At 43.9% G+C, this 896,348-nt stretch overlaps 13 protein-coding genes, 3 long non-coding RNA genes and 3 pseudogenes across 45 annotated transcripts; 12 read left to right on the top strand and 7 right to left on the bottom strand.

The window, feature by feature from the left end:
- The first annotated feature begins 76,358 nt into the window (after window positions 1-76,358).
- On the top strand, window positions 76,359-110,373 carry LOC113926518. Its single transcript, XR_003521338.1, has 4 exons — window positions 76,359-76,482; window positions 107,146-107,261; window positions 109,644-109,739; window positions 110,147-110,373. It is a non-coding gene; the product is annotated as an uncharacterized LOC113926518 (long non-coding RNA).
- Window positions 110,374-146,633: 36,260 nt separating this feature from the next.
- On the bottom strand, window positions 146,634-147,831 carry LOC113926519. The gene is made up of 3 exons (XR_003521339.1): window positions 147,672-147,831; window positions 147,495-147,581; window positions 146,634-146,924 (listed from the first exon to the last, which is right to left on the bottom strand). It is a non-coding gene; the product is annotated as an uncharacterized LOC113926519 (long non-coding RNA).
- On the top strand, window positions 147,272-368,878 carry RIPOR2 (RHO family interacting cell polarization regulator 2). 10 transcript variants are annotated; one of them, XM_027601515.2, is made up of 23 exons: window positions 147,272-147,415; window positions 315,640-315,766; window positions 317,106-317,261; window positions 318,001-318,079; window positions 319,533-319,556; window positions 320,679-320,732; window positions 324,952-325,101; window positions 328,911-328,974; window positions 336,749-336,792; window positions 337,955-338,080; window positions 338,321-338,469; window positions 339,722-339,851; window positions 340,247-340,396; window positions 343,413-344,090; window positions 347,049-347,233; window positions 349,526-349,697; window positions 352,597-352,732; window positions 354,130-354,291; window positions 355,288-355,446; window positions 356,002-356,204; window positions 360,343-360,426; window positions 362,767-362,857; window positions 367,029-368,878. In XM_027601515.2, the coding sequence occupies exons 1-23, from the start codon at window positions 147,340-147,342 to the stop codon at window positions 367,124-367,126; spliced, it is 3,297 nt and encodes a 1,098-aa protein (XP_027457316.1). In that variant the 5' UTR covers window positions 147,272-147,339; the 3' UTR covers window positions 367,127-368,878. The 10 variants fall into 10 exon arrangements, with proteins under 10 accessions (XP_027457316.1, XP_027457315.1, XP_027457309.1 ...); XM_027601507.2 differs by lacking the exons at window positions 147,272-147,415; window positions 340,247-340,396 and adding exons at window positions 282,137-282,253; window positions 294,509-294,630 and having other exon boundaries at window positions 315,640-315,837; XM_027601511.2 differs by lacking the exons at window positions 147,272-147,415; window positions 340,247-340,396 and adding exons at window positions 282,139-282,253; window positions 294,509-294,630.
- A 3,307-nt stretch (window positions 368,879-372,185) lies between these two features.
- ARMH2 (armadillo like helical domain containing 2) lies at window positions 372,186-375,180 on the top strand. The gene is made up of 2 exons (XM_027602025.2): window positions 372,186-372,485; window positions 374,681-375,180. The coding sequence occupies exons 1-2, from the start codon at window positions 372,221-372,223 to the stop codon at window positions 375,106-375,108; spliced, it is 693 nt and encodes a 230-aa protein (XP_027457826.2). The 5' UTR covers window positions 372,186-372,220; the 3' UTR covers window positions 375,109-375,180.
- Window positions 375,181-383,181: 8,001 nt separating this feature from the next.
- Window positions 383,182-391,948, bottom strand: GMNN (geminin DNA replication inhibitor). 4 transcript variants are annotated; one of them, XM_035728513.1, is made up of 8 exons: window positions 391,301-391,384; window positions 390,717-390,807; window positions 389,776-389,833; window positions 386,745-386,822; window positions 386,002-386,149; window positions 385,298-385,380; window positions 384,887-384,997; window positions 383,182-383,596 (listed from the first exon to the last, which is right to left on the bottom strand). In XM_035728513.1, the coding sequence occupies exons 3-8, from the start codon at window positions 389,824-389,826 to the stop codon at window positions 383,435-383,437; spliced, it is 633 nt and encodes a 210-aa protein (XP_035584406.1). In that variant the 5' UTR covers window positions 389,827-389,833; window positions 390,717-390,807; window positions 391,301-391,384; the 3' UTR covers window positions 383,182-383,434. The 4 variants fall into 4 exon arrangements, with proteins under 4 accessions (XP_035584406.1, XP_027457830.1, XP_027457829.1 ...); XM_027602029.2 differs by lacking the exons at window positions 390,717-390,807; window positions 391,301-391,384 and adding an exon at window positions 391,714-391,948; XM_027602028.2 differs by lacking the exon at window positions 390,717-390,807 and having other exon boundaries at window positions 391,301-391,430.
- On the top strand, window positions 384,359-437,458 carry LOC118357185 (keratin-associated protein 10-9-like). 10 transcript variants are annotated; one of them, XR_004820197.1, is made up of 4 exons: window positions 392,149-392,449; window positions 402,665-403,139; window positions 434,441-434,625; window positions 436,877-437,458. XR_004820197.1 is itself a non-coding variant. In XM_035728514.1 (3 exons), the coding sequence occupies exons 1-3, from the start codon at window positions 392,415-392,417 to the stop codon at window positions 434,561-434,563; spliced, it is 633 nt and encodes a 210-aa protein (XP_035584407.1). In that variant the 5' UTR covers window positions 392,149-392,414; the 3' UTR covers window positions 434,564-437,458. The 10 variants fall into 10 exon arrangements, 3 of the variants coding, with proteins under 3 accessions (XP_035584409.1, XP_035584407.1, XP_035584408.1); XR_004820198.1 differs by adding an exon at window positions 410,405-410,571 and having other exon boundaries at window positions 434,441-437,458; XR_004820199.1 differs by adding an exon at window positions 410,405-410,571 and having other exon boundaries at window positions 433,849-437,458.
- Window positions 418,860-420,476, top strand: LOC113926723 (annotated as a pseudogene).
- Window positions 437,459-439,732: 2,274 nt separating the features above from the next.
- LOC113928017 lies at window positions 439,733-445,894 on the top strand (annotated as a pseudogene). The gene is made up of 2 exons (XR_003521762.2): window positions 439,733-439,784; window positions 440,209-445,894. The product of XR_003521762.2 is annotated as a protein numb homolog (transcript).
- On the bottom strand, window positions 444,676-445,486 carry LOC113926800. Its single transcript, XM_027602127.2, has one exon. The coding sequence runs from the start codon at window positions 445,403-445,405 to the stop codon at window positions 444,689-444,691; it is 717 nt and encodes a 238-aa protein (XP_027457928.1). The 5' UTR covers window positions 445,406-445,486; the 3' UTR covers window positions 444,676-444,688.
- On the top strand, window positions 444,905-460,117 carry C7H6orf62 (chromosome 7 C6orf62 homolog). The gene is made up of 5 exons (XM_027602128.2): window positions 444,905-447,260; window positions 449,497-449,673; window positions 450,643-450,765; window positions 455,000-455,134; window positions 458,708-460,117. The coding sequence occupies exons 1-5, from the start codon at window positions 447,132-447,134 to the stop codon at window positions 458,831-458,833; spliced, it is 690 nt and encodes a 229-aa protein (XP_027457929.1). The 5' UTR covers window positions 444,905-447,131; the 3' UTR covers window positions 458,834-460,117.
- ACOT13 (acyl-CoA thioesterase 13) lies at window positions 458,976-472,105 on the bottom strand. Its single transcript, XM_027602129.2, has 3 exons — window positions 471,996-472,105; window positions 464,925-465,109; window positions 458,976-462,712 (listed from the first exon to the last, which is right to left on the bottom strand). The coding sequence occupies exons 1-3, from the start codon at window positions 472,074-472,076 to the stop codon at window positions 462,523-462,525; spliced, it is 456 nt and encodes a 151-aa protein (XP_027457930.1). The 5' UTR covers window positions 472,077-472,105; the 3' UTR covers window positions 458,976-462,522.
- Window positions 472,106-472,177: 72 nt separating this feature from the next.
- TDP2 (tyrosyl-DNA phosphodiesterase 2) lies at window positions 472,178-486,505 on the top strand. 2 transcript variants are annotated; one of them, XM_027602125.2, is made up of 7 exons: window positions 472,212-472,620; window positions 472,701-472,786; window positions 476,287-476,460; window positions 477,172-477,263; window positions 478,709-478,827; window positions 480,292-480,462; window positions 485,377-486,505. In XM_027602125.2, the coding sequence occupies exons 1-7, from the start codon at window positions 472,468-472,470 to the stop codon at window positions 485,656-485,658; spliced, it is 1,077 nt and encodes a 358-aa protein (XP_027457926.1). In that variant the 5' UTR covers window positions 472,212-472,467; the 3' UTR covers window positions 485,659-486,505. The 2 variants fall into 2 exon arrangements, with proteins under 2 accessions (XP_027457927.1, XP_027457926.1); XM_027602126.2 differs by lacking the exon at window positions 480,292-480,462 and having other exon boundaries at window positions 472,178-472,620.
- Window positions 486,506-489,636: 3,131 nt separating this feature from the next.
- KIAA0319 (KIAA0319 ortholog) lies at window positions 489,637-586,019 on the top strand. Of its 2 annotated transcripts, XM_027603663.2 has the most exons (22): window positions 489,637-489,769; window positions 524,114-524,270; window positions 527,997-528,721; window positions 539,932-540,124; window positions 542,877-542,975; window positions 544,136-544,233; window positions 545,324-545,411; window positions 546,755-546,847; window positions 548,586-548,715; window positions 560,695-560,923; window positions 564,528-564,651; window positions 566,674-566,806; window positions 567,764-567,912; window positions 570,114-570,265; window positions 572,064-572,202; window positions 572,759-572,918; window positions 576,269-576,411; window positions 578,168-578,290; window positions 579,446-579,536; window positions 580,116-580,244; window positions 581,484-581,575; window positions 582,803-586,019. In XM_027603663.2, the coding sequence occupies exons 2-22, from the start codon at window positions 524,216-524,218 to the stop codon at window positions 582,979-582,981; spliced, it is 3,324 nt and encodes a 1,107-aa protein (XP_027459464.1). In that variant the 5' UTR covers window positions 489,637-489,769; window positions 524,114-524,215; the 3' UTR covers window positions 582,982-586,019. The 2 variants fall into 2 exon arrangements, with proteins under 2 accessions (XP_027459464.1, XP_027459465.1); XM_027603664.2 differs by lacking the exon at window positions 580,116-580,244.
- Window positions 511,623-511,713, top strand: LOC113928146 (annotated as a pseudogene).
- Window positions 547,346-570,349, bottom strand: LOC113927663. The gene is made up of 3 exons (XR_003521699.1): window positions 570,230-570,349; window positions 562,248-562,413; window positions 547,346-547,499 (listed from the first exon to the last, which is right to left on the bottom strand). It is a non-coding gene; the product is annotated as an uncharacterized LOC113927663 (long non-coding RNA).
- Window positions 586,020-589,118: 3,099 nt separating the features above from the next.
- Window positions 589,119-614,263, bottom strand: ALDH5A1 (aldehyde dehydrogenase 5 family member A1). The gene is made up of 10 exons (XM_027602966.2): window positions 613,733-614,263; window positions 610,150-610,233; window positions 608,961-609,131; window positions 607,399-607,515; window positions 603,996-604,139; window positions 602,385-602,528; window positions 600,221-600,379; window positions 597,150-597,319; window positions 593,823-593,881; window positions 589,119-592,516 (listed from the first exon to the last, which is right to left on the bottom strand). The coding sequence occupies exons 1-10, from the start codon at window positions 614,048-614,050 to the stop codon at window positions 592,311-592,313; spliced, it is 1,572 nt and encodes a 523-aa protein (XP_027458767.1). The 5' UTR covers window positions 614,051-614,263; the 3' UTR covers window positions 589,119-592,310.
- Window positions 614,264-616,465: 2,202 nt separating this feature from the next.
- Window positions 616,466-670,713, top strand: GPLD1 (glycosylphosphatidylinositol specific phospholipase D1). Of its 2 annotated transcripts, XM_027601598.2 has the most exons (27): window positions 616,466-616,538; window positions 616,611-616,923; window positions 617,324-617,406; window positions 620,338-620,393; window positions 632,643-632,721; window positions 635,313-635,410; window positions 635,826-635,936; window positions 636,872-636,920; window positions 637,820-637,874; window positions 649,444-649,551; window positions 649,775-649,802; window positions 649,896-650,035; window positions 652,460-652,525; window positions 654,369-654,489; window positions 656,597-656,736; window positions 658,188-658,374; window positions 660,593-660,703; window positions 661,913-661,987; window positions 662,076-662,232; window positions 662,951-663,092; window positions 663,795-663,900; window positions 663,985-664,078; window positions 666,809-666,985; window positions 667,296-667,456; window positions 668,670-668,696; window positions 668,816-668,866; window positions 670,579-670,713. In XM_027601598.2, the coding sequence occupies exons 2-27, from the start codon at window positions 616,901-616,903 to the stop codon at window positions 670,663-670,665; spliced, it is 2,532 nt and encodes an 843-aa protein (XP_027457399.1). In that variant the 5' UTR covers window positions 616,466-616,538; window positions 616,611-616,900; the 3' UTR covers window positions 670,666-670,713. The 2 variants fall into 2 exon arrangements, with proteins under 2 accessions (XP_027457399.1, XP_027457400.1); XM_027601599.2 differs by lacking the exons at window positions 616,466-616,538; window positions 616,611-616,923 and having other exon boundaries at window positions 617,231-617,406.
- A 3,488-nt stretch (window positions 670,714-674,201) lies between these two features.
- On the bottom strand, window positions 674,202-704,501 carry MRS2 (magnesium transporter MRS2). The gene is made up of 11 exons (XM_027601600.2): window positions 704,213-704,501; window positions 702,419-702,492; window positions 699,843-699,879; window positions 698,570-698,682; window positions 690,039-690,212; window positions 688,273-688,403; window positions 687,709-687,825; window positions 686,696-686,848; window positions 686,348-686,465; window positions 674,917-675,030; window positions 674,202-674,378 (listed from the first exon to the last, which is right to left on the bottom strand). The coding sequence occupies exons 1-11, from the start codon at window positions 704,400-704,402 to the stop codon at window positions 674,268-674,270; spliced, it is 1,332 nt and encodes a 443-aa protein (XP_027457401.1). The 5' UTR covers window positions 704,403-704,501; the 3' UTR covers window positions 674,202-674,267.
- Window positions 704,502-741,690: 37,189 nt separating this feature from the next.
- DCDC2 (doublecortin domain containing 2) lies at window positions 741,691-895,553 on the top strand. Of its 5 annotated transcripts, none has more exons than XM_027603635.2 (12): window positions 741,691-741,860; window positions 742,547-742,930; window positions 747,147-747,201; window positions 785,689-785,765; window positions 785,896-786,027; window positions 790,488-790,634; window positions 791,234-791,323; window positions 792,372-792,426; window positions 800,944-801,106; window positions 868,782-868,882; window positions 886,779-887,081; window positions 890,688-895,553. In XM_027603635.2, exons 2-12 carry the CDS (start codon window positions 742,638-742,640, stop codon window positions 890,790-890,792), a joined length of 1,521 nt encoding a protein of 506 aa, XP_027459436.1. In that variant the 5' UTR covers window positions 741,691-741,860; window positions 742,547-742,637; the 3' UTR covers window positions 890,793-895,553. The 5 variants fall into 5 exon arrangements, with proteins under 5 accessions (XP_027459436.1, XP_027459437.1, XP_027459434.1 ...); XM_027603633.2 differs by lacking the exon at window positions 741,691-741,860 and adding an exon at window positions 742,029-742,050; XM_027603636.1 differs by lacking the exons at window positions 741,691-741,860; window positions 868,782-868,882; window positions 886,779-887,081; window positions 890,688-895,553 and adding exons at window positions 741,918-742,050; window positions 821,485-821,525; window positions 822,160-822,242.
- The last annotated feature ends 795 nt before the right edge of the window (window positions 895,554-896,348 follow it).

Below are 896,348 nucleotides of genomic sequence, written 5' to 3'. Positions count from 1 at the left end.
ACTTGCTGCTTTCTTTCCTGGCGGCTGGGAAGGGCTCTGTCGAATCAGGTTCTGTTTTTAAAGGACAGAAAGAGGGGAGGGAGGAAAAGGAAGGGAATCCCCTAGTTCTAAACATTGCTGTTGACCTTGGATGGGCAAAAGTAATCTTCAGCCTCTCTGCCTGGTGTTACCATTAAGGCATGTCCCGATGTGGTCCTTGCTACACTTCTAACCTCTCCCACTCCCCCCTCTGACAACCTGACTCTTTCCAAGACTATTTGCTTTTCCCAACCCATTAAGACTATTTGGTTCTTACCTGTGTTTTCAATCCAGCCCAATGTGTACCTTCTCTGTGAAGATTTTCAGGGGTTTTCAGGGTACTGTGCTCGCTGTATTCAAAATCAGCAGAGTATATTGCCTGAAACATTTGTAAGCCCAAACCATACAGTGCCTTCTTACACTGCTTATATATTTATCTGGTTTTACTGCTTAACTTGCTTTGTTCCCTGAGTTTGGATTTGTCTGCCCAACTACCTAGGCTCTGGGCAATTTGAGGGCAGGACTTTATCTCAGACTTAGAAACCTCCTCAACAGGCTTGTGCAAAATAGGTGTTCAATTAACATTTGTTAACTGATTGGTTTTAAAGCTTGTGGCCTCAGGCTCCCTGATGTTTTTCTCAAAAATTGGAAGTTGCTTTAAGTTAGACGTTTCTTTTGTGCATTAAATATCTTTTTTGTGCAATAAATGGAAATTAACATCTCAAAACTATCTTCCATTCAACTGTGTGTGTTAAAGAGGATTTTTCTGGCACACACCAATGGAGTTTCAGAAGTAGCCCTGAAGGTTCCAAACCATGTGGTAACTTGTGAAAATAAGGACAAAAGATTTTTTTTTCCTGTGGCCCTGGGTGATGGAAAGAATAAAGGAAAGGCTGTATGGCAGTCCTGTAATTCAGTGCTCCTTGGCATCTTGTAGAGAAAGCTGGGATTTCAATAAAATTCCATTTTTTTTCCACTGCAAGAAGGGTCTTGATTGGTTCCAGCATCTCTGAAGGCACGGATTCAAATAAACCTCCTATCTCGATGCCGAAAAAGGACTGGCTGATTTTGGGTGCAAAACTCAAATATGTTTCAGAACAGCAAGGAGCACTGTTCATAATGCTGCCTAACCCAGCCCGTGGTAAACGTCCACCTGCACAACAGAATCAGTGATGCCAGCTTAGAGAATGCATTTCGAATTCTGAAACGAGTGCTTATTCACTGAAATCTACCCACCGCTCCAATGCCACAAACTTTTCCTCAGTGAAACTGCCCTTTAACTTCCAGAATTGTAAAGTCATCCCTGCCTATACTGTCTTAATTCATGTTAAACCACCACATGAAACTGATTGTCACTATAAATGAGATGAACTATGGCTTTATCTAAGTAAATATTTTTTATAAAGATTTTTTTATTTATCCATTCGAGACACAGAGAGAGAGAGAGAGAACGTGAGCAGGGGGAGAAGCAGAGGGAGGGGGAGAAGCAGGCTCCCCGCCAAGCAGGGAGCCCGATGCGGGACTCGATCCCAGGACCCTGGGATCATGACCTGAGCAGAAGGCAGACGCTTAACCATCTGAGCCACCCAGGTGCCCCTGTCTAAGTAAATATTTATATATATAGCCATGTTTGGGCATTACCACTAGCACTGATAGACTGAAATGTATTAGAAAGAAAGAGAAAACTGGTTTTTCAGAGCATCCCTATTGCACCTGAACACAGTTGCAAAATGTAATATATATGGAGTAACAAAATTATTTTAGAAAATTATGCATAGACTTTTATCTTTGGTTCATAGGCACACATTCATATCCATATAGTAGATTTTGTAGTGCATTCTGGAGAGAAAGTACACTCTGAATTTAAAAACCCCACTCAGTGAGGAGTCTGCTTCTTCCTCTCCCTCTGCCCCTTCCCCTGGTTATGCTCTCTCTCACGCTTTCTTTCTCAAATAAATAAATAAGATATTTTTTAAAAAATAAATAAAATAAAACTGGCAGATATTCAGATATATAGGAACAAAAAAATTTCCATCTCCCACCCTTAGCAACTATCATTGGCTAGAGGCCTTCTTAAGGAGATGTCTGTTTCTCAACTGGGTTAATATAAACCTTTCTGGAAAAATATACAATGCACACTAAGCTTGCAAACACCTCCAGGAAAAAAATATTGTATCTCTGATTAGAAGACAGTGCAAGGTAAATGACCATTAGATAATATTCCTTTAAAGTATTCACAAATGCTATTATATGGGGAACTGCATAGGAATAACGATGAAACAAGAGCTCTTGTATTGATTTTTGTTGCATCTGGATAATGGGTACATGAGAGCTCATTGCTCTCACTTTTATGTATGTTTGAAATTGTCAATAATAATCAGAGCAAATCCTTCACAGATGAGACTGAGCAAGAAGGAAAAAGTCAACTCAGCTATTAACTCAGAAACTCTATTTGAGCGTGCCATCATCGGAAATCACAGTTACCCGGTGGTTTTCCATATTCAGAACACCTGAACACTTCCAAAGACATCATATTGCCTTGATTCAAAGAGGCACTTTTGCTCATTTTCATGTTAATGAAATCAGAACACATTTTATAATTGGCGTAGGCAATTAACATCATGCTTCTCACACCCCACACCCAACACAAGTACAATATCTGTTCTGGAATCAATGGTGCATCTGACAACTGATAGCCTCTGACAGGTTAGAAACCGTAATTCCTCTGTCTTTATATCACAATGAGGAAATAAGTTCAGATTTGAGGAGTGACTTACTCAAAGTCACAGAGCTTGTAAGAGTCAATGGTTGAACCCAGAATTTGAGATTTGCAGGCCAAGCATTTTACTACGCCCCTTTTCCAGGCTCTTGGGCTATGTTCTGTGGGAAGTTTGCAGATGGCCAGGGCTTGGCCCCCACCCGCCCACAAGATGCTCCCTCTCTAGGAGGAAGATTAAGGTGATCTTCGATTGCCCTGCAATTAAGTCAGTCCAGTGTCAGCCCCGTGGCAGGTGTGAATTCATTAAATCTAACCAAATTGAACATTTTTAGAAAATCATAAAAGTAAATGCAAAACGTTTCGTTAGGGGCCAAATAATGAGTTCGGTAAGTGCCATAGAACTTCATAGAAGTGAAGGGGAAGAAAGCGCTACGCGGAGAGATGCCTTTACAAACTTACTCAACAAATGTGAGTTGAGCACTTACTATTTGCCAGAGGATATAAAGGGTGAATTATGCGGATTTTTCATGGAACCCTGATGAAGCAGTCGAGGGGGGGCGGGAAGAGAGAGAAGCAGGCAATTGCTCCCAATGCCGAGGTGCGGAATGAAGGATGGGGAGGTGGGAGTGAAAATGTGTACAGGCCAGAAAACAAGATAAAACATGGAGAAATTGAAATAAATTGAGTTTTAATCAGTGGAGATGGAGGGGGACTAGAAGGTCCTGCAAGACCTTAGGAACTACCAAATGAATTTGGATTTATGCAAAGAGCAAAGGGGAAGTTTTTGAGAGATTTTAAGTAAGGTAGCAGCACAATCTGATTTTCTTATTTAGAAGGATTACCTGCTTGGAATAATAGAAAAGACGGGAAGGTAGGCAAGACTGCTAAAAGCAGAAAGAGAAATTAGGAAGCTGTTGCAATAAATGAGAGGGGGAAAAACCAACAAAAACAATAGTAGCCTGAGCCAAGGTAAATGCAAAGGGCTGGTCAGATCGGAGAACAGTGGATGGAGGGAGGAAGGGAGAGGAGGTGAGGCCCTGGGTTCTAGGTTGGTGAGTGGGGAGGAGCGGGCTGTCACTGACTGGAAAAGCAAGCACTGAGGAGGGCATATGTGGTGAATCAAGATGAGGGGTTTAGGTTTGATCTGAAGAGCATGAGGTGCCCACAGAGCCTCCAAGGCAAGATGGTCATTAGGTGGCTGGATAGGGAAGTCTGAAGTTCAGGAGAAGGTCTGACGTGTAGATTCAAGATTCATCAACATATGGTATCTGAAGTCATAGAATTTTGTATGAAAATCTAACTTATCTGATTAGATGACTGTGGTTATCATAGAGCAAATTCATCTCAGGAAGTGAGTGAGATCTAACAAGGAAAGTTGGACTGTGAGGAGGAAAGAACTTGAACTCTGAAGAATTATAGGCCACCAGAAAAAGTAGAGCTGCAAGGGAGACTGTATAAGTTATCTATTGCTGTGTAACAAACCACCCCAAGACCTGGAGGCTCAGACATTTACTACATCGAAGATTCTGTGTGTCAGGAATTTGGGAGCAGCTTAGCTGGGTGGTTCTGGCTCAGAGTCTCTCATGCGCTTGAGGTCCGCGGCCAGGTGTAGCTGAAGGTCCACTGAAGCCTTCATTGGGCTTCACAGAGTGTTGGCAGATCTCGGATCCTCACTGGTTTTTGGCTGAAGCCTTAGTTCCTTAGGACACTCAGGGCTGCTTAGGCATCCTCAGGAGGAGCACCTGGCTTTCTCCAGCGTGAGTGATGGGGGGTGGGGGGCCCGGGGGTGGGAAGACAAGCTGAGACAGAAAATGCAGTGCCTTTGATAACTTATTCTTGGAATGACATGTCTCACTCCTGCTGTATTCTGCTGGTCACAGGGATCAGTGGATCAACCCAGGTCGGTGAGGGAGGTGACTGCACAATGTGAATATCAAGGGCAGGGATCAGTGGGAACATCTTAGAAAAGGTCCTACTACAGAACCAGTGAAGTACCAACCAGCACAGAGAAACAGCCAGAAACCAGAGAAAGAGGACGTCAAGTTGGGAAGACATGACAAAATAATACTTCAAGAAAGGGGAAGGTGTTCCCAGTGTCCTGTGCTGCTGAAAAGTCAAATGTGATGAGGAATAATGGGTATTGCCTGAAGTGAGCAGTAAGGAAAGAATTGTTTTCTTTGGAGAGATCAATTTCAGTAGACTGATGAGGGAATAAGATAAATTGCAGTGGGCTGAAGAGTGAATAGGAATTGGAAAAAGGGGGTAAGCGGAATGCAGATAACTCCAGAATGGGAGTAGCCAAAAGGCTATCCAGCGGACTTTCTGTTGAACACAACGGATTTAATATTTACATTTATATAATGCTGTTCTTCCCAATAGAGTGGAAGAGAGAGAGAGAGGAAAAAAGCCATGGAGTCCCTAATGTAAACTATGGACTTCAATTAATCGTATTGTATCAATATTGTCTCATCAATTGTAACAAATGTACCAAACTCATGTGAGATGTTAACAAGAAGGGAAATTATGGTGGGTGGAGGCTGAGGGGGGGTGAGATAATAGAAAATATGTACATTGGTCTCTGCCCCCAGCTCTTGGCACAGAACTCCTAAAACCCTTGTAATTTCCTAAGTGATAACACCGGGAGCATCTATTGTTCTAATACTTAGTCTTTGACCCTGTCCCTCACATGGAGCTCCTAAAACCCTTACAAATTCCTAAGTGTTAACAGCACTAGGAGCATCTTTTGTTCTAATGAGGCGACTCTGGGCGGGTTCCTGGTGGCTCCTGCGTGGGGCTGGTCACCTAAAGACCCACCATGCTTAGAAGCTTGGAATTTTCAGCCCCACCCCCATCCTCCAGAAAGGGAAGAGGGACTGGAAATGGAGTTAATAATTGATCGTGCCTACGTGAGGAAGCTGCCATAAAATCCCCATAGTATGGAGTTTAGAAAGCTTCCACATTGGTGAACACATCCACACCAGGAGAGTGACCCAACCCAACCACATAAGGACAGAAGCTCCTGCTCTTAGGAGCCTCGCAGACTTCACCCCATGTATCTCTTCACCTGGATGTTCCTCTGTGCCCTTTATCACATCCTTTAATAAACTAGTTCATGTGTTTCTGGGAGAGTTCTGTGAGATGCTCCAGCAAATTAATGGAACCTGAGAAGGGGATCATGGGAACCTCTGATTTGTAGCCAAATCGGACAGAAGTTGTGGGTGACCTAGAGACTTCCTAGTGATTGGCTTCTTAAGTGGGATGGGAACAGTCCAATGGGACTGAGCCCTTAACCTGTGGCATATCCAAACTATCTCCAGGTAGATAGGTCAGAATGAAACTACCCTGTGGGACACCCAGCCGATGTCACAGAGAATTGCTCGTTGTGGGGAAAACTTCCATACATTCAGTGACCGGAAATGTCAGAAGTGAAATGTTCTCTGTAAAAATAAAAAAGAAACACAGGAAAGAAAGACGCAGGAGAGAAGAACTGGGTTTTTCCCATACAGAAAGAGGAACGGGGTGCCTGGGTGGTGCAATCGGTTAAGCTTAAGAGTATGACTCATGGTTTCAGCTCAGGTCCTGATCTCAGGGTCATGAGATCGAGCCCCATGTGAGGCTCCACCCTCAGCCCTGAGTCTGCTTGAGATTCTCTCTCCTCTCCCTCTGCCCCTCCCACTCATGCTCTCTCTCTCTCTCTCTCAAAGAAATGTATAGAGAGAGAGAGAGAGAGAGAGTGTGTGTGTGTGTGTGTGTGTGTGTGTGTGCGCGCGCGCGCACAAGTGGGGGGAGGGGCAGAGAAAGAAGGAGAAGCAGACTCCCTGCTGAGCAGGGAATCTGACTCGGGGCTCGAACCCAAGATCTGGGGATCGTGACCTGAGCTGAAGGCAGACACTTAACCGACAGAGCCACCCAGGCGCCCCTAAATAAATAAATCCTTAATAAAAAGGAGGAAAGCCATTTTTCTCCTTTGCAGGGGGTATATGGAAACTCTGTACTTTCTGCTCCCTTTTGCTGTAAATCTGAAACTGCTCTTAAAAATAGTCTACAAATTTACATCAAAATGCATAAAACCACAAGGGCCAAAAAATAGGAGGTGGTAGCAAGTAAGAAAAGTCAACATTTTGGAAACTGGAGAAGCCGGTGGAGGAATGGTAACTGACTTAACAGATCAAAGAAAGACAAATTCTAAACCAGCAGAGAGAAAGCAAGTAAAAAGTAAGCTAATTTCTATAGCAGAACCCAGGAAAAATCTCAGGAACCAGAGACAAATTATCTCTGAATGCAGAAGTGCAGAATGAGAGAGCAAGAAAACCCAGGAGGGGTGATAAACACTTTAAAAAGGAAGCGTTTGACGCTCAGATTCCCACCTCCACCTTACACAGCTGATCACCTACCACCCCCAAAAGCCACCCCCAAAAGCCACTCCCCCCACCCACCCAAGCTGCCCAAGACTGGAGGTTTACTCTTTGGAGAGATTGAATCAAAAGGACTGAGTCTTGGAACAGCAGAGGGTAAAAGTCAGAAGTCATACCACACTGAGAAGAGGGACATTTAGAGACAATCTGCCTCCTAAGTGTAACCCCCCACCCCACAACTTCTTTCTCGGCTTGCTTCTCGAAAGTCTAACAGCAAGGCTTATAATTTCAGATAGAGGACTAGAGAATCTGTCTCCCAGGTTATCGAGTAACTTTAAAAGAAAACCCTGTGGGGGCGCCAGGGTGGCGCAGTCAGTTACGCATCAGACTCTTGGCTTCGGCTCAGCTCATGAGCTCAGGGTCGTGAGATCGAGCCCCACGTTGGGCTCCATGCTCAGCACTAAGTCAGCTTGAGATTCTCCCTCTCCCTCTGGCCCTTCTGCTCTTTCTCTCTCTCTAAAATAAATAAATAAATGTTTTAAAAAAGAAAGAAAACCTGGATTACTGATACATGGGGCTTTGGCACTGAAAAAGTCAGATCCCCATCTATCACCCTAAATTGAGCCCCGTCAGTAGATCAGCCCTGCCCATTCACATAGAGCTTCAGATCAGCTTTGTTATGCCTCCTTGTTAAATGTGGACACCTAAGGAACCCTGATATTTGAGGAAAGCCTCTACCGTAAAAGCGAGAGACCCTAACAAGGAACGCAGGAGAGCTCGGAAGACTCTGTAGTGAGGACAGTTCTGCTTCTGGTCGGGACGGAAGAAGAATTAGACATTCTTTCCCATCAAAAAGTAGAAAATTGTACAAAATACAAGAAACTACTATTTTTCGGATATTGGACATGAGCTAGGACAGGAGTGGGATCCTGGAGAGAAAGGAAACAAGGAAAGAGGCCGCTATGATGGCCCATCGTCTGCCTGGGAAGAGCTGGATCATGGGTGCAAAGGGGGGGGTCCTGCATGAAGTCCAGCCAAGGTAAAGTTTAGAGAGGCAGAGACAGCTGGGTGTTGCAAGGTAGAATTCGAAGGAGAGGGAAGCTGGGCTGAAGAAGGCTCCAGATATCAGCAGAGGAAATCCCTCAAGTCTTGGCTGAGTACTAGGTCAGACACAAATAGGGTGAAACTCTGCAAGGGCAGGCAACAGACAACTGGGGTATTGTAAACCCACCTAGCTATTCCTACAACTCATGAAGGGCAAAGAGATATTGAGCTTCCAGACCAGTTCAAGCAGGGATTTGAGTGTTCTCATCCTGGGCATTTAGTGAAGACTTTAAGAAGCTATAAAAGAAAGTGGTGCCTGGCTAGCTCATCAGCAGAGCACGCAAGTCTTGATTTTGGGTCTTGAGTTTGAGCCCCACATTGGGCTTAGAGCCTACTTAAAAAGAAGAAGAAAAAGAAGAAGAAAAAGAAGAAGAAGAAGAAGAAGAAGAAGAAGAAGAAGAAGAAGAAGAAGCTGTAGAAAAGAAAAAAAGAGAGAAAATGAAGTCCAAAGTAAGTAGAAAATAATACAGATCAGAGCAGAAATCAATGAAATTGAAAATGGACAAATAATTTTTCAAAGATTTATTTACTTACTTGAGAGAGAGAGAGCGGGAGTGGAGAGAGGGAGAGTCTCAGGCAGACTCTGTGCTGAGTGCAGAGCCTGATGCGAGGCTCAAGCTCATGATGTTATCAAGGCCTGAGCCGAAACCAAGAGTCAGACGCCCGACCCACTGCACCATCCAGGCACCCCAGACAAATAATTTTTAAAAGTCAATGAAACCTGACCATCATAGAAATGGTAATTAAAACCATATTGAGAACCTTCACATCCACTAATTTCAATAAAAAACGTTGAAAATACTAAGTGTTGGTGAAGACAAAGTAACTTAAATGCTCATACATTGTTAGTAGGAATGGAAAATTATACAATTACTTTGGAAAATACTTTGGCAGTTCCTTACAAAGCTAACCATATGCTGGGAATACAACCTTGCAACTCACTCCTATATGTTTACCTAAGGGAAATAAAAATATATGTCCCCACAAAGATTTACACAAGAATGTCTATAGTGTCTTTATTCATAACATCCCAAAACTGAAATAAAACAAAATGTATACAATAGAAGAAAAAACAAATGTAGCATGTTCATACTGTGGAATAGTACTCAGCAGCACAAAGCAATGAAATAATGGTACATGCAACAATACGGATGAATCTCAGAAACCTGTTGAGCAGCAGAATTAACACAGGACTATATACTGACTGATACCCTTTGCCTAAAACTCTAGGAAAGACAAACCTGATCCATAGTGACAAAAAGCAGATCAGCTGTTACCTGGGAACTGGAGCTGGGAGGTGTTTGGGAAGAGGCACATGGAACAATTTGGAGTGATGGAAATGTTTGATATCTTGGCTATGGCTGGAGGAACAGAGTGCACACACTCGTCAAACTTCACTGAACTGTGCGCCTGAAATGGATGCATATGGTTTATTGTCCGTAGGTTATGCCACAATAAGATTGATGAAAAAAATCTACAATTACATCATGAGACAGATTTTAAAAAATCATAGCATCCACGAAAACTAAAGAATCCCTGGGGATTCTATTTTAGAAATCAAAGAAGACGAAAGAGTTACCAGAATTTTAAAATATATTACCAGGAATTTTCATTTCTGGAGGTTCTTGGGAAGAATCTGCTTCCAAGCACTGAGGATGCTGACAGAATTTAGTTCCTTATAGGACTAAGGTCTCTGTTTCTGGAAAAATAGCTGTCAGCCAGGCCCCATCCTCAGCTTCTAGTGGCTGTTCTCATTCCTTGGCACATGGCCCTTCTCCATTTCAGTGCCAGCAAAAGCCTCTCTTCCATCAAATCCCTCTTGTGTTTCAAGTCTCCTTTGCCTGTAAGGGTTCCCCCAATTAGGTCAGGCCCACCCAATATAGGGGTCCCTTTCTTAAAGTTAACTATGCTACATAACATAATCTGATCATGGTAGTGATGTCCCATCTGATTCACAGGTCCTTCCACGTACTACAGGAGGGAGTAGTCAAGGCAGGGGTTATGGGGGCTGATTTTAGAATTCTGCTACCATAATAAAGTTGGCATAAAACTTAGAAAAAAACAATTAAGAGGAAATTTCAGCAAATTATTGTGTCATGGTTGCTGACTGATGGGGCTATACTTGTTTTTGTTTTGTTTTGTTTTGCTTTGCTCCCTTGAACTTTAGGGTGTGTGTGTGTGTGTGTGTGTGTGTGTGTGTGTGCATGTTGTGTGTGTGTGTATTTTTAACATATTGATACATCACAAAACCAAGTAAGGATAGCAAATACTTTATTAGTGAATGTAAGTATTTTTCACACTTTTTCTTCTTGACTAATATCTATGTACACAAAATTAACCTTTATTTTGCTTATCACTTCTGGAACCTGATATCAGAAACAGTTTCTAGAAGGTGGCTTTGACGTGGGAGTAAGGAATAAGCCAAGATAAAAGAGAAGGTAGCAGTTCTTGTTATTTTTTCAAACTCTCTAAATAAAAAATCTACCAACCAAGATGTTCTTCAGACATGATTGGAGAAATAAACTGTGGTCCATCCAGTCAATGGAATATTATTCAGTGCTAAAAAGAAATGAGCTATCAAACCATGAAAAGACATGGAAGAAACCTCAAATGCATATTACAAAGTGAGAGAAGCCAATCTGAAAAGGCTCCCTGCTGTATGATTCCAACTGTATGACATTCTGGAAAAGTAAAACTATGCAGACAGTAAAAGGATCGGTGGTTTCAGGGACCGAGGGGAGGGGGGAGCACAGAGGATTTTTAGGCCAGTCAGACTACTCTGTGGGATATTATAATGGCAGATACATTATAGGACCAAGGTCTCTGTTTCTGGAAAAATAGCTGCCAGCCAGGCGCCATCCTCAGCTCCTAGTGGCTGTTCATGCAAACCTTCGGAATGTAAAATGCCAAGGGTGAACTCTGTGGCAAACTGCGGACGTTGGGTGACAATGATGTGTCCAGGTAGGTCCATCCGTTGTAACAGAGGTACCCCTCTGGTGACGGATATTGGTAACAGGAGAGGCTCTGCTGATGTGGGGCAGGAAGGGTACAGGAAATCTCTGGACCTTCCACTTGATTTTGCAGCGAACCAAAAACTACTCTGAAAAATCAAGTCTGCTTCAAAAACATCTAGTTAGATGAGAAGTCACAACAACAGTAATAGCTACCATTTACAGATGCTGAGCCCTTGACGTCTTATCAGCAGTGAGGCTCATCTAGTAGGTTCTTGCTCCTTTGTTCAATCTCATCACATGGTTTCATAAAAATGAGCATAGTGTTGCTCAGTTGCTTGTCAGTTCAGGCTGTGGGGCTCTCCCCAAAGGATAAGATTTCTTGTGAGACATCACTATTTGTTACTAGAGAAAAGTGTGGATGTTTTGGACTGCAAATGGAAACACAGTTGGCCTCTTTACCTGAACTCTTGAGATTGTACTGGAATCATCTATGCCCCAAAGCATCTTAATCATTCCCATATGGATGAATTTATTCAGTAAATACCTATATTTCCATATCCAGATTATCTCGAGAAATAGCTGTCTGTTTCTGGGAATCTGTTTGAGCCCATTCTCGAAGCCCTATGAGAGAACCCTAGTCCTCCTACTCACCCCTCAGCCCCCAACTCTGTTCCCCGGTTTTGCTCTGCCGTATCTTTTCTAGAAGCGAGGTAAGCTGACACTGAGGCTTTTGAACCTGAAATCTGGCTCACTTGAACAGAGGCAGTCTGGAGGTCTTGGAACAACCATCTCCTTTCTCCAAGAAACAATAAGCTTATTAGAAACTGTTCACTGTCTTCTAGCCCTCTGCTTCCCTTGGCTATATAGCGAGGAACTCCATGAGCCAGCCAACTGAACTTCTGATAGACAGGAAATTGACCAGTAATTCACACTGACTTTGAGTTAGTACAACTAGGTAGCCATCAGGCAGCCAAGATATTCTAAAAATGAGAAAAAACAGTAATTTAAAACTCTGCCCAATTTCCTGCTTTCTTTCAGATGATCACCTAAGGTTGTATTCAATCCTTTGTTACACTTTCAGTTATGTACACCCCCTCCTCCTCTGTTAATATCATTGTTGCTCTACGAAGAAATACTGCCTTTAGCCATCTGATTTTACTCCTACTTTGGCAAGGTGACGTGTTGTGTCAAAAGGCACGAGAACACTATCAACCATACCGCATGCCAACGTTCACCAGACCTTCCTTCATATTTAGCTCTTTAAATGCCTTTTCTCATTTAATCCTCAAGACAACTTATGAACTAGGTGCTTTCATTATCTCCCTTATTCGGGCTCTCCAGAGGGGTGGAATGCCTGTCCCAAGGTCGCACATCAGCGCCAGACTATTTCCGATTGCAGGTTGAGTTAAAGAGCTGCCCTCGGATTTATTCCTAAAGCTATTATGTTGCTTAAGAAATGGTTACTACTGCCACCTGCTGGTGGCTAGCAGAGTCAGGAGGCACCAAGAGTGGGACTCATTGGGGGACCACGTGCCTTGCTAGTGTCTAGAACAGAGCCTGACACGTAGTGGGCGCTCAGAATTTGTGACACGAACGAATGGGAGCTCCCAGGAGAACGTTTCTCGGTGAAAGTCCGCAAGTAGTTCTTTAAGTCCACAAAGAATCAGATCCAGAAATAACGCGGGGGCTACCTCCACACGAGGCGCTGATTAACTGTTTCTGACCGTTTCCACCATTAACCGGGCCCCCTTTGCCAAGCATATGACTGTCGTATTTCACACCACGATTGAATAAACGAACACTCTTGCTTGAACAACCGCCTCTGCTGGATTGGCAGGTGAGAGTCTGTCCCGAGAGGCGTATCTGGCTGATTTTCCAGGTGTCCGCCGCATTGGTCTTTTTTCATTTTCTAGAAAGTTATGCTATTTCCTGTCCTACACTCTCCATATGTGTTGTGTTCTTTTTTACTCCTCCCATTTTACTCCCTTTGCCCTGAGTTCAAATGCAGAGAATTAGGATAATGATAACCTTTGGTTGGTGACAGTCATCATCATTGGTCCATTCACGGCGTCCTTTACTTATTTTAATCATACAACGAACATCATCCAACCCAAGGGCCAGAATACAAGTAACTTATATTTACCTACATGTTCCTTCCTCATCCCATCCTGCTGCATCTCCCTCAGAGGATATCTTGATTCTAAATATTAGATTCATCTTTTGCTTGCTATTTTTGTTTTGTTTTTTGTTTGCCTAAACACCTACACACACGTTTCTTTTGATTGCTTGTTTTTCTGGTTTTGTTTTGGGGTTACATTTTCTGGCTTCTTTGCCTCAGAATCTTTGATTAGATACCTGACATTGTGAAAGCTATATTATTTAGTGTCTGGATTTTGTGTTTTCTTTTAAAGATAACAGTATTTGAGTTTTGTTCCAGCAGGCTTATTGATCAACTTTCAGTACTTTTTGTCTTCTTCAGGGTTGGCCTGGAATACTCTTTTCTTTTTTTTTAAGATTTTATTTATTTATTTGAGAGAGAAAGTGAGAAAAAAACATCAGGAGAGGGGAGAGGGTCAGAGGGTCAGAGGGAGAAGCAGGCCTCCCGCCGAGCCAGGAGCCCAATGTGGGACTCGATCCCGGGACTCCAGGATCATGACCTGAGCCGAAGGCAGTCGCTTAACCAACTGAGCCACCCAGGCACCCGGCCTGGAATAATCTTCACTTTAGGCTGCTTTAGCCTTACCTAACCTGTGGTTCTTTGGGATTCTCTAGTGAATACCTGGCATGTTCAGCAAGATCCTTCTATTCTGCTTGGTCAGAAAATGAACATCACTCAGTACTCTGGGGGTTACCCAGCTTCAGGTTCCAGGTAATTATTCTTACTAGGATTCGTTCATGTTATTACAGATAGTTTGTATTAATTCACTGTGCTATGTCCTTCACATGATTTTTCTTTTTTTTTTAAGATTTTATTTATTTATTTGAGAGAGAGAACACTAGCGAGAGAGCACAAGCAAGGGGAGCAGCAGGGGGAGAGGGAGAAGCAGGCTCCCCGCTGAGCAGGGAGCCTGATGCGGGGCTCCATCCCAGAACCCTGGGATCATGACCTGAGCCAAAGGCAACCGCTTAACAGACTGAGCCACCCAGGCGCCCCCACATAATTCTTCTTGAGACAATAATATTATCACTCATTGTGTAGAAGGACAAACTAAAGTGCAAAGAGGTAAAGGAAATTATTCAAGATCAGGATTTCGGTCTGCTTCTGCATCTGTCATTATAGTATGCAGGCTCTGGGTAGCACGAGCCAACTTTTCACATACCTCGCTCTGTATGATATTTACATAGTGCCAAGAACAAGATGCATACTCAATAAATGCTGGTCATTGTAGATAAAAATGGGTGAAGATTTTAAAAAGAAAAGGAAATCATTTGAAAGCAGAGAAAACTTGATTGGGAACTAGTCAGGAAGGTACTATTGAATTGAGAGTCAGTAAGTAGGTTCTAGGCCTCACCCTGTTGATAATTAGTAATGTTACTTTTAGATAAGGCCTTCCTATACTTGTCCTCATTTGCTCCTCAAAAACCCTGCTGAGCTTCCCTTGGCAGAATTTTACAGAAAGTTCAGAAAACTTCCCCAAGGTCACGGGGCAAAAAATGGTAAAGGCAGTACTTAAAATCTGGTCTGTTGGATGTGGATTTTTTTCTGATCCCAGCTATGGATAAGTGTATTAACCTCTTTGAGTCTCAATTTCCCCATCTTGTTGAAGCCTAAAATAAGTCTAAATTAATGATGACATTTCACATTTTAAATTTGGAAGCACTGTGAAAGTCTATTAAATACTCTAAATGATATATTCAAAATTTGTTAAACATTACATTGCCTCAGGAACCACATTAGTCACAGTTTATTCCCAAATATAAACGTAAAATATTAGCACTGGTTTTATGCCTTAAAAAAAAACCAAAAAACTTCCCTACTTAATTCTAAGTCTTCTCGATATCACACTGGAGATTTTGGTAGAGAGCTCAAGCACATAGGGCAGGTGGCAGACCTCAAGCCCATTCCCTCCACAAGGGGTCCACTCCCAGCCCAAGTCCCCCAAGACCAAGGGACCTACTCCATAGCTGTTAAGGCTGGTATAGTTTGGCAATTTCTTCTAGATTTTTAAGTTTTTTGGTTAGATTAAAATAATCTATTTAAGGTTTCATTTTGTTCTGAAAATTTTCCACATTCCCTAAATGAGATCTGGGTGGGTTCCATTTTTCCCCCCTGTCTGGTCTAGCTCTAGCACAGTGGTAAGGTTATTTAATGACACCTCTGAGCAGATAGAGACATTGCCAGGAACCTCGCTGCTCGTTAACAGATGCTCTAGTCCCTGGACGTCCCACATTTATCCCGGTGTCTGTGGAAAAAGCATAAATAATTTAAAGCAATAAAAGACAAACAGCTAGAAAGAAAGCCAATGAAAAGCCAAGACAAGTCTAAGAAGTATGTAACTTAAATGTACAAGTGATCCACAATGACAGCAGTGTCTATCACGAGGCTTTCCAACCCCTTTCCTGGCATGCACAGGTAGAAGAGGATTCTACTTGTTCAGCCCACTGGCGTAAACAGATAAGGCAGCTCTCAACTGGACTGGGTCTTTCTAGGGACTCCAATACATCGCAGGCCCTCCTGGGCTTCCCTAAGGGCGGAGAGGAATCACAATGTCAACACACCTGGTATTTATTCACTGTGTGGTAGTTGAGATGCTCTAGGCTAAGGATTCCTGCATAAATGCTATTCAAGAAAGGAATGCGATAAAGAATCTACAATTTATCTGACCCCATGGACTCAAAGTCAGCAGTTGCTGAGATGTTTATGATGGGGGGCGGGGGTGCTGGCTCACAGTGAGGCTGAACAAGCGGATTTCTTTGACAAGCAATTTGTATAACCATCATTTCATTATTAATGTCTTGGATCCACACACGCTAATATATACATACAATCACATGTACATTTTACACCATTAGAGCCCTTCAGAATTTACATCAGGGAGCACTTTGGGGGGAGAAACACCACAACCCATGATTACATTTTAAAAAATGCATCCTCATTAGGATTCTTATCCACTTTTACTCATACGTACAAAGAAATGAGGGTTTCTTGTTTTATTTTGTGACGGGTACACATCTAGTAAGTGAAAGAGCAAGTACTTGGACCCAGCTTCTTAACTATACAATATTAGTGCCACATATTATGCTTGGGGCATACATCTTTAACCCTCTTAGTAGGTAAGTGTTTTGAGCTAAAGAGACATCCTCATGCAGCACAACAACCCACCACCATCAGAATGGGTCCCCAAAGAATCAGACCTTGGATATTTTATTTTTGCTCAAACACAGCTCAAATTTTCACAACTCAAAAGGAAAGCCGGAATTTGGTGCAGTTCCCGTGGGCAACCATAAAGATTTGAGTTTCTTTCGGGGCACCTGGGTGGCTCAGTCAGTTAAGTGTCTGCCTTCGGCTCAGGTCATGATCCCAGGGTCCTGGGATCAAGTCCCACATCGGCTACTTGCTCAGTGGGGAGCCTGCTTCTCCCTCTGCCTGCCCCTCCCCCTGCTTGTGCTCTCTCTCTCTCTCTCTCTCTCTCTCTAACAAATAAATACTTAAGTTATTTAAAAGAAAAAGGTTTGAGTTTCTTTCAATCACATGAGGCAAGCTGAGTAACACCAGTTTACTCAGCTTGGAACAGAGAAGGGCCCTGGAAGACAAGAAAGGCGATGGCCCTGGTTTAATCCTACATGGGAATGTTTTTGTGCTTTCATTTTTAAAATGATAAGCCCCAGAAGGAGGCTAGCTAACAAGCATAGAATTGTAGAATTAAAGTACACCTCCATCAGATGGCCATGTAACAGCCGACGGTCAAACAAGCCTTACTGGGTTAAGTGCATCGTATTTAGAGTTTAAATGCATGTTAAATACATGCATGCAACCCCAGGGGGAAAAAGGACTGAAAAACTCTAATACGGAGTTATAGGACCCTTGGCCGAAAGAACAGATCCAGAGAATGGAAATGATAATTTTTACAGGAGAGCAAGAGAAATTATACTTAAGCCACAGCATGAGAAATGCAGGTTGGATTTAAGGAAGACTTTACTCACCGTTAAGTTTATGACTCACTGGAGGAAGAAATAGGAAAAGATTCTTGCTTTCTTTCTCTGAAGGTCTTATTTCCCATTTTTTACTTATTAAATATGACCACAATATAGAATATTTGGGAAACAAAATGTTTTTAAACTACCTATCCTCTACAGTGCTCTATTTCTAACAAAGGTGCTGTCATCATTGTGGGTGTCTCTTTGGTTACCCCTTTTTTTTTTTCTAAATAAGATTTTACTTACTTATTTGACAGAGAGAGAGAGCACAAGCAGGGGCAGGGGAGAGAGGGAGAAGCAGGCTCCCTGCTGAACAAGGAGCCCGATGCGGGACTCGATCCCGGGACCCAGGGATCATGACCTGAGCTGAAGGCGGACGCTTAACGACCGAGCCACCCAGCCGCCTTTAGTTACTCTAGTTACTCTTTTTGAATTACATGCATTAATTACATAACTGTTGCTGTAACACAATAGCAACTTTATATTTTACAATTTTTGTTTCTTAGGTCTACACTCTTCACGCATTTTTCCATATGCTAGGATTTTATAGTCATTCTTGACATGAACAGTCCCTAGAGCAGGGACACTGTACTTCTGTAAGCATTGCAGTGTAGATGCTTCTCTCTTCCACTAGGATGGACCATCCTGCCATTGACATGTTTTCGTGCGTATAGCTTTTGTTCATATTTGCACAAGTCTCTCAGGATAAAATCCCAGAAGTTGGATCAGAGCCTAGGAACTTTTTGTGGTTTCCCAAACTGCTTTCCAGAAAGGTATCATTCTTGCTGCTGTCAGCAGTGCCTGAGAGCACCAGATTCATTGAAGCCCATTGGCATCAAATATAGCTTTTTACAGTTTTGCCAAGTCAATAGGCAGTGACAGGTCCCTTACTCTTGGCTTTTGTTTTCAGCCACAGTACAACACAGCAATTTAGCATTGTGTCTAATTTGCCACTCAACTGGTTTACGGAATGGGACGTTTGGCTAAGTACTTAAAGCGATCTTTACAACAGGTGATGTGTCCCCTTTGGAATGTTATTCAATCATCCCATTATTTTGGTGCATAAATGGAGAAGGCTGTCTTTTCCAAATGCCAGTATATAGTTTACATTTTGCAGCTTGGTTTAAACCCTGTTTATATTTTAAACGCTTGAAACCGAAGAAGACCGAATTTGGGTGAGAAATATTCAGAGGGGAGAATGTTTTGGAGGAATTTGATTTTAAATAGGCACAACTATATCCAAACCTCCACACGTAATTACCATGCTTTTATAACTGGTGGAAATCATCCCAGCCTTGAAAGAAATCAGCTTATGCTGGGGAGTGGCTCTCAGCTGTAAGAAGACCATGAGAATGACTTTTTAAGTCAAAATATGAACACTGAGGTATTTCTTTTTTCTGCCCTCCAACAGACCAGCACTGATCAGTTCAATGCAACTCACAGTTACTCAGCGCTTACTGAATTCACAGTGTATCCTCTGATCTACAAAGGCTGCTGAGCTGAATGAAGTATGATCTTTCCCGCAAGTCACACAGAGCTTTATATTATAGATCAGTGAACATTTTTCACTTGACAGATATTTCAGAAATTGCCTCCAAGACAGCAAAATAACATGTTGCATCTGGAAGACAACGAGACTCAGGGGGCTGTTTGCTCTAAGGCATATTTGTCTTGGATCTGTTCCAAGAGAGCATCAGACATTTTTCTCTGGTGTAGCCTCATCTAGGAATGGGCCCCGCAGCCTGGTCCTGTAGGGGAGCCTGGGCCTCCTGTGTTTACAAATCAAAAATCAATAGCCTTTCTTAAATGACCCTTTGCCTTAGAGTGGATACTTTCTAATGATGTTGCACGGCGTGTATTGATTCGAACGGTTTAAAGCTCTGTTTTTATGGGATATTGGAAAACACTTTGCTAGAGCTAAGAAGTGTAATAGCCACCACCACGTTTTCTGACCAGAGTGTTTCAATCACTGATTGATAGTGATAAGCACTGGCCTAGCCATATACCTCAATTACTCCTGGTTGAAAGGTTGGCTAGCCAAGGACATTGGTTATTGCCTGTCGCTGATGCTCAGGCTTACATGCTCTTTATCAAAGATTGGGCATCGTCTTCACCTCCAGTGAGCATGGAGTCTCCTGGAGGACAGTGTACTATCTAGAGTGAACCACCATCATGATACTACTAGGTGGCAGGCAGGAGTGTGTTGGGGGTAATGGGAATGGTAACCAGATATGGGTGTGAACTAACTAACATTAGTTAAGTGCCTTCCCTGTATTAAGCACTGGGTCAGTCACTTGATACCTATTCACGCTGGAAGTTTTCCTGAGAAGCACATGGGAAGAGTTCTTTCCCAACTTTGAAAATATAGAAACTAAGGCCCAGAATAACTAAACAACAGCATCAAGCTCACATGACCAAGAAACAGTAGCATCAGCATTCGAACCCAGAACAGCCTGACTCCAGAGCTGATGTTCTCTCTTTCATACCATCCTGTTGAAGGAAAGATGCCAGGAAGACAGTGTGTCAAATGGGGTCAGAGGGAAGGCCAACTGATGGAGGGAGCTGGCTTGAGCATTTGGGACTTTTGAGCAAGTAAACCAGCCCTGTCTTGGAGGTGATTTGGGCTTCCTATATGCTTTTCTTAAGTTTTTTGTGGTTACTAACCATTAAATAAAGCAAACCAGCAAGTATGGTAAATTGTAATTGTATTTGGTTTTGTCTAAGGGGAACTTGAGGGAGGTGATAAAGAACAAAGTCCAGAAGAGATTAGAATGGTCTTATTTTAAACTGAAAATTTTTCCTTTAATCCAAGATACATATTACTGAAATGTAGATGTATAACACTGGCCTAAAATATACAGGAAAAGAGGGTGGGGTTCCAAGGGCTCACTTATTTTTTAAAAACTTGATTGATATACTATTTTTAAATGATGAAATCTACAGGGGCGTCTGGGTGGCGCAGTTGGTTAAGCATCCAACTCTTGATTTTGGCTCAGGTCGTGATCTCATGGTTCATGAGATCAAGCCCAGCGTCAGGCTCCGCACTCAGTGGGGAGTCTGCTTGAGACCCTCTCTCCCTCTCCCTCTGCCCCTCCCCCTGCACACTCATGCTCTCTCTCTCTCTCTCTCTCTCAAATAAATACAAAAAACCTTTCCAAAAAATGATGAATTTACTTATTAGAGCTGACATATCTAAATGATATCTCTCTCTTGCCTGACTCTCTCTGGCTCCTGTAAGGTTTGCCACTTAGATAACCCTTTTCTTTTTGTTGTTGGCCATCTACTGCTGCAGCTGTCAACTCACGGGAGCCGACAGGAACCTTACTGTGTTTTTAGCACACAGTGACAATGCTCTGGCCCAGCCACATTTGCAAAGGAGTCTGGGTGGGTTTCTAATGTCTCGTTGGGTCTTTATTAGGGAGTGGCAGCGAGCATTCTTCAGTAGAAAGTCTAGACAATTCCTCTAATGAAGCTATTTGTGTAGCTTTGCATAGTGAAGAACCTATGGTCATCCAAGGACAAGCAACAGGAGGTGGGTCTTGGGCAGAAGTGGCATCTGAAAAGCTTTGAGTAGAACATGCAACTCTTAATCTCAGGGTTGTGGGTTCAAGCCCCATGTTGGGCGTGGAGCCTACTTAGAAAAAAATATATTAAAAAAAGCTTGGAAAAGTTATCAGTTCTTCACAAGAGTAAAAAAGAGAAACAAGAAAGATTAAGAGCTGCTAGACACACAAAGGAAAATTACCCTGTGCCCAACGACCTTCTTTTCCTTACCACAGAAGGTGAGCTTAGGAGTGAGGTAGTGGCTTTGGCTCACACAGTATTATCAGCAAGTCACCTCACCTCTCTGGGCCTCCGTCTGCCCATCTGTAAAAGAAAGATGACCTATCAACCCTGCAGGGTAGGTCATGGGATTGAATGGGATAAAAAAAAAAAAGCACAAATATATGGTGGAGACTCAGACTGTTAGCTCTTTCTCCAGCTCACTCATGCTCCTCAGCCATCAGAACGACACCACATATGTTTCCCATCCCCGTCCCCATGTATGTTAGTTACCTCCAGTCCTTGCTGAACTGATGCAAGGTCAGGTTTCACTGAAAACCTCTATTTCCTTCTTTCCTCTTTGTTTTTTCCTCGCCCATCCCTCCCTCCCTCCTCCCTTCTTTCCTTCCGATTTTTATTGCCTTTCAAAAGTTACATACATTCGCTTACATGTTGATTGTATAAAATATACATGTTTATTGCAGACAACACAGATAAGCAGAAAGAAGAATATAAAAATTTCCCATAATCCATGTCACAGGTGGATCTACACATAGACCTACTGTAGGTGTGAGTGTGTGTGCATGCCCGTGAGAGAATGAGCGAGAGAGCACAGCTGTGCGTGTGTGTATTTTTAAACCAGTAGTTCTCAATCTTGACTGTACATTGGAATCACCTGAGGAGCTCTTTTTTTTTTTTTTTTTTTTTTTAAGTAGCTCCATGCCCAGCATGGAGCCCAGTGCAGGGCCCAAAGTTACAAACCCAAGATCAAGACCTGAGCTGAGATCACAGTGGGGTGCTTAACTGACTGGGGGGCTTTTGAAGTAAATGCCTGGGATCCCAAAGCAGAGATTCTGATTTAGTGGAACCGAGGTCGCGTCTGGTCATTGGATTTTTAAAATCTCCTCCCCTACTGTGCAACTAGTATCTGTTCCAGACTCCTTTTCTGGCTTACATACTATATTTCACAAAAAATAAGCTCATGAAGATCTTCCTGCGAGTAGATAAATGTACTTCCACAGTTATTTTTTTAAAAAAGCAGAAGTTAGAAATAGTGAATTTATTCAAATAAAAGAAATTTAAATTGCACAGAACTAAAGATATTAGAAATCTGCCCACAATAAAAAAGTGAGTATAAATTAGCTAATTCCATAAACATATCAAGTTAGGCACCTGCAAAGTAATACCCATCTCTTTTTTTTCATGTAGATACACACATTCATGACATGCTGATTCCAGCAAATATCAGAAATACCAACAATGAGCTTTATAAACTGTGTGAAACTAGTTTCGACAACAACATTCTCTCTGAATATAAAATCTTGATTTCATAGATATATTTCATCATGTCAAAAGCATGATGGTTTTTATTTTTTCACGGTTATTGGTATCATAACATATTAATAATTATGATATTTTCCTTACCTAGTGCCTCAGTGTGAACAAAATATTAATATTGATTTTTTATTAAAAACATTTTAAACACTTGTAAGTGTAAGAAAATAGCTATATATACTTAAATGTTTTCTTGTAAAATACAACCACAAATTAATGGTGCTTGCTTTTTGTCATTTCTGGTAATAAATGTCGTTCATTTTTCTTTATACAAGTATCAATTATATTCTTGTGCCATATGAAGATTTGCTTTATTTACTTATTTATTTATTTTTTTTAAGCTTCATTTTTTTTTAAAGATTTTATTTATTTATTTGACAGAGAGAGACACAACGAGAGAGGGAACACAAGCAGAGGGAGTGTGAGAGGGAGAAGCAGGCTTCCCGCCAAGCAGGGAGCCCGATGTGGGGCTCCGTCCCAGGACCCTGGGATCATGACCCGAGCTGAAAGCAGATGCTTAACGACTGAGTCACCCAGGTGCCCCATAAAGTTTCATTTTTTTTTAAGTAATCTCTACACCCAGTGTGGGGCTCAAGCTCACTACGCAAGATCAAGAGTTGCATGCTCCATTGACTTCTTGAAAATGTTTCTTTCACATATTTTTCAACTTTGCTTTACCTTTCATTGGTGGTTTCAATTATATGGCTTAAAAAAAAGGTTTTGATTCCCTCCACGATCCATAGTTCTCAGAATACATGTCTTTCTGAAAACCATGTATTTCAAGATATTTTGGATAATCAAGCATTCCTTAATAGGCACAGCCTCTCAATGCAACTGCAATACATATGCATCTACATGCTTAGCCATATTACCAGTATGTTCTGGAATGAAAGTAAGGTGACCTTTTCCCATTCCCACAGTCCTTTCAATTGTTTTGAAATCTTAACATTCCCATCACATTCAGTTTCTGTATTCTGATAGGTTTGACCTTTTTTGAACAATTGTTTGAAGTCAGTTGAAATCAATTATTGCCTATTCTTCAAAGTGAATTTTGAGGAATGACTTTATAAGAGGAACAATTAGTACAGAACCCAAGTCAGATGTATTCTTTTTCTTTCTATAAACTATTGGTGAGCAGCAGCAGACAACCCAACACTACTCCAAGAAGATTAGATGTGCAAAGACACTTTTCTTCCTCAGAAGTGAAAGCCACATTTAAAGGCAAATTCCTGTTGAACAGAACTTGTGTTGTTTCATGGTTCCAAGAAACTTGAGAAAAATATGCACTGTATTTTTATTATGGGCATTTATCTGCTTTAACCAGAACCACTGGACTTAAGCAAATATGTTCAACTACCATTGGATAATTTCCCAGCCAAGGGCATAATTTTAAATCATGTAATTTTCTTTATTTGCCAGGGCATAGCCACAATTTCTAGAGGCTTTTTTCCCCTCTAATAAAGATTTGGAAAAGGATGAGAAACTTTCTGTGATTCCTGTGCTAAGCTTGGTCACTTAAAATCTACTGCTCCCAGGACCTGGGTCCACAATCCTGTTATTCACTCATGACTACTTAGTCAGACAGGTAACTCTCACTTCAAGTGGCACCTCTTGGGCCTCTACTAATCATTTTATTTTATTTCTTCAAAGATTTTATTTATTTATTTGGGAGAGAGAGAGAGCACATGCAAGCGACAGAGCAGAAGCCAGGGGGAGCAGCAGAGGGAGAGGGAGAAGCAGGCTCCCCGCTGAGCAGGGAGTCCGATGCAGGGCTCAGTCCCAGGACTCTGAGATCATGACCTGAGCTGAAGGCAGCCACTTAACTGACTGAGCCACCCAGGCGCCCCTCCACTAATCATTTTAAATGATGGAATATTATTTATACCCATATTTATTTAACCCAATAACCTAATATTAAGGATATAAATTACTTTCAATTCTGAAATATATAAATTATAACCTAACAACTCTAAATGCATTCCCATATTCTGAAAAATAATTCATTAAAATGAATGCCTAGAAGTGAATTGCTAAGAGATATATATATTACATATATAATCATATCCATTATATATAATGAAATCAGTTGATAAGCAAGCAGGCATCTTATTTTTATCTGTAGTTTTTTTTAAAAAGATTTCATTTATTTATTTGACAGATAGAGAGAGAGCACAGGTAGGCAGAGTGGCAGGCAGAGGGAGAAGCAGGCTCTCCGCAGAGCAGGGAGCCAGACGTGGGGCTCGATCCCAGGACCCCAGGATCATGACCTGAGCCGAAGGCAGCTGCTTAACCAACTGAGCCACCCAGGCGCCTCTATCTGTAGTTTCTTAATTGCTAGTAAGTTTGGATTTTTCTTTCCATATGTTTATTGGCCATCTACATTTCTTCCTTCATAAATTGCCTCTTCATGACTTTTGCCCATTTTCTATTTGGCTTATCATTTTCTTATTGGTTTTTAGAAGTATTTCTTCATGGCAGTTGGGTATGGTGCAGCTTAGATAGAATAACAAAAAGGTTCTAAAATAAAAGGGCTTAAAGAAAACAGCTCCTTTTTCCCTCACGTGAGTTTTGAGGTGAGCACTCCAAGTTAGTGGGATGGGTAGGTTGCCCATGATCATTCAAGGACCTGGACTCCTTATATCCTGCTGCTCGGCCTTCTCCTAGGTTGCTGTCCTTGTCTGTGTGGCTAAGTTGGGTGTAGAATGCCTATGCCCTGGCTCTCAGAGAGAGGGAAGAAGCATGGGGCATATTATATGCAAGATTTTAAGGCTAAGAGGCACACATGAAAATTGTTATTTATTTTCATCTCAGTGAGAACTTCAACACAGTCATATCATACCTAGGTGCAAAGGAGGCTGAGATTGTGTTCTCCAGGTGTGTAGCTATTTGTCCAATGATGACTCTTTTCTGTGGAACAGATGGAGAATGGATTTAGGTGGACAGCTGGCAGTCTCTTTCACTTGTAAGTCACTCACTTTGTCAGAGAAATCTTCCATAACTTACCTACCCTATCAAAGGAATTACTTATTCCTTTCTCTATGCCATTTTATCTTATACTTATATCATAATTGTATAGTATATTTCTCTTATTTATTCTTCTTCCCCACTAGAATTGTGAGCTCCTTGTGAGATCATGCCTCCAAGTCTCATTCATTCATTTTTTCCCACCCAGCTTCTAGCAAAGTGTCTGGAATATATTAAGTATTCAACTAATGTCTTTGAATGAATAAATAAATGAATAAAAAAGAGACTGCCTTTTATTTAAAACACTTTATACCTTGAAAGTTCTCCATATAAGAACTCAAGGAAGTAGCCATTATTCTCCCAAGAGATGTTAAGTGAATTTTCCATGGTCAAATAGCTAGTAAGGTAGAATTTTGAGACTACTTCTTGAGCCACCACACTAAATGCTAGTTTAATTAAGAGGTTACCCACAAGTGGCATTCCACTTTTGAGTAGAATAAAATAGATCACAGCCACACAGTGTTCCTGTGCAGCAATCAGAAAAATTGGAGAAATTACAGCAGCACATTTTTAAGACATCAGAGAGCTGTGAGAGCAGTGCAGACCAGGTGCCCGGAATTCCAGAAAAGGAGGAGCCCTTCTGGAGTCCACTGATAATCACTTGCTGTTTTCTTCCTGAAGGTGTTTGCTGAATCTAGGCACAGAGGGAGGATCAGGCTTAGCCTATACAGTGGGACGCTGCTGGAGGAAAGAGAAACAAGTAAAATTTTGTGCATGGCTGGCGTGACAGATTGAAAATTTGAGGAACTACAAATGTGGCTAGTTTTACCATGAGACATTTGGTGAGTTCTGGTTATGTAAAAGCAGCTGAGAGGTTGCATTCTGCAATGCTGAGGGGGGAAAGTTCCTGCTAGAAGGAGGGAGTCTGTCTCAAATATGTAGTTGGTCTTCCCTCAAGGCATCTGCCATATTTGAGTGTACAGAGTGGGAGGCTAAATAGAGGGAGGCTAACAGCTCAGAATCTTCAAAGAACAGAGTAAAATGCATCCTCTTGGGCTAAGGAGACGAAGACTGCCGGGTTCTCAATTAAAAGCCTTGGAGGACTATGTCCAAGAGATAAGGATGAACCAGAGCAGATCTAGTTTAGTGAACTTACAATGAGGTCTAGCCCAGCTCAGTCCCTGGTTGGATTGAGATAATCAATCTCTCGCCCAATCTACCGAAGAAAAGGGAAACTCCCTGGAGGATGATGTCATCTGGAGCCTCTATGATTCTTTTATACACATCATCCAGAATACAACAAATATTACTGGATATGTGAAAAGGCAGGAGAATGTGACTTAAAAATCAAGAGAAAAATAAACAATAGAAGTAGACCCATATGTAAGTCTCATGTTGGAGTTAGCAGACATTGATCTTTTTGAACAACCATAATTAATGTTTAAAAATGGATGAAAATGGATAAAAAGAATAAAAAGATGGAGACTGTTAGAACTGGAATTGATAGTAAAAGAATCAAAGAGAAATTCTAGAAGAAAAGAATATAATATATAAAATTAAGAACTCATTGGATGGGTTTACCATCTATATTATGCATGCCTGGAGGAGACATAGAGAACATAGTGGAAAAGCAGCCAGAAACTGCTTTAGGTGTATAGAATAACATCATCATCTATATAATCTTTTCCAGAAACACATGCACAGACACATCTGGAAATAATGTTTTACCATCCACCTGGGTATTCCTTAGCCCAATTAAGTTGTCACATGAAATTAACCATGACAGTGGGGTTGACTTCTTCTCTCTCATGCCTCCCATTCATCTCTCCTTTAACTAATGGGCACTGATCTAGAGAAGAACATTCTAGAGAAGAACTGAGGAAGGCCAGAACCATGTGGCTTCCTCCATGCTTCCCAGGACCGTAACCACTTCTGAGATTCTGCATCAGTTATGATACTTTCAATTGCAAGTAACAGAAAGTTTAAATCAAACCACATTACAAACAACAAAGGGAACTTATTTTTCCAGGTGTGGATCAATCAAGGTTAAATTTCTCTTTAATTTTCTGTGTTTCCTTCTTTGTGCATTGGATTCATTCTGAGGTTAGCATCCTACATGGTGGCAAAGTAACAATAATAGTTCTAACTTTACATTCCATACCACATGGAAAAAAAGAAAAGTGTTCCAGAAGTGCCAGCAAAAGTCCTGAAATTCATTGTTGGCTTGGACCACAGGCTCAGCTCTGACCTAAGCACTGTGGTAGTGCAATAGAATGTCTTCTCTGCCTTAATATGTGCCATTTGTTCCATTCCTGAAGTGGGATAGTTGGAGATAGGGTAGCTGTGGATCTCCAAGTGGAAATGGGGACTATTAGAAAAGGTTAAGTCGGGCATAGATATTGAGGATCAACCAATGGGTGACCATTATACTGCTCAACATAGATTCTCACACACACACACACACACACACACACACACACACACACACACACACCAACCAGTGGCAACAAAAGCTGAACCAGGCCAGTGAACAGAAATCATTTACACAGTATGTTAGAGCAATAGACTCATATAGACAACAAGAATCTCGTTAAATTATAAAACTATAGTTCAGTGAATTAGAGAGAGTAAATAATATATAACATTGTGACGGTTTTTTTCCCCCATCTTTCTGTAGAAGGTTTTGTGCAAAAAAAAAAAAAAAAAAGAGCACTGTATTTCCTTTGCGCTTTAAGGCTTATGTATTTGAGAATTTTCTTCTACTCTCAAGTATAATCATATTACATCAGATTTTAAACCAAGACTTTAAAGTTTTTGTTAATACTCTAAGAATGTGCTATGCCAATGACTGCCTAAGCATTACTGAACTTGGCATTGTACTCCTTTGTCTCCTTCATTGCTAAAGTAACGTTCATGTAAAAACACTGCCATAATTACAACAATGGAAGGTTGGCAGACACCCTCTGTGACTATAAAAGGAAAATTAAAGCACAAAGAAAATGTGTGGTAAAGAAGAAAGGGCTTAGTGGAGCAGTGGGTGATAAAGTTCTCCAAGTTAAAGCTCATTGAATATAAAAGTTGGAATTGCTCAGCTGAAACAAGTTCAGGAGGTCATCTGATCCAGTCTGCTGGATCCAGGCAACAGCACACAAAAAATTATTTAAGACTTAAGATTTAATTGTTCTCTGTGTAGCACTTTTTTTTTTCTCTTAAAAAATTGATCAAACAGTAGGGAAGAGAAAAGTTCAATTAATACTTAATTCAAAGCTTATTGTATTGTGTGGTTCTGAAATGTTTTTTAAAAGATTTTAAAATTCCAAATCCTCTCCAGATAGAAAGCACATATTCCAAAGTAAACATTTCACTGTTTGCTCTGCCAGTGTGAGATGAGGCAATAATTTCTTTATTACCACAAAAGCCAAGGGAAGTCCTTGGAACTAGGATCAAACTAGCAATCCTACTTTTTTGAGACTATTGGGAGAGAGTTTGTTCTTTGATTTTTCTAGGGATTATTAAGCACGGAGTCCAACCAAAATGCTAAATCGTATATCAATTATATTTATAAACAACTGTCACATACTTCAGGAAAGTATATTACTCCTTTTTACATATCCTATTGACTTACATATAATTAAAATCATGATAGTAACACAATTTTTTACAACACTATTTGCTCCAGAGACTCAAATTCCACTTGTAAAAGTTTATGCTGAAGAAATCATCATAGATATGAGCAAACACTTATTTACAAACGTTGATTACAACACCATTTCTAACAGCCCAGGTATGAAACCGTGAAAATACCCAAAACCAGAAAAATGATTAATTAAATTATGATGCATCTCTACAACAAAATATTACCTAGCCACTAAAATTATGAGGTCATAGAGTATCTAATATCATGGGCAAATATTTGTGACATGTATCATTGAGAAAAGCTCAAGATCCCATTTTTTAATTTTAATTTTATTTTTAAAAAAGATTTTATTTAGTTATTTGAGAGAGAGAGAGAAAGCACGAGCAGGGGGAGTAGCAGAAGGAGAGGGAGAAGCAGACTCCCCACTGAGCAGGGACCCCAATGAGAGACTCGATCCCAGGACCCTGAGATCATGACCTGAGCTGAAGTAAGATGCTTGACTGTCTGGTGGCTCTACAGTGTTTTTCTATTAGAGATAGTGTTCCTTCACCTTGCAATTCATTCTGGAGAAAGGATACTTACTACCCAAATGCTCCTTCACAATGTTATAGGCATATAGATTCATCCATTCTGACTTTGATTTTAACTCATAGGTCATTTTAGGATATGTCATTGAATAAACAACTACCTTAGGTACTAAATATCCTGTTGACTTCAATAAACAGAGAAGATCTCTTTTTACAAGACCGTATATCATTGAAAATAAATATGCTGCTTCATAGTGACACTCTCAATGAAGGCCTCCTCTTGTAAATTAGAAGTATATCCTTGTACACCAAGAGCAAGCACCCTCTTACTAAGCTACTTACCTAAGATACTCACCTGACTCTACTATAGGTAGACAGGATGAGACTGTGAAGAACCATTTAGGTTGTCCTAGAAAGTATAAAACATGTTTGCTTGTGCTCCAAATTGTCTCAAAGACATTTTAATTGATTCATGCCTGCCTGCTTGCCTGACTTCCTGAATGCAGTCCAAAGCCATTACAAAGTGCAGCATAAGGTGGGCCTTTGTGCAGGGGCGGAGTGAGGAAAACCTCCCTGTCTGGGTAGTGGTGTCAGCAGCAACTCAGCGTGGGATATCAGAGCGAGTGAAGAATAAGGAGAACACCCACATGGGGGGCTGTGGCAATGGCCTGAAATAGGGTTTTGGAACCCAGGTGGGTTTAGGAGGTTGCTCACATGAGACTGGGGGATTGCAGTGGTAGCAGCAATGGGAGATTGGTAGTGTATTGGGTCGGTGGTGGTGATGAGCCAGGGAGTGACTATTTTGAGGATAATGGGAAACAAGTTTCTCACTGTGGGAGAATGGAGTTACCAATATGAAAAAGGAAAAAAACTAGAACCAATCCGTGCTATGGGATTGGAATTGTAGTGTGAATATAAGGTTTTCAAAAGATATCTAGCATCTAGATATAGAAATAAAGATATGCACTCATGTATTATGCAGATACATATATTCCTTAGCTTTGTCTACTGAGAGGGCCAAGGGCAGCAGCAACACCCCAACAGCCCTGGGCACACCCAGTGCCCACATCTTGGTAGTTAAATACCACTCTTCACCAAGATGAACCGGGGCTTTATACAGATATGGCTGCATCCATGGCTAGGGCAGGAAAAGTACAAGATGATCCTGGGACATCTTTTGCCAGGAAGTAAGGAAATTCTCAAAGAATGATGGGGACATATCAAAAAAGACACCAGAGTTAGTTTAAGTGGGACTTTTACTGGTGAAATCTGGGATAATTTGATCTTCGAAATAAATGATAAGTAACGAATTGTAACCCATTGAATAAACTAGCAATCCATGAGTCCACACTGCTATAAATAAATAAATAAGAATAAAAGGTTTTTCTTACAGCAAAATTCCAAATAATAAATAGAAGGAATGTTGAAGTTTGAAAAGCACTATTTGGCAACCGTGGAAGAAATAATGAATTGAGCCAAGAAACATCAATGAATGCTAAAACTGGTAGGTAAAAAATTTTATATTTACATAGCCTCAAGGTATTTCCCTATAAAATATTTGGGCTTCTGCCCATTATGTGTCAGGGTATTCCTTGTATGCAAGTCAGTAGGGAAGAGTCAGGCACCACCAAGGAGACGAGTTGCATCCTTGGCTGAAGATTCTAGTCTCGATCTATATATTCCGCCACTGAGAGGGAATTGCTGGGGCCCAACTTGGCTAACAATAAGAGTCTATTGAATGTCACCAGTGATTGCTACTCACCAACATCACGGGGTTTATGGTCATAGCAAGAGCACTAGTAATTCTCATTGTTTTAGTCTATTTGGGTCGCCATAACAAAAATGCTATAATCTGAGTGGCTTATAGAAAACAGAAATTTATTTCTCATAGTTCTAGAGGCTGGGAAGTGCAGGATCAAGGCACTGGCAGATTGGGTGTCAGGTGAGAGCCTACTTCCTTATAGACAACTGTCTTTTTACTGTCTCTTCACATGGTGGAAGAGGCTAGGGAGTTCTGTGGGTTCTGCTTTACAAGAGTATGAATCCCTTTGGTGAGGGCTCTACCCTCATGACCTAAGCACCTCTCAAAGGCCTAACCTCCTAATACCATCACACTGGGCATTAGGTTTCAACATATGAATTTTGGTGGGACACAAATATTCCATCTATAGTACTCATTACAAGACCATGTACTAGCCAATTAAAAGTATATTCCATAGTGCCTGGGTGGCTCAGTTGGTTAAGCATCTGACTTCCACTCAGGTCATGATCTCAGGGTCCTGGGATGGAGCCCCGTGTTGAGCTCCCCACTCAGCGGGGAGTCTGCTTCTTCTTCTTCTGCCCCTCTCCCTGCTTGTGCTCTCTCTTTCTCAAATGTACAAATAAAATCTTTAAGAATAAAAAAATTAAAAATTAAAAGTATATTCCAGATCTCAGAGCCTTTGCCTAATCTAAGAAAGTTCCAGCTATCTGGGCTGGTTCTTCAGTAGGAGGTACCAGCCCTTCAGCAGGTCACATACATTTGATAGAAAAGGAATCTCCACAGGGGTTAAGGGGATACTCCATGAGATTCTAAAGCAACACAGTCTGATAGAAATACACTGCAGGCCCAAATCGGAGGAATGTGTGTAATATGAATCTTCTCAGTAGCCACATGGAAAAAGTAAAAAGAAATAGGTGAAATTAACATCAATAGTATATTTTATTTACCCTAATATATCCCGAAAATCATCGTTGCCACATGTAATCAATATAAAAATCATTAATGAAATATTCATATTCCTTATTTATGTCAAGTATTCAGAATCTGGTGGTATTTTCCACTGGTGGCACGTCTCAGTTTGGACTGGCCACATTTCAAGCGCTCAATAGCACATGCAGCTACCTTATTGAGCTGCGTAGACCTAGGGTCTTCCGGCCGTATTCGCAGCGGCAAAGCAGTCCTTGGCACCTCTCTTCTGGGGAGAGTCAGACCATTTCTCGTGCACCCTGCTGGCTTATAGCAGACTTCCCTAGTGGTCTTTCCTAAGCTCCTTCCAATCAGGATCTTCTCCCTAAGGACCTCAGGGACACATTTCACTGGCTGTTCCCTTAGCTGAAGGGAACCCACCAGAAACATTCTAATATTGAGAGAAAGTGGTGATAGCCCATCCTGGCAGGTCAGAGTAACTGCTCTGACAGGTGGATTTTGGCAAGACCATGAGATTAACTAAAATAATTTGGGCGAAGCCGCAGTAGAAAAATAAAACATAATTCCATAACAGAAAAAAAAACAAGAGACAGATGAGGGCGTCGCACAAGAGAGAAAGAACTTCTTAGCTTTGAAAACACAGCCGGGTCAGGTTCACGGGGATCAGGTAGATCCAGCAAAAGATTTTGTTGCTTAGGAAAATCTGGGGCAGAAATTTCCAATCTGGGATCCATGTGCCCTTAGAGGGGTCCAGAGAAGGGCTTCGGGGAGCCCCTGAGATTATAAGCAAATCGTTGCATTTACACGCATGTTGGGGGAGACAGATATTCACGGGAGCGCATTCACCCCAGAAGGCTGAGAAGCGTGTTTTGGTGGGCACAGGTCACCAGACAGACATTTAGAGCGAGAACTGTCACTTATTCAAATCCAGGAGGAAATTTAGGGCTTCTGCATTCTACCTGTCCCTTTCCAGCAAAGACAAGAGAGACACAGAGATGCTGAGTTAATGTGGCCAAGCAAGGATTTTCACCAGCTACTTATTGACTGAAATATAGCAATACGGTACTTAGGGACTCTAGATGATCTGTAAGACTCAGGAAAAAAATGAGGAACCGTGGACCACAGAAAAGCCCGCTTGAAAGGTCGTTGAAATCTCCAATTATCCCAAGTGGGTGTGATCACTCCTTTGCTCTTCTGATGCACCTGACATATCACACATTGAGCACTATACCAATTACCCTATAATTTACATTATACTGTTTTCTCAACCCTGAATGAACTTCAGAGAGTTGCTCTTGAATCCTTGGGATTATTGACATTTCAGGTTGGATGCCTCTTGTTGGATTTTCCTTGTTGTTGGGCTATCCGGTGCATTGTAGGATGATTAGCAGCGTCCCTGGCCTCTACCCACTAGACACCTGTGCTGTCATCCCCATCCCTGCCCCCGCCCCCACCCGCCGTTGTGACAACCAAAATTGCTGCCAGACACTGCAAAATCGCCCCTGTTGAGAAACACTGCCTCATAACAAAGGCATTCTAACATCTGTCACAATTCTACATTGAAGGTTGCTTAGGCGGGGGCTACGCCTTGAACAGCGTGAGGCAAGCTCTGTGCACTGAGTGTATCAGCTCAATGAAAGGTCAGTTTTTGCGTTCCTGGAATCCGCATGCCACATCCAGTGATTCCGAGTCAACAACGGGTTTTTGAAAGAGAAGAAAATCAAAAGGGAACATTTCATTCCACTTGTTCTCTCAGGCACTCCTGAGTTCTGCACTAGGAACAAGTTAAGCCTTTTGTTATTATTTTTTGAGCGGTAAAATATAGGTTGTCAGCTTCTCCAGCATGATAAGGAAGAATACAATTAGAATCTTACCCAAATGAGGTTTTCCTTTGGCCGCACACAATGCACTCTACTCAGAGTTCTGCACAAAGAGAACATGTCCCCCTACTTCCTTCATATTCTTTTAACTGGGAGTTTGGAAAGGGCCCAACACTCCCCGTAAAAATTTTTTTTAAATTGTCCCTCTTAATAGTTACCTCTTAAAATAAGCGTGGTGGGACACAACTTTAATACTCTAAAATAAACTGTACCCTCATGAAGGATTCCACGTAGAGCTGATAAGCCCCCATTTTTTACTCTTTCTCACTCCCACCGCTGTGCCTTGCGTGATTCTCAGAGTAGCTACATATGCAAAGAATATAAATAGTGAGGAAATACATTTCAAGCCAGATCTTAGAGGTAGGCAAATTCATTCCCACCCTTTCGATCATACGGCCTTAACAAGATGGCAATAGCGACGGGGCTGGGGTGGGCAGGGGCTGGAAGAAGCAGCGGTGGGCTGTAGCTCAGATGGGTTGGCGCAAAGGATTAAGTAGAGGTTACAGATAAAAAAAAGTTTCACCCCACCAGGAAGGGAAAACCAGGGCTAAGACACCACCCTCAGGGATGTTGGAAGGAGAAAATCTCTGAGTCATGGGAGCCAAAATTCTGCCAGAAAGGCCAGAGCCTGGAGGAAGGTAGGGTCTGAGATCTACCCACCTGTGCTCCCCCAGCCCCACCCCCACCCCACCCCCAGGTTCCAGCAGGTGGCGTTCTTGTGTTTATTTACTTTTAATAAGCTTTGTTTTAAAATAATGTCAGGCTTAAAATTGCAAGAAGAGGACAGTTTGCATATAACCTCCCACCCGTTTCCCCTCATTGTTAACATCTTACATTACAGGGAGGATTTGTCAAAACTAAGAAACTGACATCAATATATTATTTATTTTTAACGAAAAGGTTTATTTCCTTTAACATAAAAACATTCACACACATTTGCTTGAGGGCTCAGCTGTTAGGGGTGCAGGCTCGTGGTTCCCTTGAGGGCACGGGAAAGGCCAACCCTCATTTCCATGTAATAATTAGATGCTCCTGTTATATCCATGCTAAAGAACAGACCCCAGGGACCCCTGGGGGGCTCTGTCCTTAGGCTTCTGCCTTCGGCTCAGGTCATGATCCCAGGGTCCTGGGATCGAGCCCCGCATCTGGCTCCCTGCTCAGCGGGGAGTCTGCTTCTCCCTGTCCCTCTGCTTGCCCCTCCCCCTGCTTATACTCGCGCTCTCTCTCTGTCAAAGAAATAAATAAAATCTTTAAGAAAGAAAGAACAAACCCCAGAACAAGCCTTATTCTCCAGCATTTGAAGCATTCCTTCCCTACCCAGACATTGTCAGTTATACACCTGTAGGGGTGTTTGGGGTCCCAGAGGGAGTTCTCATCCTGCACGATGGTGGGCAGTCAGGGCAATTTCCCCTGCACTCTGCCCATGGGGTTCCTTGGGGGGATGGGGTTAAAAATCTCAAGAATGGAGCTCCTGGGGCCTCCATCTGGTCATCCCACAGGTACTGGTGGAAGCCCTTTCTTCTACCTACTTGAGAAAATCCCGGGTCTGGCTCAAGAGCATAGGCATCAACTGGTCCTCAAAGGCCAGTTCTGGGGCTCTTGGATGTCCCAGGGGCAGGATCCAGGACAGAGGCTCCTGCCCCACGCCTTTTAGAAAGGTCAGAAGTCTCAGATCTTCTTAGTGGGGAAGTCCTCATTTACTCGTTTTGAAATATAAGCTCTGCTCATGGTTTGTTTGACGGTCTCACAACTGCCTAGGTAATAAGTGGCTGACAGGCAGATCCTTAAGCCCCGATTCAGTGGATCTGGGATGGGTGCTAAAGATTTGTGTTTCTAGCAAGCACGCCAAGATGATTCTGATTCAATAGCTGGTACTTAAGTCAGGCTACACCGTTTAACTAGCCTGCCCATTCTAAGTACAACAGTTTGGATTGCTGATAGCTGAAGGTATCATTTTTAGCATTCCCCAGAGGGATTCCTTAATTCAAGACTTTATAAATTTTATTTTACTGTCATTCATCGACATACAACTAGGTTCTGTTTGCTAAACGCTCGATTCAAGCGTGAATGCATATATCACAAGTTATATGCACCATTGTTCCAGTGATAAATACCCATTCACTAGATGTGGCCAAGGGAATTGTTCTGCTCTGGGTCCTGGCTCCTGGCTTTCTGTTGATCGTCCAGGATCTGTGTTGGCGATTTATCCTCTCACATGCTGCGGATATGTCTGTCCTAGAATGATTCTTACTCTGTCTTTGGGATTTCTAATAATAAATTGTACGTGTCATCTAAGTCCCTATGGTTTCAAACCACTCTCAGGAAGCCAGGATCCAGGTGCCCATTCTGAGTGACAAGTAGTTGTACAAATTCTCCAGGAATGTACGTTCATTCTCACTTCACATGCCTGCACCCAGCTTCTCCTTCGCTCTCCTTCTGGATATACAGAAAGGATGGACTCTATTCTAAGGGGCCTTAGCAATACTTAGAGCAATCTTTAACTTCCGCTTAACAAGTATCTTTGAACTTAGGAAAATTTCCATAAGTGAACTTTTTTTTTTAAGATTTTTTATTTTTAAGTAATCTCTACACCCAACATGGGGCTTGAATTCACAACCCCAAGATCAAGAGTCGCATGCTCTACTGAAGGAGCCGGCCAGGCGCCCCTCCATAAGTGAATTCTAGATCATGCCATGTGTGTCCTATCTTATCAAGTCTTCCTGTAATCACCTTTATCCAGCTGCATTTTATCTAACATAGGTCATTGTTTCCTCTGACATTGATTCACTTAAGTTCAGAAATACAATTTAAATGTCCTAAATAACCGTCTCATTATTTGACTGACTTTTCTTGTGTTTCCTCTTTAATATAAAGGCTCAACTGGAAGAACGTCATCCAGTCTTTCAGTCACTCTTAACATGCTGGCCTGTGGAAGCTGAGGAACTGTTAAATATGCTCCCATCGCCATCATTCTGACATCTGATGTTTCTGAGGCCGTGCGCTTGGGCATTTAGAATATGATTTTGGATACCAGCTATTTGATCCGATTCAGTGTGGCAAATCCCAGCCATTTATTTCTTCTTCTGTCTCTTTGGCCCTCCTCTTCCTTCACTCCAGAGCTTGGCTGAGCCGCTTGTCTAAGACCACGGCTGTGCGGTTCTGCCTTCAGATCTGGCTCCTGGTCTCTGCATGAGCTCGGGGGCCGGCGGACTTGAAATGCGCATCAAAGGCACCGGAGCAGGGAGCTCAGGCCTGCGACAGGTAGCACCCAGGTATTTTGCTTCCTTTCCGTTCACATCTTCCCTGACTACTGCAGCTTTCCCCAGGCCAGTGTGTCCCTCTTTCGGTCACTAGCTCCTCTCTTCACCCCAAAGAGTCACTGTAGGATTTAACATACTGTACTGAAGACTTGGGAGTACGGCTACCGCACTGCACTGCAGAAAGGAAAACCCGCGCGCTGGGCTGGCTCTCGCGCACGCCGCCTCATCAGAGCTATATCTCCGTCATCCCCCCCCCGCCCCCCCCCCCCCCGCTCCCTCGCGGGTCCCCCCGCTCCCGGCTCCGCTCTCCCGCGGCCCCGACCCGAGTCCCCTCTGCTCTCCCCTGGGTCCTACGGCCCGCCGCTCCCGCCGCGCGAGAAGCGGACTAACCCTCGCGAGACCATCTTCCAGCCGCAGGGCGGGCGTAAGGGAGAGGCGGCGAAGTGCGCGCTGAGGCGCACCTTGTCTTGGAGCGTCGGAAACCTCAGCGATCAGGATGCATACTATTTTAATGCAACGTTCAAAGAATCAAAAGTGATGCAAAAATCCATGATGAACAAAACCCGAAAGTCCCAATAAAGACAGGCTGTTTGTTTGACGACGCTGCGTTCTTGTGCCACAGGAACGGCAGGTGCCAATCAGCCGGTGGGTCCTGGCCCGGCGGGCGGGGTGGGTTCTTGAGGGGTGGCCACGCGTGTGGACAGATGGGTTAGTGCAGGCTCGTGCATAGTCATCTTTGAAGACTGTGATGCTTTTATGAACTCTTTCCAGTGGTTCCCGATTCAGGAGGTGCACCGTGTGTGCCGGGGCGCGCGTGTTTCCTTTGGCCTGAGGCTCCCACTGCGCGCTGCTCAGCAGTGTCCATCCGCAGTGAAAGGGGGCCTCTGTGTCATCCCCAGAGCAGGACTGGGGCTCTGACGTGCCTAATTACAGCCTTTGAAATGCCCCCTCCTCCTGAAAAGAAAAGAGCAGCTTCCTCCTGAGGTGAAGTCGGCCACTCTAGAGTAATAAGTATAAATCACAGGCGGCTGCTTTATAAAATCACAAAATCGTATTCTCACAAAATGCACTGCACTAACGATTATTTTTGTGAATCGGTTCTCTGCTCTGCCCTTTTGGCAGGAAGAGGTGGGATTTTCTGCAGGCCTCTGGTTCTTTGGTGGGAAAAGCAATTCCTAGATTGAGGTACAGAAGTCGTTAAAATCTTTAACGCCCACTGACTTGCCATCGTAGATGGTTACTGTTGACCATTCCTTGCTCATGTCTGTGAAGTCTGTGCATCTCCATGCACTATCTCATTTCATCTTTACCAAAAATCTCTTATAATTCTCTTTGTACAGCTTCAGAAACTGAGCCTCAGAGCAGTTAAATTACTTAAGTACTCACAGCACAGTTGGGACCCGACATACAAGGATCTGGTCAGTGCAGATACGCTAGCACTGGGTTTATAGATTGTAAGTTTTGTTAAATGTATCAGTCTTTTCATCTGAACCAAATACATGCCCGAATTCGTAGTATGTCCGTCCTTCCAGGAGGGGCAGTATCCAAATTATTTTTTACTTAAAGATATGTTATAACGTCTTTTGGTAACTGAATCAGGGATTGACAGGTGAGGGGGGAAAATCTTAATGGCGTATATTAATTTAATAAGAAAACCTGATAATGAAATTAATTAAAACAAGGGGAACAGAGACCAAAGTTTAGTGTGTAGCATAGAAACTTTAATTCTATTACCATGGTCCTTGACTGATGACTGTGGGGTGTGTGTGTGTGTGTGTGTGTGTGTGTGTGTCTAAGGCAATGCTGCCCAGTAGAATTTTATGCAGTGATGGAAATGCTCTATATCTGTAATCTCCAGTGAAGTAGACGTGTAACAACTGAACACTTGAAGAGTGGCTGGTGCGACTGGGAAATTGAATTTTTAATTTTATTTAACTTAATGAATTTACATTTAAACAGCCACAGGTGGCGATGGCCACTATATTGGACAGGATGCGGCTATGGAACAGGTGTGTCAGTGCTGTAATTCAGGCCGTCTGACAGTTCCTCTGATTCATTTTCCTTCTTTCCCCTTCCAGCACTGCTTTATTTTTAAGTTTGTATTATTTTTTTTATTGAAGTACAATGGACATACACTATCCTTCTTAGTTTCAGACGTGTATCATGTGTGATTCAGTAGACTTATCTAGTTACCACACAAAGTTATTACAATATTATTGACTGTATTTCCTACATGGTACACTGTACGTCTCCATGACTTATTTATTTTAAGATCCGAAGCTTGTACGTCTTATTCCTCCTCACCTCTCCCTCCTACTCCTTCATCCTCTCCCTCCGGTAGACAACAGTTTGCTCTTTCTATGAGTCTGTTTCTGTTTTGTTTTGTTTGTTTCGTTTTTAAGATTGAGTCAATCTTTTAAGATTCAAATACAATTGAAATCATATGGTATTTTTCTTCCTTTGTCTTATTTCACTTAGCATAATACCTTCTACGTCCATCTATGTTGTCACAAATGGCAAGATTTCATTCTTGGTTATGGCTGAGTAATATTCCAGTGTGTGTGTGTGTGTGTGTGTGTGTGTGTGTGTGTGTGTGTGTGTGTACCACATCTTGTATATCCATTCAACTACGGATGGGTACTTAGGATGCTTCCATACCTTGGATTTTGTAAATAATGCTGCAGTGAACGTGGGCGGGACATATATTTCTTTGAATTAGTGTTTTCGTTTTCTTGAGATTAAGCACCCAGGAGTGGAATTGCTGGACTGCATGGGAGTTCCATTTTTTTTAAGTTTTTGAAGACCCTCCGTAATGTTTCTCATGGTGGCTGCAACAATTCACATTCCCACCAGCAGTGGAACTCCCTTTTCTCTACCTCCTCAACAATGTTTAATTATTTTTTGTCTTTTTGATAATTGCCCATCTGACCGGTGTAAAGTGATATCTCCTTGTGGTTTTGATTTGCGTTTCCCTGATGATGAGTGAGGTTGAGCATTTTTCATGTGCCTGTTGGACATCTGCATGTCTTGTTTGGGAAAAAATGTCTTTTCAAGGCTTCTGCCCATTTTTAATCAAATTATTTGTTTTTTATATTAAATTGTGTATGTTCTTTAGATACTTTGGACATAACCCTTATTGGATGTATGATTTGCAAATAGCTTCTCATTCAGTAAGTTGCCTTTTTGTTTTTTGATGGTTTCCTTTGCTGTGCAAAGGCTTTTTAGTTTGATGTCATCCATTGGTTTATCTCAGCTTTTGTTGCCCTTGCCTAAGGAGACTGGCCCCCAAAAATATCACTAAGACTGGTGCCCAAAAGTTTACTGCCGATGCTTTCTTCTAGGAGTTTTATGCTTTCAGGTCTTAGATTTAGGTCTTTAATACACTTTGAGTTTATTTTTGTGTATGGTGTAAGAAAGTGGTCCAGTTATATACATTTTATATTTGTGCAGTTTAATAGAATACCTTCTATTCTAATAGTCCCTTAACATGAAAAAATAATGGGAAACACTGTCTACATAACTTCTACTTGAAATATGTTATGCAGCCGTTTATCATAACCCATCTGGATCAGTGAAATATAAATGGTGTTCTTTTTATTAGCTGTGGTGGTCTTCATTGTCAAAAACCTCTCAGATTATATCTGCATTACATTCTAATAGGAAAATCAATCAGCACTAGATGGACATTAGCAGTAGAACACAATAAAGCCTTCCAGTGTACTATTTACCTGGTTGGTTGGACCAGATTTTCCTCCCTTGTAGACATATGTCCCTTCTTTGGAAAGGTTTGTTCTTATTCAGATTTCATTCACATGACTATGCTAGAGTTTCACTGTAATCCTACCTGTCCCGATTCAGAATTTAGGGTAACAAAGTTTCATTTTGGAATCTATTCAAGAAAATGAATCACATTTCTTTTTTTAACAGGAATAAGAAATTTCATGCAATCCAGCAATTTCACTTCTGGGTATTTATCCAAAGAAAATAAGAACACTAATTTAAAGTGTTTAAACACCCCGTGTTTACTGCAGCATTATTTACAATAGCCAAGATATGGAAGCAACCTAAGTGCCCACTGATAGATGAGTGGATAAAGAAGATGTGGTGTGTACACCATATACACACACACACCCCCACACCCCCACATATACATATACACGTATGTGAGAGATATATACACCATATATATGTATATATATATACACTCGGCCATAAAAAGAATGAAATGTTGACATTTGTGACAACCTGTATGAACCTAGAGGGAGGCTATCATGCTAAATAAATCACATGGAAGAATTAATATCGTTAAAATGTCCAACCACCCAAAGCAATCTACAGATTCAATGTAAGCCTCATCAAAATAGCAATGGCATTTTCACGGAACTAGAGCAAAGAATCCTAAAATTTGTATGGAACCACAAAAGACCCTGAATAGCCGAAGCAATCTTGAGAAAGAAGAACAAAGCTGGAGGTATCATACTCCCTGATTTCAAACTCCACAAGAAAGCCAGAGTAATGGAATAGAATAGAGAACCCAGGAATAAACGCTCACTTACGTGGTCAATTAATTTACCACACAGGAGGCAAGAATATACAACAGGGTAAAGACAACCTTTTCAGGAGGTGGGGTTGGGGCTACTGGACAGCTCCATGCCGGGGAATGAGGCTGGACCACGTTCTTACACCACACACACAAATAAACTCAAAATGGGTTACAGACTTGAATGTAAGACCTGAAATGCTAAAACTCCAGGAGAGATACCAGGAAAATTATGCATGGTGCCTCATGTGGAAGAGACGTCCTGTACACTAAGGCCTGAGGATGCTCCTCATGAGGTCATTACCTATGACCTTGGTGAGAGTAATCACCAGATGGCAGGTGCTGGAGCTGCCACCAAAAATGCAGACCATACTTTCAAGGAGACCATGAAAAGGAGCGTCCAAGGGCTGACGAGGCTTTTGTTTAGGATGAGAGGAACTTGAGCAAGTTAATGTCAGCTGGGACCTCCCTGCCTCTGAGACACATGGGTAGACTTGGTCCAAAGCCACGGCCAGCGCTCCCGGAGCTGACTTCAGTGACTCCTGAGAGCTTGCTCACTCATGCTTCTGTCCACTGTCACATCCACACCTGTGTCTCAGGCCCAGCTCATGTCAGCTTAGTGCGAATCTCAGCCTCTTCACTGGTTTCTACACAAATGCACGTACTCGTGGGAACAGTAAGCCAAGCATCAAAAATGTCAGAAGAAACTGTCAGGACGTCTGGAGGTGTTCCTGGCGAGGGGTTTACACGGCTGCCTTAGTTCTTCCAACTGGTGGGCAGGAGATAAGAATGGATGAGAAGGAAGATGAGACAGGGGCGGCAGGGTGGTTCATGGACTCAGTATTCTCTTTGTGGGCCGCAGACATTCAGCTCCCCAGAGCACCCTGTTACTTTGGTGTTAATAATAATTGTACCAATTTTGTTTAAGCACTTTGGGCAATTTTTTCAAACTTGTGATGATCCCGCCGTTTCTTCAGACTCTTGCCATGGCTTCTTTCACCTGCTTTGGTTGAAAATGGGTGATCTTTGATGACTTTGTATTACCTCCTTCAACATTTTGTCCTCACCCTCCAGTTTGCTCCTTTCCTATGGCTCAGCACTGACACCTGGTGGCCTGTTAGTATAAAGCCGCAGACCCGCTGTGTTTTCTCCAGCTCAGCCCGGGAGAGACCGCAGGGGGGCATGGGCTTGGTGGGGAAAAGAAAAGCAGAGACTCAGGCTCCTAAGCAGTCAAGCCAGGAATACATCCTCTTAGGAGCTTAGGGGACCCTCGGAAAAATAAGAAAGGCTTTGACCTCGGAAATAGATATGCTTCTTTGAGAGCTAAGTGAATTTAGCCAGCAACTAAACTGGGAATGAAAGCTGATCAGGATTTTGAAGAAAAAGAAAAACAAAGAAAAGCCCTCTAGATTAGGGAGAATTAGGCAAAAGAGAATCCGAATGTAAAGGCTTTTGGGAAGATGTGGGCTCTTGGGTAAATCTTTTTTTTTTTTTCCGGCAAATATGTATTGAGGACCTACTATTGCTGGTTTATTAAGTAGTCTTCCTTCAGTGGGGAATTAAGTGTGAAGAAATTTTATTTTTTTCCCCATCATTGCTTTCAGTCATGCTCTGTGAAATATCCCTTTCCCAATCCTTGATGAAATCTTGGCCAGATTTAGTAACTTTTGGTTACTAAAAGTCCATTGTGTTTAAAACGTCAATAATACCCAATTCAAATCTCAAATATTACCATACCCTCTCCCACTCTAGGCACTAGGTCATAAAGAAAGTCTTCACTTTAAAGAAGTCATAATTTTTATTTATTTTTTTACAGAATTTATTTATTCATTTGAGACACAGAGATACAGAGAGAGAAAGAGAGAGGAGCAGGAGCAATGGGGAGAGGCAGAGGCAGAGGCAGAGGGAGAAGCAGACTCCCCGCTGAGCAGGGAGCCAGACATGGGGCTCGATCCCACGACCTGGAGATCATGACCTGAGCCAAAGGCAGACGCTTAACCATCTGAGCCACCCAGGTGCCTCAAGAAGTCATAATTTTTAAAACTGGGATATAATTGACACACAGTGTGTTAGTTTTAGGTGTAGAATATAATCATTTGATATATGCATTCTTGTGGAGCAAGACTTTCCTGTCCCCTTCAAGGTCCTTCTAGCTGGACTAAGAATCAAATTGACATGAAACAAGCAGAGAAAATCAAATTTAATCACATACCTATGGGGAATCCATATATGTACAAATCCAAAGGCAAACGAGGCATATATGTCATCCTGAACTAAAGAGAAGGGGCTAAGTGTCTGGGATTTGGAAGGAAGGAGTGCAATTGACAGAGGAACAGGAGGAAGGGCAGATGTTTGGTAATCAGACGTTTGCCCTGCCATACAGATGGGTCACTCAGGTAACATTTATCTCTAGTAATAACCCTTATTCTGGGAAAGACTCCCAATTTAGATTCTTCTATGTAGCTAAGGGAGGAACAAAAGTTTCTCTTGATCCTGCAGGGTCTCAATTGGCTTCAGCTCAAAATAATCTTCATGCCGAAGAGGGCCATCTTGGGGCAGCCTGCCCTCGGCTCCTAGAGTATATATTGCAAGATGATTATCACAAAAGTTTAGTTAACACCCATCACCACACAGTTACGCCTTTTTTTCCCCTTGGGATGGTAACTTTCAGGATTTACTCTCTTAACTTTCAAATTTACAACACAGTATTATCAACCATAGTCACCATGCCATACATTATATCCTCGGGGCTTATTTATGTTATAACAAAGAAGTCATCATTTTTAAGAATCGAAGTTACATAAACCATATTATCTGACCATATTGTAATAATCACATCAGAAAGAAATGATAAAAGGACAGAAAAGAATCTAAATGTTTGGAAACTTACAAAGACATTTCCCAATAGTTGTGGGTTAAAGAGTAACCACAGTAGAAGTGACAGAGTATGTCCCCGAAGGGCTGAGAAGGTTCTACAGATCTGAACTTGTGAGATTAAGTCAAAGGAACATTTATAACCTTATATTCATTTATTAAAAAAATAACTTAAAATCTGGAAATAAAGAAATGAAGCTCTTTACTCCTGAAGCTATTGAAGCACGAAAGGGTAAAGAATGTAGAAAGAAGGTGGGCACCTGGCTGGCTCAGTCGGCGGTGCCTGCGACTCTTGATCTCGGGGTTGTGAGTTCGAGCCCTATGTTGGGTGTAGAGATTACTTAAAAATAAAATCTTTACAAAAGAAAAAAGTAGAAGGAGGTCATAAAAAGATACAATAAAAAAAAGGGAGGTTAAAAAAAAGCAAAAAATTATTAGAAAGCAAACCAAACAATAAAGACAATCAAAAAACGAAAATCTTCTTTGTAAGAAGGAAATGCTAAAACAAGCCATCTTCTAAGGAGGTGGATAAAGGATAGAGGCCTAAATAAACAATATTAGGAATGAAAAATGGGTATAACTACAGAGACAGGAGAGACTTTTAAAAGCAGGAGACTACTATCCATAATTTTGTCAATAAATTTGAACACTTGCACAAAAGGCAGTATTTTTTAGAAAAAAATATAAAACCAGTTCATATTAATTAGTTTAACTAATATTAATTAATATTAAACCAAATCGAGAAGAATTAGACAACCTAAAAAGAACCACAGTTGATATTCAGAACTTCCTTCTTCTGCAAAGTGTTCGTGTGTTTTCTTTGACTTTCAGCCGTGACCTCAGCTCGCCAGAATTCTCCACCCACCAGGGTGACTCAAACCTTTATTTCTGAAGGGTCGCAGCCTCAGCAATCTGGCTTTTTCTTGTTTGATGCAGTTTTTCTATCAACCTTTTTGTCTCCTGATTGCAGCTGAGTAATGATTGCGTTTAGCAGCAGAGTTTTCACACATTGCAAACATTTTAAACTATGTCCAATTATCTGTACAGAGGTCTTCCTAAAGGAAAAGGTTCTCCTGAAGACACTTCTGAAGGTTAAGTGCTATGGTCTCCATATTTATGTAAATATTAAGAAATAATTAGGAAAGATGATCTTTGTCCTTCCAAAAATGTTTTTCATTCTAAGGCATATAATATTAAAATCTAGAAGACGTTAGGCTAAGTAATACTTCTCTTTTCAATAATTACTTGCCTTTCACGTTGTATTACCTGAATAAAGCAGGTGAGTAGTATGGTTATAACACATCAGAACTGATCAAAATGACTGGATTTATGAAGTAACATATTTGTGTGCAGAAAAGAGCTTATTAATTTAATGAGGAAAATGGCATACTTCATAAAAACTATAAATCCTGTGCTGTTATAGGCTAAAAAAAATTGTGAAGGAGAAAAGCACTGAGATTTTCATTTTATAAAAACACTATTTTAACATCTGACATAAAAACAGCTAAAAGAACACAGGGCAATAGCTTTAGTTTTTTAAATTTTGTGTTTGATTTACTAGTGACAGTCCAGAAATGCAAATCCTCTGTGTTTCATTTTTATTCCAAAACAACAAATTTAAACCGAGAATATTCTAATTCAAAAGCATCTGAAATCCTCATTTCTGCTCTCAAATAAGTATTTCATATAAAACGATGCTCAGAATAAAGTGAAGAGCAGCATATTACTATTTGTTGTGGCACAGTTTCTATTTTCATACTGACGAATGCATATTTCAATTTTATTTTTTAAGTTGTCTTCTAAGATCAACTTGGAGTGGAATGACAGTGCAATGTGTCTTCAGACCTCCACCTGAACTTGCTGGCACTGGACATTCCCAGCTTTACCCTTCTGTAATCTTACCTTAAGCAAAATCCAAAACCAAGGTGAAAATTGGGTATGGAATTAGAGGCATTCACTGGATGTCTTCTTTTTTTTAAGATTCCATTTTTAAGTAATCTCTATACCCAACATGGGGCTGAGAACTCACATCCCCCAAGATCAAGAATCACACGCTCTGCCGACTGAGCCGGCCAGGGGCTTCCCAATGTCATTCTGCAAAAGGTCTGGTTTCTGTCGGGTAAGGAAGAGGCCCAAGGCTGTGATAGTCTGAGCGTTATTTATGCCATTTAATTCAGCTGAATAGGTTTCGTTGAAAACTCCTCCGTTCTGAAACTTGTTTTAAAATGTCTGTGAGCCTGGAGTGGAGTTTCTGGCTGACACCGATGTAAAGACACATCCCCGGCGTGACATGCCTGAGAATGTACAATAGGCTGTGCATTTCCTCATGTTGTTGGTTTTCAGAAACTTCCAGAGACAGCCGACCACATCTTGGAAGTTATAAATCAGGTGTGGTGATGTCTCCAAACTTCCTAGAGCCAAGTCCAGCTGAATAAACTCAATGCTGCGGCGGAGGGCAGAATCCTGACGTGCCGGGAAATTCTGAGAAGAGCTCACACTGGTAGGTCTCGCTGCAGACAACGGAGAGGCACAACTGGGTCGCAACTGCGATCAGCAAGCGTGCGGGGAGCCTGCACTAGCCTCCTCCTCCGACGCTGATTCTGCTGCGGCTGACCCACCCCGTGCCTCTGTTGGCACCGCAGCTGCTGCTGTGGTTAGGACACCGACCCTGCAGCTTGCGTGGGGAGCCCGAGATTGTTGCTGCTGCTGATCTGAAATCATGAAGGTGCACTCAGAGAGAGAATCTTGGACATAAGTCAGGATTTCATCTGATATGCCAACAGAGAAAATCCTCATCGAAGGTTAGATCTGAAAATTTCTCACTCTGCTGCATTTGTCGAGTATTTCCAAAATTAGTGTCTAAGTTTTTCCTAGTCCTATATAAGTCACTATGAATGTCATATGGAAAGAACCTTACAGGATATCCAGAAAGCATCAGGTTTATTTCCTGAGATGAACAAATTGGCTCATGGTTTACGTCACTGTCATTTCCTATTTGGCACAATATTATCTTGTCAGTTACTGCCTTCATGCCTAGATTTATTTAAAAAGCTTCTTTCAAAGGCTGCAGTCTTTGAAACAAGGTAGAGAAACCCAAACTCGTTCTGTTGCATCATGGCATCAAGAGGGGAACTAAGATTGAGGGATCCTTATTTAAAGTTAATTTGGCAGCAGGTGTTTTCCATTGTGCTACCTTTAGTCCTCATTAGTAAAGGATTCTTTATGGCTGGGGAAGAACATAGGTCATCCAACACAGCTGCACCAGTGGTCAGCATTAAAGGGAGCTTCCATTTTGTTCTTGCAAGTGCTCTGTTCCCTCTTCGTTTGGGAGAGTTCTTGAGTTTCCAGTGGTAATAACCTAGCTGCCGTTTTTAAAAACGAAGAGTGCCCTCGATCAAGCCCAGGTCCACTGCCTTTCTTTGGTGAGAAGTCTGTACACCATCCTGCCCTTGTCTTCAGGCTTAATCGTCTGAACATGGTTCTTGGCCCAACGAAGCATCTTAGCAGCCTGATCCTGCCACGCACAATTCTGCTTTGATATGTTCTAGAACATGTTTTCCTTTGACACCCCATACAGTAGGTGTTAAGTCTAGTTTGTGGTTCGTTCTAAAGATACATTTTTTTGTTGTTGTTGAGATTTCAACTATGAAATGGAGGTGGGAGTAAAGATTCAGCTTTCCCTTTCTTGTTCTGCTCAAGATACTTTAACGCCCCCCCCCCCTTGGAAATCAGTGCCGGGAATCCGGAAGAATAATCTGGGAGATTTCTTCATTGGCGGATGAACCACATCTCCGTACAAGAAGAATCTCTAGGGGAAGGTGGTGTGGGTTAGGGCAGATTTTGGCAGTTAGGAGGCCATCAGCCCCATCAACTCTTTTGGGACACGGTGCCCATGCGGAGTTTAAATACCCTGATGGGTTGCTGCTGAAGATCAGTCCCTGTGGCGGGGGCATCTCCTGCACTGATTTGCCTGAGTCTGGACCATCTGAACCAATCAAGACGGCAGGGGAATGGGATTATCCTGATTGGCTGAGCGGGTTGTCAGTCTCAGGAAACCCCACAGCTGTTACCCATGGCAAGAGGTGGAATGAATATCCGGAGCCAGTGATTACGCACATAGGCATGGATTGTTTTTTATATATGCATTCGAGACCACACTGTACAGCTAAACTATGGTTAGCAATTTTGTTGTTGTTTATTTATTTTGTTGTCGTTGTTTAGAGTAGCATTATTTATATTAATAAAAATACGTGACACAAGCCAAATACTCAGCAAAAGGGAACAACGAAATGGGACACCCATTTGGGGATGAATGGTAGCCTTAACTTTCCCAAAACTTGGAAATGACTGGGCGTGAAACCAGCGGTAAGAAGTCATGTTTATATGGTGTTGTTTTCTAATTCAAAGCCATCTCTGGTTATGTCTTCCTGACGAAGAGGATGTGGACCTTGGGCGAGGAAAGGTATTCTCCGAAACAACATTCAGCACCGCTTACTGGACGGTCAGTCAGGTCTAACAACAACTTCATTATTCCCCTTCACTTTTCAACACGATGAATGTGCGAGCGAAGGGCTTTCTTGTATTCCTGGTAAGTCGTGTTTTGGGCTTTCTTGTATTCCTGGTAAGTCGTGTTTTATTTGTCCTCTTAGTCATATTATTTTTCCTCCACAAGAGCATTAGAATACACTAGAAGCCACACACTGTACTGGGAAGTAGCCTCAATAGGGTGAAATAAAAGTGGAAAAGTCACCTGCCAATGATCCGGGGAGGGAGTTAACTCGGTAGTGTTCAAGGTCCCATTCCTGTTTTTAAAAAATTGTGGTAAAATATACATAAGACAGGGTTCATCACGTTAACCTTTTTTGAGCGTACAATTCAGTGGCATAAAATACATTCACACTGTTGTGTCACCGTCACCACGAATCGACAGAACTTTTTCGTCATCTCAAACTGAAGCCCTGTACCCACTAAACACTAACTCCACATTCTCCCCTCCTTTCAGCCCCTGCTAATCGCTATTGAACTCGCCTCTTCTAGAAACCCCTTATAAGTGGAGCCCTACAGTGTTTGTCTTCTCGTGTCAGGCCTATTTCACTTTGCATAACGAGTTCAAGGTTCATCCGTGATCAGAATTCACGGGTTCAGCATGTATCAGAATTCCAAATCTTTTTAAAGGCTGTGTTGTCATATTCCATTATATGGGTGTACCCCATTTTGTTTATCCATTGATTCCTTGATGGACATTTGGGTTGTTTCTACCTTTTGGCTATTGTGAATAATGCTGCTGTGGACCTTGGCGTATATATAGCTGTTTGGGTCTCTGCTTTCAGTTCTTTTGGGTCTATACCTAGGAGCAGAATTGCTGGGTCATGAGGTAATTCTATGTTTTGGAGGAACCACCCATGCTCTTTTCCACACTTGGTCGAACCAACCATTTTATATTTCCAACAGCAATACACAATGGTTGAAATTTCTCCACATCTTCCCAACACTTGTTATTTTCTGGGTTTTTTGGGGGGTGGGGGGGATTGTAGTAGCCACCCTAATGGTTGATAAGGAGAATCTGTGTCCTAAGATGGCCCAGGGAGCCAGCAGGAGAGCCCCAGTCCTTGCCTCGCGGCTCTTCCGGGTTCTTCTCCTGCGCTGCTTCCCGCCCACCCGCCCCAGTCCCGGGTCCTCTCCCGGCCCTGTGCATGCGCCAAAAGGGCCACGTATGCTGAGGGAGAAGTGTATAAATTGCCCCCTTTGTTTGTGCTCGGGGCTCAGACCTTTGGAGATCACGCTCCTCTGAGCCCCCGCAGGGGTTAAATAAACCTCCTGTCCTCCAAGATCTCCGGGTGCTGCTTGTTCTTCCGTGGGTGATGCAGTCCAGGTTCTGTAACAATGTGAAGTGGTATCTATCTCACTGTGGTTTTGATTTGCATTTCCCTAATGATCAGTGATGGTATGTAGTCTTCAGTGGAAGGTTTCTTTCACTTAACAAGTGGAATCTTGGGACTCGTCCACATTGTTACAAGCATTGGCGTTTCCTTCCTCGTTGCTGAGTGGTATTCTATTGTGTGAGCAAGGACTGTTTAACTCTTCTCTTATGGATGGCCCCCTGAGCTATTTGCTCTTTGAGGCTATCATGAATAGAGATATTAATGGAGCAGTTTGGTATGTTCTTTTCTGTGGATATATGCTTTCATTTCCCTCGGATAAATATCTAGGAGCAGAACATCTGTTTAGGTTTGTTTATAAGAAACTGCCACACCTTTTAGAAAGTGGCATTAAATTGTGCTCCCCCCAGTAATGTACGGGAATTGTGGCTGAACCACATCCTTGCCAGCATTTGGTGTTATAGTCTTTAAATTTAACCATTCTGATGGGTGGTAGTGGTATCTTATTGTGATTTTCATTTGTGTTTTTTTCCTGCGACTGTGATCATTAATCCTTGATGATTAATGATGTTGAACATCTTTTTGTGTATTTGCCATTGATAAAACTTCCTTTGTAAAACATGTGTTCAGATATTTTGCCTGTTAATTATTTGGATTGTTTGACCTTTTTTTTATTGAGTTGTAGGAATTCCTTATCTATTCTAATTATCAGTCTTATGTAAAATATTAGCTTGGTTTGTGGCTGTCTATTCATTTTTTTAATACTTTATTTTGATGAACACAGTTTTAAATTTTGGTAAAGTGTAATTTATCAATTTTTCCTTTATAGTTAAGGCTTTCTTTGTCATTTCTAAGAAACTTGGCCTGTTCCCAAGCCAACAAAGGTATTGTTCCGTTTTATTTCATAAGCTTTAGAGTTTTATCCTCTATGCTTAGACTTATGGTCTAGTTCATACTAACTTTTGTGCAGATATGAGGTAAAGATCGATATTTCTTTTTTTCCCATATGGATGTTCTGTTGATCGAGTACCATTTTTTGAAAGATTTTTCCCATCGGACTGCTTTGCCTGGTATTAGCATTGGCAGTTGGAGTGACCTTCCTCAGTGGTCTGCAGATCTAGTTCCATAATGGAAAAGGGGAGTGTTGGCTGTTGACTTCTTCTTTTTTTTTTTACAGGTTTAAAAAATTTTTTTAATTTAAATTCAACTTAATTAACATATACCGTATTATTGTTTCAGAGGTAGAATTCAGTGATTCATCAGTTGCATGTAACACCCAGTGCTCATCACTTCAAGTGTCTTCTTAATGCCCATCACCCAGTTACCCCATCTCCCCACCCCCCTTAGTTAAGTGGGCAGGGGCATGCTCACACACAAACTGTTCCTTAGCGAGAGGAGCAGGAACCAGAGCTGGGTGCACCCCTGCTGGCTGAAGCAAGGAAGTCTTTGCTTTGTAGAGGCATTGTGGAGTAATTGTGTTGGGCACAGAGCTGTTCCTTTTTGTTGCCTCTGTGTTGGTGGAGAAAGTCCTGAGATGATTCAGGCTTTCCTCCCACTGTCTCTGCAGCCCCCTCAGTTCCTTTTCAAATATACTATATAAGGGCTCCCCTTTGCATACAAAGTAACTTCCAAACAACTGGGTTTTTCATAATATCGTTCCTGCCCTCTTCAAACTTCAGTGGGTTATTGTTTCCAGATTCAGTGAGATACTACATATCGAATACCTAGTGGGAGGTAGATGTATCAATGAAGGAATTTAGTAACAAAAACAAAAAAAGCAAACCTCCTTTAGTTCGCACAAGCGGTAAAGAAATTTGTTAACGGACATTGGAGGTTAAAAATACGAGAGGGTAAGGATCCAGGACCAGTGCCAAAGTACAATACTGAACGCCCCAGTGCCTGGACAGAGGCCTGGAGCGGGGACGGAGCTGCCAGGCTGGCCGGAGCTGCAGCTACAGGCTGAAGCCTCACCGCCGCCCTCTCTGGAAACAGTGCTCCCTGGTGCCTCCTATCCTTGGGACTCCTCTCAACTGATGATGGACCTGAGTACCTCCGGTGGACAGGTTCCAGGTCCCATATCTGTACCCCAGCCACACAAAGGAGGTTGGAGGGTGACTTTCTGGCTTCTGTGTTGGGAAGGCAGGGACTCAGTGGGGAATTCCCCAGATATAAATGGTATTAAAAGGTTGCCAGAGACGTTGGCTATGGTAGGTAATCAATCCGTAGTGCCTCTTTTCCGCAGAGAAAACAACATACTGGAAGAGGCGTGTAAACAAACATCCGTGCTCAGCTAGACACTCTTATCTCTTGTGAAATGCACTCTGAAAACTTTCACACATACAGTAAGCTTCAACTTGATCCGCTTCACGGTTCACCCTGTTTTAGCTGTGCTTGTCCTTGTTTCTCCATCTCCCCCTCCCCACTCATTATTTTGAAGCAAATCCCAGACATGAAATCTTTTCATTCATATCTTGGCATGTATCTTTAAGAGATGAATGGCTTGTGAAGTTTTGATTATGGAGAAGCAACATAGCGTAGCCACCTTTCCGGTGTTTGCATGAGTACTCAGATTGTCCTTCGGGAAAACAAATATTTATCTAGTAAAGATCTTGGAAGAGAAAGCTTACATTCTTCAGGAGCTGACAACCTATTCATTCACTCATCTTCTGTTCATCCATTCAGCGAAAGATTAGTAGGTACCAGTGACTTTTCCCACACTTGGCTTGATGCAAAGGTGAACAAAAATATAGTCATTGCTTTTATGGAGCTTTGAGAGACCAGACAAAGGCCTGAAGTGTTAAATAACAAAGCACATGTGAACTATTAGTCAATAAACAATAAAGAGAGGGCGCCTGGGTGGCTCAGTTGGTTAAGCGACTGCCTTCGGCTCAGGTCATGATCCTGGAGTCCCGGGATCGAGTCCCGCATTGGGCTCCCTGCTCGGCGGGGAGTCTGCTTCTCCCTCTGACCCTCTCCCCTCTCATGCTCTCTCTCTGTCTCATTCTCTCTCTCAAATAAATAAATAAAATCTTTTAAAAAAATAAATAAACAATAAAGAGATATCATAAGGCAGTAGGCAATTGATCACAAAATGAGTCAAGAAAACAGTAGACAAAATCCTCTTATTTTTTTTTAAGATTTTATTTATTTATTTGAGAGAGAGAAGGAGAGAATAAGCAAGAGAGCACCAGCAGGGGGAGCAGCAGAAGGAGAGGGAGAAGCAGGCTCCCCGCTGAGCAGGGAGCCCAACACAGGGCTCCATCCCAGGACCCTGGGATCATGACCTGAGCTGAAGGCTGATGCTTAACTGACTGAGCCACTCAAGGTGCCCCCAAATCCTCTAAGTTTTAATGGAAGATTTTTTGATATGCCAATCCACAGTGACTCATAGGTAGAAATCACATACCCATTTAAGGTAATCAAATGTCTTTGACTGTGGATTATTTGATCCAAGCACCGAAATTTGAAACAAATTTTAAAACAGAGAAAAAGAACACTGCCCAACATATTCGCTAAAATTTCCTCTCAGGGGAAATCATAAAAGCACAAAAGCCCCCAAACATATCATTTATTTGTATGCAGATTTTATATGTTGTTGAGAGTTCTATCACTCCATAGGGATACGCTTACAGATGTGTAACTTCAGTGACTTCCAAACCCAAAGTGGCAGCTACCTGACTCATGGCTATAACAAGTTGGTGTGGCTGTGGGGAAGGAAATAACAAGCCTTCCGCTCTATAAGTAAAACATATAAATAATCCCAGAACTGAGCTGAGTGTTCAGATTTTGTAAGTGCAGCAAGTGACCTCCAAGCTCTCCACTTCTATCATTTTTCAGTAGAGATTGAATTGCAAACAGTGAAAGAACTCCGTGCGGACCAGACAAGACAAGATGGTCTCGTGCTTTGGACAATCCTCAAATTGCTGAACTCTGAATCTAAACATATTATGACATACATCAGATAACATGTCCTAAATCAACACTGTCCAAGATATCTTGAGTGTAGATGCTTGGACATATAAATTATGATATTTTACATAGAAAGAAAGGGCAAAAGTTATCACCCCGAAAGTAAGGGTAGAGTCACCCAAGTATGGCCACCTGGGCTGGGCTGGGCAGAACCTGCTGAGGGATCAGGTACTTGGCTAGGTTCTTTTTTTGTCCAAGTCCTGTGATTTGGAAAGGACTATCAAAGACTGTGGGAGTGACCAAGAAGCTCAAAATCAAATCTCCATTTTAAAGACCTTAGACCAGGGCATCCAAACCCTTCCTTAAAGACAGCAGTTGAATGAGAACTGCTGTAGTGACCGGGAAAACTCTTTCTATGGATTGTTTTGGGTTGGCCCTAAATTCTCTTGGAAGATGCTGTGAAAAGTGAAGAAAGGGACAAGAAATGCAGTGCCTTTGTCCACAGAAGGGGGCCGTCTTGCCAGAAGTGTGACACTAGGGCTCCGCACTATATCCCCAGGTCTCTGGAGGGAAGATGTGATTTCCTGAAAAGAGATACGGTTGACTGGCTTCACCATTTTCACCATGAAAACAAACTGGAGGCTGCTGATGTAATTTTTATTTTTATTGTACACTTGACTCCTTCTAATTGTTTGCTGGCTGTGTTGAAAAGATTTAACTTGGTGGGAAGGAATGGTATCCTCTGACAGGCCTGCTTATGAGGTTGTCCCTGGACTAGGAACTGAGAACCTAGATTTTGGGAGGGTGCCCTTGATTAACTGGTAAGAGGGGCTCACTGTGCTGAAACCATTTGTGCAAACAGTATACTTTTTTTGAAAATTTTATTTATTTGAGAGAGTGAGAATGAGAGAGAGAGAGAGAGAGAGAGCATATGAGAGGGGGGAGGGTCAGAGGGAGAAGCAGACTCCCTGCTGAGCAGGGAGGCCCGATGCAGGATTTGCTCCCGGGACTCCAGGATCATGACCTGAGCCGAAGGCAGTCGCTTGACCAACTGAGCCACCCAGGCGCCCCGTGCAAACAGTATGTTTTATGCTGAACACCTGATTGTCTTCCGGGAGTCTAAAATTTGGGTATGTGCCAAATGGCTTATTCTTTCAGATTTCTTTATATGTATATAGAAATGCATAATTTTTAGGCAAAAATGGATCATATTATGCATATAGTTATGTTCATTCACCAATGTATCTTGGCACTTGGTATTTCCATGTCATTACACATAGAGCAATCTCATTATTTTGGGCATTTATAGGTATCTCCTTAAAAATTTGGCTGAAATGTATGAACCAGGTTTGGATCCTGATTTGTTCCAGAATATACATAAGATGACTAGGGGAATTTGACTTCTGACTGGATATTTGATAATATGAAGGAATTTTTAATAAATGTATTAGATTTAGTGATGGGGTTGTAGTTACATTTATTAGAATCCTTATATTTTAGAGATACATACTGAAATATGAGAAGATGAAATCATGATGTCTGGGGTTGGCTTTAGAATCATCCCACTGGGAAGGACAGTATGTGTGAGTTTGAGTGTGTAGGTGTGTGAGGAGGGTGTGTGTGAGTGTAGGTGTTCATGTGGCGTGTGCGTGTGGGTGTGAGCTGGTGTGTGTGTGTGCAAGAGTTTGTATGAGTGTGAGAGTGCATGAGTGTGTGGGTGAGGGAGTATGAGAGTGTGTGGGCATCAGGGTAGGTGTGAGTGTGTGAGGGGTGTGAATGTATGTAACTGTAAAGGTGTGTGTGAGGGTGTGTAGCTGTGTGGGTATGTGTGAAAGAGTGTATGAGGGTGTGTGAAGGGGTATGAGGGTATGAGGGGGTGGTGTGAGTGTGTGAAAGAGTGTGTATGAGAGTATGTGAAGGTGTGTGAGGATATGAGTGGAGGTAGAGATGAGTTGTTGAGTTTGGGTCATGGAAGTTGACTATATCGTTCTTTCTAGCATTGCCCAGGGTATATACAATTTTGTATTTTGCATATTATGTATATTATGGTAATAAGTTGGAAAAACACCTAGGCTTTGATGACTGGTTATTTCTGAGGGGGTTGAGGGAAGTTGTGAAAGAACCTGGGGGTGGGAAGAGGGACCCTAAACAGGGTTGGCTGATTTTAATAAAGGAATTTTTCCTCCTGGCCTTAGTCCAGGGGTGAGGAGCTTTTTGTTGTTAAAGTTGCTAACTCATGGGAGGAAAAGAAACCAAACCAAGACATAAGCTTTTAATTTAAAAGTTTTTTTTTAATAAAACAAAATGTTTACTTTAAAAATTCAAGAATGATCATGAAATTTGGATCACTAAGTAACTGTGATGATCGTAATGAGTGAGAAAGAAACATGCCCAGATCAATATTGCAAAATATGATAAATAAAGTGGTGTCAAAAGTGATGTTAGAAGTTGAAGGAGAGAGAAATTAATCTAATTGGGGGGATGAGAGGCAGCATGGGACGATGGTCTGTTTGAAGTCACTTGTCCTGGATTCAGATCCCACCTCTGCCATAATTAGCTATGACCTTGTACTTTGACCACCCTGAGCATCAGTTACAGATAAAACATCATGTCAAACTTACAGCTTTGCTGTACGAACTGGAAACACTATGAATAACATACCTCTTGACATATGACTAAAGCAATACATAGTGTGGTTATGATATTTATTAGCACTGTGTTTTCATGTTCATGTATTCATTTCTCAGAGAAATACTATTAAGAAGTAATGTCTTTGAGTAAAAAAAACCCAAAAAACCAAAAAAAAAAAAAAAAAAACCAACCAAAAACCCAACCCCTTTCTTGGCTGACTAGCATTCATTCCCTCTTTGTGACAGCACTGCCAATTTCAAACACTTCTCCCCGTCACATGTAGTCTCGGTGGGAGTGGAAATCCAGTGGGCTGCCTTCCATTCCAGAAGCCCCTTCCTTAGGACCTTGGCGGAGCAAGCTCTTTTTGGAGATTCTGACAAATGGCTGGCTGATCCCAATGGCAACACCTTGGACAAGACCGTTCCTGCCAGGAATGGGTTCTTTCACTCCTGCTGATCTCACCCTAAAGCTACCCTGGGTCCTGCCAATTTCCACGGCTGGTTCTCGAAACATGCCTACTGGTTTTCAGAGCTGTCGGTTTCCTCACAACTCATTGTGCTGGGGGCAACCAGAGTTGGGTTTTCCCCATTAGCAAGCAAAAATCCTCATTGTCTTTTCCACATTATGGCCAGTTAAGGCTCCTGGAGAGAGGCTGCTGGCGAGAAAGACGAACACAAGGGAGTATAAGCCAGCAGATGCTCCAAGAGCAGGATGGGCTTGCATCCAGCCACGGTCGGCGGAAACTTAGATGCAGACATCAGGGGGAGACAGAGGAAGAGAGGTCTATTTTTACACCCATCCATTCCCTGCCCCCCACAACCAGCAGATCCACCTCTATCACCTTATCCAGCTTCCTAATAGGGCCTATGCTTCAGGTCCTACCCTCCCCTTTGAAAGGCTCTAAACTGTCCAAGGCCGATCTGCAGCATGGACCACAGGCGTGGTCCTTCCATGTGCTTCCCCATCCACTAAGAAGTCCTAGCTCTCAACCAGCCTGCCACCTCCACCCGACCCTGCACTGCCAACACCCTTCCACAATGGGGTGGGGGGGGTGTCCGTTACTTTCAGCCCTACTGGACACACCAGCTGTGAGCTCAGACCTGCCTTCCCACGATCGTCTCTATTATATAATTGTCTTAGGTTGAACAGCTCAAGTCAGGATGACCTGAAGTAGGAAATTAAGACTTGTATCTTTTCATGGAAGTGCTCTTTTTAAAACAGTCCGTACTTTTTAATACAAATATATGTGGACTTAACCATCCGAGCAAATGTTGGGCCTAATTCAAATCATTGAGTTATTCTAATTATGCTGTCATTTCTCCTCATATTTCTGAAACTCATTTTTGGTAGTTTCTTTTAAGCATCTAAAGCCTGATTTTTCTCATTTGGTGAATTTGTTCTGAGTATCTAGCATGCTGCAAGCTTTGGACCAGGTATCAGTGAAGAAGAGGTGACGGTTCTCAAACTCCTGGCCTCAGAAAGGACACAGGTATGTAAGCAATTAAGAAGAAGAGATCCAGATAATCCATTCTTAAATAATCAAGTCTTTTAGGATTGTATATGATTTGCAAAAACTTCTTTACAAACTATCCCTAAACTGTGAGCACATCGATGTCTTGTAAGAGTGGCCATTTCTGTAGCTCCTCGACTATTATTTCCAGACACTATTTCCAACAAAAGGAACCAGAGCTTTTTTTAGGAGAAATAGCTGATTTGAAGTCTAGAGCAGGGAACAGCAAGATGAGGTCCTTGATGGGATTTAAGGTGGCAGCGTCAGGCCTGCTCGCTCTCTCTTCCCCTCCTCGTCTGCCAGAGTCCTTGCCATTGCTACCACTGTAGCCTCTCCTGTGTGGACAAATCCCGATCCCAGGAAACTCCAATTCCTATGACCTAGTGCATGGGGGGAGGATGGGTTTCGGAGAGGGAAAATGGGGAACAGCAGGGGGTAAAAACTCTTTCTTTGTAGTGTATCACACATGGGCACAGATTGGGGTGCGAGAAGGCTGGAGGCCATTTTGAGAAGCAGAGAGCCCGAGGCCGAAGGAATGGGATGCAAGGCAGGATTGACAGGAAGGAGCAGGGAGGGAAAAGTCCCAGAGCTTGGGGATGGCGGGCCAGGAGGAGCACCCCGGACGCCAGTGTGGGTGGGATGGGGCGAGGTTGTGTATGTGGTGGGGGGCAGTGGTGGTCATGGTGGTGAGTGTTGGAAGCATACAGAGAGGTGTCCACACTTAAAAGAGACTTCTCCTAAATCGGGCTTTGTCTTAGGCTGGTCAGGGTCAGCAAGGGCTCCAAGTGCCTGGCACACAATTGACTGCATGGCTAAGAGTTAGCAGTGGAATCTGAGACATTTTCGGAGTGCTCTCTAAGGGCTGAGGTTTGGGGTACATGCTGCCCTCACGATGCAGGACATTCCGAGGAGTCAGATGCAGAGAGTCACACTATTCCCCAGGGCTACGGGAGTGGCCGGTGACTGTTGCCCCCAGTCTTTTCAGGGGGTTCTTCCCCTGGCCTTAGGCATTCTCCTTGCACAAGGCCCCACACACCATGAATGTTCAGCTGAACGCGCCCGAGGGGGGCCTCCGTGCAGATCTCCAGTTTCTTCCCGGTGCGTCGCTCTTGTCCTCCGTGCCCCCCAAACCGGGGTGGGAGTGTATAAAACCTCTGGACGCGAGGGACTGCGTTTTCCTTTCCAACTAACGAGCTCCTGAACTGGCCAGAAGCAGCAACTGATGACAAATTGTTGCTCCTAACATTTCAACAGAGCCACACGCATGTGGGTCAGAGGACAGTAAAGTTAGTTAATACGTAGCAGGGGCGGTTCCGTTTGATGGGGCTGCTGATCCTGAAGGTGGTCATCAGAAGCGGTGCAGCTGGTCAGCACCAATACCGCAGGGGTTTTTCTTCTCTTCGTCATCTAAATCCTATAATTCCCTCTTCCTCCTTTCTCATAAAAACCCCTCACTTTCCCTGCATGAGCGGCACACTTTTCTGGTTACTCCAGAATCTGTGTTCCCCCAAATTGCAATTCTGAGACCCCAAATAAGACCTTTGTTCCTTTCCAGTTTTGCTTCCTAAATAGTGTCAGAAGTGAGATCCAGGGACGCCTGGGTGGCTCAGTCGGTGAGGCACCTGCCTTTGGCTCAGGTCATGTTCCCGGGGTCCTGGGATGGAGCCCCACATCGGGCTCCCTGCTCAGCGGGGAGCCTGCATAGATTTGAGCCATTGCGCTCTGATAGTACCCCCCCCCAATGGCTCTGAGTTCCAGTGGTGAGTCCTCTCAGTTCTGGACCTTCCTCTTTTTGGTTGAGATTCAGCTTAATTTTATTTGGGTATCTTTCTGGGGACAGCTTCTGTCTGTCTGTCTGCCTGAACTACAGAGCTATGTTCTTCTGTCTGGTGAATACTCAACAGGGTCTTTGTTTTGGAAAATCGCTGCTGGAGAGAGCCCTTGCCTGGAGCCCCAGCTGGGTTATATGTTGTGAATCCATTTTATGTCAGTTTTAGTCTTACTGGACCCAGCTGAGCTGTTGTTGGAGTGGTCACTCTAGCCATCTTTTGAGATCCCCAAATTAGTTTATTTGCATGCACAATTGGAAAAAGAAAAGGAAACCAAGCAATTTGAATAGGAAGCATATTTCAATTGGTGTTTGGAAGTCTCCAAGAAATGAAATGATTCTCAGCTTGCTTCCTTATAAGAGAATAACCCTAAACCTTCTAGAGCTGAGTCTGACCTCTCTCAGAGACTATCTAAAAAGCTCACTGAGAAACCACTACAGCTCCTCCTCCTCTGTCTCTCTCTCCTGCCCTCTACCTAGGTATCCTGGTTTGGCTGCACTTCATTCTGTAATAATTAGACAACCTGGAGGTTCCTCTAGAGCCTCCAGCCACCCAGGCTTCATTTCATTTCATTTCATTTATTTTATTTTTTATTTTATTTATTTATTTAATTTTAATTTAATTTTATTTTATTCTGGTGTAGTTAACATTACAGTGTAGTATCAGTTTCAGGTGTACAATATAGCGATTCAACACTTCATACATGACCCGGTGCTCATTACAAGTGCACCCCTTCATCCCCATCACCTGTTTCCCCATCCCTCCCACCTGCCTCCCTTCTGATAACCATCAGTTTGTTCTCTGTAGTTAAGAGTCTGTTTCTTGGTTTGTCTCTCTCTTCTTTACCCCCTTTGCTCATTTATTTTGTTTCTTAAATTCCACAGATGAGTGAGATCATCTGGCATTTGTCTTTCTCTGACTGACTTATTTTGCTTAGCCTTATACTCTCTAGCTCCATCCATGTCATTGCAAATGGCAAGATTTCATTCTTTTTTTTGTGGCTGAATAACATTCCATTGTGTGTGTGTGTGCGTGCACACGTGTGTGTGTGCTTACACACCACCTCTTCTTTATTTTTTAATTTTTAATTTTTTTTCTCAATTTTTTCTTTAAATTCTAGCTAGTTCACTTATAATGCAGTATTGGTTTCAGTAGAATTTGGTGATTCATCACTTAGTGCTCATCATAACAAGTGCCCTCCTTAATACCCATCACCCATCTAGCCCATCCCCCACCCACCTCCCTCCATCAACCCTGTTTGTTCTCTATAGTGAAGAGTCTCTTACAGTTTGCTTCCCTCTCTCTTCTTCCCTCCCCTTCCTATATGTTCTTCTGTTTTGTTTCCTAAATTCCACATGTGACTGAAATCATATGGTATTTGTCTTTCTCTGACTGATTTATTTTGCTTAGCATAATACAGGTTTGCTCCATCCATGTTGCTGCAAATGGCAAGATTTCATGTTTTGATGGCTGAATAGTATTCCATTGTACATATATACCACATCTTTATCCATTCATCTGTTGATGGACATCTGGGTTCTTTCCATATTTTGGCTTTTGTGGACATTGCTGCTATAAACAATGGGGTGCATGTACCCCTTTGAATCTGTATTTTTTTTAAAGATTTTATTTATTTATTTGACACTGAAAGAGAGAGAGAGAAAGAAAGTGAGTGCACAAGTAGGGAGAATGGCAGAGAAAGAGGGAGAAGCAGACTCCCTGCAGAGCAGGGAGCCTGATGCAGGACTCCATCCCAGGACCCTGAGATCATGACCTGATCCGAAGGCAGTTGCTGAACTGACTGAGCCACCCAGGCGCCCCTGAATCTGTATTTTTATATCCTTTGAGTAAATACCTTGTAGTGCTATTGCTGGATCATAGGGCAGTTCTATTTTTAGAACTTTAAAAAAATTTTTTAACTTTTAGAGGAAGCTTCATACTGTTCTCCATATAGTTTACGTTCCCACCAACAGTGCGAGAGTGTTTCCCTTTCTTCGCATGCTCTCCAACACCTGTTGTTTCTTGTGTTGTTAATTTTAGCCATTCTGACAGGTATGAAGTGGTCTCTCATTGTGGTTTTGATTTGTGTTTCCCTGATGATGAGTGATGTTAAGCATCTTTTCATGTGTCTGTTGGCCATCTGGATGTCTTTGGAAAAATGTCTATTCATGTCTTTCTAAACTGGATTATTTATTTTTTGGGTGTTGAGTTTGATAAGTTTTTTATAGATTTTAGATACTATCCCTTTATCAGATATGGCATTTGCAAATATTTTCCCCCATTCTGTAAGCTGCTTTTTAGTTTTGTTGATTGTTTCCTTTGCTGTGCAGAAGCTTTTTATCTTGATGAGGTCCCAATAGTTCATTTTTGCTTTTGTTCCCCTTGCCTCTGGAGATGTGTCTAGTAGGAAGTTGCTATGGTTGAGGTCAAAGAGGTTGCTGCCTGTGTTCTCCTCTAGGATTTTGATGGTTTCCTGTTTCATATTTAGGTCTTTCATCCATTTTGAATTTATTTTTGTGTGTGGTGTAACAAGTGGTTCAGCTTCATTCTTCTGCATGTGGCTGTCCAGTTTTCTCAACACCATTTATTGAAGAGACTGTCTTTTTTCCATTGGATATTCTTTCCTGCCTTGTCGAAGATTAGTTGACCATAGAGTTGAGAGTCCGTTTCTGGGTTCTTTATTCTGATCCATTGATCTGCGTGTCTGTTTTTGTGCCAGTACCATACTGTCTTGATGGTTACATCTTTGTAATAGAGCTTGAAGTCCGGAATCATGATGCCTCTCGCTTTGCTTTTCTTTTTCAATAGTCCTTTAACTATTTGGGGTCTTTAGTGGTTCTATACAAATTTCAGGATCCATTTATTCTAGCTCTGTGAAAAATGCTGGGGGTATTTTGGTAGGGATTACATTAAATGTGTAGATTGCTTTGGGTAGTGTAGACATTTTAACAATGTTTGTTTTTCCAATCCATGAGCTTGGAATTTCTTCCCATTTCTTTGTGTCCTCTTCAATTTCTTTCATAAGTGTTCTATAGTTTTCAGAGTACAGATCTTTTACCTCTTTGTTTAGATTTATTCCTAGGTATCTTATTATTTTTGCTGCAATTGTAAATAGGATCAATTACTTGAATTTTTCTTTATGCTCCTTCATTGTTTGTGTATAGAAGTGCAACAGACTTCTGTGCATTGATTTTATATCCTGCAACTTTGCTGAATTCCTGTACCAGTTCTAGCAATTTTTTGGTGGAGTTTTTTGGGTTTTCTACATAGAGTATCATGTCATCTGCAAAGAGTGAAAGTTTGACTTCTTCCTTGCTGATTTGGATGCCTTTTATTTCTTTTTGTTGTCTGGTTGCTGAGGCTAAGACTTCCAGTACTATGTTAAATAGTCATAGTGAGAGTGGACATCCCTGTTGTGCTCCTGACCTTAGGGGAAAAGCTCTCAGTTTTTCCCAATTGAGGATATTAGCTCTGAGTCTTTTGTATATGGCCTTTATGATGTTGAGCTATGTTCCCTCTATCCCTAGTTTGTTGAGGCTCTTTATCAAGAATGGGTGCTGTATTTGTCACATGCTTGTTTTTCTTGTTTGAGAGGATCATGGGTTCTTATCCTTTCTTTTATTAACATGGTATATATCACATTGGTGGATTTGTGATATTGAACCAGCCCTGCAGCCCAGGAATAAATCCCACTTGATTGTGGTGAATAATTCTTTTAATGTATTGCTGAATTCAATTTGCTGGTATCTTGTTGAGAATTTTCACATCCATGTTCATCAGGGATATTGGCCTGTAATTCTCCTTTTTAGTGGGGTCTTTGGTTTTAGAATCAAGGTAATGCTGGCCTTGTAGAATGAGTTTGGAAGTTTTGCTTCCATTTCTATTTTTTGAAACAGTTTGAGAAGAATATGTATTAACTCTTCTTTAAATGACTGTACACCACCTCTTCTTTATTCAATGATCAGTCGATGGACACTTGGACTGCTTCCATAATTTGGCTCTTGTAGATAATGCTGCAGTAAACATAGGGATGCACCTATATCTCTTTATTACCATTTTTGTATTCTTTTTGTATTCTCTACCCAGTAGTGCAGTTGCTGTATTGTAGGGTAGCTCTATTTTTAATTTTCTGAAGAACCTCCATACTGTTTTCCAGAGCGACTGTACCAGTTTGCATTCCCACCAACAGTGCACGAGTGCACATTCTCACCAACACTTGTTTCTTGTGTTTTTGATTTTAGCCATTCTCAGAGGTGTGAAGTGATAGCTCATTGTAGTTTTGATTTGCATTTCCCTGATGATGAATGATGTTGAACATCTTTTCATGTGTCTGTTGGCCATTTGTTATGTCTCCTTTGGAGAAATGTCTGGTTATTTCTTCTGCCTATTTTAATCAGATTGTTTTTTGGGTGTTGGTTTGTATAAGTTCTTTATATATTTTGGACACTGTCCCTTTATCAGATATGTCATTTGCAAATGTCTCCTCCCGTTCTGTCGGTTGTCTTTTAGTCTTGTTGATTGTTTACTTGGCTGTGCAGAAGATTTTTGTTTTGTTATGGTCCTAATAGTTTGTTTTTGTTTTTATTTCTCTTGCCTCAGGAGACATCTCTAGAAAAATGTTGCTAAAGCTGATGTCAGAGAAATTACTGCCTTTGTTCTCTTCTAGGATTTTTATGATTTCAGGTCTTACATTTAGATCCTTAATCCATTTTGAGTTTATTTTTGTGTATGCTGTAAGAAAGTGGTTCAGTTTCATTCTTTTGCATGCTTCTGTCCAGTTTTCCCAACACCATTTGTTGAAGAGAGTGTTTTTTTCTACCTCCCGATGGTATTGGTAAAATTAATTTCTAAAAGAGCTCCATTGAATTGGCGTCAAGAAAATAAGGTGCTTATATAAATTAAATTTGCAAAAATATAATAGAAATGAACCCAAATAAGTCTCAAGTTTACATAAGCTAGGATTAATCTTCAATAAATAAAAACTCAGGTGCATCCCTGCAGCTTTCCTGTCTTAGGGAAAAGAACGATGCCCGAGGGATTTTTTTTTTTTTGCTCCAAGACTCCGGAGGATGAAAGTCATTATTTGTGAAATAGCCTGGTGTAAGAAGGAGCTCGTGTCCAGCCTGGACATCCAGCACGGCACAGCCGGGAGGATCCACAGACTGGCGTCTGCAGGTGCGAACATCGCTGTTAGGATCTGGAAGGCGGAAAAAGGACCCAATGGAATTGTTAAATTTTGTCCACTCTTGCTCATCATACCAAAGCTGTCAGGATCATGCATTTTTCTCCAAATGGGGAAATTTTAGCATCAGGAGGAGATGGTGCTGTCAGTCTGTTGTGGACAGTAAATGATAACAAGGTGCCAAAATAGATTGCTTTTCAGGACGAGGAGGAGGCTCAGCTGAATGAAGAGAATTGGACTGTTATAAATCCTGGGGGAATACTTAGAAGATGTGTATGATATTTGCTGGGCTACCGATGGGAATTTAATGCCTCTGCCTCTGTGGAGAACCATCCCATGGGATGTCAGTAAAGGCCAAAAGATCTCCATTTTTAGTGAACATAAAAGGTATGTCCAGGGATAGGAATATAAATAAAAGGAATAATGTGAGACCCTTGGGTCAGCATGTTGCTGCTCTGAGCTGGGACAGGAACCTGAGGGCATACAGCATCCAGAAGACGTGTGACTTCTAATGCCTTGAAAATGCTCTCTGGAAGAGGGGCTGAAGGAGAGGGAAGAAGTTACCAGATGTTTCATGATGACAGCATGAAGTCGTTCATCCCTAGACTTGTTTCACTCCTGATGGATCTTTGCTCCTCACGCCAGGTGGGATTAACAAGCTTCTGATTTCAGGGCATCATGGCAGCTCCTGATTTTGTGATGCTGCTTTTCAGCTCAATGAATTCTGATTAAAAGAGCGATCCTCAGCTTGCTCAGGCACTGCAACCTCCAGGCTGGGCAGAGGAGGCCCGAGACGGTGAGTTGTACACGCGTATGTATGATGCATATGGGCTATGCTTCAAAGCATCGTGGGCTGTGCTTTAAGGACATTGGGGAACATGTGGGAATGACATTGACTTGGTTGGGGAGTGGGGGTCTCAGAACCAAGAATAAGTGGTTGCTAAGTATATTAAAACTTATTTACTAAACTCAGTGACAAAGCTTTGCTAAATAGCAGCTCTAAAAATATTGCCAGTTAAAATCAGGTACCAGATGGGTGTCTGCTATCACCATCATTATTCTTTGTGGTGTTAATACGTGCAGGAAAACGAGGAAATGGAATTACAGAGATTGGAAAAGAAGAGAGAAAACTTTGCAATGGGATTATGTTTCTAGAAAATCCAAGAGATTTAAAAATGGAATAAAAAAATTTGATCAGGTGGCTGGATATTGTGAAATGCAGAAAAATCTTCTATAGTGGAATAAGTACTTAGTGATATAAAAAGGAAAATTTTCCATTCATGATAACGCAAAACCCACAAACCATGGGAAAAAATTTAATAAAGGCACAAAGCCTTTGTGAAGACTAGAAGGTCTTATTGAAGACTGTAAAGCAAGTTCTGAACTAATAGAGATCTCCTGCTCTGAAAATGAAAATATGAATGAATTTGCACTTAGGATCCTTTAGGGTTTTTTTTTTTTTTAATTGGATGACATCTCAGCTTTGTTAGGAGAATAAATGCTGAAGAATAGTTTTAAATATGAAAAACAGGGATGCCTGGGTGGCTTAGCTGGTTAAGTGTCTGCCTTTGGCTCAGATCATGATCTCAGGGTTCTGGGATCAAGCCCCGGGTAGGGCTCCCTGCTCAGCGGGGAGTCTCCTTCTCCCTCTCCCTCTGCTCCTCCCCCTACATGTGCTCTCTCTCTCTCTCTCTCTCTCTCTCAAATAAATAAATAAAATATTTTTTAAAAAAAGGGTGAAGAATAAGAGTAATACTTGAGCACACATTTTTCTGACAAAATATCAGCAGATACTCTGGCGCTACCATTATCAAATCAATAGGGTATTAGTGCAGGAATAAACAGATTAGTGGACCAGAAGACAAATAGATTCTGAGATAAAAGGGAATTTAATAGCTGACCTGGGCAGGATTTCAATGGGAAGAATGAATTATTGAGTCAATGGTGCTGGAATGTCCAACTGTCTGGAAGAAAAAGATATTGGACCCTTAACTTACGCATATAAATAAATTCTAGGGGAATTCAATATTTAATATAAAGGTACAGATGTAAAACTCTCGCAAGAAAATGTAGGACATCCTAGCAACGGGAAGCTGGAAACTCCGAAGCTCTAAGTGAGAGACCTGTCTGACTGTGTTTGACTAGGGAACCTTTGTACGCAAAGATCTAGTAAGCGGAGTCAGTCAGCAAAGAACAGAACTGGAAAATACTGTTTACAGTACAGGAAAGAGAGAGCCTATGTATATCATATACAATGGCTCTTCCAACTTGATGAGAAGAAAGAAGAGCCCAGAAGAAAAAAAAATGAGTGAAAGATGCAGAAAGGCAGTTTGTAGAAGAGCAGATCCATGTGTTCAGCACCCACAGGAAAAGATTTGGAAACTCAATAATAGAGAAATACAAATTAAAGTGACATACAATTAGGTATCTCTTTATTCTTTTCAGACTGGAAAGAGTGAAAATATCTACTGCTGATGAGCAAGCAGAATGTGGGTATTGCTGGTGGGAATGTGAATGGTTACAGCTTTTTTAGAAAACGGTCTGGTCACTGTTAAATGCCTGTACCCTTCAGCCAATCAACCCCTCATCTTAGACTCAGTCTTCAAGAAATGAAAACATAGTACATAAAAGTATATCTTTAGTGATGTTTATTGCAAGTATGGTTCATAGTTGTAAAAAAACAATACTGATTAACAAGATGGGTGAATAAAGTATGGAATTTTCATAGCAGTGAATATTAGGCAGCTGGTAAAAAGATGCATTAGTGCAATCCAAGTTAGCTTTCATGAGGGGTCGACTGAGCAGAGCAACGTAAGGAAAGGTTTAAACAAGACCCTGTGAAATTGACTAAAACCCCCACCGCATGAATATATATATGCGATTGAGTTGACACTGGTTGTGATGGTTGGGTGAGCATGGAGGAAAGACAGAAGTGGTACAATGGTTTGTTCAAATGGGTTACATGTGGATGGAAGCGTGGGCTGGGGTAGGGGAGGGTAGAAAGAGGGCTGACAGGGTGTCTGCCCTCCCCGGTGGAGATGAGATGGTCCCATGTGAGATTAACGTGTGTATGTATCAAGAAAGGGTGTCCAAGGGCAGCTGTGGTTGGCAGTCATTCCCTGGCCGGGTCTGGCCTGGTTTTCAGGACATCCGGCTGTGAGTGTGGAAGAGCACCAGCATGGGCTCTCCCCAGAGCAAGGTCAGCTGCTGCAGGGGGCTGGGGGGTAGCAGAAGCCTGGGTCTCCCTGGCTCCATCGGGCAGGTGGGAAAGGCCAGGAGCAGGCTCTGGCCGGCAGCCAAGCTCAGAACCCAGGGGACAGAGTGCGGGGATCTAGTGACGGTGCTTCTCCAGCAGGAAGTGCTGACCTCCCAGGCAGGGAGAGGTCTTCCGCAGCAGGGCGGACCCTCAAAAAAAAAAAAAAAAAAAAAAAAGCCAAAAGGGAAAGAAAAACCCAAAACAAATTGAAGATGGTTTAATTAAAACTGGTATGTCTTTAAAGTGGTCAGCATTAAATATAATACTTATATTCTACTCAGGTTTACTAAAAGTCAAATAAACTCATATTATCCCTGTTCTAGAATTTGTCAGCAAGAAAGAGAACTCAGAGATGATGGTTAATGTCTCATGAAATTTTCATGTCTCTGTCTGATGTCTCATGGAATTTTCATGACTGATCTAAACATAATTATTAAGAGCAAGTGAATTGATTAAATGTAAGATAAAAGTTTATAAATGAACTTTTCAATAATATTTATGTCTACTTAATAGTTTCCCCCAATTTTTGGGGGGGTAACTTAGAACCTTAGTTTTGCTAAGTTAAATTACATGATGGAGAGCATTAAATATCTAGATCATTTCCAAGTATGATAAAGTACGGAAACATTAATGATTAACCATAGGTGTATCTACTTTTGACTTTCTCTTAGAGAGAGACTAAAGATTTTGGGTATGTTAGTAAACATGTTTTGTGCCATGCTGAGAAATTTGCTATGCAGAGGCATATGTTTCTAAAAATTATTAAATGTATTCATAAATTTTACATAAAGAATGCTGGTGTAACAATTTATAGTTGTTTACTTCTTAGTTTTCACTAGAAATTAAGGCTTCTAAGGGTTAAGAATTCTAATAAATATGATGAAACGACTAGAAATAATAAGGGAACCGTGTCTGTATGCAGAGAGAATGAGATGTGTGTTTTTGGTGAGAAAAGGGATGAGGAATGGAGATGCATTTTTTTGTTGAGGGAAAAGAAACTAGTTTTTCCTAAAGTGAGGTTGGTTGTTTAAGGAGGAAAAATATAGACAAAATCCGAATGTAAAAGAAGAAAGCTGTAGAAAGTCTGTGAAAAAGGAATCTTAGGGAAGGAATTTTGTGTGGTCAGGGCTAAGAGTGGAATGCATGAGTGTTAATACCACAATACACTGGTGCAAGATGGAATTTGGTTTTTCTCTCTGTTAAAGTGATCAAGTTTTCTTAACATTATTGGTGTGTTCTTAGTAAGAAATTGTAAGCAAAGTTTTTCTTTATCTTTAATGTAGTCTGCATAGAAAAACAGTCTCTGTTTTGTCTTTATCAGGTCTTTGATTACTTAAGAAAATGGAATGTTCTTATAAGAGCAAATTTTGCTAACAACAATGTCTGTATTTGCCTTTAGAATCTTATATTGTCACTTCAGTTCAGTAGATCATTATTCAGTTTTATAATGATCTGTGATCCTCTTCAGGCATGTGCTTTTAAAACCTTCTGATATTTTTGACAGACTTCCCCAAATTCAAATTCTATATGAAGTCTTTTTGACTAATTAGACTCATTTATTTGGTATGTTCAGTTACAAGAGAAGCATTGTCAGGTAAGTGATAATAAGCCTTCTTAGGTTATAGTGTATGAGGGAATGCTGTTAATACAACTATTCCAGAAATTGTATGACGTTCCTAAAGTTTTGATATGTCCTGGCATAATGTTATCGCTTGTATTTCTAGTATGGAACTCTTTGTTGTGAGTCACAGAAATAACCCAATTTCCTTGTGAATTGCATTTTAATGAACTCTCATCAGATCTTTAAGCATTGGCTATTTTTGAGTCTTTGTCATTTAGGGTTGTTATTTTACTCTGACACCCTTGCAAATGTCTTTCTTCTTCAAGGAGATTCATGGAAAGAACTTTTGACAAATACGGGTTTCTGATTCCCTTAATATTATAAAACTAAACTCCCAGTACTAGTAAGAACTCCCAGAACGGGTGGGAAGTCTGGATTCCAACAGAACAAGAATTAATTAACGCAGGACCGAATGGATCGAGGAAGATGATAGTAGTTGTTATGACTCTTGTTTGAAACATTCCATTCCCTAATGTTTGTTCTCCCAGATTTAGGAAAATGTTTTCTTTTAAGGTATCTACAACTTACAGAAATTTGGTAAAATATTTCTTTATAAACAAATATGAAGCATTTGTCTTTTTCTCCCTACCCGATCCCTCCAGAATTTGGAAACTCTCAGTGAGTGTTTTTATTTTCACGGCAATTATAGTCATTTCCATAAGTGCAATAAAAATCTCTTCTGCTTGGAACAGGACACAATTGGAAACAATGGTTATATTACCAAGGCTTTGACTGAAATGTCATCTTTGAGAGGTAAAGACTCAGATATGAACAGGCAGCTTTAAGGAACTGAGGTTGGAGCCAATAAAGGCCCTTGGAAAAAATCAGCCTGGTACCTTACTTACAGGGTTCCCAGCAACCTTACCAGGTGAGCAAGGAAGGTCACTTCCTGGCAGGCTCAGGAACCTCAGGATATTTTGGGGACCTTGAGAAGAGAGGAGGAATTCACCCAAATCTACGGGTATTGTAGGTCAAGTCTGATGGCAAGGATTTGGCTTGGCTTCTGGCCTTGATAGGCTATTAAAAGTTCAGTCAGGAACTTCCTTATGAAAAGTTCCAGCGAAGCAGGTTTTAAAGAGTCGACATGGTCAACTCCTATTCTTGCCGCACTTATGTAAATAATTAGAGCAAATTTTGTGAAAACTGGACTTATTTTACAAACAAATTTATCTTAATTTAGCTATCCTTGATGGAAATTAGGGGGATTTTAGAGAAAAACATTGTTTCACTAATACATTTTTGTTAGCTTCTTGTTCTGATGGTCTTTGTGTGCTGTTTTCTGATGAAACTGGGCTGGATCCTGAGTTCTTCTGGTTTCCTTGAGTATCTGACCGTGACTCTCCAAACAAAGGTTTTCCGTTTTGTCCCATTTTTTTCTCACTTGGCAGTCTTTGGGAACTGAAGCTGCCCTTTCCCCCTGAAGGCCTACAGACTGAAGCTAGACAACTTGAGGTAAACTTCAGAGAAATTACCGCAACAGCCCATGTTGAGAGAAGATCAGGAGATACTCAAAGGGCAGAGCAGGAACACCCGTGGGACGGCCCCTGCCTGCCCCCACCGCATCGAGGTGCCTTGGGCCTGGCTTCCAGAAACCTCGGTGGCAGCATGGGGCTGATCATTTGCTCCAACCATTAACCTGTGTTTTTCTTTTGTTGCCATAGAAATGCCTCTTATTAAGTAGCTGGTTGCTAACACAGTCCAGGCCTGACTTTGGGAGCCCACCTTTAGGAGCACCCCTGGAAAAGAGGCAACCGTTTAACTGAACAAAACTCGGGCTGGTTCATAAAGTATGGAGTGGAGTTTCTATCTGAGGTCCAGAACATAGTGTTTCAACTCCAGCCATGAGGGAACAATGCTGATCTGGGATGTGTTTCTAAGAACAAAAATCATGATCGGAAGGGGGAATTATGGGATTGCCTGAAACCTGTGGACATGAGGGACTCCATTTTTCATTCCAACTAACGAACTCCTAAACTGGAGTTCAGCAGCCACTGATGACAAAAGGTTGAGTTGCGGGCATTCGGGTCAGAGAACGACAGTAAAGTTAATGAATACATAGCAGGGGCAGTTCCGTTTGATGGGACCTCAAATCACTAAGATGGTCATCACGAGCAGTTCAACTGATCAGCCCCAATGGGGGAGGGTTTTTCCCCCTCTCTCTTTTATGTAATCCTGTAATTCCCCCTTCCTTCCTTCTCATAAAAGCCCTTGCTTTCCCTGCGCGAGTGGGACACTTTTCTGGTTATTCTGGACTCTGTGCTCCCCCGAATTGCAATTCTGAGACCCCGAGTCAAGACCCTTGTTCCTTTTCAGTTTTGCCTCCTTTTCTCAGTGGACAAACTCTGACAGCCTCCAACTCTCCAGCCCCTCAGCAGTTTCCGCAAATCAGGGAGACTTCTGGAAAGGTGTCTCTTCCCCATTCTGCGCCCTGGAAACTCTCCAAACAGTCAGCTGGGGCAATCATTCTGCTCACCTCACTGGTTCACTTGTCTCTTAGAGATCACTGTTTTTTATTGTCTGGTTTGTTCTGAGCACCGTTCTTTCAGCTATTTGGTCCCCCCTGCACCCTTTTATATTTGGTTGTTTCAAACAGGAGGGTAAATCTGGTCCCTCCTCTCCTGCATCTTAGCCAGCCGTGGAAACACATGGGTCATTTTCGATGCTTTTGTTTCCTACTTATTTTTGGTTTTAATTTACATTTCTCTCATCTAATGCTGATGTGGGGCACTTTTTCATGTGCTCATTGGTCAGTAGTTCATCTTTTTTGATGAAATGTCTGTTTAAAACTTGTGCCTTTTTTTTTTAATTGGGTTGCTTATTTTTTTGTTCTTGAGTTGTAGGAATTCTTGTGTTGTATATCGTGAGCATGAGTTTTTCATCAGATGTGTGTTTTGCACATATTTTCTTCCTGTCTATAGCTTACCTATTCATTTTTCTTAACATCTTTTGTTAAGCAGAAGTTTAAAAAGTTTTTGGTGAAGCCTAATTTATTAGTGTCTCTTTTATGGTAATGCTTTCTGTGTCATTTTTAAGAAATCTTTGTGTACCTCCAAATCATGAAGTTATTCTTTATTACTTCTTCCAAAAACTTTATAGTTGCATGTTTATCTCAGATTAATTTTTGTATATGGTGTGAGCTAGGGATAAAGATTAATTTTTTTCCCCATATGAACATCCAGCTATTCTAGCACCATTTGCTGAAAAACAACAAAGGACTCCTAGTCTTTGTTTTGTTTTTATTATTCCACTTTTGAAATATTTTAATTTTTTATTATTAATTTTTTAATAATTCTAGCATAGGTAGCATACCTTAGTTTCAGAAGTACAATGTGGTGATTCAGCAATTCTATACACTACTCAGTGCTCTCCATGATAAGTGTGCTCTTAATCCCCTTCCCCTGTGACCCCCATCCCCCACCCACCACCCCTCTGGTGACCATCAGTTTGTTCTCTAGAGTTAGGAGTCTGTTTTTTGGTTTGTCTTTTTTTTTTTTTTTTCTTTGTTTGTTTTGTTTCTTAAATTCCACATATGAGTGAAATCATACGGTATTTGTCTTTCTTTGCCTGATTTATTTTGCTTGGTGTAATACCCTCTAGCTCCATCCACGTCATTGAAAATGGCAAGATTTCATTCTTTTCTATGGCTGAATAATATTGCATTGTGTAGGTATATACCACATCTTCTTTATCCATTCATCAGTCAATAGGTGCTTCCATAATTTGGCTATCGTAAATATGCTGCTATAAACATTTGGGTGCATGTATGCCTTTGGATTAGTGTTTTTGTGTTCTTTGGGTAAATACCCAGTAGTGCGATTACTGGATCATAGGGTAGTTCTGTTTTTAACTTTGTGAGGAACCTCCATACAGTTTGCATTCCCACCAACTGCACGAGGGTTCCTTTTTCTCCACATCCTCTCCAACACTTGTTTCTTGAGTTCTTGATTTTAGCCATTGCTGACGGGTGTGAGGTGATATCTTGTTGTGGTTTATGATTTCAAATGGGTTCTATCCCAATCTAATTTTTCAATCCTTTGCTAGTATCACACTGTCTTCACTCTCTAGTTTTATAATAAGTTTTGAAGTCAGGTAGTATAAGTCTTCCAACTTTATTCTTTTTCAAGATTGCTTTGGCTATTTAGGTCCTTTGTATTTCTGTGAGTCTTAGAGTAAACTTGTCAATTTCTACAAAAAAAATCTTAGTGAGATTATGATTGGAAATGCACTGAATCTATTGAATCAAGAGATCAATTTGGGGAGAATTGACATGTTAACAACAGAGTCTTCTGATCCTTGATACTTTAGGGTTGCTATTTTTTTAGGGTTTTAATTGATATATAATGGAATTTTGATGGAATATCCTGGGTTTGATACTCTTCTAGGCTTTTATCCCTTTCATCTACATATTTATGTTTATTGGCACAAAGATTTTTATACTATTATTTTATCTTTTTAATGTCTGCAACACCTATAGTATAATCTCTTCTCCCTGATAATGGTGACTTGTGTCTTTTCCCTATTTTGTCCTTGACCAGTGAAATTACTAGAGACTTTTTGATTTTGTTTTGATCTTTTCAAAGAACTTTTAAGTAGATTATTTTGAATAGATCTCTGTTGTATATTTTCTAGCTTATAAAATTCCACTCTTTATTATTTCCTTTTTCTTTATTTTGCAGTTCTTTTTCTAAGTACTTTGACTCAATATTTAGCTCATTAAATTTCAGACTTTCTTTTTTCTAATGTCAGTGTTTCCCTCTACATCCTGCTTCAGATGAATCCCTCAAGTTTGATATGTATGTTTTTATTAGTATTTAGTTCTAAATAATTTCTGATCTATTATGATTTATTTTTGACCAATATATTACATTAAAATGTCTCTTACTTTCCAACCATGAATTTTACTAGTTATTTTGTTTTTGATTCTGAGCTTAGTTGCATTATGATATATGCAATCTTGTATCTCTATATGATATTATTCCTTGGAAATTTGTGGAGATGAAGCCTGTGTATGATCAGTTATTATAACTCTTACATGTGTGCAGGAAGATCATTCTGCAGTTGTTGAGTGGTGTGTTGTATATACCTTTATCTATCTCTCGATGCCCTTTTGTTGTTGTTGTTATTTCAAACAGGAGGGTAACTTTGGTCCCTGTTACTCCACCTTGACCAGAAGTAGAAACACATGAAGTCATTCTTAATGCTTTTGTTTCCTATTCATTTTTGGTTTTAATTTACATTTCTTTGATGCCTAATGATAATGTTGGGCACTTTTTCATGCACCCATTGCCCATTTGTGTGCCTGTGTGTGCGCGCCCGTGTAGAATCTTCATTAGGTCAGGTGTGGTAGTTGTGATATTCAAACCGTCTTCATCATTACTCATTTTTTTTCTCTTGACACGTTCCAACATTTATTCGTACCTTTGGGGGCTATTAATTCTCTGACAATGGCTCATTCTGGAAGCGGGACACAACTCAATACAACATTCTCTCTAAGGCCACTTACGGCTCCGGGGAAGGTACTGCCCTCTCTCGGGGGCCGAGTGGGGCCGAGTTAGGGCCGAGGACAGGGGACGGGGGCGACGGCGCGGGGGACGAGGGCGCGCGGGGGCGAAGGCGCGCGGGGAGCGAGCGCGCGGGGGCGAGGGCGCGCGGAGAGCGCGCGCGCGCGGGGGAGGGGCGGTGAGGGTGCGGGGGTCGAGCGCGCGTGGGGGTCGAGGGCGCGCGGGGGGGCGAGCACAGCGCCTGCGCGCGGGGCGGCGGGGGACCCACAGAGTAGCGCGCCCTCCTTCGCGCGCGGCGCTAGAGCCCAGCCAGGGATGGCCGGCCTTGGCGAGGGGGTGGCAGGCGAGGTCACAGCTATCTCCAAGTCGGCTGCGGTGTGTGACGCGGCGGGGAGGAGCCTTTCCGAGGTAATGGGACAGGGAGGCGCCTTCCCGAGTCTCCATCCTCACGCCCGAGCTGCGCGGGCCGGTGACTCCTTTCCCCACGCGGTTCCCCGCCTGTCTCCTCTGGTGGATGCTGTTTTCTGTCTCCTTGACTTTGGTGCCTTTCCCTCGCGCCCCTGGGTCTGCAGCCTCCCTCCTGCGGCGCCTACTCCTCCGGGAGGAGTTTGGGTGCCCCTCGCCTCCAGAAGGCCTCCCGTGGTGCCCACAGAGGAGAGGGCCTCCCTTGGTGGCGTACCTGCTGCGCCTGCGCCCTCCGGAGACGAATTAAAACACATTTTTATCCGATGCTTCTATCGGTTACTGAGAGGAGTGTTTAAAAATCTGTGATTTTGAATTCACCTGTGACTCCTCATAGTTTTGTATAGTATGTCTTGAGGCTGTTATTAGTGTATGTAAATTTAAAATTATGATAGTTTCTGGGGCGCCTCGGTGGCTCAGTCGGTTAAGCGTCTGTTTTCAGCTCAGGGCTCAGGTCGTGATCCCAGGGTCCTGGGATTGAGCCCCCGGTAGGGCTCCCTGCTCAACGGAGAGTCCTCTCCTATTTCTCGCTCTGTCCCCACCCCAGCTCATGGTCTGTCTCCGGCTTGTTCGCTGGCGCTCTCTCAAATAAATAAAATCTTTTAAAAAAATAAAATTGTGATGGTCTCTGATGAATTGATCCTTTTATCTTTATGAAATGCCTCTCTGGCAATATGTATTGCTTAAAATATGCTTTCTTTATTGTTAATATGGCTCTATCAGAGTTCTCTGCTTAGAATTTGTTTGATAACTCCTTTATTACATACATTGTGTATATATAAGTAATGTAAACACGTATTTCAGGCCTCAGGCACATAGAATTGGTTTAACTGTAACACTGTGGACCTTGTCATGCAGTCTGTTGTTTTTGTTTTGTTTTGTTTTGTTTTGCTGGTCCTTTCTTATGGGGCTTTAATAATTGAGCACTATCAATTGCTTGATGCTTTGGAACTTTGCCTGCAGAAATTATCACTAGCTGAGTTAGAGGTGGAACCCTCCAGACGGGATCAGCATTTGCTTCTTCCAGGTTTATGGGAGCTACTAGTCTAGGGTTGCTCTCAACTAAATGTTCCCCAAGAGGTTTGCCCAGTTCCCCCAGCTGGTGTGAATTCAGGCTGAAAACACTCATGAAGGCTAGCTTCTATTTTTTTCTTTCTCCTACTTATTAGCACTAAAATTTCAGCTAGTAATTTTCTTGCCTATCTTCTGGAGCTGGGGTTGAGATGGGAGAAGTGGGGGATTGAGGAGCAAAACCAGTTTATGTCTACATTCATTCTTAAATTGATGGTTTTACCCACTGGGATTGCTTTTGCGGGGGGAGATGTCTTGTTAGACTCCCCAACTGGCTTCTAGAATTGTGAGGGGGTACATCATTTCTGTGATTTTAAGCCACCTGGTTTGTGAGAACTTGTCTCTGCAGCCCTAGGAAACTAATAACTAGCTTTATACCCTCTCTCTGCTCCAAGAAGTTTTAAAAGCCTGCAGTCTAGTTTCCCATCAGTTACCATCAAGAAATGACAATGAGCTGAGAGAACTGGAAGGGGACTTCTGTGGGGGCCACTCCCAGCTTCAAGAGTTTCCTGGTAGTGAAATTAAATGCCTAGAGCTTTCAGCAAGTAGAAAGCTTTTCCTAAGTTTCGACATTGCTTTAATATGCATCGCATTCAGGTTTGGCCCTTGACGTCAGCTCCCTCTCCTTCCTCGTCTATAATAGTATTTTTAATGTTTGTCCCTTCCTCCTGCCCCCTCCTTCACGCCTCTCCCCTCTCCCTCCATAGTCATTGAAAAAAACCTCTTTGAAACGTCCACAGTGACTCTGAACTTGGCAGAAAAGTCATTTTTATCCAGTGAAGACCAAAAAAAAAAAAAAAAGTTGCTAGATTTTGTATAGCTTCATTTACCACGGCAGCTCTCTGAGGTAGGTATCGTCGGGACCATTTTCAAAAAAGACAGTTTTTCTGTTTTTCCCCAGTTAGAATCAAAGAAGAACCAGAAGGAGACTCGGAGCTGCTGGCCTGTTTTATTAATTTGTTAAACAGTTATGAGTGACTATGATGTACTAGATTCTAAGATGCTCAGGGGATTCAGATGTAATCGGTCTATTCCAGGCTTTACCTGCTGGTGAGCAACTAACTATCTATTGCTATTAGCAATAGTGTAGTAATTTTGTAGCATTAAGAAATGTGATGTTAATTTTAAACCAAGGTAATTTTAAGTAGGCATTTTTTACACATTCCAAAAAAATGTAAATGGACAAAAGTGTGTTGTAGAGTCCTATTTCTGTTGGTACCTATAAATCTATTTTTTACAAATATTTATTTATTTGAGAGAGCGAGAATGAGAGAGAGAGAGAGAGTACATGAGAGGGAGGAGGGTCAGAGGGAGAAGCAGGCTCCTCACTGAGCAGGGAGCCTGATGCGGGATTCAACCCCGGGACTCCAGGATCATGACCTGAGCCGAAAGCAGTCGCTTAACCAACTGAGCCACCCAGGCGCCCCCCTATAAATCTACTTTATTCATAACTGCTATGTAGTATTTCATGGAAGAATGTGCCATAAAATTTCTTATTCCTCTGTTGGTATTTTGTTGCAATAGACATCTTTTTGTACCAGTGCTAAAGTATGTCTTTAAAAAGCATATATAGAAGTAGAGTTGCTAAGTCAGAGGATACTTATACTTTGATTTAATAGATACTGTCAAATTTCCTGGTAGCCAAGCTACCAGTTTATACTCCTGTGATTATTATGAGCATACACCTTTCCCAGTGTGCTCACCAACACTGCATAATACTCATCTAAAATTCTGCCAATCTGAAGGGTGAAAATGACAATTTGTTTCGATGGGAGGAGGGCAGAAGAGAACGTTAAGGAAGATTTTCATTTTCTTCTCTTTGTATCTGTTGGGAGGCAAATCTGGATGGGGTAGGCACCTCTGCCCTTCTGCCAGGCTGAGGTGGCCTGAGCTAGTCTGCAGAGGAGCAGTAAGGCTTCTGGCTCATGTTAGCATTCCGGGTATGCAGAGGCTCTCCTAGATTGTTCCAGGGCCCTCTGTATGCAGACTTTGACCTTCATTGTAGACGTGGGCCCTCCCTATGCATTTTCCCTACTCTCCTCTCTGGGCCTAGAGATCCCATCTTTCATTTCTCATGACGCAGAGAACCAAAGTATTCCATAGGCCAACATAAGTTTTTAACAGCCTCGATGTGTAATGTGGTGTGAGGTCACATCCTTTCTCTTGTGTATCCAGATTACTGTACGAGGCTGGCCATCCTCTGCTGGACTTTGGCCTTGGTGTATGTAGACCATCTATGCGTGGCTCATGCTGTGGGGAAATGAGTTTGGGGGATTCCATGTGCTCCATTACTTTCCTCTAATAGACCCCATGTCACGCTGTGTAAGTACTGTTGGTATTAGGGCTGTGTGTCTGTGACTCCCCAAGCATGACAATATTTGTAATGCTCTCATTTTATACTAATGGGAAACTTAATTTAAGTGTCACTTGAGCAATTTTTTTTTCAGTAATGAAAGCAATCATTTGTTATGCTCACGGAGTCTGTGGGTCAGGCATTCTCAGACAGGGCACACCGGGGACAGCTTGCTTCTGCCATGTGCTGTTGGAGCCTCAGCTGGAAGACAGGTGCAGCTGGGGATGGAAATATTGCAAAGCTTGCTCCTTCACATGTCTGGGAGCGATGGAGGCTTAGCCCTTAGCTGGATTGCCACACACCTCCGTGTGGTTCCTTCGTGTGGCCCAGGTCCCTCATAATGGGGGGACTGGCTTCCAAGGGTAGGCCCACAAGAGAAGGCCAGGTAGAAGCTGCGGTATTTGACACCGAGCTTCAGAAGCCATGCAGTGTCACTTTCCTCACAGTCTGTTGCGTGGGGCAGTCACAGGATCCCACCCGGATGGGAGGGGGGAACGCAGATACCACACAGCCCAGTGGGAGGGAATCAGGCACACTATAAGAATAGCCTGTGGGAAGTTGTGGTCATCTCTGGAAAATAAAATCTGCCACCTCCCCCTCATTCCTATGAAAGCATTCTCTTAATTTCCAGACTGGAAGACATTGGGTCAGATATTTCCCACCAGACAAATGTAAGATTGAAATTGCTGGAATGATAGGGGATAACATATTTATCTCTGCAAACGAGTCTAATTCTAGCAACTCCTTGATTATATATTGTTTGTTTATTGTAGCTTCCCCGAAATAAATATCCTAAGAACAATCATTTTCTTTATATTTATTATTGACCTTCAAAATTGCTGATCCTTGATCAACCCCACACACAGTTATTATATTCTTCTTAATGTTTTCTCATTACTTAGCAAGATCACCAAGAAGATGAGTGGCTAGAGATGCCTTTAGTGCACCATAGGTTCTAACCCCTGGATGTATAACCTGGACGTAAAACCTGCCCATCTGAACAGGAGATCTACATTCCTTATAGGTGGTACTCGTTAAGTATTAGTCAGTACCATCTATTCTTTTTTTTTTTTAAAGATTTTATTTATTTTATTTGAGAGAGAGAATGAGAGAGAGAGAGAGAGCACATGGGGGTGAGGGTCAGAGGGAGAAGCAGACTCCCTGCCGAGCAGGGAGCCCGATGCGGGACTCGATCCCGGGACTCCAGTATCATGACCTGAGCCGAAAGCAGTCGCTTAACCAACTGAGCCACCCAGGCGCCCTATACCATCTATTCTTTATTGAGTTTAGCTCTGGAAGGATACATTGCATTGGGCTTACTTTTTTTCTCATAATTTTACATTTAGTTTCCGATCCTGGAAATTATATTCACTCTTACACTGACCATATTTACCCCGTGGAAATGAAAAAAAAATCCTGCCTCTCTATGTTCACGTAATTAAGTTCTAATAATTAGGTTCTTGGTAGTTTGGGAACTAGGAATGGAACAGTCCTCATAAGGAAAGAAGATACTGGCCAGTGCCACAGTCTTTAAATCATGAATGAGGAGGGGGTGAAAAAGTTCTCAGACCTGAGAAACACTTCTCTCATTCAAATGCTGGATGGTTCCGTGTTTTATGCATCAGATCAGGGAGTCAGTTCAAGAAAATCTGTTCTTGAATTCGAACAGATGGAGAAGAGGAACCAAAAGAACAAGCTTTTTTTTTTTTTTTAAGATTTATTTACTTATTTCAGAGAGAGCGGGGGGAGGGGCAGAGGGAGAGAGAGTATCCTGAAGTGGACTCCCCACTAAGTGGGGAGCCCAACACGGGGCTTGATTCCAGGACCCTGAGATCATGACTTGAGCCGAAATCAAAAGTCCGCCACTTAACCGACTGAGCCACCCAGGCACCCCCGGAGAACTGGCTTTTAATGCTGCTTCTTGGGGCTGCAGTTATACATATTAATTAAAATTCCTCTCCTCCCGCCACCCCCACTTCCTTTAGTCCATACAAAGCAGGTCAGGTCTGTACTGTGACTGAAGTCCCGGCCTGGCTCCATTCCCCAGTGCACAGGAGAACGGACTCCATCCTAGATTGACCGCAGCTACCAATACAGGCTGTCCTTGACGAGCAGAGGTGCGCAGGGCATTCGACATCACGTGGCCAAGCGCCACAACAGAGGAAGAGAGTGTGTGTCTGTTCTTACCCAAGAGTATTTCAGGCTTTATCTCTCACAGGAGGATGACACTGGTGTTTTGGTAAGAGGGAAACCGAGTAAGGTAATATGCTTTATTGATGTTGGCTTGTTTGGAAAATTGTAATGTGAATCCAGTTAGCTTTAAATATTGGCTTTTTTATTCCATGGGTTAAATTTTTAAAGTATGCCTAAAATTTAATGATGACTGATATATTTTTTAAGATTTTATTTATTTGTCAGAGGGGGAGAGAGGGAGAGCACAAACAGGGGGAGTGGGAGAGGGAGAAGCAGACTCCCCATTGAGCAGGGAGCCAGACGCGGGGCTCGATCCCAGGACCCTGAGATCATGACCTGAGCCGAAGGTAGACACTTAACTGACTGAGCCACCAGGTGTCCTTTTTTATTTTGTAAATATTTTATTTATTTAATGATGACTGATTAAATGGATATTAATATAGTCAAATCCTGTTTCTGCTTAATGTGTGCATGGGATATCTTTTTCTGTTTTTTTAATCTTCAACCAACCCGTGTCACATCTGAGATGAATTTTTATAGTAAGCATATTCTTGGATCATGCTTTTTTTTATTCTTGCTGCCCATTTCTGTCATTTAATTGGTGCGCTAAGACTACTTACATTTAAGATCGTTAACAATATGCTAGAGCTTATAGCGACTGTTTTGGTTTTCTCTTTTGTTTCCCGTTTCTTGTTTGTTTCTCTTTTTTGCCCCTTCTTGTGGGTTTACTTGGACATGTGTTAGGATCCCATTGTGGCTGGAACTGGAAGCTGTTGAATACTTTTTCTAATTGTGGCCAAACATGTATAACATAAAATTCAGCATCTTCATCATTTTTAAGCATGCAATCAGTGGCATTAAGTATATTTACAAAGTTATGTAACCACCACCACTCTCTGCTTCTAGAACTTTTTCATCATCCCAAACGGAAACTGTACCCATTAAGCGGGGACCCCCTTCCTCCCTCCAGCGCTGGGAACCAATTTACCTTCTGTCTCAATTTGCCTATTCTAAGTATCTCCCCTGTGCGGAAAGGAATAATGTGTGTCCTTTTGAGTCAGAGCGATTGCACTTAGCAGACTATTTCCCACTTGTATTCATGTTGTGGCACCTATCAGAATTTCATTCACTTTTTATGGCCAAATAATATTCCACGGTGTGTATATACACACCACATTTTGTTATCAGCTCATGTCTTGATGGACACCTGGGCCATTTCCCCCTTTTGGCTGTTGTGAATAATGCTGCTCTGGACATTGATAGACAAGTATCTGTTTGAATCCCTCCCTGCTTTAAATTCTTTTAGAATTTAGGAGTGGAATTGTTGGATCATCTTGAGTAATGTTTTAAAACAAAAGTTTCCCAAATATTCCATGACAGCAGGGAGACTGATTTCCCCAGGACTCAGAACGGACAGAAGGGGACGATGTTGCATAAAGCCACAGAACAGAATATTACGTCAGGGTGTTACTCAAAGTTCTCCAGCCACTACTCTTAGTGCCTCCTAATGCATTCAACAGTGTGAGTGGTAAGGGGAAGGTGTAATTGGGGTTAGCGGCACCTAAAGGCTTTGTTTTATTCGGGGTGTGCTATTTGGTGAATCAGGATTAGAGACTGGAGGAAGGTATGAGTTTCCAGACAACCATTTTTCAGGCCATGGTTTGGAGAAGGCTTATAAATTCCATAAAACTGGAGTTTACAGAATCAAGAATCAGAAAGAATTAAGTTCCACTGGCATAGAAATCTGGTTTCTATTAACCAGTTTGCCACTAACCAGACATGTAGCCTTAGGGAAGTGACTTAACCTGCTACAGGCCGCCACTTCCTGTGTTACGCACCACTGGTGGAGGAAGGGTTTGGAGGGGCGGGGGGGGTGGGGGTAGGGATGGGCTGGATAATTTCATGTCTATCTCCCTCCACCCTAAATATCTATGACTTTAAAAAGTTGCATTGTTTTCTTATCTAGGTCAAATTTTCATTTGTAGAAAGCCTTGACTCCTAGGTCTCGGCAATGTCGATTTGTGAGGTCAGCTCATTTCAAATGCCTCATCACAGAAGCTATTGTTTGTACCTCTTCTGCCACGCCTTTACTCAGCTGAAAATGTGCAACATGAATTTAATATAACAAATATTTCCTCGGAGTGTGAAATGTATTGCTGGCCAGAGTTATTGGACAGTGTCACGCCTTCGATCTTGTATTTTTTGTTATAAAACTTTAGAATAACAGTGGTTCTCTTAAAAGCCAGTTAGGTTCTCAACCGTTTTCTGTAAATATACCCACCCTTTACAAACATCTGTCTCTTTCTATACACTTGTCCTCAGGTTTCCACTAAATTTCCCATAGAAATTGTAGTAGTATAGATTTGGAAAAGACCTGACCCTCATTTTCCTGTGATGACTGCTTAGGTGTCCGTCTTAATTATTTTTTATAGCATTTAGTGCATTTATTGTTCATTCATTCATTCATTCAGAAATATGCACTAAGCTAGGGGTTGGAGATACAGCAATGAACAAGACAGGCAGCCCTCTGCTCTCACTTAGCTTAATGTTTAGGGCTGAAGACAGACATTGAATAAGTAATAACAGGTGTGCAGGATATTAAGAAGACCCCTACATGCTATAGAAGCTTATATTGGGATTTAACCAAACCTTTGGGTATCAGATTTCTAGGTGAAGTGGCATTTAAGGTAAAATTTGAGTAGTGAGGAGGAGTTAGCCAGGCAAAGATGGGAAGGGGGACTGTTCCAGCAGGGGGAACAGCTGAAGTGAGAAAGTCCACGAAACATCAGGAAAACTCTAAGAACGTCCCACTGGCCAGAGTGGGCGGAGGGCTGGGGAGAGCAGTTGGAGATAAGACTAGAGACGGAGGCGCACATCTCACCGGGATGTGCATTATAAGCCATGCTAAGGATTTTGGACGTTATCCTCAAGGAAGTGGGGAATCACCGGGAGCGGTAAGCAGGGAAGACACATGATTACATCTGGCATTTTTAAAGCTCATTTAGCTGTAACGCGCTAAGGAGGTTGGAGGTGGGTTGGCAGGAGGAGAGCAGGAGGCTCTGTTAGGCGGTTCCTCCTGAAGTCCAGGTGAGAATGCTGTGGATATGGCTGAGGCCCTGTGTTCCCCTGGAGGGCCAGCCTTGCTGTTTGGTAGGAGCTGGGGGATGCAGGTGGACAGAGACTCAAGAAGGCTTCCACGGAGTCCACAGGGAAAGAGTTTCAGAAGGGGGACCATCGTCCAGGGTGCTGGGAGAGCGGAGATGTCCAGTAAGTGGACGACTGAGGGGCATCATTTGGATCTCACTGACTTAGAAAGAACACTTCCGCTGGAATGATGAGGGTAAAACTTATATTGAGTGGTTTGAGGGGTCAATGGAAAGTAAGAAGAGAGGAGAAAGAGAGAGAGACAAACAGTGAGTGGACACTACTCTCTCGGAAGTAAGGAGAAAGGACCATTGCTGGGGGGCAATGGTGAATTAGGAAAGAATTAGTTTTAAAAACTGGAGAGGCTTGGGGCGCCTGGGTGGCTCATTTGGTTAAACGTCTGACTCGGTTTTGGCTCATGTCATGATCTCAGGGTCCTGAGATCAAGCCCCACATCAGGCTCTGCACTCAGCGTGGGTTCTGCTGGAGATCTCTGCCCCTCTCTTCTGCCTCTCTGCCCCCCTCCCTACTAGCTCTCTCTAAAATAAATAAATAATAAAATCTTAAAACAATAACAACAACAACAACTGGAGAGGCTTGCACATGTTTAAATGCCAAAGGGAAGGAGCCAGGTAGAGAAGAGAGATTGAAGAATTAGGAGAGAAAGGGACAATAGCCTGAGGCTCCTGAGACAATGGGCCAAAAGAGGAAGTCTAGAACCAAGGTGGGGGAATTGGTCACCTGTCACATTTCACTGACATTTTCCAACTAGATGTCTGTCTTTCTCACTGGACTGTAAGCTCCTGTATCCTATTGGATTTGATATCCCCAGCACTTAGTCTAAGACCTAACACCGAAAGGTGCCCTGTGAGCGTTCAGCTGAATGGCTGTGTCCTTCGTGCAGGGAAGACACAGCGGAAGTCCCCCCCTGAGCATGCAGACCAAATGCCTTGACACACAGTGGGCTTCTGGCATAGATTTTAAAAACGAGAGCTGTGCGTGGCAGAGTTGCTGGCCAGTGGTTAGGCTAGGACCTTTGGTCATTTATATTTGATGGGAAGGTACCGGCTGAAATTAGTCACAGTGGAGATGGAGAGCAACCCATGGTATGCAAGTCGAGGGCAAATAAAGAAGTATCTCCCTCCCTCTTGCCCTCTTGGCTTTCCTCTCGGTACAGAAAGGAAGAGGAACAGTGTTCGCTCCTGTGGGGCCCACTTCCTGTCAGATGGGAGGCAGCTGCCCACAGGATATAAATCTCATATAAATATAAAAACTAAACTGACTCAGTGAAACAATTACATTGTTGTTTTTTTTTTTTTCTGTACTGGCAAAGGACACTGTCCATCTTGGTCAGCAAGCGTTATTCCATATTTGTTTCCCTGAAATTTCAAAAGACTCAAAATACTGACACTTACCTGTGAGATTCTTCCAGGAATGAGGGAATGAGACAGAAATGGCCTTTGGGGTTGGTGGGAAGGGAAGATGGAAGCAGGGTTAGAAGGCTGTGTGCTGGTTACAGAAGCAGACTAGTTAATGCTGCCAAGAAAGGAACATGCTGCAGATCTGCTCGTTGAGCCAATATTTATTAACCACCTACTGTGTGCCTCGGGTCCAGGCTCTTTGCCAGATAGAGGCAAGGAAAAGAAAAGACAGTAGAGTGCTTGTCTTTCGGAGCTCATAATTGAGCACGGTCCTAGAATGAGTTCAGCTTCTACTAATGCTGCTTAGGGAAAGAGTCCTCTAGGTTCTGGTACATTGGGCATACACACGAAGACCCACTTGCAGATGCATGGAAATCATGATTTTATCCATCAGTGCAGTGACCTAGAAGTCCCAGTGCAGACTTCTTTGATAAAAGCCATGTTTTTATCCATGTTTGGAACATGACTGAAGACGGAGGCTTACATGAGTCCTCCAATCTCCTGTCGTGGATTTGTATTAGAGGATTTGCATGTTCTGTTGTGCCTACAGAGATATGACTAGGCTTGCTGGGGAAATTCTGAGTCCAGCCAGTAGCCTAAAAAAGAACCCAGGCCTGCCCCCTTCACTGCCTCCACTCCTGTGGCCCTACCCACAGATGCACTTGACCCTGTGAACGTGTGTCTGGCCATTCAGATTAGTCATTGTTTCTGTTGCCACATGCAATGGAAACACAAGGGGGGGGATGAGGGTTTTCCCTGTAATGACAAAAAGTAAGAGGTTCTAGGCATGCATGGGACCTTGGATTCTTTGAGATATCCCTGGATCCTTCTTGCAGATCTCGCTTTTTACTTGAGGATGGTCTGATTTCTGGAAACAAAAGAGTGAGACAGACACAGTCTCTGAAAAGAGCAATGTGGGAAGGAAGCCCGGGGGACAGGAGCATCTAAGGTCAGGCAGAAAAGGAGAAAACTGAACCAAACCCAGCAAACGGAACCAACAGCTCTGCAGACCCAGGAGCAAATGTATTTCCTTCTGTGATTTCTAGAGAGTGGGGAGTTTCCAGGAGAAGATGGGCCGCAGTACTGAGTGTAACGGTGAGTCCAGTAAGGTGAAGATTGGTAGATGCTTATCGCCCACCTCTGGATGGCCTTCGTTCCGGGCATTGGCGGGAGAAGCCAGATGGCCACCGGGGAGCGAAAGTTAGGACGTGGAGAGGAGCAATAAGAGTAACAGAAAACTTGGCCAGTGGAAAAGAAACAGGATAGTTGCCAGAAGAGACTATCATCTCGGGGAGGTTTTTAATGGGACAGTGTTTAGAGGTCTAGAGAATAGGGGTACGGTGTGGGCGAGAGTGGGCAGAAGACAGGTCTCCCATGGGAGGAGCGTTCTGTTACAGGGGGTTTTCACCAGAGTTTGAGACTGAGGGAATGAGGGACTTTCAGGGGGCGCAGTTGAAATGTGTGTATTCCCAGTCCCTGCAGGTCTGAAGGGGTGTTCCTTTTATGGCCGTGCTGGAGTCATCATCAGGCTGTACAATGCCCCCTCATTCCCTTGTCACCCCCAAGTATTTCATTTGCAAATGAGGGGGCTGACATACCACAGTAGGTGTCTTTTCCCAGGGCAGAAGCTGCTTTAGGGGAAGGCTTTTGGTGGAGGGACTAGGGTGGGTAGAAGAGTGGTTGGGAAGCTTGTAGGATTTCTTGTTGGATTTTTTTGTCCCTTGTAAAAGTCATCAGATTATCTGTGGTATGTCTTTTTTCAGTATTCCTGCCCAACAACCATTAGATCCTTCCAGTATGAAATCAAGTTTTTCTTCAGCTGAAAAAAAAGTTCTCTTATTATTTCCTTGATCATTCCTTCTCGATTCATTCTCTTTTCTCCTTCCAAAGATAAATTCCTATTTATTCTCATGTGTTATTCCTGTTTATTTTGAGTTTCAAAATTTCTCTCTCTCCCTTTGTTTTTTTTTGGGGGGGGGAGATTCAGTAAATTAATTTTTTAGTTCACAGAGTACTCCCTGTTCCATCTCTGTAATGGGTCACTTTGAACTTTGAGACTTAAATAAAATGTCTAACTCCCAATCCCATACCTGATGGGAAATTTGATGCCTCCCCTAGGTTGTTGGTTTTTTTTTTCTTTTTAATTCCAATGGGTTTTGTACATATGGTCCCTTAGAGGGTCCGATTTTCTTTGGCCAATGATCCCCTGACCTCGCTGTTCCTTATAGCCCATCCTGGCCCAGACAGACAACACGTCTTTCCCTGTGTTTCCCAAGCGCCATTCACCTTGTGTGGGGCTCTCTTTGCAGGAGGTGTAAGCAGGGGGCGGTACCACAGCCTGCCGGACAGTACACGCTGTCCTTGAAAGTCCTGCAGCCGCCCCATCTCAGGAGCTCTCACACACCCCCTTCCTCAGCAGGGCCCATCCTGCCCTGATGCTTTGTCTCTCCTCCAACCTCCCTTCCTTCCAGAACTTCCTTCCCCAGAGTCCTGGTTTCTTTCTCTGTCAATATTTAAACAAGTAGAAAAGCTATCACCAGATCTGTTTTCTCTTTAAGAGAATTCAGGGTCCTCCCATTAAAATGATGATGTTTATACATCAATGCACTAATGAAAAAGATTAAAGTTCTCTGTCTGTTGTACTAAGTCCATCTTGGGGAGAGACATCCTGGCTCTGATCGCTCAACTTGCTATTATTTCTGATACCCAATTTCCCTTACATGTGTAGTGATTCTTGTACCCCCTTTGATTTCTCCTATTTCTCAACAGAGGTCTGGGTTCCTCAGTGTTGGCAGGTGATGCGGGCCCCTTGGCAATTGTGCGTTTCTCCTGGCAGTTTCCTGCCTCCTCTCCCTAAGTGAGGCTTACATAAAATTTATGAAACACGTAATAAATGTACGGTCTCCAGCAGTAAAGCCCATACCCTAGAGAGGGTGCCTCTGGTAGGCACCCACTGTTGCTCCTCTCTCAGATGCTCGAATCACCATTAGCCAGGAATGAATAACAGACTCCACTGTTCATTCTGTTCTCCTTTGTCTACCCGATTTAGAGCCATTTTTGTGATGCATCTGGTCCTCACGCCATACCTTCGGGTGCCCGTTCACTGGAGCTGTCCTTATGCTCGCATTAGGGCTGGTAAGCCAGTCACCAGAGTTCACAGCTGCTCAGTGTGCAATTGGCGATGTGTCCCATTGGCTTCTTGCACACTGACAAACACCGCAAGCATGTCCGGTGCGAAAAGCTGTGATACTGCAACAGGAACGTCTCTGGAAAACTGGTTGACAGTCCCTACCAAAGTTTAATGTTTATATACCATTTGACCCAGAAATGCCATTCCTGGGTATATTCCTCACAGAAATGAGGGCTTATGTCCACCAAAAGTTATGCATCAGAATTTTCATTAGCATATTTAATCATAACAGGCAAAAACAAGGAACAGTGCAAATATCTAATGATATTGGATAAAGAAAACGTAGCATATTTACACAATGGAAGAGTGTGCAGCAGTTAAAAGGAACCCACCACTGCTGTGTATAATCCTGTGGATAAATCCCATAGTCATAATGGCAGATAGGAAAGAGAGGCCGGATATATGGCTGTACGATTCCATTTATATAACATTCAAGGGTGTGCATAACTACCCTGTAGTGACAGAGGTCAGAAGAGTGGCTGCTACTTGTGTGGGGATTGGCCGGGGAGGAGCTGCTTGGGGGACCCCTGATGCCCTGTACCTCAGTGTGGAGGCGGTTACCTGAGCGCAACTCTGTGTACAAAGTTAGAAAGATTAGTGTACGCCTTACTGTATGTTGTACTTCAGTTTAAAAAATACTATATGATATGTTGTAGGGCTAGGGAAGGAAGAATTTGAGACTCTCTCGATTTGCGAAGGAGAACACTTTCAGGGCAGGTATTACCTAGAAGAATTGCCTCATGCAGAAATCCTTTCTTCCTTTATCCTATTAACAGACATTTCTCCAACTAGAACAGGTTAAAACTACCTTGCTCTTTGACTGATGATTTGCTATTGAGTTGTTCCCTTCATGCCATTGTAAACATCCTGGTTGATACAGGTCCTAAGTCACATTCTCTGTGCTCCAGAAGCTACAGTCTTACAAAGAGACATGATGAACATAAACAACATATTTAGAGAATTTAATATTACCCCTTTTTCTTCAAGTGCCATTTGTTTGGTGCAGAATTCTCCAGGAATTCAGGAGAAAGAAAAATCAGTTATAAATGGAGTGAGTGGGGCGCCTGGGTGGCTCAGTCGGTTACGTGTCTGCCTTCAGCTCAGGTCATGATCAGGGTCCTGGGATTGAGCCCCAAGTCAGGCTCCCTGCTCGGTGGGGAGCCTGCTTCTTCCTCTCCCTCTGCCCCCCTCATTGTGCACACTCTCTTTCTCTCTCCCCCTCTCTCTCAAATAAATAAATAAAATCTTAAAAAAAAAAAAAGAAATGGAGTGATTTCAGTGGAGGAAGGACTGGAGGTGAGTTTTTAAAAAACTGATGGGCCGACCAACTCTCTGATAGTCCTTTATGGCTTATTGTATTTGTATGGTTGTTGTTTAAAGAACCACAGAAGAGCTGCTTGCAAGAGCTGGAATAGTGACCAGCCAAGGGACAGGGAGTTTGTCAAATAGGGGGAAATAAACCAAGAAGAGGATCCCAGACTTGCCAGGAGATCTGGGTTTGGATCTGCCTGAGCTGACACTGTTCTGGGCTCCAGGGACTGGGAAGACAGAAGCACAGTCAGAAGAGTGTAGGAATCAGGCATGAGCTGGGGCCAGAACGAAACTCTACACCCCAGTGGAAAATAGTCTACAGATACCCTTTCTTCTCTAATAAAGCAGTTATTCTTATTGCATTAAAAAAAAAAAAAAACAGTGTGTGTATGTGTATGTAACAAGCTGACTCACTTTTAGGAGCGTACACAAAGTTAAGGGGTTTATTAATTCCTCCTTGATGCTTTCTCCTCTCTCACCCCATTCATGTGCCTGGGCACACACATCCCCACACGCACTCCCACACCCAGCCACCCCACACACACCCATACACCCCCCGCCCAGTCCCCACACCCGGCCACCCCCCCACACACATCCAGCCACAACTCTGGTGCTGGCAGGGAATTAGAAGTTTATCTAAACTCAACCTCCACTTGCTGGGCTCTAAGGGGTGGAGCTGTGTGGGTAAAGGTTGGCTGGTATCTGAAGACAACTGAAATTCACCTCAGCTGTCTGCATGTTTGTGCTTCCGGAAGTCTCACCCACCATGCTCTCATAATTGCTTTTGAAAAGGTTTTCTGGCTTCAAAGAACTCAAATTTGTTACTGAGCAAATTGAAATTTCCAGGCTGCAGTCATTCTAGAAGCTCAAAATATCTTTTAAAAAGAAGATTTCAGTCTCCCTCTAAATTGCCTCTTTTTTTTACAACTCTTATATTTTAAAATTTCTTTTTCTTGCCTTAATGTCCTGGGTCGGTCTTCCAGTACAACATTGAATAAAAGTGGTAATTGGAGGCATCCATATTTTATTTCCAGGATCAAAGGAAAGTGTTCAGTGTTTTACCATTATGGATATTTGCTGTAAGACTTGGTTTGGTTTGGTTGGTTTGGTTTACATGTTCTTTCTCAATAAGAAATTTTCCTATTTTGCTATGAGTTTTTGTCATGAATGGATGTAATTTTCTTAAATGTGTCTATTGAGATGATTATATGATTTTCCTCATTGAATCTGTTTTTGTGGAGAGTTCTCTTAATTTTTTTAATGTTAAATTAACCTCAAATTTCTGGAATAAAGCCTAGTTGGTTATGATGTTTTATCTTTTTCATATATTGCTGGTCTGGGTTTATGAATATTTTTATTAGAATTTTTGCATCCATGTTTATGAGTAAAATTGGCCTCTAAATGATTTTTCTCATACTGTCCCAAAGATTAAGGTAGCCTTGGGGCACCTGGTTGGCTCAGTCGAAAGAACATGCAACTTTTGATCTTGTTTGAGCCCCATGTTGGGTGTAGAGATTACCTTAAAAAAAAGATTAAAAGAGCCTTATACAATGAGTTGGGGGAATTGTTTATGCCACTTCAATTATCTGAAAATTTTTCTAAGTTTGAAATGATTTCTACATTGAGTTTAGTAGAACTTGTGTGAAGCCACTGGGCTTGGAGTTTTTTTTGTGGGAAAAATTTAGACCACCAATCATGATCTTTAGCGGTGGATATTCAGGTTTGCTATTTCTTCTTAAATTCATTTGGTGTATTATATTTTCCTAGGAATTTATCCATTTCATCTGAATTTTCAAATATTGAAATAGTTAATATTGTCTACTTATTATATTTTTAATGGTCTGTAGAATCTGTAATTTTCTTTTCATTCCTAATTTTGGCATTCGTATTTTTGCTCCTAGTTTACTTAACAATTACATTAGAAATTTTTCAGCGTTATTAGTCTTATCAAAGAAATACCTTTGTGTTTGTTGATCCTATATAATATATGTAGAGTTTCTATTTTATTAATATCTGTTCTTATATTCTTTCTACTTTCTTTGAATTATTTTATTATTCTTCAGTGTTCTTGAGTTTGATGCTAAACTTATTATTTTTAGCCTTTTTGAAATATTCATATCTAAGTCTAAATATTTCTCTCTAAGCACTGCTTACCTTCATACTACACATTTTGATATCTTAGTTCTCATAATATTCAATGTGAAATATTACTTAGTTTCCCTTATGATTTATTTTTGACCCAAGTATATAGATTGTATACATTTTTTTTATTTCTGACTTAATTGCATTGGTGTCAGATAACATGTTCATGATTTCAGTACTTTGAAACTTGATAAGATTTACCTTATGGCTCAGTATACATAGTCAAATTTTGTAAAGGTTTTGTGTGCTCTTGAAAAGAACGTGCATTCTGTGGTTGTTGGGCAGATGGTTTTATACATATGGTTATACATATATGGTGCAGCTTGTTAATTGTGTGGTTCAAATCTTTGATGTTAATTACTGTTTTGTCTGTTATTGTCATTTATTATTTTATCTTTACTTTCTTGTAAAAAGGCCATTTATTTTTGTAAAGATAGTTTCCTCATGGGTTTATGTTGATGTTTGGTGAGATTCTGATTAAATAAGACTTGGAAAACCATAAGGTTCTGTGTGAATGTAGCGTGTGCCCTAATAGACAAATGAAGGAGCTCATTTTTTGTTTGTTTATAAGATGTTAAGAATAGGAACACTGGCTCTGTATAATAGATTAAACTGAAACTGAAACTGCCATTTTTTGCAAAAACTGTCAACTCTTGACAATCTGTTATTATTCAACACAACACTTTGAAGACAGAAAATGTCTTATACAATTGCCATAATAATAACAATACGTTTTATATGTTTAGGTGATTAAATGAATATTTTGTTCTGTTCTCAAAGCATCAGGCTTTAAAACCCGGAAGGGAGAAGAGTATGGCTCCTTGTGACCAGAGAGCGCAGTTTACTTCCTCACAACATTCATCTCAGAATTCTCCCTCACAGTTTCCACCTTCTTCCCCCCTCCTCCCTGACTGTCTTTGTATATCTTGTTTCTGTTTTCCTGTAATTCCTGTAAGTAGCTCACTCTTCTACTTTTTTTTTCTCAGATGAACAAAAGTTGCCTGGCAAGGCTCTAAGTGCTTCTTTTAACACCTGTGGTGAAATATGTATAACATGAAATATGCCATCTGAACTATTTTTAAGCTTTCAGTTCAGTGGCATTAATTACATTCCCAAGTTGTGCACCCATCACTACCATCCATCTCCAAAACTCTTCATCCTGCAAAACTGAAACTATACCACTAATCAGTAACTCCCCATTCTCTCTCCCTCCAGCCCCGGCAGCCACCATTTCCTCTTTCTGTCTTCTTTGAATTTGACTGCTCTTGGTGCTGCAGATAAGTGGCATCATGCAGCACTGAGTGCTTTTCTGCTATTCCATTTAATCCTCCCAATAAGCCAACGGAGGAGGATTATCCGTTAAAAAATTGTCTGAATTGAAGCATAGTTGACACACAATGTTAACATTGCTTTCAGGCATATAGCGTAGTGACTCAGCATCTCTGTACTTTATGCTGTGCTCACCGCGAGTGTAGCCCCTGGCTGTCACCATCTAGCACTATTACAATACCCCATTGCCTGTATTCCCGATGCTGTACCGTTTATTTCTGTGACTTATTCATTCCAAACCCGGAAACCTGTACCCCCCCCTTCCCTCTTATCCATTTCGCCCATTGCCTTCCCAGCCTCTTTCTTCTGGCAACCATCAGTTTGTTCTCTGTATTTATGGGTCTGTTTTTGCTTTTGTTTTGTTCCGTGTTTTAGATTCCAAGTGAAATCATATGGTATTTGTCTTTCTTTGACTTATTTTACTTAGCATAATTCCCTCTAGGTCCACCATGTTGTCACAAATGGCAAGATCGTACTCTTTTTTATGGCTAAGTAACATTCCACTGTTATATGTGTGTGTGTGTGTGTACACACCACCTCTTCTTTATCCATTCATCCATCAGTGAACACTTTGGTTGCTTCCATATCTTGGCTATTGTAAATAATGCTGCAATAAACATAGGGGTGCCTATGTCTTGAAAAGTAGTGCTTTCATTTCTTTGGGTAAATACCCATTAGTGGAATTCCTGGATTGTATGGTATTGCTATTTTTAATTTACTGTTCTCCACAGGGGCTGCACCAATTTACATTCCCACCAGCAGTGCACGAGGGTTCCTTGTTTGTCTACATCCTCCCCAACACTGTTATTTCTTGTCTTTTTGATCTTAACCATTCTGACAGGTGTAAGGGGGTAGCTCACTGTGGTTTTGATTTGCATTTCCCTGATGATGTGTGTGATGTTGCGTGTCTTTTCATGTGTCTGTTAGCCATCTGTACATCTTCTTTGGAAAAAATGTCTATTCAGGTTCTCTGCCCGTTTTCAAATTAGACTGGGGTTTCTTTGGATGTTGAGTTGTATAAGTTCTTTACATACTTTGGACACTAACCCCTTATGGGATTTATCATTTACAAATATCTTCCCCTATTCCGTAGGTTGCCTTTTCATTTTGTCGATAGTTTCCTTTGCTGTGCAAAAGCTTATTTTGGTGTAGTCCCGATGCTTATTTTTGCTTTTGTTTCTCTCGCCTGAGGAGACATATCTAGAAAAATGTTGCTAAGGCCAATATCAATGAGATTACTGCCTATGGTTTCTTCTAGGTCACTCTTTTATTTTGAATGTACTCTATTCTTTGCCTCATTTATCAGGCCATATTTTAAAACATTAAATTTTATGGGTTTTGGTTTTATTAAATAAAATAACTATTACAAATTTTGAAGCAAGATAACATTTACTTTTTTTAAAATTTTTTAAGGATTTTATTTATTCATTTGAGACACAGAGATACAGAGAGAGAGAAGAGAAAGCATGAGCAGGGAGAGAGGCAGAGGGAGAGGGAGAAGCAGGCTGCTTGCTGAGCCAGGAGCCCGATGTGGGGCTCGATCCCAGGACCCTGGGATCATGACCTGAGCGGAAGGCAGACGCTTAACCATCTGAGCCACCCAGGCGCCCCAGCATTTACTTTTTAAGTAAACTTCTTTGTTTGGAAAAGTTTTATATTTACAGAAAAATTGAGAGGCTAGTAAATAGTTTTCACATATACCACACCCAGTTTCTTCTACTAGCATTTGCACTAGCATGACATGTTTGTTACAATTAATGAACTAGTGTTGATACATTATTCTTAACTAGTTTATTCACATCTTCTTAGTTTTACCTAAGGCCTTTTTCTGTCCCAGGATCACATCTAAGATACCACATTACATTTAATCATCATGTCTTCTTGGGCACCTCTTAGCTGGGACAGTTTCTCAGGCTTTCCTTGTTTTTGATGATCTTGATAATTTCAAGGAATACTGATCAAATATATTGTAGGGCATCTCTTTATTGGAACTTGATGTTTTTCTCAAGATTAGACTAAGGTTATGGGTTTTGGGGAGGAATCACAGAGGTAAAGTGCCATTTCATTATATCACATCAAGGTCACATAGTAACATAATTTATCACTGTTGATATTGACCTTGAGCACCTGAATGAGGTAGTGTTTGTCACATTTCTCCACTGTAAAGTTGTTTTCTCTTTCTCTCTCCTTCCCAAAGGTGTTCTTTGACAGAAAATCACACACATTTAAGGGGTAAGAATTTGTGTGCCCCCCTCCTTGAGTCAGGCTGAGTATATACATTCTTTCTTAGGATCCCTCCACCTTCTAAATGATTTTTTAAAAATTTGCCTACATTGAGGCTCACCCTGTTCTATAAAGTTGTGTGGCTTTTCACAAATGTGTATGTCATTCCCACTGTTACAGTTTCACCCACCCTAAAATTCTCCTGTGCTTTATCTGTTTGACCCTCACCCCACTCCCTGAGCCCCTGGTAATCATTGATCTTTTTACTGTCTCTGTAGTTTTGCCTTTTCCAGAATGCCATGTAAATAGAATCACATAGTATGTAGCCTAATCAGACTGGATTATTCACTTAGTAATATGCATTTAAGGTTCAGCCATGTCTTTTTATGGATTGATAGCTCATTTCTTTTTTTCTTTCTTTTTTTTTTTACATAGACTTTATATTTTAGAGAAGTTTTAGGTTCTTGGCAAAGTTGTGCAGAAAGTACACAGTTTCCATATATATTGTTGCCCCATATATACAGAGCCTCCCCCATTGTGAATGTACCACACCAGAGTGGTACATTTATTACAGTTGATGAACCTATATTGGCACATCATCATCACCCCAAATCTGTAGTTTACATTAGTGTTCGTTTTTGGTGGTGGTGTGTCAATTTGTATAAATTCTACGGGTTTGGTTAAATATATAACGATATGTGTCTACCATTATATCATACAGAATAGTTTCATTCACTTCTGTGTTCTGCCTATTCATTTGTCCCTCACCCCTAAACCCTGGGAACCACTGTCTCTTTAGGTTTTGCCTTTTTCTAGAATGTCGTATAGTTGGAATTATACTGTATATAGGCATTTCATTTAGTCTTCTTTCATTTAGTAATATGCATTTAAGTTTTCCCTACGTTTTTCTGTGGCTTGATAGCACATTTATTTTTAGCACTAAGTATTATTCCATTGTCTGGATGGACCACAGTTTATTTGTCCAATCACCTACTGAAGCACATCTTGGTTGCTTCCAGATTTGGACAGTTATGAATAAAGCTTTTGTAAACATCCATGTGCAGGATTTTGTGTGGACATAGTTTTCAACTCATTTGGGTAAATACCAAGGAGTATGATTGCTGGATTGTATAGTAAGAGTATGTTTAGTTTTTTTCTTTTTAATTTTATTTATTTATTTATTTATTTATTTATTTATTTATTTATTTATTTTAGAGAGAGTGTGTGTGAGAATGAGCAAGGGGGGGAGCAGAGGAAGACGGAGAGAGAGAATCTCAAGCAGACTCCATGCTGAGCTCGAAGCCCGATGTGGGGCTCAATCTCACAACCCTGACTGAGATCATGACCTGAGCTGAAACTAAGAGTATGACACTTAACCAGATGAGCCACCCAGGCACCCTGAGTATTTAGTTTTATAAGAAACCACCAAATTATCTTCCAAAGTGGCTACCATTTTGCATTCCCACCAGAAATAAATGGATGTTCCTGTTGCTCCATATCCTCACCAGCATTTGATACTTTCAGTGTTCTGGATTTGGGCTGTTCTAATAGGTGTGTAATGGTATCCAGTTGTTATTTTAATTTGCAATTCCCTAATGACATTTGATGTTGAGTGGCTTTTCATATGATTATTTGCCACCAGTATGTTTTTTGTGAGATGTCTCTTCAGATCTTTGGCCCATTTTTTGATGGGATTCTATGTTTTCTTATTGTTAAGTTTTAAGAGTTCTTTGTTTGTTTATTTTTTTTTTTTGCAAATATTTTCTCCCCATCTATGGCTTGTGTTCTCATTCTCTTGACACTGTCTTTCATAGAACAGAAGTTTTTGCTTTTAATGGCACCCAGCTTATCAATAATTCTTTCATGGATGAAGTCTTACATGCTGTATCTAAAAAGTCATGACCCAAGGTCATCTAGATTTTCTATGTAATCTTCTAGGAGTTTTATAGTTTTGCGTTTTGCATTTAGGTATCTGAGCCATTTTGAATGGATTTTTGTAAGAAGAGTATGGTCTAGGTTTATTCTTTTGGATGTGAATGTCCAGTTGTTCCAACACCATTTGTTGAGAAGACTATCTTTGCTCCTTTGTGAAAGATCAGTGGACTGTATTTGTGTAGGTCTATTTTGGGGCTCTCTACTCTGTTCCATTGACCTATTTGTGTATTCTTTTGCAACTCGGTCTTGATTTGTAGATTTTTGTAGCTTTATAGTAAGTGCTGAAGTCTGGTAGTTTCAATCTTCTGACTTCGTTCTCCTTCACTATTGTATTGGTTATTCTGGGTCTTTTGCCTCTTCATATCAGTTGGTATCCACAAAATAACATGCTAGGATTCTGACTGAAATTGTGTTGATTCTATGGATCAAGTTGGGAAGAATTGACATCCTGACAATGTTGTCTTCCCATCCGTGAACATGGAATCTTTCATTTATTTAGTTCTTTGATTTTTTTTCACCATTATGTAGATCTGATATATATTTTGTTAGATTTACACCTGAGTATTTCATCTTTTTAGCTGTTAATGTAAATAGTATTGTGTTTTTTATCTCAAACTCTCCTTGTTTATTGTTGATATATAGGGAAGTGATTGACTTTTGTATATTAACCCTGGATCCTGTAACCTTGCTATAATTGCTTGTTAGTTCCAAGGTTTTTGTTGTTGTTGATTCTCAGGTTTTTTCCATAGACGATCATGTCATCTGCAAACAAAGATGGTTTTATTTCTCCTTTCTCAATCTATATATGTTTATTTCTTTTTCTTGTCTTAATGTCTTAGCTAGGACTTCCAGCACAATGTTGAGTCCTAGCACAATGTTGAAAAGAAGTAGTGAGAGGGAACATTTTTCTTTGTTCCTGATATTAGCAGGAAAGCTTCTAGTTTCTCACCATTAAGTTTGATATTAGCTTTTGGTTTTTTGAAGATGTTGTTTATCAAGTTGAGGACGTTCCCCCTCAATTCCTAGTTTATGGTGTTTTTATCATGCATGGGCATTAGATTTTGTCAAATGCTTTTTCTTTTTTATTTTTTTTTAAGAATTTATTTATTTAGAAAGAGAGGGTGAGTACAAGTTGAGGGGGGGAGTGGGCAAGGGAGAGGGAGAGAGAATATCTCCAGGAGATTCTGCACTGAGTGTGGAGCCCAGTGTGGGGCTTGATCCTATGACACTGAGATCATGACCTGAGCTGAAACCAAGAGTTGGATGCTTAACTGACTGAGCCACCCATGTTCCCCAAATGCTTTTTCTGTATCTATTATATGATCATGTGATTTTTCTTCTTTAGGTGGTTGACTTGATGGATTACATTAATTGATTTTTTAATGTTGAACCAGTGTTTCATTACCTGGAATAAATCCTACCTATTTGTGGTGTATCATTCTTCTTACATAATGTTGAATTCGATTTGCTATTATTTTCCTAAGGATATTTGCATCTATGTTCATGGGAGATATTGGTCTATAGTTTTCTTGGAACATCTTTGTCTGGTTTTGATATTAGTGTAATGATGGGCTCATAGAATGAATTAGGAAGTATACCCTCTGCCTCTATATTCTGAGTGAAATTGTAGAGAATTGGTATAATTTTTTTCCTTAAATGTTTGGTAGATTTCACCAGTCAACTCATCTGAGCCTGATGTTTTTTTGTTTTGGAATGTTATTTGTTACTGATTCAATCTATTTAGTAGACATCGACCTATTCAGATTGTCTGTTTCTTCTTGTGTGTGTTTTGGCAGGTTTTTTTCAAGGAATTGGTCTGTTTCATCTAGCTTATCAAATTTGTGAGCATAGAATTATTCATAGTATTCCTTTCTTCTTCTTTTAATGTTCATGGGATCTGTAGTGTTGTCCCCTTTGCCATTTCTGATATAAGTAATTTGTGTTTTCTCTCTTTTCTTAGTTGACCTGTCTAGAAACTTAACAATTTAAGTGATCCATTCAAAGAACCAGCTTTTAGTTTTGTTCATTTTCTTTAAAGATTCTCTTTTTACAATTTCATTGATTTCTGCTCTAATTTTTATTATTTCTTTTTGCTTACTTTGGATTTAATTTGCTCTGCTTTTTCTAGTTTCCTGAGGTAGAAGCTTATATTATTAATTTTAGATATTTCTTTTCTAATATATGCATTCAACACCATAAATTTCCCCATAAACACTGCTTTCACTGCATTTCACAAATTTTGATAACTCAAATTTTCATTTAGTTTAAAATATGAGAAATTTTTTTTTTGAGATTTCTTCTTTGACACATGTTTTATTTTGAGTTGTGTTGTTTAATCATTAAGCATTTGGGGATTTTCCAGCAATTTTTTTGTTATTGACTTCTGGTTTAATTCTTTTGTGCTCTTAGAGAATAAATTGTATGATTTCTATTCCTTTAAATTTATTAAGGTCTGTTTTATGGCTCCAAATGTGGTCTGTATTAGTGAATGTTCCATAAAAACTTGAAGAGAAAACTTGAAACTAATGTAACATTGTGTGTCAACTATACTCAAATTAAAAAAAAGCTGGTTTCTTACAGACAGCCTATAGCTAGATCTTGCTTTTTTATCTAGTCTGACAGTCTGTCTTTTAATTGGTATATTTAGAGCTTTGATGCTTAAAGTATTATAGTTGGATTTATAACTACCATATTTGTTCCTCTTTTCTATTCATTGCTCTTGTTATTTGTTTCTATTTTTTTCTTCCACTCTTCTTTTTTTTGCCTTTGTGTTTTTAATTGAGTATTCTATATGATTCCATTTTCTCTCCTTTCTTAGCATGTCAATAATAGTATTTTTAAAAACTTTTTTAATGGTTTCCCTACAGTATGCAATATAGGTTTATAGCTAGTCCAAGTCCACTTTCAAATAACATGATAACACTTCACAAGTAGTACAGATACCTTATAATAATTTCCTCCCTTCCCTTGTATAATTGTCATTAATTTCAATTACATATAAGCTAAAATAGTTGGATACATTTTTGCTATTATTATTTTAAACCAACTGTTATCTGTTATATCAACTAAGAAAAAAATTTGACTTTGACTTATTCCTTCTTTAATGCTCCTTCTTTCTTTATATAGATCTAAGTTTCTAACCTATACCATTTCCTTTTCTGCGAAGAACTTCTTTTTACTTTTCTTGTAGGGTGGGTCTACTGGTGACACATTCCTCCAGTTTTTGTTTGTCTAAGAAAGTCTTTATTTCTCCTTTACTTTTGAAGGATAATTTTGCAGGATACAGAATATTAGATTGGTGGGCCTTTTTCTTTCAACACTTTAAACGTTTCACTCCACTCTTTTCTTGTTAGCACAGTTTCCAAGAATTAGTGTGTAATTTTTATCTTAGCTCCTCTATAGGTAAGATTTTTTTCCTCCTTCTTTCAAGATTTTTTCTTTATTGTTGATATTCTGCAGTTTGAATATGATATGCCTAGGTGTAAATTTATTTATGTATTTTATTTTATTTTATTTTATTTTGCATTTATCCTGTTTGGTGTTCTGTGAACTTCCTGGACCTATGGTTTGATGTCTGACATTAATTTGGGAGAAATTCTCAGTCATTTTTATTTCAAATATTTTTTTTCCGTTCCTTTCTCTCTTTATTCTCTTCCTAGTATTCTGATTATATGTATGTTATTTATACCTTTTGTACTTCTCCCACAGGTCTTGGACATTCCATTCCATTTCTTTTCCAGTCTTTTTTCTTTGCTTTTCAGTTTTGGAAGTTTTTTTTGTCATAGTGTCAAGCTCAGAAATTCTTTCCTTAGCCATGTCCAGGCTACTAATGAGCTCATCAAAGGCATTCTTCATTTCTTTTTTTTTTTAAGATTTTATTTCTTTGATAGAGAGAAAGATAGCGAGAGCAAGAACGACAAGCAGGGGAAGTGGGAGAAGGAAAAGCAAGCTTCCTGCTGAGCAGGGAGCCCAATGCGGGGCTTGATCCCAGGACCCCAGGATCACGACCTGAGCCGAAGGCAGATGCTTAACAACTGAGCCACCCAGGCGCCCCTAGATCAGATACGTTCTTAAGCTACATTTTAATCATTTGACTTGTATTTTGGTATTTAGCAAAGTACTTGCCATTGAAGAGAATCCTAGGCCAAAACTTCAGAAAACCAATAACCTACTGCCTGCTTGCTGGGTTTTAAAAAACTGGGTTTTCACATATAGGAAAACCCTATGCAAAGCACCCATTTTAAGCAAGATGGATCTATTAAATATATTGCTTTATTTAACAAACGCTTACATAGCTCGAAGCACTTTATAAAATTATAAGTCATTTATTCGACAACAACCTTATGGACGAGATATCACTATAGTACCCACCTGTGGATGAGGACATCGCCATGATGTCCAGGAGCTTGCCTGAGGCTGTCCAGCTCAAAAGCGATGGTGCGGAGGACTGACCTCAGGGGTCTAGCTCCAGAGTCTACGTATTAGCCACTGTGTTGCTTCTCAAATCTGAATTCACCAAGTCTATACATTAAGGTATCTGCTAGCCTTAAAGGAGATTCATCTTTGGACATTTTTGATTCACAGGTTCATGTAAAATATTTAACTGAAAGTCACCTTTTCACAGCTTTTCACAATGCATCTGTTGGGTGATGCAAACAGCAGCTCTGTTGCAGACTTAAATGTACTGTGGGCTGAATCATCACGCCTGCTGCATACTTGGCCCTGTGTAATGTGGCTTTTGGTGCTTTTATCTGTCAGGATTTTTTATTTTTAAGATTTTATTTATTTGAGAGAAAGTGAGAGCGTGCACGAGAGCACAAGCAGGGGGAACAGGAGAGGGACAAGCAGACTCCCTGCTGAGCAGGGAGCCCGATGTGGGGTTCGATCCCAGGACCCTGGGATCATGACCTGAGCTGAAGGCAGACACTTAACCGACTGAGCCACCAGGGCACCCCTATATGTCAGGATTTTAGTGAGATTTCTTGTCTGAAGTTTGCTTATGCCTGTCCTTGGAAGAGCTCTTCTGCTTGCAACCCGGAGCCCTCTCATGTTACCTTTTCTTAACCATGAGTTTTTCAAACTCGTAAGTATATTTTCCGTTTCACCAACTCTCCCTCTCTCCTAGATGCATGGCTCCGGTAGTCGACCTCCTCCTCCTGCTCCAGTCTGGATGGGCTCCTTGAGGTCTGCTGCAGATCTGTCACCCTGCACCACCCTTATCTGCTTCCAGACCCCAGCCAGGTCTAAGCCGCCTTGGCTTTGGACTCTCTGCTTGTAACTGCCAAAGAAAGGGTGCATGGGAGCTAAGCTTTAAATACTTTTCTGCCTCCTGCTGCAGGACAGGTTAGCTGAGCACAGGATGCTGGTGGGCAAGTCACTCCCCCTGGACACCCGAAGGCATTGCTCCTTTGGCTTCTCATATGCAATGTTGCTTACTGCAGGCTGATCTTTCTTCATTTGTAAGCGACTTTCAAGAAGTAAGGGATTCATCTCTATTTACCAATAAAAAGACTTTTCAAGCTTAGGACTTGGTCTAGGTCCTTGACTTAGGGCTCTCAGTATATGTACTGCACTTGTCACCCAGCAGGCTCTCCTTAGAGGCAGGGACTACCTGCTTCAGCGCTCACAGCTGACCCAAGGCAGGTCCTGTACTCAGGAGACCTGGGTGTGGATGTGGAAAGGACGTGCTGGGTTGGCAGGGGGCCGCCCCTGAGGAGCTCCAGCTGGTCTGAATTTTCCAGAGAACTTGGAAGTCTGGATCTTTACATGAAATACGCAGCTTGACAACTTAGCAGAAAGCTAATTCAGTTTTTAAAAAGGGACTGTGAAACAAGGTTCGGCTGTCTTCGGTCAGGAGGTCACCAGTTTGAGGTATGGAAGTGAGGAGCTGGCTGTGAGGCTGGGGGTCTCCCAGGTACCGAGGTACGGCCCTCCTTGCTTCGAGACACCACACAGATCCCACTTGCCCTCGTTCTCCCCCCGAAATCGATTCCATTTGCTCAGAGAACTATCTGAAGGTCCTTGGTGAGAGCAGAGCACAGGCATAGGAAGGGGTCAGCTGTTTGATGTACGTTGTGCTGTGTGTCCTCACAGTCATCCTTGGGAACCCACCTCTACTCCCTGCACGTCCGGACACCCTTCCTCTCACGCTCCGGGATCCTGTGACTCTGTCTTTGGTTGCCACTCCTCAGCCTGCTTTCCAGACTCAAGTTAGCTGAAATCTCCTGCTTGTCAATGACTCGCTTTGCTTCCTGGTCTCTGGCAGCTTATACCTGTGAACATTTTGGTTGGGCCTGGAAGTACGCAGAAGACACATTTATGCATGTGATCTGTCCATCTTTTTTTTTTTTTTTTTTAAGATTTACTTATTTATTTGGGAGAGAGAGAGAAAGAATGTGGTGCGGGGTGGGGAGATGGACAAGGGGAGAGGGAGAGAGAGTTCTCAAGCAGGCTCTGTGCTGAGCACAGGGCCCGACACAGGGCTCGATCCCACAATCCTGAGATCCTGACCTGAGCCAAGATCCAGAGCTGGATGCCTAACCGACTGAGCCCCCCGTCCGTTCTTTCGACCTGGAGTCCTTTCTCCATTGCTATGACACTGCCCCTTGTTTTTTTTCACTTCCTGACTATCCTTCTGCATTATTTTGGGGTCTCTCTTTCTCCAGGCATCACTAAAAGCTTGTGTCCCTCTAGGGCTCTCTGTTCAACTCACTCTTCCTCTCGAGTCTCTTCCTGGGTGACCTTGTCTGCTGGAGCCACTAATCTGCTAATGACTCCGAAACCCGCACGTCCCGCCCGACAACATGGTCATTGTTGCGATTCTTTACCGTCCACGGCCCGCTAGATATATCATCACCCAGATTCCCAAGTCCTTGGTACCTCCTTTTCAACCTGTTTGAAATTCAACATATCTTTTTCCTTCTCTAGAACTGCTCTTTCTCCTTTTCTGGATTCTTGGCAATGTTGTCCCCTGACCAGGAGCCATACTAGACACAGGGGAGTAACCCTCCATCCTTCCCGTCCCCTCAGCCCCAGAGCTAATCAGTTATCTAGACCTTCCCATTTTCTACCCTAAATATTTCTCGGTCCTGTCCCCCAGTCTCCTGTTGGGGGAGACTCCCATCCTCCGGAACGGAAGGTCAGAAAGGCCATCTCCCCTCCACTGTGAGGAACTAGACCTGGATCCCACATCTTATGAGAGGCAGCCGCCTCCTGACCAAACTGTGCCGTCAAGTTTCTAAATCTGCTGGTAAAAGAACAGGGTCTCTGAGCTGTGTTTCAGAGCACAATGCATATAGTGTTACAGGGACGGTGCAGGCAGAGAAGTAAATCCAAGGTGCACATCTTCGAATCCTTCTGTGTCACTGAAGAGCCTGCCATTTATGACAGTTGGCCTCGGCTGGCACTCGTGTGCTATTTTTGGGGGGAAGAAAGCTGATGCCCGACCCTGGAAAAGCTCCTGGGAAACTTGAACACAGGTACTAATGAAATGTCAAAGCCACGTCTGATCTTAGCGTCCTGCCCCTGCATGCTGCCCCAAGCTCCTTTTTATAAGAGATACCGTTTTTGTATCACAACAGCCCAGTAAGAGAGGCTTAGCAAGGTGAAGGTCGCCTGATTGGTAAGCGCAAGGCTAACACTCGACACCAACTCCACTCGTCTTCTAATCCTGTGCTCCTTTGACTGTTCAAAAGCTTCTGTGTCAGGAGTGGGGATTCTTGAAAGGTAAGGGCTTGGCCACCTAATTAAGGGACCCCTGCTCCGTGGCAGGCCTGAAACACACAGATCGCTGTAAACTTGCAGTCTTTGCTTTGCCACTGAATGTTCTGGAAGGAGAATAAACGCTTCGCCTGCAGAGTAACCCTGCAGTGCACACATTCACAGAGAGCTTACTGTGTGCCAGGCCTCCTTGTAAGTCTTGACTCTGTTAATCCACATGACAGCCTCTGAGGAAGGTTCCATTATCTTCATGTTATAGGTAAGAAAACCAGGGTGCAGAATGGTTGCCAATTTCCCCCAGCCAGAGGCTGGATTTGAACCCAGCGATGGCACTCTGTGCTCTCAGTCGCTATACCTGCTCCCCTGCTCCTGAGCCTGTTCCTGTTCTCCTTCCCTGGGTTTCTGAAGCCCTCATGGTCCCTTCCCTCCCTGAGCCTGTGACATCTACTCCATTTGACTTTTCTCCAGGACTGTCCAAGCCCCTGCCATCACAGGCAGCTGCTTCTCCCAGGGACATGAGGGGTCGATACTCTGTGCTGGCTGGGTCACCTCTGCTAGCTGTCCCGTATCTGTTTCAGATCTGGAGCCGGGTTGACGTCATCAGACATATGGTGAAGAATGGTCTTCGCTGGGATGACTTGTATATAGGATTCCAAACCTGGCTGCAGCAGGATCCTGACATAGACCATCATCTGTAAGTCTGAAAATGCCTGCTACATGCGAGGCCACTGCAGAGGAGGTCATGGGCATTTATAAGCAGAGTCAGGGCCTGACTATGCCCCCAAATTCTGATGGATATGTGAGATTCCACCATTAGAGCTTCATTCCTTTGTTAACCTGTGAAAAGCAAATCTTAGGAAAGTAATATTTTAAAGAGTCATCATTTATACATTCATACAAATGTGTTTCAGTCCCTTCTGCAAGTAGTTTTTGGTATAGGAGATGAAGGGACATTATTAGAGGGAAGGTGTGTATTTGGCAAGATGAGAATGAGGGGTGGTGTTTATGTGACAAGGACATGGTCATTGAAGACAGTGCTTTCCTATGTCACATTTTAGCCTGTGCCCAGTCCCTTGTGAATTTGGTGGACTGGTTGGTTAAGCGGAATGACCCACTGAGTTTCTTCCTGCCTCCAGTTCAAAACCATATAAGTGTCTCCTTACAAAACTGTGTACATCTTTAAGATTATATCTGGAACATTTGAGCTGAAATGTCAGAAAGGCCAATTTGCCATTTTTATATTTGCAAAAGAATCACCAGGAGGGAGAATCATTTCTTATCTTTACTACTGACCCTCTGAAAAATGCAGGAATTTAATTGTAAATAAGCAGAACCTACCATCTGGCTCTGCCTTGGCTTGCAAACACAGGCATGTCTTAAAATTTCCTTCCTTCCTTCCTTCCTTCCTTCCTTCCTTCCTTCCTTCCTTCCTTCCTTCCTCCCTCCCTCCCTCCCTCCCTCCCTTCCTTCCTTCCTTCCTTTTTTCTTCTACTTATTTCCTTTTGAATGTTTTCAAAAAACTTACATTTAGAAAATGTAAAGAATGTTGAAGCCTGTAAAATAAAAAGTAAATAATCTACCCCACCCTTCCCACAAAACCCTGTTTCCTGCCTTTCCTCCACCCACTCTCCAGGGCAAACTCTTAATAACTCTTGATAAGCTCAGTGGATAGTGTCCCAGGCCAGTTACTGAGTGTATCAACATTCATCTAAATAGAGTTGTTCTCAATAAAATGTCCCATATAGTTGGAGGGAAAAGTTTGTTATTGCTGTTTTAATGTTCTCCTAGTACATATGCTCTGTAACTTATATTTTTTTTACTCATCAGTGTATCTTTGGTATCCCTTGTGTTGAGACACACAGATTAGCCTTAGAAAATTTTTTTTAAGGTTTTATATTTAAGTAATCTCTATACCCAACGTGGGGTTTGAACTCATGACTGCAAGATCAAGAGTCACAGGCTCCATCCGCTGAGCCAGTCAGGCGCCTCAAACCTCAAACTTTGTAATGGTTGTAAAGCATTCTAGCTTTTGTTCATTTTCAACAGAACATATACCTGACTTCTTCTAAAAAAAAAAAAAAAGGAAGGAAGCAGGTTTTGTGGGGACTTGAGAGGTTATTTTTCCTAAGAAAATAGTTTCCTCTTGGAAGCTTCTAGAATATTGACGCTAAAGACTGTTTTGTTCTATTGTTTTGATGATGCAGGTCATAAATGTAAGAGTATCCCCTAAGGAATCTTGGGAAACAGTCACAGCCTAGTTTATCTTTGTCTCTTTTCAAATGGGATTTATGAGTTTATTTACTATTTTTCTGGTTATAAAAATAATATATCTCTACTATAGAAAATTTGAGAAAAGGCATTTAAAAAATTTTTTTGAAAGTTAAATTCAAAAAAAATTCCAAGAAAAGAGTTAAAACCACAAATAAACCCACCACCCCAAGAGAGCCCTTTAGATCTTGATGTCTGGTTAATCTTTCCTTTTCGTTTGCAAGCACGTCCACATGCACTTTTTGTAAAAATAGAATCATATCATACAGACTTTTGTACCTGCCTGTTTACTGAACCATCTGTGATCTACCTATAAGCCATTTCTAACTTTTCACTATTTGAAACAGTGATTCGGCAAATGAACATGTAGGTGCGTCTTGCACACTCTCATAGTGATTTCCTCAGGACGCGTTCCGAGGGCTGGAGTGGTGGCATCCGGTGTGCTCTGCCTGGTTGTTCCAGCAAGCCAGTGTCCTCCCCAGGTACACATAGGAGAGGGCTCATTCACCTGTACCCTTACTGGTACCAGGGTGGAATGCTTTTGTGTACAGAATATAAATCTCTATTTTCACATAGGAGAATTCCTTAAAGCAAGGCCCGTCATGGTAGAATAAAAATAAGGCACAGTTGTCCCGTTGGAAGGGACTGCATTCAACACACTGAAAATGCTAGTCTACACAAAGAGCTGAAACAGTATGGAAGCGCCATCTCTTAGGGCGGGCTGAGTACCAGGTACCGAACAGATCCCGGCGAAACAATGGTCATGGAAGTTTCCAAAACATATTTCTCTGCTTTATCTCTTTTACAGGTTTTGGAACCATTTTCAAATAAAACTACCTTTAACACCACCCAACTGGAGGTCCTTCCTGATGCACTGTGGGTAGAGCAGACCTGAGCTTCCGAGGTAAGGCATCCTGGAGGTCTGGGAGACACCCTCGTCGTAAACCTCATCACACTCTTTCTGGCATCTAAATTAAGTAGGCACCATACCTGCTAGAAAACCTGACTTCCGGGGGAGTGAGAAGAGCTAACATTACAAGAAGAACATTCAAGTTTAAAAATAAGTAAATAAAATGAATAGTGGGTGATCCAGTCCAAGTCCATAGAATCTTCAGTCTGCTTGAGGTGAACACACAGCCAGTTAATAAACACGACAGAAATTATCCCAGGTAGTGAGTGTTCAGAGCTAAATCCTGAACACATGCAAAGCAGCAACAAGAACCAAAGGGAGCAAAACTAGAGACAGAGTATGATGGAAAACCTCACCTCTCCATTTGCAATAGATTCTCTCTCTCTTTTTTTTTTTTTCAGGCTGATGGAGATCAGCCTGTCTGGCTCAAATTAGATTGACATTTCTTCCTACCACTTGGGATGTAATTTTACTAAATGAATTAAAAGTTATGTTTCCTCACACTTACTGTTAGAAAGATCACGTAATATTACTACAAAGATAGTGTATTCTTTGACTCATGTGTTGATTTATATGTTTATTTATTCCACAGACAGCTATCCCATCACATGGTGTCATAATAATCTGTTTTCTTTTCTGGTCAGTAGACTCTGAATTTCTTAAAAGTAAATACTCTTGCCTGTGGCTTAGCACAGAGCCCAGAGCACACGCGATTTTATTCATGGTAGGCAATAAGGAAGGAAGGAACTGTGCATTTCTGTCTCCCACTGTCAGTATGACTTGCCCCTTAAACTGGGCATCAGTGTCCTTACCAGTAAAATTAAGGATCAAAGTAGAACATTTTTTTCAGTTGTGAAGTTCTTTGTTCTATACTCCAGTTCTTTGTTCTGTTCTCCAGTCTAGCACAAGGCATTGGGCTAGATCTTCTAAATTACGGTATAAGCTAGAGGGGATGCTAAGGGAATTCACATATAACTGGATTATCAGGTAGACTATATTTGTGTTACAAACACTGAGGAGAGAGAGATTATATCTGACCTTTTGAAATGACCAGGAAGAGCATTCTGGAAAAGGTAGTCTTTGGGTGGGGAGGGGAGGTGGTGTTCAGAGAGTGGCTCAGAGTTTGGGTAAAGTTCTTCGTAAAGCAGAAATGGAGGGGCGGAGTGGTAGAAAGAATATTCCAGACAGCAAGAGTGGGGGAAGTCGAAAGGAAGAAAAATGCAAGGTGGATTAGAGCCTTGGCAAGTCCTCCCAGGGTGACAGAGGAACGAGGGAGGCAGAGAAGAGGCAGGAGCAGCGCGGGGAGAGTAGAGTCAGGGGGGCGCAGTGCAGATGCCGAGCGTGTTCACTGGTTAGGAAAGCCAGGAAGCACGGAAGGATGGAGAAAGCACAGAGGTCAAGGTCTTGGAGCTGGAGCAGTCCCGAGATGGTCCAAGGTGCCTCTGTGTAAGTGGGTGGATGAACTGGAGCAGAGATGAGGGTACGTCAGGAGGTCAGCGTGTGCATTTTGCAGTTGTTGTGTCGGGGAAGCAGTAAAGTACGGTGGTCAGCACCTCAGACTTGGAATCTGACTTCTCCAGTTAAAATCTTGGCTCTGTCATCTACCGTGTGACCTTGGGCAAATTAGCGAGCCTCCTGTGTGTCCGGTTTTCATCTGTAAAGTGGATCTAATAATGACACCTGCCTCACAGGGCTGGGTCACGTGTCAGGCACTTCTCAAAGAGTGAGTAGCACATGGTAAGTGAGTAATAAACACGGACCCTCTCCACCTGATGAAATCAACAGGAGCATCCTGTGACCTACAGTGTCACTTGGCGAATCCGGCAAAAGTTGGGAGAAGAGTCATAGTCCAGCTCACATTCCAGTTTCAGTTTCCTGCTGACCTCGAAGCCTCAAAGGCTATGTAACTCCAGCTGAAAAATAAGATTAAAAATTTGTCCCAGGGGCGCCTGGGTGGCTCAGTAGGTTGAGCGTCTGACTGTTGATTTCAGTTCAGGCCATGATCTCAGGATTGTGAGATTGAGCCCCACATGGGGCTCTGTGCTCAGTGTGGAGCCTGAGAAAGAGTCTCTCTCCCTCGCCTTCTGCCCCTCCCCCCACTTGTACGCACGCTTTCTCTAAAATAAATAAATCTTTTAAAAATTTGTCCCAATGCAATAAAAAATGAAAGTATTAAAGTGAGATTTCTACTTAGTTATCTTTAGTTCACAGAGATGCTAAACAAACATAGAAAATTCAAGAATTTACTGATGCTACATCTTGAACACAGGAAGCTTATACCAAAGAGACTTACGCCTTATTGACATCAAGAATGGATAATTACATGTTGCACTTGTGAGATGTTCACGTATCTTATGTTTGTGGGTCACTACATAGCCAGATAATTTATGTTTTACTTATTCCATACCCAATTCTCTGAAAAAGAACCGATGCCCATGCAGGAACAGATCGTCTATGGGAAACAAGGCATAATGGAAGGAGATTGAATCCAAGCATTGAAGAAATAGGATAAGAGGAGACACAATTCTCTAGGGGACAACGAGGAAACCAGAAAGGGGTGGGGGAGCAAAGTTGGGTTCGAGAAAGAGAAGAAAGAAGAGAAATAGGTAAATGAATGACCATAAGAAGGAAACAGGAAGGAGGAAAAACTTAAAATAGAATTGGAAAAGGAGAATGTACTAATAGACATTTTGTTCCTTAATAGATTGATTCCGCAAATAGGGTGCACTCACAGAATCAGGTAAGAGGGCTCATGAGCTGTTTTCAGTTTTTCAGAAAGCTTTGTTGAAGTCATACATTTGTCAAAACAAGGCTGCAGAAGCTTCCCTCAATGCTAAAATTTCACTGAGACTGAAATGATACTGATTCAGGGACAAAATTAGTCATTTCATGCTTATAAATTCTAACAAATGGAAAGTTCTTTGATTGATAAAAAATATGAATACTAACTAGTAATAAAGTAAGTTTTATAGACAAAAGTCTTTTAAAATCGATAGAAAAATCAATAATAAAAATCCATACCTTGAAAAAATTGGGAAATTCTCTTCTGAACATGTGAAAACATTGTTTCAGTGGTGAAGACAGGCAACTAATTTATCTGTTTCTGCTACTGACTGTGTAGTTTTTTTAAAATTTTTTATTGTTGTGTTAATCACCATACATTACATCATTAGTTTTTGATGCAGTGTTCCATGATTCATTGTTTATGCATAACACCCAGTGCTCCACGCAGAATGTGCCCTCTTTAATACCCATCACCAGGCTAACCCATCCCTCCAGCCCCCTCCCCTCTAGAACCCTCAGTTTGTTTTTCAGAGTCCATCGTCTCTCATGGTTCGTCTCCCCCTCCGACTTACTCCCTTTCATTCTTCCCCTCATGCTATCTTCTTCTTTTTCTTTTTTCTTAACATATGTTGCATTATTTGTTTCAGAAGTACAGATCTGTGATTCAACAGTCTTGCCCAATTCACAGCACTCACCATAGCACATCCCCTCCCCAATGTCTATCACCCAGCCACCCCATCCCTCCCACCCCCCACCACTCCAGCAACACTCAGTTTGTTTCCTGAGATTAAGAATTCCTCATATCAGTGAGGTCATATGACACATGTCTTTCTCTGATTGACTTATTTCACTCAGCATAACACCCTCCAGTTATATCCACGTCATTGCAAATGGCAAGATCTCATTCCTTTTGATGGCTGCATAATATTCCATTGTGTATATATACCACCTCTTCTTTATCCATTCATCTGTTGATGGACATCTTAGCTCTTTCCATAGTTTGGCTACTGTAGACATTGCTGCTATAAACATTGGGGTGCACGTACCCCTTCGGATCACTATATTTGTATCTTTGTGGTAAATACCCAGTGGTGCAGTTGCGGGATCGTATGGTAGCTCTATTTTCAACTGTTTGAGGAACCTCCATACTGTTTTCCAGAGTGGTTGCACCAACTTGCTTTCCCACCAACAGTGTAGGAGGGTTCCCCTTTCTCCGCATCCCCGCCAACATCTGTCATTTCCTGACTTGTTAATTTTAGCCATTCTGACTGGTGTGAGGTGGTATCTCATGGAGGTTTTGATTTGGATTTCCCTGATGCCGAGCGATGTTGAGCACTTTTTCATGTGTCTGTTGGCCATTTGGATGTCTTCTTTGGAAAAATGTCTGTTCATGTCTTCTGCCCATTTCTTGATTGGATTATTTGTTCTTTGGGTGTTGAGTTTGATAAGTTCTTTATAGATTTTGGATACTAGCCTTTTATCTGATATGTCATTTGCAAATATTTTCTCCCATTCTGTCGGTTGTCTTTTGGTTTTGTGGACTGTTTCTTTTGCTGTGCAAAAGCTTTTTATCTTGATGAAATCCCAATAGTTCATTTTTGCCCTTGCTTCCCTTGCCTTTGGCGATGTTCTTAGGAAGAAGTTGCTGTGGCTGAGGTTGAAGAGGTTGCTACCTGTGTTCTCCTTTAGGATTTGGATGGACTCCTGTCTCACGTTTAGGTCTTTCAACCATTTGGAGTCTATTTTTGTGTGTGGTGTAAGGAAATGGGCCAGTTTCATTCTTCTGCATGTGGCTGTCCAATTTTCCCAACACCATTTGTTGAAGAGACTGTCTTTTTTCCATTGGACATTCTTTCCTGCTTTGTCGAAGATGAGTTGACCATAGAGTTGAGGGTCCATTTCTGGGCTCTCGATTCTGTTCCATTGATCTATGTGTCTGTTTTTGTGCCAGTACCATACTGTCTTGATGATGACAGCTTTGTAATAGAGCTGGAAGTCCGGAATTGTGATGCCACCAGCTTTGCTTTTCTTTTTTCAATATTCCTCTGGCTATTCGGGGTCTCTTCTGGTTCCATACAAATTTTAGGATTATTTGTTCCATTTCTTTGAAAAAGGTGGATGGTATTTTGATGGGGATTGCATTGAATGTGTAGATTGCTCTAGGTAGCATTGACATCTTCACAATGTTGGTTCTTCCAATCCACGAGCATGGAACGTTTTTCCATTTCTTTGTGTCTTCTTCAATTTCTTTCATGAGTATTTTATAGTTTTCTGAGTACAGATCCTTTGCCTCTTTGGTTAAATTTATTCCTAGGTATCTTATGGTTTTGGGTGCAATTGCAAATGGGATCGACTCCTTGATTTGTCTCTCTTCTGTCTTGTTGTTGGTGTATAGGAATGCCACTGATTTCTGTGCATTGATTTTATAGCCTGCTACTTGACTGAATTCCTGTATGAGTTCTAGCAGTTTTGGGGTGGAGTCTTTTGGGTTTTCCACATGCAGTATCATATCATCTGCAAAGAGTGAGAGTTTGACTTCCTCTTTGCCGATTCGGATGCCTTTGATTTCTTTTTGTTGTCTGATTGCTGTGGCTAGGACTTCTAATACTATGTCGAATAGCAGTGGTGAGAGTGGACATCCCTGCCGCGTTCCTGACCTTAGGGGCAAAGCGCTCAGCTTTTCCCCATTGAGAATGATATTCGCTGTAGGTTTTTCATAGATGGCTTTTATGATATTGAGGTATGTACCCTCTATCCCTATACTCTGAAGAGTTTTGATCAAGAAAGGATGCTGTACTTTGTCAAATGCTTTTTCTGCATCTATTGAGAGGATCATATGATTCCTGTTCTTTCTTTTGTTAATGTATTGTATCACGTTGATTGATTTGCGGATGTTGAACCAACCTTACAGCCCAGGGATAAATTCCACTTGGTCATGGTGAATAATCCTTTTAATGTACTGTTGGATGCTGTTGGCTAGTATTTTGGTGAGAATTTTTGCATACATGTTCATCAAGGATATTGGTCTGTAATTCTCCTTTCTGATGGGGTCTTTGTCTGGTTTTGGGATCAAGGTAATGGTAGCCTCATAAAATGAGTTTGGAAGTTTTCCTTCCATTCCATTTTTTGGAAAAGTTTCAGGAGAATAGGTCTTAATTCTTCTTGAAATGTCTGATAGAATTCCCCTGGGAAGCCATCTGGCCCTGGGCTTTTGTTTGTTGGGAGATTTTTGATGACTGCTTCAATTTCCTTAGTGGTTATAGGTCTGTTCAGGTTTTCTATTTCTTCCTGGTTCAATTTTGGTAGTTGATACATCTCTAGGAATGTACCCATTTCTTCCAGGTTATCTAATTTGCTGGCATAGAGTTGCTCATAATATGCTCTTATAATTGTTTGTATTTCTTTGGTGTTGGTTGTGATCTCTCCTCTTTCATTCATGATTTTGTGGATTTGGGTCATTTCTCTTTTCTTTTTGATAAGTCTGGCCAGGGGTTTATCAATCTTGTTAATTCTTTCAAAGAACCAGCTCCTAGTTTCGTTGATCTGTTCTACTGTTCTTTTGGTTTCTAGTTCATTGATTTCTGCTCTGATCTTTCTTATTTCTCTTCTCCTGCTGGGTTTAGGCTTTATTTGCTGTTCTTTCTCCAGCTCCTTTAGGTGTAGGTTTAGGTTGTGTATTTGAGACCTTTCTTGTTTCTTGAGAAAGGCTTGTATTGCTATATACTTTCCTCTGAGGACTGCCTTTGCTGTATCCCAAAGATTTTGAACAGTTGTGGTTTCATTTTCATTGGTTTCCATGAATTTTTAAAATTCTTCTTTAATTTCCTGGTTGACCCATTCATTCTTTAGTAGGATGCTCTTTAGCCTCCATGTATTTGAGTTCTTTCCGACTTTCTTCTTGTGATTGAGTTCTAGTTTCAAAGCACTGTGGTCTGAAAATATGCAGGGAATAATCCCAATCTTTTGGTACCGGTTGAGACCTTATTTGTGAGCTAGGATGTGATCAATTCTGGAGAATGTTCCATGGGCACTAGAGAAGAATGTGTATTCCGTTGCTTTGGGATGGAATGTTCTGAATATGTCTGTGAAGTCCATTTGGTCCAGTGTGTCATTTAAAGTCTTTATTTCCTTGTTGATCTTTTGCTTAGATGATCTGTCCATTTCAGTCAGGGGGGGTGTTAAAGTCCCCCACTATTATTGTATTGTTGTCAATGTGTTTCTTTGCTTTTGTTATTAATTGCCTTATATAATTGGCTGCTCCCATGTTAGGGGCATAGATATTTACAATTGTTAGATCTTCTTTTTGGATAGACCCTTTAAGTAGGATATAGTGTCCTTCTTCATCTCTTATTACAGTCTTTGTTTTAAAATCTAATTTGTCTGATATAAGGATTGCCACCCCAGCTTTCTTTTGGTGTCCGTTAGCAAGGTAAATGGTTTTCCACCCCCTCACTTTCAATCTGGGGGTGTCTTTGGGTCTAAAATGAGTCTCTTGCAGACAGCATATTGATGGGTCTTGTTTTTTAATCCAATCCGATAGCCTGTGTCTTTTGATTGGGGCATTGAGCCCATTTACATTCAGGGTAACTATTGAAAGATAGGAATTTAGTGCCATTGCATTGCCTGTAAGGTGACTGTTACTGTATATTGTCTGTGTTCCTTTCTGATCTATGCTGCTTTTAGGCTCTCTCTTTGCTTAGAGGACCCCTTTCAATATTTCTTGTAGGGCTGGTTTCGTGTTTGCTAATTCCTTTAGTTTTTGTTTGTCCTGGAAGCTTTTTATCTCTCATTCTATTTTCAATGACAGCCTAGCTGGATATAGTATTCATAGCTGCATATTTTTCTCGTTTAGTGCTCTGAAGATCTCATGCCAGTCCTTTCTGGCCTGCCAGGTCTCTGTGGATAGGGCTGTTGCCAGTCTAATATTTCTACCATTGTAGGTTACATATCTCTTCTCCCAAGCTGCTTTCAGGATTTTCTCTTTGTCTCTGAGACTCATAAGTTTTACTATTAGTTGTCGGGGTGTTGACCTATTTTTATTGATTTTGAGAGGGGTTCTCTGTGCCTCCTGGATTTTGATGCCTGTTTCCTTCCTCACATTAGGGAAGTTCTCTGGTATAATTTGCTCCAATATACCTTCTGCCCTTCTCTCTCTTTCTTCTTCTTCTGGGATCCCAATTATTCTAATGTTTCATCTTATCGTATTGCTTATCTCTCGAATTCTGCCCTCGTGATCCTGTAGTGTTTCTCTCTCTTTTTCTCAGCCTCTTTATTTTCCATCATTTGGTCTTCTATATCGCTGATTCTCTCTTCTGCCTCATTTATCCTAGCAGTTAGTGCCCGAATTTTTGATTGCACCTCATTAATAGCCTTTTTGATTTCGACTTGGTTAGATTTTAGTTCTTCTATTTCTCCAGAAAGCGTTTCTCTAATAACTTCCACACTTTTCTCAAACCCAGCTAGTATCTTTAAAGTCATGATTCTGAACTCTAGGTCCGACATCAAACTAATGTTTGTATTTAGTAGGTCCCTGGCTGATGGTACTACCTCTTGTTCTTTTTGCTGAGGTGATTTTTTTCATCTTGTCATTTTGTCCAGAGGAGAATAGATGAATGAAAGAACAAAATGCTAACAGGTTAACAACGTCCCCAGGAAATATACTCTATACAAATCAGAAAAGACCTGAAACCAGGGGAAAAGAAAGGGAAAGAAAGAAAAAGAAAGAAAAAGATAAAAACAAAAACAGAACGATACAAAAAAAAAAACAGAATATGATCATATATGATCAGGCTAGTGCATAGATCAGTGCCACACACTAGATTTTGGGCGTATTTTGGTCTGTTCGAAAAAAGTGCCTCCTAAGATTTTAAAGGAAGAAAGACATATATGTACAAAATAAGGGTTGATACAATGAAGGGTTGGAAGATGACTGTAAAGATGAAAATTATAAAAGATTTTATCAAAGGAATTGATAAGATAAGAATTTGTTTGAAAAAAGAAAGAAGAAGATTTAAAAAAAAAGAGAAAAAAAAAAGGGAGAGAACGTGATCAGGCAGGAGACTAGAACAAAGCCATACACTAGTGATTTAGGGTATATTTTGATCTGTTAGAAGAAACTATCTCAAAATTTTAAAGAGAGAACAACTTATATATATATGCAAAAAATAAGGGTAACTACTATGAAGGGATAAAATATGACTCTAAAAATGAAAAAAAAACTTTTTAAAAAGGGATTGATAAGATGTTGGTTGAAAAAGGGGAAAAAAATAAAAAAAAAAAGTTAAAAAATTAACTTTGATGAACTAATGAATCATGGTAAAAAAGAAGCCATGAATTCTATGTGCAGTATTCCCCTAGCGCTGGAGTTCTCCCGTTCACCTCGATCGGTAAACTTGGTCTTGGCTTGCTGGCTGTTCGTGCTGATCCTCTGGGGGAGGGGCCTGTTGCCTTGGTTCCCAAATGTCTTTGCCGGAGGTGGAATTGCCCCGCCCTTGTCGGTCCGGGCTAAGCAAGCCGATCGGGTTTGCTCTCAGGAGCTTTTGTTCCCTGCAAGCTCTCGGTACAGCTTTGGAGGACCAGGGCGAAAATGGTGGCCTCCCAATCTTTACCCGGAGGAGCTGAGAACTCGGGGCCCTGTTCCTCAGTGCGCCCCCAGAGAAAAGCAGTCACTCCGGTCTCCCCGGTCTCCCCGGTCTCCGGCCGCACTCCGTGCTCACCCGGCCTGCGACCGGAGCATTTCTATCTCTGGCACCCGACCCCGTGTGGAGTCTCCAAACCCAGCAGATCCCTGCGGTGCGCTCCCGCGCGTCTCCCCGGATCTGCTGCTTGTTGGGTCCCTGCTGGAGAAGTGGCCCGACTGTCACCGATCACAGTTTATGGCCACCCCAAGCTGAGAGCCTGCGCCTCGGCTCCGTCTCTGCAGCCGGCTTCCCCACTCCAATACCTGGGAGATCTGCCGCACTCAGGCACCCCCGGTTTTTCTGTGACCCCAAGGGTCCTGAGACCACACTGTCCCACGAGGGTTCCACCCCCCGCTTAGCCACTGGAGTGACGTCCCTCAGCGGAACCGACTTCCAAAAGGTCCGATTTTGTGCTCCGTGGCTCTATCACTTGCCAGAAGCGGCCGTCGGAGGCCCCCTCCCCCGCCGTCTATCCTTCGAATATCGCCTCGGATTCACTTCTCCGCACGTCCTACCTTCCAGTAAGTGGTGGCTTCTCTGTTCAGAGAGTTGTTGCTACTCTCTTCTTCGATCTCCTGTTGAGTTTCTAGGTGTTCAGAATGGTTTGATCCCTATTCAGCTGAATTCCTGAGACCAGACGAAATCCAGGTCTCCTACTCCTCCGCCATCTTGCTCCTGGGCTCTGAGTGTGTAGTTTTTGATGGTATTTGCAGGATTAAGGCACAGCCATGCAAATTTATCCCTAGGAAATGTGATTGTTCACAAGGTTTCTATTTTACATGTTGATGTTTTTAATACAACACACAAACACACACCTCTCATTGATTGAACATCAGAATTGCTTTTATGACTATATATACTACCTCTTTAATTCTGAAGATACGAGAATCCAGGGGTGGAATTAATCTCCTTAAATACCTAAATTCACACTTGGTAATGGAAATGTTGATCTGTTGTTTTTTTTTTTTTGAGATTAATACCATTGATGTTCCATTACCCTGGCTCACCTCACACATTATACAGAAATGCTTGTAATTCAGGAATCCTATTTTGTGATTTACACTATATAATAAATTATTCTATTATTACTGAAAAATAAGTGTAATATATATCAATAGAATGCATGTTAAAATGTATATGATGAGCAAATAAAGATTATTTTAAAATGTAGATTTGTTTTCTTGCCACCAAGCCTGTCTTTATTTTCATGCCAACTTTCCAGCTATGTCCTTTGGATACCCCCACTCCAGCAATTCTTTGATATCCCCAAGACCTCCAGTCCATCGACCCTGCGTGTTCTCACTTTGCTTCTCACTCAGATTAGATTGTTCTTTTCTGCCTGCATCCACATCACCTTTCTCTTTCTTGTTCTACCCCACATCACCGGCCCTCTTTCCCTCCTAAATCTCATTTCCATGATGTAAGCCAAACACTGAAGTTATCCTCTGCACTTTGCCCTGGAATCCACTACATCTGCAAATCGTGTTACTTCTTCCTTACTAATTTGGATGCTTTTCTTTCTTTCTTGTCTGATTGCTGTGGCGAGGACTTCCCGTACTCTGCTGAATAAAATTGGTGAGGGTGGACATCCTTGTCTTGTTCCTGATCTTCGGGAGAAAGCTCTCAGTTTTTCACCATTGAGTATGAGGTTGGCTGAGGATTTTTCATATATGGCCTTTATTAGGTTGAGATATGTTCCCTTTAAACGTACTTTGTGGAGGGCTTTTATCATGAATGGATATGGTACTTCGTCAAATGCTTTTTCTGCATCTATTGAAATGATCATATGGTTTTTATCCTTTCTCTTATTGAGGTGATATATCAAATTGACTGATTTGCTTACATTGAACTACTCCTGTATCCCAGGAATAAATCCCACTTGATCATGATGAATAATCTTTTTAATGTATTGTTGGATTTGGCTTGCTCATATTTTGTTGAGGATTTTCACATCTGTGTTCATCAGAAATATTGGCCTGCGGTTCTCTTTTTTTGTAGGTGTCTTTATCTGGTTTTGGCATCAGGGTAATTCTGTCCTCATGGAATGAATTTAGAAGTTTCCTTCCACTTCTCTTTTTTGAAATAGGGTGAAAATAGGTATTAACTCTTCTTTAAATGTTTGGTGGAATTCACCTCTGAAGCCACCTGGTCTTGGACTTTTGTTTGTTGGGAGTTTTGATTACTGACTCAGTTTCATTGCTGGTAATCAATCTATTCAAGTTTTCTATTTCTTCCTGATTCAGTTTTGGGAGGTTATATGTTTCTAGGAACTTATCCTTTTCTTCTAGGTGGTCTGATATTTTGGCATATAATTTTTCATATTATTCCCTTATAATCCTTTCTTTCTATAGTTTTGGTTCCTCCTCTTGCATTTATGATTTTGACTCCTCTTTCTTTTTTTTTAAAAAGATTTTATTTTTTTGACAGAGAGAGACAGTGAGAGAGGGAACACAAAGAGGGGGAGTGGGAGAGGGAGAAGCAGGCTTCCAGCTGAGCAGGGAGCCTGATGTGAGGCTCGATCCCAGGACCCCGGGATCATGACCTGAGCCGAAGGCAGACACTTAACGACTGAGCCACCCAGGTGCCCCTTGACTCCTCTATCTTATTTTGATGAATTTAGATAGATGTTTACTAATTTGTTGATCTTTTCAAAGAATCAGCTCCTGGTTTCATTGATCTGTTCTACTGGTTTTGTTTTGTTTTGTTTCTGTATCATTTATTTCTACTCTTTATTATTTCCTTCTTTCTACTGGTTTTGGGTTTTGTTTGTTCTTTTGCTAGTTCCTTTAGGCCTAAGATTAGGTTGTTTAATTGAGATTTTTCTTACTTCTTGAGGTATGCCTGTATTGCTATAAACTTCCCTCTAGAGCTGCTTTTGCTGCATCCCAAAGATTTTGGGCTGTTTTCATTTTCATTTGTTTCCATGTATTTTTTTAACTTCCTCTTTGATTTCTTAATTGATCCATTCATTGTTTAGTAGCATGTTATTTAACCTCCATGTATTTGTGATCTTTCCAGATTTTTTTTTTTTTTTTTTTTTTTGTGGTTGATTTATAGTTTCATAGCATTGTGGTTGGAAAAGATGCATGGTATGACTTGGATCTTTTCGAGTATGTTGAGACTTGTTTTGTAGCCTAACATGTGATCTGTCCTAGAGAATGTTCCACATACGCTTGAAAAAAATATATATTCTGCTGTTTTAGGATGGAATGCTCTGAATGGATCTGTTAGATCCGTCTGGTCCAATGTGTCATGCAGAGCTCCAGTTTCCTTGTTGATTTTCTGTTTGGATGATCTATCCATTGATGTAAGTGGGGTGTTAAAGTCCCCTACTGTTATTGTATTACTATTTATTACTTCCTTTATGCTTCTTATTAGCTGCTTTCTGTATTTGGGCGCTCCCATGTTGGGTGTATAAATATTTACAATTGCTATATCTTCTTGTTGGATTGTTCCCTTTAGGATTATGTAGTGACCTTCTTTGTCTCCTGTCACAGTCTTTGTTTTAAAGTCTAGTTTGTCCCATAGAAGTATTGCTACCCTGCTTTCTTTTCACTTCCATATGCATGAGAAATGCTTCTCCATCCTCTCACTTTCCATCTTCAGGTGTCTCTCTAGGTCTGAATTGAGTCTCTTGTAGGCAGCATACAGATGGGTCCTGCTTTTTCATCCATTCCATCATCCTATGTCTTTTGATTGGAGCATTTAGTCCATTTACATTCAAAGTAATTGGTGGTAAGTATGTACTTATTGCCATTTTGTTACTTGTTTTGTGGTTGTTTTTGTAGTTCTTCTCTTACTTTCTTCACTCATGGGTACTGGCTTTCTTTAGTGATATACTTGGATTGTCTTTTATTTTTTGCATATCTATTACTGGTTTTTGATTTGTGGTTACCATTAGGTTTATATATAACACCTTCTGCGTATAGCAATCTGTATTAAGTTGATGGTCGCTTAAGTTTGAACCCATTCTAAAAGCACTAAATTTTCACTCCTTTCCTCTCCACATTTTTGGTATAAGGTGTCATACTCTACATCCTTTTACTTCGTGAATTATTTCACTGACTTTTAAAGATATACTTAATTTTACTGCTTTTGTGTTTCCTACTTTTCTTACTCCTGCTTATGGTCTTTCCTTTCCACTCAAAGAGTCCCCTTTAACATTTCTTGTAAGGCTGGCTTAGTGGTGATGAATTCCTTTAACTTCTGTTTGTCTGGGAAACTCTTTAGCTCTCCTTCTATTTTGTTTTTTAATTTTTTTTTATTTTTTATTTTTATTTTTATTTTTTTTAAAGATTTTATTTATTTATTCATGAGAGACAGAGAGAGAGAGAGAGAGAGAGACAGAGGGAGAAGCAGGCTCCTGAGGAGCAGGGAGCCTGATGCAGGACCTGATCCCAGGACCCTGGGATCATGACCTGAGCCGAAGGCAGACGCTTAACCATCTGAGCCACCCAGGCGCCCTCTCCTTCTATTTTGAATGAGAACCTTGCTGGATAGAGTGTCGTTGGCTGCACATTTTCCTTTCAGCATTTGAATGTATCATACCACACCCTCTGGCCTACAAAGTTTCTGCTGAAAAATCAGCTGATGGCCTTATGGGATTTCCCTTGTATGTAACTATTTTCTTTTCTCTTGATGCTTTTTAGATTCTCTCTTTATCACTACTTCTTGCCATTTTAATTACTATGTGTCTTGGTGTGGACCTCCTTGGGTTGATTTTGTTGGGGGCACTCTGTGCCTCCTATCAGGGGTGCTTGCACACTGCCAGCTTGTGGCTTTGCTTTGGATGGACTCTTGCTGAGGGCATGTCCACAGGATAACTCGGCGCCAGGGGTGCAGTGTCATCAAGGCCTGTGCCAGTCTGCTGTGGGAAGGGATTTGCAGCTAATGGGAAAACTGCTGAGGCCGGGATGGATGGGGTGTGACTGCAGAAGACTGGGGGCCGGGAGCTGGGTGGAGGGTGTTCACACTGTATTTGTTCCCACAGGTGTCTGTGTATGTAGGCTGTGGGTCAGGGGAGGGAAATGGCACCTGCCAGCTCTTTTATTCTTGGAAGTATCTCCCAACAATCCACAGCCTTCTAGCACCGACTCTGAAATTAGTAAACAAATCTTCCTCCCGTATACCCCAGGCATTTTTCAAACTGCTGCTTCTTTGCTATATTTTCATGGGGCTCTGTTGTGCTATCTCTTTAAGAGTAGGCACAAAGTTTTCTATCCCCCTCTGGCTCTCCCAGAGCCAAGCCTACTGCTTTTTATTTTTTTTAATTTTTTAAAAAGATTATTTATTTTAGAGAGAGAGAGCACACTAGTGGGAGGGGCAGAGGGAAAGGGAGAGAGAAGCTCAAGCAGACTCCGTGCTGAGTGTGGAGCTAGACACAGGGCTCGATCTCATGACCCTGAGATCACAACCTGAGCCGAAACCAAGAGTCAGATGCTTAATTGACTGGGCCACCCACGCGAGCCCACTGATTTTTAAAGTTCCAGGTATTAAGCCCCACTGATTGTAATAACTCACAGAGTTAAGCCCCTCTGGTTTTCAAAGCCAAATGTTATGGGGATCTGTCTTCCTAGTGCAGGTCTCCTGTGCTTTGGGTGCCTGGCATGTGTGGTCTGCTCCTCTCCCCTCTCTGTGCCTACACCATCCCTCCCTCCCACGGTCAGATACTCAGGGTCAGTTTGGCTCCTGATCAAGTCTCTACCCTTCCTACCTTTTTCACTGTGGCCTCTCTCTACATTTCTATGGCCTCTCTCTAAGTCTCTATAATGATAAAAGTTTTAATTAACCAGGAAGAGATAAAAACCTAAATTTAGATGTATATAATAATAGCATAGCCTCAAAACATATAAAGCAAAGAATGACATAACTAAACAAAGAAACAAATTGAAATCATAGTGAGATGTCTGCAAACACCTCTCTCAGTAAATGATAACCCAATCAGACACACATGTATGGAAGAGTTGAACAATACAATTAAATAAAAGGACCTACTAAACATATAGAGAAGATTGCCCCCAACACCAACACAATACCCATTCTTTTCGAGGATACACAGGTCTTCTACACAAAATGATGATACCCTAAGCTATAAAGCAAGTCTCTGCAAATTTCAAAGATTTAAATCATATATAGTGTGTTCTCAGACCACAGCACAATTAAGATAAAAATCAACAAGATAATTGTAAAATTGCTGTTTTTGAAATTAAGAAATAGCTTCTAAATGAGTGCTTTACTTTGAGTGCTCAAGGAAAAAACGAGAGTTTTAGAAAACTTGTTTTCAGTGCGGGGCAACTCATCTGCAGCCCCATGGTGCATCACGTCATCCTGGTGCAGAAACTGGCCAAGTAGGACTTGTCAAGGGCACGGTGAGAAAGGGCGAACTTATTCCGTCCATTTGATTGACTTCCCTGTTTCTGCGCCAATGTCTTGCTATTCACCTTATTTTAGTTTTGTAGCGTGTTTTAAAAGCAGGTGGGATGAATTCTCTTTTATTGCTCTCTTTCCTCCGAATTATCAAGGCCATTCTTGTACATCTTCTCTTCAGAACCGTAAGATCAGTTTATCATGCTCCAGCTTGTTTTTGAAAAAAATTATACCAGAAACATTATTATTAGCCAACTTTATTCACATCTTTTGGGGGTTGGAAAGATTCTAAGGAGGGAAATGGCAAGGCCTGGCCTAATGGAGGTGGGGTGCAGAGAGAGGGCACAGGGAGACACTGTAGAGATGTCCTGATGGGAAGACTTCACAGTTCAAATGCTCAAGGAGTTTGGGAGGATCATGAAGTAACTGAAATTATTTTCTTTGATGACCCAGCTGCCCACAGCTGGGTACCCCACCTGGCCGCTTTGCAACTGCCAGCTGGTGAGCAGCTTACCCAACGAAAGGAAAACAGGACCTACTATTCCTGAGCTCTGGTTTTTCCTCTCTGTTTATGTTTCATTTTTTGTGTCTAAATCGTATTTTTGGTTTGTTAGAGGACATGAAATCAATCTATTGATTTTCCTTGTATACAAGGAAATGAGTAGCCTAATAATTACACTTTTTTGAGTTATTACTTGACAGATCATTATAGTTTTAAAAAACTGTGTTTTCAGCTGGAGCTAGTAATTGTTTCCATTAAAATTATTTTAGTTATGTAAATAACCATTGAAAAATGTCTTCCTTTATGTAGTATATAACAAGAAGTGAACAAGATTTAAATAAAGAAAAACAATAACATTTTACCAAGGAATATAAAGGAAGACTAGGATAAATGGGAAAACATGTTCTGTGGCTAAAATTAACCATTCAAGAAATGACAGATGTTGGCAAGAATGTGGAGAAAGGGGAACCCTCATGCACTGTTAGTGGGAATGCAAGCTGGTGCAGCCACTCTGGAAAACAGTATGGAGGTTCCTCAAAAAGTTAAAAATAGAGCTACCCTACGACCCAGCAATTGCACTACTAGGTATTTACCCCAACAGATACAAATGTAGTGATCCAAAGGGACACCTGCACCCCAATGTTTATAGCAGCAATGTCCACAATAGCCAAACTATGAAAAGAGCCCAGATACCCATTGACAGATGAATTGATAAAGAAGATGTGGTGTATATATACAATGGAATGTAAATCAGACATCCAAAAAATGAAATCTTACCATTTGCAACGATGTGGATGAAACTAGAGGGTATTATGCTAAGCGAAGTAAGTCAATCAGAGAAAGACAATTATATGATTTCACTCATAGGTGGAACTTAAGAAACAAAACAGAGGATCATAGGGAAGGGAGGGAAAAATAAAATAAGACGAACTCAGAGAGGGAGACAAACCATAAGAGACTCTTAACTATAGGAAACAAACTGAAGGTTGCTGGAGGGGAGGTGGGTGGGAGATGGGGTAACTGGGTGATGGGCATTAAGGAGGGCACGTGATATAATGAACCACTGGGTGTTATATGCAACTGAAGAATCACCTCTACCTCTGAAACCAGTAATACACTATGTTAATTAATTGAATTTAAATAAAATAAAAATTTAAAAAATTATGTTCTGGACAAAAACATTCTATGTTGTACCAATCTCTAAATCCAGTGAAATCTCAAATCTAAAAACTTCATTGAGGGCCCCAAACAAATCAAAAATAAAAATATAAACAAATAAAAATTTGCATAAGATATGAGTAGGAAATTCTCTAAGGAAATACAAAAATGAAAAGAAGCTTAAATTCATTAATAGGGTGTACTAAGATAAATATACAAGGGATCATTTGCAGAATTATTATCATTTTAAGAACTAGAAGAGACGAGTATCTATCAGTTGTGAAATAGTTAAATATATGAGTAGAATTAAATGGTGGTTTAAAAAAATGAGGTAGATCTATATTGATCCAGAAGGACCTGTAATGCATATTTTTAGGAGAATCGAGTTGCAAGAAATACAGTGTTACCACTTTTATGTTAAAATAAAACTACACGTAGTGTGTGTGTGTGTGTGTGTGTGTGTGTGTGTGTGTGTGTGTGTGTGTGTGTAACTCTAAGGAAGAAGATCTGGAGAGCTTACATTATCTGTTAATTGGGAGCAGACAAGCTAGGAGCAGACAAATTATGGGGTTCTCCACTTCTTACTTCATATACTTCTATATAACTTAAATGTGTTACAACAAGAATGCATTTCTGTATGTTATGTAATTAGGAAAACAGAAATATTGATATGCATAACATAACAGACTCTAACTCAGCTTTAATATTTTTAATATTCTTTTCCAGTTTTATTCAATATTCCTATTTTTCTCTACTAGTTTATATCTTCGTGGATATGCATTTCTCATATTGCTACATGTTAAAATAATTCTCATGCCTAATATTCCATATTCTGAATAAACCATAACTTTAACCCTTCTATTGTTGAACATTTACTGATCTTATGAAGAATATCATTCCCATTACTTTTCTCATGGTTTTGAATTCTTTCCTTGGGATGGAATTCTTGAAGTTGGATTGTTGTTGAATGCAAGGGTACGAAGCATTGTGTGTTGGATAGCATCTTCTCAATCTTTCAGTGAAAGTACAAGCCCCTATAACATATGGACAGTTTCCCATGCTCTATTTGCATATGGGGACTCCCACGGATCTGTAATGTTAATTCTGTAGACGTGTCACTCTCTTGCATGCAAATTAGTCATATACTGTTTCTCTTCTAAAAATTCCTTCAGTACCTTTAGGGTGATCATATTTTCTAAACAACAGCAACAACAAAAACCTTAGAAATATGCAGTACCTCTATGTATTAACCTAATGTAAGAAAGAAGACAACTCTGCCTCCCGTTATGCTTATATATTTATTTTAGCAGCTGAAAATCAGCGATTTTAACCTCGATTGTCAGAACATGTATTTTCCTCTGCAGACTCAATAAACCTCTTTTAATTTGAATGCAGTAAACGTGCCTTGAATAGTTTTACTTTTCCAGAGTTGGTGCCCATCCCTCTGTGGTCCCCAGAACAAGCATTGTAGGTGCGTCTGGAACCCGCAGTGAGCGATGCTGTCGATAGGTGGCAGAAGAGGACCACATCACAGCCCGGCACCTGCTTCCCGTGGACCCCCTTCCTGAGCTCTGGGGGTTCCTAAATCCTTTACAAGACAGCCTCGTGAAGTGCATGCAGTTTTCCCTGCTTTCGAATCAAGAAGAAAAATTGAAAAATTTTTCAGTGGGAGAAAAATAAAAATTAAAAAAACGCTCTTTCCTATCTCACGCAGGCATCCTTCACCCACCATTTAGGGGACCCCTTTCCACCCATAGAAACTGAGTCCAGGACCCTGCCTGTACCCAGGCAGTGCATTTCCTCCAGCCTGGAATATTTACTCAAATAATGCCTCAGGGGCGCTGTCAGCCCTGGCCTTCACCGCACCAAGACCTACGGCCTCCTGGCTGACGGGGGGGGGGGGGGGGGGGCAGGGGGGGCTGCTGGCTTTGGCTTGGAGGTCTCCCACTATCAGGGCAGGCGTGTGCACTCAGAGACAAATCCTCCTCCAGGTAAGTGTGCAGGTAAGGGAAAGCAGGTCTAGGAACAAATGTTTATTTTCAGAGAAAGTCGTCTCAAATTTTAAGAAGGAAGGTTTTCCCAACTTGCCAAGTAGTGGAGTTCAAACTTCGCTGTACTGGTCCGAAGTGTCACCTCTTGTCTTGGATATCCTCACCTGGCCCCCCGTCCTACCGTCCTTTGCATACTGTGCATTTTTGAGCCAACGTGGACTGAGAAAGAGCTACCTGTCTGGGGCATTTCCCTCTTAACGAATCCTCCCTTCAGCACACAGAACCCAGGCTCCCTTAACTCTCAAATATCACCTTGTAAGGATTAGATGTTTAGGTTTCTCCTCAGCCTCCGTCTATGGGAGGATGAGAAGTTGGTAGCCTTACTCTCCTGTTCACGTGAAAAACCAAGATGTGTTGCTCGGTGTAACCGCACATATCACACGATTGAAGGCGTTATTCCCATGTGTTAATAGTAGTCTGATCCTCAGTGATGGCCCCACCCAATAACCCAGCTAAAAGAATGAAGAAGGGAGTTTTTTCCTTCTTTTTTTAAAAATTTTTTATTGTTATGTTAATCACCATATATTACATCATTAGTTTTTGATGTAGTGTTCCATGATGCATTGTTTGTGCGTAACACCCAGCTCCATGCAGAATGTGCCCTCTTTAATACCCATCACCAGGCTAACCCATCCCCGGGAGTTTTTTCCTTCTTGAGGCACAGATCTACCCAATCTGGACCTGTGAAGACTTTGTTTCCATTAAAACAACATTTAATCAGGGCTGATCATTTCAGTGGCCATAATTGACTCAAGCAAATGGGACCACGTCAGCAGTAAAAACTTTCATTTCTCCCTTTTGCATGAAACAACCGTAGGACCAGGGTGAATTTGCCTCCACAAAATAGGTCAGGCAAATTCTTATTAGGCCATGAAACGAATGTTTCTGGGGGCCTCAGGCCAATATTTCTCTGGAAAAAAATTGAAGTATCAGTGGCCTCACAGGCCAGGAACAAACGTTCTATTGCCCTCTGGGTGGACAGACATTAAGGACACAGTTCAACCAGAACTTTGGGACACGGCGACCAGAGAGAGCATTTCTGACTACTGTGGCCATGAGTCCCAGCCACCTGACCCCACCAGCTGCTCAGGTGCAGGTCTATGGAACTGGCAGTGAATTCTGAAAATGGCACATGACTGATAATCATGATTACTGTCATCATGTCATCACCGTATACTTTTTACCAAGTATTGATGAAGCCAGATAGGTTATTCTTCAATAACATCACCCAAGTAATATGACCATTGTGTTCCTGCCCTCAGAGAGATCCATTTGGAACTTAAGCCCATCGGGAATTGACTCTTCCCATCAAGAGAAGAAAATGCCAAAATTCATTCTCATCTCCCATCAGTGACTCGGGGCAGAAGAGACAACTGAAAGATTAAGGAGAATGAGCGGTGCTGCAAAACTGGACAAATAAAGGAAGAAATCCTTCCCAGGATCAGACTTCATTTTAGGCTGACAGTTTGCAAAGCTCATTAGAGAAAGCAAGAACTCCTTTGGCATATAATTGTGGAACACCCTGAACTTACAGTGCTGTACCACGAGGAAGACTGTTCTTTGATGAGCAATCGGGTAGTTCTAGCGTTTATCCAAACTCAGCCCCCGGCAAAGTAACTTTGGGCACAGAGGAGTTAGGGACGGCATAGCCAGAGACCCACAGAAGCCCACAGCAGAACAGAGCTCATTCTTGTCCCCACACTCCGCCAAAGGTCTCTATCAGTTGATATTGGAAGTGAAGGAGTAATCCATATCAGAAATTATATGTAATGCTCAAAGTCACTGCGGAGAAACCTGCACCCAGCTCTTCTTCCAGAGTGTGGATTCAGCCGTGCTTGACTCCCACGCTGGTTTCTCTCAGCTTGTGATTTGTGAAGCCGTGGGTGGTGGCGGAAGAGATGACTCCTTTAGGGGCATCTGCCCAGCCCCGAGACGAGCTTCTGGATCCCAGCGGAGATAGGGCAGGTGTGCTGAGCCGCGGCTACCCTCTTCCTGTCTCCTTCCCGAGTGCCACGTGTTTCTGTCTCCTCAGCACTCCTCCCTCCAGCCCCTCCTAGCTTCCACTGAGCTTTTGCTTTCCTCGCGCCAGTGCAGACCCCAACCATCCTCAACTCTTACCCCCTGGGCACCTGCAGCCTGTGCCCGTCCGCACCCGTGTGCCCTCTCACTGCCCCACCCTATCTTCCCATACAGTTGAGCACCTGCCGGAGGGCCCATCATTTTATGGCACTTAGTCTGTCTCTTCTTTGTGTCTGCAGGCTCTGGAGGTCAGGGACTGCATATCCCTATGGTCCTACTGCCTCATACAGTGGCGTTTTCAGATAATGCTTACTAGTAACAACAGTTAACATTTGTGAAACTCTGCTAAGGGTCAGGCACTCCGTTAAGCATACAACATACGTTGACTTCGTTGGAGATACAAGGAACGTTTTCCTATTCCTCCTTTACCAACGAGGAAAACAAGGCCCCAAAAGCTAGGTTACTGACTTGCTCAAGGTCACACCATCTGTTTGGACCCAGAAATTGGAACTTGACTCTTCTTGCATAGGCAGCCCTGGTCCTAACCCGTCAGGTGCGGCTTAGCTGGTAGACGGACTGGAGGCCTGCGGCGTCTCTCGGTGGCTCAGGGCTTCTCTTTCCCTGCGACCCCTGCCTCAGTGCCACGCAGGGGTCGAGGGAGGTGCTTTCAAGTGATCTAATGGGGGCCCTAGGACCTTTGCAAGGATTGATGGCAGGCATGTACTCTGGGGCCCTGAGAATGTGTTTCCAGCACACAAGCCTACTTTTGTGAGGAATTGGGGCAGATGATTATCTCTCTCTCTCTCTCCACATCTGCCTTCTCCCCACAGAGGATTTTTTTTTCTTATAATTGTCTGGGTTTAAGGATACCTGTAGATATTTCCCTTTCCCAGCTGCAGCAAGAACCGCGTGGATGTTTCAGATTCTTGAGGTTCTCAGATGGGTCATGTCAACAATGCTGTCCTCTTCGGGTCTTAAGGAGTATTAAAGGTTATTATTCAGAGGATCTTGCTGCCATATGGTGAGTTAGAAATATGACCCATCTTAGTAAGATGACAAATATAAGATAACAATAATACTGAATCCTAAATTATCATCATTGAAGACTAACAGTTTATCCATGGCTTGTGTTGGCTTTCAGTGAATATGCTCAGGTTTTAGTAAGTGTTGTCTCATTTAGTCACTGAAACCAACCCCCCATAAGACAGGTATTTATTAGGGGCACCTGGGTGGCTCAGTTGGCTGAGCAGCCGACTCTTGGTTTCAGCTCAGGTCATGACCCGAGGGTCCTGGGATGGAGCCCCGAGTTAGGCTCCCTGCTTAGTGGGGGGAGTCTGCTTCTCCCTCTCCCTCTGCCCCTCCCCTACCTCTGCTCATGCCCTCTCTCTCAAATAAATAAATAAAATCTTTGGGGGAAAAAAGACAGGTATTTATCAGTTGTACAACCTGGGGTAAGTTACTTAAGTGCACTGGGCTTCATTGCCCCAGTCTGCAAAATGGGGATAATATTGGTACCTGCCTCATAAGGTTGTAATGATGCTGGGATTAAGTACCTACATAAAGGGCTTAGCCCAGTGCCCAAGACGAAGTAAAAGCTCAGGCATTCTGTACCCTCATTCCCATTTTACAGATCAGGAATCTGAGCCCCAAAGACACTTGCCCAAGTTCACAAAGTGAGATCCAAGCCCAAACCTCAAAGGGAAATCCTTTAACCACTCTACCACACTGCCTTGCTTAATCATTGGTTTAATTAAATAAGTTAATTAATTATTTGCATGCTGTCTTTTGTCCCCTGCCTCTATGGCGTGTAGAGGTGAACTCAACTGGTGAGAGCCCAGGGCCTCAAAGATCAAGGCCAGTTGGTACATCCCTCCCAAGCCATCTTGCAGCCCACACAAGGATGCTGGGTGGAGGGGCTGAGGGGTCATGGATGAATCCACGCGTGACCATCACCACTATCGAAAGATAGCCTAACTCCGGTTAGAGGGACCCCGAGTCCTCGTTTGCCCACGCTGGTCTGGATTTGTTACAGTCTTCCTAGCCTAATTATTAACAGTGTCCTCTCCTTCTCAACGGTGTTGGTTTAGACAATCAGTTATGTGGTCATCCTACTCACAGTGGTGTCATCTTCGGCAAATAAAGGGCAGCATGTTTTCATAATCTTTTGGCGCCTTGCCTCTGTTCAGACTGTCAGCAGCCATGTCCTCTCCACCCAGACTTTTTCCCTACCCCTTCCTGCTGATTACTTTAAATTTCATCCCTCCATACTTCCCCAGCTACCTCCGCTTTCAAATTCTTGGTGGTGGCCTGGGGTTTAAGGAAGTTAAGTGGTGTCTCCATCCTGGGTCCACCATTTGCTGGCCGGCAAATCACTTCACCTTTCTGTAAGACCTACTTCCTCATGTGCAGAGGGTACTGCGAGGCTAGACCTCATGAGGGTGTTATAATATGGTGCTTAGTAACTGTTAGCTGTCTGTGAGTCCTGTTAGTCAAAAAGAGGTGATGGCTGGTGCAGCTAATAAGACAGGATGCCCTTCCTGGTTTTATCACAGTTATCTCTGCTGGGCACCAATACCCCACATGAAGCATGGTGAAGGATCCTGGGATTATGATATGGAAGATCTTCATAGAGTATTTCATTCCTGTTAAACAAGGCTGAAGGCTAAGCTTACAAGGCAGGGGCAGCCTAGTAATATGAATCATGAGCTGTTGTACCAGCCCCCTGCCCAAACCTGTCAAGCTATTTGGAATTCAAGTGCTGCTTTTCCCAAGGCCTTGACATTTTCTCAGCTTCTAAGAAGATACTATGTGTATCTGGGTTGCCCCCTAGCAACTCAAGGTGCCCTCATGCAGTGTCCCCCACCCCAACCTGGTTTTCCAATATGGTACCCCTTGCTCTAGACTTGTCTTTGCGATCTCTGCAATGCCTCATCTTTCAGGGCACTGCTCTTTGCTCGGCATGATTGTGGAGGTATGAAAATCGAGCATAAGTATGGTGGACAGGTGCTGGTTTTGTCTTCCTATTACCCATTCTCTCCTCTCTTGGTAAGAGTGCTTGGCGTTGTCTCTGCTGAACTACTCCCTCCCACTCTTTGGGCAGAGCTGACTCCTCTTCTCCACTCCAGCGACTGGTACGTGACTGAGACCTCATCAGTCAGAGCCACAATGATTGGTTCATGGAAACCACATGATTTGACTTAAGCCAATGAGAAGCAGGCCTGAGATTTTTTGCTGGGCTGATGGGGCAAGAGGTGCTCCTTCCTCCCCGGTTACTAGGGCAGTAGGGAGTGTCTTTGCCACCTAAGAATAGAGCAAGCACAGAGAAATAGCAAAGCTGGCGAAGGAAAGAAGATAGATTTGGGATGACATTGTTCTGGCATCCAATCTAGCTGTGCTTGGAGCACATCCACCCCCATTACTGAGCCAATTAAATCCTCTTGTATGTTCACGCCATTTTGAATTAGGTTTCCATTACTTGCAAACCCAGAAAGTCCTGGTTAATGTCACAGGGAACTGTGTTCTCGCTCTTGAAAGGCTTACATTTTAACAATAGACATGTCTTCAGCCCAAAGAAATGAATCGGTGTGGTGGGATTTCAGTCATTGGTGTCAAACCGAGGTGGCCAGAATATTCTGAAGTGGGGTTAGACACTAGGGACACTCAGGTTCCGCCCCTACCAGTATCTGTCCTGTCTGCCTGGCATGGAGACTGGCCCAGCTCAAAGGACTGCTCTGTCAGCCCAACAGAGAGCTCCTTGGCTGTCGAGGCCTGAGGTAATGGCCAGCCCTGTGTAGGATCCCTCCCTGCGAGAACATTCCTCATGGAAAGCCGCCCGGATGGCTTGTCCTTGTCATCAGCAGCGCAACCCCCATAGCACCAGTCAGGAGTAGTGCTCTGTGAGGACCAGCTGAGGTGGCAGCTTGGCCTACGAGTGTCCTCTCTCGTCCTCCCTCCACTTCTTGGTGTTCCCATGTTCAGCATTCAGACAGGTGGCCGGACTTGGCAGGAAGAGTCTGTTTTTCTGAAAGTTAAAACTGCTCTCCCAGCTGGTAGGAGGGGAGGGGAATAAAGAACAGGTCACATGCCAGGCCAACCTTCTTTTCTTTCTTTTCTATTTTCTTTCTTTTCCTTTCTTTCTTTCTTTTTTAATAAGAGTGGCTGTCCTCCTTGTTTTCTTTGAAAGAAGATAGCTTTCTGAAGGCAGAGAGGTTGGGCTCCTCTGCAAGCACCTCTGGGTGGGTGGGACCCAGTGAAGAAAGCGAGGCTGAGAAACAAAATCAAATCTCCGAGCAGTGAAAGAATTCTTTTCGCATGGACATCAATTACATTCATCAGTGGCTCACAAATGAGTTCAGACTCAGTTTTTTGATCTGTGGGATTGTTAAATGGAGCTCCAGAAACAGATCCTGAGAGCAGGATTCATGTGTAAGTCATTTATTAAGGAAATTCTTCCAAGGGGAAGCCAGTGAGGAGGGGGAGGCCAGAGAAGGGGAAGAACCCAAGCAAAGTGCCACCTCAGGCAAACCCCCAGCCTCCGCCTGAGCCCCCAGGGCATCGCTGTGGGGTAAGTGACGCCTCAGAGTGTGTCCCCACGTGGGGCAAGGATGCTGGGCTCTCAGACCCCCTCACAGGCGGCTGGCAGTCCCTGGTTGTGGATGGCCCTGGAGGAAGGGAAGACAAAGACTTCCAGGCCCTCTGGCTCTCTGCACTTGTGAGCAGAATGACTCCATAGATCCAGGGCAGTGAGGAGCCAAAGCACAAAGCATGGGTTGAAGGGGCAAGTCACACACAGATACGGTAAAAGGACACTTGGTATCTGGGATGGGCACCAACAGTGCTCAATAAAGACTTATCACAAAACACCACAAAACGTAGGGTTGCTGGCCCCCCCCTTCTGGGGAAGATTAATGAGCCATGAAGATACCCTTTCTTTCTTTGAGAGCAACCACCATCCTCTCCACTCCCCACCTGCCACCCACTCTCCCACATGCACACAACTCAACCTTTCATAGCGGACTTCACTTGCCTCCATGACCACAACCGAGTCAAGAAGATTCTTTCTGCTGAGATTTTGGTTTGGAGACTGAGAGAATCATTTTCAGTCTGGCTGTTAGCCTGCATTGGCGTGGTGGTGGACTTAGAAGTGGGGTCGCCATTGTGGGGTGGCCAAGCTTGGACGTAGGCCCAGTGAAGCAGAGAAAAACCAATCCACAGGGAGAAAGAAGAGCATATAACCAGATTAATAGCTAATACATATTAAGGGCTGGCTCTGCACCAGGCATGTTTTCACATGGATGAGCTCATCTGATCCTCAACACAACCTTGTGGGGTAGGAACATAGCTGTTCTCATCCAAGGTCAAGGACACCATGTCTCAAGTGGCTTGAGTAAAGGTCACGTAGTTTGAAGAGGTGCAGTCAGGATTTAGTCCTCTGGTTTAACTCCAGAGCCACGTGCTGCCCATCAGGCCAGGAAGGCAGCTGAGCACCCAGGAGCCCAGGTTAGACTCTGTGGCAAGTGAAGGCCAGGTGGAGGCGGATCCATTGCTGCCCGGGTTCCCGGTGGCAGTCCTCTGCCTCACACACCTGCTGGAAACGTCTGTCCTAACATCTTACAATAACCACCTTCCGCTTGCTTCAAAGAAACAACACCCAGGTTATGTTTATGGCGGATTGCTATTGCTTACAAGGAAAAGACTCTTAGGGAGGACACCTGCTCTTGATGAAGTGAGAAAAAAACTGAAGTTTGTTTTTGGCTCTTTCCAGCTCCAGAAGTTCCCTTTCCTGTCCTTATGCCTCAGATTGGGTATGTAGGCAGTTCACCCAGGTTGGACTCTTGGGTGTAATAAAGATTTATTATTTATTTGTATCTATATTTGGATATATTATATACTTAATAATATCTGTTTATATCTACCTATCTATCTATATATATAGAGAGAGAGAGCACGAAGGGGGGAGGGGCAGAGGGCATGGGAGAGAGAATCTCAGGCAGACCCCATGCTGAGCATAGAGCCCAATGTGGGGCTCCATCCCTCGACCCTGAGATCATGACCTGAGCTGAAATCAAGAGTCAGACACTCTGCTGACTGAGTCACCCAGGTACCCCCAACTCTTGGGTGTACTAAAGGAAACGTTCAACTTTTCATGTTTGTGGGCCCTGCTGCTGGGATCCAGGGGAAGCTCCACTCTAACGTTTACCGAGGTCAGAATGACTGAGCAAAACCTCAGAGCGTGGTCTCTGTTTCTGCCCCAAGCCTACTTGTACATCTGCTTCGTTAAAAAAAAATAAAGAAATAACCAAAAAGGACCCTTCCAAACACAAAGATAAGAAAAACAAACATCCCTGGTTCCCATAAGATTAAAGTCATAGAGACTTGCACATACTAAAAACATAAGATAAAGTCTGTAACTTTCTGGAATGTCTTTCATCCTGATGATTTGTAACTCTTCATGTAAAAAAAAAAAAAAAAAAAAAAAACAACAAACCATATATAACCCCAGACCAAATGTTCCTTCCCCAGAGCACTCTCTTCTTTGTGAAGATTGTGTATCCCGGGCAGCTGTCCTAACTTGGGCTAGGATAAAACTCTCTTCCTTTCTCTTTGAAAAGGTTGGTTCATTTTGCGTCGACAGGTATTGAAACAGGCAATGGCCAGGAGATGCCACCTTAGCAGCTAGGGGGCCTCATCTTTGCATCCTCTGAGTTTGAAAGTAAACGTGCCCCTAGGAGAGAAAATCCCCCAGGGGATGAGCCCTTTCGGGTAGAGGTGGGACAAGGGAGAGAGAGTGAGGAACCCCACACTCTAGGAATTGTCAAAGAAATTATGCTTTGTGCTGTGGATTCGGGCAGAGTGGCCTTATTTTCTTTCTCCAGTTGTGAGAAGAGCCAGCCGAGGTGCTCTGTGTCCAACAGGAACCCAAGCAACGTACACAGTGGGAGAAAAAATAGCACAAGGCTGATAACTTCGTTTATAGTTTAAGGAAGAATATTCTGTTTCCTGTAATAGTCATAGTCTACAGCCAGTGTAACAAATATCATTTCCTATCATTTCCTATTGCAAGCACATATTACAAACTTTATAGAGGACTAAACCGAATGTTATTTTAAACTACTGACTAATAAAGGGAACTTAGGATTGTAAGAAATAGAATCTATACAGATTTAAAGATCTTCATTCCTTCTCTGTAGCCACTTTGTTTATAATACTCTTACATGTAATACACACATACTGTAACACATAGGGACATATATAGTGACAATGTATACTGGAATGTAAATATTCTGAATCTCCTTATCTTTGCTGAGCAAGAAATTTTCAACAGAGCATTTACATTCTTCAAAAAGTTACACCAACGATTTATTCAACCCTTGACATCAAAGAGAATCATAGCTTCTATTTTTACAGATTTGGTGTAAAGAAATAGGTCTCACATCTCTGATTTCCAGAGTTACACCGACAAAGTCCACGCCTTAGCAGAAGATACCATACACAGGATGGTATGATTGTAAAACAAAAGAAGAAAGACATGGTTCTGTCCCTTGTCTCAACCACAGATGGTGGGAGTCTGGCCCAGCTGCAGTTCCTCTCTCTGGTGCCATAACAGAGAGCCCCAGGCCGTAGAGTGGGTGTTCTCCCAGAGCCTGGATACGGCCTCCGATTTCCTTCCAATGCAAGCATTCCAGAATGCTACTATTAAGCTGTGGGTGATGGCATCCAGCCATCCTAATTACCCTCTACCAGTCTGCGGGTTTGGGATTGCAAATTGCAGGATCCTCTGGCTAATTTATGCAAAAAGAGTGTTGGGAGTGGTAGCTGACAGCGCATAACATCATCGGGAGGACTCAAGGTGCACTGTCTGAACTCAGAAGAACAGGCCAGCTAAGGGAGCTGGGCAGGGACCAGAAGCACCAAGCCTCCACCATGATCAGGAAGCTTCTGAGTCGACCAGCTGCCCTGCCCCTCCTGGCCTGGGTTGAATACAAACAACTATGCTTGCCACACAGTCCACTCTCTGACATGAGGCCGTCGAGTTGCTTTTCCCACTCGCTTCTCCCAGACTCACATCGGGGGTCCTGCTTGACAGATGCGAGTCACACAGGGAACTCCGGGGGGCAGGTGAGTCTGCAGAATGCTGGCACTGGCCACCCCCGCAGAGTAGGAAGGCGCGCTGGGAGAGGGAATGATCTCAAGATGAACCTACGTCATCAGATGTAGGAAGAAAGTGCAGGATCGTAAGAAAGAACGGTAAGATAGGGAAATTGGAATTGGGCCGTGTTCACCCGAAGCTGTCCGGGAGAGAAGGGGTCTGATGAGACAGCTGTCCAGTTCTTCCCACAAGTAAACCCTAAAACAGAGAGAGAGAGAGACTCTGAGCAATCAGCCACTCCAGTGTACCCAGGACCAGGGGGTTCCCAGGACATGAGCCTGGCAGTGCTCACATCTGGCAAACCAGGAGGAATGGGTTATCCTAACTCCATGACACTAACCATTGACATCAACCAACTAACTCATTGGCTCAGATTTTACTCTCACCCAGCAAATTTCTGATGATAATTAAGCTTTCCAGGTATGCAGGAGAAAATGCCCCCGGATCACTTGGCACAATGTCTGCCATGTGCTATGCACAATGCTTATGTTTTTTATGTTTTAAAAGTTTCACTTTTAAATATCTTGACCAGTTAACCCAAAGGTTTCATTTTGTCAGTTTCTTTTCCTCTCTGTACATTAATGGATTTCTTTTCTGATTTCTGTTTTTCTGCTGAGGTTTTGCTTAGTGTGAGGTAATTCCTACAGACGGGTCTTCCCTGGGTGCCTTGCTTCTCAGTTAGGCTCTGGACCTTAAAACACCCCACCCTGGGACAAGACGACTCCATTAAGGCTGTGCCCGCCCTCTCCAAGATGCCCAGGGGCAGCTTCTGGTCTCTCGAGAGACCACCGTCCTTTGGCCTCCTCGCGTGGCCACACCCTGTGTTGTCACGGAGCATCTCGGATGTCTGTTGTCGAGCCTACTGTGGTGAGGGGAGGAAGCGAGAGACCTCTGAGGAGGAGGCAAAAGACCGCAGGGGTGGGGCAGGCCCGTGGATGCAGAACAAGTCCCCTTTTTCTGGGACTAGAAGGGTCTGTCCCACCCCCACTGTGGAGCCTCCCCACAGCCCTACCCTCCAGGCTGCACTCCCTGCCCGGGACCTTCCCGCCTTCTTTTGCTGCCTGTCATGTCCTCCCACAGTGCGGACGCACGCGAGTCTTTGGTCTGCCAGGCCTTTCTCCTCATTCCTCTCCCCTTCTTGATCTCCTCCAGTCTTTCAAGGCATAGCTCAGGTTCCACCGCCTTCCCAGACCTGCCTTGGCTTTCCCCTTCCTGTTAGAATCATGTCGTCATCCTCTGGGCTCCCAAAGGACTCAGTGGGCCTCCTCTAACACCGACCCCATTGGATCGGGCCATATAGTTGTTTGTGAATCTGTCTGCACTCCCCACAGGACTTTAAGCTCTCCAGGGCAAATCCATGTTTTATTCATCTTTATACGCCCAGTGCCTACAACATTACAAAAATCTGAATTGGATTAACCTAGGGAAGAAGACACCTCTGGGCTACTTGGACGAGCTCCTTCAAGCAGGTGGGACAGATGCTTGTGAGTCCAGGACCCTTGGCAGAGACATCAAGGAGAAACCACCCCTCCCTGTTGTTTTCCTTATCTCCCTTCCGTCTCTTCCCTCCCCGTCCCAAAAATACATATAAATATACGTGACCCCCATCCTATAAATATCCCTCCGGGGTCAAGCTGTGCGAAAGTTTTGAGACTCTGATTTCATGGCACCATTTTAAAATACAGTCCTTGTTACGGTGTTTGCTCGCACATGAAATAGAATGTTCCAAACATTGCTGAGAAATGCGTGCATTTCATATGTGGGAAGACTGATTTGTAATGGCTTGTGCATGTGGAGAGAGCCCTGAACTATGCGCCAGAACAATGGGGTATTGGGATTGCCTCAGGAACGAACTGGTTTTGTGGCATTGACGAGACTTTTCTGTCCTTTGCATCTCTGCTTTGCCTTCCGTGAAGTGAAGGGTGGGGCAGCGACCTCTAGGTCTCTCCAGCTCTGGAGTTCTGGGAAGTTCTGATTCTCACTTTACTTCGGGGGAGAAGGAGAGAAGCCATCTTCAGATCACGGCGTTGTTTATCCCTTCTCTTCTGACAAGGCTGAGAAGGGTCCAGACCCCTAACATCGAGATCCAAGAAGACTTGGAAGTTCCGTGACTCACTGTAATAAGGGAATACTTGTCTCCATCTTGAGGATCCCCAGAGGAAGCGACCCCAAAGGTGACACAGACCCTGCCCGGATACTTTTCTTCCATCTCCGTCCGGCTGCTGAAGTAGCTGAGACAGCGACCTTGCTCTAGTCCCCACAGAGAGGCCGTGGATGCCTGTCACTCTTTGCATAATCAGTTACTGTGAAACTTAAAATATCTGGGTCCTTAATTACAGAAGAAAATAAGACTCTTCTTCAGTGAGGCCTGGCAAGGATGGTCAATTTAAAGGGCTTGGGGGACAGATTGGGGTCAGCTACTCAACGGGCTCGCAGCTGAGTGATTCCTGTATCTGTTTCCCTGGGTGCCATCCTGGACCCCGCCTCCTGAAGCTCCGACTCCATGCACGGGCAATTCCCTGTCTTGTGCCCGGGACGATGAGTCCTTCCGGCTGGACTCCTGGTGTCTCGCCTAGGAGATGAATGTCTTCATCACCTGTCTCCTCCTCTCCGCTCTCATGGAAACAGTTAGCTCACGAGGTTAAGGAATCTGGATTTTATCCCTAGGAGATGAATGTCTTCATCACCTGTCTCCTCCTCTCCACTCTCATGGAAACAGCTAGCTCACGAGGTTAAGGAATCTGGATTTTATCCCTAGGAGATGAATGTCTTCATCACCTGTCTCCTCCTCTCCACTCTCATGGAAACAGCTAGCTCACGAGGTTAAGGAATCTGGATTTTATCCCTAGGAGATGAATGTCTTCATCACCTGTCTCCTCCTCTCCACTCTCATGGAAACAGCTCACGAGGTTAAGGAATCTGGATTTTGTCCCAAGGGTCCCCCACCCTCCCCAAGGGCTTTCAGTTGTGGCGGTATGTGGTCATTCCTGGATTTTCAAATGATGGCTCCGGTTATGACCAGCAAGTGGATTGGAGCAGGCGGCCAAAATGGGACACGAAGACCCCAAGGAGGAGGTCGTCAGGTGGTTCGGGTGACAGGTGATGGTGGCTTGGGCCAGGACAGGGACTGTGGGGCTGGCTAGGGAGCAGATCGGAGAGGTGACCGGGAGTAGAACCCCTGAACGTGGGGCAGGAGGAGCAGAGAGCAAGGAGGGCCCACCTCGCTGGCTGCAGCAACTGGACGGCAGGTGGGGCTCCTCACCGAGCCAGGAAGGGCTATGGAGGAGCTGGTGCCGGGGACGAAGCGGGGAGGGAGACAGGGCAGTGACGGGCTGTGAGGGGCGAGAAGAGCGCACGGAAAATCAGGCACTGGCCTCTCTTTAGCCTCGTGCTTCTCTCCTCAGAGGCCAACTCACAATTCTGTCTCCGCTCCACAGACACCATCCTCCAACAATGTTCTGAGCCTCAAAGCACCTGTGAAATCACATCTCAGCAGCAGTGGGAAAAACACAGTGTTGAGGTTCAGGGTTGGGCTGGATGAAGGCGTGGCCCGGATCCATCCATCTAATCCTGCCGTGCAAACATCTACATGTCGCGACTTCTCTGAGCCTTGGTTTCATCTTTTCTAAAATGAGACTTTTGGACATGATGTCTAAGAAAGGTCTCTAATAGTTGCCAAATGGTCCGTTTCTTTATTACTCCATAATTCTCTTTGCCAAGGCTACATGGTGTGCATTTCAAAAATGCACTGGTCGCACCAAACTTCAGAAGCACTGAGTACATGGCGTTCGGTGTGCGGTTACATGGCAGTGCTTTTTAATTACTTGACCTGAAGAGTTAATATAGGCTGTGGTTAAACACAGAGCCAGGTTATCTGAATTCATATCCCATTCAGCCCCTTGCTAGGCGTGTGATCGTGGCAAATCACTGAACTTCTTTGTGCCTCGGTTTTCCCATCTGCAAAATGGGCTCATGATCATCATGACAGTGATATGAATTAATAAATGCAAAGCACGTATTCAATAATTACTATCTAGAGCAACCACTCTTGGGCTTCACTTTCTTCTCTGTAAAACGCAATTGCTCTCATTACTTATTAATAAGAACATGGGGGAAATGAAATAAAAGCATGTATCTCCTTAAAGCATGCAACACAAAGCCTAATTCTTGGTAAGCACTCCATGGGTGTGGGTAGATAGCCAGCCCGAGAGCCATCGCGAGGACCTGGTTCCTATTCCCTTTCCCGTTTCCAGAGCACAAGCTGAGCCCTATGTCCTGCATGTGCATCTGTGGCAGGAGACAAACCAATTAAGTGCTGTGCTATTCTTTCCTCCTGGTGTTTGATGAGCTCTTACTCAAAAATAATACCAAGTTTTCCCGTAGTGGTTTGCTTTCAAAGCAGCATGATGTGCCTTGTCTCAGCGGTTTCCATCCTCCACTGAGTCCTTAAAGGTCTGTTTCTCCCCAGGACAGTTTTCAAGTAGAAATAAACGTGCTGGCCTGCTTTCTCCTGAACGTGACATCGAGTTTCCATTTATTGAAAATGAGTTGAAGGAAAAAATGAAGAAAGGATCTCATAATTATGCTTCCCCCCTCCCCATGTTCTTTTAAACACATTGCTCCTAGCAGAATCTGTGTTTGCCATGAAATTCTGCAGCTTATGAAAATTTCATAGCAACGCGGGCCCAGAGAAGAGTCAAAATTGATATTTGACACTTAGCACAAATGAAAATGTTCCCGGGGAGGAGAACACTCCACAGACCACTTATTCCAGGCATGCATGAATATGTGCTTGATGGAGGAAAAGGTGAGGCTCGAGGAGTCAGAAGAGAGAACCATATGGTGGGAGCTATGGGTCCAGAGTGCGGCCAGTGTGACCCGAAAGCACGAGAAAGCATGGCGGCGAGTCCTCTGCTCTTTGCTTCGGCCCCCCTGCCCCCAAACCCAGTCTCTCCGTGATTATAATGAGCAAACGGCTGATCTGCATTGAAATGAACTAGAGAAGAGGAAATGCAAACTTTTCAACTGCCTTTCATTTCAGACTTAACTGTACTTTTCCACCCCCCTCTGACCTGCTCTTCTCCCTCAGCTGCTGTTGTGAATTATGTGCATCAGAAAAGCAGTGACTCATGCTGCAGAGGCTTGAGGAAATGTGCAGCTTAATGAGGAGGAAAGAAGGTCTGATACTGATGGCAAAAGAAAAAGAAGAAGAAAAAAATGCTTAATTTTGTATCACATACTATAGGCTCAAGTTCTTTGCAGGCACAGACTTTGAAGAGTCCATGGCGAACCAAGGTGGCCGAAGCGAGCATCCTCTCTGAGCTTCCTCTTCACTCACGTGTCTCGTTGGCGGCCCCCCGATCTGATTTATGGTAAGCGCCATGTAGAGCAGAAATGCGTTGCCAGGAACGGTTGTGGGGGTCAGGTGCAGAGAAGACTGTGAGAACATCCATTCCTAGGCCCTCATCAGATAGGAGGTTTTCTTCTACGGCCGGCGTCATTCCAGGGGCCTGTGTCCACTTGCAACAGCCCCTACAACCTTCTCAGTAGCTGCCTTACATAGATTTTGTCCTGGTCTCGGTCTCTCCCCTCCCCCTGCTTCAGAAAACGAAGCTTCAGGGGCAGGCACATCAGGGTCCGGTGGTGATTGTCTCGCCCCACTAAGCCCCAGGTGACCCCAATTGAGGGTCAGTTGCTGAGTCACTGTATTTGGTGTAAACTGTCCCCTCCCACGGGGTGGTGGTCCCTCAGGCTAACCAAGATCACCTGGAAATAGATTCAAGCGTGCTTCCCCGCCCAGGCGCAGCTCAGCACTGTCTGCAGAAGGCACCTAGAAGCTGGCAAAGGCGAGGAACAGGGCCTCCCCTGGGGCCCTGCGGACACCCTGGTGTCTGTCAGCCTGGTGAGACCCGCTTCAGACCTCGGCCTCCCCAACTGTAAGGTAAGACGTATGTGTTGCTTTATACCACGAAATTGGTGGTAATTTGTTCTACGGCAGCACTAGGAAACGAATACTCAGGATTCTTGATAAAGGTACCCCAGGCCCCCTCGTTTTGCAGATAAAGAACCAAAGGCCCAGGGAGTTTGCCAACTTGGATGAAATTGCGTTGCTAGCCAACAACAAGGAGCGATTTCTTTATGCTGAACACAATTCTTAGCCCGTGGCGCGTATCCACTCGTGACATCAGCCGAACCCTAAGGCAGCGGCTGCCGTTCTTAGCCCCATCGAACAGATGAAGATACTGAGGTCCAGTGATGTCAAAGGCAGGAGGTGAGTCAGCGGGCTACCAAGAGTTTGCACCCAGGTATTTCGGAAATGACTTTATCCCCTGGTTTACTAGTGAGCTCCTGGGGAACTATCCCACGCCCTGCCAACCCCTAGTCTTAACTTTACCTCATCTCATCGCACCAACCCTGGGAGGTCTGTAGGTTCTTTCCCTTCTGAGCCGAAGCCAGCAAGGCACAGGGATGTCCCTCCCAACTCCCACGTCTCAGCAGCTCCCCGTCCCCCTCCCCCTGCTGTGGCCGTGAGAGACACACAGAAGAGACATGACAGGGTGGTTTCTGCCTTCAGCCAGCTGCTGGATTCTCTTGGGTTACATTTGGGAACTGGAGAGTCACTTTTCTCCAGTTGGGACCTCATGGCAAGACTGTCCCTAAGGCTTCGATCAATAGCTGTTGGCTGTCTGGAGCAAGCAGACATTGCACAGGGCAGAACAATCCAGAGCGCTTCCCCGCACAGGCGCAGCTCAGCAATGTCTGCAGAAGGCGGCTTCAGGAGCTGGGGTCCTGCGTGGAGGACATGCAGTGTATTGAGTTAGACTGTATATTTATTCAGGGTGGTCTGGGGGGGCACTGGTGGAGACTGGGGCGGCAGAAGGCCCCAGCCGCTCCTTGATGTCACCAGTTTCCCAGTGAACCAAAGTCCGAGGCAGCTCGGGAAGAGGACGACACAGCACCTGCCACCAAGAAGCGTCCTCGCCATTTGGACACACAGTGAAGCAAACCAACGAACAAACAAGGACCATCTGGCTGTGGGCCAGAGCAGCCTGAGGGGTGCAGGTGCACGGGGCTGGCCCCATCCCTGTGGCTCCAGGAATGCCTCACAGGAAAATGAGATTTCCAAGCACGAGTGGGTGGGCGAGGAGGGAGTATGGTCCCTGATGGAGAGAAAAGCATGGTGAGGGACATGGGCCAGAAGATTCAAGCAAGCCTATCTGAGGACCGTGAGCCAAGCAGGTTCACTGGCGGAAAGGACTCACGCGGGCACCAAAAAGTCCTTCGGTTGGTTATCACTGAACCATTCATTTATTCAACAAATAAGTATTGTTCGCCCGCCCTGTGCCAGGTGCAAGGGACCCAGCAGTAAAGAAATCATGTGCCCTAAAAGGTGAGGGCCGTTGCCCTGATTCGGGCTCCAGCCGTCCTGCTCCGCGTTCCTGGCAGCCACGCTCTGATCTTCAATCCTGCCTGCCGAGAGGGATTCCCATTTCAGGCCATTCTTCCCGCAGACACGGCCCCCTGCCCTCCCCCCGCCAGCGCCCAGCTCCTCGGACGCGGGGCCGACATAGGAGCTCCGCTCGAATCAATTACGGCCTCACCATCTTCATGCATAAAACATGGTACAGGAGGCCGGGAGAGGCTGGGCCCCACAGTCCCGCGCCACAGCGCCTTCAGGCCAGTGGGGAGTTCAGGGAAGGAAAGGAAAAGCAAGTTATAAGATTAAAGAAGTCAGCGGAAGCCTCAGACACAAAAAAAGAGAAGAGGGTGTTTTTTTTTTTTTTTTTTAATTTTTGTGCACTTGGCCTTGTCTTCCGTATCGCTGTGCGCCCACGCCCTTTCGCTCCCCGCCATGAGAAGGTTTTAGAAGGCTCACCTTGGGACCATGGTGCTACCTTCTCGATTGCACTGGATCAGAAACAGGCCATGGAGGGACCGGATCCGGAGGCGGCAGCTCAACCGTGAGTGTCCCAAGGGTGTGGCCTGCGCCCCTCCTCGCTGCTGGCCTGCCTTCTCTCCACCCTCCCCACACGCTCCTACCTGCCCCCTTCTCCGTTGTCCTGGGCACCCTCTCCTGAAGGCCTTCGTTTTCCTCTTCTCTTCCCGTTTGCTTCCTGCAGCTCGATCCTAATTAGGGGTAACGAAATACACTTTGTTTCAAGCAGGGAGAGGGCCTCTTTCTTTCTGCATCTAGATGGAAAATTCAGATATTTATACCAGTCAAGGCGTTGTGGGAACTGGAACTTTCATTTATTGGTGGTGGGGGGGAGAACATGCCGCGTCTGAGTGGAACAACCATATAGTTAGAGTGGGTCAAACGCGAGGGAGTCACATTTCCTTTAAAGGACAAGTCATCTGTTTCTTAAATGATCAGACTCACGCTGAGGTTCCCCTTGAGTTGACAGGAACGCTAACCAAAAGGGAGATTTCGGTGTTGAAGTAATTTGAGAAGGAAAAAGCATTCCAAATGTATGCCCAGACCATTACCCACCAATAAGTAACATTGGCGTGTGTCTGTTGCTGGAAAGGGTAATTTACGTCAGATGTCAGCAAATTCACACACTCAGCCAGGCTAGTTTGAGAACCACAGGGCGGTTTTCACAGCAGTGAGGAACGGCTCCCTTTCTTCTTTGTCCTCAGAAAAGCAACACTGAAGCCATGATGACAAACTACAACTGACATGTGGCCTCAGCCTGAGGAGGCAACAGGGAGCGGTGGGGACTGTGCTGAAAGGGGGGAGCACATGTCCTCCCGCAGAAAGGCACCCACTGTTCAATGTTATCAGATTGCTTTCATGAGGGATGGAGGTCTAAGTTGCCAGGTTTCCTGAATTTTCCAGAAAAGCAAAAACATGCTAATTTCTCAGAGCTCTCAAGTCTAAACCCTGGCTGTGAACTCTTTAAATGCTAAATAGCCGATAGGACGCTTGGATGAGGATGGGACTACTGTGGGCCACGGAGCCCTGGTTTCAGGGCCAGGTGTTGCTCTCATTCGAGGCCCATCACGGGGCGTTATTTAAGTCTAGTTATATGTTGACGAGATTTACATGTTAGAAGCCCCTGATGCAGACAGATTAAGAGGAATGAGTGGTTTAGGAACATAAATAACACAGTGGTGGTCTACTAGCTTAGGGGGCCACGCTGGGCTGGTTGGGTTTCAAATGGCACCCCACAGACGAGCAGCTGCGCCCAGCAAAATCTTTAATACAATTAAAGAGCTGTGAGCAATTTTCAGAGAGCCTTAACCTTCTTATTCATCTGCTTCTTTCACCTGAGCCTACTTGAGTTCAGATTTCAGTTTCTGCCTCCCTGGGGAAAGGGCTGTGGTCCCACGGGTTTCGGACAACACCTCTGCCATGGGACGTGTCACTGAGAAAGGATGGATTGGTCTGTGCTGTCTCACAGTGAGGTGGCCAACCCTCCACAAACAAGAATTTGGGGCAAAGACCGGTTTCGTTATCGCGATTTTACTTGAGTGATGAGACTAACGTCTGGGCCTCGGGGGAAGGTTCCTGCACGGGTTTACTATGAAAGAGTGATGTGTTAATAAGTGCTTCCTCCAAGTTTGACATGAAGCAGGCCGGTCCCGACCTCATTGGCATAAGCATCTGAGGAAGGAGGGGATTCTGACTCTCCTCCAGGCTGGTCAAGAGCCCTGCCGGGTTCAAGGCAGCATGAGTCAGAAATAGCAGGGGATCAAGTGACTTTGTTTTGGGTTGATTTTTTCCAACTCATGGAACACCTGTGCATATTTGAATTAGAGGCCATGGAATTAGAGGCCATAGAAAGGGAAACAGAGTGAAGACACTGAAGAGAAAGAACGATGGAGAAGTGTCTCACTGCAAACACCAGGCTAGCCCTCGGCATTGTTCTGCAGTTGCTAAGCTCTGTCTTTGATAACTTTTTTTTTTAATGTTTTATTTATTCATAGAGAGAGAGGCAGAGGGAGAAGCAGGCTCCCCGCCTAGCAGGGAGCCCAATGTGGGACTTGATCCGAGGACCCTGGGATCATGATCTGAGCCGAAGGCAGCCGCTTAACCATCTGAGCCACCCAGGCGCCCCGTCTTTGATAACTTTTTCCATCCCTTTCTCTGAGGCTTTTCTCACAGGTCAGCGTCCGCTCTGACTCAGAGACCCAAGAATAACCCTCGGGGTTTTTCTGTCATTGAGAAAAATAAGTTAATAACCCTTTTCTCCCCAAACCACAAAGGGACTGGTGAATGGCAATAAAAGGGCGACGTGCCACCACTTCCGTGCCCGGGCAGGCATTGCCAATAACCACAGCTCAACTGCGCTCTCCCAGGCTTGGAATCCTTTCTGAGCCAGCTCTGCTATTTCTAATCAATTAGATTTGCCTCAACAGCCAAAACCTGCATTTGTATTCCATTGCTTTGTAACAAATTACCACAAGTTTATCGTCTTAAAACAACACGCATTTATTACCTTGCAGTTTCCATTGGTCAGGAAACTGGGCATGAATTAGTGAGGGGTCTGCCAATGCTGCGGTCAACGCGTCACCCAGAACCACCATCTCCTCTGGGGCTCACGGTCTCCCTCCAAACTCAAGGGTTGTTGGCAGAATTTAGTTCCTTGTGGTTGTAGGACCGAGGCCCTCAGCAACTGAAGGCTCCCTGCTGTTCCCTGTCGAATGGCCCTCTCTACAACATGGCAGTTCTGCTTTCTCAAGGCCAACCCGGAGAGTATCTGGTGCTGCCTGTAATCTCTCCTTTAAAGAGCTCTCCTGATTAGGCCAGGCCCAGCCAGGATAATCTTTTGATTCGTTCAAAATCAACTGATCAGGGATTTTTTTTTTTTTTTTTAGATTTTATTGATTTATTTGACAGAGACATAACGAGAGAGGGAACACAAGCAGGGGGAGTGGGAGAGGGAGAAGCAGGCTTCCCGCTGAGCAGGGAGCGCGATGCGGGGCTCGATCCCAGGACCCTGGGATCATGACCTGAGCTGATGGCAGGCGCTTAACGACTGAGCCACCCAGGCGCCCCTGATCAGGGATCTTAATTACATCTGCAAAATCCTTAATCTTTGCCCATATGACATAGCCTAATCATGGAAGTAAAATCTCATCATACCCACAAATCTTTCCCAAACTCTAGATAAGGGAATTACATGAACATATATATACCAGGGTCAAGAATCAAGCTGCCATCTTTGGATTCTGCTTATCACAAAACCTGTCATCCTTGCAATAGAACCTGGATTTTGAGCTGCTGGGAATCTTTTTTACTTTTTATTATGAAAATTTTCAAACATACAGAAAAGTAGAGAAAATAGCACAATGAATCCCATATACCTATCACCTAAATTTAACAGCTGCTAACATTTTGCCATATTCGTTTCATCTTCTTCCTGCCAAAGTATTTTAAAATAAATTGCAGACATTATGACATCTCTACTCTAAATATTTTAGTAAGAGCATCTCTAAAAAGTAAGGTCCTTTTTCTATATAACTGCCTAATAAAATCAATGCTCCTCTAATATTATTCAACACACAGTCCATATTCCAATCTCCTCAAGTAGAAACCAATTCTGAGCGTGTTCTGTATGCCTCTAACTCTCAGCAAGATGCCTGGCACCTAGCGTACTCCGGAAAGGTTTAAGTTCAATCAAAATTATATCCCTGTTAAAAGCAACACTCCCAAAGTCCATTTTCCCTTAGTGCCCCTTTCCTTTTCTTTTCACTCTGGGTGTCTGTAATGAGATATTGATGTTATTTAGAATCCACAGTAGTGCGGGATGGAACATAATGGAGCCAAGGGATGAGAGCTAGAATGTGTTACCCTTCTCAGGGATGTTTGCATTTTTAAAGGGGCCACCAGAGAAAGACCCAAACACGTGATGGGGGCAGACTGAGGAGGGGCTCATCCCATGCCCTGGAAACCCTATCCGGCTGCTTACCTGACACCCCCAGGTAAAGAGGGGTATGAGTAATAGCGCAGGGGGCACTTGGACTCTCTGAATGCGATAGCAGTGTCCGGGCGGTGAGAGGGAGCTGCTTCGAACCTTTCCTTCCTTTACTCTGCCGACATTAGGAGACATTAGGGAAAGGAAGCCTGGCAAGTGTATCCACTTTGATAACTGGGAGATTGGACTTCTTACAACCTCTTAGCTACGGGTCTGTGGGCAAGTCACTCGACCTCCCTGGATGTCCACTTCCTTCACCATAAAAGGGCTATCATAAGGGTTCCAGCCTCGTGGTGCTACTAGGGGATTAAGACCTAATTGTGTCAGCTCCTTGCATAGTGCCTGGCATGATGGCTGTTGACATCTGAGAGAACTGAAATGGTGGTGATGGTGACACGTGGGACAGTACAGGCGGGTCACCAGTGCCCCCACCATGCCTTTGGGCTGGGGGAAAGGCCGTGCTGGAGAAGGGAGCCCCTTTTCCTCAGCCTCGACCTCACCCAACCCCATGTCTGGCCGAGGGCACCACCCCGGGCAGGAGGGGCCAGCCAAGCCAGGGAAGACCACTCTAGCCCCGGGGGTGCAACAACAACTTTCTTCTGGAAAACATGGTGTGTTTGCCAAGAGTGGATCCCCAGGCCGCCATTTTCAGTACAAGTAGATCCATCCTGACAACTTAGTCTGAGTGGGACTTGCTGGTTTGCCCTCTTTGAAGGGTTTCGCTCTGTGTCTGGGTGGAGCTTCGATGGACAAGGCCGCAGGACAACAGCCTCTGTGGGCCCCAGGGAACGGAATGGAATTGAGTTCTGTGTGTCCCTGAAAAGACCACAGTGACCGGGCCACTACACAGCTAAGCTTAGGGAATGCTGCCATCTCAGATACTGGTGACTTCCTTCCCAGGGACACTGGGACTTGGCTGTCTCGTTCGGCTGCCCCCACCGTTCCCCTGGCTCCGTGTGGGGGATTCTTAACCACGGCAAGGCGGAGCAGGGCCTGCAGGCGGCAGGCGGAGCTCTGCAGACCTGTCCCCGGGCCGTGGTTGTCCACGCCAGTCCTCCACTGACCGTCCTGCACAAGGACAGATGAAGCCAGCAGTCCTTCCTGACCCCACGGGGTGCTCTGCTTCTAGAAATTTCTTGTGGTCTCTTCTACACTACTGGTGGTCTCCAGAAGCAGCTGAAGCCAAGAGCTGATGCTGGGCGGGTCCCAGGGAGCCAGAGAGGCCCATGGAAGGGGGAGAGTGCAGGGCGCCTCGGTCCATGGGGCCACTGCTGTGCAGTTGGCCCCGCACCCGAGCACCAGCATCAGCTCACAGGGCCGCCCGCTTCCTATTGCTTGCTGCTCCCGCTTTCCTCTTACCTGGCAAGGCTCCCCCGATGGGCTGTCGACCGGAGCCCTCTCCGACTCTCCCCGGGGCTCCTCGCCCCGGGATCCTTGCATGGGCTGGGGCAAGCCGTGGGGCTGCGGATACAGCCTTCCAGCGCCCTGACGCCCAGACGGCCCAGACTGGAGCAGAGGGTGTGCCGCCGCCGGTCTCCAGCTGTCGTTCTGGCTCCATCAGCATTGCTCGCGGATGTCCACTCCCTGGGGCACAGCGGCTGCTCCAGGCTGGCCTTCTCAGCTCCGTCACCCTACCCCCTCCCCAGGGTGGGGGGCAGAATTCCTCTCGTGGCTTCTGGCTCCTTTAAAGCCATGAGCTTAAAAATTCGGAAGGATGTCAATGAGGAGGTCACCCCGAGCATAAAAAAATGAAGAAGGAAGCCTTTTAGGACATTCCCTGTTATCCCCAAGTTACATATTCTCCTGGGCTCCAGTTTATCCACCTGCTAAAATTGTCCATTAACATCCTCTGCTCAGACAGAGGGCAGCCCCCCCCCTTACCGGGTGTGAGCTTCTCCCCACGTCTGTTTACCCCCACAGTTCTGCCAATTAGGGAGAATTCGGCTGTATTTTGTTTAGAGGCCCCAGCATTCATACTGATGTAAGGATTATTTATATACCTTCACACGTGGCATTCCCTGTTTCCTCATGATCCAGAAGAACAATTGCTTCTTTAGAAGACTTACCCTTCTTCTTGCTGCCTTCATGATTGAGTCCAGGAGCGCCATTACCCAGGGCCCCATTCCAGCTCCTATCGAGGAGAAAAAAAGGGATGGGAAACCCGAGAAAGGGAGACACTGTGAATAATTCAAGGGGGGTTCTGTTGGTTGAGAAAGTGCTCTCTTTGTATGTCCATTGATCTGGACCGATATTTTAGCTGTTTCCAGCCAAGGATGGACAAAAGAGAGGGTGTGGAGGGCAAAGGGAAGGAGAGGAAGAAGAAGCACAGAACAACTACAATGAACAAAAATAAAAAGGAATGAAAACAGCAGAGGGATTAGAGAACTCAGGGCTTAGTGACGGATCCTGAAGCCTTTTATTCTCAGGTTGGTTGGTTGTAGACGGATATAAAGAGCCCCAAAGTTAATCACTAGAATAACAACTTGGTCTCTGGTTAGAAGCAGAAAATTAGCAAAATAGCACATTTTCTCCATAGTGTTAAGCTAGTCTATTAAGTTGGGGGTGGGGGAAGGAGGATCCTAAGGGAATGGAAACCATCTCGAAATATGTTCGCCAAATATAACCCCCTACGTGCACACCAGGGTATCCTCCGAAATAGCAAGGCTAGAAATTGTTGAACTGCGTATGAATGTGTGTGTGTGTATGCATGCGTGTCCACACATGCACACACACAGTGGCACTTCACTGTCAAGACTGGGAAGACCATGAGCTTGGGCAGGAACACTAAAAAACAAACCTGTTCATTTTGTTTTGATCTGATACAAAGCCACTGTCTCCATGATCTAAGGATAAAGGCAACACACAAACACATGAGACAGGGGAAGTCATCTAGGATCCCCAGCCTCCCACCCTACAGCTGAGTGCTCACATTTCTTTCACTAAAATCACTCAATGTATCCTTTTCGTCGGATCTGCTCTGCAACTTGCTTGTTTCATTTAGCAACATAACTTGAATACCTTCCTATGTCAGTCAAGAGCCATAAATATCTTTATACTGGGTCCATACAGCTAAATGGAAATGCAGGCTTGCAGAGTTTGGGCAGTTTAAGTATACCTAATCTGACTTACTGAAATATACACACATATAGATTATAATTGTAAAAATGGGTTGTACTGGGTGAGGACTGAAGCATCTGATTAATTATTCACCTTGCCTGGAGTCTCTGACTTCTGCACCCATGGGGTGCGGCCTCTGAGTCCCCAGATGGTGGTAATGTAGGGTGGAACCATTCCCCTACAAAGGGCGAATCTTTGCGCCCCGCCCCCCTCTCCCACCAAAATGAATGCCAGCTTGGAACCAAGACATTCCCTATCCCCTTGCAGGCTGATCCCTTGGTGCCTGGTTTTCAAGGCACCAGAGGTGTTCTCGTGCTTGGGAATGGGTGGCTTGGCACTTGTCCCCGTCACAGAATGGAGAGAGACATCTAGAGCCAGAGTCTGCACACAGAATAGCCAGGCAAGATGGAGAAAACAGAGCCCAGGATATTTGCTGGCTCTGAATGCTGCCGCCCAAAGTTTTGTTCCCTGAGGATTTGCTACCAAAAGAGCCAAATTAATCCAATCCTTCCATTTTCAAGTCAGTGACAGACAATTTGTTTGCTAATACTGGGTTAAAGGGAAAAGAGCAAATACATGTAAACGAGGCTGCAAAGAACCTCAAGAGATTTCCCCTCTGGACCAAGAGGAAGCTTTCGTTCTATCTGGATGGCTTCAAAGGGACAGAAAGGATGCTGTTTTGAGCCCATCAGAGGACACGGCATGAGAGGAATTGCATGGGCTTGCAAGCACCCCTCTAAATGGCACCAGTGACAAAGGAAATGTGTGAGCTCTGTTCTTTAAATGTGTTCCAAGATTTCATTAGTAACAATTTTCACATGCAGAAAAGTTGCAGGAATTACAGTGGGAACATCTACACTCCTACCACCTAGATTCTATCCTTGATGTTTTACTCTACTGGCTTTATCTCCTCTCTATCCGTACCTCCATTCCTCTATCGAACCATCAGCAAATCTTATTTTTTAATGCTTGACACTTCGCTCTAAACACTTCAACATATCTGTCATTTAATCTTTGTTAATTGTTCTTAAAAAATTTTTTTAGTCAAGTTTATTGAGGTATGATTTACAGAGAGTACTTTTTATAAAGAGTACTTGTACTTTACGGCACACAGTCCTATCATGTTGACAAACATCTGTGGCTGATGAATACTTTCTAACTACCTACCTCAAAGATCAAGGTCTAGACGTTCCACCCCCCAAACATTCCCTCCTGCCCTATTTGCCATCCAGCCCTCTCCCCAGACTTTGTGAACCAATGATCTCTCCAATGATCTCTTTTCTGTCTTCTAGATTTGCCTTTTCCAGAATATCTTATAGATGGACACCTATAGTCTGGATCCTTTTGAGTCTGGTTTCTCTCACTCAGCTGAATACATTTGAGGTTCATCCATGTTGTGGCATGAATGTTTGTTCTTCATTACAGATAGTATCCCATTACTGGTTGTACCTTTATAAGGTGTGATTATTTGCAGGTGATAAGATTTCTAGTCAAGAATCCTGGGTAGACAGCAGAGTGGACAACCCCCCAGGTCTCCATGGTCTTCATGTATCTGTTCCCCTCTCAGGGGAAGCTGTAGGCAAATCAAGGACAATGCATCTCTCTGGAGCCCCCCTGTGCCTCATCTATACTCTGGAAGTATCGGTGAGACCTACTCAGGGTGCTCAATCGGGGCAAAACGATTACAGTTCAGAATGTGTCAGACCAGTCGTCCAGCCTCCTGTACGTGGTTGTAGAAGCTCTATCCTAGACGGGGATCGCTCTCACCAGAGGGAGATCCAGAATCAGCACACAGCTGTATTGGCCCCCATAAGCTAAGATACAGTCTCGGAGGACCCAGGAGTCCTGCTGGAGTTGGGGAGATTTCTGGCTGCCCCGTTCTCTCTCCGTTTTTCCTCCCTAACTCAAATTAAAATGTGTTTTGCATCAAGAGCGAGAACATCCTGCAGCCAAAGGAAAAGAGTGAAAGGATGTCTTGATTTCTTAAGGAGATCATGTACATTAGCTTTCAGCTTTTAATCCAGCTTTTAAATGAGTAGCCCAGACATTGTTAGAATTCCCCCAAAGGACAAAACTTGATTTCCTTCCAAATAGAAGTTAAATGAAGTTGAAGTTGAATTTAACTTCACAGTTAAAATGAAGCTGTTTGGGTTTTAAACTGAGAAACCTAATCCTCAGGGTGAGATGACATATTCTTTTGTTCACCGTCCCTCAATGCAAGCTCCATTTCTATGTCATCTGTGATGTGGGGTATGGCGAGCGGCCCCTCCAAGGCTATGGGACTTGCTTCCAGGTCTTTGATCATCTGCGAGGCGCCAGTTGGACCACTTACCATCGTGGCGTTCAATACACAAACATCCTTTCTTGCCTAGGCCAGAAGCTTGGCCACGGTGTCTTGTGCACCCCGCCTTGCATCACACGTTAGGGGTACCCCTTCCAGCACTCTGCTGCCCCGGTCATCCCAGGCGCAGTGTTTTCCGGTCCCAGATACAACCCTGTTTTCAGGGCCTCGCCTTACCTCTTCCCACATCAAACCAAACCCACTCCCCAAACAAACCCATCGCTTCCTGACGCCGGTGTGGCCCAGACGCCGGGTCCCAGCGTGTCAACTTGATAAACACGATTCCAACCTTACGCTTTTGTGGCTCGAGCTGATTTCACCTATATTCTCTCATTGGAAATGCATAGCTACTCTGTATGGTAGAAAGATCTGTATTATCCGCTTTCACTTGTGTGGGAACGAAGGTTCCGAGAGAAAGGAGCGACAGGGAGTACCTACCGTTTCCCCTGGGACAGGACTCCCACCAGGCACCATGCTAGGTGCTGAGTCATTCTTTCACTGAATGCTCCATCCAACCCCACGAGGTTGGTCATTGAATCCGTTTTGCAGGGGAGGACTTGGAGGCTCAGACAAATTGAAGGGCTTGCTAAGGGCCTCATAGTTACTAAGTGACAGAATACAGCCCAGATTCAAAATCATTTCCTCACAATCCCCGCTCGTTTTTACTGCTAAAACTTTCACTTGCCAGCACTCCGGCTCAAATCAACCGACTCCCAATCTAGCCATTTTTCCAGCCCCCTGAGAAGTCTATTTTGAAAATTCATCTCACTCTGCCCCCACATCTCAAAGTTTGGGTCCCACTGAAATGCAGACAGCTCTGGGGGTCTCCCAAAGGTGGTCTCCAGGGCTGGCAATGTCTGCCCCAGTAAAGGGGGTGTGTGGTATCTACTGGGTGCCGTGTGTCCGGAGCTTTGCTCAATGCTCAGGAAGCTGAGAAATACACATAAGGAGAACACTAGCAAAGTGTTAAAATCTTTGTGGAATATCTACCCCAAGTGCCCAATTTCTTTACTATGCCAGACAAGGGTGGTGAGGACCACTGAGAAACTGGCCACCCAACCCGCTTGGGCTCAGAGCAGAGCCTCGTCTGGAACAAACAACCGGCTTGGGCCAGACAGGTGCCCCCTGCATCTCGGGCAGAACTAGGGGAGTTCAGGCAGGCTCAGCCTGCCCTCTGAGAGCAGGGTTGTGGCCTCCGGAGTTCCAGCCCTGCTCGTGATCCCTTGATCCGCAAGACTCGCCTCTCCCTCCCTGTTCGGCTGGTTCCCATCCTGGTGGTGGCTTCTGACCCTGTTTCCCCACAACTGCGCAGAGGCTCAGCTGAACGGCGGAAGAGGGTGGAGCGAGAGCGACTCCACTTGAGTCGCTGCAGGATGTGGTGACGCCCCCCCCCACCCCGGGGGCCCTTTCCTCCCCAGCACAGACTCCCAAGCGCAGTTCAGGGCTGCTGCTGGGTTCCCCAGAAGACGCCTCTCTCCATACCCACCAGGACCCCCCAACTCCACCTGCTCCTAGGTCATCGTGTGTACGTGGTCACCCTGAAACTGGGGACCTCCTCCATGCGCCTTCCCTTAGATTGGCACCTGGAGACCAGCCCCTCCCGTGGAGGTCACGCTCTCCACTTTCCTCTCTGACCTTGGGGAGAGGTGCGTGCGTCACCACGGAGCTCCTGCCCTCCCCAAGCTGCAGCAGGCTCGGCCACCAGTGAGCCCTGCGCTCTTGTATCCTTCAGCGCCTCCAGGTTCATCCGCCGATGGCGGGGCGGAATCTCCACCCCTCTCTAGAGTCCGGAGGGCTGGGCGAGACCGAGCGTGGGAAAATATTTAGGATAGTGCCCGAGAGCATACCTTTACAATTTTAGTTATTTTAAAAGTATAATTTATTATGAAAATATACAGAATTTATCATGAAGTTCTTAATGGGCTTACTCTTGTTTTACTGTTTGAAAAATGGAACACTTGCTTCTAGGAACCTGGGGGAATCCAGAATGTGGCATGTGCCTGAGTGGTTCCTTTTGGCCGTTGCGGTGTCGGGACTGTGGGGCCCTGGATGTCAGCCAGCAGACCCACACCCCAGCAGCCAGTGAATGGCAGGGGGGCTCAGGAGCCAGGACAGACAGACGGACCCGCCTCTTCTTGCCCTTGGCCTCCACTGGCGAACACGCGCGTTCTATCCCCCTGGTCTTCAGCCTCTGCTCTCCTGCCAGGTTCCTTTCAGGGGGAATTCCCGCGCTATACCTCGTGATTCCCCCCGATTTACTCTCTTTAAAATGGTCGTGGTCTTGCATTTAAGACCGCTATGATCTCCATTATACACCATGAATGGTCACAAATTCAAAGAAATCACAAGGAGAATTAACGCTCCAGATTCATACAACCAATTTCTTTCAGAGTATACATGAATTATTTTTCACTTTTAAAAATGTACAGAAAGAGAAAATAAAAACACACAGCAACTGGAAATAGAATACCAAATATTGACTTGTAGAAATTCTCAGGGCTCCTTATTTTTCAGGAGAAACAAGGACTTACAGTCAGTGTCCCCACTATTTACATCCTGAACTTCCAGAGTGCTTTAGGAGATGAATCTCTTCCATCTGCTCTTTTGCCCTTCATTTTTCATCTGCGAAGCAAAGGTACTCTTTAGACTACTTAAGGTGCATTATCATAAATCTGAATTAGTGAGACCCCCACATAGTGAACCTCAGCTCTCCTCCATGCCTGTGGCCAAATGCACACCATTAAAAATATCTAATAAAATCGTCAGGAACAGCCAAATACAACCAAGGGAAGCAGTTCCCCTCTTCTGCACACAGTAGCTCTGACTAATCACACAGCCTCTTGTGCAGTATTGAGTGACTTTTCACCTTTAGTGTTACCTGTAAATAGCTCTCATTTATAAAACTGTCTTTCTGAACACAGTGCTTTCAAAAATGACTCATGTGTGACTCAGAGAAACCAACAAGCTCTATAACTTTGAATCTCATGCAATTTCTTTTCAGTTTCTTTCATTCACGAAGTTTCTTGGTGGAGCCCTCAGGGTTTTCAATATATAGTATTATGTCAACTGCAAATAGCAAGAGCTTCCCTTCTTCCTTACCAGTTTGGATTCCTTTCTCTTGTCTGAAAGTTGGGGCGAGGACTTCTAGTACTGCGTTGAATGAAAGTGGTGAGAGTGGACATCCTTGTCTTGTTTCTGACCCTAGGGGAAAGAAAGGCTCTCAGTTTTTCACCATTAAGTATGATGCTGGCTGTGGGTTTTTCACATATGGCCTTTATTAGGTTGAGGTGTTTTCCCTTTAAACCTACTTTGTTGAGGGTTTTTATCAGGAATGGATATTGTACTTTGTCAAATGCTTTTTCTACATCTATTGAAATGATCATATGATTTTTATCCTTTCTCTTGTTGATGCAATGAATTACATTGACTGACTTGTGAATGTTGAACCACTCTTGCATCCCAGGAATAAATCTCATTTGATTGTGGTGAATGATTATTTTAATGCATTGTTGGACTCAGTTTCCTAGTATTTTGTTGAAGATTTTTGTATCTATGTCCATCAGAGATATTGGCCTGTAATTCTTTTTTGTAGCGTCCTTTTTCTGGTTTTGGTATCGGGGTAATTCTGACCTCATGGAATGAATTTAGAAGTCTCCTTCCACTTCTATTTTTTTGAAATAGGGTGAAAAGAGTATCAACTCTTCTTTAAATGTTTGGTGGAATTCACCTGTGAAGCTATCTGGTCCTGGACTTTTGTTTGTTGGGAGTTTTTTGATTACTCAGTTTCATTGCTGGTAACTGATCTGTTGAAATTTTCTATTTCTTCCTGATTCAGTTTTGGGAAGTTATATATTTCTAGGAACTTATTCTTTTCTTTTAGGTGGTCCAATTTGTTGGCATATAATTTTCCATAATATTTTCTTATAATCCCTTATAATCCCTGTGGTGTCGGTTTCTTGCATTTCTGATTTTGACGAGTCTGGCTGGAGGCTTATCAATTTTGTTGATCTTTTCAAAGAACCAGCTCCTGGTTTCATTGTTCTACTGTTTTCTTTTACTTTCTATATCTTTTATTTCTGCTCTAATCTTTGTTATTTCCTTTTTTCTACTGGTTTGGGGTTTTGTTTGTTCTTTTTCTAGCTCCTTTAGGTGCAAGTTTAGGTTGCTTAATTGAGATTTTTCTTGCTTCCTGAGGTAAGGCTGAATTGCTAAAAACTTCCCTCTTAAAACAGTTTTGCTGCATCCCAAAGATTCTGGACTGTTGTGTTTTCATATTCATTTGTCTCCAAGTATTTTCTGATTTCCTCTTTGATTTCTTAATTGACCCATTCATTGTTTAGTAGCATGTTATTTAACCTCCATGTATTTGTGGTCTTTCCAGATTTTTTCTTGTGGTTGATTTCTAGTTTCATAGCGTTGTGGTTGGAAAGGGTGCATGGTATTATGACTTAAATCTTTTTGTCTTGTGGCCTGACATGTGATCTGTCCTGGAGAATGTTCCACATACACTTGAAAAGAATATGTATTCCACTGTTTTAGGATGGAATGCTCTGAATGGATCTGTTGGGTCCGTCTGGTCCAATGTGTCATGCAGAGCTCCAGTTTCCTTGTTGATTTTCTGTTTGGATGATCTATCCATTGATGTAAGTGGGGTGTTGAAGTCCCCTACTGTTATTGTATTACTATTTATTACTTCCTTTATGCTTCTTATTAGCTGCTTTCTGTATTTGGGCGCTCCCATGTTGGGTGCATAAATATTTACAATTGCTATATCTTCTTGTTGGATTGTTCCCTTTAGGATTACGCAATGACCTTCTTTGTCTCCTGTCACAGTCTTTGTTTTAAAGTCTAGTTTGTCCCATAGAAGTATTGCTACCCTGCTTTCTTTTCACTTCCATATGCATGAGAAATGCTTCTCCATCCTCTCACTTTCCATCTTCAGGTGTCTCTCTAGGTCTGAATTGAGTCTCTTGTAGGCAGCATACAGATGGGTCCTGCTTTTTCATCCATTCCATCATCCTATGTCTTTTGATTGGAGCATTTAGTCCATTTACATTCAAAGTAATTATTGATAGGTATGTACTTATTGCCATTTTGTTACTTGTTTTATGGTTGCTTTTGTAGTTCTTCTCATACTTTCTTCTCTTATGGGTGCTGGCTTTCTTTAGTGATATACCTGGATTCCCCTTTCTCTTCATTTTTTGCGTATCTATTACTGGTTTTTGATTTGTGTTTACCATTAGGTTTATACATAACACCTTCTGTATTCAGTTGACGGTCACTTAAGTTTGAACCCATTCTTTATTCCTCCCTCCCCCACATTTTAGGGATAAGGTGTCATACTTTACATCCTTTTATTTTGTGAATTATTTCACTGATTTTTAAAGATATACTTAATTTTACTGCTTTTGTGTTTCCTACTTTTCTTACTCCTGCCTACGGTCTTTCCTTTCCACTCAAAGAGTCCCCTTTAACATTTCTTATAAGGCTGGCTTAGTGGTGATGAATTCCTTTAACTTCTGTTTGTCTGGGAAACTCTTTAGCTCTCCTTCTATTTTGAATGAGAGCCTTGCTGGATAGAGTATGCTTGGCTGCAGATTTTTCCTTTCAGCATTTGACTATAGCATGCTACTCCTTCTGGCCTACAAAGTTTCCACTGAAAAATCAGCTGATGGCCTTATGGGATTTCCCTTGTATGTAACTATTTTCTTTTCTCTTGCTGCTTTTTAAATTCTCTTTATCACTACTTTTTACCATTTTAATTACTATGTATCTTGGTGTGGACCTCCTTGGGTTGATTTTGTTGGGGGCTCTCTGTGTCTCCTGGATCCATATTTCTGTTTCCTTCCCCAGATTATGGAAGTTTTCAGGTATTATTTCTTCAAATGAATTTTCTGCTTCCTGTTCTCTCTCTTCTTCTGGGATCCCTATGATGTGAAATTTATTATGTTTGATGGTGTTGCTGAGTTCCCTGAGTCTGTTTTCATTTTTTATTTATTTTTCATTTTTATTTTTTTCTCTCCTATTCAGCTTGACTAACTTTCTATTACTCCATCCTCCAGGTCATGGATCCATTCTGCTCCCTTTGTCTACTATTTATTCCATCTAGTGTATTTCTAATTTCACTTATTGAGTTCTTCATCTCTGATTTGTTCTTTTTCATGTTTTCTATCTCTTTTTTGGAAGGTCTCACAGAGCTCCTCCACTCTTCTCAAGTTCAGTGAGTATCTTTATGACTACTACTTTAAATTCTCTATTTGGCATATTTCTCCATGTCATTTAGCTCTCTCGCTATGATTTTGTCCTGTTCTTATATATGGAATATATTGCTCTGTCTTCTCATTTTTACCTGCTTTCTGTGTCTGTTTCTATGTGTTAGGAAAATCAGCCACATCTCCTGCTTTCAAAGGTAGTGGCCTTGTGGAGAAGAGGACCTGGAGTGCCTTGGAGTGCAAGGTCCCCTGTTCACCAGAACCTGGCACTTTGGGAGTGTCTGCTGTGTGTGTTGTGTGCACCCTAGTGCTGTGGTTGAGCCACAGTTGTCCTCAGTCCAGTCATCTGCAATGGCTCTCTTTGCCCAGTTGTGAGCAGGGTTTGGTCCCTGTGTTGTTAGTGGGCCAGTCTGGGTTTCCCTTGGCCTTGAGTCAAATCAGAGCAGATGTTTGGCAGAGATGCAGTAGCACTGACCTGCAGGATGCTTTGTTCTCTCCTGAGAAGCTTTCACTGCTGGGCAGGGCCAGCAGTCAGAACAGATGTCTACCCCCAGCCCCCTACTGGGGCCACAACAAACTGGTATATGTGGTTATCTTCCCCTCTCCTTGGGATAGGAGTCACTTGGGAGTGGTGCTGACTCCTACTGGGGCTACTTGCACACTACCAGGCTTGTGGCACCTCTTCAAATGGGCTCCAGCCAAGGACATATTGGAGGGTGCAGGTATATGGGGCAGGGCATGTGGTGTTAGCAGAGGTTTACAGGTCTGCTCTGTGAAGGGACCTGGAGCCACTTTAGAAACTCATGCCCAGGGCTGGAGTGGGTGGATTCACAGAGCAAGGAGAGGGGTGCACTATTTGAAAGAGAGGTGGAGAATATTCCTGCTGTGCTGGTTCCTGTAGGTGTCCATGCATCTAAGCTGGGAGGCGGGGTTGGGGTGGGGATTGACACTCACCAGCTTTTTTGTTTTTGGAGAGGACTCCCAAATATTCCTGCTCCTCCAGCACACACTCTGGGATCAGTAAGCAGATCTCCCCCCGTATAACCCAGGCATTTTTCAAACTGCTGCTTCTATGCTGTATCTCAGTGGGTCTGTTTGTTGCGATGTCCTCTTAAGGGCAGGGACTCAGTTTCATCTTGCCCTCCTGGCTTTCCCGGAACCCAGCCTGCTGATTTCTGAAGTTCCAGGTGTTAAGCCCCGCTGATTGTAAGAACCAGGCCCCTCTGATTTCACAGCCAAATGTTATTTCTGCCCTGTGCAGGTTCCCTATGCCTGGAGTGCCTGGAGTGAGGGTTAGTTTCTCTCCCCTCTCCATGCTCATGGCCTCCGTCCCTCTCGAACAGCACGTTTAGCTCCCAACTGATCTCCACCCTTCCTACCTTCTTCAATGTGGCCTCTTGTCTGCATTTAGCTATGGAGAGTCTGTTCTGCCAGTCTTTGGGTCATATTTTGGATTATTTACACTGATGTGGGTATTATCTAGTTGTACTATGGGACAAGGTAATCTTAGAATAATGCACCTGAGCCATCTTTCCCGGAAGTCTGTTCCTGCCATTTTTTGAACACCTTGCTGCTTTTACATTTCTAACCCTTAAAAAGTCTTATTGTCATGATACCCAATGTTTCCCCAGCTCTGGCCTCCCAGAACATGATTGCTCAGTAGATAGTTTCTCTATATATCCAAGGCATTAGTTCTAAGTAGCAGAAAATTTAAAAACCACCAGGCACTTACTTGAATTTCTTTGTCTAGAAACACCCTAGAACTAAAAAGTGGATGTTTTTAAATTACCTTTTTACACCTTTGCCTATATCTTAGATCAGATTCTTCTAATTCCCACCACCCACGTGAACACCAGGACCTGTAGGTGGGAGTGGGCATGAGGCAGAGAGGGGTTCCCCCTTAGAGTTAGATGAATAGAATGACACCTCGACTTGTCATCTCTGTCTTCCCTCTCCCCCCATCTTCTCTGACTTTTTTTTCCTCCATTTTATCCTAATTACTAACCTAACAATGATATTTAACCCAGAGTCACCAATTTGGCCCCTGAGAATGTTGTGAGGCAGAAAGAATAGGAACTTCACTTTTCAAATAAGGACCTAGAAACATAGAAAATCACTTTGTGTGCCATCAAAGGACACTGTGGTAGGAAGGATATCACCAGATTACAATGAGCGTGGAGAAGAACTGAAGACAAGACACTGGCAGGATCTAGAAACAATATCAACCTTTGCTCAGCCCAATGGCTCTTTGGCTCTGGGGGGTCCTCAAACAGGGGAGGTGGCTCTAGAGAATCTTCTGGGGAAGTGTAGGCAAAGGCCCTCCTTCCTCTCTGGTCACTCATCAGTGAGGCTGCTCTGGGACACAGACCTGGAGACCTTCAGCCGTTCTCTTTCTCTGACTGCTCTGAAAATGAATCTACTGGATAATGACATCCATATTTCTAAAATTAATTTATGCTTTACTTGGATTTTCTCTTTTTCCTGCCTCCAACTATTTTTGACAATTAGTAAATAAATCTCTAAAACTTAGAATTCTTGTTTGGGCTGGTTGAAAGTACAATATTAGTTATATGTGTTATATTAAAAAGAAATATATTGCCCTTCAACTGTAGATGATTAAACAAACTGAGGTATATCTACACAATGAAATACTGTGAGGCAAGAAAAAGGAATGGAACTGATACGTACCTTTGAATTATGCTCAGATGCATTATTCTAAGAGGAAGAAGCCAGACTCAAAGGGCCACCTACTGTATGATTCAACTCACATGGCATTATGGGAAAGACAAAACTGTAAGGTTAGAAAACAAATCGTTGGCCACCAAGGGTTGGTTAGAGAGGTTGGCTACAAAGAGGTCCAAGGGAATCTTTTTTGTTTGTTGGAACTCTTCTATATCTTGATTGTGATGGGGGTTACACTATTGTATACATTTGCCAAAACTCAAAAAACGGTATACTGTGAGGGGTAATTGTACTCCAAGTAAATTATACCAAAAAAAGAAGGAAGAGAAATGTATCTAATTTCATCAGATTTATGGGATTATTTCTACATAGGTCCCCTTGCCACCAACCTTCATTATAAAGCAATTATATGATTCGGAGAACAAAGGAATTAAGGACTTTCATATAATAGGATAGATTTTAGTATGGTCCCTTACCAGCTCATACTACAAACAAAGTCCTCAGCCATAGTCATGCCACATTTGCCACCATTTTCCTCCCATAATTGCCGCACATGACCCTCTTGCTAGGCAGGACCGGTCTCCCCGCCTCAAACACTGAGAGCTCAATCTCCCATCTGTACCTTTTCCAGGGGGTCACCCTGTCCAGAAGGGCTCTACTTTTCCCTCTCTTCTTCTTCCACTTCAGCTCACTTCCAGCATCAATAAACACCCAGGAAGTGTGTGTCCTGTGTGCAAAGGAGATAATAAACTAGCTATGAATCTTGTCCCCAAAGCTAGTCATATAGATCCAGGAAATGGGATTGATGCCAACACGTTAGAAGTGTTTTGACAGAATTATTTGTGAATTTTATTTTCTTTCGGTTCATCGGGGTTATCTAATTTTTTTTTTTTTTTTGGCATTGAACACTTATTACTTTGGTAATAAGAAGGGAAAGCAGAAATTAAGGCCTTAATAAGTGGTTTGAACCAGGGGTTTTCGGACTTTTCAAAGTGACAACTAGACATTAGGATGTCAAAAATTAGAAATTATCACTATCAAAAAAGGAACTGGTGGGAGGAGATGCCCTGTGGTATCCATTACAAATGGTAGACACATCCATCTTAATCTGTGGTGGGGCTCCTCATTCCCCATAAGAATCAAGCTGAAATACCAGATTGATTCATTGGAAGGCACAGGGGAAATTTGTTTTTGGAGAAGTGTCATTAATTGCAATGAGCAGATCCCAGGAGGGAAAAACAGGACGGACCCCAGGAAGGCTCTTACGTGTTTCATGTTAAATACAGCTCAGTTCTGTTTTCATTCTTTAACTAAGTCACGATGATCTTTTGGTTAAGGGAAAAAATGTTTTCTTTCTTACACAATTTCCACTAATACAAAAGGAGATATTCACTTCGGTTTATTATTCAAAGAATAACAAATCAATTTTACTCACAACAAATTTCAATACTAGTTGCTTTGTAATAGGATCTAATGTGATACATATTGGAGGAGATAATTTATAAAATGAAATATGCTACATAAAAATATCCTATTATCTCACCTTCTAGATATAACTATTGTTAACATTTTGAAATATGTCTCCCTAGTCTTTTGTTTATATACATATTTATACATAATAACTGAATCATATTATATATAAGATTTTGGTAATCTTCTTTCAATTGATATAATCTCTAAAAATGCCCCCGATAATGAAAATTTTTCAAAAGCTGGATTTTTAATATGGTATCTATAATATTTCATCATACAAATATATCAAAGCCTACTGGCATCTCTTTCTAATTGTTCAGAATTGCATAGACTTAATACCTTTGTACAATTTTTTTCACATCTGATTATTTTCATAGAAAAATTCCTCTGTGATACAAGGGTATAAATATTTTTAAGTCTCCCGGTGCATATTGCTCAGTTTCCCTCCTTGAAAGTGGTAAATTTATCTTGAGAGTGTTAAGAGGGTGCCTTAACAATTATACTACATTATGAATAGAGTATCTGTGTCAAAAATATACTCAGTGGTCAAAGGTGGGGTAATCTGAGCATCAGAAGAATAATGCCTGCTATTGGTTGAAATACATCAAATATATAACAGTCCACATTCATAATGAAACACATAAAATATCATTGTCCCCTTTGGAGCTTGCTAGGACACTAAGTTTTTATCCTCAAAATACACTTTAAAGAAGTAAATCACACATTTGTCCTTTCTTCCCTGTACAAATTCTATTTCAAACAAACTAAGAAGATGATGAAATCCCCACTGTAAATGTAGAAGGAATAAAAGAATTTATAAAAATCATCATTTTGCAATCCTCATGAGACCATGGATAGAGACGATGATCATTAATAGATGTCCCAACTCTCAATGAGAAGTTATTGGGGAACTTGATAATGAAGGGATCCAACTGACATCACGTGAACCTACCAAACAGTCTTAACATCACTACAAACAGGACAACTGGACTCGGGACTTGATGAGTAAGAAGCATACCACGCCACCCGTGAGTAGTCTTACCAAAAAAAATTGAACTGGAATCTAATCAAGATCTTATCTAATCTAGATCTTACTACTAGTTTATAGGAAGTATAAGGAATAGAAAAATAAGCTAGGCAACACCATGAAGAAGTAACCAGCCCAAATCAGAATGTGGAAAACCCTACAGGACGAATTTTCGACAAATAAATAGGCTTTGTTGGCTGAAATACTGGGGGAGTGCAGTGTGATCAAACAATTGATGTTGAAAACTTCTGTGTAGATGAATTCCTGCTTTTAAAAATGGAGAAAGAATAACAGAATAAGAAATTCTTTAAAAACTTTTTAAATTTTTTTCTTATTATGTTATGTTAGTCACCATACAGTACATCATTAGTTTTTGATGTAGTGTTCCATGATTCATTGTTTGCGTATAACACCCAGAGCTCCATTCAATATGTGCTCTCCTTAATATGCATCACCAGGCTAAATTCTTATTTATTATATCATGGAAAGCCAATATTATACAATGAATATTATATACAAACTCTCTTTTTTGGTGGCACATTCTGGATATTACTGGATTTGCTTTGGCCAGAATTTTAAATATTTTCTCTATGTTTCTGATTTTCTGGGAACATATATCAGTTTGCAACTATTATGTAAAGCATTAATAAGACTTCTGAGTTAGTCAAGATGACTTCCCATATTTGAAATCGCAAGGTCAATTCAACACTTTGGGTAGTAACCACCAGGTGGTGCCACTTTCTAGTTTTTTTTCTAAACCCAACATAAAACATTTCTTTTGACTTTAACAGAAACAAGAATATAACACATTATTCACTCATATAAATTTTTCTAAAACCTTAGCTCCTAATTAAGTAATTTTGTATAATTATCTACTTTTAACATTTATTGACAAACCTAAATCCCAGTTATGGGCCCTTGTCACTAAACACAACTGTTTTCAAGGATTGTTTGACCAAACTTTTTTTCTCAAGGTGAACATTTAGTTTTTTCTCACCTTTGGGATTTTCCCAGGATTTAGATATATTTGAGAATTTTACTTCATACTATACAGTAATGAAATTACCTTTCTTTCTTCCCTACTGTGAGCTTCTTGGGGACAAATATGATTTTATTTCTCTTTGTAACCTTATGCTTGGCAATATTTGGTTCATGGTAGGAGCTCAGCATATGTGCACAGAAAGACCATAGAACCAGGAAGTGTATGAAATGCATCCCTGACTCTAGATTTTGTAAATCTGAGTTCCTCCTGCTGTTACTATCTTTCTTGCCAAAATGAGACATCTTTTCCATTTCTCCATACAATAGCTCTTTGGGATAAATCAGTTATGATTGTCTTCTACATAGCAGTCTACAGAGAAAAAGCAAAAAGTAAACACCACCTCATATTTCTGTCTGTACCTTGACTTTTTTCAGTACTAGTAAGTCTTTATATATTCATTTCATTTTTTACAGAGGAAAAAATGAGGGGGAGAGGAGAGAGTTGGGACGTGTTACAAAATGACAAAGGGAAAGGAAGTGCCCAGTCGAGCACAATTAACCATTAAGTAAATATCGTCCGGTAATAGGGTCTCCAAACCCCAAGTTCAGAAATGAGGGGGAGAGGAAAGGATCAGGGAATGAACAGGCATGCTTTCCTAGCCCTCCCTCCCTCCCCATAAATCCAAGATTTCCCACAAAGCTTTGGTTTCTAAGAAACATGGTTTTATGTTCATTTGCCTCTCATTGAACAATTGCGTGGCCACTTCGACATACGTTTCTTACAACCACAGAAAAGTTCCTGCATGACATACCTTCATCTTCCTTTCCTTGGTCTGTGATCCCCTCTTTCTATGTGGAAAGACCTGCCACCTCTCTGCCCTGACTCTCTCTCCTGGATTGGAGATCAAATGGGTTTGGCCCATCCAAATACAGTAGCACGCGTGTCTCATGTGCATTATCACAAGACATGGAGCTTAAGCAGGAGGATTGGGAGTGAGGGATGGAGTGGTCCAAGTTTTCCACAGAAATGGTTCAGGAGTTGTGGAGTCACAAGAATTAAATGTGCGTGTGTGGGGGGGGGGGTGGGGGTGGGAGGCGTACCTTGACTTTTGAAGTTTTAGTTTCTTTCTACTTGGTTTTTCTGGCAACACACTTCTAAATCACTGAATCATCCCCTTTCTTGAAAAATAATCCATCCCCATGTTCAAAACCGGTTTTTGCTCTACCATCGTAGAGCGTCTTGGTTAAGCCTCCTTCATTCTATCAGCAGTTTTAGAATACCAGTGGAATACAACTGTTTTAAAACAGAATTATATGGTAGCTTTCTCTTGGTGGTTTGGTTATTACATGAGTGTCACTGTGGTAGTCCGAATAATGCCCCCCAAAGAAGTCTGCTCTGGTCCCTGGGACTGTAAATAAGTCGGGTTCCATGGCAAAAGAGAAGGCAGGCTGCGGGTGGAATTCATATGGTTCATCAACTAACCTTAAAATAGGGACACTGGGGCCCCTGGCTGGCTTGGTTGGTGGAACCTAGTGTGCCTCTCCTGAACTTGGGGTTGTGAGTTTAAGCCCTACCTTGGGTGTGGAGCTTGATTAGAAAAAAAAAATTGGGCAATCCAGCGTCACGACCAGTTAGAAAACAAGTAAGAACTAAAACCAAGGGCGCCGGAGAGGGGAGGTGGGCAGGGCCGCGTGAGACCAGCAGACCGGAAGAGGAGTTCCTGACTTAATTCTTGAAGAAAAGACTTAATCTGAACGCACACCAAAGGGAAGAAGAGCAGAACACAGACAAATACATGCGAGATGTGAACTCCAAGCCTTAGAGTAGGCTGCTTACGTAAGTGGACAGGCAAGGTGGAGACATTAGAGAACCGGGGGGGGGGGGGGGGGAACCTGTGGCAAACTGCAGAGCCAAAGCCTAAAAGGCATTTATGTCATTTCTTCAAACACTGTGTTAGCCCTGCCACCCCCCCCAAAATGTCTGCCACCTGTCTGCATGCCAGTCTGAAATCTCTGGGAGAAACAAGCTCATTTCTTTAAGCTATAACCTATTGACCTACCGTGTCTAAGGGCAATACCTAGCGGGTATTAGAACACCTCCAGACAGTGAAGGGATCCTTACCCCTGAGTTTTTTTTCTGGAATTGTTTTTTGAAAGACGACCCGGAATAAAAGTCGGAATCGGTAAAATTATTTTTTTAAATTGCAAGGTGAGAAAGCAAAATTACAAGGAGACAGTTTGACATTTTAAAGTCAGAGCTTATGTGATGAATGTTCATAATTATAGGAAGAAAAAAGGTAATGGAACGGTGGAGGAAAGTTTATCACCATCAGGCCTGGAACTTTTATTAGCCATGCGTTGCTCGTGATGTTCTCTCCCATCACCAGTTGCTAAATGCTCCTGGATTCGTGACTATCTGTCATTCAGTGGACGAAACCCTTTCTTTTCCTTCTTTCTCTTTCCTCTTAGGTGTTTGCAGGGGGTGCAATGAAGTCATGCTGTGCACTGCTTATTGCAATAACAAATGTCATGCAAATCGAACACGCGGCTAATTTTACTTCTCATGAATAGAGCTCCTGTGGCTTCCCTTCAAGACTAATGGGGGAGGATGTGTTCCATCCTTCTTTTCCACTTGAAATCACTGAGGTTTACCTGGAGGGATTGAGCTTCCCCTCAGTCTAAATTTTCCACTGTTGTGGGTTTATTTCCTACAGCTCCGTTCCATTGTCAAGGCCCAATGCCTCGGGAAGTATTGAGTGAACAGCTACTTATTATCTTTAGAACTCCATTTTCAAGAGAAGGCTTTCAAGTCTCATGATTAACCTCTCTTTCTGCAGGCGCATGAAAGACCTCCTCCTCCCCCAGCTTCCCCCACCCCAATACCAAAGTGTGCCCCACAGAACCTCCATAGAAAGCTAGAGAAATTGATTTCTAGGAGGAATAAGCAAGAGAGGCCCTTCCTTCTTTCCCCCAATGACTATAATAGTGTTTGGCATCAATTAGTAAACAGGCTTTGGAAAGGAAATGTGACCGACTGAATTGTCCTGAAGTTTACACAGAGTGGAGGAGAGCCCGTGAATTCTCCAGCCGGTTACAAATGTCCTCTCCAGGACATGGAGAGGGCAGCGTGCCCACCATAGCCCCTCAGAAGACCGAAGACACCTGTTCATTAGGCTGCGTGAACGATGCAGCTCTTGGCTTCACCTCCCCTCCTGTCAGAGAGGTTTTGCGACTTCGGGCTCATCTCAGAAGCTGATGTGTAAATGGTGTGTATGTCTGTTCCCATGACGACCAGCAGCAGTTGGCCTGGGCTTTTTAACAGAGTACAAATGTGCTCTTGAAGAGATGCTTGCCAGAATTTGCCAGAGTGTTTTCCCTCCTGGATTCACACAAAAGGTTTCAAAGCTTCCTAGCTGCACTGAGAGCAGAGACAGGCTGAAATGTAGCATTTGCTAACTTGAATGATAAAACTCAAAAGCTCCGGTCCCCTGCTGCAGTAATGGTGTTCCCGTCTATCATTTCAATACTTTGGGGGCAGCTCTATATAATTAAAGAGAAGAATCAAGTATAAATGCAGGGGGAAAAAATCTTGATGATTACCGGAACTGAGGTCTTGCTGACTTTTAATGTGACTCATAACTATCTCTACACTTAATAAGGGGTCATTAGTACTGCCTGTGTTTTTATTCCTATTTTGGCTTGTCCAATCTGTATGTAGGTGCTGTACCAAGGGGGAAAAAACCCAACAATGCAAGCCAAGGGCAGGATCCCACAGGACCCTTGCTGTTGACCCACCCACTTGCTGGGCCCTGTTTCCCCACCGTCCCTAGTGACCAGAAGAATTCCACTCATACCAGTTTGTGCCAAGTGACACACAATTTTCAATTATGCAGGGATGGATTGACTAAATTCAGGGGCTCTTTGAGTCCTCCATTGCTCCTCGTCCTTCCCACTGTCTGCCAAGTCTCCTCAGTGGCAAATAAAGGAAGAGAAACACAAGTTAATCCAACACTTAGCAACAGCTTGCGAAAGGGTTTTATTGGGAAGATGGGAACCAGTGAAATGAGTTGTGGAGACCTCTGGGGTTTATGCCAACACTGTCTTCAGAATGATAAGTAATCTCTAGTGGGCTCTCTGAATAGATAACTTGGTGAGTTATCACATGATGCCGTGAAGGTAGCTCAGAAAGTCAAAAAAATGGGGGGTTTTGTTGTTTTTTGGTTTTTTGTAAATCTTTCTATATCTAAAAAAAACATGAGTGCTGAATCTGTTACATAAGGCTACAGGAAATTTCAAAGTGATCGTACTTTCATTTGGATCCTATTTATGAGTTACAACTTGACCCATTGAAAGAAACATTAACTACAGTAGGATTTGGCTGCCAATGTCTGACATTCTTTGAGCAAACAGCTTAAGCCTTATGGATCTTAGTAACATGAGGGATTCAGACACCCGTAGTTTTGAGGGCCACTCCAGGTCTAAGATTCTGTCTTCCTCTGGGAATTCCAGAAGAACTAAACCCCAAACATGCTGATACACTTTAATGAATTAGGGTTAAAAAAAAAAAAATACTAGGGTTGGTCACAAGAGAGAGTCCTCCAAAAAAACAAAAAAACAAAAAAACCCAAACCAGTATGGAAGCCCCTTGCGGCCCCATGTCAGGCCTGCCGCTCTCAACCCAGCTCTCCTACCACCTTCCTCCCTAACCCATACCCTACAGGTTTTTTTAAATTAATAAGCCAATACAGAAACTACACATTTCGGGCTTGAATTGTTTACTTACTTAAATGCAGGGTGGCCATCTGTTGTAGAAGGGATTTTACTATGGAGTGGGAGGTTGAACTGGACGAACTCCAGGGGCCACGTCAACACTCTCTGATTTGAAATTCTGATGTTAATTGCACGGAAGAACCAAGGCAGAGGCCTCCTCGAGCCGAGGTCACACACTTGTGGCCTCCGCTGGGAACTCAGCCCACAAATGTTATGTTTAAAAAATGCATTGGCAAAATAAAGACTTTACATTTTAAAAAAATCCAGATTTCTAGCTTATGTTATCTCCTGGAACAGCCCCCTGCTACGGAAGCGTTTGCCCCGTTCAAGTAGAGAGGCTCTCCCTGCCCAGCTCCCCACCGTCCTCACCCCACTGCCTCCTGCCCTGCTCCCAAGGGAGCTATAGACACTTGATTTACTGGTTAGTCCAGGACCACCCACCGTCTTCAGACCACCACTGATGTACCACTGTTCCAGGAAAAAAAAAAAACCACTGAGCTTTCTGAGAATAGGACCTGAGTATGTTCCAACATAACATAACATTAAAAAAAAAAAAAAAAGAGCTTCCTGTTGGGGATCTGCATGTATATGATGATTTTTTAAAATGAGAGAGAGAGAGAAAAAACTGATCTGAACAGAGATGACAGATATTCGGTAGGTGGGATGCTATTTTTGTGTGTTCTAATGAACACCTCACTTGGAGCTGGAGCGCATCCCGCAGATGCTTACCGCTGAAACAAAAAGGGGGAATAAGTCTCAGGTTTCCAGTGATCCACAATGGGGTGCTACTTAGTCTGCTCACCCTCTGCTGTTGAGGCAGTAACCGGTGATGTGGGACCACCCCCTCCATGGACACAGGGATCTTGTGGGTTCCGGGTTTTGTTTTGTTTTTTAAAGTTGTATGAGGTATGATCCACATCCCATCCAATCTGCCCCTTTAAAGCAGACAGTTCCATAATTTTGAGCATATTCAGAAAGTTGTGCAGCCCTCACCACTACCCAATTGTGGAATATTTTCGTCACCCCCCAAAAGAAACCTTTTTTCCATTAGCAGTCATTCCCCATTTCTCCCTCCTCCTTCCCTAGCTCCGGGCAACCACTCATCTGCTTTCCATCTCTGCAGATTTGCATACAGCGAACAGCTCATATACACGGAATCATACGATCTATAACCTTTTGTGTCTGACTTTCACTAAGCATGATGTTTTCAAGGTTCAGCCATGTAGCAAGTGTCAGTATTCGTTGTTATGGCCAAGTCACGGTCCATTGTATGGATGTGTCCCATTATGTTTCCCTGTTTTTCATGGAAGCTGCTGCTAATGAATATTCATGTGTAGGTCTTTATGCAGGCATACATGTTCATTTCTTTTGGTACCTAGGGGCGGAACTGCTGGATCATGTGGTAATTCTATCTTTAACTTTTGGGGGAACTGCGAAATCGTGTTCCCCAGTGAATGCACCATTTTACATTCCCAGCCGCCACACTGGAGGGTTCCAGTCTCTCCACATCCTTGCCTACACTGGATATTGTCTGTTCTTCTCACTTTAGCCAGCCTAGTGGGCGTGAACTAACATCCCGTTGTGGTTTTGATTTGTATTTCCCTGACTCTGTGCATCTCTTCATGTCTTTATTAGCCATCGGTATAGGTTCTTTGGAGAAATGTCTACTCAAACTTTTACCCCATTCTTTAAAAATTGGGTTATTTATCTTTTTATTATAAGCTGGAAGCATTCTTTCTATATTCTGGACACAGATCTTTATCAAATTTGCAAATTTCCACTTCCACTGTAGGGTCATCTTCTGCTTTTCTTAACAGCATCCTTTGAAGCACAAAAGTTTTTCAGTTTGATGAAGTTCAGTTTATTTACTTTTCCTCTTGTCACTTAGTGACTTTCAGTGTCGTATCTAAGAAACCATTACCTAATCCCAGGTCACAAAGAATTACCCCCATGTTTTCTTCTGAGAGTTTTATAGTTTTTGTTTTAAACTTTAGGTCTATGAGCATTTTGAGTTGATTATTGTATATGGTATAAGGTAGGGTCATGCAATCTGGTTCAAATAATTAAGAACTTGTTTCATTTGACTTATGCTCTGGCTTGTGCTTTATTAAAGGACACAAAATATGCACACGTAATGTGCAGTGGATCCCACACTAAGGAAAAAAGCTTCGCTTGGATTCTCTGTGTGATACAGAATCAAACCACGCAACTTACCTCATGCACCGCAGTGTAACACAGAGTTCCTCGACAAGCTTTTACTTTGCAGAAGAGCAGATTAACATGTGGCTCTATGAGTATGTGATACCTTCAAGAGTTCAGATCAAAGATCCAAAGTCATATGGCAGTGACGTGTGGAGTCTTGGCCATCCCTGTATATGTGTGGGAGGATGTATGTGTATGCATATATACATGCACTCAGTTTCTAACATAAAATATTGTGTGACCCCATTTCCACTGGCATTTCCATCCAGCTCTGGATGGCAAAAGGCTGTGTCCCTTCAGCTTCTCAGTTGCTTGGAGACAACTGAGAGGCAACCCCTTCTCCCTCCCCCTCCCCCTGCCCCGCTGGAAGTATAGCTCTTTCCTTATTCTGCTTTTCTCCCAGAAAATAATCATGGAGAATTTCTGGATTTCTCCATTCTTTTAATATTCCTTGTTATCTCCTACGTTAGACAAACTTTATGGGAGAGCTTGAGAACTTGACCACCCTTTAAAACATGGTTTCTGTGGGAGAGTCTATTATGCACTTTGAACAACTGATTTACAAACTTTGGAATTCAACTTCTTTATAACCTAGAAGCTGTCTAGGTGGTAACTAGTTTTATGGGTTCTTACTCTTCTTTTAATTTCATAATTTTGAACAAAGTTCAATCAAAGTTAAAACTGAGTAACTATATCATGGGCCTTGGCATCTGGCAGAAGTGAATGTTTCTGGGAAATTTTGGCCTTCGGAGTCTTAAGATAACTTCTAAGAGATTCCTTTTGTGTAATCAACCAAATTAGCCCCCGAGGCTGGAGTAACCAGGACTGAGTCACTGGGAGAAGGCAAGGGAATTAATCCATTAATCACAATAAAAGTTGTCAGGCAAAGAAGCAGGCCATGAAGAATGCTGTATTTTGTCTGACCTGTCACAGGGAGGCAGGTCCTGTCTTGTTTTTGACACAGGTCCCAGTAAGCTATGCTTCCCTCGTGGGCTCCCTGCGGCTAATGGTGCCGATGGCGTCAATGGTTCACCTTCCCCCATGAGGCCAGCCTCCCTGCTGCTGAGCCCAGAGCAGTAGGGCGCTCCAGCAGGACCCTGCACAGTGATCCGCGCTCCCTTCCCTGCTTCTGCTGCCCTCCCTGAGGTGAGGCAGCAGTCGGGGTGGACCCGAGCTCTCCTGAGTCTGTGTCCTAAGTCCACCCTGCACAAGCCGCGTGAGCTCTAGTGGGTCATTGAGCCTCTCTCCCTGCTTCAGAGCCTCCACATACCAAGTGGGGGTCACACCTGCCCCAGCGCCAAGAGTGGTACTCCTCAATCCTAGCTGCGTGGTGGAATCCCCGAGAAGACGGGGGTTTGCAAACAGATGCCTGAACCCCACCAGAGTGATTACAGCGGGGGCTCTGGGGGTGGGACCTCAGAAACAGTAGTTTTGGGAAGGAGCTGAACTTGAGAACCACTGTCTTAGAGAAGGGCCTTAGAAGAGCCTGTGAAAAGTACATGGACGCCTATAAGTCATTGCACAAATGAAGGTGGGATTTTTCTCTTTTCTATTAAACTGACCCTCATGGAGGGTCTACTGTGTGTCAGGCGCTCCTGGACGAGGCAGAGGGGATAAAACCCTGATCCTGTTCCTGGCCCTGGGTATGTCCCGGACCAGCAGCTCGCTCCAGAGTGGAGGGGATGTGTGTGCGGCGCATCCTGAAATCGTGTATTATGACTCCAGTCCCGGGCAGATCGGGGTGACCCCCACTCGGGTCACGGCCACTGTCATGATGCCTCTCCACTTGTCAGCATCTAGTAGACTGGGTGTCCTGAAGGTTCTCAGGACGAAGCCACGTCTTGTGGTATCCCAGGTCGGAGCACAGTGCCCTTGGCTGGACATGAATGAAGGGCAGCGGAGACCCTCTGGAGGACGGGAGGGAGGGGCAGCTGTGCCCAGATAGGGTGGCCACGGCTTCATGAGCCGTGACATGCCGCTACGAAGGACGACACAGGACGTCCACAGAGAAGGAACTGTGATGGGACAGGGGAGACGATGACTCGGGAAGAGTAAGCACAAAGGTCCTGGGGCACGTGCCATGCTCAGAGAGCAGCCACTGTGCTAGATGTGGGCACAGGGGACATGGGGTGAGTGATGGAGGTTGTGCACGCCCCGGGAAGCCCCACGAAGTGGCAGGAACTCTGCTCTCTAGACGGAGGGCGGGGAGGTACCGGATGTTTAGGGATGTTTGGAGCAAGGGGTGATGGGGCTGTTGAGTGCTGAGCCGCAGCTGGGCAGCGCGGGTGGCCTGGGGGAGAGGGCGGCAGGCTGGGCGGGGGTGGGGGGGGGTGGGGGGGGTGGGCAGAGCGGGACCTGGGCCAGGAGTGCAGGAGATTATTGGCAGCTGGGGCAGGTCTGGCCAGCTCGCAGGCGGCGGGGCTCGTCTCAAGATGCAACTCCACCTTCTCCCGCTGTCCCCTGGCCCCCGTGGGCTGTGCGGGGAGGTGCTCTTTGCTGCTGGTGAAGAGCAGCCAAGCCCATGCAAGACTGTTCCGCTCACCCTCAGACATAACTTCTGATCTCTTTTAGTTACAAAATAGGCTCCGTGCAGGACTTCGTCCGGGCTCGTGGGATAGGCAAGACGCGAAGGGGAGGGGCTGCGGCAGGCGGTTCCCTCTTCACACAGCGCTGAACCCAGCCCCCTCTGAGGCTTCCGGGGGAACCCCCAGGGGCCTCCCTCTGCACCCCAGCTGATCCCACTTCTACCCACCCCCCCCAGCTCTATAGCATTTCCCCAGCCACTTTTCCGCTCTCCTGGCCCTGCAGGAGCCCTTATGGACACAGGACCCCAACCCTTCTCCCTCTCCTGGGGGACCCACTCTGATCCAAGGGGGCCCCTAATGCACCCCTTGTCCCACTACCTCTGGGAAGGAAGGTCCCACAGCTGCCCTCCTGCCTTGGCCTCCAGGTCCCTTCTTGTGAGTCTTCACTTGTCCCTGGATTTGGGCGACCCTGGGGGTCTCTCCGCTTTCCCAGTGGCGTCAGACTCTGTCCTCAGTCAGCCTCAGCCTTCGCAGGAACAGGTGAAGCCCTAGTCGCCCATGCGTCCCCACGGCGAGAAGCACGTTGCAAAGCTCCCCAGCAGCGCTCTTGAAGCCTCTTGGCCAGCTCGGTGGGAGGCGATGGGGAGGGGACCCTCAAACGCCCATAGCCTCCCCCCGCCCCCGCCGCCCCGGGCCATCACCTTGCAGGTCTGTCTCCTCACCAAACCCCCTCTGCTCCTGGACCCACTTCTACCACCTTGATCCTTGAAATAAATAGCACAGGCCACTTTTTTGGAAGCCTGTCTCCCACTCACTCTGCTCTTTGAAATCTCTGTGCTAGTCTCCTAAGGCTGTTGTAACCAATCACCACAAGCTCTGCGGCTGAGAACGACCTAATTTTATTATCTGGCAGCTTTGGCGGTCCGAAGTCTGAAATGGATCTTATGGGGCTAAACTCAAAGGCTGCATCCTTTTTGGGGGGTAGTGGGGGTCTCCCAGGGAGCCTGCATGCTTGTCCTCTGCAGCTTGCGGAGCCTCCTGGCTCCCGGCTCCCTCATTCCAACCCCTGTTCTGCCCTGACGTTTCCTTCCCTGACTGACCTCTCTTAGAAAGGCCCTCGTGAGGACGTTGGGCCCGCTAGGAGAATCCAGAGTCATCTCCTGTCTCAGAATCCTTAGTCACAGCCACAAAGTCCTCTTGGCCATGTAAGCTGACATTTCCTTTTTTTTTTTTTTTTTAATTTTATTGTTATGTTAATCACCATACATTACATCATTAGTTTTTGATGTAGTGTTCCATGATTCATTGTTTGTGCATAACACCCAGTGCTCCATGCAGAACATGCCCTCTTTAATACCCATCACCAGGCTAACACATCCCCCCACCCCCCTCCCCTCTAGAACCCTCAGTTTGTTTTTCAGAGTCCATCGTCTCTAATGATTCTTCTCCCCCTCCGACTTACTCCCCTTCATTCTTCCCCTCCTACTATCTTCTTTTTCTTTTTTCTTAACATATATTGCATTATTTGTTTCAGAAGTACAGGTCTGTGATTCATCAGTCTTGTACAATTCACAGCGCTCACCATAGCACATACCCTCCCCAATGTCTGTCACCCAGCCACCCCATCCCTCCCACCCCCGACCACTCCAGCAACACTCAGTTTGTTTCCTGAGATTAAGAATTCCTCATATCAGTGAGGTCATATGATACATGTCTTTCTCCGATTGACTTATTTCACTCAGCATAACACCCTCCAGTTCCAACCACATCATTGCAAATGGCAAGATCTCATTCCTTTTGATGGCTGCATAATATTCCATTGTGTATATATACCACTTCTTCTTTATTCATTCATCTGTCGATGGACATCTTGGCTCTTTCCACAGTTTGGCTACTGTAGACATTGCTGCTATAAACATTGGGGTGCACGTACCCCTTCGGATCCCTACATTTGTATCTCTGGGGTAAATACCCAGTAGTGCAATTGCTGGATCGTATGGTAGCTCTATTTTCAACTGTTTGAGGAACCTCCATACTGTTTTCCAGAGTGGTTGCACCAGCTTGCATTCCCACCAACAGTGTAGGAGGGTTCCCCTTTCTCCACATCCCCGCCAACATCTGTCGTTTCCTGACTTGTTAATTTTAGCCATTCTGACTGGTGTGAGGTGTTATCTCACTGAGGTTTTGATTTGGATTTCCCTGATGCTGAGCGATTATGAGCACTTTTTCATGTGTCTGTTGGCCATTTGGATGTCTTCTTTGGAAAAATATCTGTTCATGTCTTCTGCCCATTTCTTGATTGGATTATTTGTTCTTGGGGTGTTGCGTTTGATAAGTTCTTTATAGATTTTGGATACTAGCCCTTTATCTGATATGTCATTTGCAAATATTTTCTCCCATTCTGTCGGTTGTCTTTTGGGTTTGTGGACTGTTTCTTCTGCTGTGCAAAAGCTTTTTATCTTGATGAAATCCCAATAGTTCATTTTTGCCCTTGCTTCCCTTGCCTTTGGCGATGTTTCTCGGAAGAAGTTGCTGTGGCTGAGGTCGAAGAGGTTGCTGCCTGTGTTCTCCTTTAGGATTTTGATGGACTCCTGTCTCACGTTTAGGTCTTTCAACCATTTGGAGTCTATTTTTGTGTGCGGTGTAAGGAAATGGGCCAGTTTCATTCTTCTGCATGTAGCTGTCCAATTTTCCCAACACCATTTGTTGAAGAGACTGTCTTTTTTCCATTGGACATTCTTTCCTGCTTTGTCAAAGATGAGTTGACCATAGAGTTGAGGGTCGATTTCTGGGCTCTCGATTCTGTTCCATTGATCTATGTGTCTGTTTTTGTGCCAGTACCATACTGTCTTGATGATGACAGCTTTGTAATAGAGCTGGAAGTCCGGAATTGTGATGCCACCAGCTTTGCTTTTCTTTTTTCAATATTCCTCTGGCTATTCGGGGTCTCTTCTGGTTCCATACAAATTTTAGGATTATTTGTTCCATTTCTTTGAAAAAGGTGGATGGTATTTTGATGGGGATTGCATTGAATGTGTAGATTGCTCTAGGTAGCATTGACATCTTCACAATGTTGGTTCTTCCAATCCACGAGCATGGAACGTTTTTCCATTTCTTTGTGTCTTCTTCAATTTCTTTCATGAGTATTTTATAGTGTTCTGAGTACAGATCCTTTGCCTCTTTGGTTAAATTTATTCCTAGGTATCTTATGGTTTTGGGTGCAATTGTAAATGGGATCAACTCCTTGATTTGTCTCTCTTCTGTCTTGTTGTTGGTGTATAGGAATGCCACTGATTTCTGTGCATTGATTTTATAGCCTGCTACTCTACTGAATTCCTGTATGAGTTCTAGCAGTTTTGGGGTGGAGTCTTTTGGGTTTTCCACATGCAGTATCATATCATCTGCAAAGAGTGAGAGTTTGACTTCCTCTTTGCCGATTTGGATGCCTTTGATTTCTTTTTGTTGTCTGATTGCTGTGGCTAGGACTTCTAATACTATGTCGAATAGCAGTGGTGAGAGTGAACATCCCTGCCGCGTTCCTGACCTTAGGGGCAAAGCGCTCAGCTTTTCCCCATTGAGAATGATATTGGCTGTAGGTGTTTCAGAGATGGCTTTTATGATATTAAGGTATGTACCCTCTATCCCTATACTCTGAAGTGTTTTGATCAAGAAAGGATGCTGTACTTTGTCAAATGCTTTTTCTGCATCTATTGAGAGGATCATATGATTCTTGTTCTTTCTTTTGTTAATGTATTGTAGCACATTGATTGATTTGCGCATGTTGAACCAGCCTTGCAGCCCAGGGATAAATCCCACTTGGTCACGGTGAATAATCCTTTTAATGTACTGTTGGACCCTATTGGCTAGTATTTTGGTGAGAATTTTTGCATCCGTGTTCATCAAGGATATTGGTCTCTAGTTCTCCTTTTTGATGGGGTCTTTGTCTGGTTTTGGGATCAAGGTAATGGTGGCCTCATAAAATGAGTTTGGAAGTTTTCCTTTCATTTCCATTTTTTGGAAAAGTTTCAGGAGAATAGGTCTTAATTCTTCTTGAAATGTCTGATAGAATTCCCCTGGGAAGCCATCTGGCCCTGGGCTTTTGTTTGTTGGGAGATTTTTGATGACTCCTTCAATTTCCTTAGTGGTTATAGGTCTGTTCAGGTTTTCTATTTCTTCCTGGTTCAGTTTTGGTAGTTGATGCATCTCTAGAAATGCACCCATTTCTTCCAGGTTATCTAATTTGCTGGCATAGAGTTGCTCATAATATGTTCTTATAATTGTTTGTATTTCTTTGGTGTTGGTTGTGATCTCTCCTCTTTCATTCATGATTTTGTTGATTTGGGTCATTTCTCTTTTCTTTTGGATAAGTCCGGCCAGGGGTTTATCAATCTTGTTAATTCTTTCAAAGAACCAGCTCCTAGTTTCGTTGATCTGTTCTACTGTTCTTTTGGTTTCTAGTTCATTGATTTCTGCTCTGATCTTTCTTATTTCTCTTCTCCTGCTGGGTTTAGGCTTTATTTGCTGTTCTTTCTCCAGCTCCTTTAGGTGTAGTTTTCGGTTGTGGATTTGAGACCTTTCTTGTTTCTTGAGAAAGGCTTGTATTGCTATATACTTTCCTCTCAGGACTGCCTTTGCTGCATCCCAAAGATTTTGAACAGTTGTGTTTTCATTTTCATTGGTTTCCATGAATTTTTTTAATTCTTCTTTAATTTCCTGGTTGACCCATTCATTCTTTAGTAGGATGCTCTTTAGCCTCCATGTATTTGAGTTCTTTCCGACTTTCTTCTTGTGATTGAGTTCTAGTTTCAAAGCACTGTGGTCTGAAAATATGCAGGGAATGATCCCAATCTTTTGGTACCGGTTGAGACCTGATTTGTGACCTAGGATGTGATCAATTCTGGAGAATGTTCCATGGGCACTAGAGAAGAATGTGTATTCCGTTGCTTTGGGATGGAATGTTCTGAATATGTCTGTGAAGTCCATTTGGTCCAGTGTGTCATTTAAAGTCTTTATTTCCTTGTTGATCTTTTGCTTAGATGATCTGTCCATTTCAGTCAGGGGGGTGTTAAAGTCCCCCACTATTATTGTATTGTTGTCCATGTGTTTCTTTGCTTTTGTTATTAATTGCCTTATATAATTGGCTGCTCCCACGTTAGGGGCATAGATATTTACAATTGTTAGATCTTCTTGTTGGATATACCCTTTAAGTAGGATATAGTGTCCTTCTTCATCTCTTATTACAGTCTTTGTTGTAAAATCTAATTTCTCTGATATAAGGATTGCCACCCCAGGTAAGCTGACACTGTCAAAGAGTCTAGGAATTGGGACACAGCCATCTTGGCAGGGGGTACCAGGATGCAGCCTACCACTCTGGTCTTGGTAGAGAGGAGGCAGCTCGATAGAGAGGAGGCAGGAGCATCCAGTGGGACATTCCTACAGGAGGAACTTCCAGAGCTTCCCTGAAGTGATGGCACTAAATATTTATGACAGGAAGCAGGTGGCCTAGCAAATTGGGGGTGGGGACAGGCGGGGGGCATGAGGAGCTCATATGGTGGAGTCTGAGGCCCCTCCCAAAGATCCATGTGGAAAAGTCCAAGGAACGGATCTGGGGCCCCGGAGAAAAGCTCAGGCACAGATGTAGTTTTGGGAGTCATGGAGAGACGGGTGGGAGCCGAAGCCATGGGAGACCAAGCTCACCAAGAAGGGAGACGGGAGTGGACAGGGAGGAAGGGGTAATGGATAGAAGTGGGGTGGGGGGGAGAGACCTAAGTTTACAAAGCAGAGGGCTTTTAGGGAAGCAAAAAGGGAGTGAAATAATAATTATAAAACTAATTGCTTTGGAGATTGAGGGAAACTTCTTTGGATCGTATCTTGTTTCTTGTGTGTCCCGGGGAAACCCACTCACTTCATCCATGCTAGCATTTTCAGTATGGCCCATTCCCAGTTTATCACACCAGGATTTGTCAGAGTACTGAGTGCCTCCAGTGGACCAGGCACTGTGTCAGCACTGAGGACGCAAAAATGAGTCGGCAGGTCCTTCGAGTCAGCCCTCCAACCGCGAGGGAAGGACAGGAGCTGTTAAATAAACATGTCCTCTGCGGTGCAGGTCATAACTCGGGTAGACCCCGAGGTCCAGCTTTCCACACGAACACGGAGCATCCCCTGTTCATGGCACTTTGCATTTAATAGTCTTTTGAAAATTTTAAGATATTGGCTATTTTCCTAGCAGTGTTAGGAAGATATTAAAAAAAAAAAAAAAAAAGGTCCATGTCTCTGTAGCCCAAACAGAGTAGACGCTTGGGCGAAGTGAAGTAGATAATTGCCCTAGGCCCTTGGCTCTGGCCAACCCTCAGCAGCCTCTGGATGACAGGAGGGCCTGCTCAGCCCCTGTTGCGGAGACACACACAGCTTCTGTTCCAGGGGCCGCGGGGCACGGCACAGCCGCACCCCGCAGTGTCTGAGGTCCGGTTCCTCCAGGCTTTAAGCCAGGGAAAAATTTGTTTGTTTGTTTTCCCCAAAGCAAAATGCTGCCTAGCAGCCAAAAAACCAAGAGTGAATGCTTCCTCTTTTTCAGCCCTGCTCCTTAGTTAGCTGTGCTGACTTCCGGCTCCCAAGCCTCCCCTTCTCGTTACTCCGATTCTCAGAAATCTGGAAGTTCTCGTAGTGTTATCAGCAGCTTCCGCAAGGCCACTCAGGGTCTGTCCTCTAAAGAGCTGCCTCTGAGCTCAGGGACTCACCTGCCTGGGGAGGACATGGGGTGAGATGTGTAAGCAGGAACAGTCCCAGAGCACCTGTCACCTGACTTACGATGACTGGGTACGAACGGACAAAAAGTAGACAGAGATTAGAATGTGTGGGGGCCTGACAGGGGGAGAGGTTTGAAAAGGAGATGAAATTTTAAGGCCAATTGACAAGTACAAATTATTCCTCAAAGAAGAATTAGTAATTATTTGTGTAAGATCTATCTTTTTCCCTTAGGCTACAAGCATCATGAGAACATGTACATTGTTTGAACCCCAGTGAAGTGCTAGCTGGTGCATAGTAGGTGCTCAATAAATGTTTGTTGAATGAATGAATGAGGCAGAAGAGACCTAAGAGCATCAAGAAAGAATCCATTTAAAAGTATGTATTGATATATGACAGGGGAAATAAAAACTGGATTTATGTATGTTCACTGTGTTTATTTCCAGGTGCAGAGATTAGAGATTACTCCACTCGTTTTCCTTTCATGATTTCCTGTGATATTCTCACTGTTTAATTGAAATATCCTCAAGTAAAGATTCAAAATTTTAAAGTCTGGAAGGAGGGGCGCCTGAGGGGCTCATTCAGTTAAGCATTCGACTCTTGATCTCAACTCAGGTCTTGATCTCAGGGTCGTGAGTTCAAGCCCTGTGTTGGACTCCACATTGAGTATGGAGCCTACTTAAAAAACAAAAAAAGTTTAAAGTCTGAAAGGAACTATATAGGGGCGCCTGGGTGGCTCAGTTGGTTAAGCATCTGCCTTCGGCTCAGGTCATGATCCCTGGGTCCTGAGAATGAGTCCTGCATTGGGCTCCCTGCTTGGCAGGGAGTCGGCTTCTCCCTCTCACTCTCCCTCTGTGCTCTCTCTATCAAATAAATAAAATCTTTTTTTAAAAAAGAAAGGAACTATATAAAACTTACAGCAGTTTTATGTTGGGCATGGAATTCTAGAATTTCATTTTGTTCATTTTCTAAATGTTCTATTGCTTTTATCATCTGAAAACTTTTTTTAATGAGCAATAAATATCTTAGTCTGTTCACATTGTTATAACAGAATACCATAGACTGGGTGGTTTATAAATAACAAACATTCATTTCTCACAGTTTAGAGGCTGGGAAGTCCAAGATCAAGGCACAGTTGTCTGGTGAAGACCCACTTCCTGGTTCTTGCTGTGTCTTCACATGGGAAAAGGGGTGGGGGATCCTCCTGGGGTCTCTTTTATAAGGGCACTAATCTCCCAAGCACCTCCCAAAGGCCTACGTTCAAATACCATCACATTGAGGGTTAGGATTTCAACATATGAATTTAGATAGACACATCTAGACTGTAGTACCAAGTTAGTGAGTCGCCGGGATAGGAGACCTGCATTTTATAGGGGCTGGGATCCCAGAGTTCATGAACCATAAGAAAAGATCACATTAAAGAGGAGAAGCAGGGGACAAGCTCAATTATGGCATATTTTTCATTTGGTAAAAATACGTGTCCATAGCGATTTTATTTTTTAAATCCCTCTTATGAGCGGCTGTTTTCTGACTTTGTTCATGGTTAAGAATAATTATTTTCACTCATTAAGGTGAGATGTATAGATTTCTTATGGTTCTTTTAAGTGAAAAATTAGAAACACTGCTTATTTGGGGGATATTTTGCAAATGTACGGATAGGAAAATGAAATCACAAAATATCACAGTTGTATAAATTCTATGAAGGCCTATGTAGGTAGGTGGCCCTGTGACACTTTAACGGTGAAGGGGGAAGGGAGTTTTGTCTCCTAAGTTGATTTGTAATCTGGGTCAGGGACACTTTGAGCTACATCTGGTTTGATGGAGGTAGAGTGTGGCCCAAGTCTAGGGACAACCCAGACAGGTTCCTCCTTCGTAGAGGAGAATCCCAGGTGACCTCTGGTGACCAGTGTGACAACTACTACAGGTGTGGGCACTCCAGGTCCCATCGGTTCTACCGAGTGGGGACAGAAGCAGAGAAATTCTCTTGGTGCAAAGCTGTAAGCTATGGCTTATGTGTGGAAGAGTTCACTAAGGAATACCATGATGTTGGGTTTAATGGAGTGGGTGATACGTGTGTGTGTATGTGTGTGTGTGTAGGCTGCTTGAATATATTTGGGGAATGAGCTTATTTTTGGAGTATAAGAGATTTGAGTGGCAGTTATGCCATCCAAAGTGGGGGGGATTAAAATGTAAGAATTCTAAAGCATGTAAGGAAAAAACTGGAAAAGTTTTTGTTTCCTTTTGAAGATAGAAGATTTACACACACACACACACACACACTTGGCACGGCTTCTCTCCAAAAACAACCCCTGCAAAGTCTAAAACAGCATCCCTCGGTTTTCTGCCTCCGTCCCCCACCTCGGTGGCCCATCGCATGTGGGATCTCAGATCGCAGGCTGCGCAGGGACACCGAGCCTGGCCAGGTGCTTTCCCTCATCCTGGGGGGACCGCCATCAAGGCAGCATTGTGTGCAGGTCCTTCTCTCCCTCGTGGGCAGGAGAACACCTGGAGGGGGGTGTAGACACAAGCCCAGCCTGAGGGGGAATGGTTGGCCATCGGTCCCGAGAAGGGCACTGTGTTATACTCAGCATTTATAAAATACAGCAGCTGCTTCTAGCTCACAGAGGAAAGAACAGTGGCTGTACTGCACAGAGGTCAGATTTATTAGAATATTTTAACATGTGAATTCAGAAATGGGATTTGAACAAATAAGCACCCGTGGTTTACACTTACCTGTTGGAAACACCTGAGCCTGGAGAAAGAACACTTTCGTCTGAAGGTAAAGAAAATCAGACTTGGAATGAGAAGTGACATCCGCTATCAAGCGGATGGTAGTAACGGGGGTGCGTTAATTCTGAAAGACAGGGATTTTCATTGACAAACATGGAGGGAAGAGTTAAATAAAAATAAATCTTGAGACACCTCTTACCCAAAGATCCTCTTAAATTCGGAAGTCAGAATACCTTCCCTGGATTTTCTTCAATTGTTGGATGACTGGAGTTGTGTTTCAGACATACATGTTCTGGGAGAAACTAGAATGTTCTACAGACGCAACGCTGTGCAAAAGGTCAAATAGTACCTTGCCAGTCCTTCCCCTCAACAATCCAATCTGCCTGGTAACATAAAAGCAAATGGCAGACAGGTCTGAACATTCGGTCTGAACCACTGAAAAATGGGCAGCATCTACAATCCATGCGAAGTTGTCTCAACCGCCCTTGTACTTGAATCTTTTTTAAGCTGTAGAAATTTGTACTGGCTGTGAGCGCAATAAACCACACGTCTCCTTTCAGGAGGAATGAGATTAATGAACTAATTCGGGATGAATCCTTCTCAGATCTGATGATACGCTTTATCATTTCTCTCTGTGACCTTCGCTCGCCCCAGGCAGCCGGGCGGGTTTCCCGCAGCTGGGGTCCCTTCTGCACATGCCGGGCCCGATGGGTTTGGTGCAGGGGAGAGCCAAGTGCCCTACCTTCTCTCTGATCAGGGGACTGCATGGCAGAAATGGAATGTGGTCCAGAGAGGAGTAAAATGTCACATTCCTGAAGGATTTGGTCGTCTTTAAAGAGCACTGTTGCCCCCAGGAGTTTCAGTGCTTGTCAGGGGAAAATACGAAATAGCGATTGTGTTTCCTCTGGAGAAGTCCAGGAAAGCACAAAGCATCCATTCTCTGAAAGCTCACCGAATGCATGAGGAACTCTGCAGGACCACGGAGCGCCCGGTCTCCTAGAGCAATGGGAAGTACCTGCCAACGTTACTATGACTACTAAAGACAGAAAATGGGGGCACATGAGCACACAGGATGCAGCCCCTTCCCTTACAGACAGTCCAGTGAGGGGCGGGGGAGAGGGGCGAGTGGGAGAGACTAATGAACAGGCACGTCCATCTGAGGAGATGTGAGCAATTCACATCTGGGCAGCACGGGCTGTGGTGCAAACAGGAAGGACATCTGACCTCATCCTGAAGCCTGGGAGCCAGGAAAGGGTTTCTACAGGAAGCAGCCGCTAATCAAGAGTGAAGTGAAAGTAGAAGTTAGCCAGGCTTTAAGACCACAGCAAGGACCTCTCAGCAGGAGAAGCAAGTGGTGCATGCACTGGAACGGAGCCAGACCATAGTACTAGGGGCATGCTGATGGCTCTGGATGGTTGGAGTCGAGGAAGTGCATGGACTGGAATGGAGACGGACCTTAGTCCTAGGGACACACTGATGGCTCTGGGTGGCTGGAGTCGAGGAAGTGCATGGACTGGAGGCCAGCCAGACCATGGTCCTAGGGACAGGCTCATGGCTCTGGATGGCTGGAGCCAAGGCGGTGCCTGGACTGGAATGGAGCCAGACCATAGTCCTAGGGGCACACTCATGGCTCTGGATGGCTGGAGTTGAGAGGTGAAGGGTGAGGGGTGGGGTGGCGAGGAGTGGGGTGAGGTGTCCTTAGGGGAGCTGGCTAGTTCAGAGTCACCTGGCCGACCCTCTGTCCCCGTCACCCACATCACCTCCCCCAGCTTCCCTGATCAGCCTCCACTGGTGCATGGACTAGAGCCCAGCCAGACTATAGTATGAGGGGCAAGCTCATGGCTCTGGAGGGAAGGGTAATTTCCATCTGAAAACCCTTCCCTAATGCGGCCTCCTTCACCTGAAATACTTCTGCTCTATGGAGAATTTTTCCAATTGCTCCAAAGCATCCAATCTTTCCTAACTCTCCAGACCTTTTACTAGCCCGGAGAACCAAATGTCCATGAGAACCACCCGGCAGACTTCAACCCGAGTTTGGGATTCAGTAGGTCTGGATGGGACCCAGGATACATAGTCTCATCAAGTTCCCAGGTGATGCCGGGGAGCCGGGGGCTCACTTTGAGAACCACTGCTCTAGACCTTTTACTGCGCATACAGCTCACCTACATGCCTTAGTAAAATGCAGCACCTACATCAAAACCCACCACGGGATGATTGTACTCCCAGGGGACATTGGATCCTATCTGGAGACATCTTTTGGTTGTTACAAATGCTGGTGACGGGGGTATTGACTGATACTAACATCTGGTGGGTATAGCTCAGAGATGCTTCTAAACATCCTACAATGCCCAGCACAACAAAGAATGATCTAACCCAAAACACCACTGTTGTGCAACCTTGATCTAAACCATGCAATTTAGATACCATTTTACACCATTTGCTATTGCTTCTTGCAAATGTACGGACTGCAGTCTCTTCGGGGCAAGTGCTATGTCTAATCTAGAGTCTGAGGCTCCTCCTCCCTCAGAAGCAAACAGTATCTCCTACCCCACCCCACCACACCTCCAAGTCCAAGATGGTGCTTGCTACATCGTGTGCACACAGGAGAAGCTTTTTAAAATCGACTGCTCAAGGTTGTTTAAAGGAAAGGTTCGCAGCTCAGAGCTGTATATTAGAATCACCTGGGGAGTCTTTAAAGCACAAAGTCCTGCATCCCACCAGCAGAGATTCTGATTTACTTGTTTTGTGCTGTGATCTGCTTTGTAGAGGTTTTGGAAGCTCCAAAAGTTAATCCAGCGTGTAGCCAGGGTCAAGAACCACGGGAATCCAACTTTGCTAGTGACCCAGCAATTGAAACTGTGAGAATGGGAAGGGACATTCATAGCCTATTGACCATGGATGTGATGACAACCGAAGAAAACCTTTTATCCCCGGACAAGCTGGACCCGAAAGATAGCATTTGCCGGGTGGCATGTGTGAGTTGTGCCTTGGGCGATGGGCTAAGGATACCAAGTTGGAAAAGGTGGAGGGCTCGGCCTCTGTGCACAGTATGATAGGGCTGAGACAGAATGCAGGCAAAGTTTCAGGGTCACACAGGACAAGTATCACAAGGAAAGAAGTGGCTTGCTCTTCCCTGGGACACCGAGGGAGTCAGGGAAGGGGTTCCCAGAGAAGGTGACCTCTGAGCTGGGCGTTGACAGTGAACAGTGTTGTCTGGGAATGTCAGGTACGTCAGCACAGTTGGACTGTCTGGTATTAAAGGAAGCAGAAACACTGGTGGGGAGGGGAGGAAGTTGGCCCTGAGCTGGGGAATTGGTGAGGCACGTCCCGAAGGGCCTTGCACTCGGGGGTTTCGCCACACAGACAAGAGGGAGTCAGGGATGGTTCTGAAGCAGAGATGTGATGTGAGGAGGTTAGCTCATGTGATCACGTACAACCTCGTCATACCTGGGAGCTGTGACCAAACTGAGCAGGGGCACCTTGGGTCCCCTATGTGACCCTGGTTGGGCCACCCTGAGGTCCTGTGACTCTCATCCCCAAGCTTGCTTAGCTCCCCCTCCTTGGGCACAGAGTCTAGTGGATGACAAGCTCTACAACAGGCTGGATTGGGTTTTAGGGATTGGAGGTTTCCTGGACCAGGCCTGGCTGATGAAGAGCCCTCCTCCCATGGCCACCTACCCACAGGCTCCTTGTCCTATCATGCCCACCCCAGGATAGATTCTCTCTGGGGGACTGTTCTCTTCCTTCTTCATGGACCCATTTGGAGAATTCATTGCCTCTTCAGCTGACTGGTACTGGGGTCTCCAGCCTCCTCAGCAGGCACAACCAGTGCCAGGGAGGGCCTTTATGCACTCCCAGACAGAGGGTCCCCTTTGGAGGGCAGAGAAACAGCAAAGCCAGGAGGCCTGCTAAGGCTGGGGTCCTGCTCTCCAGCACAAACCCTTGCAAGAAAAAGAAGATGATGCACAGAAGGGAGCAAAGAGCCTACATATTCACAGAGAGCTTTGGCCTAATTCTCAGTCCTACCACACAAATCACTATTTTCTTCCTATTAAAACTGAGCCATGAATTAAAGCAAACTTGAAGTAGCATCTTATACCTACAGAGTCAGCCAAAAAATAATGGCAGTACTCATTGATAATAAAAATTATGGTGAAATGAATTTGTTCATATATTCCCGGAGGCATGGTACATTTATATAATCCTTTTTTTTAAGATTTAATTTATTTGAGAAAGAGACAGTGCATGCGTGAGAGCAAGCAGGAGCAGGGGGAAAGGCAGAGGGAGAGGGAGACAAGCAGACTCCCCGCTGAGTGGATCATGGCCTGAGCAGAAAGCAGATGAGCCACACGGGTGTCCCTATATAATCCTTCTGAAAAGTAATTTTGCAAGACAATTTAAAAGCCATCAAGATATTCATAGCCTTTAACACAGTGTTGACAAAAATCAAGAGCTAAATGTACAAAGATGCTGGTTGAAGCATTGGTTATAACATCAAATGACTAAAAACAACCTAAATTCTCAAATAGCTTACATTATAATATATCAAATATGACCTATAAATGCAATGACCTATTATAGAGAATAAGAAATTAAGTAGAAACAAAATAATCAACTTGGATTATATTCAGCTGCAAGTAACAGACAAGTTAAACACAGTGGCTCAAATAGCATTTATTTTTCTCAGAAATCAAGAAATCCAGTGTTATTGTTGGTTCAAGGTCAACATCTCTGTTATTCTCCAGAGCTTTCCCCTTGGTCACAAGATGGCTGCCAAAGCTCCAGTGATCATGTCTATGATCAATGCAGGAAGAAGGGGTAAGAGAATACTCTTATGATGAAAATGAGAATGTTCCCAGAAGCACCCCTAGGAAGCATTCCTTATGTCTTTTTGGCCCAAACTGGTTGACACATCACCCCTCTGTGATGTTGTAAGGTAAAATGGGGAACAGAATGACCACAACTGGTTTACCACTGTCTGGGCCTGAGCCCATTGCCACATAGGAGGCAAGACTAGGGTTTCATTAACAAGAAAGAAGGGGGAAATGGATATTTAGGGGAGAAGTGACAGTCTTCCTCAAAATCAAATGATAACCCTTTGGTGACAACTGTGTAAAACCATGTGTACTTTTGAACAAGAGTTGGTCAGAAAGAAAGATGCAAAAGAAAAAGAGTGTTCTGGGGGGTGGGAGGGATGGGGTGGCTGGGTGATAGACATTGGGGAGGGTATGTGCTACGGTGAGCGCTGTGAATTGTGCAAGACTGTTGAATCACAGATCTGTACTTCTGAAACAAATAATGCAACATATGTTAAGAAAAAAGAAAAAGATGAAGATAGCAGGAGGGGAAGAATGAAGGGGGGGAAATCGAAGGGGGAGATGAACCATGAGAGATGATGGACTCTGAAAAACAACCTGAGGGTTCTAGAGGGAAGGGGGGTAGGGGGATGGGTTAGCCTGGTGATGGGTATTAAAGAGGGCACGTTCTGCGTGGAGCACTGGGTGTTATGCACAAACAATGACTCATGGAACACTACATCAAGAACTAATGATGTAATGTATGGTGACTGACATAACAATAAAAAAATTAAAAAAAATTAAAAATAAAAATGCAAAAAAAAAAAAAGAGTGTTCCTATATAGGGTTATACATTTTTCCTAAATGTTCTATAACATTGTTAACATAACTTCTAAGGAGGCAATGTTTTGTGGAGTCAAAGATTATCAATTACTCCAAAAGAGCAGTGGCTTTCTTTATACATGGCCACCTTCACCAAAACTTGGGTTCAGCTCTCCAAACTCATAAATGATTCCTTATCCAGAGGTTATTCTTTTCAAACTGAAAATAGTGGTATATTTATATGGCTAATCACATCTGCCCTCCCCATGCTCTTTATTGCCGCTGTGCCCTATCAGCGTCAAACTCTCCATTCGCAAACGTTCTGTTCCCACTGAGCAAGATGGCCGTCATACTCTTGGCTGAGCAACCCTCTTGTCCCTGCATGTCAGAAACATGTAAGTGAGGGTGCCAGCTGGACTTGCAGAAGGCGAAGCAAGTCCCTGAGAGTGGTTCAGGCAGAAGCCGGCTGGTTTCTGGCCAAGGGTCTTGAAGGGAAATTCTTGCTTTGGTTGAGCTATTGGCTAAGTGGCTTCTAAGATTTCTTCCAACTCATAGTCCACATTTGTATGAGCTAGAGTTGCTGTTACTTGTCTACTATGAGCTAGAGTTGCTGTTACTTGTCTAAATAGGAATTCCAGATGGTTAATGTCCCTCCAATATCTAAGAATGGTTATAAAAATCAATTTGCCAACTTCTAGTCTCGTTAAACAAGTTGAGAAGTAGTTTGCCAAGTCTATGGGCACCTGAAGGGCCCCCCTCCCTTCAACCCCCACCTCACCCCTACGGCAGCCATTTATCTTCTGTGCCTTCTATTCCCACCCAGCAAAACGCAAAACTTCCCTACTTCCTTCCCTAGAGAGTCCTGCTTTCTTCTGCACAACACCTAGCTAATGTGATAACAACAAACCTGTGCTTAAGCATCCCCCGTTTTGGGTGCCCTATATGCATTCCAATAGTGAACTGCCTTCCAGAGACACAACAGGTTTACTCCACAAGAAAGTGAGCAGAAGCATTATGGCTTCTTAATCATCTGACTTCTCACCCTTCCAAACTGTCATTGTTTAAAAATTATGACAGTTCATCCATCATTCCAGATTTCAGGCGTCTCCTGAAGAATTAGGAGAGCTGCCTACCCTGGCCAGTATTTCTCCAGGTGGCCTTCACAGGGTTGGGAAGAGGCTGCCCCCCTTAAGCCAGGATACAGCTTCCTAGGAAGGGCACAGTTTCTACCATTGTCCATGAAAGCCAAGGATTTCACGGCCATATATCCCCTCTTATCTTCCTGCTTCTCCCATTGACCTCTCTTTCCTGGTTCTTGAAGGCATTTGAGTTTGCAGCCCTGCTTGAAAGATTGCAGACAGCTCTCACGTTGCATGGTTGTGCAGGACCATTAAAAACAATCCAGCAAGTGGAAATTGTGCCAAGTGATCGTAATAATCAAGAGGAAAATGATGATTGTTCCCGTAAACTTTAAAAATGCTTGTCAAAACATTAAAAACTCTTTCAGTGCCACTTATAAATAGACAAGGGAGTGGTGGGAAATGTAAAACCAATGTTTATTCAGTAACTGGAGTTTAAACATGAGAAACATCAGGGAAGTGTTTTATTTCTTTGTAAAAACTTATGGGACGTAGTTTAAACTGTGCTTACCTTCTGTATAATGTACAATAGGCAGCATGCATCTTTTCTACGCCTTGGCAAATTGTCACACTCCTCTCTTAAGTGTGGATCAGCTTCCAAAATTTTATGCTTTGTGCGTTCAATGTCATGAAATATACCTGAGAGTTTTGTGAATGGGAAGTTTTGGCTGGTGTGACCTCACCCTTTCCCTCATTCCTGTCAGTACGTCCGCCTTTGAGAATCTCCTCTGGCCATGTCCCTCCAATGGGGCAGTCACTGCTCCTCACTCAGTTATGACTTCTGTAACGCCCCCTGACACTCAGTTTGAATTTCACTTTTCCTGTTACTAGTTTTTGTTTTTTGGCTGCATCTTTATCTTTGCTGGCCAGTTCTCTCTTCCAGGGACCCATTTTTGTGAAACGTCACCTGGTTTGTCACCAGGAGACAAGGAGGCAATGAAGCCATGCACTCTGCTGTCTGTGCATGAGTTGTCTGACATAACTGGTCATAAATGCACATCAGTCATTGTCGTAAGTGATTTATGGGGGGAGGAGATACAAATGAAGTTTGCACTTTACAAAGTCACTTACAGTTCATATGCCCCAGCAACTGGAATTGAGGGACTGGTGTTTCTTAACTAAATCATGAAAACTGAAGTCATTGCCTATGGGAACCATGCGAAGTGAGGACTGCCCATAATGTCTTTTGTGTGACAAGACAAATTATGAAAGTTTCTTAAGACCTAATATTTTGAATGGACTTTAAAAGTTACCCCGCCCAAAAGGCCTCCAAAGGAGGGTCCCCTTGTATCGTATCCAGTCTTGTCACCACTTGCAGAATCCTTGAGAAAACAGAAAAATTATCAAGTTTTTTCCCAATGCTTAGTACCCAGAATCTTAGTGGAAACCTAGTGTCGTGTTAATACAACATTGACCACCAGGTGGAGTGCTACTCCCTGTCTTACCCCCCAGGTAGACACCGCAGGGACTGGAACTCTGAGTCCATATGGTGAACTGTCTCTATGGAATCCTCTCTTATCCCAGAAATCAGGTACAGGAAGGGGGTTGCGGCTTCCCTGGGACAGCCTGGAGCGAGCAGATTACACTCGCACCCTTTACCCACTGTCTCCAGGAGGCTCTTTTTTTCCTTGACCCTTTGTACTGAAGTTTGTCTATGGGCCTGGGGAATAAGGAGAAAACTTAAGTCAGTTTGGAAGGACACCCAACCTAAGCAGAAGGACTTAGGGCTCCAAATGGCCCAGCACACTGGGAACCCAATAGTAAGGCTTCACTGTGAATTCCACGGGCATAAATTCACAGGTGGATTCCACGGATGGCCCTCGGACACTGTTTATAGATTTCCCTTGGGAGCCTAGCAGCGGAACATGATCCTAACAGTTAGCTGGCCAAGGTTTCCAGAATCCTGGATCCCATCTGTCTGGTGGAAAATTACCTTGATGCAGGACATACCTCCTAGTACACTACCAGGCAAGCTATCCCAGAGGCCACACAACACAAAGGCTCACGGATTAAATTAAGATGCTCAAATCTCATGGGTTATTAGGTCAATTAAAAATACATAACAAGAAGCAAGTGGGAAGTGATCTGGTAAGGTAACAAAATAGGGAGCAGATGGAGCTGAAGAGCCTTAGCACCTGAATCCTAAGGCGTGCAAAAGTCACCTATCTTCTCTTTCTCTCTCTTTCTGCCACATCAGCCTTCACCACTGATGCTATGATTTGTAAAGACCACAACTGAGCTTTGCACAAGGCGGTCCACAGATGGAAGGTTCCCAGAGCTAATAATGCACACTTTTCAGAGAGACACGGGGACAGGGGCAGGTACGCTTGGCCACAGCTGTGGCTAACCTATGGACCAACCATAGGTTTTATTTATATTTCTTGGAGAGGGAATGCAATAGGCCGTGATGGCTGGTATCAATGGTTGGCCAAATCAAGGCATGAACATTGAATGTTCATGCATATATTGTATCCTGAGTATTTAGGTTTTCTTGTATTAGTGCTTCGTAATGTCTCATGTATATTTATTATTTCTTTTTTTTTTTTTAAAGATTTTATTTATTTATTTGAGAGAAAGAATGAGAGAGAGAGAGCACATGAGAGGGGAGAGGGTCAGAGGGAGAAGCAGACTCCCTGCCGAGCAGGGAGCCCGATGCGGGACTCGATCCCAGGACTCCAGGATCATGACCTGAGCCGAAGGCAGTGGCTTAACCAACTGAGCCACCCAGGCGCCCGTATATTTATTATTTCTTGAATATTAGGATGGCATGTCCATTCTTCTCTTTCTACGTGTAACATACACGTGCTCTACTTACTAACTGCTCATTTTGACTTAGCACATCTTATGAGTTTCATCCAACCCATCTGATTTTTTTCCTTCTGAAGAATAACAAAGTTCTCAATAATGCAACAAACACACATGAGCCGTCACCCCTAGAATATCAGTTCTCCCCCTCCAACACATCATACAGATAAGCTAAAGCTATAAACCGTCATTATCACAGTAAACGATATGGAAAACAGCATCTTTTAAACAACTCATTCATATCAACGTGAGCCCAATCAGCCCAGCCTTTTCAGAAGCCCTTCCCCAGACCATGAAGCCACAGGATGCAAGACATACTGCATCTAGGTAGCACATCTTTGCCATCTGCTCCTATTGTCTTTGCAATGACAAAGTTCCTGTTTTGGTGTTGACTTCTCATCTGTTGTGCATCCTCATCAGAAGCATTGTTTGCAATGTTTTTTGTTTTGTTTTGTTTTTTTAGATATCTGTCTATTAAAGCTGATTTAGTTTTCTTCTCTGACAGGTTCAGAAGCTAAGACTTTTGTCACTTGAGTACACTGAAACATAGTCTAAAAGCACATGATCTAATATGACCATAAACATCATTAGGTTTTGGATAAACCAACCCTCTCCTTGTGAGAAAATGCCCAGAAACCAGGACTGAACACTTTATTTCTGATATAGTATATTTTGCTGTGCTTGGCCTGTTTTATTTACACAGGTACATTATGAGATATTGAATATTGAACCTATGCAAATAACTACCTCACAACAAAAGAAACTTAGTAAACACACTTCACAGAATATTTAACTATGATTCTAAGATCAATTGATAGATGACGTCTTTTCTGCAGAATCATTATTCCTTGAGTTTTTTTTGAAAATGTATCAGAATAGTTTTTATAGAATAATGTTTTGAAATCTGAGGGAAAGTTTGAAACAAGATACCAATTGAAAGCGTGTTCCATGTTCAACAGAGAGATTAAGACGCAATTCAAAATGGAACATTAACCACAGTCAAATCTGTTCTTTCGGTCCCAGCTAATTAGTTCTTGTTTTGTTGGTCTCGGGTTAAGCTCTACTTCATGAAGTCTGCCTCTGGACTGAAAGAGTCCTGAAAATCGCAATTCAGTCCTTGGGTAGAATCTGACAGGTGTTAGGTACCATCTGTTACTGAGATTCTTTGCTGGTTCTTCAAAAACAGTCCATTTCAGATCTGTGGTTTGTAGCGAGGGGTCTTAGACAAATGGGAGGAAGCAAGACGAGCCATCTGTTGATGACAAGACAGTTTAGGCCTGGTTAGTTTATTATATTAATCAACATTGTCAGTGTGGGTAAGGACCGATGCTTCCAGTTAGGTATGGGATTATGACTAGTGAGGACATTGACAAACCTCCAGGGCCTTCTGATTCACCTTGTAAGGTGGATGCTGTGTTTGTCACCAGTGACAAGGGCATTTGCACCTGGGGACAAAGCCAGTCTGTTGTCAGTTTGCTGTTGGTCTTTACGTTGTGAACATTGCACAGTCAAGATTTACAGAGTATGCTTGTAACCCTTTTATAAGCACTTTTTAAAAATATTTTATTTATTTTAGAGAGAGAAAGAGCAAATGCGGGGGGCGGGCAGAGGGAGAGGAAGAGAGAGAATCTCCAACAGACTCTGAGCTCAGCACAGAGCCCCATGCGGGGCTCGATCCCAGGACCCTGAGATCATGACCTGAGCTGAAATCAAGAGTCGGACGCTTAACTGACTGAGCCACCCAGGCATCCCATCCTTTTATAAGCATTTTAATGGACTCCATCTTATTCCCTCTGCATCTCTTTGCATGCTTTTTTCTCCAACCCCCCAATGTGGGGCTTGAACTCACGACCCATGAGATCAAGACCCGAGCTGAGATCAAGTTGGATGCTTAACGGACTGAGCCACCCAGGCGCCCCTCTTTGTGTGCTTTAAATGATTTCATCAAATACGTGATTTGGGCTTTTCAGTTTGGCCTGTGAGCCTCTCTGCTCCATGAGCCCCGGGATGGTGTGTCTGGTGGTCTATTCTTGGAGATTTCCTCTGTGTCACAATTTCCCGCACGACACCACCCATTAGGCCTGTCGTCGTTAAACCTCTTTCGACCCTCACCTCGGTGGACAGAACCCTGTGAAGTATGCATCCTACCTCCATTTGCCTGCTGAGGGCACTGAGGCCAGAGGGGCAGGCCGGGACCCGACCTCACTGTCCCCGCTGTGCCTGGCTGCCACCCCAGCTCTGCCCACAGCCAGCCTCCTGCTCGGCTGTCCCAGGGAGTCAGCTATTCAACACGTCACAAAATGCCAGTTATGGTCTAGAAAATTCTCTGTATTCTGAGTAGAAGTTTGATTCTTTATAACTTTTACCTGTTGATCCCTCGTCTGTCCTGTGTGGGAATCCACAGAAGCTAAAGAAATGAACCCCACCTCCTCTCCTCTCCAGACTCTCCCTCCCCAGTGACGTCAGCTGGTCCTCACCTGACAGTGATGTTCAGACTCTCAGTTGTCCTTGGTTTATGATGAAGCGTGATGCTCCCACAAGCACAGAGCACACAGTCGAACAACCACATCTCTTGAGTAGAATACTTCTGTTGCCACACGGCATTATTCCAGTTTTTTGGCAACAGTACCATTTTGCTGGTCTTCATTGGGTCGACTAACCTTAGCACTAGTTCCCAAATTGTTGCGTCAAGAAACTCTAGTCTACTGGATATACTTGGGTGCTTTAAAAAAAAGTGTTCAGTGCTCAAACAAGTCTGTGAAATTCTAATTCAAACTTCAACCTGTTTCTTTACTGATGAGTCTGCCAGGAGGGGCTATGACATAGTGATTAAGAGCATGAGCACGGGTTCAAGTACGAGTTCTTCCAGCTGCGTGACTTTGGGCAAGTTCCTTAACCACTCCGTGCATCAGTTTCCCCATAGACAGACTGGGACAATAATAATAGTACCTACTACAGAGGGTTGTTGTGTGGGTTAAATGAGCAAATATGCAGGAAGGACTTACCACAATGCCTAGTATTTAATAACTCCTTGGAAAAACATGAATTAATACATAACACACGCACTGTGGCTCTCTTGAAAGAATTCTATGGAAGAGGGTTTGGACAGTGCTTCCCGTAATCTTTATCACGTTGAACTATTATTCAGATTTTTTTTTTCCAGCCTCTGTCCACACTTGATATCTGGAACTTAAATGCAGGACCTCATCATCTGTAGCTAATGTAGGTTGACCTATTTTGGTTACATTATTCCAGCACCCCTACAGCCCTTGAGTGTTGACTCTGTCAATGATTCTATCAACTACTGTCCCAAATCATGTAAAATAACATAGAAGTTTCCCAGAGTGCCTTATCACTCTCAGTGAGACTAGTTTGCAGACAGTTATCTGCAATTACCCCCTGCATCAGCCCAGACACCAGGACCTGCGGACAGTTATAGGATTTACATTAAATTGGCGGGGGGCCAATGGTCCCGGAATGTCCTACTTCTCATTCCTAAATTGTCTGTAATGGGAAGTGTGTGTGACAGAGGGGGGGGTGGGAAGGACACAGAGTCATCGGGCCACTTCCCGTGACAAAGGAGTGTCGGGGCTGGAGGCGTCTGAGCTGGCTTGGACGTCCCGAGTGGTACCTTCGTTCTTGGGTTTATAATCCACTGGGTTTGGATTTCCTGGGACAGTGCGCTCTTGCCAAGAGATTCAGGGTCAGTCAGCAACTTGGGAGTGTCAAGCATTTTGCTCACTTACATCCTTCTCTTTCACTTTAGTGGGGTTTTTGCTTGGTTGGTGTCAGTTTTGGGGGTTTGTTGTTGTTGTGTTTTTTTATTTTTTATTTTTTTGTTTTTTATCACTTGGCCCATGGAACTCCTGGCCCCGTTCTTGCCTTTCACATCCCAGGCTACCTGCTTTCTGGCCAAGTTCAGAGAGAAGAAGCTCATGAATTGTGAGCAGTCATTGACCCCTTTTCTCCCAGCACAGATGTCTTCTTTCCTTTTAAACCAGCGCATCCAAGTTTACTGACTCGAAGACTAACATGTCCACAGGATGGATGCCCCTGCTGAAAATACTGAGAATGATCATGATTCAAATAGTGTGGTTTCTTATGGGTTTCAGTCGATGTGCCACTTTCGACGGGAAAAAGTGAAGATGCCTCCAAGTATGGGATTGTTCACAGTGGAGAGGATTGGTGTCGTCATGTATGCCATGCCCGGGGACGTTTTCTGAGGGGGCACATCCAGTCCAGTGCTTTCATTCCACTCCAAGTCATGCTCATTCAACTGATCGGATCGGGTGGCAGATTGGCTAGAGGCCTCTCCGGGCCCCGGGGCCAGTCTCTCCTGCAGCACTGGGATGCGTGAGCACAGATCCCACCACGTGCCAGGGCAGTGAGGATGCCCACGACGCCAGCTACTACAACAGTCCCTGAGCTAAGACCTTAGGGCAGATTTTACTTCCTAAATCATGGATGTGTTCAGGTAAAGAGTAACAGTAACTGAAGCTTGTGTTTTGTTGCGCATTTACTACGGGGCCAGACACAATGGCAAGTGTTTTAAATGTATTCTCTCACTGAGTCCTCATAATAACGCTTAAAAATGGAGACGATTATACAATTATTCAAATTTTATACGTTAGAAAATTGGAAGTTATTTGCCCAATATATAGGATTAAGCCCAAGTGTGCATGCTAGGAAACAGGGAGATTAAACAAAATGTAGAAGTTTATTTCTTTTTCTCTGTCCTGTATTCATAGGCCAGAAGCAAATAATGCAGGGCTGATATGGTGCTCCAAGATGTCAAGATGTGGGACTCTTTCCATGTTATCACCCTTTTTTGTTCCCACGTGTTTTCTTCCTCATGGCCCATGAGGGCCACCCATGCTCCAGCCTTCACATCCTCATTCCAGTCAGCAGAAAGGAGGAAGGCCAAAGAAGTGTGTGCCCCACCCTTTAAAGACACTTCTCAAAAGTCACACATAATATTTCTGCTTGTATTCCATTGGCAAGAACTTAATCATGGCCACACCTACCTGCAAAGAGGGTCAGAAAAAATATGTCTTTATTCCAGACAGCGGTGTGCTTAGCTAAGACTCGGGTTCTAATATTAAGGGATAAGGAGAGAATGGCTCTTAGGAAACAACTAGCTGTCTTTGTCATAATTAGAACTCCGGTCAATCAGATTCCAAAGTTTATATACATATTTGCATACTGCTTTATTTTAGCATTACTGAATAATCTGACCTCTTTTTAATACTCTTTTTTGATCTTTTTTGATCTGGCTTCAGTCACTCAACATAATTATTTTGGGATTAATCCACATTGTTGTGTGTACCCATAGTTCGTTCCTTTTTAATCCCTGAGCGGTATTCCCTTTGTTTCTCCATTCACTTGTTGATGAATATTTGGGTCATTTCCCGTTTTTGGCTATTATCAGTAAAGTCACTATGATCATTTGTGAGCAAGTCTTTCTATAGACATACATTGTCCTTTGGTTTGAATAAATACCTATGCCTGGAAAGGTTAGGTTGTATGGTGGGTATGTTTAGCTTTTTAAGAAACTACCAGACTGTTTTGCAAAGAGGCTGTACTGGTATACATATGCACCAGCATGGTGTATGAGCATGTTCCAGTTCCTTCGCATCCTTGCCAACACATGCTGTGGTCAGTTTGTTTCTTTTGGCCGCTCTAATCGATGCACAGTAACAGGACACTGCGGCTTTAATCTGTCTTTCCCTAATGGCTAATGACATTGAGTATATTTTATGTGCGTCTCTGATAGCTGTATACATTCTTTGGTAAGGTGTCTGCTCAAATCTTTGGACCATTTTCATTTTTTTTTCTTATTGTTGAGATTTCAGAGCTTATTGTTGGATAGAAGCCCTTTAACAGATACATGCTTTGCAAAGAACTTGTCTTACTCTGTGACTTGCCTTTTCCTTCTCTTAACAGAGTCTCTCAAAGAGCAGAAGTTTTTAATTTTGATGAAATCCAATTGAACAATTGGCAGAAATGTAATATCTTAACTACTTTTGAATAGAGGTATTTCACACTTGAGTCATTATTATAACCATCTGACAAACTAATATACTGCATCCATTTCATATGTAGAGAAAACACAGGAATATCAGCCATCTACTCTATCTGGTTCTCGGGAAATCACACAGTAAGCAAGTCATTGAGATCAAATGTTCTTTAATGTCTAAAAACATTTAGACACTAAGAGATTTTTTTGTGAGTATAAAAATAAATATTTAGTGCCTGAATAAGTGATAATCTCAGTTGGCTTCAGAAATGTGTGATTAGCAAAGTATAATACTAGTTGAGAATGAATCTGACTAGGGCAACAGTAACAAGACAAGTTGAGTCACTGAGAACTAAAACAGAAAACTTCGCTAAATTAGTATCTTTCGAATTGGCCATGTTTGTCCTGTAACTACTGAATAATTCATTGTGCATGAATAAGCAGTGAAACTAAGAGTTTGGATCTTGGAGTAGCAACAACCAAACAAAATTTTTACCCATTTCATTTCATTTCATTTCTATTTATTTATTTTTGTACAAAGCCAGTAATTGCTCACAGTCTTTGGAAAGTGGGTTTTGTGGAGAAATGATTTGGTTTTCATTTTCTATACTTTAGAATTCTATGAATTTTTACCACAAGTATGTTTTTCTTTTGTTACTGAAAGAAAGCATGAAAGAAAGAAAGAAATCTTTTAAAAGACAAAGATTTCGCTAAGACATGATTAGTCTTTGAGAGGTTGATACTGAGGGAAACACTCTGGATTAGGGTTTTCTTATAGGTTCGTTCCTCATAAGTCAAACAGTGGAGGTCCAGCCCAGGGGCCATGTCTAGAGCAAACTCCGTGTTTCAGTAATGCCAAGGGACAAGGTAAGCCCCATCCTCTCTATGCTACTTTGGGGCTTCCAGAACAGTAATTAGCATTTATTGAGCATTTACTAGGAGCCAGAAAGCCTTCTGAGCATTTTAGAATGCTCTCTGAGCATTTGAATCCTCTCAACAACCCTAGGAGGTGGGTGCTGCCATAACCTCTGTTCTATAGATGACAAAGCTGTGGTACAGAGAGGTTAAGTAACTCGCCCAAGGTTGCACAATTAGCAAGTGGTGGAAGCAGAGGTGAGACTCCAGGCAATATGGCTGCAGAGTCTACGGTATTAACCCACTTGGGCCAAGCATACCGGGTTGCAGGTGACATGAGACTACACTGGGGTTGGGGCCTCCTCAGTACAGACCCAGACAACCAGATCTGCAGACAGAGCAAGCTCTGGAAGGGCCCGGCTGGCTGGCCTAGGGCTACAGGCAAGGACCTGCCCCCTAGTGGTGGAGAAAGCAAGCCCTTCCTTCATTATGTTTCATAAACCTCACCCCTTTCCTTGTGAAATTCAGAATTCCTTCTGCTTCAGCCGAGGAAGAGTGTGGAGGGCCAGCAGGAATGGACGGTGACCGTTTGCATTTTAGCCTCCAGTGTGGCCCCACCGGGAAGGGAAAGCTGGGAAAATATTTGTTTGGGTTGATAAGCGCTTTCTACTTACTCATGAGGCAACTCTGATCTCTCTGGACACAGAAGGCAGCCATTGAAAACCTTATCCAAAGATAAAATTCTTTTTAACCCTGTTGGTTTTCATCCAAACTCTACTACGCCCTTTTGTTCAAACTTGAGGAGAGCAGAGCCGGTGGTGAACGGAAAAGAATTTCAACTATTCGAGACCCACCCCTGTTTTTGTGTGTCATACCGAGGTGGAGAAAGTTATCCCGCTGAGAGGCAAAGCAGAGGAATTTGAGATAGAAGCCGGGGACAGTGAATGAATGGGCTCATTCGGGGTGACAGAGAAAGAATCGCCTGGTTCCATCCTGCTTCGCTGTGCTTCTGGGTGGATCCTGCCCAACCCCACTTACCACCTGCCCAGCCCAGCCTCAGCCTCAGCACAGCCCAGGCCAGCTTCAGCACGCCTACGAGGCAGGGAGGCAGGCTGGAGGAAGGGAGCGAGAGGCCGTGGCTAGCCTCCGTGAGTCCACAGCACCCTGGCCTGTAGCCCGCCTGCACCTGTGAGCGGACAGGCACTCGGAGGGCTCTGTGCTCCCGTCACCTTACGGGTGCGAGGGGGCTTCTGCTCCCCTAAGTCTCCAGCCATAGTCGCTCCTGTGGCTATCCCAAGATAGGGAGAGAACAAAACCCACAGCTTAGCAGATGCTCTTATGTTCACTCTGGGGAAGTACACAATTCCATTTCTTTAAATCCATTTGTATAAAAATGTGTATATTTATTTGTCAAGCATGATGTCGTTGGGTCACGTCTAAGAGGACCAGGCATCCCGAATTGGCTCACTATTGGGGACGTGTAAAAGGTGTACAGATGTCCAAGAGATACTGGTGAACAGCCTCCCACTACAACAGCCTCCACTCGGATTGCTCCAGGAGGTAAACTAGGAAGGGTTTTCCTTGCTTTGTCCGTTTCTGAATCTGGGCAAAGCTGAGGAGAGAGTAATTCAAAGTAATTCATGGCGTCTATTGAGATTCTTAGCGGCTTTTCTATGGCTCTAGGAATAACAATGCTGACGCTGCGGAAAAGCAAAAGAGCTTTGGATTGCATTAAATATTCAAGGCCAAGGAGCCAATCTAGGATGGGATTCTCTGACGCATCCTAGCAGGATTTTTACCTGGAGATAAGTTTCTCATAGGCTGTTCCTCTCCAACCTTATGCTCCTACCTCCGGTATTTGGTGGTCAGAAACCTGGTCAGTGGCCAACCAGCAGCAATATTAATATTTACCGCCATTTATTGAGTTCTTATGATGTGCCAGATTACTAACTTCATTTAATTTCTATGAGGGATGTCTTTCTAGTCCCACCATGCGAATGGAGGAAAGTATGGTTAAGGCACTTGTGAGCGGCTAAGTGGACATTTGAACCCAGATCTGCCAGTTTTAAAACCTGTACTTTTAATACCATGCTATACTGCCAACTTGCTTCCCATACTCCAATGACACTTGTCGTTGTCCAAGTTAAAACTAGTCCTATGGATGACACACGGACCGTTTCTTTGACTCTGGGTCCCAACGTGGCGTGAAGGAATTCTTGAGAACTGGTCTCTCCCTTCCCCAGCAAAGCAGAACTGGAGGCTTGCCATCAACCTACAAGTCTTTTTTTTTTTTTCTTTTTTAAACGCCAGATAGTTGGTTACAGAAAGAAGAAGATCCAATTTACATTAATCTCATCAAGATCTTTTCAAAAGGGGAAGCTCCCTGTGCCCACTTTGCAGAAGACACATTTCCACCTGGGTATGCACAAGGTGATGTGACTTGGATGGTGGGGGGGTGTCCTATCTCCCATAGGACAGGAGATGCAGAGTATGACTTTTAAAAAAACAGGAAAAAGAGGGGCGCCTGGGTGGCGCAGTTGGTTAGGCGTCCAACTCTTGATCTCAGCTCAGGTCACGATCTCAGGGTTTTAAGATCGAGCCCCACATGGGGCTCTGTGCTCAGCGGGGAATCTCTCCCTCTGCCCCACCCTGCCCCCATGGGCATGTGCACTTTCTCTCCCTCTCTCTCTAAAATAAATTTAAAAATTTTTAAGGAAAAGTTAGAGCTAAGAAACCAGCTAAATAAATAAGTAAAATCTATAGCTTTGCAAATAACTAGCCAATCATTGCAAGTTCCTTGCATGGCTTCGGGGTCACCCAGATATAAACCCATGGGGAGTGGAGCAGAGTGGGGTTCTGTTCTAAACAAGACACATGCCCTCTGAAAGAGGAAAACCAAGACCATTGTTTCTAACTGTTCCATAAGGAACAACAGAAAATGTTGAAAGGTTAATTATAGAAGGGATTTGGGGATGGGAAGAATTAGTTTGCAAAGTACAGAAAACTGGATTAAAACTTTATCAAAAAATGTATAAATCTCAGTAGGGTGCACTCAGGCCTAAGTGAATGCATCTAGAAGGTGAGGCTTATGTCAGCTGCATTCCATCAGCCTTCCCATCCTTTCCCCATCTGCCCTGAGATGCTCACATTGCTCTGAAAATCTCCCACCAAAAGAAATAATAATGAACATTTATTGGGAAGGACATGTGTTATCCTATTCAATTCTTAGGACAACCCTGTGAGGAAGTTCCACATGTTAGCACCGTTTTGTGAATGAGAATACTGAAGGATGGAGTGACTGAAATGGCCTGCCCCAGGTCCTAGAGCTAGGTGGGTTTAGGATTCGAACCCAGTCAGTTTGATCGTAGAGTGTGTGCTTCTAGGAGCATTAAGTGACATAGAACAAATCTCCGGCTGCAAAATTTCAGACACTGCTTTCTGGTATATGAAGACACCAGGGGCTGGGGAGGGGAGGGGACATTTTTTCCATGGCATTTTGGTTGAGCCAGTTGGATTTTTTTTTTTTTTTTAGTATAACTGACACACAATGTTACATTAGTTTCGGGTGTACAACTTAGTGATTTGACAAGTTTATACTTGCTGTGTTCACAAGTGTAGCCACCATCTATCCCCATGCAACACGATGACAATATCATTTACTGTATTCCTTATGCTCTGCTTCATATTCCCGGGACTTACTCCTTCCATAACTGGAGGCCTGTATCTCCCTCTCTCCTTCTCCCATTTTGCCAACCCCCAGCCCCTTCCCTCTGGGAACCAGCAGTTTGTTCTCTGTATTTATAGTTCTGATCCTGCTTTTTGTTTATTCATTTTTTTTTTTAGATTCCATTTGTGAGTGGAATTATATGGTATTTGTTTTCCTCAGTCTGACTTATTTCACTTAGCATAATACCCTCTGGGTCCATCCATGTTGTCTCAGACGGCATGATCTTATCCATTTTTTTTTTAAAGATTTTATTTATTTGACACGGAGAGACATAGCGAGAGAGGGAACACAAGCAGGGGGAGCAGGAGAGGGAGAAGCAGGCCTCCCGCCGAGCAGGGAGCCCGATGAGGGGCTCGATCCCAGCACCCTGGGATCATGACCTGAGCCGAAGGCAGACACCTAACGACTGAGCCACCCAGGTGCCCCGATCTTATCCATTTTTATGGCTGCATAATATTTGTGTGTGTGTGTGTGTCACATTTTCCTTATCCATTCATCTACTGATGGATACATAGGTTGCTTCCATATCTTGGCTCATATAAATAATGCTGCAATAAACATGGGAATGCATATATCTTTTTAAATTAGTGTTTTCATTTTCTTTGTGTAAATTTTACCCATTAGTGGAATTATTGGATCACATGGTATTTCAATTTTTAATTTTTTGAGGAAACTTCATACTGTTTTGCACAGTGGCTGCGCCAATTTACATTCCCACCAACAGTGCATGAGGTTTCCTTTTTCTCCACATTCTCACCAACACTTGTTGTTTCTTGTGTTTTTTAGCCATTCTGATAGGTGTGAGGTGATATCTCATTGTGGTTTTGATTTGCATTTCCCTTATGATGAGTGATGTTGAGTGAGCATCTTTTCATTTGTCTGTTGGCCATCTGGTTGTCTTCTTTGGAAAAATGTCTATTCAGGTCCTGTGTCCACTTCTTAAGTGGATTATTTGGGGGTTTTTTTTTGATGTGAAGTTTGTATAAGTTCTTTTTATATTTGGATATTAGCTCTTTATTGGATACATCATTCAAAACTATCTTCTCCCATTCAATAGGTTGTCCTTTTGTTGATGGTTTCCTTTGCTGTGCAGAAGCTTTTTGTGTTGATGTGTAGTGCCAATAGTTTACTTTTGCTTTTGGTTCCCTTACCTTAAGAGGCATAGCTAGAAAAATGATGCTTTGGCCAATGTCAGAGAAATTACTGCCTGTGTTCTCTTCTAGGATTTTTATGGTTTCAGGTCTCACATTTAGATCAAAACTCCATTTTAAGTTTATTTTTGTGTGTGGTGTTAGAAAGTGGTCCAGTTTTGGGGCACCTGGGTGGCTCAGTTGGTTGAGTGTCTGCTCAGGTGATGACCCCAGGGTCCTGGGATCCAGCCCCACATCCAGCTCCCTGCCCAGCGGGTAGTCTGCGTCTCCCTCTCCCCCTGCCCCTCCCCCTGCTTGTGCTTTCTCCCTCTCTCTCCCAAATAAATAAATAAAATCTTTTAAAAAAAGAAGAAAGTGGTCCACTTTCATCCTTCTACATAAAGCTGTCCAGTTTTTCCAGCACTGTTTACTAAAAGGCTGTCTTTTCTCTATTATATATTCTTGCCTTCTTTGTCATAGATCAATTGACCATATAATCATGGGTTCATTTCTGTGGTCTCTCTTCTGACCCATTGATCTATGTGTCTATTTTTGTGCCAATTCTAATACTGTTTTGAATACTACACCTTTGTTGTGTATCTTGAAATCTGAGATTGTGGTACTTCCAGCTTTGTTCTTCTTTCTCAAGATTGCTTTGGCTATTCAGGGTCTTTTGTGGTTCCACAAAAATTTTAGTATTATTCTAGTTTTGTAAAAAATGCTGTTAGTATTTTGATAGGGATTGCATTGAGTCTATAGTTGCTTTGGGTAAGAAAGACATTTTAACAATATTTGTTCTTCCAATCCATGAGCATGGGATATCTTTCCATTTGTGTCATCTTGAATTTCTTTCATCAGTGTTTTCTAGTTTTCAGAGTACAGGTCTTTCACCTCTCTGGATAAGTTTATTCCTAGGTATTTCATTCTCTTTGGTGCAATTGTAAATGGTGTTTTCTAAATTCCTCTTTCTGCTGCTTCATTATCAGTGTATAAAAAAATACTACTGATATCTGGGTATTAATTTTGTATCCTGCCACTTCACTGAATTTATTATTTCTAGTAGTATTTTGGTGGAGTCTTTAGGATTTTCCATGTATAATATCATGTCATTTGCAAATAGTGACAGTTTAACTTCTTCTTTACCAATATAGATGCCTCTTATTTCTTTTTCACGTCTGATTGCTGTGGGTAGAACTTCCATTACTGTGTTGAATAAAAGTGGTGAGAGTGGACATCCTTGTCTTGTTCCTGACCTTGGGGGGAAAGCTCTCAGTTTTTCCCCATTAAGTATGATATTAGCTGTGGGTTTTTCATATATCAATTGGCTTTCATCTTCAGAGATCTCTGGTATAAAAGAGACTCTGATTCCAAGCCAGTCATTTAAAATGTGACATATTTATATATTTCTATGAGGTATGTGCATGTGTACATGAATAAAAGTGACAGTTTCAGTGGATTATGTAATTTTCAAAATTTGAAAGCACTCTGCTATTGAAAATGAGGGAATTCAGTCTCAGAGAAGTTACAGGATGAGCCTAAAACCATCCAGGTGGTAACCTTCAGTTTAGCAAAAATAGGTTTGAGATTGCAATATACTGGCCTGGCAAACAGAGATGTATAGAAAGGGGAAAGACCCTTTCACACTAGATTCATATTTGGACAATATGGTTGTTTTTGAAGCATTTTTCACTTGAAAGGGATTTCTTACTTATCCTGAGATAGCAAATCCTCACTCTGGAAGTTTCAGAGAAGCTCTAGTACTCAAGCTCACCAAGCTGAACACTGCTTTTTCTTCCCAGGTTCATTTCAGAATAAACAGGGAGCGCTGACCAACCTTAGGTTATCCACACATCTATCAAGTTTTGACTGACCTTAAGCTGGCTATCCCAAAATCCACTGCTGATTAAACAGCTTTAGACTATATATTGAGGTGGGCAGGGAAGCTTTGTATGCAGTTGGATAAACACTTCTTTTTTTTTTTTTATATTGGTCCAACCTGATTTTTATTTATTTTTTATTGTTATGTTAATCACCATACATTACATCATTAGTTCTTGATGTAGTGTTCCGTGTTCCATGAGTCATTGTTTGTGCATAACACCCAGTGATCCACGCAGAACGTGCCCTCCTTAATACCCATCACCAGGCTAACCCATCCCCCCACCCCCCTCCCTCTAGAACCCTCAGTTTGTTTTTAAGAGTCCATCGTCTCTCATGGTTCGTCTCCCCCTCCGACTTACTCCCATTCATTCTTCCTCTCCTGCTATCTTCTTCTTTTACTTTTTTCTTAACATATCTTGCATTATTTGTTTCAGAAGTACAGATCTGTGATTCAACAGTCTTGCCCAATTCACAGCGCTCACCGTAGCACATACCCTCCCCGATGTCTATCACCCAGCCACCCAATCTCTCCCACCCCCCACCACTCCAGCAACACTCAGTTTGTCTCCTGAGATTAAGAATTCCTCATATCAGTGAGGTCATATGATACATGTCTTTCTCTGACTGACTTATTTCACTCAGCATAACACCCTCCAGTTCCATCCACGTCGTTGCAAATGGCAAGATCTCATTCCTTTTGACGGCTGCATAATATTCCATTGTGTATATATACCGCCTCTTCTTTATCCATTCATCTGTCGATGGACATCTTGGCTCTTTCCACAGTTTGGCTATTGTGGACATTGCTGCTATAAACATTGGGGTGCATGTACCCCTTCGGGTCCCTACATTTGTATCTCTGGGGTAAATACCCAGTAGTGCAATGCTGGATCGTATGGTGGCTCTATTTTCAACTGTTTGAGGAACCTCCATACTGTTTTCCAGAGTGGCTGCACCAGCTTGCATTCCCGCCAACAGTGTAGGAGGGTTCCCCTTTCTCCGCATCCCCGCCAGCATCTGTTGTTTCCTGACTTGTTAATTTTAGCCATTCTGACTGGTGTGAGGTGGTATCTCATGGAGGTTTTGATTTGGATTTCCCTGATGCCGAGCGATGTTGAGCACTTTTTCATGTGTCTGTTGGCCATTTGGATGTCTTCTTTGGAAAAATGTCTGTTCATGTCTTCTGCCCATTTCTTGATTGGATTATTTGTTCTTTGGGTGTTGAGTTTGATAAGTTCTTTATAGATTTTGGATACTAGCCTTTTATCTGATATGTCATTTGCAAATATTTTCTCCCATTCTGTCGGTTGTCTTTTGGTTTTGTGGACTGTTTCTTTTGCTGTGCAAAAGCTTTTTATCTTGATGAAATCCCAATAGTTCATTTTTGCCCTTGCTTCCCTTGCTTTTGGTGATGTTTCTCGGAAGTTGCTGAGGCTGAGTTCGAAGAGGTTGCTGCCTGTGTTCTCCTTTAGGATTTTGATGGACTCCTGTCTCACGTTTAGGTCTTTCAACCATTTGGAGTCTATTTTTGTGTGTGGTGTAAGGAAATGGGCCAGTTTCATTCTTCTGCATGTGGCTGTCCAATGTTCCCAACACCATTTGTTGAAGAGACTGTCTTTTTTCCATTGGACATTCTTTCCTGCTTTGTCAAAGATGAGTTGACCATAGAGTTGAGGGTCGATTTCTGGGCTCTCGATTCTGTTCCATTGATCTATGTGTCTGTTTTTGTGCCAGTACCATACTGTCTTGATGATGACAGCTTTGTAATAGAGCTGGAAGTCCGGAATTGTGATGCCACCAGCTTTGCTTTTCTTTTTTCAATATTCCTCTGGCTATTCGGGGTCTCTTCTGGTTCCATACAAATTTTAGGATTATTTGTTCCATTCCTTTGAAAAAAGTGGATGATATTTTGATGGGGATTGCATTGAATGTGTAGATTGCTCTAGGTAGCATTGACATCTTCACAATGTTGGTTCTTCCAATCCATGAGCATGGAACGTTTTTCCATTTCTTTGTGTCTTCTTCAATTTCTTTCATGAGTATTTTATAGTTTTCTGAGTACAGATCCTTTGCCTCTTTGGTTAAACTTATTCCTAGGTATCTTATGGTTTTGGGTGCAACTGTAAATGGGATCGACTCCTTGATTTGTCTCTCTTCTGTCTTGTTGGTGTATAGGAATGCCACTGATTTCTGTGCATTGATTTTATAGCCTGCTACTTGACTGAATTCCTGTATGAGTTCTAGCAGTTTTGGGGTGGAGTCTTTTGGGTTTTCCACATACAGTATCATATCATCTGCAAAGAGTGAGAGTTTGACTTCCTCTTTGCCGATTTGGATGCCTTTGATTTCTTTTTGTTGTCTGATTGCTGTGGCTAGGACTTCTAATACTATGTTGAATAGCAGTGGTGAGAGTGGACATCCCTGCCGCGTTCCTGACCTTAGGGGGAAAGCGCTCAGCTTTTCCCCATTGAGAATGATATTGGCTGTAGGTGTTTCAGAGATGGCTTTTATGATATTGAGGTATGTACCCTCTATCCCTATACTCTGAAGAGTTTTGGTCAAGAAAGGATGCTGTACTTTGTCAAATGCTTTTTCTGCATCTATTGAGAGGATCATATGATTCTTGTTCTTTCTTTTGTTAATGTATTGTAGCACGTTGTTTGATTTGCGGATGTTGAACCAGCCTTGCAGCCCAGGGATAAATCCCACTTGGTCGTGGTGAATAATCCTTTTAATGTACTGTTGGACCCTATTGGCTAGTATTTTGGTGAGAATTTTTGCATCCGTGTTCATCAAGGATATTGGTCTCTAGTTCTCCTTTTTGATGGGGTCTTTGTCTGGTTTTGGGATCAAGGTAATGGTGGCCTCATAAAATGAGTTTGGAAGTTTTCCTTCCATTTCTATTATTTGGAACAGTTTCAGGAGAATAGGTCTTAATTCTTCTTGAAATGTCTGATAGAATTCCCCTGGGAAGCCATCTGGCCCTGGGCTTTTGTTTGTTGGGAGATTTTTGATGACTCCTTCAATTTCCTTAGTGGTTATAGGTCTGTTCAGGTTTTCTATTTCTTCCTGGTTCAGTTTTGGTAGTTGATACATCTCTAGGAATGCACCCATTTCTTCCAGGTTATCTAATTTGCTGGCATAGAGTTGCTCATAATATGTTCTTATAATTGTTTGTATTTCTTTGGTGTTGGTTGTGATCTCTCCTCTTTCATTCATGATTTTGTTGATTTGGGTCATTTCTCTTTTCTTTTGGATAAGTCTGGCCAGGGGTTTATCAATCTTGTTAATTCTTTCAAAGAACCAGCTCCTAGTTTCGTTGATCTGTTCTACTGTTCTTTTGGTTTCTAGTTCATTGATTTCTGCTCTGATCTTTCTTATTTCTCTTCTCCTGCTGGGTTTAGGCTTTATTTGCTGTTCTTTCTCCAGCTCCTTTAGGTGTAGGTTTCGGTTGTGTATTTGAGACCTTTCTTGTTTCTTGAGAAAGGCTTGTATTGCTATATACTTTCCTCTCAGGACTGCCTTTGCTGTATCCCAAAGATTTTGAACAGTTGTGTTTTCATTTTCATTGGTTTCCATGAATTTTTAAAATTCTTCTTTAATTTCCTGGTTGACCCATTCATTCTTTAGTCGGTTGCTCTTTAGCCTCCATGTATTTGAGTTCTTTCCGACTTTCTTCTTGTGATTGAGTTCTAGTTTCAAAGCACTGTGGTCTGAAAATATGCAGGGAATAATCCCAATCTTTTGGTACCAGTTGAGACCTGATTTGTGACCTAGGATGTGATCAATTCTGGAGAATGTTCCATGGGCACTAGAGAAGAATGTGTATTCTGTTGCTTTGGGATGGAATGTTCTGAATATGTCTGTGAAGTCCATTTGGTCCAGTGTGTCATTTAAAGTCTTTATTTCCTTGTTGATCTTTTGCTTAGATGATCTGTCCATTTCAGTCAGGGGGGTGTTAAAGTCCCCCAGTATTATTGTATTGCTGTCAATGTGTTTCTTCGCTTTTGTTATTAATTGCCTTATATAATTGGCTACTCCCATGTTAGGGGCATAGATATTTACAATTGTTAGATCTTCTTGTTGGATAGACCCCTTAAGTAGGATATAGTGTCCTTCCTCATCTCTTATTACAGTCTTTGTTTTAAAATCTAATTTGTCTGATATAAGGATTGCCACCCCAGCTTTCTTTTGGTGTCCATTAGCATGGTAAATGGTTTTCCACCCCCTCACTTTCAATCTGGGGGTGTCTTTGGGTCTAAAATGAGTCTCTTGCAGACAGCATATGGATGGGTCTTGTTTTTTAATCCAATCCAATAGCCTGTGTCTTTTGATTGGGGCATTCAGCCCATTTACATTCAGGGTAACTATTGAAAGGTATGAACTTAGTGCCATTGTATTGCCTGTAAGGTGACTGTTACTGTATATTGTCTCTGTTCCTTTCTGATCTGTGCTGCTTTTAGGCTCTCTCTTTGCTTAGAGAACCCCTTTCAATATTTCTTGTAGGGCTGGTTTCGTGTTTGCAAATTCCTTTAGTTTTTGTTTGTCCTGGAAGCTTTTTATCTCTCCTTCAATTTTCAATGAGAGCCTAGCTGGATATAGTATTCTTGGCTGCACATTTTTCTCATTTAGTGCTCTGAAGATATCATGCCAGTTCTTTCTGGCCTGCCAGGTCTCTGTGGATAGGTCTGTTGCCAATCTAATATTTCTACCATTGTAGGTTACATATCTCTTCTCCCGAGCTCCTTTCAGGATTTTCTCTTTGTCTCTGAGACTCGTAAGTTTTACTATTAGATGTTGGGGTGTTGACCTATTTTTATTGATTTTGAGAGGGGTTCTCTTTGCCTCCTGGATTTTGATGCCTGTTTCCTTCCTCACATTAAGGAAGTTCTCTGCTATTATTTGCTCCAATATACCTTCTGCCCTTCTCTCTCTTTCTTCTTCTTCTGGGATCCCAATTATTCTAATGTTGTTTCGTCTTATCTTATCGCTTATCTCTTGAATTCTGCCCTCGTGATCCTGTAGTTGTTTCTCTCTCTTTCTCTCAGCCTCTTTATTTTCCATCATTTGTTCTTCTATATCGCTGATTCTCTCTTCTGCCTCATTCATCCTAGCAGTTAGTGCCCCCATTTTTGATTGCACCTCATTAATAGCCTTTTTGATTTCGACTTGGTTAGATTTTGGTTCTTTTATTTCTCCAGAAAGGGTTTCTTTAATAACTTCCACACTTTTTTCAAGCCCAGCTAGTATCTTTAAAGTCATGATTCTGAACTCTAGGTCCGACATTGTACTAATGTCCGTATTGAGTAGGTCCCTGGTAGACGGTACTACCTCTTGTTCTTTTCACTGAGGTGATTTTTTTCGTGTTGTCATTTTGTCCAGAGGAGAATAGATAAATGAGAGAACAAAATGCTAACAGGTTAATCACGTCCCCAGCAAATATACTCTATAGAAATCAGAAAAGACCTGAAACCAGGGGAAAAGAAAGGGAAAGAAAGAAAAAAGAAAGAGAAAAGAAAGAAAGAAAGAAAAAAACCAAAAAGAAAAAGATTAAAAACAAAAACAGAACAATACAAAAAAACCCGAATATGATCAAATATGATCAGGCTAGTGCATAGATCAGTGCCACACACTAGATTTTGGGCGTATTTTGGTCTGTTAGAAAAAAGTGTCTCCTAAAATTTTAAAGGAAGAAAGACTTATATATGTACAAAATAAGGGTTGATACAATGAAGGGATGGAAGATGACTCTAATGATGAAAATTATAAAAGATTTTATAAAAGGAATTGATACGATAAAAAGTTGTTTGAAAAAAGAAAGAAGAAGATTTAAAAAAAAAAGGGAGAGAATGTGATCAGGCAGGAGACTAGAACAAAGCCGTACACTAGTGATTTAGGGTATATTTTGATCTGTTAGAAGAAAGTGTATCTCAAAATTTTAAAGAGAGAACAACTTATATATATATGCCAAAAATAAGAGTAACTACTATGAAGGGATAAAATATGACTCTAAAAATGAAAAATAAAAAATGTTTTTTTAAAAAAAGGGATTGAGGGGCGCCTGGGTGGCTCAGTCGGGTAAGCGGCTGCCTTCAGCTCGGGTCATGATCCTGGGGTCCTGGCATCGAGCGCCGCATCGGGCTCTCTGCGCAGCCAGGAGCCTGCTTCTCCCTCTCCCTCTGCCTGCTGCTCCCCCCTGCTTGTGCTCTCTCTCTCACTATCTCTCTCTGTGTCAAATAAATAATAAAATCTTTAAAAAAAAAATAAAGGGATTGATAAGATGTTGGTTGAAAAAGGGAAAAAGAGAAATTAAAAAAAACAGTTAAAAAATTAACTTTGAAAAACTAATGAATCATGGTAAAAAAAAAAAAAAAGCCATGAATTCTATGTGCAGTATTCCCCTAGCGCTGGAGTTCTCCCGTTCTCCTTGATCGGTAAACTTGGTCTTGGCTTGCTGGCTGCTCGTGCTGATCTTCTGGGGGAGGGGCCTGTTGCCATGGTTCCCAAATGTCTTTGCCGGAGGCGGAATTGCCCCGCCCTTGTCCACCGGGCCAAGCAAGCTGCTCGGGTTTGCTCTCAGGAGCTTGTGTTCCCTGCAAGCTCTCGGCACAGCTTTGGAGGACCAGGGCGAAAATGGCGGGTTCCCAATCTCTACCCGGAGGAGCCGAGAACTCGGGGCCCCGCTCCTCAGTGCGCCCCCAGAGAAAAGCAGTCACTCCCTTGTCCCCGGTCTCCGGCCGCACTCCGCGCTCACCCGGCCTGTGACCGAGCGTTTCTATCTCTGGCGCCCGACCCCGTGTGGAGTCCCCAAACCCAGCAGATCCCTGCGGTGCGCTCCTGCGCCGCTCCTCCCGGGGGAGGAAGGGGAGTCTCCCCGGCTCTGCCGCTTGTTGGGTCCCTGCTGGAGGGACAGTGGCCTGACTGTCACCGATCACAGTTTATGGCCACCCCGAGCTGAGAGCCCGCGCCTCGGCTCCGTCTCTGCAGCCGGCTTCCCCGCTCCGATCCCTGGGAGCTCTGCCGCACTCAGGCACCCCCGGTCTTTCTGTGACCCCGAGGGTCCTGAGTCCACACTGTCCCGGGAGGTTTCCACCTCCCGCTTCTCCACTGGAGTGACGTCCCTCAGCGGAGCCGGCTTCTAAAAGGTCCGATTTTGTGCTCCGCGGCTCTAGCACTTGCCAGAAGCGGCCGACGGAGGCCCCCTCCCCCGCCGTCTATCCTCCCGAATATCGCCTCGGATTCACTTCTCCGCACGTCCTACCTTCCAGTAAGTGGTCGCGTCTCTGTTCAGAGAGTTGTTGCTACTCTCTTCTTCGGTCTCCTGTTGAGTTCGTAGGTGTTCAGAATGGTTTGATCCCTATTCAGCTGAATTCCTGAGACCAGACAAAATCCAGGTCTCCTACTCCTCCGCCATCTTGCTCCTGGATAAACACTTCTAACTTTTTTTCTGAGACTTTAGCTCTCAAAATAGTTACATACTGAATAATTAGGATTTCAAAGGTGTTTCTAGAATCCCCTGAAACATTAGAGCAGTCTTTGAACAGGAACAATAGTTACTCTCCCACTGCTGATGGGCTAGTGGCTAGACCTCACCACTACCTCCCATCGCTAAGTTCTTATCAAAACTGGAGGGTGTTTATTAATATAATTTCCCTGAGTTTTCTTATATTTGAACAATATAATATGAAACTACCCTGCCTTTTTTTTTTTTTTTGGAGATAAATATTTGGTCTCAATTTTCCCTAATGTTCTAGATAGACCTTGCTCTTAATCAAGAATTAGTAGTTTGCTTCCTGTTCTAAATGTCTTGGTTTAAATTAACATTTATCTTTATTATGATTACAAAGAAATACAAAAAAGTGGAATCCATGTTCCTTGTAGACCTTTGTGAATGTCTGGAAAAGTTTCAAGCAAAAAATAGAAACCATTGGTAATCCTACCATGCTGTGGTGTATTTTTTCCATATGTATGGTTTATTTCCCACAAAATTGGTTTCATACTATATATGCAGTGGGGTTTTTAAATTTTTTTCTTAACATTGCAAGCATTTTCTAGCATAATTTGGTCTTCTTCAAATATAATTTAAGTGGTTGCACAATAATTCAAAGTATGGATATATCATAATGTATGCAACCATACCCTTATTGTTAAACATTGGATTGTTAACAATTTTTTGCCATCATAAACAATGTCACAGAACTATGTTTGCATATATTCCTTGTTCCTTATTATATTCTAGATGTGATATTCCCAACAGGAATGAGTATTTATGAGACTCTTAGCATACTGCCAATTTGCCCTCAAAAACTGTTAAGGAGTTTGATGCTTTTCTGAGGTTCTTGTTCATCTGTACTTCTTTTGCACATTGTATCCTTTACCCAACTTTTTTTTTTTTACTGTGCTGTTCATCTTTTTCTTTTTAATTTTGATTTATTTATTTTATTTGGAAGAATTCTTTGTTAAAGGATGTTTCCCATTCTGTTTTATACTTGCCATAGATAGTTCTAAAATCTTTATGTGTAGTTGGACTATCACAGTTGTAGGGGAGGACACCTTCTTCTCTTTTAGGTTCTTTGCCCGGCCTAAAAATTAAGTTGACTTAAAACACATTAGTGGGAGAAGAAGAAATTAAATTTCATACCTATGTACGGGAGCTCATAGAAAGATGAGACTCAAAGAAGTGACCCAAGCAGGCAGTTTTTATACCTTTTAAATAAGAAAAAAAAAAGCAATCCATTTGTGAAAAAATTGACAAGACAAATCTGAGTGTGGGGTAGTAAATTAGTGACAAGATTTGTTTATACGGCCTTCTTGGCCCTGAATTCTCTGTCTCTGGTGACAGGGCTTCTCTCTGCCTCCTGATGCAGGGAGGGTACCTTTCACATGGGAGATTTATTTCCTGCTATCAGGAGGGCAGAGAGGGGTCAGAGTATCTTTCTTAGACCCGCTATTTCTTCTGTAACTTTATTTCAAAAGAAGCAGTACCCCAAAGAGGTGTCTTTTGGGCATAATCTGCTCCCCCTCACAGTCAAAAGTTAGTAGTTTGGTAGCATTTCCAAATGAATGTGTACATGTATATATAGGTACCTATATACATACACATTATACATATATACATACATATTATTTGGGAAAAATATACAACAGCTTTATTGAGCTATAATTCACATACCGTATAATTCACCAATGTAAAGTACACAATTCGATGGCTTTTGGTATATTCAGAGTTGTACAACCTATAGCACAATCAATTTTAGAATATTTTCATCACCACCCTCCACCCCTCAAAAAACCTCATACCCATTATTATTCACCACTTACTTCCCCTTCTTTCCAGGCCCTGGCCACCACTTACCTACTTTATGTCTCTACAGATTGGCTTATTCAGGACATTTCATATCAATAGAATCATGTAATATGTCGTCTTTTGTGATTGGCTTCCTTCACTTTGCATCATGGTTTGAAGGTTTTGGCATAGTGCTGTGCACGCTGTGCCTTCTCCAAGTCATGCTGTAGCGCACGTCATTATTTCATTCCCTTTGCCAAATGAGCTTGCGTTGCGTGAATAGGGCACAATTTACTTGTGCATTCGACAGTCCACAGGCCTTTGAGTTGTTTCCATTTTCTGGCTCTTATACGTAATGCGGGGGCGCCTGGGCGGCTCAGTCGGTTGAGTGTCCGACTCTTGATCTCAGCTCAGCTCTTGATCTCAGGGTCCTGAGTTCAAGCCCCATGTTGGGCTTCTTACTGGGCGTGGAGACTACTTACTGCCCCCCCCCAAAATCTTTACATAATGCTGCTGTGAACATTCTTGGCCAAGTTTTTATGTGGACATAGGCATTTTTTTTAAAGTTTTTATTTTAATTCCAGTTACCATACAGTGTTATATTGGTTTCAGGTGTAAAACACAGTGATTCAACACTTCCATCCAGCACCCTGTGCTCACATATGTTTTTATTTGTCTTGAGTCTATACCTAGGAATGGAATTGCTGGGTCATATGGTAACTTTTGAGGAGCTGCCAAGTGGTTTTCCAAAGCTCTTGCAGCATTTTACATTCCCACCAGCAACCCATGGGGGTTCCAATTTCTCCACAGCCTACTCAACACTTGTTATCCGTCTGTATGATGTGACCATCCTGGTGGGTGTGAGGTGGTATCTTGTAGTTTTGATTTCCATTTCCCTGATGAATAATGATGTTGAGCATCTTTTCATGCACTAATTGGCTACTTAAATCTCTTATCTGAAGAAATATCTATGCAGATCAAATGACTATATTTTGACAGATGCCTCCTTCCCTTCCTTCCTCTCCTTCCATGACTTATTCACCAGTTTCTGCCTAAGACAGACGAAGAGCTGAGACGTACCTGAGTCCCTCAGCAGATGAACAAGCCTGCACCCAGCTTGGGTGCTGGCCCAGGATTCACACTAACAGATGTTTTCTATAAAGAGATCTTATCCCTGTCTCCACCCGTAAGATAAAGGCATTACTCAGCATTTCATAACTTATTAGGAAAACATAGCATTTTCAAGGTTGAAAGCGCTTTGAGGAATCACCCAGCCCCTCCACCCAGGCGTTCCTTCTATCATATACCCTGTCAAATCATGCACACCTCCAATGACAGGGAATTTATTACCTCCCGAGGCAGTTCGTTGTGCTGCTGGACAAAGAACGTATTCCCGGAGAGTTCTTTGTTGTGCAGAGCTTACATCTACTCCATTAAAGTCCCACTCTTTGAGTTACTACAAAATCCCCGAGGCCCACCCACATATCTGAAAACCCCTATCCTATGTCTCTAAGATTTGTCTTTTTGGGTATAAACATCATGATGCCTCCAGCAGTTCCTCAAGCACTGTGGAGTCTGTATGGGGCCTTCACCAACCTTCTGTGAGCGACCCAGCTCCCTTCGTTCCCTATCAGAGCGGAGCTCCCAGGATTGGAGGGCTTAACTGGGAAGTCAGATGGAAATTTTTGAAGCTATGCAGTTTAAGATTGCTTTCATGCTTTTCTGTGGCTGGCTATGGTATAGTTGACTGTTAACACCAAGTTTCATCGTCAGCTAAAATGCCTACTTTTTCTTTTGTACATGAATTGCTAATGAACTCCATCTCTGCGTTTCTGCATACCTTGGTAGGATCCAAATACAGAATTTTTTCTTTACCCTGATAACATGTCATATTAATAATAATATGTCAAAAGCTCTATGTTCATTATTATTTCATTTTGAATCTCACAGACACCCCATGAAGTAGGTACAATTACCATCCGCATTTTCGAATAGAAGAACTGAGCCTTGGCAGTTAATTACCTTGTTCCAAGGCACACCTTTGTTTGCTGACTTCAAAGGCCGAGTTCTTAAGCAGTTTGCCATAAGTTCGCTTCCTACAGCTTTGGAGCCCGTGCTCCAAGCCAGCCCAGCAGGGTCACTGCCTTCATGCATTCCGATCAGCAAATCTGGCAAGAGTGGGCTCCAGGCTTCCGTCTAGCTCAGAGTCCTCAAGCTTCCACAGCTCCTTCGGGAAATGAAGCATACCCTCTCCAGTGTCCCTCGATGCTTCAATCAGAGAAGCGCTTCTTTCGTCTTTTGTATCCTGGGCTTTCTCTTAACGATGCGTAGGGAGAAAAATAATGCTGCCAAAAATAAATTTGCAAAATATACATTCTAAACTAGTGATTAAAACTTTGAAAGGGCCAGTAATAGGAAAGAGCCACAGCAGGCTGCCAGTTCCTTCCCGGTGGGCATTCAGCTCGTCCTAACCAGCTCGATCATCCCTGTATCAGTGCATATGTCTCCATCCCATGCATGTGGATATCCTGAAGTGACTTCTGAGCCCAGATGCCACATGTCTCCCTGGGCTCCCCGATCCAAGTCTCCCTGGCAAGTAGAGCAGTGACGTCAGGCTGGCTTATTGCCGGTGAGCCCGCATCTTCACTATGGCGAGTGTCCACTCTAAATGGAAAGAGTCTGTACTCAATCTATTATTAACCATGGTGAGCACCACCTTCCCTACTGGTATTTGCTGCTTCTTCTAAGCCTCAAGGGATCCTCCCTTTCATAGCCCATGTTAGTATTTTGTTCAGCGATTACTGCCAAGGCAACAGCAACAAGACTGTCGTCGTTCGCCCTGACCATGCTCCAGGCACTGCTCTGGAACTTTGTCATGCTAGCACAGTGAAGTGAGCACTATCATTGCCCACATTTTCAGATGGGGCAACTGAGGCTTTGAGAAGCCAAGTAATTTGCCCAAGATCACAGAGTTAGTTGATGGTAACGCCAGAACTCCAACCCAGGCCATCTGAGCGCAGAGTGAGAGCCCCTCACCACTGCACGATAACACCATAGACTCAATTAAAATGGACACTTTTTTGCCCTTACTGAAAATCAGTACAATGTTTCCGGGCTTCAAAATTTCCTCCCTTCTCCCTGCCCCACACTTCTTTCAATAGGCACCCATAGCGTCTCCCCAGTCTCTCTTCCAATCTCAGTACACTGGGTGTTATTCATGTGGATCATGAAAAATGTCTCCAGACATTTCCAAAGGTCCCCAGGAGCACCAGTGCCCTAGCTGAGAACCACTCCCAGCTGGAGGCTGGTGTAGATGGTGCTTGTCCTCATCAGGGAGCCACACCATCAGGAGCAGGTGCCAAAAATACCCCAAAGATGCTCCCCCAGGCAGAAGAGGCCTCAAAATCCTTGTCAGATGCACGCAAGGCAACTGAAATTGGCCTTTGATGTAGAGGGATCAGGTGTGATGTCTGCAGGTTCACTGGATGTGGCAGGATTGGGGTCTTCCATCTGAGATGTGTGGCCCTGGGTCTAGGCCCTGAGGACCTGGATTCTAGTCCCACCCACTTAATCCCTAAATCACGTAACATCTCTGAAACCTCGATCTCCTCACCCATAAAAGACAATAGCGAACCTATCTACCGTACAGGGCTATCTGGAGGATTAAACCAGATTCTGTATCATCTCACAGGAAAACAACTAATATATTCTTTCTATTCATCCGGTAACTTCTGCCCTAATGGAAGCTTTCGGCCAATTAGAAGAGGGGCCAAGTGTAGGTTACAAATGGATTTGCAGGTGCAGCGAGTCACCTGGGAAGTACGTGCGGGGGCCGCTCGCCTTCTCACCCGCCGTGTGACCTTGGTCATCCTCACCGGGTCCCCATTCCTCATCAGAATGAAGGGGTTGGAGCTGATGGTCTCCAGAGTCCTCCTTCCTCCTACCACGCTGTGGTTCTGTGTATGGTGGCAGTGGGCAGTGTGTCTTCGTCCACGACTCTGCATTTGGACGACAGCTTAAACCAAACGAGGATCCCCAGATCCTTCTCTCTTCTCTGTCACTCCTACCCTCCCACACACCGCCTCCTTCCACTTCATGATCCAGAATCTGTGAAAAGGAGCAGATTTTCCAAGCTGCAGCATGCTCCTTCCCTAGCCGGAGTTCTGAGATACAATAACGAGGAGAATGTTTTAGGCTCTGCTGGCTCTATTCAAAGCCCTCCCCAAAGACTGACTAGCTCCCCTAGTTCCCAATGGGGAGACACTCCTTTGTTCGGTCAGCAACTTGAATCAACAGAACTAGGAGGGAGGAGGGCATTCCAGCTCCCCTCCAGCCCACCACCGGGGGATTTAGAGTGAGGGGTAGTTAGAAAGGAAGAGAAGCCCACCACTCCACACCACCCTGCACCCCCTTAAAGGATGTCATGGGGACAGAAATTAAAATCTATGGAGTTCCTACCATAGGCCAGATATTCTGCCTGTTAATCCTCTTGAGGGATAATGACGTAAGTATCTCTTCAATTAGATACAACTTCTTTGCCATGGCCAAGTCCGGAGAAAACCAGGTACAGCACAGGGACTGCCTGGCTGCGTCATGTGGGTTCACCCAGCAGCGCCATACCCTGCCCTCTCTTCATCCTTCTTCCCATTTAGACAGAAATTAACACAGGGATGAGCTTCCCACATAACTTGACTTCATCGTGTGTAATTGTTGGAATGAAAACTTCCCGGTTGCATATCTGCACAATGCCAATGATTACAGTGATTAAATCAATCAAGACCAATTTCATAATCATCAAATGTATAATTTCCCAACTCGGCAGGGCCCCAACACGTGGCATCCCAGCTGTCTGATACAAGGATCAAAAACACAGTATTAAAACATTTGGGGCTAGGATTAGGTAATTTTGCAAACTTAAGACCATAATAATAAGGATGATGAGACTCAGTAAAACTCCATGCAAATCTGGTTTGTGGTTTCCCCAGGGGTGACTTAACTTCAGTAGCTCAAATATGAAACATACTCTCATTGACCCCCAGAAATTGCCTCACTGACTATTTTATTCCCAGAATCATTCAATTACATGTATAGCTTAATTATATTATTAATAATATTGTTATATAAAGAGCTTTGCAGGAGGCATTAGCTCAGGTCCTGCAGAGAGCTTAATGGCTTTATGACTTTATGACTGATTCTGGGCGCCAGGTTGAGATCTTGAGCATCACACTGAAAGGAAAGAGCCTCAGATGGGAAGCATGGTTTCACAGCCTGGCTCCTTCTCTGAGAAGAAATTGTAGCTAAAGAGAAGAAATTGAACCAGAGCCAAGGAAGGGAAAAGAAAGATTGTATACTCCCGTTGATGGTTTTCACACAATCCCACTCTTTCTGTAATGAGGCAACCTGTTTCCTGCCAGTTAATTTTGCACAAGTTTCAAGGTACCCAGTTCGTTCCACTGTCCTAATCCAAGATCCTACAAATTTCCAAGGTTTGAAACCCTTGCCAGACACAGGAGAATTAATTTATGGAACGTTGTGTCTACCACGTGATACGTAATTTTGAAAGTACCGGTCGGGATAGGGGCAGGGTACATGGAGGTACTTCTGCAGGGGCTGCCAAAGTTTCGCTTCTAGACCTAGGGAAGAAGTTAGGGTAGTGTCTGCCTTATAATAATTCATTAGCTGTATATTTGTCTTTGTGTGTTTTGCTTCACAGATCTACAGGTAATTTGTAAAAGCATTCAGCCTCTTAATTAGACCAAATGACCTAAAAGCTTCTTCCCTCTAAGGTAGGCAGAATAGTGCCACCACCCCCCCCCCCCCGCACCCCGCCAAAGATATTCATGTCCTAACCCACAAGACCGGTGAACCGGTGAATACGTTTTGTTGCATGGTAAGGGGGGATTACAATTGCAGATAGAATGAAGGATGTTAATCAGCTGACCTCGAGATGGGGAGATTATCTGGGACTATCCCCATGAGACCCACTGCTGGTTTGGAAGATAGGGGAAGCCCATAAGCCGAGGAACATAAGCAGCCTCTAGAAGCTGAGAAAGGTAAGTGAAATGACTGTCCCCTGGAGCCTTCTGTGGCTCTGCTGAAAGCTTGCTCTCAGCCCGCTGAGATCCAGCTCAGACTTTGGACCTCCAGAACTGTAAAGTAAGAAATTTGTGTTGTTTTAAGCCACTAGGTTTGTGATCACTTGTTACAGCAGCCATAGAAAACGAATACACACTTTTCCTGGTTAGGTAGCTCTGCTCCCCAGTATAAGAGCAACACTCCCTTCTTCTATTAGATTGCCTCCTTCTTCCCTTCTCCAGAAAGGCTTCAGACTTCACGTTTTCTCTACTCTTTATTTTTTTTTTAAGATTTTATTTTCTAAGTAATTCTATGCCCAACTCAAACTTACAACTCCAAGATCAAGAGTCACATGCTCTCCTGACTGAGCCAGCCAGGCACGCCTCTACTCTTTATTAGAAACACTTACCAAAAGAAGGTTTCTGATCCCCAGAACTGTTCCATTCTGCCCTACTGTTAGCCGTTTATTAAGTAGGAAATTTAAATACAATTGGATATGTCACTATCTTTCATTAACATTAGCTTTGAAAAAAAAGCATTTCAGGCGTGTTTTTTTCACATTTTGAAAATTTGTTTCATTTTAATATTTTTGATTAATTTTAAAAATTGAAAACATACAAAAAGAAAGTCGAATATAATTTCCCATAATCTCATGACTGAAAAAATTATCTAAGGAAAGAAATATATTCACACAGCAAACAAAACCCAGGGCCTGCCCAAGATTTAATAGATCTCCCCCCCCACCAACTCTACCACATATAAAGCTGAGATCCCAAAGGATTCACTCTCAATATAAGAGTGAAATGGAAACAAGCCAGCTCTCCAACCCTATCTCCACACCCACCGCTCTGGGAAGACTAGGAATTATGTCGAACCTTCAAACTTACAAGAGGAAAGGGAAAAAAATGAGGATTTAGAACCAGAACCTGGTCCTAATAAGGATTGGCAGGAAAAATTCATAACACCTGGAGGTATCAAAATTCTTCAAGCCAAGATTTTAATTTGGAAGAGTCCAAGCTGATTGTGACTCCAGGTAACTGGCAGAAACAATATTCTGAAGGAAACCCACCTTTGTCCAGAGCCTCAAGTAATTTCCATGAATGAAATCGCAAGAAAAACCAGTGGTTCAAGCAAGAGAGCAAACAATAGGGCAAAGAATTCTCAAAACTTAAAAGTAAGAAAGTAAAAACCTATTAAAAATTAGCAAACGTTTGAGCAGCTACTTCCCCCCAAAAGATTTATAAATGGCAAATAAACACATAAAAAGGTGTTCAACATCACTTGTCATTAGGAAAAATGCAAGACTAAGATGAGTTCTCACTACTCATGTATTAGAACAGCTGAAATGAAAACTGACAATGCCAAATGTTGGCAGAGATGTAGAGAAACTGGGTATTTCACATACTGCTTGGGGGTCGGGGGGCTATAAAACAGTACAGCCACTCCAGAAATTAATTTGGCATTTCCTTAAAAAGCTAAACACACACTTGCCACATGACCCACTCCTCAGCATTTACTCCGCAGAAATTGAAATTTACGTCCACACACCACCTGGACACAAATGTTCATAGCAGCTGTATTCATCGTAGCCAAGAACTAGAAAACAACCTACTGACGTCTGTCCTAGGTGAATGGTTAAACTGTGGTTCAGCCAACCATGGGAGACTATTCAGCAACAAAAATGAAGGGACCGGTGATGCACACAAGGACTTGAATGGATCTCAAGGCAACGTGTTGAGTGAAAAAAGCCAATCTCCAAAGGACATGCACCGTGGGCCTATTCGTGTAACATTCTCGACTGTTGTCAAACATTTGATGCCAGGTTGGTGGCGGCCAGGGATTAAGGAATAGTGACTGGAGGGGGAGGGAGGTCTGAGTGACTGGAAAGGGGCGGCAGCAGAGGACCTTTCTGGGGACTGAACCAGTGCTCCAGCTTCGGTGCAGTGGTTGTTGCAGGAATCAGTGAAACCACGCAGGACCACGCACATCCTGCGCCAACGTCGGATTTCCTGGAGTTGCTACTGTGCTGGTGTCAATGCAGAGTGTAACCATTGGGGGAAATCGGGAGAAGGGTCCACAGGACCTCTTTGGGCTATTTCCTGCAACTCCCTGTGAATCTCTAATCGTTCAAAATAAAAATTTAGAAGAAGAAAACATAAGGTATGAGAATTTTCCGCAACAGATGGATATTTCACCCAAGAAGCTAAATGAATCCCAAGGAAGATAAATACACAGACGTTCCCATGCGTTCACAAACACACATACATACATACACCTTTTTTTAAACAAAATAGGATCGTGCCATACAAAACTCTTCCGCAGCTTGCCTCTTTTCTTTCCGATACAAATTCCATCAGAGACATTTTTATCCTTGTCTTCTCAGTGAAATGCCTTACCCAGTAGCATGTACACATTAGCACATTTCGTAAACGGCTGTGTAGTATTCTTTTTTAAAAAAATATTTTATTTGTTAGAGAGAGGGAGCACAAGCAGGGGGAGCGGCAGGCAGAGGGAGAAGCAGACTCCCCGCCGAGCAGGGAGCCAGATACGGGGCTCGACCTCAGGATCCCAGGATCATGACCTGAGCCGAAGGCAGACACTTAACAGACTGAGCCCCCCAGGAGTCCCAGCTGCGTAGTATTCGAATTTTACATTTGTTCTTAGGATTCTCTGGAGATTTGAGACTATGCTGAAGTTTTTATGAAAAGAATAAGCATTGTCTTTTCCTCATGTGGTTTGCTAACTATTGCCCTGTGTGGTAGGTTTGGGAAGTGGGGTGAAGAACCCAAGCGATCTCTGCTGAAGTCTCCATACCAACCAAACAAAGGGGTTAAGGGCAAGAAGATTAGATAATCCTGCCCCAGTGGGATTTGGAGCTCAAATTCTCTCCCACCTGGCCTCAAACAGAACAAAAATATTTTGAGTCCCTCTTCCATTTCCAGATCACTGAATCTCCCTTGCGTCCTCAAGCAAATACAGCTATTGACATTCTGATCTCTCTCTTGAAGATGAGCAGATGTACATCATTCTTTAAACTGAGAGATCTTCATAGAGCTCACAGAAGCCAGAAGATTTATATCACCTTTTTATACATTCCAGTCTACAATCTCCTGTTTCAGCTGTAAGGTATTGCTTTTCTAATGCTTAAGGAATAAGCAGCTACAAGCTCAAAACCTACTACAGAAAACGAACATGAGGTTCCTTTTTCCCCCAGCTCTCCAGGCAACACATATTACTCTGGAAACCAAATGTAAAGCTGAACTGTGAAGGAAGGGTATGAAGCTTTGAAATCAGCTGCCTCCTTTTAATGATAAGTGTGCCTCCCAGTGGGATGGATTAATTAGGTAGTGATTGCAGAGTCCTTTAAAAATCACAGCACTGTGTATCTCTGGCATTAATCCTGGAATAGACTGGTGTGTTAAACATTTTTCCTGGACCTAATATTCATCCTTTAGGAGTGTCTTTCAATTCTGCCGCTTCCTTTTTGTTCAAACCTGCCCTCGATCTAGGCTTATCATTCCCTTCTAACGAGTACCCCCGTTACCTCTGAACTATTTCCTCCGCAAACCGCAATTTATATCACAGGAGAACAACAAGAAAAATCTTAAAATAGTTTTTTTTTTTTTTTAACTTCTCTCTCCTGTGAGGCCTTCAGTGGCCACATGGAACCCATCATTTTACATCCAAACAACTTGTTCAAGCAGCACAGCGGTAAACTGGAAAGAACTCCACTTGAGAGATGTTCTGATTTTCCTTACTCTAGTGCTCAAGGTCATCACCACGCTATGCAATCACATATCCCCCCTGCCACAACCTTCAGTGAACCTTCCACTTCAAAGCAACTTAGCACAGGGGTTCAAAGCATGGCTTCTGGTGCTAGACCTCTGGAGTGTGCATTCTGCCTCTGCTTCTTGCTCGTTGTGAGACCTAGTCCACAGGGCTCAGCCTCTCTGGACCACACTTTCCAATAAAAGTACCCACCTCACTGGGTCACTCTGGGGATTAAATGAATTAGCACAGAAGAAGTGCTTAGAACACCACCTATGCCTCCAGCAAGCATGGAATAAACAGGGACTTTCCTTACTGCTGTATCCTCGGTGCCTATGACAGCGCCCAGCACAGAGACGGGGAAACTGAGGCATGCAGGGGTGACGTGACTTGCCCCGGAGCATGCCAGTCATAAGAGTCTGAGCGGAAAACCCCCAGGTTACGGGGCTGAGCCTGCCCGTCTGACTACCACATTACGCTGTATCCGCCTCGTCTCCTGGCTTTTGACACAACAGGGACTCCTTCAGTGTTGCTCAAATTGTTTACTAAAATATCATTAACATTCTGCATTCAGGCCCTTTTCACACACTGTACTCCTGGCCTGGAAAATTCGCCTCTCCAACAAGTATCTCCCCCCCGCCCCCCGTTTCTTATCGGCGCTGTGTCCCAAAGTGTTCTCGTCCTCTTTGGAATTTTTATGGCACTTTAATGGCCCCTAAAACTCACCGGCACTGACCACATCCTGTCTTGTAATGTAACTTGTCTTTTTTATGCACCTCTTGCTCCAACAAGACTGTAAATCCATTGAGGATGGACCGTGTTTGCCTTCTGGCTCTTTGTGTTCCTGGCAGGGACTGGGATGGCGCCTTGCCCAGACCAGACTCTCCTTAAATGTTTGCTCATTGATAAACCTCATTCTCACCGCTGCCCCTTTTTGGGCTGCAGCACACCCTGCCCCTCTCTCCGGACTGTGCGCAGAGGAAGAGCTTGGGAGCTGGAGGGTCATAACCTGCGTCCGCCCTACCGTACCTGTGTGTGGGGGTTCCGCACCCGGTTCTTCCAGGGCAGAGGGCATATCTGACAGAACTGCATCCTTTTCTGGAAGTTCAAGGAAACCTAGACAGGCATCTCTTCCTTCTCCCTGAACCTGGATCCGATTGAGACTTAGACACAGGAGGCAGGCAGAAGAAAACCAAAACATCACCTAAAGTACTGGAAATGCGGACAGACTTGCAGGATAGGAAAAGGCCAGGTTGGAGAGTGTGCCTTACGTCTGTGGACCAAGTGATGGGCTGATCCCGACCCTCCAGCACGAGGCAGACTCACCCACCCGGTCAAAAGCAGCGCTGGACCACCACTGGCCTCCCCCAGAGCACATTGCCCCAGCACAATTTCATGTGTGAAAAAAATGCAGGACATGCAGGCAGCTGGCTCCAAAGGGGAGGGAAAGGGGCTCCATGGAGCATGCTCGGAGCCATCTTTCAAATACACCAATCAGCTAAGTCACTCTTCACCCACTGAGGAGTCCGAGTGAAGGAGCAATGACGACAGGAGCATTTCTCCAATGCATGGAAACATAAAACCAAGAGATTCCCCACACGCCAGCCTCTGTCTTCGCCCACTGGGCTTAACCACCACAGCCATGGTCAACCAGAAGTGAGGTCACCTTCTCAGGGAGAAAGGGCAACAGCCTACTAGAGCAATCTGTCCCACTTTCCTGGGACCATTCCCCCACTATGAAGCACTGTTCCTGAGCGGATCCCCCTAAGGCCGGTCATGGGAAGCTGAGGTTTTGCTTTGGAATTAATCAGAACAGTACATTAATTAAATTAACCCCAAGGCCACCTGCTATGGGTTGAATTTTGTCCCCTTAAAAAAATCTGTTGAAGTCCTAACACACAGCATCTCCGACTATGATCGTATTTGGAAATGTGACCGTATTATTATAAACGTGATTAGCTAACTTAAAATGAGGCCATAGGGGAGTAAGGTGAGCCTGTCATGCAATATGACTGGTGTCCTTATAGGAAGACACAGAGACAGAGAGAATGTAGGGGAGACAGAGGCGGAGACTGGAGTGATGTGTCAAGACGAGGCACACCAAAGACAACTGTCACCAGAAGCGAGAAAGACACGAGCAGATTCTCCCTCAGAGTCCTCGGAAGGAACCAACCCTGCTGACGTCTCAGTTTTAAACTTCTAACCCCCAGCAGCATGAGAGAGTAAGTTTCTGTTGTTTAATACCGCCCTGGTTGTGGTACTTTGTTCACGGCAGCCCCAGGAAATGAATACACCGCACAATGCCCAAGATCAACAGTTGACTCTTCCTCAGCCCAAATTATGGGCAGACACATTCTCGGCATGCCCCATCAAGCATCAAAGAAAAATGCTTCATTAAGCAATTGGTCATCCTCCTCGGGAATAATAATTTTCACAGCTGAATTCTGAGAAATCTTTAATTTCTTGTTTCCAAGTGCTTATTCTTCCCCCCCCCCTAGATATTAAAATAAGAATTCAATGAATTAGGAAATAATTAAGAAAAAGATATGTTGCAGAAATACAGAGGCCCTCAGAAAGCTTGTTTTCACTTCCATTTTACATGCGAGCAGATTTGTGTGTGTGTGCTGTGGAAAGAAATCTACCAGACATCAATATTGTGCTAAATTAATTTTGAAATCTGTCAGCCTCCAGCCATCCTTAGACCATTTTCAGTCCAGGTATATATGCACATTCCATTTGGCTCAATTCACATTAGTATATGCATTCGTACATTTTACCGCACCACACTGTAATAACCATCGTTAGTAGTTAGGGTTCTATAGCATTTTCCTGTCAAATATAGGTTGTTTACCCATCCTCTGCTTCTTGGGCCTTGAAATATTTTTCCGTCTTTGCCCATTATAAATGACACATCTTTGTGTTTTTTAATTCTCTTAGAATATTTCCTTAGGCTATTTTCCAAAAGATATTACCGGGTGAACTTTCAGTATGTTTCATATCACCATGGTTCGCTTAAAAAGACTAATGCAGTTGACCATACCACAATGTCATCAGAAGGATTTAAGTATTTTTAAAGTTTCATTTGGCAAATGTATAATACCAAACATTATATCCTTCCTCATAAACCTTGAAAACATTTTATTTTTTTAGATTTTATTTAAATTCAAGTTAGTTAACATATAATGTATTATTAGTTTCAGGGGTACAGAAAACATTTTAAAAATTGGCATTATAGGGGCGCCTGGCTGGCTCCGTTGGTGGAGCATGTGACCCTTGATCTTAAGGTCATGAGTTTGAGCCCCATGTTGGGCATAGACATTACTTAAAACTACTTAAAATAAAAAAAAAACCAACAACCTTGGCATTATAACCAAATAACTTAGGCAGCTAACCTACATTTGTTTCCTGCCCCAGCACAAGAGTAACTTCTACCATATATCTGACACATAAAGGCCTTGGGAAAATTCTTAGCTATTTTTATGGGACTTCCACTTTACTTGTGTAGCTAAGATTCACCAGACAGTTCTACTGTCACGAACTCTAAAACAGTAGGACTGGAGAGGAGACTGGCTGTTTCAATAATGAGCAAAAGATAAAAGGATGGTGTGATCTGGTGTCAGAAAAGATACCCAGCTAAATCTAACTCAGGCAAAACCTACTGTGTCTTCCATTAAAAAAGAAGAAGAAGAAGAAGATGATTATGGATTTGGTTTTCTTTTTTCTTTCTTTCTTTTTTTCTTCCCTTCTGGGGGGATAATTTTGGGGAAAAAAGGAAGGTGTAAAGAACAAATTTTAACTTATGCATGCCAAGATAACTCAATGGGGAAATTTTTCAACAGATGGTTCTGGAACAACTGGATATCCACATCAAAAGAATGAATTTGAGCCTTTTCTTAACACCATATGCAAAAATTAACTCAAGATGGATCATAACCTAAATGTAAGACCTCAAACTATAAAATTTTTAGCAGAAAGCATAGGAGCAAATCCTAACTTTAGGTTAGGCGATGGTTTCTCATGAAGCATAAGTAACAAAAATAAATAAATAAATAAATAAATTGAAGTTTGTCAATTTTAAATTTTGTGTATCAAAAGACATCATTAAGAAAGCACAACCCACAGAGTGGGGGAAAATATTTGCAAATCACATACCTGTCAAGGGGCTTGTATCCACAATATATACAGAACTCTTACAAAGATAAATAATCCAATTTAAAAATGAACAAAGAATTTGTAGACACATTTACCCAAAGAAAAATATACAAATGGCTAATGAACACATGAAAAATTGTTCAACATCATTAGTGATTAGAGAAATGCAAGCCAAGACTGTGATGAGATACCACTTCACCCCCACCAGAACGGCTAAAGTGAAAAAGACAGAGTAACAAATGTTGAAGAGAAGGTGGAAACATTAACATGCTCACACGCTGCTGGTCGGAATATAAAGTGGTCCGGTGACTCTGACAAACACATGCCCATGCAAAAAACCTGTACATGAGTGTTCATGGAAGCATCATGCTTACTAGCCAAAAAGTGGAAAAAACCCAAATGTCCATTAACGGTTGAATATATAAACAAAACATGGTATAGCCATACAACGGAATGTTATTCACCCATTGAAAGAAATGAAGTACCGTTGCATGCTTTAACAAGGAGGGACCTTGAAAACATTATGCTCAGTGAAAGAAGCAAGCCCCAAAAGACTGTATATTATGACATCATTTGTGCAAAATGTCCAGAATAGACATATCCAGAGACAGAAAGCAGATTAATGGTTGCCTGGGGTGGGGGTGAGGTAGGGAAACTGGAACAGGGAGGGACTACTAATGAGTACAGAGTTTCTTTTTGAGGTATCGACTATGTTCTAAAATTAGATTGTGGTAAATGACTATACAACTCTGAAAATACTACAAACCACTGAAGTAAATACTTTCAGTGGGTGAATATTATGGTGTATGAAATATATCTCAGTAAAGCTGCAAAAAAATGTTTGTTTTAATTGTGCCTAATCCCATCATCAGCGATAATATTCTTAACATCTGCCGTATTTATAAACATTGCAGCCCTCCCTCAGTGAGGGTTTAGTGAGTGCTAAAGGGGGAAGTCATAGGAGTGTAATGATTAGACCAGAGGCAAGTTATCTTTTCTTCTCTGCATATTAAGGCGAGTTGATTTATTATCCACATTTTCATCACAGCCATAAGATGGTACTATGGAGATTTATTGGTTAAGCCAAGACCCAGGTCATAATCACTGACTTCCCTCCTCTTTACCCATCCAATCCAACTCCTTCAAGGGAACACCTGAGTCCATTTGTTTCTCTCCATCCAATTTCTACTGCTCTGAAGGCAACATCATTTCTCACCAAGATTGTTAGAACAGCCCCTCCAACCCTTTGCCCTGCCCACACCCTTGTGCCCTTGATACCCATCTCCCATGTGGCAACTAGAGTAATCTCTCTCCTGTTTAAAGCACTCAGCGTCTCCTCTTAATTTCGACTGCAGTTAAAATTCCCTTCAAGTGACTCACAAGACAATGGCTCCCTACTGACCCTTCCAAGTCTAGGACTTCTCACCTCCCACCCCCCCAACCCCACCTTCTGTTCCAGCCACACTTCATTTCTTTCACCTTCTAGGAGATAGTCTCTCTTTCTCTGTTCTCTAGGCCTTTGTACTACTGCTTTCTCCAGCTTAAATGTTCTTACCCCCACACTCCCAGTTCCCCTTCACCAGCCTACTACTTCTCATTCTTCAGGAATCATTTGGACGCACTCCCTGCAAAAGTCTTTCCTCAGTGTCATGGCTCCAAGTGCCCTTGCTAAGAGCTGCCACAGAATCCTGTATTTCCCCCATGATAAGTAACACTTACTGCATTAACTGGGAATTGGCTACTTACTCTCCTCAGTTCCCCACTTATGTGCTAAGAGGCTTTGGGCAAGTTACTTAACCTCTCCGTGCTTCATTTTCTCCCATGAAACATGGAGATAAAAACAGCACCTACCTGATAGATTTGCTACGAGGATTAAAAGAGATAGTATTTGTGAATCACTAAAAACAGGGACTGGCAAATTGTAAATATGACATTTAAGTGTTTTGTGAAAGTGTCTTATACATCTATAGACTGTCAGTCCCAGGAAAGTTTTTAAAATCTTATTCACTATTGAATCCCCTATAAATTTTGTTAAGTGGACAACTACATCAATCAATTAACCAAGCAAATGTATAGGTAATTCAAAGCTAGCTCATATTCTCAAGACCCAGCGGAGAGAGTGGATACTAAATGAAACAAGTTTCCAAAGAAAGCAAGAGAAGAGAGAAGCCAAAACAAAGGCAACAGTTTAAATTAGTGGAGAAAGGCTAAGTGATTCAATAAATAAAACTTGGATCATTGGTTAACCATTTGGAAAAAACTGAAATGAGAATCCCTTCACAGCAGGAAAGTAATTCCCTATGCAACTATTAATTGGAAAAGAAAATCTTAAAAGAACCATGAGAAAACAAAACTCAATATTTGAGGTGTGGTAGAACGTTATAAGCATGACACAGGAGAGTGATATTTACCAACATGGAAAGATGTTCTCTATAAGTTGAGAGCTCTATAGCTGAGTTGTTCACATCCAGCCTCTGGAGGCAGACTGCCTTGGTCCATATCCCAATTCTGCTGCTAACTGTTAGGTAACTTTGGACAGGTTACTTAGCTTCTCTGGGCCTCCGTCTCCTCATCTAGGAAATGGAGATTATCATCACAATAGCAACCACATAAGGTGTTAGGAGGATTGGGTTAGCCTGTTGATGGGTATTAAGGAGGGCACGTATTGAATGGAGCACTGGGTGTTATATGCAAACAATGACTCATGGAACACTGCATCAAAAACTAATGATGTAATGTATGGTGACTAACATAACATAAAATAATTAAAAAAAAAATAAAGGTGTTATGAGGATTAAATGGGGTAACATTTACATATCAAAAATAATAAATAATGATGCCTGGCTGAACCTATTTTTATAAGATAGATTTTATATAAAATTATGTCAGCTGGTTATGAACCTATTTTTATAAGACAGGTTTATATGAAATTATGTTAGCTGGTCATACCTCAAAGGTGGGATTATAGGTATCTAGGTTTTTCTTCCTTTTAACTGTATCTTCTGATTATTCTACAATGAGTACACACTACTTTTAAAATAAGAAAAAAAACCTACAAAAGTGATTCTTAACTTTCAAAAATTATTTTAAAAGTCTCATTGTAGAATATTTGCCATGGGGAGCCTGGGTGGCTCAGTTGGTTAAGCATCTGACTCTTGATTTCAGCTCAGGTCATGATCTCAGGGTCATGAGATTGAGCCCCATGTCAGGCTCTGCACTGGGCATGAAATCTGCTTAAGATTCTCTCTCTCCCTCTCCCCCTCCCCACCCCTTTCTCGCTTTCTCTCAATTAAAAAAAAACAGAGTAGCCATCATGCAAAAAATATTCATCATCTATTGTAAGAGGAAAAGGAGATGCATGAAATAGTATGTATGGAATAATTTCCAGTGTGTAAAAAATATTTACTGTAAAGACACATACAATCATGCATGGAAAAAACAAAGAGTTTACAATGTTAGCAATGATCATCCTTTAAAAATCTTTTAAAGTCTTGTCAAATTATATGTGACTTTATTTTCTCCCTTGTGTGTTTTCTTATATTTCTAAATTTTCCAATATGGATATGATTACTTGTGAAGCCAGAAAAAAAATGTGATTTTTTTAAAAAAAGAAACAGCATGGACCTTAGTCAAGGTAAAAGGTAGATTCTCATCTGAAACAGGGAAGAAAGAATGGGTATAGATTTAGAGGTAGAAGGGAAGGAAGTGTTGGGGAGGAAGGATTTTCTCTGACTTTTGAGGTCCTTCCAGCTGGACTAAGAATCAAATTGACATGAGACAGATTAACAGGAGAAAATCAAATCTAATAGTGTATGTATGGAGAATCCACACAGACATGGAAATTCCAAAAACAGGCGATAAGACTTATATGAGCTAAGGAGAGGGTAAGGGTCTGAGGATACCAAGGGTGGAGAAAGACTACTAGCAGGATGAAAAGGGGTGTTTGGAAAACGCAGGTGCCCTCTTATGTACAGAAGTTTCTTAGGTAAAGAGGAATCTTTGTTACTAGCTCTCTTCTTCGGAAAGTAGGCAGTTGAGGAAGACGTAAAGAGCTTTTTCTGAATCTGCTGGGTTTGGATTGTTTTTAACTTAATGTTCACACCAAAGTGGCCCATCTTGGGTTGAACTGCCCTTGGCCCTTACAGAAGTAAAAAAAATCACATGTGATGGTCTGTATTTTCTCTGAAGTGGGAGGTAAGCTACAGAGAGAATGGTTTCAGCTATGACATAGTTGTGGGGAATGAAACAGGGCTAATTGAGATAGGTTAAAAAAAATGTGTGAGGGACGCCTGGGTGGCTCAGTTGGCTGAGTGTCTGCCTTCAGCTCAGGTCATGATCCCAGGGTTCTGGGATCAAGTTCCGCATTGGCTACTTGCTCAGTGGGGAACCTGCTTCTCCCTCTGCCTCTGCCTGCCAATCCCCCTGCTTGTGCTCTCTCTTTCTCCCCCTCTCTCTCCCTCCCTCTCTCTCTCTCAAAAAAAAAAAAAAATCTTAAAAAAAATGTGTGAGCCAAGCTGAAGGAGCTACCATGTTGAAAAAACCTAACGTAATAACAGTGTAGGTATAAGCCTTCTGCCCCCACTCCCCACACCTGGGGCTCAGACGCACAGGTCAGGAGTCAGATTCACACAAGGCTGATGAGAGGGTACAAAGGACATACATCATGCCTAGCAGAAGGTCTAGAGGTTAAAAAACAAAATATTAACAGCAGTTATTTGTGGCTGTTGGAATTACGGTTGGATTTTTTTGTTTCCTTCTTTAACTTTACTTGCCTTTTTTGCAATTGGCGGATATTGTTCATTACATTTTTTGAGAGAAAAATAGATGAAATTATTAAACAATGCAAGCAAATCTATAAAAGTAAATCCTCCTTCCAAAATTTATCATCTAGCTTAGATCTCAGGATTTGACACACACACACACACCCACCCACACACCCACCCACACACACACACACACACACTTATCATCTAGCAATACCACTTGTTAACATTTTGGCCAACATCTTTTTCTCTAGCACATGTACACGTACGTGGCAGATTCTGTCCCCTATGATCTGCTCTACAAGTCAGAATACAATTGGTCATAACTCTTAATTCTTTTTTCCCCCCAGTATTTGCTCAAATCCACATATGCCACATTAGGAGAGCCTCTCTTAAATTCTTGCCAGTCACCAAAGTGTCTGAAAAATCTCAGGGGCTTTCTCATTCCAAAGGGCATAAATTTTGCTATTGATACCAGGAACTGTGGGACTTGGAAAATGTCGTTAATCCAATATATGCTGTTCATTTCGTTACCATGAGATGTCAGTGAGGACTGGTCCTGCACAGTTTGACAGGTGTGACTATTACACCAAATGGTCCGTGTTCACCCCTGTCCTCACCTGTCCTGCAAGGGTATCTGGGCTTAAGCTCCCAAGTTAGAGTTTTCCCTTCTGCAGTCAACACTCTGCCTAGGATGACAGTTGTCCCAGGGTGTTTGGGTCTGAAGACACTGACTACAAAGAAAAACTATTACTGATTGGAAAAGACCACATGCTGGGCTCAAACCAACCCTCTCTCTATTCTTAGGTGCTTGTGTTGAGTCCAAGTCACCACCCTGTCCTCAAGGTGATTTTATTTTGGAGAGTCTCCAAAATAATTCTTGTTTCTGTGTTTTTGTTTTTGAGAGAGAGAGAATGCACGCTCACATGTGAGTGAGAAGGGGCTGCAGGAAAAGGAGAGAAAATCTTAAGCAGACTCCATGCTCAGTCTGTGGGCTCAATCTCATGACCCTGAGATCATGACCTGAGCCAAAATCAAGGGCTGGATGCTTAAGTGACTGAGCCACCCAAGCGCCCCTCTTCCCTACTAATTCTACACCCAGCACTTTCCCTATTGCACTATCACACCAACTGGAGGACTACTGCTTATTTACATATGTATATGTCTTATTTCTAGCTAAAACTTTTTCATAAAGTGGACAGCATACAGTATTTATCTCTGTATAGTGGTAGGCTGGAGCAAACTCACATCTGCTCACAAGAGCCAATAGTTAAATTTTCAGAAATATTGTGAGCTGATTGTTAAAACAGCCATTATCTAAAGCCAAATTATATAAATGTACAATTAAATATATTGACAGCAAACTTAGTAATACTCAAAACTCATCACTTCTAAGTTACCATATTTAACAGTTATCTGTGTACTTGAGGTTCTTTACATCTATTGTATCTGTGTGTTGGAAACACTGTATAATTGTGTGCTACTGAGTAGCTCTTCCCAACTTTGTGTTCAGTGATGTAATGTTGGTAGCTTGAAATCAGCCGTGGTAGGTAGGGGTATTTGCACTATGAAAATCAACAAACACTGGTGGTTTAACCTTTACTGGCTTGGCACTGATGTCTGTATTCTCAGCAGCTAGAATATCATGATGCCCAATAAATGGTGGATGGATGGGTGGATGGATGGATGGCTTGGTGGATGGGTGGATGGATGGATTGGTGGATGGGTGGATGGATGGGTGGGTGGGTGGATGGATGGATGACTAGATGAGTGGGTGGATGGATGGGTGGGTGGGTGGATGGATGGATGGATTGTTGGATGAGTGGATGGATGGGGGGGTGGGTGGATGGATGGATGGATGGATGGATGGATTGTTGGATGAGTGGATGGATGGGTGGGTGGATGGATGGATTGGTGGATGAGTGGATGGATGGGGGGGTGGATGGATGGATGGGTGGGTGGATGGATGGATGGATGGATTGTTGGATGAGTGGATGGATGGGTGGGTGGATGGATGGATTGGTGGATGGGTGGATGGATGGATTGGTGGATGGGTGGATGGATGGATGACTAGCTGGGTGGGTGGATGGATGGGTGGGTGGGTGGGTGGATGGATGGATGGATGAATTGATGGATGGGTGGATGGATGGGTGGGTGGATGGGTGGGTGGGTGGATGGAAGAATGATGGGACAGAATAATGGAAGAGGGGAGAGTAGTAGAGGCTTGGAGACAGGAATCATAGCCATGAGAGGATGTTGGCTAGGTGGGGTATTTAGTATTCTGCCTTTACCTTACAGAGCCTCCCTAGCCAACAACCTCAATTGTTCTATTTCCTCCTTTCATAGGTTTCTCATGTTGTATTCTTACATGTTGTGCAAAAGAGTACAACATAATACAGAAAATGTGACCACCCTATTTCTGAATTGTATGTTGCTTCATCACATTTCAAAAGAGCCATAAATTTTGCCTTCTGGTTCATTCCACTGGAGATAGTGGTGTAGCAATGCACACTGCAGAACACAGGAAGCCCCACGTTTACCATTCACTACATACTGATGGTGGCTCCAGAGGAAGGTAAGCAAGGGTGGAGTCCTTCTGTGGCAAGGTTTTCTTTACCACAAGTTCCGTTCCCATACACCATCTTATTCCAGTGAGTATACAGAAAAGGGAACTAAACATTACTACTAAAGCTGACTGTGTTCTTTGTACTTGGGCTCAGTGAAAATCATCCAAGGAGCCAGGTCTGAACTTCTTTTTCTCATCCAATCTTCCCAATGTCCCCTCCCGTGAAATATCCCTTATCCCCCTTTTAAATGTTTCTCTTAAGAGTCTTTTATGTAGTTTTCTTTTAGTGCATTAAAAAGAGGAGAGAAACTAGGGAAAAAGAACTAGGAGTGGAAGCCTGCGACAAAGTGATGGAGAAACATTTATTATTGTTATAAACACCTTGCTTTGGAATTCCTTACTAAACAGCTTTCAAGGGGATTCTTTGATGAAAGTCTTATCTATGTCAATAAAATTTGAAGCCCCCCCCCCCAGTAGTTGGCAGATAACATCTTGTCTGGACACCTATTCAATTGTAAATCTCATGGATTAGATGATTGATTTACATGAGAAAATATCTACTTGTCCCCCTCTCTCCAGGGCCTGGGGTCTGGAGATGACACAAATCCTTCCACACCTGAAAACCACTGGCAGGCCCTGGGTGCTAATGGCCTTCCCCCCAAAGTGGGAGGTGGGATAAATCTCATTATAGGTGCAAAAGGGTGCTCCCAAGCTCCTGACGCCCCAGGACCACCCACAGTTCTCTTGGGTTACATTCTCCTACTTCTGAGCTGATATGAACCTTCTGCAGCCTCTTATCACTGAGGAGTTGAGAAATCACAGGGACTCAGTTACTCACTCATTTAGAAAATGTCTGTGGAAGTGCTGGTTCCCATCAGACCTGAAACTTCAAACAGAGCTCAACATGGACTAGATCAGACTGGCTGAAAAAATCATAAAATATGACCTAGATCCTGCAGCTTCGAGTTGTATGCCTGGACAGTGTTCTGGGAAACGGCCGCATTCACAGAAAATAAGAGATTTGAGAGATCAGCCGCAGCGGGGCAAACCCTCCCCACCCAGTCCCGTTCCCTTTGCCCATTAGATAGCTGAACGTTGGGGCTTTTTTTTTTTTTTTTTAACGTGGATACATTTTCTTTCATGTATATGGCGCTCTTCAGTCATCCATAGAAGAACCTCCCTGGCGCGAGTTTTCACAATGTTGGCTCAGCTGCTCTTGCAAGGGATTTGGCTTGCCCCATCGACTCAGCCACATGGCTGCCTCTTCACTTAGTTTCTTGGCCCTTAATCTCCCCATCAGAAAAGGGAGGACAGTCACACTGACTTCCTTTTTTTTTTTAAAGGTTTTGTTTTTTTTTTTAAGATTTTATTTATTTATTTGAGAGAGAGAATGAGAGATACAAAGCACAAGCAGGAAGAGGGTCAGAGGGAGAAGCAGACTCCCCGCCGAGCAGGGAGCCCGATGCGGGACTCGATCCCCGGACTCCAGGATCATGACCTGGGCCGAAGGCAGTCGCTCAACCGACTGAGCCACCCAGGCGCCCCCTGAACTTCCTTTCTTACCTCAGAAGGAACTCCAAGGAACGACTGACACACATTCCCAAATTTCTGAGGAGAAAGGGGCCTTTGTTGGGGTTAGTATTATCATCGTGAAGTAAACCATGAGAGCCTAGGCGTGTGCAAGAGCCCATGCAGGGCCCCAATTCTCCTGAGGCTGGGGAGAGAGGAAGGGAGGGGGACAAGAGAAAGAATCTTGCTTTGAAGACCAGTGTCACCAAGTCCCCCCCTCACAGAGCTATCCGGTCGACACAGGGACTGAACAGAATCATCAGGTAAGATCCATAATCAATAATGGTTATTTCTGCGTAACTTTTTACGAGGTGCTGTCTGGTGACAGAAAGGCCAGCAGGTGTTATTCCAAGAACTTCGGGGGCTCTGCTTGCCACCCTGTTCTGCCAGCACAGGGACATTTCTACTCTTCTATAAATAACCGCCTAACCACATGGGTGTGACCAGAAGCTGGGGGTGTTTACAGGTTTTAAAGGAGGTCACATGTCGGTTGAGGAGTGAGGACAGAGCCTAACCCGCCCCTTCCCCTCCAGGGTCCCTCCATCCCACCCACACACCACATTGGACGCCTCCCCTTTTTTGTACTTCGTTAAAACACTGGATGCAATTCTGTAAGAAAGTAACTCATCTTTTAAAAAAAAAAAGATTATTTATTTGAGAGAGAGAGAATGAGAGATACAAAGCACAAGCAGGAAGTGGGTCAGAGGGAGAAGCAGACTCCCTGCCGAGCAGGGAGCCCGACACGGGACTGGATGTGGGACTCGATGGCGGGACTCGATGGGGACTCGATGGCGGGACTCGATGCGGGACTCGATGCGGGACTCGATGCGGGACTCGATGCGGGACTCGATGCGGGACTCCAGCATCATGAGCTGAGCCGAAAGCAGTCCCTTAACCGACTGAGCCACCGAGGTGCCCCAGAAAGTAACTCATCTAACATTCTGACCTATCTCCAGCAGCCGCCCCTTCTGTGGGGTGGGCCCGCGCACCTCAGAGCTTAACCTGAGGGAAAGGGGGGAAATCCTGCCCTCCTGAATTCTTGCTACCCGGCTTCTGATGTCTGAGGGCCCTTCGGCTCAGGGGGTTAGTGGAACTCCTGCCCTATCACCACCATGGGTTTCCATGATGGAAGATGGGAAATTGCCCGTTATAGTGCCTTTGGCTTCTGGCAAGTCCCCCCTGGAAGAGGCCCACGCACTCACCTTCACTGCCCCCTGCCCCTTTTCCTCCAAATTTTCTTGTTTATTTATAGGCAGAGCTGAGAAGCCCCCCGCCGGCCAGAGCCAAACATTACACAAAAACGTGACCCTCGAGGCAGCCTGAGAAACACCGAGACCCTTCCAGGCGGAGGCACAGCCCCGCACTCCCCCTGCACCCTACACCCTAATGCTGGACCTGTGGGGATTAGGGTTTACAACGCGCGCGTGCCTCGGGAAAATGGGACAAGTCCCTCAAATCCGCGGTAGAAACAACTTTGAAAGCCTTCAGCCTCAGGACAGTTTCATGAGGTTTGAGTTTTGGTTTTGTGCTGCGTGGTTTTTGGAGGCTTGGCTGCTTGCCGCTCATCTCCACCTCGAGCTGCAGGGTGTTTTCCTTCTTGCTTTTTCCCCTCCTCCCCGGGCCCCAGCACACTCTCTGGTCTACACCCTTGTTTATAAGTCGCGGTTCCCTGGTTCCGCTGGGCTTGCGGTCTGAGAGAGGATGGGCGGCCCTCCACCGTGAGCTCCTGCACCAGGTTGAGTTCTAGCAAAGGAAAAGAAAGGTCTGGCTTTGAGGAGGTAAGGCGGAGGGCCTGACGCAGGGTGAGGAGATGAAACAATTGTTTTCACGCTCTCAGCTGACAGAGATCAGAGCGCAGGCACCAGAGGGAACAGGGGAGGGCAACCCCGGGTCTCAAAGTCAAGACCCACTGCTGATAACAAAGCTTCTCCACGGGCAACCTGAGCTCACACTTAAAGGGGGAATTTTTTTTTTTTTTTTGAAGTATGCAGACTGATTAATAAGTCCCACCTCCCAGGCACAATCACTGGAGAGAGGAGGCTGAGCGCCTCCCCGCCCGCGTTTTGGCACCTGCCGGGCCCTTGCGTTTGGAATCAAGGCAGCCCCTTCTTGGGTTTTCCTTCCTCTCTCTTCTCTCTTTCCTTCCTTCCTTCCTTCCCTCCCTCCCTCCCTCCCTCCTTCCCTCCTTCCTTCCTTCCTTCCCTTTCCCCTCCTTCCCCTCTCCTCCAGCTAGTCTTCTCTTGGAGAGAAGAAAAGGTAGTTCTTTTCTTCACCCAGGTTCACAGGTCACATGGAACGGCGGAGAATCAGAGTTGGATCATCCTCTTCCCCCACCAGCTTGGTGGAGGGTTTGGGCTGTTCGCTTATGTAGCGGTGGAAGCTCACGTACCGCTGCTGGGTTAACGCTAGGTGGGGCATACTGGGGAGAGCCAGAGGCAGGGAAAGATGGCATTTTACTCCATCCAGGGCCTCCGGCGCAGGATTGGGCCCTAATTCAGTGCAGAGAACACAGGGCGTTATCCTTTTTTTTTTTTTTACTCTAGGTCTTTGTTTTCCCTGGTCCTCTTTATTGCGATTTATATTTCAAAACAAAACATGGAAGGAGGAAGGAGAGTACCAGGAAGCGAAGGAGGAGTGGGAATTTCTTAGTCTAGAATTCTCCATTTGGTCCCTCTAAATAGACTCTGGGCATGGAGGTCTTCCTCCTGCCACACAAAGCAGGCTGGAAGCTCATCCAAGGTGGGCTGGGAACCTGGGGAGGAAGACTTTCGGCATCTTAAGGGCTTGTTCAGGGCTCGTCTCTGCCCTGGACACAGGACACCCAGAGCCGATTTTCTGAACTTCTTGGAGGGCTGAAATTTCAAATCCATGAGTGTCTCTGGATAGTCTCCCATGGAACCTTAAAGCACAAACAAAGCAAACAATAAACACCCCTCCCCGCAAAAAAAGAGATGCAGTCTGGACATATTTTCCAAGTAAAATATTCTGCCCTTCCCTCTTTCTCTCTCCTTCTGTTAGCAAATCCTCTTGCTCAACCCTACTACACCCCAACGGTGAAAACCAGAAACAGAGAAGACTCTTTTAACTCATGCTCCAACTAAAATCCATTGTGCTTATTTTTATCACACCTTCTTGAGGCATTGATGAAGGTGTTTTGCAGTGACTGGAACATCCCAGCCACCAGAGCCAGCCCAGGAATGAATGCCCTGAGGCCAACGAAGTGCCTAGAAGACCACACCCCACATGTCCCCTTCCCTGCCCATGATGGTGCACTGAACACGTACAGATTCCCCAGCCGTGACTACGCACTCTGTGCCCTTCTCTCTTGCACATACGCCCCCCCACACACACACCCTCCCCCTGTAAGACTCTCGGTGTCCTCTTGCCAGCAGAGAAGCTGGTTATGAAGGCTTGAGCCAGCCAACACCCTCAGCTGCTCGCATCTGAGATTAATCTCTCCCATTCTTTTTTCCAAACCCTCATTTTTTGTTTGTTTTTTTAAGATTTTATTTATTTATTTGGAAGAGCAAGTGAGACCAGGGGGCGAGGGGCAGAGGGAAAGGGAGAAGCAGGCTTCCTGCTGAGCAGGGAGCCCTACCCGGGATTTGATCCCAGACCCTGAGATCATAACCTGAGCTGAAGGCAGACGCTTAACCAACTGAACCATCCAGGTGCCCCAAACCCTCGTCTCTTGAGTTACTAGCTTCTCTCCCAATGAGTTTTTCCGAGTTTGTTCTGCAACAGTGTTGGCAAACCCAGCCAGGAGCTTTGCTTTCGATTTATCCAGCCCCCTTGGCATTCCCCGGGAGGGAACAGTGGGCCGGAGCGCCGGGGCTCTCCCATTCGTTAGTGGCTGTGATGGATGGATTGCTAACACTTCCTTCTTTCCTCTTTGTTGTTGTTTTTTTTGGGGGGGGGGTGGAGTGTAGTCCCTGAAAGATCTTTTGACCCAAATTATTTTTCTGTGCTCTGTAAAATCAAAGTCTCGTAGACATACACATATCAAAAAGAAGCCATGGTGGGAAGAGTTTTCAAACACATTTGGCCCAAATCAGAACATAATCATTTTTAAATCCTTCTTTTTTATTGCCATCCCCACAAAGAAGAAATTTTGAGGAGAAGAATAACAGGTCAAGAGATAAACGGGTCACAACCCGCAGAACTAGTACTTGCAAAGGAATGGAGCTACCAGGCCTTCCCTCTGCGATGCCCAGCCATCGTGGGCCCCCGGCTGCCATATGCTTTTCCAGGGTCCCCTGCTCCTGATCCCTGGCCTACAAGGCCTGCCGTGTTCCTGCCCTGCTTAACGTGGGGTCTGCAGCAATGGTCTTTAACTGTCTAGGTTTTTGAAACCCAAAGTAAATTTTGGAAAACCATATACCCTTGCATATCTAAAATTTTTTGTCATAAGTTTTAAAAGTTACAAAGGATATATAATATGAATAAATAAGTAAATATATATATATACACACACATACATATATATATCTCCATCATCCACATAAAAAAAATAAATGATCCTATTCTTTGAGATTTGGAAATGTTTTACATTTTTTTCTTTTTCTTGCTGAATTTGTATTTCCATTCTGTGACCCCCACCCCAATGGAATTTTATCCTAATTGTTAAGGCAACTTCTCAGATAAATTGTAACGTTTCATTTTATACTTGTCACAAGAGAAACACCCCTGGGAGAGCCACTGAAACTATTTGGTAACTAGTAAGACATTTAATAGGGGAAAGAAACGGTATTTAAGGGGCGCCTGGGTGGCTCAGTTGGTTAAGCGACTGCCTTTGGCTCAGGTCATGATCCCGGAGTCCTGGGATCGAGCCCCGCATCAGGCTCCCGGCTCAGTGGGGAGCCTGCTTCTTCCTCTGACCCTCTCCCCTCTCATGCTGTTTCTCTCTCTCTCTCTCTCTCTCTCTCGCTCTCTAATAAATAAATAAAGTCTTTTAAAAAAGAAAGAAATGATATTTAGATGATCATTAATGTATTAGACTCTGTTTTCTAGGAATTTCTAGATGAGATCATTAGGCTCACTCTAAGACTGTAAGTTAGGCAGATAGGATCAATCAATATTTCAGACGGACTCTTATTTCATTAAAATCTATTAGAACATTGATGTATATTTTATTAGAAATGCCGGATACATCCCAGAAGGTGATGCTGATTCCATCACTCCATGAAGGTTTACTCTGGCCCAAAAGTGGGACAATTTCCCGTCTTACAATATAAGTATTTTTATACCTGAAAGTCTTTTTCGATCATTCTATCACAACTCTCTGCCAGAAAAAAATGTGCATATGTATGTATCATTTTCCCATGACTCAATCAGATTCTCCTGCCTCCTTAGGGCTTTTACCACTGGGCTTAGGCAGATTCAGAGATTACCAGTTGCCTCTGTTTTTGACAAGCAGGTCCAGATTGAATAACTCTGAGTCAGGTTAAATAAAGACAGCCTTGCCAATGGGATCTTCCAGGAAACCAACAAACAGATCAAATCATGGCATTTCTGGGATTGGGGTCTTGAAACTCCAACTGCATTCTCCAACCATTCCAATGACTGCCAGTCTATTTGCACTGTGCTTGCAGGCTCTTGGTTTTCAAGGCTACCACCGAGCTGGGGAAGAAGAGGTGGGGATAGCACAAATCACCATTTTTTCCAGTGTTCCCTTTTGCTTTTGCAGAAGAGATGGTTTCTGAAGATTCTTACTCCACCATCTTCTCTGATATCCCAACTGATTCTCCCAGCTTTTTCTCAATCATATGCCAAAGATGTAATAATGACTTATCACCAAAAATCATGCTTATTCATCTATCATTAACAACTCAATGAGATCCTCTTTCCATTCTTTGAAAATGGCTGGAAAACCTGTGATTTGCCAAAGGATTGAGTCCCGGTCATTTACTGTCATCTATGTTTTAAATAACAGTACTGCATACTGTCCCTTGGGTTGGCACCCAGTGATTCATGTACCACCGAGCAATCTCCCATCATAAGATTTAGGATGGGGAGAGGTATGTCTTGCTTTCGAAGTTCAGAAAGTCACACTTTCTCATCTGGCCTCCTTTTGGTGGAAGGAAATGCCCTTTTGGGTCTAGAGTCACAGTCTAGGAAGGAGCGTTGTAACTCCCCCTAAAACCTCCCCTAAATTTCCCAAAGTCAGGAAGGACTGGTTCTCTCTGCCCTCTGAGTTTCCTTTCTTGACCACTTCTGCACCTTCCTACAGCTCCCGTGCCAAGAAGGTGGTCCTGAGGTTAGAAGGGGGGAAGAGGGGCACACTGCACAGTGATCCCTGGTAACTATTTGAAAGTGGGTTATAGAGCCACAGAGAAGGATTCCTGTCTCGATTCATGTCATCAAAACCGTAGGAGGTATATGTTGTTATCAGTGGAGTCATAGGGTTTCTATACTGGAGAGGCTTTGGAATTACATTCTGGTTGAGACAGAAGGTACAGGCTAGCGACTGAGCCTTGAAGTTGGGCTTGTATAGTATTATACAAGGTACTGTTTGTATAGTTGTGTTTGTATAGTATAGACGAACTATTGATAAAGATTGTGTTTTAGTTTGGGGCAGCTTGAGGAGAGAGGGCTGAACTCAGATTATTATTTTGCAGAGTCATATTCAATAACTTCCATCAAAGTGCTGGCATAGTGAAGCCAGGATCAAAATTCAGTTCCGTCAAATCCCAGAACCAGTGCCTTTTATGCCATTTTATAAAGTCACTAGTTGCGGGTTAACCACTCCCAGCAGTCAGACCCTTAGCCCAGGGCTATTTCTTACAAACCATACCCAGTGTGAGTCTTGCCATAGAGACCATTTTTGCTGGGCTCTTCTCCCTCCTTCCAGAGCAGAGTGAGCAGATGCATTCACTGGGCAATTATCTTCATTGTTTTCAGTCCTACCGGAGAGAACCATCCAGGGCTTTGGTCAGCCTGTTCTGCATCCTTCCCCAGCACCTGCCACAAATGTATTCCTTCAAACTGAGAGATACACCTAAAACTGGGGAATGCCTTCAGGAAGGCTTCCAGAGCCTCTGGGCTGTCATCCCACAAAGTGGGATCTCCTCTCGGCAACCTGAAAACAAGAATGTCATTAAAAACCGTGTTCCTTGAGTCTCAGCTCCTTGGTCGTGGCATTCTGCCATTAGACACATTTTAAGTGCATTTTTACAGGCCAAGGTACCCAAAGAGAAGATTATTTCTGGCTTTGTGGGTTTTTTTTTTTTTTTACCTTCTTTTTCTTTCTTGATTCCAACCATTCCTTGGTTTCAATTCCTCTCTCCTATTTGGTTCTTCTTTCTGTTTCTGGACACTTTACCCCTAGTTATTTCAGATTCTTTTCCCTGCTCTGAAGTGTTTGTATCTGAAAATCAGAAACACTTTCTAGAGGGACTGGGAAATTCTCCAGAAGTGGGGACAGAGAAGGGATTGTGAAGCTCATCCACTATTGGAATGAAAACCCATATTGGATGATGACATTTTCCCACTAGTATGGCTTCCTCCTTTAAGCACTTCACAGATGGAAGTTCCTTTTTCAAAAGAGCAAGCCTTGCAAAAAATGCTTAAAATTAATAACTAAACAGTTGATCATTCTAAATTTTCATGCCACATGTTGGTATTTATATGTTCAGCACAATACATGCACACCTACACATTTACTTAAATGTTTCCCACTGGACCTGAAATACACTAGACATTTATGATTATTTTTCAAATGGATAGATGGATAAATGACTGACTGAATGAATGAATGAATGACCACAGGAGCCGGTGAGTAAAGTTCCTCAAAGCAAGGATGAGGATTCACATGTCTTTGAAATTTGAACCCCTGGGGATAGCACAAAGTGGGTACCAACTGTTTAGGGTAGTATAAAAGCTTTGCCAAGTTCCCACGCCTTTGACTCGATGAGGTTCTGTTGTTACACTTAGCCCAGGTTGTCACAAACAGTCTTAGCAACGAAAGAGTTGGCTCATACTGGCTCACCTTACTTTTGTTCTCTACCCCAAATCTGGTTATCAGAGCTGTTTGCCTCAGTCCCTGAAAAAGCAAGGTCCTTTGGTTGTCATTCCAGACTCACATCTTCCGAGTTAGTCGAACTACTCCCTGTAACCTACAGCCCTTTAATTCCCCCTCACTGACTGCCTAGCTGTGCACACTGAGCTTCCTGAGCCTTGGTCTTTCTATTCTAGTACAGATTTGAAGAGGCTCAGAATAGGCCACCCAAAAATATGCCACATTGGCATTAGGATTATTTTTAGCTGACGGCAATTGAGAAACAGAAGACACGGAGAACTCTCTGCCCTCTCCCTTCCTGCCTAAAAGCAGGGCAGGCAGTCCCCTTTGCAAAGGTCTGCTCTCTCCCACCGGGGCAAGAAGAATGACTCTTCATCACTGAAGACCACTTTTATCACTGGAGACAGATGAGCGTGCAAACAGACATTATTAAACAGCCCTTATTGATCACTCACATCCTGGCCTCCTCCCCCAACTTTACCACCTCTAGGAGCCCAGACCTTCTCCTTTTCCTTTGTCTAATCACTGATCCACAGCTTCTTGCTCTTCATTAAAATAATATATAGACCGAGTCAACCACTTCTCTGGGATTTTGACTTCTTTTCCACGAAGCCCCTCTGCATATAGAAATATTAATACAATTTCTATGCCCTTTCTCCTGTTAACCTGTCTTGTGTCAGTTTAATTCACAGGTCCTAGTTAAAGACCTACGAGGATAGAGGAAAGGGGTGTTTTTTTCCTCCCCTATAGAGTCTAGGGTGAATTCTCCAGTAAAACTTTTGCCCTCTTGTATTCGATTCACACTAGAGCTTTTGGCCATTCATTTCGTCACTGTTACTCATTTTATTTTATTTGTTTTTATTTTTATTTTTTAAAGATTGTATTTATTCATGAGAGACAGAGAGAGAGAGAGAGAGAGAGGCAGAAGGAGAAGCAGGCTCCCCACTGAGCAGGGAGCCCTATGTGGGACTCGATCCCAGGACCCTGGGATCATGACCTGAGCCGAAGGCAGACGCTCAACCATCTGAGCCACCCAGGCGCCCACTGTTACTCATTTCAAAAAATGCAAATTGATCAATGACTTTCTTCCTGGTAATATCCCAGGAGTTTGGAGATACAAAGTTTAAGAGGAAAGAGTCCCTGCCCTTGAGGAGGGAAGGGCAAGGGTGAAATATGTACATAAATAAATGGGTAGACCGAGGAAGTAAGATGAGCATTTCCACCTGGAGATGTAAGAGAAGCTTCATGGAGGTGGTAGCCCTCAAACCAAGCTCTGGAAGATGAGTGGATGGGTCCCAAGTTGAGAGGACAAACAGGAGGCAAGGAGCCATGTCAGGACAGGTTTGGAGTATCCACAGCTGGGGAGCTGCAAATGGCTCAGCCATCCCTTGTTTTCCACGTATGCGAGACTGTATAATGTGGTGAGTGAGGGTAAAGTTGCGGCTTGAGTCAGATCTCGGCTCCACCACAGGATGTATAACCTTAGGTGGGTCGTTTTACTTCTTGGGCCTGGAAGTAAAATGAAGATAATAATACCAATTTCACAGGGTTGGTGTGAGAATTAAGTGAATCAAGGGACGTAGAACTATTCCTGGCATTATATAAGTGTTAACTGTTAATTATATATTTTCTCCATTTTTGGCACTTATATAAATAGAATCATACTATTTATACTTTTTTGAGATTTTTTTTAGTCAACACTTTTCTCTTTTTTTTAAGATTTTTTATTTGGGGGGGCAGAGAGAGAGAGGCAGAGGGAGAGAATCTCAAGCAGACTCCCCACTGAGCACAGAGCCTGACACAGAGCTTGATCCCAGGGCCCTGAGGTCATGACCTGAGCCAAAAACAAGAGTCAGATGCTTAACTGACTGAGCCACCCAGGTGCCCCAACACGGCTTTTGAAATTTATTCATATTTTTAGTTGCCTCTGTAGTTCATTAGTTTTCCAGCTTAGCTAACACATCATGCGTATACACCTTATCTCTGTAGAGTGAGTGTGAATTTTGGAGAGCAGGGACCATATTTTCTACATTCCTTGCTTTCAAAGTGTTCTCAGTGGCATTAGGTGTTTGTTCTTGGAGACTGATAGCTGTTTTTAGAATATCTAATCGGAGAAGACAAGACCGAGGGGGAACTTACCAAAGGTTGTTGAGATTTTGTACCAAGCGTGGTGACTGCTCATTCCCTACCCCCACTGACACTTGGATCAGAGAAATGGCCCCACGCTGCCCTGTGAGAGATTTAAATTGGATAATTATGACTGGGTGTGTTTAGTGTGCCCTGTGCTATGTCAATTCCTCTACATGAATTATCCTATATAATCCTCAGAACAAGCCAAATGAGGAAGTGTATTAGTTTGCTAAGGCTACCATAACAAAGGACCCCAAACTGGGGGCCTTCGATAACTAAAATTTGTTGTCTCATAGTTCAGGAGGATAGAAGCCTAAGATCAAGGTGTTGGCAAGGTTGGTTCCTTCTGGACGAGGTGAGGGGAATCTGTTCCATGCCTCTTGCATAGGTTTTGGGGGTTTGCTGGCCATCTTTGGCATCCTTTGGCTTGTAGATCTCTGCCTTCATCTTCACATGGTGCTCTCTTTGTGTGCATGATTCTGTGCAAATCCCACTTTTTTATAAGGACAATTCATATTGGAATTAAGGGCCCACCCTATTCAAGTATGACCTCATCTTCACCAATTACACCTGCAATGACCCTGGTTCCAAACAAGGTCACTTTCTGAGGTGCTGGGGTTAGGACCTCAACATATGAAATGCGGTGGGATGGGGGGAGCACAATTAAGCCCATAACAGGAAGATATAGAAAATAGGCCTGGAGAGACTATGCTAAATTGCTGATGTAGAAAGACTGGGGGGCCCAGGATTAACATGGTAACCTGGTGGCTCTGAGATGGGAGGAGATGGAAGTGGTACAGATCCCAGGAGTCATTGGGATGTCGTGGTGACCCAGATCCTCTGCAGCACCCCCTCCCAAAGCTGTTCTGACAACGAGAAGTAACAGGGTGAGCCCTGGAGCTAGTCCAGTTGGCCACTCGCCAGCTATGTGTTCTTAGGAAAGTTATTTAAGCTCTCAGAGTCCCATTGCTTCATCTGTGAAGGAAAAGCATCCCCATCATGGGGCTGCAAAGAGTAAGGGGCACGGGGACAATGGGTGAAAAATGTAGTAATGGTCAAAACTGACACCCTCCCTTCCTCCCAGCCAGTGTGAACCCAGATACCCTGCATTTGGGTCCATTGTGTGTGTGTGTGATAAAAACAAATAACATAAATTTACCCTCTTAACAATTTTTTAAGCCCCGTTGACTATACGTGCGTTGTTGTGCAACAGATCTCTGGAACTTTCTCATTTTGCATGACGGAGACCTTATAGCCATCAAACAACAGCCCCCATTCCCTTCTCCCCCTGGCCCCTGGCAACCACATTCTTCTTGTTTCTATGAGTTTGACGACTTTAGATGCATCATAATGGGAGTCATGCCATATTTGTCTTTTTGTGATTGGCTTATTTCATTTAGCGTCATGTCCTCAGGGTTCATCCACGTGTGACAGGACTTCTTTCTTCTATAAGGTTGAATAATATTTATGGATGGATTATTGGATGGATTATTGGATAGATTATGGATGGGTCCATTAGTGAATGGATAAAGAAGGTGAGAGATATATATGGGCATTTAGCTTGCTACCACATCTTGACTATTGTGAATAATGCTGCGCCGAACATGGCAGAGCAGGTATCAATTCAAGATCCTGTTTTCAATCCTTCTGGATATATACCCAGAATTGGGATTGATGGATCATATGGCATCTGTTTTTAATTTTTAATTTTTTGAAGAATCTCCATACTGTTCCATGGTGGCTGCACCCTCTTACGATTCAGATCCATTTTTATTAATTTTAAGTCATTAAGTACAACCCTTGACCAGAAAAGTCATTTGAGTGGGAATCAGGGTGGGGGGTGGTGGTAGAAGGGTCAGAAAGGAGGGAAACGAAGGAGAGCTAGAGAAGGCGTCCATTTCAGCTGTCTGCCTCTCGGTATTTCTAAGGGGAGGAGAGGCACTCTTGGCCTTTGGGGTTGGACAGTTCTTCTTTTGAGCCACTGCCCCATGCATTGCAGGAAGGTTACCAAGGCATTAAATACCAGTAATACCCCCAGTCATTGTGCAACCCCAAACATTTACATATTTCCAAAATCTGCCCTAGGGACGGTCCCAGCCCTGGTTGAGGGGGATTGGAGGTTCCAGCAGCCCCTGAGCTGTATACTGTCTTTGGGAACCCCACAGCAACCAGAACAGGGGTAAGCCCATGCTGGTGCCCAAGGAGCCCTTCGTGAACCGACGGACTCTAGAATTCCTCCGTTAGCTAGCATGCAGTGGGGCGGTACTCAAATCAGAGGGCTGAAAGCTATCGGGGAAAGTGGGGGGGGGGGGCGGGGGGGGGGAAGGGGGGAAGGAATGTGTTTGCTTTTGCTGAAACAGTAGTCCTCAGCATTGAGACACCCAGCTAAGTGTTTCACCTGATAGTCCCTCCTGTGAGCCGGTTTGGAGCTGAGGACCTGGGCAGAAGTCGTCCCCCTGCCCCGAGTTGTCCTGAAGTTACTTTTAGCTCATTATAATACGAAGATCTCCTCCTATGGGCTGGGTTTCCTGCCATTTTTTGAACATGCAGTGTACGCACTAGCATGTTGACATGCTAGACTTGTACAACTGAGCCAAAGTGCCTAAGTAATAGAATATGTGTGAGTTCCCCAATGTATATGCAAGCTCCCTACCCCCGCTCCCTAATACACTGAATAAAATCTTCCCGTGCTAACCGCAGGGGGAGATGGTGCTTTGAGAGCTAGGGCCCTGTCTTCTTACTTGTAACAAGTAATAAAAAGTTCTTTGCTTCTAACACTTACTTGGGTTGTATTCAATTTAATGCACCCCAAGTGACAAACCCCTTGAGTTTGGTTATACTTTCTCATGGCTGGACTTTTGCAGCCCCACTTTCCTTACTCTCCCCTGGGAGAAGCTGGTGTAATGTCAAGGGTGCAGTTGATAGAGGAGGAGACAGGTTCTGAACTTGCAGAGTGGCAGTCTCTCCGAAAGCACTCAGTAAGACGATGAGAAACCACTACACACCTATTAGAATGGCCAAAATCTAGAACTCTGTGAATACCAAATGCCGGTGAGGATATGGAACGACGGGAATGCTCATTCATGGCTGGTGGGAATGCAAAATGGCGCAGCCACTTTGGAAGACAGTTTGGCAGCTTCCTACAAAACTTAACATATTCTTATCACACCAACCGGCAGTTGTGCTTCTTAGTATTTACCCAGAGGAGTTGAAAACTTATGTCCACACCAAGGCCTGCACATGGATGTTTCTGACAGCTTTATTTGTAATTGCCAAAACTGGAAGCAACCGAGACGTCCTTCTGGAGAGGAATGGATGAAGAACCCGTGGTCCATATGGACAGTGGAATATTATTCAGCACTAAAAAGAAATGACCTCACAGGCCATGAAAAGACGTGGAAGAAATTTAAAAGTGTATTACTAAGTGAAAGAAGCCAACCTGAAAAGTCTATATTCTGCATGATTCCAACCAGTTGACATTCTGGAAAAAGCAAAACTATGGAGACAATTAAAAGAGATTAGCAGTTGCCAGGAGGTGGGTGGGAGGGGTGGATGAAGAGAGAGAGAGCACAGAGGGTTTTTAGGGTACTGAAACTAGTTTGTATGATACTATAATGGTGGATACATGTCATTAAACATTTGTCAAAATCCAGAGTATACAACACCAAGAGCGAACCCTAAGGTAAACTGTGAACTCTGAGTGATTATGATGTGCCAGTGTAGGCTCAACTGTTGTAACAAAGACACCTCTCTGATGATGGATGCTGGGAATGGGGATGTGGCTGGCGCTAATGGGGGAGGCTGTACCTGTGTATGGGCAGGGCGTGTATAGGAAAACTCTTCCTCTCCATTTTGCTGTGAACCCAAAACTGCTCTAAAAAATAAAGCCAATGAATGAGAAATATATTCTTAGGGGCACCTGGGTAGCTCAGTCGGTGAAGCGTCTGCCTTTGGCTCAGGTCATGATCCCGGGGTCCTGGGACCGAGCCCCACGTCGGGGGGGGGGGTCCCTGCTCAGCAGGGAGTCTGCTTCTCCTTCTGCCCCTCACCCTGCTCTCGTGAGCTCTCTCACTCTCTCTCTCTGAAATAAATAAAAATCTAAATCTATCTATCTATCTATCATCTATCATCTATATTTTTTTAAACCCTACTCAGTAAATAGTTGCCAGAAGTCAACACTGGGGGCTAACAACTCCTCGCCACTATTTCTATTTGCCTTTTCTGAGCTTCTGACCACCTGTGAGGTCTTTACAACACAACAGAGAGCTCTCGAGCCCCACACGAAGTTGCAGTATCACTCAGAGACTGGTGTTTGAGCCCCATAGGGAACCTAGCTCTGGGTAGTTCCGTATGGGGACCCGCCCCGTGCTCCTGTGAAGGCTCACTGGTTGGTGACTCCTCCCTCTCTAGGAGGAGTTTCCTTTGTCGTCAGTTTTCCTCTATGTTAGTGACGGTCTGAAGACCCAGATGGAGTCAATACTGTGAAATGGAAGTTTGACCCAAACAAGTTATCTACTGCTTGGCCATAGATTAACTGAGCCAATAAGAACGTACACGTGTGCTGAACTCGGTTTAAACACTTGTAAAGTTTCTCCTTCTCAAATGCAAGAGGTTTGCAAAAAGAAAGAAGGCAGCTATGACTGAGTGAACGAGAAGCTTGGTCCCCCCAAATGCCTCTTCGGTGTGGCATAGTGGCTGGCTGTGCTTTTGGAGAAATTGTCATGGACGCAAAAGCAAGATAAACGTGAACAGCCCCCCTCTTACGACGCTACCCATTGTGTTCAAATTCTTAAGAAAGTTAAAGGCCTGTCTTCCTGTTTAAGAAAAGCTGAAAGTTGTAGCTTTGAAAGAATTCATTGCACTCAGACTGTGCAATGGTGGTATCTGTGTTCAGGTCGAACCGGATCTGCAGCCCCCCCACCCCCGTCCCCCCAAAATTCTTTCTTCTCAGGGGCGAGAATTACCCCACGTGGCATGCACTCTCCGAAAGGCTCGGGCTCGGGGAGCCTATTCATATGAATGAAGCTGCCTTCCGAGGGCAGAGGCAGAGGCGGAAGCTGCCTCCCTGAGGGCTTTCGCAACCTGCAGCAGGGGAGAGGAAATCACCCCCGGGGAGCCCTGTTGTCAGTGGGGACTGTCAGTGTGGGTGCTGTGCTCCTGCTGTCGCCGGCTGACTGCCCTCTCCGAGATGCAGTATCCGGACCCCGAGGAGCTCCTGGGCGAGGAAGAGGGTGATATTTTTGGTGAAGGTAAATGTCTTTCTGGCAGCACCCATTCGGGTCTGCTTTGCTTAGCTTTGAAACTTTTGCCCAGCTGGGGTATTTTGAAAGCATCCTGGTGGTTGTGGGCATCCATCTAGGCACCAACGAATACAAGGCAAAGCAGGATGCAAGGGAGTTGAATGGTTCCTCCAAATATCTTTTTTTTTTTTTTAAAGTCATGACTAGATAAATGTTTAGGGTAGGAAATGAGCCCTCAGTTATTCCCCCCGTCCTTCTGTGCTCTCTTGTCTAACACGTTAAGGGAAGCCTGTCATGGTGCTTTGCACACAGCCGAGCCGCTGGGGTAGCAGTTCGACAGATGGACCATGGATGGTTCTCCATGGCACCACATTGCTTTCATCTGCACCAGCTGCCTCTCCCCCGTCTCCCTTTCCCTTTGAATCTTTTTCTCTTCCTCAGATGTATTTGGCGCCCAACTGGCCATGCCCTGTTCCTTTTCTTCCAGCTGGGATGCTAGCTTCTGATACTCACTGGCACCATGTAGTTTTCCCTTCTTATTTTGCGGTTCTTCCACAAGCAGACCTGTGGGGTGGGGTTTGGCTGTAAGGGTTGTGATTTTCAGTGGCTAATCTCATAACCTGCAGATGTCTTGTCCAAGTGCTGCCAATGATGGAGCTTTTCTAGAACTTGAAATTGTCTAAATAAATGGTAATCTGGGCTCAGGGATCTCATCACTTGGGTTGATTTCCGTAAGAACCCATAGCTAGTAAGTTTTTGAAAACTCTATCAAGTAATTTTTTTTAATGAGCACTAGTAAAATTTTGAGTGACTAAAGTAACACGAATCCAGTGAAGAAAAATTACAGAGTATACATAGTAAGACTCCTTTGCAACCTACTCATCTAAGGGTGTAACCACTACCAATGTTTTGATGTCTTTCTGTTATTTTGTTCTGACCTCAGAAATATTTAAAGTCATAATGTGAAGTTTTATCATAACAGAAATCAGATTAGCCTAGATTGGACAATCTGCTGATTTTTCACCTAACCCCCAAAACCCCCAGACCACATTTCTTTCCCAAAGCCATTCTTTCTGTGTCTGACTATGGTGCTAAAGAGCGCCATCTATAGTCCGATGCGCCACACTACGTTTATGTGTGGCCCCACCCTGCGGGAGAGTTAAGACCTCCGCAAAGCAGGCTTGGTGAACCTGTAGGATCTCTCCCATGAGCCTTCCTGATGATTAAGGTGATTATTTCAACCTCAACAGGCATAGGTAAGAGTCAGGTAGGGAGTCGGACAAGATGCAGATTCAAAATCTCATGTGCCTTGAACTCCTTTTGTGACTTACGCAAGTTACGTAACTCGCTACGCTAACCTTGTTTTCTCGGTGCTGGTCGGTCATACAGATCATCTTCACAATAGATTTCGTAATAGTTGCATTGCGCTTCACATGTGATATGCTTTACACTTTCTGGACTGAATTTCTCATGGAACGTAATCTCCAAAGATGAGCAAAAGAATCCTTGTAAGTCCAACATCCAGTGTATTTTTATTTGGTTCTCTGAGTTCTGGCTCATGTTTGCCCGTGTTTCCGCGAGAGCTCGGCCAGCTGGTGCTTCATTTAAGCAAGTTCTGCTGGGGGTGGCAGTCAGGAGTTTCAGCAGTGGGGTTTACACTGCCCGGGCTTTGCCCCTAAATCACTCTGTGACCGTGAGCAGGTTACTTCATCGCTGTGTGCCTCGGTTCACTCACTTATAAAATGGAGTATCAACCTCACAGGCGGTGTGCAGATTAAATGTTGTTGCAGGGAAGGGCTTAGAATAGTGCCTAGAAGGGCGCCTGGGTGGCTCAGATGGTTAAGCATCTGCCTTCGGCTCAGGTCATGATCCCAGGGTCCTGGGATCGAGTCCCGCATCGGGCCTCCTGCTCCTTGGGAGCCTGCTTCTCTCTCTCTCTCTCTCCCTCTCTCTCTCATGAATAAATAAAGAAAATCTTTAAAAAAAAAAAAAAAAAGAATAGTGCCTAGAACATAGTTAAGTGCTCAAGAAATACCAGTTCCTACTGTGGAATAGAAGGTGAAGCCCAAGAGCTTTTTCACATGTTGGGGTAACCTAATGGATTCAAAATAGGACTGATTTACAGTCCTTCAGCTTCATAAACTACCGTTCAGAGGTATGAGATGGCAAACATTCACCCGACAAGTTACTGGCAGCTGGATCGGAGCGCTGACCCTGACGTCATGTGGATGTGGGGTCCTGGGCAAGTCATGGCCTCTCTTTGAGCCTTGCCTTCAACTAAAACAAGAGGGGTGATTACACACTCTATAAGATTTCATTTAAAAAATTCCGGCATTCTATTACTTAATCTTTTCTGCACAGTGACATGCATTTACCTACAGGGATTCATGCTTGCTGTATGTTTCATCTGTGCTTTGGCTCACTTAACAGGCCTAGGAGAGCAGAAAGCTTTTGGTTCTGATATAATGGAAGGAAAATGCCCAGGAGCTTGTTACTAAGGCAACCATATTTCCTCACAATGGACACATTTTTAAAGAACCCTTTCCCCCTAAAGGAACACAGATTTAGAATTTAGGTCCATTTGCTTACAAGTATATATAAATTCATTTAGGTTTATGGACCAATAGAGATCTGGGGAGAAAAAAAAATGAGTCATGCTCGCAATATTTTTTTAACTGCCTTTCTGAGATCCTGTTTGCTTCAGCTCTTGTTTTCTGTGGTTAAAGAAAATGTTATGGTTCAAAGAATTAAGAAGCACTGGTGTGCCCCTCCATTCTTGTACTAGGGGAGAGTTGCAAATGGTTAGTGAGAGAGAGAGAAGCAGCGATCCACCTACCCCCCGAGAAGTCCCGATATTTATTCTCTCTCTTTTCCATCCTCTCTCTCACACACACACACAGAGCGCCTCGGGTTTGCTTTCCAAATAACCCCAACATCAGCCTGCCACTCAGAACATGGCTGCTATCAGGTAGACTTCACTCTTTCTTGGGAGAATGATCAGTTTGATTACCAAGGTACGGAAAGATCAGTCATTGGAATGAGATGCGCTTTTCCCATCGTTATTTCAAACGTATCAATTTAAAACTGTTTCATCACTGTGCCTTCTTGGCAGCGAGGCTGGCGTACGTGAGCAGAGGTAGCTGGATGGACGTTTACAGTAATGAGCGATCAAAATAATAAGAGAAAACAGTGTCGTGCGCACCGGAGGCCCCCAGCCAGCTTTCAGGAACAGGACAGAGTTCGTGTGTGGGCGGGAACGGTTCCCCCAGTGGCAGTCGGTCGCTGGTTCTGCAGCTGAAACGACTCCTTGGCACCAGTTAAAGCTGCTTCTTTCCTCAAAGCCACAAGTCACTGCCCCGTTTTCGGCCCCACTCAGTGCTCTCTCGTCAAGTGCAACGGTTAGAATAATAACACACCTCGAGTTCACAGCTATGAGTGCAAAGTATTTCTCGGGCTCCTATATTCCCTGGACACTCATGAGCCTTGTAAGACCTTGCTTCTAGAAAGGCCACAGGAAACAAACAGCAAAGTTTTTGCAGGACCTCCGAAGGTTCTCTGGGCCTGGTACAATGCAGCAGGGCATGAGAATACTTCTGTCCTGGGTCCCTGGTCAACCACCCCAGAGCAGGAGAACCCTCCAGGGTGAGGATGAATGGGCCAAAGGGAGAACATTCAACCAGTAGCTGTTGGTTGCTTTTGGACAGACCAGCAGATACTTAGGAAAAAATACCACTTGCTTTGAACCAAACCTCTCTCGTTTCCCCAGGCCAAGTAAATTAGCACGTTTTCCCATTCAAAAGGAATTTCAGTTTAGAGAGAGCAAGAAAACTGCAAAAGATTTATCAAAGAAAAAAAAAGCAGAACTGTAAGTAGAAGAGATGCTCACTTTCTGCCTCTACTGCTTATGAAGCCAAGGAAGAGATTTTTTTAATAGGGAAACAGTTATGCTGTCAACTCTAATCTGGTGTATTTTGCTGTTGTTTCCTGAATTACATTCACCCTTTCCAAAGTTAAAAGAGAGAAGAGATTAAATTAACGATATGTACACAACCAGTAAATCCTAAAAGTTCAGAGGTTAAGTCATACCCTGTATGGAAAAGGTATTAAGAGGTAGAACGTAGGGACACCTCGGTGGCTCAGTCGGTTAAGCGTCTGCCTTTGGTTCAGGTAATGATCTCGGGGTCCTGGGATCGAGTCCTGCATCGGGCTCCCTGCTCAGCGGGAATTCTTCTTCTCTCTCTGCCTCTGCCTCTCTCTCTGCCTCTGCCCCTCTCTCTGTCTCTCATGAATAAATAAATGAAATCTTTTTTTTTTTTAAAGAGAACATAAAAATATACACATCTTGGCTAGGAAGAGTTGGAGAGTTTTGTTTGACTATGCCACGCTCTACATCGTATAAATATAATAATTAGTATTTAGCTATATTGGACCTTTCTCCAAAAATCCATATCTGGGGTTTTCAAGTGGACCCAAGTAATGGGATTGGAGAACGGGTAGAAAGAGCTGCCCTAGTTTCCTGAGTTGAAAGCAGTTGGTCACTCTTCGCTTTCGTGATTTGCCAGGATTGCTTGGATCAGCTTCCACCCCTCGGAGTCCTGGAGAAATGCTTTGCTTGGAAGTTGTTTTCCCTCCTTTATTTGTCACAGGTTATGGAGCAGACACAGACCTCCCCACAGCAATTCAAGCCTCTGTCACCTATGTCTTGGGTGATTGCAAAACATTCCCTTCCCATAGATGTCTAGGAAGCTTTCTTTGGTTGGTGCCAAAGAGCTGGTGTCATTTCAGGAGCACAAACTAAAATAGCACATTGCACTGAAGCTATGTGGGCCGTTTTAACCACGAGTCCACCCCCCTCCCCGATTAATGGCCTCCAGTGACCTCAGAGTGACCTATTTAGATCAGGCCAAAGCCAAAGGGGCCCAATAGCACAAATAAAGCATTTTAAATGCTTATCTCATATCTTTATGAGCCACCAGCCAAGTCCTTTTAGGAATGGTATAAGACCTACTCAAGTATGTCTTTTATAGGACATGAGAACAAAAATTATAAGCACACCCATTTATGTGTGGCCAAAAAAAAAAACGTTTTTAAGCAAAAGAAATGTGTAGTTGTTATGACCAAAACGGAGAAATAAACTGGTAGCATTGCCCCCCCCCCCCATGGAAGTCACTTCACTTACTCAAGTCAGCATATGAGTTAGAGATGTGGTTTCTCCAGTTAACTGCCCCTCACGCGTTTTATTGTGCTTAGCAAGTGTCAGGCTTATTCAACTTCTCATTTATTTTTGGAGGGCTAAATTTTGCCTATTGATTGTTTGCCAAACAGCTGTGACATTGAACAAAGATGTTTGTGATTCAGTGGGTTTCAGAAGAGATTTTAAAGAAGGAAAAGGTATTAGCTGAGTCAAATGGAAATGACTATTTCCACTAACCAGAAGAAGGACAGAGAAGAGTTAGAGAGGAAGAAAAAAATAGTGACTGGTCCTGGCAAGTAAAATGGAGAGAAGAAAGTGAACCCCAAAATGCAGGTGCTGGAGGGATTTTTTTAAAAGATTTTATTTATTTGAAAGAGAGATCGCACGTGTGCGCATAAGGGGGGGAGGGGCAGAGGGAGAGGCAGACTCCCTGCTGAGCGGGGAGCCCGATGTGGGGCTGGATCCCAGGACCCTGAGATCATGACCTGAGCCGAAGGCAGACGCTTCACCGACTGAGCCCCCCAGGCGCCTGGGTGCTGGTGGGGTAGTGAACATACTCAGTATGTTCCAGGCTATCCTGGGGGCTGGTTTCTGGGGAGCCTGAGATGTGGATGAACCTGGCTGACTGCGAGTGGGATGATTCCCTAAGACACGTCCACCCTGGAGCAAGGGAGGGATCCGATGAGCACCCGATGTGTTTGATCCTTGTTGGTAGGCACACCAGGTCATTTAAGCTGAAAAACCACTTGTGCTGTGTAGACAGAGCATATCTCATCAGGCATCTAGAATTTCCCTTCCAGGATAAAACAATCTACTTGATCATTTTTAGGTATTTTTAAGAGAAGGATTTTGACCTACGCTGGGATAGCAAAGGGCAGGTATAGTGGCCAGTTTTACGAATTAAAAATAATTTATATTATTTTTAAATTTATATTAATTATAATTAATTATAATTAGTATCACTCTCACGTGAACTTTCCACATCTTACATTTTCCGTGCTTTACCTCCCTGAGCAAATGCTTCAGGCAGAAGACATGGGAAGGTCAATGATGGATACAAAGTAAGAATTTAAGAGAGGAAAAAATCACTGTGTCAACTTTGTAAAGATTGTCAGTATTAGATAACCTAGCAAACAGAAAAAGATCTGGTATTTCATCCTCAGCTGTATAATGAGGTGTAGCCCTAGGAAATAAACATTTCTAAATAAAACAGAGAAGAAAGAACAAATTGCTGCCTTCTGAAAAGTGATGAGATTATGGTGCCATCTTTAAATTGCAATGTTTTCCTTCTTAGTCTCTGGATCATTGGGGGTTAAATGTTTAAATACACTCTACCACTCAAAACAGCAACAGGGGAAAACCAGCTGGACCCTTCTCCCTCTCAACTTCATTCTAAACCATCCATTCAGCTAAGAAACAGGAAGAGAATACCTTGACTTTCAGATCACAAGTGGAGTCAGCTGGCTGAGCAGTTGAATCAAATTTTTTTTCTCTCTAAATTGGCATTTGGGAAACTCTGAGGAGTAAATATGAAAATATTTTCTGTGGTGGGATTTTTCTTCCTATTTATATCAGCACAACGAACTGATTAGAATGGTATGTGAAGAAAAGTATGTCAGAGAATCAAATATGCAGATGTGATTTGTGCAAGGCACTTTTAACCACTTTCAGATAAATTATGTGACTGAAATATTAGGAAAAACAAACTCTTCTTCAATTTCTAGTTTATATACTGAGGGGTACCAAGGATGTCTTTGGGTGGGGCATGCTTCAGCCCCCGATTAATCTCCGTTAGTATCCCTAAAAACTGAAACATAAGTTAGAATTTTAACTCTTAATGAAAAAACATGATAAAAATCTTCTTCAGAAAACATGGCTATTTTGAATGATCTACACTATAAAGTTATATGCTTGCAAACAGCTTCTAGCAGAGGGCCAAACCCCTTCTCCAGCCATGTTGCTATACTAAGTACTTTGCTTACAAAAATTCTAGAGCCACCATTGTTTTTAAATCTTTGATCATTACCATTCAGACTTCCAAACTGAGGGAAGGTAGCATAGTAGAAAGAGCAAAATATCTGGACTCAAAAAGATCTATTTCAATTTACTAGTAGTTTGACTTTAGGAAAGTTACCTAACCCTTCAGAAGCTTGACTTTCCTTCTTCCACGTGGGGATGATAATTATGGTGATAATGATGTTGGGGTGGTGGTGGTGATGGTAATTGTGATAGCGATGATGATGGTGTCATGTGGTGGCGATGGTGGCCATGGTGATGGTGGTGGTGGTGGTGGTCGTGGTGCTCATGGTGATGATGATAGTGGTCATGGCGGTGGTGGTCATGGTGGTGGTGATGATGGTGGTGGTGAGGATGGTGGTGGTAGGATGGTGGTCGTGGGGGTGGTCATGGTGGTGGTGGTCATGGTGGTGGTGGTCATGGTGGTGGTGGTCATGGTGGTGGTGAGGATGGTGGTCGTGGGGGTGGTCATGGTGATGATGGTGGAGGCCGTGGTGGTGGTGATGATGATGGTGGTCGTGGTGGCGGTGGTTGTCACCTCCTGAGAAAATTGCTGTGAAGTTCAAGGAGATAATGTGTGAGGTAACGGAAAACCATTAAGGGCCTACTAGGTAAACGTCAGTTATTATCAGACTGATTTTCTCAGCTGCCCCAGCCTCCCAAGTCTGTACAGTTCCCCTCTCCTACTCCTGGCCTGTGATCAACAAAGACACAAGCTGACTAGAGCACAGTTACTCAGACTGCTCATTTCAGATCCTTTCCTGGGAATATAAAGGTGTTTCTGGCTCATGAATTAATAAGCCTGGCTGCTATCTGATCTCCACCATGTGACCAAGGCGGGGCTCAGAATAAGCCCACCATTGGGCACAAAGTAAGTATGTGATTTCCTACCCATTTTTTACTGTTAGCCAATCTGGTCTCCCTCTGGAAATTATTTGAGTATTAAAGAGTACTAGACGCTAGGGCAGTTTTCTCGTGGAGAGAGTCCCCTCGCCTTGGTCAGGAATTCTGGAGGTCAGGAATCATATCTCTAACAGTATCTTTAACGACATACAGTCCCTATTTCCTGGGTAAATATTTACTTGCGGTAAACATACCACAGTTACTGCCTCCCCCGTCTCAGTAATCTGAGAAACGCTAGGCTTTCTATATTTGTGAAAACATTTCTAACTTAAAGATAACACCCATTGAAATTTGAATTATATACATGTCACTATTTTAGGACAGCCATTAAGATTTTAAAAGAAGCTTCAACAACAAACATCCTCTCTCCTAGGGTAGTGTTTTTACTTCCACTGCTTTTTAAAATATTTTCAATGATAAAACCTCCTGGAGGAAATTGTGGTGATCTGTTTGTATATATATATTTTGTAAATACATTAATGTGCACACACACACGTCCAGGAAGACAAATATTAGCTCAGTTGCTTATTAGTCATTCTGCATGGGGCAGAGAACAAGTTAATAGGATCAACCTGCTGTGAACTAATCAACACATTTTGGTGGAGCCCCACTCCGTGGAAGTTATGACCACTGCAAGTAAGTGGTCAGCTGGGTCAGAAGTCACACCAACTGTAGCAGGGGGTGACTAGCAAGAGACCGACTCCAATCCTCCCCACTCCTGGAGACACACCTGGTGGGGGGTCAGGAGCATCACCATCTGTTTGAGAAAAGACGACACAACACAATGCGGGCTAGAGGGCAGAGGATGGAAAAAAGCCCTGTGTATCCTCCTACCACCAATGGTACTCCAGCCTTTACAACCCGCCAGGCACCGCTGAGCAGGGCCTGCAGGGAGTCAGTGGCGCTCTGCCCCGTCTTGAGCTAGTCAGGAGTTGGCAAACCACGGCCTGTGGGCCGATCCCAGCCCACTGCCTGTTTTTGTTCGTAGCCTGCAAGATGAGAATGGTTTTTACAGATGAACATTTGCCATTGGTTTAGTGATGGAGAACAGCAAACCTTGAACTCCAATTATGCAAAATGTTCTCCCAAAGACAAAGAATTCCATTCTTCTCCTAAGCAGACCAGGAATACCAAAAAAGAGCAAGTGCTCAATTATACTTCAAATTTTGTCAATAAAAATAAGTGAAATTTTATTTTCTCTCTTGTTATATGGAGGTAGCTACACAATTTCCTTGTTTTTTGCCTCTTGGTCCACAAAGCCTAAAATATTTGCGATCTGGCTCTTTCTAGAAAAAGTCTGCTGACCCCAGGTCTATGTCATCAAATTCCAAATCATTTTGCCTCTTGAGGTCACTGAGAGTTTCTTAACCGTGTCTCCCTCCAGCTTTTCTCCTTTGCACATCTGCTGGGAGGATCTTATTTTTAAATCCCCATTTAAGAGGAAGATTTATCCCCCTTTTATTGTTTTAAATATTCTTTTTAAGAGAATACATGTCACCATATGACACTGCTCTGTAATACCAGCTGGAAGGATGATGAAAAAATCTGTGGTCCGAGACAAAACCGAGGAGAGGGTGCAGCATCCCAGAGGGGGAGACACAGTGGGACTAGGGACCTGTTCTCCGAGCCCGCCGTGAATGAGGTGAAAGAAAGCACACAGGGCATGTCCACGGTCCTTTCCACTCACATCTCTGCATCAGCTCAAGGGATTTTCCTCCCCTTTTGACTCCTTGGGTCGCCAGGTTTCCAAGGTCCGAAGTCCTTGGAAACTCGTGGTAAGGGACCACTGATGTGTGAGCATGATTCCAGTCCTTTTCTTGGCTCTTTCACACACATCACCCCGAGTCTCCCGACTCACTGTGGGGTGACCAAGCCAGGCCTCAGGGGTAGCATCATCAGAAGGCGCAGCTTGCTCAGGAGCTTATGAACTATTTAGGGATATAAAGATTTGCTTTTTCATTCATTTAAAGAATACTTTCTGGGGCGCCTGGGTGGCTCAGTCGGTGAAGCATCTGCCTTTGGCTCAGGTCATGATCCCGGGGTCCTGGGATAGAGCCCTGCATCGGGCTCCCTGCTCAGCGGGGAGTCTGCTTCTCCCTCTGCCTCTGCCGGCTTACAAACAGAAACACCTTACCTTTGCATGAGAAGATTACATGGGATTAGCAGAGCTTTGGTCACTGCAAGACAGAGGTGGCTCTTGCCCACTGCCCTTCGTCTGCAATGCAGACCAGTGTGTGTCCCCTTAGCCTGCATGTTAATTTGAGGACAAGGAAGCCTTTTCAAAACAGGCATGAAGGAATGAGTGAAAAGCACAGCCACACACACGCACATTTAGTGGGGGCCGCTTGGCTCCTGGTTGCTAAGCGTTAGAAACAGCAGGAATGTTCAGCTCTATTGGGCATCTTTGAGGAGTTTTAACTTGCTGGAGGGGAAAATATCTTGCTGTCAAAAAGAGTCAGGGAGCCATTGTCCACTGTTGGTGAGCATGCAAACTGGTGCAGCCACTCTGGAAAACAGTATGGCAGCTCCTCAAAAAGGTAAAAATAGAACTGTCATATGATTTAGAAATTCCACGTCTGGGTATATAGTCAAAAGAATTGAAAGCAGGGTTTTGAAGAGATATTTGTACCCCCGAGTTTACAGCAGCACTCTTCACAAAGTCGAAAGAGGCAAGCAACCCAATTGGCCATCGATGGCCGAATGGGCAAGCAAAATGTGGTCCATACATACAATGGAATATTCTTCAGCCATAAAAAGGAAGAAAATTCTGACACTTGCTATAATGTGGAGGAACCTGAGGTCATTAAACTAGGTGAAAGAAGCCAGTTACAACCAAACAAACAAAAACACCACCAAATACTGTATGATTCCACTTATATGAAGTATCTACAGTAGTCAAATGTCTGGAAACAGAAAACAGAAAGGTGGTTGCCAAGACTTGGGAAGAGGGGGGAAGAGGAGTTGTTGTTTAAGGGTATGGAGTTTCTGTTTTGCTGGACGAGAAGAGCTCTGGAGATTGGCGGCAGAACAGTGCGAATATATTTAACACTACTCAACTATACACTTAAGAATTACTAAGATGGTAAGTCTGATGCACATTTTACCGCATATATATATAAAAGAGTTAGGAATAACTACATTAAAAAAAAAAAGAGTTAGGAATAACTACACTCAAACAAACCAAAAAGAGGAAGTACCAGACAGTTCCTGAAAGCCTGCAGAACAGTTGCTTTTTCTCGAACCACATAAATGTCACAGGAGGGAACTGAATTTCCATGAGAGATAGAAGTGGCTGATTCTGACCAAGGCTGGGCTTAGCTGACAATCTTAGAAAGACTGTGTTCTTTATAACAGAATGCATGAGAGGTATGGGAATTCTTCCTACCACTTTCTGTCTGGTTGGGAATCAGTTTTTAGAATCTCTGCATCGGTGGTTTGAGATGGGCACCTACTGAGGCTTGTCTAGAAAGGAGTAGCATCATGACAAGATGCAGCTTGCTCAGGATCTTATGAGCTATTTAGGGATATAAGATTTGCTTTTTCATTCATTTAAAGAATACTTACTGGGGCGCCTGGGTGGCTCAGTCGGTTATGCGTCTGCCTTCGGCTCAGGTCATGATCCCAGGGTCCTGGGATCGAGTCCCGCATCGGGCTCCCTGCTCAGCGGGGAGCCTGCTTCTGCCTCTGCATCTGCCTGCTTATGCTCTCTCTTTTTTTCTCACTCTCTCTCTCAAATATTTTTTTTTTAAAAGAAGACTTATTGAATGTCTGCCATGCACTAGGTTCGGTTCTATTCAGCTCCTGGGATCAGCAGTGACTGTGACACAGCCCCACCCCTTGTCCCGTGGAGCGGGACAGACAGTAGACAGGGAACAACGGCATGTGTCCGATGGAAAGAAGGGTTATGGAGAAAAATTGAGTGCAGGGTGAGAAGGATAGAGCAAGGTGGTCAGAAGGCTAGAACATGGTGCTCAGGTCAGGTGGTCAGGTCAGAACAAGACTTTGCTGATAGACACCCAGATGCTTGATGGAGCTGTGGGTCTGACCTGGACTTCTGGGGGAGAATGTTCCAGGAAGAGCCAGAGGCCGGTGTGGCTGCCGTGCAGTGTGTGAAAGCAGAGAGGGGTGGACGATGAGATCTGAGCGGTTTCTGGGGGTCCAGCTCTTGTAAAGCCCTACAGGCCATGGTAGGGATTTGAGTTTTTGCTCCGTGGGAGATGGGCCGACCCTGGTGGGTGTTGAGCGCAGTGACATAATCTGATTTGCCTTTCAAAAGGATCATTCTGACTGTTGTCTTGAAAGTGAAGATGGGGGCCTGGAGGGCAAAGGCAGGGAAGCCACTTGAAAGACTTGCAGTATTCCAGGAGAGAGAGGATGGGGCCCTTCCCAGGCCTGACAGGGATTAATTCTGGATGTAAGGGTGGGGCGGCGTTGCCAAGGATAACTCCAGCACTTTGGCCCAAGCATCCGGAAGGATGGCCTGGCTGTTTACTGAGACGAGGGGGGCTGCTGGAGGAGGGGGCTGGGAGGTGGGTCCAGTTCCGGTGGGTTATGTTTGCAGTGTAGACGCACATGGCGGCTGGCTTCGCCGAGTCCCACACCAAGCAGCCACAACAGTGGGCACTCGGGAAGTGTCAGTGGCATATACATCAGTGAAAATTACTCACAGATTCACCTCTAGCTTATGGGGATTGGACTGTATGACTGATATGGGCTGTTCCCTAAAACCAGGCGTTCAAGACTGTAATGCAAACTGTTTATAAACACTAAAGGGAAATTAAAGGAAAGAACAGAGGGGAAGGGCTGGATGAGCAGGGCAGGCTTCTTGCAAGGGTGTATTCGAAGGAGCGAGCTTGCTATCCTTGGAAGCACCATTGTGATAAATCTGATAGTCATAGAAGAGCATCCAAGACTCTCCGTCTATATTGTGGCCTCCTGAATTGCATGCTCTGCTCACCAAGTGAAAATGCTTGCATTTCTTTCCCTTTGGCTCCAAGGCTCTACATCCGTAGACTCTCTGCAGGAAGAGACCCACAGAGGTTTTTGGTCTATCTTCCTAAACAGAAGGCAGGCAAGGGGTCAGTCTCGTTGCTAAACTCCTTCCCTTCTTTCCCTTCCCCAGGGAGATTTATCAGCTTTTCTCAGTTACACGTCCATTTAACACCAAGAGCCGGCAATCAGCGTATTCGCTTTGATTTTAACTCAAATCCCCCAAGCAACATCTTCAACCACTTCTCTTTATTCTAATCCTGGGGAAAACTGTTCTCCCTCCTGTAAGATAATCTTGGGTATCCTCAAAAACCATTACAAGAACATATTAACATGTGAGTAACTCTCCTAACACTAAAATAGCCAGTCAAATATTCGTATTCCAGCGGGTACTTGAGTTGAGTAACACATCTTTGCCGACAAGAGGGCAAGTGTGTTCTGAGCAGTGAAGAGGGGCCAGTCGTCTGTGACTCAGGATATGAAACGGGGGGGGGGGGGGGGGGGGGGGGCACGCGGCCACAGCTGTTGACCTTGAATTCCTTTTTGAACGTGGCACCCAGGGCTGAGAGGCTCTTCTCCGAGAGGCCTGTGCACCTTAGCGCTTCTAAAACCTGCCACTGCCGGGTGGTTACGTTCCTTGTTCTGACTTGGCCACCGTCTCGGGTGCAAAGAACGAACAAGAGCAGAGGTGTTCACATTTATCTTCCTCGAGGAGCCCCCTAGGGTCAGTGAAGGAAGAGGCTGAACAAAGCCTTCCACCCCCCGCCCCCCACGCTCGAGCCTGCCAGCAAACAGCTGTTCCAGGCTCTTCCTGCTGCCGCTAATGAAAACATAACCGGGATCCGATGAAAGCTATTTAATGGGGGATTGCTCGGAGAAGCCACTTTCTCTGGAGATCCGCTTAAACCAAAGCACTTGGATTTGCTACCGTGGCGGTGAAATCTTCACCTCCAGCAGCCTGAGCGTGAATGACCTACTTCGAATGTGACAGCCGATTACACTTCGGTGGCGTGGATAATTTATCAGGTTCAAGAGCACCGTCAGCTAGGGACAGTACAGCAGGCTTGCTGCCTGGCTCATCATGGAGGGTGACGGCACCCTGTCCTGTTGTCACAGCTCCCAGCCGAAGCTGCCAGAGCTGCGGACTGCCTGTGAGCAGAGAAGGAACGTGGGGGGGGATATGGGCCAGGCCCGGTTCCTGCTACCTGAGAAGCCTTTGTGGGTTGAGCAAGCTGTGCTTGGGGAGTCAGATTGCCACTCTCACCTCTGCAACGTGAAACGGGGGAGGGGTGGGGGGCGGGGAGATGAGGGAGGTTGTCTCTGGTGTCCTGATTTTGCATAAAATGTCTGTGGGGGTGGGGGTGGAGGCTGTGAAGTGGTGATCTAGGAAGAAAGAGGCGGAGGCCCTGAAGCTAGCAAGGGTAGCTAATGCCTTCCAGGCCCGGCGGAGGGGGCACGGGCCTCCCCAGAGCAGGACCAGGAGCAGCTGCTCAGGGAAGGGCCCAGCCCGGAGGAACCTGGGCCCCGAGTCAGGGTGTTCTCCCATGTGCCAGGCTGTCCGGGTGCTCTGCCGCCGGCTCTAGCATCCAGCTTCGCTCGAATAGTAGTGACAGCTCACTTAACCTCGCAGAGACCTGTCTCAGGCTGAACTGGACTCCGGCATGACGTCCCTGAAGATCAGGAGGCCTCACTGGCCGTGATGAAGTTCTCAGGAATGTGGCTGCCAGGCCTGGCATGCCTCCTAAATTCACCTCCTGAAGTTAATAGCCTCACTCCTATGCCTCAGGGAGGGACTGATGTTTGGAATGACACTTTGCATGACTGGGGGGGGGCAGTCAGGAGAAAAGGGATGGAACGGGATTATGTGCAACAATGGCCCTGGGCTAAGATCAAAAGAGAAACAGGGGCGCCTGGGTGGCTCAGTCGGCTAAGTCTCCGCCTCTTGGTTTCGGCTCAAGTCACGATCTCAGGGTCCTGAATTTGAGCCCCGCCTCAGGCTCTGCGCTCCGCAGGGAGTCTGCTGGAGATTCTCTCCCTCACCCTCTGCGCCCCACCCACCCCGATCGCTCGCTCTCTAAAATAAATAAAATCTTTTAAAAAAAGAGAGAAAAACAACGAGGAGTTAACTAAAGAAAGAATTTTAAAACGTGAACGACTGAATACAAGCAGATTTTACATTGTTTTCAATAAGCAATAGACAACTGTTAATGCGTATCCATCAAGGCACTATCAGAAAACCGATGGCTCCCGCCAGTTAGAATAATTCAACGGAGCTTTCTGTACAAAGAGATGGCTTACAAAGGTGTGGGTGGAGTGTGGGGGAACCAGAGGGCCCAGTGGGGCCAGTGCCACTGCGGGGTCCAAAGGAGGGGCGGGGAAGAGGTTGCGAGAACCTACAGGATGGAGGCAGACAGGGCTCCCATCGGGGAGCAGTCATCTTTTAAGAGGGGACACAGCCAGCCCAGCATGACCTCACCGGGAAGAGCCAAGGAATGGACACCCTCGCTCCACTCCCTTTCCTTTTACCTGTCTCCTGTTGGGGCTTCCACTGGCCAAACCCAACCGGGCATCCCGGGCAGGGCAGCCCCCGGGACAGAGAGCAGAGGCTGGAAGCTGGAGAATGGACAGGAAGGGGCGATGCAGGATAGCCTGCTAGCCAGGGACTGCATCGGGCCTGGGGACACGGTATAAATAAATCACCTTGGAGAAACTCACAGGCAAATCTCTTATGTCCCCCTGCTGATGAGGAAAAGGGAACAGATTTACTATAAAGCAAAAGTCAATTTATAACCTTAAAAAACAGCTTACCTACCAAGTACCAGGCCTGTGTTTACACATATATACTGACAGTTTCCAATCACTTCTATGGTCATTTTTTCATTATTTTATACTTATTTTAGTGTCTTTGTGCAATAATATTTAGTGAATTAAATTTATGCCATTTGCCTTCAGCCTTAAAGGGTTCATAGCTCTAGGAATTTGCAAAGTTAACATTCTGCCCAAATGTTTGTCGGGGTAGATCAGAGCTTCTCAATATGTGGTCTGAGGACCCCTGAGGTTTCTCAACACTCTTTTATAAGGTCACTCTTTTATAAAGATCCTCAATAATTTTTCTTAAAGACTTTATTTATTTTTTTGACAGAGAGAGGGAGCACAAGCAGGGGGAGGGACAGAGGCAGAGGGAGAAGCAGGCTCCCCGCTGAGCCGGGAGCCCAATGCAGGGCTCGATCCCAGAACCCTGAGATCATGACCTGAGCTGAAGGCAGACGGTTAACCAACTGAGGCACACAGGCGCCCCCTAATTTTTTTAAGTATAAAGGGGTTTAGTCTAGATTATATATATATATATAATTATATATACACACACACACTTATGTATATATGTATATATATCACATATACATGTTACATGAAATTTAAAATGACTAGCCTAGATTATGTTATTGTATAATAGGTCTTGAGACCAAAAAATTGGGAACTGCTGGTCAAAATGATATTGCTGCAGAAAATGACCTCTCCCTGTCATGTAATAATAATGTATCAGCAAGGCAATCTCAAGTTTCTGGATAGAAGGGGATTGTTTGCCACATTTAAGGCATGTTTTATTTCCTGCCAGCATTGAACCTTCTGCTGACTATCTTCTACCCCCATAGCCTTCCAGGTCACTTGGCGTAGAAACTACAAGTGGGGGTGGAGGTGGAGTTTCAGACTGGGGTCATTTGCCCAAGTGGATAGGCCTGATTTCAGCATCTCTGAGACATTCGTCCCTGGGACACACTGAAATGCTAGGTGTGTTGGCCAAACACGTTTCCCATTGTGCAAGCAGATAGTGTAAGAATGGTGAGAAGCCACAGCCTGAGATGTCTACTCCCTTGGGAACCTTATCATCAGTGCCAGACACGGGCAGAGGGAATGGGGCCTTGCTCTCAGTTCAGAAAGCGGCAAGCAGGACCCAGCTGTCATTGTCAAGGCGAAGCATACTTCTTTCTGTAGGTGCAGCTCTGGTGTCAGTCAATGCAGGAATGTTATGCTCTTTTTTCTGGGGGAAAAGATGACAGAAGACCGCTGACTCTCCTCCACACTCATTAATATAAAGCTTCCACTACTGTCAGTGGCCCTGAGCGTAGTTTCTGATATCCAGGACCATATATACTAATGGGGAGAAGTGTACCAAATATCTGGGACGGAAGGAAATTAGGGGACTGGGTCTGTACTCAGGGGGACACAGCACTTACAGGAGAATGCGGGGAGAGCATGACGGGCCAAGGAGGGTGTCGTGAAGAAGCTGGTGTTGGACTAGAGCTTCAGACGCTAGGCAGGATTTCTAGAGACAAACATCAGAGAAAAAGTGGTGGGCAACTCTCAGCAGAGAATTTCCAGGCAGTGGAAGTGACCTGAGCAAAACGATGGAGGCAGGAATGGTCAAATGTCAGAGCCGAAAGGGCACTTGGCAATCGAGTTGTCCACACCCTTCATTTGATAGGTGAGGACACAGATTTCAAAGGTGGAGACTTGCCCTGAGTTTTCTATTGGCAGAACCAAAATAGAACCGAAGTGTCTCCAGGTCAGAGACTCTTGGCAGGGCTGCTCCTTGGACACTGAGCATGGCTGGAAGAGCTGAACTTAGGGCCGGCAGTGCAGGGCAGTGGGGTGTACTGAAAAGACTTCTAGAGCCACACGGTAGTGCCAAGCGGGCTGGGCACCTGTTTAGATCTTACCCAGACCAGTGTTTCCCCAAGTGCATTCTGAGACAAATGTGCCAGAACCATCAACTTGTTAATGGTTGTGCCAGAACCATTGCTTGTTAAAATGGCTGACTTGGAATGGGAGAGAGGGTGACTCACAAATCTGCATTTTAAACTCTTTCCCAGAGTGACTCTCCTGCCCTTCGTAAGTTAGAAAATCAACGATAAAAAGAAATAGGGAAAGATGGGCCAGAGCGGCAAAGGAAGAATTCAGCAGCTGTGAGCAAGGTGGAGGGTAAAGAGTTAAAGTATAAGGAAGGGGTTCAAGAATCTTAGAGCTGGCAGCATTCCAAGCCATGATCTGGCCGTGCACTTGGGTGGCCGAATGCCTATAGAGGAAGGTCATAAGAGTAGAGAAGGAATTTCAAAATCATGATGTTAGATCTGCTGTCCACATGGATATTAAACATCATAGTTATGAAAAGAGAGTAGATCTCAGTTGTATCTGCCTACCCCTAGGACTAGTCAACTAGACTTAGTAGAAGCCAGAATGCACTAGCATCACGGGCAGAAGGAATATATAGAAATATAAATGAATAGGGTCCCTACATATAACCAAATCTCAGAGACCTTCCATCAATGTCGCTTCATGATAGCAGTGGGTCTTCAGGCACGTATTAAATATCTAAATCTTTAAGTCAGGAAACGAAATTGGTTGCATTTTGGCTGCTCTTCTGCTTTCTACCAAGGAATTGCGTATTTACTAGATCAATTGGTGGCGGAAAGAGCAATCAGGTTGGCTTGGCCAATGCTGTTCCCACTGGGGCTTAACAAAAGGGGCTTAAACAAACACCCATGAGTGAAAAGCAGGATAAAATTCAGCTACTGTAGTGCTGCTGAAGTTCAAACACCCTATTTTATGGAACCAGAAATAATCACAGTTCCCATAGCACCCATGGTACTTCTTCCTCTTTCCTAACACCCACCTCAGTTATGTCTGGCTGTCCTCATGCCAGCCTCTACAAGACGGGTTACATGACTGTCATGTCTACCTCTGTGTCTCCTGCCCTTAGTTGAAACAACAGCTTGTTGAAATAACACCTTGTTGAAATGGTAGCTCTCATCGGTACCTTGGGGTGTTTTCAATTAAGACTGACATCTGGGGAGGGCGGCAGAGGAACCTGCGTTAAACTCTTTCTCCTTTGGGAGACCCATGTCTTTCCAGGGGCATGAAAGAGTGACATAGAGTCTGAACTAGCAGAGTTTTCTCTAATATCTGCGCCCCTTCCTCCACCCTGCCTGGTGCCTGATGAGCTCAGGGCTCCACTGTTTCCCTGGATGAGGTTCCAAGGGCTCAGCCAAGGTGTCTCCAAAGACTTGGATCAGTGAAGTTTTGAGCTAGAAGAATCCTGGTTAGGTGATAGTAGGGATCTAGAGAGAAGGAAGTGGTATTCTAACAGCGAGAGAGGAGACAGGGAGAAATAACCACCCAAGAATGAAGACTTGGGTGACCACAGCAGGACCGGTGATTTGAGAGGCAGCGTGAAGACCTCTGGATTACGCACCAGGAGGTCTTGGTTCTGGTGCTGACTCTATCTGGTTGTGTGACCCTGGGCTCTGGGATTCACACCGGAACCTCCACTAAGGATTGGGTCCTGGTTGTGCCAATCCATGCTGCCCGGTCCCTCACTCGTACGTGTCCCTGATCTCAAGAAAGGGTCTCCACTGGGAACTGTGGAGTCTACGAAGTCCCTCAGGACAGACCCGTCTACCAGGTGCAATGAGGGGAAGGAACCCGTTGCTGGGCGTTCACCTTGCATACCCCATGTGCTGCGTTCCTTTCCTGGAGTGGGGGGGGGGGGGCGGAGCTCAAGGAGGGTAGCTGACTTACCATGCCAGCCTCATTCCCATTCAGAGCTTTAGTCCCAAAGCTGGGATGCTGAGGCCAGCTCACAGAAAGTCTAGGAGCCACTCCCTTGCCCCTTGAGGTCCCCTGGCTTCCAGCTCCCACATACACACCCCTGCCCCCACACTCGCACCCAAGCCTCAACAAGATACCCCGAGCCCGAAGGGGGAAACTGGGGTGTAGAGTGGAATGTACTAGAGCAAACAGAGCCTTAAATATTTCTCACCTCTGACTTTGAGCAAAAGCTTCACCTTTGTGATCATGAGCACGTTGCTTTCTCAACCTGCGAGAGCATCAGTTTTCTTATCTTTCCAATGGGGGCAGTAATAGAAAGAGGGATCGCAGTAGGCTTAGGTGAGACAATGTCTGTAAGGCACCAGGCATCATCTATAATCCTTGTGAAATCCTCTGCCCCCTCCCTCCCGTGAAATTCGTGTGAAGTCTCCAACAGTCCCGTTCCTCATCAGGAAGGAGTGGCGTTGGGAAGGTGGGTGTTGGGGACTGAATGTGTGTGTTCCCCCAAATTCATATGTTGAAGCCCTTGCTCCCAGTCTGGCTGTATTTGGAATAGGGAAGTAATTAAGGTTAGACGAGGTCATGACGCATAAGGATTGGTGTCCTTGTAAGGAAGCCACCACCGGAGAGCTCATGCCCTCTCTCTGGGTGCATGAACTGAGGAAAGACCGTGTGAGCACAGAGCAAGAGGATGGCCATGTGCCAGCCAGGAAGAGAGCCCTCACCAGAACCTTGATCTTGGACTTCCAGCCCCCAGCACTGAGAAAATAAATGTCTGTTGTTTAAGCCACCCAGTCTGTGGTATTCCGTTATGGCGGCCCCGGCAGACTGATAGGTTGGGGAACTAGAAAGTCTACTATCCTCTAGGGTGGATATTAGGCCCTACTCTTCCCTCCAGGAGTTTTCTATGTAGCCCTATTAGCCCTGATGCTAATCTGCAGTAACTCATCCCTTTCTCCCCAAACGTCTACTTATCTGTGCTTCCCTCCAGGTCTCTTTGTCGAGAGGGAGGTAAATGGAGAAATATCCGGAACCATCAGGTCCTACACAAAGAGCTATAATCCATGGTCGAAGGTGCTAAGCATCTGCAGAGATGCTAAGACCTAAAGTGTTATGACAGTCTGAGGTGAGGGAGCAGGGAAAGGGGCAAGGGGCCTGGGGGAAAACAGAGTCTGGAGTATTTAAACTGGATCTTGATGAATTTCCCCTATTGGAAAACGGGCAAAGGCCCAGCAGATGGATATAGGCCAGGGTGGGGTTGACAAGGGAAGAAAAGGATCAAGTAAGAAGGAGTGATCCAGAATGGCAGAGGGATTCATCCTCCGTTCAGTAAGTAGGTACTGAGCCTTGCCCTGTGTTGGGGCTACAGTGTCCAAGACAGAAGGGGTCTCTGCCCGTATGATCTCACAGTCCGGGGAAAGAGAGACAAGAAACAAGCAAAAAGGCAAGTAAGACCGTTACAATTTACAGTTAGTGCTCTGCAAGACATAGGGTTTTGAAAAAGGATAACTGGAGGGAAGACTATACTTAAAGGTGGGTGGTCAAGGAAGACCTCTCTTCGCATGTTTACGGAATTGAAAGAAGGTCCTTGTGGCCTGAGCTTAGTAAGAGGACGAGGGGGTACTCATGAGGCTGGGAGGACTTGTGAGGCGTTGGTATGGAGTTTGGGTTTATTCTACAATAAATGGGGCATGCAGGGTTTCGAGCAGGAGAGTGACCACAACATATTTATCTTTTAAAAGATGACTCTTTCTGTATTGGTTATCTATTCCTGTGTAACAAAGTGTCACAAGTGTAGCTGTTTAAAACAACACCGTGGACAAGTCACACTAACACTCTTGCATCTTGGTTTTCGCATCCATGAAATGGGAGTAGTGATGCCTACTGCTGAAGTATAGTCAGGAATAAATGATACAATGCTTGTGAAGGATCTCCAAAACCAAGGATATAAGAAGAGCGTCAATGAACTGCAGTGTTCAGCATAGCAAGGACTGGCTCAAGTCAGCCAACCTCACCAGGGACTTACGTGTTGACCAGAATACCAATATTGAAAACATATGAAGAATAACTGGCCAGGCAGACTGGAATGTTCCTATCATGTGGTCGACACATTTTTCTCCTCTGAAAGAAATGCCTACATGGGAAGACTGAGAAACTATTTTGTAAGTTAAAAGAAGGGCAAAGAGAGGTGGTGTCTTGAAAAACCAAAGGCTCCGACTGTCAAGGCACTCACTGCTCAGCCGTACTTCCTGGTCTAAAGCGGAGACCAGTGCTTGCTCGCTCATGGGTGGCCTTTCTAAACATCCAGCACACTCTGCTCCTATTGGACCCTTAGGTGGGTTGTGATTCGTGGATCAGGCTATCTTTTTGGCTGTTCATATTTGAGGCTGAGGATGCTGTCTCCTTCCCACAACTGGATATAGGTGTTCCCATGTTGACACAGTCTCCTGGAGTGTTCCCTTTTGGTCATTGTCTAAAGTTCGTCAATTCTTACCAATTCACTCACAAAGTTACTGCATCCCAAGCTGGGGCGGGGTGAGGGGTGGGGAGATGCACCTGCAGTACTGTGTTATTTAACATACCCTAAATACACAATTTATTCAGTATGGTGGCTTTACAGATAAGGAAACCGAAGCAGAGCACACATTCCCTGTTGAGACCTTGTCTCTGGGTCCTTATAGACTCCCGGTCTCATACATTGTGTTTCCACTCCAAAAGACTCTCTATGGAATGGGTTGTCAGACGGACCCACAGTTTCCCAAAGGAAAGCTTTATGTATAGTTCAAATCCACGGAAACGAAACAAAACCAGAAAAACCCCAACTGTTTCTCCCCATCATTACAAGATCTGTCTACCCAAACAGGGCCTAGTGGAGCGCCCGCACAAAGCAGATCTCCCCAGGGGGGCTTTCCAACACAAGTCTTGCCTTGAACAACCAACTTCACCCCACCCCCACCCCCAACCACACACACACACACACACACACACACCCCTGCCGCGGCCACCCCCCGCGCAATGTTTTCAAGGCACAGTCTCCATTCCAAATCCCAAAAGGTGGGCTGAAAGGGTCTCTCTTGGCCTGGGCCGGCCCCCCTGCCCTCCGCCTCCAATGCCCTCTACTGCCGGCTCGCTCCCCAGCGCGAATTCCGCGGGTTAACTCCGAAGCTGCCACACCAGCTCCCGCTGAGCAGCTTGGCGCGCCGGCGATCAGCTGGAGGCCAGAGCAAAGCGCAGCCTCCCGGAGTTCGGCCGAAGTGCCTGTCAAGCAGCTGTCTCCCCCAGCCCCCTCCCTGCTCCCACTCCGCCGCCAGCCCCGCGGCCGCGCCTCCCTTCCGCCGGCTCCCCGCCCCTCCGCCCGCGCGCTCGGCTCCGCCAGCCTCGCGCCCGCCGGCCCCGCAACTGCAGCCCTGGCCGCAGCTGCCGCGAGCGGACGCGGGAGGGCCGCTGGGGTCTGCGCGCGGGGACCCTGCTGCTTCCCGCGGCCCTCTGTCCCTTCGGCCCCGCGGGCGAGCTCAGCGGTCTGCAAAGCCGGGGGTGCCGGCCGCCGGGAAATTGCATTGGCACCGAGGCTGTTAGATGCCGGAGAGCCCAAGTGTCCCCTTGTCATGACGAGGAGCTCTCGTCTTTAGGTATGTGCCCCTTCTCGGGTGTTCTTTTATGCTTCTGATTTTGCTTGCAACCCGGGTGAGGTCTGGGTGGCCGGGGGCGTCCTGGGCTTGAAAGAGCATTGCGGGCTCGGGAGCCGTTCCGACTGGGCGTCCTGGGCTGCCCGCGGGGGAGGGCCGCGAAGTTGCCGGGGGAAAGGGCGCACGCACTTCTGCAGGCGGAGCCCCGCGGCGCGGGGGAGAGCGGAGGGACCCGCCGCGGAGATGGTCAGGAGCCCGGGGCAGTGCCCGGGGGCGGGGCGTAGCTGGAGCGGGGACGCGCCGGGTCCGACCGTCCGTGCTCCGGGGGTGGCGGCGCGGACGCCCTCGGGTGGGTCCCCGCGGCCCGCACTCTCCAGGCCTGAGCCGAGTCCAGCGAGGGCTGGGATCTCGGCGTCCGGCGCCTTCATTTGCCCCGAGGCTGCCGGGCTTGAGCTTGGCTGGGAACCAGCCCCTTCCCCGTGGGTCTGAAATCCACGCGGGTGGGGTGGGGGTGCGGGGGCGAGATGACAATTGAGAAAAGGGGCAAGCAGGAGAAATGGGTCACGCGGACGCCGAGCTGGGTCTGGAAGGATGGGGGGAGGGGCGATGCACCTGAGGACAGGAGCACCCTGCAAGTTTCTGTGGTTTGGGAGGGGTCTGCAGAAGAAAGGCATCTGCAACTCTGTCCCTGCGAGACTGTCACCTCCTATCCTCCTCCCCGGGGGCGGTGGGGAGCAGAGAGAGAGCACTTCATTTATAAGGGGGTGGGGGCCGTCTGAAATTTCGCAAGCAGCCGCCATCCAGATGCTAAGGTGGCCCAAGCGCCTTGCGAGTCCTGGTGCGAGGGGGCAGCGCCTTGCGGGGCAAGAGCCCGTGGAAAACCAGGAGAGCCAGGCCGATGGGGGTGGGGGGAGTAGGGATTGGCCGCCGCGAAGGTTCTTATCCTGGAGACAGACGTAGGTGTTGCTTGAGGGAGCTTAGGCTTGTGATTGTGCGGAACCGATCCTGACAATCCCAGGAAACATGTTGGGGCCGTCTTTCCTCCTGCTCCCACCTTTTACACGCTCAGATCCATGCACTTGGTTGAAGTTCTGGGACCCAGACGAAGCAGTGCCCCCATTCCCAAAGAAACTGCAGTTGGCCCTCTCTACGGGACTGGGCTGCGCATCTTGGGTCAGCATTTGCCCCTTTGTTACCTGACAGGCAATCAGTTCTTCCTTTTTGCTTTCTGTGAGGTCTCTCTGGCTCTGAGAATGTTCCTCTTCTCCTTGCCACCCCCACCCCGGTATCGGCCTAGTGGCCTCCTTTCTCTTGCTTCTCCAGCGTCGTGGGACCAGACGCTGAGTTCGCCCAGGAGCACCCACCGGCTCCCTGCATTGTCTCTATCCCTCTGTCTGTCACAAGCAGGGGCCGTCACCTTGAACTCTCTAAGGGCCAGCATTGCCAGGCCATTCTCCGCTGGTTAATTAGGAAGCAGCCAGTGGCCATATCCCTTCTGTAGGAGCAAATTGCAGGGTAAGGGCGGCCAGGGGAAAGGGCCTCCCCCCTCTTCACCACTTCCTTCCAGCCCAGCCCTCCGGGTCAAGCCTCCTGTGCTCGGCTTGCCCTTCCGCTGAGATCCTGCCAAATCATGGCTCTTCCCCAGGAAGGTAATGAATGTGTCTGTCCAACCATCTGAAAACGTGACATTGGAGAGTCAGTTTAGTAAACACATGCTGTCTGGGTTGCTTTTCCAAAAGACCCCCCAATTCGTGTGGCTTCTCTCCTTCTCCAACACTCTCATGTGAGATTTCACTGTGAATGTTTTATCCTTAGTATAAATATAAAGAACTACTAAGCCAGAGCAAAGAATAACTGTGAGCATGCACTAAGGACATGCACAGCACTCTGAGTACCCAAACACAGATTCCAGAAGCGGCTCTCCTTCCTTATGTTGACGGCAAAGTAAAATTCTTTCCAGCGGGAGAGGGACCCATCCCCTTTCACGGGTGACCTAGAGAAGCCAAAGAGGCTGGGAAGCAGCTATTTATGTCTCTCCGTGTTGGTCGCTAAACTCACATAAAAATTCCACCCTTGAGTCTTGAAGTCCACTGGCTTGGGGCCCTGCCGTGACTGCCTGGTGTCGACCCTGCATCTGACTCACTAAATGGAAACACCCCTACTATGGTAAAACTCCACAGCCTGGCTGTGATACCAACCACAGGCCCACTTCTAAATGTAACCGAGTCACTTCTCTGTTACATTTTGATTTAATTCGCGGATTATTGGCTCATCTTTCAGTGTCAAGAGAGGACAGCCCAGACAAAGGCAGTTATGGAGAGGGAGCAGAACAGCTTGCACGTTTTATTTTAAGTGGTCACATCAGGCAAACAACAGTCCCTTGGGTTGAAGAGTTTGCAAACCAGTGTTTTATTTTACTGCTCATTGCATGCCGTGGGCTGGGGCGAAAAATAAGAAAGCTGTTTTGTTTTCATTCTGAAACGAAGGCAGAAGTCTACAACCAGTTTCTTGCTTCTCTTGGGAGGAAGTGGTGGTAGAAGTGAAAGTCCATTTTACTTACAGGACAGGTGCTCCTTGGGGCAACAGCACAATTGACTTTCCACTTGAGCTTCCTCTGCCCTGGTGGCCTGAGCAGGGCCTCGTGCTCCCGAACGGCTTCTTGACCAAGGTTATTTTCATCTGCCAAGCCGAACTCCAGGAACTGGAGGAGATAGACAGCTTGTGTTTGTAGCCATTCAACCAGAAAAGACTACCAACGGAAAACAGACAATGGAGCAAGGGAATTGGGGAGGGGGTGGGGAGAGGAGGTACAGATAGGCCAGCCACACATAATTGGTTCCCCAAGGGCAAATCGAGATGTGGAATGGTGTCATGAAGCAGTTGTCATGTAAACACCCCACAATGTGATTATAAGAAAGATCTATTCAGAAAGTACGATGATTATGAATATGTGCCTTTCTTTCTCTCTCTCTCTTCTTTCTTTCTTTCTTTCTTTCTTTCTTTCTTTCTTTCTTTCTTTCTTTCTTTCTTTCTTTCTTTCTTTCTTTCTTTCTTTCCTTTCTTCCTTCCTTCCTTCCTTCCTTCCTTCCTTCCTTCCTTCCTTCCTTCCTTTCTTTCCTTTCCTTTTTCCTTTTTCCTTTTTCCTTTTTCCTTTCCTTTCTTCTTTTCTTTCTTCCCTCCACACCCAGCATGGAGGTGGTGAGTTCAAGGCCACTCGGGGCTTGAACTCACCACCCTGAGATCAAGACCTGACCTGAGATCAAGAATCAGATGCTTAACCAACTGAGCCACCCAGGCATTTCTTTTTTTTTTTTTTAAGATTTTATTTATTTGAGAGAGAGAGAGAGAGAGAGCACATGAGTGGAGGGAGGTGCAGGGGGAGAAGCAGACTCCCCGCTGTGCAGGAGGCCACTATGGGGCTCCATCGCAGGGCCCCAGGATCACAATCTGAGCTGAAGGCAGACGCTTAACCGACTGAGACACCCAGGCAACCCTCTTCTTCTTCTCCTTCTTCTTCTTTTTTTTAAAGTAGAGTATGTGCCTTTCATCTGGAGGGAGCCCTCCTCTGGCTTTTCATTTCCCTCCATTTTCAAAATCATATCCTGATAGGCAGTTTCTTGGGACAACATTCTACCCCTGAAAATGAAAACCTCACCATTGTACACATGGAAGCATTCAAGTTGATTTGACTGAACAAAATCACTCAACACGTTGATCTTCAGTGAGTTCATATGGAAACACCCACACACCCTCTTCCCTCTCTGGATCTCCTCCTGGAGGCCACCAAGTTCCTCTCTGGGTTAATGGCCAGGATTTTTTGGTCACAGCCCACTCATCCCACTTTAGTTGGAAATGTTTCCTAAAAATCAGAGATTTTTTTCTCAGAGTTTTGCAAGATTTCTAGAGAAGATCGTTTTACATTTGGCCTGATGCTGGGTTGCCCTCCCTTGGAGGAAACCCTGGACCCATCAGGAAAGGAACCACTCCAGTTGATTTTATTGTGCATTGTTTACATGACACTGATGAGGACTATGTGGAGGTGAATATTTTCACACGTTCATTACACCGATTAAAAAGGAGATTGGATTTTTTTCTAACAGTGAAAGCAAATGAGATGTAATGTGTCTGCATTATGTTCCCCAAGATCAAAACCAGCTCTCTGTTAGACGGAGGAGGGAGGGGCCTTAGACAAAGGGAATATTTTTCATGCTACCTAGCATTCTAAAATATAATATAGTGATTAACAATCATGTTTATTTCTGAGGTGGATTTGAAGTCCGAGTCTGCAGTGTTATGTGATTTAGGGGAGTACCAATTTTTTTTCTTCATTTTAAGCGCCTGTTTACTGAGCAACCCTCTGGGACCTGGCCTAAGTTAGCTTTCTCCTTCAGTATAAAAGTGTATGCTGCTGATTATATATTCTAGGGGGCACACAGTCTGGAAGAGAAGTAGGCAGAACCCAGTTGTGTTGAACAGTGTGCCATCCACACATGCCTTGGTCTGTCCTGTCTACACCTGCTGTGGTGGCATGATTATTAATAACACCCTCTTTTGCTCAGAAGTGTTCCGGAGGGGACAGTAAGTCCCCCGGTCACCCTAGAAAGGAGGACTATGAGGTCAGAGGAAGGAGAAGAAGGCTGTGAAGGAGAGAGTTTGTTGCTGAGCCTGTTGTGGGCATGCAGATGAATGGGAGGGAAAGGGGAAACTCGCCCGGAGGGAGGAAGACCTTAAGCGCCCGGAGGACACAGAGGCTCCGTTTCCCTCATTCCTGTATCCTCAGGGCTTGCGCACTGCGCGCTCAGCAGGAGGTATCAAGTACGAACTCACTGCCTGTGACCTCGCCTTAAGACCAAGGCTGAAGGTAGGAGAGCTCAGGACAGTGAAGAGACCTGCCTGGCAAAGGTCAGGTGGGAACAAGTATGAAACGGGAGGCTATTAATAATGCTGAGAATGCTAAAACAAAACTGCCAGGGATCATTCCAAAAACCAGCCTGTGCGCAGAAAAACAATGTCGTGTAACTCTATCTTGTATATGCCATTTATCATTGGGGTTTGGTGCCATGGGCCTTCACCTCTAGCCTGGAGGTGATCTCTTCCTTCTCCAGCAAATTGTCCAGGAAGGAACTGTAGGAACAATGACCCCATTCTCTTCAAGCTTGTTTCCTTCTGTCCTTGTCCTGTAGGAGGGTTTTTGGAAGGGAGGAAAGGGCAGGAGCATGGGGCGGGGCTGGGGAGGGGGGTACCTTAGAAACGCAAAAGCAGTGCAGGTGAACACAAAGAGCACACGCTTTTTTTCCTTCTCCTAACTGGAGGAATCAGTTCAAAGTGACGGTTTCCCGGAGCTGATGCAATTCCCAAGAGGTTATTCCCAGTATAGCATTTGATTTCCCCACTTTGTGCTACATACGAAAGCCTGGGGTGACATGGCCTTGGCTTTAACTGTGCTGGTCTACCTTCTAATTAAGGTGACACACTCTAGGTGCCCTGCTGGTATGCAGAGGTTCAAGGTTAATGGCTCTAAGTGAAGACTCCAAGACAATGACCAGCTGGTAACCCTTCCGTGGCAATGCCATGCTTTTCATTTATAAGGTTAGCATTTTAAGCCACTTTGGAATGACTCCTGTCTTCCCAAGTTTGAAGCTAATGTTGTGATGCCTCATCCCCAGAAATAAGCGGAGCTTAGTAAAGAGAGAAAGGGACAGGTGCAAGGGTCTAGCGCTGAGAAGATGCCTCAGGGTTCGGCTGTAAGATGTACAATCAAATGGGTCACAGAATCGTTGGGTCACACTCTGGGTCGAACTTTCCAGAACAATGTTGAAAGTCACATTGGGTCACTAATGGAGTCACTGCCTGAGCAATCATCAAGAAGCTGCCTACCGATTTGAGAAGACCCCCCCTCAAAGATAGCCACATCCTGATTCCCAGAACTGGGGAATATGTTACTTCATGTAGCAAAAGGAACTTCCCAACTGTAATGAAATCCAGCACCTTGAGATTATCCTGGATTCTCTAGGTGGGCCTTGTCTCCTTGCATGGGTCCCTCAAGATGGAGAAGCTTCTCCAACTGTGGTCACAGGGCTGTGGAGGAACTGGTAAGAGGGACATAACATGGGCCGCTTTGGAGATGAAGCCAGGGGCCACAGAGGAGGAACGTGGGTGGCCTCTAGAAGCCAGAAAAAGCAAGGAAATGGATTCTCCCCTGCAGCCTCTGGAAAGGAACACAGTGTGCTGAAACCTTGAGTTTAGCCAGTAGGACCCATGTCAGACTCCTGACCTCCGGAACTGTAAGATAATAAATGTGTCATCTGAAGCCACTAAATTTGTAGGAATTTGTTACAACAGCCATAGGAAACTGATACATGCAGCCTCCCCGTCCCTCCTGCCTGCAAATCTCATGCACGTGCTCCTGGTGGGCGGCACATGTGGGATCCTAGCTGCAGGGGGTTCTAGGAAATGTCGCTGTGTGCTTCCCAGCTTCAGCTGGAAGGCATCCTGCACGGGGGCTGGAGCCACGTTGAGTGCATCTGCCGTGGGAAGTCACGGGGGGCCTGGGGGGCCACAAGTGTGTGCATGGCACTCTTAACATCCTGCTCCCAGGGGCCGCAGCATGAGGCGCAACAGAAGTGGATGCCTGAAATTCTTAGGAAATTTCACATGTGTTAGTAAGTCATCAAAGCCCAAGAGGAGTTGAGAAGGCATCAGAAGGCATACTAGACGTTCCTGTCTGATTTGTTAGAGCTCTTTGGCCGGGTGGTATGAAGGAGAGATTGTACGTAAGGATCCGTGTCAGGGATAAACATTGGTTGTCTATAGCTTAACTCCATGCAGGCAGTCTATAGGGCAGATTATATTTTCCAAAGATGTCTTCAACAGTATATCCACCCAACATGCCCTCCCCACAAAGCGACTTGGAGACTCTTTCCGGGGAGAAATGAGGGGTAGGTTCCCCTCCCTCAAATTGTGACTTTTTCCACTAATAGAAAATGTGACCTCCAAGGCTAGATAGGTCCTAAAAGACAAATCAGCTTCTACCTTCTTGGCTGGAATTCTAGTTCCTGAAGCCATTAGCCGCCTTGTAAGCTGTCTGACTTTCCCGAAGCTATCACACCACGAGGAAGCCCAAACTACCCGAGCACATGGACAGGCTGGAGACCACAAGGAGAGAGAAAGATGTCTGGCCCAGCTCCTGGATCCTCTGCCCACTCTGCTCCCCATCTAGCCGCCATTGGACAGCAGACCAGACCCTGAGCCAGAACCCAGGTCCAGCAGAGAGCCTCTCCTAGTTCCTGACTCACTGTTGTTGTTTTAGGCCGCCACATTTTGGGTTGATTTTTCACCCCGCAATAAATAACTGGATTGGTCCATACAGTCAGATGCAGAACAAAGATCAATTCAAACCATCTCGTGTTATTCCCGTTACATTTCTTCACTCTGAGAAAATAACATGACAGTTGTCAGCAGTAGAAAAACCAAATCTAAAGCCCACCTTCCCCTCCTGTAGAATATCGGCCTAAGAAACTATTCCTAAAGAAACTCATTCCTAAAATGTGTATCTGAAGGGGGCACCTGGGTGGCTCAGTCAGTTGACCATCTGCCTTTGGCTCAGCTCATGATCCTGGGGTCCTGGGATCGAGCTCCGCATCGGGCTCCCCGCTCAGCAGGGAGTCTACTTCTTCCTCTCCCTCTGCCTCTCCCCCTGGCTCACGCTCTCTCACTCTCTCTCTCTCTCTCAAATGAATAAGTAACAGTTCTTTAAAAATATGTATATCTGAAGCAAACTGTCACCAGTTTGGTTTGTTTGCATGGAACTGGTAGCATTGAGGGGTTTCAAACTGCCTAATTCAACATGTGAAAAAGCAAGAATCCAAATAACTTCTTTTTCTTTATTTTTTTTAAACTTTGCTTGCTTGTTTGTTTATTGCAGTAATCTCTATGCCCAGCATGGGGCTTGAACCCATGACCCTGAGATCAAGAGCTGTATGCTCCTCTGACGGAGCCAGCCAGGTACCCCCCCCCCCCCCGCCAAAGAACTTCTTTTTAGAGTAGAACTGCTTCAGTGTGGTCAGTAGAGGTGCTGCAAGCCTTGAGTTGGGGGGGGGGGTGTCCTCACCGTGGGGACCCACTGAGGGCACAACCAGAGATGAAAGAGTAGCCGGCTGGCCCACAGGGACCTGGCCCCCGAGGAGCGGTCAGCTACACTGGAGCCCCTTCTCCCTGCAGGCTGACTGCCCTGTTTCTCTTTCTACCACCTCTTTTCTGCACATGCCTCCTTCCCTGTTCCTCAAGTTTACTGTTCCTGAAGTCCAAGTTCAAGACCCCCGTGATACTGCCCTATGTTCTGTGGACGTTTGCAGATTGCACATCGTGTCCCACTGAAGCCACAGAGCCCTGTGAGGTAGCGGGACTCACATTAATGCCCCTGGCTCCCCAATCAGGAAGCACAATGTACAGATGAAGTGGCTTGTCCAAGATCACGGTGCTGAAGGGGCTGGGTCAGCACTGAGTGTCCCCACTCCTTGTTTGGGGTCTGTCGGCCCCAGAAGATCCACTCAACCAGCCTTTGTGGCAAAAACGGCGTGAGGCTGGAGAGAGGGAGAGGTGATTGGTTCTGCCTGCCACATGCAATCACCATAATGTGGCCTATTTGAGCCCAAATTCACCGGGAGCCCGAAGTCTGATTCTTTTCTCTCATTACCTGACTAATGCTCTCAGTCTGATATGTATTTTGCACGTGGAAACTTACCCCTATAATGACAGAACAAGGGTCAGGAACTGCTCCCGTTTCAGGCTCCCATGACATTTCCAGAAAAGTTTGACCTTTGAGTTTTGTCATAATGGTCTTTGGCCTAAAATAGGATCGAAATGACATGTGCTGTTTCTTTTTCAAGGGTTTTTTGTTGTTGTTGTTGTGTTTTGTGTTGAAGATCCTCTGTGTTTCTTCACATTAAGATATTTTCCAGATGTAATTTTTTTTTTTTTTGGCTCCCATTGTCACAAAGTGACTCTTTCCCCAGTGAAGGAAGAGAGCAGCCAAAGCAGAAAGAGGCTGAGGGGCTGCATTAACTCAAGATGCTTCCACGTATGTGGATGTGTAGCTATCGAGCTAGAGGTACTGAGAAAACCAGATTGAGGAAATGTGTAGTTTTTCCCTTAAAGAACTAGTCTCATCCTTTACAGTCTGACAGGGGCAGAATAGACCCAGGTGACCTTGCACGTGTACTACATCTGCCAAAAAGGACCTTCCTCCATCACCTTCCAGTAGGTAAATCATGATCCTGAATGTAGCACAGACACCAGGCCTTCCTGCGCACAGGGGTATCTGAAGTTGCTGCAATTTTTTTAGAAGATTTTATTTACTTATTTGAAAGAGAGAGCATGAGTGGGGGGAGGGTCAGAGGGAGAAGCAGACTCCCCGCCGAGCAGGGAGCCCGATGCGGGACTCGATCCCGGGACCCTGAGATCATGACCTGACCCCAAGGCAGACACTTCACTGACTGAGGCACCCAGATGCCCCAAGTCATTGCAGTTTTTTAAAAATAAATGCAAATCCTGAATTATAGATGAGGGTATATGTGTGTCATATTGCATGTTGACATAAAGCCCCCCTTCTATTGTGAAATACCCAATCTAAATAAAAATGTTTTCTACAATAGTAATCTGAAAATAACAGAGACCATTTAGTAGCATTTCCAGTGTTCCAGGCACCTGTGTTAATTCCCTGAGTCCTCACAGGGCCCTGAGGTCATTCCTATTATCATCACCAGTTTATAGATGAGAGACATGAGGCCCAGCAAGAGTCATATGAGCAGAGCCCACTTTTAAACCTGGGTCATCTGGACTGTGGCTGTGGGCATAAATACACAAAGACCCCCTATTCAGAGTTCCCACGGGAACTGCCACTGAGTAGCATGCTCAGGAAGCTGGAGTCCCCCAACATGACTGAGCTGGGTTGTTGTTGCTGGATCACTTGGTGTAGCAACTCAGTCCTCAAAGACTGTCCATGTGGTTCTCAGGCTGGGGTTCTCAGTTGATATCAAGGCTCCTTGATATTTTCCTGTAATCATTGAGAAGATTTTGGACATTGCCCAGCCACAAGGTTCCGGATTCCGGCTAGGTAAGCAGTGTGTCTGCATAGGTGCCCTAACGGAGACATGAACCAGGCGCTACTCCTCAGAGTAGGCTGTGCACCCTGATAAATCACACCCTGTCAGTGGCCAGGCTCCTTCCTTGTTGCACACGACCAACCCTCACGATGCCTCAGAGATCTGGGCCACTCTGAAAAGGGGGAGGGAAATAGTGAAAAAGCAGAGGAAAAAGGAATCATGCATTCCTTTTCATAAAGACCATTGTCTGATCCATACCCACATGTAAAGTATCCCCCGATCCGTTTTGTCTTAGTTACTGGATGTAGGAAAACAAGATCATTGTTAATCCATGCAGCGCTCTAATTTATGCATGGGAGAATTATATAGGGTAATGACCTGCAACTGAAGAAAAATGAATCATGTCAGCTCGGCTTAATCGTTGTACAGTTTGCTACTCCGTCTCTCTATTAGAAAAGATTCGAAGCAGTAACCAGTGTGTGTGAGATGTAAACTCGCATGGGTTTGTTAAATGGAGTATTCTTTTCCCTTTGATGTGCATCACAAATAGAGTCCTCAGGTCTGGACTGACTAGATTTGAATAGGATTCCCAGAACAATAGCTTTAATTTACTGACTTAACTCTGGGTTCATCTTTTCCAGAAGTGCCCATTTTTCAAATCCATGTGAGATAAGTTATCTTCCTGGGCCCCATGTTAGCCTGAGTCTAATTTCTTTTGTGGGAATAATTCAGTGGGAATGATGATGATTTCCTTTGTTGACACTGATGGGGGATTTATAGTCATGATTACTAGCTTCCACACGGTCTCCGGACCTCTGTGATCCAGTCGCCTCCAAAAGCTAAACCTAAAACAAGCAGCTGGAACTAATTATGGGGCATTGAGTGGACCTGGATGGAAATATCCTTGTGACTTTTGTCAAGCAATGGATGGTTTGAACTCATATAAAATAGTTCAGAGAAGAATAAGACTTGGTAAAAGTGTGCTTAAAAACTTATACTGTGTGACTTTTCAAACATTTGAGACAGGCTACAGTAATGTACAGTTTATAAAAAGGAATTAACGTTCACGCTACAATTGAGCTATGAGTTTTGCTCTGAACTTCCTTGAAGCCAGGCAAAAGGGAGTCCATGGTAGATTATCACTTAAGTTTTTGCTTTCAGAAAATTGGACATACAAAAGGCAGTAGTTCCTCAGAGGGCGGATTCCCCTGGCAACGAATTATAAAAGAAAAAATGTCTCGGGGCGCCTGGGCGGCTCAGTCTAGTTAAGCGTCTGCCTTGGGCTCAGGTCATGATCCCGGGATCCTGGGATCGAGCCCCACATCAGGCTCCCTGCTCAGTGGCGAGTCTGCTTCTCCCTCTGCCTCTGTTCCTCCCCCTGCTCATGCTCTCTCTCTCTCATATAAATAAATAAAATCTTTAAAAAAAATTAATTAATAAAAAAAAGAAAAAAATGTCTTATGTGGGAACTTATATGTAGAAGAGGTTAAACTGAGCTAGTTAAACCAACGCCTTGCAGTCAAGTTCAAAAGGCAGCACCTTGTGTTTTGAACTCCACTCCGATTTTCTTATCCCTCCACTGGATTCCCCTAAAAATCTAAAAGGAGCAATCAGAGGACAGTTCATGAAGAGAAAAAGAACAGGTATATTTGGCCCTCAGTTGCTATTGTTTGGAAAACAATGACCCCACTTTTCTAAGGCAAAGTTACATGCCCTAATCAGATTCTGTCTTCAGGGGCAGTTGAGCATGACTCACCCCTTGCCCACCCTCCCCGCACACCCCTCCCAGGGGAGCCCAGCTCAGATAATTGAGTTGCAACTCCATAATCTGGTTTATGTGCCAGAATTTCTCACTTGAGATTTTAGGTTCTAGCAAGACCAGCTCAATTAGCAAAATAAATCAGAGCATAAAAACATAAAACTTGCATTGTTTAGGTAAGGCTATTGGTGTTTTTATTCTTGACCTTGATGAGGATGACGATGGTGACGAAGATGGTGATGATGATGGTGATGATGGAGATAATGGTGATGATGGGGTAAGGCATCAGTTTCACTGAGTACATACTTTGGGCCTGGCATTTTGCTTTATAAGCCTGATGTCCCTCAATCCTCATAAGGACTTTCAGACATAGATATTATGATCCCTATTTTACAGAAGAAGAAACCATTGTGCCAAGGTCAATGTCCCAAGAGGGAGATGCATACCAGTTGCGTGACTGCCGACTGATTCCGTAACCACATGCCTGCCATACAACTTGATGTGTCTTTGTGTGCCACGTATGTGTTTGAACTTCTGGATCCTGCTGCTTCTTTATTCTCACTTGCTCCTTCTCTCTACCCCTTACCGAAGACACTGGCTGTGGGACTCTCTAAGATTCTGTATAACTTGAGACCCTCTATCAATCAACTAGAGCTTCGATGGCATGAAATTGCCGAGTCCACTCTCAGGAAATACGTGATACTTGTATGCACGATGTTTACGTGTGCTCTTCATTTGCTAGGACAAATGTTCTCACGTAAACCATTTTCCTTAACTCCAGAAGTACTAACAGAAACATAACTGTAAATTTAATACTGCCCTTTCTTGCTGCGAATATTAATTGTAGCACGCAGTGTAATCTGGAATCCAGCTCTGGAGGGTGGCAGAAGGTGGGGTATGGTGACTGGTTGTGTCTAGCCTCCTGTCCACCCTGTTGCCCCCTTTCCTCTTCACCCTGAGTACCCCAGGCTGAACAGTTGGAGGGCATTTGCTCTTGGGGCTGTAACCCCCGCACTGCTAACTCAGAAACAATAGAGCCATTCTGCCAAATGATATATTTTTGGTGCACAGAAAAATTCTATCCCTCCACGGGATCAAAATACATTCCTATGTGAATTCATGTCATTTTTGAAAGACATTACTTAGTTCACATTCGGAATTGTGCTCATCCCTTTTGATTGTACTCAACACCCACATTCAATGTTCTCTGTACTTTCAATTCCAAAGTCTGAGCAGAGGTTTGAGAAACATACAGTGTGGATGACATCCTTCAAAAAAGAAAATGTTCAGAGCTGCTGATTGTCTGGAGGGTGTTCGCTGAAAAACCAGCAAATCATGCCATAGAAAATCACCTCTTAAAAAATGCCTGCTTATGGGGTAAAATATCCTAGGATCCTGCACCATATTTAATACCAACCTCATTTTTTTTAAAGATTTTATTGTTAAGTAATTTCAACACCCAATGTGGGGCCCCGAACTCATGACCCCGAGATCAAGAGTCGCGTGCTCCATTGACTGAGCCAGCCAGGTGCCCCCCAACTGCATTTTTTAAATAGGAAAATCAACTGTTTTCGACTCCCTCTGCATATATCATATAGTCTCTATCATTGAAGACTAGCTCAGTTTACTAATTCAATTTGCAAGAGACTAGAGAACGCACAGTACCTGGGTAAATTATAAAACTCATGCAATCAACTCCTATGAAGCTTTTCTCCTCTGGGAGATGCACAGGGAGGCTCAACCTAGACCTTATTCGACTAAAAATGACTTGATAATACATTCTCATCACCGTTACAATACAAATAGCAAATGCATATTCACTCTTCTAAGCATTTGACATTCACTGACCTATTGACTCTTCACAGCAGCCTGTGAGCTTGGCCTTTTTGTCATCCCCATTTTACAGGTGAGGTCAACTGAGGCCTGGAGAGGCTAAGCCACCTGTCAAATCTGCACATATAAAGTGGTCTTGCTGGCCACAAACCCAGGCAGGCTGAGTTCTTTCATCCCAACAGCCTTGGGATAGAAGGCATTACATTTCTTTTAGAGAGAGGGAGGGAGCAGGTGGGGTGGGGGAAGGGCCAGAGGGAGAGGAGAGGGAAAAATCCTCAAGCAGACTCCGCACTGAAGCGTAGAGCCTGACTGGAGTGTGCGGGGGGGGGGGGGGGTGTAGGGGGGGGTCTCATGACTCTGGGATCATGACCTGAGCCAAAATCAAGAGTCAGGCGCCCAACTGACCAAGTCACCCAAATGCCCCCTAGAAAGCATTACTTTTAAGTCTTCTCAAGAATGGAAAAGTTTTTCTTTTAAATCCTAAGATTCCCAGAACCATTCCCTTTTTCTGTCATTCAATAAAGATACAATTATATCCTGCTTTTCTGACGAAGACTTGCAATGTCTTTTTCAAATATTTTTTGTAGTGGAATTGGAATCAGGTGACCAGAGACCCATTAATGACTTAATTGTTTACATATTAAAAGAATGGAAGGGAGATATGATCAGTGATTGCTGCATACCATGTGCACCGAGAAAATGTAAACCCTGGGAAGATTTTTTTAAAAAATACCTATCCCCAAGCCCCACCCCAGATCAGCTACATTGAAATCTCAGATAGTGACGTTTTTAGAAGCTCTCCAGGTAAATCATCATCATCATCATCATCATCATCATCACCATCAATGAAATAAAACCTTCCAGGGGACTCTAATATGCAGCCAGGTTTGGGAACGTCTAAATTAGATGTTGCAGTATGTTAAGTTTTTTCTAGTTATTGATAGTTAAATCAATAGGAAGTTACAGAGGCTGGGATGTAGGTTAAATATTTATTTCAGTGTAGCAAATGTTTTCAAATAAACCAATGACTGAGCTGCTAACAGTGACCATGATTTTCTGGATTTAACCAGAGTATAAGGTACAGGGAGGGCATTACCCCTGAATGGCAAAGATTGCCCATTTATTTTTGTTGAATCTAAAATGCTGTCATGGGATGCCCAGGTGGCTCAGTCACTTAAGTGTTTGCCTTCAGCTCAGGTCATGATCCCAGCGTCCTAGGATCAAGCCCCATATTGGGCTCCCTGTTCAGTGGGGAGTCTGCTTCTCCCTCTCCTTCTCCCTCTGCAACCCCCAGCTCATGCTCTCTCTCTCTTGCTCTCTCAAATATCCAAATAAAATCTTAGGGGAAAAAAATTGCTGTCATTATCGTTATACTGTGTTGTTAACCCATAATGAGCACCTCATTGTGGGAATGGTTATAAAATAAGAAAATACAACGTAAGGGGCATAATAGAAAAGTATCATCCTGAGCCATCTGAGCACCCAGTTACTACCGATGGACGATGTTGGTGGGGCATTCTGAACACTGATGACCCTCCGCTCCAGGTTGATGGGAAGTCACGTTAAGAAACAGGCAAAGAAAACTAGGCGAGGAATTCTGCCTTCTCAGCTGAAGGAAAATGGAGTTGGGTAGACACAAGAGCACATCTGGGCGGTAGATGCTCGACTCCTCCAACAGTCTTGTGGCTGGTGGCCTACAGGTCAGTTTTCTTACCTAAACAACAGGAATCGTGATAACTATCATACCCGACAGGGTTGCTAACAGGATATAGGGTAGCTGTCAAAGCCTTTGGAAAAGAGGAATCTGCAAACCTAAAATGTTATTTCCAATCTCCTCTTTGAGGCCCTGAGGCGATACTGGAGACACACAGAGCTGCTTAGCCACCAGAAGAGGAACCATTCTATTTTCTTTCTAAAGGGTCACCTATTCTGAAGTCTTCTTAATTTAGCACCTGCTACTACATTCTTTGGAAAGAAGCTCCATACGCTGGAGAGGTCTTTGTCCATTGGCTTGAACGCCTACCTTCCCTACACGGAGATTATTTCATTTTTTTGTTTTTGCATGGCTCTTATTACGCAGTCCCACGCCCAGTCCCAGTTTGCTTGAAGTATGCATTTGTTTCTGCAAGTCCTGACAGCCTTCGACCTCCCTGTCCCCTTGTCAGTGGTGAGAGTCTCAGGGTACTCCCACGGGCTGCTCCCTGCTAGCCAGAGGACAGAGGCAAACTTGACGCTCCCTGACCACACAGCTCCCTCTCCATTGGCCCAAGAGACATGGTTCCAGTTTGGAGTGCCTGTGTTTACACAGATGTTGGCCTGAGTGCAGTGGAAAATTACGTGGATTTGGAACGTAAAGCCAGTTGATTTGATCATCAGTGTGGTCAAATTATAGACTTCTTGTTTGCTTTGAAGTGGGATAGAGTAGACCCACCAAGCTAAAAGGCCAAACAAAATCTCCTTCTCTTCTTAGAGAAAATAGACAAATTTCCCTTCTTGATGACCTCGTCTTTATCTACACCAGGATCTGAGCAACTCAAGGATTATCCTGCATCGCATCCATCTTGCCTTCACCATTTTTCCGTTTACTGTGTCCTGAAGTGCTCCATAAAGAGGACAAAGGTTAAGAATTACTGTCTCCTGGGGCACCTGGGTGGCTCAGTTGATTAAGTGTCTGCTTTCAGCTCAGGTCATGATCCCAGGGTCCTGGGATTGAGCCCTGCTTCGGGCTCCCTGCTCAGCAGGGGAGTCTGCTTCTCCCTCCCCCTGCTCTTGTGCTCTCTCTTGCTCTCTCTCTCCCTCTCAAAATATAAGTAAAATCTTTAAAAAAAAAAAAAAGAATTACTGTCTCTAAAGTCATTCTTTCCTGCCTTATGCTGGATGAGTGTCCTGATACCCATATGCCACTTGAGATTGTCTTATTTTTCTAGCACTGGGCTAGTAGACACCCAATAAATTATTAAAATATTCAATAAACAGACTTAACAGAGCAAATGGAATAACAAATTCCTGCCTACCCATCACCCCGTTGCAACAGTTGTCAAGAATTTGCCACACCTGCTTCATGTATCCCTTTTGTTATTGTGGTTGAAGCATTTTAAAGCAAATCTAGACCTTAGGTCATTTCACTCCTGTACCCTTTCGTGTGTGTCTCAAAAGTATGGACGTTTTCTCACATGATCCTTATTCCATTCTGTGCCTAAACAATTAGCAATAGCTCTTATTAATATCTACTTCATATTAAAATGTCCCAAGTGTCTCAAATATGACCTTTGTTCTGTTGGTTTGTCATCATGATCAAAATAGGACCCACACCTTGCATCTGGTTGGTATGTCTGTTGAGTCTCTTGTTGCCCCACCCCTTCTCTTTTTTCTTGAAGAAATTATTTGATTGGTAAGGAGTCTGAGGTCCTGCGAAGTGGTCCCAGGGAGGTCTGTTCCCTGTTTTATTTCTCCCAGGCTGTCCAAAGAATCATCGGGTCTCACTCCGTTTAGAACGTCGCCCGGGCTGATGGGAGGGGGAGGATGACGACAGTCGGTAAGGACCCATGAAAATGAGTGACAACCACTTTCTCACCAGTGAACCAAGGAAACACTTTAAAAGACACAGGGCCAAAGGAAGACCAACCATTGCAGAGTGAGATCTCAGTCCCAGAAGACTAAAAGTAGTTCTTCACACAGGTCTGGTGTGACCCAGCAAATGGAGTGAATTCCGTGAGTGACCATAGGGAAGGTCTAGCAGAGAGCAGGGTTTCAAGCTGGGGAGAGGGGGTGGTTGAGAGGTGCATTAGAGGAGACAGGGGGTCTGGGGAAAAGTCTTCCAACCCCTCATTTTCTTGCTCTATAAAAATGGGCCTGGGGCCCCTGGGTGGCTCCATTGGTTAAGTATCTGACTCTTGGTTTTGGCTCAGATCATGATCTGGGAATCCTGGGATCGAGCCCTGCATTGGGCTCTGAGCTCAGTGGGGAATCTGCTTGTCCCACTCCCTCCCCTCTGCTCCTCCTGGCACTCTCTCTCTCAAATAAATAAATAAATAATCTTTTTTAAAAAAATGGATCTGACCCTCTCTAGGTAAATTGACTCAGGACAGTGAGAGGGGAAAGCATCCTGACCGTGCCTTTTGGGCTCAGAATCCAAGTAATACGACATTTCACATGTGCACAAATAGCCTGTCACGTATTCTTTTGTCCTGGGTGTTAGAAATTTACCATATGTGGAAGGATCCAGTTCTTTGGTGTGGGTCTTTCTTTGGTAGGAAGAAGCCATAAACATTTGTTCTTTCTTTGCACTAAATTGTACTTTAAGCTAAGGATTAGATGGGCTTTTGCTTCCTTGCTGTTTTTACAGCTTTGAATCCTTTGGACAAAGCAAAGGATAGTAAGAAATTACTAACCAGTCTTGGTATCATAAACAGGAACATAATTCTGCTTTGTTGAGAATCTAGCTATACCTAACTGCTTTGCATTCTAATGATAAATTATTTGTTTTTGGCAACCCAAAATAACTCAGCAGATGTTATTCACATGGCCACCTTCTTGGTATGCAGCAGCAAGGACCAGTAATGAAACCATGATCCTTATTATAGCTGCTTAATTTGCCAAAATTACCATGCAGGGAACATGTGTCCAGAGAACAAATCTGAAAAGCCACTCAATTTTGAAGATGCTGGCAGATGATGACGCGCTCATGCCCAGCCTAACTCCACTAGAATCCCGGAATAACTTTCCAACACCAAGTTCTTCCAGAAGGAATCCATCGGTACACTTTACTTCAGCTGTACTTTGTTTAATAATAATCCACACACCGTCATACAAAACACCACAGATGTAGGGAGACCCAGTTTAAAATTATCAGAGAAATGTACTTCAGGGCAGGGAGAATTCAACATGACAGATCAAAGTCTCCCTATTAATACATAATGACCAGAAAATGCCAACATCCAGCTAGCTCGTGTCCTCAGCCAAAACCTTTTTCTGTTTGTAGGCTGCTTAAAAAAAATTATGAAGTCTAATGAACATTTCTACACTTTCATCGGACTGTAGTGTGATTGATCATTGGGCAATTGACTCATGGAACAGGTTCACTCCAACACCAATATCCCTTTATCAATTATTAATTTTCATAATAAATCTGTGCTATGAGAAGTCTTTCTATAAACGTATAGTTCTATAAGTGAACCACTTCAATAGCTAACAGTTAGCAACTATTTAGGGCCATCAGAACACGTTTTCACTGGGGCGCCTGGGTGGCTTTATTGGTTAAGTGTCTGACTCCTGATCTCAGCCCAGGTCTTGATCTCAGGGTCCCGAGTTCAAGCCCAGCATGGAGCCTACTTAAAAACAGCAATGCTAACAACAACAAAACACACTATCTTTACCAGACTTGTAAAAAGCTCCATGACACAGGCTATAACCAAGAGAATGATATAGGTAAGGTCATGAAAGAGTGTCTCGTTCGCATATGCAACTAGGAACAGAGACTGTGAATAATAATGCATATCTTCCCACATAAATTCTGTACGCTTCCCTCCTCTGGATGAGCCCTCACTAGTTTTTTGTTTTTTTTTTTTTTTGTAGAAAAAAAGCCAAGTTAGGGACTCTGGGGGCCAAAGCCCAGAAGGAGTCCAGGTGTGCTAACTGGGTTTCTTCATGATTACCAGACCCCCTAAAGCCCCCAGAAGCAGCCCTGCATACCCTTAGGTGTCATTTTCAAGTCTATAATAAGATGCCTGAACGCTAAGCGTTCGAAGTGCTGCTTTTAAAAGTGTTGTCATAACAACAGGAATAAAATGACGAATGTAACTTGAGTTTTAAGGAACTGCCTTAGTTTTAAGTCCATTGTGTTACCTTCATGTTGCAAGAGCTTAGCTGTAACCTCCTACCTAGCTCAGATGAAGGCCGTGATCATTTCACGACACCACGATCGAGTCCGTGGTTTTAGCTGTATTTGCCATCACATAACTGTCAATCAATTTGATTTACTTGTTCAGATGGAAAAAAAAAAAAAAAGAATGGACCATATGTAAGAATATGTCTTAGTTTGATTATGTAAGCCATATCTGAAAAGCTTTAAGATAATTTATCCTTTTGGGGCGCCCAGCTGGCTCAATCAGTGGAGCATGTGATTCTTGATCTTGGGGTTGTGAGTTCGAGCCCCACATTCAGTGCTGAGATTACTTAAAAAAATCTTAGAAAAAGAAAAGGTAATTTATCCTTTCTCTAGGATGAAACATACCACGTAGCTTGATTACAAGGCACTAATCCTTTTTCTACATCTCATGCTCATTAATGAATATCAGTGTTCATCACACGTGTTGGGCAAGGGAAAAAGCACGTTTTGCATAGTTATGCTTCCCAGCACAGTACTGGGTAACTTCTCCTAGAACTTCATGGGTTTTTTTCTGTTTAGGCTTTCCAAAGATGTAGCTCGGTTCTAGCAAAACAATAAATAAAATAAGAGCTTACAAAAATGGTAATTTTTGTAGAGGTAAACAACCATAGGAGATGTCAGTATCATTTTGATGCTTTTTTGAAATAAAGAAGCAACACTCACCATTAGCTAGAAATGAGTTGCCAAGCTCTAGGGATAAACAGGCTGCCTGCAGGAAAGCCTGAAGGAGTTGATGGTGCCAGGCACAGGGCCATTTTCTTCTCTATCAGAGCGTTGTTTTTGAATCTGGTGATCAGAAAGTGAGGCTTTGTGGTGGGTGTATGTTTCTCTCAGCAGGATCAGCCAAGCTGTCTTTGGGGACAGTGTTCCCAAGAGATTTTTTCCTTTTGATATACGTGGGTTTTAAATAGAGATATATGTAAATGCACTTACTATTGCTAATAGCTTTAGCCTCCATTGAAGTGCAAAATGCTCTTTCCTTCGGACCAGGAAACAGGTGGTCTTGTTTTGCTATGTAGCGTGCACCAAATGAAGGTCTATGAGTGTTCTAGACTTTACATTGCAAGATGAGTTATGACAACATTAGTCAAAATCCACTCAGCCTCTCTTGAGATTGAAGCTAGTTTTGTGTCCTAAATCATTTCTCTTCTAATTGTCATGAGGCCAGCCTCTGCTCCCTGCATTTATTCGATCCACCAGAATAGAAGAAGAAACAGAGTTTTCATTTTCCCCAGAGGTTGGTTGTAACGGTATCAATTACCTACAGGCTCTTGCAACTGACTATCCCAGAGAATAGACGTGCTATTAACATTTCTTCTTTACTCTTCAAATGAGTCAGCGAGACCCTTAAAATAGCTTTACCATGCTCTGCTGTCATTGCTTTGAGTGGTGATAAGACAGAGAGAAAGAAGGAAGTAGTCATGTCAAATTACTTTATTTCTCTAAGTCTCTTCGCTTGTAAAATATATATGGTTTTATAATTAATCCATTCCACTTAATTGAGAAAAGTCACACGCATCTTCAAAGGACAAGTTCTAGTTAACAGGAAACACCATTAGTTCACACCAAGCCTTTTACATACATTATCTCATTTTCTCCTTGCAACAACTGAGGTGACTTAGATATTACTGTCATCATTTTGTTGAGAAAAGTTGGAGCATAGTGGGGACTGGAGACTTGGGTGAAACCTGGACCAGCCTGGCACGAGAGCCAATGTCTTTCTATCCTACCTTGTACTAAGAATCAAAGAAGTCGGTGCGGATAGATGGTGCCTACCCTCAGAAGTTTATAGCTTGGTTGAAGAGATAAGATATTCAAGAAAATAGTTATAATAAAGGGGGTCCCTGAATCTGTGAGTTCCCGCCAGTGATGCAGAGTTTTGCTGTTCATGAGGAAAGACCCTCTAGCCAAACTGCTCAGAAAATGCTATGAAGAACAGTTGGCTTTTGGGTCAATGAAGGTAATGGGTTAAACCCATTGAATAAGAATCCACGAGTCCATCCTGACAATAAAGGAATAAACAAACACATAAAAAAGTTTAAGGAAAACTCTTTCTCATAGTAGAAAAATGTTATTGAGTTCAAAGAGTACCATTTTGCCACTATCATAGTAATACCTGATTTGGGCAAGAACCATCAATGGAGGCTAAAACTCCTGAGTCAGAGTAACAAGATACTTGTGTAGCCTCAAAGTACCTCCTTACCAACCACTTCAATTACAGAGACAAAAATAGTAACTTTCCAGGGGAGAAACTGGCCAAACACACCTCAACCTAGTCATCAACATTAACACCACCAATCATGGGACCACGTGACTCCTTGTATCTTCTGATGCAATTCCCTAAAAGGACAACAATATCACTTATGTGATGTCACTGCCAAAAATGCAGAGCCTGAATCTAATTATGAGAAAATGTCAGACAAACCCAAACTAAGGAACATTCTAGAACACAGCTGTGCCCTATGAAACTGTCAATGTCATGAAAGACAAAGAAAGGCCAAGGAACCATTCCAGATTAGAGGAGACTAAAGACACATGACAAGAGAGACAGTGCACAATCCTGGATTGGCTCCTGTCATGAGGGTGGGGGGGAATGATGTGCTGTATGTTACTGGGGACAATTGGTGAAATTTGCATAAGGTCTGTACATTAGATGACAGTATTGTGTTCATGTTTAATTTCCTGACATTAACAATCGTACTATGGCCATGTAAGTGAATGTCTATGTTCTTAGGAAATACACATGGTCATATTTAAAAGTAAATCTGCGTTCTATTTGCAAATTGCTCAATGGGGAAGAGCAAATATACATGTAAATATGTATATGCAAATTGCCCTCAAATGATTTAGAAAATTGTGTGTGTATGTGTGTGTGTATGTGTGTGTATGTGTGTGTGTATGTGTGTGTGTGTGTGTGTGTGTGTGTGTGTGTGTGTGTCTACATGGGGAGGATGACAAAGTAAAATGTGGCAGACGTCAACAGATAATGATCTGGACGAAGGTTATAGGAGAGCTTTTTGTACTTTTTTTTTTTACAACTTTTGTGTAAGTTTTAAATTATTTCAAAATCACATTTTTTTAATTGGCTTTTGAACTAGACTTCCCAAACACTCATGTGTTTAGTCCTTATCAGTATTTAAAGTAGTGTGGTTTTTTAATTATCTAAAAATTGTTGTCTTCGAAAAGATGCTAGTTTCCAGCTTCGCTAGCTTTTGCCTTTCCAGATCATTCCCGTTCTGGAGGAAGCCGGTTTTGTCTTCTTTATGAAACTAGGGAATTAACAAGGAGCGGGAGTTGTCTCCCATCTGCTTATATACAGCCATATCTTCTTCTCCAATTACATTATTAAGACTGATTAAAGTAGAGATCATTTTGGGTTGTCTTTGGATCTTGGACAACAAATTGCAGCCTGCCAGTGTTGAGCATACCCCCATATACTTAATTATATCTCAATTGGTGGAGTCCGAGAAACAAGGAAAGAAAACCATCGCTATCAGTTTCCAGCGATTCTAAAGATATCTTTCTGTTTCTCCCAAGTTAATTGAACCTAAGTCTTTATTATCATAGTCTCTGTGTTTCTCAAGCACTTTACCTTTTAGAAAGCACTCCTTGATTTTAGGTATGTTTTCAGGCAGACGTCCTACCATCTGCAGGGATGATGAGAGGTGGGGTTTAGGAGATGTCCAAGTATCCTTGTAATTGTAAGACTGAATGATGCTTTGATCTCAGTTGAACCTTAAAAGGCTTGTCTGTTAAAATGGGGAGGAAATACAACTCTCGTTCTATGGACAGCAAATTGGAGATCCCGCAAGTTTGGGACTCGCCCAAGGGGCCATGTTGGTTCTTCCATCTCTTGCTGAGGAGTGAGGCTATGCTGGGTTGTTCTATAGATTTTTGTATCCATCCAGGTCACTTGTCTTAGTCAGTGTCATGTGTCATGCATGCATTTATTATTTGGTTAACAGTGTTGGCAACCGAAAAGCAAATATTAGCATTGACTAAATTTATTTTAAAGCAGTACGTTACAAAAAATAACCAATGACTTAAATATATCTACTTTTTTTTTTTTAAAGATTAGTCAACTTCTGTAATGGGTATCTTGCAACCATATAATAAGCAGAGACCTATTTTTAGGATTCATCTTAAATAATCATTTAGCATAGCAGGCTATTTACATCTGGCCCACATGCCTCTTTCAGACAACTGAATTATACTTCTGCTCTTGACCAAGATGTGGGGGAACATAAACAGGATGGCATTGTTAAGAAGCAGAGCAGAGGAACACAAATCGGGCATACAGAAATGACTCAGAAGGTGCAGGGGTGGGGGGCAGCGTGCAGCATCCTACATGGCCTCGGGATCAAATCACGAAACCATCAACTCTCAGGTGGTTGATCATTGAGTCAGCATTTTCCTTTCGTCTTGATTTCTTGGCACTTCCTCTTGCAGAAGGAATGATGACTTTTTCTAAAAATTGACCATGATTTTTTTAATAGCTTTATTGATGCAGAATTCGCATACCATAAAATTCATTCATCCTGAGTGTACAGTTTGGGTCTTAGGAAATGTGTGCTGTTGTCTGACCACAGCCAGAGTACAGTTTTGGCATGACCCCATGACCCCCCAAAGGTCTCTCCTGCCCCTGTACCTGCTCCCATCCTTGGCACCAGGAAAACACTTGTACTGATTATATCATTTGTTACTTTTGCCAGCGTATCGCCCCAGCAACCTTCCACCTGACCTACTGGTCATCGTCCTATCTCAGAGGATTGGTCTCAGTCTAACTTCTGGAAAGAGCATAGCTTTGAAACTCTGGCGACTGTTGGTTTTTGAGTAGACCCTCTCCTCTCGTGAGCAATGCTTTGGTGCAAATGGAGATATCCCTGGTATCTCGTCACTTGGAAATCTCAGATGTCTCGTATTTCCTATCATCAATGGGAATCTTCCAGAATTACCCGTATGCACTCTTAATCAGAAGATTTGTTTAAATAAAAAGAGGAAAACCCCCTAAAGACCTTTCTCTTCAAGGGTTAGGACAATGACACAGCCACTGTGCTGTGTTTTAATGTCATGATGTTTGGTGTCCCACAACTCATGCGTGAGCTAATGCTAATTGCTCCCTCATTTCCCAAAGAGAAACCCTGGTGTCAGCCTTGCAGGGGTCCCCTTTGCCTTTGGCCACATATTAACATCAGAAATAAAAAGCTTGTATCACATAGACTGGTTGGATTTCCTTTTATTAACCAAAGGAACACATGGACTCTGGAGTAGACCTAAGTACCCTTTTAAAGATGGTTTATGACAAAAGCTCATTTATAAACCCCTCGACATGGTCCTATAAAAGAATCTGATAAAAATAAGCAGGATACGAAATTTAGCATGCATTATGTTCAAAATCTTTATGTTTTAAATGGAAAGGAGAGACTTGAGGAATACAAAATACACCAAAATTCTACTGGTGGTTGTCGTCGGGTGAAAGAGGCGGGCTGGGTCTCTCTCACCGTCTCTGCCCTGCCTTTTTCCACTTCTTTTGTACTTTCCTGAGCAGAGCGCTTTTACACCTGGAAAAACTCAAAATAGCTCAATAATTCCTATTTCTGCAAACGAACTTCAGCATACTTAACTCTTAACGATCATCTTCACACTCCTTCTAGCGGACAAGACAGTCTGTCCAGTTACTTTATAGGTTAATCTGTGCCTCCAACTCAACCTCTCTGAACTAGTCAGCTTGGAGACTCTTGCTTGACAGGTGTTGAAAGGAGGTCAGCCTGTAACTGGGCTGTCAGGATCCTTACCTTAGCATCCCTAACCTCATGGGCCCCCAAGAGGAACGGTTCCAATTTGGGGAGAGAGGCTTGCAACTCAAGCTAATCAAACTCACAAGAACACATAAGGCAGAGTGCCAACTTCTAAAAATACAACGGAACATAGACCTGTCACCAGGACTGAACTTTTCAAAGGTTTTTCTTCCTCTTTTATGACTTCTGCTGGGAGTGTTACCACGAGCTGTGTGTAGGGCCCTGCTGAGGGATAAAAGCTCATCATCACCCCCCCTGCCAGCAACACTCCGGGGGCGATTTCTATCACTCATTCATTTCTTCTTGAGAGTCAGCCGATCGCTAAGTTCTCCAGGTAGCTGGCTCTTTCCCCCTCTGAATTGCACCCAGATTTGCACATTCTATTTCCGGTCTAAACCGGGCAGGAGACCTGGTGGAGGGAGGGGGGCAGTCCTTGATCCCCTGGCCTCTTTTTACCTGCCTCAGCCCCCTCCCCAGACCCTGCCATCTCCAGACGCTGTGCCCTTCTCCAGAAGCTGCCTGCTGATTGGAGGAGCTCCCTTATAATTTAAAGAAACTCAAGGACGTTCGGTCAGGGGGTGGCGGTCCCTAGCACACACCAGGGCCCAGGGCACCTGTATCGCCATGTTATGATGTGTGAAATCCTATACTCCTTTTCACGTCAAAAGCCCCTGGTCTGTGCTTGGATCGCATCCCTGGGCAGGAGAGGAGGAAGCCTCGGGATTCATTGTGGAAACAGTCAAGACGTGAAAGAACTGGGGCTTTCTGGCTTGTTTTCCGAGAGGCTCAGCTCCCAACGGGGGGCCGTGTTTAGGTCAAGGTGCTTGGGATTCTTTCCAGAGGAGTTCCGTTCTTCCCATGGATTGGGGGATGGCAGGTGGGGTGGCTGCCTGGTGCACCAGGCGGGCCTCTTGGGACGAAGCAAAGCGAGGAGCAGACCCGCAGCTTGACCAGTGGCCTGAGATCTGAAGCTTTTCTGGGATGTAGGGCATCCAGAGGAATGCTGCTGCCAGCCTTGTCAGGAAGACCAGGCGAGGACTCAATAATTTAGGGACCGCAGACATTCTTGGAGCCCCAGCAGTTTTAAGTAGCAGTATTCAAAGAAGCGTTTGTTGCTTTATGTGGAATTTCTTGGTTACTAGATATGGTCTTTGGAGAGCCATGGCATGATGCCTGGGGTCCAGGGCAGGCTAAGCACTGTCCCCCCCCCCCTCTGCAAGTTTGGCAGATGAAAATAAAGATGGTGCAAAGCTGAGAACTCATAATAAGGACTTCGCTGGGGGGATCGGAATTGTTCTGGCGTAATGACAATTTGTGACACCAAACACATTATTTCTTAGAAATCATATTTCTCCTTTGTAAGACTTATAAATATACGTGACAGAGTAAATATACTTGTTACCCAACACTTACCAGATATGTTCTTTTTTTGTCCTTTTTTTAAATTGAGCTACAATTGACATGCAATATCCTATGAATTTCAGGTATACCTCACAGCAAGTCACCATTTTTCCACATTATGAAGTGACCCCCCCCAGGATAAGTGTCATTGCCATCTGTCCCATCATATATACTCTTGTGTGTGACGTTCTTTTTCCTCTGGTCCCAACTCGGGGCAGCTCCAAACGTTTGCAATGCCAAAAAAGAATTTTGCATCATGGGGCGCCTAGGAGGCTCAGTCGTTAAGCGTCTGCCTTCGGCTCAGGTCACGGTCCCGGGGCCCTGGGATGGAGCCCCGCATCGGGCTCCCTGCTCGGTGGGGAGCCTCCTTCTCCCTCTCCCTCCGCCTTATCCCCTTCTTGTGCTCTCTCTTTCCCTCTCTCTAAAATAAATAAACAAAACCTAAAAAAAAAGAATTTTGCATCATACAAATAATACCTAAGTAGATTTCCTTTATGAAAATGAATACAACCATTAAAATATGTCTGACTACCCGTCAGTCCGTCTGCTCCGTAGACTATCTTGTGGACGCTTTCAGGTCTTTTCTATTCCATGTACGTGGTTTTATATTGTTCTGTATTTAACACTCCTGGTATCACACTCTGTTTTGTTCCGCAGTTTGTCCTGGGGATCTTTCTATGTGGGCCTCTTGATTTTCAGCTGCCACAGAGTAGCCTCTTCCATTGTTCTGCCATAATGTACTGGCCATTGCCGTAAAGATTAACATTCATATCCTTTCCATGTTTCCACTGGTACATTGCCTGTCATGAACACCCCATAGATGCCCGTCTGTGAACTTGAGTCTTTGTCTACAGGACATACCAAAGAGTAGATGGGATGCCTTAAATGATCCGTATGTTTTACTTCTCAAACAGATACTACCAAACTGCCCTCCAGATTTTGGGTACCACTTTATACCCCTAATGGCCACAACACTGCAGTTCTACTGTGGTCCTTTTTTTTAAGTTAAGGCTTTTAGGCCAAAGGAGCATTCGCCCTTAAGATGTAAATTGCTCTGGTGGAGATGACTGGTTTTAAGTCCTTAAGGCCTTGAAAAGGAGTGGTGTCATTTTGGGGGGGGCGGTTTGGCTGGACACTGGGAACAAAGCATCCTTGGGGTTTCTAGGAAGCCAGGAGGAGTCTGCAGACTTAGCCAACTCAGTGGGCCCCGAGGTGGGAATGGGGTCATCAAAAAGGTGATAAGAGAGCGTCTGTGGGATAAGTTGCAAGTGGGGAGGGGCTGGGGGGGGCTGGAAGACGGGTCTCGAAGAACTAGCCCTGCTTCAGAGTTAGGGGTGTGGACGGGGCACGTGTGTGTGTGTATATACTCTCGTTCCTAAGACCGCCTCCTCCCTCTACCCCGTCGCAACCTACTCCCTTCCTCCACGAGCCTGACTGTGTGTGGGGGCTGTGCACACTAGTTTTATGGCTCTCCTGGGGCAGTTTGTCAGCCTTCAGGAGAACAGACCGCAGGATAGAGATCTCAGCCCAGACCAGCTCTCGGCCAGATTCTTTCCTGATAATGATCATTTCCAAGACCAGAAAGGCTTGTTCCTATGATCACCCATTCAACCTATAACTGTGATGAAAAGCCTCTGAGGGTTTTACCCATCCTGAAGCATTTTACATTCTGAGAATGCTGGGCAAACGTTTGTTTTATGCTCAAGACCATTCCTGATCTATCACTGAACCGTAGAAGGTAAATTATTCTACCATCTAGTTCGTATGTTTTACTCTCTCACTGTTTAAGTCATTTAACAAGACAGTTAAACTTTGCAGAGAGAGGCTTATTTAAAACTGAATAGTACTTCTTATTTAAAACTGAATACTAGCCCTTTATCTGGTATGTCATTTGCAAATATCTTCTCCCATTCTGTCAGTTGTCTTTTGGTTTCGTTGACAGTTTCCTTTGCTGTGCAAAAGCTTTTTATCTTGATGGAGTCCCAATAGTTCATTTTTGCCCTTGCTTCCCTTGCCTTTGGTTACATTTCTAGGAAGAAGTTGCTGCTGCTGAGGTCGAAGAGGTTGCTGCCTGTGTTCTCCTCTAGGATTTTGATGGATTTCTGTCTCACATTTAGGTCTTTCATCCATTTTGAGTCTATTTTTGTGTGTGGTGTAAGGAAATGGTCCAGTTTCATTCTTCTGCATGTGGCTGCACAGTTTTCCCCAACACCATTCGTCGAAGAGACTGTCTTTTTTCCATTGGACGTTCTTCCCTGCTTTGTCGAAGATGAGTTGACCATAGAGTTGAGGGTCCATTTCTGGGCTCTCTGTTCTGTTCCATTGATCGATGTGTCTGTTTTTGTGCCAGTACCATACTGTCTTGATGATGACAGCTTTGTAATAGAGCTGGAAGTCCGGAATTGTGATGCCTCCAGCTTTGCTTTTCTTTCTCAACATTCCTCCGGCTATTCAGGGTCTTTTCTGGTTCCATACAAATTTTAGGATTATTTGTTCCATTTCTTTGAAAAAAGTGGATGGTATTTTGATAAGGATTGCATTAAATTAAGTGTAGATTGCTCTCCTTCACAATATTTGTTCTTCCAATGCATGAGCATGGAACGTTTTTCCATTTCTTTGTGTCTTCCCCAATTTCTTTCCTGAGTATTTTATAGTTTTCTGAGTACAGATTCTTTGCCTCTTCGGTTAGATTTATTCCTAGGTATCTTAGGATTTTGGGTGCAATTGTAAATGGGATTGACTCCTTGATTTCTCTTTCTTCTGTCTTGTTGTTGGTGTATAAGAATGCCACTGATTTTTGTGCATTGATTTTATATCCTGCCACTTTACTGAATTCCTATAGAGTTCTAGCAGCTTTGGGGTGGAGTCTTTCAGGTTTTCCACATAAAGTATCATATCATCTGCAAAGAGTGAGAGCTTGACTTCTTCTTTGCTGATTCGGATGCCTTTGATTTCTTTTTGTTGTCTGATTGCTGAGGCTAGGACTTCTAATACTATGTTGAATAGCAGTGATGATAGTGGACATCCCTGCCGTGTTCCTGACCTTAGGGGGAAGCTCCCAGTTTTTCCCCATTGAGGATGATATTCACTGTGGGTTTTTGTAAATGACATATCAGATAAAGGGCTAGTATCCAAAATCTATGAAGAACTTATCAAACTCAACACCCAAAGAACAAATAATCCAATCAAGAAATGGACAGAAGACATGAACAGACATTTCTGCAAAGAAGACATCCAAATGGCCAACAGACACATGAAAAAGTGGTCAACATCACTTGGCATCAGGGAAATCCAAATCAAAACCTCAATGAGATACCACCTCACACTAGTCAGAATGGCTAAGATTAACAAGTCAGGAAACGACAGATGTTGGCGAGGATGCGGAGAAAGGGCAACCCTCCTACACTGTTGGTGGGAATGCAAGCTGGTGCAGCCACTCTGGAAAACAGTATGGAGGTTCCTCAAAAAGTTGAAAATAGAGCTACCGTATGACCCAGCAATTGCACTACTGGATATTTACCCCAAAGATACAAATGTAGTGATCCGAAGGGGTATGTGCACCCCAATGTTTATAGCAGCAATGTCTACAGTAGCCAAACTATGGAAAGAGCCAAGATGTCCATCAACAGATGAGTGGATAAAGAAGAAGTGGTGTATATATATACAATGGAATATTATGCAGTCATCAAAAAACACCGAAATCTTGCCATTTGCAACGATGTGGATGAACTAGAGGGTATTATGCTAAGTGAAATAAGTCAATCAGAGAAAGACATGTATCATATGATCTTATTGATATGAGGAATTCTTAATCTCAGGAAACAAACTGAGGGTTGCTGGAGTGGTGCGGGGTGGGAGGGATGGGGTGGCTGCGTGATGAACATTGGGGAGGGTATGTGCTATGGTGAGCGCTGTGAATTGTGTAAGACTGATAAATCACAGACCTGTATCTCTGAAACAAAAAATACATTATATGTTAAAAAAAAAAAAAGAGGATAGTAGGAAGGGAAAAATGAAGGGGGTGGAAATCGGAGGGGGAGACGAACCATGAGAGACGATGGACTCTGAGAAACAAACTGAGGGTTCTAGAGGGGAGAGGGGTGGGGGGATGGGTTAGCCTGGTGATGGATTTTAAAAAGGGCACATACTGAATGGAGCACTGGGTGTTCTACACAAACAATGAATCATGGAACACTGCATCAAAAGCTAATGTAATGTGCCCTTAGTCAGAATGGCTAAGATTAACAAGTCAGGAAACGACAGATGTTGGCGGGGATGCGGGGAAAGGGCAACCCTCCTACACTGTTGGTGGGAATGCAAGCTGGGGCAGCCACTCTGGAAAACATGGAGGTTCCTCAAAAGGGGAATAAAATAAAATAAAAAATAAACTAAAATAAAAAAAACTGAATAGTACTTCTCAAAAGTTGGATTTGAGAGATTATAGCAGATTATTTTACCTGCAGTTTTAAAATTTCAAAAAAAAATTGAAAATTTCAGCCAACATCACCCCCTTTTTTTTTTTTCCTTTTCTTTGTTGAGACTAAGAATCACCTGAGGACTTTTTCAAAATCTGGAGACCCACGTGGCACTCCGCATTAGTTAAACAGAATGCCTGGGCAGAGGGAACCAGATGTCCATAGTGGAAACTACCAATCCAATGGATAAGAGAAAAAAAAATTTTTTTTGGCTTAAAAATTTCTAGGAAGAACAAGACAATCATGCCATTAAAAGATTTTTAAATGCTTTCATTCTTTTCCTGTGGTCAAAGAACTCCATAATGCAACAACAGATCTATTGAACAATAATTTACAAAATGAGATATAATACTAACAAAATTTGCCCAATTTCAGGAAACCTGGGTGGCTCAGTCAGTTGAGCGTCCAACTCTTGATCTCTGCTCAGGTCTTGATCTCAGGATCGTGAGTTCGAGCCTGTACTGGGCTCCATGCTGGGCATGGTGCCTACTTAAAAAAAAAATTTTTTTTGCCAAATTTACACCTTAAGATGTGTTTTTGATTATAACACTTTTGAGTACAGAAATAACGCAAGTTATAATGTCTTCTCGATGTTCATGACGAGTTTGACTGTGGGTACAAAGGTCACTCGGCTCTATGCACCCGAGAAGTGGATGGACGCCTTCGTAAGCAGCCAGAGGGCACTTAGGAGAACCTCATTAAGTCCTGCATTTTGTCCTGCCATTGGTGCACTAGATTGAACGTCACTGCACACTCACACACACACTTCTACTTTATCAGTTTGAAAATTCTAAAGAATGCCTGCAAAACTTAAATTCCGCCACCACTCCCCCCCCCCCCCCGCCCCAAGGCTGGAATGGAAGGGGTGGGACTCTTGTCCCATCCAGGTCAAAGAGCAGGCCCAGGCCCTGCAAGAATGCCTGCAAACCCCAGCCAGCCGCGGTACGGGGGAGGGGCCTGTGTGTCCTCTCCCTGGGGAGGCAGCTCCCTGCGGTCCTTCCTTTGCTCCTCTGCCTAGAATAGAATGCCTTGAGTAAGGCCTGGTGGGGGGGCTCCTCCATCACATCCCATCATCCCATCCCATCTCCTATCCCATCTGGATAGCCCGCGGATGTCCTGGCGGGCTGGCTGGGTCTCTGGAGGACAGTGGTTGATGCCGTTCACACAGGCCAGCTTGGTGTCTGCCCACCTTGGACGTCCTCAGTCTGGACGGTAGCTGCCTCCCCTTTCTCCTGGGAGCCTGCTCCTCGGCTGCCCCCCTCTCCGGGCGGAGGGTCCCTGCTAACACAATGGTATGTGCTTCCACTGTGCCCGACCTTGGGGGAAAGCGTTACCTAACAGCTCAGGCCTGTCCTTTGGGGGAACTGACCTTGGGCTCGCGGCCCGCCGAAGCTGTGTTCGGACAATGCGTCTTAGTCATTCGAGGGGGGTCTCGACAAGAGCCAAGCAAGCGACCGAAATGGGGTGTGTGCTTCTTGCCCTCTCTCTTTGTCCCTCTGCTCTGGTATTCGTATCATCATAACATAGATGATCGGCACTTGTGGGAACACTCTCTTTACCGGTTTTCTTTCCTGCTCCCACAAGAGTGACGCAATCCTATCTTTCGAAGTAGACTTAAGGGTAGAGAAAAGGAGAACACGTCAAAGTCAATTCATCTTTAAAGAAACCTAGTGTTTTCAGCCATCTGACTTCTCAGTGTCGAATTCTCCCCTGAGACTGGACTGTGTTTTGAATGTGATGCGGGACCCGGCTGACAATTTGACTTGGCCTATTTGTGTGTTTCTGCTGTTGTTTTTGTTGTTGAACAGAGGTAAACATTCCGAAATTTCCATGTTTTTGAACCTTGTCTAAAAAAAAAAAAAAAATCCCTGAAAAGAAACCTAAAATGACTTATGATTGTACGCAATTTCTATTTATTTCTGTCTCAGTAGGTGGGTATCTTTTTTTTTTCTTCGCCTGAGAGCTGAACCCTTTGGCTTGAAAAGAACAGGTCGTAGGAAAGAAGACTTACAAACAACTAATGGTCTCATGACTCACCTCACCTCACCTCACCTTTGCCATTGTTGACAAGTGTAGTGTTTTCTCTGCCTGGACCTGCCTGTAATTTGCCCTAATCTTCCCACTGTCTTCCAGGACTACCAGCCAGACTCCCAGAAACCATGTTGGTAGGATCCCAATCCTCCTCCCCTGGGGGGCCCAATGGGATCATCAGAAGCCAGTCCTTCGCGGGGTTCAGCGGCCTTCAGGAGAGACGGTCCAGGCAAGTCGGGTGTGGTTCTGTCCCGGGACGCAGCTCGAGAAGGACGTGAGCTCATGCCCTCCAGAGGCTCTGTGAGCATGCAGCCTTGCCAAAACACTCACACGCATGCACACGCATGCACACACACGTGTGCATGTTGTTTTAATCTCTTCCGTGGAAAAGACGTAATGTACCAAAAATTAAGTGCCATAGTTTTTTTCTGTCATCTAGGATTCCTCCTGCCAAGCAGATGGTGGGCTGAAGATTTGGGATAAGCTAGCAGTCTGTGTGCCTGGCTTTCCCCACCCCCTTCCCCTTTGGGCCGCACATCTCCCACTACAGCCAGACTGGGGAGACTGTGTTTGCTCTAAAGTTATGCCGTGGGTAGAGACCGCCTCTGCAGAGCGACTCTGGGAAGCAGATGTCCTTCAGACACAGGCTTGGGAAAGTTAGTCTTCCGGTTTCCCCCAAATCTCCCCTCCTCTAAAATAGAGGACTTCGGGGAACTCAAGAAGGAACACACGGGTCATGAAATAGGTAACATGGAAAAAGTTTGTCTTCGTTTTTGCCAACACGACAGAGGTCTTGGGCCCTCGGGGGCCTACGTGCCTGACCTGTCCTTTGGTACAGACGGTTATGCCGAGGAAAAGAGTAACTAACCTGGGAGGCGCAGGGCAGGCACCTGCCAGACTCGGAGGTCACGGCTTTCCCTTTGACAGCTGGGTTGGTGAGGTTCTGGCCGCACGGTCTCCTTATCAGATCCACGGTTGGGGTCTAAGTTATCTCAGGTGTCCATCTCCGCTTGCAGGCTGCGTCCCTGCCACTAGCAGAGACGCTGAGTTCTGCGTTCTACCTAAAGATAATGTACTCCAGAAAAAGAAAGCTTACACAGAGCCATGGGTTCGGCTACGTGTGCCTTTCTTTAATGCCGTCTGGAGTAGCCCTTTATCCAGAAACTGTTCATTCACATCCTAGTCGAGTTTAGTAGGTACTTGTGCCCAACATTGCATAGCACGCGTATTTTTTTCGTTGGATTAGACCCTTCTGCTTCCTTGTTTCCTTGGAAGCACTTGTCCTCGGCTTTCTGTAAGGTTTCAGTGGCATGGTATGTCTTCACTCAGAGTCCCTGACCTGACCCTGGGGAGCCACTGCATTGCGGAGCTTCCAGATTTCAGCAGTCATAAATCTAATAGCAAATCTACCGATAAACCACACGTAGGATGGCTCAGGTTATTCAGCTATCGGGGACCCGTACCTTCCCCAAAAGATACGGATATGAACACAAAATGATTCAAAGGGCATTTCTTTGCTCGGACCCTTTTGGATGCCGAGACTCACAATTTCTTTTTCCTTTGCACAGATGTAACTCCTTCATTGAAAATCCCTCCGCTCTCAAGAAGCCTCAGGCCAAACTGAAGAAAATGCACAATTTAGGACACAAAAACAACAACCCTCCTAAAGAGCCTCAGCCTCAGAGGGTGGAAGAGGTCGTCAGAGCCTTGAAAAATGGACTCGAGTAAGAACATCGATGCTAATAGCGCCCTAGAACGTTTTTCCTTTCTAAAATCCTCAGGGGGAGAAGGGGTGCACGGAAAAGTTCTAAGAGATCATTTTAAAATGTCTATTTCTGTAGTAGACATTTTATTCTTGCACCGTAATTGAGGAAGCCTTCAGTGAGTCTCAAACGTGTGAAATATGTCGAGTTTCCACATCACATCCATAGCGTTGAGGGAGATCCGAACTAGTGATGTGTTTAACTCAGCACCGTGTTGGATTTCACATAAACAACGATGGACAGACAGCTCCATTTTAGTGATCGCTGAGGAAAGATTCTGAAACCTTCCCAAGTTATTATATTATATATTATATGCTATTATTATACGGATCGTTGGCCCAGAATAAAATCTCCCTGGTGCGTGGGGAGACCTCTAGAGTCGGTGTTGTAGTTCACTAGATAGAATTCTGTGAGCCTGGACCCAGGAGACCCAAAACATCATCGTTTTGCCCCATTCTCTCCCCACTGCTTTTTCTTTTTTGGGACTTGCAGCCTCACAGGGGCTCCCCTTTTTGACCGTCTGGTTGGTATCAGAAGCAACTCCCGGAGCTTTCAGAAAGTTGAGAGATTAGGAAATCCACAGCCTCTTCCCCACCGACTCTCCCCTCCCCAGAGCGGGCTCCGATTCCTCGTCCCCTTCGGAAGGACAAGGGCAGCCCCGGCACAGAGGTCACGAGTGGGTTTCCTGTTGTTTTTGCAGTGAGTATCTGGAGGTTCACCAGACAGAGTTGGACAAGCTGACAGCTCAGTTAAAAGATATGAGACGAAATTCTCGCCTGGTAGGTACCATCCGATCATTAGGATGTTAACCCAGTATTCCTTTTTTGGGGCTAAGTATCTTTTTTTTTCCCTACTGGATGGGGATAGGGATCTGGGGAAGGGTATGGGGATGAGGAAGAACCTTTAAGAAAAGCAGATCCAAGGGGGAGAGTACTATCTGCTTCCTGATGCATATATGAGAAGGTTGAAGTTATTCTTAATACTTCTCAGTATTTTCCAAGCATGTTTATGTGGATATGCTTTGTAATCAGGAAAAAATACTAAACAGAAGCAACTGCAACCCCCTATACCCCTCCTCCAAATCATATAAGGAAATGAAGCGTTGGGGTTCTCCTAGCCTTCTGTTAGTACAGAATTTGGAGCCCAGAACTACCAAGAAAATAGTATAGGTCAATGACGTCAGGGCGGGCAAGGGGATCCCAGGCACACCTGTTATGAGAAGTTGGGAGGAGCCCCTGAGCCCGTTCCGTGTCCTTATGTCCCACAGCTAGCCGGTGTCCTCTATTCTAATGAATTTGTGAGGACTTGTCTGGTTGAAGAGGTGCCCCCTATACACTATTTTAAATGATTCTGTTCAGTTCAAAATGATCTTACACCTTAATCTTTCAAGGCGTCAGAAAGCCCAGGAAAAGCCTCCACGCACTAAGAGGTAGAGCTGTGCACCAAAAGCCACTGTCTTCTTCTGTTTTCGGAGATCTGCTAAGATGTGTAGTCGTGTCCTTTCCGAAGGCTCAGAGGCTAAAAGCTTTACAGAAGTTAAAGATTTTATCCGCCCCCCCCCCCATGATGTTACAGTAGGAACCGCCCCATCTCTGTGGGGAGCGACTCCTTCTGGAATGGCCTTCCACTTTGGAATGCCCTTGAGCATCCTCAGTGGCAACACGTTTCTCCTTGGAGAACAATAGTGAATTGAATGGACGCAGGAGCTCTTGCTGGGACCTGGTGTTCCATAGAAAAGCCCTCCTGATGGGGGACAGGGGAATGGTGTGCCAATTACACTGTGCTATTACGAGCACACAGGAAATGAACTTGCTTAAAAAACAATTTGTGAGAAGTCTATCACTGCCCTCCAGGACTCTCCTTAAACACCAGTTGTATATGTTTAAATGGGAGGGCAAGGATTATCCCTGCTCCGTCTATGTTTGCTTGCTTTCCTTATTTAAAAGTTAATATGAATTTATGTGCCCCTCAGGATGTAAGAGAGGAGAGCTGAAAGCAAGTGAGACCCTTGGGTGCAGAGAGATTGGGGTGGAATTCTGAAGACACAGAGGGAAAATCAATACTGGCCCCTAAAAGTACTCTCGCCGCTATTTCAAATAACCCAGCAGAACTTTGTAGGAGTGATCATTTCTTCCCTGGAAATGCAGAAATGCAAACTGAATCCCTCTATTGATATCAGTAACCATTGTGAGGAAACTGTGTTTTAATCCAGACACTCCTTTTTTATTTTAGGGTGTGCTGTATGACCTAGACAAGGTAAGTTCTCATTCTGTGGGGGGAGTATTGCGGAAAAATAAAGCACTGCATGTTTGCAGAGAGGTCCGTGATTTCCCTCTGTAGGCATAACCAGATCTCCAAGAACTGATGATTTTTCTAAGCCCAGTGAAAGTCATGCTTGTATCTAATGAGGGGGGATGAATAAGTACCATGATCTGGTACCATGATATCAAGTACCATGATAAGCTCCAATAACATCTTGAAGGTCACTTCCATAAAAATGCCACCCGCTTGTAGGGTTTCTCTGTGCGCTGATAAGTTCAAGAACTTTCCAGGTATTTGAAGGTCCTTACCTGTGTTCTCTCTAATTGACTGCCGTATTTCATCAAATTGAAGACGTCTTTGATTGAAAAACACACCATTATTTTATATCTCCCTAAGGGAAAAAAAGTGATTCCAGGTAAACCCTGGCACGGTTTTCTCTGTTCACTTAAAATGTGTATTTTATACTTCGTGACAAACTCTTCTAGCTTCTTTTAAATGTAGAGTTTGTTTTTACTTACTCATATATGCTGCTGCTCTCTTCACATGCCTTTCTGTATATACATAATTTTAATGCTGAATTATGGTGTAATGTTTTTTGAAGACATTGGAGAGGGTAATTAAATTTAATGCATGTAATAACAATATTTATAACTCAAAGAGATGACACATGAACCACTGTGATTATCTTTGAGCACGTACAGACAGTAGTTTCAAAATGCACCCTGGTTTCAGAGACACTAAACTGTAGGTGGGGGGAGTTCATCTTCAAGATGATAAAATATGTTACTAAGAAGGATTAGAAGTATACCCCAACAGGATATTGCCCTGCTAGAAACCCAGTGAATTCCATTTGATTGGCCTCCATCAATGTTCAACACAGGGATTCCCATTACTAACTCAAGCTCATCTCTCAGAATATTTATTCGATGTTTTAGTAAATACTTTCCAAATTGGTATTAGAGATTCTCTGAAATAGCCAAGATTGGAAGGAAGGGGAGGTATTTAGCATTTTCTGATAATTTTGAGTCTGAGATCAGGAAGAAGATATTCTTGTTGGTCTAGATCAGTTAAACTGTAAATGGCTGTACTTTTTCAAACTTCTTCTTTTAATTCCAGCAAATTAAAACGATTGAAAGATACATGAGACGCCTGGAGTTTCACATTAGTAAGGTAATGAAGTTCCCTTTGTCTTGGCTTCTGGGTTTCTGTCCTCAGTCACTAATCAGTACGCCTTTGGCCTAAGCATGGCACGTAGTCCGCGGAGAATGTCTTACCTAATTGACTCCTAAGCTGATTAGCAATTAAGTCCTCCAACGGGTGGGAAGAATGGAGAAAAAGGAGAAAAGAGCCTGACAGTCTGGCATAGCTCTGACTCTCCTTCAGTTCAACAAACACTGAAGTGCTTCCCACGGAGCCTCCTGCTGGGCTTTTAGTCCCCATGTGGTCTTGGTAAAGATCGAACCAAACTCACCCTACACGAAACTTCACACTTGTGTAACTGGACCCTCTGGCCACGCATATAGCTTGGTACCCCGTAAACTTCTTCACGAAGGCCTTAAAAGTACTTAAGGACAGGTGCCATGTACGTCCCTAACTCTTTCTCAAGCTCCTGGCTCCTTCTGTCCTTCCTCAATGGCGTGGTTTCCAGGCACCTTTTCTTTCATCTTTGTTGCCCCCATCGACGTGGGCCGTTTTGTCAGGACCCCTGACACCCAGCCCTGAACCCTACAAAGCGTTCACTGACGATCCAGCCAGGCTAGTGTGGAGTGGGACTGTCACCCCGTTGTTCTGAACACTACCAAGAGTTACCGGGGCAACCTGAAAATAGTTCCTGTTGGGAGCCGCTAAATTCCACCGATGGTCATTCCTGTTTGCATCCACGTGCATCAGCCTCTCTTCCAAGTAGAGAGACTGGAGCCTTCAGCTGATCTCTCTGCTAGGAGTCAGAAGCCCTAGGCTCCAGTCACGTACTCTCGGGGCTATATCACTGGGGCGGGGGGGGGGAACCTTGGTTTTCCACTCTGTGAAATGGGGCTGGGAGGTGCATGCATTCAGTCTAAATGAGCCTAAGAATCCTTCTGTTTTAAAATTCTGTGACGATTTAGATGTATATAAACATCTGTGTACGCAGCTGCCTTTGCATGTTTCCACTTTGAAAAGTATCTATTACCTGGGCGAGTCTGAAATTGCTCCAATTTCTGTTAAACTTAATAAATAAAACAATGACATCCATTCAGAGGTATCTCTGTGGCAGGCAGGTGTTGGCAAATTACTCTGTTTAGTTAGAAACACAGCAAGGAAACAAAATCCCTCTCAGGTAGGGGTGTATTTATCCATCTTGCAGCCATCGTGGTTAGCCACAATGATCCCGGGGGTCACGAAAGGTTGGGGGCGGTCTATTTGCAGCACCTTATGCACAACATGTCTCACAAATGATATTTAACTGGATGAGTCCAGCAGTTGGTTTGATGAGGGTCCCTGCTGACGTGTGGATGAGACCAGTGCTAGTCGGCCCGCTCCCACTCAGGTGGGTACAGAGTTACCCTTTATCCTACAGGTTAACTCCATTTGGCTAGGACAGGTTGGCATTGAAATGAGAACAAAGAAGTAACGCTTCTGCAAATGCAGAGTACCGGACTGCATCTTTTGGGCTAAACTGATGTCCCCATGAGCAGTTTCCTATAGAGAGGATGACAGTCTCAGACTTTAGCAAACCTGGTAGTGGGGAAAAGGGAGGAAGGGGCAGCTTCCCAGGGGACCCCACGGGTGAAACAGTCTGGCCTGCCCTGGAAGAGGGATCAGCTCTTGTGTTTCTAGGGGTTTTGTGGGGACCAACCCCATGAGAACGATCTGCAATGTTTATGTAATATTCCAGATTCCAGCCCAGCCCTAACCTACCGAATCCACATCTCAGAGGGGGGCCTGGGCATCAGCATTTTCACAAGCTCACCAGGTGAGTCTTAGCTTGGTTTTAGGGTATGGCAGCCACCCTCTCTGCCAGTCACCAACCCAAAGATTTCATCAGCAGATTCACCACCCTTGACCTTACATCTCCCTCTTAATCAGAGACAAACCCATCGACCCCAAAGACGAAAGGCTGCTTCCAGAGTTTGGCAATTGCTCTCACCAAAGTGGGGTGAGTTGTTGAAGGAAAGAGCAACAGAGAATCCTTTAACCAGAGAATAATTTCCAGTCTCTTAATGTGCATCTTCTTTTTTTTTTTAAAGATTTTATTTATTTGAGAGAGAGAGAGAATGAGAGAGAGAGAGAGCACAAGAGGGAAGAGGGTCAGAGGGAGAAGCAGACTCCCTGCTGAGCAGGGAGCCCGATGTGGGACTCGATCCCGGGACTCCAGGATCATGACCTGAGCCGAAGGCAGTCGCTTAACCGACTGAGCCACCCAGGCGCCCCTTAACGCGCATCTTCTAAGTTGAGTATGATTGACGTCTAGACAGAGATCGCAATGGTGGAAAATTCCACCTACTCTAACAGGTCCTCCTGACGCTTTGTCATCAGCACCCAAAAACTTGCCTTCAGAACAAAAGAGGAATCTTAAACTCTGAAACCCATTATATTCATCTCCACCTTCCTCTGGTGCTACAGCCTTTTGAGGGAATAAAGTTTGTACTGAAATGAAAAATTCAAGTCAGCCGAGGCAGGTTCCTGCCTCGCAGAAGTCCCTGATTTCCTTTGCTTCTGCCAACACCTGGGGTTCGTGTCCTTTTCATCTGCCTGCAAATTCCTGTGGTTAACTGGGGAGCGAGCTGATAATGGGGGAGAGCGCAAGGCTGTGGACATATACGTGATCGGCAATAACCAGGTTTTCTCGACTTAAGCACTGCTGATATTTGGAGCTAGTCTTTGTTGTAGGGCACTGTCCTCTGTCCTGCAGGACGTTTCACAGCATCCCTGGCCTCTGTCCCTACCAGATGGCGGTAACACCTCCCCGCTGTGAGGCTGGAAAAAAACGGCTCCAGCTTTTGCCAAATGTCCCCGGGGTGTCAAAATCGCCTTGGGTTGACTGAGAATCACTGTCTTCGAGACAGTAAGTGGTTATCAGGCTTATAGAATGAGTATGATCAATAGTCATTTGCAAACAGTATATGATTGTTTGGAAGTGTAAATGTAGATATATAGCAGAAAAATGCTCACCTCCAGAGTTTCCTTTTATTGTTTTAGTGGCGGTATCATTTTCACAAACAAACACTGCATAGTTCTTAAGTGTTCAGTTTGATCAAGTTTTGACAGTTGTGCTTCACCTTCATTTTTTTAAAAGATTTTATTTATTTGAGAGAGAGACAGAGAGACACAGAGAGCATGAGTGGCGGGGAAGGGCAGAGGGAGATTCCCCGCTGAGCAGGGAGCCTGACTCAGAGCTTGATCCCAGGACCCCAGGATCGTGACCTGAGCCGAAGGCAGGCGCTTAACCCACTGAGCCACCCAGGTGCCCCTCTTCATCCTCATTTTAAGAATAATTTAATAACTTTATTTTCTATATTGTTGAGGCTCTTTATTGAAGATGATTTTTTTTTTAAGATTTTATTTGAGACAGAGAGCAAGAGCGGGGAGCAGGGGTGGGCAGAGGGAGAGGGAGAAGCAGACTCGCCTCTGAGCAGGGTGCCCGATGTGGGGCTCGATCCCAGGACCCTGAGATCATGACCTGAGCCGAAGGCAGACGTTTAACCAACTGAGCCACCCAGGTGCCCCTGTTGAAAATGATTTTTGTAAAGTCTTGGCTCAAGTTCTTTTTAAAAAAAAAAATGCTAAATGTAGATGTGTGAATATCACCTTGTGACAATACTCTTAAAGTGATAAGAGCCTCGTGGAAATCCTTCCCATGTTTGTTGCTTATGTAGAAGACTGCGGTCTCCGTCATCCAGTACTTTGCTCACACAGCCCACCAATGTTAAGCTCATTTTCATTTCGTGTAATCTGAAAAGAAGGCTCAGATTAAAATCTGCTTTGAAAGAGAAAATGGATCCCAGTGGCTAAAACAAAGATGATTGGTCTCTAGGTAAAAGGATGATGCTTCGGGGTGGGGCGAGGGCGCCTGCGTGGCTCAGTCGGTCAAGCGTCTGCCTTCCGCTCTGGTCGTGCTCTCAGGGTCCCAGGATGAGCCCCACGTGGGGCTCCCTAGTCAGAGGGACGTCTGCTTCTCTCTCTCCTTCTGTCGCTCCCCCCTGCTCATGCTCTCGCTCTCAAATAAATAAAATCTTTATAAATAAGTAAGTAAGTAAATAAATAAATAAAAGGATGACGCTTCTACTAGAGTCTCCTTGTTGAGGTCAGAAACATAAATATCTTTTGGACTGAACAATGGCCTGTGTAACTTCTTTCAAGTGGGATTAAATAGTTACATCCCTCGTGTTCCCTCCTGTGATTCCGACAGGTAGATGAACTCTACGAAGGATATTGTATCCAAAGACGCCTCCAAGATGGTGCCAGCAAAATGAAGCAAGCCTTCGCGGCCTCGCCTAGCAGCCGAGCTGCCCGTGAGAGCCTGTCGGAGATCAGTCGCAGCCACAGGGAGTACACGGAGGTATGTGCCGGTTGGCCACCTCATCCCGCCCTTCGGGAGATGTCTTACCGTTTGCCTCTCTGGCACTGTTTGGGGGCTGCCCATGGAATGGTTTAAGACAACTCTCGGGCACTTCTGTCGGTCGTATTTTGGTTCAGTCTTCACTGGACTCCACAGCCTCCGCTGGCCTTTCTTGGTCCCCGAGCGTCACCTGGCAGGCACTCATCTCCTAGTGCCTTGGACCGTGCTTGCTCACGAACTTGAAAAGCCGCAAGATGTCAGACGCTACGAAGCCGTTCACTGACCAAGTCTTGAACTCTTCTGTGCTTGCTGCTGCCTCGTGGTCTCTGCATAGGGAGGCTACGAATGCTTGTCGAAAAGTGCAGCGACTGCATGAGTCAGCCACAGGGCCCTGGGTTTTGACGCTCTAAGTGCACTCCTAAATTTTCTAGTGTCCAGGCTAATCTGGCTTTATTCCCAGAAGTAGAACCACCCTCGCGGTTAAGATAGCTACCCTGAAAGCTGGGTATCACCAGCGCTCCCGCCTGTGATGATTTTATCGTAAGGAAGTCCCCTTCTGTCTTCAAGGAGACAAGATAAAGAGCCACGAGCAGAAGTGGGCCTCCCCTGGCTTCTGTCTCTGAGGCCCCTGCGTCCGACACGGGGAGGCCTTCCCTCCTCCTGGGGTCACCTGATACCAAGTGTCTTTTGATGAAAGACTGAATAATTCAAGCAGCACATCTCGCTATCCCGAGTGTCTGCTCAGAGATCGAATTTCATGAATGAAGTCATCAGCCTCCTGAGGGTTCATGGGGTCTGCTGGGCAGTTCCCGGAGCTGAGCCTCTGACCCCATGGGTCGCCTTGTATGGTCACCCCAGCAGCATCTCTGGTCTGAACCGTTTTGTCTCTCTCTCTCCGTGTTTTGGCTTCTTCTCCTATATTCCCCTTTCAGAAGAATGCTTGTTAAATGCATAAAATAAAATACGTGGAATCCAGGAACTCAGAAGAAACTAATGATACTGAAATAGTCATTTCAGTATTAGCAGTACAGTTACCAAAATATCTTCGAAAAGCAAAATATTTTGATATAGTACTGTGCTTTGTTTATGCCACGTTATTATTAGCACATCAAAATTAAATTATCAGCTCTAGCATTGCCACTTAGCTATTGGAAGTTATAAAATTTTTAAAGTAGCAAAAAGTATGAGTGATTGTTCAAGGTTATCTAGAACCGGTGGTGTGGCGCGAACACACAGGCGATTTCTATGTGTCAGAGCTACAGGTACCAGTCATATTGCTGGGGCTTACCCCCTACATCCGTGATACTTCCATGCCATGCATTTCACTTAGAGGCTGTGAAATCATGGGGACTTTCTTTTCCCACCATCTAAGTTCATGGACCCGGGGCTTGAGACTCCCTGGCATAGAAGCAGCCCTGGTTCCTGAGACCTCATTTGTGCATGTCTCAGAAATAAAAGAGCACTTAAAACGGTCATTTGGAGTCCAGGAGCAGGTAACCGACTGGCAGCCTGGAGAAGCTGCCCCTTCTAGAACCTTCATCGGCTGTTTCCGAAATACCCATCCTTGCCCAGGTGCCATCATGTGGCATCAGACTCCACTCCCATGTTCAAAGACGTAGAGGACCGTTTCAGCAAGAGGAACTGCTCCTTCGGGGAGAAAGGAGTCGGACTTCTGTAACGTTCTACCTGACATCGGGTGGTTTTTGTCTTCGCGGAACCGCAGAGCCGGGATTTTATCACGAGAACGTTTTGGGGGAGAGGCTCAGGGGCCTGCTGCAGGGGTGGCAGGACTCATCCACAGCTGCCCGGGTGAGATGGAAGAGCATCCTGACCACAGAAGTCCTCACCTGCTAAACTAGCTGCCCCCCGCCCCGCCATGTTTTCTTGAAGATGCTCGTGGCAACCCTGCTTGCATCCCTAGCATTTCGGGAAAGTGCGATGTGTTGTTCCTTCACCCAGCCACGCAGGGCTCTGAGAGAAGCGGTTTACGACAGACACTGAGGCTTTGTTTCAAGCGGCACGGAGCCCAGGCTTCAGGACGTTTCCCCGAGGTCTGCGAAGTTCTCTGAGGTACCAAGAGCTCACAAGGGCAAAGGCAATGATGCCATTGTCTTCGCACCCCATCGACACACCAGTGCAGGAGACTGTCTTCTGGAGAGGACAGACGGGACGCTGTCACCTCACTCTGCAATCCTGAAGTCCTGAGCCCACAAAATGCAGATGGGAGCACTCCCTGTCGGTGCCCACGAGGCTGTGGGCTAGTAGGAGTGCCCCCCACCCCCGCCCCCCACCATGGAGGCCGGCTGCTGAGGGAGAAGCTTGCGGGTGCCACCGCCCCCCACTCCCGGGCCGGACGGTCAAGGCCGCCTCGGGAGAGCCACTGGCCGCGTACTTTTCCTTTTTCAATCTCTACCTCCGACTGCTCTGTTGAGGTCCTCAGATCCAGAGGAAGTAGGGCCGGTGCACGTAGTGACCTAACCACACACTTAGGTGGTGTTCCTCCTCCTGCCTTCGGGGGGCCCTCAACAGTAGAGCAAGTGGAGGACTCTTGTCCAGCCCAGGAATCATTTTGGGGGCGTGTGGCCTTACCGCAGGAACCCAGCCTCACTCACTTTGTAGGACACAGAACCACTGTTATTATGGCCCCGATTTCTATTCAGAGAAATTTCCAACCAACAGAAGAGTCAAGACTAATATAATAAACACCATCTACCTTTACCAGTTGGTAACGTGTTGCCATATTTGCTTTCCTTCTCTCACCTATGCTCAACTTTTTCTTTCCTTATCCTTGTTTTTTTGCTGAGTCATCTGACAGTAAGTAATGAATATTGCAACCCTTCACCCCATAAGTATTTTGCACAGAACCCACGGTGGTCGCCTGTGTCTCCCTGCACAAACACACGCCATTCCCACAACTCAGACAGTTAATCGACTAACGGAGTTATCGAATGGCCTGCACATCTTCAGATGCCGCTGTTTGGTCCAGTCATGTCTTTGATGACTGTCCTAGTGTATTGTCCTTCAAGTCAGGATCTAATGGGAGGCGACAGGTGGCATTTGGTTTTTATGTCTCTTTAGCCCCTTTGGGGCTTTTTTCCCCCCCCACATTACCTTTTTGTAGAATCCAGGCCAGTTCTTGCAGAATATCACATTCTGGATTCATCTGTTTATGATATAATGTGATGAGATCATTGATGTAACATCTGAAGGAAACACAGCGAGTCTTCTGCTGTAGGAGGTCCCTAAGTCAGCGACTTAAGAACCTTGATCTTCTCCATTTAGGAGCGGACTACTTTCCTTCTTCCCTTTTTTTTTTTTTTTTAGAAGATTGTTTATTTAGTTCTTTGAGAGAGAGAGAGAGATCACGAGCAGTGGGGAGGGGTAGAGGGAGAGGGAGAAGCAGACTCCTCGCTGAGCAGGGAGCCCGATGTGGGGCTCGATCCCAGGACCCTGAGATCCTGACCTGAGCCGAAGGCAGAGCCACCCAGGCACCCCCAGACTGCTTTCCTTTTTGTCTAGCATCCCAATCCTCACCATTGCGCATGGAAATAAGTGAAATTGTTCTTCTGTGCTCTAAATTTCCCGTACACCAGAAGGCTTGCGTAGACTCCGGGTGGGGGGGTGGAATTTTGTCCAGAATGCTTCACGGCAGTGCTGGGGAGCTCCCTGCAAACAGGTAAATGCCTCCCCCCCCACCACCATGTTCAAGCCTCGAGCTGTAGTTGTTTGCAGCTACTAGAATGTCACATGCTTTGAGCTGTTGGTGACAGAAGCCTCGCGCTGATGCCAATTTTCTGTCCTCTTCACAGAATATGTGCACCATTGAGGCAGAGCTGGAGAATCTGCTGGGGGAGTTCTCCATCAAGATGAAAGGTACTCTTTCCCCTGTTCAGAGAGGAAGGCGCCATCTCCACAGACAGAGCTTCTTGAAGTTTGAGTGCACATGCTATTTTTATTTTTCTTGCAAAGACACTATGCCGCCCACACTCACCCCTCCCCATTTGTGAATGTGTTGATGTTCCAGACCCTTCTCATCCTGAGACTTGCCTGCACCCTTAAATCTTTATTATGGCAGAATCTCAAGCATACACAGAAATGAAGAGAATGTTGCAATGAACCCCATATCACCTAGATTTAATAATTAGCAAGATTTTGCCACATTTGCTTTTCCCTCTTTTTCCCTTTGATGATACATAACCCAGATATATGAGTCTGCCTGTGTGTATTTCAATATGCATTCCTTAAAGAACGGGGGCTTCTTCTTACGTAAATAATCACAATGCCAAGTATTATCACATCTGATAAAATTAATACGCCTTTGTTATTAATCCACTCATTATCCAATTTCCCCAGCTGTCTCAGAAATGCTTTGTACAGTTGGTTTGTTCCCACTGGTATCCAAATAAGGTCCATGCATCGTGATTGGTCATTAGGTGTCTCTTAGGCTTCCTTTCATCTAAAGCAGACCCTTCCCATTTTCCTCCTACTGTTGACTTGGCATAGAAACCATTGTTGTACAGACCATCCCACATTCTCGATCTGTCTCTTGGCTTCTTTGTGGTGTCATTTCAGTCGCTCCTTCCTGCTCACGTTTTCTACAAACTACCCGCCCATTACTTAGTGGTATTTATTTTTAGTGTAAAACCCACAGAGCCCTGTGCATTTTCCTCCTTTGCCCGGTGCGTTTCTGGTGTTTGCTCTGGAAAGCTCTGACCTAGAAGCATGATTGGTTGTTGATATCTGTACCGTGGCATCTTCAGAACAAAAAAAGGCACGCCGGCTTTAGGAAACAGAGCATGGCCCAGGTGTTGCGGGCAGGGCTCGCCAATTGGCAGCCACGAGTCCGTTTGTCTTGACTGTGGGCCCGTTGACTGCGGCAAAGAGAGAACTGGGGTGGAGGCACTCTGGTCCTCAGGTTTCTGCAGCAGCTTGATCCCTGGGTTGTTGCTAATGGAGACTTAATCACCCTCTTGTCGACTTTTTGCAATTAAGGGAATAGGGAAGGGGCACTTTTTTTTTTTTAAGTGCTCAACAGGAGAGCTTCGTTTTTGAGTGAGTCATCTCAGTCTGCAGGGCACTGTTTCTATCAAGTGCTAGGCACTCCCGTGAGAACCACTCTGAATGAGTTACTCCTAGAATACCAACGACCTTGACCTTCAGCTTCCTCAGTGGCTGCATTCTTCTCTATGGCAGACCTGAGTGTGAACTGGTTTGTCATTCGGTGTGAAATCCCAACACTTGTTGTCCCACTGGGGTGGGGCCTCCGCGCTTTGTCAGTTTTTCGTTTATTGTCTTCATGTTGGGTCCTCACCTGAGTCCGAGGTTCCAAAACCGCTCAGGCCCTGCCCCAGACCCAGCAAGTCAGGGTGGGCCCTGGGAGATTTTTTCTTAAGACTCTCAGGATGATTTCATCAGCAGCCTGATTCTGGAAAACAACTGCCCTGAATCAGTGTTTAGCAGAAAACACGTCCCTCTCATGTCCCCCGACACTCGGCACCATCCGTGCAGACTGGTTGGTTTCACAGCTGGGAGAGACTCAGGTCACACATCTTCTCACGATTCACACAGGGAGTGCCAGATTTCCCTGATTTCTGTTATCCAAGGCATCCATTTTTGGCGGGATAATCATTTCCCCATTTTATTGTTGGGAATGACTTGCCCCAGAAGTCACGTAGCAAGTTGGAGTCAAACTTGAAACTGAATTCCAGGGCTCCTGGCTTCTAGAATATTCCCACACTTGGTCTCCTACGAGGCGGGAAGTTTGAAGAGAGCAGAGCCAATACTAGAAACTGTTGCTCCAAGGATGGCCTCTTCTGTGGGAGGGCCGTCTCCAGCCCAGCCCACGGGCAGCGTGGGTGTGGAGCTTCAGGCCTGGGGGTCCCACCATCCCTGGGGGACCTGGGCACCAGCTAAATAATAGCCCTGGGTCCTAAAGGGTTATCCTGGTGGGCTGACAGAACCTCCCGTTTATCGAGCAATTCCTTCTCTGCCTCTGCCTGTTCTCTCTTTCCCGCCTGGTCTGCTTCTGTCACTTTTGTCTGGGCACTCGGTTTCCCCCAGGGGGACTCTGGGTCCAAAACATACTCTCCTTTTTCATTACAGATTATTCTCCCTTTGCATGTCCCTAATATAACATGAAAACTCAGAAACGACAACTAGGAAGCCTTCCAAAGGACACACCTCCATGGAAATCTTCCTCTCTCTTGATAAAGGGAAGCCTCCTCACGCTGCCAAGAAATCTTGCATCTTTGTAATCAGCTACTTTCTTATCTGTGATTCCTTCTGGTAAAACATAACCCCCCCCCCCCCCCGCCAACACACATACTGACATCCACTGAGGATATTTCATAATATTGTCAGACCTGGTAACCCAACTTCCTCCAGCCACACCCTTCCACACTTCCCTTTCTGCACCACCCAACACAAAGAAAACAACCCTTTTGGTTTCATGCTTGTGTGTGTGTATGTGTGTGTGTGTGTATGTGAGTTTGAGCCCCCGGGGGTGTGGGTGCCTCGTTGATAAAAACAACCGATCAGTTATAGAACTCCTGCTCTTGGCAGAGCACGAGGCTGCATCCTGATCAGTGGCCCCTGGCCTTTGGTTCCACTGGAGAAAAATGGATGTATGAGCCAGTGCATTCAAATTCAGTGGAATGAATGACCCCCCCAGACCACCGGGGTGGCCAGCTTTCTCCAAAGCCCACTGGGGGACGGGAGAAGGGTGCCACTCACCTATCTAGGGTGAGGGAAGCAGGAAGGAAGGAGGAAGGCTCCCCAATGTAACCCTTGAATTAGAACGAGAGGGACTACTCTGGTCAGGTGAACAGCAAGGGAATGGCATTCACCAAAGAGGGAAAAGCATGTTGACAAATGGCAGGTGGCCTGGCCAGGCAGGAGCCCGTACTAGAAGAAGAGCTGTGGACGTCCATGGGCCTTGAATGTTAGGCCAACGAGGGGGCCTCTTGTTAGCCAGGACCTAGATGAAAAGTGGTCTCTCAAGGAAAACTGCTTCTTCTCCCAGCTTGTGCTTCGTTCCAGTGCAGTTCCAGGCAGTGGGTATCTCCAAGCCCGTGCCTGACTCCCCGGCTTTCAGGGCAGGGCAAGGCCTTGTCAGAGGGAAGAACTACCTGTGAGCTAGTAAATCTGCACTATTTATGCCTGGTCAATAAATCAGGAAGGCCTGGAACAGAACTCCTGGGCATTCAGCTGCTTGGCTCCTTTCCTTGGAGCAAAGTGTGACTTCCTTACTTTCATCATCGCTCCCCGCGGTGCGGAACTTTGTTAACATTGTTGCGAATAACCGGCCATCGTTTTCTGTGTGTATACGCTGTCAGCAGGTGCGATCTGTTTTATCTTTGGAAAGGAAGGTCATCATAGAACTAGCAAAAATGGGGAGCATTCTTCCGGCAGAAAAGTCTCTGAACAAAGGAAGGAAAGGTAGGAGGCTACGTACTGTGGCATCTGGGCCTTCCAAACGAGGCCAGAGAAGAGCCGTTTTATCTGGGTGTTTACAGTAAAACAGCCAAAAGGTACAGGAAGATCAAACATAGAAATAAAAGCTCCCCACCCCCACCCACCCCTGGATGTTCACCCCCCATGATGGTCTGCAGAGTGACCATCATGAATGCTTTCTAGACAGTGCAACAGCAATCACAAAACTGCTGAGAAAACATGAACCTTTCCTCTGCTGTGAAAATCCCAGCAGGCCTCTGGCCAGGTGTGAAAGACATCGAGCTGTAACCGTAATTGCCCCACTGTTGGTTTCAATTCTGCAAGCCGCACCGTGACTGGCTTACACGAGCAGCTAGAACTTCAGGAAGCATAGCAGCGGACCCGCTTCTGCCTGGCTGGTGCTGGTTGGCAACATTATGCTGGTAATCAGCGCCTTGGGGTGATACCAATACAAAAGCAGTTTCAAGAAATTTTGCTTTAATAACCTGGGCTCGTAAGCTCAAAAACCATGACTTCCAAGTATCTTTTTCCCATTTGTCTAAGTTCAGATATGAAAGTTCTGGTAATTTTTTTTTAAAGATTTTATTTATTTGACAGAGAGACACAGCGCGAGAGGGAACACAAGCAGGGGGAGTGGGAGAGGGAGAAGCAGGCTTCCCGCGGAGCAGGGAGCCCGATGTGGGGCTCGATCCCAGGACCCTGGGATCCTGACCTGAGCCGAAGGCAGATGCTTAACGACTGAGCCACCCAGGCGCCCAAAATTTCTGGTAATTTTGAAAGGGAAAAACCTTCAAAGCATTTTCCCCCATACATACCTTTATCCACACTGATACCAGGTCAGTTTCTTGTTTTTTGGCTTTTTTAACCAGGCTTCTGTTGTAATTGCACAGGTAAACTGGCAACGGGTGAAACCTGAACTAATTTGCAGAGGTGTTATTTTATTTTATTTGAAGATTTATTCATTTATTTGAGAGAGAGAACACCCAAGTGCGTATGGGGGGAGGGGCAGAGATTCCTCAAGCAGACTCCCCGCTGAGCAGGGAGCCCGATGCAGGGCTCGATCTCACGACCCTGAGATCATGACCTGAGCAGAAACCAAGAGTTGGACGCTCAACCGACTGAGCTGCTCAGGTGCCCCTCGGCAGAGGTTTTAAAGGGCACTTTGGATTTTCTTAGAATTGGCATGTCTCGCCAATTCCAATTTGTAGAAACCAGTCAATTGTGCTTTTTTTTCTGATGTATTAAAAAAAATCTAAATCCTCCAGAAAATGATTAGTGAACATTGACTTTTTAAATTGTGCTCTTATTTCAGGAAATCTGTTGAAGTGGCTTCTTATGTTCTAATTGTTAGACTGGTCCTCAGTGGACTGGCTCTGAGGGTAGGGAGGCAGTACGAGCTGGTGAGTTGCTGCCATCTACTGGCAGATGGTGGTAACAGCAGGTGCTTTTTTAAGCCTCCCTGGACCTTGTCTATCATCTTAACCCTGGAGTGTCCTTGAGATGGGCAGAAAGCAGATTCATTCATTCCACAGTCTCACAGCTTCATGGGGCTACTCACAGCAGGCAAAATACATTTTGTGATACCACCCTCATCATCTTTCCATGGGTAGAACCATGTTTAAGCTAATGTAAAAACAACCAAGAACTCATAGGTCATGAATGGCAGCTTGAGGAGACTGAGCCACCAAGGGATCTGCTGGTCGAATAGACATCCTGTGTGTGAAGATATCCTGTGTGTGAAGGAATGGAAGGGTCCCAGGGCTGCTCTTGTACCAGCAGTTCAAAAGAATTTCCTCTCCGGCCGCCTCTATTAAAAGTGAGGGACGGTTCTGCTCGAATCTGTTTTAAAATTTGTAAATGGTACTTTCTCATTTTTTAAAATATGGGCAGATAGACAAAAAGGTTAAAGTCATAATCACTCTACCAGTGCTAAACTTTGTAAAAATTGTCATGAATACCCAAATAGCCTTTTCTCTGCATATCTTATTAAAGATACCTAAACATCTGTACAGAATTCTTTTTTTTTAATTGAAGTGTGGTTGACACACGATGTTACATTAGTTTCAGGTGTACAACATAGGGTTTTTGACAAGTTCATATGTTTGCTATGCTCGGCACGACTGTAGCTCCCATCTGTCCCCATACCACACTATGACATTACCATCGACCATATTCCCAGTGCTGTACTTTTCATGCCCATGACTTACTTACTCCGTAACTGGAAGTCTGACCTCCCCCTCCCCCTCACCCATCTGGCCTATCACCCCACCCGCCTCCCCTCTGGCAACCATCCGTTTGTTCTCTGTATCTATGGGTCTGCTTCTGCTTTTTGTCTATTCATTTGTTTTGTTTTTATATTCCTACGGTATTTGTCTTTCTCGGCCTGACTTATTTCACATAGCATTATATACTCTCTAGCTCCATCCATGTTCTCACAAATGGCAAGATCTCATCCTTTTTTATGGCTGAGTAATATTCCATTGTATATAACCATTCGTACTGAATTCTTAACTGGAATTCTTTATCATAAAATGGTGTTGGGTTTTTTTTCATTAGAAAATGAGAAAGTACTAAAGATTTTGCCCATTTTTGTTAAATTTGTTTCATTCCTTGATTACAACGAGCCAGGATTACCGATAAGCCTCTGTTGACAAGTTTAGTCCCTTACATTTACTGTGTATGTATGATGTGCGTACCTCCCTCCCCACAACTTTTTTCATGCTTGACACACCGTAGGCGCTCCGGAAATACTGCTGAGTGAATACAGACCACTCACTCCACCCAGAAGTGTGTTCTCTTCTCCAGGCCTTCATTTGCCAGTGGAGATATTCTGTTGCTCAAATGCCACCTTCCTCCATGAAACTGTACTACATTAAATGAGATAGAGTTTCTTGTTCAATTATATAAGTCACACATTCTTACAAAAATACAAAATATAGGGAAAAAAACCTCCTTTTACTGTCTCTTCATTGCTCTCCCCCTCTAATGTGTATCAATTTGCTGTGTTTTCATACAGATAACATATTTTAAGTGACTGTGTCTGGCACATGCTCAACCAATAGTTTATCCCACTCCCTAATATATAATCATTACTGTGTGTTGTCTTTACAATCACTGCCATCGATTGTCTTTACAAACAGTTCTGTGAGGTGGACATTGTTACCCCCCTTTAAAGGTGAAGAAACTGGAGTTTGTATCTAGAGGGGCTCAGTGGTAAGATAAAACAGAAATCGGCTTCAGCTTTGAATCCTCTTACTGCATCTGGTCCTTGTCTGTTTCCTCCCTGTGGACTTGAACCACATTTTGTTCTGTTTTCTGGGCACCAGGAGAGTCTCCCTTAACTTGCAGATTGTTACCCCAGTGCACAGATCCTCCCACACGCTGAGTCTCCATAAATATTTACAGAAAGAAAGAAAAAGACTGATGAAACCCAGGGTCCCTGAGATGTCCCACGACAGTGGTGTGACACGATGTGTTCTTGCTGCTACAGCAGGCATGGGGCTGGAGCTCAGACTGAGCAGACCCCGCTAGGAATGGTGAACCGAGGGTGTGATGGCGCCGTCGAAGGGAAGCCCCATCTCCATTTGGGGAGTGTGCGTTGTTGTCATTTGGTTGGTTGGTTTTTGTTTTCTTAATCACTGGCTTTGTGTAGATGATAATCCATTTTAAGCGGTTTCGTAATACAGTAGATGGTGGTATCATTAGCTGGGTACGTAGGAAGAGGAAAACACAGGAATGAGTGAATTGGAGGGAGGCAAGGGTCCATAGAATCTTCACCCAAACGAGAGGCGCTTATCAGAAATCACAAATCTTGGGACAGAAAGGAAAACTGGAGAGCCGTTTATGTTCATGGGAATATTTTGGGTACATAAATGAATATATCTTTCTGGCCCTAATTCTCTGATCCTGGAAGCTGGGTGGACCCTCGTTTGGCCAAAGATACATAGAGTTCTGGCCCCTGCCCGACAGCCTTCTTGGCCCCAGAAAGCAGCGGCTTTGATTAGTCCAGTCAGGAACATTCTCTCCGGCTGGGGTAGGTGGAATTCCCAGCCATGGCTGCGCCCTCAGGTGCTCCCCCAAAACCATAGCATGAGCTTTCACAGAGGTCTGATGCTTTTGGTTTGTAACTGTGCCAGTGTGGGCTTGTGAAGAGGGGAAACCTATTCTACACCTCATCCCGGTTGCTTCCTTACAGGTCTGGCTGGTTTTGCTCGCCTCTGTCCGGGAGATCAATATGAAGTAAGTAACCTGTTGGTCTGCCGGTTAGAATCGAGGATTGGAGGGGCAGGAGTCAGGTGGCCATTATTTTGCTTTTAAATTGCCTTCCCCCCCCCCTTTTACGTTTGTTGATTTTGAAAAAAAAAAATTAAGCCAATGAGAAAGTTTGGAGATGGAGAACCCCACATACTCTTCATCCAGACACCAATTTTTAACATTACGCCACATTGGCTTTATTATTACTGCTATGATTGTTGTTATTGTGCTGAACCATTTTAGACTAATGCACAGACATCGGGACCTTTCGCCCCTACATGATTTTCCTAAAAGCAGAAGGACATGCTCTCCCATCTGCATTGTGCAGTTCTCAACGCAGCTAACTTAACATTGGCCCTTTAGCTACCCTTACTTGTTATATGATCCATACTGATCTTTTCCCTAGTGTTCCACCGTTGTACTTGATAGCAGTCTTTTCTCCTGATGCAAGAGCTAATCCAGGATCATGAGTGCTCATAAAGAACACTAGTGTCTAGACCTTTCTTTATAAAGGTATACTCCATAAAGTAAAAAAGCCTTTTATCTTTCCCCCTTCAAAAGGGAACTTCCCTTAATTATTTTATCTAACTGGCTCCTCCAAAACCCTCTATGATCGTTCTTCTTGGGGAGGGCAGGGGGAGGAGCATCTTCCTGTCTGAGCAAGGAGAGCTGGAGACCCTCTCCCGGGACTATGTTGGATTTCAGAATCCTTGTCCAGCTCTGTCTTCCTCATCCAGGAGGAGGGGGTCTTACTTCTTGCTTCTGGCTGCTAAGTAGATTTTAGCTGATGGTTTCTCCTCCCTGTAAGGGAGCCGGGGAGTAGTTCTTGTAGCCTCGTGGGGGAAGGAACTGGTCCCCATGACCGCGGTGACACACAAGGGCTCGGTGTGATGACCTTTTACACCAGAAGGCCCTCCACGCCCTCTTGGAGGGAAGCAGACCTTACTCCCCCTTGAAAGCCTCTTCCCCACTCCCCACCTGCTTCACCCCACCCCCACCCCCGGCCCCAGGAAATGTGGAAGAACACACCAGAAGGGTGGATGGAGGCGGATGGAGAAGGGGAGGAGAGGCAGCTGCTTTATTTCCCTGCCTTTTTATCTTGGTGTTGGAGCGGGGAAGGAACCTGAGGTGTGGTTCTTCTCCACAGATTTTCATGAAGTACGGCCGACAGAGGTGGAAACTGAAAGGCAAGATAGAAGCCAATGGCAAGCAGAGCTGGGATGGGGAGGAAGTGGTGTTCCTGCCCCTGATCGTTGGATTCATCTCCATCAAGGTTCAGTATCGTCTCTGCCGCTCCATGTCTTCCCGCTGCACGGCTGGGTGGCCCGTGGGTGGGGACCTGTGTTCACGACTGCTTCCCGCTGCCCCCCACCCCCACCTCGCAGACTCCTTTCTACGCCCCGTGGTGAAGACCACTGCTCTCGTGTACAGGGGGCCGAGAAGAACACAGGGGAAGCGTGCCTGGCCTTTCTCCCGTGCTCCCCGTAAGGCTTCCCTCCCCCTCTCTCACCAGGTCACAGAACTCAAAGGGCTCGCCACACACCTCCTGGTCGGCAGCGTGACCTGCGAGACCAAAGAGCTCTTTGCTGCCCGACCTCAGGTGGTGGCCGTTGACATCAACGACCTCGGCACCATCAAACTGAGCCTGGAGATCACCTGGTAGTAAGTGGCCCTTTTCTGTTCCAAAATCTGTGCTGCAGGCTAGGGCTGTTCAGAGGGTGGCGCTTGGACCATCAGAGTCCCCAGGGAGCTCATCACAGAAGGAGACTCTCGGGTCCAACTGAGACCTCTGTCGGAACCTCTCAGGGCCCAGGGATCTGTCCTCTGGCTCACCAGATGATGCTCGTGCACTGTTGTCCCCATAAGTTGGAGAACCTCTGTCTTATCACTGTTCTCTCCTACTTCCTGTTTTAAAATATTTTATCCTGCTGCCTTCCCTCCCTGTCAACCTTTATATATATATTTAAAAAGATATAGGTCTTAATCAAGCTAATTTGGAAGGAAAATAACTGTGCAGTAGGAGATATTTCGCCCTTGGAAAGATCCCGATTCTCGCTATAGGGTTTTCATCGCCTCTCCCACTTCACCTCAAATACCGTACGCGGCCCTCGGAGACTTTTCAATATCCTTCACGCTCTCCTGCAATAGAACATTTCCAAAGGGCAAGAAGTACCTCTTGTCAGAGCAGTGAACTTAAAGGTGGTTTTCTGGGGGGCCTGGGTGGCTCAGTCTTTAAGCATCTGCCTTCGGCTCGGGTCATGGTCCCAGGGTCCCCTTTCCAATATGGAGGGTGAGCCACAGAAGTAGCAGAGACCCTGCTTCTTGTCACTGAAACACTGTCCGTGCTTTTTGCCTGGCCTTCCCTCCTTGTAATTTGTAGTCATTGACCTATCGAACGCAAGATCATTTGTCTTGCTGGATGAACCGGATGGCATGATGATAAGTTGTCATGGTGGACAGACTGACCTCCTCCCAGGCATGCAAGTCTCTGTGTCCACGGAAATGAGTGGCAGTCTACGTTTGTTTTCTGTAGAACAGTAGTCTGTTACTTTCTTATATTGTTAACCTGTCTGTCCCCGCAAAGCTCAAAGACTTTTTATAGACTTCAACATTGTGTGTTGGGGACAGGCGTTAATATGTTTACATTTCTAATATGAACGGAGAAACAGATTTATCTAGTGTCTAGGTGTATAGATAAGTTGCACTTAAAGCTAGGATGCTAATCTGTGGTCCCTTGGGTGGGTCTGGGCTCCGTTTTCTGCTCCACTTTCTTTTATCTTGGTTTATTTTCTGCCAGCCCAATTCCCACTGGTTTGAGTTGACTTTAGTATGATGAGGTGTTTTCGCAGCCTGCAGTCCAGGGGTCAGAGGGGACTTTAACGACCGCGCATTCACGGGACCTGTTGTGTTGCAGCCCATTTGATGTGGAGGACATGACTGCGTCCTCAGGCGCTGGGAACAAGGCGGCAGCCCTCCAGAGGAGAATGTCCATGTACAGCCAGGGTACCCCGGAGACTCCCACTTTGAAGGATCACTCCTTCTTCGTAAGTTCACTGGGATTTCTGGAGGAGACATGTCAAACTCGCAGTAGGCCTTCCTTACACCCAGTATGTGAAACCCTTGACGTCCGGTATTAGGGGTTCTCAATAATTCCTGACCATGCTAATCCCAGAGCTCCCTCTAATCAAGGAGTGACTAAGAAAAGCACATTCCAAGAGGCAGTAACAGCAGTAAACCTCCTGTCTTCCCTCTCCCCTCGGCCCCCTGACTGCTTTGATAACATGCAGACTTTTCTGGAGATTCTCTGAGGTCAGCCTCTTAGAGGAACGGACGTAAATAACGGCGTCTTTGTTGTAATCAGAAATGCTTGTTAAACGCTAACGAAACATGGTAACTGGGGCTTTCCGCTAACTCCGCCATCTTGCTTTGACTTCTGAAGAGGTGGTGGCGGCCTTCAGCAGCCAAGCCACGGCGGCTGTCTGTCTTGAGTGCCTTGCAGGACACTTTCTTTGCCAAGCTATCCCGCAGCTGCTCTTTCAGTGACCTGCCCTCCCTCAGGCTGAGACCCAAGGCTGAGCTAGAGTTTTCCGTGAGTGTGGGTGGCCTGGCCGCGGTGCAGTGCTTGTCTCGGGGGGGCTCGGGGCTCATTTGCTTCATTCGGCGTGTCTCTTCTCTCCTCCATGTCGCTCACGGGGCAGTGGTCACAGCTGTCCCATCCCTGGGGCGGGCAGGGTGCTCCTGCATGCGCCCTCGTCACAGCCACTGCTTGTCCCTCTCCCCCCTGCGCCCTGCTTTTGTGCCGTGATTTCTCGCCGCAGTGGCCAAGATATCCATGGTAACAAGATCGTCGTTCTTGAAAAATACAAGTACACTCGCGGTCAAAGAAGGTGTTCGCTCCCAAGTTAGGCGAGTTTATCACGAGGACAGTCTTCACGCGTGGTTTTAGCCTTCAAAACCTGGGGTTCGAGGGAGTCAGAAGGCTTCCGGCCAGTTTTCCTAGAGCTATTTCTATTTAAAGAGGTTCTTAGCCTGAGTTTACGGTAGTGTCTGTTAGCTTTATACCATGTTAGTAAACGGAGCTCTTTCGTTGGTAGAGTCAGGAATGCAGTAGGTGAGCTACGTTCTCTGTGTCACACATTCTGTCACAAGAGAATACACACACATGTACATACAGACATGGAAGAGCCTGCTCTTTGCAGCCGTATAAAAGTTACCTTTGGGGGAAAAAAAAGAGTAATCTTTGAATGTGCAGAAAGGAAAGGACTAAAAAGTCTTCTAGTTAATGATGATAGTAATCACATCTAATTCAGTGAATTACAAAGCACAGGTGAGAAGGGCCAGGCTAACCTAGTGGAGTTTCCAAGGCAAATAGGAAGGTTCTAGAAGGAAAATGTGCATGAACGCATGGACCCAAAAATGGATGTATAGCGGAAGCAGTTGTATACGTAACTATCGATATAACTTGTGTATACACGCTCACATACTGTGAGTTGTGGAGGGATTTGGTAGGGGTTTTAATAACATAATTTAAATGAGAGCAAGATTAGAAAAAACTCGATGGCTTCCCATAGCCTTTTGGATAAAGGCGGATTCCTCAGAGCGGTTGCACCCATCCGGCCCTCAGGGCAGCTTGCCATGCCTGGCATGCCTGCCATTGCCTGTTCTTGGTCCTCTGCTCCAGCCCCCTGAACACCCACCACCCTCCAGCTCCACCACCCCCTTCGGGGGCTGCCCTCTGTCCACACATACTGTTCCTTCATGCTCCTCGCCTGCACCTCCCCATCCCGTGGGGCTGAGCTCTGGGACTACCTGTTTCCCCGGGCGGCAGCCTTCCCCGTGCCAGGATCCTGCCTCACGATGCCATGCCTCAGTTAGAACACACTTCCTCATAGTGTCATGTGTCTGTTCGTGGGCTCGTCCCCTTGGCATACCGTAAGTCCCCTCAACTCAGTCTAACTCCATGCTGTCCACTTACGTAGGTGCAAATCGGCTTTAGGAGCACGAGCCCCAAGACAAATCTGCTTTAGGAGCATGGGGCCTCCCACCATCCCAAGCAGCCAGGGGGATGTGCTTTGAAGATGAGATGAGATGGGGCAGGACCCCCTGGAGGGCCTAAGGTTCTGGGAGATGCCTAAGGGACCCCCGTTCCTACCAGAAGTTCCCCCTTTCTCTCTCCTCGAGGCGGAAGGTGTGGGGTGCAGACAGAGGACAGAGGACACTGAATTAAACAATCACTGGAGCCGTTGGGGCCCCACCTGTTCCTCAGCAGCTGCTGAGAAGGTTCCAGAATTCCTTCCACCCTCAGCCCCGCCCCCCAGGACTCTGAGCAGCACACTTCGGGGATCATTATTGGAAGAAAACATTCTTTAGAGGCGATCCTGAGCCTGCAGATGTTACTTGAGTGCCCCGGGGACCCATCCTTTTACTCATCCCGTGGTTAAAATGAATCACCCTCCAACCAGATGAGAATGGAAAGTTTGGGTTGAGCTAACTGCACATGTTAGGATCTGGGGGCCCCCAATCCAGCAGTGGGGGGACCAGGAACACTGCTGGGGAGGACGGGGAGCTTTTGTCTTTCTGTCTGCTCCCATTTCACTTCCGGGAACATTTTTGTTTCCTGGGCTTATTCCCAGCACTATTGTGATCATTCCTTGCTGCCCATAGAATTCAAGTGGGCATGAGCTTGGTATTTACCATTTACTTAAAAGATCAAATCCAGAACCCAAGAGAAATCAGAACTCCATTTCGAAGGAGCTGATCTCCAATCACCAGAAAACTTTTTCTACGGAGCAGCATTTGGGAAGTGAGAGACCACACAGACCGCAGCACAGGGAGGGATGACTTGGAAATCATTTCAATGCCTGCATAAACAAATGATCTTGATTACCTGGATATTTGTAACCTCTCTCCCTTCTGAGTTCTGCTTCATGAATCACAGCGTAGCTGACCCAGTCCGGGTCAGCCTGACAAGAGGACGTGGTGTTTCTAGATGCCCCGAGAGTTCTGGCTTTGCAATCCTGAAAAAGAACCAAAAAATCTTTTTCTCCCATTTTTGTGGAGGCTTTGCAAGTATATTTCTGGCCTTCAGTTATTTGTGGTATGGTTACTAAATTAATAGAACATTTTCAAGGACTTGGGATTTGTGGGTAGAGATTCTTTTAAAATAATTTACGAGAACTGAAGCAGAACAAAGCATCACATCTTTTGAGTGAACTAGCATGAGTGTTGGAAAGTCTTTTGAGACAAATGCCAAAAAAAAAAATATGTGGTAGTGTTATTCATAGCCATGGCTGCCAAATACTGCGAGATCCTGGATTTTAGGAAACAGGCTCTGTTCCCTCCCCGCCCCCTATCTTTCCTTTTGAAAGATGTCAAACCCAAGAATAGAATAATGAACTTTGACCTAGAAATGGTTTGTAAGGGCTTGTTTTCTTTTGCCACACTTGCAACCACACACACACGTGCGCGCACAGAATCAACTAACATGTTAATGTTATGAAAGTGCTGGTTGTGTATTTTCATTGCCTGGCATTTTGTCTGGAAATAAATCACACCGAGCACATCACTGGTATTTAAAATAATGACGAGACGCCTTTTATCCACAGACTAATCTACCTGATGACGTCTTTGTCCACGGAAAGGCAGCTGAGGAGAAAACACCCCTGTCTCTCAGCTTCAGCGACCTGCCCAACGGGGACTGTGCCCTCACCCCCCACCCCGCCGGCTCTCCGTCCACCACGGGCTCAGCGAATCCAGAAATTACCATCACCCCCTCAGAGCTCAACCACAGCAACCTGGCCTCCCGGAACGAGGGCACGGAGGACTCCGGCTCAGCATCTTCCAGAAACTCCTCCAGAGGAGGCCCAGAGCCAGAGCCACAGGTGAAGGAGGACACAGACGGGCGCCGGACCCCCGAGGCAGGCCGAGCATCTGCAGGGGCCGGCCCAGAGCACCTGTTCCTGGGGAAGAATGTGGCGGAGGTGCTCCTGCGGGAGTCTGATGAGGCCTCCGAGCTCAAGCCCGTGGAACTGGACACGTTCGAAGGAAACCTCACGAAGCAGCTGGTCAAGAGGCTCACTTCGACCGAGGTGCCGGTGGCCGCGGAGAGGCTGCTCTTTGAGGGCTCTGTCAGTGGAGAGTCTGAAGGCTGTAGATCCTTCCTTGATGGAAGCTTGGAGGATGCCTTCAGTGGGCTTTTCCTTGCACTAGAGCCACATAAAGAGCAGTACAAAGAGTTTCAGGATCTGAACCAAGAAGTCATGCGTTTGGATGATATCCTAAAAGTAAGTACCGTTTTAGGGAAATTGGATTAGGTTTGGAGAGAGGTGTCTGAAGCCAACATCCTCTCGAAAGTTGTGTATCTTTGTGTTTTCTCCTGTTTCATCACAGAACCGGCAATTGTCATTTGAATGGCACTGAGTTTTAAACACCAGGAGCCCATGTTCATTTTTATTTCCCTGACAGCAGATCAGCTTCACTAAGATGATTAGGAGTTAAAGCACCAGCTCTGAGGAATGTCTGCGCTCCTCCAGCCCCGGAGTTAGTCACTGCAATCCCAAATGGGAAAGGGAGGCATTTTGAGGATCATAATCTCATTGAGATGCTACTGGATAGAGTCCCTTCCTGACTGAAGTCAAGAGCGAGGCGACCCTGATGGAGCCACAGGCCCATCTCCCCACCTGGCCTCCCCCTGCAGCCCCCCTTCTCTGGTCTGGTCCCGACCGGTGAGTCGGAACCTGCGATTCCTCATGCACAGATCACCATCTCCTGTGCTCCAGAAGTCAGGGACCCCCAACACCACCAGAGCTATCCCTCTCAACCCTGCTCCTGGTCAGACAGCTCAGGGTGGACCGGGTGGGAGGGGAGAGCGAGAGGGATGATTTCCCCTCAGGCAGGGGAGGACCTAAGAACGAGGTTATGGTTGCTACACCAGAGCATATATGTTGCCGCGGGGCATATGGATTAAACTTTTTAAAACACTGCGCAGGAGGACAGAACCTGAATTTTGTCCCGAATCCCACTGCCACGTCTTGTGTTCTTCGCTTGGCGACTCTGGTTTTGCTATACAGAAGAGAAATTGGATCCTTTTCCATGAAAGAGCTGTTCTTTGGTGACCTTTCCTACCAAATGGGCTTGAAAATAAGGTGCCAGGGGCAAGCTGAGATTCAGCCCACAGAAGCCTGTCTCATCCCCTTATATGACTGTTCATAAAACCTGGTCTTCTTAGTGGCACATGGAAACACATTTCCAAGGCTTTGCTGACTGCCTCACCCTTCTCGGTGGTGCTCACCTACCTCCGGGGGGATTGGTCCCCAGGCAGATGAGACTTCCTGCCCCAACTCTCCAGGTCCTCCAGTGCTCATGACGGACTAATTCAGCTGCTAGTACACCCTCTGAGAAGCAGGCCAGGGCTCTCTGAATCTGCTTTCTGGAAAACACTTCTCAGAAGCCCCTGCTCAGGACTCCTGCATGGAGGCTGCTTGTCTAATTCTCCAGTGAAAACATCTTCTACTCCCTCCATAAACTGCTGTGGGCAGAGTTGACCAGCTTTGCTTCGTGCGCGAAAGGTGTGAAATTTAAAGACACAACTGACCCCCACCTACAGCAAACGCCTTAGAGAAAGCGAGTGGGGAGAGCAGCTCCCATTTCTAGGCATCTAGATGGCTGATAAGTAGCTGGATCCACCAGCGAACACTGAGCAAGCCATCTGTGAGTCTTATAAAAACCTGGTGGTCACAGATTTCTTTCCAGAGTATTATTTCAATCTGCTGTTCTTCCAACACAATCCTGCCCCTAAAATCCTTAAGTGTCCATCCCTTTGTTATGATAGATATTTAAACACATCCATCCTGTGTGAGGTCAAGTTCAGCAGTTAGCTAGTTAAGAAAGGACTGGGTTGTGTCTGGACTGGCTCCTTCTCGCTCTCTTGTGATTGAAAACAGCATTCGAGTGTAGGTCTGGGGCAAGTGACTGTGGATCCAGCCGGAATTAAAGCATCTGCTAGACAAAGCTTTCTCTTTTTCCCCCCTTCACATTCCTAGGATGCTAAGCCTCTTGAGGATCAGAAACTAAATGATGCTGCCTCTGGGACGGAGATCACTGAGGGTGAATGAAACAACTCTGATTTAAGAGACCAAAAGACGGTTTCCCCTGTGCTTTTGTGCCATCTTGAGTCTCAGAGACAGATCCCTGCCAGGCGCTGCCTGTCTTATGTTACGAAGTGAGCAAGGAGGGCCACCTAACTGGATGGAGGACCTTTGGTTCTTCTGCCTTGCAGGACTGGTCCCGTTCAATGCACCCCAGCGTCCGTCCTCTTGAATACTCGGAAGGACGTGTTTCCATCCCTGTGCCCGTGGCAGCTGACGTTGTTCTGTTTGTCATGCTTCTGTCTGTGTTCGGCAGACCCCAGAATGGGTGTGTTCACATAATCCCAGGGCCCAGTCAGGGAAGCGGTAGAACTTGTTCCTGCAGAGGCAAAGCCATAGAGGTCGCAGGGCTCCTTCCTGCGGCGCCCGTGCCCTTCCTTTTCTCCTTGACGCACAGAGCCAATTATACGCCATGAATGTAAAATTAATATTGAAGTCTACTTACATAGGGAGTATGAGTTGGGTGAGTGGGAGTTGTTTTCTCTTTCTGGGGTTGGTTTTGTTAATCCTTTAGAACAGGTTCCTTGGGCAGCCAGCTTCTGTCTCAGGACAGTGCAAACATGACCACATAACCTTACAGATAGGTTAGCATTTGGCATTGACCCCATGACTCTTTAGATTTGTCTGCTGGTTGTATTTTCTTTGGGGTTGAGCACTAGGCAGAGGGAGGGCTCGAGCAGTTCTGTTTCCCAGGGTTTTCTGGGCTGTCATATTCCCTCAACTTTTCATTATAAAACTTTCAGGCAGAAGTAGAGAGAATCCTATAATGCCTCCCGATGTGCCCATCCCCCCACCCCCGGCTTCCACGATGTCGACTCATGGCCAGTCTTGTTTTGTCTGTTCTTCTCCCTGCTTCTTTCCCTCCAGATGATTTTGGAACAAACCCCAGATATTGTGTCACTCTATCCATCATTGTACTTTTTTTTTAATATGAAGATTTAAATGCTTTTTTTTTTTTTTTAACGCCAAGCTCAATAAAAAAATAAAAGCTTGAAAAAAACCCAAAAAGTGTCACATCTCAAGTTGAATGTTGTGTGTCGCGTTTTCCGCTTCTGGATGTGTTGATCTTCTCCCTGATGCCTTCTGCCTTTGCAGTGCAAGCCAGCCGGAAGCCGCAGCAGGTCTTCCAGTTTAAGTCTTACAGTTGAAAGTGCTTTAGAAAGCTTTGATTTCCTGAACACCTCTGACTTTGACGAGGAAGAGGAGGATGGTGATGAGGTTTGTAATGTTGGTGGAGGCGCAGACTCCGTATTTTCAGACAATGAGACCGAGAAAAATAGGTAAGTATAAAGTTAGCGTGTGCTTATACCTCTAAGATGTGTCCAGTGGTTTTTTTGTCACTATCGGTTGGCACCTGGGCACCTCTCCGGGAGGAGAACTCCCCACAGGACTGGCCATTGCCTTTCAGTTCCCCTTTATTGTTGAAGACAATTTTTAAATATCATTCACCTCTTTTGTGCAGTTCAAGGAAAAATGAATTGCTTTTCTTCCTCATAAATGAAGGGGACATGTTTGTATGAGTGTGTGTGTGTGTGTGTGTGTGTGTGTGTGTGTGTGTGTGCACTTACATCTTGGAGGGTTCAGGGTCTACAACCTGACCCCAATGTAATTAATTCTAAATTAACTAAATATGCTATGTTTCCGGAGAACTTTTACTGGATGATCCGTTGTACTTGGTTCTCAAATCTCTTCATTTTGTTATGCTCTGCTTTTTCCACTCCTTTAGCTCTTGCCCCCTTTGGCAAAGTAGTTGTAGGTCAAGCTCATCCGTGCACATATCCAAGCCAGGTTCAGCCCGGGCCAACTATTTCCCTTAGAACGAGGGATGCCCGACTGATCACTGAGAACTGATTGCTTTGTTCTCCAGTCTACCAGGTGGAGAATGTGCCTTCTCTGGGGCGGGCAGGGGTGAGGCAGCAGGAAGGGACAATGAAGGTGAAATACCATCACCTTCTCCATCAGGCTTTCTTGGACAGCCAGAACTTGTGTTTGGAGCTAGAGTCTGGGGTCTATTTTGTGACTTCAGCTAAAGCAAAACAAGCACAGTTGAGCATACTCATTTTCATTAACTGTTGGGGTGAGACCCACACATACTTTCCCAAAGGAAAGGGTAGATCTCCACCATCTTTACCTTTGACATGTTATGCAAACAAGATTTCAAGTCACAGGGAGCTCCAGTTGTCCAATCTTCACCAAACTCTCTTTGTGTGGATGATGTTCCGGTAACATTTTTGAGGGCTTTCTCGTCCCTAGAGGGCTCATTCTTCCAAAATCAGGAAACGAAAACATGAGAAACAGAATTTATCCATTGAGCAAGCTGAGGGCATGGCAAACAAAATGCATTCAATGAATGGAAGGTTGACGTTATGCTCCTACATTCTGTGCTGAGATTTTTCTAACCTGATCGAACTTGTGAAATGCTTCTAAACCAAAAATCCTTCTACTCCTTAGCTTAAGCTGTTACATGATATGTCAAAGTCAGACATCGGTCTAAACTCTTACTCTTGTTGCCATCAGAAACATCTTCACAACAAAAACATCATGGGTTTTGTACATTTTATAGACCGTTGATATTAAATTGTCTAAAATGATCAATTTTATGTCACCGGCGGGATTAGGGGAGATTGTAGAAATTGTGTGTGTGTTTTTAAATATGTGTTGATGGCCGGGACAGAGAGTGCTTTCCCCTTGGAGGCAACTGGGAATTGGAGTAAGGCGTTCAAGGCGTCTAAGCTCGAGTGCACGATCTTTGTAAATCACAGGGGCTGGGGGCATGAGCCCAGAAGCCACCAGCTGCCTGGCTGCTGCCCGGCCGTGTAACAGGACACAGGGGTGACTATCTCTGCCAGTCAGCCCTCCCTTGTGTGAAATGAGACTACTCCCTCTTTCCCACACAGATTAATTTTCAGAACAAAATTGGATAATAGAGGCAACAGATTTATTTGTAAATGTAAGTGCCCATCGTGATACAGTTTGAGACAGCTCTACGGGGAGGATGAAACCGGGCAGGAGAGGCAGAACCAAGCGCCGCCTGGAAGGATTCAAATGCCCCCTGGTAGCCTTTGTCTGAGGCAGAACATCATGTCTCCTGTTGGCAGCTTTCCTTTTCTCCTTTTCTTCAAGTAGCAATTGATCTGAGGCCAAGAAAACGCCTTGACATTGCTTCTTAATGGTATTGCTGTTGGGGCAACCACAAATACAGAGGACGGCTTAATCCCAGAAAATTTGGCAAAGTACCCCCATCCACAGAGCAAGAAAGTGTAACAAGTGCAAAATGAGAGCCTGTCTCAAAGACTCCTTGGTGTGCCAGCTTTACAAATGGCTCATTGTGCTTGGGCAGCAAACAGAGAACTCTGGAAGCAATCTGTTTGTGTGCTCTTTTAACAAGGCAAATTGGTGACCAGGCTGAATCGAGAAGTAGCTTTTGAAAGGTATCTCGGTTTTTCAAGGCAGGCTTAGTGGAAGCCTCCTTTTCGGTGGGCACCACCGGGGGGCCTTCCCTGATTTTGTTGCGGTGACCTGGGGTTTCCATGATGAGAGAAACTAACGTCTTGCCCCCCTTCCTGGTTCAGCACTTACAGATCAGTACACCCCGAAGCCAGGGGGCACCTCAGCGAAGCGCTGACGGAAGACACGGGAGTCGGGACTAGTGTGGCCGGAAGCCCCCTGCCGCTGACCACAGGAAATGAAAGCCTGGACATCACCATTGTCAGGCACCTTCAGTACTGCACCCAGCTCGTTCAGGTAGGGTCGGTGACTGTGTCGGCTTTAGAGCCCAGGGTGTGGATGCACCAAGCCGGTGGGCTTCCTTTTTCAGTTATGCCTGAGAAAGGAAAATTCAGGAAAAAGAGAACAGTCCTGCTTTGAGTTGGGCCAACTCCAACATTCTCGTGGGCATCACCATCCTCCCTGGACCCGGGGGTTTTCTATCTTAAAACCTAGCTCTCCACACTTTATTCTTTTTTTCAGATTTTATTTATTTGGGAGAGAGGGAGAGAGAGAGCACAGCAGGGGGAGCGGCAGAGGCAGAGGGAGAAGCAGGCTCCCCGCGGAGCAGGGAGCCCGACGCGGGGCTCGATCCCAGGACCCCGGGACCATGACCTGAGCCGAAGGCAGACGCTTAACCAACTGAGCCACCCAGGCGCCCCCTAGCTCTCCACACTTTAAAAGGTCATAGGTTAGCCCTTGATCTCAAATCATTTGATAAAAGAGAAATATGACTAAGGAAAAAAAATTGTATTGTGCCATCTGCAAATGAATGGACTTTGAAAGCAGGAGTTACTGAGCGTCTGTTAATGTGCAGTTGTCCCCTGACTTAGCTTTCTACCACCTGGACGGCTAAAGGCAAAATGCTGCAGGATATAACCTGGGCTTTCCAGATATCGAATAAATACCTATCAGCGATGAGAATGAATACTTTCATAGGCCCTTATCATCACCAGTTATCTCTCATCCTGGGACACCCTGGGGCTTATTTTTCTTTTCATTTCAGGTTGTTTACCGGTTAAGATTTTGCAACAGTGAAGCAAATATTTCGAAATTCTTTTGTTGCAGGAAGTGCTTTAGCTTCTTGAACAAAACATTTTCCCTGAGCATCTACTTAAATGCTTCCTCCTTGCCTGCTTGCCCGTCTGCTCCAGCCTACTTGCCTGTGTGGGGAACAGGATAAGAAGGGGAAAGCACACGTAACGGTCTTCACGGGGATTGACCAGGCGGGAAGGGTGTCAAGGAGGGAGGAATCATGCTCCTGAGAGCATGGGACCCACCGGAAGGCAAGAGGCAGGGTAAGGAGGAAGGGGTCGCGGAGAGGCCAGAGGTGGGTTAACGTGCTTCTTCCATAACACGCTTGTGATGAGATGTAGAATATGCTTCTCCTCCATGAATAAAGAACCACAAAGTCACCTCAGACGCTGTGGGAAACTGGTGGGCAATTAGGACTCTTGCACTAAGTTGGCCAACATCCCAGTTGATCTCTTCTGTTGACTGTCGAATTTGTAAGCCATTTACTGACAATCTGGCAGGAGGTGCAATTTTTTTTTTTTCAGACCAAAATGGGCAAGGATTGTGGTTTACTTAATAGCTATTCTCTATGCCCCAACTACTGGAATGAGACAGTTTTCACAGTTCTTTGTCCTTGCTGAGCCTGATTCTGGGCTGGCCCAGCGACCCGTTTGCCTTTTAGAGGGAAAGTCATTATTTTGTGAAACGTAAGAGAATTCTCTTCCATCAAGGAATGGATGTTTTCTCTCAAAGACGAATTGGCAAGCGATACTCAGTGCCATGTTCTTGTCTGTACTCAGGCCATGGTTATAACAAGTCAGCTCCTCTGTGGGGAAAATCAGTGCCAGAAAAACAAAAGAGGTAGATAGAAAGAGGTGGAATGAAGGAGTAAGAGTAGAAACTTAATTTCTAACTCACATCCCCTGCTGAATCGGTGAGTTAATGTCTTCATTTGGTATATAATTGCAAAGAGATAAAAATGGGCGTTCCGTAAGAATCATAATGGCTATAATTATCCCCCAAATCAGTTCATTTCTACTGTATTTACTTACATGAAAGGCATCAGTACATAATTGCTACGCTAGACTTTTGAATTTGAAAATCCTATTTGTGTAGTCTGGAGGATTTAGTGCAGGAAGATGGTACAGGCTGCACCCTGCACCCATGCCTACCACGCGATGGGGGCAGGTCTCTGAGGGACAAAGAAAGGCCGGGAACGTGCAGGCAGCAACTGACTCCTGTCCTCATGCCCTTGACTCTTATGACTTGCACACAGGTGAAATCACTTGCTGTGTATGTGGCCGTGGGCACGTTTCTTGACCTCTCTGGCCTCAGTTTCCTCAACAGTAAAATGGAATACCAAGGGGCACCTGGGTGGCTCCATCTGACTCTTGGTTTCGGCTCAGGTCGTGACCCCAGAATCATGAGATCGAGCCCTCTCAGCTCTGAGTCTGCTTGGGATATTCTCTCTCCTCTTCCCTCTGCTCCTCTCCCTGCTCGGGCACTCTCTAAATAAATTAGTAAGTAAGTACATAAATTAAAAAAAAAAAATCTTTGAAATGGACGATCAATAGTACCCACCTCACAGGGTGGCTGTGAGAAAGAGCATGAGCTAATACATGGGCTCAGACCAGTGCCTGGTACATAAAAAGCACTCACTAATTAGAACGAGATAGTCTTGATTATAATCATGATTTTATGATTATGATTATAATCATAATTTTCAGCTTGAAAACAAGGAACGAAATCCACGCTGTGAAAAATAACTACTTGTAAGATAAATCTTTTTTTTCTGTTAGCACACAGATGAGCAGCCTAAATATGCCTTCCGGGTCTCAAAGAGGATTTACAGAGTTGCAATACATAAAAGCAAAGGCAATGTTATAATAACCTTGCAGCTCTGTTATTGAGAATGTTCCAGAATCTATATGGGCGCGGAAAAAACGTTTAAAGCAACCAAAACATGGGTGTGATTTCATCAGATGTTGTCATCGGCGTGGAATGAGGAATGTTCTCAAACTGGAATCCAACCCCCAAATGGGTTGAGTTAGCCTCACCGCCGAGTTAGGAAGGAGGAAGTTGGGCCAGGAAACCCCCGTCGACAACAACCTAACTGACTCACTGGTTCTGTTTGTTTCCTCAGCAAATTGTTTTCTCAAGCAAAACCCCATTCGTGGCGAGCAATCTCTTAGAGAAGCTTTCTAGGCAAATCCAGGTGGTGGAGAAACTGTCAGCGGTCAGCGATGAGAACATAGGGAACATGAGTTCCGTCATTGAAGGTAAGCAGCTGCGTGTCACCGCCATCCACGCAGACGGCGGCCACTGGCCCGCACTCCTTGGCCACATTCATCCGTGCTTCGTCAGGACGGCAGGAGCCCACGCTCGGGCCCCAAAGTAGAGGAATGGCCGCACACTGGTGTGGCCTCATTAACACCGCTGCGTCCAACCAGCAGACACTGTGTTTTCTGGACGGCCCTCCAGCCCCGGGAGTCAGACACTGGAACCTAAACAGAACCAGCGTCCGGCTCCTGGGCAGTTTCTCACACTTTCTCCACCGGCTGTTCCGTGAGGGACGGGTGACCGGGGGGGTGCTTGGGCTGCGGAGCTCCCGTGGCGGCTGTCGGGCAGGTGCAGGGTGCGCCCCGACTCTCCTTGGAGAAGGGAGACGTGTGTGGAGTTGCAGGCATTCAGGAAAGCCCCTGGTTCAAAGAGTTTTAGGTGAGAGCTTGACCCGGGGAAGATGCCTTGGAATGTGTGTGGTCTGGCTACAGAGCTCTTTTGCAGACAGGAGTTATTGTCTTTGTTCACGTCAGAGAGCCCGTGGGGGTCGTGGGGCACCAGGGTCTTCCAGGTGAGGTCTGCTGAAGCCTCCAACAGAAGTCCCTGTAGGTTCTCCTCGTACATTTGTGCCCCCTCTTCGGCTCCTCCCGGGAGAGGGGGACCTTGGCACGTGGCCGAGAGGCAGGAAAAGGGACCGGACACTCAGGGTGCGAGTGACTCGTGTCGTCCCCGCTCCCAGGCGCCTCCCCGTGATCACGAGCACACACACGGGAAACGCCGACCCTGTGCGGCCTGGCACGATGCTCTTCATGAGCTCAGCCCGGGAGTCCCCCGGGCAGCGTGTCAGACTCCTCGAGCCGCCTCCCGCTCCGTGTCGTCCCTGCAGAAAAACCCCCTGGGGTGTCCTTCCCTGAGCCTCTACGGTGTTCTGTCGAGTTACCGGACAGGAGACGGTGAAAGCGTCTTCCAAGAGTAGAGCTACTGTGTTTTCTCTCACTAAAAGCAAACGGCTTTGCTTTTGCTGCGTTTTCTTGGCTGCCCAGGCTAGAGGAGCTCCTTGTCATAATAACGTCTTTGCCCTTTGGAAAATCTGCCACGTACAGAGGAATCCTGTAGTTCCGATTCAACACCACAATCTTTTGGGGACGCCCAGCTGGCTCGCCTGGCAGTCGGTGGAGCCTGCGACTCTGGATCTCGGGGTTGTGCGTTCAAGCCCCACACTGGGTGTAGAGCCTACTTAAAAAATAAATAAATAAATAAATAAATAAAAACTACAGTCTTAAAAAGAGAGAGAGAGAGAGGCCCTGGTGCCGGCCGTGCCCCCGCGCAGGTACATCTCTTCATCTGCTTCATTCAAAACGTGCGTCATGGGGTGGGGGCTGCTCTTCTCTTCCAGCCATCCCAGAATTTCACAAAAAGCTGTCTTTGCTGTCCTTCTGGACCAAGTGCTGCAGCCCAGTCGCTGTCTACCACAGCTCGGCTGACCGAGTGATGAAGCAGCTAGAAGCCAGCTTTGCCAGAATCATCAACAGAGAATACCCAGGACTTGCAGACCCAGGTACGGGGCAGTGGTGGGGAGGAAGGCGTCTCTGCCGTTGACTTGCAGGTGAGCACCGGCGGGGTCCCTCCCCACTTCCCCTGGGACAGGCTGACTCTGCAGAGGAGGCATCATCTACTCAGTACCATCTAAGGACAGAAAGACTTGACCGTGTTTTAATTCAGAATATCAGCAGTGACTTTTAAAAGCACTGTGTTTGTGTATGGCCGTTTAGGTGGCTGTAGACTTTTTTCATTAAAATGTCACCAGAACAAGAGTGTCACGGGGGATAACCACTTGGGAAAAACTGGCATTTTCTCCTACAGCTAAATATACCCCTACCCTATGACCCAGCAACTCCACTCCTAAGTATATCAAGGGAGATACATGCTTATACTCACAAAAAAGGACACGCCTAAAAATGTTTCATAGCAGCTTTCTTCACAAAAGCCGAAAATCAGAAACAACCCAAATGCCCACCAACAAGAAAATGAATGTATTTTGTGTGTATGTATGTGTGTATATAGAATGTGTGTGTGTATACATATATATAGTATATATATGTGTATATTGTATTTATATCGTAACATATTCATATAATAGGGTATTACACAGCAGTTTTTACAAAGAATAAATTACTGGTACAAGCAACAATTTAGATGACTCTCACAGATATTTTGTTGAGTAAAAGGAGCCAGATACAAAAAGCACATTCTAGATAATTCCATTTACGTGATGCTCAAGAACAAGTGAAGCTAATTCATGTTGACAGAAGTCAGATTATTAGTAACCTACGGTGGGCAGGGGGCAGAAGCTCCCCTTACGGGGCGCCGGCCGTGTTCTGTATCTTGACCAAATGGCGGTCACATAGGTGTGTGTACACAGACGCAAACTCACGCAGCCACACGCTGAGGATCGGCTCACCTGCCGGACTTCGCCCGGCCGTGTACCTCAGTAAAACACGAATGAATGGTCACGTCTCCTCAAAGCTGCTTCCCCTCTTTCCCTTCCAAACAGTGTTCCAAACCCTGGTCTCCCAAATCCTGGACCGGGCTGAGCCTCTGCTCCCCTCCAGCCTCCCTTTGGAAGTCATCACTGTTTTCCAGTATTACAGTTACTTTACCAGCCACGGTGTGAGCGACCTCGAGAGTCACGTGAACCAGCTGGCCAAGCAAGGTGGGACGCGTTCTTTGTCACACTGTGTGACTCCCTTTGGAGTCCGCTCCGGGCTTTTCAGTCGTAGTCTTTAGTGATGGGAACCTTTCCTTTTCCCCTAAGTCAACAGCTGGGATCAGATCTGCCTTTTCAATGACTTTTGGACCCTTAACATTAGCGAGCCTCTTGGCAATGAAGTGGGGATTTACAAAGAGCATCCCCATCACCCAGCAGGGGTGTAACGTTGACGAGAAGCTGCTGAATGATTTACTGACGTAATTTCTTTCCTTCATTAGTGTATTGTGTTTGCCATTAGTGGGGTCAAGTCTACAGGCAGTACTGCGTTAGGTTGCCCTTTTTGGTGGTGCTTTCATGATAATAAGCAGAAGTGGGGTTCACAAGAAGGCAGATGCGGTGACATGTTGATAAGGAAGGGAGGGAAGATGGAAAACCAGATCTCCGGCTGGGAATCCAGGGAATGAGAAGCATGGGCACCAGCCTAGGAGTGTGGCATGAAGCTTATTGCAGTGATGTGGATGGAACTAGAAGGTATTCTGCTTTCTTTTTATTCGCTAGTTTCCTTGATTCAGACTCTGCAATCGCTGAGAGATGAGAAACTGCTCCAGGCCATGAGTGACCTTGCACCCAGCAGCCTCCCAGCCCAGCAGGAAGTACTCCGGACCCTGGCCCTGCTGCTCATGAGGAATGACAGCCAAGTGAGCCAGGCTGTGATGCTTTACCTGGCCGCAGCCTCCAGAAACGAGCATTTCAGGGAAAAGGTAAAGTCCCAAATTGTGGACATCAAGCCAGAAGCTTGTTTAATTTTCCGTCATTTACTATGAATATTTTGCCATCTGTTTTTTATCAAAATAATTTTCTTCTGCCTATTAATAGTATATAATCTGTAACACCACATAAACTACAAAAATATACTGCAAATATTTGAGCGCCCGTAAGTCCAGCCCTGAGAAAACTTAATAATTTGGTGTATGTTCCTTCTGATGTTTTTCTGTGTATCTGCTCACATATATAATTATTTTTTTCTTAAATGAGATTGCACACTGTTCTGTTGTGTAACTGATTTCTTAAATGTACCATATCATGGTGATTTTCCTTGTTAGAATGTGTTGATCTACTTCATCCTATTTGATGGATTAATATGCATCTCAGGGTGTGGATATTCCATAATTTATTTTCTCATTCCATATTGATCAGCATTGGTCTAGTTCCCAACTCTGAAAAATATCATGGTGAGCATACATGCACACATATTTCATGAGTAGTTTGGGGTCAAGTCATCAAACTGTTGACTCCAAAGAACAAGAAGATTTTTTAATTTTAAAAGCTATCGCTCCTCATTGCCAGGGAAGAGGCAGTATACCTCATCCGTGGCTTTCATTCGATACCATCCAGGGGTAACAAGCATCTGTGATTCAAGCACCCAGGGGCCCTGTACAGATGGCAGCCTTGGTCCTCTGGGAGCCCTTGACAATCTGAACAGTTGTTCTAAAAACGAACTCATGGGGCGCCTGGGTGGCTCAGTTGGTTAACTGTCTGCCTTTGGCTCAGGTCATGATCCCAGGGTCCTGGGTTTGAGCCCCACATCGGGCTACCTGCTCAGTGGAGAGCTTGCTTCTCCCTCTCCCTCTGCCCCTCTCCCTGCTGTGCTCTCTCTCTCTCTCTCTCTCTCTCTCTGCTTCTCCCTCTCCCTCTGCCCCTCTCCCTGCTGTGCTCTCTCTCTCTCTCAAATAAATAAAGTCTTAAAAATAAAAAATAAAAGATAACTCATGTCAGTCCTCAGATCAGCTCAAGAAAATTAAACTGGTCCCTTCTTGTCCTTGGAAAGGTCAAATGTTGAACTCTGAGAAGGGCTTAACTTTTCTAAGGCATTAGCTAAACTAGGGAGTGGTGGGATGTTTGCGTCTCCAGTTCAACTCTCATCCTTAGGTCTTGGATTCATTTCTCACAAATGAGCCTTCACTAACTGAAGATGGCTTAGGTGGCACACTAGTTAAGAGGTGCAACTTAGATACCACCTAGAAGCGTTTGACCCGCCCTCCCCAAACCTTGAGCTCTTTCCATCTTTTCCTGTATGAAACAGCAAACGTTAGTGCATTAGTTCTGTACCTCCAGACGTGAAGGGCTAAAGCCATACAAAACTACCTCGGTGAGAGCTAGTGTTTCTGTAGATCTCAAGCCTTCAGAAAACCATAGCTGTTGAAGCAAATTAGACGTATGTTGGTTCATTTTTTGATGCTTTTTACTCACCCCCCCCTCCCTGGACCCAAATAAGTAGGAAATATCTATTCTTCTGTCTGTTGGGATGTTGTTGCTCCTTTAATCGTCTAGGACCCGCCAGAGGAGCCGCTTACTATCTTGCAAGGTGACAGGGACTTCTTGCTTCCCAGGGCACCTCCTGTTTGCTTCCTGGAACTCTTACCAAGCTGAGTATCGTGGCAGCCACCATTTCTTGGGCAACTGCTCAAATTCAAGTGAGCAAGATGACACTTACTTGTTCTGTGAGACTGTACGTCTCTGCAAGGCACAGGGAAGTGCCAAATGCTTTGTCGAGTCCGGAAACAATGCCCACTTCCCGCTCAAGCCAACAGAGTTTCAGTCCTCTTGCTCAAAGGGACAGTGTGGTCCAGAAGTCTCATCCAAAGATCCTACTACCAGTGGTGGACTGACCCAGGCCCACATCCAGCACCTCATCCCTCTGGAATCATTGTTAAAATGCAAACAACGCCTGAGAGCAAGGACCATTTAAGTTGTTTTCGGCCATTTAAGCCTTGGAATGTATGGTGTGGGGTAACTGGTTAAATTTTGGTTTGGTGGCTAAACCTTGGGGCCTCTTGGGAGGGGTACCAGAGGGAAATGGAGGAAAATAGAGAATCATTGTGTGCTCAAGTTCATCCACTTGATGAGAACTATGCAAAAGCCAAAGTGAAATGGAACATGTAGTATTATTATTAATTCATAGCAACCAAAAAGTGGGAACAATCCAAATGTCCATCAGCTGACGAATATACAAAATCTGATCTCTCCTTACAATGGGGTATCATTCAGCCTAAAAGGAATGAAGTGCTGACACAGGCTTCCACACGGATGAACCTTGAAGCCATCATGCTCAGTGAAAGCACGAGACATAAAAGGCCACGTATTATGTGATCATATTCCCACAAAATGTCCAAACTAAGCAAATCCAGAGAGAGAGACAGAGATCAGTGGTTGCCAGGAACCAGACAGAGGAGCAATGGGAATGACTGCCAATGGGTACAGGATTTCTGTGGGGAGTGATGGAAATGATCTGGGATGAGGTAGTGATGATGGTTTCTGAGTACACAAAAAAAAATCACTGAGTCAAGCACTTTAAAGGGTGAATATTGTGGTATGTGAATTATATCTCCATTTTTTAAAAGAGTAGGGTTGTTCTATAGACCTGAGAAAACAGGCCATGTTTTAATCACAGCTATATGCCATGTCATGAGCAAATACATCATCAGGTGGTTGATGACACTTTCACGCTCTTTCATCCGGGCACTGTGGTGTCATCAGATCTGATTGGGCCATTCACTAAGTATAGAGTATCATTCATTCTAGGTGCTAGGAATTAAATAAATTTAAAAAACAAAAAACCAGAGGCCCCTGGGTGGCTCAGTCGGTTAAGCATCTGACTCTTGATTTCGGCTCAGGTCATGATGTCAGGGTCACGGGATCGAGCCCCACGTCAGGCTCCCTCCCGCAGAGAGGGAGAAGCCTGCTTCTCCCTCTCCCACTCCCCCTGTTTGTGTTCCCTCTCTCACTGTCTCTCTCTATCAAATAAATAAATAAAATCTTTAAAAAAAAAAGAAATGTTGATGCTTATAAGCACAGATGTATGTAAGTGATGATAATTAGTAAGAACCAAGGAAAAGTTAAGTCATAGGAAATCAGAGAGAAGATGGTAGAGAGCCGGTCACACGGTGGTTGGTGAAGCAGGGCCTGGTCCTCGAACCAGTTCTGAAGATCATCAGGAATGAGGTCTGTCCAAAGGGGAGGAGAGCTCACAGGGCCCCCTGTGCGAAGGACAGCACCCGGGTGCATCCGTGAGCGTGGCAGGAACAGCGGGCAGCTGGAGGGGGTGGTGAGCCAACTTCGCAGGATCTGGAAATGCCCATAAGGAGGCAGGCATTCCCCGTTGATGCTGGGCACAAACAAAGAAGAGAGGCCTCTGCTCTTCTGAGAGAGGGGCCAGTGGGTGGGCTCCTGATGGATGCCACGTGCTCTTGAAGAAGGTATCCCTCGTCATCAGGTGCTGGAAGCAGAAATGTGGTGGCTGCTGATCCAGGCATGAAATCAAGACCTTGACAAGACATGTGGCCATGGAAAAGAGACCAATCTAAGAAATATAAGGCATGGAGAAAGACATGAGCTTTCTCATGAAATAAGAACTAATTTTTACATTGAGATTCTTATCCAGAGTATCCTTGGGCCTGTCTCCTCCACTCCTCCTTCCTGCTGGGATGTCCCCTTCCCAGGATCTAACCCATCCGTCCCAGCCCGGCCCACACATCGCTTTCCTGAGCCTACCCTGGTGACTTTGGGAGGTGACTGTCTTCCATGTGACTCCCCTAGCCTCGCGCAGCATTCTGTGGAGCTAACACATCTCTTCTGTGCCTTCCCTCTAAACGCTCTTAGCACTTTCGCTAGCCCTGAGGGTCTCTGGAAAGTTGCAAACGTAACTTTGGACCTTCCAACTTCGGACTCCCCGGTGTCGGTGACCTGGTAGAATATAAGCAATTAACGTATTGAACTAAGAGACAGCTCTTTTAATAAACATGAATTTTAATGGATTTTTTTGCTCTGATGGTAGTGCGACATGTCTTATCTATGGTGATACCTCTAAAACTACAAACGGGGTCCCTCCCTCTCTTTCAGGCCTTGCTCTATTACTGTGAAGTGCTGACAAAGGCAAACCTCCAGCTCCAGAAGGCAGCTTGTCTGGCCCTGAAAAGCCTGCAGGTAAAACCCAGCCTTAGAGACCCAGACAGGTCAGTTCTGAGCAAGTCGAGGGCCAAGGACACCTAACAGCTCTCTTCCTGTGTTCGGAAGCACCTGTGTTAGTGGCATATCTTACTTCCTTTGCTCTGTAACCTGTATATTTGTTTGGGGATCTTTTTTGTTAATTTTATTTTTTCTTTCTTTTTTCTTTTTTTAAAATTCTTAATTTAAATTCAATGTAGTTAACATATTATTAGTTTCAGAGGTGGAGGTCAGTGATTCATCGGGTGCATATAACACCCAGTGCTCATTCCATCACATGCCCTCCTTAATGTCCATCACCCAGTTACCCCCTCCCTCTGCCCCCCGCCCCTCCAGCAACCCTCAATTTGTTTCCTGTCATGAAGAGTCTCGTATGGTTTGTCTCTCCTTCTCTGATTTCGTCTTGTTTTATTTTTCCCTCCCTTCCCCTATGATCCCCTGTTGTGTTTCTTAAATTCCACACTAAATGTGACTTTGTTTTGTTAGAGCCAACAACTCTCAGAAAACAATCGTGTGTTTCAGTAGCCCGCAGGTCAGTGTTAGAAACATAGACCTTATTCCAAAAGAGAGGTGACATGATGATTTCCCCAATCTTTCTCATGTACAAAAAAAGAGCAAGGACGGGGCGCGCCTGGGTGGCTCAGTCGGTTAGGCGTCTGCCTTCGACTCCCAGCACCCGAAGGGGCCCCTCCTCCGTCACTCTGGGCTAAAATAAGCTGTGGTCTGCCCACGCTGCCCACCGCGGTCAGCTGTCCCACAGCACCAACACCGTGCTACCTGAGCCTGGCTTTCTCCCAAGAAAGACAGTCAGTCGCCCTCTGGTCCCTTTGTCAGCTCATCACAATCTCAGGAGCAGCATTTTTGTGTTGCCCCACGCGGGCTCCTGCGCATCCCAGCTGCCCTGGCCCTGGCCGGTGCTGTGCGGAGAGACCCCGCGCGAGGCCCCCCGCCGCCTCCACGCGCTTGCTCCCGTGTTCCGTCCTCGCCTGTGCACTGATGACTCCCAGCGCGCGTACCCCCCCCCCCAGCATGTAGCCGGCTCGCTGCTGGCTGTGTCCGCCAGCAAGTCACCCGCAGATGCACCCAGCTCACCCACCTCCAGTCCTCCGCATCTCAGTGGATCATGCAGCTCACCCTCGCACCCTGTACACCCCGCGTCCTTACAGCCCGCATCTGTCCACTGTCTCCCCACTCTGCGCGCCGGATCCGAGCCACCTCCCCACCAGCAGCCCCTGCCTCCTCGGAGTCCGAACGCCTTCCGTGCGTGCTCTCTGCTACGGTTAGAACGCTCCTAACACAACACGAACCCTGCTTCCCAAGCCCTGCTGTAGCTTTCCATGATTCTACGAATGAAGGCCACAACCCTTCATGTGGCTTTGTAAGGCCGTCTTTGAGGGGCTCCCGTTGCGTGGAGTGTATGTCCTTCTCCACCCCGCAACACACACACACACACACACACACACACACACACACACACACACACACACACACACACACACACACACACACACACACACCCTACCACTGCCCCAACTTGGCTGTCTTTGAGGGGCTCCCGTTGCGTGGAGTGTATGTCCTTCTCCACCCCGCAACACACACACACACACACACACACACACACACACACACACACACACACACACACACACACACACACACACACCCCCTACCACTGCCCCAACTTGGCTAATTGCTCTACGATCGCGCTTCCTCTGTGAAGACCTCCCTTGTCAGACCAGGTCACATTTCCCAGCCATGTCATGCCCTGTAACAACTCTCTGTCCCACGTCTGGCTTTCCACGGGACTGTAACCTCTTGAGAGCCAGAACCATGTCTTGTTCATGGCTGAGTCTCCCGTGCCTGGTGAACTGCCTGGTTCGGAAAGTGCTAGATGAATGTGCAGTAAACACACAGACAAGTTCCCACCACCGACCTTTATTCTGCGCCTCCGTTTTGGTCTAAACTAAGCATTAACAATTCTTACGTTAGCGCTGTCTTGGAAGCAGGGAGGTACGGCAGAAAGAACTCCCAGGAGTGGCTTCTCTTCTGGAAAGCAGGCTGGTCTCCCGGCTTCCTGATGCCCTCTGGGGTGTCCTCTGGGAAATGAGGGGTTTAGCGGATTGCCGGGGCTCCTGCAAGCACGTGCCCTGGGCTCCGTCCCAGGAAATTCTAGTACCGTGCACCCTGGATGATGCTCAGCGAGCCGTGGGGCCCTCCGGGGGAGATGGCCCTAACGTCTGCGCCAGCTGTGGGGTACTGTGTCTCGGGGGACCCCAGACAGAGGTGTCGGAGCACTATCTCACAACTTTCTCCCTGCAGGCCACCGAAAGCATTAAAATGCTCGTTACGTTGTGTCAGTCTGACACTGAAGAAATCAGAAACGTGGCCTCCGAGACCCTCTTATCTCTCGGTGAGTTTTTTTTTACCTGATTGTTTCCTTTTGGCACTCAGGAAGGGAGTGAAAGAAAATGTTTTGTGTGCACCGTTTGAGCAGTTCCCCTCTGGGGGCTCTCTGCTCACACTCACACACACACACACACACACACAGAGCGTATGTCACACTCACACACGCAGGGTATGTCACACACACACAGGGTATGTCACACTCACACGCAGGGTACGACATACACACACACGGGGTATGAGGAACTGGTCAGTTTCCATCTTGCTTCAATGCCCTGTTCTCACCATTCGGTGTAGAGGGTGGGGGTTGCTCTCTGGAGCCTCTCTAGATGGATCAGTCTGTGCGCTCTCCGGAATCAAGAACATAGATTTGAATCGGGAAGCTGAGACAGTAGTCAGGAATCCAGCTGGGATGGCGAGGTTGGGCTGGCCCTCGTAGGGGGCGCAGTGAGTGGCTGAGATTGCGGAGATGTGCCCCAGGGTATGCCCTAACCCCCTGCTCCCAGGGCCTCACCCTGGCTCTCCAATGAACCCCTGGTTGCCCTGCGGGCCAATGCCCACCTGAGCCCTGACACCAGAGAAAAGAAGTGAAGTGTTTCTTTTATTCTGGAATAGCCAGATAAATCTTCCCCTTCACCTCACTTTAGAAGGCTTCATGCCCACCGGGCTGCATACCTTTATTCCTGCTGGCGAGTGGGGAGGGTGGAGGGAGGCTTTCTTAATCCTGCATAACAGATAGTTATGTTAATGCTACACCTGCTCTCAATGTGTAAAAACTAGACTCCCGAAAGTCCTCAAATCTAATCCAGTTGATAATACTCTGGAAAAAAGCCACCCCGGCTTGACTATAGTAGCTTAATAATGTAAGGGAGAATCTCATGGCATTCGTAATCACCATGAAGATCACATCCATTGTTAGGCGTCCTTTCTTACAGTTACTGGTGTAATAACACTTCCTTCTGCTATTGAATATACCATCTGTATGTTTGTTTAAAGGATAAAACTGTTATTCCTTATGGCTGTTTTAGGCATACAAATGATTTAATTCCCTAAAAATGTGCCCAGGGTGTTATTAGTTCGAGCTTCCTTTATCCCTTCATGCCCTGAAATAACAATGAAGGTAAGCCCGACGTTAGGAACGCAGAGCCAGCAGCGCCTCTTCATCCAGTGCAAGCTGAAGAGCCTGAGCCCTGCTGGGGGCGCCCCAAACTTCACTTCAGCTCCACCCCCAGCAGCATCTCCGGGAGGCATCCTTATCTGTGCTTCACTTTGGCGTTTTAATTGAATTGAATTGAATTGATTGATTTGAGAGAGAGAGAGAGAGAGAGAGAGAGAGAGAGAGAGAGAGAGAACATGAGCAGGGAGAGGGGCAGACGGAGAAGCAGGCTCCCCTCTGAGCAGGGAGCCCAACCCAACGCAGAACTCGATCCCAGGACCCTGGGATCATGACCTGAGCCGAAGGCAGACGCTCAACCAACCGAGCCTCCCAGGCGCCCCTTCACCTTGGCTTTCCCCTGCGTGGCTCCCCCCAGTCCCTGTGCCCCCTCACACCACCAGCTCGTGGTTCTCAATGTCAGCTGCACATTAGCATCACCGAGGAAGCTTTAAGATGTGCCCATGCCTGGGCTCCGCTTCCAAAGATGCTGTTTCCATTGGCCTCGGCACTGTGTTAAAAGCCTCCAGGTGGTTCTACCATGTAACAAGTTTGAATGCAATGCTCTGAATCGCCTTTGACCCTAATACACAAATACAGTCTCACACAGATGGCTGGATCAGTAATTGTATCCACTCGACCCCCTGTGGTAATGGGGCTGTCCCAGTGTTCACAGGTGGCCATTGAGCATTTCCATATGGCTACTGTGAATGAGGAACTGAAGTTTAATTTTATTTAATTTTGAGTAGTGAGCATTTAAACTTGCCTAGCCACACGAGACCAGTGGCTGCCATGTTGGGCAGAGCAGTTTTCCCCATTAGCTATGGCCATTCCGTTGTGCTCCGGCTAGATCTCAGTCCAGTTTGGAACCACATGCCGAACGTCCCAGAGCGCAGGCCCTTTCTCCTCTAACGCCCTAGCTGCTTCACAGGGCTGTTAAGAGACCAGAGGAGAAGCCAACACAGGTCATTGGCCACTGGTCATTAGTCAGGGTGAGGTGCCCCATAGACCGGCCCTGGTTGTAGCTCTGTGGTAATGTTGGGGTACACCCATAGAGGATTTGCTCTGTGCTGGCTTGAGGGATCTGCATGGGTTAGCTCATTTAATTGTCCCATGGACTCCATGAGGGAAAAGTGCAAATAGTCCCATTTTATGGAGGGGTACATGGAGGCATAACTCACCTATGGATTCCCAGACCTTGTAAGCACTGGGATGGAATCCTGACCCACTCAGACTCTGAGGGACTCTAGGGAAAGAACTGAACACTTCTAATTTGCAATATATCCATGAGCAAACTAGGAACTGGCGAGGTATTCGCTCTTTTTTAAATAGGGTCAGTTAGCCAATGTATCCAGGGTATGTGCAAGTAGGTGAGGTAGGAATGGGCCTAACTCAGGCCCTCTGTCTCTGTCTCCCCCTGTCATCACCTGGAAAGATGCTGTATTCAGTGTTTTATGTATCAGGGATTTGTGTAAATATTTTGTTTCAAATAAAGGGTTCTATTCCAAAGTAATAAAAAAAAAAAAGGTGAAAAAATATAACATTTGCCTCCGAAAAGTCAAGGCATGCAGAAACAATCAACAGAAATCTCTAAAAATTGGGGGCCTTTGCCAAGAGAAGAGTTCACCATGTTCTTTTAAATGCAGGCGAATCCCTACTTTTCTGAGGTATTACTGAAAAACTTAAATGTACCCCCTCTAAGAGCAAAGACAAACTTTTGGTTGATCGAGAGGCCTCTGTTTCCAGGGACTACAATATATTATAAAACCCATAACTACACTCCTTTTCAAAAACCCACTGACATCAATGTAGTCCCAGCATTTCATGAATCTTTTATTTTTTTTTCTTCACAATGAACTTGTGATTGAGCACAACTCATACTCCCATCTTTGTCCTTGTATTAAATGCATGAACGCCTGCTTCTTATCACTAGTTATCTATGATTTTTTCCCCCATTTCCTAATCATTGTTTTAGATAGGAAAAACGGTAGGGAGTGTTCAAATAATTTGCAAATAAATGTTGGCTGTTCGAGATGACTGCTGATGGAAGTGACCTAGCTGCTGGCTGGTAGACGGATCACCAGATGGGTCCATGGCAAAGAGCAATGTTTTAGCTCAAGTGTGACAGCCTAAGTTTGACTTTTACAAAAGACCGTTTAGATATGCCAATATGTAATGTAAAAAAGTAAAAGTCCTGTCGAAGTTCAATGCTTTGAAGTCAAGGATCAGCCATACTGAAATCCCTAACGCACTTAAAATATCCATATGACTTCTCAGGAAGAAATCTATCATGCAAAATTATCCCCATCAAGTGCCCATAGAACTTCTACGGTTTCACACCCCGACATTCATTTAGTCTCTGGCATTCCCTCAAAAGTTCTTGCTTGTTCTACAAAGGACAAAAGAGACAAACCCATAAAGCAGACTCTTACTTCTAGAGAACACCCTGCTGGCTACCAGAGGGGAGGTGGGTGGGGAGTGGGGGGAAGAGGTGGTGGGGATGAAGAGCACACTGATCGTGATGAGCACTGAGTAAGGTACAGGATGGTTGAATCACTAGACTGCACACCAGAAACTAATATAACACTGTATGTTAACTGCACTGGAAGCTTTGGTTTTTTTTTTAAAGGGCGCCTGGGTGGCTGAGTCGGTTAAGCATCTGTCTTCGGCTCGGGTCATGATCCCAGGGTCCTGAGATCGAGCCCCGCATCGGGCTCCCTGCTCGGCGGGGAGCCTGCTTCTCCCTCTGCCTCTGTCCCTCCCCCGACCCATGCTCTCTCTCTCTTTCTCAAATAAATACAATCTTAAAAAAAAGATAACATATAAAAAAAGTTCTTGGTCATTTAAACATTACCTAGAAAAAAAAACAACATAATTAAGAGTATGGGCAGATGATTTCCTTACGTAAAGTTAACAGCGAAATTATACAGTGACCCATTCCCCAGCAACTGGTATTGTTATCCTGAGGGATGAATTGAAAAACACACGTTCCAACTGCTGTTGGTTTTTGATGTTCTGTGTGCAGGGGAAGACGGGCGGCTGGCATATGAACAACTGGACAAGTTCCCCCACTGTGTTCACGTTGGAGGGCGGCATGGGACGGAAGTCGCTACGGCATTTTAATGAGCTCTCCTGTACAGCTGTCTTTCTAAATGGCCCTGTTCATCGAGGTGGTGCTGGGGTCGAACTGGAATGCTTACAACCTGAAGCGCTCTGTTGAGGTTGTCTGGAAATGTAACATGTTATAGATAGAATTCAAAATCGAGTTTTCCAGGACCTAGCCACTTTTCCTTTGGCCAATAGAATCGGGCTGTGTAGTACTCTGTAGATTTTATTGTCGATGGCATCTGACAGTACTTAGTTAAAGAGCCCATCTTATCTCATATGTGTGGAATTTTAAAACAGCCATCTTTGTACCTTTTTGGAAGTTCTTCTATAAGCCTAAAATAGTCACGTGATGCTTTGATGCCTATCCTATGCCTTGCAGTTTTTCTCTGTCGTGTTCTCAGGGTTGAGTGGCCCCCTTAGCTACCTAATTTCACCTTAATGCAAAGCACAAAAAAAAAAAAGAATTTCTTCAAATAAAAGTTTGCCCGCAGAACTTGGTAAAATGACACATTGTAAGAGTTTAATTTTTCTTTTAATTTCATTTTCCTCAAGTCTCCACTACTTCTGTTGTTTTTTTCTCCATCCTGAATGTCCCAAAAGCATGTTTCCATGGTTAAAAGACAGGTGGATGACTAAGAGCTACCTTAAGTTTATACCTGTACTCCTTAAAAAAACACAAAGTTTAAGCTTTTTTAAAAAAGAGCCATTTTTTTATGATACTTTTACAATAGAGATATTTTGCTGCTACAACAAATCAAAACCAAAAGTCATGGATTCAGAAAGCTGTGATGCTCTTTGAAGTAGAAGTAGTTGGAAGTTGGAGGACTCTTAATGGGGTGGGAGCAGAAGAACATTCCAAGTGGTCCTTGCTTCTACAGGAATTACCATGAGATTTGGAAGGAGAAGAATGCCCCTAGGGACCGTGACTGCACCCAGAGAAATCATTCATCACTGGGTGGGATCTCTTGGCCAAATAGTTAAAGTAACAGCTTCCTTTATTGCTTCCCTATCACGGTAGCAAGTCCTCTACATAAACTACAAGACCACTCAATAGCTTTTCTTCCTCTTAAGAGTATACATGATGGGATATGCCAAGATCTCAAAATAATATGTGTGAGTGTTATTTAAACTGTGGAGTATCAACTGTATTCTGGATGTGTTTGTATAAAATATCATTTAGGTGTCTTTTAAATATTTACATTTTAGCAAGACCTTTAAGAACAACTCGTATTCCATTTTAAAGTAAAAATTGTTGGGGCGCCTGGCTGGCTCAGTTGGTAGAGTGTGTGACTCTTGATCCCAGGGTCATGAGTTTGAGCCCCACATTGGGCATGGAGCCTACTTAAAATAAAAAATTTTTAAAAAAAGTAAAAATTGTTTGCCAGGCTTCCTGGCAAATAATTCTTTCAACTGTGAAGTCATAATGTGTATATATATTTGTATATTTATAAATATTATATATATGCATATATCCTTCATTTTAAAGGTACATTGTACAGTCTATGGTTAGTATGTATAGTCTATAGTCTATGTTAAATGGTTGAAATGATTCTTTTTACAGAAAGTCAAATAAAAAATGTTACAGAGTTTTTTGTTTGGTTTGTTGTTTGTTTGTTTTTTTCCTAATTTTTTGAATATTGCATGAGTAATTAATTCCGTATCTTTTGTATTCATTTCTGCATTTTATTTTTGCTCGAAGGGGGTGCTTTTAGTTTTGTGGCATTTGTATCCATCACTCTTTCAATCATGTAAGTTAAAATAAAAATTATTTTTGAATTATTAGTCTCAGGTGCAGAGTCTGCTCTATGTTTTTCCCATGCCCTCCTTCACCTGGCATTTGTACAACACGGTGCACCTCATTCTCAACCTGAATTTATCCTTTATCTTGAAATTCCTTCATTTGTAAATGAGGATCATCGTATTTCCCTCTCAGATTTGTTGTAAAGCTAATGGGAGCACAAAGAGCTGTGTTTCAGAATCGTGTTATCTATGAGCAGAGACCATGAGCCCCCTGAAGATGAGAAGAGGCTTCATTTATTATTGTGTGCTCCCAGCCCGTACCCCACCAGCATCATCACAGACGGGCCCCTCGCATTCAGCTGTGAGCGCAAGTATTCACCGACTGACATCAAGTACCAGTGATTGTTTTTACTGAGTCAGCAGGAAAAGATTTTTTTTTTCTATAAGAATCATTTCTTTACTGTTTAACTGAATTGCCTTCCTTCACGAAATTATAAAGTAAAATTGTAAACCCCCATTCAGCAGACAACACCAGCACTTCTCACTGTATCCGAAAAGCAAATTAGTCAAATAGCAAAATAAAGATTTTCATCCCTGAAATTTTCCCAGAGACAATATCTCATTAAATACTACCTTGATTTTGAGAAATTTCTAAGTATACTTTGTGTGTTTGCTAAAAACTAGATCTCTAATTTCTCATTTATGCAACAAGTAATTTTTTTTGCATACTTACTATGAATGCGGTGTATGCTCAAAGAATATGACTGTTCTTTGCACTGCAGATCAGCAGTGAAGAAAACACAAAAGGCGTAAAAATCTTTGCCCTCATATGCTGGCAAGGGGAGAAAACAAGATCCGGAAGGCAGTCATAATTGTATAAGGCTGGGGATGGGACAAGTGACAGGGCAAAGGTTACAGGGTAGAAGAGAGTGGTCCGGGAAGGCCTGACAGAAAACTGCATGTGAGCAAATGACGTGAGGAACTGATGGGGTGAACTGGGAAGAACATTCCAAGCAGAAGTAACAGTAAGCACAAAAGCCTTGAAGAGGAGCCATGCCTGGGGTTTTAGATTTTCTAGTAGCCACATTTTAAAAAAGTACAGAGAATAGGGGATGTTAACTTTAGTAGTATATCTTTTATTTAGCCTAACATATCCAAAATATTTCAACTTGTAATCAATAACAAAAATTAGCAATACGATATTTTGCATTTTTTTTCATACTAAGTCTTCAAAATTCAGTATGTAGTTTACATTTACAGCACATATCAACTCAGACTCGTCACACTTCACACGCTCCAAAGCACCTGTGGCCACCATACTGGACGGTGCATGTCTATGTTCCCCACGCTGTTGCCTCCCTGCCCTTTATAGCATCTGCACACATGCTCACATACGTGCACGCACACAGGTATGGGTACAGGTTCCAATGATGGATTACATGTCTGTCATGTCTCTTAAGGCTCTTTGAATCTAGAACAGTAGCCCCGCACCCCCTTTCCTCTTAAGCTTGCATACCTTGATGTATTTGAAGAGTACAGGCATGTACACTTTGTAGAAGATCCCAAATCTGGACAGGAGGGGGGTCCAAATTTCTACTTTGCAAGTAGAGCCTTGTTGATAAGTTGGAAGTGAAACGTGAGACAGATAAAAGCCAAGGATGAATCCAAAACTTGGATGAATCCTGAACAGGTGCAAGGATGGGGTGCCATCTTCCAAGACAGAGAAAGGGAGCTGCTGCAGGCTTAGAGAGGGAGACCAGGAATTCTGACTTGGACATGTTATATTTGAGAAGCCTCTTAGCCAAATGGATGGCTATCAAGTTGGCGACCGAATGTGTTTGGAGTTCAGGTGAGAAATCCAGTTAAAAATAAAATTGGGGGAGGGGGGTACACCTGGCTGGCTCAGTTGGTGGAGCATGTGACTCTTGATCTCAGGCTCGTGAGTTTGAGCCCCACATTGAGTGTAGAGATACTTAAAAATAAAATGTTTGAAATATATATATATAAAATTGGGAGTCTTCAGCATATGGATGGCACTGAAAGCCGGGAGACTGGTTTATTTTATCTAGGAAGTATAGATTGAAACAAAGAAGAGCCTATAAGGCCTGAGGCTTGGGACCCTCCACTATTTACAGGTCATAAAGAGGTGGAACCAGCAAAGGGAAATGGAGGGTGGTAAGCAGAAGAAAAATTGGGTATGACAGCTTAGAAGTTAGGCAAAAAAGGCGTTTCAAGGAAAAAGTGTCAAATGCTGAAGACTGAGAATTGGATTCAGCAGAATGAAGGTCATTAGTGACGCTGACGAGCAATCCCAGTAGATTCATGGGTTGGAAATTTCTCTTTGGAGTACGTCCAAGAGAGGATGGAAGAATACTTGAAACGGTGAGTATGGCCACTCTTTGAAGAGTTGTCGTATGAAGGAGCGCAGAGCAGTAACTCAGTGGAGGGTTATATGAGGTCAAGAAAGTGTTTTATTTTTTTACTGAGAAAAAGTAACAGCATATGCTTGTTGATGATGCAAACGATCCAGTCGTGATGGAAAAATTAGTTAAGGCAAGAGAAGAGCTGTAGAGCAATCTCCCTGAGTGGGGCGAGGGGTGGCGGAAATATGCTGCATGAATGGAGAGGGCGTCGGTAACAACAGGCCAGCAGGAGTCCATGTGCATGGATGCAGCTAGGTGGGTGCAGTGAAGACACCTTTGCAAGTGCCCTTCAGCCTGCTTCCATTTTCTCAGCAAGACGGGATCAATACAGGACATCAGTGATGTGGAGAAAAAGTCTGATTACGTGACAAATAAGCAGAACAGGGATAATCCTACGGACGGAGGTTCACTACGTGTTGGAATAAGCAAAGTAAAACGGGCAAGCTGCTAGCAGGCGCTGCCCAAGCAAAAGTGCAAAGGCAGGGGGCGCCTGGGTGGCTCAGTCGGTTAAGCAACTGCCTTCGGCTCAGGTCATGATCCCAGAATCCTGGGATCGAGCCCCGCATCGGGCTCCCTGCTCAGCAGAAAGCCTGCTTCTCCCTTTCCCTCCGCCTGCCCCTCTGCCTACCTGTGCTCTCTGCCTCTCTGTCAAATAAATAAATAAAAAATATCTTAAAAAAAAAAAAGTGTGAAGGCAGGAATGCGCCTCGTGTGCGTGAGGGGGAACCGGTTTGGTCCAAGTTGAGATGCTACGCACCCAGAGAAGTAAAAGGACACTTGGTGTAGCTGAAATCGCAGACGGCCTTTGATGCCGGCCTGAAGAATCAAGGCATCCCTTCTTCCCCCTGACTGGTGTATTCTGTTCTCCAGGGTTGCTAGGTGATGCATTCCAGAGTTCTTGACTATGAACTTCGGCTGCTGAACCACCACTGGCTCTTTCCACGCGATGGCTAAGACCCGTGTTTATTATGTGCGGTGTTGGACGTGGATTTACCACTATTTTGTGGGGCTGTATCGGCGCGTGCAGAAGTTCTGGAATGTCACTGTCAAGCACTTTTTCGTGAAGGAGGAGGAAGAAGATGTCCCTTCAGCTGAGAGTATTTTTCACAAAGAAAAAATCGTGGTGCTTGGCCATTTATTGAAGGATGAATCTTTAGCTGTTGAGAAGAGGGCTCAAGCTGCGTACCAAATTGGACTGCTGGCCTTCACAGGTACGGACTGAGCCAGCTGGCCTAACAGAGCTCCTCCGAAATCTCTTTGCTTGTTATAACACTGTAAGTTAGTGACTTTTCAGAGGTCTGGTCTTAGATGCCCGGGACTTTTCCTTTGCCTAAAGTTTTAGTTCTTTGTCTTTGTAGGAACAGAGACATTTGCCAATCATTTTCTCCTCAAGGATCTCATGTTTTGAAAGAGTGCGTCCATCAAGTAAATGACGAAGAATTTTCCCACTTTTATTAGTTAAAAACACACATACTGAAATTGCCTAATGAAGTTCTCATTATTATGTTAAAAAAAAATCAAAGAATCTATACTGAGTTGATGTAACTCCCACCGAGTAATATGATTTCAACACAGTAAAAGCGCTTGGGATTTTATTTTTTATCTTGTAAAAATACATCACACGGAAACTACCTTAGAAAAATCATTAAGAGCTTAATGCTATTAAAACACCTACCAGGAGAGACAGTACACCAGTGAAAAGCAACTGTTAATGTACATTTGGCCAGAAAGTTAAGTGGTAAACTGCTTAAACACACACTGCTTTAGTGATTGTCAGGTTTAAACTCACTCCCACATTTTTTTTCCTAATAAATTTCAGGATAGACAATGAAATTTTATAGATAATCTTCAACAACACATCTTTTAAAAAAAATTTTATTTATTTTTTATTATTAACATATAATGCATTATTTGTTTCAGGGGTACAGGTCTGTGATTCATCGTTCTTACACAATTCACAGCGCTTACCATAGCACATACCCTCCCCAGTGACTATCACCCAGCCACCCCATCCCTCCCACCCCCCACCACTCCAGCCACCTTCAGTTTGTTTCCTGAGATTAAGAGTTTTTTATGGATTGTCTCCCTCTCTGGGTTCTTGTTTGATTTTTCCCCTCCCTTCCCCTATGATCATCTGCCTTGTTTCTCAGATTCCACATATCAGTGAGATCATCTGATAATTGTCTTTCTCTGATTGACTTATTTCGCTTAGCATAATACCCTGTAGTTCGATCCACGTCATTGCAAATGGCAAGATTTCATTTTTTGATGGCTACATAATATTCCATTCTTTATCCATTCATCTCAACAACATGTCTCTTGATTAGAAGCTCTGGTGGTAGCTCTAATTATCAGAGAGAGACTGACCTCTTTTTTAAAGGTAAAATGAGTTACCTAGATGGGAGTTTGAGAGACTACATTTTTCAAATGGTGTCCATGAGAGAAAACATTTACCGTTTTCAAGGACCAAGGGGTCCTAGGGGCCAGAATGGGTGAGAACCACTGGCATAGAGCTAGAAGACCGGAGACTCCTGTTTGAAGGAAGGGGAAAAGGAGCCCACTGCTTGAGAAGGCCAGTCGCCTGTCTAGCCATTTGGGAGAAGAGCTAGCTATTTATAAGAAGGTCAGAATTCCTTAACTTGATGTTATGTAGCCTTAGCTATACCGGTGGGAAGCAGGGAAGGGCTTACGCCCAGCCTTCAGCAAAAGCTTTATCATTGGCTAGACTAGCCTTGGGCCTGTGGGACTGTGGGAGTGCCAGTAAGAGAAATGCAAGCCGGTTCACAGCTCCAGTGGCCAGAATCTGGCCAACCATGCCACCTACTTCTCCCCGTCTCAAATAGTCCTCATCCCATGTTTTCTTGGTTACTTCCTTGGGGTTTGAGATTTGCACAAGGGGAATCTGGGGTTCAGGTATATGATGAAAGTAGAGTCTAGGACCAGGTTGGGTCCGTAACCAAAGCAAGAAAAATCTTGTAAGGTCATGTTGCTCCCCGATCCGCAAGAGCTGGGCTGAGAGATGAGAAATCAGAGAGAATGGGATAGCAATGGACAACTCATGAAATGCCTCTCTCTCATCAGTTAGACCCTGCTGGCTTTGCAAGGCAGCGTTTTGGTTTTCTTTTTGTTTGCTCTAATACTCTTGGTATTTTTCAAGGACTGAAGACCGAGAATCCGGAATAAGACCATGAGGGAGCACCGCCGGTTTTGTTCACCTTGGGATACTGACGGCCAGTGCTTGAATAAAGGAACGAGGGAGGAGGCTTACGCAGGCAGGGAATTTCCAGGGCTTTGCCTAGGGGAAATGCCGGAGTCAACATGTCAGTATACAGCAGAAAGAATATGGAGGCATCACCACTCAAATGTTGCTAGCAATACTTCTGAAATGCAAATACTTGTTTTCCAGGAGGACCAACTGCTGGGAAATTTGCAGATGAGTACATGAAAGAAGTAGCTCACTTGTTGAAAGATCATGACATGGCACCAAAGGTAAAGATCTTGTTGCTCCAGAGTATAGCGTGTTGGTGTTACTTAAACCCCGTCAGCCAGAAGAGGGCCAAACATCTGAAGTTTATTCCTATCCTCGTCGAGGTTTTTGAGGACAAACTCAACTCTACGACCAAAAGTGAAATAAACAACAGCCTCCTTGTTAAATTCTGGACTTGCTATGTTCTCTCTGTCATGACGTGCAATAACTTGTCTTGCATAAAGGAGCTTAAAAACCACAGAATTCTGAAATATCACTTGCAAATATTGGCGACTGAGAATTGGTCTGGATGGCCTGAGAATTTTGCAGAGGTGCTGTATGTCCTAATTGGTTTTCACAGGAATTAATTTCTCCGAATGCAGCCACTTGACACAGCTGTCTATACCTCTGCATTAGCCTGGAAAACCGGAATAAATAATAAAAAGTCGATATAGTCTTCTTCGGTTTTCTTTTAGGTAGTTAAGAAATTCTATATAAATCTTCAACGGTCACTGAAATAAGCAAACGTATGAAAAGTGCCACTCTTTAAAATGACCTCAGAAAAATTAAGTTCATGATATGGGGATTCATTGAAAGATGAGTTATGTATATAACTATTAGGAGCAATGGTATGTTTTGGGGGTTATTAGATGACATAAAGCCAAAGCACCCAGCCCAACCCCCAGCCACCCCTTGTAGAGAGCACTATTACCCCACCTGTATCCTTTCAGCCCTGATAATTTCAGTGCTGGCCCTCCAGCTGCCACGCCTTTAGCCGAGAGGGTCTTCTGGCCACCAGAACATGATTTTGTTCTATGTCGGGCCAGCAGGAAATTCGGGGTAATGAACACTCCAGAAAAGCAGCCCTCAACTCCCCTGAGGGAGCTCTGGATGGAGGTAGGGTGCCGTCTGCTCCGACACCTAAACAGCCTGAAGGTAGGCTCTTGGGTTTTCCTACCAAGATGTGCACCCTCCCTATTGGATCGTTAGGGGATAGGTGCAGAAAACCTGCACTTGACTTCTGTGTTCCCCAGTGTCATGAAAAGCTTTATTGCAAAGGGTAGTATTTACCGCAAGTGCCTAAGAGATGTGCACCTGTTTCTCCAGCTACACTAACAGTCGCCTTATGCTGACGTTGCGGCCATCGTAGGTTGAACTATGTACTTTCACTTGTCACAAATGGTCTTTGACCAAGCTGTGCTCCAGCCTGACGCTTCCGCCTTTATTAAACAGGTGGTGTCGTTCTGTGATCCTCGCTTGTATTTATTACAGGAATGCTGAGAGGGACACGGATCACACCATGTGGACTCACGGGCATCTCGGGGGCGGGGGGTGGGGGAGGTGTTCTCAGACCTTCAACCAGGCAAAGCTGTGTTCCGCTGGGCAACTGTATGTTCTCACCCATGGTGGCTTTTGTGAATACAGAGTTTCTCCAACTAGAATCCCATTTAAGGGGGTAGATTAAGGGTTGGAAATCGGAAGTCCCATTGAGAGACGGGGTCGTGGGCAGAAATTACTTTTTTTAAATGCTTTTTTTTCCGTGTCCCTTTTTTATGGTTTTGCAGCAGAACGCCCGACATGAAACATAATTGTAAATATTTGGCTGTGCAAAAGAGAATAGTGCTTAAGTACAAATGGAGACATGATTTTTTTTAAAAATAAATACTTAAAACACAACTTGGGTCCCACAAGCACCTGGACTCGAAGGTGTGTGTGACGGAGCTGCCTGCCTGTGGTTTTAAATGCTTTTTAAATTAAATTTTATTGTATTTCAAAGTAATACACGAACATGATTTAAAAAGTCAAATAACGCAAGGCCTCTGACAAAAATAGCAATCCCCAAACTCCCTCCTGATTCACACTCCCAGAGGTAACCGTTGGAATTCTTTTGGCTATTTCTTCTGGTATTTACTTACCTCCATAGCTGTAAATAGTTCACATACATTGCTAATTCTTTTTTTTTTAAGATTTTATTTATTTATTAGAAAGAGAGAGCACAAGCAGAGGGAGAGGCAGAGGGAGAGGGAGAAGCAGACTCCCCGCTGAGCAGGGAGCCCGATGTGGGGCTCGATCCCAGGACCCTGGGACCATGACCTGAGCTGAAGGCAGACACTTCACCCACTGAGCCACCCAGGCGCCCTTTATACATTGCTCATATTTTTTTCAATTTTAGGTATTTTTCCTTTTACTTCTTAAGATGACAGATAAGACTTAGGGTTGTAACCCTGCCCCTTGCCTGTGTCCACATGCCCTCCTCTTCCTCTCTCAGGAATAATCATGCCATCATTGGAAGATCTGGGACACCTGGGTGGCTGTTGTTAAGCGTCTGCCTTCGGCTCAGGTCATGATCCCAGGGTCCTGGGATCGAGTTCCGCATCATCGGGCTCCCTGTTCCGCGGGGAGCCTGCTTCTCCCTCTGCCTGCCGCTCTCTCAAACAAATAAATAAAATATTAAAAGAAGGATGCATTATCTCTATCACTGTTAATTAGCTATGTAACTTGTTAATTACAACAAATAGGAATACTTCAATATTTTTCACGGCTAAGTCGTACCGCGTAGTATGATTTTCTTCTTCATACAACTCTGTTTTCCCCGGAGTCTTGTTCCTTTGTTTTGTGGCTTTAGTTTCACTAATTGATTCCCATTCTCCATAGCTGTTCAACCACCCTCCAGTCTCACACTGTGTAACTGTCAGCTCCCATATCCTGGCTACCGTATATAATGCTGCAATAAACACAGGAGTGCATATACCTTTTCAAGTTAATGTTATCATTTTCTTTGGATAAATATCCAGTAGTGGAATTTACTGGATCATTTTAAACTTTTTGAGCAGCCTCCATACTGTTTTCCACAGTGTCTTTTCTCCACATCCTCACCAACACTTGTTATTTCTTGTGTTTATTTTAGCCATTCTGACAGAGTGACATCTCTTTGTGGTTTTAATTTGCATTTCTCTGATTAGCAATGTTGAGCATTTTTTTATGTGTCTGTTGGCCATTTGTATGTCTTCTTTGGAGAAATGCCTATTTAGGTCCTCTGCCCATTTTCAATTGGATTATTTGGTTTTTTGGTGTTGAGTTGTGTAAGTTCTTCACCTACTTTAAATATTAACCCTTTATTGGATGTATCATTTTGCAAGTATCTTCTCCCATTCAGTAGGTTGCCTGTTTGTTTTGTTAATGGTTTCCTTGGCCGGGCAGCAGCTTTTTATTTTGGTGTAGTCCCAATATTATAATTTTGCTTTTGTTTCCTTTGCCTCTGGAGACATACCTAGAAGTGTTTTTATGGTTGATGTCAAAGAACTTACCGGCTATGTTTTCTTCTATAAGTTTTATGATTTCGAGTCTCACATTTAAGTCTTAAATCCATTTTATTTTTGTGTATGGTGTTAAGAAAGTGGTCTGGTTTCATTCTCTTGCATGTAGCTGTCTAGTAACGCCAACACCATTTATAGAAGATTCTCTTTTCCCCATTGTATGTTTCTGCATCCTTTGGCATAGATTGACCACACAAGTGTAGGTTTATTTCCGGGCTCTCTATTCTGTTCTACTGATCTGTGTGTCTATTTTTGTGCCGGTACCATATTGTTTGGATTACTACAGCTTTGTCGTAGATCTTGTAATCTGGGATTGTGATACTTCTACCTTGGTTCTTCTCTCTCAAGATTGTTTCGGCTATACAGGGTCTTTTGTGGTGCCATACAAATTTTAGAGGAGTATTTGTTCTACTTCTGTGAAAAATGCTGTTGTACATACCAATACTTTACCTTGGTCTTGGTTTTTATATCTTAAAGAGTTTCTTCTTTTCTACTGCTTCAGAGTATTCCACTGTATGACTGAACTATATAATTTATGTAATTTTAAGCATGGACATTTAGATTATTCCATCTTTTGATAGATTAAAGTTGTAAGAACTTTAAATATAGATCATTTCACACATGTGAGTACATCTGTGGAACAGATTTCTAGAAATGGATTTCTTAGCAATATTTATATTTTCATTTGTTTTTAAGTTTCCTTCTGGGCCCTGCTTTGTCACTTTCCATCTTTTCTTGACTATTAACTGTCTTCATCAGGGTGAGATTATGTCTTTTGTAGTTTACTATTATTTTATGTTTTAGTAGGAATATGGATTCTTTTTTTATTATGTTATGTTAATCACCATACATCATTAGTTTTTTATTGTAGGTTACTATTATTTTTAATGGGATCTAGGGAAACACAGGAGATAAACGGCTGTGTTTGACTCTCCTGCTTAACCAGAAATTGCTAAGGCCCCTCTTCTGACAATGCTTAGAGAACTCTGGGTTAACATTTTATCTACAGAGGTGTAGCTTGAAAGGCAGCCTGGCTATATTGCTGTATTCAAGTTCTTTTTTGGTCTCTGGCACACCTAGAAGTTGAAGGTGGTAAAACATAAGGCTTAGACTTGGGCGTTGGGGCATTATGCTAAGCTTTGAATTTAAAACTGGTTCGCCAAAGTTCTAATAATTAGTTATTTTCCTTTGTTACCCCTTATAACTTCATCCTTCCCCAACATTTGAGTTCTCCTAGAAGCAGACTTGAGTCAAGAATTTGAGTGCAAGGACTGTATTTGGAAGATGATCTAAGGAATGAGCAACAGGGAAGGGAAGAAAGCGAGGAGGTGTGTGGTCAAGAACGTTACACTGTAGGTAGACGGTACTTGTGATCCTGCTGCGGGACTGCTCTGGTAAAAATACAACACACACACCTCAGAGTTATCCCACCCAGAGGCCCCAGGAGCTCAAATATGCCAACGCCTATCCTTCTTGACCTAAACCTAATGAGCTAGAACCTAAAATTCAGCTGAGGTTTCTTGAAGGTGAGAGGGTGAGCAGGGGAGTTGTCTAAACAGAGCAAAGTTGCAAGGGCCCAAGGCTGGGTAGTGGACCTGTGCTGTGTTCTGCTTAACTAGAAATCAATTCTTTCTTCTGAGACACTGCAATTTCGAGGGGGTAGCTGGCCCACGGTGTCGTCTTAAGAGACTGTCAACCAAGCTCTCTTGCCGTCCCAAGGAGCAGCGACATAAGCCAGGCCATGCCAACCTCGCCATGTCAGGAAAGGGGAGAAAAATCAGCACGAAGACAATGCCGATGAGCACCAGTTAGAGGGTGCCCCGTGCTGGTTTCTGCTTCTTTAGGACCATTCTATTCTTCCAGTGAATTCCATTTTTGTTCACAGTAGACAAGAGTTAGTTTCTATTTTTTACGAAGAACTCTGAGGAAGGCAGGAAGAGACCTAACATGTCCCAGAAGTTTTTAAGAATATTTTTGCCACATCTTAGTAACATCTACTTCTCATCACAGATCCTCTCACCAACCCCCACACCGTTTTTAAACTTGTCTGTGCTCCTATAGAGAAAAGCAATTAATTTAAGGTGATTTTAAAATCTGGCCACTTAATTTGTTTCTAGTCGCTCTTGGGACTTTCTTATGTAAATGAGTTCTTTTTCCTTTCCATACTTAGCTTTCTTTGATTTGATCGCACCAGGCGGAGACCTCAAAAATAACTAGTAGTAATTGTGGCCCATTCTTCTCTAGTCCGTGACCTTACAATTGTTTCTAAAGCGTCAGCATTAATCATTCACCCTGTTTGTTAGGCGTAGGAAGATAGCTTTTTATCAAGTTAAAATTTCTTTCCCTGGCTTAGCTGTTACATTTTATCGATGCTATTTTATTAGGATTATGGGCTTTCTCCCCCTTCAATGTGAAGAACTTCAAGTGTGTACTAATACTGAAACAATCTCGCATCCCTGGGATAAACCCCAACGTGGTCATCATGTTTTCTTTCAGTATATAACTGGATTAGATTTACCATTTTATTTAGGATTTGTCCATTTGTATTACCAGGGCTCTTGTTTCCCCCTGCTCCAAACCTTTTTGTGGGCTATCCTGGCCAATTTAGTATGTAATACTGACCCTATAGAATATGTTGACAAGTTCAGTCTAATCCAGGCTTCACAAGTAACATTTTTCCAGCTGATTCTTAATCTGTTGCCGTTATCCTTACAGAAGCTCCCCTGAATTTAAGTCAACTTCAAATAAGTTATGCTAACTTGCCAAGCATGACTGACTGCTGACCCTGTCTTTAAGGCATTTCATTGAGGTATTCTGACATTTGATACCTAATTAAAAATCAGACTTATCATCTTAAGTAAATTCTTCCAAATTCCCCATCATCTAGGGTCACAGTTCCCAGGTCCTGGAGATTTAAAAATCTATCCCCAAAACCACGCCAACGTCCTCAGGCAACTGATTTGCTTTCTATCAAGATTCTAGTTCTATCTAAATGGAAGCAAACAGCAGGTACTCTTACCTGCTTTCTTCCACTCAACATCATTTGAGATTTGTCCATGTTGTTTATGCCAACTGTTAATTGCTGAGTGGTATTCCACTGTATGGATATCCCACCATCTGTTCATCCTTTCCTTTGCTGGTGGACATTTTGGCTACTACAGATAAAACTGAGAATGTGCCAACTAGTCTTCATGTGGACATATACTTTCATTTCTGTTAGGTAAACACACCTGGGAGTGGAATGGCTGGAACCTAAGGAATGTTAAGTTTAGCTTTTAATAAATGGCCATTTTCACAGCATTTGTAGTACTGAACTTGGCCACCAGCAGTGCAGGGAAGATGCCCTGGCTTCACGGCCTTAGTATGTCGCCACAGTACGGCCACATTTCTGTTCTGCAAACTGCCTTCTGACAGGTCAGCAGCAGCTCACTGCAGGCTTGATTTGCGTTTCCCTAACGACTGAGGCTGCAGACATCTCGTCACGTGCTGGTTCGCTGTATACACCCTTTGATCAAGTGTCCAAATCTTCCCTATTTTAAAAGCTACGCTGTCTACTTACTGAGTTTAAGAGTTCTTTAGAGATACAAAGCTTTTGTTGGGAGATTTTGCCAAATAGTTTCTCTCAGTCTATGGCTTATCTTTTCATTCTCTTCATTCAAAGAGACGTTTTTGATTTTTATGAAGTTCAATTTACTATAGACTTTGTACTTTTTGTGTCCTTTTTGAGAAATCTTTGCCACAACCAAAGTCACTATAATTTTCCCTTTATTTTCTTCTAGATTAATAGTGATAGCTTTTACATTACATTGTAAAGTCCTCATTTCCCTTTCCCTTTTGCTCCCCACCACCAAATCCTGGCAATCCATCTTTCGCATTTTCCAGAAATACTTTCTATTTGCCAGGTCACCCTCTTCTGCTTAGCTCTCATTCATTCTAATAGCCTCTTGGCTGACTGCCTTCTACCCTTAACCCGTAATATTCTTTAAATTATTTTTTACTGTAGTAAAAAACACTTAGCATAAAATGTATCATCTTAATTTGATCTTAGGCTAGTGGCCCATACCTAAGACAGAGAGCTGCACGAACATGGCAGCCTCACGCAGCTACTTGAACATAAATCAAAGTTCAGTTCTGCATCCACACTAGCCACATTTCACGTGCTCAACAGCCATGTGCGGCTCACTGGCCATCACGCTGGGTAGCAAAGGTATTTCCAACATCCCAGTTTTTTAGACAATGTTGCTGCACATTAATATCACTTCCATTTTCAAAGCATTTAGTTCAGGCACTGAAGTAGAAGCTTTAACCCTCAAAATTGAGGTAGACTAACTCAATATGAATATTCAGGTTCTGTAAGGATAAATACACCTTGCCTAAAGGAATCCTTTAAAGCTCAACAAGCTCTTTATTGCCAATCTATATAAAAAGTACTTGGTATGCTTCTCAAAGAACATATTCCATCCCAAAGCTATGTACTTTGTAGACAATTTCCTTTCTCCTGTTCTTCATTCGAAACAGTACATATGGGAAATCCCTAATTAATCCACCTTTCTTATTCCTCAATATACATACTGTGTACTATAACATATGTGAAATATGTGAACAGAAAATTTCACAACCCCTGGCTTTTTCCCTGTATCTAAGTGAATGTTTACCCCCCCCCCCTCGGGGAACAATCACCCAACATTCTAAGCTTCCAAGAGTCTGATTATACCAGCCAACTGGGCCTTTTCCTGGCTACTCAGATCCACGTGGGGAGCGCCCAATACTAGATTCTCAAACTCCACAATCAGAAGTACCAAGTAAGAGTATGTGGAAATCAACAGTCCCTACAATGAGCTTGAGGTACAACCAGACTTGGGAGTAAAAACCTCAACCACCTCAGTCTTGAGAGAAAAGATTCCTGGCTGGCTCCGTCAGTAGAGCAAGCAACTCTTGATCTTGGGGTCGTGAGTTTGAGCCCCATGCTAGGTGTAGAGCTTACTTAAAAAAAAAAAGGATAAATTCATTTTCTCCTTGTTTCCTCCAAGATAGCAGAGCAACAGAAAGAAAACAATATAAAACCATAGAAACAGACACACTTTCTCTAGCCTGGTTATACTTCATTCTTCCCAGATACACACATTGCTCAACAAGAGACTGAAGTTTATTTATCATACACAAGTCATGTTTGACCACTGAGAAAAGGCTATTTACATAAAACATCAATAGATTAAAAAATACATAGTATTTGTATTTTAATACAACGGGGGTCCCAGGATTCAAACAAGGAGGTCTGATTCCAACTCTGCAGTACACAGTTGTCTGCTCTGCTACCAAGAACTCTAGTGGAAGTAAACTCTGGCAGTAAATTTCTCAAGTCAGATAAGCATGACTTTCACACACACGGTTTTGCATCTGTCAAGGAAGACACAGCATCTTCAGTACACGTGCCAACATCTGGGGCTTCCACGTCCGAGTCCTCACCGGTTTCCTCTTCCAAGTCACATTCCTGACTGTTTGGTGATTCAGAGTTATCCAGAGGTTCTTCATGCAGTCTCTTTTGAAAGAATAAACCAACAATTTACTGTAAACACTGTACAGGCCAAGTCCGCTAGCAGTGTGCTGGTATCACCGACCCTCAATGTTCTAGAGAGGTCCTTTTCATGAAGTCTCTCAATTACATTCACTGACAGTCAGGCGTTCTATCAAGGTCTCCACCATGCTAGATCCCACTTCGGCGAGGTCACAGTGCCTAACAATTTGCTCATCTTTTTAAAGCCCGTGCCTTCACAGACCACTCGATTCAGTGCTTCTCAAGCTACCTGGAGTGAAGGACCAGGTTTTCGGATTTCCCGTCTGTGGTGGACCAACACACTCATGACAGCTGGGAGAGCTATTGCAGTACTTCCAACAGTAAGTCTGTCACGGCTTTAAAATGTAAGCAATTCAGTACAAGAAAAGCTAGTATTTGAAAAACTTTCTTCCTATCAGCAAGATGACTTTTCGAAAACAGGAGTAAGTTTAAGACCTATTTTTTAAGTCCAATACTGTAAAATAACAGTCATCATGCTTCTTTTTCTTTAAAGATTTATTTACGAGAGGGAGGGAGGGAGGGAGGGAGCACACAGGGCGAGGGGCAGAGGGAGAAGGAGAGAGAAACTCTAGCAGACTCCTTGCTGAGTTCGGAGCCTGATGCCAGGCTTGATCTCAAGACCCCGGTATCATGACCTGAGCTGAAACCGAGAGTTGGATGCTTAACCGACTGAGCCAGCCAGGTACCCTGCCCCCCCACCCCCCCACCCCCAGGCTAATTCTCAGAAACACATTAGCTTCTTCCAAATAAAACGTGAGATAAGACCACCAAACTTTAGTGTACCAATTATCAGTTTTATAAATGAGGGTAATGTCACACTGGCATTCGTTATATCAAAACCCGTCAAAAAACTTGTCAACTGTGAAAGAAAAATTTTCCATATGTAAGTAAATTCCTTTTTATATTTCTACAAGAAAACAGATGTTCTTTTGCTTCATGATAATAATAGTATCTAACAGTCATTGGGGCTCTTATGGGCAGGGACTTGTCTCCACTTTCATCGTTAGAACTCATTATTCTCACAACAAGCCTACAAAGTGCACAGTATTAATCCCATCTTACAAATGAGGACGATGAAGCCCTGACAACATACATAACCTGCTTGACTCAACAAACGTGATGGTGCTGGACAGGGAGCGAAGACTCACACCCAGGAAATCTGATTCCAGAGCCCGCACGCTTACTGATGACGCTGCTACCTCAAATGATGGAAAAACAGAAGCTTCTGAGTCAGGTGAGTGTGCAGATACCTACCTCTATCACCTCTGCCATATACTGTACGTGCTCTGCTACCTCTGCCAGTTCTTTGTTTTCCTTCTTCAGGCGGGCAATCTCACTGTCCTTTTGTTCAATTTCTTTGTGAAGCTATAGGACATAAATAAAGTTCAGTATTCCACAGATCTGCTATGCTAGAAACCAAATTACCATGCCTCCAAGTCTGTAACTGAGACTAACCGATGACACATTTGCACAAAGTTCCTAACAACGGTGCTACCTTTGGCTCTCGATGAGCTCCTCTGGTGTGACAATTCTGGTAACAGAGCTCCCTTTCTAATTAGGCTTGTCTTAGACCAACATTAAAGCTCTTTTATATGACTCCAACCAAGCAGAAGGAAAGTAATCCTGGAACGTTAAAGATTGCCACAGATTATAGTCAGTACATACTTTCTCATTTTCCTTAAGTGCTTCATAGAGCGCCTTCCTCCGTTTTTCTGCCACTTCTTTCCAATATTGAGAGGATGGATTTTCTAAAATAAATTAACGTTTTCATGTAAACCTTGAAAATATTATTATACTATTATATGCTGCTGTAAAAACCCAGTAATTTTTCTACAAGAAAAAAAATATTCCCACAATGCTTTATAGAACATCACCAGCTTCCTCTGTTGATTTCCACTGCCATTCCGATTAGAACTACGACGAACGACAGGCTCCTTCTGGCTCAGCCACGTTGCTGCTGGCTCCCTTCATTTTCTGCTATATGCAAATTCCTTTCTTCAAAATCATTCTCTAGATACTTTCTTTTGAAAAGACAATTTCCAAGTCTTGTGACACTTAAGACAATCTAATGTCAGAGCTGTCATATTAATCACTAACCTTTTCTTTAATATTTCATCCATATTTGGATCTTACCAAACAGTAAAGTCTGTTCACACTATATACCACAAGAAATTTTCAACTATCTAAACATTTGAGTAAAATATCTAATAGAGTCTCCAGATTAAGAGGCTGTGGGCAGGATCCATAACAGTACCATAAGTGATTTGTTATTTTATTTAATATTTAAATACTTAAATATTAAATTAGCTTTAATAATTTAAATTTATCGTAACTAAAACATTTAAGAAAAGTTATACATTTTTTCATACCTGCAATCATAAGATCAAACGCTTCTTGAGTAATTTCACTAAAATTTTTATTTTCACTATGTTCTGGGACAAAAACAACTCCAGAGCTGGAAGCCTTAGATGTTAACTGGTCGTTCCAATGTTTCCTTTTGGACAAGGCTTTAACCAACTATAATGAAAATACATACATCAATCTCATTTATTTTGATTTAATGAACAAGAAAGTTGGGTGGTTTTATCATGTATGTATTAAAAACAGAGCACTCATATGTCTGTTTGAAATCTTTGGATCTTTTAAAAGAATCACACAAATTTAAAACTCTACCAAAATGTAGTTATTTTTTAGGAATTTTATTTGCAGCAACTATCCTAGATTAGGCTTAGGTCTAAGGCTTAGCTGAAATTATTTTTTTTTGTTTGAATAACTGAGTACTACAGAAAAGCAGTATTTTCAAACCCTTTACAGACAGGGGTAAATGGATGGCTGTGACATTTTATTCCCAACACAGCAAACGTTATTCCTGAAGGCCAATCCATAATGTTTTACATCATCCCAGTGCCACTGTAGGCCTTCATACCAATTCTGAACTTCCTCAACTGAACCATCAATACAAAAACCATTTCTGTGAGAAACACACAATTGTTATTCTTGAATCATTTCCAAGTTTCAATGATCTAGGCATCTCCGATCAAGGAAATCTTGGAAAGGCCTTTAATGTAAAGTTAGTATCATTTGTACCCCATTCTAGCCTGATAACACATACCTCATTTTCTCTTCCAACAAGTGATCCAGCTGCTGAAGGCTGAATCATCTTCAGAGTTCTTCTTGGCACAGGACTATTCTAAAAGTCAATGAAATTTATTATCTGGTTACTCAGTTGCTATATGGGTTATTACTCTTGTACTCCTACTATAATTTAGGAAAACAGAAACACTAAGAATACTAGTATTTGGTCTGCTATATAATATTAAATATGAGCTATTGCTCATATTGGTTTTTTCAACTAGCAAACTTGTTATTTCCCTAAAATTATAATAAAGTTTAAAGAAAGCCTAATGGATCACATTACCCAAACTTGACACAAGTAGCTTTTCTCCTCCCATTTCAATACATGCTGTATTATAGTCATCTTGTTAACTAATCATATCCAGTTAAAAAATAAACAAAATTTCTAAGCTTTAATACTTCAGACCATATTTGATGAAACTGCAGTACAACAGGAATATTTGTATTCCCTCTTAAAAACATCTGCCACACGGAAACTAGAAACCAGACATCATAACATTTATAGTAGAAATCCTCAAAAGGGGTAAACTGGGGGAAAAGGTTATTTACACTGCAAAATATTTCTTCCCCTACTCAAAAAGATTCATCCCAGACTTCCTTTAAATAGTGACTATCCCCTAACACATGTATATGTATTCCCCAAAGGAATACAATTTTCAAGAACATACCTTATACAGAACCAAATACACATCTAAGAGGAGCCCCCTCCCCTTGCCCCAATCTTCACCTGACTGCAGAAGCAGTTTTGCTTCAAGCCCATTCATTAGGAGATGGCCACAAAGTCAGTGCCAGAGGCACACAAGAATACTGTGAATTTGCCCACACTACTGTTTTGGTAAAAACACAGCCTTCCTTATAACACGTAAATAGCTTCCCATATATTTCCTGATCTGAAAGCGCTCTCTCTTTTTGCAAAAAATCATTAGTTATCCTGCCACCATGGGATAGCAAACAATGGTGAACACCCAAACAAGGGCAGCAAGAACATGACACCGAAGCAGCGTGGGAAAGTTTCTGCTTCCATGCAGTGCTTCACAGGACGAGAGCTCACCTTTCCCACGGTACAGTTTCTACTGCCGATTATTATCTCACAATTGAACTGAAGAACAAATGCCAGCTACTCTGAGAACAAATATTACAACAACATTTCAGATGTAATTTAGATAATAGATTAGTCAACAGCCTCCAGACAAACAGAAGAAAACCTAACTCTGGACCCTTAAGAAGAGGAGGTGTTAATTTATTTAAATGCTTGCTACTAATAATGGCCAAAGAAGCCAGATAAATCAATGCCACACACAAAAAAACGGCCATTTTTAAGATTAACTTTTGTACATGTAAGCTTGAAGCACCCACCCCCCAAGATGGAATATGGCTGTTATCATTTTCTTCATACAGATCATGCATTGGAATAACAGACTCTTTAGAGCCAAGAGGTTCAGGTTCTTAGATATTAATAGGTCTTAATCTTTTTAGAAAACCATTTGGGATTCTGGGAACCCTTCTTTCAAAAAAAAAAAAAAAATGCACACAAGAGCACTACTCACATGGAGTTTTGCCTAACTGGTAGGAAATCCATGAACTCCTATAATTCACTCTCCTAGATCTAGTTTTAGTCCAATCTCTTTCTTTTACAGAGATGTAAACTGAGGCTAGGATGCTAAATAATTCACCCAACGTCAGAGCTGTGGAAGCTAAATCAAGAACCAAACAGAACCCAGTCCTTTTATATCCAAGATAGTTGTACTCTAGCTAGTACACATTAGATTTTTCTTTAGATATAAGGATCTGCTGAAATGATATAAACTGTCTGGGATCTGCCTCAAAATAATTAGATGGCTCAAGGAGTGAATGAAAATGTAGATGAAACAAGATTAGCCATACATTGATAACTGATGAAAATTGTGAAGTTGAGATTATTATTGACTCTATTTCTGAATATTTGAAGATTTTCATAAGAAGTTTAAGCGCACACACAAAGCTCAGTGGGAAGATGTCATCATCCTAAATGGAAAGGGATGGACTCAAATTATCAATGCACAGTTATTATTTAAGAAAAATAATGTAAGGACACTAAGGCAAGGTAAGCCATCTATCAGAAAGCATCTATCACTTATGGAAGGCTTTTATTTACTCTATTTAATTTAAATCTGCAAAATGATAGTTTTCCTGAAGATGTGGTCTCATTACCGGGAACCCTCACCCTCTAAGTTGTGTGGCAGAACCTCGTTAAGTTGTAAATTCATTTAGAACCTTAAGAGCAAATCAAAGTTAAAAATTCAAAATTAAATCTGTTCTTATTGTTATACGAATAAATATTTGGGATAAGATTTCCAGTGATGGCATCATACTGGGATTCAAAAAGTATAGCAAAACAAGCAGGTTCGATGGTAATGAGTATGATCTTCTCTGGACACATGTGCACTGTAATGCAAAATGTGTCTCTAGTCAAAGACACCAATTCTCAAGATACAAAGGATTTTAATAAAATCATTTTATAAAATGTAGGAGTGGAAAGAAAGCAACCACAATCTTATTTACAGAGAATCCTAAGGAATCTACTAAAAAACTACTAGATCTAATAAGTTCAGCAAGGTTGCAGGATTTAAGATCAAATTCAAAATGCAAAAATCAACTGTTTTCCATATAGTAGCAATGAACACAAAGAAAATTTAAGAAACAATTCTATCTACAGTAGCATTAAAAATACTTAAGAAAAAATTAAGCAAAAGGAGTATAAAACTCAATACTCTGAAAACTACCAAAACATTGTTGACAGAAATTAAGACCTAAATAAACGGAAAGAGATTCCACGTAATGGGATCATAAAACTTAACTGTTCAACCTTAATTTTTTTAAAGTTCTCTAGTGTTACTTGTCTTCTGGCTAAAAGCTCGGCACTTCCAAAGTTTATAGAAACGACAGCCAGATTAAATTTAGTTAAGTTATGTCAAAATGCTTCTAACCACAGGCTTTCTTCAACAAATGAAAGTGATTCTATCACATACCTTTACACTCTCTTTGATTCCTTCTTGTTTCTGCTTCATACTTGGATTCATTATACACCTGGTGAAGTACAAAAAACTAGTAATTCATATCATAAACAGAAAGTGGTTTGCAACCGAAGGTGTTTAGATTTTGTTGTTGCTGAAAATTTTTACAAGTATTTACAATCATAGAACTCATTGCTACAGTACAGTGAAACTACGATCTTTTCTCACTGTACCCAAACTCAGCCCCATCAATGACTACAGTGACTGAAGCTAGTTGACTCTTACTATCTCTATTACGTACACACAAACAATAATTCTGGTTAGAAACATCTTGTTACAACAGGAAAATTAGGTATTCTAAACAAATTTACAGAACACTGTGGTGTCCTGGATTAAACAGAGGACTCAAAAAAATCTGAGAAAAAGTCACCAAGAAAAGCAAAACAATAAATGGTCACCAGGTACGTGGGTATGCTCAAGTCTGTCCTAAAGAATAGCATTCTAGGGGCACCTGGGTGGCTAAATCAGTTCGGCAGCTGCCTTTGGCTTGGGTCACGATCTCAGGGTCCTGAGACCCAGCCCTATGTTGGGCTCCCTGCTCAGCGGGGGAGTCTCCTTCTCCCTCTGCTTCTGTCTGCTGCTCCCTGGTTCTCTCCCTCTCAAACGAATAAATAAAATCTTAAAAAATAAATAGCATTCTAACTTTGCTGTTTCAAAGGCAGTTTTAAGCTATAATAAAATTGGCTCTGGTAACCAGCAATAGGTCTGCAGTGATTTAATATCCGATCTGATGAGATTATGTATTCACATTGGTAGGGAATGTTTACCCATCAGAAGCAAGGAAGAGGGAGCAGAAGATAAAGGGAGTACGCAACGTGGTTAACCAGACCACTGGGCCAGACTCGCTCCAAACCCAACCTCCGAACCTCCTGGACAGGTCTGCGCCTGCCAAACACCTTGATTGCTGCAGATGACGCCTTTACTCGGTGCAGCGGCTTTCAAACTTCGACTGTGACTCACCAACTGCTCAGACATTTACACCGTGCCCTAGCACAAGCACAGACGAGAAAGTTTAAACCAAAAAACCCCTAACGGGGCGATGCACCCTATTTTCACCTCTATCTCATGTTAAGCAAATGCTGACGGGGACCCACTAAACTGAGGAATGTTTTCTCAAACTGCACGTCGCAACCCGGGATCCCCAAATCGTTTACTTGGGTCTCGAACACTGTTTAGAAAAATGGAACTGAAGAGACGAGAAAACACCGAGTGCACAGCCGGAGCTCGCACCGCAGGTCGGGGGTCGGCGGGACTCGGGGCGGCGCGCCGGGGCTCCCACAGCGGCGCACGCGTCCGGGACGCGCCCGCCAACCAATCGGGAGCGCGGACGGGAGAGCGCGCCAAAACCGACCCAGCCAATGGGGCAACCCCTCGTCCGCGGGGCCCTGCCTCCCCCGCGCTCCCCTCAACGTCCACTCCGACCCCGGCCGCGGCCCGGCAGCCGTCAAGGGAGCGGCCCCCGCGAACCCATCTCTCTCACGCTTATCGGACGGGCGCGCTCAGTCCTCGTAGCGGACGCAGGGAGCTGTGGCTGCACCACCTCGCACACGGCCCACCGCCACTGGGAAAGCTGGCGAACTACGGCGCCTTGCCGCGACGGCCACGTGACCAGGTGACGCCAGACGGATCCCGCGAATCGCCTCCCGCCTCCGCCCCCTTCGGCCCCGCCCCTTCCTGCGCCTGCGCGGTGGGAGTCGCGCGGATTGGGGCGGGGACGTCCGGGGGTTTCCGCCGGCGGGGAGGTCGCAGCCCCCTGACCTTGCCTCGGAATTCTCCCCTCAGTGCAATGCCCTCTTCTCTCTGCCCTTTTCAAGGGCAGGGGGCGGGGCAAGCTCTCCCACTAGACACGCAGTCCGGCAGAACAAACTGTCGTATCGGGAGCGCCCGGCGTACCTGTCGGCGAAGCCGTGGTTGCGCGGACTCCCGATGGTGTTCCGGGCGCTTGTATTTGGCTGTGTGCATCCCGACTGTGCCGCGCTTCGGTGGGGGCTCCGCGGGCCGCACTCGGCCGTCGGTTGCTCCTGCCGCCGCTCACCAGGAGCCCGGCACGCACGCAGGACTGGCTAGCTCCGGGAACGCAAGGAGCGGGGTCCCCTTCGCAGCACCTGTAGCTTTGCTTTATCATTACTCTGCAAAATCCTCAGCTCCCCTGTGGACGTAGCACGTTTGGATTCACCGGAGTCTGGCCTTTTGTGTACATCTACCGTAACGCAAGTCTGTTTTCCCATTCCTTAACTTTTCCTGGGATAATTCTCAGAGGGAGGACTATATCCCCGCACCGCGCACAGCGCCGCTCTCAGGCAGAGCTGTCTCAACTGCGCCCACCTGCCCACCTCCCGCCTCTCACCGGTGTCTCTTCCACCGACCTCACAATGTACAGAGCACGGCGCTGTGGTCCTGGCTTTGTTTGGGCGACATACATAAAATCTAAATTCGTAAAGGAATCAGTTCATTGATTGGAAAAGTATCCGTAGACCGGATTTCCAAAGTGAGAATCCTGATGACCAGTGCCAAGTACAGGCACAGTGTCGTTTGATTGTGACACGCCCGCCAGTCGAAATAGTAACTGACTTCCAGTTTCTTCATTCAGCCGCATGATAAAAAGGGATCACTGGAAAGACCCAAAGTGGTAAGTATATACCATTCAAGTTCTATTCAGGTAGCCCGTACTGGGTAGAGTATAAGGCAAAGTTCATAATGTTTCTTTTTTTTTTTTTTTTAAGATTTTATTTATTTGAGAGAGAAAGAATGAGAGATAGAGAGCACGAGAGGGAAGAGGGTCAGAGGGAGAAGCAGACTCCCTGCTGAGCAGGGAGCCCGATGCAGGACTCGATCCCAGGACTCCAGGATCATGACCTGAGCCCAAGGCAGCCGCTCAACCAACTGAGCCACCCAGGCGCCCGTTCATAATGTTTCTTAACAGAACTAAAAAACTGGGAAAGACAAATCTCTTCCATAAGAAAATGGTAAGCAAACCAAGGAGGTAGAATCATGAGGTCACTAAGTTAAAAACCTGAGGAGCAATAAGAGAATTGGTGATTTTCCAGAAGTATCACAAAACCCACTTACCTAAATGTTATCTGTAGTTGCTAATAGTATTTCTTAGTTTGGGAATGGTGTGGGGAGACTTTTACGTTATACGTTTCAGTATTGCTTGACATTTTTTTTAATTCAACATACCTAAGGAGATGATTCCTGCTTTAGGAAAAGTCGTGAGGCTCCCAGAGTCTGAAACAACCATTTTACCAGCTTAGGTTAGATCCTTTTTGTTTTGCCTGCTAAATGATCAACTAGGTAATGTGACTAATTCAGATCTGTACCTCTCTATCCAGTTGGGTGGCCACTAGTCACACAGTGACCTTTGAGCACTTGAGATGTGGCTAGTGTTCATCGAAATATGCTGTAATGTAACATACACACTGAATTTCAAAGATTTAGTGTGAAAAGAATGTAAAACATTTTCATAATTTTTTGTACTGATCACATGTTGAAACGATACTTTGGATATACTGAATTAAATGCAAATGTTGTTAAAATTCATTTCATTGGTTTCTTTTTACTTTTTAAAATACGGCTTCCTGAAAAAAAAAAATGATCGATGTGGCTCACGTTTGTGTCTCGCATTGTATTTCAGTGAGACTTGACTGTGCTAAAATACCGCAACATATGTCATCCCAGTGAATCTTCTTAGTAGCCCTGTCAGATGTTTTCTACTCCCTACTTCACAAGACTGAGAGGCTAAATTACAGGCCCAAGATCTCAGACCACTAGCCAGTGAGACAGACAGACTTCAGATCTTCTGACTCGAAGTCCACATATGGAAAGAGAGAGGTTCGGAAAATATTCCTCTCTCCAGAGGCAGAAGATCCTCAAGCCCCCAAACTACTGGGAATGTCTCTACAATGTACGCTTTCATACTGTTTTTGAAGAACAAATTTATAGGGAAAACAATTTTGTAGGGATCTGGAAAAAAGTGGCAAGTGGTTGTCATTTAATCAGAATTTGGTTCTAGACATCCAAATATCCTGTAGTCTTATCTGCACGAAGGAAACTATGGGTATTGATTGGATTAAGATTATCCAGTCATTTAACATGCTATAAAGAATAATCATAAATTAAAATGTTAATGAAAGGCAGTAGGACCAACTGAGAGGACATGTACCTTTTTAAAATATATCATTTATTAAGGCTAAACTAAATTCCCAAGGTTTTCAGCCAGAGTTCAGAAATTGCCTATTACATGATAATCCCTATTTTTCTGAAAGCTTCCCTGGGGGAACACATAACAATTTATTACAGTCTTTTCAAAAAGCTCATATAGAATCATTTGTAGAATGATCCAGTTCCTCTACTCTGAATTATATTAAAATAGTTGAATTTACGTTTTAGGTTACCTGAAATGTGCACAAAGTTGAAAAAAATGAGAGCAGAAAAGAAATTCAGATTCAAACAATTTATCAGATTTAGGGTTTTTGTTTTTTAATTTTTTAATTTTTCTAAATAGGCTGTATGCCCAGTGTGGGGCTTGATTGAACTCACAACCTGGAAATCAAGAGTCATGCTCTACCAGCTGAGCCAACCAGGCACCCTAGTGTTTTTATTTTTAAGGTAACATTTTAATAATTAATAACATGAGATACATACTAGTTTTAATGATGATAAATCAGCTTTAAGATAAAAGGCAGTAAATAGGTGATTATAAAGTACCAAGGAAATGAAAAAACACATAGTGAATGCAGTCCATGATGAACACACACCGTTATATGTCATAAGCCATTACATGTAATTTTTCTTCTCATTGTATTTGTATTTTATTTTTTTAATTTTTTTTAAAGCTTCACTTCTTTCTTTCTCACTTTCTTTCATTTTATTTAAGTAATCTCTGCACCCAACATGAGGCTCAAACTCATGACCCTGAGATCAAGAGCCGTATGCTCCTCCAACCAAGCCAGCTAGGCGCCCCATAAAATTTATTATTATTCTTTTTAGTAATCTCTACACCAGTGTGGGGCTCAAACTCAGGACCCTGAGATCAAGAGTTGCATGCTTTTCCTATTGAACCAGCCAGGCGCCCCTCTGTAATTTTAAAAGGGTGTTTTTTGTTTTGTTTTGTTTTGTTTTAAAAAAGGGTGTTTTAACTTTCACTTTTCAGAACAATGAGTATTGATCCTGAGAAGTTCATTATTTACAAAAGACATATCTGGTCTGCTAGTTGTCATTTGTGTAAAGAAGCTGCTGAAATTTCACAAAGGGCTGTCTGTGTTCTTTTTCAAAACAAGTGCATTCCAAGCAGAAATTGTCTTTATCTCTCTTTTCTTTTGGTATTTATTTATATTTTATTTCTTAAACCCAGACCATTTCTGTAAGGATTTGGGCATGGAGAAAATTTTCATAAAATTCACAGAGTTATTTTATAAAAGTTAACTTGTTGAGTCAGCTTATGTGATGAGAATGAATTGCTGGCTACATAAGGGAGGACAGGTGTATTAGGTATTTGTTCAAGAGAAACAAAACCAGTAGGATGGATATAAATTTAAAGAATTTGCCCACATGATTATGTCAGCTGGCAAGTCCAAAATCTGCAAAGCCAATGTCCCAGTTTGAATCTGAAGGACTGAAGTTTCTATAGAGCCTGTGTCCCAGTTCAGGGGTCATCAGGCAGGATTCTCTCTTATGGGGGGGGATTGAGGGGTTGGGGGAGGGTCAGGCTTTCATTTGATTGGATGAGGCCCACTCACATTATGAAAGACTATTTGCTTTGCTCAGTGTACTTATTTAAACGTGAATCTCATCCAAAAACACCCTCACAGAAACACCCAGAATAATGTTTGACCAAATATCTGGGGACCCGATGGCTCAGTCACGTTGACCTAAAATGAGGCATCACAGTGGGAAAGAAAGCCTTGCCTGGACCTTGACTGAGGATGCACTTGGATTCCCTTCAAATGGGAAGGCCTGGAAGTACACTACCCGCCATGCTCCGCTGATGGGTTAGTAGGAACATCTATGAAGGAGAGAGCAAGTTATGCCTTAGGTCTTGTTAGTTTCAAAGGAAGCAAAAGTGGTGAAGCGTTATGTTCTAATGAAGGACTGCCGCTCTGTCTTCTGGTGGCAGACGGGGGCTCCTTGTGAGAACTGTAGAGGGAGGGTCTGGCCCTTGGAGATGGCCACTTTCTCCCTACTCTTCCTCCCATCACCCTCCTCCTACATCAGTCTCTGTGTCCAAATTCCCCCATTTTGTAAGGACATAAGTTATATTGGACTAGGATCTGCTGTAGACTGAATGTTGGTGTCCCTCCAAAATTTTGAAGCCTAATCCCTGATATGATACTATTTGGAGGTGGGGGCTTTTGGGCAGTAATAATAAATGGAATCAGTGACCCCAGTGAGCTCCCTCCCTCCTTCCATCATGTAAGGACACAGTGAAAAGGTGGCCAAGAAGCACCAGGAGGCAGGCCCTCACCAGACAGAATCTGCAGGCCCCTTGATCTTGGACTTCCCAGCCTCCAGAACTGTGAGAAATAAGTGTTTATTATCCAGTCTCCGGTATTTTTGCCGTAATAGCCCAAACAGAGTAAGGCAGGCTCTGCCCTATCGTGTTCACTTGATTGCCTCTATAAAGACCCTGTCTTCAAATAAGGTCACATTGTGAGGTACTGTGAGTTAGGACTTCAGCCTATGATTTGGGTGGGGGGGGGGGCGGGGAGGAGCACACTATTCAACCCGTAACAGAAAGCTTTCAGCTTTCCTAGCCTACTCAGCTGCTTGCTCCTCACTTCAAAGCCGGAGTAGCCAGCATGCACTCCAGGACTGATCAGAGCAAGTACCTGAGTAGTCCTGCCATGTGTGTTGTCTTTTCCTTGTTGTGGTCATTTGAACTTTATTGTATTAGAAGAAGAGCCAAGCAGTTCCTACATTTTAAAATGGCTCTCATGCAACTCTTTATATTAGGATCCTAAGTTCTAGCCCCATCATGGGCACAGAGCTTACTTTAAAAAAGCTTAAAAAGGCTCTCAAGAGGAGAAAAAAAAAAAAAACCCTTTTTTTTGAAAATCTGTTCACCTGTTCTTAATGAAAAGAATACATTTTTAAAGTTTTTTTCACTGTAATATTTATTTTTTGTTATGAAAAATTAACCTATAATGTATTTTTAGTTTCAGAGGTAGAGGTCAGTGATTCATCAGTCTTATATAACATCCAGTGCTCATTACGTCACATGCCCTCCTTAATGCCCATCACCCAGTTACCCCATTCCCTCTCCCTCCCTCCCCTCCAGCAACCCTCAGTTTGTTTCCTAGAGTTCAGTGTGTCCTTTGGTTTGTCTCCCTCTCTGGTTTCATCTTGTTTTATTTTTTCCTCTCTTCCCCTATGATCCTCTGTTTTGTTTCTTAAATTCCATGTATCAGTGAGATCATATGATAATTGTCCTTCTCTGATTGACTCATTTTGCTTAGCATAATACCCTCTAGTTCCATCCACGTTGTTGCAAATGGCAAGATTTCATTTTTTTTGATGGCTGAGCAATATTCCATTGTGTGTATATATATATATATATATATATATACCACATCTTCTTTATCCATTCATCTGTTGATGGACCTCTAGGCTCTTTCCATAGTTTGGCTATTGTGGACATTGCTGCTATAAACACTGGGGTGCAGGTGCCCCTTCAGATCACTATATTTATCTTTGGGGTAAATACCCAGTAGTACAATTGCTGGGTCATAGGGTAGTTCCATTTTCAACCTTTTGAGGAACCTCCATACTGTTTTCCAGAGTGGCTGCACCAGCTTGCAATCCCACTAATGGTGTAGGAGGGTTCCCCATTCTCTGCATCCTCGCCAACATCTGTCATTTCCTGACTTGTTAATTTTAACCATTCTGACTGGTGTGAGGTGGTATCTCATTATGGTTTTGATTTGTATTTCCCTGATGCTGAGCTATGTTGAGCACTTTTTTATGTGTCTGTTGGCTGTTTGGATGTCTTCTTTGCAGAAATGTCTGTTCATGTCTTCTGCCCGTTTCTTGATTGGATTATTTGTTCTTTGGGCGTTGAGTTTGATAACTTCTTTATAGATTTTGGATACTAGCCCTTCATCTGATAATGTCATTTGCAGACATCTTCTCTCATCTGTAGGTTGTCTTTTGGTTTTGTCAACTGTTTCCTTTGTCGTACTAAAGCTTTTTATCTTGATGAAGTCCCAATAGTTCATTTTTGCCCTTGCTTCCCTTGCCTTCGGCGATGTTTCTAGGAAGAAGTTGCTGTGGCCAAGGTTGAAGAGGTTGCTGCGTTCTCCTCTAGAGTTTTGATGGATTCCTTTCTCACATTTGGTTCTTTCATCCATTTTGAGTTTATTTTTGTGTGTGATGTAAGGAAATGGGCCAGTTTCATTCTTCTGCATGTGGCTGTCCAATTTTCCCAACACCATTTGTTGAAGAGACTGTCTTTTTTCCATTGGATATTCTTTCCTGCTTTGTTGAAGATGAGTTGACCATAGAGTTGAGGGTCCATTTCTGGGTTCTCTATTCTGTTCCATTGATCTATGTGTCTGTTTTTATGTCAGTACCATGCTGTCTTGAGGATCACAGCTTGTAATAGAGCTTAAAGTCCAGAATTGTGATGCCACCAGTTTTGGTTTTCTTTTTCAACATTCCTTTGGCTATTCGGGGTCTTTTCTGGTCCCATACAAATTTTAGGATTATTTGTTCCAGCTCTATAAAAAAAGTTGATGTTATTTTGACAGGGATTGCATTGAATGTGTAAATTGCTCTAGGTAGCATGGACATTTTAACAGTATTTGTTCTTCCAGTCCATGAGTATGGAACGTTTTTCCATTTCTTTGTGTCTTCCTCAATTTCTTTCATGAGTGTTCTATAGTTTTCTGAGTACAGATCCTTTGCCCCTTTGGTTAGGTTTATTCCTAGGTATCTTATGGTTTTGGGGGCAATTGTAAATGGGATCAACTCCTTAATTTCTCTTTGTTCTGTCTCGTTGGTGTATAGAAATGCAACTGATTTCTGTGCATTGATTTTATATCCTGCCACTTTACTGAATTCCTGTATGAGTTCTAGCAATTCTGGGGTGGAGTCTTTTGGGTTTTCCACGTAAAGTATCATGTCATCTGCAAGGACTCAGAGTTCGACTTCTTTGCTGATTCGGATGCCTTTTATTTCTTTTTGTTGTCTGATGCTGAGGCTAGGACTTCTGGTACTATGTTGAACAGTAGTGGTGATCCCTGCCGTGTTCCTGACCTTAGGGGAAATGCTCAGTTTTTCCCCATTGAGAATGATATTTGCTGTGGGCTTTTTGTATATGGCTTTTATGATATTTAGGTATGTTTTCTCATTTAGCACCCTGAATATATCATGCCAGTCCTTTCTGGCCTATCAGGTCTCTGTGGGTAGGTCTGCTGCCAATCTAATGTTTCTACCCTTGTAGATTACAGACCTCTTGTCCCAAGCTGCTTTCAGGATATTCTCTTTGTCTCTGAGACTTGTAAGTTTTACTATTAGATGTTGGGGTGTTGGCCTATTTTTATTGATTTTGAGCGGGGTTCTCTCTGCCTCCTGGACTTGGGTGCCTGTTTCCCTCCCCAGATTAGGGAAGTTCTCTGCTGTAATCTGCTCCAATATACCTTCTGCCTCTCTCTCTCTTTCTTCTTCTTCTGGGATCCCAGTTATTCTAATATTGTTTCACTTTATGGTATCACTTAATCTCTCGAATTCTCCCCTTGTGATCCAGTAGTTGTTTATCTTTTTCTCAACTTCTTTATTCTCCATCATTTGGTCTTCTATACCACTAATTCTGTCTTCTGCCTCACTTATCCTAGCAGTTAGAATCTCCATTTTTGATTGCACCTCATTAATAGTCTTTTTTATTTCAGCTTGATTAGGTTTTAGTTCTTTTATTTCTCCAGAAAGGGGTTCTCTGGTGTCTTTTATGCTTTTTTCAAGCCCAGCTAGTATCTTTATAATTGTTATTCTGAACTCTTGTTCTGACATCTCACTTATGCCCATACTAATTAAGTCCCTGGCACTCAGTATTGTCTCTTGTTCTCTTTTTTGAGGTGAGTTTTTCCATCTTGTCATCCTGTCCAGACAAGAATAGATGAACAAGAGAACAAAATACTAAAATGGCAACAATGACCCCAAAGAAATATACACTAAACAAATCAGAAGAGACCAGAAACTGAAAAAAATAAAATAAATAATTAACATTAATATTAAAAAATATTAAAATAAATTAAAATTTAAAAAAAGAGAATATAATCAGACAGGTAAACAGAATAGAGCAATACACTGGATCCTGTGTGTGTTTTGGTCTAGTTAGAAAACTAGATCCCAAAATTGTAAAGAAAGAAAAACTTATATATGTACAAAAATAATGAAATATAATGAAAGGATAAAATGTAATTGTAAAAATGAAAATTAAAAGACAAGAAAAAACAAAAGAAGGGAAAAAAACAGCAACAACAAAAAAAGGGAAGGGATATACACAGACAGGTGAACAGAACAGAGCAATACACTATATCCTGAGTGTATTTTCGTCAATTTATAGAAGAAATTACATCTTAAAATTGTAAAGAAAGAAAAACTTGTATATATACAAAAATAAAATTAAATACATTGAAAGGATAGAATGTAACTCTAAAGATGAAAATTTTAAAAGACTTTAACAAAAGAAAAAAAAAAAGGAAGAAGGAAAAAAAGAAAAAAAAATATTGAGAATATTATCAGACAGGTGAATAGAATAGAGCCATATTCTAGATTTTGGGTGTATTTTGATCTGTTAGAAGAAACTGCATCCCAAAATTGTAAAGACAGAAAATTTTATGTATATACAAATATAAATACAATGAAGGGATAGAATGTAACTGTAAGTATGAAAATTAAAGATTTAAAAAGTTGATAAAATAAGAAATTGGTTGAAAAAGGAAAGAGAACAAAATTTTTAAAAATTAAAATTGAAAAGCTAAAGAATCAGGGGAAAAAAGCCATGAATTCTATGTGCAGTATTCCCCTAGCGCTGGAGTTCTGCCGTTCTCATTGATTGGTGAACTTGGTCTTGGCTTGCTGGCTGTTCGTGCTGATCTTCTGGGGGAGGGGCCTGTTGCCGGGATTCTCAGATGTCTTTGCCTGAGGCAGAATTGTGCCACACTTGCCAGGGGTCAGGCTAAGTCATCTGCTCCAGATTGCTCTAGGTGGCTTTTGTTTTCTGAAGGCTTTCCAAGCAGCTTTAGAGGATGAGAGTGAAAATGGCGGCCTCCCAATCTGCGCCCCGGAGCCAAAAGCCCAGGGCCCCACTCCTCAGTGTACCCCCAGAGAAAAGCAGTCAGTCACTCCTGTCTCCCCGGTCTCCGCCGCACCCTGTGCTCACCTGGCCTGTGACCGAGCATTTCTATCTCTGGCACATGACCCCATTTCCAGTCTCCAAACCCTGCAGGCTCCTGGGGCATGTTCCTGCATCGCTCCCCCCCCCGGACAGGAAGGGGCTTCTCCCCGGACCTGCCGCTTGTTGGGTCCCTGCTTGGGGAGCGGCCGCCCCATAGTGCCCTGGTTCACGGTTTATGGCAACCCCGAGCTGACAGCCCCCTCCTGGGCTTGCTGATTATAGCCGGATTCCCTGCTTAGATGCCTGGGAGCTCTGCCGCACTCAGGCACCTGCAGTCTTCTTGTGACCCCGAGGGTCCTGAGACCACACTGTCCCAGCTAGAATTCCGCCCAACTTCTCCACTGGAGCGACGTCCCTCAGCAGAGCAGACTTCTACAAGTTCCGATTTTGTGCTCTAGGGCTCTATCACTTGCTGGTAGCTGGCTGACGGAGGCTCCCTCCCCCGTCGTCTGTCTTCCCGAATATCGCCTCGGATTCACTTCTCCATACCTCCTACCTTCCAGAAAGTGGTCACTTCTCTATTTGTCAAGTTGCAGGTATTCTTTTCTTAGATCTCCAGTTGAGTTCGCAGGTGTTCAGAATGATTTGGTAGCTATCTAGCTGAATTCCTGGGACCAGACGAAACTAAGGTCTCCTACTCCTCCACCACCTTGGACTCTTCCCTCAAAGTTTATTTTATTTTATTTTATTTTTTTTTTTTAGCAATCTCTATACTGAACACGGGACATGAACTCACAGTCCACGACCTGGAGATCAAGACTTGCATGTCCTTTTGACTAAGCCAGCCAGGTGCCCCCAAAAGAAAAATTTTTGAGTGAGTTTTGAATATGAGGTCAGAATTTCAGCTTTTGACATCGCACATCACCAATCTCAGGAAGTTCTGTCTTCTGTGGTAATATGTTTATGCACACACAACATGTGTTCCTGTAACAGAGCTGTCAGAAAATTTTGCGTAAATGTAAACATAATACAGGAGATACAGGATTTAATTCATGGACATTAGGAAAAAGCAGGAGGCTTATGAAAGATGAATGAAAATAATAGCATATATGAAAAAAACACTATAAAAATTTTGAGATAGAGGGAAAGCTTAGGACTAGCTCAATGGAAAATGGCCAGACTTGAGTTCAGGAAAGGGAAGGAGACCGTCTGGGTACATAGCTTTCCTAGTGCACGAAGAAGCTTGGTCCATAAACTGTATCACATTTCCCAGGCTCCGTAGCTCTTGGGGATAGGCTTCCGGCAGCAGTAAGAGAACAATTCTAGTCTGCCTCTTGGGAAGTTACATCCATTATTAAAGGTTTTAGCCTAGTAGAGTATCTCAGGCTGCACGCAGCAGACATAAACTGGTTAACTTCAGGAAACGGGGGAAGTTCCTGGGTCGGGAAGAGAAGAAGCCACAGGGACAACTCTGGGGACTTGGGCACTAGGAGCCCTTACCTGTGTCTCCAGGATCCTGCCGGCCGTGTGTTGTGGTTCCAGTGACAGTCTCTGCGTCTCCAGGATCCTGCCGGCCGTGTGTTGTGGTTCCAGTGACAGTCTCTGCGTCTCCAGGATCCTGCCGGCCGTGTGTTGTGGTTCCAGTGACAGTCTCTGCGTCTCCAGGATCCTGCCGGCCGTGTGTTGTGGTTCCAGTGACAGTCTCTGCGTCTCCAGGATCCTGCCGGCCGTGTGTTGTGGTTCCAGTGACAGTCTCTGCGTCCCCAGGATCCTGCCGGCCGTGTGTTGTGGTTCCAGTGACAGTCTCTGCGTCTCCAGGATCCTGCCGGCCGTGTGTTGTGGTTCCAGTGACAGTCTCTGTGTCTCCAGGATCCTGCCGGCCGTGTGTTGTGGTTCCAGTGACAGTCTCTGTGTCCCTATGAGGGCTCCTTCATGCAGTCAGAAATATAGCAAGATCAGGAAACACCAGCACCCGTACAGGTTGGAGGTAAAATGCCTATGAATGAACTCAGAGTGGACCTTTTAATGGAGTCAGGGAAAGGTTCTTCAGTCATTGAGCACTAAACCTGTCTGTTCCTTCTTGTCTGCAAAGTAGGATGAGAACAGAGATGTTTCTCAGGAAAATGAAATGTGGTGACCAGGTGGCCAGCCCAGAAAGTGAGCCCAGAGTATTGAAAGTGGAAACCTCAAGGACGTAATTCAGGCTCTCAAAAGTAGTTGAGGCCCAGGACACTTTTTGAGGGTCAAGGAAGTGTTCTATGTCTCGACTGTGGTGGTGGTTACGAGACTCTATATAAATTACCCAAACTCATAAACTGTGCACTTAAAATAGGTGAATTCTGTCGTTTGTAAGTTACATTGCAATAAAGCTAGAAGATAGAGAAGCTGAGGTAATGTAGGCAGGTCCCTAGGAGAGACCACCTGGATGCCGGGGAGAATATAGATAGAACCCCCTCACTCGTGGGAGGTTAGAGCCCACCTTGTCAGCCAGCGAGTGTCTGTGCATCAGCAGATACCAAACCAGAGGAGCTTGGCTAAGGGACCCGCCAAGTGGCCCAGAGCCTGAGAAAAGTTAGCAAAGACGGCATCAGAGCACCTGAAGCCAAGGAAAGGCATCCTTAAAGCTATATTTTATTTTATTATTTTATTTTATTTTAATTTTATTTCATTGCATTTCATTTCATTTTTAAAGCCATGTAACTTTAATCCTGTTAACATTTGTATCTTTAATAAAACATTTCACATGAATCAGCACAAAACCCTGCTAGTGAACGAGCAGGTATTACCTGTTACCCAGAGAACCCCTGAGCAGTCAGGATGCGTGCGAGGCACTAGTGGGTCACCTCTCCACTCCAAATTCACTGCCCAGTCCTGGAGGGAAGATACCCAAGCTCCTCAGCGACTTCTGCCAATGTCCCTTCCCGCCAGTGGGGTCTGGGTCCCAGAGAGGAGCCAGTCCGAGATGCTCTTCCTCAGCACGCACGGAAGTGAAGACAAGGACTCTGAAGAGGGCAGTATAAGGAGCAGCTGTTGTCCCGCTAGCTCCCCACCCGTGCTGAGATCCCCATCTTGCTGGAGAGGGCATGCCGAGCAGGGAGGTCCTGTGGTGCTGCCCCCAGGGAACTTGCTGGAAATCCCTCTGGGCTTTTCTGCAGTCCACCCTCGAGGGCACCAGAGGAAGCTGCTTGGGGAAAGTGTCTCCCAGAGACCAGAGCCATCCTATTGCGGTATTGCCCCGGGGGCGGTGGGGGTACCAGAGAGCCCTTAGCTGCTGGGTGCTGACCGGCTGCTGGGTGCTGACCGGCTCTGTCCGCGGACCACCCTCACCAGCACTACCCAGTATTAACAGGAAAACTGGGAAAGTAGTTTACTCAGCAAAATCTCCTTCTCCTTATCAACCTCCAGGACTGCTGTTGTGCTAACGAGTTACCTCCAGTGACCTTGGGGAGTGTTGATGCCTGTGCACCTGGGCGCTCACACAGGGAGGCACTTAATCTCCTTTAGAACGTGACTCTGACCAAGTCCTTCCCTCTAAGGAGTAGAGTGACTAGCTCGTTTTATTTTTTTTTATTTTTATTTTTTTAAAGATTTTATTTATTCATTCATGAGAGACAGAGGGATAGAGAGAGAGAAGCAGAGGGAGAAGCAGGCTCCCAAGGAGCAGGGAGCCCGATGCGGGACTCGATCCCAGGACCCCGGGATCATGACCCGAGCCGAAGGCAGACGCCCAACCATCTGAGCCACCCAGGCGCCCTGACTAGCTCGTTTTAAATCAGATTGTCCCTTCAGTCTCCCTAGAGAGGGGTTTATTATGCCCAGGAGACTAGATCCAAATTGCCCAGAGGCTGTCGGGAAATTAGAAGTCCTTCATCTTAGTCCCTAGTCATCCCACTTAGGCACCGGGCTGCCAGTAGGGACATTGTGTGGGACTCCCTAGACTTGGGGAAGCCCGCAGAAGGCTCATCATCCTAGGTGAAGCTGCCATCTGAGAAAACAGGGGAGAGTGTGAACTCTTCGCTCTCTCTCTCTGCTCCTAAATGTTCTGATATGAGAATATCATGAGTTCAGAATTTATTTTCCAGATCACCAGGGTTATACTTAGAAACGAAGATTCACTGGCTTTTTCTTGGCAATCTCTTTAAAGGTAAAGATACCACCTATGAGGTATTCTTGCTCTGAAATTGAATCTGAATTGGAAATCTATTGCCACTTTAAGGAAATACTGGAGATAGAGAATTATGTTAAACACCATGGGGATGCCATCAACAAAATCCAAAGTATAGGAAATTCTACAGGACAAATAACCTATGTTTTCCCAACAACTAAATGGCAAGATTAAAAGAAAAATGTAGCAGGAAGGATTTGTAGAGTATAAGAAAAGATATTAACAAATGCAACTTGTGGATCTTGTTTGAATTAACCAACTATAAAAAAATAAGGGAAATCTGAACACTGTATATTTTATGATGTTAAGATATTAGGATAACAGTGGTATTGTGGGTTTCACTCTAACGGTTTTTATCTATAAATAGTACTTATAGATTAATGATATATCTGATACTTGATTTGACATAAATCTATGTAGGAAGGAAGGGTAAAGGCATAAATCAGGTTTCCTTAACATGGATACCATTGACATTTGGGGCCAGATAACCCTTTGTTGTGGAGCATCCCTGGCCTCTACCCACTAGATGCCAGAAGCTCTCCTCAGTGGTGATGAACAAAAATGCAGACATTGAGGGGCGCCTCACTGGCTCAGTCCATGGAGCGTGCAACTCTTGATCTTGGGGTTGTAAGTTCTAGCCCGTGTTGGGTATAGAGATTACTTAAAAATAAAAAAAAAAACTTTTTTTTTTTTTTAAGATTTTATTTATTTATTTGAGAGAGAGCACAAGCAGGGGGTAGGGGCAGAGGGAGAGGGAGAGGGAGAAACAGGCCCCCTGCTGAGCAGGGAGCCCGCCTCGGGGCTCGATCCCAGGACCCCAAGATCATGACCTGAGCCAAAGGCAGACGTTCAACCAACTGAGCCACCCAGGTGCCCCCAAAATAAAAGAATCTTTAAAAAAAATGCAGACATTAACAAATACTCTCGTGGGGAAAATCATTCACAGTTAAGAGCCATTGGTCTAAATAAAACAGTATTGGCCTTGTGTTAATAACCATTGAGGCTAGCGTATATGAATACATGAGAATTTGTTATTCTAGCCCCTCTACTTTTATGTACATTTGCAACTTTCTTTTCTTTTTTTTTTTTTTTAAGATTTTATTTATTTATTTGACAGAGAGAGAGACAGCGAGAGAGGGAACACAAGCAGGGGGAGTGGGAGAGGGAGAAGCAGGCTTCCTGCTGAGCAGGGAGCCCGATGCGGGGCTCGAACCCAGGACCCTGGGACCATGACCTGAGCCCAAGGCAGACGCTTAACGACTAAGCCACCCAGGCGCTCCTACATTTGCAACTTTCAATAATAATTTTTAAAAAAATAGTAACTTAGAAAGGATTAAACAAGGAGTGAGGGAGTGGAAATATTGGGAAATATTTGGCCATAAAAACCTTGGCATCCACCGATTTTTACACCAGTTTATTTCTTTGACAAGCCATCTGATGCAGTGTGAGCACAGCTAAGAGAAGTGAAGTGGTGAAACATATTATCAACGGAGCTTCAAAATTTATGACTCAAGTGATGTTAAAAAGTATATCTGTATATAGTCAGGGGCCACTGTTGCTGCAGAGGATGGTGTGGATAGTGGTCCATGTGCTGTACGTGGGCCTCTGGGCATGTTTTGTTTAGCCTATATAAGTAGTGGCCTATACATTGTCTTAAAAAATTTGAATTTGTTATCAACATCTTCAAAACCTGATGATTTCCATAAGCAGAGACAAAAGGCAAATGGCGAGCTGAGAGAAAATGTATGCAATGTATTTCACAAAGACCTCATTTCCCTAATTTATAAAGAGCTCTAAAAACACTGAAGGAAAAAAGCCACAAACTCAATGGGAAAAAGGGCTAAAGATAGGAACAGAGAGTTCAAGGAAGAAGATCTACAGATGGTCCTTAAATGTATGAAACAACACTCAACTTCACTCATAATAAGACATATGCAAATTAAAACACTGAGAAACTATTTCTCACCTAGAAGATTGGCAAATATTCAAAAGCTTGACAACTGTTCTTCCAGTAAGCAAAATTCTAAGACAGCCCCCCATGATATCTGATCTTTGGAGTTATGCCCTTGAATAGGTTATAGTATATGGCAAAGGCAGTTGGATTTTATGAATGTGATTAAGGCCCCAGTCATTTGGCTCTAAATTAACCAAAAGGGATACTATCCTGGTGGCCCTGACTTATTAGTAGGGTACCCTTCCAACAGAGGGCTGTCCTGAGGGCAGAGACCTTCTCCTACTGACCTTGAAGAAGCAAGCCACCATGAGCATTACAGCCCCAAAGAAATGAATTCTGCCAACAACCTGAACAAGCTCAGAGTCAGAGTGTTCCCCAGTGGAAACTCCAGATGAGAACGTAGCCCGACCAACACCTCATTTACAGCCGTGTAAGACCCTGAGCACGGGGCCCAGCTAAGCTGTGCTCAGACTGCTGACCCACAGAAACTATGAGATAATAAATGTGTTTGGTTTTAAGCTAGTAAGAGCATGACAGCCTGCCACACGGCAACAGAATAGTAGTAAAACACTAATAAAACAGGATACTAATAAACACTCTTTCAGTGAGCCTGGGAGGACACAAGCGCTCTCATGCACAGCTGATGTACGGGAGTTGGCTGTACGTGCTGATGCATTGCTGCTGTGTCCATATGTACCTTGACCCGAGACTAGGAACTCCAGTTCTGTGGGTTCACCCTGAAGGTGTGCCGCCATAAACCGGAAACAGCATGTGCACAGGGCTTATCACTACAGCATGATTTATAATGCCGAACTATCAGAAATGACCTAAATTGCATGTAAGTAGAAGGTGGGTTGAATAAATTATGGTTTATCTACCCAATGTTACGGTACTATGAAGCCATCCATACACAAAGAATTAGGGAGATCTCTGAAATGGAGAATTCCCACGATATGCCATTAAATGAAAAGAGTAGAATTAGAGTATATATAGCATTCTGCCTTTAGTGAAGAAAGCAATGAGAATGTATGTCTGTACTTATATCTTCATAAAAAAGAAACACAGAGAGGCTCAGTCAGGAGCCAGTGGAAATGGAATATGGTTATTCAGTGGAGTGCGGCGGGGCGCCTCGCTGGCTCCGTCAGTTAAGGGTCTTCCTTGACTCAGGTCACGATCTTAGGGTCCTGGGATCAAGCCCCATGTTGGGCTCCTTGCTCAGCGGGGAGTCTGCTTCCCCCTCTGCCTGCCACTCCCTCTGCTTGTGCTCTCTCTCTGACAAATAAAAATAAAATCTTAAAAAAAAAATAATGAGAGTGGGGAACAGGATAGGAGTGAGACTTTTGAGCATCTACTTTACTTTTGAACTATGTGAATATTTCACAAATGGAAAAAATAAAAACTATTAATGATATGGACATTGAAGTATTTAGAGGGAAACAAGCCAGTATCTGCAGTTTGTTTTAAAAATGCTTCAAAAACATAAAATGGATGGATATGGGGATGTTTAGATGAATGTGGTAAAGCAAATACAGTAAAATGCTAATGGTAGACTCTTAAGTAGTGGGTGTACACATGTTCCCTGTAAAAGTTTTTTCAGCTTACCTGTTCGAAAATTTTATAATAAAATGTTGGAAAAAATTAAGTGAAAATGAATGAACAAAAGCAAACCCTAAAGCAATCCTGTGTATTAAGTTGGTAATGGAACCACGTAGAGGAAAGAATTAATTCAAGTACATTTTGAACACAGTGCTCTGTGCACTCTGAGTGGAATGTATTTTTTTTTCCTTTTATTTGAGAGAGAGAGAGAGAGAACGGGCAGGGGGGAGGGGCAGAGGGAGAGAAGGAAGCAAACACCCTGCTGAGCAGGGAGCCTGATGTGGGGCTAGATCCCAGGACCCAGAGACCTGAGCTGAAGGCAGACATTTAACCCACTGACCCATACAGGCACCCTAGTGGAATGTATTCAAAGAAATCTTGAACTTTCCTTATTAGAAATTTCCATTGACTTCATGATAAGCAGGTCGGTCAGATCTCCTGAGTTACAGAAAATACCAGGCCAACAGAATTCTTCCTGAAATAGCTTGTTTAGGTTCAGTTTCAGAATGTCAATAACCTTATTCACAATAATTTACCAAATAGTCATGGCATGTAGTTCCAGGAAGAATTTTTATATTACCCACTAGGTGGCAATACTATCTAATGTAACTAAAAGCAGAACTTGAATTTGAAAGACTCATGCATCTGACAAGTTATATACTATATTGATTTTCTCACCTATTGAGCGAACTATCCTTTCATTAATATCTCTGCAAAGCAATGTTCTTCAGAATTTTAGTAACAAAGAAAAATAAATCCTCCTTCGAAATTCAGAATCACTGGACTGGCAGGGACCCACAGAGGTCAGCTAATCCATTTGTCTACCTCCAAACAGAGTAGTCCTCCTACTCTATTATTTTTCTCTGCCCAAGAAATTAGGGTATTTCTCAAAGTGCATAAAGTCAAGTGGTTCATTCATTCATGTTTCCATGCATTCTTCAAAGAGCAAACACTTTCTGAGTAATTGCTGTATGCCAGGTAGTGTGCTCGGGATCATGGATATGACAGTACCTGCAGAGGGAGGCCTGACGCCTTCGATGAGCTTATCGTCCATTGCCCAAAATAGAGTTGGTGTGGCTCCTAGTAGCATGGCTTGCTCTGTTCTCAGCTCAAGCCAAGGAAAGGTCTTACAACCGTAAGACCCGGAGGCACCCATGGGGAAGAATAGATAAGTAAACGATTACAAGGCATAGTAAGAAATGCACAGGAGCAGGTAGAGGGCACCTGTGCACACAGGAAGGCAAGAACCCAGCCAGTCTTAAGAGCAGTCCGGGAAGACGTCTCTGATGAAGGAACATTTTAAACTGAGACCTGAAACTAGACAGGGCGGGGCCCAGTGGAATGGGGGTTTGGGGAGGTGGAATGGGGGGAGAAGGGAGGGCTCTGCAAGTTGCAAAAGTCGGAGGGGGAGGAGTGCCATCTTATTCTCAGCTGTATCTCCAACACAGTGTCTAGCACACACTCGGCCTGGATTAAACACAACCCTCTAATGCTGTCACATGGTGTGACCTTAGATCTCTGCGCTGTTTGGGTCTAGGTGTCCTCACTCTGAAGGTAACTGAGATTCCTCAGGGATGTTGTGGAGTGGGAGATGTAAGGATTTCAGGATCTAAGTCTGAGGACCTCGGATACGTAAGACACAGATGGAGAAAAGACAGCAACCCAGGAGGCAGGAGAAAGCAGGCGAGCATGGCATCTTAAGAGGTGGGTACTGTGGTCACACTGCAGTGGGTAGAGGATAGAGGAGCAGGTGAACCTGTGGAACCAGCAAGCACAGAAAACTCTAGAGGAATCTGGCAGGGGAGGGAAGACAAGACAGGAAAATGCTTGAGCATGTTTACATGCTGCTGGAGTGGAGCCAGGAGCCAGGGGGAGGTCGCGGGGGGCAAGGGAAAAACAGGTAAGGCTGGGAAGCCAGTGTGGCCACTGGGAGGGTGGGAGAGCATGGGAGCTAAACCCGGGGGACTGGAAGAGGGACGCCCAGAGGTGCACTGAGCTCACACCCAGAATGGATTTTTTTTTAAGACTTTATTTTTTTTTTAGAGCAATTTTGGATTCACAGCAAAATTGAGCCAAAGGTACAGAATTTTCCCATATACCCTCTGCCCCCATCCGTGGGTCGTCTTCCCAACCCTCCGCATCCAGTGTGGGAGTGGTACGTTTGTTGTAGTTCATGAGGCCTCTCTGATACATCTTTATCACCCAAAGTCCATAGTTTGTTTACCTCGGGCTTTACTCTTGGTGGTGTACATTCTGTGGGTTTGAACCGACGTGTAATGGTGTGTGCATCATATCATACAGAATATTTTCACTGCCCTAAAATTCCTCTGTGCTCCATCTGTTCATCCCTCCCTTTCCACAACCCCTGGCAACCACTCATCCTTTTACTGTCTGCGTAGTTGGGCCTTTTCCACAGCTCATTTAGTTGGAATCAAACAATATATAACCTTTTCAGATTGGCTTCTTTCGCTTAGTAATATGCTTTTAAGTGTCCTCCATGTCTCTTCATGACTCATTTCTTCTCAGTCCTGAATAATATTCCATTGTCTGCATGTACCAGTTTCTTTAGAGTGTATCTTTTTTTAACAAATGTTATTTTCAGGAATCATGAAATGAAGCTAATAGTAAAACGACCAGAGAGTAAATGCAAAAAGTGAAAATTTTCTGTTTTGAACTTTGTACATATGTGAGTAGGAAAAAAATTTTTGATAGAAAAATTACAGTACAAAAATGGGGGGAAAGTAATACTTTGTGATACTTTTGTATTGCATGCAAAAGATACAATTTAGGGGAAAATACTAAATGCTACCACTGGGTATGTTCTTTTTTTTTTTTTTTTGACAGAGAGAGATAGGGAGAGCCAGGGGGAGTGGGAGAGGGAGAAGCAGGCTTCCTGCCGAGCAGGGAGCCCGATGTGGGGCTCGCTCCCAGGACCCTGGGACCATGACCTGAGCTGAAGGCAGACGCTTAACAACTGAGCCACCCAGGTGCCCCTGACTGGATATGAGTCACTTTCCAGTTTTAAACAATTAAAAAAGAGGAAATGATGGGGTGGGTATGTGTGATGCCAGCCACATAACTGGGAGGTCTCTGAATACTTGCATGGAGAGTACAATGTTTATTAAAGGAATAATAAAAAGTGCTCATTTCAGATATTAGGAAAATCCAACAGTAACTGCTGCAGTTGTTTGGAACCGACCAGCAAAAGACTGTTCTCAGGCAGGAGTATTTTATGTGACGCTGTTTAGAATAGCCAGCCCATGGTGAGGTTAGAAGACCAGCTACTCAGTTTGGATAGCTATGCAGTCCACCCGGGTGCAAGCTTGAGGGGTGTCATCTTAACACCACCCCGTCCCCTCCTAGGTTGGCCACATGGACATGCTTCCCGTGGCAGAAGGAAAGGCTGAAACGAGGCTCAGCAAGACGCAGGCTTGCTGCTGAGGCGAGGGTGGTAGGAGCAAGACCACCTGGGAGAGAGGGGAAACTGATGCAGGCTTGCAACTGTGGCGGACTATTCAGGCTCACATACACCGCAAGAAAGAGACACACATGGGGTACGTGGCACGGAGGCGCAGGGCCCAGACGTGGTGCAGAAGCACCCCTCAGCAGCTGACCAGTCACTCTGGGTCTCACTACTTCCAAACCCTAGATTAGCAACAGGCCTCTGAGAACTGAGTGAATAACCTGAGAGTTTTTATTTTTTAATTTTTATTTTAAGTAATCTCTACCCCCAATGTTGCATTCGAACTCATGACCCTGAGATCAAGAGTTGCACGCTCCACCAACTGAGCAGCCAGGTTCCCCAAATAACCTGAGTTTTTGAGGCTCTTCTGAGTACACCTGAGCATTTGTAGGGCCTATAAAAGAGAGCGCCTGATTGGGTGGGTCTGCCGGTATTCTCCAGCATGGGCATCCCCGCTGGGAAGAATGCCACTGTACCCTCCTCTTGGAGGGGAGTTTCTCCCTCTACCCCGGCTGCTTTGGACTCCTGCCCGGACAGCAGACTTGGCTTCTGGCAAAGAACACAAACCACAAATATTTTATGTAGAAAGCTTGTGTTTGGGACGACTTCCCTCAGAAAGGTCTATGGGCTTGCCAAGGGCCTGGAGCCCAATAGAAAGCTCTTACGCACAGTAGAAATGGTTAGAAACAGCTGCTGTGCAGGAAGAACAGAGAGGAAACACAGGATTCAGGACCCAGTAGAGGCTGAAGACTGTTTTTGCCAAAGCTTAGAGTAACTTTTTCTGTTGACTTCTGTTTAAGAGGGAGGGCAGATTATTACAGTTCTCTAAATCCAGGTTTGGGAAAGCTTTTTCTCTATGGGGACAGATACTAAATATTTTAGGTTTTCTTTATTGCATACTGTTTGTTTGTTTGTTTGTTTTTACCACCCTTAAAAAAGGAAAAAAACCATTCTTAGTTCTCAGGCAAGAGAAAAACAGGTCATGGGCTGAATTTGGCCTGATGACCATGTTTCACTGACCTTTAGAGAAATCACAAGGAATCAATCTATCAGAGAGAGCAAAGTTACTTTCTACCGACCTGAGAAAGGCTATTTTCTTGCAAGAGACTTGATACATAATTTTGAAGTGGGTATGTGAAAGAATTACTTTCTTCCTACCGGAGTGAAAAAGAAAAAAGAGTTGTCATGGGGCGAGCAAGGCACATCTAAGTAGGCATATGAGAAATTAGAAGAGCTAAGGCCGTGCTACCCTCCATGGAAAGGAGAAGCCGGGGAAGTTATAGGATGTCTTCTATGTCTTAACAGATTTGCTAATACAACTTTTTTCCTTTGGGGAATGTATGGGTTAGATATGAAATAGGTTTATGGAAAATAGATTGAAAAAGAAATTCAGTGAAAAGAAGCCACATATATCCCCAACTATGTTCATGTCGGATTCGAGACCTCGGGAGTGTTTAAGAAAGTTAGAAAAACAAGCTCCAGTCCCAATCGTGCATGTCTGTGAAAATGAAGAGAAGGGAGGCATCTGAAGGACCAGTACAGAGTTCTCTCAGAAGTTCAGGATTTTAAAAGGTTTGTAGAGAAGATAAAAGGGGGAGTACCTTCCTCGAAATGAATGCAATAGGAGCAAAAACCTACACAGTGGTGTGAAACCTACAACAAACAGAGTTACATCCTCCCCCTTAGAAGCTGAAGGTTTCGTGAGCAGTAACGGCCAGGTCAGGACTGGCTACATCATTTGGGCGGGTCCAGTGTAAGATCATCACGAGAGTCCCCGTTTTAAAGAAAATTACTCCTAATTTCAAGATGGTAAGAGCAGTATAAAAACAAAGCACAGGGCCGCTCTGAGCAACTACTCGGGCACAATCACGAAGCAGGTCCTGGAGGACGACTCAGGACACCAAACCCTGCCTCAGCCCAACCATCTCTGCCCCCTTGAAGGCTCTCAAGATGTGTCAACAGTGTATATAGGAACTTCTACCAACTTCACCTTCATTTGTATGCAGGTTCCTATAACGGCCTTTTTCCGCTTTCTGGTCCGCTAGGCCCCAGGGCACAATTTAGGCTCAGGACCTAAATCTTTCTGCCAAGCAGGAACTGAGACCACTGCCTGAGGTTTTATGTAGACAGAGAAGAGAAAAATAGCAAATGTCCGACCTGCCTGGAGGGCACCACGTCACCCAGGGGGAGTAGAAGAGTACCCTGTGGTGACCTCTCCCACAAGCAGAGTATCCCAGCCACTGACCTGGGTCCGGGCAATTAGTAGCTGCTCTTCTAGGAGGACCACAGGGTGGAGGTGATAACAGGGAGCCTTTCTCCGGGCCTCCCACCCCACCGGGAGGGAAAGGGCTGGTAAAAGCATATTTGGCTTTAAAAACAGGAAGAGCAGTATTCTTTCCACTTTGATGGAATCAGCATACATGCCAAGAGATAGCAATAAGCCAGGAAAACAGCCCATGATTTTTCTTCATCTCCCTGTAAAGCAACGTTTATAGTAATCTGCCAAGTTTTAACAAAGGAATGAATTGAAGCCTAATAAGAGTGTGTAAGCATCAAATGATAATGCAGGTGTTTAAAATGAATTGAAGTATCTAGACCTATACAAAATAGGATAACGTAGGAATGGGCCCATATGCTAAGTCGTCGTGATTAGTCTTTGAGAAATCATAGGAGACATGAGGAGAAACTGTAAGATTGGGCAAAGAAATCTCAAATTTTGAGAAAAAAAGGGGAAAGTTTAATTCTCAAAATAGGGACTAGTAAATTTGAAATTTATATTGTTGGTAAAATTGTGAGCAATCTGCACTACATGAATGGTTCACAGAGTCGTCTCTTAGAATGACATGGGGACAGAAGCCCACCGGTGTTCTGTAAACAAGTCCCTTCAATCCTGACTCTCTCAAAAACAGGAGGTGGTGACAGAGGTGCAATTATAGTGCTGAATCAATGGAATAAAACCGGTAATTCCAGCAAAACGATGAGAAAAACCTAGCATGTTGTCCTTGAGGACAAGATAAAGAAATGAGGACAGATGAATCAGCAGTTTAAACCATACAGACGGTGTTGATTAATTGAAGAATGAGAGTCAACCTGTCCAGGTGGTGTCTCCCAGACCTGCCCATCACTCACTGCCCAGCATAGTAGCTTTCTCAGCAATTTACATGTTGGTACAGGAGGTGTGCTCATCAGGTTTAAAGATTCTCCTCAAGGTAGGAGGGAGAGTTGACTCTCCAGTATAGATTCACCACCATCTCTCCAGGCTGAAATCCCAGTTCCAAACTAACAGGTTGATATTTTAACTAGAATAAATGTAAAGAGATGTTTTTAGGTTTAAAAAAAAAAAAGATTTTTGTTGGAGTGCGTGGCTGGCTCTGTGGGTAGAGCATGCGACTCTTGATCTCTGGGTTGTGGGTTCGAGCCCCAGGTTGGGTGTAGAGATTAGTTAAAAATAAATATCTAGGGGCGCCTGGGTGGCTCAGTCAAGCATCTGTCTTTGGCTCAGGTCATGATCTCAGGGTCCTGGGATTGAGTCCCGCATCAGGCTCCTTGCTGAACGGGGAATCTGCTTGTCCCTCTCCCTCTGCCCTTGCCCACGCCCGCCCCCAGCCCCGTGCTCTTGCTCTCTCTTTCTCTCTTGCTCTGCTCTCTTTCAAATAAATAAATACAACCTTAAAAAAAAAAAAACCCTTTAGACTAGTGTTCTATTAATGTTACCTGTTATTCAGTTCTGGACACTTTACGTATGTTTGCCTGTGGATGTGTGTGACTTTTTATTCAGTCACATATTTATTGAAAAATAACACATGTTAAAATCGCATATCTATTGAAAAATAATATATATATATGAAAATACAGGACTAAAAGGTACACACTGAAAAATTCTCCCTTGATTACCAGTTCTGGTAGCCAGAAGATAACCCTTGTTCAGTTTCTTGCATACCTTTCGTGTTTGTGTACGAATGGGCACAACGTGCTGTACCTTTGTTTTCCCGCCCACATACCGTGTATCTCTCCATAGCAGTATCTGTAGACCTACTCCATTCTTCTTTAAGCTACATGGCACTTCATTGTGTAGATGTAGCATAATTGATTTACCTTGTCTCGAGGTTGTACTCAGGCTTTTGTTTTTACAGACAATGCTGGCGTGGATTTCCTCAGAGCTCGGACACTGGGGTCAGACTGACTGGGGTTAAGTCCCAGGATTGCCACTGACTAACTCTGTGGCCCTGTCTTAGCTTTACGGAACTGTAATCTCCTTAAGTGTAAAACGGCAGTAGTAATCGTGCCAAACTCATAGGGTTCTTGTGAGGATGAAGTGTAAAATGCCTTGCTTGGTTCCTCATAGACAGTAAGCTCTCGACAAATACAAAATAAACCTATTTTTTTAATTTTCCGACTTGATTTACATTTGAGATTTCCTGTAAGGTGAGTTCTTGGAAGTCAAACTGCTAGATCCAAAGGTGTTCATTTAAAACTGGTAGATGGGGCACCTGGGTGACTCAGTCGTTAAGCATCTGCCTTTGGCTCAGGTCATGATCCCAGGGTCCTGGGATCGAGCCCCACATTGGGCTCTCCCCTGAGGGGGAGCCCGCTTCTCAGTCTCCCACTTGCCCTTCTTGTGTGCTCTCTCTCTGTCAAATAAATGAATAGAATCTTCAAAAATAAATAAAACTGGTAGATAGTGTGAACTTGTCTCCCTGTTGGATCATCTGCTTGCCCCCCCAGATAGATACACACTACCTCTCTCCACTCTCCTCTGTACCTTCAGAGGCCGACCTCTATAAAACTGTATCAACAGTGTCTTCACCCACCGACTTCCAGTCAGGTTCCCCATGGGAAATGCAGGTGCAGGCTGGGAGGGTGGGAGGAAGGAGCCCCAGGCTTGCTCCCCTAGCCCTCCCGCCATGATTCAGTCAGAGCCCCCTCCCCTGGCTCTGCGAGCGCCTGTGCGAACCACTTCCTGCAGCTGTTCCACTTTGGTGCTTCACTGACCCTTGTAGGTGCGCTCAGCTCTGAGCACATCTATGAGTAATCCTTCAGTTACCCTTTTAACATGCCATCTGCCTGGTACGCTAACCAGTTTACATGCCCGCTAATAAGCAGTGACAATACTTGTCTTACCATACTTTTGGCAATATTGTCAAGTCAAATTTTTTTTTGAGATTTTACCTAAAACTTTCCCTTGTTTATTTTTTTCTAAGCACCAGTGCTGTTATTTATCTTTTATCACAACACTTCCTGTTTCTTTTTTTTTTTTAAAGATTATGTATAAAGATTTATTTCTTTATTTGACACAGAGAGAGAGAGCACATGCAAGCGGGAGGGGCAGGGAGAGGGAGAGAGAATCCCAAACCGACTCCATGCTGAGTGTGGAGCCTGATGCGGGCTCAATCCTACAACCCTGAAATCATGACATGAGCTGAAACCAAGAGTCGGACACTCAACCGACTGTGCCACCCGGGCGCCCTTAAAGATTAGATTTCTTTAAGTAATCTCTACAGCCAACATGGGGCTCGAATTTATAACCCTGAGATCAAGAGTCACGTACTCTACAGACTGAGCCAGCCAGGTGCCCATGAACTTCAGTTTCCTAAAGGCCTGAGCATACAGACTGCTATAACAATACCATGGACTGGGTGGCTTATACAAGATAGAAATTTATTTCTCATGGACTTGGAGGGTGGGAACCCTGAGTTGAAGGTGCAGGCAGATCTGGTGTCTGGTGAGAACCTGCTTCCTAATTTGTGTGCATCCTCACGTGTTGGAAGGGGCAAGGGGGTTCTCTGGGCCCCTGGTGGTGGTCGTGGTGGTGGTGGTGGTGGTGGTTGTAAATTAAGCTGGGGCGCCTGGCTGACTCAGAAGAGCGTGTGACTCTTGATCTTGGCATCATTAGTTTGGGCCCTGTGTTGGGTGTGGAGATTATTACAAATAAATACTTTACCAAAAAAAATGTATTCAGGGGCTTGGTCAGTTAGGCATCTGCCTTCGGCTCAGGTCATGATCTCTGGGTCCTGGGATCAAGTCCCATGGCAGGCTCCCTGCTCAACAGGGAGTCTGCTTCTGCCTCTGCCTCTGCCCCTCTCTCTGCTTGTGTTCTCAGGCTCACTCTTTCTCTCAAAATAAAATCTTAAAAGTATTCATATATCAAGAAAAAAAAGTAAGTTCTATACCCAACATGGGGCTCAAACATGACCCCAAGATCAAGAGTCACATACTGCACCAACTGAGCCAGCCAGGTGCCCCTCTGGGGTCTTTTATAAAAGAAAAAGCGCACTAATCACATTCATGGGGACTCCACCCTCATGACCCTCCCAAAAGCCACACCTCCAAATACCAGCACTTTGGGGATTAGGTTTCAATACATGAATTTTGGGGGATGCAAACATTCAGCCCATAGCAAATACAGATATTTATTTCTTCAGTATCATGTTAGTCCAATCTTTAGAGGGCCAATTAAGAATATAAGAAAATTCAAACAAAATTTATATTAAGAATTATTGGAAACTTAATACTTCAAAATATTTGCTATTAAGGAATCACTATAAATTTTGTTAGGTGTGATGATGACGCTGTTGGCATATTTAGAAAAAAGAAAAAGCCCTTATCTTTAGGAAGTATTCCTATATTATAAGTGAGATGATATGATGTCTATCTAGATTTACTTTAAAATGCTCCAGAAGAAGAAAAAACAGTGTGGGGAACACATGGAACAAGCCTGGGAAATGTTGGTAATTGCTGAAAGTGGATGAGGGGTAGGCGATGTTTTATGATACCCATTCTTTTCCCTTCTACACCCATTCATTCTCTCTGCTGTCCTGTTTCTTTGAAAATTTCCAAAATAAGTAAATGAACAAAACCAATGGCAACCACAAACAAGCAGACAACTAAAAAATTCAAGTAGGGAGAGGATGGGTAGCAAGATGCGCCGGCAGGGGAGGTGGGTTCTCTCCTGCCCCAGCCTGGCCCTCAGCATCCGCCAGGTCAGCCCTTCCCCACCCAGTGATGATCAGGGTGACCCTCATTTTCAACAATCATGGAAAGTAGCGGCTCTCCACATACTACCTGCCCGACTGTGAAGACCCACAGCAGCAGACCATCAGGGAGACTTTCCATTTGGTACCCAAGAAAGATGAAAATGTTTTTAATCCTAGAAGGAGGGTCATTAATTGGAGGATCTGACAACAAATGGACTCATGGACATTATCCACAGCATTATATTTTGTCTTGCACGTGGATTCTTTAGAGAGTGAAGTTGGTGTTTTAGATCTAATCCAGGTATTCTTAGAAACATTTGACAAGTATTTTTGACAATGTCTGAACTGGATTTAATTCTCCCTGTAGACAAGGTTGACAGTATTTTGCAGAAATGGTGCTGGGGGAACGATATTGGAGACCGACATGAGTGAGATTGTTACATGCACTGTAACATGCACAAAATACCCTGAAGAAATCTGAGGCTGACATTGCAGGAGCACCAGCCCTTGCTGGATCAGCTGTAAAGACTATGAATCTGGGGGTGTCTGGGTGGCTCAGTCAGTTAAGCATCTACCTTCAGCTCAGGTCATGATCCCAGGGTCCTGGGATCAAGCCCCGCATCAGGGACCCTGCTCAGCGGGGAATCTGCTTCTCCCTCTCCCTCTGTCCCTCCCCCTGCTTGTGCTCTCTGTCTGTCAAATAAATAAGTAAAATCTTTAAAAAAATATATGAATCGTCCTGCAATCCCAAGAAATATTAACATTTATGATGTAAGTATAAAAGTGCCAAGCCTGCCTTTTCTTAGATAAAAAATTAGAAAGGCTAAAAAAAAAAAAAATTAGACTATTCCTAGGTAAAATCCAGACGGAAAGGATATTTAAGGTTACATGCATTGTTCACCAAAAATAGGGGAGAGTGTTAATTTTTGCTCTTGGATTTAAGTCAAGGTACGATATAGAAGTTGTGTAACATTGAGTAGTTCTGTAAATCTGCATTCTCATGCCCACCGAACGCCTGCCTCTCAGTAATGGCTACTACAGTAGTTCAGAAAGTGTTACAGACATTTCTTTAATTATGGTGTTTCGAATGGATTAAAGTGTAGCATTCTTGGGGCACCTGGTGGCTCAGTGGTTAAGGATCTGCCTTCGGCTCAGGTCATGATCCCGGGGTCCTGGGATTGAGCCCCGCATCAGGCTCCCTGCTCAGCAGGGAGTCTGCTTCTCCCTCTCCCATTCCCCCTGCTTGTGTTCCCTCTCTCACTGTGTCTCTCTCTGTCAAATAAATAAATAAAATTTTTTAAAAAAGTGTAGCATTCTTTAATTCTTTCTGCTATTTGTCACAGTTGTTACTTAAAGAACCAAGTATGTATTGCATGAAAACATTATGACCTTTTTCTCTTGCCAAAAAAAGTGCCTAAGAAACTGGAAAAAAAGATCTATGATCTGCGTTCCCTCAAGTATGACTATGAACATTTAATCATAATTTTTCAGTTGTGATTTTATGTTCCCATCATATTTGGATATCTCCCAATATTTATTTATTTATTTATTTATTGGGGGGGGAGGGGCAGAGGGAGAGAATCATAAGCAGACTCCACCCCCGCGAGGAGCTCAACGTGGAGCTTGCTCCCACATCCCTCAGATCGTGACCTGAGGCAAAATCAAGTTGGACGCTGAACCGACTGAGCCATCCAGGTGCCCCTCTCCCAGTATTTTTAAAAGAAAAATGTCAGACATATATGGTCTATCCACAGATTTCTCACATCCTATTTTGAAAAATTTTGTATGTACCTGAAGATTGAAAGAATAGTACTGTGAAGGCCTGTGTGCCCGTTGCTGTCACCTAGATTCAACAACTGTGAACATCTTGCCATGTTTATCTCTCTGCAGATACTTTTTCTTTTTAACTGACCATGTGAAAGTGTTCATGACACTTTGCTCCTTCTGTTGCTTTTTCGGGGTCCCTGCTCAGAACCCTTCACCAACTCCCCTTTCTGCTTTGCCCTTGAACATGGGTGTTCTAAATGGCCCCAGCTCCATCCTTTATCTCAAATTAAGAACCAGGACGTTTTGTCTGCTATGAAAGGCCTATTAGGCACCAGAAGATGGAGAGAAATTATTTTCTGTGGGAGAACCCATGAGAATGTCTGGCTCATGAACTACTTAGTCACTGCTCCTTCCTTTTGACCCTTCCAGTCCTATGTCTTCGGGCCTTTGCATGTTTACTGAGAAACTATACCCGGAACTACTCAGAGGAAGGAATGCAGGTAAAAAGCAGAAATGATTTTGCAATGTTAGAGGTGTAGGGGAAAGATTTGGTGGAGATTAAAGCAGAATAAATATCATCTTTCTCGATTATAAAGTTGCAGGGTGTCACTTGTCCATGATAAAGTTCTGTCTCCCCCCCCCCGCAGATAATTTAAAGTTGATGTTTACAAACCCCCATTAACAGGTTAAATACACTCAGTACACATGGATTTCTGGTCTTAATGCTTCACAGAGCTAATGAATCTGTTTCGCTGGAAAGGACTACATCTAATCCTCTTAGCATCAAAAGGGAAAAGCTTGTTCAACTAACTCCCTCTATTACCTTGAATGAGAGGTGAATGTTCCCTTCAGAAATTCTTTGCTGTTGAGGAGTTATGCTTTCAGTTGCGCTGAGAAGTAAGCCTGGGCAGAGGTGAGGTGGACCTTGAGAGTGGGGGAGAGGGCAGTATGCAGCAGCGCTGATGCATCAGATAAGGAACAAGAGAGGAGGCTAGCTGAGTCCTTGAGTGGGGGTGTTTTATTTTATTTAAGTGGAGTAAGAAATTTGGATGTTTAAATCAACAAAATGCAGAAAATAAATTAGCATATAAGATGACCCTTAATAAGCCATATGTGTTTATTATTGGAAAAGACAAGTTTAAAGAAAGGAACTAGCTTAAAAAGCAAGATAGTTTCCTTTTTAATTTTCTGTTATTTCCCAAATATGGTAAAACTGTGGCCGATACAGATTTAACAGAAGTAAAACAGCTGTTGTTAATAGGAAGTCACAAATCCGTTGGTTTTGGTCTTGGTTGGCTTTTTAAAATAAGACAGTTGCCTTTTTAATTTTCCATTCCCTGTTACATATTGAATACTCTCAAATATCTAGCTGAAGGATCCCATTCAGACCTTTTTAGTAATAAAATAATCTTGACAGGGCTGCTTTCTTTTGAATTCACTAAAACAATTAAGGGGAAGGAATAGTTAAAAAAGATATAGATCCTAGGATTATAATATACTTTTAGTCTAACCGAAGACTAAACTAATTATTAACCTATTGTTATAAAATGGTAGCACTGTTGTAATAATTTACTTTGATTTGATTATCAAAAGTCTAGCACAGGGGCACCTGGGTGGCTCAGTTGGTTAAGCGTCTGCCTTTGGCTCAGGTCATGATCCCAGGGTCCTGGATCGAGTCCCGAATCGGGCTCCCTGCTCAGTGGGGAGTCTGCTTCTCCCTCTGTGTGCCATTCCCCCTGCTTTTGCACGGCTTTCTGGGGTTGGACAGCCTTAGGTCCCAAACTACTAGTGACATTCAGAAGAAAGTCTGTGTTTAAAAACACAGACCTCAGGGGCGCCGGGGTGGCTCAGCTGGTTGAGCATCCGACTCTTGATCTCAGCTCAGGTCTTGATCTCAGGGTGGTGAGTTCAAGCCCCATGTTGGGCTCCACAATGGGTGCAGAGCCTGCTTAAAAACACAGACCTGAGGGGAACTGCACATTCATACAGATTAAGTCCTTTGATGGATGCTGAGTACGAGGTGCTGGATATTAGACTCTGCTACTAGACTTGCCTTAATATTTAGTTCCACACACTACTGATTATAAGATGCCAGTACTTGTACATCTCAGCAGGATAACCTTGAGCTGGAAGCCGGTCCTTCCTTCACAAAGAGGCCATGTATCTAGTTCCGTATCAAAGTGAAAAGCCATCTTCTTACCAATCTCCCAAGCAAGAAAATCTCCCTTGTACGTCACTGGAAGTTCCAAGTGCCTTTTACCAATTCTCATTTGACTAGACAGAAAGTACATAGTGAACAATAGTAGGGAGAGGAAAAGTGACAGAAAGAGGAAGGTCATTTAAGTTGTGCTCATTCAATCATTCTTAATAGCCAGTGATAATCATAGATCATTTAAAACTGATAAATCAAGTGTTATAGAATAAGTGTAGTTAAAAATGTAAAGATAAATACTAAAAAGAGCAGGAGGAGAGAAAAGTGTTAATAAACTAATTTCACCAGTTCTCGTAGTAAGGAGTCATTGGTCCTGTCTAAAGAAATAGAGGAGGGGCACCTGGGTGGCTCAGTCGGTTAAGCGTCTGCCTTCGGCTCAGGTCATGATCGCAGGGTCCTGGGATCGAGCCCCATGTCGGGCTCCCTGCTCAGTGGGGAGTCTGCTTCTCCCTCTCCCTCTGCCTTTCCCTCTGCCCCGATCATGCTCTGTCTCGCTCTCTTTCTCTCAAATAAATAAAATCTTAAAAAAAAAAAAGAAATAGAGGATTACATGTAATATATGAATTTATATTTATAAAGGTATCAACTAGAACAAAAATACAGATGGGTATTTCCTTATACTTTATTAGGAAAAACACCCATATACACTATAGTCACACCCATACAAGAAAATAGAGTCCATGGAGGGAAAGATTTAAAAAATCATAAAAAACAAAATCAAAAACCCAGAAAACATGATACAAAATGTGATGCAGAATTAAGACCAAATGTTTATGTGCATGGGTTAACTTCACTGTGACAGACACTGTTACCTACCCTACAGCTACCCCCCTGCTTTTGTTTGGGGGGTAAACCCCCCCCCTCGGGATAAGTCACTAGCAGCCAAGCGTTTTGTCAGCCTCCCTTACACCTAAGAGGAGCCAGGCCTGTGATCTGTTTGCATGGCAAGTGGATTTGAGGGGACACCACTGCAGGGCGACTGGGAAATAACATGTTTTCCCCTGATGAGAGGAGTCCCAGGAGGACAAAGGCTTTTATGCTGTTTTCTGCCTTTGAATGTAGCTGAGAGGCTGGGAGCCACGGGAACCATTTTGAGTTCATGAATCCACCAGCATAGGCCTGGCAGAGCAGAAGCAAGGAGCCTGCATGCTGAGGCCACTGTTGAGCCGTTCAGCGCATGCTGGCTACCAAGCCTCCGAGTGACTCGTATCTTTACTTCCAAAGTTCCTTTCTTTCTGTGGGCCTAGCATGCGCAGAGGTCTCGGTTAATCTTGCTTAGCAGAATATTCTTCTGCAAAGCTTTTAGCCAGTTGCCTTTTGCAGACCACTTAGATCCTTCACATGGAACAGAGACTAGTTGATTTTGTACTAAAAATCTTCCTAGCAGAGACTCCTCCTGGCGTCGGAGTATATAAATGGCCGTCAGCTTGTGGGATGGAATTCCAGAACACTGGAAACGGCAGTGCAATCACAGAAAATGACTCAGGAAGGAGCTTCTTGAGGTCACACAAAGGTGACGTAAACTGCTCCGGGCAGCCCTGAATTCTTTATTCTTATGAGTGCTTAGGCTTCCATAGTCATAGTCACGGGGTGTTAGGACTGCTTGGGGCCTCTCACCGATTCCTTACTGACTTCTATAAACTCATAATCTCTCTGACAGACTTTCTCTCCTTCCCCCAGGTCCCTCTGCCCTCCCTGACCCTCGCGGCCGTTGACTTCCTAATCCGTCTTGAAATTACCCTGACCCCTAGTTCCCAAATCTCTGCAGCCTCTTCCCTCCTGGCTCCCTGGCAGTCTTACCCTCCCTCCTTCCTAAAATAAACCCAGTCCCCCTGTCCCCACCCATCCTACACCACACTGGAGGACTTCCCTTCTTTCTCTGTGTTTCCCACCTCCTCGGGTCCTTCCCCGTTTAGCTGCGGTGGGTCCTTGGATAGTCCCTTATCACCCCCACCGTGCTGTTTCTCCCTGGGGCCTCCCCGACCTCCTGAATCCTCCTTGCCTCCCTCTGTCCATAGTCTCAACCCACTGCCTATTTGGCAATCCGGTTTCCTTCCCCACAGCTACACTGAAACTGTTCTCTTAAAGGTCAACAATGACCTCTTTTTAGCTAAATCCCCATTATTCTTTTCTGTTTTATCAATCTCTTGACCTCTCTGGTGCTTTGAAAAAAAAAAAAAAAGATTTCTCCTACCTCAGATGCTCCCTTCTTGGCTTCCATCCTGCTAGCTTGCCGTTCTTTCTCTTTGTGCAGCTTCTCCCCGTCATGCCCGCCCCCTGCTGGATACTCCCATTCCTCAGCCCCTGGGGCCCCCAGGCTCTCTTTGCTCTTTCACTCCCAAATCCCCAAATCCCATCTTTCCTACAGCACCTCTGTGCCGGAAAGGCCTGGGCCCCTTGCTCACTTAGGCATTTGCCCCTCACTGCTTACCATGCAGAAACTCTTGGCTAGCTCACTCGAACCATAATTTGAAGGTATCTGTCTTCCCAAACTCACTTCTCCTTCCCACTGTCCTGCCTTTGGTCATGGCATGGCCATTTTCTTCGTCTCTGTATTAGTTTTATAGGGCTTCCGTAGCAAAAACCTACAGAAACAAGAGAGATTCAAGGTGGCTTAACAACAGAAATTTACTTCCTTACAGTTCTGGGGGCTGGAAGTCCAAGATCAAGGTGCTGGCAGGTTTGCTTTCTCCTGAGGCCTCTCCGTGGTGTGCAGACTGGCTACCTTCTTCCTGTGTCCACACACAATGCTGGTGTCTCTGCCCCTTAGAAGGACACCAGTCGCACTGGATTAGAGCCCACCCCAGTGACCTCATTTGACCTTAATTATGCCTTTAAGGGCCTTACCTCCAAATTTGGGCATAATCTGGAGTACTGGATTTGGAGGGCTTTAACACAGACCTGGGGAAGGGGGTGGGTAATTCCATCCACTACAGTCCCCCAGGCCAAAAAACTCTACTGTCCTCTGTACTTACCTCCGTCATCTTCTATCCAGACGTCGGGTCTTCTGGACTTTTCCTAGTAAATGCTAAATCCATCTCTTTACCACCTGTCCCAGTGCCATTGTCAGGTCGAAATCTAGTATAAATTCCCCGCCTAGTCCTTGTAAGGCCATCTATGATCTGATCCACCTCATCTTTGCTTTTAGCATTTTTTAAAAAAGGTTTATTTATTCTAGAGAGAGAGAGAGAGAGAGAGCACATGAGCAGGGGGAGGGGCAGAGGGAGAGGGAGAGAGAGAGAGAATCTCAAGCAGACTCCCCGCTGAGTGCGGAGCCTCACCTTAGGCTCTATAGCTCGGTCTCACAACCCCGAGATCATGACCTGAGCCAAAATCAAGAGTCAGACACTTCACTGAGCACCCAGGTGCCCCTCTTTCAGCATTTTTATCAAAGCCATTCATGTACATAAAAAATAGGAATGATAATATTAAAAACAAAAACAGTCCTGCCTTAACCCCAGGCCCATTGCCCAGATGTAGGCTTCAATGTAGTTTCCTTGATCTAGAATATGCTGGAGGAAATTTCTTTCCACCAGATCTCTTTTTTCTTGCCTTGCTGGTTACTCCATAATTCTAAATAATAATACTATACAAGTATTTTTAAGTTGCATATGTTTATTAATTTATCAGTTTAGACATTCTGCTCTTTATGAAAGATAAGAATTAGGCTCAGAAACACTGCCCCCTTATCATCTCACCTCATTCTGCCTCCCAATTTTTGATAGGTATAAATTATTTTTAGTCCTGAGCTTTTTTCTTGCCATCCGACATTTGAGAGTATTTCTTAATTACTTACAAAGTAAAATGGGATGACTAGTGCTCTCGTTCTTCCATTTCTCTTTCTCCTTCCACTTTTCAACTTTTTTTTTTAAGAATTTTTTGGGGGGCACCTAGGTGGTTCAGTTGGTTGGGCATCTGACTCTCGATCTCAGTTCGGGTCTTGATCTTGGAGTCATGAGTTCAGGCCCTACATTGTGCTCCCTGCTGGGCATGGAGCCTACCTAAAAAAAAAAAAGAATGTTTTTTAAATGATGGTAATTTTATAATTTATTAATTATTATTATTTTTTTTTTTTAAAGTAAACTCTATACCAACATAGGGCTCAAACTCATGGCCCTGAGATCAAGAGTCACACGCTCCACCGGCGATTTCTGTCAGGTAGATCTTTAGCTTCACGTTGTCAAGGATGATCACATTTACAGTCTGTGTGTGAGAGTAAGAGCTTTATGTTTATGGGTTTATTCTGAAAATATGATGTCAACACATAGGCCTTACGTTATTATGACTACATAAATATTGTTCGCGGTAGAGCCAAGTATTGTGCCAGGAGTAGATTTTTCCCCCTAAGATCCGTTGTTAACCACCCCTGGACCGTTCAAAACTCTGTGCTCTTAACATCTGTACAAATACATCCTCTTTTCTTTCATTCTACTGGTTGCTCAAAAATCTTGCCACATTTTAGTTTGCTTCACATTTGGACATTTTGCTTTTAGTGTTTCTAATTTTTTTTTCCTTATTGAGAGGTATGTTTGTTTCCTAGTGCTGACAGGCTAGGTGGTTTAACGCAACAGAAGTTTATTCTCCTATAGTTCTGGAAACTGGAAGCCTGAAATCACAGCATCAGCAGGGCCACGCTGTCTCTGGGCTCTGGGGAGAATCCTTCCTTCTTTCTAGCTTCTGGTGGCTCCGGCAGTCCTGGCTTTCCTTGTCTTGCAGCTTCAATACCCCAGTCTCTGCCTCCCTCTTCACGTGGCCTCCTTCCCTGTGACTCTGTGTGTATTCTTTCCTCCTCAGAGAAAGACCACCCTAAATCCAAGATGCCTTCACCTCCAGATCCTTAACTAGTTATATCTGCAAAGACCCCATGCCCAAATAATGTCACATTTTGAGGTTCCATGTGGACATGAATTTAAGGGGGGGGTACTGTTCAACTCACGGCAATGGGAAAATATGATTTTCTTACTATATTATTAATATTTGGGGGTTCCTGGGTGGCTCAATCAGTTGGGCATCTGACCCTTGGTTTTGGTTCAGGTGATGATTTCATGGGTGGTGGGATCAGCCCAGCATTGGGCTGCATGCGCAGTGAGGCATCCGCTTGAGGTTTTCTCCCTCTGCCCCAACCCCCACTCATGCATGTTTGTTCTCTCTCTCTCTAAAGTACATATTTTTTAAAAATACACAGTAGCCAAAATATGGGAAGAGCCCAGGTGTCCATTTACTGATGAATGGATAAAGAAGATGTATTATACACACACACACACATATATTCATATGATGGAATATTACTCAGCCACCAAAAAGAATGAAATCTTGCCATTTGCAAATGACCTAGATGGAGCTAGAGAGTATAATGCTGAGTGAAATAAGTCAGAGAAAGACAAATACCATATGATTTCACTCACTCCCTGTTATGAATTTAAGAAACAAAACAGATGAACCTAGGGGAAGGGAAGGAAAAATAACATAAAAACAGAGAGGGAGGCAAACCATAAGAGACTCAAGACAGGAAACAAACAGGGTTGCTGTAGGGGAAGGGGGAGAGGGATGGGGTAACTGGGTGATGGGCATTAAGGAGGGAATGTGATGGAATGAGCACTGGGTGTTATATGCAACTGATGAATCACTAAATTCTACCCCTGAAACTAATAATACACTATATGTTAATTAACTTGAATTTATATAAAATCGATAGATAGATAGATGATAGATAGATAGATAGATAGATATTTTCTCCACTCTAATTTAAAGAATGAGAGAATTATGATCCACAGTGAATCCAGGAGCTCAAACAGTGTCATCACTGCCTTGTTTCTTCTTTTCCATGCTTGTGTTTGTTTCCTTCTAGGCCAGCTTCATGCTCAAGCAAGCTTACCTCATGTGCTGGCAAAGACAGGTTCCAGCATCTCTCCAGGCTCATGTCTTCTTCACAGACTGTGATCCTAGCAAAACTAAAACTACTTTACTGACAGTTCCAGTAAAATCCCCAGGGAAGTCTCTCAACGGACCTTGCGTGGCTCATGTTTGAACAATCCCTGTGGCCCAGGGCATGAAGTGAGCTTATTGGCCAATCCTGGCTCACCTGCCTACCCCTAAGGTTGAGAGGTAGGATGACCCTACCCCATGGATGAGGAAGAGATGGTGTCCTAAGCGATTCTGGGTAGGCAAAAAAACTCATGATTTCTTGGAAAGCCTAAAATAGCTTTATCAATAGCTTGATTGATAGTTCAGCTGTACATAAAATTCTAGGTTTATAATTTTCTTCCAAATGTTGAAAGTAATATTTCATTGTTTTCTTTTATCCCTGTTATGAAAAAAATTGAAAGTACAGAAAAATTGAAAGAATTTTATATTGAACACCCATCTATCTATCACTTAGATTCTATGATTAACATTATATTTGCTTTATTAAAATCCGTTTATCCATCCCTCTGTTCATCTATTGATCCATCTTATTTTCTCAGAATTTCGAAATAGGTTGCAGATGACCCTGCCCTTGACTCCCAGACCCATCAGCATGCATATCATTACCTAGAGTTTGATATTTGTTTACAATATTTTTCATTTGAGCTAAAATTTCTAGACTGCAAAATGCCAAAATTTGAAGTGTACCATTCAGTGAGTTTTGACCCTGCAAGCCAGACCCATATCAAGATACAGAACATTGCACCTTCCCTCCTATCCTTTCCCATTAAATCCCTGCACCAGAGGTAACCAGGGGTAACCATTGTTCTGATTTGTTTTCATCATGGATTCACTATCTCTGTTTAGGACAGTATGTAGATGGACTCATACAGTAGTCATGCTGTTGTGTAAGGATTCTTTCCTTCAGCATCCTGTTTTTGATACTCATCCGTGTTGTGGTCTCTATCCATTCCCTTGTATGAAATGTACCACCGTTTATCCATTTTTCTACTGATGGATGCATGGGACTGTTTCCAGTTTCCAGCTCTTGTGAATAAAGCTGCTACACACATTCTTGCACACATCTTTTGGTAGGCATAGTTTCCATTTTTCTTGGACAGATCGCTAGGAGTGGAGTTGTGAAGTCTAGAGTAGTTTCATTTTATGAGGACCTTCAGATCTTCTGCCAAAATGGTCTTCCTGTTTTATAGCCCTGCCAACAAAGTGTGAGAGTTCCAGTAGCTCCACAACCCTTGCCAACATTTGTCAGTCTTCCCAATTTCAGCCATATTGTTGAGTATGTAATGGTATTTCATTTTGGTCTTAGTTTTTCATTCCTAATTTCTAAAGATTTTGAGCAGTTTTTCATGTGTGATTTGTAAATCTTCCTTTAGGTAGTATCAATTAAGTTCTTTCACTCATTTAAAAACATGGATTATTTGGGGCACCGGGGTGGCCCCACAGTCTGCTAGGGATTCTTTCCTTCTTCCTCCTCTTCCTCTCCCTCTGCTCCTCCCCAATCACACACTCTCTAAATAAATAAATAAAATCTTTAAAAATAAATAAAAAATAAAAATGGATTATCTTTTTTGAATTATAGGGCTTTTTTTTTTCTTGCAGGGTTCTTTATATATTCTGGATTTTAGAACTTTGTCAAGTATGTTTTGGAAATATTTTTTTCTCAATCTGTGATTTGACTACTCATTTTCTTAACAATATCTTTTGATGAACAGAAGTTTCAAAATTGATGAATTTATCAATTCTTACATTTATGGCTTTTGCTTTTGGTGTCCTTCCTACCCCTAAGTCATGAAGATACATATTCTCCTGTGTTTTTTCCCATCTTTTTGTTGTAGTTAATTATGTTTAGTCAAGAACTCATCTCAGTTTACATGTATGGTTTGAGGTAGGGCTCAGGATTCTTCTTTTTCCTCTATATGGATATCCAGTTGTTTTAATACATTTTAAAAAAAATTTTAGTGTTTTCTGATGTCTAATAATTGCAGATAGCCTGTTGCCAGTCTGATTTTTATTCCTTTGAAGGTGACCGATTTCTTCCCTCTTACAGTGCTCTCTGGATCTTCTTTTTTTCCTTAGTGCCTCTAATATCCTGCTAATCTTTCAGTATCCTCTTTCCATCTGAAGATTCATGGTATCTTAGCTTTGGTAGATTTTCTTCAGTGATTTCTATAATAACTTCTATCCTTGCATTTTCTCTGGGCTCTCTTTCTGGAACACGTATTGTTTGTGTCATGGACCTGTTTCAGACCTCTGGTTCTTTTATATTTTCTCTTTACTTTTTGTCTTTCTCTTTTTCTCTCATGTCATATTTCTACCTTTGTAGAAAAAATTAAAGTTTGGCAAGCATATTTTTAATTTCCAAGTACTCTTTCTTGTTCTCTAATTGTTCCTTATTTATGGCATCTTGTTTTTACTTTAGGTATTTATTGTATCTAGAATACCTCCAAAAATATTAACTAGAGGTTTGGAAAATTATTTTTCTGTTACCCAAATTGGTCCTTGTGAGGTCAGCCTTTACTTTTACTTCTTCTGGGTTTTTTTGTTTGTTTGTTTGTTTTATGTAGCTGATTTCCCTCCCGTGCCCAGTGATTGGGGGGGGGGTGTTTTTTATATTTAAAAAAAGAGAAAATAAGCTGATTTTTTTTTAGATGTGTTTCCTGTACTATTGCATATAGAGCTGTTTTCCTGCTAGCTAATTACCCAGAAAGCAGAAGAGAATGCAGGAAGTTCTGTGTTCATGAGCAGAGCTTGCTACAGAGGGAGGCTTCCTGTTACAGTGACAAAAAATGGAGAGCCAGAGAGGGGAGGGCTTTTCTGGGCTGCTACCACTCACCACCCCCGGCATCGGTCCATTGGTATTATATACAAGCTATTGTCTGCTGATTGCTCTTTTCTCATTTCTCATAGCTGTTATGGCTTTATTCATTTTAAAAAAATGATTTACTGTTCTTTTTAATTGTATATTGGAAGTAGGGGGGAGACAAGTGGCTGCCATTTAGAACTAAAGCCTCATTCTATCTTTACTAAATTATTTCCTGCTCTTTCTAAATGGGCACCTTTCATTGGATTTGGGCTGATATCTTTACTCTCTCATGGATATGCCAGACTCACATCCACCTTCAGTGCCCTCAGTTATCATGTTCCTTCTTTCAGAAACTTCCTTCTTCTCTTCCCTTTTCTCCCACCTTAATCTAGTGAAATTCTTCCCAACTTTTGAAGCGAACTTGAGCATATTCCTCCATGAATCCCATCTATTTAATTCATCTTTCATTGGCCTCCCTTTTATCTTAACACTGTTATTCAACTCAATGCCTATTGTTCACAATTCAGCTCTTAATTATACAGTCCAGTATTGCTCATTCTTATTTCAAATGTTCATTATTATGTTGGTAACTATTAAAAAGTCTTTGGGGACAAGAATTTATTTTTCTCTGTCCTTCAAAACACATAGCATAGTATGCATATATAATAGATATTCAATAAGTATTTGTAATTGGTTAACTTCCCCGCTATTTGCAAGAAAGAAAGTAGATAATAGCTTATATTTTTTTCTGCTGGAAACAGTAAAACACTTATCTTTTAATTGAAAGCTGAATTAGGGATGCTCCATTTCAGGCAAAGGAAATGCTGATTTTTCTTCACTAAGGAAAAAAATGTAAGTTATAAAGTGTAAATGTCTGCTGAAAGCCAGGGCAATAGATCCACCAGAGTTGAAGCAATTGAGGTGAGAGTGGCTTGGGAAAAGCAAAATAGCAAAATGTGATTTAAAAATAGACTTTATAGGGACACCTCATTGGCTCAGTCAGCTAAGCATCTGACTTCGGCTCAGGTCATGATCCCAGGGTCCTGGGATCGAGCCCCGCGTCGGGCTCCTTGCTCAGTAGGAAGCCTGCTTCTCCCTCTGCCTGCTGCTCCCCCTACTTGTGCTCTCTCCCTCTCTCTGCCAAATAAATAAAATCTTCAGTTAAAAGGAAAGAGGTCTAGTGGTGGAACAAGAACAAGTAGTAAGAAATAATATGCTTCTGGGGACACCTGGGTGGTAGAGTCATTTGAGCCTCCCAACTCTTGGTTTCGGCTCAGGTCGTGATCTCAGGGTTGTGGGATCAAGCCCCATTCTGGGCTCGTGCTCAGCACTGCATCTGCTTGGGTTTCTCTCCTCCCCTCCCCCAAGCTGTGAACTCAATCTCTCTCTCAAAAAATAAATCTTTAAAAAAAAAAAGACTGAGCCTGGGTGACTCAGTCATTAAGTGTCTGCCTTCGGCTCAGGTCATGATCCCAGGGTCGTGGGATTGAGCCCCGCATCGGGCTCCCTGCTCCGCAGGAAGCCTGCTTCTCCCTCTCCCACTCCCCCTGCTTGTGTTCCCTCTCTTGCTGTGTCTCTCTCTGTCAAATAAATAAAATCTTTAAAAAAAGAAAGAAAGAAAGAATATGGTTCTGGTGGTAATCACTGCTGTTCACCAAATAGATCTGCTTCCCTCTCCTCTGGACACATGGAACGGTCATAGTGCTGGGATCCAGTGAAGTTAGGGATAGCCACGTGACTTGCTTTGACCAAAGAAATGAGAGTAGGAGTGATGTCATTCAGGTGGACGCTTTCAAAGCCCACGAGGGATTCGCCATATTCCTGTTTTCTGTTTCAGTGGTTGTGGAAGCATGTGGTATTCCATAATTCTGAATTCCTCAAAGTCCATAATGAACAGTTTCCCTGCAGACCTGTTTTGGAAATAGTGTGAGTGATAAACCTTTGTGTTTTAAGCCACGGAGCATAAATTATTGCTGCTCAGGGTCAGCACATTCCCGCCAATAGGCCAGCTGCCTGTTTTGATGAGATTTGATTGGAACCCAGACATGCAAATTTGCTTATGTCTTGTTTATGCTGCCACTGAACTGACTAATTACAACAGAGGCCATATAGCCTGCCAGCTGAAAATAGCTACTATTGCTCTTTAAGAAAAAGTGAGTTGACTTCTGGCCTGGTCTATCCTATGATAGAACTGGAGGTCTTTGATAAGTTCCCTCGCATGTTTTGTACACAACACGAAAGATATTTATAGTAGTCAGCCTCCAAGATGGCACCAGTGATCCCCAACTCTGAACACAAGGGTATTCATGTGCACTTCCTTCCCACCCCGATAGAGCTGACTTGTGGAAGCAGTGTGGGAGTCATGGAGGGTGACTTCCAAGCCTGGGTCATAAAGGATAGTGTGGCTTTCATCTCTCTCTCTCTCTGAGGTCACTCACTCTGGGACAAGCCACTACCATGCTCTGAGGGCACTCAAGAAGTCCTATGGAGAAGCCCACGTGGTAAGAAGCCGAGCCTCCTGCCAAGAGTTCGTGAGTCAAGCCTTCAGATGATTGCAGCCTTGGCCAGCGTCTTGACAGCAACCTCATGAGTGACTCTGAGCCCAGATCACCCAGTTAAGCTACTCTTGAATTCCTGACTCACAGAAATTATAAGATCATAAATGTTTGCTGTTTTAAACCACTAAGTTTGGGGGTGATTTGTTATGCAGAAGTAGATAATGCACTGTTCAAATGAAAAAGGGTACTCGTCCTCTACACTTATACATAGTATATATTTGCACATGGACTTTTACACACACACATGCATTATTTTATTCTATTACTGGATGAAGAATTTGTGGACTTCCATAATTAAGAGTCTACTTGTGTGAATATAGATAAGGTTCCCTTACCTGTGGAAGAAACTATTACACATGTATATATCTTTCCCATTTCCTTCTCAACACCTAATCTTTGTGGAATAGAAAGTGAAATGTGTTCTGAGAAGGAAGGAAAAAGAACTCCTAATACTACAGTATTTCTTGATATGGTAACTGCTCAAATTTGCCTTAGTTCTTTGTATGTAGGAATAGAGTGGATTGAATGGAGCAAACTCCTTGTAGTATTTTACCATTTTATTTCTAAGGTGATGATGCAAAAGTGTCAGAAGCCAGATTTTTCCAATTAACTACTATAACCTTTATATATGCTTTAAATGGAATAGTTCATAATAACACCTGGAATTGTAGGAGTGACATATGGAATCCAGAAAGATCTTTGAAATGAAATTAAGCAATAGTCAAGGGGCAAAAGTCAGTAGGAATGAGGGTTAAAGGAAGACTAAATAAATTCCTTCTCAAATGGTATCAGCAGATTTGTTTGGTTATCAGCTTGCACATATTTAACCCAACATATAAACAAGGGGGGGCTAAGTAATATCTTTGGATAATACTGGTAGGCATAAAGCACAAGAAGTAGAAAATAAAAAACAGAGAGAAAGGGAGTGGGGAAAGAAAAAAGGTTAAAAAATAAAGAAAATCCATGGTACAGTATGAGTATTCACATGCATATTCCTTGGATTCTCAACCACATTCCAAATTTGTGGACAATGCTGGTAACCTGGCCAAATCTCATTTTCCAAGCCTCTGTCTTGCTTTAGGCCTTCACTAAACAAATAGCCCACTGTCAGCCTGCAAATGAGTACTGACCTCCCCAGCTTGGGCCCACATGAAATTAGGCTCAGACTAGAGGAGAAATTAAGACACTTCCTACTCCCCCACCCCCACCCCAGCAAAGGTCTCAAAACATAGTTTCTTTTTCCTTTTTATATCATTTTTGTTTAGTAAGCTTGTGACTCCGTTGTGGATGGGAAGGCTGTATGTGCTAGAGCATATGCCACGAATAAGCTCTGTTGGACTGTGCAATTTTTCTTAGCCCACATTATCATAGTTGTCTTAGGTGATAAATCTGTATGGTTGAAATTTGGAGACCAGGTCCCTGGTGCTGCTGGTTCTAGGATCAAACTGTAGAGTATCAGAGATAGTTCTCTAGGCTTGCATAGTTTAAGCATAAACTTGTCCTGTATCGTGCTTATTAATCTTTGTATCATAAATATGACCAAAAGTCAAGACCATGTCATAAACTTAATAGCACTAATGAAGGAACAAAATATTTGAGAATTCCTGAAAAATCTAGCATGCTTTCCGGTCATATGTATGAGGGGAGATGTTGAGAAAACCAAATTTTTTCTAAGACAAGAGAAGGTGTGTGCAGACAACGTATATTTTAAAGGTAAATTATCTGGTTCCTTTTAGAAGAGTGAAGAACAATTGTTAAACACTTCATTGGCTTTCTTATTATCCTATATGTAGGCTACGTAAGCATATGCTTGAGTAATCATTTCCTGACTTGGAATGAACCCAGAAGAGATGGCTTGCCTAGAGGTCAGGAGGTTAGCCTTGGAGCCTTCTGGATCCAGGGAGGAAGCTACCACAGAATCTTCATAAAGTGTTCTCTTATTAAAAATGTAACCTGTGGTGGTACCTGCTTTCCAACTAAGATGTTACACGATGTATCTAATGGTGCAATTTAAACCCTCCAAGGGGAGATTAAGCAGATATTTTTAATCAAGGTGCCATCCTCCTCACTCCACAAATCCCACTGTTTGAAGCAGCCTAACTCAAGCCATTTCTCACGTGATTGGGTGGTTTTTCCATTGTTAACGAAGCTAAATTTTAACTGAGTTCTATCTGACTTTTATCTGAATTTCATCAGAACATTACGGTCATGGCTTTTTAAAAATGTATTTCCTTTGATTATCCTTCCCATTTTATAGCCCTTCCAAATTGTAGAGAAAATTGAGCTAGAAGTGTTTTCTTCCTCCAGGGCACATTGCTGATATTTCTTGACTCATCTCACTGAGACATGACACAGACCCTCAGAAGACAGTGTTCTAGGAGTCGTTCAGCTGTGACCAAGAATCTCCAATTCTGTTTCTTAGTAGCTGAAACAGGAAACTTCGTTTTTTACCTCGACATCTGCTCCTGTTTTCATGATTCATGAATATAGTGGTGCAAAAACTTTTCAGTGGTTTCTTAGATAAGACACCACAAGCATAAGCAACAACAAAAGAAAAAATAGATAAACTGGACTTCATCAAACCTTAAAACTTTTGTGTTCCAAAGAACAGCACCAAGAAAGTGAAAACACAACCCACAGAATGGGAGAAGATACTTGAAATCATATATCTGATAAGGACTCATATGTAGAATAATGAACTCTTACACCTCAATAATAAAAAGACAACCCAACTAAAAAAATGGACAAAATCTCTGAATAAAGGAAACGACGGATGTTGGTGAGGATGTGGAGAAAGGGGAACCCTCCTACACTGTTGGTGGGAATGCAAGCTGGTGCAGCCACTCTGGAAAACAGTATGGAGGTTCCTCAAAAAGTTGAAAATTGAGCTACCATACGATCCAGCAATTGCACTACTGGGTATTTACCCCAAAGATACAAATGTAGGGATCCGAAGGGGTACGTGCACCCCAATGTTTATAGCAGCAATGTCCACAATAGCCAAAGTATGGAAAGAGCCCAGATGTCCATCAACAGATGAATGGATAAAGAAGATTTGGTATATATATATATACAATGGAATATTGTTCAGCCATCAAAAAATGAAATCTTGGGGCACCTGGGTGGCTCAATCGTTAAGCGTCTGCCTTCGGCTCAGGTCATGATCCCAGCGTCCTGGGATCGAGCCCCATGTCGGGCTCCCTGCTTGGCGGGAAGCCTGCTTCTCCCTCTCCCACTCCCCCTGCTTGTGTTCCTTCTCTCTCACTGTCCCTCTCTCTCTGTCAAATAAATAAATAAAATTTTTTAAAAAATGAAATCTTGCCATTTGCAACGACGTGGATGGAACTAGAGGGTATTATGCTAAGCGAAATAAGTCAGAGAAAGACAAGTATCATATGATCTCACTGATAGGTGGAATTTAAGAAACAAAACAGAGTATCATAGGGGAAAAGAGGAAAAAATAAAACAAGATGAAACCAGAGAGGGAGACAAACCATAAGAGCCTCTTAATCATAGGAAATAAACTGAGGGTTGCTGGAGGGGTGTGGGTGGGGGGATGGGGTAACTGGGTGATGGGCATTAAGGAGGGCACGTGATGTAATGAGCACTGGGTGTTATATAAGACTGATGAATCACTGACCTCTACCTCTGAAACCAATAATACCTTATATGTTAATTAATTGGATTTAAATTTAAAAAATAAATTTAAAAAAAAGAAGAAATTTCTCCAAGGAAAACAGAAAAATGGCCAAAAGCACAGGAACGGATGCTTCACAGGCTTAATCTTTAGGGAAAGGCAAATCAAAACCACCATGAAATACCGCTTCATATACACTAGGATAGCTAGAATCAAAAAGAGGCATAATAACAAGGATGTGGAGAAATTGGAGTCCCCATCCACTGCTGGTAGGAATGTACAATGGTGCCATCACTTTGGAAAACAGTCTGGCAGTTTCTCAAATGGTTAAAGATAGAGTTAACATTTGCCCCAGTAATTTCACTGCTAGGTCAATTCATTTCTCTCTGAAGAGAATTGGAAACATATGTCTCCACAAAACCTTTAATCAAATGTTCATAGCAATATTCTTCATAGCCAAAAAGGAGGAAAAAAAACCCTTAAATATCCATCAGCTGGTGAGTGGGTAAACGAAAGATGATTTACCTGAAGAATATGAAAGCACTAATTGGGGAAGATACGTGCACCCCTATGTTCATGGCAGCATTGCTTACAATAGCCAAGTCAGGGAAGCAGCCCCAAGTGTCCATCCATAGATGAACGGATAAAGAAGAGGTGGTGTTTGGGGCGCCTGGCTGGCTCAGTCAGTTGAGCATCTGCCTTTGGCTCAGGTCATGATCCTGGGGTCCTGGGATCGAGTCCCACATCGGGTTCCCTGCTCAGCTGGGGTCTGCTTCTCCCTCTGCCCCTCCCCCTGCTTGTGTTCTCCTTCTGTCTCTTTCTCTTTCTCAAATAAATGCATTTTTTAAAAAAGAAGATGTGGTATATAGATACAATAGAATACAATTCAGCCTTAATAAAAAGGGAGGTAATCTACCATTGCAGCGACACGGATGGACCTTGGGGTATTATGTTAAGTGAAGTAAGTCAGATGGAAAAAGACAAATTCTGTATGATTTCACTTATAAATGGAGTCTAAACATCAAAAACAAACGAACCAACAAGAGGAAAACTCATAGATACAGAGAACAGAGGGGTGGTCGCCAGAAGGGAAGGGGGCTGGGGGCTGGGCGAAACGGGTAAAGGGGCTCAGCTGTATGGTGATGGGCAGTGACTAGACTTACGGTGGTGATCACTTTGTAGAGTCCACAAATATTGAATTATAATGTTGTATACCTGAAAATTACATATAAATTTACCTCAATAAAAAATATGAAATATTCAGTGGACTATTATTCAGCATTAAAAAGGAATTAAGTACTGAAACGTACTACAACACAACATGAATGAACCATTATGCTGAGAAGCCAGTCACAAAATAACACACATTGTGTGCTTCCATTTATATGAAATTTAAGAGCAGGCGAATCTACAGAGACAGAACGTAGGCTAATGGTTACCTAAGACTGAGAGAGAGGAAGAAGAGTACCTGCTAATGGGTACAGCATTCCTTGTCTGGGTGATGAAAATGTCCTAAAATTGCGGTGATGATTGGACAACTCGGAAAAATACTAAAAACCATCGAATTGTACACTTTAGGTAAGTTTTATGGAACGTAGCTGTTATCAAAAGAACTCTCCTATGGAAATGACATGGGTACAAATCAGGGCCAGATCAACAAGCATGAACCAGGGGCCTGTTGTCATGGGGGAGGTGGTGGTGCGTGGTGGCGACTGGGGGCCGAGTCGCAGCATTGGCTCTGGAGGTGGTCGGGGGCAGGGGCAGACTTGGGGCTTGAGCAACTTATTCCAGAGAGGAGGTCCCGCGCAGCTGCTGTTGCGACCCAAGATCTTGATTCACATCCATAGGTTGGAATATTGGTGTACCAGCCATCCTCAGACACCTCACTGAGGACTGATGCGGAACCTGAGGCTTGGGGGGGTTACGAAGCTTATCCAGAGTCACACAGGGTGTAAAGGGCACAGCCAAGACTCAGAGCCAGCTTGTAAAAAGTAAAATGAAGAAATATGGCAAAGTATTAGGAGAAAGAAAGACGTTTAGGTTCCAGAGGCCAGTCGTCCACATCAGTGGCAGACAACAGATGAAGGAGGGGTTCGTACTGGACAATGTCGCTTCCCAGTGAAGGACGTGGCCTCGCAGAAGTTGATGAGTCAAGAGGAATGCACGTCGGTGAAGATGCTGTTGAAAGATTGAAAGCTGAAAGGCAGTTCTTCCAAGGCTTCTTTGGAAAAACTGGAAAGAAAACAGGGAAGGCAGTCCTGTGGGCATCAGCAGGTGGACTCAGAGCTGTGGATGAAAAAACCAAGGACCTCACAGTTGAGCAGACAATAGAAACAGTTTCTTCCTGCGCCCCACAGAGGACCTTTGATAGAGCCGTCTCTGACATAAGTCGTGACGGCACCGCTGGGCACTGGATCTGTCATTGCTTCCTGGCTGTCAAGGACACGGGTGAAGGACTGAGCCACGCAGTCGGCTCTGCTTTTGCGGCCTGTTTAGGACGGAAGCAGAAGCAGGAGAAGGAATATGGAATGACTGCTACTTTTGATGCCAGTGACGAGGGAAGGGTCATTCCGTGTCACAGCTGCCACCGAGCAAGCAGTAAGAGAGGAGAGTCTGAAGATGCCAAGATGCCAAGAAAGTGCCAGGAGTAGGAGGGGAAGCAGAGAGTATCAGCTCCCTGTGCTCACAGACCCCTGGTGCCTTCAGCATGCCCTCCCAGGGGCCCTTCTCATCTGCCCTGAGGACCAAGCCAGTGACAGGGGTAGCTTCGCAATCTCCTGACATTCAAGCTAATGACACTGGCTCAGCCTTCCATGGTCCTGCTGCTAAGCCAGACCTCACTGCTCTCGCACCCGCAGCAATGCCTATGTGGGAAACCAACTCTCGTGCCCAGGCCCCCAAGGCTGTGAACAAGACAACGGCAGCCCCACATTCGGGGACGGAGTGCGGTCGGTCTTCTGGCGCTGCATCTCCAGGTCTCTCCCGGGCTGGTCGCAGAAACACTCCCGCCGAGGCTGACCGCCGGTTAGAAGAGGGGTCCGAGAGCCCTCAGCTGTCCTTCTGCAGCCAGTTGTCCAGCCTCCTCCACTCACTGCTATTACCCTACCAGCGCGGCCTTTCCCAGGAAATGCATTGCTCACCTCTCAGCCCAAGCCAGTGGGCGTGGTCCCACCCCTGCAGCCAGCCTATGACCCTGCCCCGTACCATCCTGTGGCCACCAGGATGCCCTACCCAGCCCTGAATGTGCCTGTGGTGGGCATCACTCCCTCCCAGACCGTAGCCAATGTGTTTGGCACCGTAGGCCACCCTCAGGCCGCCCACCCCCCTCCGTCTCCCAGGCTGGTCAAGCGGCAGACATTCCCTCAGTCTGAGACGAGCAGGGCTGCTTCCATTCCCCCCTTGAAGCCGCCTGCTCAGCACCTCAACGGTTCTACTAGTGTTAGATGATGGCAGGTTGGCCTCAGGAGATAAGCACACAGAGGTGCCTGCAGGCACCTGCCCCATGGATCTTTTGGAAGCTCAGTGGGCAGCATTAGAAAGCCAAGTCCAGGGAGCATACTAACCCCTTTCCCACCAACCCCTTCTCCAGTGACTTACAGAATTCGTTTGAAATTGAGCTTTAAGCAGTCTCTGTGGCTTCTGTTATTTTGTCTGTACTTAGGCAAGGGCAGGGGCAGAGGCCAAAGGAGCAAAGGGAACTTTGTGTTTCCAATCAGTATACTTTTCACTAGTCCCAAAGGTCCCAAGGAGCATGTCCAGGCAGAGATCTGTGGGAGGTGATTTTGAGAAAAATGGGGAAAAAAAGCATTCCTAGAGAAGAGCTGTTTTCCAGTTAGGCTAAAGAAGTCAAGGAAATGTTGCCCTCTGTTCCCCTCTGACCCCCATAGCCCCTTACAAATCCCTGACAATGGAGAGGCAGAAGTATCTGAACAAGAATCTGTATTCATAGCGTATTTACTGGAATATAAAAGTGTGGGAAGCAAAATGATTTCCCTTGTTTTTTAAGCCATTCACCTGCCATCCTCAGTACTGGCCTGTCTTAGAGATCAAGAACATGGTGGCCTGTGCTTGGGGTGGGGACAAGAGGTAGGCTATGCAGAATTCCCAGGAGGGCACATCAGCAGCTGCCTAGCAGAGCTACATTTCAGGGGTAAAGTTGAGCTTCCACTTTAAGTAAGAATAAATATTATAAATATTTATCAAAAAAGCCAAAATCTTTATTGTTTTTCCTGGTTTAAGTCCAAATCTTTATGTTTATGCATTAAGAATATTTTAAATATTTCTCAATATTAAAAAGTTGTAGGAGTTGTAAGTAATCTTGCCAAAGGTGAAAGGGTTAGCTGTAAGGAATTATACATAAGATTGATTTATCAGTGATGCCTACTGAAGTTGGGGGAAAGGCTGGGAATTGCAGATGGGATCCCTAGCTTATTTGGTATCATTCATTTTAAGTAGCACATTGCAGCAACTAATCATGCATATGACCAATAGAGCCACAAGGTTGGAGTTTTAAAGAAAATCTGGGGCGCCTGATTGGTGAAGTTGGTTGAGCAGCGCCTCTTGGTTTCTGCTCAGGTCGTGGTCTCCTGGTGGTGAGATGGAGCACTGTGAGGGGCTCCACGCTCAGCGTGTGGAGTCGGCTTGAGATTCTTTCTCCCTCTGCCCCTCCCTCTCATGCACTCTCTCTCTAAAATAAAGAAATCTTAAAAAAAAAAAAAATCAAAGAGCAGTATTGTCCTGGTTTTAAAACCTATGAAATTCTAATGTTATTTTAACAAAATCAATCTAAATACACTCTACAGAGAATATGTATTTTCTTTTATATACGCTACAGTTTCCTTCTGTTAATCCGCTACTTTGTTTTGACACTAAGGTGACAATGACAATCATAGCAATAGACTGGAGCGCAGATTACTGTTGGTTTGTCATGTGAGTCTTGGTAGGTTTTGTTTTGCCCTTTAGGTTTTGTCCCCACAAGTTTTGTGGGGATGGAGATTCTAGTTTTATTAGCTGTGTGTCCATCCCCCGACTTGTGGAGAACAGAACATCCTCTTGCCAGCTGCAGCCATTGGACCTCTGGTAACAACTAGAGACCCCATCTCATCTTTACTTTTGAATGTTGGTCTTACAAGCAAATGTAAGTTATATATATTTATACTGATGGGAATTTATAATCTGCTGTAACAAAAACAAATATTTGTGGTAGGAAAAAAAAGACATGAACCAGTGTTAACTTTTTAAATACCTTTTTTTGGTAACCAAATGTTATAAACTCCCCTAAATCTTCAGTTGTGATAATCTACAATTATCATTAGTACGTGATTGTGAAAATCGATCAGGGAAGCACTAGCAAAATGTTAGCTTCATCTTTTCAAGGTTAGCAATAATTTGGAAACCGCAGGAATCTCATCCTTCAGTTTTGGACAAGAATTTATATGGGTAGCTCCCAATTAATTCTTTTGGCTCACGGGTGGGAAAAAAAAAAGGGGGTTATTGCAGGTAATCTATTTTGATTTTCCCAAGTGAAGGGCAGTAATTTGAGGACCCAAAAGACTTTTCTAAATTTCACCACGGTGAGTAGTTAGTTCATAAAGGAGCACAGCTTTACTTCTGTCAAGTATTGACCTTTGCTGATCACCCACACGAAACTGCGTCGTCAGCACATCAGCGGTGTGGGGGGCCCAGGACGTGTGATTCAGCGAGCAGCAAACGTCCAACAGTACCCGCTTCACAGTCTCCTAAGGCGGTGAACCTCATAGGGGATCAGCTCTGAGGTCCTGGCAGGTCCCAGCAGCAACTGACTCCTGACACCGTGGGGACGAATTCGCGGGGCAGGTGCGGCCGCCGTCCTCCGAAGTCACAGCGGCCACGCTCGCTCCCGCGGCGTCTTTGACCTTCCCCAGAGCTTGCGGCCCGCCCCCCGTACCGGCGCACGTGGCGAGGTGGGGACGGAGCCACGCGGGGCCCGCGGAAGAGCCTCCCCGCAGCAGCGCGCTGCTGACACCCCAGGCACGGGAAGCCCCCAGTCGGCCTGTCGCTGCAAGACCCTGCGGTGGGTTAGAAATCAAGCGCAGAGAGGTGACCCGGCGATCTCCCCCCGGCCTTCCAACACACACTTTCCTTTCGCTCCCTCGCCCCGCCCCCGCCTTCGCCGACTCTCCGCCCGCCGGCTCCGCTCGCTCCGGGCCAGACCTAGCGGAGGGGCCGGCCAAGACCCCGACGGAGAGACTCCATCCGGGTGCTTTGTCCGGGAGCCAGGAGGGCGTGGCCTCATGACGACCGCGGGGGGAGGGGCGCGGAGCCAACTCAGGAGCTGGGACTTCCTGACGGAGGGGGCGGCGGGAGTACGGGTTGTCCCTTGCCACGCCCCATGGAAGCGCCATCCTGCACGAGAGGGGCGTCTCTAGCCTCAAACTCCCCTCTGAGGCGGGAGTATCAGCTAAGAAGTCTAACGTCAAAGACTCCCCCTTTTCAGAGCCTTTTCATGCCCTCTCCCCCTGCCCGTCTTTCCTCTCTGCTTGACCGGCACGAAACACTTTCCGCCTCCAGCCTCCCCTCCCCCTCGTTCGGCGCAGGTGGTGGCGGCCCGCGCGGTGCGCAGCCGCAGAGAGTTCTGGGCGGTGCCGCTGAGGGGCGTGTGACGCAGCGGCCGTCGCTGCCATTTTAAGTTGTTTGTTCTCGCTTCCCTTCTCAAACGCGACTCTGCCCCGGACCCGGGAGGCGCCCGAGGCCGCCGCCGTTTCCGCAGCCAGCGGTTGGGGCAACGAGGCTGTGCCACCGCGGACGCTCACCCTCCGCTTCGGCTTTCCCCCTCCGGGTCTCCTCGACCTTCCTTGCTGAGAGCCGGAACCCGACCGTGGGGGGAAGAAAGACTCGAGAGCAGATGCTTGAACTGAAATAACTTTCTTTTGGGGGGTTTGCTTCGCTGACAGACCCCTTAGCGCAGGGCTCCCCTCCCCTTCCTCCCCTCCCCCTCCGCCGCCAGTACCAATCCTACCCCTCTTTCTACCTCGTTTCTCCTCTTTCTCGTCTTCGCCGCCGCCTCCGCGTCCTTCCCTCCGCCGCCGCCCGGGGCGCCGAGCCAGACTATGGGTCCCAGGTGGGGGCTGAGCGGCGGCAGCAGCGCGGGCGGCCCGGTCACAGTGCGCACTGCAGCGGGGATGGAGGGGCTCAGTTGGCTGGTGGTTTTCTCTTGACATGGCTCCTGCCCGTGCTGCGAGCAGCGCCCCCGCCGCCGCCGCCTCTTCTGCCGCCGCCACCGCTCCGCCCGCAGGCTGCGGCTAGAGGGCCCGAACCCCGCCCGAGAGTCGGTCAGTGAGTCCCGGTCTCCGCGGGGACAGGGAGGGGATTTCCCCGCCACCCGCCCCCGCCCCAGCTGCCTCAGTTCCACCCCCTGCCCCCTCGGGAAGCAAACTAATGACCCCACCCTAAACTATCCAAACTCGGGAAACATGGTCTGTTCAACGTGAGAGAGCGAGCTAATCCGGGAACTTCAGGGTTTTTTCTTTGGGGGGGGGTGGGCTGGGCATACTTTCAAAAAGTAATTAATATTAACACAACTATTTTCTTTTTTTCCCACTGATCCTTCCCATTTACCCTCTCCCGCCTACTCTACCCGGGCGGGAATTGTTTCCACGATGAAATGAGTGAAAACCTGAGTGATCCTGTGTCTCCCGTGGTGCGAGTGAGTCGCTGCCGCTGAAGGCAAAGGGTGGGGGTGGGACCTGGGGGTGGAAGGCAGGTGGTCCCTGGGCACTGCCTGGGGTCTGGGAGAAGAACCCGCCACCTTCGCCTCAGCAATGCTCGCAGGAAGATAAGTCGCACTCCCCACGATCTTGAACGGGGGCAAATTCCTAGGGAAGGCTCCCTTGGGGAATGTAGGACTCACTGCAGGGCTGGGGGTGTTGGGATCCCGGGCATTAATCAGGTCTAACCACAGAGCCGGAAGAATAATTACATCGTATTATATACCCCCTTTCTCTCTGCCATCATGATTTTCCATGGCAGCAGCATTAGCAGCCGCCTGAGGGTGAAAATGTGGGTGATGGGGAAGTTGGTAATGACTCCGCTGTTTTTTCTCATGGCTCCTTTGGGCAACAGCTGTCCGCCCCCGGTATACACTGTAGTTGATTGCAGGGAAACCCTGTACCTCTCCCCTTCCTTCTCTGCCGATTTTGCACTTTTCTCTTTGCTCACCACCAAGTGTAATCAATAACAAGCACTGACAATACATAGCAATAGTGAGATCTGAGATAACTTAAGAATTAATTAGGTACTACAGCCATGGATCTGGCTGGGTAAAATCCGATTGGATATTTCAGTTTCATTCACCTACCCTGTTTTGGTGTTTTGCGGGGGGGGGTTGGGGGGTTTTCTTTTTCCCTTTTTCTTCGTAATTTTTTTTTTTTAATTTTTGGTATTTGGAAAGCAGGGATCATCACACTTTCCCTTCCCCGTTCGTTCTCATAATCCCTTCTCTAAAGAGGGGGGAACATCCGGATGGATTTTAAGGATTGGACTGGTGTCAGCTGTGTTTTATTGCACACCTAAATCCCGATAATAGGCTTTTCATTCCCCCAAAAGCCTTTTTTTTGGCATTTAAGCCAGATGTGTTTTCCAAAAAGTTAGTTCCAAGTATTTTCTCCTCTCTTTCTTTCTTTCCTTCCTCCCCTTCCTTTTTCCCATAACCCCTAACGTTATTGTCCAAACATGACTGGACAGCAGCTTTTGTTTCTTGACCCTGTAATATGACAGTCTGCTAATATTGCCAGAAGGTGCAGTTTTTGGGTTACAGTCGTGATTTTAGCTATTCAATCATATTAGCAGGGAAAAAATGACTTGTTTCTGTTGTACTTGAGTCTTAAGAAAAAGTGCCCATAGTTTAGTGACAATTTCCAAAGGCTTTAGTACCACCTGTATTTCAAAATGGGGGACCCAAACTCCCGGAAGAAACAAGCTCTGAACAGACTACGTGCTCAGCTTAGAAAGAAAAAAGAATCTCTAGCTGACCAGTTTGACTTCAAGATGTATATTGCCTTTGTATTCAAGGAGAAGGTAATTTAAAATTCTTAATGTGAACTAGCACAAGTGATTTTTGTAAGTGTATATTAAGTTATTTGTTACCCATAAATAACTATATATTAGGTTAAAGAGTGGTTGACAAAAATCTACGTGTATGCTTTAACCTGAACCCTCCCGGGTACTTCTCTCCATGTGTAGTTGCGGTATAACTACAAATGGAAGTCTTGGCTACTCCTTGGGTTGGAAATGATCTAAAGCTTGGTAGGGTCCTTTTTTTAGGGGACCTGGGGTGAGCAGCATTGTGAAACTCTCACTACGTTTCACAAGAAATTTCATGTATGTGGAGTTACATAGAGAACATTATAGCTGAATTTGAAGATTGTCTATAAAGTGGGATAGTTGAAAGTGGTGAATTAGAATCAAAATGTGTATATGCTGAAAGTAAATAGTCTGTTCAACTTCATGCTAAAGGTACCTTTTCTCATGGTACATTTGATGAAATACAGTACACTTTAATTTTTAGGAACAATTACATACTGAAATGGTTAATTTGTGTTTAGAAGTGCAATTTATTAAAAATCAAAGGGACCTGAAGAGGAAATTTAAACTTTGAGGTGGGTGGCGAACATAATCAGGATTAGTTTCACAATTAAATAGCAAATAAGGAGTTGTGAGTAGTCAAGGAGAACATGATAAAAGCAGTATTTTTAAAGCTGTTTGACATGAGATTAGGTTATGAATATAAGGAAATACTATGATTTTTGTACTTGTGAGCTCATTTCAAATTAGGAATATATTCTTAGTGTGGTATGTACTTAATGCTTGGAAGTTTCCCGAGTATTTATCCCATTCTTAACTCTTTTATGAAAGAGTTTATTGGTACAGGCATTCCTCAGTTGTATTGCACTTCACTTTATTGCGCTTTGTGGATATTTTGGTTTTTACAAATGGAAGGTTTGTGGCAACCCTGGGTTGACTAAGTCCATCAGTGTCATTTTCCAACAGCATTTGCTCACTTTATGTCTCTCTGCCACATTTTGGTAATTCTTGAAATGTTCTAGGCTTTTTTATTAATGTATTTGTTACGGTGACCTATGATCAGTTATTACAAGTTACTGAAATCGTATGATGGTTAACATTTTTTAGCACTATTTTTCAGTTAAGATATGTACATTGTTTTTTTGGACATAAATGCTTATTGCACACTTAATAGATTACAGTGTAGTGTAAAGATACTTTTTATATGCCCTGGGAAACCAAAAAAGTTAATTCAACTCCCTTTGATACTTGCTTTATTGCTGTGGTCTGGAACTGAACCCGCGATATCTCCAAGGTATGCCTGTGTTTAAGAATGCTCTTAGCAGCTCTAGTATAGCATTTTAAAGTGGTTTCACAGTGGTTTGTTTTGAAGTGATTATCCCAAGATTGGGTAGTACCAGGGATTTACTTCTCCATTCTGTCTTCTTGTTAATACGTTGACTGCAGAACTGATACGATCAGATTTTAACTGAGGATATTATAATTTAAGTTCACTAGAAATACAAGATGGAGGTGGTGAGATGAGTTTTTGGTATTTAATATATGAGATGCACCAAGTTGTACCATCTAGGTCTTTAACACCATAAAACCCCATCGTTACTCTTAGGAATGGACAGTATGCAGACAATTGTCCTGAGTAGTACATGAGTTTTATATCCTAAATTGATGAGCACTTGGTCACAACTAAATTTGAAACTCAATTTGGTAGACTTTTTTTTTTGTTGTTTCATATATTGACAGTTGTTATATAATATCTAAAAGGAGTAACAACTTACCCATTTAAGGAGTTAAAAAAATGTTAATTTGCACAGCTTTGTTTTTAAACTGCTGAGATTTTAATTTAGCTGTATGTAGAGACAGCTAAATGAAAGTACATCAAGAGTAAATCACTTTTTTTTTTTTTTAAAGATTAGGTAGGTCTAGTGTTTGTTTCTCAGTGTTTAAGAAACACTGTTTAAAATAAGTTACTTGTTATGGATACCATGATACTATAAAACCATGCAGTAAAACATTCTGATAATAGCCTATTTGTGTGTGGTTGGGGTAATGGGGCTTGGGGAAATAACAGAAGGATCCACCTATTTGAAAATCTGTACAAAAATTACCTGAGGTAATAATTTTGCTCAGTTAGAGTAAAGGTACATGATGTTGTAATATGAACTGGGTGTTAAAAGACAATGTGCTACTGGTGGGTTAATTCACCTCCTTTTTTTTTTTTTTTTGCTTTTAGAAGAAAAAATCAGCACTTTTTGAGGTGTCTGAGGTTATACCAGTTATGACAAATAATTACGAAGAAAATATCCTGAAAGGTGTGCGAGAATCCAGCTATTCCTTGGAAAGTTCCATAGAGCTTTTACAGAAGGATGTGGTACAGCTCCATGCTCCTCGATACCAGTCTATGAGAAGGGTAAGTTCTGTTTTTCAGTCTTGATTTGGTAAGTTTTTGTGAATTAAACTTGCATTTTTTTCCCCCTAAGTATGGGTAGTTACTACGATCACGAATTAACTTTAGGGGCGCCTGGGTGGCTCAGTCTGTTAACGCAGCTGCCTTCAGCTCAGGCCTAAAATCTTTTTTTTTTTTAAGTTGACTTCAGATAAAATATGGATAACTTTTCTTCTGTGGTATTATGCTGATAATGGTGTGTATTATTGCTGGGAATAATTTATATTACTGTTCATTAGATTTTTCTTTTTGGGGCGAGAACTAACATCATGCTCCTTATAAATAAGAAACTTAAAGTAGAAGGAATTATTGTTCCCAACCTTCTTTAAACTTTAACTCAATTGGAATTTAAAATGAACATACTTGAAAAGACATCCTCATAATTACTGGGGTTGGGGAAGGCTAGAGAGAACCATGTACTGGTCTGAAAAAGGTTTATTGGCCTTTGAAAATTAATACACTGAATACACTGCACTGTGATAAGGAGCAAGAATGGAAAAAATAGTTTTCTGTAAGTATATAATAAAAATAGCATTTCAGCTGTAATAAGAGTGTAATGTTAGAAGTTTCAAGACACCTTTGCTTAAATATTAACTAGGTTCTGATTTTGAAGAATGGAAATAAAAATACAGGGACTTTACAAGGGAAAAAAACCAGCTTCAGTTGGAGTCTTCGCCATGTGCTGATTAATTTAGGTCTTGGTGTGAGGAACAGTGGACTGGGTGGCTATAGGTGGACTCTGCAAGATAAAATTAGAATTGGGCCCTGAGGTGTTCAGATTGTATACTGTCCTGTTAACCTCTTGGTATATAAAATGGTACATAGTGGACCTTTTGTGCTCGTGAAATGTTTCTATAATCAGACCTGCAATTTGTGACATACCTCGTTACAGCTTTGTTCTTTTGAAAGTAATTTTTTTTAATCCTTTTATAGGATGTAATTGGCTGTACTCAGGAGATGGATTTCATTCTTTGGCCTCGGAATGATATTGAGAAAATTGTCTGTCTCCTGTTTTCTAGGTGGAAGGAATCTGATGAGCCTTTTAGGCCTGTTCAGGTATTTTATTCTAAGTGTGGTGTGCGCCGAGTAAAAACTCCTGGAATAGGGCCTAACTTAAGAAAATTTTGGGGAATATGCATTATTCTAATCAGTTTTTTACTTCATAAGTTGCTCCCATCTGTTTGAATATTGTGATTACAAGAGGAGAAAGCATTTGGGTGACAGAATCTCTTGAGAATGAGGTAGTCCTAAGTACCCCAGTGTGTCTTTAAAATAATGGCCAGAGAAAATCTTTCAGGGTAGATGTTTGTTGATTTGTCGAAGGGCCTATGAATGAACTAGAGAGGATCTCTCCCCTGCACCATCCAGCTCTCTAAGGAGTCTGATCTAAGAAATGCGTTCAGAAACCCTTTCCCAGGGGTGCCTGGGTGGCTCAGTCGGTTCAGCATCTGCTGCTCCCTCCCCTCTTGCCCCTCCCCTACTCATTCTCCCTCCCTCTCTCTCTCAGAGAAATAGTCTTTTAAAAAAATCATTTTCCAAAAACAGATTTGTGTATAAAACTATACAGGAGATAACGTATCGTTAATCTGGTAGTGGTTCTTCAGTAATCTTCCTTGACATTGTGCTAACATTTGGACTTGTCACCTGAGGTACTAGATAATTTCCGGTTTTTAAGAGCATTTGCCCAAGTGTCAATGATCCTAATTTTATTTATGATACTTCCATATGCATAAGAGAAAGTACAATAATATTCACCAAAATGTTAGTCATGGTTAGTTCTAGGTCAGGTAGCTAACTTTGTGTGTGTTTGTGTGTGTGTGTGTATACACACATTTCATAACTCTACAATCATCATCCTTTTGTTTACAATCAGAAATCTAAATAAAGACATTTAAAGACTCATTTTAAGCATACTACATGTTAGAATGCCTATTTTAGTCTGATTGCTTAGAAATAATAAAAGTTATCATTGAAAAAATTTGCATTCATCCATTACTATGAACCATCTTTATGGTACTTTGTGTATGATAGACAAGTTGGTATACTCCCCCTGTCCCCATGGTAATGTTCCTACCCATCAGCTCAAATTATTATTCCTTTTTCTAAGATTCACTTGACAAATAAGTTCTAAAGATAACATATAGCCTAAATATAGGTAAAAGTATTCTGTATTTATGTCTGCATTGGACAATATCTGACTCACATGAACTTGTTGGAGAATAGAAGTTGGATATAAAAAGCAGGAAGACAGGAATGGTAAGGCAGGTTTATCAGAGCAGGTCTTGCACCTCAACTGAGAGGCACTCTTAGGATTTTTACTATTTTTTTAATTCAGAAATTTCCATTGAAAAAGAATTTGGTGCCTTACTCATATTTTTCTTAATTTTTCTTTTTTTAAGATTTTATTTATTTATTTGACAGACACAGCAAGAGCGGGAACACAAGCAGGGGGAGTGGGGGAGGGAGAAGCAGGCTTCCCGCCGAGCAGGGAGCCCTATGTGGGGCTCAGTCCCAGGACCCCGGGACCATGACAGAAGCCAAAGGCAGACGCTTAATGACTGAGCCACCCAGGGGCCCCTTTTAAAATTTCTAATACTGTGTCTTTCCATCTGAGACATTTTTTGGAATAGTTGTTAAAATAGTCTTGTCTCAAGTCCTACTTTTTGAAATCATGGGTGTTTATTGAGTGTTGACTGTGCTAGACTGTCTCCTGAATACTTTATATACATTTAATCTTCATCCTTATAAGAACTGTGCAGGTGGGAACCTCCTTTTCCACAGGAAGAAACTGAGGCACTTAGAGTTTAGGTAAACAGCACAAGATCATGTAGTTAAGTGGCAGTCAAGACATAAATCCTGTAAAGTTTATGCTCTTAAAATGCTACTCTGTACTGTGGGAAGTGCCCTGTATTATGAAAACCTTAAATTATGGACTGAATGTAAGCACTGTGTAGGATAGAGGTAATATCGTGTAATTTTAGAGTTCAACTACAGGAAACAAGTTCAGTGTAAAGATGAATTTACTTCCCTGGTAATTTAAGATAAATGAGTATCCTGATCCTGAACGAGAAGCCTTAAATATAAATAACTTAGTTCTTAAGGCAAATGAGAAAAGAAAAGGTCAACTTTAACTTGAAAAACTTTTTTTTTTGTCTTGAAGCACTTGAAAATATAGATAGTAATGAGATTTAGCTGGGAACCAGAGTAAAGGTTGTTTCAATAACGAGTTCCTGCTATATTCAGAGTACTATGGAGTACTGGGAGGTGCTGTTAAAATATCTCTTATTTCCTCTCTATCCCTAAATGCTCTTGCTGCAGGGTAGTTTTTAATCACACTGTTCAAATATTTTGTTACTTCTGGGCATTGCTTTCATGCGGCTTTAATTAGAGTTTTCTTTTTGGTGCAGACTATTCCTTCCCAAACCTTTGTATATTTACTAGGGAGACAGTGCATCAGCAGGAGCCAGGGGCAGAGAGTGAGGGACAAGTAGATTCACTGATGAGCACAGAGCAGAGCCGGACGTCAGGCCTCGATCCCAGGACCCTGAGATCATGATCTGCACCGAAGTCAGATGCTTAACCGACAGAGCCACCTGGGTGCCCCAGGCAGTAGTCTGATTTTTGACACGTGTTTATGTCGGTTCTGTTCCAGGAATGGCATTTCCCAAATTACCTTTTCTGAGTGCTTTCCCCAGGGAAAATTACTGTCCTCTTTCAAGGCCCAATCCAAAATCACCTGCTAATACTGCCCACAGGGTCTACTGTGTTATTTATTTCTCCCTTCTTCACATAGCACTTTGAAGATAACCCATTTTAGGGTTTTACAAATAACGACATCTTATTCTAGGAAAGATCTGAAGCAAGTTAGGTTTTACATTTGCATGTGCTTTGTCCTTTGGGGCAGTATAAGAGCCCCTTAAGGGTGGGATAACCTTATTCATATTTTTTGGTATTTTATGACATTCTTTTCATATACTAAGAATTCAACAAATATTTGAATTTGTGCAGAGGTACAATTGAATATCATATTTACATAGTCGTTTGTAGCGATAGTGTATCTTACGGCTTGAAAGAAAAGCTGGGTGCTAAAAATTCTAGATGGCAGGAACTGATGATTTTTCCATGTTAGTATTTCCTATAGTCTTCGACATAGAGAATAAAAACTGAATCAAATGGACTAACAGTCTTTTTCTTTTAATCAACATTATCTAAGTATGAGGTTCTTTAAAATTTCTGTTTCTTGAGTTCTCCATTAGCCTAGTCATTTCACCCAGCATTTGGTCTCCGCAAACATTTTGTGGGAGGATAGAGTTGATCTTCCCCATGTTAAAAGAGTAAAAGACTGTTCTGATTTAGTAATAGTTCTTTGTAACTTAAAATTTTTTAAATCTGAAAAATGTGCATAACATTTTGAGGGATTCATATATCCTCAAGCCCATCTGTGTGAGGATGGAACTATATTTCAGGTGTGGGCTTTAAAGCCCCGCTGTTTCATTTCATTAACTGTTTTGATGGGTTAGAACCCATTTATTTTACAGGAGAGGAAGGTGAAGTTTAGAAAAGTTAGGGGATATGTACAAGGTCACATAAGTAGTGAGATGTGCAGCTAAGATTGGAATATATTTCTTTGCAAAAGCCATCCATAGTGGGTGTTCTTTGTAAATAGAGAGGAGGGAGATGTCATTGCACTTAAAGTACTAAGTTGGGAGTCTTGAGCAAAATAGGTTTGAAAAGTCTCGTTTTAGAGGCATCTGGGTGGCTCCGTCGGCTAATCGTCTCTTTGTTTCAGCTCATGTCATCATCTAAGGGTCTTGAGCTTGGACTCAGCTCAGTGGGGAGTCTGCTTGAGATTATTCTGTCTCTTTCCTCCTTCCTCCCCCTGCCCCGCCATGTGCACACTCTGTCTCCCTCTCTCAAAAAAAAGAAAGAAAATCTTGTTTTATAGAATTTGACCTAAAATCATTGAGAATTAGGATCTAGTTAATCTGATGCAGAGTTTTTCTTGAAGGTCAAATTCTGTAATGGAGTGCTGTTCACTAGAACTTTCTATGATGAAGGAATATATCTCAGTAGACTATTCAGAATGGTGGCCACTGGCCACATGGGATTATTGAGCGTTTGAAATGTGCCTAGAGTTACTGAATTTAGAGAACTGAATTTTAAATTGCATTTAATGAATTAAATTTAAGTAGGCACGATTGGCTGCCATATTGGACAGCATATAGATGTAATAGATGTTTCAGGTAGGGTAACATCTTTGTAGTTACATGTAAATGTATTTCTTCCTTAGGCCAAATTTGAGTTTCATCACGGTGACTATGAAAAACAGTTTCTGCATGTACTGAGCCGCAAGGACAAGACTGGAATTGTTGTCAACAATCCTAACCAGTCCGTGTTTCTCTTCATTGACAGACAGCACTTGCAGGTAAGTTTTGTTTGTTTAACGACTTAACAGCTCATTTAAAAAGCTCATTTGTTTGCAAACTATTTTCTATCTATGTTAATTTGTTTTGTCACTTCAACACTGCATTATTTTTGAAGTTATTTAAAAATCAAACAGCTATCCTGGGCCTCACCCTAGAACAGTGGCTCCCAAATTTTGCTGCATAGTAAAACTACCTGGGAGCTTTTAAACGTCATGATTCCAGTGTGCAGTAGAGTTTAAGAAACGCTCCTATAGAACTTTTCTAATGTAAAGTATGGTCAACAAGATGGTAACAGATCCTGAAATATATAGAATCTCATGCCCTACTCCGGTCCTACTCGGTCAGAGAATCAGTGTTTTGAAGAAAATCCTTAGATGAGTAGTAACACATTTTGAGAAGGTTTGGCCCTAGACCTTTTTAAATAAAAATCTAAAGGGATGAAGTATATTTGTATTTAAAAGATCCACATGTGCTTTATTTTTTTATTTTTTTTTAAAACACTAAAATAGTCCTCCTAATTCATTAATTTACCTGATAGGAGTTCATAGTTTAAAAATTATTTTACATACAATTTCTCAAGATTAGACCAAAATTGAGAATGCTATATTTAAACACACTCTACTTATTTTTTAATTTATTTACTTTATAGCTTTATTGAGTTGTTTTTGGCATATAACCTGTGTATCTACTTTTTTTAACAATTAACTTACTTATTTAGTGTTCCATGATTCATTGTTTGCGTATAACACCCAGTGCTCCATGCATGCTCTCCTTAATACCCATTACCAGGCTAACCCATCCCTCCACCCTCCTCCCCTCTAGAACCCTCAGTTTGTTTCTCAGAGTCTCCACATGTGTTTTAAATACGCACTTCCAATTTAAGCAATCCAGGTATTCCAGATTATTTTTTATTCTCTAGAACATTGTTTTCATCAACCTAAATCTGAATATCCTCACTTGAAATTTATAACAGATATCTTGTTAAAAATAATTTTAAAAATAGTAATTTAATTACCATTCATTCAGCAAAGGAGTGCCTATTTACTGTGTGCCAGGCACTGTACACCGTGAACAAGACAGAAATTCTACTCCATTATGGGGGAGGCAGTAGGGCAGAACAGTATGCAGTCAGTGAGCACTCAGAGGAAGTGGGTGCGGATGTGTAAGCTATTGGGTATGAGCTCTGATGGTGACACCAGAGGAGGCCTTTCTGCGGAGGCAGTTTAAAGACTTTTAGAAGAGTATTTGTGATACTAATTTTGATTTTTCTTTTTTTAAGATTTTATTTGTTTGAGAGAGAGCAGGAACAGGGAGAGGAAGAAACGGACTCCCTGCTGAGCAGGGAGCCCGATGCAGGGCTCAATCCCAGGACCCTGAGATCATGACCTGAGCTGAAGGCAGACACTTCACTGACTGAGCCATCCAGGCGCCCCTAATTTTGCATTTTAGAGCATGGGTTTATTTTTACTTAGTTTGCAAGGTAGTAAAAAATAGAGGTGAATCATACTGTTGTGTCCAAGGAGCGGAAGACCCCTTGACGAGATTACACATGGACTTTGTATCTTATAAGAAAGTTCTAAGTAAATATGGTATTATAGGTACAAATATGAGCTGTGGGAATTACAGAAGAACGTTGATTTCAGTGAAGGCGTTTCATAAAACAGAAAAACCATGACTTGGTTGGTTTTTGGGCGTTTTCTTTTGCATTTCTTCTTTACCTTAGCTCTCCTCTGGTGGATATTTTTAAGTTGTCTTATTTTTCATTTTTAACTACTTATGTACTTTGGGTAATTTATTGAGATAATACTGTATAGCAGGCTATTGACTTATATTAATGGATTCTACAACAGAGACCTTTAGTCTTAGAAGATTTAATAATGACTATATACTAATGTAGAGACTTCATTTTCCTGCAAATCTATAGATCGGTAATATATAGAAATGACTGGTGACTTGGAGTTACTTTGTTAAATAAGTAGTAAGTTTCCTGTTTTATATCAAGGTTGATGTTTTCTGTGCTTTTGAAGCAAATAGCTTCAGTCCTTTTAAAGAAAATTGTAAGCTCATAAACTAATAAATTTGGAGTGTAGGTAGGGTGACCAGCAGTCAGTCTGTCTGGAATGCTCTGGTTTTTGCACTGAAGTCCCAAGTCCCAGAAACCTCAATCCCCAGGGCAAGGTGGGATGGCTGGTGTCACACCCTCATTGTAGATGCATTTGGTCTTCAGTGCTCTTAGGTCCCCCTTCTTTCAGGTTCTGTTCTTGATCTTCATAAACTGGAGATCTGTGGCCATATTTATTTGTGCTATATAGATGAATGAGGGAACTGATAGGAGAGTGGCCAACACAGAGCCTGTTATGTATCAGATGGGAAGAGCTTTACAAGTAGGAGCTCACTTAATCCTCACAACAGTTCTGTGAGTTGTAGATCTTATTACTCCTGTTTTATAGGTGAGGAAATCAGGAAACTAAAGAACTTGATCATCTAGCAGAGATCTTGTGTCCTTTATCAAAACATAAGATGTATGAAAAGAGGGGCGCCTGGGTGGCTCAGTCGTTAAGCGTCTGCCTTCAGCTCAGGTCATGGTCCCAGGGTCCTGGGATCGAGCCCCACATCGGGCTCCCTCCTCTGCGGGAAGCCTGCTTCTCCCTCTTCCACTCACCCTGCTTGTGTTCCCTCTCTTGCTTTGTCCCCGTCTGTCAAATAAATGAATAAAATCTTAAAAAAAAAAAGTACGGAAAGAGCTAGACCAAATGATAATTTTGGATGGGCAAGTGGTAGAGAGGCACGTTCCTGGAGTCTGGATTCTAACCCACATGCAGCCTTCTACTGGCTATGAAATCTTCTGTGAGCATGTTCTTTGTTGAGTAAATGATAAAAGGTGGTAACACTGAAAATGAAAAAAAAATGGGCGTAATGTGTAGGTTCATTACATATATAGACTGCTTTTGCCTTTTTTTAAGAGGTGCTATGGTGAAAAGTAGTTCTTTGAAGGCGGGTCAGGGAGTGGCTTCCATTTACTAGCAGTGGTGATTTGTGAAGGCACCTAGCACGTTTTGCCGTATATCAGATGTGAAATAGTAATAGTGATGGTAATACCTTTGCTTTCTTCCAGTCCTTTACCCTAAGGTTATGCTTCAGTCTTTTCTTTTTTACTTGTTTCTTATCTTTTCTCTTCTACTCTGACATCATTTGTCTTTTCTGTATACAGATCACAACTTTCATGCCTCTATTTAGATAATCTGTCTCTGTGAAATGTCTTTAACCTTACTTTCCATTAGCAAGTTGTCATGGTTGACTTTCTGGACCTTAAAATTTTTTGTTTTGAATAAATTCTCTAAACATTTAGTTTATAATCATGTTTATTCTTTCTGTATTTTATATGGCAAGGTTTTGTCTTCCTGACTAGATTGAGGTCCCTGTGGGGTACAGACCATAATTTATTCCCTTACTCTGTATGCTGTGTTAGTGTCCGTAAGTGCTTTATACAACTGTGGGAGAGTGACTTCATGTGACAATTGATCAGTTATGTTAAAGCCTTATTAAGATTATTAAAATTATTCCTCTTTCAGACTCCAAAAAACAAAGCTACGATCTTCAAGTTATGCAGCATCTGCCTCTACCTGCCACAGGAGCAGCTTACCCACTGGGCAGTTGGCACCATAGAGGACCACCTCCATCCTTACATGCCAGAGTAGAGTGCTGACCAGCAAAATGGGCAAGATCAGAGAGTGCAGCAGCATTGGTTTTCTTGTTTTCTTACACTTTATTCTTTCAGAGTTTAAAGAAAATGGACTCATGCACAGAACACTATGCATTTTGAAACTTGTTCATCCTGGATTTTTTTTTTTTTTTTTTTTAATTATTTGTGTCTCAGAACTTAAAAAATTAGGTGTCTTCTGCACGGACTGTGTGAAAGAAGATGCTTTGCATATTTGCTGCACTGCATTAGCATCTTACTAAAAATGTGAAATGAAAGGACTATTGTTCACTGAAATGCTTAAATGTATCTGAAAGCACAAGGTGATACTCATTTTTGATGGTCTTTCCATTTGTGCTGGTTTTTGCCTCTTTGACATCTGTCAGTATTTAGAGGGTGAGAAGTGAATGTAAAAGGTATAAATAACATTTAAAAAAACTTTAATAGCTTTGCTGTAATCACCGTTGTTCCAGAGCACTCTCAGATTCACTCTGATGATCAGAAGTGGTTGTTTAAAAAAAAATACATAGATATACAACCACGGGAAAGAAATCTTAAATGGGGGAAAAAAAAGCATCTCATTGTAGGCATTCTTGCCTCATGTTTTACTGGGCCATATTTGTTTCCTGGTACTCATTAAATGTATGTGTTTTATTTCCAGATCTCTTTCCCCAAGTTGCTGTTACAAGAGTATTCTGCTGAATGTGGATACAGTTTATACACATTAAAGCAGATCTGGAGTCTGAAGTAGCTAAAGCAGCTATAAAACTGAGAAATACATTCATAGCTGCAGAAACCATGATAGGTAGAGGACTTTCCTTTTTGGTTTTTGTTTTTTGGTTTTAAAGAGAAGAGATTTTTATTACAAAGAAAGAAAATCCAGTGAATTGTGCAGAAATACTGGTTTCTACACCATCCTAAAGGAACACTTATGAGGGTTTTTTCGAGTAGAAAAAAGTTACTGAAGTTGGGATCTAAAATTGTTAAACCATTGAGTGTCAGAGCTCTAAAAGCAGAACTCATTTTGTGCAATGAACATAAGGAAAGACTACTGTATAGGTTTTTGGGTTTTGTTTTGTTTTTTTTTCTTTTTAATGAAGAAAAGCTTTGCTTAAGGGTTGCATACTTTTATGGAGTAAATCTGAATGATCCTACTCCTTTGGAGTAAAACTTAGTGCTTACTGGTTTCCAATTGTATTTAGCTTCTGGTTGGAATTTGAAAAAATGAAAACCTAAATAAAATAGGTGAAAGTTCCCTGACTTTTCAGGTGAATACACAAAACTTGATGTGGTAACTTTTTTTTCCAAGTCAATGGGTAGGTGTTACTGAGGACCGTGGGGGTCCATAGTTAAACGGCCAATTCAGAAGGACAAAAAATGGCAGACGCGTTTGTAATTTTAGGAATAGGAATCAGACGTTTTGTCAGCTTTAACAGCAGGTTGGCTTGTTCCCTGCCTCATGGAAAAGAAAGAGATTTTGTAGGCTCCACACCCAAGGTGGGGCTCGAGCTCACAACCCCAAGATCAAGAATCACAGGCTTCACTGACTGAGCCAGACTGGTGCCTCAGAAAAAAATGTTATTTATTTCAAAAGGCTTTCACATGTTTTCTCATCAATTGAAAATTAGAATCTTTTTGAACCAATGCCTGTGAATGTTTATCATGGGCAGTTCCTGTTCAAAACTCTGGTCTTACGAGTGGAGAGAGTTACAGAGGTTTAGTTAACTTGCCCAAGCTCACATCCAGAGCAGGGAGGGATTTAAGACCAGGCTGGCTGGCTCTGTAGAATCTAAGCTCTTAACTGTTCTACTGTATTGAATTATACTTGCTGGAGTTACTCAGGCAGGCACTTTAGCAGCCCTTGGTTTTTATTTTAGAATAAATTTAGAGAAGTTGTAATAGAAAGCTCCTGTATAACCTTTACCCATGTCTTAGCCACATTTTCCCCCTACTTTTTTCTACATATATTTATACATTTATTCTGAACCATTGAGAGTTTGGTACATAGGTCATGCATACATTTTTACTCCTTACCCCCTAGCACTTAGCATATGTCCCAAGTACAAGGATATTCTTGCATAACCACAGTAAAGTTACCAGATTCAGGAAATTAACACTGATACACCTTCATCTGTCGTCCATACTCCAGTTCTGTTAATTGTCCTAATATTCTCAGGTTCTATCCTAATATCCTGTGTGTTTTAAATCCCCTACCATTCACTACAGGACCCTTGCATTTAGTTGTCAAATCTCTAGTCTCTTAACTGGCCTTTAATGACTTTTTTTAAGATGACAGACTGAGTGAAAGCACAAGCAGGGGGAGCAGCAGGCTCTCTGCTGAGCAAGGAGCCGGATGTGGGACTTGATCCCGGGACTCGAGGATCACGACCTGAGCCGAAGGCAGATGCTTAACCAACTCAGCCACCCAGGCGCCCCTGACCTTGACATTTTTTAAAAGTAGGCTTAATGTTTTAAAATAGAAAGTTCCTCATTTTGCATTTGAATGATGTTTCTTCATGGTTAAATTTGGGATTATGCACTCTGGCCAGTACCCAATTCAAGTGACCTCACTCTTTCCAGTTAATATCCAGAAATGCACTGTCACTTTGCTCTTGGTTGATGTTAATTTTGATTGGTCAAAGTGGTGTCCTGTTTCTGCATTGTATAGTTACAATTTTTCTCCTTGCAATTAAGAAGCAATCTGGGAAACAACATGAACATGTCCTGCTCTTTATCAGAAGCACCACTGATGATTTCTGATTTTTGCCGTAACCAATCTTTTTTTTTTTTTTTTTTTAAGATTTTATTTTTGACAGAGTACAAGCAGGGAAAGCAGCAGGCAGAGGGAGAAGCAGGCTCCCTGCTGGGGAGGGGGGACTCGATCCAGGACCCTGGAATCATGACCTGAGCCAAAGGCAGACGCTTAACCGTCTGAGTCACCCAGACGCCCCTGCTGTAATCACATGACAGCTGCAAAATGGTAATATCTACCCCTCCCCTCCACACTGAGCAGCATTCTGTCATGAGGAGCCCTCCTGTCTCTGCCACGTGTTATCTACCTCACTGATAATGTGATAGAACAATTTCTTTTTCTCAGTGCTGCAGAGTTTGCATCCTCTTAAACCATTTTCTTGAACACTTGGCTTACTTTCAAGCACAAGATATGTTAACGTCAGTTTCCCTATCCCAGCCTCCCAGTCCTGAAATCAGCTGTTTTTCTCCAAGAAGCCCAGGTTCCTTTTAGAGGGAAATACTAGAAGTTAAAAACTGGGTGCCCGCCCTGTGTGCTCACTGCTACTGGGAGGTCTACTTCTGTCCTCTGAGCAGAGAGCAGCATGACAAGCAAAGGATAAATTAGCATTTAACTGTGGATAGTGTTTCCAAATTTAAAATTGCTTCCTATATCTCTCATAGCTTAATACTGGACTTTAATCTCATCTCAAAATGGTCTTGCTGGCTTCGCTTTACCTAAGTTTTCAGAAACCCTTTCAGCTAAGAATTTTTTTGGTCCAAGTATCATCTGTATAACATTACAAACTGAAGAGGTTTAAAATCACAAATAGAGACAGTCCCATCCTATGTCCTACTTGGTTCCTATGTCATTTTCCCCAAAGAAAATAACTATTTCTGGTTGTGCTAATTTATTTTGAAAGTTACATTTGTTCAAGTCAAATTTACGCTTGGTCTTTATTGTTGGGTGTCTCGGCCAAGCTGCTGGGCTTGGTTTCCCAGGTGTTTTGTGTGTCTGCCTTGTGCTACTAATTTTCCCGTGGTCTTGTTCATCAGATCCACAGAGGCAAATGCAAGTGTTTTCCCTTGCTTCAGAACATGCGCTGTTATTACTATGTCTTCTCCTATTTTAGCAGGTGACATGTACCTTGAAGGGAAACAGATTTAAATATAGTTAGCAGCAAATTTTTTACTTTTTCAATTTTTAAAAATTTTTAACAGCAATTTTTTAAGAAGGCAAGTTGTGTGCATCTCTTAACAGCCTTCTTTTGTGTTGCTTATTTTCCTCAAAGTAGTTTAGGAATAGTATCAGTAAGCTTTCTGTCCTATCAAATTTGAATGGTCCTTGACCAAGTTCATCTTCCCCATTCCATATCCACACAAGTTTCTTTTCCCATAAATATGGGAAGGCGTCCCCCCTCATGCCTTTAAGTTTCCCACCTGTTTATTTGGGGCTGGCGAAAGAATTTCTCCAGCTTTTATTTAATCTACTTAGCTTCCCCGGTGAAGTATTGCCTGGCGTCTATACTGTAGGTTCCCCCTTACCTGCGGTCCAGAAGGAAGCAGATGATCCTCCTGATCTATTGTCAGAAGGTCAACAGTAGCCTAATGCTGCACCCCTGCCTGTCACTCCCCTCAATTCATCATGTAGGCATTGCATCTCATGTCCTCACTAGAAGGGTGCACACAGTACAAGGTAATTTGAGAGAGAGACCACATTTGTATAGCATCACAGTATGTTAACACTTGTTCTATCATCGTTAATCTTACTGTGCCTGGTTTATAAACTTTATCACAGGTGTGTATGTATAGGGAAAAACATATATATATATGTTTTAATGGGTTGGGTACTATCTGTGGTTTCAGGCATTCACTGGGGGTCTTCGAATGTAGCCCTGGGGGTAAGAAGGGGACTACTGTATCTTATATCAATATTTAGGATTCACTCAACTGCACTGGATTAAATTCTGCACTTTACTGCACTCAAAACGATTTAATGTAAGAACTATTAAGAATTGATATGAGGCCCTTAGAATCCTGGTGATGAGTTGAATATATTTTTTTAAGAGACACTTCCCTACCTATCTTAGTCATAAGCTGTCACTCATTTATTTTTGAAATATCTACAGTAAATCTTTGAGACTGTTTCTGTTCATGTGAGTCAGTTTTTGAAGCCCAGGCAGTTTTTTATTGTGACCAATACTTTGACCACACATTTGTGGAAACTATGTTTGACTTACTAAAGATTCTTTAAGCTTGTGAGAGAGCAGTAGTATCTCAGAAGATCATGAGATGCAGTGCTCAGTTTGAAGACCTCAACTCTTAATAGAGGCTCCTGAGGCAAAGTGGAGTCATCTGCTGGCCTGACCCCTCACCATGGGGACTAAGGTAAGGACTGCAGAATGTGCTCACCAGCACAACAGGCAGAACCTCTGTAGATCTTAATTTCACGAGCATTTGCCTCTTGTCCTGTGATTTGCTTATTGCACCCTCAGTTTATTCCTATGGTAAAGAAGGGCTGAATTTTCTAAAGGTAGCCTAATAAAAGATTTAGACTGTTTAAAAATCTGATAACTGACATTCTTTCCATTGCCCTCATGTTGCATAACATTGGCTTTCCCCCCCAATTGCTGCCTGTCCCCCCAACAGTCATTGTTCTGTTGTGTAGGTGGAAAAAGCAGTTGTCTTGAAACTAAACCCCTGGGCGCTGCACTCTATTGGTGGGACCAGCAGTGGTACTGGTTAATGCTGGAAGCGAATTTCTCACACTGGAAAGCAGATGACCCCTGCAGGCATTGTCACAGTGGTGGGTGACAGCCTGACCTCTGGGGGGCTGCGTCCTGATCATGTAGTTTATGTCTGCAGAGCACGTTCGAGGTTGCAAGGAAACATACAGGATTGCAAAACTGGACATCTGTGTTCACCTTGTTACAAGGCAGTGTATACTTTATGAAGGTTTATCCAACTTCTCTTTGAATTCTATTCAGGCTTTTTTCTAGGCACTCAGTACAGCCCTAAGACATCCGGACAAGTGGCAGTTGTAAGGACTAGAACAGTTCCAGGCCGTGAGTCTGTGATGGTTACGCACCCCCCACCGCCAGCCCCGTATACATAACAGGAACTGAATGTTTGCTGTTTGGAATGTTTAGGTCATTGGCCCTTTCTTCCTGATGTGGAAATTACTTCCTCTAGTTCTAGATTCTTAGGCTGTGGGATCTTTCAGGGCCCACTGATAGGTACACTTCAGGGTGACCAGCTCAGGGCACCCCCAGTTGTATTTGTTATAAAGGTATTTAGTCTCAGTTGTTTGGAGTTTTCACATTAAAAAAAGTTACTTGTAGTACAGTCTGGATACATACGTGATGTTCATATCTACACTGACTCCTGGTGCCCCCCATTCAGTGCACAGCAGAGCCATTGTTGATACATTATCCACTAAGGTGGCCGTCAGACCACCATGGAGAGTGCCATATTTATTGGTGTGGTCGTCTTCTACTTTCATTTCACAAACCACTTTCCCAGGGGCAGCAGACACCAGAGTCACCTAAGTGCAAAAAAAAAAAAAAAATTTTTTTTTTGACCATTCTTTGGTATTAAGAAAGCCCAAACAGCCCATCAAGACTTATCACTGTATTAAACGGAGTCGCTCCAGGGGCGCCTTGCTGACTCAGTCGGTGGAGCAAGCATCTCTTGATCTCTCGGTTATATAAGTTCAGGCCCCACGTTGGGTGTAGAGATTGCTTAAAAAATAAAATCTTAAACTAGGTCATCCCAAAAAAGTTGATTAGAAATTCAAATGTTACCAATATCTCTGATAGAAATTAACCCATATGTAAATTCTTCTTAAAGAAAAAGGAATATTTAGGGAAAGAGTTTTTGTTAATCTCCACTCTGCAGAAATATTCTGAGCTTTTCAGCCTTATGTGTGACAACCTGACATCTCTCAATGTCTCCACAGAAACTGTGGACCAACAAAGCTAGCTGGTTCCTGTGATTTGGATGTTCCCTACTTTTTGCAGAGAATAATTTTTATAATGACTTTGTAATGAATGGTTTAAACAATTTAAAAAACAGACTGGAAGAATTCAGTAAATCAGTGAGTTACCAGAGTCAACAAACTTATACCATAAACCCATTTTAATATAAAAAGCTTAACAATAGAATCCAGCAGAGTTGAACTGCGGCTTTTACGGTCCTGCCCATTTATAGTATTTTAATGAAAAAGAATTACATGAAAGTGTCTCAAGCATTAAATGGTTAGATTCTACCTAACTGCTACTTGAGCATTTTCCTATGCTAGGCGCTGAGCCAGACACTAACATATCCTACACAATAAGGAAGGGATAATTTCCATTTTGTAGGTAACTTAAATTCAGAGTGGTTTGTTGTTGGGGTCACCTATGATGTGACAGACCTAGTTAGATCTAGGTCTGTCTTCAAGTCTCAACACCAACTAGGACGTCTCTGGATATACACTGGCCTTTAATGGCTCCCACCAGGAACAACACACTTTGGAGTTTCAAAAGCCCAACTTTAGGGTTTTGCTGTTGTTTATCCCCAAAAACTAGCCCCTGAAGTAAAACAGAAACAGAGCCATACAATAAAAATCATCCTAAATAATTTTATGTCCTGTTTTACCTAACAGGTACATCAGTGGCAAGTAAATATTAGAATAGGATCAAGTGTATTCATACAACAAATGATCTAGCCACAGGATGTCCTCATAAACTAACAGACACATCAAGCAGGACCACGGTGTAGACTCCCCTTATTTGGGCATTTACATGAGTATAGCAAGCACTGGCAATGTGAAGATGAATGAAATCCAATCCCTGCTCGTAAGGGGTTCACAACCTAAAGAGGTGAGTACGTGGGAGAGGGACTTCCTAGAGACAGACTAAATACAAGTTGCTAGAGGATATCTAACTCACAAAAGTATGTGTTTTCAGAGAACAGACATTAGGAAAGGCTTCCTGGGGAATGACAACTGAAACCTGACAGGCCAGGAAGAGTGAGGCAAGTGAAAATGGGGAAGGAAGCCAGGCAGCTCAGGGAAGAGAACTAAATAGGGAGCCTCACAGACGGTGCAATGTAAAGGTGTGGTGTCTTTAGTAGAGGTTAGTTGTTAAAGTCCCACTTGATTATCTAACTTTAGCTGGGATGACAGGAGGTAATACAAATGTTAACTTCCTACTGCAGAATACAGTTTTTAACTCTTTCTTTCTTCCAACTTGAAAGGCCAAAGGACACACTCCTAGAGTGGTTTAAAATATTTACTGGAAGAGAGATCATTCTGTAATGGTCACCCTGATAACTGCAAGAGAAGTGCTTTTATGTGTTTCCATTTCTCGTCTCCCCTATATAAAATAAAGGAATTCAGCCAATGGGAGCTAACAAAGGGAATGTCCTAGCCAACCTCCCAAAGCTAATCTTTTTGGGGAAGAGGCCAATGGAGAGCTAACCTCTCTTTGATGAAGAATGGGGGTATGAGGAGAATGCTGTTAAAAAAAAAAAAATCTCATTCTCAGTTAAGATATAGGCTATAGGGGACACACCTGTTTAACTTTGTGTTAGGGGCCATACTCAGCAACCCTGCATGTATTACTTCCACCTTCATTCATCTCTGAAGTCGACACTTTTATCCTCCTTGAACTCCGATATGTCAGGTTTAACCACTATGCAAAATGCCCTCCCTTCCCATCTCACCTGGACTGCTGCAGACAACTAGGTCCCCATTCACTCGGTGTCTTGTGGGAGGGTGGCAAGAAAGCCTTTTATGATGCAGTGGGGCCAGGGATACATTTGCTGTGGCCCCAACAATACAGAGAATTAACTGCCCGGATACATTCCATTCCCAGGATCCCACGGGTCAGGCAGCGGCAGGTGGTTGGCAAGAACCTTTATGGCTCAGCCCAGTGTTACCCATGGGCTCCTTAGTCTATCATAAAAATTATGTATGTGCACATACAATCATCTCTCCCTTTTCTATATGGCCTGCAATGAACTGTCTCTTCCCTGTTCCTCATGCATTCACCCGAGTCTGGGACTCGTGCGGCACGGCGCCCTCCTCCCCTCACCCAAACACCTAGGCTCCAATTCCATTACACATGACATACCTGAGGTGAAGGTCTCCCCCTTCCTCCTTTACCTTTTCAGTAAAGACAGAAGGGATGCCCAGTAATCAACAGCAGTGAAGGAGATGGTCCCTAGTAGGAGCTCTGTCCAGACCCCAGAATTCTCCTCAGGCCTTGCTTGATGTGTCCGGTCGTTCTGTCCTTAAGAGACCGCCATCACTGTGCCTGCTGCTGATCCCTGTGGACTAGCTCACCAGACTGCCTGCTGGTGGACGAAGGTCTGTCTCTGGCTCCCTAAGGGTGTCTGTGCTGGGCCCAGAGCAGGGTGGCCCGTGGCATGAGAACATGTGGGTATATGAAAACAGAGGAGTCCCCCAAGACAGGAGACTGAGGACCACACAAAGACAGAAAAGCACAGAGAACGAGAGTTTCATGTTGTTTGTGCAAGAGGCTGTTTGCAAGCAGTTTGCTCTGATGACAGACACTGCTGACTTCCTAGGCGACCCAGTGCAGATACCAGAAGTGTCTGCGAACAATGTATAAACATGCCTTCCTAAAAGCAGTAAAGGAGGCGGCCACAGCAACAAACACAGCACAGTTATGCTCAGGGCCTGCAAGGGCGTGTGCCACAGGCGTGCACGGGGCACGCTGCAGTGGCAGGCCCGCACCTCGGGTGTGCAGCGTGTGTCTTTAACACACAGGCAGCTTTAGAGGGATGGTGAGGAGCACTCGGATCCTTCACCGAGGTCTCCCCCCTGTAAAGTGGACATAACAGCACTGCCCTCATAGGGTTTTGTCAAGATTGAGATAAACTTCAAACTGAGCAACAAGAGCAAGGCCTGGCATGTCACAAGTGACCAAAACACTTGAGTTCTCATCCTTACTACTAAAGCTGTGACTCGAACACAGCCATCAAACCGCAAGTCGGTTTGTATAGTTTCACATGGATCTTTCTTAAAATTGCCCAACTGGAACTGTCTTAAGACTAAAGTCAGTCACGCAATGACCTAATTATTAGACTTAATGGATATGTTTCAGCCCGTCAGTGTTTCCTGGCCCTTCCCTAACTCCCATGCCCACCTTCTGGGTTTCCTCCTCCTCCACTGGCCACTCCACAGTCCGTTTGCTGGCTTCTTCTCCAGTGCCCACCAGAGTCTGAGGGTCAACTGATCATTCAGCTTCACAAGACTACCCAAGGCCACACCTGCTTTCAGCTTCACTCTGCAGGCTAGAGGACAGGTTCTCTAACATTGCGCACTATCACAGACTGTCAACAGCACAGTCTTTGGAGCGCACACAGGATTAGATCCCACTGCCTAGCTGTAAGGCCTTGGGAAAGTTAGCTTCAATGGTCTCCTGCATAGAAGGGGATAACAATAGTACCTACCTCCCAGCACGGTCAGGAGGACTACACGAACTATGTAGGTAAACTGTTAGTATGGCGTCTGGCTCGGCGTACTCAACATAAATGTCATTACTGGAAAGGACCACAGCCCACCTGCTCGTCTTGCAATCAGAATTAAACTCTGCTTCGTTTGTGAGGCCTGAACAAACTGAATGAGCAGGTGCCTTTCTGAAGGTGATCGGATCAGATCCCCCACCTAACCTTCTGCGGTGCGGTTCCTTTCTGAGCATACGAATACTAGTGCTCAAGCTGTAGGCAGTGTAACTCTGGGGGGCAGGGCGGGGGGAGAAAGCAAGAAGTCTAGTAAGCGATGCAAGCCATGCGCAACCTCAGATAGTTGTTGGCTAGACGGTCTTCAAGGGACAAACAGCCTGAGAGGGAAAGCTGCCCCCAGCCTGGAGTTCTCACTCCTCTGTCCTCACTCGCCCTCCATCGGCAAACTCTATCCACTTTATCTTCCAACATGGCCAGAACCCAGTCACATCCCTAGCGCCCAACCACGACTCCTCACCCTTCCACTGTGGCCCAAGCTGTCACTTCTCCAGCCATGGCAGCTGCCTTCCCCCTCACCTTCCTGCTCCCGCCCTGGCCGGCCTTGTGTCTGCTCACTCATTAGCAACGAGAGTGCCCCAGCCACACGTCAAGTTCTGTCAGTCTTCTGTGCAAACCCCTTGAAGTAAAAAACCAAAGTCCTTACAGTAACAATGAAGCTGTATGTGAGATCTCACCTCCAGCTCGCCCACCTGGGATTCCTCTGGGAATTGCCGCAAGCACAGTGTTTAAAAGTCTCAGACCCTTTACGTTTGCTGTTCCCCTGCCTGGAACACTCTTCCACTGCTTCCAATGCTTCTTTTGTTGCATATTATCTCTCTCAAAAAGTTACTGTTAAAAAGTAGCATATCCTTGGATTTTATAGTGTTCGCTATTCGAAAACATTAAATACATTTGTCTGTTATTTCCTATGTTTTTCACAAAAGCCCTTGGATATAATTAGGGAAAGTTACTTACATGTTGAAAATATAGCCCAAATGTTGTTTCCAGGAGGAAAACTTTGGTCCAATGGCCTATATTCTTCCTACAAATGACAGCAGTTGGTCTGTGTTTAAACTCCACTTTTAAATTACATATTGGCAATTTCCCAATACTCTTTCCTAATCAGAAAGAAAACAAGCAGGGGTGCCTGGGTGGCTCTGTCAGGAAAGCGTCTGACTCTCGATTTCGGCTCAGGTCATGACCTCAGGGTTATGAGATCAAATCCCGCATCTGGCTCTGTGCTGGGCATGGAGCCTGCTTAATTAGGACTCTTTCCCTCTCCCTCAGCCTCTCCCTGACCCCCCTCCCTCTCTAAGAAGGAAAAAAAAAGGGAAAACAGGCATGCATACGTTAAAGTAGTTAGAAAAAACCTAGAAGTTCTTAAGTTGTTTAATGTCTTCCAAATCTGACATAACCAAGGACTTCTGTTATTCATATTTATTTATAAATGATTCCTACATAACATAATTTCTACAAAGACACTGAAAACTAGGAATCTGGACTAGTCTGTTCATGCACCCAAGTGGACAGATGCCAACCCTGCCTGACTCCGTAGCACCACTCTACCTGGAACTTGGCTTTCCTACCTTACTGCAATTACTTACTTTCTAATCCTCTAGGTTGCAAGTGCATCTTTTTTTTTTAAGATTTTATTTATTTTTTAAAGATTTTATTTATTTATTTGACAAAGAGAGAGCAAGAGAGGGAACACAAGCAGGGGGAGTGGGAGAGGGAGAAGCAGGCTTCCCTCTGAGCAGGGAGCTCGACGCGGGGCTCGATCCCAGGACCCCGGGATCATGACCTGAGCCGAAGGCAGACGCTTAATGACTGAGCCACCGAGGCGTCCAGGCAAGTGCATCTGAAGTGTAGACATTGTCTCTTACTCTCTTCCTCAGAGCGCTACGGTTACCTGTTTGCTGAAGACTCGAACTCGAAAGTCCTTTCCCGCTCTGAAACCAAGCAATTGTCTTCACAACTGATAATCATTTAAACATTCCCTGACTTATGACGGTTTGACGTTAAGATTTTTCAACTTTATGATGGTGTGACAGCATTACACATTCAACAGAAACTTCGAATTCTGAATTTCGATCTTTTCCCAAGCTAGTCATATACAGTGCCACGCTCTCGACATGCTGGGCAGTCCCAGCCAGCTCCAGGCTATAGCAGGAGGGTAAGCAACTATACTTAAAATTATTCTTTAACTAGGGGTGCCTGGGTGGCTCAGTGGGTTAAGCCTCGTACTCTGCACTTCGGTTCAGGTCATGACCACAGAGCCTCGGACTCTCCACTTCGGTTCAGGTCGTGACCACAGAGCCCCAGGCAGGCTGCATCTCATGTGAGATCGAACCCTGCCTTGGGCTCTGCACTGGGCCTGTAGCCTGCTTCAGATTCTCTCTCTCCCTCTCCCCCTCCCTGCTCGCTGGCGTTCTCTCTCTCTAAAAACAAAAAACAAAAAAGAAAACAAACAAAATTCTGTACCTATACAACCATTTCCTTTTTCACTTGCAGTACAGTACTCAGTGAACTACAGGAGATATTCAACACTTTTTACAAAATAGGCGTTGTGTCAGATGATTCTGCCCAACTGTAGGCTAGGAAGTGATCCGAGCACATTCAACACAGGCGAGGCGAAGCTACGCAGGCTAGGTGTATTAAATGCACTTTCGACTGACCATATTTTCAACTGGCAGTGGGTATAATCCGGAAGGAACCCAAACGTAAATCAAGGCAGATCTGAACTCAGTTATATGTACATTCCCACGAAATACACTATGCGCTTGACCTGACACATGGTCATGACTACACAGGTGAATTTACCGGGGCAGTCCAACAGAATCGAGCGAGAGATACTAATTCAGCGCAACCCGCACCCAGCATCGGGCTTTCTTTAGAAGCCAACGCTTCCACCGCAATACCTTTTCCAAAACTCTATCAAAACCGGGGACACGGGTCATCGCCTTCATCAGCTCCCTCACATTCTGTGTCAGGAGGCTCATCGTGGACCGCTGCGGCTTCCGGGCACCACGCAAGAAGGAGGCCCGGGCGAGCCGGGAGGCGGGGGCCCGACGTCCGCGAAGGAGCAAAGGACAAGCAGGGCGAGGAAGGCCGCGACCTCTCCGCCCGCGCTCGGGCCCCCGCTGCCAGCGCCCCAGCGCCTCGCGCTCTGACGTCGCGCCGCCTCTGCGTTGTGACCGCGCACGCGCCGTGTGCCCCGCCCCCGCCCCCGCCCCGGCCGCCTCTCCCGCGGCGCAGCCACGCCTATCGCCCTCCGGGGGCGGGGCGCGTTTCCAGCCGGGCGGTTGAGAAGGGTGCGCCGGGCGCCTGCGCAGATCCGAGCGTCGGCCCTCCCGCCCTGGTGAGGGGCGCGGTGGGCCCCGGGGCGAGGCGATGGAAAGGCCGGGCAGCTCGGAGGCGGAGCGGCCAGAGGGCGAGCCCGAGGTGAAGAAGCGGCGACTTCTGTGCGTGGAGTTCGCTTCGGTTGCGAGGTGCGACGCCTCCGTGGCTCAGTGCTACCTGGCCGAGAACGACTGGGAGATGGAAGTAGGCTTCGCCGCTCTCTTCCGCCTCTTTACCTCGGGCGGGGGGGCGCCCAGGTCTCACGGCTGTTGTGTGTTTTTCAGAGAGCGCTGAACTCCTTCTTCGAGCCGCCCGAGCAGGAGAGCGCGGCGGAGAGCCGTCCTCGCGCGGCGGCGGGGCCCGAGTCCTGGTGAGGAGGCGCGCGGGCCGGGCGGAGGCGCGGGGCTGGGGGCTTCTCCGCGCGCGCCGCCGTCCGGGAGGGAGACCGCTCTGCCGCGTCAGAGGAAGGACGTGGGCGCTTCGGGCTGAAGGAGGGAGGCCGCGTCGCTGTGGAAGAGCGGGACCCGGGGAGTCCCCGGCTTCCCGGGCTGTTCATTCATTCACTCCCTGCGGCGGACAGCGTGGTGGTGTGTGCGCTGCTCGCGCGGCCCAGCGGCCTTACTCCCCCCCGGCGGCCTGGCCACCTTTCCGGGTTGGTGCCCCTCACCCTCTCCCTCCTGCCACGCAGGTTGTTACGGGGCATCCAACTTTCGCTTTCTCCAGTGGGCGTGTTCTCTTGCCTTGCATCCTTTGTAAAGATACTTATTGATGTAGAAATGGTTGGGGTTTGGAGCCCGCGACCAAGCAAGAAGTCTTCTTTTTTTTTTTTTTTTAAAGATTTTATTTATTCCAGAGCGCGAGCGAGCGCGCGCAAGCATGAGCGCTGGGAGGGGCAGAGGGGGGAAGCAGGCTCCCTGCTGAGCGGAGAGCCAGGTGCGGGAGTGGATCCCAGGATGCTGAGCTCCTGACCTGAGCGCAAGGCAGCCCCGGAGCGGACTGAGCCACCCAGGCGCCCAAGAAAGAATTCTTGAGCCGTCTTTGGTTCAAAAAAGGTGGTTTTATTACAGCACGGGCACAGGACCCCTGGGCAGGAAGAGCAGTGGCCCGGTATATGCTTTCAGGGTGGGAGGGGCCTAGGGACAGCGCGAGCCTCCAAGGTGTTTTGGAAGCAAGGTTTCCAGGACCTTGAGGGGGCTCGCTATTGTTAGGAAAAGGTCATTTGTTACCGTCTAGTAAGAACTCAGTCGTGAGACCCTTCAGATGAATATCGGTGGGTCCTGTGCTTGGGGGACGACGATTGCCAACACGTAGCTTTGGGGAGGATGGTAGAGATAGAGGAAGTTTCCAAGGGTATTTTTGTATGTTGAAGTTGACTTACAGGATCCTGGGGGGTTTGGCTGAAATTGACTTTTGACCTTAGCAAAGTATTAACATCAACGCAGCTGAGTTCCTAGAGGAAGGTCACGCTGCCTGTTTCAAGGACTTGTCAGTGGGCTGTAGGTAGTAAGGAAACTTAACTTTTCTTTTGCCTTTGTTTCCCACGTCATTTATTACCTTTGCCTAGAACCTTTTGTTCGACTCTTTCCATGCGAAGTCATATAAGGCCCATCTTAGACAGGACTTACCTCCCGAGCAGCTTTCCTTGATCTCTCAAGTCTGGGTAGGTTTCCCCTTGTAGGTAATCTTAGAGCATCCTGCATGATCCCAGTCATAGTAACTTAGTTTAGGTTGTAATTGCTGTTTAATATTTTCTGTCTCCCATTAAACTACCCATTTGGTGAAGTCAGTATCTGTTTTATACATTGTTAATTTCCCGAAGTCTAGTACAATATTTGGCATATAAGAAGCTCTCAATAAATGTATATAAAGTTCTCCCAGATATATGGGCAACCTGTAGAGTTAACGGTTCGCAGTGAAGACACTTTTCTCTCTATGATCTTTCAGCTGCACCAGTTTACAGATGTAATCGGATCCTTCCATCAGGCTCCCTTCCCTGACTAGCCCTTATTGGGGGAATCGTCCCCCCATCTGCAGTGATAGAGCTCTGCCTCCCATGTTGTGGTATTGGCCTAGCTCAAGCTGGCCAGTCAGATCCTCTCTCCTGAGATTTCCAGACTGGGAGGAAGAGTTCAGTCCGAATCTTCCTGTGGAGCTGGAATGGTCACATGCTAACCTAGTATTTGTGGGGAAAGCTGAGAATGGTGGTCTGCAGAAGGAGAATGAAGCCGAGGGAAGTTGAGTCAGTGGAGTCAGATCAAGAGAAAGCCTTGATTGCATTTCCTCAGGGATAGCTGCATTCCCATACCTGGCTCTGTGACATGCTTCTGTTTCTTCTAAATTCCTCTATTTTGCTCATAGGAACCTGAGTTATTTTCTGTCAGCTGCAACCTAGATTGTAACCAGTAAAGAAATTGGAACAGAGGGTCTTGATGCAGGGTGGTGAGTTCAAGCCCTCACTATTTTGAGGGTGGAGCCTACTTAAAAAAAAAAAGTATGTGCAGGGGGTGCCTGGCTGGCTCAGTTGGGAGAGCATGCCACTTTTGATGTTGGGGCTGTAAGTTCAAGCCCCATGTTGGGTGTAGAGCCTAACTAAAATTAAAATCTTTAAAAAAGAAAGAAAGAAAGAAAGAAATGGAAACAGAGGAAGTGGATTCCCTGAAATAGTCCCACAGAAAAAATCTGAATCCAGCTGAGTAATGGTGGAAGGGAGGACCGTTAGGAGTCCCCCATCCCAGAATTGTAAACTGGAACGTTTGTGACACAGTTGGCAAAATTTGAATAGGTCTTAAAATTATATAATAATGTTGTATAAGTGATAACTTTCTGATGTTCAGTAATGCTGGGTATACAGGTAAGCCTGTCCTTGTTTCTAAGAAATACATACAAAGGTATTTATGCACACATTTCAGAATAAAAAGAGCAAAGCAAGTAAATGTTACATGAAATGTTAACATTTATGTGGGTGAATGGGGAAAAGAAATCTTTTTACTGTTTTACTGAAAGTCTGATTTTATTTCAAAATAAGTTAAAATAATAAGTTAACTAGATTTATTGTGGTGGTCACTTCACGGTGTTTACAAATACTAAATCGTTATATTGTGCCTGAAATGAATATAATGTTCTATGTCAATTATATCTCAATAAAATTTTTAATTAAAAAATTAAAATATTGACATTAAATTTATTAAAGTTATAAATATAAAAACCTATTTCTTAAATTTATGTATGGTATATAACTGCTTGGCAGTCACCTTTTAATAATGGTTTGTCCCTCCACTCAAATACCTGTGCCTCGGTGGGGATGGTGTGAGGTGGTGTCAGGACCGTGGACTGGAGCTTGTGCGTGTGGGCCCTCCAGCGTGGTAGTCTCAGGGTAGTCAGACCTCTTAGGTGATCTCTCAGGAGAGAATGTTCAAAAAGGCTTGAGTGAAAGCTGCGAAGTTTCATATGACCAAGCCACTTCACCTTTCAGTGAGGGGGCTGACAAATTGCAGCTGTTACTCACAATGAGATTTTATTTCGTATGTTTCATACATTTCACATATGATTTAAAGTGAATCCAAAATGGAAATCTTACACTACATAGTCTAATTTCAGGTCATAGTTTACAAAATCATTTTAGTGACTGACCCATGTCTTTGAGGGATATTGAGTTGGCTCTAACTATGTAAGTGAGCAAACATTTGGATAACACGGTAAGAATCTATCTTTCCTTAGTTGTATGACTTCTGCTCTTCTATAGGCAGATACTTTCAGAGTTCTTTTAAAATTTATTTATCTGTAAGATGAGTACAAATAGTTAGAAAATAATTTAAAATTAATCAGTTCAGAGATGATTTGCAGAGTTGTGCTTCATTGTAATCTTGCCAGTGTTGACCTAACGAATGAGGAGACAACTGATTCCATTAGTTCTAAAGCCAGTACATCTGAAGGGAATCAGCAAGAAGATGGCAGCGTGTTCTCTTTCATTACCTGGAATGTTGATGGATTGGACCTAAACAGTCTGCGAGAGAGGGCTCAAGGGGTGTGTTCCTATCTAACTTTGTAAGTATTATTACTTAGGTACAATGGTAGCATGATAACGTGGCTTACTTATCTACAAAGAGGGTAACGGTCAAGATCATGAGCTTTGGAATCCGATCTGAGTTCAAAATCTAGCTCTCAGAAGAAACATGTAAAAGAATGGAGAGTGATTGCCTCTGAGAGCAAGAGTGTGGAGGAGGTGGGGAGGGAACACTAATTTTTGTTAGATGCTTTCTGGTACTGTTTCACTTAAGAAACTTTGTATGTAATTATTGCTCTGAAAGTAAAATTATCAGAATGGTCTGTGTCTGCTACACACTGGCTCTGTGACCTTCTGTAATCCCTTGTGAACCATGGCGTTCTCTGCAGCTCAGTTTCCTCATCATGGTTAACTGTTCCACGAGGACTGACAATTTGTAAGGCAATCTAATGGAGGATGGGACCCTTGTAGGCTCTCCATATACTGATTTCCGTAGTCCGTGATTCCAGTTCTTTTTACTTTTAAAGTGTTATGATGTACGTTTTTCTTACTTAATTTGATCTTTACATTATTTGTAAAATAGCACAGATCTTATTTTATAGTTATCAGATATCAGTATAAACATTGAATATTAGGTGCTCTAGGGGGCAGTAATTTTGTGTTTCTTTTATGTTGTGGTATTTTGCTAATCTAGGTGTCAGCAAATGAAATAGTATACCTGGGATTTATTTTAAATTGGTATTTTGAATTAGGTACAGCCCAGATGTGATATTCCTACAGGAAGTTATTCCCCCGTATTGTAGCTACCTAAAGAAGAGAGCAAGTAGTTATGAGATTATTACAGGTAACAATTTTCCTGTTATTGTCTTTGTCTTTGAAAAACAGTCAATGAAAGAGATAAATCAAGGTTAGCCTACAGGAGCACACACCAGAAAAAGCAAAAATAAAAAAAGTTTGAGAAAAGTAAGCCAGACACAGGATACTAGAAAAACCATAGGAGAATATGTTTTACAGTTTAATATATGTGAAAAATATTGGAAATGGATGGTTTTTCCAGGAAAAATGTAAATTTTTAGCCAAAATTTTGAGACCTGGAGTAATTTTTTAGTGAAATTAATTTATTAAAAATTTTAAGTGTGATAAGTGCATTTTGGTTATACTTTTTCTAAAAGTCTGTTTTTATTCCTTTTAATTGATTTTGGGTTTTTTCCTAGCTTTTTGCCCTGAATAGTTTTTTGACTTTCTATCTATTTTGTTTTTACTGAATGCATTTAATGTACCACACACTGGCTACATTCCATAATAGTTGGCTAAATCTCGTGTTTTCTTTGACTTTCACTTTTACATAGTATGTGATTTTAATTTTGATTTATAATAAATTCTCAGTTGCTAAGGAGAAGGTAATCTCTTGTTTCTGTTTTTCTTTCTGTCTTTGTGGGACAACTTTTCTGCATTCTTTGGGGATTCTTTTTGACTCTTTTCTGTTTTAGATTTCTGTTTTCTGAATACCATGCTATTCCTCCAACTTGGTTTCCTTCCTCCTTTTGTTGGGTCTTTTTTTTCCCCCATTGTATTGTGTAGGAACTTTCAAACTGGAGGAGTGTGACCTTCAGTTCTGGAAAATTCTTTCCCTCTCTCCTTTCCTCCTCTGTCCCACTCACCCCCCGCCACCTGCTTGCACACTGCCATTTTTCTAGCCCACCTACTGTCCTCCTTAGCCCTCCCTTTCCTTCCCTTGTTTCTCCCTTCTCCCCCTTTCCTCCTTTCCTGGTTTCCCTCTGCTCCAGTAAATCACTTTCCACTTCTTCAGCTAGTTTGTTTTCTGAAAAACAGTTGGAAGCTTTTATTCACTGCCCCTCTACTTCTATTCTTTTCTCTTATGATTTTATACATTTCTAGATTTTTTATTCATTTACTGTAATTTTTCTGGTGCTTGCATGGTGAGAAGTAAATGCATGTTAGTTTGGCTCAGTGTAAGTCTCATCTTTCCTTTCAGAAATTTCTCACATTTTCTTGCTTGATATTGGCATTAACCATTTTTGGCACTTATGTGAATTCTTTTTTATTTTTATATTTCTTCGATGTATCCAGCTACATTTGGGGGGGGGCGTAAACATAGGGACTCAGTTGGCTGGCTGTCTTCACCTATTTTGAAATAATAGTTTACTTTAAAGATTCAGCTCCATTTAAGTATCTGTACTGTTACAAAACCTTCAGTAGGGGAACTTGTGATAAACTGCAAATACTCTTGACTTCTCAGCCTAAATTCTTTTCCACAAACATTTGAAGGTCGTGACGAAGGATATTTCACAGCTATAATGTTGAAGAAATCGAGAGTGAAATTTAAAAGCCAAGAGATTATCCCTTTTCCAAATACAAAAATGATGAGAAACCTTTTGTGTGTGTATGTAAGTAATTTTTTTAAATTGATTTTTTTTTTAAAGATTGAATTGTTTCTTATAGTTCCATTGTGGTATCTTTTTTTTTTTTAATTGCCATTAGAGAAAATTTTGTCTCCAACATTCTTTTAAATAGTCTTAAAGAACATTGTAAATTAAGTTTTTACACAGATTTCAATACAAATTTGTAAACATAAAATCCTGATCCATTAGGTATCTTCCTAAGAATACTCAAGAATTTACTAACAGTTCACATTTGCTTCCTAAAATGTTTTTTTTTTTTCCTAAATGCATTGCATATGGTACTCTGTTATACTCGTGAGGCTTACAAGAATGAATCAAAAGATCTTCCTCTCCTAGAGCTTATAGGTTGGCAAGGGAGAGATTGTAGTATATAGTAACTAAAATAAAGGAAAGGCATAAATGCCCCTGGAGGAGGTGTAATGATGTGCCATGGAAGTTTAGAGGTAACTTTTAGCTAGATTGTTGTTGTTGTTGTTGTTTTAATTGAGGTATAATTGGCACAACAGTATATACTTTCAGATGTACAATGCAATGATTGGATATTTGTATATGTTGCAAAATGATCACCAGTTAACATACACGGTCACAAAATTTTTTTCTTGTGATGAGATTAGCTAGGTTGTTTAGTGAAAGTTTGATGAGGGAATTTGTATTTGAATTGAGCCCTGAAAAATACGTAAGATGTAGGCATTAAGAAGAGTCCAGGTGGCAGAACCACCATGAGCAAACTTTGGCAGATTGTATATTGCAGGATGTGTGTATATATATAAAGGTATATGAGAAAGGACATATATACGTATAAACGAACATTATATTCAGTTGGGTATAGGGGGCACGAAAAGGAGTAGTGTGACAAGAAGTTGGTAAAGTAGGTTGGATCCAAATTACGGAAGGTCATGAATGCCCAGTGTGAAAGAATCTGGACTTGATTCTGCAGGCAGTTAGTTTAAATAATTAATAGATCCTGCATTTTTAGTATCTTAACTGCTAAATGGTAAATGATTCTCATTCATTTAACTGACTTCTTTTGAGTACCTATGTGCCAGGCTCTTGGTAATAGCAGAAAATAAAAGAACCATCTTTGCTTTCAAATGACTCATGACTTTGTAGGAGAGAAATAATTATGCTGTAATTCAGTGAAGGGAACTTTAAAATGCTATAGGAATATAGCGGAGGGAGCCACTGATTGCCTGGGGACATTGGGGAAGGACTCCAGTGGAGATGACATTTGAGGTAGGTCTTGAAGTAGTAGTGGGTGTTTGCTAAGTAGTCTTTGGGAGCAGGATTATCATGTTACACCTTGACCTAGAAATATGAGCACAGTGCTGATTATGTAGTTTTGCTTTGGTAAATATATACCAATCAATTGTAATCGGTTGATTCTGTTATCAAATTTCAGCAATAGTGGTTGGTGAATTTTAACAACTATAACTGTTTATCCTGTTGCAGGCAAGTGTGTCGGGAAATGAACTTTGCCTTATGACTTCTCATTTGGAGAGCACCAGAGGGCATGCTAAGGAACGAATGAATCAGTTAAAAATGGTTTTAAAGAAAATGCAAGAGGCTCCAGAGTCAGCTACAGTTATATTTGCAGGAGATACAAATTTAAGGGATCATGAAGTGAGTGACAAAGTCAGTTCTGTGCTTGTGGGCAGATTATTGCTGTGGAAACTAATTTAGGTTTCTTTTGACCAAAGCTGTTATGTGTAAGTGACCTTGCAGATGCAATTCAGTAAATACTTGGCCTGTGCTGTAGGCCTGGCACTGGGGAAGTGGAAGCAGGAGGAACGCTTACGTTATTGGGGGAAAACAGAAATACTGCATCTGAAACAGTCAACACAATATATGTTGATTAAAAAGAGGGGTATAAAGAAAGAGTTAAGAAAAGATTTAAGTTTATTTGCAGTATCTCAAGTGGCAAAGTGAAAAGAACAGAAAGATTTGGCCATCACAATTGTCCCTACCTCTCTTCTGAGTTTTCTTTTTTTAGCTTTTTTTTTTTTTTTTTACCCCCTTTTCCTGGTACTGCCATCTCCGGGACTGAAACAAAGTCTCTCTCCCCTTAGTTCATTTGAGACGCACTGGGATTTTTCAGGATCTGTAGACTTAGATCATAATAAATGGTAAGCTGGCCTTGCCTTTTCCCCCAGCTCTGGCTGAACTCACATCAGATTAGAAGTGAATTGAAACGTTCATTTCACTGTCATAAGCTCCAGGAGTAGAGGAAGAAGTGAAATGAGAAATGAAAGCCTGTCAGGACCTCAGAAGTGAAGGCAGTATCCTAAATAAAGTGGTGCTCTGCTTCTCTTTGTGATTTTGTGCCCTTGTACACAGATCATTTTTTAAAAAGTCTAACTATTGGACTGTTTGCAAATCAGTAACTTCATGGTAGCTGTTTTGTGGTACCTGGTTGACTAACTGACCTGCTTAAAAGAGAAGTCCTGTTTTTCAACAAATGGTGTTGGGAAAACTCGATATTCACATGCAAAAAAACAGAGTTGCATCCTGGCTTTATACTCTATATAAAAGTTTATTCAAAATAGATCAATGACCTATTATAAGTAAAAGCTAAAACGATAAAAAGAAAAAGGGGAAAAGCTTCATGACGTTGGATTTGGCAACAACTTCTTGGATGTGACACCAAAAGCATAGACAACAAGAGAAAAAAAAAAAAGATAAGATGAACTGTATCACAGTGAAAAACTTTTGTGCATCAAGGGGCAGCATGATCACAGAATGAAAAGGCAGCTCATGGAATGGAAAAAATATTTGCAAATCCTATAGATGACAAGTGAGTAATATAATTAATATGATATTGATGTTATCTGAAGAATTTCTACAATAAAGAAACCACCTGATTTAAAAATGAGCAAAAGGCTTAAATAGACATTTTTCCAAAGAAGAAATACAGATGGCCAATAAGTACAAGAGAAGATGTTCAGCGTCACTAGTCATTAGAGAAATGTAAATCAAAGCCATCATGAGATACTACTTTGCATCTGTTAGCATCAATATTAGCAAAATACCAGAAAATAACAAGCATTTGCGAGGATTTGGATTAGAGCCCTTGTGCAGTGCTGATGGGAATACCAAATGGTATAGCTGCTGTGGAAAATTGTGTGGTGATTCCTCCAGTTTCCATATGGTCCAGCAGTTCCACTTCTGGGGTGTATACCAAAACAAAGAAAAGCAGGGTCTTGAAGAGGTATCTGTGCACCTGTGTTCACAGCAGCATTATTCACAATAGCTAAAACATGGAAGCAACCAAAGTGACCATTGACAGATGAATGGATAAACAAAATGTATATGCGTGCAGTGGAGTATCATTCAGCCTTAAAAAGGAAGGAAATACAACATGCTACAATATGGACAAACCCTGGACATTACGCTAAGTGAAATAAGCCAGTTACAGAAGGACAAATATGTTACGACTCCTGAAGTAGTCAGATTCATATAGATGGAGAGTATAACGGTGGTTACCAGGAGCTAGGGGAGGATGGAAGGGGTAGTTAGTATTTATTGGGTACAGAGTTTCAGTTTGGGAAAATGAAAAGGTTCTAGAGACGGAGGGTGGTGATGGCTGCACAGTTACATGGATGTACTTACTGCCATAGAACTGTGCTAACTTTTATGTTACATATACAGGCATACCTCAGAAGTATTGCAGGTTCAGTTCCAGACTACTGTAATAAGGTGCAATTATAATAAAAAAGTCAAATGAATTTTTTAGTTTCCCACTGCATATAAAATCATGTTTATACTACTGGAGTCTATTTAAAGTATGCACTGGCATTATGTCTAAAAAAGCAATGTACATACCTTAATTAAAAAATACTTTATTGCTAAAAATGCTAACCATCATCTGAGTTTTCAGCCAGTTACAAACTTTTTTGCTGGTAGAGGGTCTTGCCTTAATGTTGATCAGGGTGGTGGTTGCTGAAGGTTGGGATGGCTGTAGCCATTTCTTGAAATAAGACAGTGAAGTTTGTTGCATTGATTTGACTCTTGCTTTCCTAATTTCTCTGTACTGTGCAATGCCTTTTGATAGCATTTTACCCACAGTAGAACTTCTTTCAAAACTGGAGTCAATTCTTTGAAACCCTGCCACTGCTTTATCAACTAAGTTTACATAATATTCTAAATCCTTTGTTGTCATTTCAACAGTTTTCACCAGTTGATTTCATCTCAAGAAACCACTTTCTTTGCTCATCCATAAGAAGCAACTCCTCATCATTTCAAGTTTTATCATCAGATTGTAGCAAGTCAGTCTCATCTTTAGGCTCCACTAGTTCTAGTTCTCTTGCTGTTTCTACCACATCTGCAGTGACTCCCTCCACTGAACTCCTGAACCCCTCGAAGTCATCCACAAGGGTTGGGAGTCACCTTCTTCCAAACTCCTGTTCATGTTGATATTTTGATCTCTTGCCATGAATCATGAATGTTCTGAATGGCATCTAGAATGTTGAATCCTTTCCAGAAGGTTTTCAATTGATTTTACCCAGATCCATCAGAGGAATCACTATATACGGCAGCTATAGTTTTATGAAATGTACTTCTTAAATAATAAGACTTGAAAGTGGAAATGACTCCTTGCTTCATGGGCTACATAGTGAATGATCTGTCAGCAGGCGTGAAGACAACATTCATCTCATTGTCCATCTCCACCAGCTCTTGACAATGAGCAGGTGCATTGTCAGTGAACAGTAACATTTTGAAAGGAGTTTTTTGTTTTGTTTTCCTGAGCAGTAGGTCTCAACAGTGGGCCTAAAATAGTCAGTCAGTCATACTGTAAACAGATGTGCTGTCATCTGGGCTTTGTTGTTCCACTTGTAGAACACAGAGTAGATTTAGCATAATCCTTTTTTATTATTAAGCTTTTATTTTAATTCCAGTGCAGTTAACATACAGTGTTATATTAGTTTCAGGTGTAAAATGCAGTGATTGAACAATTCCATACAGAGTTAGTATCATTCTGAAGGGCCCTCGGATTTTTGGAATGGGGACTGAGCATTGGCTTCAACTTCAAGTCTGCAGCTGTGTTAGCCCCTAAAACAGTCAGCCTGTCCTCTGAAGCTCCAAAGCCAGGCACTGACCTCTCTAGCTGTAAAAGTCCTAGATGGCATCTTCTTCCAATAGAAGGCTGCTTCATCTACATTGACAATCTGTTGTGCTGTTGCAGACACCTTCATTAACTCTCCCAGCTCGGTCTTCTGGAGAACTTGCTCTAGCTTCTCCATCAGCACTTGCTGCTTCACCTAGCACTTCTGTGTTACAGACATGGTTTCTTTCCTTAAACCTCAGAACCAACCTCTGCTGGCTTCAGACTTCCCTTCTGCAGCTTCCTCACCTCTCAGCCTTCACAGAATTGAGAGTTAGGGCCTTGCTCTGGATGAGGCTTTGGCCTAAGGGAATGTTGTGCCTGGTGTGATCTTCTATCTAGGCCACTCGAACTTTCTCTGTATCAACAGTAATGCTGTTTCACTATGTATGTGTTTACCAGAATGGCAGTTTTAATTTCCTTCAAGAACTTCTCCTTTGTATTCACAATTTGGCTAACTGCTTAGGGCAAGAGGCCTACAATTTGGCCTATCTTGGCTTTAGATATACATTACTCTTTAAGCTTAATTTCTAGCTTTCGATTTAAAGTGGGAGACAAGTGACTCAATTTCAGTATTGTGTCTCAAGGCACGGAGAGGGAGAGAAGAGGGAAAAGCTGCATTGGGCTTTTTTCCTAAGAGAAAAACGGCTCAGTGGAGCAGTCAGAACACACAACATTAAGTTCACTGTCATATGGGCACAAGTACAATAGTAACATCAAAGATCCTGATCACAGATCACTGTAACCAATACAGAAATAATAAGAAAGTTTGAAATGTAAGGATTACTGAAATGTGACACAGAGACACGAAGTGAGCAAATGCTGTTGGGACAATTGCACCAGTAGACTTGCTCAATGCAGCGGTGTCACAAACCTTCAACTTGGAGAAAACACAGTGTCTGTGGAGTGCAATAAAAGGAAGTATGCCTGTATTTTACCACAGTAAAATGTTTTTTAAATCCTGGAGTGTGAAGAGGGAGGAGGATTTGATACTAAATTTCAAATGAAACTGAAGGCAGTTGACCTTAGTCAATCACATAAATTGTATACATCTACATTTATAGACTAAAATAGAGTAACAGTTTTGCCTACCTTTCACTTGTGTCCATTTTTCAAAAACTAATAGCAATAACAGAGGCTGTGAGTTTCCAGCCTTCTAAGTTTTATCGGCTACCCAGAGTTAGGAATCTGTTTATGGCAGAAGAGAAGGGCAAATTCCAGACCTCTCTGGCTGTTTAGGTATTTTTATATTAACTACTTATTACCATACAGCAAAATACCTTTCATAATATATTTAATATTAATACATAGTCTTGCTTTGGGGCAGTAATTTGTGACATTCTGATTTGAAATGATGCACTTAGACATAATAGGAAACGTTTTTTAGTTCAGGAGAAAAAGGACTGAATCTTAAAGAGTTTTCTTTTTCATTTCAGGTCACCCAATGTGGTGGTTTACCCAGCAACATTTTGGATGTCTGGGAGTTCTTGGGCAAACCTAAGCATTGCCAGTATACGTGGGATACACAGATGAACTCTAATCTGGGCATATCGGCTGCTTGTAAGCTTCGTTTTGATCGAATATTTTTCAGGACAGCGGCAGAAAGTGGCCATATCGTTCCCCAAAGTTTGGACCTCCTCGGGTTGGAAAAACTGGACTGTGGTAGATTTCCTAGTGATCACTGGGGTCTTCTGTGCAACCTTGATGTAATCTTGTGAAGGGCTTTCCAAATAGGAGTTTTCTATCTTCTGAGTAATTTTGTTCCGGATTTTTGCAAATGTAATTTTCACCTGTCTGGAAAGGTGGGTTATATGGAGGAATTGATAGACTACATCATTGTAACAGGAGAAAACACCGCTGTGATTTTTATTTTGTGGATTGTGTACTCAAATTTCAGAACTAAATATTGATGTTTATTTAAACTAAAGCATACAGAATATGAGACTTCTTCATCAAGGCCACCAAGACCGTCAGAGCTCCTGATACTGCTCAGAGCTGCCGGCTGGTTCTCAAGCAGGGCCACGTTGTCCCTGGGCTAGCCTTTATATTTTATTTTTAAAATCAGGCACCAAATAGTTTATACTTTAAGTAAATCGTTAAAAATAAAAATAAGAGGTTATTGTGTTTGGGGGAATTGAATCTTTTAATTCAGGTAATCTTAAATGAAAAAAGCCATGATTATGTACATTTAAGTAGATGGCAACTATCCTATAGCAGACTTTATTTTTGTCAGCTAACAGTACATGATTGGTAAACTATAAATGAAATCTTTTGATTTGAAATTCCTTTACTTTTTAAAATTCATGTTTGTCAACATGTCGCTGTTCATGTTGCCAACAGAGGCAAAATTAGTCTTGATAATGATTAAGGTTGGTGTTCTAGCTGCGTTGGGCTTTTTTCCTAAGAGAAAAATAAATGTTTAAAGAGGACTAGCCTTTTAGTTTTACTTCTTATAAAATTGAATTATTTTACAGGAGAGGGATAAGGAGCACTTTTTAAACGTGCTTTAAAGAAACTTTCCTCCCCGTAAAAGAAATGTACTTTAAATAAAGAATTTTACTTGTTTATAGTTTGTTTTAGTATGCTTTTGTGCCCATGATGGGATTGAAGTTTTTACCTGCTTCCTGTTTCTGGCCCACTGCTGCTACTCACCTTTGTGAGGAAGAAAACCTCATCTGTGAAGCTTCTCAACCCACCAAGAACTACCAAGCATACACTGACAACCTCACTGTAAAAAAGGAAAGCCAGGGGGAATAATTAGAATGAGAAGTCACAGAGCCTCATTTTCATCAGGGGTGTCAAAATTAACAGCAAAAACACCTAAAAAAAGACAAGCTGAATTTATATATAATATTCCCTTTGTAGTGACAATGGAAAGGAGATTTGTTTATACTTAATCATTTCAAATGAGAATGCTAATAGCATACATTATGGAGGCAATAGTTCATTTATATAGGAAAAGGATGTTTTTGGCATAAATTGCTTATTCACTTGGAAGAATAATTGTTGAAAGAACCATACCTTATATCACATTATAAAAAAAAAATTAGATGAGTGAAAGGCTAATTATAAAAAATAGAATATGTAGTACTGTGTATTAGATTAAATAATTATCAAATTGAAAACCTTGAAAGCATTTTTTTTTAAGGTTTTATTTATTTGAGAGAGATAGTGACAGAGATAGCGAGAGAGAGCACAAGCGGGGAGGAGAGGGAGAAGCTGACTCCCCGCTGAGCAGGGAGCCCGACATGGGGCTCAATCCCAGGACCCTGGGATCATGACCTGAGCTGAAGGCAGATGCTTAACCAACTGAGCCACCCAGGCGCCCAGGAGCATCATTTCTATGACTCAGCATTCAAGTGAAATACTTTCCCATTTACTGTTTATAATGACAAATTTCTAAGAAATCATTTTTGACTGATGTGAACAGGAACAATTCATTTTTTTAAAAAGTTTACTTATTTATTTTTAAATAATCTCTATACCCAATGTGGGGCTTGAACTCACAAACCCAAGATCAAGAGTTGCACACTCCTCTGACTGAGCCAGCCAATTGCCCCACAAGTTTTTTTAAAGTAGGCTCCACACCCAGCATGGAGTTCCATGAGGGTCTTGAACTCCCAACCCTGAGGTCGACACCCAAGCTGAGATCAAGAGTGGGACGCTCAATCGACAGGCACCCCTACACCATTCCCAACAAATGCAAGAATTAAGAAGCTACTAATTTTCAATATCTTGAATTTTTTTACTTTGGCTCTCAAATTTTTCCAGTATAGTAGCTCTGAGTACCTTACTTCCCTTGGGGAAATGCCGACTCAGAATCTTGTATTTGTTTCAATAGGCTAAACAGCTCTTTGCCCCTGGTGTGGAATATACTTGAAGCTTGCTAGACCTCGGTTTCTCCCACCTTCAAAATAGAGTAATTCCGGTCTTTCTTGTACAGTTTGGTAAGACAAATATCCCAACCAACAGCATATAAACAAGAGCAAAGTCAGAAAAGCTGTATTAAGGATACATACTTTTACCCTTAATATTTATTATAGTCTCTGACATGTAGCAAGAGCTCAATAAATGCCCATTAATTTTGGATGAGAAGTGGATAGGGTCCTAGCATTAGTGTCCTAGGGAGGCAGACTAACATTTTCATGCAGTACCAAAATAGATTCTAAATTTATATGTGTATCAAAATAGGTATTCATTGTAATGGCACTGATTTAAAAAGATGTTAAAAGTTGAGCATTCTGGGCTAAGCCCACGTGTATTAAAGATCTTTGGGAACAAGGCTGTTGTCTAAGATTTGTTGGTGCAATGAGAGGGCATTCAGGGTATTGTGGAATGCCAGGTGAGAGGAGAAAGGGAAGTACCTTTTGTAAGGTGTGGGTTCCCATTGAAGGATTCTGTGAAGGTCTTGGGATCAGAAATTGGCACCTGTTGGTTATTGTTTCAGAGGCAGATTGGCAAAGAAAGGGGTTAACTAGAGATTGGGTTCTTTCGTGAGCAGAGGAGAGTGTAGCAACCGGGCATCACCAGTCTGGGTGGGAATAGCAAAGCAAGGGGGGGCGTCTGGGGTAAGAAAGCAATAGTCACCTACAGAGAGGATTGTTAAGTCATTTATGGTGTGAGTTTAAGAGGTGAGTTTCTTAAGGTTCTTCTGACATCTGGGGAAGTCATCCTGATTGCATGACTGGGAGAAACAGTATTTCCTCTTACCTTGCTTCTGGCTTCATCTGTGTCTTCCCAGCCTGATCAATGGCAGGGTTGTTTTTTTTCTTTTTGGTCCAATCTGATTTCCATTCTTTCAGTCCTGGACAGGTTTTTCTTTCAGTGTTCATTATTTAATTCCCACAATCGTCCTATATGAGTGCTATTATCTCCATTTTATAATTGAGGAAACAGGTTTAGCAAGATTATGTAAGTCGTCCAAGGCCTATCCGCAGCCATCGAGAAGCCTAGTAGGGGCTTGCTCATCGGGTCCGTGTGGCTCAGTGCTGTATGTTTCCCAGTCATGGGAATGTGCTAGGAATGCTCGAGGAATGCCCTGGCTTCTTTTTCTGCCCTGGCTTCTTTTTCTGCCCTATGTTACCATACCTAGATGCTTGAGCATCTTTATCGTAAGAAAACAATAAATGCAAGAAAGAGGTTTCCTCGTGACTTTTCTGTGGTTCAGATCATCACCTTCCCATAGACGCAAATGAGGTCTAAATATGTTGGGCACCTAGTTAACTTAAAACGCATGGAGCTGACGGAGCCCCACCTAGCCCCCGCAAACTTAAGTCATAAAGTAGCACGTGCTCAAGACATAGTAAGGCCCAAAGAGGCTCCCGCGGGAGGAGGGGGGCCTGTGCATGTGGGGTACCTTCGCTTCGGGGTATACATGCGCGAAGGGTCTTTAACCCAGGTGGTGCGCTCTTGGCTTCCTCGAACCTCTCTGGCCCGGGCCTATGAAAGGGGGCTTATCCCCCAGGCCGTCTAGGATCATGGTGACAGGGAAGCGGTTGGCGAAGGAGAAGGGGTGGGCATACAGGCCGCCCTCCCACCCAAAAGCTTTCTGCTGGGTGCCCCGCGCCTGGGAGCAGCGAGCTGGCCAGGGACCGCGACCCGCCCCTCGCTAGGGGCGCGTGCGCGCGCGTCGCCGTGGTAACCGCGCGACGAAAAGGCGCTGAATCACGGGCGCGCGCTTCCCCAGCTCCCGCGGAAGCTGCTGCGGGGGCCGGGCGGGGGTCCCGAGCTGTGGCGGCGTCGTCTCACAGCTGCTGACCCCCGCGGACCCTGCTGCTGGGCGCAGGCGGGGCGCCGGAGCGGCGGCCGGGCTCGCGTTCGCTGCGGGAGGTAAGCGCGCCGCGGTCGCCTCCGCCGGGTGCCGGGTGCCGGGTGCCGGGTTTGAACCGGAGGCGCTGCTCCGGCGCTCTGTCCCGGGGAGGGCAGGCGCGGGCTTCCCTCGGCGGGGCGGCCCCTCCTGTGAGGCGGCGGCGGCGGCGCGCGCGCGTGCCAGTGCGCCCGGCGGGCGGATGGCGCCGGCCCGGAGCAGGTGCGACGGCAGGTGAGGCTGGGCGCGCCGACTGGGGCCGGCTGGTGTGCGCGTCGCCGGCAGCCCGCGGGCCGGGTGATGCGAAGCGAGGGCGGCAGGGAGCCAGGCCATGCCGAAGACAAACCATCCCGACGCCCTGAGTTCGGGAGGTGAGTTTCCGCAGGCTGTGCTGGACATCTCGGCAGGAGCCTGCTCCCGGTGGCTGCGCTGATGGGTGGCGTCTGAGTAGGGTGGGGTCGGGGACATCACATCTTTCCCCAGCCTCGTGAATTGCATTTCTTAGACCTGTGGAATCGCGTCCTTTAAACTTCGTTTAGTAATATTGATGTGATACTTGCTATCATCTGCTAAATTCCTTTTTGACTCTATACCTCACCGTAATCTGAAGCTTAAAACCTCTGCATGGCTTTTCTCTCTTTCCCTTTGAACTGGCTCCACGGAATGGCTATTAATCAAGATATTATTAACCAAGAGCATCGGCCTGACATTAGGAGAGTCATCATTCTTTCCATCATACTTTCTCTTAATTATATGGAAAGAGAAAACAATATGATATACATACTCATGCCCATTTTTATTGCTGGTTTCTTTATCTGAACATTTTTGTTTGTGGGTTAAATGTTAGTGGTTTAAAGAGTGCTTACGTAAAGAAGTTGAATGATGTTTCTGGTAATAGAAAAAGCAAATTGTAGACAACCCTCCTTCTCAAAAAACAAGGATTTCTGAGGTGAACCTTAGTATTTATTCCTTTATTCCTGAAATGCATGTTCACTGTCTGAACACTTCAAACTGTTTATGATAAGAAGAGCACAATCATGGAGACCACTGAAGTTATGGCAAATACAATATTTTATTTTGTTTTTATTATTTTACATCACTTTTCATATAAATGAGGAAAACTGGAAATAATTCAGTCACAGATGTAGGAGTCATAGAGAAAGATGAATTCCTCTGTAATTTGAAAAAGAGATGTGAACATATATCAAGACTTTTTAGAACCACAGTAGACTAATCACACCTTGCCATGAGGGGACTTAATTTTCCTTCAGAAAAACAAAAATAATTCAGCCAAAATCTTTACGTATTAAAAATAGTCAAAAGAGAGCTTCAGTAACTTATTAATGTAAAAGAATAGATTTGCTGTCAAATTTTCTTGACTTAATTTTTTTCTAGCCAAGCAGAGAAGACGCATTCTCTTTAAATAAATACGTAGAACCAGGCACGACTCTTTCACGTTGGGGGACACTTGATGTAGATTGCCAGGTCAGGTGGCCTGGGTTTGGGCGTGGACCTGCCAGTTTGTAGCTGTGTCACATTTGGCAAATTCCCTATTCCCTCTAAGCCTCAGTTTCTTTATCTGTAAAATAGGGGTAATAATAGGACCTACTTAATAGAATTCCTCTAAGAGTTAAATAAAGTAATACCGATAGGAGCACTTTGCTCCCTGCCTGGCATGCAGTAACACATCAATAAAAGTCATTATCTTTCTTGAAATAAGTTTTCTTTTTAGGAAGTATTTTCTGTCTTCAAAATAACTTGGCACTAAGAATTGTTTTGATGTGACAAAAGCTTGTTCTGACTGATAGTGTCAAACCATCATAAAATGCATAATTTTTCTTTGCAGTATTGTTATAACAACAAAACAACAAGGCTAAATATAATCACAATCCTAAAGGCATGTAATTCCAGATAAGTAATACCAGAAGGAAGGAGTTTTGCTTTAGTAGGCCTAGAGTAATTAGTAGGTTCTTGTTCTGTTTGTTTTTTAAAAATCTGTATTTTTAGACACTATTCATGTGAATTCAGTAGTGAGAAATTATTTTATTTCTACTAAGTGGTACAAAGGCTTAGGCCATAATAACATCTACTTTTGCGTCATTTTTCAGAGTCTTTTAACAATGGATGTTTGAGTTTCAGAGCAAAGCTTCTTTTTTTTTTTTTAAAGATTTTTATTTATTTGACAGAGAGAAAGACAGTGAGAGAGGGAACACAAGCAGGGAGAGTAGGAGAGGGAGAAGCAGGCTTCCCGCGGAGCAGGGAGCCCGACGCGGGGCTCGATCCCAGGACCCTGGGATCATGACCTGAGCCGAAGGCAGACGCTTAACGACTAAGCCACCCAGGTGCCCCTCAGAGCAAAGCTTCTTAAAGAAAGAATACACAGGTAGATAAAGATACAGTGTTGGAGTTTTAGCTCTGTTCCCTTCCAAATGACCTTGGTAGAATTATGTTAGCTGTTGAAAAGTTTTTCTATGTCCAACCAGCTGCACATGCTTTTCCTGAAGTTCAAAAAAAGCAAGGGATTCTAGTAAACATCTATTTAATTTAAGCAGTGTAGCTAGAGTAAGGGCATAATTCAGACCTCAACATGAATTTTTAAAGATGGGGTTGTTCCATGCCATAATTTAAAGCACCAGAATTATGAGAATCAAGGGGAAATTAACAAATTAACTCCGGTGTTGCCACCCACAAATTTTATGTATTACATTTTGCAGTGTGTTTCTTCATGAGGTGAGGAGGTACAGATTGTCCCTTTCTAGGATGATGATGATCCTACTGTTCTAGGATTGTGACTATCAGCATACCTTACCATTTTTTTGGCTTTTGTCATTAAACTGAAGTAGAAGATGTATAACCGCACGGTCTTCTGGTCAATATGACGTACTTGTCTGTCTTTAAAATTTTTTCAGAATAACTTCTGGAGATGTCTTACCTTTAAAAGAACTGTTATCTTTACCATCTCTCTCAAGTGTATTTGTACTTATCAGGAGGTTGAAATATTTTCTGTTAGTTCAGTATCTTCAGCCTCCTTGTCCTAAAGCTACGAAACCTCCAAATTCTAGGTGTCACATGCCTCACGTTTTGTTGGAGTAAAAGACTTCTCTCATCATAGGACTGAGGTCCCCAGTCCCTGTCATATGTGTTTATGCGTCTCTGCTGACTAGCTAGTCTTCCCCCTCTTGCATTGGGCTTTTCTATCCACTTACGCTGAACCTGCTTTTCCCAAATCTGGAGAAACTTTTTGACCTTATTATCCTAGTCTTCTTCCACTCAGTTGACCATTCTCCCTTTTTTTTTTTTTTAAAGATTCATTTATCTATTTTAGAGAGAGAGACAGATTTTGCATTGCTTCTGCCTAGAAGTTTATCCATGTGTTAATAAAAAAGATTTGTTGTTGTTGTATATGCAGATACTCCGGTTAGCCTGGATATGGAAGGTCCTGGAAAGGTCCTTTCCAACAGCTAACATCATTCTACGAAGGTCATTTGGAAGGGAACAGAGCTAAAACTCCCAACACAGAGTCCCCAGGAAGAGGCATGCCTGGGCAGTCCCAGGTTGCTTTCCATCTCACCATGGGATGCTTCTGCTTTCTTCTAGCCCCTGTTCATTAGTCTGTCTAGGCTGCAGTGGCATCTGTGAGGCTCTCCATAGTATTTCATGATGTCAGTGGATGTCCACTATCTTTCTTGCTGCACCAGTTTGCTATAACAATAGCAAAATGCCACAAACTCAGGGGCTTAAAATAACACCCATGTATTAGCATGAATGAGGGTCTCCCTAGACCCACATCAGCTTATCTGCTGAGTGCCTTCTCCTCTGGAGGCTGTGGGGAAGACTGTGCTCCCAGCAAATTCAGGCTCTTGGCAGAAGCCCGTGCCTTGCACCTCTAGGACCGAGAGCCCCCTTCCCTGACAGCTGTCCCAGCCTGGCTCCTAGAGGCAGCTCTCAGGTTCTTTCCAGATCGCTCCCTTCATCATCAGGCCCAGCAACAGAATGTTTCTGTCATGCTCCGTATCTTCTCTCTGACTTCCCTTTCTGTTAGCAGAGGGAGAGAACTCTTTTAAAGGGCTCTAATGATAGGTCCAGATTATTCTGACAGTCTCCCTGTCTTCGAGCCAACTGATTAGTAACCTTCATTATATCTGCAAAAGTATCTTTGCTGGGAATCCTAACATAATCACGGGGGCAACACCCCCGGATGCGTGTCACGAGGCTGCCTCAGAATTTGCCTGTCACCCTTGCTGATTACAGTTTGTCTACCTGACTGTTTTCCTGACTGCACGCAGGGCCACAGTCAACCTTGTGCCTTAATCTTCGCTGTGATGCTCCTTCTTTGGTTTTGGCAGGTCTGGTAAGATTACCTGTACATCTTTTATCATCCTTTGTGGATTACCGCTTCTCTAGAACACGGACTATCCCCCAGAAAAAGAGACTGCCGCAGATAAAACAAGACCTCGTGTTCTAGAACTCATGTGGCTTGGAGCAGTGTGTTGTGTCCTGCCTGGCCATTCCTCTGTTGGAAGGAGGGTCCCCAGGCTGGTCGGCCAGGCCAGTCCCCGGCAAACCCGCCTTGTTTGTGTATTTCCAACATTTAGCACCGAGTTCATTCAGAACAGGTGTTAAATTAATGCGTTTTGGAGAACACTTTTTAATTCCGTGGAACTTGAATATTTTTCAATATTTTGAATATTTTGCCTTGTCTTTCATAGTGTCTAATTCCTTAACTGTCCCAACTTACTTTTGCCCCTGCATTTGAAACCAGATTGTTTTCCCTCCTTCTCCTTCATTTTTTTCACTATTGACATTAATTATTTTGTTAGTCTTTTGAACATTCTGGTAAATCTTCCTCCTCATGAGTAACATACAGTTGTCATGATAGTATTATGTCACAATTCCTATTCCATTGTTTTTGGGGTTTTTTTTGTTTTGTTTGTTCGGGTTTTTTTTTTTTTTTGCTCCTAGTTTGCTATAGAGTAAGCCATAATAAAATGTCATTTTAGTTCTTATATTTTAGATAGTTTTTGTTCTATAATGAGTATTAGAATCTACTTTTGCTTTTTCTTCTAATTCCCCAAATAACCTTATATAGTTTTGCCTCTTTATTTTTTTGCAAATGAATCCTATTAAGTACTTGACAGCATTCTGCTGAGTTTTAATTCATACTCCATTTGTTTGTGAACCTCACACCCTGTTGTCTTTGAACCACGTCTTACCCCCACTTACTCATCTCTTTGGTCATCTCTCTCAGTACGGTCTTTGTAATTGTGTTGAAAAAGAGACTGAGCCTCTGTCACATCTTTGTCATGCTTCGGGCCGTGCCTGGGAACAGGCTCTCACGTGTTTGTGCCCGTCAAGCTGTGTATTTGTCTGCTGCGCAGGGATGCACCTGCTTCTAAGAAGTTTGCTGGTCGGTCGTCACTGGCCTGGTTGTACTAACCCTAATGTCCATGTTTCTTTCACTAATGCGGTGGATTTAATGACGCAGAAACATCTCACCATTTCACCGGTATGATTCTTAGAAAGCCGACAGGTGGAGGGGGCTGTCTTTTTTCTCTGCCTGTATTTTCTCCCCCTTGTTCCCTGATCTGCCCTTGGGGGCCCCCCACAGAATCTGCTCCCTCCCCATTCCACACCACTGCCCTTCCTGTGTTTAAAACCCAACGCTGGCTGGATCGTGTTTCCCTTAAATCTGTTTGATCTCCTAATAGGGTATCATTTTATACTGTAATTGTAAGGCATTATCTCTGTTGCCAGTAAAGTCCTGGGGAATCCTCTGTGTTGACTTTTCTATAACTTACTTTACTTTATCAGCTTCCAGTGGAGAAAGTTAGAGCGTAGAATATGGTACTGAAACATTGCCAAGTTTTTACGTTCTTGGCTCGGCCCCTAGCTGAACGTATTGTCTAGATCTCCTTCCATCTCCTTCATTTGCCGGTGAGGATGTTCCCTACCTGTTAAAAACTTCGAGGCTTGTTTTGGAGAAATTGGAAACTGATTCCTGAGTGGTGAGCCACAGAAGTTTAGCCAATTCAGCCGGAATACTCTGTGCACCTGTTGAGGATCACAATCTCTTACCTCTCAGACTGTTATTAGGAGGCTCAGATGATATGAAGTATGTAACATTACCTTGTGAATATAAGCACTATTATGAATAGCTGTTATATTGATGATGGTGATGATAAATATTACAAACCATTTATTTCCTTGTTGTTAGAAGGATAGGTTAATAGCTGACAATATTCTACTTTTTTTTCCTTTGTTACCATAGGGAATAAGTGAACAAATTATTTACTTAATGCCAGGAAGTTAAATTCTTTTCTTTTCTTTTTTTGAGATTGTATTTTTAAGTAATCTTACCCAACGTGGGGCTCAAACTCATGACCCTGAGATCGAGTCACATGCTCCACCAACTGAGCCAGCCGGGTGCCCCCAGAAAGTTAAATTCTAAAGGAAAACTTTTTGGCTAGTTGATCACAGGCCTGCTGATAAATAGAATTGAAAGACTGAACAGTCTCTGAGTTGATGAATGGCTTGCCAGAATCAGAAGTTTAGTAACAAAAGAGAAGGAAAAATTCTTCTCTATCCTTCAAGATCTTCCAGCTAGACTAAAAATTAAATTGACAAGAGACAGGGCGCCTGGGTGGCTCAGATGGTTAAGCATCTGCCTTCGGCTCAGGTCATGATCCCAGGGTCCTGGGATCGAGTCCCGCATCAGGCTCCCTGCTCCTTGGGAGCCTGCTTCTCCCTCTGCTTCTCTCTCCCTCTCTCTCCCTCTGTCTCTCATGAATAAATAAAATATTTAAAAAAAGAATTAAAAAAATAAATTGACAAGAGACAGATTAACAGGAGGAAAAAAAATCCAAGTTTTATTACATGTGTACATGGAGGCCCAATGATGAAACTGAGACCTACATGATCCTGGAGTCCCTGGATCGAGTCCCGCATCAGGCTCCCCGCTCAGCGGGGAGTCTGCTTCTCCCTCTGACCCTCTTCCTTCTCGTGCTCTGTATCTCTCATTCTCTCTCTCTCAAATAAATAAATAAAATCTTAAAAAAAAAAAAAAAGAAACTGAGACCTAAGGAAATGACCAAGGCAGGTAGTTTTTATACATTTTAGACAAAGAGACAGTAAATCTTTCAGAAATTGATAGGACAAAGAAAACTTAACTTTGGAAGCTTTGATTAGTAAGGAATTCTAAACAGAATTTGGGCTGGGGTAGTAAATTAGTAAACAGTAACAAGAGGTGTTTATACAGTCTTCTAGGCTCTAAATTTCCCATCTCTGGTACTAAGGATGTCTCCTTACCTCCTGGTACAGGGAGGGGACCTTTCACATGGGAGATTTATTTCCTGCTTTCAGGGGGATGGAGAAAGGTCTGTGTGTCCTGGTTATACAGGCTGTCTTTTAAGTCACTTTTATTCAGAATAATCAATATGACAGAGTGGCACATTTGGGGGCAGCCCGCCCTTGGACCCTACAGTAATCACCAGCTGTGTTCAGAATTTGACACAAAGCAGATTCGCTTTCATTGACACACCAAGCTCTGAGCCCCGGGACCTGGCTATCACCTAGTACTGATGGGGCTTCCCTGCACACTCGCCGGCCTGCCCTTGCTGGGTGTTCGAGAGGTGCTAATTTAATTATTATAGCACAGGACAAAGCATTTACTTAGGTAGCTGTGATGACCCCATTAGGTAAGAATTGAATTTAGGGAGAAATAAAAGTGCTGAGCCAATTGAGAACTAAGCTATTCCCATAATTAGGGAGATTATTTAAAGCCCCATGAAGTGCACTCAAGGTTTTACCTGCTGTAATTTTTCTTCTAAATGTAGGAGCAGTGTCTCCAGGAATATAAAACTGGTGTTACTTATGGTGTGAGGGCCAAGAGGCAGTGTCTTAATTTTGCAGCAGTTTAGAAAAGATGGGAAAATACTCTAGCAGTTGGCCGATCGATGCACAAATAAATATAAGTGTAACTGTCTTTTTACCTTTTCTTCCTCCCAGCGTATACCCTATCTCTAAATGTTGTCTGTCTGTCCTTTGAACCGTTGTATCTGCTTTATCCAGTCACGCCCCAAAACAGCAGGAAATCACCAAGTTCCCTTCTAGCACTAGTTTCTTTGACTCCTTGACTCCGAGATGTTTAGATGATGTACCCCCGGCCCGCGGTCACCCCTGAAGGTGAAGCCTGCCTCTGCAGACATTTTTTGTCATAGTGACTGCGAAGTCCTGGAGGAGGCATCATAGAAAGAAGAGAACATCCCGGACTGCCTCAGCGGCTAAGTGGAAATAGAAACGCAGCCCTGTGTTGTTTGAGCTTGCTAGTTCTGAAAAGCAGGAGTTTGCCGCCTTAGCTTTGTTAGTCAGTAAACCACACAAAGGACAAGCGATTGGTACAGCCTGAGCCTGCAGGAAGATGCTGGTCAGCAGATGCATGCGGGTCTCTAAGATAAGGCCCCTGGGGCAGTTTTCCTTTCCCTCAGGGAGGACACCTGCGCTGGCTTTTTTTCTGAGCCTGCAGAAGCATTTCACTCCAGCATTATTTATATAAGTCAAAAATCAGAAACACTGTTAATTGTTGAGCAGTAAGGAGATGGTGAAGTAAATTATAATAATCACCTCAGTGGAACCGTTGCAAAATAACAAAAAAAAAAAAGAATAGTTATGTAGAATGTAACAACGAAGAGTCATTTTTCTGACAGACGAGTAAATGAAAATAAGAACTGTATTAAGGTCAGATGATAGTTTTTGTAACGTAAATGTACACATATTGAATAAATGGAAGGAGAACCTAAAAGAAGAAAACAGTCATTCGTTAGTATGATTTGATTATAACTTTTTCAGTGCACATTTTTGTTATGCTGTTTAAAGCCTCCGTCTGGGGAGAGCTCACAGACACACATACAACCAAGAAAAGCCAGTTCTATGGTATACCTCTTCGGGGTTTTGCAGTATGTAATTTTTAAAAATCATACTTATTCCCTGGATCAAAAATTTTATTTTTATTATTATTTTTTGTTATTTTTTATTTTTTTAGTGCATTGGACTTCTATTATTATTTTTTTAAAGATTTTATTTATTTATTTGACAGAGAGAGACACAGCGAGAGAGGGAACACAAGCAGGGTGAGTGGGAGAGGGAGAAGCAGGCTTCCCGCCGAGTAGGGAGCCCGATGCGGGGCTCGATCCCAGGACCCTGGGATCCTGACCTGAGCCGAAGGCAGACGCTTAAAGACTGAGCCACCCAGGTGCCCCTGGATCAAAATTTTAGCTCAGGGACAAAGGATCCATATTCTGGAACAGATGTTTCACATGTTCCGAGCTCCTTTGTCATGGATGCCACCTTGGTTGTCAGTTGACCTGCAGAGATGAAAGAAAACCCCAGTATCCAAAGGCCAGAATTACTCTTTCTTCTCACTGTGAGATATTTGGCTTTTTTCCCCCCTACACTTGGAAAATGCTCTCTGTTCTTGGCACTCCATGGTTAGGATAAGGGGGCAAATTCCAGAAAGCCCATCTTTTGAAAAGGACAAAGAATGGTGTTCCGGGTTGGACTGTCTCCCCTCACCACCCAAAGATAGGGTGAAGTCCTAACCTCTCTACCTGTGGAATGTGACCTTATTTGGAAACAGAGCCTTTGCAGATATCATCGAGTTAAGACGAGGTCAGCAACGTGGGCCCTTAATCCATAGGACTGATGTGCTTGTAAGAGGGAGGTGTGGACGTAGGGGCACACAGGGAGGACACCACAGGACAGCAGAGGCAGAGCCGGAGGGTTGTCTCCACAAGCCAAGGGATGGGACGGACTGCCAGCCAGCACCAGGAAGGGTTGTGCCCAGTCTCCGAGGGAGCACAGCCCCGCTGACATCTTGATTGTGGACTTCTGTCCTCTAGAACTGTGACAGGATGGATTTCTCTTGCTTTAAGGCACCTAGTTTGTTGGACTTTGTTATAGCAGCCCCAGGAAACTAACACAGACGGTAAAATGCAAGGATCATATTAAATAAATAAGTACTTTGAAGAGTACCTAGTGGGGACATAGAAATGGGGAAGGCATTCTGGACCTTGGCCAGGCTTTTAATGACAACCTGCAGGATGATTTTACGTTTCATGACTTTTATATGAATCAAATACGACGTATTGAAATTAAAGCAGTTTAAAGAAGAGAACTTTGAACGAACCATGAGAGATGATGGACTCTGAAAAACAAACTGAGGGTTCTAGAGGGGAGGGGGGTAGGGGGATGGGTTAGCCTGGTGATGGGTATTGAGGAGGGCACGTTCTGCATGGAGCACTGGGTGTTATGAACAAACAATGAATCATGGAACACTGCACCAAAAACTAATGATGTAATATATGGTGATTAACATAACAATAAAAAAATTAAAAAAAAAATCTTAGATACTATTGCAATGCAGGGTCTCCTCAGTACAAAATTGTTAAATGAACAAACAATTAAAAAAAAAAAAAAAAGAAGAGAACTTTGAGGCTAGGAGACAGGAAAACAGAGGGTTACTTTGAAAAATTATTGCATTGAAAGTAAAAAAATAAAAAGTGAAAATACATGACATTTCCAACCAGTGCTTCCTCTAGAACAAGTTAGACTTTATAAAGGCAAAACTCCACTAATTTATTTACATATTTTCATTGCTTATGTTCTACAGTCATTACTGATTTCTTCTAGCACTACTTTTTTTTCCCACTCTTCTGGTGAACTTTTATGCTGTTATTTGTAGTCTTTAATACTTTTTGAATAATGAATATAAATGACCCACACAATTAAATGTTCCTCTTCCAGATCATCTGTGGGCATTAACTAATAGTTTTTCAGACAGTTTTATGTAATTTTTTAAAAATTTGACAGAGAAAGAGAGCACAAGCTGGGGGAGAGGCAGAGGGCTAGGGAGAAGCAGACTCCCTGTTGAGCAGGGAGCCTGATGCAGGACTCGATCCCAGGACGCTGGGATCATGACCTGAGCCAAAGGCAGACGCTTAACGACTGAGCCACCCAGGTGCCCCATCCTGTTGGTTTCTTAATTCTGCCAGGGCCACAGCTCATGATTTAGGAAGGCTCTTTGCTGTGGACCCCTCCCTGTGTCATTCACTCCTTCATCCTGATCTGTTTAGGAAGGAAGGAAGGCGGGAAGGAAATAAATATGTTCACCCAGACCCGACCACCCTCCCTCCCAATTTATCCTCACTGTGGTTCCGTCCATGGCTATGACTGAGCTCTCAATCCTCAGCAGAAATTTTGAGCAGGAAATCACTACCTCCAGCTGTCAGTGATCTCCTGGTGCCTTTCCCCACCGCATACAGAGGGTATCTTGTCACAGCCCGTCATGCTTATAGCATTCTTTCTTTCTAACAGCATCCCAACAATAGCCAACTAAAAAGAAGAGAAAGTCCTCTTTTGTCACTAACGATATGTTACTGTTATCATTATAGAAAATTTAGAGCGGAAAAGTAGAAGGAAGAGAAAAACAATCGAGTTCCACTCACCTGTCCTACTGTGAAAGACCACACTTAGGAATTGGTCATTGCTTCCTTTCTGAAGTGCTCATGAATGATCTGTTCAGTGTCTCACTCTACAGTGTCCTGGAGTTTGGTATCCAGATCTCAATCTGCAATTTCTAGAAATCCCCTTTATTGCCTTCCTGAAAATCAAACTCATATCTCAGAAGCCTCCTAGAACCTCTTTTTTTCCTCCTAGAACCTCTCTTTTTCTCTATAATTCTACACAATTTACCAAGACTAATTGCACAGTCCAACCTGCAAACTTTTTTTTTTTTTTTGGAATTTGGCCATAATCGTTTTTTTAAATAATTTTTTATTGTTATGTTAATCACCATGCATTACATCATTAGTTTTTGATGTAGTGTTCCATGATTCATTGTTTGTGCATAACACCCAGTGCTCCACACAGAACGTGCCCTCTTTAATACCCATCACCAGGCTAACCCATCCCCCCACCCCCCTCCCCTCTAGAACCCTCAGTCTGTTTTTCAGAGTCCATCGTCTCTCATGGTTCGTCTCCCCCTCCGACTTACTCCCCTTCATTCTTCCCCTCCTGCTATCTTCTTCTTCTTTTTTTTTTTTAACATATATTGCATTATTTGTTTCAGAGGTACAGATCCGTGATTCATCAGTCTTGTACAATTCACAGTGCCAACCTGCAAACTTTTTATGTATCTTGGGACACACTTTATCTGGGCCTCCCACTGGAATATAAGCTCCTCGAGGGAAGAACCTAGAATACTGCCTTGCATATGTAGGTGCTCAATACACTTAAAAATTTTATTTTTTTTAGAGATCTTATTTGACAGAAAGAAAGCACAAGCAGGGGGTAGTGGCGGAGGGAGAGGGAGAAGCAGACTCCCCGCTGAGCTGGGAGCCTGACTCTGCGATCCCAGGCCACCTGGATCATGACCTGAGCCGACAGCAGACATTTAACCAACTGAGCCACCCGGTGCCCCCAGTACACTTTTTTTTAAATAACAACTGTATTGAGATATCATTTACATACCACAAAATTCACTCTTTTATATAATTAAGTAGTTTTTAGTATATTCACAGGTATACACACCTCACCCTGTCTAATTTCAGAAATCTTCTTCACCTCATACCCACTAAGCAATCCTTCCTGTCAGTCCCTGGCACCACTAATTTACTATCTGTTTTTATGGATTTGCCTATTCTGGACACTTCATATAAATAGGATCATACAATATGTATGAGGCCTTTTGTGACTGGCTTTTTTCACTTGACACGGTGTTGTTAGGTTGCATCCCTGTTGCAGCACGTACCTCTCGTCTCTTTATTGCCAGCAGCATCCCATTGTATGGATATACCGCTGTAATCCACACTGTGTTTATCCATTCTTTTTTTAAGATTTTATTTGTCTAAGAGAGTGCGCCTGTGAGCAGGGGGAGGGGCAGACCAGGGGGAGAGAGAGAGAGAGAGAGAGAGGATCTGGAGCAGACTCCATGCTGAGTGCAGAGCCCCACGTGGGACTCAGTCTCATGACCCTGAGATCATGACCTAAGCCCAAACCAAGAGTCAGCTGCTTAACCGACTGAGTCACCCACGTACCCCGTTTATCCATTCTTAAGTTGGTGCACACTTGGGTTATTTCTGCTTTCTGGCTGCTGTGAATAATGCTACTATGAATATTCCTGTACAGGTTTTTGTGTGGACGTGTATTTCCAATTCCATACCTAGGAATGGAATTAGTAACTCTGCTTAACCATTTGAGGAAGGGCCCAAACTGTTTTCCTGAGAGGCTGTACCATTTTAAATCCCTGCCAGCAATGTACAAGGGCTCCAATCTCTTCACATCTTCCAGACTTGTTTACTAGAGATATTTGATGATAGCCATCTTGGTGGGTATGAAAGGGTATCTCATTGTAATTTGGGTTTGCATTTCTCTAATGACCGACAATGTTGAGCATCTTTTCATGTGCTCTTTGGTCAATTGTGTATCTTCTTTGGAGGTTGTCTATTCAGATCCTGCACCCATTTTTTTTAACTGGGCTATTTGTCTTTTTATTTTCGAGTTGTAATTCTGGGTAGAAGTCCTTTATCAAATATATGGTCCATAAATATTTCCTGCCATCTTTCAGTTGTGTGTTCATGTTCTTGATAGCATGGTTTGAAACATAAATGTTTACAAGTTTAGTGAAGTCTGTTTTGTCTGGTTTTCTTTTTGTTATATGTGCCTTTGGTACCATACCTAAGAAACCATTGCCTAATCCAAGATCACAAAGATATATATATATATATATATATATATATATATATCTTTTCTTCCAAGAGTTATAGGTTTCACTTTTATAATTTTGGCCTTTGATTCATTTCAAGTTAATTTTTGTATATGGTGTGAGGCAGGGGTCCAACTTCATTCTTTTGCTTGTGGCTATCCAGTTTTCCCAGCACTATTTATTGAAAAAATAGTTTTTCAATATTTATTGAAAAAACTATTCTTTCCTTTTTTTTAATTTTTATTTATTTATTTGACAGAGAGAGCGACAGCAAGAGAGGGAACACAAGCAGGGGGAGTGGGAGAGGGAGAAGCAGGCTTCCCGCGGAGCGGGGCTCGATCCCAGGACCCTGGGATCCTGACCTGAGCCGAAGGCAGAAACAATGACCGAGCCACCCAGGCGCCCCAAAACTATTCTTTCCTTATTGAATTGTTCCACCTTTGTTGAATATTAGCTGATCAGAAATGTAAAGGTTTATTTCTGGATTTACTTTTTCTTGTTCATTGCTATAGAAATACAATTGAGTTATATATTGTCTTTATGCCCATGCCATATAGTCCTGATTACTGTAGCTTTGTAGTAAGTTTTGAAATCGGGAAGTGTGAATCCTTCAACCTTGTTCTTTTTTTCCCCCAGATTTTTGTGGCTATTCTGGGTACCTTGTATTTCTGTATGAATGTTATAATCAATTTTTGCAAAAAAGACAGTTGTGATTTTGACAGGAATTGTGTTTGGGGAATATTGCTATCTTAAACATATTCAGTATTCCAAACCATAAAATAGGTTATCTTTCCATTCATTTAGATGTTCTTTAATTTCTTTAAAATACTTTGTAGTTTTCACTGTACAAATTTTACACTTTATTAAATTTATTACCAAATATTTATTCATTATATTCATTACATTCATTATGATGCTTCTGAATTTTACTTTTTCTTGTTCATTGCTATAGAAATACAATTGAGTTATATATTGATCTTCTATCTTGCAACCTTGCTGAACTCTAACAATATTTTCATAGACCCGTTAGGATTTTCTGTATGTGATATTGTGTCATCTGCAAACAGAAATATTGTTATTTCTTTCTTTCTAATCTGGATGCTTTTATTTTCCTTTCTTACTAATGTCCCACCTAGAATCTCCAGTACAGTGTGGAATCGAAGTAGGGAGAGCAGACATCCCAGTCTCGTTCCTGATCTTGGAGGAAAGGTCTCTCACCATTAAATATGATGTTAGTGATGAGTCTTCATAGATTATGTTTATCAAGTTGAGGAATCAATAGGTATCTGGGAATGAACAAATTTTTATATAATCATTTATATATTCTTTACACTTTTTGCTTTTTGGGTCTTGTTAATAAAGCTATTCCTAATCAGAGGTTATAAAGATATTTCTGTTATATTTTCTTTTAATCTTAAAACTTTGTGTTTCACAGTTAGGTCTGTAATTCATCTAAGATTTATTTTGTATACGGTATGAGGTTGACATGGTAACTTCATCATTTCTCTGGAAAGCGCTATTTTTATTCTGACTCTCCTCGGTGGACAATTTGATAGAGACGTAAAAGGAAAACAGGACTCGTTACAGGAGGCTGCACTGTTCAGGTCTCAAGGCTGAGCACAACTTTGAGTAGGTCAGGACCAGGTGGCAAACCCCCACTGGTTCACTGTTCCTTCCGCATTGAGGGAAATCGGGAGGGGGCCATGGCTTCACTTCCAACTTCCAAATCTCACTTGAGTGTATCTCAGTGGTTCTAAACTGCATTCAGAATCCTAAGTGCAAGGACGTCTGGGCAACATAATTTTTACATTTCCTTCTCTACTCTGTGAAGGGATGTATGAAGCTGTGCAAATGGATTCTGAGTGACAGGGTTTTTCCATTTAACTTCTAAGGGTCATCTTCCATTTTCCTTTCGACCGTTTCCCCTTCTGCATTGCCCTGTTTCTCATAGATCAGGTCATTCATCTTTATGTCTCAGATTCCCCTTTTCTTCCATCTGTTCAAATATCCTGCCTGCCTTCTCCTTCTCTTTGTATTTTTTATTTTTTATTGGGAACATTAGAAAGGGGAAATAGACCTATGTGCAGTCTGCCATCTTGAACTAGAAAGTTTTCTTTTCATTAGTAGCTTGCCGAAGTTCTATTAATGAAGCTGATTCCCCCCAGAAAGATTAGTGTGAATGTATTTGCTGCCTGTGTGCCGTCTCTGGACAGTCCTTGCAATAATCGTGATCCTTGCCGCCAGGATCTGCCTCTGTACAGAGATCAGACACGTTGAACAGCAAGGATGGAACCATGCCTCTGTTCATTCCAACCATGAACCCCTGGGTATTTGGTCTGTTACTGCAGCAGCCTGGTTCTCTCAAGCTTGGATGATAACAGAGGTGGTGCTAAGTGGTAGCTGTGATTAGAGAACCTAAGACAAGCACCTGTGCCCCACACATCTCCCATACCTCCTCCATCTGCAAGGGGCTCCCTTGGTGCCCAGGAATCTCCTTACGAAATTGCTAGCATCCTCACAAGGAGTAAGACCTTAGGGCTTCCATACTGGTCATGGCCAGTGCCTTTCCTGGAAGCTTGGGTTTATAGAAACCTAAAGGAAACCTAAAGGAAAGGAGTCATGGGAGGGGCTGCGGAGGACCTGAGTGAGACCCCCTAGGAGGAGAGGTAAGCATAACTCGGTGCTTCTCAGCATCTGGTGTGTCAGCTCTGGCTGATATATTGCTTCCATTTCTTGCTGTGAAATGAAATACCAGAGAGACTTGGCAGTGGGCAGTAAGTCGTCTGCACAGGCGTAAGACTAGGAGGTCCTGAGGGATAGGTTGAGGATAGGAAAAGCAAAACACAGTTGTGGATGGTCAGCATTTCCTTCAGGGTAAAACCGAACAGGCTCACCTCTTTGGAAGCTTCCTAACTAAGATGAAAACTAACCAGTCTTATGGCTTTAACACCAGCTACATGGTCATGATCCTCCAGCTCCTCTCTCCTCTGAGCTCTGTGCATCTTTCTTTTTTTTTTTTTTTAAGATTTTATTTATTTATTTGACAGAGAGAGACACAGCGAGAGAGGGAACACAAGCAGGGGGAGAGGGAGAGGGAGAAGCAGGCTTCCCGCTGAGCAGGAAGCCTGATGTGGGGCGCAATCCCAGGACCCTGGGACCATGACCTGAGCCGAAGGCAGACGCTTAATGACTGAGCCACCCAGGCGCCCCTCTGGGCATCTTTCTCCCGTGGCCTGCTCAGCGGCTCCACCTGGGTTGGATGTCTCACATTATTTTGGGTCTGGCCACGCCTTTCTTCTAGTTGCTCATTTCCACTAACACCTTACAACGCCTTGCTGCAGGACATCGTCCTTCACCTGTATTGCTGCAGGAACTCCTGCCTTGTCTCTCTCTGCCCTCGACCTGGATTACTTCCTTGACCTGCTTCTTCACCTGGATTACTACCTTGTCTCTCTCTTGCTGCCCTTGACCCCTATGCTGTCTTCAACACGGGAGCCGAGGGATCCAATCCTGCAGCACTTCCCATTTCAGAGGACAAGTCAGAGGTCTCTCATACTGATCCAAACTACAGTGGCCTCCCGCCGCCTCCCTAACCTTACTCTCTGGGGCTTTCTCTTCTCTCACCAGGCTGGCTTCCTTGCTGTCCCTAGAATACAGGGCACGGTCCCTCCTTAAAGCCTTTACGTTCGGATCCTCTTCTTTCATATGCCCACGTGATTCATTCTCCTAGCTCTTCTAAGTCTTTGCTCAGATAAGACTTTCTAAGTTCGTTAATTCTTCAGCACTGCCTAGTCTAGTCTGCTAGTTAACCCATCTACTGAGGTTTTTTTGTTGTTGTTGTTGTTTTTAAGTAATCTCTACACCTAATGATGTGGGGCTGCAACTCAGGACCCCGAGATCAAGAGTCTCTTGCTCTACTGACTGAGCCAGCCAGGTGCCCCCTATCCATTGAGCTTTTGGGTTTGTTGTTGTTGTTGTTTTGTTTTTGTTTTTAAGATTTTATTTATTTGAGAGAGGGAGAGAGAGCAGAGCGGGGCAGGGGGAGGGGCAGAGAGAGAGGACAAGCAGACTCCCTGCCACGTGAGGAGCCGACACAGGGCTGGATCACAGGACCCTGAGATCATGACCCGAGCTGAAGTCCGATGCTTAACTGACTGAGCCACCCAGGCACACCCCGCATTGAGCTTTTGATAGCAAGGATGATATCTTCTTATTTTTAGAATTTGTGCTTGGCTATTTTTCAAATCCGTCAGGGTCTTTTTGTTGAAAAATCTTTTTTTTTTTTTTTTTTTGGAGAGAGAGAGAATGAGAGATAGAGAGCATGAGAGGGAAGAGGGTCAGAGGGGAAGCAGACTCCCTGCTGAGCAGGGAGCCCGATGTGGGACTCGATCCCAGGACTCCAGGATCATGACCTGAGCCGAAGGCAGTCACTTAACCAACTGAGCCACCCAGGCGCCCCAGGGTCTTTTTGTTGTACAAATCTTACATCTTATTAGTGATTTTATTTTCTTAAACATTTTAAACATCTTATTTTCTATTTCTGTTTGTCAGAATTCTGTTGTCTGAAAAGCACAGAAGCCTAATCCTCCTGTCTTTTCTGTTGCCTTTCTTGAGGGTGCCTGTATGTTTTGTAATTTTTAATTCTAAGTTCAAGTTTGTCTGGGTTCTCTCTGGGAGTTAAGGAGAGCTCTTCCAGAAAGGATTTATCATTGCCTCTGCCAGGTACCCGTGGTCACCGGCAACCCAGGGCCACTTTAAGCTCATTTCTCCTCTTGGGAGACCAAACTTGCAATGAAAAACCTGTAGTTGCCAATTCTTAAGAGAGAATTTTTTCTTCACAGAGAAGGGGAGATGCAGAAAAAGCATTTGACAAAGTATATCATCCTTTCTTGATTAAAACTCTTCAGAGTGTAGGGATGGAGGGTACATACCTCAATATCATAAAAGCCATCTATGAAAAACCCACAGTGAATATCATTCTCAATTGGGAAAAACTGAGAGCTTTCCCCCTAAGGTCAGGAATGCGGCAGGGATGTCCACTATCACCACTGCTGTTCAACATAGTATTAGAAGTCCTAGCCACAGCAATCAGACAACAAAAAGAAATCAAAGGCATCCATATCGGCAAAGAAGAAGTCAAACTCTCACTCTTTGCAGATGATATGATACTTTATGTGGAAAACCCAAAACACTCCACCCCAAAACTGCTAGAACTCATACATATATTCAGTAAAGTGGCAGGATATAAAATCAATGCACAGAAATCAGTTGCATTTCTACACACCAACAACAAGACAGAAGAAAGAGAAATTAAGGAGTCGATCACACTTACAGTTGCACCCAAAACCATAAGATACCTAGGAATAAATCTAACCAAAGAGGCAAAGAATCTGTACTCAGAAGACTATAAAATGCTCATGAAAGAAATTGAGAAAGACACAAAGAAATGGAAAAACGTTCCATGCTCATGGATTGGAAAACAAATATTGTGAAAATGTCTATGCTACCTAGAGCAATCTACACATTTAATGCAATCCCTATCAAAATACCATCAACTTTTTTCAAGGAAATGGAACAAATAATCCTAAAATTTGTATGGAACCAGGAAAGACCCCAAATAGCCAGAGGAATGTTGAGAAAGAAAACCAAAGCTGGAGGCATTACAATTCCAGATTTCGAGTGATATTACTAAGCTGTCATCATCAAGACAGTATGGTACTGGCACAAAAACAGACACACAGATCAGTGGAACAGAATAGAGAACCCAGAAATGGACCCTCAAGTCTATGGTCAACTCATCTTCGACAAAGCAGGAAAGAATGTCCAATGGAAAAAAGAGTCTCTTCAACAAATGGTGTTGGGAAAATTGGACAGCCACATGCAGAAGAATGAAACCGGACCATTTCCTTACACCACACACAAAAATAGACTCAAAATGGATGAAGGACCTAAATGTGAAACAAGAATCCATCAAAATTCCTGAGGAGAACACAGGCAGCAACCTCTTCGACCTCAGCCGCAGCAACTTCTTCCTAGAAACATCGCCAAAGACAAGGGAAGCAAGGGCAAAAAATGAACTATTGGGACTCCATCAAGATAAAAAGCTTTTGCACAACAAAAGAAACTGTCAACAAAACCAAAAGGCAACCTACAGAGTGGGAGAAGATATTTGCAAATGACCTATCAGATAAAGGGCTAGTATCCAAAATCTGTAAAGAACTTACCAAACTCAACAGCCAAAGAACAAACGATCTAATCAAGAAATGGGCAGAAGACAGGAACAGACATTTCTGCAAAGAAGACATCCAAATGGCCAAAAAACACATGAAAAAGTGCTCAACATCGCTCAGCATCAGGGAAATCCAAATCAAAACCTCAATGAGATACCACCTCACACTCGTCAGAATGGCTAGAATTAACAAGTCAGGAAACGACAGATGTTGGCGAGGATGTGGAGAAAGGGGAACCCTCCTACACTGTTGGTGGGAATGCAAGGTGTTGCAAATTTCCACTACTCTGGAAAACAGTATGGAGGTTCCTCAAACAGTTGAAAATAGAGCTACCCTATGACCCGGCAATTGCACTACTAGGTATTTACCCTAAAGGTACAAATGTAGGGATCCGAAGGGGCACGTGCACCCCAATATTTATAGCAGCAATGTCCACAATAGCCAAAGTATGGAAAAAGCCAAGATGTCCATCAACAGATGAATGGATAATCAAGATGTGGTATATACACAATGGAATATTATGCAGCCATCAAAAAATGAAATCTTACCATTTGCAACGATGTGGATGGAACTAGAGGGTATTATGCTGAGTGAAATAAGTCAGTCAGAGAAAGACAAGTGTCATATGATCTCATTGATATGAGGAATTTGAGAAACAAGACAGATGATCATAGGGGAAGGGAGGGAAAAATGAAACAAGAGGAAACCAGAGAGGGAGACAAATCATAAGAGACTCTTAATCTCAGGAAACAAACTGCGGGTTGCTGGAGCGCAGGGGGGTGGGAGGGATGGGGTGGCTGGGTGATGGACATCGGGGAGGGTATGTGCTATGGTGAGCACTGTGAATTGTGTAAGACTGATGAATCACAGACCTGTATCCCTGAAACAAATAATACATTATATGTTAATTTAAAAAATTAAAAAAAAGAAGTAATGCTAAGAACTGTATTTTAAAAGGTGAAGGCAAGTAGCAGAAAGTAGAGCTGCACGTGTTGAAAGTGGCTGGTTAATTCTTCAGAGTAGACCTTGGAGATGGGGAGGGAGGCTGTTTTGGAGTTCTCCTTGCCTTTAAAACAGATTAACTTAAAAAGTAGGAGCGGTAATATCCCATTACCTAGAATGAACGTATATAAAAGCACACTGTGTGAGAAGTCTTGCTCCCACCCTCGTCTGCTTTGTGTTCCAGTTCCTTTCCCCATCCTCCACATCTGCCACTTTGTTGATTTTATATGTGTCCATGATGTCTTTTTGCAAATACAAGCAAGCAGGAATCCAGTCTTCTTCAGAAAGGTGTCGTACTGTAGACACTGACCTGGCTTGCTTGCTTCATTTAATATCTAAATATCTAATAATATCAGTGTGTGTGTATAATATATATGCTTGTGTGTGTATGTGTGTATGTGTATGCATGTATTTATGTATTATGTATGCATGTCATATATAATGTGTACTATATGTAATATATGCATAGTACATATATTACATGTGTATTTATGCATATATATTGTATATTATGTTATATATGCGTATATAGTATATATGCGTGTGTGTATCCATATAGTATATAGATATTATATATATGTGTGTGTTCATAAAATTCTGTTTTATAGATGCATAGTATTCCATTACCTGGATAGGCAACATAGGTAACATAATTTGTTAACTAGTCTCCTGTCAATTGACATTGACATTTGGGTTGTTTCCAAGCTTTTGTTATTATTAAGAGTGCTGCAATATACATATATCATTTTGCATGTATGCAAATAAAAACCAAAGTAAAAAAGGCATCTAACATAAAATAATTAAATTCATGTTAAAAATTCATAATAATTTGAATTTTAAAGTCAGTTAACTCTCATTCAAGGAGAGTGCTTGCTTTGGCAGCACATATACTGTGCTGCCGGTATTAGAATTAGATTAGAACGATACAGAGAAGATGAGCATGGCCCCTGCAGGAGGATGACATGCAAACTCACTTATTCCAGGAGCGATTGACCATTCATTCATGCATACATCCATTCACTACATCTGAGCTCCTAGCACGTACTAACCTCTCTTCCAGTTCCTGGGGTTAGCACGGCAACCAGTCTAAGTCCCTACCTTGTAGTTTACAATGTGATGCGTGGAAACTGGGCTCTGAGATGCCCAGGGATGGCACTGTGAGGTCACTTGGCAGAGAGGAGTAGGGACAGAGAGGGACTGGCATGTAACGCAAGCTTGTTCTGCTACACCTAGTTGCTTAGGTTTTCTGTTGTAGATATTTATTGCTTTTCTAACGTAGAAGAAAACTCACTTTGCCTTTTTTTTCAGTGCAGAGAGCCATAGGCAGCACACAGTAGTGGGAAGAACATATTCTCTGGCATCAGCCACACCTGGATTGCGTTCCAGTTCTTGGACATCTTAGTATTTCTGAGCCTCAGTTTCACCATCTAAGGAATGGGGATGATAAATGTAATGGAGGGGGGGTTAGAGCACTAAACTAATGCGTGTACTATGTTGGGGACATGATGAAATAAGTAGTCCTTTCTATAGTGTTAATTGTATTTTTAATACAGCGTGTTACTTGGGGTGATAATGTAGCCTTGGGACATCTCCTGAGGAGGGAGCAATGACTTCGGCTTGGAGGCTGTGTTTGGGAAGCTGAGGAAGGCATCTTAGAAGAACAGGCTTTTGAGCTGGATGTTGGCAGCATAGGGGAGAGTGCGGGGAGACTGACGGACGTACGGACGTCAGAAAGAAGGCTGGGAGGAGGAGGGTAAACGCAGAGGTGGTGTGACCAATTCGCTGTCCCGTCCTGAGACTTCTGTCCAGACGTTTTTAACACCAGCTCCTGTCATCATCTGAACCAGCCTGTGTGACGTGTAAGCAATCCAGCCCAGTCCATCCCCGTCCTGGGAAGCCGGCCACTGGCCGCTGGGGTGGTTCTTCCTTCACCTGAGCTCATGGGTGACAGCTGATGAAGTGACTTCCTCCAGGATCAAAGCTCCATTGCAGTGAGATGGATAACTGTGGGCAAACCTTACCCAGAAACCGAGACTGTTAGGAAGTGAATATCAGAAGTGTTGGGTTCTGGCTGTCACATACAGGATTTTAGTTTTTCTATACACTCAGCTCCAGCTGAGATGCAAGCTGTCAGCTGGCTTTGAAAAAATATTGCCGAGAACCATGGTAATTGTATCTCTTTGCAATTGGGATTGCTGAATTTAAAAAGTTGAAAATTAAAATGTGAAAACATCCCCTTTTCATTTTCCTCAGACTGGCTTGCTCAGTCTTTCCCTGACTTTGGTTCTTTCTCCCTTTCCCTTGAAAGATGGGAACTCCTTGTGTTCTTTCTTTTGTTCCTAAGCTGTTCATGCTTACACTAAATGATTGCATACATCAGTGGGGATTCAGCCCAATGACTGGGTCAGGCTGTTACTTCCGTGCGTGAAGAGTCAGTGTCAGCTCTTTTTCTTGATAGTGTTGTGTGTGTAGACCTTCTTCTTGGGAGGAACATATACTAATTGTGTTTCTGATGAGCTAGAGTTGCCTGATAAAATACAGTATAGATATGTCCTGAATATTGCATGATAAGAAAATGTGATTTATCCAAAGTTCACATTTGATTGGGAATCCTGTATGCGTATTTAAGTCTGGCTGCCCTGTCCCTTCCTGTTCCTTCTGTGTGTCGCACACATTTCCTGAGCGTAACCTCATGCGGGTTCTCTGCTGCTGTTGTGATTTACTGAGGCTCTCGATGCCTGTGGATCTAGGCCTCCAGTGACCAGGCATAATAGCAAGAATATTAAATTTATTTATTTATAAGATATTAAAGACATTCACAGGAATCAAAGGGTACAAAAGGCTATTTGCTTAAAAAAAAAAAAGGCTCTGTCCCCGCCCTCTCCCTAGTCATAATAAATATTCATGGTTTCTTGTATATTCCTCTAGAGGCTAATTCATTTTCAAGCAAATTCATATTTATATTTCCTCCCACCCCATTCCTTTTTTGCACAAATAGTAAAGACCATAATCACTATTCTGTATTTTCTTTCTTCGCGTAACAATAGATCTTGCTAGGTGCCAGCACGCTAAGAGTTTTCTCTTTTTTCACAAATGCAGGGGATTTCATGATAGGAGCAGACTGTAATTTCTTTAACTGCTTCCCCGCTTACAGAAGTTTGGTTGCTTCCATCCTGTTGCTTAATACCAATATTATACCCAGGGGTAACCTGCTGTGCATATGATTTCCCAAGTGCCCAGGCATATTCATGCCATAAATTCCCAAGAGCGGGATTGCTTGCTGGAAGGACGAAGTGCCACCCTGCCCTCCGGGGACACGATGCCAATTGCACTCCCGTCAGCAAGGACTGAGAACGCCTGGGTGGCCAGACTCTCACCGATAGAAGAAAGTGGGAAGGTCTTTTCATATATGACCATCTTGTAGGTGACAAAATGATAGCCCTTTTTATTCCTAACTTCGAGCCTCTTTTGAGTTATTTAAAAAGCATTTATATTTTCTTTTCTGCATTCTGTCTGTTGATGGAGTTTTTCTTTTAGATGATTATTGATTTGAGGGCATTCTTGTTTATTAGGGAAATTATTCTTTGTCTGTAATGTGAGTTGTAAATATTTTTCCCACTTTGTTGTTGACACTGACTTTATATATGGTGATGTTTCTATGAAAATTTTTATTTATATCCCTACCTTTTATTAATGGATCAACTTATTCATACTTTTTTAAAGATTTTATTTATTTGACAGAAAGAGCACAAGCAGAGAGAGAGAGAGGAAGAAGCAGGTTCCCTGCTGAGAAAGGAGCCCAATGTGGGACTCGATCCCAGGACCCTGGGATCATGACCTGGGCCAAAGGCAGCTGCTTAACCGACTGAGCCACCCAGGCATCCCCATATATTTTTTTGTTGTTGTGACTTCTGAGTTCATACCATTCCTAAGACTTCCTCACTCACAGATTATATAGTTATGTAATTATGTATAGTCTCCTGTAGTTTCTTTTCTTTAAAAAAAAACAGCTTTATTGATCTATAGTTCATATAGCATACAGTTCACCAATTGAAACTGTACAGTTCAGTAACTTTTTGTGTATTCACAGAGGTGTGCAACCATCACCACAATCTGTTCTAGACTTTTTCGTTACCTAAAAGGAAATCCTGTGCTTGTTAGAATTCGCTCGTCATTTTGCTAGCCTCCCAACCCAGGCAACCGCTAATTTACTTTTTGTTCATACGGATGTCGGTTCTGCGTATTCTGTATAAACAGAATGATCTAATTTGTGGTTGTTTCTGACTGGCTTCTTTCACTTAGCATAATATTTTAATTTTTTTCCATACTTCATTTCTTTTTATTGATGAATAATAATTCCACCTATGGATATATCACATCATGTTATCAGTTTTTCAATTGGTGGACATTGGGGTGGTTTCTACCTTTTGGCTATTGTGAATAATTCTGTGCACACTCATGCACAAATTTTATGCGGACATGTGTTTTCATTTCTCTTGGGATACATACACAGGAGTAGAAATGCTAGATCATATGGTAAGTGTGTTTAACTGTTTGAGGAGCTGACAGGCTGTTTTCTAGAGCAGCCATGTCACTTTACATTTCCACCAGGAATGTATGAGAGTTTCTCTCTCCCCATATCCTTGACATTTTTATTGTCTGCTTTTTTTGATATTAGTTGTGCTAGTGGGTGTGAAGTAGTATCTCTTTGTCCTTTTGATTTTCATTTCCCTGATAGCTAATGATGTTAAGCATGGTTTCATGTGCTTATTGGCCATTTATACATTTTCTCTGGACAACCATCTGTTCAGATCCTTGCCTATTGGGAAAATTATTTGTTTTTTTATTATTGAACTGTAAGAGTTATTTATATATTCTAGATACAGGTTCCTTATTAGATATGTGATTTACAGAAATTTTACCCCATTCTGTGGATTGTCTTTTCACTTTCTTTATGGTGTCTTTTCAGTCACAGATGATTTTAAATTTTGATGTCATTTTATCTATTTTTTTCTTTTGTTGTTTTTGTTTTGGTGTCATATTTAAGAAACCATTGCTTAATCCAAGATAATAAAGATTTACACCTCTGTTTCCTTCTAGTAGGTTTATAGTTTTAACTCTTAACACTTCGGTTTTTGATCCATTTTGAGTTGATTTTTGTATATGGTGTGAGGTAGACGTCAAATTTCATTATTTTGCAGGTTGATACCTGGTTGTTGCAGTACCATTTGTTGGAAAGACTGTTCTTTCCACACTGAACTATCCTGATACCTTTGTCAAAAACCAATCCCATGGTTTGTTAAAGTGCTTTTATGGTTTTGTTTTTTATGTTAGGAATTTATCTTAGTGTAAGGTGTGAGGTAGGCATACAACTTATTATTTTTTTCACATAGCTAGCCATTTTTCCCATATCATTTACTTTAATAATCAATCTTTCCCCATTGATTTGAGATGCCATTTTTAATCATGTCCTTTAGTCTTGTAAATATTTGGACCCATTTATTGAGTATTCTATTCAGTTACCTATTTTTGCACCTATACCAGTCTGTTTTAATGATTGTCACTTTATAGTATGTTTCACTGTCTGGTAGGACTAGTTTTCCCCTTATTTCTCTTCTGTTTCAAAAAATTCTTGCCTCTCCTTCTTGTTTATTCTCCCATGTGAACTTTGTAATCAGTTTTGTCTAGTTTCCCATTCCCCCACTTAAAATTTCTGCCAGCATCATTCTTATTGGAAACATAGAAATGTATAGGTTAATTGAGGAAAAATTGACATTCTGATGAGCCTATCTATCCAAGAACATCGATTCATGTTTTTCTCCATTTATTTCTTGTGTTTCCCACAACTTCCCATTTTTAAGTCTTAAAATAGGCAAATATCTTGGTGAATTCATTCCTAGGCCTTCTGGTTTTTTTATTTTTGTTTGCTGTTGTTGCTACACTTTTCTGTTATATCATTTATGTTCTTTTCTTTTTTAAAGATTTTATTTATTTATCTGAGAGAGACAGAGAGAACACAAGCAGGGGTGAGGGGCAGAGGGAGAGGGAGAAGCAGACTCCCCACTGAGCAGGGAGTCCGATGCGGGGCTCGATCCCAGGACTCTGGGATCATGACCTGAGCCGAAGGCAGACGCTTCACGGACTGAGCCACTGAGGTGTCCATATTTGAAATCTTCTGTTAAAGTTAATTCATGTATTGGGACCCAGAAAATGGAGGTTGCCCCCTGGACCAGCCCACATTACAAAGCTAAACCTAAGTTACGGGAAACACCTGTCAGAGAACCCTAACACATACAAATGGCAGTCCTCCAACTCCACTTTGGCTAACTTACCTTACCTAGAAAATAGGACCTGCTAGCCTTGGAAGGAGATGCCGGAGTTCCCAGCCAGCCTCCCAGCCTCTCGTGCCCTTTTAGGCATTGCTGCTTCTAATGCTCAGTAAGACTGGCTCTTGCCCAGAACCTCTCAGGAAGAATGCTCTGTTGCTTGTGAGGAACTGTAGTCCTCCAATCCATGGACTGTTTTTCTTCTTGAATAAAGGACCTCAAACTTGTTGCTAAATTGTGTTATTTTTGTCATTTGACATTCCATAAAGCAGCTGTTACTGTGTCTCTGCTGTGAGCTTACCTGAACCTAAGCATTTTATAGCCCATAAACGGAACAACAACAAAAAGCCTGAGTAATGTTACTTATTAACTAAAATGTTATCTAGGTCCTTATAGTTCAAGATAGGCAGTGGCGTACAGGAGATAAAAGTTTATTTCTTCCTCAGAAAACTCAAAGGTTGGTGGCCCAGGGCTGCTCCGGCCGCTCCATGCCCCTGCTTTCTAGAACCGGCCTACATTCTCGAGGTTTCTCCATGGTTGCAGAGGGCCGTCCGCTGGAGTGCTGGCCCTCATGCCCTCTCGAGGCAGGAGGAAGGCAAAGAGAGGTTGCCCTGGAAGCCCTGTCCGACAGTTCCTTTCTTATCTGAGCCAACAGAACGGAATGACATGGCCTCACTCAGTGGCAGGCAGAGGGGGCGGGGTTGGAAATGTAGTCCTCTAGCTGGGTGCCCTGGTGCTCCAAATAACGATCTGAGTCTTGTTCCTAAGGAGTAAGGGAAGAGTGTTCACTGCATAGACAAGGAGCAGCCTTGGCCATGGTCTTCCCCACCTTATCCTTGAGTCTCTCTCTTTCTGCATCCTTGATGCTCATCATCCCTTTCTTGTTGCGGTCCTGGCACAAGAAGTGCTCCATTATTGCTTGATGAAATACTTTTGTACTTTGCTCGCACCTGGGCTCACCCCATTCCTACTCATTCATTCTCTGATCCTATTCCTGAGCCTTACTTACTTCATCTGAATCATCACTGTCATCCAAAGAGAAAGAATGCATTTGGGTCAAGGCTTCCAGCATGTTCTAGTGGTCATGGACAACAAGACACTCAGAGAAGGAGGGAGGTTTAAGTACAGGCCAGAAGTATCAAGGGTCAGAAATATCCATTCTAGGAGCGCCTGGCTGTCTCAGTCAGTAGAGCACGTGATTCTTGGTCTTGGGGTTGTAAGTTCAAGCTCCATGTTGGGGTAGACATTACATAAAAATAAAATCTTAAAAGAAAAAAAAGAAGAAGAAAGAAATATCCATTCCATACAACACTTGGTAACTTTTTAAATAGTTGCCATGTTAGAATGACCATGTCGAAATACCTAAGCCTTCTTTAAAAATGAAAATTATAATTGTATCTTATGAATGCAAAGGTAAGATGTGTTCCAGTTTAGGAAAAAGAAAGAAAATACAGGTAAAAAAGGAAGAGGAAAAAAATCATGAAAAGGAAGAGGAAAATTATTCTCACCAACTTTCAACTTGGGAGGGGCATTTCTTTCAGATCTTTATGTGTATAAAGTTGATCCATGCAGAGTTTATGTAAGGATATATGGGTTTGTACTATTTATAATGTTTTGAACTTGTAAAGCCTTATTTGAAAAGTCCTATTTTATCACTCAGATGCAACCTTACCTTTGATGGAAATTTTTTTTGGAAGGTAGACAGGTTTTCTATGTGAATTCTTTAATATTTTTCTTTCCCTTTACTGAAGACGTAAAACAACGGGAAGGTGGGCAAAAGGCAAGCAGCAGGAGAGACCATGACCCTTTTTAAGAGAATTGGCAATTCAGAGACTGAACAAGTCAGGAAGGTCTTGTTAAGGAACTCGGAGCAGAATGTGCTTACTTTCCAGACCCCTAGAGGCAGATGAGGGCTGCTGCAGGGAAGGCTTGAGATCTGATTCTGAAACTCGGTTTCCTTTCATGTAAAATGGGAATAATAAGAACTATTTCAGAGAGAGTTGTTATGGGGATCAAATAGGAAGATATGCCAAAACATAATTTAACCCACAAAGTACTACCTATGTATTTAAAAACGTAAAACTTATATAAAGTGTTAGAGCTGAAAAGACTTTTTTTTTTTTTTCCTTTAGATGAAAAGACTTTTGGTAACATCTGGTCCGTATGCCAGTTAATGCTGAGGAAATGGAGGTCCATTGTTTGCTCGTATTAATGTACTAAATAAAGAGAACCTTAACTATGATATTGAGACTAAGAAATGCCCTTGTTACTGAGAACTGTTTCCACTGAGCAAATGACAATGAATTCCTGTCCAGGCACAATGTCATTGTGAAAGTGCATTGCACAAGGGTATCTGCCAAAGCACTGAGGGGTTGGAAATTTGGCACACCGTCTGTTTGCCAAACTGTGAACCTTTGGAGTGGTCTCTGCCCAGAGCGGTGCCTTTTCTTAATTTGGCCGAAGGTACCCAATGGTATGGTAGAGGACTGGTCCTTACCCATGGGATTCTTGACCAACTCTCCCTGGCTGACAGCAGCATTGCTGTTCTGGGGCAGCATCCTGGGCAGCTGACTGAATGCTGTTACTGGAGCCCCAGCCGCTCTTCTCTTGCCTTTCCGGTAGAGACTGGTCAGTTACTGCAGATGGGAGATGGCTGGTCTTCCCTTCTATCCACTTGCCTCTGAAACCACACTTTCCTTGCTGGAGACAAAGGAAGTTATTGATGGCAAATTGTTTGCACTCCCAGGTTTTCTTCTCCTGGGGTCTTAGATAGGAAGCTTGCAGGACTCTTACTGAATGCTGACATTCCCTACTTTACGTTATGGAGGTTAGTGTTCTGATGGCCTCTGTTATTGTGACGCGGAGAAGGGTTATAGCCATCTCCTGACTTTTCCTTAGGTCATCTGCACTCCTTTCTGGTCTCATAGTCTATGGTCAACTCAGTAACACCAGGCCTTTGGAGGCCCCCTTCGGCCTCCCCTGGGCCTGGACCAGTGATAGTTGCAAGGTGGGCAGCAGCCTTATTCCAGGGGTCGATGGCAGAGCTGTCAGCAAAGCTGAACAGGAGGCATCCTCGTGATTTGAGTCGTTTCCTGATGAAGACTCAAAAGCAAGGTCTAGCAGTTCGAAAACCCTCCTTCCATAGAATGCTGTGTTTTGTCTGTAGACTTCTCATCCTTTCCAGGTGCCTCTGATAAAGTAAATCTGTTATGAGGACCCACAAATGGAGGCTGCCCCAGTGGCCCAGGCCATCACAAATCTAAACCTAAGTCAGCCTGCACTTGTGGAAACATCTGTCAAGGAAACCAACATACACCAATCACAGTCCTCAAACAGCTTTAGCGAGCTTCCCTTACCTCTTCAGTTCCTGCTAGCCTTATAAGGAATCCCTCCCCGTTTCCTAGCCAGTCGTGCCCTGTTCTCTTGTTGCCTCTTCTAATGCCTGTAGGAATAGAAAAATTTTCCTTCTACCCTTCTAGATTCTTTGGCTGGTCTAATAATCAAATTGACATAAGGCAGATCAACAGGAGAAAAACTAATTTCATATGTGTGGGAGCCCCATAAAAATATGAGACTATGAAACCCCAAAAGCAAACCAGGTAGTTAAGGCTTATATAACATCCTGAGCTAAGGAAAAGAGTAGCGGTTTAGGGATACAAAGGGGAGAAAGGCCATTTATAGGAAAGAAGGGGATGTTTGAAAATCAAAGGTTGCCCTGTTATACAGATAAGTTTCTTAGGTAAAAAACTATCTCTAGTAATAACTCTCTTCCTGGAAGTGGCTGCCTTTCCAAAGTAAATGTAGGCAGTTGAGGGGGAGGTATAGAATTTTTCCTGAATCTGCTGGGTATTGATTACCTTTAGCTCAAAGTAATCTTCACACCAAAGTGGCATGCTTTGGGGTGACAAATTCTGCTCCCCTTCATGCTCTGTAGAGCTTGCTCTTGCCCACATCCCTTGGGAAGACTGCTGCAGTGATTGTGAGGCACTGTATGCCCCAGTCCGTGGATTGCTTCCCCTTGACTAAAGGACGTCAGACTCGTTCTGTCCTTTGAACCTCCCCTGTCCCCAGACCAGCACATCATTCCTGAACGAGGGCCAGAGCCCTGTGTCGGGCCACGCCCCATTCTTTGTTATCCCTCCCCCCACCTTCCGAAATTCTAAATGTCCTGTGTTGCTTCTAGAAAGGGCAGTGGGAAGAGGGAAGGCAAGGAGTCTTGTATTCTCCTAAAAGGCTGAGTGTATGTGTGAAAGGGGAGGGAACAAAGGTGTGGGTGGGGAGAGAATGGTTTGAACTGGAACCACAGTCTCTTTCACAAGAACACAGCAACCTGCCGCCCCACAGCAAGGTTCTGACACACTCGTTAGGAAGCCCTTATCCCGGTGTGCTTCCTCCTGGAAGCCTTTGTGACACACTTGAAATAGCAAGTTCTTGGAGTCCAGACCTCCTAGTGTCAGCTAGCCCTCTTGCTCAACCCTAGAACAGTTAAAACCAGAAATAGACAAGACCCCTTAACTGATGCTCTACCTGAAACCCATTGTTCTTATTTCTGAGGCATTGGCGAAGATATTTTGCAGTGACTGGAACATTCCAACCACCAGGCCAGAAAAGCCCTAAGAGTGATGGAATGCCTAGAAGTCCGTACCCCACCTGTCCCCTTCCCCACCCATGATCGTGTGCTGAACATCTGCCGACCCCCGTCTATGATCACATGCTGTCTGCCTGCTCTCTTGCACGTACCCCCTGAAGCTCTCTCCCTATGAGAAGGCGTCTGTCTTGCCGGCAGAGGGGTCAGGTGTTAGGGCTTGAGCCTACCACCTGCACCTGCTGCAGGCTCCCAAAATAAATCTCTTCCATTCTCTTTTCTAAACCCTTCTCTCTGGAGTTACTGGCTTCTCTTACAATAAGTTTACCTGAGTTTGTTCAGCAGCAGTGGTGGAAAACCCAGCCAGGAACTTTGCTTTCTCTTTGTCTAGCATCCTTGAGATTCCTTGGGAGGGAACAGTTGAGGCAGTGCACCAGAGCTCTCCCATTTGTTTCCTGAGTTAGTGATGACCAGTAACACTAGTACTGGTTTTTCAGCCTTGGGCAAATCAGTGAACATTTTTTTTTTTTTTTGAGATTTTACTTATTTATTTGACAGAATGCAAGCAGGGGGAGGGGCAAAGCAGGGAGCCTGACAGGGGACTCCATCCCAGGACCCTGGGATCATAACCTGAGCTGAAGGCAGATGCTTAACCAACTGAGCCACCCACGCACCCCTCAGTGAACTTTTTTGTGCTTCAATTTCATCCTTTTTTTTTTTTTTTTTAAGAGAGGGAGGTGGGGGGAAAGGCAGAGGGAGAGGGAGAGAGAAAATCTCAAGCAGACTCCATGCCCAGTGTGGAGCCTGTTGTGGCGCTCTATCTCAACCTGAGATCATGACCTGAGCCAAAATCAAGAGTTGGATGCTCAACCGACTGAGCTACCCAGGTGCCCCTCATCATTTTTAAAACAGAGATAATAATATTGCCTGGGTTGTTATGAAGATCACATTGAAGAAATTACCAGACAAAAATAAAGTGCCAGTGTTACTACATTTTGTCTACTCTACAATGGTAGTGATTATAAGAGGCATCATTATTTTAGATACCACTAAGGAAGAAAAAAATCCTGTCAGTTATCTGTAGCACATCATTTTCTTGTCAGAAAATTTCTGCATATTTAGATAGATTTATTTGGACAGATTTCTATCATAAATCATCCTTGTCATTGGTGAAAAGGAACTATAAGTGAATATAAATTAAGGTGCTCTTAAATTTCCCTACAATCTTGATCTACTTCTGCTGAATCATTTGTCAAGGTGGTTAGTGCTATCTGAGTTTTTCCCACATAGCATTGCCTGTGTATCATCATGAGCATTAGGGATGCAATATTTCTTAAAAGAGTGCTTCATACTGTCTTTCTTCCAAGCCAAGATTACCAGTTCTGCATAATCAATATGTACATACAAGCAACGGTATGTATTTCCTGCCCAGTGCTTGACCAACTTAAGACATCCTGATTCCAGGGGTCAAGTATGAAAATATGTAACTTATAGAATTGACAAAATATAGTAGTATAATTATTTCATCTTATTTCATAGGTTTGGGTTTGGAAGGGGAGCAAGTGTTGGGGATGAAGAATTTCCTCTGCCCTTTAAGGTCCTTCTAGCTGGACTAAGAGTCAAATTGACAGGAAACAGATTAACAGGAGGAAATCAAATTTAATAGTGTACGTATGGGGAATCCACACAGGCATGGCAATTCCCAAGACAGTCAGGCACAATGAGGCTTATACGATGAGCTAAAGAGGGGTAGGGTCTGAGAACACTGAGGGGAGAAAGACCACTAGCAGGAAGGTGGAAGGAGGTGTTTGGAAACCACAGGTGCTCTATTATGTAGAGAAGTTTCTTAGGTAGAGAGGAATCTTTGTTAATATTTCTCTTGCTGGGGTGCCTGGGTGGCTCAGTTGGTTGAGCCTCAGACTCTTGATTTCGTCTCAGGTCATGATCTTAGGGTTGTGGGATTAAGCCCATCAGGCTCTGTGCTCAGCGGGGAGTCTGCTTGAGGTTCTCTCCCTGTACCTCTGGCCCTTTCCCTGCTCACACACGAGTGTGTTTGTGTATGTGTGTATGCTGTCTTTCTCTCTCAAATAAATAAACCAATAAATCTTTTTAAAAAATAGCTTTCTTCCTGGTACAAGTAGGCAATTGAGAGGCGATAAAGAGCTTTTCCTGAATCTGCTGAGTTTGGATTGCTTTTAACTCAAAATAGTGTTCATGCCAAAGTGGCCTGTTTTGGGTCTGCCTGCCCTTGGCCCTACAGAAACATGAAAGCCTCTGTCTCATCTCAGGAACTGTACTTTCTGTTTGCACAAACTTGGGGTGGGTGGCTTGCCTGGAATAGGGCCCTGTGGTGTTAATGGGACAGGCTTCCCCGTGACATGAATAAATCTTACAAATAATTTTGTGTGTTTCCTCATTTACCTACTCTTTTTCTTCCTTCCTGTCTGCTTTCTGGTTTTCCTTTGAAGTTCCCAAGTCCAAATCTGGATCTAAGAAGCATCAAAGGAAGCCTGCACTGGAGGCCCCCAGGTCTCCCCGGAAGCTGGACGGCATCTACTGTGTGAGACGGGATGGCGCCCCCCACCAGTGTGCCCTCCTCATTGCTGCTGCTGACGGCTGTTGCAGGTAGGAAACCATCACCCTGGAGACCCTAGCATCGCTCACGAGCCTCCTGTCTTTGGCTTAAACGACTCAGATCAGAAACAAGGCAGAGGATCATAGGGGAAGGGAGGGAAAAATGAAACAAGACGAAACCAGAGAGGGAGACAAACCATAAGAGACTCTTAATTGCAGGAAACAAACTGAGGGTTGCTGGAGGGGGAGTAGGGGAAGATGGGGTAACTGGGTGGTGGCCATTAAGGAGGGCATGTGATGTAATGAGCACTGGGTGTAATATGCACCCAATGAATCACTGACCTCTACCTCTGAAACTGATAAACAAACAAACAAGAACAAAACAACTCAGATAACCTGAAATGAAGGTGCTGTGTGTTTGCTTTCCAACAGAATTATTTTACATATAAAAGGCACGAAGGCAGACCTCATGCACAAGTGGTTTTCTAGAAACAGGAATTTAAATAGTTTTTTATTGTCATGACGATTTTTGAAAAGATAGAGTCACGTTTTCTATTTACTAGGAAAACTTTGTATATTTTCAAAAAGTAATTGCATAATAGATCTTTTTGGAAAGCAAATGCCCACACTCTCTTTTATCATTAATCTTTGTTTTCATATATTCTGCTCTGCTTGCTTACTGTGGACATACCCATGATACGAAATCACTGGTGAGCAGCAGCTCTGGTGATCCGTGTCCTGGCTAGGTCAGCTAGAGCCCCTTGGAATTTACCGACAACTGAGGGTGGAGATATGGCCAGGGAAACTGATTTTATGTGCATGGGTTATCAAAGTGTGGTGAAGCCATCATGAGGCTTACCTGTGTTAAAACAAAAAAAAACAGAAATTGAACTGAGTAAATTTAAAGATCTAATTAGCTTTATTCATTCGTGAATTGGGCAGCATTCCATCTAGAAGGCAGAAGGGAGTTCTAAGGAGCTGTACAAAATGGAAGGATTTTATAGGCAGGAGGAGGCAAGGTCACCTTCCCTTAGGGCAAGGCAGGCAGAAGACCTCAGGAGTAGGGTCAGGACTTTCCAGCCTGAGGAGTCTCAGTTGCATTCCTGGGAGAGACTGACTCTGCAGTTACAATTAGGTCATCTCTGTGGAGCTTAACATAAGTGATTCCATTTTGGGCCTGTTTCTTTTTGACACTGAGAGTGACCCTTGTTAAAATGCAGTTTTATCTGCATTCAGACCTACTGAACCAGAGCAGGTGTGGCTCAGGGGTCTGAAGCAGCTAAATTATTATAAGCACTGTTGGTGTATATAGGGGCCCCTTCAGAAAACGCTCCCACTGGAAAAGCCCGGTCCTTCCCCCATAAATTACTAATGTTTGAGCACTCTTTTTTTTTTTTTCCTCTCTCAAACCCCCACTTTTTCATTCCTTTTTGTCTTTTTCTTGTGATTTTTCCATTAATTTAAAATTCCTTAATTACTTTATTAGGAACATTATTTGCAATTTCTCTGTCTTCCCTCTCTATCCTCTCTACCTTTGACAAAATGCTAGCCAATGATTTCATTGATTTGTCAACAATCATGGAGTGACTACGTTCCTAGATTGGGCTGGGACAATGTAGAGGGTACGAACATGAGTGAGTCTTCTCTGGTCTCTTCAAGAGCTTTTGTTGAGTGAGTCTGATAGAGTCTGAAGTAATTATGGCCACTTGGCCCAACAGAAGCATGGTTTAGTTGTTGGAAACCCTCTCAGACTTCTTTATTGAGCACTAAGACTTCTGTGTAAGATATGTCTGTCCATACAGATCATTCAGGTGATTTATTTTTGCAGAACAAAGGGATTATATACCCCCAGAAGTGTATGGCAGTCTCCACCTGATTGAAAACTAAGCTTTTCCAAGGCTTCTGCCATGGAAGGTTCTCCTTCGCCACTGAAACAGTTTGCTTGCTTTAGGATCACAGCCTGCCTTCTGTACAGTGGTTTCTGACACAGTTTTACAAGTTGGCTTTTGAGCTGCCTGGTGGCCAATGCCAGAAATGAGACATGGTAGTTTTCTGTGGATCACACTGTCCAAAAGAAGATGACCTAACAGTTCTTCCAGGGAAATAAAGTGTATCCTACCATGTGTGTTTGAAAGAAGTTTCTAGCTTGGGTCTTCATTTAAAGGCCACTCAGGGCTGTAGTGGTATCTTTACAAATAAAGGCAATATTTTTGAGAGTAGAGGTGGGAATCCGAGATTACCTGTCTGTTGTACACCCTCATCACTTGGTTTTAATTAGAGATGCTAATTTTTATGTTCAGCTGGAGGGTTCCCCCCCCTTTATATCTGATATTAAGCTTTTTGTTAGAAAATAAAAGGTAGGGGTGCCTCTTGGCTCAGTTGGTTAAGCAACTGCCTTCGGTTTAGGTCATGATCCTGGAGTTCCAGGATCGAGTCCTGCATCGGGCTCCTTGCTCTACAGGGAGTCTGCTTCTCCCTCTGACCCTCCCCCATCTCATGTGCTCTCTCTCAAATAAATAAATAAATAAATAATCTTAAAAAAAATAAAAGACTATCTTTGCCTTTAAAAAAAGAAAAGGCCAAAACTATTAAGTAGATTTGCATTTGAGAAAACATCCTTCCAGTTGAATTAGTTTGTTGCTAGATTATTCATTTGGAAAGATGCATATCTGTTACATCTAATTCCTATTAAATTGGACCAATTAGACTTTCCCATAGAGTCAGTGTTTGGCACTGAACAATTCTTAAAATTGTATAATGATGATCACGTGTATACAGGTAAAAGTAAAAATGACTCCATTTCTCTTCCCTCCAGTCCAGAAGTGCTCTCTGATTGTCACTATGAGGGAAACAACAGTAATTTAAAAAAATTATCAGTGATGAGCCCTCACTAGGAAAGAGCTCTCTACCAACAAATAAAGAATAAAAGTGACTTTGCCTCTGGATTTCAGGGAATGACAGACTGCTCCCGAAGATTCTGAAAGTCTCAGTTGCTGTCATTTTGTTTTGTGGGCCTGCACCCTGTGTCTGCAGAACACTGGGTAGCGCCACCCTCAGACCGGCTCTGTTTGCCGACTGGGAATATTTGTAGCTATTTAGAATCTGATTAAAGCTAGTTGTTACAGGGGTGCCGGGCGGGGCTCAGTCGGTTAAGTCTGTCTTCAGCTCAGGTCATGATCCCAAAGGCCTGGGATCGAGCCCCACATCGGGCTCCCTGCTCAGCGGGGAGCCTGCTTCTCCCTCTGCCTCTACCTCTCCCCCTGCTTGTGCTCTCTCTCTCTCTCTCTCTCTCTCTGTCAAATAAAAATCTTTAAAAGAAAACCAAAAGACTAGTTGTTACAGATCTGTATTGAGGACAAGTTTTTCTCTCCTTTGATATGTCCCTGTCAACTGACCTATCATCAGAATAACCTGTGAGATTAAAAAAAAAAAATCAGTTTAACAACAGCAATAATATGATGTTGTCCCCAAAGTAAACCTTTATAACTGACTTTTGGGTGAGGAGCAAAATATTATAAGTAATATAAAAGCAGGACACGGTTGGAAAAGAATGCTTCTGTTCAGTCCATGAAAGAACACAGAGGATGGAGGGTCGGTGGGCAGGTGGGCGAGCGTCAGGATAGAAGGGTGGGGCTGGGGGGGGGATGAACCCGCGAGGGGTGTGGGACGGAGGCCTGCGAGCTGACGCAGGGACCTCCTGGTGGGAGTGCTGACTGTTCGTGCGCTCGCCCCACGCGACTTGCCTCCTTTCCTCATCGGAGACCACATTGTTCGCAGGTTGCGCCTGTGGCCCGTGCCGCGAGGGGAGGACGTTCGCCAATGCCATCATTTCGCCGGACCTGGAAACTACCAGGATCACGCGGGGGCCTCCGGGCACCCCCGTGGTGGACTGCACGGCCGCGTGCTGTGAGCTGGCCGGCTGCGACCTGGCCTGGTGGTTCGAGGGCCGCTGCTACCTGGTGAGCTGCCCACGCTTGGAGAGCTGTGAGCCCAAGACGATGGGCTCCGTCGGGTCCTACCTCACCTTTGTGCGGAGGCCGGCCCGGCTGCTGGGCCACGGGGCGATGATGCTCAACAGGGGGGCCCCCTCGGGACTCTGGGGCGACCCGCCAGAGGATATCAGGAAGGACTTGCCCTTCCTAGGCCAAGAGTGGGGCCCAGAGGAGACGCCGGAGTACTCGGACGACTACAGGGAACCCGAGCAAGCCCCTGTCTGGCCCCTCGGCAAGCCGGGGCCCAGAGGGAGCGCCGAGCACACGGCCTGGGGCCCGCGCGTGGTGGGCGGCAGCCCCTCTGCCGGAGGCGGCCTTCCAGGGGCTGCCGAGAAGCAGGACCACCCTGCGCTGCATGCACTGAATGCGTTCTCATGGACCGCGGCCCCCCAGCAGTCTCCCGAGAGTGCCTCCTTGCCTCCCTCCGTGACAGTTCCACCATGGGGAGAGGCGTCGGGAAAGGAGGCTTTTCAGCGCCAGGAGCAACCCAGCACCAGCTCTGGAAGAGAGGTGGGCCTGGCTGCTGGGGGCTGGGAGGTGGCTGGGAGGGGCTGTGTGGGCTGGAGGCTGGACCCCTGGGAAGAGAGCTCTCAGAGCCTTCCAGGGAAGGGAACATCCTGTACCTCTGCTGTGCCTTCAGGGGCCAGTACTTAGCACTTCTCCCTCGGGATGCCTCTCCCAGGATCTCCGGACGTCCAGGGAGCAGGCCCAGAGGCACAGCACACTTTTCCAAAGAAAACCCACAGGCCCCAGATGGAGTTGATGAAGTTTTAGAATATAAATGAGGTTCGGCTGTGTGAGGTCCGGAACCGACGACCAAGAAAGAGTTCCTGAGACATCTCTGGGGCAAAAAGGTGGTTTTATTAAAGCTCAGGGACAGGACCCAGGGGCAGGCAGAGCTGCTCTGGTTTGTGCCGTGTGGTTGACTTTACACTTGGGAGCTGGGGAGGGGAGAGTCCGGAAGGACTGTCGTACGCCAAAGACCCTGCGGATCCTGGAGGCCTGGTCATCGTCCAGCCAAGGCTGGTTCCCCTCTAATGAGGCACCAGCATGAAGACGGTTGGGGGTTTCCTGGAGGAATGTTACGTTCCTCCTATCACACGTCCTTGTCAATGGGCTTCGGGTTTAGAAGAAATTCAGTTTTATTTACGTTTCCTTCCGCCTCAGCCTCCCTTAATTTTATGGAGGGGAGGGTGATGTTAGGGCTTCAGGAACCGAGGTATGGGTCTCTGGAAGTTAGGTTATTGATGAGAAAGCTTCTTCCTTGTAAATCACTCCGACATTTGCAAACTGAGGGAGACTCCAGTCCTGCAGGACTGTGATCTTATCAGTTAACCATTTGTTTTTCCTTTAGGGCAGCCCGGAGTGCCTAAGGAATGTCGCATATATCATGGCGGGGGGGGGGGGGGGGGGGGGGGGGGGGGGGGGGGGGGGGGGGGGGGGGGGGGGGGGGGGGGGGGGGGGGGGGGGGGGTAGGGTGTCAGCTGCTGCTTCGTCCTCAGCGAGCCTTCTGCTCCCTCATCATTGTCAGTTACCTACAATTGATAGAGTTGTAAAATAGTTCAAATACAAGAAAGTCTAGAATCAGAGAACTGGGAAAGCCTATAGACAGTATTTTATTTTACACTGAAATACAAATTTTGCCCTACATTCAAATTAATTTTTTTTTTAGAGATTTTATTTATTTGACAGAGAGACAGCCAGAGAGAGAATACAATCAGGGAGAGCAGGCAGAGGGAGAAGCAGGTTTCCCACTGAGCAGGGAGCCCGATGCGGGGCTCGATCCCAGGACCCTGGGATCATGACCTGAGGCGGAAGCAGATGCTTAACGACTGAGCCACCCAAGCGCCCCATTCAAATTAATTTTTTTTGAACTGAACTGAGTTGTAGATAATCCTTGAATTAGTGTTGATAAACATTAGATCTGCAGCATAAGAAATATTTTATTCTCCTAAAGTAGAAAGTTTGGAATTAATGACAAAAACAGATTTCTTCTCTTACCAAAAAAGTATTTAAAATAGTACAGTTGTATTTAATAAAGGTGCCATGAAAATCCCATGGGGAAAAGAATAGTCTTTTCAACAAATGGTACTGGGACAACTGGATATTCCTATACAAAAACTGAATTTAGATCCCTACCTTACGCCCCATAAATTGACTCAAAACGGATTGAAGGGTATCAGAATATGTGACCCCAAAATATGCCCTTTTGGCATAAGGATGACTTGAACTGCTTATTTTTGAAACATTACACTAACAAGAGAAGCTGTTAAAAACAACTTATCCTTTTATAAGGGAAATCTCCATTTGGAAGCCTCTCCTTCTCTGAACCAGGAAGAGGGTGATTCCAAATCAGTACAAACTCTTATTGCTGGACAAGGCAGGGACTGAAATCTGTATGTGTAACAACCTTACCTTTATTTTCAGTGTTCTTCACGGAAACCTCTCATAACTGGCCCCCCACCTCCAGCATCTCTCTTTGTCTTCGGTAGAATGGCTTCCTTATTTAATTAACTTAATAGCATTCATCTTTAGGGACATGCAAATCAAAGCCATGGTGAGATACCACTTGCCCTGAGTAGCTAGAATTTAAAAGAAAGAGAACAAGTATTAGTAAGGATGGAGAAATGAGAACCCTCAGGCACTGCTGGTGGGAGAATAAAATGGTATAGGCACCTGAAAAACAGTCCAGCAGTTCCTCAAGAACATAAACATAGTGGGGCACCCGGGTGGCTCAGCTGGTTGAATGTCCGACTCTTGATTTCTGCTCAGGTCGTGATCTCAGGGTAGTAAGGTCAAGCCCCGCCTGGGCCTCTATGCTGAGCATGGAGTCTGCTTAGGATTCTGATTCCCTCACCCTTTCCCCCTCCCCCACCCCTGCTGGCACACCCGCGCTCACTGTCTCTAAGAAAAACAAAACAAGGGGCGCCTGGGTGGCTCAGTCAGTTAAGCGTCTGCCTTCAGCTCAGGTCCTGATCCCAGGGTCCTGGGATCGAGCCCCACATCAGGCTCCCTGCTTCTCCCTCTCCCCTTGTTTGTGTTCCCTCTCTTGTTGTGTCTCTCCCTGTCAAATAAATAAATAAAATCTTTAAAAACAAAACAAAACAAAAACCTTAAAAAAAACGATAAACATAGAGTTATCATATGACCCAGCCACTCAACCTCTAAGTCTTTACCCAAAAGGAACGAAAGCATTTGTACATACGAGGACGCGTAGCAGCATTATTCATAAAATAGTGCGACTGAACAGGACTAATTCAAGAAATTTGAAACACTCCAGATTAAATTTGTAGAGGATAAACGATGTTTCCTGTGGTTTTGTTTTCAAGTGTGCAAGATCAGAGAGATGCACCTACAAGAAGGTGTTTCGCAGTAAATAAGAATAGAAAAAAAGAAACAAGGCATTTGAGACTCTTGTTGACCCAGCCAGATGTAAATTGAAGGTTGAAATGGGGGGCGGGGGGTGCCCATTGCTTCCATGGAGGATCCATTTTCTTTGGGTGGGGTATGTCAAGGAGGACCTGCATGCTGACGACTTAGCCAGGAGCCCTCTGTGGAGGCCATGGACACAGGGCCCAAGAGTGAGTGAGGAACTGGCATGCCCTTCCAGCCTCGAGAAGCGCCGTGGCGGGAAAGGAAATGGTCTGGAGAGGAGGCAGGAGTGGAGTCGTCCCCTCAGCTGTGACCTGGTGGTGGCTGTGAACCCTTCGAGCGGCGCCTTAATGTTTCCCACCACTGTCTATGGACTCCATTCTTTATTTCAACTTGGTAGTAATATTTCAAGACTGTCTAAAACTAAACAGTCTGGTTTATCTTGTGGCATTTACAGAGGCTGTGGGGGTCTGTTGATCAGATGGGAGGGGCCACCAAATGTGGGGCAAGCTGGTCAGGTGGAGGCCAGCGGTGCGGGGGTTGAGAATTCACCCAGGGCAGAACAGAGGAGATAGAAGTTTATTGAACACACTGCAAGGGAGCTGTGCGCAGGACAGCAAAGCACAGAGGGCTGCCAGGAGGCGGTGGGGGGGGGCTGTAGTTAAGGGGGAATTGGGGGGGGAGGTGAGGAGGTGTGGGGACGTATGCAGTTTTCCCTTTTGGGGACCTGTGTTCAGGTGTTAATAGCCCATTGGTCACCTGGGGTTATGGATATTTTGAGGTGTGTCACCTTAGAGCCTGTCTTTATTCAAGCCAGGGGGTTAGGGGGCCACTGTGGGCCCTTCTGCCTTACTCAGGTTTCTGTTCTCTACAGAGGCATCACGATAATATGCTGTGAACACCTGTTCTGGAGCTCTGGTTTGCAGGGATTCTGAACTTCCTACTATTCTCAGCACAGATGCGATGAACAGTCTCTTATATTAGCACTCACTTTACAAACCTTGATGTCTGAAACCTCAAAGAAACCAAGCATCTTAAAATTGTGGTCGACCCTGTAGGGGTTCAGAATGTCATCCCCAAACATGGCACTTTGGCATATTGATTATTTTGAATTAATGGTACCGAGGAAACGATGGTGTAGGAAGGACAATCTGACCCACCTCCCTGCGCCAGGAGGGCATTTAGGAGGGAAGACTGTATTCAAGAAGACAATATACACAAACCCTGTTCCTTCTTTACCATCAACTGCCCCCAAGGCGAGACTCCTTTGTCCTGTCAATTCTTCACAAATCTATTATTTCTTTGTCTAAAATGTATTAAATCTTCTGTTTTGGCCATTTCTTTGCATTTCCTATCTTTACGGGATACCTGTACATACCTTTGTACATACATAATTAAATTTGTTTTTCTTCTGTTAATCTGCCTTTTTATTATGGGGAGTGGTGGTCTCACCCAAAAAGCTAGAGGGGTATAAGGAAAATTAATTTTCTTTTCCTATAACCCACTACCTGTTTTTTTTTTTTTTTTTTTAACATATAATGCATTATTTGTTTCAGGGGTACAGGTCTGTGATTCATCAGTCTTACACAATTCACAGCGCTCACCATAGCACATACCCTCTCCAATGTCCATCACCCAAACATCCCATCCCTCCCAACCCCCTCCACTCCAGCAACCCTCAGTTTGTTTCCTGAGATTAAGTCTCTTATGGTTTGTCTCCCTCTCTGGTTTCCTCTTGTTTCATTTTTCCCTCCCTTACCCTATGATCATCTGTCTTGTTTCTCAAATTGCTCATATCAGTGAGATCATATGATACTTGTCTTTCTCTGATTTACTTATTTTGCTTAGCATAATACCCTCTAGTTCCATCCACATCGTTGCAAATGGCAAGATTTCATTTTTTGATGGCTGCATAATATTCCATTGTATATATATACCACCTCTTCTTTATCCATTCATCTGTTGATGGACATCTAGGCTGTTTCCATAGTTTGGCTATTGTGGACATTGCTGCTATAAATATTGGGGTGCACGTGCCCCTTCAGATCACTACATTTGTATCTTTGGGGTAAATACCTAGTAGTGCAATTGCTGGGTTGTAGGGTAGCTCTATTTTCAACTTTTTTTTTTAAAGATTGTCTTTATTTATTAGAGAGAGAGAGAGCGATAGAGAATAGGAGCAAAGGGGGGGAGCGGGGAGAGGGAAAAGCAGGCTCCCCACTGAGCAGGGAGCCCGATACAGGGCTCGATTCCAGCATCCTGGGATCATGACCTGAGCCGAAGGCAGATGCTTAATGACTGAGCCACCCAGGCGCCCCATTTTCAACTTTTTGAGGACCCTCCATACTGTTTTCCAGAGTGGATGCACCAGCTTGCATTCCCACCAACAGTGTAGGAGGGTTCCCCTTTCTCTGCATACTGACCAACATCTGTCATTACCTGACTTGTTAATTTTAGCCATTCTGACTGGTGTGAGATGGTATCTCATTGTGGTTTTGATTTGTATTTCCTTGATGCTGAGCGATATTGGGCACTTTTTCATGTGTCTGTTGGACATTTAGATGTCTTCTTTGGAAAAATGTCTGTTCATGTCTTCTGCCCATTTCTTCATTGGATCATTTGTTCTTTGGGTGTTGAGTTTGGTAAATTCTTTATAGATTTTGGATACTAGCCCTTTATCTGACAGGTCATTTGCAAATATCTTCTCCCGTTCTGTCGGTTGTCTTTTGGTTTTGTTGACGGTTTCTTTTGCTGTGCAAAAGCTTTGTATCTTGATGAAGTCCCAATAGTTCATTTTTGCCCTTGCTTCCCTTGCCTTTGGCGATGTTTCTAGGAAGAAGTTGCTGTGGCTGAGGTCGAAGAGGTTGCTGCCTGTGTTCTCCTCTAGGATTTTGATGGATTCTTGTTTCACATTTAGGTCTTTCATACATTTGGGGTCTGTTTTTGTGTGTGGTGTAAGGAAATGGTCCGGTTTCATTCTTCTGCATGTGGCTGTCCAATTTTCCCAACACCATTTGTTGAAGAGACTGTCTTTTTTCCATTGGACATTCTTTCCTGCTTTGTCGAAGATGAGTTGACCATAGAGTTGAGGGTCCATTTCTGGGTTCTCTATACTGTCCCATTGATCTATGTGTCTGTTTTTGTGCCAGTACCATACCATCTTGATGATTACAGCTTTGTAATAGAGCTTGAAGTCCGGAATTGTGATGCCACCAGCTTTGGTTTTCTTTCTCAACATTCCTCTGGCTATTTGGGGTCTTTCCTGGTTCCATGCAAATTTTAGGATTATTTGTTCCATTTCTTTGAAAAAAGTGGATGGTATTTTGATAGGGATTGCATTAAATATGTAGATTGCTCTAGGTAGTATTGACACATTCACAATATTTGTTCTTCCAATCCATGAGCATGGAACGTTTTTCCATTTCTTTGTGTATTCCTCAATTTCTTTCATGAGTATTTTATAGTTTTCTTAGTACAGATTCTTTGCCTCTTTGGTTAGATTTATTCCTAGGTATCTTATGGTTTTGGGTGCAATTGTAAGTGAGATTGACTCCTTAATTTCTCTTTCTTCTGTCTTATTGTTGGTGTATAGGAATGCCACTGATTTCTGTGCATTGATTTTATATCCTGCTACTTGCCTGAATTCCTGTATGAGTTCTAGCAGTTTTGGGGTGGAGTCTTTTGGGTGTTCCACATAAAGTATCATATCATCTGCAAAGAGTGAGAATTTGACTTCTTCTTTGCTGATTTGGATGCCTTTGATTTCTTTTTGTTGTCTGATTGCTGTGGCTAGAACTTCTAATACTATGTTGAACAGCAGTGGTGATAGTGGACATCCTTGCCGTCTTCCTGACCTTAGGGGGAAAGCTCTCAGTTTTTCCTCATTGAGAATGATATTCACTGTGGGTTTTTCGTAGATGGCTTTTATGATATTGAGGTATGTACCCTCTATCCCTATACTCTGAAGAGTTTTAATCAAGAAAGGATGCTGTACTTTGTCAAATGCTTTTTCTGCATCTATTGAGAGGATCATATGGTTCTTGTTCTTTCTTTAATGTACTGTATCGCATTGATTGATTTGTGGATGTTGAACCAACCTTGCAGTCCAGGAATAAATCCCACTTGGTCGTGGTGAATAATCCTTTTAATGTTCTGTTGGATCCTATTGGCTAGTATTTTGGTGAGAATTTTTGCATCCATGTTCATCAGAGATATTGGTCTGCATTCTCCTTTTTGATGGGGTCTCTGTCTGGTTTTGGGATCAAGGTAATGCTGGCCTCATAAAGTGAGTTTGGAGGTTTTCCTTCCATTTCTTTTTTTTTTTTTTAAGATTTTATTTATTTGACAGAGAGAGACAGCGAGAGAGGTTACACAAGCAGGGGGAGTTGGGGAGGGAGAAGCAGGCTTCCCACTGAGCAGGGAGCCCGATGTGGGGCTCAATCCCAGGACCCTGGGATCATGACCTGAGCTGAAGGCAGACGCTTAACGACTGAGCCACTCAGGCACCCCTTTCCTTCCATTTCTATTCTTTGAAACAGCTTCAGAAGAATAGGTATTAATTTTTCTTTAAATGTTTGGTAGAATTACCCTGAGAAGCCATTTGGGCCCGGGCTCTTGTTTGTTGGGAGATTTTTGATGACTGCTTCAATTTCCTTACTGGTTATGGGTCTGTTCAGGTTTTCTATTTCTTCCTGGTTCAGTTTTGGTAGTTTCTACGTCTTTAGGAATGCATCCATTTCTTCCAGATTATCTAATTTGCTGGCATATAGTTGCTCATAATACGTTCTTATAATTGTATTTCTTTCATGTTGGTTGTGATCTCTCCTCTTTCATTCATGATTTATTTATTTGGGTCCTTTCTCTTTTCTTTTTGATCAGTCTGGCCAGGGTTTATCAGTCTTATTTATTCTTTCAAAGAACCAGCTCCTAGTTTCACTGATCTGTTCTACTGTTCTTTGGGTTTCTATTTCATTGATTTCTGCTCTGATCTTTATTATTTCTCCTCTTCTGCTAGGTTTGGCTTTTTTTACTGTTCTTTCTCCAAGTCCTTTAGGTGAAGGGTTAGGTTGTGTATTTGAGACCTTTCTTGTTTCTTGAGAAAGGCTTGTATTGCTATATACTTTCCTCTTAGGACCGCCTTTGCTGCATCCCAAAGATTTTGAACCGTTGTGTTTTCATTTTCATTTGTTTCCATGAATTTTTTTAAATTCTTCTCCAATTTCCTGGTTGACCCATTCATTCTTTAGTAGGATGCTCTTTAGCCTCCATATATTTGAGTTCTTTCCAACTTTCCTCTTGTGATTTGAGTTCTAGTTTCAAAGCATTGTGGTCTGAAAATATGTGGGGAATGATCCCAATCTTATGGTACTGGTTCAGACCTGATTTGTGACCCAGGATGTAATCTGTTCTGGAGAATGTTCCATGGGCACTAGAGAAGAATGTGTATTTTGTTGCTTTGGTATGGAATGTTCTGAATATGTCTGTGAAGTCCATCTGGTCCAGTGTGTCATTTAAAGCCTTTATTTCCCTGTTCATCTTTTTTTTTTTTAAAGATTTTTTTATTTATTCATTCGAGACACAGAGATACAGGGAGAGAGAGAGCACGAGCAGGGGGAGAAGCAGGCTCTCCGCTGAGCAGGGAGCCCGATGCGGGGCTCGATCCCAGGACTCTGGGATCATGACCTGAGCTGAAGGCAGATGCTTAACGGACTGAGCCACCCAGGTACCCTTTATCTCTCCTTCTATTTTCAATGACAGCCTAGCTGGATATAGTATTCTTGGCTGCATATTTTTCTCATTTAGTGCGCTGAATATATCATGCCAGTCCTTTCTGGCCTGCCAGGTCTCTGTGGATAGATAGGTCTGCTGCCAGTCTAATGTTTCTACCGTTGTAGGTTACAGACCTCTTGTCCCGAGGTGTTTTCAGGATTTTCTCTTTGTTTGAGACTTGAGAGTTTTACTATTAGATGTCGGGGTGTTGACCTATTTTTATTGATTTTGAGGGGGGGTTCTCCGTGCTTCCTGGATTTTGATGCTTGTTTCCTTCCCCAAATTAGGGAAGTTCTCTGCTATAATTTGCTCCAATATACCTTCTGCCCCTCTCTCTCTTTCTTCTTCTTCTGGGATCCCAATTATTCTAATGTTGTTTCGTCTTATCGTATCACTTATCTCTCGAATTCTGCCCTCGTGATCCTGTAGTTGTTTCTCTTTTTCTCAGCTTCTTTATTCTCCATCATTTGGTCTTCTATATCGCTGATTCTCTCTTCTGCCTCATTTATCCTAGCAGTTAGTGCCCCCATTTTTGATTACACCTCATTAATAACCTTTTTGATTTCGACTTGGTTAGATTTTATTTCTCCAGAAAGGGATGCTCTAGTATATTCTATGCTTTTTTTCCAGCCCAGCTAGTATCTTTATAATTGTCATTCTGAACTCTAGTTCCAACATCTTACTAATGTCTGTATTGATTAGGTCCCTGGCAGTCGGTACTGCCTCTTGCTCTTTTTTTGAGGTGAGTTTTTCCGTCTTGTCATTTTGTCCAGAGGAGAATAGATGAATGAGAGAACAAAATGCTAAAAGGGTAAAAATGACCCCAGAAAAATATACACTAACCAAATCAGAAGAGACCCAAAACTGGGGGGAAAAGAAAGGGAAACAAACAAAAAATGAATATGATCAGGCTGATGAATATAACAGAGCCACACACTAGAGTTTGCGTTTATTTTGGTCTGTTAGAAGAAATTGCCTCCCAAAATTTTTAAAAAAGAAAAACATATATATACAAAAATAAGGGTAAATATGATGAAGTGGTGGAATATGACTGTAAAGATAAAAATTAAAAAAGATTTTAAAAAAGGAATTGATGTTGGTTGAAAAAGGAAAGAAGAAAAATTCAACTAAAAAAGTAGGAAAAGAAAAAAATAAAGAAAATTTAAAAAATTATCTTTGAACGACTAAAGAATCATGGTAAAAAAGCCATGAATTCTATGTGCAGTATTCCCCTAGCGCTGGAGTTCTCCCGTTCTCCTTGATTGGTTAACTTGGTCTTGGCTTGCTGGCTGTTCGTGCTGATCTGGGGGAGGGGCCTGTTGCCGTGGTTCCCAAATGTCTTTGCCGGTCCGGGCTGAGTAATCTGCTCGGGTTTGCTCTCGGGAGCTTTTGTTCCCTGCAAGCTTTCTGTACAGCTTTGGAGGATGAGAGTGAAAATGGGGGCTTCCCAATCTCCGCCCCAGAGGAGCCGAGAACTCGGGGCCTGTTCCTCAGTCCTGCCAGCCCCCAGAGAAAAGCAGTTCTCAGCCCCCAGAGAAAAGCAGTCAGTCACTCCCGTCTCCCCGGTCTGCGGCCGCATTCCGTGCTCACCCGGCCTGTGACCAAGCGTTTCCATCTCTGGCTCATGACTTGGTGTGGAGTCTCCAAACCCAGCAGATCCCTGCGCTGTGCTCCCGTGCCTCTCCTCCCGGGAGAGGAAGGGGAGTCTCCCCGGATGTGCTGCTTGTTGGGTCCCTGATGGAGGCACATTGGATATAATTTAAAAACTTGAAGTTGGCTGGGGCGCCTGGGTGGCTCAGTCAGTTAAGCGTTAGACTCTTGATCTCGGCTCAGGTCATGATCTTTGGGTGGTGGGATCAAGCCCCATGTCGGGTTTCCTGCTTAGTTGGATCTCCTTCTCTCCCTTTCCCTCTTCCCCAACCCCACTCAAATAAATAAATCTTAAAAAAAAAAGCTTTAGTTGGCTAACTAGAACTGTAACTTCTGGTTACTTTATACGCAATAGTCGTTATAATTAGCGATTGTTTACTCTAGAAGCCTGGTTGTTGAATTACCTGTCTTCAGTTTTTGCCTTATTGACTAGTTCAGAGGCCCACTACAGTTATTTTCTCTTTTCATCTTTGCATGTGTGTGTTCACTTATAATAACTGTCCAACCCACAGTTTTCTTACATATTTTTTTAATAGATAGCAGAGAGAATATTTGAAAGAGATGGTCTAGGGGCGCCTGGGTGGCTCAGCCAGTTAAGCATCCAACCCTTGGGTTCAGCTCAGGTCGCGATCTCAGGGTTCTGGGATCAAGCCCCACACTGGGCCCCCTGCTCAGCGGGGAATCTACTGAGATTCTCTCTCCCTCCTCCGCCGCCACTCACAAGCGTATGCGTGCACACTTGCTCTCTCTCTCATAAATTAATAAATCTTCAAAAAAAAAACATGGTCTAGAGTTCTAACATCTTGTGATATTAAACATGGTATTTTGAATGCCACTGAATCTCATTTATGTAAAAGCTCAGTGGCATTGTGTTGCTTGAGGTCATTTTTTCCTTTCCTACCAGTTTGTCTTTGTGATTGATCTCCTAGGTTCTCATGCCTTCCCGTCATCCTCCTCCAGCCAGGGTGGCATTCCGCCCGGCCTCCACAGAGAAGAGCCCGCTTCCCACAGTCGCTGTGCAGAGCCCAGAGCGTGGCGCCCCGACCCCGCCCACTAGCCTCGTCCCTGCTGAGCCCACCCCACCAGAGCAGCCTGCGTCTCCGACCACTGCTCCCAGGACAGGTAACTGTGAGAACAGTACAGCTGGAGGAAAAGTACAAAACCATGCTGTCAAATAGACTAGTGGCAACGTTAAGGTTTACTCGTCCCCTCCGGGCGCGTCTTCAAGCCTCTCTCCTGTGCTAGAAACGGTGCTCCACACCAGCAATGAAAACATGAACTTTGTCTGTTCCCTCAGTGATCTATAGGGCAGCCAATGCGAGGGACTGGTGAATAGCTGGTTTTCATATCCTAGGTAAGTGCTGTGACAGGAGTGATGGGAGACGCCCCGCCTGACCTTTCAGAAGGGCCAGGGAAGCCTTTCCAGAGGTGACGATGCTGGGATAGAACAATCCAGCTAAAATGGGGTTGGTGTGTTGTGCAAGTCAGGGCAGCGATGTGTAATAATGATAATGATAATTCTATTTCGTGAGTACTTACCAAGCACTGGGCACTGTGCTCAGCGTTTCCTACCCTGTGCAAGAGAATGAAAGTACAGGGGTGCTGTGACATTCTGGGAGAGCAGTCAGGAGGTCAGTCTGGCTGGAGCTGATCATGTGCTTGAGAGGGAAGTGCAAGGTATGAATCTGGAGTGGTAAGCAGGGCAAGATTTCAAAAGATCTGTAAGATCTGTAATCTGTGCTAAGGAATTTGTGCTTTATCGGGTAAGTATAGAGAATCTCTGAGTGATTTTAAGCAGGAAAATGAAATGATGAGATTTGTCTTCAAGAAAATAATATGGAGTCGACTGGAGACAAGAAGATCCATTAGGACTAGAGGCAGTGGTTGCAAGGTTGGAGAGAAGGAACCAGGCTGAAGCGTTATCAGGGGGCTGGAATCATTGGGATTTGATGAGTGGCTCACTGGCAAGATCTCAGGACTCTGAGATCGATGAGCATGTGAGACTAAAAGTTAGATGAGCAGTGGGCTGAAGATAAAGGATCAGGATTCGTCAGCAGAGAGGTGATAACTGAAGGCTGAGGGCACACATGGCACCTTCCAGGAAGGGCGGTGGGTGAGCTCGGGAGAGGCCTGAAGAGGAACTCTGGAGACGTCATTACATTAGGAGCTGGAAGACCAGAAGGAGCCTACAGAGCTGGCTGAGTGGTCTTGCCAGAGAGGCAGCATATCAGGAGGAGGGCATGGATTGAGGGAAGGAAAGAGAGACTTCCAAGTAGGAAGATGTCATGAAGGAGCCAGGGGTTGCAGAGATCATGGCAAACACTGAAGAGCTCCCATTAGATTTACTAATAAAGGAGGTATTGGAGACCTTGTTTCCTAAGCCGTTCTGTGGGGATAACCCTCTCTGTCTTGTTGATTTGCTTTGATCCTGAGCTTGAGTACAGAGAAGGGTAATAGGAGAAGAGAAGACATGTGGTGTTTTGGAAAGGAAACCAGCCTGGGAAGTTGGAGCCTTGGGTTCTAATAGGACCTATTGCATGGAGTTGTTAGAAGCTTAGATGAAGTGATCATTTTAAAGTCCTTGGAATGGAGCCTGGCACAGTGTAATCTGGTATGTGTGTCTGTTGAGATAAATACATTTAAATTAATTATTGGTGGATCTCTTATTGCTAATTATTCGTATAACTGAGCAATTATTTGGCCTTTTAGAGCTCGGTTCCCTCATGTGTAAAATGATAAGTTGGGACCGGTGTCCCCTCTGGGTCCACAATTGCTGATTTTCAGGGCAAAGAGTCCGTGGAAGTGATGGGAGAGAGCAGCCTGAGACACCAGGGAGGCCCCTGCAGCTGGTGCAGGAAAGGCACTGGAAGGACAGGGTACTGACTGTGAGGGCAGGAGCGGGTTTGAGCCGCATGGCCCCCAGCGTCTTGAAGGAGCTGCGGCCTCTACAGAGCACTCAGCTTAAAAAAAAGGCAAAAACAAAAGTTTGCTTTTCTCTGTGTGATATCTTGACATGTCTCAGTTGTACTGTACAAGTGAAACGAATGTCCAGTTGCGTCCAGCCAGTTGAATACCTCAGTGTTTTCTGCTGGTTATAGAGAAGGTGAATGCACCTGGTTCAGAATGCCGGTTTAGTGGGGAGGTGCTTTTGATGAGAGTGAACATCCCCGCTGCCTGAGTTAAAGTCGCCTTTTTATGGAGGTTGACTGCGTTTTCTCTTGGAAAGTTTCCAGGAGCAAGGCCATTAGCGATAATTCATGAGGCTATCAGAACTGAGTGGTATGTGACTAATGATATAGAAACACTTATGATTACACTCAATTTTTAAATAAAAATAGCACATACCAGGGAGTCAGGAAGTGCTAAGTCTGGTAGGAGAGAAGAGACTCAACCCACAGTACCCTTGTTACCCAACACTGTGCTCAGTCAATCCAAATCATATTTTCTTCACCTTGTCACCTCCCATGGATAACTTAAAATTTACGAAACCTGCCCTGCAGCATAATATAGGTCGTGGTGCAGTTACTAGTCAGAGGAAAGAAGCGTCTTAGATAAAATCAGAGGGAGAACTATTATAAAAGTATGTTATGTTATCTAAAAACAAATCTCGGGGCTCCTGGGTGGCTCAGTCGTTAAGCGTCTGCCTTCAGCTCAGGTCATGATCCCAGGGTCCTGGGATCGAGCCCCACATCGGGCTCCCTGCTTGGTGGGGAGCCTGCTTCTCCCTCTCCCCCTGCCCCTCCTCTCTGTTTCTCAAGAATGAATAAATAAAATCTTAAAAAAATAAGTAAATAAATAACAAAGCTATCGTAGGGCAGTAATATAACATCATTATTGTTTATAAAGGGCTGTACTATTTCTAATCAACTTGTAGTGAAAGCACTCACAGTGTCCGCCGGGGAGAATCTTGTAATGACTTTACCGGAGAACGAAGTGGAACTGAAGGCTTTTGTTGTGCGCGCGCCACCTGCAGGTGAGAGCTTGACTTCCCTTCGTGACACCAGAGGCCGGTGGGCTGGGTCTCTCTTCACTGGTCTTTACAGGTTACTCACGGCACTGCGAGAGGTCACAACTGAAGCCTAGAGAGTGCTGACGAGGCTTTGGTGGTCATGAGCATTCAGCCTCACTGAGGTAGTTTAAAATCGAAGAGGAGTGTGGGAAACTGAATACAGGACATATCCTTCCATTGGTCAGGACGGAAAGTCACGCTTTGCTGCGGATGCAAAGCAAGGGATGAGTTAGAGCAGGAGAGGCGTCCCCGTCCCAGAGCCTGAGCTGTGGTGACCCACAGAGCCTGGGAAGATTGCACCGAGAGGAGACAGGGAGTGTGGCTGCAGCTCTGTTGACAGGTATTCTAGTATTGACAGCAGAGCTCTGAAGTGCTCAGGGTGCCTCACACCGGCTCCTCGAAACATGTTGCTCAAAATGCCCTTTCTTCTGCTCGAGCAACGCTCTCCTCTTCCCCAAACATGGGTACTCTCCCCCTGACCTGTCAGAGGTTTCTTAGGGTATGTTCATTCCCACAGTGCTGAGTGGTTCTCATTCAGGTTGGTTCCTTCATTCGTTCCCCTCCCTACCACAGATGGGTTGACATCGAAGCAGAGATGATGATATTTGGCATTTGTCTGTAATGCTGTCGGCTGAGGCACTTCTCCCTTGAACTACTAGCATCTCACGCTGGGAGACAGCTTCATCTTTATACAGAAGGTTTCATCCATGTTTGTGTCCTTAAAGAAACCCCCACAACAGATGAAACCAATGGAAATCTTGCCTTTTATTAAAAGGAGAAGAAGTACAATGGATTATACTAGGTAGAAATGTATACATACATCCATAGTCACCCTGAAAGGAATGTCATCAGATGCTACATGGGAGATCAGGGAGACGTTTTCTTTCTTTCACTTTCGACATGTCATGAGTTTTGCATAAGCTGTATGTTCTTCTAATAGAACGAAAATTAAAAGGGTAGGAAACCCTGCTATTCCTTACCTGCGTGAAGGTTGGCGGTGGAGTTCAGAGTCTCAGGTACCCCTCCTGCTGGAGTCAGGGCTGTCATCCTCTTGCCTCTGCCCAGATTGTGTACGGCGACCTTCCCGAGCTTATGACAACTCACATTTCTGTTTTTGCTCCCAGAAACCGCCTACAGCTACGAATGGAGTTTAATAAGCCACCCTGCCAACTACCGAGATGAAATAAAAGAAAGACACACGCAAACTCTTCATGTCTCCCACGTAAGTAACTGGAGGCCGCTTGTGTCTGATGGTCTGCCAGAGAATTCCGTTAACACGTCAGCTGTTGAACCCCAAAATCTGTTTTATGATGACGATCAGAGGAAGGTGATAAGTGAATGAACTTTCTACCATGTAGACAGACAGGCAGATGGTGAAAGAAGGAGACTTTCAGATGGTTTTTCTTTATTTGAATGACTTGGCATTTCAGCTTGGAGAAAAGAGGCTGGTTGCTCAAGGGTCTCTGTGGTGAGGTTGCAAAGTCTATCTTCTAAGTCACATCCTCTCTCTTTCTTTTTTTTTTTATTTCAAGGATTTTATTTATTCATTCATGAGAGACAGAGACAGAGAGGAAGGGGAGTGGGAGAGGGAGAAGCAGGCTTCCCGCCGAGCTGGGAGCCCGATGCGGGGCTCGATCCCAGGACCCTGGGATCCTGACCTGAGCCGAAGGCAGATGCTTAACGGCTGAGCCGCCCAGGCGCCCCGGCCCTGTTCTCTGTGCAGTGGCAGAGACATTCTGGCTCTGCTTCCCAGCAGAGCTGCCAGTAATCCCATTCCAGCTCCCAAATGCTTTGGCTTCAGGAGGTAGGCCCCTCACCAGGAGAAACACGCCCCGCTTCCAGACCATAAGGATCAATAAACTGACTGAGCTGCCCGGGGTCTGGTTTCCCGCCCGATGACTATCTCCTCTTGGTTCCTGAGACCGCGCAGCTGGGGGTGAGCGCGAGCTCCCCTCTCGCCTGCGTCCCTGAGCCCTGCTTCTCCGAGTGTGGCGCCCAGACCACCGACGGCTGCCTCACCCAGCGACTTAGTAAAACAGTGTGATTCCCACGCCCACGAGCTGCTGCCCTCGGCCGTTCTGGTTCCGTGGGCACCTGTCCGGCCCGTGAGCATCTGTAACCAGGCCGTGGGCCCTTCTGCGTGACCCTTGACCCCGGGGCAGTGTTGGCAGCGCTCCCGAGGAGACGCTCCCCAGCCCCTGCACTCCGCTCACTTCAGGACCGCGGCTTCTGCGAGGTGTTAGCATTTTCTAGGCAGTGGACCCGTCACGTCTTTCGTGTGTTTACCTGTGTAACTTTTCTTTACGTTGCAGTTGTCAGCAGGACTTTATGCCTTCAAAGTAGCAGTTTCTGGTGAAAATGCCTTTGGAGAAGGATTTGTCAATGTCACGGTTAAGCCAGGTAAGCCTGTGTGAGAGAAGGCGTGTATCTCCGTTTTGGGTGCCTGAATAACTTGCTAATCTATCTTTTTTATTTTTACGTTTGGCTCTACTCTAGAGAAAATACGCAATGATTCCCGTTTGTTCTTTTGTTTTCCTTTCTGAGGTCTGTGTAATTCTTAGTACTTGCTTACCGCGGCTATTTAAGGTTGCCTGGTTACCGCGGACCTGAGGGGTGGCGCACGGCCGCCCCTTGGCCGTCTCTTGCTCTGGTCACTCCTCCACCTCCTTCCCCAGGACTCAGCCTCACCTTCTGTGGGGGGTGGGGAGGGGGTGCGCGTTTCAGATAGTCAGCTGAGCACCTGAGGGGGCAGGGGGATGTATGCACTGAGCACTCAGGCCCCCGGCAACCCCCAAGCCAGTGCACTCGTATGAATTAGAAACAGGGGCCCCTTTTTCCAGGTGGGCCCAGCCTGCACACCTGAGGCGGCCCGCCTGTCTGCCGGCTCTTACCTCTCAGCTGTCCCTCAGGCTTTGCACCTTCTGCCTGAGTGTTATTCCAGCCAGAGCGTGGTGCTGCGGGAGGGGAGGGTGCATGCACTCAAAGATTGAAGACCCAGGTGACAGCTCTAGAAGCTGGAACTGGACTCCACTGCTCCTTGCCTGCAGTTAGCGATCATGTTCTTTGATGAAGCCCTGGGTTATTATCACACATGTCCCCTGAGCCTGGGCTTATCTGCAGAAATGTAAATCTGCAGACAAGCTCCTAAAAACTTAATAGGAAAGTTCCAAACCGTTCGGAATTACTCTCCACAGTTGAGCCTGTAGGGTAAATGCCTTTTTTTTTTTTTTTAAGATTTTATTTATTGGGGCGCCTGGGTGGCTCAGTCAGTTAAGCATCTGCCTTCCCCTCAGGTCATGATCCCAGGGTCCTGGGATCGAACCCTGCATTGGGCTCCCTGCTCCACAGGGAGCCTGCTTCTCCCTCTGCCTCTGCCCCTCCCCTCTGCGCATGCTCACACTCTCTCTCTCTGACAAAATAAAATAAAATAGAAAAAAAAGATTTTATTTATTTATTTGAGAGAGAGAGTGAAAGCGAAAGAGAGAGAGCATGGGCAGGGCGGGGAGCAGAGGGAAGCAGATTCCCTACTGAGTGGGGAGCCCAATGCAGACTCGATCCTGGGACTCTGGGATCATGACCTGAACCTAAGACAGATGCTTAACCGACTGAGCCACCCAGGTGTCCCAGGATAAACACCTTCTTGACAGGATGTTCATAACCAACTTTTTAAAAGCAGATGATTTTATTGGGGTTATGATCTGTGCACATATAAGGGGCTCAGTGTCCCTTTCTCTGTCACACAGCCAGAAGAGTGAACCTGCCCCCCACAGCGGTGGTTTCTCCCCAGATGCAAGCCCTCACCCTGCCTTTGACGTCGGCCTTCCTCGATGGCAGCCGTGGGTACCTGTGACACGTCAGGGCCTCTCTGCCCTGCGCGGGGCAAGGTTGTGTGGTGCTGGGGGTGGAGGCTGGGAGGGCTGACGCACCAAGGAGGACGCAGGAGCGTCTCTGTCATTGGGCGTGTGGCTCATAGCCCTGGGGCCCCTTCATCACAGCTTTTGTGCCATGCTCACCTTGCAGTCAGTTATGTCCCACCTGTCCGTGAAGGCTTCTTTAGAGCCTAACTGTTCAATTCAGAATTAAAGTGATTCTTAGAGAATCTGCTTTTGATAAGGTATATGTGATGAGCAATTGGAAAATCACGTTCACAAATATGAGAAGGGTTGCCTTCATCTAGGGTGGGTAGTGTTTTGTTAATTCAATCGGACTTCATTCCTTCTCTTATATGTGGAAGGGACCCCTGACTCCAGGCCTCCGTGCAAGTGAGAGTAGATGACAACATTTCCTACGTTTGGCAGTATATTAATATAGATAGAGACGTATGACAACATATGACAAAATAACATTCAATCTCAGTGTAACCAGTATTTGCATTTATGTACATTTCATCACAAAGCTAATACCAGAGCTGGTGGAGTAAAGAATCGTTGCCTTGGTTGTTGGAAGAAGGGTAATTCTCAGCAGCTAATGCGGCTCCATTTTGCAAATCTGCAAATATACAGAAATCACACTGACCTCATCATCTGCGCCTATTCAAATATAAATATCCACACTTCCCCCCTTCCCAGCATGAAAACAAAGCATATTTTAGGTGAAAATATTTACATGAGGAAATGTACCACATTTTGATTTCTCTAGTGCAGGACGGCTTAGGTATAGGAAAGTGGGATTATTAATCTGTCACTTGAACTAGTTGGTTCTTTCCCTGCATTAGATGCAGCGGGCTCCCTTCCAGGTCTAAGTCTCTGTGATTCTATGTAGCACATTGGTTTGCTCTCTTCTAAAGCAGAGAGGGGAAGTTTTCTTGTAGGATACTACCTTTCTCTGGATTTACACCTGAATGATGTGGGTAGTAAAGGCGTGTTGTATTTATATGTAAGCATCTCTTAGTTCTTTATCGGTCACTTCCAATATGTACAGAAAATACCAGGAAGGTATCACGTGCTGAAGTCGAGATGAGTAGAAGTAGCATTTCAATATGGTACATCTGCTTGACTCCCGTTCTTAAAAAAGCAAGAGTGCCTGTCACTGTGCTTTTTTAAATTCACAACTGAGGAAATTCAGGAGTAAAATAGTGATGATAGTTTAGGGAGAAGAAGAAATCCTCCTACCAGCACATAAGACATGTCCTTTGAAATCTATGTAATTCTGTAATTCCATGCAAAAACAAATTTAAGCATGAAGACGATAAATTACAAAATTTATGTTTTACTGTTGTTGCATTTCATTCTAGCCTTCACTTATTTTTAAATCTTTATTCGCGGAACATAACGAATACCGTGGAGGACATTAGGAGAAGGAAGGGAAAAATGAAGGGGGGAAATCGGAGGGGGAGATGAACCATGAGAGACTATGGACTCCGAGAAACAAACTGAGGGTTCTAGAGGGGAGAGGGGTGGGGGGATGGGTTAGCACAGTAATGGGTATTAAGGAGGGCACGTACTGCATGGGGCACTGGGTGTTATACGAAAACAATGAATCATGGAACACTGCATCAAAAACTAATGATGTACTGTATGGTGACTAACATACTAAAATAAAATAAAATTTAAATAAGTAAATAAATCTTTCTAGAAAGTACGGATGACACTAAAATTGTGAGTTACCGCTGGGAAGAAATTAGCGGCCCGTTCCGAGAGGACACTCCCGCGGATTCCCCCGTCTTACATCTGTCTAACCTTGTTCCTGGAAACTACACTTTCAGGCAAGTGGTTTCTCCACCTTTGCTGTGCTTTCAGAACTTGTGTTGCGACTATTTCCTTAAACTCATGCCTCTACACTACACTGTACCTCTTTTCATTTTGATCAAGAGGTCAAGGCCAATGAGGCTTCCTTGGGGGTTTTGGTTGGCAGCCACTTTCGACTGATAGGCTCATGGCGGAGTATGAATTGGAAGTGCCTGGTTATTGGAAACATTTGGTTTTGATTGTAAGGAATGGTATTCGGATGGCATCCTTTTGCTGTGTTGTTACGTGAAAGAAATTTTGTATCTTCAGAGTGAGGCAGAGTTATGTGATTTATCTGTTTCTTAATCTTTTTCTTTCCATAACTTTTAAAGCTATAACTGAGACATAATAAACTGTGCATAATTAAGATATAACACTTGATGAGTTTTGACACGTGACTGTCCGGAAGACCATCATCACAATCAAGATAATAAACATGTCCCTCAACCTGGAGGTCTCCTTGTGCCCCTTGGATTTCCATTTGTCTCTCCACTCCTGTCCTTGGGCAACATGGAGCTGCTTTCTGTCAGTTTAAATTATTTTGTACTGTCTAGAATTTCACATCAATGGAATCATACAATATGTACTCCTTTTTACCTGTGTTTTCTTTCACTCTGCAAATGATGTTGATTCATCCATATTGTCTGTACCAATAGGTTGTTCCTTTTTGTTGCTGAGTACTCTTCTGGTCTGTGGATGTACCACAGTTTATTTATCCTTACATCTAGTATGGACATCTGGGCTGTTTACACCTTTGAACTACTACAAATAAAGGTGCCATTAAAATTTACTTTAAGTGTTTGTGTGGACAGGTATTTTTATTTTTATGGGGTAAATCGTGGAATAGTGGGAAGGTCAGGTTCTATGGTGAGTTTATGGTTAACATTTTAAGAAATTGCCAAACTCTTTCCTGAGGTGGGTGTTCAATCTCCACATACTCACCAATACTTGGTATAGTCAGTCTTTTTAATTTTATTTAATTTAATGAATGGTAGTATCTCCTTATGGTTTTAATTTGCATTTTCGTGATGACCAATGATATTAAGCATATTTTCACGTGCTTATTGGCCATTCATATAACTTTTTCTGTGAAGTATCCTTTTCCTATTTTATTTTTTTTAATGTCCCCTTTATTTTTTTAAGTAAACTGCCCCAACATGGGGTCTCGAACTCATGACCCTAAGACCAAGAGTCGCATGTTCTACCAACTGAGCCAGCCAGGTGCCCTTCCTTTCCTTATTTAAAAAATTATATTGTTTGTCTTATTTAGTTTTAAGAGTCTTTATACATTCTTTTTTAAAGATTTTTATTTATTTATTTGACAGAGCACAAGCAGGGGGAGGGGCAGAGGGAGAGGGAGAAGCAGGCTTCCCACGGAGCAGGGAGCCCAACGCTGGGCTCGATCCCAGGACCCTGGGATCATGACCTGAGCCAAAGGCAGATGCCCAACCGACTGAGCCACCCAGGTGCCCCAAGTCTTTATACATTCTGAGACAAGCTCATTATTTTATGTATGTGTTGCGGATATTTTCTGCCAGTATATGATTTTTTTCTTTTCTTAATCTTTCAATAGCTTCTCAACCTTTTGGCTAAGATCAAGTGTATTTTCTTAACCTTTGGAAGAGGAAAAATTCTACGTTTTGATGAAGTCTAATTCATCAATTTTTTTTCTTTTGTTTCATGCTTTTTGTGTTCTAATTAAGTAAGCTTTGCCTATCCTAAGACTGTAAAGATTTCCTGTTTTTTCTGTTACCTCTGTAGTTCTAGATTTTATATTTAGATCTGTGATCTCTTTTGAGTTATTTTTATGTATTGTGTGGTATTTTTGAATGTTAAATCAACCTTGCATTCATGGGGTAAATGCTATTTGGTCATGATATCCTTTTTATATAGCACTGTATTAAACTTGCTAATATTTTGGTAAGGGTTTTTTGTCTATCTTCATGAGAGATATTGGTCAATGCCATTCTCTCTTTTTTTTGCAATGTCTTAGTCAAGTTTGGGTATGAGGATCACACTGGCCTGATGAAACAAGGTGGCCAGTGATCTGTCCTCCTCTACTTTCTGAAACATTTGTGAACAACTGGTGGTGTTTCTTCCTTGAATGTTTGACAGAATTCACCAGTAAAATCACTGGGCCTGGAGTTTTGTTTTTGGGAAAGTTTTTGATAGCAAATGCAATTTTTGAAATAGTTGTAAGGCTATTTAGATTTTCTGTTGCTGGTTTTTTTTTTCCTTGCATAGGTTTTTAATAAGTTGTATTTTGCAAAAAGTTTGTCTATTCCATCTAAATTGTCGAATTTGTTGGCACAAAGGGTTTTATAGTATTTTCATATTATCCTTTCATACCCATAGAATCTGTGGTGATAACTCCTTTTTCATTTACTCTATTGATGATTTGTGTTCTCTTTTTTTTCTGATCAGTCTAATTAAGGATTTTGTTAATTTGTTTATCTTTTCAAAGAACCCCTAACTAGAGCTGTGTTAATTTTGTCTATTTTCTAATTTGTTGGTTTCTGCTCATATCTTTACTATTTCTTTACTTCTATTTGCTTTTTATTTACTTTGCTCTTCTAAATTCTTAGAGTAGAATCTTGGATCATTCATATTAAATCTTCCTTAAATGTCTCTAAAGCCTTTAAAACTATAATTTTCCGCTAAGTACTCTTTAATTGTATACCACATATTTTGGTTTATTATATTTTTAAGGTCTTTAAGAATTTAATGATTTCAAAGAAATCCATCTATCCATGCATCCATATATTTATGAATCTTCTGAAGTCTGACTAGGTTAAGAAATTCCCAGGCATCTGATTGGATTCATCTTTGACTAAAAAGTTCACAGAGGTGCTCTAGAGTATTTTACATTGTACATGTGTTGTGAAAATGTTTGTTTTGGTTTATTTGAAATCTCAGCTTAAGAAGTAGCTTACCCCATTAGGTTGGCTTATTATTTAAAAAATGGAAAATAAGTGTTGGTGAGGATATGGTGAAAGGGGAACCCTTGGGCACTGCTGGTGGGAAAGTAAAATGGTGTACCTGCGTGGAGAATAGTTTGTTAGTTCCTCAAAACATTAAGCATAGAATTACCATGTCTGTAATCTTGCTTCTAGATATATACCCCAAAGAATTGACAGCAGGGACTCAAACAGATACTTGTACACTCATAGTGTATATGTTCATGCCACTTTATGAGGTTCTTTTGATTCTTTTTTTATTTTAGTTTTTATTTAAATTCTAGTTAGCTAACAATATAATGTAATATTGGTTTCAGGAGTAGAATTCAGTGATTCATCAGTCTCATATAACACCCAGTGCTCATTACATCACATGCCCTCCTTAATGCCCGTCACCCAGTTACCCCAACCCCCCACCCCCCCAGCAACCCTCAGCTTGTTCTCTAGAGTTGAGAGTCTCATGGTTTGCCTCCCCCTCTTTTCATTTCTTTTCTTCCTTCCCCTTTGCTCATCTGTTTTGTTTCTTAAATTCCACATATGAGTGAAATCATATGATTTTGTCTTTTTCTGACTTACTTCACTTAGCATTGTACTTTCTAGCTCCATCCATGTCATTGCAAATGGCAAGAATTCATCCTTTTTGATGGCTGAGTAACATTCCATTGTATATATACCACATCTGCTTTATCCGTTCAGCCAGTGGACATTTGGGCTGCTTCCATAATTTGGCTATTGTTGATAATATTGCTATGAACAACGGGGTGCATGTGCCCCTTTGAATCAGTATTTTTGTATCCTTTGGATAAATACCCAGTAGTGTACTTGCTGGATCATAGTGTTGTCCTATTTTTAACTTTTTGAGGAAATCTACTGTTTTCCAGGGTGGCTGTACCAATTTGCATTCCCACCAACAGTGTAGGGGGGTTCCCCTTTCTCCACATCCTCACCAACATCTGTTGTTTCCTGAGTTGTTCATTTTAGCCATTCTGACTGGTGTGAGGTGGTATCTCATTGAGGTTTTGATTTGGATTTCCCTGATGAAGAGTGATGTTGAGCATCTTTTCATGTGTCTGTTGGCCATTTGGATGTCTCCTTTGGAGAAATGTCCGTTCATGTCTTCTGCCCGTTTCTTAACTGGTTTATTTATTTGTTTTTTGGTGTTGACTTTGACAAGTTCTTTATAGGTTTTGGATTCTAGCCCTTTATCTGATATGTCATTTGCAAATATCTTCTCCCATTCTGTAGGTTGCCTTTTAGTCTTGTTGATTGTTTCCTTTGCTGTGCAGAAGCTTTTTATCTTGATGAAATCCCAATAGTTCATTTTTGCCTTTGTTTCCCTTGCCTCCGGAGACGTGTCTAGGGACAAATTGCTCTGGCCGAGGTCACAGAGGTCACAGGTGTTCTCTAGAATTTTTTTTTTAAAGATTTTATTTATTTATTTGACAGAGAGAGAAACAGCAAGAGAAGGAACACAAGCACAGGGAGTGGGGGAGGGAGAAGCAGGTTTCCCGCCAAGCAGGGAGCCCAATGCGGGGCTCCATCCCAGGGCCCTGGGATCATGACCTGAGCCGAAGGCAGATGCTTAACGACTGAGCTACCCAGGCGCCCCTCTCCTCTAGGATTTTGATGGATTCCTGTCTCACATTTAGGTCTTTCATCCATTTTGAGTTTATTTTTGTGCATGGTGTAAGAAAGCGGTCCAGTTTCATTCTTCTGCAAGTGGCTGTCCAATTTTCCCAACACCCTTTTTTGAAGAGACTATCTTTTTTCCATTGGATATTCTTTCCTGCTTTGTTGAAGATTAGTGGATCATAGAGTTGAGGGTCCATTTCTGGGTTCTATATTCTGTTCCATTGATCTTTTTTTTTGTGCCAGTACGATACTGTCTTGATGATGACAGCTTTGTAATAGAGCTGGAAGTCCGGAATTGTGATGCCACCAGCTTTGCTTTTCTTTCTCAAGATTGCTTTGACTATTCGGGGTGTCTTGTGGTTCCCATACAAGTTTTAGGATTATTTGTTCTAGCTCTGTGAAAAATTCTGGTGGTGTTTTGATAGGGATTGCATTAAATGTGTAGATTGCTTTGGGTATATATAGACATTTTAACAATATTTGTTCTTCCAATTCATGAGCATGGAATGTTTTTCCATTTCTTTGTGTCATCTTTGATTTCTTTCATAAGTGTTCTGTAGTTTTCAGAGTACAGATTCTTTTACCTCTTTGGTTAGGTTTATTCCTAGGTATCTTATGGTTTTTGGTGCAATTGTAAATGGGATTGACTCCTTAATTTCTCTTTCTGCTGCTTCATTATTGGTGTATAGAAATGCAACAGACTTCTGTGTGCTGATTTTGTATCCTGAGACTTTACGGAATTCCTGTACCAGTTCTAGCAGTTTTTTTTGGTGGAGTATTTCATTTCTACATAGAGTATCATGTCATCTGTCAATAGTGATAGTTTGACTTCTTCCTTGCCAATTTGGATGACTTTTATCTTTTTTTTTAAATTTTATTATGTTATTTTAGTCACCATACAATACATCATTAGTTTTTGATGTAGCGTTCCATGATCCATTGTTTTTGTATAACACCCAGTGCTCCATGCAGTACGTGCCCTCCTTAATACCCATCACCAGGCTAACCCATCCCCCACCCCCCTCCCCTCTAAAACCCTGTTTGTCTCTCAGAGTCCATAGTCTCTCATGGTTCCTCTCCCCCTCCGATTTGCACCCCTTCATTTTTCCCTTCCTTCTCCTAATGTCCTCCATGCTGTTCCTTATGGTCCACAAATAAGTGAAACCATGTGATAATTGACTTTCTCTGCTTGACTTATTTCACTTAGCATCATCTCCTCCAGTCCCATCCGTGTTGATGTAAAAGTTGGGTATTCATCCTTTCTGATGGCTGAGTAATATTACATTGTATATGGCCCACATCTTCTTTATCCATTCATCTGTTGAAGGGCATCTCAGCTCTTTCCACAGTTTGGCCATTGTGGACATTGCTGCTATGAACATTGGGGTGCATATGGCCCTTCTTTTCACTCCATCTGTGTCCTTGTGGTAAATACCCAGGAGTGCAATTGCTGGGTCATAGGGAGGCTCTATTTTTAAATTTTTGAGGCACCTCCACACTGTTTTCCAAAGTGGCTGTAACAGCTTGCATTCCCACCAACAGTGTAAGAGGGTTCCCCTTTCTCCACAACCTCTCCAACATTTGTTGTTTCTTGCCTTGTCCATTTTTGCCATTCTAACTGGTGTAAGGTGGTATCTCAATGTGGTTTTGATTTGAATTTCCCTGATGGCTAAGGATGAGGAACATTTTTTCATGTGTCTGTTAGCCATTTGTATGTCTTCTTCAGAGAAGTGTCTTTTCATATCTTCTGCCCACTTTTTGACTTGATTATTTGTTTTTTGGGTGTTGAGTTTGAGAAGTTCTTTATAGATCTTGGATACCAGCCCTTTATCTGTAGTGTCATTTGCAAATATCTTCTCCCATTCTGTGGGTTGCCTCTTTGTTTTGTTGACTGTTTCCTTTGCTGTGCAGAAGCTTTTTATATGGATGACTTTTATCTTTTTGTTGTCTGATTGCTGTATCTAGGACTTCTAGTACTATGTTAAATCACAGTGGTGATAGTGGACATCCCTTTCTTCCTTACCATAGAGGAAAAACTCAATTTTTCCCCGTTGAGGATGGTATTAGCTGTGGGTTTTTCATATATGGCCTTCATTATGTTAAGGTATGTTCTCTCTGTCCCTATTTTTTTGAGGGCTTTTATCATGAATGATTGTCGTACTTTGTCAAATACTTTTTCTGCATCCTTTGACAGTATCGTATGGTCCTTATTCTTTCTTTTATTAATGTGATCAATTAGTCACATTGATTAATTTGCAAATATTGAACCACCCTTGTAGCCCAGGAATAAATCCCACTTGACTGTGGTGAATGATTCTTCTAAAGTACTGTTGGATTCAATTTTTAGTATTTTATTGAGAATTTTGCATCCATGTTCATCAGGGATTATGGCGTGTAGTTCTCTTTTATAGTGGAGTCTTTATCTGGTTTTACTCTCAGGGTAATGCTGGCCTCATAGAATGAGTTTGGAAGTTTTCTTTCTGTTTCTATTTTTTGGAACAGTTTGAGAAGAATAGGTATTAGCTCTTCTTTAAATGTTTGGGAGAATTCCCCTGGGAAGCCATCTGGCCCTGGACTTTTGTTTGTTGAGAAATTTTTAATTACTGCTTCAATTTCCTTGCTGGTTATGGGTCTGTTCAAGTTTTCTATTTCTTCCTTTTTCAGGTTTGGTACTTCGTCTGTTTCTGGGAATTTATCCATTTCTTCCAGGTTGTCTAGTTTGTTGGCCTATCCTTTTTCACAATATTCTCTTATACTTTTTTTGTATTTCTTTGGTGTTGGTGGTTATTTCTCCCCTCTCATTTGTGATTTTATTTAATTGGATCCTTTCTCTTTTGTTTTTGGTAAGTCTGGCAAGGGGTTTATCAATTTTAGTAATTATTTCAGAGAACCACAGCCTGGTCTCATTGATCTGTTCTGTTGTTTTTTTAGTTTCTGTATCATTTATTTCTGCTCTAATCTTTTTATTTCCCTTCGCCTTCTGGATTTAGGTTTTATTTGCTGTTCCTTTTCTAGCTCCTTTAGGTCTAAGATTAGGTTGTGTATTTGAGGAAGGCCTGTATCACTATATACTTACCTTTGCTACATCCCAAAGGTTTTGGACTGTCGTATTTTTATTTTCTTTTGCTTCCATGTATTTTTTTAATTTCTTCTTTAATTTCCTGGTTAACCCATTCATTCTTTAGTAGGATGTTCTTTAACCTCTGTGTATTTGTGGTCTTTCCCAATTTTTTCCTGTGGTTGACTACAAGTTTCATAATATTGTGGTCTGAAAATATGCATGGTATGATCTCAATCTTTTTGTATTTGTTGAGCGCTGATTTGTGACCCAGTATGTTATCTATTCTGGAGAATGTTCCATGTGCACCCAAGAAGAATGTGTATTCTGCTGCTTTAGGATGAAGTGTTCTGAATAGATCTGTTAAGTCCATCTGGTCCAGTATGTCATTCAGAGCCATTGTTTCTTTGTTGATCTGCTTAGATGATTTGTCCATTGATTTAAGTGGGGTGTTAAAGTCCTCTACTATTATTGTATTGTTATCAATGAGTTTCTTTATGTTTATTGTTAATTGATATATATATTTGGGGTTCCCAAGTTGGGGGCATATTTACAATGTTAGATCTTCTTGATGGATAGACCCTTTAATTATGATATAGTGCCCTTATTCATCTCTTGTTACAGTCTTTGCTTTAAAATCTAGTTTGTCTGATACAAGTATGGCTACTCTGGCTTTCTTTTGATGCTCATAAGCATGATAGATGGTTCTCCAACCCCCGGTTTGAATCTGCAGGTGTCTTTAGGTCTAAAATGAGTCTCTTGTAGACAGTATATAGATTATTCTTGTTTTTTTTATCCATTCTGATACCCTGCTTCTCTTTATTGGAGCATTTAGTCCATTTACGTTCAGAGTGATTATTGGGAGATAATGCTGTTAATGCCATTGTGTTACCTGTAAAGTCATTGTTTTTGGAGATTTTCTCTTTTCCTTTCTAGTCTTTGTTGTTTTCAGTCTTTCTTTCCCACTGTTGCTTTTGGCTTTCTTCCCCACTCAGAAGAGTCCACTTTTATATTTCTTACAGGGCTGGTTTATTGTTCACGAACTCCTTTAGTTTTTGTTTGTCTGGGAAACTCTTTATCTCTCCTTCTGTCCTGAATGACAGCCTTGCTGGATAAAGTGTTCTTGGCTGCAGATTTTTCCCATTCAGCATGTTGAATGTATCATGCCACTCTCTTCTGGCCTGCCGAGTTTCTGTGGATAGATCAGCTGCTAACCGTATTTGTCTTCCCTTGCTGCTTTTAAGGATTTTTTCCTTATCTCTGTATTTTGAAAATTTACTGTGATATATCTTAGTGTTGGCCTGCTTTTGTTGATTTTGATGGGAGTTATCTGTGCCTCCTGGATTGAATGTTTCTTTCCACAGATTAGGGAAGTTTTCAGCTATAATTTGCTCAAATAAACCGTGTGTCCCTTTTCCCACTCTTCTGAGACTTCTATGATACGAATGATATTGCCCTTTATGGAGTCACTGAGTTCCCTAATTCTACATTCGTGATCCAGTATTTTTCTTTCCCTCTTCTTTTCAGCTTATTTTCCATAATTTTGTCTTCTATGTCACCTATTCTCTCCTCTGCTTCTTCCATCCTTGTGGTCATTACATCCAGTCTGTTTCGCATCTCAGTTACAGCATTTTTTATTTTAGCCTGACTCGTTTTTAGGTCTTTTATCTCTGTGGTAAGGGACTCCCTGATATCTTCTATGCTTTTCTCAAGCCCAGCTAGTATCCTTATGACTGTTTTTTTCAGTTCTGGAGCAGGCATATTGTTTATATCTGTTTTGATTAGGTCCCTGGCCATGACCTTTTCTTCTTCTTCCTTTTGGGATGATTTCCTCTGTGTTGGCATTTTGGCTAGATCTGTATCTTCTTTGTGTTAGGAAAGCCTTTTATGTTTCCTGCTCCTGAGAGTAGTGGCTTATTAAGAAGAGGTCATATACTGTCCAGGGCCTGGTGCTTCGGGATGTGTGTCTGGTCTGTGCTACGTGCACCCTGATGCTGTGTTTTGGGGGCTCTTTCCCTCAGGTCAGCCCTCTGCTGAGTTTTTCCTTGCTTGCACTAAGGAGTGTTTGGACCTTGTCCAGTGTGTGACAAGTTTTAACTAGATATGCTTTCATCTGTTTGTTAAAAAAGGCCAGATCCTATTTCCACTAGAGCTGAAACTTTGCAGCACTCTATCATCAGTAGACTTGGTGCTTGTGGGGGATTTATGCTTGTTTTCTGGGGGAGAAGCCTGTTGCCCTGGCTCTTAGGCATACTTGCCCTAGCATAGAAGCACCTGCAGAGTACAGGGGGTGAAGTTTGGGGTAAGTGGCTCCAGCCTCCCCTGGATGGGTGTGGGGAGGGGGCACTCACTCTGCTGCTCACTGAAATCCAGTGGTGCTGTTGGGTGGAGGAAAAAAATGGCATCCACCCTCTCCCTGGGCCCCCAACAGGTGAACTTGTGCCCTCACTGTCCTCACAGAAGAGTGAAGAATCTTCCCTTGTGTGCCAGGTATCCCTCAGATCTCTGCCTTCACCGTGTCTGTGACTGAGCTATCTGCCCACCTGGTGGCACAGTGCTTCTATATTTTATCTCTGGCATCTGACAGAGTTTCAAAACTCCAAATTTTAGGGACCCAGCACTGCCTGGACCCACGATGATCCTCTGGAGGAGGGTCTTGGGGCACTGGGGCTGGTGGGAGTTTGTTCCAGAAGGGCAGTTGCAGGAATGCACAGGTGCTTGGAGTTCAGAGTAAAGCACAGCAAAAAGCTGGTGTCCAGGTTAGCTGCCCTCAGCAGGTGCCTCTGCCCCTATGCTAATGAACAGGGCAGTGCAGTGGCGCCCACCAGCTCTTTTGTCCCCATGAGGCAGTACCACCTCTCCCAAGTGCGCTCCAAGAAGGGGAGCTGTCTCTCCCAGTGTGATTCAGGGGATCCTCAGACCACACTGTCCACTCCCAGGCCTCTGCCCTCCTTCTCCACAGGAGCACCACTGTGCCCACTGGGCTCCACACTGGCTGCAGTGCAGACTTCTAAAACTTCCGTCTTTGAGCTCTGTTGATTGTAAAAACTCACAATAAGGAGGCTCTTTCATTTTCCCAGTCAGTGGCTTTGGGGAAGTGTTTTTCTTGTTCAATCCCCTGTGTGCTGTTTGCTCTCTCTCTGATCAGGGCTCCCTCCCCTCTACAGCACCCGGGATTCTTTTCCCCCCCAAATCACATCTCTGCACCTCCTACCTTCCACATTGTGGCCTCTTTTCTCCCTCTACTTCGGCAGTTTGTTCTCTCAGCCCTCAGATCGATTTCCTGGGTGTTCAGAATGAGTTGATATTTATCTAGCTGTGTTTGAGGGACAAGGCAAGCATAGGGTCCCCTTACTCCTCTGCCATCCTAACTCCTCCCCATTTCATTTTTACTTAGTTCATCATCTGGTTGAGGCACATTATTGCTGCTGTCTCCATTTTACCATGAAGAAATCCCCTTAGGGGCCCCAGGATGTGTCCTGACAGCCTCGCTGAGGAGGAGGGATCTCAGATGCTTGGTTTGCTGTCAGAGCCTGAACCAGAGTTTAGATCTTGGTTGTATGGAGTGTGTGGGCTAGTGTGAAAGGGTGCACAGAATACGTGTGCCCCCATACACACACACCTTACTACAGGTAAGGCCTGTGTTCTTCCCCTAGCTTCATTATCCTGTTCCTACTAACACCCGTATAACATTCATCACTGTTCAGAACCAACATCTTTACCCCAGAAGGATGAAGTGACCATATTAGTTCCTGATCCAGGACCTCATCAGTAGTGAGTTCACCACAGGATGTCCTGAACGAGTGTCTGCAAGGAGTGTGCTGAAAACATAATTATATTAAGTCCTCTAGAAAAGAATAAAAAAAAAATGCAAAATCCTTGTAGATGATGAGTGATGTAGTGTCTCCACGTGCTCACACCTGAAGGCAGGACCTAACCCCGACACATTCTTTGTTTCAGGTACTAGAGGGAGGTTCCTATGTTGGTTGAGGAAGATTTATTCATCTGGCGTCTCCAAGACTAGTCAGAAACCCATATAAGATACAACTCCATCATGTGGCTGTATTACTAGCTAAAAATAAAATAAACCAACAGCAACACATTAACAAAAAAACCCTCAGATACACTCTTCTTTTCTCAGCCTCATCCTCAAATTTCTGTTTACATCTCTTCTGAGTTTTTCTGAGAAATGTACCATGGGCAGATTAAATGGACCATTTGCCTTAAGACTTGGCATCTTCTTGCAACGTGATTTTTTTTTTTTGCAACATTTTTCTTTATTTTGTTTCTCATATTTCTCCTTTTTGTAGATTGACTGTTACAGACTCGGATGGAGCCTCTAACTCCACAACTGCATCCCTAATAGTCAACAGTGCTGTGGACCATCCTCCAGTTGCCAATGCAGGACCAAATCAGACCATAACTTTGCCCCAAAACTCCATCACTTTGAATGGAAACCAGAGCAGTGATGATCACCAGATTGTCCTCTATGAGTGGTCCCTGGGTCCAGGGAGTAAGAGCAAAGAGGTGGCCATGCAGGCAAGTTCTCTATCCTGCCTTCAACCTTTTACTTGTCTGTCCATCCAACCACCCACCCACCCACCTACCCATCTATCCAGCCACCCACCCATCTATCCAACCACCCACCCACCCACCCACCTACCCATCTATCCAACCAGCCACCCACACACCTACCCATGTATCCAACCACCCACCTACCCATCTATCTAACCATCTATCCATTCATCTAGCCACCTACCCACCTGTCCATCCATCTATCTGTCCACCCATCCACCCACCCATCCATCTACCCACCCACCCATCCATTCATCTATCCACCTATGAATCCAATCCATCCATGAATCGTCAATCCATCTACCTATCCACCCATCTACCCACCCACCCATCCATCCATCTATCCATCCATCCATCTGTATGTCTGTCCATTTAAAACTGTTCACACATCTATCTACCTTCCTACCTACCTAAATTATTGTTATGTGGTATAAATCCAGAAAATATGTTTTAGAAGATTGTCTGATGTATTACAACTATTGGAAGAGCACCTAAATTCATAGATTTTCCAAACTTACATCCTTTCCCCTCATCCATTCTCTGTAAGCACAGAATAGAAACTAAGTGGGTGCTGTATTGATAGCTTGACCTTGAGGCTAGTTTGGGGAAAGTATGACCCAACATTTGCTACAGAAATATTATTTTAGTATTGGGAGAAACTTTAGATAAAGAATCCAACATAAAATTTATTATCAGGAAATTTTTCCTTATTTTGTTTGTCATATTTTTAGAAATTTCATTGTCATCTTTTCTGGATCTAGTGGTCTCTTTTTAAGAGCTTTTTGTATCTAAACTTTAATTTGCTCAAATCTATTTGTCTAAAGACATACTGCCATAGACACTTTTGCTGTGAGTAGTATGTGTGCACATGAGTGTGTATAAGCTATTTGCTTCCTCTTCTTTTGGTGGTGGCCAGAACTATTTGTTTTTATTGCTAACCAGCTTGCTATTTTTAAGTTATTATTTGACAGTTTTCATTTTATTCTTTTTTTTTGTTATGTATATATATAAGCAAGCCCTACGCCCAATGTGGGGCTTGAAGTCACGACCCCAAGAGCAAGAGTTGCATACTCTATTGACTGAGCCAGTCAGGCACCCCTTCCGTTTTTATTTTAATTCCAGTTAACATACAGTGTTATGTTAGTTTCAGGTTATTATTTGAAAGTTTAATGGAAAAAAGGTAGGACCTTATATTGCCACCTGTACTCCTTCAAATTCCATCTCATCTGTGCAACATAAATTTCTTGTTAGTATTTTAGATGAAGTCAGATATCCCACGAAAGCTTACCTACTTTACTTTCTGATGTTTCTGGACAGTATTTTGCAATTATGATGAATTTAAAATGACTGGTTGGGTGTATGGAACTTGAGAGGGCCGTGCCGTAGTGTCCATCTCTAAGGGTTGTGGCACGTGCTGTTTGCTTCTGTTGTGCTAAGACTTCTGATTCAGAGGGCTTTACATGCAAAACAGAAAAGATGGGATATTTTGTATTTCCTTGGTTAAAAAAATATTCCAGGGATGCCTGACTGGCTCAGTCAGAAGAGCGTGTGACTCTTAATCTCAGGGTTGTGAGTTAGAGCCCCTCGTTGGATATGGAGATTACTTACCAATAAAATTTTTTAAAAAATCCAAATTTTCTTTCCTTTAGTTATTGAGAATTATGTGCCCAAAGCTCACACCCCAGAATTCATCCATATCTGCCCAACGTATGTCCAAGGGAATCAGCAAGTGCTGGGCACAGGGCCAGCTTCTCCACACCTGCCCTTCTGCAGTGGACACTCTGAGATTATCCCCAGTAACAAGGTTATTGTCTTGTGATTGATGGATGAAGATGTTAAAAGGGGTGATCTTTTTATTAACTGGGCAATCACAAAGATGACTGTGTAAACTGGAGTCTTAGATTATTAGTCTAAACATCGCGCAGGGCTTCCTGCCGAGGCTTTGCTTTAGATGGGGGAAGGCCATCTGAAGACTCCAGGCTATTACCTGGAGCATATGGTGGCTTTGAGGGTGCTTGGTGACTGTATGAGTCTGCCCACTTCTCATTTGCCACAACATTCCCTATACCGTGTGCATAAGCATTTATGTAACCATATTAATTTTGAAGTAAGTACTAGGAAATTATACTTTTGTAGAGCTTTTCAGAGCAAAATGCTTTGCTGTATTTAGTGAAAGGGAAAAACACCTTTTCTAAGTTCTTAAAAGTATGTATTTCAAATTTCACAAGTTCCCCTCGTGATAACACAATTGATTTTCTATCAGTTTTCTTTTTCAATTTTCCATTAAAACCTTTAATAGATACATGCAGATACATTTATCTTTAGACAATCTTGGGATCTATAAAAGTATAAAAATTATAGTAGGATTTAGGATTAAAAATCCTTTCCATGATGCCATGAATTTCAAACATAAGCAGTAATTGGAAATGTTACCAACAGCAACACAATAGCAACAAAGTGAAAGTTGTTAACCTGGAGACAAGTACAGCATTATATATTCAATTGAAAAAATGTCTTATTGAAAAATTTTGTTGTCTTAGAGTTTTAAAAAGTTATTTTTACTTATAAAAGTAATGCATGAATTGCTTCTTGTAGTTAAAAAAAAAAAAAGTTAACTTCTGATAAAGTACAAATACACCTTGATTGTACCCCAGTCCCCTTATGGTGATAATTTTATCAGTTTAATGTCTGTCCTTACAGAATCTTTTCTATGTGTTCTGTGTATATGCATATGTACACATAGAAATATCTGTCACATTATATACATTGTTCTGCAACTTTCTCTTTTTGCTTGATGGTATGTCTTTGACATCTTTGCATTTCATTATTTATAAGCTACAGACTTTTTTTTTTCCTTTAAGTAGGCTCCACGCCTAGCATGGAGTCCAACTCCATTTCAGTACGTATAAATCTACCTTATTCTTTTAAACTTTCTCATTTAAACTAGCATTGTAGTGTATCATGGTGGGTCTGGCCACGCCCCATTGATGAAAGTTTATTTAAAGATTGATTGATTGATTGCTTGATTTTAGAGAGAGAGTGCAAGCAGTGGGGAGAGAAAGAATCTCAAGCAGACTCCCGAATGAGTGTGGAACCCAGCACAGGGCTCGATCTCATGACCTTGAGATCCACCCGAGCTGAAATCAAGAGTTGGCTGCTTAACTAACTGAGCCACCCAGGTGCCCCATTGTTGATGAACATTTAGACTGTTTCCATTGTTTGCTACTATAAACAATGCTTCTGTCAGCATCCAGGTGTGAGGCTCCTTGTGTGAATGGGCATTTCTCTAGCGTAGGTAGTAAGAAGTAGAATCACTGGTTAGAGTATGCTCATTTAACATGTCAATGGCTGTTGCCAGACGGGCCTCCAAAAAGGCCAAATTAATTTGTACTTCTTCAACAGCGTATGAGGAAACACACTGAACTTTAGATTGCATTTCCTTGGGGCACACACATTTCTTTTTCAGGCAGGATCTCCATATTTAGCAAAAGCATTCATTTTTCATTACGTCATGCTACTTCTTAAAATTTTTTTTTTTTCTTTCTCATTTCTACTTGCTTTTACTTAGGGCGTTGAGACACCATACCTTCATTTGTCGGCCATGCAGGAAGGAGACTATATGTTCCAGCTGATGGTGACAGATTCTTCAAAGCAGCAATCCACGGCTGTGGTCACTGTGACTGTCCAGCCTGGTAGGTGAGATAGAAGGGGGCTTTGGCCCCAGAGATTAAGGCAGAAATGACACCTGGGCTTCTGTGCTTCAGACAGGCGAAATTTGGAGGCAAATTCTCTGTATTAACTATCAAGAAATTGGGGCTGGAGGAGCTGAATTTTGCAGCTTTCTGTTGTGGTTTGGAATCTTGTGTTGACTGTGTCTTTAAACCATGGCATGGAGGCCCAGATGGACATCCTCAGGGCCCTTCGAGGGCTCCACTTGCCAGGTAGACACTCCTCCAGGTGTCCCACTCTACTGCAGAGCTCCAGGGCCTTCTTGAAGAGTCTGGTCATGATGTGTGGCCTGGTCGCTCAATGGCTCGTAGTCAGATGGAGACTTGACTCCAGGTCATCTCTCAATCCATTAATGCTTTCATGAAAACCCAGGACTCTGCCTTCCTGCAGATTTAAATAACCTTAAGGGTGGTTAGGTTTTTGCATGACAGTGCTCTTTGCTTTAGAACTTTTCTAGAAGATGCTGCTAATCTCAGTAACTGTCCAGTATACTGGCAACTGAAAATACACTCAGCTTATAGGCAACGCATTTATTTGTTTTATTTATTCACTTTAGTATGTAGTAAGTGCTAGCAGTTAGACCCTGGGGATGTGGAATTAAACAAGAAAGACTTGGTCTCTGTCCTCCCAGGGCTCATGGGGAAGTCCACTGAAAAACCACAGGATCAGTGCATTTCTAGGGGATGGACGCAGCGCTGCTGGAGCCCATGAAAGGACCCACCTTCCTGGGCTTGAGGCATCTGCAGAGAGTCTTCCCTGAGCTCAGGTCTGCAGTTGGCCAGGTGAATTTGGGGAGAGAAGGGCAAGAGGAAGAGTTTTTTAGGTGAAGGAAACAGTATATGAAAGCCATGGGATGAAAGGGAGTTTGGTAGTTGAAGGAATTAAAGAGTCTAGCGGGACAAGAGAAAGCGGTGAGGACGTGGGAGTGGGAGGCGCGGGGGTTAGGATGCCCAGAGCTGCTCTGGGGCGAGGCGGGGCTCCCCATCCAGGGCTTCGTGACGGATGGTCATGCGTTTGACCCTAAGGACAAGAGAAACCACTGCCTCACCGAACTTTACTGAGTAGCGCAGGGCGGGTTGGACATGGTCCAGATACGGGGTCATAGCTGCTTCAGTTTTTGACTCTGTGACTTTTATTTTAACAGAAAATTTGTCTATTTCAATATCAATATCAGCAATACTTTATATCTTTTGCTTTTTTTCATCTTTTTTTCCCCTAAGATTTTATTTTTAAGTCATCTCTACGCCCAGTGTGGGGCTGGACTTACAACCCTGAGATCAAGAGCCGTGTGTTGTACTGGCTGAGCCAGCCGGGCGCCCCTTATACCTTTTACTGTTGTTCAACACTTAACCGAAATGTTTTGAGCATTTATTATTTACCAGGCACTGTGTTAGGCACCGGGGCTACAAAGACAAAAGGAAGTAAGTCCTGCCTGACAAAGCAACTGTCAACTCACTTCCTTCCAGTTCCCGCCTGCCTCCCCCACTCTCCCCAGTCCCTCTTCCCTGCATCTGCCCATCCCGTTCCTTTTCCTTCTCTCTTGACTCTGTGACTTTTGAGGTCTTTTATTTTATTTGTTTATTTCAGAGACAGATTGCACATGCACACACATGCACGAGGTGGGGGGGATCCTCAAACAGATTCCCCGCTCAGTGTGGAGCCTGACGGTGGTGGGGGGCTTGATCTCACAACCCTGAGCCGAAACCGAGTCAAACGCTTAATGGACTGAGCCACCCAGGGCGCCCCTCGAGGTCTTTTAAGGAAACCAAACATGTATGTATTAGGGAACAATATTTCCTGCTGTCTGCACCCCCCAGCCTCACCCTCAAAACTGCAGTGTTTCTCCCCAGGATTCCCCCGGAACACCATACACTCTAGTCCCCGCCTGATCCAAATAGGAGTAATTTGCTAAAATCAAGAAAGCAGGGGATCACAGACTTAATCTGAAGAGATAATAGCATTTCCCACCATTTCTGTAATTCTAGAAAGCAACAGGCCTCCGGTGGCTGTGGCCGGCCCCGACAAGGAGCTGGTCTTCCCGGTGGAGAGCACCACCCTGGATGGCAGCAGGAGCACTGACGACCAGGGCATCGTCCTCTACCACTGGGAGCACGTCCGGTAGGCCCCCTTACCACTGAGCCGTGGGGGTCACGCCCCTGGCCCAGGGCTAACATCGCCCCCTCTCTGGAGGGCCCAAATTAGTCAACTCGAGCATGCTGGGGAGTGAGGAGCACTGTTGTTGAAGAGCAGATCAAGTGTGGAAGGGGCCATCTGGGGTGGGAGAGCTTCATGACTGACTAGGTGCTAGGAGACCTGTGGGAGGCCCTCAGAGGCCTCCTGGCTACACTCACTCAAACCATCTGCTCTGCCTCTCAGAAACTAGTGAGATCACTAGCCTAGGTTTGCCCAGACGGTAAGAGGGGGCACTGGGTTTTTCCGAAGACAGGGCCCACAGTCTTAATAACCGCACTGTAATTCCCCTTTGGAGATCTGTGATCTGGCTCATCCCTTCCTCTTCCATACTCTCTGTCAAGATAGATGAGGATTTAACCTAATTTCATTCAAAGAGAAAATGGGAGTAGTTTCTAAGACTCTGTTTTGTAAGGACAGATCATTTCACTGACAGTTCAATTAAAAAAAAAAAACGGCCCCCAGACCCGTTTTGGGGGCACCTGGATGGCTCAGTCGGTTAAGCACCCGACTCCTGGTTTCAGCTCAGGTCATGATCTTGGGGTTGTGAGATTGAGCCCCGTGTTGGGCTCCACACTCAGCGCAGAGTCTGCTTGAGATTCTGTCTCTCCCTCTGCCCCTCCCCCTGCGTGCGCACTCTCTCTAAAATAAATAAAATCTTAAAAAATAACCCCCCAAAAACAAAAACCTTCTTCCTAGGAATCCCGCAGGCTCATTCTAAAATAGGCATTAACTTATGACCTGTACCCTGAACTAGAGAATTTAAGTGGATAAAAGTTATCTTGGAATTCTCTAGATGCTGTGTTTTAGCTGTAGAAACGGGCTTTTATAAGGACACAGATATCGTGCCTGCTCTGTTTTGTTGTTCACTTCCCTGTTCCACAGAGGCCCTGGTGCCGTGCAGATGGAAAATCCCGATGACGCTGTAGCCACAGTGCGCAGGCTCCGGGTGGGGACCCACCACTTCCGTCTGACGGTGACTGATGGGCAGGGGCTGAGCAGCACGACCACCCTCACCGTGGCCGTGAAGAAGGGTGAGTCCTGGCACTGCGGCGGTTGGGCACCTTCTGCTTTCCTGTCTCACAAGACCCTCAGCCATGATTGTTCAGAAGCACTGGTGTTTATCGGTTAACCGCAGACTCTGAACTCATGTCAGCCAAGAAAAAGCCATTCTTCCCCCGAGCATGCTCGCTGTTCCCAGTCTCCCTCTGCAGAGAAACAGCATTTCCTTTTGTGTGTTGAGTGAACCTTCAATGGGCTTCCCTCTTCTTCTGTGACTACTAGCAATGAAACACCCGCGTCCATGTGATGGCGTTATGCTCGCTCTCTCCTCCCTGGGAATCGAAGAGCAGAGATGTTTTCAAGTTCCATATTGTTTGTTAACTTGTGGTCTAGTCTCGTGCCACTCTGCTTGAGGACCTTCGTTCCAGACATTTCTGTGTCCTCTGGGGCACAATGCAAGGCTTATGGCAACTCACAAATGCTGGGCACTGGAACAGATGGGTGGATGGATGGATGGATGGATGATCATGATGTGTTGAAGCACAGGGGTGGTCAAGAGCATGCTGGACAAAGTCGGGTACTGTAGACCAGCCAGTGGTGGGTGTGCTGGGGAATGGCTGAGCTTTTGTCTCAATCTGTGAAGGGTCATGTGTCAGGCCGAAGAGGCTGGGACTTCGTCTGCTGGCCAGGCTGGAGAGGCTGAAGCAGTTTTATCAGCAAAGTGACATGGGTCTGGCTGTTTTCAAATGTTTTATGGTGGATGTTTTCAACCATATATAAAAGTAGAGAAAGTAGGCTCATTGGACCATTATGTCCCCATCACCCAGCTTCAGCAGCCAACAGTGGTTTGCCAATCTTGTGTCGTCTAGCCATTCATATTTTCTTTTATTTTGGTTGGAGTATTTTAAAGCAAACCCTAGCACCATGTCATTTTACCTGAGAGTTTGGGATTTTTAAGACAGGTAATGGTTTGATGGGAAGAGAGGTCAGCAGCAGGGAGAGCAGGGGGGGAAATGATTGACTAGAAAGACATCTTAGAGCCTGAAGTCTCAGGCCTTGATGCCTCAGTGGTTCTGGAGGGCAGAAAGATGGTGGGTGTCCCAATGACTCAGGGACGATGACTTCAGCGCATGGGTGGGTGGTGGCGCCATGCTCTGACCTCCGTCCAGAGAAGAGCAGCCCTGGGTTTGTGGGGGGTTGAGTTTGGACCTGGCGGATTTGTGGCGATGGAGTGCCCAGAGAGTGCCTGGGGGGGAGTCCTGACGGAGTTCAAGATTGCAGGGACATAAGCATTGGAAGGGGGTGGCCACCTTAAGTCCAGCGTTGGAGCGAGAGAGGGTCTAGTAATCATTTCTCACAGAAGGACCTTCGGGCTTACGCAGTCTACTGCCAGTCTGTTTCTGTGGGTTCCAGCCTCCCCCTCGGTCCATGGTGGGATTAAGCCTTCACACCAGGTTCTCCCCACAAGTCCTCCCAGAAGGGGCATGTGGTGGACAATGTGGAAACGCTGCTAACGGTACCAGGTGCCTCTGCTCTAATCTCTGGGGTGTTTTCTCAGGAGGAAAGTGGCTGGTGATTGGCGGGATGCTCATTGCTCCCTTGGATCAACATCTGGCTGTGCTCACCCCATGACTTTTGCTTGACTTGTTTTTAAGGGGCATTTGCAAGGGGTCAAGGGTCAGGTAGGGTCCCAGAGCGCCACCTGAACACGCAGATTTCCCTCACAGCAGCCTCATCCCCACAGTGGGGCTGTGTCTTAGTATGGTCTCCCCCTGCACCCCATTCTCCTGGCTCCTCTCTCCTGAGGCGATTTCATCAGAAATGGCTCTTAACGTTGTTCATGCATATTTAACACCCAGGTGGAGGAGTGAAGGCCTGATTGTTTTTGAGTCAAGTTTTAATTTAAAGTACATAATGATTCAGAATATATTTTAAACTAAAATATTTTCACTTTCTGGACCCTGATAAGTAAGGTCATTTTTTCTTTTTCAAAAAGAGAAAAACTGTCGTGTTATTAGAATCTCCCCGTGTACAGGCCACCAGATTACAGCTACGCATAAACAGAGCTAGCTACAAGAACGTCTATATATTACGGGTAGAAAACAGTGCCTCTCGGCTCTTTTAAATCTACGTATGGGCAAGAAGGAGCCATCGTGGATAGTCTACTGCACTCTTCTGCCACCCGCATTTCAAATCCATCTCTTTGCTTTCATTTTTGCTATATTTGACTTAGAAAATAACAGTCCTCCCAGAGCCCACGCTGGTGGCCGCCATGTGCTTGTGCTTCCCAATAACTGCATTACTTTGGACGGTTCGAGGTCTACCGATGACCAAGGAATTGTGTCCTACCTGTGGGTCCGGGATGGCCAGAGCCCAGCCGCTGGGGTGAGTGTTCCACAAGAGTTGTCCCGCTTACATCACGCGGAGTCAGTCTGCTCGGGCTACTGTAAGGAAATACCATGGCCTGGGTGGCTTCCATGACAGACAGACATGTCTCCCAGTTCTGGAGGCCATGACGTCCAAGGTTAAGGCTCTGGATGATTTGGCTCCTGGTCAGAGCTCTCTGGCTCACAGGTGACTGCCTTCTCGCTGTGTCCCCACACAGCAGAGAGGGAGGGAGGGCTCTCTGCTGTCTCTTCTTCAAGCACATTAATCCCGTGGAATCAGGGCCCCACCCTTATGACCTCATGGAACCCTACCTCCCTCCTCACAGGCCCGATTTCAAACACAGTTACACTAGGGGCTAGGGCTTCAGCAGATGAATGTGAGGGCCACACAGTTAAGTCCTTAGCAGCATTTCTGTTATGACCTCATCTCCCTTTCCATGCTCCCCACTAAGGTGTTTATGCTTCTGGGTTTCCTCTGAGGCCTGGAGGCAGCAAGCTGCTCTTAGATTCAAGCAAAGGCTGAAGTCTTCCCTGTTGTTTTCACAGCCCGGGGGGGACTTCAAAGCCAAGTCTTCCCATGGGAGTCATTCTGCTCCTCAGCTTCCCCACTGTTCCTCTTTGGGTCCAAGTGGGTTCTTTCTGTTTCCTCCCATCCTGCCAGAGAGGTCAGTTGGTCCAGGATCGCTGTTCCCATTTCACAAGTACAGGAAGCGAGATGCAGAGATGGAAAATGACTTGGCCAAGGTCAACCAACTCATCCTTAATCAAACCAGGCAGACCCAGGTTTTTAGCTCCTGGCAGACATTTCTCCCCATAGATCCCTCCACCTCTGAGGCTATACATTTAGGTACATCTTCATTCCTGCTGTTGCTAAGGACTTGAGAGTTGCAGATATACTCTTGGACATGCACCAAAGAAGTGGTCATGGTGGGGTGGGGTGGGGGGAGGCGAGGAGCACCTGGGTGGCCCAGTCAGCCAAGCGTCTGACTCTTGATTTCGGCTCAGGTCATGATCTCAGGGCTGTGAGATTGAGCCTCTTGTCGGGCTCCACATGCAGTGGAGAGTCTGCCTCTCTGCCTCTCCCTCTGCCCCTCCCCCCAGCTTGTGCATGCACACTCTCACCTTCTCTCTAATAAATACATAAATCTTAAAAAAAAAATAAAAGAAGTGGTCACAGGGAAGGAACTGAACATGCTTTATACTTGCTGAAGCGCCTCTGGAATGAATACTCTTCAGCCAGAGGGTAGATTAGCTTCTAGTATAGCGGCTGTCTGTTCAGAGCACTTGTTACCTCTGCTTACCACCCTCTTCTGTTAGCAAGTGCAGAGCAGGGGTGTCTGAGATTCTTCTCTAATCCTTTGGATCTTGGATCCCCCAGGAGCAGAAATATTTTACTTGGGCTCTTGGGTCATTTGAGAAGGTAAATGTGATACATTAGAGACTATTGTAAAACTGTGTTTGAAAAGAAGACCCAGAAACTCTTCAGAGGGGGTGCTTCACCCTCATTTCAACAGTTATCCCCTGTGTTGGATGAACTGAACAATTTGGTAATGGCTGGACAGCCCTTGGTAAGCGCAGCTCAGAAATCCTGTCTGAGGAATCTGTGTGTCCCGGTGCTTTCTTTGGAAGAGCTGCTGAGGATTCCCCTCTCTTCAGCTAACCCACCAGCCCCTTCCTCTTCAGCCTGCCCCTTACGGTCATGCACACATTAGAAAGATGGGCCCCTGAGGTCTGGGATCAGCAGTGGGCCAGAAGTTGGGACTGAGCGTCGACTCGAGAATCGCGTTATTTTGCAGGATGTCATCGAGGGCTCCGACCGCAGCGCAGCCCTGCAGCTTACCAATCTGGTGGAGGGCATCTACACGTTCCACTTGCAAGTTGCTGACGGTCAGGGGGCCTCGGACACGGACACGGCCACCGTGGAAGTGCGGCCAGGTGCGCCTGGGCCAATGTGCTGGTCTGTGATCTAGGCGGCCCACTTTCGGGTTCTTCGCAGTGGACAGGGTCCCCCCGGCTGGGGTGCCCACCGTGGCTGGCTTCAGCTCCTGGCCAGAGCCATGGTGTGGCTTTCTCTGCTCTTCACTGTGTATCCCCAGACAGACTTGGCCTCTCAGCTCATGACGGGGAGTTGAATGTGGCAGCAGGAATCTCGTGCCCCTTCTGTGTTGCTGCCAGAAAGTGAAGCAGACACAGGAGCTTCAGGGTGGGAGCTCAGAGGGGGCAGCTCCGGTGAGGGGCCTCCAAGCACCCCACGAAAATGGGGCGAGAGCGGCCCGCGCAGCCGAGGCTGAGGGAAGGGTGTGCAGTGCCAAAATTTCAAGGTAGCCCAGAGGCTGTTTGGGTACCCCTGGTTATCTTCCAGGAAAAGTCCTAAGTCCTAAGAAGTTACCTCGGGATCATTTTAAACTCTTTAAATCCTTGTGCGGGCCTTGTTCCTTATGTTGTCCAGCAGGATTTCCAAGTGGAAATCCCATGTGTTCTGGTTTCGCAGACCCCAGGAAGAGTGGACTGGTGGAGCTGACCCTGCAGGTGGGCGTGGGGCAGCTGACCGAGCAGCAGAAGGACACCCTCATGAGACACCTGGCGGCCCTGCTGAATGTGCCAGACTCAGACGTTAAGGTTCAGAAGATCCAGGCCCACTCGGACCTCAGGTGTGAGCTGCATACCTGTCCGGCAGGATCTTGTTTGTTCCCTTTGCGTGTTGTCTAGTTTTGCACACGCTTGCATCCCATCCATACATTCTTTTTCTCAAAGGGCCGCAGTAAGGACAACATCATTCCAGGTCCCTCCTACAACAAACAGTAAATGTTTGTTGACCGAGAATGTTCCAGATGAAGGAGTTAGCAACCATCAGCTGGAACTGGTTGTTAGCTCTGCTATCCTCAGAGGTCGTGCTAATGGCCTGGGGCTGGCACAGAGGATGCCTCACAGCCAGACTTCATCCCTACCCCACATTCCCAGGACTGAGGCTTCTCGCGGTGTGAGAGGAGCATTGATTACCATTGCTGTCTTCTGGGAGTCTAGGAGGCTAAACCTCTGGCCTTTATAAAAGATTTATATATTTAATTGAGCTTTTGTTTTTGAATGCTTACCCAATCTATGAGTAGTAGGGTGGGTGGGAGGAGAGAAAGTATGGGAATGAAAACCTACCATTCACAGTAAATCTATTGGCCAGTTATTGTCAGCTACTCTGTTTAGGTTTGTTTTCCAGACAATTGAAGTTTGTTTAGAAAAATACCAAGTTAAAAGAATTTTAATTATTTTTTTCATAGAATTTTAATTACTTTTTCATAAATTTCATTATTGTTTCATTCTTTCAAAACAAATCACACATTTCCCTTACTTATAAAATATCAAACACTGAACAAGTCTGAAAATCAACAAAACCAAAGGCTATTTCTTTAAAAAATCAACAGAATTGATAAACCTTTAGCTAGACTGACCAAGAAAATAGAAGACTCAAATTAGTAAAATCAAGAATGAAAGGGGATATTCCTACCAACCATATAGAAATAAAAAGGATTATTCTATGAGTAATGGTATGTCAACAAATTAGTTAACCTGGATGAAATGGACACAATCCTAGAAAGACTCGAGAAGAAATTAAAAATTTTAACAAACCTGTAGAAAGTGAAGAGATTAAATCAGTAATCAGTAACTACCCACCAAGCCCAGGACCAGATGGCCTCACTGGTGAATTTACCAAACATTTAAAGATTTACCACCACTTCCACAAGTTCTTCGAAAACAGAGAAGTGGAGGGAACACTTTCCAACTCATTCTAGGAGGCCAGTGTTTACTCTGATATTAAAACCAGACAGAGGGGCACCTGGGTGGCTCAGTCGCTTAAGTGTCTGCCTTCAGCTCAGGTCATGATCCCAGGGTCCTGGGATTGAGCCCCATGTCGGGCTCCCTGTTCAACAGGAGTCTGCTTCTCCCTCTCCCTCTGCCCCTTTCCCCTGCTCGTACTCTCTCTCTCAAGTAAATAAAATCTTAAAACCAAAAAAAACTAAAAATAAAACGAGACAGAGAAGTTCCCAAGAAAACTACTGACCAATGTCCCTTATGAATATAGAAGCAGAAATCCTCAACAAAATACTTTGTAACTGCATCCAGCAACATATTAAAAGAAGTAGACACCATAGCCAAAGTGAGATTTATCCCAGGCATGCAGGGTAGGTCAGTCAATAAATGTAATAAAGCTATTAATAAAGGACCAAAACCAGGGCGCCTGAGTGGCTCAGATGGTTAAGCATCTGCCTTCGGCTCAAGTCGTGATCCCAGGGTCCTGGGATCGAGCTCCCCATCGGGCTCCCTGCTCAGTGGGGAGCCTGCTTCTCCCTCTGCCTCTGCCTCTCTCTCTCTCTCTCTCTCTCTCTGACTCTCATGAATAAATAAATAAAACATTAAAAAAAATAAAGGACCAAAACCATATGATCATCTTAGTAGGCACAGAAAAAGCATTTGATGAAATCCAACAGCCTTTCATGATAAAAACACTTGTAGGCCGAGTTGTGGCCCCTCAAAAGATACATTTACATCCTAACCCTTACTACCTGTGTGACCTGATTTGGAAACAGGATCTCTGCAGATGGAAATAGTTGAGGTAAGGTTAAACTGCTGTAGGATGGACCCTTCATCCAGAGTGATTGTGTCCCTGGAAGAAGAGAAGAGACTCAGAGACAGCACGCAGGGAGATCACCAGGTGACAGTGGATTGATGGGTCTCCAAGCACGCCCACTGCAGAGAGCTGCAAGAAGGGTGTGGGGCATGATCTCCTCTAACACCTTCAGAGACTCAGAGACAGGATGACCCTGACAATACCTTGATTTTGAGCGTCTAGCTTATGGAACTGTAAGAGAATAAATTTCTGTTGTTATAAGCCACCCAGTTTATGGTACTTTTAATGGCAACCTTGAAAACAAGTACAGATTTGAATAGAAATGTCTCCAGAAAAGACATACAAATGGATAATCAGCACATGAAAAGGTGCTCAACGTCATTAGCTATTGGAAAATGCAAAGCAAAATCCTTTTGAGGTACCACTTCACACCCACTAGGATGGCTATAATCCAGAAGACGGACGTAACAAGCGTTGGCGGGGACACGGAAGGATTGGAACACTCTGTGTTTCCGGTGGGAACATACAGTGGTGCAGCCAGTGTGGAATTAGTTCCTCAGAATGCTGAACGTAGTTCCCAGACGAGCCAGTGATTCCACTCTGAGATACGTACCCAAGAGAAACGATAAACGTGTGTCCACACAGAAGCGTGTACACGAACATTTTATACGTTCAGCCAAAAGTGGATACAATCTAAACGTCATCAGCAGAATGGATAAACTCAATGAGGAATGTCCGTACGATGCAATATGGTTTGGCAGTAAAAGGGAAGGAATTTGGGGTAGATAGTGTGACGTGGATAAACTTGGGACCCGTCATGCAAAGTGGAGGAAGCAGGACACAGAATGCCTCGTGTATACATTTGTGTCAGACATACAGTCAAATCGGGAGAGACGGAAGGTGGGTGAGTTGTTGCCAGGGGCTGTGGAGAGGAGGGCATGCCGAAGAGTTACCCCTTAATGGGCACAGGGTTCCACCACCACAGGTGGTGGCGACGGTTGCACAGTGTAGTGAATACGCTGAAAACCACTGAGTAATGAGATTTAGAAGGGGGAATTCCAGTGGAAGTCAATTATATCTCAATAAACAGATAAAAGTAAAGACATCGCCCTGCGCACGGCTGAGTCTCTTTGCACACATACGCATATTGCTCCTCTTAATCTAAAGGTCTGTCTTTCATCAGGTGAATAGATAGCTCTGGGACTGAAGAGCCTTTATTTGTGACTAGAAACGCATCAGTTCCTTGGCCCACGAGATATGTCTCCGTGTCCTTGCCAAACCACCCGGCTGGGGCGGTCAAAACCCAGGTCACACGGCCAGCGCGGACGTGGCATGTCGGTCACCGCCTCACCATGTGGCTGTCCTCCCTCTTGTCTGCAGCACCGTGGTTGTGTTTTATGTCCAGAGTGGGCCACCTTTTGAGGTTCTCAAAGCCGCCGACGTGGTCCACAGTTTGCACAGGCAGCTCTCAAAGGAGAAGGCCGATTCCTTGCTCTTCAAAGTCTTGAGGATCGACACAGCAGGTATGTCTCCTGTGGGAATATTCCTTCTTTTAGGGTCCAAGTAATAGAAATATTTGTTGTCTATTCAGAATTGGATGGCACTAAGCAAAACATCCTATCAAATTAGATGCATTGAGAATCTCATAGAAACCTAAATACCCATTGAGGTTAAAGTGACAGATTTCTTGGACGAGGCGATCTAAGATCTGTTTGCAGTCTGACAGGACAGTAGTGAGGTCACATAGTCTTTTGGGACTGACTGGGCGTGAAGTCCAGTATTTGTCTTATTAGCAATTAAATATTGAACTTAATTCATCCAAGAATATGCCTATAGGTTGACTCCTCTGGGAATATTCTAAAAAAAAATCAGACTCCTCCTTGCCAGTCAGGGCTAAGTCTTACTGCATGGAAAGAGGAGTGAGGTGTGACGATTTTCACGTTTAGCGTCCAGAGACTTGGTTCGCATTTATGTTGACCGTGGGCTTCCTCCAACACGTTTACCGACTGCTCTGCCTCTGAGGGAAGCAAGAGAAACAGCAGTCCTGGGTCAGTTTTTTAAAACTATACTCCAGATAGTGGTCATTGTCAGAAATTTCATATTTAAGCTGTTGGCACAGTTTTAAACACAAGTGTTCTGGGCTGGAAAAGCTGTGTTCATGGAGTTTTTTCCCTGGACATCACGGTGCTGTGACAGTGGTGTTTCCGGGACTTCTGGAAGAGCAGGGTGGCTTCCAGGTGCCTCCCATTGGACCTCCATCCTGGCCCCTCGCTTGCTGCCCGGTCCTGGCACCAAACTGACTCGTGGGTGTCCTCTGAAATGTGGTCTTGGTCCAAGTTCTCTGTCTCTACCTTATGAGGAGCATGGATCCCTCATGATGAAGTGGCCTTATGAGGAGCATGGATCCCTCATGATGAAGTGGCCTTATGAGGAGCATGGATCCCTCATGATGAAGTGGCCATTGCAACAGGCGCCGAGGAGTGTGAGCATCGGGAGGGACGCGGCAGGGTTGGGCAGACAGTTTAGCTTGTTTCAGAGAGATGTCTGTCCACAGCTGACGTCCTCAACATGCACTAACTTAAATTTTTTAATAGTCCCCTTTTTTCTAGCTACAAAAGTAATGTCTTATGTATCATAGGAAATTTGGAATATCTAGAAAGGCAAAAAAACCCACAATCCTCTAGATTCTTGAGCCTAGAATCCCCAGCCTGCAGACTTAACTTTCGTTAATATTCTGATGTATTTCCCGCCAGTTCCTCCCGCTCTAGAAACATGTGATACAATCAGGATAATTTGATAAATATTTTTAATCTGCTTTTTAACTGCAAATCATATTATCATTTCTTTCAAATCTTTTACAATTTCTCCCTCAGTAGAGGATGTTTCTGGCGGCATTGTCCTCCATCCAGGATATGTTCAACAGTCCTCCACTCAGGGACTTTAGGTTGATTTTAAATAATGCCATAATTGTAGACAAATCTTTGTGCACATCCCCAGTTATCTTCACCGGATAAATTCTTAGAATGTATCTCAGGCCAGAGGGTACTACGTGTTGGCTTCATTTTTAAGGCTTTTGTTACCCTGTGTGGATTGGCTTTTTTCTGCTGTTTGCTTCCTGATGAAGAGACCCCCTGGGCCCCCCCATGCCATAGAGGCTCTTGACTCAGCAAGATGCGTCCATCAGGGTCCGAGCTAATGAAAACCCACAGCGGGCAGAAGCCAGGTTCCCCCCTCCTGCCCGCCACCACACCAGCCTCAGCCGCACCCGCCTCTTTGCAGGCTGCCTTCTGCAGTGCTCTGGCCATGGTCACTGTGACCCCATCACGAAGCGCTGTGTGTGCTCCCAGCTGTGGATGGAGAACCTGATACAGCGTTACATCCGGGATGGGGAGAGCAACTGTGGTGAGTCTGGGGCTGGGGGTGCAGCTGTGGGCGAGGAGCGTTGGGACACACCATTTTTGAAATACCAGAAATATCTGCCCCATTCTGCTGCTGTAAACAGTCGCCCTCTCCTTGCCTGAAGCCAAGGCGCAGTGAGTTAAGATCCTCCCCACCCCCTACCATCAATGCAGATGGACATGCCTAGGCTTTTCCGTAAACCTTCCTGATAAGGAAACCCACTTGGGCAGGGCAGAGTTGGCTACCCACCACCCGCATTGCTGAGAGAGTTGCTTTGTGCCCCTTGGGCCGTTTTTGGGGTGCACCTGCCTTGGCTTGGGCTCGGTTGGCCTTCTGGTGACGTGTTTCCTGGTGTGGACCTGCTGGACGCAGATGAACGGGAGAGTCTGGCCCACGCCTTCTAGATGTCTGCCAGGCACGCACCAAGAATGGGAGCCACCTTCTCAGCTAGCCCAGCTCGTGCCCTGACATCTCCTTTGGGGAGGAATCTATTTTAATGCCAGTCTATTTCCAAGAGTAATTTTGTTGCCTTGGGGATCCAGATGCATGTATTTGGCCGAGAAATTTGAAGATAGCCAGCCCTTGGATCGTTATTACAAGGAGCATATATAACATTTACTAGGGTTAAGCCTATGTCATGGGCCCTTGGTTTCTCTGTCCCGAATTGCTGTTGCAAAGCTTTTTATACAGGATTTGTGCAAGGATGTGGAAGGAATACAGATCAGGTGGTTTCTGAATTACTGTCTGGCTCTCGGAAGTGTGTTTGTGTCATAGGTAGCCATACAGATATTTTATTTGCCTTATTAAAGACTAGGCCAGAACTATTTTGGCGGGGAGGGTTGTGTTTCTTGTGATTATGGAAGGAATATTTTGATGTGTCATACATGGGTGTTCACAGCATTCCTTCTTAATTAATTTGTTTTTGATTATTCTGTCCTTAAGTCAGCATGAACTATACCCCATGAGGTCCCTGAACCAATTGCACCAAAGTAGGGTACCTTTGAGTTGTTCTCAATTTATTTGCATTTACCTTGTTTATGCTCTGCTCAGCCCGATGAGGCCATAGGTGGCCTTTGCTCATAAGAACTCAGAAATACTCATAAAGTTGTTTTGCGAACAGCGTGTAACCGTGTCCCCTCTGGCTTTCTTGTTTCCCAGAGTGGAGTATATTCTACGTGACGGCGTTGGCTCTCACTGTCCTAGTGCTGATCGGGGGCTCGCCCTGGCTTTGCCTCTACTGCTGCAAGAGGTACCCCGCCTGCTCATTTATTTACTTGGGATAAAGACACGTCATGAAATGAAATCATGAAATGGAACTCGACAGCTGTAGTAGCTTCAGCTTGGGTTTGTTAAGCTGCTGAACCACTTGACGGTCACTTTTAATATGAAGACAAACTAGACTTTAAAAGTCCTTTATAGGGGCGCCTGGCTGACTCGGCGGAGCCTGCGACTCTTGATCTCAGGGTCGTGAGTTCAAGACCAATGTTCTCTGTGGGGCCTACTTAAAAAAAAAAAATTCTCTATATTGTACTCCCCCCCACCCCACCCCCCACCAGATAAATGGAATAATACCAGAGGCGGCTTTTTCTTATGCAGCTTTCCTCTTCCCTAGGAGGCTCAGTGATTCTGTATCAAATCTAATGTTGTTTTCTATCAGTCTTACCTTTCCTTTACTGAGACACTCCTGGAATGGCCTGATTGATCAGCCCTCAGGAGAGGAAGGAGTTCCAGAAGCATTCTGATGCAAATTTAGATTTTGATTCTTTTGTGTGAAGCAACAATGGAATCCATCTCAATCCTATTGAATAAATGCAAAACTTTAATCCAGGCCCTGCAATCACCAAAGAGAAGTTTTGCTTTCGATGTTTCCCTCTTCCTTCTTCTGTGGAGCTGACCTCGAGAAGCCCCTGAGCTGCCTCGATGTCTCAATCTTCCAGAAGTCTGTGCCCAGCCCTCGGTGAGGAGATTTGTAGGGACAGTGATTTCTCGAGTCCTTAGAAGACGGTGTCGGTGACCCACCATCGACACAAAACACTAAATGCTCTCCAAAGAAGATACGATAAAAAAAACTAATGTGTACGGTAATTAATAGTTATTTTTTGAAACCGCTCACATTATCTTGGTTTTATTTGTGACTCCTTTCCCAGTAGTGAGGCTGGTGAAGCGGCGGGGGGTGCACAGGTACTCAGAGGCCTAAATCCCAGTAAACTTTCCCAGAGCCATTTGGGACCATGGGCACCCTGCTGTGCTTGGCTGTAAAAATTATGCAAAAAATAAAAATAAATGAAAATTTAAAAAAAATACACGTTCTGCAGTTTTATGGCATATGTATCAAGCAGATGATGGTGATGATGGAGAAAGTGGCTGACTGTGACCTTTTTAAGTATTAATAAGGAATATGAAGTATTCGCCATTGTGACGAATGGCTCTCTGTGCTTTATATATATTATTCAGTCCTCCCACCAACCGTATAAAAAGGGACTGTTTTTACTTCCATTTTACAGGTAGGAACGTGGAGTCACAGAAGTATCAAAAAATTGTCTCAGAGTCACCCAGCTAGCTAGTAAGCACTGAATCAAGGTTTAGAGGCCCATGCTCTAAGTCACCACCCTGTCAGGAAACTGAATGCTCTGGAACTGTCCTCAGCATAACCTTCCCGCGGCTTTGATGTGTGTTTTCACATAATCCTCGGCAGTTTAGGATGATGCACAAGGGACCAGTTGTTTCTCATGCGTTGTGAAAAATGAAATCCTGGGTTGTTGCAGTTAATTTTGGGAATCTGTTATATTTCTGTTTTTGGTTGTTTTTTTTCCTGGTTGCTAGTTTATATCATCTTTGCATCTTTGGACCTTCTAGGCAGTGTAGGTTTAGGGGGGAAATGTGTGCATCCAGGTTTTTCCGAGTAAAGCATTATTCGTTTGAAAGCTTGCTGTGCCAGCACCCTCTCAAGGGCCCTGGCCGAGAGCCTGTGGTTAGGTGGGCGCTGGGGGAATGGCCGCCCTGCTCCTGCGTTTGTTCAGGATGCACGCTGTGCCTCAGCCCCACCGAACCCAGCCCTGGCCGTGTATACGCACATCATCCCTACACGTGCCAACCCTTCCATTCTAAAGGCAAACCATTTCCTTTAGCGTTTTAATTCCTGGCTCCCAGTTCCCTCTCTAAGAACCTGAGTCGGGCTTTTCGTTGTTCCTTTCAGACGAAAAAGGACTAAAATAAGGAAGAAAACCAAGTATACCATCCTGGATAACATGGATGACCAGGAGAGAATGGAGCTGAGGCCCAAGTATGGTAAGGTGGTCTGCAAGGTACTTGCCTGGTGCTTGAAAGGATCGGATCCGGGGGTTTGCCAGAGCGTTCCTTTGGGTGAAAGGGGAGCGACAGGCTGGAGCCAGCAATTTAATTGGGAAGGAAGAGTGAGTCTGAGCTTCTGGGAAGAAAAACCTACACCAATCCCAAGGATATGCGACGGGGAGGCATAATTGTATTCTAAATTTCATGAAATTTTGGGGACGCACTTTGAGGCCTTAACAGTTGAGAGATCTGAAATGCCTCTTATCAGCTGAGACCCCACCTTTGCCCCCACTGCAGGCAAAGACTGCTTTTCAAACAGGTTTGCCTCTGTAACGGCTGGGCTGTCGGGCGTGTGGCACCATTCCACCCCAGCTCACCTCTGAACGCTGTGCCCTGCAGGTCTGCTCCCTGAGAGTATTTCCCTTAACTGACTAGCCATATGCAGGTGAGCACAAAGCCTAGGCAGAGCCTGCGAGGGCCCGTGGCGGGCAGGGCCGGGCCGCCTGCTTCTCCCGGTGTTTCTGGTGCCTTTCTGCACGCTCCATGCCCTCCCCAGTCCTCCTGTCCAAATCTCCACCTGTGTGGACTATCGCTGAAGCAATGCTAGCCGATCAGTGTGTGCTTATCCGTTCTTGATTCCTGTAAGATTGATTTTTCAACGTTTCTTGCCTGTTTTGAACTGTCTTCTCATGAGTCTTTGTCTTAAGCCCTTAGCTAGACACTATAAATTCTCTGAGAGCAGGGATCGCATCTTATACCAGTTCTCTTAGTTTGACCAGCAGCAATCACATATTGTACCAAAAATATTTTGATTGAACCAAATCATAAGACCATAACAGCTTTCACTTCGTGCTTACTGCATGCTAACTCCTGGGCATCAGCCTCACCGGTACTGTTTCACAGAGTGCTCACCATAAACCCGTGGAGTACATGCTCTGTCATCTCCCAGTATTAATGGTTATGGAGACTGAAAGCCCAGAGAGGTTAGGCATCTTGTCCAGCATCAAATGGCTAGCTGGCAAGTGTCGAAGCTTGGGCTCAAGCTCAGGGGTGACTCCAAAGCCCCTGTTGCTGCTCACCAGGGCCCCCAGCCCCTGCTCTGTTGTGCGTGATGCTTTGATGGTGCAGAGAACACCACTGGGTACAGGGGACCTACAACCAGAGAGACAGCTGAGAGCGAAAAAGGCCGTTTCCCTCAAGATGCGTCTGTCCCCTTCTCCCCAGGTATTAAACACCGAAGCACAGAGCACAACTCCAGCCTCATGGTGTCCGAGTCGGAGTTTGACAGCGACCAAGACACAATCTTCAGCCGAGAGAGGATGGAGAGGGGGAATCCAGAAGTCTCTATGAATGGTTCCCTCAGAAACGGAGCTCCCTTCAGCTATTGCTCAAAGGACAGATAACGGAGCCGTTTGTAAACTCGAAGGCTACCCACAGGAATCACTGAATCCAGGACCAGTTAATGGGAGTTAAAAAACAGAACTAACTCTTGTTAGAATAGTGCATTAATGTCCTTTCACACGGGGCTGGATGTGTGTCCCTGTATTTAAAAGATCTGTTTTCTTGGGATGTTTGAGACATGAAACAAAACAGAAACGTTGCTCTTTTAACAGAGATGCTTGCTAACAGGGATAAAGGTTGGGTAAGAGACTAGGTATATATGTAAAAGAGTTTTCTGTTGTGTAGGTGGCACAGTATTTATATTACCTATGTGGAAATAAAGACTACCCCTGTGTCTATCTGCAGACCTCTAGGTAAGTTAAACACGCATTTAAAAAGGGCTGATTTCTCTTTGGAGCTGTGATTGCCTTTGAGGACGACATCCTGAACATGCTTTTTCTGGTAGGACCCACACAGTAAAGTTGCTGTGTATATTACAGTAGCTTATTTGAGGTGTGGGTTGTCTTCTGTGCAGCAAGTTTTCTGTGCTGACTGAGACACCCATACAGAGCAAAGCCCCCCAGTAGGTTTATTCCTTGCTATGGCCAGCCACCATTGGCCCTCTGTAGACAGCAGCTCCTGGGAATCTGAGAGCTGAGTACGAATCGTCTGATAAGGACCAGAGACATAGACAGGGACGTGGGGGCATAATGACCTGTAGGTTGAAAGTTGAAGATCACATGGTAACATTCTTTGCCTTTTCTTTCTCCTAGAAAAGCTACCTTGAAGCCTCTCCTAGCCCCAGTGTAGGTTAAACGCGATAAAAGTGATTATTAGCCGATGGAACATGTATTGAGTATGTCCATAGGCATGCATTTAGATTGCCACAGATAGGGATAATGACTCAGCAACTTTGTCTATGTTTTCAAACTCAGAAATATAGTCTGTCTTAATTAGGATGGGATGCTCATGATAATTGGCCCCTATAGATACTTTCCATGATAACAAACTGACATAGACATTCACTTCATAGGTTTAAAAAAATATATTAAACCATTTTTTTAACCAAATAAATCTCATTTTAAATATATGGGGGGGGAACATCCCCAACCACAGAGCACCCCAGAGCAGACCTGGAGTGAACTATAGCCTGAGGAGGTGGCTGGCTCCTGTTGGTTCGTTCTCCATCCATAGTCCTGAGGCTGGTGACCTGGGAGGTGCCCTTGGCATTCTTTGGAAAGATTAGAATAGAGGTGGGGCCCATCACAGAATCAGTGTTGTGGCCTCAGAAGGGAACACACCTAAGCAGGACCCTGGTGCACAAGTTTCTGTGAAACTAGGATTGCTTTACCACGATTAAGTGGAAAAGCAAGAGGATTAAACCACCAGGTTTAAACCATCAGGACGGGAACAAGGGAGAAAATAGTTCCTGTGGGTCCCTGAACAAAATTAAGCTTGCACATGCTTTTGTTCTGTCTGGTCATATTCATCCTTATGAGATCATCTTGTTTTCAATTTTTGTACTTTCTGGGGAACGGCAGAACTAAAAAGTATATAAGACTATAATTTTATTTTTTTTAAATAATTTCTTTGCTTATGCCTCCACTTTCTGTACTGCTAGTCAGTTCAGTCTGCTATCTGTGATGTTAGAAGGAAGATGTGATGTTTTCTACACCAGTATTTATCTTCATAAACTTAATCTCTCGCATACCCAGTGAACAGAATTATGTTGTTTTGTGTACAACCAGGAATTTCTGGCTTTGAGGAATGCAGAACCGGAGGCGGATGGAGTGCAATGAAGAAGAGAGTGAACGTTTGTTAAGTGCTTTATGCGCATAATACATGTTTTATATATACCCCACTGGTCCTTCCAGTCGGCCTGGAAAAGGAGATATTATTCTCCTGTGGCAGAGAACGACCTGGAGTCTCAGAGAGGTTAAGCAACTTGTGCAAGGTCACAGCCCAAGAGTGCTAGATCTGCGAACGGAATGCACATTTTTTAAGCCGTGAAGCCCATGCTTTCTACCCTCCTCCCTTACTATACAGAGAACGCCCACCCTCAGCTGTTGGACAGCAGATTCTGGATGGCCTTTGGACCATTTGTTCCTGGGACCCAGGGGACTTCCTTCAGACGGTGGAGAGAACACAGGACGCAGAGAAGCCTCCCTCGTCCCTCCTGCGGGATTACACCCTGTGGCAGCGCTCTGGTTTCAGAGGGCTGCTTCCGCCTCCCCTGGCCTCTCTTCCCCCACCGGTGCACCTTGACCTCAGGTGCACCAGGAGGCGGTTCGCCCTGGGTACCTGGGCCCCGGGCGGGGCAGAGCTCAGGGTGAGGAAGAACTGCCTTCTGCCCACCATCCAGGGCAGAAACTCCCCCAGGGCCAGTGGAGGGAAGGTTCTCCAGCTGCTCGATGGAGAAGCCCGCCCACAAGACCTTCCAGTCACTGCAAGGGGGATGTGACTTGGGTACTGAGGCCAGTCGTGGAAGAATGCAGCGGAAAGCCGCGCGGCGCGGGAGGCGCCCCAGCCTGGGGGCAGAGGGTCCCAGCTGCCCCGGGCCGCCCTGTGATATTTCCCAGGTCTGACCAGCTCTTACTTGTAGGACAGCACGTATGAGACATGGCCAGTCTAAATAAAGGCGTCTGTATTTCCGTAATGCTGTGTCGGAGCAGGGGAGTACTTCTTGCTTTGGGCGAGGGCCTTCCCTGGGGTGGGAGTCGGCAAGCTGGCTCTACCTGTTTTGTGCGGCCTATGAGCCCACGGTGGTTTTCACGTTTCCAAATGGTTCGGGAAATCATGAGGCTGTTGTGAGACTTCAGTGGAGTTGGGATTTCAGGGTGCACCAAGACAGCCGTGATGGAAGGCGCGCCCCTCGCTCCTGCTTGGGGGACGGCAGAGGAGCGGTCTGCAGGGCCCGTCCCAACCCCAAATATCCACTTCCTGGCCCTTCTCAGAACCATGTGCCCAGCCCCACAGCCCGGCACTTCTGTCTCTCTCTGCCCCTCCCCCCCTTGCATGCCTGCTCTCTTTCTCTCTCCAAAATAAATAAAGAAATCTTTAAAAACCAAACAAAAGTAGTCATTCCAACAGGGGCACCGGTGGGGACTTGCAGTGTTCTGTTTCTTGCTCTGGGTGCTGGTCACAGGGTATGCTCAGCTTGTGAAGATTAAGCAAGTTGTTCACTTCTGTACACTTTTTGGCATGCATGTTACACTGAACGAAATTTAAAAAAATTTTTTTTAAATTCAGTTTAGTTAACATAGACTGTATTATTAGTTGCAGGGGTAGAATCCAGTGATTCATCAGTTGCATATAACACCCAGTGCTCATTCCATCATGTGTCCTCCTTCATGCCCCTCACCCAAGAATAAGAAGCCTTGCCAAATGATTTTACTTCCAAAGCTGAGTATAAAGGGCTAGCACGAGGGGTTTCTTTGCGGGTGGTGGGTACAGGTACAATTACAGACAATTCTGTGTCTCGGTTGTGGCGGTGATGACACAAGCCTTCCTACCGATGGAATTAAGCTGGGTAACACATTCACATAAATGAGTGTGCAAGAAACTGGGGAAACTGCCAGAAGGCCTGTATTAACAGCATGATACTTATGTCAGTTCCCTGATACTAGTTATCTAAGATGGTAACTACTGGGGGAAAACGGGTGGGAGGTATAGCAGAATGTACTACTTTTGCAACCTCCCATGAGTTTATAATTACTTCAAAATAAAAAGTTGGAAGATGTGGAGGGGAAATAGCCAGATTCGTGATTAACAGTGAAATCCTAAAAGAGCTTCTGTTAAAGTCAGCAACAACAACAACAACCAGCATTTCTCCAACTAAACAGTCTCCCTTTTTGAGATGAGTTTAGGGAATGGCCAAATTTCCTGTATTTGAAGCCTACTTAGTATTACCACCTCTGTCCCAAGGTGATGAGCCCAGAGTTGCAGGCCTGAGGTCTTAGCACAACCGGAAGAAAGCACGCAGTCTCACCTAATCTGACACAACACCTGCAAAAACGTCCGTGTCTCCTGAATCACCGGGACGGGGGATTGTTCATGGCCTACACTGTGGCGAGTCCTTCCTAGTTAGCTGATGAAATGGACGGATGGTAAGTAAATCTTCAGACTGCCAATTTCCAAACCCATTTCCATTCATTTATAAATAGCACATGCAAACAGAATATGCTGGTAGCCTTTCAACACTCTTAGATGAAGCAGGGCCTGCTATTTTTCCAGAAAGTTTTCCCAGACTTCATCAATGAAAACCACACTGATTTGCTTTTTAATTTGTTGCTAAAATAGAAAGAAGCTGTAGCATTTACATTTACTGATAGAGAATGGAAGAAATAGAAGATGAAAGTAACACTTGCTTTTAAGCAGAGGCCTAGGCCAAGGATGTAAAGAACCCCCAAACTGAGAGGTAAGTGGGTAATTTCTCCTGGTAATAAAGTAATTTTAAAAATCAAAAGCAGGTTCAGTGGAACACCAAGCATTGTCTACACATAGCAGGCCTTCCTGGGTTCTCTGATTCCCGCATTCAGTGCCCTTGAGGCATTTTCTGACCCTGTACCATTGTAGAGAAGAGTGGTGCAAAATGCAAATTCTGGCGTCTTGGGAGTCCGACTGACTTCCCTCCCACGTATGGAAGAAGCTAGTGTACTTCCATTTGCACGTTCATTTCAAGGTTTCTCATCCATACAAAATTTGTGGGAGTTTTTGGCTTATCCTTTCAACTGGTTATAATACCCTTACCAGCTTCCTCATTAATGAGTTAAATAAAATATTTAACCATATGTTCATTTTTTAAAGATTTTATTTATTTATTTGACACAGAGAGAAAGACAGCGTGAGGGGGAACATAAGTAGAGGGAATAGGAGAGGGAGAAGCAGGCTTCCAGCCGAGCGGGGAGCCCGATGTGGGACTCGATCCCAGGACCCCGGGATCATGACCCGAGCCAAAGGCAGTCGTTTAACCAACTGAGCCATTCAGGCGCCCCCATATGTTCATTTTTTAAAAAACCAAAGCAGGTGAAAAGAAATGCATGAACTCAGTGGAATGACAAAGGGAGACACATATCCAGTGGCACTGCTCTTTCTTCCAATGAAAAACTTACTTTTGTTCAACGTCAGATTCAATGAGGCCACATGAAATTTCTTAAAAAGCAATGAGCACTGGGTGAAAATATAAGATACACTGTTAAAATAATTAACAGTGATTATATCTGAATAGCAGGATTCAGGGAATTTCTCCCTCGTACTTCTCTGTATCAGAAAAGCCCAAACTTGAGGAAAAGTACATAATGGGTAACAGTGGAGTGAGTAGAAGAGACTGGCAAATTTGAGAAAGCTGGAGTATACTTTCTCACACAGCCACACTTATAAACCATGTAAATTTTCAGTCTGGTTCAGCAAACATTCAGTGAGCACAAACCACGGGACAGATCCTCGTGAAGATGCTAGGGTACAAAATTTCACATGCATGCTCCTGGTCCACCATGTTCACTGACTAGAAGCTCTCTAGGGAGGGAGCACTATTTACACCTGCAGGGGAAGAAAAATAATTTTCCTTCTACCCTTCTGAGTTCTTGGCTGAGACCTCTGAAATAAAAGCTAGAGGAAAAAAGAGAAAAGCAAGTTTATTAACATGTATGCCTCATGTATACATGGGAGATACCCAGGGAAGAATGAGGAACTCGAAAGAGGTGGCTTAAAACTCTGGCTTACATAGCATCCTCAACAAAGAGCAATACATTTGTGGAGAAATGACAGGACAGAGGAAAGCAGTTGTAGGCTTCCAAGGGTAGAGACAAAAGCTAGTTGGTAAAATCTGTTACGTAGATTCCTTTGGTGCCCTTTCCAGGCCGACAGGATCTAGAGTTGTCTCTGGGGATCAGCCTTTATCCTTCCTACTGCAGGGGTGGGGGCACCTTTGTAAACTGAGGTCCTGCTTTTAAGAAAATAGGAGGGCAGACAGCTTTTCTGGTATCTGCTTCTTTTAAGACATCTTCAGCTCACAATAATTGTTACATCAAAGCAGCATATTTTGGGATGGCATACTGCTATTCTTCATACATATCTGAACTGGTCTAATAATATCCAATATAAACTGAAATGATGAACTGGAGATAACCACAACCAGAAACCTTAACACAGAAACAGGAAATTCTGTTAACGCAACATTTATTAATTACACACAGCTCTGCTGACGAGCACTGATACACGTACAACAGTTATCAAAAACTGGAAAAATGAGTTCTGTGCACATTTAAAAAACAAAATGTTTCCACACTTCCCACTACTTATTCCCAAGTTTTATCCTACAAAACACAGCACACACACAAAAATCACAGCATAAATATTACTCAAGTAAAATGCTATCTAACATAGCTGCACATGAATAATTAAAACGCTGGGTTCCAGCCTTCTGAGAAGGCAGGCCTGTGGCACAATCTAAAGTTAACAGTATAACAGTAAAATCAGATTTATTTGCATTGTGCTTCTGATGTTTATTTTCATGAAGTCTTCCCATAAGAATAAAGGAGAAAAGAATACAACACTTGACATAAAATCATGTTTGAAAGCCACTCAAAGGGATAAATACAAGATTCAGATAAGCTGTTTCAATGCAAAACCCTGCCTAGCTGGGAAAAGTAAATTGAGAAGTTTTCTCTAGGCCAACACAGTCTTGTTATCCGGGTAATTTCATCTGAGTTCTATGATCATTGCTGCAGCAAGATCTTGGTGAGAACTCGTTGGAGCAATGCCCAGAAAAGTACTTTTTACACAGGGTGTTCAGTGAAATAAAATGCCTGGTAAATGCAGGAAGATCAGTATCTCCCTCAGCATCAGTAGCTCTAGATCAGGGGTTGGCAAACTTTTTCAGTCAGAGCCAATACTGTAGGCTTTGCAGGCCATACTGAGTCCAGGTTGCCAGTACTCAGCTCTACCTAGAAAGTAGCTGTGGATCCAATGTTAAATGAATGGGCATGGCTGTGTTTCAATGAACTTTCACTGATGGAACCTGAAATCTGAATTTCCTGTAATTTTGTGTTATGAAATACCCTTTTGATCCTTCCAATCATTTGGAAATACAAAACCATTCTTAATGCTCTGGGCTGCACAGAAACAGGCTGCAGGCCAGATTTGGCTTGTGGGCTGTAGTTTGCCAACCCCTGGCAACCCAATCACATAGGATTACCTTATTGAGAAATAACCCCCTGAAATGTTCAGTTAGAGACACTTTTCTTTCTTCCCACAACCCACAACAGTTTTACTAAACAGTAACCTATTTCCGTCTCAAATCATTTTAAATACAAAATTAATCGAAGATATTGCAGTGAGTCTCTGGATGTGAATTTATGTACCAGGTGAGCCAAACAGACAAGAAAACTCAAATCTGCCACCCAGCCAAGGAATCCACTGGCTTACAAAGTTACCCACATACGCGAGTGTATTCTCCTAACGCCTCCCAGCATCAGTGTTCCACACTTCTAACAAATGATGTTATAGCATGTTTATTAAGAGAAACCAGATGGACACATCCAAATCTTCAGTAATTAGAATGTAGAAAACCACCGAAAACTATAAAAACAAAAAGAAATAAACTGACAATATGCTGCATATGTGATTCCTAACAGGGTGTAGGTGAGATATGTCACCAGGAGGTGGATGTCAGCTCATTTCTTCTGTGGGTATCGGGATACAGCTGGTTCGATCCAGGCTAACAGAAGGTAGCTCCAGGATCGGAGGTGAGTTCCTCTGTGCCCACGGGCATCCCAGACTGCTAGTGACTTAACCTCGGCTCCCCAGGGGCGTAGGGAAGAATGCTAAGTCCCAGGGGGTGGCAGGAACTGCCCTCAGGCTCTCCTTCCACTACCCAGAATATCCCCGGAATGTCAGTGGATTCCACACACAGAGAGAGTGGAAAAGGAAAGAGCTCTATCTCCGCTTACTCAGTCAGGAACAGCCTTGATTCCTTTTCCTCAGTGTCTGAGTACAGATGGGAGACAAGTCCAGAAAAGCCTATATTTTCTGAATCAGAGTTCCTCTTTCAGAGAGATAGGAGACACCGGTCATTTTTTGCTTTAAATAACGAACCGTAAAAACTCTTATTGGATAAAGGGTGCTTGACATTCAAGGCCTCCTGCCTCTTCCATTAGGTGAATTGGCCATTATGGAAATTGGTTTTCCTCTCAAGAGACTGTGTTTGTTCTTCTGGAGGCGAAGGAGTGCAGCACCCCATGAGGGCAGGAAGAGCAGGCTGCAGGTGACAACCGCTTCGTCCCGGGGGGGAGAGCAGGTGGGCACCCGCCTTCCTCACCAGCTGGATGCCCAAGGGGGGCTTTGCTGCTACTAGTATTAATAGCTCCTGTACTTACACCAGATTTTCTTCCTTTTCTTTTTTTCTGTTTTGGCAAGTGTTTCGCTTTCTGTCAGGCTCACAAGAGCCCATCGAGCTAAGTGAGGCATACACGGAATCTCCAGTCTGCGGGAGGAACGGGTGCTGAGCGGCAGGTCCACTGAACAAGGCTGCCACAGGGGCACGGAGCTGCCGTCCACAGCCAACAAGGGCAGGGGCTTTGCTTTATGCTTAGGCTCATTTCCTAAAGGAAACACAATGAAGTGGAATGCAGGACGAAAATGAAAACATCACCTTTAAGTAATAAATTTAGGACGGTGAAGCCTTCAACTTAAAAAATGGTCCAGGGGCACTGGACTGGTTCAGTCGGTGGAGTGCGTGACTCTTGATCTCGGGGTCATGAGTTCGAGCCCCATGTTGGGTGTAGAGATGACTAAAAAAATAAACTAAAAAAAAAGTAAAGGTCCAGGAAAAGGGAAAGGTGCTCCTTCATTCCTCACAGAAACACAGGCAATTTGGGACTGTTTCGGAGGTCTTGAAAACTGATCGGTTCAGCCTGTGCGGCAACACCTCCAAACACCTGGCAGGCTCTGCAGTGCTGAGCCGGCGGACGGCCGGGGATGGTGTGCCCGCTCGTCGTGCTCAGGGTTCTTCCCTGCAGACCTCTGGTTGGGGCTCGGAGCCACGGGGGGGAATGGCTGTGCCACCGCCCAGGTGCCCAGACAGTGATGGAGCCTTTGGGATGTCCCCCCCACCCCGGGGCCGTGCGGGTTCCTGGGGAGACTGTGGCTGCCACAGGCACGCGGCATCTGCTGGTCCCTGGTCAGGTAAGGGGGAGGGGGGGTTCCCAACCTCTGCTTGAGATGGTGAGCACTCGGTGAGTTTTTAAAAATTCCTAATTCCGATAACCTATTCGTTCACTTAAAATAATGGATGGCAGGTCCCCATATATGTAAGTAAGCTTCCCTTTTTATTTTTCTAAAGAACTAACGAATCCTACAAGCCTCCGAAACACACGTATTTGAGTTCCAGATACTCATCAATGCCATACTTGGACCCCTCTCGCCCGAGGCCAGACTGCTTCACGCCACCGAAAGGGCACTCCACAGAGGATATCAGTCCCTCGTTGACGCCAACCATACCGACTTCCAGCCGCTCTGCCACTCTCCAGATCTGGGCCGGGTCTTGAGAGTAGAAATAACCTGCCACGGGGGTAAGGACACGCACAGCATGTGGGACAGTCGTGAAAGGCCTCACGTCTGAAGCCGAGGATACCACCGGCGACGGCGTGTCTCGCCACAGGCCTGGAGTGCCCCCGCTCCCACAGGGGCCCCACGCGGGTCCTGTCCGTGCTTCATCACCGACCTGTGGGACACCGTCATTCGGCTTCTGTCCCACTCTCGCGGGGGCTCGCTCCGCCGCCTCCCAGGGCCGCAGCCGGAACCTCCCCACATCCTGCGGCGCGCGGCCCGGGCTCCCGCACACCTCCGCGCCCGCTGTGCGCTCTCCTCGTGCCGTTTGCCCCACCCTCCGCTGACTCCCTGCTGTTTACAGAATAAGGTTAAAGCTTCGTGGGTCCTCGAACCCTCCCCGGTGCGGACTCGGGCAGCATTCTGAGCGTTACCTCCCGTCCCGCCAGTCACCAGCCGCCCCGTCCTTCCCCTTCCCTCCTTCTCAACTCCCCAGGCCCCCTCTGCCCAGAATCTCTCTCCTCCCACCCCTGCATGATCAGAACGCCGCCCGTCGCTGCTGACCTAATGCAGGGTGCAGTGCCCCTCGTCCCACCACGACGCTGGGTCCCAGAGGCGCTCCCGCACACCTCTCACCCAAGCCTTAGGATAACTCTCTGCAGGCGGCGTGGGGGAAGGGCCTCCACGGTGTGTGCGTCCTTCCTCCTGTTATAAATACTTCTCTTACACCCAGAGGGGCAGCCTCTGCGGAGCCATGGCCGTTTCTGTATCCTCCTCGGCACTCCCCTCACTGCGGGCACTGACGTCGATTTGTCGGGTACACGTGTGTGCACGTAATGATGTCAGGGTAATGGGGCACGTGCTGCGGCCGCCCTGACCATCTCCAAACTAAAGGGACGCTGACCACTCAGGCTCTGTCTGCACACACGCCCACTGCCCCTTTCACCGCCCCTGACACTCTGCCGCCGCCCTCCGTCTGGTTCAGGCTGCCGGGAGCCAGGCAGAATGGAAGAAGGCAGACTCAGCATCTGCAGGCATGAAGCCTCGGAGGACGCGGCACTTGTGGGGTGTGGGCTGCCCCCCATGCTGCCCCCCCTCTTCTCCCGCACTCCCTCCGCTCTCTGCAGGGAGCTCCCAAACGCAGAAGGACCAGGCAGCAGGCCACGAACTTGCACACACCCACTTGTGCCCCGGAAAGTAACAAAACATACACCCCAATGGCATCTCCTTCTCAAAACCCAGGGTGATGTTTCAAAGGCAAGCGTGGCACCAGCTCGAGAAACGGTGAGCATGGCGCCGAGTGAGGAGGACCGCCTACCTGCCAGCCCCACCTCGGCCGCGTTAGCGATGGCCACAGCCTCCTCCTCCGTGTCGAACCTGCCAAAGGGGAAGGCGTGGTCAGCAAAATCCGTCGGTGAGCGCAAGGAAAACCCGCTGTCTTTTCTCCCGATTGGCTTCCCAAATAATGGCAGGGGGTAAACGGCAGTTTTGCCCAGAGACCCCAGGGCAGGGTACAGAAGAAAACAGCCCCAGTGCTCCACACGCTGGCCCCTGTCTTCCCAGAGAACAGGAGGCCAGCAGGCCGGTGGGATGCAGTGCAGCCAGAATGTCAGACCGAGTGCCTGCCAAAAGGATAACCGCTCTGCTACGTACTGAGACTAGCACAACCAGCACCCACGTGGAAGCAGGCGTAACGTTACTAGAAAGGCACCGGGAGGGGGCCGGCGCCGGGCCCTGCTCCTGCCTGAAATGAGGAGTGGTCGTTCCAAAGCCCTCTGCAGTCCCTTCCAGCTTCACCACTTCACCTCTGGAACAAGATGTGAGGAGCGTTCTTCTGGGGCAGAGGGCTCTCAGCCCCCCATTCTTAAATTCTGAGATCCGCTGGCCCCGGGCGGCAGCCATCTCTAAAGGCACCGGGCAGAGCCAGCGGGGTCGCCTGGGGCCCCGTCCACACGAGAGGAAGGGTGGGCGAGAAGAGGGCTCTGGGGAGAGATCAAGGAGGGGGACCCCAGGAGGGTCACTTGCCCCGAGGATGCGCAGCCGTATCTCCTAGGCTTGCCGACTGGTAGACAGCAAGCCGTTCTGCCCGCCGGAGAACAGAACAATAGCGCGCGGCTGATGTTCCCACTTTTACCCCTCAGAAACAGAGTCATCACATCACTGACTGTGGCATCCCTGAGGATTTTCACCTTCCTGCACACCCTGGAGCTGTGTGCTCACCACTGTACCCAGAGGAGAGGTGTGGTAAGACCGGAGCCCGCTAGCAGCAACTTGTCCCCCTCCCAGCCCTAACGCTTCGATTACGTAACAACAACCATGATGCTATCAGGCACCGTGCTCCGTGCTTTATGCACGTCACGTAATTGAACCTGTGTCACTACTCTGCGAAGCAGGTACTAGGTCTGTTCCTTTCCCATGCGAGGACCCTGGGACTAGAGAAGTTAATCCGTCCAAGGGTACGCAGGTAGGAAGCAGCAAAGCCTAAATCTACACCCAGTTCAACTCCAAAGCCTGCATTCCTCACCACTGACTGCATCCTCTAGGCTCCCTGGAAATGTCAAGTTCACATTCTAGGTAAAAAAATTTTTATTAAGACAAAAGTTCTTCAAGTGGTCCATTTCCCCAATGATGGATTAATATGTAAGCTTCATTGGCAAGACAGTAACAAAGCCAGGAAAGTATATGATGAGAGAGACTTCTGTCCCAGACAAGACGGCACGGGTAGCGCCAGGGACCAGCTCTCCCTGGGAACCTGATGCTGGAGATGCCGGAGGAGAGAGAAAGAATCTTAGCTCAAAAACCCTCAATTAGCAACTAAGACCAAAAACACAAGACACTTCTGGGGGCCGAGAAGGTGGCCGAATCCTGAGGGAATGATGGCCTCAAGTGGGAGAGAGCTAGGGGCCACCCATGGAGGGCCGGGAAGGGCCGGGGTGCTACCTGCCCCCCCCCCCCCCCCCCCCCGCCGCCCTGTGCCTACGGATTCAGGTGCGGTTACCTACAGACCCGGGTCCCTGGACCAGTGGTACATGCCTACAAGCAGGAAAGCAGCAGGGCCAGCTCAGGGTGCTGGGGCCCAGGCAGAACTCGAGCCCAGCTGGCCTGGTGAGTCACCCAGAACGAGTGTAGGCGACAGCATGAACCAGAGGCCTCTTCCCCTGAACCCCTCTTGTTACTCCAGAGGTAACCACAAAATACCCCAGGAAGCCAAAAATACCTGGGGCACAGGCAGTCATGCTGAGACTGGATTTCATACTAGAAGCTTCCTTCCTGAGGCTCAGATGTATCAGAAGCAGCCCAGACTAAGGCCTAAGCTTTTTACCACAACTCCGAGGCAGACACTAAGTGTTCAAAAAGTTACAGACAAGTTCACAGAGAAAACGACAAGACATTTGAGGAGCTCTGAGGAGAAGCATGACCTACAGAACGACCTACACCATAGGAGGTGGAAACCGAGCAACAGAATAAAATGTAAGAAACGGATAAGCATCCACGGCAACGTAAGGGAGAACAATGAAGCGGGAAGACTCCATGACGAGGAAGAATGAACTGGAGACATCAGGGAGGGAAGAGTAACCGAGACACGCGGTGGATGGGCTGGGCAGCACAGCGCTGGGTATGTGAGGAATGCAGGACTCCACCGGCAGGTGGAGGGGACCGAGTGTCTTAGGAGGCCTCGGGAATGGATGAAGATGTGCGATGAACACAGGCGTGAAGAGAAGCAGGGGGTGACGCGGGTGTGGCACTACCACAGTCTTCCTAGGAGGCCGTTAAAGAATGGATGGGGGAGAGAAATATCTGGAGAAACAATGACCAAGAATTTCCCAGGACTAGACAGACACCTCGGATATTAAAGGAAGTTGTTGGGACCACAGCGTGGAGAAGCTCCCGATGGGCCTCACTGGTAAGACAAGGATGTCAAAGACCCGTGAGAAATCCTAACAGCCTCCAAGAGGAAAAGCAGGTCCCTACAAGAGCCAGGCACCAGCTTTCTCGGTTACAACCCCAGAAACAAATAGACAATTAGTGGTATCTTCACGGTGCCGAGCCTAGAATTCTAGCCAGGTGAGTTATTACTGACCTTTGAAAGTGAGATAAAACATCACCTAAGAGGGCGCCTGGGTGGCTCAGTTGGTTAAGCGACTGCCTTCGGCTCAGGTCATGATCCTGGAGTCCTGGGATCGAGTCCCCCATCGGGCTCCCTGCTCAGCAGGGAGTCTGCTTCTCCCTCTGACCCTCTTCCCTCTCGTGCTTTCTATCTCTCATTCTCTCTCTCTCTCAAATAAATAGATAAAATCTTAAAAAAAAAAAAAACATCACCCAGGAGCACGGCAAGTTCACTTCCCACTGACTCCCTTGAAAGAACTCTTTGAGGACGTGCTCCCCTGAGAAGATGGACCAGCGAAAGCAAGAAGTAAGAAGGCAAAGGAAAGAATCTGGTGAATTTAGGGGTCTATGATAAAAACACTTTTTTTTTTTTTTCAGAACCATGAACTGGACTTGGCTCTCCGGCTGAAACAACGGAGCTCCGCTCTGCAGCTCCCCGCGCCCCCCCCCCCGGGCCTCACAACAGTGCTCCAACTGCCCGGGTGTCCCTCTTCTGCCCTGATCCTCTCCCATCTTCCTGCCGGCGGGGCGATCTTACTTGATCACTGGCGCCAGAGGCCCAAACGTCTCTTCGTGAGAGCAGAGCATGTCCCTGGTGACATTGCTGAGCAGGGTGGGCTCGAAGAAATTTTTTCCAAGTTGGTGTCGCTTCCCGCCGGTCACAATGGTGGCCCCTTTGGAAACCGCGTCACTCACGTGTTTCTCTACCTGTGTGAAGAGAAAAAGAGGACCCCGGGAGAGCTGGCTTGCAGATAACTGTGGAGATGATACAATCTCTTAAGAGTGTTAAATCTGCAGGGAACGGTTTTTTTCTTTCTTTTTCTTAAAAAATAGGTTGAGAACGATGTGCCCTGGTTCCTTCCAGGTAGAAAGAACCAAATATGCAGAGACACAGAGGCAGGAAGAGGGCACGTGGCGTGTGCAAGTGCCACCTTCCCCTGCTCTTAGATTTTCCGCTGTCTGATCCTGTAATTTGTTGAAGGGTCTAGCATGGCCTGATGTCCTTCTGGGCCTGACACTCTGCGGTCTTCCTGGGATTTGTTCTTTGCACTCTTGAGTTAGCTCCAGGTTCTTGGGCGCCACGTTGTCCTCCTGACTTTCATTCTGTTCTATTACATTCTCCTCAAGTGGCTGTTTTGAGAAAGGCACACTGAAAACGCCTACTTCCTGAGTTTTCCGACAACACATGTCTGATGTCTTACCTTGTGTTGGTTGGGGACGGAATGGTGATCCGAAATCATTTTGCTTCAGAACTCTTGAGTACACATAGCTATTTCTAGCGTTGTTGATGAAAGTCATGTTCAGAGATAGTTCTCACTCCTGGGCAGGGAGCTGACCCCCACTCTCTGGAAGCGTTTAGGATCTTCTATGTTCCTGACATTCCATGTTTTAGCAGAATGTATCTGGGGCTTTTTCCTTTCATTCCACTAGGTGGTTGGTAAAGTCTTTCCATGTGAAGCATCATTTCCCCTGGCTCTGAGTTTTCATGTTATTGACTTGATAATGCTACTATCCCCCTCTCAGTTCTTTCTGGAGTGCCTGTTGCTAAAATGTATATCCCCTCACCTCAGATTAATTCATTTCTTTTCAAATTTCTATCGTATTTTTCATCTGTCTTTTGCTTTAAATTCTAAGAGCTCTTTTGATTCTTCCATCTTCATCTACTGATTTTTTTAAAAAGATTTGACCATCATGTGTTTAATTTCTAAAACCTTTCTTGTTCTCATTGCCTCATTTTCACAGAACCTGCTCTTGTTTTATAGATGCGCAATCTGCTGAAAACACAGGCAGAACGCTATTCAATTCTAAGAAAATTCCTTTCTGTTCCCAGACTCATCCTCTTCCTTGAGAGTTGACTGTTCCTCTTATGCACTGAGGGTCTGCCCTAAAGTTATCATGATTGCTGGTTGCTCACCTTCCTCGTGAAGGGCTGGCTTGGTTAACTTAAGTGGGTGACATGGGTGGGCTCTGTGGTTTCCAATCTCTCCCCTGAACAAGAGGGGCAACGGCAAGCTCAGGTTTATTCTGATTTGGCAGGCTTCACTTCAGGGACAGCCCCCTTCCCCAAGGGGCAAAGGCAGGGGAGCCTGGCTCCGGTACACACACCCTCACTCTTGAAGCTGGAGCACTTTAATGGACACTTTAATGCATGTTCTCTATTAGGGCAATCCCAAGGCAAGAATACAGAGCTCTGTCAAACCTCGATGCTTCCCCTGGCTCCCACTGGCTGAGGCTGACCTGACTGCCCACTGAGGCCGGGAAGCCCTGGGGTCTTGGTCCTCAGGCGGCCGATGAACAGCAGGAGCCCAGGTGGGTGCTGACCTGGCTCTAACTTAATTTTGGTTCCTCAGGTGACACCCAGGAGGCTGGCTGTGTCACCCTTCTTTCCCCACATACAACCCAGCCTCCAACCTCAGTCTGCTTTAAATGATTTCATTAAAATCCTTTTCACTAGTAGAGATATACCTAAGGAACATATGAGATGTTCCCTTTTTTTTTGTTTTTTTGTTTTGGATGTTCATATTCTAAGAACGTTCCTTGTAAGCAATCTAAAAAGGATTATGGGATTCCCCCCCCCTTTATTTATTCAATTCCAGTACAGTTAACATCAGTGCCTTGTTAGCTTCAGGTGTACAACATAGCGATTCAACAATTCCATACGTTACTCGTGCTCATCACAGTAAGTGCGCTCTTAATCCGCTTCGGCTATTTCTCCCATCTCCTCACCCTCCTCCCCTCTGCTGACCACCAGTTAGTTCTCTAGAGTCGAGTCTGATTTTTTTGTTGTGTGTCTTTTTTCTGTTTCTTAAATTCCACATATGAGTGAAATCATATGGTATTTGTCTTTCTCTGACTGATGTACTTCACGTTATACTCTAGAGCCATCCATGGCATTGCAAATGCAAGATTTCATTCTTTTTTATGGCTGCATAATATTCCAGTGTGTGTGTGTGTGTGTGTGTGTGTGTGTGTGTGTGTGTACACACCACATTTTCTTAAAAAGGATTATGTTTTAAAACAGGAGATTATGTTTTAAAACAACAAGGACAACTAGCTAGTGGTCTCTCTAGACTGTGACTTTCTATAAACAAAGAGATCCTTCCTAAAAGCACTTTCCCTTTCCTGCCATCTGTAAATCCCGGGCGTGGCTCCTGCTATTCCATATCTCCCTACCAGGGAGGGAGGACTCTTCTGGAAGGGCATGTTTTTTTTTTTGTCAATGGAGAAGCCAGCATTTCAGCTGAAACATACATGATTTTGCAAACAAAACCAGTCTTCCTTTCCTTTTGGATGTTCAAAAAATTAAAGAACTTTGTCTTTCAAGATCCTAATTCCTAGGGCAGCTAGGGATAAAATTATCACCACGATCACAGAAAATTTAGGGAGGGCAGTAGAAGATCTAAAGTGACAGATCTCATGGGCACTGTAATGCCGGAGCTGGAAAACCTTACGGACTTATACTTATGGGCAGAAATTCACTTTTTCCTGATTTCTCCATTATTTCCAAAACAGCCTTGCTGGGCACTTTACCAAAGTGTTTTCTGCTAGTTAAGCCTTTGATATCAAAACCATGAAATTTACTTTAACAAAAAAATCAAACGAACTTACCTTTTCTACTGCCTTTTCATCAATTAATGGGCCTTGAGTAGTTCTCTCCTCAAATCCATTACCCACACGCAGGTTTGTTTTAATTGCCTCAGCAAATTTCTTCACGAAGGAATCATGGATACCCCTTTGCACCAAGAAACGGTTTGAGCAAACACAAGTCTAGACGGAAAAATAAAAAAATAAAAAAAACCCAAACTCACCGGACAGTTTGTCAGAAGCTGTTGACCCAACCAATAAATGTGTGACTGCTGCTACCTCTGAATATGAAAACACTTCCCCAGGTGGCTCCCGTCCTGTGTCCAATCTGCCAGGTCCCTCCCCCTGTGGGTGGGGCCCTGAAGATAAACGCACTAAGTAAGCGCGCATCCTTCTCCAACCTCCATATCTGCCACACCTTGTGGTTAAACAAGTAAGCAAGTACACATATCTGTGCAAAAAAGAGAAAGCCACCTGACCCAAGTTTTTTTCCAATGGCTTAAGTAAGCCACTATAAAACAAATAGGGAAAGAAGAAAAGAGCATAAAAAAAACCTGTAACTCCGAGACAGTGATGCTGCAATGACAGAGCAGGGGCAGGATGGAAGGCAGTCAAAGGCTGACTTATATCCATTAGCTTATGAAACTGTTCAGGGTTTGGCTGAATCTGACATTTTGAAAATGGACACAAGACCATTCTTCCATGTCAGCCTAAATTATTGAAAAGACCCTTGTTTATGTTTTTTCTAAGAGAGAGACCATGTGTGAGCAGGGGGAGAGGCAGAGGGAGAGGGAGAGAGAAAAAGTCCTTAAGCAGACTCCCTGCTAAGTGCAGAGCCTGACATGGGGCTCGATCCCAGGACCCTGAGATCATGACCTGAACCAAAATCAAGAGCTGGTCACTCAACCAAATGAGCCACCCCAGCACTCCTAGACCTAATATTTTTAAATTATAAAATATAACCATGTTATAGGAAATGCAGTTATCACTGACAGATTTTCTTCTCGTCTTTTTTCTTAATCGTGTATTTTTCTAGTAGGAACTATAGGTAAATAGATATAGATATAATTTTTGTCCTATGCATTTTTATTGGCTTCAAGCAATATACCTCAAAGTTGTAGCTTTATGAGTGAGACTCTGAAGGTTACACCCATTAGCATTTTACATTTCTAAAAGGAAACAAAGGTATTTCTGAAACAACCAAGCTTATTTAAGGTTATATAAAAGGGGAGAAATTAATCACTGAAGGTCAATACAAGGATAAAAACTACTTGATATAGAGTACAACATGTCACCTTTTTTCCCCACAATATTACCTTTCAGGAGTTTTTATTGTCTCTGGAATGCATTTAAAACCACTTATTGATGGTACTCTGAAACAAAGTACTTAAGAATATTTTGTAAGATGCCAGGTTCCTGGCAACAGCTTGGAGAGAAACTGGGAGACGAGACCCTCAGTCCACTGAGTTGGGACTGCAACCCAAGGGTCTAGGACTTCAAATCAACCAGTGTCTCCAGAGTTCCATTTCCTCGTCTGTAAAATGTGAGGTCTGTATCAGGTCACTTCGAAGGTCGTGCCAGATGTGCTCAGCCAGGATTTCCTGTGGAGGAGTGGCCTTGAGCCACCACTCTCCCGATGACAACCTGGACACCCCCTGGGCACGCTGTACCGTGTGCCCATCAGGCCCCCTCCATCAGGGACAGTGAGCCCCAGGCAATGGCATTTTGAGTTTTTCAAGAACAATCTCAACATTTTCCTACCTTCTCTTCCTTAAGACTGTGGGCCTCAGATCCTAGCTGTTTGGGCTGTTTTGTATCTGAGGAGATGATTTTATCCGTTCAGTAGAGAAAAGCCCAATGAGGGGAAAACTATGGAAATAACCAGATTCAAAGAGGAGGCAGATGAAGAGAACAATGTGATTAAAAAACATCTGCTGTTCAGGAAATTGCTCGAAGCCAGGGATTACACCTTATTTCTCTTTGGACACTCTGAGCTGAGAACAGCTGCCGTAAAAAGAGCCCTTACCAAATACGTGCTGAAAGGGAGTAAAGGACGAATGGTGGAAGGAACCTGCAAGTTTCCTTCCAGGAGGTGAGTTAGGCGGTAAGATCTCTGTGAAACACAGGCACATGCGCGTGCACACACACACACACCCACACACGCCCTGAAAACCACTGCAGGACTCACCTGTCCAGAGTTCCTAAATTTGGACGCCATGGCCCCTGCCACAGCCTGGTCCACGTTGGCACTGTCAAATACGATGAATGGGGCGTGGCCGCCCAGCTCCATGGAGACCCTTTTCACGGAGCCTGCCGCGTGGTGCAGCAGTATCTGTGGGCAGATGACAGACTCTGTGAGCGCCGGACCAGGATTGGGACCGGTAAGCCTTTGTTTCAAACACTTACCCAGCAGGGCAAGAGCCAGGGGCACAGCAGTGTCTCCAGGATGACCGTTTGCATAAGAACATATATTTGTATATGATAAAGACACAGTAGGAAGGCTACAAGAAATTCACAGTAGTTACATGGACAGAAGGGAGGGAGTCAGGGGCAGGCACGAGCCTTCTGAATGTAAGAATGTTTATACTGCCTTGCTTCTTGCACCATGTAAATGTGCTACCTATTAAAAATTATATAATAGGCTTAATCATAACATAGGGAAGATAATAAAATCACCCAGAATCCCATACCCTTAGCTTACCACTGATAAAATTTTAAAGTATATTGCTCCAGAATTTGGCCACATACACAGCTTCATATAGATGCACTTTTTTTTTTTTTAAGAAAACAGAATGGTAGATTTATAAAGTTCTGTAACCTGCTTTACCTTCCCAATTAACCACATATCTGGAACACCTTAACACGTTCATAACACCTTATACCTTCTTCCTTCAGGGTAACACTATACCGTGAAGATTCTCTCATGGTAGCACACGTGTTTCTAGAACATTTCTTTAGATGCCAGCCTAAATTCCATTGCATGGCTGTTCCATAAATTTATTTATTCAGGGCACCTGGGTGGCTCAGTCGGTTAAGCGACTGCCTTCGGCTCAGGTCATGATCCTGGAGTCCCGGGATTGAGTCCCACATCGGGCTCCCTGCTCGGCAGGGAGTCTGCTTCTCCCTCTGACCCTCTTCCCTCTCGTGCTCTCTATTTCTCATTCTCTCTCTCTCAAATAAATAAATAAAATCTTAAAAAAAAAAAAACTTCTTCTTTAAAAAAAAAAATTATTTATTCAGCCCCCATCTGTGGGAAACTTAGGCTTCCAATTCCTTGCTATTCAAAATAACGCTGCAATTATTCTCTCAGTATAAATTTGTAGAAACAGAATTGCTAACTCAATGCACAATTATAAAGCTTTTTAAGGAAACAAAAAGACCTTTCTGTTTCTGTAAGTACCTTTACACTAAATACAATTTTGGTTCAGTTCTAAGACGTCCATTTTAACATCAGTTTTATGTTTCTGGAACCTTTAATTCTAGATTATGAAAGAAATGTGCATTCCAGAACTGAGGAGATACAATGGAGAGCCTTCAGCCACTTCACATGCAACAAATAATGGGAACTCTGGTTACCCCAACACCTTATTGTCCGAGAGGACCTCTGTCCCGTCACGGTAAGCGACACCATCCAAAATGTCTCTGGACGGTGATCAGACATTACTTTATCCTACAGACCTCTTAACCCTCCACTGCAAATCTCCCTAAGAAGGGTGCTAAAGATGAACTAGTATTTTCCTACTCTAGAGAGAGAAAATATTAGAATGACATCTGTTTTCTTTGAGACTAGGTCACGTACCTTTCCGGTCGCTGTCGAGCCAGTAAAGGAAATTTTGGACACAAGAGGATCAGTACAAAGCGCTTCCCCTACTTCTTTCGCCTTCTTTCTAGAGCAGGGAATAACATTGTACACACCTGGGGGAATTCCAGCCTGGTTTGCAAGCTATAAAGAGAAACAGCAAACAGGGGGCAGCAAATGATCAAACTGGAAAAACAGAAAAAGAGAAGTAGAGGTTTTAATCCAGAACGTAATGGGGGAAGAAAAAAAACCACTAAGCTGGCTTTGGGACAGAATAAGAATATACTTGGAACTGAAATAAGATCCTTATTCATGCTAAAGTGATATAAAATGTGTTCTCACACATGTAAATATTTTATAGCCTGGTTTTAATGCCACTCTTTTTAAAATTTATTTTAATTAATTTTTAATGCCACTTTGTTTTAAAAAATAACAAAACAAAACAAAAAACCCTTGGATTTCTTTCCTGAGAAAAATCCAGGGAGAGTTCCAGAAGTTTTGGGTTCACCTGTAGAAGAAGCAAAGGGAGAGGGCGCAGGGGAGCACTCCCGGGGCACCTCCTGTGTGGGGGGCAGTGGGCAGGCTGTCCCGCGGGGGACCCCCCGGGGCAGTGGTGAGGAACGGGAGGCCTCGCGGGGGGCTGGTGTCCACGCCACGCGCCACGGAGTATGGGGCCCAGCACACTGACCCGCCGCGGCCCTCTTTGGATCAGGCACTTCTGGAATCACAGTAACTTCTGAATCTCACTAACTGTGACCCCTGCACAAATCCGCCTGGGGTTCTGGGAAGATGGCGGGAAGAGCGGAGTGTCGCACTCTCTCCGAATCCCCTCCTAAACACAGAGAGGGCAATCACAGAGCCAAACCACAGCATCAGAGGCAGCACTTCCAAGACTGGATGTAGCGCGTGTCCAGGACAGTCGTTTCTTACTGCTCCGCAGGGCTGACTTAAGGTCTGACCGCCCAGGCACCCGTTTCAAAGATGCCTATCTCGGGCAAAGGCTTGGGCCGGCCAGACCATCGAGATAAGGAGCCAGGCAGCCCTCCCCCAGGAAATTTCACAACACGGAGGGTTTGGCAACCTGCTTTTTTGCCTGACCCGTGGGTGCGGACATGCCAGTGACAGCTGGGAGCGTCAGCACCAGCAGGAGGAGCCGCAGAAGGAAGCTGTCTGATGGACGCAGCCGGAGAACAGCCCACCGGTGCTCCCGGGACAGCGCTGGGACTCCCCAGTGCAAGAGCAGGTGACAAAGGAGGCGCAGCAGGCTCGGGTCAAGCGGGGAAGGGAATGGAGCCCGGAAATCTCAGGGCGGGAAAACAAAAGACACCTGTGAAGTTAGAGAATCAGGCCTCCTGCTTAAAGCTTAGGAAAACTAACTTCGTATAAAAATGAAGTAAATGCTCAGAAAAATACCCAAATCAAATCCAACATTATTAGAAGAAAATAAGAGACTAAAGAGCAGAAAGCATCCCCGTGGACAGCAAAAGCATTCCCAGAAGACATGCCCACAAAACAGATCAAAGCGGTAACTGACAATGAAGGAAAAAAAAGTATCAAGATACAAAAGAACAACATGAATCAGAATTAAAGAAATTCTGGAAATGAGGTAAGGGAACACTGGGGAGAATTAGAAATGCAAGGAAAAACTAAGTTCAGAAATGAAAAGCAGGCAGCCCCACGTTTGGTATAGAGATTCCTTAAAAATAAAATCCTTAAAAAAAAAAAAAGAAAGAAAAGAAAAGAAATGAGCAGCACTGACCAGCAGCCCGGCCAACGTCATGACAAGAGACAACTGGCTATATATGCGTCTCCCGATTAGAGGACACAGGAGACCGAACCGATGTCTGACGAAGTCTGGATGAGGTTTATGAGGTTTTTTAAAAAAGCGTGCTCCTGAGCCTTTCCGATCAACACAGATGTGTTTCCAAATAAATTTCTTAAGCAGGAGGGGTCTGCTGGTCATAGATCGGCGTGGGCTCTGAATACTGTCACTTGTAAAAGCACACCGCTAACTCTGTGCACGCCTGAGGAGCCTAGTAGTAAGTTCACTTACACACGTCGTGCAGATTTAAGAATCATTTCAAGGAAAACCGTAACAGCTCATCTAAAAGAAGGCTTCCATTTGGTTAACGTTTCCATAGGACTAAAATATCCAATTTGCCTCTGAAATAAGATGCCGTTGGGGGAAGTGCCCTGAAGGTCTGGAGCTGCACCCGGTCCCTGAGAGCCCTGAACAGCAAACGTGGCAACTGCCGCTGCCTTCTAGAAGCTTCTCCAGCTGACCACAGGGCCAAAGACAGCGGCACAAGGAGGAGGACTCGCGGCCCAGGAAGGGTGCAGGTGACGAGGCCAGAAACGGACCCCCACACTCAGTGTGGCTCTCGCGGCTCAGAATCCCTCCCTGCCGCGAACATTTCCTGAGGGCCTCCTGGGCCCAGGCACCATAGAAGGTTCTGGCATTCAGCAGTGAACAAAACAGAGGCGAGTCCCCGTCTCCGCGGAGCTGACGTGCTCGTGTCCGTGAGACAGCCAGCATGTCAGGTGGCACGGAGCTACGGGAAGAAGAACAAAGCAGAGAAAGGATCAGGAGCACGGGAGTCCAAGGCTGTGATTTTCCAACGGGGGGCCAGCAGGGCCTCCCTGGAAAGGTGGCATCTGGGGAGGAACTTTCTGGAAGAAGAAAAGGCAGGTATAGAGCTGAGTCGGGGTGAGCCTGGTGTGGTCTGAGGAGCACAAGGGGCCAGAGTGGCCAGAGCTGAGGGGTGCGGGGTTTTGGAGTGACAGGTAAGGTAAGGGCAGAGGGGAGATTGGGGCTTGGGGGTGGCATCTCATAGGGCCTTGGAGACCACTGTAGGAAGTCTGGGCTTCACTCTGAGGGACATGAGAAGCCATCGGAGGGTTTTAAACAGGAGAATGGCAAGACCTGACTGAATGTTGACTGAAATGGAGAAGGGAGAGGTAAAGAAGAGGTTCCCTAAAATGTGAGAAATGCTCACATTTTGTCGTCTGCCTGCCTACTTAATAAAAGTGACGGACAGGTACTATTTTTAGGGCAGCCTAAAATATACATCGTCTACAGATGTCAGGAAGTCCCCCATCGTTTTTTTTTCCTAAAACATCTGACTTAGGGGCACCTGGGGGGCTCAGTCGGTTGAACATCTGCTCTTGATCTCACGGTCGTGAGTTCAAGCCCCACGTTGGGCTCCACGCTGGGTGTGGAGCCTACTTAAAGTAATAAAATATCTGACTTAAAATAGAATAATTGCTAGGAAATTAAAACATAACACATCCAGCATGAGATGCAGCCAAAGAAGGAGGCTTCGAATCAGCTTCTTTCTGCCCTGGATAAATAATCCCCGCTTGGACTTTGTCAGCTATGCACAAACATGGGGGAGAGGCTCACCTCGGCCAGGGCCAGGGCAGAGAAGGGTGTGTGTTCAGCGGGTTTCACCACCACGGTGCAGCCGGCTGCCAGGGCGGCCCCCACCTTCCGGGTGATCATGGCACTGGGGAAATTCCACTGGGGTCAGAAGAGCAGAGAAAGTATGAGACAGGATGGACTGCCCCAGAGTTCAAAACAAGGCAGGTCAGGAAGTCAGTCAACAATTCCATTGCACACATGGACTCTCAAAGCGGTTCTCTGGCTCTTGCTCAGGTGAGCTCTCAGAACACCTGACACCTCTCAACTCAGCGACTCTGGAGGCATAGGCTCGTAAAGACAGGAAACCTTTCCAGAATCTGAAACAGTACAAGATCATCCTCACTGGGAGTTGGCAAACTTTTTCTGTAAAGGGCCAGATGGTAAATATTTAGGCTCTGTGGGATGTACAGTTTCTGCCCCAACGACTCCGTGGTTCTAATGTGGAGGCAGGTACAGCCAGTATGTACAGGAATGGCCATGGCTGGGTCCCAATAAAACTTTATTTACAAATACAGGCAGCAGGCTGGATTAGGCCTGAAAGCCGTAGTTTCGCTGACCCTTTGGGAGAAAATATTAGCCAAGGTAATTTTGAAAATGGCAGATGATTTATGACTTCCTTCTCTATTTATGGATAGATATTTGTAGCTACCTCCATACCTATATTAACAGCATTTTTTTTTCTTTTATTTTGACAAATCCTTGTCTAGTGCTCATTCTGTGCTAGGAAGCACTTCTAAATGATAATTAATGGAATCCTCATCCCAGCCCGCTGCGGTATTATACACCGGGGAATAATGAGGGCATTACCCTGGGGAAACTGAGAGCAGCTAAGTACCCCGCCCGAGCTCAGGCAGCTGGGGAACAGTGAGCTCCGAGGCACACCTGGTCAGGCTAGGCTAAGGGGGTGTCTGTGTACGTCTGCCGGGCCAGGACACATCAGCAGCCTTGACACCAGCGGCCACCCGAGAGGAGTTGATGGGGGACCTCGTGGACCGCGGCCACACAAGGCAGGTCACCAGGAGAGCGCGGGACGCCCCCCAGGGGGCCGCATCCCCACCCAGGCAGACGCCATACTCTGGAAACCTTTTCACCTGCAGAACCCGGCCCAGTGCCTGCTGGTCGGCACACTAATACTTGGCTGCAGATGATAATCGTAAACTGAGCATAAAATTTTCCCCACGCCGTGGCACCTTAAATGTGTCACAGCTTAAGTCTTAAAAAAAAAAAAAAAAAAAAAAAGGATCTTTTCCGACGTGCTAGGCCCGGCCTAGAAGAAGCCTTTATGCCCCGTCAGAAAAGCCCCAGGTCCTGCTGTGGGCTGTCCGCCTCTGCAGGAGTTACCCAACAGGCATTCCCCCTCGCCACCCCGCACGTGGGTGTCACCGAGGAGCGGCACACAGGCCTCCGCGGGACCGGGGACGGACGGAGCCGGCGGCGGGGAGCACAGCTCCTCGCAAGGAAGAAGGCGGTGTCGCCCCAGTCCCGCCCCATCTCCCACCCCGGGACCTCGCCCGTCCTGCCCGACGTCCTGCCCGACCTCGTACCGGGGTGATGACTGCCGCCACCCCAACGGGCTGCTTGAGGACCAGGGCTCGCCTGTCTCTTGCGGGGGGGCGGATGACGTCTCCATAGATGCGGCGGGCTTCCTCTGAGAACCACTCCAGGAAAAGGGCGGCATAGACCACCTCGCCCTGTGCCTCCTTCAGTGGCTTCCCCTGGATCAGAAAAGGACACGTTCGCTGCGTCTCACGACAACGACAACGGCATGACTCCGCCAGGCGGTCCGCAGAGCAGACGCTCTCCCGTTACCAAACCCCCAGGGCCAATGGGAAATGCGCGACCCCAGCGGGCGTCCAAGAAGGCAGAGCGAGAAAGGTGGAGACGGGAAGCCAGGCCACAATCCGCCTGCACCCCCGGCAGCTAGAAGGGCGACTTCGCACTTGTTTCTCCTCGGACACCTTCTCAGTGTTGGGACCCTGCTGTGAAGCCAGGATTACAGCCATGGAGAAACTTCTGGCACGTTTTTAAGCAATACACAGTGTGTATGCGCCTGGGTGGCTCAGTTGGTTGAGCGACTGCCTCCGGCTCAGGTCATGATCCTGGAGTCCCGGGATCGAGTCCCGCATCGGGCTCCCTGCTCGGCGGGGAGTCTGCTTCTCCCTCTGACCCTCCCCCCTCTCATGCGCGCGCTCTCTCTCTCTCTCTCAAATAAATAATTAAAATCTTTAAAAAAAAACTAAACATACACAGTGTGAAGAAAGCCAACCACACCAATCAGAGAGAAAAAATCTGGAATGGTGGCAAAGCATTATTCACATAATTCCACTCAAAATCTATTTCTCCAGGATTATTATTACTGTCCCCCCACCCCCCGCCCACCTCCCCTCTGGCAACCACCAGGCTGTTCTCTGTATGTAAGAGTCTGTCTCTTTGTCTTTTTTTCCTGTTTCTTAAATCCCACGTATGAGTGAAATCATACGGTATCTGTCTTCCTCAGAATGACTTATTTCACTTAGTATAACAGGCTCCAGCTCCATCTATGTTTCTCGTATATTATTCAAGGGTAGAACATACAAACTGTTCTAGCAAATGTGAGGCCTGGCACAATACTTAGTGGACAGCTGATCATTAGGCAAGGAATTCCCATTTTCTTTAGCTGCAGGCTTGCCCGGGCTTGAGCCTGAGCACTGTGGGACAGCTTCTTAGGGGAGCAAGTTAGGGCCCTGAACTTACACTTTCAGCTGTAATTATCTTGGCAAGGTCATCCTTATTTTGTATCATTAAGTCGTACCATTTCCGAAGTAATGAACTCCTCTCCTGGGAAGGAAAGAAAAAGAGCAATAGAAATACAAAATAACCTTCCATGTCCTCAAACGGTTGCTGTGCGGTCTCACGCTCGGGGAAACACACACTGACCTGTCTTCTTCTTTTTTAAAACGATGCATAAGTGACATATATATAACACAATGTTAGTTTCAGGTGTGCAGAGCTTTCTTTGATAAGCAATAAGGAAGATTCCATTTCAAGCTGCATCTAAGGGTTGTATTGAGTCGTTAAGTTGTAAAAGAGAAAAAGACTTGGGTTGAACAGCACAAAGACGAGTAACTTCACCACACACAGCTCTGGTTCCACGCTCGCCCTGTGCACGAGCAGGGAGGAATCTGATGGTTCCAGGCCAGTGCTTATTCTCGGGGAGAGACAAAAAGACTACGCTCCAGGGGGCCTGGCCTGGAGAAAGAAATCCAAGATCTGAGCCCAGGGCCTGCTCGACAGAGTCCATGCTTCGCCTGAGAGACGATGAGAGACACGGAACGGCGTGAGAACTGCAGGAATGCAAAGTAGATTCGGCTTGCTGGCGGAAAATACACGCCCAGGCCGAACCTCGGAAGCCAGGGGAGGCAACGGGCCACCCTCAGGATGCACAGCCCGTGTCGTGGGTTAATGGTGTGTGCCCCAAACAGACGTGCTGCCGTTCCAGCCCTCAGTACCTCAGACAGTGACAGGGTCTTTACAGATGTGACCGAGGCAAGCAAGTTACAGTGACGTTCAATTTTAAATAAATTCAAAGTTAAAACTTTTTAAAAGTTTTGTTAATCTAAAATTAGGGTGTGCCCTACTCCAACATATAAAAGGGGGCTCCTTGTAAAAAGGGGGACTTTGGACACAGAAACAGGAATGCACAGAGGGAAGATGATATGGTGGGGCACAGGGGAGATACCACCTGCAAGTCAAGGACAGAGGTCTGGGGCAGATCCGTCCCTCAGAGCCCTCGGAAGGAACCAGCCCTTGACTTGGGATTTCGAGCCTGCAGAGCTGGGGCAGTATGTTTCTGTTGTTTAAACCATCAGGTTTGTGGTAGTTCGTGATGGCAGCCCCCGGACACCACTGCGATCTTTGTGAGGAGCTGTGAGAGTGTGCCGGTCTCCAACAGGGAGGCTCGCGTCCCACCCGAGCAGGGATGCGTGGTGGGAGGTGGCCTCGGAGCCCATCTAAGCCACGCTCCTCATCCGTACCCTGGATCAAGTCTCTACTTCAGAGAGCCACTGAAAGCACTAGATAAAGCACCTGGAACACGCCAAGAACAGTACTCAGCTGTGGCGGCACCCTAACAGCCCTCAGAGATGGCCTCATCCTAACCCCTGGAACCTGCGAATCTGTTCCCTCTCACGGCGAAGGGATTTTGCAGATGTGATCGGGTAAAGGATCCCGAGGTGAGGAGGGCATCCAGGTGGGCCCCCAATGGAACCACAAGGCTCACTTAAGAGGGAAGCAGGAGGGGCCGAGGCACACAAGGTGGGGTGGTACCAGAAGCGGAGGCTGGAGTGAGGTGGGGGTCGCCTCTAGACGCTGGGAAGGAAGCCCCAAGCGGTTGCTGAAGGAACACAGTCCTGCCAGCACACTTGGGACTTCTGGCCGCCAGAACAGTGAGAGAATAGATTTGGGCTGTCGTGTTGCTGATTTGCCTTAATTTGTTACAGCCACCATAAGTGACTAATGCATAAGCTCACAGAGCCGTAAGGATCTGGCTCCCATTTCCCCTGAGATCCTGCAGGAGTTCACAAGGTGGGAAACAGGAGGTCCTAAAACACGTGAAAAGACGTGAGGCAACGCAAACAATGTCACCCGGAAGGGCAAGCCAAGGCGCACGGACCCATGCCACCGTTCAGAGAGGGGAGGACAGCGGAGCCCCATGGCAGAAGCATCAGGTGAGCCAGACCTCGAGGATGGGGGTGGGCAGGGCGGACAGACAGGCCTGGGGGCAAAGAGGGGTGGGTCAGGGCTGCCTCATATAGGAGCTGCGTCACAGCCCCGCCACTCGTCTCTGCAGAGGGAGACCTGCCTTCCTTGGGACAGCCAAGCCCTACTTCCTCAGCAAGACGCTCCACAAGCCTTCCAAGAAGGAAGGTTCTCTTGAGAAGACTCAAGCTCCTGCAGGACAAGCGGACACTGCCACGTTCACACTACAGGGGCATGGATGTCAGGTGGGTGACGTGACCACAAGCTGACGGCGGCCGTGAGCGGTCCCGGCACCAGCCCTGGGGCTCTGAACAACCAGTCTCGAAGCTGAGACTGGGCGAGAAGAGCTTCCCAGAAGCCTGTAACACCCAGTCTCTGCTCCCCTACTGTGTCTCAGCTGGTGGTTAGTGGTTACTCCTTCCTTCCCAGTGCTCTGGCTGGAAGCCTGGGGTCCTGGCTGACCCCTCTTTCGCTCGTGCCCCAACATCACCAGGGCCTCCAGCTGAGGCTCTGGTCACAACAGATCCTGCAGAGCGCCCTGGTTCAAGCCGCCGTCCCCTCTCGCCTCAGCCTCCACCAACAGCCCCCTAACAGGCCTCTGCCCCCACCGTGTCCCTCCTTCCGCCTGTTTCCACGCTGGGGCCAGAGTACCCCTTCCCACCGCAAACCTGGTCACAGCTCTGCTTGAAGCCCTGGAGTGGTGCCCCGCCTCCCTCAAGGTAAAACCCCAGTCCTTAGGATGGCTGCACACCCCACTGGATCCAGCCCCTCCGGCCCCTGTTACGATGGCCTTCAGAGCTGCCCCGGCCTCCTGGCTGTTCTACAAACGGGTCAGGCATGCTCCTGACTCAAGAATTCTGCTCCAGCCGAGTTCCCGTCCCTCCTTTAATCTTTGCAGCCCCGGTCCTCAGTGAGGCTACCCTGATGTGTGGGCAGAATTGTGCCCCACGTCCCCCCCATTCATAGGTTGAAGTCCTAACCCCCTGTATCTCTGAACAGGGTCGTGAAAGAGGTTATTAAGGTTAAATGTGGTCATAGATGCGGGTCTTAATCCAGTATGACTGGTGTCTTTACGAGGAGAGGTTAGGACACCGGAAAATGCAGAGGGAAGATCGTGCGCAGACGGCCATCTACAAGCCAAGGACATGTTAGTGAACAGCAGTGTTTCTATTCAGGCCAAACCTGGAGAATGGTCTGGCTGCCTGCAGAGAGCCCGATTTCCCGACTAGCCTTCCTGCGTTGAACTGTAGCGGCCAGGGAGAGCCCCCTGTGCGCGCGCCGGCGCCCCATGCTCAGGCCCCTCTACCTGCTCACCATGCCCTCGGCTCGCTGGTAATCTCATGTTACACCTAAGGCTTCCGCCTCCCCTACGGGACAATTTCAGAGGCTGGAGGGCGGCGCCTGTCCCTAGCCCCTGGCACAGTGCTTGGGACCAAGCCGACGCTCCAAACTTACTTGTGGCTCCCCTCTGTCCTTGTTTCTATGACTTTCTGCCTGGTGAATCCCGATGAATCGGGGAGGGGGAGGCGACGCGGCTGGTTTCTCTATGGGGCAACCCGGGGCCCCCGAGCGCGCTCACCTTGGCCGAGACGTCCCTCCAGCTGCAGAAGGCCTCGTAGGCGGCGCGCACCGCGGCGCGGGTCTCGGGCACCCCGCAGTCGGCCACCAAGCCCAGCTCGGCGCCGCTGGCCGGGTCGTGCACCGGGAAGGCGGCGGCGGCCGGGAGCCAGCGGCCGTCCACGAAGCGGTCGGTGCGAAGCAGCGCCGCGGACAGGCCCGCCAGGCCCCCGGCAGAGCGGCGGGGCTGCGCCGAGCAGCGGGGCCGCAGGCCGCGGGCGGCGGGCGCCGGCGGGAGGCGTGGGGCCGGGCAGCTCCGCAGCCGCAGACAAGTCGCCATGGCCCGGGAGGCGGCGGCAGGAAGCAGGCAAGCGAGCGCGCGCCCGAGTGCAAGGGTCGGGGCGGCGGCGGCGGGGACGCGCCGGGGCCTCGGGGCCTCGGGGACGCGGAGCAGCGCCCTCTCCCGCGTCCTTGGCGCCGCACCTGGTCCTCCGCGGCGTGCGGCTTCGCTCTCCGCCAGACCTGGGAGGGCTGCCGGGAGGTGCACCTGCGGGCCTCCCCTTACCAGCCTCGAGCGCTCCTGTGTAATGATTCCTTAGCTCCCTAGCTACTGCCGGACAACCGCCTCCTCCGCGATCCATCCCCTCCCCCCACCTGCATCCCCCGCCATTGGAATTGTCCTGGGTCCATAGATGCGCTGGTGGTGCCCCAACCGCCAAGGGCATGGTCCCCGCTCTCCATTGCCTCAGCTCCCGTGCACTCGGGATCTAGGCTGAGGGTTCTCTGCAAGGGGCAAGTGTGGCTCCCTGCGGCCTGGATGGTTTTCTGGGTGTGTGTTTACCTATTCCCTCCATTCATTGGGAGCAGGGGGTCCCCCTCATGTGTCACAGTGCTTTCAGAGAGAGACCGACTTGGCCCCAAACTCAGAATCTGTCGTCGACAAGCTGTGTGTGACCTTCAACAAATTATGCTCAGTTCTTTTCTTGTAGAAAGTTCTCTCGTTTGTAGTGAGATAACATAATTAATGGCTTAGCAGAGTTGCTACATTAAATTCAGCACAACGTTCAAAGTCCTAGTAGCTGCCCTAGGACAAGCCACTAGTTAAGATGAAAGTTAGGCCTCCAACTGGTCAGTGGGACCATGTGTCAGAATTGAATCAAGCGAGGTATCATTACAAGTAGACATGAGCCTAAGAATCTGGAAGCAGGAAGGAAGCCTCAGGGGCACCTGGGTGGCTCAGTCATTAAGCGTCTGCCTTCGGCTCAGGTCATGGTCCCAGGGTCCTGGGATCGAACCCCGCATCGGGCTCCCTGCTCCACGGGAAGCCTGCTTCTCCCTCTCCCACTCCCCCTGCTTGTGTTCCCTCTCTCGCTGTCTATCTATCAGATAAATAAGTAAAATCTTTAAAAAAAAAAAAAAAGGAAGGAAGCCTCAGCTTTAACGAGGATACAAAGAGAAATTTAGCAGGGCCATCTTCTGAATCTGTGGGTTCGAGTGAAGCCCATTTCTGTGCATTGATTTAGGAGCACTAGTCTCAGCATATCTCTGCTTCTCCATTTCTACTGCGTTGAGTCTCTTGCTGTCTTTTCTGGAGCCTGTGGGCTCTTCCACTTTCTCTGGGACGTTGGGTTCTTATTTGCAAAATGCGGAGGCAGTACCTTTAAATTTTGGCTTTTTTTTTTTTAATGAGTCGGCGTCACTCAGTCCTGAGTGAGTCACATCTAGCAGAAGTGGGAACAGCAGAGTTTAGTCTCTGTGTGTGTGTGTGTGCGTGTGTGTGCGCGTGTATTCGCTGTTTCTGTCTGTATTCTACTGGAGGAATTGGGGGAAGAGAGGAGGTCCTGGAGGGGAGACTGCTGCCCGGTGGGTATCCCTGGCGTCCCGGGACCTGGCGTCTTTCTACCTGCTGCCTGCAGGGGGAGCCCTACTGTTGGCACAACCGTGGCAGCCTCTCTTGATCCAGTATCAGTCCGCTTGTCTTCCTAAGGTTCTGTTTCAAACAGTATTCACTTCCTTTTCCAGGTGACTTCTCCAGTAGGCACTCTGCCTAGGGTCCATAGTACTTTTAGTGGCACACAAAACTGTGTAATTTCTTTTAAAAATCAGAAAAAAAACCTTTTAGGTTGAATATAAATAGATGAATACTTAGGTCAACAGAGATGTAAAATCTTATTTTTTTTTATTTTTAGGAAGGAAGGGGCCTACAAAGGCCAAGGTGCCTAAGGTCTAGGGAAGTCCTGATGCCGGCTGCCCCTTCTCTCTGTCTTGTGCCCTCTGCAAGCCCCCTTTCAGCGTAGGAACAGTTCCCCTCCCCCTGCGGTTCCTGTCTAGCTCCTAGGCTGCCCGATGCCTCCCAGAGCCTGGCTGGGGGCGATGGCTCAGTCTGGAACCTTTCTTCTTCGCCCGGCCTTCTCCATCTGCTCCCCCACTTGCAGTAAGGGGGAGATTAGGCCTATGTATATAAAGCACCTCAGCCAAAGTTCATGGCCTCTGGCCCAAAAGCCGTCAGGAGCAGCGGGGCCCAGTGCCCTCCGGATTCGGGGAGAGCTGTGGGCTTCCTTCTGTGGGGCTTGCAGGTGGCTAAGCTAAGGTTACAGAGGAAACTTGGCAGAGACCTAAGGGTCTAAATCATCCCATCTTCTATTCTTCTCTTCCGTTTGCTCCCCTGAGCGTGAGTACAGTTTCCTCCCACTCTTTCAGGATCTCCTTTCTTGCTTTCCACTTAGAACGTGCATAATTTGAGCTGTAAGATTACCACCTTTTCCCCGAAGAGCTTCACCGACTTTTTCCCATGGATGAAGTGCTACAGACCAGATACTTCCTCACAGGTATATTCTGAGCCTAGCATTTTCCGAATCCTTGTTTCTTGGTCTTAAATCTGTCCCATGTCTCCTGCCCAGTGGAATCAGCGTCTTCGCTTGGGGTGCAGGAATCTGACCGTGCAACCGGCTTGAGATAAGCCCCATAAGAACAGCAGGAAGCGGGGAGACCAGGAGTGCTTGCTCTTGTGTAATCCCATGCAAGTGTCAGTATCTGTTGCCAAATACTGAAAGAGAAGCCAGCTCCAGCTGATCGTCATAAAAGCTCTCCCAGCACTTTGGGCTTTGGAGGCTGAGGACTCGGGGGCCCCTGCTACAGGTGTGCAAAGGATGCCTGAGGGATCAGCCCTTGTGAGTCGAGGTGGTCCAGCATGTGGACCCTCAGTCTAGACAGGTGAGTCTCTCTCTTTTTTGAAGAAAGCAAAAAACATCTGGAGACAACTTTGCTAAGGTGACCATACAAGTTTTGTTTTAACAAGAAATCTGGAGGACACCTGTGTCACAAAGTGGCCATGCTCCCCACTAAGAGCATTCACATTTCAGTTGATGGCTTTTTTTTTTTTTTTTTTCCTCTCCCAGATGGAGTTTGTTTGCTGTTCTCGTGAAGTTAAACAGTAGTTAAACAGTTGACTGGGAAGTGTTATTATTTTGAAATGAGGCTTGGTTGCCCGGTCAGTGACCTGCTTAGAGGGAAAGCCGTGGGTCTGGGCCTGGGTTTCAGGCCCTGCCACCGCAGTTCTGAGCACGTCGTGTCACTGAGGAGCAGCAAGTAACGAGGGCATGTCCCTTTGCAGGTTCTGGCCTGGGCTGCTGATCACACTGGGCTCCCTCTGCCCGGGGGCTTCGCCATGTGGCATCTCCACACACATCGAGATAGGTAAGTGCCTGCACCTTGCCTGGGATTAGGGATGCTAAGTCTGTCACAGGGTGTTAAGGAAGAGATGTGAAGTCGGTCCCACATACTGATAACAAGTTCCCCGGACTGGAGTCGGGTGGGTTCCGTGGAGGGTGGGCAGGAGGCAAGGGAGCCATGCGTGCTTGATGATCGGCCCCTGGCTGTTTCTCTGGGTGGGCAAACAGTGAGGAGCTGGAGAAACTCCGAGAAACTCGCGGTTGCCATGAAGCAGAACTGATAGAATGGTAGAGGAGGAAGATGGGTGGATCTCAGTAGGAGTGAGGAATGTTGTTTTTGTTGTTTTAGATTTCCAAGTATGTGTGCCAGGCCACTTGTCGCCACGGGGGTGGGTCCCCTGAGTCGTGGTGGGCCCCAGCCAGGGCAAGGAAGCGAGGGCGTCTGGCTACTGGCACTAGAGGGGACCGATGACAAGAGCTGGGGAGGACGGGCTCGGGGGTGAAGGCAGAGTGCCAGATGCAGGTGCATGGTGGGTTTGGTTCTTGAATGGAGTGTATTTGTAATATTTTTTTTGAACGCATGGAATAGGATTATATTCTACAACAGTTTTCAGATTAAATCTGCGTTTTCTTTTAGATAAAAACAAGAATATTTCATAGTCAGGCCACCTGGCCAGAAGGTACCAATCATAACAAGATTACAAATAAAGGGTGTAAGCTTATCAGTGCCAGATAGACTGAGGTATTTATTGAGTTCTGGTGGACAAGAACCTATGAGCCCAGAATTTTGCCTTCTGGAAGGGCACTAGAGGTCACTGAGCTCAGTCCCTGTATTTCACATACAAGGAAATCGATCTGGAGAATCTCACAGCTAGCTCATTAGAGGGCTGGCCTAGGATTGCATGTCCTGAGAGCCAGTCCAGTGTTCTTTCCAAATACATTTATTGCTACGAGCAGTCAGCAAACGAGAGAATTAGACCCAGGCTGTAATACCAGCTCTGCTATAAACTAAGTATGTGAGTCAGAGCAATTCATTTTCTCTGCGATCCTCTTCTGTAAAGTAAGGAAGCCGAACGTCTCAGTGAATTTGAAAGTATTGTCCAGGTGTAAGTTCTTTGAAATTGAAATTGCTAGAACTGTAGGCTGAGAAAGAACAAAGTGTAAATGGAAATTTTCAAGAATAAGTATAAATGGGGCGCCTGGGTGGCTCAGTTGGTTAAGCAACTGCCTTCTGCTCAGGTCATGATCCTGGAGTCCCGGGATCGAGTCCCACATCGGGCTCCCTGCTTGGCGGGGGGTCTGCTTCTCCCTCTGACCCTCTTCCCTCTGGTGCTCTCTGTCTCTCATTCTCTGTCTCTCAAATAAATAAATAAATAAAATCTTAAAAAAAAAGAATAAGTATAAATGGAGAGTTTTTAATCCTTAAACACAGATGCAGTATGAAGTTTTAATAAAATCGGATAACTGCTTGCCTCTTTTCAGTAGGTACCAAAGATCCTAATAGATTATACTGAATATATGTTTTGTATATATTAATATAACATTAAATATATCAATACATTATATAAAATACTAAATAGAAATATTAAATAGAAATATAAAATATTAAATGTATACATGTATTATCTATATATATCGTAAGTATATAAATATATACATGTTAATATATTAAGATATTAAATATATTAATATAAAACTTTGTTTATGTGAACATAATTGAAGACCACTCCTAACCTGCACAGATTTTGAGGAGTCTTATGTGAAAGAAAAAACTCCCAACATTTACCAATTATTTAGAGGATTCTGTAAATCTCTTGGTTCATGATTTCACTTAATGTAAAGCCTGTTGGAAGGCTGACAGTCTGTGAGTTAATTAAAACGGGCCTCGTTTGGTGGTTTGGAGCTGTAAATCCTGGCAATCCTGTGTCCAGGTTACTGATGTGGGCTGGGAGCCTCTATCTTACAGTGTTATGCTTAGAGGAGTGGCTGTATTTTTGTATGAATTACAAAACTGGATGTGATTCACAATAGAAGGAAGGTATCCCCTTTGAATGTGACTTTACAAGGCATGTTCGTCTTAGATTCTAGGAAGATTCAGGGTGTGGATGTGTGTGTGTGTGTGTGTGTGTGTGTGTGTGTGTGTGTGTCCGCAAGTGAGTGGAGCAGGTAACCTGGGATTTTTTTTTTTTTTTTTTTTTTTTTGGTCCATCTAATGTGGCCCAACTGATGAAAAAACATTCGAGAGTAATTGATTCAGTCCATGGTTTTGGCCATGTATCCTATTTTCTGCTTAGGGTCATTTATCTTGGTGGGGGTGGGGGTGTTGAGGCTAAGATGACGCTTCGGTTTACTGAGCTCCTACCATGTATCAGCCACTGTGCTCATCATATACGTGTATTTTGTGTGACTCTCTCAACACACCTGTAAATGTGGGAATTACTTACTTTTACTTAGGAGGGAACTGAGACCTAGCTTAGCAGGGCCATGCTAAGCAGAAACTTCAAATCACCATGCAAATTTGATTTGTATTTTTTGGTGATGTAACTATCGTATGAATCTTACTATGCCTAATGAAAATGACTAGTGAGTACACACTTAAATTTTCATTTCCCCCTTCCTTGACCGTTGCAATGACAAAATTACATTTTCCTTGTTTTTTTTATTTTAGTTTTTTAAAGATTATTTGTTACAGAGAGTGAGTGTGCCTGCACCCATGAGCATGGGGAGGGATGGGGGAGGGGGAGGGAGAGAGAGTTTTAAGCAGACTCCATGCTGAGCATGGAGCCTGACTCGGGGCTCGATCCCAGGACCCTGAGATCACAACCTGAGATGAAACCAAGGGTTTAACACCCAACTGACTGCATCACCCATATGCCCCAATTTTCCTTTTAAAACATCTTGAATAAATTCTGTTTCAGGTATTGTTGAATTTAATTGATTTATATATTTCTCTCAGGACACAGAGCTCTGGAGTTTCTCCACCTTCAGGATGGGAGAGTTAACTACAAAGAGGTATAAAGTTTAATTTTTCTCTTATTCCTTGTGCATTAACTCTCTTCCATAGGTGCCAAAATAAAGGTCCTAACATATATTTAGGCAATAATTTTCAGAGTCCTTTTTGTCTTCATAAAACATTAATATTTGGGGTTATAAAAGGTATATGTCCCCTCCAGTGCTACTTGAACATATGTATATATATACTGGAATATATATATTATGTATACTTACATATTATAATTTATACTTGAACATATACATATAATATACATTATATAATTAAAATATGTCAATACTCTTATATTTATTTTTATATGTATAAAACGTAATTTATATGTAATGATATATATCATATAATTTAAATAGTATCATTGGAATATTTTAGTGATGAATCAAAATTTGAAAAATTGAGGAAGAATTAAAATGGTACATCTTTTTGTTTTACAAAGAGAGGTCACGCCTGAGATAAATTTATTTTTCACCTCTTGACTGTGTCATATAAAAATTGCATCAGCACAAGGAGCAGGAAATGTTTATTCAGAAGTCTGCTCTGAGATGCTCATCTGATGTCTCCTACTGTATTCTTGGTTCAGACTATCCGATGGCTTTCCTGTACCTATCCTCAAATTGGTTCTATTCTGACCCTATACACTATTTCTGGTTCTAGGCTAAATAATGCTTTGTGCAAAGATGATTCTTAATACTATAGGTAGGAGTGATTAATACTCCTTGGTGACCTCAGAATTGGATCAAATTATTACCAGTAAGTTTTGACAGTTCAGTATGGAAGGCAGGTTGGTGCGATAACTGAAATCCATCCTTGTCCTCAAACCACTTTTAGACATTAGTTTCAACTTTCCAACTTGGCAGTTGACAGTGTTTGATTATCTTCATTGACCGTGGTGGAAGGTAGCCAAGGATGAGGAGGAGAAGCAAGAACCTGCCTAATTCATCACGCGAACAACCAATCCTGAGTGTGTGCAGAGCGATTTTGTAGTAGAGATAGTCACACTTGTATCATTAACTTAATTTGAAACGTGTGGGCTGGACACCGATCCTTCCCCTCCGCATTGGTCCTAATGCAGATACTGATGCCATCATTGGAAATGACTAAGTGCCCTGAGTGCTTGTACTTCAATTTATAAGGGTCGGGATACCTCACCTTTTACAATACTATCAGATCCCTTTTCATGATGTACTTTATATCTCTGTATGTGGGACTTATAGTGTCTCTTTCTTCCTAGTCCACCTGTTCTTCGGGGCCTTCTGGACTCGTTGAGGTCTGAATTTTGTTGGTTCTGGGATTGTCTTTTGTTAATATATCCAGAGGTGACTGCTCTTTGAAACCTTTGATTTACACAAAGAGAATAATAACGCATAAAGCTGAGAAAATCAGTGTATGTATTTATAAGAACTGTCAGAAGCAAGCTGACCTCACTTTGGTGGTCATTATTGCCCTGATACTTTTTCCTATTCTTATTTTATTATTAAAGTGTAGTTGATAATGCTACATTACATACATACAACATAGCGATTCAACAATTCTGCACATTACTCAGTGCTCACCACAATAAGGGTGGTCACCACCCATCACCATGTGTTATCACAATATTATTCACTGTATCTCACATGCTGTACTTTTTATTTCCCTGACTTATTACTGGAAGCTTGTACCTCTAAATCCCCTTCACCTATTTTGCTGATCTCCCTACCCTCCGCCTTCCCTCTGGCAACCACCAGGTTCTTCTCTGTATTAAAGAAGTCTGTTTGTTCATGTATTTCTTAGATTCCACATAGAAGTGAAATCATACGGTATTTGTCTTTCTCTGACTTACTTGATTTAGCATAATACCCTCTAGGTCCATCCATGTTGTCAGTCACAAATGCTGAGATTTCATTCTTTTTTTTATGCCTGAGTAATAGTCCTGTGTGTGTGCAATCACATCTCCTTTATCCATTCACATATATATGGATGCCTGGATTGTTTATATAGTTTGGCTACTGTAAGTAATGCTGCAGTAAACATCAGATGCATATATCTTTTTTAATTAGTGCTCTGTTTTCTTGGGCAAATACCCAGCAGTGGAATTACTGGATCATATGGTATTCCTGTTTTTAATTTTTTGAGGAACCTCCTTACTATTTCCCAGAGTGCCTGCACCAATTCACATACCCACCAGTGGTGCACAAGGGTTCCTTTTTCTCCACATTGGCAACACTTCTTGTTTTTTTGATCTAGCCATTCTGACAGGTGTAAGATGATAATCTCATTGTGGTTTTTGTTTTGCATTTCCCTACTGATTAAATGTTGAGCATTTTTTCATATGTGTATTGGCCATCTGTAGGCGGTCTTTGGAAAAACATTAAGTCATCTATTTTTTTAAAGATTTTATTTATTTATATGACACTCTCGAGAGAGAGCAGGAACACAAGCAGGGCGAGTGGGAGAGGGAGAAGCAGGCTCCCCACCGAGCAGGGAGCCCGATGCGGGGCTCGATCCCAGGACCCTGGGATCATGACCTGAGCCGAAGGCAGACACTGAATGACTGAGCCCCCCAGGCGCCCCCCATCTGTCTCTTTCTTAATGAGATTGTTCAGGTGTTGTGTGTGCGCGCGCGCGTGCGTGCGTGTGCAGTTGTAGAAGTTCTTTATATAGTTTGGATATTAAACTTTTATTAGATGTATCATTTGAAAATTTCTTCTTCCATTCAGTAAGTTACTTTGTTTGATTGAGTTTTTGTATTTTTTTTTTTCTGTGCAAAATCTTACTTTTGGTGTAGTCCCAGTAGTTTATTTTTTTGTTTCCTTTGCCTCAGGAGACATATTAAATATGTTGCTAAGGCCAATGTCTAAGAGATGACTACCTATATTTTCTTCTAGAATTTTTATGGTTTCAGGTTTCACACTTAGTCTTTATTTTTGTGTTTGGTTTGAGAAAATGGCCCAGTTTCATTCTTCTGCATGTTGCTGTCCAGTTTTCCCAGCATCATTTCTTGAAGACACTGTCTTTTCCTTGTTGTGTATTATGACTCTTTTGTCATAGATTGATTGACCAAGTGAGGGTTTATTTCTGGGCTCTCTATTCCATTCATCTGTGTGTCTATTTTTGTGCCAGTACCAAATGTTTTAATTACTACAGCTTTGTAGTACATCTTTGAAATCTGGGATTATGATACTTCCAGTTTTGTTCTCCTTTCTCAAGATTTCTTTTGGCTATTTGGGGTCTTTTGTGATTCCATACAAATTTTAGGATTGATTGTTCTAGTTCTGTGAAAAATGCCATTGGTATTTTGATAGGGATTGCATTAATCTGTAGTTTGCTTTGGGTAATACGGACATTTTCACAATATTAATCTTCTAATCCATGAGCACAGAATACCTTTCCATTTGCATCACGTTCAGTTTCTTTCATCAGTATCTTACAGTTTTCAGGGTATAGGTCTTTCACATCCTTGGTTAAACTATAGATACTTTATTCTTTTTGATGCAATTGTGAATGAGATTGTTTTCTTAATTTTTCTTTTTGCTACATTATGATGAATATATAGAAATGCCGCAGATTCTACATACTAATTTTGTATCCTGCAACTTCACTGAATTCCTTTATTCGAATAGGTTTTTTTGGTAGTCTTTTAGGGTTTTCTATATATAGTATCGTGTCATCTGCAGATAGTGACCATTTTACTTCTTACTAGTTTGGATGCTTCTATTTCTTGTCTGATTGCTGCAGCTAGGACTTCCAGTACTCTGTTGAATAAAAGTGGTGGGAGTGGACATCCTTGTCTTGTTTCTGACCTTAGGGGAAAAGCTCTCAGTTTTTCCCCATTGAGAATGATGTTAGCTGTGGGTTTTTCATAGAAGGCCTTTATCATGTTGAGGTATGGTTCCTCTAAATTCACTTTATTGAGAGTTTTTATCACGAACAAATATTGTATCAAATCCTTTTTTCTAGATCTCTTGAGATGATCATACGGTTTTTATCCTTCTTGTTAATGTGATAGATCACATTGATTTGAGAATATTGAACCACTCTTGAATCCCAGGAATAAATCCCACTTGATCATGGTGAATGGTCCTTTTAACATACTATTGAATTTGGTTTGGTAATATGTGTTGAAGATTTTTGCATCTGTGTTCATCAAGGATATTGGCCAGTAGTTCTCTTTTTTAGTGGTGTCTGGTTTTGGAATCAGGGTAAAGCTGGCCTTGTAGAATGGATTTGGAAGTTTTCCTTCCTCTTCTATTTTTTTGGAATAGTTTGAGAAGAATAGGTATGAATTCTTCTTTAAATGTTAGGTAGAGTTCACCTGTGAAGCCATCTGGTCCTGGACTTTTGTTGGGGAATTTTTTGATTACAGATTCAATTTTGTTACTAGTAATTGGTCTGTTCAAATTTTCTATTTCTTCTTGATTCAGTTTTGGCAGATTGTATGTTTCTAGGAATTTATCCATCTCTTCTACGTTCTCCAATTTGTTACATAATTTTTCATAGTATTCTTTTATAATTCTTTGTATTTCTGTGGTGTTGGTTGTTATTTCTCCATTTCTGATTTTATTTATTAGTTGCTCTTTCTTGAGGAGTCTGGCTAAAGGTTTATCAATTGTGTTTATCTTCTCAAAGAACTAACTCTTGGTTTCACTGATACATATTTTTTGCATTTATTTCCACTCTAAACTTTTATCTTCCTTCTACCAACTTTGGGCTTTATTTTCTTTTTCTAGTTCCTTTGGGTATAAGGTTTGATTGCTGTTTTGAGATTTTTCTTGTTTCTTGTAAAACCTGTACTGCTATAAACTTCCTTCCTAGAACTGTATCTGCTGTATCCCAAAGATTTTTTTTTTAAAGTGGGTTCCATGCCCAACATGGGGCTTAAACTCATGACCCTGAGATCCAAGTCACGACGTGCTCTACCAACCAAGCCAGCCAGGTGCCACACAAATATTTTCAGTCATGGTGTTTCCATTTTTGTTTGTCTTCATGTATTGTTTCATTTCCTCGGATTTCTTCATTGACCCATCCATTTTCACTAGCATGTTTAGCGTCCATGTGTTTTTTTCCCTAGTTTTTTTTCCTTAAAAAATAATTGATTTCTAGTTTCATACTGTGATGATTGGACTCATTATATATATATATATTTACTTTCTATAAAAATAAACAGAATGTGGTATTTTAACCATGAAATCCTAGCAATGGTAGTTAATTTGGATGGTTTCAGTCCTCTCTGCCCTACTTCTGCCTGCCTCCAGAAGAGATTTCTTCTTTTCTGATTAGAAAACTGAGAGATGTACACTGTAAATCATTCTGAGACAAACAATGTTGACACTTGGCTTTATATCATTCTCAGCATTATTTTTTAATTTATTAGTACCTTCTTCCCCCCAAAATTATACTCTACACACTATGCAACTTGCTATTTTTCATTTAATATATCGGTGATACCTTTCTAAGTCAAAAGAGATCTTGAGAATCATTTAGGACAATTACATATTTTTCTATTACCATAATGTACCATAATTTATTCGAACAAGTCTATATTTTAACTTTTTTATTTGGAAGTAGTTAAAAACCAATAGAAAAGCCGGACAATTAGGCCAATCCCTATATGCCCCTTACCATATTCCTGTAGATCCTCAATTATTGGCGTATTTGCTGTTTTATCCTTTCTGTTGTCCCCCAAGGAAAGGAGGTAGAACTGAAAAGGAACAAAGGTCTTTATTCAGGGGAGCACAGATTCCAGAGTAACCAGAAAAGTGTCCCACTCGTGCAGGGAAAGCAAGGGGGCTTTTATGAGAAAGAAGGAAGAGGTAATTACAGGATTTACATAAAAGCAGAAAAGAAAAAAAAAAAACCCTGCTGTATTGGTGCTGCTCAGTCGAACCGCTTGTGATGACTATCTTACTGATATCAAGTGAAAATCCCTGCTTTGTACTTACTGACTTTACTGTCCTCCACTGATCCGAATGTGTGTGACTCTGTTGAAATGTTAGGAGCAACCACTTGTCAAACAGTTGCTGCTTCCGGCTGAGTTAGGAGCTCGTTAGTTGGAAAGGAAAATGGAATCCCTCATGTCCAGAGATTTCATGCAATTCCACACTATTTATACATACTGATTTCTTTTCTCCTGAACCATTCTAGAGTGAATTGCTGGCATGATGCCCATTAGCCTTTAACACATCATTGTGTATTTCCAAAAAAAAGGGACACTCCTATGGAACCACAGCACAGTTACCACAGTCAGGAAATCAACATTGAATAACACTTTCACCCAGTCCTCAGGCTTCATTCAGATCTCTCCAGTTGTCTCAATAATCTTCTTTATGGTTCCAGGACCAGTCCAGGACCATGTGATCTAGAACAGTTCCTCAGGCCTTCCTTATCTTTAATGACCTTGATATTTTGGAAAGGGCACAGTCCAGTAACTGGAGAACGTACCTTAGTTTGATTTCATCTGCTAGTTTCTCATGATAGATCCCTTTGCAGGTTAACTTTTTTTTTTTTTAAGATTTTATTTATTTGCGAGAGAGAGCTTGTGGGTGCGCACAAGGGGTGGGAGGAGAGGGGCAGAGGGAGAAGCAGGCTCCCTGCCGAGCAGGGAGCCCGATGCGGGACTTGATCCCAGGACCCTGGGATCATGACCTGAGCCAAAGGCAGACACTTAACTGACTGAGCCACGCAGGTGCCCCGTGCAGGTTATCTTTTGACAGAAATACCACAGAACACAGAATCGATGCTGTATTCTCATCTTATCAAACCAGAAGGCTCCCAGTGTCAAGTGTACTGTTTCTGGTGATGTTAACTTTCATTTCAGTGATTACATTGTCATTTCTAAAAGTTTCACTGGGTGGTTCTTTATATATTCCTTTCCTGAGACTATTTTGGTGGTGGTGGTTGGAGGGTGGTGGTTGTTTGAAGTATGTTTGTAATTGAAGCATTTTTATGATGGCTTCTTTAAAATATTTTGTCAGATAATTCTAAAATTTCTACCATTTCATTTGGCCTCTGTTAGTATCTCTCTTTATTCCTTTTGAGATTCCTGGTTCTTGGTGTGATGAGTGCTCTTTGAAACCTGGACATTTTAGGTATTAGGTTATGAGACTCAGGGTCTTACTGAAGCCTTTTGTTTTAGCTGACTTCTTCTGACACCACTTTGGGAGGCGAACAGAATGGGGAAGGTCACCACCTCCTAACTCTTCCTAACTGCCAGCTGGGGGTAGAAGTCAAGATTCCCCCGAGCCTCCATGGATGCTTCTCCAGCTGGGAGGGGTAGAAGTGCCTAATTATTGCTCCTCACTGTGGCCTCTATGAATGCTGGGGGGTGTCTCCTTGTGGTGGCAGACATCCTGCTCTTCCCTGGGCCTCTTCTGATCCCACCCAGTGGGGATGGGGAGAGGCGCCATGTTACTGCAGTTGGGACTGGATGTCTAGGCTCTCCCCCATGGTCTCCACTGACACCGAGGGGTAGGGATCGGGGACAAACGAAAAGTCCTGGTGAGGGTGGGGCCACAGTTTTTTTCTGTGATGTTTGGCTAGAGTAGAAAGGCTATTGTCTAAAAGTTTTCTGTCTTTGCCAGGCTGCCCATTTCCTGGTCTTACGGATAGAGAAAGCAGGCTTTTTTTGTGGATTTTGTTTGTGTGTTTGGTTTATGCCCATTAGAGGTTCTAGGTTGGCAATACTTTCCTGGTATCCAGTTTGGGACCTATGAGGTAAAGAGAAAGCCCAGAGAATTCACCACAATGTCGTCTTCTGGTCCTGAGCTCCCCAGCCACCTGCATACCTACCTCCACCTTTCAGGGGCTTCTTATGCTCATTTTGTGTACACTGCCCAGGGGTCTTAGTTGTGCTTAAATAAGTACGTTTATTCCATCTTCCTGGAAGCGGAAGTCCTAGTGATAATTTTTATCACCTGGTTGAGATGACATCTTCACATTTTAACACTGGAAAGTTAATAAGTATTTTCTACTCTTTAATTAGCAAGTAAATATTTTGTGGGGAGAGAGATTGAGGTAATGTAAATATCCTGTTTCTCATCAGTTTTACCCACTGGTTGTATCATCTGTTGATAATTCTTGCCTGAAGTAATTATGATGGTTGCCAAACTGTTTATCTGATTCCATCACTCTTTCTACATTTCTTGGCATTCTACTGTTAAGTAGAGCCTTTCCCTCTTCCCCATTTCGTATATTTACTCATATCCATATACATTCTATTTAATGGTTTATATGACATTATTATCATTTATCTTGATGCTTGCCTTGTCCCAGATTCTGCCTGAAGTTGTTGCTTTTGTGTTTATTTATCTGCCAGTTTATTTAAAACCAGGAGCTCACACAAGAGTATCTCCAATTAATGATCCATCGCCAGAGAATCTGTTCGCGTGTTCTCTATGTCCGTATCTGCGGCTCCTTTCTCCAACAGTGAGAAGCCTGGTCGTCATTCTCAATAGGTGTTCTTTGTGCCCAGTCTCCTTGTTTGTGACCAGTTTCCCGACCTTTTTTGGCAAACCCTTCAGCCGTGGCACTTCTAGCCGAGTCCTTCTGGCCCAGAAACAAAGGACAAAAACAAACGAAACAGGAATGATCTCTATGATGGAGGAAGGATTAATATCCTCGGTTACTTGTGTGTTTCATTGAAATTTGTTTTTTTAAAAATTTATTTGAGAGAGCATGCACGCACAAGCAGGTAGAGCAGCAGGGGGAGAGGGAGCAGACTCCCCACTGAGCAGGGAGCCCGATTTGGGGCTCGATCCCAGGACCCTGAGATCGTGACCTGAGCAGAACACCAATGCTTTACCGACTGAGCCACCCAGGTGCCCCTCATTGAAATTTCTTGATAAGTATCTTCAGATTTGGAAACAGATTCACTTTTAGGACCCGTTTTTAATTTTCTCATTTTTTGCTCACTTGGTAGGTGGGAAAATGTTTTGTTATAAGGCTTAATTGGCATTTTAATTAATTAATGAGGTTAAATACACTTCAAGTGTTTCTCAACTATTTCTATTACATCTGTGAATCTCGTGTTTTGCACATTTCTCCATCACGATATTTATCTTGACGTGGAAGAATGACTTCTTAAAGATAATCAGCCCTGTCATGTATCAAATAATTCCCATGGTTATTTTTCTCTTCAGTTTGCTTCCGGTGCTCTTTACCGTGCAGAATGCTCCAATGTTTGTGTTGTTAAGTGCACCGTTCTATTCTTTTATGGTCTCTGCCTGTATGCTTTGCTTAGAGAAATCATTTCCCGTCTGAGATGATGCAGTTATCCCCTTGAATTTTGTCCTGCTAATTTTGTGGCTTCCTGTTTTGCCTTTAACTCTTTAATTCATCTTGTATATATTTTGGCATAAAGCACGTGAGGGGGTCTAGGAACCTCTTGTTGGTCAATGTTAATTTCAAGTCCGCGTCACATAGGCCACGCTGGATCCCCTGCAAGAATGGAACCCTCACTGCCCCGGGGTTGTGCCAACACCACCAGTTGGTTACTTCACCCTTCATTCATCCCCATTGTATGTTGTGTATGCTTGAGTCTGTTTCTTGCTCTTTATTCTGTTTCATTGATCTCTCTTGATTCCAATAGCCTACTTTTTATTTCTGTAGCTTAAAAATACATTTTTATATCTGAAGTTTGCATCCTCCCCCTGTACTTACTCCCCCACCAGCACTTCCTCTTTCGCTGACACATCTACTTTTCAAAGTTCACTTCAGGATTTTTTGGTGTTAAATAACAGCATCTCCCTCACCTAGAGATGCAGATTCAACAAGTCTTACTCATAAAGTGACCAAGACCGTGGCTGACAAGGTAAATATTCAATAGAGTTAATTTAAGTGATGAAAGTCCAACTGGCAAGCTATCTTTAGAGAAGAAGGAGACGTCATTGGCTCACGTAACTGATAGTGCTTGGAGCAGAGCTGCACGCTGAGGTCTAGGTGGTGGTCTCCCTTCACGTGGAGGACGCAGGCCGTGCAGAACTCAGCCCTCAGGCTGAAAATCCCCAAGGGACAACAAGAGGTTGTCTTCCATATAGCTCTCCATGAAGAGTCTCAGGGAAGGTTCTAACTGAGCTACCTTTGATCAAACGTGCATCTTGGAGCCAAACACCCTTGTAGCAGTGGGGATTAGTAAGTCCTTATGGATACATTAAAAAGTTCAAGGGTGGGGTGCCTGGGTGGCACAGTCGGTTGGGCGTCTGCCTTTGGCTCAGGTCACGATCTCAGGATCCTGGGAATTGAGCCCCACATCGGGTTCCCTGCTCAGCGGAGAGCCTGTTTCTCCCTCCCTCTCCCTCTCCCACCTGCTCATGCACGCGCTCTCTCTCTCATACACGCACACACGCACACGCTCTCTCTCAAATAAAATCTTAAAGCTTAGGGGGTGCGTGGCTGGCTCAGTTGGAAGAACATGTAACTCTTAATCTCAGGGTTGTGAGTTTGAGCCCCAGGTTGGAGGGGGGTAGAGATTACTTAAATACTTAAAAAAAAAATTTAGCCCGCCAGACTTTCACTTTGGCAGTCAGAGTTCATCTGCAGATCCTGGAAACCCCTCTGGCTAGCTTATGCTGAGCTCCCCCCAGAACTGGGGAACTGGGTGCTGACGAACTCTGAGCTCTGGAAGAGCAGGGCTCTGGGCTGAGCATCTGGGAAGGGCTCCGAGGACCACACACAGAACTGGCCTGTGGGGCCTCCTGTGCTGAGTCAGACGGCCGCGGCCCCCGCCGCTGGCTCCGCATCCAGCGGCCACCTACACGGTCTGGGAAGTAAGCGGCCATCACCTTGGCTGTTGGCTCCGGGACCTCATCTCCTCAGCCGTGCTCCTTACTAGCAAAATGGGTGCTCTGTCCTCTGCCTGTGGCCACCTGGGTCCCCTGCTACCTCTGTGGCAAAGCCAGCACATGCCTGCTAGCTGAAGGAGCAGAGGGCGAGGGGGGCTCTGCGTGGAGTCTGGGAAATGTGGTCTTTGTTTCTAACCTCTGCCAACAGCTAGCCCACCTCAAGGGGGTGAGAATGGAATGGAGTGAGCCAGTCAACCGAGCAGAACATTGAAGTATAATGTTCTTTTAAAAAAAAAAAAAAAAAGATTTTGAGAGAGAGATGGGGGTGGGCGTGTGAGGAGAGAGAGAGAATCAGGCTCCCTGCTCAGCAAGGGAGGACTCTCCATCCCAGGACCCTGGGATCATGACCTGAGCCGAAGGCAGACGCTTAACCGACTGAGCCACCCAGGCGCCCTGAAATACGTTCTTTTACCATAATTTTAAAAGGGTGGGAGCCTGGGTGGCTCAGTTGGTTAAGGGACTGCCTTCGGCTCAGGTCATGGTCCTGGAGTCCTGGGATCGAGTCCCACATCGGGCTCCCTGCTCAGCAGGGAGTGTGCTTCTCCCTCTGACCCTCTTCCCTCTCGTGCTCGCTCTCTCTCATTCTCTCTCTCAAATAAATAAATAAAATCTTTAAAAAAAATAAAAGGGAAAGGATTTTTTAACCCCCCCAAAAGCCCAAAAGGCATCATCTGACTCTACACGTAGCAACTATAAACTTGTATATAAATAGATCTCCCTCTTTCTCTCTATCTATCTATAGATAGAACCCACACTGGGATTAGGGGGCACTGATCCCCAGGCAGTCAAAACTCCATATCTAACTTTTGACTCCCCCAAAACTTAACTACCAGCCTACTGTTGACCAGAAGCATTACTGATGAGTCAATTTACACTTTTTTGTAGGTGATATGTATTATATCCTGTATTCTTCTAATAAAGCAGCTAAAGAAAATGTTAATGAGAAAATGCCATAAGGACAATACACTTCTAGTACTCTACTATATCTAGTGAAGAGTCTGCATCTGAGTGGATCCGGGTGGTTCCTATCTGTGTTCAGGGGTCAGTGGTGTAACTATATGTGCATACACCATGTGTATGTATGTATGTTATATGTATATATGTTTGTATTTCTCTCATTGCACTGATTTTTCCACCAGATCATTGAAAATCTACCACAGACCAGTCAGTGAACTAGCCTTGGGGGGACATCCTGCTTTTTTGGTGGACAGAGAAACCAAAGGAGGTGAAATTAAATGAGTGATTTGCTACTTGATCAGCCTGTGTTTGCTAGGACAGAACCTGAGGTTCTCTGTTGTAGGGCGTCGTCTTGGGTTATGCCCGAGGTTTTATGTACGCACTTAACGCCTTCCTTCCACCCTGCCTCTTGCTGGAGGGCGGGCTTGTCCCAGGCGGCTGCCTCTGCCCCTAATCTCTCTGCTTTCCTCTTCCCAGCTGTTGCTTGAGCACCAGGATGCATATCAGGCCGGAGCCGTGTTTCCTGACGCCTTCTACCCCAGCCTCTGCGAGAGAGGTGAGATCCGAGTCTTGCGGAGCCACATGTTGCCCTCACGTGGTTCACAGGAGCAGCTAGGACAAAGGAAATCTAACATGGGGTGTTTTCCACTGTCGTTGGTCAATGACTTAGTTCAACATGACTGCAATTTTCATTTAACCAAACCTTACCTACTTAAGCGTAGAAATTCTGAGAGATTTCACGATCCTACGCGTCCTTGAACTTGCATTACTGCTTTCTGGTGAAGAGAAAAGATTTTGAAAGAGACTGAAGGGCCTGAGTTCTTGTTCTGGCCATGCTGTCTGTTAGCATGTGACCCTCAAAGTCTTGCCATGCTAAGTCTGTTTCCACGCCTGTGATGTAGTGATAATAGGCCTGCCTTGCCCCTTTACTGGATTTTTTGGCATTAATGCATATTCTTTTGTCAAGTGCTGTACAGATCTAAGGCAGTGTTATCAGTGACCTGCGCTTATGGGGTGTATTGGGGCCCCAGCGGGCATGGAAGGTGCACTCTGCTGTCTTATAAGAGGACCATTTACAGAGCTACAGGCTGGATGTAAGTCTGCAGGAACAGTGCAGGGAGGGAGCAGCTCCTGGAACTGAATGGGGAGGCTCCCTGAAGGGGGCCAGACCTTCAGTCAGGGACACAGCCAGCCCCCGAGACCCCAGAGTGGGGGATCTGGGAGAATGAACACTTCTCCCCCACCCCTCTTCCTTTTTTCTGATCTCCTCTCCATTCTCCCCACCGGCCAGACCCAACCCAACCAAAGCCGACTGGCAAAGAGGCCAGTTGGGCAGGTCCCTTCAGGGGCAGCGTGCAGGGCAGAGACGGGTGGACAGTGGGTCTGGAGGGGTAGATGAAAGACACCGGTACATCGGTCATCATGTAAACCGTTTTTGGAGTCTCAGGGTCAAAATCCCAGTGTATTTTTAAGATTTTATTCATTTGAGAGAGAGAGAGAGAACACGAGCAGGGGGTGGGGAGGGGAGAGGAGCAGAGGCAGAAGCAGACTCCCCGCTGAGCAGGGAGCCCGATGTGGGGCTCGATCTCGGGACCCTGGGATCATGACCTGAGCCGAAGGCAGATGCTTAACCGACTGAGCCACCCAGGTGCCACCAATGTTTGTTTTAATACAGCAATGCCTTTAGGCTAAATGAAATGTTTAGGGTTACCCACTCCTGTAGTTAGGATACCAAGTAAGCTTTTTTGTATTTGTCATATTTGTAAGGTTGGGTGGGTTTTTTTTTTTTTTTTCTTTTTCCTTCTTAGGCTGTTAACTGTCTTTTCTTAATCCTTTTATTTTGCCTGCTTGTTAGTTTTTTTTCTCTCTAGACCTATTTCTAACTTAGTGTTTCCCAAATTGTATTCAGGAGGCTGTAATGTCTCGATAATTGTTCCTTGATATCTTACATAAGTTAAAAAAGGACTTTTTTTTGACAATTAAGTTTGAGAAAACTTGCCTAATATATGCCATCTTAAGAGACCAGCCAAACTCACAGTGCTGAAGGCTCTGTGTTCCAAGTTTCCTGTTTTTCCTCCACCAGTACATGCCCTCCTCCCTGACGTAAAACTCAGGACCAGTGCAGACTGATGCACCAGCGAGCTCAATTAGCATTATGAAACCTACACTGACTATGAGGAATTTGATGCAGACTCCTCTTAGATTTTCATGAATTTTTCCAAATTTTCCCTTGATCCCACACATACCTACTTGCACAGCACCTGTCTTCTTTGATTTGAGGGCTCACTTTTATTGCATCTTGCAGAAGCAAATGTTCTCCGTTGCCGAAGAAGCAGTTGTTTTTATATTCCATTGCATCGGTTTACCTAATAACTGAATCAAATCTGTAACAATAACGAGGACAGCTGGCTACCCAGGATTAGAAGCAGCCCTGACCCTCAGTAAGCGACAGCTCAGCTGTGGGGACAGGTGCGTGGAGACAGTGACCTGGCTGCCACCACCCCGTAGGCTCTGGGTGGGCTTTCTCTTCGTTCAGTTGGATTAGAGAGGGGAACAAAAAGCTTTGCTTAATCTGGCAATTTGGTTCAGGGGGAGTTTTGTCCAAAGAGCTGCTGCTATACTTTGGATTTTTATGGAATTCTGTAAAATAGGAATTGTAAGTTCTATCTTTTACAAAAACTTAGAGCAAATCAAATTTCATAGTTGCAGTGTCTTTGAAAATCATTTCCAGAAAAGCCAATGATTTAAAACTGGTTAGAATGTTTTTACTTTAGCGACAGCAAAACGATTTGAACAGAGGGATCTAAACTCCGGAGTTTTGGTTCCAGTTGCCCCTCATGACATGTGACACTCCCCTTTCATACCCCCTGCACCCCACCTGCACCGCCCTACCGCTGACTCTGGCACCCCCGCCCCCCACACCCCTTTTCTCCTTCCCTTTAGCCCAGGTGATTGCCGATGTTGTGAGCCGGTCCGGCTTTCTCTCTCTCCCAGCTGGCGCTTCTGTTCTAGAGGCTTCCTCTGAACATCAACAGAAGAACCCAAGAGGCTCGGAGGGAGGGGGAGGGTACCCGTGGTGGCAGATGTCACTGGCACAATCTCCAGCTTTTTCAGAAAGACTCCTGAGACCTGCTCTTGTCTGACCAGGGCAATTCCATGACGTGTCTGAGAGCACGCACTGGACCCCGTTTCTGAATGCAAGCATCCACTATATCCGAGAGAACTACCCCCTTCCCTGGGAGAAGGTAGGCACAGCCCTCTAGCGCCAAGAAGAAATTCAGTCCCAGACACCTCCACCCCCTGTCTGCATTTATGCTGCACCCCATCCCCACCCCAGGCTCCGGGAGGGCTGCTCACCCTTGTACCTTCAGTGCCAGACACAGGATGTGCTTAGAGTTAATACCTGAATAAACTACTTAGAAAAATGCAGTAGGTCACCATTTCGCTCCAAGAGTAAACTACCTGAAAGCCCTTCTAAGGCACTGTGAAACTTTTCTTCAAAAAGTCCTTTGTGGTTTTTGTCACTAGAAACTACAATGTACCCGCCTCTGATTTTATTGTTGTTAAGTCTTGGGGATGGAAATCCTATTTTTAAACATTGTAATAGGATCTTTATAAAATAACCCAAGCGCCCATCCCTCCAATTTGCTTATTCGGCAGGACACGGAGAAATTGGTAGCCTTCTTGTTCGGCATTACATCTCACATGGTGGCTGACGTTAGCTGGCACAGCTTGGGTATTGAGCAAGGATTCCTTAGGACCATGGGAGCCGTGAGTACATGTCTGCAGGTGGATGACTCTATGGGCGTGACACTGTCCTGCCCAAGATGAAAAACTGGCCCTTTTAGAGGAAAGGAAAACTTGAGGCTCTTCAGAGGTCACGTGGAAGCAAGACTTCTTGCCCAAAGCAGTCTTCATGTCCATCTCTTCCTCTTCCTGCTCCGTAAATTCATCACACGGGCAGAACCACTAACGTGCACCGAAATCTGCAATAAATGGGATGTTCGGTGTCGTTGCAAACATTTGGGAAATCCCATGTTTATTCAAGTTGCATTAGTAAGAACATGAAGAGCTGCCACTTAGTTCTGTTTGGAAGGGATGATTCCACGCGTGTGTGTGTTCTTTTAACATTCAAAAAAACTTCATACTTGCGTGTGGTTAGCACAGCGTTAACGCGAGCTTCGGATGTACAGCATGGCGATCAGCAGCCGTAACAGAGGCTGTGCTTGCCCACCCGTCCGCACGCCACCCTTCGGTGTCTCCCTGTGCTGGGCCTTTATTCCTGTGACTTATCACTCCGTAACCTCCCACTCCCCTGCACCCGTTTTTCCGTTTTCTGGATGAAAATGCCATAGCCCTGAACTGAAAATGGCGCTCTTGTGTCTGCAAGTCCCCCTGGTCACCAGTCGCTATTAAGTCCCATTCTGTGCGAAGCTTACGCTTGGGCTCAGTAGAGACTGAGTAGTCATCCTCTGAGGTGCAGATGTTTGCGGTAGTTTTGTCACCAGACATTAATTCACAGCTCGGCTGCCACTACAAATTTTAACAATAAATTTTTTGAAAATCGAGTCTGTCTAGGACAGACCCTTAGCATTCCCTGGGTTAGGCATTCATCTCCTCACTCCTGGTGTGGCTGTGGGGTAGGGGTGTGGGCTACAATTTGTGATTTATATAAAAAACACACATCAGCTGATTTTCTTCCTCAGGTTGATTTTCATGGCTCCTATTCCAAGGCGCATTCGGCGGGTGATTTCGGTACTGTTCATTTACACTTGCAAAGTTTCTTTTGCGATAGTTCTAGCCCATTTGTTACAGAGTCACCACTGTACCTTAAATCTGTATTCCCCACCCCCCATGTTGAATAACCTTCTTTCTCCTTAACTGAGGTCATTTCATGATGAATTAGGACTGGCTGTGTGGTTCTCCTGAGTAAAAATGTCATTTTCATATTCTGTGAAATAGGTATTCAGTCCCTTTGTGAAATGGCTAGTAACCAGGCAGGTATCTAGGTAACAGGAGTGCCGATGCACAGTAAAATATGTAAAATATTTAAAGTAAAATACGTATTTTTATCACATCTTGGCCAGTCCATATGCTAACTAGCTTTCTTACTGGGCAGTATGGGTTTATTTTAGTATCTCATTTATAGTATGGGTATATCTCATTTGACATAGAGGTGTATTTCTGAAAAGTTGTCTATGTGTATTTCTTTATTAAAAAAATCACATTTCATCATTGACTTGTGTCATAATTTAGAAAAGCTTTACCTTTATCGGCTTAAAATTCATTACCTAAGGTCACCTAATACTTTAGCTTTAAAATGGTACCCTCCATCTTTTTCCTGTAGTAAATTACCTTGAAGTAGCCAAAGAAGATGGTGAATGGCGTTTTAAAAGAATCTTTATGGCTCGTCCGTCCTTAAAGAGAAAAACTTTTGGTTATATGGGTGTTTCTTTCTTAATTCATAATGTTTCACTGGCTAAGATAGAAATGATCACGTTTTCTTAAAGATCTGCTTGTACCTAAAACAATGAACAGAAAAGTGTGGACAAGGTGATGAGCTAATGACCTGAAGTGTGCGAATCTGTGTGCAAAGAAACATGCCATGTCTTGTCGCTAACCGACCAAATGTAAATATTTTTCTCCTATCTTAGGAGGAGATGTGTTGAGCCAGTTTGAGTTCAGTTTTAATTACCTCGCACGACGCTGGTAAGAACAATTACACTTAACATATGTGTTCTCTAAATGGCGTTTAGAAGCTTGACCCTTTTTATCCCCTTAGAAAATGTAGCCTATAATGTAATTAGGAGTCTTCTGCATTTGTAAATTTTGGAAAGTAAAACTGCAGATGAGAGTGGTTTAAGGAGATGCTTTGAACTTGTGACTGATGCCATCTAAAAATGCATATTGATGAAAAACAAGATCACATACACCTGTGTAGCTACCACTTGGCTCAAATACAAGCCTTACTGGTGTCTTAAAAGCTCTTTGCCTTCTCTCCCACCAGGGTAAGCCCTCCTGTGGGGCTCCTGTTAATCATTTTGTTGCTTTTCTTTATAGTTGAATAGTATGGATGGATGTGTCCATATACAAAATAGCACATGGTTTTAAACTTTAGATAAATAGAACTGAGTAGCATGTATTCAAATTTTGCTTACATTTCTGTCTGAGATAGTCACATTGATGTTTTGGCTGCAGCTCATTTTCCTTACTATGTGGTCCTCCATTATATGGATAGACCAAATGAAGCACTCCATTCCAGTGGGGATGATATGTAAGTAGTGTGGAGTGGTTTTGCTTTACATGTAGTGTTGCTGTGAGCATTTTTGTGCATACGTCTGTGCACCAGAGGGGAATCTCTCTTGTAACAAATCACCACTAGACATGGAATTGGGGGGGTGGGTCATAGGGTGTATGCATATTTAACATCAGCAAGCCCGGGCTTTGAGAATGGTCTTCCCAATTGATACTCTCCTCAGGTTTATATGGTAGTTTTCCTTCTGCATTCTCCAAGACTTGGTATTGTCCAACTTAAAAATAGCCTGTTTGGTGGGTAATGGTATCTCATTAAAGTTTTAATTTGCATTTCCCATTGATTAATTAGAGGTTGAATGTTCTTTCATATTTTATTGATCATCTGTATGTGATATTAAGTGAAAATCTTGTTTAGTTTTTAGCCTTTTCTGTTGGTTTGTTTGGCCTTTTTACTTAGTTGTGAGTGTTCCTTGTATATTAGGGCTTCTAATCTTTGCTTAGTTTATTATATCTTTTTGCAGTCTGTGGCATGTCTTTTTACTTATGATGTATCTTAATAAACAGAACTTAATTTTAATGTAGTTGAATATATCTATCTTTTCCATTGTAATTTGTACTTTTGATGTCTTATTTAAGAAATCCTTCCCTACCTTGAAGGCATGAGGTCATTCTCCCACTTAGCCTTCAAAAGCTTTTATGGTTTTAGTTTTTTAAACTTTGTCTTTCATTTACCTGGAGTTAATTTTTTGCATATTCTGAGAGAGAATCTGATTTTATTTCTTTCTGTAGATGTAGATGGTCCCCAAATCAGGACACTTACCGATAGTCTCCCCTTTTTTCGCTGGCCTGTAATGCCCTCTCTGTCATAAAATTTCATATGTATTTGAGTCCATTTGTGGGCTTTCTGTTCTGTTCTATTGACCTATGACCTGTCCATGAGCAGTACTGATTTTTTAAAATTACAGTGGCTTTATAGTATATCTTGACATCTAGTAGGGCTGGTCTCTCAGCCTGTCCTTTTTCTTTAGACATATCTTGCCAATTCTTTTGCCTTGGCTCTTTCAGATAAAGTGAGAGGAGCAAGTTGCCATGTTCCAAGAAAAACCTTTTGGAATTTTTAGAAGTCTATTGAATCTAGAGATCCATTGGAAGAGTGTTAACTTTGAAATACTGAGTCTTCTCATCCATAAATATGCTATATATTTTGTTTAAGCCTGCTTCAATGACTTCAAAGTTGTATAAGTTTTTCCCATCAAGGTCTTAGAGGTTTTATTCGATTTCGTTGCAGAGGCTTTTTATTTGCTACCAGAATGGTAACTTTTGGTACCATTTTTATTTTCTGATTGTTGCTGTATAGAATGCAAGTGACTTCCTAATTTTGATTTTTGTATCTAGCAACATTTCTAAGCTCCCTTATTCATTCTAATACATCCAGAGATTTTTTTTTTAATTTACTGTAGACTCTACAGTGCATCATGTGCAAATTGTGACCATTTTGCTTTTCCTTTTCCCATCTTTGTAACTTTTTTTTCTGCTGTACCACGCTGGCTGATATTTTCAGTACAAAAGAAGTGGCCATACTAAGCATACTTACCTTGTTTGTGATACAAGAGAATGCTTTCAAAGTTTCATCAAATAGAATGTTTGCCCTAGGGTGCCTGGGTGGCTCAGTTGGTTAAGTGACTGCCTTCGGCTCAGGTCATGATCCTGGAGTCCCGGGATCGAGTCCCGCATTGGGCTCCTTGTTCGGTGGGGAGTCTGCTTCTCCCTCTGACTCTCTTCCCTTTCGTGCTCTCTATCTCTCATTTTCTCTCTCTCAGATAAATAAATAAAATCTTTAAAAAAAAAAAAAAAGAATGTTTGCCCTAGGTTTTTGTGAATATCCTTTATCAACTTAAGGCAGTTTCCCTCTGTTTCAGTTTGCTAGTAGTTTTTATTATAAATTAACTTCATATCTATTGAACTCTTATCTGCATCTGTTGAAACAGTTCTTTTTTAAGCTGTTGATACAGCGGTTGTACTAATCTACTTGCTAATAATCAAGTTGAATTCCTGGGACGAAACTAACTTTGCAATAGTATACTTTCTTTTTAATATTTGTTGCATTTATTGCTGCCTGGGATTTTTGTATTATTATTTATGGGTGAGCTTGTACTGTAATTTTCCTTTCTTCTCTCCTTGTTTGGTTTTGGTATCAAAGTTAATGCTAGCTTCATGACATGGGGAGAAAGTGTTCCTTCCTTTTTTATTCTCTGGAAGTCTATGTAAGATCAAAACTTTGATTGCTTGAATGTTTGGTAGAATTTGTAAAGCTTTCTAAGCCTGGTGTTCTCTTTATAGGGACTTCTTAAAAACTTCAGTCATGGTTATGGGACTACAGTTTTTCAATTTCTTCTTAAGGTGTTTTATTTTTCTAGGGTTTTTCCATTTCATCTAAAGGTATAAACACTGTGGCGTGAGGTTGTTCTTAATACTTTACTGTTTATTTCTCTCATTTGTACTTGTGTTCCCTCGTTATCCGTAATGTTCTTTACCCTGACTTTCCTTACATTTTTCAACTTAATCTCATCTCATATTTTTCAGTTTCATTATTTTAAAGAATGAACGTTTGGGTTTATTGATCCTCTCTTATATGTTCATTTTATCTTCTATTACTTTTTATGCATATATTTATTTTTCTTCAGGTTCCTGTGAAATGTATGGAGTCTTTTAAGTTTTTAAATTTAATTCCAGTGTAGTTAACATGCAGTGTTACATCAGTTTCAGGTGTACAATACAGTGATTCAACAATTCTATACATTACTCAGTGCCCATCATAAGTGTGTTCTTTTTTTTTTTAATATTTATTTATTTATTTTGAGAGAGAATGAGAGAGAGAGCACATGAGAGGGGGTTGGGTCAGAGGGAGAAGCAGGCTCCTCGCCGAGCAGGGAGCCCGATGCGGGGCTCGATCCCAGGACTCCAGGATCATGACCTGAGCCGAAGGCAGTCGCTTAACCGACTGAGCCACCCAGGCGCCCCCATAAGTGTGTTCTTAATCCTCTCCACCCATTTCACCCATTCACCCACCCAGCTCCCTTCTTGTAACCATCAGTTTGTCCTCTATAGTGATGAATCTTTTTCTTGGTTTGCTTCGCTATCTCTTTTTCCCCCTTTGCTCATCTGTGTTGTTTCTTAAATTCCACAGATGAGTGAGATCATACGGTTTTTGTCTTTCTCTCTTTCACTTACCATTAGACTATCTAACTCCATCCATGTTGTTACAAATGGCGAGATTTCATTTTTTATGGCTAAGTAATACTCCGTTGTCTGTATATACCACTTCTTCTTTATCCATTCATCAGTCGATGGGCTGCTTCCATAACTTGGCTCTTGTAAATAGTGCTGCTATAAACATGGTGTGCGTGTATCCCTTTGAATTAGTGTTTTTGTATTTTGGGGGTAAATCCCCAGTAGTGCAGTTGCTAGGTCATAGGCAGTGCTGTTTTTAACCTTCTCCACAGGGGCTGCGCCAGTTTGCATTCCCACCGACAGTGCACGAGCGTTCCTTTTTCTCCACATCCTCCCCAGTACCTGTTTCTTGTTTCTTGTTTCTGTTTTTGTTGTCTTTTAATTCTAAGAGGTGTGAGGTGATAGCTCCTTGTAGCTTGGATTTGCATTTCCCTGATGACGAATGATGTTGAGCATCTTTTCATGTGTCTGTTGGCCATCTGTGTGTCTTCTCTGGAGAAATGTCCATGTACTCTGCCCATTTTTAATTGGATTACTTGGGGGGTTTTTTGGTATTGACTTATATTAATTCTTTATATATTTTGGATACTAACCCTTTATCATATGTCATTTGAAAATACCTTCTCCCATTCCGTAGGATACTTCTTAGCTTTTCTGATTGTTTCCTTCATTGTGCAGAGGTTTTATTTTGATGATGTCCCAATAGTTTATCTTTGCTTTCATGTCCCTTGTCTCAAGAAACATACGTCGAAAAATGTTGCTGTCGCTGATGTCAGAGAAGTTACTGCCTGTGCTCCCTCCTAGGATTTTTATAGTTTCAGGTCTCACATTTAGGTCTTTAATCCATTTGAGGTTTTTTTTGTGTATGGTGTAAGAAAGTGGTCCACTTTCATTCTTTCGCCTGTAGCTGTCCAGTTTTCCCAGCACCATTTGTTGAAGAGATTGTCTTCTTCCCTTTGGCTGTCCTTTCTTGCTTTGTCAGAGATTAATTGAACATATAATTGTGCGTTCATTTCTGGGTTTTCTATTCTGTTCCATTGATTAACATGTCTATTTTTGTGCCAGTATCATACTATTTTGATTACTGTAGCTTTGAAATATAACTTGAGGTCTGGCATTGTGATGCCTCCAGGTTTGCTTTTCTTTTTCAAAATTGCTTTGGCTATGTGGGGTCTTCAGTAGTTCCATACAAATTCTAGGATTGTTTGTTCTAGCTCTGTGAAAGATGCTGTTGGTATTTTGATAGGGATTGCATTTTTGCATGGAGCCCCAAAGGGGTTTGAACTCATTACCCTCAGATAAGACCTGAGCTGGGATTGAGTTGGTCACTTAACCAACTGAACCACACAAGCATCCTGATTAGGATTACATTAAATGTGTAGGTTGCCTTGAGTCGTATCCACATGTCAACAATATGCTTCCAGTCCATTAGCCTGAAATGTCCTTCCATTTCTTTGTGTCATCCTCAATTTCTTTCATCAGTGTTTTATAGTTTTCAGAGTACAGGTTTTTCACCTCTTTGGTTGGGTTAATTCCTAGATATTTTATTGTTTTTGGTGCAGTTGTAAATGGGATTGATTTCTCTTTCTGCTACTTCACTATTAGTATATGGAAATACAACAAAATTTTATACATTGACATTTGTATCCTGTGATCTTACTGAATTCATTTATCAACTCCAGGAGATTTTTGTGGAGTCCAGGTTTTCTATATAAAGTATCATGTCATCTGCAAATAGTGCAAGTGTTACTTCTTCCTTACCAATTTGGATGCCTTTTATTTCTCTTCTGTTGTCTGATTGCTGTAGCTAAGACTTCCAGTACTGTGCTTTAACAGTGGTGAGAGTGGATGCATCCGTCTTATTCCTGACCTTAGGCGAAAGACTCTCAGTTTCTCACCATCAAGTATGGTGTTCCCTGTTGGTTTTTTCATATATGGCCCTTACTATGTTGAGGCATGTTCCCTCTAAACCTACTTTGTGGAGGGCTTTTTTTTTTTTTTTTAAATCATGACTGGATGTTGTACTTTGTCAAATGCTTTTCCTGCATCTATTGAAATGATCATGTGGTTTTTATTCTTCCTCTTACTGATGTAATTTGTGTTGATTGATTTGTGAATACTGAACCACCCTTTTCAACCCAGGAATAAATCCTACTTGATCATGGTGAATGGTTTTCTAAAAAATGTATTATTGGATTTGGTTTGCTAGCATTTGTTGAGGAATTTTACATCTGTGTTCATGACACCGACCGGCCTGTAGTTCTCTTTTTTTATGGTATCTTTGTCTGGTTTGTGTTACCAGGGTAATGCTGGCCTCATAGAATGAATCTGGAAGTTTTCCTTCCTCTTCTATTTTTTGGGAAAGTTTGAGAGGAATAGGTATTAACTCTTTAAATGTTTGGTGGAATTTGCCTGTGAAGCCATCTGGTCCTGGAGTTTTGTTTGTTGGGAGATTTTGATTACTGATTCAGTCTCATTGCTGGTAATCAGTCTGTTCAAATTTTCTATTTCTTCTTGTTTCAGTTTTGGTAGTTTATATTTTCCTAGGAATTTATCCATGTCTTCTGGGTAGTCCAACTTGTTTGTGTATAGGTTTTCATAATATTCTGTTAGAGTTTTTTTTGTATTTCTGTGGTGTCATTTGTTATTTCCCCTCTTTTGGGGGGGTTTTGTTTATTTTAAAATCTCTCTCTCTCTGAGTCTGGCTAAAGTTTTAATCTTCTCAGAGAACCAGCTCATGGCTTCATTGATCTGTTCTATTGGTTTTTAGTTTCTACATCATTTATTTCTGCTCTACTCTTCATTAGGGTTCTTTTTCTAGCTCATTTAGGCATAAGGTTAGGTTGTTTGTTTGAGATTTTTCTTGCTTCTTGAGGTGGGCCTGTATTGCTATAAACTTCCTTCTTAAAACCCCTGTGGCTGTATCCCAAAGATTTTGGACTGTTGTGTTTTCATTTATTTTGGTATAATCTGTAATTTCTTTTCTGATTTCTCAGTTGACCCATTCATTGTTTAGTAGCATGTTATTTATTAACTCTGTGTATTTGTGTTCCTTCCAGTTTTTATAATTTCTAGTTTCATAGCATTGTGATCAGAAAAGATGCATGGTATGGCTTTGGTGTTTTTGAATTTGTGGAGGCTTGTTTTGTGGCCTGATACATGATTTGTTCTGGAGAATGTTCCATGTGCACTGGAAAAGAATGTATATTCTTCCGTTTTAGGATAGAATGTTTGAATATATCTGTTAGATCCATTGGATCTCTTGATCTTCTGCTTGGATGATCTGTCCATTGATGTAAGTGGGGTGTTAAAGTCCCTTACTATTATTGTATTACTATCAATTACTTCCTTTATACTTGTTTTTAACTACTTTATATGTTCGGGAGCTCCTATATTGGGTGCATAAATTTACAATTGTTGCATCTTGTTGGATTGTCACCTTTTTGATATGTAGTACCTTTATTTGTCTCTTGTTAATAGTGTTTTATTTAATTTTTTATAGTGTTTTAAAGTCTGTTTTGTCCAATACAGTTGACATTCATGTGCGTGATAAGTGCTTCTCCATCCTCTCACTCTGTCCGCAGGTGTCTTTCAGTCTGAGATGAGTCCCTTGGAGTCTCTTGTAAGCAACATAGATGAGTCTTGTATTTTATCCGTTCTGTCACCCTATGTCTTTTGATGGGAGCATTTAGTCCATTTATATTCATGGTAATTATTGATAGGTATATATTTAGTCCATTTTGTTACTGATTTTGTGGTGCTTTCTTTAGGTTTTTTTGTTTTTTTTTTTCTTTTCCTGATCCTTGCTCTTTTCTCTCATGATTAGTTGGCTTTCTGTAGTGATAGACTTGGGATTCCTTTCTCTTTGTTTTTTCATATCTATTAGTGGTTTTTGATTTGTGGTTACCATTGGGTTGTATATAACATCTTCTGCACATAGTCTGTTTTAAGCTGATGGTTGTTTAACTTGAACCCATTCTTTACTACCCCCTCCCCCCCATTTTAGGGATCTGGTGCCATAATTTACATCCTTTTATTTTGTGAATACCTTGACTTATTTTTACAGATGTACTTTTTTTTTTTTTTTTTTTTTTTTTTTTTACTGTTTCTGTGTTTTCTACTTTTCATACTCTCACTTACGGTCTCTCCTTTCCACTCAGAGTCCCCTTTAACATTTCTTGTAAGGCTGGTTAAGTGGTCATGAACTCCTTTAGTTTTTGCTTGTCTGGAAGCTGTTTATCTCTCCTTCTATTCTGAATGACAGCCTTGCTGGATAGAGCATCTTGGCTGCAGATTTTTCCCATTCAGCACTTTGAAAGCCCTTCTTGCTTTCAGTTTCTGCAGAAAAATTAGCTGATAGCCTGACAGGGTATGGTATGTAACTGTCGTCTTTTCTCTTGCTGCTTTTTAAAATTGTTTCTTTATCATGACTTTTTGCCATTTTAATTATTATGTGTCTTGGTGTGGATCTTCTTGAGCTTTGGGGGGATATCTCTGTGCCTCCTGCATTTCAATATCTGTTTCCTTCCTCACATTAGGGAAGTTTTCAGCTAGTATTTCTTCAAAGAAATTTTCTGCCACCCCCCTCTTCTCTCTCCTACTGGGATCCCTATAATGAGAATGTCGTTATGTTTGATGGAGCCACTGAGTTTCCTAAGTCCATTCTTGTTTTGCATAAATCTTTTTCTCTCACCTGCTCAGCTTGATTACTTTATTACTCTGTCTTCCAGATATTTGTTCTTCTACTTCCTCTAGCCTGCTATTTATTCTATCAAGTGTTTTTTTTATTTCAATTATCGTGTTCTTCATCTCTGATTTTGTTTTTTAATCTCTGTGTTAAAGATCTCACTGATGGCCTCCAGTCTTTCCTTAAGTCCAGGGAATATCTTCATGATCATTACTTTAAATTCCCTATCACAGGGCACCTGGGTGGCTCAGTTGAGTGTCTGCCTTCAGCTCTGGTCATGATCCAGAGGTCCTGGGATCAAGCAGGGAGTCTGCTTCTCCCTCTTCCTCTGCCGCTCTCTTGTGCTCTCTCTCTCTCTCTCTCAGGTGAATAAATAAAATCTTTAAAAAAATAAAAATAAATTCCCTGTCAGTCATATTACTTACTTTGCTTAGGTCTCTTCTTGTGATTTTTGTCCTGTTTTTTTTTTTTTTTTTTAGATTTTATTTATTTGTCAGCGTGCACACAAGCAGGGGAAGGAGCAGAGGCAGAAGGAGAAGCAGGCTTCCCACAGAGCAGGGAGCCTGATGCGGGGCTCGATCCTAGGACCCTGGGATCATGACCTGCGCTGAAGGCAGACGCTTAACTGACTGAGCCACCTAGGTGCCCTGTCATGCTAGCTCTTTAAGGGCAGAACTCAGTTTCCTGTCACCCTCTGGGCTTTTCCAGAGCCAAGCCCACTGATTTTTTTAAATTCTAGGCTTTAAGTCCCACTGGCTAGAACTCAGAACATTTGGCCCCTTTCATTTTCAAAGCTAAATGCTATAGGGATGTAGCTCCCCCTTGCAGGCTCCCCAGGGTGATAATCTGCTTCTCACCCCTCCCTGAAACCATGGCTCCCTCCTCCTGGTAGCCAGACCCATGGGGTTTAGCAGCCCCACCATGTCTCTGCCTTTTCTACTCTCCTTGAGCTGGCCTCTTCTCTACATTTAGTCGTGGAGTCTCTTTTGCCAGTCTTTTTTTTTTTTTTTTTTAATTATTTATTCATTTTAGTAATGTCTATCCTCTATGTGGGGCTGGAACCCACGAACCTGAGATGAAGAGTCACTCGATCTTCTGACTGAGCCGGCCAGGCGCCACTCTTCTGCCAGTCTTTGGGTTGTTTTCTGGGTTGTTGCACTGATGTGAGTGTTGTCTAGTTCTGTCTGTGAGATGGGATCGATCTAGGGTCCTCCTGCTCTGCCATCTTATTTCATCTTTGTCAGGAGTCTCCCACTGAGTCTCAAATCCCATCTGTGCTTGAAGAGAATGTTCTCCAATTTTTGACCTAATGTTACATATATGCTTATTAGTGTAAGCATATTTACTGTTAAAATTATAAATAGCATTTTTATTTTAGATTAGGTTGATCTAATAATTACTGAGAGAAAAATTTGTTAAATTTCCCCCAGCGATAGTGGATTTTTTTTTCCCATTTCTCCTTGAGGTTCTGTCAACTTGCTATATATATATATGTGTGTGTGTGTGTGTTTTGAAGATTAAAAATCTTATGTCTTTCTGGTGAGTTGAACCTTTTCATCATGACATAGTGACCCTCCTCATCTCTAATGAACGCTTATTGCCTTCAAGTCGACTTTAGCAGCTCTAACTATAGTTATGCTGCTTCTCTTGGTTATGTCCCATGGTGCTCGAATTATTCATGGCTGGATGTAGAGTTGCATTTCTCCAGTGAGGGTTTGTCTGGACTTCTGCAGGCTGCCTCGAGGCATGTTAACCTAGGACCACATTGAGTTACATTCAGCCCTTGAGGTTTTCCTGATTACAGCGATGGCATGAATGCAGGACAGAACATTTGTGGGACTGGTAGTAGTTACCAGTTTTAGGGGGAGATCTATTTCTCCCCTTCTCTGTGCATTGTTAAGATGAAGACCAGTTTCTTTGCTGTCCTTTTTAATAGGTTGGGTTTGTCTCTAGCTGATACTCCTGCCAAGGGTGTAGCTTTCAGTGCAGAGTCTCTTCTGAGATGGGCTGCTTTGGCTGGTTCCTACGCTTCAGCCCCCATCTTCGGCATACAAGGCAGCCATCGGAAAATCTCCAAGGGCTTGGGGCAAAGGTTGGCTTCCACATTTCCTTACCTCTTCAAGTTTCCAGTTTCAATTTGTTTTGGGCCTTTGGAAAATTTTCACTTTCTTGCTAGTGTGGTGATTCATCTAAAAAAATATTTTTGTTATTGTGTCTAGCCTGAAGCTATTTCTGTTGGGAGGACAACTCTGGTGCTCTTGTAAATTAAAAAGTGGATGTGTCCATAGATTCTTTCTTATAAATACACTAAAATCGGGTTTTGCTTGGTTGTGGTTTCTGTCCGGTATAGTCTAAGGCTTAAGAAATGAAGACAGAAGATCTTAGCATTAATCTTATGTGTGCTACTCTTCTTCCAACTGAAATGAGTAGCTGTCAACCAAAAGCCTGACTTAGAATTCTTTTTACCATCTTACACTGTTTACTCTAAAACCAGGGATGGGGGTGAGGAGCTATTTTTGGTGTTCTAAAAATAATGACTTTGGGGGCACTTAGGTGGCTTAGTTCGTTAAGCATCTGACTCTTGATTTCAGCTCGGGTCCTGATCTCAGGGTCGTGAGATCGAGCCCTGCATCGGGTTCCACGCTGGGCATGTAGCTGGCTTAAGATTCTTTCTCTCCCTCTCCCTCTCCCCTCCCTGCTCTCTTTCTCAAAAATTAGTAACTTTTGAGAATAATTCAGTGCTCCAAAGAATTAAAATATATTGCTCCTTGAACTGTGAATTCACAGGACTAAACATCCTTTTTATACCTTAGAGTTAGTTCCCTGTCTTTGAAACTTCATAAATATCAGATTAAGCTATCAGTTATTTGCTCTGAATCTTTGGGGGAATAATTCCATTTTCTGTGCTTTAGTGTCCTCTTAGGTCTGGTGGGAATGTAGTAGTACCAACCACCTAGGCTTTTAGGTAGGATTAAATAAATAGTTCATGGAAAGCACTTTGCATAATGCCTGGCATGTAATAATCATGGAGTAAATGGTTGCTGCTTTTGCTGTAAATATTATCTTCAATTTCAGAATCTTATTTTATTCCATTGCTTTTCTCAGGTATGTGCCCATTGAAGATCTGCTGGAGATTTATAAGAAACTCTATGGCCGAGAAGTAATCACCAAAAATGCAATTGTTGACTGTTCATACCTTCAGTTCTTGGAAATGTAGGTGTGACCCAGAGGAAACTTTGTAGTTGACTTGAGTGTGACTTCTTGGTGCACTTGCTGACATTTTAGTCTCCCGAGTTGGATTTTGGATTTCTGGACTTTGGCTTTTTTCAAAGGCAGTTGCATCATGTAGATACATGTAGATGGAGCTTGGTTTTTATTTGCTTCACTTCTTTGTACAAACACAACTCAACAGGCAAAATTTTTGTTCATGTTGCAGGTATGGTGAGATGTTAGCTATTTCCAAGGTAAAGGCTTCATTCTTCAAAATCTTCATTTAAAGGATTATAAAGTTACCAGAAAAAGCACTTATTAATGAGTTTTCTTTTTCTGTGCCGTAGCTTTATTCCACTTACTCCAGAAAGTCTCCATTTTTGGTGGAACAATTCCAAGAATATTTCCTGGGGGGACTGGATGACATGGCTTTTTGGTCCACTAATATTTACCATCTGATGAGCTTCATGTTAGAGAACGGGACCAGGTGAGACCCTGCCCCACTTCTTCTACCACTCACTCCTGCCCTGTCCCTCCCTCTCCTGGTGCCGCTATCAGGTTTTCACTTGATCAGATGAAAACGTCTCATGAAGTGCCAGCCTCTCCTAACCAAGGAGGAAAAGAACGGAAACTCTGGTCTCAAAACTCAGACGTGCTCCCGTCTGATTACACGTACCTCTGTTCCCTGTTTTAGGGACAGAGAGATCCTGAAGAACCGTGCTCGGTGGGAGGGCCCCCGTCCACCTCTGGGCTGTGTCTTCTCTTCTGGGAGGACCCACAGCGAGCCTCCTTTCCACCTGCTGCCATCTCAGGGATAAAGGGTTTCAAAGAGCACTTCACTGAATACCCCACCCCCCACCCCCACTCCAAAGTAAAATCAGAAATGGACGCATTTGTAAATCACAGCCTTCTGGTGGAGTCTTTGACACTCAGCCCGTATGGAATAGCGTCTGGAGCCCAACTCCTTTTCCGCTCCTGCTGTGCATGTCCGGGAGGAGTGTTAGCCAGAGACTCAGCCCAGGGTGTGTAGAGTGGGGTAGAAGGGCCGCCCAAATTCCAGCTGCAGTGGCCCATAGGCTCACAGCGTCCGCTGGCTGTGCGAGACAGTCAAGGCTCCCCTCCGAGCCAGTTTGCAAGCAGGCCACGGAGTCTGTGGCCCTCTGCAGCTGCCGACCTGGGTGGGGCGGGTGGGGGTCTAGAGAGGGAGCAGTGGAGGCAGCACCCCATGCAGGGCAGGGCGCAGAGCTCAAGCAGCAGCTGTGGAGTGGGAAAGGGGGTTCGAGGGCTGGGTCTGGCGATTCTTCCAGGTGGAGGAGCATAGGGCTGGGCTAAATCGGAGGGACCTAAATCAGTATAGCTTCGGAATGTCATATGCTGGATGATACTCTTTTGTGCCCTTAAAAACCTTTGCTAGTAGTCAAAGAATGGTAACCGTAATTATATATTGTGCTTTGAAACAAAATTCCCTTGCATGATAGTTGGTATTAGGCTATAAATATTAAAACCTGTTTTAAACAGTTGGTAAACAGTAAATAATCCAATATAAATACAATTTTTTAATAGTGAAATAAGCCTCCTGTGAAATCCCCAGGCTCTCCTTCTATGGCTGTGGGTTTTTAGGTGCCCACAAAGGTAGCAGATGGGCTTTGGAATTGGCAAGACCTGCCTCTCACTGCTGAGTTACCCCAAGCAAGTAGCTAAACCTCCCTAAGCTTTGTTTCCTCATCTGTGAAATGGGGACAGTAGTAATTCTATCTTTGTCATGGGGTTGTGGGAGGAGGACGTGAGGTCACTCATGCAAATGGTGTGGCATGTAGGGAGCACTTAACACATGTTGGCTACTAGTATTATAATTATTGTTGGAAGGAAGTTAAATTTATATTGGTCATACGAGTGTGAATGACCTGCATTTGTTTGTTTTATAAAGTCCATGTGTCATGATCTTCAAGTGGAGAGCAGCTTTGGTGTTTTGGTTAGGTTGTCCAAATAGCTACAGACAGCTAGACTTTATTCTTTAATTAGGAGAGCTGTTTGTGAAGAAACACGTTGTCTCTTGATCTCTGTTCTAATTTGTCAAGGCGAAAATTCCATGAATTGACTGCATCTTTACACACACACACGCACACACACAAAGGAAGATTCATCAGAATTTGTGGAACTTTGAGAACTTTGGGGAAGGCTCCAAAGAAAGAGAATACAAACTCATGAGTGAAAGAAACAATGTACCTATTTTCATATTATAAGCATTTCTTAGCTAATTGATAAAACTCTAGTAGCGTATCTTCCTAAAGAAACAGTGAAAGGAATGGTAGTTACGTCCCAGCCAGGGTGCTACTTAATTCAAAGATTATTCATGGAGACGCCTGGGTGGCTCAGTTGGTGAAGCATCTGCCCTCAGCTCAGGTCATGGTCCTGGAGTCCCGGGATCGAGTCCCACATCGGGCTCCCTGCTCAGTGGGGCGTCTGCTTCTCCCTCTCCCTCTGCCCCTCCTCCCCGCTCATGCTCTCTCTTTCTCTAATAAATAAATAAAAATCTTTAAAAAATGGGCATGATCGGGCAGAAAGGGGCATAGTTGGGAAACAGTTTCTTTCCGTCTTGAACTCCCAGATGGTTCATGTCCGTGTGGGGACCGCTCAGCAGGTGGGGGCGGGGGAGGCAGAGGGTGGGAGGGTGGCTGTGAGTCCGGGCTGCCGGAGCGTGGAGCTTCCTGCGTTACCATCCTGCTACCAGCAGCCAGCTCAGCAGCCCGCATCAGGTAGGACTGAGGTTCTTCACCCATCATGTCCGGCTCGGCAACGAGCCCCGCTACATTAGGCTGCTGGAGGTGGCTTGAAGTGCACCACCGATTCTCAGTAAAACTCATGCTTGTGAAGGAGGTGGAAAATTCCTGATTCATCTGACTCTTTCCAGTGACTGCAACCTGCCTGAGAACCCTCTGTTCATTGCATGTGGCGGACCACAAGCCAGCACCCAGGGGTAAGTGGATTCCAAAATTGTTCCTAGAAAAAGAACATCTTGGGGCGCCTGGGTTGCTCAGTTGGTTAAGCGACTGACTCTTGGTTTTGGCTCAGCTAGTAGTGATCTCAGGGTCCTGCGATCGAGCCTTGTGTTGGGCTCTGCGCTCAATGCAGAGTTTGCTTCTCTCTCTCTCCTGCTCCTCCCTCCTCTCTCTCTCTCTCTCTCTCATAAATAAAACCTTAAAAAAAAAAAAAGAACATCTTGCCCAGAAGGATGCTCAACAGACATCGAAGGCATGGGATTTGTAGACACATAAGAGGTTCAAATTCCAGGTCTGCCATTTACAGCCATGTGATTTTGAACAAGTTGCTTATTTTTTTTTTTTTTTGAGGTACAGCTTCCTCCTTTGGCAAAATAGAAAAAACGTGCCGGGGCCCCTGGGTGGCTCAGTCAGTGAAGCGTCTGTCCTCGGCTGAGGTCATGATCTTAGGGTCCTGGGGTCAAGCCCCACATCAGGCTCCCTGCTCAGGGAATCAATAAAATCCTTAAAAAAGAAAAAAAGCGCATATTCCCCAAATCATGGCCTGGATAGCGTGCAAGAATGGAGGTAAACAGCATATCAGTAAGTTGCTCGCTAAACAATAAAAATGGCAGTTAAATAGTAATATTACTCTCATTGTTATTATGCATAACCTTTATCCATATTTCACCCTGAGAAGGTCGTCATTGATGAGACAGGGTGAGGAGAAGATTTTTAGGTAGTTTCTGAGGAAGGGGGCCAGAGGGTGGTATTCCTGCTGGGGTCGTGTGCCAACTGCATGAGCTTAAAACTGTATTAATATTATAATTATCAATAAAGCAGTATTTCCTCCTGTCTGCTGCCAGGAGCTGGTTTAGGCACTGAGGCCTCGTTGTGAGCAGGGCAGAAAGCGTTCCTGCTCTACTGGGGCATGTGTCCCGGCAGGTGCATGGGCGCTCGCCAGAACTCATACATACTCTCAAGGGTTAGGAGGGAAAAGCATGTGCCACAGAGCATCCCAGCCCCGTCCCAGGGGAGCTCTCGGTGAAGAAGTGGTATTTCAACCGAGGTATTTCAGAGTGAGCAAGGGTTAGATGCTCAAACAGGACCTAGCAGTGAAGGGTCCTAGGGTCAGCAAGAGCAGAGAGAGCTTCAGAAGAACAGAAGGCAGGAAGGTTCAGTTAAGCCCTCATGGTTGGATTTACTTAAATTAGGCCAGTCTTTTCTTTCTTTCCTTTTTCCTTCCCTCCCTCCCTTCCTTCCTTTTTGGTGACTGACTTCAGTGCCTTTAGATCGGGTTTTCAGTCTCTTAGACTGTCAGGGTCCCCACGCTGGGCTGTTTCACACGCGCCCCTTTGCTCCCTCCCGTTGTGTGGGCTTCACTTCAGTCACTTGGGAAGCCTGTCCGTCTCCTCTAGGCACCTGGTTGGTACTCTCGTTAGAATGCACGAATTTGAAAATGTGCTTTTATCGTAGGATTCATTCTAGCATGTCTTGGAGATAAATCCGTACGCCCGCGTGCAGCTTCCCAAATAGCTACATTATTTCTTGACTATTTGTGGGAATACTGAAACCCTTTTTTTTTTTTTAAGTAATCTAGAAGAAATTCACAGCTTTTGAGGCTCTCGGAAGTATTTTTGATAAGGACAGGCTTTTACACGTTGGAAACATGTTCACTACAATTCCATGGGATGTCGCATGTGTTTCTCCTTCAACTTCCAGATACTCAAATGTTCCGGTCTCTCACCAGCGATCGACTTGACATATTCTTCCAATTCCTTCATTCAGGGGCCTTGTTGCTCCTTCAGTCTGACCCATTTTTTTTGTTTCCCTTTTCAATAGCTCCAGAGTGCAGAAGAATGATTTCCATAGGAATTTGACTGCATCCCTAACCAAAGATGTTAGGAAAAATATAAGCTATACTGAAAGAGGTGTGCTCTTTAGCGTGGATTCCTGGACCTCGGTAAGAATTTTCTGCTTCCGGTGGGGGAAGGAGGGACATGCTGCCCCCATGATCTTGTCCTTACAGACTCACTGGCCCTTTAATCATTCACTGGGAGTCACCTGCGCATGAGCCACGTGACTCATGACCCACAAATATCCTTGGCCTCCAAATGTGGTTTTTTCCAGAGATGTTCTGAGATGTGAGTCTGGACCTCCGTGGCCTTGGGCGAGTCCAGTGGAGCCCGAGGTGGCCCCAGGCACCAGGGCCAGGCCTGCTTTGCCCTTAGGCAAACTGTGTCAGCAAAATGGCAGGCTCCCTGCGCAGAGCGCCATGCAGGGGGATGCTGTGTATGAAATCGGTCCGTGAGATCACCTTTTAAGTGTCAGATGTTCAAATTTGTCTAATTGGGGTGGCAAATAACACGTACTTTGCCTATAAGATAAGCTTGCATCTTTGCTGTCAATCAGAGACAGCTTCATGGCAGAGGTGGCATTTGCATTAGGCCTTGAAGAGTAGATAGTATTTCATCAGTGAGCATGTATCTCTTGGGAAAGTTTGGGGATATTTGGAGATATGAGTAGACTCGTTTGCTTGGAAAACAAGACAGGGATACAAGGCACTACGAGGGGTTTGGGAAGGGAAGCAGGCTTTGGATTGTGAAGGGCTCTTAACGTCTGGAGGGTTCATAGGACACCATCTGGCTGGTGGCCCTGGGAGTTGGGCCCGGCCCCAGCAGGCCTGCTTTGCAGGTGTGCTGTCACCCAGGGGGCCTGTAGTCACCCTGAGAAGGGCCCCACACTTGGGTTAGTGCTCTTGCTGTCTTAAAACCCCTAATAACTTAGGGGCACCTGGGTGGCTCAGTCAGTTGGGCGTCTCACTCTTGGTTTGGGCTCAGGTCGTAGTCTCGCAGTCATGGGATCGAGCCCCACGTGGGGCACCACGCTCAGCACCGTCTGCGTCAGACCCTTCCTCCCTCCCTCCCTTCCCCGCCCTGCTCACACACACGCTCTCTCAAATAAATAAAATCTTTAAAAAAATTTCAAAACTTCTGAACCAGGGGCTCTGCATTTTTATTTTGCACTGGGCTCCGCGAATTCTGTAGCCCACCGTGACCTGGGCCCCCCACCACAGCACTTACCATGTTGTCCTGTAGTTACTCGGATCGGTCTCCTCTGTGGAAGGGTGGTCCCGTGGGAGAGGGGCTTTCTGTTGCCAAAGCCCGTCCTGGCACCTGGCACACGGCAAAACTGAGTAAGTGCTTCCTGGAGAGTGGGCAAGGCGCAGGGGGCATGAGGGCGAGCGTCTGGGGGCAGCCTACCAGGGGCGCTAGCGTGCGGAACCAGGAGGCACAGCCCGTCCTGCAGCCCAACCCCCCCCACCCCCGGCCGGCTCTGCCCTCCTGCTCTGAGCCCACTGTGCTCCCATCCAGGCGAGGCCTCGGAGCCCTGGTGGGGTCTCCTTCACCCTTGGGTGGATTCAGAGTTGTATCCTCTGGCCATGGGTGGGTCCTGCACAGGGCCGGATTATTCGGGACCACTCAGTCGGCACACAACCACGTTCAGAACACCTCAGATCCCACGCTGAGGGGCTTGATGTCCCTGTGCTTGGCTTGCTTCCGGCGCTTGGCAGATGACCTTTGGTGCCTAAGCAAACACAGCAGCCTCTCCATTTGGCTGTGGTTTGGAGGTATATTCAGCATCCTGGTGGTGGTGCAGTTCATGTGGAGGAAAAACACACACACACACACACACACACACACACACACACACACACACAGAATCCTAGTTCTAGATTAATGGATTAAACGTTAAATTGGTTTTGTTACGTTCTACGGGTTCGTAGGGACTCTCCTGACTTTGGTTCAGGTGAAGGCCCAGCTAACTCTTTGTTGCCATCCTGGCCTGAACGCTAGGGCCGCGCCTGCCCTCCCTCCCTGCATACAGGGGTCGTGATTTCCCTCCCTAATTGCTCATCCCAAGGGGTCTTACTGATAGGAATCGATGCTTTATTTTTTTAGCACTTGTCAAAATGGGTTTCCTTTAGAAAGTCTAATACTTTTGATGAGAAATAGTAGTTTCACTGATTATGCCATGTGTCCTTATCTATAATGATTTTGGGTTTCCAGGACTCCCTTACTTTTCTGTACCAGACTTTGGAAAGGAACATACGGACAATGTTTACAGGCAGCTCCCAGCAGTCATGGAAACATGTCTCCAGCCCCCTGGCGTCTTACTTCCTGTCTTTTCCCTACACAAGACTCGGCTGGTAGGTGTGAGTTTCTCCTACTCCCGAAAACTGTCCCCAGTATGAAGTTCACTCAGTCATTTCAACAAATGGTTTTGGTGGCACCTGTTAGCACCTTATATTCCAATTAGCTCATCATCAACAAAAACATTAATACAGTGGTCAAGTTACTGTAAAGATGAAACTGTCTCCTTAAAATGGGTCAAAATGTGTTTAAATGCAGGGAGCTTTCACTTTACTGAATAATTACCATGATGAAGTGTTGTAGAACAATCGCACAGCTTCGATGTTCTTCTGGGAATCTCATGACGTTATGAGTGGATAAACAGCTATTACAGTGATTGGGGTATCATCGCTTCATAGGACAAAAGCCGAGCACACCACAATAATTGTGTACATAGAATGTTGGGGGTTCCTCTGAGTTTCATGATCAACCCAGACCAAGCCCAAGTATATGGCGGTTTGGGGGAAACCTTTTTTCAACCACACTTCTCAGATCCAGATGACATTGTTTCCCTTGGAAAGATTGGGTGACAGCCCTTCTTTTTGGGAGGCCACTGATGCTTTCAGCCCCAGCACAGGCGATGGGGGGTGAATGCTGTGTTTATTGGCCAGTCCCCTGTGCATGATGGCTCTTCTTGGCCACCTTCCTGACAGAGCCAAAGAAGGTCTCCTGCTGGGCTTGCTGCCACGGGGGGATGGGGGGTGGTGCAGAGGTCCCTCCCCAGCTTGCAGCCCAGGCAGCCAGGGAACAACAGTGTGTCCGTGGTCAGTGTGTCCGGCCCCTCCCACTGGGCGGCAAACCCCTTTAGAAACAACTTCTGTCTTTTTTCCTCTTTTTCCTTCTGTGCCACCATGGAGTCCTTACGTGGCCATGAGAACTACAATAAATAACGTGATTTCTGGTCTTTCTAGCTGCCCCAACAAAGACCTTTGGACCTTTGCTCTATAACCGGTGGGTCATAGACCCTCATTTGGAAACATCCACTAAATATGACAAACATTTAATTTCTGTACAATACAAGGTACCCTGTGCAGCTATGGTAGAAATAACACGGTGTACCTAACACACGTTGGTCTCAGGCTCCATCCTTTTCCGTTTGTTACCTGGTCCATCAGAAAGCTACCGGCGCCCTTGGCCGGATGCAGATTTCCTGTGCTCCCCGGCGAGCCCAGGATCGCGCTTCGCGGCTCTGGGTTTGCACACAGAATGTGATGCTTTGTGAAGATGCTTTTCGCCTGCTCGGGTCATAAGGTTCAGAAATGCCCAGAGGCCTTAATGTGTCCAGTGTTCTTGTGTTTCTTGGAGAGCAAGACCAAATCACACAAACCATATAACCTCAGAAGTGGACATTCTCCACAGTCAGGGTGAAAAAAGCAACAAGAGGGAGTGCTCTAGAGAGAAGCAGGCGACCGTCTCGCCCATGGCTCTCCATAGATACTGGACGGGGTGTTCTCTCTTCTCCCCACAGGGCAATGACCTCGGCTGACCTCAACCAGGACGGGCTGGGGGACCTGGTGGTGGGTGCCCCGGGCTACAGCCGCCCTGGCCACACCCAGGTTGGGCGCGTGTACCTCCTCTATGGCAGCGAGCTGGGCCTGCCCCCCATCGACCTGGATCTCGACAAGGAGGCCCACGTGACCCTGGAGGGTTTCCAGGTGAGGCGCCCGGCTCTGACTTTCCCTTCTCGTGTCCATAAGCCACTGCCTGTCTTGCGCGGCAGGTTCCCCAGAGCAAATAGCCCATAAACGGCTGGTGGCCTCTGTCTGTGGAACACTCGTCATTTTTAAAAGCCTGTTGGCCCAGGACCCGCCCGAAACACAGCTGCTGTTTATTCAGAGCTGCTCTGAGTCACCAGTCAGGATGTGATTTCTTGGGAGTACACCCCTCCCCTGCGACTTTAAGCCTCCCTCTTTTTATATATGAATTTTTATTTTGTAAGAATGTTAGATTCACAGAAAAGCTGTAAAGACGGTGCAGAGTTCCCAAACACCCTGTACCCGGTTTCCCCTAAGGTGGCGTCTTACGTAACTATGGTGTCAATGTATCAAAAGTAAGAAACCAACTCTGGTACGTGACTCTTCCTAAATTCCAGACTTTGCTCAGATTTCATTCCTTGATCTTAAGTGGTGATGCATCCCCAGAAAAGCCCCACAGTGACTGTAGGAGACAGGCTCCGCGTGGAGGCAGCGTCGCTCCGCCTCGGGACAGCAGGAACCTGGGCTGGCATTAGTTACAGGAGCAGGAAGGGGGGACCAGGCAGGGGGGACAGGTAGCCTTGCGACTGGTCACAGGCGAGCTCGGGCGCTTCGGTGGGACTGCGCACTCCCAGCAGCAAGCAGCAGGGGAAGGGACTTTATGTCAGACCGTGGTTTTTATCCTGGGGAAACCACTAAAGCTTTTGTTGTGGAGTTAATGCTGTGAGGACAAAACAAGATGACATGCCTGGACATACTTTACACATGAAGGGTATGGGGTTAAGGACCAGACAGAGGAGTCCTGAATCTGAGAGGTGATCCTCAGCTGGCTGGCCACTGTGTGAGGTTCCACAGTCCCAGATGGACAGCATTTTCTGGAACCTTCTGCCACCACATGAGAACGTTCCAAAATAAGTTTACCCATTCCTGTTGCCTTTTTTTTTTTTTTTGTAAGATATTTATTTGCCGGAGAGAGAGCATGCACACAAGCAGGGGGAGCAGCAGACAGAGGGAGAGGGAGAAGCAGGGAGCCCGATGCGGGGCTCGATCCCAGGACCCTGGGATCATGACCTGAGCCGAAGGCAGGCGCTTAGCCGACTGAGCCGCCCAGGCGTCTCTGCTGCTTGACGGAGCCGTGCCCTGTCAGAGTGGTGGGGCTCCTGCGACCGGCTCGGCGCGGGGAGGGGGACGCACGCTCTCAGACACGTGGGCCGAGGAAGGGGCAGCGCCGTGCTCACTCGGTAACGCAGTCACCGTGTTACGGCCGCTGAAGGCACGGGTGTAGCCTAGGCCTGTCGCGAGCCTTTCTGTGTCCCCGCCTGGAGGGGGAGGGGGAGGACGAGCGGCCTCAGGTGTGGCTCTGCTTGAAGAGTCTGCCTGTCGAGGAGCAGCGGCGACCGCACGAGGCTGGCCTCGGCCGCCCGGCGTGCTTAGCCCCGCTGCCCCACCGTGCTGCTGCGTGCCCGGAGCAGCCCTTTCTCGTTCGTCAAGTTCCCGCCTCGGAGGAGGGGCCCTCTCCAGAGGCCACCGCACGCCAGGTGCAGCCCGATGGGCCAGTACACGAGCGGTGTGGGTTCTGGGCCGCGGGTACGTGCGGGGGGCCCACCTCCACTTGCGCAAGACCGCTCACCGTCGGCTCCGCCGTGAAAGAGGCCCGAGGAGTGGCCTTGCGGTCTGGGCGGATTCTGGAGAGCAGGAGGGGAGAGAATCCACCTCGGAAGAGAAGGGTCCCCGAACGGACTGGGGCTTCCCTCCGTAAGCCGCGGGTGTGGGGTGGTGAGCGCCCCTGGCCCGTGCGTGTGGGTGCCGGCCGCAGGACGTCCTGTCGCCGTGCCCGCCGCACCCCGGACGTTCCGAGAGCTCGTCGCGGGGTAGCCGTTGTTGCTGGTGTATGGGGCTCTTGTTTCGGATACTTTCCAAGGGAGCCTGGCCCTTCGTGTGGGACCATTTTCGAAAAACCCAGAACTTGCGAGAACGGATCCTTCTCTTTCTGGCACCTCCTCGTCCCCTCCAAGGGGACACCCAGCGGCCGGGGCGCGGATGTGCTCTGGTCGCTGCGGAGTTGTCCCTGGGCCCTCGGCTTCCAGGTTGGGTGGCTGGGTCCCGGTACCCCAGGGAGTCGCCTGCTGTTCTGGAGGCCGTGGCTCAGCCCAGGGGGGGCTCACTGGTGCCGCTTCAGCCCTCAGGTCGGTTTGGCTCGGCCTTGGCCGTGTTGGACTTCAACAAGGACGGCGTGCCTGACCTGGCCGTGGGAGCGCCGTCGGTGGGCTCTGAGAAGCTGGTGTACACGGTAAGCAGCTGGGGGGGCGGGCTGGGGGGGGGGAGGCGGGGTCGGCTGGAACGTCGGCGGGAAGCAGCCAGCCACATGAACCGGGCCCGCATTTGTGGGGAGATGATCTCAGCCCCGTTTGGGTCCTTGACCTGACCTTGGGTTACCCGGCGGCGCCTAGTTCCTGCCTCCCTGGCCTTCACTTGCCCTCCTGGGTTTCCCGATTTTACGCCCCCTCCCTCCCACCAGGATACTGAATGGTGGTGAGGGGGACAGGGGTTCCAGCCACTCGAGCGCCCCCGTCACCACCACAAAGCGGAGACCTCCCTGGATCCCTGTGCCCTGGCCGAGGTCCCGGGTCCCGCGGCGTGGGCTCTCGTCTGCGTGGGCCCCGTACACGGCAGGGCACCGGCTCCTGCACCGTGTGACCCAGAAGGTCAGAGGCCCCTCATCACCTCTACCTGCCACGAGCTCGCTTTTGTCCCTGTCTCCTCGCTCTCTGCTTCCAGACTGTGAGCCGTTTGTCCTCTCTGGACCCACAGGCCCCCTCGCCTGAGGACGTGTGGAGAAGGTCTTTTCTCCCCTTCGTCCTTGAGGAGCGACAGGGCACCCACCCGGGAGCTGACATCAGCCCCTGGTGTAGGCCCCATGTCACTGTCCCCACACCACAGCCTTTCCCTCTACTCTAGTCCCTTCCACGCTGTGGTGTCACTGCCCGTTGACCAGGTTTTTGGGAGGACAGAGTGTGGTCTGACTTACCACGGTCTTCCCTGCGCCTTGCTTGTGGTGGAACATAAATGCTGCTTGAATGAGTGAGGATGGAGACCGGCAAGTTACAAGATAGGAGCTGGTTCTGGACAGGGAACGATGGTGCACATGCGTCTCAGGGCTGTGGACACTGACCACACGGCGTGTCGTGTTCTGAGGAACCACGGCCGGGTCGGGGAAGGCCTCGTGGGCGAGCCAGAAACAGAGCTGGCCTTGCGCGGGGAGGCGAACGGGTTGTCCAGCCGGTGCACTGAACAAGCGTGTGTGGTATGCACAGATAGGAGTGGCCGTCTCAGTGTTGGGGGCTCCAACACGCTGACGCAAAGGACAGACATAAAAACCACTTCAGTCCTGTTTCCGTCTGTCGCTGAGCTCCCAACTGTGGGGACTCGGGTGATTCAGGCCCTTGTCCCCCCCTCTCCGGTCATCTGAGTGACTGCCCCGTGGCTTGCCTTCACCTAGGGTGCGGTGTACGTCTACTTCGGCTCCAGACAAGGAGGAATGTCTTCTGGCCCCAACGTCACCATCTCCTGCCAGGTACGGGGACCCTCTGGGCCAGGGCCAGACCTGGCCGCCTCCTGCAGTCCGCCTTTGAGCGGGACGTGCTCTCCTGGTTCCCCTACAGGACACCTACTGTAACTTGGGCTGGACGCTGGTGGCCGCAGACATGAACGAAGACGGCGAGCCCGATCTGGTGATGGGATCCCCTTTCGCGCCAGGTGGAGGGAGGCAGAAGGGCATGGTGGCTGCATTTTATTCCGACCCCAGCTGGAGCCACAAAGGTAGTGTTTGTGAGGAGGGAGCAGGAGAGGGGCGGGGGGTGGGGCGGAGACCTCCCAGCTCTAGTCTGTCCTTGTGCCTGTGGGCTTCTGTCCCATCTCCCTCCTTCCACTATCAGGTCATCTAAATATTTTTTTTAAGATTTTATTTATTTATTGACAGAGACACAGCGAGAGCAGGAACACAAGCAGGGGGAGTGGGGGAAGGAGAAGCAGGCTCTCTGCCAAGCAGGGAGCCCGATGTGGGGCTCGATCCCAGGACCCTGGGACCATGACCTGAGCCGAAGGCAGACGCTTAACGACTGAGCCACCCAGGTGTCCTGGGTCATCTAAATTTTCTAGTAGAGTATCTACCTTTATCATCCAAGTGATACGGGTAAAATTACTGATACACAAAAAAGGGGTCCAACTTCCAGGTCCAGATCCGAAGGGGGCCCGTAGGTTGTTGGCAAAGGCTTTCCATGGAAGCCTAGGAACTCGGAAGGCAACCCAGTGATGCTCCGACCTGCCCGCTGGGGGCTCCGTTTATATCGCATCCTCCACCCCACAGAAGTGAGCTCCAGAAATGTGCTTGTCCTATGAAGCGTAGGATCAGTTTCTGACACTGGGGCTCCCTGGGAGCAGCTCGGGGGTACAGGGGAGCTCTGGCAAGGACTCTGCCCGCCCCTCCGACCCCAGCAGCCTCCCACGCAAGGTAAAGGGCACTGGTTGTCTCGTATAGAAAAGCTGGGCGTGGAGGCGGCCAACTGGACGGTGCGGGGCGAGGAGGACTTCTCCTGGCTCGGCTATGCCCTCCACGGGCTCCGCATGAACAACACAAGCGTGCTGCTGGTGGGGAGCCCAACCTGGAGGAACACCAGTAGGTGAGTGCTCCCGTGGGGGCCGGGGACCCCGGAGCGCGAGGGGCAGGTACCGGCTGCTGCGGGAGCCCGCCTGGGGGGCTCAGACCCCACAAGGAAAAGCTGTGGCTCTGCGGCAAGGTGGTGAATTCTCAGAAGCTGAAACAGGAGCTAGGAGGGGGATGAGCCTGCCGGGGCTCCCGTGACAGTCCCACGGCCTGGGTAGCAGAAGTCGCGGGAATGCATCTTCTCCCGGTTCTGGAGACTAGGAATCCGAGGGCGCGGTGTTGGCGGCGGCAATCTCGAGGCCTCGCTCCTCGCCTTGCAGGCGGCCACCTTCTCCCGGCCTCTCCTGGGTCTGCGCCCGTCCCTGGTGTCTGTCCTTACGAGGACACCCGGTCCTGTTGGATCCGGCCCCACCCCAGTAACCTCAGTGTAACATGATTGCCTCTTTGAGGCCCCGATCTCCAAATATACGTATTCTGAGGTGCTGGGGTTCGGACTCCCAACATGTGGATTCCGGAGGAACACGATTCAGCCCGTGGCCATGGCCCTCCCTCTACCTGCTCTCAGTGCGGAGGCAGAGTGGTGAGCCTCGCATCTGCAGAGAAAGCCACCCCGCTCCCCTGCCAGGATCTCAGGATCGCGGGCGCAGGGGGGGCTTGTATCCCCGGGGCCCTGACTAGTCGGCCCGCTCTTCTCCCGTCTGTGTGTGCTTCCTTCCAGCCTGGGCCACCTGTTCCACGCTCACGACGAGAAACAGAGCCTCGGGCGGGTGTATGGCTATTTGCCCCCACACCGCCAAAGCTGGTTTACCGTTTCCGGAGACAAGGTAAGGCTGCCGCGCCCCCCACGGAGACTGGGCACCAGGGAGAGCCCTCGGAGCTGCATGGTACTGACGGATGGCATTTCACAGACGATGGGGAAGCTGGGGGCTTCCCTGTCCAGCGGCCACGTGCTGGTGAACGGGGCCCAGAAACAAGTGTTGCTGGCTGGAGCCCCGACTCACGGTAGGTCACGCGCCGGGAAACGTGGCTGCGTTTTCAGTCGGGTGGCTCCTTGACCACATCCTGTGGGGGGAAGGTTGTGAAATCTGGAGCCAGACAGACCGGACTGTGAGTATTTCCTTTTCTCGGTAATAGCAAGCGGCATAACCTGGGGGAAGTTACTTAACCTCCCTGAGCATTAGTATCTTCATCTGCAAAATGCAAATTATACTATCTACCTCAGAGATTTGTTGAAAATCCCTCATGAAAGTAACCAAGCGTGTTGTTAAAGCTCTAGTCTCACCGAGCTTGGAGCACGGTGGGGGGGGGTGGTTTCAGAAAATTCTATACATCAGTTCACCGGGACTAGGTCTGCTGAGGACCTATGTTAATAAAACATCACTTATTTTATGGGAAAGTTTTAAAAAGCCAACAAAAACTTACTCCTTTCAGGAGCCTGGGTGGCTCAGTCGTAGGGTGTCTGCCTTCGGCTCAGGTCATGGTCCCAGGGTTGTGGGATCGAGCCCCGCATCGGGCTCCCTGCTCGGAGGGGAGCCTGCTTCTCCCTCTCCCTCTGCTTGTGCTCTCTCTTCAATAAATAAATAAAATTTTAAAACCTTGAAGATCTACTCCCTTGAAGATGATCAAAGTGAATCATGCTTATTGTAGAAATTTGTGAAAATAAAAGATGTATATAGAAATCACCCCTTATCCAGATATTTAAAAACTTAAGCTGAAAAGGATGCTCCCAATTATTCACTATTGTGAATACCGTCTTCTCTCTCGAACATCGATGTACAGAAAACTCTGCCTCCTAAATAGTTTTTAAAATATCCTGGAGAAGGAATTCCTGGACTAGAGGGTCTACCAATAAGGCTCTTCTTACATATTGTCAAGTTATTTTTCAGGAAGATTTTTGCACACATTAGAAAAATAAGCAGAGTGGATTGGGCAAAAGAATGGCTACGTGTTTTTTTCCTTTCCTTTCTTTCATTTTAACTAGGCTCCACGCCCAGCGTGGGGCTTAAACTAAGCACGGCTGGGAGATCAAGAGGTGTATGCTCTGTGGACTGCGCCGGCCAGCGGCCCAGAAGGCTAGATCTTTCATTGCATGATTAAGGACACAGCACTGTAACCCCGGATGCGGACTTAGCTGGAGTAGTGGGGGTTCCCCCTTTCACAGAGCTCTTTCCAAACTTTCACAACACCCATTAGTGATTTTGTTTGTTTCACTTTTCTACTGGAGTGCTGTGATTAGAGCTTTCCAGACTTTGTTTTAATGTCCTTCCGGTCTTGGTATTTTCCTGTTACAAAATACTATATAACAATATAAAAAGGTCAATTTACATATCTGTATTATATACAAATTAACCTTATGTATTTATTTATGAGAAAGAGAATCAGTATCCCTCAGTGCAGTTTGGGCATCCCGGCTCTCTGGTAACAGACTCACTGCACTTTGAACGGTCAGATGTACCTGCGGGGTGATCCCTGAGGGCGGTGGTTGGGAGCATGACCCCGTGAGGCCTGTCCCTTTCCCCCGGAGCCTAAATATTTAGTGGGGATTTTAGGGTGCTGATGAGTAACTGTGAAGTATCTTCAGTATGAAAACGATGCTACTCAAACATGGCGAGGCTGAGATGAGGTGGGCATTCCTATGGTGCTGGTGACAGGTGGACTGATGCTGCCCCTTCCAGAAAGGTTTGGCAGAAGGGCAACAGCCTCAGAGATACTCATTCCCTTGGATGCTCTTTGGACCATTTCTAAGAATCTGCTCTCAGGAACTATTCCAAACTGCAGGAAAGGATCTCTTTATCACAGTGTTAATTAAAACAGCAGTTAGAAATGGCCTAAACGTAAAACATATAAAATTTTATAATCTGCAACAATCTCCATTTTGCTTAATACACATGTGGGTATCAAACTCCAGAAAGCAGTATATGTTCTAGAACTTCTTTATAATTTTTGGGGGGCATTTTCCACACCTTTTATGATACATAAAAAGTGTTGGCATTCACAAGTTTGACACTCAAGATTTTCGACTGTTTCACAGTAATCCTGAAAGTCAGTGATAATGGAGAAGTACGACTTACAGTTTTTCCGAGTTGCAAGTATGAGCCACAATGCAAGGCGGTGTCCCTGCCCTGGGCCCGTGAGGGAGTCCGGCTGGTGAGACGGACTGTACGACGGCTCTAGCCGGAAGTCACGGTCAGGTTCTGGAAGGCCGCGGGAAGAACTTAGTCTGTCGGGTTTGTCGGGAGTGTGACGCGGGCAGTTTGCGGTGTAAGGGGAGATGGAGACTCCTGCGGGGTCAGAGCTGTCTGATGGGGTACCCCACACGTGCCCCACGCCTGGGTCTCCGTGCCCAAGCCTGCGGCACCTTCCCACTGAAGATGGCTGGCTGTGATCCTGAGCCGCTGTGTCACTTGAGGCATGGAAGGCTGAAGGAAGACTAGGGCTCCATTCGGTGCTTTGTCTTCTCTTCATTCCTGGGATGGCACCAGATACTGTGCCCTGATTTATTTTTTTTAAATATATTTTTTAAAGATTTTGTTTATTTGACAGAGACACAGCGAAAGCGGGAACACAAGCAGGGGGAGTGGGAGGGGGGAGAAGCAGGCTTCCCGCGGAGCAGGGAGCCCTATGCGGGGCTCGATCCCAGGACCCCGGGATCATGGGATCATGACCTGAGCCCCGAGGGCAGACGCTTAACGACTGAGCCACCCAGGCGCCACCCGCCCTGGTTTATTTCAGATGAGGTGTCCAAAATGGCGTTCCTGACCATGACCTTGCACCAGGGCGGAACCACTCGGATGTATGAACTGACCCCCGACACACAGCCTTCTCTGCTCAGCACCTTCAGCGGGGACCGCCGCTTCTCTCGATTTGGTGGAGTTCTGCACTTGAGTGACCTGGATGGCGATGGCTTAGGTGGGAAAGGAACAGGGCCTCTGGCCAAGAATCGAGTCCCTTTGCTCAACAGACTGGTCCCCTAATTGGATCATGTAGCCTCTGCCCTCATAATGAACAGCTCCGTGGCCCAAGGGCCTTTGTCTATTTCGAGTTAGGCAAGACCAGAGCCAAGTGAGCTAGACTTCCTGAAGGCGGTAACAGGAGAGCCTTCAACAGGGTGGGGAGGGTGGACTACGTGAAGGACACACTAATCTGACCTGTGGGCGGTTGGGTTAGGACAATGGAAAGCATGACAGGAGGGAGACCCTGTGGTTTCTATGGCTTGCAGATGAAATCATCCTGGCAGCCCCCCTGAGGATCACGGACGTCACCTCCGGACTGCTGGGGGGGGAAGACGGCCGTGTTTATGTCTATAATGGCAAACACATCACCTCCGGTGACATGACAGGCAGATGCGAATCATGGATAGCTCCGTGTCCTGAAGAAAAGGTAACATGTGCCCGTACAAAATCTATGCCGTGTTGGCAAAGGAGGCTACCTGATGCCTCGTAAAATGGCGTCCACTGCAGATCCTCGAGTTGTTAGCTGGACTGTCCGCGGTCAGGACACAGTCACATGCCTGTGTGTGTAGGCACAAGTGGCCCTGGGCTCTTGGCAGGTCTGCAGCGCGGTGCCTGTGGCTGCAGTCTCTGGACGTGGTGTCGGCTGCTTCGCTCCCAGCCCGCCGCCTGGATGGGAGCCCACGGCAGAGAAACCAGGCCAGGGCCACTGCAGTCTCATCTTATTTCCTGTTTCACTGCCTTTTTAAAAAGATCTTATCTGAGAGAGTGCAGAACAAGAGTGAGCACAAGCAGGGCCAGGGCCAGGGCCAGAGGGGTAACGGTCCTCACGGAGCAGGGAGCCCGACGGGGGGCTCATTCCCAGGACCCTGGGACCATGACCTGGGCCCAAGGCAGACGCTTAACTGCTGAGCCACTAGGCACCCCTGTTCCTTTACTCCTTTTCTCAGGTGGGTTTCCTTAAGGGTTCCCTGGGCATAAAAATCGTCTACCGAGAAGTGCATTCTGCAGAAATAATTAACCTTTTGATGTGTATCCTTCCGGTATTTTTTCCTGACCCTAATGGCTCTCACTGTGCATTTTACTCTGTGCCTAGCACTATGCTAAGCACTTAGAGATCTCGCCCTCCCTCCCAGCCCCTTCTTAACTCACATCAAGGCTGGTAAGTTGGCACTATGCCCAGTGGGGGGAGAGGATCCGAGAGGAAGATGCTCTGGGTCACAGTGCTCAGAAATGAAAGGATGGGGCTCTGCACCAAACCGGTCTCTTCCTCACTACACTGTGTGAATGTATTTTATTAGCTGCGATCTGTTGTACACAATTTGTAACCAGATTTTGTCTTACTGCCCTTTATGCCTGCTTACATTCTCCTACAGTACATTTCCCAGCTGCCTACTACTCTGTGGATAAGCCACAGTTTATGTAAACAATAAATATTAGTATTAGCCCCTTAGTCCATTTCATTTCAGTTTTAAATAAGGATACACATATTCATGTATAAACACCTCTGTGCATCCATTGCCCTGAGCTAAGTTCCTGTGTCAAAGGGCAACAAAGCGCAGGGCTTAAGAGTGTGGAAGTGTGCATGTGGGGCTGCAGTTAAAACCCGCCACAGTAACCAGTCCCTCACCCTTTCCTTCCAGGCCCAGTACGTACTGGTTTCTCCTGAGGTGAGTACCTCCTACGGGAATGAAGAAAGAAAAACCATGAAGGTGCCCTTTCCCTTATTTTTTAAACTGATCAAATATGGTATGTCTTGCAAAGACCATTAACAGCCCCTGTTTTACAGGCAAGTTCAAGGTTTGGGAGTTCTGTGGTCACCGTGCGGTCGAAAGACAAGGTATGAGGCTTGCACTCCTGGCTAAGGCTGGGGTGCGGATGATCTCATTTTATTGTTCAGATTGTGTTTGAAAAAGAGGAACACAAAAAAGGAACATCCACACACAGTCCCATCACTTTCCCAGTTTCACCCCCAAGGGCAGAGCTCGGCAACTTACAGCCCGCGGGCTGCCTCGAGTTCTGTACAGCCCGTGAGCTAAAAATGGTTTGTTTAGATGGGGGAAAAAAGGAACGAAGTTTAAATTTGTGTCCGTGGTTTCCTCGGACCACGGCCCCGGCCCCGCACGTTCTCAGAGACTGCTGTCCCACGGAGCCTCACGTATGAATACTGGCCAGGGCCCTTCAGGAAACCTTGCAAACCCCTGCCACGTCGGATAGCCACCGTTAATGTTTTCTTCCAGACTCCTGGGGTTTCTGTAGGACTCTAGGGACAAACACACACTCTTCTCCTGTCGCTGCTTCCTGCTCGCGTACTCCAGTGTATCACGCTTCCTCTCAAATACAGGTGGAGCGATCTTCTTCAGGGCTGCAGAGTATGGTCCAGATGCACCCTATTTTATTTGGTTCACTTTCTCATATTTAAAATTATTTCCAGTTTTCTTATTATTGTGAGCATTCGTGCACAGCTGTATATTTTTATGATTATGCAAATATCCCTGCTAATGATATTCTTGGAAGACTGCTGGATCAAAGGGTATGCACATTTTGGATTCTAATGGATACAGCAGTTAAAGGGTTTATCTTCCAATCTCCAGCTAGACCACTGAATGCATTCCTTCGTTTAGGATAGGATATTGCATAGAACTGTGCAGGCTCTGAGACAAAGTCCCCACCTTTGAGGAAAAACACCATTTATACACATGGGAAGTAGAATAAAATACACATCAGGATAGGATTAAGGACTAAAGAGTGGAGTGGACCTGGCTGCAGTTTATGGGCATTCAAGGCCACTGCCCTCTGGTGGCCCACAGTTCAAGTGGCCCTTGCTTGAATCTATTCCAGAAAAAAAAAACGATGGATTATTAAGTTTATGGGGGGAATCTCAAAAGTTACATCATAAGCTGGGCTTACTCTAAAGATTTCATTTATTTGACAGCGCGAGAGGGAACACAAGCAAGGGGAGTGGGAGGAGGAGAAGCAGGCTCCTGCTCCATGTGTGGGGCTTGATCCCAAGACCCTGGGACCATGACCTGAGCTGAAGGCAGACGCTTAACCTTAACCAACTGAGCCACCCAGGCGCCCCAAGCTTGGCTTACTCTTAAAATTCATTTTCCAAAAGTTAGACATTATCAAGTACCCATATGAATTATACAAAAATTTATACATCTGTCAACCCTTAGAGATCTGTAAGTAATTTAGTCGATTCATTTCTGTACATTGCAAGTTCACTGTAGTGAACGTTCACATTACTTCACTTTCACTACACCCACCTGGGATTGTGGCCCTGAAGGACCAAGTTAGTTCCGTTCTATTGACAAGTGGACATGGACAGTCTGAGGATGAGGAAAGTGGCCCCTGAAGTGAGCCCCCAGCAAGGGGCTGGAGTTGGGACTCAGCCTGCACCTGAGTCGAGCTGCCTGAGTCTGCGTCTCTGCAACCTCGTGGCACTAGCCCCCGTCCCCACCCCCGTGTCACCCAAGCACAGCAGGACGCCGCGACTAGGGCAGGAGCTTCCCAGGCGTGACCAACAGTCCTGTTCTCTGTCCCCTACAGAACCAAGTTGTCGTTGCTGCTGGAAGGAGTTCTTTGGGAGCCCGACTCTCCGGGGCACTGCACGTCTACAGCTTCGACCTCCATTAAAGACTTCACTACCTTTCCCTACTCTGCGTCCCCTCCCTGTGCCGAGTCATCTCCAGGGTGAGCATTCTGGTGGCAGAGGAGCACATCCAGGGGAGCCCGGGTAGATCCTGCTAGAGGTGGGGCTCCTCGAGTGGAGACAGGCCTCTTCCCAGGGAAAGATGACAGATACTCTGCTTACTCGTGTCCCCTTCCAGTGCGTCCTTCTTGCTTCCCTTGTATTGAAACCTGGGGCTCAGACCTGCTGTACAATTGCTTTCCCCTTCCACACAAATACCTAGGGCTGATGCCTGGAAAGGACTCTCTGGTTAGCTCTTAGGAAACTCTGTCCATTTCTCCTAAAAATGTCCTTTTAAAATTGGTGACCCATTCCAATCAAAATGAAATAGAAAGCACAGTATACAGGGAAAAAGTGAGCAGAGAAATAGTACAGTGAAAAGTAGGGGGGTGAGGGAGAACCTCACAACTCCACAGGGTTTCAGAGAGTGAAGGACAAATATAAAACTAAAAGCTCACCTTTTAATGCCCTCAACTGCTTTTGTAGAAGCGGCTGTTCGAACAGTTGAACCCAGTGACTGCACGGGTTCTGTGTCCTTTACGAGGAGTCCGTGTTGTGCTGGGCTGGTACAAGCCGTGCCCACCCCGCCAGCAAGCTCTCTGGCCCGAGGCCAGCGCCTGGGAGGGAAGCGGGCGCCGGCCTCTCTGGTTCCCGGGCTGGCTGGGATTCATCTGCAGTTCCTACAGAAGGGCATATCTGAGGGAAAGGAATGGACCCAGGCTTCTAGCTTCACTGAACATGTGAAGGCGTTATTACGGATTCTGTAGCAATCAGGGAGCAAAGTAACTGATGACAAGAACCCTTTTTAGCGTCTCTAGAGGCAATGTAGAGAGTGGTTCAAAGAAGACAGGAATCCAGGTGAGGAGTTAAGTTAAATTAGAAATCAAGGGAAAGCTACTCGAGTTAATACTGTGAGCATAAGGGGAGTATGGAGGGAAAAATGGGCACACACACCTAGACAGCACCTCGGATGACCCGTGACGGTCCTCTTAAGTGTGCAAGCTGCCGGTTCCCTAGGGAAAAGCAAAAAGCACAGACACCCTTTGGTTTCATTTGGGTAACAATGAAAGGGGCCAGAATGACTTAACAGACGTCTACGTGTAGAACATGCTGATAACTGCAGCGTACTGGGCCTTCTCCTTAGAAGTCTGTGTTCTCACACCACCATTGCTAAAGAAAGGATCTGCTTCCCTGACCAAGAGGGCCTGTGTTGACACACAATCATTCTCAATGTCTAAACATACCAGACAGAAGCAAGTTCTCACGTAGGATTTATACAGGATATTTAACCATCTTAATCCCATATTCAAAAGTGCAAAGTTGTATTTCCAGTACCAAAGGTCGACCTGGATGGCAAAGATGTACAAACTGGCCTACAGAGTCCAGTGCATTGCCCCAGAGGTGGGTTACATTTTAAATCTAAGTACTAACTGTAGCTCTAAGCTCTAAGCATGGATTCTGAAATGCTTAACAAAAATGGAAATACCTTGTAGGGTTTTAATCTCTCATTAACACAAATCTGAGCTTAAAGGTCATGGAGTTACTTCAAGATGTCAAAACACATGTACATATTTGCAATTTTTCTATTACCTGTGTATGTAACAACTTGCTTCAAGACTTCACGATCAACATGGTTTCCGTGCCTTTGAATCACAGACCTAGAGAGATGTGGAGTGCATTTGGGAATGAACTGCGATCTCTGAATGCCCTGTCCACGCACCATTAGAGCACCTCCATGGTATTACTAAAGTAATGAAAGTAAATCCTGAGATTAAAGTTTGTTAGATAACTATTAACTCCCAAGGGCGCCTGGGTGGCTCAGTCGGTTAAGCGTCTGCCTTCAGCTCAGGTCATGGTCCCAGGGTCCTGGGATGGAGCTCTCCATCGGGCTCCCTGCTCCACGCAGCTTCTGCTTCTCCCTCTCCCACTCCCCCTGCTTGTGTTCCCTCTCCTCTCCCAAATAAAATCTTTAAAAACTCCAAAAATAAAGCTGTGTAAAGCTGTGTACAACTCTTGGAATAACGTGCCCAAAAGGTTTTTATTTAGTGGTTATTTCTCACAGTCTGTTTGCTATCTTCTGCCACATTTCCTTAGAGGCCTTCCAAAAACAGTCTGTTAAGAATATCATTCCTTGACCTTGTTAAACAGGGAATAAGACTGCTTGCTCGTTCACATAACCAAACACTTGTGCTCAGTGATTTTAACTCAAAATTTAAAATCGCCTAACGTCTTAGGTAAGAAGCATCCTATCTGCAAAGCAGAGCGAGTTGACATTTTGAAATCTTACTGGTTCACCAGTAACTTCTCTACATCAGACTTAAGAGGTAGTTGTATTTCCGTTTTGTTGAGGAAACATGACTCCTGGAAAAAAAATTTTACCCAAGTCCACAAACTCAAACCCAAAGGAAAAAGGCCCAGATTCTGTGCCTGATCAGAGTCAAATCAAACCCCTTGGGCTTTCAATTCTTCCATGTCACAGCGAAGTCACAGCAGCAGCAGTGCTCTGAGGTGTGAGAAAGCGGAGTGTCCCATAAGATCGAAAGGTTATCAAAGACACTTTGGCTTCGGTCATCACATTTATGACCCTAGAGAGTTCTGTATACCCACATTCCGACACCCACACCTCAAAGCGTGCCCCTGACCACAGGGAGGTGCCAAGTGGGCCACTCTGTGCTGAGACCAACCCAGCCCGGCCACCTGTATCCTCCAGCTTCTAGTGGCTTCTTCTAACCACACATGGGAGTGGGGAAAAGTACAACTCCATCTTCTCTCAAACCAGCTACTGGAATAGCATTTTTACTCCCATTACCGAACTACTTGGTAAATGGACTCCTAAACTGCCTCCTATGACATCCTATTACAGTAGCAGGTAACCCCAACATTATCAGCATACAGATTTTACTAGTATTACATGTGTAGTAGAAGAGCTGCTCTGGACACTCTGAAGTTTGAACCTCTGAGGTGTAGGCATACAGATTAACTGGGCTACATACACTTTCGGGGGGTGGGGGTGGTTGAGGGAACCTCCATCTACTCTCAAAAACAGGGATGACCTAAGAGCTACAAAACAGTAACAGGATGGAAATAGTTTTCTTTCAACATCACTTCCAAAGGCTTCCATTATAGCCAAGCAGAGAAAATAGTTTCAGGAGTCAAGAGAAAATCTTAATACAAGAAAATACAGTACGTTAAAGGCTGATTTAAAGCACAAACTTTCAGAGTTCGTTTATGGATTTTGCTACCTTAGCTGACACAAAGTTCCCAAGAACATGATCCCCTTACTAAGAACTGCTACCTGATCTCGTTCACTGTGGGCTTATCAAGTTTTCAGGCTTTGCTTGGCCTGAGACATGTATAAATCAGAAAATCTATACAATCTATTCTCACGTGTCTATAAAAACAGCATTTTAAGGTTTTTGCTTCTTTCCTCAATTTTGAAAATGCAGTTAAGTTCCAGCATTGTGGAGTGCCATCACATCTGAAAGAGTAGCAGAAGTTTCCTGTGACTACCATGAAAAGTAACCCAGTCTCTCCGTTTTGATGTCTCCTAACGGTCTGTCAGGACGCTCCTGCCTGGTCCGAGACTGTCGGGCTGGAAGCCGTGCTTCATTTCCAGCCTTCTGTCCGCTTGAAGGGACTTCTTAGGTAAAGAGGCCATCTAAATAGAGCAGGAAAATTAATCATTTTACTGTGGGTCTGTCTTAAAAGAAATGCCATGAGTAAAAGGAAAGGTGATTAGCAGATAAGGGGAGACTACAAGCCCTGTGTCAGTACGCTAAGTACTCATTCCCGGTGTAATGGGAATAGAAAGGTAAGAAAAAGGGTAAACTTTTCTATCTTTTCTTAATGAGAACGCTACATTTTCTACATTTCAATCTGAGTTATGACAAAGCCTGCAGAATTGCCAACATCTGTCCAAATGCAGAATGCTCATCCCAGAGTGATGTATTTTGCATAGAGCACTAAGCTGTTCACCGGGCCAGGCACTGTACTAGTAATAAGTACTTTCCACAGCTTATTTAACTCTCCCACTAACACTATGAAACTGCTGACACTGACTTGACTGACAGATGTGGAAATGAAATAACTTGCTCAGGGTCACAAAGCCGGTGACAACACCAGCTCAGGTGGTCGGTCTGCCTGCAGAACCAGACCATAACCCTTGGCTACACTGCTGCGACCCAGACCCTTCATACCACGGGAGGCAAAGGAGCTTCTAGTTGTCGTCCCAGGAATGACAGCAAACGCCTCCAGATGAGGCCACTTCCCATAAACATAATTCCTGTAATCAGCCAAAACACTCTGTGGTCCTAAAAGAGAACGAGTTAATTTCAATCACAAAAGGTCAGGTTCCTTGGCAGTACAATTCCCATACTATGGTTGCCCCAGAGCTTAAAAGAAGCTTTTTTTTTTTTAATTTAAAGATTTTATTTATTTGACAGAGAGACACAGTGAGAGAGGGAACACAAGCAGGGGGCGTGGGAGAGGGAGAAGCAGGCTTCCTGCTGAGCAGGGAGCCCAATGCAGGGCTCCATCCCAGGACCCCGGGATCATGACCTGAGCCGAAGGCAGACGCTTAATGACTGAGTCACCCAGGCACCCCTTGAAGAAGCTTTTGTTGTTTGTACAGCTCTTCCCTATAGAAAGGACCGAAGAACAAGCCTTGATAGCACCCAGAGAATCAGAGAATAAGTAAGAAGGGAAACATGATATAAAAGGGCTTCAATATTTTAAAATCATTTATTTACGTGTATACAAACATTAATAGTTATAATCACAGAGGACATACAACTGAATTTAAATTTTTTGCTTATAGCCACAGCTCCTAAGCTGTGAGCTGAGGTGTCCTGGGTATCACAACACCCCAGATTATTTTAAGTTTTCAAGGAAAACACAATGACATCTGCAGAAGAGACCTAGCTACTTCATAAACAACTTGTTAGGTAACATCACAGAAACTACAATGTCATAAACTTTTGGTCTAGTAATCCTCTGAAAAAATTACTAAGACACTAGACACTAAATGCATCATGAACCAAGAAAGTTTGGCAACCTCTGACTTACAGTAAACATTTTTCCTGTCATTTTCAAGCTTGTACTATTCTGGCAGTGTAATGTTCATGCCTTGGTGGACGGAACCACAGACCCCCACCCCCCCGCCCCGGGGAAGGGATCCCATCTACAGCTACTAGCTGGCTATCAGCCACAGCCCAGGTAGCTCCAGAGAGTGAGACCTCCCCTGCCCCAAAGACAGTGCTACTGTCTTTGCTGTAGACTGGTTCTACAATCCACCTATGAATAAAAATCTGAAAATGCCAAAATGTGATAAACTAGGGGGGTTAAGTTCCAACCAAGTTTGAAATTTCAAACACAAATTGTGGGAAGATGGCACAGTAGGAGGACCCGAAGTTCAACAGGTAGAACCAGACAACACATCAGTGTAAACCCAGAAAATGACCTGAAGACTGGCAGAACAGACTCCATAAGTAAGTGGGAGAAGGGGCCACATCAAAGAGGGCAGAAAGTACAGAGACCTGGTGGGGAGCTAAATGAAACTGTGGGGCTGCCCATGGGAGGAAGGAACTTGCCAGCACAGAGAAGGGAGAGAACCAGACTACTGCACTGGGGTGCCTGCACGGGAAGACGACTATCCGTAACATTTGGCCTTGAAAACCAGAGGAGCTGAGTTCTGTGAGTTTTTACAATCAGCAGGACTTAAAACTTGGAATTTTAAAAATCAGCAGGCTCAACTTTAGGAGAGCAGAGAGGCTGAGAGGAAACTGAGTCCCCACCATTAAAGAGACAACACAACTAACAGCCTGGGGAGAAACAGCATAGAAGCAGCAGTTTGAAAAACACCCGGGGCATACAGTGGGAGAGTTGTTTCCTAATCTCAGGTGCTCTGGAGAGACAGAGATCTTGGGAGACTCCTCCAGGAACAAAGGACCTACAGGTGGTATCCACTGCCCCGCCCCCCCCCCCCCCAGCTGCCTGGGGGAACCAGCATGACACTCACTGATTTGCTTACACTGCACCCAACCTCCCACCCCTGAGCTTCCCATCCACACCCTCCAGCCAGGCCTGCCTCAGTCCCAGCTCTGCGGGTCCCATCCCCCAGAAGACCCACGCAAACCCTGCTTAATACCAAGCCTCCCACACCTGGGGGGAGGGGGTTTGCATCCACCCCCTCCAAAGCAGGAGCCAATCAAAAGCAGCACCCCCAGCCTGGCCCATGCAAGCTGCCCCTATAGGGCCAGCACCACTCCAAAGCACCTCCTGCCCGTGGAGAGGGGAAGCTAACCACGCACACTGAATGTGGCCCCCAAAGTGGGCTAGGGGCCGACAGCTGGTCAGACTGCAGGCCCTGACCACGCATGAAAGCTTCTCGGGGGACAATGCAGAGAAAGCATCCTGCAGTTTGGTGCTATTGCAGCTCTGGCAAACGCCTGCTCGGACTGACCCATTACCACCACAGGGAGCAAAAACAGCCACTGCAGATACCTGGACTCTGCAGGCAAACGTGGCCTAGCCACACAGTATGGTGCACACAGTACACAGAACAGCTCTGAAGCGCCAGGTTTTGGTGAACAGGGGACCTTGCACTGCAGGCAGACAGAACCTCCTTCCCATGAGGCCACCACCTTCAAGAGCAGGAGACACAGGTGACTTTCCTAACACACAGAAACAGACACCGAGAGGCAGACAAAATGAGACAAAGGAACATGTCCCAAATGAAAGAACAGGACAAAGTCACAGCAAGAGACCTAAGTGAAATGGAGATAAGCAATATGCCTGATGGAGAATTCAAAGTAATGATCATATACTCAGGACTTAAAAGTGGAGGACATCAGTGAGGCCCTTAACGAGATGAAAACGAACCATTCAGAGATGAAGAACACAATGAAATTAAAAATACTAGATGGAATAACTAGTAGACTAGAGGAAGCAGACCTGGAGGACAGAGTCATGAAAAGTAAAGTTGAACAGGTGAGCAAAAAAAAATTATGCAAAACAAGAACAGACTTAGGGAACTCAGTGGCTCCATCAAGTGTAATAACACTGGCATTATAGGGATCCCAGAAGGAGAAAAGGGGGCAGAAAATTTATGTGAAGAAATATCCAGATCCAGGAGGCACAGAAATAGCTCAACAAAATCAACTCAGGAGGTCCATGCCAAGACACATAGCAACTGGGGCACTGGGTAGCTCAGTCGGTTAAGCGCCTGCCTTCAGCTCAGGTCATGATCTCAGGGTCCTGCTCATCACGGAGTTGGCTTCTCCCTCTCTCCATTTCTGCCCCACCCACATGCTCGCTCTCTCAAATAAATAAAATCTTTAAAAAAAGACACCTAGGGGCACCTGGGAGGCTCAGTCGTTAAGCATCTGCCTTCAGCTCAGGTCATGATCCCAGGGTCCTGGGATCGAGCCCCGCATCGGGCTCCCTGCTCAGCGGGAAGCCTGCTTCTCCCTCTCCCACTCCCCCTGCCTCTGTCAAATAAATAAATAAAATCTTAAAAAAAAAAAAAAGACACCTAGTAATTAAAATGGCAAAAAGTGGTGATAAAAGAGAGGATTTTAAAAGCAGCAAAAGAAAAAAGTTAAATATAAAGGAAACCCCAAGGCTATCAGCTAATTTCTCAGCATAAACTGCAGACGGGAGTTTGCAAGACAAGAAGGGAGTAGCATGATAAATTCAAAGTGCTGAAAGGGAAAAATCTGCAGCAAAGAACGCTCTATCCCGCAGGGCCATCATTCAGAATAGGAGAGACAAAGGGTTTCTCAGAGAAACAAATAAAGGAATTTATCACCACTAAACCAGCCTTACAAGAAATATTAAATGGGGCTCTTTGAGTGGAAAGGAGAGACCGTGAGAGTATGAAAAGTAGGAAACACAAAAGCAGCAGAAATAAGTACATCTGTAAAACTCAAAGGATGCATAGTAAAAGGATGTAAAGTATGACACCCAAAATGTGGGGGGGGGGAGGAGTAAAGAATGGGTTCAAACTTAGGTAACCATCAGCTTAATACAGACTGCTATATGCAGAAGTTATACACTAACCAGTGGTAACCACAAACCAAAAACCAGTAATAGATACGCAAAAAATTTTAAAAAAAAGGAATCCAAGTGTAACACTACAGAAAGCCAACTAATAGTGAGAGAAGAGAGCAAGGGAAGAAAGGAACACAGAAGAACTACAAAAACAACCATTAAAGAACAAAATGGCAAAAAGTACATATCAATAATTACTATGAATGTAAATGGACCAAATGCTCCAATCAAAAGACACAGGGTGAAGAGAACGGATACACAGGACCCATCTCATGCTGCCTACAAGAGACTCACCTCAAGACCTAAGGACCCCTGCAGATGAAAGGTGAAGGGATTGAGGCATCTATCATGCACATGGATGTGAAAAGAAAGCTGGGGTAGCAATTCTTACATCAGAAAAAAAAAGACTTTAAAACAAAGACTGTAACAAGAGACAAAGACAGACGCTATAATAAAGGGGACAATCCAACAAGAAGATACAACAAGCTGGTTGTTTGAATAAATCAACACAATTGAAAGTCTTTAGTCAGACTCATCAAAAAGAAAGAGAAGACTCAAATAAATAAAATCAGAAATGAAACAGGAAATAACCACCATCACAGAAATACAAAAGACTGTAAGAGAATATTATAGAAAATTATATGCCAAAAAACTGGATAACCTAGAAGAAATGGATAAATTCCTAGAAACAAAACCTCCCAAAACTGAACCCAGAATAGGAAATTTGAATAGACCAATTACCAGCAATGATATTATATCCATAATAAAAAAAACTCCCCCCCAAAAAAGTCCAGGACCAGATGGCTTCACAGGTGAATTTTACTAAACATTTAAAGAAAAATTATTATCCACTCTTCTCAAACTATTAAAAGAAAAAAAGGAGAAAGGAAAACTTCCAAATTCATTCTATGAGGCCAGCATCACCCAGATACCAAAACCAGATAAAGACACTACAAAAAAGAGAACTACAGGCCAGTATCTCTGATGAACACAGAGGCAAAAATCCTCAACAAAATACTAGCAAATCAAATCCAATAATACATTAAAACAATCATTCACCACAATCAACTGGGATTTATTCCTGGGTTGCCAAGGGTGGTTCCATATCTGCAAATCAATCAACATGATACATCACAACAAGAAAAGGATACAAACTGTATGATCATTTCAGTAGATGCAGAAAAAGCATCTAACAAAGTACAAAATCCATTTATGATAAAAACCCTCCACAAAGTAGGTTTAGAACATACCTCAACATAATAAAGGCCACATATGAAAAACCCACAGCAAACATCATACTGGAAAAACTAAGCTTTTCCCCTAAGGAACAAGACAAGGATATCCACTCATCACTTTTATTCAACACAGTACTGGAAGTTTTTGCCACAGCAATCAGACAACAAAAAGAAATAAAAGGCATCTAAATTGGTAAAGAACAAGTAAAATTTTCACTATTTGCAGATGACATGATACTACAGATAGAAAACCCTACCCTCTGGGGGGCCTGGGTGGCTCAGTTGGTTAGGCGACTGCCTTCGGCTCAGGTCATGATCCTGTAGTCCTGGGATCGAGTCCCACATTGGGCTCCCTGCTCGGCAGGGAGTCTGCGTCTCCCTCTGACCCTACCCACCTCATGCTCTTGCTCTCTCTCTCTAATAAAATCCTTAAAAAAAAAAAAACAAAAAAACACCCTAAAAACTACACCAAAAAACTGCTAGAACTGATACATGAATTAGTAAAGTTGTAGGATACAAAATCACTGTACAGAAATCTGCTGCATTTCTATACACCAAAGAAGCAGCAGCAAAAAGAGAAATAAAGAAAAAAATCCCATTTACAATTGCACCCCAAATAATAAGATACCTAGGAATGAACCTAACCAAAGAGGTGAAAGACGCATACTCTGAAAACTATAGAACAGTGATGAAAGAAATTAAAAACAACACAAAGAAATGGAAAGACATTCCATGCTCATAGACTGGAAGAATATTGTTAAAATGTCGATACTATCCGAAACAATCTACACCCTTATAAAAATACTAAAAGTACTTTTCACAGTGCTAGAACAAACAATCCTAAAATTTGTACGGAACCACAAAAGACCCTGAATAGCCAAAGGAATGTTGAAAAAGAAAACCAAACCTGGAGGAATGACAATTCTGGACTTCAAGCTATATTATATGGCTATAATCATCATCAAGACAGTATGGTACTGGCACAAAAACAAACACAGATCAATGGAACACAACAGAAAACCCAGGAATAAACCTGCAATTAATTATATGGTCAGCTAGGGCGCCTGGGTGGCTCAGTTGGTTAATTATATGGTCAGCTAATCTTCAACAAAGGAGGCAAGAATATCCAATGGGAAAAATACAGTCTCTTCAAACGGTTTGGGACAACTGGACAGCAATATACAAAAGAATAAAACTGGATCACTTTCTTACACCATACACAGAAATAAATTAAAAATAGATCAAAGACTGAAGTGTGAGACCTGAAGCCATAAAAATCCTAGGGGAGAACACAGGTAGTAACTTCTTTGACATCAGCCGTAGCAACTTCTTTCTAGATGTGTCTCCTGAGGCAGGGAAATAAAAGCAAAAATGAACTATTGGGACTACATCAAAATAAAAAGCTTCTGCACAGCAAAGGGGAACAACAAAACTAAAAGGCAAGCCTATGGAATGGGAGAAGATATTTGCAAACAACATATCTGATAAAAGGGCTAGTATCCAAAATATATGAACTAATATAACTCAACACCCAAACCCAAATAATCCAATTCAAAATTGAGAAGACATGAACAGACATTTCTTCAACGAAGACATCCAGACGGCCAACAAATTCATGAAAAGACGATCATCACCTATCATCAGGGAAATGCAAAACAAAATTACAATGAGATATCACCTCACATTGATCAAAATGGCTAAAACAAACAGAAGAAACAACCAGTGTTGGCAAGAATGTGGAGAAAAAGGAACCCTCTTGCCCTGTTGGTGGGAATGCAAACTGGTGCAGCCACTGTGTAAAATAGTATGGAGGTTCCTCAAAAAGGTAAAAACAGAGCTACCTTATGATCCAGCAATCACACTACTAAATATCTACCCAAAGAATACAAACACAGTAATTCAGAGGGATACAGGCACCCCTGTGTTTATATTTATAGCAGCATTATTTATAATAGCCAAGATATGGAAGCAGCCTGAATGTCCAAGGAGACACACACACACACACACCCAGAATATTATTCAGCCATAAAAAAGAATGAAATCTTGCCATCTGCAAAGACATGGATGTCACTGGAGTATAACGCTAAGCAAAGTAAGTCAGCCCGGGAAAGACAAATACCAGATGATTTAAGAAACAAAACAAATGAGCAAAGGGAAAAAGACAAACCAAGAAACAGACTCTTAACTACAGAGAGCACGCTGATGGTGACCAGAGGGGAGGCAGGTGGGAGGGATGGGGAACTAGGTGATGGGGATGAAGGAGGGCACTTGTGATGAGCACCGGGTGATGTACAGAAGTGCTGAATCACTACATTGTACACCTGAAACTAATATTACACTGTAAACTGGAATTAAAAACCTAATAAAAAAGAAAGAAAATTACCATTTGGTAACCATGATAGTAATATTTGATTCAGTCATGAATTAATTCTGGATCAACTGATGCATGTGAAAACTAGAGGGTGAAAATCTGATGAATAACAGGACTTTTACATAGTTTCAAAGTATCTCCCTACAAGAAACTTCGCTCCACAGAGAAACAGAGTAACTGCACAGGAGAGAAAGTTGGCAGACACCACCCTAACCAAATGGTCAAAGTTCCTATCACCTGTGATGGACAAATATCATGTGCCTCCTGATCGGACTCTCAACATGAGAACACTGACATACTGCACAGGCAGAATCTATTAATGAAGAGAGGGTACAAGGGTCAAATTACAAATCTGTATGCTTTGTGAATGTCATGGCCATGAAAGACAAAGATTGAAACACTGGTCTAGAAGAAAAGAGACAGGACAATGATGCACACCACGTGATTCAGGATCTTCTCTGAGGTAAAGAGCAGCACCAAGACAAACGCCAAAATCCGCAGAGGGTCCTCAGACTGTAAACCAGCACTGTTTCAATGTCCGCTTCCTGATTTGCACATCTGCACTGTGGTTCTGGAGGAGAACAGCCATGTTTTTAGGAAGCATATACTGAAATACTTAGAGGTAAAGGGGCATCACATCTGTTGCTTACTCTCAAGTGGTTTTAGGAAAAAAAGGCTGTACATAAAGATAGAATGAGACAAGGAATGTGATACAATGTCGGTGATACAAGAATCTGTCGGTGATACAAGAATCTGGGTGACAGCTCCATGGCAATTCCTTGACTCTTCTTAGAAGTGTCTGAAATTATCTTAAAATAAAAAGTAAAAAAAGTTTTTCCTATCTTAGATTGACCATTGTTAATACTAACCCTGTCTACACAGAAGCAGAGACCTTGCACTGATCCAAATCTTGTTCTGTGGGAGCCAATCACCCTGTACTGAGCAAGTAGCTGAACACGAACCACTCACCTCTCATTATAACTGGGTTGCCCTACACCTGGGACTGCATATTCTGGAACTATCAGAGAGGAACATTTAAAAATCCTTTTTTTTTTTTTAAATAGGCATTAAGTGAGAGAAAATATTTAAGTATAAAATGAAAAAAAAGTATAAAAGTTAGCTTGTAGAGTGTATGTACAGAAACACAATTCTTAACAAAAATGATCTGAAAGAATGACAGGAACTTTTAAAGAGTTCTGTAGCCACATGCTGGGGAATCTGCAAAGGTCTTTAGAAGTTATCTTCTGAGAATTTCAAGGGTTGGGCTATGTTGCACAAGGTTTTTTGGTTACTTCTGAACTTTTTAATAACTTACATTTGGGCTTAAAAGCCTCCCAAGAGATGCCTAACACACTTAAAAGAAATCCAAACCCTCACTAGGCTCTACAAATTCAACACCATCTCCCACTTGTCTGCCCTTTGACCTTGTCAGGAGGAACCTGACAAGCGCAGCCCATTACTGCTCCAAAAATTACGTGTGTGGTCCCCTCTGCTTAGAACACTGTCCCTCCAGACCTTCCCACTTTCTAGTGTCATCTGAGAAAGACATTCTTAACCACCCTATCTCTAAGATGCTCCTTATCTCACCTCCGGGGGAACATTCTCTATCCTTTCCCCTGGCTTTTTCTTTATGGCACTTACCACCTAATGTACTGTGTATCTATTTGCTCTCTCCTCTACGATCGTGTAACCTCCGCAAGGGCAGCCTTGCTGTTTCCCCAGGGCTGAAAGCAGTGCGTAGTCTATAGTAGGCACCAAAACATGTGTTTATAAGATGAATGAACGAAAGTGCTGCATCTATTTTTCTTTCACATATTGTAAAGAGCATGAAAATGACCAACACTGACTGTGCCTCAGTGAAGATTCTCCTCGGAAGCAGCACATAAGCTGGAACGTGAGCGGTAAGCAGAAGCTGGCCAGGCAGGGGAGGTGGGAGCCGAGGAGAGCTGGGCCCAGGAGGAAGCAGGCCTGTGAGGAAATATTGATCCAAGGCCTGCGGTGAGGGCGAGGCGGCCAGCTTCAGCCTGGAGGTGTAGGCGCACACACCAGGAGCCTGCAGGCCATGGAGTCTGGATGTTTATTTTAAGGGCTCAAAAACCAGTGAACAGTTTTACAGAAGAGTGACCACCAGGTTTGCTTCTTTTACAGACCACTTTTCAGAAGCAAAGGGGGGGTCCTGAAGAGAGAGGACATGGGCTGACCTAGGATGGCAGCCAAAGAGACTGAGAACTGACCTTTTTAGATGAATGAGGACACAATGGACAGATGAATGGATAAAGAAGATGTGGTGTGTGTGTGTGTGTGTGTGTGTGTGTGTGTGTGTGTGTGTGTGTGTGTGTGTGTGTGTGTGTGTGTGTGTGTGTGTGTGTGTGTAATGGAATACTACTCAGTCATCAAAAAAATGAATTCTTGCCATTTTCAATGCTATGGACAGAGCTAGAGAATATTATGCAAGAGAAGTCAATCAGAGAAAGACATATGATTTCACTCCTATGTGGAATTTAAGAAACAAAAGAGAGAAGCATAGGTAGGGAAAGAGAAGGAAAAATAAAGTAAGATAAAAACAGAGGGAGGAGACAATCATAGGAAACAAGCTGAGGGTCGCTGGAAGGGAGGGGGGTGAGGGGTTGGGGTAACTGGGTGATGGACATTAAGGAGGGCACTGATGTAATGAACGCTGGGTATTATATAAGACTGATGAATCTGACCTCTACCTCAAACTAATACACTATGTGTTAATTGAAGTAAAATAAAGAAAAAAAAGAAGATTAATGAGGGCACAGAGCCAGAGTCTGCTGAATGCATATTCAGATTTTCCAGAAATCCTACAGTAAGATATTTTCTGAAAACACCAGGCCACGAAGATATGAAGAACTCTGGCAGCTTAGTGTTATATTAACGTGAAAAGGCAGCAAAGTGGACAGTGCAAGTCTTGGGCTCAGATCACAACTATGCTTTTATAGCACAGATCACAACTGTGATTTTATAGCAAATCACTTCAATTTCCTGAGCCTGTTTTCTCATCTATAAAGTAGGCATAACACATTCAAGAATCTTCTGTGATCTTGCCAAATAAAGCAAGCAAACTACCAATGCCTGGCACTTGAGAATTAGAAAAGGAGTCCTTCGTTAGCATGGCCTCATTGTGCGATCCTGCTCACCGCCACCTGGGGGCATGATCCTGCGGGATCACTGTCTCATCGTGTGATCCTGCTCACCGCCACCTGGGGGCATGATCCTGCGGGATCACTGTCTCATCGTGCGATCCTGCTTACTGTCACCTCGGGGCATGATCCTCCAGGATCACTGTCTCATCGTGCGATCCTGCTTATTGCCACCTCGGGGCATGATCCTGCTGGATCACCGTCTCATCGTGCGATCCTGCTTACCACCACCTCGGGGCATGATCCTGCGGGATCACCATCTCATTGTGCGATCCTGCTCACCGCCACCTCGGGGCATGATCCTGCGAGATCACCATCCCATTGTGCGATCCTGCTCACTGCCACCTCGGGGCATGATCCTACAGGATCACCATCTCATCGTGCGATCCTGTGTCACCACAGCCTCACAGTGTGATCCTGCGGGATCACTGCTTCACAGTTTAACCTGTTTTGTCAAACCTTTTCCGTGTGTGGTTCCATTTGTTGAGAAACATGAGGTAACCACGGCTACAGTTATATTTATGTTACAATAGGATCTAAAAATACTGCCTGAATTTTGAATGAATCAGAGTATACATTTTAATTCATTAGGGGTATATACATGTTAAGACTCTTTAAAATCTTTTTTTTTTTAAGATTTTATTTTTAAGCAATTTTTACTCTGCATGTGGGGCTCGAACCCACAACCCCAAGATCAAGAGTTGCATGCTCCACCGACCGAGCCAGCCAGGTACCCCTTAAAATCCATTTTAAAAAATGATCTTCAAAACAAAAAATAATCCCTAGATTACTGAAATAATAGTCTCACCTCTTCAAGGGAAGATTCCAAATTCATTCCAAAAGCAACTCCCATTAGTCCAAAGAGAGAAAGAGAGAAGGTGCCCATGGTCAACTGTAGGTTCAACCTCATCATCACATTACGGTGGCTGGAGAGGGGAAGGGCTTAGATCAGAAGGGCCCACTAACTATACACAGCAAATTCACGAAACCATCTATTAAAGACCACAGAAATTAAATCTACTCCTTTAAAAAAGGACATCTTTCTGTATAGTATTTATAGATGATAATGATGGTATAACTCCTCCCAAAATGACAGTTCCTTAAAAGCTTTATCACTTCAGAGTTCCTTTAATTGTTCTGTAGGATGCTTTCTTACCTGTCCAGATTGATGAATATGATACTTTGTGAATCATCAATCAGTACCCTGAGCTCCCGGGTTGCGTTGGAAAGGTCCTCAGCTAATCGGTAGTAGTTTTCCAAGAGCAGCTCCATCTCTTCTGCGTGGTCGATTCCAGCACTGCTCTTTTCACTTCAATTAAGAGTTAGCATAATTAGCATACTCTGTGCCTCTTTAACTCATGCCTCCCACCCCCTACCAAGGAGAGTAAGTAGGACTGAAGTACTCTGTGAAAGATACTTCTAGAATACATTAGACACAGACTGGCCTAATAAGCAAAGCAAACAAGAGTTACAAGTGTGTTCAAGTTTCCAATACTGTATCTATCTGCTATATAACAGCCTTTATAATCTTAATTTTTTCTTATTAGAATATAGATAACTAATGTCCCAAGATGCTTAAAAAAATCTGTATAGATTGTGGAAACTATACACATTACAGAGGTGTCTCCATTTATTTCTAATACTTGTCTATAAAGAAAATGAAATATTCTGAGTACTTAAAAAGTAAACATTTGAGTGTGCATAAGAAGAGTAAATAATTTCTAATTCTGTAAGAGATAAAAGGTTTCTAAGATAAGCATTTTTATATTAGACCAAAGCTACAGAATATATGCCAGTGTCTTACTTTTCCTTCATCTCCCTTTCTCCGCCCCCATGTGAATATCTTTCCCTCTCTTCCACTGTACTCCCCAGGCTAAGTCATTCGGACAGATCTGTGTGCCACTTTGGGGGTCAGTCCCTTGAAGACAAAGGTAATGGTTTATATTCATCACAGCCCAGCACAGTGACATGTACACAGTAAACACTCAATATATCCTCATTAAACTGAATCAGATGCAATATATACAGGAAAATAGTCAAACAACTGGGGATAAAAAGTGCCTCTATTTTCTATTCTGGAGAAAACGTTATGTTCTCTAAGAAGAACCACCCTGCAGAACACGGAAGACTGATCCTAACAAAGTAAATAACAAAGGATTATACACTTACAAGACTTGCGGGTCACTCCACTTTGTCAGACACAGCTCTTCCAGTAACTCTTCTTCATCCAAGATCTCCAAAATGGATTCTTTGAAAATTTTAATATCTGTTTCTAACTCTGACAGACTAGAACAGTAATTGTATAGAAATGATCAATAACATTAACTTATAAACACATTTCCCTATTTAAAAGTATCTTTTTAAAGTATCTTATCAAGCAGACCCACTCATATATTCATGGTAAACACCAACTTATAAAAAAAAAATTTTTTTTTTTTTGATATTTACCATGCACATTAAGAATCAATTCCTATCCAAAAATAAAGACCCTAATACAGCATTTCATGCAAAACAGCTTTTCAATAAACATTAGTCTATGTGCCCTTTTTAGCTCAGCTTCCCACCTAGGCTACCTTCCTACTTTGAAGGCACAGAGAGAAAACCATTAGCAAAACTAATTGGTATTTTTTTTTTTATCTGAATTAATGTTATACATTTTCTATCAGGACTACTAAGAGAGAAGCTTAAGATATTTTTGTCTACCTCCCAAATTGGTAAATCACCCATATTTACCTTTTGCCATTTTGCAGTAAGATGTGCAGTTTGCTTCTGTCTACAGAAGAATGCTTGGGATCCACCAAAGCTTCCAATGTCTCAAGGATCAGTGGCTGCAAAATGCTAAGTTTCCCCTGAAGAGTGCTGATCTAGATAACAACATGACCTTTCATAAGAATCAAAACAATCTTTTTAGAATACTCAGGGTCAGTGAATCCTCTGATTAAACACAGAAATCTGTAATAGCTACAAAGGCTGGTAATGTTTCAGACCATGGTCAGGGCTGGAATGATTCAAAAACTAGATCTACCAGGTTAAAAGATAACCATGCATAATGCTACCAGGTTTGCATTTGGTGGACTGGGAATTAACTCTCATAAGAGTCTTCCCCCACAAACATTTATTATGAAAAGAATGCAAGATTGATTAAAATAAAGCCTGCCATTCCATGGTTAAAACACATACTTTACACTTGGTAAACAATATCCGTGTTCTTTGTAAACAGAATACAGTTCAAAATTCCTGTGAAAAAAATTCTTCCAAAAACCAAAACATAACTTGGGACTTTAAGAAACCAATCAGTGTCAAGTCAAAAGTACACTCATTATTGAGGCGTCAAGCAGGAAAGCACTGATGCAGCTACACCCATTGTTAAAATACTGAAATACTTCTGTACCAGCTGGTAAACAGTGTAGGAGAGTTAAGCAGTGACTGTGAGACGACGAATGGCACAAATGCCAGCATGTACTACTTATCTCAGCATGAGCTCGCGAGAGCTTATTCAGCCCACGTAGCCTGCCACTGACTGCACCTTCCCTCCTTTCCCTCCCCGGCATGCTCCCGGTTCAGGAACTGTGCCCCAACTAGTCACCACCTCCTTGGCTGGTGCTCGCTGGTGCTCCTCCCTCATGAACCTGAGCGAGTGGGGGATGTAGCCATTTCCTACTCCCTCGGTGCAGGGCAGACAAAAGGGAGGGTCCTGGGTTCATCCAATCCTCACCCACTGCACATCCTCTTTACCTGCTTCCTTCCCTCACTCTGGTTAGCATGCCCTAGAACCAACTGTTGCGTGCAGCCAGTTCCTGAACAGTACTATCCTGACTACTGGGGGGAAGAAAAGATAATGAACAATTTGTGGGGCCAGGAGGGCAGTGACCACCGTTGTTCAGGGCCTGATAGGGTCCCTAGACACCCAGTACCTATCCACATAATGGGGGAATCATTAGAAGAATTAGACCTGGTTCCTATGTCAAAGTAGATCTCAAACAGTGGCATCATCTAGCGGTCTCCAAGGATTGTACACACAAATCAGAGTGATATATAAAGTATTAGAATGATTTGAGCTGTAACGTTTATCATGTGTATGCAGTTTTACAACACACGATTTAGTTACAGAATAGAATAGAATACATTTAAAACTTTTTTGATATGTTCTCTTATATCCTATTTAGGGTGTTAAGTATTTTGAATTATCACCCCTAAAATACAGTTATCAAAATTATACAAAGGACAGCCAACTTCAAATGTGCTTAACTGAATGAATGTCATAATATGACGCTCAAAGAGACTCTATAAACTGTACCTAGAGACCTCGGATCTATTTGATTGGATCATACAGCTTAAGAAGTAAGTACTTTCGCCACACAGGACCCTCACAGATGTTTTTGTCTGGAGGTAGGGTGTGGTCAGGGAAGGTGCCATTGAAACAATACCAGCTTGTCTTCCGACTCAACAGCATTTTAAAACAAGAACAAATTCAAGAAGTGAAATAAAAACAGGCTTACCCAATACTGTAGGAGTGCTTCTATAGCCCTAAACTCAAAAGGTAAAGGGTAGGTGACAAGCTGTCCTTCTCCAGCCAACTGTGAAGGGAGTTCCCGGAACAGCCATCGCTCTAAATTTAAATTACGATAATCTAGTATCAGAAGACACTCTGGAGTTATCACAGCTTTCAAATACTGCAAAAAAAACCCAAAAAAAAACCAATTATCCATATGTACACACAAGCACACACACATACATACATGAAAGGTGCAGAGCTACAGGAAAAGAACATTCATAAAACAGGGTTTAATACTGTTTTAATTCTGGATTAAGCCTAAACCAAATCACTATTAAAAGAGAAAAAAAAGACATACTTTTTAAAGAAAGGAAGCCTAAAAATATATGTACTTCTAACTCAATCTCAGCACAACTGGAATTAAGCTACATATCAAGACTTCCAGGATAATCAGGAGAACAACAGGGAACAAAGAAAACAAGATAAGGTATTCTTAAGTCATGTATTTGGTAGACTTTTAGAAAAGATTTAGTTTAATCATGATTACTTTGGCTGAAGTGGGAAAGTTGCCTTTTTAAACTGTCACCAAACACATTAAGCTAATTTGAAATTATAAAGATAAAACATAGCCTTAGTACTCTAATTTAGAGCACCACGAAATTAGAAATTTACTTTAAAGACTGGCATCCGTTAAGTTAGAAGAGTAGCCTGTGGCCACTGTATTAGTGATATAAAAATTAGAGATTTTTCACATTTTCCCCCAACATATTATGACAATTTTTATACATAAAAGTTGAAAGATTACAGAGTGAACACCTATATACGTATCATTTAGACTGTACAAATAACATTCTGCTAAATTTGCATCACACACTTCTCTCTTCATCAAAGAGATAATTCTTTTAAAAAATGATCAGGGGAAAGAAAAAATTATTTTAATTCCAGTATACTTATCAGTATTATCCTAGTTTCAGGTGTACAATACAGTGATTCAGCAATTCTATACATTAATCAGTGCTCATTCGTGGTAAGTGTGCTCTTTATTCACCAACACCTATTTCCCCCATCCCCCACCCACCTCCCCTCTGGTAACCATCTGTTTGTTCTCTATAGTGAAGAGTCTGTTTCTGCCTGTGCTCTCTTCTAGGATTTTTATGGTTTCAGGTCTCACATTTAGGTCCTTAATCCATTTTAAGTTTATTTTTGTGTATGGTGTAAGAAAGTGGTCCAGTTTCATTCTTTTGGATGAGGCTGTCCAGTTTTCCCAGCACCATTTATTGAAGAGAGACTGCCTCTTTCCCACTGCATGTTCTTGCCTCCTTTGTTGAAGATTAATTATCTCTGGGTTTTCTATTCTATTCCTGATCTATTTTTGTACTATTACCATACTGTTTTGATTTCTACAGCTTTGTAATATATCTTGAAATCTGGGATTGTGATGCTTCCAGCTTTTTCTTTTTTAAGACTGCTTTGGCTAACTGGGGTCTTTTGTGGTTCCATACAAATTTTAGGATATCTGTTCTAGTTCTGTGAAAACTGCTCTTGGTGGGAGGAAAAGATGGTGGTGACGCAGGACACTAGGCTTGCCTCCTCCCACCAGTACAACTAGGTAACTATTAAACCATCCTAAATACCCCAGAAATCAGTCTGATGATTGGCAGATCAAACTCTACAACCAGAAGTAGAAAGGAGGCCACAAAGATAGGAAGGAGCTGCAACTTGTGGCCACTGTGGTGGGGAGGGAGCCGTGGTTGGGGGGAAGCAAAAGAGATAAACTAGCACACGGGACAGTGCACAGGAAAAACAAAGCCCCACAGCAACCGGCTTGAAAAGCAGGAGAGCCTGAATTTCATGAGTTCTTGTAACCAGTGGGGCTAAAAGCCTGGAGTTTTAAACGTCAGCATGCATGGAGCAGAGAGGACACTGGGGCAGCTCTTGGAGAAAAGGCAGGGCAAACAGACCTTGGACATACAGCATGGAAACAGCAATCTGAAGAGCACCTGGGGCACACAGTGGGGAAATGTTAGTTGCTCATCTTGGAATGTATCCCAGAGAGGCAGCATTCAGGGAGAGACCACTCTCGGAACAAAGGTACAGGTAGGCGCCATTTTCCTCCCCTGCCGCTCAGCATAAACACAGAGGCACCTGCAGAAACCAGCCTAGCAGCGACCCTCACTACCTAACTTGCTTACACCAAGTCTCACCACCCCTCACTCTGGTGGAACAGGTCGTCTCAGTCACGCCTGTCTCAGTCCCAGCGCAGCAGGCCCCTCCCTGAGAAGACCAGCCCAATCCCCTGCTCATACCACATCTCCTGACCCAGGAGTTTTGTGAGGCCTTGGTTTCCATGGCGGTAGCAACAGCTCTCATTTCACAAGCAGACCAGAACACACCTAGTTAAAATGTGCCACATTCAGGCCAGGGACCAAACATGGTCCACAACAGGCAAAGAGAGCCTCTGCAGATCACTGGCCTGAAGGATAAAGTAGCCAGGACACAACAGCAGAGCTCTCCCAGCACACACTGGAGATACTCGTAGAAGGGCCAGGCCCTGGGAAACAGGGGACACTACACTGCAGGGCCTACAGGACCTCTTTTTCGTAAGGCCATTATCTTTAAGAAGAGGAGACATAGCTGACTTTCCTAACACATAGAAAGAGGCCCAGAGACTAAGACAAAATGAGAAGACAGAGGAATTTATCCCAAATGAAAGAACAGGACAATGCCACAGCCAGAGATCTAAGCAAAGCATATATAGGTAACATGCCTGATGGAAATTTAAAACAATGATGATCATAAGGATACTAGCTGAACTTGAGAAAAGAGTGGAGAACATCAATGACATCCTTAATGAGATGAGGAATAATAAAGAGATAAAGGGGTCAATAAATGAGAAACATTTTGTTTGATGGAATGAAGAAAAGGCTGGAAGGAGCAGAGGAATGAATTAACGACCTAGAAGACAGAGTAATGTAATCAAGCTGAACAAAAGGGAGGAAAAAGAATTATGCAGAACAGACTTATGGAACTCAGTGACTCTATCAACTGTAGTATCATTCATATTGTTAGGAGTCCCAGGAAAGAGAGAAAACTGGGTAGAGAATAAGTAATAGCTGAAAACTTCCATAATCTGGGGAATGAAACAGATATCCAGATTCAGGAGGCAAGGAACTCCCAACAAAATCAACAAAAGCATGTCCACACCAAGACATATTGTAATTAAAATGGCAAAATATAGTGATAAGGAAAAAAATATAAAAAGCAGCAAGACAAAGATGATAGTTATATACAAAGGAAACCCCATAAAGCTATCAGCAGATTTTTCAGCAGAAACTTTCCAAGACAAAGGGGTGGCATGATGTTTTCAAAGTTCTAGATGGGAAAAACCTGAAGCCAAAAATACTTTATCCAGCAAGGCTATCACTCAGAACAGGAGAGTGAGAGTTTCCCAGAGAAACAAAAACTAAAGGAGTTCATGACAACTAAACCAGCCCTGCAAGAAATATTAAAGGGGAATCTTTGAGTGCAAAGGAAAGACTAAAAATGACAGTATGAAGTTTAGAAACACAAAAGCAGTAAAAATATATCTATAAAAAAATCAGTCAATGAACTCACAAAATGAAAGGATGTAAAATATGATACCATATACCTAAAACATGGCGGGGGGGGGAGAATGGTTCCAAACTTAAATGACTATCAACTTCATAAAGACTGCAATATGTAGATGTTATATTCAAATGTAATGATGACCACAAGTCAAAACCAATTATAGATATGTAAAAAAATAAAGGACTCCAAGTCTACCACTAAAGAAACCCAGCAAACCATGAAAGAAAGACAAGAAAGGATCAGAGAAAATCTTGAGAAACAACCACAAAACAAGTAATAAAGTGGCATAAATACATTTCTACCAATAATTACTTTGAATGTAAGTTGACTAAACATTCCAATCAAAAGACATAGGGTATCAGAATGGATTAAAAAACAAACAAGACTGATCTATCTGCTGCTTACAAGAGACTCATTTTAGACCTAGACACAGATTGAAAGTGAGGGGATGGAAAAGTATCTTCATGCAAATGGAAGTAAAAAGCCAGAGTAGCAATACTTTTATTGGACAAAACAGACTTTGAAACAAAGACTGTAATGTGAAACAAAGAAGAACACTATATAGTAATAAAAGGGACAATCCAACAAGAAGGCATAACAATTGTAAATATTTATGCACCCAACATGGGAGCACCCAAATACACAAAACAGTTAATAACAAATATAAAGGAGGTAATACTAATACAATAATAGTAGGGGGCTTTAACACCTTACTTACATCAATGGACAGATCATCTAAACAGAAAATCAACAAGGAAACAATGGCTTTGAATAACACACTGAGCCAGATGGATCTAACAGATACATACAGAACATTCCATCCTAAAACAGAATACACATTCTTTTTGAGTGTATGTGGAACATTCTCCAGAATAGATCATGTATTAGGCTACAAAACAAGCCTCAATAAATTCAAAAAGACTGAAGTCATACCATGCATCTTTACTGACCACAATGCTATGAAACTAGAAATCAACTGTAAGAAAAAACCTGGAAAGAACATAAATATATGGAGGTTAAATAATATGCTACTAAACAATGAATGGGTCAACCAGGAAATAAAAGAAGAAATAAAAAGGCACATGGAAACAAAGGAAAATGAAAATACAATGGTTCAAAACCTTTGGGATACAACAAAAGCGGTCCTAAGAGGGAAGTATATAGATACAGGCCTTCCTCAAGACACAAGAAAAATCTCAAACAACCTAATCTTATACCTAAGAAAGCTAGAAAAATAACAAAGCCTAAAGCCAGGGGAAAAAAGGAAATAAAGATTAGAACAGAAACAAATGATATAGAAACTAAAAACACAACAGAATAAATGAAACCAGGAACTGTTTTCTTGGGGGGGGGGGGGAATAAAGATAGATAAACCCTAGCCAGACTTAACAGGAAAAAAAAAAAGAACCGAAAATAAAATCACAAATTAGAGAGGAGAAATAACAACCAACACCGCAAAAATACAAACAGTTGTAAGAGTATTATGAAAAACTATGCCAACAAACTGGACCACCTAGAAGAAATGCTTAAGTTCCTAGAAACTAGTACCAAAATTGAAAGAGATTGATGTAGAAAATTTGAACAGACTAATTACCAGCAATGAAATTGAATCAGTAACCAAAAAACTTCCAACAAAAGTCCAGAACCAGATGGCTTCACAGGTGAATTCTACCAAAAATTTAAAGAAAAATTATCCATTCCTCTCAAACTATTTAAAAAGAAAGGAGAAAAGAAAACTTTCAAATTCATTCTATGAGGGTACTGTTACCCTGACACCAAAACCAGATAAAGTTACCACAAAAAAAAAAAAAAAAAGAACCACAGGCCAGTATCTCTGATGAACACAGATGCAAAAATCCTCAACAAAATACTAGCAAATCAAATCCAACAATACATTAAAAATACATTAAAATAATCATTCACCATGATCAAGTGGGATTTATTCCTGGGATGTAAAGGTGGTTCAATATTCACAAATCAATCAATGTGATACATCACATTCATAAGAGAAAGGATAAAAACCACATGATCATTTCAATAGATGCAGAAAAAGCATTCGACAACGTACAACATCCATTCATGGTGAAAACCTTCCAAAAGTCAGATTAGAGAGAACATACCTCAACATAAAAAGGCCAAATATGAAAAACCCACAGCAAACATCATACTCAAAAAACTAAGCATTTTCCCTAAGATCAGGAACAAGATAAGGATGTCCAGTCCCACCACTTTTACTCAACACAGTACTGGAAGTGCTAGCCACAGCAATGAGGCAACAAGCATCCAAATTGGTAAGGAAGAAGTACAATTTTCACTATTTGCAGATGACATGATAGTATATATAGAAAAACCTTAAAGACCACCAAAAACCCACTAGAGCTTATACACGAATTCAATAGTCGCAGAATACAAAACCAAGGTACAGAAATCTCTTGTATTTCTATATGCCAGTAATAAAGCAGCAGCAAGAGAAATTAAGAAAACAACCCCATTCACAACTGCACCAAAAACCATAAGATACCTAGGAAAAAACTAACTAAAGAAGTAAAAAATCTGTACTCAGAAAACTACAAACACTTATGAAAGAAATTGAAGAAGACACAAAGAATTGGAAAGACATTCGATGCTCATGGGTTGGAAGAACAAATATTGTTAAAATGTCTATACTACCCAAAACAATCTACAGATATAATGCAATCCCTATCAAAATACCAACTGCATTTTTCACAGGCCTAGAACAATCTTAAAATTTGTATGGAATCACAAAGACCCCAAATAGCCAAAGCAATGTGGAAAAAGAAAAAGCCGGAGGCATCACAATTCCAGACTTCAAGCTCTATTACAAAGCTGCAGTCATCAAGACAGTATGGTACTGGCACAAAAACAGACACAATGATCAACGGAAAGGAATAGAAAACCCAGAAATGGACCCACAACTATCTGGTCAACTAATCCTGACAAAGCGGGAAAGAATGTCCAATGGAAAAAAGACAGTCTCTTCAACAAATGGTTTGGGATAACTGGGCAGCCTCATCCAAAAGAATGAAACTGGACCACTTTCTTACACCATACACAGAAATTAAAAATGGATTAAAGACCTAAATGTGAGACCTGAAACCATAAAAATCCTAGAAAAGAACACAGGTAGTAACTTTTTTGACACTGGCTGTAACATTTTTCTAGACATATCTCCTGAGGTGAGGAAACAAAAGCAAAAGTGAACTATTGGGACTACATCAAAATAAAAAGCTTCTGCACAGCAAAGAAACAGTCAACAAAACTAAAAGGCAACCTATGGAATGGAAGAAGATATCTGCAAATGACATATCTGATAAAGAGATAGTGTCCAAAACATATAAAGAACTGATCCAAAAAACAAATAATCCAATCAACAATGGGCAGAAGACACGAACAGACATTTCTCCGAAGAACACATCCAGATGGCCAACAACAGACACATGAAAAGATGCTCATTATCATTTATTATCAGGGAAATGCTAAATCAAAACTATAATGAGAAACACCTGACACCTTAAAGAATGGCTAAAATCTATAACACAAGAAACAAGTGTTGGTGAGGATGTGGAGAAAAAGGAACCCTCATGCACCGTTGATAGGAATGCAAACTGGTGCAGCCACTGTGTAAAATAGTATGGAGGTTCCTCAAAAGGGTAAAAATAGAACTATCCTAAGATCCAGCAATTGTTGTACTGGGTATCTACCCAAAGAATACAAAAATACAGATTCAAAGGGATACATGTACTCCTATGTTTACAGCAGCATTATTTACATAGCCAAGATATGGAAGTGGCCCAAGTATCCACTGGTTGATGAATGGATAAAGAAGATGTGGTATATGTGTATCATGGAATATTATTCAGGCATAAAAAAGAATGAAATTTTGCCATTTGCAAAGATATGGATAGAGCTAGAGAGTATAATTCTAAGCAAAATGAATCAGAGGGACAAATACCAGACGATTTCACTCATAAATGGAATTTAAGAAAGTAAAGGAGCAAAGGAAGAAAAAAAAAAAAAAGACAAACCAAGAAGCAGAATCTTACCTATAGAGAATAAACTAATGGTTACTGGAGGGGAGGTAGGTAGGGAATGGGGGAAAAAGGTCATGGGGATTAAGGAGTGCACTTGCTATGAGGAGCACTGGTGATTAAAATAAAAACTTAGGGGTGCCTGGGTGGCTCTGCGGGTTAAGCGCCATCTGCCTTCAGCTCAGGTCATGATCCTGGGGTCCGGGGATTGAGCCCCGCATCGGGCTCCCTGCTCAGTGGGGAGTCTGTTTCTTTCTCTGCCTCTCACCCTGCTCATGCTCTCTCTCTCAAATGGATAAATAAAATTAAAAAATAAAATAAAAACTTAAAAAAAATTAATAAAAATGCTGTTGGTATTTTGATAGGGATTGCATTAAATCTGTAGACTGCTTTGGGTGGTATAGACATTTTAACAATATTTGTCCTCCCAATCCATAAGCACAGAATATCTTTCCATTTAAGTTAAAATTATAAACTTTAGGGGATATTCCTGGTCTATTTGGAGAACCAGAATGTTCTTGGTAGCTGAAGTTATACTATAATGACATGTAACTGTATACAACTGAACATGTCTATTATAAATCAAGATTCTTTCTCTTATCATTTCAGAAACTAGAGACCAAATTCAAGCAGTGAGAACAGAGACTACAGTCATAACTTTTCCTACATAAAACAGAGCAGAGTTATGCCTTTCATGTATAGCATCCATGAAAGTCTGAGTTCCACTCACAATGACACACTACACTATAAAGTATCCTATGTTTTACACAGCCATTTCATTACAAAATTGCTTTTAACGTAGATATTGATCAAGATGGCTAGGAAGGAACTTTTGTAAGATTCCAGTGAGAAATGCAGATGACATAAAACCCTTTACCTCCATTCTCATGATAATCCTATTGTTTCTGGTTGTGATGCTCATCACATGCTGAAACCTCAAATCTCTGGCTTGAAGACCTAATTCTTGATGTAAGTCAGTTTTCTTCTTTTCTATAAAAGAAATATTTTCAACAAAGAGAGTGTGCCAAAGCAATTAATGGAAGCCTTTAGTATCAGGGCATCCTTTCCTCCAACAGCGACATCATTTTCTACAAGCCAAAATAAGTCTTTTTAATAGCCATTTTTACCTCAAAAACATACGCTAAATTTGGTCAAACTCTAATAATTCTTTTCTTATCTTATCCACACTTCATAAAATTTCTTTGTATTTAGATGTCCCTTGGGACCAGTATAAAATCCACAGCCACACACAATTAAGACAGTATCAATTTCTAGCTCTAGAAATGGATCATTTTTATTTTTAAATACAGATTCTACAGAACATTTCTGATGTTGTCTATCTTCAGTATTTTAAATCTGTGAACAGAGAATTCAATTTTCTTGGTTCTTGGACTAATACAATATGAGAAAATAGTTTTCTCACTAGATTCTCCCACCCGAAAACTAACCTTATTACTTAAGAGAAAGAATAATGGATGAAGAAACTCAAGAAATGGTTAAAGTGGCATCCAATCACACCTGTGACAGAGCGCTAATTAGAACAGTCATTTGTAGGAGATAATGGGCAAAAAATACCCCAAATTTCCCACCAGGATCTGGGCAAAAGCAGGAACAGGATCATGGGGCTGGAAGCACATGGGAGATCTGGATGAAGCCTGTATCTGAGGTCAGACAGTAAAGTGATGCTTAGTAATTGTCCATAAGAGCGATCATCAGCAGAGTGCCATCTAGTGCCCTGTCCCGCCTGTCTTGCCCATTGCCACCGCAGTGTCGGTAGTATTATATAAGTCTGCCTTAAATGTGGAACAGGAGATGTATATGTGGACTAGGGCATGGAAAGGGAGACTAAAGAAAAGAAACAAAATGTGCTCCAGCTGCATAGCAGCCTCTGCTCTCAAAAAATTCCTTTAACATCCTGTTAGAAAGTGGCTCCTGACAAAAAAACAGAAACCAATTCTGGGAGAACATGCACAATCCAGGTGTTGCCAGTTCCAATTAGGACTGATGGACAAATGCCGAAGATAGATCTCTTTCAATACACCCATACACACAAAGACTATCCTACTCAAAACACTGCAATTTCTTGATTTTCATCAGATTCACTCATTCAGATTTAAAAAGTGATTTATAAGAAAATGAAAGATACTCACCAAAAGAAGTAACATTTCCCTCTTTGTCAAATTTTGTCTGAAGACAGATAATAAAAACACGGTATTATTTTCTCCCAAACTAGCTCTTTACAGTATTACACCGTATGGTATTATGACAGCTCCCAAATACGGCAGTGCACAGATAAGCCATAACTGCTTCTTTAGGTTAAATTCAGTTATGAGTTAAGGGTTAAAAGAATCCCTTTCTCCTCTGCTAGGACAAATGTGACCTTTGATTAACTTTCTGTCTTGGCTCCCCTGGAAATCTGGTAAGAGTATCAGTTGTGTTACTAAGCTTTAGCTTTACTAAACATTGCTTATGGTAAAAATCCTCAATGCCTGGTAGATTGCTTGGGGCCAGGAAGACTATGAATGAATTATGGATACCCGGTGGGAAGCCATCCCCCTGCTTTTCCTTCAGTGGGGTGGCTCTTATAACTGGCCGTGTTCCTTGCAGGAATCCTGCATAGGCTTTGGAGATGGTTACAAGAGATACCAACACTAAAAGGTATGGGGCTTCTAAGCTAAGGTGGAACTTGCACCCACCTTTAAGAACATCAACTCCTTGCACCTGCTGTCACACAGGGTCCAGAGAAGCTGCTGGATGGCTGCAAGGACTTCTCTGGAAGAGGAAACACCTGATGCTGCCCTTTTGCGTTTCCTATCCTTTATCCTTCTGAACTGAGTGAGACCACATGTGGCTTATCTTGTGAATCTAAGTATCTACTGGAGGCTATGTCGTCTCTTTGGTGAGTGTTGTAGAATCAACAAAGATTTACAGAAAAGGCCTCTTCTGATAATTTGAAGAGAGGACATGATGCAGAAAATATACTTATTTCCTATAAAGGAGAGGAAACATTTTTCTGAAATACTTGTCCACAAGTATTGAATACTTGTCAAGTTTGAATATGCGCTGGAATGTACTAATTACTATTAAATACGCATGTTCAGAAAAACTCTAAGGTATAGCTGAAGGTACAAGTGCTGGCTTATTACCATGGAAATGTATACATGCTCTGTTAATAGCAACAGAATAAAATCTCAGTGTATATTTTAGCTTGCTTTTCACAAGCAAAGATCAATATGAGTACCATAAGCCATCAGTGTTAAAGGGCAAATTTACGTCAAAAGAAACTATTTTTTGTAATATAGACTAGCTTTCCTCAAATTTATTTCACAAATAATATCTGCTGCAGAAAATTTGAAATAAAGTAAAATAAATCACATAAGACAAATTTTAGAGAAAACCACGCCAATATTTTATTGAATGTTCTCCCAGACTTTTCCTACTCAATATATTCATGTTACACTTTTCTGCAGTCTCTCCTCCATTTTCAACTTAATATAGGAGTATTTCTGCATCTCAAAATTTATCTTTACCGTTTTCCTTTAATGAGATATTTTCTGATAAAAAATCATACAAACTGATTTTTTTAAATGTTTATCTTGTAAAGTAACATCATCTATAGCGAGCTGATTAGCAAGCTCTCATTTCAAATAGTATCAACTAATTTTCTTAGGTGTTCTTGCGACACAATGATTTCACCTGCAAAGAACCTTCTTTCAATAGTTAATAACTGAATTTATTCCTGGCCAAATGTTCTAGAACATTGAATAACAGTGTTAACTTTCATATGTAATTCTGGTGGTTATTTTGTTGCATAGTTTATAAAGAAAAGTTCTTATGTTAATAAGCCTAAATAATGATGATGATAAAGGCTAATATATATTGAATGCTTACATGTGTGAGGGTTTTATATACAGTTGTTAATTCAAACCTCACAACAGTTCTATAAGGTAGGTACTATAATCCCCAGTTTAGAGATGAGAAAACAAAAGCATAAAGACGTTATCATACCTTGTCAGAGTCCACCAAGTTAATACTAAGAGGCAGAGCTGAGATCTGAATTTAGGAATGCTAGTTCAGAACAAGCACATTACTTTTTTTAATTCAACTTTTTCTAAAAAAAAATTAAAGCCCTACAAAAAAGTTGCAAGAATATCTTACAACCAATTCCCATGTGACTTTCACCTAGTGTCATCTTTTGCTAACATTTTGCCCGATGGCCTAATTTTTCTCTTTCGAGATATGTGGGTGTGATACACATTATTGCTTATTATTTTCTCCTGAATCTTTTCAGAGAAAGTTGCAGAGATCATGAACCTTCAAAGCATGCACTCTTAAATATTACACTTTGCTGCCTTCAAAATGCTTCTGCATATATTACGATGCATAGCACAGGATCAAGCACCTATGGCTAACAGCCTTCAAGGACTTCTACATGGATTCACAGGGAAATCTTGAGAAGGAAGTGCTGAACTGTGATTCGAACAACCAGTTCAGGATTAAAAGAAGACTTCCACAGTCAACAGCAAAGTTCCAAGGGTGCTGTTAAGTAAATCTAGCTGGCACTCAGGTCACTAGCTAAAAAACACAAAGACGAGAGAACTTAAAAGTATAATGATTCACTATAAAACAAAAAATAAGTATTACCTTAGCCGACCAGTCCAACCCAGTTAACTTAGTAAGTATGGGAAATACTGTGTAAGTTATCAAACATACCATACATACTCACCACAGTAAACACTGGCGCTACGCTGGCTAAAGTGGCTTGAGAGACGTCAGAAGTTCTAAACCGGTGCGTTTCACCTGAAGAATAAATTAAGAGAATTCTCTGTGATCATTCAATAGGTATTAACATACGGCTACAATATAACTCTGTTATGTGGTCTTCTATTTTACTATTTTTTGGAAACTTTTTCCTAGAGGGGAAAAAAAGAAACTTTTACTTACTAATGTTAACATCTGTAGGGGATTATGTTAGATTTGGCAGGGAATGGTTTTTTAAAAGTAATGGTTTAGGTGAAGTACTAGAATAATTTATGGATTCCAACCGCCTTTATTCTAATTATTACTGGTACCTCAAAGTCAAATGAATATGTAACAGTGTTCTGAGATTAAAATGTTCATTTTTTTTTGCATAATTTAAAAAGGCTCTTCATGAAAATTATACTGGTAGATATATTTTAGAAAACATAGATCCTAAATACCACCAGTTTCAGCATTCCAGTATCAGGATTATTTGATATATAAATTATGAAACCTAGATTTTACTTCCATACTAACTTTTCCATACTTTACTAGTGAATACTTATGAAATAAGCCATTGAACTGGAATGCAGGCCCCAGTGACCTGGAATGAAGAAAAATCTTTAGTTGAAAAAAAGTCTATTTAAAATGTATTAGATTGAGTCAAAATGAGTTCTGAAGTGTAACCACGTAAATTTAATGACTGACAAAGGACACCATTCAAAATACTAAACATAAAAGGAATGGGCAGAAAATGTAAAGTTACTACCAATTATTTTCTGCTTCCAAAGTAATCATGCTGACTCCACAGAACGTGCAGAAATATTCTCATTTCTGATCTTATTCCTTCCCGTTACATAGTGTCTCATGTAATCTGTTAGCATCTGAGGTTTGTCTCCCTTTTATAAAAGGGTCAGAGGAATAAAGGTAAAAGGGCTATAAATCAGCATTTTGCTAATCAGCCACAAGTTAGATAAAACGTTTCCATTGAGATTCTGAATCTGTGTTTTGTCCTAAAACAGATGGGCTGAAACTGGGTTCCCAAGCATTATTAAAGGAGGGAATATGGGGTGTACCCCAATTCAGACTCTAGTGAGTGTGGGGGTGGTGGTGGTGAGTTACTTCAGAAGGCTTCCGAGTATAAAACTGAGAAAACAAGACCAGCGCAATTCTTTTGAGAGCCATACATTTTCATGTCGCTTGTTTCTGAGCAATATTAGCACCTACATTCTCACATTTGTGAAAATGTTAACATATCATCATGCTTTATCATTTGGTGAAAAAATAACTCCGATTCCTCCTCCTCCCCACTACCGACCCCCTGCGGCTTGTTACATCGTACTTGACAAACCAATCTTTCTCAGGAGCAACTCTTACTATGAAATCTCTAAGTTTTCAGCCTCATCTACAGGTGCGTCCCCATTCCTTACTTGAACAACTGGAAAAATGTGTCCATGTCCAAAGGGAAGACAAGAGAAATACTTAGATAAGGGTGAAACTCTCATTAAAACAAGCAAACAAAAAAAAACCCTTCCCACAAGAGCACGCCAGCGGGGACACGTGCAGCGAGGGGCGTGGGGACCCCAGAGGCTCACGGCACACAGGCTGGTCCGCACTGCGGGCCGCTGGGACTCCCGGACGCGCGCCCCAAGAGCGGACCCGGGGCCGAGGCCTGCGCGGAGCAGCCACGGCCACGCCTGGTCGGGTCGGGCGGCCGGGTCTGGGCCCTGGGGACACCGCAAGACCGGCGTCCTGGGCTGCGGGGCGGGGAGCGCAGTACCTGCCACGCGGGGCCGGCGGGGCTCGCACAGCGGCGCGGCCCGGCTCTGCCCGAGGAGTTGGGCCGCGCGGCCGCAGGCGGCAACGGAACGCGCCCCAGGGGTCAGGCCCTGGCCCAAAGTACACAGCGTGCGCCGGGGCAGCCCCACAGCGCTGGGCAGGAGCCGGCTCAAGCTCCGCAGGTATTCCATGGCGTTGGGGCGAGCGGGAGGGGGCGGCAACACCCCAGACCCGCATGCCGCTCGGTGGCTGGCCAGCCGGCACCCACGCGACCCCGCGCGGGGGCTTAAGGTGCGCCCACTGCGTACTGAGCATGCGCGGGGCGCGCCGCGCCTGCGTCTCCTCTCCGGCGCATGCTCGGAAGATGCCTTTGGGGCGCGCTCCTTGCGTCCCGTGGCCAATCGGAGTTCGCGTCTCGTACCTGGAACGTGCGCGCAGACGGGCTTGGGCTGGTGGGCGGGGCGCGCGTCAAATGCGCGGCGCGAGTTGTCGAACCCAGATCCTTGCGCCCTTCGAGAGGTCAGCCCGGAGCGTAAAGGGTAGTTATTCTAAGTAACTAGGAATGTGAAGAAATACCCGGCTTGTGTAGAATGCTCTGCAGTTTCTGGAGCACTTTCATACATATGATAAAACGCGTATATTTGGAAGTGAGGAAGTTATGCCCATTCCTAACTCAATTTATATTTAAATTTATTGTAGCAGAAATAATTGTCCTATGGAATGATGTACTACTGCGTGTGAAGATTGAGGAACGTAAACCCACAAGATTTACACAGTATTTAATCAACTGTAAGATAGTGTCAATTTCAAGGAATCATTACTTTATGTACCACCAAGAAAGAAAAAATTATGCTTTCTAATTATATCATTTCAAGACTTATCCCAATTTCAGTCTTTAAAATACGAAAAAAAGTGGGTTTTAGAAGTGATTAAATACATTTTATATGCATATTTTAAGGTAGTTAATAGACTTGTCTCTTCTACAGTAGTAATAGACGTGAGTTTCACAGATTCCCATTCAATCACTGTGTAAACACAGCTGAGGAAACACAACAGCTTTTTTTTTTCTTTCTTTCTTTCTTTCTTTTTTTCTGTAGGGTACTGAGAATGAAGCTGAATTAGGAAGCCAGCACAGAAGAGAGGATGTTTAACTTTAGCATTGAGGGCAAAGGAAAACATCAAGCATTAAAATCCGGAAAGAATGTACCTGGTAGATTTTTCATTTTATTAACAGTTTCAGTGATGAAGCTTCCGAAAACACGCCTTCAGAGACCTTTCTTTGAGACAACGTGATAATTCTTTTTTTTTAAAAAATTGACCCCAGCTCAATGAGACAGCTCTGTTTAAGATATCCTTGCAAAGTCTTAGAAAAGCTCTGGGACATGGCCAGACACATCACCTTGCAATTCATGTCAAGGATTTGGAATTTAATCTGGGAAGAGTGGGAGCCATGGGGGGACTTCAATGAACAGAGAGGCAATGATCTGCTGTATGTTTAAATGGGTCATTCTGGCTGCGTGGGGAAGACATTACAGAGAGATAGGTGTAGAGACAGAGAGAGAGAGATGATGGTGTGTGCCAAGGTGGGTGATGGAGACGAGACAGGGCGAGCTTGCTGCTATGTATTGAAGACTGATTTGACAAGATTTGCAAGAGGGATGTAAGTAAAGAGGCATAGAAGTTGACTCCAAAATATTTTGCCTAAACAACTGGGCAATCATGGTGCCATCTACTGAGAGGGAATTTTGGAATGGAAGAAGTTTAGTTGGAGATCATGTTATGGGATGGCATTTGTTTCTGGACATGTTGAATTTGAAAGCTCTACTAAAGAGATATCAAGCAGGGATAACAAGTAAGCAGTCTGGAGTTTGGGGGAGATGTTGGTGCAAGACATATATATTGGGGGCTATATAGAGGTATTTAAAGCCATAGGGCAGGGTATGATCTCTTAGGAAGTGAGACAGCAAAGAGTAAAGTTCTTATGATTGAACTCTAGATCTTTTAGCATTTAATGGTTAAGGACAAGCGATGGATCCAACGGAAGAATATGAAAAGGGGTGGCCAGGAAAGAGGAATAAAATCAGAGGGTGGAATCCTTGAAGCGAAGTGAAGAAAGTATCAGGAACGAGGAAGTGCTCAATTATGTCAAATGCTACTGACACGTAAGATGAGAAATGAGAATCACCTATGTTGGAAGTGACACTTTGGAGTTTCCTGGTGATCATGATAGGAGCAATTTCCTTAGAGTGGTAGGGAATGGGATCTGGATTGTCGTCTTCCATGGCCCAAGCCATGACAGGATCCCAGAAGATTTCTGTACCTGTATAACAATTTAGCCTTCAGGTTCTTTAATCTCTTTGCTTAGCTCTGGAGCTCCAAAGCACGTCAGTTACCTAACCCAGCCTCACACACTGGACTGTGTTCTTACCCAGAAGTATTTTGTGTCTGAAATCTTATACCAATAATACACTCTCTGACCCTAACCTCCTGGAGGCTTTATACCCACAACAATTATATTCTCCCATCAGACCCTTGCCAACTTTTCTCCCTTCTCTACCTAGCCCAGATTATGTACTTACCATCTGAAGCCACTATGACTAGTACTCAGAACACATGGCATTCATGGGGTGTAATCATAGAAGCCACTTTATTTTTGTCCCTCCAAACCTGCTGAGTGGGGCTAGTCCTTCTCTGGCCTCTTAAAAAACTTGGGTGGGTTCCATGACTTTCCTGGTCTCTCAGTCCTATGTGAGCTCCAGCACCAATTCAGTAATAGAAAATGTGCACTCCATACATTATTTTCAATTTAATAATTTGCAGTGTCAGACCCTGTATACTAATCACCGCTGCAATACTAATTCAAAGAAAAGACTTGATTCCTCTCTTCTTTTTTTTTTTTAAGATTTTATTTATTTATTCGAGAGAGAGAGAGAATGAGAGATAGAGAGCACGAGAGGGAAGAGGGTCAGAGGGAGAAGCAGACTCCCTGCTGAGCAGGGAGCCCGATGTGGGACTCGATCCCGGGACTCCAGGATCATGACCTGAGCCGAAGGCAGTCGCTTAACCAACTGAGCCACCCAGGCGCCCTGATTCCTCTCTTCTTGTTGAGCCTGGAGGCAAAGAAGAATTTTTGGTGTGGTTGGGGATCCAAGACAACTCCCCCAATCCCTTCCCACTCCCTTTCTTACTCTGTGGCTGCCATTTCCGACTTTGCTGGGGCCAGTGAAGCCAAGTAAGAATGAATGGAACATTTTTACCAAGAGATGGCATCGTGTTCTCTATAGGCAGGGCAGGTTTTAGAGCTGACCTCTTTGTGGGCTGGTCCAGGGTTCTCTGGAAGACCTCCCCCTCCCCCCAGGCCTATCTGGTTGCCATTTTTTTGATATGAACAGTGACCCTCCTGATCATTTACAGATTCTGCCTCTTGCCTCAAATGACCGGGTTTCTCTCTTCCCCACATGCTGCTCTTTTGGGCAGGATCCTTTAAAAAACAACCCAGACTGATTTTTCCCGTCATGTCTGCATCATTAGAGGGAACACAGTTACTTCCCTGGCATAGAGCTGCTATCTATCCCCTGCTTAGGTATGAGCCTGTGACATTTTTAAGCCCTTGGAGGGATCTTAAAAAGTTCCTCTCACTAGACTTGAGGTGAGTGGCAAGCACTCCACTTACCCTTTTTCTGGAAGCTTTTCTAAATCTTCCACACAGGGAGGTCAGGGACAGCCTTTCTCAGGAAATGACACTTTAGTTGAGACTGGGATGCATAAGCATTAGCAACATGCCAGTGAGGGACTAAGAAAAATGCCCAACAAAGTAAAAAAATGGGTGGGAAGACCAGTGTTATTTGGCCATTGGAAGAACTGACAGAGATGGCCTTGTCTGGAACATGGTGTTCGAGTGGGTCTAGGGGAGGCCAGAGTGGCAGGCCGGAACTGGGCTTTAGACAAGTTAAAGAGGGTGCCTGGGTGGCTCAGTTGGTTAAGCGACTGCCTTCGGCTCAGGTCATGATCCTGGAGTCCCGGGATCGAGTCCCGCACCGGGCTTCCTGCTCAGCGGGGAGCCTGCTTCTCCCTCTAACCCTCCCCCCTCTCATGTACTCTCTCTCTCTCATTCTCGCTCTCTCAAATAAATAAATAAATCTTTAAAAAAATAGATAAGTTAAAGATTTCATTTTTTTCAATTTCATTCAATTTCATTTCATTCAATTTCTCAAAGATTTCATTCTTTGAGAAATGGGGAAACTATCAAAGGGTTTTAAACAAGGGGAAGGATTCCATTTTCATATGGATGGATGGATGGATAGATGGATGGATGGATGGATGGATGGATGGATGGATGGATGGGTTTAGTAGGCTCCATGCCCAGCGTGGATCCTGATGTGGGGCTTGATCCATGACCTTGAGATCATGACCTGAGCCAAAATCAAGAGTCAGATGCTGAACCAACTGAACCACCCAGGTGCCCCTCCACTTTCATTTTTAAATGACCACCTTGGACTGTCTTTGGGGAACAATGGAAGCAGGAAGACCACTGGGTGGCTTCTGCAGGCATCTTTACAAGACTTGATGGGGCGCTGGGTGAGGGCAGGGACAGAGGTTATGGAGAGGGAAGACTGGAGAGATAGATGGAAGTAGGGTGGTAGGACTTGGTGATGGGTAAGAAGGAGAAGGCACACTAGTCTGCGAGGGCCGCCATAACAAAATTTCACAGACTGGGTGGCTTAAACCACAGACATTTGTTTTCTGACAGTGCTGGAGTCTGGAAGCCCAGGATCAAGGTGCTGGCAAGTTTGGTTTCTCCTGAGACCTCTGTCCTGGGCTTGCAGAAAATGACCTTTCCCCTGTGCCCCCGCGTGGACATTTTCTGTACGTGCTCATCCCTGGTCTTTCTCTGTGTGTCCTCATCTCCTCTTCTTGTAAGGACACCTGTTTGATTGCATCATGACCCACCCTCCTGACCTCATTTTTATTTAATTACCTCCTTAAAGGGCCTGTCTCCAAATATAGTTACATTCTGAGGTACTGGGGGTCAGGGCTTCAAAATACGACTTTGGGGACACAAGTCATTCAATAACAGAAAGTAAAGATGAAACCATGATTCTGGGAGAAGCAAGATGGTGAATGATGGTGCTACGTACTGAGTCAGGGAAAGCTGGAAGAAGAAGAGTTTAGAGGAAAGATTGGGAATTCTATTTTCGACCTGGGACCTGTTGAATTTGAGATTGAGTACATCTCCAGATGCATTGCTCTGCAGCGGGGAAGGGAGTCTAGGCTAGATAGGTAACTGTGGGAGTTTGGGCATGTAGATCATAAGTGGGGCTGTGAGTGTGCAAGAGGTTGCCTGGGGTGGGTATGAGAGGGGGAGGAGGGTCCAGATCACTGTATCCAAGGGCCACCAATCAGCACCGGAGGATGGAGGGGGAGCTCGCCAAGAGACTGAGGGGGTGGGCCCTTGGTCTGTTCCAGCATGTACTAGCCCAAGTGGTAGGAACCCCAAATAAAATAATGGCGTCACCCTGAGAGCATACTGCTTTTGACTCTGGTGGGAGGGTAGTAAGGGACTAGAAGTTACCAGAGCTTGAGTTTTCGTTAAGTTCCATAAGAAAACAACCCGCATGCCTCCTTAGAAAAAACAAAGGCAGATCCTCAGGGGTGGTGTGGGAGAAGGGTTCTCTGAAATGGGTTTAGAAGTCTGGTCCACGGTCCTTCCGCTGTTCCCCCTGGGGCTTTCCTACTGCTGTCACTATCATTCTGAAGCTAAGGAAGTGTTTTGTTTTGTTTTAAGATTGTATTTATTTATTAGAGTGAGAGACATGAGTGGGGGTAGGGATAGAGGGAGAAGCAAACTTCCCGCTGAGCGGGGAGCCTGATACGGGGCTTGATCCCAGGACCCTGGGTTCATGACCTAAGCTGAAGGCACATGCTTACCTGCCTGAGCCACCCAGGCGCCCTGAAGCTGAGGAGGTTCTACTCCTTTAAAAGTTCCAGCTTCAGCCTGAATACTTACTACATTTACTGTTACATACCAAGTATGTACTAAGCACTGCAAATACTAAGCTGGAGGAAAAGGTTGGTGCAACATTGTATTACGGGTTTCCTTTCCATATTCACTCATCTGACTGTTAGGTTTCCTGAGCCAGTGGTTTGCAACTTTTATTTTAACCACAAAGAGAGATCTAGAAATTCCTACAATATTACATCAGATGAAATGAACTTGTATATAGTGTCTGCATGTGGGAGTTTTTCATTTTAGGGAGTCTAATACAGCTTCTCATACATAAATGGTCAATTATTATTAGATCATTTCTAAGATGTTGAAGATAGTTTTCAGACTCTCCTTATTGTCATAGCACCACAGGCATCCCAGACTGGGGATTCTGGTCCTAGAAGACTTGCTTTTCCTTGGTTCAGAGTGGGTGACTATGTTGCAGTAGATTTTTCTCTCTCCTCTCTCCTGCTCTCAGTGCACTTGTTCCTAGCGGGCATGTTTTTCTAATGAAAACATTTCAGACCCACCTGGAGTCAATTTAAACAACTTCACCCTTCCAGTATTTCTCCAAGGGACAAGAATATCTAAATTTATATCTCATGGAGGATGTCAACCAAAACATCAAATATGTTTTCTGTTTTGGAAAAGAATGGCTAGATATTGTAAGCATATCAAGTTATAAGACAATATAAAATCCAAAAGAATGTAGTCAGACATGGGACTAAGTTTGTAAGAAGCATCCTTTCTGAGTTTCTGACTTTATTGCTGGAAATTTGGCAAAATGTATTTGGTTTTGCACTGAATAAATTCTTTGTACAAGCTGAAGGTTTATATACATATGAATTAAAAGGATTAGAGAATATTCATATATTAGAGTTTTTCAACCCCAGCTCTATTGATATTTTGGACCAGATAACTCGTTGTTAGGGAGAAGGGCTGTCCTGTGCATCGTGGAAAATTTAGCAGCATCCTTGACCTCCACCTACTAGGTCCCAGCGGCACCCCTTCTCTGAGTTGTGACAACCAAACAGATCTCCAGACATTGCCACTCTTTCCTGGGGAGCAAAATCACTTCTGACTGAGAACCACTATATTTTATAATAAGGAGAAGAATCCACAAACCTCAAGAACATTTTTTCCTTTTAGAAGATCTATCCCTTTAAATGTTGACAGACATTTTCTTCATACACAGTAGACATTAAAATGTCCAAATCTAATGTTACCAGACTCCAGCACTGAGTTAAATTTTATTTTTCTTTGTTTTATGACTTACACACGTGTTCTGATTTCCTTGTGTCCGTGACCCAAAACCACAAGCCCAGCCTTTAAAGTCACGATCCTCTTTACATACAGCACCTATAGGCTTCTCTGGGGTCTGGCTCTGTTGTGATCCACCTGGGGTTTGCAGGTGAGAGCTTTCCCACGTTTGAAAACTTTCTGGGACTTTGGCCACAGGAGGGAGCACTACTCCTATGTTTGCTTAATTATTTATTGACTATTTTATTTATTTATTTTTAAAGATTTTATTTTTATTTATTTGACAGAGAGAGAGACAGCGAGAGAGGGAACACAAGCAGGGGGAGTGGGAGAGGGAGAAGGGGGCTTCCCCCTGAGCAGGGAGCTCTGGGATCATGACCTAAGGCAGAAGCTTAACCAATGAACCACCCAGGTGCCCTTATTTATTGACTATTTTAATAAGTGCTTGCAGAGTGAAGTGATGCAGGGAATTCCTAATCTAAGAATCAGAAGCACAGTTAGTATATTAGTCAGGATTTTCCAGAGAAACAGAACCAATAGGAGGAAAGGAGATTTATTATGAGGAATTGGCCCACTCAGTGATAATGGCTGAGAAGTCCCATAATCTGCCCATCTGCCCTCTGCAAACTGCAGACTCAGGAAAGCCAATGATGTGATTCAGTCTTGAGTCTGAGGCCTGAGAACCAGGGGAACCCATGCTTTAAATGCCAGTCTGAAAACAGGAGAAAATGAGAGCTGACGTCCCAGGTCAAGCAGTGATGCAGAAAAAAGTAAGTGGTGAATTCCTCTGCTTTTCTTTTCTTTTTTTCTCATCAGGACCCCAGCAGATGAAATGATGGCCACCCCTGCTGGGGACAACAGTTTACTGAGTGTATTGATTCGAATGCTAATTTCATCTGGAAACACCCTCACAGACACCCAGAAATACTGTCCCATCTGGGCGCTCTCTGTCTCCATCAAGTTGGCACATGAAATTAACCATCACAATTGGATTATACCTCAGGACACTAACTCCATCTCCAGCCTTATAATCGAAGGTCATGCCCACCTGCCATTGCATTTATCTTTTTCAGTTATAATTTTCAAAATCAGCATGGCAAGGTAGCATCGTACCACCCAGCTGTTTTAAAGAATTTCTCAGAATAAAAGCGTTAAAACTAACATCTGCTTTGAAGAGAGCATGTGGTATGTGCAGACATCCGGTAATTGACGCAGCCTCCACCTTTATACACGATCGGCAGGTGTATTGACAAGGTGTTAAATCTGAGCCAGGGTTTTTGTTTCTTTTTTTCTTTTCATAAAGAGTTAGCTTCTGTCAAATGTTTATGTTTTGGCTTGTGAAGATAGTGGGCCTCGTAAGTGTTACACTTCTATGCTTTAAAAAATAAGCGTACGTGCCCCTCATACTGTAATATGCTTGAATTGGCTCCAGATAACAGCCAAGAACACGATACGGCAAATCTGATGAAAAATTACTTTCAAGTACTTCAGGTTGGGAGAGACAGAATTAAATAGAGTAGTGACATGCCTGACGTGTGTTCTATTATTAAATATTACCATTCTAGTCTTCTAAAAGCCTAGCTTATCACAGGATTCGCCACTGTTCTCCTATCCCCTTTTCCAGCATGATGGCAAACCATGTTCGGCTATGAATCATCTAGGATACTGTGAGAAGAATGGAATTTCACTTTTCAGGGAGGGTTGGAAATGTTCTAGGCCTTCCACAGTTTACCAGACTTAGGAAGGGAAGTTTAAAAACTGAGAGATGCATCCATACATTTCTAATGTAGCCCTAAATGCCTAAGGAAAAGTCTCTATGATCCAAATTTTAATCCAGGAGGGCATCATTTAAGCTTACGAGAAAGTGCAGGGAGTGGGTTCCAGATTTAGCCAATGGGTTATTGGTTAGATGCCACTTTTGCTCCAACCTTTCTTATTGGGAATGTGTCTAACTCTTATTCTTTTCTGCAACAGTCAATGAAACTTTGGTGGGCTGGGTCATGATTCTAAAGGTAAATTCTTCCCGATTGAACTCCTGATTTCCATAATGTTTTATAATCCCAGTTGGCTGATGATGGCAGGATCCTGAGGAAGCAGCTGCTGGCTTTGCTTCCCCCTTTCCTGGGGACTCTCTTGATTTTAGGGGTGGAGAAATGATGACAGCCGCAGGGACAGAGGGAAGGGAAGGGGGCGGGGTTTCAGCTGCACATGTAAGGCTGTAGGACTGACGTCCACGGACTGGAATGACACTCCTTCCAAGTAAGATATCTGGGATTACAAGATGCCCCAATGTTTAATGTAACCCTAACAAAGAAAAAGATTTCAAATAAATGATGACATAATACGTTCTTATAGATTTTTTTTTTTTTTGAGAGAAAGAGCACATGTGGGGCAGGGGAAGGGCAGAGGGAGGGAGAGGGGCAGAGGGTTCCTGCTGAGTTGGGAGCCCCGCAGGGGGCTGGATCCCAGGACCCCGGGATCATGACCTGAACTGGAGGCAGATGCTTAACCAACTGACCCACCCAGGCGCCCCTCTTTCTTACAGTTTTTTAAAAACCTATAAGCTGTTTTTCAGATTTTGTTTAGACCTAGGTTTTGTTGTGTAACATTCTTGTACAAAAGTGGGAAAATGTAAGCACAATGTTGATGAAGACATTCCTAAAACTTTTTTGCTTCAACGCTAAATCATGGTATAATCTTAAAAAAATTCATTTAAAAAGTCAATAAAGCTTGGGGGGAGCAAGATGGCGGAGTAGGAGACCTGGATTTCGTCTGGTCTCAGGAATTCAGCTGAATAGGGATCAAACCATTCTGAGCACCTATGAACTCAAGAGGAGACCGAAGAAGAGAGTAGCAACAACGCTCTGAACAGAGAAGCGACCACTTACTGGAAGGTAGGACGTGCGGAGAAGTGAATCCGAGGCGATACTCGGGAGGATAGACGGCAGGGGAGGGGGCCTCCGTCGGCCGCTTCTGGCAAGTGACAGAGGCGCGGAGCACAAAATCGGAACTTTTAGAAGCCGGATCCGCTGAGGGACGTCGCTCCAGTGGCTAAGCAGGGCGGGGGGGGGGGGGGGCGGGGGATGGAACCCTCCCGGGACAGTGTGGTCTCAGGACCCTCGGGGTCACAGAAAGACCGGGGGTGCCTGAGTGCGCCAGAGCTCCCAGGTATCGGAGCGGGGAAGCCGGCTGCAGAGACGGAGCCGAGGCGCGGGCTCTCAGCTCAGGGTTGCCATAAACTGTGATCCGCGGCCCACTCGGGCCACTGCGCCTCCAGCAGGGACCCAACAAGCGGCAGAGCCGGGGAGACTCCCCTTCCTCCCCCGGGAGGACGGCGCAGGAGCGCACCACAGGGATCTGCGGGGTTTGGAGACTCTGCATGGGGTCGGGTGCCAGAGATAGAAACGCTCGGTCACAGGCCGGGTGAGCACGGAGTGCGGCCGGAGTCCGGGGACACGGGAGTGATTGACTGCTTTTCTCTGGGGGCGCACTGAGGAGCGGGGCCCCGAGTTCTCAGCTCCTCCGGGTGGAGATTGGGAGGCCACCTTTTTCACCCTGGTCCTCCAAAGCTGTACCAGAGCTTGCAGGGGAAAAAAGCTCCTGAGAGCAAACCCCAGCAGCTTGCTTAGCCCGGACGGACAAGGGTGGGGCAATTCCGACTCCGGCAAAGACATTTGGGAACCATGGCAACAGGCCCCTCCCCAGAAGATCAGCACGAACAGCCAGTAAGCCAAGACCAAGTTTACCGATCAAGGAGAACTGGAGAACTCCAGCGCTAGGGGAATACTGCACATAGAATTCATAGCTTTTTTTGTTACCATGATTCATTAGTTTTTCAAAGTTAGTTTTTTAACTTTTTTTTTATTTTTCTTTTTCCCTTTTTCAACCAACATCTTATCAATCCCTTTTCTTTTTTTTTTTAAAGATTTTATTTATTTGTTTGAGAGAGAGAGAATGAGAGATAGCACGAGAGGGAAGAGGGTCACAGGGAGAAGCAGACTCCCTGCTGAGCAGGGAACCCGTTGTGGGACTCGATCCCGGGACTCCAGGATCATGACCTGAGCCGAAGGCAGTCGCTTAACCAACTGAGCCACCCAGGCGCCCTATCAATCCCTTTTCTTAAAAAAACATTTTTTATTTTTCATTTTTAGAGTCATTTTATCCCTTCATAGTAGTTACCCTTATTTTTGGCATATATATATATATATATATATAAATTGTTCTCTCTCAAAATTTTGAGATACAGTTTCTTCTAACAGATCAAAATATACGCTAAATCACTAGTGTATGGCTTTGTTCCAGTCTCCTGCCTGATCACATTCTCTACCTTTTTTTTCTTTCGTTTTTCTTTTTCTTTTTCTTTTCTTAAATCTTCTTTCTTTTTTCAAACAACTTCTTATCAATCCCTTTTATAAAATCTTTTATAATTTTCATCTTTACAGTCATCTTCCATCCCTTCATTGTATCAACCCTTATTTTGTACATATATAAGTCTTTCTTCCTTTAAAATTTTAGGAGGCACTTTTTTCTAACAGACCAAAATACGCCCAAAATCTAGTGTGTGGCACTGATCTATGCACTAGCCTGATCATATTTGATCATATTCTGTTTTTTTTGTATTGTTCTGTTTTTGTTTTTATCTTTTTCTTTTTGGTTTTTTTCTTTCTTTTCTCTTTCTTTCCCTTTCTTTTCCCCTGGTTTCAGGTCTTTTCTGATTTGTTTAGAGTATATTTGCTGGGGATGTTGTTAACCTGGTAGCGTTTTGTTCTCTCATTCATCTATTCTCCTCTGGACAAAATGACAAGAAGAAAAAAAATCACCTCAGCAAAAAGAACAAGAGATAGTACCGTCAGCCAGGGACCTACTCAATACGGACATTAGTACGATGTCAGACCTAGAGTTCAGAATCATGACTTTAAAGATACTAGCTGGGCTTGAAAAAAGCGTGGAAGTTATTAGAGAAACCCTTTCTGGAGAAATAAAAGAACTAAAATCTAACCAAGTCGAAATCAAAAAGGCTATTACTGAGGTGCAATCAAAAATGGGGGCACTAACTGCTAGGATAAATGAGGCAGAAGAGAGAATCAGCGATATAGAAGACCAAATGATGGAAAATAAAGAGGCTGAGAAAAAGAGAAACAACTACAGGATCACGAGGGTAGAATTCGAGATATAAGCGATACGATAAGACGAAACAACATTAGAATAATTGGGATCCCAGAAGAAAAAGAGAGAGAGAGGGGGGCAGAAGGTATATTGGAGCAAATTATAGCAGAGAACTTCCCTAATGTGAGGAAGGAAACAGGCATCAAAATCCAGGAGGCACAGAGAACCCCTCTCAAAATCAATAAAAATAGGTCAACACCCCGACATCTAATAGTAAAACTTACAAGTCTCAGAGACAAAGAGAAAATCCTGAAAGCAGCTCGGGAGAAGAGATCTGTAACCTACAATGGTAGAAATATTAGATTGGCAACAGACCTATCCACAGAGACCTGGCAGGCCAGAAAGGACTGGCATGATATCTTCAGAGCACTAAATGAGAAAAATATGCAGCCAGGAATACTATATCCAGCTAAGCTCTCATTGAAAATTGAAGGAGAGATAAAAAGCTTCCAGGACAAACAAAAACTAAAGGAATTTGCAAACACGAAACCAGCCCAACAAGAAATATTGAAAGGGGTCCTCTAAGCAAAGAGAGAACCTAAAAGCAGCATAGATCAGAAAGGAACACAGACAATATACAGTAACACTCACCTTACGGGCAATACAATGGCACTAAATTCATACCTTTCAATAGTTACCCTGAATGTAAATGGGCTCAATGCCCCAATCAAAAGACACAGGCTATCGGATTGGATTAAAAAACAAGACCCATCGATATGCTGTCTGCAAGAGACTCATTTTAGACCCAAAGACAACACCAGATTGAAAGTGAGGGGGTGGAAAACCATTTAGCATGCTAATGGACACCAAAGAAAGCTGGGGTGGCAATCCTTATATCAGACAAATTAGATTTTAAAACAAAGACTGTAATAAGAGATGAAGAAGGACACTATCTCCTACTTAAAGGGTCTATCCAAAAAGAAGATCTAACAATTGTAAATATCTATGCCCCTAACATGGGAGCAGCCAATTATATAAGGCAATTAATAACAAAAGCAAAGAAACACATTGACAACAATACAATAATAGTGGGGGACTTTAACACCCCCCTGACTGAAATGGACAGATCATCTAAGCAAAAGATCAACAAGGAAATAAAGACTTTAAATGACACACTGGACCAAATGGACTTCACAGACATATTCAGAATATTCCATCCCAAAGCAACGGAATACACATTCTTCTCTAGTGCCCATGGAACATACTCCAGAATTGATCACATCCTAGGTCACAAATCAGGTCTCAAATGGTACCAAAAGATTGGGATTATTCCCTGCATATTTTCAGACCACAATGCTTTGAAAGTAGAACTCAATCACAAGAGGAAAGTCGGAAAGAACTCAAATACATGGAGGCTAAAGAGCATCCTACTGAAGAATGAATGGGTCAACCAGGAAATTAAAGAAGAATTAAAAAAATTCATGGAAACCAATGAAAATGAAAACACAACTGTCCAAAATCTTTGGGATACAGCAAAGGCAGTCCTGAGAGGAAAGTATATAGCAATACAAGCCTTTCTCAAGAAACAAGAAAGGTCTCAAATACACAACCTAACCCTACACCTAAAGGAGCTGGAGAAAGAACAGCACATAAAGCCTAAACCCAGCAGGAGAAGAGAAATAATAAAGATCAGAGCAGAAATCAACGAACTAGAAACCAAAAGAACAGTAGAACAGATCAACGAAACTAGGAGCTGGTTCTTTGAAAGAATTAACAAGATTGATAAACCCCTGGCCAGACTTATCAAAAAGAAAAGAGAAGGGACCCAAATCAACAAAATCATGAATGAAAGAGAGATCACAACCAACACCAAAGAAATACAATTATAAGAACATATTATGAGCAACTCCATGCCAGCAAATTAGATAACCTGGAAGAAATGGGTGCGTTCCTAGAGATGTATCAACTACCAAAACTGAACCAGGAAGAAATAGAAAACCTGAACAGACCTATAACCACTAAGGAAATTGAAGAAGTCATCAAAAATCTCCCAACAAACAACAGCCCAGGGCCAGGTGGCTTCCCAGGGGAATTCTATCAGACATTTAAAGAGGAATTAATACCTATTCTCCTGAAACTGTTCCAAAAAATAGAAATGGAAGGAAAACTTCCAAACTCATTTTATGAGGGCACCATTACCTTGATCCCAAAACCAGACAAAGACCCCATCAGAAAGGAGAATTACAGACCAATATCCTTGATGAACATGGATGCAAAAATTCTCACCAAAATACTAGCCGATAGGATCCAACAGTACATTAAAAGGATTATTCACTATGACCAAGTGGGATTTATCCCTGGGCTGCAAGGCTGGTTCAACATCCTTAAATCAATCAACGTGATACAATACATTAACAAAAGAAAGAACAAGAATCATATGATCCTTTCAATAGATGCAGAAAAAGCATTTCACAAAGTACAGCATCCTTTCTTGATCAAAACTCTTCAGAGTATAGGGATAGAGGGTACATACCTCAATATCATAAAAGACATCTATGAAAAACCTACAGCGAATATCATTCTCAATGGGGAAAAGCTGAGAGCTTTTCCCCTAAGGTCAGGAACGCGGCAGGGATGTCCACTCTCACCACTGCTATTCAACATAGTATTAGAAGTCCTAGCCACAGCAATCAGACAACAAAAAGAAATCAAAGGCATCCAAATCGGCAAAGAGGAAGTCAAACTCTCACTCTTTGCAGATGATATGATACTGTATGTGGAAAACCCAAAAGACTCCACCCCAAAACTGCTAGAACTCATACAGGAATTCAGTAAAGTAGCAGGCTATAAAATCAATGCACAGAAATCAGTGGCATTCCTATACACCAACAACAAGACAGAAGAGAGACAAATCAAGGAGTCGATCCCATTTACAATTGCACCCAAAACCATATGATACCTAGGAATAAATTTAACCAAAGAGGCAAGGGATCTGTACTCAGAAAACTATAAAATACTCATGAAAGAAAATGAGGAACACACAAAGAAATGGAAAAACGTTCCATGCTCATGGATTGGAAGAACAAACATTGTGAAGATGTCAGTGCTACCTAGAGCAATCTACACATTCAATGCAATTCCTATCAAAATACCATCCACTTTTTTCAAAGAAATGGAACAAATAATCCTAAAATTTGTATGGAACCAGAAGAGACCCCGAATAGCCAGAGGAATATTGAAAAAGAAAAGCAAAGCTGGTGGCATCACAATTCTGGACTTCCACCTCTATCACAAAGCTGTCATCATCAAGACAGTATGGTCCTGGCACAAAAACAGACACATAGATCAATGGAACAGAATCGAGAGCCCAGAAATGGACCCTCAACTCTATGGTCAACTCATCTTTGACAAAGCAGGAAAGGATGTCTAATGGAAAAAAGACAGTCTCTTCAACAAATGGTGTTGGGAAAATTGGACAGCCACATGCAGAAGAATGAAACTGGACCATTTCCTTACACCACACACAAAAATAGACTCCAAATGGTTGAAAGACCTAAACGTGAGACAGGAGCCCATCAAAATCCTAAAGGAGAACACAGGCAGCAACCTCTTCGACCTCAGCCGCAGCAACTTCTTCCTAGAAACATTGCCAAAGGCAAGGGAAGCAAGGGCAAAAATGAACTATTGGGATTTCATCAAGATAAAAAGCTTTTGGGGTGCCTGGGTGGCTCAGTTGGTTAAGTGACTGCCTTCGGCTCAGGTCATGATCCTGGAGTCCCGGGATCGAGTCCCACATCGGGCTCCCTGCTCAGCAGGAAGTCTGCTTCTCCCTCTGACCCTTTCCCCTCTCATGCTCTCTCTCTATCTCATTCTCTCTCTCAAATAAATAAATAAAATCTTAAAAAAAAAAGATAAAAAGCTTTTGCACAGCAAAAGAAACAGTCCACAAAACCAAAAGACAACCGACAGAATGGGAGGAAATATTTGCAAATGACATATCAGATAAAGGGCTAGTATCCAAAATCTATAAAGAACTTATCAAACTCAACACCCAAAGAACAAATGATCCAATCAAGAAATGGGCAGCAGAGATGAACAGACATTTTTCCAAAGAAGACATCCAAATGGCCAACAGACACATGAAAAAGTGCTCAACATCGCTCGGCATCAGGGAAATCCAAATCAAAACCTCCATGAGATACCACCTCACACCAGTCAGAATGGCTAAAATTAACAAGTCAGGAAACGAGAGATGTTGGCGGGGATGTGGAGAAAGGAGGACCCTCCTACACTGTTGGTGGGAATGCAAGCTGGGGCAACCACTCTGGAAAACAGTATGGAGGTTCCTCAAACAGTTGAAAATAGAGCTACCATTCGATCCAGCAATTGCACTACTGGGTATTTACCCCAAAGATACAAATGTAGGGATCCGAAGGGGTACGTGCACCCCAATGTTTATAGCAGCAATGTCCACAATAGCCAAACTGTGGAAAGAGCCAAGATGTCCATCGACAGATGAATGGATAAAGAAGAGGTGGTATATATACACAATGGAATATTATGCAGCCATCCAAAGGAATGAGATCTTGCCATTTGCAAGGACGTGGATGGAACTGGAGGGTGTTATGCTGAGTGAAATAAGTCAATCAGAGAAAGACATGTATCATATGACCTCACTGATATGAGGAATTCTTTATCTCAGAAAATAAACTGAATGTTGCTGGAGTGGTGGGGGGTGGGAGGGACGGGGTGGCTGGGTGATATACATTGGGTAGGGTATGTGCTATGGTGAGCGCTGTGAATTGGGCAAGACTGTTGAATCACAGATCTGTACTTCTGAAACAAATAATGCAACATATGTTAAAAAAAAAGAAAAAGAAGAAGATAGCAGAAGGGGAAGAATGCAGGGGAGTCAGTCAGAGGGGGAGACGAACCATGAGAGACGATGGAGTCTGAGAAACAAACTGAGGGTTCTAGAGAAGAGGAGGGTAGGGGGATGGGTTAGCCTGGTGATGGGTATTAAAGAGGGCACGTTCTGCATGGAGCACTGGGTGTTATGCACAAACAATGAATCATGGAACACTACATGAAGAACTAATGATGTAATGTATGGTGCTTAACATAATAATAAAAAATTTAAAAAAAAGGAAAAAAAAGTCAATAAAGCTTATTATGTGAGACACTAGCCATGCACATAGCTGAGCTTCAGTGGTGGTAATGTGAACAGTTTGGCCATATTCCTCCTCCTTGCTCACATGATACACCACTTGGTCAAGGGCAGGTGTAAGATTTCCTTGAAAATCAGGAACACCCTATTTCAGAGATTTAAAGATGGTGGAAAAAAAAAGGGCATCTTGGAATAAATGTAATGTGGTGATTTGTTTCTTCTTTCCTCTCTTACTCCTTTTGGCTTGAATGCATTCCTGATATTAACTTTTTCTTTGTCATTTGTTGAGTTAATCATGGGGAAAATCAGTTAGGCAGAGTTCAGGGTGTGCTGGGTTTTTAATAGGTAAGGTTTCACTGCATTTTAACTTAAATGGACTTAAAGCCTTCTCGTTTGTTCACATAGATTGTTTTAAGAAGTGCTTTTCAAATCTACAGGTCCTTATGGTTTTACTGCACTATCTGAAAAAGTCACTGGGAAATGATCAAATAGGACATAAAACCGATGGGCTGAAAAATGTATTGTGCAATCATTGAAACTTCTGTAGTTTATAATTACGGTAGAAATCAATACGTGTGAGGAGGAAATACGAGGGTGCCTGGCCTCAATAATACTACCTCCTATGTGAGTCATGGTTTTGTTGACCGATACAAATTTTCTAAACTAAAATTTCCAAACTTTGAATGACATCAGAACATCATAGCTCACTAAAGCAGCCCTTTCCATTAATCCAAGGACTGGATGGCAGTTAATCAATAACTTCTGCATCAGTGACATAATTTCCTGCAAAATTGGTATCTTGTAATGGTTAACTTCTCTCCTGGCTGTTCACAGCAGGGGGTAGTTTGCTTTCATCAAAGTCTTCCATTTAGTACAGTCCCCTGAGGCTTAAGACATTCTACCTTAAAACAAAACAAAACAAAACAAAAAAGTCTCCCAGGTACTAAGAGAGAGTACTGTTTTACCCCACTAGTTGTCAGTGAATTAAGGAAACTCTTCCAAAGCACTACCATAAAAAAATGGTAGTCCAAACTGGGCATCTAAGATTTTGCCAGAAGTATGGCCTTTTAATGATGATAGAGCCAGACACAGAGGCATCTAAGCACACTTGCTGGTGTTAAAGGATAGTGATCTTAATTTTGGAATAAAAAAAAAAGAAGATTTTGTGCTGAGGTCATCTAGAATTAAGGTCAGTTAGCCTGTCTGTCATGTGAAAATAGGAAAGAAGCCCTTGGAAGAGTGGAGAACAGGCTTTAATGCGGTTTCATTGCTTTGTTCTATTGCTCCAAATCTGAATTACGAAAGGATACAAGGATACTCACAGTTTACCAACAACAATAAAAAATCAGCAACCTCGGATGTGCATTCCTCTAATTTCCACTTTAATGAAATCGGATAAAAACTTGGAGTGGCAGCAAGCCCCATCACTGACCCAGAGCTCCTTGAATTCTTCCGGGGAAGGGAGGTAACTGCTAATTAAGCTTTGGCTTTATTTGTTTCAGTAAACACCACTTCTGACTTAGGTAAATAAGATATTTACACCACTTAATGATTATACATATAAATAATTTGGAGCTGAGAGACAGAAAAACAAAACTGAGTTTGGCAGAGTAAAACCATTCCTAAGGTATGTGCCAGTTCACAGACTCAAGCCAAAGAAAACGAGTAACAATTTTATTAACCTGGAATCAGAGAAAGTCTTGCTTGTTAAGAGACAAAAATAATTTAATTGTCAGTGAAGGGAACAGAGACTTCCCTGAGGTGTGGAAAGGATTTTGAGCTTAGGTTGTCTACTTCTGTGAAAGCTTTTTTTCTCCCCATTGCTGGACTGTTAAGTCACCACGGAGGAGACATTGCTCTGTTTAAATAGCTTTTCTGTTCCAAGAACCAGAGTGTCATGACAAACTCCTTGTGAGAGAGAGTAAATTGTGCCATAAGTGGAATTACTCAAAGAAAAGCTTCTTTTCTTTTTTAAGATTTTATTTATTTATTTGAGAGAGACGGAGCACAAGCATGGGAAGGGGCAGAGGGAGAGGGACAAGCAGACTCTGGGCTGAGTGTGGAGCCGGACGCGGGGCTCAATCCCAGGACCCTGAAATCATGACCTGAGCCGAAATCAAAAGTCCGACACTTAACCAACTGAGCCACCCAGGCACCCCAAAGAAAAGTTTCAATATTACATCTCCTTCCGGCCTCCTTCCAGTCCTGCAGGCAAGGAAAGTCAGCCTAGCAACTTCTTGCCCTGCCACTAAGCAGAAATCATTTTAAAAAGCCAAGCTCTTTGTTCTAGTCCTTACAGGTCATAACAGATCCATTCTCACATGGGTTCTGGTATTCTGTAAGAGAGTGTAGTAATTCATCCTGCAATTTCCAGAAACTAGAGTGTATGAGAACAAGGGAGATCAGTGATATGAATGATGCATATTGCCATGTTGGGGAAGATCAGTGAAAAGACGTGATTGACCTGTGAGCTGGACTCAGGCACCAGAGGCTCTTCACCCCCTCCCCAGTCCTGGGAATGTGGGTCCCACTTCCCTTTCCCGCTCCCAGAGGCTGCTCCAAGGACACAGCTTTGAGATGGTGATGTGGTGTTGAGAACATCTGCATGGTATACATGACTGAACCCAGTTATAGCCTCTTTATAAACATTTAAGACATGGCAGGTGGATGTAGGGATCCATTCATCTTGCTCCCGACAAGACAAGCCTCACATGAATGTTCCCTTTGTTTATTAAAACTGTCACCTACCAAACTGGAATGGCCTGCTTCTTCCTTCCATGTCTCTTTACAGCTGGTTTCAGATCATATCCAGAAAGCTCCAGAGAGGGTGTGAACCAACATACCAACAGATACACAGAAACAAATCAAAGGGTGAATGAACTGGTAATCACTTGAGTTCTGACCCCTGCCACATCCTTCTCTGGTACCTCATGCAACTGAACTATCAGTTAAAGGCTTTTCGGAGGGGCACCTGGGTTGCTCAGTCAGTTAAGCATCCAACTGTTGATCTCAGCTCAGGTCCTGATCTCAGGGTGGTGGGATCACACCCCGAGGTGGGCTAGGCGCTCATCACGGAGTCTGCTTAAGATTCCCTCTCTCAGGACGCCTGGGTGGCTCAGTCGTTTAAGCACCTACCTTTAGCTCAGGTCATGATCCCAGGGTCCTGGGATTGAGTCCCGCATCGGGCTCCTTGCCCAGCGGCGAGTATGCTTCTCCCTCTGTCTGCTGCTCCCCCTGCTTGTGCTCTCTCTCTCTCTCAAATAAATAAATAAAATCTTAAAAAATAAATCTTAAAAAAATTAAAGGCTTTTTGAAACATTTGATAGGGGTTTTTCTTTGACCACCAGCTGTAAAGTCAGCTTCAGTCCACTCTAAGGCTGTAGACCTATCCACTTTCCCAAAAAGGGAGTAAATGGGTGTAACTAATAAATATAAACCAGGACAAACATTGTGTAAAAGCAATGAGGTGGCTAGAATTGGGACTGCTGTAATTACAAATAATGAATATTATGAGCTGAACTGTGTGCCCCTCGAAATTCATATGTTGAAGTCCTAAACCCCATTGTCCCAGAATGTGACTGTATTTGATGCCAGGTCTTTAAAGAGGTAGTTAAGTTAAAGTGAGGTTATTAGGGTGGGCCCTAATCCAGTGATTGGTGTCCTTACAATAAGAGGAAATTAGGACACAGACATGCACAGAAGGAAGACCATGTGAAGACAGAGAGAGAAAACAGCCACCGATGAGCCACAAGAAAGGCTTCAGAAGAAACCACCTGCTGACACTTAGATCTAGGACCTCTGGCCTCCAGAACTGAGAGACAATACATTTCTGGTAAGCCTTCCAGTCTGTGGGACTTTGTTATGGCAGCCCCAGTGGACTGATGCCACGGACACCTCGATGTTCTGCAAACAGGGGTCATTCCTCCACAGCAACTCCATACGCCACTCTGAGTGATGCTGATTTTTAAAAAAAATATAAAAAGATTGTATTTTTTATATTATAGTATTATATTATATATAATATATTATACTATATATTATAATATATAGTATTTACAATATATAGTATTATAGGCTAAATATGTTAGCCTCTGAATATTACCATTATGTATTTATACTTTCTTCTTATGATCATACACAAAAAAGTGGCTTGGAATATGAGGATTTTTTTTTAAAAGATTGTATTTATTTGAGAGAGAGAGAGAGAGACAACATGCCTTGGGAGGGGAGAGGGAGACAAGGGGCTTGATCGCGGGACTCGTTCCCAGGACCTTGATATCATGACCTGAAGGCAGACACTTAACCATTGAACCACCCAGGTGTCCCGAGAATATGAGGAATTTTTTCAAAATACAAGAAGCACTAGCATTTATGATTAGCTGTACTAAGTGTTCTACATGTATTATCTTGTTTAGTTCTCACTATAACCTCTGAAATAGGTACTATCATTGCTCCCATTTTACAGGCGGGAAGACTGTGGGCATCGAGAAGGTAAGTCCCATGTTCGCTGTGCAGAATCAGAATTCAGTGCCGAATTCAGGCAATCCGAAGTCCACTAACCACTATGTTCTTTGATTTAAAACACATATCAAGTATCTCACGCTGTACCTGTGGGACATACAGTAGTTATTAAATGCTAGGCATCTCCTAGCTTCTGAAATGGTACACCAGGGAAATCCTTTAAAAATGTTACAGGAGTGGGTTCTTGGGCCTGACAGTGATAAAAATGAGACCGGACCCCCAAACCAAAGGCACAAAAAGGCTTTACTGGGGCCATAGCTTGAGACCAACATAATGGTTAGGCCGACCGCCCGGAACAGAGGGGACACCTGCTTATATAGAGAAAGTTTCTGCTCAGTTTCCCACTGTGATCCAATATGCTAATGAGGGAAAGGGGGAAAAAATGACTCGTCCTGATTGGTTGATATTGGCAGGCAACTCGGGCCCCCCGTTGGTGCTTTTTGGAGCCGGGGTTCTCTGTGTTAAGTCCGGTTTATAGATGGGGCCCATCATGGCAGCATCCTGGTTGTGTCTGTAGGAGAAGCAGTTTAACAACAGCCAACAGACAGCGCCCCAGGTGCATAATGTGTTTCACTTGGGGCTGGTTCCCATGGTCCCTAACTATCTGGCGACTGAAGGGAAATTGACCACCAGTGGTCCTGACTGCAGAGCTTCACAACCAGTCAGAGCAGGGGGATGCTGAGGGCTGTGTGTGCTTCTGACTCCGATATCTGCTTGAACTCAGTTGGAAACAAACTTTTCTTCCCTTCTTTTTTTTTCTTTCTTTCCCTTCCTCCCTTCATTCCTGAGTATACAGTTGAGTATTGCAGAATATAGGATAAACAGAAGATGCAGATGGATGGAGGAAGGGCAGAATATTAGCTACGCTGTGTAAGTGAGAAATAGTGCTATGTACAGCATAGATTCTGAGCTAGCATTTGCTAATGAATGGATGGATGGATGGATGGATGGATGGATGAATGCATTAGGTAGGCAGCTAAGGTCCAGGACTGGAAGTCAGAAAGTCAGAATGGGTAAGGTCATAGGTTTGTATTCAATGACTTAGTTCGAAAATGCTTCCAGGGTAATTGGAAAGAAGCCAGATGATGATGTGGTTTCGGGTAACATCTCACCAAGGGCAGCTTCCACTTGATTCCACAGGGGAAATCTGATGTACACCTCTGCCTTAGAAGAAACCTGACCTAAAGCAAGGGGTCTGGGCTTTGACACCCTTGCACCAGGGGCATAGAGTGAGGGGCAGTGGGCAGGTACGGGATGATTGGTAGGTGGAAGCTGGGGAGAGAAAGACACTGTCAGGCACTCTGCTCTCTGCCGGTTCAGAAGGTGCAGCTCCAGTAGCTTCAAGGCCACCTGTAGAGAAGAGTTCTGGTGTGCCACAAAGAAGGCAAGGATATAGGACACACCCAGGGTCACAGGGATTCCAGAGCACCTGGGCTGAGCACCAGCAGGGCCTGTTTCAGGCAATGAGGCCACTGACCTCAAGACTAAACCCAAGGCAAGGCTGTCTTCTGCCTGCTCTCCTACATTCTACTGAGCCTACAATTTCTCTCTATGTATACCTGCAAGTGACGAGAAAATTTTATTTAAAAAAATAAGAGATAATGTTTATTTGGTGCAAACTATTTGGCAGGCACTTCTCCAAACACCATACATTCACTATGTTTTAATCCTAGGGTTCTGTGGCTCATTTTATAGATGAGGGAACTTAGAAAAGTTAAGCAACAGACCCATGGTGACCCACCTGTTCAGTGTTGGAGCCAGGATTCAAAAGGAGGTTACAAGTACCACGGACAAATAGAAGAACACGACTAATCTACTGTGAAGCGTAGAGGCACTTTGAGTGAACCAAGTTAAGATCAATTTTGAGGCCACCGAGGTGACATAGATGCAAATCTTTACTGAACTAAGATTTAGGTCATTTGATGAAAGCATTGCAATGTGTATGCATTTTAAAGATTTTATTTTTGTTTATTTGAGATAAAGAGAGCATGAGTGGTGGGGAGGGGCAGCGAGAGAGGGAGAAGCAGAATCCCTGCTGAGCAAAGAGCCCAGTGCGGTGCAGGGCTTGATCCCAGGACCCCGAGATCACCACCCAAGCAGAAGGCGGATGCTTAACAGACTGAGCCACCCAGGAGCCCCAACAATGTGTATGCATTTTAAAACATAAACTATCTCAGCAATTTTCTTCATTTGTCTTTTGTAATAAAGGTCTGTTGTCACTAACAAATATTGAGGGGGGTCGATTTTGGAGGTCAGATTCTCTGTCCTCTGGAATAGATGATTTTTGGCCACATCTATACGCTATCTAGTGTAGGAAATGAGCAATCCTTCAAGAGCAAAGTTTTGTGCCTAACCGATGACTTGCAGCAACTACAAGGATGTCTGACATGTCAAGTCCAATGAATTTAACTGTAGCTGAAAACCTCAGGCAATTTTTTTGTCCTTATTGTGAAATAATTGTCTAGAGATGGGAATTCTCCAGGTGGCTAGTTAAATGCCTCCAGAAGGCATGGAGCACTGATGAATCCCTCTGAGAATTTTTGTAGTTTACAAGTGGCCTTATTGGTCAAAGAATCTCATTAACCCTACCCCTTAGAATAGGATCTCCAGGAGTGGCAGGTTTGTGAAGAAATAGTCCTGTAAATCTCAGCATCTCTGGATGAAACTGTAATGCAGAGTTGTTTCTTATCTTAAAAAAAAACAACAACAAAAAACACTGGTATTTAAAATAGTTATTAACTCGTCTTTTTCAGCGTGACTAGATTCTATTAATTTTTTGCTGATACTCCACTCCCTTGCTCTCAGGACTCAAAGCCCTATATTTTCCCAGGCCATATCGGGCCAGGGGGTAGAGTTGGTCAAAATTAATAAGGCACGTCTTGGCAAGTTCTTGCTTCCCATGAAAAGTACAGGTGCATCCCATAACCCTCTGCGCCTCTGAACGGTCCCTCCTGTTATTTCTAGGAGCTCCTAGGGCACGAGGTCTTTAAGCAGCACAGTTGATGTATGTCCTTCATGTTCTGCTCTAACTCCTTGTGGTGCTTTTTCCTGAGGTATCTATTGCTTGTGAAGGCAGAGATGCCAACACCAGTGAACCACTGGCTCTGTGGAGTGACGCTGTGTCCTGCCAGGTACCTCGCCTCACGGATGCTGTGTTGGAGTCCTCTGCGCCTGCGGGGCGGGGCCTGCTCCCTGCACCAAAATGCCTCTCTTCTTCTCCCGTCCCTCCCACGTTATATTTTACACACGGTATAAAAGAAGGATTGTTGGTACTCAATGCTTTATAGAATTTATAGTGAAATATTTATTTCAGGTTTTTCAGCCATAGTTTTCTGACCTCTGATAACGGATCGGTACGGAAAAACTAAAAAATGATAAACTTTCATCTTCGGAAGTTGAGGGGAAAAAGCAAACTCAAGAAAATAACAGGAAAGGTAATTTTTGTAAAACAGCAGAAATAAATGACAAAGTGATAAAGCATACCATAGAGATGATTAATAAAGCCAAAAGTTGGTCTTTTGAAAAGATCTATAAAATTAACAAAACTCTGGTGAAATTAATCAGGAGTGAAAGAATGTAGCATAAAGGAACAATAGCAGAAATGGAGAGGACGGGCAGTACCGCACATGCTGCAGACCTTTAGAAGGTAAGACTTCATGCCAATGAACTTGAAAAAGAAGGAAATGGTCATATTGGTGAAATATATAACTTCCCAAATCTGATTAAAACAAAAAGTGACTAACAAGACCCAAATGACTTCCCTGGTGAGTTTTAACCAAACATTTAAAGAACTATAATTTTGATCTAGTACCAAATCTTTCAGAAGCTAGCATAACTTTTACATAACAAAATCTGGAAAGGCCAACAACAACAACAACAAAAGCAAATTACATTAATGCAAAAATTCTAAAGCTAAATGTTAGCAAGCAAAATCCAGGAGAGTTTAAGTTTCTGGACACAGTAAATATAAGATTTATTGCATTTATATACATTATCAGCAATAACTAGATAACAAAATTCTTAAAAAAATCACTGGCTAAGTCCGATTACTTAGTTACATATTTAGAGAATTTTTTACTTTATTGGTTTTCAAATGTATTGGTGTAATGTACATAACAAGCTCTGGTTTTCTTTTCAATATCTGTAGCATCTTCAATTAGCCTCTCCTTTTTCATTTCCAATTCAATTTCTTTGTTCTATCTTTGTGTTGTTGTTGTTATGGGGGAGCAAAATACCAAAAATGTTCTTTTTTTAAAAAAAGAAAAATATGTTAGGACATGCCTCACAAAAATATCAGGACTTGGGGCGCCTGGGTGGCTCAGTCGTTAAGCGTCTTGCCTTCGGCTCAGGTCATGGTCCCAGGGTCCTGGGATCGAGCCCCGCATCAGGCTCCCTGCTTGGCGGGAAGCCTGCTTCTCCCTCTCTCACTCCCCCTGCTTGTGTTCCCTCTCTCACTGTGTCTCTTCCTGTCAAATAAATAAATAAAATCTTTAAAAAAAAATCAGGACTTATTATAAGCCATAAAGATAGCATAGTTTTGCAGCAAGCCTAGCCAATTGGACCAATGGAACAGAAGAGAAAGCAAATAAACAGATCCACATTATATTTGGACAGTTGGTATATGGAAGAGATAGCAACGTGTTATTGGAGGTTATATAATAAACGATGCCAACAATATGTTGTACATGTGAATAAAATGAAATTTGATCCCTCTCTCACAGCACACAAAAATCAATTCATGGTGGATTAAACCTAAATGTGACAGGCAAAAGTGTAAAGCTTTTAGAAGGTAATTTGAGAGAATATCATCATGACCTCAAGGTAGAAAGAATTTCTTAAATAATAACAAAAAGTACAAAGCATAAAGGAAAAGATTTACACATCTGACTTAACTAAAATTAAGAACTTCATTTCCAAGAAAGCCATAAATTGAAAACAAAGCCCCACAAACAAGGAAGTGATATTTGTAAAATATATAACCAATAAAGGACTGCTATTGAGAATATATAAGGAGCTATTCAACATCCAAAAAGGTAAGGAGAAAAAAAATATCTAACATTAGGCTCAATTTTTTAAATGGGCAAAAGATTTAAACAGGCTCTTAACAAAAGAGAAAACTTAGATGACCAAAATATATGTGAAAGTATATTTAGCTTCACTAAAAATTGGAGAATTTTTTTTTTTAAGAGAGAGCGAGCACATGTGCGAACAGGTGGGGAGTCATAGAGAGGGCAAGAGACTCATCAGCAGGCTCCATGGCCAGCGTGGAGCCTGACGCGGGGCTCGATCCCATGACCCTGAGATCATGACCTGAGCTGAAATCAAGAGTCGGATGCTTAACCAACTGAGCCACCTGGGCGCCCCAGAAAACAGAAATTCTAACTAAAATCTCCAAGATTTTGCCCCAGATTGGCAAAAGTTAAGAGATGACAAACCAAGGTCATGAAGGATGTGGAGTCTCAGGAGCTCTACAACCACTCTGCAAATCGTCTGATGTTGTCTGTAAAGTTGAATACACGTGTACCCTTAGAACCAGCATTTCTAATACTTTGTGCATATCCTGGAGAAACTTCCACACAGGTGCATCAGGAGACATCTACAAGAATGTTTACAGCAGTGTTTCTCATAATAAGAATACAGACAATGCTAAGGTGGAAGAGTAATGGAATGGATAAACAAATAATGATGCAGTCATCCAATGGAACACCATATAACACTGAAAATGAACTCGGTGGCATGGGCCAACATGGAAAAATATTCACTGACATAACCCAAGAGTCCAAAAAAATAATGCACAAAACAGTATGCATAGTAAAATCCTACTAGTGTAAAATTCAAAAGTATGCAGCATTAAATAATTCATTGGTTAGGGTTCCAAAGTGGTAAAATTACGAAGAAAGGTAAGGGAGAATGATAGACACAATGTTCAGGACAGTGGTTACCCACTGGGGTGGGGTCAGGGGATAAAGGGAATGTATCCGGCAGGAGCATACTGGGATATCATGGGAAAATGGTAATATTTGGCTCTTGAGCTGGTGGGAGGGCATACATCTCTTTGTATTATTGTTAATGTTTTATATCCCTCACATGCATTTGAAATATTATCATTATACATTCAAAATATAGTAATAATTATTTTCTAGAAGCGTTGAGATGAGTGAGTTTATTATTAGGAAGGAAGGAGGAAAAGGAAGAGGGAAGGAAGGAATAGAAAGAAGAAAGAGAGGAAGGAGAGCTACCAAGAGGGTATGAGTCAGAGACTAGGTATTTGTCGGGGGTTCGGCAAAGAAGACATTAATGAAGTGACAGCAATCAGGGAGGGCCGCCCAGAGGAGGTGAGTCTTGAGATGGGTTTTCAAGAACTGTTATGATGTGATACAGTAAAGAGATGGAAAGGAAGTGAAAGGAATTCTCATGAGGAAAAGAAGATGAACAAAGACAACTGGAGGAATGAGCCAAAGAAGCATCCACAAGGCAAATAGCCCTCTCTTCCATACCCACTCAGGAGACGGTAGGGAGGCCTGTGTCTCTCGGGGAGCCTGTGGCCCAAGGCAGTGATGCAAAGGTGGCAGAGCCCCAACATGGAGGGCCCTGAAAGCCAGGAAAAATCAGTGAGGCTGCCGGAGAGGAGGCCCAGCCGGTGGTGACCACGGTCCTCTCCGAGGAGCTGAAAGGGAGACCCTGACCCTCATGCGGGTGCTAGAGCCCCCTGAGTCCCTTAGCCAATTTGCGGAATCCAGGCCTTATGCTCCTGCTCTATCAGAATGCCCTACAGGGATTGGAGAAATTCCTACTCTTCATCTCCTAGAGCTTAGTTATGTGGAATCTGGAATTCCCTGCAAATAAGGGATGTGGGGTCAGGGGGATGTGGGCTCCCTGTTGCCTTCTCCTCGCTGTGATTCTGCACCTCGGCTGGGATTTCCCTGAAGTTCTCCTCCCTGTGGAATGAGGTTAGAAACCCTGAGAACCATATGCCCAGAGGCCCCATTAGAACGTGCAGTGAGTTGGAAATATGGCTGTGTCCCAAGAGGGATCTGCAGAGGATCCCTACAGCTGAGAGCCCTGTGGGTCTTGTTCAAGGTGGACTCCAACATCATACCTGAGTGCGTGGAACAAGCCAGCCAAGGGGTGGGTTTCGCGTAAGCTCCCACCTCTTATATCTTTAGGGGCAAGGGAAGCTGTCAGATTATGGCACATAATATATAAGATATAGATATAACCACTGCTACTTTCTTTGCATGGAATGCTTAAATGCCAGGATTTTGTACAGCTGAGTCTCTCTTGTTATTTAGCTGAGCTGAATGTTTACCTCATCAGAAAGACCTTCCTTAGCAGCTGCACCAGTTTGGATTCCCGCCAAGAGTGCACGAGGGTTCCCCTTTCTCCTTAGCCCTGCCAACACCTGTTGTTTCCCGTGTTGTTAACATTAGCCATTCTGACAGGTGTGAGCTGGTATCTCATTGTGGTTTTGATTTGCTTTCCCTGATGCTGAGTGATGCTGAGCATCTTTTCATGCATCTCTTGGCCCCATCTGGATGTCTTCTTTGAAGAAAATGTCTAGTCATGTCTTCTGCCCACTTTTTAACTGTATTGTTTGTTTTTGGGGTGTTGAGTTTTATAAATTCTTTATAAACTGGAGCAGCCACTCTAGAAGACAGTATGGAGGTTCCTCAAAAAGTTAATAATAGAACTATCCTATGATTCAGCAATTGCACTACTAGGTATTTACCCAGAGGATACAAAAATACTAATTCGAAGAGGTACATGCACCCTGATGTTTATAGCAGCATTATCTACAATAGCCAAACTATGGAAACAGCCCAAATGTCCATTGACAGGTGAATGGATAAAGAAGATGTGGTGTGTATATATATATATATATATATATATGTATATATATATACACATATATATATATGATTGAATATTACTCACCCATAAAAAAGAATGAAATCTTGCCATTTGGAATGACATGGGTGGAGCTAGAGAATATTAGGCTAAGTGAAATAAGTCAGTCAGAAAGACAAATACCATATGATTTCACTCATATGTGGAATTTAAGAAACAAAACAAATGATTATAGGGGAAAATAAAAGAGAGAGGCAAACCAAGAAACAGACTCTTAACTGTAGAGAACAGACTGATGGTGACCAGAGGGGAGGTGGGTGGCAGATGGGGGAAACAGGTGATGGGGATGAAGGAGGGCACTTACCACGATGACCACCGGGTGATGTATGGAAGTGCTGAATCACTATATTGTACCCCTGAAACTAATGTTACGTTGTATGTTAACTGCCCTGGTCATTGTCTGTCACAATACCCTTTTCCTGTTCATAGCGCTTGCCATTCCTAAAACGTTCAGAAGAGTGGACACTATTTTGTCAAGTGCTTAGAGCAGTGCCTGCCAAATAGTTGAGCAAGTGAACATTGTACGTGTATGTGCGTAAAAGGAGAGACACACAAAAGCAGAGCAGGAGGGAGAAAGGAAGGGAGGGAAGGTGGAAGGGAAGGGGCGAGGGAAGGAAGGTGTCCTAGCTCGGGTCTCAGCTACGTCCACTACAAGGATTCACATATATCTGAGCATGTCTGCCAGACTGTCAGATGGACCCACCAGGAATGTGTCTTTATGCGAAACTGAGGCATCACCAGAGAAAAACACTCACCCTATAGGTACTAAGAGATGTGAACTTTGTCCCAATAACAAAGGCTAGGACGCGGGAGACAGACAGTGTAAAGTTTAACATTTCATTTGTCAGCTTCCAATCCCCATCTACATCCAAATGTGTTATATCCATTCATCAGTTGATGGGGCTGTTTCCCCTTTCTGGCTGTTACCCATACTGTTTCTGTGAACATTTATTACATGTTTTTGTGTAAACATGTGTTTTCAATTCTCTTGGGTATATGCCTAGAAATGGGATTGCTGGGTCACATGATACACGATGTCTAACTTTTTTTTTTAAAGATTTTATTTATTTGAGAGAGAGAGAGAGAGAGAGAGAGAGAGCACAAGTGGGGGGGTGGGGAGGGCAGAGAGAGAGAGGGGAAGCAGACTCCCCTCAGAGCAGGGAGTCTGACCCAGGGCTCCATCCCAGGACTCTGGGATCATGACCTGAGCTGAAATCAAGGATTAGAGGCTTAACTGACTGAGGCCCCCAGGCGCCCCTGTATGAATGTTCTAATTTCTACTCATCATCCTCATCAACATATACATATTTTTTGTTGTTGTTTTTGTTGTTTTAAACTCTTACAACTATCCCAGCGGGTATGAAAACAAGAGGTTCTTATAGTACTTAAATTTGATCACTCCCCTCCCCATTTATATGCAATTATGCATATGTATGTTATGTATGTTAGTTCTTTTTTTTAGGCAGATTATTTTATTTTTAAAATTTTTTATGTGTTAGTTCTAATTGTATCATAAACACCATACATCAGGTATTGTTATTATTGTTTCATGTAGTCATTAAAAATATTTACACATAGTTAACAACGTCTTTGTCCATCATTCCTTCTTGCCTTTCAGACTCTTATTCGGGACCATTTTTTTTTTTTTTACACTTGAGTTAAGTTCTTTGGAATTTTCTTTAGTGAATTCCTATTGGTGGCAAATGCTCTTAATTTGCACCCATTCTTGAGAAAGATAATTTTGCTGGGTAGAAATTTCATATTCACAATTATTTCCTCAACATTGAAGGTCTTAATTTCACTCTCTTCTAATTTCTGTTGTTGCTTTAGAGAAATCAGACATTAATGTCTTACCTTTGTAGGTAATTTGTCTTTTTCCACAAACTGCTTTTAGGATCTTATTTTGTATATTTTCTATGGCAAATTCACTCCAATATACATAGATGGCGATTGTCTGAATTTATCCTACTTGGGATTCATTTGACTTTCTGAATGTAAGGATTTGTATCTTTCAATAATTCTGGAAAACACTTCAGATAGTGCCTCTGTGCCATTGTATCTATTTCTCCTTCTGGAATTTTCATCATACATCTGGTAAATAGTCTTAATTTAGCCTCTGACCTTTCCTTCATATTTTTCATTTATTCATCTTGCTGCGCAGCTTCTGGATACCTTCTTTGAATATACTTTTCAATAACTCTCTCTTTGGATGTGACTAATCTGCTATTTAATTTCTCTGTGGAGTTTTTAGTTTTTATGTTTTTTCATTTCCAGACATTTTATCTTACCATTTTTAAAAACTTTGGTAATTTCCTAAAGTCTCTCGTTTCTTACTCTTATTTGCAATAATTTTATTTCTTTAAACATATTAAGATTAATTATCTTATGTTCTGCCTCTGGTAATTCCAGGAATTAACCAGAATCACTTTAAATTTAAATTTAATTCTCTGCCTCACCTAATTCAAATCACAAAGGTAGAGTAACTAGTTTCAGTAGCTACCCAGAGTCAACTGTTAGGATTATCAATTATTGGAAATTTCTCCATCTCTCCTTCCCACGTCTACCTCTAGCATGCATGTAAAATTAGGCACATCTCCTCACTGTACTTGCTCTGTGAAGAGAGTTAATACCTGTTGCCCATTATCTTTACAGTGTAACTTGAGATCCCAGATCCACATGGGGGACTCCTCTCAGTCTGTCCATCCCAGGAAGGTCCTAGACTTATCTCTTGTGCCTGCCTCCCTGTACAGCTACCAGAACATCAGTTCCAGGTCAGTTGGGCATGGGCAGGTGTACTTAGGGTTAAAGCTGATTTCAGTGCTTGCTTACCTCCCAAGGTTGCTGTTTTCACTCAGCTTTTGGTTTTTCTGAATTCTTTTCATTCTTGCCAAATTAGGAGTGCATTTAAAAAGATTTCAGCATTTTTTAATCCAGTATTTTTTTTTTTTTTTTACTGTTTTAGAAGGACAGTTATTCAGATATTTAGCTCATGTTGGAAATGGAGTTCTATCAATATCCTTTTTAAGGGACCACTAAAGGCAGAGATTGTATATGAACAAAAAGTTTTCAGCTGGAAATATTCCACAATAGCATCGAACACAATGTTGGGCACATCATTGTGGCTATCCACCTCTCCTCGAGATGCCTTGGTTCTTCCTTCTTCCTTCATGTCTGCATCATGCTTAACTCTCAAATTATTTCATTTAACAAATATTTATTGAACATCTGCCTTTACCATGAGGCTAAGTGCTGGAAGATTCAGGCAAGATAATATTTCCTTCTGCAGTTCAGGGAAACTAGAAGCGCTCTGTGTAAATTCTCTCAACTTCTCTCTGCCTCTAAACTTGCCATTTTTCTGTTGGGCTTGCAGATCATACCCTAGCGAACTGCAAAGTTTTTCACTGATATTAAATCTCACCTTGAAAATGTATGTTTTTCAGAGGAAGACAATAGTAACTTAGGAAAATGTGATATTTGGTTTATGTAGAATTTAAAGATAAATTGCTATAGGTTCCTTTGAGGTTTACTTTATGACAAGAAGCAATATAAAAAAAGAAGGTTCAAGTTTATTGTTTCAAGAGATTGTGATTACTCATCTCATATTCTAAATAGTAGTAAGTCAGCTAAAGTAGGAAACAATTATTTTTATTATTCATAACTCCTTAGATATGTGGCAAACATTTCTTATTATGCTCTAAACGAAGGTAGGGAGAGGGGGCATAATGAGAAGGGGAAGGCTTAGGGCATGTTAAGTAGATAGAACCTACATGATTTGGCTGTAAATAGGAGATGAGGATGGTCCCTCTTACAGACACCTTTGGGCACTTAAATATAGCCATCTGGGGTAGACAACCCAGTATCTGAATATGAAGAAGAGTTTAGTCGTTACTGGAAACAGTGAATTGGGCAAGAGGAATTCAGGGCTTATCAGAAGCTTCACCATTATCCAAATGTATATCCAAGAAACATAGTCTCAAGAAGTTGAAGTCGTTGCTCTTTCTGAGATTGAGTTATGAACACCAGTTGTAAAGGTGATGACACTCTTTGAGGGAAAACTAGCAGAATATGTCCCATATTCTATAAATATCTCTATTGCCTTGAAAGACTGGCAAAACTCAGTGGTGGGTAAGAGTCTGGCTTCCTCACTTGGGGTAATGAGCATGGGTATTATATGCAACTGATGAATCACTAAATTCTACTTCTGAAACTAATAGTACACTATATGTTAATTAATTGATTAAAAAAAAAAAAAGAGTCTGGCTTCCTGTGTAGGTGCTTTCATCTGCATCTGGCTATGTATTTTCTCTCCAAAGCTAAGCAATTAGTTTTAGAATCTCTTTAGTTGTCAAGTACTTTTTTATTTGCTCATCTGAAAATGTGGTTTCTTCCACAGGAGCAGCTTCTAAATATTTTAAAGTTTTATCTTAATTTTTATGTTTTAAACTTAAAACATTTTGCCTTTATTCACTCATCAAATAATTATTTAGTACTATGATATATATATATGTATATATATAGCAGCCTCTGTGGGATAAAATGGACATAGTTTTTTCATTCAGGGAATTTATACATATACACACGTAATTATAGAAAGATTAAGCATTTAGTTATACAAAGACAAAAATTAAACATATAATTTTACAAAGGTTTACAATTACAACGTATAAGACCTGTGGAGGAAAATATGTAATAAGTGCAGAGCTATTCTGATCTGGGAAATGAGGGGAAATGACATTTAATTGGGACTTGAAGCATTGGTTGGAAGGAGCCAAACACGTGGGGGACAAGGAGCTGGAAAATATGTGCAAAGGCATATTCGAGGAAGTGGAAGGACACGTCTTGACTTTGGGAGACCACAGAGAGAGTTGAGGGAGAAGAGAATAGAATGAAAGCATTATGAGCCAGCATACCCAGGGCTTTGGCATCATTGTTGATGATGTCGGATTGTATCTTATGAAAAACAGGAGGCCTCCAAAAAGTTTTCAGCTGGGAAGGACATGACTAGATGTGTGTTTTTCAACAGACTTTCAGGCAGGCTGTCCTGTGGAGAATGGCGAGCAGGGAAACACAACTGGAGACAAGGTGACATTTTAGGCAATGATGGTGGAAATGGATTTGGAGATGAGCAAATGGATTCACTTATGAGGAAATATTTGAGAGGAAGAATGGATAGAGCTTGGTGACTGACTGAAGAACGCTCATAAGCCCAGGGTGCAACGTGGTCTGGTTTCAGCACAGTATCACATCGAAACAATTATTATTCCCACAGAAAGACAGACTCGGAAGCATTTCAGAGATTTACTCAGGCTCTTGAGGAAACGCCACATGTCTTCACAGTATTATTTTTAATGCACAGTAAAACTTCTTTAAGAATCCTTTTTTGCCATCTCTCACCCTCAAATTCTTTCTCACACTTAGGAAGAAGCATAAAAACAAAACTCTCCTCTCTGTGTGTACGCTAACATTCCCCAGCATCCGTCTGAAGCAGCTTCTCATTCCACCTCAGCTCTTTGTAGTCGGGGTTCAAGTACGTTTTGTGGCTTCTGAAATCCTTATCCCTTTGCTCGGTGGTTTTGGGATTCTGCACAAGAGAGCACAGCTCCAAAATGAATTCAGCAAATAAAGGGAGCAGAAAGTTGAATAGATGACTGTGTTTGCTGTTGTTTTTCTGCATAGTCAAATGTGTTCTGTGAGCAAGAGAAATGTGCGTGTGCAGATGGGTAGAGGAGGGCACATTTATGGGGATGGGAAGCATAAGAAAAGAGAAGGTGTTGGTGAAAACATGAGATCCTGTGAACGTGTTAAGTCTAGGCTGGCTTTTGATAGCCTAGGGTAGCTGTTCAGGAGCCTGGTGTGCTGAGAGCTACCTTGTCAGAGTCAATTGTTAAATTTTCAAAGATTTCAAACACAGCCACGAAAAAAATTAAATTGTATAAATGTACGGTTAAATAAATTATATTAAAACAAAGGTAATAAATGCCTTTAAAACTCATCACCACCTATATTTTACTATTATCTATGAAGTTCCATGTCTACTGTAACAGTATGATGGAAATACCAAATAAGGGCATGCAACTGTGCATCTCTTGCCTTCAGTGACATGAGATTGGGAGCTGGAAATCAGCCACATTTGCAGTATTTAAACTACAAAAACTGGAAAAGCTATGAATCAAGGCCTTCCCCACCCCAACAGCCAGTAACTAAATACTTGTCACCACCTCACTAAGAGACAACTGGGTAAATAAGTCCGGCCCCGGGAGACTGATCTGCACTGGAGATACTGTTGTGGAAGGAACCAGAATGTACATGTGGGATGGTGGCTTCATGGACTTAAAACAAGGCCCCACGCTTAGGAACGTCCCCATGTTTGGTTTAATGCTTTGCTGTTGTCATCTTGATATTCTTAATTTTTGAACAAGGGGCAGCACGTTTTCATTTTGCACTAGGCTAGTGTAGGTGGTAGAGAGGTTTGGGTTGCCTGAGGGCTACTTGGTTTACTGCCTTCCTTCCCTCAAAACAGGTAGTCTGTCTTATTCCCTTGCTTGGTAGCATATTTGCACAGATAATCTCCCCATTCATTCTCTCAACCCGTGCATTCTTTACAACTGGCTCACAAAATTCCTTTCTCTTTTCTCTCTGTATTATTCTCTTCTCTTTGGTCTCCTTTGAAAACTGTGAAATTTCCAGGCATTAATCTATTAGGTAACTTTAATAAAAATGTTTCTGCTCCAGATGGCAATGTTTTACACATTTGCATTTTAGATTAATATGACACGGTTGTCAAGGCAATTCTGGAATCACAGAGAATGAGGACTGAATTTTTGTGTGTGACCAGAGGTAAGTTTCTTTGGTTTCTCTACTCCTTGGTTTCCTCATCTGAAGAAAGAACAATGCTTGCCTGAAGGTTATTGTGAGCATTTAATTAGGCAATCTACATAAAGACCCTAACGCAATGCCTGCTACCTGGTAAACTCTGGATTACTAGCAGTTATTATCAGTACTACTTTTGTTCATATATGATGCATTAGGAAGAGTCAGTAATGAAGTTTGCACACAACAAAGAGAATTCGGGGAGACTCTTCCTGGCCCCACAATATGTATGTCCCTGAGTGGATTGGACAACACCTCTTTACTAAAGTTCCACTGTCGTACCCAATCTACACGAAAGGCATGGATGTGAAGTCTTGGGCACAGACAGCTGTTTAGCCAGTTAGCCTTCTGGAGACAGTGAAAAAGCCCCTTCTCAGCCTAAAGTTAGGAGGCGGTAGGCGCTCAGAATATTGCAGGCTCCCCTCTTCACCTCTGTATCACCAACCTCTAGCAAAGCGCCTGGCACACAGGGGGCGTGCATTTATATTAAGACTGCATGCTAATGCCACCCAGGCTTCCCCTCCATCCCCCGAAACCCTTACTTCTCCACTCTTTCTGGGGACGCCCCGAGCAAAGCCTAAGGGACTCGGGCGCGCGCCAGGACGCGTTCGCGGACTCGGCTCCGCGCGTGGCTGCAGTCGCTACGGAAACGACGAGAAGTAACAAGTCCATCCCCCCCGGGGCGTGAGGGAGGCCCGCCGAGGCAACGGCAGCGGAGGAACAGCGGGAGCGCCGCGCCGCCGCCGAGTTCAGCGCGGTGCCAGCCGAGCCGCCGCGCCCCCGCCCAGCCCCGCCGGGCCCTCGCCCAAGCCGCCCCTCCCGTGTCGCCAGGTACCCCCGCGGCGGGCGCGTCCCCGGGGACCCCACACACTGCCTCCCGCCCCGGGACTCGGTTGCGCACCACGGTGTTCAAACGGTGCCCACGGGACCTTCGCCGGCGGTGGCGCGGATGGTCGCCGAGGGAGCGAGGGGTCCCGGAAGGTCGAGCCCCCCCCATGCCTCCCCCCTTTTCTCTCTCAACGTACGTTAGGCTATTATTTTTCAGCCAATAAAGATCTGGGCAATTCCAGCCAGAATCCTAATTGCTTTCATTTGGGGAGCAAGCAAGAGAGGAAGGGGCGAGGTGGCAAGGCGAGAAAAGACAAGCAGTTTGAAGAGTAACACGAGTAGGAAGGGAGAAATGGAGTTGGAGCATCTTTCTAATTCGTGTGTGCGTGTGAGCGCGCGTACCCCCCTCTCCCTCCGGCGCCCCCTCGGCTTGCCGGCGTAAAGCCCCACGCGCGCTCCTGTCGCGAGGTGGCTATCCCTGGGCTCTGACCGTAGCGTGCGGAGCAGGTGTGCTGCGCGCACGGCGAGCGCTGATTGGCTGTGCCGACTACGGTGAAATACCTTGGACGTGGACCTGGAGTCCCGCAGCCTTGCAGGGTCTCCACGGGGTGCACGCCAGGCGCACTGCAGTTGCTCGGCTTTTTTTTTTTTTTTTTACCGCGGGCTTGTGTGTTTCGCGTTGGTTTCAGGAGGCTACCCCACCGGGTGCGTGCGGTGACGCCGCTGGGCAGCAGAGGCACCTCCCCTGAGAAGCCAGCAGGGCGGCGTCCCGCGGGGAGGATGAGCGGCACGGGCGCCCGGTCCAGCCACCTGTCCCAGCCGGTTGTGAAGAGCGTGCTGGTGTACCGCAACGGGGACCCGTTCTTCGCGGGGCGCCGCGTCGTCATCCACGAGAAGAAGGTGTCCAGCTTCGACGTCTTTCTGAAGGAGGTGACGGGCGGCGTTCAGGCGCCCTTTGGGGCCGTCAGGAACATCTACACCCCGCGGACCGGGCACCGCATCCGGAAGCTAGACCAGATCCAGAGCGGAGGCAACTACGTGGCCGGGGGCCCGGAAGCCTTCAAGAAGCTCAAGTGAGTCCGTCTGTCCCCCTCCGCCCGCCGTTTAATGCAACATTAAAGTGTGCGGTTCGCTCGAGCAAAGGCGTGAGCCCCGCCTCGCCCACCCGCGGTGTGTCCGGGGGCTGTGACTGCGCGGGTGGATGCCTCTCTCGGGGCTCCCGCTGCAGCTGGGGCGGGCGGGTTGAAAGTGTGCCTGGGGAAGGAATTTCATTTGGGTAGCAGGAGGAGTAGGAATCTTAGAAAAGCATTCAGGGACCAAACTGGTGCATTAGCGTTTTCTGTCCTGTTTTTTCTTTCCACCTGCTTTTTTGAGTTTAAATACGATTTCTTAAACATTATTGAGAAGTACTGTATAGTGTGTAGTCACCAGAGGAGAAAATTGCTTTCTGCCCTCGGCCCCCCTCACCTGCTTCAATTCTTGCAAACTTTCTTTCCAAGTAGAACTGACCACGCCCCACTGTTGTGACCCTCCTCCCGCCGCCTACATGTTTATGCTATTAGCCTAATGCTTGGAAAAGCTTACTGGCGTAAGGTATTTGCCTATATGTCTGTCTGTAGGTACTTGCTGGCTAGACCTTCAAGCGCAGGGGGTCAGGATGGGCGCTTCCTCCCAGTTCCTGGCGGGGAGATCACTCATGGTGGGCAGTGAGTTAGCACGCTGTGCTTGGATCTGCCAAGCAAACAGAGATGAACAAGATGTGACTCCTTGTTTTTAAGAGTTTGAGATCTAACAGGACAGAGACTACATGCGCACCGATAATTTTAATGTAAGGTACAAAGGAACAACTGCAATTAGAAAAATAAAATTATGTGGAAGTTCGCAGTTGAGGGACATTGTTTCTGGTGGGGGTGGGTATTGGAGGACCGGTAGAGTTTAATATTCCATAGGATTTTATTTACACCTTTATTGAGATATATTTCACATAACATAAACTTTACCTATTTCAGTCGTTTTTAGTAGGTTCATGGAGTTGTGCAACCATCGCTACGAGCTAATGTTAGCACATTTCTAGCACTCCAAAACGAAACCCTGTCCCTCCCAGTTCCCGCTCCTCCCCATCCTCTGGCAACTGCTAATCTACTTATTCTCTGTCTCGATGGGTTTGTCTGTTCTGGATATGTCATATCAATGGAATCATACAACATGTGGCCTTTTGTGTTTCTGGCCTTTTTCACTTGGCATAAAGTTTCCCAGGCTTGTCCATGTTGTAGTGTGTATCAGCACTTCATTCTTTGTATTGTTGAAGAATATTCCACGGTTATGGATATGCCACATTTTGTTCGTCCACCGATAGACATTTGGATTGTTTCACTTTGGGCTATTATGCAATAATGTTGCTAGAAACAATTGTGTACAAGTATTCATTTTTCTTGGTTATGTACCTAGGAGTGGAATTACTTTATGTTTCATAGTTGTTAATATAACATTTTAATTGAAATTTGGCTTGGGCCTCAGGATAGCAAAAAATTATCTTTCCTGTAAAGTCTAGACCTGTGAATTCTAATTTTCACTATACAGAAATATTTTCGCAAATATCACTAATGTCTCATATCCTTTTTCCTTTCCTGGATCTGCTTAAACTGAGTTCTGAGTGTTCTGCTTTTTTGTTCGGCTAGACATTCTTTTTAATGCGAGGTGACAGATATATTTGGATTTAGATTTCCCTTCTTGGAAACCTTCTTTAGCATACTTTGTCTAACTTCGTAGACAAGAACTAAATGAAGTGATGTGCTTCAAAGATACTTAGAACCTAAAAGTCAAGAGACATGATGCTGAGCTGTTTATCAGCTGTGTATCTTTGGGCAAGCCACTTGACTCAGCGAGTCAGCTTCCTGATAAGGACAAGGAGTGTATCCATGCCTGCCTCACTGGGTTGTTAGAAAAGTGAGTGCTATGGATGTGAACGTGCTTTGTAAACATCAAAATGTCATGTAAATACAAAGCATCACTATGTCCATGTACAATACATGTTTCATCATGTATTTTGTTGATTTTTTTTTAAATTAAATAATTCCCATAAAAAGCAGTTTCATGGGAATGGAACTCTGTTTTGGAATCTATTAACAGCTCAAAGTTGCAGACTCACTTTTGTAACTCATGTTCTCTTTTGTTTATTTGGCACTACCAGCTCAAAAGATAAAAACAGGTCCAGTTCCAAATCAAATAGAAAGTACACTTCAAGTCATTCTTTATATAGATATAAGAGATTTGCATGGTTATTTTTGCTTTTAATTCACATACAAAAAAAACTCCGAGTTTGTTATAACAGTTTCCATGGTTAGTTTTCCATGCTGACAGATGATTAGTGTATTTATTTCTGTTAAAGTAGTAGTATCTATGGTTATGATAAGCCCAGAAGATTTAAAGGCTGAATATATTTGAAGCTTAGCAGTTGCAAGTTTACATAACAAATGGGGAAATTGACAGAACAAAAGAAAGCCCAGAAGATACTGAGGGTAATTTATGTCATTTAGGCCCTAAAGGATGTTGGGGAACTTAGCAATGGTAGAAAAAAATTATTCAAATGAAAATGATCAACTTCCTTCTTGAATTTCTTTTACTCAGATTTTTCCTAATATTTTTGAAACCATAATTAAACTTGAGGTAGCTATTAAACCTTTATTTTATTTTAAACTTTTATTTTAAACCTTTATTATAAATCTAGAGATAGTTATTTTCCCTGAAGTTTTCCTATGTGTTTTTGGAAGTTGACTCGATTTCATTAATCTTGTGGATCTGAGATCACTTTTCTGCACATGGCAGTTAAACTGTTTTTGCTCTTATGTCAGAAATCAGTCCCTGCAGATTTGCAAAAGAGCCTTTTTATTGCTAAACAGAGGGAGTTTTGCCTTATGTAAACACCGTTCATGTAAGAAAAATATAATTTCCAGTGGTATTGATTAAAGCATTCTATCTAAAAATGCAAACAATAACAAAACATAGATAAACTTAATTCTAATATAAACTCTTTTTTTTGGGGCAACGCAGCACTGATGGTAGTTGAGGTATCTTTGTATCTATGGTTGTGAATTAAATGCTAGATTTATACTTATTTTTTTATATTAAAACATTTATTACCACCTGCTATGTGTGAAGGACAGTGGAACCGGATCACGGTGATGGACTTAGGGCTTGAGGTTGACAAAAGTGTAGTTTGCAGGTTGTACTCATGCTATAGCTAAAGAAGGATCACTAGTTAATATCTATAACAAGTAGTAATTTAGTAATAGGGGTCTCCAGAGGTTAACTAGTCCACTCATGTGCATTTTAGCGCAACCAATGCCTAATCCATCCCCCGTGGCTGAGCATTTCTGTATCATGAAAGTATTTTCTTTTTTTTTTAAGATTTATTTATTTATTTGAAAGAGAGAGAGAATGAGAGAGAGAGAGAGAGAGAGAGAGCACATGAGAGGGGGGAGAGTCAGAGGGAGAAGCAGACTCCCTGCTGAGCAGGGAGCCCGATGCGGGACTTGATCCCAGGACTCCAGGATCATGACCTGAGCCGAAGGCAGTCGCTTAACCAACTGAGCCACCCAGGCGCCCGTGAAAGTATTTTCATAGGGAAGAGGATTTCCTGCTCTTTCACAGATGGTCTAATGCATGCTATTGGTACTTCCTTTGTTGTTTGTTTGTTTTTAGATTTTATTTATTTATTTGAGAGAGAGAGTGAGCAGGAAGGAGAGGGAGAGAGAAAATCTGAAGCAGACTCCAAGCTGAGCCCAGAGCCCCATGGGGCTTGATCCCAGGACCGTGAGATCATGACCTGAGCCATAACCACGAGTCCTCGGATGCTTAACCTGACTGAGCCAGCCAGGCGCCCCAGTACTTCCTTTGTTTTGACCTAAAGGCTGTGATTAATGGAGCTGTTAAGGACTTGTACACCACAAACCACTCTTTCCATCAAAATCGGTTTAAGAATTAGAAATACCGCATAGATAGTCAGGGGCCAACCATTGTGGGGGGAAATGTTCTCTTGAAGAAATATGTGTTTCTAAGACTTCAGTTTCATTGACGTTGGGTGAAGAGGACATGTATCAGCTCGGGTTGGTGATGCTCAGAGCAGTTCCTACTACCCTAATTGCTTTCAATTGTTAGCTATTGATTTTTGCTTTAGGCTTAAGTATTTCCTAAGGCTGGCTTTACATTTTTATAATTTTTAGTAAGAAATTTACATAACTGACACAAAAGCAATAAAAGAAACCTTACTGTTTTGTTTTCCTCCCCCAGTTACTTGGACATAGGAGAAATGAAGAAGAGACCTATGGAAGTTGTTAATACAGAGGTAATGCAAACAATATTTTGAAGGTTCAAATAAATAACAATGCCATTTTTGTATTTCTTATAGCATGACTTAGAATTTGGGTAGCATTCTAATCATTTATGGACAAAGATATACATGTTCCAGGTTTTGCTTATGTTATAGCTGAAGAATGACCACTAGTTAGAATTGGCAGCAAGTAGTAAAAAGTACATCAGTGCATTGGTTCTGGATGGAATTTTGTTTGAAGGATATGCAACTGTTCAAAACAGGCTACCTTGCTTGAAATTGGTGACCAACGCTAAATTTCTGTGATAGAATTTGAGGTGTGTGAATTCTTTAAAAATGAGCATATATTTGTTCTGGTGCTCTGGATTCTACGTCTTTGATGAAGACATTGGCAACGTGCAACAGGTGTGCAATGAATTTTTCAAATACACTTCCTTAAAAAGCTTATCCTTCAGAGGGGAAGTGTTCACAAGGACTGTAATTATGTGCTGAGTGTTCTTCTGCTGAGGATCAGTAGCTCTTGGTGTCTCTTACCGGCAGGTCTGTGCCCCAGCCCCACAGACAAGGTTCTGACTGATGGATGCACATCTTACGTGTGAGAAACCCACACCTTCCCTCCAGCTAAGAGACTGCATCTCTTGCACTTTATTTCTCACTGGTGAACCCCTCCTCTTCTCCTTTCTTCTAACCGCATAGACCCTGCTGTCACCTTTCAATTCTTCTCCACCCTTCCCCACAAAGCTTTCCAGAGGAGATAAAGAGAAAGAAGTAGAAGAAATCTGGGCATGCAGAGGAGATGAGAGAGGAGGTGAGAAGCAGCATGTCTGTGCTCTTTGACTACCCAAGCCCCGCTCCTCCCTGAAGCCCTCTGTCCCCCTTTCCTCCCCAACCCTCCCTCCCAGTGTAGCCAAGGATGATTTCATTCCCCTCACCCTGCATTCTCGGTCTTGATCTTCAGCACAGAGACCCTCCTCCCTAAAGTCCGTACCAAGGCCACACCCAACACCTGCTTTGAGCAAGAGGAGGCCCTGCTTTCATTGCCAGACGGGAGAGTTTTGGGGTTCCCTGCATCCCAAGGGGAAGTGTGAATGCCTTTTCTCATAAAGATATCACTCTAACTCTCGGTTCTACAGTATTACTCCTGTTGTTTGAGGTAGAGAACTAGCTTTTGTGAGCTGTTCTGAGAACCCATTATGTGTGTAATTCTTACTGTGCGGAAACACCTCTCTCTTTTCCACAACCGATGTATAATTAAACTTTTAGAATTCAACGAGTTTAAAGTTAGAGGACTATCTGTGTTCAAAATTTGAGAACAGACTTGATAGACACCAGCCTTTCACAAAAACTATAGAGGCTATTTTCTTTTTTTTTTTTTTTTAAGATTTTATTTATTTATTTGACAGAGAGAGACAAAGCGAGAGAGGGAACACAAGCAGGGGGAGTGGGAGAGGGAGAAGCAGGCTCCCCGCGGAGCAAGGAGCCCGATGCGGGGCTCGATCCCAGGACCCTGGGATCATGACCTGAGCCGGAGACAGACGCTCAACGGCTGAGCCACCCAGGTGCCCCATAGATGCCATTTCCTTGATCTAAGGTGGTGATTTCATTCAGCATTCGTGTCTCCCGAGAAAAGATGGCACCCTTTGTCGGAGGCGACTGATGACCACTATTCTTTGGAGGAAGATAATGTATCTCACTCCCAACCACAGGGAGAGATTCAGAGAATTCTTGAAGTGGGTCTAGAACATGGATACATAGAATCGGAGGGTGGAGAGTAGGTTCAAGGCGGGGGAGTTTCAGCGCAGTACGAGCACACACCACGCTTATTCAGTGGTGTTCCTGTATAAAGGGTGAGTAACGTTACTTATCAAAATGGGAGGCATTTCCCTCAAAACTGAGATAGTGTCATACTGTTCGAGTTGTCCGTGTTGGGCTACGTACTAAGGCCATCAGACCAGCGTACATGATTCAGTTATCCTCATTGCTTAAACATATTAATTCTAAGAATCCCCAGCACACGTTACTCTAGAAAGACCCTTTATAGTTCAGAGGCATTCTGCTGAATGTGCAGCTTTGTGTCCTAGCCCCTGCAGCTCCTTTGCACACGTGTCAGGAAGCCCGGCCAGTGGGTACTGGGAGTTAGCTGCACTCCTTCCCTTCTCCCAGAGCACCCTCACCCAAGCCCACAGTATGATCTGGGTGCTCTCTAGCTAGTTAATAATTTAGACACAATGGTATCCACTTGCTGACCACAGGTCACAGTAATGAGAGTGTGCGTGTCACCTTGACATTCGAAGTCCTTTTGTGGTTTCCGCCATTGCTTTCCTGTTCCATGAGGCTCATCTTCAAAGAGACACTGAAAGGACAGCCAGGCCTGTTCCTCTTCCTGTCTGTGGCCATATCACCGGGACAGAGAAAGGCAGAAGTCTAATGGACCTCTTCCATTAACCCCAAAGAACTGCATGGTCTTATTTGGCCAACACTTTGGACGGCAGGAGGAAAGGGGGAGAAGAAGAAGGAGATAAGAATTAGAAACTGAGAAGGCATCTCTGGGGGGGTTTGCACCTGCTCCAAGATGGGGTAGCACGGTGGGCTCAGAGCAGAATTCCCTTGTCTCCGTATATGCGGGTCTTGCTTTTACTGATATCCAGATAAAGGAAGCTTCTCGATCAGGCTTGTACTCATGCCCCCAGTCTTCATGCATTTTCTATAGCTGTCTCCTCATCTTTCTTCCCACACTCCCTCCGTCAGTGGTGGTCTTAATAAAGATGGGTTGCTCATCTTCTGACCTTGGCAGCTCATCTCTTATTTATGTCTTCCTGGTCCTCTCTTTGCTTCCTTCTCCCCGCCTCTCAGCCCAGGTGCAGATCTCTTGTGATGCTTCCACGTTCCAAGTCAACTCAACCAGCTTTTCTCTTTCCTTGGCCACCTAAGCCGGCTGTGGGAGTCCTCTGTCCTCCAGTGTTAGAAACCTCTAATCTGCACATGGGATACCTTTCCTCTTCCTTACCGGCCCCACTGTGCTCTTTCCCTTTCGCTCTAACTGAATGAGCTTCTTGTTTCTCCACCTCATCCACTTTGCCTTCAAGGGATTGGAAGCCTGTACTGTGCAACACAGGAGGCAGAGCGCTGGGGGCAAAGCTCAGCAAGACACGCATAACCTCTCACCCCCAGGAATTTATAGTCTTGCTTAAAGACGGATGTATGCCCATCTCTAGTACCAGACGATAAATGATTCGATTTGGTAGGGATTCAGTCCAGTTTGTGTGGCGCTGTTGATGTGCTCTTGACTCCATCATGTTGCAACAAAGTTGTTTGTGAACCCTTCAAATGGAAGCTCCCGTCTTTGACATAGAGTTGTCGATCTCGCCGGTCATCCTGCCCTGTGTAGCGCATCCTTCAGAGCAGGATGGTATTAATAGTCATCTGGAGTGCAGAGTCTGGTTTACCACCTGAGAGGCCTTGGTGCACGTCATCTAGAAGGGGACTAGGAGATGGCTTGGCTCCGGGGCACATGTGCTGGGCTGGGGGCTGTGGGGGGCGCCAGGCAGGAATGAAGCCTTCACCACTCTTCCTCTTGAGGGGTGTAGAGTCTAGGGGAGGAGACAAGGAAGCAGATCCACCATTGTTCCCCAGGGCACAGGTGCTGGGCTAGAGCTTTGCTCGGAGAACTGAGGAACTGCAGATGGGATTCGGGTTATGGGTCAGGATTGTTCGTTTTTCGCCTGTTTCTCTTAGATGAAGGTTTTGAGAATGTCCCTTTCTACAACTTGATTAAGGGGGATTACTTAATACTCACATCTGTGTAAGAATCAAAGCCTGTCTCTTACTGAGGGAGTGGAAGTCAGCCGGGATAGCAGAGACAGAGAAATCCTTGCCTTCAGTCGGGCTTGGAGGATGGACCCGCAGCAAGCCAGCTGCAAAGTTAGCCGACGACATCGCTTCTCCCACGGTCGTGTGACCCCTCCCTGAGTGGTTCCCGCTTTTTCACTGCCGACGGTCCAGGCCTGCTTTGCACTGCCCCTGTTTTCCTGGGAGTTCTTTAATTGCTCAACTGTCCTCACCTCATAACGACCCCCAGTTAATCTCCGCTTCTCCTGATCTCACCTCCAAACTGCAGTCAATCCAGAACTGAATCTGCTTCCCTTAGGCACGGCTTCAGAATCCTTTGAGAAGCCAAACCTTACAAAAGATGATTCCTTCCTCCCTCTTTCTCAGCCTTGTCCTGTACTTTCTCCAAGTGCTGTCCCCGGCTGCACCACATCAGTAAATATGATTTCATGAGACTATGAGTTTGTCCCCATTTCTGGTTAGTCTTTAGCTGATTGGGCTTGAACGCATGCCTCAGACCTGCCTGTTTAAATTGTAAGTCTCTGGGAGGTCTGCTAATTCTGCAGAGTACCTAGCGTTAATAGGCTGAATTCCCTATACTTTCAAATATTCCTTACCAACAGTTAAGAGAGACATCTCTTTGCCTCGTGCGTGCCTGGTTGTTCCGAGTTTCCCATACAAGCGGGATGTTGCAAATAATTTAAAGGTCTGCATGGCCGCCATCTATTTAGGTTTTGTTGCAGGGCTAAAATTAGCTGTAGTTAAACCTTTGTGTGATACATTTATTGTCTCTCCAGTGTAATGTGGAGAGTTGTATGAAATGAATGTTATTCACTTCACAAGGATTGATTGTGTGCCTACTATGTGCTAGACTTTGTGATTGTCCCCTGGGAGCCAAGCAACATGGCCCCCGCCCTCATGGATTTGACTATCCTTTCGCCTCTCTTGCTTGCTAGGATTGATTTTAACTCCGTCAGCAATGATCTTTGTTGAAGAACTTGTACATTGGTTTGGTTCAAGGCCCTCATTTTGAGGGCTAAATGGTTTGTGAGCTGAATGTCAGACTTCCCCATTATTAAAGTTACCTTGGTCTCTTAGGCCAATTCAGGCTCGGGCCTTTGGACTTTCTTCTTGGCCCCTCTGTCTTCTCTCCCTCTGTCTGATTCTTCTCTGCTCTACCACCAATGCAGTTTCCATCGATGTCTAATACCGAACAACCTGGAGCTCTCTTTTCTTGAATCTTGCTAGTCTGTGTTCTCAGAGTCAGCAGAAAAGATAATTTTTGCCCATTTCTCACATTTATATTTATGAAAAGAATCAAGGATCTGTTTGGTTTTCTCCTTCTTTTATCTGCTCTTTCTCACGTGCTAGTGGAGGTATCAGACACACGTGCACCTGGTGACCGGCAGGAGATCAGGCTCACCTTAGTCTAAGTGATCTGTCCACGAAGAGGTGTGCTCTCTGTAGTTTTGAGAAGTGGGGCCTTAAAGAGAAATCTGCAAATTAAAATCTGAACTAGAACCCAGTGAATGCCTTTTCGAGGAAGTGGGAGCCTCCTTGTTGGATAAGCCATCAGGTTGAATTCTCTTGAATCCATGTCCTTCATCTTAGATTTTCACTTAGGGAGAATTTGGGTAAACTTTGTTCCTTCTTAATGGGGAGGAACACTTGTAGGAGCACCTGAGAGAGGGGGAGAGATGAGAAGAGAGATTTCTGGAATATGAAAGTGGAAAAGTTTATGGTAAATGGGGGTTCTCCATACTTTAGGTTACTCTGGGGCATATCTTTGAGGTTTTGAATATAATTTTTAAAACTTCATATTTCAGCTTAATCATTAGGTATACTCTCTAATGAAACATACTATGAGATTTGCTATTTAAAGGCTTTTGTTTGGAAATGGGATTCTAGACATTAAATGGGGTGTAATTATTAACCTTGCTGTGGGGAAGGCATGAGGCTCTGTGGTTTAACTCACTAATCTTTAGCCTGGGAATTCTGGGTTCAAAGGGGGAGCTACTGTATAGTTAAAGTCCCAAATATTTCTTTCTCTAACTTAGGGAAAGATTTCCAGGTTATGTTAGACAGGCTTACTAATTTATTGAAGAATCAAAGAAGAGAAAACCCACATCTGTGAGTTCTTCCAACAATAATTGAGGCCCCCCCAATCTTTTATTTCTTACCCTCCGCCACCTCTCTAATATAACTGCTAAGTAAGAGGTGTTTTTCCAAGGATAGCTAGTTCCCATCAGTGGTCATGGTGATTCCAAGGTGAGTATGACCTTGCCAAGGCTCTATGAAGACACAGTTTTCTCTTAAAAAACAACTGGCTATCCTTCATTGTCCCTTCACACTTTCTTGTTTTACTTTTTTCTCAGTATTAAGCTGTCTATGTGTGTGTGTTTGAACAAGAGTGAGAAATAAGTATTTATGTCAATCAGGAAAATATTGGTCTAATGAAAACTATCCGTTAATAACCCTAATCAGCTATGATCAGAAGCTAAAAAGTTGGTGATTTTAGTTTGCCCATTAGCATGAATCATGACATTTGTTCCAAATATTTTGTATTCTCTATTTGGAACTTGGACATGATTTTAGGAGATTGGGTGTGAAAGTGAAAGACATGTAATTAGAGCATGTATAATTTTTAAATTTATAGTAATAAGCTGTTCTGAGCAAAGACAGACCTATAATAAACATTTGGAAAATAATTACCAGCCTTTTAAGAAGAGAAAAGAAAAAGTATCTAATAAAATAAATTGCTAACCAAATGTATGTGTTTAAAAATACCACTTAATTGAAGTGTCAAACTATTCCTAATAAGACATTTAAGTCCCCACTAAACAACAAAACCTACTGAACAGAGAAAAACTTCTTGTTCTTATACTGCATGGGGTTCAGACACATACAAGATGAAATTTTAGGAATGTGTACTATGATTTGAAGTTCTGCCAAGGTATACCAAGCTTCTAGTTGTGCACTTACTAGAAAAATTAATACTTAGGTTCACATTTTAGGATAATTGTTAGGAGCTTATTGAGTTTTCTGGTAGGGTCAAAGAGACTATTCGTGATGAAAGTTTGATGATTTCCCTATGGTAGGAATAATCGGGAAAGCGTGACTGAACAAATAGCCAAGTATAGCCAAGGAAGACAACTAAATTTTTCTCAGCCATATATTGAATACTGCTCAGGAATGATTTCACATTTTCTCAAGGATATTTATCAAGAGCCTGCTGAATGTCAGGCAATGGGCTAGATTCTGGCCATATAGGGATAAAAAGGAACTTACCATGTGCAACAAGGTAATTTTTGTAGGAGGGCTCTGGAAAGAATTTGAAGAGATAAGATACACCAAAAAGAATACAAAGATTGAAACATAATACCAGAGATTGTTACTTCAAGAAAATGATTTATTTAGACCTAATTAATAATTGGCTTTCATGCTCACAAAGAATACGGTGACTAGCTCTTCTCCGTCACAGCTGGATACCAAAAAGGGGGAAACAAAATTAAACTATAGGGTGAGGGCTAAAGAATTTGAGTCAGATTGAAAGAAAACTTTTTAAAAAATTGGTGAAGTCTGCTAAACACTTATTGAAAGAAAGGGTCATGTCTCCTTTCTGCCCATTTCTAATGATAGACCCATTCTTCTGACTTGCATGTCTCAGTTTCATACCAAGATGGCAGAGCTGAGTTGAGATTGACATGAGTTTCAAAATGCCCTCTGATCCAGGGTTTTGTGGGAGCCTTCCTGGGAAACCCAGAAAGACCCATGCTTGGGTTGTCACACCCCTCCACGGAGGAGGCCCTGGAGTGAAGGTAGCCTAGCATCCTCAACAGATACAGCAACCATCCTGAGAGATGTTTCAGTTTCTTCCCACACAGTGTAAGTCTGGAAAAGAAAACCCAAGAGGGTGATATGTTAAAGGAATAAGAGAAGTGAAACTCAGAGGGATCAGTGATGAGAAACAAGCATATAACATCATCATCTGTGATGATATATTGATTTCTGATTATGGTAATGAAGCTTGTCAGTGTATGCCTAATTTTAAATTTTATTTCTCTTTAATTTAGAACAAAGTCTCCATGTGTGTTTACTTTTCCCATTTTACACTCACATGGGTTACTTGTAGAAACTATTTCAAAGATCCAGCTAGCACAGAACAGCATAAGTCCTTGGACTTTTTGCTGGTGGGTTAGCAATGGGAATGAAGCTAGGGACTTGTGCTTGGGCCGCATGGGCATCTTAGTTTTGCTAGGTCTGTGGTCCCAGACAGCCCTCTCAAGTGTGGTGCTGGTGAAGGCATGGGTGAGAGTGTATGCATACACTGTGCTGGAAAAACACCTGTAAAGTTCTCTATCTTGCAGGTAGGTAGCAGGCTATTAGTCTTATCTTTATATATAAGATAACACATTTCAGCATACTTCAAAATGGATGGATGACAGTGCTTTTTTAAGATACGGCTATTGGGGTGCCTGGGGGTGCTCAGTTGGTTAAGTGTCTGACTCTTGATTTTGGCTCAGGTCTTAATCTCAGTGCCGTGAGTTCAGGCCCCGTATTGGGCCCTGTGTTGGGCTCCCCACCCAGCATGGAGCCAACTTAAAAAAAAGGGGGGGCTATTTATTTGCATTTGGTTGATTTCAGCAGGAAGTACGCAGGTGGTGTGCCTTAGTGAGCACTCCCATTTATCATTGTGAAAGACTCCTTTATAAGCAGCCAGCCAGATCAAGCTGAGATGTCATCCCATGATTACATAGTTTGGATGTTTGGTTTGTTGAAATAAGGTTGACTTCAGCCCACCTGTTAGCTGGGAACAAAACTCGAAGTGGGAAGGGATTGTGGGAGAGAGAAAACTAAACTGACTTGGTATATTTACAATGTCTAATGTTTAACCTGGAACATTTCTCTCTAGGAAATTTCTAATGGCAGTCTGTGTGTGTGTGTGTGTGTGTGTGTTTTCTCACCTTGAGTTTCAGAGATTTATGAACTTCCATGGCCATCTTTCCTGTTTCAGATTGTATGACCTAATGTAACTGGGCTGCCGACTTTTAGAAATTTTTATAAAACAAATCATCTAATATTACCCATGTTGTAAAGTGTACGTTAATTAGTCAAACGTCATCTTCACAGCCTGTTTTCCTAGAAGTGAACAGCTAGCTCGATTTCTAGTGCTACAAGTTTTGCATTAAGGAGTATGGGATCTCCCACCCCTGCTTTTGAAAACTGCATTAAAAAAGTGATCGGAAAGCTCAATTTTAAGTTATATATATGTCTTATGTTTTACTATATTTATATATATATTACTATAGCATAGAGACTCTTTTAGTATGGTTTTTGCAAATGGATAGCTTGTTTCTCATGAATGTTCAATTGGCTGGTACTTAATTTAGTCAAAGAGGATATGGAAATTGAATTAAATTACCTTTCTGTGAGGCAGTGCTTCTCTTGGTCAGATTGCTGTTCACTTGTGTTATTCCTGTTTCAATTATTTTATCAATAATATTGATTAACTTCGGCTCTTCTCACCCATTAATCTACCTAATCACATATGCACGGGTCTGGATATAATGAAGTAAAGGGGATGTAATTTGTCCTTGGGAACTTGCAGCATTTTAACTCAGTGACTGTAATTTATTTCTAAATGCTCTTCACCTCCCCTACCTCCCTAATTCACTTGTTTCCATATGACCATATTCAAATTATAATTCTCCATCTGTTTGGGAGTTGCTTTTGCTCTACCTTCTGGTATCAAGTTAGTAGAGTTGTGTGCATCAGATTTGGTGTCAACGGGACATGTCCCCTGCTTACTATAAATGTATTCATTCGTACACAACCTTGGCTAGATGTGTACATCTAATCTGGTAGCAGTGCTCGTTTAGCTTGTGTGTCCCGGACACCCTGTGACTACTCTGAGTATAGGGGCAGAATCATAAAATCATAATGGTAGTCTTCTCGTACTCACGGCAGATGGTCTGTGTTTGCAGGGCTTGGGAAAGGGGAGTCTGGAGATGAATTGCTCTGTGTCTCTGCTATTATTTTAGGCCTTCTTTCGTGGAGGAGAAAGTCGGGAGCTTTAGGGAGTAACACAAATTTTATGGCTCTTTTTGGTAGTAAAAAAATTAATACCACAAAATTTTCATCAAAAAAAAAAAAGTATTGAGCCCCTATTTATGTGCCAGGCATCATGCTAAGTTGGGTCTACAACGGCAGGGAAGCCAGACAAAGTCAGAGCCTTCATGGAGCTTATTGTCTGGTGGAGGCAAGCAAGCCGTCTTAACAGAGCACACAGCCCAGGAGGCGCGGGGTCTTAGAGGGGCAGTGGCCAGAGCCAGGGGACTCCTGAAACATTTCCTGGAAGAAATGGCCTTTCAGTGGAGCTCTAAAGGGATGAGCGGGTGTCAGCCAGGCCAACAGGGGAGGAGGAGGTCCCAGCAGATGGGGGAACGTGGGGCACGCTCAGAAACTCACACCAATTCCGTTTGGCTGAAGAACAGGAAGGCACTGGGGTGCCAGAGAGGGGAGTCTCTCTGTGAGAGACGAGACTCGGGAGGTAGAGGGGGACCCAGCGATAAAGGGTTTTCAAAGGAGCTTTGACTTTCTCCTAAAACCATCGGACGTTATAGAAGGGGTTCAGCAGGGAGTTGACAAGATGGCTTTTGCTGCCCCAGCTGGGCGGGAGGCCGGGAGACCACCCAGTGGACAGGAACGTGGTGCTCATGATGGGGGAGGCTGAGGAGAGGGTAGAGGGACCAGATTTGAGAGGCAGGACTTCGTGATTCGTTGGGTGTGGGAGTGATGAAGAGAAGATTAGTGAGTGATTCTCGGATTTCTGGCCCTGGCAACTGGATAGACGGTTCTATCATCAGTGGGCAGATAGACTCCCCTTCATGGAGACAGGGAGAATGTTTTTGTTTTTTGTTTTTTTTAAGATTTTATTTATTCCTTTTTAGAGAGAGAGAGTGAGGGGAGGGGGAAGGAAAGGGACAAGCAGACTCCACGCTGAGCACGGAGCCTTATGCGGGGCTTGATTCCATGACCCTGAGATCGCGACCTGAGTGGAAATCAAGAGGCAGACACTTAACCAACTGAGCCACTCAGATGCCCCCCCCTCCTTTTTCCTTAATAACAGTGACAATCAGAAGTACTTGTAGTCTTAACCGTGTGGACATGGAGCCGACCCAAATGTTGGGAGTTGTATAAAACCAGAGCCCACCGTGGGGAGAGAGCAAGAGACAGACGGAGGGGTTGAGGGGGAGAGAGAGGAAGTTTCTTTACTGTGTGCTTAGTAAGTGTTCCAGGCCCCTCACGGAGATCATCTAACTCAGTCCTCACAACAATCGCATGCAGTGGGGATTGTTACTTTTCCATTTTGCAGAGGAAGAAACTGGTGACCAGGACACGGTGCTGCAGAGCTCACAGTCGAGAGGCACTAACTGTGTCTTTTTTGGTTTTGAAAGGGCACTGAGAGGGCCAAGGGTCTTATTTATTTATTACACTTTGCTTTAATGATGATAGGAAAGAGAAGATACATAAAGAAGACTATGGTTGGGACGTGAATCCGGAAAAGGGGCACACTTTTCTTTCAATAGCCTTCATACTCTTGACCAAGTTACCATTCACCACGGGATCTTGCCTGGCTTTATTTTAGTTGTATTCTCAATGGACTCTTTTCCTTGTTCTACTGACTTTCTCTCTCCCTCTCTTTTTTTTAGCATCCTGAAGAATACGACATAAAAAATTTTCCCAACTAGAAGACATTGTAGAAGGAAACTTCACTAGTAATATGACAAAAGTAGTTCCCTGTTTCCTGCAAATAGGATAAGTGGTGTAGGTGATTTAGAACGTCCTATAAATTATTTATTAGAAGTGCAACTTCAAGCAAGAATGTGTCTGTTTCATTTGTCATGTAAACCGCACAAGGATTTTTCTTTTTCCTAATTGATAGGAGATGCATTTTCTTTTTTCAGAAGCTGATACGTGTCAGTTGTCACTTAAAGAAATTAATAGGGACTTTACATGGAATTACAAAATAAAGCCATTTCTATCAAATCATCTGCAGGACGTGAGGGCAAGCCTGCTGCTTCCTTTCACGGTCCTCGTGCCCCTGGGCTGGGTTGCTTATCGAGGGAGAGAGCGGGACAGTCCTTAGGAGCTTGTAATGTAAGCCCCTTGAAACCACACTGAGATAGTTAAGACTTGGATTTCGAAAAGGCTGGGAGCACCTTACAAGGCTGAGGGGAAACCAATGGAAATGACACGTCCCCAGACGGGAGCCCCTTCCCGTCTTCACTTCGGTGGGAAAGACCTTATAGCCTGGGTGAGATTACAGCGGTGGCTTGAGTAAAAGATGGGAGGGCATTTGGAGAGCTGGGGACACAGGAGGGGGCGCTGACAGGTGTCAGCATGGATCTGGAAAGAACACAGGAAGAGCCTTTTATTTCAATATTCCTTTTCTCCCCAGGTATTGTACTTGTGGAGTAGAGAAAACGCTCCAGCTGCTTTCCACTGTGATTCATTCTAATGATGAGAATACCTAGTTTGGAGAACGGCAATTTAAGCTTTTTGGGAACTCAGCCGGGCACCTCTGTGCTGGGGACCAGTTCATCACAGTGTAGAACAATCAGATTCAACCACAGCCTAGCCTTCTCTTATTCAGACCGAATGATGTCCGTTTAAAACCCTTCCTCGTGGGTCCTGTTTCCCGGTGCCCCGGTGCCTGGGCTCTCTTTCCTTCCAAATTCTCTGTTCCTCTGGAATTGTGGGATCCTATCTGTACCCAGTAATCTAGGAAGAGATGGCTCAGTCTCAAATCAGGAAGGTAGCCTGATTACATAACCAGCAAAGGAAATTTACAAGGATCAAAATTCTTAAGCGTTCTTCATGGTGGCCCATTTTAAAAGGCCAAGTTTTCAGATAGTTTAGGAAGGCTGAATCGCTCCTCCTTCGAAGCCAGGCAGGATGACTTTTCGGTGCAAGATTGCCCAACCAATACTGTTTCTACAGGGTGACCCTTTACTTGGATTTATTACGCTATTCCCTGTGGGTGTGAAGATTGCAGTTTATCTTCTGATGCATAGGGCAGGTTTTGGAGTCTTTGGAAAAGCATGTCTAGAAGTTACATTCAGCCTGGGGTTGTTTGGTAGTTGGTAACCTGGAAACCTAATTGCAACAACAAGTCAGCCAAACAGTTATTCTTCTGAGTGCTCATAATGAAAGCAATACCGGGAGGGATCAGCCGGGGATTGACTAGACGTTCCTTGCAAACAAGACTGGCTTCTCCTTCATGGTTATTGCTAATTGGGGTACAGTAATTCTAAACATTGTGCAGTGGAACTTTTTAAAAAACCGTTAAATAATTCCACAATCCCTGGTAATGTGTTTGCTAAAGACGTTAGTTGGGACTGACAGTGGATGAGGGACCATCCTTTTTCATTTGGAGGTTCATGTAGCTCTTTTTTCTCTGTATCCAAGAAAGGATATTGCTTTCTTTAAATAAATGTGGTTTTTTTTTTTTTTTTCCTTCAGCGTTTTGTAGTATGTAAGCACTACAATCAAATGGAAAGGAACACAGTGTGGAAACTTGAACACAAACAACCCCTCTCCATGTTTTTCATTCATATCTTCATTTTGGCAGGAGGAGTATACGTGCTGGTGGAAGAGCGGATGGTGCAGGGAACTGGAGCATTTTAAGTATACAAACTCCCCTCACTGTTTCGGGGGTGGGGGGCCTGATTTTGTGTCATCTCAGTGGTTCATTGAACTATTTGTCCTGAATGTAATTAAAGCGCCAGGTAAGCTAGACCTCTTGTAAAACCCAGACGAATCATGGAAATGGCTTGTTTACAGTTTGGGGGTGATGGCAGGCATTCCTCCTCAATTTCCCATTCTGTTTGGAATTGAGGTGACTGACGTGGAGTGCTGCCCAAGCTGTCCGTCTCCGTCCAGTGTGTCTGTGGTTCCGAGCAGTCACCATTCTTCCTTACCTTTTTTTAAAATTTTTTTTTTAAAGATTTATTTATTTGACAGAGAGAGACACAGCAAGAGAGGGAACACAAGCAGGGGGAGTGGGAGAGGGAGAAGCAGGCTTCCCGCGGAGCAGGGAGCCCTATGTGGGGCTCGATCCCAGGACCCTGGGACCATGACCTGAGCCGAAGGCAGACACTTAACGACTGAGCTACCCAGGCACCCCCTTCCGTACCTTTATAATCGTGTGATTGCAGGGCGAAAGTGAGGAGTTGAAATGAAGCAGAAATGCAGTGGGATTCTTCCCAAGGAATGTTTCCAGAAACCCAAGTTGATGAAAAATCTAACGGAACTTGTTTTTTTCTTCCCAATATGATACTTTATGCTCAGGAAAACCAACACACAAACAAACTTGGTGAAGGCGTTTCCAAGAAATGCGTCTTTGTGCCAAGGGAGTAACAGCGTGTTACTGTTTTATTTTGTATGTCTCCTGGCTTACTCCATTATCTACGTATGTTCTGGGTGACAAAGCTTATCTACCCTGGATGATGGCTCCAGGTCTTAACTTATATCCTTCCATCAGTAAGGGAATGGCCATCTGTTTTTATTTGAATGTCTCAGGTTAGCATGATCGTGGAGAGATGGCATGGCCTGGAGGAAAGAACGTGAATTTTGGAGCCAAAGAGGCCTGAGTTCCAGTCCTGATGTTGAGACCTAAAGTATAGTTTCCTCAATGGAAAGCAGAAAGAAGTGTTGTCTTGGCACTGTAGTTATCAAGAAACATTAAGTAGAGGTCTGCCATGTGCCAGATGCTGAACAGGATGGAAAATGAAAAACAGGCAGCCCCCATTGTCCAGGGATTAGCCTTTTTTAAGCAAGAATGATAGATACGCATCCAAGTGATAGTCACACACCACAGTTAAGCCCAAAGTTCACGAGCATTCCGACGGGAATGTAATTAATATTGCCATGGCAAGAGGATCAGAGAGAGGACACTTCAGGCAGGGTCTGGGTCTTAAAAAATCAGCAGTTCAATAGTCATATTGAAGATGAGGTAAGAATCCCATGAGCAAGGACACAGAAGCATAAACTTTCACAACTGCGGTGGGTATCAGTTTGGGCAACAGACCCTTGGGCTATGAGAGGCCATGGGCCTCATGTGATGGAAATGCCCCCCTGCCCCCCGGGCTATAACCAGGCCCCAAAGCAGGGGTTCTCAGTTCCTGGAACATTCTAAGTATACAAACTCCCCTTTGCCCAGAGATGTTCAGATATAAGTTGTGGCCTCAGTTAGTTGGATTCACAAGCATTGCATATTTGGATGTCCAAAGAACAGCCAGGTTAATATCCCTTGCCTTGGGCTTTACAGGACTCTAAGCTCCTCATCACCTGGAGATCTGCTAACTGTAAAGGTAAATCTACACAGGGGAATCCACTTGAAAATCTTCGGTTGCTGGCAACTAAGTGCCAATAGGCAAGGGATTTAGAATTACCCTGTGAGCTGAGCAGGAACTTGTCAAGCTTCTGTATAGATGGAGAAGGTATTCCTCTGTGGTTCTGGAGCAAATACAGTGCATTAGACATCTTTTGACACACAGACTGTTTTTGTCCATCTTCAGGGAATTTATACTTTACTCAGAAAGTAGCCTATATTGTCCTCCTTGAAAGGGGACAACATTAATCTAGAACTCATTTTCTTGTGCTTGCCATCTTAGCCCTCTGTTGGAGAGTAGCTGATGGTGGGCAAGAGAATGTCAATCAAGCTAGATACATATTAAGCGAGACTAATACGTGCAAGGGGAAAGACGCATACATTAGTGTAGAGACTAGGCTTTAAAAACATCCTGTAGAGAATATTCCTCTTGTTGACTAGCAACACCCTATTTCTTTATTGTAAGTTTATAATGTTAACAGGTCGCTGACAAAGTGGATTGCTGTGGTGAGAACTAATTCTGTCTGTGGGACTCAGACCCCTTACACACGGGCAGTTGTTAAAAAAAGACCCCGAAGATATTAGCAGAGATGAGTTTCAAGTAAGGAGGTCAACAAAGAGAGAGTCGGCAGAGACAAAAACAAAATGCTTGGGTCCTGTAGAAGGATCTCAGGATTGAGTCAGAGGTGCTGGGCTGGGTTGTCTTGTGGCCTCAGTTTCCTTAACTCTGACTGACTTGGGCATGGCCCCCCGAAAGCCCCCAGATGTCCGCTGCTGGTGCTGGAGGCGTGTCAGCCCCTGGGCTGCACTGGAGGAAAGAGCGAGGGGTAAAGCAGTCCCTGGGCTCACAGGGCGAACGGTCCATCCGGGGAGACAACAGTCCCCAAATGTCCTAACCAGAATGCAGGATGGTATGGGTTCAGTGAGGATGTAAGTGGAAATTCTTCATACATTCTCATCGTGATTTCTTCTTCTTCTTCTTCTTCTTCTTCTTTTTTTAAATTCTTCGCTTTATTTGATATGAGCGATGGTGGTTTTTTTTGTTTGTTTTTTTCCTTCACGTGTTAGATAAACTATGACTTCTTTCCTCTGTCCTCTTGATGCCAGCTCTTAATAATCTTCATGCAACGTTTGATTTTATGGATCATCTAGAGTAAACTTTTTTTTTTTTAAAGATTTTATGTATTTATTTGAGAGAGAGAGAATGAGAGAGAGCACGAGAGGGAAGAGGGTCAGAGGGAGAAGCAGACTCCCCGCTGAGCAGGGAGCCCGATGTGGGACTCGATCCCGGGACTCCAGGATCATGACCTGAGCCGAAGGCAGTCGCTTAACCAACTGAGCCACCCAGGCGCCCCATCTAGAGTAAACTTTAAAATTTGGACTGATTTTCTACTGTCTTGCGAGCCATCGAAGGGATGTCCTTTTGCCGGTTGATGTGTTCTAAAAAGGAAGATTTACTTTCACAATAGCTTGGGTTGCGAAGTAAATATATTGGCAAAATGCTGATTTAAAAAATTTTCATTTTAAATGACTTTGGGATTAGCCAGTGTTGTGATTATCTGTATCCCTTCTTTTCTCCATCGAGAGGGAGAATTGGAAGCTTTGTGTAGATGTGCTTACTCACAAAATTGCAAATTATGTATGGGTACATACGCTTCTTCAATTACCTCAATTGACCAGAGTAGAAATTGTCTTTCCTTCTTACCTTTTTCTGTTTTTTCTTTCCTCCCTTCCTTCCTTCCTCCCTTCCTTCCTTCCTCCCTTCCTTCCTCCCTTCCTTCCTCCTTCCTTCCTTCCTCCCTTCCTTCCTCCCTTCCTTCCTCCCTTCCTTCCTCCTTCCTTCCTTCCTCCCTTCCTTCCTCCCTTCCTTCCTCCCTTCCTTCCTCCTTTCTTCTTTCCTTCCTTCCTTCCTCCCTTCCTTCCTCCCTTCCTCCCTCCCTTCCTTCCTCCTTCCTTCCTCCCTTCCTTCCTTCCTCCCTTCCTTCCTCCCTTCCTTCCTCCTTCCTTCCTTCCTCCCTTCCTTCCTCCCTTCCTTCCTCCCTTCCTTCCTCCTTTCTTCTTTCCTTCCTTCCTTCCTCCCTTCCTTCCTCCCTTCCTCCCTCCCTTCCTTCCCTCCTTCCTTCCTTCCTCCCTCCCTCCCCTCTTCTTCCTTCCTTTCTTCCTTCCTTCCCCTCTTCCCTCCCCACTTCCTTCCTTCCTCCTTTCCTTCTTCCCTCCCTTCCCTCCTTCCTTCCTCCCTCCCTTCCTTCCCTCCTTCCTTCCTTCCTCCTTTCCTTCTTTCCTCCCTTCCCTCCTTCCTTCCTTCCTCCCTTCCTTCCCTCCTTCCTTCCTCCTTTCCTTCCTTCCTTCCTTCCTTCCTCCCTCCCTCCCTTCCTTCCTTCCTCCTTTCCTTCTTTCCTCCCTTCCCTCCTTCCTTCCTTCCTCCCTTCCTTCCCTCCTTCCTTCCTTCCTCCTTTCCTTCTTTCCTCCCTTCCCTCCTTCCTTCCTTCCTCCTTTCCTTCTTTCCTCCCTTCCTCCCTCCCTTCCTTCCTTCCTCCCTTCCTTCCTCCCTTCCTTCCCTCCTTCCTTCCTTCCTCCCTCCCTCCCCTCTTCTTCCTCCCTCCCTCCCTTCCTTCCCCTCTTCCCTCCCCACTTCCTTCCTTCCTCCTTTCCTTCCTTCCTTCCATCCTTCCTGGTTTTGGAACTTCCTGTGAAACCCAATGAACAATTTTAATTCTCTATTCCCACATATGATGATATTGAAGAAAAATTACACGGTTTTTGGCCTAGGATTCAACATGAGAGTGGAAGAGGAAGGTCTGAAGTAATGGCGGGTGAATAGATGGTAATGAGAATGGTGAGGTTGTGTGACTGAAAACGGTTTTTGGTCCTCTTACTTTAAAACTCAGACGTGGTGAGGTAAAGGTGACTTGTCTTGTACTCACAGGTATGCACTTATTTCTTAAAAATAGACCTTGCTGTTATGCTAAGGAATATACCCTATTATGGGCTGAGAGGTGAGTGTGAGGGCCGAAGAGAGAGAGACAGTGAGAAAAATGTTCTCCAGTAATTTATTTTTTTTAAAAAAATAAAAATCCACTCCACCTGCTTCAAATTGCAGACAACTTTGCGGAACACATTTGTCGAAAACTCCTGGGCTAGGACGTGGTGCTAACATAACTAAAGTCTTTAATTCATTCTTTGCGAAACAACCTTGCAGAAATGGGCCTCCCGTGCGATGCACGCGGGGGAGTTAGTCTCTCAGCGTGGAGGGCAAAACATCCGCTGTCTTTGCAGGTAGGAGGGAAGGTCTAAGTTAGTTTTCCAAGGCGCTTAGTTGGTTGAGGCTTCAAGACTTTCAGGGTTTCTCCATAGGGCGTATTAAAAGCATAATAATCTACATCCCATGCTGCTTTTCTTATCACTAGGAAGACCTCCTGATTTGCCTATTTACTGTCATGCAATTCAAGATGGTGACCTGCGAGTGCCTTTATCTGAAAAGGGCAGGCAGTATGGGAGGAAGGGGACGCCCCCCTCCCTCCCAGACGGTGTTTGATTTGAACCAGGCAGCTCTGGAGATTCTGGTTTTGGACTGTTCCATGGGGTGAGGTTCACTCCAGGGACCTCTGAGTTTCAAGGCTTTCCCTGCAATAGGCAGACTGGGAATAAGATGAACTTAATTGTATTTGATGTAAAACTCTTCTATCTCTTGTGTTCCTTGATTTAGTCAAAATATTTTATATACCAAAGCGCCAAAGCTTTTTGATGAGCTGCCCTCACCCAAGCAATCCAGATTGAGAAGGAAGAGAAATATGAAAATATGGGGGACACAGAAGGAACAGACTTTGATTTTCTTGCTAACAATTATTCACGAGACACGAAGTATCATAAACTTCCCCCCTCCCCACATCTTAGGTCTTTAATGGGCCAAATACAAAGTTTATTTCTTCTTGTGTTTTCCTCAAAACAGTTGCATTCTCATTAATTTTCTGTTCTTAGGTGAATGTAGTTCATTCACGTAGGCAGGAAGGAAGCTCACAGTAGGTGAATTACATAAACTGGAGTGTCGCTGGGCCAGTGATAGTCTCCAACTCTTACTTTTTGAGGTTTTCTTATGCTTTTAATTAAAAAAAATTCCTCACCGAACCTTGAACGTTCTTTTGCACATCATGGGCTTTGACCTCCTCGATGGTGCAGTTTTGATATAGGGGTGAGATTCTTTTGACCTAGTTGTACCCTAAGGGAATGCAGATTATTTTCCCACTTAAGCTAGTTTACTGGTTGACAACAAACCATTGTTTCTTACTGTTCTGAGCTAGTAAACCTGGTGTGTGAAAAAAGACACCACCTCTTGCATATCGAAAACCCATGACTGATCTTCGGGGAGAGAACTGTGCATTCTCTGATTTAGGAGTGCAAGAAATAACTAATTTAGTGTCAAATGTAGCTTGAGGACTTTTCCGCTCTTTTCAGCTTGTCTCTTCACTTAACAAAGTAATAGAGGATCCAGTGTCTTTGAAACTAACCCCAAAACTGAATGTAATCACAAGACAGAAGTGCTTAGGCTGAGTCTAGTTACAAATGGAGAGTCTATTGTTGATTTTCTCAGAAGTATTTTTTTTTCTTTCTGTTAACATTTTAAATGCAGAGTGGTGGCTGATAATTGGGAGAAGACAGGGCCCGGGAGGCGAAGACAGGGTGAGGGAGGCCTCCTAGGTATTAGATTTTTATTAATAATATGGAGTATTAAATGCCACATTTGTTTAACTTTTTTTTTTTTTAAGATTTTGTTTATTTATTTGACAAAGAGAGACACAGCGAGAGAGGGAACACAGGCAGGGGGAGTGGGAGAGGGAGAAGCAGGCTTCCCGCGGAGCAGGGAGCCCGATGCGGGGCTCGATCCCAGGACCCCGGGATCATGACCTGAGCCGAAGGCAGACGCTTAACGACTGAGCCACCCAGGCACCCTTGTTTAACTTTTTATTTTGAAATAATTTTAGGCAAAATTTGCCAACTAGTGCAAAGAATCCTTTGGATGCTTTACTGCATCCAGCTTCCTTTGTTAGCATCTGACACAATCATGGTATAGTTATTGATAGCAAGAAATTAAAATCGATACCGTCCCCTTTTTACAAATATTATCTAAATTTTGTCAGTTTTGACACTGATTTTTTTTTTTCCTGACCCAAGATCCAATTCAGGATCTCACGCTGCATTTAGTTGTCATGTCCTCTTGGTTTCTACTAACCTGCTACTGTTTCTCAGTTTTTCATGACCATGACAACTTGGAAGGTCAGTTACTTTGTAAACCATCCTTCCATTTGGGTTTTCCGGATGTTTTTCTTGTGATCAGGTTGAGGTTGTGCACCACCCAGTACATCATGTCAGAGGGTACTGTTGGGGAAATAGATTAAACACAAAATCTCCTCTTTCAATCCAGAAATCCTCTCCACAAAGGTAGTAGAGAAAGAAAGCACTATTATTATTCACTAAGCAGTAAGCCAGAGTATGATGTGCATCATGGGGCAGAGATTGCAAAGACCGAAGGAAATCTTACTCTTTCATATAACCAAGCAGATGCCCTTGACCATACAGATTTTGAAGATAAAAAACTAAAAACAAAACAAAACAAAAACAAACAAACAAAAAACTGCTCAAGTAGAGGACTTGAGAACACACATAGTTCATCCTGAATTCACCTGGTAATTGAGGTGACCAGTCTGTGTTAGCTAATTGGCTTTATTCAGAATAAAACCAACTACTCCTATTTTTATAAGAGCACACAGTTTTGCAACTTGGAGCGAAGTGCCCACCGAACTTAGGCTCCTGTCCACCCACTGAAACTGGGAGATAGTGGTGCAAGCTTGCTTGATGTTCATCTACATCCTTGGTCCTTGAAGAAGACATTCTTGGGACCTAACATTGACAAAAGGGTATCTAATCTTCAGAGAGATGTTGCATGCATTTCAGAGACAGGAGAAAGTACCTGCAATTGCAAGGTTTCTAAAGTAAATCCTCTGAGAAAAAGTTGGGGAGAGAAAACTTATATTTTCATCAGGGAGAACTAATCCTCTTGTTTTGTCTTTGTCTGTAGAGTAGATGATGTTTGATACCCCTTCTCATTACTGATAATTAGTTTTGACCACTTGACTAAGGTGGTGTCTTGTCTATGGTGGGAAATAGAGATGTAATTTTACCTTTTTCCAAAGTTACCTGGGCTACCCAGTTGTCTCAGGATCATTTATTGAAAGCCTGTCTCTGCCCCAGTGATTTGAGATGCCTGTTTGCCCATATACCAAATTGCCAGTGTATTTACTTTTGTCTTTCTCACCTGTGCCATGGGTCTATTTGTTTATTAATGCACAAGTACCATGCTGCTAAAATTAATTTTTTTAAAATTGCTTAAAAATTATCAAAATAGGGGCTCCCGGGTGCTTCAGGTGGTTCAGCATCCAACTCTTGATTCCGGCTCAGGTCATGATCTCAGGGTCCTGGGATCGAGCCCCTCACTGGGCTCTGCTCAGCAGGAAGTCTGCTTCTCCCTCTCCCTCTGCTGCTTCCCCTGCTCACGAGCTTGATCTCTCTCTAAATAAATAAAATCTTTAAGAAAACAAAAATAAATAAAATTATCAAAATATTAGCTTAAAATAAGTAAAAAAATATTTAAAGTGATTGAAACGATTGGGTTTCATTTTTTGTAAATTCTCTTCCACTTTTTCTCCATATATATGTCTGTCTGGCTTTTATTTATCTTCCTGTGCATAGAGAGAGTTGTAATCACAGAATACATCTTATACAAATGTTATACATATCTTACATATGTTTTATACCTACTTTATATTTTTGATTGTATTTCACTCGTTTCTCTTGTATTTTTCAACGTTACGTAGTGTTTGTCATCATTTTTGATAGCAATGTATACTGTTTTATTGAGTTGATGCTGTAAGTTACAGTTATATTTGGATAATCGCTGTTGTTTTCGCTCTGTAGATTCTAGTTAACAGTATATAACAGGATATAACTTTTTTCTACTCCTGAATTATTCTGTAAATAGAATATTTATATATTCTATTCTATAAATGTGAGAGGTGTCAGAGGGCGTATACAGCACATTTATGCCTCTGGATATGAAATTCCATAGAATTTTGAAAAACTATGATCTTAATTTAATGTTATCAGTAATGTAATTTTGCCCCAAATCGCCTCTCCTCTTATTGGGAGAATGGTATTTAATTAGTCTCAAGGACATGTAGGAGTTTCGATTTTCTTAAAGTGCTCTGAATTTGGTAGTATTTTGGCACGTGTTTCTCCTGTTGGTTGAAATGCTTCAAGCAATCTCTTCGGAAAGAGAGAAGTGGGACAGTAATTTCACATAAATTTTCCAGTTTTCACCAGTTGTATTTGGATAATCCAGCCTCGTGCCCTGGTGCAGATGTGGTTTGCTTTCCTTGGGCTCCTTCTTCCCTCTCCTTTCCCCAACCCACCTCCTCTGTGCTCCTTCTGGTCAACAGGTGTCCCATGGAGTCCTTTCGTGGTTGGGTTCAGCACCCTCCTTATTTGTGACCCCTTATATGTGACACATATAATGGTGTGACCCCAAAGGTCTCCCTTGCTTAGCTTCCTGAGTCCAGCTGCTTCTGTGTTTCAAGGGAAGCTGGAAATTCTCTTTCCTCCCGCCCTAAATGCCTCCTACACGTCCTGGCTTTAGCAGATGGAAGTACAGAGAGGAAGGAGCTTTTCCTAAATTTATTCTGTGTTTCCTACAGACACTACCTACGCCAAGCAGAAAGATCCCTCTCCACTTCTTTACCCCCCTTTGCAAGCCTTGAACTCAGTTCAGCAGGGTTCCATGTCTGGAATCCCTCCCATGATGCTCTTGTCGAGCTCTCCCGTGGTGTCTTCGGTGACCGGTTCAGCGGGCATTTTCCTGTCCTCATCTTATTCTGGCTCCCAACAGTTGGCCCTCTCCCTTAGCTTCCGGAACATTGCATTCTCTCGGTTTACCCATTCCTTGTCTGTCCGCTTCGGTCCCGTCTCCTGTGGGATGATTTCTCCTCTGTAGTCCAACCCCAAGGCTGGGTCCTGAGCCCCTGTCTTTGCTTCCCACTCGCTCAGCCCCCAGTTTGCCTCTCGAGCCCCGGCTCCTTCCAGGAGCTCCAGCTCGCCTACGCGGTGACACCGCTGCTTGGAGGTCTCACGGGCATCTCCAGTGAAACGTCCAAAACGAAAACCTTGATTCTGCGGTGGGGGTAGATCTTCCTGCTCTGTCCCGTGTGCAGCACCACTGCACACCCACCTGCTCAAGCCGTCTTTCCCTCGCTGTCCCTGTGCTTCTTCCAGTAGGTTCTAGTTTCTACCTCCAGGATGTCTTGCCTCTACCTACTTTTTCCTTCCCCGTATTCAGCCCCTCGGAAAAGCCACCACCGTCTCTCACGCGGGTTTAACTCACCAGACCCCCGTTTGGTCTCCTCGCCTCCAGTCTTGCTTCCTGCAGTTCCTCCCCACGCAGCAGCCAGAGTGAGCGCTGTGGAAATGTGCGGGTGAGACTGCCCCTAGGCTGACATGGAGCCTCCCTTCCTTGGCTGGCGGGGCGTGCACGGTGCCTGCCAGCTTGTCCTTCCCTGCTGTCACCCGCACGCTCCGGCCGCTCCCCACTGTCTTATCTCACCACTGCCTCATCTTCCTCGGAGCTCTTTTCATCCTTTGTGATTAGGCATTTTTTTGGTTTGTTTTATTTTTTACTTATTGTTTGTCACTGACCCCTGAACTATATTCTGTGCGCGTCTTGAGGGCGGGGATCTTGACTCATTCGCCAGTGAGCACTCAACCCTTACCCCAGTGCCCGGTACACAGTCGGGAACTGTGACAACTGACAGGTGTCACTGAATGAGTGAACCCTCTATGTGGAAAGAAAACCAACTATGAGATGTGTGGAGGATGTTTTTTTGGACCAGTGTGAGTCAGCAACTACTGTTCTAACATTGACTCTCGCTAATTCAAATTTCATCACTATCCTACTTGTTCTGTGAGGTGTATGGTTGCAGACGTGCCTCTTGTAAGTGGTCAACTAGGTTTTTCTAAGCGTTAGGAGGCGACACCCCTATTGGATCCCCCTTGATGTACATAATGATGTTTTGCTCCGAACCATAGAGATCTCAATTGCCTTAGCAATTCTTCGATTCACAGCGTTAGCAAATGATATTTTTAATTGTTTAATTTCAGAAGCTTTACTTTTCGTTCGAGACAGGTTGCATTTTGATCACACTTTAATATTTGGGGAATTTGAAGGGAGCCGGGAGATGACCAGAATGCGGTCTCCTCATCCTACTGCTGAGTGGATGTGGCTGCCCAGGTTGGTGAGGAGACTGGCCTCAGTGACTCAGGGAGGAGGCGAACGCCCAACGGCTTGAAGCTGCCTCCCAGCCTAGTGCTTCTCAGTAATGTTGTGCAGCCTTGTTCACGCCCACATCCCACCCCGCAGGTAGTTCCCTGAGGGTGGAGACCCCCCATCTGCCTTCCTCAGTACTACCTTGTCAGCGCGGAGCACAACCAACACATGTGGGTGAAAACCTCACAGTCCTCAGAACGCCAGGGGTCCTTGCCCTGGTCTCTGCTGGTGGGTTAATAGCGTCCTTAGTGCTTATGAATGACTGAATGTAGATCATGTACACTTGGCACATTCTTCAGCGGGAGTCCTGGGACTCGGTGACTTATTTCAATGCAGGTGAAGCTGTTCTCCGCCCCGCCCACCGGACTGCGCTGCATACTCAGCATTGCTAACTTTCATCTTGCATTGTTATGGACACACGTCCTCACTGCTCCACATCCTAGTGGAAATTTTACATTCCATTGCCTAGAGTGGCTTGGTAACCAAAATCCCATTTGGGAAAACAAAACAAAAACGACAGTGGCAAAATAGTAAAGCATGGTATAATGAGTGAAGAAGGAATTCCAAAGAAAAGACAAAAAATTCATTTTTTAAAATGCTTGGTTGGTGGTATTTCCTGTAATTTCTCTTGAGTTCTCTTGGGTTAATTGGTTAATCAGTTAGTTTTTAACTTCGTCAGGGTCATACTATCCTCTTCGGCACAGCATTAGGGAAGCTCATGCAGACTTTACTTATAAGTGCCTTAAAAATGACTCAAGTCATGTTCAGCTTTCCTATAAGGTAAAGTGCCTGTTGCCAATAATATTTTTAGAATAAAGATAATAAATGTGAGGTTTAGCATTACATATTCAGCATGTTTATGATTATCTGATTTTTTTTTTAAGATTTTATTTATTTGTCAGAGAGAGAGAGAGAGCACAAGCAGGGGGAGCGGCAGGCCAAGGGAGAAGCAGGCTCCCCGCTGAGCTGGGAGCCCGATAAGGGGGCTTGATTCCAGGACCCTGAGATCATGACCTGAGCTGAAGGCAGATGCATAACTGACTGAGCCACCCAGGTGTCCCATAGCATTATCTGATTTTTAAAAATATTCTACTAAATGCAATAAAGAGAAAATAAATGAGAATGCCAATGGTTTAAAAATTTGTGGTATGCTGGGAAGCTGACTTGATGGTTCAAAATTTGGTAACAATTGATGGCATTCTGCTTTTTAAGGCAAGAAGATTTAGCGATCTGGACACTTTATTTAAAAATATAGTTATACAGGGGCGCGTGGGTGGCTCAGTTGGTTTAGCGACTGCCTTTGGCTCAGGTCATGATCCTGGAGTCCCGGGATCGAGTCCCGCATCAGGCTCCTCGCTGAGCAGGGAGTCTGCTTCTCCCTCTGACCCTCCCCCTCTCATGCTCTCTCTCTCTCTCATTCTCTCTCTCTAATAAATAAATAAAATCTTAAAAAAAATAAAGATAAAAATATAGTTATACTGAAGAATTTTCCAAGGAATGTGTTACTTATAATTGATATCTTTTGGTTCACTTTTTAAGTTTTTTTTTATTAGCTGTTATTTTTTTTAGAGCATTTTCATGTTCACAGCAAAATTGAGGGGAAGATACAGAGATGTCCCATGTCAACACACACGCACACCTTCCCCATTATCAATGTCACATGCTAGAGTGGTACATAGACACATCATAATGCCCAGAGTCCATATTTACATTAGGGCTCACTCTTGGTGTACATCCTATGGGTTTGGACCAATTCATAATAACATGTCACTCTTGGGTCACTTTTAAGCTAAAAGGAAGTCTTTCACCTTGCCATGGTTTTGAATGGCCATGTCATTTATTTGTGACTTTGTTTTGAATTGTTTTCCTGCTTCAAGGAAGAGAGGCATTCATTTAGAGAATAGTTCAAAAGAAAAGTCTACCAACTGATGCCAAAATATCTTGTATTGGCAGAAAAATCACCCCCGAATAAGAGATACTAATCCACACTTGACAGATGAATCCAGCTCCTTCCTCTGGGAATCAGCCACTAGACTGGGTACAACAACATGGGGGCCTACAGGGGACCCGGGTAGAGATGAGTGGTTTCATCAGCTCATGGAAACTAATTGGACCCTTCTGGGAATGTTCTAAACAGCCTGTTCTTTATAATTAGAGACATCTTCTATAACTAGGTCCTCACTGAAGTTAAGAGTGGTTGGAATTTTTTATTATTATATAACAATGAATATATTCTCTCCAAAGTATCTCAGTGGCTGGGCTGATTTTGCCACCATGCCTTCCTGGAATTTCTAGAAGTTCTGGGGGTTAAAGGATTTCAGTGTTCATTCACATTGACGTTCCATAAATTATACTGATATAATCATATAAGGGCTATTTGATAGGTAGCAGCCAAAGAGAGAGAAACTTGAGTGGTCTTGAGAAAATATGGGGACCACTGAATAAGGGTATTCTAGGTATACCTGGATATATATTTATGTATATATAAATATTTGCATATATTCAGTTATAGATAATTCAAGAAAGAGCTTATTTCAATACGTGTGAATATGAGTCTGCTACTCCTGCTGGTGGCCCATTTCTGTCTTAGGCATCATTAGCAGTGGGACTGAATCCTGCTTGGGCTGGGAATCAGAAGTAGTGGATTCTTGGGTCTGCTGCTTTGCTTACCATGTGACCTTGACAGATGGAAAGGCTCCTCTTTTCCCATTTATACAATTAGAATGATACTAACCTCATAATGTTATGCTGAGGAACAAATGTCACTGTAAATGAAAGCATTTTATCTTTTTTAAAGATTTATTTATTTGTGAGAGAGAGAGAGTGCGCATGAGTGGGGGGAAGGGCAGAGGGAGAGGGAACAGAGAGAATCCTCAAGCAGACTCCCCACTGAGCGCAGAGCCTGATGTGGGACTCAGTCCCAGGACCCTGAGGTCATGACCTGAGTTGAAATCAAGAGTCGGACGCCTAACCGAATGAGCCACCCAGATGCCCCAATGAAAACACTTTATAAATTCTGATGTGTTTTACAATTGTAAACTTATTTGAAAGTAACTGTCTTACGAAGATGATGTAAAAAGTTAAGGCAACATATGGAAAGTGTTTGATGCAGTTCTAGGCATGATATACACTAAAAAAAAAAAATTGGCTTTGTATCAGGAGAAAGATCTGGACTAAATATAGAGATTGGATCATCATCAACAAAGTGATGTTGATAATAAATAACATCAAGTTGGATAAATGTGACCAGGGAGAGTGTTTGAGTCATAAAGAGAAGAAGGCTGGGATGGAATCCTGGGGGAAGAACCAACATTTAGGCATGGGCAGGAATATTTGTTAGTGTAGGAAACTGACAATGGTCACAGAAGGATGGAGTTAGACAACACATTGCTGAACTGGGATGGAATTTCCAGCTACACATTCCATGTTTGCTTTTCTTCACTATCATAGAGGATCATGTACCTCAAATGTCTATTCCAGATTTACAGCATTTCTGGACCTTAGTTTCCCTAAGTCCCAAAGAGCCCAGCACTAGAAAGAGATATTTTAGTATGTCAGATATTGTATAGGATATGTTTTGTAAGAAATACCCAAGGTTAAAATGTGTATTTGTTTTAAAAACAACCCTTTAATAGAAATCTGTGACGAAAATGAATAGAGCACATGGGCATTATGTATCTCTTGTGATTTTGCATTGATCACAAAAATCTGGAGAAGATTCAAGATGGCAGCTTTAGGAAGACCTTGAACTCACCGCCTCCCGCAGACACACCAAATCTACAGCTACTTATAGAACAATTCTCTCTGAAAGAGACCTGAGAATTACCTGAGTATCTACTCCAAAACAAAGGATGAAAAGACCACATTGAGAATTCTAGGAGAGGAGAGACAAGTCTTGACCAAAACCCCACTCCCAGCGCAGCTACCCACAAGATGTAGGGATCTTGCAAAAATGCAGCACATCCCTGAGGAGCAAGGGGTTTGAGCCCCACGTCAGGCACCCCCAGCGCTTGGGACCATGCCCTGGCAAGACAACCCCTCCATATGTCTGGCTTTGAAAACTGACAGGGCTTATGTCCAAGAGACCCAAACGGCTGTAGGAAACTGAGACTCTGCTCTCAAAGGGCTTGCGCACAGACATGCTTGCCCTAGGACCCAGTGCAAAAGCAGCAGGTTGAAAATTGCCCAGAGCTAGACATCACTGGAGCTCTCTCTGTGTGTTCCAGCCCCACCTCCAGCTTTCCACACCATGGGATCACTTTCTCTGCTCTTTTACCTGGCTCTTAGCTTTTGTTACACTTCTGTGCACTTAAAGAAGGTCCTGTGGGGAAGAATGAGTGGGTGAAATAGACTTGCCCTACATCTGGGTCTCCTCTGTCATGTCCACCCTCACGCTGGCTGGCTGGCTGTGCCCCCGAGGGTGAAAGCAGCTATAGGTTTCTTCGCGCTTAGAAAGGGCTCATCCCTCTCTGGAATTTAGTTCATTTAGACTTCTTTTTTTAAAAAAGATTTTTATTTATTTGAGAGAGAGAGAGGGGTAGAGAGCACAAGCAAGGGGGAAGGGCAGAGGGAGAGGGAGAAGCAGGCTTCCCGCTGAGCAGGGAGCCCGATGCGGGGCTGGATCCCAGGACCCCGGGATCATGACCTGAGCCAAAGGCAGATGCTTAACCGACTGAGCCACCCAGGCGCCCCAAATCATTTAGACTTCTTTGCATCCTAAGTTCTTTGATGCATTTAAAAAAATTATGGGTTCCAGTTTAAGATGACGACATAGGAAGATCCTGAACTCATCTCGTCCCATGGACACACTGAGTCTACAGCTACATGTGGAACAAATTTCTTAACAAACTCTAAAGGCTGGCTGAGTGACAATTACGCAGAAGGCAAACAAGAAAACTACATCAAAGCAGGTAGGAGAGGCTGGGACACAAACTTACCATAAGCCCCATCCCCGGCAGGACAAACCCACAAATGGGAGAAAACTCAAAACCTGGAACTCCGTCCCGAGGAGTGAAGGGTTCACACCCCACACTGGGCACCTTAGCTTTTAGAACCTGCACCTGAGAGTTGAGTACCCCCCACCCTGCCAAATATCTAACTTTGAAAACCAATGGGGCTTGTGTCCCAAGACCCACAAGGTTGTAGTGATCTGGAGAACATCTCTTGAGTGGCTTGTGTGGTTGAACTCACCTGCTCAGGGGCCCACCTCAGAGGCAGCTGACTATGCCCACACTTAAAGTGAGGGAGGCTCACTTCCTTTTACTGGAGCATCGGCCCAAAAGGCAGACGTCTAATTTAACACTTACATCTAGGAACCTGCCGGAAAACTCTCCAGGGACCAACATGCATGGGCGCCATCTTTGCACTCTCTCTTCACTCGAGGGTACCAGTATCTCCTGGAAGGGAGCTTTTACTTGAGTTTGGTCCCTCAGTCTTTGTGGCTCCCTCGTAGGGGACTCTTCTTGACCGCCTGGCTCTGGAGGCCAAGGGACCTTGTGTTCCTGGTCCTGTGGGACTGTAAGAATTGGTGTCAACCAGAAAGGAGCTTAAATCCCTATCTCACACCCCAATTCTTGCAGTTACTGACAGCGAACACTGCCAGCAGCTGGTGGGGCTTACGCTCGTGGTTCCTACACGACTGGAACCAGTGGAGAAAGAGTTCTCATAGAGCTGCCACGCCCCCAGGACCAAGCAAGAGGCAGCAGACCCAGGAGCTCGGTCTTTCTGTGAAAGAGACTCATGAGCTAATCATGATGGTGGCCTGAGGGGCAGGTTTTTCTAAATTAGACGTGCTGCGGGACTAACTGGGATCTTCTCCAGAGATGGTGGAAGATGGTTGCTATCTTTATGTTCTTCCTCTGCCATGCTCCAGAGCACCAGTGTCTCCTAGATGGGAGCTTTACTTAGAGCTAGTACCCTGGTTTTTATGTCTAGAACCCTACTTTTTTGTGACTACTGCCCATGAGACCCTGCCAGATCTCCGGGCTAGTGGGGCTTATGTTTGCAGTCCCCAAGGCTATATACAGGACTGTATATATTTACATGCTTTTAAAAGCTGCTGCCTGGGGATCTGGATTCTAAAGAGCCTGAATCTAGGTGCTGAGAGCTTCCCCTTAGGGACACTGACGGGTCTTGGCACATCTTCAGCTACTGGGAGCTCTTAAAAATATAATAGGCTGCTTAGGCAAGCTCAAAGGTTGGGAGATGACAAAGGGCTGGGGCAGGGTTGAACAGGGCTTACCTGCTACACAAAGCCACGTCCTCAGGACTGGGAGAGTTGGTTGTTTCATATACTGTATGGAAACCAACACAGAGAGTCAAGCAAAATGAAGAAACGCAGGAATCCATTCCAAATGAAAGAACAGGATAAAACCTCAGAAAAAAGACCTTAGCAAAGTAGAGATAAGTCATTTACCTGATAAAGAGTTCAACATTTTCCAGGATAGATCATAATTCTACGTTAGGCCACAAAAGTCTCAATAAACTTAAGAGGACTGGAATCATGTAAAGTGTCCTTTTGACCACAGTGGTATGAAACTAGAAATTAATTACATGAAGAAAAGTGAAAAATTCACAAGTATGTGGAGACTAAACAACATGCTACTGAATAACCAGTGAAGCAAAGAAGAGATCAAAAGGGAAATAAAAAAATACCTGAGACAAACAAAAATATAAACATAACATAGCAAACTTTATGGGATGTAGCAAAAGCAGTTCTAAGAGGGAAGTTCATAGTGATAAATGCCTACCTCAAGAAACAAAAGTCTCAAATAAACAACCTAACATTACACATTCAGAAACTAGGAAAAAAAGAACAAATGAAGCCCCACATCTGTAGAAGGAAAGAGATAACAGAGTTTAGAGAAGAAATAAATGAAATAGAGATTAAAAAGACAATAAAGAAGGTGAGTGGAACTAAGGCTGGTTCTTTGAAAAGATAAATAAAATTGACAAGCCTTTAGCTAGACTCACCAAGAAAAAAAGGACTTAAATAAATAAAATCAGAAATGAAAGATGAGATTTCACAACTGATACCACAGAAATACAAAGGATCCGAAGAGACTACTCTGAAAAATCATACGCCCCAAGCTGGACAACCTAAAAGAAATGGATAAATTACTGGAAACATACAACCTATCAAGACTGAATTGTGATGAAATCCAAACATGGATTACTAGGAAGGAGATTGAATCAGTAATCAAAAACCTACCAAGAAATGAAAGTCCAGGACCAGATGGCTTCACTAGTGAATTTTTACTAAACATTCAAAGAAGAATTAATATGAATCCTTCTCAAAGTCTTCCAAAAAACAGAAGGGGAGGGAAGCCTTCCAAACTCATTTTATAAGGCCAGCATTATCCTGATACCTTGGGCCTGATACCAAAACCAGGCAAGGAATGTTGCAAGCAAATTACAGGCCTGTGTCCTTGATGAACACAGATATAAAAATCCTCAACAAAATATTAGCCAACCAAAGCCAACAATACCTTAAAAGGTTCATCTACCACAATCAAGTGGGATGTATTCCAAGGATGAAAGGATGGTTCAACATCCTTAAAGGAGTCAGTATGGTACAACAGCACATTAACAAAATGTGGATAAATGAAGTCAAATGAAGGATGAAAATCATATGGTCATCTCAATAGATGCAGAAAAAGCATTTGTCACAATTCAATATCCATTTATGATAAAAACTCTCAACAAAGCAGGATAGGGGGAATAGAATAAAGGCCATATATGATGAGCCCATAGCTAAAATACTCAATGGTGAAAAACTAAAAACTTCCTTTAAGGTCAGGAACAAGACAGGGATGCCCACTCTCATTATTTTTATTTAACATCATATTGGGAGTCCTAGCCTAGGCAATTAGGCAACGGAAAAAAAAAATAAAAGGCATGAAAATTGGAAAGAAATAAGTAGAACTGTCATTACTTGCAGATGACATGATATTATATATAGAAAACCCTAGATTCCACCAAAAAAAAAACCTGTTGGAACTGGTAAGTGAATTCAGTAAAGTGAATTCAGTAAAATTACAGGATATGTACTTAATACAAAAAAAGTTGCATTTCTACACACTAATAACAAACTGTCAGAAAGAAAAATAAAGAGGGGTGCCTGGGTGGCTCAGTTGGTTGAGTCTGAGTTTTGATTTTGGTTTAGGTTGTGATCCCAGGGTGGTGAGATTGAGCCCTATGGTGGGCTCCATGTTGAGGTGGGGCCTGCTTAAGGTTCTCCCCTCCCTCTGCCCCTCCCCTGCAGCATGTGCATACATGTACATGCTGTTTGTCAAGAAAGAAAGAAAGAAAGAAAGAAAGAAAGAAAGAAAGAAAGAAAAGAAAGAAAACAGTACTATTTACAATTGAATTAAAGAGAATAAAATACCTAGGAATAAATAACCAAGGAGGTGAAAGACTGTATATTGAAAACTACAAGACATTAATTAAAGAAATTGAAGACATAAATGAGTGGAAAGATTTACCATGCTCATGGATTGGAACAATAAATACTGTTAAAATGTCCTTACTACCCAGAGCAATCTACAGATTCAGTGCAATCCCCATCAAAATTCTAAAGACGTTTTTTTCAAAGAAATAGAAAAAAATCATCCTAAAATTGGTATGGAACCACAAAAATCCTCCAATAGCTAAAGCAGTCTTGAGAAAGAAGAACAAAGCTGGAGTCACCATGCTCCCCAATTACAAACTATACTGCAGGGCTACAGTAATTTAAACAGTATGGTATTAGCATAGAAACAGAACAGAACAGAGAGCCCAGAAATAAACCCATACATATATGGTGAATTAATTTATGACCAGAAGGAAAGCATATACAGTGGGGGAAAGACAGTCTGTTCAGTAGTGTTGGGAAAACCAGACAGACAGCCATATGCAAAAGAATGAAACTCGACCACTACCTCTCACCATATACAAAAATTAACTCAAAATGGATTAAAGATTTGAATGTTTAAGACCTGAAACCATAAAACTCCTAGAAGAAAACATAGGCAATAAACTCCTTGACATGGGTCTTGGCTATGATATTTTGAATCTGACACTGAATGGTAGAACATATTTGCAAATCATAGATCTGCTAAGGGGCTAATATCAAAACATTAAGAACTCATACAACTCAATGACAACCCCCCCCGACAATCCAATTAAAAAATGGGCAGAAGATCTGAGTAGACATTTTTCCAAGGAAGACCTACAGATGGCCAGTGGGTACGTTAAAAGATACTTACAAGACATCATTAATCATCAGGGAAATGCAAATCAAAATCACAATGAGATACCAGTTCACAGGTTCAAACATGTTAGAAAGGCAGTTATCAAAAAGATAAGAAATAACAAGTATTGGTGAGGATGTGGGGAAATAGGAACCCTTGTGCACTGTTGCACACATACATGACCTGGGAAGTTAACATATAAAAAATCATGCTATTTAGCTTATCTTTCAGTTTTTGTTGTCATGTTGGGAACAATAGTCCCCTCCAACCTTCTACGTCCTAACCCGAAGTGGAACTGTTCTTTAGTTTACTTGAATATTGAAAAAAAAAACCCCTTTAAAATGAAAAAGCTATCTGATAGAGGCAGAGCAGATGCATTTTATTCATCAAATTACATACCAGTTATTAGAATGTATTTCCTCAGATATGAAAAAGGGAAAAATAGTGGTAGGAAAATGGTGTAATTTTTGTGTCTCAGAAGGTCTCTGTTACTCTGCAGGTTAGAATGTGTCAACTCATACTAATTGAGATGCAATGTAATACCATTGATAGAAATCCAAGGAGAGGGTGAGTGAGCTATTCTTTTGAGCAGTTTGGTTATTGTCCCCACCTCTTGTTACACAGCCTTCCCTTGTCACATTTCTCTTTCAGTCCATGCACCTGGAGAATCTTCATGATAAATTGTTTCATTCCGTGAAGCTTAGCGTGAAATACCCTCTGACAGAGGCATTTTCCAATTGTTAATTATCATGTAAACCATCACCACAGGACACTGTACCATCACCATCCATCACGCATCTTGACCAGTCTTTCTTGTGTTTAAAAATTAGTACAGGCACCTGGGTGGCTCAGTCGGTTAAGCATCCAACTCTTGACTCTTGATTTCAGCTCAGGTCATGATCTCAGGGTCCTGAGATCGAGCCCCGCTGTGAGCTCTGTGCTGAGGCAGGGCATCTGTTTCAGGATTCTCTCTCTCTCCCTCTCCCCATGCTTGCTCACTCTCTTTCTCTCTAAAACAAACAAATCTTTAAAAAAATAGTGATATTGAAAAAAAAAGGGTAATTACTTTAAAAACTTTGGAACAATTTCTAGTTTGGACGTGTCTGCTATATTGACTCCTAGGCAAGTTATTTTCAACTCTGGTGTCTTCTATACATGTTTGGCCCTTTTCTTCTCAATTTTCAGAAAGTGGTGAAAACTGATGAAATATTTTGTAAAGGACTTTGTTTTCCTCTTTGATGCTATGTGCTGTCTTTGAAAAGTAGTAACAACAAAGTTTCCCCAAAGATTACCATTTGGAGAATCTACTGTTTCTTAAATCTATACAATAAGGAAAATAGAGTTGAAATCTCTTTGTGTAGGTTGGCATATATTTGGCAGATAAATAACTTCATTACATTTTTCCCCCTAAATGCCTAGGTTTATCTTTATTATGGGCAGTCACAAAAACTTGATGTATTTTTTTAAAAAGGTGATTTAATACTGACTTTTAAAATTGTATAATGAGTGTTTACAAGAGGTCAGCGGTCACTAGATTTTTGGGATGGTGCTCATTTAACAGCATCGTTTTCTCAGGTCCTCAGACTGAGTTTGATTTTCTTGGCCTAGATTTTGAGAGGTTTCAAGAGGTGATGAGCGCTGAGATTTGAGGCGGGTGGATTCCCTGAAGCATTCAGCCTAACAGCCCCAGGGAGTGGCATTGCCTCTTGGTTCATTAGTTCATGGAGCCTCCCTTTGGGCTAGTTTAGCAGGATTATCCCTATTTTTGCAGATTAAGAAAATGGGGTGTGAGGCCTTGAATTGGTTCTCCTCGAAAGTGTTGGCGGTCAGTCCTGGAGCTCAGAATTGTAGACCTGTAGTCTGTTACTCCATTTGTAGACTTTGGCATTATTATTTCAAAGATGTATTTTCAAAGCAACAATTTTGCTTTCACTGAGCTCATTTTTATAACAAACAGATTCATATTTTTTGAGTCATGTAGGTTTTAACTTGAATTTGACCCAGCTGTGGTTATTGTCCTAGTAAATGTCATGTGGAATTGGTGAACTTGAGTTAAATCACGTATAGACTTACTAGGTTCACATGAAGCATTATGGGCTTTGAAAAGTGTTTATTATGGCCATCTGTGACATAAACACAATCTAAAGAAGATAGGAGAGACACAGGGGTATTTTGGAAAGCACCTGTGATTTGCATCTGAAGACCAGCCCTAGAGTCCTGACTCACCTCATTCTAACAGAGTAAACATGATTATGCCACTTTGCCATCTTTGGCTTTAGAACTAGTTTCAAGAAAAATGTGAGCCAAATATTTATTCAGTTCTCTCTCTACCTACCTACCTACCCACCTGCTCACCTGTCTAATTTCCACTCAGGGAATGACTCTTCTCTCTGATTAATTAGGCTTACCTACTTCTCGGGTATCCAGATAAACTGGGTTTTCCGAGACAAGTGTTGAACCCAGTGAAGAATCTAGGCAAGAGATCAGCTGTAAGCATGTCTTCCCTTTATTTCGTGGTGGTTCCCAACTGACCAAACCAATCAGGAGGATTATTAGTGTGCTGGGTCCAAAATGAAAGTTTGCATTTTGAATTAATACTTTTTCACTTGATTTGGTCCCATAGTCCTAGATTCCACAACTAACATTGGCCAGCCATTGATCAGTCACCAGTGAAAGCCATTCCTGGTACCCAGGGTCTTAGTGGGAGTACCTCACGTCCCATCCCTGGGTGTCCATCCCTCCCTAACTAGGTGTGTTGTTGATACTTAACATTATACTCATATTTCAAATATTATTTATTTTTAAATAAAGGCAATATTATTTATTTTTAAATAAAAGGTAATATTATTTATTTTTTTAAAAAAAGGCAAAGGAGATTGTATGGGCCAATAAGAAAATTTATAAATTTTAGAGACATATTTTAATTGATTATTATGTTTTCCATTATCAAAAGCCATAATTCTCTACATTAGCACCACATGACCAATCCCTCATGCCTGAAAAGGGTTCTGGAAAAATTTCCCTTGTGTGCAGTTGATTTGGCTTATTTTTGTGTGTGCAATTGAAGTTATTATTTGAAATGCCAATTAAATGCACTGTAAATTAAAAATAGTACTTTTTCCGAAAAGTTTCAATTGTGTACAATGGTCTTACTTTTTTTTCCGATTCAGATATATTGGATTATTTTTTTCAGATTCTATTATTAGTATATCCGAAAACAGCCTTGTTAATTTAATTATAATGACTCAAAGAAATATATATTTAAGGTTAATCTTCAGTTCACCTGGTTAATCATGAACATTTGGGGAAAATTTTTGCCATGGTGAATGAGGAAAATAATTACTATTCAAAACAAGTGGTTTGATTTAATTCCAGTAACAACTTATATACTCAGAATTATATGATTATTTTTTAAGGCGTGTTATTTATGAATTTCTGTGTGTTATGTTTATAGATATGTATACTCTAAATAAAAATAGCACATTTTAGCCAATTCAACAAGAATTTTGAAGTTATTTGTTTATATGACATGTTCACCTTCACCTTTAATTCAAGAATCCAACAAGGAAGGTCTTAAATAATCAAGGTCAAGAGGCAAGACATTAGAACGAAATTACTAGAGTATGAAGTATGTGCTCAGTACCTTACTAGGGAATATTGATGGTAACACCAAAGGGACATAGTAGGGACAAGCAATTGAAAATCAGATAAATAAAATATGTCATGTGTCAGATGATGGTAAGTGCTCTGGGAAAAACCAGCAGGAAGGACACTGGCAGCAGATGATTAATGGATCCAGCAGAGGTAGCTGGAGACAAAACCAAGGTGGCGGTTAGCTTTAAAAAGGGCTAAGGTTCCACCGGAGACTGGCAGAGCAGAGACAAAGGGTGAAGAGGAAGATGAGGTGGGTTGTGGAGGGAAGGGAGCTCCAGGGGCTTCATGCCTGTTGGCCCGAATTTCCTTAAGTTCAGAAGGAAATGATCTGCTGAGAGTGAGTGTGTCTGCAGTGGAATTTTAGAGTTCAGCATGAGGGGTAGGGATTCAGGAAAAAACCCTATGTAGTTGACTAGGGAGGAGAGGGCTGCTGGAAGCCCAAACCTGGCCTCAGGCGGAGGGGGCCCTGGGGGGCCTTGTGCTTCTTGCGGTGTGTGGCCTGGAAGCAAAGGCTAGAGAAAGTGGGCTGATGGAGAGGGGAGAAGTGGAATCCGTGGGGGAAATGGGGTGGGGTCACGGGGCTTGGGGGGTGGGGCTGTATGGGGTCGTGTGCGGGGGTGGGGTGGGGAGAGAGGGCTAGATTCAGCCCCAGAGAGGAGTATGCCTGGCTGGAGGGGGAGCCCTTCAGAGTTCCAGATTTTATAAGATTACTTTGTTTCTGTGTTGCAGAAAGCAGTGTTTAAAATGTTGCCTTAAAATTCTCAGGATAGGCCCAATTGTGGGCACAGATTACAAGGAGTAAGCCAGGGTTTAAGGGAAATTTTTCTTGAGAGCTTTGTTAAGGGCATACGATAGTGCTAGAAAGTGAGCCTGGAGTGTTTATGTAATTGGGGAAAAAAGCGCCAGTTTTTAACAAAGGCACAACAGGTCTCAGCCCGTTTCTGAAAACCTGTGGTTTTAACTCCTAGAAAAAAGACAAGAAAACCTAACAGACATTCAGTTATGTGCATTTCTTTGCTTTTTTAAAGGTGAAGCCGGTAATGCACAGCAGAATCAACGTGTCTGCTCGCTTTAGAAAACCCCTTCAGGAGCCCTGCACCATCTTGTAAGTTGAAGACTTTTACCTTGAGGTTGGAAGGTTGCTTTCCTTGTGGTTTGGAATTTGTTTTGTAGCTTTAAAAGTATAACTGTTTCAAATGGCGTGGCTGGCTGGTTTTGCTTTTTTTTTTTTCCAGCTTGATTGCAAATGGAGACCTCGTAAGTCCGGTTTCTCGCCTCCTCATCCCCAGAAAAACCTTGAATCAGTGGGATCATGTGCTACAAATGGTCACAGAAAAAGTAACTCTGAGGAGTGGGGCTGTCCACAGGTACGCCTGAGTCATCTTCTCTGGGTGAATGGGTTTCAGAAGTGTGCAGGAGAATCCCAGGACGCTCCAGAGTCACTGGTCCCCAGTCTGGCTCCAGAGCCTGTGCTCTTAACTACTAAAGCTATTCTCGAGAAAAATCCCATAAATTTATCTTTCATTATATACGAACTATCTGTATTGCCTTTGCATATTTATCTTATTGATTTATAGATACTCTTTACATATGAGGGCATCTGGCCCTTTCTCCTATGAGTTTTAAATATTTTCCCGTTTGTATTTTTGATTCTCTTTATGTTTTTTTTTTTTTTTTTTGTGTGTGTGTGTGTGTGTGTGTACAGTTAAGTTGAATTTTGGTACAGTCAAATTTTTAGTCTTTTCTTATGATCATTAAGTTTTTTGACTAGGTTAGCTTTTCCTCATTCCAAGATTATAAAAGTATTCTGCAGTGTTTTCATCTTGTACTTTTAATTTCATTTAAACCTTTGATCCTTCTGGATTTATTTTCGTGTCAGGAGTGAAGGCAGATCTTAAAAGTTCTTTTTTTTAGATATACAGTTGTGTCTTTTGACATATACATAAATGTAAACCCACTCGATAAATAATATAAAGCACCCAGAGATATATACACACAGTTGCATGCCCAGATACATCTGTTCATACATATACTGATCTGAACAAATTCACACATGGAAATAAAATATATGCAAGTATAAATACAGAAATGAAAATATATGTTCCCCCACTGCAATATTTGAATACTTGGAGGAACTTAATTCTCAGTGTAATGCCAGATATGAGTGAGATTTGGTTGCTGGTCACTTGGGACATGCCCATTTTCCTTTAACAGAACATTAAAAAGTCTTATGGCTGGACCCTCCCTGTGCCTCAGTATACTTACATATCAGAAACATCCCATTAAAACCAGTTCAACTCCCCGTTTATGTTTCTTGCCCTTTGCAAAAAAAGGAAGAAAGCAGGTCAAAGTCCTATAAAAGAAGCCTAAAATCGTGGGTTAGAATTTATTCCATATGCTTAACTACCTGCAGAGGAAACCAGTCAAATCTTGGCTATTTCCAGATCCACAGTGATTTGTCTTTTAATTTCAAGCCATGAAAGTTAACTACTTACTCCGATCTTCCTGTTTTGAAGGAAAATGAGTATCTGGGTCCAGGCCAGTGGTTCTCAGCTTGGGACGATTTTGCCCCTAGGGGACATTTGGCAGCATCGGGTCATTTTTGGTAGTCACCCTGGGGTTGTGGCAGCTACTACTACCATCTAGTGGGTAGAGGCCAAAGGTGCTATTAGGAGCACCTACAGTTAGTTCACAGGCAGACCGCCCCCCCAACGAAGAATTATCAGATCCAAAATGCCAATAGAACCATTGTTCAGAAACCCTGGTCTAGGTTAAGGAGGGAAAACCAGAAAATCTGGGCTAAGTGTTGAGAATTAGAGTTGTAAGGATTGAATTACAGTGTTATAAAGAGGGAGCATCTTTATATTAAATCAACCCAAACACACTTCAGGGTGTTTGTGGCGGTTTTCTATGTATTTCTTGGCTCCTTTTGATATGGCCATTTACATCATCAGTGAAGAAGCAGACAGATCAATGCCTTTGTCTTTTTTTTTTTTCTTTGCAAATGTCACTAACCTTTATTAGGTAAGATAAGAAGTCTGAGAATTTTTTTTTCTAAATGCTTTTTTTTCTAAATTTGTTCCAGTCATGAACTCTGGTTTATAACCTTCAAAAATAGGCATAGCCTTTTCCATGGTGTTTTCTAATAATCAGCTATTTCTTGTTCTTTAGAAAAAAAATTCTGGGGACACTTTAAGTTGTCTAGTATAAAGTTATCGCTGTTCTTTTAATAAGTAACATATTCATTGTTGTCTGCGGCAGCAGTTTTACAGTAAAGGGAGGTCCTTGTGAAATCCCTTGATTCTGGGAAGATGAAGGGAGGCAAAAAAGAAAAAAAAAAAAAGAAGAGGCATGAATGCTATGCGGTTCTGCATCATTAATCCTCTCCATGGGTTCCTTTGCCTCTTGTTTTCAGACTCTGTTCTGTGTGTGTTTGGATGTACTGTTTTGGCTGAGGGCTCTTGCACAGAATGCAGTAAGTCTGTCAACCTGACAAATACATTAAGAAAATAAATTGTAAACGTGCTCACAAAATAGAAATAGAAGGACCGATCTTCAGCAGGAGCTGAGTCCATTTAAAGCACCACGTTTGGGCGCCTGGGTGGCTCAGTTGTTGAGCCGTCTGCCTTTGGCTCAGGTCATGAACCCGGGGTCCTGGGATCGAGCCCCGTATTGGGCTCCCTGCTCTGAGGGGAGCCTGCTTCTCCCTCTGCCCCTCCCCACCCACCCTCTGTCTCTCATGAATAAATAAAGAAAATCTTAAAAAAATAAAATAAAGCACCACATTCTTTATTTTTAAATTTTTTATTATGTTAATCACCATATATTACATCATTAGTTTTTTTTTAATTTTTTTATTGTTATGTTAATCACTATATTACATCATTAGTTTTTGATGTAGTGTTCCATGATTCATTGTTTGTGCATAACACCCAGTGCTCCATGCAGAATGTGCCCTCTTTAATACCCATCACCAGGCTAACCCATCCCGCCACCCCCCTCCCCTCTAGAACCCTCAGTTTGTTTTTCAGAGTCCATCGGCTCTCATGGTTCGTCTCCCCCTCTGACTTACTCCCCTTCATTCTTCCCCTCCTGCTATCTTCTTCTTTTACTTTTTTCTTAACATATGTTGCATTATTTGTTTCAGAAGTACAGATCTGTGATTCAACAGTCTTGCACAATTCACAGCGCTCACCGTAGCACATACCCTCCCCAATGTCTATCACCCAGCCACCCCATCCCTCCCACCCCCGACCACTCCAGCAACCCTCAGTTTGTTTCCTGAGATTAAGAATTCCTCATATCAGTGAGGTCATATGATACATGTCTTTCTCTGATTGACTTATTTCACTCAGCATAACACCCTCCAGTTCCATCCACGTCGTTGCAAATGGCAAGCTCTCATTCCTTTTGATGGCTGCATAATATTCCATTGTGTATATATACCACTTCTTCTTTATTCATTCATCTGTCAAGGGACATCTTGGCTCTTTCCACAGTTTGGCTATTGTGGACATTGCTGCTATAAACATTGGGGTGCACGTACCCCTTCGGATCCCTACATTTGAATCTTTGGGGTAAATACCCAGTAGTGCAATTGCTGGATCGTAGGGTAGCTCTATTTTCAACTGTTTGAGGAACCTCCATACTGTTTTCCAGAGTGGCTGCACCAGCTTGCATTCGCACCAACAGTGTAGGAGGGTTCCCCTTTCTCCACATCCCCGCCAACATCTGTCGTTCCCTGACTTGTTAATTCTAGCCATTCTGACTGGTGTGAGGTGGTATCTCATTGAGGTTTTGATTTGGATTTCCCTGATGCCCAGCGATGTTGAGCACTTTTTCATGTGTCTGTTGGCCATTTGGATGTCTTCTTTGGAAAAATGTTCATGTCTGCTGCCCATTTCATGATTGGATTATTTGTTCTTTGGGTGTTGAGTTTGATAAGTTCTTTATAGATTTTGGATACTAGCCCTTTATCTGATATGTCATTTGCAAATATTTTCTCCCATTCTGTCGGTTGTCTTTTGGTTTTGTGGACTGTTTCTTTTGCTGTGCAGAAGCTTTTTATCTTGATGAAACTCCAATAGTTCATTTTTGCCCTTGCTTCCCTTGCCTTTGGCGATGTTTCTAGGAAGAAGTTGCTGTGGCTGAGGTCGAAGAGGTTGCTGCCTGTGTTCTCCTTTAGGATTTGGATGGACTCCTGTCTCACGTTTAGGTCTTTCAACCATTTGGAGTCTATTTTTGTGTGTGGTGTAAGGAAATGGTCCAGTTTCATTCTTCTGCATGTGGCTGTCCAATTTTCCCAACACCATTTGTTGAAGAGACTGTCTTTTTTCCATTGGACATTCTTTCCTGCTTTGTCAAAGATGAGTTGACCATAGAGTTGAGGGTCCATTTCTGGGCTCTCGATTCTGTTCCATTGATCAATGTGTCTGTTTTTGTGCCAGTACCATACTGTCTTGATGATGACAGCTTTGTAATAGAGCTGGAAGTCCGAAATTGTGATGCCGCCAGTAAAACACCACATTCTGTACGAGTCAGGGCTTTCCGTCTGAAATCTTACTGTGGCAGCAGGAGACGATCCTTCTGTTGGGTTGGTAGGTTGATTGGGATGAAGTACTTGTACACAGAGAGAGGGTAACTGTCTCTACATTGTAACACTGGCATTTAGTAGAATCTAATGACTTTGAGGCATTTCGAATTCAATAATTAGCACAATAACAAATGAGCCAACTTAAGAGAGGAATGCTTCTATTGAACTTTGTAATTTTAAGTAGCTCTTCCATGCTTGTTTAAATTTTAATTGTGGGCATTCATGTTTTGGCAGACTTTACACATTAGAAGGAAAACTTGTTGAGAGCGGGGCCGAGTTGGAGAATGGGCAGTTTTATGTGGCTGTCGGCAGAGATAAGTTTAAGAAATTGCCTTACGGTGAATTACTTTTTGACAAGTCCACCATGAGAAGGTCCTATGGGTAAGTGTTCATCCTCATTCACATCTTCTATTTTAGTTACCACTTGAAATAACATTGTCTTATGTTGACCACCGGTATATCTTATATAATCTTGCTCATCAGTTAGAATGGATAGCACGTTTGATATATATTGATTTGATTTATTTATTTATTTTTGCCATGATTGGAGATTGGAGATTTTTTTTTTTTGCACAAAAATATAATTTGGGGGGACTCTATGAAAGGTTATATAGCATTTCTTTTAACCATTCACTTACAAATTCACAGTAAATATAAAGATTTATTTTGGTGAAGAAGATACAGGGCCAAGGGCTTCTATACAGCATACATCATTCGAAGTTTTAATAATGTCTCCGCTGGTTAGCTAGACCAAATAGTTTTCAGTTGGTGCGTATACGAACATCTACAAGTGTTAAAAAAAACATAATATTTTATACTCCTTTTAATAATAATAACGAGATAAATATACAATATATAAACAATATAAATCTCCTTGTGCAAGTAAGTAGAGCAGCAAGAAAGACTATAATTATTATATGCAAAATTTTGAAGATTGCACTTTTAATTACACACAGTGCACTGTGACCCTTTTTCTTTAGGAAATGTCATGCATTTGTGAAAAGTGCCTTATTTCCGCTGAGCAGAGGGCTGGCCCCCGGCAGATGCAGGCACCCCCTGGCTTGCTCATGGTGGGTTTTTTTTTTTTTTTTTTTTTACCACCTGTGCTGCTTTTCCCACACGTTCTACGGCCACTTAGCTCTCAGAACCTGACTTTTCATGGCTGTCCTCTGCTGGGGTGTGGGTTACTTGCACAGAGATAGCAGAAGGTCACCAATTTGTTCTCCATTAATTTGCAGTTTATGAAGCCTGATGGAGAGGCTGGCTGAGGGTTTCCAAATAAGTAAGGGATGAAATGGACTTTTGGGGTGGTGTTTGGAGTGGGCAGGAGCACACGGTTTTCCAGCACTTTAGAATTACTTTCCAGCAGACTTATTGACGACTGTCCTTAGCCATCCATAACGTCAAATCCTTCACGATCTCTGCTGAGCAACACTGGATTCACCTGCTGTGGGCTACAGTGTGTTCTCAAGGGCAATGAGAAGTCTGTAGCTCTTGGTGGCCTCTCTCTGACAAATTAGTTAGCCACACCTTCATCTGTGTGTGGTCTTATTTTCAGAGGGGTCAGTGGGTTCCAAGATAGGTCTCTTCCTACCATCTGTGGAACAACATTCCTACAGCCAAAGAGAACTTTTATTTTTTTATTGAGAATGACCGGTCTAGAAGCTCACTGAATGTAAACGCCGGTGTTTTGCCTTTCTGAGCTTCTGACATAGACACTGCAGATGTTATGAAAACAATGGACATTTATTGTTTTTGACTCAGTCTGGCAAAACCATCACTGAGATTAGGAAGTGACATTTTGAAATGCATCCAGAAAGCTTGGGGATTTGAATAAAAATGCTGCAAAAAAAATTTAAGGTGGTACTAAAAGTTTATAGGGAGCATCAATGAAAATTGTTTAATGTTAAACATTAAAGATCTTTGGGACTGGATTTTAATGATTTTATGGCGGTCTTTGTGAAATCGGGAAAGTATGTGGTACTTTTTGTGAAACACCTGTGTCCCTTAAGCAGATGACTTGTAGGTTGGGATGACAAGTTAGGATGACAATTATCTTGCATTATGTATTATTTGTCAATAACATTCAGATTTCTAAATTGCGATTTGTTTCCACAGTCAGAAAGCTTCTTCACTACCTCCTATTGTAGGATCCAGAAAGTCTAAAGGGAGTGTAAGTATCAGATGCTTTACTCATTAAATATTCTCTATTTCTATATGATACAGAGAGACTGTCTTTTGGGTTTCAATTAAATTTGAAGAGATAAAACTTAGCTGCCTTGTGGTATATGAGCAATTATGTGAAACAACGCTAGAACATTAACGTTATGGTTAAGGTCTTCGAAGTGAACTAATGCTTTTAAAATAGAGGTTCCAAAGTAGGTGTCTTTTTCCTTGCGTATACACAGTTGAAATCTGGGCAATGACGCATAAAAGTAGAGGAAAGTTTGGATTAGGTCACATTCGTGGTCTGCTCAGTCTGGTTTTGTATCTCTGACAAAGACTAAAAAAAGGATGTTTTTGTAAAAAAAAAAAAAAGGCAATCATCAAGTTATCTTCCTTTCAAAGACTGAGAATCACTCTACGTCATTCCCTATCAGAATTTTTTCCATCTGTGATTGGTCCATGCATTTGTTCACTCAGCGAATGTCCATTCCGTACCTCTCCTGGGGGAACTGTGGCAGGCGTTTAGTAGGTGACTTCATAACCTGTTTGTATTTTTGGTCCATACCCCTTCTCAGGGAGTGGTGTGATGCCAGGCTTGGAGGGCCACTTTGACAGGTTTTTCTAGCTGAGGCTTCTCTCTCTCTGCCCTTTTGACTGAGCTGCCTGCCCAGCAGTGATCAGAATTGGTTTGGCATTTCCCCCTAGTCTGCACGCTGCCCCCTGATTTAACTAAGCAGACTTCTTCCATTGGTATTTCGTGACATAAGCAACTGCTGGGTGATGATATGTCTCCTGATGATGCTTTAGTCCACACCCCCTGCCCCAACCTTTTTGTATATCATGCAAAATTCTTTGGGGAAAAAAAAAAGAGAAATCATTTTGTGTGATGTAGTGCTGACCTCAGCATAACAAACAACAGACATTTATCACCCATTCATTAGCTGAGGCTCTTGCCCTGTTTATGACCAAGCTTTGGCCCTCAGGAAACGTACAATCCAGTTGAAGTGGAGAACAGAGCCTGAAAAGGTAACTGACGAGCTAACGCTGAACAGCGAGTTTGCGGTGAGATTGGTGAACGCGAGACAGAGGAAGTCAAAGGTGTGTTCGCCAAAGTACACGAAGGAAGTTGAATGTGAGCCATGCCTTTGAGGGTTGTTTGCGACGGGTGAAGGTTGATGAGGGGAAGGGGTTTCAGATGGAAAGGATGGTGTGAGAAAGGAGCGAAGATGTGCTCTCCGAGGGGCAATCATGGCATCTGCACTTAAACATGGAAGGGGAATTCTGCACAGACAGTAGGAGCACATCCAAAGGCTCCCATTGAGTCCACAGGCCCTGTCTGGAGGGAGCTCATGCTCATGACCCTGGGGGACGGGGAGTCCCTCGGGTTGACTGGAGCAGGGGATCCTTCGTGTGTGCAGGCTGGTTCGCCTGGAGTGGTAGGTGGTAGCAGTTTCAGATGGCCTTGAATGTCAGACCCAAGAGTCTAGTCCTTATCCTGGAGTAGAGGGCAGCTCACGAAGGCTTCCGAGAAGTGGGAATGTGAACCCAAGTCTGTTCTAGGAAGGTCAGATCTTTAACGTATTGAGAGGCCACAGATGAGAGACGTCTGTTGCGTGGCCATTGCAAGCAGGAGCCTTGGCATCAGGTGTAAAGAGCTAGGCTTAGGAAGGTGCCTATTGCTCTTGAAGAGATGGAAGACTTCCTTGGTGAAGGGGGGGTTAATGGAGAGGTTGGAGCCAGAGATAACTGCAGGTTCTTGAGCGTGGATCACCCAGGAAATAGTGCGACCCTGGCCAGGAAGAGGGCAGTCGGAGGAAATAATGACCTGCCTGATTTCAAACATACTGAGTTGGAGGTGTCATCGTGGAATCTAGTTGAAAGTGTTCAGCAAGCAGCTGTAACTGGTGGAGACCGAGGCCTGACGAGGACCCGGGGCGCAGATGGCAAGTTCATCCGCGTAGCAGTCATAGCTGGAGAGTAGACCCATCACTCTGCTGTTCCTTCCTGGCACCCAGCCCGGCGCGGGGCAGCCCTCCTCCTGCTGTCGAGTGCGATCCTGGAGAGAGTGCACACAGACTGCCGAGGACCCAGCCCCAAGGCAGGCAGGCAGCACTGGTCTGCAGAGGCGGAGAGAGAATGTTCCAGTGGCTCAAAGATAGATACCGCTACCAAAGCTGAATAGAACCCGCGAATGTGGGGTTTGGACATTTTGTCCTCTTGCTCTTCTTCAGGACTTTGGGGGCAGAATCTCCTTGTCTACCCCAGGCATGAGTGGGCTCATCGATTCCCATGATGCCGCTGCAAGAGTGGTGGTCGAACAGAGAGACCCAGTGGACTTCGTAAGTGCCCCTAGGTCAGCCAGGAAAGTTGGTGTCAGAACCAAGACCATAACTCAACTCTTTGCATTCACAGTTACCAGACTTTGGAATTACGGGCTTATTATTCTGAAGTTTGGGATGGTCTACATTTTTTTTTTATTAAAAATGCACAATTTGTTTCCTGCTTTAAAATTCATGTGCAAGAGGCACATCCATATCGCTTGCTTGTTTGGAAGTTATTTAGAATCTGTGCAGTGAATGCTGCTTCCTCTAATGGTAAATGGACTTTCCTGTGTATCTGGCACGGAGCAGAGCCCCAGGGAAATGGAGATGAGCAAAAAAGACATGGTGCTCTGAGCTCAAGGTACACTTGGGGGAGAACAAGGTTAAACTAACAATTCCAGAAATCAATATATAATTACAAGGTGCGGTAGGAATGAAAGAAAGGTACAGAGCAATATGAGACAATGGAAGGAGAACCTATTTAGGTAGGTGGGTCAGGACAGGTCTTCCCTGGGGAAGTGACCTTGGAGGAAAGACTCAACATCATGACATGTTTCCATCTCCTAGAAAGCAAAGACTCAAAATTACATGTCCATGCTCCGACTTAGAAGAATGAAATGACGGTAGAGTTTGCCTCTTTCCACAACACTCCAAAAACATTCTGTCTATTCATCCATGTGTCCATCTGCTCGTTCAGTTAGCCATTCGACACATACTTATTGAGCTGTTACTAATGTGCCAGGAGCCACTCTAAAGGACCAGCTCACAGTGGCCAACAGATCAGGTTTCAGACCTCACGGAACTTTCCTTTTAGTGCTTGTGAGTGTGTGTGGAGCAGCAGGGGTGGGGGTGAAGTGGGAGAATGGGGGTAGATAGACTATCAACCTCTAAACAAATGTACACATAATTTCACATGGTGCTAAGCACTAGGAGGAAAATAAAATGTAGCAAGGCACGAATTGATAGAAAATTCTCAGAGACCTTAATGACCTAAAGAAGCCAGTCCTGCAAGGCGGGGCAGGACCAGAAAGAGCATCTATGGCAGAGGCAAGGGTCACAAAGGCCCTTGGTGAGGAGCCTGGCATCTTGGCATGTGAGGAGGGCAGGAAGAAGGCCAGAGTGGTCTGAGATGAGATTGGAGAGGCACGTAGGGCCAGGTCTGTAGACACTGTGCTAGGAGTTTGGATTTTATTCCTTGATGGGGGACACCATCTGAGGGTTAGAAGACGAGAAGAAGAGAGGGATATTGTTGGTCTTACATTTCTGAGGGATCACTCCGGCTGTGGTGTCTACAGAGAAGCGGGTCAGGGGGAGAACCTAAGCAGGAGGTGGTGGGGCGCTGGACCCAGGCACGTGACGCAGGTGACCTGGGCGCCTATGACGAGTCCTCCTCGAGTATCTTGTAACTGTTGTCTCTGAGTGGTGGGTTCAACCAATAGGCATTTACTGAGTGCATGTTACGTCCTGGGCACTGTCGTAGAGCTTATGGGAAGAGGGAGGCAGTGAATCTAGAGAAAGCCCTGAGCATATGGAGCGTGCATTCTAGGGGAGGAGAAAGACAAATACACAACACACTTGGTGTTAATCGGGGATAAGCTTGAAGAAAAACACATCAAGGTATGGGAAGAGGAAGTGAGAGGGGGCTGTATCATCTGGGTGGTCAGGGCAGCCCTCTTTCAGGATGTTATATTCGAGCAGAGGGGCAGAACCCGCCTGGCACACGGCAGGGGCTCCATAACCCTGTGCAGTGGGTGTGTGAATGCCCGGCAGTGAGGCGCACGGAGGGACCATCTCCGTCGGCAATTCCAAAGTCACAGCCTTGGTTTTTTAACTGAAGGATTATTTTACTCCTGTCCTCTAATTAATTGGGTCCCTGGAGAATGTACATGTTTTTAAAGATTGTTAACTGCTTGGCACCGAGTGGGGGTGTGCGTGAGGGGGCTGGGCGAGACCTAGCTCGGGACCGAAGAGACCACCCCCGAGTCAGCAGGAAAGGCACCCCTAAACTGGTGATACAAGTCAAAGGGGCTGCAGAGCTGGGTTTTTAGGAATTCATTTCTCGCAGGGCTTTCTAGGAATCGCGCTGGTGCATAAGGAAGGGGAGTGTGGGTGGGGGCCTGATAGAACTTAGTGGGAAAAAAGGAGAAGCTGCAGGAGTCTGCACAGGGGCCCCTGCTGGTGGGTCAGCAGCACCCACCCTTGTAGTAGGGAGTGCGGGTGATGAGGGGGCTTCTGGGCTCAGGCAGACCCTTCCAGAGCAGCTAAGGAACGAGACCACAAAGCCATTCCCTACACAGACTCCTAGCGCTGGGGGATCACAGACACGAGCAAACTGAGAGTAATTTAACCTGCGGTTCTGACCTTGAAAAAAAAAGGAAGATAGAAGGGAATCATGTTAAATTCTATTAAGTGGGAAGAACCACCCCCTGATCGGGAGACTTCTCCGGGGCACACCACGCAGGGTCAAGGCGGCCCCTAGTGGAAGACGTGTAAACTCGGAGATAGTTGAAAGGTAAAGCCTGGGTTCTTGTTCTTATTACCACGTGGCCGATATAGCCTGTGATCAGTTTACAGACTCAAATCTCGTCATTGCTAACGTTCTGGTGAACAACAACAACAACAAAACCAACACGATTATCCGTGTAACACAAGGTCACTGTGAAGCAAGATAAATTCCAGATGCTCCCAAAGCTCCATTTTGCCTTTTGGGAAACCGAGTCTGGTATGGATAAAGGGGCTTTTTGCACACTTGCCATCACCAGATACATCAGTGAGAGAAATACCAGCCTGAGTTTGGGTCCAGCCTCCTGGTCAGGAGCCTTCCTCCTGGGCGCATCTCCGAAACACGCGAGGCAGAGGCAAGGCCCTCCCAACATTATCTTAAACTCGATGTTTTCCGGCCTTGGGGCCTTTGGCACGTGTCTATGGGGGCTGGGGCTGCATTTCCTGTCGTAAAGAAAGACACCTGAGTTGAGTGGCTCCTGTTGGAAAGAGCCTAGGGAGCTATTAAAAAACCCCGAGTTTTAATAAAGTCGGGGAGCTCGAAAGGCTCCTTTCAGAGCTGTCAGACGCACTGCTGTGTGGCGGGCGGGAGGCAGGGCAGTGGTCCAGGTCCCGGGCATCCGGTTCCCGCGTGGGACATGCTGCAAAATCAGGCCCCCGCTTCGTTGTCTTCCCTTCGGTGTGTAGCCACAGTTTGTCACTTCCTGGTGGCCTTCTCGGGGAATCATGCCATATAATAAATATTTGCAGTGCCGTGGCATCAGGAAGCTTCCGTGTAGCAGAAAAATCAGACCTGGGGAACCTTGAGAAAGTTAATCCCCTATACCTGCAAAATGGTGATGATAATACCATATTTGTGTTAAATGGGTATTTAGCACGTAAGAAGTACTCGTTAATACTGTTTTATGAACGGGCAGAACTGTTCGAGAATGGCAAAACTCCCTTACTTCCTATGCCCCCCAGATAGCCACAACTCTCCATTTATGCATCCAGGTTATAAGTCACATGTGGAAGTCTTAAAAAAGGAAGGAAAAATCCCCCTCTCCATTCCTTTGTCTCCCCCCGACCTCTCTAATTTATTTGTAGATCACCTATAATTTATATAATTAACTATGTGAATAAATATGAATATATATTGTATATTTAGTATATATATTTAATATACATTTAATACATATAAATTTAAATTTAATATATTTATATAGTTACATTTAATACATTTTATATATTTATATTTAATGTATTTTAAATTTATATTTGATATAAATATATATTATATATTAAATATAAATTTATATACTATAAATATAACATATTTATATTTATATTATATAGTTTATATTTTTGTGCATTATTATGTATTTATATTGTTAGCACTTTAGATGAATCAACATTTTTTTCTTTGTTAAAAAAAGACAGGCATTTAAAGTGTTTCCAGGCTTCTAGTTACAAAACAAATTCTTCCCTTTGTTTTAGTTTAATGTAGTCCTCACAAAGCGCCCAGCGATCAGTCATGATTCAATAATTGCATGCGTGGGGGTCCGTTACCAAAGCTATGCTATGTAGCGTTATTGGAATCCACCAGGCTTTCTCGATGCTCCAAAATAAACCCTTTGGAGCGTCCTTATCGGAAATGGAGCAAATCAGAACTTCCTGTAGAGTCAACAAGAGAGTTGTCTTTTAAAGTTGCATGAATCCCGGGCACAATTCTGCTTCTCCCTGGTCACACGCCGTTTGCCGAAAATGCCTTTTCCCAGAGAGCTGCGAGGGACCATCCTGCCCAGATCCAGAGGTTCTCACTCACTAAGCTTCATATGAGTTCTTGGAAGTTCCACAGCATCTCTGAACCTTCCAGTAGGCTTGCTGGAAGGGTGACTCTGCTCATCCAAGGCTTTTGAAGTTACAAAATTGTGGGACGAACAGATGCTATGGAAAACAGGCTGAAACATGAGACCTGGCGGATGGGTGTGGAATCCCCACTATAATTGCGTGATCTGTTTCTTCTGCCAGGCAGTCCATGGGCCTTGTGAGAAAGAATCACTGGAGAAAAGGAAGGAAAATAAGCAACAACTCTGGTTGCAGTTAATGCAATAATTAAATGGAAGCGTATGTTTAAATTGCAGTTGGAATGGGAAATTAAATTATGCAAAGGAGTGTTAGAAATTTGGACAAGTTTTCATACTGTTAATAAATCTATGCATAATTCATTTTCTTGTAGGCTATGACAAAATAGCATAAATAACTTCATTTGTAAGGCTGTGAATTTTCTATTCTTAATTGGGTGATGGCTAAAACCATTTCAGTGCTTCTGGATGACTGAATATATAAATGTTTAAAATGAGCAGTTATAATAGGTTTCTAGGCAGATTTGTTTATTTAATATTACTACATTTATTTTCAGATCCTAGCATAGTACAGATGTTGCATAAAGATTTCGCCCAATATGGTGTGAGTTGGATCTGATTTTTAAGGAAAGACATACCAACTCTGCTCTTGGAGAAAGCACTCTGCTACTCTTCAAGCAACTACTGCCTGACAGCCACTGTACTAGTAATTTTATAAATGTTACCATTTCCTCCTCACGATAGACCTAAAGGCAGGTACGTTAGCCGCACTCAACTGAGAAGGCAACGGCCAAAGAAGGCAGGAGTTAGTTGGAGGTCCCACTGGCGGTTAGTGGCAGCGCAGTGGCTCTGAGCCACGTATTTTGGTCTCTAAAACTTGCATTCTTTCTACTTCCTGCAGCCTCACACTTTATACACTCAAGACACTCAAGTGGGTTTAGCACCTGAGCATCCAAGAACCAGGTTGTCTTGTTAGGAGGGAGGTTCTTGCTGTAGCAATGGCTAAGCAGCAAGACCGAGTCTGAGCGCACCTGTTCTTTGGGAGCTCACAGTGGTCACCATTGTGGTGGCTGTTACGTGGCTCCCCGGGAGTTGTCCTGGGGCCAGGGAAACGCATCCTTGCCTTCATGCTGAAGAGCCTCCTTTGTAGAGGCAAGGTCGTCGTTTCCAGAGGCACGTGGAGACCACAGGCAGCCACTGAATGTATGATCATGGGTGGTTGCCTTGCAGGAGCGTGATCTTGAGCTGCTCGGGTCCACGTGGCTCTGGATTTGCAATTCCAAATTTGAATTCCAATTCCCAAACAGGGAGCATGGCAGTCACTAACAGATGAGTACGTATTTGAGGATTTCTACAAGCACAGCGTATGTCTCCTTGTATGATGATACCCGCGTATTCACAGTGACCACTAGTTAAGAAGGTATTTCTAGATTAAGTGGTCAAACTGAGGGCTGTCACTTTTCCTCGTCCAGTACATTTTTCTGGAGGGAGAAGATGGTTAAGGCAATGACCTTGCTGGCTCCGTGACCTTGGGCAGGACTCATTTCTTCCTCTCTGCAATGGGCGAAAACAGTGCCTGCCTCAGGGTTGTGAGGATTGAAATGATTTTATAGAATGTCTGGTACATATTAAGTGTTCAGTACTTTTTAGCTATATTTTAATTCTCATGCTTCTGCTAGACCCTTCTCCTGGGACCAGGAAAAGTTAATGTACATATTAAAACAGAGAACGGGAATCAGCAGAATACGTCCACTCCCGCCCCTGCCCCGTTTACCACCGGTTAATGACTGACATTGACTAGGAGTTACTTTGGGATTTCATTAGCCCATGGTAAGGGTCTAATCTTCTGCCACTCAGGGAAATGATCGTCAATCCAAGTCAACGGTTGGATCCAGCGACCACGCTTCCCCTCAGCCCCCAAAGAGGAAAGGGAAAAAAGAGGAGGTGAATTTGGAAAAACCCAAGAAAGGGAAACAAAACGTAAAGTCAAAGAACTCACCACAAATAAGTCCAAACAGTGGTAAGTTTGCCCTTGTTATTATTATATTGTTTTTATGGATTATCATCTTAAGGCTTTGATATGATTTTCATTCTTAAATAGATCTGTTTGTTTCTCTGGACCCATGGAAGATGCTCCTTATCGTTCTATAGGAGAGTTTTCAAAGGAGATTTTTGTGTAGGAAAGATTCTTCTGTTTCTCCTGCCAAAATTTCTGTTTGTAACTAGAGGTTGTGTACAAGAACACGTGCTTTGAGGTAAAATATTTCTTGGGGTGGTCTCGTATAAAAAAGGGTGAATCTTGTCATCCTTTCCCTCTATTGAAAGGGCTTGATTAACATGTTTACCAACTACTGTTGACATTGGTCTCTCCGACTTGTGTGGCTACAACCCTTGTTCACATTGATCACAAGTTACTTTTAGTCACAGATCCCTTTCTCCAAAAAGATGTTTTCCTAATTTTACCGATATCCAAGAGAATATGACACACTCAGAAAACATTACCAGTAGGACGTGTCCTCAAATTAGTTCTGTATCTTGCATCACCAGCTAAGAGATGCCATAAACTTAAGTTTTTAAACATTTTCATCAGTATGAGATTTGTGCAGTCAGGATTGTGAACTTTCGTGGGAAGACTTTTCATGGGAACTTTTGGGAAGACAGGCTCTTTTTGGTTTCATTCCAAGCGTGGTGTCAGTGGGACGAGCCTGCAGGGGTGGAGGGGCGGAGGGCTGGCCATGCCACAGCCCCGTGCAGGGACTGCTTCTCCTTCACCCTGGGATTCCCTCACACACCTGCCGGGGGACATGCTGGGCGGGAGGGGGGAGATGAACGGGCTGTCATTGCGGATTCATGGCCAGCTCTCTATTTTCCACTGGGGAGCTTCAGCTTCTTTCAAAGTTGATGTGAAGAGTCACATGAGAATGACAGCTACTGTGGGCCTCACAACGAAGGGGACACATGAACTCGTGGGGGTTCAGAGGATGTGGCAGGTGACGAAGGATTCGTGGGAAAGCTGCGTGAGACTAAGTGAGAGAAACAGCCTGTATGACGAGCCAGTTACAAAGAAGAGAGAGAACGGAGGGGGCTTTGCATCATTTTGGTGATGGAGACCAGCTGGAGAAGGGCAGAGGGGGCTTTGTATCATTTCAGTGATGGAGACCAGCTGGGGATGGGGGGGGGTCCTGGATTCTCCTTGCAGCTCTGCTCTAGATCTTGGGCAAGCCACTTAACTTTGGGGGGCCCCATCAGCTCTCTGCAAAATGTGGGCTCATATTAAGATTTAGCTTGAAGGTTGGTTATCGTCAAGTCTGTATAATCCCTCACAGATGACGACGAAACAGGGGAAGCCAGGGTCAAATGTGGCCAACGAATGTTGACTGAATGCATATTTTACGGCAGGCACCAAAGGAAAGAAGCTAGCCTGGGAGAATATGCCATACCTTGAGGATTTAAAATCATAGAGGCTTTATTTTAATCAGTATACCAGATTGTGAAGCCCCCAAGGCCCTGGGCTGGGTCTTCCTAGTTGTTATGTTTTTATCTGCAATAACTAGCTCGGGTCTGAAAGATACAAGACCCTTAATAAATATTGGCAAACAAGCACCGGAACATAAAACACGGCATAGACAGGTCACTGTAATGCTTTGAAACGCTTCACGAATGTTTCTCATTAAAGCCTTTTGTAAAATGTGGCTTATTTTCCATGAGGCTCATCTTAGCATGTGAAAAATCCCAGTTCCTCCTCCTAGTTTGTGTATTTTAAAGTCTTTAGTTTCAGCGGTTGCTTCTCAGGAGAAAGGGGACCTTCACCTTGTCATTCTCATTTGCAGAAATTGCGTAGGATGAGGTTACACCCACAGTTTCCTCTTGCACTGGAAAGGAACCTTTACGGAACATCTAAATGATCAGTACTTTTGCTTTCATAGAAATTCTCAGTTTTCAGCAATGGTACCTGTGGGGACGAAAATAACAAGAAACGTGTTGAGCGTTGAGGCAAGTTATTATTATTATTATTTTTTAAAGTGCTCAGAAAAGGTGGAAGGCCATCGCTGTCCGACCCCTTGTCTTTGGAGAGCCTGGCAATTGTTTTAGATTATTGCCCACGTTAAGTGTCTATTCTCCAGTGTCGTTTTATAATGAGCGGAATGTAGGCTTCTAACTGCTGGACCTCTGGTGTCTTTTATTTTTTTGTTTTTAAAGATTTATTTATTTGTCAGAGAGAGCAAGAGCACAAGCAGGGGTGAGGAGCAGAGGGAGAGGGAGAAGCAGACTCCTCACTGAGCACGGAGCCTGATTGCAGGGCTTGATCCCAGCACCCTGAGATCAACACCTGAGCCAAAGGCAGACGCTTCACCAACTGAGCCACCTAGGCGCCCCCTGCTGGTGTCTTTCAAGAGACAGTTTGGGGGAGTGGAACCCCCCCACCCCCGCCACCGACCTCAGTAAGAAACTTAGGTGATCCAGAAGTGTACATAAGAGTTGAGATGAAGCATTTTGTATCTTTTCCTCTCGATAGAAAGAACATATAACCTGGAAAATGAATCTTGGCTTCCAAAAACAATTTTTTTTCCCCACGGAAAATGAAAAAAAAGATTTTGTTCACTAGATTAAATCATCACGACAAATTTAAGGATATTAGCTTAAGTCCATAGTTTTGAAAATTGAGCTATTTCCCCCTATCAGCTCTCCCTCCAGATGTCTTTGGCTATAGACATTTTCCAGATTATAACATCAAATCTCTCTTTTTCTCGCTCCTTAATTCAGCTTCACATTAATTTATTCTCGCAGTTGTTTTTTACCTTAATGTCCTCTATTCTAGTAATTAGAACCAAGTGTGTGCTTTTGGATAGTCATATCTCAAGAGCGCTCTTATTGTCTAGAAAAGTAAAAGCAATAGGACTGTAAGCAAAATGAAAGGAAAGGTGTGTGGTGAGTCAAGATAATGAGTAAAAAATGCAAGAATTTAATACTGTATTGTATATTTGAAAGTTGCTAAGAGAGTAGGTATTAAAAGTTCTCATCACAAGGAAAAGTTTGTTGTTGTTTTTTTTTTGTAACCGTGTATGGTAACAGATGTTAACTAGACTTACTGTGGTGATCGTTTTGTAATATATACAAATATTGAATAAAAAATGCAAGAATTTGATGTTAGAGATGAAACACAGTTTTTTCTACTTACCAGTATTTTACATTTGGGATTAAGTGGTTGATTTAATTTTCTTTCAAAGTGTTAAATTTTATAGTTAGGATGAATATCTAGATCATCTCATAACGTATGATAAATTGTGCAAAGTTTTGGTCCAGCGTTTGTTACCTATTTATGAGAATAGGTAGTTAATGTTAATGAGAAGAAAGAGACTGTGTAGGCTATCTTGATTTTTATTATAATGTAGGCTGTAGTCATACTTGTTGTCTTTCTTCTACTGTCGATATTTCCTGATATTTGGGTGTCTAGTGCTATAAGAATGAGCAGTGCTGATATCTCTCTGTAGATGGCAACCTGGCTCTAATTTTATTTTTTTCTTTTGCTTTCCTTTTCCTTTTTTTTTTTTTTCTTTCCGACTCTGTTTCTTTCCGTAATAGTAAAGCTTAATAATTCAAGCAGAGCTGTGACATATTTCTTCAGGGAAACAAATCCCATTTTCTTTTGGTAGCCAAGATGCAAAGTAAGATTGGTTGGTGATTGATGAAGTTGGGTGTGAAATGCATTTTTAGAGCTGCATTTAAATACCAGCTTAACTGGCCAGCCTGTTTTCCATACACTTTCCATTTGATTTGTGGTGCCTTGCAATACGTTTTAGAGGCTGTTAACTAGCTACCCTTTCCACCACGAGCAAAGTGGTAATGATGATTGTCTTGAAATAGTATTTTGGGATTGATTGTATTCATTGATATTTTAAATATTTTCTATGTGAAAAAAATTAGTGTCTTTAGAACCCTCGGAACCCAGGAAGTGCAGTGAATTTAGGGCTCCTTAGAAATATTGAAAAGGCTGCAGAAAAAATAGGCAGGGCTGCGTTGCTGCAGCTTATGTGGTATTGATCATTACAAACACTTTTTTTAAAGCAGAGTTTTTTTTTTAACTTTTTTTTTGCCTATATTTTTATGTTTTTATTATGCTCATAAAGCAGAGTTTTAAAACGCAAGCAAAAATAAGACTTGTTTTCTTTTGAAGGATGTTTGATTCTCTTTCTGTTTGCGGGTGTGAACGTGTGCGTGAGCATGCACGTGCGCACACATACGCACACGCACACAGACCAGTATCCTACTTGATGCAGTTCCTGGCTTATTGCCAGCATCAGTTCTGTGATAGTCCCTAAGGAACTTCCCACGTTTAGATTCCTGATGAATGATGGGGAGCAGGTGCAGCATCGGGAAGGGATGTCTGAATATTATGACCTTGCGGGGTGAGTGCCCTTGAGCGGTCATGCTCTTGAATTTTCTAATAGCTACACCCTGCACACGCTTTGCTGAGTTGCCCCCGGGCATGGAGCATTACTGCAATCTGTCCTCGCAGTCAGATCGCGGGACGTTGAAACTTGAGCGGCTTCAGTTCAGCCCATGAACCAGCTCAGGCACTTACATGTGTGGTTCCCCAGTCACGGGAGCCTCTGAAAATAGAACAAGAAGCACGTTTCCAAATGGGATCCCCCAGGCCTCACCCTCTGAGGGGGATCAGGTACGGGAAGAAAGTCTATCAGAAGGCACCAGAATGAGTTCACAAAACAGGGCACTGGTTTTATCTAAGACGTCGCGCTAAGATTTAGAATTCGTTGGTGTCTGGTGCCGCCCCCTCATCTTTGGGCGGAGAAATGCATGCTTCTCATTCCTGCGTCGACCGTGACTTAGCTCAGAAGCAGTGTGGACTGTGGGATATGGGTCACGTTTTACTACATCAAGTCCCAGGATGATAAAAATTTGTAAAGCAAGCATCCCCCCATACCTCAGGGACCCTTGTTGGAATGAGCTGTTGTCTGATGGGATTCTAGTACATAAAGGATTTTAGTATTTCTTGAAGGTTTATTATGGTATTCCAGTTCTATTCATAAAAATTAGTTTAGGAATGTCTACTTGGCCGTTCACTTCAGCTCCGGGAGGTTGAAAAATTAGAGGCTGGCTGACTTACCAGGAAGATGTTTATCTTTCTTGAGAGGAGAACCTTTTCAAAAGAGAATCAGTTTGTATCCTGCTTTCTTACACACTTTGTACCCCAGATGGAGAATCACTCTGGGAAAACCATTCTTTTTACAGCGGAGGTAGGGTTGAGGCCTCTGTAGGAAATTCCGTTTGGGGGGCTGCTTTTTTTTTTAATGTAGCCCAAGGTTGGGGTGGGAAGATACTTTTTTGTTTTCACAAGGCAGAGTTAGGGAGCTGTTGGATTCCATTAGCTGTTTCCAAACCTTTGGAAGATTTTTATCCCAGAAATTCACTCTCGGTAAGTATTTTAGTACTCATCTCCCATTTTCCATACAAGTAGCCCACAAAGTTCTGTGTAACCCATAAGGCATTTTAATTCTCGGCCCATACACGCACATGCCGCGCACATTCCCTGCCGAGCCCACTCTAATGTGTCTAGTGGGAAAGTGAGCTAGAAGTTCCATTTTGGAATGCTGAGGACCCATGGCACCCTGCTGCCCTCAGTCAAATTTCTGCTGTAGGCCGAAGAGGCTGAGGTCAGGGATCCAACTGACTGGGTCTGGGTCTGAGGAAGAATGCAGAGGTTGGGGGGGCAGACCTGGCATTATGGCGCTTGGCAGGGGTTGGGGGGACACTGAGGTTTGGGATGAGGTTCTTTTATTATTTGATCCTCTGCAGGAAGAGAATGTTGGGATTGTCTCATCTTTATTTCTTCCCCTGGCTTTAGGCTTTGGCGCATCAGCTTCCCTTTTCGTCGATGCTGCCCATTACTTGTAGACAGGGCCTCATTACTTCTTGACCCCTCAAAGACCCCAACAAATTCACAATTATTTCTTTGATCCTGCTGCCTCCAAAGTTAGCTGTGAACTTTTCTCTAGTGTACTCTAGAGAAAACACGAAATTTGTACCCGTGGTGAGTTTCTGGCACACAAAAGACTCAAGTGTGGCTCATCTGCTTTTCAGGGAGAAGCTGAAACTGGGTTATCCCTAGTGGGGCCTTTCATCCTGGGGTCTGAGGTGGGGCTCGGACTGAGGCTGGGTTGGGGCGGGTCTCATGTCAGGGATGGCTGCGAGATGCTGATCGTGGTGCTGACATGGGGCAGGGAGGAAGAAGAAAGAGCCAGGTCTCTTCCCAGCTCCCCTTTCTTCTGCTGGCAGGTGGTGAGCTAAAACCAGGACGGGGGGCGGTGGGTCCTTTCGAGGGTTGGCAACTCCTCAGCTGTCAGTCAGGCAAGCCCCCCGAGCATCCTGCTTGGAGTAACACTTAGCGTTAGTTGAATGAGTGTGTGTTTGTGTGTGTGTGTGTGTGTGTGTGTGTGTGTGTGTGTAGGTCCATTATGCCTACATTTGTGTTAACTATTAAAGCCTCCAAATTGCAAACCCTGATGAATGGCACAATTCTGATACCCAGGCTCCAGAACATCTCCACTGTGGGTTTTAATCTGATATTTTATAAACTCCATCTACCGATCCTCAGAATTAGAGAAACAGCATTTCCCTAGGTTTACAAATGGGAGAGAAAAAGAGGAGAAACCCACTTTCTCAGAGTCAGATGGTCTATCAGGGCCGAGAGATTTCTGGAAATTGCCATGCTGACCTGTCGCGGGCTGAGAGGCAGACGTCCCCATGGGGTTATCTGTGGGGCGCAGATGCCTGTGAGAGGAGAGGGGAGAGAGCGAGGGAGGCTTCGGTGGTGGGGAGCTCTGAGCCGTCTCCCTTCGGTTGGGTGGTGGGAGTGTTGACGTATCACAGTTGACCCTGAAGCTTATCTGAGAGATTGCGAGGAGTTCCCACCTGTCTTCTCTTCCATTCTTCAACGTTTCATCTTCCCTTTGTAAACGGGGGTGACGGATTTGAGCCCTTTCCGTTTTGTAGGTGGGAGGAATGAGTTATCACCAATGAGATTTTCCTCTTCAGCAACATGGTGCGATGGTGGGTTTTCTCTGCCCTCGGACCTGAGTCCAGAGCTTCCGCTGCGTTCAGTCCCACATCTTCAGAGTTTGGGAGCCCGGAAGGAGGTGGATACTTTTGAGGCTGACCTCTAGTTTATTTATCAAATGGCCCAATCTTATTTTTTTAAGAGGATTTTTAGTTACATTCTAGGACTTCAACTCTTGCAACCCAAGCCCTTCTGAGCATCTCAGTTTTTCCTTCTCCACATTTCGTGAATCGTGGACTTAGGAGCCCCGCCCCCTTTCAAAGAACATCGCGTTCATGTCTTCAGTGAGTGCTTCCCGTGTACCACACATTTTGTAATCAGCAGGATGCCTCTGTTCCCTCTCTTTTGTGCTCCCTGCTCAGCACTAGCAGAGTTTCTTCCAGAAGCCATCATTATACCTTGACCAAGAAGTTGTCCTCGATAAAGTAGAAGCAATTCCCTTCTCCTTTTTCATGACCAACTCCATTTACCACTCGTAAATGCTGAAGTGTGTCTATGTGCTAGACACGTTTTCCCTTCTTGCTGATACGCCCCTGTATTCCTTTTGTCCATGTGCAAGACAGGGCAGGGGTCTTTCCCTGCTCATATGAGACACCGGGACGCTTTTGTACCCCAGGGCCTATTTTATATACGACCGTTATTTTTATTCTTCTCAGGAACCCTCGTTGTTTTCAAAATAAGATATAATCTGTGTTGCAAATCACCACGTAGCATGCCACCACCATGAGGGTAAAGATGAGGAGAAAATATCTGCAAAGTACTTTTGAGCTTTGTAGGTTTAAAGCTATCTGTTTATTCTTATTTTTACAACTGGATGATAATACCGGATTGTGTCTCTGAAATTGGGCAACATATCATTCCCTTGAAAATGCCATCTGTCAGGATGTCTGGGTGGCTCAGTCGGTTAAGCGTCTGCCTTCGGCTCACATCATGATCCCGGCGTCCTGGGATCGAGCCCCACATCGGGCTCCCTGCTCAGCAGAGAGCCTGCTTCTCCCTCTCCCCCTGCTTGTGCTTTCTCTCTCTGTCAAATAAATAAGTAAAATCTTTAAAAAAATACATTAAAAAAAAAAAAAGAAAAGAAAATGCTGTCCGTACTAAAAGGCCCGTTTCAAGGGGAGCGAAGCTGACAGGCCCCTTCTGCCCCTGCCCAAGTTCAGAGCACATGTCTGTCACCTTTGGACTGATTGGAGCTGGCTTTCTCCCGGGCTTTGTGGTGCTAATGGGAAGGGCGCCAACACAAAGGGGTAGTCGTTTTATGGAGGAGTCTTCCCTGTGCCACGGTAAGAAACAGGCGTCCTCCGCCCAGGTCACTGAGGACAATTCCTGCGACCTTGGTGAGGCCGCCCGGTGCTCTGCACCACCTCAGCTTCCCTTGGCATCACCTAGAGCTTCTGGTTGACCTCGAGGTAGAGGCTCTCACCCAGGGAACTTACGGTCGCTTCCTAAAGTGGGTTCTGTGGAACAGCAGTTTTGCATGCTCCGAATAGATGTTTCTTGTAGTAAGAGTGCCAAGCTCAAACAGAAGTTTGGGAAATGTTGGATTATACAGAGTTCAGCCATCATCTTTGCTGCAGGAGTCCGTGGAGCCTTTCACGTGGAAGTGTCCCCTGCTTCTTCAGACTCTGGATCCCCGTTGTGGAAGCGGGTTGGCAGGAAGACGGTTGTGCAGGGCACAGCGTGGGAAGCGCTGGGCTGGGTAGCCACCCAGCGCCCCTTTCCTTGCAGGTTGCAAGGCATGGGAGGATTTCTGATGGGGATTCACTGAGACACCGTCTCTTCATGTGCTTCTGATCAGAGCAAAAAGCTCACGGAAGCAGCTCACCTTTTCTGAACATTCACTGCGTCAGGGACCGGACTGAGCACCGTAGGTTTATGGTCTCATTAAACCTTCCAATGAGTCCTTCCTAGGACTCATTACTGTTAGCATCATCCTCATTTAACTGATAAAGGAACCACAATGCTGAAGGGTTAAGAAGTTTGCGTTTGGCCAGACAAGCAGCCAGCAGGAGGCTCAGACCCGTGGTTTCGGTCGGTCGTAGGATGCTGTCTGGGGGCCTGCATGGCCTCACTCGCATCCGGGCAGCGAAGCCCCAGAGTGTCGCCATCAGCAGGCAGGGTGACGGTGGGAAGTCACAACGGCCTGTGTGTGCATATGGGGACCAGTAGTCATGTTTATTAGTGACGGCCAAATAAAATCGACGGCATGCTTTTGAGAGTGCTCAGGTTCAGATGGATCCAAGAATTATAGTGCACTCTGCCTCACTGTGTTTGGTTCCCTTCCTGGCTGCAAGGGGCTTTAAGGAGATGTCACGGTGGTGGGCGATGGGGGACCCAGGGTCAGCGTGAGGAAATCCCACGCTGACCACAAGTCCAGGTTGTCTCCTGTCTGTCTGTCTGACCGGCCAGCTCTAGATTGGAGGTTCCTGTGGCCCCTCCATGGATCCGACAGTTTGCTGGCACAGCCCACAGAACTCAGGAAGACCATTGACTGACCAGCTTACTGGTTTGTTGTAAAGGATACAACTCAGGAGCAGCCAGATGGAAGAGACGTTCGGGGCAATGTCTGGGGGCAGGGACGTGAGGCCTCCGGGCCCTTCTAGCCAGCCCCATGCCTCAGCCAATCTGGGAGCTCTCCAAACCCCTTTGTGTAGGGTTTTGTAAATAGAGATTTCATTATGTAGGCAGACCGATTAAATCAGTGCCATGAGTGATGGACTCCACCTCTGGCCCCTCGGCCCTCCCTGGAGGTGTGGGAGTTGGCGATGGGACCGGAAGTTTGCCACCCCCTAATCACATGGTTGGTTCTTCTGGCCACTGGCCCCCATCCTTAGGAGCTCTCTGGAAGTCACCTCATTCACTTAAACTCAGATGTGGCTGAAAGGGCTTGTTATAAATAGCAAGACGCTTTTCCACCTCTGCTCCGGAACTGTTTGAGGAACTAGAGTTATTTGAGGACAAAAGACTAAATATTGAAAGAGGCTCACATTCCTCTTTATCACTTAGGAAATTACAAACATGTTAGGAGGAACCCTGGACCAGGCCAAAATGTATTTCTTACTCTATGATGCTATCCCATTCAGCGTGTCTGAGAATGTCTTCATCATGCTCTCATGTTTAATTTTTGATTTGGACAGACCTAGAATTCTTGGTTGGGAATACTTTTCATTGAGCGTTCTGAATGTATTACTTCATTGTTGCTGTTAAGAAATCCGATGCCATTCACACTCCTGCTTATCTGAATGGGTTTCCCCAAAACTTCACTTGATAGGTGAGGATCTCAGAAAAGGACTTGAGTGCAAGTAGTTCATTTGGGAGGTGATCCTCAGAAGCGTGGGCAGGTCTGACATAGAAGAGAGGAGAGCTTAGAAGGGGGTCGGGGGTTACTCTTGAGGAGGGTCCTCTGTGGGCAACTGGGGAGTCTTACTGCTGGAACCTTCTGAGAGAGTATATGAAACATACCTCAAAACTGTGCAGGCAGGGGTGAGGACACCGAGACGTCTGTCTCCTAAATCCCGTCCTTCGTTGGTTGAGGGTGGTTCTTGGAACAGTAACTCCCTGCTCCTCCGACCGGTCCACACTCAGTCAGAATGAGCGTCTGTGGCCAGAGAAAGGCCTCGGGCAAAGTCAGGAACTTGAAGTGCAGTAGACCTCTGGGCTGGGCCGACAGGATGAGGGCGAGAGGAGGACTTCCCGGAGGTGGCCTGCTGCGGCCCAGGAAGACGTTGGCCTCGACAATCTTTGACGGTGGATAGAGGAGAGAGGACGGGCTTGAGAAATATGTAGGAGACAGAATGAATGTGACCTGAGGTCACGTGGGACGGTGTGAGAGAGTAAGTGGGACCCGAGGGGCCTGAGTAGGTGGTTGTGTCATTAACTTTCGGGGGGTGCACCCATGAGAAGGGGAAGACTTACACGTGCAGGGTCTGGCACTCGGTACAGGTGTACACGGGCCAGCTGGAAATGGAAAGACTCCTCTTGCAGAGGTACCTCCTGAGGCCATCAGCTGATAGGTAAGCGTCGAAGCCAGGTGCAGGAGAAGATGCCGCAGGGAGGACCCGTAGACCTAGAGGAGAAGGGGCAACCCCCGACTCTTAGAGCAAGTTCAGAAGGAGGACGTGGAGAAGTAGGCATGAAGAAACATTTGTGCAGCCCTTGCACATCTGATTACCTCGCTCATCTTAGGGCGCAAGCACCGCGGGGTAGGTGTCATTCATAGATGGAAATCCTAATTTCCATTCTACAGATCTGAAGACTAACGTACAGGAAGATGTAGTATCCTGCAGTCTGCAGCAAGCCAGAAAGCGTGTAACAAATGACATTGCCAAGGTGTCCCGGCATGTGAGCCAAGGTCAGCTGCCCTCAGGTTTAGAGTTTTTCCCATGATCACAGTGGCCCTAATCAGACTTTGTAGTTGTGTAGAGCCCAAATGTGTTGGAGAGATTCTGTGTCTATTTTATGGGAAGCTAAGACCAGAGAGAAGGTGCTAAGCCCTATGCCTATCACTGAGCGTCTTGCTACGGCGTAGCCTGCGCAGCAGCAGCATTAACCTGTATGCAACGAGTGAGAAAGCGTTGACGTCTCAGATCGAAAACAGAGACAGACTCATTATGCACAGTAATTGAACACCGAAAAGTAATAGCAAGAAAATGGATTTGGACTGTACTTAATGAGGGATATGAAGGAAATGATAGTTCAGAATCCTGAAATTGTTTTTAGTAAGAGGTGAACATGCTGCAAACTGAATATGAAGGACTATTCCTCTCTAACTGCAGAACTACCAGAAAGATCCAGTTGGAAAGTCCCCATGTCAGACCAGTCCAAGAACGTTCGTATTAGGGGCACAAGGGAACGATGGCTGTTTTTCTCAATTGAAAGAAGAATGCCACCATTTGCGCCTCACTGGGACCAGAGTTCCCAATAATTCCGTCTGATGTTGGCATGTGTGCTGTGGGTTGTCATTGCCCTGCATGACAAGAAGAGCCACCCAGGGCGGAAACAAACCATCGCTGACCGACGGGCTCCATATTTTTTTCTGGTACTTTCTGCCTTGGCGCATTTGAGATTTATTGCATTTTCCATTTGGTAAGGTTTGCTAACTAAAACAGACTTCCAGGTCTAATTAGTCCAGCGCTTGGTAACATTTAGACGGACAAACTCATCCCTTACGGATTTTTATTTTCTCGGACAGAAGGGACAAAGGAATAAAGTTTCTTTGGTAGCTAGATGGATATAAGGCAGTTTTTCATTTGTGAGCCTGGTTTCCTGTTTAATTTTTTAGAAATTACTTTGCAAGAACAATCAAATTTCTCTTTAGACTTTTTTCCCAGGTTGACCCTGAGGTTATAATTTAGAAGCACGGTTATGGATACTTAGCATTTTTATAATGATGGAGCATTAATGAAAATGAACGGGAGAACACATCTATAAAAAGTGGCAAGTGCCTAAAGAGGCTATTGGTTAATTGCAGGGTGTGTGTAGGGAGCCATGAGTTCATTTGGACTGGTCTCCAAAATGTTCCTGCAGAAATGAGGACGTTGAGTACTTGGAATCAGGGAGCCTGGAGGTGGGGGGCCGGGGAGCCCCATCGTTCGCTCACACTGCCCTAGGGAGCTGCCTTGTTGCTTCTCCCCCCTCTCCCCTCCCAGACTCAGTTGGTGCTCCAGTCCAAGGCCCAAAGCTGAAGTCTGTGTTTAACAGGTGAAGGTCAGCAGGATCAGAAAGGATTAGGAGGAGACAGAAGGAAAAGGTTAGCCGGGCAGACGACGTCATTTTTTCTAATGATTTTTTTTAAGCTCTAAAAATATGGCATTCGGCATTCATTCTCTCTCACTCCAGTTAGGTTCTGGGTTAACCTTGCTCTACCTAAGCTCTGCCCCATTGTACAGTGAGTGGCGTGAGTGCTCTCCTGGGAGGAGAAGCATCATAATGGGGGAAAACATGGTTTTCTTCTCATGAAGATTAACGTAGGGTTGGAGACTCAGAAGTGTGTCTGGGTTATGGTAGGACGTGGCAGGTGGCAGGACAGAATCCACGTGAAAGGCTTTGAGAACAGGGGAGGGGGGTTGACTCTGAATACCGAGGTTGGGAAGTGGTACTTATTTGAGAGACGAAGTTCTGGGCATGGAATCTGAGGGGGGAAAAGAATAGCAAAGTGAGGACTAAGTTCAGTATTTAAATCTCTCATGCACTTTAAAGCCAGAGTAGTTAAATGTTAATTAATCTTCCAAATTAGAATAGTAATTGAATTTAATGTGAGCAGGGAAGGGGAGGGATTGTTCAGGAATTTGTTTTATTGGACAGTGGAGAATTGCTGTAATTTTGTTTGTTTGGCAGTGGGGGAGCTTTTCCTTGATGGTTTAATCCTATAATGTTATTTTTATAACCTTTCTCAGATTAGCTCAAAAGTTCCCATGTACTTTTCTTAAAAATCATAATAGTGACGGCTAACATCACTGTTTATGCTAAAGGCCGTTGCTCCCAAAACAATGAAAATTGGGACTTTTTTTTTAGTGACTAGGAGGCTTTAAGTTTTCATTGTCACGAATCCCTCACTAAAAGGCCCTTTGGCACATTCTCAACAGCCTCCTTTTGGACGAGACATTGGAACTTGCTTGCAGGCTCAACCACTTTTCTTAGGTGAAGGCCCATATTTCTGACTGCAGTGGACCCTTGAACAATGCGGGGGGCAAAGGGTGCCTACCCCTGCGCAGTCGAAAATCCGAGTAAAACCAAACTAATAGCCTACCGTTGACTGGAAACCTTATCAATAACATGAATGGTCAATGAACACATATTTTGTATATGTGTTACATACTGTATTCCTACAGTAAAGTAAGGCTGAGAAAGGAAGATTGTATTAAAATCATAAGGAAGAGAAAATAGTTACAGTACTGTATTGTATTTATCGGGGAAAAAAGTCTGCCCGTCAGTGGACCTGCACAGTTCAAACCCACATTGTGCAAGGATCAACAGTACTTGAAATTTCTACCTTGATTTCCCACAAGCACCCACCGGCAGGTGTTACACAAAATATTATCCAAACCCTGCGTTGCCTTTATTTGCTTAATTTTCCTCACGGAGTCCCTGGCTCAGGGTACCATCAAGCCAGAACCCTGGGGTAATCTATGTGTGTGGACAGGGGTCCGCGGGAGCGTTTACAGTTTCCGTCAGCTTGCAGTGATGATTCAGGACATGAGCAGTCCCTGCCTGTCCCATGGAAGGGAGGTCTATGCAAAATAGCCTCCAAAAGCCCAGGATGCCCGAAGACCAAAGGAAAAGTCTGACAGGTCCAGTTTGGAGAGAAATGGTTTACTCCGGGGACTTGGGGATAGAAGCGTGTCTTGGGTGACCCACCTCCTCTAAGACCTGCTTTTTGTAGCCTTAGAGGCTGGGAGCACACGTGGTGGGGGTGGGGGGACTGCCTGGAGGAGCTGTTGGAGGCTCAGAGTCCTGAGATCTCCAGCGTGCAGATGGGGGGCGTTGTGCCCCAAGGGTGTACTTGAGGGTGTGGTTGGAATGTGTCGGGGGTGGTGCTCAGGGGGGCTTCAGGTCACAGAGTGGTCACCATGGCGATTTGTCCAAGATGGTGTTTGCCTGCTTCCTACACTGCCCATTCCTTTCGCATCCCCTTCACATCACCCTTTCCATCATTGTAATCCTGTTAACTCTGGAGTCAGCCTAGATTTGTCCATGCTCCTCATTCTCCATAGCCAGTCAGGACGCATTGACATTGATTCTACCTTCTCAAAATCTCTCAAAACTGGCCTTCCTCACCATTCCTGATTGAAGCTCCTTATTTTCCACCCAGACTACCGCAGCCTTCTAGATGGTCTCCTGAGCTCCTTCCTTGTCAGTCCTTCACCATCCTGCCGGCTGCTTGCCCTTAAACCGCAAAAACCCTTCTGATGAGATTCCTTCAGAAGCTTATTGCTTTCCTGGCCTCTCTTCCAACCTCACCTTCCACCAGCCTACCCTATGCATGGTGGACATAGAGAACTTTTTAGAGTTTCTTGATTCTGTGGGCCTTTTCCACATCTCTTTGTGTGTGCCTTGAATACCCTCCCAGTTCCCATCAGCTTTGTTCTCCCGAAGACTCCCTGTGCTATCATCGTTTCTATAAAATTCGGTCTGTGAACAATTTGAGAGCCAGGATCCTCTTCATTATTGCCTCATTCATCCCGGCGAGCTCGTCATCCAGCTCGATTTCAAACATGTAGTGAGCTCTCTGTAAAGGTCGATGAGAGAATGACTAAACTTTCCAAACATTGTATGATTTTTTTTTTTTTTTGGCTGTGCTTTTATTTGAATTGGGGCATTGCAGTTATTAATGATATTTCTACTCAAGGTTCGCTTGATGAACTCAGATTGCTAATCTCATAGTGGTAGAGGTAAACAGGGTCTGCCTGCACCTGCCACCCCCGGAGAGGCAAAGTAGATGTATAGCCTTGGGAATAGATGCATTTTATTCAAATTCAAGGCAAAGTAATAGGTTAGAGACAAGACGACTTACTTGACTTAAGGAATCAATATTAGTGCTCAGGTGCAATATATGGCTCTGTGTGGGGAAAACTGAAAAATGTATCTTGTTATAATTTAACAATAATAATAATAAAAGCACCACCACAACATGGTTGAATGGCCCCTGTATTGGTACACTGTGCTGCTAAGGTATCAGCTTGAAAAAGACGCCACTAGAAAAAATGGAGGCTATTAAAACCAGAGTTGATGAATTTTCCTCAATTTATAATGTGAAATTATTCTTTGTGTAGTGCTGTCTACACACTCTTGGATTTTCCATTATTAGAGGATTTAAAAGCCCCTTTGGACTAAAGATTATTTACATTTCTAATTTCTCACATTAAATGATGGAGCACAACTTTAAATCGTGCCCCCCCCCCACCCCGGAAACCAAACTGTGCAAAGGCTGCATGCTCAGCCTCTTGATGAACCCCTCTCCTGGTCCCACGCAGGCTCAGGCCACTCACTCTGCTCTATTCATTTGGTTTTTCTTGGGCTCTATTCTCTTAGACTTTAACTAGCAGAAATAGCCCGATATTTGGAGATTCTTCTCTTTACCTGGGCATCCAACTACCTGCCAGTGGGGCAAGGGGCTGCACAGACACACACATGTGACGTGGGCACATTTTTAAAAAAAAAACAAACTTCATTTATGTATACATATGGAAGAGCGCTCAGATCACAAGTACACATCTTGATGAATCTTTACAAGTTGAGCAGACCTGTGTGGCCAGCAGGTGGATCAAGAACTAGAACTTTGCCAGGGTGAGGTTTTCTTTTCTTCTTGACACCGAATACCTGGTGTCTTTTCCAACACCGTCTCTCCAGCCCCAGCTAGTTGTCCCACAATCCGGTCCAATTCTGACACTGCGCCGACTCCACAGGTTTAAGGGCTCTGCTCCACAAGACGGCCCTCAGTTGGGATGCCAGTTGCAAGTGTCAGTTGACCTCACCTCTGTTCTACTTGGCTACAAAGTCCGGGATTTTGAAACTTGCCTCACCCTCATTTGATAATTTGCTAGAACAACTCACAGACCTCAGAAAAGTCCTTCACATCCTTCTTTGCACTCATACAGCCTTTTCCTTACTTTTTTGTACTTCCATTACAAAATTGAATAAAATCAGTGAGAGCAGACATCTGTATCTCATCCTTGACCCCAGGAGGAAAATCTTCAGTAATTCACCACGAAGAATGATGTCTGTTATAAGTTTTTTACATTCTATCAGATTTATTAGAGAAAGTTTCCTTTTTTGTTTGCTACGATTTTTTAAAAATTGGAATGAGTTTCAAATCATATCAAATGACTTTTCTGTTTCTGTTGAAAGGGTTTTTATGATTTCCCCCCTTTGTTCTTTATAATGTGGTGAATTACGTTGATTTTTGGATATCAAACTTAATTGGCATTTCTGGATTAAATCCAAATTGGCCATTGATATTTTATCCTTCTGCTTTCTCACTGCTGTAGTCACTTGGACCTGGAGTTTTCTTTAGGTGAACGTTTTAAATTTCAGGCTTGATTTCTTTCATAGCTCTAGGAATATTTATGTTTTTTTATTTTTCCAGTGTCAATTTTGGTAAGTTGTGTTTTTAAAGACTCGCTTCACTTAAAACTTAAAATTTATTAGTGCAAAACTGTTCCTTATATCCTCTTGAAAAAGTCTATAGCGTCTATACTAACGTACTATTTTTCACTTCCCCATGTTGGTAATTTTACTTCTTTTTTTTCATTATCAGTCTTGCTAATTCGTGGTCCATCAGTTTTTGTTTTTGTTTTTGTTTTTGATCCATCAATTTTGTTGGTCTTTCAAAATAACTAATTTTGACTTTGTTGATCTTTCTGTATAACTTGTTTTGTTTTTCACTGAATTTCTGCCCTTATATTTATTATTTACCCTCTTTGGCTTTCTTTGAACATAGCTTATTACTCTTTTTCTAACTTCTTGAGAAGGATATTTAGAACATAGATTTTCCATCTTTCTTTTTTCTCATATATACATGCAAACCTATAAATTTCCCTCTAACCACAGCTTTAGCTGTATACATGTTTGATTTGTCTTATTTCCATTACTTACACCAATTATTTTCAGATTTCTGTTGTCATTTTTTTTGATTTTCCAGTTACCCTATTTTGATTTTGGGCTTAATTCCTTTGTGGTAAAAAAAAAAACATACTTAAGTAACTTAAATTAACCTCTTTAAATTGTTGAGACATGCTTTGTGGCTTTGCAGGGGTTAACCTTGTTAACAATTGCAGAGGTACTTGAAAATGTTTGTGTGCCATCATTGCTGAGTGCCGTGTCCTGTGTTTGCAGTTAGGTCAAGTTTCTTAATTTTGCATTTTGGCTTTGGAATGGCTCCAGACTCTTCCTCCCTTCAACATTTGCTTTTCCCTTTTTTGCTCCTTAAATCTCTTTGCTCTCTTGTTTGCTTTCACCATGACTTCCTCTTTTGGCCTAGCTATATTTGAGTTCACATATGTTTTCACATGGTTTCTTTTGGCTCTGACCTATCTTCTGCTTAGGATTCTTGTTTCTACTACTCTGCTCTTTATCACTTTGGTTCTGTGGCTTTGTTCAGTAGGCCAGCATGCACTCTCCCCTTCCTTTAGATTCTGCATGTTAAAGATGCTGATCAGACAGCTGTCAGCAGGCGTTCATGGAGCATAGGTTATGGGATTTCAGAAATATTTGACATAGTCCATGCCCTCAAGGGCTTGTGATCCAGCTGGAATCAGGACCCCCACATACAACAAATACCAGAACATATTTAATAAAAATGATGTGAGTGTAATAGGAAGAAGGCAGTCATTATGGGCTGGAATGGCTTTATAGAGAGCCTGGAATTTGTTCTGAAATTAAAAAATGGGAAAACACAGGGATGTGAACCGCAGGGAGTTGGCCTGAGTGAAAATCTAGGAGCAGGAAAACTTCACTACTCTGTGTTTGTATTTCATAGATCACACTAGTTAGAGGGGACAGTATCAATCAGCAGAATTACAGTTACCTGGTCCAAAGAGGTAGATTGAGGTCAGATCACAGAGGGCCTTAAATGTCAAACTGATGCATTTAGACATTACCCTGCAGGTATGCAGGGATGGTGTTAGAGATTGTGATATGTGTACAGTGGTCTGATGTGGGGAAAGTCGTGTTTTTAGGGAGAATGATCTGATCGTTATGACAGAATGAATTTGGAAGGAGTTGATAAAGACCCTGGAAAAATGATTTGATTTGAGATGATAATGTACATAGCAAGATTAATAAGGACACTTAGGGCAAGGGATAAGGCGGATTTAATGATAATTCAAGAAATCCAGCCTAGGTTTTTAAGAGACCAGAGGTGCTATTGACAAGAATAGGGACCAGAGGCTGTGGAGCAGAATTTAGACACAAAGATGGTGCCCAAGCCCAAAGAGTCAGAAGCAGTGTTGTACAGGGAAGATTAGCTTAAGTGGGCCCCCGGAGTGCAGAGTGTGGGTGTTGGGAGGTCGTGAAGATGGTGGATGGAAGGACCTCACCTAGACTTCCCTTGAAGATAGTAGAGTCTCACGAGACCTGTGATGACTTTGTGTTTAGCCACACAAGCTCTGGAAGCCAACGTAACCCAATACTGCTGTCCACATTCCACAATCTCTAAAGTAACGGACTGAAACCAGTTAGCAGGAATGGTAGCAATAAAGTAGTAAGGGAAAAAAGTAATAGTAATAAATAATAGTAATGAGGGAAAAGCACAGCCCTCCTAAACCACAAGTGAATTTCATTTGTGACCATTTGGGGTTCTGTGTTAAAGAAAGAAACTATTCTGCATGTATCTTCCCATAGTAAAGACAGTTTGCTGAGGAAACAAGGCAAAATCCTAAATTCCAATTAGCCAGTGCTATCAGAGATTAATAACACTTTAGACCTGCTGGAAGCGACTTCACATTTGAGCCTCTTCCTGTATATCACAGCAACAATTTACAAATTTTAATAATAGATGTCCTCTTTGAGAAATTGCCTTTCCTTACGCTATGGGAGTTTTTATGATTAGAACTATACTTCTTTCTTTGCAGTTGTTTCTCGGGCATTTATGTTACCATTTCTGCTTATCAGTAATGGTTCAACAATTTTCTAACACAGAGCAATTAATATCTGTCAGTAGAAATAAATTACATTTTTCATCGCTTGTGACACGTTCTCAAATGCTGTTTGAAAGTGCCATAATTATGCATCATCATGCTATGTAATTTTGCTACCTGATGTATTAGTGCTTTAGGGGTATGATTTATATTTTCTGGGTTTTTTTTCTTAGTACCGCGTTAATAGGATGGGTGTAAGGATCGGGATGTAACTTGGGAAATGACATTTTGTAGAATACAGTGTGTTATTTCCGTTCTTCTAATGCAGTCTGTTTTTTTAGAGTTGTTCACATATTTTACATATTTAGTGTATGCAAATTGTGCATGTTAAGATTGTACTACCAACAGGTCTTGCCTTCGAGCACTAGAAGGTGCAATATGTTTTCAGAAATTGAATGCATTGAATATATGCATGTTCAGGACATGTTTTTTTTATTGCCCCGAGGAGGAAGCATGTAATATTTGCAAAATTGTGACCTCTTTCGGGTCCCTTTGGTCCTGGTCCTTTAAGTAGAGTGGGGCCACCCTGGATCTGTACCTTATAATTACTGGCAATTGACAAGGGCTTGTGGTTCAGACCACCCTCTGCTTACCCTGCGCCCTGTTCTCTCCTTTGGCCCTGTAACCTGGACTTGACGATCTGACTTTGGCTTCTTTGCTTTTGGTGACTGGTCTGCACTCACCCAGGACTTAATGAGTTCCAACCTGCCTGGAGGTTCTTCTTACCAGTAAGTGTCTTCCCCCACTCACCCCTCACCTCTTACTGCCTCAAGTGAGAGATTATCAGGGAGGTAAGGTCAAGGATAGGGGTGGAGGCTACTCAGGAACAGGGGTGAAAACCTGGCAAATCCCAAAGGACTTGACCTCTCATATTACACTGTGCTCAGAGCACAGACCACTGTCATCATCGGGGGTGAACGAACAAGCCCACTCCTGTCTTCGCTCTCATCGCCTCATGTGGCCATTCTCGAAGTGAGTGAAGAGGATCAGAATATCCCACCCCAAAATATGCCACCATTCGAGCGAAAGGCAATTGAGAGAGAGTAGATGCCAGAGGAACTCATTGCCCTTTACCCTTCTGCCTAAAAGCAGAGTGTATGGAAGGCAATGTAACCCAATACTGCTGTCCACATTCCACAATCTCTAAAGTAACAGACTGAAACCAGTTAGCAGGAATGGTAGCAATAAAGTAGTAAGGGAAAAAAGTAATAGTAATAAATAATAGTAATGAGGGAAAAGCACAGCCCTCCTAAACCACAAGTGAATTTCATTTGTGACCATTTGGGGTTCTGTGTTAAAGAAAGAAACTATTCTGCAGTCACAAATTTCTATTTGTGAAAGTGTCTCTTTGTCCCATACCAGGGAGAGGACAGCTCTTAATCGTTGGAGAGGACACTGACCTGAGACTGCATAAATTAACCTTGCTCAAATAACCTGTATCTTCCATTTGTTTTCCCCACATTTTTACCTTCCCACAGTTTACCACCCCTGTTTTTCCTATGTCTGCCCACTTTCCCACAAATTGTCACTCTTTGTTAAAATGGTATGAAAGCCCCCATGCCTAACCACTTTTTGGGGGGTTTTCACTTCTCTTCTGTGAGGCCCTTGTGTGCATGTAGAATGGAGTTTTTCTCCTGTTAATCTTTTGTCAGTTTAATTCACACACCCCCATCACCCAACCGTAGAGGGTGGAACAAAAGTTATTTTTCCTCCTCTACATAACATATTTCATCCTGTTAGACTGTAATCAGTGATTCCATTATGAGACAGAAAAGAAGACCTTTAATTCTTAAATTTACAATTCAAAGAATATTGCAACCTAAATGTGTAAGTAGAGAAAGGGCAGTGGGGTTGGGGAGGGACTAGAGTCACTCATTCAACAAGTCCACGTGGGATACTTACTCTCCGACACTGAGCAAGGGGTATGATATTCCTGAAGAATGGGGTCTTCAGAAGAGTCAGTAAGTTACAATAAAGGCTGTCTTCACTCTGCAGCCCTTAACATTTTTGTTTTCTTTTTAGTTTAATACTTTTGGTTGGGCTTATTTAGATTTGGATAAAAGACACACCAGGGATATGGTGATAGAAACCTAAAATACAGGCATTTTGCAACAAGCACGTTGACACCTTCTCTTGAGACTGAGATCATCCCTCCAGGAAAGGCTCCATTACTGTGTGTCTCAGCAGCATAGCTGTGAGCAAAGTTGGGTTTCACTGTTGGAAAATTTTAGAAGAGAAGCTGTATGAAATTTCTCAGTTGAGTAAGGAAAAGTATCGTGGTGAACAAAGAATTGTCTTCCGACATGAAACTCAAACTATCAGATCCCTTACGTAGAATTTTAGCAATTTATACTAGTTAAATGGGTTTTAGCAAGTCAAACATCTCCACAGAGCTGTGATTGTAGTATATATTTTTAATTATGGAGGCATTGAGAGCAATTTGCTCACATGAACTTTCCTTTAAATAGAATCATCAAGCAGAGCCTTTCACTCTGCTAATTCCTTTGTGTAGGGGGTCATCAAGTATTCTTTTTTTAAAAAATTTTTTATTGTTATGTTAATCACCATATATTACATCATTTGTTTTGGTGCAGTGTTCCATGATTCATTGTTTGTTCATAACACCCAGTGCTCCACGCAGAATGTGCCCTCTTTTAATACCCATCACCAGGCTAACCCATCCCCCCACCCTCCTCCCCTCTAGAAACCTCAGTTTGTTTTTCAGAGTCCATCATCTCTCCTGGTTCGTCTCCCCCTCTGACTTACTCCCCTTCATTCTTCCTCTCCTGCTATCTTCTTCTTTTTCTTTTTTCTTAAAATATGTTGCGTTATTTGTTTCAGAAGTACAGATCTGTGATTCAACAGTCTTGCACAATTCACAGCGCTCACCGTAGCACATACCCTCCCCAATGTCTGTCACCCAGCCACCCCATCCCTCCCACCCCCGACCACTCCAGCAACCCTCAGTTTGTTCCTGAGATTAAGAATTCCTCATATCAGTGAGGTCATATGATACATGTCTTTCTCTGATTGACTTATTTCACTCAGCATAACACCCTCCAGTTCCATCCACGTCGTTGCAAATGGCAAGATCTCATTCCTTTTGATGGCTGCATAATATTCCATTGTGTATATATACCACTTCTTCTTTATCCATTCATCTGTCGAGGGACATCTTGGCTCTTTCCACAGTTTGGCTATTGTGGACATTGCTGCTATAAACATCGGGGTGCACGTACCCCTTCGGGTCCCTACATTTGTATCTTTGGGGTAAATACCCAGTAGTGCAATGCTGGATCGTATGGTAGCTCTAATTTCAACTGTTTGAGGAACCTCCATACTGTTTTCCAGAGGGGTTGCACCAGCTTGCATTCCCACCAACAGTGAAGGAGGGTTCCCCTTTCTCCACATCCCCGCCAACATCTGTCGTTCCCTGACCTGTTAATTCTAGCCATTCTGACTGGTGTGAGGTGGTATCTCATTGAGGTTTTGATTTGGATTTCCCTGATGCCGAGCGATGTGGAGCACTTTTTCATGTGCCTGTTGGCCATTTGGATGTCTTCTTTGGAAAAATGTCTGTTCATGTCTTCTGCCCATTTCTTGATTGGATTATTTGTTCTTTGGGTGTTGAGTTTGATAAGTTCTTTATAGATTTTGGATACTAGCCCTTTATCTGATATGTCATTTGCAAATATTTTCTCCCATTCTGTCGGTTGTCTTTTGGTTTTGTGGACTGTTTCTTTTGCTGTGCAAAAGCTTTTTATCTTGATGAAATCCCAATAGTTCATTTTTGCCCTGGCTTCCCGTGCCTTTGGTGATGTTTCTAGGAAGAAGTTGCTGCGGCTGAGGTCGAAGAGGTTGCTACCTGTGTTCTCCTTTAGGATTTTGATGGACTCCTGTCTCACGTTTAGGTCTTTCAACTATTTGGAGTCTATTTTTGTGTGTGGTGTAAGGAAATGGTCCAGTTTCATTCTTCTGCATGTGGCTGTCCAATTTTCCCAACACCATTTGTGGAAGAGACTGTCTTTTTTCCACTGGACATTCTTTCCTGCTTTGTCAAAGATGAGTTGACCATAGAGTTGAGGGTCCATTTCTGGGCTCTCGATTCTGTTCCATTGATCTATGTGTCTGTTTTTGTGCCAGTACCATACTGTCTTGATGATGACAGCTTTGTATTAGAGCTGGAAGTCTGGAATTGTGATGCCGCCAGCTTTGCCTTTCTTTGTCAATATTCCTCTGGCTATTCGGGGTCTCTTCTGGTTCCATAGAAATTTTAGGATTATTTGTTCCATTTCTTTGAAAAAAGTGGGTGGTATTTTGATGGGGATTGCATTGAATGTGTAGATTGCTCTAGGTAGCATTGACATCTTCACAATGTTGGTTCTCCCAATCCATGAGCATGGAACGTTTTTCCATTTCTTTGTGTCTTCTTCAATTTCTTTCCTGAGTATTTTATAGTTTTCTGAGTACAGATCCTTTGCCTCTTTGGTTAAATTTATTCCTAGGTATCTTATGGTTTTGGGTGCAATTGTGAATGGGATCGACTCCTTGATTTGTCTCTCTTCTGTCTTGTTGTTGAATGCCACTGATTTCTCTGCATTGATTTTATAGCCTGCTACTTGACTGAATTCCTGTATGAGTTCTAGCAGTTTTGGGGTGGAGTCTTTGGGTTTTCCACATACAGTATCATATCATCTGCAAAGAGTGAGAGTTTGACTTCCTCTTGGCCGATTTGGATGCCTTTGATTTCTTTTTGTTGTCTGATTGCTGTGGCTAGGACTTCTAATACTATGTTGAATAGCAGTGGTGAGAGTGGACATCCCTGCCGCGTTCCTGACCTTAGGGGAAAAGCTCTCAGCTTTTCCCCATTGAGAATGATATTCGCTGTAGGTTTTTCGTAGATGGCTTTTATGATATTGAGGTATGTACCCTCTCTCCCTATACTCTGAAGAGTTTTGATCAAGAAAGGATGCTGTACTTTGTCGAATGCTTTTTCTGCATCTATTGAGAGGATCATATGATACTTGTTCTTTCTTTTGTTAATGTATTGTATCACGTTGATTGATTTGCGGATGTTGAACCAGCCTTGCAGCCCAGGGATAAATCCCACTTGGTCGTGGTGAATAATCCTTTTAATGTACTGTTGGATCCTATGGGCTAGTATTTTGGTGAGAATTTTTGCATCCATGTTCATCAAGGATATTGGTCTGTAATTCTCCTTTTTGATGGGATCTTTGTCTGGTTTTGGGATCAAGGTAATGGTGGCCTCATAAAATGAATTTGGAAGTTTTCCTTCCATTTCTATTTTTTGGAACAGTTTCAGGAGAATAGGTATTAATTCTTCTTTAAATGTCTGATAGAATTCCCCTGGGAAGCCATCTGGCCCTGGGCTTTTGTTTCTTGGGAGATTTTTGATGACTGCTTCAATTTCCTTAGTGGTTATAGGTCTGTTCAGGTTTTCTATTTCTTCCTGGTTCAGTTTTGGTAGTTGATACATCTCTAGGAATGCACCCATTTCTTCCAGGTTATCTAATTTGCTGGCATGGAGTTGCTCACAATATGTTCTTATAATTGTTTGTATTTCTTTGGTGTTGGTTGTGATCTCTCCTCTTTCATTCATGATTTTGTTGATTTGGGTCATTTCTCTTTTCTTTTTGATAAGTCTGGCCAGGGGTTTATCAATCTTGTTAATTCTTTCAAAGAACCAGCTCCTAGTTTTGTTGATCTGTTCTACTGTTCTTTTGGTTTCTAGTTCATTGATTTCTGCTCTGATCTTTACGATTTCTCTTCTCCTGCTGGGTTTAGGCTTTATTTGCTGTTCTTTCTCCAGCTCCTTTAGGTGTAGGGTTAGGTTGTGTATTTGAGACCTTTCTTGTTTCTTGAGAAAGGCTTGTATTGCTATATACTTTCCTCTCAGGACTGCCTTTGCTGTATCCCAAAGATTTTGGACTGTTGTGTTTTCATTTTCATTGGTTTCCATGAATTTTTTTAATTCTTCTTTAATTTCCTGGTTGACCCATTCATTCTTTAGTAGGATGCTCTTTAGCCTCCATGTATTTGAGTTCTTTCCGACTTTCCTCTTCTGATTGAGTTCTAGTTTCAAAGCATTGTGGTCTGAAAATATGCATGGAATGATCCCAATCTTTTGGTACCGGTTGAGACCTGATTTGTGACCTAGGATGTGATCTATTCTGGAGTATGTTCCATGGGCACTAGAGAAGAATGTGTATTCCGTTGCTTTGGGATGGAATGTTCTGAATATATCTGTGAAGTCCATTTGGTCCAGTGTGTCATTTAAAGTCTTTATTTCCTTGTTGATCTTTTGCTTAGATGATCTGTCCATTTCAGTCAGGGGGGTGTTAAAGTCCCCCACTATTATTGTATTGTTGTCAATGTGTTTCTTTGCTTTTGTTATTAATTGCCTTATATAATCGGCTGCTCCCATGTTCGGGGCATAGATATTTACAATTGTTAGATCGTCTTGTTGGATAGACCCTTTAACTAGGATATAGTGTCCTTCCTCATCTCTTATTACAGTCTTTTTTTTAAAATCTAGTTTGTCTGATATAAGGATTGCTATCCCAGCTTTCTTTTGGTGTCCATTAGCATGGTAAATGGTTTTCCACCCCCTCACTTTCAATCTGGGGGTGTCTTTGGGTCTAAAATGAGTCTCTTGCAGACAGCATATCGATGGGTCTTGTTTTTTAATCCAGTCTGATAGCCTGTGTCTTTTGATTGGGGCATTGAGCCCATTTACATTCAGGGTAACTATTGAAAGGTATGAATTTAGTGCCATTGTATTGCCTGTAAGGTGACTGTTACTGTATGTTGTCTGTGTTCCTTTCTGATCTTTGCTGCTTTTAGGCTCTCTCTTTGCTTAGAGGACCCCTTTCAATATTTCTTGGAGGGCTGGTTTCGTGCTTGCAAATTCCTTTAGTTTTTGTTTGTTCTGGAAGCTTTTTATCTCTCCTTCTATTTTCAATGACAGCCTAGCTGGATATAGTACTCTTGGCTGCATATTTTTCTCGTTTAGTGCTCTGAAGATATCTTGCCAGTCCTTTCTGGCCTGCCAGGTCTCTGTGGATAGGTCTGTTGCCAATCTAATATTTTTACCATTTTAGGTTACATATCTCTTCTCCCGAGCTGCTTTCAGGATTTTCTCTTTGTCTCTGAGACTCGTAAGTTTTACTATTAGATGTCGGGGTGTTGACCTATTATTATTGATTTTGAGAGGGGTTCTCTGTGCCTCCTGGATTTTGATGCCTGTTTCCTTCCTCACATTAGGGAAGTTCTCTGCTATAATTTGCTCCAATATACCTTCTGCCCCCCTCTCTCTCTTTCTTCTTCTTCTGGGATCCCAATTATTTTAATGTTGTTTCGTCTTATCGTATCACTTATCTCTCGAATTCTGCCCTCGTGATCCTGTAGTTGTTTCTCCCTCTTTTTCTCAGCCTCTTTATTTTCCATCATTTGGTCTTCTATATCACTGATTCTCTCTTCTGCCTCATTTATCCTAGCAGTTAGTGCCCCCATTTTTGATTGCACCTCATCAATAGCCTTTTTGATTTCGACTTGGTTAGATTTTAGTTCTTTTATTTCTCCAGAAAGGGTTTCTCTAATAACTTCCACGGTTTTTTCAAACCCAGCTAGTGTCTTTAAAGTCATGATTCTGAACTCTAGGTCCGACATCGTACTAATGTCCGCATTGAGTAGGTCCCTGGCTGACGGTACTACCTCTTGTTCTTTTTGCTGAGGTGATTTTTTTCGTCTTGTCATTTTGTCCAGAGGAGAATAGATGAATGAGAGAACAAAATGCTAACAGGTTTACAACGTCCCCAGCAAATATACTGTATACAAATCAGAAAAGACCTGAAACCAGGGGAAAAGAAAGGGAAAGAAAGAAAAAAGAAAGAAAAAAAAAAGATAAAAACAAAAACAGAACAATACAAAAAAAGCAGAATGTGATCAAATATGATCAGGCTAGTGCATAGATCAGTGCCACACACTAGATTTTGGGCGTATTTTGGTCTGTTAGAAAAAAGTGCCTCCTAAAATTTTAAAGGAAGAAAGACATATATGTACAAAATAAGGGTTGATACAATGAAGGGATAGAAGATGACTGTAAAGATGAAAATTATAAAAGATTTTATAAAAGGACTTGATAAGATAAGTTTGAAAAAAGAAAGAAGATTTAAAAAAAAAAAAGAAAAAAGGGAGAGAATGTGATCAGGCAGGAGACTAGAACAGAGCCATACACTAGTGATTTAGGGTATATTTTTATCTGTTAGAAGAAACTGTATCTCAAAATTTTAAAGAGAGAACAACTTATATATATATATGCCAAAAATAAGGGTAACTGCTATGAAGGGATAAAATATGACTCTAAAAATGAAAAATAAAAAAAAAATTTTTTTTAAAAAGAGATTGATAAGATTTTGGTTGAAAAAGGGAAAAAGAAAAAAGAAAAAAAACAGTTAACAAAAATTAACTTTGATGAACTAATGAATCATGGTAAAAAAAAGCCATGAATTCTATGTGCAGTATTCCCCTAGCGCTGGAGTTCTCCCGTTCTCCTTGATCGGTAAACTTGGTCTTGGCTTGCTGGCTGTTCCTGCTGATCTTCTGGGGGAGGGGTCTGTTGCCGTAGTTCCCAAATGTCTTTGCCGGAGGCTGAATTGCCCCGCCCTTGTCGGTCCGGGCTAAGGAAGCTGCTCCGGTTTGCTCTCAGGAGCTTTTGTTCCCTGCAAGCTCTCGGTACAGCCTTGGAGGACAAGGGCAGAAATGGTGGCCTCCCAATCTCCACCCGGAGGAGCTGAGAACTCGGGGCCCCGCTCCTCAGTGCGCCCCCAGAGAAAAGCAGTCACTCCCGTGTCCCTGGTCTCCGGCCGCACTCCGTGCTCACCCGGACTGTGACCGAGCGTTGCTATCTCTGGCACCCGACCCCGTGTGGAGTCTCCAAACCCAGCAGATTCCTGCGGTGTGTTCCCGCGCCGCTCCTCCCCGGGAAGGAAGGGGAGTCTCCCCGGATCTGCCACTTGTTGGGTCCCTGCTGGAGGGACAGTGGCCCGACTGGGCCGCGGATCACAGTTTATGGCCACCCCGAGCTGAGAGCCCGCGCCTCGGCTCCGTCTCTGCAGCCGGCTTCCCCGCTCCGATCCCTGGGAGCTCTGCCGCACTCAGGCTCCCCCGGTCTCTCTGTGACCCCGAGGGTCCTGAGACCACACTGTCCCGCGAGGGTTCCACCCCCCGCTTAGCCACTGCAGCGACGTCCCTCCGCCGAGCCAACTTCTAAAAGGTCCGATTTTGTGCTCCGCGGCTCTAGCACTTGCCAGAAGCGGCCGACGGAGGCCCCTCCCCCGCCGTCTATCCTCCCGAATATCGCCTCGGATTCACTTCTCCGCACGTCCTACCTTCCAGAAAGGGGTCGCTTTTCTGTTCAGAGAGTTGTTGCTACTCTCCTCTTTGATCTCCTGTTGAGTTCGTAGGTGTTCAGAATGGTTTGATCCCTATTCAGCTGAATTTCTGAGACCAGACGAAATCTGGGTCTCCTACTCCTCCGCCATCTTGCTCCGCCCCTGGAGGTCATCAAGTATTCTTAAGTGAGTCACTTTAGAATGAATGGCTCATTGTAGGATTGAGTTTTACCCTATTGAGGAAGAGTAACAGAAATCAAAGTAGCAAGGACCTCTGAGATTTTTGTCACTTCATTTTACTCCTTTCTATTTCCTTTCTAAGAACAAATACCTAAAATAATTTAATGCCAACAAAAAACTGGAGCTGTTCACTGGGCAGCAGGCTGGTAATTGGCATTTGCAGGTTTAAAGGGATTAGGTCATTAGGTTAATTGGCATAATGTGAAGACAGATGCTTTATATTTTCAAACATCTTACGAGTTATTCCCTGGTGAACTTCTGTCTTAATTTAACATTTCTGAAGAAGTTTGTAGTTTGAAAATGTTTATCATGATTTTTATTTGTTGTGTCTTTTCTGTGAGGTGGCTCGGACTCTCTCTCTGTATGCATGAGTTATCCACATGCGGAGGATCTGGCACGTAGTTGACAGACGCTTCTGCCTTGGATGGCAAGGGAAAACTACAAATTAAAATTTGCCCCCTAGTGTCTTAATATTCCAAAGGTTACACAGTGGCCTTTGCTTAATCACACCTTTCCTGCCAGTTAAACTAGTTTTAGGGAATTGTGCTTGAAAATGATAATGCCTACCATGGGTTAAGGGTTTCCTAGGTACCTGGCACTATACTAAGTTCTTCATGCATGTTGTATAATTTAATTTTCCTAACGGTGCCATGAGACAGCTACTCTCTCAGTTTTACAGAGGAGAAATCTGAGGCTTGGTGGAGTTCAGAACACGTAACTTGTGTATGAAGCCCTAGATCTGGGGAGTGAAGGGGTTGGTGTTTGAATCCAATGCCCTGCTCCCCAGAGTGATACCTGTCTTGCGGGACTAAGGATGGCTACATTTCTTTAGCCGCTACTTAGTGCTGGCATTTGATGAAGCACTTTCTTTTTTCTTTTTTTAAATTTAAATTCAATTATCTGACATATTGTACATCATTAGTTTTTGACATAGTGTTCAATGATTCATTAGTTGCATATAATACCCAGTGCTCATGATCATATCACATGCTCTCCCCAATGCCCATCACCCAGTTACCCCATCCCCCCACCCACCTCTCTTTCCGCAACCCTCAGTTTGGTCCCCGGAGTCCAGAGTTTTTCATGGTTTGTCTCCCTCTCTGATTTCTTTGCGTTCAGTTTTCCCTCCCTTCCCCTATGATGCTCTGTGCTGTTCCTTATGTTCCACAAATAAGTGAAACCATATGATAATTGTCTTCCTCTGATTGACTTAATTCACTGAGCATAATCCCCTCCAGTTCCATCCACGTCAATGTAAATGGTAGATATTCATCCTTTATGATGGTTGAGTAATATTCCATTGTATATACGAATCACTTTCAACAACATATTTTCCTTGAATGTCCCCAACCTACCGATGGGGAAACTGAGCTGGAGAGAAGTTCACGAACATACTTGAGATCACACAGCTCTTAAGGGGCACAGCTGAGTTTCAGAACAGATCACTGTGGCTCTGAAACCCATTGCTATACCTGTATTCCCAGCGGACAAGTGAGCCTGCTTCCCTCCCCACCGCCCCGCATCACATTACTTTAAGTGCCAGTCACATGAGTTTGCACTGAGGGATTTTGTCCGAGTTTGCAGATGAATGAAAGACTGACTTGGGACATGGAACACCCCCAGCGGAGGGGGGCTGCTGGGCGCCCAGGGGCACCGACAGGAGCTGGGGGAGGAGGACAAGCTGCATCGCTCTTCCGGGTGCAGACCAGAGAGGAAAAGTGGGCGAGGGCACAGAAACGGAGACTGGAAGGCAGGGGAGAGCAGCTTCCTGTTCTTGCTTAGGGGCAACCCTGCCTTGGCCCTGCAGATGCGTAATTCGCAGTTCTTTTTTTTTTTTTATCATGTTAGTCCCCATACGGTACATCATTAGTTTTTGATGCAGTGGTTCCATGGCTCATTGTTTGCGTAAACACCCAGTGCCCCACGCAGTACGTGCCCTCCTTCATACCCACCACCGGGCTAGCCCCTCCCTCCAGAACCCTCAGGTGGTTTCCCGGAGTCCATCGTCTCTCATGGTTCGTCTCCCCCTCTGACTTCTCCCCGCCCTTCATTTTTCCCTTCCTTCTCCTAATGTCCTCCCTGCTGTTCCTCCTGTTCCACAAATCAGTTCTCACTGAGCTGGTGGCATTGCCTCAGCCAGATCAAATGAAGGAGAATCTAAGGCGGCAAAAGCAGTCACGTGCTGAAGGGTCAGGGTGATTTCTGCTCATCTCATGTGATTTTTATGGTGGGTAAGTTTGCTCCTCTTCCCACCCCCCCACTTCATTTTTAAACCAACCTCACGTGCTTCTTCTTCTTCTTTTTTTTTTTTAAGAGCAGTCTTTTGACAAGTCTTCTTGATTCCAAATCATTCTGCACCTTTTCCATTGGGACTGTTAGAAGCGAAGGTAGGAGGTCCCCATTCCTGAATTTTCCTTTAGTGACGTTAGGAACAGAAGGACATTTTGATTGTTAGCAGTAACAGGAGCTATTCCTTCTGCAGTCTTCTAGATTTTACTTTCTGGGTTGCAAATGTTCTGCTTATGGCAACTGCTTCTGAAGCAGAAGCTTTGGCTGTCCGTTCCAACACCCGTTGGAGGCTACTGTCGATGTTGATTGGAGGTGAGCTCTCTTTCCTAGGAGGTCATACCGTCAGCCTTATGAATGCTCATCATAGGGTGAATCTGAAATGAAACAGGAATGTGAGTGGAACTTAAGTATTAACCCAAGTTACGAAGTGGGTGGGGAGCACATATGACTTTTATCTTTAGACTCTTGTTGGTCCATCTCTCTCCTGCCGTCTCTTTGTGGCCTGCTCAGCACCGCACCCCCCCCAACTCTCCCTTCCCCTTGGCTTTTGGGCTGCCTCTCTGCTTAGCTGATGCTACAGGCCAGACCAGACTCACCTCAGAAGTCAGGGTCCTGGCCACGTGGGGTCTCCAGTGCATGCAGAATCAGTCATGGGAGCCATGGGTCCAGCCTGGGTCTTCCTTCCAAACGAGCCCTCAGCCCCATATCATCTGCAGCCCCTGAAAGCAATAGAAAAAGAGGGGTTTTGTCATCCTCTTAACAACAATCGTGATAATAATAATTATAATAATACAACAGCCCACACCAGCCAAGTGCCAACAACCCGGTGAGCTGGGACTCTTACTAGCCTCATCTGACAGATGAGGGAACAGAGGTGGGCTCAGTAAGACGCCCAGAATCACACAGCTCACTGGTGGAGGAAGGGCCTGGATTGGATGCGGTGTGTCTCACTCTCCGGAGGTGCACCGCCTCATGTGCGGCCTGGCGCCGGTCCCCGTCACTCGGCTACCCTGCAGGTGGAGCTGCCCGCCCTTCTCCCTTCTTCCAGGCAAGGAACTCGGGGGCTGGGCTTTCCGCCCTACTCACCACTCTGCTTCTCCATGATGGCTGAGAGGTTTAGCTTGTTTCCGAAACTGGCTGTGTCTTTGTAATGTTTCTCTTCTGTTTTCTCTCATTGCAAATTGTGTTTGGACAGAGGAAAAACCCCAGAAAATAGACTTCAAGGCTGTCTTGACTTGGAGGGTCCTGTGCCTTCCTGGTGGGGAATTTTCATTCATTCATTCGTTCATTCAGCATGATCAACTGTCTCACTCCATCAGGCTCCATGCTGGGCAGACAAAGTGCAGTGTTTGTCTTCGGGGAGCTCAGGGTCTCCTGTGAGGAGTTAGATGTGGTTTTTGGGCTGTGTCAGGACCTGTCATACAGACTCAACTCTTCCTTGGGGTGAGTGAGGCCGGGGGGAGGATGGGGAGAAGTTGGGGAAGACTCCGGCACAGAGGCTGCAGTAAACCTCCAGGTAGACAAACAGGGGGAAAGTTGTTCCAGGCAGAGAACCAGCATGTGCTGGTTCTGAGGTGAGGGTGATCGTGGTGAGCTGGGGGCAGGCCAGTAAAATGCACGCTCGGGGGTCGAATGACCCGGAGCTGGGACGGGAGCCCAAGCCTAGGATTCAAAGGGCCCTGGGGAGCTGGCTAAGGGGACCGCATTTTGTTTTGTGGCTGTTACAGGTGCCAAGAAATAATAACAAACTAGGAGTCTGCTATTTGGGTCATTTCTCTTTGAGGAAATTGTATTCTCCATTTGTACAGCTAGTAAAACAGGAAGTGTACTCATATATCGTACTCTCCTTTAGGAATAAGACATGAAAATATAGAAAGGCATAAAGTAAACAATCACAGGTTTGAAGAACTTTGGGGAGGGTGGCCTTTTTAAACTCGCTCTTTTGAGATTCCTCTCTGAGTGCTTTGTCGGTCTTTAAAAACACTGCCAATTAACATAACAATAAAAAATTAAAAAAAAAAAACAAAAAAACAAAAAAAAAAAACACTGCCAGAAGATATTTAAATACTCTCCCTAGTGAACTTTTCATGAGTATGGAGGAGCAGTTTTTTTTGTTTTTTGTTTTTTTTAAAGATTTTATTTATTTATTTGACAGAGACAGCGAGAGCAGGAACACAAGCAGGGGGAGTGGGAGAGGGAGAAGCAGGCTCTCCATGGAGCAGGGAGCCCGATGTGGGGCTCAATCCCAGGACCCTGGGATCATGACCTGAGCTGAAGGCAGACGCTCAACGACTGAGCCATCCAGGCGCCCCTGGAGGAGCAGTTTTGTTTGTTTGTTTGTTTGCTGTAGAGCTTTTGCAGTTAGGGAATATTTGAGAAATTATTTTAAAACCCCATGAAATACATGTATTTTAAAAAATATGGTTCACTGCTTATTTTTTCTCCAAATCTTTTAATTTTCACTTCTCCCTTGAAACGTACCCATATAAATGCAAGGGAAGTTGGTGATTTTACCTTTTTTCTTTTTTAGGATTTATTTCCTTATTTTAGAGAGAGAGAGAGAGATTGAGCGCAAGCAGCTGGGGTGGGAGTAGGGGAAGAGGGGGAGGGAAAGAATCCCAAGCAGACACCCTGACGAGTGTGGAGCCCGATGTGGGGCTCGATCCCAGGACCCTGAGATCATGACCGGAGCCTAAAGTAAGAGTTGGCCACCCAACCGACTGAGCCACCCAGGCGCCCTGGGTGATTGTATCTTTTATTGTGACCTATAAATGAAACCCGTTCTCCAGACACAGTCAAGGTTTAGGGTAGGAAGATGTGAAACATATTTATGTAAACTGTGCTGTCCTCTAGGATGCTCCATGTAGAAAATTCTAGCATTATAAAGGTTTGGGGCTCACAGTTCTTCTTATTCTACTTGGTCATAGTTTGGAAGGGCCTACAAGGTGTAAAGCCCAAGAGCCACTTTTTTTCTCCTTTAAATGCGTATGCATAGCTGTAATGGGTTATTAAACTCTGTGTCCAGCCCCTGCTGGCTGAGGGTCATGGGTCTTATAATCCAATGGTAAAACTTCAGCCTGTACTCTGTTATAGGAATTGACAGGTACCCGAATCCCACAACCAGCAAAACATGATTTCGCCCAAGGAAGTGTTTACCAACGACTTCCATTGTTAACGGTTGTCTTGATAGCAGTATCAGGCGCTTGGTGAGCAGACATTTTGACTTTACGTGAATAGTTGTGCCCACGTAGGAGCCCATTATCTTGTTGTAATATTCAATTTTCTTCCCGTTCTCTTAATTGAAATGAAGCTGCTCCTGTTGCTTTTGGGCAGTGGAAGCTTTATGAATATTTTAAACTCTCGGCTGCACAAGGGATTGATTCTTTGTTTTCCCAGCTTTATCTGGTACTCCTCTGTGTGGGCTGTCTCTTGTTTCTGTCCGCAGCTTGATGCTATTAACCGTGTTCTATCAATCCAGCCGCGTGTGACGGCGGAGCACTGATTAGCCTCTCCGGATCCCTTTGATTTTGAAATTGACTGGTTCCCTAGTCCGTAAGTCATTTATTCCAAAAGGGTCGTCAAAATAATAGCGTTAATGATTTTCCACTATGTAGGCCTGCTATGTGAATTTAGCTCATGGAAATTGCTAGGCAAGCAATGTGGCTGAACAGGCCTATTTTTTACCTTGTTGACCAAATAATTTCATAAAAGTCCACCACTTTCAAATTTAGCCCCAAGCCCCCATGGAAAAAACTTTACAGTTCAATTAGCAGCAGATAAATTGCATGATGCCTGTAATCAGAAAAACTGGCATAAACTCAATGTTCAATTACTACCTCTAACCTCTTCCTACTTCCTGATGTATCCCCTCAAAGCCACTGAGGATTCAAGGATGATAATTAATTTTTAGGGTGAATTGAAAAAGAAGTATTCTGACTATAATCAGGGCTGATTTTTAGCTGGTACTTAGCATTATGGTCGAAACCCACACTGGTTGTTTGTGATTTTCTAGCTAGTCCGTGCCACTGTTCATTTGTTCTAAAATACTTTGACTTTTTAAAGTGATTATTTGCAATCATACATTGCAAATAATGCCATGTATGATTTTTGTGTGTATTTTTTTTAAAAAAGATTTTATTTATTTATTTGAGAGAGAGAGAGAGAGCGTGAGTGAGGGGAGGAGCAGAGGGGGAGGGAGAGGGACAAGCCGACTCTGCCCTTGAGCCCCACATGGGGCTGGATCCCGGGACCCTGAGATCATGACCTGAGCCGAAACCGAGAGGTAGACACTCAACTGACTGAGCCACCCAGGCGCCCCATGATCTTTATGTGTATCTTAACTACATTCCATCTGTACCCAAATCTATACGCCCTTGTACTGTTGTCTACACAGATACTTGCTGTTTTGTGTACCTGTTCACTCTGTTCTCTCCCTGGCCCTTACCCGTTGCCTGTCACACTGTTAGTGCTCAACAGTGTTCTTGGTTGAACAAATGGAAACACATGATCTCAATGTCTTTTGTTTCTACTTTTTGTACATTCCACCAGCTTGGACTTGGAAAATAAATTTTTGTAAGTTTTATAGAATAATTTCATTGCATGCATGTTTTTGTTGAAAGTGACATTGAATATTGAGATAAGTGTTCCAATATAGAACGTTCAACAGAATTGGAAAAAAAAAAAGAATTCTCAAGACTAGGGCAAAGCGAGGACCTCCGGGGCTGGAACCAGGAGCACCGACGCCCACAACATCCTTGTTACGTCATTCAGCTGTCCTCCTACCCCTCGGCTGCATTCTTCCTTCTTGAGCCCAGACTTCCTGCACATGACAGGAACGTGTCTGCAGGCAGCTCCTGGATTGTCCAGGAACAAACATCAAAGCAAAGAGAGCTTTACCTTTTAACCTGAGATTGCAAAATGAAGTCACAGAGAAGGATGCTTGTTGGCCTGGCTTCATGTCATGTGTCCACTCCTCGGGAGCATCGTGGCCGGGGAATAATGATTTATGACCCACCTCAGTGTTCAGAGGGGTACTGTAGCTTGTCCTTGCCTCGGTCATATATAACACAATGTAGTGTAATAATTTCTTCACCAGCCCGCCGTCTCCACTGGGCTGGGGACTCTTTGAGGGTCGCGACCGTGCCTGGTCACGTTTGAAGATACTCATGTTTGGACATGAATGCCTGATGCTTGCTAAATGAATAAACTTAGAAAGTGGAGTCTAGCGGAGTTGAAGCACAGAATATCTTTGGATGACATGTGTCTTTTATTCTCCAGTTGCAACACAAACTGTTAAAGCTGATAAACTTTGTTGTCTGGTAGATAGAATGGCCTGCACACCTTCGGGGAGCTTGAGGCCTCACAGGGCAGCCATATCTGTTAGTCTGACAATGATCAGTCCCTTCCTGTGTGGACGCATCACCCGCTCTCTTGCGATCTCCACCCGTTGCTTCCCATGGACCCGTCAGAAGGCCTCTTCTGTTTGATAATCCTTTAGGTATTTGGAGATAGATGTTGCCCTTCATCTTGACCTTTTTTCTCCAGAGAACACATCCTTGATTTTCCAGCCATTCCTCAGTGAGCAGGATTTCTGGATCCTCCCCATCCTGGTTACATGCTCCCTATAAACTTTGGGGTGTGTCCGTGGCCACCTTCAGATGTGACGCCTGGAACAGAGCGCAGACACCCAAGATGTGATTTGACTTGTGCAGAATTTACTATGGGATGATTGTACCCTAGGATGATAATCAGTGGCTTTCAAAGGGGAACGCTTTCATTAAAGGGAACTTTACACCAAGTCCACTTTGTATAATAAAGAAAGGCGATCTTTTTCTGGTTGAGGGGAGTTTTCTGGACCCCTGCCCGTGTTTTCCTTCCTCATATACGGTGGTGGCCACTGAAACATTTGGTGGGACTCTGAGGGTTTGGTGGTTCACCTCAACCCGAAAAATGTATTGTTAGAAAACGTATTACATGCTTTTATGGAGTCTGAGTTTGCAGACACAGTATAGGTTATATTAAGTTTAAGTGTTTCTAAAATTTCCATTTATCTTCACATAAATAGCTGTCAGGTCACATCTTCTGATCCCATAATGCAGGACTCCCCATGTTTTCCTATTAGATTTAATTTTGTTGATCTGTATCTTGGCCTGTCATTATCATTTTGGGTCTTGAATTTGTTACTCATTTATTTATTTATTTGCTATCTTTTCCATCTTACCCTGATCTGGATATTTGGCAATGGGCTATCTATATGGTCTCCAATTATTTTGATAAGTTTATTGAAACAGGGGCCAATGAGAGCACCTGTTCTTCAAATTTGACACCCAGACACTGGTGAGCATTTTGGGGGAGGGGGGAGAGTTCAAAGACATTCCTGAAACTAAACCAACCATCTTTTGCCCCAGAACTTTCCATCTGGAGCAGTGTCATCACTTGTGCACCTACCTGTGCCTGAAATCCAGGCACAGTCTCGATTCCTTCCCTCCCCTTAGCACATGTTCCCAGTTGTTGGCCATGTTCTGCTGATTTTCCTTGCTCACTGTTGGGAAGGTGCCCTGATTTTCATCTCTCTACCACAATGCTTGTTCAGCTTCTGCTTTGCTCTCCGCAGGCAGGAGTAACCTCCTCCTAACAGGTATCCTTCCTTCTGGAGGACCCTGAGATCATGGCCTGAGCCAAAGGCAGACCACCGACTGAGCCATCCAGGCGCCCCTCATCTGGTCTTTAATAGATACTCAGTAAATATTTGTTGAGCAAAGTAATGGATAAATAAACCTACTTAAATTCCTACAATCATTTTATTTCCCATCCCAAATTTTACCATCGTATACACAAAGCTCTGGACGAGTGAATCCATTAACTAGTATGTCGAGATGCAAATACTCTGTTTGATATTTTCTTCATCTATCAAACTAGCAACCTGGTGAAAAAGGAAAGAAGTTTTCTCATTCCTGTTAGGCTAAGTGAACTTATTTTGGACCTTTTTCCATTGCCGCATCTTTTCTTAAACGCCCACAGACAATTCTGGAAAGAATGTCCTTCTAATTAAACTGCCTGAGTGGAGAGCTCTTTTTCCGTGGTTCTTTCTTTCCAGTAGCCTCCGACAATCAAGCCCGGGGTAAAATAGCATGGATTTATTGACTGCTCTCTCTGATGCTGTAACACGCACCTCCTAACACTAAGCACTTTAAAATCTCATTGAGAGAAGGTGGCATAAATACGAAACAGGTAACAGTAAATCCAGCAAGTGGTCAAGGGTCAAAAAGCATGGCACAGACGATAAGCCTCTGGCATTTTTACAGAATAGCAGTGATTTAAGCAAACAAAAAGCAAGCAGACAACCATGCCACATGACAAATGGGCAGAGACTCCAGGGAAAAAGTATCATATTAGTTCTGAAGGGAATTAGGCATAGGTCCAGGACACAGACCCTCCCTTGATTTTGTGTTGAGCTAATTGTGAGGCTATGAGGGTGATTGTAGAAATGCACATAACCACGTGCCTAAATGTAAAAATGATGTAACTTTTTTGAATAGTGGCAGACGATTTTATCAGAACTTTCTGATGAAGTCAGAGAGCCATTGTCATCAGATAGAACACCTCACCTCCTGAGTTTGTGCCCATTGAAAACAACGTTAGATCTAGGGGAAAAAACCAAAAAGAATTCAACACAGAAAAAGCCATAGAGTGCTTCCTGGGATAGTCATGCTGTTCTTAGTTGAGTCTGGGAACTCCAGTCCCTGTGTTGATCCTAGGCAGACACAGAATAGAAAGTTTGCTAGGTTTCCCTATGGCCAGAAGGAAGTATAATCTGAAACAAATATACTTTTTCAAGAACTTCATTCATTCATTCATTCATTCATTCATTCATTCATTCACCTTTAGGAACTATTTATTGAGCAGTGGCTCTCTGGACAGTACTCTGTTGAGCTCTAGAGACCGTTCCATGATTGCTGAAGTGACAATATGAATTGATAATTCACGTTGACTTCCCCCCCCAATAATATTTTGCCTATTAGCTAGATATAGCATACTATAAATTAAGGAGCATTGCCTGCGTAAGTGAGAAATGTGGGTCTAGTCATGCCTTGGGCAAATTATTCAACAATTCTGCTCTCGACTGGAAAATGAAAGGGTTGAACCGTTTGCTTTCGACAGTCCTTTGAGGCTCTAAAATATAATGATCTAATTAATTTTGATGGCATTCTGGCTCACACTTTAGTATTTGTGAGTTGGTTTAGTGCCCAAGCATGCTGATTGAGTTGACTTTGCGAACTGGCGTAGGAGACCAAGTTCTGAGATGCGGTGACGATTGTGCTCATGTAAATGAGGAAATATCCTGTGTGTAGGGGAGGTATAAACGTTCACGGCTCGGGTGTTGGAACACAGAACGAGTTAATATTATGCTGTGGGAGAACAGTTAAAATATTTTTGAGCCTGGTTAATTGAGATGTGGTGCTTTGATTTTATGGCATTTCATATGAATATGTTTTTAAATGCAGTGCTTGAGTGCATGGATATTACTGATGTCTTGGACATAGATCTTTTCATATATGCGACCGCAGATGAAATTACTGGATAAAGTTTAAACTGTTCCATCAACAAAATTGAGCATTTAAGTAAAAGAAATTTATACGAGTGTGCGTATATAATTATATACATCATAATCTTATATATATACATCTATATAATTACCGAAGTCACATAACAAATATTACCTCTAAGTCATTTTTGAAAGGGAGTATTTTAATGTTCTCAATGAATAATTTCTCTCTGCCTGAGAGCTACTGTTGTATCCTGGGAAATAGAGGAGAAGATAAAAATTATTTAGATTTGCAGCTTCTTGTCATGGGAGGTGAAGGCCTTTTTATTATTATTATTAATGTGATGGGAATACTTCCACCACATCGTGCGTCTGCACAGCATCCCGAGAACAACCTTTTCATCATATAAATAATTACCGTTCTGTGTTTTTTTTTTAACGCCTCCTGCCGTAACTTCCCTCCAGCTCTCCACTGCTTTCCACTGGAGTGGGGAGAACAGCACTCTACTCAGATGAAGGTTTCCCCAGGTAGTGACAGAAGGTAGGCACTCACCTCAACGAGACCCAGGTCTGAGCTGGGTGGAAAGAAGTGTTTCAGGAAGCAGGAGCAAGTTCTTTTAAAAATAAACTGCTTGCAAGGAGAAATGGCAGTGTTTTTGCAGAGAAAGAATCCGCTTCTGGCCTGGTATCTTTTCCTTTTTCGGGTTACCTGCTTCTGCAACCAGGCCCCTGGCCTGCACCTCAGAAAGAACACCCCACGTATGATGATACCGAAGGCGACCCTGGGCCACAGTCTTGCGGGGGGGGGTGGTACGGCGGCAGGGGGGGCAGCGAGCAAGTCAGGCATGATGTTTGCTCTTAGGGGGTGAACACTCTAGTGAAGGAGACAGGCAACAAAGTGGGAAACAGGTGCAGAGACCAGGTGGGAACAGTGATGCCAGGAAGGAAACGCAGCAGGACGGGGAGCTATGCCCTGGGGGTATGTGTTCTCCATATTCCCCTCACTTGTCTGGAATCATCTGAACAGAGGGCCAGTCATGGGTCAGGCAAAGCCCATGTCTCGTAAGCTCCCCCTTTCTGTGTCACTTTGCCCCTCCGTGGTGACTTCTCCCAGTTTCTCCTGGGTCCCTGGTGCTGGCCCCTACCACATGGCATGGAGCATGGCCGGTGCAGAGTATCTGCTGATGAAAAGAATAACTAGACAGTCTTAAGATTTAAAAACAATGAAGATGGTTGTAGAGGAGAATTTTTTTCTAAAAGACTTGATCTAGTCTTTTTGCAGATAAATGAAATTTAGGGGTAGCTTTTGTAGTGAAAGTCAATGCCCTCCTAATACTTGGTAACTTTTTCTTTGTTTGCTCCCACCTCAGGACCTTTGCACCAGCCATTCCCTCTGCCTGGAATATTTTCCCCTCAGACACCAATTCCTCATGCTTCTCAGGTCTTCCTTAAAGTGTTATTTTTTTCAGCAAAGCCTACTCTGGTAGTCTGCTGAAATTGCATCCTCTGGCAGGTACTTCATAGCTCCTGGATGATGTCATACTCTTCTTTGTTGTGTTTTTGTCTCTCCGTTGTCCCTCCTCCCTCTAAGCTCCACGAGGCCAAAGATTTCTGCTTTTGTTCACCCTCTGCATTCCTCGTGCTTAGAACCAGGCCTGACACAGAGTAGTAGGTGCCTAATAAAAATTGTTGAATTCATGAAATGTTAAAAAAGTATTTCTCAAGTGTCCCCATTTTTAAAAAAATCTCAAAAGGGCTGTTTGCTTTTGGGACTTAGGGGATAGTTCAGAAGTGCTAATCCTTTTCTGGTCCAGGGAGGAGGGGAATGTGGTCTGGGCAGCCACCCGGGTCGGGCAGGGAAAGTGGTGTGACTGGGAGCTGCTCAGTGGTGGGGTGTGGGCTCAGCACGCCCTGACTTCTCCTGCAGTCCCTCCAAGATTAGTGACTGCTAAGTGTGGACATGGGGACTCGCCTCTCTGGTTGGTTGGTTCTGAAGGCACAATTATAAAATAATGTAACTGAGAGATACTTAACAATTCACCTTCATTTACTGGTTGTTTGAAGACATGGTCATAAGTGTTTGGGACTTAAAAAAAATGTCAGTGTTGTGAGGAAACCAGCTTTTCTATTTGACTAGCTGATTTACTGTAAAAATGACTTGAAAACCTTCTCTCAAAAGATTTAGTGGGAATGCAATCGGCAGAGTAACGGCCCCCAAGGAGCCACATCTTCATGCCCAGGATCTGTGAATGTGTTATGTTATGAGGCAAGGGGGGATTAAGGATGCTGATCAAATGACCTTAAAACAGGGAGATGGTCCCGAATTATGTTGGTGGGTCGTAGGGGTCCTTTAAACGGGGGAGAGGAGGCAGAAGAGTTGACATTGTAAGAAACTCAATGGTAGGTAGGCCCTTGACGGCCTTGAGGATGGACGGGGGCCACGAGCCTGGAACGAAGGTGACCTCTGGAAGCTGGAGACGTCAGGAAGACCGATTCTTCCGCAGAGCCTCCAGGAAGGAAGGCAGCAGTGCAGACCCCCGGATTTTAGCTCCGTGAGATGCATCTCAGACTCTGACCTCCCGGTCCGTGAGATAATAAATGTGTGTGGTTTCAGTTTGTTACCGCCACAATCAGAAACCAGGACGGGGCGAGCAGGGGCCGCAAACCTGCCTCCGTGTCTTTCCACCACGTGTCTCCTTCACAGTGTCATGATTTCCAGTGTTCCAGGGAAGATGAAAAGCTACACACAGAACCACAAAGCACCGGCCACTGGGGACCTCGCCCAAGGATTGCGGTCCAGGCCCCTCTCTCCTCCACTGCGGCTCAGGGACAGCGCCCAGAAGCTCACAGAGTGGGCCCTGCCCCAGGAAAGACCTCAAGCCTTGGCTGCTCCCCCAGCCCTGGGCCACGTGGAGGGGCCCACGTGGGGAATGTGGAAAGTCAGCACACAGGGCTGCTCTTGGAAATCTTCATTAGCAGATGTTTAAAAGTCAGCACTCCAAAATTACTTGCAGAAGCTTATAAATATGAATTTCCTGTAATTCGCATTTTATAAGAACTCCTATCAGCTGTATCACAGCTTGAAAAATACTAAAAACGCATTAGAAAAATCTTTCTGCTTAAAGCTGGATTGATCCCACATTTCCATGGCAAAAGAAGGCCATTACACGGCAGGCAGTAAAAGCTCCATTTCTGAGAGTTTGAGAAAAAAACTCAAAATAATTCACTTCTACCCAGGCCATTTGACAGGGGTTAGAATTTTCCTTACAAAATAAAAATGAAATCTCACCCCCTGCTGCTCGAAGTCTCCCAATTAATGCTATAAAAAGTGCCTTCATTTAAAAAGCCAATGTGTAAATTTCTCCAAGCTGGGTGCAGACCTTTCTTCAAACTTTACTGTAACCTTTTGATCCTGTCTGCAGTAGGAAGAGGCTTCCAGATTCCAAAAAGAAGCCAGAACGGGTTTTCCCCTAATTATTTAAGAGCGAAACCCCTCTCTGTTCCTCGGGTTCCGTTATGTAAGTCACTGATAATCCCCGGATAATCCGCTGCTATGTGTGTTTCATCGAGATTAAAAAGCCGGCCAGTATTCTACCTATGAACTGCAACAGGGGTGTTTTTTGCACAAACCGCAGAAGAGAAGGAAGAAGATGGGAGAGGAAAAGTGAACAGTGTTCTTTTTTTTTTTTTTGCCTTGAAAGGCTCTTTTAAGATGGAATCAGCAGGTGTGAGAATCACCATCTTTGAACAATTGTTCAGCAGCGAGCAAGTCCAGGTGTTTTATCTCTCCCTTCCCACCCTGATAGGTTAATGAGAATTTCCCAGGGCTAAGGGCGCCGGGCATCTTTGACATGCCCCCTTGGGTTTACCAGATTAATCGGGGCATGGTCAGCTGTGCACGTGGGGCTGGCGAGGTCGTCTGTAGCCTGTGCTGGTAGAAAAGCAGTGGGCTGGTTCTGTCATTGTGCCCTCCTGCCCAGCCTCGTTAGGGCAGGAGCTGGTGTGGAGAGAGTTGCCAGGAATAATCTGGGCTTGGCACAGAGCAGATGGGACCTGGGGGCGTGGCCGTGGTCCGGGAGGGTCCCAGCGTCTCCGCTGGGATGCCAGCGCTCTTCGGTAGCCCATCAGCGGGTCCAGTTCTATCCCCCACCACCCCTTCAGTAGGATCCCGGGAGACAGTTCCCTTTCCTTAGGTCCCTTGGTTACCCCTGCTCCTGCAGTGCTCTGTTCTTGCTTTTAACTCCCGCCTGGAATGTCCCAGTGCTCGGCTTCTCTTCTTTAGAGTCTCATGCTCGCTGACCTGAACCTTTAGCTACGTACTGACTCACAAACAGGCGTCTGGTATGGAGACTCGTTTTCCAAAGAGGTGTCTGTGTTACTTAGCGCTTAATGAAGTCAGTACATCATGCTGCAGTTTTGTGGGTACCCTGCCATCATCTCAAACCTCTTGTCTTGGTTTTGGTGCTGTCTTCCCTTCTACCTTCCTGTTCCTCCTCAGGCTGAGAAGAAAGATCAGCCTGCCTCTCTGTCTTCAAGTGTGCTGTGCCCTTGGCGAGGTCAGAGGCCCCCCCCTTGGGTTCTGCATCTCCTGCCTCCATCTCTCCCTGGAGCAGCAGTCCTGCATCCCAGCTACCTGTGGTATCTCTTCGCTGATGCCACTGGATTTTCAAGCCTAGAAGACTCTGAATCAAGCCATGCTTTGTGTCTCCCTCCAGATACATCTTCCTTATATATCTTACTGAGACGCCCACATGAGAACCCTCAGTGTCCCCCTTCAGCTGTGTTTCTTCCTGGCTACATCCCGCAGGGCACTGTTTGGTCCCTTTCCAGCATATTCTAGGGTCATCTGTGCTCCCCACCGCCGTCGCCCTGGGTCCTATTCTCTCTACCCATGGGCAGCCCTAGCTCAGGTGTTCTCAGCCCCCAGCCTTCTTCCCCTTTAATCTATTCCTGATAGCTGCACATTATTGTCTGAAACACAGATGGGATCGTGACTCCCTCCTGGAAATGTCGGTGGCCTCTTGCTCACCAGAGCTGGGCCCGTCTCTTGTGTGTCGCTTGTGGGTCTTGGCGGGTCTGCCCTTGTCTTCACTGCTCACGCTCGTGCAAGGGACGGTCCCGCCACCGGGCTTGTGAGTGCCTTGCAGGACACAGCTAAGATTACAGTGTCTCTGAAATCTTCACTAGGCCTTCAGTCAGAAATAATCACTCTTTTATTTCAGGGTACCATTAGCTCTTTGCACCCCCTCATTATGGTATCAATTACATAGAATGCGTTTTTATTTATTAACATGGTCTGTTTGAGGCCAGGGTGCACATCTTTTGTTCATCTTTGTGTCCTGAATGCTAGGACGATACCTGCCTGGATCACGGAGGGTGGGAGTGGGTATCAGTAAAAGTCTGTCAATCAGTGGATGTTCATTTCCAATGAAAATACAAATCCACCACTGGACAAATATGTGTTAAACTTCTAAAAAATCCTTATACAATGCCGAACATACATGTGACAAAGAATAAATACTTGTTGACTAATTTGTGATTAAGACTGTAAGCAAGGGGTGCCTGGGTGGCTCAGTCGGTTGGGCATCCAACTCTTGATTTCGGCTCAGGCCATGATCTCAGGGTCATGGGATCAAGCCCTCTGTTGGCCTCCTCACTGAGCATGGAGTCTGCTTGTCCCCCCTCGCCACCCCCCACCACTTGTACTCACATGCTCTCTCTCTTTCTCTCTCTCTCGAATAAATAAATAAAATCTTATTTTTAAAAAAGACTTTAAGCAAGAGGGAATAGCACCGCAGGAGATAGGTGTATAGTTGAAATATCAGATGCGAATGTTTCACTGACGTGTGCTAGAGCACAGAGTCCTGCTGTGTTATGATTTGGTGTAATGCGCTGTTTTTTTTTTTTGTTTTTTTTTTTGTTTTTTACTGCTCTGACATTAAGGGGGGGCACATGTATTTAAAGTGGGAAATTAATTGCCGGAATTTTGGAGGAATCTTTATTTAGGTTGAATTAGGTAGTCAAATTAAAAAAGAGAAAGGAGTTTCAGACTTACCCAAAGAGCTGTAGTCTCAGAACATGCATATCTGTGTGTGGGTGTGTGTGTGTGTGTGATCGTGTAGGCAAAACTTCCCATCGAAGCTCTCCTTATGTAACGTATAGAACATCAGCAAATCACGGGCTTGCCAACATGAGACGTTCCTTACTAGTTAAGTGAAGAGTTAAAACAGTCTGATTGGTGTGGCATGCTGGTTGCATCTGTCTATATACACAGATATGCGTGCCCAGATGTACATATGCACACTCATTTGTGTGCGTGTATGTTTACGCAGTGAAGCTGCATGCGTTTCCACACCAGGGACAGACTTGTTCATTTATTCGTGTCTACTTGCCTGTTGTAGATCGATCACGTGTAACAAGTTGTTCAACGCACAGCAGATACTCGAGAATGACTTACTGACAGCCTCATCATCTTTGTATGTCTCCTTGAAATGGAACAAACATTTTGTTCCACTTAAACATTTTTAAGAAGCACCCAGAGTCCCACAGCAGTGATGCATTTACAAGTTTTTGTTGGGGCATAGATTCATCAGCCACTTACAAAAATGTGGGTGTCGTAGGAACCCCTGAATTGGAGGAGGAAACCCTGAGAGCAGAAAACGTGTTTATGACTTAGAAGAAAGGTCTTGACCCCCAGGGCTCTCCAGACCATCTTGGACATGGCTCCAAGAGGAGTATTTCTAAAATACGTATCTGCCAGAAACACATACCCGCACAATTTATTTTTTTATTGATTGATTTCATGGCCTTGTTAGATGCTAAGAATCCAAAGATGAGTAAGATGTGGTCCCTTCCTGCAGGGCCTTCACAGTCAGGTGCATTAGTCTTTACAGTCTGGGTGGTGGGTGCTCCCTGTGACAGGCGGGTCCACGGGGCCATGGCATTGCAGAAGAGGAATAGCTAAAACCAGACCCAGGGCCTGGGATGAGGGAAGACTCAGGGAAGTGTGGGGAGTCAGGTGGTCGTGAGTGGCTCCCTGCCATCCTTAGGACTACATCCTTCGCCCCCGAGAGGGGCTTACGAGATCTTCGCCTTCTGGCGGCTTTCTCCCTTCTCATTTTCAAGCATCAGCATGCACCGCACGTGTGGGTGGGCACACATGTGTGCACGTGCTTACACACACCCGCCGAGTGCTTCGGCTACGGAGAACGGAGCAGATCATATTAGTAAAGCCTCAGGTGTCATTGGCTTCCATAAAAGAACGCTCCGCCCGCGACCTCTCTAATTGCTTGCCTACAAGTTGCGCTTCAACCTAGTGGAAACTTTTTTCAGTTTTCAACTTCCAGGGGCACACGCTGCCCTTGACCTCCGGAAGGTTACATCCAGCGTCCTCCCACTTGGCCTCTTGGCCCCTCCTGTGTCACTTCACACGCATGCGACCTTGGATGGGTTCCTCAGATGCCCTCTGCCTCGATTTCCTCTAGTATAAAATGAGATGACAATAGTATTATTAACACAGCCTTGTATCCACTGAGTTAATAGAGGCCGAGTGCCTGGCACAAAGCCAGGGCTGCACAGTGCTATTTAACTCTCCTGATCACTGTGTTTTAAAGCCATCTCTAACTTTGACAGCCCTCTTTTGTTCCCCTCCTGCCTCTCTGTCCGCCTTCTTCGTTGACTCCTCTTACTTACTCTGCCTCCCCTTCAGTGTTAGAGTCTCCGGGTTTGCCACCTGACGTCCTAGGTGGACGCGCTGTGATCCACCCCCACGGACTCTCCCGCCTCCCACTTTCCCCCAGTGTGCAGCTCGTCCCTCACCTGCTTCCAGAGTGCTCTATCTAAAGCTCAGACCTCGGAGTGTTCCTCATCTGCTAAAAACCCTGCCAGAGGCCCCCCTTTCCAGGACCGAAGCCCCTTTCCCTGGCTTACAGAACTCCTTCCGCCAGGGGCTCCGGCTGACCCTGCAGGACTTCTCTCTCTCCGTGTCCAGTTGGTCACCCAGAGGCATCCTGCTCAGCTCCTCAGATGAACCTGAGCCACTGGGCTCCGTAACTCACTCGTGGGGCCTTGCACTCTTCCTTCCACACCAGCTTCAACACCCTTTCCTCCGTGCCCGTCTCCTCGGGTGTTTGATGACTCTATGCTCGGTGCCCCATTGTACCCCACAGAGAAGTCCATCAGACCTCCAGAGCCCTCGATATGTGGTCTGTGTATGACGGGGCAAGGGCTCTCTTCTTCTTTGACTGGTTGGTACACAGTTCAGACAGCAAACGAACGAACGAATGTATGGCCCCGGTGGTGGGGGAGCTGGGGGGCGCTTATAAACCGTAACGCCGGATCTGGAGACCGTTCCCAGTGCACTCTGGCTACGCGGATTCCTGTCTCTGCCCTTCAGGGAGAGACCTTCCCACACTCTTCCTCTGTGTGTGCATCGCAGATGATCCAGATTGTCCCAATCCTCTGTGCCAAGGGGAAGGTCAGGGGCGAGGTCAAGGTCATTTGATGTGTCAGACAAAAGCCAGTTCTCACTTTCATGTTCCACTGGTGGGAAAGCTCAGCACAGTGACGTTTAAGAACAGTTTTTACTCTTAAACTCTTTCAGACAAATAGCAGTCTGAACGGTTTTCTCTCTGTCCGTTTTGCTTTCCTTGATGAGGGCGGGCGTGACGGTTACATAAGCACATGTGGCCAGTACCTCAGCCGCAAATCCTTAGGCACAGGATAATTTGTGAAGAAGCCTGTGTGGCATGGTCCCTGGGCAGTGCAACTTACAGCTTCCTTTTGCAAGCCAATAAATCTAGGGATGTATGTCAGATGTGCAACAGATTTACGCAGGTTGTTTATTTAGTGTAAACATTTCTTTCTTTATGCATTTCTTTCTTTAGTTTTTAATTTGCCAGCACGTACCATCTCTGACAATTCAACGACCTTTCCGGAGTTAAGGTACAACTGCTGCGACCTGCATGAATTTTGTAGGGGACGTACGTTGGGAAGGAGAGGGCGAGCCCAGCCGAGCGGGAGCAGTGAAGGGCCCTCTGCGGGCGTCACGTCAGTCCTGCCGGTGTGTGCGCACCAAGGGTTCATCTGCCCTGCTTTGCTCGTGGCTACCCTGGCGTGTGGTTTCATCTTCTGGCTTTAAAAATGTGCTTCTTAAGTTGTATTTAAGAACAACGTGGAATACACTTAAATGTAAGGTTGGACTGTTGTTGAGCTTTTGAGTAGCATTCAGAATGAAGTCAAACCATTTAGAGACACAGTTTCAATATTGGGAGCTCCCTCTTTATTTAAAAGCTTTTTTTGGAAGTCTTCTAATAGAGGTTTGCTAGATTCCATGTATACCCAGCTGTGGGATTCATTCATGTGTGCTAAACTCCCCTGGTGACTGACTTTTCAAAAAGGAATATATTGATTTTTTTTATTCATACATAGTACTCCAATGAAAATACACACTTTCCTCATTACCTTTTTTTCCCCCATAAAATTAGTTCAGCTTTTGTCCCCCAAAAGGAAAATATTTTCCAAGAAGTGAATGTGATTGGAAATAAAAATAGTTTTGATTATGATGGAACTTTGGGACTTCACTGTTGAAAGAGGCATTCACTATTTTGATTGTTTTTATCTCGTCTGCTTTATTCTGCCACCTGACGGGTGTACTGTTCTATCTGGAGCACAACACGTTCCTCCTGCCTTATTTTTAACTCTCCTCTCAATGAAAAAGACAATATATATCAGCTTAGGAACATCTGAGGGAAACGGATGGTTTTTCAGAGTTTCTTTACTCTGAAATGAAAGCTCATGCTTTTCACTGTGGAGCTGGGAATGAAATTGTTATGGATGTGCTCGTACCGTATCACTGTCTGTTACGCTCCGCTCCCACGTTCACGTTTTTATCGCTGCCGGCATTTCTGATGCATCCAGGTATTAAACCCTGTAGTTATTTTGCCAATCATGCCTTTGATGGAAGGGTTCCAACAGTTAAACTCCAAGTCAGGAAAAGAAATAGTTTTACTTCACATGGAAGAATTATCTTGAATGAGAGTTAAGGGATTCAATCATAGGTTAAGATTTTTACAGAAAAGCTCACAGATAGAGTCTTCAGCTATCTATCCACGAAGCCTAAAGCAGACAAAACTTTCTTTCTCCAAACTCCCTCCAGGGCACACACCAGACTCAAACTCATACTTTGAGGGGCACCTGGGTGGCTCAGTCAGTTAGGCGTCTGCCTTTGGCTCAGATCATAATCAATCATAAATACAATAATTTTAAAAAACTCATTATTTGAGTTCTATGCCTGAGTTGCCAACATGTAAAATTTTTATTTTTTATTTTTTACGTAGGCTCTTTGCCCAGTGTAGAGCCCAACGTGGGGCTGGCGCTTGAACTCACAACCCTGAGATCAAGACCTGAGCTGAGATCAAGAGTTGGACACTTAACTGACTGAGCCACCCAGGAGCCCGCCAATATTTTTAAACTGATACCTCTCTGCTCCCTGTTGTTCCTGCAAAGTTTCATTTCTTTCACTTTCCTCCAGTTTTGATTTATTGTCAAGAATATTCTCTCTCTCATTTGTTTCCCTAAAACGACCTTCCACCGTGTGCCTTTTACCTTCCCCACCTGGGCCTGTGATCTCCATTCTTCACTTTTGAGTTTACTTCTCTTCCTCCATAACTTGGAAGGCCGTCCAAAACTTCAAAAGTAAAATAGCTCTCCCCTGTGACTCTTAAAACATCTGTTCGGGTTTGGTCCAGCAGGTGTAATTTGCAGTTGCTGACCTTCCTGTTGGGGATGTGTCTTCCAAGGTGGGTGTCATGTAGATGGCACTGTGGCGGGAGACACCTGGACCTTGGGCCTGGCTCTGTGCAACCTTGGGTGAGTTATTGAAACCTCAGTTTCCTTATCCATAAAGTAGGATAAAAGTACCTCCTTCACGGGGTGGTTGTGAGGAATGTGCTCCGCATACATATTAGGCTTTCAGAGAAGCTGGCCCCTTTCTCCCTGTCCTGGCTCCATGGTGAGCGCTGTGTGTAGCCCAACCATCTTGGACGTCAGGGGCGTTGGGAGACATGAAGTGAGTTGAAACAGTCTCATATCCGCTGTGTGACAGTGTCTAATTGTCTACCACGTGGTACTGTTAGGGCACAGAGTGAAAGTGTCAAAAAGTTCAGAGAGATGGAAGACTTCTGGGAGGTGGCCCTTGAGTTGCATCTTGATGGGTGTGGCCATTTGGAGATGGCGTGAGTAGAGGGGGACAGGGGAGGAGAGCACGGGCGGCCCAGAGCCACTGTCGTTCTTCTGGGGGTGGGGGGAAGGGCCTAGTGGCAGAGCTGTGGGACATGTTGTTGGAAAGTCCGAGCTGGGCCAAATTATGGCGGTCTTCAGACATTGGGCAGAGGGGTTTAGAACATAATGGGGAGCAGGACTGCCAGAAACTGTGTTGTCCTGATTGAGTGGCTTGTCTTTCAGGGTGGCAAGGAGAGAGAGTCTTTATGCCTTTTACTTTCTCCAGTGTAGTGAAGGGCTTTTTAAATTTTATGTAGCCCACTATGAAAAAAGTACAATGTCATGTGTACACACGTGCTTCTCTCTCTTTTTTTTAAGATTTTATTTATTTATTTGAGAGAGAGAGAGAGAGAGAGAGAGAGAGAAACAGCATGAGAGGGGAGAAGGTCAGAGGGAGAAGCAGGCTCCCCGCTGAGCCTGATGTGGGACTCGATCCCAGGACTCCGGGATCATGACCTGAGCCGAAGGCAGTCGCTTAACCAACTGAGCCACCCAGGCGCCCACCCACGTGCTTCTCTATATTTGTGTCATGAAGTGAAAGATGTGTAGAACAGTAATTACTACGGGGACTGCACAGAGCGGCTGGTGTAGTTTGCAGGGTCCAGTGCACCATGAGGACGTGGCCCCTTTTGTTCCAAAAGCAGGAGAAAAGTGCTACTCAAGGTCTGTAAACATATACTTTTCCCTTGCTTCCACGGTCTTCCTCTTTCTCCATGGTGTTTTTTATGTGCTGTTACCGTCATTCTAAAGAAAGGAAAATTAAACTAAAAATGGTAACTAGGATGGACTTTGCCCTTCATTTTTCTATTGTGCAAGGCCAGTCTTACACGCGGACGTAAGAGCATTGACCTCGCGCGTGTCTGCACAATGACACAGTTTGCATTTCTTAGCTCGTACCTGCGTGTGCATTCTGCTCTCACCAGACAAGTGGAAATACTGTCCTACAACTCACTCAGCTGCTCACCGCACTCCTTTACCTGCACACAGTCTACCAACACTCCTGACCGGCGGCGAGCTGGTGAGTGAGGAAGGACTGAAAAGAAAGGAGGCCAAGTGTCACCACCTATTTCCCTTCCATGCCGTGTTGTCATTTCCAGCAGAATGCTCAACTTCTCCAGGGAAGTCACACAAGTAAGAGAGAGCAAGCCAGGAGTATCCTTGGTCTTTCGTATTTCCTAGAGTGCCAGCGGACTCTTTCCTCCTTGGGAGCAAGTTTTGGTTTTCATGGCACGTGTGGCTTTGAGGGGCCGTCAGTGACCCCACTGCCCCCGACTCGGTTGCAGGCATAACACGCTTCCCTTGTACTCACTCTGAGTCTCGACAGACAGACTCCCCCACCCCCACCCCTCGGCCTCGTGCAAAGATTGGCTCCCACGCCCATGAAGCTGACCCTGGTGTCACAATCCATTTTTCTGGTTTCTTCTATTTTACTTCAAAACCACTACTTAAAACTCCTTAAGTTGATGTCACAATCCACTAATGGGTCATGACTGGCACATCAGAAAGCCTGCATTAAAAGTGCAGTCAAGAATGGATAAAGAAGATGTGGTCCATATATACAATGGAAGATTACTCGGCCATCAGAAAGGATGAATACCCAACTTTTACATCCACATGGATGGGATTGCAGGAGATCATGCTGAATGAAATAAGTCAAGCAGAGAAAGTCAATTATCATATGGCTTCACTTATTTGTGGAACATAAGGAACAGCGTGGAGGACATTAGGAGAAGGAAGGGAAAAATGAAGGGGGGGAAATCGGAGGGGGAGACGAACCATGAGAGACTATGGAATCTGGGAAACAAACTGAGGGTTCTAGAGGGGAGGGGGCTGGGGGGATGGGTTAGCCTGGTGATGGGTATTGAAGAGGGCACGTTCTGCGTGGAGCACTGGGTGTTATGCACAAACAATGAATCATGGAACACTGCATCAAAAACTAATGATGTATTGTTATGGTGACTAACATAACATTAAAAAAAAAAAGCGCGGTCAAGCCATCTAGTTTCAATCGCTGTATCTGTATCTTGCTTCCAACACTCGCCGCCTGGGAACTTTAGTGTACCTTCGTTGTCTGTACATAAAATGCAGGTAGTGTCAACAATTACTTTATAAAGTTGTTTTGGGCATCAAGTGAGTTTCACATGTAATGTGCTTAGAACAATGCCTGTCATATAATAAGCATCTGATAACTATTAGCTAATCATCATTGTTATTAATATTGTCACTATTATTACTGCCTTGCTCTAGGTAAATGCTGAAGAAAAAAAATGTTTCCTGACCAGATAATAAGCATTTCCACCCTATTCTAAAAGAGATATTTTCTTAGGTTTGCCAGTCTTTGTGTTTTATCTTTATTGCAAGTATGTGAAACCATTATATGATAAAATAAAAGTTAATTCTTACCTACTTAATGCAGTGGGAATACTTAAAAATTATAGGTTGATGAAGGATCACTTTATTTCTGTTTTCCCCTCCCGAAGATGAAAAGAAGTAGATTATTGGGGGGTACCTGGGTGGATCATTCAGTTAAGATTCCAAGTCTTGATTTCAGCTCAGGTCCTGATCTCAGGGTCGTGAGTTCAAGATGTGTGTTGGGCTCCACACTGGGCATGGAGTCTGCGTAAGATTCTCTCTCTCTGCCAAGATGTCCATCGACAGATGAATGGATAAAGAAGCTGTGGTATATATACACAATGGAATATTATGCAGCCATCAAAAGGAATGATATCTTGCCATTTGCAACGACGTGGATGGAACTGGAGGGTGTTATGCTGAGTGAAATAAGTCAATCAGAGAAAGACATGTATCACATGACCTCACTGATATGAGGAATTCTTAATCTCAGGAACAAACTGAGGGTTGCTGGAGTGGTCGGGGGTGGGAGGGATGGGGTGGCTGGGTGACAGACATTGGGGAGGGTATGTGCTACGGTGAGCGCTGTGAATTGTGCAAGACTGTTGAATCACAGATCTGTACTTCTGAAACAAATAACGCAACATATTTTAAGAAAAAAGAAAAAGAAGAAGATAGCAGGAGAGGAAGAATGAAGGGGAGTAAGTCAGAGGGGGAGACGAACCATGAGAGACGATGGACTCTGAAAAACAAATTGAGGGTTCTAGAGGGGAAGGGGGTGGGGGGATGGGTTAGCCTGGTGATGGGTATTAAAGAGGGCACGTTCTGCGTGGAGCACTGGGTGTTATGCACAAACAATGAATCATGGAACACTACATCACAAACTAATGATGTAATGTATGGTGATTAACATACCAATAAAAAAGATTCTCTCTCTCTGTCTGTCCCTCCTCATGCTCATGCGCACATGCACGTGCGCTCTCTCTCAAAAACCAAACAAAAAAAAAAACCCCACAAGTAGATTATTGGTATTTCTCAATTATCAGTTAAGAAAGAAGCAAGGATAATTGACAGATACCACTCCCTGAGCTTTAGGAGCCAGAGTTATTCCGTTTGGAAGGAAACTATTAGATGACGAGCTTCAGTCATAGGCAAAAATGCTAGAGGAGAATGTTTTCTATCTTTGCGAAAGTACAGCAGGCACAGATTTTTGTTATAATACAGACTAAATCTCTAAATGAAAGAGTGCAGATTCTGGTGGATGCTGGTGAATACGTGTTGTTGGAGCAACGTTAAGTCTGAGCGAGCAAAGTGCGGACTGATTTGTTTTGACCTGTCTTCATCCTTAAGAGTTTCATAATAAATAGTACTATTTTGAAGCTAATCTGTATATTTCCCATCGTTAATTGAAGCTATTGGGATCACTTTTCCCATTGATGGTTTGACATTTTTTTTGTTTCCTTGATCCTCTCAAATTTTGTACTAAGTCAATATATAGTCACTTTATATCTGAATGTTTATATCAGTTGCCGATATGTGGGCATATCTGTGGTTATATAGTCATCTTACGATGGAATTCAGTTGACTCACTTAAGTGGATTTATCTTAGGCTGTTTTAAATAAAACAGATTTGGAACATGATACATATTGCAGAGAAGAATATCTGGTGCAAAAATTTATTTCTATCTACTATTTATTGACAACAGTTCCTTGAATTATAGAGTTTTTAGAGATATGCTGAATTGAGCATATTGTAACTTCCCATTGTATGTTAACCAAAGCAAAGTTATATCTTTAGCAGGCCATCAATTCTGACAAAAATTTTATCATCCTCTCCAGAAATTACTGTGGAGCAAATATAAACACCTGCAATGCTAAGTGTTCAAGAGACCTCGCTTTGATTGTCTCAAGCAAATAGAAGCATGCTATCTGTAAAATGCCAAAATGGTTAGATTGAAATGCTCTCACTCAGATTTAATGAACAATTCAGGCATACTACCTGCACCAAATAGATGAGATGCAAAATTATCCAGTCCCTTTATTCAGAATGACTGGTTTGTGCCAACGTGCTTACTTGCCCTGCAGGTCCCTCTCCCCTGAGTGAGGACCGCAGTTGACAGACTCTCCAGCACCTGTCTCAGGATTAGACTCACTTTAAAAGTGGTGATTCTGGCTTTATTCTTCCAGTGGAGTATTGGCATTGTTGAGCATATTATTTTAAAAAGTGTATTATTGCTAGTTGTTGAAAGCGTATGTTGGAGTCTTAGATTCTCAAAGGAGTACTTTAGTAATAATTGGGATTAATAGCCAACTTTTGAAAACGCAGTCTCTATTTTCATGTTTGAGCTAGGTATTTAATCCCATAAGTATATGCCATCTATGTAATTTGGAAACAAATATGTAGAGAAATGTTTCAGTCTTCCATCTCAAGTTTTATGGACTGCAGTTAGAGTTAGAAAATTTTAAATCCTGGTTTTTCCTCAGTCTTTGGGTCTTGAGATTCCTTGAATGAATTCTTAGTAGTTTTCTGGAGTTAAGGAGTCTTTTATTTCTCTGAGATGATTGTTAATGACCAAATCAGTTAGGTCTGCAGGTTACCATTGAGACAGATTACCATTGAGACATTTAGCTAAGGTTTAAACTCCAGGACATGTCTGCATAGCAAGAGCAATTGGTATTTTCGTGACATACAGTTCTAGTAACATTTGTGTTATCAAGATGAAGATGGTCTGCTTTGGTTTAACTCGGTCATGAGTGGCTGGGGGAGCAGTTTGAGTTTTTGCAAGAATGCTTCGATTTCATTAGACATGCTTGTGCACGGGGGACATAGGTTTAGCTACAGCTTTATGGTGTGGACATCTGTGACAAATTCATTGGAAGCCGGGAGTTAGAAAAGATGGGGTTTGACACCTCTCCCCACCCCACCCGTTCAGCCCTCCCTACCTTCATGGCCTCAGGCTTCTGAGTTCAGTCTTACAAGTTTTCTCAGCTTCACAGCGAATCATCTTGGAAGAGTGGTCCACACTCCCATCTTCACTTCCTCACCACTGTTTCAAACCATACCCCAATATAATCTGATCTTCATGCTCTACTGAAATTGCTCTCACTTCGTTGACCAGATCACTGGGATGCCAAACTGGAGGGCACTTTTTATTTTTTTTTATTTGAAGATTTTATTTACCGATTTGAGAGAGAGAAAGAGCATGAGCAGGGGGAGGGGCAGAGGGAGAGGGAGAAGCAGGCTCCCCGCTGAGCAGGGAGCCCGATTCGGGACTCGAGCCAGGACCCCGAGATCATGACCTGAGCCAAAGGCAGATGCTGAACCGACTGAGCCACCCAGGCGCCCCTGGAGGACACTTTTTATTTTATTTATTTATTTATTTATTTTAAATTAAATTAAATTTAATTATGTTATGTTAGTCACCATACATCATTAGTTTTTGATGTCGTGATCCATGAGTCATTGTTTGTGTATTGGAGGACACTTTTTAATAGTGATTGCTCCTTTGTCATTGCTTTCTCTTCTCCCTGGGCTTCCCAGACACCTCGCTCTCTGATTTTTTTCTCATAGCTGTCATTATTTGTTTTCAATCTTTGTGAGTTCCTCTTCTGCCCATCCCTTAAACATTGCTTCCTAGAATTTTGTCCCCGGTCATCTTCTATTCTCATTGCAAGTTACTGTCCAGACCCATGACTTCCTTTGCCCGCTGCATTCACATATTCCCCAAATCTATGCCCTCATCCTAGAACATTACCCCAGTCAACAGATCTGTATCTCCAACCGCTTACCTGACAACATCTGTCGAGTTGCTTCCCTGGGGACTCTAACCAGGACATCCTGTTCAGAACTCATCATCTCGCTTCTGTCCCTCATCTTGGTAAATAGCTCTACTAACCATGGAGACCCCCGCCCCCCCCCCCCCCCGGGGGCCGCAAACCTGAGAGTCCCCTGCGGCTCTTTCACTTCTCCCCTCCCCCACCCAGGGGGTCCTGGAGTCCCGGGAGTACAGCTTTGTGTCCCTGGTGTCCCTCTGCCCATCCCACTACCACTGCCTTCACGTGGGAGCTACAAGTCTGGCGCAGACCACGGTCCCCCAGAGCAGGGCCTGTCCTGCTGGCACAACGGATGCGCGGGACCCATCCTTTCAGGCTTTACTTCCCATCCCATTCAAGCCTCTTGTTGCTTCTGTCTGACCCACATTCCGGGCTTCCCTTCCTACAGTCTCAGCCAGCCTTCTCACTCTGACCCGATACCTCCCACCGGGCAACCCTCCTCCAGGACAGTCCCCCACCCCAGCCCCTCGGGTTGCTCTTCATCGTCTGTAAGACCAAGTTCAGAGTCTGTTCTATCAGACAAGTTTTTCCAAATCCTTCCCCACCCACCCACCCTTCCCAGCCCTGCAGCCCATCCAACTGCAGTCCCTGCCTCTCGGGCTTTGCACACACTGATCTTTCTGTCTGGATGCCCTTCCTCGGCTCCCCAGGGACAAATTCCATTTGTCTTTGGATTTGTAGCTCCTGTTTCTCAGAAGCTTTAATTGTCCCCCTCTCTGTTCCCCCCTTTCCTGCCTCTGTGCACTCTCTCCAGACAGCCTGTGCAGCCCTCACTATGCTTACTCTGTGCCGTTGATGTTCTCCTTCGATTCCCCAGCAGACAGAGAGCATCTTGGTCATCTTTCTATGGCTGGCATCCAGCACGGGCCTGAGCATGAGGAGGTTTGGTGGACATCGGCAGGATGAATGAACAAATGAATGAATGAACAAAAAGTTGAGGAGTTTAATAGAACCCAGTATTTCTATTATGTGCAAGTACTCTGTTTGTTACCAGAAGAAAATTCCTAGAGTAGCGTAGTAGTCTCAGGAGGGCTGGCTGTGTTACAGACTGGAACACACAAGGTCGTTTGAAGGTAATTGGACCAGCCAGAAATTCAGAACAGGAACTGAGAATTTTAGGCCACTTATTAAGTAACTTCAAGTCACTGGGGTATAAAGAGGAACAATTCAATTATTCTGATAAACTAAAACTAATTTGCAGTGCAATTTTTATAAGGTAACAAAATTAGAAAGGAAAAAGTAAAGCCCTATATTCTTATTGACTTAGGCAAACCTAATCGGAGGTACTTTATTATTCTTAGTCCCGTGTATCTGATACAGACTTTAGTCTATATAGGTTACAAAATGGTTAAGAGTCATGAATTCTACGTATTGTAAATGTGTGCTTCATTCTTTGTCCTCTGAATATTTCTGATTTTGATGAAAATCATAAAACGTCTGTATCCAAAAAAAAAAAAAAGATTAAAAAAGGAACGCAGGGGTAAGAACAAAACTGCCCGTGATCTGGACAAATCAGTGGTAATCATCCTGCTTCTAAGTTCTGTCTGCACTTGAAAATGTCGTTGCACCCATTTAAATTCAAGGTAAAATAACCATCTTGGTTAAGATCAAGTCTACGCAGGCTTCCCAGTCAGATGTAAACCTCAGTTGTGTCGCGGGTGGTATTTAATACCCTGCCGTGGGAGTCAGGGAATAGAAAGAAACCACATATAAACCGCGGCCGAGAATACTCAGCCTGTATAAGCATATGGATAAAGGCGTTTCCCTGTAATATTCTAAATTGCCAAAGAAAAATACCACTTGCGATATTCCCGTTTCTGGGAAGAGTTTCCATTTGGGTTTGTAGGACATAATGAAACACATGGAGAAGATTAGTGATTAAAAAACATTCGGGTTATATTTCTGTACTGCCTCAGACACGCTCAGAATATGTGCTGTCATGTGCTCTGATTCTTCCTAACGATAATACCCTTTAAGGCCGAGGAGTGCTGTGAGGAGGGTACTGTGTAAGTCCTACAAGGATGGGGGCAGGGTTGGCCAATAGCCTCTCCTAAGGAAGCATTATCACATGTGGATGCCTTCTTCCGCTCTGCCTCCCTGCTTGCTGAACATTATGGGGGCTGCCTCACACTGGGTCAGCTTTCGGGAAGTGCTTCCTTTAAATTTCAATAAGATATGATGGTGGTAGTCTATATCTACGGAGAGTTTATGTAGTAGAAATTGGGTGTATTTCACATGCGAATAGTATTCCCATTAACATTAGCTAATGAAAATAATTTTTATGTCACCTTCTTAACCATTTTAATTTTAATTCTGTCTCTGATGACTGATGTGACACATAGATAGGGTGCATAGTTTTTCTTGCAAAAAGGCCTATATATATATTTTTTTCTTCCTAGAATATTATTTTATACACTGAGAGCTATAAACTCCTTGTTTCCCCACATTTTTTTTCTCTACTCGGTTTAATGAGCTACATTTTAAAATTAACGTTTTGTTTCTAATTTACCATTTCTTTATGAGGCAATCTCGGTAGTAAATCATAGGAAAATGTTTATAGTCACATTAAACTTTTCTTGCTTACATGTGGAGCTTCCACTTAATAGATATCTCATATTTCCAGAGAGTACTCAGAACTGGGCACTGTGCTGTGATTTTTCTTCTTATTTGTCCTGATAAGTTCCCACTGATTTCAAAACATGGAACTCATCAAAATATGGCTTACAATACTATTTAAAAACGATTGTTAATAATTGTAGTGAGGAGGTATGCTTTCAACGAGGTGGTTGGGCTTTAATACTAATTATCACCAATTCCATGCACCTGCCATTCATTATCTGGTAACTTTTCTTACTTGAGAACGTCCGAGTCCTGTGACATTACTAGACTGAGCTATGGATGCCCCGAGACTGGGAACCCTTCTGTTTCCACCCCTCTAGCTGCAGAGGCTAAACAAGCATGAGCATCTGTTTTCCCTTTCTGTGGGGAAACAGATTCCTATTTATGAGAAACTCCACAGTAATGCTGCGAGCACTCCACCTCAGCAGCTCTGCTTTCATTTTTTTTTCTGGGCAATAAAATTCATAAGGGGTAAGTGAAAAATAATTGAGGAGCATTTTTATTTTTTACTAGCATGTTTGCTATTGCTTTACGGCGTAATATACCCTAAAGTGTCTACTCACGAGTCAAACAAGAAAGATTAGAGCTGCATTTGGGTGGATGTGCATCCAAGCATTGAATTTGATCCTTAGTAGAATAATTGAATGAGAGCAGTTTTGTGTAGCAAATTTATCCCCGCTCTTTAGTTTGTTAGCAAATGGCTTTTATTACAAAGGTTTCGGGGTGGGGGGAGAGGTTAAAAAAATGGAAATCCCTTTCCTGTTGGCAGATGGGGGGGTGGTGTCTGGGGGCGGTGGTGGTTGGTTTCTGCACCGCGTAAGGGAGTGAGAAGGAGAAGTAATAACAGAGGAAGAAAACAAAAGCCGGAGGACTTGCAAGGCTTTTTCGGACCACCGCCTGAATGGCAGACGCATGGTGTATTAATTTCCTGTTACTGTGGTAACGACTTACCACAAATGGAGTGGCTTGAAACAACGTACAAATTCTTTATGGCATGGTCCTGGAGGTCAGAATCCCAACATGGTCGTCACTGGCTTGTAAGCAGAGTGTTGGCAGGGCTTTGTTCCTTCTTGAGTCCCTAAGGGGTAAAATTTGCATCCTTGCCGTTTTCAGTTTTCTAAGGTTGTCCGCAATTCCCTGGCTTATGGTCCCCTCCCTCTTCAAAGCCGGCAATGACCAGGCAAGTCTTTCTCACACTGTGTTGCTGGGCCCCTGATTCTCCTGCCTCTCTCTTTCATTTATGATGACCTGTGTGATTACACTGGGTCCACAAGACTAATCCAGGATCATCTCAGGGTCATCTGATTAGCAATGGTAATTCCATCTTCAACCTTAATTCACCTCCGCCATGCAATGCAACATATTCACCATTTCTGAGGATTAGGACATGGACATCTTTGGGGGGCTATTATTTTAGCTACCACAGTATAGCATACATAGTCGATCCCTGTGTAGGTGGCACTCCAACCTTCTTTCTCTTCAACCTCCATATCCCCCTCCTTATCCGAAGGCTATACTGCCATGTAGGGCCTGATGGGGCATCAACCCTGTAACAGCACGAAGAATTAATGGGCTGGGCTAGTGGCTTTTAAATGGTATGCTCCTATATTTCATCCCTGTGCAGCAAATGTTTCTGAGTGCCTGCTCTTCATTCTCTCAACAAATACCCTTTGAACACCTACGTGCTGAGCTCCATGACGTGCTGGGGATCAGCACTGAACAATATGGGCATGCTACCTGCGCTCTTGGAGCTTACGGTTTGGTGGAGACTGACAAACACTGAAACACCAAATAAATAGGAAAAGTATCAGCTCATAATAAATGCTAGGCAGAGGATTAAAAACAGCAGTATGAATGACTGGGTGGCTACTGGAGTAGGGAGGAGGAAGGTTTCTGAGATCTGAATGGCAAGGAGCAGCCAATCATGTGAAAAAAGGGGAAAGAATATTCCAGGCAGAGGGCATAAGAAGTACAAAGGCAGGAATGAGTTTTCTGTTGGAGAAACAGAATGTGGCTGGAGTGTAATGGGCAAAGGGAGAGTGGTATGAAGTGTGTGCCAAGAGGGAGGTAAGTGGCTGATCACACCCTTGTAAGCCATGGTAGAGACCTTGGGTTCTTTGCATGATGGAAAGACATTAGAGAGTTTCTAAACAGTTTTTCTCATTTATTGAGATCACTTGGCTGTTTCGTGGAGGATGAATTACAGGATAGCAAGAGGGAGGAAGAGAGACACTGATGTGTAAGCTTTGCAATGGCCCGTCCTGCAGAGAATGGTGATTAGACCAAGTTGATAGTGGAGACGGAAATTATATTCCCAGATTTGGGATATATTTAAAAGGAAATTGAATTGACAAGACAACAATGGAATGGATGCAAGGAGTGAGAACAATATGGAAGTGAGGATAACTCCCAGATTTGGGGCTTAAGGGGCACTGCCGTTTCCTGGGGTGGGGAAGAGAGCTGATGAGCAGTTGGTGGTGGAGGGGAGAGGACAGATTTCTGTTTTGACCATGTTAAGGTTGAGATGCCCATTTGATATCAAAGGTGAGATGTCAAGTTAGACAACTGGATATATAAGTTTTGGGATCTCTGAGGAGGCTGATCTAGGTTAGAGTCATTGGCAGGCGGCTGGTGTTCAAACCATGATCTTTTTAAAAAAATTTTTTATTGTTATGTTAATCACCATACATTACATCATTCGTTTTTGTTGTAGTGTTCCATGATTCATTGTTTGTGCTCCACGCAGAACGTGCCCCCTTTAATACCCATCACCAGGCTAACCCATCCCCCCACCCCCTCCCCTCTAGAACCCTCAGTTTGTTTTTCAGAGTCCATCGTCTCTCATGTCAAACCATGATCTTGATGAGACCATCCAAGGAGAGAAGTGGACCCATGATGCAGCTCCGGGTGGTCCAGCACTTAGAAGGTGAACAAGAGGAGCTTGGGTTGGCCAGGGAGGCAGCAGCTGGTGGTGCTGCCAGAGCGTGGAGAGCTGAACGGAGAAATGGAGAGCTAGAGACGGACTGATCTACAGACGGACTCCATCAGGCAGCTGCATGGGGATGAGGGTGCAAGGAGTAAACCAGAGGTTGCGGACGCAGGCATGAGATGGGAGCGAGCACCGTGGACTCTGCAGGTGGGCTGTGATGGAAGTGCCTGCACAGGATGAAGGGGGTGTGTGCTAAAGTGGAGCTGGCGTTGTCCGTGGCGTTGTACTCAGTGCTCAGGCCACGGTGGGGAATGGCTCATCGCCTGGGTACTGAAACTACTCAGGTGGTGGATACAGGATGGAGAGGGACAGATGGGCGAGGCTTCCTGCAAAATGAGACACTCAGTGGAGAGACTGAGGATTTATAGGAGATTAATCATATCAATGAAAGTTGTATGAAAACCGGGATGTCCGTAGGCTCAGGGGAAGTTTTGGAAGAGCAAATTCAGTACTTGGCGGAGTGCGCAGGGGCTGGGTGGGAGGGGCGCGGAGCAGGAAGCGATGGAACCACGAACTTATCTTTCCACTTAAATTTCAATGAGCATTTATTGAGGACTTACTGTGGGGAGTGCACCGTGCTTATTCTTGGGAAACAAGGACCCACAGGCAGGAAAGGAGCTACAGGGCAGGTACATGGAAAGATAAATAGCCCATGTGTCTGTAAGTTTTCCAGAAGCTGCTAAGCTTGTCAAGAGCAACCCTTTCAGGTTTTCCAGAGTGATTTTTTATATGGTGGATCTTGAAACATATTTACCCATCAATCAAATGAATGAAATCTACCTATTCATTTAAAAACAATGCTTCGGGAGATGAACCATGAGAGACGATGGACTCTGAGAAACAAACTGAGGGTTCTAGAGGGGGGTGGGGTGGGGGGACGGGTTAGCCCGGTGATGGGTATTAAAGAGGGCACATTCTGCGTGGAGCACTGGGTGTTATGCACAAACAATGATTCATGGAACACTACATCCAAAACTAATGATGTAATGTATGGTGATTAACATAACATAATAAAAAAAAAACAATGCTTCATTGTTCAGTGTCGTCATTAATTACAATGTGGTACCACCACACCCAGCAACTTACTGTGTGTTCGGGTAACATTTCATGATATGGGAAATGCTCATGAAGTGATTTTAAAGTCAAAAAACACTTAAAAATTATATATACAATAAGATCCCACTTTTATGAGTGTGTGTGTGTGTGTGTGTGTGTGTGTGTGTGTGTGTGTGTAAGGGAGAGAGAGAGGGAGAAAAAGAAAAAGGCAGGGAGAGAGAGTCCGTTGTCAAATTATTAGTGGTGCTTATCTCTGGGTCATGAGGTTAGAAGGATGTTTGTTTTCTTCATTTTCCAAGCTTTCTAAAATGCATACATATTATATAAACAATGTATCATCAATACATGCTGTGTAAAAATATTTTTCCTCTAGAAATTCTTACTTCTCTGTTTTTAATTTTATGACATGTATAATAAACATTAAAATCCTAGTAGGCTTTCTCTCATCACAGAGTAATTTCCTGGCTGTTCTTCCCTTTTTTTTCCCCACCATTTATTCCTGTGAATTCCCTGCTGACCTTCCCTTCTTGCCCCGTGCCCCTGAAGGAGATGGCTCCCACATCAGTTCACTGATGAACAAGACTCTCCACCCACACTGCAGACGGACACGTTTGTCTCTTTGTTCTCTCTGTCGCCATACATGACGTTGAGTTTTGTAGATGTGTCCCTTTGCCTTTTATATCCTGTGGCTGCCATTTTCCATTCCTGTGCCCTTTCAATCCTATTTTGTTTGTTATTATTGGTTTTGTTTTTCTTTTCCTATGAAATGTTTATTCTAAAACACATCTGCAAGTCATTCATAGCTCTGGTTGGATCAAGTTAAGCATTCCATTGGATGTGAGTATTTAAGAATGTATTCCTTTCGTATCTGTAGGTTTCTCTTGGTAGTGTCTTTGAAAGCAAGTGTAACACTTGGATGCCCAAATGTCATCCAAAAATGTCATGTACTCAGGTCATAACTAGAGCGCAACATCTTTCACTGAAGGTTGACTCAAGGGCCATTTTCGGGACGAGTATGATTACTGTCTTCTAAGGTAATCCAGAAGGTAGCAATGAATGTCAAATATGCCTAATTTTCCTTTTAAAACTACACTGGAGATAACATTTGATAAATTGTGCAGCCTTTTTTTGAAATTTGCCTCTGCACGTTCTCAAGGTTATGAACTCCACATGTGACTAAGGCAGAATTTATTTGTATAGTTTCTGCCATTGTTTTCTTGAGTTCCAAGTTCCCCAGAGTTTGATGGAGAGACCAAGAGCTTACCGTATATCTGTTGACTCCCGGTTTTGTAGACTTGATTACTCCCTTTCACTTTTCCTGCTTCATGACAATAATTGTGAGCCCTTTTCCTAGCCCCTCGAAGTAGCCTTCCCTGCACTCTTGCTAGGTCAAGGATGGCTTTGTTGAGTGTGTAACCAAAACGCTGTGCATTTCTTTCTACATCCATGAGGCTGTCAGCACACTTTCTATTTTGCTTTCTATATTCTTTCTTCTGATGTTGCTGAGGTTTTGGCTGAGATGTCACTGTGGATTCATGTCCTCAGTTGTAAGACAAGACCAAGTCAGGACATAATCCTTGGATATGCTGCATGGGCCACGTCTTTGGGGAGGATTAGTGCTAGCGATAATCCAGAAGAGTTGCCAGGGCTGACATCCTCATTTGGTGATGATGTCGTAGGGATTCCCGTATACATGTATATTTTCAGTTTTGATATACATGTAAGATGATTTAACTGAGAAAACTCTAGTTGAATGAAAAATTACTCCGGATTGCTTAAGCATACAAGAGCTGAAGGAAAGAAGGGGTCACTGGGTGGAGAGACTTTGTTGGATGATAGGAAGAACCAGTCTGGGATTAAATGATTGCTGTAGATAATCCTCAAAATGAGTTAATCCATGTGAATTAATCTAACATGTATAATCAGCTTTGAGGGCAGCTCTGTTGTCCCTGGTTTTTAAAAAGGAGACTAGAGAAGCTAATATCCAGTCAAGTTACAAAAAAGTAATTAAAAAGGAAAATGGTTTCTCTAGGAGAAACAAGAAGGGCTTGAGTTTGGTTATATTTCCTCTCTCCTTCCCTCCCTTTTTCACTTGGTTATATGTTCTGAGTGCCCATGGCGCTCTGCTCCAGCCGTTACCTGTTCTAGCATTTCCTCCAGGGCAGTACCTTACTGGGGGTGTGTATACATCTCCAAATATACACTCATGGGTCTGTAAGCAACCTGAGCGACATCTCATGTATGTCTTCGGTGGCCACCGTGACTCACATGGCGCCTTACATATACTCGATCCTCCATGAATGTAAAGGGATGTTTTCCATTTCATCCTAAATAACGAGTGACTTTTATAACTTTAACAATATGGAGTGTTATTATGTGACACATGTCAGATAATCGTGCTCTGGGAAACAAGCTTCCAATGGAGAAATAGAGGAGGTTTTAAGATAAAAGATGAAACCATATTTTCTAAACTGCAGGGCGAGTTCTGTAGTAGATTACCAGAGAAGGAGGTGAAATCTCCATCCCTGGAGATCCTTAAAAATTGGGCAGAGGAAACATCTGTGAGAAGGACGGAAGCCTTAAGCCTATTTTGGGGCACACAGATAGAATGACAAACTATTCTGTGATGCTTTGATGACTTGGCCTGGAGGAGAGAAGACTGAGGGGGAAACAGGGAAACTTCTTTGGATACAGAAAACAGCTATCGTTGCTTTCCGTGGGAAAACAAGTCACGGGAGCTTAACCTAAAGCCTTAGAGATTTAGGTTACATTTTACGGTTAAGGATTTTTGAGAACTAGGCTGTGAAAATCCTGTGGAAATCCGCAAACTAAAAGACTGATTTGTGTGAGACCGAGAATCAATGATTCTGTTGCAGGAAAAAAATATATATTTTTTTATTATTGCTCCAAATAGAATTATGCCAACACACTATATTCAGTGCCTGGCATTCTCGTGGGAAAGAAGAACCTCTAAAACTAGTATTTTTGGGCAACAAGCATCATCACTGTTTTGTGGATAGGAGTGGGGAGCAGGTAACAGGTGTGAGGTCCTTTCTATGTAAATACCTCTACAGGGGTGTGTTATTAGACCCGCAGCCTGAGGGTGAGGAGTCTGGGACACAGCTCTGCTCTGCTCAGTCAGCCTTGTGTCCACCACTGACCCTCTTCCCTGTGAAAATGCGGAAATGTGTGTGTGGCGGAGGGGGTGGGGAGGGAGGGCTGCAAAAACCCTATCAGTACGAAGGGAAGCAAAATACCTATTAAGCAGCATTATCTTCATTAGGTATTTGATTGCAGTTTCAACATTCAGCCACATGATGTCACCATTGGATTTTGATTTTCACTGTGCATTTGTCTCCAATAATAGATGAAGGCGTTTTCAAAGCTGGAGCAGAGAGGTCTGAGACACGGGGGGCAGCAGAAGTCCAAGAAGATGAAGACACTCAAGTTGAGATCCCAGTTGACCAGGTAGTCGCCATGTTTTTAAAAATATGCATAAACTAATGACCACTTTTTTCTTTCAATTTTTGTGTTATCTGCTCCAGGCTGTTCCTCCGAGTAGGCTGGTTAGACCCTCTCAGGTGCTGGGTGGTCGAATGACCCACAACACACCCTCAGGTCTTCCTAGCAGTCCTACAAAGAATAGCCATTTGAGTCGTCTTTTTTTAATTTTACGTTTTTAAATAATGTTGATGTAACTTTAATAAATAGCATGGAAGAGTAAGGTGGATTGGGTAAGCCAGGAGATGCAAAGAGGGAGAAAGTTTGATACAGAAAAAGCATATTGGCTGGGGGTTTTTATCTAGAAAAAAGGTCCTCCATTCAGAAAAACATTTTTTTTTTAAAACCTGTGATATTCTATCCTTTAGGGTCCTTGAAATTGTTGTGGTTGGAATTAATTTTTCATAGAAGAATTGCTTATACGAGTACAGTGCGCGTTATTTGCTGTGTGTGTACTGATTTTCTTTTTCGGCCGACAGAACACGGTACTTGTAGGAGAGAGAACGAGAGTGAGGGTGTGAGCGTGTGTGTGTGTCCGTGTGCTTATAGAAGGGATGAAGTAGTGCTAGTGTTGGTTAAATGATGCAAGAAATAAGTCAGTTAGGCTTTTTAATACGACTCAGCTGGATTTCTTACATTTCTGGATGGAGCATTGGCATCGAGGTAGGGAGGACAAAGTCATAACCGCAGGCTCGAGGGAATGGGAAGTCACTAGCAACTGTCACTTGTCCTCTGACTATTATGTGAGATTTCCCTTACAGAAAGCAAATTTCACAATCCAGCAAGTTCCATAGATGATCTTCTCAATTGTATTTGTCTTTAACAGCGTGGCAGCGAAATTGCTGCTTGATTATTCCACAGGCATTTCCCATAAGCATCGCCTTCCTGATGAAAAGCCTCATGTGTTAAAACTCACACAGATTTCAAAAATCCAATTTATTACCCAGGATTAGCCACAACTAATAATTTTTCATAAACTCCAGTTATGGGTATTTTTTTTTCCTGAGGGAAAATGGAATTTTAAGTCTTCTATGAAAGCTGTAATTAAATGTTACATTTGAAGACAAAGAAGAGTAATCATCATGGATGTAGAGCACCGAACAGCTGCCCAACACAAGACGAATTTATTCCAGAGTCAGAAGGCCAGATGATATCAGGACAGAATCAGACCGCGATTGCCACAAGAGAACTCTCTTTGTTAATCACTTAACAAGTTTCAAAACCTGTGATAGGGGCTTCATTACTCGTAAGTTTTGTGTCGCAGGAAGGGGAGCCGATAGAGGGAAGGAGCTGGTCTCTGACGCTACCTGAACAGCCTTGGCTAAGTGTTTGCAGAACTCCATTTCTCATTTGACTGGAGAGGGTTAGCTTATTAACATGCGAGCACGCAGAGACACTGGGTAAACAGACTGGCGAAAGCTGGGCAATGTCAACACACTGATGTCACTTCGAAGGAAATGAAACCCGGTAAAAAAAGGTCAGAACGCCTTTCTTCTTTGACCCCGTTGGTAGTACGGCTGGAATTGGCTGGTGCACGTGGTTGGTGAGAGATACTTACGGGGTCCAGTGTCAGAGTCACTCTCACTATGGCCTGCTGACCTTCTGCTCCCTGTCCTCAGCAGCTGTGTTATCAGTACTATGAAGAACCAAGTGAGGGTGTGGAGAAGTAAGCGTAAAGCTCCATGACAGTTAAGAACAACTCTGCAGCTGTACTCTATTGGTGCTTTTCACGAAGCAGTAGGTACTGTTTACTAAGTACCTCCCAAGTGCCAGGCACCGTACTAGGTACTTTTATCTCATGTAATTGTGATGACAGCCCTGAAACACAGGTCTTATCACGCCTGCGTTATGTAGGGAAAGAAAGTGAGCTCATGTAGGTGGACCTGCTTGTCCAAGCTTGTCCCATTATATAGAGAAGTTTGTATTTGAATGCAAGTCTGTCCAGTTTCAAATTGTATGAGTGATCTGCGGAAAGAGTATTAGATGCCAAAAATAAAAACAAAAACCCCAAACCCCAAAAAGCCAATTATCAGCTTAAGGAAGGAAAAACATTCCTGCACAGGAAAGGAAATGTAGTCGTCATATACTACTTGGCTCAGCTATGAATGACACTTACGTACACCCCCTTTCGGGCCATACCCAGTTAATTTCTTGGGACTGATTCCCTATCATCTCAATGGTTCATGTTATAATTTTAGTCAAAGGGCCACGGGCAAGGGCATGTGTGTGTGTGTGTGTGTGTGTGTGTGTGTGTGTGTGTGTGTGTGTGTGTGTGTGCGCGCGCGCGCGCGCGCGCACAAATATCATGTGTAATCGGCCAAGTAATGTATCTATGCCTGAATAACAGATCAAGTTTTAGAAGTAAATATTGCCGGGAGCCAATTCTCCATGGATCTCTTGTGTTTTTGCATATCTTATGAGCAGAGGGACAGATTGCCTTTGTTCTGGACTATCTTTTCTGGTTTTTTTTTTTTTTTTTTTGCTTTGGATTATCTTTTGAGTAAGCTCAGAAGACAGACATAGTGACTTCCTCCGGAACAATCATTCTCAACTCGAGGGCAGCCTTGCCTCTGAGGGATGTTTGGCAGTTTCTGGGGACATTTTTTGATTGTTGTAACTGAGGGAGTACTCCTGGCAGCTGGTGGGAAGTGGCCAGGGATGCTGCTAAATATCCGGTAATGCACACGACAGCCCTCAACAACAAAACGTTATTCAGCCCAAAATGTTAATAGGACTGAGATGAGAACCCTTGGCATGGAGAAAAGGCCAGGTTTGTTTATTGTCCAGTGTCATAAGGATAATGTCTTCCTGCGGTGCAGGGCCAGTGAGGTTTAGTATCCATTATAAAAGATATGGTGCCATCAAACTGTATGCTCAGAACTAGTCAAAATTGGGGGTGCCTGGGTGGCGCAGTTGGTTAAGCATCCAACTCTTGGTGTCTGCTCCGATCGTGATCTCAGGGTCATGGGATCGAGCCCTGTGTCAGGCTCGTGGAGTCTGCTTAAGACTTTCTCCTTCTCCCCCTGCCCTTCTCACCCCTGCACGCAGGCATTCTCTCCCTTTAAAGTAAAGGAACAAATACAAAAAAGAAACTAGTCAAAATTGTAAATGTTATGTGTATTTTAGCACAATAGAAGTATTTGGAAAAAGAAGATTGGGTTCTTTCCCTGGATTGTAAGCTGCCATTTGTATCACCTGGCCCCCCTTCCCATTGCCCTGTGGGAATGGGGCCTCAGGGAGTGGGTGCCCATGGTGATACTCTGGCTACCGCTATTGTTGTGAGCAATAAAATTCTTTGTCTCTCACCCAGGAGTCTCATGTCTTCTGCCACGTCTCTGAAATCACGGCAGGCTAGTGAGTAAGCTTGTAAGTAGGGTAAAATTTCAGACCTTCCAGAGTCCTTGCCTCTACTGCATGGTGTTGGTGTGTTTAAGTGTGTAAATGCGGACTCATTCCAGCCAAGAACATGGCTGAACTCTTCCCAACGTTCAGACTCTTGTCATTTTTTCTTTTTTAGACAATCCTGTATCTAAGACTACTTCCAAACCCACGGGGAAACTGAAGAATGGCATGTTTTTTGAAATGTATTTGGGGAGAATAAATATCTTTTCTCAGGAGAGAGTTTAAGTCTAACAAGAATAAAGTATTCTTTTAAAAATTAGGTTTTTTTTTTTTTTTTTTTTTGCATGCACACTCCAAATCAGTCTGGTTCCTCATAAGCAGGAGAACAAGTGTGTGATTAGCCAGTACCTGTGCTTACACTTTGGCATGGGTGACTCATGTATCACTTATAAGGTGATGCTTTTCCAAGCTAAGGAGGCAAGAAAGTTAAGTAAAAGTAAAGTGCCTCTAGTAAGTAAGGATCAGGCTGGAGAACCCACCATCTCAGAAGCCCTAGCAAACAAATACCTATAAAATAGGCAAAAAAGAAGTTATATTTGGATTTTGTTCCATTGGAGAGAAGAGAGCAGAATATGGGGATAGTAAGTTACGAGGGTTTCGGATTATTTTATAGCTCTCTTCATCCATTTGTAGTTGATTTTGAATAGTAAAATAATGAGAATTACAAGATGTTTTTATGTTAAGTAGTTTCATCAAATGGCATTTAAGCTGTGTCATGATCACTGGAGCAGAGAAAGCTTTTTTTTTTTTAAATTGGAGGTTGTGTTATATACTCTTCTTCCTTGTTTGTTTAAAACTTAATCATTAATAAAGTTACACATACAATATTTTTTAAGGTTTAACGAAGATTACAACAAGCCTCACCCCTCCCCACCTGGGTTCCTGGACCACAGAGAGAACCCGTTTGAACCGGTTCAGCTCTTTCTCATAGAAGACACCACTATATTTCTAAACCATACATCCTTTCCCTCCCTTCCATTTTAATACCTCTGAAATCTTTGGGTCTTACGAGTGATTGCGTGTCATGGTCTAATTGGCTTTTTTTTTTTTTTTTTAATTCTGGGAGGTACATAAACTAATGGAGATCCTTTTAAATAGGTGACATTTCAAATTTGATAAAATAACTTTTTTGATTTTAGTTTTCAGATTTAGATACGATTAACTTTATCTCTAATGACTGTGCAAGGTGGTTGGTTAAATCTCTTACCGGCTCTTCTCCCCCACCCCCCAATAAGGCCACACGCACACAAACACAGACATACACGACCCTCTTCTTCTTTCATTCCATCCTCATTTTACGATGATTTTTGGCCGAGTCAGCATTTAATCTCTATGTTATTTTTACTACATCAGGCTTATAGTTAGTTGAGCCACAGAGTGGACTCCGATTACATTCCCTTTCTTGCATAACACTCTTTTCCTCCTTCCTATTTTAGTAATTGCCTTTTTTAATTCATTGGCTTAGTTTTCTGTGTAGGTGTTACCAAGCCGTCTCTAAACTCTGCCAGGCGGTGGGTTTTCTCTTGGCGTGCGCAGGCGTGTGCAGTGATGATGACATTTCACCTTCAGCTTTTTCTCAGACACGTCAGTCATCGGCCTCAGGCTGGTTAGGTGTTCTCTGGATCTGCTGTTTAGAGTTATCCTGGGATTTTTCTTGACCATCATTTTGGGAATTTCCTTCACTTCTTCAGGGTTTGGATCTCCTTTCCCTTGGATTCCACATCTTCCTCTTTCTTGGTCACACCTTCCTTTGTTGTGGAATTCACCCCGAGTGGCCTTCTGGGAAGCACACTGTGGTTGAGACTTTACAGGTCTGCACATGTCTTTTTTTTTCTACTCAAACTTGATCATAGGTATGGCTAAGTATAACATTTGAGGTGAAATAATGATTTCTCATTATTTTGAAGCCACTCCTCAGTTGTCCTTTCCATCCAGAAGGGCAGGTGGGAAGTTTGATGCCATTCTGTTTCCTGAAACTTTGTAAATAATCTTTTTTCCCCTCTTTGGAAGCTTTTAGGGCCTTGTCTTTGTGTCTGGTGTTCTGAAAATTTCCAGTTATGTGCCTTGGCGCAGCTCTTTTTGCTTACTGGACTGGGTACTCAGTGGGCTTTTTTTTTTTTTTTTAAAGATTTTATTTATTAGAGAAAGAGAAAAGGAGTAGGGGGAGGGGCTGGAGGACAAGCAAACTCCCTTCTGAGTGGGGAGCCCAACGCATGGCCCAATCCAGGACCCCAAGATCATGACCCGAACCAAAGTCAGATGTCTAACTGACTGAGCCACCCAGGCACCCCTCTCAATGGGCTTTTTAATTTTGGGAATGTTTATTTTACAGTCCTGGAAAAAAATTATTGAACTATCTCTTTAACAGTTTCCTCTTCCCCACTCCTCTCTTTCTGGAACTCCAAATATTTGGATATAGACCTTCTTAGACTGACCTTCCACTTATCTCTCCTATGTTCCATCTCTATAAATCTTTTACTGTTTTCTCAACATCTTTTTTTTATTATGTTATGTTAATCACCAGACATTACATCTTTTAAAATCAAAAATCCTCAGCATTTATCTTCCATCTATTGATTTTTCTCTTGTCATCATATTTTTAATTTCTAAGAGCTCTTTCATATTCTCTGAATGTTCATTTTTGTAGTCTCCTATTCTTGTTTTATGGATGTGATATCTTCCTTTATATCTCCAAGGATTCATCTGTTATTTTAAACGTTCTCTTCCTGCAATATCTCTTGTTTCTTCTGAGTTTCTCTTTCTTTCTAGGTTTTGATCTCTGTCTCCATGTTAGAGGTGTTCTTTGGCTGTCTGGTTAGATTTTTTTTTTTTTTAATGGGCATATATCTGACATAGAGCATTGTATAAATTTAAGGTGTATGGTTAGATTTTAGGGTGAAATGTTAGGGAAATTCTGTATGCATAGGTTCAGCTCCTCAGGTTGGGGGAGTTTCACTGTAGAGTGATTGGTTTTCGCCATTTAATTGGCAGATCTCCATTTTTCTTTGTTCTTTTGGGTTGGTCTATTTCCTTTGAATGGAATCTTTTGGGTGTCAGCCTGACTGTGAGCATTGGGGGATCTGACTGTGGGACGGCGGCTTGAGGATCTTGCTGTTAGGTAAAGAGATTTATTCTTCTCAGTTTCAGTATGGTGCCCATGGTGCTCTTGTTCTCAGCTGTGCTGAGTCTGCTCCCCTGTAGTGCAACATCTTTAGAGAGGAAACCTCCTGTATTTCTCAAGGGTAGGGCCAGGGGATCTTGGGAGTCAGTGCACTTCTTTTAAAGACTCTAAGCCAGTCCCCCTATTTTTAGGTACACCTACACCCCTTTTTCCAGAGATAGATGGTGCCACCAGTCCCTCAGCTTTCTGTAGGTCCTTCAGCGGGCAGAGGTCTGCTTCTTGGCTTCTCCTCCTACAGGAGGAAATTTTAGCAGCATCAGTTCTGCTCTTACTGGCCCCACATCCATTGGTTTTACTGTTTCCCAAATTTTGTGGCTGTTATTTCCTTTCCAGGCCTCTGTGCCCTTACAGGTTCACCTTTTTTAAAAAATTGCCTTTACTGACAATTTGGAGGGACGTCAGAAGGGACTAAGTGAAAAAAAAAAAAAACCGCAAAAACTCACATTTGTTCAACTTGCTGTATTTAACCAGAAATCACTTCCACACTAATTCATCATAGGGGAAATAAACTGTTTTTATAGAATCTCCAATAATGATGAGAAACTGGCAGCCTGTGACCAAATCTCCTACAAGAGATTCTTCTTTGGCTGGCACAGGGCTTACAGAATCTCCTTAGTAGCCTGGGTACTCTTCAGTGCACCCCCGACTGCAGCATGCCGTGTTACGAACACTGCTCCTGGATTACACACTTCTGTCATTTGCCCAGCTCCCAGGGGCATTTGAGCTTGTGATTATTTGTCTACACATATAGAACATAATGCCACTAAAAAAAAAAAAAATCTGTAGTCGGGGCACCTGGGTGACTCAGTCATTTGAGCATCTGCCTTCAGCTCCGGTCATGATCTCAGGGTCCTGGGATGGAGCCCCGCGTCGGGCTCCTTGCTCAGCGGGGAGTCTGCTTTTCCCTCTCCCTCTGCTCCTCCCCCTGCTGGTGCTCTCTCTCTCAAATAAATAAATAAAATCTTAAAAAAAAAATCTGTAGTCTAACGAGAAATGAGAGGTTTGAAATCCCAAGATGCCCATTGACACAGTCCTGTTCTCCGTGCCCTCACGTGGTCTCACCACTTACCCGACCTGCTGCTTATGGGGAATTGGCTGCCACTTGCAGTTTCTGCTAGGACAGGCGAGCTGGATGGAGAGCTTCTCTCCGTTACTTTTTCATGTGTAATAAAAGACACAGAAAGGTAAAGGGGGCTGCTTTTTCTGACCAGACCCGTAGGTCTACTTCCATGGAATGGATTTGTGAAAATAAGAATTATAAGATGTTTAAAACCAGAAGGGATGTGGGTGCAAACTCCTTAATTTGCCATTGAAGACACAAAGCCCTATCTTCCCACAGACCACAGCCTGTTGAAGAGGTTCTCTCCGAACACCTCAAGGAAGGGCACTGAGGGGGTGGGGGGGGTCGCTTAGGGACTTCTAGTTTTCCCACAGACAGCAACACATCCCATCTGTGTGGAGCGCTCCTCGGCTGTCACTGCCTTCATGGAACAATATCTCCAACAAACAATATCTCCACCATTCTTTCAAGTCCTACCCTCTCTGTGAACCGTGTTCGCGTTTGCTGCTGCAAGCCTCGCACACTGCTGCAGGAGTTGAGATACAGGTGACCTGGCTTCCTAATTTCCCCGTGCATCCTCAGCAAGGCTCTTTGTGACATCCCGTTTCCTGATTTCTGTTTACTTGATGGAAATGGTGTTAAACATTAAAATGTAGCCCTCGGGGGATTTCTGATGTGAGAGAAAATCAACATTTACTTCTAAAGTGAGAGAACTTAATGGGGATTTTTTTTTTTTTTCTAATGGTGACTAAAATATTCTCATGCTATCTAAATATAAGTTTCAGTGTATTCTGTCTTCCTGGATGTCTCAGGAGCGTGGGGGGAGCTTTTTGGACCCAGGTGAGCCAGCTCTCAGCAGGTGGCTAGCCAGAGCCTCACTCTACTGTGTCCTTGCAGGGTCGCACCTGTGAACATAAACCCCCCTTTTTTTGTAGGTCACGGTACTTCAAACCACATTTGAACCTTTTTATTTGTTTATTTTCCTTTTCCCCTCTGTGAAAGCTGAAAACAGGAAGCGGTACTTTGCTATCATGAAAAATTGAAACTGATTATTTCCAAACACCTCATTCAACTTGGGTAGGAGATGACTTTAGTTTCCATGGCAACAGAAATAAAAACAAGTAGGGTGACTTCGGTGTCTGCAACACCAATGCCCGAACTCCACAGAAACGCCTTCCACCCAGAGCCTGAAACAAACCCTCCCTCTTTCCCGAAGCACGAATGTAGTAAATGTTACATGAGAAGTGGACATGAGGTCGTCATTTTGTTCCTTGTTGGTGCTGATATCCGCTTCCTGGTGGAGTGGGTTTGGGGGACGGGGAAGTGACAGGTGGGATTGGGGAGGAGACGCGGTGGTCAGGGAGGGTCCCTTGACGAGAAAGTTCTAACTTGCACCATTTTCTCAGATAGCCAGGGTCTTAAACCTTAACATATATTCCTCAGGGAACTTTGACGTAAATATAAGACAAATCAATGTTTACTGCTAAAGGGGGCGGGACATCAGCTCTGGTCTCTGTTTCGATGCCTTTCCCATTTCTAATTTTGGGCGCTGCTGTGACTGTCAAAGGTGTGATGTGAGTTTAAAGTGCAAGTCCTTCGAGCAGACCCAGCTGTCCGTGAATACCATCCAAGTAACTGATGCCTTTGACATTTTGTGACTCATTTCCATATGATTTCCATATTCCATCTCCTTTCCTCTCACCACTCAGGAATCCCGAGTTAACCTTAGTCACCGCATGCATACTCTCTAGGAATCCTGAATACTTAGAGCCGTCCCTGCTAGGATGCAGCCAGCGCTAATAACTACCAGACCTTTCCTGACTTGCCATACAAATCAACCATTATCTCAGACTGTCTGTTACGAAGTAAATAGTAAGAAATGCATGTAAGCAAATGCAGGCAAAAGGCACTTGGAATACCAACACTGGTGTTATATTAAGGAGAAATGTGGAACCTTTCTAGTGGAACTTTGTAAGAGCAAATTTCTTGTGATAAATAATGTGTTTTTTTTTTTTAAGAGGGAGAGTGGGGAGGGGCAGAGGGAGAGAGAGAATCTTAAGCAGACTCCCCACTGAACATGGAGCCCGATGCAGGGGCTCCATCTCACAACCCTGGGATCATGAGCTGAGCCAAAACCAAGAGTCAGATGCTCAACTGACTGAGCCACCCAGTCGCCCCTAAGTAACGTGCTTTTTGAAAGGTAAAAAAGTTCTCAGCTTTCTTATAAAAACTTGTATGTTTAAGGGTACATATTGTCTATAATTGTACATATATGTGCAACATGTCTGTTACTCTAGCCTTGCTGTGGATGTTCCTGATGTCAGAGAGACCACGAGGCTGGAATCGTTTGAGTGACTTCTGCGATCCTTGTTGTTCTATTAACATACGTCGGTTTAGTGAGTGTCATGGAGAAGGTCTAATGAATGCCCTTTCTTGACTCCAGCGAAGCATGGGAATTGTGCGTTATACAGGACATAGGATTCCACAGTTCCTCGTAGGCATCAGCTAGTCCTGAGATTTTAGGATGGATGTGCTGTTTGGAGAAATGATTCCTACCCGAAAACTGGTTCTCTTAAAATTTTAGTCACAAGTTGGCTAAAATTTGAGGTAAATGAAGGAAGAAGGTAAATCCCCTTCTTCAGGGGGAGAAGACTTGAAGCATAGGTAAAAGCATCTTCCTGATTTGTTGCCTTTGCTCATGCTGTGTCTCCTTTCTGTAACATGACTCTTAATAAAGAATGGCAGTGTGACATAATTGGAATAAATTTGTAGAATTGTCTTTATGGCTAAACAACATTCTGTCGACAGTCAATCCTATTTTCTCCCAGCTTTCAATAAAATTGGTGTTTTTTTAACATAAAAAATACTATTTTCACTTCAAAAGGCACTATTACATGCAACCAATGAATCATTGAACACTACACCAAAAACCAATGATGTTTGGCTCATTGGCTCAATTAGCCAATATGTTGGCTAATTGAATTTAAATTAAAAATAAAAAAGAGGTACTATTTCAAGGTACTATTTACAATTAGAAATTTTAACCAAAAATGCCTTCCCAAAGTGGTGTATTTCTGACCATATCGTGACCAGGTACCTGGAGAGTGCCCAGGAAATGGGAGCCTTGTCACCGTCATCTGTCCCTTCCCAAAGGCGCATATTGCACTGGTTTTTGCCTGTAGGATGCGTATTTGTGTTTAAGTCAGGACAAGGACAATATAATACCATGGTAAATGTGGTGATGGATACAAAGATGAATAAGAAAGAGCTGTTGCTTCTAGAACCTTCCAGAGGGCCTCTGTAGAGCCCCATTTTTCCCACAGTCATTCCAAATATCATTCAAGGAATCTTTGCCCACTATTTTCATATCACGTAAATAGCAAATAATCGCACACCGTGGGTACAGTGTACTGAGGAGATCTGACAGGTCTCATGAGAGCACAGGTAAGGCATGCTGGCTGCTTGAGGGAGCAGCCATAGATCTTGTGCAGGAACCCCTCTTGCTTGGGTAGGCACACGGTTTCTCGGGATCACCTGCGAACTGGCTTCTGCCAGGTGGAGGGGCGAGGTCTCGCATGGGAGCTCTGCTTCCTTATCTGCAGGAGGGACCCTGTGATTGGACCTGGCGAAAAGGATTTTTTTTCCTTCCTGTTTCTCTTCCTCCTCCCTCACCTCCCTCAAGATTAATTGCCCTTCTTTAGTCTTACCTTTTCCTTTGGGATCCCTGCTCCTCCCTCCCCAGACCCCCCAGCCCTTCCCTTTGGCTTTGTGTCTACTCCTTTCTACCTAAATTATTAACGTTATCAGGATCTTTGTAGGGTTCTCTGAGGTTGTGAATGTCTTAATGAAAGTGATGAGCATGGATTTGACAACTGTTTGAGAAAAGATGTGACCTTGGAATCTGATTGTGATGAACAGCTGCTTATTACTGTGGCATTTAATCAAACTGTTAAGCTTTATTCATGAAATTTCAAGGACCAGATAATGGTCAGCGTCCTAAATATGTAAAAATTTTTATCAATCTGCCCCGATCTATGGATTTTGAAGAAGCAGAAAGAAGTGAACCAACTCAAGCTCTGGAACTAACTGAGGATGATATTAAAGAAGATGGCATTGTCCCACTTCGTTATGTTAAGTTTCAGAATGTTAACAGTGTAACTGTATTTGTTCAGTCCAATCAAGGTGAAGAAGAAACAACAAGAATTTCGTATTTTAATTTTATTGGTACTCCAGTCCAGGCAACAAATATGAATGACTGAGGTGGGGGCAGAACGTGGGCTCTGTGCACACGAGCCTTGCTCCCGGACTTGACGCTGGTGCCTGGCTAGCTGGGACTGTCCCCGCACCCTGGGCATAGGGCAGGTCCAGCTAAATGCACAGAGTCTGAGAACTACTTGGGGATTTTGAGAAATGACATAGTTGTAAAGATTTTGGTGGGGGGGGGGGAGCGGGCTAGGAATATTTTTCTAGCACTTTCTGTTTTTTAATTCTTTTTTTAAATAGAATCAATTTTTTCTTTTTTCTTTTTAAAGATTTTATTTCTTTATTGGATAGAGAGAGAGAGAGAGATAGTGAGAGAGGGAACACAGGCAGGGGGAGGGGGAGAGGGAGAAGCGGGCTTCCCGTGGAGCAGGGAGCCCGATGCGGGGCTCGATCCCAGGACCCCGGGACCATGACCTGAGCCAAAGGCAGACGCTTAATGGACTGAGCCCCCCAGGCGCCCCTCTGTATTTTAATTCTAAGTAAGCTGCTCGTCTCAGCTCTATTTGTTAGTTCATTCACTCAGCTCTCTCAGTCATCGGGCACCACCAGTGGCTTTCTACCAGGAGGCACTGGACATTTTGTGAAGGGAAGCTTCTTACACCTGAGACAAGGGAGGCGAATGGCTGGAGTATCATCGCAGAATAAAGCAGGGTGATAACCAGAGGTTGGTTCCTCAGTTAGGCGGCATGTTCTGTGGGCGCCTTAGCAGATACAGAGAGGTGGCCACATAGCTCTACCTGGTGGTCAGGGGCTGGGGCATACAGATTCCTTAAAAGTTGAAGCAGAGGGGCACCTGGGTGGCTCGGTTGGTCAGGCGTCCGGCTCTTGATTCCATCTCAGGTCACGATCACGGGGTCCTCCTGGGACTGAGCCCTGCGATGGGCTCTGTGCTGGGTGTGGAGCCTGCTTAAGATTCTCCCCCCCCTCCCTTCGGCCCTCCCCTCCTGCTCGTGATCACACTCCCTTTCTCTTTCTCTCTCCAAAAAAAAAAGAAAGAAAGAAAGAAAGAAAGAAAGAAAGAAAGAAAGAAAGAAAGAAAGAAAGAAAGAAAGAAAGAAAGAAAGAAAGAAAACATAATAAATTAAAGATTCTCCTAACATACAACTGTTAACCATTCTTAGATGTACAGATATGTGGCCCTTACAACATTCACAGTGTTGTTCCACGGTTACCCTGTCTAGTTTCAGGGCATTTTCCATCTCCCCAAAAGGAAACCCCATGCCTAATTTTTTTTAAGATTTATTTATTTATTTGAAGGAGAGAGAGAGAGAGCAAGTGCACGAGCAGGGGCAGAGGCAGAGGCAGAGGGAGAGGGAGAGGGAGAAGCATGCTCCCGGCTGAGCAAGGAGCCTGACACGGGGCTCAATCCCAGGACCCCGAGATCATGACCTGATCTGAAACCCAGGAGTCAGACACTCAACCGACTGAGCCACCCAGGCACCCCGAAACCTCCTGCCCGTTAAGCAGCCTTTCCCCATTCTCCCTTCTCCTCAAGCCTGGCAACCACGAATCCGCTTTCTTTCTTTATAGTTTGACCTATTCTGAATGTTTTGTGGAAATGAAATCATACAATAAGTGACTTTCTGTGTCTGACTTTGCGTGGAGCTAACTCACGGCCTGCCCCCAGGGAAGAGCTGTTCTAGCCGTGAGGGGAGATCCCAAGGCCCTTTAAGAACGGCGTTCACCTGAGTGGACTCTGCTCTGGGGGCGTCCCGCTGCCTGGGCCGAAGGTCAGGTCAGCGTGGTGTGAGGGGCACCGGCCTCCTCCCGGAGAGTCTCTCTGCAGCAAGAGAAGGAGGGCGAGGATTGAGGGAGTGTGCAGCTTGCTGAATTTCCCTCCTGTCTTCCTCCCGGCGTGGACCCCCACTGTCCCGTGGAAGGGGTGTTCCTTTGCTTCTCTGCAGGTCCTCACCATTGTATAGATTTTTTCTGTGTGTGTGTGTGTGTGTGTGTGTGTGTGTGTGTGTGTGTGTGTTTATGGGTGTGAAACCCAGTGTTCCTTCCTGGGATGATTTGATTGATGTATGCACTGGAAACATCTTTAATAATTTAATGCCTGCTTCAAAGGAGATTACACCAAAAAGCACATTGCTTTTCATTTATTCATTACAGATCCGTCATAGCAGAATTTTTTTTTTTTTTTTTTTTTTTGGCCTGAGTTGTAGTGTCGTAGTAATAATAAATTGTGTTCTACACTGTGGATATTTTGAAGCATTATAAACCTTTAAACTCCTGTTACTGTCTTACTTAAATTGATCCAGTTGGTAGCGTAGCACCTTAATCTTGCATTTCGTAAAGCTGAGCTAACCCGATGCGGCTTCCTGTGATGACAGTGAGGTAACCATGGTGGGAAAGCGTAACAGAATGAATGGGATGCAAGAGTAATACTGCGTGTGTGCGGCGGCGCCCACAGTGGTGGGGAGAACAGAGCCTGCATTCAGGGCTGGGCGACTCCCTTCTTGGAGAGAGGTTAGCGTCTGTCCCAGCTGCCTGCCTGAAAAGAAGAAAAAAAAATGTATATGTGTTTGGGAATTGGGAGTGAAGAAAAAGCGTACAAGGAGAAACACAAAACTAAAATCTAAAAGCCAACTCATACGTTTTGCCACATTTCGGTATACGTCCAGATTTCAGGAAAGGAAAATAGACTTCTGTTGACGCAGAAGTAGCCACCTTACCAGACGTTAGCATGTTCTTGTAATAGGTTCTCAGAGAGACAAGAAACAGATAGATCGACATTCCTAAATGATCGCAGTAAATTTGGGGTTTTCTCTGTTATTGTCATTCAGTGTTTTTTATTATAAAATTCTGTATAACTTCTTTTTAAAACCAAAACCGAATGTTGCTCCGAATAGGGCGAGTTTAGGTACACTAACAGTTTCTAGCAGGGTGATAGACAATTATCCAATTCTCAGAAATAATCTAAAAAGAACTCTGCTCCTGTTGGCCGTCAGTGCTGTAGTATTTCTGGAGTTTTGTTATGTAATGCTTCGGGGACTCTGCCTAGCCATCTTTATAACGTTCCCTCGCTGGATCACACCAGAAGTCTTTAATAGAAATCCAGAAATGTTTTGTTCTCAGGTCGGTAATTCTTTCAGCGTTAAAAGAAATGCTGCATATTGCGGAGTCACACCTTTTCCAGCCGTTGAATGGACATGCGAGTGTGCTTGCCGCGGTGACTATGTGAAGTAGAAGCTTCTCGTGGTATTTCTTTAAGGAAGGACACCAGGACTTGGGGGCAAACTCTCGCCTGGGGTTCAAATCCTTGCCTTGCGGTGGTCGCCGCCGCGTGATGCTGAAGGTGTTGCGCGGTTTCTCCTTTTCCTGATGTGTGTGCGGGACATAAGAGGCGTACTTTTGCAGGGTTGCTGGGAGGGTTTCACGGAATGATGAGCACGTAAGCGCAGAGATGACACTCAGCACCGATGGGAGCTGGGGGCTCCGTGGATGGACCCCAACTGCACACAGCATTCCCGCAGGCTTGCATCGGTTGCCATGACCAAGACCAGGTGGCAGGCTGCCACGCCCACCACGAGAGAGGCCTTTCCTGACCCACGTGCTGGGCACTTCTCTGCGTGGGCCATGTTACAATGTGCCCTGTGACCACCCAGCTCTGAGCTCCTTGGTTCCTGTTCTGTTTGTCTCTGAATGCCCAGCATCCAGAGTCCCGCTCAGCACAGATGGGTACTCCAGGCCTATTCATGAATCGCAGTGACCGCGCCTTCCACGTGTCTTTTAGGGCCGCACAGTGAGTCTCCCCCACGTCCTTCAGAGTCCCTAAGAAAGGAGCTTGTGGTCTCTGGGCTTGAGAGCCCCCCCTCCCCGGCCTTTGCTTGGCCTCTCATGACATGTGAGTAGGAAGCCGCCCACAGTGATTCTGAGTCGGCTCCCTGTTCTAGCTCTTTCCCATCTGCGGTCCCCTCTCTGCCCTAGGGTCCAATTGAGGAAGCCCCCCTCAAAGGCCTTGCTGCTCAGGGGTGCATCCACACCACCTTTGGCCCCGGACATTTCCTCTCCCCTGCTTTCATGGGGACAGCGCGCATCTTCTTGCTCAGCGGATTCTTCCTTGGCTTATGAGCGTTCTCTGTAGAGACAGTGGGACAGCGGTGTGGGCATGTGAGCATGCTGCTTTTCCTCTTGGAAATTGGAAAAATCACCTTCATTCATTTCAGTCTTATACATCCTTCCCAAGCATTGTAGCCTCCAATTCATAAATCTTTGTCTTTTCTCTTAGCTCCATCTGGCAGACCCACCCCCCGACATGCTCATTTCTGTCCAGCATTTGGCCTTCCCAAGGGTCTCACCCTGGGCAGCAAGCTTAGGGATTGCAGGGGCCCCACACTGTTTGACGTTAAGCATCCAAATGGAAATGTGGAAGACCCAGGCTCACTTGTACTATGATTTAAGCTGCATGATGGCAAACACCATGGTTATTGGACTATCTTAAGAACAACTAATTTTTTTCTTTCATTTTTTTTTTTTTTAAAGTGTATCTTTGATACCATGCGGTCAAAACTGAGACTCTACTTTGGCAGAATATAAGACTTCACGGTTCAACTCTTTTCCTCTTCAAAATAATGTTGTGTGGAGTTTTGCCCTGAACTTTTGCTTCCACTCTGTTTTGTTTCTTTTTTTTCTTTTTTCTTTACTTCCAAAAATGGAGAGTATTACGTTAACTTTTACAAGAAGACCATTAAGACCTCATAACAAGCATTTGAACAGTTTGAGGAGAATGGACTTCCAGAGCTGGAAGGGGGGATGGTCAGGGTGAATTGCATCTGAGACCTTCATTTTACGGGTGCTGGAGGACCATGTTGACCTGTCCAGTGTCAACCAGAAAGAGGCAGGTCTAGGGTCCTAACTTAGAATAAATCCTGTGTTCTTTCTATACTATACTTTAAAAGAAAAGCTGTTATTTTATTGCAGGCAGTAAAAAATCTAAGGGCTCCAGGACAGAGTATGTCCTACAAATGGGAAGCGACTCTAGTGTTTTCTTAGGATGTGATGTGCCAGGTACAGTGGTAGGCACTGCATGTAACTTCTCTCATTCATTCCCCCCCTGGATGTTTTATTATATTCTCATGTTACAAGTGGGCACTCTTCTTATGTGACAAGCAGTGAGGTGACAGCCAGTAAGTGCCTGGTCAGGGCTTGAACCCGGGTTATTCTCCAAAGTCTTGGTTCTGGAAGTCGGCCTTCTGCTGTCTCTTAAATCAGATTTACATGTATCCAAATAACTTGGAAAATGCCTAATTTGAGCTCATAAATTCTTGAGCACTTCTCATTTTTATAGAAAGGACGTAGAGTTTCTTGGCCTTGGACCTGCACGACCGTGTTTGTGTTCTGAGATATAGTGTGAGCCCCCAGGCATTGTGTGGGCAGCGGTCCACCTTTGGTCCTAGAAAGCCTGGCTTCACGCCCTGGTACCACCACCATTGCCCTCTTTCTGTATTTAGAGAGCTAAATATGCCCGAGGCAGTCGCGATGAGGAGGATGACTTCTCCACAGAGACTTTTTTTTTAACCTCCTCCCCTGGGCCGGACGCTCCGCTCTATATTGGCCAAAGGCCCTGCAGTCTGGCTTCGTCTCTGCCACGGGGCTTATGAGCACCAGTCCTGGAGTCACACACCTTGGTCCAGGCCTGGCTGTCCACGTCCGTACAGCGGGATCTTGGGCTAGATACTTGGTCTCTTTGTACCTTAGTTTTCTCACCGGTAAAAGGGGAATAATACCAACCTCACGGGATTGTTGTGAGGAGCAAAGGAGGAAAAATCCTTGTGAAGAGTGGCATTCAGTAGGTGCTCAGGAAAGGTTAGCACATTATCTGCTGCAGAGCACTCTGCACGTGTGAGGAAGTTTTACGTGACTGTAGGATAATCATCATCACGTTGTTATAACGTGCAGTGGAAAATCTCTGTTGCCCTGCTTGCTTTTATCCATTGTTCATTCTGACCCACCAGAGGCCAGCGGAAATAGTAGATGAGGAAGAAGATGGAGAAAAAGCAAACAAGGATGCAGAGCAGAAAGAAGATTTTTCGGGAATGAATGGTGAAGTTGAAGAAGGAGGAGAGAAGGAGACTACAGATGCCTCTGAGCAAGTCGGGGGGCTCCCGGATCACAGTGAGGAGCCGGCGGCTCCCACCCGCGTTAACGGGGGCACCAATGAAGAAAATGGCGAGGAGCTGGATCAGGTTAATACTGAGCCTCAGGAGGCAGTGGATGAGGAAGTAAAGTCGCAAGGAGCTGGCAGTGGACAAGATGAGGTATTTCTATTGCTTTTGCTCACTTGTGTTCATGTGTGAATGTGTGTGTGGTGCACACGCCCATGCACTTAGGGAATTATTCAAGCACTTAAGAGTTACACTGGAACCACTTACTGTTGAGCAGGGAAGGACTCAATACCATTTACTTGACTATATTATTTCAGGCACTTAAAAGTACTGTCATCCATCTGTCAGAGAATCCACGCATTGTCCTGTCATCCACCCATCCGTCCACCCATCCACCCACTATCACCATCCCATCCACCCACTAATCACCCAGCCATCCATCCATCTGTCCATTCATCCATCCATCTACCCACCCACACATCTACCCACTCACCTACCCAGCCATACACCCATCCACTCGTTCCCCATCCACTCATGCACCCACTCATCCACCCACTCATCCCCCATCTACCCATGTACCCACTCATCCACACATCCACCCACTCATAACCATTTCACCCATCTACCCACTCATCCACCCACCCATTCATCCATCCATCCACCCACCCATTCATCCACCCATCCACCCACCCTTTCATCCATCCATCCATCCATCCACCCACCCTTTCATCCATCCATCCACCCACCCATTCATCCACCCATCCACCCGCCCATTCATCCATCCATCCACCCACCCTTTCATCCATCCATCCATCCATCCATCCATCCATCCATCCATCCATCCATCCCTTATCTCATTCTACAGAGTTTGCAGAGGCTCCTGAGAATGTATATAACAAATATACACAAATACAAATAATTTAATATCAGGGAAGGTACAGACAAGAAATGAACATGAAGGCCATGAGATCTAGACGTGAAAGAAAGAATATCCCCTCTGTCATGGATGACTTCTTTGTACTCTGGAGATGTTAAAGTTTCACTTGTTTAGTTCACAATAAATGGATTGATTGAATTAAGCATTTGATGCACCAGGCACTTAATAAGATATGGTTCTATTTGTTATACAGAGAGGGTAAGGAATTACATGGTAAAGCCTCCTTCCTAGCCTGTTTTCCCACCAGGGGCCCTGCAGCAGGATAGTCTCACATGCAGGCATTCTTCCAGAGGATGGATGGTTAAACTAGAGACTGATGAATAGGCTCAAGTTCAACGTCATATTGTAAGAGGTAGCCACAGCCTTCTTCCCATCCTTGAGAATGAAGCCTTCCTGTCTATCCCTCTGGGCAGGGTCCACCTCCCTCAGGCTGTAACCTCTCAAGTGGGCCTTGCTGTCTTCATTCCTAACACCCAGTGTCATGAGTGTGGTTTTCTTGATGATTTATTATTGACTCATCTGTTTTATTTTGCTTGGGGGGGGGGATCAAATTTAGTAATGGTAAAATAGCAAAACATTCTTGTGGCCAGTTTTTAATAACCAGCACAGAGTTGTCTGTAATCTGTTGTCTGTTTTATATGAAAACATTCTCAACATCTAAGTGAAAACACTCAATGTGTCTCCCATTTCATCTTTCCTCAAGGTGAGGGAATCACAGTTGTAGGCAGCCAGAAATTCCCCATATGCTATTCTACATTGTTACTGAAATTGAGCGAAAATTTGTATCCTGAAGTTGTTTGTAGCTAAAATTAGAAAAGGAAATCAGTCCATTACATGATTCCCTTTCCCTCAATAAGGAAACAAAATGAACTTCTCAAGGAATACACACACACACACACATACACACACACACACACACACACACTTTCTCAAGGGAAGCAAAATGGTTTATCTGGGGGTATCATCTGGAAAGCACAGTAACGTAGAGGACAGTATCCTCGTTGTCATGATATGGTAACTACAAGAGTCGGCTTCATGAAGCCCTTTGTTACTGTTGCCTTTGATGAACGTCTACAGCATGAAATCAAAGTGCAGATCCTATGTGGGACCCCGGTCATAAGCTCCAAGTATGTACTCTTTCAGTGCTTTAGGTTTTAATTCAGTTTTATAACCTGAAACAGTTGTACAGAAATGAAGGGACTGCCTGTCTTCCATTCTGTAAATTTTATTTTATTTATTTATTTATTTATTTATTATTTTATTTTATTTTTTCCATTCTGTAAATTTAACGTTTAAAAATAGGCCTCTTATAAGAATCGGGTCTCAGTCAAGATCAAGGTCATATAATGTGAAGTACAGGTCTTCCGGGGATGTACTGATGGCGAATCTAAACTTGTGGGGTTGCAAATGAACAAGTACCTGCTATGTGATGAGTTAGGGATGTTAACCCTGCAAATGCCGAAGCAGAGCAGTCACCCACAGAGAGACTGAATCTTACTTGACTCTTCTCTCTTCTAATGGCAAGGCATCTTGTTTTCATTCTCCCTCCGTTGCTCATTTGGGGACATTTGAAGTGTATCAAACATGCAAAAAACAAGATCCATAGGAATCCTAAATTATACATTAAAAATTAACTTTTTCAAAAGGATCATTTACTTCTAGAACGACTAAGGGTTCAGTTTGTGGTGTAACATTTTGTGCCCTGTAGCTGTTCTTAGGCAGTGTGCTGGGATGACAGGAAGACAGCAGGGAACATGGGAGAAACATACCACAAGCGACCGACATTCATTGAGCTGGTGCTCTATTTGAGACATTTCATGAGATAACAATGTGAAATAAGAGTCCCAGTATTTTTTTTTTTCCTTTTTAGAGCATAAATTATGGCCGTAGGGGCAGGGGCCTTGGAGCTAGTCTCCCTGTTCCCACTCGGGTGGCCCTTACGAGGGTCATGGAGCCTCCAGCCTTCCATGGAGCAGAGTTTGAAAACCAGCGAATTCCAATCCCATCCCCTTGGATTTCAGTCTCATGGGAGAAGGACACGTAAATGAGACAAGATCCTTGATACCATGAAAGAAGTCCGCGCACAGGGATGCACATGCCATTGGAGAAATCCTGCCTCTGTACTTGGTTTCCTTCCTGCCCTTATCTGTCTGATACTTGAGCGTACTTGGTACCATATTCACAAGGAATTTGTGAGCTCTAACTAACAGAAGAACAACTGGTATGGGGCTGGGTTAATGTGACATGAGGTAGAATTGCTGTACTTTTCTCTTTTCTCTGAAAATGCTGAAATGAAATGGTTAAATATGCTATTGAAAAGAAAAACTTAAAGTGAAATCAAGAAAAAGAAAATTGAGGGGCGCCTGGGTGGCTCAGTCGGTTAAGCGTCTGCCTTCGGCTCAGGTCATGATCCCAGGGTCCTGGGATCGAGTCCCACATGGGAGCTTGCTTCTCTCTCTGCTTCTTCCCCTGACTGTGCTCTCTCTCCTTTCTCGCTCTCTGACAATTTGAATAACATCTTTAAAAAAAAAAAGAAAAAGAAAAAGAAAAAAAATTGAGAAAAATAAAGCCTGCAGCACGAGCAGTGAGTCTGTGCTCTTGTGGTCCCAGGTCGAGCTTTTGTGCAAGTAAGGTATTGAGGATGGCATGTCCACTGGGTCATGATCAACTAGAATACAAAAGGGACGGGCCCAAGGAACTATTTTTAGTTGAATATTTATATGATTACCTGAAATACGGAGTCATTTTTTTTTCCCTTGTGAATTTTATGACCTTTGGGACTAAAGAGCTAAATATCTTTGTTTTGGTATCTTTTCTTCCAGGCTGACTTAGACCCTCAAAGACCACCAAGACCAGAAGTAAAAATCACGAGTCCACAAGAAAATGAGAACAACGAACAAAACGAGGACTATGCTGTCGTAGCATAGATAATTTTTTAAAAAAGAGAGTGTATTGATTATCAGGAAAATGAAGGGTTATAATACTTGAATAATGAGGATTTAGTTACTGCTGAACATGGTGTGACAATATTGAATACTACCTATGGAATTCTAAGATTGGAGGCTTAATGGAAAGACTAGATAATTTTGAGTAGCTACTAGGGGAGAGTGGCTTCTTTTCATGGGATATATTTGTAAAAGTCATTTAGAAAAATTAAGTAAGAGGGATAGAGGGACAGTTGCTCGGGATGACAATTGGCCACTTGTCTTGGTAAGCGATGAAAAAGGTTAGGACCACACCTATTATAGACTTGTCTATAAATTTAGAAGTGAGGTTATTAGATGGAAGCTTATTCTAGAGCACTTATCTAGGAAGGCATAGAATTTTAAAGAGATGATAATAGGAAAGCATGTCCTTTTTTTTTTTAAAGCAACAAACTCTTGAATAAACAAATTGTAATTTAGTTTCAGAGATGGCAGTAGATTGAAATGTTTCCTTGACTTGTTGATATTCTTACCCTTCTTCCTCCTGATCCCAAACCCATCTCACACGAATTAAAAAGAGCACATTTTGGAAGGAGGAAGTCTCCATTCAGTGTGTTAGTGATTCATCTGGGCACCCCCCTCTCCCTTAAGTGCTTCAGGTTTTTCTCTTACAAGAAGAGAAGAGACGTGAGTTATGGCTTTAATGACACGCTCAGGAAGGAGTTTTACCATGGAACACCCAATTATAGTCATTGAGCCTGGCTGGATAGTTTGCAAGTTCTGATGTCCTCTGGATTTTCATGGATCTAGTCTCCTTCACCAATAATACCCATCTCTTCTCCATCATGCTACTGTGTTAGAAAACTCAATATTGGCTAGTCTAAAGATTGAATTCTCTCCAGATTTTTATAAAAGAACAACAACAACAAAAAAAACCCAAGACTGCATTTGACTTGTTTTGTGCCTTATTTCTATTAGGATTGGCCTTGTCATATTTTTGCCCCTAGGGATATCAGCAAATGTCTATTTTAATGGCCAGTTATATTTAGACTTTCAAGCAGATTCCTTCCTATATAATTAGAAGCCCTCTGATAGAAACTGTTGAAAAATGTTTAAATTGTCATGATGAAACCAGTTTCTTATTACACTTTTGTGGGCTAATTAAAAGAACTCACAATGGCCTTGTTAGGTATATATGGGGAAAACATAATTGTATGTTTTCTGAGTTTTTAAGAGATGACGCAGGTCTTCCTTAAATATAGAAATAGTTTATTTTTCTCATATTGAAGAATATTTTTGTTAATTGTGTAGATGTTATAAATTTGAAAGGAAACTTCTAGTGCTTTCGTAGAATTCATTATTAATCATAAGGTTAAAAGATTTTCTTCCCCTCCAGGTTTCATAACCAACCATTTGGAATAAAGGTAGTTATATCAAGCACTTAATAATACTACAGAAAATGAATGTATTTTTTTTCCTAGCAGCTATTTTAATATTTTCTACAAATAGGAAACATAAATGGAGACTATAACGTAACAGTATTGGAAAGAGATGGTGATATAAGGGTATATTGATCTGGGAGGATGAATTGTAAATGGGTGTTCTATATTTCTGGTATAAAATCTAGATTGTGCTTATTACAGGTAGGCTTATTTTTTTTCAAAGGGGACAATATGAAACGCTGTAAACTACAAGCAACAATCTTGTGTTGCTAGGGAGATAGGCTAGCTGGTTTTTTGATGTTAAATTCCCGTGCCATTACTGGGCCTGGGGTTAATGATGTTCAATAGTTTATAGAAATCAGGAATTAAATGCAAGAAATTATAACTAATTATCAAGGTGATTCTTTTAGTTTTCTTTCTTTAATGAGTTTCTCTTTTTTCCTTCTTTAAAAGAGATCTTGTATTTTTTTTTTTTTCTTCTGTTCCTCATTATACTATAAAGCTTAGGTTTTCAGGACCTTTTTAAGAGTCATCTCAATAATTCCAATGTTGTTTTACATGAACAACAAAATATACAAACACTTCAGGAAGATGACAGGCCACAGTTAACTATAGCAAAAAATGGAAAAAATCAGGATATAATTCTTCTCTTGGATGTGCATATTTTACCACCTGTTGACAAGATATATTGTGACCTAACTTGAGGGGATGAACAACAACTCATCACCTTAAAACTGTTTGTAAGCACATACTACTAAAAAAGAAAAAGAATGAAATATGTTGTCTAACCAAGGGAAACATCATTCACAGAGAATGGGAAGTGTGAACATCATTTTGAGGATGACATCAGCACGAAGAAGGAGAGCTGACTCACCCCCCATGTGTGGACGTGTTCTCTGTGGGAGTCGTGGTCTCCGTGGCAGGTTAGCTGCACCAGTTAAGCTGGACTCATGGACAGATCTGGGGAGCATTTATGTGAGTGAGCAGAAGAGATCTTGGGCAGGCTGCAAGTATTGTTTCCAGCAGAGAGGATGCTGTGACAAACTCACGTAGCTCTGATGTGCTAGCCAGTGGAATGCTTCTCCATGTCAGCTCTTTGTGAGGCTGTGGGTACAGACCCTCTCGTTCTAGTTTTATGGAACTCGTTTCTCAAGCTTAATTGGGTTGTAAGACATTCGTAAACAACTGGTTGCTTAGTTGAATTGGAACATTAGAGTTTTGCAGCGCAAAATACAGTTTTAGCTAACATCATTTTCATGCTAAGGACATCATCTCGCTCAGTATCTTCTGTTCAGTATCTGTTGAGCATCTATGGATTTCTAGTTACACAGCATGACATTATGGCCGTATGATAACTTTTTACTCATTGTTTTTCTCTATAGCCAGAGAATGACTCTCCACTTATTAAGACATTGCTTTTCCCCTTATGTCTTCTGGGGAATATTCAAATGCCAGACTCACAGGAAGAACATGATACTCTCATGCCTCCCATTTTATTCTGAGAGTGTTGGTTCCTGCTGTGGTCTGTAAAGGCAGAACCATCCCATCTCTATGTGGCTCAGAGTCCATTAGATAGCTCTGCGGGCTCACAGTTGTGAAGCCATACTAATGTGAACTTATTCATGCTAGCTTTTCCAGCGTATAGCTCATAAACCAACATCCTGGAAAATTTCGGTAAATGACCTATCTTACACACAAGGGATAAAGTTCATTCACCTAGGAAATATCTGTGTATTCAAAATTGTGGCCACAGAACATCAGGAAGGCTTCTTTGTGTTATTAACTGACTCTCCTAAAGAATTAGCTCTGTCCTTTCACTTTTGCTCAATAAGTAGCAACGCAAAATTTTTAAAAGCAGATTAAATTACTAAAGAGAAAGCATCCCATGTGAACTGTTGCCAATTTGAACAGAAAGAGAATATATAGATATTCACATATACATATCAAATACTTATACAGATGCACTCACACACTTTATTGAATGGGCCTCCTCAGGCATTGCGTTATTAATAGAAGAAGACTCTCTTTGAGAGAAGCAATGTGTAAAGAGAGGAAATGCTAAGAAATGATCTATATCATGGTGCTTTAAAAATTGTTTCCTGTAGGATTTAAAAGATTTAAAATTTTCAAAGTAAGAAAGCTACCGGAATTCTAATGAAAAGTTTATTCTATGAAGGAGTGATTGCAGATAGATAGATAGATCGATCATCATGTTTTCCTGACCTAATGGCAGAGTACAGTCTCTTAGCTCTTTGTTACCAGACTTAACTACCATATGCGTTAGGTGCAGAATATTTCACACCAACAGGGACTCTGTCAAAGGTTATCACTGTTGGTGAATATATGTACATGATTTACAGGAATGCACAGAGGACTCTCTTTGGTACCAAGTAGCGAGGTGCACTGCAAATAGAATACAAGACTGACTTACTATTTTACCATTTTATCTATAATGTTCTAGTTCAGTACAGAAGCTTTGTAGTGTCCTTGAGTGACTGTCATATCCTGGAGTTGCAACACTTTCTTGTTTTCTTTTTCCTTTTTTTTAAGGTTAGTCTGTTTTTCTAAGGTGACAAGCATGTACAGTTCTTTGTTATTAAATATCAATCTTGTAAATACTCTAAGATTCTTTCTTTCCAGAAATTATCCCAGGATGGAAATGGGTCTGATTTTTGTTCTTAGCACATAAAATTTGCATATTTCCTACCATGAAATCTAAGGGACTCGGAGAGAGCATGAAAGTGTGTCCCCACATGTTGATGAAGAAGGAAACCTTGCTTTGGAAGAGGTATGACATCCTGTAAAATATGGGGAATTAGGAAAGGATTTTAAAATATCTGGATAACTGTAAAGCATTTGTAAAATCAGGAGGTAAGTAATGGAGCTCCGTTGACTTAAGCCAACAACAGACTTAGCTTCAATCTACAAATGGGACCACATGAATTCTCTGTAGTTTCTCTGTAGTTGATCAGTTTAAACCACACAGTCTAATTGAGTGACTGAGTTATTGCCACAAATGTCATGGCAAGTGGGAAGAGGGAATGACCATAGTGCGTATCAGAAGAAGTCTGGAGAAAACTCACCCTGGTTTTTGCTTCGCTCCTTCTTTTGTGCCTTAAATCCTTACTATGTACAATGCTAATGGGTGATTATTGATGTTGTAAGTAAAAGTTAAGTTGTGCTTATCATTTTTATGTGATTTATGTTTAGAACTTCTCTTTGTAAGGAAAATTATTTGTGCTTTGATCAAATTATGAGCATTAATTTTTTTTTTAATTTCTGTATCAGTGCTCATTCTGAAATATGGAAGTTTACTGTATCTCTTGAGTAAATAGATCTTTGTTTTATTTAACTAAAATGTGTCTGGCTGTTTTATTGTTTGTTTATGATGTTGTGTGGTTATATTTCATTTCCCAATTCTCTGCATGACGTTTTTCACAAATGCAGTAGAAACTTTTTCATTTAAACCATGTGGAAATTCAACACACAAAGCGATACTTCTGTTTCTATTTGGCATGAATATTAAGCTTCATTATGTAAAGAAAAATTGTTTACATCTTCATATACATGTTGTTTAGTTGATGAAATTTTCAGGTATATTAAAAAAAAACATGGGTTTTTCTTTTATGAAATGGTATTAGGGATACACAGGTCCAAAGTTTTTGTTATGTGATAAATAAAGACATCTTTAAAAACAGAACAAATTGCCCAACTTACACATATTTTGTGTAGATATGGGAATAAACTTACAATTTTGGTTTTTAAACTTACAGTTTTACAAAGAGGTTAGCCAAAATTCGGCTTCTGGTTGTGGGTGAGTCAACTGCTTTCATTCTACTAAATTAAAGTCATTTTATGCTTTCCCTTCATGTTTGAGAAACAAAGGTCGTTAAGTACGAGCATTTTGCCTTCTTGATATGTAATAACAAAATATGTGGGTTGAGGTACCACAGCTGAGGATAATACCTGTTGAGTAGTTGGCCCAAGTATCTTTGTTATTCTATGAGAGTGAAAAAAGAAACCTCACCAATAAAGAAGGCATCTGGATTGCCAAAGTCAAATCTCCTTACACACTTCCCACAACCAACAATGATTGTCATTTCTACAAGGTATTGTA

This window comes from Zalophus californianus, chromosome 7 (genome assembly GCF_009762305.2).
Source record: "Zalophus californianus isolate mZalCal1 chromosome 7, mZalCal1.pri.v2, whole genome shotgun sequence".
Lineage (NCBI taxonomy): Eukaryota > Metazoa > Chordata > Mammalia > Carnivora > Otariidae > Zalophus > Zalophus californianus.
This window is presented reverse-complemented; position numbering and strand designations above follow the sequence as displayed.

Bases quoted from the DNA above. Each gene is read 5' to 3' on its own strand.
- RIPOR2 (XM_027601515.2), top strand. From the start codon at position 147,340: ATGGTGCTACCTTCTCGATTGCACTGGATCAGAAACAGGCCATGGAGG. The intron at 336,793-337,954 runs GTAAGTAACCTG...TCTTCTCCACAG, and splicing joins GTCCGGGAGATCAATATGAA to ATTTTCATGAAGTACGGCCG. The intron at 349,698-352,596 runs GTAGGGTCGGTG...TTGTTTCCTCAG, and splicing joins ACTGCACCCAGCTCGTTCAG to CAAATTGTTTTCTCAAGCAA.
- ARMH2 (XM_027602025.2), top strand. From the start codon at position 372,221: ATGGCTAAGACCCGTGTTTATTATGTGCGGTGTTGGACGTGGATTTAC. The intron at 372,486-374,680 runs GTACGGACTGAG...CTTGTTTTCCAG, and splicing joins TGGACTGCTGGCCTTCACAG to GAGGACCAACTGCTGGGAAA.
- GMNN (XM_027602029.2), bottom strand. From the start codon at position 389,826: ATGAATCCAAGTATGAAGCAGAAACAAGAAGGAATCAAAGAGAGTGTA. The intron at 386,823-389,775 runs GTATGTGATAGA...ATTGACTTTTAG, and splicing joins GAATCAAAGAGAGTGTAAAG to AATAGTCCTGTGCCAAGAAG. The intron at 383,597-384,886 runs GTAGGTATCTGC...TTCTTTCAAAAG, and splicing joins ATATGGCAGAGGTGATAGAG to AGACTGCATGAAGAACCTCT.
- LOC118357185 (XM_035728514.1), top strand. From the start codon at position 392,415: ATGATAAAAAGGGATCACTGGAAAGACCCAAAGTG. The intron at 392,450-402,664 runs GTAAGTATATAC...CTGTGTCTCCAG, and splicing joins CACTGGAAAGACCCAAAGTG to GATCCTGCCGGCCGTGTGTT. The intron at 403,140-434,440 runs GTAAAATGCCTA...TCTCTCTCTGAG, and splicing joins AGCACCCGTACAGGTTGGAG to GTCACTCACTCTGGGACAAG.
- LOC113926800 (XM_027602127.2), bottom strand. From the start codon at position 445,405: ATGTCAAGAGAAAACCACCAGCCAACTGAGCCCCTCCATCCCCGCTGC.
- C7H6orf62 (XM_027602128.2), top strand. From the start codon at position 447,132: ATGGGGGACCCAAACTCCCGGAAGAAACAAGCTCTGAACAGACTACGT. The intron at 447,261-449,496 runs GTAATTTAAAAT...TTTTGCTTTTAG, and splicing joins CCTTTGTATTCAAGGAGAAG to AAGAAAAAATCAGCACTTTT. The intron at 450,766-454,999 runs GTATTTTATTCT...TTTCTTCCTTAG, and splicing joins AGCCTTTTAGGCCTGTTCAG to GCCAAATTTGAGTTTCATCA.
- ACOT13 (XM_027602129.2), bottom strand. From the start codon at position 472,076: ATGAGCCTCCTGACACAGAATGTGAGGGAGCTGATGAAGGCGATGACC. The intron at 465,110-471,995 runs GTATTGCGGTGG...TTTTGCACTTAG, and splicing joins TTGATAGAGTTTTGGAAAAG to GTGACTCTGGTGTCTGCTGC. The intron at 462,713-464,924 runs GTATGTATCCAG...TTTCCCTTCAAG, and splicing joins AGTGTAGATATGAACATCAC to GTACATGTCACCTGCTAAAA.
- TDP2 (XM_027602125.2), top strand. From the start codon at position 472,468: ATGGAAAGGCCGGGCAGCTCGGAGGCGGAGCGGCCAGAGGGCGAGCCC. The intron at 472,621-472,700 runs GTAGGCTTCGCC...TGTGTTTTTCAG, and splicing joins AGAACGACTGGGAGATGGAA to AGAGCGCTGAACTCCTTCTT. The intron at 478,828-480,291 runs GTAAGTAATTTT...ATCCTGTTGCAG, and splicing joins GAAACCTTTTGTGTGTGTAT to GCAAGTGTGTCGGGAAATGA.
- KIAA0319 (XM_027603663.2), top strand. From the start codon at position 524,216: ATGGCGCCCCCCACCAGTGTGCCCTCCTCATTGCTGCTGCTGACGGCT. The intron at 548,716-560,694 runs GCAAGTGGTTTC...TCCTTTTTGTAG, and splicing joins CCTGGAAACTACACTTTCAG to ATTGACTGTTACAGACTCGG. The intron at 581,576-582,802 runs GTAAGGTGGTCT...CCTTCTCCCCAG, and splicing joins GGAGCTGAGGCCCAAGTATG to GTATTAAACACCGAAGCACA.
- ALDH5A1 (XM_027602966.2), bottom strand. From the start codon at position 614,050: ATGGCGACTTGTCTGCGGCTGCGGAGCTGCCCGGCCCCACGCCTCCCG. The intron at 607,516-608,960 runs GTACGAGGTCGG...TTCTGACCCCAG, and splicing joins TGGCGGCAGTCATCACCCCG to TGGAATTTCCCCAGTGCCAT. The intron at 597,320-600,220 runs GTAAGTTCGTTT...CTCTTCACACAG, and splicing joins ATGAAAAGGCAGTAGAAAAG to GTAGAGAAACACGTGAGTGA.
- GPLD1 (XM_027601598.2), top strand. From the start codon at position 616,901: ATGTGGACCCTCAGTCTAGACAG. The intron at 649,803-649,895 runs GTAAAGGCTTCA...TCTGTGCCGTAG, and splicing joins AGATGTTAGCTATTTCCAAG to CTTTATTCCACTTACTCCAG. The intron at 666,986-667,295 runs GTGGGAAAGGAA...TATGGCTTGCAG, and splicing joins CCTGGATGGCGATGGCTTAG to ATGAAATCATCCTGGCAGCC.
- MRS2 (XM_027601600.2), bottom strand. From the start codon at position 704,402: ATGGAATACCTGCGGAGCTTGAGCCGGCTCCTGCCCAGCGCTGTGGGG. The intron at 688,404-690,038 runs GTAAGCCTGTTT...GTTGTTATCTAG, and splicing joins AAGCACTCCTACAGTATTGG to ATCAGCACTCTTCAGGGGAA. The intron at 674,379-674,916 runs GTATGAAGGGTC...TGCTCTATTTAG, and splicing joins AAGCTCCTTTGCCTCCCGTG to ATGGCCTCTTTACCTAAGAA.
- DCDC2 (XM_027603635.2), top strand. From the start codon at position 742,638: ATGAGCGGCACGGGCGCCCGGTCCAGCCACCTGTCCCAGCCGGTTGTG. The intron at 801,107-868,781 runs GTAAGTTTGCCC...CTCCAATAATAG, and splicing joins ACAAATAAGTCCAAACAGTG to ATGAAGGCGTTTTCAAAGCT. The intron at 868,883-886,778 runs GTAGTCGCCATG...CTGACCCACCAG, and splicing joins TTGAGATCCCAGTTGACCAG to AGGCCAGCGGAAATAGTAGA.